This window comes from Tenrec ecaudatus, chromosome 13 (genome assembly GCF_050624435.1).
Source record: "Tenrec ecaudatus isolate mTenEca1 chromosome 13, mTenEca1.hap1, whole genome shotgun sequence".
Lineage (NCBI taxonomy): Eukaryota > Metazoa > Chordata > Mammalia > Afrosoricida > Tenrecidae > Tenrec > Tenrec ecaudatus.
Window position 1 is genome coordinate 98,095,889 of NC_134542.1, and position 1,153,433 is coordinate 99,249,321.

At 39.8% G+C, this 1,153,433-nt stretch overlaps 2 protein-coding genes and 1 pseudogene across 2 annotated transcripts; all 3 read right to left on the reverse strand.

Moving 5' to 3' along the window:
* Positions 1–49,763: 49,763 nt before the first annotated feature.
* LOC142424036 (RNA-binding protein 8A pseudogene) lies at positions 49,764–57,816 on the reverse strand (annotated as a pseudogene).
* Positions 57,817–124,886: 67,070 nt separating this feature from the next.
* On the reverse strand, positions 124,887–876,262 carry ARHGAP15 (Rho GTPase activating protein 15). The gene is made up of 13 exons (XM_075529808.1): positions 876,098–876,262; positions 820,404–820,472; positions 801,909–801,970; positions 782,615–782,702; positions 743,258–743,347; positions 521,522–521,620; positions 519,497–519,626; positions 458,269–458,391; positions 424,292–424,390; positions 385,441–385,518; positions 292,484–292,618; positions 207,825–207,930; positions 124,887–125,110 (listed from the first exon to the last, which is right to left on the reverse strand). The coding sequence occupies exons 1-13, from the start codon at positions 876,260–876,262 to the stop codon at positions 124,927–124,929; spliced, it is 1,428 nt and encodes a 475-aa protein (XP_075385923.1). The 3' UTR covers positions 124,887–124,926.
* Positions 876,263–990,850: 114,588 nt separating this feature from the next.
* Positions 990,851–1,114,460, reverse strand: KYNU (kynureninase). Its single transcript, XM_075529253.1, has 13 exons — positions 1,114,289–1,114,460; positions 1,094,664–1,094,784; positions 1,080,155–1,080,237; positions 1,073,804–1,073,865; positions 1,071,890–1,071,961; positions 1,070,518–1,070,592; positions 1,065,968–1,066,114; positions 1,055,700–1,055,798; positions 1,054,703–1,054,776; positions 1,014,054–1,014,106; positions 1,007,234–1,007,319; positions 995,103–995,333; positions 990,851–992,571 (listed from the first exon to the last, which is right to left on the reverse strand). The coding sequence occupies exons 1-13, from the start codon at positions 1,114,458–1,114,460 to the stop codon at positions 992,446–992,448; spliced, it is 1,401 nt and encodes a 466-aa protein (XP_075385368.1). The 3' UTR covers positions 990,851–992,445.
* Between the last annotated feature and the right edge of the window lie 38,973 nt (positions 1,114,461–1,153,433).

Sequence of the window (1,153,433 nt, forward strand, 5' to 3'; positions counted from 1 at the left end):
AAATACCAAATGCCTTGAAAATAGGACACGACACAGTAGCATGGCACCAACTCCTCTTCCTACTACCATCACTGCTCTTCAAGGGACCACTTTTGGGAATATGTGCGTCTTTAGAAAGCCTTGATGAAGGGAGGCCTACACAGATTCTTTGAGATAAAGTTTGGAAACCTTTGTGAGCAGAAAAATGTTACCCAAATGAAATCAGTTACTTAGTTTTCTCCTTTAGAAACCCACCTTTTGTAAATACAGGTTAATATTTATTATACATGTTCAGACTGCTTTTTAATAAGCTTTTTTCTGTATAAATATTTTTCTATGTTGTTATGAGTGGATCCTCCTATTAGTTTCAAATTCTGTAGTGTCATAATCACACAAAGGCTGAAGTACGGATTATGCCTCAGATAATGTGGTTGTTAATGATCAACTGAATGTTAAAAGCCATTACTGCTCATTGACATAATTCCGAGAACATTATGCTGTAGAAGTGCACCTTTTGTGTGAAAACAGAATGACAAAATTGAAATGTTAAAAGTTGAGTGTCTGAATAATAGCCTGTGAAATCATTTAGACAAGACCATTGTTGCCTCCATTGTTCAAGGACTAGAGAGTGACAGAGAGAGAGAGAAAGAGAGAGAGAGAGAGAGAGAGAGAGAGAGAGAGAAGCCATGGGAGAAACACCCCAAAGGGCTCCCCTTGCAGGTTTGAAGGGAGATGGAAAACAAAGAGGATCCCTAGCTGTCTGTTTCCCTCCCTCTTCCTGGAGGGTCTTCCCCTAACAACAGAGCACCCTCCTCTGGCCGAATGCCAAAAGGGATGCTTGCTTCGATTTTGATTGACAAGAAACAAGGCAGACTAGGGGTGGCTGTCAGGGCCCTGATAGGCATTCTTCCACCCAACCTTTCTTGTATGGGTCGCTCATAGCTCTCCCAGGCTGCTGACTCGGGCTTTGGGACATGAAACATGTCACATTAGAAAGAGATTTCAGAAGGCAGCAAGTATGTGAGCACCTTCCCTAACAATTTGTCAGCCACCTTGGCCCTTGAGGATTGGGCATCTGTTTCTGCAACCGTCTTGGGCATTTGTTATGTGGAAGATGAGGACGAGTGGTAGAGCACAGAAGGCAGAAGGTGGTGTCTGTGGCGAAGTGGGATGCTGTGAGGCGTGGGAGCCCCTGCTGGGTTGGCTTAGACAATGGGACTAAAGGAGAAGCGTATTCTCCTGGTAGAGTAGTTAATTCTATTCTTCATGGACAAAGGCTCCATTCCTTACCATGGCTGACTATCGATTAATGTCCACATTTGGTCCCAACAGCAGCCAGATGAGTGAATGTGGCTGGATTACTAACCAACACTGTCCTTTCACTTTTATGAATATTGTTGGGATAAACTTCTCTCTGTACTAAGCTAATTCTGAATTTAGAATTTATTTGAAGGATAGGTTTCTAGAAATTAGATTACTTAATCCAAGGATAGGAATTGCATGCTTCTATTTTACTTCTTATGACTACATGAATATTATAAAAGCTGATGTCATAGCAAACATAGGATTTCCTTATAGTGTTGAGAGTATTCTTATGTAATAGCAATGTTCCCGTAATGTGTCTTGGGAACTGTTCTAAGTGCTTTACATGTATCCGAAAGAGGTTGCTAAAAGTTGACCATGGAGAAGAATACACACCAGCCGCAGACTGTCAGAGGGAAAGAATGAATGAATGTATTACCAAAATAAAAACAAAAGCAAAGCTCAAGCTCACTGTCATGTGACCAATGCGTAGCATTAACACATACACAAATAGGATGTTGCTGAATATAATGTAAGAGTGGTTATAGCAATACACCGACTGGAAACTTAGAAAAATCAAACCAATTCAGAATGAGTGGTATCATTGCTGATGTCCAACAGATTTTGGCTGGAAGCTGATACCAGAAAGATAGTTACCTGCCTTCTGTAAACTATATAATGACATTTGACTGTGTGGATCGTTAAAAAAAAAGAGAAATATATTTACATATAAGGATGGGGAAGTGGATCTATGTGTATATATTTATAGGTTTAGTATTAAGGTATCAGATGGACATTGGGCCTCCACTCAAGTACTTACTCAATGCAAGGATACTTTGTTCTATTAAACTGGCACTCCATGATGCTCACCTTCCTGGCAAAGCAGGTGCATAACAAATGCGGCGAAGAAAGCTGATGGTGCCCAGCTATCAAAAGATATAGTGTCTGGGGTCTTAAAGGCTTGAAGATAAACAAGCGACCATCTAGCTCAGAGGCAATGGAGCCCACATGGAAGAAACACATCAGCCTGTGTGATCATGAGATGTCGATGGGATCATGTATCAGGCATCAAAGAACACAAAAAAATCATAATATTGAGAATGAGGGGGAGTGTGGAGTGGAGACCCAAAGCCCATCTGTAGGCAACCGGACATCCCCTTACGGGAGGGTCCCGGGGAGGAGATGAGCCAGTCAGGGAGCCGTGTAGCAATGATGAAACATACAACTTTCCTCTAGCTCTTTAATGCTCCTACCCCACCACTATCATGATCCCAATTCTGCCTTACAAATCCAGCTAGACTAGAGGATGTGCATGGGTGCAGATAGGAACTGGAAACACAGGCAATTCAGGACCAGTGTTGAGAGTGGTGATACAGAGGGTAGAAGGAAGGTGGGGTAGAAAGGCGGAATCAATCACATGGATCTACATATAAACTCCTTGCTGGGGGATGGACAACAAAAAAGTAGGTGAAGGGAGATGTTGCACAGTGTAAGATATGACAAAATAATAATTATAAATTATCAAGGGTTCATGAGGGAGGGGACAGGTAGGGAGGGGGAAATGAGGAGCTGATACCAAGGGCTCAAGTAGAAAACAAAGGTTTTGAGGAGGATGATGGCAACAAATGTACACATGTGCTTGACACAATGGATGGATGTATGAATGGTGATGAGTTGTATGAGCCTCCTCCCATAAAATGATTAAAAAATATATATGGATGACAAAAGGGGAATTACAGAAGATGTAATTATTAAGTATATTTTCCCATAAACTTTTCAAAGCCCTCCTTGTAGGAGAGGGAGAAGAGGGCTGGAGGGGAGGAGAGGCGTGTGATAGTGGTGGCTGGAAGAAATCCCAAATTGTTCTCTAGCACAGGGCACTGCAGACGGGAAGGAAGAGGCTTGTGGAGGAGCACAAGGAGGTGCAAATGCAGCTCGCTCGCTCCTTCAGAGAGCTGCAAAGAAATAGTATCAGCTGACTTGTGTGCTTCGGAAGCTGGGTTCACCTACCACTGATTGGGAGTCGGTGGGAAATCCAGATGCCGTTGTTTGTTCTCCTGGAGCTGCATCAGGAAGCCGTCCAGCCTCTGCTCACATATCAGGAGGCTGCACTGGCAGCCAGCAGAGCCACTCCTAATGTCACTTGAGGGGAAAGCTTAATGCTTTAGCTTTGCCATCTGAATTTTTTGTATGAAAGATCATATCGATGATTTATAGCCACCACATAAACCCGAGAGTCTTTTAATAAACTCATACATTATGTTGCTCAAAGGAGTGTGATGCAAGCACATCTGAATTTGCCCTCGACAATGCCATGCCATAAGTTGATGGCGCTGTCCTATATAGAATAGGATTTCCCACCTTACCTCGGGGTATCAGAGTATCATTTCCACATTCTGAGGGAAGATGAAAGAGTGACTTTAGGTCACGAAACCAGTCTCTTTCATATTTTTTTCCCCTCTAAAACAAAAACAAAGGTCAAAGCAAGCAGAGAGCGACTGATAAAGTCGAAAGAGGCTAGCCAACTCCGTTGTAAATGTAAGCATTCCGAAGAATACTTTTTGGGGGACAGATGCAAGTTTTAGACTTTGTAGTCCAATTTGAAAGGCACCAGATCATTTGGGGGTGAGGATACTGGGGGTTTCGGGAGTATGGCTTGGTTCTGAGCCAGGACAGAGCAGCCAGGAAGTAAAAAGCCACGTGGCCTTGCTTCTGGCTTCATTGGTTTATTCTTGGATGGATTGGAAGCACTCAAGTTGTCTAGAAGGGAGGACTTACCATTCACACCAAGGTCATAGTTCAACCCAAACTCCCACGGTGGACTATTTTGCTATCTCTTTCAGAAATAGAATTGTTCCCCTATTTTAAAAACGAAACCACTCCATTTTTTTTTTTTTGCATGGCTGGAAGCCCAAGGTTTTTACACGTTTTCAAAGGTTGCCAGTGTTACCTTTATATTTTCTTCAATTAGTACCATGACCTCAGCTTCCCCTCATCTCTGTCACAGAGCCTTCTTGGCTCCAGCTGTCTCTTCAAATCTCACATCTCCCTTGAAATTTCATTTTAATTCTCTAGCCCCTCTCTGTATCCCTTACTCATTTCTCCCTCGACTGCCATTTATTTAACTTTATAGTGACATTTCTAACTCCATAAAACCTTCTGAGGTAACAATTTTTATGAAACCCACATGATTGTATTGTTTTGTTAGCGCCCCTCTCCCCTGCCCCCAAGGAGACCATAGCCAGAATAGAACAATGGAGAATTGTCTTTCCCAAAGAGGACAAATTAAATAACAAAACCATAGAAACCCTAGGGTGAGGAGGCATTTTAAAAAATCATCTTTATAACGAGGAAGCTAAGTTTTGGGAATTGCAGTTATTTGCCCAAAGCAATATGGTCTCTAGCTCGGGCTGAACTTGGGATCTCTTGTTACCCATCCCGAATTACTATCCACTCCACCACACTACTCTTGCTGAATGTTCGCTTGGAGCTGGAAGTGAAAAGCATACAAGCAGGTCGTTTGGAGCAAGGCTTCTGGAACGATTTAATTCACTCAATGAATGTTTTTGAGCACCCGCCATGACCACGAAGCCCACGGATGGTCCAAAGAACCAGCTTCTAACTCTAATCTGGAAGTCCGAGTTTCCTGGAGGACCTGGAGACTGATCCCGAGAACTCATTCATCGGAGGTCTGGAAGAGCCCAGGGCTACTCCTTCACAGATGGGTCACTGGAATTGGAGTCAACTTGCCCCCACAAACTTTTTTTTTTAATGATAAGCAATATATAGGCACTAAGAATGCTCAATGTGCCTCCTACCTGGAGCTTACAACGTGGTGAAGGAGATCAGCAATACGCAAACAAACAAACACAGGAGCATAGCCATCGAGCATACTGCATGAGGACCATGCAGCAAAGCAGCGCAGTACAGGAGCATAGCCATCGAGGGCGGTGGCGCTTTGGGTTTAGAGGCGAGTGGTCAGGAGAGTTCTGTCTGAGCAGTTGGCACTTGGGCAGAGCTCTGCACGCAGAGCAGCAATGACTTGGGACCGTGGGAGTGAATGGCCTGCAGTGGGCAAAGCCAAGGAGATCTTTATTACATATGCAAATGGGTTTCCTTTCCAGAAGAGAGGCATAACTTTCAGATTGAGCGGTAGGCTTATTATTAGGTATCAGCTGATTAAAATCAGGAAAACTTCATTCCAAAAGACAAAATGTTCAGGACTGAAGATTCGCTAGTTGGTTATACATCTCACTTGATACTATGTTTTACTCTTTCTAACTGTAAAAACTCAAGGGAATAGGGCCTGCCTTTCTGCTACAAAGACACTGGATGGAAAATAGTTTTTGGAGGTAGAAATCCTATTGAGTCTGACTCAGAGCAACCCTGTAGCACAGAGTAGAGCTGTCTCCAGTTGCATTTTTTAATGGAAGCAGACTGCCGCGTCTTTCTTTTGTGGAACAGCTGCTGGGCTCGAACCACCCACCTTGGGCTCAGGTTAACAGCCGAGCACGTTTACCACCATGTATTCCTCAGGAAACAGAACCATTCTAAAAACCTACATTTACCTTTAGCTTGAGAAACTCCTTCAAAGAGGCAGATTATATACCTGGCAGGATCAACCCTTTCCTTGCAACTGACATTGACTTTCCACATTGCAATTCAAAGTGAATGCTACAGGAGACTTTTATGGCACCAAGAATGTGTCTCAGAGTAAGAAAATGCCTGCTTGGGGCTGTGGGGGGTTACTTTTGGGCATGAGCTGTTGCTGTTTGTGCCCTAGGGTGCCTGATTTCCTAATAAGGAAAAGGCTAGCCCATTTTGACCTTTCAGCCCCCCCCCCCACCCCCCATTGCAAAGTCATTGCTATTATTTGAGTAGCTTGAGGTAGAATAATGTTCAACCAGCTTCCTGGAGCTGCATTTGAAATGCAATTAATTGACTGCTGTTAGTTGTCAATTAACATTTATTATCAATTAGTTCATCAAATTGATTAGTTGGCAGGACCTTAAAGTCTAAATGCACTCCTTTCCATTATAAATATGTCTATAAGAGTAAAAGCTACTCACTAATTGATGTCAAACTTATGTGGGACTTGAGTCTTGTCTACAATGCATTTTCAAATCCATAGCCAGTGAACTTGGATAACACATGTAAGGTTCACACTTTTCAAATGTGCGTGTTCGAGTGATTTTTGGAAGGGGGAGGGGTGAATATGCCAAGTCGAAGCTTTTGCTGTGTCACAGTAATATCCAGTAGGACGTGGTACTGCATCTTCACAGGGCTAGAATGATGTTATTTTGGAAAACTATTCGGTTTCTCAAGGTCACCGAAATGTATGTACACATTTAAACATTGCCTATGTGTCTCTTTAACATTTTGTGACTCAGTTTATACAAGGTTTGTCAAGTGTCCAGAGGGAGGCATCTAGAGAAAGGAAAAATGAAAGTGTGAGTAAATTGTAAGTTCTCCTCCGTGAAAGATAGGCAGGTATATATTTTTAAGTTCCCTTCCCGACACCCGGAATGCTCCTAGAATATTCCCAGCATTTAGAACACGCAGCACTCAGTCCATTTTCTAAAAACTACCAATCCAAACAGATCCTCAATTCTCTCTTCTGTCCTTCTTTCTATAGAACAGACACACAAAACCTAGACATACCACCATTTTAAAAGACCCACTTCTTCTCATTGGAAAAGCTAACTTGCAAACAAATGTCTCGCGTTTAGCATATGATATTGTGCCGTATCTTTTGTACAACTTGGAACGAAGCATGAACTGAAACTGTAAAATCTGTCCTCGCTCTATTTAGTAAAACACAAGATCTCTACAAGGGAATATTCATTTTTATTGCCTTTGTGCAAAAAGAAAATTCCTGCCTCCTCCCACCCCAAATTGTGACCTAAATATGGCTGAAAGACACAACATGTGACCCGCTTAGTGCTGCCTGCCATGGCCGCAAGCCACAGCAGGGACGCTATTAGAGGGAACAGCACAGATGCTACCAGATGGCCAACATATTGTCCAGAGATGACCCATGTATAATTGCAGAAAGTTCAATACATTCAGGTTTTGAATTTAATTGCATTGACCACCTTACCTACTGCTGCTGCTTGTTTTAATTCATTTAAGGTGGAAATGGAGTTTCAGGGAGATGAAGGGAGGGAACTCCTTGCGCTGTTATGTTTCTCTCCTCTGCCCAGACCACCAAATTGCCTAAAGGCGTTTCCAGGTGTCCCTCCGTGATCTGAACTACCAGTCATCTGCGACATATTTGCTTAGCTCATCAGTTGGCCAAAGAATGTACTTCTCAATCCATTTAGCTCCATATTATATTGCCCAAATGTGCCCAGTGCATTTTCGTGTTTCAGAGAGGCTAGTGTCTCTCTCTCATTTGAAGGGGAGGTAAGTGGAGTGGGATTGGCCGTACATTGCCACCCTAGCCATCCCTGAGTTACTTGTGTACACAGTTGGTTCGGTTCTATTTTCCCACGCCTCATTCCCATCGAAGCTTCAGCTCTCACCCCGGGAGCTACCACTGGGTGATCTAGTCCCTAGGAATGTATATTTCCAGTAACATAATGCCTTTGTTTGGAGGAGAACAGTACAAAGATTTTACCGCACGTGCAAGTATATACTGCAGTCACTCACAAATAAGAACCTGGGCTTTCGGTTCTATGGATTTTGACCCTTCCTTCTCTGAAGAAAAATGATAATTATATGTTACATCAGGATAGAGAACTATTATTGTTTCCGTTTCTTTTTGTGGGCTGTTATTTCTGAAACTGTTTCTGCTAAACAAATGTAATCATGATAGCATGCATTATTAATTCAAAATGGCGCCTCAAATGGCTGGAGCCCTGGAATGGCAGCGTGTGGGCTGTGGTGTCGTTGGTCATCATTCTTTGCTCTTCTTTGGAGTCCTTCCTCCAGGCCACACACATACAACACCCGCTTTGTGTCTGCATTCAAGACAAATGGTAAATCCTCGTTTGCTTAGACCTTTCCAATCTATTGCATCGTTTCATATTTATGCTACAGACCAGCTACAGATGGATCTGATTGCCTTTCCTGATATGTCCTCGAAGAGAATTCCCAAAAGAGTCAAGGAACATGACATTCCCCCGCCATAATCTGGTTGGAGAATGACTTTATGGTGGAAGCCATCTCCCAATATATTCAATGATGTGCTTCTGACAGTTGTCATCATTAATTACGCTTTATAACATCCTACTTCTTGTTTAAAATTGGAACCCGAATCATTTAGCCGGAACGAAGCACATATTAAGTAGTTCAAATAACCTGTATTATTATTTTTCTTCGAAGTGTATGTTCTCATGAAAATAGTTACGTGCAGGCTACTGTGTTAAGTGAACAAAAGGGTCATTGCAGAATTAGACTGATATCTGAAGTTATTGTTTTTGATTTGGCCTTGCTGGTCAACCTCTCAGGAGAGCACCACTCTGATTGGCTAGTGGCCCCTTTAAAAGCAGAATGGCAGCTGCTGCCAACATGGAACGCACCCCAAATCTTACTGTTTATTCAAACCCCAGTTAAAGCCGAAACAAACAACTGAAACTAATCACGCTTGAAGTTGGGTATCGCCTTTGTGAGCTTTATGAGCCTATTTTTCTGAAATTAGAAATTGCCCGAGTGAAATGTTTCTAGCTAAACTGCTTTCTCCTGAAGTCATGATTTTTACAGTCAGATAAATACCCCTTGAGCTCCACTTATGTAAGCGTCAGTGACATCCAGTGGCCAGCAGGCTGAACACAAGCGCGTCTCCCTGCGGTGCGAGGGGCCCGTGGCGGGGAGATGGCCCTGGAGCCCACCCTGCCTTTTGCCAATGTTGTGTCTGCTCACAAAAGTTGGTGTCACCAAGCTCAGCCTTCTGATGATGGCAGCGGCTCTCTATTCCACCGTCAACTTTGAAAACAGCGTGGCTAGAAATGAGACTTGGAAATTGCAGATCAGAAAGCACCCAGAGACTGCACAGGAGAACACCACTGCTTGCAAAACATAATTAGCATCCACACCGGAGCTGAAGTTTGAAGCTCGGCAGGTGTTACTTAGAAATGGTTAATCGGGGAGCTTACTACGCAGCTTTCGGGGATACAAAGAAGACTTGTAAATTCTAGCGAGATGGGCTCATTATGCAGAGTTACCTTTAAGGCTGCAAACGCACATGCTTCATCAAAATGGTCCACCTTAATGTGAAAAAGGTACTACTTGCAATTATGTCAGCTACATAAATTTATTTGCAGACAGTCAATTCATATTGATCATAACTCGACCTTACGCTGACCTTGAGCAAAGGTAGACTGTGAGGGGGATAGATATTGGGATCAATACCAGAGTGCAATCGACTACACCTAGTTACTGATAAATGAAGTAAGAGGTACACTATTTTCAGAAACAAAGATGATAACAGCTCATTTAGTCAACTGTTTGTAAAGGTTTAATATTGAAACATGTAGTTATAATGACCTCCTCAGGCATTTTCAAATGGCAGAAAACAATAGGGTGCAGAGTCACTGAGCACATTAAGTACCAAGAATCATTACTTTCCAACTTCAAGGAAAAAACCCCACAATAAGTATGTCAACATGGCTGCGAACCAGGGCATCCTCTCAGCGGTACACAGAGAGACTACAATTCCAACGGCACGGGGCTGTTTTGCTTCAGTTTTTAAATCTACGTGCCAGGTCTTGTGAAACGAAGCACCCTATTACATGGGAACAAAGCCTCCAGGAGCACGCATTGTACGTTAGTACTACCCTCTCTTGTACATTTGTGGCGGAATTAGCTTGCCTAGCCACAGGTATAACCAACTGTAATCATGAGGAAGAGAGCATTTGGTCTCAGCACATCTGCTCCACGTTGATGCATTCCCCTTGGCCGCGGAAAGGGAAAGGACGGGATGTTAACAAAAATGTTCCCCAATTGTTCCTGCCTCTTTGCTGGGAATCCCATCGAGTGAACACTTGGCAAGTTGTGCGGAACCTAAGTAAATAGAGTCCATTGGCAAAATGGTAACAGGTTGTGCAGCTTAATTGGAGGAGAGAAGTTCAGGAGCCAACCCGGTGTCTGCTGCACCCAGTTGGTAAATTGTGCCTGTGGTGAGATCAGAGTGCTTTTGCAGGAAGCTCATCTTGGGGAACGAGTGCGCCTGCTACTGTGAGCCAAGAAAGAGGAGGGCTTGGGGTCCGTGTGTTTTTCTTCTTTCTTTTCTATGCCGTGTAAAATGTATTTCTATAGCGCGAGCTTTGTTTTCCCTTTGCCAGCGTCATCTGCAGCCATGGGTGCCAGCCCTCTCACATTGTCTTCCGCGGGAGGGAGGCGCTCAGAGACATTTGTGGCTGCGAAAACCAGCAAGCTGAAGGAATAGGCTCCCACTTGAATGTTTTCCCCGAATGCTTAAATTTCTTAGCTGATCCCTGCATAACCTCCGGGTCACATTTCCCAAGCCACTTGCATTTTCACACGGTCTCCTTGGTTTCCCTGCCATTAGGTCATTCACCATCTTTTTGTTGTTGTTTTTTTTTTTTTGCCTCTTATACTCTCCTGCAGCTATTTATTAATAAACCTGTGTTTTCAATACAGCGCGGCATCAATAAACCTCCGAGTGGTTCCGTTAGTCAGCATTCTGGGAAATCCTATGCTGTATTGGAGAACTGTAAATCTCCATTATTGCTTCCCATAGCACAAATAAAGAATGCCCTCTTACCTCCATGACATCCTCCGTTAATTTTAAGGGTGCCTGCATGCGCTCACAAAGGCACGGCTAGGTGCTGAACTTGTGTTTATCCGCAAGTCAAGCATCGCTGTCACCGAAGACACCCCAAAACACCTATAATCAAAGGGGACATGCTAATTTAAGGTATTAAGGACCAAATTACTTCAGTTAGCTTCAGTCTTCCCGTTTCCGGAAACCGTTAACCAATCTGGTGGGACAAGCGAACTCTGGACTTCAGAATTTTCTGTTCTGCAGCTGTGCTATCTGATTTTCAGTGTGTTATTAACTGACAAGGAAAATCTCAGTAATTAGCGAGATAAGAATAGACTTTCGTGCACCTTTTTGGAATCAGACAGAAGGAGTAGGCCAGCCCTCATCTGTTTATACCAACTAAAGAGCTTCTGGCCCGTACTCTGCGAGACGAGGGCGGTCAGAGCGCTGCCATGCGGCTGCAAGAAAGGTGTGGCTTCTTTCTATTTCCGTGGTGACCCCAAGAGAAAGCAGAGGGGAAGAAGTCAGGGGAAAGGAAGGCCTGGGCTTGGAGTGGTGGAACTTGTAGGAGCCGTCTGACATGGGCTCTCACTCAGCCTGGGTGGCCTCGAGGGGACCATGTAAAAGCTGCTGGGAAAGATCCATCTTTAGCACAACTAAAGGGACTTGGGTAGGGCAACTAGTTTGTGTTAGACTACAAATAGGTAGTAGTTCAGACCTGCCAAGCGGTGCCACGAGAGAAAGGCCTGGCAAGCTGTTTTCATAAAGATCCCACTCAAGAAAACCTCATGGAACAGTTCCATTCCCTAACACGCGGGTTCGAATCCATTTGATGGCAACAGGTAAAGGTGTCTTTAGTAAAGCAGATTTAGGAATTCTAAGACACGTTTTGCATGATATCCCAGACACTTTCATCACTCTGGGTCTGGGTATCCTCTGCTCACTTTTTTAAAAGCAAGTTCTCGTCTACAAGCATCTGTGCCGTGAGTTTCTCGTTGTCCTACCTTTCCACATCTGCTGCTCTTGTTCTGGACTATGTCCAGAGACCTCCCCTGCTGCCGTGCTTTGCTGCTGTTGCTTAGGTGCCATTGAGGCAGCTCTGACTAACGGTGACCTGATGTACAGCGGAACAAAGTGTTGCTAGATTGGGTGCCGTCCTCACGATGGTTTCTTTATCCCATCCCTATCCCTCCAGATCAACTTTGTGGCAAATGGATTTCCACTTTGCATTCTACTTTCATTTTCTTTTTTTCTTGGGTGGGTTGGCTCAAACAACAAAAACATGGGTGAAGGGAGATGGTGGTGTTAGATATGAGAACAATAATAATTTATAAATTATCAAGGGTTCATGAGGGAGGGAGGGTGGGGGAGAGATGAGATAAAAATGAGCTACTACCAAGAGCTCAAGTGGAAGGACAATGTGTTGAAAAGGAAGGGCAACATATGTACACGTGTGCTTGACGCAGTGGATGCATGGATTGTTATACGGGCTGTAAGATCCTCCAATAAAATGATTTAAGCAAAAGATTGACCCTCTGCTTTCATTTTCAATAAGCGTCACCACTGAGACCAGCGGTGTTCAGCTGTTGCCGTGGCTCTGTCGATTATGCAGCTCCTGGCTGCTCTCCGCTGACTCCCTAATCTGGCCCAACCTAGTTAGTCTCTAGTCTGCTCCTGTGGCTGACCTTCTACTGTCCTTGGGTGCCCAAAGTGGGTCTTCAAGATTCCAGGCATGTTTATGCTCTTCTCCGCCCCTTTCTTATTCATTGCCATGGTTCCCGAGTACCTAGGGTTTGCCACACCACCTTTCCCCAGGAGTCTGTGCCCTAGATTGTTCCCCAGTACCCAGCTCTCCCTATAAAGATCAACATTCTGTTAGGTCCAAAGTATTCTATGTGTTGGATTGCCTGATGACGATTCTTTAGTGAACAAATGGATTGTCCCCTTAGATCTAAATGACACAGTGCATTTTAATTGGGATGATGAGAAGCCTCGGAGACTTTCTTGACACTGGGGGATAGAGGAAGGAGATTTTAAGACATTGGTGTGTTTCAGTAGCAGCCCTTGAATGACACCCTTGTTCAGATGTGTGGAAGGTGGGCCATCTACAACATGGATCCCTGGACAACTATGCATAGCATCTTCATTGTGTTTAGAACAGCAGTAGCAAAACCAATAGTGGGATGCAGAGCCACATCCAGGAACTCTGGGCATAACACCATTTAATTTAGATCTGGAGCCTCACAGGATCCCTACGAATGGCATGCTCAACAATTTCAACTCGCTGGAAGTATGTCCTGAATTGCACCTTCTGGTAATTGAATGTCATTATAATAAAAGTCCTTTGCTAGTCCCCCCCCCCCCCCAGTTAACAGGGACACACCATCCTTGGTTAGGGGGAGAAGATAGTGAAGAGACTTAAGCTCTGAATTTCACTGTTCACCTCACCTATGCTAAGCAGGTAGCAACACCGGAAAACGTGAGATGTCTACCCCATGATTTTATATTTTGAAAACCCCAAAGGCTAGGGTTGAACAAAAAGAAATTTTAACAACAGATTCTTCAGATATCATTAGATGAAATTACCCTCAAAGAAGAAGGATTCGAAAGATTTTCTGCTACCTCTTACCTGCTTAAAAGAAAAAAAACATGAAAAGAGATGGCAAAACTGCCAAAGCAATAATACTTTACCATATTAATTAATTTTGAATTATAGCTGAACTATTATATATGTGTACATGACATCCTTGGTAATGCCAAATTAATTCTTTATGATCAGTGCTATTGCAATCAATACTAAATGAATTCATAATGATCAGATGCTTAAAATAAAGTGTTACCACAGAAACAATAAAAAGGCCATCATCATCCAAACTATAGCACACGAATAAAGTATGAGCTCAAATAAGCTGGTGCTGGTCATGACAATCAATGACAAATAATTTGTTTGCCTCTCACTTTTCCTGTAAGGCTGTATGAAAGCATTCCTTTGGTTCTACTGTAAATGGTCACAAAGGAAGAAGTATATACCTTTATTATTAAATAATTTTACGGTAGCATTTATATCACATGCCACTTCTCTGCCCCCAAACTCAAGACGTATTATACACACCTGCTTATTTTCTAAATGGATCACTTTTTTGCCTCTTTTTTTCTCTTGAACATCATGTGAGCTTTTATTTTCTTTTTCAAAACCATTTTATTGGGATTTAATAAGATACCATATCATTCATAGTTCAATCACGTCAAGCAGTCTTGTATTAAAGCTACCACAAGCAGTTTCAAAACATTTGTTTCCTTCTTAAATTTGGCATCCGCTCCCCTTTGCCCACTGAAACCCTTATTCTACTTGCTGTCCCTAGAGGTTCACCAGTTCTGGGTTTCATATACTGAAAAACAGAAAAACATAACAAAATTTCAAGAGGGTGACCCCCAATGGCATAAAACATCTGAGATAAAAACCCCAATATGAACAAACAGAAAGCAAAAAATACACAGAAAATGTTGAAAACCAGATGAGGCCCAATGTGCATCAAGGGGGGATCAACTGGCAAAGTTTTAACCCTTCAAGTCAGGGTTATCATTTGGTCGGTTGTGGTCATCGCTCCAGTGCCCTCTATTTGGTAACCACTTTCCTCCCGCCCCTCTATTATAGACAGAGGGAGACCACTAGAGGCTTATTTCCTAGGTAGTTCCCCCAAATGTGTCTGGGGCTCCACTGTCATCCAGAACCTTCTGCAGACCAGATTCTCACAATTTAAACTCTGGTGGATCTTTCCTTTCTTTGCAGGATCTTTCTTTATTCCTTCCGCCTCCTCCTCCTCTTTCTCTCTCCCTTTCTCCTTCTTGGCATCAAGCACCATCGTCTCCTTTCATTACCATCTCATTTTCTTTCTTTCTGAGCTAAACGTGTTCAATATTTATTGACTTGAAACTTGAAGCTAGTTATTATAATCTCTACACCTTTACTTTGTAAGGCCGCCCAAAAGACATCGTAAGAGTAGAAATTAATTGCGATATGTCTGCCCTGTCCTTTACGATGCACCTAAGACTCAATCACAAAACCCAAGAAGCACATTTTCTTATTTCCCCTCTCTATTCTGTCTCCTTCCCTGCTTTCCATCCTTCCTTTGCCCTTCAGGTCTCCTGCCTTTTATCATGAAAACTGTTTGAGTATCTTCCATAAACCAAGTACATGCTGGGCCGTGAAAATACAAACATGGGAAAACTTGGTCCTCACCTTCTAGCACAGATTAAGTAATGGAAAGGATACTGGGCTTTGTACCATATTTGGGCCAAATGTTAGCTCTTTCACTTCTCTGTGTAATTTGACCAAGGGCACTGTGGCAGAGAGAAATTCCATGTTAAATTCCTCTTCCTTGGGAACATCCAAAGCTATACTTCCCAGCTCCCTTGCCGTGAAAAGAGTTCGTGACTAATTCTGGCTAATGAATTATGGAGTCTCTGAAACTCGAGGTTAGGTCTGGGTGTTCTACACTCCACCCTCCGAGTTGGGTTGTTTTCCTATCTTGACTTTCCTCTTTCTCTGAGAATCAAAATTCCTTCTAGGTCAGTAGGATCTAGTTTCGAGCTGAACCATTTGTGCCAGCCAGTTCTTCCAGAACTACCCAGGGCATACAAATTGATTCATAGGTGCAATCATTCATTCCTTCAGAAGGTGATGACTACCTACTATGTGCCAGGCACTATTCTGATCCGGGGGTGGTGGTGGGGGGAAGACGTTTATTGGCGCCTCTGATTTTATTGCACTTGAACTCTAGTAGCGGGAACCAGATGGGAAATAGTCAACACAGGATAACTTCAGATGATTGAAAATGCAATAAAAAAGACCAAGTATGATAGCATTTGTAACTGGAGGTGGTGGTGCTATTTTCATGGATAGTTAGTGAAGATGCTTTATGAACCAATAATAGCAGTTGGCCTGAACCGAACTTTAGGAACAAATGATGACATTGGTCTGAACCAATACACAGTTATGTGCAGGACTTGTGCGTCTCGCAGGGATTGCAAACAGGATGCCTGTTGCCTCGGAGTTTTTCAAGACCTCGTGAAAATGTTATTGGGATTAGTATAAGGGGAACCCCCCCCCAAATTGAAGTTAACAATGCTTAAAAAGCATCCAAAATGTCAATTGTAGATATGTCATCCCTGATGTATGATGGGATTTTGTTCCCATGACTGTATTGTAAGTTGGTTCTTGCATAAGTGGAATACTTAATTTTATTGGAATTTTTTTTACTCTTGCCTTTTTAATGAGTATCTTATAAATTCTGTCTTCATTTGTCTTTGAGGCTTAGCAGCATTACAAATGAATTATATATATACTTCAATGTTGTATATTATACATAATACTAATGATGAAATAGATACATGGACACACACACACAAAAACATAGACCAGATGGTCATGAGTGGGATTCAGTGGAATTTGATTAGGTCTTAAGTTGGGGACTACCTGTGTTTGGTGGCAATGCAATAGTTATTATCTAATATAAATTTTATTTAATGTGTAATACGAGTTTATCTTAGAATGTTTGAACTCATGTGTTGGTTTTTGTTGATCTTGTTGTAATTGCCAACATGCTGGCTCTGACTCAATGATCAGAAACAGATGAAAATGCCCACTCCAGTGCCATCTTCATGATCATTGGGTTTGTTCCGTTGATTGCTATGAATATTGTGTTAATTTGATCATTTTTTCAATATGTTTAGAACCCACAAAAATAACCTTAGATGAGACAAAACTTGTTGTGCGAGGATTTAGGAGAAGAACCTGATTGACAGAAAATCTATTGAAACAGGAATGATTTGGTATGATAGGAAGAGAAAGATTGAGGAGGGAAAAATGAGATTGCCATCAGACAGTGTCTACAATATGTAAAATTTTACACAGAGTAAAGAAACTAGAGGAAGAGCCTTGTCAACACCCCACCCCCTTTTTTCTGGTTTAGATTATTTGCATGCATGTTTCCTTCAAATGCATTGTCTTTAAATACTTGTCATAAGCCGGGAATAAAAGCTAGAGCAGGCAGAGACCAGGGACCCCATTACCACCAAGAAACCAGAACCTGAGAACAGAGTGCATCCTTCGGACCCAGAGTCCCTGTGCTGCGAAGTGCATAGACCCAGGGGAAGGCCAGGACTCATGAAGATATGCAGGGATGGCCAAAGCCGCAGGTGTTAGTGGTGTCTTCTTGAATTATGTGTCCATTTTGCAGGGCCAGGATTCTCAGTGGTTGGGCAGTTATGTAATAATGTGATCTTATGTGACCAGCCAACTTGATGTAAAAGGATTTAGGTGGTAAACAGCATCCTTAATTAGGCCATAGTCCATATCTGACATATGGTCTCTTTGGGTGTGACCTGCATCATCTTTCATCTTTCAAGAGGGTCTTTAGACACTGGTCACTGGGTTGAGACGCTCCTAGGCTAGGAGAGGCCGCCACCCCTAGAGATGTCCAGGGTGCTCGAGCCCCACACACACTGAAAGGAGAGGAGGACCTTCCCCCAAAGCTGCCACAGGGGACAGCCTTGCCCTAGAGGCAACACCCCGAACCTGGACTTCTAGCCTCTGAAAGTGTGAGAGAATCACTTTCTATTTATTAAAACCATTCACGTGTTGGTATTTTTGTTTGGGCCGCACTAAATCACCAAAGGTGCTCTTTTCTTAAAGCTTCTGGTTGTTTTTCTGTGCGGACTATTGATTGCCTCGCTACTTCTAATCACACTCTCACACCCAAACAGCACACACAATTTCAACAAATGTACCAAATAAGAGGCCCCCTATGTATTAACTGGCTTCCTGATGGTAGATTCTTTTTTTTTGATGGTAGATTCTTGACTTTCTATTTAGACACAATTATATTTGGCTTGCTTTATTTCAGCTCACTTAAACATGAATTCTCCCCCACCCCCTCCTCTCCTAGTCTTAGAGCAGAGTTTCAAAGTCATGGGCAAACATTAAGAATTTGGGCATCCATCTAAGGGAAGAGCCAGTCACTTTTTTTTTAATCATGGTGCCAACGGATCATTCTGGAGCTAGGCCCAATGCAGTTGTTTCAAGGGCAGTATTTACATTTGTTTTTGATCATGTCTAGTTACCACTGGGTGTAGCATAATGTCATAAAATAATTGCTTTATCAAAACTTTGCTTGGTGACATTTGGTGGAGGGTTGGGGTCAGGGGCAGTTTAAGGCTTTGCTTGCCAAACCACCGAACATCTTTGCTGCTTTATTTTTCCCTCCAATTGTCATTGAAAATAACTAGTCATAATGCCTTTGTAAGTCCCGCCTGGCCTCAGCTATGTGTAAATCACGCTCCCAGCCGAGGCCCCTTGTTTTAGAGGGCCCATTGTGGGAGTGATTTAGGTAGAGGCTGAATCATGAATAAAGAACACTCAGCCTCTTCTTTAGACGCTGGGGCGGGTATGCTGGAGAGAGCCCTTCGCAAACATCTCTTTTCAGCACCAGTATTTGGGTAAGAGCTTTAATTTCATTAGACAAATGGGGGCTGGGCTTGTCCATGCATTGCAGCCTCCTTTTAATGTGCAAATTACATAGGATTTGCCCCTCATTACAATAGTGATATGATTATTGGCCTCCGACAGGCCCCTGTGATAGGCTAGTTAAGAAGTAGCATGTGTGGGAAAAATTGGCGAGCACATGTTTTCTGATCGCCAGCTCTCAAGAGAATTGAATTCACAAAAGGAAGGCTTCCACTTGGTTTGGGCAGAGTACTCCATGCAAAGTTGGCTTCTGATCCATGCTGGATATGACATGACAGTACGTAATGGTATGGTTATAGTGTGAAAACGGTCTAAGAGTTAGAGGCATTGGGACCGGAAAACGTTCTTTGGTTTGGACTTGAAGTTCAAGCTTGGCTGTTCAATTGAAAACACATGATTCAATGCCTATGAAACTCAACTTTCTCAATCAGAAGAAAGTATAAAGATATCTCTTTTAAGACCTGTAGGTTATGAAAGTACGTCAGTTATTGAAGCCTTGCTATGTATGAATCTGCCAGGCAATGCCACCAAATAAATTATCAATCGTTGAAATAATGCAAGGTAATCATAAATGAATACACCAAGAAAAATTGAATGAGCTACTGCAGCATCTTAAGGAGACCTGGTAGTGTGGTGGTTACAAGTTGGGCTGTCAACTACCAGGTCATCTGTTCAAAACCTCAGGAGAAAGAGCTGTCTTTCTACTCCCATAAAGAGTTACAGGCTCAAAAACTCACAGGGGACAATTCTACCCTGTCCTATAGAGTCGCTACAAGTCAGCATCTATTTGATGGCACTTTAAGTTTTTGCGTTTGAGTACGGCATCTCAGAAAATGCTTGATTGATAAAGAGCTTGATGGGGGAAAACACATAGTTTAGGAAATGCTCTTAGTACATCTACTTCCCTTTATTCATTTTTAAGAAAATCGCAGTGCACATTAGCACATTAAAGCTTCTTGAGAGATCCCATATTAAAACAACTCTTCAATTCACTTTTTCACTCAGAATTTCATAAGAAACCACTCCCAAAATTATAGGAGCTATGCATTCCGCAGCGGCCATGGCAAGGGCAGACTACTGATAGGAGGAGGGAGAAGGTAGAAAACCCATAAGAACCCACAGACATTCGCAAATGGGACCAGGAGGGCAGAGAGACACAGTTTTGAGAATAACTAATGGAGAAGCTCAATGTCAGCAACCAGAAGGAGACAAAGGCTGACTGTGGAAAAGACCACCCATTACTCATTTAAAAATTCAGGGTGGAGTTAAAGAAGTCCCAAAGGGCCTTGCGTATATCCCACCTGGATTTTGAGAGCATATCAAGAACAGACTTCACACATTGTTCACTCATGATGGAACAACTGGTGAGTTGTGGGATGACGTCGAGAACATCATATGTTAAAAAAGCAAAAGGCCATTAAACAGACAAACGAAGGAAAGAGCAAAGGGAATGTAGGAAGAAGCTCAGAAACTTGCTCTTGAACATGAGTAGCAAAAGCAAATGGAAATGATGAACTAACAACATGAAACAAAATAAAGTATTCTAATGAAGTAGACAAAGTCCTCGAGTTAGAAAACCAAAAAGAAGGAGCATGCTCAGAAACAATCCTATCCTTGACCTGTGTTATCGAAGAATTCTGTGAACAAGGTATTGGTTGATGCAAGAAGCACCAGAAGATGGAACAAACAGTCACCACCAAAAAGCACTGGTTGATAGTTCACCCTTTCAAGAGGCAGCATATGATCACGAACCAGTGTTCCTGAAGGAAGAAGTCCAAGTTTCACTAAAGGCATTAGTCAAAAGCAAGGCTCCAGGAATTGATAAAATATCAACTGAAATTTTCAACAAGTTGATGTAGCACTGGAAGCAGTCATTTGTGCCCAGAAATTTAGAGAACAATTAATCCAGTGGAAGAGATACATATTTATGCCCATTCCAAAGAAAAGTACCCCAACACTGTGAAAAGTACTGAACAATCATTACTATCACACTCAAGTAAAATTTTGCTGAAGATCATTCAACAATGGCGGTAGCAATATATTCGCAGGGAGCTGCTGGAAATTCAAGCCTGATTCAGAAGAGGACATGGAACAAAGGATGTCATTGCTGATGTCAGATAAATCTTGGCTGAAAGCAGAGAATACCAGAAAGACATTCACTTGTGTTTCATTGACTGTATAAAGGTATTTGACTGTGTTGGTTAAAACAATTTTTGAGTAACATTGAGAAGAATGGGAATTCCAGAACACCTCCTTGTGAAAGCTGTACACGGACCAAGAGGCAGTCGTTTGAGTAGCACCAGGCCATGCTGCCTGGTTCAAAATCAGGAAGAGTGAGTGTCAGCATCGTAGCCTCTCCCACCCCATATCTTCTCCTCAAACTCTATCCTGAGCAAATTATATGAGAAATTTGAGTATACGAAAAAGAATACGGCATCAGGATGGGAGGAAGGTTTCATTAAAAACCTTCCATATTCAGACATAACCTTGCTTGCTGAACGTGAGAAAGACTTGAAGCACTTGCTGATGAAGAGCAAGGATGGCAGTCTTCAGTAGGGATTACAACTTGATGTAAAGAAAATAAAAACCCTCACAGCTGGACTAATGGAGAACAGCGTGATACATGGAGAAATCAAGCGATGCATTGCCTTGGGTTCATCTGCTGCACGAGACCTCTTTCGCAGGTTGAAGGGCAAGGCTATCACTGGAAACCCGAGGAAATATGAAAAACTGAAGCAACTATGATATAGGGCAAAGGGGAGAGCAAATGATGAGGTATTGCATTTTAACCCGATTACGTCTTCCATACTTGAATTTCCAATGCTCTCTGTCTGACAGCAAGGCTTCCCACGGCCTCTGACTCCGTCCAGAGGGGTCCCCAGATGCTTCATTCCTGGGAGGACTCGGGAAATGGATTTGGAGCCTCCTTCCTTATTCATAGCCATCTGGAAAGTAGGTGCTCACAGTTTAGGCTCTGGTAGCATCTCTCTTTGGACTTGATGGTTTGTAATCCTCGGCTCACACAGGCTGCTGGACTTCTTCCATGTGGACTTAGATGACACCTCAGGTAGATTGCTGCTCGTTTTAAGAGAAGTCTTTAAGACCCCGGACACAATTGGGTCTGACAGCCCTCTGGTAGCCAGGTGCCACCTAGTTTCTTCATTACCCTTTGCTGTGTCGCCCACATCTTCAGTGAGCTCTTCTTGGAAATTTCCATGATTGTTTTTATGCTCTCTAATACCAACCTGCTTACTCATTTGTAGCAGTCAGAATTAGCGCACAATTATTAATATTTTACATATATTTGGAGCCCAGGTGGTATAGTAATTATGTGTTGGGTGGACCGTGATCCCCATGGCCAGCAGTTTTGAAACCATCAGCCCTTCCATGGTAGAAAGATGGGGCTTTTTACTCAAATAGTTACAGTCTCGGAAACCCACGAGGGGGTCACTAAGAGTTGGCATTGACCTGATGGCAGTGAGTTTGGTTCTTTTGTAACATATTTAGTGCTCTGTGTTACAGTGCAAAGGCTTTTTGTAGGCACTTTCAGAATCCATGTCATAGAATCATGGGTCAGAAAGAAGCTTGTAAATATTCCTGAAAATATCAAAGGAGAACAAATATATGGCTATATTTTGGGAGTAGAAATTCATCGTGCCATGAATCAGAAACAAGTTGACAATCTAACAAAGCAACAGTGATCCCAATGAAGGAAACACGCCTGGGTCCACTACTGTTTCCACCATCAGTTGCACATTAAACTAGAGTGACTTAGAGGGTGTTCATTGGCTGATTTTCACAGCTGGGTTTCCGTGTCTTTCTTTCCATTCCATCTTAGTTTGGAAGCTCTCCTAAAACGGGCTCAGGTGAAAGCAGCATGGAAACGCGATGGGAGATGAGGGTGCATGAGGCGTCGTCTGGAAATGGAACCCTTCTATCCCACCTGGAAGGTAAGAATTCTACCACAGAGCCACCATAAACAAGTGGCATGATTTTTTAATGCAAATATTTCCAGAGCTTCTAATGTGTATTGTGATTTTTCTAAGAATGTAATGAGGGGAAGGGTTATAGTGATAGTGTACAAAATTCTCTAAGATAAATATTTAGCAATTAAATTCTTTGTCCCTGGAGTATTTTTTTTGAGAACTGGTGTACTGCCTCACTTTCTCCCTTAGAGAATAATACTACAATGGCTATGTGGGAGTTATTATGGGAAATTAACGAGAGCCTGTTGGTGAGTTTGCCTAGCACAGAGCGCACCTAGTGGGAATTCAGCACATTATGCTGTTTACTCCCTGTTACCCTCTCTGTGTGACTTCCGAGTCTGCTTGTGACCTGGTTTCATTTGTGGCTCGCCTTTAAGGCTAAAGTTCAACATGTTTCATACTTGCATTTACTAGACTCTGCTCTATTTCCCTTCCCTAGCCAGCCCATGGACTGGGACTGGACTGCATTTTGAGTTTTTTGTCCATCCCCTCTCTGAAGAGCAACTTAATCATTGCTTGATGTTGGAAAGTACTTCCCTTAAGAATGTGTGCTCCTGTGTCCCTTCTTTGATGAGAACTTTGGCCATTTAAGTCCCTCTTCAGACTTACACAGTCACATGCAATGAAGCAAAATGCTGGCATATCACGGGCTGGTGGGCGCAAAGTCATGTGGATCCAATGGCAGTGGGAACCTCACAGGGCTCTGGTAGCTCTCTGGGTGCCAGGAAGTAGGAGGGTGAAAGCAACAAGATGGAAAGAGAGAGGCCGGCTTCCAGCGATCTATATATCTCAATCGCACCTTCAAGTGAGCTCATCAGGTTATGACCTACCTGATCGACAAGCTAAACTCACCTCTATATTTTTTTTCACCTCTATATTTTTGTATATCTTCAAGTTGACATGAAATTATATAACTACCACACTTGAATTAACCTTGGCTTTATTATCTCATTGGACTGAGTATAGAATTCTCCAACTCCTAAGTAGCTTGTATCAATCCACCTATTTAGAGTTTCCATTGAGAACTCCTAGGTGGCTATGGCCTCATAGGCTTTGATTATCTTAGAAATGTCCTCAAACCATGTCTCATGTTAGATGTACAAATAGCAATATGAAGTGGCAGGACATGAGTTGACCTCTGGTTTCTAGATTTTCTGGGTGGTTTCTTGCAATCCTACTATTATTAGTTCTCAATTTAAAAATCCTCTGTTTATGGAGGGAGTGAAGTAATTCTGTCATCACTATGGGGCTATTTTTAGTAGCTATAGGCAGTGTTGTTGTCAGGTGCCATCAACTCAATTCCCGTGCATGGCGGCCCTTCGTACAACAGAACGAAATGGGGCCTGCGCCACTCTCACATTGCCGCTCGATCTGAGCCCGTTGTAGCTGCTGTGCCAATCGAGCTCATCGCGGGGCTTCATTAGTTTGTTGTCCTTTTACTTGACCTTGTTCTTGTCTATGGACTGGTCTCTCTGGCTAACACGCCCCGAATCTCCCCATCCTCACTTCCACGGAACATCCTGGCCATCCTTCTGTCAAGAGAGATAGTTTTACTGGTCTACCCAAGCAGCACAGTACTGACGTATATCATATAATACTAACTGACTTAGGTCGGAAATTATGGCCCCACCATAATAAAACTCAGATGTGTGTCATTACAGAGTCATGCCGGACTTACCCCCAGTAGCAACGTATTTTTGAGAAAAGAGGTTTCAGAAAGCAACAGGCCTTAACTGTTTCCACTGCCCTCCATGGGGAAGGCCATAGGGTGGATCCGCTTATAGGGTACTTAGAACTGGGAAAAGGGTTTCCAATGGTGAACTGTAGACTCGCTCATGGAGAGGACACTGCTGACCCAAGTTTTCCCAGATCTGTCTCATACTCGTTGGCCTAACCTATTTCTGCATAGACACTGAGCCAACCATGGTTCCCGAAAACTCCGCTTCCTCTTTGGGTACCAGAGACAGTGATCTGCTGACCTTTAAACAGCCCCACTTCTGTAATGAGAATAAATGGGGTTTGCTGATAAAAGGAGTAAGGGCTAGTGTTCAGGCTTTGTTGCTGTTGTTGTTAGGTGGCATCGAGTAGGCTTCGGCATGTAGCAACCCTCTGCATAACAGAAGGAAGCACAGCCCACTGCCCTGCCATCCTCACCCCGGTTCCGGCGCCTGAGCCCATTGCCGCAGCCACTCCTCTTGTTGAAGGCCTTCATCTCGTTGGCTGCTATTCTTTTTCAAGCAGTTCCTTATGTGTTTTGTCCAGGAGACCTTCAAATACCTTTTCTGTATGTACACACTAATGAGATCATTGTATTTACTTCATGTATAAAAATTATGGTGCTCATAACTGGAGGGAGGGGAAGAGGGTACCCCCTCCCCAGAACTGTAAAAATTTTAGTAACTTATTCATATACTCTTAAATGGTTTGTGACTTAAGATGAACATGTGAGAAATAGCTCAACTGTGGCTAAAGCCATGGGACATCTAAATAACCTGTCATTGAATAAGCCTGGGATCTCGATCATAACCTAAACAGAATAATGCTTACAGCAAAAACCAAGGACTCAGATTTTCCGATTTGAATGGTGGTCATTACACTGATTGACAGCTGTCAAGCAAATCCATTATCTTTGCTCTCCTTCAACGACCAATGCCGTCTTATGAATTTTTCATCAAAAGACTGCAGGAAATGATATTATATAATGTGAAATATTTTTATGATCCTTCCTGAAATCAATGAATTTAACTTTCAATCTTACTACACTCTGAGCTGCTGCAGATGGTGTGGGTGGCAAATATTACACATTTGGTAAGAAAACATCATGGATATAAATACCCTTGTCTTTTCCTGAGATCAGTGAATAGCTTAAAGAGCAGGGTAAATACCCATCTGCCTGGAGAATTGCCTGGGGGCAGGGCGATGGACTAGCCGTCTTACTGAGACCCTTCCAGCCCTCTGATTTAGGACTTCTCCTCTGTGGCCAGCACGCTTCCTTCTGGTGGGATGTGTCCAGGACCGTGGAGTCCTTTGCGCGGGGGCAGGATGCCCAAAGATTTTTCACCGAGTTTAGTTAAAAGCCAGCTCCTCCTTCTTCTCTATGGAAATATGAGGGGCCTCAAAAAAGTTCGGGGATGAATTCCATTCGTTTTTTATTTCATTTTCCCACGGCGTGTTTGAAAGCCCCTTTTAATGCTGCGTCTGGAGCACCATTTGCAGGCTTCTCTGGACAGTCTGGTGCGCTTGTAAGGAGTGGTGAACGTGACTGGATTTTGTGCAAAGGTCTCTGTTTGTGGCTGTGTGATGTCATGGGATGTGACAGTGAGCTCAAAGGCACTACCTCCGCTTGCCTGCCGGGCACTGACCTACGGAGACCTATGTACTCACACGCTTGGGCCGACAACTCTCCTGGTGATGGTCCTGTCTGTGGACCTGTGAGGCGGAGGAGTCATAGTGGAGGCAGAGTCGTGGTTGTGGTGAAAACATTCTTACAGTTCCCACAAGCAGAGACAGAGCATTTTCGCTCTCACTTATGTAGAACTATACCTGCGTTGTATTTAACTTTCAGAGTAATCGTACTCTGACGAGAACTTTTAAAGCAAACATAAATGGATGAAAGGCAAAACAAGTATCCTAAATTCCCCACCTTGGATGTTATCGCTGTTAACAGCAGGCCTATGGCAGATGCTTCGCATTCTTGAGGGAGACTTACTGAGGACTTGGAAATAACCGCCATATTAATTCATTCCACCAAAGCATATTACTTGACCCTAGAAACAGAGCAGATTGAGGCTAAACTTTTTAATTGCCTCCTTTAAACCTCAATGATTTCGTAATCTTTCATTTGATGAGTCATGTTTTAATTCTTTGAAGTTCCCATTGGGACAATTCCACGAAGTATGTTGTCACTTCCAGGACTGGGACCTGATGGACCCGTTCACCAAGCACGCACCTTCTCCAGGACTGTTTCTCCATGACCATTCTAGCTTGCTTTCTTTCCGCTTCTGTTATCCGCACCTGCACTTGGTCTCTATTTAAAACTTCTATCTTCTTGAAATTTTACCACTATTTTTCTTTAATTTTGGGGGGTAGCAAATAAGTAGTCTCTTTTAAATGACTGAAATTACTGTCCAGAATGTTTCTTGATTTGTAATAATAACATCATTTTGAAAGGTGCCCAGTTATATTTATACTCAATGTAAATTCATCGCTCCATCCCAGTGATGTACAGTTAGTATTTCAAATTCACATATCAGAAATGCAAAAAATTTTGTTTTGTGGAATTTTGGTTCTTCATAATTCAAAAATTGTATATCTATAAGATTTGCTTTTACTATTTTTTTCTTCCCGACATTTTTACTTCTGTTTGTGGGTGTGTACATTATGTGCATTTATGGTGCACACACAGTTCTCGCTTGTGAGATTTGTTACCTAAATATTGCCAATGAAGAAATTTTCTATTTATTGGAATCAATTTATTTATTGATATATTTCTTGTTTCACTCACAAAAAATATACACATAACAAAGGAGACATTTTTACATTGCTTATTGTTGTATTTATGACTTTGAAAATAATGCCTTGCATATAATGTATGCTTAGCAAAAAATTAGTTTATTGAATAAATAAATTACTAAAATAATCACTGAATAAGACACTTTAATGACTGCATATTTCATAATAAAGCATAGTAAAAATATAGCTCATGCTTGCTGTTGATGACATTAATACCACACAATATTTTTATTATCACAAAAATTATTTTAAAATTTTGGTGACAATATGCACAAACAACATGTCATTTCACAGTTTTTACATGTGCAACTCAATTACATGGATTACCTGTGTTGTTACAGTATCTTTAATTTTTAGTCTTTCCCCTTTAAAGCTCTTATCTGTCTGTAGATCAACTGTTGATAATTTTAAGGTATATAAATCATTACTATTAAGAGTGTAGTGTTCAAGATAAATAATCTTTATTGATTGAGTGATTATTATTTAGCTTAATGATGGTTTCGTAGAATGGTTTTTATATAAGGGTTAAATATTCTTCCTGAGCAATAGATCCAGGTTCCCTCTCAGCTCAATGGATCCAGTAAGTTTTATTTCCATATGCAATTGAAGATCTCTTCCTTAATTTTATTCCTTTGATCAAGACACATCTGCTAGCTACTTGAACTAAACTTTCACTGATGACTGCTGGGCACCATGCATTTCTTCTGGTTTCTGACAGAGGAAGCAATAGCCAATTAAATCTGCAGTCTGTTTCCTCTCTTCTTCCTTTGCTGGACCAAAACCTTGATTTTTCCTTAAGATACAGTCTAAAGGTGGAGTTACTAATTCAAAGTGTAAGAATCACGTAAAGGTTTGACATTATTTGATCATTTTTTTCCTCTCAGAATAAAGTTAAAATTTACACTCCCATAAGCAATGAATGGCAGTATAGGTCTTAATTTATGGAATGACTTTTGAACTTTTTCAACTCTAGAACTCAAAAGAATTCCATTTCTTTCGTGGATTTAAAATGAGAGGAGGTAAGTATTTTCTGTCGACTGCCACAAAACCTCACACACCATTAGCACAGCAAAAGATGTATTTACTCACGTATGTCAGAGACTCAGCATTGTGGACTCACTTTTCATACAATTCTCAAGTCTTTCACTTCTAAAGGGATCAATAATGAAGAGAACAAGAGAGAATGAGAGGAAATAAAATTGAGTATATACAAGGATAAGTCAGAAGAGTAATCTTTTTTTAAAAAAAAAGAGTTTTATTTCCATATACTTCACACATCATACAATTCCATCTTTCAATTAAATTTAGATTTGTGCAATCATCACCACAGTCAATTTCAGGGCTTTTTCTTCTCATATTCATTGTATTTTAAATTGTTTTATTAGGGGCTCCTACAACTCTTATCACAATTCGTACATACATCAACTGTGTAAAGCACATCTGTACATTCATTGCCCTCATCATTCTCAAAACATTTGCTCTCCACTGAACCCCCTGGCATCAGCTCCTCAGTTTTTTTCCCTCTCTCCCCGCTCCCCCATCCCTCATGAACCTTTGATAATTATAAATTATGTTGTCATATCTTGCTCTGTCCGACGTCTCCCTTCACCCCCTTTTCTGTTGTCCGTCCCCCAGGGAAGAGGTCCTTGTAATCATGTAGATCCTTGTAATCGGTTCCCTCTTTCCAACCCATTCTCCTTCTATCCTCCCAGTATCGCCACTGACACCGCTGGTCCTGAGGGGATCATCCACCCTGGATTCCTTGTGTTTCCAGTTCCTATCTGCACCAGTGTACATTCTCTGGTCTAGCCAGACTTACAAGGTAGAATTCGGATCGTGATAGTGAGGTGGGGGAGGAAGCATTTAGGAACCAGAACAAAAAATCTTACCATAGCGAATGAGGGGGTGTGTGCAGAGTGGAGACCCAAAGCCCATTTGTCAGCCACTGGAGATCCCCTTACAGAGGGGTCTAGGGGAGGAGACGAGCCAGTCAGGGTGCGATGTAGCACCGATGAAAAGTACAACTTTCCTTTGGTTCCAGTTACTATTTCTATAGCTCTACCCTGGATTTCACATAGGGAAGATCATGCAAAACACAGACAGGAAGCGAGCAAGCACACAAGCAAAAACTCAGCAATAACGGTTGCATGAAACATAGAAAAATATATCAAAAATAAAAACAAATCAAGCAAAAACGAAGCAGAAAATATTAAAAACTGAAAAAAACTTTAAAACGGGTCAACTCTAACTCTAGAACACTATCTCAGTGGTTCTCTATCTGTGGGTCTCGATTCCTTTGGGGTTGAACGACCCTCTCACAGGGGTTGCCTAAGACCATTGGAAAGCACATAAATATTTCACAATATATAGTTACATATTGTTTTGCGATTAAGCACTGTGCTTTTTAAAATTATGTTCAATTTGTAACAATGAAAATTCATCCTGCATATCAGATATTTACATTAGGATTCATAACAGTAGCAAAATTACAGTTATGAAATAGCAACGAAACTAACTTTATGGTTGGGGGTCACCGCACATGAGGAACTGTATTCAAGGGTCATGGCTTCAGGAAGGTTGAGAACCACTGCTGTATCTGATACCAGGACTCTTCACATCCCTCCACTATAAGGGAATTCACTGGAGGCTTGATCGATGGGGAGCGCCTGCAAACAGGTTTTGGGCTTCCCTAGTCATTCGTACCTTCTGCAAATGAGGTGTTCACAATTTAAGCTCTGATACCACTCCCTTCTTGGATGGGCTTTATGATTTGCAATCCTTGGATCACACAGGCTGGTGTGCTCCCTCCATATGGCTGTAGCTGACACCTCACTTAGATGGCTGCTTCTCTTAAGAAAAGTCTTTAAGACCCCAGACGCTATTCTGTCTGATGGTCAGGAGCCATCTAATTTCGTCACCACACTTTGCTCTCTTCATGAGGGAGCGTATCCAGCAGGACTGTGTCATAAGAAGGAACTATTTTTAGGTTGGGACTAGGATTAAGTGTGAGCCCCAAATGCATTCACATATCCATGATTTATATATATATCTGTGGTTCACTTTAGACACATAATCATTTTATTGTAGAGAACATTGTATGTCATCTCCTGAGGGCATAAAATAATTCTATTGATAGTGTTATGATAAGAGATCTGGATCAAGGTCCAAAGACCACCCGTTCCATAGCCTTGGAAAAGCAGTCATCCGCTTCTTTCCACACTTGCAGTCTGAAGTCCAAGAGAATATTTTGGTTCCTTAAATCTGCCACAGGTAAATTTGAGGCAAAGCCCAGTTCACTTAGTAGGGTTTCCACGTCTAATCCTTCTAGTGTGGCCTACGAAGGATATGTGCACCTCAAAAGGACAGAGTCTAACGTCCTAGTAGTCTATAGCACACAAACTGCGTCACCAGGGCTGGATAGAAACTAGGCAAACACTGTTCAATTAGGAACATAGTTCTGGGCGCATTCTCCCTTTGTGTCCTATCTAAGTATCACTAAGCATGTTTACCCACCAACAGCAATGCCATGGTCTTCTCCAAGCCATGCACACCCTTTTACTCCCGTCCTGACTTGGATTTCCGCTAAGGGTCGCTTATCACTCTTGCAGGAGGGTGTGCATTGATTTTGGGTGATCCTGGCAAATTGTTGCACGGTCTTCTCCCTCTTTCCTCATCTTGAAAAACTGACCCCAGTTGAGGTAAGGTCTCTCTTTTGGTCACCTGGCTTTTAAGGTGTTCAGATAAAGGTAGCCTTGGTTCATGGGTGCTGGACAGGCTCTGTACCTTGTTGGCTGGCAGACCAGAGTAGAAGGTTACATGACCTAAGAACAGAAACCTGTCTTGGTTTGAGTATTTATCCAATAGTGGGCTCCTGCAATATTTGCCCTTTTGTGATTGACTAACTACACTCAGCACAATGGTTCCCAGGTTCATCCATATCCTGAGGCATTTCATGGTTTTATCATTGGGTTTCAGGGATGCATAGCATCCCTTTGTGTGTGTGTACTATAGCTTTATTATCCACTCTGCTCCTGATGGGTATTTGGGCTGTTTCCACCTTCTTGCAATTGTGAACTGTGCTGCAGTGAACATGGGAGAGCCAGCTCTTATTTCTTTGGAGTATATGGCCAGCAAAGTTATTACTGGGTCTTATGGTTTTACTGGATCAAATTGTATGGCCAACTTACTAGACGAGGTCTAGCTTTGTCCCATTCCAAAAACAGGTGCCTCCATAAATGCTCAAATTATGAGGTAATAATATCATCAATAATTAATCACATGCAAGTAAAATTTTGCCGATGACCATCCAACAGCAGTTGTAGCAGTGCTTTGACAAGGAACTGTCAGATATTCAAGCTGGATTCAGAAGAGGGAGTGTAACAAGGAATATCATTGCAAATGTCAGATGAATATTGGCTAAAAGCAGAGAATACCAGCAAGATTCTTAGTTGTGTTTTATTGACTGTATAAAGGCATTTGCCTGTACAGAATTTGTTCTAGAATTTTTGCAATAGGCTATTCTGTGGGTGCATCTCCCAGAAGGCTAGTTATCTTGAACAATTTCTCATGTGTTTGTTAACCATTTGAGTGTTGTCCCTTCTGAATTATCCTTTGCAAACCTTTTAATTGGATTATATGTTGCTTTTTTTAACTGAGGTATTGCAGAATTGTATCAGTTTTAGTAGTTAGTCCTTTGTCCATTGTGTCATTGCTAAAGATTTTTCTGTCTGTGGGCTCTCGTTTTACTTTTTTGATGAAGTCTTTTGAGGTGTATAATGTTTTATTTTTCATATATCCCAGTCATCTCTTTTGTTTCCCACTGTGTGTGCTTCCTTTATTTTATTTGCTAGTTCAGGGATGACCATATTAGCTGTGATAGTTGTGTGTGTGTGTGTGTGTGTGTGTGCGTGTGTGTGTGTATACCAACATGGCACCTGTCAGAAGATATGGATGGAGTTTAGCCTGTCAATTAGGTAGCAGCGTAATGATCTCCCAACCAAAATATATAGCTCTCTGAAGGTCTCTCTCTCTCTTTCTCTCTCTCTCTCCCTCCCTCCCTCCCTCCCTCCTTCCCTCCCTCCCTCCCTTCACTGTCCTGCCTGCTGGCCACCCTGAGACTGCTAGAGCCCTGCCATGTATCCACCAACTTGACTTTGCACCCATTGACCTGTGATCTTGCTGTATTCTGCATCATTGCGTGTGACTGAGCGAGTCTGAAGAGGGATTTATGGACTAGTGTCAGACTTAGAACTTGAGTCGGACTAAGCTGGGATGTTTTCTTCATATGTAATGCCTTCTTGTCATAAGCTCTTTCTTAGACATGCGTGAGTGTCACTGTATTTGTTTCTCTGGTCAACCCGGTCTAACGGTAGCTCTGGGGTTTACAGTTATCCATTCTGAGCTTGTTTTGCGCATGGGGTGAGGTATAGGTCTTGTTTCATTTTTCTGCAGATGAGATCTAGTTTTTCCAGCTCCATTTTTTGAAGAGGGGATACTTTCCCCTTTAATATTTTTGGTCAGCTGTAAAGAAAACAGTTGCCTGTACTTGGATGTTTTTGTTTCTGGGTTTTCTGCTTTGTTCCAGTAGTCAGTACATCTATCCTTGTACCAAATGCTAGGCTGTGTTTATTATTGTGGCTTTGTAGTAGCATTTGAAAATAGTCAACACCCATTTCTTAAAAAAACAACATTCATTATGAATTTGTTAACTAGTGTTTCTGTTTCTTTAAAGATTGAAGTTGGGAATTGGATGGGAATTACATTGTGTTGCAGATTGCTTTAGATAGTATTGACATTTGCACAATATTAAGTCTTACTATCTGTGAGCATGAACATGGGATATTCTTCCATTTGTGCAGGTTTCTTGTAATAATTTTCTGTAGTTTTCTTTCTACAGGTCTTTTGTTTCTTTGGTTAGGTTTATTTCATCTTCTGTGTGGCTATTGTAAGTGGTATTGTAAATGGTATTGTTGTCCTGATTTTTTTTGGGGGGGGCCTCTCTTTGCTAGTATATAAAAATAGGACTGATTCCTGCTTGTTCATCTTGTATCCTGCCACTTTACCAGACCCTTCACTTGTTCCCCACAGTCTTTGTGTGGAGTCTTCACTTCTTCTTTGCCCAATCGCATTACCTTGATTTCATTGTGATGTTTAATGATTCTGGCTGGGACTCCTACCACAATGTTGAATACGAGTGGGGTAATCACAGAAGCTTATGTGGCCCAAGAATTGCAAATCCTAAAATCCAAATCCTAAGTATGGAATGGTATCGCACCTTGAATTCTGAACACCCAGTTTGCAGAAGACTCTGGGCAGTGGAAGCCCAAAATTCATTTGCAGGGTGCTCACATGGATTAAGCATCTGGGGAGTCTCCTCTGAACATAGATGAGAGATGTGAATAGCCTCACTAACAGAGTGCTGTGAAGACAATTGTGGCAGATGTAGTTAATATAATGCCTTATCATTTGATCACCCATTCGGCTCATTTTAAAGTTGTTTCAGTTTTCAATATTTTCTGCTTGGTTTTTGATTGTGGGTTTTCTATGTTTTGCCTAGTCACTATTGCCAGGCGGGTTTTTTTTTTTTGGCTTGTTTGCTTCCTGTCTGTGTTTTGTATAAATTTCTGTGTATGAAGTCCAGGATAGGTGGATCTACGGAGGCAGCAGGTCGATTTGTAATTGCACTGGGGCATGGCTGGGGATAATGAGGGGAAACGGGCAGCTAGCCACAATGAGCACACGAAGAAAATTGTTCTGAAATGCATTGTGATAATGATTGCACAAAGCTTCTCAATATAATTGAACGATAAAATTGTATGGTATGTGAGGCATTTCCAATAAAACTATTAATAAGAAGAATAGGAATAATGACAGGGGGACCTTTGTCTAGTTTCTGTTTCAGAGGAAGTAGTTTCAGATTTTCCCCACTGGATGTGATAGGCTGTTTTGTATATGGCCTTTTTATGTTGGTATTTTTCTATTATATTCTTATTTTGTCAGATGTTTTTAAGGAAATGGGTGTTGACTATTTTCAGTTGCCTCTTTGGCATCTATTGATATAATCATATGGTACTTGTTCTTTGTCGTGTTTATGTGGTAGATGACAGTGCTTGGTTTTGAATATTTTGCTATCCTTGGACCCATGGTATGAAACCCACTTGGTCTTGATGAATTATTGTTTGTTAGTTAGATTCTATTGGCCAGAATTTGGTTGAGATATTTTTGGATCTATGTTCATGAGGGGTATTGGTCTGTAGGTTTCTGTCTTGGTGGAGTCTTTTCCTGCTTGTGATATCAGACTTATGTTGGTTTCAAAGAATTATTTTGGGAGTTTGCTGTCCTTTCTATATTCTGAAACAGCCTGTGTAGAACTGGTAGCAGCTCTTTCTTGACTTCTTGGTAGAATCCCCCCATGAAACATTTGGTCCTGAGATTTTCTTGGCTGGAAGTTTCCTGATGAAACTTTTCAATTTCTTTTCTTGTTATGGGTCCGTTCAGGTTTTCTGCATTAATTTTCATCATTAATTTGTATAGATGGTGTATTTCTAGGCATTTGTCTATTTCTTCTAGGTGATCAAGCTTCTTATCAAACTTGCCTGTAGTAATGCTATGTTATTATTCTTTTTGTTTCATTTGGATCTCTTGTGATCCCACTCTTTTTATTTCTAATTCTACATATCTGCATCTTCTCTTTCGCTAAATTTGTCAATTTTGTTAACCTTTGCCAAAAAAATTCAAATTCTTGTCGATTTGGAGAACTGATGGCATTGTGGAAATAGAGTCTTGAAAAAACTCTTTGGGAATATTGCAAGGATGTCCCTGCTGGCTTCAAGTCAATAATGACTCATCATGACTCTACAGGACGGAGCAGAACAGCTCTTAACACGTTCAATCTTTACGGGAGTAGATAACCTAGTCTTATTCCCTTACAGGGGCTGATGAGCTTGAACTACCAACACTGTGTGATATGTAAATCGAACACCCATACTGCTGATCGAATGAACCATACTTTCATTTCTTATGACGGAGGCCAGCACTTAGCCGGAATTCACAAAGCAAAGACACATGAAGTGAATAAGCTCCAGTCTTGTCAGGGATGTAGCTGCTTGTCCTGGCATTGAGAAGAAATGCTATTTGATTTATCCACCTTTTGGGTTCGCTTTGGTGTCCTGGAACACTTCCCACTTGGATAATTACAGTCTGCTGATCTAAAATTCCCCTGTAGCTTCCTTTGGATGAGTTGGTCTTCATTTCCCCCTGTACGTATCATAGCATAGTGTTCCTGGCACCCACTGATTGCTCCATTCCACACAGAGCTGGTTCTGTTTTACCATGAGGAAAGAGATCCCCCTGGGAGACACACAGGCTGCAGGTCTCTGGTTTCTTCAGTGTAGAAAACATACATTTAATGGATTAGTAAAATTAGTGACTTGAAACTCTAGGTAGTGGAAGAATTTGGTAATTTTCTAAACGGTATGTTATGAATTTAACTCGATATTTTAACAAATAAATGATCTTTCCCAACGTGTGGTATCTCTAACCCCCCAAATAATAACATTTTTCTGTTGCTAAACACATAATAATATCTTGGAAGGCATATAAGAGCTATAGTATAGTATTTCTATGACAGTATTTTTGCCTTTATCCAAAATAATAAAACTTTTTTCTCATTGATTTCATAAATGAAATGAACATTTGTTGAATGTTAGTAGTTTATGACACTACTGGTTTTTCTTCTGGAAATACTCACTTTATTAAATAGTTTAACACCACTTTCATGTAAGTGCTTGTGTATTAAAATAGAAAAGGACGATATTGATGTTTACCCAGCAATTAAATACTGCTGTTGGTGGGCAATTCTGTTGAAAAACTCAAGGTCAGTTTGCAATAAAGTGATCTTTCCATCAGGTATCAGAATAATGGGTTGATGAAATAAGCTCATTGAAATAATGAATGCAAGGAAAATATGGATATTGAACAATGATTAAGGTCGGACTTGAAACTTGTAGAATAATTATTTTTGCCTAATTAAAAAAAACATCAAAAAATACAAAACTATAGGTTTATTCCTGATTTACAAATCTCAAAGGTGCCACAGCCAAAGGAGGGGGATTTTCTAGAAGTAGGGGGCTGTGTTCTTAAAATTCATCAGAATTCACCTTACTGGATGAAGCAAAAAAGAATTCATTTTCTTTAGTAAAGAAGTTGCCGAGATGCAGATTGATCCAGGGCAGACTCGATGAATCCATATAAAAACATTGCTAACTGATTCTAAATCCAAATCTATAACTTCCAAAGAACCCTATTCCTTTTCTTCTCCTTGGGTAGAAGGGAAGGGTGAGGGGAAGCCTGTTAGTGGGAAGAAAAGAGGCTGTTAGCGTCAGTTGGCCATTTTTAATTCTGCGGAGCCACTGACACATGGAAGAGGCCCAGGATGTTGTTGTCGTTCCACAATTGCTGTGGAATTTGTTGGGAATCAACCCTCGAGGACAGAGAAGCGCTGTCCTTGGAGATTCCCAAGGGTGTCAAGCTTCATTGGCACAAAGGGCCACATCTTCTGCTAGTGTAGTGACCAGTGAGGTAGCACTACTGACCTGTGGGTTAGCAGTGAGCATTTCAGTACTGCCATAGCAGGCCTCCAATTATCTGGCTGGAGAGATGTAATTATATCTATCAAGCGCAATAAAACCCTGCTAGATAACAGCCGAGATTGGATTGTTTTTGAGGGTCAGATGGAAATCGAGAATGACCTTCTGCCTCCATTCTCTCCTTAGTCTTTGACGGATACCCATTTTGCTAGCTGTGTGAAAACATACACAATAACACTATCTTTCTGCTTGATGCCAAGAGCTTCCCGAGAGACCCCACTTCTTTTCCCGAGGGCTGGGGGATTAAACAGGCGCAGGCCTCCTTTGTATTTGAAGTGTAAGATATTGATATCAGTGCTTTGGGAACCAGGCATGATCTGCAATGAGCAGCTCGTGCCTGGCTCCATGAAGTCTACCCGGCACAGAGATGCATAGGCTGAGTGGAGAGGGGCCAAGTGAGGCTTTTGCTCTGGGAAAGCAAGGATTAAGTAATGAATTTCAGCAAGTAATAGGCTCTCGGCCTACTCCTTCCTGGGTGGATATGTTTCTGTGCTTTGTAATAGATTTGAACTTTGAGTTCGTTTTACCCTTGGTGTAGTACCAGGTCATTGTCAGCTGCCAGGTGATAGCCTTGTTTCTCTACCATGCTGTCTTCGGCAAAACCAATATCCCCCGTCTCCCTCTCTCCTTTCGAAGCAGTTGGAATTCATTTTCATGGGGTTGCTTCAATCAGAAGCATGCCCAAACCATTTTGGTTTTTTTGAGTCTCTCTTAACATTGTGTTTCGCAAGAAGCCAGAATTCTCCTCATACTAAGGAGCGAAACCCATCATGGTTGAAATATTTTACGAGGCCTGCTGTATTTATGGAAAGAGACAAAACACTCAGAAGATGTTTGGTTATTAAGTGAGCTCCTTAATCTCCCTGATTCTCAAATGCATTTTTGTTCCTTCTTTGGTATTTTGCCGCCACTGAGCGATATACATTTCTCCTTGTTTGTAATTCCTGCTTCTTCGGATGGGAACAAAGCTCCACTGAAGCAGGTTTGCCTTGTGCCTTTTAGCATAAGAATGCATGACACTTCTGCATATGCTGTGTGTTAAGCTTAACCAGGTTAACGCCCCCTTTGCGAGGCTTTTGGAAAAGAGTCCCAAATTGTCACATGTAAAGGGACATTTCAGTGCTGATTTTTATTTCCATAAGATTAAAAGTGAAACATGTAACCACAAAGCTGGTTTATGTCATCCCCCTGTCGGAGCCAGTCGTCATGCCAAAAATTAGATATTTGATAGGTTTGTAAGAGAAACAGATGCAGAAGGATGCCATTCCCACAATTTAGACTCCTTCTTATCTTTAAGCTAGAAAGAACATTCCAGATGAAGAAAATCTATTTTATTGGCTTTAAAAAATAGCAAAGAAAATGCAGGGGGAAAAAAAAGCTAATTTAAAACTGATGTCATTCTTGGGGACTTATAAACTGATAATTGGTATTTCTAAGTTAAAAAAAAGGCGTTTGAGACATGCTTACTTGATGTTTTCATCTATGCTGCATTTACCTCAGTCATGGAGTTGTAATGGATGGAAAATACCCACCAGATAGAGTCACAGATAAGCACGATGTGAATATTGCAGGAATAAAAGTACCGAAAAAGTCATAAACCCCTAAAAGGCTAAAACATCCAAAAAGTATTCTCTCAGCTTTTTTTTTTTGGAAGCATTTTGTGTCCCATTCTTTTTATTTAATTCTGCCAGCTGTCTGCTAAACAAATCTAGCCAGGTGGGGCTTACAACCCATGACTGAAAAACCACCAGTGCAGCTGTCCAGCTTGCCCGGAGGAAGAACTCAGACAAATGGCAGGGACGGAAAGATTGCTTTGTTTTCAAGAAAGTAGCTACTGTACCTTCTCTGGGTTCCATTTCTGTTCTGTTTGCTTGAGTTAATCCATAACTTCCTGGGTTTTATGGGGAGAGATAAGAAAAAAAATGATCCTTTTAAAGAAATGAGTATCTTTTGGTTACAAACCAGTTTAATCGTTTATTCTATGCTCCCTTAAGTGAGTGCTTTATTCTCGATGCAGTCGGGCATAAAGTTTGTCTTTTTCTCCATGTTAAATATTGTTGTTTTTCTCCACTTACGCTGCTTCAGATTGTTAGTGAACTGCGACTAACCTTTGTTTCCGTGCATCACACAAGTAAGTAGGTGCAGGTTGGCACGGCTTCTCGGTGAGCAGAGGAACTGAACAGGCGTCTTTGCACTGCATCAGCAGTCGACCCCACATGCCGAGTTTCTAGTCAGCAAATGGGAGCTTCGCTGGGTGCGTTGGGAACGACAGAGTTGTGCTAACAACCAGCAGGTTGCCATCTGATCTCCAGCCCCACCGATGACAGAGCAGTGCAGAAACCAGTCACTTTCCTGTTTAGTTGACATTTGTCAATTCTACGGATCTCACACTTTGAGTCAAGCATGCCTAAAATTCTTATTTATGAGCTCATGAAAAAAGTTACTGTAACAGTTAGAATTGGTCTTGGTCTTTGGTCCCAGCACCTGTTGTAGAGATGTGATACTCATATTCAGGATTAGGACACTACATGGACTGTGGCTGGACTTCTGTCCCTCTCCACTGGGAGGGACCTGGGCTGCCAGTGGAATGAAATGAAACAAAACAACTCACGGCCATTCAGTTGATTCGGATGCATCCTGCTGTTCTTCAGAGATGCAACTGGAAATCCAGAAGTAGGTGACATGGGGATACAACCTAGACGATGTCCATCAGTCAGTAGGAATTTGTATACTCACCACTGACCTTTCAGTTACTGTATCCTGTTGGCTTGCAGATTGTGATGCTGTTGGAAGTGATGCCACCAGTATTTGAAATACAATCAGGGTTACTCATGGTGAACAGATTTCAGTGGAGCTTCTAGACGTACAAGTAGGAAGAAGCATGTGGTGATCTGCTCCCCCCCAAATGGCTATTGCAATCTTATAAACAGTAGCAGGACATTGGGATAGTGGTTCAAGATGCGGTCTCCGATTGGAACCTGCTCCGAAGATGACTGCTCCTCAGAGCAGAGTCAGACTCAATGATGTGGAGCGTGCTAAGCTTTGGGGATCTTCCTTGGCTGGTGTGGCAAAACTCAAAATGGGAAGAAACAGCTACAACAATGACTAACCATCAGATGATGGAAAGGGTGGATTTGGGAAAATCAAAAGTCGCCTACAGAGAAAGCACATTATGTGGTATGGCTGTCCTATCTGTATTCTGAACCTCCCACCAAATGTCTGAGTGGGGGTACACAGATATGGTGGAGAGGACCCGACTCAGAGATGGGTCAGTTTCCCCCTTCTGCTGGGAATCAAAGCGAGCCGTCTCCGAGGCAGGAACAGTGAGTGAATGCAATGACCGACTTGAAAGGCCCACCACCAGTGGAGTGCATGTGAGATCCCTGCGTGAAGGTGACGATGGCAGAGGCACCAGAGACTGCAGCGCCGATACCGCGAGACAGAGCAGTGCGGCGGCACTGAGACTGTGAGGCAGAGCAATGGGTGGGTGTCCGGGCACACGGAACAAAGCCAAAACCTAGGGACCATGTGACCGGCTGCTGACCAGAGAGAGACCTGCCTGCCAGCATGGCTGAGAAGAGGCACTGTCGACAAAAGAACTGTATCCTTAACATTTCATAAGCTGTTAGCTTCCCCAATATACCTTAGAATCATGAGTCTTGTTTATGGGTTCTGTGTGGTCATCACAGTGACGTACTGACCCCAGCAGAGACGTAGATTACTGTGTGAAGGATGGTTGGCGTCAGAATAAGGTGAGGAAGGATGGCTGGTGAAGGCTTGTCTGACCTCTACCTGATAGAAACAGCCTTGTGCTAGTGGGGACTTGCATATTCTTCTTTGTGTAGGCAGAGGAGGCCAGATACAGCTAGCACACCATTTCATTGTGGTCAAAGGGAGCATGGACTGCATAAGGACCAATGACCTAGGCGTTCGTGAGCAGAGATGGACTGGTCTGACCCATTTTGAGTCAGAACATCATAGGGTTTACTGTGCTAGAAATGACAAATTGAAGAGAACCCTCAAAGAAAGAATTTTGAAGACCAAAGCTCACCTGACCAGCGTCATAGCATTTTCAGTCACATCGTAATCGTGCGAAAGCTGGACAATGAATAAGGAAGATTGCAGAACAATCCATTGTTCTTCCACCTTTGAGCTATGGTAGTGGTGAAGGATGTTTTCTATTTAAATAATTTTATTGGGGGCTCGTACAACTCTTCTCGAAATCCATCCATCCACCCATTGGCAAAGAATATTCAAAATACCAGGGACTGCTGGGAGAGTGAGCACATGTGCCCATGGTAGGGTGGGTTGTCCAGAGAAACCAAGCTAATGACATTCATGTATGCACAAGGAAGAACTTTGCATCAAGAAATAGACATATCAAGAAGGCACCCAAGTCTAACTGAAGTGCATGGGTCCAGTCATAGCTGGAGCCCTCTTCAGCCTCACGTAGCTACAGACAAATGATGCATGATGCAGGCAAAGCAGGGTGCAAGACGAGCTCAAGCTGGTGGGTGCAGAGTTGCGTCAATCCAAGGGTAGTGGAAACATGGCAGAGCTCTGAGAGCTCTAGGGGCTCCTATACGGCTGCCCCTAGAGGTAGGCACAGAGTCCACCAAGTAGGAAGGTGAAGGGACAGAAAAACGGGAGTGAGCCCCAGTCTCTCTCATAAAATGGCCACACTTTCCAGAAGGCATCACCAGGCTGTGACCTGATTGACAGGTTGGACTCCACCCCTTCGTAACTGCAAGGTGACATAAAATCTAACTGCCTTGGAAGTAGCACAGTCAGAATGCTCCTTCATACCAAGGATGGTGTGCTAGGCAGGGTTCTCTAGAGAAACAAGACCAGGACACGTATGGTGATATATATATATATATATATATATATATATATACATACATACATATATATTGTCAAAAAGAATACAACAGCAAATCAGTCCACACAACAGGTAAGATAGCTCAGTCCACCTTACTTTCGCGGGACAGTCAATATACTGAAGGTCTTTCTAATAACAGGGCCACCAGCTCAAAGCCAAGGAGGCAGACCATGGGAAGCTGACTTGGTGAGGTGTGGCAGAGGTCAGTGGAACAGCATGGTGAAGCAGGTCTCAGCCAAGCCTCACGATGTACCGATGCAGAAGGGCAGGCTGGAGCAGACATGGAAGGGTGGACAGGGCTTGGCGTGGAGCCTTCCAGCCCGGTGACAGTATATCATGGTTCCCGGGTTGCCTTGGCCAGGTGGAGCAGAGCACTGCAAGGCCCACAGGTAGCATGGCACACAGGTGAGACAGAACAGCTAACTCAGGCAGCATGGTGGGCTGATCACCAGGATGGCTGCCTCAAAGGGCCATTTATCTCGGTCGTCCTCCAATCAAGCTGTGACCTGATTACACTCTGCCCACATGTTCCTACAGTAGCCTAGTTGGCACAGTAAACCTAACTCTCACAGATGGCAAGATTTCACCTCTTATGCTTTGGGCATAGGAGAAGGGACCAGGCCCTGGAGAAAGACACCCTGCTTGGTGCAACAGGATCAGGGAAAAAGAGGAAGACCCTCGAGGAGATGGATGGACATAGCAACTGCAGTAATTCACTCAAACCTAGCAATGGTTGTAACGGTGGCTCAGGGTTGGGCAATGTTCCTTTCTGTTGTGTGTGGGGTGACCTAAGTTGAAACTGGATGGCACCTAACAATAACAAGACACATTTGCACGCAGGGGTTTCTGGGGGGTGCAAATGGTTAACATGCTTAGCTGACAACCAAATATGTTGGAGGCCAACGCGAATCCTGTCCTGAACAAGAGGAGCCCAGAGACCACAGTTTGTCTCAGACATATACCAGGCTGCCATGAACTACCAGCGTTCTGCATAGCAGCTGGCTGCTAATTTGTCAAGTATGTAGGTTTAAAAGAGAATGAGGCTGAATGGGGTGGTAATATATTCTTAGCAAGGACACATCTCAACCTATAAGCTGATTAAATCTTAGAGCTGATTTGATGAAGAGCTTGAACGAGGAGATCAGTGCCTTCCGTTGCCGCCTTCTGCCATTTATAGGGGTCCCGGGAAGCAATGTGTGCCGTCTGAGTTGTATGGATCACAATGGCCTCCAGAAGAAGCAGGCAAAGCCAAAGCACCATTCCAGCTGCCCGGATTTCCTTTTGTTATATAACAAGGCAAAACCAAAAAGAAATAAGGGCCTTCCTCCCCCCTCCCTACCCAATCAGGAAATTGAAGTGCAGATGGAGAACTAACCCTCAAAGTTATTTGCTAAATAAATAAAGGGGGAAATTCAGGAATTTGGGGCAATACTGGTATATATGCTTACATGATCACAAAGCACAAAGGAATAGTGGCATCATTTAAGCCTTAGATGATTTATACATGAGTTTAAATGCTAGAAATGAATAAATTGATTGAAGATGTGTTAATAAACCAGGTTAGAAGAAGTAAAGCATCACTTCCCCTTCGCCCTCCCTGCTACCCCTGAAGTATATATCACATCCCTGTTATACAACGCCCTCCTTTCTCCTGATAGTCAGCTTCCTTTAGACTTAACGGTTTTTGTACAATCTGAGCAGCCAATATCCCACTGCAATCACAACTCTCTAGTTAGGTAGAAATAAACCTCAAGAGAAAAAGATCACAATACTGTACATATATAATTATTCTTTTTATACTATATTGATAGTAGAAAAGAAAAAAATTCAAAAAAGAGTATCTTAAGTGCTACAGATATAAGAAATGGTGTTCTTAGAAAAAAATTTCCCATAACGTTTTCTCCCTTTGAATTTTCTCCATCATGTGTGCACATTCATATGAATCTCTTTGTATATGAATTCTCTTTAAACAAATCTTTAAATGTGGATAATAGTGTGCAGGCAAGCAAAACCATAATATGTACATTTCTCTCTATTTCTCCATTTAGACATTGATGAATTGAGATCCAAAAGAATAAATAGCATGTACTTTTAGAAATAGGAATATGCATATGTTTAGGCTAAGATTTTAGAAATCTTGATTTCTAATCATGTGGTTGGAATAAGCGAACACGGAGGAGATAGGAAGTTCTTCTCCAAAGTTTCTCCTTCAGTGAAGACATGAACACAGAGTGTAAACCGAAGTTTCAATGAAGAGAAAAGGAAGCCTTGTAAATGTTAGAATGGCTTGCTGTTACAGACATTCAGATATTGCATGTCCTCCTGCAAGCAATAATTTCGTCGAATAATAAGCGTTTCTTAAATGACTGTGCAGCGCAGTTAATCTGGAACCTGCTTGTTCCCCTTCCGGTTTTGTAAAGGAAGAACAGATTATCTTCCTCAGTTTTCTGTCTTCCTCTTCAGAATCCTAACCTGTCATTCCAAGATCTGTGGACGAGCCTTTGTGAAAACGGCTTCCTTTTTCTAGTCCTGACTTCTCATTCAAAGAATCACGAACTACATTTAAATATTTAACTTTTAAACTATTTCTCCATGCAGAAAATTATCACTGAATTTTTATCATGCTTTAAAAATAACCATCTTATAAAAATAATGGCATATTCTTAAAATTACTGAAGTAAAACATGCAATACATGTACTGCATGCACAGCATATAAATATAAATGCACACCTTTTATGCTTCACTGTGAAAGGAACACAAAGCAGAAGAATCTCACAAGTCTTCCATCCTCACGTGTTTATTCTGGCATCCGCATGATTATAACCCTGTGCACTAACAGTGTGCTTCTGTATCATGCAGGTAGAAGAGGGAGTTTGAGGCTCATTTAACAGTGTGAATTCTCCCAATGTATCACAATTACAGAAACACCTGTGCTTTCTAACTTTTTGCTGATCGACTCTGAAAATTCACTGTGTTTCAGTAACTGCACTGTCGGTACCCTTAGCTTCCATATTTCATTCTATCCTTATCTCTTCCTTCATGCTTCCCTACCTCCTCCCCTTCTCTCCCCCCAATCCCTGAATTGTCCAGGTTTTCTTTTCTTTCACTGTTTAGCTTTATCCTCTCTCGTCATCTATTAGGGTAAGCCACAAAGCATGTCCACTGGGGTTTCAGATCATCCAGGCATTTGTTTGGCCCCAACACAATGTGTGGAAGTATTATCTCTGCAATCAGGAATGCCCTTGTCTCCCTGCAGTTGGTTTACCTTCAAGCAAAGATGCAAGGAAACCTCTCAGAAATGGGAGTAGTGATACCAGGAGGGCAGGGGGAAGGTGGGGCAAGAAACCGCGGTCCGTGTAAGATATGGAAATGAAAAAAAATTATAATTTATCAAGGGGTCATGAGGGTGGGAGGGAGGGAGGGAGGATAAAAAGAGGAGATGATCCCAAGGGCTCAAATAGAATGTAAATGTTTAGAAAACAACGATGGCAACATATGTACACATATGCTTGAGAGAATTGATGTGCGGATTGTTATAAGAGCTGTGAGAACCTCCAATAAAATGATCTTTAAAAAGAAAATAAGGGGGGAAAAAGAAAAGGTGTGATGGAAAACAAGAATTTTGAGGTGAATACCAATCATTTTACAAAACTCGTGGGTATATTTGCCAATCATTGAAGCTTTGCAACAAGTCGTGTGGGACAGGGACTGAATGTTGTCCCACATTGAACAATAGCTGTTAGATGGAGCCAGCAGCGTAAGGAAGATCAGGAAGGCTGTAAGATGAATCGAGGGGAGGACTGCCAGCCTCTATGTATTAAGAAACTGGTTGACATCCAGAAATGGATGAAAGTAGACCATCTGTTAATAATAACAATTATTATTGTGAATTAGGTGGGGTTCTACATTTTAGGTCATTGATGTGGCGTTCAACAGTTTAAACTACTTAATCCGCCTAGCTTTCCCGACCCTTCCTCCTTGATTTATCTTCCCTCCCTTGTGGGGTACTCTCTTCTCCTTCACCCAAGTTAATACTTGCCAAGGCTCCAACCTATTGCTTCATCTTCCCTTGCTTACCCTCCCCTCCTTGCTAATCTCCAGTCTCTTCCTTTTGGGATGGAAGCCTTTGTCTTGATGTTTTTGCTTTGTGACAGCAGTCTCCTGAAATAGCTGTCCTTTCTTGATGGACTCATTCCACTAAGAGTGATGTTCTCTCGGTCGGTCCATGTCAGTAGAAGCTTCTTGGTTTCTTCCTTGTCCTTTCAGCGATACATAGTGTCCCACATGTCTAAGTGCCGATGCACCTGTGTCCATTCTTCTTTTGGAGGGCGTTAAGGTTGCTTTTATTTTGCTATTGCGAACACTGCTGTGATGAGCACAGTTGTGCGGGTGCCTATTCATGCTCTAACTCTTCCTAGGGATCACGCCCAGCAGAGGGATTGCACGAAGATCTTACGGGATGGATAGCCCCACTTGTTTGAGGTAGCACCTTCTTGCTTTCCACAGTGGTTGCCCTTCTCTACAGTCCCACCAACAGTGTATGAGGGTTTCAACCTCTCAGAACTCTCTCCAGCGTTTGTTGTTTTATGTGTTCTTTAATTTGCCTATTGGTGTTAATATAATGCGGTGGTTCTCAGTCTTCCTAATGTCACGACCCTTTAATACAGTTCAGGGTGTGGTGACTCGTAACAATAAATTTATTTTCATCGCTATTTCATAAATGTTATTTTGCTAACTGTTATGAATTTGACAAACCCTGTGAAAAGGTCGTTTGACCCCCAAAAGGGTCATGCCCCACAGGTGGAGAACCATTGGTTGTAAGGTGACATTTCACTGTCACTTTGATTTGCATCACCTGGATGGCTAGTACTAGTGAGAATTTGGAACTCATCTTTAATGGACTGCCTGTTCATGTCCTTTGCCCACTTTAAAATTGGATATTTGTCTTTTTATTGGACCGAGATATTGCAGTTTTCTACAGATTTTAAACATTTGTCCTTGGTCTGTTGTGTCATTGGCTGAAATTTACCCCCACCGCCACTCTTTGGATGAAGTATTTTGTCATCTGCTGTGTGAGTTTTCTTTGTTATAGTTGATATTATGTCTATGTTCTACAATAGGGCCTTCTAGTTTGTTCCCATTTTTTCACTGATGATCTTTATAGCTTGGAATTTACATTTAAAAATTTGATCTATCTTAAGTTTGTTTTTGTATGTGGGAGGAGGGATAGGTCTTGTTTCATTCTTCTACAGATGGAAATAGGTTTTTGCTAGATCATTTGTTGAAGAGGCTCTATTTATCTCATTTATTTATGTATTTTGCCCTTTGTTGACTATCATCAGTTGTCTGCAGGTAGAAAGAATGAAGTTGGGACTGGTTCAGATTGTGTTATATTTAGAGATAGCTAGTGCATTAGACTGAGTTTTCTAGAGAAACAGGACACACATATACACATATGAAAGAACGTTATATCAAGAAAGAATTTTATATTGAGGAAATGGCCCAGCCCAGTGAAACTTAAGTCCATGGGTCAGTTGCTTGCTTGAGGCCCTTCAGACTCATGCTGCCAGTTGATGAAGCAGGAAGCCAAAGCAGGAAGCTGGGAGATCACAGGCTGGTGGGTGCAGAGTTGCGTGTTTCCAAGGTGTCCAGGAACATGGAAAGCCTTCAAAGCACCCAGGGTCATCCCCGGGCATGAGACACAGCGCCCAGTGAGGCAGGAAAGAGAAGGGGAAGAGCGAAATAAGTTCTCCCCAGCATCCCTCAAATTTTTTTTTGTTTGTTTAAAAAGCCACATCGCCAAGGCTGTGACCTGATTGATAGGTTGGACTCTACCCTTAGCATCACACAGGTGAAATTTATATAGAATCTAACCATTGCAGAGAGCATTATCATCTTCACTGTTTAAACCTTCCTATCTGTGAACATGGCATATTCTTCCCGTTTTGTAAGTCTCTTTGGTTTCCTGTAGTTTTCTTTGTACAAGTCTTTTGTCTCTCTGAATAAGTTACTCCTAACTATGTCACCTTTGGTGTAGTTAAGTATAGTATTAGTTTTTAAATTTCCGTTATTCAGACTCTTTGTTAGTGTACAGGAATTTGATTGATTTTCATATATTAATCCTATATACTACCATATTATGGGATTAAAAAATTTATTTTCAACATTTTTGTCAAGTCTTTGGGATTTCCTATGTCTAAAATCGTATCATCTGCAATTAATGAGAATTTTACTTTTTCTTTGTCTATTTGGATTCCTTTGATTTCTTTTTGTTCTTTAGTAGCTCTGATTAAGACTTTCAGCATGATGTTAAATACGAGTGGTGATAAGGGATATCCCTTTTCTGGGTCCTGTTCACAAGGTAGATGTTTTCAGTTTTTCTCAATTGAGTGAGACGTTGGCCATTGGTTTTCCATATATGACCTTAGATGTGTTGAGAACTTTCCCTTCTATTCCTATTTCTTAAAGCATTTTTATTAGGAATGAGTGTTGGGTGTTGTCATATGAATTTTCTGTGTTGATTGATATGATCACGTGGTTTTTAGCTCTTGTTTGTTTATGTGCTAGATTGCATTGATTGTTTTTCTACTGTTGAATCATCCTTGCATATCGAGTATGAATCCCGCTTGATCATGGTATATATGTATATATATTGCTAGATTCTTTTGGCTAAGGTTTTGTTTAAAATTTTTACATCGATGTTCATAAGGGATATTTCTCTGTAGTCCTCTGTCTTGGTAATATTTCTGACTGGTTTTGGTATGAGGGTTATGCTTCCTTCATAAAATGAGTCTGCTTTTCTTTTCTGTACTCAAGAATATTCCTGTAGACTTGGTGTTATTTCTTCTCTCCATGTTTGGAAGAATTCCTCAGGGAAGCCCTTTGCCTCAGAGCTTTCTGCTGTGAATTGGAAATTTCTTAATGACCAGGGCTCTTTCTTTTGTTATGGGTCTGTTGAGGGTTTCTAGGTCAGTCTGCTTTAATTTGGGTAGACAGTGCATTTTAAAATTTTATCCATTTCATCTATCTTTTAAAATTTGTTAGAGTCTTTCATACTTGTGCATTTTTAAAAAATTTCATGTGATGCTGTGAGGCCACCCTTTGCATCACTTCTGGATATTTGCATATTTACTTTTATTTTCCTTTGTGAAGTTTCTCAGTGATTTATCATTTCTATTAATTATTTTGTAGAAGTAATGTGTTGTTTTGGTGATTATTCTGTTTTCCAATTATTTTTTTCTGTTCTAATTTTTATGATTTCTTTTGGTAGTGGAAAGTTTATTGAGTTGCTCTTCTACTGGTTGAAGATGCTAGATTAAGGTGTTGGTTTTGGTTTGCTCATCTTTTACCATGTGCATTTGTGGCTAGATGTTTTCCTCTGAGTGTTGCTTTTGCTGTCTCAAAGATTTTTGTATGTTGTGTTTTGTTCTCATTTGTTTTAAGGAAGTAAACAATTTCATCCCTTATTTCACCATCTACTCAGTAATTTTTAAACAATGTGCTGTTCAATCTTTATGCATTTGGTGTTTTGTCCTTGTTCTTTCTATTGATTTCTAATTTAATAGCATCGTGGGCTGAGAAAATGGATTGTACCATCTCAATATTTTAAAATTTATTAAGGTTTGCTTTGTGTCCTAACATGTGATGTATTCTAGAGAATGTTCCATGTGTACTGAAAAAAATTTATACTATGTTGGTGTTATTGGTGTACTCTGTGTATGTTTAGGAGGTAAAGCTGGTTAACTGTGTTGTTTAGTTCTGTGTCTTTCCTGATGGTTTGTTCTTCCTCTTTGAATGGTGTATTGAAGTCTCCTAATATCCTTGTTGTCTATTTCTCTCTGCAGAGCTGTAAGTGTAATTTGGTGTATTTTGAGTGTCACTCATTGGATGTGTATACATTTATTATAGCTATGTTTTCTTGTTCTACTCTTCCTTTAATCATTACATAATACCCTTCTTTGTGTCTTATGGATTTTGCCTCAAAGTCTAATTTAACAGAATTTAATGTTGACAATCTTGATTCTTTTTTGGTTGCCAGTAACTTGATATAATGTTTACATCATTTGATTTTTAGTTTGTTTTTGTCTTTGTGTCTAAGGTGTGTTTCTTATAGGCAGCATATTGATGGGTCTAGCTTTCTGATCCAGTTTGCTACTCTCTTCCTCTTGACTGGTGCATTTAATCCATTAACATTCAGTGTGGCTATTGATATCTGTGGATATTTTGGTCTGGCCTCCTGCTGCACCACTGGCCACCTATCCTCTTGCTCTTGGGTGGACCCCAAACACAGCACCTGTCCCCACTGATGGGTTGTCTTATCGAATGCTGGCCATTGAGTCCCTCTGGGGCAGGCTGAGTCTTCTTGTATGGTTCAGACTCAACTAGAGTCGCCCCTTCAGGTACCTGTACACCCTCCAGGTTGAGGTGGATATTTTTTTATTTCTCCATATTATGCAAATTTTCATGCATATCTTCTTCAGTGGCTTCTTCATGCTCTCCAGTGACAAAGAGGACCCAGCCTCCAACAGAGCATTGAGGTCCAGGGTCATTGCTATCCTGCTCCACGCTGTCACAATCGTCACACATCCAAGCTCGAGAACCTTCTTCGTAAGCCACGGGCTTTCTGTGTTTTGCTTTTTCTTTCAATTTGTGGATGCTTTCATCCCCATTTTAATTTATGGTGAAATCTTTTCACCCATCCTCAGGAAGATCCCCAAATCTGTCATCCTTCCTTCGTGGTAGCTCTCATCTTTTTTTTTTTTAAACTACTCACCTGAGTTTATGAAGTCTATGAAGTTTTTATTTGCTGACGTACAGGAGAACACTACTTAATGATGCAGCTTCTCAAAAAGCACTCACAATATTCTATATAAATAGTAGTTAGTGGAATTGTTCTCTGTTGTATCCATTTCCTCTAAAATAATAATAATAATAATCTCCTACAGGCTACATGACTGTGTCTGAGATGGAAACAACTAGCCTCGTGTATCAATTTTACTTCCCATCGAAATTGCTTGTCAAGTTTCTTCGGAGAGGCAGACCTTCCCAAACCTCCCCATGTCATACTATTTACAGGCAGTCCTGTATTCTCGTGTACAGCTCTGCTTGAATCCTGTTACAATTATACTTAGATCTTTCTATTGGTATAACGGAATTGAATGAGAAGAAAAGTGTGCTTTCAGTTTGCATTTTTAGAAGGATTTATGGTTAAATTTGGGTATGCAAAACCACATTTGCTCCCAAATAAGCAAAGCGTTCATTCAGCAAAAGAACAAAATGTTTCCACCTCAATCAAGGAAAGAAGAAACCCTTTGACAAATTTTTTTGAAGTATTGCAACATCAACATATTTTTATGAACCCAACAAGCTTCTTGTACCTTTTGGTGCCCCCCACTCCCCACCCCCTTTAAGTTCTGTTATAACTTTGGTGCACTGATCATTTTCAATCCCATGCTGCAACCAAGGCAGGGTGGGGCTGCATCCTGAGACATCTGTGGACCAGAGGAGCTGGCAGGGACCACAGAGCTTTCCATTGAAGTGACTGCTCAAAGCCTGGCTGCAAGATCATTTGACCTGAGGTAACTACTTCCACATATCAACACCTTGTCAATGATAGTCTTAAAGATGTAGGAATGGAAGGAAAAGGGATACCTGCTTAAGGGAGGCCCAAATCCCCTCTCCACCCCACCCCCCTTCATGTTCTACCACCAAATCTTGAATATGAAAGCGAGAAAGAAAGCCAAGTAGGAAAATAATATAGTAATAAAGCAAACAGGGTTTAAATTAAGGCACTGGTTGGCTTGGGTTACTGGTATTTAACTACATGACAAATTTCTAAAAATTCAAAGCACATGATTACCTAAGTTTATAAGACTGAGTCTATCTGGGTCAGTTCTTCTAACTGCACTGTATGGCACACACATTTGTTAGGATTTGTTGCGAGATGGCTTGCAAGTAATTTGTGATTCATAATCATTTTCAACTGATTTACTTAAAAATAAATTAGAGCAGAGGATTCAAGGTTATCCCTATAATAATTTTGTCCTCACTTGCTGATATTCCCATTTGCATTCTTGAGTGAATGAGAAGAGGGTGGAGGTGTAGCTAATACCCTGGGGATTGCATGAATCCTAAAACATCCCTGGGACCATATCCCACATGGAAGCATCATCTGCCATGTGTTTCCAGTGGGAAGAAAAGCTAAATGCTGAGTTCTATTGCTGAAGGATTTGGATTTCTAATATACTCTACTTACACATAAGTATTCTCATTGTACTCATTGGTAGTGGAGAAAAAAGTATGATTTTTTGCTAATAATCTAACAATCTCTAAAGACTGTCCAGGAACTCGATCACAGCCAGAGTGGACCAGAATAGTCCCTAATGCTATGGTAACTTTAATATAGATTTCACAATGTTAGTTATTAGTAAGTGCAACAATGATCAGACTAAATGATAATTAGATTAAATTGAATCTAAAATCTGGAAATGATACATGGGTTCCCAAGATATAATTGTTGCTTTAAAGATATTTAAAGAAATAAACTCTTTCTTTTAAAAATAGCCTCAGAGTTTATTAGAGATAAGTAAAACTTCATTTACTTTCTTTTGCTGCAGTTTGAACAAAAATATATGTATATTCTTTTTTTCTCCCCAAAATATATATACTCTAAAGGGTGCATCTAGCACTCACAGGGAGCCCTGGCCATGTAGTGGTTTACACGTTGGGTTACTCAATGCAAGGTTAGCAGTTCAAAATAAATAAATACTGAAATAAAACCAAACAAACAAACTTTAAGTCTTAAAGGTCTACAGACTTGAAAATCCACAGAGACAGTTCTACCCTACGATTAGGTGAAATGGATTCTTTGTTAGGGCTTTGATTATTTTTTTTTTATTTTTGTGTTTAGATCTTGCTCTTACAAAAATTATGACCAGACAGCTAAGGCAAGAATTGCTTTTCCACCCTTATTGCTGTAGCACCTGCAACAACAGAACAGTGCCTGGTGTGTAATGAATGAATATTTAATGCCTATTTGCTGGGAAAAGGGGAGGGTGTTGACTATGGATCTAAAGACGGGTGGTTGGATCCAACCCATCTCTATGAGGAAGGAAGATTTGACAAGCTGCCTCTGTAAAAATTATGGCCAGGAAAACATATGGATAGTTCTACTCTGTAACAAATGGAGTCATTACTTATGGTAGGAACAGGGAGAAGTGGGAGACCTGGGGGCAGGAGGACAAACATGACCAGAAAAGGTCGGGGGGAGGGGGGAGGGGGAAGCTTCATGGAAAAAAAATCTCAAACTCTCCAGATTCTTTATTCCTCAGCTCTAGATTTTTGTTAGACTGGCCAAGAAAGGAGAAAAAAAGCAAAACTGAAGTGGATTTTGAATCTGTAAAGACATATAACTTCATTTCAAACCTTAAAAAATAACAAATAATAAAAATTGGGATCACTGTGAGTTGAAATTAACTTGACCCCCAATTTTTTGGGGTTGTTTTTCCTTTTAATTACAACATGGATAACATACTCTGAGTCTCCGAGAAATAGTATGTTTTCTAAATTTCATAGCTTCCACCATTGCCCCAATCATTCGTTTTAATTAGTTGGTGAGCGTTACTTCTGACGATGTGTATCAGAGTAGACTGGAGTAGGGTTTTCAACGACTGATTTTTCTGAAGTCGATCCCTAATCCTATCTTCTGAGATGCCCCTGGGTGAACTTGAACCTCCAACCTCTTGATTAGCAGTTCAGTGTGTTAAACATTTGCACTACCCAGGAGCAGGATAGTTAGTTGTTTGTAGATGTTACCTTTTCCAGAGCCATTCATCGGGTGTAAGGCACTGGCTCTTATTTTCTTTAGCAAAACAGGATGACCAGATACCCTGATCTCAGCACGATCTTTCTGATTTCTTGACTTAGTTGGCAAAGGGAAAGTACAGGTTGAACTGTTTAGAAAAGATAAAGGCTTATATTTCAAATTTGGAAGGCTCTGGCTCTTACACATGGTTTCAGAGTTGATTGAATGCATAAACCCAATGAAGACAGATTCTACAAAAGCAGAGAAGCCCGATCTGATGAGTGCCTAAGTGTGAACACACCACACCACGACCATGTGGAAATCATAGGCTGCATCGGCCCCAAACTTCTATTTAATGAGAGAAGTGCCATTGTGCTTGTATGTCTGATTGGGTAAACATCTTATAATGCTGACTCATCAGTACTGAAAATCCAATCATAAATCACCACTGTGATTTCGCACAAATGCTGGAATTCACATCACCAAATGTGCTATCGCAGCAGCTGAAACTCAAATGCGTCGCTGAAAGGTACATTTCATCAGCAAGCAATTTAACTCCTATCAAAGGAATTTTTACCCTGAGTGAGTGGCAACTGGCTACTTTTGGAAGTGGTTAGGGATTGGGGGAAATGAGTCATGGTAGTCTCACATAAAAAGGTAATAATCCATAATCCTGCATGTTTTTAAAGTCATTTCCTCAAATTCCACAACAAACAATGTAAAAGAACCTACTACTATCTTTGTATCTTAATGTGTGCAGTAACGAAGCCCTTTTGATAATTGGCACTGCTTCTGCAGTAGGGCCAAACTTTCAAGTTACAAACACTCACAAAAGGTTTACGTTATAAGAGGCTGCTTCGGAGATGTGCAGATTTAGTTTGTAAGTACAAAGTGAACATGCAAATTGCCTTATTTTGTGAGATTCACAAACAACCATCATTCAGATTGATTTAATACGTAGCGTTTTATCTTTAAAAGTGTTAATTAGAAAATAGGGACAGTTCTCTGAACACTTAAGGGTAATAAATAGATCAAACACAGCACCCATGCTTCTGTGATGGGGCTTCTGAAGGCTTTCGAAAGGGATTAATACAATTGTCAAAAAGACCACGGTATGCATATTTAATAGTGCTACCCAGCTACAGTTACCTTTTTAGGACTTTATTGCTAAGTTTTCTAATATTCACTGTACAAAAATACACTGTGATTTCATAAAACTTTTATTTGCTAGTTTGAAGTCATCATCTAAGGTATTTTTTTTTAAATCTCAGATCCTCCTGCTTCCCAACCCCTAAACTCTCTTCCAGGAAAGATCATCAAATTGCCATCTAATAACATAAGCTATTCAGTGAAGACTGGGCTGTAGAATTACACAAGTGAAAATGTTGAGAAGAAGAATTATGATTCTGGTATTTTCTTGGGAAAAATGTGCCTCTATTTTGAAGTTGTATCTTTAGCTTGTTAAGATTTGACATGCGGGCATTATGAATCACGTGGTCTAGGTTGTAATCCAGACTCGGGCATTGCCCAGACAGTTAATGTCAGGCAGGTGACCTTGCCTTTCTGGGTCACATGTGTAAAATCACAGTCCCTTTATAAAGTGCCACAAATAAACAAATAAAACCTAATGCCAAAGAAAGAAAGAAAGAGAAAGAAAGACACTAGCCCTTCAATTGAGTGGATCTCGACTCATGCTGGGTCTGCAGGACAGAATAGAATGGCCCTAGTAAGTTCCTAAGGCTACAGTCCTTACAGAAACTAACTGCCACACCATTCTTTCACCAAGCAGCAGGTAACCACAAACTGCTGACCTTTCAGTCGACACCGTGGCATTTAACCATTGTACAACCAGGCTTCTTATAAAGGGTTATAGTAAAGATAAAATAGAAGTATTGCATGGTGGCTGGAACTTGAGTAAGGGCTCTGTAAATTTTTTAAAATCGTTCTATTGGGGGCTCATACAACTCTTATCACAATCCATGCATCCATCCATTGTGTCAAGCACATTTGTACATATGTTGCCATCATCATTCTCAAAACATTTGCTTTCTACTTGGGTTCTTGGACTCAACTTCTCTTTTTTCCCCTCCCTCACAAACCCTTGATGTTTTATAAATTATTATTTTGTCATGTGTTACACTGTCTGATGTCTCCTTTTACCCACTTTTCTGTTGTCTGTCCCCCAGGGAAGGGGTTATATGTAGATCTTTGTAATCAGTTCCCCCTTTCTATCCCACCTTCCCCTTACCCTTCTGGTATCGTCACTCGCACCACTGGTCCTGAAGGGATCATCAGCCCTGGATTCCCTGTGTTTCCAGTTGCTATCTGTACCCGTGTACATGCTCTGGTCTAGCCAGATTTGTGAGGTAGAATTGGGATCATGATAGTGGGGGGAAGGAAGCGTTAGAGAACTAGAGGAAAGTTGTATGTTTCATCGGTGCTAGAGGGCTCTGTAAATTATGATGATTGGCACAATTGTTCTGGAATCAGATTTTCAGTACACTTAGTTAGATGGTTATTCTAATATCAGAAATAAAAATCCTTAGGCAAAGCCTTTTCACATTTATGTGTCAAGCAGACACACTCAGTATAGGATTAGGACTCTTGACCTCTTGAGTTTCCAAGGACCGTGCTGTGCTCCTCTTTAGGCCCACACAAGCAGGAGTGTAAACCACAAAAACAAACGGGGTTCACTTGACTTGATTGGACTCATGGGGGCCACAGCGAACTGTCTTCCACAGGGTTTTCATGGCCATGTCCTGTCGAGAGCAGCTCCCTCGATCTTTTTTCCAAGCCATCTCTGAATGGGTTTAAACACCCAGCATTTGGGTAAATGGCCTACCACTTAGCTGTTCATACCACCCAGGCTTTCTGCAGCAGGAGTATTCAGAGGCTCACTTATTCAGTGAATCGCCTCCATTCTAGCACCTCTGTTGATGCTTTATTACTACATCTACTCCTCATTTGTCAGCCATCTTGTTATCCAACACGGTGTGTTTCCCACGACGGCAAAAACTCCACTATCTGACTGTTTTGCGGATTAAGTATGTATGTGTGGAAGTAAAGAATGTGATGAGAGTAACGCTCCTTATTAAGAGAAGGTTAAACCCATGTTATCTGGGCCATAATTCTCAGTATTTTGACAGTGATGTAATGAGATAATACGGCAACTATTTAATGATGCAGCCATCCTGAATTTTGTGATGTGATATGGTCATCCTCCATTTTTGCATCATGTGAATTTTCACATAATGACCTAGTCTTTGTAATGTTAACCATATTGATAAGTGTACTTTATCTTTATTCACTATTTTCGCTTACATACTGAGACATAGAGATTGCAAACAGTATAAAATGTTATTATAGATTGAATTGTGTCTCCCCAAAATAGATATTAACTTGATTAGGCCATGATTCTTAGTATTCTGCAATTATCTTCCATTTGGTGATCTGATGTAATCACGTCTATGTTGTTAAGGAGGCAGGCAGGATTTCTGCTAGTATGTTAATGAGGTAGGATACAATGTATCAGATTAGATTGTATTTTGAGTCCATTTCTTTTGAGATATAAGAAATTGAACAAGTAAGCAGAGAACGGAGGGACTTTCCTGCCATGAGATAGCAGAGCCAGGAGTGGATAATGTCCTTTGGACCCGGAGCCCCCTCGCTGAGAAACTCCTAGACTCAAGACCAAGAACTTCCTCCCACAGCCAATAGAAATTTGTCCTAGAACTGGTGCCCTGCATTTGCGATTCTGACCTCCTAAACTGGGAGGGAATAAATTTTTGTTTGTTGAAGCCATCCACGTATGGTACTTTTGGTATAATAGCACTGGATAAGATAGTTGTCCAAGGAAATTAAGTTCTTTCCATTGTCTACTTTTTGCCATCCCGTTTTAATGTTTGCATTAGAATATATGTTCTGGAATCTGCTTGGACTCCCATTTCTTCTAGTATCTGGACTTTGCCAAGGTATTACCGCTGTCCACTCTCGGGTATAGAATTGTACTGTTCCCCTGTTCCCCAGGTTTATACCTGGGTTTCTCCTAATCTCTAACAGACAGACAAACCTGGACCATGCCTCCATGATCTCTGCCTTCTTGAATCTCAGGGTAACCTTTTGTTGGTTCCTTCAGCAGGAGCCTTAATTCTAAGTAGTACTAACGGCCTCTCTGAATCATATCTGCATTTTGTTGTCCAGTGAGCTTCCTCCCAGTAACAGTAAACAGAGCTGTCCTTGTAGTGCCCGGAGGAATGGCAGGTTCCAGCTTCTTCCAGAGGACGGCGCCACTATGGTTAGCTGGACCATGCCTGTGCTTATCACTAACACGCACTCATTCTCAGCCTCTGTAGCATCGGCTCTTCTCGCCTGCTCACACTTTCGACACCTGCCTTCTTCTCCTCGTTGCTTTTGATGACCCCTCAATTTGAGTTCGCATTCTCTTTTGCTCATGGCGCTTGTTTCTTTTAATAATTTTTCTGAATACGCTCCATTCTCATTTGACCACCTCTATTTTGACATTGCAATTTCATTCTAGAATTTAGCAATGCAGTGTGAGAGAAATATCAAGAGAATTCATTTTTCAGCCATCTGCCAAATATGATCATTTAATTTTAAGGTTGCTAGTGTCATGACCATGAAAAAAAGCACCTGGTCCTAAAGGAGTGGATGGAATCACCGGATTAAAAGATTGTCTTGGGGCACACGGCGGTTCACCTGGAAATAAATGAATTGAAATGTGATATCTGTCACTATGGGAGAATGTTATTTTCTTGCTGAGAACTGTGGAGACCTCTCTGTATTTCCAGAAAATCAGTTCTTGAGCACCTCCTGCAGGTAGCACCTCATACCACGATAATGCCTTGGAGGTTACCTGAAGAACTCGGTATTCCAGATTCCTCTTTCCCCGTGTGTCAGTTGCCTTTCCCATCTGCATCCTATTTTCCTCGCACAAGGCTCCGCCTAAACTTGTGGGTACCACGCTTTCCCAACCAACTGTCTGTCTCTCTCTGCTTGGCCCTCCACTTGTCTTCAGGTTGTCAGTTTCAATTTTGGTCACAGTTGAATTTTATTCGGCACAGCTGTACTTCCAGTGGCATGAACTGGTTTTCAGTGGTGCTCTCTACCCCACCCCCACTTGTTTCTCTGTCTAACATCTTAGCTGCCACATTCTCTCACCACCTGCTCTGGCTTCCATTCTTACTCTAAGTTGTTTTATTCCGAACTGACATGTATGGCCTTGATAAAGCTTTTCTGCTATCAATGAAAAGAACAAAAGATTACCAATAACCTTCTAATAACTCATAGAGAATGTACAAAAAGCACGAGCGATGTAATTTGTCACCCTGAGCAAGTGGGCATGTAATCACTTGCAAGGCTGCTTTTAGTTTATAACATAGTTTTGTATTTCTTTCCTTAAACATTTTCTCTGAGTAGAAGTTTTGGAGAATTTGGCACATTTGCAAATGCCTGGTGCTGTTGCTACTTTTGGAAAATCATATGCACATTATTTCAGTGGTGTTACAACTATCTCCAATTTAGCCAGAGGGGTCCACTGGAACTTCTACCCCAAATCCTCTCAGCTCGCGTCTTGGCACTGAACTTGAAGTTACTCAAGGAACTCTAGCCACGCTAGATGAAATGTACTAACAGATAGTGTTTGCACAAATTACAAACCCAAATCACTCCTACAAAATTAGATGTTAATTCTCTTTGGAGTAATCAGCTCTCTCTGGAGTACATGCACTGTGTTCCTAACTGCATTCATTCATGTATTTATTCAAAGGACAATTTATATAAATCTACTTTTAAAAAAAAATCACGATTTCCACATTTAGTTGGCTTCTAGACCTTCAACTTCAACTTACCACTTATCGTATATACTTATGAGTAAGCCAAGACTTTCAGCACATTTTTAATGCAGTTCTTGTGGTAAAATTAGGTGCCTCAGCTGACAGTCGGGTCACCTTATACTCGAGTATATACGGTAAACTTTATCTTTCCATATGTATGACATTTAATTATTTCATTAGTCTGTGTGGCAGTTATATAACCATTTGTCAGTTTGAGAGGATTAAGAGTGAAGGGGTGGAAGTCTAGCCTGTCAATCAGGTCATAGCCAATGAGGCCTCTGTGTGGGCATGGCCTTCTCCTGAGGATTCTGGGGACTCCTGTATTCCTCCTTGGAGGTGGGAGACACTCTCACTCTTGGCTCACTCCCTGGGAGACACTGCAGCTGACAAGACACATGGAACTATGCTAGTGCTTGGAGCTGGAGAAGCCACGTGGAGACCCTTGCCAGCGCTGAGATGTTTACACATCCACTGGATCCACAAGACTTTCCACCCACTGGCCTGTGATTATCCTGCATTTGGCTTCATTGCATGTGTTTCGTGAGTCAGAATAGGAATTTATAGATTGATATCAGACTTAAGGGCTAAGCCCGGATTTCATGGACTTGATCTGGACTGGGCTGGGATGTTTTTTCAATATTCAATTGCTCTTGTATATAAAGCTCTTTCTTTTACACATATGAGTGTCTGTGCATTTTGCGTCTCTAGTTGACCCGGACTAACACAGCCTGAATGATCTTTTTTAAAAGTTAGAGCATTTCTAGGGTCGAACACTAAAAGCTATGAAGCATGATTCTCAGGAAAGTTTTTTAATTTCGATGACAGTAGCCTCTTAATGTTGAGCAGCAGCTTTCATGAGTGAATTGCTTATGTTAACCTTCTGGGCATGACCCAACATGGCTATTGGTCCTGATCCCAGTGCTAGCAGCCACCATGATTTGAATGCATCCGTAGGAAAAATTAGGAGAAAGAATCTTATTGGTCCCTGGTTAACAAATGGTCCTCCTTGATGGCTGAATTAGTGGACATCTTCTGGATAAATAGATTAGAACGATTTACCATGCAGGGAACTATGGGTAGGAAAATTTCAGCAATAATTAGGCACAGCAAATGAATTAAGCCACATATGTTGCGTAGAAGCTGAATTTTATTTGTTTGAATTACTGGGTGTTAACTTTGTTCAGGAGAGCCCTGGGGGTGTAGTAGTTACTCATTGGCCTGAGATCTGCAAGGTCAGCAGATGGAAACCAATAGCTACTCCGCAGGAGAAACAAGAAGCTTTCGGATCTTGTAAAGAGTTGCAGTCTTAGCAGCCCATAGGCCACGATGAGTCAGAATTGACTCCATGATAGAAAACTTTGTTCTGTTTCTTCCATATATCATACTTTTCAAATTCAGAGAGTAAATTCTATCAAATAGTGTGTTAGTCTGGGTAGACTAGAGAAACGAATTCATGGATATACTCATCTGTGTATTAGAGAGTTTTATATTAAAGAGTAATTTTACATTAAGAAAACATACCAACCCATTCCAGATCAAGTCCATCAGTCTGATATTAGCCAATATGTCTGATACCAATCTAGAAAGGCCTCTTCAGTCTCACGAAACACATACAATGACACCGAATGCAGGAAGATCACAGGCCACTGGGTGCAAAGTCTTGTGGATCCAGTGGCGGTAGAAGCATTTCAGTCCTAGCAAGGGTCTCCACGTGGCTCCTCCAGTTCCCAGGACACGGGGTCTATCAATGTAGTGCCATGTGTCTTGTCAGTAAAGCATCTCTCAGGGAGTGAGCAGAGAGAGAGAGAATGTCTCCCACCTCCAAGGTGGAATTCCGGAGAGTTCCCAGAATCCTTAGAGAAGACCATGCCCACACAGAGGCCTCATTGCCTATCACCTGATTGACAAGATAAACCCCACCCTTACACTCTTAATCCTTAACTTGGTATCAGATTATGTAACTACCACAAATCGTTTGAAATGATTGAACCATTATGGAAAAAATGAATTCAAGACATATGAAAAGCTAGGTTTCTTTGGCCCACCTTTTCCATCTCTACTCAACTTGTCTTACCTAACTCATAGAGAGGATGGATCAAATAAACTATTAACTAGTTTTAGTGGACCCACCCAAATAGAGCTGCCTTCTCTTTCTAAGCATGCATACTACATGACTCATTCTATTTCTAGACACTGGGAATTAATTAATCATTTCATTTTATAAGTGTTCCCTTCTCCTCCAGCTCCTGCTAGGTTCTTGGCTGCATTTGGAAGAAAAGTGAATGAAGATGGTGATAATGTCAACCATGTTGTTACTTATGTAATAATATTACATAGATAATCAAGCACCTATTACATATTACATAGATATCAAGCACCTATAACATGGAGGCTTTAGACCCTCTAGTGACATGCCAACCTATATCATGATCTATGTTGTCACTCATGATGTAGGGTAGAGTAGATTTGAATAGAACACAAGGATTATACTTCAGAGTGCTTAGTTGGCTTGGGATTCCCTCTGCAATGATATACTGTACCAGAGATCTGGTTCACTTTTCTGTGGCTTTGAGGTTTACTGAAGGACTTAATAAGACTAATCTTAGCCTCCCCCCCCCCCCAAATGACACACTGTCCAGCTCATGGATACTTAACATCAAACCTCATGGGATGACTGTGGGTTTCTGAACTTCTGGTAAACCACTAGCAGTTTCCTTCTGTGTTCTGTGCTATATTGCTTAATGCATTCTTCTCAGGCAAATGAATTGTAATTGAAAACAGTGAAACTCTCTTTAAGTCACATTATTCAAAATAGTCAAATCCACAGTAATGTTCAAAGAGCTATTTCATTTGGACATCTTCTATTCTCGGTATTGGTTGAACTTCTGCTGGAAGATTACATCCAGACCTGTCCTCCATAACTACTGGGAAACACAGAGGTACAGAGGTAATACACGAATATTAAACAATTATATGTTTCTAAAGATTCACATGACTGAAGTTGTTTGGATCGGTGTAAAGACAAAGTGTTTCTAAAAACTGGTATTTGTGTGTGTATGTGTTCAAAACTAAATATAATCCTATTAAGTATAGGCATTAAGAGGAAAAATACATAGTTATATTGCTGTTCTTTAAAATTGATTTCCATTAGTAGGAGTTTTTCCTCAATGGCTCGAATATATTAAAAGCATTGTGCAATCATCACTACAATCAATTTTAGAATATTTTATTCAGTTTTGTACTCACTGTTATTAGCTCCCCATTTCCTCACAACCTGTCTTGTCATAACCATAAGAAACTATTAATCTAGTTACTGTCTCTGTAGACTTCCCTATCCTGAATTTTATGTAAAGAAAATCATACAACCCACCTGAACAAGAGTAACCAAAAAAACCCATAAAAAATCAATCCAAAATAAAGCAAAATATAATAAAAGTAAAACATGATGAGGGAAAACAAATAGTAGCTGTTAAAATGACACCGATTTGGCTTTACATTAACTCGCCTTCTGATGCATTGTAGCAGGGGGTAAGGCTATTCACGCCCCTGGTCAACAGTCCGAGACAGTCAGTGGAGGCTTAATCCCAGGAGGGACTCTGCAAAGTCAATGTATTTTGGGCCCTCTGTCATCTAAGGACCCATGGGGGTGTGCTGGTTCTACGAGGTTAGCAGTTTGAAGCCACCAGTACCTTCTGTGGATTGAGATGAGCCCTTCTACTCCCATAAGAGTTGTGGTCTTGGACACCCACAGGGGCAGTTCTGTCCTGTCCTACAGATCTGCCATGACTCAGAACTGACTAGCTGGAAGTGAGTTTGTTTTTGTTTGTCCTCCATAGCCCCCTGCAAACAGGTTGCTCAAAATGTAAGCTTAAATTTGAAGCAGTATTTAGCTCCAATGGTGCTGGATTGTATTATTTACAATACTTGGACCACACAGGCTGGTGTGCTTCTCTGTGTGGGCTTAGCTGACACCTCACTTAGATGGATGATTGTTTTAAGACTCCAGGGGCTATTCTTTTTGATAGCCAGGCACCATCTGCTTTCTTTACAACACTTTTCTATAGCACCGATATCTTTAGTGATCCCTTCATGAGGGTAAATATTGAGCAGGGCTGCATCATAAGAACTGAATGTCTTAGGTTAAGGCAAGTGCTACAAGAGGTCCAGTGATCAACTGGACTTCATTTCTACAGCAGGACAGAATTTGAACTCCCCAGCTGCCCCATGGAAAAAAGATGGAGCAGCCTGTTTTCATGAATATTTACTGTCTTGGGAATAGTCTGGGGCAGTTCTCTGCTTTTAAGTCACTGAGTGGCAACAGTTTATGGAGCAGTGAAGCTGAGAAAGCACTTCTATTGTTCTCAACAGTTCCAAAGGAGTAAAAGTAGTTATTGCTGTTGTTGTGAGGTGCCATCAAGTAGACCCCAGCCTATAGCGACCCTGTGCACAACCGAACGAAACACTGCCCAGTCCTGCGCCATCCTCACAATTGTTCCTATACCTCAGTCCATTGACGCAGCCACTGTCAATAAATCTCTCTGACGGTCTTCCTCTTATTCACCACCCTCCGCTTTAGTAAACACAATGTCCTTTTCTAGGGACTAGTCTCTCCCGACAACTGTGTCTAATGTATGTAACACCAAATCTTGCCATCCTTGTCTCTAAAGAGCAATCTGGCCTTACTTCTTCCAGTACAGATCTGTTTGTTCTTTGGATAGTCCATGGTGCTTTCAATTTTCTTCTCCAGCACCTTAATTCAAATGCATCTATTCTTCTGTGGTCTTCTGTATTCAATGTGCGACTTTCATATGTGCATGTTGCAATGGTAAATACCATGGTTTGGATTAAGTGCAATTTACCATATATACTAGTATATAAGCTGAGGTTTCATGGTACCCCAGCGAGGTATAACATCTCGCTGGGCCCCCTGCCCGCCCCTGCCCCATGTAACTGGATGAGCACCAGTGATTGCCGTTTCTCCGCTGTTCATTCAAAGCCCGGCTGATACTGCAGGGCTTTGAATGTTTGTTTACTCACATCTAACCAATCAGAGCTGTCCTATAATGTGGACGGCTCCAATTTGCAGAAGCACCCATAGTGATTCACTTATGCCAGCAGCTGAACTGGTAAGGATGTGTCTGTGGCTGCGCTCCGTCTCTCCCCTCTGGTCTCTGTGTTAATTCAAATCCTGCATCCCCTGCCTGCACGGACTCCCCCTCCCTCCCCCCTCCAGCCTCCCGGCTAACACGTCACGGGGGGGGGGGGCGGGGGGCGGGGGCGGGGGTATTACCATGAAAGTTATTTTTCAGTCTTGTTTTTTTATCCTATTAAAAATGGATACTCTTGAACCAAAACAAAAATGCCAGTCATATGAGGCTGGTTTCAAAATGAAGGTTGTGTCAAGAGCAGGAGAGAGCAATAACAGCATTGCAAGTAGGGAATTCTGTGTTGACGAAAAGCAAGTGAGGGAGTGGCAGAAAGCTAAAAAAGCTCGTCATGGTTTAACGTCTTTTTATGGGTCTCTAGAGAGTGAATTGCGTAAATGGGTTATGGAGTGTCGTGAAAATGGTCACTGCGTAACACGCATGGGAACCCGCATGCATGCTTTAAAAATGGCTAAGGATGACAAATATAAAGCACCAGGTATTAAAAAATTTGCTGCATCAGAAGGATGGTATGCCTTCTTCATGAATAGGTTTGGCCTACTATGTTTGAGACAAAGAACAAAGATTTCCCAGAAATTGCCACAAGACCTTGAAGAAAAAATTATGTCATTTCAGTCATTTATTATAAAACAAAGAAGGATTTATAATTATGACCTGGCAGATATTGGGAGTATGGATGAAGCTGCCATGACTTTTGATCTTCCAAGCAACAGAACTGTGGCAAGTTTAGGAGAAAAAAACATTTTTCTCAAAACCACAGGAAATGAAAAAAAATTACAGTTGTTCTATCATGTTTGGCTAATGGAACTAAGCTGCGTCCTGTCATTATTTTTAAAAGAAAGACCTTGCCTAAAAAGATAAATTTCCCACCAAGAATTACTGTGCGTGCACATGTTAAAGGCTGGATGGATGACGACGGAACCAAAAAAATGGCTGGAAGAAATTTGGAACCGATAACCAGGAGCAGCCTTAAAAAAAAAAAAAGCCATGGTTACTTGTTTGGGATATGTTCCGAACCCACCTATCAGATGACATAAAAAAATTGGCAAAATCTAGTAAAGTTACTTTAGCCGTTTTTCCATGTGGGCTTACATCTGTACTGCAGTCTCTGGATGTATCTTTGAATAAGCCTTTTTTTTTTTTTTTGGGTATAAGAAAGAGGTTTATATCAAGGAGTGTGCTAGTCTGGGTAGACTAGAGAAACAAATTTATGGACACTCACATGTGTATAGGAAAGAGCTTTATATAAAAGAGCAATTGAATATTGAGAATACATCCCAGCCCAGGCAGGATCAGGTCCATAAGTCCGATTTTAGCCCAAATGTCCGATACCAATCTATAAAGTCCTCTTTAGACTCACGGAACACATGCAGTGACACCAAATGCAGGAAGATCACAGGCCAGTGGGTGGGAAATATTGTGGATCCAGTGGCATTGTACGCATCTCAGTGCTGGCAGTGGTCTACACATGGCTTCTCCAGGTCCAGGGCTCTCATCACCATCAGGATAGCTCCATGTGTCTTGTCAGTAGAGAGTCTCTTAGGAAGTGAGCAGAGAGAGAGTGTGTCTCCCACCTCCAAAGAGGAATACCGGAGTTCCCAGAAACAGCAGGAGAAGGCCATGCCCACACAGAGGACTAATTGGCTATGACCTGATTGACAGCCTAGATTCCAGCCTTTCACTCTGAATCCTCAAATTGACACCAGATTATGTAACTACCACAAAAATAAAATTGTACATTAAGATCAAGGACATAAGTCCGATATTAGCCCATATGTCCAATACTAGTCCATAAATTCCTCTTTGAATGATGCAGGACATGCAGTAGTGCCAAATGCTGGAAGATCACAGGCTGGAAAGTCCCGTGGATCCAATGGTGGTAAATGCATCTCCAGGGCTTTGGCTGCCATCAGATGGCTCCATATGGTTTGCCAACAGGAAGGTGAAGCAGAGAGTGCGTCCAGCCTCCAGGGAGGAAGAAAGGAAGGGACCTGATTGACAGGCTAGACTCCCCCCCCCACCCCCTTCATTCATTTATCAAGTTGACATGAAATTGTGAAACTACCACAGAGGCTAAAGAAATGAATTTTTAATTGAAAAAAAGTAGTCAAGTTTGGCTCCAATTCTACCAAGGGCCGCTCATGCTGCCTGTGTTTCTGCTCTGTGGCGTACGTAGATGGAATTTCACAGTCAGTGGATCCATTCTCAGAGGCTAGAAAACTGAGATGAGCCTTTGAACACTCTGTTCCCCTTGTCTAGAAGTACTGTTCTTTCTTCATTTGGCAAATTTATGGTCTGCCAAGATGGAACTCAAAATTCACTTCTCTGTGGAAACTTTCCAAGAATCATTTTGCTGCTTCTTTAGCATTTAGTATTAACTTTCCTTTTTTTTTAATTTTAACAATTTATTAGGGGCTCATACAATTCTTATCACAGTTCATACATATACATACATCAATTGTATAAAGCACTGGGGTCTTAAAGGCTTGAAGATAAACAAGCGGCCATCTAGCTCAGAAGCAACAAAGTCCACATGGAAGAACACACCAGCCTGTGTGATCGAGTGGTCACGAAGGGATCAGTTACCAGGCATCAAAGAACAAAAAATCATATCATTGACTGCACACCTCCATGATAGGATCGCTGAAGACAAATGGGTGCATAAGCAAATGTGGTGAAGAAAGCTGATGGTGCCCGGCTATCAAAAGATATAGTGTCTGGGGTCTTAAAGGCTTGAAGGTGAACAAGCGGCCATCTAGCTCAGAAGCAAAAAAGCCCACATGGAAGAAGCACACCGGCCAGTGCGATCACGAGGTGCCAAGGGACCAGGTATAAGGCATCATGCAAAAAAAATAAAAAAACAACAACGATATAAGTGTGTGTATGTATGTGTATATGTATATATATATATATATATACCATATTAAATGAAGGGGGAAGTGCAGAGTGGAGACCCAAGGCCCAAGTGTTGGCCAATGGAGATCCCCTCATAGAGGCGTTTAGGAGAGGAGATGGGTTAATTAGGGTGCGAGGTAGTACCGATGAAGAACACAGCTTTCCCCCAGATCCTGGATGCTTCCTCCCCCCAACTACCATGATCCGAATTCTACCTTGCAGGCCTGGATAGGACAGAGGCTGTACACTGGTACATATGAGGGCTGGAGGTACAGGGAATCCAGGGTGGATGATACCTTCAGGACCAAGGGTGTGAGGGACGATGCTGGGAGAGTGGAGGGTGAGTGGGTTGGAAAGGGGGAACTGATTACAAGGATCCACATGTGACCTCTTCCCTGGGAGAGGGACAGCAGAGAAGGGAGGAAGGGAGACTCCGGATAGGGCAAGATATGACAAAATAACGAGGTATAAATTACCAAGGGCACATGAGGGAGTGGGGAAAGGGGAGGGAGGGGAAAAAAAAAAAGAGGACCTGATGCAAGGGGCTTAAGTGGAGAGCAAATGCCTTGAGAATGATTGGGGCAGGGAATGTATGGATGTGCTTTATACAATTGATGTATGTATATGTATGGATTGTGATAAGAGTTGTATGAGTCCCTAATAAATGTAAAAAAAGAAAAGAGGAGAAAAAAATGATTAGGGCAAAGACTGTACAGATGTGCTTTATACAATTGAATAAGCCTTTTAAAGACAGTGTGCGAAAGATGTGGCATGAATGGATGTCATCTGGTCAAGTCCAACTAACAAAAGGAGGAAATCTCATGAAGCCTGACATAGAGTTAATAGCAAAGTGGGTTCGAGATGCATGGGAAGACATTCCAGAAGACATGGTGTGACGTGCCTTCCAGAAATGTAGTATTAGTAATGCTGTGGATGGCAGTGAAGACTGCGCTTTGTATGAAAATGACACAGTGATGGTGATGACCACGATCTCAGTGAGGACAGCGTCTATGATGACCTCACACCAGCTGAAGTTCTGCGTTGGGATACGGATGATGATGATGATGATGAGGAATCCAGCTTTGAAGGATTTTAACTCTTTACATTTTAGCTTGGTTGCTGATGGAGCTCAGAGAATAGTACTCTTAAGGTATCATTGTTGATACCTTATTGTTTTTGTTGAACCTATTTTTCACTTATTGTGCTGGTTTACTAATGTTAAATGATTTGTTCTTTTATGTTTTTTATCTAAAATAAATATTTAAATACATTACCCCACGGACGTTTCAATTTTTAAGTAATTTTATTTTCATTTGTTTTGATGATTGATACTTGCCAATAGCTTCTGCATTTTCTACCCTAGGCTTATACTTGAGTCAATCAGTTTTTCTGGTTTCCCAGGTAATAATTAGGTACCTTGGCTTATACTCGGGTCGGCTTATATTTGAGTACATACGGTAGTCCTCCAAGTAACATCCTTGTTCTTCAATACTTGTGTGGCAGGTTTACCTAATGCAATATGTCTTTTGATTTCTGGATTGCTGCTTCTATGAGAATTATTTGTGGACCTGCGTAAGATGAATCCTTGACAACTTTAACCTTTCCTCCATTTATCATGATGTCACCTATTGGTCCACTTGTGAGGATTGTGGTCTTCCTTACATTGAGTTGTAATCCACCCTGAAGGTTACACTCTGTGATCTTCATCAGCAAATGCTTCAGTTCCTCCTCACTTTCTGCAGGCAAGTTTTTGTCCTCTGTGTATCACAGATTGTCAGTACCCCTTCCTCCAGTCTTAATGCTGTACTCTCCTTCATATAATCCAGCTTCTCTGATAATTTGTCCAGCATATAAACAGAGGTGAGAGGACACACACCTTTCCTGGCTGTAAAGAGTGCAGGACTTTCCCTTGTTTTGTTCTCACACCTGCCTCTGGTCTATGTGCAAGTTCCGAATGAGCACAGTGAAGTGTTCCAGAGTTTCCATGCTTCTCAAGGTCATCTACAGTCCATTATGGTCCTCACAGCCGAATACCATTGCACAGTCAATGGAACACAAGTAGATTTCTTTCTAGTGTCCTCTGCTTAGAGCCAAGATCAAGCTGACATCAGCTAGGTTACCCTTGTTCCCCCTCCTCTTCTGAATCCTGCCTGAACTGGGAACTCCCTATTTATGTGCTGCTGGAATCGCTGTTGGATGATCTTAAGCAAACTTTTACTTGTGTGAGATATCAATTACATTGCTCTATAGTTTGAGCGTTCTATTGGCTCAGCTTTCTTTGGAATGGGCACAAATATGGATCTCTTCCAGTCAGTTGGCCAGTTTCCTGGCATAGATGAATGAGTGCTTCCAGTGCTTTGCCTGCTTTCTGAAATATTTCACTGGGTGTTTCATCAATTCCTGGAGCTTTTTTGGGGGGCTAATTCTGTGCAGCTTGAACTCCTTCCTCCCCAGCACTGATCCTTACTATATGCTACCTCCTGAAATGGTGGAATGTCGCCTAGTTCTTTCTGGTACAGTGACTCTGTATTCTTTCCATCTTCTCTTGATGCTTCCTGCATGTAACAGTTTGTCTATAGAATCTTGCAATATTGTAATTTGAGGTTTGAATATTTTCTTGAGTTCTATCAGTTTCAGATACACCGAGGATGCTCTTCCCACTTGGTTTTCAAATTCTAGGTCATTGCAATTCTAGGTCCCATGCAATCAAGTTGCATTGATAATTATTGGTGGTTAGAATGCAAAAGGTGGAAACAAATAAAGAATAGTAACTGAAAACTATGAATTTGATGATAGAAATGAAGCTAGAGATCGCATGCAAAATCAACAACTTGCTCATAGGAAATACAGTTTTTCAACAACACTAAAGGACTTCTCCAGATGGAGTGCAAGAAATAAAATTGACTACATCTGTGGGAAGACACGATGGAGAAGCTCAGTATCAGCACCTAAAACCAGAACAGGTCTTCTGATGGTAGCAGAAGACCCCAAACAAATCATATCGATGGGAATAAGGTGGGGTGGGGTGGAGCCCCAAAGTAATCTGTAGACAATTAGATATCCCCTCACAGAAGGGTCACAGGAAGGGACGAGCCAGTCGGGGTGCACTATAGCATCGACTAATGTACAGCATTCCTCTTGTTCTCTAATGCTCCCCCCCCCCGACTCTACCTTACAAATCCAGCTAGACCAGAGCATGTACACTGGTACAGATAAGAGCTCTGGACACATGGAATCCAGGACAGACAAACCCCTCTGGAATAATAGTGGGTGTAGCTATAGCGTGAAGGTAGGGGGAAGTGGGGAGAGTAAGTGGGGTGGGAACTGGTAGCAATGATCGACATATAACCCCCCTCACCCAGGGTGACAAACAACAGAAACATGGGTGAAGAGAGACAGTGGATGGCATAAGATATGAAAATAATCATGATTTACCAAGGGTTCATGAGGGGAGGGTGGGTGCGGGAAGCAGGGGAAAGAAGAGCAGATCCCAAGGTCTCAAGTAGAAAGAAAATGTTTTGAAAAGGATGATGGCAAAGGATATGTACAAATGTGCTTGACACAATGGATGTATGGATTGTTGTAAGAGCTGTAAGAACCCCCAGTAAAATGATTCCAAGAACAGAAAAAGAGCAAAGAAAGCCAGTACAGGTCAATCTATAGAGACAGTAACTGGATTACTAGCTTCTTAGGGTTATGGAAGGGAAGGTTGGGAGGAAATGCACAACACTTTTGACATGCTTAATTTATTGAACTGCATGATATGTGAATGTTATGTCGATATTATAACTGTTAAGATAAATAAGGAAATAAATAAACTAGAAAGGGGGCCAACTGTGCAAGAGACCATCAATTGCTCATATGTAAGCTCAGGGTAAAGATGAAGAAAATTAAAACAAAGAGCCACAATATGACCTTGTGTCTATCCCACCTGAATTTTGAGAACATCTGAAAAACAGATTTGATGCATTGAACACTAATGACAGAGACCGGGTGAGCTGTAGGAAGACATTAAGACCGACATTCATGAGGAAGACAAAAGGACGTTAAAAAGGCCAGAAAGAAAGTTAGCTTAAAGTGGATTTGAGAAAATCTCTGAAACTTGCTGTCCATCACAGACTACCTAAAGCAAATTGAAGAAAGGATAAAGCCAAGGAGCGGAATAGAACATTCCCAAGGGCAACTCAGGAAGGCAAAGTCAAATACTATAATGAAATGTCCAAGCACTTAGAATTAGGAAACCGAAAGGGAAAGACTTACTTTAAAGAAATGTTGTGAATGTTAAATGAGAAAAATACATGTTGTAGTGGCTATGCCATAGTAAGTCCTCATTAAATGTTATTTAAATCATGTGACTAATATTGAACTGTAGGTAACATTGTAACAACTGTGAATTCTGGAATCCTTAATTGTTCTCATGAGCAATGTGCACAGACCAAGAAGCAGGGCTTCAAATATAACCTGTGATGTAACATCACACAATCTAGCTTGCTGAAAGGCAATAATATAATTTGAATATTTGTAAGGACAAAGATCAATGTATATAGCCTTCAGAACTGATTGCAAATCATAGTAAAACAAAAAGTCTTACAGTTCGACCAGGAGAAAACCCTATGACAAAGGGAGAAAAGATTGACGTTGTCAAGAATTTCATTTAACTTAATCTACAATCGATGCTCCTGGAAGTAGCAGTTAAGAAATCAAAGGAATTATTGTATCGGGAAAATGTGCCGCACAAGACTTGTTTAAAATGTTATAGAGATTTTGAAGATTTTGACTCAAGCCATGCTATTTTTAATCTCATCATATGCATGTGAAACTAGATAATTAAGGGGGACTGAAGAATGACACATTATAATCATAGTGTTGTGTTAGTCCAGGTAGACAAGAGAAGCAAATTCAGATGCATTCATATGTGTATAAGAGAGTATATAAAAGAGCAATTGTATATTGAGAAAAATCCCAGCCCAGTCCAGATCAAGTCCATAAGTCCAATATTAGCCCATGCGTTCAATTTATCAATCTCTAAAGTCCTCTTCAGACTCACAAAAACACGTGCAATGATGCTGAATGCAGGAAGATCACAGGCCAGTGGGTGGGAAGTCTTGTGGATCCAGTGGCAGTGTAAGCGTATCAGTGCTGGCATGGGTCTCCATGAGTGTGTGTGTGGCGTGTGTGTCCCACCTCCCGCGAGCTATTTATCTCCTTAGCTCCTCCAAATGAGGTCATCAAGCTGCAACCTGATGGACAGGCTAAACTCTACCCCTTCACTCTTAAGTCTCAAATTGCCAACAGATTGTATAACTACCACAAGAGTTCAGGACAGATATTGAAAATGCCATGTGGTGGCAGAAGAACAAATACATCTTGGAGGATGTACACCAGAATGCTCCTTAGAATTGGGCTGGTGAGGCTTCTCTCACATGCTTTTGATAAGGTCTTAATTATGAGAGACCAGTCCCTGGAAATGGACACCATGCTTGATAAAGTAAAGGGTTATTTATAAATGAGACCCTCATAAGGTGGCTTGACGCAGGGGGAGCAACAGTGCGCTCAAGAAGAGCAGCATTTGTGAGGAAGGACCACTGCCAGGCGGCGTCAGTCTGCTGTAAATAGGGGGACTCTGAACTGGGGTACTGAAGGGCATCGACCAGTAACAACAACAAAACTGCCTGCTGCGGTGTTTCTTAAACTTCCAGTAAGTAGAACATTCAATATCCTTGGCAATTATTATACCTCTTGTACTATTATTTTTCTTCATTATTTTATTTGGCTCACCTTTTTAATGTATGAAGTCTCATCCGAAGCTAGCATCTATGAAATTAGGAGTCTGACGTGCCACTTATACCTTCCAATGCATTTTAAAAACTAATTCATAATTATCAAAATCACAGCGTGGTTAGTTGTTTTCAAGGGGGGGGTGATCTAGTTGTTTTCAAGGGGGGTGATCTAGTTCGGATTTCACAGTTTGGGAAAACCTGATTTTCACTTTTGGAAAAATAAATAAAGAAGTAAATAAGTATATATATATGACATGTTCCTTTTCCTGTAGTAGCTTTATTAGTTAGTTGATATAACTTATGATAAATGATTAGAGAACCATTCAAACCATTATCTCCCATTAATACACTTTAGAGGGCTGCCTATCTGTGCAAATGCATCCTACAGGACATCTTGGAAGACTTGGAAACTAAACCTCAATAGTTAGAAACTAAATTGGAATAGCAGGCACTCAATTAATATTGTTGGCTATCATGATGACCACCACAGTGACAGCAATAACAAGCTTGGGGCATCCTCACATCCTCCCTAACAAGGTAGTGTTCGTCTCTAATAGAGGTGATCATACATCTACCCTCTAGAGACCCATTCTTATCAAACACATGCTATTTACAGATAGACTTTAAACTCTTGAAAAGCCAGATTGTTTTAATTTTATTTTCTGAATTTCTTCATTCTAAACCCTAAACAATATCGTCTTTGTTACATAGTCCTACAATTGTAGTCTGTTTTTCAAAGTGGGATAAATTCTTTTCCATCATCGAAAAGGGGAACGTGGCAATCTGGATTCTCTCTTTGCCTCTTATTATAGAATACAGGAGTCTAGTAAAATGCTAATAATATTTTAGTAGGAGAACATGGCACCTTTTATGATTTAACTGCATTTGGGTGACATCATGGCTGCACATGACAACACGAGTTAAGATGAAATACACTCATTAAAAAGCAAATTCCATCATGTCATGGGTAACTTGTAATCTTTAACTTTGGAGTGTTAAGCCTTGTAGATCATGCCAGGGCCTATGTGAGGTCTGTTATTAATAATCAGAATCAATTCCACCCCTCTTCTTAGGTCGTTCATTCACATCACCAGTCAACAACTCAACACAATCTTTAGTCAGAGAATGAGAGAGGCCTCGGACAGTCTAATGACTTGAATAATTGCTTGGAAACATGATAATGCGTTAGCATTCATTTGCTGAAAAGGTTGCCAATACGGGATACGAGACTTCTTCTAAAAATGGATGCGTCCCTATTTGTACGCCTGTGGCTGGTGGGCGCCCTGGTTAGAGCACTGCGCTGAGGAAGTTCAGGAGCGTTTCCCCGTGAGCTCCTGTCAGTCTTTCCTTCCATGGGTCACAGGTTTCAGCCCCACTCCAGCTTTCTGTTGTGCCCTTTTCTACTAATGGCCAATATGGAGACACAGCTAGATGTCAAGCACTGGTTAGAGCACGCCCACGACAGTGACTGAGGACAACAGCTCGTGCACGCTGTACGGAGGGCGATGCCGCAGCATTCCCTCAACGACGATCTCAATGCCGTGGTGCTGAGGAGGAACCTCTATATAAAAAGTCTCGCACCACAGACAGTAACAGATCATGGGGAGTCATCTGGGAGAAAAGCCATTGTGGAACCAGGGGTGGTTTGTAGCAAAGATTAATTTAAAGACAGCTATAGATTTATGGTTTTAAAATCTCTGGAAGGAGAGGATTGGATTGGATAAACTTTAAAGTCCTTCCAGCTCCCTACAATCTCCAAGTGCACTTATTAACATATATAATGTAAAACAATGTGGTTTTGTAAGGCACAGTTGGCAGGGAGAGAATATTCTCTCAAGAAAACCTACTTTCTTGAATCTTCCCTTTAAGCTACCAAAGGGGGGGAAAAAGGTGCTCAAGTAAAGCTCAAAAATAATTTCTGGGCTTAAACTTAAAATTCTTTTATCTGGAACAGATTATTACATTCCACAATTAGAAATAAGATCCAAAATGCAAATATTACTAAAAGAGATAGCACATTGCATTATATTCACACTATGGTGTTAACAACTGCTAGAAAAGCCATTATACAGAATCCGTTTTGAGAGGGGGATGCATACCTTATTCAAATATATGAAGATGATTTTACAAATCATATCCTATTTTATTCCACTCCCCATGCTGCCAACCCTTCTGGGTATGTAGCAGTTTTAAAGACAGTGCTTCAAAATTTGAAGAGGGAGGAAAAAGTGGAAAGAGCTTAAATGAGAATATAACTCGTAGGCTTTCACGAAGTACATTTTCATAGGTTCCCAGTTTGTTACATTTTCTTGACAACGGGTGAAAATTCTTGGAATTAAATGTACAATAACATAAAGAGCACACTATTTCCTAGTGTTTTTCATCTTTATTTTCCTGAGCTATATTAATTTAGAATAAGTCCCTCATACATGAATTTGTTGTCTCGTTGGCTGAAGGAAATAAGTTCAGGATCTGGAGACCTATTCCATTGGAAGGAGCCCTCGTGTCATAACGTCACCAGTTTCAACCCACTAGAGGATCCAAGGAAGAAAGACGAGGCTTTCTGCTCCCTCAGTGATTGATAGTCTTGGAAACCCCACATGGGGATGTCTGCTCTGTCTGGTAATAGCTGTGTGCCTTGCTCGCAGTGAGGTGGTTGGTTGATGCCACTTGGAGCTCCACTCACAGTTCTGTGAGATGGTATCTGGATGGTCACAGAAGACAAATTAACGAGGGGGAAGAACTTGTCAATGAGCTGAACCCTGGCATGCCAGAAATCCGTTGCTCATTCATTGCCCCTGAAAACCAAACAAGGGAATGTGGACTTCATTGTTCAGAACGATGTAGGTTTGATGTCATAGTTTTGTGTTGTTCTTTGGAAGGGTTTAAGAGCGGGTTCCAATGTGTCACATTTTTGTCCTGAAGGAGTTCTTCTAATGGTTGGTGACCTCTTTATCCTTGTGAGACAGTGCAAATGCCGGCCTGACCTGGATGAGCTGACAAGCTATCCTAGCGTCTGGAAACTATTTGAACATAGATTGCAATCCGAGCATCAGCTCATTGTTTTGCAAAGACTTCCTATGCCTCAGATGCAGAAAAGCTGTCAACTGTCCACAGTGCCCAGAGATATCAGGGCACTTGAACTGTCCCAAGACCAAGAACCCATCTATCAGACTGCTACCCACTTCCCATTGCTGTGCTATGGGGACCGTTGAGTCCTTTACCATATACATATATTTGTTTTAATTTATTATTGATCGGGAGTTAATACATATACCATTTCATAGTTCAATCACATCCAGAAGCCTTGTACGATTGTTACCACAATCCGTTTCCAAGCATTCTTTTTCTTCCTGGACTTCTAATTCTGTCTCCCTTTTACCTCAGCACCACCACTGCACCTGCCCCTCCCTCTCCCCGGAACCCCTTATTCTCCTCCATGTCCCTTTCGGTTCATTTTCATCAGCGAAGTCCTCCTTTCCTACCTTCATGTGGTGCCAGTGTTTCTGGTTCTATAAAGTATCTCTTGACCTTGAGACTAAATGACTGCCAGACCCCTTCTCTGGCAAGATCAGCTGTCATGCTTGTCTAACTTAAAGGCCTTTTAGACATTCCTCAGTGAAACGATTTTATTTTTTGAGTGTTAGGTGACTACACATTTGAAAATTTGGTGTTCTTTTCCCTTTATAAGTATAAACTGGAAACGTCACTCATGTGGGCGCGGTGTGCTGTAAGACCAGGCTTTATTCTCCTTAGCTTGCCATGTAATCAAAAGAACCTAATGAATTCAAGTTGCCTGTAACATTTTGTGTGAGTTTGAGTTGAAACCGAATTCCCAAACAACCATGTGAGCAATAATGAAATTCAGGCACACAGGCTCTATTTTCCTGTTGTTAGAAAAGAGATTCTTATGGTGAACTCTGGGGTTCTACTCCCTGTGACTACATAACATTTGGCACTTATTGACTGCATTTTAGCATACAAATTATTTCAAACACTCTGAAGAAATGCAATGGCTCAACTGAGTTTGATAGGGAATACAATTCTTAGAATTACATGACACTTCCATTTCTCCCTATTAAAACAATCACACAACACCATCCATGGATTATAGTTTAATTGTGGAGATGATACCATAAAAGAGCTCTTCATACCTACTTTAAAAAAATTAGGTACAGTAAGCAGAACATAATTATTTCAGCTGGAATTTGGCCAGAATCTGAGGATTAAAAACTCTTAGTGTTATGCAAAGTTCCATGGGATGTTTAATGACTAGAAATAGCCAGAAGCTTAGATTTATAACATCCCCAAATAGTCCTCCTAGCGGGATTAGTCCGATAGGGTCATGCTGGGGCACAGTTTGGGTACTAGTCAAAAAACCCCATTTATTGAATCATAAACATAATTTCTGGCAGCGCTGGGTTGGAGATTTGTATTCAAGTAGTACTTACCAACTTTTAGCAGCTTTTTTGGATATTGTATCCCACAGACACTCAATAAATGCACGACAGTAAGGACAATGCCAGGTAGGCTTGAAGGATAATGTTGACAAGTCAGGAGGAAAGACCCAAGACTGGCTTTCAAATAGGTGACAGAGATGGATCTCCCTGAGGTGTAATTTCAAAGGCCAAGGGAAAACACAAAATACACTTTGGCTTGGCTTGCTGGTGCCTGAAATTTCACAAATGCAATGATCCTATTTTTAATTAGTGCTAAACCACCTATTTTAAAGCAAATATAGTTGAAAATAATTATATGTAGTATTGAGTTGTGATATAAATTCATAGCACAGTATAGATTTTCATGTCTTTTTCATTAAAGTTTTATTCGTTTTGGTTTTGGTAAAACTGAAGGATACAGAAAGTTAAATAAAGATTGAAGCAGTAATGAGCTAGCACCTCACACGGTACTCTTAGCAAACATTTAAAAATACAAAAACAAACAGAAAATAATGAGAGGATATGGAGAGATTGGAAAACTCATATATTGCAGAGGACTGTAGAATTGTGCAGCCACTATGGAAATTCGTATGGCAGTTCCTTAAGGAAATGCAGACACTAATACCCTAGGATCTGGCAATCCCTGTACTGCGTATAGACCCTAAAGGACCAAAGAGCACAACACACACAGACACACGCACACCTATGTTTACTGCAGCAACTTCCACCATAGCAAGAAGAGAAACAACTCCAAACTCTGATTGTAGAGGAATGGATAACCAGACTCTGGTACGTTCATACAATGGAATATTATGGATCAATAAAGCACACTGATGACTCGAACACGGAAGGACATGGCCCCAACTAGAGATTATTATGCTATCAAAGTTACCCAATCTTTTTATATAGATACATATTCAATGACACCATTACTATAAGGAAAAACAAAGAAAAGGGACTGGGGCAAGCGCAGGGCGAGGAGATGGACAGGCAATTATGAAGGGAGGGAAGAAGGCCGCGTAGAAGGATGTGCAGGAAAAAAGGAATGTTAAAGAACGAAGCTATTGGGTAAAGGAACCACTAAGCAGGAGGGGTTTGCATGAAGGAACAAAGAGGCTCAGCAAGCATGCATTTCTCCGTTCTGCTAAATGAATCCCAGTCCCGACCCATTGGAGACTGAGGCTGCTTTCAATTGCAGAGATTTTTCGCCTTTCTTGACTCTTTTCAGCGGACGAGGGGAAATACTATGGATCAGGTCAATCATCCCAGGCTGATTTTATCATCCCAGGTCTGGTTGACATTCCAAATATTATTTGGGCATCTATAGCATGCTATAGTGAAGACGTAATGAACAAGATTTTAGGTGTGAAACACTTATTTTGATGCTTACTGGGCTTATTATCGACATGGAGCTAGGTAATTCATGGTTTGCTGGAAGCCATGGTTGGTTGGCCAACACAGCACATTAAAACAAGAGGGTTCTATATCATTGCTTCTCAAAAGTCATGGGCAGCTAGCCACAATGTCCTCGTTGGGCACTTCTGTGGTATTAAATGAATTTTGGTAAGAGGGATTAAAAATAGTCTTTGGGGGCTATGATAACTTTGGCACCGGTAAGCCAGAGAGAATCTCCGGTATTAATACTATTTAGTGTAGATATAAAGTAACTGTAGTGACAGCAAACGAGGGTATTCATGTTTAAAGCCAGCACTCATGATTAATAATGGAACTGCAGGCTTCGCTGCGTGTGGAACCCATGAGTTTTGAGGGCAAGGATAATTTATACTTGCCAAATCACCGAGAGAAAAATCTCAACTATGTGGAAGTGTAAATATTTAGTGTTAGACAGGATAATTAGGGATAGGCTAAATATTTACCCAATCCTCTTCTTTTAAATCACAAACAAGGTTTCTTTCATTAGTTCAAGTTGTTATAACAGGAAACATGCAAGAAAAAGATAGGAGAGGAGGAGATGGTTAATGTCTTTCTTTTCCTTATCAGAATTCATATTTTAATATCTATTCATAAAAGGTAGTTCTTTTTTAAGGTTGATCTTGTGATTAACGCCAATATTATTTGACTTTACTGATACTGCTAACATTTAATATGTCAGATCAAAAATAATATATATAATTTTTGAGTGTGAATATTTATAAACATAAGCTTAAGAGCAAGGTAAAGGGTAGTTAAATAAAATGTAAACAACTTATTTAAAGAAAATCTGCAGGTTAGAAATGTACAGAGATGACTGTAGTAGATTAAAACAATAAACCTGACTTTCTCCTATGTCGTTGCCAGTGTGTTTGCTCCAGTCACTTGATTTCCCTTCTGTCTCCCTTTGGGTTTGATCTCGTTTTTTAATATTTGGGGCATTTATTTTTCATATTGTGGTTAATTTCTGTTGTATTTTGTCATTGTTAGTAGCCTTCTTGACTCTGTCATGTGTGTTTTTTTATGTATTTCAGTATATGAAACCCAGGATAGGTGAATCTATGGGGATAACTGAATCTATGGGGATAACTCGAATGCAGATTCCTGGGGTGAGGGCGTGTGTGTCTGGCAGGGGAAAGGGGGGTAGATTCCGGGGGAGCTGATATCAAAGAGTTCAAGAAGGAAGAAAATGTTCTGAAACTGATTGTGGTAGCTTGATATGATTGACCTATGGAATGATATGATATCTGAATTAGCTCCTAATAAAACGTTTGGAAAAAAAGAAACAGAAATGTGCAGACATTGAAATGCTTAAGGGTTCCTAACAGTCAGCATCTTAAAAGACCTTTATAACATACTCACAAAAAATAATTGATTTGTAGAACTATCATATAAGGAATTTCATGTAAAATGTGTTTAAGGAAAAGTTTTAGTCGTTCTTTTATTTTTGCTTTATTGTTCCCTTGCTGATTTTCTCATAGGGCTGCTTTTAAAGGGAATGCTATTCCTGAGAAACACATTTCTGAATAACATTCTATCAGTCATGGTCCAGGCAGCGAAACAGAAACCTCTCCAGGTATTTCAAATGGGCAATTCAATACAAGGAGCTGGTGACGTAGATGACGCTCGTTGCCATGGGTCCATTCTGACTCAGTTCTACCCTGTAGGAACTCGTTAAGTTCCCAGAATTCTCATGGGTGCTGCTGGCTTCATCTTTCTCCTATGTAATAGCTGGTGTGTTTGATCCACCACTACCTTGTAGTAGTATCCCAACACGCAACCCACTGAACGACCAGGGTTCCTACGTACCTAATGCAAACACTGGAAAACATCCATAGATTAAAAACTATCAAAAGTCCCTAAGGGAGTCTAGGGACAAAGGGAAGAGGTATTTTTTCACACCTCAGACGTGAAAACCGCCCCATGCAGAACAAGAACCAGGGTCCACACTCTCCTGTGGGAGCTGAGACCAACAAATGAGGGGCTCTCCAATCAGAGCCAGACATTTTCAGGGGTGCAGGCTAAGGCGCACCCCCCCCAAAGGTGGAAATAGTACTCAGATTTGTTCAGTTTCCCCTTCCCATACTTTCTCAGTGCCTCCCATTGAGCAGTTCTGTCAAAATCTAGATCTTGGGAAATGTGATGCCCACTGATACAGAGCAGAGTCTGGAGCAGGAGTCATCTGACAAATGACCAGCTCACAAAAAGAGAATTTGTTTTTGATAGTTTGTTTCCTTCTTTTTTTAGTTTTGGCTGATCTACTTTGGGACCTATGGTAATCGTAGGTTGTGTGTGTGTGTGTGTGTGTGTGTGTGTGTTGTGTGTGTTACAGGCCATTTAATGACGTAACTGAACCCCTCCTCTGAATTGGAAATTCACTGGATAATAACGTGGTAACCGAGATGTGAGAGGCCGAAACCGAGGAATTCAAAATGTTACCTGTTGCTCACATTGGAATTTCAGACCTGTACTCTGACTATTCCAGAGTATCCGCTTCAAACTTGTGACATGGCATGTCAACTTTAGCAATTGCGCACTAATGAGCTCCTTTATTTCTGTCTATCTCATTAGGACACTCCATGCTTTCCAGAAATGCAAGTGAAGTTTCATAGAGATAAAGCCATTCCACTGGCGTATGATCGGGAAGCCACAATCAATCTGGTTTTCTTCAAGCATGTCATAAAAAGCCCCTTTCCTTCTGATTAGCATTCTTGAACACAGTACGAGCTGATGACTTGCTTGAAGTCATTCTCTGTAGGGAGACAGCACCTACGACACGTGATAAAACGACATAAGGCAGATGAACTGCTCATTACAATCTAATTAGTTTGGGCTTTTCATTTCATTTTATGCCCTGAATTGAACCTGATTCAATATGATTCTGAGCTGGAGTTCATCATGTCTTCTTCCTGGCATGCAAGTTCATGGCATTTGCTTGCTCGATTCCATGGTGATAGAAATGGTTCTTCTCTTTAATGTCAGGAACCAGTTTGATAAAAGGCCATTAATATAAAAGAAATAAGGCCCACACTATTGTATTTCACTCTGTGAGAGATTTCTGTTGGACCTAACTCACACCAGAGCTGTTGAGGTATTTCAAGAAGGTCTGGCTACTGTCATAAAGTGCCTCGCCTGGTTCACAAGTTAACTTCTCTGTAACGTAGTGAGAACCAATAGTGCTTGCCCCATGGGCTCCGGGTTAAGAAGGACTAAGCAGATGTCAAAAGTCCGGGTTAGTGCTGCGAACAAGCTCAATTATTTTGGAGCCTTCGTGGAAACAAGATGTCCTACACATTAGGAGGTAGACTATGTAGGAAGACTAAGGAGACATTGCTTTGTCTGATTTTCCATACTGTAGGGCTTTCCGGGAAAGCTCCATGCCCCATTTTTCACACAACAGAGTTCCCCTTTGACTTCTCCCCCCTTTGACTTCTCCCCCTTTGACGTCTCCCCCCTTTGACATCTCCCCCCTTTGACATCTCCCCCCTTTGACATCTCCCCCCTTTGACATCTCCCCCCTTTGACTTCTCCCCCTTTGACGTCTCCCCCCTTTGACGTCTCCCCCCTTTGACTTCTCCCCCCCTTTGACTTCTCCCCCCTTTGACTTCCTCCCCCTTTGACTTCCTCATCGCATTGACCAGATTCCATTACTGCTACGTTTTAAAATTGGAAGCCATTTAAAAGGGGTATGTAAATATGAAATAGTCCCGGGCATAGTTTGCTTGCTACTCTAGTTTTCAAAAGTTGTCATACTATTTGGAAGTCAGAGATTGGATGTTGTGTTCACCTTATAACGGCATAGTGGACACCTGGCCCCTTCTATGGGATTGCCTTGTAAATGAAACCATCTCACAATGGGGCCTCCTAGACCGTAGTAACCAAACGATTTGGTTAGTGCTCCCCCATTACTGAGTTCACCCTGCAAGGCATAATCTTCGTTGCCGTCAAGTTTGTTTTGACTCATGGCAGCCAATCCTTTTAGGAAAGAATAATCATAGATACCCCATATTTAGGCAGTCAATTTAAATGATGTTTGTAAAATGCCCAACATGGTATATTTCGCAAAATACATGTACACCCATTCCCTTACCATGTCTCTGCCCTGGAGCAATCTAATTTAATCAGATTTCCATCTAAAATAGCAGCATGAAACTCCATACACTTCGACCAAACGGGTTTCTTCCGTAAGAGAGAGGAATTTGCTCAATTTTTATTTAAATACTGGTGATAATCAAGTACATTATGAATACATGAACTTTCTTACCAATTAGGCATTGTGAATATATTGCATTTGGTATTTTTCTATAAAACCCAAAGAAATAGTACTATTTTTATAATATTCATTGATCCACTGGCTTGAAAAAAATTAGTGACTATCTGCTTTGCTTATTTAGCTTTTATGTCCCAACTGTTAGTACTTTACTTGTGCAATAATTTGTTGAAATCTTGAGGTTAGGTGGTGTGTAACCTTTAATTCAGCTATAGTTAGCACTTACGTATGCCAGAGCAAGGCTCTCAAAGTTTCAGTAGGCCATGGGCTCCTAATAGAGATTCTTAATTGTTCCCTTAGTACTCAGGAGCCGTCATGACATCTGAGTTATATACATTTCTTATGTATAACCTTCAGCTCAACATTGAAGTAAGGCATTTGCCTCACACTTCACACAAGAAAAGGAAGCAAGATAGTTTTTCTTTTTCTTCTTTTTTTTTTTTTACTTACATTGTCAAGGATTCTTAAGGGAATGGTCTTGGTTAATTAGCAATTAGTAAAATGAGTATCAAGCTCCTGATAAAATATTGTTAGGGAAATTGGGAAACAGAAGGTTACCCAAGCCACTAGCCCATTCTTTGGGGAAGAAGGGGAGGGAGGAAGAGAGCGACTCAGGAGCAGGGGTGCGCTGCGTGGTGTTTGCTGCCCGTGTCCTCTAGTAAATCATCCCAGCCATTCCCGCTCTGCCCCGAAGCACAGTTCTGGGACCCACGAGACTGGAATGAATGCAGAAATTATGACTTGATTAAAGACTACTGAGATGTTCATATTGGAAATAGAAAATGATATTATAAAAATTGATGTGGTCTTCTTTGTTTATCAAGACAGCAGGATTAACTCACCATCATTTGCATTTGGGCTGATGGCAGGTTTGGGCTAAACTGTCTGTGCTCTGGTGCAAAGACTTGCACTTGCCCGAACGTTCTGTCAGAGGAGCACTGTCTGTACAGGGACTGCAACTGAGCCATCTGGCTCACCTGGGGTCAGAGCTGGTGACCCTGGCACACGGATGGAATGACTATTACCAATGTGGTGCATTAAGTAATGAGAGTCTTCATCTAAGTGTTCAGGCATATTGGAAAACAAAGCAAAGTTAAAGATGAATCTTGGGGTCAGCCAGTTCCAGTTAATGAACTGTGGTTTTAGGTCAGAGAGAAGATTTTATTTTTGACTATCACCTGTTTTCCTTGATTGTTTATGTTAAGTGTCTAACATACTCTTTTATGAGACTGAATTTGGGGAGACATTGAGAAATGACATGAATTAATAAGCAACCATATAGTTTAACAACTAATAAATGAGATATGTGTTGACTTTAATTATTAAAAATATATGCCCCACTCTTCTTAACTTCATTAATATAGCTGTATATATAATTGGAACGTTATAACAAATTATACAGATTTTCAATGGTAAAGAGTCTCAAAACCAACCTTTTCTCATAATTTTAATTCTAATTATGCATTAGGAGGGTATACTAGCAAGAATGTAGGTTTTGGTGTTCAGAACATAGCTTTTTTTGGAGGAAGACAGATTTTTGCATCTGGATTTTGTCAGTCACTCATGGCTTTTGTGATTTTGGTTACTTAACCTTCATGGGCCTCAACTATTGTTCTCCATAGAGTGGGAATAATGTTACTACGCAAAGGCTGTAATATGTCCTGTGTGTAGACTTAATGAATCCGTGCACACAGAGTGCCTCCTATGATCATCTTTCCTTTCCATGTCTATGTTTTACACAACTGGGCTTGTTGCTCTCTGTGGACAGATGCTCCTGTTTCGCTTTATCACAGTGTCTTTTAAAAGGGGAGAGCTACTTAAAATTTTCTTTCTGATTTCCCACCTCCCATTCTTTTCTTACTTAGAAGATGCCAGTGTTCAGTTCTACAGAGCTAACCAAGTCTATAAAATCTACCGAAATCAGATTTCTATATTGAAAGTGGAGCCTCGATGATTGCACTGGGTAACAGACATTTTGGTGCCTCAAATGTTACACTTATTTCTGGGTGTATTTTACCTGCTGACTTAAAAAAATGACCATTTTCCCCTGATCAGTTCTGTTTTTTCAGATATAGGACATATGTCATATATCACTCTTCACTCTGGCTTCCATAAAAAGTAGAATATTTAATTGTATTGTTAGCTAGCTTGAGATATAGGAAGTGCACAATGGCTCTATTTAAAGTAGTTTGTATTTGACTAAATATTTAGGTTAAGTTATACTTCACGTGATGTCCTTTGAACCAAAGATATATTTGAACCCTTCAAATCACATGAATTTGCAATTTTTCTGAAATGCCCCTTCACCTTAAGTAGGAACTGAATATCAGGCTGTTCAAATTTGTTATCTTAAAAAGGATCTGAAATAAGAGCTACTGTACAATAAATTAGGAGACCAGGCGGTGTGTTTGACTGTTAACCACACCCAGGTCAGCTATGCAAGCCCAGCAGTCCCTCTGCAAGAAAGAGATGGGACTTTTTGCTTCCATGAAGATTTACAGCCTCAAACCCACAAGAGAAGTGCCACTCTATCCTACAGGGTCACTATGATAATTGACTAACTTGTAGTGAATTTTGTAAAATAAATAGAGATTCAAATGTTCTGAAACCCAAAAATTGGCCTTCAGACTGCACCTGTGCACAGAAACTCTTCAAAGAAGTTAGAATTTTGCTTATGTAGAAACTTGGGGTCAACCTCTCCTTTGAGACATTTAACATGAATTATCCATTGACTGTTATATATTAAAATGTGTTTGAAATGTGTACTGCCTCTGTGGAGAAGAAAAATTTAGATCTCCAATGCTACAAAGACCAAAAATTTCTCCACTCTACGTTGCCATCACACCTGCCACTCTTCTCAAGGTGTGCTCTGGCTTTGCAATATCCAACTTGTTGTCTCTGTGTGTATTACAAGCCTCCTAGACCCAAAAGAAAGACCCATTGCCATCTAACTGATCTGACTCCCGGTGGCCTGACAGGGCAGAGAAGAACTAGCCCTCTGGGTCTCCAACCTTTGCGTCTTTCAAAGGCTGCAGCGTGACCGGCGGGCTAAGGCATCACACAGCCAGCACAGGTCCACAGACAGCTTCCCCTGGAAGTCCCTTAATACCAAAATATGTCTAAACTCTTTCTTATATTTTCATCTTATCCTGCAATTTGTGTTTCTGAATTCCTCTCATATTTAAAACTAGGATGATGATAAATTAACAAATCAATATAACAACATCTGCAAATAGAGTGGAATGCCATATCTCAGAAACTAGACCTGCTGCAGTCCATTCAATGCAATGTTCTGAATCAGTGCCCCAAATAACCCCAGGAACAGGCCTAAAAATCAACACACCAAGAAAACATTTTTTTGTTTGGGATGTATTGTCAAAAAATAGGGACATCTTATGTACTAGATTTAAGAAATCTATTTTATATGATTTTTATGTAGATGTACCTATAAAAAAAACCAAAAATAGAATGAGAAGAAAATGAACTACCCTGCTCTGACTTAAAGGACAAACTCTCACATTTGTCTTTTAAGATCTTTAATCTGTAAAATGAATGAGACATTGTCCACACCGACAAATTACCTGGTAGCTGTAAAAATAGAATTAGTAAATGGAGATGACCATCAACCAAAAGTCAACAGTGGTTTCTCTAAGGACATTCCTATTTATCCATCTATTCTGTGCTTGCAAGGTGGTCTCTATAGAATCCAGTTAAAAACACTTTCCACATTATTGAGAAGTAGAGCTGTAGCTTCAGTTTTCTCCAGGGAACATTGATAAGCTCTCTCACGAGATGTTTCCTAGGACACTGTCAGCAACTCAGCTATAATTCCCGCAGTGTTGGATAGAGTCAAACTGCCAAGCCCAAAGCTGAGGATGCCCAATTAGGCATTTTACACCTGGCAAAGGTGGGTGATTTCCCCTCAAGAATTGTGCGTTGGTTCTGCAGCTGGAAAGCTTAAGTGGTCCATGGAGCCAACAGCTGTAAAAGTCCCAGGCAGCTGGATCAAGTCCTTCGGTAGTATTAGTGATTATTAGCAGCAGCTTCATAGATGAATCACTTTCATCTGATGCACTCACTGAACACCTTTTATTGCATTTACTTTTTGAGGGAGTGGTTGCTTTGAACATATTAACAAATGCAATGATATCCTCATGGTAGTATTTAGCGCGTAAAAGAAAAAAACCAGCAACAACAACTACATAACATTAAATACCGAATCCTTGCTCATTAGCTATCTTGCTATCTAACATTTCCCATTTACAATAGTCAAGTAACTAATAAGCGGTTATTTTGACCATTCGCGATGCATGCCGGCAGCAAAACCACCAAGGGGCAGGTGATTGTAGTGTTGGCTATGACGGTTAAAGTTGTGTGTCAATTTGGCTGGGCCAGGCCTCTCAGTGGTTTGACAGTTACGTAAGGAATATATTTCCTGGGGATGTAGTGATGCAGTCATCCTCCATCGGGGGATCTGATGTGCTCTTCCTCCACTCTTCCGTAATGCTGGTTTTCACATAATCACCTGGTCTTTACAACCAAACCATGTGGATAACTGAGAAGTGGGTCTATTTCATAACACGGAATTAAGGCTGGATGGAGGTTGGTGTTTATTAATGTCTCGTTCAATGGGCGCGTTCTGAAGTTTCTCTGTTTCAGTAACGAGCTGTGTTACCTTATTGAAGAAAGCAATTCTTTGAGCTTTTTTTTTTAAACAGAAAAATGCATGCACGTCAACAAGGGCACGCGTGCGTGTACCTGAATGTGGTGATCAAAATGGACTTGAGTGGAGCGTAATTTATTTGGAATTTTACAATTTAACCATTTTCTGGTCTAACTTGTTTCCAGAACATTAAATAACTGGGGTTCAGATTTGCTTCTTTAACCGTGTCTCACAGGTAGTTTCTGAAATCCATAGTAGTGGCAAAACCTAGATTTTCCCCTCAACTTTGCAAACTGCAGAATTTCTGGAGTAACAGGATCCCACCGATCTTGATGAAACCTTTTCCACTGTTTGGAAGAATATGGTTACTTGGTATTTTCCCTTTTACAGAAAACGGGGAAACAAAATACACATCTACGTCACCTTACTCGCATCTCCGCGGCCAGGAATGAAAACCAACCTCTCATTAGCTCACATTTCCACCCCAGAAGTGCCTAGATGCTACAGAGAAGGCATATGCTCTGAAGAGCGAGCTCACTCTGGAGGCTGCTCTGCGCTGAGCTCATGGAGGCCCTAACCTGCCAGCGGGAGACTCACAGGCCCCACTCCACAGGACCGCTGACACCCCAGAGACACAAGGAAGAGAAAGTGCACCAAGTTAGAAGCTGCGTGTTGCAAGGTAACCATGGTGGCGAAGAAGTCGTGCCAGGATCTTCTCACGGATTTGGCTCTTTCTTAGCTCTCAACAGAGAAAGACGCCCAGCATGAGCTTTCATTGGCTGAAAACTTCTCTGTGTCCATCGGTCTTAAATAATTTCGCCATGGGATTCCTGAACACAAAAAGGCTTAACTATATAAATATTGTGATATGGGAAGTGAAGATGAGGATTTTTTCTTCTTTTCTCTTTTCTTTTTAGTAACATTAAAAAAAAAGAACTGGGGGAGGGAAGTGCAGTGTTTTGGTACCTCTGGAAACAGTTGATCTTAGTAGTTTCTAAAACAAATCCACAGGCAAGTATCCAATTGGGTAAATTTGTGCCTTTCTTTGGTTTCATATCCAAAGGAGCTAGGATCTGAATAATATGCACGGGGATATGATCTTTTTTTAAAGGATTCAGATTTTTAAGTAAGCTATATTTTTAAAAAAATGGTTTGAAAGTTCTGCAAGTTTAATAAAAAGTAATATTCTAAGAAGTAAAGTTTCCAGTGATAATGATACAATTTTGAGTCCTTTTAATCTTCAAGTATATAAAAATGGAGGCTTTCAAACCGAGGTGCGCCTGACTGTATGAAAATCCAATGCAAATAAGCCTTCACCCCTGTAGTACTTGAACTGTTTTCTCTTTGATAACCCAATTATTGTCTCAAGCGCTGTGTCAATTGCTCTAGCGATCTCTTCTTGAACAAATCACTCCCGTAACCTCAAGCACTTTCGATTTGATTCTGCCATTTTTTGACAGTTCAAAGCAATCAGAGGCGGCCTCACAAGGATTGGGATTGATTTTGTGTTCTTGCTTATCATGCTAATTCCCTGAAAATCAGTCTTTTCATCCTTCTGGCTGATTATTGCTGTTAGAAAGACTGAGAACTGCAAAAGATCAAACAGGGCAGTTATTGGTACTTTCTATTGTCCGGTGCCAATACTACACGGTGGTGACGCAGCAGTGCCAACCGGACAAGCAGTCATGGAATTGGGATCAATCAAAATCATGCTAATTTTACAAGCATATAACTGCAACTCTCTAGAAAGGGAAGTAGATGAAGATTCCCCCCAAAGGCTTGCAAAAGGGTTTTCTAGTTTTAAATATTAGTTTACACCATTTAGTCCTCCCGTGGAACTGTAAGTTAGTAGAGAAGACAGGAAAAGTAGGGATGTGGGAAATTGGCTTTAAGAATTTTTATTCTCTGAGGTGTCCTTTTGGGGGAGGCCAGTTTTCTCATCTGTAAAATGGAGGGATTAAATCTGTGATCCTCCTTCCAAATCGCACATCTTTTAAGATGAGTTTTAGGATTCTCTGATTGGACAGTCATTATTTTACCACCAGTATTCCCACATATGCATTGATTATTAATTGGCCCTCAGCAATTGGGGGAGACATTGAGTGAACAGTTTCAAACTTAAGGGCCCTTAGAATTCTTCAGGATGACTTCTTAAAACACAGATGGCTATGCCCACCTGATTTCCTTGGGGCTTTGGTCTCAGAATGAGCATTTCCTGTTAGCTAATGGTGACATTCTTGGATAAGCTTTGGACTGCTGCTCACCACAAGGTTGGTGGTTCAAAATCACAAGCGACTCTGTGGGAGAGAGACGAGGCTATCTGTTTTTGTAAAGATGTATAGCCTTGGAAATCCTGTCCAGGGTCACCATGAATAGGAGTTGACTCAATGCAAGTGGGTTTGGGGGTATGTGATAGAGATGCTGCTTGTTTGAGAACCAAATTTGGAGAACAACTAGCTTAGATAATGCGTGTTGGTCCTTGATTATTTGTTCACAATTCTAAATGAAAAATTTTAGGAGAGAGATCTGCTCATGGGCATGCCACGGAGGACAGAACAAATAAAAAACCTCCTCATAACTGTAGCAATAAGTAGCATCCTGTTGAGCAGAGAGAACATGCCATTGTTAAGGGTTTCATTTGATTTGGATGCCAATCAATGCTCATTGAAGGAGTGGTCAAGAATTCAAATGACATATTCCATTGGCGAAGCCACCTGTCAAAGACCCCTTCAAAATGTTACAAATCAACAATGTCACTTTAGGACAAGGTGCTTCTGACTCAGGCCATCATATTTTGATTGCCCCGTGTACATGCAGGAGCCCTGGTGGCATCGTGGATACCAGGAGAGTTGCTAAACTTAAAACCAGTGCTTTGAAACCCAGGAGACAGATGAGCTTTCTGTGCCCAGACAGAGTTACAGTCTAAGAAACTCTCAGGGGGCAGTTCAAGTCTCAATAGGGTCACTGTGAGTCGACATTGGCTGGATGGCCGTGAGTTTGCTTTTTAGTTTATATGCATGCAAAAGCTAGAAAAATGAATAAGGAAGACCAGAGAACAACATATGCCTTTACATTACGGCGTCGTGGAATAATATTGAATTGACCATGGGCTTCCAGAAGAACAAACAAATTAGTCTTGGAATTAGTACCACCAGAGTACCCCTTCGAATAAGAAATGGCAAGACTGTATGCTATCAGGAGAGACCAGTCTCGGTGAGAGACACTGTCCTATGGGAACTGGAAGGTCAGTGAAAGAGAGCCGAACACTCACCAGAGCAATGCTGGCGAGGCTGGCACAGGACTTGGCAAGATTGCCTTCTGTTATGCTTCTTATGAATCAGAACCAGCACAAGAACACTTAGCAGTCAAAGCAACAGATTGATATTTTTGTAATGGTGTGCATGCAACAGACATTCTTTGGCTACTCACTGTGCTCCCTTATCTATGGAGTAGAAGACAACTCTAAAACAAAAGACAGCACAAAAACACTAAAAAAACCTCACTGCCATTGAGTTGGTTCTGACTTGAACGACAGAGCAGAGCTGTCCCTGTGGGTTTCCAAGACTGTAATTCTTTATAAGAGTCCTCTTTCTCTTGTGGCTTCAAACTCCTGATCTTGTAGTTAGCAGTCCAATGCAGAACCACGGCACCACCATGGTTTCTCAGTAGAGAGGTATCTTAAAAGCAACGTGCTTAGCAAAGAAGGATTGAGTTTCCCATTGACTACACCCTCTTCTCTCCCTATCTTCCCGTTTCAATAAATGGCATTCCCATCCCAAATCTTAGACCCAAATCCTGGGAGGATTACTTGATTCATCTTCTGAAATCAAAGAATCGCGGTTTTCTTTTGACACCTGCAAGAGGCATCTCAAGTTCTTCGCCTCGTTTTCCAGTGCCACCACCCTTGCTCACACCATTGTCCCCTCTTGCTTGGGCTAGTGTCCTTATTGGTCTCCCTGCTTCCATATTTGCACCACTATAATCCATGATGTACCCTGAAGCTAAAGCAATCCGTTCAGCCTCTACATGAAATCATGTGGTGCCCTGGATGACGCTGATTCAAGGCCGCCAGCATCACCTATTCAGGGTAAAACATGAACTCTTGCTCATTCCCCTCCGGAAATGATTTTCCGGGTCATCCCTGGCCACTCGCTCACTAAGGGTGCTTTGTCCTGCTCTCTCTTCTCTGTCATACGCACGGTGTGTAAATTCGTTCTTGTCACATATTGCCCCTCTCTGGTTCTTAAAGTTTCCATTAAAATGCAGCCACCCTTCAGAGAAGCCTTCTCTAACCCCCTCTTATGGATTAAACTATATTCCCTCCCCGTCCCCCAAATATATGTTGTAAATCCTTACCTCTTAGGCTGTCCATATTATCCCATCTGGGAATGGGGTGTCTTTGTGATGTTAATTGAGATAGGATTAGCATACGGTGGATCTTGAGTCGATCTCTTGGAGATAGAAAAAAAGATTCAATAAGCCAGCAGAGAGACCAGGTAATAGACTCATAGAAGCCAACACACCTGGAGAGCTGCAGTGAGACAGGAAGGAGAGGCTGAAGTGGCAATGACTTTCCTCAGAGCCAATGGAGCGAGAGGACCTTCTCTTGGGGCTGACTCCCTATTTCAGACTTTGAGCCTCCTGAACGGTGAGAAGATCCATTTCTGTTTGTTGAAGCCGTCCATGTACAGTATTTCTGTTACAGCAAGATGAGATAATTAGCATGTTTACTAAGAAATCACTCGTCCTCAAGTATAAATGCCACCGCCACACCTATTACCTTCAGAGTACAGTCGTCATTCTCTGAGGACACGTATCACCAACTGGGCCCATCTTTTCTGGTGGAACATCAGCTACTTGAAGATGGGGATCTTGTATGTCTTCATCTTTCCTGTGTCCCATCACTGAAAACAATGTCTATTCTAGGCCGGGTCTCAATAAATATTGGTTGAATGAGTAAATTTATTATAATTATTAATAACCTTTAGAAACTGGAAGGTAAAAGGAAACATGTGATAAGAGGGTAAGGAACAGAAAGAACCCTGAAATCATAATAAATGTCCTGAAAAGTCTAATTAAATATATTGGATTAAATTTCCCCCCCTTCTTTAGGTAGAATTCCTTTGGGGAAAAATTTAATTACTATATTGCATTTACAAAGAATGAACTAGAGCGATACCAGCATGTCCAGATCTGAAAAACAAAAGTGAACAAATAAGTTTAAAAATGATAAAAAATATTGACACATAAAAATTCAAAGTGACATATTCCCTACGTGGTGAAAGTAGACAAAGGATCTATGCGATATCTTTTTGTGTGTGCCATATTCTTGATAAAGGTTGTTTCCTATATGGGAAGGCAATGGGATTCAGACACGGAACAAAGAAAACTTCGATTTCATCTGCAAAGTTTATTTGTGATTTAAAATGCCTGAAGTAAATTTGCCAAAATGTTAACATTCTGCAGTTGTGTGGGTTGATGCCTGTTTATTATATTTTTCTTTATAATTACTGAAGTTTAAACATTAAGAAAAAATTTAAAAACCTTAGTTAAGGGCTATTATATACCTGTGGTCTGCTGGGAACTTAAAGAATTGATTCATAAAGTTCAATGTCTTTATATTTAAATCAGGGACTAACTAATTCAATTTGGCATCTATCTTTATGATTCTTGGGTGGGCTCCCTTCTGGCTGGCGCCTGTGTTTTGGGGTCAGACTGAAGTGGTGTGGAATGTGGAAATAGGAGGGAAAACATTTGGGCACTAACCCAACTCTCCCTCCCCTATTCCTCTGTAGTTCCCGCCCCCCACCCCTACAGTGGCAAAAGCAAACGTCATTTATTGAGGATGTACTACATGTTAGGGACTCTCCATTCATTATCTTATTAAATCTTCACGACAATGAGGAAGAATCATCATGCTATTTTACAAGAGAGAAAATTGAGGCTTTGAGCCTGCGCAGTGACTGGATGGTAGGGCAAGAGTCAATGCTAACTTTATTCACTCTGGAGACGTACGGTTGTTCTATTACACAGCTTTTTCAACTTCTTTTTGACCAGAAAGTACCTCTTTCACTTTCAGAGTTTTCATTTCTGGCTCTCTTTGGGATGTAGAGGCGAGTTGCCTTTCAGGTACACATTTGGTCAATGATGTTAGATTTACGGAAGATCACACTTAACCAGAGCTGAGTTTCCACTCTAAACCTGAAAGTCGTATTATTTAGGATCCAGTATTCTGGCTATAGACTGGAATTTTATTGGTGAGGAAAAAACAATAAAAATGTGCATCTATATTTTATGTTTAAGTATAGTATGTTTCACTGCTGTGCTAAAGATTTTCACTGGCTAATTCCTCTGGCGTGGACAGCCAATTCTTTCTTCATTGTCTGCGCTTAGTCTGGAAGCTTCACTGAAATCAGCTCACTTTGGGTGACCCCACTGGTATTGGAAACACCAGCGACATAGCTTCCAGCATCGTAGTGACATATCAGCCACGATAATATGACAAATGGACAGACAAGTACAGCCAGAGTGATCTTTAGCAGCAAAGGTGTGTGCATGCATGTGTGGTGTGTGTGGTATGTGCGTGTGCATGCATGTGTGGTGTGTGCATGCGTGCTTGCGGTGTGTGTATGGTGTGTGTGTGTGTGTGTGGTGTGTGTGTGTGTGTGTGTGTGTTAGATGCCTTGGAGTTGTTCTGACTGGTAGCAGTTCTACATACAACAGAACAATACAGCTCCAATCAGGTGCCATCCCCTCACAAGCTTTGGATGTGTTAATAAGGAGAGGCCAGTTTCTGGTAAAGAACATCATTCTGAGTAAAGTCTTGCTTGTTGTTCGGTGCCATCCTGTCGGCTCCAACCTATAACAACCCTAAGCACAATAGAACGAAACACTGTGTGGTCCTCTGCCATCCTCGTAACAACCTTAAGCACAATAGAACGAAACACTGCGGTCCTCTGCCATCCTCGTAACAACCTTAAGCACAATAGAACGAAACACTGTGTGGTCCTCTGCCATCCTCGTAACAACCTTAAGCACAATAGAACGAAACACTGTGTGGTCCTCTGCCATCCTCGTAACAACCTTAAGCACAATAGAACGAAACACTGTGCGGTCCTCTGCCATCCTCGTAACAACCTTAAGCACAATAGAACGAAACACTGTGGTCCTCTGCCATCCTCGCAGCTGTTCCCGGCCTGAGCCCCTTGTTGCCATCACTGGGTGCAGCTGTGGCACAGCGGTAAACCAGAGGGGTAGTGTAAAGATCCTCGACAAGACAGATGGACACAGTGTCTGGAACAATGGGCTCAAAAGTAAGAACAACTGTAAGGCTGGCAGAGGCTCCGGCAGGTTTGGTTTTGTTGTATATAGGATCACCATGAGTCAGAATCAAGTCCAGGGTATCTAACACACACACACACACACACACACACACACACACACACACACACACACACTCGTGTATTACCCATTGAGGTGCTAACCTCAAGGTCAGCAGTTTGAGCCCAATGGCTGCTCCACAGGAGAACAACGAGGCTGTGTACTCCTATACATTTTTTTAAATCTTGGAAAACCAAAAGGGTAGTTCTACTCTGTCCTATGGGATCACACTATTAGTCACAACTGACTTGATGGTAGTGAATTTGGTTTTTATACATAATTTGTAAAGCATAGCTATATCATATTTCTTAAAATAATATCATATAAAGGTTATCAGGTAACCATGAAGGAAAATGTGAAGCTATTGAAATTGATGATAGAATGAATAATTAATATTAAAGTAAGTGTATTGATAACATTAATAAAAACAGTAACATTAAAAAATGTAGTCACAGCATTTTGTATTTCAACCAGCAATAGCATGACGTCTGTGAAATAGTCAATAATTATTTTTCTTGGAGTTTGTTTTATTTTTTTAATATTCCCCAAAGCACGTGGAGCAGCTTCTCTGGATTGGACTTGACATGTGAGGCAGATGCGTACATCCATCTCAATTCGGACCTCCTCCCTTACCTTACTCATCCATCTTAGCACCGAGCTTGCTCCTGTTACCCGTGGGCCGGACCATCACCTAGTCTAGTTCTGCTCTCACCGTTCCCCCTGCACTGACAGCCGTGGTGGTCGCAGAGTGTTTGGGTGGTGTAGATGGTTAAGATGTTTGGCTCCTAACCAAAGGGTTAAAGGTTCGAGTCCACCCAGGTTCACTTAAGAGATACATCTTTAGATCTACTCTAGAAAGAAAGAGCAGCACTGAAAGCCATACGAGTTCGGTACCCTTTACAAGCGCCGTCTGTTCATTTTAAAAGGCCTTGCTAACTCCCAAATGGCGACTCTGTGAATTTTGGACATCACGGCATAAATATAGGGAAGATATTTTGTGGGGAATGACCTTTCTAGGAATGCCAAAACAGATACGTTTCTGCTTTTTCTTCTTTCTGTGCTATAATTATGCTCTCCATACCACCAGGTAGAAAATTACAGAGAAGTGTGTGCAGTTGCTTTTCCTACAAGTGTGTGGAGAGCAGATCGTCTTGTCCTGCTGCTTGGGAATAGAAGTTTCTGTAATGAAGGCAGTTAAGAAACTTAATTTAGAGATAAATAAGAGTAGGCAACAAAGGTCTTATTTTGAAGGGTGACCATGGTATGGAATGTATTAAAAAAGGTAAGAATAAAATAAGTGAAATGAGAGCTTGCGGAGTCCATGGAAAAATTAAATTTCAACATTAACGCATCTGGATGCATAATTACTCTGTGTATTTCCCTTGCGTGTTGTTTTGTTAAATTCATTGCCATGTCAGCCTGCTGGCTTTAAAACATCCACACCTTGGCTAGAATAACAGTGAGAACAGCAACTGCAGTGCCCTGGGCTTCTTCACAGCCGTCCTCTGGATTTTGAGGAGTTTAAAAGCTAACAAAAAATCAATTTCCTGGATGTAGACGGTAGTTACCTAAGTCATTTACATTCCCCTGGGAGAGTGGATTTACTCCTATAAGTTTAAATAACTCGTAGAAAGGAAGGGAAAGGTTAGATAACATGCAGGAAAAATTCTGAGATTTAATAGGTATCCTTTGTGGCCCCCTTTAAACTTTTTTTACAGATGTTTTTGAGGGTCAACTGGTGGTAGGGAGGGTAGAAATATTCTCAGACCCTAGATTTACTTAGAGAAATAAAACTCTTGATTGCCAGGCATGTTAAAATGTACTGCATGATGCATCTGACTTGTTAACTCTAACTTCATTAGAATCATTGATGTCGGTCTTCATGGTTTGTTTGTTTGTTTTTTTTTCATTCTAAGTTTGAGAGCGGTTGTCTGTTATTGTTTCTTCCATTCATCTTTCTCAAAAAAACAAAACAAAAACTGTCTTGGAAAATTGTGGTTGATTGGCTGTTTTGTGGACCGGCATCATCGAGTCTTTGTTAGTCTGGAAGCTCTGCTTGGCACCTGTTCCGCATCATGGCCCTGGCTGACAGATGGGTGGCGGATGCCGACGAAACACGTGGCCTATTTATGGAATCCAGGTTTTTGCATGGAAGATGAGAATTCTGTCATTCGACCAGGTGGTCGGAATAATGACTGATTTCCCCCCTGCATGTACTTATTTTTCAGAGTACTGTATCTTCGACCTCTTTTTCAGAGCCAATAAACTGGTATTTTCTTTCTCTTTTTGCTATCACCTGGGTTTCTCGTTTAGTTGATGGTTTGAATCCACTGTAGTCACCATATTTTGTGGTCCTCTAGTTAATCTCATTTTGGATTAGCGCGTCGTCTTCACATTTGCCAGTGTGTCTGTTTGACATGAGCATGTTAGACACGAGGGCATCCTTTTTGGCATGGTAAGCCATTCCAGTCATCAGGACATTGGATTCAAAATTGGAAAACTGTTATTTCTTCAAGAACTCAAGGCAATTAAATAGAAGCCATGGAGATATTTACATGTTCATATGACATTAGAGGAAAGAATGTTATATTGAGATAATATTGGTTCACAGAAATGGGAAGATTTCATTGGGAGAGCTACTGACAGATATTGTTCATGTTAGTGGAGAGAGAATTCTTACAGGGATATCATGTATAATTAAACCAAGCCCGTCCCATTCTGGTACCTTTTGTTACAATTGGTTAGGTTAATTTTGCTCAGCATTGGATTTTTAAATCTTTCTAGTGCCCAACCTTGCCCATAAAATAATTGGTTTTAAAATTATGTTTGGTTCATGGTTTTTTATCGTGTCTCTAAGTTAGACAGCCAGATCAAGCATCAACATCTTTATTTTCACCAACAACCTTGTCTTGATAACTTTTTTTAAAGATATAGTTATTGCTAGAACAATTAGTATACACATTGTGTTATGGGTTAAATTGGGCCCAATAAAATTATGCATTGAAATCCTAAATCCTATCAGCTGGGATTAGGACATTTTTGCTATGTTAATAGGACAATGCTAATGTCCCGTCAGAATTCAATGCCATATAGTTGATTATGACTCTTAATGACCACATAGGATAGGATAAAACCTCCCATGTGAGTTTCTGAACTATAATTATTTATAGACGTAGAAAACCTTGTTTTTTTCCCGCGGAGAAGCTAATGGATTTGAACTACTGACCTTGCAAGTAAGCAGCCCAACGCACAACCACTATAATGCCAATATCCAGTGGGTCCGAAACCCAATCACTTCGGGGCTGTAATGAGAGCAGAATAGACACAGGAGCAAACACACAGAAAGACAGACAGCATGTGAAGATCACTAAGCAATAGAGTAGCGTCGGTGCTACCTGTGCCGAGGAAGACAAATATCCCCCAAAACTGACAGGAAGGAGATTTGTCTCTTGAACTGGACCTCGAATCTGCACATGAGCCCTTTGAAAAATGAGAAAATAAATTTCAACTTAAAAAATCCTCCACTTGTAGTATTTCTCTTATAGAAACACTAAGAAACCAAGGCACGTGGGTGCACGTGGAGAATGGCGGAAGACTGACTAATTAGCACATACTTTTGCTCGAAGTGCTTTATTAGCAGGATCTCACCTAATCCTCCCAATGACCTTGAGGAGCGGGAGTTACGGTGCCTGTTTTCAAGGTGAGCACCGTGTGACTTAGATTTGTCAGGTGATTCCTTTAAAGAGGTGGGACCCCCACAAAGGGCCCTCTGAATCCAAAGCGGGCACTTTCAACGACTGTTGGAAGCGCCCCCTGTTTGTCAGAAGTGCCAGAGTGTGAAAAGGAATTTGAGCCGTGCCTTTTCTTCTCAGGGGGTTTATATCCCTAACTGAGGAAGACAGGATCCTCACGGGAAAACAAAAAAGACACGCCATTCCAGTCCACAGTCCCCATTGCTACCAGATTAATTTTACTGGAGACATTTTTGTTCTGGTTGCCTCCCTCCCTTACCCCCTGCTGAAGCCTTCTGAGATTCCCTCCTGCTCCAGGATAAAGTCCACCTCTGTCGTTTGGCATTTCAGGCCTTATATTTGGCCCTTACCTGTCTTCTCGTGTGAGATTCCGCTGTGAAGTTGGCTTGCAGACTGGCTGTCTAAGCCAAAGGACACGACTGATACTCAATATTTTTGTGTCCTAGAAATTCTGTCACATAGGGCCATCCTAGCTTTTCTTAGTTGTTTCTTTTATACGATGAACTCACACAAGAAATACAGTTACTTGTCTCTCTGATTCTCTCTCTGCAGGAATCCACCCCTGTGGTCAAACTGGTCTCTTTCCCGGAAGCATCTTTCCCAACACCTGGCCCCGGGTCTCTACTAACGTCCCAACCCTCTCAGTGCTTTCCTGACTTGCCTTGCCTTTTAGACCTGTGCCCATCCTGGCCCCTTGCTGATTTTTCGAGGTTGCTGCTCGACATGCTCTTGTTTTAAACTTTACAGAATTTATTGCTTCTCTTAATGACCACACATAGTCTCTTTATCAACTAACCAGTCGCTGCTGAGGCAATCCCCGTGTGGCAGAGTACAACTGTGATACATATTGATTTCCAAGGCTGAGCCTTGTAGACAGCCAGGCTTATCTCGATGGCATGCTTGGGGGGACTCACATTGTCACCCCTCTTGTTATAAGCTGAGCATGTTAACCGTATGTACCCATTTTATCTACAGAATATAATGTAAGACTGGAGACTCCGGTGTTATGTTTTATTCTACAGATAACATGGAGACCGTGGGCTAGTCGTTTAGGAGTTGGACTGCTAGCCGCAAGGTCAGCAGTTTGAAATCACCAGCTGCTCCCCGGGAGAAGGACACCTGTCCTCAAAGACTTACAGTCTGGGAAACCCTCAGAGACAGTTCGACCCTGCCCTGTAGGGCCACTGCGAGTCAGAATGAACTAGATGGCAGACAGCAAGAGACACAAAGGAGCCCCTGGTGAGTGCTGGACTGCGGGACACAAGCCAGCAGTTGGGACCCAGCAGTCACTCTTCCTGGGAAAAAATGAAGCTTTTATACTCTGTCCTCTGGGGTTGCTGCGAGTCACAGTGGACTCAAAGGCCATGTGTGTATGTTACGTTCACTATGAATAGACACATGGCGGACATTCCAGGGACAATGGGGGGAAAACAGTTCCTTGTAGTCTCACAACCACAGCCCAAGGAGAGACAGGGATAATATCTTGTGCTTTCACATGTAATAGAGTATATATAACAACATGACATCATGTTGTAACCATGATTTTTTGAATCATTTTCCTCTTAGCAAAATGTGTTTTGTCAAGGACACTCATGCACAAGTGTCTTCATAGTATTTCAACATATAAGTGCTCTTTTAATGAATTGATTTCATAGTACCAGATATTTATGTTTTTATTATAACATTGCAATAGATAGACTTCTGTTAACTTTATAATGTTTCTCATCATTGAAATATGGAGGAGTTAAGAATATGCCGGTGGAGGTAGATAACTGGTTCAAAGCCACTTTCTAGCTCTGTTTCCTTGAGAAGTTATAGAATCCTTGAGGACTACATTTCTTCATCTTGGAATTAGGAATTATATCACTGTTTATGTCGTAGCCTTACTACAAAGTATCCCACACATTTTAAGCCATTAATATATGTGGTTCTGAATTTTTAGTTTTTGACATATGCCTTCTCTCAAGCTACAAATAGCTCATCAATGCCCTATGATTGTGTTTCATGGGGTCCTCATGTTGCCCCTCTGGATTTGATGTAACCGGTAATACAACCACAATAATGATGCCAACGATGCCCCAGTGTTCACTTAATAGGCTCTGTGTAAGAAATCACTGTATTTTGATCAGGTAAATAGCAGGCGCCTTCTACAGTTGTTTGCTAAGTGTTCCCTCTCTCCAGAAGGTATTTTCATAAGTGCTATACCACTCTTCTCCTAAAAAAAAATTGTGTGTGCTTGACACAAGTGATGCATGTATAGATTATGATAAGAGCTGTAGGAGTTTCCAATAAAAGAATTCAAAACAAAACAAAACATTGTGCTGTAAAAATAAACATCAATCAAACAAAAATCAAGCATAGTTTGTTGACTGTCTCCCGGGAAGGGTCAGTTGGCTTACAAATAGAGGTGTGGGTTATTTGCATAGCATTGTGGGTAATCCCACCTGACCCCCTAACTTTTCTTCAGACCAGAAGACTTAACACTTCTGTGGCCTCACGCAACTGCTTTTTTTGTTGTTGTTTCATTCTTGGTTTGCTAATGCTCCGTATGCTTTCCCCTGCATTCTTCACCGTGCAGAGCTTACCATCTCTGTGGGCTGCCCCTCCCCCACCGACAGGTTGTGTGGGAAGAAGTGTTGGAAAGATCTGTGCTACCCTCATGTGACGGTATTTCTAGAGCACTCATGCACGGCACTGAGGAACATCTTTTGGCTGAGCCAGCCAGTTCAAAAGCCAGCATCACAGCAGAATTTCACACATGCAAATGGACCATTGTGATCCTAGTCATGAAAATTCATGGAATAATGGCTAGTTCAGCGTGGATGACCTGTCAATTTGGCAGCCAATCATTTAGCTAAACATCCAAATTACTGGCCAGTTACTCAGTCTACAGCTAGTCTTCCTGCTTGTTACTGAGTTCTGTGTAATCCTATTAAAAGCAATGACATTCCCTTTGATTTGTGGCAGCTAATGGGGTAGAAGCACCATGCAGGCATAGGACATGTGTCTGGCACAGTTTAAATGTGGGCCTTGTGAGAATGGACCATTTGTGTTACTATTGGATTTATTCTTAAAATACTGAGTTGCTCTGTCTGAATAGCAGGCAAAGTATCTTAATTTCATGGGTGCCCTTATTTACTATTTCCATTAGTCTTCAATGAGAGCTCCTTGAAAGATTGAATGTGCATTTCTGGATATGCATGAGTGGGTTGTGTTGGGTCTGTATTAGCCTCAGTGAACCAGCTTGTACTGTCAAGCAGGCAGACAGAAAGCCATAGAGATGCCCCCAGACTGGGTAGAACTTGAGTGTTGGTAGAAATGAACCTGTCTGAGGCTAGCTTCAGACACAGAGCTGTAGTTGTTGATACTGTGTGGTGCGAACGGATTAGCTCATCATTGCACTAAGGAAAGAATAGAACTGACCCCCATGGGTTGGGCAGGATGGAATCTTCATGGAAGTAGATCTCCAGGCCTCTCCCACGTGGAGTCCCACGGGGGCTTAAATTATTAACCATTTGGTTAGTAGCTGAATGCTTAACCATTGTCCTGTCAGACTCTTTAGATAAAAGAAATAATATGAATAAGCTGAGAAAACAATCAAAGTATGTAATTCCTAATCTCAGACGTCTATAGGAATATGGTTAAACAATAACAACAAAAAGTTCCAGATTTTGACCCCAGAAAAATGCACAAATAATCTAGCACACAATTCCCAAGGGTCTACGAAACCATGAATCCTAAGATATGGTTCTTGATTTGAACAAGGCTGAGGGGCCGGTAATAGATAGAAAGAGAGAGAGAGCACACTGACAGAAAAAGATAAAGGCAGAGAGGCCCTGAGAGACAGAGGGGTAAAGGGATGGAGAGACACAAAGTAGACATGACTCACATTCTCTTCACATGATATACTCTCCCAGTGCTGGGTACAAGTGCTTACTGATGTTAGGTTACAGTTCAGAAAGCGGGCTTCTTTCAGCTCATAAGATCTCTCAATTGAGAGATATGGCATATCCCCCACCAAGGATTTTTGAAACAATATTGAGAAGATATATAAGGACAACCACTTCATTTTAAAACCAAGAGTGTAAGTTTTCTGAAGTTATAGGTCATAGGATCATTTGACTTGTAAATAAAAAAAGCTTTTGTATATAATATAATAAAGACCAATAGTGGAATTCTTGTAATAAGAATAATAGTGATTAGAAAGCATTTTCTCTCCTATGTTTCCAAATATATATATTCACAATGACCCTTTTTGTTAGGTAGGGAAAAAATTGTCATGTTTTAAAATCGAAGAAATCAGGTATAGGTGTATATGGTGTTCTCCTGCAATCTCAGATATTTAATGAGGAAATTAACTCTAGACACAGCTTCTCAACTCTGATCTTAGAATGGCCAATATATCCTTGTTGAATTGTAACACCCACATCACCAATGTGTAATATAACTGGTGTCTTTGGTTTTAAAAAAATGAAATATATGAACTGAACTAGTGTTCTCAAAATGTGGCAAAGTCAGCACATTCATAGAAACACAGACAGAGAGAGATCATGGATGAGCCAACTCACTCCTTTTAAGACAAGAACCTGTCCCAAGGGATTAAGAAACTGAAGCAATCCCCTTGGGTCAGTGGGAATGCCAGAAAGGACAATTGAGAGTATGATAAAATAAGGACTTGTCTCACAACCCTTTGTTTTCATTTTTGTTATTTAGCAAGTGAGAATTGGTATTTGCAAGCATCTGCAGTATGGCGTCTGCAGAGTGATGCAATAACAACTTACAGAAAAAATTCAAACCCCAAACCCCCCAAACTCCTTGGGCTGCTAACCCCAAAGATCAGCACAAGGAAAGCACAGCTGCTTCTCCGGAGAAAGCCCAGGCTCCACCCTGTCCAGAGGACAGTCTCAGAAACCCGCAGGGGGGCTGCACACTGCCCCGTAGCCCTGTAGGAGGGTCAGGCGTATGAAAAACCCCGATGTGAGTAAAAGTCTATTTCTCTTCAAAATTCGAAGCCGTGTTTCTCAGAAATAGTTTGATGAGGATAAAGTATCCTGCTGGTTAGGGAAATTTTACCTGGCTGTTAGAAAAGACGCCAGGTTAATTGCCCTGCTTCTTAGTCCATGATAGAGATTAGAGATTCCTGGTTAATACAGGTATCAAAGACAATACGCCTGCACGCACGTGTGCGTGCGCGCGCGCGCACGAAAGTTGTGACCATTGAAAGAAGTATCCGGATTTAGGTTATTTAAATATTCCTCATTTATAACTTGCTTTTTGGAATTATTTAGCTATGCAAGATATCACCATATTCCGTATTTAAAAAAAATCATAAACATGTCTAGTCAAAGAAGACATTAATGAAGCAATTCCCCAAATAAAACAGCTCATGATATCTGAGTTGCCGCAGAGAGAGAGTGTGGACTTTGTAGTTTAATCAAGATCACAAGACTTGTTTTGAGCGTCTGTCATCTTTAATTTTACGGCACTTCATTTCAGAGTAGGACTGCCAGGGTCACATGCAATTAAAACACAGGCAAGATTTGTCTTGTGAAATCTTAACATAAAAAGTAATGTGTTACTCCATTTTAACTTTTCTACTGAACTCTGTGAACTCACTAATTACTTTTCCCCCCTCTTGTCACCTTTTTGATATGACATGTATTTTATAGAGGAGATAGAAGTTTGGAATTTTTTTATATCATGCATATGATTGAGGATAACAAAATTAAACCAGAGAAGAAAGGAATGCGTTTTCAGAATTACATTTTTAAGAAATATCTGAACACTCCAGCTTCAATTACAAAGAACCTCATAGATCAAATTCTAGGAAATAACTGTTAATCTCCTTAACCAGGGCAGGTAGGAGTGTAATAATGCGCCAGAGATTTTAAAGAGGCCAGGAGCGCGACCCTGAGTTTATTCTCTGGGCGGCTCCGTGCGATTGGCGCGCGAAGCATTAAAAGCCTCGCCACCGTGGAGATTTGGAGCGCATTGAGGCCTGTTGCATCATAGTGATCAGTAAATTGCATAGACCCTTATTAACCTTATTGATAAGGAGCTTAGGAAAGTCCCATCCAGGCCGCAATATATTCTTTTTGTTCTCTGTCTTGGTTTGCAGCCCCAGCCGCCTTGAGCGGATAGCCGTTTCGCACCACCTTAGAATTCAGCAGGAGAGGCTGTGCTTTCAGTTACAGCAAGGACATGTACCCCCGAGCAGGCCCTGGTACACTGGGGGCTCCGGGCCTCTTTCACTGGTGCCACGGACACCTGGAGAATGTTTGAAAAGTTTGTGCCTAAAGAATCTTACAGTGCTCCTCTTTCAATTCAGCTGGGCTCTATAGGGATCAGGGGATTATTTTTGATACCTGTCGAAGAGAGTTATGCCTACACTGATTTTCCATCCCTCACTACTAATTCACCTTATTGTATACAGGAGACAGTCTATTTAATACCTGCATTCTTTCTGTAATGCCAAGCCAAATGAAATCCAGTGTGAAATCTCGTTCACATTTGCCTTTTGGAAGTCATTTTTCGGTTTCCAGTTTCAGAAACTGTGACCTCAGAATTGATAGCTAGAAAAATGGTGAGCGCAAACAGATTTGGGTTTCCATTGTGTTCTGTACCCCCTCCAACTTCAAAGCTGCCTTTCACCTGGGCTTGTGGGGGGACTGAAGGAGAGCGACACCCTGAGTCTGACAATGTTTCCCCAGTGCTCCCTTACCAAGCTCGCCCAGTGGGAGGCAGTTCTGAGGCCGTCCTACATACCACTCGTAGCCTGGCTGCTTCTCCACTCACCCTAGTGTCTCTCTGCGCACCAGTGAAATGTCTCCTAATGTACCCCTGTTTTCAATCAGTGAGGTTTAACTAGGAAACAGGCAGACACATTCAAGCAAGCCCACACAGCAACAATGAATGAATGAATGAATTAATGAATGAATAAAATGAAGATGCTGAAAGAAAGGAAGGAATCAGAGAGTTAGATAAGATTCGGAAGGAAATCCCACGGCTTGGATGTCTGGGAGGGGTAAAAAGTAAGGTCTAACCATGAAGAACAGAAATTAAATGGTATAAAATGTCACCAAATGATGTGGAAAAATCCACATCTTCAAGTATGCCTCACAACATGGATTTAGAATAACATTTGCCAGTGATGTGAACGTGTGTTTGTGTGTATGTGTGTGTGTGAGAGAGAGAGTTTAAATTGTTCCAGATAAATGTATTTTCAGGCCAACACTGTATTTGCCAAATTTCTCAGCTTTTGAACATTGAGCGGTTAGTCAGAAAGCCTCTGGTCAAAGGGGTGGATTGGTGTGCGGTGTCACAGACGGCTGGACCTGCCGGCTCTGAATAGGAACGTCAGTGTTTGCTGGTAGTCTTGCATGAGTTGATCAGGCGGCCTCTCTCTTTGCAGAGCTTAAAGAAAGCATTTCTTGGGGACGTTAAGAGAGGTAGCTGAAGGAGGATATGCGTGATGCTCTTTTTTGATGTGGCTCTAGGAGTTGTACAGAGGCCAGTGATTTGGCTGTGCATAGTAAATACTACATTTAACTTGCTACAACTTGTTCGTAGGGAGCCCAATGACAGATTATGTTTGTTGTCAACATTGTCCTTCTCTACGGTTTGCCTTGGTTCCCTCATTAAAGCTGCCATTGAGCATAGTGTGGGACTTGCTATCGCCCCTATTCCTCACTGTTTCGCTCAGCACTCTTTTAATTAATCAAGGAGTGTTTTCAATAGAATCCAGTTGGAAGCTTAAGAAGTTCTTGGGCCCTCCTCACTCCCAGCATAAGACATGAAAAACCAACCGGATAAATGTGTAAGGTTTAAGTGCGCTCTCACCTGTGTGCAGCATTTTGCCAGTCTCTTCCCAGGACAACTAGATATTTCATTTTAATAAAACCACATAAGAAAACGGTCATCTTTTTGTACAAGACATTCACAGTATTCTCATGATTTAAATGATCCAGGCTCATTCTACAGCAGTGTGAGAACAGTGCTGCTGCTTCTTTTTAAAAAAAAAAAATCATTTCATTGGGGGCTCGCTCGTACAACTCTTATCACAATCCATATATCCATCCATTGTGTCAAGCACATTTGTACATTTGTTGCCATCATCATTCTCAAAACATTTGCTTTCTACTTGAGCCCTTGATCTCAGCTCCACATTTTCCCCCATCCCTCCCCCACGAAAACTTGATAACTTATAAATTATTATTATTTTGTCATATCTTACACTGTCTGACCTCTCCCTTCACATACTTCTCCACTGCCCGTCCCCCAGGGAGGAAGTTATATGTAGATCCTTGCAATCTGTTTTCCCTTTCTCCCTCACCCTCCCTCCACCCGCCCGGTATCGCTTCTCTCGCCACTGGTCCTGAGGGGTTTATCTGTCCTAGATTCCCTGTGTTTCCAGTTCCTATCTGTACCAATGTACATCCTCCGGTCCAGCCAAATTTGTAAGATAGAATTGGGATCATAATAGTGGGGGAGACGAAGTATTCAAGAACCAGAGGAAAATTGTATGTTTCGTCATTGCTACACTGCACCCTGGCTGGCTCATCTTTTCCCCGCAGTCCTTATGCAAGGGATGTCCAATTTCCCACAGTTGGGCCCTGGTCCCCACTCTGCACTCCCCCTCAATCACAATGCCCAGGTATCAGGCATCAAAGACAAAAAGAAAAAAAAAGAACCAGTGTTTCTTGATGCATGCCTCTTTGTTCAATTATATTTAAAAGGAAGACCATTGGGGATACCTTCCCCCCCCCCCATCTTGCATAGGGCCCTTAAAGGTCCAGATTTTACTTGAATACAATATCAGGCAGTATGGTATGCTGGGTGATAACAATACACTGATAAATATGATCCAGTGTAGGACAATATAACATTGGGTAGGAGCCATTGAAACAGGTGTTTTTGAAGATGTGGCCAAAGGGGCTTCTACTCTGTCTATTCCATGGTTCTCAACCTGTGGGTTGTGACCCCTTTGGGGGGGGGAGTCAAACGATCCTTTTATAGGGGTCCCCTGATTCATAACACTAGCAAAATTACAGTGATGAAGTAGCAACGAAAATAATTCTATGGTTGGGAGGTCACCACAACATGAGGAAGTGTATTAAAGGGTCACGGCATGAGGAAGGTTGAGAGCCACTGGTCGATTCCATAATGCACTACAAGGGTGACAGCATTATTTGTAAAGCATGTGGGCACACAAAATACGACATGAATACTGAAATTACATAAGCAATAACATGAATGAGATTTAGCCATCTTCTTACAACAGCCAGGGGAAATTGGGTGGTTTTAATTTTTTCTTCCTTTCCTGAATTAGTATCTAATTGAACACTTTCATCAGCTATCTCAGCAGAAGAATGACCAGGTGCCCACAGATGGAGCATGGTTTGGAATGTTTGCATGCTTCTATTCCTTCATTTACATTCCTGGACTCACCATATGGTATAGTAGTTAAGGCAAGGCTGTCTTGAGTCTTAATATTTAGATTCAAATATTTGCTTAATATTTAGTAACTGCATGAACTTGAGCAACTTCATTATTTTTCCCTTTCAATTTCTTCAAGTATAATCAGGGATAAAAATATTTCACTCCATAGATGTGTGAAGATTATATAAAACAACCCATATATATCTTGACATATAACATTCGGTGAATGGTAATCAAATTTTCTAAGTATGAATAACAGTGTGGCATCAGAATTAGAGGAAGAGTCCTTGAAAACCTGTGCTATGCAGGTGAAACAACCTTCCGTGCTGAAAGTGAAAAGATCTAGAAGCCCTTAATGACGAAGATCAAAGCCCACACCCTTCAGCATGGATGATACCTCCACATAAAGAGAACACATACTCCCAACGGGGCCAACAACCAACACCATGATAAACGGAGGAAACAATTGTCAAGGATTTCATTTTATTGGATCTGCAGTCCACACGAATGAAAATCAAGAAATCAAATGACATAATGATATTCAGCAAACCTACTGCAAAAGTCCTCTTTAAAATGTTAGCAAGCAAAGATGTCATCACTTTGAAGACTAAGGTATGCCTCACTCAAGCCATGCTATTTTCAGTTTCCTTATGTGCATGTGAAAGTGGGAAAAAACCTATAGAAGACCAGGGAAGAACCCACACCTTGGAATAATGGGGTTGGCAAGCAGTATTTAATATGCGGTGGGCTCCCAGAAGAAAGAGCACATCTGTCTGAAGAAGTATGGCCAGAATGCTCCATAGAAATGAGGATGGGGAGAATTCCTCTCATGTACTTGGGCGTATGATCAAGAGTCCAGTCTCAAGAGAAGGACATCATGTTTGCTAAAGTTAAAGGCGAAAAAAAGGTTCTCAATGACATGGATTGACACAGAGGCTGCCACAACGGGCTCACACATCCGCAGGATTGTGAAGATGGCATGGGAGTGAGCGGCGCTCCATTCTCTTGTAAATGGGCTCAAGTTGAGTCAGATCTCACTCCACAGAACCCAACAACAATAGCAACAATCATAAAAATTTCTATGACTCATCACAGGACTTCTTTTTCTCCCTGGTCCTCTCAGTGGCCACAGAAACAAAATTGCTCAGAAAAATACTGTTGTTGGGTAGACTCTGATTAATGGCCGTTCCATATATGTTAGTGTATAGCTGTGTTCCATGGGTTTTCCTTCTTCCTTTTATTTTAAAACGCATGTTAACAAATGTGATTGAAGTAGACGTCTCAAGAGCAAATTTGTTTTCCAGGCAATGATGGTTACATACTTTGTTTTGTAACACTGGTTACAATCCCCACGGTGTAAAAATACTCTCCTTTTTTTTTGCTTCCTGTGTTTATCATTGACTTCATCCTCTCTTCTACCCCTCTGCCTTGGTCCCTGGGTAAATACTGCCCTTTTGATCACTTATGCATGCAGAAGCCCGGTGGCATAGTGTCTTAAATTCTACTTTATCAAGATAATATTACCACTCCTGTTTTGTGGTTGCCATTTACTTGATTTATTTTTTTTCCACCCCTTGATATTTGTCTGTGTCTAAGCTGTGTTTCTTGTAGCTGGTACATTGGTGAGTCATGTTATCTCACTCATTCTGGTCCTCTTTGTCTCTTGACTGGTGTCTTCAATTTGTTTATTTTTACTTTCAGTACAATTATTGATAGGCATGCCATCACCGCTGTTACTTTACTGTGCGTGGTTTTGTGTATGTGTGTGTGTATTTGTGGTACCTATAGTTTCTTTGTTCCATATATCTTTCTGTGATCAATTAGTTTTGTTTATACGTTTCCTTAGCATTTCCTTTGTTGCTGCTATTTTAGTGTTTATAGAGTCTTAATGTTTTTCTTCTTTTTTATTTTGGTCAGATGGTTTGTTAAATTTCTTTGAAGTTACTTGTAATTTGCAATAATCCTCCCAAGTTTAAAAGAGTCTGTTTCTTGATATTGTCTTGACTCCCTCTCCATCTGGAAATTCTATAACTGTATCACTGATTCCCTCTTTTTTCTTTGTAGTTGTCATTATTTACAAATAGTTTAACTGATTGCCTATTTTAAGTCTTGTAGGCTATATGTTGTAAGGTATTTTTGTTACATCTATACCTGACATAATTTCTGGATTTTGTGTGTGTCTTCATGTCAGATTGTTTGCTGCCATCACTGGCCCTTTGTGTAAAAGTCTGCCTTTAGCATTTCTTTTTGTTTTTTAAACCAAATCTCTTAAACGCTGTTTCATCAGGATTGTCCTAATTTTGCCGTTTTACACGAGCAACAATTTTGTTTGATGCCATCCTTGGTTGATTTCTTTTATCTTTCCAAGTATTATTTATGCATGTCCTTGCCTTCCTGTCTCATGGTTTCTACTAAGAAATTAAGGTTTAATACTCTTGGTTCTCTTTTAGAAGTGTCTTTTTATTTTTCCTGAGTTAATTTTAGGATTCTTTATTTGCCTTGGATTTTGCAAAATTTGATCATGATATTCTTGATGATTTTCTTTTGAAATGTATCTTTTTTTTGGTTGAGGTTCTTGAATGCAGAATGCACGTCTTCTTATTTTTCATAATATTAGTGATATTTCTTTCCATTTTTCAAAATTTTTTTCAATTCAATATTTCTTTCAATTTTTCCTTGATATTATTTTCTTGTAAATTCCACCTGGTGTTCAATGACTGATTTTTAAAAGTAGATCATGAGGTGTGGAGTAGTGAATGACTTAGTATGACCTTTGGCGCATAGTCTTTGTGACGGTTACACAATGATTGGATGGGATTATGTAAGGACAATGCGTAGACCCCGAATGAGCAGTTTTAAAGACATTATTGCTATCACACAATGCTTAGAAGGAGACATCCCAGAAGCAAACAGGGGTCTCGCTGCAAGAATAAGAGCCAGGAGTGCACATGCTCTTTGGAACCAGGGTCCTTTTGCCGAGGACCTCCTATGCCCCCCCCAAACCCCCAACCCCCACCCCCCGAGAGCCGGGTATCAGAGAGAGTTGTAGCTTTGGATAGGGTTTGCAGTAGTTGGAAGCAGTGGCAGAGAAATGGCGTGGTCACGGTTTCTTAGAATGGATCTTGTTGAATGCAAAATTATTACCAGAATACCAGAATCCACACGCACCCTGACCCACAGTTTAGCTAGAAATGGACCAGTCGTTGGAGTTCAGGATGATGTGCCCTGTAGTTGGCACTCATAGTTCAGAAGTGGTGAGGGACACTTGTAAACCAGCTAATGGGATTATATCCCATAATGCCAATCTGCCTTCTTGTTGCTGTTGTCTGAATTCAGACTGGAATCGTTATCCCACTGGCAACAAAATTCTGGCTGGCCGTGATGACTGTAATTTTTTCTTGCTTTGAACAATTCTCTATGCTGATAGGAGAATTTTTACAGTCCGGATACAACTTTTTTTCTGATAAAAATTTCAAAGTTGGCTACCGACTAAGAAGAAACATCACAGTACCTTATTCAGAGTCAGATCCAGCTTACTTCTGATCGTAATCATAAATAAAAAATATTATTGTCAGTTAACAAATGGGAGATGAATGATTTACATTGATAGGATAATTTATAATTTTTTGGTATGTTACCTATTATAATTTCCTGCACATGATTTCATGATCCTATTACATTTTACACTCCTGAGAGGGCAGGTAAGGCAGGGATTAATCTAGTTATGAAAAATGTGATTCAGGTAGATTAAACCATGTGCTCATAATCTAAACAATAAGATTCCTTAAATGCTTTCTCTACTAACTTTTCACGTCATCCTTGCTCACTCACTCATCTCTACAATTTGCTGCATGCACTGTGGTTATCTGACGAGCAGGCTACACAACACCAGAAAGTTATTATAACAGAGATCAGAATAGTGGAGGCTTTCAACTGAACTTTGACTCCTGTGTCTTTTATTTGATGCCCTTAAGAATCAGGATACTTCCCATAAGATTCTAAATTTTCTGACTTTCCATGAGAGATAGGAATCTCTGACCACATCATGCCCACAGTTCCACAAACAAACGGACTTCAGTTGGAAAGAAGCTGACCCTCAGGATCAGTCGAGTTGAATGAGCTGGAATACCCAGCTGTGTTCACGTCATAATGCCTCAACCCTGTCCTCCTTATTAATTTTAGTCTGCAGTCCTTTGCTTGAAGAATGCTATAGCCATCTATTTTTCTGAAGATAAGATGAAACCTTTTTTATAAGAGAACTGTAATGTAATGATTGTATTTGAAGGAAGTCTTTGCTGTTTGAATTAAGGTCTGAGTGCCCAGGAGGGAGCTGAGACTGTTTTGGTTTTAGTTCTCATTTTTGACAACAGAATAATTTGACCCAGAACTCTTAGTGATAGTCCTTTTGGATTAAAAAAAATCTTTATGGGGACTTTTAATTAGGAATTGACAGGGTGATTAACTTATAATTCATAAAAAATGAATGTGGAAAAGAGAAGAGCAGGTCAGTTTGGAAGTGTGTTGAACTGCGAGGGCGGCCCCCGGGGCAAGTGATTGTTTCTTTTTAGCAGCTTTTCTAAGTTTTCTTAATTGGAGCCTTTGTTTTCTAATTGGATTGAGAAAACCGTCATATGGCCTTCAAGTGCTAGCTGTGGCGTGGTGGTACTGTCATATGGTCACTTTGAGTATTGTCAGACTTTCAACATATAGCATGGGATAAATGCCATCTCCCAGAAGGCTTTTCTGTAAATAAGAGAAGGGAGCAGCTTCCCAGATCCTGGGGAGGAAATGCATGCTGAAATAAAGCATACCTAGTAGCCTTTTCCCCGCCAGAGAAAGTGTTGTGAATATTCTCCCCCTACCCCATTTATACAGCCTATGTTATAATTTCTGGAAAACATGTGCTCATAACAATACTAGAAACTACCTTAAGATTAAAATTTTATTACTGGAACATGTTATAATCTTACACACACACACACACATTCTCTCTCTCTCTCTCTCTCTCAAATACATTCAGGAGAAAATAATGGGCTCCTCACAGTAGTTTGCTTCTCCTGCCTGTTGGAGGGATTCAGAAATTATCTTTTTAAGAAAAAAAAAGTATTTTAACACTTTCTTCTTTAAAGGAACTTCATAGGATCTTGTATGAGTACAAGTTAAAATCCAAACGTTTTACCATAGCCTAAACCTTGTCCATCAACATTTTTTCTGAGTTCAAGTTTTTAAATTTCGCTCAGCGCTTCCCTTTTCTGTGGAGATGTTGAGCCTTCCACAGCTCTGTTCCTGCCACTCTTGCTTCCTCTTCAGTCTTCTCCTCCCCTAACCTGTCAGTTTGTCATTCGGTGGCGGCTTGCCTGTGGCCATGACATTGGAAACTGCGTCACCAGCATTTCAAATACCTGCAGGATCATCCAAGGTGAACAGGATTCAGCAGAGCTTCTGAGTTAAATCAGACGATAAAGAAGGAATAGGCTGCCCCCCTCTGAGGAATTAGCCACTGAAGACCTTATGCGCGGCAGTGGAACAGTGTCCGATACCAAAAACTTCAGGAAGATCAGTGGAATACTGTGAGCCATGGTGCCGGACCATGAGCTTCCCAGGTGGGAAGGCACTCAAAATAGGACCGAGGAGGAGCTGCCTCCTCAAAGTCAAGTTGACCATCATGGCAGTGATGGAGTAACGCTTTCAGGACTTTTCCTTTGCTGGTGGAGCATGACTCAAAATGAGAAGAAAAACAGCAAGCATCTATTAATCAAAACTTACAATGTGCTAAGTATGTGTGTTAGTCTGGATAGACTAGAGAAACAAATCCATGGACACACATATGTGTATAAGAAAGAGATTTATGTACAAGAGCAATTGAACATTGAGAAATATCCCAGCCCAGCCCAGATCAAGTCTGTAAGTAAGTCTGATATTAGCCCATATGTCCAATACGAATCTAAAAAGTTCTCTTCAGACTCACAAAACATGTGCAATGACACTGAATGTAGATCACAGGCCAGTGGGTAGAAAGTCTTTGGATCCAGTGGCATTGGAAACATCTTAGTGCTGGCAGGGGTCTCTGCATCAGGGTGGGTTCATGTGTCTTGTCAGCTGCTATGTCTCCCAGGGAGTGTCAGAGAGAGAATCGCCTCTCACTTCCAAGGAGGAAGTACCAGATTTCCCAGAATTCTCAGGAGAAGGCCATACCCACACAGAGGTCTCATTGACTATGATCTGATTGACAAGCTAGATTCTACCCCTCCACTCTTAATCTTCAAATTGAAAAATGATTCTATAAGAAACAGTATGATTCCTAGAAAATTGGAAGTTGTGAAACATGAAACGGAATGCATAAAGATTGAAATCTTAGGCACTAGTGAACTGAAATGGATGGGTATTGACCATTTTGAATCAGACAGTCATGGGGTTGACTAGTCTTGGAATGGCAAACTCAAGGAATGGTGTTGCATTCATTGTCAAGAAGAATATCTTGAAGTAAAATTTTGTGTGGTATAGAATAATATTTATACTCATACAAGAAAATCCAATTCATACACTATAATTCAAATCTATGCACCAACCACTAAAACAAGTGATGAAGAAATTGAAGCATTCTACCAAAGTCTTGAGTCTGAAATTGATCAAACATGTCATATAGAAATATTGATAAGTATTGTGATTAGAATGTGAACGTTGTAAACAAAGAGGAAGGAATGGTGATTGGAAAATACGGCCTTGACAACAGAAATAAACTGGAGCACACATGACAGAATTTCACAAGACCAATGATTTTCTGTAGGACAAATACTTTTATTTCAGTGATATAAATGGTGATGATGCATGTGGACTTCTCCAGAATTTAAATTATACAGAAATCAAATTGGCTACATCTGTGAGAAGAGGATGAAGAAACTCAATATCAAGAGCCAAAATGAGGCTAGGGCCTGATGGTGGAGCAGACCCTCAGCTGCTCATATGTAAGTTGAACTTGAAGAAAATGAAAGCAAATCTATAAGAACCAAATTACTGCCTTGAATACATCCCACCTGAATTTTGAGAGAATCTCAAGAATAGATTTGACTCAATTTACACTATAATTGAAGACCTGATGAGCTGTGGGATGAATATCATACACGAAGAACATAAAGCATCTTTAGAAAGACATTAACGAAAGAAAGACCAAAGTGGATGTCAGAGGAGTCTCTGAAACTTGCTATTGATCATGAAGTAGGTAAAGGAAATGGAAGAAATGGTGAAGTATAAAAAGTTAAACAGATATTTTCAAATGGCATCTTGCGAAGACAAAGTCTTATAATGAAATGTGGAAAGACCTGGAATTAGAAAGACAAAATGGAAAAACAGGCTTAGTATATATAAAGCTGGAAAAAAAAACAAAAGAAAAAAAATTCAAGGCTGGAGTTGCAATATTGAGAGGTACTATGGGGAACAAATTTGGACAATGTAAGAAACATCCAAAGAAGATGGAAAGAGTACACAGAGTCACTGGACCACAAAGTACTAGTTGACATTCACCCATTTCAAGGAGTAGTATGTGGTCAAGAACCACTGGTACTGAATGAAGAAGTCCCAGTTCCCCTGAAACCATCAGCATAAACAAGTCTCTGAGAACTGACAGATTTGCAATCGAAAGAGTTCAACATAGCATAGCGATGAAGCACTGAAAATACTCACCGGGAAATTCTAAGACAGTTGGAAGACAACTATGTAGCCAAAGGACTAGAAGAAAGGAGTTTTTAAATAACTTTAAAATAAATTCATGTAATAATATTTAAAATTGTGGTAAAAATATGCACAATACTGTCTCCAATTCAACATCATGTATAATTTAATGCCATCAATTATACATTTCATGTTGTACAACCATTACTGATATCCCTTTCCAAATTATTCTACTACCACTAGTGTGAACTCAGTGCTGCTTGAGCAAAAACTCTCTTCCTCCACCTACGGTAACCATTGGTCAAGTTTGCTTTCTTTCTTTTTTAGTACTTTCTTAATATACTATTCACATATCGTACACCTCCCTAGTTAAAATCACTGTTAAAAAGAATTGCGTATACATCATCACAATCAGTTCTAAAGCTCCCTCCCTCCCCCTGCATTCATTATTTGCATCCCAATCTCCTCACCCTTCTCATCAACCACCCACCACTCCACATCCCCAATAAACCATTGAATCAATACTATCTCTATGCATCCACTCTTTTGTGCTTCACAAACTGGGAAATCCAATAGAAACAATAAAAAACAAGAACAAGATAAAACAGCAAGAAGAAATAATAATATAAAGATAAAAATAAAAGTAATCAAGAAAAGACCAACATCAATATTTAAAAAGCCAGAAAAGAAATTTCTGTTGTGGAAAAAACAAGAAATAGTTGAGACTTGAGCAAATGCAGGTTGGGGAAAAATGATTATTTTTACACAAAGAGAGGTGGCTTAACAGAATAAAGCAATTATCTAACAACATTAATATCACATGCAAGAAACATTTTGCTGGAGATCATTCATCATTGGCTGCAGCAGTACATTGATAGGTCGCTGCCAGAAATTCAAGCCAGATTCAGGAGAGGACGTAGAACAAGAGATACTATTGCTGATGTCATATAGATGCATCTTGGCTGAAAGCTGAAAATTACAGAAACATGGTGACCTGAATTCTATCATATATGCAATGATTGTGCGAATCATAACAAACTAGCATTGAGAAAATGGGAATTTCAGAACACTTCATTGGCTGAAGCAAGTGGACTTACAAACTTTCTATTTTCCTACTTCCCATATTTTCCCCAGAAAAACAACCGAGTAAATAGTGTTGCTTTATCTGACCTCTGGCTAGAAAAGAAGAAAAACTTCCATGAGGGAGAGGTCAAACAAACATCTATTCTCTATCTTATGATTTGTTTCTCCAGTACCCCACTCGCAGTACCATAAAGTATGTCTGTGTACATTAGAGAAACAATTCCACAGAAACTCATGTAAGAGAGAGAGTTTTATGTAAAGGCTAAGTGTGCATCAAAAAAATATCCCAACCCAGTGCTGCCCAAACCCACGAGTCCTACATTAACCCATATGTCCAACGCCAGCCCACAAAGTCCTCCTCCATCTCACGGATCAGACACAACAATGCCGACTGCAGGAGGAAAGCCAAATTAGTGAGCGTGTAAGCATCTCAGCGCTGGCAAGGGGTCTCCACATGGCTGCTCCAGCACCCAGGGCTGCATCAGGGTAGGTCCATGTGGCTTTTCCTTGGGGATGTCTTGCAGGAAGTGAGCCTTGCCAGCTGGAGCAGGGAACTGGCTAAGGCAGCTGCACCCTGGTGCGACCATCACAAAGCAAGAGACCCTAGAACTCGAAAGGTGAGGCTCACCGAGCCATTTATCCCTCTGCCCTTCAATTAATCCCACGTGTTTATTGGCCAGGTTGGCACAATAAACTAAGTCAATATTACAAACCTTGCTTTTGCAATTGATCACGTGGTCATAATTGATAGGCAGAACTGCCTTCTACTGCTACCCATTCTGTATTACCTTTACCCTCAGCAAGCACCTCAGCTGGCTGTGGTTTTTTGCCTGTTGGGTGACCCAGACCTATATTCCTGAGGGGTCTGGGTCATTATATGTCCTGTCAGGATTGGGTTGCTGTGAATTATCATTGACTTTAATCACAGGGCATGGTAGCACTGAGAGTCAGCCTATGGGGTCTCTTCATTATGATGCTGGCGAAAATATTGACAGTATCATGGACTGTCAGAAAATAATAACCATGTCTTGGAAGAAGTACAAGCAGAATGCTTTAGAAGCAAAGATGGTGAAATTCCTCTCATGTACTTTGGATATGGTATCAGGAGAGAACATCATGGTAAAACGCAAGCACAGTGACAAAGAGAAAGTCCTTTGATGAGATGGACTGACACTGGTGCTGAAACAATGGGTTCCAATATGACAATTGTGAGGGCGGTGATGAACCAGGAGTGGTTTGTTTTACTGTCAGTGGGGTTGCTGGGATTTGAGACTGACTGGAAGGCCCTAACAACAACCTCCATATTATGTCTTCCTCACTTCTTCACCTGGGACAGCGTAATCAAGATTAACGCCCAAGTTACTTCCCCAGGGAAAGCTCAGGTGACTATTTCAAGAACACCTAAGTATTTGGCTGTCTGTATGTCAACCAATGAACTTTGTGAATATCGCGGTAATAGCTTCTACTCATCAATTCATTAAAACAAGCAAAGATTCTTCAGTATCTCTGTCTATAGGTGATAGTGCTATGTGGTGACCAAGATGGAAAAGGCCTTGATCTTGTACAGAACTGTAACTGGTCTAAAGTCATTATCTGGTTGTGAAACTTATCTGGGCTTATTGGACTGTTAAGCTACAGAGGGTAGGGATAGTTGCCTGGCTTTATTTCACTAGTGTGTGGAACTGGGGCTCATTAAACTAGGTAATTAAAAATGCTCATTGGTTTTCATATCTTCTTGATGGAGAATATTGATGAGTTTCATAAAATCTAACCTCTCCTAGAGTGGAATTACTAGGCTTAACAGCTCAGCTGTTAAACTTGGAACAGTGGCTCTGATCAGACTTGCTGTCTTTGAGATATTAGGGAATCGAATGACCTTTTGACTTAACCTTTTCTATGCCGTTAGTGTGTACAGATCAGGTCCTGTGATGGACACTTTGCTTCAGGACCTTGGGATGGTCTTCTCAGGGACGGAACACATTCTCTGCTTGAACACCCTCAGCAGACAGGGACAGGGCACAGCTGGGGCATGAATCAGGCCAAATCCTGTCAGATTAAAAATCAAGAAGCTGGTGCTTTTGAAGATTATGAATCTGGAAAGCAGCAGAGATGAGAGACTCTGTGTCCTTGCTCAGAGCAGGTAGCCCCCCCCCCCCCCTTTTTTTTTAATTGGCTTTGAGTACAGCTTCCCTCTGGCTGATGCTACCCATAATGGCTTCCAAGATGGGTATGTATGGGGGGGGGTGGGAGAGAGAGGGAGAGAGATTGATTTTATCCTATCCTAGAACTGCTTTCTACTCCTTTCTACTTCAAAAAGTGAAATAATTACAGGCTTGAGCAAGATGTGCTGGAAAATATGGAACATTATGGAAATGAGGACCACAAATAGAATGTGGGGAATTTTTCTTTCACATCTCCATGTTTTCACCAAAGGTATCAGTACAACTCTCCTCATCTGAAAAGCTGCACACTAGAGAGTTAGTTAGTTCCCGACTACCAATGACTACAGATCATAGAATTTTGCCTCATGTGACTCTTCTTGGCTTTGTGGTATGTGTAGGTGTCTCACTGATTTAACCACATTTCAGCCTTTGTTGTGGTTTCTTCTCTGCTTTTGGCCTTGAGCCCATTGGCTGGCACTCTTGCCAAAATGAAGACATTCAGGAAAGGCATGGGATCATCTTCTTCAGGCAGTTCTGCAGATCCTGGAGCTGTAAGCACACACGGCCAGCTCTTGAGCAGACGCTCACCATCTCTATCCGGCAGCCTTCACCTCTGAGCTCTTCATAGCTCACAGTGTCTGCTCTTGGATCCACGTTACACACGTTTATTTACATGCTTTATTTTCATTTTATGAACCAATTGATAACGAGCCTAACTCTTTATCATACCGGATTAGTTTTATTTATCCCTTTCTCATTTGATTAAAAAGCTGTCAAACACAAATCTACGTTTTTATCAGCAGAACACTCTCACAAAACCTTGCATGAGAGGTGTTTACCTAAAACATATTTTTCAAAATAAAACTGTTTGATATACCCTTTTGTTTACCCATGGCAACTGAAAACATCAAATGGATAACCAATTCATGTCTCATCAAGTCATTAGGATCTATAAAATTGAAAAAAATCCTTCAAATTTTCTTTATAGATGAATTTATTGCAATTTAACAATAAAGTCTTTTCAGAAGCTTAATAAAAAGTCTACCCCATATGACATAGATAAGGAAAACAAGGATATACAGTTTGATCAAACTCAGAATGGATGTTACCATTAAAAATGAGCAGCCATAAGATTCCTGTATAAAATAAAGTCCAAGACAGCAGGGACTTAATTTTGCTTATAATTTATAAGATGGCATTTTTATGGAACTTCAAATAACATTTATTAAAAATCATACTTAACAGCAAATGCTTTGAACTATCACTTTTTCTTTGCAAATATTGCCATTCAACATGTTGCTTTTATAGCTGTCACTGTGTAGCTAAGAACAGCTGGACTATATTTTCACATAAAAGTGTTCTACATTATAAGAAATCAAAAAGAGACCTAAAAAAATGGAAGAATATTCCATGTTCATGGATAGGAAGGCTTAATATTGTGAAAATGTCAATACTACCTAAAGCACCTTCCAAGTACAATGCAATTCCTATCCAAATCACAACTTCTTGCTTTAAAGAAATGCAAAACCTAATATCAACTTCATCTGGAGAGGAGAAAATGGCCCAGGGTAAGCAAAGAACTTCTCAAAAAGAAGAACAAAGTAGAAGACCTCAGACTACCCAACCCCCAGACCTTCTACACAGCCACAGTAGTCAAAACAACCTGGTACTGGTCCAATGATAGATACACAGACCAAAGGGAAAATGATAGAAAACCCAGAAATAAAATCACCCACCTATGGGCAACTGATTTTTGAGGAAGGACCAAAAAACATTAAATGGAGACAGGACACCCTCCTCAACAAATGATGCTGAGCAATTGGTTCTCCATCTGCAGAAGAAAAAACCCAGACCTACACCTCATCCTATGCACAAAAATGAACTCAAGATGGATTAGAGACCTAAATGTACACCCCCAAAACTGTATGGAATATTAATGAGAAAATTGGAACAAATTAAGGGCTCTCTTGCTGGGCATCCAGGGACTGCCAAATACAATAAAGGACGTACACACAGTGGAAGACAATAAAACACTCATGCATATCAAAAGACTTCATCAAAAGAGCAAAGTGAGAATCCATCGATTGGGAAAAAAATCGTTAGCAGTGACACCACAGACAAAGGACTAATTACTAAAATCTATAGACTTTTGTAATACCTCGATAATAAAAAACCAAATAATCCCATTAAAAGGTGACTAAAGGATATGAATAGACAATTCACCAATTGGAACTTAAGCAGCTAACAAACACAAGAGGAAATGCTCAGGAGCATTAGCCAAACAGGTGATGCAAATAAAAACAATGATGAATTATCACCTTATCCCTACCAGGATTGCCCAGGTTAAAAACAAAACAAAACAAAACAAAAACCAGAGAACACCATTCTGGAGTGAGTCCAGAGAGATTTGAACCCTTCTACTCTGCTGATGGGTTTGTAAATATGTACAACCATGTGGAGAGCGATATGATGTTACCTAAAACAACTGAGAATTGAAATACCACACAACCCAGAAATCCCTTCTCTAGGTATATTCCTCTTTCCCCAAATAAAAGAAAGTACACAGATGTCTGCTTTACCATGATCATTGCAGCACGGTTCACAATAGTAAGAAGCTGGAAACAGCCCAAATGGCCATCAGTAGAATACATAAAGATACGCTGATACATATGCACAATGTGATACTGTGCATCCCTAAGAACTTGCAATGAAACCATGAGGCGCTTCATGACATGCATGGACCTGGAAACCATTATGATGAGTGAAGTTAATCAACCACAAAAGGACTAATATTGTTTGAGTTCACTATTATATAGATAAGCACCAAGACGAGGCGGGATTCTTCTTTCATCATGTATCTTTAATCTGGTCTCTCAAGCAATGAGGTAGAGAGCCTGCTAACACCCATGATGAACCTTTATAAGTACACCTTAAAAACTACTTCAACAGAGGAGACTTCATATCACCTGGGGTCAGTTTGTCAAGATGAGAGAGAGAAGACCATTCAGTTTCTGCCCTGCACCATTGTGCTAAGGTCACCCCAAATTAACAGACCCTCCTAACAGCATGGAAATTCAATTCTAGATGGGGGAGGGGGTATGTATGTCTTGGAATAGGAAATTATATTTCTGTTGGTGGATTAAGCAGGTGGAGCAGCCTCCCATTGGGCCGGCGGGGAGGGGAGGGGTGGAGAACAACAATCCTTATATGAAACCCAAGGTGAGAATCCACCTGGTATTGTTTCTAATTAGACATGTTTGACCTAGTTTATGTGCAGCCCTGGGTAACCCTGGCCTTGTGATAGAGAATCATGGGACTTTAGACTCTGTCTTTTCAAAGTGTACACTATTTTTCATAGGCCACAGTGGCAGTTACATAATCTGGTGTCAGTTTGGGACTTGAGAGGATTGAGAGTGAATGGATGGAGTCTAGTCTGTCAATCGGGTCCATGAGGCCTCTGTGTCAGCATGGCCTTCCCCTGAGGATCCTGGGAATTCCTACATTTCCTCCTTGGATGTGGGACACTCTCCCTCTCTCTTGGCTGACTCCCTGAGAGATTCTCTACTGAGAAGGCACATGGTGCTATGCTGATGGCAGCAAAACCCCTGGACCTGGAGGAACCACGTGGAGACCTTTGCCAGGGCTGAGATGCTTACAGTGCTACTGGATCCACAAGACTTCCCACCCACTGGCCTGTGATCTTCCTGCATTTGGCATCATTGCATGTGTTTTATGAGTCTGAAGAGGACTTTGTAGATCGGTATCAGACATACGGACTAATATTGGACTAAGGATTTGATCTGGAATGGACTGGGATGTTTTCTCAATATTCAATTGTGCTTGTATATGAACCTCTTTCTTATACACATATGAGTGTCTCTCTGGATTTGTTTCTCTAGTCTACCCAGACTAACACAGCCACACCAGAAGGATTTGTTGTGGAAACCCTATGAAGTAAACTGGGCTTTATCTCAAACACACATGTAGCAGATTTAAGGAACGGGCATATTCCTTTGGTCTTAAGGCTGACATGCCCTACCATGAGAAGAAGCATGATGCTTGCCATTCCACAGTTACGGAATTGGTGGTCTTTGGCCTTTGGTTCAGATCTCAAGTTTTGAGGGTTCCCAATGAATAGTGGCCCAAGGCTACCATATGTGTACTATTTTAATTCCCTCCTTGCTTTCTTATGATATGTACTGGTCTGCCTTTGTGAATGAGTATTATCGAAAGTTTTGCCCTATCACCAATTTCCATTGGTTGAGTAAATAGTGTACAGTCACTTCATGTACTGTGGTATAATTTTCTTCTCTGCAGTGTTTTAAATTCTGTCACTGGCTAAATTAATGGCACTGTCCATAAAATTACCTTATTATGCCTCAAGGGTACGATTTACAATGTTCTGTGTCATAAAATGATAATGATGTGTCTAAAGTGAACCAGAGACTTATATAATCCATAGGTATGTGAATTAATTTTGCACTTAATTTCATACTTTTCAGGTTACATTTGGGTTAAAATGTAATACTGCATAATTTTATCTCTCTTTTGACCTATTTTAAAGTTGCCTCAGTTTTTATATATTCTGCTTTCTTTTCAACTGAGGGTGTTCTGTGCATTGTTTAGTTATTACCTTTTGTTGTTGTTGTTGGTTCCTGTTTGTGTTTTGTATGAGTTACTGTATATGTAATCTAGGCTAGGTAAATCTATAGAGGCAGTAACTGGAACAATCATTATTCTAGAGGCATGCCAGGTGACAGTGGGGAGTGGGAGTAAATAGGGAACTAGCAACAGACTCTGTCTTCCAACTCCTTTTGCCTCTGTTGTCAGGGGCTGTAGAGTTGCTCATGACTCATAGCAACCCTACAAAAGAATGAGCCAATGCCCTATCATCTGCCATCCTCACAATTGTTATTTCTCATACGACTCTTTGCAGCTGTGGTGCCAATCAAGCTCATTATATCGAGGGGCTTCCTCCTTTTGCCGACCTTCTACATTCCCAGGCATGCTACTCTTTTGCACGGACTTGTCCCTCTTGATAACATGTCTGAAGTATGTGAGACCAAGTCTCACCATCCTTGTGTGTATGGAGCATTCTGGCTGTACATTGAGTCTATCCCTGTACAAAGAGGAGCCTCGGGGCATGAGTAGGCATGATGTATAGTGAGAAGGCACAGGAGTGTGTTCATGTGCTCAGACTTTCCGTGGCACTGACACTCACGCTCACAAATACATATGCTTACACAAGCACACATACAATGCTAGGGAGCCACAGTAAAGTGATGTTGGGGATAGTTGCTGTCCTCTACATTTTTTTGACAGCGAAAAGCATGCATACTTTGCACCCAGAAGTGCTAAACGTAACAGCACTGAAAGGGTTAATGTAGAACACATATAGGTAAATATTGTCAATTATTTTATTCAAATGTTTGGAACTTAAACACAAAATCATCATTGAGTTTTCACAAAATGAGGCATCTGTCGCCTGAAAGGAAAAAAAATATTTCTGAAATATGTTTACAGAAATGTAAAAATATTAGGCATCAAGACAGATGTGAACATATTCAGTGACTTGTCTTGTCTGTCAGTCTTCCTCTGAACCGAAGATCTTATTGTACTCGCTCAGCATGAGCTCAGCGATCTGGTTCTGGTATACCATGTGGATTGCTATGTTCCCCATCTCATTCTCCTCTCGCAGAAGCGTAGGTCCAAATACGATCCCCAGGCTTTGTGTGGACATGAGGTTCTTGGAGGCTCTGGCCACTATCCTGTGAAGAGAGAGAAGAGAGTCTGTTAGAGTTGCAGGGGATTATGGCCACACTGGCACCATACAGCTCTGTGTTCTTGAATTCCTTTCTTTCTTGCATGTCAGCGAATAGAAGGAAATGAGTGGCGTGATTGGCTTTGGTACAGCACAGAGTTCTACACAAGAAAAACAAAAATGTATTCAGTACCAGAAAAATAACAGCCACCACACCACTATACAATCTTCTATGTTATGCGGATTACTAGGCTCAGAAATTGAACCTGTCTTAAATGCAACCTATCTTTCTAAGGAACGGATAGGTTGCCTTAAACCTTTTATCTTCACAATACATGATCATTATACGTACTCACTAAATCTTTGTGAGTGAACAAATACATTAGGCAGCAATAATTAGTATGAGTTGTTATTAAAATTTAGTCTCTATAGTGCTTAATGGTGGAGATAGATGATTTAGGCATAAATATAAAAAATGCAAACATATAAACAGCGCAACATGTACATAATTAATGGTGGAATGTAAGATACGAAACCTGATAAAAAGTAAAATTTTAGCGACCAGAGTGAATCAATATTCCTTGCAAACTTGTTCACTGGGCTATATTTGTAGCAAAGGTATGTTCTGAGGCATTTAAGTGTATGGCAAAATTCTAAGTGTCTCTGTTCATTTTGGAGAGCTGGCTTAGTTCACAACCCAGTAAAAGAATTCATTTCCATTTGCACGGGGACTGAATCCCATTGGAATCAAGGAGATACTTGCTGTGTGAGGAGTGCATAGAAATAGGACCCCAAATGAAAAACCAAACTCACTGCTGCCAGTCCATTGCAACTCATAGCAACGCTGTAGGACACGGCAGAATGAACCCTGGAACTCTTCGTGGGCGAAGAAAGCCCTGGGGGTTTCTACCAGCTGATCATGCACTTGACAACCAAACTTGTTACCCACTACACCACCAGAGCCCATTACAGAAACTTTTACATGTACTTCTATGAACGGAAGCACCGTACCTGCTTCAACACAAAAGCCCTATAAGAGAAACCAAAGTCCCAGAAGTTAGAGATTTAAATTTTATGTTTGTTTTGCAATGATGCCTCCTTGTTGTTGGGTGCCATTGAATCCATTTGGACCCATAGGGACTCTGCACAACAGAGTGAAATACTGCCTGTGACCGCCCGTTGCTGCAGCCTCGGTGTCAATCCATCTCCTTGAGAGCCTTCCTCTTCTTCGCTGCCGCTCTACTTGACCAAGCATGATGTTCTTTTCCAGGCACTGGTTTCTCCTGACAATATGCCCAAACTATGTAAAATGAAATCTCCCCATCTTGTTCTCTGAGGAGCATTCTGGCCATGCTTATTTCAAGACAGAACTGTCTGTCTTTTTAGCAGTCTTTGGTACTTTCAATATTCTTCTCCAGCACAGCAATTCAAATGCCTTGGTTCTTCTCTGTCTTCTTTATCCATGTCCGACTTTCACATGAATATGAGGGAATGGAAAATACCATGGCTTGGGTCAGGTGCCCCTTAGTCCTCAAGGTAGCGTCTTTGTTTTTCAATACTCTAATAAGGTCTTCTACAGCAGCTTTAGCTAATGCACCTCATCTTTTGATCGCCTGACAGCTGCTTCCATGAGCACTGATTGTGGATCAAAGCAAGATAAAAAACAGTTGACAATCTCAACTTTTATCCACTTATCATGATGTTAGTTAGCTATTGGTCCAGTTGTGAGAATTTTGGCCTACTCTGAGTTGCAATCCAGACTGTAGGTTGCAGTCCTTGCTCTTCACCAGCAAGCGCTTCCATTCCTCCTCAGTTTCAGCAAGCAAAGTTGTGTCCTCTGCATAGTTCAGGCTGTTAACAAGCTTATGTCCAATCCTGATGCTACATTCTTCTTCATCTATACCAGCTTCTCTGATGATTTGCTCAGCAGCCAGACTGAATCAGTATGGTGAGTGGATACAACCCTGTCATACACTTTTCATTGTTTTAAACCATGCAGTATTCCCTTTTCTGCCTGCAAAACTGCCCGTCGGCCCACTTACAGGTCTGAAGGAGCAGAGTGAAGTGTTCTGGAATTCCCATTCTTCTCAAAGTTATCCACAGGGTGTCATGACCCACACAATTGAATGACTAGGCATAGTCAATAAAACATAAGTGAACAACTTTCTGCTGTTCTCTGCTTTCAGCCAAGATCCATCTGACAGCAGCAAAGACATACCTTGTTCCACATTCTCTTCTGAATCTAACCTCAACTTCTAGTAGCTCCTTGTCAGTGTATTGCGCCAACTAATATGGGATGATCTTCAACAAAACTTTACTTGCATGTGTTATCAATGATACTGTTCTATGAGTTGAGCAATTATGTTGGGTCACCTTTCTTTGGAATGGTTACAAATACGATCTCTTCTAGTCAATTAGCCAAGTAGCTGTCTTCCAGATTTCTTTGGCAGAGATGAGTGAGTGCTTCCAGTGTTTGTTCAGCCTGTTGAAACATTTCCATTGGTATTTCATCAATTCAAGGAGCCTTTTTTTGGGGGGCTAATGTTCTCAGTGTAGCTTGAATTTCTTCCTTCCGCACCACTGATTCTTGCTCATGTGCTATGTCTTGAAATGGTGACTAGTTTTAAAAAAAATCATTTTATTGGGAGCTCTTACAGATACTGTAACAATCCATAATTGTACAAGCATAATAGTACAGTTGCTGCCACCATCATTTTCAAAACATTTTCTTTCTTCTTGAACTCTTTGATATAAGCTCCTCTTTATCCCCTCCTTCCCCCTCATTACCCACCAGAAATCCTTATTATTATATTTTATTATTATAATTATTTTGCCATCTGTATTTGTTCCCCTCAAGTGGGGTTATATAGTCATCATTGCTATTGATTGCACCCCCCTTCCCATACCCTCAGGGAGTCATTACTCCCATTACTATTTCTGAAGGGTTTGTATTCTTTCATCCTCTTTTGATGCTTCCTGCAGCATTCAATATTTTTTCCATAGAATCTTTCAGTATTACCACTTGAGGCTTGAATTTTTTTACTTCTTTCAGTTTCAGATATGCTAAGCATGTTCTTCCTGTTGTGTTTTCTAAATCTAGGCCTTTGAACCTTCCGTTATATTTGGCTTTGTCTTCTTGAGCTGCCCTTTGAAATTTTGTTCGGTTCTTTGACTTTTTCATTTCTTCCGTTTACTTTAGCTATTCAATGATTACGGGCAAGTTCCAGAGTTTCTTTTGACACCACTTTGATCTTTGGTTGCTTTCCTGTCTTTTTAATGATCTTTTGATTTCTTCATGAATGGTGTTCTTGATGTCTTCCCACAGCTCATCACGTCTTCCTCTGCCATTAGTGTTCAATGCGTCGAATATATTCTTGAGATGTTTTTGACATTCAGATCAACTCCAGGTCATATTTTGGCTCTTGTGGACTTGTTTTAATTTCCTTTAGCTTTATCCTGAACTTACATATAAGTCATTTATGGATAATTCCATAGTCAGCCCCTGGCTTGATTTTAGTTTCAGACATTGAGCTTCTCTATCCTCTCTTCCCAGATATGGTCAATTTCTAGGTGTGCCATCTGAAGAAGTCCATGTGACAGTTTCCTTTTGTGCTGTTGAAAAAAAAATTACTTGCTTTGAACAAGTCATTGGTTTTGCAAAATTCTATCATGTGATCTCTACCTTCATTTCTATCACAAGTTAATATTTTCTAACTACTGTTCATTCCTCTTTGTTTCTAGCTTTTGCATCCCAATCACCAATGCTTATGAATGCATCTCAATTGTGTGCTTGATCAATTTCCAACTGAAGTCATTGGTAAAATTCTTCACTCTCTTCATCAATAACTTTTGTGGTTGGTGCACAAATTTGAATAATCATTGTACTGACTGGATTTCCTTGAAGGCAGACAGCTCACAGAGTGCATGGTACTTCATAATTGATTTTGCAAGGCCATTTTTAACAATGAATGCCACAACGTTCCTCTTGATTGTGTTATTCCTGGCATAGTAAATCATATGAATTTCTGATTCAAAATGGGCAACACCAGTCATTTAAGCTCACTAATGCTTAAGATGTCTATCTTTATGTGTTCCATTTAATTTTGATCACATTAATTTTCCTGGACTCCTACTTTGCACATCCCCATTGCTGATCATTAGCAGATCTTGCAGCCTTTTCTCTTTACCTTGAGTTGCCCTATCAGCAAATGAAGACCCACTCCCACAGACTTAACCAGGCTCATGTCACCATGGTCAGCTCCTCCGAGACATCATCTCCTCTTCCTCAGCCCGATTTCAAGTGTCCTCCACCCCGACAGACCCATCTCAGACAAATTTAAGCACCATTCTTTAGGACCTCAGTATTTGACAATGCTTCTCAACTCTGCGTAAGGGTTTCAGTGGCTTCTTCCTCCAAAGGGACAGCCAAGACCCTTTTCATGGTCTGTTCTTAGTTCGGAAGCTTTGCTGAAACTTGGTCATTTTGAGTGACCCTGCTAGGATTTGAAATAGCAACATAGCTTCTAGTATTACAGTTACACACCAGCCACCGCAGCATGACAACCCTGAAAGACAAGTGCATCTTTAGATTACTATTAAATTCAGTCCATGGGGAATGTGGTAGTTCCATCATTTCATGTCAACTTGAAGACATATAAAGTGTAGAGATGGAGTTTAGCCTGTCAATCCAGGTGACTCCTTTTTATAGGGAGGGCTGTGGGAACCTCCCCTTCTCTCTCTGCTTTCACCTTCTTGCTGGCTGACCCTGGCTACTGCCAGAGCCCTGTGATAAGCTGTGCCATTGGGTTCCCACGGCTTTCTACCCACCAGCCCGTGATCTTCCTGCATTCTGCGTCATTACATGTGTCTGTGTGAGTCTGAAGAGGGACTTATGGCCTAGTATCGGACTTATAGACTTGAATTGGACTGGACTGTACATCTCCTGATGTACAATTACTTCTTGATATAAAACTCTTTCTCAAACATTGAGATAGTTAGTTTATTGTGCTAGCCTGGCCAATAAACACAAGTGGGATTAATTGAAGGGTGGAGAGATAAATGACTCCATGAGCCTTGTCTTTCTTGTCTCTTGCTCTTTGATCATCAGACAATTTACAGGCTACACTACCTGTGGGACGCCTAGCTTGTAAACTGTGTCTCTGGAAGTTGAAGTCCCTTTAAGACCACATGATTGGAATGTACATCTCTGGAGCTGAGGACTGATGGTTGGTGACCTGCCTTGCTGTTTGCTGCCTATGCCGATATAGCCTAGTTCTCTCTACAGAGGACTAACTGGCGGCCCTCAAGACTTAAATGACTGCCAGTGTCTCACAAATCTCTCAGGGGAGTGAGTTGCACTGAGCCATTTGTACTGCTTTATAATTTAACTATTCATTTCTTGTATTATATATCTATCTGTATATAATTTAACAGTTCATTTCTTGTGCTATCTATCTATTTATCATTACTAGCAATCTGGTTTTGTCTCTCTAGAGAACCCTGCCTAACACAAACATTTATGAATGTCACTAGATTTATTTGTGTAGTCAACCTGGCCCACCACAGGGAAGTTTAGTGATTTTTAAAGGTATATGATCGGTGTAGGGATGAACAGAGTGCTGATAACTAGTAAGTCCTGCACTCCACGTAACATCTGATTCACAGGAAGTATGAGTGCAGAGAATAAGGAAAGGTAAAGAAACACGGTAATGGAAGACGATGGGTTCTCCAATCTCAAACCTTTGTGTGTATCCTTGGGATGCTGAATGGACGGATGCAAGACTCACTGGGTCTGCTCGGTGTGGGCCTATGTAGAACTAAGTAAGAAGAGGAAGGAAAACTTGCTTTGCTTATTTCCATCCCTTCACAAGTCTGACTAAGAGGCCATGTCTTCCAATTCCAGAGAGAGATCTAGAAGGGCCAAAGGCACATGTGCACTGACCTGTGATTCTCCTCAGCAAGAGTTCATGGCAAGCACATAACCAGCAAAAGGTGTCTAAAACAACAACAACAACAATAACAACAACAAATAAAGAGTCGGTTTGGACTCTGGCAACACTGTAGGACAAAGTAGAGCTCTCCCAGAGGGCTTTCAAAGCTGAGATCGTGCCGGAGGCGGACAGCCCCAGCCTTCCCTTGTGGAGTGTGTAGGGGTTGAAATGGCCAACTTTTTGATTTGCAGTGAAGTTCTTTCAACACTGTCCAACTCTCTCTTCTGTATTTATCATAACCAAATAGAGTTTGAGGCACATGGGATGGCCACTGATCAGAACCGACTTAGCAGCAACTGCATTGGATTTTGACATATTGTTCCAAGCAATTGTTTCGTTGAATCCTTCCATTTTTAATCCCATTTTAAACCCAAGAACATCAAGGCACAGAATGTGAAGTGTCCCCGTGTTACACGGAATGGGGGTTGGAGTTCAGGCGGCCGCCCTCCAAGACCATTGAGACACCACTGCTAAGTGTATGCTAAGACCCTGCACTTGATAAATGGACTGCTTTTTACTCCACCATCCTCCACAGGATTTTAAAATCTGTTTTTGAGAAGGTCTGGATTTCTATTCTTCACGGTAGGATTGTGATCGACAGCTTGGTTACAGATTTTTTGTGGGCAAAAATGCCTCCAGAATTTGGACTAGATATTCAAGATATTCTGCCTCCCATTTTCACTTTTCTTCTGCTTGCAGCAGGGACTATTTGTACCTACGAGCACTGTTGGCATGGCTACATTTCTGGAAGTGTTTCTCATATTTTTAGAGTGTCAGTGAGTTATCTGAGACTTCAAATTTAAAGTTTCTTTGGGAATGTCAGGAGCCATGCGCTGCGCTGGTGCATTTCCCAGAGATCTGTTTAATAATTTCAGTCTCCTGCTGTCCCAAGGCTGGACAAATTAAGTAACCCTTTGCTTCCCTTTAGCTGCTTATGTACCTTGGTTTAATATTTCTCTGAAACCTCTTACAGATCTACTTATTACAAAAGTCATTCATGATTCACTGTGAATGAAAAGCTGTTTTTTCTTTTATTTTAAATCAGTGTCTTTTGGAGATTCTAACACCTTTGTTGACATTAGCACACAGACACACAAAAAAGTTAAAGGCAAATATGGAGCAAGAGAACATAGTAAACTGATGGACGACCTAGTAGATGAAAGTTGCTTCAGTCACTTTACTCAATGGTAGCAAAGGTCTGAGACATGAAGACTTGAAGAGAATGTGGAGAAAGATGAAGCTTTCTATTCCTGGAAAGATTTAGTTTCAGAGACCCAAAAAAGGGCAGTTTGATTCTATCTCATAAGGTCTCTATGAGTTTGAAGTGACTTGATGGCAGTGAGTTGAGAGTAGAGAATAGGTCTCAGAAGACACAGGGCAGGGAGCAAGAGAATACTGAGAGTATTAAAGTAAGTGGCCAGTACGTCTGTATATACCGTCAATAAAGAGTAGACGGGGATAGTAGGACACGGGGTCAAGGAAAAATAGGGAAAAGATAGATTGAGATGGCATAAAGATAGATTGAGGGTTGATGATATGCTTTCCTATTTAGTAGAGTTTTTCAGTAGTCCTCTGGTGGTGCAGTGGTTAAACACTTGGCTGCTGACTCAAAGGTTGGTAGTTGAGACCTATGAACTGCTCTTCAGGAGGCAGTCTGTTTGGGTAAAGCAATGGGGGAGTTCTACTCTACCATACAAGGCCACTGGCAGTTGGAATTGACTCAATGATTCTCGGCAAACATATCATTTCAGTTGGTGGTAGGAGTGAGAATGGGATAGCTGAGAGCCACACTGATAAGCGTGGCACATTCATAAGGGCGAGGCTAAAAATCAAGGAAATCGTGAATTGATTGGATGGGGTCAGTCCTAGTTGTCAGGAAGCTATGATCGTAGAAGCTGGAAGGAGTTTGTAGCTTTAGGAGAAATTCAGGTTATGTGGAGCGTAATAAAGCTTTCCAGAGATTGCCAGAAAAATGATGCTAGTGGAAGTCAGATTTGAAGAGGAGAGCGAGGAAGTTGAATATGGGAAGCCTGTTTTTCTGTTTGTCAAGAGTTCTTTCTATTGTTCCTGCTCGGTGAAAAGTCTGCTCCTAGAATCCAGGGCAAGGCCAACTCCTACGCAGATCAATTTTTGAGTTTAAAGAAGGTTAATAGTAGGCCCATCACCCGCCTATCAGTCTGTTATAATGAGGTAGCTTGAGTCTTACTATGGTGTTGGGAGTAATGCTCCCGATATTTCAAATGCCAACATAGGCATTCATGGTGGCTAGGTTTCACTGGATTGGCACTTTTTGACTAAGGTAGACTAGGAAGTAAGGGAAACTCTGTAGATCACAATAGAAGATGGTCTGATAGAGTGCTGAAAGCTGAGGCCCCTTGGTTAGAAGTCACTCAACATATCAGAGGCTGCACGACTACAGTAGATCCTGAAGATGGTACAGAAGTGGACAGTGGGGTTGGATTGGATGGCAATTGAAGACAGTAGGAAATGAGAGGTGCAGGTCAGGGGTAAGGCTTCTCTGTCCTAGCTGAAACATCATATAAAAGAGCCCTGAAATCAGATTTTGTGTCTTAAATTTGTTGTAGACAAATGTTCATCCTGTGCTTTTCAGCACATGTAAATAGACAACACTTCAATTTACCTAGACCTGCATCTTTTGTGTCATTTCTCTGCATATTTCCCATTGAAATTTAATAAATGCCAGCTTTGATATATAAAATAATCTTTTTATAATCTTTATAAAATAATCTTGTTAAAGATACCTTTTGATAAGTAATACATAGTTTATAATACATAGTTTATAATTCAGCTTAATATTCAGATTAAGCTTTCTTTAATAGTTTTGAGGGTTTTGTTCTAAATTGGAAAAATCAACTTAGCCACAATAATTATTAGAAAAGTATAGTTAAATGAAGAAGATACAGATATGTATTATCTGGGCTATGCTATTTTGTTTATTCACTATTACAAAAAGTGTGTGTGTGTGTGTGTCTTGTTGACCGCTGTGTGGAGCTGTTTTTTTTAAAACATTTTATTAGCACTCATATAACTCTTATCACAATCCATACATATACATACATCAATTGTATAAAGCACATCTGTACATTCTTTGCCCTCATCATTTTCAAAGCATTTGCTCTCCACTTAAGTCCTTTTTATCAGGTCCTCTTTTTTTGCCTCCCTCCCCGCGCCTCCCTCCTTCATGAGCCCTTGATAATTTATAAATTATTATTTTGTCATATCTTTCCCTATCCGGCGTCTCTCTTCACCCCCTTTTCTGTTTTCTGTCCCCCAGGAAGGAGGTCACATGTAGATCCTTGTAATCGGTTCCCTCTTTCCAATCCACTCATCCTCTACCCTCCCAGTATCGCCCCTCACACCCCCGGTCCTGAAGGTATCATCTGCCCCGGATTCCCTGTGCCTCCAGCTCCTATATGCACCAGTGTACAACCTCTGCTCTATCCAGACTTGCAAGGTAGAATTTGGATCATGGTAGTGGGGTCGGGGGGGGCGGGGGGGAAGGAGGAAGCATTTAGGAACTGGAGGAAAGCTGTATTCTTTATCAGTGCTACATCGCACCCTGAGTGACTCATCTCCTCCTCTAGACCCCTCTGGTAGGGGATCTCCATTCCCCCTTCATTCACTACGGTAAGATTTTTTTTTCTGATGATGACTTATATCTAATCCCTTCTACACCTCATGATTGCACAGGCTGGTGTGCTTCTTCCATGTGGGCTTTGTTGCTTCTGAGCTAGATGGCCGCTTGTTCACCTTCAAGCCTTTAAGACCCCAGACACTATCTCTTTTGATAGCCTGGCACCATCAGCTTTCTTTGCCACATTTGCTTATGCACCCGTTTGTCCTCAGCGATCATATCATGGAGGTGTGCACCCAATGATATGATTTTTTTGTTCTTTGATGCCTGATAACTGATCCCTTCAGAACCATGTGATCACACAGGCTGGTGTGTTCTTCTATGTGGGCTTTGTTGCTTCTGAGCTAGATGGCCGCTTGTTTATCTTCAAGCCTTTAAGACTCCAGACTCTATCTCTTTTGATAACCCAGCACCATCAGCTTTCTTCACCATATTTGCTTGTTCACCCGCTTTGGCTTCAGTGGTTGTGTCAGGAGGATGAGCATCATAGAATGCCAATTTAATAGAAGAATATATTCATGCATTGAGGGAGTGCTTGAGTAGAGGCCCAAGGTCCTTCCGCCACCTTAATACTAAACCTACAAATATAGGCACATGGATCTATTTCCCCATCCTCATATATATTGCATGTACATGTCTTTGTCTAGACCTTTATAAATGCCCTTTGCCTCCTAGCTCTTTCCTCTATTTCCGTTGACCTAACTCAAGTCCCACTAGCATGCGCCGTCCCCACCTGGGTTATAGCTATACCTCTTCGTTACGTTACTTACCCTTGATCATTCCTTACCAGGCCTGCCACTCCCACCTCACCACCAATTCGGATCCCATGTTGTTCCCTTGTCCTTGGGTTTGTTAACACCACTTCCTTACCCCCACCTCCCCCTATCCCAAGCCCCCCCGGGACTGTCGGTCCCGTTGTTTTTCCTCCAGATACTTCATCCAGCCTATCTTATTTAGACAGACCTGTGGAGATAATAACATGCACAAAAACAAGACAGAGGAAAAGAAAGCAACAGTATACAACAAAACAACAACAACAAACCACTGACAGAACAAAACACATCAAGAAAGAAAAGCTTGTAGTCAGTTCAAGGATCGTTCGTTGGCCCTTAGGAGTGTTTCCCAGTTCAGTCTGTTGGGGCACCACGCCCTGGGCCCAAAGTCCACCCCCAGCACTCCCTGGGGACCCTGCCACCCCATTCCCCCGCTGTTCAGCTGCACTTCCCCAGTGCTTCGCCTTGGTGTGGTGGGATCAGTTCAGGCACAATTCCCACACTGTCTCCAGTGCTGTCCTCTGTAGCACCTTGGGTCAGTGAGGGGCATCATGTCCCATAGTGGGGCCAGCCATGTTGTCCTCTCTGTGGACTGGCTGCTCCAATCAGGAACATCATCCTCACGGCCTGGTGGGCCAGGCTGTGCTCCACTCTCTCCTCCTCCCCATCATCTGCTTCCGTGTGCAGTCATGTCCCTCTGGTCAGTCATGTCCCTCTCCTGGAACTGCAGACTCAATGTCGTCCTTTGAAACAAATTCTTCTGGGGGGAGGGGCAGGCATCCACTTAATTTTTGGTACTGGGCCAGCCTCCCAGACCCCATGGAGCTGGTTTTAGCGGCACAATGATCCCATGTGTTATACGGTTTTCTTGGCTACAGTCGTTACCCAAACTGATCACGAGACCTTTCTTCTGTAGTATCACTGAGTGCATCGAAGCCACTGACATTTAGGTTGATATTCCAGTACCACCCATTTGCACTATCCAGTGACCTTGTGTATATACTCACACCCACATTTATGCATGTAGTTATTTTTATTTATCTTAATTTTAACTTGATGGTTTATTTTCTGAATATTTCCAAACAGTAGTTGCTTTGTTGAGAGATCAATAAAACATTAACTTAGGATACAGATACTGAGGGTGAAGGCCAATTTGGGTCAAGATCACTAACTATCAATTACCTGCTATATGGTTCACCATGAGACAAAGGTATTCTCATAGCAATATCTAAACTGGATTATATTCTTTTATACTAGACAGGAGGACATTCGTTTCCAGAAAAGAGAGTCCTCAAACTTAAGATATCTGGGGAAATCTGTTAATATTATAAACCTCACTATTCAAATTACTCCCTACTTCCCTGGAGTATTAAATAGGTAGGTGGTGGGTTTAGAATAACACTGGAAGCTAACCACGGTTTGAAAAATACATCTTGAATACTAGTCACTAAAACAGTTCAAACTCACTGCCATCGAAGAGGTTCCAACTGACAGAGACCTGTAGGATAGAGCAGAACTGCCCCTGGAGGTTCCTGAGACAGTAAGCGCAAACAGCAGAAAGCCTCATCGTCCTCCAGAAGAATGACTGATTGTTTTGAACAATTCACCTTATGGTTGACACCCCAATGTGTAACCCGACATCACTTAGATTGCGTTACTTTGTACCTCTCCTTTTTATTGCAAATCAGTGGATATCATAACTTCTACTATCACTATGAAAACCAGCTGGACATTGAAAGTGCCTTTATTACTGAAGGCTTCAAGTGGTAAAACGTATGTGGAAGAGAAAAAGAGTGTGGAAAGAAAGCAAAATCCTGTATGGAAAAGGAACTCAAGCAGGAAGCCTCATCTTTCTCCTTTGGAGTGGCTGGTGGGTTTGAACACCCGACCTCATGCTTAGCAGATTGATGCTTCACCCACACTGCTATCAGGGCTCCTTAATCTAGTCTCTAAAGTGGAAGAAAATCTCTAAGACAATAATAATTGCACTTTCAGAAGCTTAAATGGTAGTAGTTGTATTGTTGGAAGGGGTAGTCTGGTTTTGAAAGCAAGTATGTCTTTACTATGGGTTGGCAGTGCCTCCAGGCTCACGCTCAGTAAAGTGAGTTCTGCGAAGCACCAGGCCTATGAGATGCTTTGCGCTACTCCCTATACACAATTTTAGAGGGAAAAATACATGATTTCCCTTCTTGGTAATTCTGAATGCAGAATAGCCTAAGAAAGACCCTGAAAAGTTCTGAAGGAAAACAAACAAACAGCAGCAATGACGAAAACCCCCGAACCTCCTCATGATTTTTACCATCTCTTTCCTAATTACTTTACTTGCACCCAGACCTCTTTCCTAGGCAATAGTTATTGGGTAAAAGCTGAGAAAAAAAATACAGAGTTTACAACATAAAAAAGGTGAGGAAATGCCAGAACTACTTTTTGTCAGGCCCAAGTGGAAGATGCAACAATCTACCAATTGAAGATTATTTTAGAAACAATCTACTACCCAGTACTACAGATTTTGGACCTCATGCAAATAAAAAGAAAGAAAAAACTTCCTAGAGTTTTGCTGGGTACGTTTTCCCCAAAGTGAGCTGAATTGCTAATTCAAAGCAATTTCTGAGTTGAGTTAAATCACAGCCAAATGACTCAAAATGAAAGAGGGCTTTACTATAAAACTAAAAAATAATCTGAATTAAGACAACCAAAGCATCTAATAATAGTCTGGTTCCAAACAGATACACGGATGCTGACTTCCTTGTATGTGCTCTGCTGTTACCATAGTGACTTGCAAAGGAAGTTGAGAGCCACATAATTGACAGCAGGACAAGGCTCCCAGAGGTGGATTAGAAGCCCGTCCTGCCTCGCTGTGGAATGCTATGATTCTCTAACACCCAGAACTTTAGGACAGCTTTGACTTGAAGAGGGACATGTGGTAGCAAAGGTCTCCATGCCATAAGTCACACCTGGTGTGTGAAATGACTCATCTACTGCATGTGAAATATTAATTTTGACTTTGCCCACTTAACTGAAGAGAGGCTGTTAAAAATAGAATAACACATTTTCAATATGCTCAACTTATGGTTCTCATGTGCGCTAACTATTTTGGGGGAAATCCATACTAACCATATGCTTACCTACCCTTAATTTGCACCAAACGCTATTGCTGTCTACACTGGCCCTCTTATACCATCGGGGACTTAGAAGACGTTCTACCTTATCATGGCCACATGCCAGCGGGGAGCAAGTCAAATATTGCAGAAGGACATTTACAGCTGCTTTTGTGTTTAATGTGAATGTGTTTCAAAGTGGTCATTTACATATAACTCTACCATTTTATGTTACTATGCAAATCAATTGACTTAAGTGAAACTAAAGTTTGATTTTATACCTAAAACATATTTCTATTTTTCAAAAGGACTTAACTATCATCCTAATGGAAATCACTGCTCTAACTTGACTTTTTTTCCTTTTAAATATTTCAAGTCATGTATATACAAGGGACTTCAAAAATTCATGGAAAAAGAGAATGCGAAGATACAAGATTTTTTCCATAAACTTTTAAAATCTGCCTCGTCTAATCCTCTCAAACTTTTACCAAGAAAGGGGCTTTATGTAACAAACACATTTTTGTAGGCAATATTTTGTGATTCCTTGCACTGATTTCAGTGCAGAAGATGGAAACATTTTCAACTATGTATTTGTTTCACAGGTTTAATTTATTGGACAGTGTAGATATTCTAAAATATATTTAAGAATATTCAGAATATCTAGTTAGTTATGAGAACTAATAAAAAGAATAGCCTATACGTTTCTATGTAATGATTGGTTTCTAGTTGGACTATGTGTTCTGTAAGGTCATGATAACCATCACATTCAAACTCCTTACATAGCACATAGTATCAAGCAAGAGCGAGCGTATCAAACGAACAAGCAACAAGTACACCTGTTGCTACTGCATCCATTCCGACTCACAGCGACCCCTCAGACTTCAGCACTGACCCGTGCCCAGTAGGATTTCAAATGGCTATCGCCTTATGGAAGTAGACTGCCAGGCTTTTCTTCTTCGGCCCTGCCAGATGAGTTCACATGATCAACTTTTTGGTTAGTAGGCAAGCACAAATCATTTGTACCATCCAGGGGCCTGCTGAGTATTTGGTATATGCTAATCACAGTGTCCTCCATGTTCACACTTGTCAAAACAGATAAAAAAGCACACCCCCCCAAAGCACTTCCATGCTTCCCCCTCCACAATTGTAATTATAAATAATACAGACTATTAGAGAAAATTTGAAAATTTAGAAAAGTATAGAAAAAACCCGCATTGATAATCACTACTCAGTGCAGCCAGCTATTCAACCATAACAATCTATTGAGTGGCTCTGTGTTGGACACTGTTCTAGTTGCTGGAAATAGAGCAGTGTCCAAAATAAATAATGTCCCTCCTCATAAGAAGCTTATATTTTTGTTCCAGAAATAGGTTACAAACTATACAGTAATCAGTATGTACCACGAAGTCAGGCGGAGACGTACTTCAAGGAAGAAGTACTTTAAGCTTTTGAAAAAATCTTCATGGCCCATAATCCACCCATAGAGATTCTCATTTATCTAGTGTGGGTGGAGCCTTCTGACTACTGCACTTGAAATAATAGCCCCTGCCTCTGCCATCTGCCATTCTGCAAAGTCGGGGGCTTGAGGACGGGAAGTACTACATTGTAGCAGGCAGGGTACTCAGAGAAGGGCTCTCTGAAGAAGGGGCAGGTGAGCAGAGACCAGTGTAAGTGCACGGAGTGGGAGAAGAGGTGCCTCCGTGGTGGGGATATACTTGGTGGTCCTAGGAAGAGAGAGACCAGGTGTGCAGGGAAAAGGCGAGAAGATCACCATGAAAGGAAAGGGTGGCTATAGGAGCAACATAAGTGAAAGTCCACAAAGACAGTAAGAACAGCTTAACAGTACTCTGTAAGGGAAGAACTCAACAGGTCACTGCCATTGCATCTACTCTGACTTCTAGTGACCTTATCGGCCTCTGTGGGTTTCTGGAACTGTAATTCTGTACAAGAACAAAAAGCTTCGTCCTTCTTGCTCATAGCTGCTGGTGATTTCAAACTGCTGACCCGCTCACTTAGTGGCCCAACTTGTAACTCACGACACTGTCGGTGCTTGGATCTCGAAGCTGAATAGAAACGGGAAGGAGAATGGACTTTGCTTCCATGTATATATAGGTTCGACAGAGGGTTTTCCCCTTCTTTTAAGATAAATAAATAAATAATCATTTTTTTAGCGTGTAATTCACACATCACACAATACAATGGCTTTGGTTTTGCATCAAAAGATTGCTACATGACACTGTTGGGACCACGTTGCTGTTGCCAGGTACCATCCAGTGGGTTCCCACTCATGGCGAACCTGTGTACAACAGAGTAAAACACCGCCTGGGCCTGAGGGGTCCTCACAATTGTCCTCGTGGCTGCGTCCACTGCTGCAGCCACTGGGTCAAGCCATCTCATCAAGAGCCTTCCTCTGTTTCACTGCCCTTCCACTTTACCAAGCCGCCCTTGTCCAGGGACTGGTCTCTCCTAGTAAGATGTTCTAAGCATATAGGATGAAGCCTCACCATCTTAGCCGCTAAGGAACATTCTGATTGTACTTCTTCTGAGAGATCTTTTGGTCATCCACGGTCCTTCCAAAGTCTTTACCAACATCATCATTAATTCAGCCATCCAGAATGATTCACCGGATTATAAGGCATGAGTGGAAAATGTAGAACGTAAACATCTGCATTTAGATGTTAGACGAAATTAAAAGAAAGACGCTAAATATATCTAGTATTTTATTTTCCATTGTATATGGCTAAAGAGAACTGCCACTTCACTTTGCGTGATGGGCATCTAGGATCGGCAGCAGTTTTCTCAAAAATGACCCCACAATAGCACAAAGAAAATCAGGTGCAATTTGGGTGTCATCCTTGAGAGTCCGCAGCACTGCATTTTACTTTCTGAGAAGAAATGCATCTTCAATTCCGTCTGTGGGAACTTATCTTTGATGGAGACAGTGTGCAAATAGCAGGACAAATGTGGCCAGCACCCCGACACGGTCCCAAAGCGAGGCGAGGGGCCAGATGCCCAATCTGGAGGAAAACACAGGTGAGAAAGACCTGACCACTGTGTGCAAATGTTTCTCTAAAGCCATGATAGAGAAGAAAACAATTCTTACAGATGATTCCTGGCAATTTCCCAGAGACCAGTGTTAACCCACTTCTGAAAAAGTAGTGCTGTGAAAATAGAATTGGCTCCTTCAAAAGAGTAATGAATTCCATGGTAGTGTGTAGTAGGTTACCTGTTGGGCTGCTAACTGCAAGGTCAGCAGTTCAAAACTACCAGCCACTCTTCTGGGAGAAAGAAGAGTTTTTCTGCTTCTCATAAAGAAAGAGTTACAGTCTTGGGAATCCACTGAGACAGTTGTACCCTATACTACAGGGTCACCATGAGTCATAACCAATTTGATGGCAGTGAGTTTAGAGAAAATGTAAGTGAGATAAAAGTAGACAGAGAAAGCCCTTATAGTGTGGTGAATGGCAATGGAGATGGCCATAGCTGACCACCTCTGACTTTCTCTTGCCACGAGGCAAGCCTCCACCGTCCATCCTTTATTCTGACGCCAACCTTTCCTCCCACACGATTGTGCACCTCTGCTGGGTTCAATCACTTACTGCAATGGTGTCACACAGAGCTCACAGACAACCCTCACAAGTCTGAGGGCATTTTAGGGAAATGAGTAGGTTACCACAAGTCAGAATCAGCAAACAGTAAGCATATAGTCATTGGTCTTCACAGTCAGAAGCCAAGCGTTTGCCTGGTTCTCAGTCTTTCAGCCACATGGTCGACAAATCTCTCTGGTTCTCAGCCTCTCAGCCACATGGTAGACAAGCTTTTCTCTGGTTCTTAGCCTCTCGGCCATGTGGTCCTTGGCTTTTGCCTCCCTGGGCCAGGAAGCCAGCCCGCCTGTTGCTGTGTTCCACAGATGAGAGCATGTTCCTGAGTTTGGGCCCAGTGTCTCTGAGGCTCTGGACCACAGGCTCTGACGTAGCTGGTCTTGGCTGCCTCCTCCCATTCAGACAGATATCTTGAACGTGCTCTTCCCGCGTCCTCTGTGTTTCTCTCCTCTCTGCGGTTTCAAAGGTGGCAATAAACACTGACCCCTGCCCTCCATTCGTGTTATACGGGCCCGGTATGCATAGTCTCATTCAAATCACTTGGTGGGAATTACAGAGACTTGGGTAAAAAAGCCCCGTTAAGAAATAGCATACGTAATACCACCATTTGGATATTGCCATTATTGATGTTTGATGCAGATTCTTCCAAATGTCCGTGTGTGGATCATTCAGGGTCTGTCTGGGCATTGTTCAATTGTATATAGCCATGGTGCACTAAGGCGTTTTGTTGTTGCTGTTGAGTTTTAAAAAGGGAAACACCTCTTTTTTGTTTATTACATCTTCTCTCATGGTTTTAAGACAGAAGCCCTGGTGGCCTCTGGTGGGTTGCATTCTGGGCTGCTCACCACAGGTCACCAGTTCAAAAGGATGAGCCCCTCTGCGGGAGAAAGATGGGGCTTTCGACTCCTGTGAAGAGTTACAGTCTTGGAACCCTCCCAGGGGCAGTACTGCCCTGTCCTGTAGGGTGCTTAGGGGTCTGAATAAACTGGATAGCAATGTGTTTCATTAAAAAATGGCTTTAGGGAGTCCTGATGGCCTTATCGATAAGCGATTGGGCTGAAAACCACAAAGTTAGTGGTTCAAACCCACCAGCTGGAGAAAGGTGAAGCTGTCTGCTCCTGAATGATTGACAGTCAAGGAAACCCCGGTCACTGTGAGTTGGACTGGATTTGTTGGCAGTTTTTTTCTTTTTTAATGGTTTTAAAGGTTAATGGTTTTAATGGTTAAGCAGTGGGCTCCAGGGCACGTTCCAAAACACAGATTATCTTCCTTTCCATGCTCCTCATTTTCTCTGCCCCCGGCCTCGCTTCATTCACTAGCCCAGCAGGCCTGCAGCCTTTTGCGTCGACACAGGGCAGGGTCTGGGGCTCTTCTTCGAATGCCGCGCACACGCACAGTGGCGGTGCTGCTTGGACCCCAGCGGCCACTCGCAGGTTCTCAGCCACCACCAGTCATGCTCTTGGCTCCAGCATATGCAGATTCTTTGGCCTCTCATCTGCCCCGCCCTGAGTGACTGCCCAAGTAGTCTAATGCCCCCATCTGGCTGTCAGTTCAGCCCCTTCCTGACCTAGCTGCACACCCATTAAGACCAGCCTCCTGGATCCTGCAGATCCAGTCCTCAGGCTCTTTCTGAAGGGTGCTTGTCAGCTTTTAATGTCATCATTTTAGGGGAATTTGACTCTAGATTGTCTGGAGGCTGCCTGTATACAAGGGGGCTTCATAAAAAGCTCGTGGAAAAATAAAATAGATTATGGAAAAGTATTTGGAACATATATCAAGGGTATCAACTATTTGACTTATAAAAAGAAATGAGTTTTTATCAGGAGAGGAGTCCACACAGGATGTTAGAGAACCCTATATTATCATTATTTTCATTTTATTTTATAATTATTTTTAAAATCGTTACATTCTCCAATTCAGCAACTTCTACATGTGTAATTCAGACCTATGGCTTATACTCTTCATGTTGTACAATCATTATTGATATTGTTTTCCACATTGATCTACTACTATTAACAAAAACTCACACACAAAGAGGCTGCCTGTGGACACAGCAATGTAGAGACTGGCCTGACTAGAAGAACTGTGTCCTGAGCATTTCTAATCCTGAATTATAACCTGTTAACTTCCCCAGGAAAGCCTATAATCATGAGTGGAAAAAACAAGAACAAAACATAAAGTTAGCGTCCCAAAGCTAAAACGTTTCCTCCTTCACCTATGGTAACCATTGGTAAAGTTTGGTTTCTTTCTTTCATCAATATTTTATATTGATAAAATATTCAGATATTGTGTTAGTCTGGGTTGACTGGAAAAACAAACCAAGGGACAGTCATATCTATGTAAGAAAGAACTTTATATCAAAGAGCAATTGTATATAGAGACACCATCCCAGCCCAGTCCAGATCAAGTCCTTAAGTTTGATATTAGCCCATATGACCAATACTAGTCTATAACTTTCTCTCTAGACTCATGTAGCAAATGCAATGATGTTGAATGCAGGAAGACCACAGACCAGTGGCTGTAAGGTCTTCTGGATCCAGTAGCAGTGGGAGCATCTCAATGCTGGCATGGGCCTCCACATGGCTCCTCCAGCTAAGTGTCTCCTCCATAGGAAGGCGAAGCAGAGAGAGAGTGTGTGTGGTCTGCTTCCATGTAGAAAGAGAGGAATTTCCCAGAATTCCCATGAGAAGGCCACACCCACAAGGAGGCATCAGGCTGTGATCAGCACCACAGTTGTGACACCAGCCCTTCACTCTTAATATCCTCAAGTTGGCATGGGATTATTGAACTACCACATATATCATATATTTCCACAGTTAAAAGGAGCTGTATATACATAATCACAATTAGTTCCAGTGCTCCCTCCCCCCACCACATTCATAGTTTGTTCCCCAATCCCCCCCCCACTCCCTGATAAACCATCACATCAGTTATTGTTTCTATGCATCCACTCCTTCTGTGCTTCATAAACTGGGAAACCTAACAGAAACAAAGTACAAAACCAAAATGAAACAAAGAAAATAATAGCAAGATAAAGATAAAAGTAAAAAGGAAGAAAGAAAAGGCCATCAATAATATTTTAAGAGCCAGAGAAGAAATTTCTGTTGTGGAATAAGCGATAAATACTTCAGCCTAGAGTCCTTGTGGTGTGGCCCTTGGGATATGCCATGTTCCCTGTAAGGCCAGTGTTCAAGGTCATCATAGTGCCTGGTCTACGGTGTGGCTCACAGGGGGTGGGTGGAAACTATTAGATGTTTCTACTCAGGAATCTATAACTAGGGTTATTCTCTACTTAAGTGCCCTACAATTATTTTTCAGGATCCCTTCTCGATATAGGGTTTCTCTTCCCCATTTACCCAACATATACACCGTCGTTGATTTCTCATCTAGAAAGTTAACAATGGCACATGGAATTTTGGGCTCCCATGTAACTTTAGGTCCAAGACAAGAACAGTTCTTATAATATGGTCCCGCTTTATAGTCACCTTCATGAGACGATCACTGAAGATAAGGGTGCTACAGCAAAGTGTAGTGAAGAAAGCAGATGGTACCCGGCTATCAATTGGAATAGTGTCTAGGGTCTTAAAGGCTTGTATTCAAACAAATGGAAGTGAGGCCTCAACTAGTCCTCCTTGAAGAAGCATATCAGCCTATGTGATCCAAAGACGATAACAAAATCCAAATAGGATGAAGGGAAGAGTATCACATATTAAATTGTGAATACTCAATTTGTAGACAGCTATGGAGGGCAGTGGGGGCCCCAAATCCATCTGCAGAGTATCTAGTCAGATGAAGCCTCTGGCTGATCCCTCTAAAACCACAAGTGAAGGACCTGAACAGTTCCGGGTCAGACAGAGATGGCGGTAAACTTGATTATGGCGGATTGAATCATGGTATAACATACTTGGTCGGTTGACCTCCCCCTTGACCCTACCTGAATTTGCTCTGGGCCCAATTACTCTATGTTCCAAGATAGAAATTTCTTCTCTGGCCTTTTACAATATTGGTGGTGGCCTTTTCCTTCTTACTCTTTATTTTTTATCTTTATATTGTTATTATCTTCTTCTTTCTGTTCCCTTTCATTTGTATTTGCTTTCTGTTAGGTGTCCCAGTTTGGGAAGCGCACATAGAAGGAGCGGATGCACAGAGACCATTACTGATGTAATAGTGGATCAGGGATGGTGTTGGGATTGGTGGGGAGGATGAGGTGAATTTGGGAGCAAACAACAAACATGGGAGGGAGCGCTAGAACTTATGCTGTACAGCTCTTCTAAACAGAGATTTAACTAGGGAAGTATAAATATGTGAAATATTATATCAAGAAAACTCCTAAAAATAAATAAGTGAAAAGAAATCAAATGACCAATGGTTACCATGGATGAAGGAGGAAGAGTTTTTGCTTAAGGGACATGTAGTTTATGTTAATGGTGGTGGAATAATTTGGAAAAACATATCAACGATGGCTGTCTATAAGTGATGGAGTATAATCAATGGTACTCAATTACACATATAGAAGTTGTGGAACTGGAGAATATCCTGTTGTGTATATTTTTGCCACAATTTAAAAAATTACATGAATAACAATGAGTACAAGGAAGAAGAAAATGTTCTAAATTTCATTGTGGTACAAAGTGAACAACTCTTCTTGATGTGACTGAACTACTGAATTGTATGATATGTGGAGGAAATGCCAATAAATCTGTATGAAAAAGAGAAAGTTAATGAATGATAAAACTCATCTTGGTGTTTTGAATTTTAAGCTGAAAATGCATGTTAAGACATTTTCAAACGATCGAAGTGTATATTTTATCGTACACTATCACGCTGGCTTCTGTAGATGGTTATTTTAGAAATCTAGAAAAGGAGGGTAAGAGAGACTAGGACTCACTGCGTTTATACCCTGGCTAGCATTTTCTGAAAAGAAAAGGGATCACCAAGAATCTGATTCAGGCAGAGTTGAGGTCCAGGTTCTGAATGTGGATAAAGCTTTACAGGTGAATCTGATGTGCAGCCCAAGCTGAGAAATTCATAGTTAAATGGCCTGTCTGAAAGTTTCACAGCTAATTCAGTTACATAGCTGAGACTCAGTTCTACAGTGTCCATGTCTCCTTAGAGCCTACCCATATTCCCCATGCTAAATTGCCATTCTTATACATATTTCTTATAATATGCCATCCATAAAATATAACAAAATATGTAAAAGGGGTTTTTATTTTAAAACATTATCTAAATATGATGGACTATGATGCTTAAATAATAAATTTGTCACACCTCCCTTTGAAATGAACCAAATGACTTGTGGGCTTTTAGAAGCGGGTAAAACCTGGTAGGTAACATAGGATAAATTTAAGATCGTGGAAATCAAGGATCCATGAGAATACTCTGCGCCAATGCTGAATTAATGCAAGCATGCACCAAACGAAACATTTAGCTCCAAATAGAGGAATGGACTGTTAGTCTATCTCAAACAGCCCGACTTAATTTGACAGCATGACAGAAGAGGATGGGAGACAGACAGAGAAAAGGATAAATAGAGAAATGAAGATCATTTTTGTGTGATCATGGCCAGGCCATTCATATTTCTCATATAGCCTGGAAACAATTCCGAACTTATTGGAAGATGTGACCTTTAAATGTTCCTTACTTGCAAAAAGACAAATATCCTAGTTGCAGGCTGTTAGTGTGTGGAGTCATCTGTCCTGCCTGCTCTTCGATTGGAGGCTATTCCAGGCAGAAAGCACACGGCACAAGGAAATGTGTTACTTACTCTTTACAGTTTCAGACTTTAGGGTAAGCTTTTGTTGACAGTTCCCTGATATCTTTAATATAGCAAATCTTTAATCAGTCTGGATACGTTCAAATGTAATTGTTACAGTGAATTGACCTGACTTGAGTACATGAGTTGAAATGTGTATTCCCCCCATCGGCTCAAAAGCTGACTTGCAGGGGCGGGGGAGGAAATCAGATATTCTATGATATACTTTGCCTTAGTGACAAGATGTTTGGGGGGAAATCATCCAAGCTTGAAATAAAATCTTTATTGAAAGTCATTCTACATTCATGCCAGTCAGATGCATTGTCGGATTAGACCTGATGTCCCAGGGGGGAAGCTATGGTCTATGCACTAGGTAGAGTTGATTATGTGGACTTCTGTCATTCTTAACTTCCCGACAATGCTTGAAGCATTTGCAGCATCTACGACTCTGCTTTCGTCTGTATTTTGAGAGGAAGTTAATACACTTTACCTTAACTACTCCAAATGTACTGGAAAATGACCCAGTAATAAGATACATCCCTCCCTATATGATGATATCGGGGTAGAGAGCATTTAGCTCTGCATTTTGAGGGAACAAATATAAGTAACACATGACTGAAAAATATTGTGATTGTTTTACAGCCTGGACTTTAAAATCTCCTTGACAGAAAGCCTCCTCTTGCATGTCATTAAAAACCTAACATGTATACATTATCGAGGGAGCCCAACTAAATGGCTTTCATTTGCAAATTTCCCACAAAGGGCAGGGGTGTCTCTTTTGTTTACGAGAGTGATCCAGTTGTCAATGTTATTTGGTGTCAACAAGGCAGACACAGGTATGCCAGGTGACATGTGGTACTACTTCAAGAATCAACAGCAGCTTATGATGTATGCCACTTTTGAAAAGGTCACAGGAAGGCTTTTTGGAAGTAATTAACACCGCTATTGAAAGAAGAGAGCAAAGGATATAATTTCAAATTCAGAATTATATTTTGATTTGCTGTGATGACTACCTGGTGTCGTGGCTTCAGAAGAAAGGGGCAGATGCCACCCCCAATAAATGCTTGACCACACCACGTGCAGTTATCAATCCAAAAGTCACTTCCATAAGTCTCATCTTTTGATCGTACAGTCCAGCACCCCCTGGTCTCACATCACCAAAGAAAGGAAGCAAAAGGGTGAAGCAGTGCTCAACTGAAGTTTAAGGACCAATAGGATAGTTAAGCATCATGCCCCAGAAAATCATAACATCTGGGTATTCCTGTTGGCAAAGAAACAAACCTCAAGTAGGAAGAGATATCTGTTCACCAGATCAGATTTCCTACCCTGGCAACAGAAGGGTAAAAGAAGATAGTCAATGTCCTTCAATAGGTGAATAGATAACTAATCAGTAGTATATTCCTACCATAGAAGCCCTAGTGCTATTGTTGTTACAGGTTGGTTTCCTTAACTGCAAGATCTGCAGTTCGAAACCAGTAACCGCTCCTTGGGAGAAAGATGGGCTTTCTACTTCTGTAGAGTTATAGTCTTAGAAATTCACAGGGGACAGTTCTATCTGGTCATATAGGGTCACTGTGAGTTGGCATGAATTCCATAGTGTTGAATTATAACCATTCTATAGGATATGAGATGGCTGTTAAAAAACCACGTGTTCCAAGACATGAAAATACATGGAGGAGGTGTAAATGCATATTGTTAAGTAAAAGAAACCCATCTCAATGAATGTACAAATGTGCTATACACAATTGATGTATGTATGGATTGTTATAAGAGTTGTATGAGCCCCAATAAAATGATAAAAAAAGAAAGTTTGAAAGGAAAAAAAAAGCCCACTTGAAAAATCTATACGTTGTACTATCCCAACTATCTAGAAAAGGAAAGACTATAGAAACATGGAAAAGAGATGTGGTTGTCAGGTGTCTAGAAGCAATGGGAGAAATGAAGAGGTAAAGAATAGGAAATCTTGCTCTGAAAATGACTATGGCAAATGCGCTTGACACCATGCATGAATGTATGGATTATGGTAAGAGTTGTAAGATTCCCCAATAAAAGTAATTAATAATAATAATAAAGAACAGGGGATTTTAGGATAGTGAGATTACTGTCTAGGGTACTATCTAGTGCAAATATGACATGCATTTGTCAAAAACTCCTAAATTGTACAACACATAGAGTGAGCACTAACATAAATTATGGACTTCAGTTAATACCAATCCAATCGATTTGCTACCATTGTGCTGAGTTCACTAATGGCGCCCTCATTTGTGTTAAGTAGCCCTGTCCTCCCTAGGGTTTTCAATGGCTGGTTTTCCCCAAAAGCAAACCTTTACCAGGCCTTTCTCTGAAGGCACCTCCGGGTGCCTTCCTAACTTTCTGTTAGCAGACAAGACATAAGGACTTCTTAACTAAGAATAAAGTACCAACATTGCTTCAGCGATTGTAACAACTGCATCATAGTGATACAGAATGTTAATAATAGTGAACATGGTAGCGGGGCCCTAGGAGAGGGCAGGGGATGGTATATGGGAACTTTCTATACATTTTACTCAGTCTTTTCTGAAAACCCAAACTTTCTCTAGAGAAAAAAGTCTACATTTGTGATAGGTTGGCTTATTGTGCCAACCTGGCCAACAAGAACACGTGGGATTAATACGGTTGCAGTTTGATTAGAGGACAAAGAGATAAATGGCTTGGTGAGCCCCATCTCTCTTTTGCTCTCTGGTGATCAGACCAGAGTGCAGCTACCTTAGCTAGTTCTCTGCCTCAACTTGTGCACTACACTACCTGTGGGGCACCCAACCTGTGGACCACGTCGCTAGAGCTGGAGGTTCCTTCAAGACCTGCTTCGCCATACTACTGCTGGTATATATATCGCTTGAACTGGGGACTGTCAGATCCTGTCATCTGGCAGACTGTTGGTGACCATGGAAGACTCAGCTGTCTGCTTCCTTGACCTTGGACTCAGCAGTCCTCGTAACTTGAAGGACTTCCGGTATATTAACTGTTTTACAGAAGTGAGTTGAACTGAGCCCTCTGTTCTGCTGTGTGAACTAATTAACTGTTATATACCTTAGTACTGTATATATCTATCCATATATATATTAAAAATCATGTGTCCTGGTTTTGTTTCTCTAGAGAACCCTAACACAATATTAATTGGAAAATATTTTTTATTAAAAGGTCATTTTATTGGTGAATTTTTACAGCTCTTATAACAATCCATATATCAATCATATCAAGCATATTTGTACATATGTTGCCATCATTCTTTTCTACATATTTATGTACTTTCTCTTGAGCCTTTGGTATTAGCTCCTCTTTTTTCCCTCCCTCTCCCAACCCACACACATGGCCCCTTGATAAAATTATAAATTATTATTTTCTTTCTTTTGTGTGTGTGTAAATTTTTAAGATTATGTTTTCAATTCTTTATTTGTTATAGTCTTCTTGAGATTTTCTACATTTTTTCAGTAGTTTTTTTCCTTTCTTTAAAAAAATCATTTTATTTGGGGCTCTTACAGCTCTTATTACAATCCATCCATCCATCCATTGTGTTAAGCACATTTGTATATAGTTTGCCATCATCATTTTTAAAATATTTATTTTCTACTTGAGCCCCTGGTATCAGCTCATTTCCCCCTTCCCTCCCTCCCTCATGAACCCTTGATAATTTATAAATTATTATTTTTTCATGCCTCACACTGTGATTATTGTGATCTGTTCCCCCTTCCTCTCCTCTCCCCACCTTCCCCTTCCCCTCCTGGTACCACTACTCCTATTCTTGATCCTGGATTTCACGTGTATTGAGCTTTGTCTCTTATCTGTACCTTTTTTCTGCACATGCTTCGGTCTAGCTAGCAGTGAAAGCCAGGACTGGGGTCATTCTAGTGGGAGGTGAGGAAGCCTCAAGGAACTAGAGGAATACTGTGTGTTTCATTGTTGCCTTACTGTGCCCTGGTTGACTCTTCCCTTCCTTGTGACCCTTCTGTGAGGGGATAATCCCATTGTCTACTAATGTGTTTGGGGTGTCTTGTTCTGACCCCCATTTTCCTCAACAATATGTTTTTTTTTTGTTTTGAGTCTACTGATGCCTGTTACAAGATCCCATTGACACCTCATGTAAAAAAAAAAAAGACAGTGAAAGCGGACTATCTATTCAGAAATTTCTCTCCCTGTTTTACAGCCTTATGACCAGTCACCAGAATGGCTTTGCAGTTATGTTATCAGTATTCTTCTGATCACATCTATGCCCTTCACCATACGCAAAATCATATTTAAGGGCGTCTCTACTAGGAAGCTTTAAGAATCATATTATGATCACTTCGTTATTTGCTTTCTTGGCGTTTAAATATTCAGATTGTATTACATTGTTGTTGACATGTTTTATTTTTATGTCTAAGTTATTTCATGCACATATGTTTTATCTTCTGCAATTACATTGCAGAATCTTTGCATCGAGGTGATGTGTTACCTTCAGTTTTCCTCCTACTTTTGCTTCCAGTAAAGAGTTTAGGCATTTCATGCTGTCTTCTTATTACAAGTAGGTTTTGCTCTATGGGTGGCTGGTAGGTCAATTTTCTTTGGTCTGTCCACCTTTTGGCCTTAGCAGAGAGATAGCTAGATTGAACAGAGAACAGGTGCTCTCCAACGGTTTGCTGTCTACAGTAAACACACAGCTATGCACAAATACTTTTCTTATTGTTTTTTAAGTCCCAGAGGGAAAGTCAAGTGGAAAGATCAGCAAAAATGCTGACTTTTCAATGTCATCTCTTCCTCCATTTTCCTATCTTTTTTCATCTTATTTTACTTTCTGTGAAAAAATTAGAGTTTGATGACAGAATATCATTAAAAAATAAAACACTATTCTGCAACATGTAAAAAGTTTTGTTTTTCAAAGAGAGAACTCAGGAATTGCAAAATAGGAGTATCACCCACAGATACTCCATTTTTAATGGATTTATTAATGAGTGTGAAATTGCTTAGAGTGACAAAAATAGAAACTAAGAATGATAGGATTTCCATGGAAAAGTCTTGGCTCCCCACAAGTAATGCCCACACCATCCAAATGAGAGAAACACCTCTTCACTGACCACAGAGTTGTGTATAGATAAAAAAGGCCCACCGACCCGGACTTCTTTAGGAGCCTAGAGAAACAGGGATTCAATAATGTAGACTTAGATTCATTAGTGCATTCCCGTTTTAACTAGTGGGCAAGAAGGTTCACTTGTTCAAGAAAACCAAAAGCTTCATTTTCCTTCCCACTTTTGCTATTAATGATCTGTAGGACTTTGGGCAGAGTCCCCAGGCCCCGCAGACAGTTGCCATGTGCACCTCTAATATAAAGAGTGGAATTTTAGTCCAGCTGGAAGCAGGTTTGAAGAAAGACCTGCCAACCTACTGCAGAAAACTCTCCCGAGTCCAGAGCTACTGTGACACAAGCTTAGTTGCCATGAGTTCGAGTTGACTGGATGCCAGTGATGAGAACTTTGGCATTGACTTAGCCTTCTTCAGTTTCCATTTTCTCATTTGTATAATCAAAGAGGAATTCTTCTTCTTGCCTGTGTTCTAAATCCCATTTTAAAAATGATTTTAAGCACCCTTGCCCCTCTCCTATTTAATAAGTGAAGCCTGAAACAAGCATAAAGGATTGGTGTTAATTTCTAGTCCAAATAAATATAGGATCATTGTTTGGTGCTTCAGAGTAATAGTTCCCAACTATGTGCAACAGAAGGACACACTGACTGGTTCTGCACCATCCTTACCATTATTCCTATATTTGAGCCCGTTATTTCAGGCATCGTGTCAATCCTGCTCATAATCGCTCTCATAGAAGGGCTTTTTAATTTTCATCGGCTCTATTTTACCAGCATTACCTCCTTCTCCAGGTCTGGTCTCTCCTGACAATGTATCCAAAGTACAAAAGTACATCAGACAAAATCTCACCACCCTTGCTTCTAAGGAGCATTTTGTTTGTACTTCTTTCAAGACAGATGTGTTCATTCCTTTGGAAGTCCACAGTATATTCAATTTTCTTCATCCAACGCCCAAATCCAAAGTCACTCATTCTTCTTCCATCTTCCTTGTTCATTGTCCAGTTTTTACATCCACATAATGCAATAAAAATACCAGGGCTTAGATAAGACACACCTTAATCTTTTTCATCTGCATATCACAGATCATTAATGAGCCTCCCCCTAATCCTGACTCTGAATTCTTTTTCATATAATCCAGTTTCTCAGATTATTTGTTGAATAAGTATGGTGAAGGGATATAACTCTGACACACATAGTTTTCCTGATTTTAAACTAAGTAGCATTCCCTTGTTCTGTCTGAACACCTTCCTCTGCGGGTCTGCAAATAGGTTCCTGATGAGCACGGTGAGGTGTTCTAGAATTCCCATTCTCTGCAATTTTATGTGTCAGTTGTTATGCTCCATATCAGACAATGTCTTTGCACAGCGAATACAATGCAGGTAAATACCTCGTATACGCTTACAGCCAAGATTCAGCTGATGTTGCAGTGATAGGCTATGTCCCATGATCTCTTCTGAGTCTGGTTTCAATTTATGGCAGATCATTGCTGATATCCTGCTGTTGATGTAATTCAAACCAATTTAAGATTATCTTCAGCAAAACTTTACTTAAATGTGGCATTAAAATACTGTTTGTTTTGTTTAATCACCATTGTTTGGACTGGGCACAAATGTGGATCTCTTCTAGTCAGTTGGTCAGGTTGGTCACTTGGTCCAAGTTTTTTGGCATAGGTGAACCCTTCCAGTATTGCATTCTGTATTAATCTGGGTTCATTAGAGAAGCAAATCCAGAGACACTCATATGTGTGTAAGAGACAGCTCTATGCCAAAGAGTAATTGTATATTAAGAAAACATCCCAGCCCAGTCCAGAACAAATCGTTAATTCCTATATTAGCCTATATGTCCAATACCAGTCTATAAATTCTACTTCAAACTCATACAACACATGCAATGATGCCAAATACAGGAAGATCCCAGGCCAGTGGGTGGAAAGTCTTGTGGATCCAGTGGTGGTGGAAGCATCTTGGCACTGGGGTGGGTCTCCAGGTGCCTCCTCCGGTTCCATGGCTCTGGCTCCATCAGCTTAGTTCCATGTGGCTTGTCCACAGGCATTTCTCACACACAGAGAGAGTGTGTGTTCCACCTCTAGAGAGGAAGACAAGAGTTCCCAGAATCCTCAGTAGAAGGCCATGACTACACAGAGACCTCATTGACTATGACCTGATTGACAGGTTAGACTCCACCCCTTTGCTCAAGTCGACAGTAGATTGTGTAACTGCCACACATACATTTGTTAAAAGATCTTATTTGATATTTGGCCAGTTCACAGATGCTTATTTTTCTGCCAATGCCTTTGATATCACCAGCTCTTCATATCTACTTCCAGAAATGGAATTCACATGGTGGAAACTGGGTCATACCTGAGGTCACCTTTTTTGCATAGTGACTCTGATTATTTTTTCCATTGTCTTTTGATGCTTCCTTTGTCATATACTATTTTGCTCATGTTGCTGTTAGGCACCACCAAGTTGGTCATGACCCCTAACAACAAATCAACACTGCTATGTTCTGTACCACCATTCCCATCATTGCTATGTGTGAGCCATTGTGGCAGCTTTTCCTCAATCGTATTTTCAATGTCTTCCACATTCAGGGCTTCATCTTCCGGTACTGTCTAGGAGGGTATTGTGTGCCCTCCTGTTACTAAGATTATCAGTAGCTAATATCTCAGAAATGGCCTCTTCCTTCCTTCTAGTCTGTTCTTAGTCTGGAAGCCGGGTGGAAACCTGTTCACTGTGGATGACAGTGTTGCTCTTTGAAATACTGATGGCATATTTCTCTGCATGAAAAGCACATGTGAACCACCACAGTAACCAATGAGACAGGCAGTGAGGATTTTGTCTGTGAAATCCTTCGATATAGCAAGTTGAGACGTCAATTTTTTCCTTGGTATCAGCTCCTCATTTTTTCCCCTCTCTCATAGAAAGCAAATGTTTTGAGAATGATGATGGCAACCAATGTACAAATGTGCTTGACACAATGGATGTATGTATGGATTGTGTGTGATAAGAGTTGTACGAGCCCCCAATAAAATGATTTAAAATAAATAAATAATAAATAAAATGTTGTTTCCTTCAGTACTTCCCGCTTGAGAAATGTGGCGTGTTTCTACCCTTTTGGTTTTTAACTCCGGGTCTTTATACATTTGATTTTAATACTTTTATCTTTCTTCTTAAGGTGCTCTTTGAAACGTTCTGTTCAGCTCTTTTACTTCATTTTCCTGTTTGCTTTAGCTACTCTCTGTTCCAGCAACATTCAGGTTCTCTGCTGATATGCATTTTGGCCTTTTCTTTCTTGTCTTTCTAATGACCTTTGGCTTTCTTTGTGTCTCTCCTTGATGTCTCTTCTGTCCTTCACCCATTAGTGGTCAAATCTGTTCTTGAGATGTCTGTAACTTCAGGTGGTATCTACCCAGGTAATATTTTGGATTTTCTGGAAGTTATTAGTTTCTTCACCTTCAACTTGAATGGTATATGAGCAATTGGTCTATCCAATGGATGGTGCTTGGTTTTGTTCTGACTGATGATATGAAGCTTCTCCAACAGCTCTTTCCACACACGGAGACAATTTGATCCAGGTGTGTCTCATCTGGAGAGGTCCACTGATATATTCATTGTCTAGGTTTTGAAAAGGGTTTTGTAATGATAAGTCACTGATCTCGCAAAGTTGTATAATGTGAGCTCTGGTTTTGTTTCTATCAGCAAGGCCATCATTTCCAACTACCGATTCTTCTTCTTTGGCTCCAACTTTCACCCACCCACTGGCAGCAGTGATCAATGCATCTTGATTGCATGTTTGATTGATTTCAGACCGCAGATGTTTTTCAAAAAATCTTCAGTTTCTTCTTTTTTCGTATTGTTAATAATTGCATTAATTTGAATATTAGTTGTGGAAACTGGTCTTCTTCATAGGTGTATAGACATTAATACCTCGCAGCATTGTACATCCTGATAGATCTTGAAATGTTCTTTTTGCCAATGAATTTGACACTATTCCTCTCAACTTGTCATTCCCCGCATAGTAAACCACATGATTGCCCAATTCTAACTAGGCAGTGCCAGTCCATTCCAGCTAACCAATCGCCAGGATATCAATTTCGAAGCATTCCGTTTCATTTTTGGAAACTTCCAATGTTCCCAGCTTCATACTTTGCATCGGTCCTGCTCTGACTAATAGGTGTTTACAGCTTTATGATTATTTTGAATCATGCTATGTAAGCAAATGAAGATGTGGAAAGCTTTAGTCCATCTATATCATTAAGGACAATTCTACTTTAAGAAGGAAGCTCCTTCTCATTATGAATAGGTTTGTCTCTTATCTCCAGTTGCCAATGTATTTTAATTTCCCTCTAGTGCTATGTGTTCTTTATAATCATCAAAGATCACGTCTTTCTGTTTCCGTGTATACAGATGGAAGAGAGACTCACAGAGGGGAGAACTACAGTCTCTCAGTCATCTAAAAGACCTACTACGATCAGTTTTTAATGCGATAGTTGTATTATAATAGTGACAGCAGAGAGAAGGAAGATCTACAGCAATGAAGCTGAATATAAGAGCATAAATGGATTTTATTTATTTTGTGTTTATACATTCGTACGCTTGCATGGCGCCTCATGGAAATGCCTTATCTAGGAGGATTACTAATATGACAACATTGCTGATTTATATAACTCCTGTTTGGTTAAACAGTTTGATTCATTTAAATTGAGTAAGAGAACCTCTTGTTGATGCTGAATTCCTGCTTTGCTGTGAATCCAAACTAACACTCAATATTACTTATGGCGCTTTTCTTTATGGATGAAGTGCTTAGCAGCCAAGTAGCGGTAGTCACCAGCCGATGACCATGAGGAAAGCAAACACTGTCAGTAGAATAACATCCTTAGTGAAGTGTTTATGTTGGACACATATGCAATACATAACTGTTCGTAACTAATGATACAAAGTCAGCCTCTCGAACGCTCTCCTTTTGTATTATTTCTCGCCACCCATGTGTTCAGCTAGATTTCTCAGAACTTAAACCCCATCCTAAAAAGTAAAGTTCTGCTTCTTTGCAGACTGGATTTGTTCTACCTAACTTCCCAGTGCGCATCACATGTCAAGCCACTGTGTGCTGGCTATAAGTACAATTGTGGTATATGTCTGCTAGCGCAGTCTCCAGAGGTGATGGCTAATTGACCTACAAAGAGTATCTTAAACAATGAAATAATCCAGATACTTTGACGTTTTTATATTATCTTCTGTAATCTTTTAAAATATTTTCTTTCTAAATCTACCAGTTCATTATATTTACACTAGACATGTTCACCCCCAAAGCAGGAAAAACACCTAACCCTCTCTAGCACATTTAGCAGCAGCATTTTCTTTCTTCTTCCCGTTCCAACTTTCCTCGTTTGAAATTTGTTCTGAACTGCAATTTGGAATTTTCTCCTTAGCCAGCTGAAATAATGTTTGAATGGCATTGTTCTGATCAAATAACCCTCTGAGACGTTCAACACCAAGTTGAAATACCTCAGAAGCTTCTGGGGCAAAGAGAAGACAGAACTGCTACATTCGAGTGAGGCTGAGGCCGGAGCGATTCGGAGGAAACCAGTCAATCCAGCGAGAATCCAGGAGGCTCCAAGAAGTAGGCCAAGAGGGACTCACAAGACATGAAGCAACAATGAGTGGCCAAACAGCCTTAACATGCCCACGGCCAGGGATGAGAAATGTTTGCCAAAACAATACGGCGACTGTGTGACCCAATCTGATCCCTTCAGTGCTGAGATAGCCCTGTTACAAAAAGAGTATCTCAGTTCCACATGGCCACCCCCCTTATCCCCACCCCCTTAACCCCACCCCCCACCAGCCCAGCATCTCCACTTCCATTTTGTACACAACAAATGATTTCTGGGAAGTAATCATCTTGTGTTCCACCTTCTATCTGATAAAAGAGCTAACGTTTACTCAGTCGCTTTCCTGTGATAACTACAGGATCATATTTTTAGTGACAACATTAGACAGGTCGTATAACGGAAAACAATGAGTGGTCTTTTTATGACCCCCATTTTAAGCACGGGAAACGTGAGTCTTAGGGAGATTGCCCGCTATCCTACAGCCAAGGACTGAGCTCAAATTCAAAGCAGGGGACGTGGGTCCAGAATCAGAACTCTCTTTTTTTAGATGGCCTTTCTTCTGTCCTCCTCGGACCTCACTTGGTTTCTCAGTTTGCTCTTCTTCCCTCTCAGTCCCGGGTCTCTTTAGTTCCTGATCGCATCGCCCTTGTTTCTATACCCAGAGCTCTGAGCCAGGCGGTCCCTTCCTTCCGCCAACCCCAGTTCACTTAACCCCAGCCCGGGTCAGAGCCTCGGGCCCCTTGCTTTCCTGGCAGGAGAGTAAAGGCCGTGGGCAGTGTGCAAAGTCTGGGAAGGAGAACATGAGCACAGTCGGGATTACGGCTTTGCTGCTGGGGCCCTCCCTCTCTCAGGGAACCGTGCTGGCTTCCCGCACTTGCTCCGCCGACAGATGTTTTCCATTATTATCCCTGACAAGCCTCCAGGCCGGGGTCCTTTCTGATTGGCTGTCACTGGACTCCGAAGGGGAAGGGAAAAAAAAGAAAAAAGAAACTGAGGCTAGGACAGAAAACACCTCAGTCATCACTTTCATTGTGTTTCTTCAAAGGAACTGGTTCAGTTGGAGAGTTCACTCCGAATTGGAATCCTTTTGTAAACACATTCGAGTTCCTGGAAAACCTTTCTTTCGTTAGGGTTTCAGTTTTTCTGCCCACAGTTCCTTTGACCTTGCAGCAGCGTGAGGTACTTGTCATCTCGCTACTTTTGTTGGTCGTCCCAAGTTTTGGGACTTGGCACAGCATAGTGGGAGTTGCGATTTAAGGGGAAAATAGCTTGGTATCTCTAGGCTGGCACTGCAGAGCCATCTGCAAAATGACCTGGGTTTTCTATGAAAATACTGCTGGTCCCCTGGGAAACGTGGCACCATAAGCTGGAAAGCAGTCCTCACGCACATTTTGTGTTAATACAAAGGCTTTGCTGGGAGCCATTTGACAGCTTCTGGATTGCTAGCGAACGTTGTCTACTTCCCTAGAGAAGAATTGTTGTACCTGCCAGAAGTAGCCTGATTCCAAGGAGATGCAATGACCAATGGATCTGTGGGCATGGTAGGAAATAGAAAACAAAATGGACCTGACTCTCGGAAGCCATCCTGTTAAGCCTGTGCATCTCTAAGTACCCTCTCCTCCACTGGGAACAGTGCCACGGAGCCTCTAACTTCTCATTGTGTAGCTCTTCCTCCTGCGTCTCTAAATTAGAGGCAAAATCAGATCATCAGGTGGACTCAAGCTTTCTAAGTTCAATCTTATTTCCCATTCTGTAGGTCATTTATCTGGTTATATTAAAAATGCACAAAGATGTTTCTTCAAATTAGTTTTACATTCTTTTGATGTCCTGAAATTAGGTTTGTGTGTGGTCCATCTTGCTCAAGCCTCCAAGCTGCCTAATTTCGACGGTCATTTTAGAAGCAAAAGCAGCGGATATGCCAGTCTCCACGTGTGTTCAGTGAAATAGGCAAAATCCAGATAGGTAATTTGTGAAGGCCCAAGCCTCCATTTTAATTTCTCAGAACTCTCTCTCTCTGACTATTTCAAGCCAAACTCTGTAATTTAAGCCCCAATGTAAAACATAATAGGATGTTAATTCATCTTTTTCAAAAAAAGGCACATGAGGGTTAAAACATATGCTTCTGTCTTCACTCTGGGAAAAACTCATGGCAACCTTTTTGGGGGTCCCTTATAGCTCTCAAACAGCTGAAGTTACAATCATCAAAGTTGGCATGACTTCAGTTATCATGGAATCGGGAAGAGCAAGCCAAGTTTTGAAGAAAATGGTTGAGCATTTTAAAAATAAAAGAGGTTCAAATGCTCTATCTGAGCATGCTCAGTGGGAGGCCTCAACAATATTTTCTTTAGGTCAGCGTTATTAGGCTCATCATGTTGGAAATATATCAACCAAAGCTATCTAATTGGTCCTTATTAATATTGTTCACGATGTCCTAGCCAAGGCCCAAGTGTCTGCCGCCTGCTAAGTGATGTTTTTACCATGGATGCCAAAAGACTAGGACTGATCTATGTTGGTGAGCTAACTTGGTCTTTTAAAAATTCTGTCATTTTTTGGTTCAGTGATTTTTTGGGGGTGGGACAATATGGGGGAGGATGGATGACGGGAGGTTGAGGTAGTTGCACAAAAGTATAGTCATTCAGTGCAGCTGCTTTATCTCTTTGTGCCATTTCTTTCATCACTGTTGTTACATTCCTTTGAGTCAGTTCTGACTCAAAGCAACCCTATGTACAATGGAGGGAAATACCTCTCCGTCCTGAGCCATCCTCCCAATTGTTTGCTTTGAGCCCATTGGTGCAGCCATGGTCTCCATCCATCCTGTCGAGGATCTTCCTCTTGTTCGCTGCTGGCTGTTTCACTTGACTAAGCATGATGTCCCTCTCCAGGGACTGGTTTCTCTTGATAACACAGTCAAAGTGCATGAGATGAAGTCTTGCCATCCTTGCTTCTCAGGAGCATTCTGGCTATACTTCTTCCAAGATGGATGGGCAGTCCATGGCACTTTCAATCTTCTTCAGCCCACAATCCAAATGCACCCATTCTTCTTCTGTCTCCTTGATTCAACGTCCAACTTGCGTGTGCATATGCAGCAATGGAAACAGCATGGCTTGAGTAAGGCACATCCCAAAAGTCCTCAAAGTAACATCCCGGCTTTTCAATATTTTAAGGAGGATTTGTGCTGCAGATTTGCCCAACGCAATGCGTCATTTGATCTCTTGTGTGCTGCTTCCATGAGCATTGACTGTGGATCCAAGCAAGATGAAATCCTTGAAAATTTCAGTCTTTCTCCATATATTAGGATGGTTTTAGAACAGGCAGATTCAACCACCTTGCAAGCACCTAACTATAGCCTTGAAGTTGGAATGTGAGTGGTTGATCCTGTTCTTATCCTTTCTGAAGCGGCTTTGATTCTCTTCTAAGGTATCCAAAGAGCGGGTGTGAGTGCGTCTCTGTGGGTAATATGTGTATTGCAAAAAAAAATCTATTTCCCCAGGGCAGTAGGTTGCCCTCCTTAAACATAAGGTTAGATCAAATGGGTGGGGAGGATGAAAATGTTTCGAATGATATCCACAGGCTGGTGAGAGCATTACTTCGTATGGCAGAGTTCTCTTGCTCATTTCAATGCTGCAATTTTAGGGGTTTCGTTTCTGGGGTTCTCAGTGAAAATCTTACAATAGACTTTTCCAGTGGAGTGAATTGTTTGAATGTAAATGTCCCAAGGGACTTTTTCCTCCTGCTGCTCAGATTGCATCCCCACCTGTCAGGGAAAGTCAGGAGGCCGATTTGATGTGACAGTTCCTCATCAGGAACCTTGCAGCACCGTGGGCTATGAGCGGGGCTGTGAACCAGAGATGGGGTCTATTCAAAACTGTCAGCTCATGACTCCTGTGAAGATGTGTCGCTGCGGTGAAGGTAAACAAGCGGCCATCGAGCTGAGAAACAACAAAGTCCACGTGGAAGAAGCACACCAGCCTGTGTGATGATGAGGTGTCGATGGGATCAGGTTTTAGGCATCAAAGACCCAGAGCAAAAAATCCTGATGTGAATGAGCGGAGGACTGCGGAAGGGAGGTCCAAAGCCCATCTGTAAGCAATTGGACATCCCCTTACAGAAGAGTCGTGGGGGGAAGGCGGGCCAGTCAAGGTGCATAGCACCAATGAAACATACAGCTTTCCTCTGATTCTTTAATGCTTCCTTCCCCTACCCAACGATCATGACCCTAATTCTACCTTAAAAATCTGGCCAGAGCATGTACATGCATACACAAGAGCTGGAAACACAGGGAATACAGGACAGATAAACTTGGGACCAATATTGAGAGTAGCCATATCAGGAGGGGAAGGGGTAGGTGAGGGGAGAAAAGGGGAACCAATCACATTGACCTATCTATAAACCCCTTCCAGGGGGATGGACAACAAACATGGGGATAAAGGGAGACATCAGATAGTACAAGACATGACAAAATAACAATAATTTATAAATTATCAAGGGTTCATGAGGGAGGGAAAAATGAGGAGCCGATACACCAAGGGTTCAAGTAGAAAGAAAACGCTTTGTAAATGATGATGGCAAGTGTTTAAGACAATGGACGTATGTATGGATTGTGACATGAGTTGTACGAGCCCCCAACAAAATGACTAAAAAAAAAAAAAGATGTGCAGTCTCAGAAGCCCACCTCAGAAGGTCTACTGTGCTTTCCAGTCACTATGAGTCAGAATCGACTTGATGGCATTGCGTTTGATTTTGATTCTTCCTAACATGCAGTTACAAAGGTGTAGCCAGAAGAGTCCGTGCAGTATAGGAAGAGCCAAGTAGACCACTATCCAAAGAGAAGCTTAGATTTCCTCATATGGATCCATGCTTAAGGCAATGAGAGGTAATTTTGCTTAACTTATAGATTGCTAGGGACAGAACAGGCAAAACCAACTGGAATTCTTCTGAGGGGAGAATATGGCCTGCTCCCCCCTCCTCCCACTATTAAATATATATTTTGGGGGACAAACTAAAAGAATTAAGTACACTTTCTGTCTGAAAAATACAATACGCTTGTCAGACTTGTGTGTCAAAAGGGAAAACATCAATGACGAGTATCGGTACTGAATTGAATGGTAGCAAGTTGGAGATCAGTGGGCGAGGGGGATTCCCTAGTGGAGGTGAAAGGCAAATGGCTAAGAGAAAATTTAATAACAGACATGCATGCCTATTAAGTAAATTTAAATATATTTATAGATGTCTAAATACAGCCAGGTACATTTGTAAATATATTTATATATGATTGGGAAATAGATCTATGTGCATATATTTATTTATATGTTTAGTATTAAGATAGCAGATGGACATTTGGCCTCCACTCAAGTTACTCCTTCAATGCAAGAACACTTTGTTCTAATAAACTGGCATTTCATGATGCTCACCTCCCTGACACTATCGCTGAAGACAAATGGGCACATGAACAAATGTGGTGAAGAAAGCTGATGGCACGCGGCTATCATCTAGGGTTTTAAAGGCTCGAAGGTAAACAAGCAGCCATCTAGCTCAGAAGCAACAAAGCCCACATGGAAGAAGCACATCAGCCTGTGTGATCATGAGGTGTTGACCCTCAGGTACCAGGCATCAAAGAACAAAAATAATATCATTGTGAATGAGGGGGAGTGGAGACCCAAAGCCCATCTGTAGGCAATTGGACATCCCTTACAAAGGGGTCTCAGGGAGGAGACGAACCAGTCAGGGGGCAGTTTAGCAATGATGACACATACAACTTTCCTCTAGTTCTTAAATGCTTCCTCCCTCCACTATCATAATCCCAATTCTACCTTACAAATGTGGCTAGACCAGAGGATGTACACTGGTACAGATAAGAACTGGAAACACAAGGAATCCAGGACAGATGATCCCTTCAGGACCAGTGTTGAGGGTGGAGGGAGGGTAGGGTGGAAAGGGGGAACTGATTACAAGGATCTACATATAACCTACTCCCTGGGGGATGGACAACAGAAAAATGGGTGAAGGGAGATGACCAACAGTATAAGATATGAGAAAATAATTTATAAATTATCAAGGATTTATGAGGGAGCAGGGAGGGAGGGGAAAATGAGGAGTCGATATCAAGGGCTCAAGTAGAAAGCAAATGTTTTGAGAATAATGAGGGCAATAAATGTACAAATGTGCTTGACACATGGATGTATGTATGGATTGTGATAAGAGGTGCATGAGCCTCCAATAAAGTGATTAAAAAACAAAACAAACAAAGAAATTTAAGTGATCTGCTTGGTTGGGTGTGCTGTGTTCTTGATATCGCCCCTGCATCTTCTGTTAAAAAAAAATCCCACCCTCACCTCCCTGAAAAACTAATCTCTATCAAGTAAATTCTAACTCATAGTCTCATGTTGACCCAGTAGAAGTCTATCAAATCCTATAGGCTACCAATTTTCTGGCTTTTGGCCAGTGGTGAGGCATGAGTGAGTGGAATTCCAATAAAGCCAGGAAATTAGATCACAAAGAACTGGATGAAACAGCAACCCTTTTGGAGATCCTGAACGATACTGGGATTCTAATTGTACACGGTACTGGGAGGCAGAATAGATTTTACAGGATTTTAAGAGGAATAATGATGCAAACCTACAAAGGATATTTGCTTTGTCAAAGGATTCTTGGTGCTATTTTTTACCTGTCTTAATTGTGCCCAGTCTTATGTGGACCACCTGTCAGCTTGTTGATTCCAGCAAGCAGGAGAATGGAGTTATATGTAGGCTGTGTTCCCAAATGGCTTTTCTGCATATAATTCTTAGTTCTGTTTTTCCCTCCCCTTGACGATCCATCTCCAAATCTCAACTGGATTGCTGAAGAATCTGACCTTCTTACCGACTCTTCCCCTGCCCCCTGCCCCTCCCAAACCTTTCTTTTTTCTCTCCCTGCTCTTCTGACTTGAGCTGCTAGCATTGCATACGGCTCTGCGATCAAGTCACAGAGCTTTCCAAGATCGAGTCTGCAGGCAGCTGGACTCTTGCAGTACCATCATGTGGGTCTATCTCCTTTACCTTTTTGTTTCATTAAAGATAAACTATCAGGTCCTCTTTTTTGATGCAAAGGGCTTAAGTGGAGAGCAAATGCTTTGAGAATGATTGGGGCAGGGAATGTGCAGATGCGCTTTATACAATTGATGTATGTATATGTATGATTGTGATAAGAGTTGTATGAGCCCCTAATAAAATGTAAAAAAGAAAAGAGGAGAAAAATAAAAAGAAAATGATTAGGGCAAAGAATGTACAGATGTGCTTTATACAATTGATGTATGTGTATGTATGGATTGTGATAAGAGTTGTATGAGCCGCTAATAAAATGTTTACAAAAAAAAAAAGATAAACTATCAGCTCTTTAAGCACGAGTAGACTAGTTAGTCCTTTCATAACCTGGCTGTAGCCTCTCTTTCCAGTAGTCTTCAGTCAAAGTGCACCATGATCATTCATCTAAATATTCCCCATTCTTCCAATGAATAGGCCTAACCACTTTTGCAATTACGGCTTTTGGACCAGGGGTGGAGACCAGAACTAAGGGATGAAGTCAACTAGAGTGACTTCCCAGGCACTGGGGTTTGAGATTAAGAGAATTTTCCAGTTTGTGTAATCCCTATTGACCATAAATTCTTGAAAAAGCAGGACATGCAATTTGGGTTTTATACATAAATCATTTCATGGGTTAAGAAAAACAAATAAGCAAAAAATGACGCCTTTCTTTACAAAATTTCGTTCACTCGCTGAAAGTAATTATTAAACACGAAATTCCCATTTATGCCAAAATCTTTGTAATTATTCTGACTTCAAAATTTTATTTTGCAGAAATAGAACTAAGGGAAAAGAGTCAACCACCATGTTCAAACAGAGATTGGTGGGTTTAATAAATCTACGGAGTTGACGTAAATCCCCATTAGCCAGTGAGTCATCCTTACAAGGTTGTTGTTTGCTGTGGATGGCCAGAGGTTTACTTGTAAAAAGCCAAATCTTCTAATATAGAGCTGAGGATTGAAATATACCTTTATTCTATACCTCCACCAGCACCTCCCAGTCAATGTCAGTGTGCTGTACTGTGGTGGCTTACATGATGCTGGAAGCTATACCACCAGCATCTCAAGTCCATAGTGGTTAGGCTTTAGATGAGCTGTTCTCAACCTGTGGGTCGCGACTCCTTTGGAGATCAAACAACCCTTTCATAGGGGTCGTCCGATTCATAATAGTAGCAAAATTACAGTAGCGATGAAATTAATTTTATGGTTGGGGGGATCACCACCACATGAGGAACTGTATTAAAGGGTCGCAGCATTAGGAAGGTTGAGAACCACTGATTTAGATAGACTAGAAAGAAAAGACCTGGTGATTTACTCCCCAAATTTAGCCAAGGGTAGCCCTATGGATCACAACAGAACTTGTCTGATACAGTGCTGGAAGGTAACTTCTCTAGTTTGGAACATCCTCCAAACACACAGTGGCTGCCACAAAGAACACAATCAGATCCATGATTGTGAGGATGGAACACAGCTGGTCCGTGTTTTGTCCTGTTGTTCAACAAAGGACGCAATCATATCAATGTTTGTGAAGGTGGAGTACAACTGGTCAGTGTTTTGTCCTGTTCTTCATGGGGTTATCATGTGTCACAGTTAACTGAGTGGCAACCTGTGGGATTTGAATAATTCTGATCTTAAAATCTGACTATGCAAAGTTTTCTTTCTGAGACAAAGATTAAGCTATTTCAAGTACCCTTCTCAAGACAATACCTTGATTTCTGGTAACAGATTCGTTAGATTTTTACTTTTAATGATTATTACCTAAAACAGGGGGACGTTAGTGTCAAACAAACCCAATGTTTAAAGACTATCTATATACTGTTGATTCGTCTTGTTTTTGTGGCACTCCGATTTTGAGATTTGCAAGGCAGCACACTGGTAACGTTCTATGTTTTCCCCGTAGGATTACAGCAAAGAGTAGATAGAATTGTCTCTTGACTTTGGAAAAAATGAACTAAGTGCTTTCGGAATTTTGTCCATCATGAAACCATATGTCACTAATCGAGCATATTCTAAATGGTCGAGATGCATTTCCATCATTTCCTCCTTAGAAATGAACATGTAACATTACTTTAGACCGGAGGATGAAAGATGGCTTTAAATTAGGGATGTTCCAAATATTTATCATTAATGTCTTACTATTTCGCGATTAACATGGAGTTAATATGTAACTGTGAATATAGCAATAAAACCTAGTCTGGATGTCATGCTGAAAATTATGGTTTTTAGCTTATCAGCTATAGGAAGATAATTTAAAGATAGAGGTAATTATGACAAATATGAGGCTGTGATTCAAGAAGAGACATTCAGAAAGATGAGGCAAATGAAGGCTACTTCTCTAGTACAGTAAAAACTCTTTTGGCTGGCTTCTACTGCACTAGCTCTCTCTTTCCTCTGTAAAATATACTGACCAATGCTTACAGCACATTGAATGTTCACAGCTAGTTAATGACTCTCAACTGTGCACATCTGTTCCCACTAGAGGGAAGTCCCAGGAGAGAGTCCCAAACAAGTTTATGCCAGTTGTATTTATTATTGTAATTATGTAATTTAATGAAATATTATGTAAACTGATGAAATATGAGAGCAAAATGCAAGAGAGTTGCTTTGGGGAGTAGTTCCTTTGAAGAGAAGATAAATTCTATTATATCTAAAAGCATTAAAGGCTTCCCTCGGAAGACGGAAGGACGGGATGAACTCAAGGCCTTTCTGAAATCTATCAGAATAGATACAACTGGCTTGTAATTCCCTCTCTCTCTCTTTGTAGATCCAACCCTCCATTCTACGTCATATAATAATACTTCCACGTTACTATTTCCTAAGCACTTACTATGTGCCTGGTACTGTGGAAAGCAATTTACTTTCATTATGTCATTTGATAGTCACAGTTAATAACTATTAATTATCGAGTATTTACTGTGCTCTCTGCCCTGGGATGAGTTATTTATAGATATATTACCTAATATATTATATTATGTATTTATAATACTATATTATATACATTTATTAAGACTATAAATATAGAATATATTCTATAATATTTATAATATAATATATTTATATAAATATATATTTATATGTTACCTAATATGTATTACCTAATTTAATTCATACAACAAACCTATTTTAGATATGAAAACAGAAGCTCAGAAGCTTGTCTATGTACATCACAAATGAGCAAAAGAGTGGAGATTAGAACCCAGATCTGCTGAACTCCAAAGCTTAATCTTTTATAATATACTGTCTGCATATATGAGCTCTTTAAGGGCTTGGTTTATGTAGTTGAGCCTAGTGCCTAGTTCAGAGCCTAATCACGATAGGGACTCATTTGTATTATAAGGATGAAAAGGTATATAGATAAAAGAATGGGTGGATAGTGCTTCAAATTTGCTTGATCGGTTCTAATGTCAATTTGTTAGAATATAGGAACGAGAGGCAACCCTTTCTAATCTAGTGACCAGTTCACCTTAACTTTGAATAACAATGTTATTTTTATGTCTTCTATTTATTAATTATTACTACAATCAGAGATACCTATTATGTTAGTGGGGAAAGTTTATAGTTAGCTTAGAAACAAGTGATTTTTTTCTCCTTTTAGTTATCGTTTCCTTTTTCTTCAGGTAGGAATGTCTTTGGGGGAAATTGCTTCTCCCCTAATACCAGTCTCTATAGCTTCTGTGGAGTTGACCCCACCGCAACTCCCAGGGCTTTGCATGTATTCCAAGTCTGATGAAGAAGAGTGAATTGATCAGGAATAAACAAAGAATACATTAAAATGGCCAAAAAGAATGATTCCTATGAATTTTCTATTCCAACAGCAAAAGAAACGCTCCCTTGCCCTGGAAGACACTTAACGGATACAGTACAATCTTAGCCCTCTGCCATCTGGCTGTCAGGATGGGAGAAGGCAAGTTCCTGGCACTATGTTTGGACAGCTGGAGCCGGTCAGGCACCACGTCGTGTCTGATGATGGGATTCTCAGCTATGTGAGTAGATACGAGGGGGTACCCCACACCCCAATGGAATCTTTTTCAGAGCTATATATTTATTTATTTAATTGTTTTGCAAAACAACGCTATCACCTTCAAAGTACTCTTCATTATACTGAACGCATCTGTCAAATCTGCAATTCTACTCTTGGAAACATGTTTCAAACTTAGCTATTTGGATGGCTGGCAGCAACTTCCTTTTTTTCTTTTCTTTTCCCTCCACTCTCCTCCATCATGAAATCATGTCCTTTCATGTCCCTCTACATTTGTAGAAACAGAAAGAAGTCACACGGAGCGAGGTCAGGTGAGTAAGGTGTGTGGGGCAAGAGAGGCATGCTGTTCTTTGCCAAAAGCTGGCACACTGAGATGGCTGTATGAGCAGGTGCATTGCCATTGGCAAAACATGTCCCATGCCTGCCATAAGTTAGGCCTTTTTGGTTGCACATTGTTATGCAATCTTTTCAGAACCTCTAAATAGAAAGCTTGGTTAAAAGGCTGAACTGGTGGAACAAACTCCAAATATACTACGAGTCGACATTTTCATCCGCTCGGGAAGTTGATGGATGTCCACAATGAGGTTTGTCATCAATCGGCATTTCATCTTTTTTGAAATGAGCAAACCACTCATGCACTTGAGTCTTTCCCATCGTGCTGTCCTTGTAAACTGTGTGCAATATCACCACACTCTTTGTGGCCCCCGAACAGGACAAAAAAAATTTTATAGCCACACACGGTCCTCTTAAATCAGCCATCACAAAAACCGAGGTTTGAGCAAAACTGTTTTTATGAAAAAATTCTCTGTGACCAGAGAGAATCTTCCCAGGCGACACCACTTGCTGCACTAATTCAGAGAGTTGCTCAATGCTCCCCCTAGTGGGAAAAATGTATAATACTTCACTCTGCCCAGGGTATCTGGTTTTTTGGGGGACGCCCCCTCCTATATGTATATGTGCAGATATATATGTATATGTGTGCATTTATACTCTAAACAGCTTGATTTTGTTACTTGCACCAAATCTAGTATTTCTTTATCACCTATACAAGTCTAGGAAATATTTTTATACAATTCAAAACCAAGATCAAATGGATTGACCCAGAGCCATGACTTGCAAATATTTAGTGGAATATTTACCAAATATTTACCAAAGTAGCAAAAACCAAAAGTAGCAAAAACCAAAATTGTACATGTATTTAAATTAATTTCTGTGTCTAATATCCTAATCTTAGTCTTTTCACTGCAGTGCTTAGTAAATACTATTTCTTCCTTCTTCTTTAAAGGAAGACTCATTCAGCCGCTAAATAGAAAGGCTTGATTAAAAACGATGATATGCAACATTTCAGGGTCTGTATTCCCCAGCAGTCTTCAGATAAAGTCAGAATATTCAGGAAGAAGACCCCCCACGATGTTTTAAAATGAACTCTTTAATTCAAGACTTCTTCAAGCAGGATTCTCTTGCAACTCACTTGCAAAATCCACGTTCTTGTATACACATCACATAGGAACAGAAATCCATTCAGGAACAATCTAACTTGCAATCAAGAACTGCTAAAATAGGACCTTTATCATCAATCAGCACAGCACATCCTAAAATGTCTTTGTAAAATAAATCAAATTATATGAGTTAATTGATTCCAGGCAGCATCAGCAACTGCAGGTGGAGACTGAATAACAGGATGTTTATTAGTGAAGAACTATTCATCAAAATTGACAATACTAATTCCTGTTGGTTGTATTTGAAAGCTACCTGCAGTGGTTGTAGATATATGTGTTAAACTTTTAGACATAGTTTTGAAAAGAAAAGAGATAGGCCATAGTAACAGATGGGGTTTTAGCTATGGATTCGGGGCTACTGAGATCTAACGGGTGAAAAGATACTCTTAAGCGCAATTTGACAAGCAATGCCAAAAATGCCAGTGGTAATTAATTAGCACTTAATTGAGACCGCAGAACAACAGGATATCGGACTTGGTACTCAGTGCTATTTCCCCCTTAGGCTCCATCTCATGAGGGTCAGGAGTGTGGCTGTATGCTGAAGGTCATTAAGGAAATTGGGAGAACACATTGACACTGGACATTTGATGGATGTCTTTCACCCTTTGCTGCTGCCCCGGGCTATGTCCAATGAGAACAGGGCTGTGACTGTGTGATGGGAAACTCAGGGTTCTGGAATGTCAACATCAGCATACGTGCTGCCCTCACACCTCACACATGTAACACGTGCCACAGATAAAGCTCCAGAATCAATGCTGATGTGGACTATGTAGGCCAACATAAAGGGAAATTGAATTAGATAAAGATTCATTTGTATCTTCTTTTATGTTATCTTAGATTTAATTTTCCCACAAATTAATTTAGAATAAGAATATTTCCACTTTAGAAAAAAAAATATATAATAGATGATATGATTCCAGTTTGGGCTTTTATGGTGCCTTTAAAAGATTATAGAGTCCACCAAAAGTTTAATCTTAAACATTCTCCTTAAATGTATATCTTCTATCCTAATAGGTATTTCAACACTTTTTACCAGAGAGGAAAATAAAATATTGGCTTCCCATTTTCATGGATAGATTAAATGGAGAAAGGAAGTGAATCCTTCTGATCACTGAGTAAACCTAACTTCCTATCTGCAAATACAGGATAGCTATGAGTTAGAATCAACTGACGACAGTGGGCGTGGTATTTTGATGGGGAATTGGGTTGTCTTGGAACATATGAGTTGGGGTACAGGATTGTCAAATTTGCCACTGTATTTCCTAAAATGCACAGTTGGTCCAGGTTTTATTTTGTGACTTGAAGTGGAAATCAGTAAGTGAAGGTACAGTTCATTGATGCAACTAGCAGTACATATGTGGGTTCCTGAGTGCCAAATCCACAACCCACACAGATGATAATACTTTGAAAGCAGTTCCCCACTCCAGAATGGGCTTGAAGAAAGTACAATGCCACATATACCTCTGAAAAGACTCTTTGGAGAGCTCCTTTCATGGGTCACACCCGGGCCTTTCATTAAAGCAAGTCAGCATTCTTTTCCTCCAAAACAGAACTGGACTCTCGTTTTTCAGGGGTCTTGGAGAACTTCTCCTTGATAAGGACATTCACTGACAAAACAGAGGACACTAACTACTAGAATAGACTTTCCCTCCCCTTTCCTAACTGACTTCCTGTCTCTCTATGGCCTGCTCAGTCACTGAACTAAGTTTGTTCCCATGAACTGAGAATCACATAGATGTCACCTCTTCTTACCACAACTGGAGAAACGTGGACAAGGGCTCTCTTTATGAAAGCTGTGACATTCAAGTGATGTGACCAGAGAAGTGCAGTGGTTCCCATCTCCACTTTTTGTTAGGAAACACAGCTTAGTGTTTGCTGATGGCTACATCGAAAATTGTCATCTGCTCCCTCAGCACCAGCAGAAAACAGGCTGCTCTTTTTATGCTGTGATATTAATTTACTGAGAAACTTCAAGAAAATCACAGCTTTCCATCTTAGTCAACCTTCACCTCTGTGTTGTAAAATATCAATGAGCACATCTTATGATAGAGGATAAAATAATGTTTAAGCTAATAGGTTGCCACATGGATTCTACTAGCCTTTCAGCTGTTTTCCATACTAACAACTCGTATCATTTAAATGCTTCCTGGCACTCTGCATATTTTAATTAGTTTTAAAAAATAATCTTTAAAAATATATACTTTGAAAAAACCCTTTACAACCAAAGTCCTATACTGGACTACCCTGAGTATGAAGCTACTTCAAGCGCCCCACTAATGTCCGCTCAGTAAATGTTTCAGAACGTGCTCTGCAAGCCCGAGCACCAGTTGCATTTGGTTAATGCATTTTATTTTGTATGAACAAACCTACACTTACACCTTTGAAACAAAAACATTGACTGTATTAAAAATACCTTAGAAAAGATGCAAGAAAACAGGAAAAATAAGCAAGAGCGCATTCTAAATGCATGCTGTGAAGTTCTAAACCCCAGATGTGGACTAAGGTTAACCCGACGTGTGCGTCCTTTCCTGTGAACTCTATTCCCTCTGGCTAGGCTCCCAGTGATCAACTTTCACTTAGGAGCACACTTTGCCATTCCTGGTACTTACTCCCTATCTGACCCCGTCAGCCCAGAAGCATCAAGATACAGAAATCCTTATCCTTTTCCCTTTTGCAGGGTCGGTTACATGTACTTCTTTAATATTATTCATCCTTCTTTAATGTCCAAATGATTCTGAAAGCGAGGTCTATTTTGCATAAAAACTAAGCACAGGGACTTTGATTTCAGACACATATGCATTCAAATACTGGCTACATCACTTATGATTCTGGTGACGGAGTAATATACTCTCTCAAGACCCAAGATTTTCACTACATAACCTGAGGGTGATAGCTGCCTTCTATGGTTGTTGAACTGTGATGTGGCCTTTACAAACAGACAGCTAAAAGATGGAAACAACATAAATGCCCACCAGTAGGAGACTGGATAAAGACACTTTGGTACATACTCATGGTGGAATACTTTGCATTGCTAAAGAAAAACGGTAAAACTGATCACCTCGTAGGTGGATGGACCATTACTTAATGAGACCAGTGTTATAAAGGAAAAGTCAAGACAAAGACTTTGATGGTTACCAAGATGAGGAGAGAAAGGAAGAGAAGATGAAGCAATAGGCTCGAGGGTAGACAGATGTTAACTTGGTGTGAGTGTTATATAATTTTGTGTCAACTTGACAGTATTAAGAGAGAAGGGGTGAAGTCTAGCCTGCCAATCAGGTCACAGCCTGATGATGCCTCCTTGTGGGCATGGCCTTCTCATGAGGATTCTGGGAATTCCTCTCTCTCTGCCTTTGTCTTCCTGTTGACAAACCAGCCTGGAGGCTTGCTGAGACCTGCAAGAGAACACTTTCTCTGCTTCACCTTCCTATTGAGGAGCCACATGGAGACACAAGCTAAAACTGAGGTGCTTCCACCAAAACTGGACTCACAGGACTTTTCATGCACCAGCCTGCGATCTGCCTGCATTTGGCATCATTACATGTGCTATGTGAATCTGACGAGGAATTCAGAGACTAGTATCAGACATACGGGCTAATATCACACTTATGGACTTGAACTGGACTGGGTCAGGCTGTTTTCTCAATATACAATTGCTCTTTGATATAAAGCTCTCTCTAACACATGTATGAGTGTCCTTGGTTTTGCTTCTCTAGTCAACCCGGCCTGACACACTTGGGTGAAGGGGAAGAGGAGAAATTAGAAGGGAAGGGGGGATAAGATTAATCAAAACCAATGATCTGAAATGTAAACTCCCACATAATTCATTATAAAAATATGTTTTAAAAGAATTATAATACTTGATAACAAATACCAATATTATAAACACATCTTCTGAAGATAAACATTTATTATAAAATGTACAGGATATTGCAGACCATTCTAAATTTTTTTAAAAAGTCAACAAAGTAGAGAGCACCTGGTTTGCCCTCAATATGTTGTGTCTAACCATACAAGTTATTTGGCAAGGATCTAATAAGAATAAATATAGCCCCTACCCAACACCCACTATGCTGTATACATGTAAAATTTACTTATAGAGTAAGTTATAAGAAAGGCTATGCATCAGGATAGTGAAAGAGGGGACCCAATCTCTCATCAAACACATCTTAAAAGAACTGGACATTGAGCTACACAGACAGAGATGAACTGACTCAGAGAGGAAGAAACTAGCCCTCTAAGAGCTAATTGGAGAAGTATGAACTGTAGATGAATCAGAAGATTCACTCATCCGTTGCTCATGGACTTAAGTAGTGGTTCATGCATGGAAGTAATGGTTAGAGTACTAGGTGCAGCTAAGTCAATAATGAAATGCTAAGATCTTACAGGAAGAAGTTAGTGCAATGAAATCACCCCCATTAGAAACAAAAACTCTAAATCACTTAAAGCTGGAAGAACTGGATTATTTCATCCATTGGAGCTCAAGAGCCTTTGAAGTAACTTTGTTTTCTTCTCATAACTAAAACTAATCTTGGGCTCTGGGACTTGAGAACTCACCCTGAGTGTACTTATTGGGCCACTTGTCTCTCAGCTCTGGTACCTCCAAAACCTCGAAACCATTTTCCTCCTCAAAATGAGAATAAAGATCAGATGAGTGTAGGAGATCAAAGCTAGCCTTTCACTCTGCCCTCCTCCCAAAGTGAAAATCTTCCACAGTCATCGCTCTTTGAAGTCACTTTACTACTTCCTAATTTTAATCTCCACAGTGACATTTTTTTAAGGAGACACGATATTTGGGAAGAAATATGTAAAATCTAAGTATAACATATACTAAAGCAGTTGGAACCAAGTCTTGTGATTTGAATCCCCTCTGTCTCCATGTTGTACAGTTGGACATTTTCTATTCTTTCACTTTTGAGCTGGGCTTACTGTCTTTGACGGGTTCTGAGATGAGGCCAGCGACTTCGTTCATTTCCAAAAGACATCGCTTGGCCGCCCCTGCTTTGCAGCGTCCTTCCTAGGAGGTACTTTGACCTCCAACTAGCTGTACATTCAAGATGAGTCCTAATGTCTCTCAAGATAAACCTCCTAAAAATGTGATTCGGTCTCTTTAGTTTAAAGCAATCTCAATCCTTATTTCATTAGGCTTTTAATGTGCATCTGGAATATCTCTGTTTTGCTGTGATGCATCTTAGTTTATAACCTTGTTGAGGAAGCAGGATGTGTCTAATTCGCTTTTAGACTGGCTTGCAGAGTGCTGTGAAACCGTGTTATTCAAGATGCGATTTTACACGACTCACTCACCCTACAAACATCCCACTGAACACCCACTGTGCGCTAGGCTCCAGTCTGGGTGGAAGCGTTACCGGCATGGACAATATGCATTCACCACTCGGGGAGTCATTGAAAGCAGCAGCGTTGTCGCAACAGAGGCAGGCATATTGTATGATGACGACAAAAACAGGCAAAACAAAAGGGAAGTGGATTGGGCCACAGCCCTGGTGAAAAATGTGGGTGGCCAGTGAAAGTTTCTCTGGGGCCTTTCAACTTGATGAAAGGCTCTTAAATTGAATGTCAAGCAGAGTTGACCCAGGAAATAATGACCAGTGAACAATAAGCAAAGCATGATTGATTCCCACTCCCTTGATTGCTTAATAACCCTTTTTAAGAGAGAGATTGTAGATGTCCTTGATTAGGGCAATTCATTTCCATTTTCTGAATTTTAGTTCTACAGCTATGAGTTTACTTTGTTTCTCTCCCCACTCCATTTAGTTCTAACTTTAGCTGAACTCCACTTTCAAAAGGCTGGCTGAAAAAGTGCCTCAAGTGTCGAGAAGCAGATCTAAGTTGCTCTCCCTGCGTCTTCTCTCTACTCAAGGTACGTGCACACAGCTGTCCGCTCTGAGCCATTTTTACTGGCATGGCAAGAGGGACATCCAAGTGTCGGTGGAAGTTGAAGTGAGACCGTAGCTCTGTGGCTTTGATTGCACTTCCCATTGCTGAGTAGACTGCTGGGATTCTACAAATAAATAATAAAAATAATAATGATTTTTAAAGCATTTGGAACTGCTGAGTGGAAAGGTGTGGTGTAAGTGCAATGTTTTATTGTGAAAGTGATATCTCTCGCATTATCTGCTCCTAATGGAGGACTGCTATAATGGAGAGGAGGCACTTATGCCTTTAGCCGAGGGGTCCCTGAAGGCAGGGTGGGGCTCGGGTGGGCGCTGTGGTAACACTTACTGTACCCGGTAAGTGCTTCCTTCCAGTGTAGCAAGAAGGTAAGAGAAGAGGCACGCCGCTTGCTGCTGTTCCCCTAAATCTCCCAGTGTCATAATTGTTTCTTATTGATGGAGGAAGTAGCTGAAAATCATCGTGGGAAGGCGTGAGCAACTCGGAAGGATGACGCTCAGTCTTAGTTTGGGGCTCAAAGAAATTCATGTTTGGCCTGAGGTACCCTTCAGCAGCTTGTCACATCTGAAGCTTATGACAGACCCTTTCTCTAAGGTTATCCAGACTTACGATTCACACTGAACCATATAGGACAGTATGGAAGGACAGACATATTTTCCATTCAGTATAGTCTGAGTGCTTTTCCAACTCAGTCCATTATGAAATGAACGGAACCTGTATCGAATTATGAATATGTTAACATACTGAAGGGGGACAAGAAAAATAAGCACCAGATTTATGCTACATAGGCACTTAAAGGTAGAGTAAAAAAATCTGGTTTCCTTGACCACATTGTCATAATATGCATATATAACAGTTTATTGGATCCAGGCTGTGTAGACAAGCAGAAGAACTCTGGCTCCACACCATCACAATGCCTGCCCACAACAAAGACTCGCAGAGAGCGGCCCTTTCATTCGATCTCTTTAAACATTACCAACACGAGAGCTTACCTCTGTCTGAAGGATATCTATGTATCCATGCATAAGTTATTAACGGGGCTCCCTGGGCTCTGCTGCTGAAAATATTAATATATTCAAATCTCATTCTAGCTACTGCAAAAAAACAGTACATCAGATAAATGCATTAATATCTCTCCCAGACAAAAGAATGTGGTGTTATTTCCAACTTTTTGTCTTGCGACATGGACTCCCGCGGAAACCAAGGTGATCTATGGTCCAATAAGGTAAAGAGGCCCTCAGGTGAAAAAGCGCAGGTTGCACTGTGTCTATAAAACACTGTTTATTGTCCTTCAAGTACACCACTCTTTCATGAGAATTATGCACCGAATATTCTTCGCAGTGTCCCATGGCAAAAAAAGAAAAGAAAAAAAAAGTCATCTTGTTTCCTTGTTTTGAAACTTTACTTGGTGGAAGGAGAAGAGATGACTCTGTGTGCTTTCTGGTTAAAAATCATGCCATCAGATCATGAAAGCTGTCACTGTCCTCAGCCTTAAGGGCTGTCCCTTCTGGACCCTAGGGGAGGCTCAGGGGCATTGGGAGGCAAATGCTACTGAGAATCAGCACAGGAAGCAGGAAGTCCGTGAGAGTGAAGGCTGGGGTGACAGAGGCGTTGTTGACATGTGTCTCTTTGGAGTACCCTTTGCCTTTTGGGTTCCCAAGTGAAGAGATAAGGATTAATAGCCAGCCTCTACACAAAACAGCTTTGCCTTTTCTTTCTGTTTCACTATTGGCTGCATTTAAGGCCTTTTATCGATGACAACAAACAAAGTAGGTGGTCTTCTACCTCTTTTGAGCGGTAGAAACAAAACAAAACAAAACAGTAACATAATTTTTCACAGCCTGAAATAATTGTGGAAGCACAGATACTGGTTAGGCTCACGATGAATTATTAGTGGAAAAGTGGGTCTCAGAAGTACGCTACATGTGAAATATTTTTCGTCACTTGAACATGTGCGGTCCAGAGCTGGCCCTGTTCTAGCCGTCACAGGGAACAAACATTTCACATTCACAGATGCTCCCAATTTGGTGCGGTTTGGAGTGTAATTTAGATCAAACGTCTCCATGTAAATGAGTCAGGGTTTCTTAATTAGGTGCCTCTAAAGCAAAACCTTGGACCACATCAGTAGGTGTGGGTGTGGTGGCCACAGGACCGGACTCTTTCCTATGGAGCAGGCTTTTAGTATCATTCAAATAGGGCTGTTCTCTCTCTCTCTCCGTTTCCCCCGTTTTGTTGTTTTTTCAGGCAGAGTAATAAATCTGCAGATGGCACAGACAGAAAGACGCTACTTCAGAAGAGCTGTCTAAAACTCTGCCTCTTTGGCAAATGCCTTAAAGTAGGTCATTCTGTTGTGATTTAGCTTTTTCTTTAGATTTGATTGCCAGCTTTTTGTTCCCATTACAAGGAGGGTGCATTCCAGTCCACAGACTTGCTCTTAATTTTTCCAACTGGTATTTGTTTACTAGGCCTTGCAGAGCTCCATACGAAAATGGCCAATAACCTGTCACAGTGCTGACCGGGCACTTGACCACAAAGCAACACAGATCCCGGTGCTAATCTGGCGATGCTGAAATATTAAATGCCACAAACACCCAGTCTTCCCCCAGCAAAACTGCATTGATTTATAGGGGTAGGCTTGTTGAAGTGCGGCAATTGTCCCATCTTTTATACGTGTGAAAAGAAGAGGTGACAGGATGTAAATGGAAAAGTTTCACAAGCCTTGCAGCAGCAGCCTCTATAGATATTCAGGTTATCTGCTTTGATACTTGTCATTGTTTGTGGTTTTTATAGGAGGGAAAAATCATTGGGTCCCATTTCCCTATCTGGGCTTTGGGATTTACATGCGGAACCTCCTTTGGCATTAATGAGTTACCTGCATAAATTCCCAGGCAATCGATGGGCAGATAGACCCTGTTTTGTTGTATTAATTATTCCTCACAGAACCTTGACACGAGCATGAAATGAGGCCTTAAAAAATCCTGATGAGGACCTTAAGGTATCTTTTACTGCTCAAATATTAGCACTGCCAAAAATATGTCTCTGGTATTATTCACTTTGTGGTACCACCGCAAAGGAGGGGTGGAAATAAGGAGATCAGCGGGGAGGAGAGAAGAAGTGAGCTATTATTTGGTGTTAACTCTTCAGGGCTTAGAGGCCAGTTCCTGGGGATCGTTTGCGATCCTCCTGTTGTAATGATTATGAAAATAAATGTTAGATCCTAATGAATTAAAAAACAAAGCAAGACCCCCCCAAACAACCTCACCCATGACGTTGTTTTCTCCAGATTGGTGTTGAATGTGGTGTCTTCTCCACAGGCCAAGTTTTAGCTTGGCAAATTGTTGGTGTTCTCAGGTGAATTCCAAATGTCAGTTAAAAAGGCACGCGCGTGCGCGCACACACACATATACATACAGTGGGTTTTGGAGAGGAAGAGGAAACTATTGGCAGGGGTATTACAAGACTGCTGGGTGAACGTGTACTTCAAAGAAGAATGGGGAGATGACTTTGCGTGGCATTGTCTTTATTCTCAGTGAAACTTCTCTGGCTTAAAAGTCCCGGGGAGGAAAAGTTTCCGATTCAGTCAATGCACTTGTTGAACACATTTACATTATATGTGAATTCTGTCATCAAACAACCTGAATCTTAAAATCATGGCAGACACCACAGTGCCATCTTTTGCTAAGTCACAAGGAGCTTTTGAATATTGAAACTAATTAAGAATTTGAGTTATCACGTGGGAGCCAGCTGACACCATTTGCCATTGACTGGGGATAGCCCCCTGTGTCAGAGTAGAACTCTGCTGCAATTGGTTTTCAGTGACTGAGTTTGGGGCACTTAGATTACCAGGCCTCTCTTCCAAGGCACTTCTGAGTGGACTTGGACTGACACTGAATCCCCTGGTCAGCAGCAAAATCCACGGATCTTTTGTACCACTTGGGGACTCCTTCTCTGGGCTTGCGACCATCTAATCGATTCGGACTCATAGCAACCCTGTATTAAATATCTAATAGTATACTATGAGAGAAATAGATATTTATTAGAAATTTCTGTCTGGTGAAATAGGACCTAATTAAAATGTCTTTGGAGCCCTTTGGAAGGGAGGCGTCTATTGAAGAATGTTCTTAGATGATAATTCTTTGTGTTTTTGGAATGTTCATGATTCCGAATTAGTTTTTTCCTCTCTAATTTGCCCCCCTTTGCCCATTAGTGCCATTTAAACTGTGCTTGTCTCCAAAGTTGTGTTGAGCACTGACCTCTCCTTTCTCTTCCTTCGGGAGCTCCGCCACATGCATTGTTTGAAACATTGGTTGGAGAAACAGAGTCCCTAAACTACACTGTCTCCCTTACTATCATACCCACTTGAGAATGTGATCTATTAAATGATTCCCGCTGCTGCACTCTGCTAGATGGAAAAGGCAGTTCAAAGCCCAGGAAGACATGGCTCCTGCCCTCAAGAAATACAAGTTGACTACACACACCAAGAAGGAAGGATCAATTACAGTTCCATTCCAGACTAAGTAGAGCTGGCTCCGTTTGTAGTAGGAGCCTGGGGTGAGCAAAAGAAACCAAAAAACACACAAAAAAACATACCTTATCTCCTTGGTACTTGACAGATTCTAAAGAGCTCTCACCTACATGTAATTCTGAATGTTCTACATGCCCTTTTCAAGTGTGGGTATCATGATCTCCTTTAACGTAGAAGAGACTAACGTAGAAGAGACAACTGCACACAGAGAGGCTGCATGATCCAAGTCACAAGGTTAAGGGGTAGAAACTTCAGAATTTGTGAACTCAGGGTTCCTGGCTCCAGATCCAATATTCTCTTCACTTCAGAGATTTCCTGGCTTCCGGCAGGCTCAAGTGCCTGGACTGGACCCTACCTTGGATTTCCTGGGTAAAGCTGTATGTCAAACAAATGCATAGTCTTGACTTTGACCTCCTTTAGCTCCTCAGATTGGATGGTCACACCTATGCACAAGAGGAGTGCCAGTCACCCAGGGGCTTCTGTTCCCGGCGATGCCATGTGCTGCGGAAGAGAACTGCTCCAGAGGCCTTTCAGACTGATCTTACTGAAGCGGCTGGCAAGGCTTCCTTCGAAGGCTTCTCAGCTAGCACATGCCATCGAGTTGTTGCTGACTTGGCCAAAGGAAAATGCCCCATAGAGGTTCCTAGATTACCATTTTTATAGGTATTCTTCCTCAAGTTGTTTCTCCGTTAGAGAGGCTTGGCCGGTCGGAAGCATTGACTTTTTAGTTAGCAGCTGAGTCCTTTTCACATTGAGCCCCACCAGACCTCCCTGAGATGCCAGCATGTAGTTTCAAGCACAGTCTTTGGGTTAGTAGCTCGATAGTTATGTTCTATGTCAACCTGCCTGGGCCAGTTCCATGATGGCATCTAACATAACAGAATTAACTCTGTGGGGATCCAGCCGTTATGGTGGAGTGCAGCCCCCTTGACCAGCCTCATGCAACTGTAAGAAAGATTTTTCGGGATGTGGCTTGCTCCTTGTTGAGCAGACTGTGGGGAAGCTTCCCACTTCAGCTGGGTCTGGATGGTGCAGTGGATTATTAACCTCCTGCCATGTTGCCTGCTGAAACCAGCAGCCACTGGAGGAGTGCCGACCGTGGACTCATCCGACCTGGCATTCCCGACCGTGGGCTTCCCATTTCTTGGTTCTTTAGCCTTCAGAGCACCGTGAGTCAGGAGAAGCGTCCAGCTTAAAATCTGATCCATGGACTTGACCCAAATGGGATTGACCCACTTCTACCATAGTATATTGCTAGATATAAATTTCTTTCTAGATTGATACACATGGAAGAGCTACTGGTTTTGCTTCTCTGAAGAACCCAGCCTAACATATTAGCATAGTGTTTAGCTGATGGCCGCACTCACAGATTCCTCACACAGAAATCAAGGTAGGGAAAATAAAGTCCTATTTCCATCTTAAAGGGGATACAAAAAGGGGGGGGGGGCCAAGAAGTGAAGTGGCATGCCTAAAGTCTATCTTCCACTTGGGGCTAGAATCCGATTTTTCAGATTCTTCCAAAGCAAACATATGTAAATGGTTAAGCCATTCTCTTCCATGAAGTGAAATCTAATTATCAGCAACTGGTTAATTGAAATAGTTTCCACACTTGTTTTCCTGCTTCTACTCCTGTTCTCCTGGAATGTAGATACACACACACACACACACACATGCACACTCCCATCAGCTTAATTGTGATTGTGATTTCAGTCAAAGTTTACAAAGCAAACCAGTTTTCCATCCAACATGTTCACGTTTGTATTCTTAACACCTAAGTCCATTGCCTTGGAGCCTGGTGGTGGTCTACACTGGGCTTCTAACGTCAAGGTTGGTGGTTCAAACCCTTTAACTCCCCTGAAGGAGAAAGATGAGACTTTCTGCTTCCATAAAGAGTTACAGCCTTGGAAACCTACAGGGGCAACTCTACTCTGTCCTGTATGGTCACTATGAGTCAGAGTTGAATTGATGATTTTGTGTGTGTGTGTGTGTGTGTGTGTGTGTGTGTGAGAGAGAGAGAGAGAGAGAGAGAGAGAGAGAGAGAGAGAGAGAGAGAGAGAGCGCCAATTCTGACTCATAGCGATCCTATAGAAGGTTTAGGTAACCAAAGCTTTTTGGAAACATACTTTCATCTCCTTTTGTTGGAGCAAGCAGTTGGTGGGTTTGAACCACTGACCTAGTTAGCAGCCCAACACCTAGCCCGCATTGCAATAGAGCTTCTTATTCTTCACGCAGTGATGCACTTACAACAAAGTGTCTTAAGTTCTCACAAGGACCTACATGGTCTGACCTTGCCAGCGATCTGATTTCCTCTTTCCCCTGCCCTGCCTCTGCTCCAGCCACCCTGGCCTTTTGGCCCTGCTGAACGTTCACCACGCCAAGACCTTTCCTGGCTCCCAGGCTTGCCTCTTCCTGCTCCCTTTGCGGGAGAGCCTGGACCACAGGTACCCACTTCTCGAATGCTCTCACCACCTTCAGATATTTGTCCAAACTCGATTTCTTGAGGAGTCCACCATAAGGACTCTATCTGATTTTGTAAGTGTGGTGAATTGAGCATTTTAAACAACGTTCTTCTATCCACGCCTCTGTAATGCCCACCAAGTGACTGGGTGGGCCTATGCCAAGAGAGCGTGTGGAATCCTAATAAAGGCTGTGGGCCAGTTTTCATTGCCACTCCCCTGGCTATAAGAAAAAGACATCTCAGAAGCAGGAATAGAGAGGGGAACCCCAGGCCAATCAAGGAAGGAGAGCCCTTTCAAGATCGCTATTGGAAGTGGCGAAGACCAAGACCAGAGGCACCAGCGTATGTGACAAGGAGACCGTGCGGCAGCACAGATGAGCAGCAGCAAGGTGATGAGACGGAGATGGAACAGCTTGCTGGCCCCCAGTGGCAGAAGCCAAGGGACGGTGTGGGAGAGACCGAGGACTGCGAAGAGACTAGCTGGGGCACAAGGAGGGGCTGCTGTGTATGAACAATTTGTTGGGTCTCCCTTGTTGCCTTTTCCATTCCCTAATAAAGTCCTTTTATTAGGAGGATTGTCTGTGAGTTCTGTGCTGTCACTGCATTGGATAATCCAACCCGGTTGAGAAGTGAGGGGCGGTGGGAGGAGCAGCCCATGTGAGAGTAGGATGAAGAAGGGTGGGGGGGACATAGTTGACCTCAGCCGTGAGACCACAGGCCATGGGCTGTGAGGAGGTGGCTGCTCCTCCTCCCTCCTGTCGTCACAGGAGTTCAGATGTGGCCTCCTTGCCATTTTCTCTGGAAGTCACCCTCATAACACTTTAGATCTTAATATTACTCTGCCAATTCCCCGCCCCTAATGTCTAGCTAGTCATCACCTTCTCCTATGCTCCAGCGTAGTCCATTTATATCCATGTCTTCTGGTTATTATGCAACCTTCATGAGGGCCGGCCATGTGTGGCGAGATTATGCCTCACCACGAGCTCTGACCGTGGTGCAGCGCTCACACTAAAACAACAAAAGCAACCCAAATTCACTGCTAGCAACTCAACGCTGACTTTCAACTACTCCAGAGGGCAGAGGAGACCTGCCCCTTTGGGTCTGTGAGGCTGTAGGTCCTTAGGGGAGCAGAACATTCAAACTGTGGGGTTAGCAGCCCAGCAGGTAACCTACTCTCTGGTCCAGGACTGGGTTCAATAAGGAGCCCACAGGTAACCCAGTTTCTGTTCGTGGCACACCCACTCTCTTTGGTCTACAGGTTGGACATCCCAGGACTGTGTCGAAGTCACGCTAGTCATTCATCCATCGTATCAAACCTATCAGCCAATACTCTTACGTGAACATGAACATCTCTTTCAAAATTAGTTTCCCACTAGGCTCCATTGCCAACTCAAGAAAAATTGCTCTCCATTCATGTCAATAACTACTGAGTGTCCAGCCTTGCCTCTCCGCCTGCTCCCCCCACCACCCTTGCGGCCATACATCTATTTTGAACCCGGCTAGTGGATTCCTAAATAATTTGGGATACTTAAAATAAAATAGAATTTATAGTCTTCCAATGGCAGTAATCTGGCCTAGTTCTCAATGGCCATACGCCGCACTATGATCCCACTCGATACTCTTGTCTCACCCTGGTACAGTCAGCAGGCGATCCCTGGTGGCGTAGTGGTCCCTCATTGAGTTGGTAACCACAAAGGCAGCGGCTTGAAATCACCAGCCCCGTGGTAGGAGAAAGAGGCGGCTTTCTACTCCTGAAATGAGTTCTGGCCTTGGAAACACACAGGGTCAGTTCTACCCTGTCCAGTGGGGTTGTTGCGAATCAGAATTGACAAGATGGCGGCGAGTTTGGTTCTGGTTCCAGTCAGCACGAGCCACAGCTTGGCTCCCACTGGAATTGTCATGCCTTTTCTGTGCTTCCCCAGTCTCAACCCATTCAGCACTGCCTTTCATGGGAGACTTAACCATATCCATCTCTTCCCCGCCCCCTTTTAGTCAACAGATGCACATATTGTTTAACAGTTAACTATTATCTACTCTTTCTTAAATGCTTTCCCCGCTGCTGCCTTCCAGCCCTAGGACCACCAGTGGTCATCAAGTCGAGTCTGACTTCAAGTAACCCAGGTGTGTCAGAGGAGACCTGAGCTCCAGAAGGTTTTCAGTTCCTGATTTTTCCAAAGGAGATTCCAAAACCTTCCTGCCAAGGGACCTCTGGGTGCCAATCTTTTGGTTGTCAGCCCAGCTTACTAAGTCTTTTCATCACCCAGAAACTCTCCAGTTAGAGCGCTATAGAGACAGAGCTTGCGTTTGCTCATACTCCTCTGACCCTTCCAACTCAACTCAGCATAATCCGAGGGTGGGATCGCCACTCCGCAAAGACGATCGATTCAACAATTGATGCGCGCAGTCTTATTCTTGTAGATGTGGTATGCCAGTTTCAGACAGCTGAACCACTCAAATGATATATTTTGAATGATTTCCTAAATTTATATGTTAAAGACGGGACAATGGCATTTTCCCACTAGATTGATGAACTACACATTAGGATGAATGTATATTTGTTCTCCGGCCTTATCTAGTTTACCACATGTTTGCAGCAGAACAAAATGTAGGGAACCATATTGTGAACACCAGGGATTAATTGGGTCTTGCTTCTTAAGCAATATGTGTATGTGTGTGTGTTTCTTGCTACACATCTAAAGTGGATTCCATCATTAAGAAGTCACAAAATATGGAGATATTAGTGCACAAAGCACTTAGGAAATAACTAGATAAGAAATACAATCATTAATCCAAGCAACAATTAAGAGCCTTTAATGGTATGTTTAGGCTTTATCACGAAAGCATGTGTTGCACACAGCAATAAACCATGTTTGCATAATGTGGGCTTAAAAATGGCCCATTGTTTGATGTTTTTCAGCAATTGTGATTTTAGTTTACAAAGCTTTGAAGAAGACGTATCCCTTCCTTCCCTGTCTAGGGTCCAGCTTTGGGTAGCTGCCTCCTGACATCTGGTCCTGACTCATCCTGACAGCAATTCTGGTTCTTAGGGGTCACGGCAGATTAGCACTGCTCTCCCTCTGGAGCTGTGAGAAGGTGCCCAGTTCCTGACCACGTGCGGAGCCCAAGTTCTTTAGCGGCTTCCCCCCAATCCAATAGTACAGGCCTTTCTGGGAGCGTGGATTCGATCAAATTATTTATTATTTGAGACTCTTCGTGTCTGCTCTTCCTCTAGTTCCCAGCACGCTTAAAAACGGACCTGAAGATTCTGACAGCAAAACCTCATCTGAAAGGCCTGGGTTTCGTTCCCGAGCCACCGCTCTGCTGGCTCCCAGCTCCCCCTCGCCGCTCCCCGGAGAACCTGCTTGCTTACAATGTGGCTCTCGGATGAGCAACACCAGTATCACATGAGATCTTGCTAGAATGCAGAATCTCGAAGCCCACCCCAACTTCCCAAGCCAGAGTCACATTGTGCCGCATGCTACTCAGGTGGTTTGATTCACAAGCATATTAACATTTGAGAAGGAGCAGACGAGAACCCTTAGCATGGCTTCTGTGACCAGAGAGTCCCCGTTAAGTGCACATGACAGCGTGCTCGACTGCTCACAACATGGGAGGAGGGTCCAGTCCACTGCGAGGTGCCTGGGAAGAGCGGTCACGTTATTCAAAGCCCTCCGGAGAGCACAGTTCTCCTGGGACAATCCTGAGGTTAACAAGCGTTGGAACGGACATGACAGAAACTGGCTAAGCAGTTATTTGACAGTAATGTCGGCCGTGGAGCTAGCAGGCAGCGGAAAGCTCAGCATTCCCCTTGTCCATCATGGGCCCCCGGTATGTCTCAATCACTGTGATCCAGCCCTCGCCAGGTACTTTACGCTTGCTTCCCGAGTGTGGTGAACTGCACAGGGACATCTTCACCCACAGAGGGCGCTCTCTTTCCCTTCGAGACTGTGTGAGTCAGCACCATTAAGCCCTGCGACAGAGCCCAGGTTGGAAGAGGTAAGGTCTTTTGGATGGGAGGCAGGATGACCGCCATTACCAATGTGGTCATTAATGTTCCCATGGTGCTTTTTCTGAGAAAAGAGGTTGGTAACCTCAGTGTCCTGGCTGGCTTCCAATGTGTGTAATTACATGCAGCCTACCTAAGTTGGCTTTGTAGTTTCAATTAGGTAAAGTATTGTTCACTTCTTGTACTAAACTGCTGTGTTGTGTGGCTGCAGACTGCTAATTAGCTGGTGTTTTTCAGGTGGCTGTGTTTGCAATGAACAGAATGTCTCTCTCTGGCCATCTTCTTCCCCGCCTTCACCACCCCCGACACGCAATCCCACACACGACCACATGTGTATGTCTTTATGATCTGTTTCTTTGATAAAGGTGCTTTGGGATGAGAAATGCCTGCCCTAAAATATCATGAGGCACAATGCTTCCTGTTTCTCTGTAGCATCAAGAATTACCTAGCGAGCTTATTAAGGTGTGCGTGCATGTGTGTGTGTGTAACTCTGTGCAAAGTGTAACAAGAATAAAATAAGATATGGATAAAAAGTGGGAACTGAGAACGACAGGGAGGGAGCGGCATTCCCTGTATGGGCAGTGGGTTGTTTAGCCCATTGGAATAAGATTCCTGGATACTCGAGACTTTATGCTTTCCTAGTAAAAAGGTCTTCATGTCTAGTGTGGGGCTTATCATGAACTAGGAACTAGACACACATTGGTTTCATGGCTATGCGGCGGTTTGATGGTGTGTACAACAATGCTTTCACAGTGAAGAGGGTGCTGCAAGGGTGCATAAAGGAAAAACTCTGAGGAGGAGGATGCTTTTCTGAATGCTGATCATAGTGAGAGGAAAGACAAAGAAAATAAAGGATGGATTATAAGAGAAAAGACCCAAACTCCAGTCCCCTTGGAGAGGTAGCCAGGGGAGGAGATGTGTCAGCCAGCACCGATGAAGAATACAGCTTTCCTCTAGTTCCTAAATGTTTCCGCCCCCCCCCCCTGACTATCATGATCCGAATTCTACCTTGCAAGTCTGGCTAGAGCAGAGGATGTACACTGGTGCATATAGGAGCTGGAGGCACAGGGAATCCAGGGCAGATGATCCCTTCAGGACCAGGGGTGTGAGCGGCGATACTGGGAGGATAGAAGGAGAGTGGGTGGGAAAGAGGGAACCCATTGCAAGGATCTACATGTGACCTCCTCCCTGGGGGACAGAACACAGAAAAGGGGGTAAAGGGAGATGTTGGACAGGGCAAGATATGACAAAATAATAATTTATAAATTATCAAGAGCTCATGAGAGAGGGGGAAAAAGGAGGACCTGATGCCAAGGGCTTAAGTGGAGAGCAAATGCTTTGAAAATGATGAGGGCAAAGAATGTACATACAGATGTGCTTTACACAATTGATACATGTATGGATTATGATAAGAGTTGTATGAGGCCCTAATAAAAAATTAAAAAACAAAACAAAACAATACAGAGTAGTTCAAAAGAATGTGGAGATGACACAGAAGAGGAGAAGAAATTAGCAGTGTGATCTAGCAGTCTCTATACAGAGCACTCATTGTTTTCAAGAATGAGTGATCTGTAGATGTTTTCAGCTTCCCTTTTAACATGAACACATTTTATACAAACTCGGGGAAAATGCTAAACTGAGAAATGCCATTGGGGCAAGGATGAAATGGATTAAATTTTTCTAATCTTAAATTGGAGCCCTACTACTCTTTATAATTCCCAGAGAGATGTTTCCCAATGCCCTGACCCACGACACCCTCTAACCCCCTTTTCTTGTTCCGTGGCAACTCCTTCTAGGTAAGCCCATGGCTTCCCTTCTTGACTTCTTCAAAGTCAAGTGTGGGCTGAGTATTCCCCAGCCCACAGGCTAATTATTCTGTACCGCCAACGGTTTCTCCTGTCCACGCTACCATCCCATCTTTGCTTAGGCCAGTTGAAATGAATGGGCAAGGTCTTCAGATCTCAAATCGCATATATAATCTGTAATTCTTATTGCACGAAGGAAAAGTACCAACAACATGGAAATGTGCAGCTATTCTGTGATAACTATTCCTGGATGTAACCCTGCAGCTCTAATTTCGACTTTTTCCTTTGCAGTCTGGAGACTGTGGCTGGACTTGTCAGCACCTCGTCACTGCTGCCTGGTGCGTGGGCCCCCATCGGACTCTGTGTTCTGAACAATTATCCACAACCTCCCCCCACCCGCCAACACACACAGAGAAGCCCTCACAATTAAACATATATAGATGTACTAACAGGTAAGAACAACAACAAAATAATAAAGCTACTTTTAAAAATGTAGTTTCCTGAAGCAAGCGCTATTTGTTAATGTGGCGGAGCTGCAGCTAACGGCCACGGTTGCCGTATCTTTTCTCATCCCAGGATCCTCTTTTGTTCGTGGTGTGATAAGAACGTGGGGAGCAAATGCGACTGAACTAAATAATACAAAAATGTCCAGAAGACTTTCATGTCTTGTATACAGCTCAGAATAAATTACTCATAGTGAATGTTTGGTTTCTCTTTGCAGAGAACAGCTTACATGAAGGTATGCTGACAAGAAGTGGCTAAGGAATATGATCAATTAATAACCTATTTTAATGTCAGACTAAATGGCTGAGAAGTTCACATGAGGAACTAGGCTTGTTCTGAAATTCCTTATGGACAGAAGGGAGAAACCTAAGTTCAGTTAGAAATAAAAATTAGTATCTTGGAATTAAAGGTGAACCAAAAAGAATTGGCAGCTGCCTGCACATGCCAGCCAGAGAGGCCACGGGAACTGATACACGTGACAAACTCAGAGACAACTGCACCGCTCCCCAGACAACCCGCTGGAAAGCTTGCCAGGGAGTCAGATGCTGTTTCTGGAAGAGGATCCTCCGTGGTTGGGCATCTGGGTTCAGCGCTTTCTGTTCAAAGAGGAGAAAGACGGCGGTAAAAGGCAGGACCGTCATTGCCTTTACAGAAATGCTGTTTTCAAGTGTGCGTAGATGCACACATCTTTACACTTGGACACAGCTGAAAAGGGTATGGGTATGCACTTTGTTTTAAAAACAAACTCCTAGATATGAAACTTGCCCCATGTCCATTTAGGCAGATGAGAGAGGGGCGGGGGCGGGGGGAGGAGAGGAGAAACACCCTAAATAAGGTGGCTTGCTAATTCATTAGATTACTGTATTTAAAGGTCTGTGTTCAATAGAAAACCAAGACTTGGAGCAAGGGCCCGGCGCCTGCATCCTCATTGGCTTGTCTTTCTCCCTCTTTGTTGTCCCGTTCCTTCTCCCCTAGAAACGTAAGTGAGTATTGGTATTGGCAAGAAAGCAGAGTGTGGTCTAGTGGACTGGAAATCAGGTGACGTGAAGGATGGTTGATTTTTCCCCTGTTTCCACTTTGAAATTTGCTGGGCCTCTGTTTCGTGAAGCAGGGCAATTAAAGTACAGATATTTAGCAGGAGAGGGCAAGATTTTTATAAGTAAATCAAAGTCGAGATTAAAAAAAAATCCAAATGCTAATTCAAGAGAAGAGTGAGAGATGAAGTCAAGAGCACCGGTGAGTTGCTAATGCCACTGAGTTGCTAATGCCAAGGTCAGTATTTAAACCTACCAGCCATTCTACTGGAAAAGAGGGGGCTGGGCTCTCAGTCAGATGGACATCCTCAGAAGCCCACAAGGCAGCTCTCCTCTGCTGTGCTGGGTTGCTATGAGTTGGAATTAACACAGTGGTAGTCATTTGAGGGGAGGCAGCATCTGGAACAAATGATAGGAAGTCTCCAAGCCCGCACCCCCAAACCAAACTCCTGCCATCGAGTGGATTCTGACTGCCAGTGACCGGCCCTGTGTGTAGTGTCTGGGCATCAACCTTTTCGGGAGCAGGCAGCCTCCTCTTCCTCTCATTTTCAATGGCTAACTGTGCAGTTTGCAGGGCAGTGCTCTCCTGGCAGCCACTGCCTGGGCTCCGTTAGGGTTGATAGAATGGGGATCTTTAAGTTAGAGGAGTCATGAGTGACAACAATTCGCGAATTCAGAAGGGAGTGTTATGACCAAAGACAATAAATGTGACTCCTATTTAGCAAGATCCTCTACAAACTACAGATAATCAGTATCTTAGGGTGGATTCTCTAGAGCAGGGTCCTCAAACTCTCTAAACAGGGGCCAAGTTCACTGTCCCTCAGACCCATTGGAGAGCCAGACTATAGTTATTAAAAAAAACCAACTATGAACAAATTCCTGTGCACACTGGACATACCTTATTTTGAAGTGAAAAAACAAATGGGGCAAAAACACCCCGCGGCCGGATAAATGTCCTCAGTGGGCCACATGTGGCCCGCGGGTTGTAGTTTGAGGACGCCTGCTCTAGAGGATCAAAACCAGTGATGCTTATATGTGTATGTAAACAGAAGCATTCTATCAAAGTGGTTCATATGGTTGTAGGAATGGGCAAGTCCAAGTTCAGTCTGGTTCCAAGTTCATGGGTCAGATGCTAACGTGGAGGCATCTCCAGCAGGAAGTCTATAGACGGGTGACTGCAGAGGAGAATTCAAGTCAAGGCCAGCAGGTCAGGCTTATGACAGAAGAGGCTTATGACAGAATCCAAGGTTGACAGGCCAGATGGCAGTCCTCTGATGGTTCCCAGGGTCAGTCGGCATTATGGCACATGGTTGACTCAAGAATCAGAGGTCTATGAATCCGGTGCAGGATCCTGACTCAGCAAAAACCGAGCAGCATTTCCGACACCATTTCCTTATATAGGAAACAGGCCACATGCCGGAAGAAACCCCTTTTCAGTTGCCTCATAGCTGTGACCCGAGGAACGGTGTTGCACTCCATTCTGCTCTTCTGACCACTGCTCAGCAGCTCCCGGTATGGAGTCGATTACAGTGTTAGGTCATGTCATGGGAAATGATAGGCTCTTAATTGTCAAACCATGGAGACTCCTGGCCTGACCAAGTTGGCCTAATGATTGCAATCAGGGGGACCAAAGGGAGGGGGCAGGGCTTCACAAATACAGCAGTAGCTGGTAGAGCGCCTGCCCTGCTGGTACAGAAGGTCACAGCTTCTGTATCAGGTTAGGCTCTTACAGCACTCATTTGTCATTTTGCTTGAGTAATCCTCGCATGTTAAGCCTGCTCATTTTACAACCAGCACTTCCCTTCTCATCATACTGAAACCATAAATATTCCCTGGTCCTAAGAGACCGGGAAATCTGCTCAAAACGGTCCCAACCTGGAACCCCCTCTGGAGCAGCTCTCTTCTACGCACGGGATCAACACGAATTATAAGCCAGCTCAAGAGTAACTCAATGGCCCGAAGCACAAAATGGCTATACCATCCAAAGGGAAGAAAAAGTTGATATGAATGGACTCACTCATTCCCTGCTAGATTATCATCTTATTTTATTGTACTTAAGTGATTCACCAAAAGTACTGAATAAAGAGGTTACCGAAGAGGTGGGTGCTACAGCAAAGCGTAGTGAAGAAATCAGATGGTTCCTAGCGACAAGAAAGAATATGTCTGGGCTCTTAAAACAAGCAGCCATTGAAATGGGGTCTCAAGCAAGTCTACATGGAAGAGGCAAAACACTGCAGGTGGTCCAAGGATGGTAAATAACAAAATCCAAGTTCGAAAGAGGGAATGGGCTAGCGTTTAAATTCTGAACACTCTGTTGAAGGCTAGGGATGACCGTGGAAGTCCCTCCATGGATACGCCTCCAGTGAGTCCCTCCTGACCAGAGTCCAGGGATGTGAATAGCCTGCTCTCAGACAGAAAACTTTGCAAAGTTGACTATGGTGGATGCAGTTAGGTTAAAATGCAAGACCTTATCGTTTGATTTCCCTTTTAACCCATTTTAAAGTCGTTTCACAGCAGAGTTGGCACAAGGAAAAAGGCGCATAACACACAATTCCCGGGCTGAGGACCAGATATCCTGGCATAAGCCAGACGAAACCCAGTGATTCACATGTTGTCAAAAACAGATGCAGACAGCACCTGTGCTGAAAGGCATCTTTACTCCTACCCTCCACCCTCTCATAGGCCTTTAAGAACAACCATGGCAATGGGGGGTCGGCACTAACTCACCCCAGGAGTGAGTATTGTTTATATCCCCACAGGAAAGGGAGAGTGACAGTTGACCGCATCTGGCGTGCCAATCCTTGAGGATGACGTTCCTGCTCAGAGCAGCTCCTTCCCAGAAATGACTGTAGGGCTGGCCTCAGCTTGAGAAGGGACAGCCTCTCCCTAAATGAGAGTGCTGCAGAGGACAGACCTGAGGATACAGATCAAGGGGAGCAGCCAGTCTGACCCACACATGAGGGCAAATCAAGAGGGCAGCGATGGGAGCAAAGCCACAACTGAAGTATCCCAATCACAGACTTTCTGACTGGGCAGGGGGTGGTGGGTGGTGGCTGGCAGCACTTGGCACCCCATCTGAACTGGTTGGGGATTACCAGGGGGACACACTGACTGTCTAAAGACATAACTGGATATGTGTGTGGGGGGCACACTAGACTCCTCCATCCCTGATTGCAGGAATAGCAATGAGGATGCTTAGATTGCTCGTCTGTCAGACACAAATGCTGAAGACTAAAAGGGTGCATGAATTGTCAAATAAATGAGACCTGGGATTTGCAAGTCTGGAAGAGAGTGGAACTGGACTGATGGTTTGTCCTCTGTCCCACTCTCTATTTGACAGAGAGACTTCCATCTGCCCTGTCAGGGTCCCTGTTAGTCTTGGGACTATCTGTAATATTTATTTATTTTTCTTTTCGGTGTTTATCTATATGATAGGCAGGATAGACAGTCTTATGGAGACAGTGATTATTGGTTCAGTGGTTTCTGGAGCCACGGGAAGGGAGGGGAGAAGGGGAGTAGGGAGCCAACAATGATGGGTACAGGGGAAAAGTAAGGGTTCTGCCATTATGGTGAGGGTATAGCTTTGCTGGTTGAGTTTACTTGATCGAATTGTATCTGAAAGGAATTACTGAGAAGTGAATGATGGGTAATCATAATAGTGGGGTAGGAGGAAATAAAAATATATAAATATATGTGTATTTGTTTCTGTGTGTGTGTACATATATGCACATATATTTGCATATATATATGCAAATGCAATAAGGAAGCAGATGGACTTTCGGGTTCTACACAAATCTAACCTTAGTTCAAGAACAGTTTGTTCTAATAGTGTGGCATTGTATGATACACACCTTCCTGACGCGTGATTGCTGAAGACAAAATGGGTGCATAAGCAAATGTGGTGAAAAAAGCTGATGGAGTGGGCTATTAAAAGATAATAGCATCTGGGGTCTTAAAGGCTCATATTTTAACAAGTGGCCATCTAGCATGGATGCAACAAAGCCACGTGGAAGAAGCACCCTGGCCTGTGTGATCGAGGTGTTGAGGGGAACAGGTAGCAGATGTTCAAATACAAGCAACCAAATTGATGTGAAGAGGTGTGGATGTAGTGAAGACCCAAAACCCATCTGTAAGATGAATGGACAGTCCCTCTCAGAAAGGCCACATGGAAGGGATGAAAAATCTAGGGTGCAGTATAGCACTGATGAAGACATAACTGTTCTTTAGTTCTTTAATATTGTCTCCATTTATTATTATGGATTTTGTTTTACCTCATTAATTCCATTAACGTTGCATTTGTTCACTTATATATTTAAGATTGTTTGGTACATGAAAGCCAAGATAGATAACCCTTCAGAAACAGTAACAGGAGTAATGGTTCTCTGGTGGTATGGGAAGGTGAGGCGGGAGGAAAGGGAGGAATAGGGAGCTGATGGAATTGATGGCTGTATAACCACACACAATGTGATTGAACAAGAAAACTGTATGTGAGTGGATATATTGAATTGTGTAAAATAGGGCAAAACCCCCAAAATTATTGGGAAAAAATTAATGAGGGTTCCTGGGGGGTGGGGGAGGGAGAGGATAAAGGGGAGCTGATATTAAGGAGTTCAAGAAGAAAGAAATTATATTGAAATGGATTGTGAGGCAATTGTACAATACTGCTTGATGTGATTGAACTATGGACTGTTATGCTATCTGTAAGAGCTCCCAATAGTGATTAAAAATAATTTTTAAAATCTAACGTTGTTTCATGTTTAGTATTTTATACTTTCTTTTTTGAATGAGGTTTTTCTATGCTGTGTCTAGTCCAGCGGTGCTCAACCTGTGGGTCACGACCCCTTTGGGGGTTGAATGATCCTTTCACAGGGGCCACCCGATTCATAACAGTAGCAAAATGACAGTGACGAAGTCGCAATGAAAATCATGTTATGGTTGGCGGGGGGGCGGTCACCACAACATGAGGAACTGGATTAAGGCGGTTGAATACCACTGGTCTAGTCGGTGTTGTTGTTATTTTGTTTGCTTCTGATTGTAGTTGTGTGATTTTCTCTTTATGAAATCCAGGAGAGATATATCTGCATAGAGAGTGACTGGGTTGATAATTGCCTGGGGGCATGGTGTGGGAGGATGTGGGGGTGGGCGTAGGGGCGGGTGGAATCCGGAGGTAACCACATGAACACAGGAAGAAAATGTTCTGACATGGATTGTGGTGATGACTGCACAACTACTCTTTATATAATTGAATGATCAAATGTGAAGGATACCCCAATGAAATATAACACCAACGTTGACTGTCTACAATACACAGGGTGCTGCACTGGAGACTGCAGATCAAGAGAGGAGCCAAAGGGCGCCTCCTGCCTTCCTGACGCCTACGCGTTAATACAAGAAGGGAGTAGGGCGGTTCTTCCCAAGGTCCTCCCTCAGGTCCTGATGACGCTATCCCTTGTTTAAAGTGAATATTATTTTGAATCCTATTATATTTTACCCTGTGCTTTTCAGGCACCAAAGGAGGAATGTGAGAAGCAGTTATCATTAGAATTCTGTCCAATGGCCGGTCACTGTGGAGGAAACTTTCTAAGGCCCCATTTATGCAGTAACCACAAGAGCAGTTCAAAGCCACCAGCTGCTCCGTGGACGAAAAGGAGGCTGTTTGCATCCTTGACCATTTAGAGATGCAGAAAAGGCTTGCAGCCCTTCTCCTCTGTCTGTAAGATCTTTATGAGTCAGAATGACCCAATGGCAGTGGGGTTTTTTATTGATTTTGTGAAAATGGTAGTTTTAAAATTTAATTTTCAAAGTTGTAGTTTTAACTACATAATACCTGTTGGAAACTGAGAACCGGGGAGAGAGTGTCTGAGGCCAAATTCTCAACGCTCATATTTAAGGTGTCTGGAAGGCTGAGACTCTGGTGGAGGGAGGCCTTCACATTCATGAGTTGGAGATGAATCCCAGTCACATTCTCCCAACTAAAAATTATTCCCCACAATGGTCCCTCATAATAATGCCAATTCTAGGATACTGTTTGCAAGCATGGGGTTGTTACTATATGCTTGAAGGTTATCTGCCTGTAGGGTGTCTGTCATCAAAAGCAATCAGACCACCCACCCCACCCTAAGTACGGCCCATTCCCTTCTGATAAGGATCATAGGTTGTTCCCCTGGAGAAGAGTTCAGGGACACCTAAGGTCAAGCCAGCTCAGGGATGTCCAAGGTTAAGCATCCATCTTAACTCTAGAACGCACCTATCTTGTTATATATGTACCTTCCTGTCACTTGTAACTTCCTCCCTGTTAAATGTATGCCTCTATTATATCCCCTTCCTGTTACATATGTGCTTACCAGACTTGAGAATCCAAGACTATATAAGCCTGTTGGAGAATACATTAGCCCGCCTTGTCTGTCATTCCAGTCTCCCCTCCCTTAAATGCCTAGTCTGATGTTTCTTTAATTTATCCTTCCATTATACAGTCACCCCTTAGGATCCACTCGGTTGTGGAGGCTGGTCCCCCACAAATACCTCTACGTGTTTTCTTTTCTTTCTATCACTATCCCTGCCATTCAGCAGGGATATCCTGTCAGCATTCCCCAGGTATCTATTTTTAACTCTCTTCCAGAGTCACACTCTTCCTTGGAGATATGCGGATAATCTTACCCCACTGTTATCTTTCAGCACACCAAATTTACATGTAGATCACATCACCTTTTCTGTATCCCCCATACATTCCTTAATATAAAGAATTATTAAATTATACCTTATCTAGAGAGTGTAGCTTCTTTCATGCCTCCAATTTACTCTTTTCCCTGTATTTAAGTTAATAATGACGTCGATGTCATTCTAGAAACTTCCTCTTCTTTACCTCTCACATGCACTTGATGAGCAGCTTCTGGTGAATCTACTTCCTAAAAGGATCTTGTATCCATTCCTTCATCCTCACCGGGGACATGGTGTGGACGACCAGAGTCCCTGGGGTGTGACCATGGTCACATGGCTCAGCAGCTAACGAGCACCTGGAGGGGTGCATCCAGTCAGCGGCACCTGAGCAGGGAGGTCTGGTGATTGCCTTCTAAACAGCAGCCTTCGCAAATCCCACGAAGCCCAGTTTGACTCTGACACCCCTGAGTGCCCCTTACACTGGAATGAACTCGACAACAGATACTCCTGGTTTGACCTGGAGCACTATATCTGCTTCCTAACCGGCTTGACCCTCCTCCAAGTGACCCTTCCCATGTATGTAAACTGTGTGGATCATTAGAACTGCTAGTGCACTTGATCACGTCAGCTCCTAGCTTCAGATCCATCATTCATTTCTCTCGTCTCCAGGATGGACTTCAACTCCTGCCTTTGCCTATGATGGGTTTCATGATTTAGCTATAGTTTATGTTTTTTTCTGGGCTAAGATTCTACCACTTTTCTTTATGTTCCTGAATTCTCCGATCATACCAAAGAATTGACCATTCTTTACCGTACGAAAGCTCTCCTGGCTCCTCGCCTTTGTCCACACTGTTCTTTCTGCTTAAACAACCGGTAACATAACTAAATCCTTAACCATAGCCCATGTCATCTCAGACGGGGGGCACTTTTGATTTTTCTTAGCACAATTTTAGCCTCTTTTCAATGTTTTCATACTGTGTTATGATATCACATCACATTTATTATAATTGTTTACTAATGTATATATGCTTCAAGGCTAAAAGGTACATCAGGGTAAGATGCCTCTCATGTCCAGAGTGTCTAATTCAACAAGCACTTTTGGTAAAGGGTCAGAAAGTAACTATTTGACCTTGAGCAGCTTGCCACTGCTACTCAACATTTGCCATTGGTGTGAGAGCAGTCAGAGGCAACACTAAACAAATGGGTGTCTGCGTTCCAATAAAGTTTTATTCACCAACTCAGACACAGGCTGGATTTGGTCCATGGACTCTATTTTGCCAACCCCTCATCTAATTTAGTGACTCAACTATCATAGCCACTCAGCTAAGACTTCTTGATGAGATCAATGAAGAGAATGTTCAATGAGCAGTTTCACGAATACAAATATAATTCACCCAGTGCACATATGAGCAAAAGGGAGGTTTGGAGACATTACAAGAGTTTCTTAACATTTGTCACGCCTCTAAAGGTTGAAGTTGGGACTTGAGCTTCTGCTTTTTGATTTCAAACCTACAGAGACGTCCATTAGGTCCGTGACCAAATGGAGAGGGGTGGGAGCAAGCAACTTATAAAAAAAAAAAAAAGAATTGCCTCTGTCTAGGGGACCACCCTTGTGGCATGGGTCAGCATTAACAAGAGAGAAGACCATGATAGATGGGACAGTAGCTATTTTAAGTTTTATTTTATTTCCTATTCTTCAGTGGTAAATGTTGCGATTGAAATGCTAGATCTCAAGATCTAAAGCAATAACTTCACTCCCGTCTTAAAAGCTTATCTCTCACAGCCTTCTTCCACAGCAAGGCTGCTCCACTGGAAGGGTCATTGAACCTTCGTCCCCAGCTCACAAACCTTATGAGTCCTGTGCCAAGATGTCTCCTCAGTAGACGACATTTTAATGATTACGACGGGGAGTTGGGAACTATTGCTTCACCCTTATGATCAAAGTCATTAATTTTCTTAACTACCAGGCCAAATTCTGCCACGGGAGTCCAGTTGAGGAATTTCAGGCCCATAGGAAACACATTAACAGGACAGAGTGATTAGGGTGCCATTTAAAATACACAAGCAAAAGAGCTATCCGACTTCTGGCTTCTTTCCGACAACTTGAAACCCTTGTCCCTTCAGAGGAAAAGTAAAATAAAATAAGGGAAAATGAAACAAAGGAAAGAAAGAGAAGAGAAACATTTTTGCCCTGGTCCCTCATTTTCCAGGAAAAATACCCATGGCCTTCAAGTCTTTGGAGATCCAGTATTGTGGTTGGGTGGCAGACCAAAGTGCACAGGGGAAGCAGGGAGCGCCAGAGGCCAGCACCCAAAACTACGCCCTGTTCCAAAGCACCCCAACCAGCCATGACTCCCCACAACCTGAAAGACGGATAAGAGCTGGGGGGCTTTGAAGTCCACACTAACCATCTTTATTCCCTTCCCTCCTCCCCTCAAATCAGAAAACTCCTAGCGCCATCTTAAATGTAGCGTGCCTAAAATATATATATACCGTTTTTCCTCGTAGAATCCACGTATTTTTAGGCCCTCATCACTTAAGTTGCCTCTGATGGGCGTTTGTAGAATATTTTATTTAATATCCATGAAGACCACAGAGAAGCTTTAAATATCAGTTTACTCTCACAAAATAGCCGCAGCTCGACGGTTTCTCCTTTCCAGGCAGCATTCAATGGGCATGCTTCCATGCGATTTGGCTGTTCAGCCCGATCACTTTTTTTTTTCACCTTGGAATTCTACGAACAGCTGGACGATTTTCTTGGAGTCGATGGAAAAGTGAAGCTTTGCACTTTGCTTTCAACCTATGTTATGAAGTGCAAGTCTCCTACAAGAATGTTTATTTTCGTCTAAGATTTGTGGCAAACATATTCTTCCAGGCCTAGTTTGATGATCAGGGAAGGGCATTATTTCATACGCCATCTTAAAGGGCCATTCGATAGCATTTGACTTTCCTTGTATCATGTACCTATGCGGGGATCTAATGTTCTTCTGTCTCCTCCCCTTCTCTCAAGATGCTGAGGTTGCTTTGGCTTTCTAAATGCATACCACAAAGCAAGTCCGGCTAACTAGTTCAATTTAGCTCTGGGGAAATACTTTCCCATTTATTTTCTGACTTTTCTGTAATTATCCTGTATTATTTTTATCCTGGAAGTAAAACTCTGGGAAAAAAAAGATTTTCACAATAGTTAGGGTAACTAATAAAAGTAGCAATAACAACCCCTGCTGTTCAAAAAAACATCCGCGGCTGTCCTCGGCGCAGATGTAGTCTGTAGAATTCAAGGAGTGCTTCGGAACAGTTGCTGTCCTGGAGGGGGACCGTAGGGTGTCAGAGTAGAATTGCGCTCCACGGGGTTTGCAGTAGCTGATGTTTTCAAAGTCAGTTGCCAGGTTCTCCTTGTGGTCCCCCATCCATGAACCTTTAGGTTAGCAGCCAGGCATGTTAATTGTTTGTTCTACCCAGGGACTCCGTGGTGTGTTTACACTGGCTGATTCGAGGTATTGGGTAATGTCCCACCATCTTGAAACTAGCCCACCAAGCTTTCCCTATGCCAGTTTTGGGGGTAAGACAGAGCATTCTCACGATGAGACTCGCTGTGACGAATTAGGCAAGGCAAGGGCATTTTCCGTAGAAACTGCCATCAGAGGGAAATGTTGACAAGAAGCATAAGACGGTCTGGGCATGTTTCTAACCTCGTTATTCAATCTATCCTGAAAGTCAGGTAGACTTGATTTTCTTGTCACCAAGTTCACACCTGGAAGGCGACTATGGTTGGGCCAGAAAACAGGGGCGAAGACGTCAGTGAAGTTGCTTGGGTGTTTGTGACATGAAGAGTTGGTTGGGAAAGTGACAGCGATATGGAGCACGGGGAGAGGGTGCCGAGTGGCTTGTAAACACGGATCAACTGTTGTTGGACTCTAGGAAACTAGATGAGTCAGGCTAGTGAGGAACTTTGGGGAGAAAAAAAATTCTGAGGTAAGATGAAGAATTTCTAGGGACCAGGGAGTTTGGCTGTAATTTCACTCCACATCACCTCTATAATTCTTCCTATATTCATTTAATCAGATTTTATATTTTCCACATTCTAAGAATAATACTTGATTATGTACTGATATAGTGCCCAATCTGTACTAGGTACTATGCAAAGCTATTTATAGACATTATGCATTCATTTATTCCTCACCACAGGATTGGGTTCTACTATGATCTCTGTTTCACAGATGAAAAAGTAAGCTTATACTTCAGCGGTTACCCAAAGATCCACATCCAGTGAAGGGCAGGGCCAACACTAACGTTCAGTTGTGCCCAACTCCCGAGCCTAGTCACTGTATCTGTTCTGTTAACGTCAGTGCCCTTATTAGGTGGAAATGAAGCCCACAGAGAACGAATGCTTCTCCTAGTTCAACATCTCCAAAAGCAAATTATTAAGATTTCTGCAAATATTCTTACCATCTTTTCGAAAACCATTTATTTCCCACATCCTTACAATCACAGATTTTTTAACAGTAAAACTGTCACCCTGAGTTTTTGTTATTTTTTGATTTAATGCAAGAATTCCCCCACATAATAACCATTGGGAAAAAATGTGCTGTGAACCTCGTTCCACTGAGCTAGCTGCTGTGCTGTACTGTGTTATACAGAATGCCCCACTCCCTATCACGAAACACTCCTGTTGTTTCCAAGTTTTTACCAGCACAAAGAAGACTGGGATAAGAATTTTCTCTGGTACCACTCGTCCCAATACTCATTAGGATAGACTCCCAGCTCAGAGAGTGACAGTGTTTGAAAGATTTCATTCTTGAAATACATTACACACGTGCTTTCCGAATATACGGTGCCTGTATACATGTCTGCCAGCAACATATAGAGGGTCTATGTAACATACACCTGTCAAAATGGAATTCGCCCCATTTTCCTAGGTTTCTATAACCTTACCCTTTTCTTCTTCCTGTCTGGGTATGCAAAAAAGAAGATAGCATACGTTTCTCAACAATGTTTCCTTTCCTCTCCTTTGAATCTCGCTTTCAGAGGGACATCTTTCTCGATTGCCAAGCACTGAAAGCCACGCCGTAAATCTATGGCTGACTGCTGGATATGCATGAGAGAGAGAGAGAGAGAGAGAGAGAGAGAGAAATGATAGAAATAAAATAATGGGGCTTTTTCCCTTTGAAAAAAATCTCAAGATTTGGACCACTTCTTTTGAAGTACAAATCCTCAGACCTATTGAACTATAATTTCTGAGTGGCTTTCTGGATTCTGTTACCTCCTTCCGATATCCCTTCTCCCCTCTCTCAACCCAGAACCCCAATTTCTTTCACCTTATGTTCTGTCGTTTCTTGGCTCTTCCATAAACACTGAGCATATCATTCAGTTCTCTAACTGTTAACTCATAGCAATCCTATAGGACAGGGTAGAACGGCCCCTGTGAATTTCTGAGACTGTAGCTTCTGCATTGAGGGGCTGGTGGTGGTTTTGAACTAACAACGTGACACAATGTTGCAGATTGCAACCCGACTGGTAAGCGCTCTGCCACCAGGGTTCCTAGGTATAGTTCCCGTGCCTCACTTTCCCCTAATTTGAACTACTACCTATCAGAAAGCCGACCACCTCTCAAGGTTTCTCTTCCCCTCCCCTTCACGGCCTCTCTACCTCCCTGCTTTCTAAAGAAGGAAGCCCTAGACTAGTGGTTCTCAATCTTCCTCATGTCGTGGTCCTTTCATACAGACCCTCATGTTGTGGTGAGCCCCACCCCCGCCCCTCCCGACCATAAAATTATTTTCATTTCTAATTCAACACTGTGATTTTGCTACTGTTATGAATCAGATGACCTCTGTGAAAGGGTCATTCGACCCCCCCCCCCCCCCCCGAGGGGTCGCGACTCACAGGTTGAGAACTGCTGCTCTAGGCAAGTGAATTTGAACACATTTTAAAGAACTTGCCTTGGCTTGGATGGTTCAGAAGGTAGCACAGGGCCTTCAAGTGCTTCTCACTGTGCCGGGGTGTTAAAGTGGTCATCAGTGAGGACTGCAGTTGATGGCATTTTTACATGATAGCTTCTTCTCTCTGAACTCCTGGTCTCAAGAGATCGTAGCAGAAGCATTGAGTTTGCTCCAGAAGGAGGACGCTGAGACTATTCAGCTTATGCAGCCATTGAACAGCCGTCATGGAAAAATCAACTCAACCCCTTACAGTGCCTGTCTTCTGTGGTTGGGCCTTACAGTTACCCCTCAATCCAACTGTGCAAGCTTTCTCAGTATGCAGCGCCTTGGTTTCCAGTCAGAGTTTAATGCCGAGCTCTGCAAAAATGGAGTTCTATTCTGTTGGCTCCAGAGTACGTAGGTCAAGTGGAATTTGTGGCACTTCATTATGTTCCCTGACCCTCACTAAACAAACTTCAAAATATATATATTTACAACAATTTTGAATAAATACTACATACAAGTGTTGACGGTAGATTTTCTGAAGAACTACCAAATGCATCAAGAGTAAGGAAAACATTCTAATGATTCTTTCAAACATGCATCTATTTAAATTCTCGTTAAACAATCTTCTTATTTAGTCTTCTCAGGCTTTGATGACATGCCACGATTGGCTGTTTATCAAAAACTTAGCAAGAAATGCTTAACAAGATATAATCGTATACACACACTTGTGCATAATTAAACCCAGTTTATAAATCAGTGCAGGATGGAATATGGTCCCACCGCCCGGGAAAGGTTTGTGACTAGAAAACAGCAGTTTTCTTTCCTACCTGTCTGTGTCTATAGGCAGCATAATATGAATGCTCTGAAGGTGACACAACAATCTGATTTTAAACCTTATTTTTAAATACAGATTTCCCTATCTATAGGATAAAACAAATGCTCCACCCCCAAATAGGAAATTTAGATGAAATAAATATAGTTAGATATTAAAGATTAATGTTGGGGTTGTAGACTACGCAGCCCGTCTTTTGTAGTGTTTAATCGGATGGATTCTCATGGGTGTGTTTGTTGACTTAACTTTTCTTGTGGAAAATTCAGCTTCATTGTATAATTGTATTTCAGTTAAAAAAGAAAACTAAGAGTTGGTAATGGATAGGTCTCAAGAACACCCAGACGAGGTACTGTACAACTCTGAAGAGTGTACTGTTCCCTTTTTTATGACTGGATTCCGTCACAGTTACTGAGATAAGTACTCCCGTATTTACTCGCAACTTGAAACCTCTCCGTGGTGTGTCTGGGGTCTAAGGCAAAAGAATTACCACTGGAGAAATGCTCACCTTGTGCCAGACATTTTACATGCATTATCTCATTTAATAATCATAACCACAGGATATGGTTGGCATTATTTAATCCTATTTTATTTGCCTAAGACCATAATGGCAGTGAAGTATGAAAGAAGGATTTGACTCCACATTTTTCCCTTTGGGTCTCTTTGATTCTAAAGCCCAAGATCCTTCCACGAAACCACACTGGGTTTTCAACTGTAGCCAGTAAGTGACAGTGACAAGGACATTTTAAAGGATGTGCTAAATTCGAGACAAGCTTATCTTCTGAGAAAATTAGAATAAAAACTAATATGATGCATTAGATTAAAATATGTTCCCCAATGCAATGATGAGTTTTGAAATGTATGGACATCTACCTATCTAAACTGGATAGAGATTATGGATCACATTGTGACCTCCCACCATATGTGTTGTAATTCTAATCCTTATAAATATGACATTATTTGGAAATAAAGGGTGTCTTTGTTTGTTAAGGAAGCCATCTCAGTGTGTATGTGGGGTGGTGGTAGGGGGGTGTCCTCAGCCTGATCATTTCCGAGTTATGAAAAGGCCAGAATATACACGGGGAGTCACACAGACGAGAGAAACCATGTGAACGTCTTCTGAAAATCAAGGAATACCAATGACACAAGGAATCCCCAAGGGTATCAACAAGACAGGAAATGACATGGCCAACACCTTTAACCTCCAGACATGTGAGAAAATCAATTTGCTCCTTAAAGCCACCCACGTGTGCTACTTGTGCTGTAGCAGTGCTATATAACTAAGACGTTATCTATTTAATAAATCTATTTTAAGTAGAAGATTATCTAAGAATTTGAAAATAGCCATAAAACTTTATGTACAGTATGGTAAACTTCCAGCAAAATAAGCAAACAAACACACAAACGGTATGTACTCAGAAACAGGACCAGGAGGATATATATCAAAATGTCATTTATTCCTGGTCAGCAGAGTAAGTGTAACTAGTTAGCAAATTTAACGTCCTACAGTTAATGTCTCTATACCTCTGTTGTTTGCATGTTTTGCTCCACTGACATGTATTATTGACTCATCCTTGTTCAGAGAACTTAACCTCTCAAAGTGCAACTTCCTCTTGAAATGCTCTCGAGTTCTATATGTATATTAATATGCATACATGTTTAAAGTTAAAATATTATTTGAACTATACTCTGTCTTATCTTAAGAAAGTATCAACTGAAGACAAATGAGAATGAGCCATTTCAAAATGAACATGTCCCAAACGGTTCTCTCAACCTGCCCCTTCCACCGTCTTCCCTACCAGCATTACCAGGTCTCTGTTGCCCAAATCAAACTCTTGAAAGCGCATTTGATTTCTCCTTTCTCTTACAATGTCCCAGGCATCAACAAGTCCAGCATGGTCCATCTTCAAGCTATGTCCATTCACTTCTCTCAGGGATACCACAACATCCAAGCCACATTATCTCTTGCTTGAACTACTTCAATGTCTGTTAATAAGTACACCTACCCACTCTCACTATTGAAATCCATGCTGTACACGGTATCCAGAATTTTCTTTTATGCTCATCTAGTTTAATCTTTTCACTGATTCTTCAATGCATTTGGAACAGAATCCAAATGTTTCATCATGGCTCATAAGAACATCTGTGATGCGACATCCATGTACTACTTGTGACCTCAATTTCCATCACCATATCCTTATTCACTGCATTCTAGTCATACTGACAGGACTTCTGCTTTTTACATAAATCAAGCTCTTTTGGCCACTGAGATTTTACAACCACAATTTTTGTTTGTATGTTACTGCTTGGAGCACTCTTCTCAGCAGTTTACATACATAGCACTTTATCGATTTGATGCAACATCTAATGAGAATATTGGGATTTATAGAGTTTAAATAAATTATATGTGGTCGTAGCATTTGATGCATGGTGGGGTTGGGTTTTGGATTTATATTCGAGTCTTTTCATGTTTTCTCCATTTTCTAAACAACAAGGTAAGGATGGCCCATTGAGAGCTCTGGCAAGGAAGGGTTAAAACTCAAACTCATTGCTATTAAGTCGATTACAACTCATAGCAGCCTTATTGGCTAGAGTAGAACTGCCTCTCTGGGTTTTTGAGACTGGAAGTCTTTAGGAGAGTAGAAAGTTTCATCTTTCTCGAGTGGCGTGGCTGGTGGTTTTGAACTGCTGAACTTGCAGTTAGCAGCCCGACATGTAATACACAACGCCAGCACAGCTTTTTATCACACGGGAAGGGCAATTAATAAACACACACGTACTGGTTGTAAAGACCAGAAAGAAAAGAAAAAAGAATTGCCTTAGAGCTTCATTTTGTAGGATCTCCTTCAAAAGCATAATTCAAGATTGATGCAGCTAGAAAGATCTGTCTTAAATATCCAAAATTAAAAACTGTTCATTTAGGAAATGATAAGAGGCAATACCAAGAAACCCTCACAACTTACTTAGTTAGATGTTTGAAGAGGACTTTCATGGTGTCGCGATTTGGTGGCGGGAGTTTCTGTACAAGATCCTTCATCGTTTCAATTCTTTCATTGTTGTCTTGCTTTTCTGAAAAATAAAATAAAAAGGAAAGTTAGGGAAAAAGGGGTTTTCATAAAGACATTAGAAACTTTTCATGGGAAAACGTTGGATAGGAGTTATCAACTAAAAGTCCGAGTCAACAACCCAATGTGTTAGGCGTGGTCAGTATAGTTCTCTTGGGATTTGTTTTCACTCTGAATGGGATCATGCTCCTATAAGTATATTACCAAAAGGTCCATCCCTGGAGGAAAGCATCATGCTCCATAAAACAGAGGAGCAGGAAAAGAGAGGAAGCCCCTTGGTGAGATGGATTGACTCAGTGACTCCACATAGAAACAATTGTAAGGTTCATTCAAGACTGAGCAGTGCTTCTTTCTGTTGCAGGTATGGTGGCTCTGAGACAGAACCAACTCTGTGTGCTCCTGGAAAGAGCTCAGCCTTCGAAGTACTTAGGAGTCTATCGTACAGGGTCACTGTAAATTGGAATCCACTTGATGGCAATGGGTTGGGATTGTATTTGATGGGATCTTATGAGAAAGGATCCTTGAGCGGAGCAAGCAGTTAAGTGTATGCCATTAACTGAAAGGTTGGCAAACATCTTGGAAGAAAGCTCTGGGAGTCTGCTTTTGAAAGGTCCTAGTCGTGAAAGCCCCATCAAGTGTAGACTTACTCTGTAATACACGGGGTCATCCTTGTTAGGAATTGAATTGATAACTCTCTCTCTCTCTCTCTGTGTGTGTGTATGTTTTAATAAGGAGTCATGGTAGTGCAGTGATTAAGTGCTCAACTGTAAGTCAAAATGTTGCCAGTTTTAAAAACCTAGCTGGTCTTTAGGAGAAAGATATGGTGGTTTATTTCCATAAAGATTACAATTTTGTAAATCCTATGGGGCAGTTCTACTCTGTCTTAAAAGGCTATTATGAATCTATGAACTGGAATCAACTTAAGAGGATTTGATTTTGGGTTTGGAAGTTTAATTGTTTCTCTAATTTAAACTCATTAGAAAGGCTGACATAAGTATCTTTCTTTCTTATGACTTAAATCTAAATTTTGGTAAAAAACTCCTGATGAAGACTTAATGTGCTACTCTTATAAAAGATGATGGATAACAGAATCATATGTAAGATAGATTTAATGCAATCAATATTCATTCTTTTTTTTCTATGTGATTTCTTTTTTCCTGAAAAATTTTATTGGCAAGTAATTTACATATCATATATTCTAATAGTTCAATCACTCAGTCATCTCAGGGAGAATTATACAATCACCCACATCAGTTTTTTAGAGCAGCCCCCCATGGTTAAATCGCCTCTAAAATGAGTTATGTAATCACAATCTATTTTAGTGCTCCCCGCTCCCACCTTCACTATTTACTCCCAAGATCCCCTTTCCCTCTCTATCATCTATCCCCCACCCCTGCATTCCCTACATCCTCTTATATCAATTATTCCCACTATGCATCCACTCCTCATGTGTGTCACAGCTGAGAGACTCAACAGAAAACAATAACAAAATCGTGCTAAGGTAGTAAGGATAGAAACATAATAGTACACAGACAAAAATACAAATAATGCATAAGAAGGACCATTCCAAAAGCCAGGGAAGCAACTTCAGTCAAGCAATCTGTGAGATACTTGCACCCAGAACAAATTCAGGGTGGTCAGCTGACCATACGTCAAGGTTGATCCAGCATAATCAATGGTCTCTGCCTGTAAGATTAGCCATTCTCTTTACCTTCCTCAAGACAATCCCATTGTTAAGGAGGTGATAATACACCTAGTTAAAATGTACATTTCCCAGAGTCCCTGGTTTGGCTCCCTGATGTGACCATCTGACTAAATCTGAACAGGGAAACCTAAGCCTTTCAATTATATGGGAATTCTGGAGAGGATCTGTAAAAGGTCGCTGCTAACTCTTGGCTATTTTGTTTTGTTTCCTTTCTGCATCCTACAACGTGCATGCGATGGCTGTACCTCGAGAGAGGGGCTAAGTCCTTGAGAGGCAAGGCTATGCTGATGGAAACAGAGCTACAAGAGGCTTTCCCGGTGCCGTGGAACCTCCAGATCAGCCTTGTATCTTGCCTACATCCTATCTGCCTCTGGGTTTCTTACAAGCAAATAAGTCCTTGTGTTCTGAAGCCTTTGAGGGTGGATTTCTGATACTAAGGCCAAAGAATTCCTAAGAAGACGTATTTCAGAAAGCTCGATTCATAGCCTTATTGTTCTATGAAGTATATAACATTTGTAGCAGGATAAGGAAGACTTAGTAGAGAATCAGGCAGTATCTTTAATACATAATTTAAATGAAAAAAATGCTTTCTTACTAGGAATAAAGGGAAATTATCCTATCTGCAGAAGATATTATTTGGCTGAAGTTGGGGTGGGGACAGTTTTCCCAGTAGAACCAGACTTGGAAGCTTTCCCCTTTATACCTAAAACCACAAAGGCCTATAAATAATGCCTCCCACAGTCAAAGCATTCAAAATTGCAGTTATTCTTAGAAGAGTTCCAAAATAATATAGATCGGACAGCTGCACATGAAAGCGACAACGGGGAGAGTTAAAGCACAAAGGACAATGCCATGGCCACATCATTGCCACTAGCAGATTTCATCTTTTCTGCCCAAAGGGTAGAGAGCTCACTTGTAACTTAATGAGGGTAAGAAAGTAAGGTCCTTCCTAGGGGCCAGTTGGAATCCACAGACACCAGACACAATAAGAAAGAGACAAAAGGTAAGTCAATAAAGAGGAGCGTGAAATTGGCGCCAGGTGTCCAGTTATTTATAAACGCTCAGTTATTTATAAATAGCCTCATGAAAGTGTGAAGTGGTTCCTATGCCTACCTGTAAGAAACATTTGACATGAAGAATACTTTTCAAAATATTTTCCTCTGCAATTTTTCATACATGAAAGAAGTAGACAATTGAATAACGGTCTAGGACACGTGTGGCTGTTATATTTAAAATACGGAGGGGGGTTGGAAAATGATTTGGAGAGGGCTGAGCTATGATGAAGGAGAAATAGTTTAGTTTTTTTGCACCATGATTAGGACAAGATCTTTTCAAACAATTATAAGAAACTAGTAGTCTCTTACTGAAATCAATACCATGCCCACTCTTCCATAGCTTGTAAAATCAGGAAATAACACCAACCCTTCTAACCAGTGGAACATCTAAAAATACAATCGGATACATTAAAATCAAAATGACACCTTTTCAGATCTGGTTTATTGATGTGTCATATTAGGAATTGGATTTAGCATACATAATACAGGAGTGGTTAATGAGCTAAGATTCATACACGGCTTAGTAAGGACGTGTCAACTGTCTTCAATTGATTCAGTGAGCATCTGAAAGACAGCATTTTCTATTAATATTTCTCCTCCAGCATATGGCTTCTCATTATTGTGAAGAACGGGGAGTTTTGAGAAGAGTTTGAGAAATTCTGACTTGTTTTATTGTGTGAATTTTTCTGCACGGAGAATTAAGAGAACCTTCCAGATAAAATGTACACTAAGAGATTTATATGAAGTATTTGCAGCAATAACCTCACAATTCTTTTTCTGTTCACTCACTTTTGCTTCCCCCCTTCCTTTATGATCTAGTCTCTATTTCCTCTCTGCTTTCTTAAACCTCCTTCTTAGTTCCCCATCAGAATCCAAACACTCTCTGTGAACCCACAGCCATATTCACACCCTTTCTTTTGTACTTAGATTTTGACAAATCTAGTAGAAGCTCTTGACTCTTTCTTTCTTTCTTTGGTGCCTGCCCCTCCAGCAATTGCCCTCATCTTCCCAAATTACAGGAAACTCATTGTAAATGGGCTTCCACACAAACAACTCTATGCTACATAGAGAAACAACCTCCACATGACGAGAACTAGCTTTTAACGATGTGATAAGGATGTAGTTTTATAGTTCCTCCCTGATTCATGGTTTTGAAGACGCATTCTTAGAAATATGGTTTATGATCGTTGCATTTGCATTTATCTGCATGAAACGTTGCTGCTACAAGGACATTTACAACCAGATATCTCTGTGAAGAGAGGGGATAAAGCTCTGTGATAAGGAGAGCGTTTTGCATAGTGCAGAATTCCGACCCGAGGACCTGGGACACCATTCTGGCTTTATCATCTGCACATTTATGATCCTCAGCTTAGTTGTATCTACATGCTAAATCATATTTCAGAATAGATTCTGCTTTGTCATGTATGTTCACCGAGAGGAAAACCAGATTCTCCCAGTAACCAAGGTGTAGGGAGTTCCATTTATTCTATATTTATCTATAATTCTTACAGGACAACCGTACCCTCTGCTTTCAGGAGGTCAACAGCATCGCAGCTGTCCTGCTTCTTCCAGCGATTCTGGAATGTATAATGTATCCTCTATGGAAATCCTGGTAGTCACTTCTATGTCAGCACTATATTTGGAAGAAAGCACTTTTCTTGTTTCTAATTTTTGTATCATGGCCATTTCGGAATTCATTTAAAGAGAGTCCCTTACTTACATGAAGAATGTCTATATTCTGGGAATATTTTATTTTGTTCAGTACACTCTACAATTGAGTAAGGATCCTTGGGGCCTATGGCTTTTAATTATTAAACTTGAATTAAGTTTAAGGAATTTCCCAAGATATGGCAATGGTCACTCAATAGATGATCTTTAAATAGCTTACACTTACTTTAGGAAATGATATTCTAGGCTGCAAGAAATGGATTCAAATGCACACGCACTTTAGATTCACTTGGCAAAGAAGAAAAAGAACACAGCACGGAGGGATTTCAAAGAACTGGATAAGGATTCTTATTCTGCATGTGATTTGGGAAAAGATGCTAGAATCCTTGATGTTTTATGTTGTATATTTTAAAACAGCAGAGTATATCTAGGTCATAGGAGGTTTATAGAGGTCAATGTCATAAAACACAGAAGCGCAAGGCATATAATAAGTGCTCAGTAAATAGAAGTTATTTTAAAATCTTGATTTTTTAAAAGTCATCTTCTGTCATCCATGGGACCAGATTACTCATAGGTCCAGTTAATCACATAGAGCCATACATTTTACTATTTAATAATAACTATGAAAAACATAGGAGCACCCTACAATAGGAAACAGTTTTATAAATGCATAGAATACCCTTACTTATCAGAAAGTATTTGTTTAAAGTTCTCCAGTGTCTATCCCACATAAATAGAAGTGTTATTACATCCTAAATGGAAAAACTATGGCCTGGGGGCTAATTCATGAGTTAATCATAAATTTGTAACATTTTAAATATTCTCCCACCAAACAGAGAAGCCATATTTCATGTTTAATTTTAAGAAAGTTACATCCTGATTACCCGCTAGAATCTTATCAAGTTGATTTTAAATGTTGCTAAGCGCTCTCTCTCTATACACACACGCGCGCGCGCACACAGACACATTTCAACTTTAGAATATAGATATGTCACCATGGGGTAGGAAGAGGAAGGCCTCACCAGGAAATGAACCTCTGCTACGACTCAATTCTTTCTCCAGAGGGCACCACTTAGGAATCAGACTTGATCACCTCCCGTGGCACACGAGACTCTCTTCTACCCAAGTATCTCCTTCCAGGATAGTCTTATGTTTTGTCTGATTTCTTTTGTTTTAAATGAAAGCCCTTTGGGGAAAATTATATTTTTTAATGGCAAAAATTTATAGAAGCTAAATGTAAAAAAAAAAAGACTGGCTAATTTATTACCACAGGTCCATGACGTTCCTTAACTGGTAAGGAAAGGTAACAATTCATTCTTACATCATGGTCCTGCTAGATACTTGCTCTTGGGAAAGGAACACAGAAGCTTTGGGTGCTAGAGCAAAGTGCAATGAAGAAATTAGATGGTGCCTGGCTATCAGATGAAATAGCATCTGGGGTCTTAAAGCCATTTCCAAACAAGCAACCATTAAGTGAGATGTCAACTAGGTCCAGATGGAGAAAGCACACCACCATCAGTTACTGAAGGATTATAAATCATGCGATCCGAAGTTGAAGCAGGGAATAGTATCCGAGCCAAAATGTTGAGAATCTGGTGTGCAGAAGGCTATGGATGACAGTGGGAGCCCCAGATACATTTGTGGGATCCACATAGGAAATAAGCCTCCAGTGATCGCCCTCTGTCCACAACAGAGGGAGCGGAGGAAAGTGTTTGCCAAATAGAGTGCATTGAAACCATGACAATAGAAGGTCGAAATGATACACCTGACTTGAATGGGTAAAATCTTGTCAGTTGACTCCCTCTGATGCACCTGATGGGGTTTTCTGTATTTTTTTGTTTGTTCATCTTGGGGTTTCTCTCAAGGTGTTTTGTCATTGGGGGTCATCCTTTTGAATGTTTACGTTTTCCTGATTTCTAGGATATGAATCCCAGGACTGATGAACCCATAGGTGCAGCAAATAGAAGAAGGGCTTCTGTGGGGGCACCATGGTGGGCGGGGAGGCCAAAGGGAGCTGATGTGAAGAAATTTGGAAGGAAAACGTTTTGAAACTGATTGTGGTGGCAACTGTACAATACTGCTTGTTCTGATGGAACAATGAAATGACATGATAGCTCTATTAACTCCAAACAAAATGGATTTAGGAAAAAAAGGGGATATATATTTTGGAAGACTTGTTAAGGAGTCTGGCCATCCAGGATGTACTGTTAGGTACAAACCTAGTCTTGTGAAGAACAACCTCTGGTCCTATCCATCTATATTCCTACTCTTTAGAAATAAACACTCAGGGAAATATTAAAAAAAGAAAATAAACATCTGTTTATTAAGTAACGTATAGATTCTTAGACACATATACATCTGGATGGCTGGAAACCCCCAATAGTTATCAAGGCCTCCTCCCAATCTGTTGTGGAAGGTACAGCTAGTTGTCTCCGTCCATTGTGTAACTCTTTTCTGAGCGAAGGAATCATGTAAGACGACTTAAAAACATTGCTAAGATCTTAGAGCTAATCCTACCTTCTAAACAATTGAGACACACAATTGATACCCATCAGTGAACCTAGGTGCTCATTTAATTACGTTCTAGCAGTCTTCTAGGGATTTTCCTTGATATCTTTCTATATCTCCCAATCAATTCAGGGGTGTGATAGAATTTTACTTTTAAGGAATTCTATTTACATTTGTTTCAGGGCTGTGGGTCAAACAGCATTTCATGTTTAGACCCTAAATTATTTTCAATAAAGAGTACTTTTTGGCGCAATCCATTCTAGGATAATAAAATTCCCCAGGAACTTTGGTGGTTTAATGATTAGCTTTGGGATGCTAACCACAAGGTGGGCAGTTCAAAACCAACATCTGCTTCGAGAGAGGAAGATGAGGCTTTCTTCTCTTGTAAAGAGAGTTACCATCTCAGAAATCCACAGGGGGTATGCTATCCTTGTCCTACTGAGTCACTTTGAGTTGACATCGACTTGCTGGCAGTTGGGTTTTTGTTTGTTTGTTTTTTGAGGACCATGGGAAAATTCTTGTAATCCCTGCAGGAGCTTGGGACTCAGGTCTGGAAATGGAATCTTGACTGTTGACATGCCAAGTGTTCTCAGTACAGCTTCCAGCTGAAGAAGGAAGAGGTAGAAAAGCCCGGGGATATGTTTCCAAAACTCAGTCAAGGGGAACTGGCTGATCATGGGGTGGGGCGTGGAAGGGCGGGGCGGGGCTCTGATCTGCAAATGATCCCAGGAATGGTGCAGGACCAGGGAGCCTTTCCTTCCATTCATGGTGAGGGGCTGACTTGATAGCTGGTAACAAGAAGACTCCTTAAGTTTACAAACCTAAAACGGTCTCTTAAACCCAAGTCCATTTCTTGATTGTTCAGTGATAACTCTGTCTTTGTGTAAACTGAAGAGCTACCGCAACGGCTCAACCCCCAGGGCCGATCTTATTGCCTGGTCTTATTGTCTTTCCTAGATTTTTCTGTTCTTTAAAGTAATTTTGAAGTTCTCATGGTGGCCGAAGTATAATTCTATAACTTACAAACGACACTAATTCATCCCCCGGCAATCATCTGTGCGGAGCCCACGAAGCTCACTCGCTCATTTTTTTGAAATCCAGCTTTCCAGTGAGAATTTTTCATAAACTGAGTTTATTTCTAGTTTTATAGCTTTCTTTTTTTAAAAACAAGTGTTATCATTTTGAGTCACTTGACATGCTTGTAAACATAAACCAACAATTCATTTGAAATACTCAGAAGTAGCGGTTAATATTAAGCTTTCTTTGTCTCTTTTCACCAGGGTAGGCTTCTATAAGTAAATCTCTCATTTTGAAACCTTAATTTCCATAGGTAGATGAAGGTATAGCAATGAAGAAATGCTCACTTTAAAGCAGCAAATAGCTATCATAGCATTTGGAAAAGTATGAATTAAGAGCTATACTGCCTGTGTGGGGTTCAAAAGGAATGCTTTGGGGAATTTTTGGAGGTGGGCATGGTGAGGGTTGCACACATGTAGAGCAACGGATGTTATTGAATTCCACCCGGGGAAGACATTGAGATGGTGACTGCCATGCTACAGCTATTTACCACAGTTTCCAAACGCATAAATGAAGATGTATTAAAGACATCATATTGAACTTAATTCCTAATGATTGAACAAATGTTGACAGAGGTGGTGGGGTGTTTGTCCATTTGAAATGGCCCCACAGCGGCATTTGAGAGCACAGCAGTGTTCAACAAATGAAAAAGCACCAGAAAAATCCTTTTAGAAATGAGTCATAAAATAATTTTGTGAAAAAAATTTGTGAATCAGCTTTTTAATTTTCTTTTTAATTGCGAGACTATTGTACAAGAAGAAAAGCAGGCAACACGTGGCAACTTTCGTCAGCATTTCTGAACTGGGAATGATAAGCTCTGCCTGGCTCTGGCATTTATCAGGACTGAGATATTATTACCACACCAAGTCACAGCATGGCTACCGTTATCATCGGAAAAAAAGAGCCAGCTAATCTTAACGGTTTGTAAAGCCGTTACCTGCCCTAGTCTGGCATTTATCATGATCATTTGACTACATGGTCCTACATAGCAAAGGTCTTTTATCGGGAAGGGACATCACTATGAATTATTATTTGCAGCTAGGTAGAAAATTGTGTGTTGGAGATACCTTTTCTCATTATAAATCACACAGTCACATTTCACCATTTCCCACAGAAAGCTGCTGAGCCCAGGGTTTTTTGCCACAGCTTGCTGTTCTCTCCGTTTCTCTTGCTTTTTTTAAAAAAAAATAGTTGCTTGAAAATATTAGCCATTGTTTCATTAACATCCTGAATTTAATTTTTGAAGGACCACAGGCTCAGCACGCACACCCACAGACACACTTTCATGACGTAGGGTGCTCGTCCGCACCAACATTTCGGAAAGAGACTGCCTATGACTTTAGAAATGGAAGTCGATAGAGCTGTCCACTTTTTAATTTTAAGGCTTATTCTCTCTTCTGCCTGATGGCCAAACATTTTTTTCTTTCTTTCTTCTGCTCTTGATTTGTCAATAGGAAAGTTACGGTAGATCAGGCCAAATTTCATGGGCTGGCTTTGAGATACTCCAAGTACGTATGCCATTTCTTGCCTGACATTCTTAGCTTAGCAACATGCACCCCTGAACTGTGCAGCAGTTAGCGCCGTTGTTATTTTGTCTGCACCCCACCCCACCTGACTCTGTGTAATAAGCCGCAACAGAGTAGACGTTCTCCGATAAATCTGTGGGGGCTCATCTTCCATCCCTAACTTTGTCCTAATGACACACATGAATGCAAAGCAGGGCAGGAATAAAGGTACTAGAAGGTGCGGTGTTTCTGGGTCCTGGGACCGAAGCCACAAAGCGGGAGGCAGTAATGTGACAATGGAAAATTACCACGAAAAGCCCAGTTGTTTACTGTGGGAAAGGAATGAACAACTCCTCTCTCTTAAAAAGACGGAGACAACTCATCTTCTGAAAGAGATATTTATATATTTTCTGTGTTCTCAAGTGTTCCATTAGGAATAAACAAACCCGAAACGCTGCACTTTCATAATGAAGAGGGAGGAGAAGTCTTTGCCGTTTTTGCATTTAGGAAGAAATGTGCAAGAAGAATGTGACAATTTCAGCAAATCAAGATTGTTTCAAATGGATCACAAACGGGACTTTGTGGGATATTTTCTACTCGCTTGTGAAGCAAACAGTAAATTTAAAAGGAGGATTTTCTCAATGGTCTAGTTCTGATGTGTTTTCCCATTTCTTTGTGTGTTTAAAAGAGGTTTAGATGTGATGTTTAATATTGCCTCGCCTCTTTTGCAAATGAGTTCTGGAGAAATATCGGCACATGAAGGAGAGCTGATGTGCTGCAATGCTGGCGGCAGCTGGGGGACGATGAACCAAGGAACCAGCATCCCCAGCCTGGGTGGTGCAGTCTCTTAAACATAGTTATCCTTTAAGATGTTTATGGACACCCGCGGCAGACCACTCGCCCTTGGACGATCATTCTCTCGAATAACACCCGTTCTTTGCAGGGGGGGGGGTGAGGGGAGGAAACTTTCACTCGATGTAGGGTTGTTTTTTTTGTGTGTGTGTGGTACTGTGCACTGGATTGCCTACCTTGCTGTACTTGGTTCCACTGAAATTGTGTGTGCGTGCACATTTGCTCTAAAAGGGACCGGATCGATCACGGAGAGTTGAGGCCTGTTTGCATACGTTTTGGGGTTCCAATGAGGAAGTCGTCTTACTCTTCAAAGGGAGTTGTACGCAGGTAGATTCACTTATCTCTGACTCCATGTTTTAAAGACAGGCTATTATTTCAACACACTGCCTTGTCCAATTCATGGAGGGTGACACAGATTTAAAGCTAACACAACATTTGAATTCATTTTTTAAATCTCAGAACGGCTCTGTTGTAATTTAACACCATCATGCCACTGTTGCCACCCCGTCCCCCTCTATCCATGCCCCCCCCCCCCAGTACTGTAACCTGGGAGCATTTACTACAATTAGCGACGGGCTTCACAGCTGGACGTGCCTCGTTTTCTGGGGCCCTGGGTGAACTGCTGAGGGCTAATGAAAGTCAGAGACTTGTAGCAGTGGCTCAAGCCAGGCACAGTGCGGGCGGCCGCTTGCTGCTTCCCACTGTGATGGCGTGCAAGCTTCCCAGCTGTTTTGTTTACCATAGTGTTAATGTCTGTGTGAACAAATTCATGGTGCAACCGACTCATGATGTCCTTCTTGGTTAATCTAACCTCCCCTTCTGCCCCACCTCCTCCAATTGAGCAGATGCCCCCTACCCATGATCGAACGTTCCTCCTGAACCCTGCAGCCTGCTTCCCCGTGTGTTCCTGCTACAAGGGTCCAGCGGCTTGGAGGTCTTGTCTGGAAGGATGCTCTCCAGCTGTTTCAGGAAGGCTTCCACTCCCTCCCTGCTTTACTCAGGCCCTCTGATCACAGCCGCTCATGTCTCCACAGCATTGAATTTTGTGGACGGTCATAGTAAAGCCCCGGTGCCGTAACACTTGCTTCAAACGCGAATGGGGGTGCAGAAATTCACCCCAGGGAAACCTGTAGAACACCTCAAACATGCCTCCGCCCCAATACTGTGCTCTCAGGTGAACGCGACCCATTTGCAATTTGAAGCACTCTGTAAAAAAGATGATCATCTCCAAGAAAATGGCCATTCCGTGAGATGGCGAATTGATGAATTCACCACATGTGATGTACAGTGAAGTTTCGTAATGAATATTCATACCACTCAATCCATTAACAAGACTTAAGACAACGAGGACACCACTCATGCCTAGTTAGACCGTGGGGTGGGGTGGGGGTGGGGGGTGGAAATATTAGCAAAAGCCCCACTTGGAAAAGTTTAACTTTAATGTATCTAACTCCAGGTGCCAGCCTATGAAGAAAATAACCAATAATAGCCATTTTTTAAAACATATTTGATGGGGCTGATTATGCAATGTGCAACTCTAAATGGCTTATAGCACATTGTAGCATGGTTCCATCCCATTGGCTCCAGTAGGGTGCAGGCAGATGGATGACAGTGACAGGGAGAGAAGTGCTTTTGCTTAGCCGTGCGTTAAGATGCCATCCAGAAGCTCTGCGCACTGCAGACACTTCATTAGGATGCCAGGCTAATGGTAAAGCACCACTCAGAGGGACACCTCATTTCCTGCTTACTGAGCGCTCCAACCTCGGCAGATGTCAACAATCTCACAGTGCCACAGAGCAGACCTGACTTTCCAGCCAGTTTGACTCCAATTTCTCCCTCGCAACAGTGCCATCCATTATGTGCAATATGTAACCACAAAGGCCGCCCTGAACACGCAACCTGCCCGGGTCATCGTGACCAGGGGGCTTAATTCTTAGCCCCACGCCCCCACCCACAACCACCTTTGAGAGGTGAGGGACAGGCAGTTGGGTAAGAGAGAGTGTGTTCATTCATTACTATAACCTCAACATTTCTTGCTATCGTTCCCATTTGTTACCTGGTTCAAAATGTTAATTGTGAGGTGAACTCTAATGAATCATAGTTAAACTCTGATCACAGGGGACATGACAGCTTCTTTTAATTAATGTCCATTTCAAAGGTAAGAGCTGCTTGTGGGATTCTGTTGTGAAAGAGTTTAGACTCCACTTTGGTGTAGTTCTTCGTGATCGGCCAAGAAAAGGCTTAACTTGAGCATCTGGGTGCTATTTCCTTGGCAAATGCATAACTCGAGGCCTTCACATGCACCTTACTAGCACCGGCGCCAACCGAAAAACCTCTCCTCCCCTGCAGCGCAAGTCCATTAGAAAAACAAAACCATATATATATATATCATATATATATATCATATATATATCATATATATATATCATATATATATGATGATTTAGAGAATGGAAGATAAAACAAAACACAAAAACCCCTAATAAGGGAGAGAGTATTCTGAGATCTGTACTGAAGGTAAACTCACTGACTGACATTTTGCGACTCTCAAGTAGCCTCCGAGAAGTGCCAACGGGTTTGCAAATGATAGACCTAAAAGTAAGCATCACTTCCTCACAGACCTGTTACAATTTCCGGGAAAGATAGCTACGAGGTGCTTCAAATGGCCCTTGGGAAAACGGAAGCCAAGGCACTGATCTTGTTCTAGGAGCTGTTTGAAGCTGCCCTGTATGTAAACAAGGTCGAGGCCCGGGTAACATCCCAAGGCAGGATATGAATGTATACTTTTTGTGTGGTGCCCTCTCCAAAAAGAAGTGTGGACCCCCCTGGTTTTTCATTGAAATGGCATCTGGATGGCAACACTTAGTCACCTCTTGGAATTCTCACTTAAGATCCCTGAAAACCAAGAAAAGAGTCTAGAATTGGTACAAAGGTACTGACCCATACCCACTGCTATCAAGATGCTGCCAATGCCTGCACAGGGGTTCAGACACTATAAACACATCTTTAAGAGGACAGACAGCCACGTCTTTCCTGAGGAGCACTTGGGGGGCTTAATCTTCCACCTGTCAATGAGCAGTCCAATGCTTAGCCCACAGCGCCACCAGGACACCGTCAGTATTGACCGTCAATCTGAAAGCCAACATTAAAAGGACATTTCTTCCAAGTCACATTGCATTGAATTGGAACGTGTCATTGGTGGGAACATCTGTCTGTTGAATCAGTGAACCTGCCCTTCGGAAAGTAGAAAGAAACATCCTAATGTTCCTTCAACAGCTTAATTTCAGAAACAAATCCTTAAGGCCTATGCCAACCACAACACCAGACCACATCCTCTTTCCTACACAGTGCTGCCTAGGAGTGTGAATGCTTCCTTCTCAACTAGAGACCAGAATCCTCCTTTCCTGAAACAGAGAGGAGCAATTTCCATTCAATAACCAGGGAGCCATGTGCAGATGGGTGGGAGGGACCTCTGATAGTTATACCAATCACCATAGCACTTGTAGCCTCATTATTTGTAAAGCACGGTGTGAGAGCGTAGAGGCCGGAAAAGTCTTGGTAGGAATATATTTTTGGAAGTCTAATGTTTTATCTTTTTAGACTGCCCAGCGACTCAAAGAACAGAGTGTTTCTCTCCCTTCCCTTCCCTTCCCCTCTCTCTCTGTATACATATATATAGGTGTGTGTATATATATACACACACACACAAAGGATCAGCAAGCCATATGTGTGTGTGTGTGTGTGTGCAAGGACATACAATAGGGAAATAGAAGAGAAAACAAAATAATCAAAGCCCTGCTGGGTTAGGCTTTATGTAAAAACTGTGACGATCACTTGCCATTGTGGTAGAGCTCTGAGAGGAAGCTTGGAGTCGTACTGAAGCACAGCGAGAAAGGCAGCATGTATTGAATGTTGGAAATATTTCATTCTTTAAGAGAATTAAACATAACAAAATTCCCAACAACATGAGCCATGTAGACAAAACTCATCCCACAATACTCAAAAAGCGAGTGCAGAATCCTCATAAGAATCACAAAGGAATTTGGGAACGATTGGCATCTTCAACAGAATGACAGGATAATGAATGAATGAATGAATGAATAAAAGGATAAGCAAACCATAAGGAGAGTAACAGGTCAGAGGAAAACACACTCAACTAGGAGGATAAAAAGATAAATGACTGAGGGAAACAAACAAACAAACAAACAAAAAACCCCAAATCACTATCACGGATTTGATTCTAAGTCATGGCGAACCCTAGACAGCAGGGTGGAGCTGATGCTGTGGGTTTCTGAGACTGTAACGCTACCAGAGTAGGAAGTCTCATCTTTCCCCCGAGGAGTGCCTGGTAGTTTTGAACTGCTGACCTTGAGGATCACAACCCAAGGAGTGAGCACTATGCCACCAAGACCCTGATTTGAGGAAGAGCAGTGTGCAAACTGAAAATGTAAAATAAAAAATAAATTTTGCATCAAGGTCCATGTTGTCACTGCGATAAAAGGAGCCTGGCAATATCGGTGACAAGCTTGCGGTTCCTAGAATGTGGAGTAGAATGGGAAAACCATTCAGATGAGAAAATAGACATGCTGGAAGCCAGGGAATGGAGAGACCATCTAAAATGTCTAAGCCTTCCTAAAAGGATCCAAAATATTTGAAAAAATATGCAATGGGCAAGGGTAAAATTAGTGGGTAAAAAATCTCATTATTGAAAATGGCAGCTTGATTCTAAGGAAATATTATTGAGTTAAATATGCTGCCTTGATATATTCTGGCAAAAGTCTTGAATGACAAAGATAAAATATTATCCTATAACTATTCAGACAAAACTAGTCTAAGAAAATTCAAATAATCTTTTCCAGGTTAAGACAACGGCGATAGTCTCACCTATGCAAGGATTTATAATGGTATAACTTTCTTGAAAAGTTTACTTATATAAATGGTGAGTCAAAATTCACAACTTAAGAGTAAAGCCATTATGAACACACCTAAAAGCATCTTGATTTACTTAATTTGGATCCCAAACCAAGAACAGCCCATTGGATTATGTTTATTTAGCTACCAATCCCTTCTTGGTATCAGGAACCACCTGTCTTGTGTTCCATCCTTCATTTCGTGTTGCAGGTGAGTCCTAACCCTTTCAAACCGCGGCTGGTGCTGCGCAGCTCTGCTCGGCGGTGCACAACCTTACTGGAACACAGCATTGCAAAGCTATGAAACACGTCCATTCTCTTCCCTCTTAACAATTAGTTACAGAAATCCACACAATGCTTATGCGACTCTGTGGTGAAGATGTTTTGTACCTGTAATGATTACATTGAAAAAGCTGAGTACAAGGGGGCAGGGAAGAGTTAAATTGATAAAGACTGGAGGAAGAAGAAGAAGAAGAAGAAGAAGAAGAAGAAGAAGAAGAAGAAGAAGAAGAAGAAGAAGAAGAAGAAGAAGAAGAAGAAGAAGAAGCAGCAGCAGCAGCAGCAGCAGCAGCAGCAGCAGCAGCAGCAGCAGCAGCAGCATGCATTTTACTTTAATAGTGCTTCCCTGCTTGGTTCAAAATGTTAGATGTGCTGGGGAAGGTTGGAGGTTTGAATCTACCCAGAGGTGCCTTGGAAGACACGGCTGGCTCTGTACTTTTGAAACATCAGCTTCCGACAACCACTTCCATTATAGAGCTACATTCTACTCTGACCCACCATGGTTTGCCATGCGTCCAATCTACTCCGAGGTGCTTTCTCTTGAAGGCTACAGGAAAACACAGGCAGAACGAACAGGTCAAAGGGAAATGTTCTCAAAGGCCTGATGAGACATTCAGAAATTTCATTTATGACTTCTCTACAACTTCAAGTTCAATGAATATTTAGGGGTTTTTATTTTTTGTACTCTGCAGAAAGGAGACAACTTAAAGTATGTCTGTACACTTGCTTGGATACCAAATAATTATGGTTGCGCTAAGCAGTTATAAAAAACATACTAAAATATCAACTGTGATAAACTATCCTTGTGTCGTCGGACTGGTTTTCTTCCATTTTAGTTTGTACTTTGCACAATTTCTGTAACGAGTATGCAATGTTGATAACAAAAGTAATTCTGTGTGTTTAGTACAGAGGATACCTTTTAACTTGGTCTACACCAGGGAAAAGTAAATTATCTTCACAAATATCGTTTCTAGGGAAATTATGCAAAATTAAGTATTACAGTTAAGATGGCTGTTTTAGCTAGTGAATGTGTTCTGGAATGTAGAAAGCAAAATGTGAGTTTGCCACTTGGGTCTTATGGGACTACAGTGGATCAGAATACTGAGTGTAAGGGGCACTTGGGCAGACAGGAGAAAACACACACCATGACAGCACCACATACTTGAAATCTGAAGAAAGACCAGGCCTCCTGCAGTGATGTGACTGTAAATATAGTCTAGTTCAATAGTCTAAGGTCTGGTTCTTAATCAAATTATTTCTTAGGGAACACTATTCCCTATTGGGCTCAACAGTAGAAAGTAATTCCTGTAAGCACAACATTAGATTATGGAGGAGACTGCACATCAGTACTCTCCAATACCCCAGATTCACCTTATGTTCTCGCATCCATTTTCGCCTCTACCTGAGACTTTAAGTCCTGTCCATTTCTCTTCTCTTTGGAAACTGCATTAATTAAAAGTTGATGTATTTGAAGAAAAGTGATGGAGTTCGTCAGCTTATATCCCCCAAACTTTACTTTTGTCTCAATTATTATATGCATGTTTTATGTCCAATTAGTAGCTGCTGATTAAATTGTCCAGAAAATCAACTCAGCTTTTTCATGTCACCTCACATACACAGTGATCTGAGAAATTTTGAGTTAATATTAGGAGTTTCTGGTTCTACTAAGTACCAAGTAAGAATACAAGGTACTGGGCATTTTAATGTTCTGAATGCAGAAGTTGCTGGCCAAACAAGTATTAATTTGTTGGCTTCATGGTTAGTCAATAATGGTGTTAGATTTGTGTGGACTTCTAATTGGGCAGGGTGGGAGATCGATGTGGCTGAAATATTTAAGAGAGCCCCCTTTTGGTTACATTGAGAAATGCCTTCTAATCCCCTCCCTCCAGGCTCCCTGGCATAGCAAGGAGACTTGGTGGTACATTGGTTATGGGCTTGGCTATTAGGGAGAGTGGTGGCTTGCACTCCCCATCTGCTCCTATAAAGATCTGCAGTCCTTCGGGGTAACTGAGTGTCAGGATCAACTTGGGGGAGTGGTGCGTTTGGTTTTGGTGTTTACTAGGCATATGGCTATCTAAGCAAAATGCTGATGGAAGATTTCCACAAGAGCGAGAAGAGAAATCACAGAACCTATGAAGGGTAAACTACAGGGGAGGGGGCTGATTAAAATTCACCCCCAACCTAATGTACAATAGAATTGTTATATACACATATATAAAAATAATGTTCAGGGGTGATGGCAAAGTTGGCCTCCACTGTGGATTAATGCTAATTCATATGAATTTCAAAATATAATATTTTAAAAAGCAATCATTTAAATTTCTGCATTGGTGGGGCAGGGGAGGGATATGAAATGGCAATGACTTTCCAACAAGAATCTAGATGTATAAGCCCAATGGAAAGTATTCTAAACAGAGTTAGACCGAAACGTAAATTTGCCTTTCTTACAGTGGGAGTCGTTAAAGCCTGTGGCTTTGAAAGGGCTCTCTGGTTCTTCTGAAAACCAATTTCTGGCTGAATTTAAAGGGAGAATAAAGTTATTTTCTCATATGACCAAGTAATGGCCCCTTTCCCTGGTAGACATATCCCAGGTCTTTAGAAATTAAAAAATAACAATAATAATAAAGGATGCAAATGTTATGCTTTTCCAGCTCAAATACTTTTTTTTTTAAGTAAACATCGGCTTCTCAAGGGATATTTCAATTTGAAGACTGTTTATTATATCATTTGAATAGGACTAGACCTGGCCTTTTGACTTTGAACCACTACCAAATTTCAGGCTGTGAGGAAATTGTTCTACATTTCCTGACAAATTGAGTTAAGCAGACATTAAGTGGGCTTTAAGAAAACAAATGGCCATCTTTATCACAGGTGGACACTGATGGCTTAATGGGGCCTGGGCTGATTGTATCCCTTCTAATGGCTTGACGGGAAGCATTAGGGTTTTTGCATAAAGAACTGGCATTGCCAACCCCGCTAACGCAGACCTGTCAAGCGCTCCCTATTCCTTTGTGCACGGAAGCAGATGTTTGTATGTATACTGTGAACTGGCATTAGAGGAGCGACAGATGCCTGTATGAATGCCAGGTTTGTGAATTTTTACAGCAGGAGCATGTTCTGAGGATGTGTAGCCCTGCCCTCGATCATAGGTAATTCCCAGTGGAACTTGCTAAATCCCAGCTATGTTTTCATTATTTGGCTTTCCTAGCAACTGCATGACTGTGTCTGTCTGCAAAACGCAAGAGGAGAGCTTCTACGGAATTCTTCCAGATTTGCAAATAGCTCGGCTCTGGTTTGGACTTGGGGTTTCCAGGCAGAGCTTTTGCTCTGGAACCGCAACCAATTTACACAGAGGAGCGGGTGGTATTATAGCTCTCTAATTAAAACTTACCTCCGTGCTTATCTGTCAGGCCTCCCCCCATGGTCTCTGGGCACTCCCACCCCCCACTCCCACGGAAAGGCGAGTTGGCTTGGCGGCTTTTTTCTTTGCTGCAACATTCGGAACTTAGAGTCGAGTTGTCTGTCAACAATAGAAACAGGTAGCCTGCAGTCCATTAAACAAACACAGTGCCCCCCTCACTTTTATTTGACATTTTATTTGGCGGTGACAAATGAGCAGCAGTTGGATTATAACATAATTTGTCTTGTCTTTATTACCAGCACAAAGGACACCATTCATTAATTATTCTGCAGTTGCAGCTTAACACTGACTGGAAAGGTCCCCCCTTCGGACAGATGGCGGGGACGATGTTATTTATATCAATCAGCCAAAATCCTCAACAAGGATTACTGTTCCTAGGACTACAATGATTTATTTCTTTTTACCTCACCCTCCCTCAACCCCTTCTGCGTTCAGAGATTTCTCTGTAAAGATGAAATTTGATGGGAATCTTAAAGCAAATCCATATTTAACCTGTTAGTCTGCAAAACAACACGCAGGCTACATCAGTTTAACTGCATGACATTCGATGCACATTTTCTGAAACTGCTCAAGGTTTTCTTTCTTTTCATCTTCCATTCTAGAGCCAAAGATTAACTGAAGGACTCAGGGTAACAAGTTCAGCAAAAGTTTGCCTCTTCTGTAATGTTGTATCGCTGTGGCCCCCGGGACACTGCCCCCCCCCAACCCCAAATAAGGATATCATGCTAACAGGCAAGAATGTTTTTGTCTCTACTGAGCTGAGATGATCCATCCTATCGCACAGTCCGGCAGACTTTCTCCAAGATCAGCCGGGATGTTTGGTCCAAACAAAAATAACATCTCAGATCAAATAAGCAGAAGCACCTCAAGTCTCCACTGGGGTCAACGCAAAGGAGAGAAGGATGCTGGGATCTGCATCTGTGTTCAGGATCATGAGGTGGCTACTGGAGTGGTGGGGGCGGAGGGGGGGCGATTAACCTTACTTGTTTTGCGTTGTTAACACCTATGCCGATCTAGCACTAATCAAAGACTAGACTGAACCCAGATGTGACATTCTTCCACGCATTTTTTCAATAGTGCTTCTGAGATGTGGCTATTTCTTCAATTAAAATTGATGGGAAAGGAGCATGGGCCCAAAAACATACATATAGCTTATTGGGGCTGAAGCACTGGAAGGATTTTTTCTTAAGTTTTCTGTTTCAATATAATAAAAGAAATAAGGCAGAAAGTTTTTTTTTGTCTTCAGAAATTATTGGTATAACCTTGCTATCCTGATTAGTTTGCAAATATTAAAAGTCCCATCAAGACAAATATCAGCAACATGCAAATACCCTTGCAGGTTGTGATTAAGATTTTAAATGTATCCTTTTGCTTTTAGTTAATGAAAAACAAAGTCTTGGAGGATCTAAGTTGTAATTTATTAAACATGAAAGGCTCCTTGATGAAATATAGAAATGAGATATATTTTGCATTTCAAAGATTTAAGCTGACAACTTACTTGCATGCAAATAAGAGCAAGATTTGTAAAAATATTTGAAAAGAAATTATTCCTGAATGTACTTATTACAATAATGTGGCATGCAGATAAGAGAAACACACAGCATTAAAAGACATTCATTTCTCCAAAGTCTTAAAATTAGCTTCTTTCTGCCATTGTGTATTAATGTTCTTCTTCAGGAATGCAGCATATTAAAGAACTGAACAGAATTAGTAATAAATTTGTTAATTACAAATTTAAGCAACACAACTGTGTTGTTTTCCCAATATGTTTTTTTTCAAAAGCAGAATTGCTAATGCATTTTAATCATTTATGTATAAACATTTGAGGATAAAATATTCTGAAGTTTATCAATTTCAAGAGCTGTTTATTTGCTAGCAAAATAGGCCATGTTATACAACATATATCTTATCATTTTTGCTCATCAAATCCCCATTTGCTGAATGCAAATTTCCCTGGTCTAAGTGCTCTTGCACCTCAATTTAAATGAATAATAGGATTGACTCTATTAAAATCAGTTTAAGGTTGCCATGGGTGACATATCAGTAGGGTTAAAATGAGAAAAAAAAAAGGTCACAGAATCAGTCCTTACAACCTGTTTTTTATCATAATGAAGCATATGCAAGACTTGACAAAGGTTTAAATAACAATATGTCACTTAGGCAATACTTTAGTTTGTGGGTCTTCTTTAAAAGATCTTTTTTTAACCACAATGTATTCCAAACAAAATAAATGTGAAATTATAGTGCCATCCATAACTCCGGGAATGTATTCCGTTGCATTGAAAATTAGAGAGTAAGCTCTGGTGCTATTTTCCAAGACGGACAGATTGTGGATTTATAAAAATAACAGAGAATGCCTCCAAGACAGGAGGGGCAGGTACTTCCGCTGCAGTAAATCCCTGCTTACAAAGATTCAGGTAGGGGATATCAGTGAATTAACAAAGCAGACAGAAACTATACCCAAACATCTCATTGGAGAAGAATTTTATGCTCTCTGCTAACCAGGTTAAAAGGATTATTCAGGCAGTTATTTGGCAAATATTAAAACACCAAGGTCAGGCCTGGACTGTGGCCTGGGACACACTCCTTTGGTCATCGACATAGGCTCTTGAAGGCCGAATGGGTTCACAACGCTGGGCCAGCTTGTACGTACAAACACACACACACACACACACACACACACAGATGAAGACATGATCGGGTTTCTAAGTCTTCATATTTTTAAAGTCAATTCTAATTATTAAAGCCACTCTCTTAATGCCGATTTTATATTATTTATGACTCTAATTTGAATTTCACAGAATCACTTTTTTTTTGGTTACATGTGTTATAATCCCTATCTTTTTTTAACCTGAATAAAAAAGAAAACTCTCCTTCTCTGCTAAGGTTACAGTGTTAGTTTAATTTTCCTAGAAGCCGTGGAATATTTTGAAGTGAGTAACATTTACCAAGTCATTAGTTTTATGCAAACTAGGAAGGAAGATGAAAGAAAAAAAATTATCAATTATTTATAGATTGTTAAAATGTATCTTAGTGCACTGCTACTGTATAGAAATGACAATTAGCCAAACTTACCTTCTTTAATTAATAATGCATACATTATGCTCTTTGGGCAACTAATCACTAGCTCTACACATTTGTTTGACACTGTCGCAGATACCTATCACAGGGGTTTAAAAAAAGAACAATGCTTTGCCAGCTGCCGCCAACGGTCACCCTTCTAGCAACGCCTGCCATCAAGCGCTGGCAGGTCCAGGGAAACAAAACGGTGCTCCTTCCACGGCCGGACGCTCCGAGTTGACAGGGAACTAAGCCACCATCAAAGCACGCGTCTCCATTTCTAGAAGGTTCCAGTGAAAATTCTGACTTGCTTTCTTACAACTGCATTGGCCATATGTTCCGAACTGAAATAGGAATGTGGGATTGGACGCTAGGGCGGACAGACTCTCTTCTCAACTAAACGAGCGCAGACAATCGAGGACCACCGAACAACTTAGCTCCTGTGGACAACTCCAGGGGACGAGATGGTGGCAGTGTCTCGCGGTCACCCCTCACGCCCAATTTATTTTTACTGAAATATAAGCACTTCTCTTAATGCTTTCAGGACCAAAAGAAGCGTCACAAAAAAACCAAAGGGCATTTGCCTACCCCTGCTCTTCTCCACATCTGAGGGCAGCTGACCCAGAGGCCTCAGGATTACCCATCCGTGTGTAGTTTGCAAAAGTTTTACATACGCTACGGTGGAGTTAACAGAAAAGCCTAGGGATTCTGTTTCTCCGCTATCCCTAAGCCAGCTCCTCGTGGTAAACAAGTCTACGCAAGTGGTCACCAGCCCAACTGACACTGGGTTCGTGTAGACAGCTGTCTGTCACAGATTTTGTCCCAGAGTGTGGCATGCACACACCACAAGGAGGGAGCAGCTTGACGTGTCTGGCAAAGAGCAAGGAGACTGGGTGGCTCCTTCACATATGGTGTTTACCAGACTCCCCTTCTCATGTACTCCTCCGAAAGGTGTGCATTTCCAAGGAGGATGCCAGGGTGCTTTGTGCTCCGGTGTCTTTGCATTGAAAGGTGGGCTGTCTGAGACATTTGGCAGGCTCCTGTGAAGAGCTGTAAACCTTTCGGCAGATTCAGCTGAGCCCTAAGAGTAAGATTTCACCCTATCAAAGGCAATCATCACCCGAATGTGGAGAGAAGGGGGTCATCATTCTGGGGTGAACTGAGAAATAGGGATTTTCATGGAAGGCATTCCCCACTCTCCTGTAGAATATGGTTCCGCAGCTTTTATTTAAATAGATACTAACAGATCAGCTTCTGAAACAGGTTTATCGTTTGAAGGAGATTTCGAATTGGAGCTCTGAAATGTGGGTACAGCGAAACGGAGAGGTGCCCTTCTCTGGAAAGCGTCTCCCCTTATTCAGCGGCTTTAAATAAAGTGTTGAATGAACGTCACAGGAAACACACGGGAAAGAGAAGCCTAAGAGAAGGACCAATTCCACACGAAAACTGAAGGAAGTCTTCGTGTCTATCACGAGCATTGGGCATTTCCCCGCCCACCAGTTAGAAGCATTTCTGTTAGTCTTTTGTGAAAGATTGCTCTCATTTATTTAACTCATGCCACATGGCTTAGCTTCATAACCAGTGTAAGGTTTCTAGAGATTAAAAAACCCCATTTTATATCTATGGAAATATGAAGCTGGAATTTCAGCTATAATTGCTGCAAGTTTTCCACATGATAGTGTAAAATTACTGGATTTATTAATGCTGGGCATATTTCCACTACCCCACATTTTGCCCTTGTCAATGGTTACCTGTCAAAATGTAGAACATTTTTTACAGAGTATTCTGTGCCACAGAGAAAAATAATGTGTTGATTTTTCCATGTTTTTGTTTGTTATAGGCATAGCATTTGCAATAATTTATGGAAAGTCTTGGAATTATAAATATTAAGTCATTGCCAAATGATTTAACTATCCCTCCATGGCAAATTGTCTTTAAACACTACCATTTTTTTCTTTTCTCTCTCCCCCTTTCTTTCTCTCTCTCTTTTTCATTTACTTGTGGACCAGAAACACTTTCAGGCTCTTGCCCCTGGCCTTCTGTGAGAATGTTAGTTAGCAATGCTCATAAAAACTCAATTCATCAATGTGAACATAATTTGCTATGAACAGAAAGCTCACAAAAGGGTGAATTTGTCAGATAGACAGGTGGCCCGAGATCTCTCCCTGATACTGAATGATATGAATAATAGATTCTGGTAAATGTATGCCAAGACTTGAGCTGTAAACACAGCTGCCTCCATTCCCTTCCAGAAAAACAGCTTCGAGGACGAAAGCACAGGAGCCACCATTGCACCTGAGGACCTAAGCTTGCGAGCGCGCATGCACACATGCACACACACTCATGCACACACCCATACCCTCATTCACGAAATAAACAACCTTCACAAAAAAGGGGTTGGGAGAACCTTCATCTTGTTCCCTTCTATTTAAGAAAGACATTTTAAAGCTATCTTAGGCAAAAGGATACTAGCTAGAGAAGAGAAAGGAAACAGATTTAACAAGTGATATTGGTTCCAAATTGTCCAAGTGTCTTATTTTATAAAATACACAAATCAGCAGAGCTAATACACTTTGCAATATCTTATGTTTTATAATGAGAAAGCATAAGAGAGAAGGTTGGCTCAGTACAGAAGTACTGTGCTTGAAATCATTCTAGTAATTCATGGCTATTTGTCTTATGGGTTATTAAGTATTTATTAAGGTTCAAATGTAATGTAGCCTCTTCTCCAATTTACTCTGAACTTTAAAAATCTGTTTTGCAAATTGTTTTCCAGGTAATGCACACACACACACACACACACACACACACACACTTAAGAGCTTAATCTTAGTTTTTTTTGGAGATTCTAGTTGAGTGCAACATATATATATATATTGTCTTTATAGATATTGCAGCTATCGGATGACCTATTTTGATAACATTTATGAATGACCTCTCTAATCATCTGGCAGAGATATGTCTTTCTCTTTTAATAGAGTAAAGCCGTAATCCTTAAAACAGAATACATAAATAATTGATGGCACTAGAGAATACTTTAAAGGTGATATATTTATTTTAGCATGTACTAGAAAAATAAAATAACACTTTAAATATATGCTTCTATGGATATCATTTCTGAGGATGAAGCTAAATATATTTAAGTATTAAATTCACTTGATTGTAGGTACAATATTTATATTACTAGTATGGGAAAAACAATCAGTGAAATTTGTATGTGGTTCAATGATGTTTGAGGACCCTGGTAACATCTGTTGCAATCACCAAAATCCCAAAAATAACTCACCAAGGGTAATTAGAACCAGAGAACCACATGGCATTTTGATAGTTAAGAGTAGACCTTGAAAATAATTCATTCCTATTCCCTAGTATTACAGATGTTGAAATGCTGATAGTGAGAGACCAAGTGAATTAATTAAATTACCTAGATGAAATTGGTGACCAGGGCTCCTGAATCCAGCATTCTCTGCTGTTAAGAGGAAATGAACAGGGTTGGTTGAAAATTGTGGAGCCTCTTCCCATTTAATCACACTGGATTTCCAGAAGGAATATGGGCTACTCTATCCGTAGAAGGCTTTCTTCTTATTCCTTAATTGACGAGAAAATTCCTAAGACAATGTACTACTATTTATTTTGGCTGTCTCGCATGCATATACTGCATGAGTTCAATGTGGTCTAATGGGAAACCAGGCTGCCAAAGGGGAGCATGACAATGGAACCAGACAGTCATTTTCTTTCAGACTTTCACAGGAATGTATTTTTCCCGCTCTTTCCTCCACGGCCCTCTGCTTTCTTTTGGGTTGTTGTGGTTCGATACCATTGACCCATAGTGACCGTAGGCACGGCAGAACGAACCACAGCCTGGCCCTGTGCCTCCTCACCGTGGTTCCTCTGCCTGAGCCCATGTGGCAACCATTGTGGTAGCACATCTCATGGAGGGTCTTCCTCTTTTCCTCTGGCCCCACCCCCACCTGCCTTCACCTGGCATGATGTCCGTCTCCAGACACCGGTCTCTCCTGACGACATGTCCCAAGTGTGTCAGATAAAGTCGTGCCATGCTTGCCTCTAAGGGATGCTCTGGCTGGCCAAGACAACTAGGTTAGTCCTTTTAGTTGCCCATGGGCCTTTCAAAATTCTTCTCCAACACCACGATTCCAATGCACGATTCTTCTCTGGTCTTCTTTACCGAGTGCTTAACGATCACAAGCATATGAGGCAATGGAAAAGTAGGGTCAATTAACATCCTTGTTTGCAATACTCTGCACAGGTCTTGTGCAGTAGATTTACCCAATGCAACGTGGCTTTCTATCTCTTGGCTGCTGCTTCGGGCAGCATGGGTTGATGGAGTCGTTTGCATGATCAGTAGTAAAGTCCGCTGCTCTTCAATCAGTTTCAACTCATGCCCATGGCATCTCCAGGGTTGTCATCTTGGCCAGAGCAAACGTCCACATTCATTTGTCATGGAGAAATTGGTGGGTTTGAACAGCCAACACCTAATAACTTACTTTCCTTTTTCCTGCTAGAATTTGTATGCAGAACTGATTGATTTACCTTTGCTCTTTTCTCTCTCTCTCTCTCTCTCTTTCTTTATTTGTCCAGTTTAGTGTCTTACATATGGGAAGTGTCCACTGTTTATGAAGGCACACATGAAGTCAGTTTCTCAAATTCCAATGAAAACTCTTTGGCCTCCAGCTCCGTTATCTATGAAAGTTGTTTCATCCATCCAATCCAGTCCATTCTATCAAATATTTTTAAATGAATCCAGGATATCTCTACTGGGTCTTATGGGGGCCTTTTGCTTTTGAAACACATGCAGCATATGCAGTTAATCTGCAGGCTTCTGGGACCCCCCCCCCTACCCCCTGTGAATGTGTCCCTCCTCTTTTCTGCAAATACCTCCTGAAATTTTGTCTCTAACTCCTCAGTTCAACAAGACCACCCTCTCTCGGTCTCTACTTCCCTGCCTTGCAGCATTGAAGAGTATTCACACAAAAGGCTGGAGCAATCGTGCAACTCATGTTCATTATTCGATGTTCAAACAGTGACTTTTTGGGTTCAAGTCTATAGTTGTTTAAGGAATCCTCAAGGCACAGTGGGATAGTCCATGGGCCAATAACCCATGGTTGGCTGTGTGAACACCCCTATTGCTCTGACTGAGGAAGATGGGACTGTCTGTAACCTTCAAAATTTATACCCTGTACCAGAGGGTCACTGAGTCTGAACGGACTCTCAGGCTGTGAGCAGGCAGTGGAGGTACAGTTACTTAGGGTGGGAGAAAAGGTCCACTTGCAGTTCTAGGCAAGTGTAATTGTATCTGTCCATAGCTGTCTTTTCAAAGAATGTGTAGGTGAGTTAGAGCAGGTGCACACGATTCTTTAGTTTTACTGTTGGCCGTCTTTCCCAGAGCATGTGATGCTCTCTCCTAAGAGGGCATGGAAGGATCCACTGGGGTCTCAAAAGCAGCACTTATACTTTATCCTGGATTGTGGGTTATAGTACAAACACTTTTAATGGCAGGGTGGCGGTTGTGTGCTGAGTTCTTTTTTTTTTTGGAAAAGGGAATAATAAGCCCAATAAGTTTGAGAACGTATGTTCTTATATAAGAAAAAGCTCAAAGCCGATGGCGATGATGAAGCATTTGTTATAAGGGCTACTTCATTTATTTCAAAGGGAGGGCAAATTTACATCACCTTAAGGAGCAAATATAAGTTGTCTGAGAGTGAGATGTTTGCAACCTAGGGTCTCCTTGTACTCTATTCTAGAAAAAAGCAAATCCTTCCTTTATAACATATATTTTTTTCATTTATTGTGGAAAGGACAAGGATGCCAGATTGTCTCTTAATAAACTTTGATCTGCTTATTTATTTAGATGGCAATTTCAAACAACTTTAAATTATGTTTTACCATTGCCTTATTTGCCTCGACTTTACACAGAACCTAGAATAAAGATATTCCTTGATCTGAAATCATCCTTAAACTGACTCATTAAAGTGCACCCCAGCAAGTGGTAGCAGGGCCGGGATTCCTCAAGATGGATGGACACAGTGGCTCTCACAATGGGTTCGAACCTAAGAACTGTGAGTTCGGCGCAGGACTGGCGGCGTTTCACCCTGTTGCACAGAGGATCTGGCTGCTTCGGGACGGACTCCAGGGCACCTAACTGTACAAACAACATGGCAAGTTGGAGGGAGGCCCTTCTAATCGAAGCATTACGGTCCGAGCTCAGGTCAGCTTCCCCCCTCCCCATTTTACATGAGTCAGTAGGGTTGAATTAAAAACCTTTTACATAATGTCTCAAAGGATGAGAGGAAGAGCCTTACCTTTTAAAATTTAATTTTAGATCAGACTAATCTGTGAAAGTATTATTTTTTGTAATTCATGTAGTAAAGTAAAACTATTAAAGATGAAAGTCTTCCTCGGGCTTTCATGCTGGCACATTAGAATGAATGAATAATATTTTAGTTTTTGAATTGTTATATTTGAAAGAATGTCTAACTTAGTTACAGTTGAACCAATCTAATACAAGTACCTGTTGGCAGAATTTGAAGTCAACCAATACTAGACCTCTGCCATATTTATAGTGAGATCTCTGAAGTAAAAGGAGGAGTCTTGATGGGTCAGTCGCTACAACTAACTGAACCCCATTGGTTCCAATTCTGCATCTGTGACAATGGAGAAAGGCATGGCTGTCCGCTTCCCGAAAAAAGTGTCGTCTCAGACACCCTGCGGTGAATTCCACTCTGTCCACAGGGTCACTGTGAGTTGGAACTGACTTGGTGGCATGCACAAACACCGATTAGTGAAATCAAAATAATTTGCGTTTTCTCATGTTACCTGTCCATAGATATTTGTCTCATACTTGAGCTCTTTATATCTATCAATGAAGGATGCATTTATATATTTGAACAGTTCACCAGTCTGTGGGTTTCATTTGTCATATATGTCATTACTCCTGCTCTGGGAGCATCATTTTACAAGGAGTCAACTTCAGGTAGGTCAGTCTGAACTTTCTAGTTCAACCAGACCCAAAGGGATGCTTGCCTATTACCTACACCTCACCTGAGACAGAAATCTGCCAATCTATTCCCAATAATTACATGTGTGTCCCTTTAGTTAGGTAAACTATCATTTGTATTGCAGCAGGCACATCAGGACTTAAGTTACAATTAATGCTATTTTAACAAGGGGGTTTTAACAGCACCAGTGAACACACTGTTTGTTTACAGTCTACACCATACCTTACATAAAGTTCTTATGATGGAAGCTTGCACAGAAGAGGGGACCATTAATGATCCTTCTATTTAAGGCAAACCCAAAAGGATTAGAATGCTTCCTAAGTAAGGTATTAGAAGATGGCTGAGCAGTATGCGGCCCACCTAATCCCTTAAAGAGTATATAGAAATTTGGAGATATCACAGACAGCTGATTTCATGGAGCCACCTCCATCAAAGCACACCGAAGCCCCAGCTATCTGCCATTTTTCATGTTCAATGATAATGACCCAACTATAGATCATTACTCAAGTAAACTGCGTGACTCTTTATCCCCCTGCACTGCTTTAATTGAACACCTATAAATGTGTCACTTGCTTAATCACCCAAACCTTTCCCCAGGAATCCCTCCAACATAATTTCATTTAAAATGCCCTTAAAGATGAAGTTCTTTAGTCAAATCAATAACCCTTCACTTTGATCATTAAAGGTAAAATTATCTTCGAAATCAAAACCGATCCATTGTAGCTGGCTCCCGTGATGTGTCACAAAGAGCACTGGGTGAGGATGGGGACCAAAGAGCTTCTCTGTCACTCAGCCACGCACGTGGCCATCCTCAGGGTAGCAGACGCGTGTACCGGGAAGCGCATATCACACTGATAGAAAGAAACTGGTGAATCAAACCTAACTCTCGAGCACCTGAACCAAAAGAAAACTTGAGCAGAAGGACGCTTCTAAACAAAGCCTAAAGCTGCTTCTTAGTTGCACCACATTGCGTGAACATTGTTCATAGTAATATACAATTTGTGTTCCACCCATAACACAGACTCTACTATTTAGCTTTCTGAAACATCATTGTTCTCAGACGGCATGCCAGTGGCACACAGCTCAAAGCATTGGATGTTTGCAGAGTGGAGTTCGTGCAGTGGAAGCCAGAGGGACACGTGACTATTCCTTGGATGTTTTAGCGGTAGTTTCTACAATCGTTTTGTTTGGCGTGGGCTGTCTGCTTTCTCTTGGTTAACCTAATCAGTTTAGTGCCAATGGTTACCTGCAGATTGACCAGAGAAGGTGTGCTCACCTTTGGAGGCTCAGAAAATGCAAACCAAGGATTTTTTCCCCCCTCAGTAACATCTGAGGGTACATCGAATAGCTTGGTCAGTTGGGATCCTGCTTATACGTGCAAGAGTTTATGCCAAATCAAACGTGTTTGAACATGTAATCAGAGGATGGTTGGAGGCCTCTCTTATCAGTAATACACTTGTTCAATCTCATGAAGGTGCCTTCCAACAAGGGTCCAAAAAACATGTCCAAAGGGATCTGCTGAGCCGGTGAAATTCAATGCAGAGAAGTCAGTTCAGAAGGTTATGCAACTAGTTGGAGGGATTCCAAAGGGAGAATCTGATAGAGCGGCTAAGACAGGGGAGGGTTAGAATCATTTCTTGGTTCATATGTTCTACTTTCTCTTCTGTTGAGGTTATTCTCTGTCTTTGCTGTTGTTGTTAGTTTGATTTTGATGTTTTCTGCGTATGAAATCGAGAATACTGTCTCTTACAGATGAGGGGAAAAAGGAAGAACATATTCTGAAATGGACTGTGATGCTTGTGTAACTCTTCTTAATATGATTAAACTATTGAATTATATGATTAGGAATTATATACCAAGGAAACCTTTTTTAAAGTATATCGCCTAGATGAAGGCTATATTGAGAAACAATAGCTTTGCCTTTTAATATTCAATTTTAAAAGGTCTCTATTATTTCATAGCAATATTTTTGACTTCCCCTTGTATGTTCAAAACAAAATTGTTTTCTCTGCACCATTCAGTGTTCCTGCATCATAATTTAATAGCTTAGGGCTAGTCTTCCTGCCTTCAGCGACTCAATATTGGTGTTAAATGTGGCTAACCAAATCATGGCTAGTTCTGTGATCACCTTTGTAGATGTATCCACGTGGTGCCCACACTTATGTCTGCCCTTCCAAGTTTGGCCCCTGGCCTAGTTTCTTTCTCCCTCTCTCCTCTTTGGACATCTTCCCTCCCTCCCTCCCCATACTATATTCCAGGCATTGTTGTAACCTTTAGACAGCCGGCAGCTCATTCAATCTACAGCGTTCCAGGCACAAGTTCTAAGTATGGACTTCTTATGTTGTTGCTACTGATATGTACGGTGCAGTCAGAGCCTATGGACAACAGAACAGGGCACTGCACAGTCCCACCCTAGCCGCACAATGGTTCTTATGAAGCCCATTGTTGCCACCACGGTGTCGATCCATTTTGCTGAGGGTTTTCCTCTTTTTTGTTGCCTCTCTATATTACGAAACATGACACCCTCCTCTAGAGACTGGTCTCCCACGATGACATGTCTGCAGCATAGGAGATGAAGTTTCATCATCCTTGCTGCTCAGGGGCGTTCTGGCTGTGCTTCTGCCAAGACAGATTTGTTTGTCCTTCTGGCAGTCCATGGTACCTTCAATATTCTTCTCTAGCACCACGATTTAAATGTGTCCATTCTTCTTCTTCATCCGTGTCCAACTTTTACATGTATATGAGGCAATGGAAAATGCCATGGCCAGGGTTTCCCTTCCTGGGCTCAATTCTTGTGAAGGCAAGGAATTCAGGTCTGACCTGCATTCTAAGACAGGAGACACAGGAGATGCTATTAACAGGGTTCAACAAGCTGGCTTTGGCACCACACCGTGTCAAATGTTGCTGCAGAGGTAGCAGCATGCCATGCACATGAGCATTCCGGGTTCTCGCTTCTGAATGCTGGCTGTTCTTCTGGCCAGTTGAATGACTTGGTTGCTAAGCGCTGTCTAGCTGGTTCCAATTCACAGCAATCCTATGTACAGTAGAAAGACATACTACCTGGTCCTCAGACACCCGCACTCTTGTTCGCTTTGATCCCATTTTTGCAATCACTATATCAATCTTCTGGCTGAGGAGCTTCTTCCTATTACTTCTATTTTTTTCTGACCTTCTACTTTACCAAGAATGATGTCCTATTCCAGGGACTGATCTCCCTTGATAACCCATGAAAGTCATATGACACAAAGTCTCCCACCTTTGCTTCTAAGGAGCTGTACTTTTTTTCCCAGAAGGATTTGTCCATTCTTCTAGTCGTCTATGGTGCTTTCAATATTCTTTGTTTAGTCGCATAAACTAGGGTTATTTTATTGTACCGTAATTTTTATTCTCTGTAGAGCAGAGATATTAATAGCATCTAGCTCCAAAGAATGACATGATTTAAATGCACTTAAATTTTAGTGTGCTTGGCTTGGTCCTCAGTACACAGTAGATGCTGAACAATATCACTGTAAACAAAATTGGAAAGCCTAAACTCAGGAAGTGGATGTCTGATGGAAATTTGAAACTTCAACTTGGCCATATATTCTATTTTGTGAAAAAAGAAAGAAAGAAATGATTTGATTCTTTGATGGGGGAATAAGGAAGGAAAGAAGACCATTGTTCTGAAATCGTATTGTATTCCTACATAGATTTAATTATTCTTTCATCCTTCCCGTCTGGGAAGTGTTGCTGAGAACTAAGTCTGGTGAAGAACTCAAACGGCTCTGTGTAGTGTGCTCTGTGACCTGTGTATCCTGATTTTATGGGTAACCCCTGAAGAGTTTCACTGGGATCAGCTATGTGTTCAGCTTCAAACACAAAGTTGAGATTACTTATCAAAGGCCTGCAATAAGAGTGTCTTGAACCACAAGCACATCAGAACTCCGAGCTTCTCAAAGACAAAAATAGCACACAGATCAACCACAGAAGAAAGGAACGGGGTGACTTGTTCAGAATTAGATGGTCATGCAGGCTGCTCAGCAAGGAAGAGTCACAGTACACACTTGTCACGCAGCAGACTGCGCCTGCAAACAAAGACACAGTTCAAGGGCACGGGGTTGTAGAAAGAAAGCCGGTTCCGTGTTTGTCTTTTCAGCTAGATCTGCGCACATGGATAGTATCACCACAATCAACAGTGTCATCTCTGAATAGGGCGGAATGGAGCCTCACACAGAGCTTGCACCAGGGAGACCCAACACACAGATGAACAATTCATTAGTCATTCAGAACTGAAAGCTGTCACCAAATTTTGCTCTGTATGCTAAAAACAATGCAGCGGCTGAAAAGGAAATAGAATAAACACAGCGAGCGAGCCCTTTAGGAGGCAAAGGGAGTGTTGTATCAACATATCATCAAGATCCCGGTCAACCTGACTCTCTGCTCAGTACTTTGTATCCTGTTGTTTTCTGTGGGCTTTTGTGTTATGTTGCTTTACTCTGACACAGTGCCAACTACTCTTCAGACTAGTATTACTAACTCTCTAAAATGTACCTCACCCTCTTTCTCCTTGATTTTCTGCAATTTCTATATTTTATTTTCTTAACTGTGATTATGATTAAAAAATAGGATACATTGCATTTTATTGAAGATTGGAGCTTTAAACTTGTACTGAGGCTTATTTTAGGAAAGGGAGTTAGTTACCATTTATAATTGATTTCTTAATAAGAATATAAACCTTGAGGAAAATGACCTGTACACTATCACTGTACTCTTTTCATTTTTTCAATGCATCACTCTTTAAATGGTTGCTGCCATTTAAACATTTGTTGTTTTGTTAGTATGAGCAAAGGTAAGGCGGAATTTCAAGGATTTATCATTCACTAATCAATCAACCCATAATATTAAGGTGATGCCTACATCTGGAAATCCTGTAGGACCGAGTGGAACTACCCATAGCCTTCACCTACCACTTAAGGAAACTGATGGCCGACTGAGTAGGCAGACTTCCCAGGCAAGGTGGCTGCCTGAACGCACACCACCGGAGGCCTGTAGACTAACCAGGAAGGAACTGGCATGCAGGACGGACTGAGGGGCTATGGGTTTCAGAGAAAGGCTTGAAAGTTAAGGGAATCAAAATCCCATTTTTCAGAGGCTGTGAGTGTGATCAGGAAGAGGCGAAGATTAACTAACTCACTCACAAGGTCCCCAGAACAACCCCCCCCCCAGTTTTTGGCCCGCCCCCTCCTTGAGGGTCTCCACGATGCCAGTGTCTAGGTTCCCATACTTCAGTGTGGCACCAGCAACCAGGTCCAAATGTAGACCATCACAGCAGCAGCACACTCGACCCCAGGGTGCCCTCTGTGACATGGCAGACTCTGACCTGGTGGGGCCTCCGGCAGCACCAGAGACCAGGAACTGGCACGGCCTACCGTAGCTCCAGCAGCCAGACCAGGCCCAGATGGCATCAGCAAGGAATACCCAGCGAGGCGCTCCATGTCTCAAGACCCAAATGGTCAACCTGTGCACCTGGCACCAAAACTGTTCCTGTGGCTCACTCACTTCCGCCGACTCTAGCTACAAAACTCCTTGACTAAGTGAAGAATTCACCCAAGTAACCCTCACCCCCATTTTCTTCTTTTGCTCTAATAGTTCCCCCTTTCCCCCCCCTACGTCTCAAACTCCCATTTGTCTTTTTAATCTATCACTTACTTTCTAACTACCTCTTTTCTTTTTGCTTTACTTCTATATCTAATTTTTCCTTTTCTTTTTCTGAACATGTGTATAGTAGGAAGGCAGAATCATAAGTTACCCAAATATCTATGGAATAATCTCCAGAATCTATAAATATATTATTTTCATGACAAAGGGGATTTTATAGGGATTAAATTAAAGGGATTAAATTAAATACCCTAACTTCATCAATCCTAAAAAAGGAGAGAATCTTTCCTAGATAACATCAAAAGTGATGTAAGTATGTGAAAACTGTCAGAGACGTGCACTGTGTTTGGTTAGACAACGGAAGAAGGAGCCAGGAGCCACAGATTTTAGGTAGTCCCTGCAAGCAGGAGAAGGCGAGGATGTTGATTTTTCTCCAGAGCCTTCATAAAGCAGAAGATCCCTGACTACATCTTGATTTAGTGGGACTCAGAACTGTAAACACACATATAAGTCATTAAATATACAAAGGAATACCCCTCTAAAATTCATACTGACCCAGCACCTCAGGACATTGAAACCTCTATCTTGAATTACAATGCTGTCTGTGATAGCATAATATGTACCCATCTACAGGGAAGTCCAGCCAATGCAATTCCTACTGTAGCGCCAACCACTAAAGAGAGTGATTAAGAGACTGAAGAATTCTACCAATGTCCGCAGCCTGAAATTGATCAAACATGCAGTCAAGATCCATGGAAAATTATTAGTGATTGGAATGCAAAAGTTGGAAACAAAGAGAAAGGAATAGTAGTCAGAAAATATGACTTGAGTGATAGAAATGAAGCTGCAGTTTTCATGATATAATTGGGAAAGAACAATGACTTCATCGTACATATATATTATCTTCAACAATACAAAAGGAAACTATACGTATGACCCTTGCCAGATGGAATACACACAAGTCAAATTAACTTATATCTGTGGGAAGTGATTGTGTAGAAGCTTAATGTCAGTAGCTAAAACCAGACCAGAGGTCATCTGTGGAGCAGACCATCAATTGCTCCTATGTAATTTCAGGATAAAGCTGAAGAAAATTGACAAAAGTCCATGAGAGTCGAAATAAAAGAGTCGACCTTAACTGAATTTTGAGAACATCTCAAGAACAGATTTGCCACATTGAACACTATTTACAGGCAACTTCATGAGCTGAAGCATGATATCAAGAACATCATACTTGGAGAAAGCAAAATGTCATTAAAAAAAAGAGAAAAGATCAAAGGGGATGTCAGAAGAGACTCTGAAACTTGCTCCGAAATCATAGAGCAACTAAAGCAAACAGAAGAAAGGACGAAGTTAGAGAATTGAGTTGAAAATGGCAAAGGGCAGCCCAGGAAGACAGAGCCCAATAAAAGAATGAAATGGGTAAAGACCTAGAATTAGAAAATGAAAATGAAGAAATACTCAGCATGTCTGAAACGAAAAGAACTAAAGAAAAAATTCAAGCCTCGAGTTGCACTCTTGAAAGATTCTATGGGCAAAATATTGAATGATGCAGGAAGTATCAGAGAAGATGGAAAGCATACACAGTCATTGGACCAAAAGAACTAGTAGACATCCCACCATTGCAGGAGTTCAGCCTATGAGAAAGAACCAACAGTGCAAAAGGAAGAAGCTCAAACTGCACTGAAGGCATTCGCCACAAACAAGGCTCCCGGAGCTGATAGAAAAGTGACGGAAAGTTTTCAGCACTGGAAGCACTCACTTTTCTATGCTAGGAAATTTGAAAAACAGCTACTTGGCCAACTGACTGGAAGCGATCCATATTTGTGCCCGTTCCAAAGAAAAATGACCCAACCGGATGCTCAAACTATAGAACAATATTACTGGTAATGCCTGCAAGTAAACGTTTGCTTGAGATCATCCCACAACAGTTGCAGTGGTATTTTGACAGGGAACTGCCAGAAGTTGAGACAAGATGCAGAAGAGAATGTAGGACAAGGGATGTCAGATGGATCTTGGCTAAAAGCAGAGAAGACCAGAAAGAGGCTTACTTATGCTTCATTGACTAGGCAAAGACATTCGACTGTGTGGAGTGTAATAAGCTGTGGATAGCCTGGAGAAGAATGGGAGTTCCAGAACACTTCGTTTTGCTCATGAGGACTTTGTACATGGACCAGAAGGTAGTTGTGCAAACAGAACACGGGCAATCTGCATGGTTTCAGGAATGGTGCGTGTCAGGGTCGTATATTCTCACCATTCTTGTTCCTTCCATATGTTGAGCAAAACATCAGAAAATCTGGGTTATGCAAAGAACGATGTGGCATCTGGATGGGAGGAAGGCTTATAAACAACCTGTGATATGTAGATGACTCAACCTTGCTTACTGACACTGGGGAGGAACTGAAGCACTTACTGATGAAGATCAAGAATTATAGCCTTCGCTATTAATTACAACTCAATGTCAAGAAGGCCGAAATCCTCACAGTTGGACCAATATGTAACATCATGATAAATGGAGAAAAGGCTGAAGTTGTCAAGGATGTTGTCTTCCTTGGATCCACAATCCATGTTCATGGGAATAGCAGTCGAGAGATCAAAAGACACATTGCATTGAGCATAACTGCTGCCTAAGTCCTCTGCAGACTATTGAAGAGCAGGGATGCTACTTGGAGGACTAAGGTGCACCTGACTAAGCCATGGTATTTTCCATTGCCTCATATGCATGTGAAAGTTAGGCATTACGTAAGGAAGACTGTGGAAGAATCATGGCATTTGAAATGTGATGCTGAAGGTACCATGGGCTACTAACAGGTCAAACTGATCTATATTGGAAGAAGGAAAGCCAGATGCCCACTAGAGGTAAGGATGACAAGACTTCCACTCATACTTTGGATAGATTGTCAGGAGAGACCTGTCCCAGGAGAAGGAAGCCATGCTTGGTAAAGTGCAGGGGCATCAAAGGAGAGGACGGTCCTCAATGAGATGATTGACACCGTGGCTGCATCAAATGGCTCCGTGTTTTGTTAGGTTGTGCATAGAATCTGCGTGGGTCAGAGCTGACTGGCTGGCACATAGCAACAGCAGCGAGTTTTGCCTTTGCTCTGGGTCTCTATGGAAGGAAGCCTTCTTCATGTTGGGAGCGCTGGTGATGCTCCGCTGCGAAGGAAACCATTGGAGTTCAAACCCACTCAGTGACCCCACTGGACAAAAAAACTGGTAAGTTGCTCCAATCGAGATCAAAGTATAGAAAAACATATGGGCAGTCCCGTTCTGTGGGTTATTGAGATTTTGTTTTTTTTCCTATCAATTTTCCTAATGCGATCATTTGCATTGTTACCTAGTGTACTTTCCAAAAGACCCAAGTTTACTCAAATGCTTTGCTGCAGCGCGGCAAACACAATGGCAAGCTTCACCACCTGAATGTTGGGCATCTTCACTCGGTTTTGTCCTAACTCCACTCTCAGCAGTTCCTCTTGGTTAAATCTGGTACTTACAGTTCACACACTTTTAGTTATATCTTAGTTATATCTTAGTATAGTTTCCATACTGGGGTGAAGGTTTTTCAGAGCAAGTTGGTTTTCTCTCTCTCTCTTTCGTGACCTTGATAAACAAGCCCCACATTGTAACTGCACTCTCCTTACATCCTTCCTTTCTTGGCCATTTCCATTTGTCTTTCTCTCCTACTCCTGCCTGCCTTCTGCGATTTAATCCTGGGCAAATGCTCCCAGTTTGAGCTCACACTAGTGAATGTTCTAAAGAGTTTGTACCTCCGTGGTGTTATTGTTCACATTAGAGAAAGAAACAGCCTTGGAAGGACTTGGGGAGGGAGTCGAGGGATGGAAAGTCACTAACTAGTGAGGATAATGTCCTTTTCCATGGATTGCTCTCTGCTGATAACATGTCTAAAATATGTGAGATGAGGCCTTGACATCCTTTCGTCTCAGGACCCTTCTGGCTCGACTGCTTCCAACACAGATTTGTTTATTCTTTTATAAGTCCATGGTACATTCAGTATTGTTTGCAAGACCATACTTCAAATACATCTATTCTTCTTTGGTCTTCACTAGTCAGTGTCCAACTTTCACATGAATATGAGCTGATGGTCAAGAACCTGACTTGGATCAGGCGCACGTTGCTCCTCAAAGTACCATCCCTGCTTGCAACACTTTGAAGGAGTCTGATGCAGAAATGCATTGATTGCATTTCCTTCAAGGTGGATAGACATAATCTTCAAGGTGGATAGACATTTCCTTCAAGGTGGATAGACATAGATAGAAATGCAAGGTGGATTGCATTTCCTTCAAGATGGATGACAGGCATGCTGCATGGTAGTTCATGATGGATTTTGCAAGGTCCTTCTTGACAATGAATGCCCAGCTTTTCCTCAAATGTATTATTTCTAGCATAGTAAATCAGGTGATTTTTCTGATTCAAAATGGCTAATACCAGGCTATCTCAGCTTACTAATCCCTACAATATCAATCTTTATGCATTCCATTTCATTTTTGACCACTTTCAACTTTCCTAAATTCATACTTCACATGCTAAATCCCAATCACTAGCAGCTTTTTACTGCCATGCCTCTTTCCCTTGAGCCATGTCCCATCAGCAAATGAAGATTCCAAAGGCTCCATTCCCACAGGTGTTACTTGACTCATGTTGCCATGGTCGACTCCACACTGAGAAATCAGTTCTTTCTCAGTCACATTTTGAGTGGTCTCGGCCCTGATGGACCCATGTTCTGACACTAGCTCAGAAAAAGTTCTGTGTCCTTAGTTTAGGCTTTCAGTATCTGACTATGCTTAGAAGCTCTGCATAAGGTTTTCAGGAGCTTCTTCCTCCAAATTGGGGGCTGAGACCTACTTCATAGTCTTTGCTTAGTCTGGAATCCCCACTGGAACCTGTTCACTTTGGTCGACCTGGCTGGCATTTGAAATACCAGTGACACAGCTTCTACATCACAGCAACACACAAGGGGCTACAGTAAGACAAACGGACAGAACTATGGTGGAACTTGTAGCTCCGGGCCTGCAATTTCTGAATATGACCACAAAAATATCTCTACACAAAGAACCCGGAGTCAGTTTTGATTCATGGCCACCTAATATGTGTTGGGGTAGAACTGTGCTTGTTAAGAGTTTTTGATGACTGCTTTTTTCAGAAATAGATCACCAAGGGCATTTTGGGAGGTGCTTGTAGGTAGACACAAACAGCCAACATTTCTGGATAGCAGCTGAGAACTTCAATTATTTATACCACTCAGGGATGCCTGGCGAACCTAGCATTATTACCAGCTGAAGTGACTGGCTAGAAACAAATAAGCCACAATGATTATGAGCCTCTAAAGGGATAATATCCCTGGAGGTGCAGTGGTTAAGCATTTGGTTACCCACTTTTAGTGGCTCATCACAACACCAACAGTTCGATACCATCAGCTGCTCCCTGAGAGAAAGATGAAACTTTCTACTCCTGCAAAGAGTTACAGACTCTAAAACGCACAGGGACAGCTTTACCATGCCCTAGAAGTGGGAGGTGACTCGATGGTAGTAAGTTTGGTTTGAGTTTTAGTATATTACCAAATAAGCACAATAAGCCCAATAGCTGTTGTAATATGTTGATATAGTTATAGACGACATAACATACTTGATAAAGAAAATGGTATACAAACTTCATCTTTTGGAGTGTACCATAGCAGGTATATAAGACTTTGGAGAGAGATGAGAGGGTTCAAGTGGTGTGAGGACATTGCAAGTAAGTATGTGAGGCTTGGGCAGTCAATGAGTGGGTCTAAGTCAATGCCAACAGCATGTGCTGTATTTATCTCTCCCCATCTTCTAAAATGAATGGTTCAGGTATCTATTCTGTGACTTACAAGTAGAAGACCCCATTCTCTGATCCAGGATTGGTCCTACCCTTACTAGTTATATTAAGAAAATTGTGTTTATAATTCCTATCAATGAGGTGAACGGAGGTGATTGGGGTTTCTGGGAAAGGTCCTCCTCTATGTCCAACGGTTGCGACAGAAGGGCAGTATTTAATTGCTGCTGGCTGTCATCCAGCAGCGATGGTGCTCCCTCTCAACCCCCTCTAGCAACAAACCTTGTAGCTCACTCACCTTCTGGATGCTATGAACCAATAAGTGTTTCCGAAGCTTAAACCTTTTTGAGATGGTGCCTTGGTTTCCTACTGCTCTTGAAAGAACTATCACAAGTGGCATCCAAGGACAGACATGCATTGTCTGACAATTCTGGAGTCTCGGAGTTGCAGTCAAGGTCGTAGCCAGTGTATTCCTTCCTTGCCAGTAATGCTGGGTGATCCTTGGTTCTTGGCGAGCTTTCTTCACTTGGCATCTGTTTGGCCCAATGTGTGCTCAAGTTGGTATCTAATTTACTCTTTGTATATCTCCTAAGTGATGGATTCAGGACATATCCTACATTGACCAAGTCTCACTAAAAAAGCAAAGTAAACCCTGTTTCTAAACATGATTATATCCACCGGTCTAGGGTTCTATTAGATTTTGGGGGGAAACAAAATTTAATCCATAACATACAGGTTTTTTTTTTTAAAGAAAACCACAATCCAATTGAGACAGTGTTTGATATTGCTATTAAGAATTCTCTGTAGTTTACAGGAGAAATGATTAAGAGTTATTCTCTTTATGAGTCCCTCATGAATAAATGCAATGGTTAGGAGGACAAACTTCAGAACTGAATACAGTTGAAATATTACCCTACTCTTTCCATTAAAGTATAGGATATATTTTATCAACATTTGTTTTCTCATTAGTACAATGAAGATAATGAACCTACCTTATAAGAGTAAATGAAATACTGTATGTAAAATTCTCTTCCTGAGGCAGATGCCTAACCATTGTAACCATCACTTTAATGGTCAGGAAAAATTGTTCAAGATCTCTTGGTGAGCAGCTCTCTACTGGAAGATGGCGCAAGAGAAATAGGAAGTGAAAGAAACAAAGGAAAGAAAGGAAGAAGGAAGAAAGGAAGAAGGAAGAAAGGAAGAAGGAAGAAAGGAAGAAGGAAGAAAGGAAGAAGGAAGAAAGGAAGGAATTCTGTGATGGTAACCGCAAATGATTCGGATGAGAAAGAAAAGGCCTGGTTAGCAAAAGGAACCCATGTGGTGGCATAGTTATATTTTCTTGGAGCTTAGATTTTTTTATGTATATTTCAAGAGGATACATATGCTTTACAACCAAAAATGAATATAAAACAGAACTGCCAAGGTCTAAATAAAGGATCTAGAAGGGCAATGCACTAAAAGAATATAAATTTCCAAAAAAGACTCACAATCATGTCCAAAGCGCAATAGCGAGAACAGCTCAATAGGAGAGGTCTAGCGAGCGAGCCTACAATGTAAACAGTTGACAGAAAGAAAATAAGACTCCAAAAATTTCAGTGAGCTGTAGGCAATATAGAATGCATAGCACAGATAGCATAGCCAAAGAGGCCCACCCATTTTCAAGGTAACTGTCACTGCATGAAGTTTACAATTATACGTTGAAGCGTTGCAGTCCATGCTGACTTGATTGTTACTTAGTTATGAAAAGCATAACAAAATAAAATATCAGATAAATTAGATTCAGATCAACCTGAATTAGGGATAAATTCCAGGGAGAAGTCTAGACAGTACAAAGGAATAGGTCTCTTTGTCCCGAGGCATGTATAAACAACAGGCAATTTTTCTATATAAGCATGGTATTCCATTTGCTACAGAAATAGTTTTTAAAAATCTCTGATTAACTTTATATTCTAAACTTGCGTGTTGGCGATTATGTTCACGAATAACATGCCCTCCTCCCTCCCTGCCCTGGCACCGCTAAGTGTAAATGGGGACTATGGTTGTCTCATGTAGCCCTGTGAGAACTTGACACAAAAAGTGACTATTACACTTTAGTACAGTGTTTCAGCAAAAATTTATTATTTCTTAATAAAAATATCCTTTCAGAAACCAAGTTTGCATGTATGGACATACTCATAGGGTTAAAACTCTCTTCTGATTTAGTGTTTGGACCTTGGAATGTGCTCTGACCAGGGTGGTCATCCTCACCCAATGACAAGGACATCGCATGTCATGCGGTTTTGTTCACACCTGCTATAAGCACACACTAGTGCTTGGTTGCTGCCAGTGTTTTCCTGGTCACCATTTTTATAAAAAAAGATTCTGGGGCTTTAGCTACAACCTTGTGGAAATTATTATTTGTGAACCTGCAGTAATAGCATGTTAGAAAATGAAGTAAGAATTAAAGGTAAAAGGAGAAAAATGTTAAAAGCTTCTGCTCAGTTATTAATCATGTTGTATCTAATAATATTGTAAATCAAAGCAGAAGAGTTGACAAATTAATTTTGTTGTTAATATTCATCTAATCTAATAAATAGTACCTTATTTAAGCAATTTGCAACTATATTTATCACATAATATTCTATGATGGATAATGAGCATTACAAGGATGGCGTCTGGTCTGATACCGGAAGAGGTCGATGGTGGCTGACACATGGAGTTCCTGCACTGGGGGAGACCCTAGAGAGGCCGCTGCCCCCACCACACACAGGGAAAGATGTTCCCCATCACAAACACCCCATCACACAAACAGCACAGAAAATAGGCCCTAAATCCTCTGTGCCTGTCAGAAATAAACGTCCAAAGGGAGGCCTTTACGATGAAGTTTCAATTCAGGTCTGACCTAGTTACATCTCCCGGTGAGGAGGAGGGCTCTCTGACTGGCGAGGCCAGGGAGAACACAACTTCCTCACCACGAGGGCTTCAGAAATAAGTCACCTGCAGGTGAACTGCTTTTAGAAAGCACTTTTCGGTTACCTGCCCCCAGAGTGAAGTTCAAAAGCAAAGGGAGTCGAATGTTCCCAATCCCGATCTCTGGGCTGTGCTGTTTCCTATCACAGGAGAGTAGCTTCGTTCCCAACATGATCACCTTCAGGAATAGGGAGTAGTCGTTTCTTGACCCCGACAGTCTTTTAATCTTGGAACAAGAGGCCTAGAAAACTGTTCTCACAGAAGGCTTTTCTTGCTTGTAAAAAACACAATCAAATTGGTTCCAGTGGAGTGGGATATAAGGAAGTGTACCTCTTCTACTTCTACACAAGTAATTGGACTAGCCTAATTAGATTGCCCAAGTGTTTAGATGCCATGGTAATGGGCACTTTATAAATACTGTATGCAGCTAAACTGGGAGTGTCTCTTGTGACAGTAATCGCTATACAGCGAGCTGTGATAGGTTAGAGAGATAGAAGCCAAATGCTTTGCTTCATTCCATAATATTTATTGAGAGTTATTTATGTTGACATTTTTAGCCATTTGTGGTGTCGTTTTACTCTAGGCATGTGGGTAGTGTGGTCGAAGATGACTTTTACAGACAAAGGCATCATCTGATATGCAAGGTAGACTTCATTGTGGATTATGTACAATAATGAAGAAAACTGTAATAACTTATAAACAACCGCTATCCAGAAGTCAAGTTGCACTTAATCAGTTCAGAATTTGAAAATGCTTAAACAACGAGCTTTGTAGTGAATGAAAAACCACATCGCACATCGAGACTAATGGTCTTTTGATCGTAGAAGAAAACCAAATGATGTTTGTTCTCCAGTGGGTGAAACCGATGCAGAAAACAGCCCAGCGGAAGACTGAGTGGTCTTGGTTGCCTTGTCCTTCCAAACCTGTTTTTTGCTCCCCTGGCCCAGCTGGGGTGACCTCAATGACAATGACACGTGTGAAAAGAATCAAGCTGCTGATTTGCATATGCAGGAAGAAGCTCATTCATACTGTCACTCTATTCAGTTCTTCCAAACTAGGAGTAATTTTTAAAATTTTAATTTGAAAAGTTTTTGTTTTTGTTGTTTAAAATAAAACCTGTATGTAACCAAACCCGTTACCATGGGGTAGGTTGACTCGTAGTAACCCTGTAATGTAAATCTTCAGGGTAGCAGAGAGCCCTATCTTCCTCCTGTGGGATAACTCAGAGGTTTCAATGGTTCCCCTTTTGCAGAGGAGCCTAATGCTTAACTCACAATGCCACCAGGCTATAACTTATTGTGATGGTCTAGTGATCTATCAGAGCTAAAACCCTGTTCCTAAAATCAACTCTAACTCTAGGTGCTGGCAGCACTGTCAGGTAAAAAATGGACGGCTACCTACTCCGTCCATGGTTCAAAGCCCACAGCTGCTCCAAGGTGGGGGATGAGATAATCTACCCCGATAAAGATCTGCAGCCTGGGAAATTAGGGTCACTGTTTGTCGGGATGGATTTGGCTTTGGTTTTCCTTGGGGTTGTGAGGAAGAAGGACCTCTGGTGGTATAGTTGGCTACACATTGGGCTACTAAGGGCAAAGTCAGCAGTTCAAACCCACCAGCTTCTCCATGGGAGAAAGTTGAGGCTTTCTGTTCCAGGAAGGACTTAGAGCTTCAGAAGCTATAGAAAGCAGTTCTCTTCTGTCTCCTAGGGTCCCTGTGAGTTGGAATCAACTTTGTGGCAGTAGGTTTGGTTTGGTTTCATTATGAGAAAGACATGGAAGTTAACATTTTAAAGTTCCAGATCTCACACTGGAACTTACATATCTGATCTTATTAACGTGTACAATAATCCTGTACATCTGTAACATAGTCATTTTAAAGATGAGAACGTAGAGGGGCTGGGAGTGGTAGGGCCTACAGTTGAACACCCTAACACCATGTTTCATCTAGTCCTCAAAAAATTGTTCAGAGGTGGGAACCTTTTCTTTGACAAGTGCCATTTGGATATTGACAGCATCATTTGCGGGCCATACAAAATGATCAGCTTCAAAATCGGCCTGCTATATTTGGTCAAACATTTAACGAACTCACCCCTAACACGATGGCTGGAGCGGCGTCCCCTTGGTGAGGCGTGTGAGGTGAGCTGGTGTGGGTGATCTTGAGAGCCTCCTATGGCTCCCCTGCTCTGGGCCAAGGGATTGCTACTTGAATGATGGGTGGGTTTGTTTGCTGTTTTTTTAAAAAAATAGGGCTCTTAGCCTAATTTTTTATTTTCCTTTTATTCTTATATTTAATTAATTTGCATGAAATTCACTGGTTAATATCACAACATTGTTAAAATCTTTTGAGTGAGTCTTTGACCCATGGCAACCCTAGACAAAACAGGATCAGATTATTTTGAATGATAGGGTTTTCATTGCTGGAAATTTTGTAATTAAACTCTTCCTGTTCTGTTTTTTTCTGGAAGTGCCACCGAAGCTTGGTCTCATCAAAACCACCCAAACAAGTGGAGGCTGCGGAACTTGGGGCACATTCGTCAGGAAACATACATGGAAGGTTGGATTTGACCAATGAACTACCTCTCCCTTTCAAACCACAATATAGATGAAGGCAGATAGAGAAAGGTGGGAAGAATTCAAATGAAGATCGAAAAGACTTGGGTTCAGATTTTGATGGTGACAGTTCAAAATTATAGCACTGGAAATTCTACAGACTCAATTTCCTTATGGGAAAAATGCGGGCACTTATAATAACCATTCCCATGGATGCTGACAAACAGAAAATAAAAAAAGGTGTTATGCAAATATATGATACATTTTAGAATGGTTTCTGTTAAAAAGTATCACACTCAAATGGCTTCATGGTTAAAGGGATGTTTCATTTACGAGGAAATGCATGTGCGTGAATCCATCGCACTAATTAAGTGGGATCTGCGTATTATCTTAGAAGTGCCTTCTGCTCTTCTCAAGGTCTTTGGAAATATGTGGTGACAAATGCACTGAGGATAATCTGAAGGAGAAGGATGGAGCTGTCGAGTTATATATGTGACAAACTGGACAGCTGCCTTCTTGGAATGTTAAGGTCTATTCCACTCCATTGTTTTAATTTAGTCAACGGGACTGTAATCCTGAAAAGCGTTCAAGGTATAATTCTGAAGATGTATTCTGCTTCTTTTCCCACCCCCTCTCCTCTCTTCACCTCCATCTAATTTGCCATCATTTTCTACTATAAGTGGTTAGCGCATTCTAGAAGGTCTCCTTCTTAAATATTCCTTTAATATCCAGTAGTTCCTTAGTTCCCTATCCTCAGTCTTTCTTTGTCTACTGCTTTCCGCTCCCCATTCCACACTGCAAATCTATGCCATGTACTTATTTGAAATCTTCCATGAATGATGCTTTTCCTTAAGATAAATACCAAACTCTGTGATATTTCCTACGAAAACATTCAGAATTGAACAAAGGTTGACTTCAACTTATTTATATTGATTTTAAAGAATACTTTTGAGCACCCATTATATGCAAGGCACAGTGCCAGGCTGGTTCTATGGAAGAAACGACAGGACCTCGAAGGTGTAAACATTGTAAAAATGGCATGCAGGTAGTCTCTGGACTTCCTTTGATTTTTACAAGTCGGGAGGAGAAGCAATCACAATTCCAGCAGAGGCGGAGGTCAGCGTGGTCCCACACTTCCACCTTCTTTACCAATTCTGCACACTATACTTCTCTGCTGGCTTCGATAATCCATTGTAATGGCTCACAAAACTCACAGGCAATGCTCAGTGATAGGGGTTAATAGGTAAGCTACCAGGTTGCAATTCAGAGTCCTGGAAAGAAACGAGGGAGGCAGTAGAAGTCACAGTACTGACACCAGAGACCAAGCAGTGGGCTCCCCGGCCACCAAAACATGCAAAGCTGAGTGCCTTTGGGCAGGAGCACCTTTTGCAGTGGGGTGCCCTTGGGAATGTAGCAGCACTAGATGAGTTAGCAATGCTTACCCAAGCGGAGCCGGAGGCCAAGGGACCACGTGACTGAGAGGCTGAGGACCAGGGAGAGATGTACCTGATGAGAAGAGGCACTGTTGCAGACCAAAGAACCGAATCCTCACACTGCTTTCGGATCCCGGCATCTGGTAGCCTGTGTGTACTACTGGTGAGTACTATTGGTTTCTCTAAGAAATCTCTATAACTGTGTGTACTGTTGGTGAGTTCTGTGTAGCCACTGCAAGAGATTATCTAATGCAGAAGTGAAGTAGAATGCCGTGGAAAGGGCGGTTGGAATTAGAACAAGATAAAGAAGGCAGGAGCACAGAAGTATGTCTGACTTTTCTGCTGCGCAGGACTTCTTTTGGGCTAGATGTAGCCCATGGAGGTCAGGTGTAGCATTTTCTCAATGTCCCAAAGGTAATCAACCCCATTAAGAAGTCTCAGTCTGAACACTCTCAGCTCTAGCTCTGCGTGTTAGCAAACCTAGCTTCCCAGGCATGTGCCTGGGAGACACCTTACTCCAAAAGCAAGCTTCCTGCTTGTAGGCAAACTGCACTCTTGCTCTCTAGGCTGGAAAGCCCACTGCTGTGTCTCATGCTCTTATCTGCTGCCTCAGCTGCCACCGCTTCTCCACTCTTCTTTGCTGCTTTTCTGCCACTTTTCTGGTAGCATACCTATCCACCTCCTGCATCAAGGAGGTTTGGCACAGGGAACTCAGAGTCTAAAGCATGCATCCTGCTCCGGCTCCTCTTTCTTGATGTTAGTAAAATCCCCCCTTCTCCCTTCTGCTTCCAAGGCCAATTTTTTAAACCTACTGGGATGGCAAAACCAGACAATCTCCTAAAGTTCAAGACACCTTATTTGCATGGTCCCACCTCAGAGATATTGCGTATCCTATTCAGAGTATCAACAAGCTACTCAAACCCCTTGATGACCCACATTCTCCATTTATACAATCCCACCCAATCATTTGGTGGAGGTTATCAAGACTGGTTAGAAGATCCATATTACATAATTGACTGTACTGCAATCTCAAAAAGTATATTTTTTTACAAAAAGAGAAGAACTATGAAGGAAGCAAAGGATTGATCCCAAACCAGGCCAGCGGGCAAGTAGCACTCTTAAGAAAAGCTCTCTTATATCTGACCTTTAAGTCTTAGGTTTTAATCAGTTTCAGAAATACATGTTTTCTCCTTCATTTTATAGCATACTTCCTTTGGCACTTAGAATAATCTTGAATAATCCAATGAAGACACAATTTTAAATGTCAAGGATGAGAAAGGCGACATCACTACATAGTCTATAGACAAGAAACAGACACACTTTATCTATGTAATGCTCACTATGAAACAGGCTTCATGTCAACCTATGTTACCCAAGGAGCCCTAGTAGGGTAAATGTCGGGCTGCTAACCGCTCGGTGGGAGGAAGTGCCCCCATAGGGGCACTTCTACTACAATGCAGTGAATTTGATGCTTTATAGAAGGAAATATTATAGGAGATTTTTGCCAATAAATGCAACAAATTAGATGATGGAGAAATTCCTTAAAACAATACCAGTGTTTACCCAAGAAGAATCGTGTAAGCTGATCAACTATATCTCTATTACAGAAATTTAAAAAGTTAGTTAAAAGTTTCTTAGGAAAATAAATGAAGAAAGCACTTCCCAGATATTTATATTAAGGGAAATATTTCCCTGATATTTGATACAATGGCCAGAAATATAAAGTGGGGGTAAATCTTTACAAAGAATATATCTGAGAAAGGGCTTGAATTGAGAATATATATATTATTTTGCAATATAAATAATAATAAAAACAAGCAACTCAATAAAATGAGAAAAGAATGGAACAGACACTTTAAAGGACATAAGGTGTCAAGTAACTATGTTAGAGATGGTCAGTATTGTCAGTGATCAACTTAATGCAAACGGAATCCACGATGAAATAACTCTACAAGGACGTCAGAATCTAAACAATTCTTGAATGGAAAAAAAACCCAGATATTAGAATCATTAAAGGTAAAAAGATTGGTCATTCTAAGTGTTGATAAGGATGAGAAAAATTGGAATTTTCATATACTGCTGGTGAGAATGGAGAATGGTGTAGCTATTCTGCAATGTAGTTTGACACATTCTTATACTTAATTGTACAAGAACCGTTTGACACAACTGTTTCGGTACTAGGTATTTAGATAGTCAAAAGGAATGGAAATGTCCGTATGAAGACTTACATAACAAGTTTACTTGTAGTAGCTCAAAATTGGAATCAAGACAAGTTTCCAACCAAGTAAACTGATAAGCACATGTGCTGTAGTCATACAATGAATGGAATACTACTCAGCAATAAAAAGGACTGGATCCTTAACATACACATCAAATGGATGAATTTTAAAATAAGCACAGTGTATTAAATAAAATAGACAAACCGGCATATATACAGTATAATCCATTTGCATAATACGCCAGAAAGTGCAAATTCAATTTTAGTGCCCCAAACAGATCAATGGATATGAGGTGCTGGTGGGGGAAACTATAAAAGAACAAGGGAGAACTTTGAAGGTGATGGATATGTTCATTATTTTGACTGTAGTGATGATTTCATGGTTTACACATACATTAAATGGGGTCAGATCTATCAAATGCTATAGTAAATACGAGTACCGACCAATACTTTAATAAAGTTGACATCTGTCAAACATAGCAAATTACACAGTAAATATATGTACCTTGTAGTCCCTTAATAAAGTTGTTAGAACTCCATGAGTCACTCATGTGTTCAGTGTATTCCGCTTTTTAATAATATAGCTTAAAAAACAAAGCAAAACTCAGAAACGCAACCTGGTCTTCCTCTGGAGTATAAGAGAAAATTTATACGGCAGCAAATCAGTTGCAGTTGACTTTATCTCTTGATGACAACTCATAAACTAAATGATGGTTTTTTTATATTAAAAACATACTAAGTGCCCTGAGGCATGAGATTGTCTTCCATCCGTTCTTCAGGTCATGGATGGTGGGGCGTATATAACAAAACCCAGACAACATACGAGGATGTGCTGATGTAGGGTGAAGATCAGTCATGTGATGCTCGCTGCACAGCCATACTTAGGAGCTGACTTTTGAGGATAGTGTTTCATTTTAAAGGTAATAAAATAATGACTAGTTACATTTCAAAACTGACCTAATACAGAGGCACACTGCTTACTTACTATATGGACATCCATAGACCCTGACTCACTATATAGACAAGAGAAAGTGGAAGAACGATATATTCACATTGTGGCATTGCTGACACCTGTGGAACATCCTCTGGGCAGCCAGAAGAACAAGCCATCCAGCCGCAGCAGAAATGCAGCCAGAATGCTCCTTAGAAGTGAGAGGGACAGTTTGAACTCACTACACTTGGGCGGATCATCGGGCAAGACCAATTGCAGGACAACGCTGTCATGACTGGTCAAGTGGTGGGCCAACAAAAATAAGAGAGGTCCTAAACCCACCAGCATTGAGTGGATTCTGATTCCCACCTAAGGTTTCCCAGGCTGCAAATCTCACCAGCATCTCACGGACTCAGAAGGCCTCATCTTTCTCCCATGGAAAGGATGCTGGGCTTTAAAGTGCTGACCTATGGTTAGCAGTTCAACACCCAGCATCACTACCAGATACCAGGTGAGATGAGCTGACATAGCGCAATTATTATGAAGATAACACAGGACCTGGCAAAATTGTGCTCTGTTAAAGTGAAAGTTGCCACGTGTAGGTTCCAGTTCATTGGCAACTGTGGCAGTTACGTCATTTCATGTCAACATGAAGATCTACAGAAGTGCAAGGGTGGTATTCAACCTGTAAATCAGGTCACAGCCTGATAGTGCTTCCTTGTGGGCGTGGCCTTAATGTAAGGAGGGCCCAGGGAACCTGCCCCCCTGCCCCCTCTGCCTTTGGGCAGTCAAGCTGGGACAGAGCCCTGGATATGTATCCACAGCCAGTGGATCCACAGGACTGTACCCACCAGCATGTAATATTCCTGAATTCTGCATTATAGCTTGTGGCTATGTGAGTCTGAAAAGGGACTTCTGGACTATTATTGGACTGGGCTGGGATGTTTTCTTGAATATATAATAACATCTTGATATAAACTTCATATATATATATATGTCACTGGATTTGTTCCTCTAGTCAACCTGGCCTAACACAGCAGCTAACAATGAGACCTAATTATTTTGATAATTCAAAGATTTATTTTTTAAAACAGAAAGCAATCTAACAACATGAAACTGAAAATTAAGTTTTAACTCACAATTTTTTGGGGAAATATCAATTATTATTAGTTAATAGATTATTTTCACCAAAATGGCTATTCTTCACTAATTCTTTTTATCTTTCAGCACTATGGACTTCACGGTAGAGGAAATTTTCCCTCCTGTGATTCTCTGTAACAGCGCCATTTTATGCATCTTGTATAATGGGCTTAAAATTGAATTCTGATCACCTAATTTGACCTGTTTTCGACTGCCTGAAGATGTACTTCAACTGGACTCTCCCATAGGCAGATTGCTTTTTTCCCATTGTATTAAAGGGAACACATTTTTTTTTAGTACCTTTCTTATTCAACGATCGGGGAAAACGGACTACATCTGCCGGAGAGCAAACATTGTTTCTTCCCTCCAGATGTCTGTCTTTCCTCCCAGAAGTTGGAAAGCATTGGACAAGCAAGAACAGATGATGAACACATGAATAACTACAAAATGGGCAAGCTGATTCTTTTCAAAATTGGAATAAACATTTGCTCTTGGGTTCAGATTTAGCCCATAGCAAATCTTTACATTTGTGTTATAAACTTTCAACCAAAAAATGTTTATAATGGACGTGCTGACAATGTACAAATTAAGTTATGGTCACGAAAGCAGTTTTGTTTTAAAATGCCATTTCTGTGCTCCCATGTTTGCTTCCTAACCAGTGACTGAGATATCAATTTTTCGAGAGCTGTTGGCTGTTCCCTCCTCTGCTCCGCCCTCCCCCCGCCCCAATCTAAGGGAGAAGTTGACAAGTATTTTGTAATGAGTGAGCAACAGATCTGAATCTCAGCTTATTTTTCAACAATTGCCAATTAGAGCGCAAAACCCCATGCTGGCTACAAAGAGGATGGTGCCGGTGAGATGATGCTGATGCTGAATGGGACAGAACAGAATGAAGCTTGTTGTTCAAGAATGGCTTTGCTTTTACATAGGGATTTGAGAAGGAAAAGAGATGGCAGTAATCACTAAGAAATCCTTTGCACTCTTTGACCTCAAGTGTCCCAAGACACAGTGAGCATGTTGATGGAGGTGTATAAAATCAGGTCAGAAAATCACGTTAGCTTTCTTCTTAGTCACATGGGTGTGCAAGAGGAAGTGGACTTTTCACTTTGGAGATGGTATTACAGTGATCCCAGTGTGCTGGGTCTGATGCCCCTCAGGGATCTCCTTATGTTTCTACAGGTATCCACTCTTCTACAGAGTTGGGTGAAGAGTGCCTTGCTATATACTCCCAGAATGGCAAACAAGAGTTTGTAAAACAGAAAGGCAAACAAAAATGCTAACAAGTTTCCTTTGAAGGACTGCAATTGAGTGGAACCAAAGTCATGAGATATTATTTGTTTGACTAGAGCCCATGGTGGGGACCTCTGCTATGACCTTGGATACGAGTCAACTATTCTCTTTAATTGGAAATGCAAACGCTATCATTTCTAATAGTTTTATTGGCATATAATCCACACATCATACAATTCAATTGTGGATTCATCACCATAATCATTTGTTGGAACATTTTCTTCTTCCTCATCCTCGTCATTAGCTCCCCCAATTCCCCCACTCTCTCCTATCATGTCCCTAGCTAATTATGAATCGAGTTGCTGTCTCTACAGATTTCCTTATCCTTTATTTGATATACAGAAAAATTTCTAAAACAAAACACGACACAAAGAACCAAAAATCAACACTGACAAAATGAAATAGAGAAACACCTGAGTTGAAATGAAAGCAGAAAACAATAAAAGCTGAAACAACTTTAGGCTGAGTCAAAAGGGAGAGTGCATGAAAAGATGTTACATCTTAACCTAATGACTATGCCACAGTCAGCTTTATATTGCGCTCTCTGTCTGGTAGCAAGCCTCTACACATCCCTCTGTGGTCAGAGGGATTTCCTCAGAGGCTTTATTGATGAATGTGGGGCCCTACAAATGGGTTTTGGGATTCCACTGTCATCCATAGCCTTCCACAAACAAGATGTTTAGAATTTAAGCTTGAATACCCTTCCCTCCTCTTGATTTGGATTTTATTATTTATAATCCTTGAATCACATAGACTGGTGTGCTTCTTCCCTGTGGACTTAGTTGCCATCTTCACTTAGATGGATGCTTGTTTGAAGACAAGTCTTTTAAGGCCCCAGACACTATTCCTTCAGGTAGCTCAGAACTATTTACTTTCTTCACTACGTTTGGGGGGGGGGTGCTTAATTCTTAATATAGGCCTCCAAGGAGAGAATGCACCTGGTATTATGTTCCTAGTGGAATACTTTTAATCTAATTTCTGTGCAGTCTTTGGTGACCCAGTCCGCGTGCTATAGGCAACTGGGACTGTAGACTCTGTCCTTCTGAGGCACACTGCATCATTCATAGGCCACATCAGAAAGATCTGGTTTGGAAACACTAAATGAACCGGGCTTTACCTTAAACTCATGTGGAGCACATTTATAGAACTGACACACTGCCTCAGATTTAAGGCTGATTCTCCGTAGTGTGAGAAAAAGCTATCACTTTTGAGGATCTAGATTACTATTTAGCTTCTTATTTATCTGTTGGTAAATTACAATAGTTTTACAATATAGGGTTTGGGGTGGGAGGGAAGGAAACGATATCTCAAGAACTCAAGTGAGGCAAGTACTCCTGGTACCCAGCTGATTGGGTGTGTTGAAACAGAATCCAGTCCTGTTCTCTTATATTCAGACAAGAGTGGGGAGCAAATCATTTTGATTCCTCATATAGAAACCCACAGAAATTGCCCTTGAAAATGTTAGAGTTTTTTGGAGGGAAACAACAACAATAAATATATATTTAAGTTCTGAACTACCCTGTAGAAAACTAATACTTAGACTTGCCCAATACTATAATTGAACAGCAAGCAGAATTTCAACGTTTGCAGTTTCCGACTTTAAGGTACACACATTGATAGCATATTTTCCTCATTCAATGTTTATGGCTCAGTATCTCTTAAATTAATGAGAGGGCTTAATTCTCAAATATAGAACCCGAATCATAAGAAATCAGACAGGCACTGTGATACAACATGGGTTCCATCTTTGGACTTTTGCTTTCAAGTCTGCGTATTTAGGGAACAATCTGGAGGGTGGGATAGCGATCATCTGAGTGGATTGGTATTCCAAGGATTAATACTCAGTTCTTGAACTGCTAGGCATCTGGAGTTATGTATATTGAAAAGAGTCTCATGCACCATCAGAATAGAATGAAAACATGAGTGTGAAAATATGGCATCTGTTCTTATATTTAGAATTAATGAAAGTTTATTAATATGTGACTCTGAATTGTTTTAAAATGAAAGCTACACCTGGAATAATATAATTTAAAAATTCATCTTAGATATTGCTAGTTATTTTGATTTATCTTATAATTTTAAATATCTAAATTTCATATTTATAAAATGAATTCTTATGGACATAAGAGTAGAATTAAAGATATATATGTCTGACACCCAAAATGAGAAAATGTTGACTGTCCTCTTCCAATTATTACCTGGAGGACCAGAATTCATTCTTTGTTTATAACTCAATGATTCACATAAAGGCAGTCCTGTAGCAGCACACAAAATAACAATAGCAATTCATTGTAATTGAAGAAACTGTTTAGTAAAGAAAGCATCTAACAGCCATTGTTAGCTGCACTCTTTCACGAATGTTTCACCCAGCGCTATAAAGTGAGCCTATTTCAAATGTACTTTCTAATAAATGCCTTGCTCTTAAAAAAAAAAACAACAAAAAAACCAAACAACTACTTGGTGATATACTAATTAACCATGCTCAACTGATTGCTTTGAAAATAAGAACTAAGAGCTCTCATCTAGCCAAGTGGAAACTAATTCAACTCTTTTACAGTATGGCAACGATATGTCTCTCACACACATGCATACCCCCCACATCACATGGTTTACGTTAGCAGTACCTTCCACTAGGTCTTCTGGTTCCAGTCAATGTGGCCTGATAGCCATATTTCTGTGGATTTCCATGCATCATTTTTCTTTCAATACTTATGAAGGTGATTATGAATGTTCATTTTTAATTCACAGATTAAAATCCTTTAAAAAAACACACAACTCAATAATTCTTGGCAAACCTAAAAAAATGTGGACATTTTTTAGCCGGGGGGGAGGGAGAATAAATACAAGGAAATAAATTCAAATCAGGCAAAAGGAAACTCTGACCATTTTCTGTCATATTCAAATTGCTTGTTTTTTGTTAAAATGAAAATTTAAAGCGTCCAATTTAAATTTGTAAAATACTTAATTATTTGATAATTAGATGATTTTTCTGTGGCAACTATTGTTTATTTCTTTTTGGTTAAACTTAAAAAAAATCAGCACATCAAATATGGATTGGCAAAACATTTAGTCATTTGGTTAGTCGATGAGAGAATGCAGACAGGGTATCCACATGTGTGACTTTATTCTGCAGTGAAATACAGAATATTCAGGCACTCATTGCTGGTGTCACATAAGTACCTCTTTGCTTCTGGAATCACGTGGCTAGTTGAGGGTAAACCATAGAAGGCATAACTAAATGCATATACAGACCCCCCCAAAATCTGTTTCCAGCATACATAAGCCCCAGCCACGCATTACACAACAGAAGTTTAAAGTGTTACGTGTAAATCATTTAGACTTAAGCTTGCTAGGAAACACAAACCATTCTCTAAGGACATATGAGACCAGAACTTCAGAAGATGCTGTCTCACTGTGGGATGGCAGCAAACAGCGGCTCACAGACCACCCTGGTGTGTAGTAATCAACAATGCAGTGGCTCACTTTATAAAGGCGTCAGACAGTCTGTAAGCAAAAAGGCAGAGCCTCCAACTGAGACAGGCCCTGCTAATGAGTGGCTCTTCTAGGAAAATGAAGCAAAAAGCAGCAGCAGCATCGGCAGCAGCCAGTTTTAACATATGCAACAGATCTCCTATCACTATCTTCTTCTGAGTATTTTTTTGGGGGGTGGTTGTTTTTTACATTCGACCTCTGTTCATATGGGGAAACACCATCAGGAGAATCACCCTGAAACTGCCATGAGGAGTGGACAGAACATGAACTGACATTCCCATCCTCATGCTCTCATGGCCTTACGTTTCTTTATTATGGCTTTGTGTTTGCAAACATCTGGTCACATGCCTGCTTTCCCAGCTACTCTGTGAATTCCTTGAAAACAGCACCGTGTCCTGCTCATCTTTCTGTCTGTGATTTTCAACATGGCGTATGCTAACGAAGCTATTCAATGTATGTTGATTGAAAGCTTTGTCACAACCCAGGGCTGCCTTGGCTACCCATGCGAGGCTCCATGGGCTCCATGGGCTAGCCTCCCGTGTGCTTCAGCTTTAGTTTCCGCATCTGACAATGGGAGGTCACTCAGTTTTAAACATTAAAACAAAACAAAGCCCTCCCCAAAGACATCCTGTACTTAAAAATATTCTTATTCTAAAAGTCTTTTTAAAAAATATTCATGCAAGTAGAATATCTGGGTAGTTCTTGCAAAATAAGCTGGTTTTCTAAATAATGCTCATTTAATAATTACATGATAGGCAATAGTGTCGTTGAATTTGACTTCTTTCTGACAGGCAAGAGTTCTTTCATGTTACATTGAAAATTATTCAAGAGAATTATATTAATTTGCTCAATTTTCTTAACACGCCATGATGAAAATAACAAAGCAGTCATTTCAGAAAGTATTGAAAATATTGCAGTTTCCTGGTAGTTCTGACTTCATGTACATCAGCAAAAGTACATCAGTGCATACCTGCTGTGATAAGTAGAGAGACTGAAACAAATTTTGTCAACAGGGGCAACTTGGTACACAAACAGAAAATAATAACGTCGAAGAGAGTATAATTAATTAATTCAAGCTTCAAGATAAGATCATTGGATCCTGTTGACCCTACATGTTAATCAACTGATTGATTAATTGCTACAATCATAATAATTATATGGTTCAAATCTAAGTATACTTAATGATAGCATAGACTTAGAGTTACAAGTTCTTTTCAATCTGCATATCCTTTCTCTTTCTTAATTCAAAGTAGTTGATTTCATTTACTTTGAAGATATCTTTTGAGCTGGAAAGCTGAAATGTTCGTGTTGAAATTAACCAAGGTTCAATTTTGCTTATCAAGTAAACGTATTTGGTCATTTTTCAGTGCTCTATTTAAAATATTTTTTCTTATACTTTCTTCTTTTTATTTTCTCCCTTCCTCTCTTTCCTTTCTTTTGCAAAGAGGTCAAACATCTGTTAGGTGGAGAGAAGCTTAGGACTTATCTAGCTACTATGTAAATGTTTATTGCTTTTGTGTCTGGTGGGACATATAATGCCCACCTACATTTTTTGCCTTGAGGTTTAGTGGGAAGTGTAATTCCATTTTTAGTGCATGCTGCCATCTTGTGGAGGCCTGTATAACTGGGGACTCTGCAGAAACAGGGCTCATTCAACAAATTAGAATGAGAGACCTATTGGGACATATGCGTCCCACTAGTTTTCCCAAAATTTCTGTTATCTAATTTTTAAAAAATTCTCATTTAAAATGGTTTCAATTACTGAAAGCACCATGTTGCAACAACAAAAGCATAAAAGAATTCACTCCTGAAAGGATAAAAATTTAGCATACATCAGAGCAATGTCAAAAGGGTGTAAAAACACAGATACCTGGGTACCTCCCCAGATAGTCTCATTCAGAGGATCTGGAGTGGAGCTCAAGACCATGTCTAACATGATCCCACTTGATGCTGATGCTAATAGTCTACAAAATACCCCCTTGAGAAACACCCTGTAACTTTTGTTTGGATCACTAACTAAGAAAAATCACTCCAGAAAACACACGGGCATACATAAGCATAAATCAGGAAAACATTTCTGGGATTAATTTGTGATTATCTTATGCATACATTTCAACTTCAGGATTTTAAGTTAGCATAATTTCATCAGAGGTCCCTGGTGCAGAGTAGGTTATGTGTTGGATTGCTAAACACAAGGTCAGTAGTTCAAAGCCACTAGTCACTCCTCAGGACAAAAATGAGGCCTTCTGCTCCTGTAAAGATTTATAGCCTTAGGAGTCCATAGGTGCACAACCCAATAGAATTTTCTGCCTACCATTTTCCCTCTTAGATATCCTACCAATAATTAGCAAATTGATTTATCTAAACCAAAAATTTTTTTTCATGACTTTCCTCAAAAACATTTATCTATCTAGATAAGATGGACTGGATGAATAATCTGGAGGAGAAAACAATGGGACCAATGGTTCCGGGAGGACATGGGAGAGGGGGAGGAGGGGACAAGTAAGTGGTGCTGACCTGCCCAGGGACAGGGGAGCAATAAGTGATCCAAAATCAGTAGCAAGGAGGGTGTGAGTGGACTGGTAGGGATTCAGCAAGGGCAAGGTAACCGAGAGAAATTACTGAAACCCAAATGAAGGCTGAGCATGATAGTGGGACAAAAGGAAAGTGAAATAGAGGAAAGAGCTAGGTGACAAAGGGTATTTATAGAGGTCCAAAGACTGGAATGTACATATGTAAATATATTTATATGAATGTGGGGAAACAAACCTATGCGCATATATTTATAGGTTCAGTATTAAGGCAACAGATGGACATTGGGCCTCCACTCAAACACTTACTCAATTCAAAAATACTTTGTTCTAATAAATTGGCATTTCAGGATGCACACCTTCCCGGTGCGATTGCGGACGAAAAATATGTGCATAAGCAAATGTGGTGAAGAAAGCTGATGGTGCCCGGCTACCAAAAGATATAGCATCTGGGGTCTTAAAGGCTTGAAGATAAACATGAGGCCATCTGGCTCAGAAGCAACAAAGCCCACATGGAAGAAGCACACCAGTTTGGCTGACTACGAGGTGTAGAAGTGACCAGTTATCAGATATCAAAGAGCTAAAAACAGTATCAGTGGGTGCTTACCTTCCTCACACAACGACTGAAGACAAATGTGTGCATAAGCAAATGTGGTGAAGAAAGCTATTGGTGCCCGGCTGTCAAAAGATATAGCATCTGGGGTCTTAAAGGCTCAAAGATAAACAAGTGGCCATATAGCTCAGAAGCAACAAAGCCCACATGGAAGAAACACACCAGCCTGTGTGATCACAAGCTGTCGAAGGGATCAGGTATCAAGAATCAAAGAACAAAAAATCATATTATTGAAAATGTGAGTGAGTGCAGAGTGGAGACTCAAAGCCCAATGGTAGTCAACTGGAGACTCCTTGCTGAGGGGTTGTGGGGAGAAGATGAAGCAGGCAGGGTGCAGGGTAGCAACGATGAAACATATAACCTTCCTCTAGTTCTTAAATACTTCCTCCCCTCAGTATCATGATCCCAATTCTACCTTACAAATCGGCTAGACCAGAGGATGTACATTGGTAAAGATAGCAACTGGAAACACAGGGAATCCAGGACAGATGACTCCTTCAGGACCAGTGATGAGAGTGGCAATGCCTGGAGGGTGGAGAGAATGTAGGGTAGAAAGGGGGAAGTGATTACAAGAATCTACATATAGCCTCCTCCCTGGGGGAGGGACATCAGATAAGAGGGCGGGGGGAGACATCACACAGTGTAATATATGACAAAATAATAATACTTTATGAATGATGAAGGGTTCATGAGGTAGGGGGAGTGGGGAGGGAGGGGAAAAATGAGCAGCAGATATTAAGGGCTCAGGTAGAAGGCAAATGTTTTGAGAATGATGATGGCAACAAATGTACATATGTTCTTGACACAATGGATGTAGGTATGGATTGTGATAAGAATTGTACGAGCATCCAATAAAATGATTAAAAAATAAAAACATTCAGTGGGGTTTGCAGTGCTTATAGAATATAGCTTACATCCTTCATTTGTTCACCTATTGAGGAATTGCATTTCTATGAGGAGTTCTATGGTTGGCAGAAGGATATGAGATAAAAAACACCTTTGTCATGGATTGTATTCTCAGGGACTTATGAATACTGGACTTTATCTGCATAAATTGCCCCCTATCAGAGCTGGTGGTATAGTACATTATGTTTTGGGCTGCTAACTGCAGGGTTATCACTTGGAGACCACCAGCTACCCTGCAGGAGAAAGATGAGACTTTCTACTACGGTGAAGAGTTACGGTCTTGGCATCCCACAGGTGCAGTTCTACCATCTCGTGAGTCAGGATCATGTTGATGACTGTGAGTTTGGTTTTGGTATACTGTCCTTTCCACATTTTAGTGCATTAGACTCAGATTCACACTCTCCCCCAAACAGCACCCACATGTCAGAGCTAGAGCCCTTGGCCATTGGCCATGCTCTTTCTCTGGTTTGCTCTCCTAGCTGCACGCTCATTCCTTCGTGAAGTGGCCCCAACCACTGCAGGTTTAGCCTTACTTTCTCTACAGCATGGTTTGCTTCCATCACTTATTGTATCACCAGATTGCGTGTTCTCACACATCATTCTCTGACTCAGGAGATTTTCTTCTTGATTCTTCAATATCCCCTTCAAGGAAGGGACAGATAGAAGTTCTGATTACACAGATGGAGGTTGGTGAATTATGATTAATCAAAAGGATTTTCAGGCAGTATTATATTTAATATAAAAGTGCATTTTGTTGAGCTTGTGTCATTGATTAAAAAGGCACTGGCTGGATAAATTTAAGCATGTTCTTTTTTTAATGGTGGGCTGTAATCAAAGAAAAATACGTTACATAAAAATTAGCTATTGGGATAGAAGCTCAATTAAGTCAAAATCAGGTACAAGTGACAGAAGAGGAACATTAACTAAGGTTGAGGGCAGGGAGGGAAGGGTGGAAGGGGTATGCCATGAATTGGTAATAATCGTGTTAGGATTATTAAGGCTGGTAAAAAGGGTGAAAGCCTTGGATTGGGGCAAGATGCTGTAATTCCAAGATAGGGTAATGAGAAGGAAGAGCTTCTTATCTTTCTGTGTGGATTTATTAAAAACAAAGAACCCAAACTCTTGGTTACCAATCTGATTGCACACCAGAATCACTTGAAAGTTTTTCTGTATGTTTTAATAATGTTTCTGAGTCTCACATCCCAGGCATATTGAATCTAAATGCATCACGGTGGAATCCAGGAATCTGTTTTGGAAAGGGATTTGGTTTAAAATTAGGTTTAGGACCTCCTAGAGTAACGGATTCTGAGGTCCCTTCTAATATTGTCAGTTCACTTCACTACATTTAATTTTTAATTATCATAATTGTAGTCAGTACAGAAGCTAGTAGAGCTCAGGAAAGCAAGAGAGAGAGAGAAGACAGACAGAGAGAATGATCCATAAAGTCATTCAGAAACAATTCCCCATTTATATTATGCTTTTTTTTCTCTACATAAAGATATTTTCTTAAATATTTGAAACTAGATACATACTATATAGTGGTGTATATATATATAGATATTCCCTTTTAATATTCAGTACCAAATTACATTAAGAAATACTTAAGTTGTGTTTTCTAATAATTAAACAATTGTATACTTTATATAAATGTGCCATACTATATAATGTTCTTTTCACTATTAACTATAACAGCTTAAGGGACACATAGATTTATATGTACATACTTTATATGTACAAATTTCTATGTACATACTTGACAGTAAAAGGATAAACATATTTTTAAGGTCTTGGCTATATAACAATCCAAATGCTCTGCCAGATACTGGAAGAGTCTGCCTCCCAGAAGAAGTTATTTCAGAGAACAGCACTGAAGCTGCAGCTCAGGGAGAGGGATGTGTCTGATCAAAGCACATGGGAGCAAATGAAGGGGGAAGAAGAGAGAGTGGAGCACATCCTGGCCCACTAAGCCTTGAGGATGATATCCCCACTCACAACAGGCAATCCGCAGAGAAGACCATATGACTGGCCCCACTGGGAGACAAGACATCCCTCACTGACCCATAGCCTTACAGGGGACAACGCTGGAGACAGAGTGTGGGAATTGTGCCCGATCTGATGCCACCACACCGAGGCAAAACACTAAGGGCATGCAACAGAACAGCAAGGGGAACAAAGCAACAACGTCCCCATGGAATACTAAAAATAGACTTTGGGGCCAGGGCGCCAAGCCCCAACAGACTCGACTGGAAAACATTCCTAAAGGCCAACAAACAGTCCTTGAACTAACCACAAGCTTTTCTTTGTTGCTGTGGTTTGTTTTTGTCATTGGCTTGTTTGTGGTGTTGTTGTTTCATTTTCTTTTGTTGCTTGGTTTTGCTCTGTCTTGTTTTTGTGCATGTTATTATCTCTGCAGGTCTGTCTACATAAGATAGACTGGATGAACAATCTGGAGGAGAAAACAACGAGACCAACAGTTCTGGGGGACATGGGACAGGGGGAGGTTGGGGGAAAGGAAGTGGTGTTAACAAACCCAGGGACAAGGGAACAAGAAGTGATCCAAATTGGTGGTGAGGAAGTGTAGGAGGCCTGGTAGGGTGCGATCAAGGGTAATGTAACCGAGAGGAATTTCTGAACCCCAATTGAAGGCTGAGCATGATAGTGGGACAAGAGGAAAGTCAAAGGAAATAGAGGAGAGAGCTAGGAGGCAAAGGGCATTTATAGAGATCTAAATAAAGGCATGTACATACGTAAATATACTTATATATGAGGATATGGAAATAGATCTATGTTCATATATGTATAGGTTTAGTATTAAGGTAGCAGATGGACATTGGGCCTCTACTCAAGTACTCCCTCAATGCAAGAATAGTTTGTTCTATTAAACTAGCATTCCATGATGCTCACCTTCCCGACACAATTGCTGAAGACAAAGAGGGTGCATAAGTAAATGTGGTAAAGAAAGCTGATGGTGTCTGGCTATCAAAAGATATAGTATCTGGGGTCTTAAAGGCTTGAAGGTAAACAAGCAGCCACCTAGCTCAGAAGCAACAAAGCCCACCTGGAAGAAGCATACCAGCCTGTGTGATCACGAGGTGCTGAAGGGATCAGTTATCAGGCATCAAAGAACAAAAAAATCATATTATGAATGAGGGGGAGTGCGGAGTGGAGACACAAAACCCATCTGTCGGCAATTGGACATCCCCTTGTGGAAGGGTCCTGGGGAAGAGACGAACCGGTCAGGGTGCAGTATAGCAATGATGAGACATGCAGCTTTCCTCTAGTTTTAAATGTTTCCTCCCCCACCCCACTATCGTGATCCCAATTCTGCCTGGCTAGACCAGAGGAAATACACTGGTACACACAGGAACTGGAAACACAGGGAATCCAGGGCAGATGATCCCTTCAGGATCAGTGGTGAGAATGGCGATACTAGGAGGGTGGAGGGAGGATGGGGTGGAAAAGGGGACCCGATCACAAAAATCTTCATATAACGTCCTCTCTGGGGGATGGACAGCAGAAGAGTGGGTGAAGGGAGACGTTGGACGGTGCAAGATGTGACAAAATAATGATTTATAAATTATCAAGGGTTCGTGAGGAAGTCAGGAGCGGGGAGCGAGGGGAAAAATGAGGGGCTGATGCCGGGGGCTTGAGTGAAGAGCAGATGTTTTGAGAATGATGAGGACAATGAATGTACAATGTGCTTTACACAACTGACGTATGTATGGATTGTGATAAGATTGTATGAGCCCCTAATAAAATGATTTTTAAAAAAAAAGATACTGGGAGATCTCCACCTCCACCTCTAGTCGCTTTTGCCTCTTCATGCGCTCAGCTGGTGTGGGATCTATAGTCAAATGTTTATACAATAAACAATGATTCACGGACAACACCAACTTATATTCTTGTAGCATACTTCACTTTTGTGAATCTTGCATCTTTTGCGAAAGTTATTAAGTTCCTTAAGTATTTGTTATTTTTCTTTCAGGTTGCGACCAATGGAGTGAAAAGAAGATGTCAAACAATGCATTTCCTGGAGTAACCTCTGAGGTAGCACAAATGCTTCTAAAGACATTTTACTACCAAACATGGTGCAGAGCTTAAAACCTGAGGCAGGGGACGGATAATGTTTGGGTGGTGCCTTATTCTGGTCACCTGTTTAACAAATAACTGGTTCCAAATAATGTCAATTAAAACAGATGGAAAATCGTAATAATTTTTATTTGTGAATGTCAGCAAGATCAGTGCTGTGCTTATGTGGGACTCTTGTGGCAGCTTAGCTGCCCTCGAGTTTAAATGAGTCACAGAGAGGTTCATTTGCTCTCTCTTTCCTTTTGGTCTTTAACTTCAGCGTACGAGGGATCCCAAACACCCACTGTCCAGCAAGTGTGCGAAATGTGAGGCTTCTCAGCAGTGGGCAATCCCAAATCTGGTGCCCAGAGGTTCATAAATAGCGCGACGGCCTCCCTGGTGTCAAAGAGGAGCACCGTTTGTTTAGAAGGGGAAGTAGGAACTTTGTACTGGAGCTGGGGCTTTCTCTCTGGAAGCAAATGGCACTCTCAAGATGCTCGTGGTAAAACCAGGTCCTGAAAATGCAATCCGCCTCAGTCGGCAACGTAACCTAAAGGGCAGGTGTTCACACATGGTCCTGATGCCACGGGTGCGAGAAACGGGCCCCGGGAGCACCGAGTAGGGATTTGGTGGCAGATGGTAAGGTCTGCGGGAAGTGCCCACCCAGCTTTGTTTGGCCCATACTCTGAAACAACTCGAATAAACTTCGTGTCATAATTTATAAGCATATCAGTATGAATAAATCAGAATCCGGCAGTCATGTTTATTATATTCTTGTTGCTTAATATTCATGACAGTAATTTATTTTTATAGTACAGTCTCACTATTCTCTCCACCATTGCTGCGCATTAAAGTCTGGCAAGTTGTGTGCGCGGGAGTCCAGGTAACCCTTTGAAGACTGAAACGCTCACTAGTCTGCTTACCTTTCTTTATTTGTTCGTGAATTCTCTCTTTTCCACAAGCATGTAAACCCCCAAGATGATGCTTCTGTGCTTTATACTATAGAATACAGATTCTCAACAGATTCTCCCTAGTTCTCTGATGGCAACTATATGATTATTTGCAGGACTGTTAAGAATGTTTGGAGATAGAGAAAAGTTATTTTTAAACTTAATAGTAAGAAAATCACTTCAACTAAGCATGATTTCTACTTTTCTTAGATACCGGCTATCTTTTGCCTATCACCAATTCTTCCCACACCATTGATTCAACCGTTCACGTTCATTGCTGGTAATCACTATAGACTGACAGGGAAATAACCACCACAATGCACCAAAAACAAACAACCCCCCAAACAAACTCACTGCCATCAAGTCCCTTCTGACTGAGGGAAACCCTATAGGACAGGGGAAAATGGCTCTTGGAGGTTTCAAAGACTACAAACCCGTAGAAAAGTAGCACACGTCATCATTCTCTTGTTGTGACTGGTGTCTTCAAACTCCTTCTGGCGGTTAGCAGCCCAATGCATAACCACTGCACCAGCAGGGCTCCCGATACGCACTGAGAAGGAGAGCTCCACCCCCTGTCAGTCGATACTACCGTGATGGGTGATGGCGGCTATGCACTGCTCTTTGAAGTACTAGCAAGCTCACCCAAGGTGGACAAGTTGCAGGGGACCTTCCAGACTGAGAAATATTTGGTGATCTATTTCCAAAAATTATCAAAGAGAAACGTTATGGGTCACAACAGAATCTGATTCCATACAGTGCTATCAGATGACGCTCCTGAGTGGGAATGTGTTATTCAATAGTTATAATAGACTCAAACATAAAACAGCCATCAAAGTGGTATAGAACTGAACGATGTCTCATTCTACTGTACGTAAGGCTGGCTCGAGTTGGAGCTGACTCAAGGATAACCAGCAGTAACAACCACAAAGTACTGGTGCTACAAAGAGGAGTAAGCCATGGCTTCTGTCCCAGAGAAGCTTAAGTCCGATTAAGAGATGGAAAGGCAATATTGTATTGCACTGGACCTAAACAAGAGACAACTCATAGTGAATTTCACACTTAAAAACTGGAGACAAAATTAATTGCCAGCAAACGGAGTCACAGGCAAACGAGTATGGAAAACCGATTTTACAAGAAATTTCTCAGCTGACAATATTCTGAGGACCCATGTACTTTATGTGTCCTCTACCTCAGCACAAAGGTTCAACAGTCTCTTAAAGGGACACATCCTAAAATGGGAGTGGATGCAGAATCAGTAGTCTGACTGTCGTGCTTTTGCAAACCAACAGAAAATGTGAGTATGGAGGTTTGAAATAATGCATTTTATTTTGCACACTCCATTCAATTACTTTTATAGAACGTAATAGAAGCAAGAAGTAAATCCCTTGGCATAGTGCTACCTTTCATTTAAAGAACACAGCTCATGAAAGGTATTTCTTAATCTGAGTGTTTGAAAACGCAATACGGATGCAGGCTTTATTGCTAAGTACACTTGAAACATTTGGAAGACGAGGAGCTTCTTGCTATTTTTGTTACTACAGGGCATTCCGCAGTGATATAGTTGTGCCCTTTGTACAAAATAAGTGCTCTTAGGTAACATTTTGAAAAGATAAATTGTGAGTTCTGCACAAATAAATTTGAATACCCTCTAATCTTGTCCATCTGCTAAGTGTGTGTGTGTGATCTCACTGGTGTTTTATTTTTAAAAGCTCTTCAGTGACCCAGAATAAAAGTACCTGTAATGTTGTCTTGGATACAAGCAAGAAGCAAACAAAAAAGTTAGTTGAATTAATTTTGAATTCAATACTCAAGAGAAATCCTTTCTTAAATTAATGTAGAGTTTTGAGATTACAAGTATAAGGAGATAAATTCATCTTATTCTATTGTTGTCTCTTACTGTATGTAGTTCTTAACAACACAAGATTTTTATCTTTATCAAATCTAAGTCTGCTAATTATCACAACTCTCTGTAAGATGACATTTGTACATTTGTCTAAATAGGGCAAGAACTACAATTTTGTGGGTAAGAGCAAAAGCTTTGGGTGGTCTTCAGGTTCTGATTCAAGTTCTAGCTCTGTAACTGCCTAGCTGCTTCTCTTAGACATGTTATTTAACTTCTATCAGTCTCTGTTCCTAACTTGAAACAATTGGAATAATATCTATCCCAATATATTAGTATACAATTAAACTGAATGGGAAAATGTGTATATGGCTAATGCAAGTGATAAGCACTGTGATTCTACCTTCAACAGGAGCTGAAATTCCGAGGTTCAAAAACATATGCCAATACTAGCCCATCAGTTGATAAGAATTTCACTCTATTTGGAATTTCTCTTTCTTCATTTTTTTACTAACAAAGTTCGTCAAAATGTTATGAATTGTTATCTCTACTTGATCCCTTGTTTCTAATGGTCTTAAAGTCTTCACTATATGGCACTGGAATGTAATCTAAGATCTGGATATAGACATGGAAGACGGCACTGACTCAGATTAGCAAATGCTGATGGGAGAACTGCATTTGAATTATGGTGTTGGTGCAGAAGATGGAAGTACAATGGAGGACCAGAAAAGCCAATAAACACAGCTAGAAAGTTTAGAAGCAAGAATGGCAAGATTTTACTCTCACATACTTTGGACATATTATCAGGAGATGGGTTCCAGAAAAAGGATATCATTCTGGTAAAGTATGGAGGCCTGGTGGTGTAGTGGTTATGCACTGGGCTGGGATCTACCCAGTCAGCAGCTCACAACCACTAGCAACCCCTCAGGAGAAAGAGTGGGCTTTCTATTCCTGTGATCCACAGAGAGTCACGGTGAGTCAGCATTGACTCAATGGCAGGGAGAGAGTCCAAGACAAGGTAGAAAGCCGTCCACGAGCCAGATCGACACAGTGGCTCAACAAGAGGCTCCAATATAACAACTGTGAGGCCGGCACAGGGCTGTGCTTCAGTCAGTTGTTCATGGAGTTGCTGTGACTCGGGGCCACCTTGATGGCACCTGGGATCATGGAGAGGTAAGATTTGAGGCATGGTACATGGCATATTAAAAATTTCTGTAAGGAGTTTTAAAACTTCATAAATTTAAGACAAGGGAGAAATAGAAAGAGGTGACCTCTGGAAGTGTAAAACCCAATCCCAGACCATAGTAAGAGAATTAATAACATTAATAAAAAGTTAATCAAGTCTTGGTTTACCGCAATCAATATTGTCACCATAAAGTATGACACGATCGTACATTGATCAAGTTGCAGGCTAAAGCCCTCCATTGAGGCGTGATTTCCACACTCGAGAAGAGCAGGCTTAGAGGAGGTCTAGGAAACTGAGTCTATGACAACTGACTGATCGAAAGAAGAGAGAGGGAACGGGCAACACTGACTGCCCACAGGATTAACAGTTTTAAGTATTTTCTTTTCTTTTATTAAATCATTTTATTAGGAACTCATACAACTCCTATCACAATCCATGCATATATCAATTGTGTAAAGCACATTTGTACATTCATTGCCCTCATCATTCTCAAAACTTTTGCTCTCCACCTAAGCCCCTAGCATCAGGTCCTCGTTTTTTTCCCCTCCCTCTCCACTCCCTCCTCCCTCATGAACCGTTGATAATTTATAAATTATTATTTTGTCATATCTTGATCTGTCCCATGTCTCCCTTTCCCCACTTTTCTGTTGTATGTCCCCCAGGGAGGAGGTCACATGTAGATCCATGAAATAGGTTCCCTCTTTCTAATCCACCCTCGCTATACCCTCCCAGTATCGCCACTCACACCACTGGTCCTGAGGGGATCATCCGCCCTGGCTTCCTCGTGTTTCCGGTTCCCACCTGTACCAGTATACATCCTCTGGTCTAGTCAGACTTGCAAGTTCATGACAGTGGGGGAGGGGGGCATTTAAGAACTAGTGGAAAGTTGTATTTTTCATCGTGCTACATTGCTCCCTGACTGTCTCGTGTCCTCCCCAAGACCCTTCTGTAAGGGGATGTCCAGTGGCCTACAAATGAGCTTTGGGGCTCCACTCCACACTCCCCCGCTCATTCATTATGGTAAGATTTTTTGTTCTGATGATGCTTGATACCTGATCTCTTGAGACCTTGTGATCACACAGGCTCATGTGCTTCTTCCATGTAGGCTTTATTGCTTCTGAGTCAGATGGCTGCTTGTTTACCTTCAAGCCTTTAAGACCCCAAATGCTATCTCTTTTGATAGCCGGGCACCATCAGCTTTCTTCACCACATTTTCTTGTTCACCCACTTTGTCTTCAGCACTTGTGTCGGGAAGGTGAGCATCATAGAATGCCAATTTAATAGAAGAAAGTGTTCTTGCATTGAGGGAGTGCTTGAGTGGAGGCCCAATGTCCCTCTGCTACCTTTAGTATTTTAAAATCTTAAGAGGGTGCTACAATAAAGTCACTGGTTTGGTTCTGCCTGGAACCAATGTGGTTTTGCTCATGTTGTTCTAGTTGGTCGGCCCTTTCCCTCCAGGAGGGTTTTCAATGGCCTGCTCTGCCAACATTGCTCCAGAGCCATTGGGAGATCCAGCCCCCAGTAGCCCTGGGAATCACTGAGTTGCACACTAAGATCTTCCGAGGCATTCCAGGTCTGATATTTGTACCCCTTTCCCCTAAAACATTTTTCACACCAGAGTCTAAAAGGAATGGTATTTTTTTTGCAGAATCCCTTAATGATGTAGTGGCTCCTACTTAAAAACCATAAAGAACAAAAAACAAAATGAAATAACCACCCCCTCCCCCACCTGCCAAGCTCACTGTCGTTAAGCTGGTTCCAAGCCATAGCGCCCATGGAGGACGGGATTTGAACTGCCCCTCTGGGATTTCAGAGGCTGGAAAGCTTTACAGTGGCGGTTCTCAGCCTGTAGGTCGGGACCTCTTGGGGGTGGGTGAGGGTGGAACGACCATTTTACAGGGGTCTCCCGATTCATAACAGTAGCAAAATTACAGTGATGAAGTAGCAATGAAAATAATTTTATGATTGGGAGTCACCACAACATGGAAGAATTGTGAATGAGGAAGTTTGAGTTGAGAATCAAGCCTCATGTGCACGGAGCGCGAATAGTTTCAAACTCAGAGAACATTTTTACATTGTGCTGAGAGCAGCTCACATGAACAGTGATCTCATTAATTGAAAAGGCAGTATCAACTCATAACTAGCATGACAGATGGCTCTAATTCATACTGCCGATCTAAAATTTGGCAGAAAAATGATCTTAGATCACCTCTCAGTGTCCTCTTTTTGCTTGCTGGACTCTCTGTGTGAAAAGAAGAAGAAAAAGTGGCACAGTGCTGACGGGCTCCTTAAATATTAACCGTGAACTCAGGACTTTAGGCATTTGATCTTTTAAAATTCAAACTTTCCGAAAAAATAAACATTTTCTATGAAACAAGATGTGAATGGGAACCACATATTTAAACGGAAAACTGTGTATGAACAAAAAAGGAAGAAACTCTCTTAATTACCTAATACTCCAATATAACAACTTTATAGTTCAACTCTTTAAAAACAGAAAAAAAAACCCACGTGTGTGTTTCTCCTTTAAGGATAATAGTTTTATTTTGGTAAAACCAGCACTAACAATTCTGCTTCTCTAGTCATGTGCCCATTTTCCACATATTTGTTCCCCAAATTGTAGGAAAATGTATGAGTAACCCCTTAGGGACAATTTTCATTCTCCAAACCACATGGCAATTCTCAGCATAGATATTCTGCTGCTTCAACATAAGCAGAATTCCCCCAGGAAATGTACAGTACTCCAGCAGCCATCACATCTAGAGTTTAACTCTGCAGAAAAATAAGGAGTGAGCCAAATGAAGAAGCAACGCCCTCCAAGGCATCCGTGGTCGTCCTTGATACTGCTCAAAGGAAGTCGTGCTGCCTAGAGAGGTGGGGGCTCGAGGAAGGGCAACTAGTTCCGTGATGAGAGAGAATGTACCTGCCTGTGAGCAGCTAAGAGGAAAAACGTTGAGAGATCAGTTTTCATTCTGTGTCAAAATAACAAGCAAACAAAACAAAACAAACTAGTAAATGACAAACAAACAAAATAAAGTAGTAAATGGCACATCAATATAAAGAGTCTTTTGAGAGTGTTGGGGTGGGGTGGGGAGCCAACCTCCACAGAACTAGAATATCACGAATTGTGACAATAGAAAAGAAAAAGTGAAACGTTTTAGGTACTAGAAAATGAACGTATGCATGCATATTGTGGTGTTTCCATATGAGAATGGATGGGTTACTGATCATGTGTTGGTAGATAGATCTTGAATGGCTTCTTCTCATGAGAAAGATTCACAATATTACGAATATTTGCATAGGCTGCTGTAGAGCCTTTCCTTCGTCCCAAGTTCCTTACCGACCAATGCTTCCATGGCTTGCCCAGGATGAAGCACAAGATTCACTTTGAGAAAGCAACTGCTTTCCAGCTGGGAAAGGCATTTTAGATTTGTCTCTTTTCTAGTGCCTTTGGTAATGTCATGAACTCAGTAATATTTAATTTGCGATACTAGTTTTGTTAATTTAATTAGCTGTGTTGATATTACTAACATTAATTAGCAAGGTTCTGTCTGCTAGGAGAAGATGGTTAGATTCTGGACTCTGATGAAGATTTATGTTCTATAAAGAAGTAGAAGACTTGGTCCCTCAAGTGGTTTGGGGACCAGGAAGAGATGGCCGAACCAAAGAAACAGTCATGATACAAAGGTATGACAATCTTTATCTCATGATTGGAAAAAAAAAAGAATGTCCCTGTATTGTGAAGCAAGAAAATACACTTGAATGTCCCCAGTCTTCATTATCTGAGTGCTGCTATAACTAACACACACACACACACACACACACACACACACATACACACACACATATAAATGGATGACTTTAACACATACACATGTAGTCTCTCAGAGCTTAGGTGACTAGAATTCCAAATTCAGGGTGCCAGCTTCAGAGAAAGGCTTTGGGGGAGGTCCTTGTCTCTTTTCAACATCTGTGGGTCCAGAATACATTGGAATTTCCACATATCTTAAAGCTCATCTTCCCAGTTCCTAAGAGTTCTTTATTTCAGGATCCCAGTTCCTGTGGACATGCTCTGCCCTGGCTCTTCTTTGCTTCGTGGAACCAGGTCCTTACACTCTGAGGTCTTTTGCTTAAACCCTTCTATATCTCCAAGAGGTGGAGTCAAGGAACAATCAAATTGCGTACATTGCTTCTGACCCCACTAACATAACTATGCCCAATGCTGCCTTATCAATCTCATAAAAAACCGAGGATATAAAACACATAGGACGATTACATTAAGTCACAAAATGAAGGTTATTACATAACAGTGAAAAGATGGCTTGGCCAAAGTGAGACTTATTTTTTGAAAGGCAATTTAACTTATAACAGGTGCTTAAGCATGTTTGGCACTATTCAGGGTTTAGGAAACAAAACACAAGCAGAATAAAGATGCCCCTATGCATCACTTGACGCATACCTAATGTTAAGGGTAGAAATTATAGTGGCAAAAGATTAAGTAAAGTCATTTGAGTTTGTGGTCTATAGGTTAGTCCTATTGTACTTTGGCTTAATATGAGTTGATATTTATAAATTATAGTCTTCCAGGAACTCTGTAAATAATGTTTATCATGTTTACTATTTCATTACATTCTTTAAAAATATACATAAAATTATACATGTAAACACATGTAAATAAAGTATGAATACTTTTTGTGATAAGAATATGTGGCAACTTTGAGATCTTGCAAAGCATTTGTTTTTTTCCTACCAAGCGAAATTACATAATTTTTTTGTATAATTTTAATTTGGGCTGGCCTAGACTGGGTTGGGTAGTGAATAAAGATGATTAAAGAAGAATTGGTGTATTTAAATGATGTCGTAGAATCTTGTAAGTACCATGGAGATCCACACATCTGTCTCAAAGGAAGTATGTCCAAAATGCTTTGTAGGAGCTAGGAGGGCAAGACGTTGTCTCCCTTAGGGAATGCTAACATGGAACAGTCTCTGGAGAAGGACGTCGCGCTTGGTAAAGTAGAGGACCCATGCAGAGAGGAAGACTTCCCCCCTCCCTCAATGAAATGAGGAAGCGACTGCAGTAACAGACCCTAACAGAAGAGTCACCATTATGTGCATTTAGTTTCTGTTGTACATAGGGTCCCCCTACGGTGGAACTGACTTGCTGCTACTTAACAACAACCTATTTAAAAGATGGTCCTGTGGAACTGGGAGGTTCAGGCAGCTAGCTCATGAGGGGCCATTACCTGGCTGTGCAACTTAAAGTTTATTGCTGAGACAAAGAGAACATCAGAGACAGGTATGCAAGTAACATGAATGTTATAAGGAAAAGCAAATAAGACAGGTAACACATTTTCTAATGCAGCTGATGTATAAGAACTCAATTTTACAGTTGATGCTTAATTTGAAATCTAGTTTTATGTACAATGGACTTTTCACTCCGCACAATGAAGTAGATGGAAGTCCAGTTGTTTATTATTTAGCACAAAACCATGACTACAACAAGACACCTCTGCAATCCATTTGGCTCCATTCAATTTTTTAATATTTTAATTATGAATATAATTAGAATGAGCTTAGAGATGGGCTAGGCATCAGCTCTGAAATGTCCAGCTTGCAAAAACAAAACAAAGCAAAACTCCAAACCACACACATGCACGCATCTACAGTGATTAAATATTAATCATTGCAATGATGAGCACAAACACTCCAAGTTCATGAGCATGCTAGCCCACAGTGGAAACTTTGGTAGAAGTGGCGTCTTTGTGAAATGTACCTTTATTTGAATTTCAAAATTTACTTGAAATGATGCAGAAAATAACTGGGTACCTCTTTTTCTTTCTTTTTTCAATAGTCCATCAGCCATGATAAAGTGTAGGAATCTGCTTTTGGAGTTCCCTTGGATGGTCCTAGTGCACCCCCGCCCCCGGGGTGGTAGCTAAACCATTGGTCACCCTGCTTGAATTGGGCTGCTGTCATCTTTCATTGACTTTATTCACAGGGCACGGGTGCGCTCTTCTAAGTTGTATATTCTAAGATGTCTCCTATATTCCAAATATACTTTTCCTTCAATCGGCTATGCCGTAGTCGTCCAATGTTGTCTTGTGAATCAGGATTCATTAGCATAGCCGGTAGAGTTGGGTCATAAGGTCATTTGATAAAAATGTTAACGCTGATGACATTCCCATTATTAAAATGTATGGACCATTACTGGGGGAAGAGAGGAAGTCACAAGGCATCTTTGGAATGTTATCATGAAGCACACACAGAATCATAACTCTAATGTGAGCATCAAAGAGCTACAGTGAAGAAAGAAACAGACAAAAAAATCCAAACCCCTGTCATCAAGTTGGTTACCATATTAGGACTGACAGGACAATTTAGAACTGCCCCTGAGGGTTCCCAAGGCTGGAAATATAGAAGCAGATAGCCCCATCTTTCTCCCATGGAGTGGCTGGTGGATTGAACCTCTGACCTCGTAGCTAGCAGCCTAACATTTATTCCACGGTACAACCTGGGCACCTTCGAGATGATGATGGTGATCAAAATGAGATGGTCAGAAAATTCCTAAATAAAGGAACTCTGTTCCAGGTTTGAGTCAAACTACGAAGCCTAACCCTGACATGTAGAGTTAGCACCTCCTTTCAGCAAATGCATGAAGTTATTTCTCCTTACTCCCATTTTCACCTATAAATCAATAAATCATGTGTCTATCAACTCATTTGTGATGTGGAGGTGGAGTGGGTGCTGCTGTATCAGCTAAGAGGGAGAAGCCGTGTTTCAGAGGCTGAAATAGCTCCTCCAAGATGTCCATGCTGTGAATGCTATACCTTAGGGGACTTTGAAGATGGGAGTAGAGGAATAATCTGTACTTGGGGAGGTTATCCTGAATTCTCCAGATGGAGCTAATACATCACAAGGCTTCTCAGATGTGGAAAGGGATACAAAAGGGAATCAGAGGGAAATGTAACTATAAAAGAGTTTGGAGTCATAGAATATGAGGTATCATGAGATACATTCTCTTTGAAGTTACAGAAAATGGACCAAGACCCGAGGATTGGATTGGAAGCTGGAAGAGGCCAGGAGGAAATCTCTCCCTGGAACCTCCAGATGGATACCATGACCATTGAGTCCATTCTGCCTCCCAGTGGCCCTACGGAGAGTTTCTGAATCTTTAAATCTTTACAGGAGTCATGGGTTTGAACCGCTAACCTTGTGGTTAGAAGTTCAAAGCTCACCCAACAGGACCAGTAGGCTTTCTTTCAAAAGGGTGAAGTCCTGTCAACTCGTTTATTTTAGCTCATTGTCAGACTTCTAACCTACAAAACTGTCAAACAATAAATTAGTGGTATTTTAAGTGACGATTTTTCAGTAATTTGTGTGGCAGCGATAGGAAAATAATAGTCCTTTAGGAAACAAAGATTCTCACTCAAGAAGCAGAGAGGGATTCTTGAAGCTGTGAGACCTGCAACAATCTGGTTGTTCTTTTAGTTGCTGTCCAGTTGAATTGGTTCAGACTCCTAGGAAAGTGGATTATATTTCACTTTGTGAGGAATATTCTTTGAGAAGATAGGGATTGTGACAAATAATTCTAGGAAAAAATCTCTGCAAAACTACTTGCACAGGCAGCGAACAATACTTACAGAATCAGAATGATGAAATGCTAATGCGACTTATTGATTTTTCTAATTGGATAAATTACTGAAGACTTATAAGGATCATTAATATATTAAAAAGTCACTCAAAATGGCTGGTTGTGGAAATGGGTGGAGAGCATGGGGCATGTGGCGGGAAAACTATAATCTACTTGCAAACAGACGCGACCGTGTCCTTTCTGTCTGCTTGCTGGCCTGGGCTGGCTCGAGTGTTCAGTGATGCTGGGAGCTAAGCCACCTTCTTTCAGACTCTCAGGGGCACCCAGAAGCGGAGAGGGGGCAGAAAAGCTTGGCTTTCCCGTCTGAAAATTGGCCAATGGGAACACATGGCTCAAGACAGAATCCTGCCCGATATAGCAATGAGAAATGAGCTATTAATACTATACACAACAATGGACTCAAACATATGATCATGAAGATAGCCAAGATCAGGTAATATTGCATTCTGCTGTATATCAGGGACATCAAAAAATCCATGGGAAAATCCCACTATCTTTCAGTTTTCCATGCATTTTTTTGGGAAGCACTTTTGTGTCAGGTTGTGGTCCTGAGTCAGAGCCCACTGGATAGCGGCTACCAACAGCGCAATGAAAAGAGGCAATCTTGGTGAATGCCCGTGGAAATAGAAACAGAACTTAAGCTTATTATTTAACCTTTCAAGGAAATAAGCTATAGAGTATCAAATAAAATAACCTGAGTACCAACTTTTAGAAGGGGAGGTAAAGCCCAGTTCCCTCAGTGGGGTTTCCACACTGAAGCCTTCTGGACTGGCCCATCTCCTAGTCACTTCACGCTGACACAGGTAAAGGAAGTTGCCTCTCAGGAGTAGTCCTCGGTAGGTGAGGTGATGGGGGATAGGCTGCCAGGGCTCCTTGACTTTGCACTCTGCTGCTAATCCTGTTTTCTGTTTGGTTTAATTGAGGACGGTGACCAACATCCCCAAATGCAGCCATATTATAGTCATGTAGCAAACAAACTCCATTACTTTCTGTGTTAACCTCTTTTTGTTAACACTGAGACAGGTTAGGAAAGGTGTTTCCCCTTGGAAAGATCTGCCTGACTCTTTAGGAAAGTTCAAGCAAATAATAATGGACTCAGCTGCTGCTTATGACCATGGTGTCCTTTGCGATCTTGTGATCTACCTTGTGGCATGCAGTTTCCAGTCAAAATGACCTCTATACTAGCAGTTTGGCCAAAGGACAATAAGCCTGGCACTGTCTTCCTAATTGGACACTTTTGACCTATTTTCTGTCCAGCCTGTGGTGACCCAGGTTGGGTGCTCTAGGGTACTGGGACTTTAGATTCTGGCCTTTCAAGGTGCATGACATCTTTCACAGGCCACACCAGAAAGATTAGATGTGGACACCCTGCTACTTGAACTGGGATTTACCTCAAACTCACCTTTAGCTGATTTAAAGCTGAAGCTCCCTAGAATGAGGAGAAGCAGATGACTTCCAGGCCATAGTTATGAAGTTGGTGGTTATTTGACTTTGTTTCAGATCTCTTACTTTGTGGGTTTCAATGAACGGCAGCCCGGTACTACCATATATGTACCACTGTAATGCCCTCCTTGCTTTCTTGAGACATGTGTTAATCTGGCAGGCATGACCGACCTCTGCGAATGAGTGTTAGGAAAACTTTTACCCTATCTCCAACCCAATTGTTTGTTAAATAGTGTTCAGTCGCTTAAGAGTTTAATCTGTGCTAGTCTATAATTCATGCATTGCAGTCTGAAGCCTACTTATTTTTGTATTTCCTTTTGTCAACAGTGTTTTCAGTTGTATACCATTGGCTAACTTAATGACACCATCAATAACATTACCTTATGCCCCATGGGGATGATTTGCAGTGTTTTCTATCATAAAATGATAATGATGTCTCTAAGGTGAACCAGAGACATATTTAAACCATGACTAAATGAATGGATTTGTAGCCCACACTTAATTCTAGCACCAATCTAAGAGCAATTAGTCCTTATGATGTGGTCCTGCTTGATGCTCACCCTCATGAAAAAATCACTGAAGATTTGGATGCTATGTTAATATGTGGTAGAGAAACTAGATTGTGCCCAGCTATCAGAAAGAGTAGCCTCTAGGGTATTAAAGATTTGCCTTCAAACAAGCAGCCACCTAAGTGAGGCATTACCTATATCCACATGGAAGGAGAACAGCAGCTTGTGTGATTCAAGTATTGTAAATAATAAAATCCAAATCTGGACGAGGAAATGGTATTAGGGTTTTATTTGTGAACACTTGGTTTGCAGAAGGCAACAGATGACAGTGGAAAGCCCACATCCATTTGCAGCCCCCCCTCCTTCGATCAAACCTCCAGTAAATCCCCCTGAGCAGAGTAGAGGGATGTGAACAGTATTTCTAGCAGACACAGAGCCTTGTGAAGCCAACGATGGCAGGAAGTTAGGGGAAAATGTCATACCTTCTCAGTCAATCTCTTTTGTCATCACCCATTTCAAAGTAGCTTCAGTTCGTAACATTTTCTGCTTTCTTTTTGATTATGGTTTTTCTGTGTTTTGTTTAGTCCGGTTGTTGAGTTTTGTTTGTTTTTTTGCTTCCTGTTTGTGTTTTGTATGAGTTTCTGTTGGAGAAATCTCTAATGTATAGATCTACAGAGACAGTAACTGGATTGATAATTGCCTAGGGCCACGGCAGGGCCTGAGGATCAGAGGAATGGGGAGCTAGCAACAAGGAACACGAGAAAGAAATATCCTGAAAGTCATGTTATGCACTGTGACCCGCAGAGTTTCCTGCTAGAATGACTTTCAGGTGAGCTGATCCAATAGCCACATATACACAGAGGACACCGTGCCACCAGCGTGACCTTTAGGAACATGGTCGTGTCAGCACAACCACACGGATTTGAAACTCCTGGAAATATTTTGTCCTTAAGACTAGAAGGGATGGAATCCATCTTGATGGGATCATTGCACATACACATAAGTAGCACGGTCCTGACTAATTGGACTCTTTTCCTACCTACTGACCTAATAACTAAACCTTATGTTCCTTTCCACTAAAATCTTTAAAGACCCTAGAAATGATTTCATTTGGGAAATAGGAGTTGAGCATTACGTAATACTCAAACAACAACAACAACAACAACAAATCCCACGTTTCTGCCATCAAGTCTATTCGGACTCACTGATCCTGGAGGGCAGAAGACAGCTGCCCCATTTGGGTTTGCACATCTCTACGCAGAAAGCCTTGTGCCCTCCTAAGCTACTACTTTTAGCTCACGTGGAAAATCTTCACCCTTTAGGGACTATTTTCAGTAGGCAAGAGGTCAGATCCTTCATTTATAGTATTAACTGGGGAATAGTCACAATAGGCTCCATATCTATTGCTTTTCCCCCCAAGAGTTGCAAGAATCGGTTTGTTACCTGTGCATGTTATACTTTAATACTAAGGGGAAAATTGTCGGACAATAAATAAATAACAGTTCACCCTGATAGAGCTAGCCAACTGAAACAGGACAAAATAATAGTGTATGCCTCTGAATTAAGTTTAAAAGAGGATAACAAGTGGTTCTGAAAACAATAAAATGGGGGACTGGAGTGGGGCAGAGAGTGCTTATCGCATTGATGATTTAAATATCTACTTAGTGAATACTGAAACACTATTTACTTTTGGGAAGCCTCAGGAACTAACACACTGTGACCGAGTCTATCGGGACTCAGCAAGCCTGCACAGGGCTCCCACGGCTGTAAATCTTTACCAAAGCTGTGAGCCGACTCGTTCTCCATGGAGCAGCTGGTGGGTTTGAACCACTGACCTTGCTATTAGCAGTCCAATGCTTACGTAACAGGGCCTCTCTTGGGAAGATCTACTTTATTTCTGAATTAAAGTTCCATCGCTAAAATGTCAGACCATTTAATATCATTCTTATCTTGATTCGAAAACCAAACAAACCAATAGTTTTATCCAGGATAGCTTGCATGGGATATTATAAAATATCAGGCATTCCTCAAGCTAAACAGTCCAGCAAGGCAACGTAAGAAAATGCAAACACGTTTATGTTTAGTGTCTGCAGTTGAAGACTGCCGCATTTTTTTAAGCTGTTTAAACATGGGAAATACTTCTGAGTTTTGCTTTCTCTTCTGGCAGAAAAAAAAAGGATTGTTTTTCAGATCATTTATTGAGCACCTAATACAATTTCAGGAAGACGCCATCTTATTTAATTCTCACAGGAGTCATGTGACCAACACCTTATTTTCCACATGGCTTTTTTGCTCCTTCACCATCTCCCGTTTTGTTAGTCTGTGGGCTAAGTGAGATCATGGTCAGAAGCAGAAATGTATCTCCCTCCTTTTTCTTTCCTAGGGACTTTGGGAAAGTCCAGGTATCAGAACAGAAGAGGCACTGGCTTTTGCCTCTTTTTGTGACCTGTGGAGTGACCAGGCTGAAAAGGATGGAAGAGGAGGTAAACATAGTACATTTCCAAGGATTTAGACATAATGGAAATGCCCAGACCCCCTGCAGGCCTCCAGCCACAAGATTACATCACCTATCATAAAACTCTATAGCTCTGTTTTTCTATCAAGTTCACATCCACAGTACTAATAACGGCTCCAGCACAAGTCATTTCCAGGGAATTAAGTCTTTGCAGTCGGTGGGTTAAATTCACAAGAAATAACCTGCAGGTGACCCAGTTGCATTGACCTCAAGTATGGGATTTCAGATCAATAGCTGCAGTCCTTGTATTCTGGAATATAAAACAATCTCTAGTATTTTTGCTACCCCAATGGGTGTTATCAGACAGGGGATCACTATGGCAATGGCAGATTCTCATAATATTAATGTTTGTTTTTGGTCCAAAAAGAAACTATTTAAAAAAGTAAGTGCCTTCTGTTCATTCTTCTTGGAATATCTAATGATGCCTTTCAAACATAATGAGAATTAACTAATTCAAACAGCACGAGTAGTTATTAATTGCTTGTAGATGAAATACATGTCCTCCTGAAAGGCAGATCATTTTAGATTGGCATAATATTTCTTTTTATCGGTTCACCTTTCCACTCTGTCGTGAAAAGGCAAAAGATCTCTCATTTGGGGAGCCCCTAAAGTTGATAATCTTTCACAAACTGAGCTTGGCTGTACTGAAAGAGAAAAGAGAAGTAACTTTGCCTCTACATCGATGGAGACATTGGCTTGTGTGGTGTTTAGCTCATGTCTAATTAAAATATTGCAACCACTTCATGTGTTAAAACCAACAGAAGGGATTATTTTGACGTAGGGAACTGGTCAACCAAGTGATGAAGACACTGAAGAGTGAGGGACCTAAAAACTCAGTAACATCAGGCAGCCGCTACCTCCTTAAGGCACGAGGGGCAAAAGGAAGAAGGTCCCTTCCACTAGATGGATTGTGGAAACCCAGTAAGCCTGTCAAACTGGATAGAGATGGGTGAACAGGGGAGTGAATAGACTAGCAAACTCTCTCTCTCTCTCTCTCTTTCCCTATTTCTCCCCATAGCCTGCTGATGGCTTACACTGACAGTAGTAGCAAGAAACCAGGCCCCGAGGGACCTCCAAGACACAGATGACTAGGCTCTGAGGCTCCAGAAGCCCAGACCCAACATATGTGGCCATCTCTCCTGTGAATTGACTTTACCTGGTTAGGACCTTTTTCATACAAAATCAATAATGCCTGATTGGTTTCTTGAGCTTCTCAAGAAGCAACGTCAAGATAATCAATTGACCTCTAGCTAATCTAGACTCATGGTGACCCCATGTGAATCACCTTAGACTTGCACTTCATATTGTTTATCCTAGCTGGTGGTAGAAGTGAAGACCAGACTGAAAGCCTCAAAGTCTGTGGTTCAAATCCCCCAGGGCTCTGCAGGAGAAAGGTGAGGTTTTCTGCTCCCCTAAAGATGTACAGTCTCACCATCCCGGCTCTGTTCTATAGGGGTACCTTGAGTCAGACTGGATGCGATACTTTGAGATCTTTTGGAAGAACCTTTCTGGGGTGCACCACTGGGATGAGAGGAAAGATGAATACCAGCACATTTTTTAACCTAAATATGAATGTTATTATACGTTTGAGTTTTCCCATCCAACGGATGGACAAAGGAGTAAAATAACTTTTGTTGTTGTTTTTATTCCACTGCCAAGGAGCTCTATGACGATTCTACCTTCCCATAAAGACATTCAGTGATGGAGCACAACCTGCCACAGAGTGTATCCTGAATTTAAAACATAAGAACTAGCTTCAGCCTCAAGTCAAAAGCCAAGGTTAGTAAACACATACCCCTGCCCAACATCACAATATATTTCTCAGACACATTCCTCTGTTGGTTAATTTCCTCCATTTAAAAATATTAAGAGTCATGAGACTGTGTGCAAAAGGAAGGGGTTGGTGGGAACGCTATATTTTTCGTATAGTTTTTCTTTAATTCTCCAGCTACTTTTCAAAAAAGGAGGTATATTATTTTCAACAAGGAGAGAACGTTTACTGCCCTGTTTGGCTGAGGCAAGTTGGTGGAATTTGATTCTCTTTGCCTTGACCGATGAAGAAACACCTCTCTCTTGTGGTTCCCTTTCTAGAACGCTCTCAGTCAAGCTCACCTACAAAAGCACCACCTACATTTGTATGCCGGCATTTGTATACATGATTTGCATACCAACACATACATATCTAAAGGATATTCTCAGACACGATGAGATTCATGCTCACCATAAACAACTCTGTCAGGGGTGGAGAACATTCAAACTAGTAGCTATCAGTCACAATAGCAGATCCATCTCCGCTGCTGTGGGTATGGCTGCTTCCCAGCCGTGGCCGTATCTCTCAAATTCTACTAACTTTGGGCTTGAGTCAAAGACAGCCAGAAGATGGTCCTACTTTTCAAAGGACACACCTCCAAGTAGATCATACGGGTCGGTTTTTCCCACACCCCTAAAATAGAAAAAATGGCTAGCCCAGTATTTTCAGAATCATGTAAACTAACGAAAGCTGAACTGATGCGGTTTCCATCTTAAAGCTTCCAAATCAGAATCTGGAAACAAGTACGATCCCAGGCGCGATTGAGACTCTTCGCTTAAAAGCGTGCAGGCTGTGCTGTTAAAATGATAGGAATCCTTTCAATGCACACAATCTGGGAGAGGGGCCCAAATGCAAGTCCCTGCGATTTCCCAGCAGATAAGACCCAATCAAAATAGCTTTTGAGGACATGAATGCATCACTATTTTTTCTGCAGTCAACCTTTTCAAGGAAATAAGAAGATCCTGGGAACTCCGAAAGGTTATTCCTTTTGAGGAACACAGGACTCAAAGGCAATGAAATCACAGACAGGGCCAAGAGCCCCACCAGCCCCAGCGCAAACAATGCTGCAACAGCCAATAAGAACCAACTCTGAAATCCAGAGCAGGCAACAAAAGAAAGGCCAGGGAGGCCTAACTCTGTTTTCTTCCCCTGGACATCTTTTATTTTGCCCGAGTTTTAGAAAGGATGATGGCTTTCAAGAACGGTACAACAGAACAGAGAATTCACGTTAATTCTCCGATTTGAGTTCCTTAAATTCCACCAATGGGCACACAGTCACGCAAGTTCAAACCTCCTGCCCAGAGCATCGTGTGCTTGGAGATTTTTTTTTTTAATTTTTAACTGTAATCAAGGTCTTTCAGGCTTGCAACTTTTATTGTTAGTGTTATTATTTTATCCCATCCTTCCTTGCTCTCCATCTTTTCCTCTTAAATCAACTTACTTCCCAGGACATAGTTTTCAAGTCGTCATGACCCTCAGATGTGTCCCCTCAGCTATACCACACAAGATGTGAAGCTGTTTCTGAGAGGCTCTACAGCAGAGGTTTCCTCGCATTTTGTGAAGATTTATTTTTCACCTATTAATGCATTTGTTTATTTTTGCTGAAATGCATGTGTATGTTCTGAATGAGAAAATAAACACAAGCATGAGAAAATAAATACATAATTGGAAAGGGAACTTCACGGTTAGGAACGGTTCCCACCCAATCTTCCAGAAAGTCACCAGTTGGGCAATGGTGGGAAGGTGTTATTCAAAATAGACCCACATACATTAAGATGTTGTCTTCTTTGATTTCTAGTAAGTAAGTAAACAAACCCAGCTCATATTGCAGTCAGAAATAAAAATAAGCCATCAAACAAATAAACAAACAACCCCCCAAAACACAGACATTAAAATGGGGGATCTGGAGCACTGGGGACATTGTGTTTTCTGTGACTAGTATTATCATCATTGCTACTATTTACTTAATAATTCCACAGTGCCAGGTTACAGCCCCAACTGCTCGTGGATGCGAGGTACTTACTGATCGCCTCCACAAACTGCTCAAAGAAGCTGTAAGGGAAGAGCGGCTCAGGCAGCTCCCGGAAAAACATCTTCAGTGCTCCGGTGACAACGTGGATGTCCTCCCACTGGCTGTCGTCCAAATTCAGCTTCTCTTCTGGGAAAACACGAGGAGAAATGGAACAACTGGTTTTAATGAAACAATTACAAGACACTAATTATTATGTTAATGTTTGCCTACTATCATCAGCAACCGTTAACAGCCTTCTGCACCTAGAGGTTTGGTGCTGTGCACGTTTTTTCTTGTGCGTGTGTGTGTGTGTGCGTGTGTGTGCGTGTTTCTCTCTCCTTTTTCCGTAGGAAGGGAACATTTTCAATGGAATACCATCTGTAGGAATGCAGCTAACAAAAAAGAAACAAGAGACACAAAGAGACAGTGCCACTGACACGGTATGTCAGATATATTTATTCCCATAATGCATCAGTATGAAAATTAGTACCGCAGCTCAACGTGATTCAAAGCTCTTTGGTTTTGAGGCCGAGGGGCTAAGAGTTGCCAATGATGGCCGGCTCAAGGGACCGGCCTAAAGGCCTTGCTGAGCCAACAGGAGACATATGCTAAACATGGCAATAGAAAATGAATGATTGCTTTACATGTGTTAGCCTTGCTATGTACAAGGGAATAATGGGCAACACTGTCCCCCCATTTTCCTGCCTGAATATAAAGTCAGCAAGGAATAGAATACTGAGTGAGAGAGGATATTAATTCCTTCTTACTGCTTCAAAAATATCTTCTCTCTTTTTTTTAAGTTTCTATCTCGGTGAGGAAAATTTGCCCAGCAACAATATTAGACAGACCCCTGTTGGCCTACACAGGCTATGCAAAGCTGTCAAAAATGATAAAACACCAGACAGACCACATGTGCTTACCAACCCCCTTTTAGAAACAACAGAAATGTTTGCTGGGGAAGCTTGAAGGCGCTAAGACATTCAAACGTTAAAGAGAGTCAATGCCAAAATGAAGTCCTTAGCAGAAACGAAGCGGGCTTGGGTGGCGAGCCTCTGTCTGGGATCATTCCCACCCAAGAAGTGACTGCATTGGGGTCCAAAAGTGACATTCCTCGCCCACATCCAAAAGGAAGTCCGATTCAAAGGTCTAGGGTTTTTTTTTGTTTTAATTTCTAAACATGGTTCATAGAAAAGATCGCTCGGGCTGTGACGAATGAAACAGAAGCTGATCATTTTAGACCATCTGAGGGTTAACTGAAGAGCCGAGTACCCTGGCAAGGCTGTCCAGGTACTGGGTACACTGGCATGGGCTCGCATTCACACGGCCTCTTGGTGTCAGCACTATGACCCGAGGGTGGCCCGAGGGTGGCATTGTGCACCGAAAACCCAAGAAAAGCTGGGAATTGTCACCACAGGGGGCTCTGCCTGGATTATTTCACCAGGACTGTTGAAAGTAGTGACAATTCCTGCTCAATGGAACATTTGCCAGGGATGGAAAGAAGGTGTATCTGTTTATCTCAGATGGGCTGTTTGGCCGGCCCCCCTCCTTTGAGCCTTTGCTCCTAAACCTCAATCATAACACACTAATATGATAATAATTTAAAAGATCAGCAGAGGAGACCTTCTTTCTGCCTTGCAATCAGTTTTGATTGATTGCATTCCAACAATTAGCCTTTTCTTTGAGTGAACACCATTGAAATAGGCCGATGGCATCTTCGCAGGCCAGCTGTAAACAGTCCACTGGTAACAATAGCATCAAAAAGGGAGAGCTGATGGGGTTCACTGTCACTTTAAAGAACGGGGTGTTCGCATTGTTGAAATCTGTCAGATATTTTGAAATGTCCCTCTCACTATGGTGCCACACCCCCTGCGTGCCCTTATAATAAAATTGGTTTTACTCCTGATTAAATCATTTTCTCCCTACCCACGACCATACTTCTCATAATGGACCTGTGCGCACTACAGCTGGTGTTCTTCCCATGGTACCCATTCTGACTTTATCTTTTAAGCACTTTGCTGCTAAGATCTCATGCAGCGTGCTTATGTTTTGTTAAGAGCTTCATTCTTAGAGAAATAGCTTAACACATGTTCTAAAAATGTTGTACAACTTATTGCTTAAAACACATTTAGAAAATGTATAAGTAGTGTAGCTTTGGCATTGAACTTTAAGTGGAAACCTAAACACACACACACACACACACACACACACACACACACACACACGAAAACAACTATCTCTACCAATCATTTATCGGGAAAGTTCATTGCCAGCCCCTGACATCAGATGCCTCTGCCCAAAGGAAAGTGCTAGGCAAGTGGACCTAGAATGATTTAACCTTGAGCAAGAAAACAACAGCGACGGCAATAAGTAGTGGCTTAGTCAAAGACAACTGCCATCGACATTGGTCATGATCACCTAAAAGTAAGCTAATTAATGATGCTGAAACTGGAATACGTCCCTTCCCTAGTACCGTCACCCAGTTGTGTTGCGCAAACTACTGATTTCGGCTGTAGCTAGGTATGCAGTCCTCATGGAAAGAGAAATAAAATAATGTGCAGCCTTTCGACGGGTATTTTAAATATACGAGATGCAAGTCATTTGAAAGTGGTTTTGATTACATTCTCTATTTTTCGATATCAGGTTTTTAAGATGCCTTGTAAGCCAAAGGGCTGGAAAGTATGCCGGGAAGACAGTGTGGCATCTGAACATACAGCTGTGGCGAAACCTACCCATTGTCCCATGAGTCCAACCATTTTCCAGAGGAATTGATCAAAATTCCATTTTAGGTACTATTATAAAGATTTTCATTATAGGATAAGCATTGTTAGTAGCTGCTAGCAGTTGTAATTTCCTAGATGTCTTCCTTTCTCTGTGGAGCAGAGTTTTTAACAGGGGCATACCTGACATTCAGTATTAGTGACTCGACACTTTTGTCCTGTAGGGACCATCCTGTACACGGTATGATGTTTAACAGAAGCCTTGGTCTCAACCCACTGGGTCAGCGGTTCTCAACCTGTGGGTTGAGGCCCCTTTGGGGGTCGATTGACCCTTTCACAGAAGTCGTCCAATTCATAACAGTAGCAAAATTTATAGTTGTAGCCAGAAAAATAATTTGATGGTTGTGGGGTCACCACCACATGAGGAACTGTACTAAAGGGCCGTAGTATCAGGAAGGTTGGGAACCACTGCTCTAGATTCGAGTAGTGCTCCCTGGTGGTGGTGATGTAGAGAGCCTCCAGGTATTGCCAAATGTGTCCTGGGGCTCAAAGGGCCCCTGACTGAGGACCATTGGAAGGGCACAGATATAATTCTGTGGCAGTGATTCAATAAATACAGATTTTTAAAAGTGTACCTTAAGAGAGTAGATAACCAGGAAGCTGGATATGCACACACTAAATTTCCCTTAACGTGAGTTTAAGAGGTGATAATAATGTTATTGTTAAATCAAACGTTTTTAAGGAAAGAAATCCCCATGGCTCACCTGGCAGCGTACTTTCCAACAAAACCCTGCGATGATTAAGTGCTTCTACTCTGCTGTGCCCTAGACGCTCATGATTTCAACAAACCTTCGTGATAGGGCAGCTGAGGTAGATGCCATTGTGTTCACCATCTTCGTGATAAGAGGAAGATGGAACACAGGATGATTAAATAACTTTCCCATGACAGACAAGTCATGCAACCAGGATGAAAGACCAGAAGTCCTTCATGCAGAGCCACTGAGCTTAACTTTCATCTCTGCTGGCAGACACTGACAGGGGGAAGGCAAAAAAACAGTATTTTCTAATGGAAATTGATTGACTATTACTTCAAATATAGGGATTTTAAATTGCATATTCATAAATATCTTACAAGGTGTAGTCCTATACCTATAGATTCCTACCTATAAATGGAATCTGTTTTTTCATAAGTATTTATAAAAGGTTGTGTTTTTTTAAAATAAAATGAATTCACCCAGGGGGAGGGTATTGTTTGTGTCTCCACAGAAATGGGAGGGTGAGGGCAGACCCTACCATGTTGTGCCAACCCTGAGGGTATAACCACATGAGGCAGCCCATGAACAGAGAGGTCTACAGGTCTAGCCCCTATCTGAGCCAAACTGACCTCCCTCTACCACCCAGAAGTATGTGCAACAGAAGACAACCCTAAACTTATAGGTGGGAAAGAGAGGCTGGCCTGCCATGCCCACACAGAAGCAAACCAACAAGGAAAAGGAGAGAGTAAGGTCTAGGCCCAATACTGGCACACCAAGCCCTGAGGATGACATCCCTGCATGGAGCTGCTGAGGCACAGAGAGGACTGTAGGGCTGACAACAGCTAGAAACAGGATGGCCCCTCGCTGGAGCATACTGTGACAGAGGATAATACTGGGGACACACGGCAGGAAGTGAGTCCGGTCTGAACCCCCAATGGTGGGGCAAACCAAGAAGGGAACATAACAGACCAACAATGGGAGCAAAGCAAAGCAACAAAGTCCATGAGGAGCCCCCAAATAGACTTCAGGATAAGAGGCGCATTTCCCAGAACCCCCCAGGACTGGTGGGGGGTGGGGATAATCATAAAGGTCAGCTGATAGACCTGTATGCTGTTTCATTATTTTTGTTTGAATTTGCTAGTTTTTTTCTCTTTTTATTCATTCAGTTATTTTCTTTTTGTTTTGTCTCTGTTATTATTGTTTTGCCTATCTATATCATAGGCATGGGAAGCAAGGCCAAGGAGAAAGCAAAGGGATCGACAGTCCTTTAGGGAATTGGGGGACGGAGGAGGTGGTGGAAAGGAGCAGTGAGCAAACAACGCCATAGACAGGGGAACAACTTGGGAATTAAAAGCCACAATAAGGATGTAGAGTTCCTGAAGCAACAGCTGAGAGGAATTACTAAGAGGCAGAAGAAGGGCAAGTGTGATGGTGGGGCAAGAGGAAGGTAAAAGGAAACAGAGGAAAGATCTGGGAAGCAAAGCTATGGATAGAGGTATAAACATGGGTGTGTCCTTATGTAAATATATTAATTCATAAAAAATAGAGGTATTGACCTAGGTGCATATGTTTATATGGCAATACATTGATGAAGTGGACAGACTTTGAACCTCTGCGCAAGTTCTCTATCAATGCAAGAACACTTTGTACCAACAATCTGGCATTCTCTGATGCTCACCCTCCTAACCCGATGGCTGAAAACAAAATGGGTGCAAAAGCAAATGTGGTGAAGAAAGCTGATGGTGTCTGGCTATCAAAAGTTATAGCATCTGAGGTCTTAAAGGCTTGAAGTTAGACAAGCGGCCATCTAGCAGAGAAGCAATAAGCCCACATGGAAGAAACAAACCAGCCTGTGTGATCATGAGATGTCAATGGGTTCAGGTAACAGGCACCAGAAGACCCAAAACAACAACAAAAACATATTGTTGAGAATGAGGAGGGTCCGAGCAGAGATCCAAAATCCATCTGCAGGCAATAGGACATCCTCTCACATGAGGGTCACAAGGAAGGGATGAGTCAACCAGGGCTCAGTATAGCACTGATGAAACACAATATTTTTCTGGCCCTTTGGGGCTTCCTGCCCCCACCCCAATATCATGACCCCTGTCCTGCCTTTCAGTTCTGGCTAGACCGGAGCATATACACTGGTACAGGTAAGAGCTCACAACACCTGGAATCCAGTTCAGATAGATTGCTCAGGAGCAGAAATGGGAGTAATGATAGCAGGAGGGAAGGTGGAAGGTGGGGGGAGGAAGGGATGAATGCAATCTATCACAATGATCATTGCATACCCCCCAGCACCCCAGGGGGACAAACAAGAGAAATGTGGGCAAAGGGAGACCGTGATCAGTGTAAGATATGAAAATAATAATAATTTATAATTTATCAAGGAGTCACAAGAGTGGGAGTGAAGAGTGGGAGGGAGAAAAGGGGAGCTGATAGCAAGAGCTTAAATAGAAAGTAAATGCTTAGAAAATGATGATGGAAACATATGTACAAATATGCTTGGTACAATTGATGTATGGAATATTATGAGAGCTGTAAGAACTCCCAATAAAATGATTTTTTTAAGAAAAGGAAATTTAAAAATCAATAAAGAGAGCCGACATTGACATAGGGTTGGCGCGGGGGTGAGGGTGGCAGGGGTAGGGCGGTGATGGTAGCAGGTGAAGAAGAAATAAAATGGACTAGTAAAGGATTTTATAAAACACAGGCTTGGCTTGATATTAATTTATCATATATATATGTTTTTGGTGTTTGTTTTTTATTTGTAAAGTGAAGATAGTTGGAAATATCTTGTTGGTGTAAATGAAAAATAGCACATACAAAAATTCATCAGAAAACATTTGGAAAAAGAATAAAGATGAAAATAAGCCTAAGGCAGCTCAATAATGGGGAGAGTTAATAAAGAGAAAACAGCAATATTGGTGAGGGGCAGCCAAGAAGCATTGCTATAAAATCACACAAACCTTTACTAAACAAAAATGTCCAACGGGGGAGAAATTGTTTATCACAATCCCTCCTCCAGGCCGATGGGTCTCTCCAGCTTCCTAAGCTTTACCCCAACGGGTTTTGTACTTTTGGATTTATATCATGTCAAAATGGCCATGTAGCACCCTCCAGAGATTCAAATCATGCTCTTTTCCAATCTTCTCTGAGTTTGGGGAACTCAAAATGTTTGAAGGGGCTAGATCTGGGGTATAGGATGGTAGGGAAAGGTCTTCCAATGAAATCCTTGTAGGACAGCCGTTGCTATTCTGGAAGAGTTCGCAGGTGCATTAGAGAAAAAAAAAAGTACTGGAAGCAACTTTCTTGGCAATTTTGGTCACCAAAGTAGATTTCAATTTTCTTAAAACTTCTTCATGATCTGTCTCTGCGACAGGTCTGTCTCCTCTGAGACAATCTATGAGGATTACCATTTGAACTTTCAAACACAAACAGGCAGAAACAATCACCCATGGCCCTGCTCTATGCTCGTCCTCTTGAAGAAATCACTTCAGGGACGGGCGGCATAGCAACGAGAGGTGGCTAAAGCAGATGGCAGCTACTGAAAAAGGTTAGTGTCTGGGTCTCAAAGGCATGGCTTCACACAAGCAATCATTTAAGTGAGGTGGCCGCCAAGTCCACATGAGAGAAGCTCACCAGCCTGTGTGATCCAAATAATAAAATCCATGTCCGAAGGAAGGAATGGTATCAGAGCTTAAAATTGTGGACACACAGTTTGAAGAAGGCGATGGAAGATAACAGAAGCCCCAAAATCTATACTCAGACTCCCTACCAGGATTAAGCCTCTCGTGAATCCCCTCTGGCCACAGCTGGGGGATGTGACTCGCCTTGTTTTCAGACCTAGAGGACTCTGTAAACTCCATTATGGGAGATAAAATTAGGTTAAAATGTAGTACCTGATCATTTGATCTCCCCTTTGCCCCATTTTAAATTTGTTTAATTTATAATATATCCTGATAGTTCCTGAAAAAACAAACAAACTAACAAAAAACCCAACTGAGGGTTTTTCCCTCTGGTTTATTTTGTTATTGTTGGTCTTTTGAAAAATATTTTTTGCTTTTTGTTGTTTTTCAGCATATGAAATCCAGAATAGGTAAACCTATAGAGACAGTAACTGGGCTGATGGATGACAGGGGCTATGGGAGGGGTTGTTGGAGGGAAATGGGAGCTATTAATGAGTTGATAAAGGGAGAAGATGTTCTGGAACTGAGCATAGTAATAATCATGCATTGCTTTTTGATGTGACTGAACTATAGAAGTACTTGATACCTGAATCACATGTTGGTAAAACTATTTTAAAAGAAAACAAACCACCACCATAGACATAACTTTTTGAGCTCACCTCTCTGCCTTGATTTTCTGATCCAGAAGATTCTCACAAAGCCCACTGTGTGACTGGATCATTCTTTTGAAGGAACCCGTATGAGTGCGGGTATTTTTAAGCTGCCACGCACCAATTACAGAGATAGGCTTAAACACGCTTTGTTTGGAATAATCTGGGGCATGAATAACCTGGCTCTTTAGTGGAAACACTTTTTGACTGATGCATGCATCATGAAAAGGTGACGGAAACACTACAGAAGTACCCATAGTTAGTCTGTTCCTTTCAGAGGGATTATCTTAGCTCGCCTGTTCCTTTCAGAGGGATTACTTCAGTGTGACACTGTCACTCATAGAGAGTCAACAGACACGGCCCATGGGAGCTGATGACAGGCGAAGTCTGCTTAAATAAAGACACTTCACTATCCTCATTCTCCTAATGCGCACTGCTTCTTCCCATTTCTCCCTTTGTTGTTAGGTGGTGGCGAGAAGGCGCTGACCCTCGGGGTCTGTATGTGAAACAGAACAGAATACTGTCAGGACCCGAATCCTCCTCCCAGTTGGTCTCTAGCGAGGCTGTTTGAATTCACATTGGCCACAGCTTTAGGCTGAACACTTTTTAACAGAACTGAAGATAATTTCAATTCTATGAGCCAAATCCTATGGCTCTTATGAGATTACAAAAGATATATCTAAATGTCACAGTCAAAGGAGAAATGCTCTTTCTTGAGGACCTTTTTCATATTTCATTTGTTTAGTAAAACATCTATAACAAGTGGAAAACAATTATAGTTGAAAAAATGGACAATAATATTAGCAATAATCTGTCTTCATAGTAAGGACTGAAGAATGGACATCCCATTGCTAGGAGCTCAATGGTAGTATTCTAAGATGAAAGAGCACAGAAATATTACCAATAGTTACATCATTCTCCTACCCTTGTCATGTATACTGCTCTATAGATTGATATAGCCAGAAGTGTCAATACCAGGGGTAATTTTAATTAAAGTTAAACTGCTTTTAGCTCGTGAAATACACATTGTTTGAGTGTGTCTGCAGATCCCCAGGGACTATTCAGAATAGAGTAGTAATAACCCAAGAGCAAAGAGTGAGCTCCTGTGTGTGAGCTGAAAAAAACAAAGAGCATTTTCCCTATTAATTTTTCCACAGCACTTTTAAAGCCTCTTTCTAACTATTACTTTATTGTTATAATAAAGAAGAGGAAGAAATACCCCATGTTTCCTAGGATACAGAGAGAATAACTCTGTTGCATTCATAAAGTGACAAGAACCTATTACATTGCGAAACTTTCATAAAGCATGTGGAATCTGCTTCCAGGGCAGACGACCATTTGGAATCCTCTAGAAGACCTGCTGGGTACATGGAAGTCACACCATGAATGAAAGAGAAGTCCGAGGGACCACTGATCCCCAAAATAATCACCTGTAGGTCATAACAATCAAACTGGAGGATTAGATATTAGATTGAGTAAAATGACACATCTGTAAGGATATGTTTTGCTGACTTTTAGTTGAGGGTTTAAAGAAGCAGATTGAAAGCAAGTCGGTTGAATCATGGGAAGTGTTCAACCTTCCTGCTGTGCTGGCTTCTTGAAGTGGTTTCTGGTGGATTAGAGAGGGTCCAAGTTCTTAAACATGGCGATTTGAGCCTGGAGCCCAAAGCTGCATCTCTCCGTGCTGAACTATCTAAAGCTCCTTCCCCTAACCCCTCGGTAAAATATAACACGAGACTCCATTGAAGGCATTGTCTTAGGCATAGCTGGCCAGTAAACTTGTTTGTTTACGTATTTTTATGACACATGCATTGGTAGTAGTAACTATGTGTTCTGCCACCGGGCTAGGTGACTTTTAAAAGTTTCAGCAAATGAGGCTAATTTTTATCAGGCGCTCATAAACCTTTCCTAATGGGAATATAATATGGAGTCCAGTTAATACAATTGTTATTCAAATTTACCCACAAAACAACAAGGCTAGTGATAAAGAAAATTTAGAATAAAGGATTCTACCAGTTTCTTCAGTCTGAAATGGATCAAACATGCAATAATGATGCATTGATAATTATTGGCGATTGCAGTGTGAACGTTGGAAATAAAGAGGAGAATAAGACCTTGGTGATGGAAACAAAGATGAGATGCCAGAATTTTCTTAGAAAAATGATGGTGATGTTGTAAATATTCCTTTTCAACAACATACACAGTAGCAACACAATTTGTACATGGTTACCATGTGAAATTCACAGGAATCAAATGGACTAAAAGTGTGGGATGAGATGATGGCGAAGCTCAACACCATCCATAAGAGCAAGTGCAGGAGCTGACAGTGGAATAGACCACCAATTGCTTCTATGTAAGTTCAGACCAAAGGTGAAAAAAATGAAATCAGACCTTGAGAGCCGAAATGTGAACTGAGATATTTCTCACCGTAATAAAGTCCATCTCAAGGACAGATTTGATTCACTGAACACTGATGACTTGGAAACACCAAACAAGTTGTGGAATGGCATCAATTATAGCATACACGAAGAAAGTGAAAAGTCCTTAAAAGACAGATAAAAGAGAAAAGACCAAAGTGGATGCCAGAAGAAACTCCAAAACTTGCTCTTGAATGCAGCATAGCTAAAATGAATGGAAGCAATAATGAAGTAAAAGCATTGAATAGAAAGGTTCAGTGGGCAGTTCACGAAGACCCAGTAAAGAATGATAAATAAAATATATGAGTTATACATTATAATAAATGAAGAATAATAAATAAAACATATGAATTATACATTATAATAAAATGGATGAAAGGATCTGGAGTTAGAAAGAAAAAGGGACGAGATGTTCAGCATATCTCAAGCTGAAAGATATGAAGACATAAACTCAAGCTTCAAGTTCCAATATTTAAGGATCCTGAGGATCAAACTATTAAACAATGCAGGAAGTATCAAAAGAAAATAGAGGGCACACACAGAGTCACTATAACAAAAACAATTGGTCAATGTCAAACCATTCCAAGAAGTAGCATAAGATCAAGAACTGATGATGTTAAAGGAAGATGTTCACCTTGCACTGTAGACAATAGTGAAAAACAGGTCCCCAGAATTGACATACAACCATAGAAATGTTTCAATAAACTTATGCAATACCTGAAGGACTCACTAGTTTATGCCAAGAAATCTTGAAGACGGCTATATAACCAACCAACAGGAGAGATCCATCTTTGTGTCCATTCAAAGAAAAGTGCCCCAACAGAATGTGGAAATCATCTAACAATATCATTAATATTTCATGTGAGTGAAATTTTACTGAATTCACAAATGGCTGCAGCAGTATATCTATAAGGAGACACCAAAATTGAAACCGGATTCAGAAAAGGATATGGAATGAAGGAGACCACTGCTGCCATCAGACGATGTTGGTTCAAAACTGAGAATGCCACAAAGATGCTTACTTGAATTGTATGGATTTTGGAAAGACATCTGATAGCAAGGATCACAATAAACTATGGCTAATTGTGCGAAGAATGGGGTTTCCAAGAACACACTTCATTGTGCTCCCACGGAACCTGCATATGGACCAAGAGGCAGTTGTTTGAACAGAAAAATGGAATGCTGCAAAGCTTAAAATCAGAAAGGACGGGTATCAGGGCTGGATGTTTTCCTCATATTTATTCAATCTGTATACTGGGCAAATAATCTGAGAAGCTTGACTCTGAAGAATGAGGCATCAGGATTGGAGGAAGACTCGTCAACAGCCTGTGATATACAGATGACATAACGTCATTTACCGAAGTCAAGGAAAACTTAAAGCATTTGCTAGTGAAGATCAAAGACTGTAGCTTTCTGTATGAATTGGGACTCAATAGAAAGCAAAACCAAAATCTTCACACCTGGACCAAGAAGAGACAGCATCATGATAAATGGAAAGAGGATCGATCTTGTTAAGGATTTCCTCTTGCTTGGATCCACAGTCAATGCTCATGGAAGCAGCCGTCAAGAAATCAAATGATCCTTTGCATTTGGTAAATATGCTACACAGGGCTTCTTTAAAGTGTTGAAGAGCAAGGTGTACCTGACCCAATCCATGGTATTTCCAAACGCCTCCTAGGAATGTGAAAGTTTAACAATGAATAAGAAAGACTTCAGAAGACGAGCTGTATTTGAATTATGCAGTTGGGGAAGAATAATGAAAGTAACATAAATAGACAGAAGTACAAATAAACCTATCCTGAAAGGGGTACAGCCACGATGCTCCTTAGAAGTGAGGGTGGCAGAACTTGGTCTTCAGTACTTTGGGCATGTTAGCAGGAGAGGTGAGAAACAAGGAAGAGCCTTAACAAGATGGCCTGGTAGAGTGGTTGTAACGATGGCTTAACTTTCACAGTTGTGAGGCTGCAGCAGGGCTGGCAGGATTTTGTTCTGTCCTACACAGGGATGTTCTGAGTTAGAACTAGCTTGTGAACAACTAACAACACTGGCCGTGTGAATTAAATGTCACAGTCCTCGTACATGGCATGTCTGTTCCCTGAAGACATATTCTACCCACCTAGAGGATGAGTACGGACAGACTCAAAGAATAAACATGTCATCCTAAAAATGTATGTTGGGATTGGACAGATGTCATCTTCTTGGGTTTCATGGAAAGTATTCCATTAACCCAAGGGCCATGGCACATTTGTACAATACAGTAAACAACAGAGGTCATTGCTTAGGAAGTGCTAGGTACCATATATACTCGTGTATAAGCCAAGTTTTTCAGCACAAAAATATGCTGAAAAACTGGGGTTTGGCTTATACATGGGTAAGCGGTATGCCAGCAAGGTGTAACATCTTGGTGCTCACCCACCCCAAGGTAACGTGATGAGTGCCCTTTATCTTGTGGGTGATTGCCGTTTCTCTGCTGTTCATTCAAAGGCCTGCTGACACTGCAGGACTTTAAATGTTTGTTTACTCACATCTAACCAATCAGAGCCGTCCTATGACGTGGATCTTTGAATAAGCCTTTTAAAGACCATGTGCGAAGGATGTGGCATGAGTGGATGTCATCTGGTCAAGCCCGACTAACAAAAGGAGGAAATCTCATGAAGTCTGACGTAGAGTTAATAGCAAAGTGGGTTTGAGATACATGAGAAGACATTCCAGAAGACATGGTGCAACGTGCCTTCTAGAAATGTAGTAATAGTAATGCTGTGGATGGCAGTGAAGACTGCGCTTTGTATGAAAATGACAGCAGTGATGGTGATGACGGCGATCTCAGTGAGGACAGCATCTATGATGACTTCACACCAGTTGAAGCTCTGCATTGGGATACGGATGACGAGGAGGAATCCAGGTTTGAAGGATATTAACTCTTTACATTTTAGCTTGGTTGCTGATTGAGCTGGGAATAGTACTCTTAAGGTATCATTGTTGATACCTTATTGTTTTTGTGGAATCTATTTTCCACTTAACTGTGCTGGTTTACTAATGTTAGATGACTTGTCCTTTTATTTATATTTTTTAATTTAAAATAAATATTTAAATACATTACCCCACTGATGTCTCAATTTTTAGTAATTTCATTTTCATTTGTCTTGATTATTGAAACTCACCAATAGCTTCTGCATTTCCCACCCTAGGCTTATACTCGCAGCAATCAGTTTTTCTGGTTTCCCAGGTAATAATTAGGTACCTCGGCCTGTACTCGGGTCGGCTTATATCTGAGTATATACAGTATATAATGATGATGACCTGATCCAGACAGGATTTGAAGCAGAAATATCCAAGTAATTGCTGCTTACTCAGGTCAACCAAACTACTGAAACTTACTTTCTGTGTAAACCAGCAGGATCCCCTATAGTGTGGCCTCTGAACACAGACTAAAGCCATGGTTGCCATTTACCTCATCATTCCTTTCTTCGCCCAGCAGTTACTCCTGGAGCAGAATATCTCATCACTGCTACGTCCTGAGACTCAAAATAGTAGAGGGTCTTCAAGGCTTGGTCAGGAAAACTTAACCCAAGCCCGTGCATTTGCTTATGGCTGTAGAATCAATCAAAGACAGTGAAAGTGATTGTGAATAGGAAATTTTGGGCTCCAAAACCAGAGATTCATTCTTTTAAAGAAATCTTTTATTGTGCTTTGAGTATGAAACAGATTATTTACAATTTATCACAGTAACCACTGGAAAGCAATGAGGAGACTTCCATTGAAAATGGTTACATTCTTGAATAAGAAGAGATGGCTGAACCTGGGCACACAATGGCCCTGGTCTAAAACAATTGTAGTTTGGTGTGCCCTACATGAAGTGTGAAAGAGGCAGGAAGCGAGGAAATACCCAGAACTTTCTCTGATGACTAAAAAAACCTGAACAATTTTATTTTTAATGCCTAATAAAGTAATGTGGCCTGTTTTTTGGCTTGGTTTCTCTATAGTATGCACTAGGTGGGTATCTAGGATCCCTGCTGGTATTGTGGGTTAACTATCAGGCTACTAACCAAAGGGTCAGTGGTTCAAACTCACCAGCTGCTTTTACTAGGGGAAAAGATGAGATTGTCTGCTCTCAATTGTATTGTGAGCCCCAGAAGCCCTACACAGCTGTTCTGCTCTCCTGCAGTGTCCCGATGAATCCTGGAGTCCATGGGACAGCAGTGGGTGCTGGGGGTGATGGGCGCATTATTAGAAACCACTGGATAAGGACAAGGTACGTGAGCAATGTCATAAGCTCACCTGATATATCTTTAGTTACTCCCTTTGAAGGAAGCAGAGGCAACTTTCTGCTATGTATAGTCTGGGAACTGAGTCGGGAATGAGAATGCCTTATTTTTTTTTTCTCCTTAGATTTCACTTGAATGTAAATAACAGCATAATAGATAGGTACAACTGAAACTTGTGAAGCAAGCACCACAGATGGAAAGTATAACAAATGTGTCATTGCTTTGTGTGTTTTTAATTTATAATGGCATAACATAAACCATCTTCCCATCATCATAACTACATGCATAATGCCACCTTATAAAATGATGTTATTGACATGATGCTTCTCGCCAGGCGCCTCATATTTTGTCTAAGCATCTGAGACGAGATAGCCTTGTGCCGAGTCTAACATCAATAACCAGCTAACTTTTCCTTAGGTTAAGATCATAAATAAAAGCAGGAGTAGGTCACGGTACCAATATCCGTGTCCTTAGACCCTTGCTTTCTAAGAGATTACACTACATTCTCAATGCAGGGTCTTCTTGTTGTACACAGGTACTATAGTTCATTTTATTTGGCCATCTTTTCCAGATTCTGAATTTGCTTGAATTCCAGGGATGATGTCATATATCACATTCAAAAGATAATCTATAAGATTACATTTAACAGTCATTTTGAAAAGCTTCCTTCGTTTGGGCTCTAAATCTGAACATTGCTACTTACTCCATTCAAGATATACTGCATTTTTAAATGTAAAGCAGAAGGCCAGGTTTAACTCTCTCTCATTATGTAATCTAGGGCATATTAATAACTGTGTAGTATACATTCTCATGCAAAAATCATGGCTAATGCAGGTACACACACAGAGGTTTTGTGACACTCTGATGTCCTCATTTGTCCTGTGAGAACAGTTATCTCTTCCTTCTGAGTTTGCATGAGAATGAAGTGAGGTGATGCAGGCAAAACCTTGCTGCTATCATTTGTTTGGTTTTTTTTAAGGACAGTATCTTCTTTGGCATCTTGACACTGGTGAATGTTTCTAGGATCTTAGGTAATTTTTGGTGGTGCAGTGGTTATCTGTGGTGCGGTGGTCCCCATGGTAGGCAGTTTGAACCACTAGCTGCTCTGCAGACAACTTTCTCTGCAGAGAAGCTTTCTCCTCCTCTAAACAGCTAGTCTTGAAATCCACAGGGGTCCCTGCGAGTCAGCAGCGACTCGATGGCAGGGAATTTGGTTTCATAAGATGAATTTTGGCTTTAATCACCCCTCTTACCATATCGTTGGTAAACGTACAGCTAAAAATAAGGAGACTCAGCAGGACAGGGACTTGGGATTTCTGCTAACCAAGACGTCCTCTGCCTTCAGGAAGGTAGAAGGAAGGACTGAGCAAAATGAGTGTATTAAGGCATTGCTATTCTAATCTGCTGAGTCCGTTTTGCTCCTTCACAACACCTCTGCTAGTTGTCATTCAAAGCTAACCCAAAAGAAGATAATTTTTCTAGCAATTATTGAGGATAGTATTTTTAAATGCAAATTTGCTTGATTAACTTAACTCACCCAAGTAGAAGTGTATGCCAATTTTTGGTTTGGGTTAAAAAATATATTTATTGAAACTGGACATACTATATTTACACAATTTAAAGTTGAATGCATAGAGAAGTCTCTTTGTAAAACAAAATCCCTAGATTGTCCCCAGATACCCAGTTCTCATGTCCAGGGAAAACTAGTATTATTGATTTCTTATATATTTCAAAGATGCATTTATAAAATTATGTGACCTTCTAATAGTATTAAAAATAGACCATATATACTATAATATATGTACAGGTCTGTATTTTTTCACTTGACAATAGAGTTGGCGATGAATCACCATGACTGTCAGGACACAGCTGCACACTCCTTACATCTGTGGATGTGACGGGTTAATGACTGAATCATCAATGTGAATGATGTGATAAAATACGTTGTGATAAAATAATCTTGTACACAGATCAGTTTATACTTGTGTAAGTGTATACCTGTCCAAATAGAACAAATTAATTGTTAGACCTAGAAAATTTGGGTCAAAGATTATGTGTATTTATAATTTTTTAAGGTAATGGCAAATATCGCTTATATAATTATGACTGTATGTCAACTTGGCCAGGTCAGTATTCTCAGTAGTTTGACAGTTAACATTTAGTAATCCCCAATGACCTGACCTAATGCAATGTAATCATAGCCAACGAATTATAAGCTTTCATAATGAGATACAATTAGGGCGGAATACTTCTTTCTTACTATGGTAGTTAGCTTTTATGTCCACTTGGCCTGGCCAGGATTCTATGTGGTTTGGCAGTAAGCCTCCATCACGGGGTTCAAGTCACAGCCTGATGACATCACCTAGGGAGTATGGCTTATTTGATATTTATAAAAGACACCTGGTGGAAAACTAGCTCTCTCTTCCTCTTCCACTGGGCTGCTTCCTGCACATAGCTTCTTAGAACTTGGACTGGAAGCCACCAGGTGGCCTATGGACCCTTTTAAGCTATCAGCAGCCTGCCATATTCCCAGCCTTGGACCAGCGTGACTCGTTGTGCGCCTTCGGTCTTCCCAACTCCTGCTTGATTTTTCTGGTTTATTGATTGGCAGCTGCATCAGGTGGGAGTGGGCTTCAGCTAGCATCTGATCCAGGGACTAGACTTGGACTGGACTTGACTGCTTTATGGTTGTGTGGATTGCTTTTCGATATATATTTCTTTCCTAATATCTATTTTTCCTTGTACATGTATCAGTGTTCTGGTTTTGTTTTTCTAGAAAACCTAGACTAACTCTTACTCTGATCACAGCCCCGATGTAGGTAATTCCCTCAGGAGTGTGGCCTGCTTCTGGCCTAAGTGGATGCTGCGAGAAACTTATTCGCTTATCTGTGGGTCCAACTCCTGCACCTGACTTATCTATCTCTGTTTCTTTGGACATCAGCCAGCTGCTTGCCATGAGGCCTGCTTAATCTGGGACTCATCAGCAAGCTGTCATCTGTTCTGGTAACCTTAGGCTCATGGCTTCGGAAACCACACACTGGAACTGCTGATCTTAGATTCATCCTCATCAGCAGCCATCCTCTGAATACTCCAATTAACAATGGACTCAAACAATTAGAATTTTCTCGGACTTGGACATGACATTTTCAACCATGTAAACCATTATATTGATATAAATTTATCTATCTATCTATCTATCTATCTATCTATCTATCCATCTACAGATAGACATTTATATAGGTAAATTTATATCTATATACAGAGCTCGAAACACACAAAAATTAACTTCATTCTACAGCCTAAAATACAGGTATTTTACCAATCTATGGTACCATCACAGAGTTTGAAACACAAAGGTACATTAAAAATATGTACTCATCACTACCTACAACTTTTCTCAGATAATCCCAGATAAGTTATACCTTTGAATATATAGTTGGGGAAATAAATTAGAACAAATAAAATGAGGAGAGATACAGAGGCTTGGATTAAAAATATAAATAAAATCTGTGAAAACAAAGAAAGATTGTGAGAGATTAAACTTCTTTTGATGAAATGAAAATGTTACACATCTAAGTTAAAAATAACTGGGCAATAATTGATGTTGGATAAATGTTTGACAATACAATGAACCCAATAACAATAATTGTTTACAATCCAACAAGATTAGAATCTAAACAAAAAGTAAGATAAAATAAAGGGGGACCTGATAACAATGATCTAAATATAACCCCCTCCCTGGGGAATGGACAACAGAAAAATGGGTGAAGGGGGACATTGGACTGTGTAAGACATGGAAAAATAATAATAGTTTAAACATTATCAAGGGTTTGTGAGGGAAGGAGGGTAAGGGAGGGTGGGGGAAAAATGAGGAGCTGATACCAAGGGCTCAAGTAGAAAGTAAATGTTTTGAGAATGATGATAGGAACATATGCACAAATGTGCTTGACACCATGCATGTATGTATGGATTGTGATAAGAGCTATAAAGGTCCTTAATAAAATGATTTATTTTTCAAAAGAAAGAAAGGATGAGCATACTGAAATGAAACAAATGGATGGAATTATTCAGGGACTATTTGTCAACTTTAACCTTATAGTTAGCAGTATAAAGTAAAACAAATACAATATGAATCAAATTAAACAATAAATTCTTTATAACAACTTATAAAACCAAATTCACTACCACCGAGTGAATTCTGACTCATAGCCAGCCTTAAAGATGTGTTAAAGTGCTTCTGTGGGTTTTCAAGGCTACAAGTCTTTGCAGGAGTAGAAAGTTTCCTTTTTAGTTTTTAATAACTATCTTAAATAAAAATGATGATGATATCTAAGTTTCAGTGGTTTGTGCAGTTTCTCTGGTAGAAAGGCAGGGGGACATCATGTACTATGGCCTCACACTAACATGGATTTCCAGAGCCCCATCAGTGTTGATCCTATGAGCCTCTCTCCTGGTAGTTCCCATAAGGCCTGAAGAAGAAAATCCTACAGCAAGAACACTGTCATGGAGCTCATTCTGACTCATGGTGACCCTATCTGTTACAGAGCAGAACTGAGCTTTATACGATTTTTGGTCGAAATCCTTCACAGAAACACATCTTGAAGGCTTTCTGTCCTAGGACTACAGGGTGAGTTCGAACCTACCTTGTGATTAATAACACGGAACAGCTATGTACTTGGGCTAACTTCACTCACACGTGTTCTCAGGTTAGCTTGCCCAAGAAAGCCAGTGGATGAAGCTGGAGTGGCATGTGTGGGAAGATACAGATTTCTATAACACCTACCACATTTCCGAGGCGGACTCCTGAGTCTCTCCCCCAGGTGATCACCCATAGAGACTAATGTTCCTGACATGGACTCGTGCCTACGGGTCTGCTTGATTTCAGATTTTCCTTACTTTCTTTTAGTCCTAGTCTGAGTAATCTCATCAACTGGATGCACCTTCTAGTTAATTTACCCATAGCGATGGAACCAGAGGACTCTTCCTGTGTGAGAAGAAAGAATGGACACGAAGCTCAGTTGAGATGCTCGGTGGTGATAGCACCGCATATTCATTGCGGACAAAACTCTGGTCAAGAAAGTCAGGACACACACAGGTTTATTCACGAAACCCTTCCACAGGCAGAGAAGGAAATCTGAAAAGCAGCTAGCTAGGCATGCACCAAGGATCACAGTTCAGAGACCAATGGTTGCATGTCACATTTATCCTGAGTTCAGGGAAGTCAAAATATTCTAGTTTCCTGAAGTTTATAAAGACCTGCCGGGAGTTTAAAAATGAGAATCCATTTGGATTATCTGACCGGAGATAAGACTTCAATGGTGTTTCTGTATCATGCCCTACTCTACGGGCTCCACAAAAGGGAATTACCATTAATTGGATTATGTTAGACACCACACGCTGATTGCAGGAAAAGAAAGTATAAAATTGTAACTATTGCTAATAGGTCATATCTACCATCAACCATGGGATTTGCTATTTCTTACTTACCAATAAGATTAATTTCTTCTTACAGTCGTCCAATTTGAAGTCATTTTTAATTACAGGGTTTATAAAATTCAAAGGAAAGAGCAAACTTATTTCCAATATAACATAATTATTAGTAATTGACCTCATGTTTGCTCCTTTTTTTAATGGGAGAAAAAGAAATGGAAGGCTTGTTTATGGTTTAGAGGACTTTTATACTCCCAGAATCCTTTTGCAATCTCTCCTCAATTTCAATTTAATTAAATTATTGAAAATATTTATTTTTGTTGGATTTCTATAAAGTAAAACCTCTGGGTTGTGCTTCTGGGGACTCAAACACATGGCTTCTGCTTTCCAGGAGTTTAACATCTAGAAGAAAGAGCTAGGCTCACACTCCCCAGACATCACTCTATGACCCAGTGGAGTATGTCAGTGCAGGACAAAAATACTAGAACAAAGGATCATAACAGCTGGCACGCTTCTGACTACTTTTTCGGCACTGGTGTACCGGGTTATGACTGAACTACTAACTAAGAGGCCACTTCCAATCCACCAGCCGCTTCTTGGGAGAAAGATGAGGCTTGCTGCTCCCATAAACGATTCATAGCTTCAGAAACCCACAGGGCAGTTCTCTTCTGTCTCACTAGGGCGCTTTGAGTTAGAACCAACTGACTGGAGGGCAGAGAATGTGCTGTTTTATTGTCCATTTATAGGTGATTCACATGTATTGGTTCAGTGGGTCCTCACAACGATTATGCTGTTGAAAAAACGCCCCACTGTCAGTTCTGACTCATGGCGCCCCTCTAGGTCTAGGATGAGGTGGAACTGCGCCTGTGGGTTTCTGAGACTGCAGCTCTTCATGGGAGCCGAATGCCTGGTCTTTCTCTTGAGGAGCTGCCGCTGGCTTCGAACTTGGGACTTTGTGGTTAGCAGCCCACTGCACACCCAGCGGTTATGCTGTATGTGCTACCGTGAGCTCAATGATCATTTTTAGTTCAAACAGAATAAAACATCGCTCAGTTCTTGATTATTCGGGGTATGTTTTGGTCCATTGTTGCAAGCACTTTCACTTTACTGGACAACATTCTGCTGTGACCCCTGGGATAGGTGGATAATTTGGGGTGTAGCCCATCACACCTTTCTTCCTAGTGTCTCAAAATCTGGATGCTCTGCTGACCCCTGTCTATCCTGAGAGACCACCCTAGTATTTGAAATACTAGTCACGTCGCTTTTAGCATCAAGTCACCATAACATGAGAAACTGATGAATGGGTGGCAGCATTTAATTGTAGTAGTGAATAAACAGAGGTCTAAAGATAAAGCAACGTGTTCAACCTCAATGGTCACTTAGTAGCATAGTGTAGTTAATCTAGTGCTAATGTTTTACAATCTTAATCACTTTTCAAAGCATGGAATGATTCATTCTGATTGAGGTGGCTGGTGGTATTTTCAGAGGCAATGGCAGTAAGAGGGACGCATAGGATCTCCATGAGCGTAAAGAAGGATGTGCTGGGACCAGGAGCAACAGTATCAGCCAGCATCATTGGCAACTTGCTAGACCTCAGACCGCCAGGAACCCGGAAGCTTTAATGGCCAGGCGGTGAGCTACTAATTGAAAGGTCAGTGTTCCCGACATCAGATGTCAAGAAGCGCCGGGGGGTTAAGTGCTGGACTACTCATCAAAAACACAGTGCTTGAATTGTGGGAGAGACAAAAATCTCTTCTGCTAAGAATTATTGTTTTGTGCCCTGAAGTGAATTCTGATGCCAAGTCACCTCACAGCACAGAGTAGAACTGCCTGATAGGGTTTTGACACCAACAGACCTTTTGTTTTTGTTGTTGCTAATATGTTCTTCACAGAAGTATATTGCACTTTTTCCCCCTTCTGCAAAGCACCTTGTGGGTTTGAACTGCAAACCTTCCAGTTAGCAGTCAAGGGCTTAACCACTGTACCCAGGACTCCTGCTTCAAAGATTACAGCGCAGCAGAGTTTATGGCCCAGGTCTGTTCTGCTGTCCAGCAGTGATTCTCAACCTTCCTCAGGCCGTGACCCTTTGAGACCATTCCTCACGTTGTGGTGAGTCCCAACTCTAAAATTATTTCCATTGCTACTTCATAACTGTCATGCTGCTACTGTCATGAATCACAAGGTAAATATCTGACAGGTAGGATTCATTTTCATTGTTACAAATTGAACATCATTAAAGATTAATCACAAAACAATATGTAATTATATATTTTGAAATATTTATTTCTAATGACAAATAAATGAAAATGTTAAACTACATTGCTACATTTTGCGACAGTATGCATACAAAGCCAAGGTCAGTGCAAAGTTTGAGAGGGGAGCGGTGTCTTGGTTCCTAAAACCATCATCATTCGACTCCCAAAGGGTCGCGACCCCCAGGTTGAGAACTGCTGTTGTACAGGGTTGCTAAGGGTTGGAATCTACTCAATGGCACAGAATAGCAACAAAAGCCAAGGAGGGCTGAATCAGATGTTCTGGAGACCCAGCCCTTGGAGACAATGTTACCAAGCCCTCTAGGTCAGTGGTTCTCAGCCTGTGGGCCATGACCCCTTTTGGGGGTCAAATGACCTTTTTACAGTGATTGCCTGATTCATAACAGTAGCAAAATTATAGTTATGAAATAGTAAGGAAAATAATTTTATGGTGTGTGTGTGTGGGGGGGGGAGGGTCACCACAACATGAGGAACTATATGAAAGGGCCGAGGCATGAGGAAGGTTGAGACCCACTGCTCTAGGTGATTCTGACATGTGCTGATGTTGAAGAACCATTGTTCTACAATAAGGATGCAAAAGTGGCTGCTTGGTACCTCTTGAGTAGCCTTGCTCTGGTCAGTGGAAAATTAGGTTGTGTAATGTAATGAAAACCCAGTTCTTCTTTAAATAAGAGAACCATCAAAAATGTGAGTGTGGGTATAATGTGATCACCCAGGAGCCCCGTGATATAGTGGTTGACCTGCAGTTCACACCCACCTGGCACTCTGTGGAAAAAGATTTGACAGTCTGCTTTCATAAAGATTTATAGTTTTGCAAACTCCCTGAGGTTGTTCTACTCGGTGCTACAGGACTGCTATTCTGAAGTGACCTGATGTCCATAGATTCATTATGAGAGCCCAGGATTCCCTGCGCACTGGGGTGAACTACTACCCTGAAGGTCGGCTTTCCAAACCTTCTGCAGCTCGACAGGTAAGATTTTGCTGACGGTTATTGAAAAATGGTGACACCGATACATCAACAGGGAACTCGGGAGTTCAAACTAGACTCAGAAGACGATGCGGAATAAGGGATATGATGGCCGATATCAAATATGTCTTAGCTGAAAGCAGAGCATCCCTGTGTTTCATTGGCTATGCAAAGGCATTAGACGGTGTAGATCATTCCAAATTATGGGCAGCATTGTGAAGGGTAAGAATTCCAGCACACTATGTCGCAGCCCTTGCATGTAGAAAAGAGGCAGATGGTTGGACAGTACAAGGGGGGGGGGGGTGCGCGATTGCCTGCTTTAAACTCAAGAGGGGTGTGTGTGTGTCAGGATTTCACTTTTCACTATACTGCTTCAAACCATATGCTGATCATATAATCTAAAACACAGAACTGTGTGGAGGAGGACAGGGCATTAGGACCAGAACAATTTGCTTTCAGTAACGTGAGATATGGAGATGACCCAATCTTGCTTGCAGAAAACAAAGAGGACTGGAAATTTGGTTTTGCTTAGGTTCCATTGAGTCCGTTCTGACTCAGAGATGCTGTACAACTGAGTGAAACACTGTGCCATCCTCACCCTTGTTGTGCTTGAACCCACAGGTGCAGCTACTCTGGCAATCCATCTGGTCAAAGATCTTCTTTTTCGTTGCCCTGCTACTTTACCAAGCATGATGTCTGTCTCCAGGGATTGGTCTCTCCTGATAACATGTTCAATGCATAGGATATAAAGTTTTGCTATCCTTGCCTCTGAGCAACTGCATTTCATCTGTATAATCTAAAGTGGTATTTCTTCCAAGCCAGATGGGTTTGTTCTTTTGGCAGTTCCTGGTACTTTAAATATTCTTCTTCTCCAGCACCATAATTCAAACAAATAAAATTTTCTTCGATCTTCATGATTCAATGTCCAACTTTCACACACACATGAGGCAATTGAAAATACCATGCTTGGGTCAGGTGCACTTTAATTCTCAAAGTAACATCTTTGGTTTTCGACACTTTAGAGGGGTCTTGTGCACAGGTTTACCCAAGCCCATTCATCTTTTGATCTCTTGGCTGTTGCTTCTATGAGCATTGATTCTGGATCCAAGCAAGGTGAAATCCCCGACAACTTCAATCTTGTCTCCACTTATTATGATGTCACCTATCGGTCTAGTGGTGAGGATTTTTATCTTCTTTTATGATGAGCTGTAATCCGTACTGAAGGCTGAAATCCTTGATCTTCCCTTCAGCAAGTAAGGTTGTTTTATCTGAGTATTGCAGGTTGTTAATAAGCCTTCCTCCAATCTTGATGCTTCATTCTTTTTCATGTAATCCAGCTTCTCTGATTATTTGCTCAGCATGCAGATTCATTAAGTATGATGAGAGGTGACAACACTGATGCACATCTTTCCTGGTTTGAAACCATGCAGCATCCCCTTGTTCTGTTCTCTCAGTTGCTTCTAGATCGAAGTACAAGTTCAGTGTGAGCACAAGGGCAGTGTTCTGGGATTCCCATTGTTCTCAAGGCGATTCATAATTGGTTGCCATCCACATGGTAGAATGTCTTAGCATAGTCAATAAGCAACTTTCTGGTATTCTCTTTCAGGTAAGCATCTTTCTGGTATTCTCTGCTTTCAGCTCCAATCCCTCTAATATCAGCAATGATAACCTCTTGTTTCACATGCTCTTTTGAATCCAGCCTGAACCTCTGACAATTTTCTATCAATGTACTGCTGAAACCATTGTTGGACGATCTTCAGCAAAATTTTACTTGTACGTGATATTAATGATATTGTTTTATAATGCTGTTTCTCCAATGATAAGCATCTAAAGAAATAAGCTTATTTAAAATCGAAATTCAACTGTTACCATGTCCTTAGCAGGGAAGTATTAAGCTTAATTGTATTGAAGAATTCACACTGTCTCTGAAAAATACCAGCCACTACTCCCTTAATGATCTTTGATGTGTTGCTGATTAGTTAAAATTATTATGTTGTAAATTATATGGGGTAAAGTGCATTTAAAATCGAGAAGAAAGAAGCACATGAATTTGTAGGTCCTTCCTGTGATGTATCTGTACAAACAAATTGATAGTTTGCAATCAAACCTGAAATTTGGTTGGCCAAGTACAGATAGATAAGCAGTGAGATTTATAAATTTCCTCTTGATCATAAGATTTTTGGGAAGGCAGTACTATGAATCTTGGCGAAAGGCATAAATATAGAAATATTATCTTTCAATTTTCAGAGAATCTAGGTTACCTTTCCCTTAATGAACAGAGCTATTTTTAGACAGTAGAAGGTTATACACTTATTTGAATGTGTGATTAGGGATGTGAATAAAACATATAATTTGCTTTTGTATAATTTATATTTAAATCTAAAGAGTTCATATTTACACTTAGAGCCATGATAGCTTCAATTGCTTGCTAGCCATGTGAAATTTGTGCATTGAATAAGGAAGGCCAAAGGAGAATCCAAGCATTTGAATTATGGTGCTGGTAATGAATACTGAAAGAACCATAGAACACTAATTTGCCAAAAGAACATTAATTTGTCTCGGAAGAAGTACAGCCAGAATGCTCCTTAGAAGCAAGGATGGCAAGACTTCAACGCAGTTGCTGTTATCAGGAGCGACCAGTCCCTGGAAAAAGACATCATGCTCGGCAAAGGAGAGGGACAGTGAATAACGAGAAGACCGTTTACAATCTGGGGTGACACACCGACTACAACGAGAGCTCACACCCACGGATAACTGTGAGGATGGCACAGGACTGGCCCAGTTTCCCTTCTGATGTCCACGGGGCCATTATGAGTTGGAATTGACTAAACAACACTTAATCACAACAATTTATATACTGAAGCCACTTGGTATTGGATTTTAAAGACTCGATTACTTATTCGACTGTTCAAGGCCTCTATTCTAAGATCAGGATCCTGTATGCAAATAGTTCATGTGCTTACCTGGTAAAGTCTGCCCAGAATAGCCTTAGGAAAAAGACCTGGCAATCTACTTCCAAAAACCCTGTCTTGGATCAGTTTATGGGGCACAGTCCTACTCTAATGCATAGTGGGTCGCCACGAGTTTGAACTGACCTGATGGCAATTTTATAGGTTTATTATATCTATCTATCTATCTATCTATCTATCTATCTATCTATCTATCTATCTATCTATCTATCTATCTCTATCATCTATCGATGCCTGTCATCTATTCATTCATTTATTTTACTATATGGCCACAATCTGCCATTTACTCTTACATTTCAACTTGACTTTGACCCTTATAATCGGCCATAGGTAAGCTCTTGTCCTTACAGTTTGCAAGGAAGAATTGAGCTTCTTCATCACTAGACTTTCGGTCTTGCTCATGTTCACCCGGAATCTCCATGCTTACCCATTGCATCTTGCTCAACCTCAGCAATCCTTTAAAGGCCAAAGGATGCCTTACAGCTCCAGGAATCTGGTGTAAAGGGGGTCCTGGTTCCTGAATCTTACTCTCCTTTGAACTTTGAGCATTTACTGCCTCTGGGACTAATTTGGGGCTTAGGCATTGACAACCACAGCCCTGTTTGCAGTGTTTCCTCACCTCCCACCTTTTGCCCTCCTGTGGATACCTCTTACTGACCCAACCCAGGTGCTAGTCTATTGCCATGGTGGCCTGGATGCTGAGTTGCATACCCTTCGTATACTAGGCACTAAACAGGGCAGAGAGGGCTTTGGAGAAAAGCTATGAGACAAGAAGGTGGATAGGAAATGGTGCTTCCAATATCCTCTCCATTGACACTAAGAGGTCCGTTGACCAGTGGAATGTATCTGAATCTCAGATTCAGTGCCATGTGACTAGGTTTGGGGATTTTGTAGAAACTTTCTGGGTGGGGTTGGGAGGGACAGAAATCTTTTGTGTAAGACCATTGCTAACATCCTTAATCCCATAAAGAAACACATGTACATGCATCTATTTCAATGAGTAATTATTGACATAAACACAGCTGCTCTCTATGTTAAAGGGACATGACTCTCACCAAAGCATGGAAATTCCTCCTTAGAGTGCCTCCTCCATCCTGAACAGGCCTTGTTGGGGCCAGATGCCGCCTGTATTCCTGGACCATTTAAAAGGTTGATGTACAAAAGCAAAAAAGTGGCGGAAAAATTAACTGGAGAGAGGCTTGGACCACATACTGTCGCCTTACTCTGAAATTGCATTATGCTCTGATCTCCATAATGCCTAGGCACAACATGACAAATTAAGAATAAAAGAAGAAGCAATTTGACTGTGGATTTCTGAATTCGGGGGGCAGGAGAGCTACAAATGTAAAGCTGCACAAGACACACGCAGTCAAAATAGAAGAATACTGAAATTGCACAGTTTATGTTCAACTTAAAATAAATAGAGATTTACACTTCCCCTCAGATGCCGAAACACATGAGAAGTTGCGAAGCAGCCCACAACAAAGCAATTGACAAGAAAGCTAGCATCTGATTTTCTGTCTATTCAAGCTGAAGTTTTTCATTCTAAGTGCAAGCGAGGCCTCCAAAGTTAGCATAATTAACTCATGATAATCCCGAAACATCATAATATAAGATACAGATGGAAATTCAAAGCTTTAAAAATGTCAGCTAACTGCATCAGGATTATCACTTTTTTTTAAGTGAACAAACCACAATGCTAATTAAAACAGGTGTTTTTATTTCAAATCCTTTTGCACGTTATGAAATTACCACCGGGGTTATTTATTTATTAGTCTGTGTGAAACATACATCTTAGGAAAGCGAGGATCAGTGAAAACAACAAAGTAAAGAGATAAAAAGAGTGACACTCAGCCCTGCTTTCTGACACAATAGAGGACCAGTCGTTCAATTAGTTAGTAATTTCCGTGTGACTACTTGACAGCATCTACTAATTGTTAATCTTCTACTAACTATTGCTTTACATAATTAATTATACTCAAATAAAAACAACAAAGACATGTGGGCCAGTTGCCCTTTTGAGAAAAAAATTTTTTTTCACAAGCGGGTTCTGCTTACTGACGATATTTCCAGTATGAAAAGATGTTAATCTCATAGGAGAAAACACATTAAAATGTTAGCACGCTCTGCCTTTTACCTCGCTTGTGGAGTGCGACCCGCGGGAACCCCCACCCGTGACAATGACAACCAGAAAGCCCTGAAACTACTGGTGGCTTTATGCAAATCCACCCTTGAAGCTTTCGGGACAGCCCCCGCCTCTTGAGCTGGGAGCTTTCATATTGATTTAGCCTTGCACCAGATTCCGAGTGGCCCGTCCAGAGGTCAAGCATCATTCATCATTAGCAGAGGTGACATTTCCAACCCTTCATATTGCAGCTGCTAAGGAGGGGGGTGGGCAGGGGGAGAGAAAGGTATTCTTGGGGAGGAAAAAAACAAGCCACAGAACACAATCCTTGCTCTATCCATTGCAGAGAAAACAAGGTGCCTCAATGTCAGCATGATAATATGCTTAAATTTGGTGATGTCATTCTTCCCTGACCCCGGAGTCACTAAGAACATGACAGCTGCATTCCTCCGCTCAGGAGCTCTGGTAGGGATCAGTGTTAACCATTTTAGATGTAAATGAAGTCTTTTTTCCGAGGTGGAGAACATAGCTCTGTGAGCTGAAATGATGATTTATATCAGAATCCTATCTTGTTTTTGAGAGATGGCAACTTGTTAACAAGGTTTCCCTTGTTCTGGGGGCCTCCTCCAGGCATCAGAAATTCTGGGAAGCGGAGTATGATCACTTTTGAAACTGCAAAACAGCATTCCAGGGCTTTGCTGCAAACGCACGGGCCAAATTAGGGCTGCTGCAGCTTTGCCGTCCACAAATGAAAGACGGCTCTCTTTCTCTGTTTTGTGAGATGCTTTCTTTTCTATGGAGCATTAAGGTCAGAACAGGAAATGGGGGCAATTAAAATGGAAAAGTAATCAGAAAAAAGGAGATAACTGTATTTAAATGACTAATAACTCACAGGGCTTTTGATAATTCATGGATGTTTTGCAGAATCATGGGATGTCTCTTGGCTCTAAATTATCAGACTATTTGCTGTAGGAAGCATACTTCTCAGGCAATTGCAATAAGTACAAAGTATTTATGAAAAAAAATGTAATGAGGGGGTGATCGCCGAAGCCTTTGCTAAGGAAGTATTCTTCGAGTTGCTTTCTCAGATTCTGCCCCAGCTGAGACAACACAAAACCTTGGCACTAATTATCCTCCCAAATGAGTGTGATGGAAAGGCATTTGCAGTCATTCTCTAGTGCTGTCTAAGGTATCTATTTTTCAAAAATTAAAAAAAAAATCAAAACTAAAAACACAGTAAACAAATGATCATTCACCGGACAGAAAAAAGCACCTTTGTGGAACATTCCACCATGATGGCTTATGTGGTTTTGAATTATAGCTGCTGTTATAACTTTGTTGCATTATGTCAAAAGTGATACAATTTAATATTTCCATTTGTAATAGCTTTAAAAATATTATTTAATCTCCTCACCCCTTACGTCTTGCCAGGCTCACATGCTTCAAAGAAAAGGATATAAAGGAAATAAGGACACATAATTGAGAGAGGTGAGATCTAAGGCCCTTTCAATGCTTACACATGTGGCCAGAGCCTGCAATAGCCCAATTTGTGGACCTGACCCCTGGGGAAGTGTATATCTTTCTTTCACTTAGATCAAAATCACATGATGTTTCTGGCACTGAGCATTTCTTTACTAAGTAGGCTATATGATTGGATATATATGTCTCTCACGCAAGCTGACCAAATATCCACAGGGTCCACATCCAGCAGTTGAAATAAGGATTGTTGTAAGTTATTAATGCCTTTCCAGCTCACTTTTAATTGCTTTGATAAGGGTTAAATACACACACAGATCAAAAGGGTAACTTAAGAAATTACTTTTCCTCAGCTACATCATATTTAGTGGAGTGTCACAGGTAAGAACGTGGTCTCTTGTACTCTGTTATTTAAAAATCACAACAGTTAGGAGGAAGTCACTGAATGGGACTCTCCCCATTGAGCAGATTAATAAGTGGAGGTTCAATAGTGTATGTGGAGCAGCGACACAACCTTGAACAGAAGAGCTAGGATTTGAACCTGGAGCCTTGAGTCAAAGACTTTTCTTCTTCCACCATTAAAACACCCATCTCTGCCATTTAAATTAGCTTTCTATTTTAATTGATTTAATCAGCTTAATGAGATGTATGTTCAAGTATGAAGCAAGCAAGCAAGAATGAAAATAATAAAACCCATTTCGATGACAAGCACGGGTACTTTGAAAGATACACACAAGTGGTCCTCATAGATTGATAGATCTCTGTCAGTTCTTCATGCCCCTCTGTTTCATCTTACCTTGAAAGCCAGATACGTTTTTTAGTGCCAACTGGCATCAGAGTTGATGGCATTCACAGCAACCCCAGGTGTCAGTAAAATTATTAGCTACAGGGTATTCAATGGCTGCTTTTACTGGAGGCAGTTTGCCATACCTTTCTTCTGATGTACCCTTGGATGGATTGAACCAGCAACCTTACAAAAAGCAGCCGAGACCAATGACCATTTTCCCCTCCGAGGAACTCCCTGGCATCACCATCACTTGGGATCACTCACGGATCTTTCCCTGACTTCCTGTCTCTTGCTCATCCATTGTCATGAGAGCCCCAAACACTTCATCCTGAGGTGCGACGCCTTAAACTTTTTAGGCTGCCCTGCTTCTGTGTAGAGAGGGGAGCTTTACCTTCTTCCTTCGAGGCTAGTTTTACTGGTATATACAGCTTAAATGCTTATTCTGTGCCAATCTTGGTGGGAAAGAGCATGGAATGGCCAGAGCTAGAAAGGGCGTAGAATCAAGAGTTCTTTGCTGCAGACTCTTACCTTTGTCACTAATCTCTCTGCCTCAGCTGCAGCGCTAATGTGAGACTCTATTAAAGAAAGTGTATGTGGAAACAATAAACACTTCAAAAGAGTATGCCATACAGGGGCAGATCTACACCAACCTATAGAGTTGCCCTGAGTTGGAATTGACTTTGACGGCAGTGGACAATCTAGTCTCCATCAAAATAGAAGTCTCCAAGAGAGGAGTACTTTCAGGAGAAAGTCCAGAGCAAGGTTTCCAGGACACATGCCACTTAGTTGACAATTAAAGTTGCCCAAAGTCACTAACAATAGAAAATTCCATTATATATCATTCATTTCAGTAGCAGTCCATACCCGTCATGTATCAAATAAATCAAATCATAGACATTTTGATGGAAGTACCAAAGCTTCATAGAGAAGAATTTATTAGGAAACATCTTAATGGCTACCTAGACTTAACTGCTTTCTATGAAGTAACGTTTCTACCTATAAATCACGTTGGCAAAAGATCTAAAGATGGGATTTTGTTACTCTGGAATGTTTTGCAGAACCTTGAGAAACACTGGAAAGCTGGCCCAAGGAGCCTTCTAAGTGTGAATCAGAATGACTCGTTTCTGCTTCAGAGGCACGAAGAATATAGTAAATGTGAAAAATGCCAGAGACTGTGCATTATGATTTGATCCCACCCATGAAGATAAGATCCATAATGGAAGGGCTTGGAAAATTCCAATCTGCATTTCTCATTAAGGAAACAATAAACAACAACAGGAAAAACCAGCAGGCTCAAAAGAGTTGGTCCTTCTAACTACCGGAATACGACTGTGCACTTGAGCCTACTAGCTGTGGTTGTCCACAGTCTAGCCTTAAATGTTAAATCTTCTTAGCAGCGCAATCACTACTTGGAGAGACTGTTTTGTACTCTAATGGATCTCATTGTCAGGAAATGGTTTTTGATGCTCAGCCAAAATCAAGCTTTCCAGAAACAAGTTTATTTGTGCATTTCCCTTCTTGAGTAGTTATGGCTAATGTAGGTCTTTCATTGATGGGTTTCTTCCTTAAAGCTTTGACTTGATAGGTGAGGAAAGGAAGAAGCAGAGTTTATTGTCTTTCTTTTAAAACTTCTCTTTCTTTATTTGCCGTAAAGTGTACTGCTTAAAAGAATGACTCCTTTCCCATGGAGACCATGATAAATCGTTACAAGGAGAAGCCGCTCAGATGGGTGGGAAGATGTGAACAGAACCTTGTCAAAGCTGCCGCTGGAAGGTCACCAGACAAACTAAATCTGTAAGAAGACTACTTCAACTTCAACAGCTTTAAGATTCTTTGTATTGCCATCATTCATTGGAAACTGGGGAGTTTTTACAGTCTTTCAAATCTTCGAGTCCTTTCAATCACTGGATGCCTTAAAGGGACAGAAGGCCTTAAACCGTGCTCCCGATCTCCCCAGTTGAAAAAGATACATAGACAGAAGGGGAAAAGTCAAACAATAAGACAAAAAGCATTAATGCAGAGAACAGTGGGGCCTCTCCCTAATTTGACTTTCTCTACAGGTGGCCTGCAGCTGCATCCAAACAGGTTACTCCATCGCCTTCCCATGAGCACGACAACAAAGTGCTATCTGTTTTCTCAACAATACATTTAGTGGCCTAGACAGAGTCGGGTCTAAAAATAAGAAAAGCCTTTTTTCCTGCATCGCCCGAGGTAACTCTGTGCACCAGCAGAAGAGAGTAGCATTCTTGTCTCCCTGGCTGCGCCTGAACAGAAAGGAATCAGAAACCTACTTCACATGACTCACGGAGGCCCAAGGCCAGCAAGGAGTTGATTCATTTCTATTTGCATCTCTGTGAGTCCCATGGCCTACATCCAGCAACTGAGCAGGCAGAATCAATAAGGAATATTCTGTTTTCGTTCGACTACAAGGTAAACCACGCGCATGCATCTCTGAGATTGAAATACCTACTTAAATGAGCATTATGTCATGCTAGTCAACATGAGGCTGAAACGGGGGAAATGCGGCCTGCCTATTTGGTTAGGTTAAAGCAATTGGACAGCCCGCTTTCACGAGTGGTTCCTCATGGAAAGATGAGGTAAGGGAAAGGGCAGACAAATGCTTACATTGGATGATCAGTCCTCTTGAAATCAAAGATAATTTAGACACAAATACTCTATGTTGGAATGATTTTCCAATACTATTGCTTCTTGCATGGATTTGTACGTGTGAATGAGTCCAGCAGGAGAGTCATTCTCCTTTTTTCTAGTTTCTTCCTTTAATTTCTAAAGCATTTATTCAAATGTTCACTTTGTTTGGCTGTGCTTTTCCACGGGATGTATACTCTTCACCAGTTCACAAGCAAGCCAGTGCAAGGTTGGTCCTCTCCGCACTCACCTGCAGGGAAAGGGACCTCTCCCTGACCATCCACGCTCTTTCCGGAGGGTGCTTGCCTCGGGGAACACAGCCCTCATGGCATTCCCGGCACTAAGCATGAAGATTCCGAGACAGGTTTCCTCAGTTAGAACTCAAGCGGTGTGCATTTCAAGTCTCCCTTTAAATATGTTTTCTGAATTATTTTATTTGCTCAATTGCTACAGTTCCAGAACTCTTGCTGTTGTTAGGTGCCATGGAGCCGGTTCGGACCCATAGCGACTTTATGCACAAGAGAGGGAGGTGGTGCGCCGCCATGCACCAGCCTCCCAATGGTTCCTAGGCTTGAGCTCATTGGTGCAGCCACAAGGTCAAGCCACATCCTTGAGGGTCTCCCTCTCCTTCGCTGCCCTTCTCCTTTACCAGAGATTGGTCCTTCCTGACAACATGTCTAGAGTATGTAAGATCAATTCTTGTCATCCATGCCTCTAAGGAGCACTCTGGCTGTACTTCTTCCAAGACAGATTGGTTTGTCCCTTTAGCAGCAGTCCAAGGTCCTTTCAATACTGTCTTTCAGAATCACAATTCAAATGCATCGATTCTTCTTTGGTCTTCTTAATTGACTGTCAACTTTCACATGTATCTGAGGCAATGGAAAATATCATGGCTTGGGTCAGGTGTACCACAGGTCTGTCAGTGTGCTGTCATGTGGTGGCTTGTGTGTTATTGTGCTGCTGGAAGCTGTATCGCGGGTATTTCAAATGCCAGCAGAGTCACCCCGAGTGAACAGATCTCAGCAGAGCTTCCAGACTAAGGACAGACAATGAAGACGGACTCAACCCCCACTTCCGAGGAATGAGCAGGTGAGAACTTTACGCACAGCGCTCCAGAACTATCTCCTTTCAAAGTGCTTGATAGCTTTGCCTTTCGCCTTCACGGAGAAGGCCACACAATCCTATTTTTGTAACATGTACAAGACAACCATTAGCAAAAGCTTTTCTCTACGTTAGACACACAGATGGTTCCAATTTCTTTCCTTCTTTCTCCTTCAACTTCCACCTATATTGTTTTATGAAGATATATTATTTTAGAATACCTCATAATAACATAATTGTGCTGATGCATGCCAAAAAAGACCAGCTGATTTGCTTTTGAATTCAATAAGGAAGAAAAGAAGAATGGCTTTAATAAAGATGAATGAGTACCTTAATGTTACACGTTAGATGAAAAAACAGAAACATGTATCTTGTAAAGGGGCAAGACGAGTGTCTAGTAGTCAATGTCCATTGTTCAATAAAGACACATAATGAAACTGGGTAATATTAACAGCTTTTCCTGAAGCACGAGAAAGCCACAGCCATTGCATGGCTAAAGATATAAAGTAGACCTAACTTAAGCTATACGATCTTAAATCAAGGCGTGTTGCTACCAAATCATAGAAACCTTTATTAAACAAAAACTATGAAAATGTGAAACTGTTGTTTCTCCATATGTCCCCCAGCTAGGCCTTTCCACTTTGGAAGGTGGTATTTCCATCCAGATAAGCCTTTCCCAAATAATTCTGTTGTTGCTTAGCACACAGTTTAAACCGCAGTTGAAGATGTTCCAATCATGTTTCGCTCCTATGTTCTTCGAGTTTGAGGAACCAAAAGAAATCGAATGGGACAAGATCAGGACAGTAGAGTAGATGAGGAGAGTTTTTTCAATGAAATTTGTGTAGGAAAAATACATATATAAATATCTCGAGGGCAAAAAAGAGGAGCTGATACCAAGGGCTCAAGTAGAAAGAACATGTTTTAGAAATGATGATGGCAACATATAGTGTGATGGATACAACTGATGTATGGCTTATTTTAAGAACCCCCAACAAAATGATTTATTAAAATAAAATAATAAAAGAAAGAAATATATATCTTGGTACAACTCTCTCTTGACCTTTTTCTCACTAGGGCAGTGTTTAAATGTATTAAAATTTCTGAATCATTCCCTGTGTTAATCCTTTATACTGTATTTCATAATGTGCACATGACAACCATTCGCATACTGAGAATTAGCAAACCATCGCCTTTGGATCAGAGCTGGCATAATATATATATATATATATATATATATATATACCATATTTTTAATGCAGATTTATAATTTTTGTAGACTATTATATTTGGGAAAGTAGAGGCTCAGCAAAGACTCTCCTAAGAAGAACTGACACAGTGGATACAACAATGACCAGAAAGAAAGCTCTGATCATGAAGGTGGTACAATTCTTGATACATAAGTATATCTGCAAGCTGGCAGCAGTTAATAGCAACGTGCTAACATATGTACAATCTCTTAAATGGTGAAGACCTTAAAATATGTCACTCATGTGATTACATATTATAACTATTATTATGAAAGAACCAAAGAATCCCAATGAGATTGTCTAAAGATGGTCCTTTCACTCAAGATAAGCTGTCGATTCAGCAAAACGATCTAATGCACTACATTTGCTGGTATCATTTAAACCATTTATGGCCAAGAACTTAAAAACCCAGTGCTTCTGGCAGTCGCTTTAGTCTTTTTCACAGGACACTTAGTTCTTTCAAATTCCTAGTGCTGTAACATTGATGTGTCTGGCTCCACCCACAAGGTCTGCTGTTGGAAATCACCAGCTGCTCCCTGGGAAAGATGAAGCTCTTTCACTCTCATCATGAGTTAGGGTCTCAGACACCCACAGGTGTAGTTCTACTCTGTCCTATCGGGTCCTCAGATGTCCAAATTGACTTGATGGCAGTGGGCTCATTAAAAAAATTATTTTTAAGCTCCATCACGTTAGTGAGCAATTTCAGAGTAGTTAAGTAAGATGAGGTTTGTAAAAGCGATTCCAAGCAGTAAAGAACTATGCAGCGTGGTAGTTCTGGTGATCCTAGTAGTAGAAGTAGGTGTTTAATAAATATTTATTGTATAAATTAAATGTTGGGCCATTAAGAACTATGATTTTGAGAATCTTAACTGTTGAGAAAGCTATCGTGCAGATGAAATAACTGATTCCAAAATCAAGAACTTCTATGCGACATATAATGCGACTACTCTGCTCATTATGCAATACTTGGAATTCCAAGTGGGAGTTTTACTCGTGGAAGAAATACAGTGTGTGGCCCTGTGACTCTAAGATAATGGAAACTATTGAAGATGGAGATTTTTCCACTTGGGCCTGGGCACGGAATCAAATTCTAAGTTTAACTTGGTGATATTTAAAAATGCATAACATGCAAAAGTCTGCAATCATTCTGTTTCTCAGCTAGTGAAAATAGAAGTCTACAGCATAGTATGTGTCAATTTGGAAAATATAGCCAAATCAGGCCGACAAGAAAAAATTTAAGTAAATAACGTCACCCATGTGTTTAATGCCATGTATGACTCCATGCCAAATTCACTTCAAGTTCTCTTCTTCAGCAACTTCTTTTGTAACATGTGTCATAGCTATTAACTATGTGGAGTGTTGATGAGGATAGGAAAGGAATTACTTTTATGGCTATGGCCTAAGGGGGCATTTGGAATTCAACAATATGTGAAAGCACCAGCGTTAGCTTGAAATAAATGGTTAAGAAAAATACCTGCATTCACAGAAAACCGTTTAGCCACTGAAAACTCATTGAGGCAGATGCACAGGATGGGAAACAGTGACACTAACAAAACAGAGAGAGAGAGAGAGAGAGAGAGAGAGAGAGAGAGAGAGAGAGAGAGAGAGAGAGAGAGAGAGAGAGAGAGAGAGAGAGAGAGGATCAAAGTCCACCAATAGCAGTGGAAAGAGACTAGAGCAGACAGGATTGGAAATGTCTGATGAGCTCCCACAGAATGAAGATACCAGGTCTTTGATTGGATACGTGTGCCCTGTCCACGGAGGCATCTGGCTCTTGTTCAGGCAGAGAAGATTGCCGCCCCCCTTTTTTATCACTGATCATTTAGGTCTGATTGACAGTAGCTTGATTTTATTTTCATTAGCTGGACATCATTTTGTCTCCCTCTTAACTATGAAACATTCAAATATCTCCTGCTCAAATGGATTTTTGAGATTAATGTTCATTAACATGAATTTAAAAGGATACAGAGCCTCAAAGGAGATTGTTCTCTGCCAGCAGGAAAGTATTCTCTTGTTGTGCTTGGTAAGGTAGAGGGGCAGCAAAAGAGGAGAGGACCCTCAACAAGATAGACTGGCACAGCGGCTCAAACCTAAGAACAATTGTGAGAATGGGGCAAGACCGGGCCATGTTTTGTTCTGTTGCCCTGTGAGCTGGAATCAACTCAGGGGCACATAACCACAACGTCACCTTATGGGCAGAAAGACAGATAGACGAATTGATAGCGGTGTGGGACTGACATTGATGCATGGCGACCTTATGTCCTACTGGAATGAAATACTGCCAGGTCCGACACCATGTTCAAGACCACCAGCAGGTCTGAGTCTAACTTGTGGGTATTGTCAGTCTATCTCAATGAAGGTCTCTTCATCATCAAACTTTATTTCCTCTTTCCGTAATTGGTCTCTGTTTTTTGATTCATCCAAGGCCAGGCTTGATACTTGAATGTTTCCAGAATTTCCAGAAAATTCCAGCGAATTTTCAGAAGCAGAATGAGGACTTTCTTCCCAGACTGTAATCCAACCCACTGTGGATGACTCTCCACTGCTTACCACTCTAATGGTTGATAGATTCCATTGATATACAAGTCTCCAGTCTCTCAGCAATGTGAAAGTCACCATGGTACAGCAAGTACACTATTCAAAGGTCCATGCACGTCCAATGGCTTTTATTGATTTCCCTTGAGTAAATAGCTAGACACTTGACATTTTATTAACGTTGTTGCTTGTTCGGTGCCATCAAGCAAGTTCTGAGTAGAAGGAAACACTGCACAGCTCTGCGCCGCCCTCGTGACTGTTAAGTTTGAGCCAAGTGTTACAGGCACAGTGTTAATAAATCTTAATAAATCTTGTGCTTCCTCGTTTTCATCGTCCTCCCACAAAACCAAGCACGGGATCATTTTCCATGGTCTGACCTCTCCTGAATACACGTAAGGTCTCACCATCCTTGCTTCTTCCATATATCTATTAATTTTCATATTCATTAAAAGAAGCAATTAGCCCGGCTATCAAAAGTTATAGCATCAGGGGGCTTAAAGCTTCAAGATAAACAAGAGGCCACCTAGCTGAGAAGCAACAAAGTCCACATGGAAGAAGCTCATCAGCCTGTGTGATCATGAGGTGTCGATGGAATCAGGTATCAGGCATCAGAGACCCAGAACAAAAAATCATATCGATGTGAATGCAGGGGAGGGCAGAGTGGAGACCCAAAGCCCATCTGTAGACAGTTGGACATCCCCTTACAGATGGGTCACAGGAAGAGATAAGCAAGTCAGCGTGTAGTATGGCACCAACGAAGCATACAACTTTCCTTTAGTTCTTTAATGCTTCCTTACCCCGACTGTCATGACCTCAGTTCTACCTTACAAACCTGGCTAGACCAGAACATGTACACTGGCATATATCAGAACTGGAAATCCAGAACAGGGAATCCAGGACAGATAAACCCCTCAGGACCAGTAATGAGAGTAGTGATACCAGGAGGGTAACGGGAAGGTGGAGGGAGAACAGGGAAACTGATCACCATGATCTACAAAAAACCCCTTCCCAGGGGGACAGACAACAGAAGAGTGGGTGAAGTGAGACATCGGTCAGTGTAAAGACCTGAAAAGAAATTAATAAATTATCAAGGGTTTATGAGAAAGGGAGGGTGGGGGAGGGAGGGGAAAATGAGGAGCTGATACCAAGGGTTCAAGTAGAAAGAAAATGTTTTGAGAATGATGATGGCAACCTATATACAAATGTGATTGATACAACGGTTGGATATCTGGATTGTGCTAAGAGGTGCACAAACCCCCAATAAAATGATTTCAAAACCACAACTAAACTCCCTGTCATCAAGTCGATGCTGATTCATAGCAACCCTACGGGGCAAGGTAGAACAGCCCCTGTGAGTTTCCAAGATTGTGATTCTTTACAGGAATAGAGAGCCCCATCTTTCTCCTGGGAGGAAGCTGGTGGTTTCATACTGCTGACTTGAAGTTAGCAGCCCCACTGCATAACCCCACTACCACCAGGGTTTCTTATAGATACCCCAACTATTACTGTAGGATTAAACATTTCTCCATACCTGTGTTTTGGGTTAGTGCTTTGTTTTTAAAGAAGTACCTGGACATCCTTGAGAGTCTTTAAGACTCTCTAGCTCACGTTTTAACCAGAAAAATTAACCTCTTCTCTTCCTTTCCTTTCACTGTCCAGTGTATTTCTCAGATTTCCATTCTCCTTCAATTTGGTTGTGCACTTTTTCATCCTTCAGGAAACAAGACATATTTATAAAGGAAGGATGACTTTCCTCGGTGGATAGTGCAGGGCATGATAAAAGAGAAGAACGTGGTAGGGTTAACATTATTGGTAGCTACACTCAAAAGCGCTCCTAATCTCTTTCTCCACGGCCGCTTCTAGCTAATAATTATGTCATGATAATGTATACATTCACGTCATAAAATCTACAGATGTCTATTTTCTCCAGAACTATTGGGGTTGTTGGAAGTTTGAAACTCCGAGGTGATTTAGAGAAGGAAGACGATGCCACTTACGGAGCACAGGAAGACCTCAAGAGTGACCAACATGGAATTCTAGTGACTTGGAATATTGGGCTTCCTGGAAGCCAGAGAGACAACTTCAAACCTAAGTAGCTCAAGGTCTCTCCAAGGTGCAGTACACGGGAATGGAGGGGACAAGAGGAGGAATTACTTAGCCACATGGGAGGAGTTCAGCAACTTCAGTGGCTGCTACTGGCAACCTTTGTGTGCTTCCCCATGGATCCTATGTCTCCCCATCACTGCAGATGAGCATCCCAAGCAGTTTCTGTACACTCCCCATCACTGCACACCAGCACCACGATCACATAATACCATCCATCTCAAAGCTCCTCCTCTTTCCTCTTTTGACCGCCATCTACATGTCCTACTTCTGCAACCTCCGGGGGCTCTACAAGCACAACCTCTGGGGGCTCTACAAACCAAGCTGGCTGCTCACAGCAGAACACCAACCCTTCCCGCCCCTGACCAACCCCCTCCAGCCCATGACTGATCCCAGCCCCTCCGCACTGCCACCATCACCACCTGTCAGCCTGAGGATCCTCGCCCAATCAGTTCTTTTTTTTTACCCTCTCCTCCTGGCGACTCGCAGCAGTGGACCCTCATGTGCCTCCTGTGGAGTTAAGCATGCCTACTGTCTCCATTGGTCAGCACATTCCCAAACAACACTTTCTCCTTTGGACCTCTTATTTCTCTCCCTCTTGTTTTTTCTTTAGTTTTACTTCTTGTTCTTCTACATATATATATCTATATTTTAAAAAATCTTGTCTGTTTGCTTATTATTTTCAACTCTTTCCTTTTCTGTGTAAAATCTATTTTTTGATACTTATTCATTTTTACTACCCTTCTTAAAATACTTTTTTTTATTTTCATAAATCTTTTTGTGCTTTCATATGGCCTCTCCCCCCACCCCATCCCATGTCTTCTTCTCCATTCCTTTTGCCTTACTTATCTCTCTCCCACTTTCTCCATTTCTCCACTGCTTGTTAACTGGTACTTATTAATCCTCTCCTGCACACCTCAATAGAGCCAACGGACCCTAAAAGACCCAGCTGCCAACCCACCACTAACAACTGCACCACACCACCTCAGAAACAGGTGTGTCTCAATAGACACACAAAAATCACGAGAAATAAGCACAAACAGCAGCAACAACAAAAACCAAACGCAAAAGATGATTCTGAAGAAGAGGCCTTAGAATTACCAGAAGTAGAATTAAAACTAATATGTGGTTTTGAGCCTTCAATAGATGGAAAGATTGTTTGTGAAAACAACAGAAATCATTGATAAACTAGACATTTTACACCAAATGGAATTCCAGAAGACAAACAATAAGATAACAGAATTAAGCAACATCCTGAGTAATAGAATGGAAGTAAAGGTTACTGAATTAGTGTGCTTGAAGACAATTCTTTCAACTACAAGCAAGGACAGAGGCAATCAAAGGAATCGGACACCTGATGTACGACACTGTCAAGAACAGCATGGGGAACAAACTGGGTTTCCCGAGCAAGAAGAAATAAACAAACAAAAATCTAAAGACAAAATAGTATAAAGAATCATGGGAATTAAAAAAAAAGAATCAGAAATTTTTTAAAAAGTGAAAGAAAAAAAAAAGAAGTCAGAGAAGAAAACATCCCCAACACTAGAAAGGAAGAGAAAATAATCAGAAGTTAAGAGAATCCCAAACCGGAGAGACCCCCAAAGAAGAACATCGTGACACATCATACTCAAACTCTCCAATAACAAAAAAAGAGCGAATCCTGAGAGTAGATAGGGAGAAGGACAAGCCTCTTACAAAGGAAAGCCAGTAAGAACATGCTTGGACTTCTCAGCAGAAACCAAACAGATAAGAAGACAACTACATGGCATATATTAAATAGAAAGAAAAACACTGCCAATCAAGTAGTCCAGATCCATTAAATAATTCCTAAAAATACAATGGAGTAATAAAGGTATTTCCAGACAAGAAAAAAATTAAATGAATTTTTAAAACCAGAACCAGCATTACAAAAAATAATATTGGTAACTTATGTATGGTGGACCAAAGACAGCAGACAAACCTGAGAGAATCACAACTGGCTAACACTGCTTGGATACCAATAAATGAAAACAGTGCATTGATCCTTCCATACTTTATGTACCATGTTACCAAGATTTTATCTATATAACTGTATGTCATTTTTACACCTTAAAATTATACTTTCTTTTTGAACAGTTCTATTAGCACATCATCCACATATCATAAAATTCGATAGTTCAACCATATCAAGAAGAGTTGTACAATCTTTATCACAATAAATTTTAGAACATTTTCTTCTTCCTTGTTGTTATCTGTGTACTCATTGTTATCTGTGTAATTTTTTCAACATTGGCCAAAATATTATGCAATTCAACAATTTTTACATGTATAATCCAGTGTCATTGACTATACTTTTTGTTATATACCTATTATCGATAACCCTCTCCAAACTGTCCCACCACCATTAAAATGGACTGAACGCTCCCCAAGCAAAAACAAAATTTGATTTTCTACTTGTACATACATTTAATTTTTTTTAGTTTTAATCATCATTTTAGATGTTCTTTGCTACTCTTTCCTTCTTATATTTCAGATACTCCTTCTAGAATAATTAGAATTCTTTCTTAACTATATCATAAACTTTTACAAGAAAGTCTGTTGATATTATACTCCAAGACATGTTTAACATGTCTTAAAAGTTGGACATACAATAGTAGCTTCTCAAATTTAAAAATGCTATTTACTTTTCAAATCTTCATTTCTCTAACTTTCTGTGGCAGCTTTAAAATTTAAATATTTATTGTAGGAGGTTAAGGTTTTCCTCTCTGAAATTAGATTCCCCCCCCCCCCCGGAATTATCAGCTAATTAAGTGCTCACGTATATCATACTGGTGACTGAGGCTCTTTGCGGAAGCCCCAAGCTGAGTTCTCATAATGGATTGTCTCTGACTATTCCCTAGGAAGGGAGCCGTAGTTACGCAGCGGCAGGATTTGATGAGAGCCCGTTAAAACCACCTTACAAGACACAGAACTTCATCACAAGATGCTGAATTACATACCACCTAGGAACATAAGTGACTCCATTTTGAGAGAGGCTAAGAGTCCAGTAGGAAATGCTGAATCACCGCAGACTCACTGAAAAGAAGCAAACCACCTACCAGGCGGTTACTAGAAGCTCCGCAGACACATCCGGGCAACCCTGACAAGACCTTAAATGACATCGAAGAGCCAGCAAGACCGCCTAAAGAAGGCCCAGGTAGACAGACTGAACTCGGAGAGTTAGGAACCAAGGAGGGGCCATCCGTTCCTGCTCTCCATCTCTGCCCAGGTGAGGGCAGCGATCAAGGAAATGCCTCACATGACTAAGGGCCAGTCACTGATAGGATGCTGAATTAATCTTGGGTTACCCTTGTAGCTAATAAGTGAATTTTAAGATCGTTAGATTGTGTGATGTGTGTTCCAAGTGAATAAACCGAGCATTCGATATCGTCAAAGAGCATTAAGTAATTATTGATGGCGCTGCGCATGACAAGGATTCTCGCTTTCCAAGAGGAAGAACGAGATGTGATTTCTGGCCTCAATCTATGCCTCAGTTGCAGCCACCCCTGGTTTGCCAGTTGAGGCTTGCATGTTACAGAACAGATTTTAACAGAGCATCCAGACTAAAGCAGACTAGGAAGGCTCATGAATTTTGAAAGAATTTTCGCTGACTTTATTTTTGCACAATAAACAGTTAAGACTCAATCATTAAATAGTGCAATATAAATTACTTGGGGATATTAAACAGAATATTCTAAAATATTCACTTCCTGCTCTAACTAAAAATATGGACAACAATTTAGAATGTTAACACCGATGTTAGTTTATCTATTGGCAGTTCATTCAGAAGTAACCATTTGATTTTAGATTAATCGAATATACTTAGAAATGAACGTTTTCATCCACATAATTGTGAATTTAAAGTGATAATTTAATGGGAAGACATTAACTCCTCCTTCCTTCCCACGCCCAATAAAATTCTAGATAAAGACTAAATTATTCACTTACTAATGCATATTCGGTTTTAAATCTAAGGAACCTCTCATCCAAATGGTTGATTCTATTAGCCCTATTTCTCTAGGGTTCTAATGACATAAAGTAAAAGTTTCAGTAGTTTGAAAAACAAAACAAAAAATCCTGCATTCTTCTAATTTCAGTAGAAAGTTCTGCTTTACACAGGAAATGAAATAGGGGTTGAATAGACCCTGTTACATGGTTCTTTTCATAGTGGTTCAGCCTACTTGTATTTTACTTTAATGTGGATTAAAACCATAGCTTCTTCTTTAGAGAGCCCACATTTCCATTCTAGGGACCAGCTCTAATTCGTGCTAGAATCCTGGTCCTAGAGGGTAGAGTCAGTATCACCTGGTCCCTTGACACTAATCAATGGTAGCTGGGGAAAAAATATTGAGTGATGTGATCTACTCTTTACTAAACTAAAAAGATAGCCTTTAAAATTCCTTCTTTTACCTAAGAGGCAATGGAAATTTGAAACACCCAAATTAAGATTCAATCTCAGTATAAGGGATGAATTACGGTTAGATCATAAATTCCCAATACGTTTTCAAAGTGATATTTGTATCTTAATATGAGTGAACTTCAAATACTTTTCTAAAAGGGAATTTAAGAAGAGGGGAAAGGAGAGAAGAGAACTTCCGGTCTGAGGTTACTTAGGAGAAGGTCCTGCTGTGGCATAAATGGGGAAGGACTAGGTTACTAAGTGGAAAAGCCGGTGTTCCGCAGACAGCCAGGCGTAGCTTGGAAGAAAGGCCTGGTGAACTTCTTCCAAAAGATCACAGCCTTTGAAGGTCATGTGGGCAGCAGTTCTGCTTTGAAACCCATGAAGTTGCAGGGTCAAAACTGACCGATGGCAAATGGTTTGGTTTCTTATCCTGAAGAAAAGACTAGGAGAGGAGGCGGTGAAGCAAAACTCATTTCCATCACAATCATATCCAGATCTGCCCAGATATTCATGAATTCAGCTGCTAACTGCCAAATGTGCTGTTAAAACTCCCCAGCTACTCTGATGAGTCTTTCTGGTCTCAAAGATTTACAGTTTCGAAAACCCACAGGGCCAGGTCTACTCTGTCTTATAGGGAAGCGGTGAGTCAGAATCAGTCAACGGTACTGAGTCACTCCAGTGGGACGATGAGGTTGTCAGTTTTGGTAGAGATTTACTGTCTTGGAAACCTTATACAGGTCACTGTGAGTCATGATTGGCAGTGGGTTATAGTTCTAACCATACTAAGTATTGGAGGGGGGTTAATGCAAAATGAACATATTATTTCTTGTTTTTAGGAATAGTATTCTACTGAAAGGGAGCCCTAGTGGCTTAGTGGTTATGCATTGGGTCGCTAACGACAAGGTCAGGTCGAAACTACCAGCTGCTCCTTGGGAACAAGGGAGGCGTTCATTGCTCATAAAGAGTCAGACTCTTAGACACCCACAGGGCCAATGCCACTCAGTCCTACGGGGTCACTATGAGTCAGCATCAACTGGCTGGCAGTGAGTTTGGAGTGTTGGAATTCTACTGAAGGAACTCAAAACCGACAATGAACACACATAGGGACAAATACACAAGAGAAGGATGTGCAGGATTCCACAGGAGGATTAAATAAAATAGGACTACATTTATCAGCAGCCTTTTTTTTTAACTTAGAGTCTAATTTATAGGGACATGAGAGTGCTACTTATTTAGCACAGTGTACATGGAATCCAGTCAACCATTGCTGGCTTATATTACCAGCTCCAGGAATATCCCTTCTCCCCACATTCCCTCTCGGAAGCCCTCGTGCCAACAACACTCAAAATATTTTAATATCTGGTCAAGTCAGCTGCTCCGACTGCAATTGATTTGCTGAATGGCAGATCTGTTCATTCTGGGATTTAATAGATTTTAATAAGGTTGGTGATGGGATAAATCCAAATAATACTTGAGTAATTATTTACCAATTTCGCTTTTTATATTTTGGTTGAATAGAAGGCATTTATATCTCTAAATAGAGATTTACATCACGGGCATGAAGGCAGCCTCACTAGTCATTTTATGGATTATAATATGTCTTGACCCAATCAGGGGAATTGGAAGGTGACGTCCACACTATATCATTTGCTTACATAGTAATGTCCTTCCCCAAACAGAACAACGTAAGCAGGGTGTGAGTAGAGATGTTAACTTTTATGCTGCTGACACTTGTCACCTTGCGTCATAAGCTGCACATTATTTAAGCGTATTGGTGGAAAGGGCTTTCTGATTGTTCAAAGCACAACCTAGAATTCTGAAATGTACAGACTCCTGTGACATTTGCTCCATCAGCAATCAACATATCAAATTCTCTTTGAGAGGTAAACATTATGTGTCATGTTCCATAGGGGAAAACATTAAGAATGGCTCTGACACGGTCTTTGATGCTTTCCCCCCCCCGTTATTCCTTTGTTTCAGAGGTTACTTACCTCAGAAGCAAAATAGGCTGTGAATTTCTCTTTGTCCTTCATCAATCAAAGCTGATCAATTATAAGACCAGCAAAACCGGATCACAACTCCAAGCGACATGGTCATATTACACTCATATTATTACTAAAAGCCACATCTATATTCCAAACTGGGATACTATAACCCCTTTGTCATTTTCCAATAAAAAGACTGTACCAAATAGGCCAAGCACACTGTAATTAGCAGCTGGCAGAGAAAGCTGTAAATCTGTATGAGTTCTGAACGATTTGCTTACATTGTTGCTTTGTTGACAAATGATGCTGTACATGTTAATGTTCCTGAAATGTCCCCATTGCACCTGACGTGCCAATAAATGCCAGCCAGCTGTATGAATTATGGAAATAAGATTTTTGTTTATGAAGGTGTCCCAGACATTTATTTTACAGCATTCCTCTCGACAGATTTAATGTCTGGAGTTACATTGAGAAGATATTTGCTACCTGACATAATGGATAATGGAAACTTTAAAGGCTCCTTTTCCTCTTTTTAATAATGAGATTAATACATACACACACATGCATACACATATTTTACACTTTTCACATTTACTTTTGGACTTTATAATTTGCTCTTAATTTTTGAATATTGTACATTTCCTTTTAAGTGTTAAATCATGTATCTATTTCCAATTAAAACAGTTAGGAAGTGACTATTTAGAAGTGTATACCAGTAATCTTAACTTCTATTCCAATTATTCTTCTCATGTGGGTGAGTATAGAAAGCATATAAATATTTTATATGGATTCTATCATTTTCCATCTGTTAATATATTAATTGCCGGTCTAAAAGAAGCTTTTCATGTGAATATTTCTTTTGTATACCTGGGGAGTGTTTAAGATAAGACTTTGTAAATAATTGTATACAAAAAATAATTTTCTTCAAATATACTTTCCACTATGTATTCATTGGCTGGGGACCCCTTACTGAGGCTGGACTGCTTCTTAGAATTTGCTTCTTTGCCCACTGCATCATTTGAAACCTTTGTTCAGATGAGAGGCTTAATTAATACCACATTATTAAAGAGCTTTCACAGGAGATAAAAACTATCTGATCTTTATAATCACAAACTAACCACTGGTTTTGAATCCTAGAAACAGCTATAACATACAATCACACTAACGTAAAAGCCTTTCCTCCTACTATCAGAATGGAATTTGTGATTCTCAGATGTGAATGTCCATCTTCTCAAGTTTTAATTGTAGAAACATTTGTGTGATAAAACCCATCGAGTTGACGCTGACTTTTAATGACCCTATCAAACAGACTAGATCTGCCTATAGGGTTCTAAGACTGTGTTTAGGAAAGCAGACTGAAGTCTTTCTTCTAGGGAGCAGCTCCTCTGAAGCTTACCCATGGACCCGCCAGCTCTGACTGCCTCAGACAGGCTCGCAACTCTCTGGACTGCTCTCCTTTGAGAGTCAATGTTACTGACTGCCTTTGAAGTGGCCCTGGGATCATGGCAACTTCACACCGAACTCAAAGTCCTACCCAGCCCTGCATCATTCTTACGATTGGTTGAGGATGGGATTGGTGTAATCCATAGGGTTTTCACTGATTTTCAGAAATAGAACAGCAGGTCTTTCTTTCTATTCCATCTTAGTCTGAAAATGCCACTGAAGTCTGTTCAGTGCCATGGTAACCGATAAGGCTCCAAAGGCTATGTCCTGGTTGCACATGATGCACACCAACAAGGAATCAACTCAGATCTTCCACTTAAAAACATGAACATCCTACTACTAATTCTCCGGTCTCCTGCATTGGGTAAAAAAGTTCCTAGAGAAATAGAGGAAAGAGCTGAGAGGCAAAGGACATTTATAGAGGTCTCGATAAACACAATTATATATGCAAATATATTTATCTATGAGGATGGGGAAATAGATCTAGGTGCATATATTTATAGGTTTAGTATTAAGGTAGCAGAAGGACATTGGGCCTCCACTCAAGTACTCCATCAATGCAAGAACACTTTCTTCTATTAAATTGGCATTCTATGATGCTCACTTTCCCAACACAACTGCTGAAGACAAAGTGGGTGCATAATCAAATGTGGTGAAGAAAGTTGATATAGCATCTGTGGTCTTAAAGGCTTGAAGGTAAACAAGCGGCCATCTAGCTCAGAAGCAACAAAGCCCACGTGGTAAAAGCACATCAACCTGTGCGATCATGAGATGTTGAAGGGATCAGGTATCAGGCATCAGAACAAAAAAATATTACCATAGTGAATGAGGGGGCCAGTGCAGAGTGGAGACTCAAAGCCCATTTGTGGGCCACTGGAGATCCCCTTGCAGAGGGGTATAGGGAGGAAATGAGCATGATGTAGCAACGATGAAAAATACAACTTTCCTCTGGTTCCTAAATGCTTCCTCTCTGTCCCCCTCCCCCACTAGCATACTCCCAATTCTACCTTGCAAGTCTGGCTAGACCAGAGGGTATACACTGGTACAGATAGGAACTGGAAACACAGGGAATCCAGGGCAGATGATACCTTCAGGACCAGGGGTGTGACTGGCGATACTGGGAGGGTAAAGGGAGAGTAGGTTGGAAAGAGGGACCCGATTACAAGGATCTACATGTGACCTCCTCCCTGGGGGATGGACAATAGGAAAGTGGGTAAGGGGAGATATAAGACAGGGAAAGATATGACAAAATAATAATTTATAAATTATCAAGGGTTCATGAGGGATGGGGGAGCGAGGAAGAAGGGGAAAAAATGAGGACCTGATGCAGGGGCTTAAGTGGAGAGCAAATGTTTTGAGAATGATGAGGGCAATGAATGTACAAATGTGCTTTACATAATTGATGTATGTATGGATTGTGATAAGGGTTGTGTGAGTCCCTATTTTAAAAAGTCCTAGAAACTATGATTTCTGGACTCTATCCATATTTTTTGTCTTCACATTCAATGCTGCATAGATTTAATCAGTACCTAAAACAGCTGATACTGTGTAACCAAGAAGCATTGAGTTTGATCTGAGATCCGAATGACCTGCCACAACCTGTGCTAGGTACAGTGGCTAGTTAAATTGAAGTTTATCGCCCCTCTCTGAATGTCTGGTGATGCGATTTTTAGTCCAGCTAAAAGGTTTAGTTGATTTATAGTTTGACCGATGCGCTTTGTCCTCGGAAATATTTGTTACAACTTTCCATTTCGTCTTCAAGATCGCCATTAGCAGTAGGTAAAAACAAACAAGCGAAAAGTTGCTTTCTGGAACTTTGAATTCTGGTGACTACAGGATTATTAATACAAATCAGGGGAAAGTCAGATCAGGTGATTCCCCTGGAATCATTGTTCCCCCACAAAAAGATCCAGATGGCCAAAAATGATGCTGACATGTATGCCGGCTACAACTCCATTCTCCTGGTTCACATTGGCTACAATAGCAATGGCACTCAAATTTTCGTATTAACCGTTTCACAGATTTTGTGCACAGCCTACGTTAAGAGTCCGTAGACCTATTGTGTTGGAAGAGTTAAAGACTCATGCTCTGAGGTGAACTGTTTTAGCCTGAAATTGCTCAAAGGAGGAATCAGGATAATGTATAGCACAGGAACAGCATAAGGAGACCTGGTCTATATCTCTCAGCTCAATATACCTGCACAACGGGACACACAGGGCTCCTGACGGCACTCGCCGTTCTTTTCCACGTGCATGGAATTCATTGAAACTAATGGGAAGGAAATTATAGTCGTCTCACCGGTCTCCTAACTACAGGTTTCTGTGTGGATAAATTTAACTTGTCAAGCTCCCTCCCCAAATGACACAGCGAAAGTCAAACAGTCAACTAAGAAGAGTGGAAAAAAATCACAAAGTATTCAACTCCCTCATTTCAGTTAAATAAAACCAGATACATCGTAAGCAAAGATCAGAGTTTGACTGGAGATTTTCCAAAGTGATACAGTAATTTCTCAGTCTTAAAGTGAAAAGCATACAGCGTTACAAATATCTGGGAAAATAAAGAAAGGTTCCCCTCAGTTACGTCAACTAATAAATTTAAAAATGAATTGTTTAATCAATAAATCTTTTCCTATAGTATACCAGGCCCTTAAATTGAAATGTCTTTGCTGATATTTGAGATTAGAAAACAAAACTGAAAGAATATTACTGAACGCTATTTTGCTATCATTCAGAGACAGCATTTCATACACAGTACTTAAAATACAGAACTAGACCAGGGTGTCCTAGTTCGGCATGTCATTAAGTTAAGAAAAAGGCTTTATCAAAATACAGTTTTAATTTTTTAATCTCAGAAACATGCACAGTAATGATACTTCTACTACACCTCTACTAAATGCTATGTATTTCCCTTGATTTTCATAATGGAACCTCATGCAGTAGGAGGGAGCATGAGGAAGCAGAGTCCAGAGGAAGTGGGTGACCGACTCACAGCCATGTGCTCAGTGTGCCCCACACCATGCCACTTTAACACATAGTGCAGTTGGACTTTATCCTAAGGCACTGGGATGCCAGTGACCACATTTAGAGCACATATTGTGTTATGTCTAGAGTTGTAACCAGGCAGCGTTTTCATCTGCTGTACATGGGGTTTCAACGGGTCCGGACTCACGCTATAGCACCTAACAGCAGCAGCAGCATGCTGCCCCTCTCCTTTCACGTGGATATAGTGTGCAGACGAGCAGCTTTCTGGAGAAATGGAAAGTCAAGTCCAGTGGTTTGGGGGAATGGGTGCTCTGCATAGGAGAGGAGTAGGTAGGAAAGGTAACTAGCAGAAATGATTCATAAGGTATTTGAGAAACCAATGAGCTAGATGTGGTGAACCAAATGCATGCTTCCTTACATTGACGACCATGATTTTTGTTGTTTCTGCTCCTTCATAACCATGACACCCCAGACTCAAGCAGTCACTGTTAGGAAAATAAATCATGAAATGGATTACTAATTTTTTGTGAGCAAATAGCTCACATGTATAATTTGAATTACAAAATTAAAATGTGTGTTTCCAAAATGAGTCTATTATCTTCAATAAGTATTGAATTAAGGAGCAATTGTATATATATACATATATGTACAATTCTTACTAATTTATATATAATTTAATATATTGATATATTATGTCTACATTTCTATATCTCTTTATATTTATTTATCTGGAGATTTTTCCACAATCAATCTAAATAATCAAACCCACTTCCATTGAGTCAATTCCAACTCATAGCAACCCTATATATGGGTTCTGATGCTTTGAAAACCCAAACGGGTCAGGGAGCCTCCTCTTTCTTCTGTGGAGTGGCGGGTGAGTTCAAACATTGGTTCAGATTTTTTTCAATAGATAAAAGGCATATATAAAACCAGCAAGAGACATTTAGGGCCATTTTAAAGTTCCTGACTCAGTGCCTGGAATGTGGAAGCAGCGCTTCATAAAGGCAGTAGAAGATGAAAGCTGTTGGGGCAAAATAAATAAGACTACAGTGGAAGCTACGAAATAATAATAACAATATATAATCGATCAAGGATTCACGAAGGTGGGAGGGGTGGGTGGGAAAGAGGAACTTATCCCCAGGGCTCCAGTAGAAATAAAATATTTTGGAAATGATGATGGCAACATATGGGCAAATATGCTTGATAAAATTGATGTATGGAATGTGATAAGAGCTGTAAGATCCCCAATAAAGTAATTTTTAAAAATATTGAGAAAAGTGTTGGGACACTGCGGGGCAAAAAGCAGAGAGAAAGGACCTAGGTAAAGTGCCCAAACTTGAGAACCCTTTCTTTGTCAGCCCGGCAGAGGCAAGGGTTTCCTTGTGGGAGACATCTGGAGGGGCATGGACATGGGTGGGCACAGTCCTCCCTAACAACATGAAACGCCACCGTTTTCCTCTCAAGAAAGCCAGCTCAGTCAAACTGACGAAGGTCAATATGGAGCATGGTCATTGTGAAAGGGAAAGCAGACACGAAGAAAGGTGGTTTGTATACCAACGGACAAGACTTTGATGGCTACCGGGGACCTGGGACTGGGGGCCGGAACGGGGTGAGGGCAGGGGTGGGAGGAGAGTTAAAAATTATGCAGGGTTGAACCAGCTAAATAAATACATTTCAAAATATTCCAGATTCCTTACCCCTCAGATGTAAATATTGGTCTGAATACTCTTAAAAAAAATGAGGAAAAGTAACCCGAAGTGGACTTGGAGTCTATAGTGACAGACAAGTTCATTTCAAATATATGAGAGAAAAAAAAAGAAAGAAAACTGGAATCAAATAGAATGTGCCATTTTAATTGGCACTTCTATTTTTGTCCAAATTATTTAGAAAGAGCTAGATTAGAAGCCGGCGAGCAGTCCTAAAGGCACCTCTAAGTATCACTTACTCTACAACCCTGGAGGACTTTGTCCAGAACTCCTCTTAAGAGGAGGACTGCATGTTTTTCTTGATAAGCTCTTCATAACAGGGAAATCTGAAAGTACATATGGTGATGACTGAGTAAAAACAATGCACTATTGGATTGGAAAAAGGGTGAGGCCACTTAGGAGAAAGGATTCTGATTTATTAAATGAGGTCTACAAGTGGAGGGGCTGACAACAGTGGACCACTGCGGTAGTGGGATAATGCTATGTCAACTTGAATATGTATGAAAGTGTAGGGATGGTGTCCAACCTCTCAGTCACGTTGCAGCCTTATGATGCTTCCTTGGGAGGGTGGCCTTCTGATAAAGGAGACACTGAGAAATTCTCTCTCTTTGCCCCTCCACCTCCCTGCTTACTGGGACACTGTGTCTGTCTTCAGGGGAAGTCCCGTCCCACTGACCTGGAATCCACTGGACTGCGCACCCATCTTCCTGTGATCTCCCTGCATCTGTTAGTGTTAGTCTGCACAGGGCTGTGGGTGGTCTCAGATCTATGGACTTGAGTTTGACCAAGATGGGAGACCTTCTTGATATAAGATTACTTCTTGATATATAGCTCTTCCTTATGCTTATATGAGTATTACTAGTCTTGTTTCTCTAAAAGACCTAGCCGAATTCACCTGATTTTCCGCTCTTCTATTGGTTTTGTCTCAACCATTGGTCTTGTCTCATAAATATGTATGACTAATAGTTAACATAATTCTGTTTGATTAAGTGTCAAGGTATTCAGCTTGCTCTTGAGGTACATGATAAGGTTCTCTGAAGCTTTCACACAGCCCTGAGGAAGAGTTGACCTTCCAGAAACTACTATGAGAGCAGGAAGATAATCAAGAAAAAATGAGAGTGGCGATACTGGGAGGGTGGAAGGAAGGTGAGGGAGAAAGGGGGAACAGATGACAAGGTCTACATATAACCTCCTCCCTGGGGGACGGACAGCAGAGAGGTGGGTGAGAGAAACATCGGTGGGTGAGAGGTGGGTGAGAGAAACATCGGATCATGGTGTAAGATATGACAAAATAATAATTAAAACAAATAAAAATTTAATAATTAATTAAAATAAAATTTTTTATAAATTATCAAGGCTTCAGGAAAATAAGGAGCTGATACTAAGGGCTCAAGTAGAAAGCAGATGTTTTGAGAATGATGATGGCAACATGTGTACAAATGTGCTTGACACAATTGATGAATGTATGGATTGTGATAAGAGTTGTATGAGACCCTAATAATATGATAAAAAAAGAAAAATTTTTTATGTTTATGGAAAGGATAAAGTTGCCTAACACAAAAAGGATTTGAAAAAATATAGAATACATAATTTGTTTAAGGTAACTCACTTAGCCTAGAAATATTTTCCACAAGAGCAAGACAAATTGGCACACCAAAATCATCAACAGTTACACTAAGGCATGGATGAGGTGGGTAGAGTGAATCTGAGATTAAATAATGAAAACAGAAGAAGGATGGAAATAATGAGAATTCTTATACCATGTGAATAGTGTAACTAACCCGAGTCACTGAATAATATGTGTAGAAAATGTCAAACAGGACATTTGTTGCTGTGTACACTTTCACCAAAAGTACACTAAAACATTAAAAAAAAAAAAACCCAAACCATGATATGCAGTAGACCAAAGGAATTTGAGAATTAGATGATTTCCTTTGAGAACCAGCTGAATTAGTTCCTTGAGAAAATACCAAAACCAATAAAATCGGTCAATGAGGAGACACCCCAGCACTTACAACAAACCCCTCAATCTGGAATGAAATAAGAAATAGTTTTCAGGCCTCACCTTCCACACATACCGCAAACTACCGTGATGTCCACACGAAAGTCAGAAGAGAATCTCAGAGCCAATATAAACTGAAATTATGAAAGAGGGACTACTTTTCCCTAAAATGGTCATATCTTGAGAATAGTATCTAATGATCAGATTAGAATGCCAGGCCATAGGCCTAACAGAGCCCCGTGGTAAGAAAAATACTTTAGACATTTAATGACAAGTAAGGCAAGGTGGACTTGCGGGTAAAGCCATTCCAAAAATAGGAGACTCCCCAGTCCCCCAGTTAGGAGAAAGTGCCAAAGAGTCAGACATAGGAATCCAGAATTTGTTCTATTCCAACACAGGCAGCTGTATTCCTGAGAGAAGAAGATAGGGACAGAAGAGAGAAGGAAGTTAGAGTTACCCTATTCCAGGACGAGTTGTAATCAGAAAAAAATAAAGTAGTAATTACAAAACAGTAGTCTGAATTCTTCGCAAAACCCTAGTAAATATACTAAGGTAAGAAAAAAAAATCTTGCTACAAAATCACGGACACTTTTATCAAATAAAATGATCGAACTTGAAGCCAGTATTTCTCAACATTTTTTCCACCTATATATTTCTGAATGTTAGTATTTTCATTTCTCTAACCCTTCCCCAAAGAATTTTGTACTCTTTGATTTACACTTCAGCAAATTGGTAGGTTTCGTTCTCTCAGAGGACTCAAATCACGTTCCTTTGAGTTTAGGAACAGAAAAGAAGGTAGAAAGGACAAGACGAGGGCTGCAGGGTAGATATGGAAGGTTTCCCGATGACATTCTTATGGAAATAATGAAGATTTAATAGAAGAAAAGTGTGTTTGAAATAGAGAGAGACCTGAATCTGCTTACAGAAAGACACATTCAGTTTCCAAAAATATCAATGAAGAGAACGTGATGTGATTCATTCTGGTGGAACTACTGAACTTTAAAGATAAAGTAAAAGCCCTTTGGTTTTCCGGGAGACACAGCTCAATCAGAAAAGGGCGGGGTGAGGTCTCAGAATATTTGATACGCTCAGTGCCACATGATAAGGTGCACAACACGCAGGGAAATCCATAGGTCTCCAAGGACGCTGTTAAGTGCTCAATGGCTAACCAAAAGGGATGTAGTTTAAATCCACCCAGCAACTCTCTGAAAAAAACCAAAAACCCAAAGAACCCAAAAAACCAACCCCAAACCCTAGTGATCTGTCCATATAAAGAATACCTCTAGGAAACCCGGTGGGGCAGTTTGTCTATGTCTACCAGGGCACTATGATTGGAATTGACTTGACAGCTCACAACAAGAGCAGCAACCACATGCCATTCATCTCTCCATCCACTTGTGAAAAATTGTCCTCGAGTAGATTCTGACTCCCCTAGATTTATTCAGTTATGTCACAACTGTCTCTGATTTCATATCATTTCATGCTGCCCTTGAAATACAAAGACTAGAATAGACAATGTCAATTATTCAAAAACTTAGCAATAGACTTCTTGCTTCTTATTGAAAAAGGATTAGATGATGAAGCCCAATAAGTAATTATAAAAATCAAACAAAGCACTTGAGAATGAAGATACTTGGTAAGCATGGGTTCCTTTGAAACTTAGGAATAAGACTAAACAACATTCCCCAAATCAAAAAACAAACTCAACACCTCTTGAGTGGAATTTGACTCATAGCTACACTATGTGGCAGGGCCGAGCTGCCCAGGTGGGTTTCTGACACTATGCATCTTTAAGGGAGTAGGAAGTCTGATCTTTCTCACAAGAAGTGACTGTTGGTTTTGTACTGCTGACCTTGCAGTCAGGAGCCTAACACATAACCATGTTGACTTTATTAACAGTAAACTGGAAAACCATCTGTAAAGAAGTATGCTTGTGCTAACTGCCTCTTAACTGAGACTAAGACAGCTTATAAAAATCTGCTTTAAAATGGAGGCCAGTTGCTTTAACCACTTTAAATTCTTAATATTTTTGAGCTTGGCATATATTTCATGTGGTTAATATTTACTGAGTCAACAAATATGTTTCTGAAATTCAGCCATGTTTTCAAGTTCACTTTAATGTCTTGGTCTTCTTAATAATTCAAGTAAAACTAAATTAAAACCGTTTGCTCAGTCATAATTTGTGTGGCGTGGCATCCTTTTATGCCTATGTGCCCATGGCTGTAGGTGCCCCAGCAGTGCTGCTGGGTCAGCACTGGACAGGTGGCAGCCATGTTGCTTGTTGAAACCAAGCAGCTGCTGCACAGGAGACAGAGGAGGCTTCAAGCTCCAATAAAGGTTTCCAGCCTCAGGAACTAGGGAAGAGGACCGCTAGGAGTGGGAACGGAGTGGATGGGAATGAGATTGGTTTGATTTTCACCCATCACTGTCCATCTGTTTACATCAGTACACCAAAAGCCCTCCAGAATATTGCTTACTAAATATTAATATATTAATGTGGCTTTGTATGCATTTATGGTGTGCAAAAAGGTGGAAGCACCTTTTCTTTTATGTTTTATAATAATTTTGTAAAATCTTCACAAGATATAACAAAATAACGATTTATAAATTATCAAGGGCACATGAGGGAGGGGGGAGCAGGGATGGAGGGGGGAAAAAAAGAGGACCTGATGCAAAGGGCTTAAGTGGAGAGCGAATGCTTTGAGAATGATTGGGGTGGGGAATATATGGATGTACTTTATACAATTGATGTATGTATATGTATGGATTGTGATAAGAGTTGTGTGAGTTCCTAATAAAATGTAAAAAAAGAAAAACTGGTTTTGAATACTCATTTTAAAGGTAGAAAATAACTTCATGAAATCAGGGTCACTTTGTTTCTATTATCCTCCATTCAGTCAATGGACAAAATATAATGCATGAGAAAGCAAACCTTTGCATTCCTTTAGTTTAACTACCCATGCTACTGTGAACTTCTCATGGGATATCACTTTCAATTTGTTCAAATTTAGAAGGGATAGGATTCTTAAAGCCCTGGTAGCATAGTGGGTTAATCATTGGGCTGATAACAAGGCCAGCAGTTTGAAACCACCAGCTATTCCTCAGGAGAAAGATGGACTTTCTACTCATGTAAAGATCTGAAATCTCAGAAACACACAGGGGCAGTTCAATTTTGAGTCAGAACGGACTCAAGGGCAGCGACTAGTTTTTGAATCATTGTGTGTATGTGTGTGTATATGTGTGTATGTGTATGTGTGTATGTTTTTTCAGTATGCTTAGGGAATGTAAAATTACATTGATGGCAAAAATATAAACTACAAATAATTTGTGATTAGAATTAAGTGTTTTACCTCTCAGTATTTTATTTTCAGAAATATTCAAGTACTGATGGTTAAAATTTTGCAAAAAGAATAAGAGACATATAACCGTAATTATTTTCATAATACAATTTCTCTGCTGGATTATATTGTGGCTTCAATTGACTTCTAAAATATGTACAATGTGCTTACATTTCACGTTTTTTTAAAAATATACTCTAATGACTGAGATATAAGCAATAATAGTGTCATTCTTTTTTAGAGTTTAAATTTAACCAAGATGCTTCAAATAACGGATAACAAGTGTTCAGATATCTTGATGGCAATGAAGACTTGCCTATCTAATTCATTCTTTAATGTCCCTTGTACCTGCCTACCTTGTTGGCAGAGCCTCCCTTAGTCCCAGGACACAGCCCTCTCTCTAGACTGCATACCTCATTTCAATAACATGTTTGTATAACAGGGCAAGAAGAGGGGATTGCCACTCTTTGGTGAATTTCCTCACATTGTATGTATTCAATTTATCTGAATGGAGAAGACACACAAAAAATATCACTTTTACTTATCAGTGAATCAATGGAACATTCTAACTGAAAAAACAAAAAGTTTAATTGAAAATGGATAATAGCCATTTAACTATGAATACATAAACATGTTATAAGCCATTCAAATATTAAAAAGGGGAAATTCTACCTTCTATTTAGGATTATTTCTAGCTATAAGCAGTGATAGTTGATATCTGTTCAAATGAGGCCTTTCCATATGAGCTCCAAACTTGATATTCACATTTAAATAAGCTAAGGCAATATCATAGAAATGTTTTTAATAAAATATATTCCCAGCATCCCTTGCGGATTTCTCCGAGAACTCAGAAGTGTGGGTGTAAATCGATTCTGTTCCAGGGATCCACGCCATCTACCTTTCTGACCCTGCACCACCGCCTGCCCCCCGCCTCCCCCTCTTTATTTTTTTCAATAAATGCAAGCAAGCAACATCCATCATGAGTAACTTCACTTTCTGTAAAAGTAACAGTTCATAAAAATCTGTGAAACTACTACTGGGAACAAACAAATTAAACAAATGACCATGTAACACAATAAAACTGCTGCTGCCCTCCTCTTGTGGAAGAATTGCTTCTTCTGTGGGATTAATACATCTTGCCGAAACAATTTTAGATAATACGTAACATATGGATTCAGTTTTTATTCTTCTTCTAAAAGAAGACAATTATATTTATGTGATAAACTGTTCAGTTTTAGTAGCATGATGTTTATATTACTGGCCACTTATATAATCTTGGACATGCTTCCATGTGAATCAGCAGCAGGGGTCTCTGGAAATACGTCGTACGAATTGGGAGCCCCTTCTCTTAAGCATGGTGCTCATGTGTCCCTTCAGCGAGATCAGGAGGGTACGGGAACTTGACATGAGACCAAGGACCAAGAATGGACTTGCCTGCGTACATGTCTTCCGCCCACGCTGGTCTTTCTCTTGTCCTACATATCTGTCATCTGAGTTGAAGAAAGCTGTGGTGTGAGCCCAGCCACACGTGGTGGGTTGTAAGGAAAACACACACAAAGAGATGTAACTGAGGTCAGTGGAGCTGCAGTCCCAGTGCATGATTTGAAACATTCTTGAAGTATTATCTCCTCCTCCCGCGTTGGCCAGCTTGTGCGGGCTGTGTTTAATTTGACTATAAACGAAGTCTTTTGGGGGAAGAGAGAAGTGTGTAGACATGTGCTGAGTTGCATCCTGCCGTTCATCTAACAGTGTATAATAAAAGCAGAAAGAACGTTGCTTCCACATCTTTCAGTCTGACTGCCCCTAACCCACACAGCATTTCTGAAGGAGAGAGATGGATGTCCAAATTGCCACTTTGGCTTACCCATCGGCTGCTGCTGTGTGTTTCCATAAGGCTGGTTATCAACGTGACGGCGTTTGCTCTTGGCCCTGTGCTTCTGTAGCAAATCTAGTACAGAATATTGGTTTGGGTAGTATTTACCAAGCACCCCCCACCCCCCGCATGGTCCCATTGAGTGAATTGAATGATTATCCTAACCAAAGGTCCCGGACCTGCATCTCGTTTGGAAATGAAACCATGGGCAATTTTCAAACGTGGTACCCTCAATCCTTGATGGACCGTCACAGACACAGGAATGACTACAATTCAAAAATCACATCCACGAAAGGACAGAGAGCAGCATCTGGGGGTGATTTCTTCTGACCCGCTCCCCTCAAATTTCTTCCCTGCCCCCTCGGAAAAACACACCCACTTGTCTCATGCTTCCAATGTAGTGCAATCATGCCTCTTACTGGCCACTGCCTTGCAGGACACCAGCTGTCAGACATGCAGATGCAAGGTATGGGATTTGAAACATAAAGACTTACTGTAAAAGGCATGCGTGTCTAATAGTGTGCCCAACATGAGCCCCAAATGAGACTACAGAGCTCACAGAAGCACAGACCCTTCTGTACCATAAACACTTGAAATGAAAGAATGTGACGTAGTAGTTAGCACTTCCCAAGGCTTCCGGTTAGAATGTCTTTCAGGGAAGAAACGGCTCTGTTCCCATCCTTCCCAACTCCCTCGCACTGAATGAAGTGATTGTGTGATAGAACCTCTGATCCTTGGAATGTTTTATGGAAAGCCCTTTGAAGATGAGATGATGTGCTCCTCCAGAGCTTTTTGGTTCCCATCCAGAGCAGAGATCCTGAGAATTTTAAGCAAGAGGAAGTTCTCTGTCTTATAGAGGAGTTCATTTCATGCACATTCTGTACTTTCCTTTTTTTGCAGTAACTCAATTAAGACTTGTTTCTCGACATTTCTTCTGCATGAGTCCCACTGTGAGGAAAGAGAAGATGCAAACTTGCCTTGAAGGAAGTCAGTCTTTCTAAAGGAAAGGGTGGAGACTGGCAAGTAAATCAATAAAATAACCATGCGGAGCCACGAATCCGTCCTGTGACTGTCAAGTCAATTCCACCTCTTCGTGGCTCAGCAGGAGAGAGTGGACTGTCCTTGAAGGTCCGCGAGGCTGTCACTGCATATGGAAAGGGGCCCCTGCATCATTTTCCCGTGGATCAACGGGTCGGCTCGCACCAGTGACAATTAGATTAGTAGCCGAGTGCTCCGCCTCACCACCTAGTTCCCTTACCTGGGGAATGGAATGGACAAGATGGAGTGAGGTCAGAGGACAGAGGGGTCACATCTGTCTGGGTGATTTAAGAGCAGTTTCAAAATGATTCTAGCTGATTTTCCCCCTGACGTATTTTATTGTGAATAGATACTCATTTGTACATCCAGCACTGCATACTCACTGTGTTTCATCTAACCCATTGCCAAGCCCTCGAGGCAGCACCACTTACGTCACTTCCTCTCTGTCTTTCCTGTTTCCATTCCTCCTTCTTTGCTAACCTGTTGACTTGTGTGCTCAGAAATGCTGTCCTTTAAATCAAAAGGACCAATTCTAAGGTGCGCACACCTGACTGGGTTTATTCCTCTTCTAAGACCTCTCTATCATTTGGCTGAGATTCAAACTAGAGAACTGAGCTCGGTTCCAGGCCTAAAGGGTGCCTAAGGACCATGGTCTTGGAGAAAACATCAGTCTGTATCTGACAAAGTAGTCTGGTGTCTTTTATGACTTTGAGTCATTTTTATCCCAATCCATTCCAGACATTAATGTGATACATACATTTCAGAGCAAGTGGAAGTAGGTACTGAGGTTGTAAACACTAAGTTTTTATAGTTGCAAACACTAAGGTTGGTGTGGTCCATTAGAATATTGGATTAATTTATTTCCATGGCAGGTATGCCACTGGCATATGAAATATTAGCACGGTTACCCCTGGTGGACATATTTCAGGAAAGCTTGCAGACTAAGGCAGACTGGAAGGAGGTACCTGGTAATTAATTTCAAGACTAAAAAGACAACAGAAAATCATGAACAGCAGTGAAACATGGTCTAATAGCGGGTTGAAAGATGAATCTCTCCAGTTGAAAGACACTCAAAATATGAACTGGAAGGTCGAATCAACCTTAAGGACTAGAATGGACTTGATGCGGCACAACTTCAAGTGAGGACAAGCAGTTCCATATATCCATTAGAGTTAGAACTCAATGCATGAAGGGAATTTAGAAGATGTTAAAAATGAAAAGGAAGGCACAGAGATTAATGCCCTAGGCATTCACCAACCGCCATCGAAAGGATTCTGTCTCACAGACGCCTTGGTAGAAAGCAGACCTTCTCCCAAGGTCTTCCAAGGTGGTCAACCTCCTCGTTCTTCTGCAGAGCAGCTGATGTATTTGAATTGTGGAACGTGAAGTTAGCAGTCATATACTTAACCGATGTATCACTGGGGATCTTAATATTAAGCTTCAGTGAACTGGACCAACTGGTATTGGTCCTTTTGAATTGGATAAGCATATCGTTTTCCCTGCCATGGGGAATGCCAATGTGCCATGGCATCACCTTCATTATCAATAGGAATATTGGAAGAGCTTTTCTGAATTACCACAAGGTCTGTGATATGATGACATCCATATTACTATAGTGGACGTGATCATCATTCAAATTTACAAATCAACTACTAACACAAAAGATGAAGAAATTGAAGGTTATACCAAGTTCTGCGTTCTGAAATTGATTACACATACTGAGGTAGTTAGTTTATTGTACCAACCTGGCTGATAAACACATACGGGAGTAATTGAAGGGCGGAGTGATAAATGGCACATGAGCCTCGCCTTTTGAGTTCTCGTTTCTTGCTTTCTGATGGTCAGACCAGGCTGCAGCTGCCTTAGCCAGTTCCCTGCTTCAGCTGGCAAGTCTCACTTCCTGCAAGACATCCCCAAGGAGAAGCAACATGGACCTACTCTGATGCAGCCCTGGGTGCTGGAGCAGCCGGGTGGAGCCAGACCCCTGCTAGCACTGACATGCTTTCACATTCACTGACTTGGCTTTCCTCCTGCAGTTGGCATCATTGCGTCTGTTTTGTAAGATGGAGGAGGACTTTGTTGATTGGTGTCGGACATTTGGGTTAATGTTGGACTTCTGGGCTTGGACAGCATGGGTTGGGATATTTTCTTGATGTGCACTTAACCTTTATATAAAACTCTCTATTATACATGAGTTTCGTGGATTTGTTTCTCTAGAGAACCCTGTCTAACTCACATACAGTGGAGATGTTTTGATAGTCACTGAAGGTTGAAATGTGAAAGTTGATGAAAGACCAGTCGTGGTGATAGAAATGATGCTAGAGTTTGCATGAGACCTTTTTGCAAAAGTAGCAACCTATTCATTGAATATAATTTTTTTTCTACAATGTAAACCGTGGCTATGTACATGGATCTGCTGTGTGAGATACACAGGAATCAAATTGACTACATCTGTAGAAGAATGGGATAGAGATACTCAAATCATGAATCAGAACAAGGGTAGGGACACACAATTAATTGCTGGTTTTCACGTTCAAGCTGTAGCTGAAGAACTGGAAACAAGTCCACAAGAGTCAAAGCATGACCTTGAGTATAAACCAGCTGAATTTGGAGACATCTCAAGACCAGATTTTATACGTTGAATACCACTGAAGCCTAGATGACCTGTGGCATGACGTTAAGGACCACACTGATGACAGAGACAGAGGTTGTTTAAAGGAGAGAACAAAAGGGAAAACTAAAATGGATGTCAGAAGAGATTCTGAAGCTTCCTCTTGAATGCCGGGTAGTTAATTCACAGGGGGCTGCTATGAGTCAGCATTGACTTGATGGCAGTGAGTTTGGTTTGGTTTTGGGAGCAAGTAGAAATGATTAAATCACATAATTGAATTGAAGATGTCTAACGGTAACCTGAGAAGATAAAATAAGGATATGGTAAACTGCCATAAATCATTTTAAGGCACAAATCATTCTAAAATACATAGTAAATATTAAAAAATAAGATAACAGAAAGAAGAGTAAGGAATGATCTGAATTCATCCAAAATAATTTGGGATGCGACTTGTTTTTGAAAGATGAGCTAGGCATGGGAATCTCATGAAGGATGAGATCCAGAAATAAGTGGAATCTATTAGTACTCGCAAGCCAGAGAACTAGAAATAAACATAGTGATTTCTTCCCATAATAATTCCATTTTCTTGTAAGAGGATGGGGTTCCTGTTGAGCATGGGTTAAAAATAAATGAGAGGGTGAGTGTGATGGTGGGGCAGGTGGAAGGTAAAAGATAACCAAGGAAAGATCTAGGAAGCAACGCTATGGATAGAGGTATAAGTATAGGTGTGTACATCTGTAAATACAATGACTCATGAATATAGAAGTATTAGCCTAAGTACAAATATTTATATGGCAATACACTAAGGTAATGGATGGACTTTGGGACTCTGCTCAAGCCCTCCCTCAATACAAGAACACTATGTTCTAACAACTTGGCATTCTGTAATGCTCACCCTCCTGGCACAATCTCTGAAGACAAAGTGGGTGCATAAGCAAATGTGGTGAAGAAAGCAGATGGTGTCCTGCTATCAAAAGATATAGCATCTGGGGTCTTAAAGGCTTAAACTTAAACAAGCAGACATCTACCAGGGAATCAACAAGCCCACGTGGAAGAAGCATACCTGCTTGTAAGATAATGAGGTGTCATCAGGATCAGGTAACAGGCATCAGAAGACCACAAACGAACAAACAAAAAACACTGTTGAGAACAAGTGGGGACAAAGCAGAGATCCAAAGCCCATCTGTAGACAATGGGATATCCCCTCACAGAAGGGTCACAAGGAGAAGGGATGAGCCAATGAGGAAGCAGTATAGCACTGATGAAACACAATATTCCTCTGGTTCCTTAAGGATGTCTTTCTGTCTGTCTGTCTGTCTGTCTGTCTGTCTGTCTGTCTGTCTGTCTGTCTGTCTCTCTCTCTCTCTCTCTCACACACACACACACACACACACACACACACACACACACACACACACACACACCCTCCCCATCATGACCCCAGTCCTGCCTTTCCCTGCAGGCTAGATCAGAGTGTGTGCACAGGTACAGATAAGAGATTAGAGCACACCACACATGGAATCCAGGAACAGGAATGGCCTTAGCCATACCAGGAGGGGAAGGAGAGGGTGGGGAGAGGAAGAGGGGAGAAAGTGGGAGCCTATCACAATGATAGACACATAACTCCCACCCCAACCCCCCAGGGAAACAAACAACAGAGACCATGGGGGAAGGGAGGCAGCTTTGGTGTAAGATATGAAAATAATAATAATTTATCAAGGGGTCAAGAGTGGGGTGGGAAGGAGGGAAAAGAGGAGCTGATCTCAGGGGCTCAAAAGAAAGTAAATGTTTAGAAAATAGTAATAGCAATATATGCAAAAATATGTTCAATACAATAAAATGAAATTTTAATAAAATAAAGAAATAAATAAAAATAAATCAATAAATGAGATCTAGCCAGCTTCAGCTTCTGGAGAACATGATGAACTCTGGAGAAGCATACATGACTTTGGTACTAAATAGATTTAGGAATTCTTTGGTTAAGATACTTTACATATTTCTTATTTCCTGTTTAATTGGAATGACATAAAATTTACAAAAGAATGACCTGCTAGCTGCTTTTAATTGGGGCAATTTATTTTCATCTTTTGTGGCCTCCTGATTAATTCACTACCAAATAAACACTATATGGTGGAAAAATGCATGGGAATTCTTTAGTTTTAGAACACATCATAAGTGTGCTATATACTGGTCCTGCGTTCACTTGGATCATTGAAAGTTTAGGTTTAGAAATTCAGACAGAAAGCCTCTTCCTCAACCCCCAATGTGCTCTCTTAATTAAATTAGATGGTCCATGGTGAACTGTCTGTCATGACCTCTGTTTTTTTAAAAATTAGATTATTGGTCTTTTTCCTGTTTTGGCGTTGAAATGTTTGATAGATGTTAGAGATGAATTCTTTGTCTGATGTATCATGCCCCAAACATTTTCCTAGTCTGTGGATTCTCTTTTTACCCTTTAGGTAGTGTATTGTGATGCACATAAGTGCCTTCTGTTTTGCCATCTGCTTTTTCTTCTGGTGTGTGTGTTTCCTTAAGTTTTTGGTGTGTTTGTTTCCTGTATTAGGACTCCTAAGTTTGTCCTTATTTTTTCATTGATCATCTTTATAGTTCTAGGGTTTACATTTAGGTCTTTAATCCAGGTTGAGTTTGTTTTTGAATATGGTGGGAGGTATGGGTCCTGTTCTATTTTACTCTGCCTGGAGACCCAACTTTGCCAGCACCATTTATAGAAGAGATTGTCTCTTTCCCATTTAATGTAGTTTAGCGCTTTGTCCAAAAGTACTCAGTTGTTCATATATGAAATAATTTCTCTTTTCTGTTCCATTGGCCTACCTATCTGCATCATTATGCCAGTACCAGTCTCTTTTGACTACCATAGCTGTATTACGTTTTGAGATTGGGAAAACGCCTTATCAGCACGTATTATTCCTTCCTACATTCAGAGATCTGGCTGATTTGCTCCATGTGGGGCATGGCATCTGAGCAGTCCTTCTGGAAATGGGGATGGTTTCTGCTGGTCCATTTGTCCTCTATGGCTCAGTTCCCCTCAGAGTCATGGACACTCACTTTTGAGAAAGCTGGTTTACATTAAGGGCACAATCTGTTTTCATGGACTCCAGGAAATCAAACTGACTCCTAGTTAAACCAGCAGTGCTGCATTCTAACTCAACTAACTGATCAACGCTACTTGAGGATAAACTACTAAGTGATAAACACTTTCTTAAGGAGAGAAAGCTGCTGTAGGCCAAATTCAAACAGATTTAGAGATACCGAGTGGAGTTAGTGAATGCAGCTACACATCTTCCTGTAGAGTACCATTCAATACAAATCACAATTGCACCTTTGTACTCCCCTTTTTTAGCCATCCCTGAGAAACTGATATACATAGGTGCCTCCTGTCACATTTTACAAGCTGTCTTAAATATTTAAACCATTGGACCATGTCGAATTATGCAATATATTGTATTTGTATACAAAATCTTACTGCAGTTTTTGCATTGTTGTCATCTTATAGCCTTTGTATAATTATGCTACAGCAAATTGAGTACTTCTGATTAAACAATATAAAGGGAACAGGTTTTACACATTGAGCATCTTAAAACCCACTCTAAAGGGCTTTACTATCAATGCACATTTGCTGTTCAGCAGGAAAAATAAGAACTTTGTGGTGTGCATTATGAAATGTTAAATATTAATAGTGCTTAAAGTTAATGGTATGCCAAAGAAAATGACTAATAATATATTATACAATTAAATGCCTATCACATTAGTTCATTTACTAACAAAATAAAATAGATTCAAACAGAAGAGTTCTGATTTGTAGCTTTTTAAGCAAGGTTTGTTCATGTGTAAAAGCTAAATTATTTATTCAATTTTTTAAAACTACTGGGTACATCAGTTTGCACTTATTTACATTATATTTGAATGCTTTGTCATATGTCTCTGATACAACAAAAATAGTTTTCTCTTCTTGTACGAGGCAAGCTCTTCTTTACAGATCAACTAACAACAACCCCAACCATCATCCAAATATGGTCTTTTCTTTGGTTTAGAGAGTTGCTGAAAGCCTGTGTTTAACACGTCACTCAAAGCCATTTCTAAACTTTGAGTCACCAAGGAAGATTGGAATCCAGATCTGACCCTTTGCTGGACTCCCGTGTGTCCTCTTGCCTTAACCCTATTTCATAAACATCGTTCTACAACACGTCATCCACTTGCTTAAGAGTCACATTTGCTCGCCCAAGGTTGAGTCTTTCTTGTTTCATACCCTACGCTGTGATTATGCATCTTGGTACATCGGTGCTTGCATGGCATTGAGTGCTTGCCTTTAATGTTAGTTTTCTCTCCTTTCCCATTCCATTTTTGGAATGGAAAAGACCTTGAACATGTGTTTTCTGACTCTAAATCTATCAAAGATTACGTGTGAATGGACTTTGCAGGATACACGAGAACTCATGCTTGTGCCCGATTAAGCAAACCAATTCCACTTCGACATAACTATCTTTTCCCTTATGGCAAGGTCACCTCCCAAATCAATTTCTGTATGCTTAAAAAAAACCACAACCCTGTAAAACCAATTTATCTAAAGAAGCTTACGTATTTTTAAGAACTGCCTGAAAGTTGGAGCAGGGGATTGCTTGAGTGCTGCCTGATATCTCTTCAAGCTATCAATCTTGATGATCTGGCCTCATGGTCTGCACGACTGGCTCATTATAGAGAACAGGTCACTTCTGGACATAGAGCTCCAAGTTCCCTTTGGGGAGCATCCTGCTCCCCTACTACAGTTCATGTGCACCGGTAGGCATGTCAGCTTATCCTCCAAATAGAGAGCACGTTAGTTCTTACAAAATCAACCAGTCTTTTCTCCATTCTCTTCCTCACAGTGGTTGATTCAGGCATTGGCTCATGAGCCAATTTTTCTCAGTCAATGGCAGGCTTATTGAGAAAGACGTTTTGAATGAAGTTGAGTCAAGGAGCATGAGGACCTCATCAGCTGGTAGCCAGTTTGCCACCATGCGAAGCTTGAGCACGAAGATCACATGGTGGGTCCAAATGCCGAGAAAGGAAATGTGTCGAGGTCCTGATGAAACAAAGTCCCAGAATGCATTAATGTATGCAGTGGGATCATTTGCTGAAATGTTCAGTTGAATAAGTAATGTGAAGAGTCATGTGGAGTCAAGTGGAGGAATGTTATGCCCTGTAAAATAAAAAGTCCTGAGCTGACAGTCAAAAACTCACCACCACCAATGTGACTGCAACTTATAGTGGCCCTTCAGGACAGGGTAGAGCTGCCTCTGAGGGGTGCTCAGACTGTAACTCTTTACGGGATTATTTGTTTTTTCTGTGACTAGTGGTGCTGACGTGGCCAGCCGCTGTGTTCTCACATATTTAAAGACCAAATGTGCCAGTAAATAAAAGCGTTTCTTTATAAGCCCCAATGAAGGAGGCCATATTTTAGTTGATGTAAAGAGTGTACTGATTACATACACCGTCACTAGTTGACTTAAATTGAATACGGAGATATATTTCAGACTGTGGGATTTATCTGATTTTTAAGACTGGTTAAAAACTAGTTTCAATGAAATTGCATATTATCAACTTGACCCCATCTAAGTGAAGGCAAAGTGAGAACACTGTGGTAAGACACAGTCTTTTCATTTGGCCAATTACATTAACCACACAACACAGCATTTCTTTCCCACTTCTCTGTTTTCCGTTTTTATGTTGCCTTCATCCTTAATCTTTCTGAATTTTGTCTTGAGGTAAATGCTGGCCTTTTGATCTTTAATAGCTGATTAGTCTAAGATGTACATACTCTATATTGTGATTGTTCCTTTCAGAGACCTATCATTTGTTTGACTGAAATGTGAGCCATGCCATGAGTCTCTTCTGTTCTGCCAATCTCCAACTCAGAAGTAAGCCAGCTTTCTTTTTGATTTCGAGTTTTGATGCACATTTTCTCCTACTTTACCCAGAACCTTCGAACGGGACCCATTTCCGTTCCGATGGTAGTGATACCAGGGCACCATCAAGTTCTTCTGATGTCAAGGTCATGGAGATGGAGGTCCATGTGGCCCATCAGTCCTTGGGACAGATTATTTCCAAGCATCTTTGATTGCTCTCTGGACATGAAGTGGCCAGTAGTTGCACCTTGGATGTTACTCATGAGCTTTGAAGACCCCAGTTGCAACCCACTGAAGTAGAATGCAAACATTGTGGTCGTGCATTATATCAATGGACTCAGTTGTCCTCTGAGACTGTGGTCCTGAGCTCCCAGGCCCCGTCACTCATTTCCTCAAGGTGTTTCATTGTGTGTGAGATGGTTTCATAACTTTAACTTCAAACTTGAAGGGCTGGCTGTTTCCAGAGTCAGATTATAGATTTATAGACAGACAGATGGCATAGATGCTCATCAATAACAGTCATTCATTGACCTGGGACACTGCTAAGGAAGATTATTGACAATTCATCTAGTGTTGTATGGCTTTCATAATGAACAAAAATCTATCAAAATTGTCTGATTATGCTGCAAACAAAGGTAGGAATTTAGCTAGGGAGTAAAATCAGGGTCAACCCTGGAAATAATTAATTAAGCAAATGAAGTCTCTTTCAACTAATATCTGCCATGCCCCCACCCCCCACCTCTTAAGGTCCCAAGGGATCCCAACAAGTTCCCCCTTCTTCATCAGATACTGCTCCCCCAATTCTGACTGCCCCATGTTATTAGTCCTTTGGTGTATTCCCTTGGAGATATGCTAGACTATTTGCTATCCTGCCCTGTAAACAAGTCTGTGTTCATGATAATGTCTTCATGGTACATCTCTTATCTGCATTCCTAAGGGTGGAGTTTTATTAATCCAATTCCTTAACCCAGAAACAGAAAACATGTGGTACTTATACCGAAGTTCTCTCATATGCCCATCCCATGCATATATCACTGTCACATGACAGAGCACAGTTTCACTTATTTAGGACAACTTCACATGACCATCTAATCAGCTACTAACAGTCAACAATATTTAGTATAAGAAGTGAAATTCATCACCTTTCCAACCTTACCCAGGTGACTTGATTTTCTAATTGTGCCATTTCATGCACAGCGACATGGTGGCGGGAAATTGTTTTGTAAAGAATTCCCTTCAGAACCACATATGCATCCACCTCCCCTGGTGTCACATCAGGTTAGCCCAGGCGTATTTTAAATGTGGTTAAATAAGACAGATAGATTTGGGTGTTCGTGAGCAGAGCTTTTTATAATGTCATTGAATATGGATATTTCCAGTGACCGAAGTGAGTTTATATTCTACCTCCTCCAGTTTAGATTATTTATAAAATAATTTAGGGCACTTCTTTGTCAGAATAACACATTCCATCTAGAAAAAGCTAAATCGGGTGCTTGGTCCTATTTCCTCTTCTTTTTCCCTCGCCTCCAGAATAAGACTATTCACATGGAAAGCACAATACAAGCACTATTCGAATGCTATCCTCTTATTTACTTCACAAAACAGGATACAATACGGGTTGCTGCGAAATACAAATGAACTGTAATCCTCATCAGGTTTGGAAATAATGGATTCAGGCTAACATTTCCAGAAGAAATATGAAGGCAGTATTCTAAATTTCCTATTCTTTCCCAAATGAGTTTGCACAAAATGTGTCGCTAAGAAGAGTAATGTGCACATCACATAGTGAAATTTCCCACTTGCAAAATGAACATGAAAGCCTGCATTTTAGGCTGGCGTATTTGAGCATATGCACCATGCTGGTCCTGCAAAAGGGAAAGGAAGCGCCCCCTACCGGAGCATAAGGAGGCTGGTCCCTTCCCCAGCCCCCTGGCTCTGTCATGTGCAGGGAGGCTCAGAAACATGTCCTCCCATTATCCCTCTCACATCGCTGGTGCTCTCGTCAAAGCACGATGCTCTCTCCTCATCCGAGTTAATTAAAGGACAGCTGGACATTTCATTATTGGCTTTGTGTAGTTGATATGTGGCATTCAAAGGTCTGGATCCCACAGAAGTTTCCACCCTCAGTTTTAAAACATATGCCGCCGAGAGAGAATTCTGAACAAGATATAAAACATAAATTGTAAAATACCAGAGTACATCAAGGAGCCCTGGTGGTGGAGTGAGTACGTGTTGGCTGCTATCAGCAAGGTCAGCCGGTCGAAACCACCAGCCACTCCTGACGAAAAACCGAGCCTTCTCGTGCTATAAAGAGTCACAGTCACGGAAACACACAGAGGCAGTTCTAGTCTGTCCTACAGGCTTGCTAGGAGTTGGCATGGACTCAATAGCAGTGAGTTCTTGTTTGTTTATTTGTTTGATTGTTTTTACCCCATCTCCAAAGAATTCTGTGCTCTCTGATTTACACCACATTAAAATAACAGTTTGGGCATCCTCAAGGCAATCAAATAGATCCCTTTCTGAGTTTGGGAAAGACAATGAAGCCTGAAGTGGCAAGATCGGGGCTGGAGCATGGCTGGAGGGAGGATTCCCAGGCAAGATCAGGGCTAGAGCCTGGAGGGAAGGAGAATTCCAAGGCAAGACCAGGGCTGGAGCCTAGAGGGAAGGATTCCCAGACAAAATCTGGGCTGGAGCCTGGAGGGAGGAAGGGAGGTTTCCAAGGGAATACTTGCAGAGTAGTTCCTGGGACCCTCAAAGAATGAGCACTTATGTTGCTCTTAGGGAAATAACAAATTTGTCTTTGGTACAATTGTCTTGGCCTTTTCCTCACCAATTCAGCTAGCTAGCTAGCTAGCTAGCTAGCTCTCTCTCTCTCTCTCTCTCTCTCTCTCTCTCTCTCTCTCTCTCAAGTGTCTGTGATCATCTTAATACCTTTGAGAACATCTATCTAGGTCACCCTTCAGGTATACCCAAATTCAACAACCCAACTCTCTGCCGTCAGATGATGCTGGCTCATAGCGACCCCACTGGACCAGGTAGAACTGCCCATGGATTCCCAGGACTGCAAGTGTTCATGGGAGTAGAAAGCCTTATCTTTCTCCCATAGATATTTGCAAAAGGGGTGAACATAACCATTATCTCATCCTGAACTTGTCTAAGCAGATCCCTTTGGAAGCCACCCTTTGGATTAGACCCTTATTTTTGAAGGAAGGTGGTGAGGTGAAGAAAATTGTCTTAATGAAAGAGCTCTAGCCATCTATTGAACACAGATATGTTTGAGCACTTTTATTAGTAATAAGCCCGCATAGGTACATGTGTGTGTGCGTGCATGCTTTTCACAACACCCAAATCCATGTGCATGTAGGCAGAGTGGAGGTGAAAGTCTCAGCAGTTTAGAATCCTGTATACACATAAAATCATGTATGTATGCACGAATGTATGCAAGTACGCATGTAGGTATATCATATATCAGTTGCCTGGAAGTTGACTCTGATTCAGGGGGACATAATTTATTCAGAGTCGAACTCTGTTTGGCAGGGTTTCCTTTGAAACAAGTTTGATTATTTCCCATCTTTTGTCATCTAGGGCAGTGTTTCCCACAGCTCTCGCAAATACGGAATCATGAATTCTAGCATTCTAGCGCTCTCTTGCCCTTGGCCTCATCAAATGACCTGCTTCCCCACCCTCTTTAGACTCTCTCTACAAAAAATAAGGTCTCTGGCCTTCAGGTATGGACGAGTTGGTTAACTAAGATGGTCACTTCTTAGAAGACCGGAACACTAGGCTCACAGCATTTTGAAAAGCATAGTGATCAGGTATGGTTTTAACAAGATGATTCCAAATTCTAAGAGATGTATGTGTGTCTCTCTGGGGTTGTAGTAATTCCCCTGCCCCCTTCTTCTTGTGTCCTTTGTTAGGTTCAGGTCCAATTATACTCAGACACAGGTGTTTTGCTAGAACTACGTAGTCATGTATGACTATATAGCCATGGTATGACTATGTGGTGATGTATTCCCCGGTGACAGAGTGGATATGCAGCAGGCTGCGATCCACAAGGCCAGCAGTTCAAAATCACCAGTCACTCCCCAGGAGAAAGATGAGGCTTTCTTCTTATGTAGACGACTGCAGCCTTGAAACCCACCAGGGCAGTTTCACCTTGTCCTAGAGGGTCGTCATGAGTCTGACCTGAGTTGTCCTCAGGGAGACGGTGTTGTTCAGAAAGAAATTAAGGTTACAGCCTTCACTACATATGTATGGTTTTTTCCTTTCCTTTTTTTGGGGTGGGGGCAAATGTACCCTTTCAAGGTGCTTATAGAGACATATTTATATATCTATATTACCAAATAGATTAAAGCTCTCTGCACTCAGTAATTTATGGGAGGAAGTTGTCTCCAATGTGTCTTATATCTGTAACAATACAATTATAAAAGGGAATGGAGAAAATGTAAATGCCCTCCACCAGCCATGATAAAACTGGTAAAGTAAAATTCGGTTATTATTTTTCCTATCGTCAATAATCACTTCAACTTTATAAATTATTTTGAGGAAAATTTTCAGTATAATTATATTTACTATCTATCGATCTATCTATCTATCTATCTATCTATCTATCTATCTATCTATCTATCTATCTATCTATCTATCTAAACAGTCTGAAAACACAACCAGGATATTTTTTTCTTTTTCTCAGTCCTAATTCTATTAGTTATAAAATATAAGAGATACAACTTTTATCCTGGCAATGGACACAAAATGAAAATGATCAGCAGTGGATGGGCACAAAAGCATAAATCAAAGATTATTTCACCCACTTCCAACAATTAGAATTGGGATACCTCTTATAAAGGAAAAGTACACCTCTAAACCCAGTAGAGTAGGTATGTTGGAACCCATAAAATTTCCAATTACTGCTTTAGAATTTATTGTGCACATATGGAAAATAATACTTGTAAAGCAGAAAGGGGTTTGTGCCTTGTGCTGTCAATACTGTGAAGGATGGGGTGATTATAAAGCAAATTAACAATACTTTTAAATGTGCATTCACTTATCTTTCCAATTAAATCCTTGTTAAACAACTGCACAGACAGTAATGGCGCTTCTGCAAAGCACTGATCAAGACAGTTTTATTGTAATTTTTACTCTGCAACAATTAATCAAGTAGGCATTTTCTTTATTATTAAATTATTTCATTAATAAATATTCTCAATTGGCTAAAATATTTGTAGTTTACATATTTCTGATTTTCCTACAGTGGAACATATTTGGGAGTTATTTCCATTGTCAAGCAGAGGGATCATTAAAGGGGTGTGATTTTATAAATTTCTTTTCTCCAGAAGAACAGTGGTGACAGGAGAAGTCCTTGGAAATTTGCACCACTTGAAACCTTTATTCCAATGGTTTTATTTTGCAAGGGATGCGAATGCACGGCCTTGAGCAGATGTGAACTGTGAGACTTGGCCTTCAGGAGCCTTTCTATTGAGGCAAACATTAAAATATTTGAAAGATCATTCATATCAGTTATACATCTTTGAGTCACGGGGCTGTATTGCTCATTTAGCATTTTCTTTTCTGGTCCCGATGTAGTAAAAACACCCATGTGCGGTATCATCACTAGGAGGGGGTGAGGGCTGACGGTGGCATTGAGTGACACTTTCCAGAGGTGGCACCAAAATGACTTTCTATAAAGAGTTTGTGCAGCCTATCAGCAGAAATTTAGTATTATTTTATAGTTTTATCTCTGTTGTTAGGGTGAGGAAAACATTCTTTGTAAGCCCAAGTGTTACAGACTAAATTGTGTTCCTCCCAAAATACATGTCAACTTGCCTAGGTTATGATTCTCATTATGTAATTAGAATCTATTTTGTGATCTGATGTAATTATCCTATGTGTTATAAATTTGTACCTATAGGATGCTAATGAGGCAGAATTCGTGACAGTTATGTTTTTGAAGCAGGCTATCTTTTACAGGATTAGGAGGTATTTTGAGTTGTTCTCTTTTGAGATCTAGAGATTAAACAGGCAAGCAGAGAGGGTGCCCCACAGCCACTAAGAACGAAGCCTCAGGCGTTGGAGTAGATTGCTTGGAGTAGATCCCTGCACAGGGAGCACCCTAGATTCCGGAGACACAGAGGAGAACGTTTTCCTCCCTTTAGAGCAGGTGCTCTGAATTCAGACTTCTAACCTGAACTGTGAGAGAATAAATTTCTCCTTCATAAAGTTAGCCACTGTGGCATTTCTGTTTCAGAAGCACCAGATTTCCAAGACACACAGCTTATATGTATCAGTAGATCTGCAAGGTTAGAACTCTGCTAGTGTACCTACTGAACCTTCCCAAATACTTAGATCAGAGCCGTCAGTGTTACCCAGGATTACTATGCCACTTCCAGCCTTGTGGTTGGGTCCTCCTGGGCTACAAGCTCGTGCCGTTGCTTTCACTGCTGCTAATTTTGCCAATTTTTCTCGTGTCTTGGCTACAATATTATAGTGATTAGTATTTGTGAAACTATATCAATAGCTGTTTTTGAAGATGAAGTAATAAAGAAAAAAAAGAAAAATGTAAAGGTCCCTGCTTAGTTACTATTAATGTTGTAGCGATGTTGCAATTAAAAGAAATAAAAAAATGAGTTTTCAAAACAATTTGTTGTTAGCATTCATGTACTGTAACCTAAAGCAAACGAAACACTGCGACCAGTGGGCTCTGACTCACGGTGACCCTGTAGGATGGGACAGCTCTGTCCCCTGTGAGTTTCCGAGGCAGCAACTGTTTACAGGAGCAAAGCCCCGTGTTTCTCGGTGGTTTCAAACTACTGGTCTTGGAGTTAGCAGCCCAATGCATAAGCACTACCCTAGGGCTCCGGATACACCTTAACAATGACTACATTACAAAATACAAGGACTATAACTCTCACCTATTCTGTGATTAAAACTGATAACAAGCCTTGTAAAGGTTTCCATGGGATCTGATAAGGGAGGAGGTCTTGGAGGGTACCGCTGAGTTCCTGTACTAGGTGGCAGCAATCCTAGTGGTGTCACTGCCTAAATATTATTTCTTCTAGGAAAGTCTAAGGTGTTATAAATGAATACAAGGAAGAAATAGATCTATACATATCTTTCTCATTTATAATTTCCATTTTGTAGTTGTCTATGGAGATTTAGATTTATCTAGAATATCCTCCATGTTTTAAATAGGTTTCTAGAGCCTTTTGTGTTTGCTGTATTTTATCTTTCTTATTTTTAATTTGGAGGAAGCCTATGGTAACTAGATAGTAGTAAAAATGATGAGGATGATCTCAGAAATTACACCTGGATTAAGGGCCCAAAAGGGCTTCATTAATTCAGCAAAAAATAAAATAGACATATGAAATACATTCTCTTGGGTCAAGAAATGAAACACTTATATTTCCGTAGGTGTTGCGATTTGAAGACAGTCACCATTGTTGGGAGGTGCCCTCAAGTTGATTCCGAGTCACAGTCATTCTCTGTCTGACAAAGGGATATATGTCATGGTGAAGCCCATTACCTCAGTCATGTGCCAATCCATCTTATGAAGAGTCTTACCCCTTTTAGCTGCCCTACTAAGCACTATGTTCTTTTCTGATCTATCATGCTAGCATGTTCGAAGTAAGTGTGATGAAGTCTTGCCATCCTCAATTCTAAGCAACATTTTGGCTGTACTACTTCTAAGGCAGAGTTGTTTGTTTGGGCAATCCACAGAACTGTCAATATTCCTCACTAGCACCATAATTTAATGCATTTATTCTTCCTCAGTCTTCTCTTTTCAATGCTCAATCCTCACATGCATAAGAGGTGACTCAGAACACCATGACTTGGGTCAGGTGTACCTCAGTCCTCAAAGGGACATTCTTGGTCTTCACTACTTGAAAGAGGTCTCACGCAGCAGATGTGCCAATGGAATACATTTCTCAACTGCTATCTTCATGAGGATTATGGATCCATGAAAGATGGAATTTTTGGCAATTTCTATCATGATGTTGTCTGTAGACCCAGTTGTGAGGGTGTTTAATTTCTTTACATTGAGTTGCCATCTATACGGAAGGTTTCAGTTCTTGATTTTCATTGGAAAGTGTCTCAAGCCCTCCTCACTCTCAACAAACAAGAGTGTATCATATGCATACCACAGATTGTTAATAAGCTTTTATCTGAATCCCAAGTCAATGTTTCCTGCTGAAAATACCTTATGTAGAAATTGAAAATTCCTACTATTTGGACTGATTATTTGAAACCTTTTACGTAGTACTTCACAGAAGTTGTAGTGAAGAGGAACTAGTATATTCCGTTGAATCAATTGTTCCCTTAGAAAACCTAAGCTTATTCTTGGGGGAGCAGGATCAGGAAGTTGTGCAGGTCGAACAGAAAAGGGAAAGGGCAGAGAAAGAATGGTCAAGAAAATTGGTGCTTCAGGTAGGAACCTGGAGGAAGCAGGTTTATTGAGAACCAAAGTCTTGAAGGAGTGAAGGGAGAGGTTTAGGGTAACCTGAAACCTATAAAATACCCCCAGCTACTCTTGCTTTGGTTGATGGCAAGTCTTAGATTCATGCCAGGTATACCTGGAGACACACTGTCATGTTGCTGCTGAGACATACGCTTGGCCTGGATGAGTATGTGCCATGCAGGAACAAAGGGGTCTAGCAGGCACGGCTTTCTGGGGACCTGCACTGTACCTGGAATTTGATGAGTTTTGTCTTTATCCAGTATCTCACAATCCAGTGAGAAAGATGCAAAGTGAGGTAGACAATGATCAGCACTGAACTACAAGTGCAAAATGTTATGGGAAGAGAGTGGAAAGTAAGTCTAATCCCTTTGAAATTTATATCAGGAATAATGAAATGTGTCTCAAGGAGGTAGGTTTATCAGTCACAAAACTTAAACTTCATTATGAATTGGGTGTACAGATCTATTTTCCATCAAGCAACTCATACACATTTTGCTTTGTGTCATTGATTGCAATCTCTGCAATGAAATGTCACCTAGCCCACTTCTTTCCTTTGTTCTCTGTTTCCATTTATCCTTATTTCCTAACCCTTCTAAACTTTGTCCCTGGGGAAATGTTTGTGATCTCAAATGATGAATTATTCTAAGGTGTGTGGACCTCCATAATATGAATGTTTCCCCTATAGTTCTTCCTAATGTTCAGCTGAAAGTTGAGTCATAGAGATGAGTTCATGTCTAGACATGACAGATGAATGAGGAACGGAGTCCTGGGGGTTCAACTGGTCTCCAACCCCCAAATCTGGTCTTTCTTATGATTTTAAGTTTTGTTCCACATTTTCTCCTATTCTATCCAGCATATTCTCATGTGATCCACCTTAGAGCAGTTTTACCTGATTATTTTAAGATAAAATATCTTTTACAAGAAAATATATAGTCATAGTAGGAGATTTAGAAAACAATTTAACAAAACGAAGGGGAAAATCACCTAATTATTAGTATTTTATGTATTACTAACCAATGCTTCCAGAGTAGAGATTCTATAGGTTGGTGTGATTTCTGGAAAAGCTGAGTATCATTCCAATAATTTGGATTTTAAAAACTTGTTCCCATCTCTGTTCAGGGGAACCCACGTGTGTCAGAGTAGTACTGTGGTCTACCAGGTTTTTAAATAATAATTTTTTCAGAAGTAGATTGCTGTGCTTTCCTTCCAAGGTGATTCTGGGTAGACTCAAACCACCCACCTTTTAGTTCGCAGGAAAGCACCTTTACCATGTATAGCACCAGGGATTCCAGCATAGAGTCAATGTCTTATACACAGTCTACCTTGTGTCTTTCCCATACTACTAGGAAAGTCTCTCAAGGGTTCTCTGTGTTTTACCTTGCCCTACTCATTCTTCGCACAGAATCCACAATGCTATTTTTAAAAAGATAAATAAGATCAAACCATTTCCTGCTTAACTTCTTTCCCATCATTTCTACTTTAATAACTTTTCATTGGATTTGAGGTAGTTTATTGTGCCAACCTGGCCGATAAACACATGTGGGATTATTGAAGGGTGGAGAGATAAATGGCTCGGCAAGCCTTGTCTTTCTTGTCTCTCATTCTTTGATCATCGGACCAGTGTACGGGTTGCCTTGCTTGTTCTTTGCCTCAATTTGCAAGCTACACTAATCGTGGGACACCTGACCCATGGACTTTGCCACTGTAATGTGAGGTTCCTTCAAGACCTGCTTCACCACACCACTGGAATTTATATCTCTTGAGCTGGGGACTGTTGGACCCTGTCATCTGACTGACTGTTGGTGACCTGCCTTGCTGTTAGCTGCTTATGCCTGAATAGCCTGAATTGCGCTACAGAGGACTACCCGGTGGCCCTCAAGACTTGAAGGACTGCCAGTGTCTCACAGCTGTCTCACGGGAGTGAGTTGCACTGAGCCATCTGTACTGTTTTATAATTTAATTCTGGTTTTGTTTCTCTAAAGAACCCTGTCTAACACAGGATTTAGAAGACAAACTTCTTATCTTCTCTTGATCAATGATACCTATTTGACCTGGCCTCACCAAACACTTTGGCCTCTTTGACCTTTTCATACAAGTTTCATGTCTCAGTACAACTTTCTCTCTGTCTGTTGTGCTCTCCCACAATATCAGTGCACAGCTTCCTACTTTCTGTTAGGCTGGGGGTTACTCAGATTCTCTTGGAATAAACTTTCCCCGGCCATACAATCTAAGGGAAGCTGTGGCTTTCACCCCACCAGTTAGTCTCTTTCGCATCCCCATATTGATTAAAACTTTTGGCATGATCTCTATCCGTCATTTATTATCTATCTCCTTATACCAAAACAAAGACCATACCAAAGTCTTATTCTCTTAGCTTCCCTGAAGTGAGAGAATCTGAATCATACAAGGTGTTCCAACAAATATTTTAGAATCCCCAAGTCCCCATTTGAAAGCTTCCTTAAGCAAATTAAAGTTTCAGTCTTTTTTCATACCTTGTAACTAATTTCCTGCTTTTTCTGATTTTTCTCATATTATTGGAAATGAACACATTCACCATATATTAGTTTTATCTTTGTTATAAGACACCAATCCATAAAACCTTTGCTACTGAGATGATTCTGGTACATTGCAACCCTATAGATAATCCAATAGGTAACATGATAAATGGAGAAAATATTAAAATTATCAAGGGTTTTGTCTCGCTTGGATCCACAATCAATGCCACGAAAGCAGCAGTCAAGAGGTGAAATGACGGATTTCATTGGGCACATCTGTTGTACGTGACCTCTTTAAGGGTTGAAAAGCAAGGCAACAGGTGCACTTGCCCCAGACCATGGGTTTTCAGTGGCCTCTCATGTATGTGAAAAGTTGGACACGCAAGTAGGAGGTCTGAAGACAAATCAGCGCTTTTAAATGGTGGTGCTGGCACAGAATGTGGAAAGTACCACAGACTGCTTCAAGAACAAAGAAACCTGTCTTGGAAGAAGTACAGTCAGAAAGCTCCTCACCTCTAAAGCAAGGATAGCAAGACTTCTCAAATATTTTGGGCCTTTTATCAGGAGAGCCCCATCCCTAAATAAGGATAACATACTTGGTAAAGAGGAGGGACGGAGAAAAAGAGGAAGGCTCTTGACAAGACAAACTAGCTCAAGGGCTGCAACAATGGTCTCGGACATTAAGAACAACTGCGAGGATGGTTCAGGACAGGGCAGTGCTTTGTTGGGTTGTGCATAGGGTTGCTATGAGTTGGAACGGACTAGCTAACTCCTAGAAACGACATCTTTCTCCAGTGTAAGTGGCTGATGGGTTTGAACCACTGACCTTGCCATTAGCAGCACAATACATAACCTACTACATCTCCAAGTTCATGCACAATTGGAGTGAGATGTGTCACTTGGTAGGTAGAAGAAGAGGCAAGGTCAGATTGGGGACTGTCGGGGCTTTGGGAATAAGGTCACTAAGAGAGCAGAAACTGGCAGTTATCTTCGTCTTTTAAGTCCATGTTGGATCATCCAATTGAGTTTGGAATGTTGAACTTGAACTGAGCTTTGAAGTGGTGTTGGGAATTAAGTAATGGCTTTTGAATTAATTGAACATTTTTTAATTAAGTGGGTTCCTTCACAATCTTATGATATTCTTTTGGCGAGACACAGGTCTAGATTTGGGTCCTAAAAACTAGAGGTTGGTTGCCCTTTGACCAGGGTCTTGAACATTAACTTTATTAAGACACTTGCTAATTCAACACATATTTGTTTGAAGCCTATTATATATCAGAGAAGGCCTTGTTCACATAGGGAAGACCTTGTGGAAGAGGAAGACAAGTACTGAGGTCAGCTATGTAATAGCCAAGCAACTTCAGGGCATATGAGCTCTGAAGAAAAGAAGCTAACAGAAGGGGATGCAGTGTGACTGGGAGGGCAGGGTTGAGGTATGTTTCTAAGGTGTGCGTCAGGAAGCACCTTGTAAGGATTACACTGGAATGTTGGGAAGAAACAAGTCTGGTAAGAGACTACTTGAAGGCATTTCAGGGGAGCAAGAGCAAAGGCAAAGTGAGCTTGAGGTGTCTGGGGAAAGAAGGAAGTCCCGGTGCTTGGGTAACCAGGAGTTAGGGAGAGAGAGGGATGGGGAGCTCAGGAGGTGAGAGCACAGAATCTGTGGGACCCACAGTTCCCCGGGTTTTCTCATTATTTTTAACCGCTGTTGAATCCATTCAGACTCATAGGACAGGCAGAATCGCTCCTTTTGGGTTTCTGAGACGAAATCTTTACTAGAGCCTTATCTTTCTCCCTCCTCATTAATTAGCATTGACTACATCGCAAGTCCATTGACTTAATCAAGGGACTGTCCCAGTGGCCTTGTGACTGAGGGCAGAAACAAGAATGAGTTTGGGAGACAGTGATTCTAAGACATTCAGACCTTAGTTTGAATCTGACTTCCTTCCCTTCGTTTGTAAAATTTACACTGATCTGCAAGTTGTGCACGGGGAACTGGAGAAATTCTTCCTTGTCCCTAAAGTTGTTACTTTCCTTTTTCAGAAACATTTTTGAGGTGCTGAGAATGCTTTTGGGCTTGCTACTGCACACTTTTGTTAGGATGTTTCTACAGCACATGGGGTAACTTGGAAAAGAGGTGCTATAAAAATATATGCGACTCAGTGAAGCTGTAATTACCAGCAACTGGGATTGCCTGTGTGTAAAACAAAAACAACAGGCGTACTTTCAAATTTGGGGGCAAGGGATTAACAAGAGAAATCGGGTTTAGCGATTATCCAACTCTTTTGGAGAGCCAAGGTGGCTAGCCAAATGAAGTCCCTGCTGTTAACATCAGGCCGAGCTTGTTCAACTACTAAAATCATACTTGGTGATCCTTGGAAAATAGTGATATATTTCACCGTAAGTGCTGTCCTTTTTCTAAGCAGAGGGTTATGGTATGGAATTATTCACTTTTATAAATCCTAAATGAGTCGTTTGTTAGAGATTCAAATGGGAATCAAGTTTCCTTCCCTTGAGGAAGTTCCAGGCTATTCGAGGGATTTGCTTAAAAATATCTTTTTAAATTGAGTTTCTCTTATCAATGAGTTGAGAAGATTGGACACTAGGACAATATGATATTATACTTTTCTATTGTTCTGTGTTAAAAAGGAGAAAGTTCTCCATCTCTTTCTCATGGCAAATTGAATCCAGCAAGTAGCCTATATATTATTTGGAGTATATCTAAAATGGTTCCATAACAGACTAATTTTGTGACCTTAGAGAAGTTACTCAACCTACCTAAATCATATTTTCCTTTCAGAAAAAATGGGCAGAATAGTTTCCGTACCATGAAACATGTTTGATAATTTGTAGCACTGTGGGTTAGCTTGTGGGTTACCAACCACAAGTTAGTGTTTAAATCCATTAGCTACTCAGCAGGAGCATATTTGCTCCCATAACGATTGACTGTGTTGGAAACCCTGGTCCCTATGAACGGGAGTTGATGCGAAAGCAGCGAGTTCTAGTCTAATGCTAGTAGCGTCTAATGCTAGTAGAGTCTAAAGCTAGTAGAGTCTCAATTAAAGGCTAGCTATCATAATTGGCAACATTATTCTCTTAAATTTTATATTATTGACTAGAAGACATGTAAATTCCCTTAGGTAGTTTGTGTTTATTAAGCAAATCTTCAGGTATACTATCTTTCACTTTCCTTTATTACAGCATCTACAACATTGAAAACGACTACAGCTAGAAAAATCATGTCAGTAATGCAATCACACTTACAGCACACACGGGTCTTTAAGCAGCTTGTTGAAATGGAATGAAAAGATCTGGAAAAATACAGAAACTTTTCCAAACCCTTTCATACATACTATATGCATGATGTTTTCAGGTTCCATCCCATAACATGCCACATAGTTCATAAAAACTAATAGACATCATAAAGTTAATCAAAAGTAAAGGAGAATAGGGGAGGGAGGGGAAATGAGGAGCTGATAGCAAGGGCTCAAGTAGAAAGCAAATGTTTTGAGAATGACGATGGTAACATATATACAAATGTGCTTGACACGATGGATTGTGATAAGAGTTGTATGAGCTCCAAATAAAATGATTTTTTTTAAGTAAAGGAGCATAGAATAGAGACACCAACAAAAATATCGTTTCCTGGTCTATTTCTGCTTCTCACAAACAATCCTTAGATATCAAGGGGAAGATCATTTTGATCTTGATTGGTCATGCCTACACCAGTTCAGAATAAAGCTATCTGGCTTTTGGCCCTGAATTTTCAAACTTGGTTTACACTCTACCCACTTGGGGACGTTTTCTTTTGAAGTTTACATTTGTAGTCCAATCTCAGATTTTTTTGCATGAAATTGCTATAAGGGAGTTTAAAATCTTTGTTTTCCAAAGCATCTACCACTTTATTTTTGTGGTAGACAAAATCAGAGATGACCTTCCAGTTGCCTCCACTTTCTTCTATTAATACCATGTATATTTTCCCCTTAGGGAATAGAGCAAAGTTGAAAAGATACCACCTGTGAGATTAGGTCATATAGGATTATGACACAGGCCTTGCTGGTAACTTCCTTCCTTAGCTGCTTCGAAAGCAAGCTGCCATGTTGTGAACTGGTTTATGGGAAGGTTTTCATAGCAAATATTTTATTGTTGTCTTTGGCCAACAGTTACTGATAAGAGGGGACTTTCTAAAGTTCCAGGAACAATAGTGTATTTTAATTTCATTTTCCCCATCCATGAACGTCTTGAAGCTCCTTGTACAGTTAAGCCTTTAGAAGTTCAATATATGACATCTGTATACAATTGACCATGGAAGCTGGCTGTCTGGTCCCTCATCAAACCTCCACATGAGAGCCCTGTTCTGGATGACACATTGGTTAGAGCTTTGTGGAAAATTCTGCTAAACCCTTTCCAAATTATTTACCAGAGAAACTATGAGATTATAACTATGTGCTTCTTAAATCATCTGATTTTACTTTTACATAGTGCTGCATGGCGTTAGATAGCAACGAAATTCTGTTATGTAGCCCACTCTATATCAGAGAAAACTAAGCTTGGTGGGTATTCTCATTGAACCTTTAATAACTACTCTAATTTTGATGGTGATGATTAGTGATCATAGTGATGGTGGTGTGTTTTTATACATATCCTTGGGGTTTCTTTGTGAATTGGCAGTTACATAATTGCATAATTTCTGGATTCTTGCCCAAGCTACATGGAAAATCCATAGTTGACTTAGGACCTCAAATTTCAGTGGGCTTCACTTACGCTGAGCTTCTTCAAAATTTCCCCAAACATGACAAGGGAAAGCAGAGGCCCCTGGGGGTTATCTTGGAGAGTGAGACGTATCCCAGTTTCCTAAAAAGGTTTCCCTGGGTACCCAAAAGTACAGCACTCTTGCAATACCCTTCATAAGCCATGCTAGCATAAAGTGAAGTAGCAATACTATTAATTTATATGGGAAGTTTCTTTTAGTGTCCTTAAATTCCAAAACTCACCTACCAAATCATACCAAAGAACCCTCAAAGCCTATAGACAACCAGGCATGATACGATAAATACATAACAATGAAACCATGTCATACAATGTAGTTCAGGTGTGCACTCCTCTAACTGATAAGGCAAAGCAAACTGGTGCTCATTTCAATTTTCACTCCTTTATTGAGGGGGGGGTCATAAAACAGGTATTACTATGGGTCTTTAATAAAAACAAAGAGAAAGTAAATGTTTATAAAACAATGATGGCAACAGATGTACAAATATGCTTGATACAATTGATGTATGGAGTGTTATAAGAACCCCAAATAAAATGATCTCAAAAGAAGAAAGAAAATAGAAGAAAAATAAAAGCAACATGGGGTGAAGCAAAATTCGAAAAAGCTGGAATGCCTGCATTGAGTTTGTCTCCTGAGAAGGGAACCTTATAGCGCCAGAGAAAGTCCAAGCCCGTCTTCGTACTGAGGAAATGAGGCAATGCTGGCCTGAGTTCCTCTAACTCCTCTTCACTTTAGTTACCTCTAATGTCCATCTGACCGTTTCAGAGCTTTTGAAGTCCTTCCTTTTGGCTATTATTTCAATTTTGTGAATGTAGGGTTTTAGACTTAAAGGGGGTAAAATTGTATCTCTTAGACTCAAAGTAGCCCAGCTTCAAGAATCAGATTTTTATCAGTTATTCTTCCTCCCAGAGATGGTCTCTGCCTTCTATAGTTAGCACCGTGGGAGGTCAACGCCTGGGGTTTGAAACGTAATTAGTTATAATGCATAATAAATGGATAAAACAGAAGGATAAGTCAAAAAGCATTGCTTATAGAGTTCCAGTTAATACACAAGCCAACTTATTCTACCCGTAGCACATGGAGACCTATCTCTGTGATCATCTGGGATGACTGCAGGCAAGTTCTCTCACTCTTATAATTGTGCCTTAAAACAAACAAACAAATGAAAAATAAGTGAACACGAGGTTCAATTAACACAGAGACTTCTGAGGGGATCTGGTAGGACAGTGAAATTCAAGGTCGAGGGGTTACCTCAAAGTTCTGGGGACTTTGGGGAGATTCCCAAGAGGTCATCTTGATAGATTGTCTCCAAGGCCAGAGGACAATCCCAGGGGCTTATTGTGAAGAAGTTTTAAGAAATCAAACACGTCCAGGGTGAGAATCAGCCCTGGGCAGTCATGCAGAGGACATTTTCCCTATGACAACGGCGCGCTGTGTCATTCTTCAAGGATAGACAGCGCTGTTTAGGAAAGTTTCATTAAGACATATTAATGATAGCTAACCTACCTCCTTGGTATTGTCCCTTCAGACATCTTTCTATGTTCCCGAAGAAACAAAAGGAACATGACTCGAGCCCCCCAAGTGTGCCACGGCTGCCACTGTGACAAGATGACCATGGCAAACACTGCCCGCAGAAGAAGGCCTCCACAGAGCCGACGTTGAGAAACAACTGCCATGCTTCTTGATGTTTTTGTTTAATAAAGGTTTCTATGATATTGCAGCAATATGACTTGACTTGCTATAACATAAGAAGCCAGAATCTGTGTACTCCATAGACTGCCAGGAATATGAATTGTAAAATGAGGATATAAATTATGCAGATGTAAAGATCTTTTGATCTCTGTGTTCAGCAATATTATTATTAATAATAATACATTTCCTTGAGTAGCTATAAAGCAACACAAGCTTTACCATTAACAGTCTTTGAGCTCCCTGACTCGATGTAGCTGAAAAAATGCGGTCTAAGAAAGTTTACAAAGCCCTGAAGGATGTTAGTGTCTGGCCCTTTTATGATCAAGTGATCTTTTCAGCTTTGATGGGAAAAATAAATCATTGTTAAAATATAATCTTGTCACATAGAAGCCCAAAAAGGTGCAATATCAATGATCCGACTTACCGAAATATCACTCTTTGGAATGGGATAAAGCAAATCACACAGGCTGTTTGTTGCTGCTTTGGTTGGTGGTAAAAATGAAGCAAGCTTAAGGAAATATTTCATTTTTGAAAGAGTAAGACGGTGATCTAAACTCACTCAATGGAAAAATGAATGGAGCTAATACCGGGACTGTTCTTTAAAAAATGTTTTGAAATCCTTTCCCAGATCTTTTTCTGTTTTATCCGATTCCTTATTTCAGGAAGAAACTACTGATTGTTCATATGCTTTCTCACACTCCTCTTCTTTAATTCAGTCTTTGATGCTGCAATAATACGAACAGCACAGGAAGAGCTACTAAAGTGAATCCTTTGATTTTGGTTTAGGGTCACATCGACACAACAGACTGTAGGAATAGCTGGTCACACAACATTGTTTCTCTTGTAGCCTGTTTGCATTGGAGCTTATTTTTAGCATGTTCAAATACCCCAATCCATCTCTTTAAGACAAGGTCTAACTTGGATTACTGTACCAATCGTATCTGGGTTCATTAAGTTATATAAAAGACAATGCTGTAAAGTAATAAACCATTATTCTCAGTTGAAAGCAACACACGTGTGTGCGTGCATATACATAAGCATACCCACGTACTCAATTAAGATTCTTGGCCACGGCGACTCGTGGCATTTATGAATTTTGTTCCTCTTAGTGTGAAAAAGTGAAGGAGGGTGTCCCTGAGTCCTGTTTTAAATGTTATTCCTATATATGGAAAACACGATTAAAATTGGGATGAAAAGTAGTTTCCTTCAGGTCAGGAAAACAGGGAGAGGGAAGAGTTGTTACTGTACTAAGAAACCACAGTCTGGAAAAGTCCCAGTCCATTCTTCCTGTAGGGCTTCATGGCTCTCCTGCTGGCTCCTGGGCTTGGGAAGCATCACAGCGTACATTTTCCATAAAGGATGCCAGGCTTTTACATCCCTTTCCTAAAGGGTGAAAGAGTCTGTTTATGTAAATCTGCAGAGCATCTCCGTTGACTTTAGAGTGTAGGAAACAAGAAGAGGAGGGCAGCTCCAACCAGTGTTGATGAGAGGTGAAGGGAGAAGGCGGCCTGATGGGATCTCAAAGATTCGCTGTCAACATTTTCTAAGACAGTCATGCACCATTCTCCATGCAGAGGCCTGTCCTTTCAAAAGCATCCCCGCATCAGGAAACCATCAGGAGGTCACAGATCGCTCTGAGGACTCAGCACAGCAGCACGGGCTGATGACAGGTTGACTAGGGAGGTCACGGACCAGTGTTCTTTGGGGGAAGCCCTCATGGAGCAGAAGAGTTGCATCAGCAAAATGTCGCTGAAAGCTGTCACCGCAATCAGCAAACAGGGCAGAGCCCCGCTCACTAATGCACCCACAGGCCAGCACACCGAGGAGCGTTCATGCCTTTGCCGAAGGCTGCAATGGAATATTGTTTGAAAACAATTTCTTGATTCGAACAGAACACAGAAAGCCCCACCGAGAGCAGCAGGGCAGGCGTCTTGATAACTGGGGTCCTTGGTGTACTTCTTGAGTAGTTTTAGCCCGAATCGTATAGCTGTTCCTAACACTTTCCCATACTGAGAGGCAGAGTGTAAAGAGAGAGTTCAGAACAAGTGTGTCCAAGTATGAAAACCATTGCTCTTCATTTATTTTTCCTAGGCGATGCCCACAGTCAATGGATGAGGCACTCAGACTCATGGCAGTGGTTTTCTGTTCTAGGCAAGGAGACCTGGGGTAAAATTGCAGCTACCCCATTGGCTAGTTGATGCCTGGGAAGAAGCAATTACTAACTTAAATGACCATGTGCAGCAAAGACAGCACCTTGATTGTAACAGCATTTCCAATCACTTCATATGCATGTGAAAACTGCATAATCAAAAGGGAGGCCAGAGAAGGCCAGAAGCAGGTAAACTGTGAGGCTGGTACTAGAGAAATCTGCAAATCAGTATGAGACGCAATACAGCCAGGAGGTGCCTTAGTAGGGAGGCTGGGGAGACTTCAGCACCCTGACTTTGAACACGTCATCAAGAAAGACCGCTTGCTAGAAAAGGCCATCCTGTTAGAGAAAGCAGAGGGTCAGCGAAAAGAAGGGAAGCTCTCAACCTGATGGGTTGACATAAGAGCTGTAGCCATCAACCGAAACATGGCAGCAGTCATGAAGATGGTAAGACCGGGCACTATTTCAGTCTATTACACACAACCTTTCCATAAACTGTAGTTGACCCAAGCTAAAACCACCACACCCCAGGGATGCTCTGTGTAGCCTTAGCATACTATTTAAACTCTCTCAGCCTCAGTTCCCTCAATTTTAAAAAGAAAGTAGTCAAAGTACCTGCTTCAGCACTTTGGTAGAAAATGTAAAATTAAATAATAGAAGGCAAGCACTCAGTACAGTGGCGGAAAGTAATGAGTTATGACAATCTTGGTTACTGTTAAATACTTTTTAATAATCATATGAATAGCTGCATTTATGTTATTGTTAAATGGATCATTATTACATTATTATTAAGAAATACTTTTAGATGGGATCACTCTGATTTAAGCGGTGTGCCATCAGGAAGTATAACAAGGATATCGTATTCCTACTGGTGTAGTGAGTCAGAGAGCAAACCAAAACAAATTGGATCATTCAACTGGTGTATTTAGAGTCACCGATAATTATAGCAGTCAAGAGGGCTAGTGAACACGTACATAGCAGTCGAGCTCTTCCTGAAAGTCCCCGGAATCAGTTTTAATTTGTTTAGCTGAATAATGGCTAGGGCCTAGTCCCTCAACAAATGCATATTTCCAGCTTTCTGAAGAAGAAACTGTGCTAGGTGACCCTGGCAGAGATAAGTGACGTTAATACCCAGAGGGCATGCCCAAAACATTTGTATTCCATTTTAGAATACATCGAAGGATCCCTTGCACTTGCCCATCACTTAATACTTTTCAAAGACTCATTACTGTCATTGCCATTATGATGCACACACACACCCAACCACAGGGACACAGGTATGCGCACAAGCTTGCTCTTTCAGCCTCGCTATACACGGCAATGCTTCTCTTCCAGGCCAGCTGTCCTGTGCAGCACTGGAGCATAAATGGAGAGGAAGGTGTAGTGCAAGCAACGGCTTTATGGGTTCAGTACAGAAAATTAATTCAAAGGGTAATCCAATTAGCAAAATCTGAGAGGGGCTGTTGTATGCATTTCTTTTATAATCCAATTTGAGAAAAAAAACAACTACGCAATACAACTTAGGCAAAACCACCACTATCACAGGTCCTAATGCAGCATAATTTGTGTTGAGTGTGGTCCATTCTGACAGTGCTATACACCAGGGAGACAGTTTGCTGACAATTCGGTGCTACCAGATACCAACCCAGGCTTCTGTCCAGCTTTACATTGTCAGCTCTCATGGCAACATGAGCAGTTACACGGCCTTAGAGGATGCTCAAGGTTGGCATGGATAAGATGAGATGGAGACTTCACATTTTCATTGAAGATTTCCCCCCCCTTGCCTTTTTAAACTGCTGCGCATAATTTCTCTACAGGCAGGAAATGCAACTAGTGTTTGTTTCTAGCAGGGCTTCTGTTTTCAGATTTCTTTTGTGCAAAAAATGTGTTGCCCAGCTGTCTAGAATTCCAATCAGGATATGGTTTCAGCATGCTCATATATTACAAGACTGACTTTCAAATGGTTAGAAACAGGAATAAAAATGAGGCCAAGGCTCTTCCGCCCAATGGTACTAATAGGGGGGAACTCTAGTTGAACCAAATGGAACTGATACCAATCGATGATTTCAAGTTCAGTTTTATGTTTTTCCGAGAAGGGAGATTCATTTCTTAAAAGAAAAAGGTATGTATAACTGGACAAGTAGGTAAAGAGATTCTCAGAAATAATGTCATGTGGCCACCGGGCAAGTGGAATGGAATTATGACTTAAAAGTGCAAACCAGGTTGAACTTCGGGAGTGTTTCATGCTTCCTATTATTAATATCTGAAACACACACAAAATATTCAGCAAACATTAATTTTGAAATCTCCATACAGTGTCAGGGAAGTTGGGGAGTCTATAAGGATGATTCAGGTCCTAGCTTTTGGGTGTACATAGAATCAAGGAAAAGACAGATATCTCCTCTAATACCTTATTTTTTTATTTTAAGATTTTGTCATTTTAGTGTTTCCGAACTGCTACTACGGAGTGCATTTAATTAGTCTCTCTTCAGAAGACACATAAAATCTACGCGTTTTACAAAAGATGATATTTTAGAATTTAGATGAAGTTTGCCCAGTGCCTCTTTATGACTGTAAATTTACAGTTGGACGGGAACAGAGAAAAGAAATCTCTGCCTGGAGAAATGTAGCAGGCTTCCTGAAGGAAATTGCTTATAATTTGAGCCTTGAAAAAAAGGAGCAGAAATACACCAGGTGGAGAAGCTTTTGTATATGCTTGGGAAGCAAAAGATAGGATATTCAAAATAGAGGTCAAGGACACACAAAAACACACACAAAACATTACAGCATGTAAACATTAGAATCGAGTTTAAGAATCTGAAGGAAATTCAAAGGATATAAAGTTAACTAAAAGTTGGGTAGGAGGCTAGATCATACATTTGTGTAAATCTTTCTCAAGGCCACAAGACATTACTGACTGGCTTAAAGTCAAAGAAAAATGAACACATCTTGAGTTAATACTGTGAGGCCAACACAGTACTAGAGGAACGCCACGTATATCTCACATAAGTCTCACAAATGTGAGTTTGTTCTCTAAAATGTGATATGCATCTCCTTCCTGTCTTTAATGATAAGGAACTTAGGCAAAGGGAAGAAGAGCACAGGGGACTGAGTTTAGGTGTGGCCCACATGATTCTAAAATCTACATGCTATGTATGACACCCCCTTACGATGTTCAGGAAGCATCACTAGTTTAGTGGTAGAACTCTTGCCTTCCATTCAAGAGACTCAAGTTTGATTCCTGGCCAGTGCCTCTCGTGTGCAGCCCACCCCTCATCAGACTGGAAAATATTGCATATTGCTGAACAAGCGTAAGCACAACTTCTAGGCTTGGATGGACCAGAAAGGAAAACTTGGCGATGTGCTTCTGAAATATTAGCCCCTGGAAACTGCGGATTCCAATGTTCTGATCTGCCACCAATCCTGGGAATAGCACGACAGTGGAAAACGTTTTGTTTCATAGTGCACAGAGCCGCCATGAGTTAAGATTCAACTTTTTGGCAACTAATGGCGAAAGATATTGAATCTTCATGTTTTTAATTTAGATGATCTTATTTTAATCCTTTTCTTTAATGATTTTATATTTTTATGTCTGTGACGTTGACTCTTAACGTTTTCCATCATTTAATTGTCCACTCATGTATCAACAAATACTAAGGACCTATTATATGCCAGTAATATATTTTAGAGCTTGGTCACTTGATCTTCCTGTTATTTCATCCTCATTTTTAGTTTGCTGTGCTCCCCTCATTGCTTATTAAACATAAATTATTAGTTAGTCTCTGTTTCTATTCCATTCATATTCTGGTAAACTGCTTACCTTTCATTTCTCTGATAACATTTTGATTTCTTCAGCATTCTCTTTCCCCCTTTAAATATTTTATTATTATTTATTCATAATACTTACAGCAAGGGTTTGAAATATCATTAGAAAACTAACGGAAATGAAGAAATCACTTACCTTGGTTGACAATGAATCTTAACTTCTGTATTGTTGCCAGATTGCCACTAACTCTATATATCCCGTCAACGTCGAGACCTAAAACAAAATGACATTTTATATGAATTTGTATCAGAATCGACCTGGTAAAAGAATAATAGTTTAATGAATATGGGCAAATGAGAGTGTCATATTACCACAACATAGCTCTTTCTCACGGAGAAAATAACAAGGTTATCTGTTCTAAACTCAGCGATATAAAAAATTGTCATCCCAACAAAATAATCATGAAGACAGTGACAATTAATTATCCACAAATATGAGGCTAGAGGACCCACAGATCCACAGTGGCTGTGTTCTGGTTAATGTTATGGGTCCATTTTCCTATGCTGCAGTGTTAAGTGTTTGGTCTAACTCTCATCTAGATGTTGTTATGAAAGTAGTTCCACGTGAATCAGATCATGCTACATAAAATAGAGGATCATCGGTAGTGAAATGGGTTATGTATGTAGCCTTCTGAGTTGGTACTTTGGAGGACATCTTGAAGGATTTCTCCCCTAAGTCCTGAGATGTTAACTTTGTCCTGGCTTCCTGCCCCAGAGGATGTGCTACTTTTGTCTGGGATTGTTGCCTGTTGGCAGGGAAACTGAGTTGTAGCCTACAACTCCTCAATAAACCACTGAACCCCAAGTATGGGCTGTGAGTTCTGTGTGGCCTTTTACACTGGGTTACTGAATTTCGGTGACAAGTCGAGTGTTCTGTGCTGGTGTCAAAATTGTTTAAAAGTTTGGAGGATTGAGGAATGACTAACCTGCATCTACTGCATCTAATGAGAATCAACTTTGGGCTAATCCTGGAAAATACCACAAAACAAAGCCAAAAACCTCACCCCCATCAAGTAAATTGTGACTCAGAGAGACCCTAGAGGACAGAATAGTGCTGCCCCTCTGGGTTTCTGAAATAGTCACTCTTGACTGGGAGAAAATGTCTCCTCCTTCTCCTGAGGAGAGTGGCTGGTACTTTCGAACTACTGGCCTTGGGGTTATGAGTTACCACTGCCCCACCAAGTGCTGATGCTATTACCACTACTCCCCTTAGGCATACCCTTCATCATGTGGGGAGATCGAATCCAATCAATATTAAAAGGCTTTCACAGTGCAAATTGTGCAAGGAGAGCAGGATTCTCACTCAAGGCTGTGAATCATGAATATCCTGCAGGCATTTCCTGATATTCTGTTGCCTGTCCTGAGTTGGCACCGGGGTCTGTTAGAATCTTCGGCTTGTCACTGACCAGTGGATTTTACACTTTAAGTCCCCCAAATCAATGAGTCACTTCCTTAAAACAAAGCTTTCTTTTTATATATGTATTTTAATGCTTCTTTTTCTCTGGAGACCCCAGAATACCGAGAATGGAAATCTTCTTTCCCCACCAATTGTTTTATCGAGATATGTCACACATCATACTTTCCATAGTTCAGTTGTATTTAAAGAGTTGTATATACATCACCCAAATCAGCTCTAGAATATCTTCCCTACTCCTGTATTTGTTATTTGCTACCCATTTCCATCCAACTTTCCTCCCACACCCATATCCCCAATGAACCATTATACAATTTTGTTCTCGGTACATCTACCCATCCTATGCTTGATATACTGGAAAACATGCAAAATATGAAAACAACTGTATTTTAAAAATAAAGAAAAGGCCAATGACAAGATTAAAATTAGCTAGAGAAAAAAAATACCTCTGTCAAGGAAAAAGCAGGAAAAACCATATCTACTTAAATATAAGCAGAGTTTTTCAGTACATTTAAAAAATCATTTTATTGGGGGCTCATACAACTCTTATCACAATCTATACATACATCAATTGTGTAAAGCATATTTGTATATTCCTTGCCCTCATCATTCTCAAAACATTTGCTCTCCACTTAAGCTCTTGGCATCGGCTCCTCATTTTCCCTCTTTATCCCGGCCCCCCACCCCCTCATGAACCCTTGATAATTAATAAATTATTATTTTGTCATATCTTATACTGTCAGACATCTCCCTTCACCCACTTTTCTGTTGTCTATCCCCGAGGAAGGAGATTATATATAGATCCCTGTAATTGGTTTCCCCTTCCCACCTCACCCTTCCTCCACCCTCCCTGTATCGCCACTCTCACCACTGGTCCTGAAGGGATCATCTGCACTGGATTCCCTGTGTTTCCAGTTCCTAGCTGTACCAGTGTCCATCCTCTGGTCTAGCCAGATTTGTACGGTAGAATTGGGATCATGATAGTGAGGTGGGGAGGAAACATTTAGGCACTAGGGGAAAGTTGTATGTTTCATCATTGATACACTGCACGTTCAGCACACTTTTTAAATGCAGTTTTTGTGGTAAAATTAGGTGCCTCCGCCGATATTCATGTTGGTGTATACTCAAGTATATACAGTATCTAAAACTAGAACAAATACAAAATAGGTCAAGATGGAGATGGAAATGAAAAAATCCCACACTGTAACCAAATGCCACCTGCCATCATCAAGTTTCTAATCATCTATTTCTCATAACAAGATTATTCATATCCGTGCCTCTGATCAGAGAGGTGGCCCAGGGACCGAATCCACATATGGACCCTCCAGATCGATTCGGGGCTCCTCCTGTCATGCACAGTCTTCTGCGAACTGAGTATTTACAATTTATACTGAAACCTCCCTCTCTTTCGTACTGGGTTTTTAAAATTTTATCATCCTTGGATCACATGGGCCTGTGTGGTGTTTTCCATGTTGACTTAGTTGATGCCTCATTTACACAGGGGCTTGTTTGAATGCAAGTCTTTAAGACATCAGATGCTATTCTTGTTGCCAGCTGGGCACCATCAGATATCTTCATCACAGTTTGCTGCAACACCCTTGTCTTCAGTGACAGCTTCCCGAGAGCAAGCATTTCGCAGCACCATTTCATATGAACGAAATGTTCTTGGTTCGAATCTAGACTTAAGTGGGAACCCAAAACCAGTTGTAATTGTTTGTGGATTATGTACATGAGACTGTAAATTTTATAGGAGTAGACAGCCTCATCTTTCTCCCAAAGAGAGGCTAGTAGTTTTAAACTGCTGATTTTGCAGACCCACTATTCCATCAGGGTGTATAAGCCTGTCAGATTCTGGGCTCTTCCTAAGTGGAGAAAAGGTTGACGTTGTCAAGGATTTCATCTTGCTTGGATTAATGATGAATGCTCCTGGAAGGAGCAGTCAAGAGATTGAAGGACGCATTGCACCAAGTATGTCTGCTGTCAAAGACCTCCTCCAAGTGCTAAAAAGCAAGACTGCTACTTTGAGGGTGACATGTGCCTGACGTAAGCCATGGCATTTTCAATGATCTCATATGCCTGTGAAAGTTGGACATCCAATAAAGAAGACTGAAGAAAAAATCTACACATTTGAACTATGGTGTTGGTGAAGAATGGAAGGTAAACAAGTGGCCATCTGGCTCAGAAGCAATAAAGCCCACGTGGAAGAAGCACACCAGCCTGTGTGACCACAAGGTGCTGAGGCAATCAATTATCAGGCATTAAAGAACAAAAAAATCATATCATTTGTGCTCACCTCCTTGATATGACTGCTGAAGACAAATGGGTACATAAGCAAATGTGGCGAAAAGCTGACGGTGCCCAGCTATCAAAAGATATAGTGTCTGGGGGTCTTAAAGGCTTGAAGGTAAGCAAGTGGCCACCTAGCTCAGAAACAACAAAGCCCACATGGAAGAAGCACACAAGCCTGTGCGATCACAAGGTATCAAGGGATCAGGGATCAGGCATCATCAGAACAAAAATCTTACCATAGTGAATGAGTGGGGGAGTGCGGAATGGAGAACCAAAGCCCATTTGTAGGCCACTGGGCATCCCCTTACAGAAGGGTCTTGGGGAGGAGACGAGACAGTCAGGGTGCAATGTAGCACAATGAAAAATACAATACCCCCCCCGCCCACACACACACACACTGTCATGATCCAAATCCTACCTTGCAAGCCTGACTAGCTAGACCAGAGGATATACACTGGTACAGATGGGAACTGGAAACACAGGGAATCTAGGGTGGATGATCCCTTCAGGACCACTGGTGTGAGTGGTGATACTGGGAAGGTGGGTTGGAAAGGGGTAACCTATTTCAAGGATCTACATGTGACCTCCTCCCTGGGGACATACAACAGAAAAGTGGGGAAAGGAAGACGTTGGACAGAGCAAGATATGACAAAATAATAATTATCAGGGGTTCATGAGGAAGCGGGGAGTGGGGAGGGAGGGGAAAAATGAGGACCTGATACCAGGGGCTTGGGTGGAGAGCAAATGTTTTGAGAATGATGAGGGCAACGAATGTACAAATGTGCTTTACACAGTTGATATATGTATGGATTGTGATAGGAGGTGTATGAGCCCCTAATAAAATGATTTTTTTAAAAAAGAAAAGAAAGTACCATGGACTGGCAAAAAGAGAAAAAAAATCTGTCTTGCATGAAGTACAGCCAGAATTCTCCCTAGAAACAAGATGGTGAGTGTACTCACATACCCTGGACATGTTCTCAGGAGACACCAGTCCCTGGAGAAGGTCATCACGCTTGGGAAGGTGGAGGGGCAGAGAGAGAGGAAGGCCTTCGATGACATGGATTGTCATGGTGGCTCCAACAGTGGGTTCAAACATAGGAACCACTGTGCGGATGGCGCCGGACTGGGCAGTTTCATGTTGTTGTGCAGGAGGTCGCTAGGAGCCGCAAAGTGGGCTTATATGATATACTCACAGAGATTGAATTCGTTCTCATACATGGGCAGAGGATTTGTCAGGAATTGGCTGAAGCTGAACTCATTAGGAAGAAGTGAAAGTGTCTGAAAGACACACACACTTACAAAAATCAAAGGCATTCTTTCTCCTTGATGAACCAAACAGTTCAATTTATCTAAGGATACTCGAGTTTGTTTATAGATTTTTAAAGTCCAATCTGCATTTGATAGCACAAAGGCAATACTCGTCATAATATAGACTTTTCTAATATCCTGGTTTATCTTATGAATAATACAGGCACCATTTCTTTATCAAATGATCAGTAGAAAGTATTTTGTACAGTGAGCTTTTAAGTTGTGAAATTTAAAAATTAGTGTGGTTACCTTTAAAAGCATTAAAGTCCACACATTTAAGTATGTGCTATATAATTCAAAAGTTTCACTGTAGAGGGTGTTTAGTGATCTGAACACAAGGCAACTATAGAAAATTATTTTGGAATTCTGCTCTTAAAATTCCTTTCCAGAAAGCAAATGTTTTGAGAATGATGAGGGCAACAAAAGTACCTATGTATTTGACACACATGGATATATGCATGGATTGCCATAAGAGTTGTAGGAGCTCCCAATAAAATGATTTTAAAGCATTACTTTCCGTGTTCTAGTATCGTGCCTAGAACAATGTACCAGATGACAGATGTGGGTTTTTTTGTGGATAATTTTGGAATTTGAGGGAAGCAAAGGTAATTCAGAACTACATGAAGTAAATAATGTCCACATATGTGCCACCCCAAATGTAAGCTAACAAGCAAATCCTGACCACACGAAAATGGACCTGATTTTCTCTTTTGGGTTATTAGTTTCTCTAATGAAATTTTACGGGAAGGGGAATATTTTATACATTACAAATATCAATGGGATATGTGGATTTATGTCTCTATTATTAAAGTAGTTCTGCACCCTCCAGGCATCGCCACTCAGTGGTGAGAGTGGCGATGCCTGGAGGGTGGAGGGAATGTGGGGTAGAAAGGGGTAACTGATTACAAGAATCTACATATATCCTCCTCCCTGGGGGATGGACAGCAGAGAAGAGGGCAGGGGGAGACGTCGGACAGTGTAACATATGACAAAATAATAATAATTTATGAATGATGAAGGGTTCATGAGGTAGAGGGAGTGGGGAGGGAGGGGGGAAATGAGCAGCAGATATTAAGGGCTCAAGTAGAAGGCAAATGTTTTGAGAATGATGATGGCAACAAATGTACACATGTTCTTGACACAACGGATACATGTATGGATTGTGATAAGAATTGTATGATGCCCCAATAAAATGATTTTTAAAACATAAATAAGAACCATAAAAGAGGCACACAAGATTATGTTATAAGAAACTAGAAAAAAGTAGTTCTGTTTTAAAAGTAATTAAATATGAAATGTTAATCAGCAACAATTACATCAAATGAGAAATTTTTATGTTTTTTTTCCTCTTTTTAAACTAATGGGGTTTTTTTTTGGCTTAAAGCTCAACCTCTCTTGGGTCAATACAAAATAAAATTATTTGTATTTCAAAAAATCTACGTTGAAAATAAGACACCTTCCTGAAGCCTCACTTTGATGTGCATATCCCTGTATAAAAGGTTTAACATCAAATTTATTTCTGTTTTGAAGTTGGAAGTCTTCCTTTTCTAATATTATTTCATATGCTATTGAAATGCAGATGTTGTCTAGACTTACAAAGTGAATTTTAACTACTGAAATTCTACAGTCTCCAAAACCTTTCTTTTTCTCGTACGGAAAGTTAGAGTTACAAAGTATGAAGTGCTCTCCTTCTTGTTCATAAATTGTAGCACACACACACACACACACACACACACACACACACACAGGCACACACACAGTTCAGTAATCAGAAACATTTGAAAGTGAATCCAGTTTGGTAACATTGCATATGAATCACTGGAAAGCATTATACTGTTTAAATCAAGTAGCTTTAGCCTACATTACTAATCTATCTTTCTTTTGGAATGAAAGGAGGGAAGATGGTGATTGAATCAGGAAGATAATTCAGACCTGTGCCACACAGTGGCTGCAGCCCTGAATCACAGCAGAGAACTGTTTCGTGGCTAAAGATCGAAACCAGAAAGTAAGAGAGGGTTAAACAAAACATATTTGTTGCATTTGAATCTAATTTGACACAACCTTCAAAATCTCTAGATTCAGAAATAAGAATACTTGCGAATGATAACAATCTTGGACATTAGGGACTCCTGCTTTGAGTGGCTCATGCTCCCCTATCACGCTTTTTAAATTACATAAATCGAGAGAAAATGACAAAGGGCATATTAAAGCAGAGGATCTTCTAAAATAATCTGGGGTATAAGGGTGGATTTTAGCAGCTGTACACTCTATAGGTACAGCCTTGAGGTTGATTAGCTTACTCCTGCATGACTCACAGAATTGCAAACTCAAGTCCTGGGAATATTACTCAAATTGCAATTACTCATGTGCCATCCTCTTCTTGTTCCAAGAACTTTGAAAGTTGTGCCAAACCAAACCCATGTAAATTGGTGGATTTGGACATCCTTTTCATGGCCATATTATCCTTGCTGGGTTGGAAAGTACTTATTTTGGAAGTATAATTAGACCTCGTATGATTTCAAGTGAACAATGTCTTGAGGCGCCCATGTTTTGCTTTGGGTAACTACGGAGAAAGAAAGCACACGGAGAGGCACCTCTTTCAAGAAAATGGCATGCCTGTGAATGCTGCAAGTTTTGCTTGAGAGGGCAAAGTTACTTTGAGAACTTCTTGAAACCAAGTCATTTTAGGTTTTCAATTTTACTTTAATTTTTATCAGACTCGCATTTATAACAGCAACGAAAATTTCTCGGGAGAAATCCACACCCATGGAAATGTCGTGTATCCGTGCACATCAAGTGACCTTTTCACCTTTGGACATAGTGTTTGTCACGGACAGAAATCACTAGGTGTTACCGTAGAGAATTGGGAAAAAGTCTTTTCTCTTCCCTCTTTCTTCTGAAGGAGCTGGGAATGGGGTAGGCACACAATTAGGCATTATTAAACCAAATGGTGGTCTAACCCCAGTGGAAAGAATGCAGCTGTCATGAGTAATTCCCACCATAAATCTTAGACACTTTCCAAAAAGAAATCTAGGAGACCAACACTGTGTCCAGAGTGGGACTGGCTTATCTGCCAAAGTTTGGGAAGTTTTTAACAATGCAAATGAGCCTGTTAAAAATAGTTCTCAACTATTAGATTTGCATTCTTGGTAGCCCAAATCCTGGACTAACCACAAAGGACAGGAAGTGTGAGCTTGGTGAGAGGTGTGTCCCAAGAGCCGGCTTGTTTTTCTAACACATAACAAAACTCATCTGAATCTCTGGAGCCTGCAAATGTGGGCTGGGAATTTCGCAAAAACAGTCACTCTCCAGAGATTTATGATGCTTCCTAATTCCTAGGAGGCCAAAGCAACCACAAGAATCATTGTCCCAATACTTGGACTTCTGGCTTCTAATTCTCCCAATACTTGGACTTCTGGCAAGACCCATTGAGCTCAAGAACACCCAAAAAGCCCCTAAAGAGTTTGCTGCACATTTCTTTCAGGCCCTTCAGAAAGTCCTGATTGGGTTCAAAGCCACATTCCAGGGTAGGTTTTCCTGCCTTCAGACCAACTCCTCTTTTTCTAAATCCAAGTGTCTATTTCCAAGTCTCAACTGCCAATTTATCTTTTCACATACTTTAAATTTAATGTCTGAGAATAGAAGACCTAATTTAAAATTGTTTCTAAATTTAATCTGTATGCTGCCTCATTTCCTGGGATTTATTTTGTAGCTGCATGCCTAATATATTACTAATTTGTTATATCTATCTTTCAAAAATAATTATTTTTGAAAATAAATGGCATAATTATTATTGTCAAGCAAGTGTGATTTTATTCTACATGTTATTTTATATATTTTCACTTATATCTACATAAACTGGATCCTGTATTTTTATTTCTATGTATGCATGCACGAGGGGGTACCCACAAAAATGGTAAAAAGTTCTGTGGAGCATTCATAGTAAGCATTTTTTCCTGCAAAGTGAACATCAAACAGTTCACTCTGAGTTAGTGCACTCAGTGGCATCTCCTGGGAAGGTTCTCTTTGATTACAGTGAGTTTTTAAAAAAAGCAGTTTTGCTCAATCCTTGTTTTTTTTTTTTTGCGATGGCCAATTAAGTATCATTTGGAGTTTGTTCCACTAGGTCAGACTTCTAATCAAGCTTTCTATTTAGAGATTCTCTATTTAGCGAACAGTGTGCAGCTGTGAAATTTTGTTTCCTGATCAGGAAAAATGTCCCAGAAACTGTAGTGATGTTGAACACTACAGGTTGCAAGGACAGCGTAAGAGTGGTTTTCTCCTTTCAAAAAAGGTGAAGTGTTGATTGATAACAAACCTCATTCTGAACATCAGTCAACTTCCCAAATGGATGAAAATGTTGACATTTGTGCACTTGTGCTAGAAGACCGACGACGGACCACAGAAGAGGTGGGAAGTTATCTGGCCTATCTTGGAGCTTGGTTTCACCAATTTTAACAGAAGACTTGGGAATGAGAAGGGCCACTGAGAAATTTGTGCCTGAGGTTTTGACTGACCAGGAAAGAGAACATGTAGTAGCCCTATGCCGTGCTTTGAAATGACAGCTCTGGAGTGACCCAGACCTTTTTTCCAGGTCATGACTGGTGATGAGACATAGTGCTATTCCTTCAACCCTGAAAGCAAACGTCAATCAAGCCAATGGAAGCCACCATCATCACCCTGACCCAAAAATGTTCTTCAAGTGAAATAAAACACCAAGATGATGCTTTTTTTTTAATGTGAGGGGATAGTGCATGTAGAGTTCATTCTACCAGGTCAGACTTTTAATCAAGCTTTCTATTTAGAGGTTCTAAAAAGATTGTGTGACAGTGTGCGACAAAAAAGACCTGATTTGTGGCAGACAGGGGGCTGGTTTTACCATCATGACACTGCATCTGCTCAGATAGCCATCTCAGTGCACCAATTTTGGGCAACAAACAGCATGCCTCTGTTGCCTCAGGCACCTGATTCATCAGACCTCACTCCTTGCAACCTCTTTTTGTCTCTGTGGTAAATGAAGAGGGACATGGAAGGATGGCTGATTTGATGAAGTTGAAGAGTTGCAGGGAAAAATGAGGGAGGTGCTGGCAGCCATCCAAATAGATGAGTTTGAAAAATGTTCCCAAGAATGGACTCACAGATTTGACAAATATATTAAGTGTACTTGAAGATGATAAGGCTGTGTTGCAAAAATGCTTTAAATGCATAGTTTTGAAAAAAAATTCCATTTATTTGGAGGGTACACCCTCAGTTTTACCATGTAGATTATGTATCTTATATATTTCCTATTGTGTTCTATAGTCTAACTATATGCTTATGTGCATCTAAAATAAATATAAGTATTGGTACTTTGTATAATTTAATAATTCAATCATATGGAGATGAGCTTCACTACTATCACTACAATCAGTTCTAGAAAATGTTCTTCTTCCCTGTACTCACTGTTATTCATGTAATTATTATTTTTAATTGTGGCAAGAATATACACAACAAATCATTCTCCAATTCAACAACTTCTACCCATATAAATCAGTGCCATTGATTATATTCTTTGTGTATACAAACATTATTGATATCCTCTTCCAAATTATTCCACCACCATTCACATACACTCAGTACCCACTAAGCAGCAACTCTTCCCCCTTCCCCCGTAGTAACCGATGGACAAGTTTCGTTTCTTTCTTTCTTTCCTTCTTTTTTATAGCAGTTTTTCGGGTATAGTGTTCACATATCATACGTTCTATAGTTAAATCACTTTTTAAAAGAGTTGTATATACAAGCAGTTTTAAGAATAAACTATTAAGGGACGAGGAGGAAGGAGGAAGCAGGGAGGGGGGAGGGGAAAAAAAGGAAATGCAGCTGATTCCAGGAACCCAAGTGGAAGGCGAATTTTGAGAATTACAAGTGCAACGAATGTATAAGGGTGCTTTGCTCAACTGATGTATGTATGGATTGTGATGAGTTGTATGAGCCCCAATAAAAAGATTTATTAATTAAAAAAAGAAGGTCAACTGACCAAGTATCATACTACACCGTGGTTCATTGCACCATAATCAAGTTTGAAATAATCTTTGTCTGACAGTAAAGCTGTTGGAGGCCCTTGCCTATGACTAGAGGGGACCTGTCAGAAGCTTCCTCTGAGATGACCTTCTTGAACATCAGTTTCCCTCCACTGTCTCCCATCTCTCCTTTTAGAACTTCTTTGAAATGAGTGTTGCCCCATTATCACATGACCCTGTGACTGAAAGATCAAATTAATTAGAATAAATATCCATCATGGGTCCTTCTGTCTTTGCAGATAACTTTATTCCAACTGGTCTATCTTAAATGGGGCATTGGAATCAGGGTTTCCTTTATGATGTGCAGTGGGTGAGTACACAGTAGGCGCTCACTCACTGATGATCCCCTGTGAGTTTCTGACACTGTTACTCTTTAGAAGAGTAGAAAGTCCTGTTTTTCTTCCGAGGAGCTGCTGATGGTTTTGAACCACCAATCATGCGGATCATCTGTAGCCCAATGTGTAACCTTTACACCACCGGGGATGCACACACACTAGGCTAGATGAGCTATTTCTCCATCCAGGAAAAGGCTATTTCCCCATCCCTAACCAAAGGAGCGAGGATGGCAGTTCTTGGCTACGGAGTGCTTTCATTTCATTCCTGGACAGTTATCTTTCTCACGATTGTTGTAGCCCATCTTCCAATGGCATCCTTCTCTGCTGCCAGCATCTTTTCTGACCTTGCAGAACTTGATCTCAGGATCAAGTAACTTCTGCAGACCCTTAGTTTGTGCAGGATGAATGGCATGGGTTGGTATTGCTCATTCATTAACAATCCATTAGGTTTATTTGTATCGTAATTTTTATTTATTGCTTCTTGCCCAAATCTGCTGTTTTTATTTGTTGTCTTCAACTTTGAATATTCTCTAGAACATCCTGGAAAGAATTGTCCCTAATTATGGTGTCTGGGAATGGCATTTCTTCGGCTCTAATTTCTCCCTCTGTTTGATCCCATCTGCTTTCTGTCTTGCTGGCATTTCTATTTCTGGTCTACTGATGGCACCTTATCCTTTTTCAAGCACCACCATGGGTTTACCTCCTCCCCTTAAAATATGTCTTTTCTGTTATTTCAGCACGACTTTTGAGGAATGAGAGTTAGACATTTTCTTTTACTTGCCCGACATGAATGGGAGGCCTGCATTGTTTCAAAAATTATCATTTAAGAATGTTGAAAACAAAAGTTTCATTACTTTTTGAAGAGACTGCTATATCAAAATTTTATTTATTGGCACCTGGGGCATAGATGACTGGAGATTAAATTATGAATATTGAAAACACAAATTTTCTTCTGAAGGTACCTGGTTAAGAATTGGACTGATAAACTCAAGGTTGGAAGTTCAAACACACCCGCTATTTCCTGGGGAAAAGATGAGGCTATCTGCTCCCATACTGATTTACAACCTTGGAACCCCTATCAATGTCAGAGTCAACTCCATGGTGATGGATTTGGTTTTCTGTCGTCTAATGTGCTAATAATTCTAAGATGTGACTAATAAATTTGTAGAGCAGCTATTTTCAGTATATCTCTTATTTTCTTTATTTTTCTCATTACTATCCGAAGTTTCAGAAGTTTTCAGAAGTTTCTACTATTATATGGGACTTAATGCTTTTCCAATGTTCCTTTGTCATCAAGATTTTAAAAACCTCATTAGGATACAGTATTATCATATTACTCTCTTCTACCTCTGTTATGACTTCTTGTTTCATGCACTCAGTGTTTGGACACTATCTAGTTCTCCTTAACTGTATTTTTTTCCAGTGTGTGAATATTTTGTTTATTTGCTTTGGTTAGGATCCTATTACAGTTATAATTGAGACATTTTTATTTCTGATTTCTGGTTGAGGTTTTTTTTTTCAGTCAACCAACTCTTATAGGAGATTCATATGAAGATGAAGAATTATGTCCTCTTTCAGATATGGAAGAGATCGGTATTTGTTACTTAAATATTTTATAATATGTATACATAATATACAAATTTTATATTTATATAATGTTAGACAGAAAGAAGTCATCAGAGAAGTAATGCTTTTTCTAAAATAAATCTGGTTTAGAACCTGTGATGCTAGTAAATACACCATTAATTTAAATTTTATATATAGCCATTGTTCTAGGTAGAGAATATTTTCATTTAATTTAAAATTAAATGCTCTTAAAGACTGAGAAAGTACCTGGTGTAGGAAACAATGCCTGGGTCAGGGGGGAAAATGCTACAAAATCATAGAATTTGGTATTAAGCAATGTCAAGTATTAAATCTCGGTCTATAGACTTTTGAAGGGACTGTTTCCATTTTTTAAAATCTGGCCTCTTCAATTTACACTACTTCAAAACAGCAGATTTTGCATCATGGAGAGATTCAAATTGTGTTCCCTTTAAATTTTCTTTGGTTTGGGGCAAGAAAAAGAAGTTGAAAGGGGCACGGCCTGTTTCTAGGGTGGACGGGATATGATTTCTCAATGAAACAATGGATGCATCCTGGGAGAGTGTGCCGGTGCATGGTCATGATGTTGTCATTAGTCTGGCTGCTTTCTCACCAACGCAGTTTTCAATTTTCTTAAAATTTCTTCATTATCATCTCATTGATCATCTCACATCCTTTGAGAAAAATTTATCAAGATTTCTTTTGGATTCTCAGAAAAAAGCTGTCATATCTTTTTGAGCTAACCTCTGTGCCTTGCTCTCTGGATTATATTGGTAAATCCAAGACTCAGCTATGATAGATCCCATACAATGGTCTTCAGTAGCTGCAATGTTACCTAATAAGACTGGCGAGGAGATAAACTGTCTGAGCTAGCTTTTCTTCATGAAATCAAGATAAGCGCCCTATTGAAAGAATTGTCAGCAGCCATTCACTGGGTGCAGATACGTGTTTTTAAAAGGTCTGCTTGGAATAAATCCATGTATGTATGTCTTAGAATCTTTGGAGCAATATTCTTAGACATATCTTCATATGAGCCTAAAGAAAAAGTGTTATCAAATCTGAAGAGAGTCTTGTGCAAAAAGGTAGAATGCTCGATTTCCACAAGGACTCTTCATTGAATCCTTGTGTGGTTGTCATTATAAAATCCGCCCCTCCACCCCCCGTGGGTTCAGCTGTCACCACTGGAAATGGAAATGTTAAGAATTTTAGTTGAGCATATTCATTATTTTAATTTTGTTTTATGTCATATTGACTATTCAAGCCAGACCTTACCTCTTAATAAGAATTGTATAAGAATTGTTCTTTTGGGGTTAAAATCCTGTATTGCTGTTGACTTAAAATTTGGGGACACAATTCTTACTGTGTTCCTGGATCCATATTTTTAGATGTCTTATATTGTGCTATTCATTCAGTGGTAAACCATCTTCATTCCACACTACGCAAAGATTAAAAATATATTAATGATGTGTAAAGCTGTAAGCTTTCGCTAATTTTCTCCAAATTGAGAGTGTTCATAAACCAGTGGAATATTTATCTATGCCATCCCTTGTTGGCACACATGGTTAAGGGCTCAATTATCAGGTGAAAGTTTGAGCCACATAGAAGTACCTTGGAAAACAATCTGTTTCGAAAAAGTCAACATCTTAAAAACATTGTGGATCAGTCTGTTCTCTCAGAATGCATACGCAGGGTGGCCATGGTCAGAAATGACAATAAGTAACAGCAATGTCATCTGCCCCATTAATACCCACAAATGTAGGCAATGGTCCTGCGGACTCGTTTCTCGTTTCCATTTGCTACGTTCCTTCCTGTGCATCAGGTTTGTTTTTACATATGAACGCCATGCATTTACTTGAACCCATAGTCCTGTAAGATTGACAGCTGTTAACATTGTACCTTTTATTTGTTTACTTCCTCGAGGACAGGTGAATTAAGAACAAGGGAAGAGTTCCAAATGAAGCTAATGCAGAAGATGCAGTAGCCATTTGTGTTCTGCCTACAATAATTAGGTAAAGTGATGAGATGATCAAGAGTGGATGGAGCCTAATCTACGTCTCCTCATTGATTTGTGGTGTCATGAGTTACTCTTTGGACTGCAAACTGCCAGGTCAACAATTCAAAGCCCCCTTCCACTCCATGGGGTAAGATAGGATTTCCCCTCCCATAAAGAGTTACAGTTTCAGAAACTCACACAGAGAGTCAGACCCTGTCCTACAAGCTTGTTATAAATTCCAATTGACTTGACGGTAGTGAGTTTGGCTAAACTCAGCCAACAATTTGAGTCCTGTTGATATAAAGTATATAGGATATTAGACAAAAATATAATGCCATTAACCTTAGGAACCCCCTGGAATTGTCTCACAGTGACAAGAATCTCACCAAGACCCCCGCTTGCTTGTGAAATTGAACTGAGGAGGAGCCTGATGTGCTAGTTTTTCAAAGGTAAAGATGCCCAATCCGAATAATTTCTTGAATGTGTCAAGCATGTTGTTGCTGTAGCTGCTGCTGAATGCTGCTAAAGCTGCTGATGTGCTTTCTACTTTGTGAAAAATCTTCAAGAGGAATTCTAGAAAGTAACTGGTGATCCTTAAGTGAGTGCTGCTGTCCTAAAGGAAAGCTCGCATGTTTGGAAGCCATTGACGTTGGAAGTTGTAGTTGGTTCATCTCATATCATTTCCTGAATTTCTTCTATGTTTCAGTGCCATTGTTATGTTATGCTGTAATCACACTGATGTCAATAAATCATATTTTCGGTATTGTGACTTGCTCAGTGTGTTTCTTGAAAATAAATAGGAGTGAATAGAATAAACAGTCTAATTTGGCCCATCATTAGCATCTGTTAGGATATAAGCAAAGATGCTAGGAAAGCCTGAGGTCCAGCCAGCACTGGGAGGCACCTCTCCGGGTTGGGAAAAGACAGCTAGCTTCCTTGAGAGTCATGAAAGCTTGGGGGTCTGGGGAGGAGTAATCTCTAGTTTCTGTATACATACACTTTTTTTCTTTCAAATATTCTCATAAACAAGAAGCTATTTCACAAATTAGAGACATGTTAAAACAGCTTACCAACACAAACACAAAAAAATGCTGAATGGTTCCTTTTACCTTGAGTTCACAATGGTTAAATAAAGTCTAATCATTTACCACATCATTCTTGAAACAGATATTGATTCATATATTGGCTGTCATTCTTTGTAATCCATCCACCTTTATTTCTTTTTAAAAACATCTACACAAAATGACCTCACTGTTTTCCATTGGACTTTTCCTTTTATGCATTGGCTGGGATGATTGAGAATCAGGAATGTGGGAAAATGGATTCCCAAACCACGTCCCTCCCCTTTCATTCTGAACTGTAATTTTTGGCTTGGCTTGAATCACAGTCATCACATTTCATCCTGAATCTCTCTGTAAAGTGATCTTTCTTAAACATTTCTCTCACTCATCAAGGGATCAGAAACAAAGCCATTCTAGCCTCTCAGCAAAACACTTATAAGCAGCTTTAACAGAGAAGTCACAAGAGCTAAATTTCCTCTAAAATTGTTTGAAAAACGGACATTTTTGGTGCCTCGTTGTCCTTTTTGTGAATCTTGTCATCTGTGTGCCATGAGCTCCAGCAGCTGTTTTAATCTGGTTTTGTTTGCAATCCATTTGGTGTCGACCCAAGGAAATGCAGGTGATTCTAATTAGCTTACTGCTCTCGATGTTGGGGGAAAAGTACTCAGTTGCATTGTAGAGAATTATACACTTTAAACCTTTCTTCTATTATGTATAAGCTATTATTAATGAAAACTATTATATGAATACATTTACCACCTAATTCATGGCCGTTCACTTTTTAAAAAATCATCAGGCGTTCGAAACACACAAAAAAGCCACACACATACACAAATACACAGACACAATACAGACCTCATGCATGTTTGCCAACTCTTATTTAACAAGAGTAGCAACTTAAAAATAACATTATTTTTACTTTGTGCAACATAGTTTAATATCTGAAATAACCCTATTCCAATAAAAAACCTATTGAAATACTCTCAGGCCCAACTCTGCCCTGAAGGTAAAAGTGATTAATTGGAAGATTTTGGCAGATCTCTGCTTACCACCAGGGCAGTTTAATTTAGAACACATTCAACCATTTCTCAGTGTCTCTGTGTTGATGGAACATAACTTTTGATCTTCTTTGGGGAGGTGCCTCTAATACAAACCCTTTGGCTTGGCACCTCCTGGAGAGTTTTGATGGTTTGCCTCTGAATTCAGGTGAGATCAAGCCCCTCCTGGAATGCTACCTCCAAACTATAGCAGGATTCCTGATACAAAGGCAAATGGCCTTCCTGTAAATCTTTACAAACAAACCTATTATATTAGGCTGGGGTGTCTAGAGAAACAAAACCAGTGACGACTGACTCTCTCTCTCTCTCTCTCTCTCTCACACACACACACACACACACACACACACACTTCATAACAAGAAGTAATTTCTATCAAGAAAGCATCCCAGCCCAGTCCTCGTCAAGTCAATGGGACTGATGCTGCTAGCCTGTGCTCTCTTCAGGCTCTGAGGCGAAGACTAGTGACACAGAAAGGTGAAGTTGGATGCAGGGAGACACAGGCTGGTGCACGTAGAGTCCTGTGGATCCCAGGTCAGTGGAAACAGAGGCAGGATGCAGACAGCTCGGAAGTTGACTCTAGGGACAGAGGCCCGCATGGAACTGCCCCTGGAGGCAGACACAGTGTCCCGGCAAGGATGCCGGTTAAGCAAAAGAGAAAAGGAGAAGTTCCCAGTTTCCCTCTTATAAAAAAGCCACCCCCAAAGAGGTATCACCAGATCACCACGTCACTGACAGATTGGACTCTACCCCTGCGTCCCCACAGGTACCGCCAAGTGGACACCGAATCTACCTGACACACAGACCACCAGAAAAGTCCTATTGAGATTACATACAACATGGTCCTTTAACACTTTTTGATACTCTCCCAAATTTCAGAGAACATTCGGAGGCCTTCGTATCTTTCCAAATCAAAGAGGAAGAAACACCCAACCCGACAGGAAGAGAGGCTGAGAAAAGGTGAGCTTCCTTTGCTAAGGAAACACAAACACGATGATCTGTTCTGTTTGGAAGCGACAGGAGAGATTGCCACGTGAGTGTTGTTGGTACTTCTGCTTTAACACATCGATGGTACTAGTCCACGTCCTCCCTGCCGGTCTGGTGTAGGCATCTTCATTGGATGGAGAAACCTTTAGTTGGTGAACTCCATCCAACGCGCTGTTCATAGCACATGTGATTCAGGACTTCCTCTAGAGTAAAGCACAGCCAGCAGCGGAGCTCCGTAATGGAAAAGGTGGACCCATGTCTAGATAGTGATATTAGTCTGATGGAGGATGGTGTGCCACCCACATTGTGGTAGAGAGCATTCGAAAACCTCTTTCATAGAAATAACTTTCAAAATGTTATTGTGCAAACGATAAATGAAGACGAGCATGGTTGGGGGCACTATAGATAACTGTAAGGTCAGTGGTTCAAGAACCTCTACGCAGGGAAAGATGGGCTACCTGCTCCCGTACAGATGTACATCATCAGACACGCAGCAGAGGGTTGCTATGAGTCAGACTAAATCTGACGGCCGTGGGTTCGGTTGGCACTTTTCTGTGGCACTAACAGTGAATCTGACACATGAGTGTTTACACTAAACAATGGTACCTGAAGTAGGCTGTTTTCTATGAGGAGGCTTCAAAAATTGTATGATAATGGAATATTCCCACAAACTTTTTGAAGACCCGTGATATGTCTCACATTTGAGCAATACACTCGGTCTGGCAGATGGGCTTGGTAGCAGAGTTTAGTTGAAAGCATAATTTAATGTTCAGTTTCACATTATATACTGAAACAGTTAAGCAGTACATGACACCCAGATACACACATATCATACCTGATACAAATATAAGGATAGCATACATTATATATATATGAATAGGCACTGAAATATTAATAGTGATTGTCCCTGTGAGGCAAGGTTATGAAATAATTTATTACCATTTCATATAATGGCCCATTGTTTAGAAACTGCATCTATGTATATGTGTATATACATATATATGCTGCTCTTTTGGGTAAATGATAATTATATTTATTTGATGACCATACTGCTATGCCAATGGTTACATTTCTTTGCTCTGATATATGGGAAGAGGCATCAGAAGTTTGCTAAAATATGGAATTGAAAATTCACAGAAATTTCTATGGAATTTTTTAATGTCCCCTTGAACTCAGACTTATGTTCCTGTAGGCCCACTTCAAAAGCATTTAAAGATTGTCCTAAATCTAGTTTGAATCTTTGGATGTTCCATTTCCTATTATTTATTTGGCTGAAAGATGCTTCACAGCCCATTTTATCAGATTCAAAATCTTCCTGGGACACCTATTAGGAATCTAAGAATATAATTATTTCACAATTTTTTTTCTTTATTGAGCAAAACAACCAAGTTTAGAGATAAAATAATGTGTAATATCAGCTACAGAACTAAAAAGATATGATCATTTTTCCTAGTTAGAAGCTGTGACCCCTCAAGGCAATTTAACCTTTTATAATCATGCATTCATATACTCAATTGATGTTGGATTTCTTAAGTTCCATCAAGCAATATAGTTAGCAATGCAGGGGACAAGTTCCTTTGGGAGGCAAGTAGAGATTTGGTCACATATTTGATGAACTACATGCTACCCTGCACAATGAGCACTGTAAGGCAGTAACTCTAAAGAGCTAAGAAATGCATCTCTGCTCCTTTCGCATCCGCTGGTGGACGTTCTGCTAACCTTCTTGCAGAGCATCTACCACTTCTTTTGTGATCCGTTATCTGGACAAAAAGGTGAATATGACTAAGATGTGTTACATATGCTGATGTTCGTTTCTACAATATTGACTGTGTCAATCTCATGCATACGATTTTCTGACAAGTGAAAAATAGTTTAAAATACATTTCATGTTTACCTTTGTACGAAACTTAAGTAAAGAATATTTTAACCTACTGGACGTCCCCCAAGGACTGGTGTAATTTGACTTTGAGGTTAATATTAGAAAATCCATAATCACTAGAGCTGACGCTGGAAGTGCTAGCAAAGACAGAAATGATGAGCTGGATGGCCAAAGTGGCTGAGAAGAGGGGCTGAAGCGATGGTGACAATGGTGCAGGACGGGTGCACACCTAGGCTGCTCTGAGTTGGACCTGACTCGGTGGCACTTAACAGCAACAATACTTAGAGTGGCAATGATCTGATCGCGTGCGGACAGATTAGGTCTTTAATTTGGAAAACATGCAAAACACATGGTGGCCAGAACAATGCCTTCCATGCTTATGAAGATGGTCTAGGCCCTGGTGACATTCTGTTTCTTTGTCCTTGGGGAGGCCATGAGGTGATGCCACCTTGCTAGCAGCTAAAACCAACAACAACATTTTAATGCCATATTTCAAAGTTTGGGGAAGATAAAAGAATCTTACAATGTTCCTTTTATCTCAGCATCCTTATGTGTAAAATTCTGAAATTAGAATTTTATTCCTTTGTCTTTACATTTCAGACAGCGATTTTTACATCAAATCTCCCTAACCAGATAGACTTTGAGCTGATTAATTTATTAGATCTTCACCTGAGAGCAAACTTCAGATCAAAAGTCTCCTTAGGTAGAAGCAGATAGAGCGCAAAAGGCCAGGGACAACACAGAATGGACAGGCACAAAAAGAAGGGCAGCACATTGGTTTCAGGCCAGTCCAAAAGCTTGGTTCAAATGTTCACCCATATATATCACCCACAACTGTCCAATGCAAAAAGATAAAGGGAAACGAAATGTTCTCCCTGTAATGGAAGATTTAGAATAGGGCAGTCATTTCTATCAATTTAATCACACATAAAGTATTCATAAGCACAGTGTGTGTGTGTGTGTATAATCATTTTATTGGGGGTTCATGCAGCTCTTATCATAATACAACTATTCATCCATCGGGTCAAACACATTTGCACATTTGTTGCCATAATCATTTTCAAGACATTTTCTTTCTACTTGAGCCCTTTTTTGAGCTCATTTCCCCCCCTTCCTCCCTCTCAAACCCTTGATAATTTATAAATTATTATCATTTCATGTCTTACACCGACTGATGTCTTTTTTTCACCTATTTTTCTGTTGTCAGTCCACCAGGGAGGGGCTTATATGTAGATCATTATGATCCATTCTCCTCTTTCTGCCCTCCCCCTTCCCCTACCTCTCCTAGTATGGGTACTTTCATTATTGGTCCTGAGGGGTTTATGTGTCCTGGATTCCTTGTGTTTCCAGCTCTTATCTGTACCTGTGTACATACTGTGGTCTAGTCCAATATGAAGGTAGAATTGGGAGCATGATAGTAGTGGGGAGGAAGCATTAAAGAAATAGAGGAAATTTGTATGCTTCATCAGTGCTATACTGCACCCTGACTGGCTTGTGTCTTCTGTGAGACCCTTCTCTAAAGGGATGTCAAATTGCCCACAGATGGGCTTTGGGACTCTCCTCTGCACTCCCCCTCATTCACATTGATATGGATTTTTGTTCTGGGTCTTTGATGCCTGGTACCTGATCCTATCGACGCCTCATCATCACACAGGCTGGTGTGCTTCTTCCATGTGGACTTTGTTGCTTCTCAGCTAGATGGTTGCTCATTTGTCTACAAGCCTTTAAGATCCCAGACGCTATATCTTTTGATAGCCAGGCACCATCAGCTTTCTTCACCACATTTGCTATGCACCCATTTTGTCTTCAGTGATCATGTCAGGAAGGTGAGCAACATGGAATGCCAGATTATTAGAACAAAGTGTTCTTGCATTGAGGGAATACTTGAGTAGAGACCCAATTTCCATCTGTTACCTTAATACTTAACAATTCTCCTGTTTGTTTATCCATCTATCTTATCCAAATAGACATTGAGATACAATAATAAGCACAAAACAAGGCTGAGCAAAACAAAACAATAAAAGGAAACCAAAAAACCAAACAACACCAAAAAACTAAAGACACACACAAAAAAGAAAAGCCTATGAATAATTCAAAGTCTGTTTGTTGACTTTTAGGCATGTTTTCCAGTTGAGTCCAATGGAGTGCCATGCCCTGCCCCCAAAGTCTATTTTTGGTATTCCCTGGGGGCTTCATTGTTTTCATTCCCTTGCTGTTCTGTTGCATGCCTTTAGCATTTCTCCCAGTGTGGTGGGGTCAGATTGGGCACAATTCCCACATTGTGCATCCAGTGTTGTCCCTCATAGTGCTATGGGTCAGCGAGGGACATCTTGTCTCATGGTGGGGTCGGCCCTATGGTCCTCTCTGTGCATTGGCAACTCTGAGCAGAAATACTGTCCTCGGGGTTTGGTGGGCCAGGATGTGTTCTACTGTCTCTTCCTTCTTCATTTGCTCCTGCGTTCTCTGATCAGACATGTCCCTCTCCCTGAGCCAGAGCTTCAGTGCTGTCCTCTGTAGTGCATTCTTCTGGGAGGGATGGGGGGAGATGTTCACATATTGGGATTTGGGCCGGCCCCGCAAACCTCTCTCTTGGTTCAAGCATGGTATATTCTTATAATACTTTTCTATCATATTGTCAAAATGTGTAAAAAATCCTGTATTTCTTCAAGTAAAATTTAAACAATATTTATTTTTAAATGAACATAATACTCTAAACTGAGAGGTGTAAGGGTTAACCTTACATAAATTCACATAAAACTTTCCTCTATAGACTGAAATGTGGTGGAAAGACAGTTTTCTCTGCTGGATCATAAAATCTCCGAAAACCAACCCAGTCTCCTTCCATGGTAAGAACTATAGAGAAGGTATTTTTGTGACATCTCCCACTCGGTCACTGTCATGCATTTGCAGTATGTGCAGAGTTGTCTGCTCATTCAGTGCACTGCACACCTTTCATCACTCCAGTGGCTTGAAGGCTGTTCTAGTCACTCAATCGAAGGCCGTTCGTCTCAGCTGGAACAGCATTGTCCTGAACTAAAGCAGCCTCGTGGGATCCTGGCTTCCCAAGGTGCTTTCCCCTTTTACAACAAACGGCAAGGGAATACATTATATCCAGAAACAAAGGCGCATTACCTAGCATTCCATTGGTTCATATAAAAGGGGGTCAGCACAAAAGGTGAGACGAGCCAGAGTCCTAGGGAGAGGGCGACACTAAACTTGGGAATGGAGCATGTTAGATGGCACAAGACAGCTCCATTTCCCTTTTCAAAACACAATGAAATGAAACCCAAACTCTCTCCCCTGGTTCTTGAAAACAGTAAGATACAAGCCAGAATCATTTATTGTTAAATTATTGATATCTTTTGCTACAAATGGAGTCAAGGTAATACTCAAAGGAGATACACGCGTGCCTGAACATCAAGCTGAAGCAGAAATTATAGTCCTGCGGAGTGTCTGCCAGGAGGAAGGTATTATTGATCAGACAGGGCGCTCAAGGGAACATGCTGGAGTAATGGAAGATATGGAAGAAGAAGTGGCCAAATGGGTATTCGAAATAGAGTAGGATCTATTCTGGAATTGTTGTTGCTGTTTTCAGCTTCGATACGCGGTGCCAGTGAGCTATGTCACCGACAGGTGCACAAGTATTTCCTCATGGATCCAGGGTTCTGCGTTCTTTATGACTTTAACCCTATCATTTACGAACATGAGCTATGTTTCCTGGTTATGAAATGGGACTAGCAATTTAGATTTGAAAATGTTGAACAAATAAAAGACATCTTCCTCCCTGTGACCTCTGAGTCACTGGGTGGTACAGTACTTAATGTGTTTGGCTTCTTTATATCCAGTAGATTAGGAGTTCAAGTTCGCTCAAAGGTGCCTTGGAAACAAGGCCTGGTGATCTAATTAAAAAACAAACAAGCAGTCTGAAAACCGTGTGGAGCACAGTTCCAGTCTAACCCACACGGGGTTGCCGTGAGTTGGAACTGACTTGATGACAGCTAACACTGGTCCCATGGCCATGACCCAGACAGGCAAAAGGCAGTAGAGTCGGGATTTTGAGTGTAAATGTCTATTTCCATGTTACATACCATGTCACGGAGAAAAGATTGAAGTGTCCAGGATTTCATCTTGCTGCGCTCCACAATAAAGGCAAGAGCTCCAGGGACATATTGTCTTCCTGCACAAGGTCTATTTAAAGCGTTGAAAAGCAAGAATGTACCTCTGCGGGACAAGGTGCATCTGTTCCAAACCAGGGTATTTTCAAGTGCCTCCTGTGCACATGAAAGTTGGACTTTGAATAGGAAGACTGAAGAAGAATGAACGGATCGGAATGAAGGTGCTAGTGAACAATACTGAAAGTACAATGGGCTGCCCAAAGAACAAATAAATCTGTCTTGGAAGAAGTATGGCCACAGTGCTCCTTAGAGCAGCGATTCTCAACCTATGGGTTGCGACCCCTTTGGAGGTCGAACGACCCTTTCACAGGGGTCGCCCAATTCATAACAGTAGCAAAATTACAGTGATGGAGTAGCAACAAAATAATTTTATGGTGGTGGTGGTGGGGGGGTCACTACAACAGGAGGAACTGTATGAAAGGGTCGTGGCATTAGGAAGGTTGAGAACCACTGCCTGAGTGGGCAGGATGGAAAGACTTTGTCTCCTGTACTTTGGCCATCTTGTCAGGGGAGATCAGTTCCTGAAGAAGAACATCATGCTTGGTAAAGCAAAAGGACAGGTAAAAGAGAAATGGTCCCCAAGGAGATGGCCGCAACAATGGGCTCCAACATAACCCTCACAAGGGCGGAGCATGACGGGCAGGTTTTGTTCTGTGGTGCTCAGGGTTGCTCTCAGTTGGCACTGACTCAACGGCACACCACAACAAGAACATACTGGAGAGAAGGATATCTCAAAACCCTTCAGAATTCATCCACCAACTTCTGTATCATCTTTGATACTTTTTGTTAAGCAGAAAAAAAATTTTGGTAATAGGAAGTTGTAGGAGTTCATTAAACCTATGGAATTTTAAGAATTTGCTAAGATCTTTTTTTTTTTCTACAGAAAACATCATCCAGCTGAGTTATCTATTATCCTTACACACAATACTCCATTAGATATTAAATATCTATATCTCAGTCTAAATATGGGAAAAAGTCACCCAATCTCTTATTTTCCCCTGCAATCCTTATTTTTGGACCCCTGGGTTGTTGTTGTTTTTTTTCCACACAGAGCTCTAGCTATTCGCTGTCAGGAACCAACTAACCATCTCTAGAACCATTTTTAGTCAAAAAGTGTTGAATTCCAGCACTGATTCAGTTTTCACCCAAACCATTTGTCCTTATATATTTTCCAGCTAGTTTATCAAGTCAGAAAAGTTGCCTTAGATGTCCTCATCCATTTAAAATGCAGTTAAAAAAAAAACCCTTTTCTGGTGGGGAAAGAATTTGAGTGGAAAATCATGGGCATACATATATCAGGTCAAGGATTAAAATGAATATTATATGTGAAGACACATTATAAGAAGGATTCACAGTATTAGTTTTTCCAAGTCAGTGTTCCTAGCCAGTTTTGGATTATGTGTGAAAAGCAAGAACTCTCCACTCTAACAGGTGCAGGCAGGAAACCCCATTAAAGCTTACAGAAGTTATGCCTATAAATTCCTGGCATCTGAGAAAATTCTCTTGTAAGATTGCATTAATGCATCCAGGTTTTCTAACTAAGAAAAAAACAATGTGAGGCTGTGACTACTTAACAATATTCCCTGTCACAATTTGGTTAATGCCACCCCTCGGTGATGACATCCTTTGTGACCTGTGCTACATGATAAACATGTATCAGCTTTCATTTCACTAACTGTGAGCATGCACTGTCTACTGTATATAACAACAGAGATGTTTAACCATCCGTATGTCCTGGACAAGCGATAAATTTATAAATATTTTTCCTTGTGGAGTAAGGACTTTATAGTAATCTATCCACATCCATATCTTCATATGAAACACAGCAAACATTTTTAAGATTTTGTGGAAGTTAGGAAGGAAGTTAGGATTGAGATACCAGGTAGTAACTGGTGTATATTTTGAAAGTACTGACTTGGATAGAAAAGTACTAGCATTCTCTGCCAGTATGTCTAGAATACAATGGGCATTCAATACATTTTATATCTCTATCTCCTCTACACAACTCATCTTGCTATCTGTATGGATACATCTTCAAAGATTAATGGTAGAATTTGTTTTTCAAAAAACTTTCCTATCTTAAAAATTAGCACATAAAGCTCTTTGTCTGATCAAGCTCATCTTTCCAGTTGATCAATTCTATAGATTTAAAGTCATTTATTGAAGTTGGGTTGTTTGATAAAACTAGATACAAAACACCCAAACAAAATATTATCTTGCCTCATTCTAGAAATCTTCTATTGAAATGGAACTTGGTTTTAATACAAGTGGTTGTATGGATTTAAAATATTTGCCAAGCAAAAGATATAGCGTCTGGGGTCTTAAAGGCTGGAAGGTAAACAAGCGGCCATCTAGTTAAGAAGCAACAAAGTCCATATGAAAGAAGCACACCAGCAGGTGTGATCATGAGGTGTCGAAGGTATCAGGCATCATCAGGACAAAAAAATCATATCATTGTAAATGAGGGGGACTGCGGAGTGGAGACCCAAAGCTCATCTATAGGCAATTGGACATCCCTTACAGTAAGGTTGCGGGGAGCAAACAAGCCAGTCAAGGTGTAGTGTAGCAACAATGAAACATATAACTTTCCTCTAGTTCCAACATGCTTTCTCCCCACCAACAATCATGATCCCAATTCTACCTTACCGAATTGGCTAGACCAGAGAATGTACACTGGTACAGCTAGGAACTGGAAACACAGGGAATCCAGCGCGTATGATCCCTTCAGGACCAGTGGTGAGAGGGACAATACTAGGTGGGTGGAGGGAGGGTGGGGTGGAAAGGGGGCACCAATTACAAGGATCTACATATAACCTCCTCTCTGGGGGATGGATAACAGAATTGGGTGAAAGGAGATGTCAGACAGGGCAAGATATGACAAAATAATAATTTATTAATTATCAAGGGTTCATGAGGGAGGGAGGAGTAGGGAGGGAGGCGGAAAATGAGGAGGTGATGCTTGAGTGGAGAGCAAATATTTTGAGAATGATGGGGGCAATGAATGTACAAATGTGCTTTACACAATTGATGTATATATGGATTGTGATAAAAGTTGTATGAGCCCCTAATAAAATGGTTAAAAAATAAAATAAAATATTTTCTAAGTTAAGGAATGGGATACAATGTAAACCACAGTAATTAAAAAAAAAGTTTTCCGGAGATAATCCAAAGTCTATATATATCAAGGCATACGTGTCTATCTAGGCTTGTAGCTCTACTACAGGCTAACTTTCTATTTACGGTTTTAAACATGCTATCTATATCTTCATAAGTACCTCTTTAGGTACATTTCCTGTGAGAGTAATATAGCTACCTTCCAGGAATGAAATACACTCACACAATTAGGCACCCACCTGTGCACGTACGCATGCATGCACGCACGCACACCAGCACCAACCCAGGCAATCTGCCAAAGTGTGGTTGCTGTGAAAAAGGTTTAGCTTCCGGGAAATAGCAAGCAAGCTCACCACCCCTCTGCAGTGTCCACTCCTCTCCTCATGCCTCTTCTCTGTATCCTCACCTTACCCTCCTACCGTGAGGGAAGAGTTCGTTGGACTGCTTTATTGCCAATACATTTTTACTTTGTATTATGAAATGAAGCAAGAGGCTGGTTTCATTAGACGACGAGGTAAACAGAGCATTAATTAAATTTGCTGATGATACTAAATTGGGAGGAACTGTGGACATCTGTGAGGACAAAAGCCTCATGCAAATGGACTTAAGGAGTTTAGAAATACAAGTAGGAAATAATAAAACGAGATTCAGCTTTGAATAATGCCAGCTAATCCATTTGGGAAAAGATAATCAGAAACATCGCTATTCTGTAGCTGGTAGATGTCTGGAAAGTGGTGATGGTGAACGAGACCTTCGGGGTGATAATGGGAGAAATTATACACAAACTTACAGGGAAGTAGGCACAATGCCTGAAGGTTCTTCTAAAAGAACATGATTTTTTTAAACGAGAAAGTTGGGCATTCTACTCTTATGATACTAGTTAAGTCTCAAAATCATTGGAGTTTGTCTTTAATTCATCAAATCTCTAAAGCTTATAAAACAATTTTAACATTATTTGTTAAAAAAAGCTCTCCCTATATCTGTATGAAGGACAAAAAAGTGGGTTTTGCCTTGAACATATATTGAATATATGTTCATAAGAGTCATTGCTGTGATTATCTCATATCCCTTTGAAATTATTGACATGCATAAACTAGAGCTATGGATCATGTCACACATTAAAATATCTTATTTCCACTTTTAAGTCTGATTCCTTACTTTCTGAATAGCGTAACTTCCTATTGTGTTTTTAGAGATATTGAATCACAATCTCTGTAGCAGACCAAATAAAGTTCAGTCTAAAGCGTCTAATCTTCTAAGGATGAGTGCATGGATGGGTAGATCAGCAGAGATCATGGGTAATATGCACATTTATCCGTGAATCATCCATCATTAACTGAGCCAACACTAGCAATATAAGCTCGGAGGAAATAGTGGTGAATCAGGCTCCATCTCTACACCCAAGGTCCACACATTCTGAATGGGGAAACAGGGAAGAAACCCGTTCAAGGCACGTTCATACTGATGGAAGAGTGACTTGTATATGAAAAACAAAGATGAAGTTTATGGAATGGCCACGCATGCCATACATAATGATAGGCCTTTCTGAGGTGTATCATGTGGTAAAGAACTTGGCAAAGCCAAGATGGAAGCAGTGTAAAAAGAGGGCACAGCGGTTTTCAAGAAACAGAGCAGGTGGTTGTGGATACGAGTCAGAGAAGACATCACGGGGAATTGGACTTTTGTGCTACATACCCAGGGTCAGGACACATTTAGCAGGTATATAGGAGGAGAGGGGGTTTTTAGGAAAAGAAAGAGCACACGGAAGTTTCAAAAGAAATGAGGGGGCACAATCGAGGTTTCAGGGGATTGGAAAGAAGGATCAAATTAACTTGACATTAAGAAAGTAGCGATCACGGGGCTTGGTAATGAGGTTATGCATCACAAGAAAGAAGCTGTCCGGCACGTTTTTAAGACAGGGACAAGAAGGTGTAACACTCTTCACTGGGCTAAGAAATAAAAAATATAAAAGCAGGTTTGCGGGAGGTGCATGTTAGAGTGTAAGTTTAGGATGAAGATATCAAGTTCAAATTCACGAAAGGTTGTTTCTAGACCATAGATCTGAGCAGGAGAAATAGATTAAGATGTCATCAGCTTCTGGGTGCTTTGGTGTCATGGAAGGAAACATTAAAATTTCCGATGTAACTGAGATCACACTAAGAGAATGATTAGCATAAAGTCAGATCCAATACTTAAATCCAGAGAAAATGCACGTTTCTTATATAAACTCTAAGCCAAACACATATGTTCGAGTATTGCACTGTGCAGTTTGAAATACATGGCCAACCCATCTACCTTTAAGACAAAACAGAAAAAAAGCTTATTGTCATCAGTATAACACCACCCGTAGGTATTTTACTGCCCTGTAGGGAGACCAAAGAATTAAATTATTAAAATATGGTAAAAAAGGCAAAGAACCAGGAGAGCATTATATTTAAAACAACAAAGCTAGTAGTCCGACGTGAAAGACATTGTTGTATTCAAAGTCTTGATAGAGCTTTTGCTAACTCAGCAGTTTATTTTTTCCCACAGGAAGTATATTTGAAGAAAATGAAAGCAAGATCTAAAAACAAAACTATGTCAGAATTTAGGGTATTGATATCTTATCTTCATGAGCGCCAAATAGGTCTGTGTAATTGGTGAATTTTTAATTTTTTTCAAATACTTTGACAGACGTTTTAAAATCAAAAAGTACCCTCAAAATATGTATGTCCTGAGATCTACATGGAATTCTGAACACGGAATCAACCAGGTGAGATATTGACTGGGAAGGAGTCCAACGCAGAACAGGAACCGCATGGCTTTCCAACCCTGAACTAGAGGAAACGAGGTGATGCTCAACTGCGTGCATGGTTATGGGAACCAAGCCTATGCCCGGCCACTCTGCGGCATGTCGCTTATAAGTCATAGCTTCCGTTCAATTACTTGATTAGAAACAGCAGGCCACTCGTGTTGAAACAATGCCTAATGGAGTAATGATTTCCCCTAATGAACATGAGAATGGATATTCTAGTCTTTTCTGGATTGGAAACTTCAATGGAGTAGCCAAAAATGGAGGGCATTCAAATCTTGAAAGAAATATGATTTTATAAGTGGAGATTAACTGAGTACTTCTGGAAATAGAATATGACCTCATAGAACAATGTAAAATACTGTCATCACAAATGGAGCTGGTCCAGTCCATAGAAATACATTTGTTCAAACCGACTTTTTGTCTGCGTCAATCTCTATGTATCATGGCTTCGACCAATTGTTGGTTATCTGGTCAGGCTTACATATACGGAGGTGTAGCAGTGGCTGGCTAGGTTTATGGAAGATCTAAGCAACGTTGAATAGAACATCAACTCATTCATCATTTATGGAGAATCCATTAGATCTGAGGTATTGTGTGATGTATGGTCTCTATGTGAAGGAGCGAGCCATGTATTGAAGATAATATTTTAAATATTTTCATTCCATAAGCTATGTTTTCACCCTAAGTCTCAGGTCATCCTCATGGTCTTAAAAAGAACCTGTTGCTACATCTTGGGTCTGTGTTTCACTATGACCTCAACAACTCTCATAGCAATGTAATTTTAGCACGGTTTTGGTTTTCTACATTTAATTCTTCTTCCTCAAGTATACTTTCCCCCCTTTTTTTGGGGGGGGGCTAAAAATATGAAGTGACTTGAAAAGTATAAAATCGACAAAATGGATTGAAAGTAGAAATGATTGGTCTGAACCCAAGGAAAACAATTCTAAGTCCACCGAGTGTTAGACTGTCAGATAACCTTCCAAAGAACATCAAGGAAACTGGAATGGGCACATGTCTCTGAAATATCCTCACCAGGAAATGCGCTGTGCTGAGTTATATGACACAGTGCGACTGTTTGCCCAGAACCCGGGCATCTCCTTTACTAGACGCCTGTTGGTTCACGACGAATCTTTAAGTTGGATGCAATTTACCTGAAAGTCTGAAAATTCTTTGGAATTCTTCCTAGATATTAAAAAACCCAACACTATTTATCAATAAATGTATATTTTAATCTTATTTTTAATCCCTTGGATTCCTTTAAGACTGTTGAATTGTCATAATATTTTCAGCTCTGATGAAATGCATACACGATTATCATGTTAGAATTTGTACCACCAATAGAAGATGGATTAATTCACATACCAGACTAACATGTTGTGAGAACCCAGATGACTTCTATTTAATCAGTCGATGCCTATGGTTCATTACGAATCAACATCTATTTAAAATCTGCAAATCCATCTTGAATCCTAATGAAAAAACAACAACCGAAAACCACTGATTGACTCTCCCACGCCCGCTTTGGTTTTTGTTAACTCCCGTTTTTTGAAAACCTGACAGTTGGCCAAATGCATGTGATTTTCTTTCCTTTCTTTTTTCTTCTTTTTTCCCCCTTTAAATTTTGTAAACATTTGCTTCCAGGCTACAACATCCTGCCAACTTCCAGCCAAGATTATTTTTATGTTTGAACTATTAAGCTCTGAATATAGGGATGTATAATGGAAAAACTCCCAGAAGTCAACTTCTTGTTGCATAAATGACTCCGCCATAGGATACTTTAAAGTCTAGCATCTTGATAATGTTGAGGCACTGTCTAGTTTAAGCCCTCTGCCCACACTAAAAAGCTAATTCCTAAGCTATTGATTTTGGCTCTGTTTCCTTCTAAATGATTCCAAGGGAAAAGTATGTTAAGAACCTAAACTTCAGAGTTGGGGTAGAGATGTAGGTTGGAAACTACACTTAGGCTTTATCTGAGAAGAAAAATTATTTATTCCTATGCATTTTGGACTCTGATATGTGGGAATATTTTCGGAGGGACTGGGATGGAGCCACAGTTCTGTATGAGCGACTGAAGCGTACATTCCTAAGTTCACTTCCGTTGTGTTACAGCTCCCTTTTGATAAGACTGTTGTGTATCACTAGATGCAGAGAAGCTCCATTAAAATCACACCACTAAGTGCAATGAATGGGTTAAAAGTGGGTGCATACACGCACCACCTGAGCATCCCACATTAGCTTGCGACTCTTTGCACAATTTAACTTACAAGCGTGTAGGCGGTGGGGGCAAGGGCAAGCGCATATTTCGCTGGAGCAGACACAGTATCAGGTAACTGTGGCAGGGATGGCAACTAGTTCAACAGTCTGTCCTCATGGCAGACTTCACAAGTACGCCCTTTGAGCCACATTTACTTCCCTAACTGCAGCACGCAGCTTTTCCCTCCCCCCACCTTGTCATCTCTGATTTCTTTGAGCTGTCTTTTCCCAACTTCTCTTTTATATTCTGCTGGCTGGTTCCTGTTGATTCTTTTTTTTTTTTTTTTTTTTGTCTTCCCCTCTAGCTCCGAATGCGGCTTTCTCGCAGACACAGAGGCCCCAGCATGAATACCCCAAAGAGGCAATTCCAGTTTGGACCTTGTACAACATGTTAGCTGTCAGGAAGGTGCCTGTCGCCAGAGTCGCATTTAAACAAAACACAAAGCATCAAAAACACTGAACTGGTCTCGATTTAAACTCAAGGGGAAAAAAATTACAAAACACGTCCACGGCCAGCATTCGTGGAGCTTCTTTGAGGAGAAGCATCGCTATTGTAAATGCATGCTGGTGTCTAACTTAAGGCTTGCAAAGCAAGCATTTAAAACAAACAAAAACAAACCACATAGGTCAGTACCCCTAGAAATATTTTTGTTCCGGCCACAAATATTCTCTGGGGAAAAAGAAAACGCATTTATCTTGAGCTCTTGATTTTTTTGACCATGTAATTTTTATCAGTTTGTTTTGTTACTTTTTAATTCTTTCACTCACTGCTTATAAACTAGCAAGCAGAAGTCTCTCTGGAACAAGATAGCATCATAAAAGTTTTCAAGAATTTCGTCACAAGTTAAACAGTACAAATTGCACATTCTTTGTGAAAGTATCAGCCTTTAGTGCGTGCCTGGATCCAACTATAACAGATTATCCCAAAGTGGGAAAGAATGAACAGTACAAAATTAGCAGAACTGGGAGCAGAGCTTGTCTAGTGCAGGCAATATGATCTGTACTTCAGGGGGCCTGGATTTGGAGGCAGTGGGGAATGATGATGTAGGGTTTATTACTGTGAAGAAGCACTTGGTAGGATATGAAGAAAGGGACTGGTGTGCTGGGTTCACCATTAGAACCATTATGCTAACAAGTACAATGCCTGGCATGCCTCTTAGCCTCGTCACCATACTGTAATCATGCCTGTAATTTGTATAATAAACAGTACAGCTTGTGTCATGTGCAAATACACCACATGGTTTGCAAACACACATATATTGGGGACTATATGACATGTGCTGGAATTTTATCTTTCAGAAAGCATATTCCCCAGGATCTCTCAAACCATTCCTCTCTGCGATATTTAAAAATATCTACCCTCCCAAATGCCACACGATTAGAAAATATATAGCTTACAATATCATAGGCTTGTGAATATGGCATTCTCTCAAACCTCATTAAACAGCGCAGGGATTACCAACAAGAAATGGTTAAAGTAGCCTAATAGTGGAGCCACTCTTTCCCAAGTTGCTATAATCTACCCCAAGATAGCTAATTGTTCAAAGTAAACATTCCACTCAGACCACAAAAGGAATCTATTACACAAACATATAATTCACAGTCATTTTTAGTGGGCTGTAAACAGTTTGGAATGAGCATAAAATGGGACAAAAATCAAAGTGAGCATTTTGAAATGAAAAAGTGTTTGCTACAAAAGGTCAGTCCCTTTGCTTGGCAAACTATGCAGAAAAGCCTGGGAAAAGGCTGATCACACAAGCAGGGAGGGAAGTTTAAAGCCAACAGCCTCCTTGTTTCTTTAAACAGACATCGGAACCTATAACTGGATCCTGTCAAACAAACGACAGCAAAAAAATATCACAGCTGCTAAGAAGTCAAGTTGAGAGATAAAGTTTTTGAGGCTAAGGACCTTCTCAGAAGTGGACTTTCTAAAATCTTTAAGCAAGGTTATGGGTCCCAGGGTGGCTTTTAGGCACGAAGTCAACTATGTAACTTTGTGTATTATTCCTGTCACAGAATCTTGTGTTCCAGACAAAAAGAGAGGACAAACGTCCTGTTGATTCGTGGCTGCTGAGCCAGTCTGCAATGGAGCTCACACCTGGGAGGATGCAACTTGAAAGACGTTGCTATCATTTTAATGTTGAACAGTTTGGGGGCATACTGACCAGGACTCAGAATCACGAAAAAATGAAGGCGCTCTCAAACTATATTCCAAAGGATGACTGCCAATCCAACTGAAGTGGAGTTGTGTTTTTGAAAGCCAGTCCCATTTCTTTATAAACAAAAACATATCATGTGCATAAAAATATGCTTAAGATAGAGATACACTCATACCATTAGTTTACTTCATTAGTATCTGAAAAAAGATTAGAAATATGTTTAAAACTATTGTGTAGAAATAAAGGACTGGTTTTATCATTTAAAGTATGTCATTTTGAGTAGCTTGTGCAACATGACTTCTTGTCACAATGTGTAAAAAAATAACATACCATAGGGAGAATTAAATTTCTCTTGGTCTTATGAAAAGTCTAAAACCAGACAGATGGGCCATAAGGCCACTTTACAAGTTCATGGAAAAAGTCCAATATCTTTGAATTCTATTTTCCACAAACTTTTTGAAGCCCCTACTCTTCCAAAGGGCTTAATATAACCACTTTGAAGCGGCAAACTTGCCCTGAATGAATAAAACAAACATTTTAGGAGTTATTGTCCTTCATCACGGCTGGTTTTAGTTCACTAGTGCTCATCACCGTTTGCACGCATGTTGTCCTGTGTGTCTGCCTGTTTCGTGTAAACCTGCTCTACTGTCTCATTAGTAGCATGGTGATCGGCACACAGTAGGTACTTGATAACTACGTGTTGCTCAAGTGGACATGAGGGATTGTGCATTCAGCAAATAGTTACTGAGTGCTCACTATGTGTCAGACACTGTGAATTTTTCTAATTATGAACCAGTGGCTGTCATTCAGTTACATACTTTGCATTAAAATGACTATGCGAGCCCTAATATTTTTAGATAAGTTTAGACCATGTATTTTGTTTACTTCACATCTTCTAGTGTCTTCTCTCTAAGCCATCCACGTGGTCCTATATTTTTAAGTAAGTTGCTTATCTACATATTTGAGAACATCATGTGCGTCTCACTGTGCATGTCTACATCTACCAGCATGTTACCATGCCTCCTTTAACAGTCATGCCCCAAACCTGTAAAATAAGGGTTAGGGAATCTCATGATTTTGTTTCACTATTGAAAAAAAGAAAGAAAAGAAACTCAGAAGAGTTGATGGGCTCACACTGTGGGATTTGGCGAGCAGTGGCTATCCTGAGAGCAATGTCAGAACAAGAACAACTCAGTCTTCAAAAGACTCATCACCAGAACCCTTTTTACAGGAAAGACACACACACACACACACACACACACACCCCACAAATCATGTTGGTAAACGAGAAAAACACCCAATGGGACGGATGGACACAATAGTCACACCAACGGACTCCAATAGCCCGATGATCAAGCAGACGATGTGGGACGGGGCATCAGTTCCCTCTGCTAACTATTAATGTGGCCTGGAGCTGGAGTCAACTAACAACCACCATCGCCACAGATATAGATTACAGATTGGCTGGATCATTATGAAATATATTTGCAGAAATCCGTTTCAAGGAGGAAATACAAATTTAAGTTTCAGGGTCAATGAAAGTGTCTCTTGTGCATGACTGGCAAGTGTACAGTGAGAGCAGTGGAGAAGGAGCCACGTGAAAGGGCTGGAAAGGAGAACCCCCTTCTTCACAGTTGACTGCCCCAGTTGTGCGTATCTTTTCTAGGCAAAGCAGACAATGTCCGAAACCACTGAAAATAATTTAATCTAGTTATGATCGTGGGTGAGGAGGAGAATGCTCTGGTGGTTTAGAGGAATAAAGGAACCAAATCTGATCAGGAAACATACTAAACAAGTTATTGACTCAATTGGTTTATATTGGCTCACTAATAGATTTTCTTCTAAGCATGTCCAAAGGATACAAAATTTAAAAATAACTAATGCCACCTAACCATGGGTGAATAAAGAAAGTACCTTGTACCCCAGGATTTCCCTGGGGACAATAAAGTAGCAAGGTCAATTTGGTTCTGTCAGGGGCAAAAAGGTAAGACTGACTAGCTAACTGACCAACTGACCGGGGAGTCGTGCCTCCAAAATATATTTCATTTTACATCACACGTTTAAGAAACATTTTTTTGAAAACATCCATATAGTTTTCAAAAGATTTTTATTTTAATGTGGAGAAAGACAATACCAAGGAAAAGAGAGAGAGAGAGAGAGAGAGAGAGTGAGTTTTTGTAACACCGTGTCACTGCACTAAGTATTGAGGCCATTTCCTCGACACTGAGAATAAACACACAGTTTTCTGTAACTGCGCTTTTCCCAGAACAGGTCATAAGCATTTCCCATGACTCTGCACTTGAGGATCTTGGCTGGAAGAAGATCTGGCCATTAGAAGAAAGCTTCAGATATGCTGAGTCCCAGCCGTGCTAGAGACTTGGCACCTTTATATGCTGCATCCTAATACCAACCCCGGCATAAAATGTCATCAGAAGCCTGCATAAACATTGGACTTAGATTCACATAAATTATTTCTGTCCTGAAGTGCTTTCTGCCAGAATTTAGTAAAAACAACGCTTTGAGTAAATAGAATTGGCGTATAAATGTAAGAATATTAATCCAAGAAAATGATCATAGTGAAATCTAATCAAAAGTACACACTTGTAAATCTTGCAATGATGTGAGAGGTTTATCTTGCACCTCTGAGTCTGTATTGAGCATTTCCACAGCACTCCTTGAAGCTGACACTGCCAAAGTGCTACGAACGATCAGTTGCTTTGTAGAATTGTAAAGTCTTCAGCTTTCATTTAATGCTTAGGAATTATTTGAATAATCATATGTGTGATTAGAACCTGTTTGGTAGTGAATCTACACATTCATTTTAAAAGTAAACAGTGGGGCAATGAAATCGAATGCTACATGATTGTGCCTGTCAGCAAAAACGTTATCTTATTTTATTAACGTTCTCAAACCAAATGCCATGAACAAAAGCTACAGTTCCTATTTATACACGCTTGCCCTTCTACAATGGTATAATATCTGCACGCAGCATGGCTGCGTCTAGCAGTCCTTTTCCAGTGTGCCCAGGGTCCGTCTATATAAGAGAGAGAGGTTGAGAGCTCTCTTTTATACATACACGCATATTGTTATGTACAGCGTCCCCCAAAGATCTGTTGGCAGTTTGGGTCTAATATAAGCATATTCACACCATCCATACTTGGTATTATGAGTGAGTGACGATTGCTTACCTAGGGGGAATAATAACACTATGACATTGTCGGTGACCCATTTGGGCTTTAAGTACTTATTAAATAATATTCCTAAAATATGGGCTAATAAAATTAAAGAACATTGCGACATGCAATAGAAGTTTTTGTCTCTGCTCCAAATGACTTCATTTCTCCCAGTCACCTCACTTCGTGCTTGTTCTGCATTTACTGCTTCGACTCCCCCTTCGTACTCTCTGCTTCTCTCCCTGATGTGCTTCCCCCCGAGTCCCTGTCTTTATCCACTCTCCCTACCCACTCTTTTTCTTCTTGTTATTCTTGCATTCCCTACTGATATGGGAATAAGAGGATCCCAAGGCTGTCCTTACAATATAATTAAAGTATGAATTTCCAGGAGTTGGAAATTGCAGACCATTTTTATTATGCTTCTACAATAAAGCCAGGTAACACTCGGAGAATTAAAATGGCTTTTCCCCAGCACTTAACTTGGCAAAGTTTTTTTTTCCCTCTTAGTTCTATTGTTTTAAGAGATCGGGGGCTGAAAATAGGAATAGGTTCGCTGATTCTTTTTCTGAAAACACCTCTATTTTTGCATGATATATATCCCCCCAGATCCTGGGAATATGTTGTAAACTTGTAAAAGATGGTGTTGAAGGTTCACATTTTATACAATATATATTTTTAAGATTCTGCATCTCCTGTACGTATCATCTAGAGAAAACGACCTTGGATGAATGAACTCATAATTTGAAGGAAAAACGCCCGACACAAAGACTATCGTAGAAAGGACGAGTCAGTTGGGTTTGGTTTCTTCCTTTCAGTAAGCTGACATAATTTTAGATAAACACAGAATATTGGAATAAGGGAATCAAAGGCCATAATTCTAGAGGTGTGTGTATGTGTCGATTGTCCCAGGAAAACCTGCTGACTGTGTTCTGTAACTGAGTAGAAACATGTGTAAGATAGATTATCAGTGTTTTTGGTTCACTTGGGTAATGTTGGGGGCTTACCAAAAAAATGTCCTGGCACCACATCTGCGAGCCTGAATTTTCAGAGGGTTCTAAGTCGTATGGGTGTTGATATTTTATGAATTGAAAACAAGAAGTTTGCAATTGAATCAACAGCATGTCAAACAGACAAAATATTAAAAATAAAAAATAACAACATTAGTGAGAATTACTAATGTCCCTATTGTAAGAAACAAATTGAAGTTAATAAGAAACTTGGTCCTCAGCTGATTAACAAAAGTCAAGTTTTAATTGCATGGCTTCCCAGACAAATCAAGTGGCAATGTTACTGTGAGCACTGGTTGTTTCGAGAAGAGAGTGATGGGCGAACACACTGTGTACTCAGTTACTCACCTCTTTTTTCTACAGCTTCAATACATTGCTTTACAAAGCCCGGAACTGTGGAATTTTCACGTTCACACACTGTGTGCAGATGAGAGCCAAAAATCTGATCTGCAAAAGAAACAGAGATGAGCTGCATTCAAATCCAGGTTCATGTTGTTCTTTCATTTGCTTGTTTCTGTATCCACTGCATGCTGAAATCTTCATCTTGCATAGGAATTGATTCTTTGCTATAATTCCAAAGTGGCGGTTGCAGACATACAAAGGCCATCACTCCTCCTTTAGGGAGCAGGAACCTGGCCCCAGTGCAGGAAAACCGAGACTCTGCTATCGATTAGGCAGGGATGACTGAGTAAGTTATAGTCTCTCTGGGCCTTAACTTAGTTGTCTATAAACAGTGCCCAAGAATTGAGAGATTTCTCACGAATGAATTGAGCTTCATTTCCAATGTCTTTGGCATTTCAGAAGATGTCTATTAATACTCATAAAAATTATATTACGATCATTATATTGGAGGCATTCATTCTGTGGCCCAATGTTACTGGAAGAGGCACGTTTCCAGAGACTTACTTTGAAGTGAGTTACTTAATTTTTCTCCTGCCTCAAATGTCCTTCCTTTTCATGCATCTAGATATCATCTTTCTTTTAAGACTCAGCTCAAATCATGCTCTCCCCACAGCATCTTTCCTTCCGATCTCAGCTCTGTGTCTCTGATAACATTGTTTTGTTTTTTTCCCCCCCTCGAATCTCAGTTTCTCAGGATGTTACAAGGTGAGTGATCAGAAAAAATCTTGTGATCCAAAGATTTGACCACATTGGGTTAAGCAAAGTTAAATGGGTTTCTTTGATGTATGTTTGTTTTTATAGTCTTTAATACGCCAACATCCATTGTGAATTTCTATGAGAGTATGGATTATGCCCAAGGTCTTAAACTTATTTGAGCAAGAGCCTTTTATTTCAAAGAGCATTTCTCCAGACTAGTATTGCTCTGAACACACTCCATGAAATGCTAGTCTAGTCCTGGTATCTAGAAACGTGAAGGATGTTACCTGGTATTGGACATGTATATTCATAATATATACCATATATTCTTTCAAGTAGAATCAGAGTTCATAAATCATCACGTCTTCTTAGAGTCACCAGTCATTAGCTCACACTCTGGCCTGTAAGACCCAAATGTGTCCTACGTATTAACACAGATAAAGAAAGAGCACGTGAAAGGGTCCAGAGCCTTTCCAGCTTGCTCAAACTCCTTCTCATGACTCATAAGGCAGCCCGGGCTCTACCCCACCACAAATAAATGGAATGCATTTCTGTCCCCTCTCTCCTCACTCTCTGGGCTACAGCCCCACTGTCCACATGGCCATTTCTGATTCATGCCAAGTAGATCCTGAATCAGGGACCTTGCACTTACTCCTCCCTTTAGAACTCTACTCAAATGACATCTTACTGTAACTTTTATTGCTGACTTTATGAAAAAAAAGGTACCGTGCCTACAGACTCTTTACCCACGGCCCTTACTTTACATTTCTTTTCTTGTGGCACTGTCTCCATCTGATGCAATCACGTGCTAGCTCTTTCTCTTGCTTAGCATTCAAATGGTGCACACTGCTGGGAAAGCATTGGGGTGCTAGTGACGAAGTTCAAAATCATCAGCCGCTCCTCAGAAGCACGATGGAGCTCTGGGGTAGTTACATAATCTGGTGTCCATTTGGGACTTGAGAAGATTAAGACTGAAGGAGTGAAGTCTAGTCTGTCAATAGGGTCACAGCCAATGAGATCTCTGCGTGGGCATGGCCTTCTCCTAAGGATTCTGGGAATTCCTGTATTTCTTCTATGAAGGCAGAAGACACTTTCTCTCTCTGCTCACTCCCTGAGAGATGCTCTACTGACAAGACACATGGCACTATGCTGATGGACCCCATACTCTGGGAACTGGAGGAGCCATGTGGAGACTCTGACAGCTCTGAAATGCTTTTACCACCACTGTATCCACAAGACTTTGCTCTTCCTGCATTTGGCATCATTGCATGTGTTTAGTGAGTCTGAAGAGGACTATATAGATTGGTATTGAACCTATGGGCTAATATCAGACTTATGGACATGTTCTGGACCGGGCTGGGATATTTTCTCAATATGCAAGTGCTCTCGTATATAAAACTTTTTCTTATAGACATATGAGTCTCCATGAATTTGTTTCTCTAGTCTACCCAGCCTGACGCAGACTCTCTTCTCTTCTCTAATATTTACAAAGGAATCCAGATGAGGTGAAAAATGACCCAAATTATATTGTGAGAAGTAAAACACAGAAAGGCAAGACAAAGAGATGGAGACGGGGCAATAAATAGAGAAAATTTACAAAGAACATGGAATTTTGCATCCATTTAGATTCTCTGCTTAAAAGGAGTCCCTAAAGACATCATCTTTCTGAAATTTTACCTTATTAAAATTACTAAATATTGTGGCACTCCTTATTCTAGATTCATTTTAGAATTCAATTCAATTATATCCAAATAAATTCAGTGACTATTTATGTGCATAAAGTAATTGCTTAGAATGCTAACTTTGATTGATTCATTTAGGGAATATTTATTAGTTGTTCCCTATAAGCCAGAACCTGTGATCCAGGTAAAAAGTGCAATGTTACATGATCTTCATCAGTTTAAGGAACAATAACAATGCTCACAAAAAATGGCAATATAATGTCATTAGTGCAATTACATAGGTTTTCAGTAATAATAGTGACTTTTTACTGTGTGTTTACATTAAACTGGGCATGATTTTAGGTATTTCACACATTCGAATTTATTTAATTATACCTCCATCTGCAGTTGGTTTTTTTTGTTTTTTTTTTTTTGGTAGCTATAGTATCATCTTCATTTAACAAAGGAGTAAATTAATTCACAGTATGTATCGCACCTCAATGTACAGAAGACTCTTCCCTGCTGGATGCTTAAGAAACATCATCATAAATGATGAAAAGATGTCAACGATTTCATTTTACTTGGATCCACAACCTATGCCACAAAGCAGCGTCATGAAATCCTGATTGCATTCTCAAAATCTGCTGCAAATCTCCGAAAAGCATAGGGAACCGGTCTGTGCCGTGGTCTTTAAGTCGTCTCGTGTACCCATGAACACTGAACAAAGAATAAGGAAGAGCAGAGAAAAGGTGACACATTTGAATTACGGTGTTGGTAGGAATCGTGATTTCCAGAATACCTCACAGTCCATATCCATTAAGAATATGGACTTCCAGAAGAACAAACAAATCTGAAAGCATTACCACCACCCCCAAAAGAAATGGAAAAACATGTGAGTGGGCAGAGGAACTGATTTCCAGAGATAGGGGAAGGAAGCAGATAAATATTAGCCTCAAAGTGTCCAACACCGAATTCAAAACCCGTATATCCTCGCCATGAAATTTTAGGAGAGCTCCTATGTTCTGATCATTCCCACCCCTTTCACCTGAGCTATTGTGAGTGTTTTTCTTGTAAGCAAGCAGACTTGATAAGAAAGTAGCATCGACTAGGAAGTTTCAGGATATGGCTAGCAATTGCAATAGAAAGGTTAGCTCAGTAAAACTGATCAACACATAACACTGGTTAGGAATAGTGTGGTGGGTATCTCTTTGTGTTGTGGCCAGTATTCATTCCTCTTGTCTGATTAAAAAACAAAACAAAACAAAAATCTTGATTTTCTTTGGGGAAGATAACTTCTCCCCATTTTCCCATCATTTGCCTGGGTTAGTTCTGATCCTGCCACCTAAAGTAACAGGGACAAACAAACAGTTTATCCCCCAGCCACTGTCATGGGGTCAGCATAAACGTGAGTCCTGCTGAGAACATTCTGTAATTTTTTTAATAGGAGTACTTGGAAAGAGAAACGCTCTTTCTACAGAAAAAAAATTGAGTAACTATTAGAATGCTATTTTATCACCTTCTGGAAAGTCAAATAGGAAAATTAAGCCAAAAGAGTAGCATAAAGCTGCATGATTTGGGGCAATCTAATCTGATGGCACATTTGTGCCTCTAGAATTCATCATGCCTTCTGAAGCTCACGTTGTCCCCATGACTTCCTAGTAACATTTTTAAAAAGTGCATTTCTCACTCTTGTTTAGATGAGCTGTAATTAACTGCAATTGGAAGCACCTCAGAGCACTAGTAGCCCCCAAAGTGGGAGGGCATTGTAGGCCAGAGGAGACGCTGCGCGAAGATGAGAAACTTGGCATACCGAAACGTGCCAGCCAAAGGGGAAAAGAAAAATCAGAGCTTTGGTTATAGCTCCATTGTCACATTGAAGGGATATTGTAGGATTGCCACCTGTCTGCAAATATGATACAGATCCAAGACGGATACTCCTAGGTGGACTGTTGAATTATGGGACCCAAGAACATTCTTTCTTCAAAGAATGTCTCTTGGCAAGTGTTAACAAACTAGCTTTGTCCCTTCAGCCCTCATGGCTCTTGTCCTGGCACCATGTGAACGCTCATTTCTGCTTCTCCCATCCTCACTGTATTCCAAAAAAAGGGAGCAGTGCCCAAACTCTGAGCTCCAGTTCCCCACCTATATTCCCATCTGTGAGCTCACTGGAAATCCCTTCCTTTCTTAACAACTCTCATTGTTTAGAAAACACCTCTTTATAGGGGTGCCAGTGTTTCTGGAATTCTTTGCAAATGCCCATGGCCTTGGCTAGTGTGATCATTATATCATCGTTCTACCATTTTAGCACGTATACTGGGGTGGCAGGCAACACATTGGTTGGAGAAAATCCATTTTTTTCCCTGCAATTTTTCTCTGAAAGCATCTTTTGGTGAGAAAAACAAATAGACCTTCCACATGACTGCACTTATAAATCATGTTGTTTACATAATGAATTCCAGTTTAACTAGAGGATGGTGGCTTTTAATCTTTAAGCTCTCAAACTTTTGACCGATTTAGTTAGTTCATCGGCATAACCAGGTTAAGTCTCCAAGATTACAAATTAGCTTCATTCTCCTTCAACTCTGCTATATATTTTTTGACAAATTATGGTAAGAACACTCAGTAATGGGATCTTTGTCAGCTAGATTCCAAATGAATCAAAACTATGAGGAAAACTACTCAATAGAGGCAGTTAAATGCTCAAATAATGTGACAGTGTTATCATCATTCACCCAGGAGGACAGTCTCCACATGCTTTTTAGAATGGTGATCTTTGGCTTTCAGGGCTACTGCAGTGACTATGGTATTTTGTAAAATGGACTGAAAAACAAAACACAACTATGCCTACATAAGGAATCCAGAAAGAAACAAAAAACAGCAACCAAAAATAGACTTTTTAGACAGGGAGAGAGAGAGGGAGAGAGAGAGAGAGAGAGAGAGAGAGAGAGAGAGAGAGAGAGAGAGAGAGAGAGAGAGAGAGAAATCAGACAACTGTGCTGGTTATCAAGGGCACTGGTCAAGATTCTTGGCTACACGCATCACACAAGCAAAAACAAACCACTATTGCTCTATTAAGCAGAGGAGAATTTCTCTGAAGGGTACTGTAGGGCAAGGGAGGAAACTCAAAGAATTCATTAGAGGCTGAGGGATCAGTTTTAGGAATAGTTTGAAACCAAGATGCTTGGGAAATCCAAGAAATGGAAAGCAGGAAATATCATGCCTGTCGATAACTCAAGCCAGATCGCAATGCTACTTCCCTGCCTCCCTTCCACCCCCCATTCCTGTACAATCATGACTCCTGTTAATGGAATGAATTATGACCTGCCGCGCCTCCCCACCCTGCAAACCCCTGTCCCCATTAAAGATAGGGTGCAAATCCTAACCTCTATATTTTTGGACAAAATCCCATTCAGCAGTGGGGTCTTCTTTGTCATGCTAATGAGGTCATCACACTGTAGGGTGCATTTTAAACTAATCTGTTTTGAGAAATACAACAAACCGATTAGGCACAGAGAAGCAAGTGGAAAGGAAGGAAGAAGATGCCGTGCTGTCTGAGGATCCCCAAGCAACTGAGGACAGAAGTTGAAAAGACACAAGCCTCTTGTCTTAGAACCAACAGAGAAAGCCTTCTGCTCTAGCCAGTGCCTTCGCTCTGAATCCCAGTCTTCTACACAGTGAGAAAGATATATCTTATATATACATAGTGTGTGTGTTAATGCCACCATCTGTGACATTTCTCTCACAGCAGGGTAAGCCCAAACGTACTGCTACAGAATAAGAAAAACCATGAAAAAGATCAAAATGCAAAGGTATTGTTTCTCCACACAGCCTCCCCCAATGTCTATAAACTTCTGGTGGTGATGGCTCTCTCTCTCTCTAAACCTTCCTTGAAGAACTCTGCACTCTCAGATTCAGGTTTAAACCAGATTTAAGGGGCAGTTCCAGGACTTTGCATCCAGGGACTCAAAATCGTGTTCCTTTAATTGTTCTTCAAGTCTTGGGAATGAAAAAGAAGTCTGAGGGGGCATGGCCAAGGCTGTGGGTGGTTGGGATCCTGTTTCCCAATTAAGAACTGGCAGGACAGCCCTTTCTACTCTTAAGACGCAGCAGGTGAATTGCAATGATGGACAAAAGCAAAGAAACCTTGATGTAGAGAACGAAGCAGGGGGATTAGCAGCACGTATTATTTAAGGTGATACTTGTCACATTTGATCCACGACCCTCTGGATTTCCCAGACAGTAAATCTCTAAGGTGATCAATGATTGGGTGTATTTTCTGATATTGAGTCAATGCTGACTGATCATGACCCTATATAGGATTTCTGAGAGTGTAAATCTATAAGGGAGCAGGTAGCCTCATATTTATTCCTAGGAGTGGCTGGTCAGTTTGAATCTACAACCTTGCAGTAAGTTCAAGGCTTACCCGACAGCACCACCAGGCCTTCTGATGGATGGGTAGTGGATTACGAAGAAAAATTGCTCATCTCTAAGTGACTAATTTAGTAATTTAATATAATTAATTCTTTGGTTTTAATCTATAAGCATTTGGTTTTCCTTTGAAAGCTTAGGTTTTCAGATTATTTATTTAAAATATTATTTCCACTCATCTTAATTTCTCTGCTTCCATCCTTCCCACACCTCCTTTTCTCCTTTGAACCACTCCATCATATGACTCTCCTAACCTTTTACTAAAGACATTTCATGATACAGGTAATGTAAATAAAAACCATGCTTACATGGATAGCCAATTATCTTTTCGTTAAGATATATAGCAAACAAGAGCTCAGACTAAAACACTATGGGTTTCATGCCTCCTGGATGCACTGTCTTCCAGCGCCTCGGGGCTTTGATTCACACATGTACCTGCTACCTTTTGTTTTCTAAATACTGAGAGTGGGACTGATTCTTCAGTGACTCCAGAAATATATTGCTCTTAAGGCTTTATTTCCTTGGTTTTCTTTTTTTAAAATTTTTCTTTGCAAGTACTTGCCTAGAAAAGAAGCTTAATTATTTTAATTTTTAAGTACATTGGAATCCAAATAAGTAAGCATTCCCAAATATATACACTCACATGAGTGGCTTTCCCCCACATGTTTTTTCCCATCTCGTCAAGCCAAGAAGATTTTAAAGTCTCTAAGGAGTAAGCCCATAATATCTACTATAAAAAGAAATCCCGACTCATAGTTACCCTCTAGGACAGAGTAGAGCTGCCGCTGTGAGTTCCTGAGATTATGGTCGGTACAGGGATATGAAACCTGGTCTTTCTCCTGAGAAGTGTCTGGTGGTTTTGAACCGCTGACTCTGAAGTTAACAGCCCAATGTGCAAGCACTCTGCCACCCGGGCTCTGCCTACAGACAATTGACTATGTATAATTTTACGTATGCTTTTATTCTAAGGCATTGGGTATTGTATTCTACGAAAAAGGGATTGACAGAAATTATAGTGTTTGAAGGCCCTTCTAGTTTGTGTGTGGACATGAGACTTGCGGGGATCAAGGAGAGAAGCAAAGCAGGCCGTGAGAAGGCTAGAGAAGTGCTCTCGGAGACGAGATTGTGCTTAGAGAGGAGTTAAGAGTGGGAGTGTCTAAAAGCGGTTGATGCTGGCATATCTATTTCAGCTGGGATTGTCTGGTAAGAGTACAAATGATGGAGAGGAGTGGCGGTGACTCTAGTTTGCAAATGAGTCAGAGGCTATGGGGCAGAAGTGGCATCTTGGACTCCTGTTCCTGTATCCTTCACTTTGAGATGCCTACCAAACATGTAATGGAACGTTACACAGACAGCTCACTGCCCAAATTTGGGATTTAATGAATGCGGAGTTTGAGACTGAATTGCTGGATTTGAGCGCATCCAGGTAGAGTTTTTAGCTACAGGAATGCCGTGTTTCAATGCTGGCATGCTGCAATAGCTTCGGAACTCTGAAAATCTGCATGAATACAGATGAGAAGCTCTCCAGTATAGGACACAAGTAATAATGTCCCAACATTTTGAAGTTGGGGAGAGAAAGAAGATCCATCAAACGAGTGTTTTTTGACCCAAAAAAAAAGCTGCTGCAAGAAACAATAAAAAGCAACAAATAATCATTTTAAAAGTACTAGCATAGTTTATGCCCTGATTCTGTCCTCCCTTCCCTTTTTCCTGCATAACTTGCCTGTAACTGGAGGTCTCTAGTTTATCAGACGTAGTGCACGGTCCACTCCTCACCAGCTTACATGGTTAGGTTCCAAAGACCAGGTCGTTATACAAAAATCAATTTTATGTGAAAATGGTGGATGACATGAAATCACAAAATGGAGAATGATTACATCTTTATGTACCTGACAAATCACTATGAATCTTGGTCCCATTATCTTGAGGCATAACCTTAACCTTCACACCAGTGGGATTCTTAATTTGTCCCTGGAGGCTCCTTACTGCAAGGTGCACATTGTTAATGGGGGAATTGTTGGGAGTGTAGATGCTTTACTATTGTCGTAAATATGAAATCATGGATAATGAGACCTTAGATAAGTGAAAAGTAGGTGTAATCAAGAAAATAAATTACAAAAACCACCTACCAGCTATAGTTCAGTCAACCCCGACTCAGGGTAATCTCATGTGTGTCAGAGTAGAGCTGGTGGGTTTGAACCACCGGCTTTGAAGTTAGCAGTTCAAGGCTTAAGCAATATCACCACCGGGGTTTCAAAGCAGAAACTTCAGTGGGGATTAAGCAGTTGCTACTTAGTCAGGTAAGTGGATAACCTTATTGATTTAAACATTTTTATTTCCATTTGTGTGACAAACCTAAGGAGATGTGACACATTCATAGTATTTGGATAATTGATTGGACTCATTAATAATAAGTTACCTTCCTTGCTCAACGAATGTAGACTAAACATGGAAATATTGCTCCATGAATGATCAGAGATGAAAAATTATTTGGAGTAGCCAATGCATGCAGATTATGACTCACTCCAGACTTAACTAAAATCCAGGAAAGAAGATTGTATTTTTCCCAATATCAGCCTAGATTTGTTAGAATCCCAGGTGGCAAGACTTCAATTTATTTGCATGAATGCATAGTTCAATAAAAAAGGCTCAAATTTAGTTGGCGTAAAGCTGTTTAATGATTTCAGATATTACTTATAATATATTAATATAATGAATCTGAATTTCTATAATGGAGTCTCTTTCATTTAGGTCTTAAGGGTGTTCTCACGGCCACTAATGTTGAGTGCTAGGTACAATATGAAGTACCAAAGAGGAAATACTTTAGGTTAAAAGCACTTTTTCTTCTCAGCCTCCGGGTAAATGCTATTTCAGGATTCTGTTAAAGGCATTCTTGGTCCTCAGATTCGGCTTAAAAGTGGCTTTGATGAAAAGCGCTTTAAGGCAGGTAAAGAATTTTATAATAAACCATATTAAGTGGCCGAGGAAGCACGCATTTCTGTTCAAGTGTTGGCGAGCTCTATGGGGTGTGGCACAACGTCTTCACAGGCCTGCTTACTCCCCGTAGGCTGCTGGGAGAAATGCTGTCACTAGGCATTCTATGCAAAGAAACTGAGAAGCATTTTATGAACACAATTGGGGCGAGGGGGTTGTGGGTCCACAAAATGAGGCATGATGGCATTTCTAAAAATAACTTTTTCCTCTTTTTTGGACTTCTAGTCCAATACCGTTTTTTTTTTCTCTCTCATCTTTGAATACTTATTGTAGCAAGTGACTGTGTAATAACATTTCCAAAAGACCTTCCTGTGCCCGGCTTTGCCACATTAGATCAAATGGAATGAGCAGGGACTGCCGCTTCTGTATTGCACACACCCTGGCCCTGCTGCGTGTTCGTTCCATAGGCTACTTTTCTGTTAATAGGGGTTCCTCTGAGGAAGCTCAGCTGAGTGGCTTCCTCCCCTTGGACCTGCCTACTGCCTTGCCAGAATTATGTTCAGCCTCCTTGATGTAGAATTAAACAAGTTGGCATTTCCTCTCGCTGGAGGACTTGGACGCTTATTCAAGTCAAAAGCAGATCTGAGAGGTGGGAAAATGGTATATGCAGTCGACACGAACCCCCCTGGGAGGGGGCGGGGAGTCTGACTTCTGTTAAGGCTGAACGAGTCTTGCACAGAATGGATAGAAGTTATCCGTCACTCATGGTATTCCTACAGTTGTTCTATAAGGCCCACAGATGCAATAAACAGGGGGCGAGGCAGAGGAGGGGTCTTCCCATTTCCACTGGGAACAGAGCAGACCGGGACCAAGGGAGCCCCGCTTGGTACTTGAGAAGTTTCACCGGTTTTATAATCTTTTGTTTATAAGAAGCAGGAAAACACCCCCTTGGGAAGTACTAGCTTCCTAGCATTGGTGAGGCGTCTGGCTTTGGCAGTGCGTGAGCCTGGGAGTAGAAGAGGAGGGCCAAGGAAAACATTGAAGAACCAAAGAAGAACCCAATTGAGGCAGCACTGATCGCATGCGATCCCCTCCATGAGCTCCCACAGCAAGAGCCGAAGTCCCCGGGACCCAGGAGGCCTGAGCTGCTTTGTGTGGGAGTAACCACTTGCGACATTTGTGCTTTAACATCTGAGTTGTTTCATGTATACCTAGGAGATGCTGGGCCTTTGGCTAAGGAGGTTATGTGGGAATAGAGTAAAATTAGATCATGATTAATTCCATAATGCTGCTTTCTAATATCTCTTCCTGCTAGTCTTTTAAAGCGCAGCCAAACTTTCTGGGCATGGAAGTGATTTATTTTCCTGCAGACTATTTTCCTCTAAGCAGAGCTGGAGTGATTTGGGGGCAAAAGAATAACATCTTTTTCATCTGGGTTGGTCCAGTTCTCACCCCTTTGCCTACCATGTGCTATGCCCTTGGCGACTGCTGAACAAATAAAAAAAGGGCCTATGGGGAATATATGGAATAATAAAAGTAATTATAATCAATAATAGGTAATTACAGGAAACAATTAAAGGATCTATAGGGTATAAACACCTTAACCTCCCCCCAGCCTCCACACCACCAAACCAAACTCACTGTCATTTTGTGTTCATTGTGACCTACAGCGACTCTAAAACCGCCCAAAGGCTTTCTGAAGCTGTAAGACTTTAGAGGCACAAAATGCCTCCTCATTCTCATTTGGGGTGGCTGGTAGTTTTGAGCAGCGGATTTCACCGTTAGTAGCCCAATGCTAAACCTCTTCTCCACCAGGGCTCCGACCTTAACCTTAGATTATGCAGGTATCTTTTCAACAGTTTTATTGCCATATAAGTCACACATCATACAATTGAATAATCCAGCCACATCAAAGAATTGTACCATTGTTACAGATAGCAACTGGAAACACAGGGAATCCAGGACAAGATGACCCCTTCGGGACCAGTGGTGAGAGTGGCGATGCCTGGAGGGTGGAAGGAATGTAGGGTAAAAGGGGGGAACCGACTACAAAAATCTACGTATAGCCTCTTCTCTGAGGGATGAACAGCAGAGAGAGGGCAGGGGGAGAAGTCAGACATATGTAACATATGACAAGATAATAATAATTTATGAATTATGAAGTGTTCATGAGGGAGGGGGAGTAGAGAGGAAGGGGGAAAATGAGCAACCAATATTAAGAGCTCAAGTAGAAGGCAAATGTTTTGAGAATAATGATGGCAACAAATGTACATATGTGCTTGACACAATGGATGTATGTTGGGATTGTGATAAGAATTGTAAGAGCCCCCAATAAAATGATTTAAAAAAAGAATTGTACCATCATCACCATAATCGGTTTTGAAACATATTCCTCATTATTGTGCTCATTAGCTCTCCCTTTGCTCCCAACCTCCCATTCCATAAGCCCAAGGAATCAATAATGCAGTTACTGGCTCCATAGATTTACCTAGCCTAGATTTCATATGCCGAAAAATATTAAAAGCAAACAAAAACAACAAATAACAATGCAGAAAAAAAATCCTCAACTGAAAGTCTTGAAAACGAGAACAAATTTAAATGGATCATCGGGAGATCAAATGATAGGGAGCTAACATTGACCCTAGCTCTATCTGCAGCCATCCACTTTGCAGCGCATTCTCCATGATGGTCTGGCTATTCACAGCCCCTTGCATGGTCAGACGGTTGGGCCGTTAGGACTCACTCCACACATATTTCCCCTTCACTTAAAAAAAGAATCAAGGCAAACAACAAAGAAAACGGAAACAGCTATAAAATGAGTCAAGAGGGAGATCAAATGGTCAGATATTACATTTTACTTTACAGCTGTCATATCGACGTCAAAATGCTCTCAGTCTGATCATAAGATCCTTCACATCCCTCAACTATGATCAGAGGGGATTGACTCCAGGCTTAAACCATGTGTGAACCCTATGCAGGTATTCTGAGAGAGAGAGAGAGAGAGAGAGAGAGAGAGAGAGAGAGAGAGAGAGAGAGAGAGAGAGAGAGAGAGAGAGAGAGAGAGAGAGAGATATTGAGATTAGACAATCTCCTATCGTTTCTACATCTCTGGAGCATCCTAACAGATCCAGGTAGCGTGTGCCAATTGTTTAGCGATCTCTTATCTCTTGCCCTCAAGTCTAGTCCAACTTTTGATGACCCTTTACGACAGCAGAGCTGTCCATAAGGTTTCCAAAGCTGTAATCTTCATGAACCCAGATCGCTACATCTTTCTCCTGCTAAGCAGATAAAGGATTCAGTTACTTGCTGAGAGCGTAACCACTCTGTCACCAGGGTTCCTTTATTGAATAGTGGGACACATTGAGCTGCTCACCAAAAGGTCAGCAGTTCAAAACCGACTGATCCCATAAAGAGTTACCATCTCAGAAACCCACAGAGGAAGTTCTACTCAGTCCTATAGGGTCACTATGAGTTGGAATTGGTTTGATCATGGGGAATTATTATTTTAAGTTTATGGATTCCTTTGGTCATATCTCTAAACTTACCAACTTACCCTGAATCTCAGCACATTCCACTACAGTTTCTCTGACACTTGACTAAGAACTATAGTGGGGGGGCCAGAAGCAATACAAAGACGACAGATTTGGGAGTGTCCAAGGCAGAGTGATCTATTGTAGGACAGATGGCCATAGTGTTTCAAAGAGCAGAGCCACCAAGACTGCATCTGAGAAGAGTCGCGACCATGCTCAGCATTATTCACACAGCACGCGTTACATTTGCAACCAGTCTCCACTTGGCTTTTTATTCGCTACATCCTGGTCCTGGAGGAAGTCAGTCTGTGACCCCTCCTGCCCCCTAAGTCCCTTCTGTGGACAAAGCTGCCCGGCTAGGGCTTCTGCTTCTTAACCATTTCACGCTGTAAGTCAAGCAGACATTGATCTGATACAGGGTTCTGGTTAGTGGAAACGTATACCACAACCACTGTTGCAAAACTTTCTCCATCTCCATGTGTCATCTTGAACACGGGTTCATATACGCATTAGGGCGTTTCTCCTAGTGTGTTGCGTTTATGGATTGAATTCTATCCTCTAAAATTAGTGTTGTGCAGGTCTAACTCTATGGTGTGGCTGTAATTCCATATGGATCATCTTTTTTATGTTAGTGAATCAGGGTGAGTGTAGGGAATATCTTGAGGCAGTTGCTTCTGAGGTATAAAAAGAGATGAAACAATTAAACAAGGAGAGAGAGAGGGAGAGAGGGAGAGAGGGGGAGAGGGAGGGAGGGAGGGAGGGAGGGAGGGAGGGAGGGAGGGAGAGAGAGAGAGAGAGAGAGAGAGAGAGAGAGAGACTGTGCACATGGAGACCTCCAAGGAGCCAGGAAGCTGAAGGTGAAGGGACAAGAACCTTCCTCTCGACTAGAGCTCACAGACAGAGGAGGACCTCGTCCTTCAAGATCTTTGGTTCTGGATTATATGCTCCTCTTGAAGTGGCCGAACATCAAATAATTATTTTGTCTTTTTTGATGCTTACTGCCTTGTTCAATATCTTGCCCCTAGAATCTTTCTATACTCAAACTTGAGATTTGCAAATTGTCCTCAGTTAGTTAAACTTTAAGAATCCCAAACATGTCCTTTTGGGATTCTAAGTCCAGATTGAGTCACATTTCATAATACTTTACTTTGTCTTCTTGAGCCACCCTTTAAACTCTACCTTTGTAATGGCCTTTCACTTGTCCTCAAGTATGATGTCCTACCACTCATTTGTTCTTTGGTCATTAATGGTCAGTACATCCAAATCTACTCTAGAGATGATCTTTTTAAATGATTATTTTTTTATCATTTTATTAGGGGCTCCAACAGCTCTTATCACAATCCATACATTCATCCATGTGTCAAGCACATTTGTTCATATGTTGCCATCATCATTTTCAAAACATTTTCTTTCTACTTGAGCCCTTGGAATCAGCTCATTACCCCTTACCCCCACCCACATGAATCTTGATAATCTATTGTTTTGTTTTTCCCATGTCTTACACCGACCGCTGTCTCCCTTCACCTACTTTTCTGTTGTCCATCCCCCTGGGTGGGGGGGTGTGTGTCATCGTTAGGTCATTGTGATTGGTTCCCCCTTGCTCCCCCCACCTTCCCCTTCCCCTCCTGGCATTGATACTCTCAATATTATTCCTGAGGGGTTTATCTGTCCCGAATTCCTTGTGTCTCCAGTTCTTATCTGTACCAGTGTACGTCTTCTGGTGTAGCCAGATTTGTAAGATAGAATTGGGATCATGATGCGGGGTGGGGGGAAGCATTAAAGAGCTAGAGGCAAGTTGTATGTTTCATTGGTGCTACACTGCACCCTGACTCGTCTCCCCTGCAACCCTTCCATAAGGGGCTGTCCACCTGCCTACAGATGAGCTTTGGGTCTCCACTTCATGCTCCCCTTAATTTACATTGGTAAGGTTTTTTTATTTTTTTCTGGGTCTTTGATGCCTGATAGCTGATCCCATTGACATCTTATGATCACATAGGCTGGTGTGCTTATTCCATGTGTGCTTTTTTTGCTTCCCAGCTAGATGGCTACTTGTTTATATTCAAGCTATTAAGACCTTTGATGCTATATCTTTTGATAGCCGGGCACCATCAGCTTTCTTCACCACATTTGCACTCATTTTGCCTTCAGTGATTGTTTCAGGAAGGCGAGCATTACAGAATGCCGAATTATTAGAACAAAGTGTGTTGAGGGAGTATTTGAGTAGAGGTCCAATGTCCATCGGCTACCTTAATACTTAACATATAAATATATGGATATAGATCTATGTCCCCATCATTATATAAAATATATTTACATATGTACATGTCTACATTTAGACCTTTGCCTCTTCGTTCTTTCCTCTATTCCCTTTTACTTTCCTCTTGTCCCACTGTCATGTTTTACCTTCATTGGGGTTACAATACTTCCTCTCGGCTACATTGCCTTTGATCAAGCCCTACCAGGCATCCTATGCCCTCCTCACCATAGATTTTAGATCACTTATTGTTCCCTTGTCCCTGGGTTTGTTGACACCGCCCTTCCATTCCTCCGTCTCCCCCCTCCAGTGTCCCCCCAGAACTGTTGGTCCTGTTGTTTTCTCCTCCTGATTGTTTATCCCACCTATCTTATCTAGACAGACATGCAGAGACAATAATATGCACAAAAAGAAATCAAAGCAAAACAAAACAACAAAAGAAAACATAATAAGAACAACAACAACAAAAAAAGAAAAGCCTATATATAGTTCCTGGTCTGTTTGTTGACCTTTCGGAGTGTTTCTGCTTGAGTCTGAAGGGGTGCAACACCCTGGCCTCAAGGTCTATTTTTGGTATTCCCTGGGGACTTCATTGCTTTCCTCCCCTTTCTGCTCAGTTGCACGCCCTTAGTGTTTTGCCCCGGTTCTTGAGATGGCCTTTAAGTTCAGGCGGGATACACTTTGTGAGCTTGTTTCATTTTCTTGGGCTTCAGTTTTAATTTGCAAATGAACCGGTGATGGTCTTAACTAGAGTTGGCCCCTGTCCATATTATCAGGGATGATATTGAGCCTTCCCATTCATTGTGTCTTTCCAGAAATGCAGTTCACTTGGTTCCTCTGGGTTCTGTCTCATGAGGGTCACATATATGGTCACAGTGTACATGGCTGAAAATGCCATTTGCAATGACTAGTTCCTGGCCTGGCAAAATTATGTAATGTAATATTGTTCCTGTCACCAAGTCCACATTACCTGGCTACTAATTCTCCTTCTTTGCTAATTGTCCAGTTCTAATCACTAGCAATATCCCAACATCTTTGGATTGCATGTTTGATCAATGTCATACCTCTGAAGTTGGTGAAATCTTTCATTTCTTAATCTTTGGCTTTAATGGCTGATATATAAACTGGAATGATAGTTATATTAATTGATCTTCCTTGTAGGCATAAGAATAATATCTGATCACTGACAATATTGCACTTCAGAATAGCTCTTGACGTGTTCTTCTGGAGGATTTCTTTACAATTGTCACTCCGGGAATTTTTGGCCCAAAGACTGTTTAATTCAACAAGGTCCAACACCAGTCCACTTCAGCTCATCCATGCTTAGGATAACAATGTTTATTCATTTCACTTCGTTTTTGACAATCTCTATGTTCCTGGATTCACACTTCATACATTCCATATTCTGATTACTAATGGATGTTTATACTTATATCTCCTTCGATTTTCAAAAAGGTCCTGAAAGCATTATTCATTTCATACGATAAGGCAGCTCTTCCCAGGCATATTTTGAAAGCCTTACAATTTGGGGGCTGATCTTTCATAATCTACCAGGCAAAGTTCTGCTGCTATTACTAAGGTTTTCACTGGCTTTTTTTCAGAAGTAGATTTCCAAGTCCTTCTTTCTGTCTGTCTTAGTCTATAACCCAATGAACCTGTCTATAATAGAGGATCCTACTGACATTTGAAATACCAGTGGTATAGCTGCCAACAACATAGAAACGCTCAAGCCACATAATGAAATAATGTCAGGTATGAGCTAGAGAAAAATGATAAAGAAAAAGGAATAATTGTCTACCATGCATGCTTTCTCAACTTATATTTTCCAATAGTTCAGTGCCCTTATTATCTAATACTATGAACTAACTCCATTCTGTTTCCAGTGTTTTTCACTTCTTATATTTGCTTACAAGTATAATGAAGACCTTGTATAGATGAATGGGACTCTAGTGGTACAGGGTTTAAAGTGTTCGGCTACTAGTCAAAAGGTCAGTGGCTCAATCCCTCCAGGGGGTCCACTAGAGAAAGCTGTCACAGTCTAATTCTCTAACGACTAAAGTCCTGAAAACTCCATGATGCTGTTCCACAGACATACCTCATTTTACTGTGTTGCACTCTGTTGAGCTTTGTCGATGGTACACTTTTCACTAGCTGAAGGTCTGTGGCAACACTGACTCAAGCAAGTCTACCAGTGTCATGTTCTGATCATACGTGTTCACTTTATGTCTCTGTGCCACATGTTTGGAAGGAAAATGTTAAAGATTTACTGCTCAAATTCAGAGGTATACCCTATGTCTATATATGTGTATCAAACCTTGAAAATACCTCCCTGAGATGGTTAGCACCATTGAATCGAGTTTACTATAGTGACTGATAGCTCATGCAGATTGTTGTCTACAAGGATTGACAGCCCCATAAAATGTAATTCCTTTAGAAATTTGAAGCTAAAGAGAAACATTTTTTTCCTTTTTCAACAGTGGTTAAGTTCCAGTTTTTAAAATGATTTTCTTATCTATCCATATTGGACAGGCGGAAGATTTTTAGAGGATATGTCATCCAAGTTAAACACACATGAGGGCCATTAACTTGAATATATCACTCCTCACATGTCCCTTTGAACTTGGAACTCATACTCATAGGACACAAGGAAAGATGGAGTTGGAAAAGGACTGGCCTCGGGTAACCTTACGATGAATGAAACTGCCACACAGCTAGATGCTGAGAAGTAAGAAAGCAGACGTTCTGAAAATAGTATCTTGAAGATTTATCAAATAATCTAAAGTTCAGACATAATCTTAAATAAAGTTAAAGACACAATGTCCCTAGACCCCCTTGTCATTACGCCACCTCATACATCTAATCTCAGAACAGAAAATACTGTGTTTACATATTTTATGACTCTATGTTTCAAAGCACTGGGGCCTTGAGTATGTTACAATCTTTTTTCTGTCTTAAAAAATAATTAGCAAAGGAGAATATTCAATATTATGTAAAGAATTTGACAGGACCTCTCAATTATTTTTAAGAAACAATTTAATGTGTCAAAAGAGGAAGTAAGTTTCCTTATAAATCTATTTACATAATTACCAGTTGAAGAAGAAGTCATAAGGATTTAAAAATAAAAGCAAGAGTAGGCTGTCTATGCACCAAAGCACCATCCCCGCCACAACCCCCTTGATTTCAGCTACCTCAAATCTTCCAGAACAGTTTGTCTGTGTCCTGTATGTACTTTCACCTATATTAACTTAATGAAAAAGATTATTTTTAGCATGCGAATGCACACCATCTTATTTGATGCTTCTTGTGTCATTCACCTTCTGCCCATAGAATTACTTAAAATTGTAATTCAAGCACTAAGATTATTTTCTTCAGTTCTTTAAGTTTGAGAAACGCAGAGTGGTTGCTTGGCTTTGGCTTTTCTCACTCCAGATCGCTTCATATTTCATGGTAATGCCTTTCTGGGCCTTGTCACACTGCCCCGTGAAACCTGCACTGTTCTTCTACTGTTAAGTTACTTTCTCTCACTTGAGCCGCGCTGGGTACCCGAGCAAGTTTCAGGGTTTCGTGTAACATCCATTTTAATCTTTTAATTCTCTGCTGTCCTTTGAAGGACCTTTTCTTTCCTTCATGTATGAAATCTCTGATGACGTAGCACAACTCATGTGGTCATTAGAGCTTAAGACATCAAATGTATTCTTGAGATGGTCTCTAAATTCAGAGGACATATACTCAAGGTCATACTTTGGCTCTTGAGGGCTTATTCTAATATTATTCCCCTTCAACTTTACTGTTCCTGTAAGTCAGTGGTGGTTTGTTCTATCCTTGGCCGTCAGTCCTTAGCCTCCTTCTAAGTAACGATAGTGAACTTCATCATGCTTCCTTTCCACAGATGTAGTTACTTTATTTTCTGTGAACTCCAGCAGATGAGGTCTATAAGTATACTCACCATTCATGTTTGAAAAAAAAAGGGTATTCCCAATGATTGAGTTGTCATTCATTTTAAAATTAATACATTTTATTTAAAATTAACACAAAAATTAACACATTCAACCATTTCAGGAGGCAGCGTATAATCAATTGATGGTATTGAAGCAAGAAGTCCAGCTATACTGAAGGCATTGGCAAAAAAATAAAGCTCCAACACTGGACAAAAACTGAGATGCGCTACACAAACTTATGCAATGTTGGTAGCACTAACAACTATATGTTAACAAACTAGCAAGCCAGTTGTCTAGTCAATCAGCTGGCAGAAATCCAAATGCTTGTATACTCCAAAGAAAGGTGATCCAACAGAACGTGGAAATTATGCAGCAATACCATTAATATCACATACAATTAGTTTTGCTAATATTAAAACAATTATTGCAGTAGTGTGTAGAAAGGAAGTGCCCCAAATTCATGCTGGATTCAAAAGAGGGCATGGGGCAAGCAGTATCATGGCTGATGTCAGATGGCTTTGACTGAAAGCAGAGAACACTGTTTTATTGAAGATGCACGGTCATTTGACTACTCACACCATAATAGATTATGGATAATATTGTGAAGGATGGAAGCTCCAGAACACATAGTTTTGTTCCTATGGAACCTGGACGTAGACCCCAACACAAGGGAACACCGCATATATTGAAATCGTGCAAATAGAGTATCATGCGTGCATCCTTTGACCATACTTACTCATTCGGTATGCAGAGAAAATACAGAATTCAAGAAGCTGCCCCTTACCAAGAGGAACACTGCATCAAGGCCAGAGCCAGAGTCATTACCAACTTTCAATATTCAGATGACACAACCTTGCTTGCTGATAATGAAGAGGGCTTGAAGCACTTACTAATGACGGTCAACCAGGACAACTCTCAATAAAGAAAACCCAAACCTTGTACCTGGGCCATGATAAACTGAAAGGGGTTCCATTTTCTTTGGCTCCACAATTAATGCGCACGGGAGAGGCAGTCAAAAAGTCAAAGAACATATGCCATGAGAAAATCTGCAAACAAAAAGGTCCTTAAAGAATTAAAGAGAAAAGGTATCACCTTTAGGACCACTAAGATGTGTATGACCCATGGTATTTTCAATCGTCTCACATATATGTGAAAGCTGGACAATGACGGAAGAAGGAAGAATTGATGAATTTCAAGCACGCTGTCGGAGAAGATGAATGAGCAAATCCTCGGCAGGAAAGCATAGTCTGAGTGCTCATTAGAAGTGAGGATAGTAGGCTGTGCCTCTTCTCCTCTGGAAATCATATACAGAGGAACTGCTTCTCGGAGGAAGACATTATGAATGGTAAAGTAGATGGTCAGCAAAAACGAGGAAGACCCGCACTGAGATCAACTGACATGTGCCTGTCACAGTGGATTCCAATCTAGCAACAATCATGTGATGATAGCCAAAAGAACAACACAAAGCCTTTCCGTCTGCTGTCCACGGGTCTGAACTGACTCACAAGCTTAACAAGAGCATGTTTTCTTTCTTTATCAACTTCTTTGAATCTCTTTAATGCTTTTGTTTAGTGGGCTTTCTAAGCTACCGTTAAGCTGTGGAAGCATGTATGTATAAAATCATTTTTTTAAATACCAGAAATGTTGATATGAAGAGGGGTATAAAAGTTTTCTTTTGTGTTTGTGCCCTCTGCCCCTGTATTAGAAGAATGTATTTCATATATCTTTTTAAATAATGAAAACGTTCCCAAGAGAATAAGAAAGCACACAAGAGGCTTTGTTTGACTTAACTGTGATAAGGTACTTTGGAGCTTCAGTTTTATGAGTCGAAAAGAGAGATGTGTACCACACTCCATCCCTTCTGACAGTTTATACTTCCTGTACAGCTTACTGAACTCAAATGCCTGGGAAATAGACACAATTACCACCTTAAGGCATGCTAATTAACTTTAAATGTTCCCTACAGAATAGAACTTCCACTTCATCAAAATTTATTTCAGTTTCTCAGGAACTATTTCTTCTCTAGACTCCTGAAGATTTTCATGCCATTTTAAAGTGTAACGCCAAATTGTTTAGCAGTAACTTTGAGAGAAAGAAAGGAGGGAAACATTCCCACACCGAAGGAGTCTGTTCACAAGAGTTCCTATGAGAGAGCTGTGTCCTATGCCCAAGCATACTTTCATCATCCACTCTTTCAGCTGTTATCAATTTAAAACCAATGAAACTCGCACACTGAGTCCATTTGAGCAGTCAATTTTAATATCTCGAGGCATCTGTAGTTATTCTGAATTGGCTGCAAAAGCAGAACTAACAAGTTAAGCTCTAACCATAAGTCGACATCAGGCTGGTAAACCATACATCAAACACAGACAGTTAGTCAATACTCCAGGATGAAAAACCAACGAGCATTTTTAAGACGAGCGATATATTCATACTATGCTGGGCAGTCTGGTTTGCTTTGTCTCCTTGGTGGCTGTGCACTTAAGTTTCTGGTCAACAGGGTGGTTCTCGTGCAGGCAAGCCTTTGAGGAACACTGGTCGGGCATCTGATTTGGGGGTAAAATCTTTTACTGGGCATACAAGGGTTGGGAGAACACGGCTTTGTGAAGAAAATTCTAGAAAGTGTCTTGGAAGTGTCTTTGTATAAGAACACTCTTTTCACCATATGCTCTGGATCTCTGAGCACAGTCCCAACTTCAAATGTTATGTCATTGTCAGGCCATGTGTCTCAATTTTTATGTTTGGAAAATATGGTTGCTAGAAATATTTCTTCCCCTCCCAGGATTGACTCTGTGACAGGGTGGTTGCCTCCCAGAGAGAGTAGAAGACAATGAAGAAGGAGGGGTGTTCGAAACAAGATCAAGGCAGTCGTCACTTCAATCAAATCATTTCCAAATGATGGGGATGGGGCCCCGGGGGAGGGGGAGGGAAGGGTGTTAATGACATACAGTTGCTAGTCCCTAAACGCTTTTATGTACCTTTTAAATCTTCAAAAGGAAAGAGCATATTAAAGGAAAATATCTAAGGTGCAGCAATGCGACATAAACTTTATGTTTTCAGATCGGTTGCCCCAGAAAATGCTTTGATAAGCCACACTTAGAGCAATGCAGTCCATTTCAAAGAAAGCTGGGCGAGATACCTCTCCCTACTGCAACTAGATTAACACTGACATACCACCAATTATGAGTATCCAAATTCTGTTATGTCTCCTTCTCTCCTTCCCACAGGGACCAATAGAAAGTACAGGAATAGAACTTTGGCCACATGAAGTTATTTTCCTGATGCCTAAATTTTATGGAAGCTGGTTAATGTTCAATGTCCCTAGACAGAGTAAGAAGTCAAAAGATATCATTTTTATACTGAACAAAATTTGGACCTCCACATAAAATGATAGAAAGCTTTTAAAAGTTTCTTGAGCTTGGAAATTTATGTGATACTGTTCATTTGTAATAGCCATATATTTTGAAGGGGAAAAGATTTGCAGGACAAATTGTCAACGTTGCTAAAGGAAATGAAAGAGCACAGTCTTAATCTTAGAATGTGTCAACATTAATTGCTCCTATTCATATCGCCTTTGCTGGTGGCAATCTAAAACATCTGCTAAGTGGACATTCCAGTTGACAAGGAGGTGCTGGTTGGGGGAATTACACTGATATGTACAATCTTCAGAGACACACTCAGGAGGCAGGAGTTGTAGACAACTCACAACGCATTCCAACTACGAGGGGCTCCAGAAGAAATTTCCTGTTTTGAGCACATTGGGGAAATTCAACTCTCTCTCTCTCTTGTTGTTTGAACCATGTTCATACATTCGGTCAAATGATCCATTTCCAGTTTAGAATGAAATGGTTTTCCTTCCCCTCGGTTTTCTGCTTCACTACCAAATGAAATCACCAGCTAGTACTTTGTGAGAACAGTAGAATGATAAAAATTACAAAGGAGAAAATGGGTACCCAGCACTGGCCTTGGATGCTACTTGTAGGGTCTATGGGGGCTCTGAAAAGCTAACAGGAACTAAGCTGAGGAATCTTCCAGCGCCTCCAAAGCTGGGTTTAGGAGTCATAAGGGAACTGCCTGGTGCAAGAACACCTGCTGCAGAACAGCAGGGTATCAATAATAAATGTGAGCCTTTTAAAAAGGGGGATTCTTTTGAACACTGACAAGGGCTCTGAATCTTTTTCTTCTCTTCAGGTGGTTTCACAGAGGAAAGACTTAGGATGCGATTAGAAGATTGAATCAGTCACAGACCACCTCTCCAGAGGGCAGCAGCCTTTGACACAACAAGGAAATGTCACAGAACCCTGACTCGTTTTTTGGGTTCATTTGCAACTAGTTGAGGATATACTTGAGCACATAAATTTTGGCTGGTACTATGTCAAGCATGAATGAGGAGGGGTCTTTCCCCCTTGCATTCTGCCGAGAGAGAGATCCTTAAAATATGATATAGATTCATGTTATGAAACAAAGCCTGCAACGACCTGCTAATTTCCTCATCGGTGTTCATGATCTGTTTCATTTTACTTTATGGAACCTCAACCTGGAAGGCTTAAATGTAGTACTTATACTCACCATGAGGATTAAACTGTCCCCTTAGGTTATGACAGGATTATGGGCAGTTGCTTAACAGTAGATAGACTACAATGATTACAACTAGCATCTACTGACAGAGTAAGTATTAATATAATAAATATTAATATAGGTTGTCCAATGGAAGAAAGTCAAAATGCCAATATGCTGCTTTTGAATCAATTAGATTTTATTCATTTTTATATTCTCAGAATTCAGCATGATGATTAGCAAAAGCTCAGTAAGTGTCAGTTATGGAGATTAAATCAAATATCACCTGGAGAATCTTATACTAAAATGAAGGAGAAAGATAATAAGCATGTAACTAAAAGTGGAAGAAATGAAATTTAAAGGAACACTAAGGAGGATTTGGGATTATTATTTGCTTTTATGCAACATGCAGGGGTTCATGCCAAGAATTATGAATAGCCATTCTGGAGATATTTAAAAACCTCATACATTTCTTAAAGTGTGGCAACTAACAGTACATTTCAACATGTGCTTTTTGTTCGGGCCCATTTCCACGCTGCCTCCCCCTAAGCCGCTTCCATTCCATGGCTGCATTTTCTATGTTCTCTGTTTTTCAAATCTTTTATAAATTCAGGATTATATTTTCCCTAGATAATAAACTGTTAAATGCATGGGCTTAACATGCTAGCAAGGTGTACTTTCCCCCATCATTTCTTCATTTTGAGGGTGATCTCTAATATATTATTTTTTTTAAAAACCAAGCTGTGTTATAATCTATTACCAACATATTCACTCCCCAATACCTTTAAATAACAGAAACTGCCAGAGAACTATAAACATAAAAACAAAAAAATAGGAAGCTTGTAGGCCAAGATAAAGAAGCTTAAGGTTGGCTAATGATTTGGGCTAGTATTAAATCATGACATAGCTCACATGTAAGAACCACAGTTCAATTGTAAAATACAATGTAGTTTAAAACAGAAGATTTACAAGATATTTGCAGAGCACATTAATGCATATTGTAGAAGTTGTGTGAGTGATTCAGTCACAGGCCATGCTAAATGCACGCCCTGATATATAAATTCAAACACAATTTTTCTCAGACTATCACTGAAAAGCGGCAAATTTGGCATTTCACTGCTCAAAATGATATTACAATGTTGTTCATGTGTACTGTGCTTAAATTAATAATGTGACAAATAGGCTATACTGACATGACATCGATTCAAACATTATTTAGAAAATAATCTCAACTTGATAATTCTGCCATTCATAAATAAAACTATGATAGAAACTTAGGACTAATAACTAGTATCTATAATTTGAATGGAAATCTTTATTTAGGTTTTAATAAAATTAATATACTTTACAAAATACTATTGTTTGAAGGAAACCGTTTTTTTTTTCTCATCAGAAGGGAGCTTTAAACTATTAGGCTTTTCTGTGTGGATAATTACTCAATTGCCCCATCAATTATATGACACCATGTAAGATGGTGTAGTTATGGAAGAAAAATGAGTTTATGTCCATTTATAAATAAAGAGTACCATGATAAAAATACAAAAAGAGAAATATGAGCCAACTCCAAATGGCTGATATGCTTTTTAAAAACTGAATCAGTAACCATTACCTTTCTGGAGCACTAGCCTAGGTTGATTTTTCAAACTTTAAATAAATCTTGGGAAGAATTGGATCTTAGGGTCATCTTTGTCATAATTTTCTTCGTAAACAGGTAAAACAAGAAAGAACCTCTTAAAAGAAGATAAAAAGAGCAAAACAAAGTGAAATTGTAGAAAGGAGGAAGGAAGGAAATGGCTGTCAGAATGCTGCTAAAACGACTAAATAAGCTGAACAATATCCACTTGTTTTACATAAGCCCCCTCATTTAATATGCACAATAATTTTATGGTGTAATTTTCACAGATGAGGAAACCAGAACTTCCACATAAGAAGTCAATAACCAGGTATGAAGGTAGTTACAATCTAAGTTGTAATGCTGTTTGTTCTACATACCTGGAAGCATTTTTCTCTTAGATTTTCTTAAATGTACATTTTCATATTATGAAAACCCCCAAAACTCACCACTATGGAGTCGATTTTGACTCATGGAGACCCTGGGAGGGGGGGGGGAGAGCTGCCTCTGTGAGTTTCAGAAACTAACTCTTGACTAAGGCAGGAAGCCTGATGCTTTCCAACTCCCGACCTGCAGTAAGCAGCCCCACTCACAACCGCTATGTCACCAGGGCTTCCTGCCTTCTGAATCTGAACCGATAAATACTGATTTAGCCTCACAGGAGTTTATGCAGTAATCCATATCCTCTGGAAATACAAGACATGCTATTTGAATCACCTGTAGGGACCCTGAGCAAACACCCTAAAATAAAACTATACCCTATGTATCAATATACAGTGTTCTCACCACATTTGTGGTACCTCATTCTGCAAGAAGAATGAGCAACAAGGGCCAGAAGACCTTCCAGTAAACACTAATGTGTTAGATAGAGATGTAGATACAGATGTAAATGCAGATGTCATTTCAATGTATATATATATATATATATATATATATATATATATATATATATATATATATATACATACAGAAAAGAGACACAGCTATAGATATACAGAATTCACTGGTTTTGCTCCTCCAGTGAATTTAAGATGGTACTTTTAACACTACATTCCAAACATAATGAAATTTTTGGTGTTTTTCTTTAACTTTAAAAATCATTTTACTGTGGGCTCATACAACTCTTATCCCAACCCATACATCCATCCATTGTGGCAAGCACATTGTACATTTGTTGCCATCATCATTCTCAAAACATTTGCTTTCTACTTGAGCCCTTGGTATCAGCTCTTCATTTTTCCCTCTCCCTCCCCGTTCCCTGCTCCCTCATGAACCCTTGATAATTTACAAATTATTATTATTTTGTTCTATCTTACACTGTCCAATGTCTCCCTTCACCCACTTTTCTGTTGTCTATCCCCCAGAGAGGAGTTTATATGTAGATCCTTGTAGTCGGTTCCCCCTTTTCACCTCACCCTCTCTACACCCTCCTGGTATCGCCACTCTCACCACTGGTCCTGAAGGGATCATCTGCGCTGGATTCCCTGTTTCCAGTTCCTAATCTCTACCAGTGTATATCCTCTGGTCTAGTCAGATTTTAAAAGTAGAATTGGGATCATGATTGTATGTGTGGGGTGCGGAGGGAGGGAAGGAAGGATTTAGGAGCTACAGGAAAGTTGTATATTTCATGGTTGCTACACTATACCATGACTGGCTCATCTCCTGCCTGTGATCCTTCTGTAAGGGGATATCCAGTTGGCTACAGATAAGTCTTGGGTCCCCAATATTTACTCCCCATCATTTACAATTATTTGATTATTTTGTTCTTTGGTGCCTGATGCATGATCCCTTTGACACCTTGTGATCACACAGGTTACTGTGCTTTTTCCATGTGGGCTTTGTTGCTTCTGAGCTAGATGGTCGCTTGTTTGCCTTCAAGTCTTTAAGACCCCAGACATAATGAAAATTTTATATCTAACAAACTATCCATAAAATATGAGCATAATGATGGTATTTTTAAACATTCAAGGTCTATTAGAAATGAAGCTATACTTTTTATGTGAGTTAACAGAGGTTGTTGCGTAGTAACAGCAGGAATTAGGACAAGGAAGAAAAGGTAGGGCACTCAGAACACAGTGAATGAAACACTCGAAAGAGCAATGAAAGGAAATTGCAGGATGTTCTAGGCAAAGTTAACTAGAGAAAGAAATCCAGTGACACATGTGAAAGAGACATTTATAGCAAGAAGCAGTTACGCAGCAATCAAAGATCCCAGCCCTGTTCAACTCAAGTCTGTAAGTCCAATACTAGTCCAGAAGTCTCTCTTTAAACTCAGGAAGCCACATTCAGTGCCAGGAACATCACTAGTTGGTGGGTGCAAAATCTTGTAGATCCAGTGGCTATGGATGCATCTCCAAGGCTTGTGTAGGTTTCAGTGTGGTTCATTAACAGGAAGGTGAAGGCAGAGTGACAGGTGAAGGCATAGTGGGGGGGGGGAGCAGGTTCCTAGGACCCTCTGTATGAGAAGACCACATCCATATGGAGTCACCATCAGGCCACAGCCTGATTGACAGGCTAGACGTAACCCCTACACTTTTATCTATCAAGTTGGCATGAAATGATGTAACCTCCACACAGAGTGATAAGGGTAAGGCTGGAAAGTAATCAGTACAAATTAGTGTGAAATGATAATCAGGGGTGGGGAAATAGTAGGTGGCAAAAGTCTGTTATATTTACTTGGGAGAATTAAAAGCTTGATGACATAAATGTATAAAAAGAAGGAGGAGGAGGAGGAGGAGGAGGAGGAGGAGGAGGAGGAAGAGGAGGAAGAGGAGGAAGAGGAGGAAGAGGAGGAAGAGGAGGAAGAGGAGAAGAAGAAGAAGAAGAAGAAGAAGAAGAAGAAGAAGAAGAAGAAGAAGAAGAAGAAGAAGAAGAAGAAGAAGAAAATAATGTTGGGGAATATTTGTACAGATTTTCACAATCTAAATATTAATCAATCTGAAAAAGATTGTGATTGGAGTCACATATTGGAATATAACTTTTGAAAAAGAACATGACAGATTGAATGGCCCATAAGTTAAACACCAAACCCAATGGATGTTAATCCAATCTTGGCATACTACTTGGTGCACAATTAAAATGAAGTAAGCACTAGCTATTATTATTTTTTGGGTACATTTATATTCAAATAATCAAAGATAGAGTCCTTACTCACTTTTGTCTCATTGATTCTGACTCAGAGTGACCCTATAGGGCAGGGTAGTATTGCCACTGAGCGTTTCTGAGACTGTCACTCTACTGTGGTAGAAAGCCTCATTTTTCTCCTGGGAACAGCTGGTGGTTTCACACTGCTGACCTTATGGGTAGCATCCCGATGAGTAATTAATACACTACTGAAAGTTACATAGATAACTTTATTGTGGCTTGAAAACAACATCAATTGATTCATGGACTCTTCAAAAAGAAAAGGTAACGTTTTTCACTATGATCAAAGGACACGAGGAACATGATGCTGTTAGATTGGAAGAGGAAGTTTCATATTTGATGCTACTGTGAACAGCCTTACATAATGACAGCAGCATGCGGGTTGTTATTTTGATTTTTCACTTTTAGAATCAACCTATATACAAGTTATGGTTTTGCTTGAAATTAGTAATGAAAACTCTCAAAATTTAATAATATAAGCATTTTGAAACTTCAGAGAAAGTCAATGGAGACGGTATGATCATCATACAATTACTAAGGAGGAGAAGGGATGAGTAGGTGAAATTTAATGTCATTGACTCAAAGCCATGCCCCTGGCCACAGAAAATTAAGCTAATGTTTAAGATTGATTAATCAATATTGATGTTAATGTTAAAGAAACTATTAATAAAATCAAACCAACCAAACACCAAATATTATTGGCATATGAAATGGAGCCATCCACCAGACAAGCTATAACAGGAAAGACTCCAAAATGATGCCTCTTCCGAACCAAAACCGGCGCGAAGAAGAGAAGCATTCCTTTGGGTCTGTACTCTTAACATTCCCTGTTGATTTTTTTTTAATGCGTGTGATGTGAAAGTTAGATTTTGTGTCAACTTGGCTAGGTCAGCATTCTCAGTGGTTTGGGAGTGAAGGCTTAGTAGTCCTCCCTGCTATTATGTAGCACAATCTAATCAGTTCCATAACTGCATCTACTGTGAGAAGCCAATCACTGGTAAGCATTAGGCTGGAAGGTAACCCCTTTACTAAGGCACAGTCCCTAAGGCAATTTAAAGGAAGTTTCATTGGTGATATGGCCTAATTCCTATGTAAGTGATTGATGTGAGGAAGCTAGCTTCTTTCTTGCTGATTTTTAAATATGTAAGCATCTCTATCATTTTAACATTGGAGAATACTAACTGCCCCCGAAAGAAAATAAATACATAAATAAAAATGGTTATATTTTATAAAAACGCCTTGCCTTGTATTTCTTGTTCTTATGTGTTGGTACTATACTTTTAATGATTAAGCAAGATAGTTTGATGAAAATAAGGTACTATTAGTTCAGCTGCAAAATAGGTATAGAATATGTACAAAACCCTCTACTATTCTAAAATGTACAATCTTGCCCATAATGTTAAACTCACTCAAGTTTTGTTTCCAATGCGATCCAAAATGTTAATAAATGCATGCATTTATAAAAGAGTAACTTTTCCCTCGGCAAAAGTAGGAGATCAAAAGATTGTTAGAAAAGTTACAACTACAACAGCACAATAATTGCTACGCCCACCTGAGCTATTCTTTCCATTAAGCCATCATTCAGTATTGCCTGCTGACCCTGTTCCTCTTCTTTTTATTGAGTGAAGCAATAGATCCTTCTCCTAGTCATATTGAAGAGATTAGGAAATTCAGCTCCATAATGCCACTGTTTCAGGACCAAGATTCTGGACCACAAAATTATATACTGGACCAGTCTACCTGAGCCCCAAATGCAGATTCTGCTAAAAGAGTCTGTGACTGATTCTATAGTGTGTGATAACAGGGCAGCTCGGCTGGCTTTCACAGAACCTACTTTGTACATGTGTTTCTGCCGAGTACGACAAAATCAGCAAAGCACAGTCTTCCATCCTCCTACAAAGGGGTTCCCTAAAGACGGGCTGAACACAAAGCTCAGCCCTTTCAGTGTGCTGTCCTATTGGGGGAAAGAACAAATTGTTTGCAGAGTACATGTGTCTCTGCAGACCTCTCAGAGACCAGTACTGGTAAGTCCCCAAATAACAAACAACAGCTTTCTTGCACCCGAATAACAGAAATAATGACTAGATTTTAGAAGTCACATACTCTGTAGCTAAAGAATAGGTGACTTCTAAAATCTATTAAATATTATTTTTTCTAAATAAATCTAGTCATTGTGAGAATTAAGTACATTTTCATAGAAAAAGTAATAATTTAATCACTAATCACTTAATGGTATTTTGCCTTAAAAGCAATGATTTTTTATTGTCTTTCTAGCTTTTCCTTATACCTCCTATGGCAATGGACATCCCTGGATTTCTATGTAAATAATGGGTAAATGACATGTTATTTTGGCAACATACACAATTGCCTATGTACACTATGATCATTACACGTGCTTGCATACTATTTTTGTGGGTATCTTATATGCAAAAGAGTGGTAAATTTGACTTCTCTGACATTAAATAAAAAGTTTAAGGCCTTTTTTCCTACTTAAAAATGAACCAAAAGGACCAATTGATCAGTTAAAACTGAAACTGGCCCAAGAAGTGACTAAATTCATGTAACTTGAGCTGTGTTTGGAAGAAATTCTACTGAACACAACAATGGAAGCTTATCAAATCAAAATTTCACATAGATTTTCCGCAGCCCGACTAATGAGTCCTGGCTCATTGGTCAGCTATGGAGAAAATTCAACGGAGCTCTGCTATAGGAAATCTCGGCATCAGAGAGTGCTCAGTGGTTCCATTACATCAGTATTGTGCTGAATAAAGCACCCAGGGTCTCTGCTGCTTTTGAGACTAATTTTAGAATACTGTAGTTATTAATTCTTCAGCTTTTTGATTAGAGCCAGACCCTTCCACTGAATGAAAATCTCTTTCATCCTGCCAAAGTCTTGAAATATTTGAATTTCATGAAACATTGGGATTGTTTGGGCTTCTAATACGGTGTTACATTGTTAAACATGACTGGCAATCTTCAACTAGAAAATGGGCATCTGTAGGGTGAATTCTAAAGCATAACTGAAAATGTTAAGGATGTCGTTACATGTAAATACTGTCTAGAGCATCAAAATAGACATTTTTAAAAAACAAAAAATGGAGGAACATTGTAACTGATATTAGTTCTGCCCCTTAGTACAAATGATTATGTATGAAGAACACTCCACTCAGTTACTGACATTTATACTCAGGCTTCATCAAATTTCACCTTCAATGAAGGATCAGCATGCTGCTGTTTTTTGTTTATTTGTGTAATGAGTTCACCTGTTTCAAGATGAATTGATAGGCCCCCAAAAGAATGAAAACCACTGAATAATTCTCATATTACATAGTGATAAAATATTAATAGCTACTTTTCCTGAGAATTAATTGTATGACAAAGCTTCAAAGTTCATGGAAAATGGAATAAAAAGATAACGAAATCTCTTCACAAGCTTTTTGAAGTTCCATCAAATACAAAAATCATCTTTGGCTTCTACATAGGGTCCATCTTTCAACTAAATTCTAAGAGTTAGAACTATATCATAACCCATTTTCAAATAATTTCTTACATATTTTTCAAAAATTATTTAACAGAAAAAAAATTAATGGAGAAGCAATGGATTCCATAATATATTTTCTTTTGAGGATACTGTGTGAAGCAAGGTTCTCGAGAGAAACAAAACCAGGACACATATGATTACATGTATATAGAAGGACAGGTTTATACAGCGAGAAGGAATAAAACAGCTAATTAGTCTACACAGCAGTACAGAGAGCTCAGTGCAACTCACTTTTGTGGAACAGTTAATATACTGGAGGTCCTTCAACTCACATGGGGGAAGCAGACAGAGAAGTCTTCCCTCAGGCAAGACAGGCAGTCTGCCCACAGGCAGCAGACAGCAGCATGGATCAGCAACAGTCAGTAGCACAAGAGTTTAGCAAAGCAGGCCCGATGCAATCTCAAACTCAGGCAATTTAAGGCAACAGAATCCACCAACCTCAAGCTCAAGTGATACATGCACCAACAGCGTGGCAAATCAGGCCTTGAAGGAGACTCAAGCCCTAGTGACATGATCCAAGGGTTGGCTTGGCCCATAGGTAGTGTAGAACACAGGTTGAGGCAGACAACTAGCTAAAGCAGTAGCACACTGCTCCTATCCCCAGGGAACAAGGGAGATATGGATGCCGGCCATTTTCATTTATCTCTATTGCCCTCCAATCATACTGGGATCTGATCAAATTCTGCTGGCATGGTCCTATTGGCCTATTTGGAGCAATACATCTAACTATCACAGATATTAATGTATTGCCTTTTTGACCGATAAGGTAAATACTATTTCTAGAAATCTCTTATATGTGTCCCTCTATCCATTTATCTAACTGATATACTAACAACGACAGCAATAATTATAAATAATATTTAATAGCAGAGGTCATGCATTAATTAGTTATTATGTTTCAGAATCTCTGTTAAATGCTTTACATAGAATAAACTATTTAGTTCTCTTGATGATCTGAAAGGGTATAAATTCTCCAATTTAACAGATGAGAAATCTGAAACACAGAAAGATCATAACTTTTTCAATGTTAACACAAGTGACAGAACCGAAGTCTGAATACCAATCAGCCTCATGCCACAGTCTGTGTTTTACTACAATGGTGAGTAGGATGATTTAGAATATTTTATTCTCTAGTTTAAGTATATTTAGAAAACCATTTTCTTTGTTTTCAGTGGAGATTAAGTTCTCTGTCCCCCAGCTCCCAATCTCCATATATTTTCATGCCACTACTTTGTTTTCAACTTTCCATGTTAGAACTTTCAACAATGACTACGGTAATCAGATAACTTACCCGAATCAGTACATAGCCAAGACCCACAGGTGGCATGTGGTTAAATATTCTGGGGCAGTAAAAGGTATTAATGTATCTAATCTAATGTGTAACTAGGGTATCCTGCCTCCAGAAGGAAATCTAAGTATTTCATTCAAGGATTCCATCATGTTTCTCTTTTTTTTTTTTTTCAGGACTAATTTCCTGGCAACTCTTTGTTGTTGTTATAAAGCATAAAATTTAGTAAGTAACCAAAAAAGAAGAAACTTTCCCAATACCCCTTTAAAGTTGATTAACTGCAGACATAGAGGCACATTCATTTATCATTGCTACAGTTAAAGTATAAAATGTCCAATACCTTTAATAAGTCCTTTTTCTTGTAGAGTTTTCAGGGAAGGTCTTCGGGTAATAAACTTCTTTAATCTGCTTTTCACTCGGTTCTTGTCGGTTGTGTCGGAAGCACTATGATGCAGTCTGAACACTGAAGATTAAAAAAAAAATAAGCCACACAATTTCAGTAATTTTTTTATAATTACTAATTTATGTAGCCATAAATAGAAAAATAATACTATGAAACACGACTTGAATTGTTAGCTAAGGTTCTACTGCTTAGACAGGTCATAGAAGTCAAATTTTCCCATATAAAAGTACTATTTTAAAATTTTGTTCCTTGAACTGCTTAAGCACAATGAAAATATGGTCAGTTTTATATGTTCACAATTTACAATTATTTTTGTAAATTATTTTCATTCCTTTTTGTTAAATATAACAACCTATAGCTGGATAGTTCAACTTATTATTATATGCAAAATTATGATCAGAATAAAGAAAAAATCAGCTAAATAGGGGCAATGATCCCATTAGAATTATCCATTTTAATTTCAATGAAGCATAATTATATAGTTCCTCTAGGAACCTCATCCAGTGCTACCTCAGAAGTGAGGCTGGGACTCTACATCTGTAAAAGTATAGGAACGGAACCATCCTGGAAGGATGGACTATTTTTGACATAGATGGGGTTTCCATGAATGGGAATTGAGTAGATTTTCAAAGTTTCTATTTACCCAAATTCTTGTCAATTTTATTTGTATGTTTGTGTTTTGTTTTTTGCCATTAACCCCAATTGATGTCTTCTTCTGAAACAGGTATTTTTCTACTTTCCTTATTAATGATGCAATGATCAATTCTAAGTGAAATTGTGAGACCCAAATTTTCTTCAAACTTCTATTTTTTTCTTTTTTTGGTTCTCTATTCTCAGCTTCCTATCTTCAGCTTTATCTGTTAAGCACGTGTCCAAATTATTCACAAATATTTGAGTAGTATTGACTAGGCATCATGCTTAATATAAGCAGCTGTGAATTCAAAGGTGGGCACCATACGTCAAGTCTGGACCGACAGACTTCATGGGGTCTACAGGGGTGCTACTTCTAATAGCTGAAGGACAAGGTGGGTATCTTAACTGAGGCTTCCACTGTTTTCAGCTTGTTGTTTAAATGCGAAGATTCAGGCACTTTATTTTGGCACTCAATGGCTCTTTTCTTGTCAAATCTAACTGGTTCATGGTGTGGTGATTGTAAGAACAAATGAAGAAAAGACGTGTTTGTTCTACGGCAGCCCCCGGTGTTCACCATTAAGTCTTCAACTTGATTTGGCAAATGGGTGTTAAGGTGACATTCAGTGATGTCTCCAAATATTGTCAAGTGACTTCTGAAGGTAAAACTGCCCCCCCCACCCATTGACAATCACTTCTTTAGTATTTGAAGCAATGTGGCTTGCTTCAGTTCTCATGTTTTGGTGGTCGTAGTTTTATTCTATACATTGGGAAAATATAAAGAAACAGTAAAAAAATACACATATAACTTATTTAGGTAATATGTATCTTAATATATGTATAATGTCCCATGAGGACTCCTAGAAGCATGGTGGTTATGTGTTGGGCTGCAATCCACATGGTCAGCAGATGGAAACCACCAGCTGCTCTCTGGAAGAAAGATAGGGCTTTCTACTCCTGTAAACAGTTAGCGTGTTGGAAACCCACAGGGCAGTTTTGCTCGACCATAGAGTAACTGTAAGTCAGCATCAACTCAATGACAGTGAGTATCTCTCTTTCTCTCTCTCTCTCTCTCTCTCTCTCTCTCTCTCTCTCTCTCTCTCTCTCATCTATCTTCTATCTATATACTCACATGACATCTATTTTCTGTTTATTACATTAGTTTAGAATAAAAGTACAACCGCTGTCACAAGAGGCATGTCTTGATGTCCTTTGCCTCTAACAGTGGGTTCTCTTACTAGCAAAGGTGGGGAACCACTGAAACTTGCCAATTATAGTGCCCAGAACAATGGCTTTGAAAGTGTGAGGATTATGGATACCCTCAGCACTTAATGAATTAAGTAGACGAGTACAGTCTGAATTTTTGAGAGGTTGCCTTTGAGTTTGGGCAGTCTTAATTTACTCTCGTAGCATATAAAAATATCCATTTTACGTGCACCCTAATTTAAAATAGTTTATGATGCACAGATTTAGACCTATGCTGTCCATATGGTAGTCACTAACCACACTGAGTTATTGAACATTTCAAATGTGCCTAGTGTCACATGAAGAACGATGTTTTAAATATATTAGGTTAAATAAAATTAATGATTACTAGGTAATTATTGAATAATCATTAAAGTTAATTTTACTTATGTCTTTTTTTACTTTTAAAAATGTGACTACCAGAAAATAATCAAAACAGGTCCATGACAGGAAAAGTAGGAGCTTGAGTATTTCTTACCCCAAATTAGAGACCATTCCAGCAACTGATTTGGTGTAGTCAGCATGGCTGAGCAAAGATCAGACTGGTTATGGATGACAGCAAAGTCACCATGCATGTAAAGGAAAAAAATAGGTGACCAAATGATTATCAGAAGAGAATACACAACTTGCTTTAGAACGTGGAAGAGATGATAAAGTCTAAGAACCGAGCAAAAAATTTTAAAATGTGGCTGGAAAAAGCAAAAAAAAGTTTTATCATGAAATGTGCACAGAAGTGGAGTTAGAAACCCAAACGTGAAGAACAGGCAGGCAATCAAACCTCAAGGTGTGATAGTGAAGGCTTCTATCGGCAAGATAAAGAAAACTCAGGAAATAGCAGTTAAGCAGAGAATGAATGGAAGCATCGTCCCCAAAAGAATTGGCCAAGAGCAAACCAGCATAGAAGATACGATATAATCAAGAACGGGTGGTGCTGAAGAATATTCAAGCTTCACTGAAGGCATTATCATAAAACAAAGTTTCAGAAATTGGTAGAATGTCAATTGAGATAGTTCAACACATGAATGCAGCAATAGAGGTGCTCACTCAGCAATAGTAAAACAACAACAACAACAAAAAGGAATAGAGTTACCTGGCCAACAGACTGGAAGAGATCCATATTTGCACACATGTCTAAGAAAAATGATCTAACAGAAGGTAAAGATTGTAAAACATTACCATTAATGGCACATGCAAGAAAGGTTTTGCTGAAGATGATTTTAAAAAAACACAGCTGCAGCATTCTACCATCAGCGATCTGCCAGGAATTCAAACTAGATTCATAAGAGGACAAGGAATGAAAGATATCATTGATGTCATCAAGTGAAGTTTGGTGAAGCAGCGTGTGGCTTTGGAATTCACGGAAGCCTCACTAACAGACTGTTCCACAACGGTGCTTGCGTGTAGAAAGTGAGTAGAACTTGAAGCACTGTTTATTTTTTTCAAACGCTTAATGATGGAAATCAAAGACGGCCGCCTTCATCATGGATTGCATTCCGATATAAAGGAAACCAAGATTTTCACAACTGGACCGATGGGCAACATTATGATAAGGGGAGATAAGTTTGGAATTGTCAAATATTTCTTTTTAGTTAAACATGCAATAAACGTCGATGCAAGTTGCAGTCACGAAATCAAAGGACCTTTGGCAAATCTGCTGCAAAGACCTCTTTAAAGTGTGAAGAAGCAAATAATATGTCATCTTGAGAATGAAGGGGTATCTGATCCAAGCCATGGTGTTGTCAGTCACCACATGAACCTGAAAAAGCTGAACCATGAATGCAGAAGACCAAAAGATAAGACGTTGATGATACCTGGACCTGCAGGAAGCATGAGCACATTTGTTTTTGAAGAAGGTCAGCCAGCATGCTTCTTAGAAGTAAGGCTACTGAGACTCGTCGTCTCCTATAATTTGGGCTGCTTATCAAGAGGGCAAGCCCGTGGAGAAGGACAAAAGCTTGGGAAAGCAGAGGGTCAGCAGAAAGAGAAAGACTCTCAGTGAGACAGCAATGATTGAAAAGATGGTTCAGGTCCATGCAGTGTTTCCTTCTGTTGTACTTCGCGTTGCTAAGAGCCAGGGTAGACATGACAGCACCGAACAACAACAACACAACACTAGAAAACATGAAATGACACACATGGCTCATATTATATTTCTGGACAGTGCTACTGGGTGATAAGAAAAAGGATCATCTGCCAAAAGAAACAAACGCAAAGTGGCCATCTTCTATATTTAGGGCAGTGCTGGATTTAACTATAGTGGATACAATGCATATGGTCTGTGACAGTGACAAGTAATTTCAGTACAGCCTGGGAAGATGCATGATAGAGTTAAGTAGAAGAGTGAAAGGATCCTGGAAAGGGATTCACGTTTTACTCCAGGTCATGTTCTGGAGAAAGAGTAGGAATTATAAAACTATTCACTTACAACGTGGCGGTTCAAAGCCACACAGTGAAAGAAAGGCTTGGTGGATGGCTTCTGCGAAGAACAGAGCCAAGAGAATCCTATGGAGGAATTATACTCCGTAACTCATGCGGCTGACATTTGTCAGAACTGGCTCCACAGCAATATGTGTATCAGAAGCCAAGGAAGGAAAAATTGCTTTTATCCGACAATTGTTACAGATCCATCCGCTTCCACACACTCTGTGTGCATAGTGCTTTGTCCTTGTACTTATAGAGGTGACGCTGGAAGCAGAGCTTTCTCTTTTGTTAGGTTAATGGAGAGTAAGCCAGTGTAGAGTGAATCTTAACTTCACCACTTCTAAATTATAAAAAGACCAGAACACACACACACGCAGCACACACACAAAGATAAGCTGCCTTGTGAGGATTGTCTATAAGCCAAGGATCCAAGGGGTGCCTGGAGTCATGAACAAGACTCGGCTGATGCCTTGAGGAAACGTTTAACTTCCAAATCAATGAGGGAGAATAAAATCTGTGCTTTACAGCCCTTGTGGTGGTGTTTGCGTTACAGCCGTTCTAGGTAACTAGGTAAGGCCTTATCACCATCAGACACAAACTAATTCAAAACTGTTGGCTAGAAGAGTCATGGTGAGCATATTGTGTGCTTACATGCTAGTCTGTCAACTGTCCTCTTCCGGGTAGCCATTGCAGTGGCCACACCAGTTGGTACATGAGCTGTACCAGCTGACAACTGTAGTCAATAACCCATAGATCTGGGTCCTACAGTGTTGGACTTGAAAGAATATTTTCATACAATAATACAATCTGCCTAGGGCAGCTTTAATCTATAGTTTGAAATTAAATAATCAGTTTAATTTTCACACATTACCAAAGGTAATATTTTCTATAGCCGATCTCACGTTCAAACCTTGAAGTTTCCCATGACAAAATGCTAAGGAATGCATAACCAAGGGAGATATTTCCTCTGCCATTTTGGAACTAGTTAAAATGATGTGATGAGAAAATTCTTTGCAAATTAAAATATACATGCGCTCGGTATAAATGCTAAATTATGAAAATAATTATGTAGTGAGTTATATCTTTCTTGGAATCCCCGAGGTTCTCTGGTTATGGTAGTCATAATTAGAGAGAGATATATGTACATTATATTATTTTGAACACTACCATCTGGCTCTAATGTGAGAAATATGTGTAAGGTGCATTGCTTCTCAAAGAAGATAGTAATATGTTTTTAAATGATTTACCTTATTTCCTTCTTAAATACTGAGAAGCTAGCAGAACCTTGGATGTGATTCCATGGTTTTTAACAACCCCGAAATCTCTCCAACGTTGCCTCTAATGCCGACTCTCTGGAGACAGACTCCAGCATCCACTTCTCTTTCCTGATGACATAAATAATCATCCTCAGATGACAAGTCAAATCCTAAGGCCTTGCCATCATTCATTCCTCTCGTTTTGTTCTGAGAAGAGTTATGCAGAAGTTAGAGTCAATAGATGACTATAATAGATGGCATGCTTTTTATTAGCCAAATAACTTAAAGGAGCTATAAATACAAAATAAAAATGTAAAACATAGATGGTTATAAAGCAAGGTCCATCACAGGGCCCCTTAAAACAGCAGTAAATGTCTTCGAGTATTGTGGTTTGCAAATCTGATTTTAACAGCCAAACTTAGAAAACAGTTTACGCTTTTCTGTTGTCAAGGGAGAAAAACTTGCCAAATTGTTCATTTTAAGTAAATACAACATCACCAATTAAGGAAAGCAAAATTTAAACACATGCCTGTGATAATCAGGACATAGTTTGCTTCTGATTTCACTACTGATTTTAACAGAACAGGGTTTCTTGCGTTTTCCCACAGCACCCAAGTGACCCCACACATACTTTTAGTAACTTGTAATCACACAGTGCAAATAAAAGGATACTTTACTGGAAAATACACAGTGTGGTACAATCATCCATCATTTATGAAAAATAGAATTAAGCCTTCTCTTTTTCCTCAGAGAGTCAACTAGTTTTTGAGGGCGAAATTTCCTGCAGTTTAAAGATTTATGTTAAGCCAATGAGCTGGGGGTTTTTTGTGCTTTTTTTTTTTCTCTTCCCTTTTTTCTTCCCCCACTCCCATTTAAACTTTTTAATTCAAAAGTGAAAAGAGCACAGTGAAATGTGGGATTAAATTCCAAAGTACCTAATCTGATTTATTTACGTAGGATACAAGAGGTATCACCCATCATGAGCCATCTTGTCATTCTCATGAACAATGAACCTCAATGTAATTAGTATCTAAGATATTCTGGAATTGACTTTTATTTCCTTTTTTATTTTTATATTTCGTCCCCCCTCTAAGCTAAAGCATAGAATGCGTATGTTCCAAAGCCTAAGGATTTTGAATAACAATATACAATTTGAGTCTCAATGCACACAGGCCAAAGGCATTAGTTTTAAGCACCATTTTTAACCAGTTGAAAGATTTAATTGGTACTAAAGCAGCTCGCACTAGAGAACAGTTTTGATTGTGGGCTTTCTAAGTTGATCTTAAATAAATATCATTACATATGAGAATAGGCATTAGACCAACACAAGTTTTATACCTGCCACAGCTGACTGTGTTAAAATCATTTCTAGATGTAGGAATGTTTATTGTAATGGGGGCCCTTTATATATTTATATTTCAATGGAAACAACATAGTTTTCCCAACGAATAGTCACTAACATTCTATTAAGGGTATGGGAAGCACACAAAAAAAACCCAAATCTTCCAGAATCTAACAGTTTGTATTATATGATCCCAAACTGAGAATCTGCCAGAACTTCCCTAGCTGGGGACTTTATTTTGAAATATCCTTCTCTTCTGCCAAACTGCTGTTCTTGCAGTATTCCCATGCTACAATTACATGTTATTATTATTATTTTATTTTTAAATTTGGAAATGCTGGGAGAGCTAATGTTTCAGAAATGTTGCTCAAGAAAAGCAGTCATTACATTTCAGAAATGGCTGTTTCCAACAGCATCCTAGTCTGTGCGTACCCATTTCAAGTGTGAAGGTTGACATCAAGGTTTCCAAATGGTTCATTCCAGGGTGATTCCCCTTGCTGAGAACTTGCATTTCTACTAAAAATTTGCATTTGCAGCCCAGATATACTGAGTCTTGTAGGATCACCTGGAGATCTTGTTAAAATTTAGATTCTGATTCAGTATACCTGGTGTGGGAAACAGAAAGATTTCTCCCAAGTTGTCTCCCCCAAATATATGCTAAACCTGAGATGCTGCTTGCTTGCTACACATTGTAAATAACTGTAACACTCAGTCCTTGAAAGTAGGTCAGAGGTTATTCTCCTTAAGGGATCTAGAGCAACCAGCCTGTATAATCTGACTCACTCTAAAGAGGACCACTCCCTTCTGACATTGCTCCCTTGAAGGAGTGCCCCAAGGCAAGTGTGGGACCATTTAAGGATGACTAAGTTTAGGCCATTCTATTGAGTCTAAGGTACACCCATCTTGCCACATTTGTACCCCTATTCCCTCCCAGTACTATTGCATGTACAAACCCCTAGGTCATCCCCCTTCTATTGCTTGTATTGCCTATGTTAAAACGCCTTCTCGGGGCCTACACTGTTATCTGTAATCAGAAGCTAAGCTTTGCAAGCTTTGGTGAGAAATAAAATGAGATGAAGCTCTCTCCTGCTCTCTCGTCCCCCACCTCCACGTGGACCACCAAGAGGAGCTGAGGTGAGCATGCTACTATGAAATGTGTCTTACTCTTATTTTACTCTCTCTCTCATCTCTCTATTCCATATGACTTTACTATGTATGATCTTTATATATCTTAACTGTACAATTGTGCCTACTAAACCCATGATTAGCTGACTGGCTACCCCCACAATCTGGAGCGGAAATACAAATCCCACTGAAGCACAATGAGCCAGCTTCAAGTCCTGGTCTGGAGACAGAGCCACATCAGGTGTCCATGGACATATTTATGAGTTGCTAAGAGAAACACATGAAATCCAGGAGCAGGGTTATGGCAAAACCTGTAGCATTTACTTAGTGCAATCATCTTACCACGCTGCAGCATCAGGATCTGGTGATCCAGCAAGAAATGACAGAATAGGGTTATGTCAGGCTCTTCGTCCCCAGAGATTCCAAAACTCTACTCAAACCATCACACAGATTACATAAGAAATCACACCACTAATTTTTCTTCACTCATCTTTTCCAAGAAATCCTCCTTCTTTTTCAAATTCCTCTAGTTTACCACTTTCCAAATTGTTGAAACAGAACCTTTTCCTCTAACTGAATGAAAAGAGAAATTGGGTTTATTTAATTTACTTTCTAGAGCATACACACGTGTGCGAGTTCATGGGGGCAGGAATATACACTATACTGCCTTCTCCAGTCTGCAATTTTAGAGCTTCCAGAAGTTCACGTATAAATCACAACCTACATCAGAGCAGTCAGTCAGGGCAAGTTTGGTCTTAATATCCTGCTAATCAGTTAAGAGTTTCTTTCCTTTCACATGTTCCACAGAAATAAAAGTAATTTTTTCCAACCCAATTGACAGACTGGGAAGCTAAATTATTGAATCTGTGACTTACTTAAAACACACGTCAAGATTAAATCTATAAATAATTGAAACAAAAAATGTAGGGTATTTTATCAGCAGTGATATGTTTTAACTACTTTAATTCTCATGGATGCTGTAGAAATATGAGATAGATTATTAGACTTTTGACAGAACAGTACACAGGCATTACCTTCCTAGTGATTCATATCTATCCTATCATGTGAGGAAACATGGGAATTCATATAATAAAACTCTTTACTTTTAGACAATTTAGTCTAAAAGTCTAAAGAATCAAACATAAGCAAAAAGAATTGATTAATGTACAGTCATTTCAGAAGATACCACATGCTAAAGAAGCAATGGTACTGAAGGAAAAAAACCCAAGTGCAGGTTTTGGCAAACAAACAAACAAATGGATCCAGGAACTGCCAAAACACCTATTGAGACATCCCCACAAATGAACGCAACACTGTGAGCACTCTCTTATCTACATCACGGCATTCGGAAGGCAGCTACTAGGCTAAATGACTTGAACAAATCCTTACACTTGTCTATTCCAAAAAAAGGTGATCAAAGAGAATGTGGAAAATATCAAACAATATGATTAATATCAATGCAAGTAAAATTAGGCTGAAAATAAAAAGAAAACAAACATTATAGGGGCATAGCAAGACTTGAAGCATTCACTGATAAAGATAAAAGACTACAGACTTTATGGATTACACGTCAACATAAATAAAACAAGAATGCCCCCAGGATGCATGAAGAAGGATTTCATTTCACACGGATCTACACTCTATGCCTGTGGAAGCAGCAGTCAAGCAATCGAATGACATGTTGCGATGGAAAAATCTGCTCCAAAAACTCTGCCTGAGATGTGAACAAAGCAGCCACCTTGAATACTAAGGTGTGTCTGAGCCAATCCATGGCATTTTCAGTAGCCTCATAGCGATTGTGAAAGCTGGACAATGAATAAGAAACACCGAAGAGAAAATTGGTGGCATTGCAAGATGGTGTTGATGAAAAAGATGGAGGGTATTGAACTGCCAGAAGAGGGAGCAAATCAGTCTTGAAAGAAGTACAGCCAGAATGCTTACTGAAATCAGGATGGTTAGATCTGTTTCATGTATTTTTGACATGTCCTCAGGAGGAACCAGTCCCTGGAGAAGAACATAATGCTAGCAAAATAGAGGGTCGGAAAAAGAGGAAGGCCCTCAATGAGATGGATTGACACCGTGGCTGTAACAATGGGCTCAACTACAGCAAGACCACAGAGGATGAAGGAGTTGTTGTTGTGGTTTTGTTTTGTTTGTTTGTTTTCAGTTATTCAAATAGCCACTGATGATGAGGAATGACTCAATAACATCTAAAAATCACAAAATCCAACTTTCTGTATTTGTTACACTTTTATAGTTTACTCTCACATTCCTGGCATTCACACATCGAAATTCTAGAAATATATTCTTACAATGATGTCTATATCTATAACGTCCGTTAAAGCATTCATTGGTATATGACACAGATGGCCCACTGTTTTTTCAAGTATAGGCTTTTTTTTAAATTTTGGTAATTGTACATTAGACGCAAGGATGGGAAGGCAGGCTTTGTGTCACATATTTCGGAGATGTGATTGGGGGAGGTCGGTCCTGGAAAGGACATCATGTTTGGCAACTGCAGAGGGCAGTGAAAAAGAGGCGGCCTTTGACAAGATGAACTGAGGCAGCAGCCGACACAAGGGGATCAAGCATAAGGACACGTACAATGGAGACACAGGACCGGGCTGAGCTTCTTTCCGCTGTACACAGGGTCACTGTGAGGTGCATCTAATAACATGTTGATAATGAATTTCTATTTTTGGATAATGTATTTCTACAGTGTGAGTTTAAAAGACCATTTCTTTTAAAGCTTTCTAAATAGCATATAACATAAATGAATCATTAATATAACATATATAATAAATATAACATAATATAACATATAACATTAATGAATCATCTTGAAAATAATGACGATGACGGCTAACAATATTATAACATATACATTTTCATTCTGTTTTAGATACATGTAGTTAATTTCATAATTCAGTATTGAAAAGAATTTTAGCAACAAGTTAGGAAAAGACTACATTTTTAATAAAAAAGAGGAAAGACTAAAGAGAAAATTTAAACAAAAACATAACTTATGATTTCTAAAGTGGCACAGAACAAGATGTTTTCCCCTTGAAATAAAATCAGATAGAATGTAAGATGTAAAGGTTCTGACCATTAAGACATTCCTCTATTGACTAGATCCTTCGTCTCTGGCTTTTTCATGACTTGATATAGTGTCAGTAAAACTTTGTCACTTGAGAGCTGTTCATAGCCTTGATAAATTTGATAATAAAGTAAGTGGTTCCTGAGCTAAGGCAGTAGCTGATCGTGAAAGCTAAATTCCTAAAAAAAAAATAAAATAAAATAAAAAGGGAGTGGGGAAATCTCATAGGACATCATTTCAGACAAAGAGCCCTATGAAGTAGAAATATGTTTTCCATGCAGAGAGATTGTATAGTAAATAGACTGTAGTGATAGAAAACAGGCTTTAGCCATATCAAATGAGAAGAGAATTCTATATGAATGTGAATAACAGTTGAGAGAAAAAAATAGGGGAGAGAGAGAGTAATTCCACCACAGAAGCACTAAGGTTGGAGGCAACTGTTTCTTATATTTCTGTGGTAAATAGATAATGTTATGGAATGAAGTATAATTGTAGTATTTCAATGATAATATTTAGATATAGGTTCACAAATAGTAGGCCATGTTTAAGGCAAAAAAATTAAACCACATCATCTGCCATAGCATCCATTCCATGGTTTCTCTATCTGGGATTTCCAAGATAGTAAATCTTTATTGGAACAGAAAGCCCTACCTTTCTCCTCCCAGAGTGATTGGTCAGTTTGAACCAGTGACCTTGCAATGCACAGCATAGGGCCTAACCCACAGAGGCCACAATACCATACTTAGTACTGCTTATATTTGTGATATTTATATTCTCTCTTCATAGATAAGTATACATATATCAAGTGTGACTAATACATATTCTGTGTGTATGTGCACATATATTTGTACCCTGTGAGAATGTGTGAAGCTTTAGAACCAAAGAAGCAATAATTAAGAGGAGGTGGTGAAAACTATAAAATGTACTTTTGGTTTTTTAGATTGTAATAAAATGCTAACATAAATATTTGGATTCCCAAAAGTTTGTGGAACTTTCCATTATCTTTTAATTAAATTTCATTTTTTTAACGGTTGAAGCTCCCTTGTATGTTTTCATGTATTCTGTGAATGTAGTCTCCATTTCCTCTTTGATTATCTACAATGTTAGCCAAAATGATAGTAAAAATTCACTTTTATTAATAACAGTACTGTTTGGGGACCAATGCTATATGGCAGTGGTTCTCAAACTTCCTAATGCTGCGATCCTTTAATACAGTTTCTCATGTGTGGTGACCCCTTTGTTAGTCTAGGTACATTAGAGAAACAAATCCACAGAAACTCATATATATATAAGAGAGAGTTTTATGTAAAGGGTAAGTTCACATCAAGAAGACATTCCCACCCAGTGCTGCCCAACCCCACAAGTCCAACATTAACCCATATGTCTGACACTAATCCACAAATCCTCCTCCATCTCACAAAAACACATGCAATGACACTGACTGCAGGGGGAGAGCTGAGTCAGTAAACTTGTAAGCATCTCAGAGCTGGCAGGGGTCTCCACGAGGCTACTCCAGCACCCAGGGCTGCATTTGGGTAGGTTCATGCAGTTATTCCTCAGGGAACTGGTTAAGGCAACTGTACCCTGGTCCGGCCATCAGAGAGCAAGAGGCCCGAGAAATCGAAAGGCGAGGCTCACTAGCTGTTTATCCCTCCACCCTTCAATTAATCCCACATGTATTTATTGGCCACGTTGGCACCATAAACTTTAACTACCCCACCCCACAAGCACAAAATTATTTTCGTTGCTACTTAAACACTGTTATTTTGCTACTGTTATGAATCAGACAACACCTGTGGAAGGGTCCTTGGACCCTTAAAGGGGTTGCGGCCGACAGGTTGAGAACCACTGCTATATGTTAACCCTATACTGAACATGCTGCCTCTTACATAAGCCTCTAGACATCCACTGTGGTGGTGGTAGGTGCAATTGCGTTGGTTCTGACTCATAGGGGCCTTAGGTAAGCCAGAATGAAGCACTGTCTAGTCTTGCTCCATTCTCACTATTGGTATATTTGAGCCCCTTGTTGCAGTCAATACGGCAATCCATTTTGCTCAGGGTCGTTCTCTTTTTGCTGCCCTTGACTTTAACAAGCATGCTATTCTGTTCCAGGAGCTGGTCTCTCCTGATGACATGTCCAAGGGACGGGAGACTTAGTTTTGCCATTCTTGTTTTGCAGAAACATTCTCACTGCACTTCTTCCAAGACAGAAATGTCTTTTTCTAGCAACCCACGGTACTTTCCATATTCCATAACACTACAATTAGAAGATATTCATTCTTCTCTGGTCTTCATATTTGTATCCAGCTTTCCCATGAAGATGAAGATGTCAACAACTCATGGTGTGATTGTTAGGGCTTATGCATAAGGGCAGGGCTGGAGCTGAACCTCTCAATTGGGTTGTAGCCTGATGACACCTCCTTGAGTTCATTGGCCTTTCTGTACAAGAACGAGAGACTGAACAAAGTTGAATCCTCTTTGACCCTTTGCCTTCTGCAGAGCTGGACCTTGCCTTTGGTTCTTTTATCTCCTGTTGCATTGGCTGCCGATTCCCAGAGCTGTTAGCAGACTTTTGATGGTCGATTCATTTGGCTGAATTTGGGTCTCTGCATCCATAAGTGTATGCTGTCTCTGCTTGTCTTCCTGCTTCCTGCTTCCTGCTTCTTGTTTCCTGACAGCTTCCACCAGTCGAACCAGACTCGATTTATATATTCTACAACTGTGTATGCCATTTATAAATCTCTCTCTCTCACTCATTTTGCATGGTGCAATAAAGAGCCTTAGATATAAAATAATTAAAAGCACTTGGACTGGACTTATCTATTTCTACAACCATGTAAGCCACGTTTGGATAGCAACGCAACATTGTGGGAAACAGAAAGGTTATTTCCCAGGTTGTCCCCCATATGATATACCAAATCTAAGGTGCTGCATGCTAACACATGGTCAATGACCATGCACTCAGAGGTCAACTGCTTAAAGGTTATCTACACAATCCCCCTTGGACCCATTTGGTTGTGGGGCTGGTTCAGATACACCCTAGTCCTCTCAGTGTCTTTACTCTCTAACACACTTCATGGTACAGTCTTAAGCAGCAGACTTCCCAACACATTATGCCATTTGGCTTCTTGGTAGCTTCCATTAGCATAGGTTATATAATATATATAAATATATTATATTATAAAAGTAAAATGAAAGTCTCCACGCATTAAAATATCTTCGCCTTTAATCATGATGTTGTCCATAGGTCCAGTTGTGAGATTTTTTTCCCCCTTCACACTGAGTTCATTGGTGGCTTTGTGGGTTACACACTGGGCAGCTAACCACAAGGTCACAGTTTGAACACACCAGCTGTTGCTTGGGGGAAAGATGAGGCTTTCCATTTCCATAAAGATTTGTAGCGCTGAAAATTCAAACAACAGTTCTAAGAGTTGGGACTGACTAAGATGATCGTGGGTTTGGGTTTTAGTTTAGGTTTACAGTGACTGTAATCCATACGGATGGCTCTGGTCTTTGATCTTCGTTGGTTAAGTGTTTCAATCCCTCGGCACATGCAGAAAGCACATCTATGACCTGTAGACCCCAGGTTGCTAATGAGCCCTTCTCCACCCTCATGCTGCATTCTTCTTCATCCAGTACAGTTTCTTGGATGACTTGTTCTGTGTCCAGATTGAATCAGTATGATATGGGGCCAGATATCTGATGTTAAACCATGCAGTATCTCCCCATTCCTTTTGAATAACTGTCTCTTGGTCTATGTTTGGCTTCTCATGAGCACAATGCAATATTGCGTCAATTTCATTCTTTGTAATGTTATCTGTGGTTTATTATTGATGCAAGGAGTGGAGTGCAGTTGCACAGCAATGAAATATAAGGGAATATATTTCTAGTAGTCTCTGCGTTCATTGCATATCCATCTGAAGTGAGTGGTGATATCCCTTGTTTCATGTGCTTGTCTGACTCTGACTTGAATTTCTGCAGTGCCGTATCAATGTATTACTCCAAATGTGTTTTAATTACCTTCACCAAAGTTTTACTCTCTGGATGATATTAGTGGAAGAAAAATGGGACTTTCTACTCCTATAAAGTTGCAGTTTCATAAATTCATTGGGGGCAATTCTACCCATTCTATAGGGTCACTCTGACTCAATGACAGTGAGATGTGATATTGTTATTGTTTGATAATTTCCACACGCTGTGATTTTGCTTCCTTTGTATATCATATTTTCGATGTCATGCCATAGCTCATCAGGTCTTCTGACATTAGTGTTCCATATGTCAAATCTGTTCTTGAGATGATTTCAGAAATTCAAGTGGAATATTTTCAACATTGTACTTTGTCCCCAATGAACCTGTTTCAATTTTTGTCAGTTTCAACCTGAACTCGATATGAGCAGTTGATGGTCTCTTTCACAGTTGGTTCTGGCTCTATTTAGGCTGCTGATATTGAGCGTCTCTATCCTCTTTTCACACAGATGTAGGCAATTTGATTTCTTTGTATTCCATCTGGTGAAATCTATGAGTATAGTTGTTCATTATGCTGTTGAAAGGGGTATTTGCAATAAAGAAACTGTTGGTCTCGCAAAATTCTCTTTGCCATCTCAAGCTTTGTTTCTAGCAGCAAGACTGTTTCCCAACTACTGATCCTTCCTCTTTGTTTCCAACTTGTACATGCCTTTAACCATTAATTGTAATGCATCTAGTTGTACAGCAACTGAAGAAGTTGGTAGAATTCTCCAATTTTTTCATCATTGGCTTACGTTGTCAGTGCATAAACTTGAGTAATAGCTCAATTAACTGGTCTTCTTAGTTAAGTTTTCAGATATTATCCCATCACAGTGAACATTGTACTTGTGAACAGATCTTGAACTGCTCTTTTGGATGATGAATGGGACAAAATTCTTCTTGGATTCATCATTTCTGGCGTACTACACCATATAATTTTCCAATTAAATGGGCTATTCCAGTTCACTTCAGTACATGAATACCTAAGATGTTGATCTTTAGCATGCCATTTTATTTATGATGACTTCCAATATTTTTGTTTCATACGTTTTACATCTATTTTCTTATTGAATATGGATGGGTGCAACATCCCCCCCCCTTGTTTTGGGCCATGCCCCATCAACAAATGAAGGTCCTGGAAGCTTTGCTTCATTTATGTCAGTAATGTTGGCTCTTCCTTGCAGTGGAAGCTCTCCGCTAGTCATATTTTGAGCGTCTTCCAACCTGATGGGCTCATTTTGCAGAATTATGCCAGATAATTCTCTACTGCTCCTTGTAAGAGTTTTCAGTAGATAATCTCTTCAAAGAGGACCTCCTGCTCCTACTTAATCTTTTCTTTCTTTGGGAGCATCATTAGAACCCATTTACCATCGGTGACCCTGCGGGTAGATGAAATAATGGTGGTGTCATTTCCAGCACCACAGGAACAGGAATGTCACCACACCACAACAAGCTGACAGAGGGGGTGGAATTATTTCAATGTAGTAGGTTCTGTCATTGTCACTTATTTTGCAGATTACGAGTTTGAAGATAAAAATAATTAAACATGTAGCAAGTAAATAACAGAGGCAAAAATCAAATCCATGGCTAGCTGATTACATCCTGTGACTATTCCACATAACTGCCCTCCAGCTCCATTCATTTGGTGACGCTGCTTTAAGTGTCTAAGAGAGGTGATAATAGTCCTACGCTATATTCATTTACTTCTGACTTAAAGTCTCAAAACATCTACTTCACATGAAAGGCTTAGTGGGATTCTCTCTCCATAGTGTGCACCACCGATGAGGAACTTGATCATCGATCAAGAAGTATTTGTGCAAGCAGAACAAGGGAATACTGCATGGGTAAAAGCTGGGGATGTGTGTGTCCTCTCCTCATATTTATTAAATCTGTAAGCCAAGCAAATCATCACAGAAGCTGGATTATATGAAGAAGAATGTGGCATCTGGATTGAAGGAAGGTTTAGTAACAACCTGAAATATGCAGATGATAAAACCTTGATTGATGAAAGTGAGGAGGATTTGAAGTACTTGCTAATGAAGATCCAGGATGGTAGTATTCAGTACGAATTATTGCGCAATGTAAAGAAAATCAAATCCTCACAATTTAATCAAAAGGTAACCTCAGATACACAGAGAAAGATTTGAAGTGGTCTAGGATTACGTCTTGCTTGGATCCACAATCAGTGTTCTTGGAAGCCGCAGGCAAGAGATCAAACGATGTGTTGCATTAGATGAATCTGCTGCACAAGGCCTCTTCAGAGTACTGAAGAGCGAGGATGTTACTATGAGGACTAAGCAATGCCTAACTCAAGTCATGATTTCTCCATTGCATGATATGTGGAAAATTGGACATTGAATAAGAAAGACCAGAGAACAGAATAATTTGAATTGTGGTTCTTGAGAAGAATATTGAAAGTACTATGGACTATTAAAAGGACAAACAGATCTGTCTTGGAAGACAGATGGCCAGAGTTTTCCTTAGAGGAAGAAAAATGCAAGACTTACCATCGATAGTGCATAAGCCAAAAGTTTCAGCACATTTTCTATGCAGTCTTTATGTTAAAATTAGGTGCCTTGGCTGATATTAGGGTTGGCTTATACTCGGGTATATATGGTACTTTGTCTTACATACTTTGAACATATTGTCAGGAGAGATCAGTGCCTGAAAAAGGATGTCATGTTTGGTAAACTGGAGAGGCAGTGAGAAAGAGGAAGGCCCTGAATGAGATGGATTCATACCATGTGCATCGGGTCAGAACCACTCGATGGCACCTAACAGCAACAACAACAAGTGTGCATCAATATAGATCTGAGAATGTGAATTGTCTTGGATGACACTGATGGATCACAGTACATGAACAAAATTGATAGGTGGATAATCTGTGCATTGCCAGTAAGAAAAACTAGTACTTCCTGAGCTCTATGGTCAAGGTGTTTACTGGCTGAAATGTTAGTATCAGAATGAGCCACCATGTCCTTCAATACAAGAAAAGAAGGGCTTTGGAATGGAGTAGGAGGATGAAAATTTGGACTCTCTTTTAAGCATTCACAGCCAGTAACATATTTCTCCACTTCATCCCCTTCTTCTTCTCTCCGACATTCAGTCTTAGACAGACAATGGCATAAAGACACACCTGTTGACATATACAAACTCTTAGCTTTTCTCAATCAACTTAGGACACTTCTTTCTTCTCTTGCCTGACCTCAGAGCAAAATCTGTTTGTTTTTATTCCCCAGTGTCCCATGGGAACTAAATAGAAGGGTTCAGCATCAGCATTTAAAGAAATTATATCAAAATAAAAATTGCTGATATACTCTTCTTCCAAATCCTAAGTCACTGCTTTCAAAGCTAAACAGCAACAACAAAACTTTTCTTTCTTTTAAGGACTACAGTTTTGTGATCTCTAATTGCAACTTTTAGCAGTGATGAGGTTTTATTCAAGTTATAGAAGTTTTTGTGCCTGGGTCTTTTCATCTGCTAAATGGATATATTAGTAGCCACACCAACATTTTTAGATCATTTTATTGGGGCTCTTAGAGCCCTTATAACAATCCATACATCTGTGGTAGTCACTTAATATGGTGTCAATTTAAGGTTTAAGAGTGTAGGGGTGGAGACTAGGCTGTCAATCTGGAGATAGCCAATGAGACTTCTGTGTGGGCATGGCCTTCTCCTGAGAATTCTGGAAAATCTGGTATTTCCTCCTTGGAGGTAGAAGACACCTCTCTCTGCTACTCCCTGGGAGACATTGCAGAAGACAAGCCACATGGACACAACCAGACCTTGGAAGCTGGAGAAGCCACAGAGAGATCCCTGCCAGCGCTGAGATGTTTACAACACCACTGGACCCAAAGACTTTCTACCCACTGGCTTGTGATCATCTTGTATCTGGCTTCATTGCATGTGTTTTGTGAGTCTGAAGAGGACTGTATAGATTGGTATCAGACATATGGGCTAATATAGGATTACGGACCTGACCTGGACTAGGCTGGGATGTTTTCTCGATGTTCAATTGCTCTTGTCTATAAATCTATTTCTTATACACATAGGTGTGTCCATGGATTTGTTTCTCTCTAGCCTACCCAAACTAACACAATATCCATTGTATCAAGCACATTTGTACATATGTCGCTGTCATCATTAAGATTGTTTTCTAATTAAATTTTCTGATGCATAGAAAATACTCAACATAATGCCTAGTACACAATAAACTCTCAATAAATTATATCAATGATTATTAAGTGTAAGTTTATGCCAGAAGTCCTGAATTTCAGTGTGTGATATGATAATCATTAAGTAAATAAAATGGTGTTCACAGTTACTCAAACAGAAAAAGTAACTGTCACTGACTCAATATTTACTGAGATACTGAGAATCTGAAAATGCCCTGGCCTTATTGGACTATGCGCTTCAGGTATTACTTGGTGTGTGTGTGTGTATATATATATATATATATATATATATATATATATATATATATATATATATATATATATATATATCTTAAATATGTAATGTACATATATATCTATAACTACATTAGCTCTGAATTAAAATAAAATCCAAGAAATCTGCCTGTGATCCAGTTCCCCCCGGTGGGGTGTGTTTCAAGACTTTGAACATGCGTTAGAGTCACTGGGTTTTGAAGAACTATCCATTAACGACTTTCTGAACTGTGACAATGGATATTGACAGTGCTTGTCAGACTAAACCACTATTGATTGGCTCACATCATGGGTATAGCAAAACCAATTTCTTTCGAGTGCTTTTTCCTAACTGAAATACATCATTTGCAGCCTTCGTCTCTGTTTATTCTAACGCCCAGGCTCACAGCATGTAACACTTCCAGCAAAAGGTTCCTTGATGAAGGAAGCATCAAACTGCGATGGAGGGAGAGACGAAGGCACTTGGTGATACGAATACTCTTGCACTACAAGTTGCGATGCCTTTTGAAAATATTGATTCCTTGCAGAGTCTTTGTTTTTATTTTACAATCCTCTTGGAAAAAAAAATCCCAGCAAGATCAGAGACTAACAGAGCTTTGTTATTATTTAATGACCCTGTGACTCTCAATGGTCTCTAGCATTGAATGGAACTATTTTAGGAATGGTGTGTGTAAGTTGTGGGAAAGAAATTGTTTACATTAGGTCAATGCTCTCCTGACCACAAATACACACACACACACACACACACAACACTCAAACACATACATGTACGCACGGGGCATGTGTCTGCCTTTACCCAAATTTCAGAATGCTTTCTTTATTGAGTAACTTGAGCCAACTTTGGGCATATGCTACATATTGTACAGTTTTATTATTAATTGGAATTTGCATTATGCCTTGCTTCCCAAGAGGGTACATTTCTTACTGGAACAATACTCTCACATAACAAAGAGCAGTTCTCACAATGCCCCCCCCCATAACTAAGGAAAATTCCAGATCTGTTTATTTTTAATTTAAAAAATATTAGTAAGTAAAATCTGAAAAAGATACCTTTCCCAAAGAACTGTCTGATCTCACTGTACTCTGCCAACTGTGTATGAGGTGCATTGGAAAACCCAGAGACCCTCCATCGCCTGTGGGTTTACTCTGCACGAAGCTCACACTCACTGCCCACAATGCCCAAGGAAAGCAGTTACTAATTCTCAGGGCATTTCTAAAATCGCCACCCTTATGACTTGATGGCAGTGAGTTTAGTTAGTATTTCTAAAACTCAAAATAATCATCCTGTGTTTCACCTGAGAGGCACCAGCGATGAAAATGGGTTGCTTTTGGTTAACTCTGCAAATGCTTTAATTAAGCCTGCAATGGCACCGTGAGTGTTTCCTCCATTTGTAGCCTGCCTGGAAACTCAAAGGAAAAAAAAATTCCTTGAAGATCGAGAAATGCTCCAGAAGCCGTACATTTCCACCTTTACAGCTGCTTTTTATGGTGCGGTTACCTGAAAGTCCTGGGTGAGAATCTGTTTCAAGCTAAGACTGTCCTGTGTCTTGATCCCATTCCAGGCAATGGTCTGGGAGAATGAGAGCTCTCAGTACACTGGGCCATGCCTCCCTCCGGTGTCCCCTCTCCCCTTTGGCCTTCTCAACCCTCCACATTCCCAAGTGCTGAGGCAGATGCCTGCTCCGGGTCCCTTTCCTTGGTGCTCCCTTCAGGGGTCACTCTGTCCTGAAGAATGGTTAGCTGTCCTACTGGCAAGCTCTGCTGCTGTTTTGGGAACATCAGAGAGCAGACTAGGTCAAGCCAGAGTCAGCTAGTCTCTCAAAGAATCGTTTTCTTGGGACAGAGGCGTCATTTTGATCTAAGCTCTGAGCTGTTTGCTCTCAAATGTGCGTGCCATCCACGATCCCCTCCCCAACAGGAAAAGCATTGAAATTGCAAAGAGGATGCTGGGCAGATCTGAGAATACTGTCCGCTATCTCCAGCGAAGGACTCCGGGAGAACGGAGCGGTTTGTCCTTACAAATGTGGACAGACAGCTGCAGTTTGCAGCTGGCACTGAGCTTGTGCTCACTAAACAAAGATCTAGCTGGATCCTGTTGAGCACTTGGCTCTTCAGTAATAATCATAATTCATATCATACATTTCTGAAAGAGAAGGGAACGAGTCAGGAGAACACCCTGAGACATCATTCTGATACTTGATGTGATCAAAATGTGTAGCCTGGCATTCTTGTCGTCCCTATTGAACTCTACCGGGGACCCATTAAGGAAACAGTGCGCAACATGTTTGTGGCACACCAAACTGCTTTCTCCTTTCCAGCACCACCTCCAGGCTGACTTTTCCTGCTCTTAAAAACAGAAAGAAAGAAAAATAATGGAGATTGACCTCTGCCAAAACCCACTTTTTATCCAATTTTTTCTTCTTCTAAATGACTTAATTGTAATGAAATTGTCGAGCTTTTTGCTGTTTCTGAATGTCAGATAATGACATTCTTGGGCACAAGTTCACATTAGAGTCATAGAAATATGACATTAAAGCTGGAGTGAGTTTAGAGAACATCAAATGAATGTCCCTCGCTTCAGGATGAGGAAATGACACCCAGAGGGGCTAAGTGGCTTGCCTGTGCAATAAGCACAGTAAAGATCAAATCCTATTTCCCTAACTACCATTTCTGAATTTTTGTCAGCACACCGCCATAGCTCTCTATGCCTAGGTTTAATTCTATTAGAGACACTGTTCCTAAAGCCAGAAGAATGTTCCAGAGGAGCTGGCTGTGTTGCTCTCGGCGCCCACTACTGGCTCACTCCTTAGAATCTAAAGGCAGTAATTGGCATCAATTAATTCTATTTTATTTTACATATTTAGAATTAGGGAGTTTTGAACATAATATGGAAATGTATTTAAATTTATATGCATAATTATGCATAACACTATGAAAAAACGCATGCCCTCAAGGGGGGAAATTACAGTAGCCTTTCTTTTGACATGTAGCAATGCTAAGTGTGCTGCTGTTCTCCTTTGCTCTAACGCTTGGTAACCTGAAATCTGTAACAGATTATTATTATTTGGGGTTTTGAGCCTTCTCTTCCCCTAAGGGAAAAGAGATTCTGTTGCAGAATGCCAGGACCCTCCTCCAGATGCAGATGTCACCGACTGGAGTGCTTAGCTGGATATCCTTTCCATGTGTTTCAGCTCTAAGCTAGAAGGGAATATAGGATGATTGAGCTCAGGATGGGAAAACGCACTTTGCCAAGTTCCAACCCCACGGAAACTCCAACTTTTGGTCTATTGAACAGGCTGGGATCTTGGTTTTCTTCAAGCTTGTTTACTCTTGACAAAATGGAACTTCTGGTTTTGGAAAAAATGAAACGTCTCTGGGTTTAAAGGTCTCCAAAGCTTCTTGAGACATTAAGTACCTCTTACATAAAATAACACAGTGATGATTTAAGGCCAGAGGAATTGGAAATGCATGGATTAAATGACCTTTAAAACACACAGGTTTAAATTCAAAAGGAAAATGTACTTAGCAAAGAAGCATTTGGGATTTATTTCTAAATTATGATTGGAAACATTAAGCAAACTCAAAATGAGGTGGCACGCACACATCCTCATTTTGACTTAAAGATCTCCTTTAAATAACACAACAGATGTACTCATCAGCATCTATTCCAACAGGGACACTGGGAATGGTGAGAAAGACACGGCCAGGTTTGATAATAATAAGAACTACTGTCATTGTTATCCCTTAATCCGTCAAACTGCCAAAGCAGCACCGAGTGTAAAAGAGAAACATTCTGGCAGGATTCGACTCCCTCCTCACTTTTTTGTCAAGAAGTTCAGTTTAGGAAATTTCCACCAGGAAATGTTTCCTTAGATTACTCATCAGAAAGGAAGTTTAGCTGTTTCACTCTATGACACAACATTAGAAAGAAAGTAAGAAAGAAAGAAAGAAAGAAAGAAAGAAAGAAAGAAAGAAAGAAAGAAAGAAAGAAAGAAAGAAAGAAAGAAAGACCTGTGGACTTTGGTCTGCAAACACTCCTGACAACACAAACAGGTGCTGGCTTATGCAATGGTGGAGACAACAGAGGGGGACAGAGTGCTGAATCATGGGTGGATTTTTGCAAAGGAAAATTGAACTTAATTGCTCCATTGTGAGGTAAGAGCTGACTACAAATTGCTCTGGGTCACAGGACAGTTTGGCAGGTGACAGTGGGGTGTAGCTGATCTTCACGTTATACGTAGTTTGTTTTTAAAGGTGTCCCCTACATGATCATCAACCTTGGCGCCCAATCAAAGGACAGTAAATAAAGTATGATAATTGAAGATTGTTTGAACAAGATGTGTGGTGAAGAGCAAACAGGCTCTTCTATTAAAAACTCTGATTTCTGTGTTCCACCTCGACCAATCATTTAAAAAGTAGGCATTTTAGCATCCCCAAACCTCCATTTTGTTATCTATATTGGTGGCACAAATGGTTTGATCTGCTTTCCTGAAGATTCTAGACAAGATTGCCCTAGGTAGTGGAGGTCAGCCAGAATCACAATTGCTCTAAGAACAACAAGTCTTTGGTGGTTTATCTTATGAAACACATAAGAATATTTGCATACTGTGACTTCTACGATCACATTATTGTGTATATTTACAAACAAATACATTATTGGCTTTATCTTCATTTCTTCCTCATTAGTATCATTCTTTCCATTCTCCTTGAAATTTAGCCTGCACTAGACTCTATAAAGTAATTTGAGTACAGATAGTCTTTGGAAAATAGGATCTAATAACTAGAAAATCACAATTCTAAAACCTCTAAAAAAACAAATACAAACATACCAAACTTCCTTCCCTACTAGTGAGTTGATGCCAACTCATTGCCCCCCAATAGGACAGGGCAGGAGTACCCAGGACAGGGCAGGACTACCCCAGGACAGGGCAGGACTACCCCAGGACAGGGCAGGACTACCCAGGACAGGGCAGGACTACCCCAGGACAGGGCAGAGTACCTCAGGACAGGGCAGGACTACCCCAGGACAGGGCAGGACTACCCCAGGACAGGGCAGAGTACGCCAGGACAGGGGAGGACTACCCAGGACAGGGCAGGACTACCCCAGGACAGGGCAGAGTACCCCAGGACAGGGCAGGACTACCCAGGACAGGGCAGGACTACCCCAGGACAGGGCAGGACTACCCCAGGACAGGGCAGGACTACCCCAGGACAGGGCAGGAGTACCCAGGACAGGGCAGGACTACCCTTGTGAGTTTCTGAGTCTTTGGCACTTGATGGAAGTAGAAAGCTCCATATTTCTCCAGTGGAGTCTTGGGGTTTTGAACTGCTGACCTGGTAGTTAGCAGCCCAGTGAATAACCACTGGGTCACCTGGACCCCTCTCCAAACATAAGAATGAAATGAACATATAAATAGTAGAAGATGACATTGTCATTAATTTTAAGTATAATCCTATGCCCATCTTACATAAAAAGGTTCCTAGGAATGGCCTGTTGAGACAGAGAGTATATTTTCTCACATTTTTAATATATTCTCTACCAATTTCTCCACTTGCAGGGCCATATGCTAACTTTGGCTTGGATGAAAATAACTGCACAAGAAGTATAAATCTCCCCAGGTGGATGTATGGTGTGGGCTGCTACTGTACCGCTGCTGCTGCTAATAGCCAAACTAACTTGAAAAATGGCAAACATGAAAATATTTTTGTCATACCTCAATATAAGATTTACATCCTGCATCTACTCAAATACAAACCACACACATGGCAGCAAAGTAACTTGGTGTTATGGCCATTGCTATTGGAATTGTATCACAAGCATAGTGCAGGCCATTCAGGCTTACAGCACAGAAATGTGTTCTTAAATAGTTACAGCTAAAACCTCTCTTACCTATTAAAGACTAGCTTTTACATCCCATGACACTTGATCAATTGCAGATGAAATGTCATTGCTGGGAGAATTAAAGACCCATGAAACTGCACTGGGAGTGTGTGAGAGTGAGGGGAGGGTCCTGTAGGCAGAAGACCCTTGGCTCAGCTGCCCCAGGTTGTAGGGCATTCAGCCCTACTTTCAAGCGCTAGCAAATATGATAACACGAAGTCTCCTCAGAATAAAATGCTTCCTAATAAGCAGGCACCCACCTGGAAATGGTCCATCAATAATTCTACTGTAGACACATTGTCCTAGTGAAGACACGATGCTCTCTTGTGGCCCAGGGCCTTTGCACATGCTGTCTTCGCTTGCAACTTCGTTCCTAAGACATCCCCATGGCGACTGCCCTTATTTCTTCAGCTCTTTACCCCAAGTGTCACCATGTAGGCTAGCCTCTATATTTAAATTGCATTCCCTGTCCACTGAAATGCTCATAAGCTCATTCCTTCTTTGTTTTTAATTGTTTATACCATTATTGGGTTAATCCATATTTAATTTATTTTTAGTGACCACCACCCCACCCCCTCCCCCCAACTAGAATGTTAGCTCCATTAGACCAAGAATTTTACCTGGATTTTTACTTTATTTTAGTCTATTTGACGACAACTCCAGTCCCAGTGTCTAGAAAAGTACAGATGAGGAAATGTTTAATATATGCTTGTTTGATGAATGAAAGAATGTCTTCAATTTATTTTTCAGAAGAATTAACTCCCTATTTACACTATTTTTGGCATCTGTGCAGAAAATTTCCTGCTAAAATGGAACAAACTTTAAACTAATGTCGCATGAAGGGGTAGAAGGATAACTGATCATCAACACTAAAGGACAATCTGTATTTATAGACACACCGTGTTGGAGAAGAGAAGCATGTCCTGGCTTTCAGGTCTCCTCTTCAAATCTGGAGCACCTGTGCAGAGAGGCGATGTTCTTTCCTTATTTACCTGTTCACAGAGAGGATTACAAAATCCTGATTGTGTGTGTGTGTGTGTGTGTGATGCTACTTAAAGAACACAAACATGTCCTCTATAAAACACTTAAAGAAGACAAATACATCCTCTCCAAAACCTTGATTCCGGCACACATAAGGCTATATGAATGTTTTTCCTTCATGCTGTCTCTTGGAGGAGCCCTGGTGGTATATTGGTTGTTGGTTGGGTTGCTAAACTGCAAGGTCAGCAGTTCACAGCTTCTCCCCGGGAGAAAAACTAACCTTTCTACTCTCATAAAGAGTTACACTCTTGGAAAAAGGGGCAGTTCTATGCTGTCCTGTAAGGTCGCTATGAGTCAGCATTGATTTGACGTCAGTGAGTTTGGTTTGGTTGTCTGTTGGAAGGACAGTGAGCGGGAATGGAATAGGAGATAAAGGAGAAAATAAAATTAAAGTCAAGAACATACATGACAAATAAGAATGAGGAAAATAAAGATAATACGAATGGGTCATTCAGAGCTATGCATTAATGAAGGTGTGAGAGAGAAAGAAAGTATGGGGGGGGGCTGCTTCTAACCTTTCATGAGCTGAGGCCTCAGAATCCCTACAGAGCGCTGTCCAATCAAAATCTACTGCTTCGGTTATGTACGTAATTTTAAATATTCTGATGTCCATGTCAGGAAAGCTAGTAAAAGAAACAGTAGATACTAATTTAAATGGCTTGCCTAATCCAATCTGCCCAAATGGTATTATTTCACACAACTCAATTAGGATTGCCCACCTATCCAGGGCTCCTGTGTCCTAAGTAGGGGTCTGATGGTGCAAACGATGAAGCGAAACCCGCCCCGTGTCCCTCCTGAGGCAGCCCCTGGCGACCTGCTTCCATGAAGACGGCAGTCCTGGTAGTCTTCTGGAGCAGATCATCTCTGCCATTCATTTGGTTTCCATGAGTCGTCACTGACTCAACAACAGTTGCGGGGGGTGGGGGGACAACCCAAATGTATATCGTCCCATGCAGTCCCTGGGAAGGACCAATGGCTAATCTGCTTGTCCACTAATGGAAAGGTCAGGGATGCAGGTCCATCTTGTGGTACCTGGAAGAAAGTTCTGGTGTTCTAGTTCCAAAAGTATGGTGCATGGTTCCCCTCTGATATCCATAAGGTCACTGCTAGTCAGAACTGACTAGATGACATCTGGTGGTATCAGCGGATGCGACCTAATTGGACCACAGCGTTCTAAAGCAAGTCTCTGGTGTCAAGGCTGAAATGGTATACAGTCTTGAAAGAGAGAAATTGGAGGCATTTGCCCTAGATGCATTTATACTTGAGAAGAAATGAGATTAAGCTATGGTCAAATTAAAGTTTGATTTTTTAAACTGCTTAATATCCACCTCACATGGTGGATTATTATGATTTGAAGAGACCACTAATTTTACTTACAGCCCACTTCTTAGTATGTGACTTAATTCTCATTGCTCAAGCCAGATACGTTCCCTACTCAGAAGTGAGTACCTTTCCCAATTTATGTATCAAACACCCTCACATTTACCAAACCCCACGGCATCCTATGACCCTGGTGAACTGCATTGTGCCATATGCTGAGGATTTAATAATAAAGCAAGCAATATTGAAACTATATTCTCATAAAGCTGATTCAGAAAAGGCAGTTTGATTAGCTTAATACTAATGATCAATTGTTATTCCTAAAAAGTGTATAGAACCCTGGGACTAGTTTCTCAAACCAAAGCCATATTCACCTTTTGGGCACACGTGATTTTCCGCTGAAGCTTTTAGATTCAACTTTATTTTATTTTCTCCCCAAATCATTTCGTTCTTCTTGCAAATATTCATCAGAGATCATTTAAACAGGTTCATCTTTAAAAGTCCCTCAAGGTAAAAAGTTGAATACAAACAAAATTTCACTTCAATTTTAATAAAAGAGTATATCTTAAAGATGATGAATAAGATGAACATGTTGTCAAGGGAAGAAAAAAAATAAACTAGTTCTCATTCCCCTTGAAAAACTGAGTCTGTATATAAGCATTTAAAATATAAACTCTATAGCAATTGACATAGTGAAGCAATACCTAATCAGACAAGATACCATGAGGCAGACTGCAAGCTCCCCTTGATCATGTTTCTCCAGTTTTAAGGGAACAGAGGTCTAATAAACATGAACTTGAACCACAATCATCCTTAAAAATCATCTGAGAAAATAGGTATTTACAACCAAGTTATACTGCAATGGCAAAGATAGATGAACTGAGCTTAGATCTGTGCAATATAAAAAGAGAAACAATGATTATATAGTACAAATAATTTGCTGTAATATGACAGCCTAATGACTTAAGTGCCCAATATCGTCATTATGGTTCTGAACCCCAAGTGCATTAGCAATAAAGATTCAATAAAACTACCGTATAATTCATTGTTTACATGAAAATGTTGTTCTTTTAAAATAGCCGTGTCTATAAGATCTCTGCGTCAAATGGAAAAAGTCAATCATTCGAGTTACGTATTATGTCTACATTGTCATCTAAAGGTGCTCCCACCCACTAGGTATTCTATGGAGAAACATGTGGAATCTGCTTCGGTAAAGATTTCAGCTTCAGAAGCTCTATAGGGGAAACCTACAAGGTCCTATCTGATGGCTCTAAGTATGAACTGACTCCAGAATACAGAGCAAAAGCGTTAAATCATATAAACAAATGGAAATGGAAACCTTAGCAAACCAAATATAACAGAAGGAAAGAAAGCAAGAAATAAGAAAGCGAGGTTAAAAACATAGACAAGGAGAGCCCCTTTGAGGAAATGAAGGGAGAAAAGCTTTTATTTCAAAATAAGTTCACTAATCTAAGTATTTGTAAAAACACAAGCGTGTGTACAATGCAGAGAGAGAAGTATATAATGAATGGACCCCCTTCATTATCTGCGTTGTACCGAACCCTGCTTAAAAATAAAAGTAAGTTTTCAAATAAATTTATTTTGAATACTCAATTGTGAAAATGTGACGGTTGCTTCATATGAGATGAAATGGTTTCCTCTGGGCTAACGAAAACTTTTCCAGTACAATTCTTTAAGTTGCTATAGAAATTCAGAAAGAAACACCAGGATTTGGATACCATGCTTACTCCTTATCACTTATGCTAGAGTGGAAAATTAAGAACTCCGAGCGGCATTTGCAAACGTGGAGCCCACTTTCTGACGCACTCTGTCTGATGACAAGGCCACTCACAGCCCTGGCCGAGGGCTGAATTTGAACATCTTATCATTTGTTCTTCGTCTTGACTCAATTTAAATTTGTGCTAAGTTTTATTTTTTAAGCTTATTAGCATATAATTCACATATCATACTCTTCAATAGTTCAATTATATTAAAAATTATATAATCATCACCACAATCAATTTCATAACATTTTCTTTTGTCGTTAGCTCCTCACTCCCTACCCCGACTCCTCTGCCATGATCTTAGGTAATTATGAATCCAGGACAGATTGAATCCTCTACAAATTTACCCATACTGGATTTCACATACAGAAAATCTTACAAAATACAAGCAGGAAGCAAGCACCAATAGCAACAAAACCCAGGAACAATGACAAAACAAAACAGAAAAACCTCACTCGAAAAGCAGAAAATATTAAAAATGGAAATAATTTTTAAATGGGTGAAAAGGGAGATTAAATGATAAGGTGTTAGGGTTTAACTTAACCACCTATGTCATAATTGATGTTGCAAAGCTGTCTGATAGCGAGGCTATATTCACATCCTTCAACTACTCTCAGAGCAAATTCAATGGTGTTTAATCCACACGGGACCTTGCAATAGGGCATTGGGCTTCCATGCTCGTACGCAGCCTTCCTTCTGCAAACTGGGTTTCCGATGTCAGCTCTGATACCATTCCCTCTCTTGGAGCACACAAGCTGGTGTGCTTTCTCCATGTGGACTTAATTGCTGCCTTAGGTCGAAAGCTGCTTGGTTCTAAGACAAGTCTTTTGAAGACCTCAGACGTTATTCCTTCTGACAGGCACTTGCCGGCTTCTTCAGCACACTCTGTGAGAGCGATCGTCTCTTCAGTGATCACTTTATGAGGGGGAGTATGGATTAGGGCTTTGTCATAAGAACTAATTGTTCTTAGATTAGGGCTACAATTAAATGTAAACTCAAAATCCATTCATAGATCTAAGATTTATGTACATCTATGGTTCACGTTAGACACATGATTATCATTTTGTAATAGAGAACATTATACCACAAATCATCCCCATTAGGCATAAAAAAGTTCTATTGATAGAATCATTGATTTGGCCCAGTGACTCTCAACGTTCCTCATGCCATGTCCCTTTAATATAGTTCCTCATGTTGTGGTGACCTCCCAACCATAAAATTATTTTCATTGCTACTTCATCACTGTAATTTTGCTACTGTTATGAATCAGGCGACCCCTGTGAAAGGGTCGTTTGACCCCCCATAGGGGTCACGACCCGCAGGTTGAGAATCACCGATTTAGCCAATGACATAGAATTTAAGAAGCCCTGGTGAGGTAGTAGTTATTGCAGTCTTTGGCTGCAATCTGCAAGGTTGGCAGTTCGAGACCACCAGCCACACCTTGAGAGAAAGTCGGGACTTCCTACTCTCTTGAACAGTTACAGTGGACTTCCTACTCTCTTGAACAGTTACAGTTTCAGAAACTCAAAGGGGGCAGTTCTATCCTGTAGAGCAGTGGTTCTCAACCTGTGGGTCGCAGCCCCTTTGGGGGTTGAACAACCCTTTCACAGGGGTCGTCCGATTCATAACAGTAGCAAAATTACAGTGATGAAGTAGCAAAGAAAATAATTTTATGGTTGGGGGTCACCACAACATGAGGGTCGCGGCACTAGAAAGGTTGAGAACCACTGCTCTAGATTCTATTAATTGGCATTGACTTGGTGGCCATTGAGGCATTTGTTTACTGTCACTTAAAACTGTGTTGATAAAAGGAAATTATACATGGATAGGGCAGCTTTTCAAACCAAAACACATGAATTATTGACTTGTAAACATTAAACTCCTAAATGGCTGGACACTATTTACAAGAACAAGGAGGGTTGAGGAAAGGGCAAAGTTTTCAGTAACACTAACAATGTCTGAGATATCTGCCAGGCAATTGCATATCATAAATATTCTGCTTTAATTTCTATTGAGGTTTCTCTCTGTTTTGTTATTTTGGTTTTTGTGTGTGTGTATGATTTTATTTATATGAACTCTAAGAGCGAGAAGTCTATAGAGAGTGTAATTGGATTAATATTTTCCTAGGGTTGTGCAAGAGGACGTAGAGGGAGAAGAGGGAGCTAAATATCATGAGCATAAGAAGAGAATGTTTTAAATTGAGTGTGGCGATGATTACACACACAACTTTTAATATGTTCAAACCATTAAGTTGTATGATATGTGAATTATAGGACAGTAAGACATAATATTTTAACAACATGGTTATATATGTACACTCATAGAGTCTCTGGTACTGTAGTTAATTAATTTCACTGGTAACCAGGGCTGGAGTTTTGAGTCCTCCCAGAGATACCTCAGGAGAAAGAATTTGAAATCTACTCTTGATAATTCAGCCATTAAGAATTGTAGGGAGCACAGATATAGACTGTACACACAAAGGTGCCAAGAGTCAGAACCAATTGGACAGAAACTGGCATTGGTGTCAAACACTTCTCAATTATTGACATGGTTAGTTTCCCAAGACCAGGCCATTATGCAAAACTGGTATAATCTGAGGGTCAGGGGCCATGGTCCAGCATGTCTCAGGATACAAGAGGTATGGTGGGAACCGTACACTACCACACCACTCTGTACCTGGAACCACAGAGTCCATGGGGGTGGGAGTTTGAGGTGGGAGTTAGTGGTGGAAGTAGAAGTGCAGTTTTGCCAGTCACCAGCCAGCTCCCTCTGCCTGTCCTGGAGAGGGATCCCACTCAAACTCCATCCTACCCAGGCCCCAAACATGTGCAAACCCCTCCCTAACATCCTGCTTTCCTCCAAAGATTTCCCTGCCAGCTTCGGGCCCTCACCTGGCCTCCCATGTCTGGTGGAAACTGCTTATCATCTTACGATTATTTTAGGCCTTCCAGGGACAGACTGAGACATCTCATGAATAAGAGAGAGTGCCTGCTGCCACTTGGTCTGTTTCCCTGTGTGGCCTGGTTGAGAGTGGGGCCTTCAATGTATAGTTTAGTGTGGCTGGCAGAGGGCATCCCAGACCTGGCTATGACCTGCACTTGGCTCAGACCACCAGGCATTGCCTGACCATATTCTAATATCAGTTATAACTTTTTTAAAAGTTTGATAAAGATATGGTCAATAAGTGATAATAGATGTATATGCTCATATATTACAGAGTGTGATCTATAATCCAAAACCAAACCAAACCCATTGCAGTCAAGTTTATTTTGAATCATAGCTAGCCAAAGTAGAACCGTTCCCTGGGGTTTCCAGGGCTCTACATCTTGATGGATGCAGGCTGCCACATCGTTCTTCTATAGAGTGTCTGGTGGGCTTGAACTGTCAACCTTTGGGCTAGCAGCCAAACAATTTAACCACGACACCACCAGGGCTCCAACTGGGGAATCTAGGAACAATTCAAATTCCAGTTTGGCTTCTTGATGGTTGTTGGACGGCTGTATGACATGTAAGAAGGGCATGTATCTGTGATGGCCTTTCGACGTGTCCTTCTAGGGAGACGGGACTATAAACTCTCGTTAGGCCACCAAATACTACTCTAGATGCTGGTGCAAAGAGATTTGTCAGAGAAAAGTAATCAGTTCACTCTAAATTAATCAGAAGAGATTAGCTGGTGGTGGGCCTGATTTCATCAAGTGAAAATTTTAAAAGTGATTGAGGCCTTTCTTGAATTGGATATTTAAAATCATCTCTGCTTGGGGAGTTCTCAAAAATCCTCAGATCCCGCCCCTCATGCTGAATAAGTCTAGAGAACATGCCCACCCTACATTTTTTAGATGTTAAATATGTCCATCATGTAAGCTACATCATCATGATCCATCCATCCATTCACTCATCCACCCACCCATCCATCTTACTAGTATTGATCTATCCATTTATTATTGATTCCTCTCCTCTACTATCACCAATTCATCCATCCATCTGTTCATTAGTGATTCTGCTTATTAGATTGAACTCTCACTGAATGCTGTTGTGGTCTCTTTTCTTCTGTGTGCACACATTGAGAAAGTGATTTCCGGAGTACTATTCCCTACATTTCAGGAGAAGGACGGGTTTTCTACTTCTATAAACAGTTATAGTCTCATAAACTCACAGGAGTCATCGACCCTGTCCCACAGGATCACGAGGAGTTGGCTTCAACTCGAGGGCAGTGAGTTTGGTTTGGGGATTTTGTTTCCTACAGTGAGACATTAGTGGAGAAGGTAAGCTCCTCTCTTTTGCTAATTAAATCAGACCTGGGTACATAAATAGCACATAATAGATTGAATGAATGAAACAATTAATGAAAATCTGGATATATGGGACTCTTTTCAGTTTCTACTAGGAACATGCGGTGTACCTAATATTTAATATTTACATTTTCCTGTAATGAATTTGCATAACATTTAAGGATGAAGACAGAATTATTCTTTGCAGAAATGTGGTCTTCTCCCAGAAATAAACACTTTAAGCTGTTATTCTTGTAAAGGCAAATTTTGATTACAAAACAAATGAAATTTAAAACAAGAATCAAAGCATAAAACCCCAACAGAATTGAGTCGCCATGTCAATTCCAGCGTACACATTTTATAATTAACTTTCCATATGAAGCGTGTATGCAGATAGGTCCATTTTTAACCTGTTGCATATTTTTGTATAATTCCTGCATTTAATTTTTTTGAAATTCATTTGTGGCTTTAATCTATGACCAATGATTATTTTATATGTAATACTTAAAAAAACATATCTTTTTTGTTTGGGGGGTACATATTTTTGGGGTAACCATATTTATCATATGTGAACTGTCTTTGATTAATTTTTCCTTACTTACTAGTTGTATTGATATATAACTCACATATTATACAATACAATGGTTTAGATATATTAAAGAGAGTTATGTATTCAGCACAATAACACATTTGAAAACATTTTCTTCATTCTTACAGCTTTCCATTTCCCCCAACCGGTGCTGTCATACTGCTAAGAAACTCCTCATCTAGTTGGCGTCTGTAGATTTACCTATTCTGTGGTTCATCTAAAGCAGTTTTGGCAGCACTGGGTTACATTGGGGTGCTAACCACAGTTTACTGCCAGGTCAGGACATTGAAACTACCGGCCATTCCACAGGAGAAACAAGACACGTTCTGCTTCTCTGAAAATTAATGTTCTCGGAAAACAACAGGAGTAGTTCTACACTACCCTATGGAGTCGCTATGAGTCAGAATCAACTTGATGAGAGTGAGTTTATACAGTGTTTCACAATGAAAATCATCAAACAAAACAACAGAATTAGACATAGGAAAACCTCAGTCCAAAAGTAGAAGGTAATGGAAACTCGAACAGGTTAAAAACGGATAAAGGGGCAAGAAAGTGGTAAGACAGTAAATTTTAACCAAACTATATCAGCAGTAATCCCTTTTCCATTGAACTTTGTCCTGGGACAATACTATTCACAGCCTTGGTCAATGAATTGAGGGATTCAGTAAAGGCTTAGTCCATGTGAGTGATTTGTAAATGGATATGAAGTTTTCACTGTCATCCGTGGCCTTCTGCAACCCAGGTGCTCAGAATGTAAGTGCTAATGCAATCACTCCCTCTGATCTTAGATTGTAGTGCTAATAATCCTTTGATCACATTGTCTGGTTTGCTTCTTCCATATGTAACTAGCTGACACCTCACGTAAATGGCTGCTTGTCCTAGCAAGTCTTTAAGACTCTAGACACTATTCAAATAGTTGGGTACCACCTAATTTCTTTGCCACATTTTGTTATAGCACCCAATAACTTCTGTCATCACTTCATGAGGGCAAATATTGAGTATTGAGCAGAGCCACATCATAAAACTAATTGTTTCAAGAGTGGGAGAACTATGTCTTTTACAACCATTATGATCTTATGAATATTTCTCTAGGATGAAATTTTATATGTTACTAAATATCTATACATATGCAAATTTCTAAACAGAATCTGTTAAATAAAACAAAGTAATTTATTTGAGAACTCAAAGGTTAGAATATCTTTTTGAAAATAGAATTAGAAGATAGCAAACTTCTGAACAAGTTAGGAAAATAATCTCACTAACTTTTAAAATAAATTTACATCCAGATATTGTTTTTAATTTTTACTCACCATCTGTTAAATCAATAAATACTAGGGTTTAAATTTTTTTATTATATCATAATTGGTAAATCAACTTTCCCTGACATTTGTGCTTTTTCCATCTGCCAATATGGCCCTTAAAATTTATTTTTATAAGCTGCATATACATATATATGTATGTATGTATATATATCTATACATTCACACATTTATATCTGTATAAAGATTTCTTTTTCTCTCAAACACATGTATGAAAGTAATTTAACCATATATTTATATATAACATCAACTAAAATTTCAAAAAAGATAAAATTATGTAAGGCTCAAGTATCTAATTTTCAATTAGTCTTTCAGTTATAGTATGATCGCCCAAAACAAACATTTACGTATCCTCATTTGCAAGTGATTATAAAATTATTGTTCATATATAAAGAATTGTGAATATAAAATGAGAGAATACATATCAAATGCTCAGAACCAGTGAGTGCACACTACAGTTCATTCACATCTTATTATTAATATAAATATTGACATCAATACATAAAATTCTGATCCCATGGGAGTAAAGTACTTTAACTATATAGAAATTCATTTGACTACATTACATTTTCTTTACTTCATATCATTACCTATTGTACTTAATTTTAATGCAGAGACACAATAGAATAGTCAATATTTTATTTTATTTGTAATGATTTTAAGCACTTGCCACTCTGCTGGTAATGCATTGACCTGTGTTTTTGTTTCTAATTATGAAGGGACTTAAAAAGTTCATGGAAAAAATGTCATTATATTTTCATTTCATTTCTCCATGAACCATTTGAAGCCCTCCCCTCATATACACATAGTGGCCGTTAGATTTATTTAGCCCAGTAAAACAAACACTGGTGTTAACAGCTACTATTTACTGAACACTTGCTATATCTGAGGGTGTATTTAAAGTTTTTTAGTGGCAATGTGGTTTAGCTACTACCACAACTCTAATAGGAGACTTTACCTAAGTCTCATGTACCTGCTTAAGTTCAGACCATCTGGCTCTAGGACACATGAACACATGTGCTTCCTCCCAAGATGGGAGGTCCTGACATGGACTTAGACAATTGATGGCCCTTCTTCTTAGAAGTCTGTGATTTATTTCTATTTCTATTTTCTACTGCCTCTTATCAAAAATCTCTTAGAGTTAAACAAGAAACAATTCCAACCTTGAAATGATGGTGCATGAAAACAAAACAAAACAAAGTTCTCCAGGACTCAAGTATACAGGATTTTCACTGATTAAAACCTTCCCTTCGGGTGGTAAACTGAGGGCCTGGATGAGAATGTGATGCAGTTACATCATCCATGTTCATAATCACGGGTCTGGAAAGCTGACTCTGGTGGGGGAAGACCCTCAGGGTGATGAGATAAAAATAACTTATCATCCATTCCCATGACTGGATACAGTTCCTCCAGCAACCCCTCATAAAGGAACTGTCATAGAGGACTACCATATACGTTAATCACTCATTTGTCTGGCTCTTTACTGTGCCTGGAGGTCATCTGTAGATGAGAGTAATCAGGCTCCATAGCCAACCCACCATAAGTGTTGCTGCCCTTGAGGAATGCTCAGGGGCATTTGAGGTCAACTAGCATTAGGTCAAGATGCTGACTCACCTCCCTGCTTGTTTATTATCTTACCCTCTGATTATATTTCCTATTAACTCTGACACGCATTCCTTATGAAAGATCTATAAGCCCCATTATATATACCCATTGGAAAATACATTCTCTCAGTCATGACTTGGGATGACGAGCCCCTATGCCCCACGTCTGTCTGTCTTTAAGATTTCCCATAATTGCAAAGTCTCTCCTGAGGACCCATTTGAGTGATGTGGATCCCCACCCACCCCAACACCTTCTTGGTCAACCAAGGTCTTAGACAAAATTGTTCTTCAATACTCTGTAGGGGAGACTTGGTTCCTAGAGATGAACACACATTTTCTAATAACTTCAATGTGAGATATAAATATAAATTGGGGGAAAAACCTTTCCCCCAAACATCTTTAACATATTTATTATAATTAAAATATTAAATATACTTTATCATAATGCTTTTCTGATCAAATTTAGGTTAGCCATATTTCACGTGTAAATTCATCATTGAATCACCTTGACAGACTAAACATGTACTTTAAAATGTGATTATTAGCACCATTTTATCTTACAGAGTTACGAACATTCCTTACCTCTATAAGCCCACTGCTGCAATCAGTGCCTCACACAAAGCAACTTTTATCATCAATGTCTGTGCAGTGCATTGGACATTGAGTTCTCAGTTCCAGGGTTCTAGCTTTTAGTTTTTGCCTAGTCCACAACAAAATATTTTGGCTTTTCAAGGCTATTTCATCCTCCCTCAGGCCCCAAATATACCATTTTTATCTGAGCCAATCCATTTGCATGTGGATGTAGTGCAATGCGGTGGCCTTGTTGCTCACCCTATATTATAAACCTAACACAAATGTAAGCAGCAGCAACTTGCAACTTGCTTTCTTCACTGGTTTTCAAAATTGATTGGCTGGTCCATTTGGTTAGTCTAGGACCCCTGGCTTTATCGTCCTCCATCTAAGGACTTTCCTTACTTAAGAGGATCAGGGCTTGAGTAGATGAGGAACAGCACTTGAAAGTTAGGACCGAAAAGAAACAAGCAAATTGACAATAATTCATGATCCGACCATTTTTCCACAGAAATAAAACCTGCTTCATGGAAGAAAGACGGGGCTTTCTACTCCTATAAACACAGTGCCAGGCACCCACCCACCCACCAGGAAGTCACTATGAGTCAATCTTGGCAAATGGTAGGAAGTTTTGTTTTTTGGTTTGGTTAGTGTTTGAAATATCTGACTCTTGCTTTATCACAAGAATCTTTCTAACACAGTAAACGCACTGCCATAGAGTCAATTCCGACTTACGGCAAAGCTATAGGGAAAGGTAGAACCTGAGGGTTTCCAAGACTGTACCTCTTTACTAGAGTAGAAAGCCTCATCTTTTCCCTGTGAAGTGGCTGGTGATATTTGAACTGCTGATCTCAAGGTTAGCAGCCCAATGCATAACTCCTATGCCAAGTCGACTCTTCCTAACATAGTAAAAGGGTAAAAATAAGAAAAGTTGTATATGATGTGTCACTGATTTACAATATGAAAGTCCTGCTGGCCTGTTGCATTGCTAACTAAAAGCTTGATGGTTCAAGACGGGCCGCTGCTCTGGGGGACGAAGGTGTTGCGGTCTGCTTTCTTAAAGACAGCCTTGGAAAAACACATAGGACTGCAATGAATGGAAGCCGACTCGAGGACAGTGCGTTTGGTTTGATTTGGCAGCACAGGGCTGACAAGTAAAGAATTCCAAGTAATGCCTAACTTTCTTGCCCAGCCTGTAAAATAGCACTTGTCTTTAGACTTCCCCTGCGAAGTCTCGAAGTCTCGGTACCAATTACTAACAGATAAGAGGCCATAGGGTCTCGCCATGACAGTGATTACAGGGAGGGCTTCTGGATCATTCTCTCCACCCAGCTTTGAAAGGATCAATTGGTTTGCTTCTTTCTCTCTCTTTTTTTGTTTCTTTGCTTAGTCTCCATGAAAAAAGAAGAGAAAAGGAGTTGATGAGTTAGTTTCAGTTTGATTCTGGCTACTTCATTGAACTGTTAAATTCCATGTTCCATTGACAAAGTTTAATGGCCTAAGCATGGCCATCCGGTCTACTTAATGAGATCAGGTCCTCTGCTCCCTTCTGAAGCGAAGCAAATGTGCCGAAGCGCACAGTCTATGAGCTTGGCATGAGACGTCTGTCTCTAGAAACAAAGACATGTATCACTAGCTGCATCATTTCTCTTAAAACAGCATAAATTTGTTTTCACTAAGCTAAAGTGATATATTTTTGTCTACTATGAATCAAGATATTTATAAATGGAAAAGAAATAAGTACAGATGTCTAACTCATTTCAGGAAGTTTATAGTTCTCCGTTAATGCACTCAATAGACTGTTCTCTCCTACAAAGCCAAAAGATGTTTTAGAAATATGTCACTATCTAGGGATTACAATCATTTATCTTTAATGAAAATTTTCTTAACAAACTTAGTGAGATTAAAAAAAAATAGTATGGGAGAAGACAAAATATTTGTCCTAATATTTTTATTAACATTTATTGAGTGTTTACATTGTACCAAACACTGTAATAAACATCAGATTCGTAATCTAATTTACAAGTTCAAACAACTGAATGAGGCAGTATTATTATTAGAGATATTCCCAAATCTCCTTCTAAAGCCAACGGCTTCACAAAACAGTGACCATAGCTCCAGACTGCGTGGTTTGAATGCCTACTTTCAAATTCTAACGATAGCATCTCTTTGTTGTATGACCTTGGATATGCTCATCAATCTTTCAGTACCTCATTTACTTGATACGTAAAATAGGGATAGTAATATCATCTCATACAACTATTAAGAGGATGAAGCAGAAGGTCAGAGAGAGGAAGGGAGACCCTCCGTGAGATGGATTGGCACCAAAACCAAAATACTGGATGTGGACATGGTGGTGTCATGAGGAAGATGGGGGACCGGCCAATGTTTCCTTCTGCAGTACATGAAGGACAGGAGTCAGAGTTGACTCAAGGGCAGCCATCTAGCTATCTATCCATCTACCTACCTATTGAGAGGGTTAAAGAAGAGAATACATGCAAAGTGTTTAGAACAGTGCCTGTACATGGTTGGTACTCCAAAAACCGCTAGGGATTTATAAACCAAGCTTCTATAGTCTAGGGGACTCAGAGCTCTGCTCTGACAACAACAGCAATAAACATCACTGCCATCGAATCAATGCCAACTCCCAGTGACCCTATAGGATAGGGTAGCCCTGCCCCTGTGAGTTTCCAAGACTACAATTCTTTATGGGAGTAGGCAACTTCAGCTCTGTCCTGTGGAGTGGCTGGTGGTTTTGTACTGCTGAGCTTGCTGTTTGCAGCCCCAAGTGTATCCTCGATGCAACACAAATCGTGATTTTAAAACATTTTCCTGAAATTTGGCATTATGATAGGCATTGGGCAAATCAGCTGCACAAGACCTCTTCAGAGTATTAAAAAGGAAAGGTGTTGAGAACTAAGGTGCACATGGCCTAAGTCATGGAATTCTCAACTGCCTGTGAAAAGCTGGACATTGACCAGGACACGGAAATGGATGCGTTTGACTTGAGGCACTGTGAAAGTTATGGAACGTACCATGGCCGCCAAATGACAAATAACCCTGTCCTGGAAGAAGTATGACCGCAGGGCTCCGTAGAGGCCACAACGGTGAGACTTCATCTCATGTTGTCAGGAGAGACCAGTCCCTGGAGGAGGACATCACACTTGGTCAAGTAGAGGGGCAGCAAAAGAGAGGGCCTTCGACAAGATGCATTGACCCGATGGCTACAACACTAGGCTCAATCACGGGAGCAATTGTGAGGATGGCAGGGGATTGGGTGGTGTTTTGTTCTGTTGCAAATGGGCCCTTGGGGGCCAGAATGGATTCATTGGCACCTAACACCAACATATGAAAATGACACACCTTGCTGGCTGAAAGTGAGGACTTGGACCACCTGCTGAGGAAGGTCAAGAGCTGCAGCCCTCGGTGTGGATGACAACTCAGTGTAAAGAAAACAAAAATCATCCCAACGTCACCACTAGATAACATCATGATTGATGGAGAAATCCAGGCAAGGGCACCTACCAACGATGTTGCCACAACAACGTCATGTAATAACCCAAACCCAAGCCCTTGCTATCAATTATTCCAACTCATAGTGAGCCAATTGGAGAGTTCACAACTGCTCACAGAGTTTCTAAGGTTGTAAATCTTTACATAAATAAACAGTCGCATCTCAATCCTGTGGAACAAACGGTGAGTTCAAACCTTAAGAGAGCAGTCAAATGCTTTAATCTTTACAACTATTTATTTATTATCTTTAGGTACCTTAAATAAAGAAATTATAATGGATTAGAAATACACAGAATCGAGGGTGGTCTAACTGCTTGTCTTCTTATTTTTCCTATCATCCCCCCTCCCTGGTTAAATTAGCTCTCTCATTTTATTTTTTATTGCTATGCATCAAGAAGAACACCCAAAAGACCACAGTTGGGTCCTATTCGTATGAGGGGACACCTCGGCACACCACATGTTACACATGCATCTTTTACATACTTATCCTTAAACTGTTTATCTGGCACTTCGACAGGCAGCTGGTGGAACAAATAGGAAATCCTGGGAAGCGCATTCATTTTTAAAGTGTTAATGCGCCCAATCCAAGAGACAGTAATGTGCTTCCATCCGTTAAGATCCCCTTTAATGTTTCAGATTGGAGGGCCATAATTTAAATGAACTGCATTATCCAACCTGGAAGGTATTCCACATCCTAAATATTTAATTGATTTCACCATCAGGAAAAGATGAGTCTCCACAATAAGCAGATCCTATCTATATCTAAGTGTCCGATTAATAGTGTCTCTAATTTAGGGTAAATTAGGAGTTTATAACTTATAAAATGGCTATTTCTTCCACATTTCTCCCAAAGTACCAAGCGAATTGTGACTGGATTAATTGCAAACAGCAGACAGTCCTCTCTGTATAACGCAAGCTCAGAGTCAGCATCATCCAGCCATGCACCTATAATTTGAGATCTCATCTGAATATTTTTCACCAGGGGCTTCACAGCCGATGTAAATTGAAGTAGCAATAGAGGAAAGTTGTAATTGTTGAGTCTCCCTATTAAAAAAGTTTAACAAGTCAAGTTCATTCCTGCTGATTTTTACTTAGTTGGGCCGTAGCTAACTGAGTGAAGAAGATAAATCAAGCTACTTGCAGATTTTCCTAATGGTGCAAAGTTGGCGCCCCGAGGACTGTGGAAATGTCTATTACTTCGTTTTTGAAGAACAGAAGTGGAACAAGAGTGTGGGGTGGCTGGATCCATACGAGTGATTTATTACCTCTGGATCCACTTAGTCATTTCCGGGTAAGCCCTTAAGTGCCAAACATTTATGGTCATTTTCAGTTTAAGAAGAGAACAGGGCGCATCTCAACATATAAAACAGATTTATTATTTGGGGAATCTGTAGATCTCATGGGTTTACCAGTTAACTGTAAAATCTGACCTCATAAACGGAAAAATATAACTGAGCTTTACCTGTATACATGTACTTCTGATTATCTGAGCTTCTTTCGATTCCATGTTTTAAGGGGGAAAAGATATATTTGTTATACTGTGAAATGTGATTTTTCAAATTGAAGTCTAAGAATAAGCCAGTAAAAAATTCACGATGTGACAGGTTTATAATTTTGTAAGAGTAAAAATTGCCTTTTCTATGGCGGTTTCACTGTGTCTTCTTGAGGAGTTATATGGTAGATAGCTTAATTTTGGTTCAAGTACAAATTAGAATCAATCTTCTTGGGGAAAATAATCAGTGTAGCTCCTGTTTTCCACAACAAAGAAAATACATTTGTAGACATATTCTGGAAATTTAAATCCCTCGTGCTCTTTTGAACAACTCCAAGGAGATTGGAAGACTGACATTTTGTACTCTGCTGTTCCCGAGGGGGCCATGTCTGATCGTCTTTGCCGAGGGTTCTTCCGTCCCTGCTGAATTAATATGCATTTTCATGAACTAATCTTGAAACAACAGGAATAAAGTTTATCCAGGTCTTTTATACCTCAGAGAACAAAACAAATACTACAAATCTTTAGAGAGAAAGGATATACAAAAGGGCTTGAGGTGAATATTTCAAAGCAAATACTCTTTAAATGATGTGCAAATTATTTCAGCTCTTGAGCATGATTTATGAAAGGGGATTAGCCCACTGAAATAAGAACCAAGTTTAAACTGTTGGGTTTCAAAGTCAAAGATGAGAAGTGGTTACAAGAAAATGAAGGGGAAAGGCAATAATCATTTAGAAGAGTTATTTCTGATTTAGTCTGTCCCCTTACCTGACTCACTTTAAATGCCCCTGATAAGTGTTTCTAACTGCAATAGAAAATATTGCCTGTCTTCTCTAACTTGCTATCAAATTAAGAGATTAAGGAATGTTAAAAGTCAATGTATGAAAGTTAAAATTGTGAGAGGATACTGAAATTTATTTTGCAGTAGCACGTCTCTACTTGCTATAAAAGCAATAACAGTAAACTACAAACTGTTAAACAGTTAAGACCATTCAGACTGAAAAGGATAACTTCCATGAGGTTTGAGTCAGAGAACATTTTCTTTGAATTCACAAGTTCCATCTATAATAAAACAATATAATACATTCAGTATCCCAATGTGGTCTTTAGGTTAAAAGCTACTTGTGAGGCATATGAAAATGGTTGTTTTTATATAATTGTAAAAGTTATTAAGTGAGTTCACTTCTGATGATTCCATTATGACCGGTAGTTTTAGAGAGGAAAGGAAATGTTAATGATCCCACTCACATGTGATTAATATCTAATGGCCCTTGACACAATTCTGAGGTTTGTTCAGTAAAAATGAGTTAAGCAAGAATTCTGTGAGTTCTTAGCCAAGCCCAACTGTGGAAATCAGTTATGCCCAATTTAAAAATAAAGTGTGGAATCTCAAAAACGAACCCAGGTAGTGACTAGGAAAAAAGAGATGATGAGTTATTCTTATGTAAGTTGTCTTAAAGTAATATAACTAAATAGTGAAAAAAAACTTATAAAATTTTGAGGAAATTCTTGTAATTTGCCTCTGTAGGGTCCACCACATTTTTGGAAAGACTAGGTTTGGGTGGTACCTTTGTGACCACAATTTTACTAGAAAAGGGTTATCTTTCATCTATTTCGGTTTCCATTTCCTACAAGAGATAAAGGTGGACACAAAGCAAAGATCTTTCATTGTAAAAATAGAAATGCTCAGCTGCTCCTACTAAAGGAAATCTATGAAGAGGAGTCATCAGACTTATTTTGAATATATACTCTATATTGGGTATCTGAATTCTCAACTTCTTTTCTGGTGTGACATTTCAAAGCCATTTGACTTGATAGGCCCTGATGAGTTTGGTATGTATGTGTTGGGCTTTGCTCTGCCAGATCAGGTGTTCGAAAGCCCCATCACTCTGTGGGAGGAAGATGGGGTATTTCTCTGCCTGTGAACAGTTACAGTCTCAGACGGTGGCGATTCTATCCTGTCCTGCAGAGTGGCTCTGAGGCTGCGCGGACTTGATGGCAGTGACCTTGTTTTGAAGGAGAAGTTCACTCCACGAGTAAACGAGCTCGGAGTGTCTCCTGAATAATGATGGCAACTAACCGGAAATAGCTAAGGGAAATTAAATCAACTCTAAAGAAAAGCGCAAAAAATACAAAACCAACCCCAAAATAGCAAACCTTTAAGCAATCACGGACGACTACTTTTGGACTTCGAGAAGTAACAGCAAAAGCAAGGCTAGTTGTTTCTTCCCAGAACAAGGGTTAAGTGGAAGACAAAGGGTCACCATTTGAGGTGGGTTTTGCACATGAGTATATTCAGGGCATTCGTGGGTTATTCCCAGGGAGTTTCCTTGAGTTTGGGTTATTGTTTGTTTCTCTTGGTGACGGCACGTTTTTGTTAGAACACTTTTGCTCTTGTTATTATTGTTATTTTTGTCATTTTACTGTTGGAAGTATTGACTTTTTTACTTTGGCAGTCTAGAATATAAGACTTGGAGGTGGAAGAAGGCCAAAGATACATAAGAAGAGAGTTGTTTGTAATTGAGATAGTAAATAAGCATTTACCTTTCAAAATTATACTGTGTTATGTCATAACCAGTATGATAATAACCATCTATATGTATTTTAGTAAAAATGGCCTCAGATCCAGCAATGACTGTGAGCACAGTGCAGGGCTGGGTGGTGTTTTGATTATTTTATAGGGTTCTCTTTAAGTTAGAACTCAGTGGCACCTGATCGCTACAGTGACATGTGATCTCTACTTCTTAAGAGAGAAATCTGCGTTTATTGTTAAAAAAAACTACAAATATTTTTGGTGTAGGGGGAATTTCACAAATTAATTCAATGTACTAGTTATCTATCGGCACATATTTTAGCCAAATTTCATAAAATAGCAGCCAATATTTCACACACACACACACACACACACACACACACACACACCATGATGTTTTTTTTACAAACTACAGCATAGTGGTTACTTAAGAACTGCAATGTATTCTAATACATGTAATAAAACCTATAAAATCTCCCTTAGAAATCTATAGAACTTCCACTCTTCTCCCAATCCTAAGGATTAGGTTAGAATAGATCTGCATGATCTGACACTTGGTTCTCCATGAGTTTCTCAATTGATCCCCTCACCCTTAATCTCTCACTTGTGTGTACTAGCCAGCTCTTTGCCTTGTTTCAAGTTGGTGCCACAGAATGACTCTACAACTCCGATTGCGATGGCCTTCAGCCTGCATAAAAGCCCCACGTTACACCAAAGGCATTAGCAAACTTGCTGGTATTGAGTGGCTTCTGACTGGCAGTGGTTCTAGGGCAGAGCAGAATGGCTCCTGGGTTTGGGAGGCAGTGTCCTTAAGGGGAGCAGACAGCCTCATCTTTCTCCTGTGGAGCAGCTGGTGGGTTTGAATCGCTGACCTTGTGTTTGGTAACCACAGAGTCAACAGGGTTCCTTGAGTCCTTCATTAGATGCCTCGAGGATAAAGCCCGTATTTCTTAGCATTCATGGAAGACCTTTTGCCAGTGGTTACCTGTTGACTTCCAAACTCAGCTCCAGTTGAATCCCCAATGCACTTATGTAACCATAGAGTCAGTAATCGACTACTGTTCTCTGAGCATATCATATACCAAGGCTTTGATTTTTTATTTTTTAACCTATCCTCATGTATTCAGGGTGTTCTCTGGTGCTTCTCCTTTCTAGGAAACACTCAGATTTCCACCGCAGGTTAAGCTCCACCTATCAAAACTTTCTTTATTGGCTGTTTTAGTTTCCCTGGCTTTCCTCTCTGCTACCCTACCATCGTTACTAGGGCCATTTATCGAAGACACTAGCAGCACTGAAATTCTTATCTCAGCGTCTGTTTCTGAAGGCTGCTAAACACACATCTAAGAGACCAGGGCTTTGCTAGTCAACCTTTCCGGGCTTTCCTGCTCCCCACTCTTAACTGTGCTCTTTCCAGGGCCCCCATCCTCTTCACTCAGTCCAGGATTACTCACTCCCCGCATGTTACTCTGACAACACCAGGTTCCAAGTTCGGTTCTAAGTAATGGGGGACCCTGGTCCAATCATCAAACGGTGACAGTTTATGCCTTCCAGGGTCTGGCAGTCAACTGCTTGGGTGATCCAAGTTTACGTAAATTTAAACAAGTCTTGGTCAGTTAGCATCGTCTTTTCAAATTATCCTAGTTTGTGCATTCAGATTGAATGGACAAGATGTGTGTCCAGACTTGTTTGCTAGCCAGCTAACAGTGTGCTGTGTTAAGGACAGGCCGCTAGCACCTGGATAAGCATGAGGTTTATTGTTTTCACTTCAGCCAGCAAAAGTCCTCTATTTATTACCAGATACTTTAAATATTTTACTCAAATATATATGTATATATATACACACAGATATATATTTTATATACAAAATTGTTCCTTCTTCAAACTGAAGTTATATCATTTTCTCAGTCAAAATTCTGCCACATTATCATTTTTCTAATTTTACATAAACAGAAAAGGCACTTGAGAATAATCTCCAGAGGTTGCTGTAACATCACCCTCACACTCAGGAACAGTCAAGCCAAGCATTTATTTCTCACAACACTTAGAATCCCTTTAGGAAATTAAAGGTAGAAGTATATATGATACCCTAAGTCAATGCAAATATAATGATTTTTTTAGTCTTGGATAAATCAATCATTTATTTATTCTGAATTTTGGCAACTATTTAAATCAGAAACCAGCATGCGTTCTTGCTATACAAATCCACATAAACATCACTGGTCCAATATTTATATTATATCACATTTCAACTTTTTTCTCTTTTTATGCAATCATATATTAATTGTGTTCTCTTCAAGACCTCCATTTATTCATTTAGTAATTTATTTCTCCATTCATCCAACCATTCAACATTGATCACCACTAGGTTTCAGACTGTTTGAGGTAATAACATTAATTTTAGATGCATTTTACATTATCCTTAGTTCTGATGCATCGTTTATCTCCTTTGCTCATATACATATCTATATTAATGCTATCTCATATTGCATAGGCAGTCTCCTTTACCATTATGTAGAACTTGCAGTCTTGTACTCAGATTTCCTGATGCTACACTCTAAATATCTTTTTTTTTTTTTGCCTGGTAGCCATTTGTGCATCTTTTTTTTTGTATTACTTTTTTTTTACATTTTATTAGGGGCTCATACAATTCTTATCACAATCCATACATATACATACATCAATTGTATAAAGCACATCCATACATTCCCTGCCCCAATCATTCTCAAAGCATTTGCTCTCCACTTAAGCCCTTTGCATCAGGTCCTCTTTTTTTCCCTCTCCCTCCCCGCTCCCCCCTCCCTCATGTGCCCTTGGTTATTTTATACATCGTTATTTTGTCATATCTTGCCCTATCCAGAGTCTCCCTCCCCTTCCCTTCTCTGCCGTCCCTCCCCCAGGGAGGAGGTCACATGTGGATCCTTGTAATCAGTTCCCCCTTTCCAACCCACTCACCCTCCACTCTCCCAGCATCGCCCCTCTCACCCCTGGTTCTGAAGGTATCATCCACCCTGGATTCCCTGTGCCTCCAGCCCCCATATGTACCAGTGTACAACCTCTGCCCTATCCAGCCCTGCAAGGTAGAATTCTTACATAGTCCCATACAAGCTTCTGAAAGGGTCTATGAAGGGGAACACTTTTCTAACTTTATTTTAAGTTGGGTTTTCAAAAAATACTCTGACTCCAGAGAAAACTATCTTTAATGCAGGGGCAGTGAATTATTTAGTGTGCGTCTCCCAGCCAAAGCCTTGAACTACCACCATGCACGGGCCTGGTAAGAAGGTTGGGGAAGACACTGGCTGGATTCTACTTAATCAGGAATGGGACTGCTTGGTATAGCATCCAACTGTGTAAATAATGAATTCCCTAAGAAGAAGGAGAGATTTCATCACTAGCAAGAGCCAGAAGCGGAGCATGTCTCCTGGACCCGAGATCCCTGTGCAGTGAAGATTCTGGATCCGGAAGACAGATAAGGCATCAGAGGGGGAGCAAGAGCTCCAGGAGACAGAACATGGAACTGAGTAATGGATTTCTCAAAGCGTGGAGCAAGTTGAGGGCTTTTTCGCAGGAGGCTGGCTTGCTGAGTGAGGTGCCCATGGGGACTTAATTGGGGAAGTTGGACTTACTGACTCAAGAAAGGGGAGCTGATGTTGGCTAGGGTGGGGTGTGTCTGGGCACTTAATTCAGGGAGCAGGGTTTACTGACCCAGGGAGCCTGAGCTGAAAGCTTTGAGGTGGAAGTTTTCATCAAAGTGGTATGCCTCTTTGGGCGCTTATTAGACCGGAAACTTTCTAACATATACTGGTAAACAACTACTCGGAGCATTTTTTTCACTGACAATGCAACTTGTTAACTCCTTAATAAACTCTTTAATCATGAACTTTGTCTGGGAGTTTCTGTATAGCCAGGACAGTGGAGAGTAGACCCCAGAGAGATCAAGTAGAAAGATAAATTGTCGAATTTAAGTGAGAGCGCTTTCTTAGAGACCCTCACCATCACTGTTACATAATGGGAATTACAGGCCTTCTCTCTGTTCTTGACTCAAAAGATTTCTGAAAATGCAAAGAGGAAGCTCAAAGGAGAGCCTGATGAGTAAATAGAAATTAGAGTTATTTTCTCAAATAAAATAGGGTGTTGAATGGAAAAGAGAAAGCTTTCCTGAACTCAAAACATATAGAGACAACAATATCTTTAAGTAAAGCAGTTAGAATTTACTCTTTCTCTGCCAATGTCCTCGCAGTCAATTTTACCTTTCATATGTGAAAAAGCACATATTTGCATGTGATTCTTGTTAGGTACTGTACATAGGATCTGTAGAAAATTCATCATTGATTTCAGCTTTATTGTTTATGGAAAAAGCAAGAATGCCATATAAATTGTCAACTGAAATATTTATCCATTATGAGTAGTTAGAAAGCAGTAATAATTTAGTGCTTTACTTTACCAAGTATTAGGAATGCTCTCTTCATTTTTATTACAGAATTCTAAAATATTGCTGGTAATCATTTGGGGAATACCATTCAATCATTTTGAACTTTTTAACACTGTACATGTTCAACTCTCTCAAACCTCAAGATACGCTGATAAATAAAAATATAAAGATGAATTGGACTGAGTTCTTTTCAGAGGATGGCTTTCAAGTAGATAGACCAAAATGAACAAATAAATAAACAGGTTATTGTCTTATAATTTTCCATTTTAATGACCAAGAGTTGCATTGAGAATTATAGCAAACCTCAAAATAAATACCTAACCCACTAAATGTTTCTGGAGAAGGCATAGCCTGAACTGAGTCCTAAAGATAAAGTGCTTGGTTTAAGGTAAAGGTCATCATATAATGGCACTTATCAGGAATTATAAGCATTCCCTGAAATGTTCCTTATACGTCAAGGAGCGATGGAGGGGGAAATGAGATGGAGCCAAGTCACACAGCACTTTCTACAGTGAACCTTTGATGAGTCATTCTCATAGAATTATTTGGTCATAAATATTTCCTAACTTTTAATTTTTCAATTTCAAAGCGACACAGGTGATGGTAATTCTATAATTTCTACTTGATCCCTACAACTCTTGTTTTTCTTTTTATTTTATTAAGTCAATTATTTTTACATACAAATAAGGTATATTTATTTACTTTAAGGAAATCAGGTAACAGACATATATTTGGCCTCACGTATTATTTAAATCAGAGGAAGCTCATTTATCTTTCTCAAATCTTGAATTAACAATTTCTTGAAAGAAGGTAAGTATCCTAATGGCATGTGTCACATATACTTTGCTGAATTTGAATTAAAATATATGATATATTTGGGTACATATCATAATTTGGGGAAATCAAATCCTGATTCTGCTTACATGGATATGCTATCTACTAGTAACAGGTATACCCTACCAAGAAAATCTTGTAGGTTATATATTTTTTATAATTAAATATTTTTCCTAAACACATCATTGGGCCTATCTTGAAAACTAAAGTAATTATATAAAAAATCAAATTACTTTCATTTCGAATTTTGTATAAAGTATATATGTTCCAGAAATAAGGAATAAATTAAACAAATCTTGCATACAGAAAGAAATGATTACTTCCCTTCAAATTAATGTTTTTTCCTCTGGACAGGAATCTACTACCTATTAAAAAATGTCTTAAATAGCATGCTTACATAATGTACTTTGAACTTGATGTGGCAATTATATATAAATAGTATATGCCCAATTTTCTTTTTAAAATGGTACTAGATACTATTCTAGAGCTTTGGAGTAAAACAGAAGATCAAAGAGCATTTTTCACTATTTGTCTAATCGCAGTGGTGTATAAGAAAATGTGGCTTGTGATCTGTAGTAGAAAATATGGTTTGTGTGTAGCAGAGTCCTCTAGATTTGACCTGTTATTGAAAGAAAGCTGGCATTTGACCTAATGAATCAGAAACGGATGAAGTGAAGTTCATCCAAGGTGAAATAAAGTCATGGTGCTACTGCCAGCCTCTGGAGGAAGATGGGTGGTCTAGTGTTCCAATGAGGCTTTCAGAGTAGCTGATGCTATAAGATCCATCACAATGGATGCCCACAGTCAGGACAGGACCAACTCCTCAACTGAGAAGGGGATGCCCACAGTCAGGACAGGACCAACTGCTCAACTGAGAAGGGGATGGCCACAGTCAACACAGGACCAACTCCTCAACTGAGAAGGGGATGGCCACAGTCAGGACAGGACCAACTCCTCAACTGAGAAGGGGATGGCCACAGTCAGGACAGGACCAACTCCTTAACTGAGAAGGGGATGCCCACAGTCAGGGACAGGACCAACTCCGCAACCAAGAAGGGGATGCCCACAGTCAGGACAGGACCAACTCCTTAACTGAGAAGGGGATGGCCACAGTCAGGACAGGACCAACTCCTCAACTGAGAAGGGGATGCCCACAGTCAGGACAGGACCAACTCCTCAACTGAGAAGGGGATGCCCACAGTCAGGACAGGACCAACTCCTTAACTGAGAAGGGGATGCCCACAGTCAGGACAGGACCAACTCCTTAACTGAGAAGGGGATGCCCACAGTCAGGACAGGACCAACTCCTTAACTGAGAAGGGGATGCCCACAGTCAGAACAGTACCAGAAGGGGATGCCCACAGTCAGGACAGGACCAGCTCCTTAACTGAGAAGGGGATGCCCACAGTCAGGGACAGGACCAACTCCTTAACTGAGAAGGGGATGCCCACAGTCAGGACAGGACCAACTCCTTAACTGAGAAGGGGATGCCCACAGTCAGAACAGGACCAGAAGGGGATGCCCATAGTCAGGACAGGACCAGCTCCTTAACTGAGAAGGGGATGCCCACAGTCAGGGACAGGACCAACTCCTTAACTGAGAAGGGGATGCCCACAGTCAGGACAGGACCAACTCCTTAACTGAGAAGGGGATGCCCACAGTCAGGACAGGACCAACTCCTTAACTGAGAAGGGGATGCCCACAGTCAGGACAGGACCAACTCCTTAACTGAGAAGGGGATGCCCACAGTCAGGACAGGACCAGCTCCTTAACTGAGAAGGGGATGCCCACAGTCAGGGACAGGACCAACTCCTCAACTGAGAAGGGGATGCCCACAGTCAGGACAGGACCAACTCCTCAACTGAGAAGGGGATGCCCACAGTCAGGACAGGACCAACTCCTCAACTGAGAAGGGGATGCCCACAGTCAGGACAGGACCAGCTCCTTAACTGAGAAGGGCATGCCCACAGTCAGGACAGGACCAACTCCTCAACTGAGAAGGGGATGGCCACAGTCAGGACAGGACCAACTCCTCAACTGAGAAGGGCATGCCCACAGTCAGGACAGGATCAACTCCTCAACTGAGAAGGGGATGCCCACAGTCAGGACAGGACCAACTCCTTAACTGAGAAGGGGATGCCCACAGTCAGGACAGGACCAACTCCTCAACTGAGAAGGGGATGCCCACAGTCAGGACAGGATCAACTCCTCAACTGAGAAGGGGATGCCCACAGTCAGGACAGGACCAACTCCTTAACTGAGAAGGGGATGCCCACAGTCAGGACAGGACCAACTCCTTAACTGAGAAGGGGATGCCCACAGTCAGGAAAGGACCAACTCCTTAACTGAGAAAGGGATGCCCACAGTCAGGACAGGACCAGCTCCTTAACTGAGAAGGGGATGCCCACAGTCAGGACAGGACCAGCTCCTTAACTGAGAAGGGGATGCCCACAGTCAGGACAGGACCAGCTCCTTAACTGAGAAGGGGATGCCCACAGTCAGGACAGGACCAACTCCTCAACTGAGAAGGGAAAGATTGATCAGAGCATTGTTTCTGCTAAATTCATAACTAAGTTGGTTTTTTAAAGCAAACTATTCATTGAGAATTGAATATTTTGATGAGACTGCAATCTACAAGTCCTAGGAAATTTGGTATTGCTACTAAGTGTCTTGGAAACACATGTGGAAGCAATCTCTGACATCACATGGGGCCACAATGAAGTCCTGGAACCTTTGTGAATAATAATATTTTTAACAAATTAACTTGGACACCTGATTAACAACTCTGCTTAATCTTAACTTTCTTTTTTTCTCATGATATTGAACTTCTCCAGCTTTAACAATATACATTTGCATTCAATCAAAAGAAATTCTTCTCATTAACTAGAAGTTCTGAAAAATAAAAGTCCCCTCTAATACATGGGCAGTACTTGAGAGAATTGATGTTCAACTATTCCTTGGATGTTTGTCTTATGACAATACTGAAATATAATTACTTTTATTCTCAAAATTTAGTTCAAATATTTATTTTTCTCAAGTGGATATTGAACGAAGCTGTTGCTAAGGTGGCAACATTTATTACAAGGGAAGAAAAAAGAATCAAGTAATTAAGCATCTTATCCAAATTGATACCCTAAATTTCCAATAATTTGACTCGAGGTAACCTATACCATTTTACCAAAATATTATGAATGTCTCCGTTGCTTTCAGGTAACATCATTTTTGTTTCAACATAGCTCAATATCATTTACTTGTGCAATGTTATTATTGTTGTTTTTCTTAATTTTCTTGGCAGATGGCTTGTTCATCTTATTACTTTTATTCATTGGCAAGATTATATTGCTGCATACAAAACTCTTAAGAAGAAGAAATTTTTTAAAAAGTATTTATATGAGTCTCCTGAATAGGATTCTCAATATGTGTTTTAAACAATTGCTAATTACATATTTATCCATGGAACTAGTGTGACTTTTCCATTTTGGATAAATATTAAACATGTTACATATTTTCTTAATTACATAGTTACCAGGAAAGTCAAAATGGTCACAAGAACAAAAAATATTGTTTTTTGGAAGAAAGGGAGGAGTTTTCAATGTTTATTTTTATAGAGGCAATAATTTAATGAATATTCAGAAATTTTATTTTAAATTTCAAGATGCATTTGCCCTAGGACAAAGTTCACAAGGGCTGGGAAAGAAGAAGTAATGGAAAGTGAAAACAGAGAGAGGAAGTAGGATAAATGATGTTTCATTTCAGGGATTGCTATCAATGAAATTAAACAAAATTTGTAAGGATTTTGGAGTGAACAACTGATCTGCTCTGCAAACCTTCACCTAATTCACCATAAAACATTTTTTAAAAGATGTAATCAGAAAACATTCCTTTATTGAATTATCAATAGCGGCAATATCTGACTTGGGCTGCCAACTGCAGAGTCAGCAGTTCAAAATCGTCAGCCACTCTGAGGGAGGGAGGTGGACTTTTCTGTGCCCCAAAGAGTCACAGGCCTGCAAACCCCCAGAGCCGCTTCTCCTGCGTCCCATAGGGTCACTGTGAGTCACCGTTGGTTTGAATATGCACTCAGACAAGTGTTCAATTATGAAACTCTTCAAACATAGCGAAAGGGTGAACTAACAATGATCATAATGATTACTGTGTATCCACTATCTAGTTTCATCAAATGTCAACATCGGGGCCATGCCTGACTTAATCTCGCCGTCTACATATTTCTGACAAATATCACTTCTCCTTGCCGAGCATTCACGGCGCTGCCCACGCTGCACAATGGTCTGCGCCAGTTCTCTGCTCTCTCCTATTTCCACTGACTTCTAGCTTGTCTCTCCCTCCCTGCCACCACTAGAGATGTTTAAACTTCCAGAAGCTTCCTAGCCAAAGCCTTTCTGAGAGTCCGAATTACTTAGGAGGAGTTGGTGTCAGTGTAGGGAAGGCAAGGGAGCACCAAATGGGAAGCAATACAAACCATCTCAGAATGAACAATTTCCTAAAAAGCAACGTTCCTAATCATTGCAGACCATTCTAGTGCCCTTGTCACCTGGCACGTGTGTCGCAGGCTAACCAATCAGTTTACAATTGGATATTGAGGACAAAGCCTGCTTGGAGTTGTGGATGGCTGTTTCATCATCGTGTAGATTAGTCTAAAAGATCTCTCTGTGGAACTTTTCTCTTAGCATTATTGTGATCGCTTTTCAAGCAAATGTTCACACAAAGGGAACATGAAAGCATTTTCAGATTCTACATTTAAAATTTTCTGAATTCAATATTCCACTTCTATCCCTTTCCCTGTAACTTTGCAAAAATACTCTTTATGCACAAATCACTAGGGGCTACAGAGTTGGGAAAACCATGTCTAAACAATTGTAGGTCTCACCCAGAACACACACACACACATATATATATGACAAGTTAATGAAAGATATAAAAGGGAAATCCATTTCCTTTCATTCTTTGAAATTTTAATTTCATTTTTTCAACTCGTGATCATTTAGGAGATGATATTTATAAGGTCCAAAGTGCCAATTTTCCATAAAAGCTATCCAAGGTGCCCACACTCATGGAGTTTAGATTTTACAATTGATTAGCATGGAGGTAGGTTACTATTGAAAGGATCACACAAATACAAAATGATTGTTGTTTTAATTCAAAGCCTAGATTTAAGGAATCAATGATTGTACAGGTGCACTTTTAGTTATCCTAATGAAAGTAAAATATGATGAATGAATAATGAATTCGAGTTTTGTCTAATGGCTAAAAATGGAATCCTTTTGATCATGTAGATTTTCTTAATGGCATGCTCTTCTGGGTATCAGAGAATCAAAATATCTCTTGGCTCCCTTCTCTCATTGCCTCATGTGCTGTGCCCAAGAATGGCCTGGCTGCCATTTTCACCTGGGGAGTCGCCAGGGGGAAAGACCAGCTGCTCATAGCTAGATTTTTGCAGCTATAACTCTCATATCCAATTCTGGCTCCTTTCCCCTATCTTCTCTACACTTGGGGAGTAAGATGTCAAAGATTTTATATATATATATATATATATATATATATATATATATATATATATATATATATATATATACGTATACATATCCCCTTCTCCAATCTTCATTCAGACACCGTCCTTGGTTCACGCCCTCTTCTGGTGCCATCTGCTTCTTGGGGACCCCGGGGATCATTAGAAGAGTTCCTATTTTCCGAGTGCCTGCCATGAGCTATGGCTTTACCTATCTACTTTGAAATGCTTGCACGGCCATACAAGGACATTACCAGACCCATTTTTCACAGATTTGGGGAAGTAAAGTTGAGAAAAGATTGAAAACCAAACCAAACAAACAAACCCGACCATAGGTATCTGCTGCAGAGTTTACTCTGGGGCCCTTCCTCTGGTCCAAAATGAAAGGCACTTCCCCTCTTTTGGAGAAATGGATCAGCCTCTTCTTTGCTGGCCTCTCCACCTTCTCCCCGGAGAGCTGCTCTCTTCCTCCCATCCCATGCTGGGGTCTGGAATTTCCCACAGTGATTTGGCCCTTACATTGAATTTTCTGGCTTCGTGTCTGTTAGACTCAACTGATATCTTAAAATATCTGATTAGGACTACTTAATCGTGTTGGTAGATTGGAATCGTGTTGCCGGCTTTTTATTGTTCTTTTTTTTTTAAGAAGAAAAAGAAATTAAACAAAACTTTCTGAATTCACCAACTCAGAGTATTTACCACCCCACCCCATGTCATACGTAAAAACGGACAATAAAATGACCACCAGTTTACTATGAATGATGTTCACACGCCCTTAAAAAAGGGAATTCTGGCTTTATCTGCCTACAATCTTGGCAACAAAACTCTCGGGAACATCAAGGGCGCAGGAAGCCAAAGGAAGCAACTGACAATAAAGTTTGTGCTCAGACTACTAATCAGGAAGGAGATACTGTGAACTGCTAATTCTACATAATTATTTAATCTCAAGAGGGTAAAATAAAACCTAACGCATGTGTTAAGAAACCTAAGTTTGGGTGTTCAAATATACAGGACTTAGATCACAAGGATTTCACACAGTGCATTTCCTATATTTAAGAAAGGGAGTGGGGAGAAAAACAAACCTCAAACATAAATATAAAATACACCAACCACTCTTTCAAATGCATAGTCTAACTTGATATTGTCTGGCTGGGGCAATCATTATGTCTTATTAATGAAAGAGCATATATAAATACTGAGTATAGTACATTTAAATAGATGTATATCATTTATCCCCTTTCCTCCAAGAGTTGTGCTATCTCTAAAAGTTATACTTCAGAGATCCTCCAAGATGCAGAATGGATGCACATTTTAAAAGTAGGGTTTGTATCAAAGGTCTCTCTACTTTACTCAAGACTCAGGCTCTGGGCCATGGAGCCGATTCGCTCCCTGTGGAAAGGAATCGGACATCCCCTGTGGGCGTGGAGGACTGTCTCCCAACTGCTGGCCTTGTGCTTAGCAGTCGGGCTCCTAACCGCTATCCCACCGTGGCGCCCCTGCTTTACTATTGGAATCAAATTCTGAAGAGAACAACTGTTGTTAATACTTCTACTAATACACAACCACCTTTGGGGGAAGGGGGACCTTATTTAAGGTTATTGATGTCTATGGATTTCATTTTTAATGGAATCTTTGTATCTATATGGTTGCTAGGTTAAGTTGATGTTGTGTTTGTGCACTTTAATGCAGGGTAATGGTTCTGAAATTAGATTGCTTGGATTTGAATGGATCCATAATTTGCATCGTAAGAAGTTGACTTTATTTTTGTGTCTCCATTTCTTCATCTATAATTTAAGATTAATTTCGGTATCTATCACCTAAAGATGATGGGAAAATTAAATAAGTCAACACAGAAAAGCACTCAATCAATGCCTAGTCCATAGTAAGTGCTCAGTACTTGCTATCTATCATGCTGTTTTTACTGCAAAAAAGGAGGAAAATGTGAGGCTATCATACAATTAAGAACTTTTAGAAATGAATAGTCAGTCATATATCTCTTCCTTTGTCTTTATGCACGACAAAGAATTTAAGCCCCACATAGACACTGCTTTTTCTTGTTGAATAATAATTCTAAAGAGAAATATCTTGCTTCCTGCTATCCCCAATATCATGCTAAAATATTTCAAGTGACTAGTGTCGAATACAGAATCCATTAGCCTCTACATTTCTCATCATTTTAATAAACTTTTACTTGCTGCATCGTTTTAGGTTTAAAATCATTCAAGGCCTCTGAATCAGTAATTATACCCTGATTCCAGATCTACTAGTCTTTGTCTTTTACATTCATTTTACACTTATAAGAATGTTTATATAATTAACATTAAATATATATGCTCACCCTTGAATTCTAATTTTAAAATTTTATATCATGTTTGATTTCATTTAGAGTAAAAGGGAAATGAGTAGGAATTAAAGGGAAACGTGGTTTAGAAAACATAACTTTAAATTGTACCATCCTGTGAGAAAAAAATGACAATGTTTAAAGCATTAAAAAAACAATTTGGAATGGAATTAAGGGAGAACAGAAAATTTCCATAAACTTTCTAAAGTTCCCTCATATGTTTGTTTTCCCCTCATATGTTTTAGGGCATTAATATTGATAACATTGAACTTCAGCTTAGGGCAACTGCCTACGCAAATATGTATTTGTTGGTAATCTCGGGGTTAAGGCACTGCCTTGTTACTAAATGGTCGTAGCTTTGAGTTCATCCAGAGCAATCTATATCCCCAAACAAAAGCAAAGCCTAGCCATGGAAAATCTTCTGGAACATGGTTCTACTCGGACACGCAAAAACTCGCCATGAAGGGAGATCGAGTCCATGAAACTGGTGGTACCAAAGATGTGTTCAAAGTTATAGGTAGTTCTTTAAATAATTACTTAATTAGAGGTAGTCTATTAATATGGCCTTTCTAGCCACAATCCTTACGTGACGTGTCATAATTCTGGACCCTATGCCTGTGGATACATTCCCATTTAGAGAGATTTTTCTGCTATAGTAACTGACAAGATTAAGGTAGGTTTAATCCTGACCTTATTAGAAGCTGTAAACTAAGTTACACCCTGCGTTTCCTTGCTGAAAGACAAGAGCCACACTTCCATCGAAGCCATTTCTCTTGGCATAGGAGCCAGCTCAAAGAGAAATGCCAGGGCCACTGGATGAAGAGCCTGGTGGAGATGTCTATCTAAAGTGTGAGAGGCTGAGATGCAAGGCATGAGAAACTGTGAGACAGAGCAAATGAGGCAGCCCTAGAACAGGGGCCAACCCTAGGAAGCCAGGAGACAAATCAAAGGCCATTGCTGAGAAAGTGGGGCTGTGGGGCAAAGCAGAAGCAGGGCTTCCCGGCTCCTAGGCAGAAGGCAAGGGTCCATGTGGTTGAAAAGCTGAGGACCAGAGACTTGGGTGCCGGCTGAGGAGATGTGCTGCTGTGGACTCAGAACTGTATGCTTACAGTTTAGAGATCCTGACTCTTGGGAACCTGCTAACTCCCCACGAAGCTTCTCCATTGTGACTATTGTCTACATGTTCTCTCAGCCAGGCTGAGGGACTCTCACAGCCAGCATGGCTCAGAAGCTCTGTGGGAGGAAGGTTGGGGTCAGAATAAGAAAAGGAGGTTGCAGTGTGGAGGCACATCTGACCTATGCTTGATAGCAAGAGGAAATCAGAGGTTGTCTGGTATGGCCCCCACTCCCAACTGTTTTACTGCACTTAATTTTTTTTTCAAAAAAGGAATTTTTACTCTACTTGTTCATGCTTAGTTTTTAAGTACCCCATAAATCAGCCGTGGAAGACATTTTACCACGTATAATTAGCTTTCATTTTTCTTGGAGGGAGGGAGAGAGAGCAAGATGAGAGTGAGAGAAAAAAAAACAGGAGGCTTTACATATTTTGTGGAAAAATGGATTTAAAAGATAATGGTTGTATGAGCTCCCAATAAAATGATTTAAAAAAAAATAATGGAACCTTTGTGTGAACTTTTGAAGCCCCCTTGTATCTGTCGTGATGCCCACATATACATGCACATACACATCTAGTCATTTTGAGATATACTATATACATGTACATATAGCCCTTTAGTGGACTTCCTCTACTTACCGATATAGTTATTTAAGCTCAACAGTCCAGGAGGTAACTATACTCATCTTTGACCAGAGGGAATTTCCAGGAAAGCAAAATAATGAAATAACAAAATAAGTTTTTGGATAGCTAGAAAAAATACTATCATGTTTGAGACTTTGGGAAATGGGGTGTTGCTGGATTTTAAAAATACCTATTTGATGTTTTTGAATGGTGAAAATCAAATCCCCTTTCTGAGATACATTAATGTATTCAAGTAACCCTCTTAAAGTAAAAATAATCGGGTGAAAAGGATGAAGAGATATACTCATGATCACTACAAAAATTATGAAGCTGAATATTTTTATTCCAAATTCAGTTCTTTTAGAATGGTAGAAGCAGATGTGTCCCAACTCCAGAAATCCCATTTCTAAATCTTTCTGTTCATCTGAAAGTGTATAAGGTTACCAGCCCACTGGCCAAAGTTGAGCTAACTGTATGTGTAGATATAAAAGAGTCAGCTTACCAAAATTTGGGAATTCTTGATATGGTCCACCCTCAAACTAAACCACCCTTTGGAAAATGCCAGCCATAACTCAAGAGATTCAGAGGCTTTCCCTCTGCAGGGCCCACCTATATGGAACAAGTCTTTTCTCAAACTGCATTACCATCAAAGACATAAGCCCAATGCGCACAGCTCCGCACGGCACACGCCTCTGGCCAGGACATGGCTACCAATCTTCCATGAGTACAAGGATTCGGGCTCCAGTCTCATTGCATTTACAATTCATAAGTATTGCGTTTAGACGAAGTGAGAATGACCACGTCAATACTTACTTAAAGATCTTCTCTGCCCCGGCTTCTGTTCCTTTAGCTCACGATCACAGTGACTTAGCAATTCCGAGCTGGAAGATCGCTGAATTTTGAATAATTCCAGGCTTCTTGATGGACCCGTTGAATCCTTTGGCTGGAAATAACAATCAGGCAGAATAATTTTACTAAGGATAATGGATTCATCGACTGGTTTATGTTTTGTGGTGTATTTTATAGATTTAAAGCAAAGCTTGAGATTGTATAGTTAGTTTGGGATAAAACCTATATGCTAAAGCTTTATGATCAAAATTTAATCATGGTTTTATAGATGTATATAAAAGCTAAAACCCACTGCCACTGAGTTTACTCCAACTCTTCCCCCCCAAATCAAGTTCACGGTTGCTTCCATTCTGATTCATAATGCCTCTCTGGGACATAGCCCTTTGGGTTTCCAAGGCTACAAATCTTTACAGACCCGAAAGCCTCACTTTTCTCCTGTGGAGCCACTGGTGGTTTTGAACTGAAGGTTACCTCCAGAATTCCCTTTTCCAAGTCAGAGTGATCCTGTATAGGGTTTTTGAGGCTCTAAATCATAATGGGCGCAGCTTTCTCCCACAGGGTAACTGATGGGTTTGGATGCAGACTGGGCCCAATAGCTCCACTAATACTCCTGATATAAAGCAGCATACCCCTCCCCCCACTGCCATAAATCCTCCCATAGTGACGCAGAAACCTCCGGATTCAGTTTCCAAGATTTTGCAAATGTGTTTGGAAGCAGACAATTTCATTTTTCTGCAAAGCCGCCGCTGTGTTTGAAGCAACGACCTCGTGGCTAACGTGACCTAACAGCACCACCAGAACTCCATATATATATATATATATATATATATGTATATGTATATGTATATGTATATGTATATGTATATGTATATGTATATGTATATGTATATGTATATGTATATGTATATGTATATGTATATGTATATGTATATGTATATGTATGTATATATATATATATATAGTGCTTACTAAATGCACTCTACACTGAGTAGATCAGTCATTTCAATAGTCCCACGAGGAAGGTAATATTCACATTATCCTTATTTTCCCTACAAAGAAACTGAGGCCCCCAAAAGGTTAACTACTTTGCTTCCAGCCATCCAGCTAGCAATGACAGAACCCAGAGTTCAACCCAGGCATCCAGGTTTCAGGGTCTACTCTTACTGAAAATATCATACCAATGTATGTGCATGTGTATTGCTGTGTCTAAGAGGATTTTACTGATGATGGAGAGAAGTTAATTTGAGTTTTACCTTTTAAAAGTTGTAGTACCAAAGTAATTGAGTGAAAACCCGTGATGAAATATCAGTAAAAATCACACAGAAACTATATTCACTTATTATATACCTTACCAAAAGTTCCTGAGAATATTTTCCTTAAAGATTTTGTAAAGATTCATGTTATCAAGTTAGATATTTGATCTAGGTCATTATAAAATGTCTTAAGAGTTTGACTTTAAGAGAGGAAAGCCCATACTCTGAATGTGTGCTTTGAAGTATTTTCATGAAATTCTAGATATGTAATTTTTAAGAGAAAAATAAATCTAGCTTAGCTAGAGGAATAATAAGAATCAGTTATGAAGAACTATTATTTACTGACATTGTAACAGTAAGCATGCTTTAAATACACTGATATTCATTTTCAAAAATAAGTATCACAGGCTGCATAAACTGAAAATATAAACATTCTTAGTTATTAAGTGCTTTATGCATTGTATAGCCTCCAGCAAACGAATGTCCGTGTTATTTCAGGGGAAAAAAACGAAAAGAATGTATCACATCTTGAAAGAGAAGAATCAAATGATATTTTGCTCCACAAATTCTCTCTGATGAAGAAGTTCATAGTGAACTCCATTAAAATTCAAAATAATTTACCGTAATGTCTCTCAGTGCCTAGGACCCATTTAGATGTGTGTGTTATATGCCTAAGCAATGAGATTTAAATGATTACATTTTAATTAATAAAGGTAACAGCCAAAAAAATACATACCAATCTGTCAATTGCATTTTTGATAGCGTGGAACCAATCCAATATGATGAAGTCAATATCTGACTGGAGAAGGAACTCATTTCCTGATTCTGTTGTGATCTGGCAGGGGGTGGGGGGGGGAGAAGGAAAATCGACAGGTAAGCAAACCATATAAGATAGATCTCCTACATTATGAAAAAACAACTTTTTTTTCAAAAACACACTTTAATATACTGAAATACTTTCTTGTCTTCCAGTAACTGTCTTTCTGGTAATGGGAAGGGTCGAACCCTTTTGAATTGCTCTCTATAAACATTTTCTTCATCTCACAGCAAATACATGATTGTTTTAATAATGGAATGGTAAACTCAGAGTAGGGCCGAGACTGAATTCTTCCAGCTCAAGAAGAAAGAAGCCAGTCGGTTCAGAGCAACGCAGACAGAGCACACTTAGGGCAGAGCCCTCTTAAGCAAATGCACGAGGGTGTGTCAGAATTCATTCTGGACTTTTAGCTCTTTCCTGTTTGTCTTTTTAAAATCTAATAGTATCTCTATATTTGATTTCCTTTTATAGAGGGCTCTAAAATAGATTATTTACCAAAGAGACTAATGCAGGCATTTCCAAAAGGTCATTCAAATGAATAACATTTGGCTATTTCTACTTTCTTATCATAAAGATCAATCGGAAAGTCATAAAGGACCAATTTCCCCATAAAGGAACTTTATTAGAATAAAAGTTCATTTAAATGTTTGACTCTTTCATGGAGAGCATTCATCACGAGCATCTCCTGGTTAGCCGATACACAATGCTGCTAAGCTTTTGATAATATTTCCCATGTAACTATGCATTTTCTATTACAGTGATGTGTTTTCTCCCCACAATTGTGAGCGAAAGATTTGGCCTTATGGAAACAGAGCAAGGCTCTTGGTTTCACACATAAAGGGATGCTTAGAGAAGAATTTGATTAGAGTGGGTGTAGAAGCGCTTTTTGTATTAGCCCATCAATCTGAACTGTGAAGATTTTCCCTTTGTATTATTGACTTTTTATTTCAACAGGAACGCCGACATTTCCCGCTTCGCATTACATATCAAGCAAGCTTTCAGAGGGCCACGGGACTGGCATTTGAAGGTACTCATTCGGAAGCCAGTCAACACTTCTCAGCTTACCTTGCTCTAAAGAGAGGTGAGAGTTGGAATGTGGTACACGTTCTGATGATCACAGATTGTGATTCAGAATAGTTACTAAACTCTACCATTAAAATGAAATGTCCTATTCCAAAGAGCTCATTCGGAAGGTTGTAGTGATTCCTAGCGCAATCTTTACTGACGATTAAGGATGCTGAACTTTTAAAGAAATCTTTGATTATACATGCATATATGTAGACCCATTTATTATTTACTTCTAAAGAAAACTATCTAGAAATACAACCTCCCTCAGTCATGTAAAGCAATCTTTCATGAGATTTCAATATTAAGACCATATAGAAAAATAAAGTATATACAAGTTCACTCTGTTTCTCAGCCCATAGAAACTACATGCCTTCATAAATGTTTATTTCTTTAAGTCACAACTAAAAAGTATATACAATTATATATAGCTAATAATTCAGAAATAAGAATTGCATTAGTTACATTAGTATTTGATCACTACTGGGATCAGGGATTCTCTCTTTCATGAAATGGCATGTAAGATTCGGGATGGCTCAAAAATGCTGGGTCTTTTGATGATATACACAAACACCGAAACCAGAGCCAAACCCCAAACTAAATGTATTGTGGTCCAGTAGCTTTCGATGCCTCATTATGCTATATGGAGTGTCCAGGAGGAGAGCAGACAGCCTCGTCCACCTCCTGGTGAAACATCTAGTGAGTTTACACTACTAGACACACTGGTTTTGTGGTTGCAGTCCGACATCGAGCGCACAGCACCCCCGATGCCCCTGGATGGATGTACTGAAAGGCAAGTCTGCCTTGCTAGCTCAGCACCGGGGCCAATGTGCCTCATAGACTTAATGTTCCAAATTCACTTGGTAAATGTTGCCACAGGAATGGAAATCTGAAAATACAGGGGCACTACTAAGAAAACATTATACCCTCTGCTCACGGCTCCACTCTATTGTTAGCTGGCATTTCAAATGGAAGCCAAGTTTGAAAACAGAAAACATCCAGGTGGCCCCTCTGATGACCCCAGCCCCACCCAGGTGGAGGCCTTAGAGGATGGACCACTCCCAATGACCTACTCAAGGCCCCAGTGATAAGAGGGACCCGTGAAGGATAGAGGCCGGCAAATTTGAAATACCTTTCAGTTGGTCCTGGATGGTAAAAAGGCGTCCAGTCCTAAAAGTGGTGGCGGTGAAGCTACTGGGAGATGACGTGAGGTCATGGGTGAGCAGGGCAAAGGTGTTAAGGATTTCTGTGGGAGTAGGTGGGGAGGTGGGGCAGAGGCAAGGGCTGCGGAGCTGAGACAAATGGACAACAGGTGGAGACCCTGCCTAAGGTGTGGCAGGAAGTTATGATATCTGACCACCACCACTACCCCAAATCCCTTGCACCTACGTTGAAGGAATAGGCTTAAGGAGGGAGAGGGCCTCCAGGCGAGTGTCTGGAAGGGGAAGCAGTGTTGAAGTCAGGACTACCCCATTCTCCAGGAATACCAATTTTGCATAAATAACCAATCTTGGGAAACTCACCATGTCAATAAGTGAAGGGAGGGTAGACTCTCCCTGACCTCTAAAGTTATCCTAATATAAACTTAAATACTTGGATTATGGATGTACTATTTAATGTCAGTTTGACAAACACCAAGAAAAAGGACCGACGCAGCACAGTGTCCAATCTAAGATTTCTCTGCCAGTCTAAATAAATTACTAAGATTTCCAAAAGGAATAGCATGAAGCACAAGGCACACGTTTAATTAGATTTACTGTATTTTAAGGGATTGCCAAAGAGCCAGCATCGTTCCGTTTTCAGTCAAGTCACTTCAAACAGCGATTCAATGTGGGGGCTTGCAGTTTGGCTGGTCATTAGGTAACACAAAGGGGAACTTTGACTGCGAACACAACCCAAAGCAAAGTGTGTTTGAAAACGTTCTTTGTCCAAATACGTTACTGAATTAATCATCCATAATCACAGATTTAAATTTTTATTTCTGAAATCTAGATCCGAGAACCAAATGAATGTGTTTCATTCAAAACATTGTACGGGGAGACACACTTCAGATCCTCTGTCTTCCCACCGTCTTCCGAGTTGCTAGGCAGTCTGGAGAAGACTGCTACTGCTCTCTACAGTTGAAACGCATCCACTTCTTAATTACAGTCAGTAATGACTTTGTTCTGCTCCGTTCCAGTCACTCACAGGAAAGCTGGCTTCGACTGGCAACGTCCATTTCATTCAGGTTTCTCAATCCACCTCTTCCCATGACCTCTTTCAGGTTTCTGATAAATGCTTGGCTGAATCATATTTGCACTCTGAACCACTGAATTTTCAACAGTCGTGAGGAAGAAAAGACATCCAGAGAGAGAGAGAGAGAGAGAGAGAGAGAGAGAGAGAGAGAAATGCTAGCTTTGACTAAACTGATTGAACAGTTCATGGCAAGAATCTAAAGTGAGGTACAATGACTAACGGACTTTAAAAATCCTTGCTATTAAGCCATTGCTCTTTCTATGTTTTGCCTAAGTGATGTCAGAAGGTGAAGCGAGAGGAATGAAAGAAGAATTCAGGGGAAACAGGACTGGTTTAGACAAGAACTCCTGATCTCCTTCGTTCTGAAAAAAAATCTACTACAGACAAATGTAGCCAACGGGTGCCACCTCTAGGTGGCTGCAGGCTGTGACCTGTCGAAGGAGGTGACTGAAAGGACTGCCTATGAAAAGTAGGGGCAGGGTTTCAGCATCCATTTATTCCTCTTAATAGACATTTCCCTGCAGTTAGTTACAACAGCAACAACACTTTGTATAAGCCTGGCTTACGGGTATCAGAATGACAAGGCGACACCCTGCCTATGTTAATGTACGCAGGGATATAACTATTCTCACAATGCCTCGGTCATGTGCTTTCCTCTGCACCCTCCCCCCCCCCCCAAGCACACATTATTCTCCTTATTCTGGAGGTTTCCATAGTTGCTGATTTGTTGAATTTTTGGAATTTTAGATAAATTATCATCTATAACTTTCTTGAGAATGGAGCAGTCATTTTTAAAAGTGAAAGATTTTAAAGGCTTCTTTCCATTTATTAATGATATTAGAATTCTATGTAGAAAGCCATTTTGTTGTTAGTATTTTTTTAACCAAAGAAATATTTCCTTAAGATCTGTGTAAGAAGCCCTGGCGGTGTAGCTACCCTGAGGGTCCTCAGTTGGAAACCACCAGATGCTACTTGGAAAAAAAGAAAATGAGGATTTCTGCCCCTGGAAAGATGGATAGCCCCCGAAACCAATGGAGGGGGGGAGTTCTACTCTGTCCTAAAGGGCTCTGTGAGTCAGCATTGACTAGCTGGTAGTGAGTTTTGAGTTCTGTAGGAGAGAATCCACCAAAGAGGGTTCATACTTGCAAGAAGAATTAACTAACACCTTCAGTTTTACAAAAGGACTGACCTGTCCTTTATTGGTAAGGATGCCCAAGTCATGCGTAGGAACATGGACTCTGAAAAATACCTTTTGGACACAGATTTAGCTGGACCAATAGGTAACATCGTCAATGATGAAGAAAAGATTGCAGTTGTCAAGGATTCTGGCTAGCCTGGATCCTTAATCAATGTTCGTGGATGCAGCAGTCAAGAGCTCAAACAGAGAACTGCATCAAGTCAACCAGCTACTCAAGTCCTCTCGAAAGTATTGAAAGGCAGGCAGGCACCTGACCCAAGCCCTGGTATTTTCAATTGCTACATATGCATGGGAAATTGGGATAGTGAGTAAAGAAAACTGCAAAATAATCAGTGCATTTGGACATATTATGGTGAAAGTACCATTTATTGAAAGTACCATGGACTTCTAGAAGGACAAATAAATCTGTCTTGGAAGAAGTACATCCAGAATGCTCCTTGGAAGCCAAGATGGCATGACTGTCGTTTGTGCTTTGGATATGATATCCGGAAGGGCCAGTCCCTGTGAAATGACATCATGCTTAAGGAAGGAGAGGGGAGACCGTCAGCCAGATGGATTAACCCAGTGGCTGCCACGATGGACTCAAACCGAACAACAATTGTGAAGGGCCAGGCAGGCTTTCATTTTGTTGTGCGTATGTTGTACATATGAGTGGGGACCAACTGCCAGCAACTGACAACAACACTCACACCAGGGAACGTGCATAGCAGACTCTTCCCTTAAAATGTTAGTCTAATTGAAATCTATTTTTCCCATTGGGCCAGAACCCTGGCTGGAGTTTTATGTTTATGGTTTCTCTAAAGGTGGAGGGAGGTACATTCAAGTTGCAACATCTACTGAAGAGATGAGAAGGAATAATTTTGCCTTTTTAGACTTTATAAATGGAGTCCTATATGCTAATTTCAAATATATTAAAAGAGTTTTAGTGGCTGTGTTTATGTTTATTTAAGTATGGCCATTTCCCATTTATAGATCTATCAGGAAACATCAATTGCATCTCAAAGTGAAATTATGTGTTAGATTTTTTATTTCAATGAGAAATTAATATTTAAGATGGCATTGATACTGTAAAACATTCCATAACTTGGTGTACCAGGGTGGAAACAAAACTTTTGGAAACTTCACTTTTTCTGGGAATAAAGATAAATCTAATTTATTGGGGAGAATTTGAAAAATAAAGATAATGAAGTTATTCATAGCTACCTAGAGATAAACATTGCATACATTTTAACATTGTTAAAACACTGTGTATAGTTTGCCTTTTATGAATAATAACCAAATTATTATGACACTGATCAATGGATAACTTCATGCTCCGGATAGACCCCTCCTCATCTGACGACTCAGTCGTGTCTGCTCAGTCTATCTGCTCCTGATTTTGAACACACGGAGAGAGTACCAAAGAATCAAGTGAGAGTGCGCGCTTGTGTTCTCCTTTGAATAACACCCCTCTTCTGATTTCAGAATGAGTTTCACAAACATTTTGTATTCGGGAGATTAGAAGGACAGATCATCCTGATAATCTTAAACGACCACTGATTAATTCTCCATTGAGCAGAAAGCACATGGCTAGAATCATAGGAAACACAGCCCCACCCTTAAGAGCTAACACTGTTAGGATAAATAGGACATATGCATTTAAAGATAAAATAACAGGGGAAGGGAGACTCTGGATAGAGCAAGATATGACAAAATAACGATGTATAAATTACAAAGGGCACATGGGGGGGGGGAGAGTGGGGAGGGAGGGGGAATAAAAAGAGGACCTGATGCAAAGGGCTTAAGTGGAGAGCAAATGCTTTGAGAATGATTGGGGCGGGGAATGTATGGATGTGTTTTATACAATTGATGTATGTATGCGTATGGATTGTGATAAGAGTTGTATGAGTCCCTAATAAAATGTAAAAAAAGAAAAGGGAAAAAAAGAAAGAAAAGAAAATGATTAGGGCAAAGAATGTACAGATGTGCTTTATACAATTGATGTATGTATATGTATGGACTGTGATAAGAGTTGTATGAACCCCTAATAAAACGTTTAAAAAAAAGATAAAATAACAGTAGATAATGGTTTATACCGAGTCCCAATGTGAGTGGCTCAGATAATGCTCATGTCAAGATTTCAGAGGAGGGGCAATTACTTCAGATACATTTACATCATAGGATTATGCATAAACTGTTGGTCATGATATGCTATTCTTTAAAGTTTCTTCATATTAGAATGTTAGTATATTAAAGATATGAATCCGACCACTTGGTATGCAAAGTGATATCAGCTTTAATGATCTCAAAGCACGCAATAAACATGCTTCAAATGCAGCTTCCCTCCACTATCATAAAGTAATTTTGCAAATGAAGAAAATGAAGCAAATGAGGAAAATGAGAATGCCATTCTATCAAATTGGCATCATTTTAAATGATAGAATTAAGAGATTACAAAGATTTTCATTTCTAGTTCACTAGTCCTCAGCAAACAATTGTACATAGCCAAGGGCTGTTGTGTGTGTATGTGTGTGTAAGAAGCATGATTTCATTTCAGCTGTAAAGTCTAGAATACAGACCATAGACAGAAGATGCCTGGCTCCTTATCATGATGGTAAATATAGCACACTTTTAAAAGACCACCTCACTCAGATATCTGTCCCTCTCAAATAGCCACTCTCTTGCTAAGAGAAAAACATATAAAGAAAACAAAAGACAGGCATCCAAATAACTCGCTCAGGTCCTGGAAATGATTTAAAATATTATCTTTCACATAAAGGTTTTTGACTAAGAATCTGTAGAGAGCTTATTCCTTCTTTATAAAGCTGAAATTATAAATATATAATATTTATATATTATATATATGCCAGATATCCATGCAGATAGTGCCTCCCTGGTTCAATTTTCAGCCCCAAATATACAGGTCTATAAAATACACTGGTACTGCCATGACCTAGGTTTGGGGCAGTTAAGCATAAGGGGGTTCAAGCCCACCAGCTGATGTTTTGGGGAAAGGTGAGTCTATCTGCCCCTGTATTTCCTTCCTCAGAATTCCAGGGTCACCGGGACTCAGAAGTGCCCTCACGAAAGTAGCTTTAAGCTGGATGAGAGGATCACCACCACCCGGGAGGTATCACTATTTGATATCAGGAGACAGCCTTTTCTCAAGGGCACACTTCACTTCAGAAAAGTTAGGAAGGAAAGCAGAATAGAAACCAGAAACATACAGAGAAAGTGGGACATGTGATGTTACATTATGGGGACTACATTCAATTACATGTAACAAAATGTATGACTTGTTGAATATAGAACTGATTTGCTCTTTAAACCTTCAACCCATTCATAATAAAGTTTTTAAAAACTGATAAATGATATGACTCAAATGATTCTGGTAGTAAATGGACGATCATTTTAAGAGGAGTGGAATGAAATTATTATTAAATTTAGAGGCATTTTGGACACCCTGGTGAAACTGTTTAAAAATGTTATTTAAGAAGAAATAAAGTCACATGAAAATATCATAAATTTACTTGAAGCAAAGATGCATTATTTTCATTATAATATTAGTGTAGCCCCTACTTTAGTATCAACAGCACAGATGCAGACATACATTTGGGCTGCATTGGCATTGCAGGGACCTATTATGCCCCCAATTTTATGAAAAGCTACCTTAAAAAAAAAAACAGATTCAGACATATTATATTCATCCTACATCACACTCTGCATTTTCTTGCTGAGTAAATGAAAGTATTCCTGGTTATCCGAATAATTAAATGACTTGCTCTCAAAGGTCTTTATGACCAACAAAGAAAGTAGATCATGAGGCTGCACTTCTGTCTCAAGTTCCAGTCGAGTTGGAGGGACTTCTAACCTTATCCTTGACACGTTGAGCAAAGTTAACAGAAAACTCAGGGTACAATAGCAGTTCGAACGAAAAGGTCTTCCGTTTGTCTTTCCAAAAATTTTACTTGCTAAAATATTTTGTGAGAAATATCTGCCTTGTGTTCCCAATGTTGCTGGATGGTAAGTAAACATATACCGATTGCAAAAAAAAAAAAAATTAAAAGTCGCTTTGGCAACTCTCTTATTAAAATGCATTTGTAACACCCATCTGTCATGAAAGTTTTGGAAAGTTTGTTTACTTTGGAGAGCAGCCTTCTCCAGAGTCCCCCTAGCAAACAATGAGAGCAGTCTTCAGGAGGGGTGGGGGGAGCAACAAGCCCCCCGGGGGGCCATTTGTGTTTTCATTGGCCCAAGCAAACCCTTGCCTGGTCTGTCAGGAAGATCAAGCTAACTTGCTCGGAGGGTGTGACAGTCTCAGCTTTGGCGAGCAGTCAAGCTCCCTTTATTTAAGTCATTTAAATGATAGACTGCACAAACTTTGTGAGTCAGAAAAATGTTTTATACTTTCCTAGGGAATATTTGTTTTAAGCAACAAAAAGTGTTCTACAGATCTAAAGATGCTGAACCTTATGTGATAATTACTGTTTCTTCTGCCTTCCCGAAATGCTCCTCCATCCACATGCCACTAAATAAGCCAGGCCACCGATGGATCCTGCACTCCCACAACTCCCCCAGTGTTCGCAAACGTGCGTTCGTTAGTTTCCAGGTGCTTATTAGATAGGTTTCCAATGTGCTGGGGTTGATTGATTTGCATGTACATTTATTGGAGCCCTCGGTGGTGTCATCATATCAAAATAACCTGCCCATGTAAGCAATTTCTTACTTAATGGAAAGTAAACAAATGGTAAGCCACATCTACGGCGGATCTCAATTGCATTCCAAAATCTAAGGTTTAAAGCCGCAAGAAACAGTGCTTTTTAATTGAAATTGAGCTGTACCTTTGACACCCAAATAATTTCGTGCATGCTTAGTACAGCACAGATTTGTTCTGCATAACAAAATCAACCCTGTGGTGAACGTCTACATCCCATGTCACCTACCAATTCGAACTTTCGGCGTATTAGCAAAATACATAAAGCACAAACTCATTTCAAAGGGGGTATCTGGTTTCTTTTGTCTTCTGTCATTCATTTAACAAAACAAATGAAAGAACAAACAACAACTTGTGCTCATCCTTAGATCCTTAGTAAAATATTTTAAGGACTGAGGACCCCTCTCAGTCTTCATGGAAGAACACTACTCTCCAGGTGATGAGAAGAGAGTTCAGCAGTGTCTGCTGTTTTGCAGCAGCGGCAACGAGGAAGCCGCTTGACAAGGTGGATTGACTCAGTGGCGGCAACAATTGGCTCAACCATAGGAACAATTGTGAGGCTGGCGCAGGACTGGCTGGTGTTTTATTGTACTGCCCTGGGGTCCCTGTGGGCAGGAACTGACTCCAAACATCTTACCGCAACGACGACTGTTTCGCAGGCAGCTATACCACATTTTTTGCCTATGTTGCTTGTAAGATAAAGACAGAAATAGTTGCTGTATAAAGAAAGTCAACTTGAGAACCTTATTGCTATTAAAGGTTCTCTGCTTACTTTTATCATTTGGGGGTATTTTTCTCTGGACAAAGAAATCATATTAGAACTTCTGTTTGGCCTGTATGTTCTAGTCTCTCAGTGCCAACCATAGACCAGCTTTCGTCCTGAGTTATCTAAACGGTGTTCCAATTACTCATGCTGTCACATGACATTTTGGAATAGTCGGTCCCTCATATTTTCAAATTGATGTTTCAATAAATTATTTGTCACTCTTCGAGTAATATCAAATTTAGAGTTACACTATTCAGAAGTATTATATAAACATAAAATCTTCCTTTCCCCCTTAACTTACTGATTTACTGTATCTTCTTTGAGGTTTTGGTTCCCATGCCTGGGCATTATGTATGTTGTTTATATAAATGGACTTCAAAAAGTTTGTGGACACCTCATGATCCCACAAGCAGGTGTGCCTCTTCCATGTGGCCATGTGGACTGTGTTGCTTCCCTGCTTGTTGGCTCCTTGTTTAACTACAAGATTTTTTTTTTAGATCATTTTATACAACTCATCACAATCCATCCATCCATCCATCCATCCATCCATCCATCCATCCACTGTGTTAAGCACATTAACTACAAGTTTTTAAGACCACAGACACTACATCTTTTTATAGCTGGGCACCATCAGCTTTCTTCACATTTGCTTATGAATCGACTTTGTCTTCAGTGATCATGTCAGGAAGGTGAGTATCATATATTGCCACATTATTACAACAAACAGTTCTTGTACTAACATTTAAGCACAGGCCCAAAGTCCTTCTACTTGTATACATATATATATACACACAAATATACCTGTTTATATGTTTACATATATACATAACTATATTTATAGTTATAAATATAATTTTACTGCCTTATTCTTTCCTGTATTTCCTTTTTCTTTCATTTTGCCCCACTATCATGTTTACCCATCTTAGTAATTCCTCTGATACATTTCAATTGATCAAACACAACCAGAAACACCACACCCTCCTTACTGCTAATTTTAGATCCCTTGCTATTTCTCTGTCCCTCAGTCCCATTGCTGACCCTTGGGATTGCTTGTGCTGCCTATCTTATACAGATAGACACCAAAAGAAAATGAAGGTCATAAACTAGTAATCAAATTGATTTGAAAGAGTGTAGACACAAATCCACCTGCCAGATAATTGGACAGTCCCTCACAGTAGGGCCACAGAGAAGGTACGATCTACCCAGGGTGCAGTATAGCACTGTGGAAACACATAACTATCCTCTGATTCTTTCATATTTCCTCCCTGCACTATTATGGTCTTAGTTGTACCTCACTGATCTTGTTAGACCTGCGTATATTCATTTGCATAATTAAGGTTATTTGATGCTTGGAATCCAAGATAGATAAACCCTTCAGAAACAATAATGGGAGTAATGATTCCCTGAGGGCAGAGAAGGGGGGGCGGGAGTGCTGAGAGCAACTATGACTGTATAATCCTCCTCGAGGGGAACAAATAACAGAATGGTAGGTGAACAGATACACTGGATGGTTAGGAAATGGAAAAAACAATAATATATCATATATTAAGCATTCATGGGGTGGTAAGGTGGGAAGGGAGGAGATAAAGGAGAGCTGATATGAAAGAGATCAAGAAGAAAGAATATATTTTGAAAATGATGGTGGCAGCAATTGGACAACTATGCTTGATTGAAATGAATTATGGATTGTTATAATATCTGTAAGAGCCCCTGATAAAATTATGAAAAGTTTGTGGGGAAAAAAGGAATCAAAACATCATAACATTTTTCAATGAGCTTTTTTGAAAAAAAAAAAACCCAAAACATTTTCAGGGGGATATGAAGATCATATTTTTTTCAAAAACTTTTTTGGTTGTGTGAAAATTTTCAAAACAATTCAGTTTTCCATTCAGCAATTCATACATATTTTGTTTAATGAATTTGATTACAATCTGCACAAAGTCACAACAACCTTTCCATCCTTCCTACTTACAATTCTCTCCTATCCCTACCTGTCTCCTTAACTTTATCCCTAGTGAAATGCTGCCCTTTTGACAGCCTATGACTGATTGTCCGTAGCATTGCTGTTTGCTTTTTAGGCTAATCTTTTGTTTGACTCAAAGTTGAATAATCAGGAATAATTGAAGTCCAGGTCTGAAGGAAGACTGAGAACCATAGTCTCGGTTGCTCCTCCAATCTCTATGAGACCAGTCACGCTGCGCATGTGCAGTTCTAGGTTCATAAACCTATCATGCACTGCTGGGAAGGACATTACATGGCCAAGGCTGACATCTTTGCCCTGGGCATTATCATCTGGGCAATGATTGAGCGGATCACTTTCATTGACTCTGAGACCAAGCAGGAGCTCCTGGGGACCTACATCAAACAAGGGACCGAGATCGTCCCGGTTGGTGAGGCGCTGCTAGAAAACCCAAAGATGGAGCTGCACATCCCCCAGAAACGCAGGACTTCCATGTCAGAGGGGATCAAGCAGCTCCTTAAAGACATGTTAGCTGCTAACCCACAGGACCGGCCTGATGCCTTTGAACTTGAAACCAGAATGGACTGGGTCACATAATCTAGTCTTTTTTTCTTCCAGTTCATATTCCAATTACGGTCAAAGTGATCCCTCTGAAATTCGGGTCTGACCTTGTCATTTTTGTACTTTACATCAGCATTAACCTCCCCACATCCATCATATATGTTGCAGTGAAAATTATTCAGTCTTTAAGGCCCTGTGTTCTCAGGCTCCCAGCCTCCTCCAAAGGCATCTCTTTCCTATCTATCTGTACCTTATCATTCTCTATTTCCCTCTGCATCTCTATGATGTAGTCATCCTAAAAATCTCTCTTGTGAGTCAGAGGTCGTGTCTAATGATCATGTCGTCCCTTACAGCAGCTTTTCCGTCTGCACTTCAGCTGTCCCTTTCTATCACATTTTTCAGAAAAGCCTTCTATGAAATAGGGAAACAGACATCCTTGTTGTGGGGCTCAGAGAGTTGGCTCCTAGTTATAGCGACCACATGTAGATGGAACAAGCCATAGGCGGGGTGTGGCCATCCTCACAATTGTTGCTGACTTTGATCCCATTGTTGCAGCCACTGCCAATCATTTTAGTGAGGGTACCCGTTTTTTCATTGACCCAATGAAAATGAGGTTCTTTTTCCAGAGGCTGCTTAAGCATGATAACAATCTCATAATAGCAAAATACGACGGAGGAAGCATCGCTCTATTTGCTGCGAAGGAGCATTCTGGCTGTATTTCTTCCCAAACAGGTTTGTTCATCCTCCTGGCAGTCCATGATGAATTCAGTACCCTTTGCCAACACCGTAACACAATGGCATCAATTATTTTGTGGTCTTTCCTATTCCTTGTTCAGCTTTGGCTGGCACCTAAGGCAAGAGAAATACCACGGCACAGCTCAGGTTCAGCTTCATTTTCAGAGTAACCTTCCAGGCAGATGGGGAGATATTGTGGGGTTAGTTGTTAAACTTAGAACGCAAACTCATTGCCATTGAGGTGATTTGTCCTCCCAGTGACTCTGAGTTTTCAAAACCATAAAGCACTCTGGGAGCAGAAAGCCTCATCTTTTTCCTGCGGAGTGGCTCATGATTTTGAAGTGCTGACTTCGTGGTCAGCGTCCCAATGTGTAGCCACCGAATATTGGAATAAAGTAAATAGCAGGAAGTTTTGATTCCCAGAGCACATCAAGGTTACGTTTGCATTGCATTTTCGACTAAGTGTTCAGCAGCATTACAAAAATGATGGAAATCGAGTGACAGTTGCCAAAAGGTAACACAGGGTCACAAAACGAACACGCACTGTTGGAAAAACAGCTGAACCGACTTGAGGCAAAGGTGCACGCAGCTGGTCTATTAATGATGCAGCGATTAATTTCACTAAGCCAATTGTATCATTAATAATCAGGCAAACTACGGAGTGCGTGGTAATCGCTCTGCTGAGTTTTTTACAGAGAAGCAGATGCTAAGATGACAGAGTGATGTGCACAAAGCAGGTATTGTTGCCACTGGTTTATTACCCATACATGTCTCCTGTTCATGAGTGCTGAGAAAGTGCACCAAGAAAAAAAATATGTTGAAGTATGTAAGTATCTCTATGCTACTGTAATGTATTTGGCCATGATGATGAGTGTTTATAAAACATTCAAGAATTGTTCCATGTCTACTTACATTAATGAGAACACCTGTTAACTTTAGAGCTGTGCAGACTTATTTGCATCAGATTCAGGCTTTTGCATACTGTACATCACTTTCTGAAACAATTAGATGCTTATAGAGAAATATAGCTGAGAGAGAAGCAGCAGCCTGAATGCCTGCCGGCTGAAGACAATTCAGCTCCAGGTTTCAGGGAAAAACAGAAATCTGCTGAATTATGAGAGTGCCAGTTAGCGGGAGAGGTAGGTGTATATTATAAATATATATTTTTCACATTTGGAGAACAGAAGATCCATATGAAAATCTGTACTTTAATCTTCCAGTAACATTCCAGGCCTCTGAGATGGTTTCCAGACGAGGCTGCCAACAAGAATGGGATGACAAAGTAGATCTTCATGGGGCTTGGGGTCCCCCGACCTCCTCTTGGACTCTCTGAGAGGCCACAAGCTCGGCACGGGCGGCTCTTCTGACAGGACGAGGAAGTCAGGCAGACAGGTCCCCACCTTGTGTTGCTTCCAGACCTTTGTCATAACGCCCTTTCACGGCGAGGGCACAGCTGAAAAGAGTGATGGAGGCCAGCGCTCCCTCTGGGTGAGTCCCTCTGGGGCTGCTGGTCCCCGCAAACCTGGGACCTACCCATGTAGAGGACTCCTCTTCATTCCCTGACCCAAGCCAGAGTCGCCTTCTTCACCGCTAAGGGAAGACCGTCCTAGCTCCCATGGGTCCCACTCTACTGACACATCTGTCTGCCACTCCCGTAAGACATGATCGCGTCCGTGGTTGAAATCGGTTCAGTGATTGAAAGAGAGCACTCGCGCAAACCTGAGGATTCACAGCCTCCATTGTCATCATATTTACGAGGTGCAATATTTACATCAAAACGACTCAGTTGGTGATATATTCTAAAGATAAATGTGTATTTATGATCTGAAGGGAAAGTGTGATGTGTAACTACTTTGTCAGACATAAACAGCGTGTTTCTGCACTGCACGAGTAAACAGAGATTAGGGTGTACTAGTAAACAGCACGCACATGCACTCTTCCCACAGGGATTTACACCACTGTGTCATCAAAAGGAGGGACCCGTGACTGGCCCTTGAAGAGAATGCGGAGCAATTGCAAGAATATCTAAGTCTTTCTAGGTTGTGCGGCGATATGAGCAGGACAGAACAACAAATATTAGATGGGGTTTGAGGATAAGCTAGGACATTTCCATTGCCTGGAATAAGAACTAGCCAATGCATAAAGCAAAGTTAATATTATAGTAAAACTTGTGAAACTCTATTTAACTCCAATTTAAGGACTTGCAGATTTAAACTTTGCTCTCTATAAAACTGTTTGGCAGATGTCAGACAGTGTAAGATATGACAAAATAATAATTTATAAATTATCAAGGGTTCATGAGGGAAGGGGAGTGGGGAGGGAGGGGAAAAATGAGGAGCTGAAACCTAGGGTTCAAGTAGAAAGCACATGTTTTGAGAATGATGATGGCAACAAATGTGCTTGACACAATGGATGTATGCATGGACTGTGATAAGCATTGTATGAGCCCCCAATAAAATGATTTAAAAACAGTACCATGAGGGAGATAGATTGGTCACATATATATAACCAAGAAAGTTGAATAAGGGAAAATTTATCAATTTTGATGTATATATTAACCTATAGAAAATGTTGGAGAAATCTCTGAAAATGTGCAAGAAAAAAGTATAATTTTACCTATTTGAGAAAAACCCCTCTATTTATTCTATTTATGGGTTAGCTTTAAAACTAAAATTTAGTTAATGATATTTAAAGTGGGAGGTGGTCTCCTATGTATGTAGTAGACCATGTAATGTGTCAGTTGCTTAATAGGTCACATACTTAACAATGGTCAGAACTGGATTAGTGCACCACTCTATCTGCTGTAAGTTGTCAGCAAGCTCATTTTTCACACACACACACCCCACTTAACACACCTGGATCTGCAAACAAAATATTCTTTTTATTGGAGATAGAATTATTTAAAAATAATACACTTTAAAATACGGGTTTGCTGATCAGATGGTACACAATTTATTGCCAAATATGTGCTAGATTTTAAGACAATGAGACACTATTAATAACCATACCAGAACCAAAATTCACAAAAGCAAACCCATTGCTATCTAGTTGATTCTGACTCACAGAGAACCTGTATAGGATTTTTGAGACTGTAAATCATTCACATGAGCAGGTAGCCTCTGGTGGCTTTGAACCACTGGCCTGTGGTTGGCAGTTTTCTTCTGTGAATATAGGAACACATTCACATAAAATACCTAAAATAATTTAGTAACCATTGATCCTGCCATGCCTTATGAATACTTGCTATGGGTTCAAATCTAAGACTGGTGAAGAGCAAGGAAAAGTTTGTCCTCACTCCTGCTCTTAAGAAGCCAATACCTTATAAACCACGCAAGATCAACACCAGGAAATGATTAGAAAATAGCAATAAATTCATAACTCATTATGGAGCATGTCTAATAATATTCATTTTACCCACATAAATTTCCATTTGGGTAGACTGAGGTACTTGGGGAAAGATGCTTAGCAAAGGCTCTTATAAAGTTCACTGAGCTTTAGTGGAAGGAAAGCGGGGGAGAGGATAACTCGGGTTATAGGACCTGACTGAACAACAGCTCAGAGTAAGCAAGGCGACAACATTTCTCAAGGACACTTAGAAGCCCTTTCAGAAGCTCTTTTATTTTGCTCATGCCTGAAAGCTAGCACTTCTTAGCCTTCTTTCATAAGCCATAATTCCTCTCCTTTATGATATTGTCCATTCGAATTCTTTTTTTCAATCAGAGCTATAAACTGAGACGTTTCTAACTTATATTTCTAGTTCGGATGTCTCATTGGGCATCTAATTCCAATTTAGGCCACCAGCATTTTCAGCCTAATTTGCTTATTACCACTTTTGTGCTATTAAAACCAATTATCTACTTCACTCACTAGTGAATTCCTAATTTTACTGATATGATCATCACTGCTAGAGATCTCTGTAAGCACAGTCTCCCATGTTTCTTGGGACCTAAAGTATCATATTCTGGAGTTGGAGCCTCAGAATCTGTTTGTTTATAGGACTTGGTGTAATCCCCAACTTCACTCAGTGTCAGAGCCTGCTGCTCTAGACTATCAGCCCTTAGTCAAACCCTTATCCATCACAGTCATTTAAAAATCACTGAGAGATCTGGGTTGTCCTCAGAATAAAGCCTAGGAGCTCTGGTGGCATAGTGGTTATAAGTTGGGTTGCGATCTACAATGTCTACATTTCAACTGCTCTGCAGGAGAAAGGGCTTTCTATTCCTGTACACAATTTCAGTCTCAGAAACTCACCGGGGGGCAGTTCTACCTTGTTGTACACAGTGACTCTGAGCCAGCATGGGCTCAATGGGTAGGAGGGATGGAGTGAATTATTCATATGCTCAGTATGCAGATTATATAAAACACAATTTAAGATAAAAAGTTGGCATGGTGCATAGTAAGTTCTTAAAAATCATAATCATTATTATCGTCATTTGGTTGATCAACTGATTGTCTCCAAGCACGTCATCTCTGTGGTAGTTACATAATGTGTTGTCAACTTGAGCTTTAAGAATGAAGTGGCAGAGTTTAGTCTGGCAATCAGGTCACTGCTTGATAACCTCATTTGGAGGCACTACAGAGATAAATAACTTGCTGGAGGTTGGACACTCATTCCCTGCAAGACATTCCTGCTAACCAGACACAAGGTGCTACGCTAGAGCCCTGGAGTTGGAAGAATCATGGGGAGACCCCTGCCAGTGTTGAGATGTTCCTACTGCCACTGGATCCACAAGACTTTCCACTGACTGAATTGTGATCTTCCTGCATTCGGCCTTATTGTATGGCTGCGTAAGTCTGAAGAGGAATCATGAGACTGGCATTGGACATATAGGCTAATATCTGAGCTTTGGACTAGACATGAACTGGGCTGGGATGTTTTCTCAATATACAATTTCTCTTTATATAAAGCTCTTTTTATACACATGAGTGTCTATGAATTTGTTTATCTAGTCAAGCCAAACTAACACAATCTCCTTTCAAGAAACTACTCACAAATTTGTTTTCCAGACATGGTTTTTCAAGCTCCAAAGGTCAAAACACATGTCTCCCTCTAGTACACACTCCTTACTCCATGATGGTGTACATCTCATTATTGTATTTTCTTACAGTCTTGTCAAATGTTGGGTAGATCCTCAAGTCCCAGTACTTAGCTCCATTCTTGACAAATGCTTTGTATACCCTCAAATGCCCATCAGTAAAGGCCATGTGTACTTAGCACTTGGCTGACTTCCTGAAACACCACACATCTCCCCACATAGGCTTATGGCATAAATAACCGCTCAATTGTTTAGAAACTTCAGAGTTGGAATAACCTATATCCAAGATAATGGGAAAGGTAGGTATACTCTCCAGATCCTCAACAACAAAACCTCAAAGAACCAAGTGAAATGGACGAAGGTACCAATCCTGGAACCTAGAGCTTTGAAAGAAAGATAACGAAGTACGTCAAATACTGATGAGAGAAGGAAATTAAAGAAAAAACACAGAATGAGGACACACACACACACACACACACACACACACACACACACACACACACACACACCCCTCATTGCCACTGAGTCAATTCTGACTAATAGTTACTCTATAGGACAGACAGAACTCCCCCTGTGGGTTTCGGAGGCTGTAAATCTTTATGGAAGCAGAATGCCTCCTCGTTTTCCCTGGGACAACAACAGGGAAGCATAAGGAGCAATAATCTACCAATTGGCAAAGCATACTCTCAGTGTCCATAGCAACCCTAAGTACAACAGAAGGACATAGTAACCAATCCTGTGCCTTCCTCAAAATTGAGCCCATTTTACAGCCACGGGGTCAACTCATCTTGCTACGGGCCTTCCTCTTGCTGCCCCCTCCTCTTTACCCAGCATGATGTCCTTCTTCTTGGATCCATGTCTCCTGCCAGCATGTTCAAAGTACGTACGATGGAGTCTTCCTCGTACGACGGCTATGCATTTTTTTTTAAGACAGATGTTTGTTCTTTTGGCAGTCCAAGGTACTTTCAATATTCTTGGATCCACAATCAATGCTTCCGGAAGCGGCGGTGAAGAGATCAGATGACACATTGCATTGGGTGAATCTGTTGCACATCCCTCTTTAATGTGCTAAAATACCAGGATGCTGCTTTGAGAACAGAGGTGAAGCTGACCTGAAATTGCTTTTCTCTCACAGGACGCTGTGGTCCCAGGACTAGTGATGCAGCTGTGATTGCCAGAAGCAGAGGAGATCCCTCCACAAGAGACTGTGGTCACACCCCTGAATCCGTGTGCCAGACTCCCAAGGAGCCTGATGGGGTGGATCGCACCTTCTCTCTGTTTGGCAGAATTGGGGTTCATCGTGAATAGTATCATATTCTCTAGAGCAGTGGTTCTCAACCTGTGGGTCGCAACCCTTTGGGGGGGTGTGTCGAATGACCCTTTCACAAGGGTCGCCTGATTCATAACAGTAGCAAAAGTATAGTTATGAAGTAGCAAGGAAAAAAATTATGGTTTGGGCGTCACAACATGAACTGTATAAATGATCATGGCATTAGGAAGGTTGACAACCACTGCTCCAGTGGCTGAGATAACCAACAAGTCCTATACCTATGTGAACCCACACAAGGTGAATGGGAATAAACTGAGGGAAAGGTATTCACTCAATTGGACTTGCTGCCAGCCATTGGAATCGAACCTAATGTCTCTTCCCAAGTTGGCAAAGTTTGGATAAAAATAAATGACAAGTGGATGGAAGGAGAAATAATAGCTGAACATAAAGGAATGAATAAATTGGATGTGCAAAAGGGCAAAATCTAGCCTAATGCTTATTCCCTAAGAGAGACTTGTGACAAAGGAACACTTAAATTGTATCCGGGATAGGTAGAGTGAAGGTGCGACCACTTGTAAAGGACATGACCAGATCTGATGGGCAGGTACCACAGATCTTCCTGGCAGATCCCTGAGTGACCTTACCCTTCAGTCTTTGCCCTTTACAGAAGGATTCATTGTTCATGACTACTTTTGTTGATGGTGCAGGTGCGTTCCGGCTCTGGCTCGTTCTAGTTCTGATTCATCACAACCAGTAGGACCCAGTGCCGGATCCGGTGCATCCTTCACAGTTACTATGCCCATTGTTGCAGACACCTTACCAGTCTGTCTCCTGGAGGTTGGATGTTTCCTTTTCTTTCTTTTCTGACGTTCTAGTTTATCAACCATGATGTCCTTTTTCCAAGACTGGATCCCTGATATGGTGCCCAGTGTCGAGGGGATAAAATCCTGCTATCTTCCCGTCCAAGGGCTGCTCTGGCATAGACAAGACAATGCTTCAAACATGAATGGATTAGTGGCCCGAAGCATCAGGGGGTGGCTTGCAATGTAGTTAATTCCTTAATGTGGCCCTTCTAGCCACAATCCCTTTTGTGATGTATTGCAAGTTTCAGCCTCCAGGCCAGGGCTTCCACGCCCATTCCGGAGGGTGTTCTTTGTTCCAGTAATGGACAGGGCGAAAGTGGAATGTATTCCTAATGTCTACCTTACTCGAGGGTGCGACTCAAGTCACCACTCTGTTCCCTTAGAGGTAGGGTGGGCAGAGGCCAGAAAGCACATCTCTATCAAAACCATTCTCTTTGCGGTCTTCTCTTCTTGCAGAAGCAAAGAGACCTGTTTTGCCTTTTGGACATTTTTCATTTCTGTTCCTGGGTCCTGCATTTGGCCTGCCCCTGCCTGGCCTCCAGTTTCTGGGATTTGAATGGCTGCCCATCCTTTGACCTGACTTCACCAGCTTCTGCAGTAACAGAGTGTGGAAGAGGAAAAGAGGAAGATGGTCCGGTTGGAGATCTGAACTTCAGATTTGAGATTTAAGAGCAGCCCCAACCACATGAGTCATTTCCTCGTTGCATCTCCAGGACTGTGAGATGTTACAATGAACTGCAGAGCCCTGAGACGTGATGGGAAGGGTGGTCTGTATCAGGGGGAACGGAGTGCGATAGCAATTTAAAAGTTGGACATTTGGGAAACCCTCCATCTCCACTACTTTATAATGAATCTTACATTAATTTTTCTACAAGAAATCTGTTCAGGTTCATCATCCTTGACGCTTGAGATAGTGGTCACCTGGGGGCCTGTGATCCAAATGGTCTGCATGTCGAAACCACCAGCTGCTCTGTGGGGGACAGCCCTGGTCTCTACTAAAGGTACAGTTACAGTCTCAGAAACCCACAGGGGGTTGCTATCCATCAGCAATAACTCGATGGCAGTTAAGTTAGGTTGGACCCTCAATTAAAGTCTCATGGCATTGAGATCCAAATCTTACTGAGTTTCCTCCACAAAGTTTTCTCCAAACAATTGAGATTTAATTAGTTTAGGTTTATATGGCAGTTTGTGAATTTACCGGAAAGCAGATGGGAAAGACACTAAGGGAAAAATTTATGTCTAAAGCCCAGTGAACGTGTTGTCTGGCGACGGCGTTCAAACTTTTTGGTAAGAAATATATTTTACACTGCCAACTAGTACACATTCCACAAACACATACACACACACACACAACTGTTTCTATATATCTAATCCTCAATACATACAAGTATATATATCATAAAATAAAAGCAAAAGTTTCGTGAAATGATGTTATCTCCTTACGGTGTATTGTGTAATTTGATATTTTCTATTCTGGTTTAATCTTTCTCTAAAAGGCTTCATTAAAATGTGCTAGTGCTAACTGACTAAATTGATTCCATGACCCAATAAAGGGTCTTGGATACAACTTGAAGAAACACTGGCCTCAGAAGTACTGAAAGATGTCATTTTCAAGCTCTGGTTTTTGGTAGTTTCTCATTCTCTGCCAGTTACCAGATCCCCCTTTATTATTTAAAAGTTAGCTATTTAAATCATGAGGGGCCTCCAGAATAATGTTCTAATGTTTTTCACCATTAGACTTGGGTGATCAATAAGTCTGTATGGGGGGGAGTACGGGGTGGGATTCTGTTAAGTCATTTTCTGCATTTGAAAATAGAATTAGGATGTGGTTGTTTGGAATTTGGCTTAGTCCCTAGCTTTTCTAAATATACCTTAAAGCAAAAGTTTGGGTTTTTTTTGTTTCTTTATATGAGAAGAAACAAAGACTTGGGGTAATGTGCTATTTGGAACACATTTGAGATACCTCACCATGATCTGAAGCGGGAAAGACCAAAGAAGTTAAAAGCCTGGCAAACTATCAGAGGCAGAGACGGCAGCTATTTGTTTTGCAAGTCCCTGGTATTGAAACAATGAGCGCTCTCCAAGCTGCATCCTGCAACACCATGCTACAAGGTCTGGGAGTCGTTATTAGCATATGTCTGTGTGATGAGAGAGGGAAGCTAAACATTGTAATCGTGTTATGGCCTCTCCTTCTCAAGTTTCCATTAATGCAAATACAGCACATGTGGTTTAAGTCCCAAGATCCTTGTAGGACACAAATCACAGATGTGGAGTAAACAACATCAGGGAATATGGCTCCCTGGTTTTCTCAGCATCAGCAGATGCCCTTATGCTCCCATGATGTCAGGTAGATGATATTTGAAATGATAACTTGGGAAAACCAGGAGCCATGGATTCCGAGGACTTTGGGGGGAACTGATGGCAGAACCTCCGACTACATTAAGCTTTTCAGAGACCCCTGATTCTTCCATGCCTTCTTCCACGAGACAAGTCAGGGAAGTTCCCACACTACCATGGCCCTGCCATTTCAACCTTCCCCCACTCCCTCTGGAGATTGTTTCTCAAAGTCTTAGCCCTCCACCCAGGGGTTAGCAACTAGAGTTTCTTCTACAGAGTTGATCACCTTTACTGGGTTCTAAAACTGCCACTGCATTTGAAAAATGCTACAAACTTCATTTGAATCTTCTTAAATATTGATGAGCTACAATTCCCCCACATTTCCCATGAGTGAGACTTAGGTCTAACTGTAGGCTGACCTGATTGTAAAGCATATTTTTGCAGTATTGTCAATGGGCTGGTAGTGTGAGCCCAGTAACATTAAGAGAGCTTTTTAGACGACATAGCCATTCCCTCAACCTGCTGCTTAAGGTCTGACATTTCTATTATGATTGATCATTTGTTGCCTTAGGTGAAGACTTTTAAACATTTAAATGTAGATATAATATTTTTCTATATTTGTTCAGATTTTAATATTATACTACATTTTCTGAAAAATACATTAAGATAAATTATGTTTAATTTCTAATTACACACATAGCATATAAATACAGTAAAATATACATTAGGAATATGTAGTGAAAATTACAAATAAATTCTAATCATATTATTCAAACAGCACTATTAATATTTAACGTACCGCTTTCTAGAAATTTTCATGCATATATTGCACTTATACATTTTTTTTTACATTTTAATGTATACAAGGGGACTTCAAATAGTTCATGGAAAAATTTCATATACTTTTAACCCCATTTTCCATGAACTTTTTGAAGTCCCTAATATGTGCATTGATATATATGTCAAATAAAATATATTCCATTCTATACTACTTTATATTCCTCTAGTGTTATGAGGTTTCTCCAGTGGGTCATACCTCATTTCTTGGCTTCACAAGATGAAAGTATCATGCTGAAGCCCGTTTTGTAATCCGAGTGGGTTTTTATGAAGTATGGAGCAAGTTTCGGGTTTTATAGTCTCAAAAGACTGCACGCTCATTCAGGGAAGCGTGCCAGGCTGCAGAGAAGCCACGCAGAAGTTCACAACCGGACAGAGCAACCTCGTGGAATGGCGCACCCACCCGTGCAGAACTGGGGCAGGACTGGGAAGTCAGAGGGGCGAGGTGAGAGGCGGCCAGAGGGTGTTCCCTGCCTTTATCCGGGCCCATCCTTTTGCTGGGGGAGGCGCGGTTGAAGGTCATGGTTGATCCCATTGGCTGTGTTAAGCCCACTTGGGTGATGTCTTGGGCCCGGGAATAAGTGGACTTCCCAAAAGGCTGGGGGCTTGAGTTTGAGCATGCTCAGTTTCAGGGTCCTCATAGGTATCTAAGGTCGCCTGAGTTCTGCCCAACCTCCTTTATGGGGGGTCTTTGTAGGCATGGGAGGGACAACCCCCTGTCCCTGAACTAGCTACCTGAGTTATGTAAGGAGGGTTTTTCCATGACATCAACCTTTGGCAGTTTAATGCTTTCATAATATTCTACCATAAAATTTTAACTGTTTCCTTTTTGGTCCCCATCATTTAGTTGTTTTCATTTTGTTATTACAAATATAGCTGCATGGAAAGTCAATTAACATGCCTCGCTGAAGATTTAAGGGTTTATTTCTTAGAGAAGTACTTTCAAAAATGCAATTTTTGAGTTGTATTATGTTATTTTCTAGAGAGATTGCTCAAACTTTTTTATATCACTAACTATTTTGGAATGAATCTATTTTAGTTGATATGGTTCCCTCAACAATATTATTTTGTATATTTTGTGAATTAATATTTTATTTAGTTAAATATGAGTATTTCTTATAATTTGCCTTTTTCTTCTTTGACTGGTTGGTAGTCCACCTTCATATTTTCTAATTTATAGACTATGGTTTCAGTTTATTTTATGTTTTGATAGTGTCGATCAAAAGAAAATAAAAGATTCTACAACTTACCGGAAAAATATAACAGGGCAAGGGAGGAAAACACACAAACTGACTGCAGAGAAAGAAGTAGAACTTTTTAGAAACTTTACTTTCTGTTTAGTAAATATTTTTCTGAATTATGCTTCATAATTGACAGCTGTTTCTTCATTTCAAAGTGGAAAGGCAAGTGTGAGGATCACCTATAATGCTAAGTCATTCCCTAGGAGACTTTACTAGGGACATTAAATATTCCTAGCATTACTTTTGATTCTAAATGAAATGACTGGCCTTAAGAGTGCCTTGAAAGAGCATCTGCCCTCATATGGATTCCAGGGATCATAGTGACCCTACAGGGAAGCGGGGAGCTGTCCCTGTGAGTTGCTGGCACAGCGCATCTTTTCAGGGATCGCAGAGCTCACGGGTTCCCAGCTGCTGATCCTGCGGTTCATAGCCCGAACACAGGACCCAGCGCACCGCCGAGGCTCTGCAGAGTCCACACGTGCACGAAATCACAACTTAGTAAGAATGTCGACTAATACTTGACTTGAGTTTAGATGAAAAATCATATTCAGATAACTAAAGAATGTTGTCATCTTTAATGAATGCCAATGTTTATTCCTTATTTTCTCATAAATTAATTTTATTATGGACTTGATTTCTATGGGTCCCAATGAATGAGGAGGGTTGTATCACCCACATATACTCAGGACTGGCAGAGTAAAAGAGCGTACAGAGATTGTTAAAGGTCTTCTGAATAGAGTATAAAATAGGCTTCCCTGGGTTATATGCCTGGGTTATGTGGTGCGAATCGTTGCACATTTGACTCCCAGGGGAAGAATTGGCAGTTTGCAAGAGGTCCCTCAGAAGAGTGAGCCCGGCACTCTGCTTCCAAACGGTGAGAACTTCAAAAGCCCCACGAAGTAGCTTGACCCTGTATGCTTGGGAGGGTCTTCGGGAGTATAAATCACATTTCCAAGAAAGTATAAAATGGAATTTTCAGCTCTTGTATGGTGATCTTGTAATGTGAGAGATCAAATGAATAGAATAAACAGAAGGCTTATGTTCTAGGCAAATTGCTTTCCAGAATTTTTCTTACACCAGGTTGGCCTCTTTCGCAGCCCAGCCTCTTCCCTCGGCTCAAGTGCCCAGCTGCACTGTCATTCTCTCTCCTGGTCTCTATTGCTGACCTCCTTTCTGACTTCTCGGGTAGCAGCTATGAGATGGTTCCTGCAGCTCATCGTTTTCCTACACCCCTTTTTGTATTTAATACTTTAAACATACATTTCCTTAAGCTACTCTCATTTGAATTTGCCATGTGTTTCTTACGAGGACACTGGCAGATAGACCATCTTTTCCAAACCCTTTCTTTGTGATCCAAGAATGAAAGACTATTTTATTTAGCCTGAAAGACTGAAACGTAGATGTAGACATTAGACAGACAGATAGCTAGATGCGTGCACGTCTGAGAACCTTTCCTAGAAAGACTACACCCAAGAAGTTTTTCAAAAGAGCAGCCCTGCGGGCTGAGACTTCCAGGGACCCCCCTCAGTGTTCCGACAGAACAGAGAAGGGCGCTGCGGAGGGGAGGGGTAGGGCAAGGACGCTGTGAGTCCAGGTTACTCCCTCTTCTTTCAACCCAAACACCTCTCCCTTTCATCGACCTCATAATTAGACTCTACATGCATTTATTTACTTATTTATTTGGGGGATTCTAAGGAGAATCAAACAAAGAAGTACATGCATAATAAAACGTTGAACACGACTGCGGTGGACTATCAAGCTACTTGTTTGCATCTGCATTTTGCTCTATGGGAGGTTGTCAGAGAATAGAGCTCAAATTTAAAGCCGGCGGCTCTGCAGATAGCATCTTGCCTGGTTTTGCTATTCACATCTAGAGTGCTGAAAGATCAGTTCCCTGTAGTGTGCTCGTTTCATCCTCAAAATTGGGATAAAGGCAGAGCTACATCCTGGAATTGTGGTACTTAAATGGATTCCATAAAAACCTAACATCAAAGTACCTGAGAAAGGAATACTATTCTTGTAGCTATTCATATTAAATACAAGTCACAAATAAAGTATAACTCCTCTCTCTCCCAAAAGAACCCCATTTCTTCTGTGATGGAACATAAACATATTTCCAATTAATAGTCAGGAAAAACAGGGAATTCGTGTATATCAATTTACACATGTGCCAGTTTGCTTTCTAAAGATTACAACCTTGAAAACCCAATGGGTGTTTCTACTCTTCCCTACAGCATCACTAGGAGTCAGAATCACCTTCCTGGCAAATGGGAGGTGAATATACAAAATCTGACGTGAGGTTCTATGACCCTGAAAGCAAACATCAATCAAGCCAATGGAAGATGCCATCATCACCTTGCCTCCCAAAAGCAGTGAAATCAAACATCGCGACTGTGCTCATTGTTTTTTTATTGTGAGGAGGACAGTGCATTTGGAGCTCATTCCACTAGGTTAGACAGTTAATCAATCTTTCTATTTAGAGGTCCTGAAAAAGATTGCCTAACAGTGCGTGCCAAAAAGGCCTGACTTGTGGCAGGCAGGATACTGGTTTTGTCACCACAACCATGTACCTGTTCATGAAGCCATCTCAGTGTGCCAGGTTTTGGCAAAAAAACAGTATGTGTCTCTTGCCCTATGCACCTTACTCACCTGACCTCACTCTGCAACTCCTTTTTATATCCGTGAATGAAGAGGGACATGAAAGGAAAGCCAATTCAGGATGAAGTAAAGAGGTGAAGAAAAAATTGATGGAGGTGCTGTCAGCCATCCAAACAGATGAGTTTGAAAAATGTTTCCAAGAATAGAATTGCAGATTTGACAAATGTATTAAGTGTATTGGAAAGTGCTTTGAAGGTGTTCTGGTTTTTTGTTTAAAAAAATACATAGCTTGGGAAAATAATTCTGCCCTTTTTGGGTACCTCAGCCCTTTTTGGGTACCCCCTCATATCCATGTCACTAGATTTATTTCTCTAGGCAACCTGGCCTAACACCCAGCGTGCCCAGAAAAGGTTCCAGGGCTGTAGTGGTTTGCATGCTGTGATGCTAAACACAAGGTTCACAGATCAAAACCACCAGTCCCTGTGGAAAAATATTAGGCTTTCTGCTTCAAGATTTGCACTCAGAGTAGAGATACCAGGAGGGGAAGGGGAAGGTGGGCGAGAAAGGGGAAACCAATCACAAGGATCTACATGTAACCCCCTCCTTGGGGGACAGACAACAGAAATGTGGGTAAAAGGAGGCATTAGCCAGTGTAAGGCATGACAAAATAATAATTTATAAATTATCAAGGGTTCATGAGGAGGGAAGGTGGGGAAAGCAGGGAGGAATTGAGCTGATACCAGGGGCTCAAGTAGAAAGAAAATATTTTGAGAATGATGAGGGCAATGAATGTACAAATGTGCTTGATACAATAGATGTATGTATAGACTGTGATAAGAGTTGTATGAGCCCCCAATAAAATGACTTATTAAAAAAAATTGCACTCTCAGAAACTCACAAGGGGGCAGTTCTACCTTGTTGTGTAGGGTCACTCTGAGTTGGAATCTACTCCGTGGCAGTGACTTTCCCCCACATAGTAAAGACCAGAGTAAAATTAAATGGCAAGGATCACAAGCGTTGAGGGAAACCTGACATTGGCCCAAACCAAACAGACAAACCACCACCAGGCAAACTTAACCAAGGAACAGAGAACAGAGAGAGGATCAGACCCACCGAACTAGAGTGACCAGTAAGGTGGTGCCCTAGAATGTACACTTCACGAAAGCAGGGATTCCATCCCCATTTCTTCACTGCTTTGTACCCAGGACCTTAAGTAGACTTTGGTAACAAACACTTAGTCAGTATTGAATGAATGAATGAGTTAATGAATAAATATCATAGAAACTAGACTTTTGTTTACTGTGAGCTTAAATAAGCTGTCCTTTGGAACTAGAGATTGTCGTTGGACAAGATCTACTTGACCAAGCATGGTGTCCTTCTCCAAGGACTGGTGTCTCTGAAAACATGTACAAAGGACATGAGACAAATCTTGCCATACTTGCATCTAAGGTACATTCTGGCTGTTCCTCTTCTAAGAAATGTTTGTTTGTTTGTATGTTTGGCAGTCTGTGGACCTTCCAATACTTTTGGCCAGCACCATCATTTAAATGCATTGATCTTCCCCATGTAATGTCCAACTTTCACATGCATATGAGGCAATTGAAAATGCCATGGCTTGGGTTGGGGGCACCTTAGTCCTCAAAATAACATCCTTGCTTTTCAACAATTTTTTTAATGCAGAAGATTTACCCAATGTATTGCATCATTTGATTTCTTAACTGCTGCTTCCCTGATCATTGATTGTGAATGTTACCTCCTGGCACAATTGTGGGGATTGCGTTTTTCTGTTTTACATTGAGTTATAATCCATATTGAAGGCTGAAATCCTTGCTCTTCATCAGCAATGTTTCAAGTCTTCCTGATTTTCAGCTAGAAAGGTTGTATCTCATATCTCAGGTAGTTAATAAGCCTTTCTCCAATCTTGATGCCACATTCTCCTTCATTAACACAGTTTCTCTGATTTTTGCTCAGCATACAGATTGAAAAAGGATAATGAGAATTTACAATCCTGACAAACACCTCAACTGAATCTAAAACATTCAGAATGCCCTGGTTCTGTTCACACAACTGCCTCTTGATCCATGTACAGGTTCTGCATGAGCACAATAAAATGTTCTGGAGTCCTCATTCTTCTCTGGTGGCATAGTAGGATGCTGTGCTAATTATATAATCGTTGGTCAATTTGAAAGGATTAAGAGTGCAGGGGTGGAGTCTAGCCTGTCAAACAGGTCATGGTCACTGAGGCCTCTGTGTGGGCATGACCTTCTCCTGAGGATTCTGGGAACTCCTGTATTCCTCTTTGGCGGTGTGAGACTCTCTCTGCTGGACATCCCTGGGGAGAAGACATATTGAGAAAGGCTGATGGAGTCAGATCTCTGGAGCCAGAGAAGCCACGTGGAGACCCTGCCTGCAATGAGATGCTTAAACCACCAATGGATCCACAAGACTTCCCACCCACTGACCTGTGATCTGCCTGCATTTGGTGTCATTGCATATGTTTCGAGAGTCTGAAGAGGACTATGTAGATTGCTATCAGACATAGGGGCTAATATCAGACTTATGGACTTGATCAGGACTGGGCTGGAATGTTTTCTCATTATTCAACTGCTCTTGTATATAAAGCTCTTTCTTATAAACATATGAGTGTCCATGAATTTGCTTCTCTAAGGACCTGGACTAACACAGATGCTTGCCTAAATATCAGTGGTTTAAATTCCTAGCCACTCCTCAGAAGAAAGACTAGGCTTTCCACTCCCAGACTCAATAACCTGATAGCGGGTGGATTATGCTTTGGGTTGTGAAACGCAAGGGCAGCGATTTGCAATCCTCCAGCCTATTGTTGGAAGAAAGGTGAGGCTTTCCATTCTGGAAATGAGGTGCCACCTTGGGAATGCACAGGGCCACCTCTAACCTTCCCTGTAGGTTCACTGTGCATTAGACTTGATTTGATGGCAGAGATAGAGTCAAGGGTGGGTCCAAATCCCCTTCATGGCAACAGGGTAGGGTGGGCTACCTTATTTCTGAGCAGTTCTAAGTAAATTAATCCTTGATCATGAATACATTTTCTGGTTGTGTTTTCTTACTTTCTTAACTCATCACTTTTTGCTATTACCTGAATCAACATTTGAATGATTCCTTCTTGGCAAAATTCTCTTTTCACTCTAATTATTTTCTAGTGTCCCCAGGGCCACCAGCCCTCTATTTGTAATTTACCCATCTATGTACCACTTATATAGGTAGAGGAAGACTGGTGGCATAGTGGTTAGGCTTTGGGCTGCTAACTGCTAGGTCAGCAGTTTGAAACCACCAGCTGTGTGGCAGAAAGGTGAGGGTTTCTACCCTTGTAAAGAGTTACAGTCTCAGAAATCCACAGGACCATTTCCACCCTGTCCTCTAGGGTAGTTATCAGTCGATATTAACTTAATAGCAGTGTGTTTGATATTTGGTTTGAAGGAAGTAGTGCTGCCTGGCAAGCATTGTACTGAAGCTGCAAGGTCAGTCGGTAAAAATCATCAGCTGACCAAGGGCTCAAGGAGAAAGCAAACGTTTTGAGAATGATGATGGCGACAAATGTACAAGTGTGCTTGACACACTGGTGTATGTATGGATTGTGATAAGAGTTGTATGAGCCCTCCATAAAATGATTAAAAAAAACATCAACTGGTGGGTGAAAGATGAAGCTATGTGTACCATAAAGATTTAATGCCTTAGGATTCCTATATAAGGTCATTATGAGTCAGAACTGACTGATTAATGGTATAATTTTGTTTGTTTTTAAACACTCCTCCCCCCATATAAATATTTCTCCAATCGCATACTTTCTTATCACTGCCTAGTTTTTCCTATAATACATATGCCATAATTTACTTACTATTTTCTGGTAAACACCTTCTTTAATATTGTGTTCCCTAGTATATATGAAAAGACAAACACTATATATTCTGAAAGGATCAAAATACATATATAATTTTCATAGAATCTAAAAAAAATTCCTATAAAACTCCAATTACACTGTAGAATCAGAAAACTTTTCCTCATCAATCAATAATGACCATTTCTTTCTTTTTAATATTTATTCATATTATCTGAAAAAATAATGTTCCACATAAAGCTGTAATTCTCTAGCAGTGAAGTAACATTTTTATTTTTTTTCAGTTTTTAATTAATTGCTTTTGATATTTGGGAATGATTTCTACATAATTGGTAGCTTTTTCAAATTTTTTTCTATCCATCTCTTAAAAAATTGAATAGCTGCTTCAAATTTGAAGCAGACTAATTTACTGCCATGGAGTAGGCTCTAACTCACATCAACCTTTAAGACAGAGCAAAATTGCTCCTGCTGGCTTCCAAGGCTGTACGTCTCTCTGCAGCAGAGACACTGGGGGTTTCCAGCTGTTGAACCTCTGCTCCGCAGCCCAACACAGAGCCCATTCTCCCCCAGGCTTCCTGGTGAGTAGTTTCATTTCCTGTGTCCATAGATGCCATCCTTTTCCATAGAATTTTTTTCTATTACCGTGAAACATATTTAAATCAGGTTTTGTTATCAAACTTTTGTTATCAAAAGTTTCCATTTTACACATTTAATTAAAAAAAACTATGTGGTTTTTCTACTTTAGTCTGTTGTAGTAAAAATGTTCCAAATTGGATAATCCTGATGTTGTGGATACTTGCACTCCTGGGGTAAGTGTTTAATTTGGTCAATTAAATTTGATTACTGCTATTATATTTGTTCATCAAAACTAGCTTGTAGTTAATTTCTTTTGTGTTGTTATCCTTGCTTGTTTTTGTGTTTAGGATATGCTTTCTTCCTAAAATGAATAAAAAGTTTCCATATTTTCCCTCGAACATGAAGATCACAAGTTTTATGAAGGATTGGGGAAACTGTGCAAAAAAATATTTCTGGTACAATTCAGCTATAGACCTCTGACTAATTTTAAAAATTCTTTTGACTATATCACTTCAAATTCTTTGGTAATAATTTTTCTGTATAGGCTTTCTATTCCTGAGCTAATTTTTTAGATTTAAATATTTCTTTTTGAAAGCCTTTTCATCTAAATATACTGTTATTACCTATGTCATGTGAATTTTTTCTTCTAAGTTATGTATTTATAATAATTTTTATTTCTAATCTAATTGTGAATATTTATCTCCTTTTGGTTATAACCAAATTTTGTAATATTTATTTCTATTTCTTTTAATAGGCTAGCTTTTGGTTTATATTGATAAAATATGCTTCTTTTATTATTTGCTTGATCATAATTTTCTGTGTTTATCTTAATTTTATCCTCAATTATACTTTGTCTGAAATTGTATTTTTAATATATTATATAGTTTTAAAATTTTATTATATTGATTGTTATAATGAAATATTAAAATATTGATTAAACTGGGTATTTAAATATATTAATTCTAATATATGCATTAAAATTACAAGTACTGACTACTTTGTAGTTTGCCATTAATTTTCATTGTCAATCAAGAATTTTAAGTGATAGCTGACTAGCTTCAGATCAGTCTTGTTCCAGAGAAACACATACATATACATCCAAACAATAGTTTTATTTGAAGTGCTTTAAGAGGGAACTATGGGCCGAGATATTAAAAAGTAGGAAAGCTCAGAGTTGTGAGAGGAGCATTTGGTCTTTCTTCAGCCCCTGAAGCATCCCCTGTATTCAGAGCTACGGCTTCTAGGTGGATGCACTTATCAGTATGGATCTCATACAGATTCAGGCTCAAGAAAGTTTCAACTTGATTCATACTTCTATGGTTCGGCAAGCTCTTCCCCTAACCAATGCCCAGAGACAACCTATTCCACAAGTCAGCGTCCTGCCCCAAACTCCCAGTTTTCCTTGCTCCATGGCTGGGGAAGTCTACTACTGTGCATGCGCGGACTCTGGCTGTGCTGCTGCCCCACACTCAGGTCAGGAGTGTCTGCTGGACTGAGGAGGTTCAACGCGCAGCCATCTCTGGTCCGTAAGACACACTCCACTCCTGACTTTCTCTGGCAGAGGGATTCCCTGCTCTTGCTTCCCAGAGTGCTCATTTTATACTCAGCAGGATGGCAATCGCGATGCATACTGTTAGCAATTACTTATCGGTGAATAGCGTCAAAGTCTCCCATCAAACTTTTACCCAACCCATGCAAGAAAAGGTAACTTGGTGAGGGTTACAGAAACGCTAGCTACAAAACCATATTAAATAATTCACTGTCCTGCAGACACAAAGTAGGGAGAAACCAATTTAAGTTAGTGGCTGAGAATTTTCCTAAATTGCCCAAATACATCAAGCCACTGAGTCAAGATTCACTACGAACCCCAGATAGGGTAATGCAGAGGTTGTCGCCCTTCCCGTTCCAAAATTAGGAGCCCTGGGGATGTTGTGATTATGGATTGGGTTGCTAATCACATGGTCAGCTCAAAACCACCAGCAGATCAGAGGGGAAAGACAAGGCATTCTACTCCCATAAAGGGTTAGAGTCTCAGGAACTGACAGGGGGAGGTCTACCCTACCCTACCCTATCCACGAGTTAGCACGGACTTGCTTGCAATGAGTATGTCACAACTAAACAGATAAAAAATAAAGACAAAGAAAAATACCTCAGAAGCATTAAAAATAGAGTGATGTTAATGTAAAGAATCAAATTTAATTCCCATAAGACCTGCAATACATAGCACACATCCTCATGAAGTACTCCTATAGGTTGATTCCGGGTCATGTTTTGCTGTTACTGTATCTGGAAGTTTTTTCTGAAAGTTGCTGAACACCTTCTTCCAAAACAGAAGTGTCCATTCTTCTGGTCGTCTACAGAGTAGTTTTGATAGTGTAATAGTATTCAAATGAGAGCAGTTTTACCAGTACATTGTTTTTATCATTTTATTAGTTCTGACATGATTACTTGCAGACCAGAGTGAAACACTACCCTGACCTGCACCGTTCTCACAATCAGTCCTGTGTAAGAGCCATTGTGACAGCCACTATGTCAATTCGTCTTGTTGAAATGCTTCCCCTCCCTTTTTTTTACTGACCCTCTGATTTACTAAGCATGGTGTCCTTCTCCAGGCATGAATCTCCTGATAGCGTATCTATTACATAGGAGATTAAGTCTCAGCCTCCTAATTTCTAAAGGATATCCTGGTTGTACTTTTTCCACAACAGACTTGTCCATTCTTTTGACAACTTACAGTATATTTACTCTTCTTCATCAACGCCATAATTCAAAATGCATCACTTTTCCTTTGGTCTTCCTTATTCATGGTCCAGCTTTCACACAGATGAACCAATTGAAAATAATCTAGCTTGGGTCTGGCACACCTTAATCATTCAAGTAATATCTTTGCTTTTTAACAATTGAAACAGATAAACTTTCTTGAAAGATGTGCTTGAGAAGCCTCACAAAATTATTTCAAAGAATTCCCCTTTGTATTATCATTGTCAATCAATTTCCATTTAATTTCTAATCACGCTAAACCAATACAGTAACCGCCTCTCATCTAAGTGACAAGAGGCTCTAATAGGCCCCTAAAGTTTCCTTCTTTGCCCTATATACTCAATTCACTAAATGATTCATAAAAAAATATTTCAAATATACTAATAGGATCATGTCCCTACTCGGCTTCAAGCTTTCTAACCTGGCAGTTGAAATTGAAATATATTTATGGACTACAGGGTTTATTTGAACTAAACACGAACTATGGTACTTTGTGGGACTCATCTCTTCCCACATGCATCTTTTCATCTGGGTCCACCCACGTTAGCACACAAGCTGTTGTCATTGAGTCTCGGTATTTTTCACCCCTTGTGTTAGTCTGGGTTGATTAGAGAAATAAATTCATAGACACTCCTATGTGTATAAAAAAGAGCTTTATATAAAGAGCAATTGTATATTCAGAAAACAGTCCAGCCAAGATCGAGTCCTTAAGTCCAATATGAGTCCATATGTCTGAGACCAATCTATAAATTCCTCATCAGACTCATGGAAAACATGCAATGACACCAAATGCAGGATGATCACAGGCCAGTGGCTGGAAAGTCTTGTGGATCCAGTGGCAGTGGAAGCATCTCAGTGCTGGCGTTCACACCCATAGTCTATACAGCATCATATGTGACTTCAGGCTTACAAAATGAAATATCGAATTGAAAGACTAGCATGCTACAAATATTATAACATTTGATATGAGATTTTATTGTGCCTTTTATTTTAAATCCAAATTGTATATCTAAGAGCCACAGCTCACAGTCACAGGATTCATCCCAATTCATAGCAACCCTATAGGACAAGGCAGAACTTCCCTGTGAATTTCCAGGACTGTAACTCTCCACAGGAGTAAACAGCCTAATTTTCTCCCTTGAAACTACTAATGAGTAAAAGTGTCATGGACTGTCAAAAGAGCAAACCAATCTGTCTTGGAAGAAGAATGTTCCTTAGAGGCAAAGATGGCGATAGTTCATCTTACATACTTTGGGCATGCTGCGAGGAAAGCCCAGTCCCTAGAAGACACCATGCTTGGTAAAGTAGAGGGGCAGTGAGATCGATGGACACAAAGACTGTCACCATGGACTTAGCATAGGAACAATTGTGAGGATGGCGCTGGACCAGTGTTTCCTTGCATTGGGCACCCAGTTTCTATGGGTTGGAACCAATCCGATGACACCTAACAACAACAACATCACAAACGAGTAGTGATCTTTCCTTAGCAGCCTGAAACACAACCACTGAGCCACCAGCGCACCTATCTAAACGCTAAGCTCACTGTCACCCAGTGGATTCCAAGAAACCCCTAGGACCAGCTTGAAGCCCCTGTGGTTTCCAAGATCCTAACTCTTCATGGGCATCGAAAGCCTTGCTTTTCCCCTGAGGAGTGTCGGGTGGTCTGGAACTGTTGACCTACTTGTCAACAGCCAAGCATAGAAGACATCTAAATTAAATGTTTATTAACTTTTTAGTGTTTGCATTCATTACTCTTTGAAACAATGTATATCAAATTGATTTCATAATACATTTTTGTTGGGTTAAAAATAATATTGTAATTTCAAAGTCCATAAACATGAAATAAATGGAATCTTTTGAGTTAGAAGAGGGAATTAAATGTCATTCTATAACATCCATAGCACTAGTCCCTTTGATTGGAGATGAATAATTATTATTCTTGTCTTCAAGGTGCTTACACCGTGAATCAGAAATTATCTTAAAGCAAGTCACTGAAACATGAAGCTCAATAAGCTTGATTTAAAAAGTGGCTAAGCCCAGTTAAAGGACCATTGGAGATACACCCTCATGGAATTAACACTTCTAAAATGACTGTGTTTCCACTTCTGTTTCTGACATAAATTAATAAGATTTCTTTAGTTAAAAAAAAGAATCTCTCATTAGTGTCCCATCAAAAATAGCACCATTTGCCTCATTAAATTTAATGAGGTTGTTGTTGTTGTTGTTGTTTTTCCATTGGTAGGTGTGGGTGTGTGATAGATGTGTCAATGTGTTAGGCTGGTGTCTTCAACGTACAAGCTTAGCCTGGGCTAGCTTCTCTCTGAAGCTAACGTTGCATTAATGTAAGCTATTTCTAGAAGGAGGTGGCTCTTTAGTAGTTAAGTAGGTAGTACTTCTTTTATTTTATTATTAAAAAACGAGTGTTAGAGATCAGTACCTTTTAAATAATATGATAATTAAATAATATTACTATCAGAGAATTTGTTTTCTATAAAATGCATGTAATAGAATGAACACATCTGCCTATTTTTAATCCATAGATCCATAGGCACAGCTGTACAAAATATTCAGAATAAAAACACTATTTCAGTCACTCATACTGCTTCCTAAATAGGACCAAATTTTTTGTTTCTCCAAATCACTGATATATTATTTCATTAACACAATGATCAAGTTTTGAATGTATGCGTTTTAATATTATTTTTATAGTTTATATATAACTTGTAATAAAATGCTGCAAATACTCTCAGTATTGAATAGATCATTTCATTTCTTTTTAGAAATTTACCTGCATAAGAAAGGCACTTCTTATATTGACTTAACTTAAAAAGGATATGAAATATATATGAAAAATATCAATTCCATTGAAATCGTGTTCTGAAAAATGATTTGAGAACTATTAACATAATTAAGGGAAGAATAAAATCCAAGAAATGTAGGTGTTGGGCAATTATTAATTCAATATAAATCTTTAGGAGGAATTAAGTAATCCCTAAGAGTTAATAATATAGTCACAAAAATAGCTATAGATATAGTTACATGAATTTAACACAGGAAGGAATTTAAAACTCCTGCGTTCAGAGTTCTCAGTAAGGAGGTTGCAGAAGTAGAGAAAAAGGAACACAAATGATGTATGAGATACACATCTTTAAAATCAGGAAGATAATAAGAGAGTTATTGTTTAAAAAGAAATTGCCAATTAGATTGTTTACTTGGTGTTTTTAAGCAGACTATTTTTATACTAAGAAGATCAATGTACAGCAAACACAGTGCTCAGGCATTGTGGCTCTTGCTCTCACTCCCACAGAATTTAAAAAAAAATACTGGAGGAGAAAAAAGACAAAAATAACCAAAATGCAGATAAAAAAATCCACATCAGAAGAATGAATTCTAGGAAACAGGAGAAAATATCATACATATAATATTCTATACCCTTAGGGTAAAATATGTGATCTTGAATCTACTGAAAGAGGGTCACATGCAAGAACTCAGACAGACAGACAAGAGACACTTTCGACGGGGGGAATGAGTTTACAAAAGTCAAGAAAGGATTTTAATGTTATAATAAAGACTATGGCAACAATGGAAACCACACTGCAGTAGCACGAACTAGTAAGCCATGATAAAAGCAACATTATCAACATGGAGATGAGACATAGGTGTGTGTGTGGGGGGGGGGAGGTCCTAAGTTGAGTATGTATTTAAATAACGGTGTTAGCACCTAGAGTTAATGACAACTCCAAATGGAATTTCAACATTCGAACCACTAAATGCGTGCATGCAATAGAATCACATCAGAAATAATGTTTTAAGTCATTCTGTTTACTCAGATGTGGGGGTAAATAAATACTAGGGTGCTTGTTCATATTTGCATAGGTTTTTCCTAAAAAACAAGTTTTAAAATAACTCTGAGATTACTGGAAGAATGCAGACAAGAGAAGTACACTTCTCTTATTATTCTCAGGGAACCTTCTTTGAAAAAAGAAGAAAAGAGAAAAGGACAGTTGTGTGTGTGTGTGTGTGTGTGTGTGTGTGCGCATGCACGTGTGCCATTGGGAAAAACAGTATTATTAAGGCTGAGTCTAATATAAAGTTCTAAACTACATGCAAGTGGATATCTACACAAATCATGGACTATTTCTAAGTTTACTGGATTGCTGCTGCTGCACATGAAACGAGGCTTTTTAGATGAATTGGGGGTGGGGGGATTAAGAAGGCTGGGAAGAACTCCAAGATGAGCCGAGAAAGAAAAGAGTCAACCTAGAAGAATAGAGAATCTGGGCGACACTTAGCCACGGATGGAAGAAGACCATGGAAGTACCATTGAGACAAGAGCTACCAAAGCTAGGATCTCAAATCTCATTTTCCATTTTAAGTGACCGTGTTGAACTCCACAATTTTAGTCTGCATGGATGCCAACTACATTCCTGGGCAGATCAGCGGATCCTTCTATGAGTCTTAGACGCATGAACAAAGCAAGATCAAAGCTAATTAAGATGATTTTGTGGAGATTGATTTAGCAATCCAATCAAGAGAGGAAGTTCCAATAAAAAGAGTAGCTTCTAGGGGATCTGGTGAGCCAGTTAAATTCAAAGAGGGCAGTGAACTCAGAAGGTTATGACCACTGTTTTTGTTTTTTAACCTCCAAGAAGCAATCTGGATAGATTTTTATTGCTTATCAAGAAGACAACAGGTTCATTAGAAAACAGTTTTAAGACAATTAAAAATTGCCTTGGTGAGAAAACACCACAAATACCAGTAAAGTAGGGGTGGGGTGGTGTGTGTGTGAGTGTGTGTGTGTGTGTTTGTGTTTATTCTTCAAGGGTAGCAAGAGCTGTCCTGTAAGAATTTCAGTGAGAAACTACTTCATCCACCCTCCTCGCCCTAATCTTGCCCTTTCCGATTTATTTTTGTTCTCCAAACTCAAAGAACATTTGAAAGAAACAAGATTTATATCCTTAGAGGACACAGAAACTGCTGTTTTCACTTGGTGTAAATGGAAGTGTGCAGAGTGCTTTTGGGGAAGCTTAGAGATGGAAACTCCACCTTCATAAGTCTATAGACCTAGGTGGGGGATATGTCAAGACAAAGCAGCTATGCATTTCCATATTTTTGTTTAATGAATGTTTATATGATTTAATAGCAGTACTTTTTGACTCAACCTCCTTGGGGTGGGCGGGTGGGGCAGGGCAATAAAAAGCTATTACACCACCCATGACCAAAAGAAAAGTTTGAAATAAAATAAAAATTTCAAGCATATCATGCATCTTAAAAAATGTGAAGTTACACCTTGTCATTAAGAAGTGGAGTTTAAGAGATTGCATGTACTAAAACAAAAGTTAATTCTCAATATACTATTCATATAAGACAAAACTGATGGAACGATCAGACTGAAAATGACAGGAACACACCTTCTGGGAAATCAGAACGTTTTATGTTCTTTATCATGACCCACATAATACTTTGTTGATCACCGAAGCAACACGTATGTATTGATGAAGTACACAGAATTTGAAAATGGGAAGACACATATTGAGGTCACATGAAAATGAGGTATGTGGACGTGGTATTGGAAGTGGTCACAATAAGCAATTCTCAGAACTTTCAGGATGGCTGAGACTAGCAAATGGAGAATTGAAAGGAAAGCAGATATACAGAACTCTAAAGTGACATCAGTCTTGATCTCAGTCTGATTTGATTCAAGACTTAAGGATAAAAAGTTATCGCTGTTCTCATAGAAAAACCGAGTTGGGAAAAGATAAGGACATATTTATTTACTTTCTCTAGCGAATACTATATTTATTTTAATTAACAAAATCTCTTCATTTCAGTGAATTGAATTTCAAAGTAATTTGTGGCCTGCCACAGCTATCGTTTAGCATGTTGTTAATTAAATGTCTTTACTTTTTCATAGGATTAGAAAAAAAGTCTTTGAGATATTAACTCTATTATTTTTAATTCTGCTAACAACCCCAGATAACTTCAGGGAACATTATTTTACAAGGAAAAAACGCTTACTGTAGCGTGTCCCACCCCCCATATCTGTTAGGTAGTTTAGGCTGCTAGCAGACAAGTGGAAACAGTATTTCTGTGAATTCCCAAAGTGGCCTCCGATCGACTGATGTTTCCCTGTTTGATGCCAGAAAGTTCTGTGCATGTTTCTGGAGTTTTTCCTTCCATCGGCCCAACAGAAGGCTCTGGCTCAAGCTGTGATTTTATAAATCTTTTTTCTTTTTAGCACCCAGTGGGCCTCCCTGAGAACGCGGCACCTCCATACCTGCATCACGTGAAAACTTGCTCAGATCAGAGAAGGTTGGGCAATTTCACATCTTAAAAGGTCCCCACCCCCTTCCAATTTGGAAAAGAAAACGAGTGCTGAGCTTTTCACCTGGGAAATCACGTGTTTTGGAAACTTCACGGAGTTTTCCAATTCTCCAGAGGGGGTACTCTTTTGCTTCCTCCATCATTAATATACCATTTCTTTTGGATAAACTCAAAAGAAGCTAAAATTCTCACTAGTACCTCAGCATCCCTCTATTTATTCAACTCTAGAAAGATCTGTAATAAAAGAACAAAATAACTGCCTCTCTCTCCCTCTCTCTCTCTCTTAAAAAAAATCCCACGTGGCCCAGCTAATAAGTCAGTCCATTCGCTGTGGCCTATTAAACTTAGTTAGAATTTTTAATATCATTGTAATAATATTATATGGCAGGCAAAAATATAATGATAAATGATAATTTGCCAAAAAGATGAAAAAAAACCCTGAGGTGTTACCTATCAAAAGTTCCCCTTCTGTCTGTGATGCAGCACAGATTGTGATCGTGACAGTAAATCTGGTGCTATTGTTAATGCCATGGCACTTGGGTTTTTGGCTTGCTTTAGTCCAATCTGTGACATGCTTGTGAATATCTTTCTTCTGTTCTGTCTGTATGGCATATGGATTTCTGGGATACAAAGTCAGACCTAGCCACATAACAAGTGTTCAGAGCACCTTATCATTTTAAAAAGCCAATTACTCAAAAAGACAAATGTGAAATGTTTCACATTTAATGATGAGTATATCTGCAAAACAAATGCGATTTTGCTCCTTCTAAAAAGTTTAGTTTAACTGTAAATATTGCAATGGAGTCTTGCGTGACACACACCACCGATCAGGAAAAGCTCATTTCATACATATTGTACATCATCACTGTCAATTACATCTGCACAGTATTTAAAACGAGGGTGGTGTGAGTAATTAGAAATAAAGCAAATAGAATATTCTAAACTACAAGGCTCTGAAATCACTGCAAAAATGTCACTGCTCACATTGAACACTCTAAAAAAAATATTTTGAAAGTCTCACCCAAAAAACTGAAAACTGCATATGTCTACAGAGGTAAAGGTCACTCATGAAACTCTCAACAACAAAAAATACCAATTCATTTTTTAGAAATATTTGTCAATATGTAAAGAATGTTTTGTACATAAGTTCTCAGTTACTGTTAAATCAGTGGCTGTATGTAATATCCCCACATGGAATGATATCCTTTCAAATACTTTAAAACAAAGGTTTAGTGAAAGATTTTATGGGGACATCTTGAGCTCAGATATTTTATGCATAAGCAGTACAACTAACAAAATACAATAACACTGATCTTGCTACTGATTTATATATTTAGACATTTATATCTATTTAATATAGCGACAATGACTAATTCATAACTGTGCATCCTTCTACCCACCCACCCTAACCCATTGAGACAAAACAAAGACAAGACCAAGGCAAGGCAATGAGGTGGTGCGGGTGGTGACCAATCCTGCTCCTCAGCATTTCCCATGTAGGTTATGTAAATACAGTTGTCACATTTAAATATCCTTTTCTCTCTCTCTCTCTCTATCTCTCTGTCTACACATTCTTTAAACTGTGAACACTGGAAACAGAATATTATATGACATGAGAAATGGAATGCACCTGGCACTGGTAATTTTAGAAGAAACTGATCTTGATATTTATAACATCATTTAGCAAGCAGAACAGTTTTTTATCAGGCTTGGAGTGTTGAGATAAGAAAAATCTCACTCGCTTCTTGGACTTTCAGTTTGCAATAGTATGTCCCCAATCAGTTGCTCTGTGGCACGTGTAGAAAATTCCCTTTACTCTTGTACTGTCAACCGAGTTTAAAATGTACCCCGCAGTTCTACCGTGTTCCATGTCAGTTACCTGCTATGCAGCATGGAACCTAAGCCCATAAAAGAACGAGTCCGTAGAGTAAGGACAGAGACAGACAGTACAGTTGATCACAATATGCTTGAAGCTATTTACTGAAAATATGTACCGCACTGATGTTCCTTTGGTTTCCCACTCCAACTTCAGGAATGTGTGCCTTATCCTAATGGAAACCGATACAGTGATGTGCGTGGTAACTGAATATTTTAAAACAATAGCTAATAGTCCAGTGGTGATTTCAGGACACTTAACTTCAAATAAAACAAATTCCTGTAATGAATACTTCCTTGGAAAGATCTAGGGTCCAGAATCTGAGTGAATAATCTCCTTTCTTGTTTCTCCACACCAACCAAATTTAACCTGTTCATAAATTGAATGATTTGAGGTGCAATTTGCTCCCAGAGAACAACCATCCATTCCCCCACACACTTTGCTTTCAGTCAAGTTGCCTTACTTTTCTCTTTTGCTGAGGCTGACATTCTTGTTTTGATGAAACACGTGGTCTATCCAAATGCCTATATGGTTGAATGTGGTTACCTGTTGGGGCTGCTGGCAAGATCAGCAGTTTAAAATCACCAGTGCCTCTCGGGAGAAAGTTGAGGCTTTCTACTCCTGTAAAAAGGTTATAGTCTCAAAAACTCACTGAGGAAGTTCGGCCCTGTCTCTCAGGGTCACTAGGAGTCAGTAGCTCCTCAATGGCAGCGAAATTCTTTGACTTAGGACACAGTGGAACTTCCCCCAAGCAGTCCTTTGACTCAGATTTAATGAGGAAGACTGCTACATCTTTCTCCGACTGAGTACCTGGTGGGTTCCATCGACCAATCTTTTCGTTAGTAGAGAAACAGCACCTAGCCGAGGACAGCGTAAAACTGCCCCTGTGGGTTCCCAAGAGTTTACACTTTATGGAAGTAGAAAGCCTCATCATTCTCCTGCACGTCCCGCAGTTAAATATGTAGTAATACAATTCTCACACTACGTCAGCATTTAAATCGATATCCCTGCCCCAGAGAATTTTCATAGGGGGAAATGATGATAGCAGTGAGATGAGGGGGGTTTCCAAGAGTTTATGGAAAAATAACATTAAAAGATAATGGAAGAATGAAGCACTGTCAAGAAAAATCCAGCTTACAGAACTATCCAGAGAGGTTAACTAGATCTGAGTGCATGCAGACTGTGGCTTTGAAGGTCTGAAGCGATCATAGTGGCTTGCAGTCAAGTATAAACAAATATTTGTTCACTAATCTTTTATCTCTGTCATTCTAGTGCTATATAATGAAGGCTCAAAAATCACAATTTGAAGCTGGAAGGAACATAAAGATCATTCTCCCAACCAATGGCCTTCTTTGATACAGGAAAGAAAGGCTTTATATTCAGAAGGATGAAGAGCCTGTCCAGGGAGCACATTCCTAGGAGGGCCCACGCAAACCTGGAGTCAAATGGTCTGGGTTGGCGTCTTGCTTGTCTAATCCAATCTGTAAACTGTTTCATACAAATCTCTGAATCTTTCTAAGAGGCGATTACCCCCCTTAGAAATCCATGGACACTATTTCACAGAGAAACGATGAATGCGATAATACGTGGGAATACCTTGTAAACCTCGACATAGCCCACAAATACAGTACAGGGCTTCTCTCCAACGCACCAGCAACTTGGTTCCCAGTTCTTTGATTTGATTTCTTGTCCTGCTTATCTCACAGGGTATAAACTATTAAACAGCGAAGGGCACATCCGGGGATAAAAATCCAGCTTTTATAGATGGAAACAAAGCTGCCAAAAAGGACGTTTTCTTTCCCCTCAGTGTACTTTGGAGTTATCTGAAATGGCTTTATTCACAGCTTGTACCCATCTTCTTGTTCTTTAAAAAAATGTCTAAAAGGGCAGAAAAAGTAATAATGGTGTAAAAAGGGAGGATTAATCATGACAGCTGCAAGGCTTCCTCGTCGCCTTCCACATAACATTGTCACATGAACTGCTACCTGGGTAGTACCTGTGTCCGTGAAGTATCAGGTGGCCATTTGGCAACAGAAAAGGAAAGCATCAGATCAACATTTTATAAGTGGTATACTTTTTTTTTTGCACCTGTTATTCTACAATTTCTTTCAGTTATATTTCAAAACACTACAGTTGGGATCTCCTTGCCAACCTGAGATGGCATAAGCCTGGATAACAGAACAAAATGTGAGAAGGTCCTTCTGTCTTTAACGCCTGTTCACCAGTGAATCAGCCTCCAATTAATCTGTCTCTTCAGTAGGAGTTTAATAAAAGTCAAGTGCACACATGTTCAGGCTTGCTTGGTACTGGAGCGGTGCTAATATTATCTGTCTAGCCAGGTCAAAAAATTCCTGTGTAATTAAACACCAGAACCATTTCAAAAAATGTAAGACTTTTTCCCTATTAATGATAAGCAATTGATTATCAGAGACATGGAGGTTAAAACCTAAAATGGAAGCACGATGAGCGGGATTCTTCTCATACAATGTTGTAGAGGGGGGTCGGGGGGGGGGGGGGCTTGTTTCCTGGCCAAAGTGTACATAAACTCAATATATTAGATTTGCTATTTTCTACTTTTTTATGAACCAGAAAATTCAGGATCGTTTGGTAAACTCTTATTTCCATTCCACTGTGTGGGTGATGGGCAGTTGGTCATTTACATTTAATCATACACAGCCTTCTTGGAGGAAGCGCTTTACTCGGGCAGCTGTGCACATGAACGCAGTGTGACTCCAGGTTTCCGAGGGGACATCCGCAACCCTCGGCAAGGAACTCGGGGCAGCTGCTGAGTGAACCACCGCCAAAGCTCTTATCAGAAACCGTCCCAGCTAGTCTACTTCGGTTCAGCTACTATAGAAAAACAAAAATCCATGACCGTTGCCGTTTTCTTAGAGTGGATGGTGAATGCCATTGAACATAACTGAGATGATACATTAACTACGCATCGAATCACGCAAACATCCGCACCTTGACGAACATTCCTTACATCCACAATGGACATAAGGGCTCAGCCCGAGGAGTGTACAATCCGGTTCTTGCTAGTCTGTGCAATGTGGGAGGGTGGGGTCAAGCTGATTCACATAATAAGGGCCTTTCCTTATGAAACTCTTTATAGGCAGACGAATGAAGAAACCACTATGCAAGGCAGAAAGAAATTAATGATGATCATCTACATTCAACTTTCAGCTTTCATTCACTTATTGGAAGAGTAATTTAACGGTTTCCCTCCTCCCCCAAGTGCTTTTATAACCAGTGCAAAGAGAGGAATCTCTGTTCACATTTTAAGAGATTGCAGGAAACACTCTAAGTATCCCAAAAGACCTTAAGGTACACTTATTTGCATGTGAAGGGAATGTGTATTCGCGATAACTTTAGGAGATCTTTATGCTACTACTTAGAGCCTCAGGTCAGTTTTGCTCAATGGAATGACATTCTTAGCTTTACCATAACTTCTTATTTATAAGATCAATTAATTAACTAATTTTTAAGAGAGCTGTAAGATGTTCTAGAGTCATAACAGCATTTCATTTTTCTTTATTTTTTAGCCCTGAATCAATATAGTTACAAAATACCTAAATAAAAATATATGAATTCAGAAGCAAAAATGACACACACACACACACACACACATATATATATATATATATATATAAATTCAATTTATAGCAGTATTGAGAAGCCCTGGTGGTGTACTGGTGACACGTGAGCTGCTAACATCAAGGTCAACAATTCAAAACCACCAGCTGCTCCCACAAGGCTTTCTACTCCCTAGAGTCCCAGTCTCAGAAACCCACAGGGGCAGTTCTATCCTGTCCTATAGAGTCACTATGAGTTGGCAACAACTGGGTCACACTGAACTTATACCACCTTTACCTTTTGTTTTAGGATGTGTAGGAGGTTAGCAATTTTTCAATTAAAATTATAATAAAAGTCCACTCAAGACATCAACCAGAAACCTAAGTTCTATTTACACATTCATCATATGAAATTTAGCTTGATAAAATATATTTATTATTCACTACTATACATTCTTATCCATATTTATATTCACCAAAATTTTCACTTAATATTAACCACATCAATTGTTCCTCTGCAAATCTCCTTCATTCATTGAAAGGAAATGAGAATCTATGTCATTTGAACTTCAGTCTCATTCTCTTACCAAGAGCCTGTTTCTGTATCTCTCTATGTGGCACTTTAGCTGGTAAACCAAAGTCTGCCAGCCTTTGATTCTTGTGGAATTGGAAGGACCAAGAGTAACATGGAAAGAGAAGAACATTATTTTCAACAAAATTTCTAATATTCTCTCACACAGCTCTAACATAGGGTGAGTCTCAGAGCCTCTGCATCTCATGATTTATTCTGTTGAATGTAAGAAATCATGAAATAATTCATATAGATAATGTTCACAAACTCCATGGAGATATATCCATGAAAGAAACTACTACAAATACAATTGTTAAGGCAGTTTGGTTTGATGTTGGAGGATAGAGTATTTGGCTGCTCTATCTGCACTAAATAAGCAGTAGACATGTTGGCCTTCACGCACTCATCTAGAACAACAAATATCCCAAGAGACAGACTGTGCACAGAAATATTTTTATTTCCTTAAGAAGTAGCTCAGGAAGCCTTCAGGAAGCTGGAGATGTCAGTTTTGTTTAATAAGTTAATGAATTAAATCTTTTTTTACTTGAGAATTTTAACATGGAACTTTGTCTAAAAACATTAGGGTCCTTTGCATGAATTAAATTTTAATTTGGTCCATCATTGAACAATTAAATAATATGTTGTTTTAGTCACAAGTGGCTCCTTCAGGGGGATTTCCTGCTTCATATGAGCCCCATTCTGAACACCCTTACCAGGGGCCACTGTTTTCTCATGCAACCCGGCCATAAGGTGCTCTCCTAGGTAAACCATCAAAATTTACATCACACCTTAGAGAAGATCCTGTGATTTAGTTCAGGAATTTCTGAAAAGATTTGGCAGTGTTTTTAACCTGTTGCAGTGGAAGACTTCTAGAAACACAAAGCAATGAGATAAATATTTGGTTCCCTTCTGGTGCCCTCAAACTTCCAAAACCAAAACCCAAATTACTGCCATGGAGTTGATTCTGACTCATGGGGACGCTGTGCGAAAGATCAGCACTGCCCGTGTGGGCTGCCAAGACTTAATGAGGACTTTAAACCATTGTCATCTTTTCCTGCTCCCTACCTGTGGAATGCCTCCTTGGTTCTCTAAGGTCCTGCCTGCTGAATTGATATCTCTGTACTGTGTTTTTTTTTGGTCGTCTGATCCAATTCCACTTTGATCTTCTTATATGCTCATTTCTGTTCCTCAATATATTTAAGCTTGTTTATGTTAATAATTATGCATTTTTACCATTTATATTCTTCACATTATTTTCTCTAGGGGCTGTGTGTGTCTTTATACACACATATATTTGAATTGCGATTCAATTAATCAAATTTGGTTTTGTTCTTAAATCACGGTGCTAGGTAATCCAGAAAGGCAATCTCTTACAATCAAAGGCAGTAATATTTTTCTCTAGCTCTCTTTTCTTCCCTCTACCCACTCTGAGAGATAATTTTGACCACATCACACCTTCTACTTTTGATGATAAGATGTACGATGGCACATTGGAATATTTTATCTTCCCTTTGTCACAGTGTGTAGCACAGAACAACTTTTACTGGCACATAAGCTGCTTCATTTCTCCCTGTTTGAAAATACATTTTACCATAGAACTTGAGACATTTTCAGTCTCCTTGGTTCTAAGCAGAATAATATGAATTTCAAAATATAAAATAAAATTCACATGAAAGTGTACTGGATGAATCAGACATCATAATGCCTTATCTAGGATAAACAGAGTCATTGCCTAGGAATTCCCTATCACATTTTCATTTCTGTTATTCTGAGTTGGTAAAAGACTTTAGCTACCATTATTGGTTACCATTTGTAATAGGGGAGTTTGAAAGCCTTTCTTTTTTACCATTAGCACTACTAAAAGTGCACCTGAACTTGTGACCAGTAGAGTATATTGTCAATAACTTCTGTTGAGTCACCCTCCCCTCCAATTCATGGCAACTCTATGCACAAAGGAACAATCAGCTACTTATTCCTGGGTCATCCCCCAAATCAGAGGTAGACTGTACCCATCTCCACCCACCTATTGTCTTTAAATAGATTCCAACTCATAGTTATCCTAGATAGGATTTTCTAGGCGGTGGCAGCTCCTTATGGGAGCTGACAATCACATCTCTCTTCCGAGGAGCAGCTGGGTTCAATAAGGTTCTTTTAGCCATACATCCTTATGTGATGTATTAGAATTCTGAACTTTATGCTCTGCTCCCATTTTGGAGGGAGCTCTGTGTTACAGAGTTAAGATACATTTAAGCCCAGCTGTTTTTTCCTTGGGGGCATCCTCAAGATTATTTTACTAGAGGGTATGCTAAAAACACTATCCTTCATTTTTGTGGCTTTTGGCCAGTTGAAAGACAAGCACCACACATGCATTAAAGCCATTCCTCGGTATGTGAGACATCTGAGGCAGAGAGAGCAGTCTAAGACCTTGGAAGAACACAGGCAAGGTCTTTATATGAAGTGCAGATCATCAGGGAGCTGAGAGGCCCCAGACTGAGCCAAGGAGACTGATGAGCAACACTGAGACTAGGGGCTAACTTCTCTCATCTGGCTGGAGGATATGGGGCTGTGAGACGGACTATCTGGTAGGCAGGCTGGCTTTCTGGCCCACGGAGGCAGAAGTCAAGGAACCACACCTGGCTGAGAGGCTAAGGAAGGAGAGAGGCGTGGGAGCTGGCTGAGGAGAGGTATTGTTATAGACCAGTGACTGTATCCTTACTGTTTATGGACCCTGACTTGTGGTAACCTATTAACCTCCCTAATAAACCCCCTGAATCATGAATATTATCGGTGAGTTCTGTGTCACCATTGCAGTGAATTAGCAAACCCGTTAGAGAAGTAGAGGGCCATAGTAAATGATAGGGGTAAAAAAAGAAAAGAAAAGAATAGAGGGTGAAAACAATGGGACTCCTGCCTCTTAGCAAGATGGAAGCCAGAGGTGGTCTGATAAAGCCAGCCCCCCTGCCGTTTATTGCACCAACAATCTCTTACCCAAGAGCCTCACGAGATTCCTTGGACTGTGATTTATACGGTTTGCATAGCCCAATTTTCAGAAGTGGCTTTCTCTCCAGCCTGTCTTAATCTGTAGAACCTGCTAATCCTATTCAGCCCCCGCAGCATGCAATGCTCCACCGAAGGGCTGAGAAATGGCTGTGGATGAGTGCATTTGTCCAGGTCTCCTGTGTGGAAGAGAAGTATTCTCCAGTCTATCATATAGGGCCAGAGACTTCCTCTCGAAAAATATACTTTTATAATGTGAACTGATACTTTGACCATGGCATTCATGGTATTTTCCTATGCCTGTATTTTAAGCTTTCCAACAAGAGAAAGAGTCCCTTGTCCTCTAGCCTTGACCCTCACTAGATTTTGAGTCACTTTGATCATGCCCTTGTCCTTCACAGACTAATATATCGATGACCGCTTTCATCCCTAGGAGTCTATTAGTTCACGTTGAGTGCTAATGAGGTGTGGCTTAAAGTTTTATGAAAGTTGTGAAGCGTCCCCTTGGGTGAGCAAAGAAGCCTATTTGAAAAACCCTGATGCATTGTCATTGTGTATATTATGTGCTTATTTATTGATCACTGTTTGGGTACATTAAAATTAGTCATGTCTTTTTCTAGAAAAGGGTGAAATTTTAGAAATAAAAACCAACTTGTTAATTTTCACTGTTCTTTTAATCGAGAGAAGCCAGTTGGTCATGATCCTGATTCCACCCACTGGCATTTAAGAGTGCAAGGCTGACAAACATTTACTGAGCATTACCATTTACTAGATGGACATGTTTCGGGGACTACTCTTTCTTCCATTTGATTGGCTCAGTGGTAATATCAATTTGAAGTGTTGGTTTCCATTTGATCTAAGTTCTAACCGTGAAGGTAGTCTTGTGAATGAATCACGGTCCCGTCCTGGGTCTGTTCATAATGACAGTCTAGGGAATTGCCTTTGGCATTTCCTAAGTACCAGTTAAGTATTGATGTTAGTTTCTGGTACTTTATTGGTAGAGATTTTCTAAACTATAAATTATGGATAAATTTTACTCCATATAATAATATTAGTAAGGATGTCCATCTGGTGGAAAAATCATGATTGGTGATATAGGTCATCGCTCCCTTAATTCTTTAAGCATGAAGAATGTCCATGGCTAGATTATCACTAGAAAAACCTATGAGTTCTAATGGACTAGAGTACACAGATAATCCAAGAGATGCCATGTAATCACGAAATGCATTTTTCTGTTGTCTGCGGTTCTGCTAAGAGTTGGAGTCAATTCTAGGGCAACTAACAGCAACCATCCAAAGCGACAAAGATGCCACCGTTGCATGTCAAGATCCTTTGGCTATTTAATCTCCTCTCCTGTCACATCTAAAATTGGAAGCATTATCAGATATCTGTAGAACTCAACATATTAAAATAATACCTCGGGAGAAATATAAATAAAGTATTTATTTCATGAAAGAAAGGGACAAAATGGTGTCTTATCTATCTTTCTCTTAATCAATGTTAATACATGCATTTAACATGCTGGCTCTAATTTTAAGCCTAAGAGTTTGTAAGAACATTTATCTTTCATGAATTGTCTCTAGTCAGTAAATTTGAGAATATAATTTCTCAACGATTACTGAAAAATTTTTCAAATAATAGTGACTTTCCTTGTTAAGTGACCTCTCATCCAAAGGTCAAAATCATATCAAGGCATCGTACGTGTACAGAGTTTTCCTTATGCACCCCAAACAAAAATAATATCAAAAGCTCTCAGCAGGTTCATTTCTTTTCCATCTGTATTTCTTTAATATCTCATCCTCCTCCATTTCCCTTGTTGATCTCATAACATACCTCAATCTTCTGATGCAACCATATGCACCTAAAGCTGTTTCTTTTTCTTTTTAAAATCATTTTATTGTGGGCTCATAAACTATTATCACAATCCATACATTCATCTATGTGTCAAGTACATTTATACATTTGTTGCCATCATCATTTTCAAAATATTTTCTTACTATGTGAACCCCTGATATCAGCTCATATCCCTCCCTTTCCCTTCCTCCCTCCCTTGTGAACCCTTGATACTTTATAAATGATTATGATTTGTCCATGCCATGTACTGTCTGATGTCTCCCTTTGCTCCCTTATCTGTTGTCCATCCCCCTTGGAGGGGGTTATAGATAGATCATTGTGATCAGTTCCCCCTTTCTCCCCTCACATTCCCCTTCCCCTCGTGGTATGACTACTCTAAATATTAGTCCTGAGGAGTTTATCTGTCCTGTATTCCCTGTGTTTCCAGCTCATATCTGTACCCATGTACATGCTCTGGTCTAGCCGGTTTTGTAAGGTAGAATTAGGTTCAGGATAGTGGGCTTAAGGAAGCATTAGAGAACTAGAGGAAAGGCGTATGTTTCATTGGTGCTATACTGCAGCCTGACTTGCCTGTCCTCTCCCCATGACCCTTCTGTAAGGGGATGTCCAATTGCCTACAGGTTGGCTTTGGGCCTCCACTCTGCACCCCCCCTCTAATCCCACAACTCACATTGACATGATTTTTTTTCTGGGTCTTTGATGCCTGATACCTGATCCCACTGACACCTTATGATCACACAGGCTGGTGTGCTTCATCCATGTGGACTTTGTCGCTTCTCATAAAGCTGTTTTCTATAAGTAGATTATTTGTGAGCTAAAGCGATACAAGGGTAGGTATTGATACTGGAGTTCCAGTTCGTACATAGGCAGGTTGACTGCAAAGAAAACATGTTTATTCATGTATCTTTGACCAATGGATGGCTGCAAGTAAGTAATCTCATCTCAGTGGAAATTAGTCAAAAAGGATCCCAACAAAGAAAGCATCAGAAGGTGTCTGTTGGATCAATTAAATTCAAAGCAGAGAGGGAACATCTGACATTTGCAGGAATTCCAAAGAGATTTTCTTTAAGGCACAGCTGATTATGGGGTCTTAATATGAACAATCTTTAAGAAAATTGAAAACTGCATTGGTGTTAAAAGAAAAATGGCCAGGTAAGTTGGGTCAAGTTTCCCTATGCCCCAGCCCCCCATTCTGAGAACGCACTTGCTTATCCTCTGATGGTAACAGGGTTATCCAAGGAGACTCTTCTAAGGCAGCCTTACCTCATCCATCCTACACTCCCCATGTACCTGAGGCCCCTTCTGACCTATTTTTGCTCTCCAAACACAGATGCAAAGGAGCAAGACTCGAATTTCTTGAGGATGCCAAAGCTGCGGTTTGAACTGAAGAGCACAACATTATTTGTGGACAAGTTAGAGAGATGGAAGCACCCAGCCTTCCTAAGTGGGTAGACACAGTTGGAGGATGTGTTGAGACCTATTAGCTTCACATTCGAATTTTTTAAAAAAATAAGGGTTTCTATGATGCCATAGTAATACGTTTGGACTTACCCTGGTTGATTATGGGTCATACCCATTATTTCAAAAAACATTTCTCAATTTATGTCTATAGAACTAAATTCATAATAACAGTGAGAGATCATTTCACTCAGGATTGATAGCACAGTTTTAAAACAAATCCTGAAAACAACAAATATCAGCGAGGGTGCTGAGAGACTGGCACCCTCCTACACTCTCAGTGGGACTATGAATGGATAAAACAACTCTGAATAACAGTATGGTGCATCCTAATGGGATCAGTTATCAGGCATTAAAGAACAGAAAATCATATCATTGTGTGCTCATGTCCATGATATGATTGCTGAAGACAAAGCGGGTGCAGAAGCAAACGTGGTGAAGAAAGCTGATGGTGCCCGGCTATCAAAAGATACAGCGTCTGGGCTCTTAAAGCCTTGAAGGTAAACAAGCAGTCATCTAGCTCAGAAGTAACAAAGCCCAAATAGAAGAAGCACATCAGCCTGTGTGATTGCTAGGTGCCAAAGGGATCAGGTATCAGGCATCATCAGAACAAAAAATCTTACCATAGTGAATGAGGTGGCGAGTGCAGAGTGGAGACCCAAAGCCCATTTGTAGGCCACTGGAGATCCCCTTACACATGGGTTTTGGGGAGGAGACGAGCCAGACAGGGTGTGATGGAGCAATGATGAAAAATGCAGCTTTCCTCTAGTTCCTAAAAGCTTACTCTGTCCCCACCCCCACGCTCCCCACTATCATGATCCCAATTCTACCTTGCAAGTCTGTCTAGACAAGAGGATGTACACTGATACAGATAGGAACCGGAAACCCAGGGAACCCAGGACGGATGATCCCTTCAGGACCAGTGGTGTGAGTGGTGATATTGGGAGGGTCGAGGGAGAGTGGCTTGGAAAGGGGGAACAGATTACAAAGACCTAAATGTGACCTCCTCTCTGGGGGCAGACAACAGAAAAGTGGGTGAAGGGAAACGACGTTGGACAGGGCAAGATATGACAAAATAATAATTTATAAATTATTCAAGGGTTCATCAGAGATGGAAGGGCAGGGAGGGAGGGGAAGATATGAGGAGCTGATGCCAAGGGCATAAGTGGAGAGAAAATGTTTTGAAAATGATGAGGTTAATGAATGCACAAATGTGCTTTACACAATTGATGTATGTATGGATTGTGATAAGAGTTGTATGAGCCCCGAATAAAACGATTTTTAAAAAAGACATATAAGAGAGCAATTATATATTAAGAAAACATCGCAGCCCGGTTCAGAATAAGAAGACTAAGGATAAATGGGTGCATAAGCAAATGTGGTGAAGAAAGCTAAATGGTGCCCGGCTATGAAAAGATATAGCATCTGGGGTCTTAAAGGCTTGAAGGTAGACAAGCAGCCATCTAGCTCAGAAGCTACAAAGCTCACATGGAAGAAGCACACCAGTCACAAGGTGTCGAAGGGCTCAAGTATCAGGAATCATCAGAACAAAAAAATCTTACCATAGCAAACGTGGTGTGTGTGTGTGTGTGTGTGTGTGTGTGTGTGTGTGTGTGTAGTGTAATGGAGACCCAAAGCCCATTTGTCGGCCACTGGACATCCCCTTGCACAGGGGTCTCAGGGAGGAGACGAGCCAGACTGGGTGCAATGTAGCAACAATGAAAAATACAACTTTCCTCCAGTTCCTAAATGCTTCCTCCAATCCCCACTATCATGATCCCAATTCTACCTTGCAAGTCTGGCTATATCAGAGGATGTACACTGGTACAGATAGGAACTGGAAACATAGGGAATCCAGGGAGGATGATCCCTTCAGGATCAGTGATGTGACTGGCGACACTGGGAGGGTAGACGGAGAGTAGGTTGGATAGGAAGACTCAATTAAACGGATCTACATGTGACCTCCTCCTTGGGGGACAGACAACAGAAAAGTGGGTAAAGGGAGATGTTGGACAGAGCAAGATATAACAAACTAATTTATAAATTATCAAGGGTTCATGAGGGAAGAGGGAGCAGGGAGGGACGGGAAAAAAAGAGGACCTGATGCTAGGGGTTTAAGTGGAGGGCAAATGTTTTGAGAATGATGAGGGCATTGAATGTAAAAAAAGTGCTTTACACAATTGATGCATGTATGGACTGTGATAAGAGTTGTATGAGCCCCTAATAAAATGATTTTTAAAATTCACTATCAATTTGGGGAAATGTTAAAAAGATTATTTTTATAGCAAATATACATTTTAGCAATACCACAAAAAAGAATGTATAAAGGTTTCAGTGGACATATCAAGTATTCATATGTTGTCAACTATATAATACTCAATAATTCTTCTGTGAAAAAGAATGTACATATATTTTAATTAAAAACATAACTGGAAAACATTTCCCAGTTGGCAAATTCTTGGCATGGTGGCCACCTTTCCTTTCTGTGCTCTGTTTTAATTATCATTGGGATTATTGGGAAATGGTAGCTTCAAAAACATCCAGTATATCTCAAGGAATGAAAGGAGTAAGTAGAGGGTAACACTGTGAAATAACGATAGGTACTTTCCCTGTTTGTTCTTACAAAAATGCATAACTCTTAGAGATAGAGGTTACTTTAGAAACTGACCATCAGATCCCGTTAAGTTTCAGTGGGTTCCTGTTACCTAATTTATTCCTGTCACATTTTTCTGAAGCCAACGGACCTCTATTTTTCCCCCAGGAAACTCTTAAAGAGCCTGTGTGTGAGTTTCTAATAATACGTTCTTGTTTGTGACCTGAAGTGCCACAAGAATAACCTTTCCCAGGTTCCAATGACAACATGATAAATGTCTTGAATCTATAGTAATTATTTTTGAAATGTGAATTAAGGCAATGTTTGCTCATGATTTTCTTTTAAAGAGAAAAAGAAAATATACAATTTCAGTTTACTCTTGGGCTGGAAAAACCCTTGGGTCTTATTCTTCGGCCGCTCCAAATCTTCCTTCTCGGGGAGAGGGGAAGGGAATTCTGTAACCACTTACAGTCATAGGGTCAAGGATGGTGCAGAGCCAGGCAACTGTGTTTCCAGGGTGGCAGAAAAGGGAGTATAGTGGTAGTGTATCATTTTCTTTTGTAACTTTATAATTAGGAGTCAATTGAGTTAAGTGGTTGCTTAATAATTGGTCTCCAGACTAAAGGCAGGCTCCCCAAACCAAGAAAATAAAAACTTGGATTGTAAGCCATAGCATGTTTTAGATCGAGGTAGAACTCAGCTCTCGCCTCACACAATGGCATAAATATTTCTCTGGGGTCGCACCTAACAAAAGTACCACACGGGCATGAATCAACGAGGGCAATATATTGGACTACAGTTAATTATCCTGATTTATCCCAAGGAACTAGGTTTTATTCTATAATATTTGAGGAAATCTGCTGTTCTAGCCTTAAATCCTTCCCTCACCCAGGTGATTATCAACTACATTTTTGTACAGGAGGGAATTAATGCTACATATTGTCTAAGCAGCTTTGAAGTGGGGAATAAAAGGCCGGGACTTGTAATAATTCTTGTGCAAGGTATTGATTCAGAGAACCTGAGGGAGCCCACAGTTTCAGGGGCTTGTGGGGGCTTTCTCTGCCCACCTCCGCTGTGAGCCCTCACATTAACTCTCCCCGGGAGACCCCAGGTAACGCGATGCTGGAGTGACCCCAGACTGAGGAAAACCATAGGTAAAAAGCTGGCCCCACAATGAAATCTGATTTTCCAGCCAGCACCAATCAATACGGCTTTAAAATTTGATAACAAGGAACTTTGGCAGAAAATAATCAGGTTTGCTGTAAAAGGCTGAGGCAAAATTTCTCCCAAGGACAGGGCTTATTCTTGCACATTAGGGTGATACGCTGGCAGGCCTCTTCAATTGTATTTGGATGTGTGTCTGTGCGTGCTTTCTGAGGGTTTACTGGAAAATCTCTAAGGGTGAATCTGTTGGAACCCCTGAGCATTCCAGGATTTGGGTTTGGGGTAGAGAGAGAGAAAGCAAAAGGAGGGGGAAGGAGAGAATGGGGCCCAGCATCGCTTGCTCCATGAATTTATTCAAAAGCGTTTCAATCTGCGTGCACATCTTCATCACTTCAGCGATAATTAAATCTCAGCATCGCAGGTGATGTCCTCACAGTCCTTCCCTGGTCCCCACTGGGCCAATGAAGCAGGCCTCCCCGGGAGGCTTGTTAGCACAGATCAGGTGGTAATGTGGAGGGACAGATGAGCTTTAGCTGACAGATGGCAAGATGACCTGGAAAACCTGCCCCTTTTCTAGGATCAGGCAGCAGCTGACAGGTATTATTTCATAAAATAACGTCTAAAAGGAATCGCCAGGGTCTTCGCATTAATCTAAGGCTGCAACCAGCCATGTAACGTTTATGTCAGAACAAATCTGTCTCTATGCAGGAGAGGGAAAGTGGTTTTTGATGAAGTTGTTCATAAATTTTAATATAATATGCCTGATGGTGTCAGATATAGTCTCATATCTCTTTTATATTTAAAGGCTCTAGTGAAACATAGAAATATTCAATCTTCAACAAGCTACTTTTAAATAACTAAAAAGTTAACCAAGGATACCTTACTGCCTGTTTTTTTTTTTTTTGGTAGTTTCAGTAAAGAACTGGTTCATCTGAGCTCCCTGTTTTTAGATGAAAATTATTTCAAAGCTACTAAAAGCTTTGTGCCCGGGCTACCAAACAAAAGGACCGAAGCTGTGGCAAAGTTGCTTTCCTGGAAAAACTTGCGTTCCGGAAAGGAGGAAACTTGCCCAAACCCACAAGTAAACAACAACGGCAGGAAGCCCCTGTCTTCTACATGCATAAATAATATTTCACAACTTCTGGTAAACACACACACACACACATCACCACTGACTGGTTGGCAGAGATAGCCCTTTCATTAAATGAGCTCTCCAGGCACCTGACATTTGAAAGTTTCTGCCCAAATGAATATGCAGGGAATTCAACCACCTGGACTGGGTCTGGCTTTGTCAGCCAGGCGTGTACATTTCCCCAAAGAATGATGCAGCAAGGTATCACTTAAGACTCAATTTGCACCTATGTGCTAAAGACCAAACTCACTTTAGGCTTGCTCTGGAGTGCAATCGAATATCCCAGCATCCAGTTTCTCAATCTGCCAGGGGAGAAATGCTGGCATCTATTTATTCCATGGTCATAAACCAAGGAGAAACATCGACAGGGATTGCTTGAAAGGAGGGGACTTTTCCTCTACTTTAGACCTTTCATGGTCTAAGATTGTGTCTTTTGGTGCCTTTGAGGAAAATACTGAAGTGAATGCGTTCTCCTAACAGACGCGCAAGTAACCTAGAGAGGCGTGTATTACAGAGATAGAGCCATCTCCACACACCTCATAATCACATTGTCACCTGCCCATCTGCTACAGACCTGGATTTATTAGTAAATGCATCATATACAGAAGCATGCTGTTTTGGTGTGTTGAAAAGATGAACAGTACACAAGTTATATAAAAAAAGGAATGTTACCTTAGTACAGAAAACAGAAAAATATAAATATCAAGATGTGACTTTTTAAACATTGAGATTATTGTGGCCTATGGGATAATGTCATGATTTAGGTACTCCGAACGGCTCCCTAGCCTGAACTCGTCATTCAACAAATGTAGAAGAGAAAAAAAAACCCAAACTCTGCATTTGACCCAACAAACAATGAGCCAAAGATTCTGAGAAGTCCACATGTGTTTTTAGTTCATGTGCATAATCACATGGACCCTTTAAATTCTATTGTTTCACATTTTATTTATATTTATTTATTCTAAACAGAATTCTCAGATGTTTACACTTTTTGCCATGTTTTTGTTGTTGTTGTTTTATTAATAAATCTTTATTGGGGCTCATACAACTCTTATCACAATCCATACATACATCAATTGAGCAAAGCACCCTTATGCATTCGTTGCCCTCGTCATTCTCAAAATTCGCTTTCCACTTGGGTTCCTGAAATCAGCTCGGTTTCCTTTTTTTTCCCTCCCCGCTTCCCCCTCCCCCTGCTCCCTTAATAGTTTATAAATAACACATTTTTAAAGCATTTTCTTAGGGGCTCAAACAACTCTGATCACAATCCATACATACATCAATCGTGTAAAGCACATTTGTACATTCATTGCCCTCATCATTCTCAAAACATTTACTCTCCACTTAAGCCCCTGGCATCAGCTCATTTTCCCCCTCCCTCCCCGCTCCCTGCTCCATCATGAACCCTAGATAATTTATAAATTATTGTTTTGTCATATCTTACACTGTCCGAAATCTCCCTTCACCCACTTTTTTGTTGTTTGTCCACCAGAGAGGAGGTTATATGTAGATCCTTGTAATCAGTTTCCCCTTTCCACCCCATCCTCCCTCCACCCTCTCAAAATTGTCACTCACACCACTGGCATCTGGATCATCAATAACATACACTGTCCTCTACTCTTTCATCATCTTAATGACACACCCAATAAAGATAAGATTAATGACAACTGTGAAGGAGAGTCCTGAGTAGAGACTCTGAACATCTTGTTTTATTATTCAAAATTGTTGTAACATGCCAAACCTTAAAAAAATTAGGCAAAAATTACTTGCATCAACATGCATAAATGGTACTTTATTTCGCTGGTTGACTCTGAATCTCCACTAGTACAAAAAAGTACAAATCTTATTTTATTTTTCATCTAATTTTCTTTCCTATCTGTATACTTATTGTCACTAATTAGGAAAAAATTATATTTTATATATCGCAAAATGAGATTTTTATTATGAACTTGTGCTCGAAAACACATAGTGAGCCAACAGTAGAGAAAGGAACTACTCAGTGAGGTTAGCAGGCGGGAATCTTTATGAAATCAGATTTCCACATTTTCCTCCCACAACGGGGCTCATGGTTTCAAACCACCAATCTTACAGCACTTAGCATCTGCACACGTAACAACTGCATCACTAAGACTACTTTTAAACAGAGACCCCCTAGAAAATATTGTTCAGACGGCAATTAGAATGAAAAAAAGAAACCCCCACAAGCAAACTTTCCAGCATCTTTTGTTGTTGTTGACCTTTGCTCAATGTACACCAAAAAATTAAATATTATAAAGGACAATTCCAGTATTTTTCCTTCCAAACACTTTTGACATTTATGCTATCTAATAATAAATCCAGCTTCATTTTATCTTTACTAACACGAGTCTTTACAAGATATTACTTTCCCTTTGAATTCAAAAAAAGTTGTACTTGAAAAAAATATGTTCTGTTTCAATGGGCTGTAAAAATTTCACTCCTCCACTGTAAAGCAATTCAAACAACAATAATTTTTGTCTTTTGAATATATGGCTCATTTCAGAGAGAATACACATAGCACATTTAGCTAAATCTGTTCGTATTCTTAACTCGCACTTTGCTTGGAAACTCTCAACAAGACTCGGTCATTTGGGAATATTCTAAGAATAGTCTTCCTGTCAATACAGAGACAATCTATCATCTATGTTGGTGGCCGAGTGAAATACACTTCCAATGGCATTCATCCGCAGCTCCTCTCTTCATCAATAGTGTGAATTACATCATGTATGTCTTAAGGAAACGATTTATGTTGTATGCCTGGCCATGGAATGTACTGGGATAATGATGAGAAGTGAAGGTAAACATGAGGAAGTCCCAAGAAATAGTAGAGAGGAAGCACTGACTTATGTAGCACAGAGCGTTTGTGTGATGCTCCGCTGCCAAGGTGGCTGTTAGGACCTGAAATGGTCTTTTATCTGGCCTTATTTCTGTCTCTTCTGCTATCATAACATGACTAAAGCTTTGAATTGGAAAACCTTAAAAAAAAAAATCAAAATTTGTATCCGGACTTACGTAAAGATGTCCATAGTTGATAAACTAAAAGAACATTGGCTTGATTCATTTCTATCATCTATGGAACAGCAAGGGCTTTCGTTTGAAGAGAAGTCAAGGGTGCTTGAGAGGTGCTAGGCGAGAGAAACTGTTAGCACTTGGCTGAGAGCCAAAGGTTTGAGAGTGGAAGACACCCAGAAGTGCCTTGGAAGAAACACCTCATACTGTACTTCTGAAATAGCATTCACTGAAACCCCGATGGGCCACAGTTCTAGAGCCCAACCTTTCTGTTGAGTTAATTCCTCATCAGAGCAACCCATTAGGATGAACTGCTCCATAGGATCCCCAAGGCCATAAATCGTTATGGACGTGTACTGCCTCATCTGTCTCCCTCAGAGCACCTAGTGGATTCAAACCACCAATACCCTGGGTTAACACCCCCAGGCTTGATGGAGTACAGTTCCATTTCGGAACAAAGAGGGTCAAAATGAATCAGGCTCCACTTGACAGCGATTTGTACTGACCTGAGAGCCCTTCAAAGCGATTTGATTAACAAGCAGAATCTCTGTGTTGGGAAGATATCTTGCAGGCTGCATGAGGCCGACACTGACTATCCTCTGCTTTCAGAAGGGGAATTATTACTGTAATGCCCCCTCCCTTAGTAGAGAAAAATATTTTGAAATATAGGGACACATCTTGAATACATTCAGGTAATTTTAATAATCAGTGTGCAGTTTGGTGAAATGCCGGCCAGTAGTGGTGTCCAGAAAGGGGGGAGGGGGAAGTAATTCCACTGTCTACAAACTTTCAAAACATATGCCTTCACTTATAAATTGGCTTGTATTTTGATAAAAGAAAGTGATTTTTTACTTAAGCTCTCTACAAGTCCAGTTGCCTTCGCTCAGCCATGCGAAGAGTTACAGTCAGGTGACAGCAAGTACTGGTGTTGACACATTGTATGAGAGCTTCCCTACCGACCTCTTCATCTTGTCTTTGTGGGCTGTGCATAAAACCTGATACTCTCCATCACTGTAAATAACTGCACGTCGCATGGCAACTCGAAGTGGTCCTGATGCAGGAAGACACTCCTCTAGTCTTTGTGTTGTTAGAAAACACACGCTTGACCTCTGGGAGCTCTATTCCATCATGGTGGTTTTTATAGACACCTACGAGTGGTCCATTTCTGAAGCAGTCATCAATTCTACATGGTGAATTTCTGAGAAGCTTCTCTCCAGGTAAAATAAAGTGGTAGCCCTAGGGCTTCTAGCAAATGCTTTACACTATTGGCATGTGTAGAATGAAATAAAGTATCTTTTTCTATAAAGGCATGTCTTATTCAATTTTCCAGAGAAAGGGTACTAGCGGTTAACTTTTCTTCTCTGGAATTTTCTGAGGCTCTTTCCCTCTCTCCCCAAGCAATAGGGGAAAGTATATGTAGACAGGTTATATCCAATTCTGCTCTGAGGCAGAGGGAAGGTGTAAATGACTGTTTGAGGCGTCTACATACCTTTGACTATGAGTTTACTTAAACAAGTTCAAAACCCAGATGACAGCATACAACGGAAGGATGCTTGAAATATGGCTAATTCCTAAATGACGTCGGGACAAGAGACAGCTATTTTGGAATATCCAAACCCTATTTCAAATTTTACTTGTGCAGGTGGGTTACATTCCCCTACTATGTACTTAGAAACAGTTTTTTTTTTCTTTTCCTTTCTTTTTTTTTTTTAACTCTAAAACACGCAGGCCTTTTCGCCTGAGTTAAATTTGTTTCCTTAGCTGGTAAAGCTTTTCCTTTCCATATGGACAGGGTAGCTAATTTAGCTTGTCTCTGAGGTGGCCAACATTATAGTGTGGTATCATAGAATATAAAAATAAAAGAAGGTATGAAAACCTTATTCTAAAAATGAAATAAAAACAGATGGGACATACGTTTCTAACGTATTTAATTTGCATCGTCTTCTTCTCCTTTTAAAGTTCTTGTGGACCAATCTTGCAAAAAGGCAAAACAAACCCTAAACACTCCCAGTCTATGCCAGCAAGCTGCCAGGCTGATCTTTTTATCTCCATCAACTACATGAGAAATCAAGAAAAAGAAAAAGCTACCTATGTGCTTAAATGTCCTGAAATTTGAAAAGTAAAATGTAAAAAATCAAAATTCTTAGGTTTTTCTTTTGCTCTTCAAAGTCGCATTTAGTCAAACTATTTTCAAGGCTGGAAAATAGTTATTTATAAAATCAATTACCCCTGGGAGGCAAGGGTGACTTTTGTCTCAGGGAGGGCGGCAAGATCATTCCAGGATGAACCAAACGAGTGTGCAGCTGATGTCAATTCCAGTTTCCTTTCCAAGACCTTTCTGTAAAGATGGCCTCATTCCTTCCAAGACCCAGCCTCATAAGCCCCACCCCTGGAATCCTGGTTTCATCAGATTTGCTCAGTGTAACATGTTCAGTAACCCACAGCATAATACCCCTGTGGTCTAGCACCAGCTACCACACATGAATAAACCGGGTCTGTGTGATGTCAAAGCAAATGAATTAAGAGACAAAATAATTTAGGCACATAGTTACTGGTTTTGTCTGAACAACTGGCTTAACTATTTTTTTTCTCTACAGTTTCCTGAATTGACTTAAAAAAATCAAATCAACACATTGGAGAATTGCTTGAGAACTGCAAGGATATGGCTCAATATGGAATACATGACAAAAATTATTTTGTGTATTTCCTACGTTTGAAAATTATTTTTTAAAAAAGCACTTCCAAGAGAGAATGTTTGGATATGCCATGAGGTTAGATAGGTGCATTAAATGGAATATTTACCAACAAGATTTCCTTTTAACACTAGAAAAACGTGGTATCACTCTGAACCTGACAAATACCTTCTTTATTGAGAACTATTCATAATTTTTATTGAAAGGACATTTTAAAAATCGGACCCATTCTACTCTAGTTTAAATGGGTCCATACCCATACTCTAGTTTAAATGGGCCCATACGTGTGTGAATAAAACATTTTCCTACATTTAAAATACATACATAATAGCTGTGACAACCATAATTATAAATGGTCATTAGGAGAAAACTTAGAAGGTTCCCATTTCCAAACGCTACCATAACTCAAAAAATCTTTAAAACAATGTCATTGATTCCTGGAACAAGGTATTGTCACGGTGAACTGATAAGCTTACTTTGCGATCTCTTGGTACCTTGATATATGCCTGTGTGATAAAATTTAGGGAGGGAAATAAAGCCATGGCTAGTCTTAGAGAGACCTGACAATTTACTTTCCCATAACTCTTGATAGCTCAATGTTTTTCTCAAGTCAGGTTGTTCACCAAACAAAATTTATATGGCACATTAAAGACCACCTTGAAAAGGCGGCTGGTTCAAATAGAAACGTAAGTAAGTACTTTTTGAGCAGTGTTTGAATCTGACTCTTCTTTTTCTCTGAGAATGCTCAAGCCCAGAGAGCAAGCAAACCACACTGAGGAGTCACAGAAGACAGCAGCCTTGAGTGGCACTTGCAGTTTCACAGGACCCGCCCAATTGCTAAAAACTGTCACCCTTTTCTTTGGAAGCTAGTGTGAGGGGAATTCTGTGCTTTAGTTGGTGAAGTTAGTGCCACTGAGAGTGATATGTTTACCAAAAAAAGGTTGGGGGTGGTCTAAGAAAAGGAAGAGTGGAGGTGGGAATAGAGTGAAGGGAGAGCAAGGAGGAGAGTAGGGAGGAATGAAACCAGTCCCAAGAGATGAGACCTACCCAAATGCAAACTGTGGTACCTTCGGAAGCATGAGGAAAAGATAACAGAGAAGAAACCGTAAAACATAGTTTGCCTGATGTGCTGAATTCAAAAGCAGCCTCCTATGTGTGCCCTTTCCCGTTAACATTTTTAAAAATCTAATGGTCCAAATATTTCATCATACTACAGAATGGGGAAAGAATCAATTGCCAGGAAGCTCTGACTTGGAGAAACCTATGAGGGACTGGGTTGAGAGTGACGTCGGTCACTTTGAGGCACATCCTGAAAAAGAAATTGAGAGGCTGGCCATCGTCTCCATGAGAGAGAGCCTGTAAATCATCATATAAACACCCAGGAACTGCCTCCCCGAAGTCAAGAAGCAGCCAAGCAGTACCAGCTGTAAAAATGGAAGTGTGCAGGAAGAGGAGGATTCCCCCAACATCTGTTGGGGCCATTAAAAATGAAAAGTAAATCCAAACTGGCAGTATAAGAGATTTATTTTTCTACATTAACCCTGACAGCAACTGCCAATTTTTTTTCAATATTCTGCCACACAAGTACCTTTCAAGGGGCACAAGGATCCGTGCCAACTGCAAAAGAAGCAATAGGTGGAAAAATCAGGATTAAGACAATTTAGTATTGATGGCAAGCATCCATTAAGATGAGGGCAAAGAAGGGAATTTGAGAAGTCAACGCTGACAGGAAGGCATCAACATTCTCCAGTAAAATATAATCATCTGGGGAGAGTATAAATCTGAAGTGCACCTTAAACTCACAGCACAGCTTAACAACTCTTTGTAGGCAAGATCACACTGCAATATATATATGGATGAAGACTTCACTACATTATGAATTAGGCTTTGTGTTAAACAGATGTAGACTACTTGGAAAATATTCCATTTTTTTTCTTTTAAAAAATGTGAAGACCAAAGAAACAAATTCGTTTATGTTCTTCATCCATTGTCCTCTCAGGAAAACAGAGGCGCTTTCACCTATAGCCAAGGATTCTGTCATGCATATTGCGGGGTAAGACAAAGGATTCATTATGCATTTAGAGCATCGCCTTATTATGAAACAGATCACATGTTAAAGCTACTATTCTCCCCTTTCCTCCTTCATTGTTTCATAATTCCATTTGTTAACCTTAGTGGAAATTTTGCATCCCAGGTTTATGAGTCAAAATATTGCGCTTTTAAGAGTTAGTCTTCCAGTTTAATGATGGATGGATTCCCAGAGGTCGAGAACTTTAGTGCCTTCTATTGACTTATTCATGATACCGTGGAGGAACCACCTCCCTGGAGAAACCATGTTGTTGTAAGCTATCAGGGTGAGTCTGACTCATTGCAAAAAGTAGACCTGCCCTCAGAGGGTTTCTAAGACTGTAATATTAACAGAAGCAGATTGACACATTATTCTCTTGACAATCGTTGATTTAGCAGCTATGTGCTCCAACAGGACTCCTTAGAAGGGCCGCAGAGGTGGGACCAGCTTTGCCGAAAGGCTAGGATTTAAATTCTGATCTACTACTTGCTAGAGTGAGCTAATCGACTTTTTTATCACGAGGAAAATTTTAATTTATTATCCAAACTAGGGCATTCTTGAAAGTTAAAAAAGGGGCTATTTATACTATGTATACAGGAACAATAAGGCTAGAGCAGGACTGATGTTAGAACCCTAACTGGACTCTGGTCAAAATGACAATTACATCCTAATGTGGTCAGGATGGAAAGCAATGATCCATCCCCAGAATCCAGCAATCAAAGCCATGGTGCTCTTCTTCGTTTGACAGGAGCTTTGAGATCAGCAGAACTGGGATTAGAAATAACACAAAAGTATTCTTCTCCTCAATATACTACATTGTTACTTTAAGCAGTACATTAAGTAGAAGACTAATAAGAAGCAAGGTATTAGCATATCACTATTACCTATTAGTACTCCTTATTAATCTACTTAATCTGTTTTGCTTATCCTATCATATACAAATTCCATTTTCCAATTTGATGAAATCTACACAAGGTCTATGACCATAGTTCTGATGTATTTGTTTCATTTCTTCCTGCATCATTTTCTTTGTAACATGCCCAGTGTAACACTGTGCTAAAGTAGGGAAATTGGCAAAATGGGCAAATTTGTTCCTGCTTCGTTCACTGCATATATTGAAAGTTGTAAATGAACATCCTGGCCTAGAACAAAGCAGTGCTCAATGAATATATGTTTAATGGATGCTGAACAGGAAACTTTTAAAACGCAGCTACCTCTAGTGGGCCCCTTCACCTTCTCTCTGAACAAATGAATAAATAAATACAGCCACTCTCTTTTCTCCTACTTATGCATTCAGAGGTACATTTATTTACTCTACAGAGAAAATCTCATTATTTTATAATTCTTGATTTTCAGTTTAATATTATCAAAAAGGTTTGGCTCTTCACTGCTCTCTCAGTGTGGTCCTATTTTTGTGAAACACCCATCCCCAAATGGAGAATCAAACTAGGAAATTCAGACTGCCGTGGAGGAAATGAAATGCAGTTTGTAAATTATGCCATGTCGATGACAACTACTTGTCTTGGTAAAGCAGAGGGTCAGAGACAACAACAACAACAACACCTCAATGGGACAGAGTGACACAATGGTGAAACCACAGTCCCAAACATAAAAATAATCCTGAGTACATCACCAAACCAGACGGTGTTTCGCTCTGTGGTACGTAGGTCTTTCAGCGTCAAAGCAGACTTGATGACATCCCACAGTAGCAACAACCCGCTATGTTGATGCTAACTAGTTCTAGTGTCTGGAAGGCATTCGAAGTTGTGGTCAGTGTAGATCACTACACTGCATTTAACTGTAGCAGCCACCATTACCGATGGTCAAAAGAAGTACTCAGAATATTCAGGATTATGCACAGATGGAGATTTGAAACCTCGTGCTTATTTCTGCTTCAGTTATGCACATGGGAAAGCTGTGTGCTCATGAGGCGGCCAACCTTCTTTCCTCTGAATTAACCCCTGTTTAGATATTTACACTTCCAAAGCAAGTCATCGGGGTACTCTAATTTGATACTTTTAGAAATTCCTGTTCTAAAACACAAAATGTGGTAAAAGCATCACATGGTTCTGAGGTTCCTTACCTGTACCCCCAAGGGTGTCACTTCCTTGAATTTTTAAATACCTCTGATTACAAACTGTAACATCTCTCTGCTGCACTTCTACTGGAGTTTCAACTTTTAATACTCCAGAAATGGATCACCTACTTTGCGGGCATAATTCAATTCTTGACTTCTCCATTTCCCTCAGGCAAACTGACTTTAGGCCATTCCCTTTCTCTCTAGAATCCCTGCTGGAGGGGCGGAGTGGAATGCAAAGAAGATGAAATCAATCAATCAGTGTTTCCACTTGTAGCAGGACTGCTGGAGGATGGGATATAAGATGTTGGAGGAGTTAGCTGAAGGGAGGTTTTCATTGATTTTTGTTTGGGACGATACCTCTTTCTTAAGTTCTGGGGTTGACGATGCTTCTCAGCTAAACCACTCCTGTTATTAGAGATAACGATAATAGGCTATAATAGAGAGACTATAATGCAGTCTATTATATTATCAATGCTCATAGAAGCAGCAATCAAGAGATCAAACACTGCATTGCATTAGGTAAATCCACTGCACAAGCCTCTTGAATTGTTGAAAAGCAAGCACATTATTTCTGAAGACCTGACCCAGGCCATGTTCTTTTCAATCACCCCATTATGTGTGTGCATGTTGGCCACTGCAGCAGTGAGACTGAAGGAAAACAAACATATTTAACTTATGGTGCTATTGAAGCTGACTGAGTACCATGGACTTCCAAAAGAACAAATCTACTTTAGAAGAAGTACAGCCAGAGTGCTCCTTAGAAGCCAGGATGCCCAAACTTTGCCTCCCATACTTTGGGCCCGTGGTACGGAGAGACCACTTGCTGGAAAAGGACATCATGCTTGGTAAAGTAGAGCAGCCGCCAAAAGGAGGAAGGCCCACTACAAAATGGAGCGGCGACATGCTGGAACACTAGGCTCAAACAGAATAGGAATGGTAAGGATGGTGGAGGGCTGGGCGGTGTTTCACTCTGTTGGATTGCCACGAGTTAGAACTGATTTAATTGCACCTACCTATTACCGGAAGCATAATGGATTTAAGCCACTATATATAATTTTGAATACAAAACCAGAAATTAACCCTAATAAATCTCAAGGTAATTTGCATCCAGAACATTAGAACATAATTATTAGAGCATACAGAACATAAATGGGTTCTCAATAGCAAAACAGATTTTTCGAAATGTCTTTATTTCTAAATTGAATAAAAATGTATTAATATCTATTTAATAAATGATTTAATATCACTATAATCAGGAATGACTTTGAACATCGAAATACCCTACACACTATTTCTAAAATATCTTAGAAATTATGCTATCTGACTTATATTAGGCACTATTATCACATAATCTGCTTTGCTGAATTGGGACAAATCTCCCAATTCCATATATCAAATCCATGATCAGGAGACCCTCCAAAATTCTGATAAACATAATATTGTTCATTTATTTTTTCTAACCTGTATTTGTCTCCAAAGATTATTTCTAAAGCTTGATTTATTACTTCTTCTTGTCATGACATATTAATTATATGAAAATAATTATTAATTTTCATCTGGCAAGTATATATTAGTGTACTTACCGTATACACTAGAGTATCAGCTGGCCCTAGTATAAGCCGAGGTACCTAATTATTACCTGGGAAACCAGAAAAACTGATTGACTTGAGTATAAGCCTAAGGTGGAAAATGCAGAAGCTATTGGGAAGTTTCAATAATCAAAACAAATGAAAATAAAATTACTAAAAATTGAGACATCAGTGGGGTAATGTATTTAAATATTTATTTTAATAAAAAACATAAATAAAAGGACAAGTCATTTAACATTAGTAAACCAGCACAGTAAGTGGAAAATTGGTTCAACAAAAACAAGAAGGTATCAACAATGATACCTTAAGAGTACTATTCCCTGAGCTCAATCAGTAATCCAGCTACAATATAAAAAGTTAAAATCCTTCAAAACTGGATTCCTCATCATCATCCATATCCCAATGCAGAGCTTCAGCTGTTGTGAGATCATCATAGACTCTGTCCTCACTGAGATCGTGGTCATCACCATCACTGCTGTCATTTTCATACAAAGCGCAGTCTTCACTGCCATCCATAGCATTACTAATACTACATTTCTGGAAGGCACATCACACCATGTCTTCTGGAATGTCTTCCCATGCATCTCAAACCCACTATGCTATTAACTCTATGTCAGGCTTCATGAGATTTCCTCCTTTTGTTAGTTGGGCTTGACCAGATGACTTCCATTCATGCCACATCATTCACATGCGGTCTTTAAAAGGCTTATTCAAAGATACATCCAGAGACTGCAGTACAGATGTAAGTCCACCTGGAATAACGGCTAAAGTAACTATACTAGATTTTGCCAACATTTTTTTAAGTCATCCGATAGGTAGGCTCTGAATATATCCCAAACAAGTAGCGATGGCTTTTTCTTTAAGGCTGCTCCTAGTCTTCAGTTCCAAATTTCTTCCAGCCATTTTATTGGTTCCATTTTCATCCAGCCAGCCTTTAACATGTGCACGCACAGTAATTATTGGTGGTAAATTGATCGTTTTAGGCAAGGTCTTTCTTTTAAAAATAATGACAGGAATCAACTTAGTTCCATTAGCCAAACATTATAGAACAACTGTAAGGGTTTTTTTTTTCATTTCCTGTGGTTTTGAGAAAAATGTTTTTTTTCTCCTAAATTTGCCATAGTTCTGTTGCTTGGAAAATCAAAAGTCATGGCAGTTTCAACCATATTCCCAGTACCTGCCAGGTCATAATTGTAAATCCTTCTTTGTTTTATAATAAATGACTGGAATGACATAATTTTTTCTTCAAGGTCTTGTGGCAATTTCTGGGAAATCTTGGTTCTTTGTCTCAAACATAGTAGGCCAAACCTATTAATTAAGCGGGTACACCACCCTGCTGATGCAGCAAATTTTTCAATACCTGGTGCTTTATATTTGTTATCCTTAGCCATTTGTAGAGCATGTATGTGGATTCCCATGTGTGTTACATAGTAACCATTTTCACAACATTCCTTAACCATTTATGCTATTCACTCTCTAGAGCCCCATAAAAAGACGTTAAACCATGACGAGCTTTTTTAGCTTTTGGAATCTGTTCCAAGTCAGCCTTCATTTTCCTCCACTCCCTCACTTGCTTTTCGTCAACACAGAATTCCCTACTTGCAATACTGTTATTGCTCTCTCCTGCTCTTGACCCAACCTTCATTTTGAAACCAGCCTCATATGACTAGCGTTTTTGTTTTGGTTCAAGAGTACCCATTTCTAATGGGATAAAAAAACAAGACTGAAAAAGAACTTTCATGGCTTCCCCACTACCCCCCACGATGGACGTGTTAGCTGGGAGGAGGGGGAGGAGTCTGTGCAGGCAGGGGATGCAGGATTTGAATTAACACAGAGACCTGAGGGAAGAAAGAGACAGAGCGCAGCCACAGACACATCCTTACCAGTTCAGCAGCTGGCATAAGTGAATCACTACGTGTGTTTCTGCAAATTGGAGCCGTCCATGTCATAGGACGGCTCTGATTGGTTAGATGTGAGTAAACAAACATTCAAAGCCCTGCAGTGTCAGTGGAGCTTTGAATGAACAGCGGAGGAACGGCAATCACCTGCGAGATAACGGCGCTTGTCCTGTTACCTGAGGGGGGGAGGGGCAGCGAGATGTTACATCTTGCTGGGGTACCACTGACCCATGTATAAGCCGAACCCCAGCACATTTTTGTGCTGAAAAACTGGGGTTCGGCTTATACACAAGTATATACGGCAGTTACTTATTGATTGAAGGTACCAAAGGGTAATTTGAACTACGTTTCAAAAGGCTATTTCATATTGAATATCAGAATCTTTCTTTAATTTGGCCAAATGTTTTTTCAATCATTTTATTAGGGGTTCATACAATTCTTATCACAATCCATACATACATCAATTGTGTAAAGCATTTTTATACATTCATTGCCCTCATTATTCTCAAAACATTTGCTCTCCACCTAAGCCCATGGCATCAGCTCCTCATTTTTTCTCCTTCGTCCCACTTCCCCTCCCTCATGAACCCTTGATAATTTATAAATTATTTTGTCATATCTTGGCCTGTCCAATGTCTCCCTTTACCTACTTTTCTGTTGTCCATCTCCCAGGGAGGAGGTCACATGTAGATCCTTTCCATCGGTTCTTCCTTTCCAACCCAATCTCCCTCTACGCTCCCAGTATCACCACTCACACCACTGGTCTTGAAGGGATCATCTGCCCTGAATTCCCTGTTTCCAGTTCCTATCTGTACCAGTGTACATCTTCTGGTCTAGCCAGACTTTCAAGGTAGAATTGGGATCATGACAGTGAGGGGCTGTAGCATTTAGGAACTAGTGGAAAGCTGTATTTTTCATCATTGCTACATCACACCTTGACTGGCTTGTCTCCTCCCCAAGACCCTTCTGTAAGGGGGTGTCCAGTGGCGTACAACTGGGCCTTGGGTCTCCACTCTGCACTCCCCCACTCATTCACTGTGATCAGATTTTTTGTTCTGATGATGCCTGATACCTGAGCCCTTTGACACCTTGTGATCACACAGGCTGGTGTGCCTTTTCCATGTGGGCTTTGTAGTTTCTGAGCTAGGTGGCCACTTGTTTACCTTCAAGCCTTTAAACCCCAGACTCGCTATATCTTTTGATAGCCAGGCACCATCAGCTGTCTTTACCACATTTGCTTATTCACCCACTTTTTCTTCAGCGGTTGTGTAGGGAAGGTGAGCATCCTAGAATGTCAATTTAATAGAAGAAAGTATTTTTCCATGGCCAAATATTTTAATGCTCAGTTTATTACTTACAGGGCAATTTTGAAAAAAATTCATGTGAAAACTGAAATTTAAATGTACAAATGTCATGAACAAAAGGAACTAAGGCAAAGGCCTATGTTGTATAATATTTTCTTATTGCTAACATCTTGCAAATTTATTGCTATAAAATTAATACAAAACTTCAACTTGAATTTTTTTAACATTGTAGTTGCAATATTGAATTTTTCATAAAACTATGTAACCATTAATTTAACTTTCAATATATATAGTGACTTTGACCTCACAAATTCTAAATTGGGTGAGAAAAAATCAGAAGCACAAATTATTTATAGATTCTTAATGTATAAAATAAACTGGGAAGGAATGCATGCCCACATGTAATAATAGGTGGATTTAAAACTGTCATTTAAGCTTTTCTTTGTTTTCTAGTTCTTCTGAAATAATCTATTATCAAATAATATTTCTGTTAATCATAAAGGGAATGGAATAATATTCCATGAAAATGGGCTTTCACTTCTTTCATCTTCTATTTTCTACAAAGATTTTTAAGTATGCTTATTAGAACAAAAAAATTGAAGAAGTCACTGCTAACTATTCTTTTAACAGTAAAAGTCTTTTGTTTGGTATATAATCTCATTAGGTAAATACAAGGTGTAAAATAAATAAAGTCTTCTTTATATTTAGCCCATTGAAATTTATTAAAATATTTTGGGTATATTTTCTTTAAAATTATTCAGTCTTTCTGAAGCTTATTAGATCTTGGGTCAGGTAATTTATATAAGCCATTGGTACATAAAAATTTAAAACTTGCAATTACTTTGGAAAATAGCAGAATCTCATTTTAATGGTGAGCAAATCCATTGATGATTCTTAGTCTGTCATTTACCGGAAATTTGTTTTAAGAGAATTACATGAAATTATTAACAATTACCAAAAATACAAAACATGGCATTAATATTTGAAATCTGTCCTTTATGAATATCTGTAATCAAAACAGCAAAGAAACAATACTCTGAAGAGTGGGAAAGTGTATATAACCAAATTAAACATTAACTTTCCACTGTTCTATCAAGTTAAGTGGGTCCTAAACTTGCAAAGTGAACTTTTACCAGAAACCCAGTAAAATAAAAATTATTTAATCTGGAGCTAAAATTATATTTGTCCTTTAGTATAAATTTAAAAGAAAATTTAATAGTGTGATGCAGATAGCTAGAGGAAAATGAGATGAAACTGGAAATATTAGCTGTCTATTAACCTCAGATCTCCAATAGAACATACTTTAAAGATTAGGTTATCTAATGCTTAGTGCTACTTCCTAACATACTTTAAACATTCTGTAAATGCAGTATAATTAAGGTCAGATTATCTGATGCTTTGTGTTAGGTACATTTTAATTTCTGAATTTTTATCTCTATATTTCAAGAATCTCCATCTAAATTCTTTTTAATAATAGCCTAGAAATATCTTCCAAGAATCAAGGTCGTGATTTTGGAAGTTTTATTTTCCTCATGAATTTAACACATGCTAAAGAGTAGACCTAGTTTCTCCCTTTCTTTAATAAATAAATGAGTGAATGAGTGAGTGTGTGAGTGAGTGAGTGAGTGTGTGAGTGAGTGAGTGTGTGTGTGTGTGTGTGTGTGTGTGTGTGTGTGTGTGTGTAAGGTGTAATTTTACGGAGCAAGACAGGTCCCCAATTTAGCAATACTTATACAAATTGTTATGGGCCGTTGGTTACAATTTGCATAATGTGCCAGTCCGTTGTAGTTCTTCTGCTGATAGAACTTTCCCTTATGCTCCTTCGCCTTCTCCTCTTTCCTCTGGGATAAATGCGAACCACCTTGCCTCACACAGTTAACCCTTTAAGGGAGTGCTTACTCATGCGTGGTATTGTTTTTTTTTATAAGGCAATTTATTATTTGGCTGGAAGGTGACCTCCAAAAATAACTTCAGTTTCAAGTTCCAGGGTAATCTCAGGGATTCCTCTGGTAAATCTGATCTTTCCTAGGAGTTTGGATATTGTTCCAGATTGTTCACCCTTTCTCTCTGGGACTCCCTAATATGTCCCTAGTCAAAATGATTGGTAACTCCACTCTCAGTACCATCTAGTTGGTTCTGATTCGTAATAATCCTATAGGACAAAGTAGAACTGGCCCTGTAGGTTTCTGAAACTGTAATTTTTATGACAGCAGAAAGCCTCATCTTTCCTGAAGAGCATCTCGTGATTTTGAACAGCTGACTTTGTGGTTATCAGCCTATCATGTAACCAAGATGACACCAGGACTCCTAAGAATGGTTGTTGTTGGTGGTGGTAGTGGTGGTGGTTAGATGACATCAACTTGGTTCCAAAACATAGCGAGCTTATGCACAACAGAATGAAATACTACCCAGTCCTGCACCAGGTTCACAATCCTTCCTGTCCTGAAGCCCATTGTTGCAGTCACTGTGTCAAACCATCTCAGATGAGGCCCTTCCTTTCTTTTGCTTTCCCTCTACTTTATGAAGGATGATGCCCTATCCAGGGCTGGCCTCTCCTCACATATTCAGAGGATGTAAGACTAAGTCTCACCATCTTTGCCTCTAAGGAGCACTCTGGCTTTACTTCTTCCAACGCAGATGTATTAGACCTTTAAGCAATCCATGGTACTTCCAATAGGTTTTGGCAGCACCACATCTGAATGCATCAATACCTTGTCAGCCTTCCTGATTCAATATCCAACTTTCACATGCGTATGAGGCAATTGAAATGGTTAGTAGCAGTAAGTAGCCAAATACCACCTCTTTCTTCTGGTCTCAGATTAGAGGGATGGTTTCTCTGGGCTAAAAGCCTAATGGATTATCTTCTTTGAGTTTTGATTTCCTTAATTTTCTTTGCTCAACAAGAATAGAAAGAAGCGTATCTAAGATGACCACTTGCAAGCTCTTAAAATTCCAGATGTTACCGATATTTTATATCCTCAACATTATCTTCAGGACTATGTTATGCCATTTAACTAAATCCCTCCGCCCCCAAACTACAGTTCTAATCCTGTGAACTGCTTGGATATTGCTAGAAAGCCTTAATGACTGTGTCCTCTATATGATTTTGTGTGTATGTGGATATATGAGGGAGCTTTAGAAATTAATGAAAAATTCAATTATCTTTTTAAAATAACCTGATATACATATATTTATCTAAAACATTTTATTGTGAATTGGTGGGGGTATATTTCTAATCAACAATTTTATATTCAACATTTAATTTACTTGTCACTCCTCCCCCCAAAAAAACCCCACCCCTCAAAGCTTATCCTCCCCTCCCACCTTTGATTTCTCTTCTCCCTCTTGTGGATTACAAAGCCCCCTTCACCAAAGGCAATGCCTGTCAGCCCTCCAGGTTATTGCGTCATCTTCCCTCCTTTGTCCTCCTCCAACCTGGCCACCTCCAAAATCTGCTCTCTTTGAACTGAAAGTCTGTGTTTGTTTTGTTTGTTCTTAAGATAATGGTCTCATATAATATTGCTTTTATGATTGACAAATTTGACTCAGCATAATTATTTCCAGGTCTAATCATACCTTAGTGTCTTGAGTAAAATTCCATTAACTTTTTAAAAATCATTTTATTGGGGGCTCATACAACACTTATCAAAATCCACACATACATTCATTGTCTCAAACACATTTGCACATATGTTGCCATCATTGTTTTCAAAGCCTTTTCTTTTACTTATCTTTTAATGCCACTTCCCTCTAAATTCTTGAAGCATCCACATATGCATATATATGCAGCACATACAAATGTGTGTAAAATATGCTTGCAGAGAATACATACATGCATGTGCACTTACTCCTACATGCCTTCTTATAGACTTAGGCACATGTACATCTCTCTATATAACCACATACATATTTGGGGTTGGTTTTTTTTTTACCATTGTTGCACACTTAGATATGTTATCGCATTTACTAAAATTGTCCCTTTATTTCCTGTCCTTCATAGTATCTTTATTTTCCTTGGAAAGGTTGTGCAGTCTTACACGATATTCGGGAATGAGCATTCCAACACTAAAAGTGTTAAATGTCTACTATCTGAAAAGTGATTGACCTTCCCTCTCTTTCACACCCTGGTCACCAGCAAGGAACTTGACCTTCAGTGTATATATCTATTACTGACTATTCCTAATAGTAGGATCCTGTGATATTTGTCTTTTTTTGTGTGATTGACATATTTCACTGAGTATAATGCCCTTCACATTCATTCATGCTATAAGTATCTTTTACAATTGCAAGAACCAATTATTTCTTTCAATGTTGTTTGCTGGAATTGAGTATTGCTCATGAAGTATCATCAATGATGAGATAGGAAGAATTCAAGTTAAGTAAAACCCAAACTGATACAAGAAACCTGCCTAGAGGATGTTCTGGCAATGAAGGCATCTGGCATATAGATTTCATGGCTAGTTCATGATGAACAAAAAGTCCTTTATTTCCCTAAAAATGTGTTCATTTATTTCTCTTACGTCTTTTACAGAACCTAGAAGTCATTATAGGAAACATTAATACTGGTTGTAGCTAATGGAAAATGTGGGATCTAAGATGTCAAAAATGAGAGGGAATGCATGTACATAGATCATACAGAATATGCTTTCTTCTCCTTCTCAATAATTAAAAAACAGTTAAACTTGTTCTATTGGCCTTGGTTATTTTTTCTTTAAAGCAGGGCTTAAGTTAGTTCCTATATCCAAGCACTCATCAACAAGAGGCACAAAATCCGAGTCTGAATGGATGTTGGGTATTTGGCTTCTCAGTCTGTTGACATCTCACTATATTTGGCTTACAGAACGAACCCCTTCAAGTCCCAGTGCTGATGGAAGTCTTCAATAGGAACATTTAAGCATGGGAGTATTTTCAGTGGGGTTGCTCTCCCTTTCTTAGACCCATATCATTTCTATTCTTTCACAAAGAAATGGCATCTTAAACTCTCACAGGGCAGTCTAAGTTCTCATTTCTAAATCACCGCAGCTCTCCGGGAGGTCATGTCTTTATGCCTGTCACCACTGGATACCCTTGCAATGTTGTTTTAGCACCTAGTGAGTTGCACCGGTTTCCCCTCAACATTCCACACGTGCAAGTGAATATATTTTTCTTAGTTCCTAAGTGCTTGGCAGCCATCTGATTCCCAGGGTACTTGGGCTATGCTGCTCTGAATTTTCATCACCAATCAGATTACTTACTTTCAGGCCATAAAATTACAACAAAGTATTTGGGAAATTTACCTTTAATAGGACTTTGGGGAGAATGGCATGACGGGAGGTGATGAGAGGAGAAAGGCCAGGGACATTACCAAAGGTTAGTAGGGAAAGTTCTGAACCTCGTCAGATACTGGGGACACAGTCACTATTAGGAATATGCACACTGAACATACTCTAAAATTAAATAACCATCCACTTTTTAAAATCATATAAAATGTGTTATAGTATAACTGTATGTGTCTTGTGAGAAAACGACTTAGAATACTTTTTAAGGTACACATCTGTGATCTATACACTCAAACACAGTTTCTGCTCACATCTGATTTATACTTTGAAGTTGCTCTATTTTACAAATTTTATCACTCCACGTACAAATGGTGCAGTACACAATGTTTGATATTCATCATCTACTAATTTGTTCTCCCTCTTAAATTATAAATTCTTTAGGCAGATATTTATCCAAAACAAACAAGAGCACAACCATTCCCAAACCAAAACCTTCAACTCAATTCCAACTCATAGCAATTATAAAGGAAAGAGTAGAGCTGCCCCACAGAATTTCTACAGCTGCCAGGTTTACAGATGCAGACTACCATGTTTTTAATTCATGGAGTAGCTAGTGGACTCAAATGGCTGACCTTTCCATTAGCAGATCATAGAGAAGAGAGTTCACCTGTCCAAAAGTCGTAAGTCTAGAGAGGGAGGAAAAAGAATCCTTAGGGAGTAGCTTCTAATACACAGGAAGAATCCCTGATGATCCTGTAAATGAAGCCTCAGGCTGCTACTAAGTCAAGGCCAACAATCCAACTTACCAGCTGCTGCAAAGAAGAAAGATAAGACTGACTGCTTGGGTAAAGATTTACATTTTCTGGGACATTACACTGAATTCCTATACATTAAAATCAGAACTTATCAGCTGGGACTCATGAGAAAAATGTGGTAATCTGCTCTTGTAATGATTGTTGTAGCTGTTGTTATTTGCCACCAAGTCAGTTCTGACCAATGGTGACCACGTGCACAACAGAGGAAAACACTACCCAGTACTGTACCATCTTCACAATTGTTCGCATGCTGGAACCTATTGTTACAACCACCATGACAATCCATCTCCTAAGGTCCTTCTTCCTTTGCACTGCCACTTTGCCAAACAGGATGTCATCTCCAGGACAGGTCCTTTCCTGAAAATATGTCCAAAGTAAATAAGACTAAGTCTGGCCATCTTTACCTGTAAGGAGCACTCTGGCCATACTTCTTCCGAGACAGATCTGTTTAACCTATTTGTAGGTCATTATACTTTCAATGTTCTTCTGCAGGATCACCATTCAAACGTATAGATTTTTCTTTAGTTTTCTTTATTCGATGTTCAAATTTTACATATGAAGCTATTGAAAATACCACAGTTTGTGTCTAGTGCATCTTAGTACTCAAAGTAACATCCTTGCTTTTCAGTATTCCCAAGAGGTTCTGTGCAGATTTACCCAATGCGATGCATTCTTTGATCTCGACTGCCGTTTCCTTGAGCATTGGGTGCAAATCCAAGTAAGATAAAATACTTCACAACTTCGATGTTGTCTCCCTGTATCATGATGTTACCTATTGGTCACGTTGTGAGGATTCGGAGCTTTTTAATTGAGTAGCAATACATACTGAAGGCTCAACCCTTGGTCTTCATGATCAATTTCCTTATGTCTTTGCTTTCAGCAAGCAAGGTTGTGTCACAGGTTACTAATAAGTGTGCGTATCACAGGTTACTAACAATCTTCCTCCAATCCTGATGCCATATAAGCCAGCTTCTCTAAGAATTTGCTTAGCACACAGATTGAATAAGCATGGTGAGAGGATATAACCCAAGGATACACTTTCCTAATTTTAAACCATTCAGTATTCCCTTATTTTATTCCCACAGCTGCCTCTGGATCCGTGTACAAGTTCCCCATGGCACAATGAAATATTCTGGAACTCCCATTCTTCCAAGTTTATTCATAGCTTGCAATAAGCCACATAGTCGAATGCCTTGCCATAAAACATCTTTAGATAGCCAAATACACATATCTCTGGCATTCTCTGCTTTCAGCCAAGATCCATTGATATCAGCAAGGATATCTTTTTTTACACGTCCTCTTCTGAATCTGGCAGCTCCCTGCTGATGTACTGCTGCAACCATTGTTGGGTGATCTTCAACAAAGTGACTTGGATGGGAAAATATCATGATGTTGTTCCATAATTTCAGCATTGTCTTGAGTCACCTTTCTCTAGAATGAGCAAAATATGGATCTCTTCCAGTCAGTTGCCCAAGCAGCTGTCTTCCAAATTTTCCAACATAGACAAGTGAGTGCTTCTAGTGCTTTATCAACTTGTTGAAACTTTTCAATAAGTATTCTGTAAATTCCTAGAGCTTTGTTTTTGTCTAATGCTTTCAGTGCTTCTTGAACATCCTCCCTCAGTACAATTGGTTTCTGTTACTATGTTACCTTCTGAAATGGTGGAAGGTCAGGGAGCTCTTTTTGGTACAGTGACTCTGTATAGTCTTTTCATCTTCTTCGAATGCCCCCTGCATAATTCAATAATTTGTCCATGAGATATTTCAATATTACAACTTAAGGCTTGAATTTTTTTCTTGAGTTCTTTTAGTTTAAGATATCCTGAATGTGTTCTTACCTTTTGGTTTTCTAGGTTTATACTATTTAAGTTTATCTTCTTGAGCTGTCCTTTGAAATTTTGTATTCAGCACTTGGATGTCATCATTTCTATTTGCTTTCGCTGCCTCACAATTAAGAGCAATTTTCAGTCTCTTCTGTCATCTGCTTTGACTTTTTAATTTTTTGTCTTTTTAATGATGTTTTGCCTTCTTTATGATGTTTTTGATGTCCTCCCCAAACCAATCAGTTCTTGGGTCATCAGTGTTCAATGCATCAAATCTATTCTTGAGGTGTTCTGGAATTTCAGGTGGGATAACTTAAGGTCATAGTAAATAATATGATTTTCTGATTCAAACTGGGCAGTACCAGTCCAGTTCACCTCATCAATGTCTAGGATTCCAATCGCTATGCTTCCCATTTCATTTTGACGACTTCTAAATTTCCTAGATTCATACTTTGCACATTCCAAAATCTAATCCTGAGCAGATATTTTCAACTGATTCTTCTTACTTTCAGTTGTGCCCCATCAGCAAATGAGGACTCCCACAGGCGTACTCTCCCAGGCTTTATCTTACTCATGTAAACATTGTCCACTCCACCCTGAGGAATTAGCTCCTCCTCAGTCACATTTTGTGTGCACTCTGACACGAGGCCCCACCATTTCGCAATGTCTTTGTCGATGATTTACCTATATCCAGTAGGCCTTCATTATCTGACAATGTTTCACATAGTCAAGGCTATGTTTTCATGGCTCCTTCCTCTGAAGTGGGGAGCCAAGTCTACCATCAATGTCTGTTTTAGTCTGGAAGTTCCGCTGAAACCTGTTCACTTTGGGTAACAAACTAAAGTTTACTAGCTTGGAAACCCAATATACTGGCTGTACACTACCCTCTTTCCTCTGGAAGTGGTTATGAGTTGCAACTTACTCACTAGCAGGGGGTTCTATGGCCATGGGGTTGATTTTCTAATTATACTTTGTAAAACTTATTGCTTCAGTCTCAAAAAAAGATCAAAGAATGGGCCATTTCTCTATAGAATCAGACAGCCTGAAGAAGTAATAAGATGGGAGGTTGGCCAGAGTTTGTACATAAATGAGGTGAGTGGAGGCTTTAAAACAGGAGGAGGAAAAGGAAAATTGAAGTTGTCTTAGAGCCTTCAGTGTCAAGTTCATCTCAGACAAATATATAAAAGCAAACTGACCCATGAAGTTACTTACATGTAGCTTTCTTCTAGCTCATATTTTAATGAAAAACTAACAAAATGTTTCCTTTTAAAAAATATATTCATTTTTCCCTCTTGTCTTTGAGTTCCGCCATTATATTGGTTTCCATCTACTTACGTTACATTCTTCCCCCAACTGTTTGAGAAGTAACAGTGTGAGTCCACTCACACGTGATTCACCAAGATCATGTTGTCCCATAGAATACAACAATCGAGATTGTGATGGACCTGTTTTTAACAGGGAATCACGAACCCAATTTACTCTGAGTAAAATGGCTTCATCACAATTCTGCTAAACCCAAGCAACTTTTCATAGGTTTGAAATTCTTGCTCATGATTAGTTATATACAATTAGATTTTATTCTTTCTGGGAGATATAGTACTTGATTATTTATTCAATTTTATTGAATTAGAAATTACCTCAACCTATAGACTATATATACCTCCTATTCCTTCTTCAAGACATAACTCAAAGATACTTTCTGAGGCTTCTGATATAAACAACAGAAGTAATTACTTTTTCATCTTGTCTCATGCTGCTGTGAGCCACTAACCCCACTACCTTTGAGTCAATTCTAAAGCAGAGACTCTTCAGGACAAAGTAGAGGTTCTTAAACTGTAAATCTCTATGGGAACAGTCAGCCTCATCTTCCTTCAGTGGAATGGCTTCAGTGAATAGTAAGTAAACAACATTGGAATTGAGACCCCCACAGAAACTCATAGGAGAACTTTAGAAATTCAGTAAACAAAATGTTTATATGCAATTTTCTGAGACAAATATTTACATTGTTTATCAAATTTATTAATAAAGTCCATGTACTAATAATATCAATGAAGACATTACATAATTTTCCACCATTTGGAAATTTCTAGGTCCCCTTGTGTAAGGGATTTTCAGAGAAACAAAACCCACATTAATGTAATCCCTCTTTGTTATTTCTTTTGGTATCTAATTTTATGCCCCAAATTTTGGACTTTCTAGCTTACAGATGCAGGCACACACATGAATTAGTAATTAACTAAACACAGTAATGCTGTTGGTAAAATATAATATTTAATCCCTATTCTTGGGAGATTAATGATATTTTCATGGAAATAGTCTACACTAGCACACCACACATGAATAGTTGCTTTAAAAACATTACTGTTAGCTACCACTGAGCCAACATTGGCTCATGGTGCCTGCGTGCATAACAGAACAAAACAATGGATGCTTACATATCATTGTCACAACTGTGGCCACAGCCACTAGACTTAAAATGAAATAATTTTCAGAGTACAACACTGATTACGATGCCAAATTTCAAGCGAGGAGAAATTTATTCAAACCTGAGCTTGAAACTGTACCATTCGTAGACCGTCTAGTTACTATTCTGCCATGAGGAAAGACCTACACTGAAAAGCACCTTGAACACTCTTCAGGTAAGAGTTCAAACACAGACACTAATCAATGGGAGAAAAATGAAGCTCTCTGCTCCGGCAAAGATCTACATGAGATGGCTATCAATCGGAATAAACTTAATGGCAGTGAATTTCGTTTGGTTGGAACCTGATCCTGTATTGACTTTGAGCTAGCTTTGAAACAGAGAGGTGGGGGGAGAGAAAGAGAAAGAACATTTGTCTAAGTTCCTGAATTGCTAACACATAATATAGTTTCTATATGTAGATTCTGACTGTATTCATTTCTGTGGTACTCACGTGTGTGTGCATGTGTGCACACGTGTGGAGAGAGATTGCAAGTCAGACAGACAGGGAGAGAATATGCCAGCATGTCGTCCACCAAAGATTCTAGAGATCATTAAAACATCAACAAAAGTCTTTCTTTGACAGGGTCAGGTACAGCATGCAGGTACAGCATGGCTTTCATTTATCTATTTATTAACAACATTTTGCATGTTTTCTAGATTCAAAAGTATTCCTTGTCAAAAGCAGACACAAAGGTAGTTAAATGCCAAACAAATGGTGGAAACAATGAACAAAAATCAATTAAAAAACAAAACTGGCTCTCTCAAATGTAGCAGTGCATATTATGCAACTCTTGTCATAGTAACTTTGGGCCAAGGTGTTCGAAGGATAAGGAGGAGAAGCAGCAGCAGCAGCAACAGCAGAAGCAGAAAAAGTAATGTTTAAAGAAACAAATACTCTTGCTTTGTGCAACCCACTGCAACAAGAACATTTGTACAGGGAATGTTTCCCTTGGGGTTTTCAATATATCACAGAAGAGAAAATGAACAAAGAAGAGAGAAGGCAGTGTGTGCATCAGATAATGAACTGGAAAAGAAATCTGAAGTCGCTGTGGGCATCTGTGTGTTCATGAACATAGGTAACTTGACTAGATTCAAGCTCCTTGTGGGAGATATTTGTCATGGTTAAGAATTCCATTTTCAATAAATATAAGTGCACCATTTTCTAAATGACATATAAGATGTTACCTTCTAATTTGTTCAGAAATACATGTATGTTATTACATTTCTTATGTCCAAAGAATATTGCAACTAAATAAAATAATTACATAAGTCAAAAGTACATGCAACATAGTCAGGATGTTTTTCTGGTGTGATGATATTTTAGAAGTAGGCTGGTGAAATGGCAAATGAGAGAGAAATAAAACCTTAGCTATTTATAAGGTATGACAATCAAAATGTTCTGCTCTGGCGCTAACATAAAAATGTCTAAGAACCTCTGGAGGAAACTGATCTGTTTGTCACAATCTTGCTTCTTGTTTAAGATTATATATCTGTCGGTGTATAAAATAACATCATTCTTTTGCACCGAGCAAGGGTTACTGTCTTTAAGATCTCCCCTTTGTTGTCTATTTCTACCCTCTTCAGTGCAAGCAGTGATACAAAAGCCTGGTAGATCAGCAGAGTTAGATTAATATTGGTGTGGAGTCTATCTAGGACTCGACATTTACAAAAGGAGAACGGTTGAGCACGTTACCCACACTTGGAGACATCTTATTTTAGGAGTGGAGGGGGAAAAGGGAATCGAATAGTCCTAGTAATTAACCAGGTGCTGTCCAGTCAGTTGGTGTCAGTGGAGAACTGCCCACCATAGGGTTTTCAATATCTGAGTCTCTCAGAGGTAGACACTATGCCTTTCTTATGAGTTATCTTTGGGTGAACTTGAACTTCCAAAATTTTTGGTTACCATTTGAATGTGTTTACTGTTTGCATCATCCTGGAACTATAGTGATAGTAATATTAATAATACATTCTCTGAAAGTCTGTTATGAACATTACATAATTTTTATAAAGTGCCTGGTAGAGTAAGAGGAGATTTTATGATCTCGATATATCACAGTCATCATTTTATTGAAAATATTTACCGTAGCTTGGATAAAGAATACATTACATCTAAGGAAAAGATAAGAGTTTAACTGTATTGAGATTACTACAAGTTTAACCAGCAATTATATTATAAATTTGGGCATTTTGAGAGAGAGAACATATCAAGAGAATGTATATATTTAAAATCAACTACTCTATACTACATGAATATTTTCTTAAAATGAATCTTCTTTAAATAAATAAAGCTACTTTCAGAAATTGTATCTGTAAATAAAAGATAGTAGAATCAAGGTTTATCTGTTTTTGCTTCTTCTAGGTCACAAAGGGAAAAATAAATGTTACATAATTTTCCATATTAGAGAAAAATTGGCATAATATTATAGGATTTACAATATTTCCCTGATGTGGTCTATAGTTCACAGAACCACAATTAGGGACAAGAAGAAATAAAATATGATCACTGAATACTATTGAAGAGCATAAGCATCACGGAATTAGATTATGGAAATGAGTTGAACAATATGCTATGAACATAGTTAGAAGATGCTTCTTTACACAGTATGCAAATGCAGAGCTTGCATTTGATTTAGAACCAAATTCTGCCATTTTTAGAATTTACTGCCACCAGTGTTCATTTTGCATGAGTGTCTGCAATACTTTTGATTGTTTTTTGGAGGCTCCCTTGCTGTGTGCTAGGAGGTCTGGATAGATCACTATTCATTTATGAAGTACCGATAGTATTAATCAACTATTTACCTTTTTAAAACTTTCCTATTGACCCTATGTGTAATTTATTCAACTGTTTTATTCAACTGTTATTAGTTAGTCACTAAATACTATTGTAAGATTCTAACGAACTGCACAGTCAATGAACAAGTCATCTCGGATGAAACTGGATATAATACTTGTTTTACTGTATTTTTCTAACATGAAGTCAGTATTCCTGAGTTCTATGGGAAATGTTATCTCCCCTGTTTGCCCTGCATTCATGTCTGTTTATCCACAAGTGTTTTTTTGGGACTGAACCTTTTAAATAATTCTCATGTGTCTTTTCTCATCATTCCTCCTGTTTCTATTCACTGGGCCCTCTCCCTGTCTAATCATCATCATTATTTTTCCCTCTTAAGTCGTCTCATCCCGCTCTGTCATCCCTCCTCAAGGAGGTTTTGCTGGTGTAGTTGACAGTAGTTGGGGTGTAATCTGCATGGTTGGGAGTGTGAAGCCACCAGCTGTCTATTCATGTATAGAATAAACTGGAGTTGACATTGAGAAGTCAACTCGGCACATGTCACTTCGCTATATAAAATGTGAGGCATTGGGCTGCTAACTGCAAGGCTGCTGGTTCACAAGCAATCCTCCAAGGGAGGAAGATGAGGGCATCTGCTCACGTAATGATTTATAGTCTGAGAAATTCCATTTAGGGTTGTAGGAAATGGAGTCATATTTGAAGCACTGGATGGGACTTGAGAGTAGACGTCTTTAAATCCCCTCCTCTCCCTCTCCAGGTAGCTAACGTATTTCTATTTAGTCTCACTATACTTCCCACCACACACAGTTAGTTATATTGGTATTTTCTCTATTTGCCTCAACACAAGGAGACTTTTGAGTCTCTTCAAATATGACACACCCTGTTCTGAATATTATCTTATGAAATGAACAAAATGAAAGATATGAAGACCAATGTTGCTAGAATTTGAGTCACTTTTCTATTAATCACATATCTTAATAGGTCTAAACATACCACTCTTGAAATAAGCTGTACATTTTCTATTTTTCTTATTCATCTTTCAGTAACTTCTTCTGCTCTGACCACGGATCCATACATGAGTATCTATAGTACTTTCAGTTGCAAAATTAGCTTCTAATTATTTATTTAGTTAACCCTGTAATATGGCTATAAAGAAGGGAGCTGGAAAATTGTAGTTCAGTGAATCCAAACCTATTTTTAGAAGGTCCAAGCTAATACTGTTTGCCACAAACATACAATGTTTTATTTTATAAGCCCTAATAATAATAAATGAAGCACAAATTACAGAAATGAAAGCATATTAACATAGCAAAATAATAATAATAACATCCCAACATATATGAGAAAAGTTATGTGAAATGGAGGTTGCAGAAGGAAATATACACAGAAAAGACATGGAGAGTAAATGGAAAGTCCTGAAAGATAAATTAATGTATGCCCAAAGGCAATGAATGCCATTTAGTAATAAATATAGTGGAAATAAAAATGAAGCCAATTAGTATGAACAAGAAAATGCAAAAAGAATCAGGAATAAGTAAGTGAAATACGCAGGGTAGGTTGCATGAGAATCAGGACAGAATGTCAAAGATTATAAAATAAAGTTAAGGTAGTACCAAATGAGAAGAATGGAAGGGTGGCACATAAAAGGAAAATTATAAAGATAAGTAAAATGACACTTTTCAACTGCAGTACAGGCAGTACAGGCAAGAGGTCAGACCCCAAAAGAGATGGAAGAGAATACGTTGGTGCCAGCAAAGGTGGAGTAACTGATAAAGCAAAGTCATTTTCGTAAATTTTCCTTTCATGTCCACCAGTAGTGGAAAGGCTAACAAGGTAAACACAGCCACACATCTCCCAGGAGGTAGAAAAGTGGAAGGACATTAAGATTGCTATAGAATGTCTAATCAATTGGAGTGGCTATTTTCTTCCACATGGTTACTTCTATTTGAAAAAAAAAAAGGTAAAACTAAGTCATGTTACTATTGCATCTTCTCCATAATAAGTATTTTCAGAGCAGAATTCAAGGCAAACACACCTGCCAATTATGTGAAAAATACAAATGACACTTTAAAAATTTACCTTTAAGAAAAGTCCAAAGATGTATAAACATAAGCATGCACATATGTAAATATGCTAATATACAATGGTAGGGATATAGGATGATGTACATATACTTACAGGATCAGTATTAAGGTAGCAGACAAACATTGGGCCTCTCTTCAACTCCTCCCTCAATGCAAGGACACTTTGTTCTAATAACCTCGCAATCTGTAATGTTCACCTTCCTGCCACAATCGCTGAAGACAAAAATGGCTGCATAAGCTCATGTAGTGAAGAAAGCTGATGGTACCCAGCTATTACAGGATATGATGTCTGAGGTCTTAAAGGCTTGAAATTAAACAAGCAACCATCTAGCAGGGAAGCAACAAAGCTCACATGGAAGAAGCACACCAACCCATGTGATCATGAGGTGTCGAGGGACCAGGTAGCAGGCATCAGAAGACCCCAAACAACCATTTGGATACGAACAAGGGTGTCAGAGTAGAAACCCAAAGCCTGTCTGTAGACAATTATACCTCCCCTTCCAGAAAGGTCACAAGGAAGGGATCAGCCAGCCAGGGTTCAGTATAGCACCGACGAAACACACATTACTCCAGTTCTTTAATGCTTCCTCCCCTCCACTATCATGACCCCAGTTCTACCTTACAAATCCGGCTAGACCAAAGCAAGTACACTGGTACTGATAAGAGCTCTCAAAACATGGAATTCATGACAGATAAACCCCTCTGGACCAATGAGAGTAGTTACACCATGAGGGTAAGGAGAAGGTGAGGGGAGAAGGGAGAGAAAGGGGGAACTCAGGGCAATGATCGACATAGAATCCCACCCCCAACCCACCCCCAGGGGATGAACAACAGAAATTGGGTGAAGGGAGACAGCAGTTTAAAATATGAAAATAAAAATAATGTTGGAGGAGGGAGGGGAAAAAAGAATAGCTGATACCAAGGGCTCAAGTAGAAAGATGTTTTGGAAATGATGGTGGCAACATGTCCAGATATGCTTGATACAATTGATGTTTGCATTGTTATAAGAGCTCCCATTAAAATTATTTTTTTTAAATAAAAGAAATATCCAGCAAAAACTAGATTAGCATAGTCAAGTAAAGGAAGTTGTCAAAAGCAGGAAAAATTAGGTCCCTGTTTTATATATACACATACATATATTTTATATACACATATATATTCTGATAGATATACATATACAATAAGGTCTGTCTCTATTTTTTTGTGAGAAGGTGCTTTCTAATGTTTTCCTCTCACTCTAATCATGCATCCTAAGATTTGAGATTAAAAGTATGGCAAACTCCAGTCTTCATCTATTAAAAAATTTTAGTTCTATATTCCACTCATTTGAACAGGATTCCTTGTATGATTATTACTTAATTCATTTGACAATTTCGGAGCAGGTTCTCCTGTTTGAAAATGATGAAAGTATGGTTCTGTTGAAGACTATCAAAAGTACTGCCAATAAAAGAAACAAATCTTTATGGAATAAGTACACCTGATGTGCTCCTGAGAGGGCAGAAGGGCTGCATCTCACATACTTCAGGCATGTTATGAGGAAAGACTAGTCCCTGGAAAAGCATATTAAGGTAGTTAGAGTAGAGGGGCCCATGACAAGATGGACTGACACAGTGGCTGCAACAGTGGGTTCAAACATAAGAACAACTCTGAGGCTGGAGCAGGATCCCCCGGTGTTTCTTTTTGTTTCTATAGGATTGCTACAAGAGGAAACCTACTCAACGTCATGTAGCAACAAAACAACAACAGTTTGCAACCCAGTATTAGAGAAAACGACATGCAAGCCTTCAAAATGACATCCAAACTTTCGAGCTCTGCTGTGGTGACTATTTTCATGATAGTCAACATGTTAAGTAGAAAAGTACTTACTTAGAAATAAATACAAAAATAGTGCCAGAAATTATGTATGTTATTAAAATAGTGATGTGATATATGCAAAGACATAGAGCCAGAAACACAAAAAGGAAAAACAACCAGCATATTTTAAACTATAAAAACGCAAGGGAAAAAAATCAAGCTTTGAATTGAATTATTGAAAGATGTTATGGTCAAAATATTGAATGATGCAGGAAGCATTTAAGAAACTGATGAAAAGCATCACTGGACCAAAAAGAACTAACTATTTGACATTGAACTCCATCAGGAGGTAGCACAGTACCAATGGTATTGAAGGCAGAGGCTCCAGCGGTGCTGAAAGCATTGGCCCCAAACCAGGCTCCAGGAATGGATAGAACATGATTGAAATGCTTCAACAAGCTGACCAAGCATTCGTCTATGCCAAGAAATTTGAAAGACAGCTACATGGCCAACTGACTGAGAAAGATCCTTATTTGCACCCGTCCCAAAGAAAGGTAACACAACAGAATGCTCAAATTATAGAACAATGTCATTCATATCACATTCAGGTTTAATTTTGCTGAAGCTCATCCAACAAAGGTTGAAGCAGTACATTGACAAAGAGCTTCCAGAGGTCCAGGCCAGTTCATAGGACATAGAATAAGGGATATCATTGCTAATATCAGATAGATCTTGGCTGAAAGCAGACAATAAATACTAGAAAGATATTTGGTTGTGTTTTATTGACTATGCCATGGTATTCGACTATGGAGATCATAACAAACTATGGATAATCTTGAGAAAGATGGGAATTCTAGAACCTTTATTGTGCTCATGGGGAACTTGGACATGGATGAAGAGGCAGTGTGGGAACAAAACTAGGGAATATTGCATGGTTTAAAATCAGGAGAGGATTTCTTCAAGGTTAAGGTTGTATCCATTCACCACACTTATACATGCTCTATGCCAAACAAATAAACAGAACAGCTAGATTATGAAGAAAAATGTGGCATCGGGATTGGAGGGAGGCTTTTTAATAATAACCTGGGATATGTAGATGACACAGATTTGTTGTTGAAAGTGCAGAGGACTTGAAGCACTTGCTGATACAGATAAAGGATTGCTCAGTGAATGCACATTGAATATGATTACAACTCAATGCAAAGAAGACCCAAATCCTCACAACGGGACCAAGAGATCACATCACGATAAATGGAGAAGAGGTTGAAGTTGTCAAGGAATTCATTTTGCTTTGATCCCCAGCAAAGGCTCACAGAAGCATCAGTCAAGAAATCAAAAGATGCACTGCATTGGGTAAGTCAGCATCATAGGAACTCTTTAAAGTGTTGAAATGCAAGGACATTACTTTGAGGACTGAGGTCTGCCTGATCCAAGCCATGGTACTTTAAAATGTCTCAGAGACATGTGAGGGTCGGACACTGAATGAGGAAGACTGAAGAAGAAGTGATTTATCTGAATTGTGGTGCTAGCAAGCAAAAGCTACTATGGACAGCCAAAACAACAAAACAGTCTGGATGGGAAGAAAGACAGTCAAAGTGTCCCTTGGGGGCAAGAATGGCAAAACGTCATCTCAGGTACTTCGCACATATTGCCAGGCGACACCAGTCCCTGGGGCAGGACATCGTGCTTGGTAAAGTAAAGGGACAAAGAAAAAGAGGAAGACGCTCGATGGGATGGATTGACACAGTAGTTCTAATAATGGGCTGAAACAAAGAACAAGTTTGAGGCTGGTGCAGGACTGAGCAGTGTTTCCCACTGTTGTACGCAGATGGTCACTGTGCATCAGAAGCATCTCGGTGGCACCTGACAACACAATAACAACCTGATAGGAAGTGACTAAGTAGCTGTTTACAGAGAGTACGGAAGGCTTAAGTGAGAAACTGAAACACCAGTGACCAGGAAAAAAGGAAGTTCATATAAGGATCAGGAGCAAGAGTTTTCAACTGAGGAAACAGAACAAAGCCCAGAGGAAAATTAACCCCAACATGTTCCAGAAAGTGAGAGAAGATGTGTGTGGCTGGATTAAAATAAGAAAGGGGGAAGATAAAGCTCACTGAGAGTGAGTCAATGCTGTTACATAGTGACTCCGTGTGGGTTTGTGGGAATGTAACTGTTTATAGGAGTAGCAAGCCCTCTCCTGCACAGCTACTGGTAGTTTCCATCTGCTGACCATGGTATCACAGCCCAAGTAATCACTATCCCAGCAAGGAGCCTTTAAGAGGGAGGATAGAATGAGGCAACACTAGAGTGTTTGTTTGGATGGGGTTCATTCATGCAGGGTGGACTAAGCCAGGCTTAGATGTCAGAATTTAATTCTACATAGAGTGAGAAGTATTATAAAGCTTTGGACAGAAAAAATCCATTATTTAATTGACATATTTAAAGGATCACTCTGGCTTCTGTTGAAGAATGTATGAGAGGAGGTTCAGAACAGAGTCATGGTGACCAGTCAGTTGATCCTTACACTACAATGATGATGACCTGGACTAGTGTGGTTTCATTGAGGCAGAAAAATGTAGATGCATTCAGGTTGCTTGTCATGGAAGGTGGACAGGTCATTCAGGTGGTTTAGATTAGGTACAGTTGAGATAGGAATCAAGGTCACATCCTATACATTCTCACTGAGCAAGCAGTGTTTAGAGTAGCTTGTTTACTCTGAGGGGAATAGTAAGTGGAATAGGTTTTAAGTGGGGAGAAAGATAGGTATTTTTTTTTAGTCTTGTGAGTTTAAGATGCATTTTACACATACAAATGAAGGCATCAAAGGGCCAGTTCGATGCGTAGGTCTGAAGATCTGTGGTTAAGAGTAGATGTAGAGATGATGTTTCAAGGAGAGTCTTCAAAAATATTAACTGGATTAATTTAGATATTACTGAGACATGGATCCCTTGATCAAGGGGTCAAGGACAAAGTACTGAGTAACCCTGTAAGTTGGAGGAGGGCATGGAGGAGGCAGATCATCTTTCAAAGAAACAAAGAGTATTTACTGGCAGAATGATGCCACAGAAGACAAAGAAAGCATTTCAGTAACAGAGAGGACAGCTGTGCCCAATACTGATTTGTGTTTGGAAGAAGAGTACAACCTGGTCCTTCCCTTGAAGTTCATTTTCTCATGAGGCTGGGGAAGGTGCAAACACACGACGTCACTCCACTATAAAGTTTTTAGAGTTCAGAGTATTTAAAAGAGCACATAAGAAGGATGCATCTCAGAGAGGACAATAGGGCCAGCCCCACCACGAGATATGACATCCCTCACTGACCCATAGCAAAGGAAGTAGGTGTTAACAAACTCAGGATCAAGGGAACAACAAGTGATCTAAAATCAATGGCGAGGAGGGTGTAGGAGGAGCCTGGTCAGGCTTGATCAAGGGCAACGTAACTGAGAGGAATTACTGAAACACAAATTAAGGCTGAACATAATAGTGTGACAAGAGGAAAGTAAAAGGAAATGGAGGAAAGAACTAGGAGGCAAAGGGCATTTATAGAGGTCTAACTACAGGCATGTAAATGTGTGTGTGTGTGTGTGTGTATGAAATAGACCAAGGTACATATATTTATAGGTTTATTGTTAAGGTAGCAGATGGACATTGGGTCTCTACTCAAGTAGTCCCTCAAGGCAAGAACACTTTGTTCTAATAATCTGGTGTTCTGTGATGCTCACCTTCCCGACATGATTGCTGAAGAGAAAATGGGTGCATAAGCAAATATGGTGAAGAAAGCTGATGGTAGCCGGCTATCAAAAGATTTAGTGTCTGGGATCTTAAAGGCTTGAAGATAAACAAGCAGCCGTCTAGCTGAGAAGCAACAAAGTCCACATGGAAGAAGCACACTAGCCTGTGTGATCATGAGGTATCGATAGGATCAGGTATCAGGCATCAAAGAACAAAAATATTATATCATTGTGATGAGGGGGAGTACAGAGTGAAGACCCAAAGTCCATCTGTTGGCAATTGGACATCCCCCTTACAGAAGGGTCGCAGACAGGAGGGGAGCCAGTCAGGGTGCAATACAGCACCGATGAAATATACAATGATCTACCTATAACCCCCTCCCAAGGAGATGGACAACAGAAAAGTGGGTAAAGGGAGACATGGGTGAGTGTAAGACATGAAAAATTCATAATAATTTATAAATTATCAAGAGTTCAATAGGGAGGGAGGGTTGGGGAGGTTGGAAGACAATCAGAAGCTGATACCAAGAGCTCAAGTAGAAAGAAAATGTTTTGAAAATGATGATGGCAACAAACTTACAACTGTACTTGACACAATGGATGGATGTATGGATTGTGATGAGTTAGATGAGCCCCCAATAAAATGAATTTTTAAAAAAGAAGGGTGGGTCCACACAGCCTGGGAGACTGCGGGCAGTGATTAGACTAATGTTGTGATTCCAAAGTGTCATCTAAAGAAGAGACCGTGAGTTTAATAGGAGAACAATCAGGAGCTAAGACTAGGGAGAAGAGCATTCCAGTACACAGAATAACTTGTGAAAAGGCAACAAAAGGAGAAAACTCAATGTTTGGCAAATATCGGTGTACATCCAGGATGATGGGGCTTATAAGTAGCATAGGTTATACACCTGGAATGGTCAACAGGGGCTGCTTTAAAAGGTACAGTGAGTTTTCATACTTTCTCTTAAAGGTTATGGTAATCACAAAAGGAAAACTAGGGACACAATTTGCATTGGGAATAACCATTCCGGCACATCAGAGAGAATGACTTACCATACATACTCGAATATAAGCCGACCCGAATATAAGCCGAGGTACCTAATTATTACCTGGGAAACCAGAAAAACTGATTGACTCGAGTATAAGCCTAGGGTGGGAAATGCAGGATGTGAATTAACACAGCCACAGACACATCCTTACCAGTACAGCTGCAGGCGTAAGTGAATCACTACACGTGCTTCTGCGAATTGCAGCCGTCCACGTCATAGGATGGCTCTGTTAGTTAGATGTGAGTAGACAAACATTCAAAGCCCTGCAGTGTCAGTGGGACTTTGAATGAACAGCGGAGGAACGGCAATCACCCGTGAGATGTTACACCTCGCTGGGGTACCACTGACTCGTGTATAAGCTGAACCCTGGTTTTTCAGCACATTTTTTGTGCTGAAATACTCGGTTCATACATGAGTATATACGGTAGGCTAAAAAGTGCTAATAAGAATACTATTTCAGAAACTGGTAGAAATTCAAGGAAGAAATGATGCGTGCATGAACCAACAACAGAGAAGAAGTAGTTTAAAAAACAACACTAAGAGCAAAGTCCATTTATCTATAATAAGACATAAATCATAAGGATGGGCACTGTTTAAAATTAAGATAGAGCGTAGACTGGAGACAGTAGAACGGAGTTCCTTAATTTGGAATTTGGTCAGCAAAACCTGGTAAATAATTCCTGACAGATGGCAACACAGACTCTTGCATGACCATTAACATCAAGATCTTTGCTTTATGCTTCATCCAAGAGATACAACTTCTGACAACATAGTCCTTTCCAATTCTAAAATAGGTCATTTGCCATAGATTACTATTGCCTTTTAAGGAAATCCTGAGGTCTCTCTTAATTAATAATGTTTCTGATAATGTTGGTGGTTGAAATAATCATCATCATTTGGAGGCTTTGGCTACTACATAAGAATCGGCATATGCCTCTGCTGCTTAAGAGTTGACATATCTCAAAGCACTGAAGCATTTACTACAGATCTGAAGCTACTTCCAACAATTTTGATAAATTGGCTTTCTAATCTCCAGTACATGCGTTCCTGTAGCTAGCTTCTCCTATTCATCTTCTTCACAGTGTCTAAAGATAAAAGTATTCGCTGGGCAATTCTGGTACCTAACTTTTCCAAGAATCGGGGACCATACAAAGCAGTGACATTTCATGACAATTCCTGAGAATAGGATGCTACAAAGTTTGCCTATAGGCCTACATTTGAAACATTTCCCATTGTTAATGTCTCCATTTAATTTGTCCCAAATGGGTTTTAAATCATGTCAAGCATTATGCAACAGAGAAATCAAAAACATAAAACTTTAGGGACCAATATTAAATATTCCTCTTGCTTACTGGTTTCCAATGTATCTGTTCACCTGATTTTGTAATTAATCGTGTATTCTCTGGAGACATCACCTGTGTTATGATCATTATTACTTGACTGTTATTTACCACTTCATTTTGTCTCTCAGCGTCACAGAGCTACAGGCTGTTTCTCAGGTGATGTACAAGGTAGGGAATCGTTAGTCAAACAGTTATACAAATGAAGAAACCAAGATGCAAACACACGAGCACTTTCTCTGCATCTGCACTCCACAAGGGGCAGAATGGAAGGCAAACCCAAGCTTTCTGTTTCAAACTTTGGTTTCATGCCGGTGAAGGCATGGGCTATGTCTCCTACTTCTTTGTATTGGCTTTAGCGCTTTGTAAGCTATTTTCTATCTTTGGTGGACTTTTTGGTTTGAAATTCATAAAGGCAACACCTACAATGGATTAATCTTTCAAGATGAACAGAAATAGGAATGGTTAAGATATACTTGCATTGTTAAAGGAGTCTTTAAAGGTTTCTCCTTCTAACTCTGAGAACAGAAACTGTATGCTCCAATATCTTCTAGGACTTTTGGAAGTCTAGGAAATAATCCTCTCAAAAAATATCAGATAGCTCTATATGTAAAAACAACAACAACAAAAAAACCACCACCATTTCAGGTTTACAGGTGAAGTGATATGATACCATTTTATAACAAAATTTTACCATTGAAATCAGGAAAAAAATAACCTAAGAATAATATTTTAAGTGTCATGTTTTGAGTTTAATTTTCCCACATGGACGCATATAAAATAAAAGGTAAACATATTAGGTAGGAATACCACTGCATGGATAAAAAACTATGTATAATTGTCCCAGAATTATTAATGTGGAACATTTGCTCTGACATTCACTGATCATGCGCAAACCACATATTGGGGTACATTTCTTAAAGCTTAAGGTGAGACTGAGGGAGACACTTTTGCTTTGATCTTATCCCCTTATATTAATATTTGAACAAAACACCATTTGAGAAAAGGGCATATTTAGGGGTGGAGGGTACTGTTAAAAAATGAACCCTGGTGGAGATCCCAAATGAAAAGAAATTAAGACAATGGTTCTCAGTGTAAATATTGCTGGCCATACATTTCAGGAAAGAGATAATATAGAAAGTGGAGTGGGAAAGAATAGTGGAGAAAGGTGGTGAATCCCAGGGTGGAACTATCAAGGTATCAAGTTTCCAAGTAGGGCAGTAGTGGCATTTTGCAGTTTAGGGAAAGGGGACCGGAGAGTGAACTCGTAAAGCTGGGAAGAAACCCAATCCGCCAATGCACATCAATGCAAGTATGTCTGCGAGTGACTTGCAAGGAAGGCGCATGGCCGAAGAAGGTGAGGATGATGACAATTCAGTGAATCCGTGAGGACAGCAAGGGGACTTTGTGACAGAGGCAAAGGAGGCTAAAGCATGGAGTATAAGCCACACTCCGAAGGCTTTCCTTTTCTCTTATTATCCACATAGCGTGTGTTGACGTCAACCCTATCCTCATGGGACATATCCATATCCCAGCCACATTTTGTTTATGTGAACTATTCCATTGTTTTAATTTACCAGCTATGTATGCATTTTCTCAGGTGCTTTCTATTTTTGTATTTAAATTTTAAAAAATTATTTTACATTAAACAGATGGTGCCTCCTATGATTTTTATTATAGATGATTAGGATCTGGCTACCCAGTCAATATTTTGATTTTGATTTTCTAAGCTTTAATGTCTGTGTTGATGACGAGCCCCATTCGCACATATAAAACATACATATACATACATTGCTATCATATAAGGAAAAATAGCGGTTATCATTTAATATCCTGATAACTCGAAAAGAAGTATATGCTAGTTTTGATATATATTGCATATTTATGTCATCCTATAGCAAGGTATTTCCTACATAGAACACATTAAAGGCATGTATGAATTATTTTCCTTCGTGAGGTCTAGATTGTAAAGAAAGGGAGAGGAAGCTTTTCCCATGATATAAAAGCTTCCTCTTTCTTGTATTCAATTTTATATATTTTTCTTTCACTCACCCAAAAAAGTAATTCATTTTAAACGCATTTTTTTCCATAATGGCATATTAAATGTGTCTTTTAATTATTGGTTTTGATGATTTCTGAAGATTTTTGTATTTAGATGGCATACACATTTTCAATCATGTCTTAATTACTTTTAAAAATGCTGCACTGGCTTAGGGACAAGACAGATAACTTGTTAAGCATTTGAAATTTCTGAGCTGTTTTCTCAGTTCTGGCAGTCACTACCCAAGTCCAGATTGTAACCTCCTTTCTGCCTCCAAAGCCTGCCTTGGCTCCGTGTCCAGCGAGGGATTATGGATCTAGCAAGGAAGGTAAGTGTGACTACAAGCATTGGCTCACCATCTGCTCCCCAGCAGAGCATGGGCCAACCTGCATCGCCTGCAGCAAGACCAGGGCACTGTTCTCCAGCCAGCCCTTTCCAACCTGGCTCAAGGCACACATCACATTCAGTCAGATGATTAGGTCTAAGTAGTCCATATGTAACAGAATATTTTTCCTAAATACCAAAATGAAAACAAAATGAATGCCATTTTTTTCATTCTCCTTACTCGATACATCAAGTTTTACACAAATAAATACTCTCTTAAGGTTTATGCAAATTACAGAAAAATAAAACTATGCATTATTTAGCAGTTCTCCTATTTCAAGATCTAACAGACTTCATTCACAGCATGTTTTTCCCTGGTTTATGCCGGCCTTCTTTTCTGATTCGACTTTTTAATTCATCTTTTTAAATTATTCCTTTTTAAATCGTTATCTTATGTGTCTTCATAGATTTTCATGTATTAATCTATTATTAATTTTTACTATATTCAACTTAATCTTAAATTGTTTAAAGCCCCAGTAAGTGTAAACACTTGCCTAGGTTTTAAAGCTGGCTGGTGCTTTAACATTTTGCATGTTTGATCCAGTAGCCTCATTCAGACCCGACTGTCACATAAATTATGGTTTTATTATGGGATTTTTATGCATAGAAGAATCAAGCATTGGACAAGGAACTTAACCTATGGGTTAAGAATTAAGAATATTTGTCAATTATCAAGAAGGAAAGGTTTCGAGCCTCCTACGTTAACAGATTTTAATTCTTGCTTGAGTTTATCAATAATTTGCTGTCACATTACTTGGTCTTTTGAGTTGGGTCCAGTGCGCCTTTTTTTGAAAAGGGTCCGTAAATAGTGAAAAAGACATTCAGTTCAACATAGCTTTCTGCTTCCTTTAGCCTTGTTGCTGATTTGAGCGCACAGAATGAACATGAGACTAAGCTGAACAAACATCTCACCCTTTTTACTTAAACTGTTGTCTGCCTTACTGCTGAATGCACACAGAAAACAATCTAAAACTGTATAACCCATAATATACTATATTAAATTACAACATTGGTCAGTAATGGAAACTTATTCCCAGATATGAATTATTTACAGCCCATTTAAGTAATCCATATTCAGGTGTGGCAATGAAAAAAAGTGCAACATAAATCTTTAATGCTGACCGGTTGAGAGAGCAGAACTGAGGATTACAGACATTTTAAAGGGAAAAAAAAAACGAAACGAATTGCTATAGCCTGTTCAGTGGCTTACTGCATCAGCGTGCTAATAAATTGACGGGTGGCAAGTCAGGGGTGGGAGTTTAAACCCTAGCATTTCTAACTAAGGCGGGATCTCGTATAAGAGAACCAAAATAAGGTGCTGCTGAACCTGGTTGTCACAGGAAACTGCGTGTGCAGTTCTGGTGTCCCCGAATGTTCAAAAGACTATCTTTGGACATGAAAAAGCCATAAAGGATTTTTTCATTAGCTCAGTCACTGCATTGGTAATTTCATCGAACCACATAGATTGTGTTATAAAACAGAGAGAGTATTTTCAAGGTAAGCTTTTCTTTGTCATGAGTTGGGGCCAGTGGCTGATTCTGGGAAATAAACTTGTCAGAGAAATCCCTGAAATCCCGTTCTGCGTTTCCACGGCATATAGAGCCTCACTCATCACGCGCAACTTCAACGGGGGGGGGGGGGGGGGGATGGCTTCTGGAGTGTTTCACACTGTTTTTTATACAAATTGTGCAAGTTGTTCGCTACTTCAGACTGAAGTATAAAAGATCGTGGGGGAGAGAGAGGCTTTCACAGTGCAATTTCTTTTGTGTCCCGGAGCAGTACCTATATTAATTCATCTTACAAAGATCATTGCTCAAGAACTAAATTTTGCATATATTAGGAAGCAGAATTAGCATTGCACTGTGTACAACATTCCACGTTAACTCCTCTCCGAGCAACCATTAAAGGTCATGTTTTGACGACTGAATGGCATGTCGGCACCTTGGTTCCCTAGAGAGGCATTCCCCAGGTACATGCAAAAGGTTATTAAATTACCTTCGGAGCAACACTATCTCTTCGGATGAAAATAATTACAGGCTTTTAGAGACATCAGAATGCTTTCTTTCTTTCTTTTCGTTTCTTTTTTTTTTTAAATAAGATGAAGATGCAGTACCTAATGACCATTTTTGTGTGTGAGTCATATAGCCTGTCAGCAGTGACAGGGCAAATGAGCGTAATGGCCCAGTTTAAAGGGGAAAGGTTCATTCTAAATAGTGACAAATAATATTTAAATGGCATTGTTGGAGACCCATCATGCTTGTAAAATGTAGTTTGTATCTCTTCTTCATCCTTTAACTCCATCACTGTCAAATGGCATTAGCTGTTAACATGCAACATCAGGTGCAGATATAATTTTTAACTGTTAAATGTGCCCATAACCAAACATAATCTATCTTGATTTTTCTTGTTTTATTTTTTTCTAGATGAGGGGCTATTTCAATGATTCAAAAAATGTAGTTTAAGTATTTGACTGCAAAAGACAACTTTATTAGGTGGGGAAAACCATAGCTTTAAAATAGAATGCCTTAGATTGCATGTCTTGTCCATGTTTAAGAATATGTAGCCTAATGTAATACACAGGTTTAGAGCATTGTGGGTAAGACACCATATGCTGAAAACTGGTCAAAATAGTCATGGACAGACCATTGTGATGACACACGAACTGAGCATACCTGGAATAAGATGGCGAGCATAAAATAGATTCTGCTTTAAAGCAAATGTATAAGCCAACACACCACGAGGATGGGGTATATACATCTCTGTGAAATGGGCTTCATTTATTCTTTATCTAATTATGAAACTTGAAAAAGTTAACCAAAGTCAATTCTACCTTATGAATTTTCTTGAGATAACAGAATTCTGTAAGCGAACAAATGAAGATAAATAACTGCTGGGCTATCCTGTCCATCGAGTTGGAGTTCCAATCTCAAATAAAGCTTAATTCTTAAATATTTGTACACAGCTTCATCACATTTATTGCTACTTTATTTTCAGATCACTTAAGCCAAAACTGGAGACAGTTTAGGTACCTTTGAGTTGTTAAAAGTTATAGCCAATTTTCTGAAAAATTATACCAGCTAAAAACACAACATTAAATATTTACCCTGTTGGATGTTAAAAAACGCTTACAATGAAAAATGTTCACATATTGACTATTCAAAATGGCCTTCACTTTGAAATTGTGAAATGGAAGGGATTGCAGATGTACAAGAATAAATATAAAAACAAATGAGTTGACTTGAAGTGTTGCCGGCTTTCATAAACATGCTACTGCAATAACATGTGACATTAATATTTAATTACAAAAGCACTGCTGCAAAATCTTTGAAATTAATGTTTTGCAAAATTAACATTCAGTGCACAGAAGCAAAGTCGTTCCAGGCGCGACTGTGATTAACAATGCCATTCACTTTACATATTATATTAATATATTATTCAAGCTACGAATTAACACCTCCTAATTTAAATAAGGTGCTACATATCATGATGAGCTAAAATGCTTTTCTTAAAATGCCCGTCTGATTTTAAGCAATCTGTGTTTATCATTTAATATTTTCTTATTGAACACTGGTCTCCGTAAAACTCCTTCTACTTTAATTTCAAGCAGAGAAGACCTCATTAAACTGGTGCCTCCCGTTTGTGGGACTGTTAAACCACTTGAACCATATTTTGTGAGCTCGCTAAGCCAGCAGTACGGAAATAGTCCTGCGTGTATCAATGTGCTCTGGGCAGCCATACTGTTTTTCTCATTTAAGGCGGAGAAGGGTCTTTCCAAACAATGCACTTCCTTGCTTTCAATAAAAAACTTGTTTGCACAAAAATCGCCATTATCATGGTGTCACAGATTTCAACTTTCTCACTCAGATTGCCTGCTCAGCCCAAAGAATGGAAGGCTGCAGTGTCAAAGCTGAGCCTCAGAACTAGCCAGCTCCCTTGACCCGGGGGAAGTTCCGATGGCTTATTTTAATGGATTCCTAGAAGGTAGGTACCAGCCCTGTTCAACAAGAAGCAGTTGAGAAAGGGACTATGTTTTACTGGAGCTGATACAAGTGAGGAATTCGTGCTCTAAGGAAGCAATACTGATGCAGATGAAGTGACATCATGTGGAACATGATTTTAGAGCCTTCAAATATATTCTTGCTCCATTATTACAACTTTGGAACACTGGACCACAAAATATATTAAAACAGTACCAATTGCTGACATTCCGAAGAAATGATTAACAACAAAAATCATAGAATTACCTAACATCTCTGAAGAAGTTCAGTGCATTCGAAATCAATATTTCCATTGTCATCATATTTCATTAATTTTCCAATCAGTTCAACAAAAAAGATTTAATTTATGAAATGGAACTAAATGAGAGTACGGTCCATTCCTAAGAATGGAGTAGAGCTTTTGTTCAATGATTTCACGCTGAAGACTGATAGGAAGTATTTCTGAAGATGTATAGGCCTAATAACATTGTAGTTATCTAGCTGAGTGAGTAATGGAGTAGAGGTACTGAAAGAATAGCCAGGCCTTCAGAAATGCAAGCACCTGCCCACCAAACGCTCACCTGCTCACTGGTGGAGGATCGCTAGATGGATGCGCTTGTCTAGCTGGCTGAAAGAACACCAAACGTCATCCTATCCCAGTACACTCTTCTTTAACGCCAGGCCCTATGCTTGGCCTTGCCTCAATCGCAATCAGTTTGGCTTCACTCTCCCTCTTAATTTTAAGAATTTATTATCACAGATATCTTTAGTGTTTGAAAGTTAAAAAAAACTTTTTCAGATTCAATGTGTTATATCAATTCAATGCAATGAGATCATCTAATTTTGAAAATTCAAGAGAATTTATTAAAGTAAAATTTCAATCATTTTGTTAATGATAATGAGTGAATGTTTCAAGGATCATTGGTTCTCTTTTCATGGAAGATTCTTTTTTAAACTTGGGATTTTCAGATTTAATTGACATAATCTGACTATGTGGAAGAAACTATAAGATTGTAGATGACTCAGATACTTGTGTGTAAGTAATCTGCCTGTTCCTTCAATGTGAACTAGTTCTTGAAACACTGTTTTTCAACGTGTGTCTACCGTTTGTAATCTGGTGGGCAGTGGGGAGAAAGAGATGACATAATTATATCATTATTGAAATAGTGAAGTCAGCAAATAATTATTTTTATTCAGGATTTCTCAGCATGTCGGATATTGAGTACCATGATTTTCCGTGAGAAAATACATTTTCTCAAATTTATTTGATCATCTAAGATTTTTCTTTAGAGCATAATCAACATAGAGGACCACATTTTAGAAAATGACACTCTAAAAGGAATGTTGCTAATCATCGATTATTGAAATTAAACTCACAATATTTAAGCATTTAGAAAAGGACCACGTCTTAAAAATCGTCATTTTATTCCACGGCTTCTAGGATGACAGGTCGATTAAATTAACATATACACATATAATTTTCCTAATAGTAGTATATTGAGAGCATTTCTTTATTTAAGTTAGATGGCAGCGGCACAGAAAAAATCTCTTGGAATAAATATTTCTCAAACTATAAATTTCTTTGGAAAAAATGTCATAAAACCCTAAAAATCAGAGTATTCAATGCCAACAGAAATTGACAGATAAAGAAACCATTTACTATAATCCATGTGTACCAAGTACATAAAAAGGAATGATACTATTGAGGGTAAGAAGATGAGGAAAATGGTTATTCAAGGTGAAGCTTTGTCTTCATCCTTGATAAATGTTGTCAGTTTCTAACAATTTAAAGTAAGGTAATGGATTCTACAAAAGAATACATTTTGAAACTAAATATATGTTATAACTAGTGCACTAGTCCTTTAAGGTGTTAGTTTATACACTGGTTATACTTTAGGCTGAAATATTATGAGACTATGTTTTACAGTAGTAAATAGCTATATGATCTAAGATAAACATATATTACTTTGTCTTTTGACATATTAAAGCAACACTCCAGGGTACAAGAGTAGTTTATTTTCTAAATGCCAAGTAGCAATTAGTTCAATCTTATTGATGTAGAATTAAGACTGAAAAATGGAGAATCTTCTGATATTAATCCTCCCACCACAAGTCTGCTGCTAAATCTCAAGCAAATGTAATTATAGATGCCCAAATGTGGACCATTCCTGGCGTCATCCTACATGCCCCCGGGGTTAAAAGATGAATCCTTAAAACAGAAGGAGAAAAAATGAACCCAAGATGTTGGTCATTCTAACAATCTAGGGAAAGGTCTAGTCATCGTGACATGCAGATTTTGTTCGATTAAGCATTGTGTTTAATAACACTGGAGTTTGGTTAACGGCATCATATTCAGACATTTTAGAGTCTTGGTCCTTCCATCTTCTTTTTCTCTCCTTACTTTCTTTCCCTCTTTCTAAGCAAAAATCAGCTTTGGACTATCATTCTGTTTCAGAAAAATTCCCTAATGAAAATATGTGCCTTTTCAGAAACATATATCACAGCGATCTTTTAAAGTATGTAGGACTAGTTGATGTTTATAACCATTTTAGACTAAGGGACCATTAAAAATGGTAGAGAATCTCCCAGGGAGTGGATTCCAGTTCACAAAGGCCCTATAGGACACAGTAGAACTCCCTCATAGAACTGCCAAGCCTATGAATCTTTCTGGAAGCAGCTTGGCTCATCTGTCTCCCACAGAGCAGCTGGTGGGGTTCAACCACGGGTCTTTCCATTCGCAGGAGCACTTTCACCACTGTAACATCAGCCTGCATAATAGTCTTTACACATGCCAGATGACAACTGGAATTAATGTGCCCACTTCCTTTTCATTTGTTATTGACAAAAGTCCTTTCTCCATCCTTGGTCCCTTTCCTAACGTGTTGATTTTAACAGCTATGACAGAGGCCCAGATCATCCTTGAAGCACAAGCTAGGCCATACAATTCCTGGCTTTTGGCAAATCACGAGTGGCCTTGGCTAAGTTCCAAAACTCTGGATGTTCGAGTCCACTCAGAGGCACCTTAGCGTCAGGACAGACCTGAGGAGCTTTATAAGCAGCGTCCGCTGAGAGGTGAAGAACAGGCCCACTCTGCGCACTGTCGGTGGGCGTTGCCTCAGTGACACTTTGAAAATTGGTCTTATACATACCATAATGGATATTTTAATAAAACATAGTCGGATATATAAAGAAAGCAGAGATCGTTCACAAATGTTTTATATGCCCTATTTTCTCCTTGAGGCTAAATAAGCACAAAATATATCATTCTATACATTGAAAAAAGAGGCAAAATATGTATAGATGAGCACCCCCTAGGCGATACTAGTTTGCTTTGATACAAGCCAATTATGACCCATTTCCTAAGATAACTATCTTTACTTTTAAAAGGCAAATACTTTCCTTAGAGTCTTTGGAATATGAGCTCTACATTAAACTTGCTAACCATCATGGATCTTGTTACCCAGGCGAGGGATAAGGGTGCTGGATGTTTCAGGGAGAACGCATGCAAGATGTGCAAAACGTTATCATTCTTAGCTGCTATGTCGATGAAGCTATCAAAGATGTGTTTTTAAAAACCTGTTGAAAAGTAAACTAATTATAAACATGAACAGATAGATTCATTTAGAATAACTTTCACTTCAGTGGGGCTCATGTGACAATAAACAAATCACAGTAGTGTTTGTACTGATAAGACATATTTTGTGTACATCCTCTCCATTTTAGGGCATAAACAGAAACTTAAAATAATGACAACATTTTTAATAATGGCAATATTACAATTATATAATATATTCTCTAACTAATGTCTATTTTAATGCACTTACTCAAACAAAGCATATTATATTTTAAAATAACTTGAGTAACTGCCATGAAATCTAAATTAAAATAGTGGAATTATATATGCTAGCTCTTCTACAGATCTTAATATTTTATCATTCATATGCCTATGATCCCAAGAAGTAGAAAGGAGTAAGATAGCACAAATATATTACAGTAGAGAAATTGAGGCCGACAAAGGCAATGCTTTCACTCAACGGGGTCCAGCAATGTGTAGTAATCCCTACACATAGTGCAATCATGCCATGCCATCATACCGATATAAATTACATTTATTATTTACTTATTATTATATATTTGAATGAAGTACATCCAGAATGCTCCTTTGAGGCAAGGATGGCAAGACATCATCTCACGTACTTTGGACGTGCTATTAGGAAGAGACCAATCCCTGGAAGAGGACATCATGCTTGATAAATTGTACAGGAGCAGCAAAAATGCGGGTGACCCTAAATAAGATGGACTGACACAGTGGCAAAACCTAAGAATTGTGAAGGTGGGACAGGATTGGGTGGTGCTTCGTTCTGTTGAACACAGAACTGGAACTGACTAGACAGCACATAAAAATAATAGCAACATGTATTTTTAAACTTACATGAATATTTTGGGAAAAAATTAGATGGTTGTATCATCTATAATCTTCAATAAAGAAGGAATATACTTGAATATACATATATATCATGTCTATGTGTTATATATGTACACACACATATATACATATATCATTGACTTGCATCCAATCTTCCAATCTATGGAACTGGTCAGACTGTACTACTGAAGAGAAGACAGGAAAGGAGAAAGACTTCTTGGAGATAGTAGTGGATGTCGGGCTTGGTAACTTCTTAAATAGACTTTGATGAATTGATCCAGTTTCAACAATAGTTGATGCTTTCAGCAGTTCTTTTTATCCACTCAACTCCAATCGATCTAAATTTCTGAGGAGTTCAGAATGAGCATTTTTATTGGCAATCTCTCCTAATTGTTGACTGAATGAACAAATAAAAAGGCAATCCTCAAGTTCCTGCGCACAGCTCCCAGCAGTGTGAGACAAATCAAAGTGCAATGTCATTGAGGTGGAAGCTCATAGTCTGCCTTCGATTCCCCCTCTTATAAGACATGTTGAAAAAATCTAAATAACTCTATAGGTCTTCAGACCCTTTCCACATTTTGTATATGTCAAATGTTGCTTAGGATATGTCAAGTGTGCTACATTCCTCCCAGTACCTGCATCTCTCTTCCAGGAAAATATCCTTGTAGGTTTACCAGATTAAGTCAACTTTTAGTAACAATTCTTTTCTAAGTCAGCAGTTATAGATTACAAAACAAAAAAGCAGTCAACAATAAACTACTCCATAAAAATATCATAGTTGTGAGTCAATCCTTGTAAGACAGAATGTGTCCTCAGATGTAATAAACCTCCCCCACCTTTATTTGCAAGATGTTGGTAAATCTACACATAAAAAGAATCTGGGATTTTCAGCATTTTCTAGGAAATAGAAATTGATGTGATGGGCAGTGGAAACATAGGCAAATATAGCATCATTGAAGTTCCATCATGTTTTCTTAAAATCACAAATCATTCAGATCACCCTTGGTAATAAGACACATTGAAAGAAATTACACATGCCAACACATACTTCCAGTATACTGCTCACACCTACAGACTCTGAACCAAGCACACTTGGGCATCTTTACCATTTTTAGAACTATGAATGGTTGTTTAAGGATTAATTGAGATGAGAGTGACACTTCAATAAATCACTGTAACCTCTAATTATGGTTATAATGAAGCACTGGTCTAACACTGTTTTGTTTTGTTTTCTCTATTAAAAATTCTAAATAACAGTTTTTCTGATCTTGAAAATAGGCAAGTGCAATTTTTCAGAATAAAATATTCTGGAAGAGTTAAAATATCAAAAAAAAAATGGCAGACACTTAAAAAGAGACCCCAAACAACCATAACAACAACAACAACAACAACTGAGACTATCACAGGAGAACAGTGTTTCAGAGAAATTGTACATATTTGATGACTTTCAAAATTTACATAATGTGCTCTACACAACTTCCTCTGCATGGCTTAACTCGGATGTAGAAGATTCAACTTTGGCTAAAAGACACTCAAAAGGCCCTAATGACCACATGACATGTTCAGGTATCATGACCATGATATCAAGTTAACGTCTACATCACCAAGAGTAGGGCAGACGCCTGTAATGTCTCACGATCTTATATAGGAAATGCATGAAGTCGTGACAGAGAGAGAGAGAGAGAGAGAGAGAGAGAGAGCGCTAGGTCCCCAAATGGATCCATGTTCAACAGTTTATTGGACTTTCTCCCTGAAACGGCTACTTGTGAGCTGGCATGTATGGTCATCACTTTAACCTATCAGAGAAATGGCCCGGGCTTTCACAGGAAAACCCACAGACACCAGAATCTCTTGGAAATACTGCTGGGGAAATCAAATCCAAGTACTTAACATCTGTCCGACTGATTCTTAACATTTATCTTCTGATCAAAATTTCCAATGTTGCCAAAAAAAATAAATAAATCACGAAGTCAAAAGGACTTGGTGGGGGGATCTTTGTTTCTCTCCCAGAGCCTAAAAGTTAGACTCAACTGCAGCACAAAGAGTAAAGAGGTTGTTATTCATATTAACTACATTTACATTCCTAACGCAACATCCAGAGAGCTAATAGTGGGGTTATTAACATAACAAACGTAAATGTTCTATATAAATAATACTGTTTCAGGCCAGCAACCGCTCATCTGACAGCATTTAGGCACAGGCTCAACATCTGTTTATGAACACTTTGCCTAATGATCTCATCAGATATCATTAAGTGCGGCAGAATACAGCACAGAGGCAGGTGCAGCTGCCTTCACAGCCCGTCACAGAGAAAGAAAAGAGCCGCATTCCCCATCCGAAAACCCATCATTAGGACAATTTTCTTCGACAAACCAGCCCTGTGATTTCAATCTGTATATCACCTGTAATTGTAGTTTTTAGCAAGAAGCTGATTCTATACATTTAGCGACGAATCACGTTGATGGCCTGAATACTGGAAACACATTTGTGGGACCAGCTGCGGTAGCTTTTTTTAGAGCCCGTGTTAACAAAATACTGCTAACAAGGCAATGCTTGGAGTGCGGCTTTGTTTCTCTTTCTTGCTCGTCGTGTTTAGATGTGCATAATTATGGAAATTAGCAATTGATTACTTCTCAATAATAATTGATTACTGGTCACTGAACTCTCTGGAGCGCCTTCCTGGAGGTGAGGACATGAGATAAGTGAATTCTTACCCGTTCCAACCATATGTAAAGAAAGAGCCCACAAAGAATTCTCGATTTGTGCATCATTTTCCATGATAAACAGACCGAAGGGATAATAGAATATCCCAGAATCTAGTTTGCCCTGAAGCAAATTGTAGAGATCACAGAAAGCCTGCAGAATTCTCCCCGTGGACCATGTAAGAAACATACATCATTTTTATATATGTCAGTTGGTCTTTGATTTGAAAGTATTTCTACCCATTTAATTTATCTCTTTCAGTCGTTTTTTTTTGAATTGGACAATTTAAGGGTGATATCAAAAAATGAATACGAATTTTCAACACTTCTTAAATTGAAACAAACTGACAAAATAATGGGAAGTCTCTTTTTGCAAAGAGGGACAAATTCAGAAGCCTATCGTCCCCGACAGATAGCAAGCACTTCAAAATGACGTTTCTCTTTTTGAGCGGCTGTACATCCATCAACATTTTGGTCTGTGCAGACGGACTTGTTCCAGTATAGCAGAACACAGCAAGGCAACTGAATGCTGCCGCTAACATTTAAAGGAGAACACACTTATTTTTAGCCTAATCGTTCTGTGAGTTTGGACATAAACATCTCCAATTCAAATTTACTACAGTCCATGGAAAGCTCAGACAATAAAAACCCATGGGTTTTGTTACATGGGAAATACCGTGACTCATGGAATTTCAAAGAAGGGCAGACCAATAAGAGGAACGCAAAATTAACTCTTCATGTTAAAAGACTAATGAGCTTTCGAGCACTAAAGGAAGTGCTCTGAGAAGGGTTTGAGTTTGTGCTAAAATTTACATGACATGACGGTATGGTGGTAATCAACTTTACAACCTGATTCATTAAAAAAAAACACACACACAGCTTGGTTAAACTGAGTATGTTCAATTTCAATAATGTTTTTATCCCAAATGGTTAGCAGATTGTACAACCATGACTCAAAAAATATGCGCAACTTATAAGAATCAGGCAACAGTTTGAGAATAAAACTGAATTCCTCCTCTCTGCCCACAGAAGGCTTTCTCACATAATGAACAGGTGCCACCTCAGAGATCTCTGTTCACAGAGATGGTGGAAGCCACTGTCTGTTGCTTTCCCTAGCAGGATAATATGGTGATAAAACTGTGACCAGAAACGTAAAAAGCAAAAAACGACGTCACATATACATACAGTTCTCCTCTCTTAGTCTACCTCTCAAAACCAAATGTACGAACCCACCTTCCTAGCTTGTATGTAATGAACAGTGATTCACCAATCACATAATCATGATATTTTGGACTACTTTGTACCCAGAACCTGGGGAAAAAATTAGGCAATGTGTACGAGTCCATGTGCTTACGCCATTACGATAGTGCCAAAAGACGTTTAAAAAAAACACACAGGCAGATTCCCTGTAATAGATCTCTGGGTTTATTATCAACCTGACATTTTGATGTGTGGTATTAAAATGATATTTTAGGAGCTGGGGTGGGGTTCAGGTGGAAGAGTGCTATGGAATATTATAAGCACTTGCCCATAAAAAATTATTTTGGTAACCTAGGGATGTCCTTGACGCACTTTGGCATTACTGAGTGCATCTGCTTAAAGAGACATATGGCTGGAATGGCAGAAGTCAGAATTCGAAGGGTATTAGGAAAGCCATGTGGGGGAAGCTTGAACTGATACTAGCTTAGGCTAATTGTAACCCGTCTCGGATTGCACAGGTCTCCCAACCCTTCAGAGAATTATTAACTACTGAGAGTGCAACGTGATTTTCAAAGATTCTTTTCAATCACATCAATAAAGTTGTATAAATCTGTGGTTACTAACAGTTTGAAAACAAAGACATTTACAAATGCTAATAGTGTAAGGCACATTTTAAAATACTGTTGGGTAAGGAAAAAAACTAGGAGATGATCAAATAAAGTTTTGTCTTCTCGGCAAGGTCATGGTTTCATTTTCATCACAGCCATGTTGACTACTTGGTATTTCTTATCCTTGGCCTCTTTCTTCATCGTCTTTCTTGTCTAGTTCCTGAAGCACAAGTTCAGTCATATCCATAGAATCTATGCCCTTGTTCCGTCCCCTGTCAGTCTGCTTCTCAGGCTAGAGGGTCAGGGGGCCAAGGGAAGAAATCTTCAAGTAACTCCCTGTGAGACAGTCCTGCAGATCTGAGACATGGAGCTACACGAGAGCCCTGGAGCTGAAGGAACCACATGAAACACGAGCCAGCACTGGGATGCTTCTACCACCACTGGATCTTTCCACCCACTGGCTGTGATCTTCCTGCATTCAGTGTCATTGCAGGTGTTTCGTGAGTCTGAAGAGGAATTTATAGATTGGCATTGGCCATGTGGGCTAATATCGAACTTATGAAACTTGATGTGGACTGGACTGGGATATTTTCTTAATGTAAAATTGCTCTGTGATATCAAGTTCTCTTGATACACACATGTGGGTCGGTCTGTGGATTTGTTTCTCTAATCCACCAGGACAAACACAGCTACTAATTGCAAAGTCAGCAGTTTGAAACCCCAACTTCTCTGTGGGAGAAAGATGAAGATTTCCCCTCCCCTGCAGAGTTGCCATCTCTGAAATGCATAGGGACAGTTTTACTGTGTCCTATAGATTCGCCGTAAGCCAGAATCGACAGCAGTGAGTTGTTTTTTTTGTTTCTTGATTTAATTATTTTGGTAGTACACTGCTACCCAAATTTCATGTTGAAAACATGGTTTCATAGTGAAGGCTTAGTTCAAAAAAATTTTTTTTCATTTAAGTCAATTAATATCGACAAACATGTTTTGGATGTTTAAATACAAATAGCAACAATAAGATATGTCGTGTGGTCCTAAGTTGATTTCAACTCACAGTGACCTTATGTGACAGAATGAAATGATTCCTTGGGTTTCCAAGGCTACTATCTGTACAAGGCAGGGGCCAGGTGGTTTCTGTAGGCAGATGAATGGCGGGTGGGTTCAAATCACCAACTTTCTTCTTAGCAACAGAGGTCACAATTATAGCACTCTGACTCCTTATCTATGCGACCACCTACACTTCAGTTCTCTCTGTGATAAACACACCAACCATTGTAGGCAGAAAGAAACATTACAAAGTGCCTATCGTCCTTTTCTACACAGGGTTCAAGAACCTAACCGCTCTCAAAAACATCCGAGGAAGCAAATCTGCAGATGACTCAATTCCCATAATTCCAGAGTAGGTGAGGGGATGAGAGATGCGTAATCATTGCAAAGGCCTGTGTGGCAAGCTGCTGTTTGTTGCTGGAGCTTTTCTTCCATATAAGTTTGTTTTCATCTGTAGTGGGGGGGGGCATCAATAATTAAGTTTGCATTAACTGTCCATAATGAATGAGAAATACATCGATAGACTTGATTTGCATCGCATCAAATTTGTTAGATGGTAACAACGCAGAAAGTTGTTTTTGATCCTCAAGTAGAGTGCTCTGTGTACAATATTTAAATATTTCATAAAAGAGAGATCATTAATAAGATTAACCCAAATTTGTGTTGTTACAGGAATAGATGTCGAAATAGGAAGAGGCCTTTGGAATGGTCCCCACTTTTACTGTTCTGCAGAATTGGGCTCAATCTTGTCTTCCTCACTAGAGCTGCTCAATCACTCAGAGTTACTTATTTTCTCAATCTGCCAATATTTATAGTAAGGCTTGAAGAATCACCACATTGTAAGGTCTAAATAATGTGGAGAAATAATTCATTAACTCAACAAATATCGGGTAGCTATCCATCCTCTACATTGCCAACAGAATGATCTCTGAAGGACAAATCTGATTTTTCCTCTGTGTGCAGAAAATCCTTCAAATACTATTCGCTGCTTTAGAGAGGAAATTCAAATGTGGGTTTATGGTATGAAAGATTCTAAATCCTGAAGTCTGTATATGTTTTCCATGCTCTTTTACCAACTTTCCTCATAAGCACCCAGTACCCACCAAATTTCCCTCAACACATGTTGAGTGTATTCTCTCTCCAGAACTGACAACACTCTATTCTTGGTAGGTGTTGCTCTCTCCTATCCAAACAGCCTCTTTCCATGTGTCCTTGTCTGCATGGTGAACTTATTCCTCAAGGTCAAATATGGCTTCCCCTATAAAACCTTAGCTAAGGCTGGCTTCACATGTGTGCGCTTCCATACCCCTATAGAAATGATCATCCTGCTAATCATACTACCTTAATTCACTGAGCAAATACTTATCAAGCATCTGCCATGGGCTAGGTACTGTGGACACTATAGTGAAAAAAATAGACATAATTTCTCATCTCATTAAACTTGCCTTCAAGATGTAAAAACAGAAAATAAATGAGGCAAATAATTTTAGAAAATAAATGAGGCAAACAGGTACAAGACAAATAGATAATCACATACAATACTCTTTTTGGTTAGCTAGTTTGAAAAAAGGGCTGTGGTCTGGGAAGGGATGATTAATATTATCAACATTGTGGTCAAGGAAGATTCCATTTAAGAGATACCTTGAATAGAGATATATAATAATCATGTATTCATTCTGAGTTTCATCCACTACTCTTCCAGCTTAATTATTTGAGACTTTTTCATAATTTTCCCTCTTCCCGAACCCAGCATAGTTTCTGGCACATAGAAATTTGAAAATAGATGGGGTCTGAGACTTGCAAAGAACGAATTCTAAGCAAACTTAAAGGCTGTCAGAGCAAAGGGCGGAATGCAATGATTTATTTCTGCCTCTTGGAACGTTAGTGCTAGACATAGACCTTGTTAGGCGCGTAGACTTTAAAATGCAATTACTTATACAATAGCACTGAAGAATCATCATGTGTCTGGAAGAATGCCTTCTAAGTAGGCAAATTACTCTATCGATACACAGCAAAGGACGATCGTGGTGTACTCACATTAAAAATCCCTTTATTAAGGCTTTATTAATAGCATGAAAAATAATCTTTTTCTGTTCTAGAAACTTATTTATGGGATATTATACTACCAAATGGATGTTATTTCCTCCAAAGACTGCCCTGTCCTGCATTTTCAGATACGTAAACTTTCCTTTTGAATGTGTTTTGCTCTGCAAAACACTAGCAATAATCAGGTTCTCCCTGAAAAGCGTTTGTTGATGCTGGAGTTATAGCTTGCCATTTTCACAAATTTCCAAATCACCACAATTGTTTATGATGCCGTTATGTGCAATGGGTAAAATTCTGCTCCTAAGTGAACACATACCTTAGAATGTGCCTGTGACATTCAGAAGCACAACTTCAGAACTCTCTCCAACTCTGCCTTAACATACATGAGCTGTGAAGGATTTGGGGTTGGCTAACTATGAAATAGGATTTATATTTCTTTTTTATTGAGAAAAAATAATTTTTAAAGTTTCAAACAACGTAAAGTTTCATGTCATAAATCTGAAAGTAATGTACTATTAAATAGTATTATTATTGAATACTATTTAAGATAAGAGGAGAAATGATGAGAGTAAAGAATGATGAGAATTTGGGATAAATTCTAAGTTTTGAATAATTTTAATAATGGTTGTTTTCACTCTAGTCAGGACCATTTGAACCTACTTAATTTATTAAGGAGGCAGAGGGCAAAACAGTAAGTAATATGCACTAGACTGTAAATCAGGGTGAAATATTCTTTATGCTGTATTAATTCTGTATTAATGCAAAGTAAATGAGAAATTTTAAACTTATGTAGTTGGAAAAAATAAATTATTTCTGTAAAACTATTTGATCTAGAGAAATTCCTCATCCTATTTCTTTCAAAGGCTTGCATTACTTCTGAGTAAGTCTAAACCCAAACAAGAAAGGGCAGAGGAAGACGTAAGGATTCTGAAGATGGGAGCAATTGGAGCACAAATTATTTAAGCACAATTTCCAGGAAATGTATTAGTGCGTTTATGTTGGTGCCGTGTGCTGTTGAGCCTATTCCAACTCAAAGTGGCCATTGATGACATTGTGTGGCTGCCCCATTGTTTTCTAAACTGTAACCTTTATAAGACAAGATTATCAGTTATTTTCTTCCACAGAGTCGATGGTGGATTCAAACCTCTGTCCTTTTGGTTCATGGTAGAACTTGTAATCATTGTGCCACCAGGACTCCTAATGTGTTTTTGAGAAGTTCTGTTCTATTCTAGAGAGAATCTCACATGTTGGCCTCCCTGGACATCTGAAATATCTCACGTTTCCATTTGTGAAAGCTATCACATACATGAAATCCTTATAGTCTCATGGAAGTAGCGAATAATGTGAAAAAAATCATAATTCAAATATAAGTGTTTTTGAACAGAGATTTTTCAGGCATTTGATGAGTAGCTACTCATTAAATAAGCAGAAAAATCTCCAAGATAATTAATAAGAAATATGAAATTCCCAAAGAAGTGAAAGTAGATATGTGAACAAATACAATAACTAAATGGAAACATGACAGAATTGCATCAGATGTTCACAAAGAAAAAAGAGCTCCCTGCATGAATATGGAAAACATATTGCCAAAAGCCAGAGTTAAGTGAAATGAAAGAATGAACCAAACTCACCGCCATTGAGTGGATGCCAACTCATAGCCACTGCGGCAGGTATATAATCTGGTGTTAATTGGAGACTTGAGAGGATTCAGAGTGAAGGGGTGGAGTCTAGTCTGTCAATTGGATCATAGCCAATGAGGCCTCAGTGTGGGCCTGGCTTCTCCTGAGAATTCTGGGAACTCCTATTTTTTCCTCCTTGGAGGCAGGAGACACTTCTCTCTCTCTCCCCCTGATCACTTCCTTGGAGACTCTCTACTGACAAGCCTGACTCCCTGAAAGGCATCCCTGAGGAGAAGCCCCATGGACCTATCCTGATGCAGCCAGAGCCCAGGAGGAGCCACGTGGAGACCACCCCTCCCCCACCCGCCCCGCCAGCACTGAGATGCTTACAATGCCACTGGATCTACAGGACTTCCCACCCACTGGCTGTGATCTTGTATTTGGCAACATTGTATTTGTTTCATGAGTCTGAAGGGGAATTTATGGATTGGTGTTGGTCATATGGGTTAATATCAGTCTTATGGACTTGATCTGGACTGGGCTGGGATGTTTTCTCAATATTCACTTGCTCTGGTATATAAACCTTTCTTATACACATATGAGTCTTTATGAATGTGTTTCTCTAGCACCCGGACGAGCACAGTGACCCTATAGGAAGGGTAGGATTGCCCCAGTGAGTTTCCAAGACTATCTTCCTTTGGGGAATAGACTACCCAATTGAGGGGCTTTAAATCTTTAAATTGCTGATTAAAATAAAAACAAAGATGCCCCCCCCCCCCCCCCCCGCCAAATACTTATCTTCTGTTACAAAAGTGACACAGGTGGAAAATTTAAGCATCTTGATTTCTTATACACCAGTTTCTAGTTTGGTTGCTTTTTATAACTATACTCTAACATTTTTAAGCATTGTACATGCAAGCATCAGAAAAACACAGAATAAATATATTTTAAAATCCACCCACTGCTTTACTGTTCTCCACACACGCCCTTTCCACCATTACTACATCTTCACTGTCTGAAGGGCACAGCAAAGGAAGGTCTCTGAAGTGGCCATCTTTCAGAAGGGTGAGCAATGTGGTAGACTCTGTTGTGCGAATAACCAACCCAACAATCTCCGTTTTCACGAAATCCCCGAGTTCTCCCATTGAGACGTGACAAGGTATGTGCACAGTCACCAACCTACACAAAGTGGCACGCATGCTGCTCCCTTTCAGCATATGTTGCCGTGCGCATAAAAAGTAATTGATTCCTTTTAAGGGAAAAGAGTCAAATGAATCGTCCACCATTATCAGCTTGGGGTGGTAAGATTGCACATTACTATATAGATGACAAGTGGAAATTATAAAACTATAAAAAACCTTAGCGACCTTATTTTCTCAACTCTACTCCAATGTCACTCATCCTCACCCCCACTTTCAAAACATCTTGAAACTCGTTCAAAACTCAGGGCTGGTAAGTTCTTATCTCTTTTTGACTCTCTCCTCTTGTATCTCCTGGTGTAGCCCTGTTCACTCTGAGAAGACCTCTGAGAGATCCCTGATGTTAATGTTCTTTTTGATTTTTTATTATTCAAATCTGAAAAGGCAAGGATTGATCATAGAAGATGGCCTGTATCTACACCAAAAACAAATATCATTCCTCCTTCAGAGGAAGAGAACTGAGCACACCTCCCCCTCACCTAGTGACCGTCTCACTAGCTGACATCTCACATCTACAGCCATAGTAAAAACGATCCTTCGAGAATCCCAGCAAACGATGCTGCTGCTGCTGAATACAATCACTGACGACACCATGTAAGAACACTATGGTGTTTTCTGTGAACACATTGATGCCGCATAACTAATGAATCTTAACAGATTACCAGAAAATAAAACTATGGACACCCAAGAGAAAAAAATAGACCGTAAAATGAATTGAGGTAGAAAGAACATGTGGCTAGGTTTCACATTTTATGACATGGGAGAACTATTTGGGAAAGGGGTTTTGCTGTGAGCCTATTACCTACTGGAATAATCCCTAGCCTTCCCTCTCCCCCTATTTATCAGGCAGTAGTCCCTGAAACATAACCCCATCTACCTTCATAGCCAGACAAGTTGATTCTTTATTTACCAGCAACATCACTTATTTTTTCAGTAGCTCACTTATTTTTTCTATGCCTTGCATTTTCTGTGAAACACCTGGTGGCATAGTGATTAAAGCATTCAATTGGTAACCAAAGGGTCAGTGGTTCAAACCAACCAGCAGCCCATGGGAGAAGATGTGGCGGTCTGTTTCTCTAAGGATTTACAGCCTTAGAATCCCCAGGCAGCAGTTCTATTCTGTCCTATTGGGTGGGGGGGGGAGGGTCACGATGAGCTGAAGCTGCACTTGATTTGACAGCACTGGATGCCATCCTTTGTTTATGCCTAGTAGCTATCAAAACCGGTGAAATCTACCATAAGCTTGTGGAAAATCTCTAGGCCTGCAGTCATCTAGTTCTTCCCTTAAGAGATGAAGAAATCAAGGAACTTGGATTAAAGACATGCTTTTTCAGACTCTGTCGCCATTCAGCAACAGTAATGATACCGCCTTTCCTTTCCTTTAATTAAATATTATAAGTTGGGATACCATGTAAGGATTGCAGATACTCTGGAATTAAGCCGGACATATGTGGCTGTTGCTATTTTCCGGTGCTGTCAAATGGTTTCTGACCATCATGAGTATGACAGGAGGAAACAGCCACCGCTCCCGCATACTCCTTCCCATTGTTAGTATGTTTGAGTGCAGTGTTGCTACCATGTGCCAATCAATCTCCTAGAGGGTCTCCTCTCTTTTTCACTGACCTTCTTCCACTTTACCAAGCATGGTGACCTTTTCTAGGACTGGTCTCTCCTGCTAACATGTCCAAAGTGTGACATATACTGCACATTCAATGATTATCTGTGGAAAAACTGGATAACTATCCCCAACAGAGAGCACATTCCCTCATATTCATGGCAGGTTACGGTATCCGCCCTTCCTTTCTTATTATCCAGTATGACTTAAGGAGCGCTGGTGGCACAATGGTCAAAGCGCTCAGCTGTTACTGAAAAGTCATTGGTTAAACCCACCAGCTGCTAACCCAGATGTTGTCAGTAACGATTTACAGCCTTATAAACCTTCAGGGGGGAGTAGTTCCACTCTGTGTTATTGGGTCATCGTGTGTTAGACTTGACTCATTGGTCATGGGTTTAGCATAACACAATGAGAAGAATGTGAGCCGCGGCATCCAGTGGATCCAGACTTTAGTAATAACACTACAGGGGAGGTGCTGTTGTTCTGGTTTTATGTTAACTAATTCAGATTGAAAATGTTGAGGTTTTATGTTAACTAATTCAGATTGAAAATGTTGAATGCAGAAGAAGTCATTCAGCTAGTGAGTATGGGAGGCAGAATTCCAACCAGGTAATATAACTCCACATTTGTATGTTCAGGTTTTGTTTATTGTCTTTCCTTTGATAAGAAGCTGGGTCAAAAGGCATGCCCGAATATAAAGTTTTCAGTTTGGTTTATTTGGCCTACAAGGAACCAAGACTGTTAGTAAGAAGAAGGTACTTGAATGAAATATGTTGATTTGTAAAGTCCCAAGACCTTTGTACTTCTATTAATTAGCAAACAGCTATAGATTAATTCTATAAAGATTTCTTCCATTTACTTCTTGTCAAGTAACAAAATATAGCATTTGGATTCAATAGTTTGAAGAAGTGTGGGCGTCTTTCACTCACAGTTCTTCAATGTCAAGTAGACTTACACTAACAGGTCCGACTGTCCCAGGCATCCAATGCTATTGTTAGATACTTTGAGTTGGCCCCCAGCCATGATGACCTCTTGCATAACAAAGTAGTACTGCTCTATAGAGTTTTCTAGGCTTTTAATCATTGTGAAAATGATCTTTATTGAAGTTGTGTGTCAGGTCTTTCTTCTGGGAAACCCTGGGTATGTTTCACTCACTGCCCTTAGATTGGCAGTCAATCACAAATGAATTTGCACCACTTAGGGTCCTTGAGCTTGCCAGTGATCTTCCAGTAGTCTTCCTTATAACAAGAAGGGCTAAAAGTCAGACCCATTTTACCCCGGAATGGATGGTTCTCTTCCTTTCTAATGCTCCATTCAACCTGTTAGAAGTTTCTTGAGTACCATGAGAGCAATACTCATACTTGGTACTTAACCAATGGACTTGGTATTGGACTTTCAGTCATCAAATCTCCATTTAGCCACTTACTAGTGAATACAAGCTTGAATGAGTCAATTAAGTCTTCTGAAGCTTCAGTTTCCTGTCTGGAAATAAGAATAAAAATACTCTTGCTTCCTACAAATAACTGAGGGTAAAATGAAATAGAACGTGCAAAATACTTAGTGTTTACATATTTTTAAGTAATTTAATTTAAGTATTAAATTAAGTCCTCGAATTATTGTTGGACACCCAAAGGAAGACTGGAGTAAAAGTAGTGGAACGAAGAGATACTGTTTTCCAACATTTACATCTTAAGTTGATTTTAATTTGTCAAACAATACTACACCAAGTAGAAAACCACTGGGATTTGAAAGTCAGAGAATAACTAAATAATTTCCAGCTGAGAAATTAATTTAAAGCTACAGTCTTCTCTTCAAGTTAATTATCATAGGTCAAAAGCATCCTACTTTCCAGTGTTTGGGTAGGATTTTGCTGTCATAAACGTAACTCACCTACGACCCTTGTTTTGAATGTCTGATATTGTGCCAAGTCATTGCTGAATTGACCTGAAGTTATTTTTAGAATAAATCATGTGATCTTGAAAGTAAGAAAACTTAGAACTCCAAAAGGAGCTCCTAACCTTAAGTTAAATCTCTAACCAGTCTTGAATTGTAGTCTAATGTTACACATGCAAAGTTTCTGAATCCTTAATGCTAACTTTGACATATCTGCCACATAAAACCTAAAGAAACAATACCATATGCAGTCTCAACACCAACATGAAGTTGCAAAAATTTAAGCCAAATAAGCCTTGATCCATCTTGCTGCCTCACCAGTCTTCAGTGTTCTCCTCCACTCCCCTATCTTTGTACTCTAGCTAGACTGGGTTGTTGACAAGGCTCGTTGTCCTCACAGAGCCTCTGTACATGATATGCTCGGTCTAGAGTTAGTTTTCAGTTATACCTTCTTCAGGGAGCCTCCTCCAGCCTCCCGGAGCAAACCAGTCCCGTGTTTAACATAGGCTGGAACTCTGGAGGCCTTCCCTGTGACACTTTGGACTCTAGCGACTTCATACTTAATTGGTGGGTTATTTGTTTACTTCCCATAGTAACCGATGAGCTTCTTGAGAACAGGAATCTTGGTTAAGCCCACCGCGGTGTTCCCGATGTGTAGTCCCGGGCTCGGCAAATGAGAATGGCTGTGAATGGAGGGACTGGAGGAATTATTCTACACAGAGGTACACCAAAACAAAGAGTTTACCCAATGGTGACTGGATTAGCTCAGGGCTTGGCATGTGGCCTGTTCTCAATATACACTGTGAAAGAAAGAAATGAAACAACACATTGTATGTAATTTTAAAAAGAAAACAAAATAAATCGGAATCTTGCAATCAACAGGGGACTTTTCATTACTTAGGAGAGTGATTTTCAAACTTTGTCTTGCCTCCCCACAGGGATTATTTGGAATCCTCTGGGATTCAGGTCAGTCCAATGTCTGGAGATGAAGAGAGGGAAGTGGAGAGGGTGCCACAGAGGGATTTATCTGCACATCCCCAATGACAGAGTGATTCCATCTGGGTACACTATTTGCTTTTTTGAAGACTCCATGAATGAAAGATTCAGAGACTAAAGGGTGGTGTGAAAATGAACAATGTAAACTTAATGATAAATTTCATCATCTTTAAATTTCATAGCAACAGTAAGTTGCCCTTGATGAAGTTTAGCTTACCATATATATTTTATTAGCCGAGATAATATTTCAAGCATTTAGTCCGCAATCATTCATTCCATCATGTCAGAACACAGTTATCATTGGCTATCTATGACTGTCACTCTATTAATTAGCTTTCTCTCTCCTCATATACCAGAGGAAAACATGCAAGTCCATAGCATAACACCTTGGTAATTATTTTCATTTACCCCACCAGCTTCCTTCCCTCTTCTTAATTATATACCTGAGTCATCAAATGCACCAATATTATTTTCCAAAACCTGTACCTCTAACCTGCCGTGGTCCACATGCTCTATCTGAATAAGGCCTTCCTCTCCTTCATGATCATACTCATATAAATTGACCATTGCGTTTCCTACTTTGGGTAGTCCATGTATCCAAATGACTCTGGTTTTACTCTACACCTTCAGTCTGAACACACTCCATAGTTCTTATTTACTTCAGATCTGTCTTCCCTTCCTACACAGCAAGTCCTCGGTAAATAAACACAGATTCTGCACTCACAGAGCTGTGGCCTTACTTCTTAGGTTACTACGACTACTACGCCGACTACTACTACTACTGCAACAACAACAACCACACACACAGCCATCCAGGAGTTTAGACTCATAGGGACCCCATACAGAGTAGAGCTATTTAGGTTTCTTAGACTGTCAATCTCTACAGGTATAGGCCGCCTCAACTTTCTCCCAAGTAATGATTGATAGTTTGAACCATTGGTCTTGCGGCTAGCAGCCGAATGTGTAAACCACTGTGTTATAATACACAGATACAGAGGGAATGGAAGACAAGTTGAACCACTTGAAATCGACCAGTGGCTTTTATCCATGTAGTATTTTTGTGAGTCTCACTCACTGTGCACATAAAGAAATGCGCAGACTCCCAAACAGAATAATGTATTCAGGGAGACTAAATTTCCATTAGCTTATAGGACAGTTAAAATTGAAGCACGGGTTCTGTATCTAAGGCCATTTCATGATTTTTATTTACAAAGATATATCATTACTATAACATTTAAAGGAGAATTGTCGATTCTTATGAAATATATTAGCGATTCTCAAGGACTGTTCTAATTTAGAAAACTGAGGAATAATAAAAGTGATTTTCTCATTGTACAATGCAGGGCTGGTTCTGGTATGGATTAAGATGAGAATTTCTCAAAACATGTTTAAAGATACTTGAGATTCCAAACAAAAAATATCTATGATCACATATATTTGCCAAGACTGTACCCATGTCTTACATGAATTTTTGCATTATACACCAACATACTCAAGTCCTTGAAAAAGTCTCTAGTAAAGAAGTTATTTATTTTACTTAGATAAGAATTTCTTAAACTCATTGACTCACAGGGACAAGGGAACAACGAGTGCTTCAAAACCAGAGGAGGGAGGGGATGGGAGGACTGGTAGGGAGTGACCAAAGGCAAAGTAACTGAGAGGAATTACTGAAACCAGAATGAAGGCTGAACATGGTAGTGGGACTGGAAGAAAGCATAAGGAAATAGAGGAAAAGAGTAGGAGGCAAAGTGCATACAGAGAAGCCTAAATACAGACATGTACATATGTAAATATATTTATGATTATGGGGGAAATAGACCTATGTGCATATATTTATAGGTTCAGTAGTAGGGTAGCAGGTGGACATTCCCTCAATACATTCCCTCAATAAATTCCCTCGTACACTCCCTCAATACAATAGCACCTCACCCAGCTAAACGGTCATGGCATGAAACCCACCTTCCCGACATGATCACTGAAGACAGACGTGTGTGTAAGCTAACGTGGTGAAGAAAGCTGATGGTGCCTGGCTATCAAAAAGATATAGTGTCTGGGGTCTTAAAGGCTTGAAGGCAAACAAGCGGCCATCTAGTTCAGAAGCAACAAAGCCCACAGAGAAGCACACAGCCTAAGCAAATACAAGGTGTTGAATGGACCAGGTAGCAGACACCAAGGAACAAAAACCATCATTGTGTGATCACCTTCCTCACATAAACGCTGAAGACGAATGTGTGCATAAGCAAGTGTGGTGAAGAAGGCCAATGGTGCCCAGCTACTGAGAGATATAGCATCTGGGGACTTAAAGGCTTGAAAGCAAACAAGCGGCCATCTAGCCCAGAAGCAACAAAGCCCACACAGAAGCTGCACACCAACATGGGTGATCTTGAAGGGCAGAGGAGACCAGGTCTCAAATAACAAAGGCAGGGGGAGGGGAAATCACATCACGGTGAATGAGGGGGAGTGCGTGATGGGGATCCAATGCCCATCTGTAGACAGCTGGGCATCCCTTGCAGAGGGGTAGTGGGGAGGAGATGAGTCACTCAGGGTTCAGTGTAGCAACAATGAAACTCAAAACCTTCCTCTAGTTCTTGAATGCTTCGTCCCCTCCCAATTATCATGACCCCAATTCTACCTTGTGGACCTGGTTAGACCAGAGGATGTACAGTAGGACGGATGAACCCCTCAACACAGGCGGTGGGAGTGGTGACACTGGGAGGGAAGGGGGTGAGAAAGGGAGAACCGATCTTGGAGATCTATGTGTAACCTCCTCTCTGGGAGATGGGTGATGGGAAGGTGCATGAGGGGAGATTCCGGACAGTGTAAGATAAGACAAAATAATTAGTTATAAACTATTAAGGGAGCAGGGGGAAGAGGGGGCGGGGAGGGAGGGGGAGGGAGGTAAAAAGGAAACCGTGCTGATTCAGGAACCCAAGTAGAAAGCGAATTTTGAGAATGACGAGGGCAACAAATGTATAAGGGTGCTTTGCTCAATTAATGTATGTATGGATTGTGATAAGAGTTGTATGAGCCCCAATAAAAAGATCTGTTAATTTAAAAAATCTCATTGACTATGATCTCTTTTAACTTTACGACGACACATTAGTCTTGAACACCAAATTTCAACCAAACACTTGCCAAATGAAAATGGGATGTGTATCTGAAACACATAGCTCTGAAGCAATTATTTGGGACAGTTCTGGCCAGCAGCATTTTTATTTTGAAGGGTCTTTATAAGCCCAAACTCATACCCGATACCACTGAGTTGATTCCAAATCTTGGGTTTCCAATCTGTAAATCTTAATGAGGGTGAATAACCTCAACTTTCTACCATGAATTTGATGGAGGATTTGACTCTGGGCTTGGCAGTTAGCAGACCAACACTGACTCAATAGCACCCACCACCAGGCCTTTGAAGGGTCTATATAACTTAGAAACAAAATATATTAGAGGCCCTTTGGGCTATTTCATGATGTAAAATACACATGTCTTCTTATTTCTGATGTATAGGCATAAAGAAAATATACAACTCCTTTGTAATATGTTTCATAATAGAAAAATATCAGAATGGTCATTTCATGCAACATACTTCCTTTGCTACAGCTGTTTCTAGATTGGTAATCTTGCTTTGCATTGTATCACTGTTGCCACTCCATAAACAGTGGCAAAAGTCATTTTAGTAGCTGACTATTAATTTAAATTTGAACTTATCACCAAATGCTTCCCAGTGTTACAATTTTAAAGGTGAATTTTTTTATGTTAGCGCTCTCGCGCTCTCTCTCTCTCTCTCTCTCTCTCTCTCTCTCTCACACACACACACACACACACACACACACACACACACAAACATAAAGACAAAACTACAAATTCATGGATACTCATGACAGAGACAGGTATTGGTAGAAGGGATAAATACACGTGCACAAAGACCTGTTGGCTGCAAGCACTTCAGTCATGTGAGAGTCAGTCAACCCAAAGAGAGTAGGACATATTTGATGATCATCTTTAGGAAACTCTGCTGAGAAAAAGGTACTTCCTAAAAGGATTGGTATCTTATATACAAGTTACACAAAACAAATATAGGGAAGTCTTACTTTATCAGTGGAAGAAAAAATACAGATATACCCGATTGCCAATTTACGAGTAAACACAAAAATATTTCCAAGATAAGTTCAACTCACTTCTTTCAGTCTGGGCTAGAGAGCAAATGTCTCAGTGTAAAGCTACGACTGGGGTACAACTTGATAAGTAGCGTCAGATGGAGGTATCTGAACACTTAGGGTGTCGCCTGAAAACAAATTGTCACACACTTTTCTTCACACATTTGAAACTCAACTTATCAACCTTAACAAGTGTTGTTATCAAAAGAATTTTGGTGCCTTTGTTCTTTCCCTTTTGCAAGTAAATTACACTTTTAGGATTTATTAAGACAAGAAACAATTTTTGAATAGCAGGTCAGAACTCTCTACGGAAAAATTCTCATTACTTTCTAGCCTGAAGCAGTATTTACCACCCAATGTATCCATCTTTTTCCTGTTTCTTCTATATCTATATTTCCCGAATCTTGTTTCTGGGCCTAATGCTATAACGTTGCAGCCGTTTGTTCAAAGCAACACTCTTATTTTTGCTCGTAGCCGGTGCTATACAAACCCTGATCAATTATTGAAGTGTAAGCCCCCGAAGTAACACAGCCATTACCGTAGCAGGCGGATAAAAATGGAACACTTTCAGCCACAGTATATTTACTTTTGAGTTTCAGCAAACAAACCAACAAGTTAAACTACTTTGTCTTTCACTTGGTGTGATGCACTAATATTTCCTATGAAGTCTTTTTCTTCATCTAGGACGTCTCTAGAAATGCCCCAGTTTTTTGGGGGTGGGGGGGTGGGGGATGATCACGCACTTAACATTTGTGCACAAGAGGCTTGCAGCCTGGACTACACGGGCTTAAATGAGCTAAGCTAGACATCGTCATGCCAAGAGCCATTTGGTATTTTATAAAGTTCGCCAATGTGTCGTCTTCATATGGCAATGGCACTGCTTAGAGTCCATGATGATATTTTAAAAAACAAACAGTATCACTGAGGAAAGTATTCATTAAAGCCTTTCAGAAAAGTCAAATTAGGGGCGGAGAAATTTTCTCATGAAGAGCAACCACTAATCACATTCAGATTTTTTTCGCCCTCTTCTGCTTACTCCATTATTCACAAAAGATTGCCCAAGATGTTGTAATTTTATTTTTTTTAAACTCCTTGCTTATTTAATTATACAGAATAGATCCAATCAGGTTGCCAGGGAAGCCTGCAGTATTCAACCTCTGAAGATGCCAACTTGCATCTGCAGCCTCAATGTAATGACACCCTTTCTTCTTCTTCTTCTTCTTCTTCATCTTCTTTTTTTTTTCACTTTAAATGTCTGTTCTGGGATTTAAGAACTAAATGATAGTGACGATAACTGGAAATGTGCCAAGGTTTTTATATGCACTATACAGCCGAAGCCAAAATTAGTAGTTATACTCCAGAACTAATAATATTTGACATTTCTTCCCAAGTTTGGGTAGCGAGTCCTAGCAAGTTAGGGAAAAGTAGCGAAGAGTTGTGAAAGAACTTGGTTCAGGGTAATCAGCATCTGCAGCACATGCCAAGCAAATAAAATCATCTGCATAACCCCTCAGCACTAAAGGTGAGTGTCTTATGGAAAACACTTTTATGAATTTGTAAGTATGTCATCAGAGCCAATTGAAGCGGTTTGATATTTGAATACAAAAGCCATGGATGCAAAGGCCATATGCACTTGGAAGGGTTTGTAATTTAGGACAGTTTATCTCTGTGTCTTCTTATGAAGTGATGCTCATCTCTTTCCTTCATATGCTCTTCATTTGTGAAAAGGCCTCTGAGATACATGATAAAGCCCAGGATGCCTCCACTGAAATGCATGCCAGATAAGGATCTTATCGAACCGTTCTTTAAACATGAGGACATTTGTAACTCTAGTATTATGAAAGCTCTTTATATCTCACCATCAGGACAACCGAAAGAAGACTTAATTTTTGTGTGTGTATTTCAGACGGCCTTTCGTGAGTTCACAATACTGTCAAATTATTATTAGCTCCCTTTCCTTTTACTCGCTGCAAAAGTAAGATGAATGGCATATGGATGCCTGGTTTATCACGCATCTATTTCTTTTTTGAATTGATATTGTTATTAATGCATGGGACAAAGGGTGAGGGGGGTTACAATTTTTATTTTATGCACTAGGTGGATGGAAAGTGAGATAGACTATGTATTGACTAAAGCATCTGCATTGTGATTTTTAGCACTTTGTGGCAGACAGCTCAAAGCAGGTAGTTTGTTAAAAACAAACAAACAAACAACAACGATCATTTGAAGAAATGGCAGCAGGGAGCCCTAAAATGCATGCTTTGTGAAACTGCTTTGTGTTCAACACACTCTGGATCATGGAAACAGACGGACAGAATTTATGAGGCGTGACTCTTATGCCTTATAAGTATTAACATTAGAATCACAACGTAAACCTAAGGTCAGAGTCAGGAAATGATATGAACCCCTCCTCTGCTGTCACGCTCTCCAGGCATCGCTTTTGCTACACATGAAGGTCTCGGTCTTTCTACCACCACCACTCATTGTCAACTCTTTTCATGTGTGTGCTTCTTAAGAAGATGTTTGCTTTTCGTTTCCAGTACCAACAATATTCCATCTGGCAGGTAAGCTTAACATTGCTTCGATCCTACTGAATCATTTCATTATCCGTGTAGCACTCAAATAGCCTTCAACAAAGGGGCAGGTGGGAGAGGGGAATGCAACATTAAAGAAGCAGTTAGTGGTTATTATTCAGTACAGACTCGGTTTGATTTTGACAACAGCAATGCACAAGACACAGCTCCTGCTCTGAGAAGTTGATAGTCACACAGAGAAGGCAGACAGGAAAACAAATGTTAGTAATTAAGTACTAGAAGAGAGATAAATGGATCCGTGGGAGGAGTACCAAGTACATCTGGTTGCTGCGTACAACAAGGTTAAAGACAACTAATTCTCCTCCATGGATGGACTTGTAGTTTGCAAGCCACCTTCATGCACATTGCAGTCTCATAGCAACCTCGGGGCCCAAGTATGATCTCATTTCGGAAGCCGAAGCTCTGGTTCAGGGACATATGGGACCAATGCAAAGAGCTCTATCTAATGAGGAGTGGAGTGAGGACATCAGCCCAAACCCAAACCAAAGAACCGATGTCTATTAGAGAGTGACATCACAAGAGTGACTTGGCTACCTCCTTAAGAAAAACTGAAGCGTGTATGTCTCCCACGTAGAAGACCGCTGCTTAATGTGAAGAAAAATATCCAGCTATCAGACATACAAATTGAGCTAGAAACAATGATGGTTACAAAATATATTGCTTTAGATCTAAGACAATTCATCCTGTGAATAGGCATCGCCTAAAAGACCTACCCAAATATCACTGTGAGTGCAATAAGCCTGGAGGACAAATGAGATGTTGAGCATCATGATTCTCCTCGGGTAGCATGTTGAAATCGCATACACAGTGTGGCAATATTACACACGTGCCGCTTCAAAACGTTGAAGGTGTTATTCATAAGGTTTCCTTGCCCTTACACAATGCCCTCAAGGGTTATAAAGAAAATAACGAGGTTTTCTCCAATGGAAAAATGACAAGGATTTAGGAATCCTAATGAAGCTACTTTTGAAATTGTTGTAATTTTAACATATTTGTAAATATAGAAATGTCATATATTTGCCTTATAGAATGGCCTTTGAATTTTTGTTTCTACTGTGTAACTTTGTGTTATGTATTAAAATTTGGTGGGAAATGGGAACCTGTTTGAAGGTTATGTCTATGGAAATTCTGAAGGCAGAGTGTTGAAATATCAACATTAATCGATATTATTTATACTTTACAGATATTGTAGGCCAATTTTAACATAATTTTTCTTTTGCTTTCAACAGTTTAATGTCAACTTCCTTATTTTCACTAAAATTATTCATAACGGCTAGATACCTTCCTTTAAAATATGTTCTGTCATAAATATGAAGAAGAGTTATACAACTTTAGGAAAAATTTGCAATTAAGTATCTAAGTTTGAGATGCTGTTGCTAAACAATTTGTATGTTGTGTCTAAACTTGTAGCTTAAAGTCAACTGATGTGGGAGGTTAACTAATTAATCTTGCAACCCGCTCACCATTGTCAACTGAATCCAAGAGATGGAATCTATCCTCTGTGCCCTATGAAGTAACTTAATCATGTGCATAACTGGTGGGGGAGGCAAAGGCTATGGGAGCTGACTCAGAATTCACCTACCACAGTTTACTTGAGCATAATAAAATTACTGCTTCACAGGGTGAGGGCAAAAGTGGTATCATTAAGATACCAAGGACAACCTCAAGCCAAATAAAATGAATAAAACACATTGATCATTTGCTATTGTTTTAAATATCACGCATAATTCCAGTCATGGATGCACACATTCATAAATAATACTGGAAGGTAACATGTCATTAAACATCCAAATGAGTGGTATGCCCACTCACTCAGGAATTCATTATGTGAAATGAGTTTTAATTATTGAAAGAGATCCCACTGAGTCAGAGATTTAGTTTGGATCCTACCATCGACAGGCTGTATAACTTTGCAGAATGGATCTGGACTAGAGCTGTTTATTCGGTAGCAAAGCCGCTTATCCTACTTTCTCAGCTGTGCAGGGTAGAGCTGGGAAAGCGTGAGTTTTCAGTCAGTTTCTACCATCAGGTGACTTTGGGGAACTTATTCCATCTCTCCTAACATTCATTTCCTCACCTGGTAAAATGCACAAAGATGACTACTTCATAGTGCTTAGTTGAAATGTCGGAAGTCAAATCTCTGAATTGCTTTTTTTATAAGATTGTGGGAAAGAATATAGTAACAAAAATATTAAATAAAAGAAGTACCTTTAAAAACTGAAAAATGTCAGAAGGATGCAGGCCAATCATTTAAGTTCTCTAGAGATGTTTTTCTTCTCTGTTCAGTATTTTAATATACTGCTTTACTGTATTTGATATAATCAATATGTAAGGAATATTAAGACCATTCTAAAACTAGGATATTTATGGGGGTAAACACGGAAAATAACAGCCAAATGATTACTTAAAGCACCTCCCATTGGGATTTTTTTATACTTAAATGCCACTTATTTTTTTACAAGTGGGAAAGTCAAGGAATCTGTGAGACCACTGTGGGTGCTATGAAACCAAGTGTCCCTCATTGTCATGGAATTGATGCTGACACATAGCCAGCTTCTCTTTACTTTTGTCTTTAGCACTGTATTAGTGAATGTCTGGGGCAAATAATACACACCATACACAGTAAGTTCTCATTGAATGAATACATTATATATGGAAAGCAAGCATTTAAATAAAAATAGTCGACACAAAATACAAGTATAACTCACCACTGATATAACATCAATTGAATTAGAAGCTCAGGATGATTTTTTTCTTACGTGAGTATGCAATAACTCATGGTCTCAAACAAAAGATTTAAAATTATTAACCTGACTTGTATAGTTAGAGTCTTCTCATTTGATCTCCTTTTTATATACTTTGAGCTTGATCTGACTTTTAATATTTCTGGGGTTTTCGTTATTGTTGTTGTTGTTTTCTATAGTGGATCTTATCTATCATGAACTTTGTTATTTTGATAATGTTCTTGGCACTCTGCTGTGTGTTTTTCTAGGTGGTTTAGTATGTGAAACCCAGATTGGGTGAGTCCATAGAGACAATGACTAGGATAATAAAGATCCCTGGGGGGGAGGACAGGGGAGGGAGCGGGTCATGAGGAGCCGGTGACCAGGAGTCCAAGAAGGAAGAAAAGGTTTTGAACATGATTGTGGTAGCAACTGTACAACATTGCTCTATATGACTGAACCATGGAATGGTAGGATGTCTGGATTATGTCCTAATAAAATGATTTGGAAAAAAATAAAATAAACAATTTAGTATCTCTAAGAGATCAGCTTTGCTGTAGCCACATACTCTGTACCCAATTTTGACTCGTATTTTATATCTTTGGGAAAGAAGCACCAATGTGCAAAGTACATTGGGCTCCTGGAGTGCAAACATTTCTTGCACTTGATAATCGTTGTACATGAGGTAACAAAGCAGGACTCTGGGAATATTTATTGAATTGTGAGAGAAGAAATCTGACATACAATATACTTAATCATTTTCCATTTATCATCATCATCCCATGACAAGATATAAAAACAATTGTACTAAAATGAAGTGTTTTGTTGAGGATGAGGCTCTAGGGTATTAAAAAGAAGATTTATATTTGAGTAAATAAAATTCTGCTGAAACCAGAAATTGAAGAGTATTTGAAGAAAGTGCTCTGAACTATGGGAACGGATTATTCTTCATTTACAATGTTTGTTTCGAGCTGTCTTTAACCTTCTGTGGGAGAAATAGTGAGACAAGACAACCTACAGCTAGGGAGTCTTCGGAGTCTCAGCTTCCCTGGAGAGAAATGAATTCTCCGTGTCCTTGAGGTACACGGAAACTGATACATACGTAGCTCTTTTGTCTGTGATCTTCATATTTCTGAACAATGTGAAGAATGTGATTCCTGAGGAACAATAAAACCTCAAGGCTGAGCAGCAAGTTTTCATCTCCAGCTATGACTTCTGACCTAGTGTGCGCATGTTGGAGAGGGAATCTAATTTTGAATATTCATTAAAATCCTGTTTTCTGAAAAAAATACATTTTAATGTCACATAGAAACAAAAGCTGTTCACGGGCCACAGCCTAATCACTTAGGTTTACCACAGAGTGATGAAAATTCATCAAAATGTCAAGAGATCTGTATTTACCAAGTTTGATGAAGAAAATCTGACAAATACTATTTAAGATAAGTGCCATTTTTTTTCTAATTGTTTTCATATGGATGAATGAAAATCAAGTGCCCTGTTACTTTGATGAAATGCTAAATTGGTTTAAAATTCATGTTTACACCGTGGACTGGCATGCAAACGGAACGTGAGATTATGGCTCCCAAACCAACGTACAGATTTCTTTTTCCCCTGCTCAGCTTGTAAAGTAAAATGCAGAGAAGAACGGTACAAGTGAACGTTTAAACCTGAACTAACAGATTCCATTTACTCTCCTTCTATTTCCCACTAAGAGGCAATACAAGTCTTTATGAAATTACCAAGTACGCAGAAAGGGTTTCTGCCATGGAGAACACATCACCTTTTATATGTTGGTGACGGCTCATCCGAAATACATCTAAGTCATTTTAGCACCTCAGGAATTAAGTCTATAAACACCCAAAGAAACTCCTCGACTATTTATTCACTCCAGCATGGAGAACGGATTATGATTCCAAAGAAAGGGAAAGTATCCCAGGAGAGCGAAAGATGGGCCAGGTATATTTGTATATCTATGTACGCATCTACTCATAATGCAATGTTGAACAAAAGAGCCATCAAGCCAGTTTCCTGCAAGTTCACTACGACTCCTGGTGAGCTCACTCATGCCAGGGTCAAAGGTGCATCGCAGGATTTTCCGTGGCTGTTTTTCAGAAACATGTCACCTGGACATGAGCTCCCTCACTTTGGGTCATCAGCCACCCTCCGGGCACCACTCAGAGGCTCCATGTGACCCACTGTTTTTAAGTCTCTCTCACTCAGGGGGACCCCACATGTTACAGAGTAGAACTAAACTCTTTTTTCCCTGCCTGTCATCGCCACTGAGGCAGACTGCTGGGATTTCCTTCGGAAGTGCTCCTGTGTGCATCTGAACTGCCGGCCGTTCAGTGAGTGGTCACATGTGAACCCTTTCTGCTGCCCAGGATGTCACGGATCTATCTTATTAGTGGCAGGGCGGGGATCTGAACTCTCCGCCCGTGGCAGGAGGAAGCATAGGGCCTTGATTGCTCTTTTCTGCTCTTTGGTTCCCGTTTTCTCCAACGTGATCATAAAGCATTTTTAAGAAGTCCCAAGGGTAGACTCGTACAGGTGGATGGCACTCTGCTTACTTGAAGCTCAAAATTGTAACTGAATGTAAATTCATAATTTGGGAATAGAATAAATTCACTGTCTGATGCCACTCGTGTGTCCCAGCGTTTCCCAGGTGTGCCCGGCTACAGCTTCCTCGTACAGAGCAGCTGCTAGGTTTGAATGGCTGATCTTTTGGGTTCGCAGCAGAGTGCTTCAGCCATCGCACCACCAGATTCGCATGTCATCCTGTCTCCTGAGCTGTGCCAGTAACTACTGTGACTGTTTGTTTGTCTTCCACTGGGTTTGGGCGACACTGCTTCTCCGTCTTTGGAATTGCAACACATTCCCGATGGATTGGAGGAAAAATCTAGAATGGTTCTCCTCTTCATTTATTTATTTCCTTTTGCTGTTTACATAATTTCTGAGGTGAATTACCTGCTAAAATGATTTATATGTATCTATAATGGACCACCTCCAAAACAGATAGGCTGACATGCTCTCCATGGCAGGAATCCTATTACTTTGAACCTATAATTTATTGGCGTTGCCTTTTAGAGGCAACTGCAGGAAAAGAAAACTGCATTTGTGAGTTCAGGTTGAAACATTCACTCCTACCCCTTTCTGCATTTTAACTTTCATGCTCTTGCTTGGAAAAATGTACACCATGGTTTTGAAACCATAATTTCAAGTCCAGTGTGTATGCTATATTTTGTGGGTCAACAAGAATTCTAAAGCACTGCAGCATTTCATGACAACAAAAGGGCATTTGATTTTCATTCATCCATATGAAAACAATTAGGGGAAAATACCACTTAACTTAAATGGTATTTGTCAGATTTTCTTCATCCAACTTGGTAAATACAGATCTCTTGACATGTTGATAAATCTTCCTCACTCCGTGGTAAGCCCATCCGACTAGACTGTGGCCTGTGAACAGCTTTGGTTTGGTTTGGTTTTACATTATTCATTCTCGGCGATTCACCTCCAAGTTTGTAGGAAAGTGACTGCCAGAGAATCTATGCCCAAACTTCCCAGCCCTGGCCCAATGGTATGCTAGTAAACGTCAAATACTGGATCTGTAGAGAAAGGAGGGAAAAAAAGTTCTGTCTTCAAGCATCCACTGATTTCTGGAGTGTGAAAGTTTCCACTACAGCCTGACTTTCAACAAGGTACTGTGGTGTCATCTGACAAGGAAGGGGCCCCAGCCAGCTCCACATTGAGCACCAACCGCCTCTGTCCTGGGGGTGTCTAGCGACACAGGATTGCCCATAGCTAGAATCTTTACTGAGTTACATGTTTTGTGTAAGAAAAATGTAATGACTGAGTTATAACCCGCATAGTTTTAATTACCCTTCATTAGATCTCTCTACTGCTGACAGTGGGTTACATGCTGGGCTTCTGACCTCAAGGTCAGCACTTGGAGACTAGCAGGCACTAACTGGACCTTGACGAGGCTGTCTGCTCTGGTAAAGTTTTACAATCTCAGAAACCCTGGGAAGCAGGTCTACTCGGTCCTGTAGGGTTACTATGAAGAGGAATTCCATAGAAGTGAGGCAGAAAAGCCAGTTTTCATGTTTGGTTATATAAAAATGTACAGACACAATAATATATTATTTTTTTGGAAAATATCTGATATATATACTAGAGTGTTTATTTTTTCATTGACTAAAAATTGGGCTTCAGTCTATTAAGGGGAACAAATAGAGATCATTTACGAATACTTTTCTACGAGCCTTCGCAAAAGCTATGGAGAGTGTTTTTGACATTGCCTTTCCTCCTCTTTAAAATTCTTGATTCCCAGTGAGTTATATATTTAGCTATCCACCTGTTATTTATTATTTTTGTTTACAGAAAACCATAAGTGCTCAGAACACATGAAAGGCCCTATAAAGATGGGTGTTTAAATCCAATTAGGAATACAATACCGTAGGCAACAAAGTGTACAAAGAGATGGAAATGGTTTTATAGACTAGATCTGAAGAGCTACATAAGAGAAGTAGGAAAGAAATAAAAATATAAGTGTTTAAGTGGTTTGAGGATACATGGATATGAGAACATACATTTATATTTTAAAAATGTAAATAATAGCAATAAATAAAATGTAGGTGGAATACTCCATAAAGAGAAACTACTCGGATAAATGTAATTTGGGAGGGAAAGGACTAAAAAAGGAAATGAATAAATCAAAACAAGGGCTTTAAAATTGCATCACAGCATCAAACAAGCTAGGGAAGAAGGGATGCAATTATTAAAATGAGTATAGTGAAAAAACCCAATTTATAGAAAAATTAATTTGTGGATTAGAAGAGATTAAGGAAAAACACAAGTTCACAGTTGAAATTTGAAGATAGTTAACTGGAGGCTCTGTGCCACAAGCCCCATGAAAGTTTTGTGATCAATGCGTTAGAAAGTCAAGGTAGAGTCGGGCCACACCAACAGCATAGATTTACTCGCCAGCAGTGGTTGAGCATTAACTTTGTTAAGATGTTGCATTGTATGAGGTTCTGAGTGAGGAAGAGAGGTCAACAAATACTTATTTGCTCCCACTGGCCCAGCGATCAAGATTTAGCTTGCATTTAAGTTGTTTAACCTGCTCCCCTCTCCCGCACCACTCTGCCATGTCAATTTGAATATTCTCATTGTTGATGAAAACTAATGCGCAAAAAGAGAAATGATAATAAATAATGGTGAATGAAAGATTCATGCGGAGATGGGATTACATTCTGATCAACAAATAAAGGCATTTTAGAATATAAGAAAAGACGTCTCTGCTGCTGGCCAATAAAGAGTGTGGCCTTTTCTGAGAAAAAAACAAACAAACACCCAAATAACTCCGGTTTTTAAACTTCTAATTGCCATAACGACTGCCCTCCAGTGTAGCCCAACGGGCAGATGCACCGCCCGCACAGCAGTAAGTTCTACAGAGCTGCCATGCTGAGTAGCTTCATAGTTGCTTGTGGGAAAATGTTGTGGGTACCTCTACGTGTCACCACAGTGCTGCTGCCGCGGAAAGCAGTTACTCATACCGTGTTCTTCTTGCATGCATATGTTCATCTTAAAAGTAATATCTGATTAACTTACTCCTGACGTTACATTCCCAATGCTACCCCTTCAACTATGCTCTCCTTTCTACTTCAGTCCAAATCTTTGTCCTGCGCTCTGCCCTCACATGAGGGGACACACAATTATTTCTCTTGAAAATGTCCAATAGAAGAAGTGTGCCTTCTTTCATGTGAAAGTGAGAGGCATTGTGAGTTGCTCCCTAATTCTCTCTCTGCCTCTGTATTTCACAGGCATGCTCACCGAAGAGGCATGCGCCAACTCTCTCAAACCCAGTGCTTGCCATTTCCCCTTCTGCAAATGACATCACGATTCTTAACTATCTAAATGCGCTCTCTCTCTCTCTCTCTCTCTCTCTCTCTCTCACCCTCTCTCTCATGTCCTGCTACTTAAGCCCCCTTTTGAAGGCTAAGCAGGGAATGTGTGTATTGAATGTTTCCTCCATATTTTTACCCATTTGTTTAGCTCCGAACTTCAATGCATATCTCTAGAGGGCACGTGCAATATTTTATGTGGCAGTTTCGAAGTCAATTGTGTATTAGGTACTCCAGTACTGAGCGCAATAAGATGCTTATATTCCCTATGAATACTCTAGAGCACTAAGCACTTGTGAGGATGGTGCTGGCCCAGCACTGTTCTGTGATGCGGTACTTAGGGTCGCTATGAGTCGGAACAACTCGGGGGCACCTAACAATAACAACAGCAACACTGGTACTCTTATCTGGTACTCATCTGAGTACTGGACGATTAGAAAAAGGAGATCCCTGCCTTCTGGGTCCTATATTTTTGTGGGAGGACAGACAGAAAATTAATGAATAATATACATTAAATTCTTCCATAACGTGAAACGTGATAGAAAGATCAAGAAAACTGAAGGATACAGTTGGAAGAAGAGGAGACAGAATGCAAGGAGTCGAGTTTAAATTTAAAAAGTCAGGAAGAGTTGGCTTGGCACTGCCAGTTGAGCAGAGACCCGCAGTACGTATACCAGTTACATAGAACTACTTGGGAGGGGAACAATAAGCTCAAGGAGTCTTTTAAGCAGGCGTGAATAAGTTATGCCTAGTGGTTACGAGTAGGGCTGCTAACCGCAAGTCAGCAGTTCAAAACCATCAGTGGGAGCAAGAGCTGACCTCCTACTCCCATAAATATTCCGTCTCAGAAACCCACCGGCAGTTCTACTCCGTCCTGTTCATTCACTGTGAGTGTCATTGACTCGATGGCAGTAAGTAAGTAAGTAAGTAAGTAAGTAAGTAAGTAAGGTGTTGTGTTGGACAGGGTTCTCTAGAGACAAGACCAGATTGCTAGTAATTATATATGAATATTTTTATAAAGATAGATATATAATACATGAAATGAACCGTTAAAATATATACAGATAGATGATACAAGAAATTAACAGTTAACTTATAAAGCAGTGAGACACTAGCAGTCCTTTAAGGCTTGAGAGCCGCCAGTCGCCAGTCCCTTTCTGTAGAGAGAGCTGGGCTATATCTACCCAGGCAGCAAACAGCAAGGCAGGTCTCCAACTGTCATCAACTGTCGGTCCCCAGCTCCAGAGATGAACATTCCAATCGTGTGGGCTTAAAGGGACCTCAACTTACAGCGACACAGACCACAGGCTAGGCATCCCACAGGTAGTGTACCCCTTTAAACTGAGGCACAGAACAACCAAGGCAAGGCTCACTGAGCCATTTATCCCTCTGCCCTTCAGTTACTCCTACTTGTGTTTATCGGCCAGGCTGGCACAATCAACTATCGCAGGTGTGTTTGTGTGTGTGTGTGTGTGGGGGGGTGCTTTAACTTACTGCACACTACAATAGCGAGAAATATGGGAGCAAGGAATTCCCTTGAGAAGCTCATTGCTATAGGCGAGGGGTGATAGTGGGATTTGGGTACACTTTGAAGATGGATGGATCTGATTATACGATGCGGTCTGTGAGATTACCTTTTTTGACAATTAAATTGGTCAGACTTTCATGTTGTGGTTCAGAGTCATTAACCAGAGTTCGAATTTGGCTCAAATTCAAATATGCCCCCAAACATTTTTTTTCTTCACGCCCCTATCCCACCCCACCTTCTACTAGTTCAATGTGTTGGGCAAAACAAAAATACTACATTGTTTGCTATACTCAAAGCATTTTGTTTGGGATTGGTAACATAACTGGGCCTTATGTTAGTTCTTCTAAGCGTCAATGTGCCTTCAAATACTACAAGAAGCTTGTTAAAATGCACTCTAGGGTACCTAGGGATTCCACATTTCCAACAAATTCCCTGGAATGTCAATCCTACCAGGCCAAGGACTATGCTTACAAAGCAATGTTCTAAATGATTGTCTGATTGAATTCCGTTAGGAAAAACTCCGATGGTTAGAATTCTACAAAATAATAACTCATTTGTTTCAATGGAGTTCAAATTGCTTGATGTTTATAGATCAATGTTGCTTATGAGTTTATCTCTTAGGGCAGTGGTTCTCAAACTTCCTAATGCTCTGACCCTTTAACACAGTTCCTCATGTTGTGGTGACCCCCCAACCATAAAATTATTTTTGTTGCTACTTCATAACTGTAATTTTGATACTGTTTTGAATTGAGTGACCCCTGTGAAAGGGTCATTTGACCCCAAAAGGTTCACGACTCAGAGGTTGAGAACCGCTATTTAGGGGTTAAGGTATCAAATATTAGTGGGGTAAGTTATGGTGATTTAACCAGACGTTTGCTGGAGTAAAATTATTTGGAAATGGTCTCAGTGGTTTTCTTTATGTGTCCTTATTACAGGTAGTCCCCAAGTTAAGCCAGTCCCTGGTTTACCATAAATCAAATTTGTAAGTAAATCAGAGCAGATGAACAAAGACCTTGCTTAGCCTCACTTTAGTGCAGGATGTTGCTCTGAGTCGGCAGTGAGTTTGGTTTTAGTGCAGGATGAATGGTGGACCGCTAACCATCAGCCACGGTGCAGAAGGAAGACAAGGATATCTGCTCCCATGAATATTTACAGACGCCTCTCTCTCTCTCTCTCTCTCTCTCTCTCTCTCTCTCTCTCTCTCTCTCTCTCTCTCTCTCTCACTTCCTGAGAGACATTACAGAACGCAAACCACATGGACACAACCAGAACTCAGAAGCCAGAGAAGTCACAGAGAGACCCCTGCCAGTGCTGAGATGCTTACACTCAAAGACTTCCTACCCACTAGCTTGTGATCATCTGCATTTGGCTTCATTGCATGCGTTTTGTGAGTCTGAAGAGGACTTTATAGATTGAAATCAGACATATGGGCTAATATAGAATTTATGGACTTGATGTGGATTGCATTGGGATGTTTTCTCAATGTTCAATTCCACTTATACATAAAACTTTTTTACACACATATGTGTGTCCATGGATTTGTTTCTCTAGTCTACCCAGACTAACACACTCGGAAACCTTATATAAGTACACGGTGAGTCACAATTGAATCAATGGCAGTTTTTTGTTGTTTTTTTTTTTAGTGCAGAAAGGAATCCTGGTTAAAGTGTTTTGCTGCTAATGAATAGAGTGACGATTCAAACTCACCAGTCACTATGAGAGGGAAACGAGCAGTCTACTTTTATAAAGGCTAGTAGTTTTGTAAAACTCTATGTCCTGTAGGGTCATTATGAGTTAGAGTCAACTCAATCACTTTGTGTTATCTTTGAGGATTTAGGGTAAGAGAAAGCTCAGAGATTTTTTTCAGTGCTCCATGCTCAGCAAGGGAAGGTGATTGTGATGAATGTGTTAAGTAGAAGTCACTGAATCTTCTGAGGTGAGGGTAAATTTATTGATTACCATACTGTAATTGTCATTCATATTACTAGGCAGTTGATTTGGTCAGAGACAGCATAGAGCAGTGGGATTTTCCTTATCCTGCACAGAAACATCTGAGGAGGTTTTATAAAATACAGTCTGCTGGGTCCTTGGCAATTCAGTAAATGCACTGATATCTGTACTTTTTTCAAAGAGGACCAACAATTCTTAAGTTTAGCTGAGTTTAGAATCCCTAGATATATCATCCATTCACTCCCTCCCTCCTTCCCTCCCTCCCATAGACTCTATTCTGCTCCATAGCAATCCTGTAAGGCAGGGTAGAATTGCCCCTGTGGAGCTGTGAAAATGCAATTCTTTCTCAAAGTAGCCAGTTTTGAACTGCGGACCTTGTGGCGAGCTGCCTGATTCATCCCCACTGCGCCACCAGGGCTCCTCCTCATCGGCATGGAGTACACTCACACATAGCAAATAAAAGTCTTTCATTATGGTCACGATTTGACTATGATAATGTATATATCACTTCCTTTTCTTCGTCCTCATTGTCCATAACCAAGAAATCTAGATCTACTCTCATTGAATGGGCTTTTCTTCTGGTAACTTAGTCCCAACTCAAAGGTCTCTTCCAGTATCCTCTGCCTATGCTAGCTATATTCCCCAGGCACATAAGTTTTGCCTCACTCTATGGTCTATTGCCTTTATAGCAGTGATTGACTATAATATTTTATTTATTGAATTCACTTATTAATTTACTATATATACATCTTTGATTGGAAATTAAAACCCATGTAGTACCATTGATTTTTCATCATTAAATCCCATCTTTAACTCATGGATAGCATTTCAGAACCATTCAATAGATACATGGTGAATGAAATTACACAAGTTTCATAGCTTCTGCATCTGGATTATCAGGGTCAAATCCATTCATTTACCCATCCAGCCATTTCTCATTTAGTTACTAACATTTTACCAAGAACCTGACAGTGGTGAAGGCTGAAGATTGGTGATACATAAGATAGATGTGGTCTTGGTTAAGAAGATTACAACATAATTGTAACTTGTAATAAAATTGTAGCACATTGCCAAATATATTTTTAGATTAAAAATTTTAAAACACCCTTTAAAATAACAATGCATTGAAAGAAGTCTTACCAAAACAACTCATTTTTTTTAAAAAAATACATAAAGGAGCAGTTTGATGTTTTAAAAAGTTCAAATTTGTAACTTTGCAATACACTAGATTGTAAATTCCTTGAGGGTAAAGATAAAGGCAATAAATAATTTGTAAACAAAGTGGAGGTCACTGGGAAGAAACTCAAATTTCAAGCACCTTTACTCTCAGTTCCTGTCCTGTTTACAGGAAAGATTTCAGGCCAGGACAATGTTCAGACCAGAGACAAATAAAAGGTTTAAATGGAAAGAGTGAGAGTATTGAAGGAGACTTTAGGTATTGAATTCCAAATGACCCTTAGCAAGTCCAAGGGTGTAGCAGAATGTAGACCTAGGCCTTTTAGTCCACTATTGACATGACTTTCACTGTTGGCTGGTTTTCAGGTGGGACTTCTGCCATTCTCTGGTTTTCTGTAGTGCACCCCTTTCTAGGTGCATGGACCCCTGACCCCAGAGTCCAAGCTGTGGTAGACTCTTGTCTTTGCTCACACACACCTTTTCACCGTCTCTTGTCCCTTGCATTGGTAAGGAAGGGGGTCCTCTCTGCCCTTCAGCCTCCTTTTTGCTTGAGACCTATGGGAGGAAGGGAGCCTCCACCTTCTTTTGTATTTGCCTTCCTGCCATTGTCACACTTCCTCCCCTGTCCCCCTGTCACCCATTTCTGTCTCACTAACATGTAGGGCTGAGTTTTTTTAAGCCCTTTTTGCATAGAGTGATTAGTTTTGAATTCTTACGTAGGCGGATCACTTGAATCTGTCCTCCTCTAAGTTTGGTTCTTTTTTAAATGGTGACTGCTGCTCACCATGAACTTGACATAGCCAGCTATTGATGATTAATATGACAGAGAGCAAAAAGGATGGGCCTGAAAAAAGTCCCACTTTCTCATTTAATCTTGTCCTTAATAGAGATAGAGACAATCTGTGTTGCTATTACCCAAAGTGTAACATTCAATAATAAATCTAGCATTAACAATGTTTTATATAGAGCATTTGGCACCCAGCCCAGTCGTTCTCAACCTGTGGGTCGTGACCCCTTTGGGGGTCGAACGACCCTTTCACAGGGGTCACCTAAGACCACCAGAAAACACATATTTCTGGTAGTTTTAGGAACCTAGACACCACTCCTCTATCCTTCTCCAGGCAGGTCCACCCACATGCAGATACGCCCACATACAAGTACGTGGCGTGAAGACTGTTACACAGGCTACACCATGCTTCAAGACAAAATATCGTTTATTTGTCATTAAAATAAATATTTCATAATTTTAGTTACTTATTGTTTTTATGATTAAGCACTATGCTTTCATTATGTTCCATTTGTAACAATGAAATTACATCCTGCATATCAGATATTTGCTTTATGATTCATAATAGTAGCAAAATTATAGTTATGAAGTAGCAATGGACATAATTTTATGGTTGGGGGTCACCACCACATGAGGAACTGTATGAAAGTGTCGCGGCCTGAGGAAGGTTGAAAACCACTGCCTAGACCCACAAGGATCATGTAACTGTTTTATAATAAGATCATATTTCCAGGATCAAGCCTGCTGCCATCAAGTCCACCTGACTCACGGAAATGCTATAGAACAGAGCAGAGGGCCCTGAGCATGTCCAGGACCATGAATCTTCCCTGAGGAGAAAGCCAGGAGTTTCAATTTGCTGACCGTGTGGACAGCAGCCCAATGCGCAACCAGCCTCATGTTTTTAGGGTTAATAACATATTAATTGAATCAGTCAGATGAATTTAATTAAAATAGTTAAATGCAAGTTCTGTAAATAAAATACTAAACACAGTACCGTGAACTTATATAGCAAACTCTTTCAAATTTTCTATCAGGATATACATGATGGTTACCAATTATTTGCATATGTTCACTCTATAAGCAGAAAATCTTTCCACTTTATTTTATTTTTTTATATTTAAAAAAAAATTTAACCCTAACCCTAACCCAAATTTTTCCACTTTAAATACATCTGATGTTTTGCAAATTTACTTGCTTAGAGTAATGGTTAAACTAAATAGAATTATGGCTACCATAAATCGCTCACCCATTATCATCTGCAATCTACTGTTATTGAATAGGTTCTATAGGACTCAGAATGTACTCAATGGCAATGAACTTGGGTTTTTATGGAAATGTATGTATGTATGTATAAGTATGTGCATGTATGCATATAGACATGCCTGCAAACTTCAATATATACATATAGAAGTCCATTGAACATTGAATCCTTTCCCATACATTTTATATGAGATGTATATTACATTGGGACAGATTGGAGATATTAAGTTTTCTTGCTAAATAATTGTTTTGACCAAGTGTTTTCACTGAGTTGCTTTGTCATGTCACTCATCACCTTGAACAATTTTCAAGAGTGTTATGTTGACTGTAAATCTCCAACACACTTTTTCAAGGTCACTAATGTATAATGTGACATGTTGAGCATTTTCTGTTTCAATCTTGAGAGTTCTCTTCATTCCAGTTGTTGGGCAGTTAGCATAGATATGCCCACGTGTTTCCTCAGGCAACTGAAAAAATATAGAAGTTCCCTAACATATCGTATTTTCCTCCCTAGAAAGTCAGGGCATTTAATTTATTCCTGTATTTGTAGAAGATGTTCTGTACCAGCAGCTCTCCCCACAAATCTGGGCCCCCGAGAAAGTCCTTATAGAAGCATCCCCATGCGATGATACCGATGGAGGCTCTTGGCTCACTGCTAAGTCACAGCCAGTTGGTAAAACTTTGAGCAGTGAAATAGCGATGTCATTTTGATAAGAGTCAATTGTAAAGGTGAGTTATTTGGAATCTCTTTTCTAGCTTTAAATGTCACCCAGCATTTTTGGATGAGAAATGCAATTTTTTTAATTAAAAATGAAATAAAATTCACGTATGTTAAAGTATTATAAAAGATTGGTTTCCTCCTAAGCAGAATGCAGGCTCTGGCAGAAATATGGTTTCAGGTGTGGGTGTAGGAGGGGAACCAACTTGGATGAAACGGAATTTTATCTTCCTAGAGTGGGCTGCCAGTTACATTTCTGCAAATATCAATGTCAGAAAGCATGGTTTTAGGAAAGATAATGTGATTTCAAGAGTAGCAAAGGGGAGAAAAACAACACAATTACAAGAAGGCAAATGCAAGAAGTAGAAGGGAAAAACAACCAGATTTTTTTTCCTCCACGCACCTTAAGTTTAGAAAAATAGAAATGCGTTTTCAACATATCCTTTGTGCAATAATTTATTTTTTGATATGAGGAAAACAGCATGAATCTTAAAAGTTCCAGGAGTCTGCTTGGTGAACTGTACTCTCTGGGTGTTAAGATATAAAGGTTAATTAAAGAAACGACAAGTTCTCTGCCTCCCTAACGTGGCTAAGGAAGACAAATTAGCAAAGCCACACACAAAGCCGGGCAGCAATTAGAGAGACTCAAAAAACAGACACACAAAATGGAACCTTTGGCAAACCTAAAGATAGTCTCTACCTCAGCATCTGTCGCGATGTTACAAACATCTCAAAACCTTACGTTTCTGATTTGTGCATCTTGTTCCGCCAACCAACCCTCCCACACACACCCTCTGCTGCCACAGTCGTCTGGAGCAATGGTTCAGGGGGGGGGGGGGGCGATGCCAGCGAAAAGCGGTCATTGTGAAAAGAAGCCTTCCCAGGTGAGAGGGGAAAGGGCCCCATCGGAATGATGAAGAACCACGTGCGTGGGTAAAGTGAACCGGGGTTTAGTGGAAAACAGAAGGCGTTGCCCTGTAAAGAAACTGAAGTATCAGCAGGGGGTGGTGCTTCTGATTTTGTGACCCGGAAAGGTCTGACCTTCTTTCTTTATCTTCCCTTTCACAACCAGGCTATGATTCCTCGTGGTACCCATGTGAGTTCAGATGCATCTCCCTCGGCAGTTCAGCAAACTTCATGTCGATGGTTCTGTTCTGCACACAATGTTCTCCAGGCTAGGTTCCCCCGCCCACCGCCCCCCTTCCCGCTTATCTTCTTGTCAAGATATGTTTTTTAAACTCTCCTGAGTCATTTTTAACATACAGTTAGGAATCTTTCCAGCCTCTTAAAATTCTATATACTCTTTTCCTGCCGTTTAAAATACCGTTTTCTAGTAAATGACTGCTCCTGGGATGAACAGTCTGACTTGATCAGGGAAACCACGGTATAACGTGTGATAGACAGAATTCAGACACTCAGAGGACAGTCTCCGGTCTTCATATACCAACCTCTAATGAGGGATAAGTAGTTGAGTTAGTCTATTTAAATAAGACATCCGAAATATATTTGTATATGTTTGGGGACATCAGTTCTGTTAGCCATGACAATTTCGCACAGAAAGCCTTTTGTTGGAAACTGCATTTCTCGTGTAATAATTAGCTGTGGAATATTACCCCAAACAGGTGTCTGTAGCCTGTCAAAGTCAGAACAGGTGATTTAGAATTAACGTATTAAAAGAACTGTGAATTAGCGAAGCAAAAACGTGTTAATTTCTTGTTCCATCTGTTAATATGAATTCACTGCCAAATATTTTACTTTGTAGAACTGTGCTGGGATTGGCAAGAACATACACTATAAAAAAAGTTTAAAGGCCTGAATGTTTAAAAATCATGACATACGTTACTGCAAAAATAACTTCTACATTTTGAGCGTGCTTTTTTCCTTCTTTTTTATCTTTGAAAAAAATGACTGCAGAGATTGCCATATAATATAGAAAGTTAACTAAAGAAAACATATGATCAAATGTTAGGGTTTTAAAACAAAAATTGGAGGACACTGTTATTAAAAGATTGTGCCTAGAGATGAACACTATTCCTTCACTGTTCTTCTCAGCTGTACCCGACGACCCCTCTGGACCACTGAAAGGCACTGTGTGGAGAAAAAGCTGCTCCTACCCTCCGGCTCATTCCCATCATATCTGATTACACCAAGATTCCATTATAGAGAAAAATTCGTTTTTTCCTTTCCAAATTCTGTGCTGCTTTTAAAGATTGTGGTGTAATTTAGGTCTAACTCATAATCTCTGTTTAATGATTAACATCAAATGGCCGTTTGCTTATTTTGTTTGGTTTTCTCCAAATTTAACCTGCATGAAAAAAATCAAGATATATATTTACCCTTCACTGTATGTCCCACTCAAGCATCAATTCTGACTCCTAGGAACCTGATAGGACAGAGCAGAAATACTCCTTGGGTTTTCCAAGGCTGGATATCTTTAAGATGTGAATTGTTACATCATTCTCCTCATGGTATTTTCTAATTGCTGACAGTTTGGCTGGCAACCCAAAGCTTTAAACACTGCGGCACCAGGACACCAACTAATTCTATATACCGAAAAGACTAGACCACTACTCTCCAGTCAATTCTGACTGCTATCAATCCAAGTTGCATATCTTACAGGAACAAGGACCCTAAATCTTTCTCCCTATCCCCCTCCCCCTCCCTGTTCCCTATAGTTTTTAAACTCAAGACCATGCAGCTTGAAGTCCAATGCTACCATAGGGTGCATCCGTGTCACTGGCTCTGCCAATTGCTGCCAGCAACCCAATGCACAACCTCCTACAACACCAGGAATACTTAGTGGTAGACTTGAAGGGTTCTCAGAAACTAAAGTCACTGCCTTCCAGTAAATTCCAAATCACAGGGATCCTATAGAATGGAGTTGAACTGTCCGGTAGGGTTTCCAGTGTGAACATTGCTGTGGAAGCAGACTGCTTCATCTTTATCCTGTGGAACAACAGAGCTACTGCTGGGTTTGAAACAGTGACCTTGCAGCTAACAGTGGAGTACTCAAGCTCTGTGTCACTAGGGCTCCTTCGTCTTCCTCGCTGGCACTGAGTCAAGTTTGACTCGCAATGATCCTAGAGGACATAGAGCTGTCCCAATAGGTTTCTGAGACTGCGAATCTTAAAAGCCTCATCTTTCTCCCGCAGAGGGGCGGGTGGTTTCCAACTGCTGCTCTTGTGGTCAGCAGCCCCATACATGACCCACTCCACCACTAGGGCATCTTAGTAGAAGTTAGGAAAATAGAAGAGTCTGTAACAAAGTGAAATCATTGAGGATCTCACTATTCTAATACTTAGTGCAACTTGGCCTGTAACCCAACACGATCTGATTCTGAAAACTTTTAGACAATCTAGAGCTAATGAACTGTTGAAGCAGTTTGCCATCTTTGGCGCTCTTTTTTCCCCCTTTTTCTTTCAGGCAGATCCATGGGAAGAGAAAGGAATTTGAAGTGAACTGAAATTTGTGAGCTTAGACATATGCTAAGAGTACAGTTAACTTGAGTTACTTTTTCCATGCTGCTGAATTGGGTCCTGAATGAGGCAGTTTTGTGACTTAAACAGATTTCACTAATTTTCCTTCTTTGCACATTTAAAAAACAAACCACACTCTCCCATATTGCTGTTTGGGTTTTCACAGAGCGCAGGCATGCACACCCAATTACTATAAGCACTTTAAGTAAAGCTTAAAGATATGCGGCATGTTCTTAACTGCAAATGACATGGTAGGTAGTGTCTTTCCACTCTAGCTTTATGTCACATCCAAGAGATTAATCCTCTCATGAATCATCCATAATGACTAGAATATAATTTGGGAAACTGAATGAAAAATTTCAAATTATTTATATCATGAACCCACAAGAATATGAATGGTGGTACATGCAAATACAAACCGTGTTTACAAAAGCTAAATAAAATTTAAAAAACATGGAGGGGGAAAGGGTTACACTTCTATTTTTAAACTGGACTCTTGTATTGTATTGACATATTGCTGCTTTAGCAAATCACCGACTTGTCCCTGTTAGAGCTACAGAACAAAGGAAACATTCATTGTCCCCATCATTTGAATGGACAAAGAGTGATCTTTTGTACAGCTGAAAACAAAATGTAGCAAATTCTCTAAGGATGCAAGATGCTCTTATTATGTGAGACTAATTAAATATTTTTAGAATAGGTCATCTTCAGAAATAACCAGAGTTCTTTCTTCTAAAAATATCCATTGGGATTGTTGGTAGGAATACAGCAAACTTGCCACAGTTATGGTTAATGCTCTTGTGATTCAGAAATATATATATATATATGTGTGTGTGTGTGTGTATGTATATCTACATTGAGCACAAATTTTATAATTCTTTTAAAACATGCTCTCACGAAAAAGAAAAAGCTTTATTTAAGAAATATGGTATTAATGCATAGGCATCATGGTGAAATATTTCCAATATTCTATATCACAAGCCTAAAAATTCATATAAAACTATATAATACATAAAACATTTCATGGAGTTTTAAATTATACAGTACATTAAAGTTTTAGTTGACTTATCTGAAAAGACATTTTTGGTATGTAAATAAAAATGCAAAGAGAAGAACCTGTCAGAAAGTAAATAAAGTATGTAAATTAAATAAAAGGTAAGGCAGCTACACTTTTATATAAATAACTGTGTTAACAGAGCTTGATGCATATTACAATATATTCAGATGCATAGCTTTTGCAAAAATAAATTTGTTGCTTCTCTCCAAAGAATGGATTAAAACAATTTATTTTATAAAATTTGGATAGATAGGATAAGAAATGTAATAGCCATCCATGGAAAATAAATATAAAAATTATTCAAGCTCCATCTACTTTATGTTTGTAATGAGATGCACTTCATTCAAATTCCTTTCAATTGAAACACTGCTGAGGAAGCAAAAACATGATTCTGTAGGAAATGATTTCTAATCTTCATGATAACATACCAATATAATACAATTATTTACAATTGACTAAGAGTTAATTTCAATAGTATAACATCTTTCTTGCAAAAATGTCAGCTTTTATTGATGAAACAAACTAAGAATAAAACATTTTTACTTGTAGTATTACAGAGCTGTTTTTCATTCTGTTAACCAAAACAACACAGTAATACTGTAAACAAAAAATAACATCAGACTGCTTGTGTTTGCATGATTTTATCAAGAACCATAAGCAATGGAATGAAGTACATTAGTTTTAATTTTGGAAAGCACTTGATTCTTTTAGATTCTCGCTCTCTTAAAAATTAGAAGTAACTATTGGTCTAATTGTCTTAATTACCAGGAATTAAGATCAAACATGAACAATAGAAAGTAACTGATCTCAGATAGGCCAGGTAAAAATAAAGAAAATCATAGTTTACACCCAAAGCTATCTATCTATCTATCTATCTATCTATCTATCTATCTATCTATCTATCTATCCATCCATCCATCTATCTACCCATCTATCGTCTACAAACATGTACATGCAAACACACACACACACTCACACACATATATTCCAGTGATTCTCAACTGGGGTCTAGGTCACAGGGGAATATTTTGGGTGGCAATAACTTACTTGGTGGGGAAGAATTGCTACTGGCCTCTAAGGGGTAGATTCAAGGGATGATGATAATAAACATCCTATACTGCATTGGACATCAATCTCAGCTGAAATAGCAGAGTGCCCAGGTTAAAAAGCTCTGACATATGCATATGCATATGCACATGCATAAGCATGGCAGTGCTAATCTCCAGGTCAGTTGTTTCGCAGCCACTCTGCAGGGAAACCCGGGGCTATGTGCAGAACCGCTCCGTCGGGTTTCCAACACTCTAAGTATTTGCCTCAGACAGCCTCGTCTTTCTCCCATACAATTGCTAGTGTGCTTGAACCCTCAACATGTTCAGTCTGCAGCCCATCACTTAACGTGCTGCATGACCAGGGCTCCTCCTAGGCGATATTTCCCATGTTCTTGCCCTGGTTTCCAGAAAGGTCAGATAGGAATTTTGAAAACAGAAAATAAATTGGTCTGCATGCGTAACATATCTGTTTCCTTATTTTTTTTTCAAGTTCTTGCTTTGCTATCTTCTAATGTTGATGTTGTGGACTTTGCTTGTTAAGATGTGAAAGATACAAATAAAAAAATGTTAAAAAAGAACCACCAAAAAAACAGTTGCTTCGATTTTCCTAAATGTGTCCTTCCTCGTGTCATGGAATAACAGCACCATACGTGGTTGAGAAGCTGAAGAATTAGCGTGCAGCAGGCACGTGGTCTAGATGCTGAGCTAGGTTACCAGACAGGCTTCCAAACCCGCAACACTCTGCCACTTAGTCCATCGCCGCTCACGGTGCTCCTGCAGGGCAGAACAGAACTGCCCCGTGGGTTCCCGAGACTCACCCTGCGCTGGCGCAGAAAGCCTCATCCGTTTTAACCTGCTGACCTGGCAGTTCCAGCCCCACCGCTCACCCACTATGCCACCGGGACTTACTTTATCGCATTCTGACTGAAACCATCTAGCGCGTCACTCACCCTGTAGCTACTTAAACTAGGTATGGTAGCTTTTGAATGAATTGGGGCTTGTGTGGCTTTTGTGTGTACATGTGTCTGGGGGTGTTTATGTTTCCTTATTATCAGCTCAATGCAGCAAACTAGGCACAGTGATCCTAGTTTGCAGATAAAAACCTGGAAACTGGCCTATGGTCAGTAACATGCCAATGACTACCCAGTGAACCAATGCAAGGCCCCGGAAGATCTGTCTGACCTTAATCCTTGCTTCTTTTCACTTGTGGTGTTAGTTTATGTAATGGATGAAATCAATTGGAAAAATATTAATCGAATATAAAATCAAATTCAAATATAGAAATTCATATATATTTTAATTATAGTTGTGATATAAAAACTTTTCATTCAATCTATTGAATACTAATTTTATTTGCATTTTGTTTCTCAACTACCTCCCCCCTTCCCCCCCCACATCTTTTTCATAGACTTAATGGAATATCAAGTGGCACTGGTAGCATTGTGGGTTAATTGGTGGATTTCTGGCCTGCAACCCACAAGGTTAAAGGGGTGGAGGAGGGTGTGGGTGGCTGGTAACAAGAGCCCTGGTGGCAGCATGATTACACATTGTGCTGTGATCCTCAATGTCTGTGGTTGGAAACCACTCTGTGGGAGAAGGACCGAAACTCACAGGTCCTACCCTGTGTTAAATGGTCGCTCTGAGGGGCATCAGCTTGTTGACAGTGAATTTGGTTTCTTGGCAACAGTTACTGCAGGTTTTGAAATTAAAAATATATATATTGCTCCCAGTTCAAAGTTCATCTAGTGTCTTTTCACAAATGTTCCCTATGTGTACTTATATGATGAAAGTTTTGCCTTCTTTGTTTTCTGAAAAATGGTAAAAAAAAAAATTTCCCTGATTGTGTATCCAGTTTCATAACCACGACAAACTATAATGGATTGAAGTTCTTCACAAATATAAGAATCCATAAATACAACAATGATACTATATTTAAGGGAAACAAGAAAATATTTATAATTATGAGTTAGTGCCTTGAGAGATGCCTTATCAAACGCCCACAGTACTCAGCTTCGCTAAGCCCTGCATCATCGGAAGCCTCACTGGGTGGACTTAAAACACATTTGGAGCAGGTAGGTGAAATGTAAGATTCCTGTGTGGGCAGCTGGTTTTCACTCAACTACTAATCTAAAAGTTCCTGGTCTGAACCCACCAGGGATGCCAAAGAAGAGCTGCCTAGCAGCACACTTCCAATAAGATTACAGCCAAGAAAACCCCATAAAACGCAGGTAATTCTCCCATAAAGCGCAGGGTGCCCGTGATCACAAGGAGCTCAATGGCACAGGCTACGTAAAGAGCACCTTTGTTCGCCAAGCAGGTAAGGCTACTCTTTCTCAGTCCTATCCATTGGCTCTACCACCCTCTCTGTAAGCTCACCTCTGTTCTGAAAACAGATTTGCCAGTGCTAAGCTGTCTCAACCGATCACTCTGCAGCCTTTCCTCTACCTCTACCTAAACAACGAGTTGTCTCCATAGAGTGACTGATCAGCACTATTCTCTCTAATCTCCACCCATAAATGTCAGATATTCTGTGCTTTTCATCCATTGGAGTCAGTATACTCAGTAATTTTCTTACCACACAAATGCTAATTTTCTTAGCCTTATCATTTTAATGAAAGCGACATGTCCTTATATTAAAAAATACAAAAATATAACCACAACTTATTATATTATTGAGATATCTCTTACAGTTTTAATGAAGAGTTGGGGAAACAGGTGCTATAATGTTTTTTTTTTAATCTTGTCAAAATAAGTAGCCTTTCTTAAAAATTCAATGTAGGTATCTCTCATGAATTGTGTTTTGTAACAAAATAATTTGAAAGATGCCCAGTACATTTATTTAGAAAATATCTTTTAAAATATAGTATCAACTAGTTTTATATGATTGACATACTCTTGGCACTAAATGATATTTATATATTTTAAATTACTCTTAATTTGTTTATAACAGTTGCTCAAATTCCATTTGATAGAAGGAGCATTTTCCCCTAAAGCACTACTTCACATTACAGATTTATTTTCTGCTAAATGTCCGTTGACAATTAAAACACTATAAAAAAGGTGATTGGTTGCTTTGGAAGTCTGAAGTACCTAAACTAGTTTTTCAACTATTATACTAATAGTTAGGAATTATCTGTTACTTAAAGAGTTACAGGGGTCAGTATTTGGCCATTTTTGACTTATAAAAATTGGAATTTGATGTGGTGCAAACAAGGTTTATAATTTTGCAAAGTCCATGAAACTCAATGAGGTGTTTTAAGATTGATCACACTTTTAGATAAGCAGGGTATGGTTGTGTTTGTGTATGTGCACATGTACGTATATCCACACAAGTCCAATAGAGAGAGAGAGCCCAAATGACGCTGTCAGGTGAGCGTTAGATGGCTAACCATGAGGTCATCCGTTCAAACCCACCCACTGCTCTGAGATAGAACAATGAGGCGATCTGTTACCAGAAAGATCAACAGAGCCAAAAACCCTACGTAGGGTCACTATGAGTTGGGATTGATTCGGTGGCAATTTGTTGGGGTTTCGCACACACACTGACCAAATTAGAAATGATGCTAATATATTTCTGTAAATGTGCATGTTTACTTTGCAATTTCATGATTAGTAAAAATGTGCAGTGTTATCATATTCATCCTTAAGGACATCTATGGGCCATTACATGTATCCTCACCTGTTACTATGTAGGGTTAGATGACAAAACTTCTAGTGTGTTATTGAGGCCAATTCCATGAGTTACTCCTGTTGAGAATTTAATCTCGGATGAAATCATTATTTTGTGAGGAGGAGAATGCAGACACAGGTAAATAGTCTCCTCCTTGGGCTCCCCAGGAAGCTGAGATAGCCCTACCTGGGAGTGGTTAGAGTCCTGGGAGTGGTTAGAGTCATTTGCGAACTGGAGACTGTCGGATCCACTTCCTCTCCAGACGTTTGTGTCATAGAATCATAAAATAGAATTACTTCCCACCTTCCATATTATCTGTGCCACTAAGTTAAATAAGTATTTTCACCAGAAATGCAGATTTTCAGCCCAGAATTTCACACCACATTGGACTGAAATTTTCAAAAAGAATACAAAGTGTCAGAATTATTTTTAGTCAAAGCAAGAAGTATTATTTATACCTAGCTATAGTTTTTATGTAAAAGTTTAAAATTTTTAACTTGAGTGAAGAAGTAAAATCTGAGTAACACTGACATTAAAGTGCTCTTTGCTGGTGTCTTTCAGGGACAGGGGTGACAGTGGGTGATGTGTTAAACTTAGAATCACACAGATCGAAGGGACTAAGGGGCAGGAAACACCACAAATGCATTCTAGAGGCACTGCTATTCATTACCTCATAAGTATTTCAAAATGTTTATGGAAGAAAGGTTATTATGGCTATTTTGTACGTAAGGAAACATGTTCAGCAAGATTTAAAATCTATTCATGATCTTTCTTGCAATAAGTATGCATCTAAAACTAAACCCACTATTATTTTAGAAAAGCAAGTTCTTGGCTTTTCATATATAACTCCTTATCTACATGTTGATTAAGCAAATTGGAAGGGATCACATAAAACATTTAAAGAGAATTTTCCTCTAATTTTTATCTATTTATCTATAGCCATGTATAGCGCTGTATTAGTCTGTGTAGACTAGAGAAACAAATTCACAGACACACATATGTATATAAGAATATTTATATACAAGAGCAGTTGAATATTGGGTTAACACCCCAGCCCAGTCCAGATCAAGTCCATAAATCCAATATTAGCCCATATGTCTGATACCAATCTAGAAAGCCCTCTTCAGACTCACACAACACATGCAATGATGCCAAATATAGGAAGATCACAGGCCAGTGGTGCAGTCTTATGGATCCAGTGGTGGTAGAAGCATCTCAGCACTGGCCAGTGTCTCCATGTAGCTCCCCCAGTTCCAGGGCATGGGGTCTATCAGCATAGTGCTATGTGTTTTGTCAGTAAAGTGTCTCTGAGGGAGGGAACCGAGGGAGAAAAAGTTATCTCCTTCCTCCAAGGAAGAAAGGACAGGAGAGTTCCCAGAATTCTGAAGAGAAGGCCATGCCCACACAGAGGTCTATTGACTATGATCCGATTGACAGCCTAGACTCCACCCCTTCACTCTTAATCCTCTCAAGTCCCAAATTGACACCAGACTGTGTAACTACCACAAGGACATGGGTATATACTGATAGATGTGCTATAACATTGTAGCTCTCTGCAGTCCACAAATGGTGCTGTGTTGTTACATTAAACAGTCTTTACTCAATTTTACATGAAGGAAGCCCTATGCCATAAAGTCTGAGAATGAAGATATTTTTAAAGAGGTATCAGTAACAATATGTGTTCCTCATTCATTTGTCAAATGATCCAAGTCATTGGCGGACACATTATGTATGCATATTGCTAGAGTTTATGATATGTTGAATGTTACTGTGTCTATGAGTGGGTTTGACACATTTAGAAGAGGGATTTACTATGATGAGAAATGGGCTCTGAAGGTATCATTGTTCCTTTGGAGTATCTAAGAATTAATAAACTGGGCACTGAGTGTAGAGCCTGGTTACTGGATATGGCATTTCAGGAACATTGAATCAACATTTACTTCTTATCAAATACATTTGAAACTTGGCCAAAAAGTAGTCACTGGGCATAAACATCAGAAGCCCCAATTGTGTCATGGTTACACATTGGCCTGTAATCCTCATGGTCGGCAATTGGAAACCACCCACCAGCAGGTCCACCGGACAAAGACTGGGCTTTCTACTCCAGAGACAGGGACAATCGCGGAAACGCACAGTGGGTCACTGTGAGTCAGCAGTGACTCGATGGCGGTCAGAGAGGATACACATAAAAGCACTGTAACATATGTCTTGCAGTTCATACTGAGGGTTTACTCATTTGCCACAAAAATCTCTAAAAAATCTTACTCTCGTGCAGAAGAACCTCGTGGCAGTCCACTTCCTGAAAGATTTACAAGGAAGGGGCAGCTTTCCTTTGTCCTGTAGGAGGACTAGGAGTTGGAACCAACTCCACGACAGCACATTTTTGCTGTGTTTATTGTTATGGCTATAAAAAAGAACACCATCAACCAACCAGGCTTTTGATGGTGACTTCTCTGACTGAAGGAATCACCTCTGTGCACAACCCCAACTACTGCTCTAATACCCTTTCCACGTGATTGTTTTCAAAATCCCCCCTAAATATTCTTCAGGCAAATAAACCGCTTATTCTGCCTTAACTCACTGTAAAATTATCTAATTTTATTGTTTTCCATTTTCACCACATCTGAGTTACAAGTTCATGGAAAGGACTTGTATTTTGCTTACAAAAGAACACTTCAGTTCTTTATTCAAGGCATGCTCATGCTTATTTTAGACACAAATTTTTAAAAGCAAGTCTTTTGTAAAGAAAATAAAACCCACTGCAAGATAGAGAAGGAGTGCCATCAGATGGAACAGAACGTAGAGAACGGAGTGGCTGATAATATGAGATTGGGGAGTAAACAGATATAAGGAGTTTGGGAGCATTTAATGTATATTGCAATCATCATGACAACTCAATAGGCACTGAGGGCAACACTGTATCTATAGATAATAAATGTCTGCTTAGAATGAAGATAAGCATTGGTGGCACAGTGGGTATGCTAACTCCAAGGTCAGCAGTTCAAAACCACCAGTTGCTCTCCAGAGAAAGATGAAGCTTTCTACTCCTGTTAAGAGTCACAGTCGCAGAACCTCAGAGAGGCAGTTCCACCCTGTCCTCTTGGGTCACGATCAATTGCCATCAAATCTATGGCAGTGAGTTTGGTTTTGGTTTATAATGAGAGATTAGGAAAATATTGCATTAAAGTATATACATATTATATATTTATACACACATACACTAGACTGGAAGTGTGTGATAACACTTTAGAGTATTTCCATTTAAAATGTTTGATGTTAAAAAAGAAAATTTCAGTCATTTGGGAAAACTAACTACTCAAACAAGGCTCATCTTCAGAGTGACAGCCTCTCTCTCTCTCTCTCTCTCTCTCTCTCTCTCTCTCTCTCTCTCTCTCTCTCGCACACATTCTTGAATTTGGTCGTCTGCCTTCCAGAATTGTAAGAAAATACATTTCTGCTGTGCTCGCGGTCATTTGTTATAGCAGTCACAGGAAACTAATACAACCCCTCAATTATTTTTGTTCTCAGATCTTGATCTGAAACTTAATAAGAAAACTCTGGACATATTTTTCTTCCTCACATTCTCATTTTTTTTTCCTTTGTAAAGAAAAGAAAGAAAGGGTGGGGGGTGCAGAGTGGAAGGAAAACCTAGTGCTGGTAATGTGAATTAATACAGAAATGTGGCCAAGTTAAAATTGTAAGAATAGTAGGCTGGAGCCAGTGTATCCTAGTTACATACTAACTGTGTGACCTTGGATAAATTGCCTATACCTCTGACACTCCTTCACCAAGCATGAAGAACAGGACAGGCCTGGGTGACATAGTTGGTTATGCTTTGAGCTACTACTTAGCTGAAGATCTGAAGTTCGAACCCACCAACCATTCTGAGGGAAACAGATGAGGCTTTCTGATCTTGCAGAAATGTACAGCCTTGGGAACCTAGGGTTGCTATGAGTCAGAATAAACTCAATAGCTATGGTTATTTAATAGTAAAAATGATTATTAAAACTCCCCTGGTAGAGTTGTGCTTGCTAATTAAGATTATAACTGTAAAATACCTAGCACAATACCTGGTGTAGTATTTACTATTTAAATTATTTTTGATAATTAGATTTATTATACTCAAAAAAGTTAATCAATCCCCAAGTGTTTAGCTCCACATAGGCTACTGCTACATAAATGATGAGCCATGTGGATTTTACTAATATAGTTTCTGGTTAAACCTTTGCCTAAAAGTAGGGTAGACTGACTTAGCTTCATAAGAACACTCCGTCTTTGTGAATTTGCTTTATGGGATTCAAATCACTTTAATGAGTTTAAGTTTGAAAAGTGCCACTATGTCTTGGGAAATAATTATTAGAAATTTTCTTTATGGCACTAATTTTCCATTCACAAGAATGGGGCTCAATGAAGCTGTCATCATCATCTTGTAATGACACAAGTGGAAATTCTTCGCATTTATACTACAATGATAAGGTAAAACAAAGAGCTGTCAGTACCATGGCGCACTAAGAGGGTAATATACAGTTTTAGTGATTTCAGAGTGTAACTAGGAATTATATTCATTTGTGGTATAATCCAAGCATTAATATTTTTACTTATTCTTCCAAAAGGACATTTATAAGTGAAAGTGGAATCTCAGCATCTTTGTAAGAATACACCTTTGGATGAGGTACCCGAGGACTGCATAAGACGTAGAGTCAGAGGGTCACTAAACAGGCCAAAAACAACTCTAATTTCCTGGTTTTTTGCAATGAATTACTAGTATGTGCCAAGGAATAGGACCATTGGTAATGAATCCCTACTTATGAGAATAGTACCCATGATACAAATTGTATAAATCCGCAAAATGGTGTAAGAATGGAGAGGAATGGTCTGATCAAAAAGCAGAAACAAGATATTTTATGAGTTTGTTAGTCTGGGTAGACTAGAGAAAAAATTCATTCTTATACACTCATATGTATATAAGAAATAGGTTTATATAAAAGAACAGTTGGATATTGATAAAACATCCCAGCCCAGTCCAGATCAAGTCCAGAAGTCCAATATTGACCCATATGTTTGATACCAATCTATAAAGTCCTCTTCTGACTCCCGAAACACATACAATGATGCAGGGAGATCACAGGTCACTGGGTGCAAAGTCTTATGGATCCAGTGGTGGTAGAAACATCTCAGTGCTGGCAGGGGTCTCCACGTGGCTCCTCCAGTTCCCAGGCCATGGAATCTAGCAGTATAATGCCATGCGTCTTGTCAGGAGCGCATCTCTCCGGAAGTGAGCCAAGAGAGAGAAGCAGTGTGTCCCGCCTCTAAAGAGGGAATATAGGAGTTCCCAGAGTCCTCAAGGGGAGGCCAGGCTTAGACAGAGGCCTCATTGCTTATATAATGATTGACAGGTACACTGCACTCCTTCACTCATAATCCTTTCAGATTGACAACAGATGATATAACTACCACAATGAGAGACAATGCGTCTGAGTTATTTTATGCAAAATGCATGGCCTACTAGTTAGCACCTAACTGATCATCAGTAATAGTTTTCTTTTTTTTTTAAATCGTTTTATTAGGGCTCATACAACTCTTATCACAGTCCATACATACATGAATTGTGTAAAGCACATGTGTACATTCATTGTCCTCATCATTCTCAAAACATTTGCTCTTCATTTCATTTTTCCCCTCCCTCCTCGCTGGCCCCTCCCTCCTGAGCCCTTGATAATTTATAAATTATTATTTTGTCTTATCTTGCCTTGTCAGACGTCTCCCTTCACCCAAGTTTCTGTTGTCCATCCCCCAAGTAGGAGGTCACATCTAGGTCCTTGTAATCAGTCCCCTCTTTCCGACCCACTCTCCCTCCATCCTCCCAGTATTGGCACTCTCACCACTGGTCCTGAAGGGATCATCCACCCTGGATTCCCTGTGTTTCCAGTTCCTATCTGTACCAGAGTACATCCTCTGTTCTATAAATGTTGTTCATACTTAAACCAGTTGCCAAAGAGTCATCTTTGATCCCTGGTGAACCCAGGTGTATCAGAGTAGAATTCTACTGCACAGCGTTTCCTATGACTGATTTTTCTGAAATACGTGGCCACGTCTTTCTTTTGAGACACTCCGGGGAGACTGGAATGCCAACTTTGAGCTAGTACATAAGGAGATGAAAAGCCTGCACCTCCCACGGACTTCTCGCCACTGTTACTTCACTGGATATAGACAAAATCTTCAGGCTCTCTGTTGAGTATTTAGACTGCCCTAAGAGACGTAATTACCGTCCTGGAAACTCACTGAGATGATTCTACTCTGTCCTGTGGAGTCTCTGGGGACCTAGATCCGCTCAACAGCAGTGAGCTTGGAGCTTGAGGATACATAATAAGGTTAAATTCAGGAGTTTAGTTCTTAGTTGCTAGTTTACAAGAGACGTGAATAATTCAGAGAGGGAGACGTTTCCCTCTGTTTCACATCGGCTTTCTAGAAGTAAGGAAAAGGATGTGTTTTGTTAACATGCAACTTAAATGCACTGAAACAGAAGGATGTGCTGGTGAGGGCAACATTCATTAATGCCACTGAAAGGGTTCTCTTTTGCTGTTAAAGAATGAATGCTCTTACACTCAGAGATGGGTAAAGGAGATGGTGAACAAAGGCAGAAATCATGGCTTGGGCAAGATGAGAGAGATTAGAAGGACTTTCTGAAACGCCACTCTGAAAGGAGAGTTATCAAGGAGTTGACCAGAAGGTAGAGATTTGGACACCTAACCAAGTCCAACCACTGAATACGGTAGACTCAGTGGGATTGCTCAGGTTCCTTCCTCGATCCATGGTAGGGAAACTTGTCACCTTTCAGTATGGTCAATGAATTCTCTCGTTGGACTCTCTAAGTCTACCGTTTACATGACCTGAGGTATGCATAATTATATAACTGACTTTATTTGGTGTTAAGCCCTCCTCCATTGTCTATGGCTTACCTGTTAGAGATTCCGATATGGGTAAACTTGTAGTCATAAGTTGGATTCAGTCAGATTTCTTGGGAGAGCCTTAAGAAAAGCTCCCCAAGAAAGTATCGGTTTCTTTCTTTCCCTTTTTCCTTTCACTTTGTCTATTAGCTTTTCTGTCTTAACATAATTTTTCAGATAGGAGAAATCCAAGCTGGAAGTGAAGACCATATTTGACTGAAATGAGAGCTGGGAAACCACGGTCTCAGCTGAGAGCAGGTCTGAGATGGTTAACTCCTTAGTCAAAGGCTTCTGGGAAACTCCCCAACCTGATTGCTGCTCCTGAAGAAGAGGCTCTTGCTGTAGACGTGTGCGTAGGCCGTAAAAAGTCTATTGTGCTATTACATTGAAAACTCCTCAATAATCATTCACCTACTACATCACCCAGCAATATGCTTATGAAAGCTGTTTTCTTCCCGGAACTACAGGTGTCAGATGCATCAAAAAAGCAGAAGTGCCCTTTCAGCTCTTGTCTGTGCCATTCCTTGTCAATTTCATGCTGCCTGCAGCAGCAACATAATACCCAAAACAGCGATGATGTCACTGGAAGCGCTCCGTGATTGACAACGAAGAACCGTCAAGACCGAGGTGGCTCCTCAGAGAATTCAGACCTCCCTGGACGTCCTCCAGGGGCTCATGCCTGGATTTGGTGGACGGAGGAAGTGTTCTCTGCAGGAGAGAGTAGAGAGGAGAAGGGACAGAGGTGCTGAAGGGGGGTCAGTTCCTGCACAGGTAGGTAGAAGCAGGAGGGACTGAACATTGAGGTGCTGGTGAAGGCCTCTGTGGCAAGCCCCCAGGGCTCAGACATGTAGCCGTGGCAATGAAGCGCATCCCTTCAACGGGCACACTTGTTGAAATGTGCTGAAGGTAGCATTTGTTTGGAAATCCTTCTTCCGCCTTTGTTCTCAGACCCCAGCATTCATTTTCACAGGCCGACGGCCATCCGTAACACCGCAGGGAAACCCTACTACTGCAGCAATTCAGAGTGCCAGGCCTTGCCAGATGGTTACACAGAATTTTAAAAAATCCATGCACAGATAAGTTCTAAAATAAAAACGGATAATGGCACAACTCTCACTAATTCACCAAATTGCCTTCTATTACTGCACGCTGCTCCAAATGCAGTCCCTGTCCGCCTGAATCTTTCTTCCCATCCATCTCCTCCTCTGAGAGCCCTTGCACCTCCTCTTCACTCAGGAGCCCCGTCACTTCCTAAAGGACCAGCTCGTCTCCACAATCTCCTGCACGTCATCTAGACGATTCTTCATGTACAGAGCCCATGCTTCCTCAGAAGCCCCTTACCTACCTTTTTAATTTTTAATTTTTACTAATCCTGGCTGTCCTTTTGTATCTTTGAAAAAATCTCATTTCTCCTCAATAGATGCTAAACACCTTGACCTACTGGTCATTTTTCAATAGTAACCTTTCCGGAGCCACCTAAAATAGCCCAGTAGAAAACACCCTATATGGAATTAATCAGGGACATTGAAACGAATGGCATTAAAAATGAGTAACCTAAATTAAGTCTGATTCCAACTAATGTTTACTATTCAGGAAATGTCCACATATCTGTGTGTTTCAGCTTCCCTTTGTGTACATGCATTTCGAGGTATAGATTGCTGATACTTTTACCAAAAAATCCCTAGTTTTGAATATGAACACCTCATATTGATTTATGCTTTTAACCTAACGACTTGCAGCACACAAATTACTTTCAGTCCATTCAGAGCCCTCAGACCATACTGAGGCATTTCCCGCCCTGCCTGAACCAGGTGCTTATTGGAACATGCGTCAGCCAACAAAGCCTGATGTGGTTGATACATCAAGGTCATTCTAAACTCCAGAACCAGCGTGTAACTGAAACTCTACCAAGACGATTAGAAATCAAACTTGTATGGCCCCCCTCAAGGCCACCCTTAAAACCACGTAGCTCAAGACAAGAACGTGAATGAGATGTGTCTGGCATATGTCTAAATACTTAAGTTGCGGATGCAGCTGACAGACTTCACAAAACCATCTTCATTGACTTATTGCAAGGATTAAATATGTGAATTCATGTGAAGTATGGAGACCTATACATGACACATAATGAGGACTCAATAATAAAGGTTAGCTTCGATTATTGTTGTTGTTAATTACTTCCTCTTCCTGGGAGCATTGCTTGATGAATAAATGAGTCTGCGAACGACTCCCTGGCCGGAAGGCTTCTCAGGACCTCACCTTCTTGGAGTGGCCTTTTGATGTACTAGAGAATTCCCAAGAGGGTGGCTTCAAGGCCATCAGATGAAAAGATGTAACAGAAATCCCTGGCACAAACAAAAGACGGCAGCACTGGAGCTTCCACGGGCATTAATTATGTAATGAGTTTAAAAATGAGCATTCTGAAATAATTTATCTTAAATTGTATATTTATATTTATGTACACCAAGCTAAATAAAATTCAACTGCTAGAGGAAGGGGTGAAGGGAAAAGTGATTAAAATCAGTAATTTTGCTACTTTGGGATTAATACTTTGGCTTAGTAATGCTATCACTTAAAACTAATGAGGTCAATATACATTTCTAGAAACCATCAACAATATCTTCTAAATTATACTTGTGGTTCCTAGTACTGCTAAAATTAATGGTCTTGTAAAATTTCTATTTTAAGAATATATCTTCAAGTACTAAAAACTCTACCATAAATTATTTTACATAAATAATTATTTTAAAGAATCAGTAAAACTCTTTCAAAGTTTTTCTAACTAACAAGCAATTTTTTACAAAGTTGCTTAAGGATTAATTTATGAAAAATATCACTATTGTAGTAATTTTTTAAAGGACTATCTTTTCTATTAAAAGTTTTAATTTAATTTTACAGGCTGTGACTTTATAAATAGAACAATCTGTTTTAAGTGGACAAGGTGAAGTATATAAATGACATTATTAGTGATGCTGCTAACAAGTTTTGAACTATGCATAGTTACACACGACTAAACTCAAACCAAAAAGGATATAAATCCAACAGGAAATGAATGATAGGGGTGGCAGAGTTATCACTTCCTTGTCCAAGGTGCAAATAGATCTAATTATTGAGTAATATTTGCATCTTCTTGCACCTCATATTGAAACACATGTAACAATGAAATTGGCTTTAAAATATCAATGATACTCATACATATAAAAGCAATTAGATGTATCTAACTTCCTCTTAATACAGTATACTAACCTATGGGTCTGGAAGCCAATGCTCATTCCTAATGCTGAGGAAACTGGTAAAGCATCATCCAGATCAAGCAACTGCATTTTAAAATATGAAGGAAGTGTGCTTACAGGATAGAAAAGGCAACTTTATTGACACTCATTGGGGGCTGTTGGCCACACCTGCCAATTAGCATCACCTCGACATGGGCTGTCCTGTCTTAGGTAGATACAACGTTTCCAAATAATTCTACACTTGTAAAACTTGCCTTCCTTAATTCACTGTACTGGTTACATATTATCCAACAGCCCTATCCAGCTCTTTAGGACCTGGTAAATCTTTTACCAAGAATTTCCTTTTTGTGGGTAGTCTCAACTCCAGCCTTCATGAACAGAAGGAAGGAAGACTGTTACCTTAGTCAGGTGGGGTGCTAATAGACAAGTAGACTTAGAAGGGTTCAAGCTTAATCAATTTGAGTTCAAATCAGTTCAATCTATTTAAAACATCTAACTCAGTGCCTACCTGAGCCAGACATTAGCCAGACAAAGGAGGGCGGGGAAGCACCTGCCTAAAAGGTCTGACATCCTGCATAGTGCTCCCACTGAGCTGCTCCTGAGAATCTCCTGCTGGAACCCAGCAGGTAAGGATTGCTGTGGGGTGAACTGTGTCCCCCAAAAGAGATGCTCCAATTCCATATATATATATATATATATATATATATATTATGCTACCTGTGAATGCAGCCCTATTGGGAACTAGGATCTTTGAAGGTGCAATTAATTAGTGTGAGAACATACTGGAGTTGTGTTGAATCTGCCCTAATGTAGTAACCAGGAACCCTGGTGGTGGAGAGGCTGTGAGTGGGGCCGTGGTCCACAAGGCTGGCAGTTCAAACCCGCAACCATTCCTTGGTGAAAGACAGAGCTTTTTACCCATAAAACAGTCTCTCAGAAACCCACAGACATCATTAGGAGTCATGAGTAGTAAGTGTGTTTTGGATTTTGAAAGTAGTAAAATTGCTGCCGTAATAAAAGAAAAGAGCCATCGTGAGAAAAGTAAGAGGAACACATGAAGACAGTTGCATGTTGCCCCAAGTCAAGGAATCATGGGCTTACCAGAGACTGGTAAAGACAAGGATGCTTTTTCGGTCTGGACCTTCAGATGGAGCATGGCCTACTGATCACGTGGACTGCTAACCTCCAGAACAGAGAACAGTTTTCTGCTGTTTCCAGTCACCCGGGTTAGGGTACCTCCTCATTATGGCACCCTCAGAAAGCATATACATGACGCATTCTAATATTTTAGATTTGGGGGAAATGTGATCATGTAATTTTTAAAAATATGTTTATAAAATCTGAAAACAATCATTTGAATTTTAACAACGGTGGACAATTCTTAGCCCTTCTGTCACAGCTCTTAACAGAATACCAAAGCTGTGTTTGTGGCATGTATGTGTGCCTTTAGATTTTAAACACCAAGGACAGGTTGTTTTTTTTTCAGTGCAGTCTCTGTTCTTTGAAAACCCCATTATTTAATCCAAATCCAAGCAGTAAATTGTTAGTAAATAATTGTGAATGACTTGAGTTCAACTAGCCAATTTGATTTGATGTAAATAATTTTATAGAAATAATCAAAGTGAGTGGCAATGACTTAGAATCTCAAGCCCAATTTTTTAAGCTTCTTCCTTGTTCCCTTTGATAGTTCTGAATTAGACATTGCTAAAACAGGCTTTGTCCATTGTGACCAAACCAATGTCATTTCTAGATAATACATGACAAGTGTCCACATTGGGAACCTCAGAAACAAATTAAAGAACAGTATGTGCTACCTTGTTTCTGTCATTTAAAGATCTGCAGACAAACCTTCGATATCCCTTAATGTTATTAACTGTTGTTTATAATTACCTACTAATATCCAGCTACTTTACTTACCTTACAGTTCCTATGCTTCCTGGGCTTTTTAGTACCTTTTTATTTCTTCAGCCTGTATTCTAGACATCTGCGATGCTAAAATGACATGATTTAGGATTGTCTGGAATACTTTAGTGTCCATGTTCTTGAACTCAATGATACTTCATATTCTGTAGTCATGATTACATGCTAACTCATTATGCTCCCCAAAGTGTAAATAATAATAATAAATAATAAAATGAATAGGCAAAAACAGGACTCATGTGTGTTTTACTTGGCCCACAAATTGTGAAAAGTATTTATTAATATTTAAAAGAAGATGCTTTATGGGAAGCCCAAATGTCTGGTTTCCCTTGAACACACCATTGAATCACTGCTTTTAGTAACCTGATCGCACAGAGTACAGTTGCCCATTAGAATTGAACAATTAGAATTGGAAGCAGACCGCCACGTCGGTCTTCCCCAGCATGTCTGATGGGTTATAGCCACTGACATGTAGACATTTAGCTGAGTTCGTATTCATTATAGCCCCAACCCCACCCCTCACCCTTAAAAAATCCCACTGCCAACTAGTTGATTCTAGATAAAGCAACTCTATAGACCAGAGTAGAACTCTAACGAATGGAGTAGAACTCGAAACATTCTGAGACTGTATTGATGGGAGCAGACAGTCTCATCTTTTTGTCCACGGAGGGGCTGAGTCAAGCTGTGGACCTTTCCATTGGAAGTCATCACTCTGTGTAACAAAGCCCAAGGGAGAGTTTACTATCTACTTTTAGCAAATGAGAATATATATCCACTTTGAACAACAGCCATCAACACTGGATGCCTATTTCATTGCACTTTGACAATTTACTTAATTTTGCAAATATTGCATAAACTTTTTGGATACAAGGACCCACCACGTTTTCTCCTTGGTAGCACAAGTAATTGAAGGCATCTGAGTTTTCTAACATCATCCATTCATGTAGATATATGCTCAAAGCTTATTCTGGAGGACTATTTAAGTTTGTTTTGTTTTGGTTAGGAATCCTGGTGGTGTAATAGTAATGTGTTGGACCGTTAACCACAAGCTAAGCAGTTCAAAACTACCAGCTTCTCTCTCTAGGAGAGGCTTTCTACTCCTGTAAAGAATTAGTTTCGGAAAACCCAGAGAGGCAGTTCAACTTTGCCGTAAGAGTCATTATGAATTAGCATCAACTCAATGGCCATGAGTTTCTTGTTTGGCTTTTTGTTTTGTTTTTTAAATTAAGCTTTGAGCTGCTAACTGTATGGTCAACAGTACAACCCAGCAGCCCCTCCACTGGAGAAAGCAGCAGCCGTCTGCAGCCGTAGAGATTTACCGTTTCGGAAACCTTGCCACACAAATCTCTATCCTGCAGGACAGCTGTGAATCAGAATTGCCTTGATGGCTTCGAGTTTGGTCTGGTACTTCAAGAATCAGATGCTCCATGGAGTGTCACATGGCATATGAAACCCGACAAATTTAGTGACTACATACAGAAACGATCATTTTGCTTTCCCTTCTGCTACCCCCAGTCTCCCCTTTAACCATGTCCCTGGGTGTGTTACAATCTCTAAAAGGATAAACAACAAGAACAATGCATCGCACCTTTGTACAGTGGTCACTGGATTTATGATTTCTTTGTTTTACAAAAAATCTCAGACCAAGTGAGCTGGTGCAGATGCGGCACAGTGTAACTCCTGAGCTCATCTGGGTGGGATTAGAAGGAAGGAGATTTGAATCGCTGTAGCCTATATCCTTCTTCCCAACCAGGGTTTTCAGCTCTCTAAACTGCTATCCTATGTGCTGCCTTCCACAAAGATTTGAAATTCATCAAACAGACAAAGTGTATATTTAATACTCACATGAGGGAATACAGAATGCCTTTCAATACATCAAACTCCTAAACCTTTTACATCCTTCATTTTTAAGCTACATGGATTTTGATTTGTACAATTTTAAAAATATTCTGAAGCATAGTCAATCTAACAGTAAAAAGCACTGTTGCACAGTAAGAAATCAAGAAATACAATTCAGCAAACCTGGTCTAGTTGGTCCCCAGGGAAGCTTTTTTCCAATTCGGTTTGTCATAGCCCAGATCCATCATGTCATGCTAGCCTAAGCCACTGCTGCTGTCTTTCATTTCCCCCCGCTTTTTTGGCACACTCCAACTATTTTCTGTTAAACTAGTGCTGTCACAAGAAAACATATAAAAATGCTATTTTGCAAACACACTGTTTGGTTCTCTCTTGAACTCTCCAGAGCTAGGATTTCTCTCACTGTCTTATTCAGGGGTGAATGTTGACAGATCACTGAACCTTGCCGTCGGTGGTGACAAGCTTGATGTTGTTCTGAGCAAGGTAGAGGAAAAATAACCAACATAATAATAATAATAAATTTTTTTTTAAAAAGGTTTCTGTGCCTTGCGAGTAGAAGGTTCTTCGTTCAACAACAAAGACTGATGTTCAAAGATGATTAGCTTACAGGCATTTCAGAGAATTCTGGTTGTGGCAGCGGTTGGGTGCCTTGCTACTGGGTGAAATATGCACTCCCCAGAGAACAAAGGCAACAGCACGCCTCTTCTGCTGAGACGGCACCTTTAATAATTCCATGTATTTATCAGTATGTGTGTCAAGATCTTAGATATTTTGCCCTTCAGGTGAAGCTAGGGGAGAATGAAGTAGAGAGAGTCTTAAGTAGTCCTTTAAGGTATCTGCAAGGAACAAAAAAATGTCCCAAGGTATCTAGGGGAATGAGGAAAAAACATTCTTGTGGATGAAAACGTACACAGAGCTCACACACATGCACACACGCAGACTCACAAACATCTCCAAAGTTTCTAAAGAGAAAAGTGAATCGACTTTGGGTTATTCATAAAGCCCCAAGAGAAGATATTGCTCCAAAAAATTGCAAAATGCTATTTTTTTCACATTCGAATCAGATAAATCTAAAGACTTCTATCTTTTGAAAAGTTAAAGCTGAAAAAAAATGATGTAACTTATTTTCTCAAATAAGACCAAGCTGTGTGTGCTGTTGCCATGGGATTTTGCCTGCACAACCACTCTGCATATTGTGTACGTGCCTCCAAAGGAACATGAGTGGATCTGCAGTCAGGAGATGCAGGATGTGCACAGGACTCAACAGTGCAGGCATGCATATGAGTGACGTTATCCCCATGGCCCGTGGCCCAGAATGACACCTGTCACCATGCAAAGCAGCTGTATGTACATGGTACTTTTCCCATGTGGGCTTATACTGGACAGGGTTCTTTGTGCTTCTCATCAAATGCAAAACGCATTCACACAGTGTGTGTGAAGGTCCCAGAATGATCAGAGAATGCCAAGGACCTGAGTTAGTTCGGTCTGAAGTAACAGGGCATGAAGCATCCTTCCCGTGGCACAGGAGAGGCAGCTTTCCAAGAGAGAGCCCCTGAACCAGAAGCCTCAGACGACACTTCCCACAAGAGCAGAAGCTTGCGAGAGCACACCCTGGCTTCCCCATTGTTTCTGAAGTTAGTTTCCAGTGCCTCGTCCGTGACACCAGGTGTTTTCAGGGGGATGTCATAGTGTGGCCCCACGTCTGCAGTTGAGCCAAGTTGAAGGCAAAATAGCCTTTGGGAAGGGAAGGAAGCAGTTGTCATAAGGAACTCCACTGCTGGATAATCACCCAAAATCAAACCATGTCTGCCAAGTCACTCCTGGCTCATAGCGACCCTATAGGACAGAGTAAATCTCCTCCATAGGGTTTCCAAGGCTGCAAACCTTCACGAAAGCTGCGTATCTCACACTTCTTCAGTGAGCAACTGGGGGGTTCCAATCTCCTACCTTTGGGTTAGTAGCTCGGTGTGTAAGTCACTGCCCAGCCAGGGCTCTACCTGATAGCGTAAGTCCAGTCTTTTCTATTTGTGAGTACATTATCCATCGATGCCAAGAGCAATCTGCCTTCCCTCAGTATAAAATCACGTGTGGTGTTACTTCAACGAATATCAGTGCGTCAATTCCAGCCCATAGCCACTCTACACAGGCGTTCAGAGACTCCTCTTCTGCAATCCAGCTGGCCAGTTTGAATCACTAATCCTGAGGCTAGCAGAGCAAACCTTACCCCACTCTTCCAACAGGGAGACTCAAATCGTCACTAGGCACATTTTCTGTCAATCCTGGATCAAAATAGTCCACACAAGCCTACATAGCCAGGCAATTACAGTAACATGCAGTAGATTCATCCCAATGGTAAAGTGTCACTTTTGTTTAGTTTTGTATTCCTTTTCAGAGGACCTGGCCAAGCCATTCTCCCACAGATATTTGGACACACACAAATTGTACATTTACAGCCTAGGGTAAATTCCACACGTTTATCTCTCTACCTGTCTATCTAACAGCCATCTGTATCTATCTAGACATGTATATGTAAACTCATGTCTTGCTGCCTAATTATTTCCTTTTTACTAAAACTCCCTTATTTGCCCAGATACTGACATTTTACTATTTTCATTGCCTCCTCAAACCACAACAATGTTCATTTTTAAGAAATTAAAAGGAAGCAATCCACTGACATCTACAGTAGTTCATTATATGTAACTATGTGTACACACACACACACACACACATACACAAGAACATGTGTTCATGTTGTATTGCACTACGCTCAGAACTGAAAATCCCCAAAAAGGTCAAATCAAAGAGTAAATTTAAAATGTTTAAATGGTCACATTTGCATGTGCTCACCTATTTCATGTGGGTAAAATGAGTGACAGATAAACTCTGACCAGAAGTTGGTACAGCACATCATGGTATATTAGGAAGAATAATCTTTGATAAAATCAGAAAATTAGGATTTCAGACTTCAGTTTTACCATTAAAAAATGTTTTAACTGCTTTCATAGCATTATTATTGATCTCCATTAAAAGTACAATCAGACCACACTTCACAACAAGCTACAATGTGGGTCCAATGCTGCATCACAAGGCAAGCACTCCGGATACTCACACACACTTGACAAATGTAAACAAAACAGAAAAAGAATAAATCACAACACTGAGATTTGGTTCCGAAAAGTTTTTTCCCTTCATGAATTTTCATCTCAAATCTCAGAGAAAATTTTTTTAAGACTTTAGTGAAGTCAACATTTAAAAATATTGTATGGAAGTAAAATTATTTTCTCTACATGTAAAGGGCATACAATGGTTCAATGTTTCAGTTTTGATGTAAAACTACACTCTTGCTCAAACACTCTAAAGATAGAGTTTTATTAGGACTGGCAAGAATGATACCAACATATTCATGGCTTGATTCCATCTGTATGGAATATGTAAATCTTCCTCCAAATATAGTCTTTCAAAGTTTTGAAATGCTTGTGCTCTGGAAATCTGAAGTACAATAAACTGATACTCTATTAACATAGGGAATTTATTTCCTCAATAAAAAATATGAAAACTCTTCTCAAAGCCACTGTATGCTCTCTAATGATTTTTAAATGAATGCAAACAGATTAATATCAACTCTAAAAATTCAGAACCCATGGTATCGCAATATTTTATGCAATGCATTTTCCATTTTCATCCTTAGGGATAACCCTAATCTAACCAATGATTCCCCCGACCCAAGTACTTGAAGACAACTCCTCCTCCTAAGGCATTAACTCAAGGCCAGACTCACCGCCATGGAGTCAATTCCAAGTTTGAAAGCCCCGAGAGGGGTGTTCCCACCTATCACACTTCAGAGAAGCAGGTCTCCTCATAGCTCTCCCGAAGAGCATCTACTGGGTTTGTGCCACCCAGGGTGCAACTGACAGCTCAGTATGGACCTGACTGCATGGCCAGGCCACTCTTTCCTGACACACACACTACAACATGGAAGTGGAGCAGGATCTTTTGAGCTACGTGGCTCATTTAGTTGATTTATTGAGTTGTTCATCCACACACAGATTTTCCATTCATTTTTTTGTTAATACCAACATAACCCAGTTTTTGTCTGCTTTTATTGTTCTTTATGTTTTCAAAGTGCCCTTTGCAATGTCTGAAAATGTGCCTAGAGTGCAAAGTATTTCTTTAACTTTTTTAATTTTCTCAGTATTCGGTTTACAAGTAAAAGTCCCAAGTGTAGTGATAGTGAATCAACATAAAAACATTCTTTGTAAGTTACCGTCAGATGGATTTGCATGTGCTTAATTTCATCTGCACGTGGTTTTTTGATGTCTTTAAGAGATCTTGACACCAGCGTGCTTTATGTCATCAGCATGGCATATCTCTGAATCAACCTCCGAAGATCTAATTTAAGAAGTCTGTACCCCCACCCAAGCACAGTTTATTGAAATAACTTTGTTATAAGCAACTCAAATGTGCAATACCCTCCCCCCCCACCTCCTCAAAGAGAAGAAGAAATGAGAATTAGAGACACATGGTTAGAAATGTGTCCCTTTAGGCCTAGGGAATCTTAGTGGAAGAAAAAAAGTGTACGTTGAACCTGAGTATTTTGGAAGGGCCAGAAATGTTTCATTGTTTTGTAGCTCTTTGTTACTCCCCACCCCGACCACTGATTTGGAATGGGTAATTCTTAATGTTAGATAATTCGTACATGTGCTAGCTCATGTAAGTCATTTGATATTACTCCAGAACACTGCGTTAAGTTATCAAAGTTTTGGAACGGGTCCACTCTGGGGTTGCTCTGTTAGTTCCACTGTGATTTTCATCATGGTGAGTTCTCTTATAGCAGTGTCCTTTTCAATTTTGTTTCCCAGTTATCTTTTCTTAAAAATCATTTGATTGGGGGCTCATACAACTCTTATCACAATCCATACATACATCAATTGTATAAGGCATATTTGTATATTCATTACCCTCATCATTCTCAAACGATTTGAAAATAAACCCCTGGCATCAGCTCCTCATTTTCCCCCTCCCACCCTGGTCCCCTCACCCTCATGAACCCTTCATAATTTATAAATTATTATTTTGTCATATCCCACACTGTGCAATGTCTCCCTTCACCCACTTTTCTGTTGTCCGCCCCCCAGGGAGGAGGCTATATGTAGATCCTTGTAATCAGTTCCCCCTTTCCACCCCACCCTCCCTCCCCTAATTATCTTTTAGTTCAGAGACTGTAGCTCAAAAACTCATTGTTATTGAATCAATTCCAATTCGTGGCGACCCTGCAGGTTGGACAAGAACTACCTCCTTCTAAGGCAATCCTTCTTTGTGGTATCAGAACCCCTCGTATGTCTCCCTCAGAATGGCTTGCGGGGTTTGAACCACCGGTGATCAGGCAACATGGAACTCCCTAGGACACCCTGGCAGATCTGGGGATGACGAGGCTATATGCAAACTTTCTGCTGCTTCCACAGGGTTCCACTTTGTTTAATAGCCATTATTAAAGCATCGGATAGACTTCACAAGTGAGGGTTGCTATTGTTTTGTTTTGTTTATCTGCTAAATTTCTGACAAATATGATTCTTTTTTTCTACATGATGACCATTGGGTCGCACTTCCAAAGAAGAACAAAGGCTCCCAGCTCCTCAAGCATGAATGTGAACAGCTGCCATTCCAAGAAAACTGGAGGAGAGCTACCGAACCAAGTGGCTGGAGGAGATCCACGTATGTACCCGTTCTGAAGAACGCTGACCAATAGGAAGCTCACGTTGTGGAACAACGCCATTGCTGTGACATGCAAGTAAAACGTTGTGAAAGATCATCCACAAACATTTTCAGCAGTCCATTCTGGGAGCTGCCCGGAAATCGGGTTGGATTTGGAAGATGACGTCACTAGCACAAGGGACATCATTGCTGACGTCAGAGGGGTGTTGGCTGAGAGCAGAGGATACCAGCATTAGGTTTACTGGTGCTCCATTGACTACGCAAAGCATTCGATTGTGTGAACCATACCCATATCCTTGAGAAGATTTTTTCCCGTTCAGGAAATCCAGAACATTTCATTGTAGCCTGCTGGACCCAGCACATAACAGCTGTGCAAGTAGAACAAGGGACGATGGCATGGGTTAACATCTGGAAAGGTGTGTTTCAGAGTTGTAGCCTCTCTTCATTCTTAATCAACCTGTATGCTGAGATAATAATCAGAGAAACTGGACTATATAAAGGAAAACATGGCATCAAGATTGAGGGAGTCTTATTAACAACCTGCAGTATGCCAATGAAACAACTTCGCTTGTTGAAAGTGAGGAGGATATGAAATAATTGCTTACAAAGATCACAGATGGTATAGCCATTATGTTACTTCACGATGGATGGCAACTCAAGGTAAGCAGACTCAAAATCCTCCCAGCTGGATCAACAGGTAACATTATGATAAAAGGAGACCAGATTGAAGTTGCAATGGATTTCATTTTGCTTGGATCCATAATCAGTGGTTATGGAAGCAGCAGCTGTCAAGAGATCGAGTGATGCATTGTATCGGGTAAATCTGCAGCATACACAAAAATGAGGTGTTGTAAAGCAAGGATGTTAATTTGAGGGCGTAAGTGTGCCTGATGCAAGCCAAGCGATTTTCAATCGCCTCATATGCATGTGAAACTTGGACTTTAAATAAGACTGAACAAAACTTGATGCCTTTCAATTATGGTGCTGGTGAAGGGTCCTGAAAGTCCTGTGGACTGCCAAAAGAACAAAGAAATCTGTCATGGAAGAAGTACGATCAGGACAGAATGCTTCTGAGAAGCAAGGATGAGGAGACTTTGTCTGACATATTTTGGATATGTTGTCAGGAGAGAGCAGTTCCTGAAACAGAAGAAGACCCTCTAGGAGATGGATTCGCACAGTGGCTGCAACAATGGGCTCCAGCACAGGAACAATGTGAGGATGGCCCAGCATTGGCAGCGATTACTTCTACTGCATATATGGTTGCCACGATTTGGCACCAACCGAATGGGACCTAACGAGAGCAATTCCTTGACCATCCCAGTTCCCAGATTTCAAGGATGGGTGCTTGAATACATATTTCTATTCTTGAAAATATGAAATTAAATCAGGAAGAGGTGGTGGTTTGGGGAAAAATAAGGTATTTGGAATATGTATTTTGAAGAGCCAGGCAATTATCAAAGTAGAAATGTCCAGTGAACTGTTGGAGATAAATAACTCTATTTATCTCCAACTGAAGAAAAGGATTGGTGGAAGATATTTGGAAATTATTCAAGTGAAGGCATAGCTGAAGTTATAAAAATGGATGAGTTCTCCGAAGAAAAATTTTGTAACAACAAAACAGAACGTCAACAGCTGAGCATAGAAAAATATCTACAATTATAATGCAAAGAGAGAAAAGGGAGCTAGAAAGGAAATAATAAGAAAGAAAAGGAGTAATACATTTAACTTATTATTTTCCCAAATGTTTGGATTTGTTTTAAACAGAAAGATGTGCATTAAATCAATATTGGGCATGTCATCTTTAATGTTACAGGTAGGCACAAAATGTCTTTGTGCCTTGGCATAAGAGCAGCCAAAGCTCACCCGCCCAGACTTGTCATAGTCCTGATTGTAACAAAGCCTCACAGCATTGATTACCACAGCCATAAGGTTTGCACATATCTATTTGTGCAAATATTCATATAACATAAAGTAGACCCAGGTATTTCATGTTTTTTAATTTGAAAACACTAACTTTAAAAATATCTGAACTGCATTTCCAACTTTCTTTTTCAATTTCTGATTGAAGATTGGCCACTCCTATTTTAAACATATCGCTTAACTATGTAAATGATGGGGGAGCCATCCTAACTGATTCTGAAAGTTTTACTCTCCATTTTAGCAATTTCAGACGAAACAGTGCACATTGAAGAATGCAGTGAGAACAGAACAGTGTGAAATTATTGATCTTTTGCCATGTGAAGTTTCACAAGTCCTTGCAGAAACTTACAAGTTAGCTACAGGGCAAAATTTGATCATTTTAGACAGGGATTGAATATTTTGCCTTGAAAAATGCTAGCAAAAAAATTACCTAGGGAAGAAAATCACAAATTGTCAAATCATTTGGGCACAGAAAGTCATCAACTTTATGAGGTGAGTGACAATTTATACTCTATGCTGAGCTTTCATGGCAAACCATGACAAATTGAGAATCAATACTCCTAAATGATCAGCTCCCAACAACGGATTGTTTGCACAGGGTTGTGACCAGCCATTGTGTAATGCCACTGGAGATCAGCGGGAGGCAGCACTTAAGGACATATAAAAAAGAGGACGGAGAATGGGAACGAGCCAAATTTGCAAGTAGTATGTCAGGGAAGAAAGAACAAGAGCTTTACATGCAGGCAGACCCGTCTCCAAATGTCAGCTGGACCATTTTTCAGCGAAGGATTCCTGGTAGTGCAGTGTTTTAGCATTCCGCCGGTAACCCAAATGTCAACAGGTGCAGCTTGCCACGAAAGATGTGGCAGTCTTGAACTTCCCCTGGGAAACGCCATGCCATGGGACAGTGCTGTGCAATCCCATGGCGCTGCCATGAATTGGAGAGGCCTGGAGGGCAGTGGGCTCAATCTTAGGTGTGAACTATGCGGTGACATTGGGAACCATGGGAAAGCTTGAGAAGCGCAACCATTCTGTGATTGAAAATCGCCTGCTTCCTGTCGCACCTTGCCTTCTCATCTTTGGGCTAAGGGCTGACGCATTGCCGAACTTTTGACTGTTTGGCACAGCGCTAGTGGGTGCTTATATGTATTTTTTGACCGCGCTGTCTTTTGACTGGTAGATAACCTGGGGAAGTGACTTTCCGTTTTAGAGGCTATCCCATGGCGCCATTTGCCAGTGTCCTTTCATCACTACCATTCCAGTAAACTTGGCTTGAGTTTTATTCTATACTTTATCTTTGCATTTGAGTTGTATGTTGTCTCCTTCTCTCCAAAACCATCGATGTGTCAGTGGTAGGCAGTAGTGTGCAATGGGAGCAAATAACCAGACCCTCACTCCCCGACAGCACGGCTGATGGATTCCAACCCCAACTTCTCCTTAGTTAACAGGTGAGCGCTTAACCATTTGGGAACCAGAGCTCCTTAAAAGTTCTTTAGCCTCTCTAAATTTCAGTTTTGTCGTGTTTAAAATGGAGGAATTAAGACCCCATACACTGTATCTCATGTTGGGAAGTGAGTATCATACAATGCCCTATTATTAGAACAAACTGTTCTTATACTGTGGTAAGATTTAAGTGGAGGCCCAAATTCTAATCTGTTTACTTGTTGTATTTACATAAATGTACATAGACAGATACACCTAAATTTATATTTTTACTTACATACACGTCTGTATCTTTATACCTGTATATATAATTTTTACTTTCTATTTCCTCCTACTTTTTCATTTTTCTTTCCTCCTACCCCACTATTATGTGTATCCATCGTTCACTTCTCAGTAATTCCTCTGTGATACATTTCAGTTGATTAAACATGACCAGGAACACTATACCCTCCTCACCATCAATTTTAGAACCCTACTATTCCCCTGTCCCTGTCATTTTTGGCTCACCACTCACCTCCCTCCATCTCTGGGGTTACCTTCCCCTATATCTTGGGTCTAAAAGGCTTGTAGTTAAACAAGTGCCCCTCTAGCAGGGAAGCAGCAAAGCCCACATGGAGGAAGCACACCAGCCTGTGTGATCATGAGGTATCGTTGGGAATAGGTATCAGCTGTTCAAAAACAAGCAGTCAAATTGATGAGTAGGAGTGTGGACAAAGTGGAGATCCAAAACCCACCTATAAGTTAACTTTGCAGTCCCTCACAGAAGGAACACATGGAAAAGAGGATAAAGCCAGGGTGCAGTATAGCACTGATGAAACACATTACCATCCTCTAGCTCTTTAGTTTCTCCCCTTACTATTATGGTCTTTGTTTTACCTCAATATCTTGTGAGATCTGCATATGTTTATATATATAGTTAAGAGTGTGCGATGAATTTAAACCAAAAGAGATAACCCTTCAGCAACAATAACGGGAGTAATGATTCCCTGAGGATACAGGAAAAGAGAGGAGGGAAATGGGGGAAACAGGAGCTAATAGCATTGATGACTGTATAACCCCACCTGAGGTGAGCAAACAACAGAATTGTATGTGAATGGATATATTGGATGGTGTGTAAGTTGCATAATTTCATGTCAACTTGATAAATAGAATGTAGGGGCAGAGCCTAGTCTGTCAATCAGGTAATAAGATAACACCTACCAGGAGGCTTCTGGGAATTTCCTCTTATTCTCCTGGGAGGAAGACCACACACTCTCTCTGCTTCATATTGTTGACAAGCCACATGAAATGCTATGCTGTTAGCAGCCAGAGCCCTGGAGCTGGAGTAGCCCCATAGAGACCCGCACCAGCATTGAGATGCTTCCTTGACCACAGGATCTACAAGACTTTCTACCCACCAGCCTGAGATCTGTCTGCATTGGGCATCATTCCATGTGCTTCATGAGCCTAAAGTGGAATTTATTTATGGACTTGTATTGGACATATGAGCTAATATCAGACTTATGGACTTGATTTGGTCTGGGCTGGGTTGTTTTCTCAATATATAATTGCTCTTTGATATAAAGCTCTTTCTTACACACATACGAATGTCTCTGGATTTGTTTCTCTAGTCAACCCAGTCTAACACGAATCCGGTAAGATATGGCAAAATAATAAGAAGAACATATAATAAGAATAATAAGAGTTCCTGGGGGTGGGGGTAGGATGAGAACAGAGGGGATAAAGGGGAGCTGATATCAAAGAGTTCAAAAAGAAGAAAATGTTTGTAAACCAATGGTGGTAACAATAGTACAATTATGCTTGATCTAATTGACTTATGGAATATTATAACATCTGTAAGAGCTCTGAATAAATTGATTTTAAATAAATAAAATGTTGGAATTACTATTTACCTAAAGAATATCAGTGGTCCACACCAATGTTGGAAGTACACACTTGTGAAGCAAAAGGGAAGCAGTCTGGACCAACCAGTCACTCTCTGGAGAAAATGTGGCAGTTTCCTTCCGCAAACACTACAAGATCAAGCAACTGTATGAGGCACTCTAATTCTGACTGGACTCAAGAGCATCCAATTTGATTTCCTTTGCTTGTTTGTTCACTATTTACCTTGCCATGATTGCTGTAAACAGTAATGCTACTGTATGAGTGGCACGTGCATGGATCATATTATATTTCTATTGCTTCATCATCAACATCACCATTAAATAATCATTGTTATTATTATTTTCCATGGAGCTAATCACAACTCATGATGCCCTTATGTGAGCACAATAGAAGAATTCCCGGATGGTCAGTCCTGTCTCCTAAAGCCTCTCTGGGTATTTCTGAACCCCAACCTTTTGCGTAGTAGTTGAGCACTGAACCATTTGTACCAACAAGGGTTCCTGGAAGAATCATTTGTTGGAGGACACACTGAAACTATGTAGACATTTGGGGTCAGGAACTAAATGTATGTATATAATAAGTAAATATTTTGTACAGGCATGCATTTATGAACAAGGGTAAAATGACTGGAAAGATATTTTTTGAGTAATAATCAGAAGACAATTAAAAGAAATAAGGTTTTTGTACACAAGTATCCCCAGCATACAGCATACAGAGGTACTACAAATCCCACAAACTACAGCATACTGAGTTACTACAAATCCCACTTAAGACCATCTTTCTTTTTTTTATTTTGTACATTATCATATGGAATATGTACTGCATACGATGTTGCAGAGCAGTTTGCTGATTTTATTATTCTCAGATGTAATATTTACAACACCCAGAGACAAATATAGATCAGATTTATAAAGACATTGAAAGTAAAAGACAATGAAAATAGAGAAATAAAACCCCATCATTAGTTAAGAAGCTCCAATGGTGGATGTTAACCTTATTGAATCCCATCTATAATAAGTTGATTTAGTTTGGAAATGAAGAAGTTACATAAGCTTCTGAATATTGGATTCATTGAAGATTTTAAAAATAATTTTGGCTAGGTAGCACATTTGTATAATTCAGCAATCAAAAAGCATAAACTGGAATAAAATGAGAAGTTTTTTTTCCTTTCTTTTCTCTTTTCCTCAACAGAACTAAGAATTTTGAAACACAGAAACTAGAATATTTGGAGTCGATCGCTAACTGCTTGGAAGAAAGACCTGGAAATATGCGTCTGAACAAACTGTCACTGAGAGCCCAATAGAGCTCACTTCTCCTCGAGCGACTGCTGCTAGTGTGAGTATCCCTAACTGAAAGCGAGGACTGTGATCATCAAGCAGCGTGCCAATTGCCAAATTACTAAAGTGCAGTAATCCGGGGGCACCATAAGAAATAAACAAAAAATAAGCCAGTACCTTTTGAGTCCATTCCCACTCCTGGGGACTGCATAATTTCAGAATAAAATTGTGCTTCAAAAAATTTCCAGTGGCTGTGACTTGTTTGTTTTGGGGGGGAAGTAGATCACCAAGTCTTCCTTGGTGGTACCACTGAGTCCATTTGAACTACCAGCCTATCGGTGAGCAGCCAGTCGCTCAACCACCAGCCCATCTACCGCCTAGTGTTTTCATTAACATAATGCAGACTTGTTTTCCATCGTTGAGAGAGGGAAGATAACGCAGCCCCATTGGAGAGTGCCACGAGTTTTCTGAAGGCAATTTTTTTTAAGAAGGAAGGCATGGTTGTTAGAGCTTGCTCCTCTTTCAATCTTGCTTCAGTTCAGCTGTTATGGTCTCTATGGATCTTATATGACAGAGGAAAACTGCCTTTTAGATTTTGCGAGGCTGTAAAGCTTTATGGAAGCAGGACACTTCGTTCTCCTGTGGATTCCGACCACCAATCTTTCAGTTAACTACTACACTACTAGGCTCTTAATAATTTAATTAGCACTTTTGATATATAATTTTCCATGAATTATCTCCCTTGATGAACGAATAGTAAGAAAAATCTTATTATAAAGGAATATTTTAGAAGATTCGTGATTATTCGAGGACATTAAAAATACAGCTGCTGTCAACTCTGACTCATGAAAGCTCATGTGTGTCACACAAAATTGTACTCCTTATCGTTTTGGGTGACTGGTTTTGTGGAAGTCCATTGCCAGGCCTTTCTTCTGAGGTACATCTGGGTGAACTCAAACTTCCAAGCTTTTGGTTAGCAGCCAAGTCTATTCATTGCACCACTCAAGGACTGACTCCAGTTCCCAGCAGTCTTTAGGCCACTTACCTTAGAATGCACTGGGGTTTGGCAATTATACTTTTTTAAATTCAGCTAGAGGAACAACTTTAAAAGCTATGATCAACATCTTAGCACCTTATTCACATAATAAATCCAGTTTCACATAGCAACGTTTTTGTTTGTTTGTTTGCTAACTATTCATGAATCTGTGGAGTCACAGAGCATCTTGATCTACAAAGGTTCTGAATGCTGTGCTAGTAACTGAAAAGTTGGCAGTTGACACCCACTAACAGCTCTATGGTAGAAAAGGCCTCATGATCAGCTCCTGTGGCCATTCCAGGAAACTCCTGCAAGGAAGCTCTGCTCTTTCCATGGGGTCACTAGGAATTAGAAGAAGCTAGACAGCACACAGCGGTGCCAACAGGACTTTCTACCAGGAACATCTAGGAAGTCTAGTTAGAATAATGGGTCCAAACATGACCAAGACAACTTCAAAGTGTATTGGCTTTTTAAAAATGAAATGTTATACATTGTATATTATCAATAGTCATTTAATGATATCCTTATTAATTTATAACATGATATTCTTTATTTTATATATATATATATATATATATTTGGGAACACATGACTAGTCTTTTTTCTTAGGTACCACCTAGTAGCATCCAAATGCTTAGTTACCAGGATATTGACTTACAAGTTATTTTCTTACCAAAACTTGAGAACAAGGAAACAAATGGGAATGTGAAATAAAAGAAATACTCATGGACCCCTCTTTGGATTAAACATTTAACATGCTGCACTTATCAGTTAGCTCTTTCTTTCTGTAATTGTTGGATTCTTTCTCTATACAGTGATGACAAAAATTCGTGTGTGTGTGTGTGTGTGTGTGTGTGTGTGTGTGTGTGTGTGTGTGTGTCCCTTCCTGGGCATTTTCAGATGTAGGCTTTGTTGTTGTCGTTTGCTTTGTTTTGTTTTGCTTTATTTTGTTAGGAGAGCTCGTAACTGTATTCAGATTAAATCCTAAGGCTGTATTGGGACTCTGAAGAAAGTCTTTCATTTTGGGTTGTGAAGACCTGTGGATTGGAAAAGCCTTTCTGGACGCCTACAGCAGCATCTACCTCCCAGACCCTCATAATTCCAATGACCCACTCGCTTGCCAACTTAGGTTAGGAAAAGGAGGGCCCTCTGTCTGTAAGGAGCTTCTGAACATTCATGGAGCCCTATTTGGATTAAACATTTAACACTCTGCACTTATCAGTTATCAGTGAGCTCTTTCTCTCTTTAACTGTTGGAGTCTCTCTCCAGGCACTGATGACAACTGGACGGCAATACAGAGGTTCTATCAGTAATTAACAGATGCAGTCACCTAAATGCAGACTTCCAAACTGAATTTTTTAACTAGAAACCAGCACAGTCAAACTTGAGTCAGGCAGTTACACTTCTGTAAAATAAAAGGAATCGGGGAGGAAAATGGATAAGTTTTCACTTTAAAATGAAAATTGAGAATTCTAAAAACAAAAAAAAAGAGCGAGGGAGAGAAAGATAGCATCCCTAAATATATAAAAAAGAAAGTTACTGCTTAAAAGGGATATTTAAATGAAAAATATTTTACAAAGTTTGTAAGAGAATGAATAAAGATTGTGCTCTTAATTTGTCACTTTCTATGTCCAAAAGGATTTAACTTGGCTCACTTCTATTGAACGTGGGTGGAAACCATTCCTTGCAAAGCTAAGTAACCTCGGAGCAGGTTTTTGTGCCTTAAAGATAGGACCCCCGGTTAAACTAAGACAGCCTATGTTGGAGAACCAATTTTGTACTGTGGCGTGAAGGTGATTCAAACTCCCAGGAAAAGAAGACAGGCAGTCGTTAGCAAATACCTCCCAGGAAAAATCAGAATTGAGCTCATTTAGTCAAAAAACTGTCCTCTGTCACGCAGCCTTCAATGCAGGCGCGGCTTCTTTTTTTCTCGAATGTTGTCACCAGATTCTGCCATAAATACTAATTTACAAGGCAATGCTCTCAACTCTTCAGCGAGACCCAGGAATCACATGCAGTTCCCGTCATCTGAGGCAATACTTGAAAATCTTTTCTCTAAGTGCAACCACTTGACAATGAGAGGGGTCTCGCACGATGAATTAAAATCCACCAAATTGGCACTTCAGCTGAATACATCAGAAGGGGGAAAAATTCAGAAGTACGGACTGTCCATAAAAGAGACACTGCTTCATTCTTCCCAAGAAATAATAACATCTTTTACATCTACCACTTTTCTCAGAGTGGCTTTACATACTTTATCTAATTAACCCTCCGAGCGTCCCAGAGAGGTAGAGAGGAGGTGGGTGTTATTAGGGAGAATTTAGCAGCGGTTGAAATTAAAGTGTCCTGATGGAGTGACTTGGGGAGGAGGCAGAATCGTCACTTACAGAGGTGAGCTCTAACTCTGCAGTCTGAGTTAAGGCAGCACCTACAATATCTGTGACATCCGTCCTTTCACATCCACCCGAAGCACAGTCTGGGGGAAAAGAACAAAGTCTGCAGGAGCAGAATCTTCGAAGGTGTGTAAGTTCTGCAGTGGTTTCTGGGCCGAGACGCTAGGGATAATTTTCATTAAACTATACATTCAAGTGCTTTTATTTTAAACGTCACAGTAGTTGTCAATTTTGCTTTAGTAAAGCTCAATCACCCCAAGGCGAGAAGCAGATGACTGCTATCCCAACCATGTGGACCTTGAAGCCGTTGAACTTAATGGCAAATGTCTTGCTTTCGTGGCTGTCGATTAATAACTGGCAGTTTAGAACCAACATATATTTGCTATGTTCATATTTTGTTTGCTTTTTGCAACCTCCCTGAGTTATGCAGGCATGCTGTGCCTCCAGAAGGAGCGCTACTGACCCGTCTGCTTTGTGTCCAGACTAATGGTTTGTAAGCAGTATCGTATCTAATCTGTGTAGGTGAACATTCCATGTATAATTTAAACTTCCTGTGTATGTACATTTTCCTTTTCTCATAGTATTTTAAATTCTATACAAGTGGATCAATTAATGATATTATTTTCAGAAGTATCAAATGCCCTCTATAGTTTACTTAGATTATCTCTCAAAAAGCTGTTATTGCTGTCTCTAACCGATACCTATAAATCTTAGATACATGAACGGATTTGAGCTCCCTCTTCATCATAAACCTCAATCTAAGAACAATTTGCTCTTATGCTGTGGCTCTGCTCGATACTTATCCTCATGAAGGGTGGCAAAGAAACCAGATGGTGTCTGGCGATCAGAAAGAAATGGGATCTAAAAAGTTCATCTTAAAGCAAATAGCTGTCCAAGTGAAGTGTCAGCTAAACCCACACATTGAATTCCCCCTGACCATAGACCAGAGATGGGCATAGCCTTGCCCTCAGATAAAGTACATTAAAAAGCTAATTATTTCCACTCCTTGACCAGCCTGTGCAGAGACAACCTCCCCCAGGGGCTCTCCTGGGAGTATACTTGATAGAGGCCAAAGTAGGGTCTCCACTGTCATGCTTCATGCGCTGTGAGGTTTCTTTGTCATGCTTCATGTACTGACTGCTGTGGGGAAGACCCAATCTATCTTACAGGGTGCACTGTCCCACTCATGGTCCCAATCTGGCTCTGGGAGTCCCACTGGTAGCTGTTATACTTGTCTGCCTCCTTCCCTGTGACATTATATTTGGCCTCTCATGTCCTTTTAAAAACTCTGTGCCCCGAAAAACCCTCGGACACCATGAAGACCTTATGTACGTAGCCTCCCTCACCCACCTGAGATCTCTCTGCAGTGGTCTTGTCTTTGTCCCAGGTCAGACTTAACAAATCTTCTCTTTATATATATTTTTTAATTGGCATGAGAAAGGAGAGGTGTAACTTAGCCAGCATCGCTACCTAATCAAAAAAGTATTTCTTGTTTTGTTTTGCTGGTAGAACACAAATGTTTTGGACGGCATGGTGAGTTTTCCTCACTTATTTATCAGTGCTTCTATGACACTACCATACTTTCGTGTAGGCGTGTCTGTGGGGCCTCATCTACCCATTGAGACACCAGGAGCCATGTTGCTTCTGAGATACAGGAAAATGTCCCCTAACCTGTTTCCTGTTCTGATGTCTACCTGGGTTACTTGTACTGTCATCAAAGCCAGCAGGGCAGGAAGGAGGAGCAACTATGTATGTTCTTGATTATGTCAATGACCTACTGACCCAACTGGCCCTGCAACTATTTGGCACAGCGGGTCACTTGTTGGGTTCCTAAACACAAAGTCAGTCCTTTGAACGCACCAGTTAATCCATGGGAGAAAGATCAGGCTTTCTGCTTCCATAGGATTTACATCTTTGGAAGCCCTTGGGACCAGATCTACCCTGCCCTATAGAGTCCAGATGAGTCACAATCAACTTGATGGCAGCATTTTGTTTTGTTTTGTTTTGTTTGGGGTTTGGAACTGTTTATCTTGGGACTTCCTTTTTAAGTGATATAACTTTCTCTATCATTTAGTAGAGAAAAGTGGCATTTTCTAGATAAATAAGCTGTAACTAGTACAAGTTAAAAGTGGTCATTTTAAAAAGTATTCCTTTATTATTAGCTCAGTGAGACAAGACACACCTTTAATTCTCAACTAGTGTAAAAATATTGAGGAAATAATAGACAAGAGGCTTGAGAGGACCCAGCCATGAATAAGCTATCTTCATATATTTCCCCACAACACACATCAATTCTATATAAAGCATAGGAGATAAAAGGTAGGAAATGCTTGCTGGGAGGAAATTAGGAGTCAATTTTAATGAGGAAAAGAAAGGAGAAGATGTCCTTGTAGTGGATTGTGGTGATAATTGTACACCTATTCTTAATATAACTGAACTATTGAATCGCATATCAACTGTTTTTCAGTAAAACTTTTTTTTTTAAGTTGAAAAGAAAGGGAATGGGAAAAACAGGATGCAGGGCCGAGTGCGAAGTACCATCTGATGTAATACTAACCAGAGACTACCTCAAAGCCATGTATTACTATCTCTGTCCCCATTGTACTATGTACGTCCACAGGGCCAGTTTTAAGGGTTACTTTTGAACAAAGTGATTTAGTAAGCTAAGCAAAAATTAGTCTCACTGCCATGCTGTTTGAAATCTCTCTGAGAAAGGTCCCCAATCAAACAGAGTCTAAGATTTAAAAATTCTACCTATCCTAAATAACCAGGCAAACAACTGAACAATATGGCCAGAACATATGTAATTCTAAGGTCTAGGAGATGCATCCTGGGTACTGGCTTCAGAATCTGAATATATCTACCTCATATTAATTTATCAAAAAGTAGACAAGTCATGTATGCGAGTTAGACTAAACAAATAAACAACAAATGATATGCAATGAAACTGCTCTTTTTTTCTTACTGTGGAGTGCACAACAAATGAAAAATAAACTATTTCATTTCTTGTTATTTGGCATCAAATGAATTCATTTCCAACCTTAGATTCCCTCGGCAAGTAGAGTAGAAAGAACAACAAAGACAATTTTAGAGGGTACAAGACAGCACTTCAATAAACTCCAGGATAAAAGACCCAAACCACAATAACAATGAAAGCATAACTACCAAACAAAAATACAGAGAACACTAAGAAACATGAAGCTTCAGAGCAAGTTGAAAAGGCTTAAAGAGGGGGTGGTTCAGCCTCCAGTGATGGGAATCCTAACCGCTCTACAAATCCATTCCAGTTCCAATCATACACCTAATTCTGAGCCAAATTTTAGTAAGAAATAAATTATATCAAAGGAAAAAAATAGCACAATTTTGGGCATCCCTGTGCAAGTCATTATGTCAAGCACTGAAGAAAATTAAAATATATATTATATGCAAGGATCTCTAGGGCTCTTGTGTGTCAGACACTGCCCTGCTTACCACCAAGTCAGTATTTAAAGCCCATAAGTGACTTCAATGGAGAAATATGAAGCCATCTGCTCCCATCTACAGTCTCAAATCCTGTGTAAGGTATGTCAGAGAAGAGATACATATATATAATTCAGCATATGTGTGTGTGTATGTGAGTGTGTGTGTGTGTGTGTGTGTGTGTGTGTGTGTGTATCACTCACTGACACCAGGTCTGTTTACTGCTCCAGAGGAATGGCCAGTGTGTTTGAACCATCTCATTTTGGGCCAGTTACTTGATCCCTCTGTGAATTCTTCTGCTTGGTTGTAACCAGAAAATGGGCCAAATTATACACTTTAGGGAAATGATCCATGGGAAAGATCAATCTTCAACAGGGGGCTTGGGCAAATATTTTGGTTCATGTCACTAACAAATGTGTTTAGGATTGAAAATAATACGTGAATCATGATGCTGAATCTGGGGTAACACTGTGTACTAGACACGAGGATTAAAATCACAGAAGAAAGTCCTCGCCAGGCTGAGGAGGCTATTTCTGAGCCATCATTTTGAGGCTGAGCATTGAGGAGAAGAGTTTGAGGACAGGCTTGAGAGAAAGATGAGGGAAGTCTAAGAAGGTGGTGGGAACTCCAAAGAGAAACACCAATGCTAAAATGTCACTTCGCTGGGGACGAAAGAAAAATATAACAAGCTTGGAAATGGCATGCAAAATATATGGTCTTCACAAATGTGACTCATGGTTGTTAAATTCTTCAAGGTTGGGCTCATTTTGCCTCAATCTTCTCACGTAATTTTCACATCAAATTTTAACAAGTCATACACGCTATAGGAATCTGCAGGTAGGAGAGATCCATTTGAGCTAGGAGGACGAGAGAGAAATGTCTGGAAGCACTGCATGGGATAGTGTGGGAGAGCTTGCATAGGAAGGGAGGCAGTCTGAACCACCCCAGGAAAGAGCAGATTAATGCTCATCAAAGGGGTTGTGCATCATCATCAAGTTAGCATGGGCACTCCCTGGGTAGCTCAGAGGTGGCCTTTCAAATCCAAGAAATGCCATAGGGGGAGCAACATAGAGACGAGGGACTGATGATCTTCTTGGTAAAGCTTACAGCCATGGAGCAAATCCACTCAGAACAGTTGCCCCAAGTTGGGTGGTAGACAACGGGATGGGAACAGATTTGGTATTTTGTTTACTGTGATACTACCACATGGAACCCTGGTGGTCCGTCCTTAGAATACACCAGCCTCTCTGCAGGGGAAAGATGAGGCTATCTATTCCCAAAGGCTCAGAAATAATCCAAAGGTGGCAATTCTATCCCGTCCTGTAAGTGAGCTGAGACTCAACATCGACTCAATGACCATGGGTTTGGAGAGCTGGCTTTTACTAATTGGTGCACCAGAGGGCTGCTAGGTCCCTAGGGAGTATATCAACACAGAAGAGTAGGCCTACAAAGCTTTTCTTTCAATCCGTTTATTGGGGATCTGATAGCTCTTATCCATAATCCACACATACATCCACTGCATCAAGCGCCTTTGTACATATGTTGCCGCCATCACTTTCAAAACATTTTCTTTCAACTTGAGCCCTTGCTATCAGGTTCTCGTTTTTCCCCTCCCTTCCCCACCCTCCCCCCATTTCTCAAGAATCCTTGATAATTTATAATTATTAGTTTTTCATGTCTTACACTGATTAATGTCTCCTTCACCCACTTTTCTGTTGTCCATCCCCTTTGGAGGGGGTTATAGGTTACCCTTTTCTCCCCCCACCTACTTGCCTTTCCCCTCCTGGTATCACTACTCTCATTATTGGTGCTGAGGAGTTTATCTGTCCTGGATTCCCTGTGTTTCAAGCTCTTATCTACACTAGTGTACATGCTTTTTCTAGCTGGATTTGTAGGAAATGACTTGATCAGATCTCTGATGATAAGTTGCCAAGAAGTTTGCCTTAGGGAAAATCTGGACAAGGAATCTTCATAAATAAGTAGGTGAACATGTAAATAAATAATTTGTTTTTTATTTAAAATCAATCAAAAAAGGAATGAATTTGGCACATCAAATGATTTTTTAGTTACTATGTTGAATTAAATGGTTTCTGAATTGTTCTTTTCAAATTAATTGCCTGTGTTTCACTATGGCCAGTACCAACAATATGAGATACAGACATCAACATAGCATGTTATTTCATTTCCTTGCCAAATGTATCATCAGTAGTTCAGTGATGATGTGGACAGACTCGGGGGGCGGGGGTCGCTGGGCTCACCTCCGTCTTTGTGATACTTGAAGTCAGTAACCCAAAGTGTGAAATTAGCTGCCTTAAGAACCCTCTCCCCAAGAGTCAGCCTTTTGGTGTGTGGGTGGTGTCTACTTTTGTTTGTGGGTGTTGTTTTCATTATGCAGAAGAATTTCCTTTGTGTTTGATTCAGGATTTTTACCAGAGTGGCGGCCTGCATCGTGGAGACTTTTTTTTTTTTTTTTAATTTATACATTGTTAGTTTCCAAAGTCTATTGGGCAAGGTGTCCTGGGGAAATAAAAAACTATTATTGTCATTATGAAATTCTGAAATTAAGACCACCTTGCAAAACAACTGAACTATAAATGTGGTGTGCCCATCCTGTTACCCAATCCATTGGCCACTAACAGGAGACAGTTATGAGGCTGTGCTGTGTGAGCAAACTTCCTTCTCCTTGTGGGATGGAATTAATTCAGAGAACCTGATAACAAGGCTATTACCATGTGAACAATGGCCTCAAAGTGGCTCGCGTGGAACTGCCTGGCACCATTGAACATGGCAGATCAAAGGTCTATTGAACAGAAAGAACAAATAGAATCAATTTCTTGAACTGTGTCTGTATTTCCAAACTTGCGACATTATACCACAGAATGTGACCTAATGAAGTACAGATGAGAAGACCCAGAGAAACCCTATTTCTAGTGCAACAATGAAAATTAATGTAGTACTTTGGTGGGTTTTCCCCCCCTCTATGGAAACAAACCAGTTATTAAACACAGCTTTGTATGCCTAAAATTCTGGACTTTGAAGCTCTTCAGAATTTTAATAACCAGCCTGGTCACAGATAACAAGAAAAAGAGAAATAAATTTGTCACTTTCCATGTAAGTGAAAAACCGTTCTATATCATTTATTTTTTAAAAGCAGAGTACTAATTAGGGAAAGTGTTCATTTAATGCAGGTAACAGAAGAACACACCATTTTAATAAAACTCTTGAAAGTAATAGGTAAATAATGATCACAATGCAATTGATGGTGACTAAAAGGTACAGTTTTTGTTTTCTGAAATACTCATTTATATTAATGGTTACTTTTTGGTAACGATACAATGTAAGATGGCATTCAAAGGACAAGAATAGAAAATATTTATTCATGAAAGATAATTTGTACTTGAAATAGCAATAAACTTTTAAAATGTTAATTGGATGAAATTTTATTGATATAAATTATAAATATGAAATTTTTGCAAATTAGCAGAATATATAATAAGAAGTGAAAAGTAATTGTTTAAATTACTTGTTATTATATAAGAAAATTTACAAAAATTTCTAAGGACAGTGATAACATATTAACCCATAGCTTGAAAAGTGTAATCTGTTAAAAAAATCTTCATAATTCATTTCAATTAATTAGTGATTGACCTTTAAAAAAACTTTATTTCAAACTTTATTTCAAATGGCAAGCATTTTGTACCGTAAAATCAGGCAGCTTTTGTATTCTCTACCAAAATTCATTCTCAAAACTAGGCTTCATGATGAAGAGTGCCAGAAACTGCAGAAGCCTCATCTTTCCTCCTCAGAGCAGCTGGTGGTTTCAAACAAGTGACCTGTGGGTTAGCAGCTCACTGTGGGTCTCCCCAGGCCACAAGGCCACAAAGTCTCCTCCAACAGGGAGGTACCATAGATGACCTTCAAAGCTCAAAATCAAGCTGTCCTCATAGGACACTGCTTGAAGACAACAGAAGGTTTTAAAAAAGAAAATTTGGCCAGGCAATTTGCTCTTCCCATAATGACAATAACTTATATGGTTAAAATAATGAAAAGAGTGTTGTGAGGTGCATTGCCAAAGAAATTGAATTGATAACTCTTATATATACTTATTTTTAAATAGACAATAAAAATCATCATCACAAAACCAGAGCAGTGATGCTTACTGACTAAATGGAGGGCGTGGCTGGCCATTCCGGCCACTTCCCACTGCACGCACAAATGAAGCTTGAGGAAGCTAGATAATTACAGCGTGGTACACAATTACGTTCTTTTAAAGAATTTTTTTTTCAAAAATAGGCAATACTATTTTTGTCTTTGATGAGTAATTTACCTGCATGAATAATTGTAAAGCAAAGCAAATCAAAAGCCAAACAAATGTCTACATGGGTTTGAAATGGAGTTATGGCAAACTTTTGATAAATTATGCTGTCCTAAAAACAGATGTGGTGGGTAGACAATATATCACACACAGAGATACCTTTTTATTATAGAAGTGTTGTCATTTAGTAACAAAATATTTGAACCCCAATTTGAAAAATTTTAAAGGTACCAATTGATACATGGACACAGTATCAATCTCTGTAACAGTCAGTTCTGCAGAACTGCTGACCTGTATTCTACATATACTAGAAACCTAATCTCACAAATTATTTTCCTCTTGATGTTCTCCATGTCATCAATGAAACAGTAACAATGATAAATATGGCTAACATAGCCCAATTATGATCATCTTCTAGCCAAATTTATAATGAATAAAAAGTGAATTGGGGAACTTTTTCAACTTGAAGGAGTACACCTTTCAAGTGAGAGATATTTTTTTAAAATCAAGCCTTATATTATGACTAATCTTTGTGGAAAATGGGTCAAACTGATGGAGTAAATGGGACTCCATTTTTCATCATATTAATAAAGAATGAAGTCATTGAGTAGCTATCCTTTCAAGGTGCAAAAGCTTCAGTCATCAGCTCCAAAGGAACATTTTAAACTACTGGATGCATGTGGTGCTAAAAGTGGGGGGGGGGACGAGAAAAAGAAATGGGTAGCGGGGAACAGGGCACTAACCCACCCAAAGGGAGGGTATTTTTTTATATCTCCCAGGGAAAGAGGGACCAGACTTCAACCCGGTGCTCCAAGATGTGACTACAACATACTGGCATGAAGCAGAGAGCCAACGGAGAGGTCTGAGGGGCCGGCCCCAAACCCAACTACATGGACAGCCACCACCACCACCACCACCCTCTGCCCCCACCACCCCACAGAAGAATTCACTTCAGAGGACAGCACTGAAGTTACAGCTCAGGGAGAAGAACATGTCTGATCAGACCAGAGAGGAGCAAATGAAGGGGGAGGAGGAGAGAGTGGAGCACATCCTGGCCCACCAACCCCTGAGGAAATTATTCCCACTCAGAGCAGCCAATCCACAGAGAGGACCATATGGCCGGCCCCACTATGGGACACGACATCCCTCACTGACCCACAGCCCTACAGGGGACAACTCTGGAGACACAGTGAGGGAATTGTGCCTGATCTGACCCCATGACAACAAGGCAAAACACTAATGGTGTGCAACAGAAGAGCAAGGGGAGCAGAGCAAGGAATTCCCAAGGGAGTACCAAAATAGACTTTGGAGTCAGGGCATGGCACTCCATCAGACTGGACTGGAAAACACTCCTAAAGGTCAACAAGCAGACCTTGAGTTATTTACAGGCTTTTCTTTTTTGTCATTGGTTTTTTGTTTTGTTTTCTTTTGTTGCTTTGCTTTGCTCTGTCTTGTTCTTGTGCATATTATTATCTCTGCAGGTCTACCTAGATAAGATAGGCTGTATAAACAATCTGGAGGAGAAAATACCGGATGAACAGTTCTGGGGAGATATGGGAGAGGGGGAGGTGGAGGAAAGAAAGTGGTAACAAAGCCAGGGACAAGGGAATAACTAGGGATCCAAAATGAGTGGCAAGGAAGGTATAAAAGGCCTGGTAAGGCTTGATCAAGGACAATGTAACTGAGAGGAATTACTGAAACCCAAATGAAGGCTGAGCATGATATTGGGACAAGAGGAAAGTAAAAGGCTATAGAGGAAAGAACTAGGAGGCAAAGAACATTTATAGAGGTCAAAATACAGGCATGTACATATGTAAACATATTTATATATGATAGTAGGGAAATAGATATCTGTGCATATATTTATAGGGATGTAGTATTAAGGTAGCAGATGGACATTGGGCCTCTGCTGAAGTATTCCCTCTATGCAAGAACACTTTGTTCTTTTAAACCATGATGCTCACCTTCCAACACTATCGCTGAAAACAAATGGATGCATAAGCAAATGTGGTGAAGAAAGCTGATGGTGCCCGGCTATCAAAAGATATAGCATCTGGAGTCTTAAAAGCTTGAAGGTAAATAAGTGGCCATTTAACTCAGAAGCAACAAAGCCCACATGGAAGAAGCACACCAAAGTGTGTGGGAGAGCCCATCTGTAGGCAACTGGCCATCACCTTCCAGAAGGGTCATGGGTAGGAGACGAGCCAGTCAGGGTGCAGTGTTGCAATATGCAACTTTCCTCTAGTTCTTAAATGGTTTATTCCCCCAACCCCCCTCAACGCCCCCCCCCCGCACACAATATCAAGACCCTCCCCCCCGCCTCCCCGCACACACTATCAAGATCACAATTTTACTTTACAAATCAGGCTAGACCAAATATAGGAACTGGAAACACAGGGAATCCATGACAGATGAACACCTCAGGACCAGTGGTCAGAATGGTGATATGATGGGGGTGGAGGGAAGGTAGGGTAGAAAGGGGGAATTGATTACAAGGATCTACATACAACCCCTCCCTGGGGGATGGACAACAGAAAAGTGGGTGAAGGGAGATATCGGACAGGGTAAAACATAACAAAATAATAATTTATAAATTATCAAGACTTCATAGGGGCGGGGAGGGAGGGAAAAATGAGGAGCTGACACCAAGGGCTCAAGTAGAAAGCAAATGTTTTGAAAATGATAAGGGCAACAAATGTACAAAAGTGCTTGACACAATGGATAGATGTATGGATTGTGATAAGAGTTGTATGAGCCCCCAATAAAATGATTTTTTAAAATATAGAAAAAAATCACTGATCAGTAAAAGTAAATGAGGGAATAATGCAAGTTGATTGTGAGCATCATGATTGGTGGGACACTCCTTTACATGTAATTAAAATTGTGGCCAAAAAAAAAAAATCAACTACATGCTTTACCTGGCAGGTAAACTCTGAAGATCCCTACATCGACCCAACTGGCTCTGACTCCTCTCTAAAGCTTCAAAGTTCTTCATTCTTATAGGGGTTTATTAGTGGGAAAGTTTGCAAACCTTTACCTTATTCACCTATACTTCCTTTAAAAAAGAATTGAGCGTATGAATAGTTCACTCACTCAGTCAATCGCCATGGAGTCACTGGTGACTCATTGAGAGCCTGCGGGACAGAGTAGAATCACTCTGAGTTTCGGAGACTAAATGTGTTCAGACAAGAAAACCCCCTTCTCCCGTGGAACCAGATTGGTGGTTCAAACCGAGGACTTTGCCGATCCCAGCCCAACACGTAACCACTAATAAATAATAAAACCCCATATTTGGGAATATTGTCAAGGAATATATGATTTAGGAAACATGTACACCAGATTTTGGGCCCAGAGCCTACCAAATTAAATGAAATTAATTAATTAATTTAATTAAATGAAGTCTGAATAGGATGGCAATCCAGGGGCTTTCCAATGACTGGGATCTCCCAAAGGAGCCGTGGTGGCAGTGGTTATGAATTGGGCAGCTAGGTGACAGGTCAGCAGTTCAAAACCACCAGCTGCTCCACAGCAGGCCACGGAGGCTTCCTAAGCCTTAAAGAGGTACCCACTTAGAAACCCTCAGTGGCAGTTCTACCGGGACCTATGAATCCGAAACGACAGGCAGACCTTACTTCTGAGACACTTGGGAGTGAATTTGAACTGCTAGCCTTTCAGTTCGTAGACGAAGATTTCCTTAAGATTCCAAGATTTCTCGTTGTAAATGCTTCCTTAAGTGGCTGGTACATTTACCTCAGAAAATCAGCACACAGCAGAGCAGTGCCATACCTGTTCCATGCAGCAGATAGTTCCCTTTCAAAAAGTTCTATTAGAATTGATCCCAAGTTAATCTTGCAAATGCCAATTTCTCTTTTATTCTTAATCCAACCACATGTTCCCTCTTTTTTGTGTTCTACATTATTTTCACAGTAACATATCCATATTTATGTTAACCTATTTGTCAAATGTATGTTAACAGGTCTAAAACTACCTCATTTATTAAAAAATAATCAGGACAATAATCAGCCATTCTTCGGCTATTTTAGAGGCTATTTCATTATTTGCACTTTCCAACTGTGACATGGTTATATTTTTAATCAGTCCCAAGGATGTTCACATGATTTCAAATGTTATTTCTCTTAAAAGAAAATGAAAAGGCAGGTTTATACAATGTCCAAAATTCTTTTACTTTCTCCAAGCTAATTCACAACCATATACAAAACTATGTGCCTTTTCTCCTTTCTAACATTTTTCTCATTTTGTTTTTTTAACCTTCTTGGGAATTCCAATCGGTTTAATTGTTTGACAGACTTTTCTTGCTTTTCCTCAGAAGGTGTAAATTTTTCAAGTGCCAGCCACATATACGCGAATATTTCCCAGGAGGGGTAGTTAATTGCAACTTGGTTGACTGGGACTGTTGTCTGAGGGCTTTTTTGTTTGTTTGTTTGTTTTAAACCAATATGCTGTAGAAAAATAGAACTTAAAACCAATGTCTTCGAAGTGAAAAAAAACAAAACAAAACACTACACTCTGTAAAATTACTTTGCTGTGAGAGACTGGAATTGCAATAATTTTTCACTGACATTAGTTGGTACTTTTGCTAAAATTAAAGTAGTTTTTACTTGTTGCAACAGATCTAGAGCATTAAAAACAAGATTTGTGCTTCATTCTGAAAATATAGATGGCTTTTTTTTCCTTAGCAAAAGTGTTCTTTAGCTATTGAGCAATTTACATTAAAGGGCCTCATTCCTGTCCCAACCTATCTAATATTATCCCGTTAATGTACACCCCAAATGGGTATAATTCATAAAATTTGATAGAAAAAAGTCATAATTTGCTAAGCCAAAATTTTATTCTTAAGCCAGAAAATAATTGTTATCGTAGTGACAAGAGTGCCCCACAGTATATAATTGTACAGTGTTTCCTGACAGTCCAGCAAAATCAGGCACTGATGAAGGTTATGCCTTTAAATCTGGTCTGTGTGTGTATATGTGTACACTTAGAAGTACATGCCTATATGTACACCTAGTTATGTCCTATGAACAGAACACAACTGTAGTTGGTGACACAACAAGCAAAAGAACAAACCCATTGCCATCCAGGCAATGCTGCCTCATAGCGCCCCCCTTCGGATCTCCGAGACAGTAACTGATAGCAGGAGCAGAGAGCCCAGTCTTTCTCGCGCCACGCTGGTGGTGGTTCCAAAGGCCGGGCCTCGAGCATTGAAGCCCACCTCGTCACCACTACCCCACAGGGCTCCACATTTAGTGAAACAAGACACACACATTCATTTACCATCGGGAAGAGGAATAAACCTATCGCCATAGTGAATGTCAAATTCAAACGTTTTCAGACGCCACCTCATTTTTGCCACCTTCAGAAAGTATTTTTACACTGATTTCTTTGACCTCTGGCCCCTATAATTGAAGCATCTGACAAAGAATTACATAGGTATTGCTTCAAATTTGCACAACTGTCAACATTTTGAATTAATTTAAAAATAGATATGAGTGCTATGTAGGATGATAAATGCTGTTTAATAATATGAACTCTGTTCACGTCCAACCGTGCTTACCAGAGGAGCTGTGTGATACTTTTAAATGAGCCATTACGTTACCATCAATTACAAGTGTGCAGTAAATTACTATGTTAAAATGTGCTTTTATCTCTTGAATGACTTAATAAATTTTTCCCCAGGTAAACAAGAATGGCAACTATCACAACAGCAACCACTGTTTTAGATTGATCGTGTTATAACAGATTGCTTGAATATTTGCTTGTGTTAGGGCTGGGTAGGCTGCATTTGGGTGATTATGTGTATATTTTATGAGGATAAGTGAAAGATGATATGCTGAGAACCATTGAAAACTTCATTTAATATCAAAATGCGAGGCTACTATTTCTCCACAGCTACTCCATCTCACCCTACACTCTTAGGAAGGCAGTGTTTCCCTCTCTCTAACCCTCTCTCAATAATTCTCCACTCTTCCAATTATACCACATCAAAAGGTCACTCCTTTCCACTCTTGAGAGACTCAGATCATGCTTCTGTAAATGTTCTTCCATGCGAGGGACAAGGAATTCTGAAGGGACAAGAAAGGTAGGTTGGGTGATGAGGTAAGGCTTCCCAGGGAAATTCTCTCAGGGAAGACCTTGCTACCCAAGAGAGTAAGGACATTGCCCAGAGATGGAAAAATATATATGGGAAACATCTGTGGGAAATATATATGGGAATATAGATATTCCATGGCACAATTTTCCTGGACTTTCCCTCAGCAATCTCATTTTCAATTTTCTTAAAATTTCTTCTAATAAGCCCCACTGACCATCCTATGTCCCATGAGAAAATATACCAAACTTACACTTTGGGAACCCTCAAAAAACCACTGCCATAACCTTCTGAACTGACCCCACTGATGTGAATTTGACTCTTCCCGCAGACCCCTTAGAAGACATTGTTTTGATTGAACCACAGGTGGGATTCAAATAATTTAACAACCTAATGGCCATTTTAAGTATAAATAAAAATGTGCCAAAAATTAATTTATTTCACACAGTTAATAAATAAGAAGGGTAACAGAGGCACACAAAAATAGATTGCTATATGAGTTTTAAAACAATGAAAAGATATTAAATAGTATCTAACGAAAAGCTCTCACGCTGTTACTTTAGCTATTTCCACATTGCTTCTTGATGGTTATTCTCACTTGCAGCACTCTTCCCCTTCCTCTGAGCAGCCCTGGCTGTCAACTAGCTTCGCCATCTGTCACCATAAGTGTAGGGCCCCATTCCTTTAGAGGTGGGCGAAATACAGAACCGTCATTGTATTTGGTATATTCAATAGGCAGCTTCTCTTCCCTGAACATATTACAGTCGCCTTTGAAAACCCCTTTCCACTTCTGCTGAACTTACAGCAATTGTTCTGATCATATTGTTTTCTCTTTGGAGATTCTCAGGAATTTCAAAATCCCCTCGATATCTTGGAGGAATTCAGGGGCACAACACAAAGCTGAAACACATGACAGCATGTCACCATCCATTTTTTGTGTGTTTTTTGGCACTTTTCTCTTGATATATGTTTGTTTACTGAAGCAAGAAATGCAATGGAATAAAAATATAGTATTTAATCCACAGCATACAAGATTTATGAACTAAACGTGACAAGCATCGGTCTACTATTGTATATCTGTGGTTGGAATGAGCAGTGCTTCCGGTAGTTAGGGTACCCCGTTGCAGTGATGAGCGTCACAAATAGTGTACTTCGTGAACACAACCCAACCTCTTACAGTGGAAACTACTGACCACTTTCAGTTTATCTTGTTTTAGAGTACGGGAAAATCAGTCATCTTCATCAATAACAATTAATGTTCCACAAAATACAAGGCTTGTAGTTACTTTCACAGAGTTGGAATTTGAAAAGCATACCAGTTACTTTCTCTGGTCACTGAAATCTTCAGTATGATATAGTTGTTTTATACTGGAAATATAATTTTGTATGTGATTAGAAAATAAAGAATGTGTTATGAGAATGGTATTTTATATGGCATGGGAAAGTCCATTTAAATTCAACTGTGAAAAATAGGAAAACACTGGAAATAATGGGGAATATTTGAATTGTATTCATATTCTTAATCAAAAGTTAGGTATTTTTGAAAACAGAAAAATTCATGCAATATTTTTGAGTTTTATTAAGTACTGCAGAAATTAATGACTGTGTATAAATGTTCTAAAATAACTGAAAACTATTATTTATAACTAGTGTTTGATGTACCTAAATAATTTTACTCCTTATTTTCCACCATATTCTGTTACTGGAGTTATTCTAACACAAATTTAAAAACAATAAACACTATTGAACGTTTAGAATAGAATTTCATTGAGGTATCTCAAACAAAAGTTTAATTTAGGTAAAAATAGATTTAGCACTAAGCAGCTTTAAGGTAAATGCACTATGCATCTCTTTGCGTTAAATTATATACGGGGCAGAAGCTGAAATAAATCAAAGAAATAAATCTTTTTGTCATATTTCAAAAGAAAAATAAGAAATTGCATTGATGAGGACAGGTTGGGGAATCCTACATTATACACACACTCCTACAATTTATACACACAAAGAAAAACAAGTATTTTCTGACTTGTAATATATTATGAGAATTCTTTGAAATAATAACATTTCCTGATTTGATATTCTTTAAAATAGAATAATTATTTGAATAATTCATTCTAAAATCTAAAGCAATCAATATTTCATATGCTTCCTTAACTAACATTTTTAACATAGTACTTTTCAACTTCTCGAAACAAGTCAAAAAATACCATTTGCAATGAGAATATGACAAATACTATATCTTTGAGCTTTTTCATCAATGGCACAAGAATAAAATTTCTTTTCTTTCTTCCAGAAACTATTCAAGTGCCAAAACCTCTCTGCTATACTTAGTCCTCCCAGCTGTTGCTTTATCTGCCCTTACATCGTGTAGCTCAACTCGTTTTAGAACCTCGATAGCTCTTGTGCTGAGTGTTCTCTGACAACCTCCCTCCTCCGCCCCCATTGATCTCCAAACTAATGTTTAAAATAACAGACAATTTTCTGATTCTCAAGGGCCAACCTAGATGTCATCATGAAGACTCGGAACAGAATGTGCCACGAGCATTTCGATCATTTTTCCCTTGTAACTTTTCAAGCCAAATTACGTTGCTTCCACCTCATGTTGTAAAAACTTTGGGTGAAAGCCCAAAGTGCTTCGAAGACTGGTAGGCTTCCATGTAACCTGGCTTCCTTCCTGGTAGTTAATTTTGTTAAGCAGCTATTTCTATAAACACAAAGCATGTGATCAGATAAATTCCACTACCTGCCTTTTCTCTTCACGCTTGCAAGACGTTAGTGCTTGGTAATTCATCATTAGAAGCTGACACTATGGACTATGGTTGTCACAACTTAAAAACCATGTTATCATTATTATATTTTGCTTCATGTTCTATCACAATTTCTCATAAAATTGAATTATATTTGTAGACTCATCAATTAGCTAGTACTCTATAATAAACTAGCCCCAGATGTTGTTGCTTAAAACAAGTATTAATTGACACATATTTATGGAAACTTGTTCGGTCATACAGTGAGATGTGATGTGACCCAAATTCATTCACCTTCATATTAAAGCAGTACATTGAGTGATAGCAAATGTTTAGATGCCTTTGATACACTGGGTCAGCTATCCATAATTTATTCATTTCTGTAGTAGGTCCAGGGTATGAGTGCTCCTTGATTCTTCTACCACAAGACTGAGCACATTCAATGATGAACTGATGAAATTAGTCAGCCATGGAGTCTCTGCCAGAGCCTAATAGGAACCTCGCACTGGTCTGCAGGGTTCTGGAGGAAGGTCTTGCCTCCTTCAGCCAAGAAATACTCAGCAATTGCAAAGCAACCCTACATCAAGCGACATCACATCCTATTATGGGTTGGGTATTATTAGAACTACAGAATATTAGGATGGAACACAAATCCACGGATAAAATGGTCTGTTCAGAATTTGATCCAAGCAGGTTGAAGAATGTACGTTCCATGAAGAGTTCGATCAGACTCCCTTTTTACCAACCAGAGTGACATCACAGCCTTTCCCTCCATGTGTGTCTTTGGCCTCATGGCCTTCAGGAGTAGGGTGATGTAGATGAGGACATCAACAATTCAGGCTGGTTTTTGTTTCTGTTTTGCTGCTCAATGTGTTGGGGAGTTTCAAACATGAAATACACCATAGACAGGTTCATCCAGAGTTGACCCAGGAGATTTTGTCCCAGGTGGCAGAGATGTGTAAACTTATTTTGTTCACTTTTTACGGAGCAGGAAGTGCCCAGCTTGTACAAACATTAAGTATTGTTACTAGCTAAACAGCTCAAAGGTACCTCAAAGACAGACATGACAACCTGCTTCTGAAAAGTCACAACCTTGGACACCACCGTAGTTCTTCGCTACACACGAGGATGCGTGAATTGCCAACAACGTACAGATGAGAGCGTCCATAAGGGATAAGAATGTGGACTTATTTCCACACACACAGAAGAATGTCTTTCCTTGTTCCTGAAGAGACTTGGAAGGTGACAGCCTTTGGATGGACTGATGGTGACAGCCTTTGGATGGACAGATGAGAGTTGGCAGAGAGCAATCTCTCTTTATTGAAATCAACTAGCCTCTGTCTCCAAGGACTCAGAATTTGCACGATAAGCCCATTAATGGAGCGACTACGGTTACAGTGATGGAGACAATACAAGGGCCTAACAGCACATGGCTGCCCTTCTCCAAGGCTGATGTAAATTAAAAATTCCAACATCAAGGGCACACCGTCAGCCCTTCCTATGTTAGTACAACCAGGTAAATACTTGATGGGAAAAAAAATCACTACATTGTACAACTACCATCCTGGAGAGAGGTAATAGCGATCCATCCTCATGGGAATTGATATCAACTCTAGATATGAGCTTGTCTTCTTTGCCACAAACTTTATGTATTACTATGTTGGGACTGAAGTCAGCCATCATCGTAAATCTCAAGAATTCCTTTATCTTCATGGGAAGTACAAGTTAACTTGCAGGAAAGGTCTTGCATCAGCTACATTGTGCTCTGCTTCGCATCCTGTTGCCTTTGTCTGTGATGGCAGCTGCAGGGCTTTTAAACAGCCATGTGTGGGCTCAAACTCCCTCCTTACAGACAACATCTGGTCTTAAGCGTACACCACGTTTCTTTCCCTTTCTGCCAAGGATATTCTCTGAATCTGTGTAGCAGGATCCCTAAAAGAGCTTTCTTGGCATTCTCACAAATGTGTAGCCTAGAAGTCAAAAAGATTTAGTGACATTCTCTGGCAGCCAGGGGCAGCCAGAACTTAAAGGATTCAGAACTGGATGGAGAAAAAACGCTTTCCTATCAACCCTTGGGTGGCGAATTCAGACAAAGCACCCGCATGGCTCAGCAGTGGCACTTGATTGGCCTTTTTTCTTCTTTGCTTAACTCTTCCTAGTTCTAACTCCCTGAGATCTGCATCAACTCCCAAATAGACTCGCTACAATATGAACTAGTTCCTACACTTAAACGTTGCTTTCCCAGACTGAGCCAGAAAGAATACACCACTGATCTATTTTCTTTCACAGACTCCAAATCGGGCTTCCTAGGAACAAAACAGAGGAATCATTCTTCCTCTGAGGTATAATTGTCTTTGTCATAAAATTCAGTGTAAACAAATACTCTGTTCAATGTCCCACTATAAAATAAAAATTTTAAAAGGCACCAGACAATTACAAATGAAAGAATTAAAAATGATATTAATCATTAGAATGTATCAACACATGGGTGACCCTCCTGACTAAATGGTATTTCAATGTGACATAGCTATACAAGCTACCCCAAAGGTGATTAAAACATACCTGAATAACAGACTGCAACCTGCAGTACTCTGAGCAAATTTGCAAGGTTTAATATTGCTACTAGAGATGTATTCGGAATATAAAACATCACTTCTCGTTCAGCCTTTTGGCTAATGGCAAGTGTAGGAATGGAACACAGATTTCTATCCAAATTGAATAGAATAATTTAATAGAGCTTTATAATTCTAGATGGAAGAGACAGGGGCATTATAAAGAATGTTTTGCTTGTAAGCATCTATTGTCAAGAACGTCTTCTTAAAAGAAGCTAGAATAGTGAGGAGCTGGCACTAAACACTCTTCCCAGAGAAGATAAGCAATGTTCTTTCGGAGCAAAATGAAACAGTTTTAGAACAGAAAAGTTTTACCCGGCAGAAGACAATAATAACAAAGGTATTGCTACAAGTGAATACATTAATCCCTAATAAGATCCTTAAAAGAAAATGTAGGGTAATGATATCAAGCCTATCGTTTCACAATGGACTATCTAATATAATAATTAAAGCGCAATAGCAAAAGACAAAATAAAGTGGGACTCTAGAAAAACAAGCTATTGACTGGAAAATATTATCAGATTGGATAAGACTCTAATAAACAGATTATATACAAAACGTAAACAAGTTAGCAACAAAACCACAAGTAACCAAATCATAACTTGTATAAAAAGCTTGAATAGATATTTTGCCAAAGGGGGTATTCAAATGCCCACTGAACACGGAAAAGATGGGGCACGTCTTTAGCCACTAGAGAGATGCAAGTCAAACCACAATGAGATAGAATTTCACACACAGAATTGCTAGGGGAAACAAATAAAAATGAGAAAAATACAAATGCTAGCAAGAATGTGAGAAAATTGGAATCCTTATCTACTACTGGCAGGAATCCTAATGGTAGAGTTGTGGAAAACTGACAATTCCTCAAAAAAGCAAAAAGTAGAGCTACTCTATGACCCAAGATTTTCACTCTTTTTGTTGTTTTAATTCAATACTTTTATTGGGGGCTCTTCCATCTCCCATCACCATCCATCCACTGTGTCAAGCACATTTGTACATTTGTTGCCATCATCATTTTCAAAACATTCTCTTTCTACTTGAGCCGTTGGCATCAGCTCCTCATTTTCCCCCTCCCTCCTCCGCCCTTCTCTCCCTCATGATCCCTTGATAAGTTTTAGATTATTTTCATATCTTACATCGTCCTCTGTCACCTTTCATCCACTTTTCTGCTGTCCGTCCCCTGGGAGGGGGTTATAGATCGATCCTTTAAGTAGTTACATATTGCTGCTCCTACCACACTGGTTCCTACTCAGTGACCGCACAGACAAGGGAACAAAACATGAACAAAACGAAGGGTTCTAGAATTCCCATTCTTCTTAATGGTGCCCATAATCTGTTATTCCTCACAGTCAAATGCTTTTTCACGCTAATGAAACAGTTACTATTTTTCGAGTAGTCTCTGCTTTCAACTCACATCCATCCCATCTAAGGAATGATGTCCTTTTCCTTGACCCACATTTTCTTCTGAACTCAGCCTGCATATCTGACAGTTTTCTGTTGCTATTCTGCTGTGGCCCTTTTGAAATCGTCTTCGGGAAAATGCTACTTGCATGTGATACTGATGCTATATTTCCATAATATATACTTTCTATCTGTTAAGTTTTCCTTGAAGCAGACACCACTAAGGCTCTTTTCCAGTTGGTTTACCGGGTAGCTGTCTTTCAAATTTCCTGGTAGAGGTGAGTGAGCACTTCCGGCCTTGCGAAAATGTGTTGACATATCTTAGTTATGTCCTGTTTTTCAGCAAGGCCTCAATGCAGGCTGGATTTCTTCCTCCAGTGTTTCAGCGATTGCTCGGATGCTATCGCTGAAAAGGGGGAATGTCAACTGATTCCTTTTGGCACAGTAACTACGTGGTCTTTCCACTTTCTTTTGATGCTTCCTATGGCATTCGGCATTTTACCCAAAGAATCTTTCAGTATTTCAACTCAGGACTTGAATTTTTGTTCAGTTCTATAAGCTTCACAAATGCTGAGTGTCTTCGTCCCTTTTTATTGTCTAACCCCGGGTTGCTACATTTCGTTCCACATTTACTTCGGCTTCCTGCCACACTTTGAAATCACTGTGCAGCTCTTTCATGTCCTAATTCCTCGTGTGTGTTTCGACTTTTCCCTTAGTTAGGCTATCTTAATGAGTGAGTGCAGAATATCTTTTGACAGGCAGGGTGGTCTTCTCCTTCCCTCCTTAGTGTTGTCTGGATGACTGCGGGGCAATGATTTCTTTTGTGAGAATTGATACCAAACTAGTACAAGGAGCTGGAGATGGAAGAAATAGCCTAAATCCAACTCCTCTAAGACGATCTACCTTCTAAAACGATAAATGGGGTCTGCTCCATTTCACTCCACCCCTCAGGCTCCCTTGAGTACACTGCCTTACAATTCTAGGATTTGCAAGGTTGCTGCACTGTCCTGCTGGAAATAGCTCACACGGTAGGGGTGCTGTACAGTGCCAAATCTGAAGGTCAGCCAGGTGAAAACTAGATGCTGGGTCCACTGGACACACTTTGTTCCTGGCTCTTGCCAGTTATAAGATCACAGCCCATCCTTCTCAGAGAACTCGTTTGATATTCAGCAGAATGGCATTGCAGGGAATCCTGTTTAAAATTACTCACAGGCGAATCCTATCAGTACCTATCATTACCATGGGACTTACATGTGTAATCAAGTTAACATATAACCCTGCACCCAAATATGATCATTTATTCTCGACTCCTGAGCTATATATTATTTATGCACATATGACCTGGGGCCTCTGGCTGGGTGTTTCCAGTAGGCATTGGCCTCCTACTAGTTTAATCAGCCAGACTTACCCCAGAGGCTCCAGAAGCAGCTTTTCTCCTCTGCTATAGCATGTTATTCTTCACATTCATTACAATTAACCAAGACAATCATTAAACAAAGATTGTTGTCTGATGCACACTCTCTAAGATATTAATCTCATCCTACCCCTGTACCTTCAGATAATTTCCTCCAAAGGGAGACTATAGCAACAAGCATATGGAACCTAGCATTATATCATATAAAAGATTATAATTGGGAGGGCCATGCTAATTGAGTTTAACTCAATGGCCTTCTGCTTTCTTTATGTATGCTACTTTTGTTTTCTCGCCACAAGTAGTATATTCTTCAGACATTTGTGTTCAGTATGCCAAATATATTCTTTAGATGGTCTCTACCTTCAGGCGGAATAGCCTTAAGGTCATATGTCAGATCTCATGGATTTATTTTAATTTTCTTCAGATTCAACTTAACTTACATATGAGCAATTGATTATCTGTTCTACAGTTGCCTATTGGCCTTAATCTAATGGACGATCATGAGTATCTCCATCCTCTTTTTCCACAGAAGCAGTGGATTTGGCCCTGTGCCTTCCTTCTGGCAGGGTCCATATGGATAGTTGCTGCTTGTATTGAGAAAAAGGGAGATGAATGAATCATTGTTCTTGCAAAATTCCGTCATATGATCTTGATCTCTAGCACCCTTTCTATCACTAAGACTATAGTTTCCAATTGCTGATCCTTTGTCTTTGTTTCTGACATTTACATGTAATTAAATATGCATCCCGATTGCTTATTTGATCAAATTCAGACTGCAGAAGTTGACAAGATAGTCAATTTCCTCATCGTTGGCATTAGTGGTCTATGCATAAATGAAAACAATAGTTGCATTAAATGATCTTTATTGTAGACATATGGATAAGAGCCTATCGCTGACAGTATTTCAGGGTACCTCTTCGAATGTCCTCTTTGATGACGAATGGCGTGCCATTGCTCTTCAATTAGGTATTCTCAGCATGGCAAATCATATTATTGTCTGATGTACAATGGCCATTCCTGGCCGATTTCGGCTCCCTAGTGCCTAGGGTATCAAACTCTCTGCATTACACTTTAGATTTGACAACTTCTAATTTTCTTAGACTCGTGTTTCACACATTTATTTTATGACCATTGGCATTGGCAGCTGTCTCTTCTCATGTTTTATAGTGCCACATCAGCAAATTAAGGTCCACAAAGTTTTTCTCCTTCCACATCATTAAAGTCTACTCTGCTTTGTGGAGGTTATTCTTATCCAATTATATTTTAAGTGCATGGCCACTGGAGGGGTGCAGTTTCAGGGACATCATACAGTGCTCCACATATATTGATGTTTCTCAGTGGCTGATTTGTATTCTTCCTAATTTATCTTAGTCTGGAAACTTTGCTGAAATCTGTCCACCAAGGGTGACCCTGCTGGGATTTGAAATACCGTGAGTATAGCTTCTAGGATGACAGCAACATGCAAGCACCCCAGCAGGACAATCTGAAAGATGAGAGGTCATCATTTCTCAGGGTATAACCCAAAGACGAGATTAAAGACCCAAATAGAGGCTTACACATGAAACTTCTTTCAAACTCTCCACAGCAGTCCAATGGCAGAAACAACCTAAATGCCTAGCGCAGAATTCTACTCACCCGGCCGAGGAAATGAAGACTTCAAACGTGTTATAATATGGATGAAACTTGAAGTCATTGTGCTGAGTGAAATAAGTCAGTCACCGAAGGACAAATATGTATGACCTGATTTCACTCATATAAAAAGAAAGAGAAGGCTTATCTACAGAAATCAAGTGCTGTATACACTCGAGTATAAGCTGACCCAAATATCAGCCGAGGCACCTAGTTTTACCGCACAAAAAAGTGCTGGAAAACTCGGTTTACACATGCGTATGTACGGTAGTTACCAGACATAGGGTGGAAAATAGTGAGTCAACAGATGAAAAAGTAATACATTATAGGGTTGCACAACCTATGATTGCTGTCAGTAAAGGATCCACCTGGGAAAGCCGAACTGGTGAAAGGGATGTGGGAGATGTATTCACAACAAGAGAGAGAGGCTCCTGAGGCTGTTTGTGTATGAGGAAAACTTCGTGGGATTTAGTTCCTTGATTTGCAAGTTTAGGGTCATGATTTCATGGGACATTCTAGTTCATTGACCTCATAATGTGTTTTGTGCTTCTGTTCATTACATAGTGCCTGATGCCTTAAATGTAAGCCATCATCAAAGACGTCGTTGATTTGGAAGGAGAGTGAGAAATAAGAGGAAGAGTCGAATGTGTAGCCAGGTGCCTTCATGAACAACGGCCTCCTTTGCTCTGGGACCAGAACTGGGTGGTGCCTCCGTGCCAGCGCTGCACATCTGGAGCCAGGATTCCATAGAATGCTAGTCAAAAGTGGGACGATGCAGAATATAGTGCCAAATTCTCACGGAATTACGACTTTCTTGAGATATGTGGTCTAGGTGAACCCTGAAACTGTTTTGGTGAGGCTTTCTTTAAAATTTAACTCAAAAACATTCCCTGAAATCTTAAAACTAAACAAAGTTTAGTGGATTTGGTAAAAGGCATCTGCCTTGAGCATTAGCTATTTTGAGAACGATCCCTATGAGATCAACAAACAGATAGGGACCTCATAGGGGCTGGGACTTGGTGGCAGTGGCTTTCTGAGGTTTTAGAGGGGCAATGAGTTTGTGGTAGTAGGCCAGTACCACTCAGAAAAAGGAGGGGAGAAGGGTTGTACAATGTTGAAGAATGCGATCGATGTCACTGAATTGTACATTTAGAAATGGTTGGATACGTGTATGTGTTACTATGCAACTTCAACAAAAGAAATCACGCAAACATAAAAAGAAAACAAAAGACTTTATAATAAAGCCTAATAAGTTCTCTTTAAAAGAGGAACAGTTTGTTTTTTTTTCAACAAAGTACTTTTTATTATCATCATTTCTTAAATCTAGTGCTAAGGCTCTTTGCTAGCTGACTTTCATTAAATCATAAGGTGGCGGCAGAGTGTAGACAAGAATCCATTGTGGTTGCCAGGACTCAGAGAACTCATTTTGATTCATGGCGACTACGTGCAACAACGTAAAACTGCCCCAGATGATATCGACAGGGCAGATTAAGGAAGATGGGCATGATAAATATTGATAAACTCTGGTGTCCCCTCCCCTGCTTATTTATGCTTTAAAGTGGGACATATGAGCTATATGTTTATGTATATAGGTTTCTTATAAATCCATTAGCTAGTAACTTCTTTTAAAATGAAATGATAACATTGGAAATTGGACACAAAAATGGTATATGGCATATTATAAAAATGTTAGTGCACGTGGGGTACTTTAACAATATTCCATATTTAACAATTTTAATATCTTGGAGTACCTTTATTCATTCCAATGAAATATTACAAATCAATTAAAATAAATGCATAAAACTATATAAGAATAATACCAATTTATAAAACAGTACTCAAAACCCCAAAGGAATTCTGATTTTAGTCCACTTAGAGTTCTGGGTTTTGTTTTCTATGAAAGACATTCATAGAACCTTTTTGACCAAAATAAAAAAAATTGAAATATACTCAGTTCTTGCTGAATTAAATTGGTCTTTTACTTATCTGCCTACTTGCCTGGTACATTTTTGTTTTAACAGTTTTTTTTTGACATATAATTCACATCTCATATAATCCAGCAGTTTAATTATATTAAAATCAGTTGTATAATCCTCATAACAATCATGGATTGTGCATCATTTAGGACATTTTCTTCTGTTTTATACTCATTGTTTTTAGTTCCTCATTGCTTCCCCACAAGCCCTGCCATGCCCCTAGTAAACTATTCATCCAGTTACTATCTCAATTAATTTACCAATCCCAGAATTCGTTTGCAAATATACAAAGCCAAACTCAAAAGCCAAACATTCAACAGCGATTACAAAATAGAAATCCTCAATTGAAAATAAAGCATAAAATATAAAAAACCAGAACAAATATAAAGCGGACTAAAGGGAGATCCAATGGAAAGGTGCCGCATTTGAGCCTGACTACACCTGGAGTAATCCACGGTGCCCTGTGGCTGACAGCGAAGCCATTCGTATCCCCGATCCATATTCCAAAGGTGTTTATTGGAAGCTTATTCCGTGTGGAGATACGGCAAATGGGTTTTGAACTTTCCCTATCATGACTACTTTTCTACAAAATGAAGCACTCAGATGTTAAGCTTCAATACCATTCCCTCTTCTAGATTTGGATTTTATTAGTTACTGTCTTTGGATCACACAGCCTGGTGTGCTGCTTCCGAGTAGACTTTGCTGATGCTTCATTTAAATGAGTGCTTGTTTGAAGACTTGTCTCTAAGACCCCAGAGGCTATGCTTTTTAAGACATATAGAGGATGGACAAGATGGTTCTCTGAAAATGACCAGAGCCCTATTATTGATAAAGAGAGCCCATCTTGACAAGAATCCACTCATGTAGGGTCCAGTTGTCTACTGGATGAATGTAGCAGGAGTTGGATTGAACTACCCGACCTTACACTGATTTGGGGAAATAATAGTATACTCCCCAAAGCCCCAGCCATGAAGTTTCAATTCCATGGATTGGTTCTGACCCAGAGCGACCCGATGCTCAACAGAATGGGACACTGGCCCTGTGCCTTCCTCACAATTGTCCCTGTGCTGGAGTCCAGAGTGGCAGCCACGGTGCCAACCCAGCTCATGGAAGGCCTTCCTCTGCTTTGCTGCCCCTCCACTAAGAGTGACGTTCTTCTTCAGGAACTGGTCCAAAGCATGGCAGACATAGCCTTGCCATATTTAATAGCTAGGCACACTTTGCTATAGCACCCATACCTTCAGTTCTCTCCTCATGAGGGTGCGTGTCAAGTAGGGCTAAGTGGATTCGAACTGCCAACTGTTCTTTCAGAGACACAGCACTTAACCATTGTGTCACCAAAGCTTCTTAACAAGCCAAATATTTGTTATTAAATACCTGAAAGTTCAATGTTAAACTTCAACCTTGATCCTAGGGCAACTTGAAGACAGTCCTTATTTTATAATGGCCAAAGACTTGTAATCTCTCTACATCTCCATGCTAACGGTCATGATTTTCACTGCATATCATGAAGTATTCTATTATTGTTAGAAATTTAAAACATTTAACATTGCAAAGAAAGATGAATTAATTCTGACTAAGAATGAATTAACGCGCATCGATGCTTAAAAATTAGCAAAATGTGCTAATACATATCCTAAATATTTGTTTTTGTTAAAATTTGACTATGAAATAGATAATATTTATAATTTAATAAATAGATCCCTAAAGAAAGAGTACTTCATAAGTCATTAAGCAGATTTATTTAATAGAAACTTTGAATGGAAGGAAATCAAGAATTTTATGAAACCTTGTATATTCTTCCTCTTTGAGATTTTAGATTTCATTATGTTCTAGCCTAAACGCAATGAATGAGAACTTTTAAAAAATCATATTCAGATCAAACTTAGGAGTTCTAGCATATCACATTTACTTATGTTGACATACAACAGCTTACCTTTAGATATAATACAATTCTCTAAAATTTACTATATATTTAGTTATTTCCCAACATAAAAGTGTGCCGAATAGAATCCATCATTTAACAACAGCCAAGAAGCAATTTTCTTGCATAAGCCCTTTAAAATATATGTACACATTAAAAACAACAAAAAAATCCAAGTGTATCAGTGCCTTCCATGAATCTTTATTCTACTACAGAATAAGAAGCAAGGACTGTCACCAGATGAATGGCATCTAGACCCAGTAAGTATTCACATTTCTATTTCACCACCTAAAATTCACCTCTGCGTAGCTTGCAAGAGCACCCAGCCAAATGGAAAAAGTCTGTGTTGAAACCCCAATGAGCCACCAGATGGCAGCAACGCTTTTATGAATAATGCAGCAAGCTATGAAGCCCATCTAAGAGTTCTGCTAACAGGACACACCTTACTTGAGTCAAAGGACATACTTGTGATAAAGCTAGTCGCTTTTTCTTCTGTAATTCATGTCACTAGTTGTATTTTGAGGCGTCAATGTGCTTTCTAGTATTTGGAGCTCCGAATCTATTTTGTCTTATACATATGGAGCTTTAAATTGATGTCTGATGTGTTTTTGATGCTGTGGTTCAGAAATACTTTAAATAAGTATTTTCTTTTCTTCTGGGAAAAAACCAACATCTGCATTTATAAATATTCAAGGCGAACGATGTCGTCTAAATTTATGTCACCCGTATCACACATCTAAAGTGTGTCCTCAGTTTTTCTTTCCACAAATGAATGACTCAGACCTATCATCAATCTCAAATACCAAAAGTTTGGTGTTAACTCGATCATCAGACTCCTTCACTGCTATCAAGTTCACTCTGACTCACGCCAGCCCTACAGGAGAGATGAGTGTACTCCTGGAGCTGTAAATCTTTGTCCAGTAGAAATCCCTCTCATTCTCCTTCAGAGTGGATGTCAGGTTCAACTACTGATATTAAGGTTAACAGCTGATGTCATAAGCCCGTAAACCATTGTTTCTTTATACTTAAAATTAGTGTGTGTGTCCATACCGATATTGTATACATGTAGACCAGTGTATGTATACTAATTTTAACACACATACACATATATCCTTACATATATACTAATTTGAATTATACTTAAAATCCATATATATTAAATTTTAAGATAAATATTTTCCCCTTGTCTTCATTTGAAGTTTTTGTTCATGGATGTTTGCTTTGTTGGGTTTTTTTTTGTTTTGTTCTGTTCTGTTTTTATCCTACTTTAAATATGGCTTTGAGAGTTTTGCTTACCACTGCCCCAGATTTTTCTCCTGCTCAGCGGCTTGTGGTATAAAAACATTGAATAAATATATTTGTCTCCTGCCTTCAAATCCAGCCCCATTACCTTATGCCTCTACAAATTGAATGACATTTGTTATTTATCTGCCCATGATACTGCACTCTCCCAAAGGAGTCAATTTTATTTCACCCTCTGTCATCCTTATGGATGGACAAGCTATGAACCATGATACAATCTACTGCACTCCCCCCAATACATACCAGTATTAGGGGTTCAATTTTCCCTTTTTTTGTAAGAAGTCTGTTATTTCAAAAAGAAAAGAACATAGTTATCACAAAATAAGTATGGCTTTTCTTTTTAAATATAAAATAAGAAAAATATAATAAATTAAAAATATATTTTTAAAAGAAAAATGGGTCCCTTGCTCTCTATATGCTGTCTTGCTATTATCAAAATAGTATTTTTCAGTATCTTAAAAAAAAGACTGAGAAACAAAACCCCACTTTGCAATGGTGTTATTTTCCATGCATGGCAACACCATGTGCATCCTTCAGAGCCTAGTTGTCTGGCCGTAGGAGCCCTGCTGGTGTGGGGCTAACTGCAAGGTCCAAGGGAGAAAGACAGGGTGTTGTGCTCTGGTACAGTCTCCGGGACCCACAGAGGCAGTTCTACTCTGTCCTATAGGGTCTCTATGAGACGGAATGGCAGTGAGTTTGGAGTTTGGGGGAGGGTTTTCTTGTCTAAAAATACCCCGATAGCTGCACTGGGTGGATTCAAACCACCAATGTTGTGATTAAAAACCAAGAGCAAGTTTCTCTGCCATCCTGAGTGTGGTGTTGCTCCATCTTCACCATGTCGTCTCATAGACTTTCAGGATCAAGAGACTCCTGGCCAAGAAACAGAAGCAGGATCGGCCCATTCCCCAGTGGATTCAAATGAAAACCGGTAATAAAATCAGGAGAGGAGACATTGGAGAAGAACCAAGCTGGGTCTGTAAGGAGCCCCCTGAGGGATGGCACGCATGGCCGCATTTTCCCAGGCTCAAATCATGTGTTGCATTGAGACTTTTGTTCCCATCTGATAAATTGAACTTCTAATGGCAAAAAACTGGTTTATTCCTCAAGTTTAACAATAAATAATGTAAGGCTGTTTGTTTGAAAAAAAAGAAAGAAAGAAACCAAGAGCAAATTGCTTGGGCCATGCAGGGAAATTTCTGTTCCCTAAACAGGTTGAAAACCCCAAAACTTGATGTTTTGAACATCACACTTCTAGATTATACTTCATACTCATTCACTGTCATTGAGTGGATGCTGACTCCCAGCAGCCCTATAGGTCAGGGGCGAAATCTCCCTTTTGGTTTCTGAGGATGTGAATCCTCACAGAAGGCGAAAGACTCATCTCTTCACTGAGGACCAAAGAATACAGTTAGCTACCATGAGATCCCCCAGGGTCATTGACTTATTGTGCTCCTGTTGTGGCACATCACTTGAAGTTGCAGGGGTGAACCCCATATGGCTCAGTTAGACTCACTCTGGTCATTTGGACATGAAGCATCTACACCATTAGCACATTGATAATGCCCACCCTGGCCATCATGCGCACCTTACCAAGATGCAAGAAATGGGGCACGTTCCTTTTAGGAGGATATGCACACTGTGATGTAAGCAAACAGATAACAGCACGTTCCTTTTAAGTCTGTGTCACAGTAAACCCAAGATTTATTCAGATATATAACTCAAAAATTTACATTGTTAAACAAATGCAGCCACCTATTCCACGAGGCAATGGGAAGAGGACTGGCCAGTTCTTTTGAGCTTGTGTATCTTTTGCCCGAAAGTTGGTAACATAAAGAAGAGAGTAGACTTAAAAAAAGAAACTTTTTTTTCTATTAGAAATTTAGAATATTGGTCCCTTTTGCTACTATGAGGGTGCATTTTACGAATGTGATTATTGCCAATGCTCACTGCCATCTAGTTACATTCCGCTTTGGTGGCAGTGTTCAAAGAGAAATGAATGGCAGAAGGCAAGGTTAGTCTCTTTGTTAGTTAGCAGAATAACATAGCTGGGCAAATGAGTATTATAAGGCTTAGACTGCCAAGTTCAATAGAGTCACCAGACAACATAAAATTGGCATTGCTTTTCTTAATAAGATACTTAATTTAATGTACCTTATTAACACTGTACTTCTATATTAAACTCCTTGAAAAAGAACTTTACTCATCGCTCAGACAGAGAGTGGCTCCCAACAGGCTTGGTCAGCATGGTTTAGAGGGTGTCTGAGTGACCAGGTAATGTTCTTCCTTGGAGGCGTGTCCTTTCCATCCATTTCCTCGTTTCCATGGCTACTTTCTCTAGTCAAGGTACCATGGGCTTTGGGTTGAGCCTGGATTCTTTGTATCATTTTTTTTCTGCCTCCAGGTTCTTTTCAATGCCGTTAATCCCGTACACCTCTGACATGCATCTTCCTAAATCGAAGTTCCAATTATAAAAGTGCATCACTCCTTCATCAAGAAATGCCATTGACAAAAGGGAAGTCAAATCATAAAGATAATCGCATCCCTTCCTAGCTTCAACAGGAAAAGGAGCATTATCTTGGAATAGGAAGTGTCATGCACACACATCTCTTTCATCTGGGGCATAATTTCTCCACTTGTCTCCAAGTTCCCTTCATAAATTCCTTGGTAGAGGCATGCAGAGGGGAAAAACACTCTCTTAAAGAGTTCATCTAGATGTGACATCAGTTAAAAATTATATTATCAGCATTATTGATACAATATTATACTGCTTATTTGAACTGTTTTCAGGGATAAACCATTCATACTAACTATGGTTTGATAACATATGCTCTTAGTTACACAAGAATACAAACAACGTTGCCAGATAGAGTAAATCTTAGTCTGCTGATTACATTCACAAGGTATTAGAGAGAAAAGAAAGAGAGAAGATTTTTTAAATTGTGTTTTATAGTATCTACCTCTTTCACCCAGAGTTTCTGAAATTCACATTGGAATTTGCCTCAAATCATTGTGAAATGCTGGGGTTAGTAGGTGAATCATGGTGCCCTATTGTGTTTACATTGATGTCTCCTCTGTACAGTTTCCTTCAAATGCAGCATTTCTTTGATTGTAGCACATGTGGGATGAAGAGGAGGGAAGCACTTTTCTCTTATTCGCTTGGTATGAAAAACTTAGCTGAGAGGAATCCTGTCCTGCATTCATCCTACAGTTAGGTCTAGCAATAGCCAAAAATTTTAACACACATCCCCAGACTGCTGTGTCGGCGTCCCCACACACTGAATGATGAATGACTATCTGATAGATAAACTGATTGGGAGAAACTATAAAGCAAAAACAACTGTATTGGACATTAATGCTCCTCTTACTCTGGTTTATTTTTAATGGCTTGCCTTTTAAGATACTTCAAGTAATTCTCTAAAGTGAAACCAGCTTTATTCTAACTACAAGCATTGAAAATGAAAGAGAAAATTGGTAAAAGCTCACATTTATTCTAACCCCCCACTTTCAACTACAGGGAAATGGAAACAAGTAAAACACCAATAGTTATCCTTTCAACTTAAATGGCCTTTTCCAAGGTATTATGAAATTATTTTTGCACTAATAACCTTAAGTAGTACTTAAGACATTTTAAGCTGAGACATATTCAGATCAGGAAGAACAATTAAATTATGTTTAAAGTAATGCATACCCATGGAAAATATTGCATGAATATGCTTAATAGGTATTATAGTAAGCAGACTCTATTTAAAACTCAGAAGAACAATACAAGTAATGGAAAAATCAATTCATAAATTTACTTCACTTTTACATTTATTCCCAGATATATTTTTTTATCTCTTAAGAATGAATCTCCTAGACAGGTATTTGGCTATGATTTTTATCAAGGTACTATATTAGTGGTTGGGAAAGGTAGACAGAATTTTACCTTCTTCAGTTCATTTAATTTTCTTTTTTGTCTCAGGCAAAATAGAAATTGATATATTCTCAATGAAACAGGTTGAATAATTCCATTTAAATTGGGTAAACACTTTTAAAATGATTTTCACATTAAAGTAAACAGAAAAATCGAGCCTGAGTCAATTTCTAGTTCTGAGAAAAGGCACCCTTTCAAGTAGAAATGACTGAATTATCAAGTGAAAATCATTTTTGTTTTTATACTGTGTAACAGAAAAGAATAAAGAAATAGAGAATGACTTCTTATTCTTCCATTCTTAATTACAAGAGATTAGTTGATACCCTGGCAATCATCCTCTGGGCTGATATAGTGACCATAATTTTGCAAACGTCTTTTTAGTTGTGTAAATTGAAGAAACGCAACCTTAACAGTATCCATTTAATCAGCTAATAAATGCCCAGTCCTCTGGTGGAACAAGCATGATGCCATATGGAGGTAGTTTCTGGACTTAGATTTTTCTGAGGAGGCAAGACTACTTTCCATAACAGAAGTGAAGAATATTTAAGTACTAAAGTAAATGGCCCAGAATGGATGACTTTAGGACTCTCATATATTTAATAACAGGGCAGTTTCCTGGAGTTAGGGAGGGAGTATTTTAGAGAGGAGGCATCTGTCTATTTGATGCCATGAACCTCCTTTCCCCAGACTTGTGAGAATGTGAAGCTTAGTATCCACTTAAAAGGGAGAAAGTGTCTTAACTTTGAAAGAAGAAGCCACGATAAGTTGACAGCATAACTGACTATTTTAAATTGCCTTGCAACTATATATTTTTTTCACTTGAACTTCCTGTTGCGAACTTGTTTTTGTTTCTGAGTGCCTACTGTGTGTGTCAGGGAAAAGAGCGGGCTTCGGTCGCAGAGGTTGCTTGGCAACACTGCCATCCTTCAGCATGGTTTTATTTAGTTATTACAACCATCTCTGCAAATGACATTTAGGATTATTTGAGATTATGTTGTAATCCTTTTAATCCTTAGTGCTTTAAATTTCAGGCTAAACACCAAAGAGCAAACTAGCACTTAACAGGAATGTTTAAAACATGTGATTTAAGCATAAATCTTTTTATTCACTCTTTCTCTGATGAAGACGTAGTGGTGCTCCTAAGTTAACTAAGAAAACTGATATCACAGTTCATTACAAATCACGAGGTTGCTAAATGTTTTCTCAAGCTACACCAAGCTTGTTATGGTCCTTGATAATTCACTAGATGCAGAATTAAAGCAAAGTTAGAAGCAATGAGTATTTGCTTGTCACGTAACTTGCATTTGTGTTACCTTTTGTCAGTGCAAAGTGTCCCCCTAGGTTTGTATGGGTGAATTAATAATGCACGCAGTCTCAGTCTACCGTCTAAGGTCCAGCTGTGAGATGTAAGTAAATAGCAAACACATGATTTATGCATATTATCTATGTTTAACACGCATCAGGATTATCTGTGCTTCCTTTCCGGTAGACATTAACAATTTTTAATAAACATGTTATTAAAAATAAATAAATAAATAAACATGTTATTTAGTATTAAATATCACCCATTGAGCTAAAAAATATATTCTGGTATGAAATCAGAAGATACTCTTGAACTCAGTCAGGGAACATCACTGTAATTTGCTAATGGAAATCCCATACCAAAATTTGCTGTCTCCTTTTTTACCGTATACCAATTTAAATAAGATGAAATCCTCATCGAGAGTTTAATGGGAGTTTGACTATGAAGGAAATTTGGCACGTAATACAGAGAGAAATGGATGCAGGGATTAAATCCATTTTTGTGTTTATGTGTCATAAATGTATACTCTAAGTCTTTCTGGCATATCTCAGACAAACAATGTTTTGTTTGTTTTCTTATTCATTTGAAGTTCAAATTCTCTATAGACATTGCCATTTTGTGGCATGTAATTGCTAATCCATTAATTTTTTAAAAAGTGATTTCAAATTTTAAATTATTTCTAATTTTGCTCTTTGATTTTTCTCAAACCAAAAATCTCAATAGTCATTTGCTATCTGTAATCTATAATTCATAGGCTAAGATTGAACACCACGCCTAATTCAAACTTGGAATTCTAAAGCTATTTCTGATGAAGCACATCAGCTGAAGCTGTGATGGTCTTTTTCAGTTATGAAGACGCACTTCATTATTCTGTAGGCCATGAAACCCTTGCGTGCGCACACACTCAAACACCCAACAATGCCTTAATACCAGGTTTTTGAGATATAATCATGTTTATTCTGATCATTTGAGAGTTGGAACAGCTAATGTATCTAATCAAATATTGATGCAAGTCATCTAGATTTAGCTCTCTGGCAAATCCTTCCTGACGCTTTTTCTATAAAAGCTATTTATATCATTTCTGTCTTTAAAAAAAGGCAAGTGGCACCGACTGTATCTGTGCATTACTTATGAGAAAAATGTTACCTAATCTTGTCTGTCTAGGTGATGGAACTATTTTAGCTTAACAGGAAAACAACGGGATTTACCCCCAAAAGAATGAAGTAGGAAATGAAACTTGAACCATTATATAGCTCTGTTATTTACAACACCCTTATAAACAACTCATTTATCTAAAGTACACAAAACAATGACAGACCATGAAAGAAGACTGACGCCAAACAAACAGTTCAGTGGTATGAAGAACAAAACTAGGCGGTGACGTTTCACCTCTAAAATGTCACCACAAGTTGGAAAATTACAACAGGATGTCGTTCACCATCCTTAGAAAGGTTGGGGGTGCGGGAGGATAGGGATACAGGTGGTTTAAACCGACAGCTACATATAGAGTGCTCATTTGTTGTTTTTAGTTCTCCTCAAATGAATTCTGACTCATGGTAACATGTGCTATAATGTGTATTATGATGCATGTGCATAACATGTGTAAAAAACTCATGTGTTACAGAGTAAAATTGTCCTTCAGGGGTTTATTGACTGGACCCATAATGAAGGTCACCATACTTTTCTTGGTGGTACCCCTGGACGGTTTTGAATGCCCAGCCTTCAGGTTAGCAGCAGAATCAAACTGTGTACTCTGCCTAAGCCAAACAAATCCGTCCCTCTCAAGTGAATCCCAGTTCACAGTGTCCCTCTTGGTTCAGTTCCAAGCAGACTGCCGCATTGTTCTCCCCGTGGTGAGTCTGAACTGCTGAGGGCCTAACCTCTATACCACCAAGACAACACGTACCACCTCAGCACCTTATTACGTTCACTGTCATGTAAAACCCTTCCTATATAGTTTCTTTACTATTTTTAGCCCTATATGTCATAGATACTTGCCTAACTCCCTTGTTTGCAGCTTAATTTAACACCCCATAGTTTCTCATAGAAGAAACTCATGCCCATGTCCATGAGTTCCCATTGGCCAAGAACTATGTTTATGTCAGAATTTAACAAATTTCTCTTTAAAAAAAAAAACAAAAACGAAAACTACTATGGTGATTAAGTTGTTAAATTCAAAATGCATGATAAGGCTAAACCACTTAGTCACATCATCTATTTCGGTTCTAGTCAACTTGAGCAGCTAAACTGTCATTAGGGCTAGGTCTATGTTGCTATTGTTGCTGCCATGGAGTCAGTTCCGACTCATAATGACCCTGGGTCCAGTAGAACCAAACACTGCCCGGGCCTGCACCAGCCTCACCACTGACCTCATGTGGGAGCCCATGGTGGCTGCCACTGGGGCAAGCCACCTTGGTGAGGGTCTTCTTTTTGACTGCCACTCTACCAAGTATGAAGTCATTTATGTTAGTATATTATAGCAAATTGAAGCAAAATGAATACAAGATAACATATAATTATTAATCTACAGTCTTCTACCCTAAAAATTAGCAACTTTTTATTTACTCATAAAGTCACATTTCAGTCACTTTTCTTTTAGAACTTTAAGTTACTATGTTGGGTCCTCTTTCCTTCGTTCCCTCCCTTCCTCACCTTCCTTCCTTCTTTCCCTCTTTTCTCTCTCCGTTGCTCTCTCAATACTGTTCTCTTGTATCTTTCATTCTTAGTTGTTTTTTAATTAAAATATAAAACTAAAACTCTATGATATAAAAAGATATCATCAAAATATAATCAAGAAAAAGAATTATTCCAAAGGTTAAGAATGAATTTTTGCTTTAATTCTAGCAGATTCGAATTAGTTGGATACTTGTATTAGCATCTACAGAACACAGAGCACACTGAAAACCAGTTGTTTGCCTTTTCCTCAGAAATAATAGAGAGAGGAACTGTCACCTAGTTGTCGCCCTGGTGATGTAGCAGATTAGATAAAGGTTTAAACTGCTGGGCAGTTTGAAAACACCCGCTGCTCTATGGGGGAAGCTGTCTGCTCCCGTAAAGATTTACTGACTAGAACCCCTGGATAATAGTGTAACTCTGTCATAGAGGGTCATTTAGAGTCTCCAAGTCAGTGAGTTTTTTGGGTGGGTGCTTCTAAAAAGAAGCTCTAATGTGACAGTGGTTAAACACATGCGAACCCAAAGATGGTCTGCAGGACAGCAGTGACACTGTGCTTTCTCACAGAATGTCTCCTTGGAAAGCCCATGAAGGCGGTTCACCCTGTGCTAGCAGTCAAAGCTGACTCTATGAGAACACGTTGCAGATTTTTATTCTACTATGAATCCAAGATATCAATTTCAGCTAATATTTAAGATCAACTAAATTCATTTTTTTCTAAGACCTAGATGCTCTTAGTAGAGCTGAAATTTTAAGAAAGTGTGTGTGTATGTATGTGTGTAATGATTAGAATAAGTTATACCTTTGACTACTAGCTGCTATAAATTCTAAAACAGAATTCTTAGTTACTTTGAAAACAAAAGTAATTATCACTTTAAAATATGAAAAATTATGAAGTGTCAGATATTTTGGCAACATGGAATATAAAATATATTTTTTCTATCTCCTTTCTTTCAATGATTCTTATTTGGCTCTTGACATAAAATATGATGACATATAATAATCATAAGCAGTATTTCAAGCAATGAAATTTTCATTATGGAAAAGATTCTATTCTTACAGATATTCAGCATTCTCCATCCCCGTTACAAGTAAATAGCATTTGTTACTGGAAGGCAGGAGTATCAATAAATGTAAATAATTTACCATCATTAGTGACTCTTGATTTGTGTATACTTGAAAATTATATATTAAATAAACTTAGATGAAGACATTTCAGGTATATACTCCAGTTATCAATAATACATTGCAAGATTCTATGACTTTTATTTTAAAATCAATTGACACAGAGTATGCATTTTGTGTTTAAGCAACTGGACATCATGGAAATCAGCAAAACAAACCAAAAAGTCAACAAGAAGAAAAGTCAGTCTTTTATAATGACCTTTAGTCAACTGGTTCATACACATGAAAACGTCAAATCAAGGAAGTTCCTTTTTTTGATTACCCAAGAGAGTTCAGACTTAGAGGGAGAGAAAATAATTTGAATATTTGTAAAATTCCTACCTGAAAGACATTCTTTCTGCTTGATTTTTCTTTGGCCCATTCAATATGTGCTCCATACAAATCCACACATTCTGGTTTGCATCCAGATTTCTGTAAATGCAAATGACATAAGAATAAAGAGTGCCACATCTATAATGCATGTCCAAGGAAATGAGAGCTTACTGTGTTAGCAACAAAATATATTTATGGTCAAAAACCTGCCACACTTTTTCAGTAAAATCCAGGTTTGTATAAGTTTTCATTTGGCAGTGTATATTTTTAACAATCTGTATTAAAAAGGCTATGTTTAAAATGATTTTATTAACTGAAAAATATTTTAAAATGTTAAAAGGTGAATGTTTTAAATGATGTCCACGCATTCTAACCCTTATATATATATACTGTTCAATTACATTAAATATGCTTTTCAATGATAGGGTAAGATAAAAACGTTTTAAAATAATTTATTAGAAAGCCTAAAAATAGAAGGAAATCAATAAATCATTAGTGAAAAACATAGAAATGTAGTTTTGTGACTTCAAGAATGTTTAGAAATTCGGAAGCTGAGTATGCCATCTAGAAAACTGAGCAAGTGACTTAGTTCATCTCAATGATCCCAGGCAAGTTTGTGTTTTGTAGATTAAGAAATTCAACAAACAAATATGAAATGACAAATGCATGCTTTTGAACAGTTTCCTTCTTAGATCTGTAAGCTACTTATATATGTGAGTGTATCATTATAATGAATAAATTCAACTTGGATGCAGCCGTTTATAGCGCTCTTCCTTGTATATAATCGCAACCTGGATGTTATTTAAAAGTTGATTTTATTTCAATAACTCATAATCAACAACTTATATGATTCTCATCTTCAATTGCTTGTTCTCATTGTCATTTGTTTCATATGCATCACATTTGACCTGGTGGTGCAGTAGTTAATGCTCTTGACCGCTAACTGAAAGGTCAGCAGTTAAAACCTATCAGTTACTCCGGTTGCTCCATTGGAGAAAGATGTGGCAGTCTGCTTCCATAAAGATCTACAGCCTTGTAACTGTCCAAATCCAAAACTCATTTCTGATAGACACTAAACAAAATAGAAATAGAAGGCAAGTTCCTCACAAAACGGACCATACACACAAAACCCATAGCTACAATCGCTGTCACTGAGCATAATCCTTTTGAGAACAGGAACCACACAGGCATGCCCTTTATCGCCACTGTTATTCACTATTGTTCTAGTAGACTTAGCAGCAGAGAGAAATCAGAGGCCTCCAGATAGCTAAAGAAGAAGTAAAACTCACTCTATTTTCAGATGATATGATCTTACACGCAGAAAATTCCAAAGACGTGTGTGGTAGTTACATAATCGGTTGTCAATTTGAGGATTAAGAGTGAAGAGGTGGAGTCTAGCCTGACAATCGGGTGATAGTAAATGAGGTCTCTGTGTGGGCATGGCCTTCTCCTGAGGATTCTGGGAACTCCAGTATTTTCCTCCTTGGAGGCAGAAGACACTCTCTCTCCACTCATCCCTGATGACCTACCGACCTGATGCAGCCCTGGGAGCTGGAGAAGCAATGTCATGACCCCTACCAGCACTGAGATGCTTATAATGCCACTGGATCCACAAGACTTCGCACCCATTGGCCTGTGATATTCCTGTTTTCGGCGTCATTGCATGTGTTTTGTGAGTCAGAAGAGGACTTTATAGATTGATATCAGACATATGGGCTAATATCAGACTTATGGACTTGATTTGAACTGGACAGAGATATTTTCTCAATATTCTCAGTATTCAATTGCTCTTGTACATAAAGCTCTTTCTTATAGACACATGTTAGTCTCTCTGGATTTGTTTCTCTAGTCAACCCAGACTAACACATTATGGTACCTTAGGAGTCAGGTACTGGAGAAATAAACCATAAAGTTAGAGAGTAGATGTTTGACCTCTCTTTGTCCTTTGTCTACCCAGATATCAGATATGGCCATGCAGTTTATTGGGTTGTTTTCTGGAAGGAATATGGCAAGTTAAAGTCTTGATTATTTTGTTTGGTTGTAGTATTTGGTTATTCCTGTATGAATTGGTAAAACTGAATGTGGTTAATGTATATTTTGAGCTGATGGGTAGAAATTGCCCCCTTGAATTTCTCAGACCATTCTAGGAGAAAATGTCTGACTGAGGTCAAAATGGCTGAGAGAACACCTGGCTTGAGGCAATTCTCTCAGAAGCCTAATCCCATATTTTGTATCAACAGAATAGTTTAGATAAGGATTTAGATAAACTACAAAAGGATTGAACTTGATTTTTAAGAATTAAGTTTAGTATCTGATTCTACTTTGTTTATACTGGTTTCTTCTGATTATTGATATAATGATTGTTAGAATAGTTTATTGAGAAGTGTAAAAATAAAGAGCTTGTAAGCCCACTGATCTTCAGCCATTAAAATTGGATCCTTAAATGGGTTTAATACACACCTGCGAAAAGGGCTCTAAAAAGATAAACCCCATGTAGTGTTTGGAGTACTCAGGACATTTGCATTCCAAGAGACTTGCCTGGGGGATGTTGCCAGACTGAACAAAAAGGAACTCTTTGGCTTTTTGAAGTTTGAACTGTAGTGGTTTTTGTCAGAGTTGGAAAAAATCTAGAACCATGAAGAGAATTCCTCTCTAGGACTGAACTTTAAAGGGAGGCTGTTGCAGCCTGCAATGCTTGCTAGGTGAGCACGTGGAACCACTTGCTGAATGGAAGTGGGAGAAATGCAGCAATAAAGAGATGGATTGAGTCTAGCCACTGATATCCATTATTCTGGTTCACAGGGACTAGAGGAGAAGACAAGAGTGGGTTGACTGGTCTGAAGTTCATGGCCTAGCCCAAGGGATCTAGGGTAGTTGAGAATTTGTGAGGGACTCATGATGTATATTGCTGATGACTTTATGGACTGCCTGTCCTGATTTGACTTTGCTTATGGAAGCAGATTTCACAAGGATCCAACTGGGATGAAGATTCTGCACATCATAGAATGTGATTGTCTTCTCAGAGCACTGGGTTGACGTACGTGGGCAATATAGAAATTGGATACCCAAAATGGGGAGAACACGGGCATGAAGTGGCTGACTTACAAACTTTCATAGGTGAGGGAATATATTCATAGGATTAAGATGTAGGTGTTATTTAAATGCAATTGTTAGGCATAGGATATTTTTGTTTTGTTGAATTAGAGAATGTTATGTTTAAATGTGGGTGACACATATTTAATTGTATCTATTTTAGTTTTATCCTGTTAGGTACAGCTATGATTTTATTATTGTTTGTTTGAAAATTACATATGGCTAAAGGGTTATGTGAAAGTGTCAAATTGACAAGGGGTAGTCTGTGGTAGTTACATAATTTGGTGTCGGTTTGGGGCTTGAGAGGATTAAGAGTGAAGGGGTGGATTCTAGTCTGTCAGGGTCATAGCCAATGAGGCCTCTGTGTGTGCATGGCCTTCTCCTGAGGATTCTGGGAACTCCTGTTTTTCCTCTTTGGAAGCAGGAGACACACTCGCTCTCTGCTCAGGCCCTGAGAGACATGCTAGCTGACAAGCCACACGGACCTACTCTGATGCAGCCCCGAGAGTTGGAGAAGCCTCATGAAGACCCCTCCCAGTGCTGAGATGCTTACAATGCCACTGTATTCACAATACTTCCCACCCACTGGCCTGTGACATTCCTGCATTCAGTGTCATTGCATGTGTTTTGTGAGTCTGAAGAGGACTTTATAGATTGCTATTGTACATATGAGATATCAGACTTATGGACCTGATCTGGACTGGGATGTTTTCTCAATATTTGACTGTTTTTATATATAGATAAAGCTATTTTCTGTACACATGAGTGTTCATGAATTTGTTTCTCTAGTCAACCTGGACTAACACAATGTGGCAAGAAAATGGTTGGAAGTAATTAAAAGATTAAACAAAGTGAGAGGGTACAAGAGCAATATACAAAAATCAGTCAGATTCCTTTATACTCACAAACAGCTGTCTGAAAAGAAAATCAGGAAAACCATGCATTTACAATAGCCACCCAAAGATTACCTTCCTACTAATAGACACAACCATGAAAGACTTGAACAAATACAAATGAAACATACTATAAAAAAAACCCACAAAAGAAACCTATATAAATGGAAGAATATACTATGCTCAACGATGGAGAGATTTAATATTGTAGAAATGTCAATACTACCCAAAGCAACCTACATATATAATTTAATCCCTATCCAGATTCCAATATCACTCTTTAAAGAGATAGAAAAATAAACCATCATGGATTGTGACAAGTGTTGTACGAGCCTCCAGTAAAATTATTTTTTAAAAAAAAGAAATAATCAATTTTCACTTGAGAAGGAAAAAGACTCATGATAAGAAAAGTACTACCAAAAACAAAAACAAAGTAGGAGGCCAGGATTGATTCTTGATCTAAAGCTTAGTACACCGCACAGTTATCAATAACCTGGGACTGGTAGATTCATGGACCAATGAAACAAAATTGAGATTCTAGAAATAAATCCATCTGCCTAGCTGCTCTTTGACAAAGGTCAGAAACACATTATATTGGGAAGAGATAGTCTTTTTTAAAAATGGAGAGAGTACAAGAACAGACCCTTCACTAAAGCAAGGCATTCAGGAAGAAAACAAATATATGGAGAAAAGCTCTCAGTTATTAAGTATTTAAAAAATGCACAGCAAGATGACAATGAAATGCCACCACACCCTAACATTGATTGAACAGACAAACAAACAAACAAACAAATACTTGTGGGGCTGATAAGAGACTAGACCCCTAAGAAATGCTGGTGGTAATGTAAATGGTGTCATATAAATACCAAGCCACGGTATTTGAAATCACCTCATAGGTGGGGAAGTCTGACACTGAATAAGGAATGCTGAAGATAACTGATGCACTTTAGTTGTAGTGTTGGTGAAGAATATCGAAAGTACCAAGAATTGCAACAGACTAAACAGCTCTGACTTGGAAGAAGTAGAGCCAGAATGTTCCTTAGAGGAAAGGATACCAAGACTTCATCTCACCTACTTTGACCATCTCATCAGGTGAGACCAGTCCCTGGAGAAGGACATCATGCTTGATTAAGTGGAAGGTCAATGAAAAAGGAGATCCACAGCAAAATGAATTTACTCAATGGCTGCAACAAAGGGCTCAAATATAACAATTGTGAGAAATGTGCAAAATCAAGCAAGGTTTTGCTATGTTGTACATAAGGTTATTATGAATCAGAACTAATTGGACAGCACCTTATAATATACTTGCAGTCCATTTAATTCCAATGAAAGATCCTCAACCTACATTTATCAAAGACTTACAGAGTTGAAGATACTAATAGACCTTAGTATAGTAGTAGTATAAGACTAAATATGCTGATCTTGAGGAAATACAAACCAACTATAAAGAAAGCCAACAATGAGACAGAAAAACTAAACAACAAAATTAATCCACTTGATAGCTTAAACATATCTAGAATATTATTTCACCCCCAAACAGCAGAGTATATATTCTTCTAGAGCATACTCCAGAATAGATCCTATGTTAGGACACAGTGCAAGCATCAATAAATTTTAAAATATCAAAATACTGTAAGCCATCTTTTCATATTATGATGCTCTAAAATTAAAAATCAAGAATAGAAAGATCAAGTGAACTGGGGGCAGACACGGTGAACTTAGTGTTTCAGTGAGCCTTTGAATCACTGTGTGCATGAAAATCGCATGGGAGATCTGACTCACTGAGCATAGTACACTTCGAAAACTAGCCTAAAGGGCTCACACCAAAGGTCTACTCTCTGCAACCCTCCCTGCTACTTCATTCTCAGGCTTCTCCTCTCCCCAGCTGGGAACAGAGGAAATTCAATGGGCCATCCCCATTTCCCCACTCTGCTCAGCTCCCTACCTGTCAGCATGGGAAATCCCCTAGGATATTTACCTACAGTAGAGTGTAGATCCACAGAGCATAGTCTGTGTAGGAAGCAGTCAAGAATAACACAGGAGGGCAGCCAGGGCAATTCAGACCCAGTGGGCCCTAAACTCTACTCAACTAATCTGATCCTCCTTCCCTTGGGGACAGCATGACCCTGCCTCCATATCAGGGCACTCTACAAGGTCATTATATAAAAAAAGGAAGAAAAAAAAACAACTTAAAAAATGTTTTAAACCCAAGGCTATGTTCCTTTGTGAAACTTTGAGTGTGAGCCACCAGAAACATGGTTCATTAACATATATTTAACATAACAACACAGGTAGACAGCAGATCCTGGGAGCATAGCCTACAGAGCTTTAACATAACAAAATGTGACAAGTCAACAGGAGCTGAAAGCCACAGCTGAGGCCAAAATCAGGTTCTACCAGTTTTGGGAGTAACAATGAGCCTTTGAAAGACTGTAATCAGTGGCCAGAACCAGTTCTCCTCCAGCATGTGGCCCCAGGCCTCACAGTGCCCCCACCAGGCTTACATGCACCACTATTATAATTCCAACACTCCCTGAGCTGGCACCATGTCTGCAGACTGCTGCCAGCCTCAGTTCACCCTCCAAGGCCTTCCTCCGACCCTCCCCATCAATCTTAGGTGAGTTCTGGCCCTATAGGCCTAAACAGCACCACCCTCACAGCCTGCAACTATTTTGGCCAGGGTCCCCCGAGAGGGCCATCCAACCACCCCTCCAAACAAGAGAATAAGTTAGGGTGACAGAGAAACACAGAGGTATAAAGCCATAGCCTGACCCCTCCAGGGAAGTTGACTACAGGCAACCCCCTGCAGAAAATTCCTACCAACGTGCCAAAGAGAGAGGCCAGGGCTCTATGACTCCAGAGATAATGGTTCCGAGCTCTACCAAAATGATACACAGACTGCAAACTGAATGAGCAAATGAGCGTGAGAACAAAAGCACCAAATCCATTGGGACACAGCAAAACCAGTTAGCAGAGGAAGTTTGATAGCAATAAAGGCACACGTGCAAAAGGAACAGAAACTTATGATTGTTATGCAGACAAAAAATCTCTAGCAATTAGAGTGAGTCAACAGGAAGATCCTGCTAATAGCAAAAGAAAAATAATAAAAATCAGGACTGAGATACAAGAGAGAGAAAACAAGAAAACAATTCAAAAAATCAATGCGGCTAAAAGCTGGTTCTTTGAAAGGATTAACAGACTCAATAGACTGATGGCAAACCTAAGCAAAGAAAGGAAGGAACACATTTCAATAGCAAGGATGAGGGATGAAACAGAGGACATGACAATAGATTCAAATGAAGTTAAAAGACTAATTACACAATACTATGAAGGCCAGTGTGTCAATAAATTCAACAACTTGAAAGACATGTACAAATAGTTGGACATACAATCCCTTCATAGATTAGCTCAGATGGACATCAAGAACGACAACACACCCATAGCAATAGAAGAAACAGACAAGGTTATTAAGGGACTACCAACAAAACAAACCCCAGCCCAGATGGCTACACATTCTGCTAAGCATTCAGGGAAGAACTGACAGGAATCCTACACAAACTCTTCCAGAGCATAGAAAAAGACGGCAACCTCTCAAACTCTTTCTATGGAGCTAGTGTAACACAGATACCTAAAGTGGGCAAGGATCCCACTAGACTTGAGAGCTACAAACTGATATCTGTAATGAATAATGATGCAAAAATTCTTAACAAAATATTGGCTAATAAAATACAAAAGTAGATAAAATGAAAAATTCACTATGACCAAGAAGAATTTATTCCAGCAATGCAGGGATGTTTCAACATGCAAAAGTCTATCAGCTTTATTCATGACATTGACAGGACAGGAAAAAGGATAAGAACCACATGATAATATCGATAGATGCAGAAAAAGCAATTGACAACATTCAACACCCATTCCTGTTTAAGACACCCAATAAGATATGAATGGAAGGAAAATTCCTCAATATACTGTAAGCTATTTTTAATAAGACCAACAGCAAACATGGTGGTCAATGGAGAAAAGATGAAAACAAGCCCACTGAACAAGGGGAAAAGACAAAGATGCCTCTTGTCTGCACTTTTATTTAACATCCTACTGGAAGTCCTAGCTAACAACAAAAGGAAAGACATTCAAGGTCGTCATCTAGGGAAAGAAGAGGTGAAACAATCATTATTCGCAGATGATTTGCTTTTATATATGGAAAACTCCAAAAGATCCACAAGAAGAGTGCTGGAAGCAATAAAGGAATATGACAGAGTGGAAGGATACAAGATCAACAAGCAGAAGTCTATTAGACTGCTATATCCATTGGACGAGACCACGGACGAGGAAATCAAAAAGGCAGTACCCTTCATAATAGCTAAGCACAAAATGAAACATCTAGGGACATACCTAATCACCACCCCCAAAAAAATTGTACAAGAAAAAATTGAATGCTATTACAAGGAATGAAGAGTGACTTCCACAAATGGAAGAATATTCCATGCTCATGGATCAGAAGACTTAATACAGTAAAGATGTCAGTTCTGCCCAAGGCACTATATAAGTTTAACACAATCCTGATACATATACCAACATCTTTTTTCAAAGAATTGGGAAAATTGACTACCAATTTCATATGGAGAGAGAAAATGCCTAGAATTAGCAGAGAACTCCTAAAAAAGGTCAAAGTTGGAGGGCTTTCCTTACCTGACTTTAGCACCTATTATACAGTCACAGTGGTCTCTACAGCATGGTATAATGACAGATATTCACACCAGTGGAAAAGAACTGAAAACTCAGGAATGAAATCGTCAGCATATAGATAAGGTCCCAGAAAATGTCAAATGGAAAGAGGATATTCTCTTCAACAGGTGCAAAAATTGGATATCTACTTGCAGAAAAGTGAATCAAGACCCTTACCTTACTCTACGCACAAGAATAAACTCAAGGTGGATCACAGACCTCAAAGTAAAACCCCAAATTGTTAGGGCCATTGATGAGGCAATTGGGACAAACCTAAGAATGTTGGTGCAGGGAATACAAAGCTTTTTGGAAATAGGGAAGACAAAAATACAGAGGAAGCACAAATTGACAAGTGGGATATACTGAAGATAAAACACCTATGTGCATTAAAAGACTTTACCAAGAGAGTAATAAGAGAGTCCACAGACTGGGAAAACATCTTTAGCAATGACACATCAGACAAAGGCCTTATTACTAAAATCTGCAATACTCTGTTAGCCTACAATAAGGAAGGGGGGGGGGGAAAGTCCATTGAGGAGGTGGACAAAAGATCTGAACAGAAGTTTCACAAGGGCGGAAATCTGAATGGCCAATAAACATATGAGAAAATGTTCCCAATCATTAACCATAAGGAAAATCAAATTAGAACTAGGAGATCCCACCTAACACTCTCAAAGACAGCCCAATTCAAAAAATCAGAAAGCAACAAATGTTGGAGGGGGTGTGTTGAGATAGGAGCTCTCATCCACTGTTGGTGGACCTGTAGGTATGTGCCACTGTTATGGAAATTGATTTGGAGATAGATACCTTAAACAAAAGGAAATTGAGCTACCATATGACCCATCAATCACCCTACTGGACATATACCCAGAAGAGGTAATAAACAGACAACCAGACATCTGCACTCCAATGTTCATTGTGACACAGTTCACAATCACAAACAGTTGGAAACAACCTAAATTTCCCTCAACAGGCGAATGGATTAAAAAACTGTGGTACATACATACAGTGGAGTAATATGCATCCTTAAACAGCAATGATGAACATAGAAGCACATGGTCATATGGAAAGAGTTGGAGGAAATGATGCTAAGCAAAGCAAGCCAAGCACATAAGGACAAATACAACATGAGTCCATTGAGGTAAGCTTAAAAATCACAAGGGGGATAGGGGAAAGGCCACTAAATGCATACATTTCTGGGCTAAAACTCAGGCACTATGGCAGGGGTCAGACCCAACCCAGGGATGCATATGACATACCATTAAAAATAAGGGGGAAAGAAGCCAGGCCTTGAGGGCAACATACTGGTATGAAGGAGTGAACTAACAGAGGTCTTCCCCAGAGGATTGCACTACAGAGGACATCACTCAAGATACAGTCTGGAGAGTAGCTGTCTGCCCAGACCACATGGGAGCAAACTAAGAGAGAGAGTGGACAGCATCCTGGCCCACCAAGCCCTGAGGATGACACTCCTTGGAGCAGCAAAGGCCCAGTGAGGACCAGCAACGAGACACGATGTTTCCTCACTGACCGACAGCGCTGTAGGAGAGACAGGACTGGAGACAGTGTGGGAATTGTGCCCGGTCTGACTCCACTCTCCACCATCCCCAACTCTTCCCATGCCAGGGCGAAACCTAAAGGAATACATCAGAGCAACAAGGGGAACAGAGCAACAAAGTCCCTGAGGAATCCCCGAAAGAGAGTTCAGGCTAGGCGGGCAGGGCTTGGCACCTCAGCAGACTCTATTGGAAAACATACATAAGGGTCAGGTGACAGACCTGGAACTATTTATAGTCCCCCTATATGCTAAGTAAGTCCCCCCCCCCCACCACACACACACATAACTATTTTTCTTCTTTTCTTCTCCTCCTTCTCATGTGATAGGCAAGATAAACAATACTGAGGAGAAAACAATGGGACCAATTGTTCCAGGGGGACAGAGGAGAGGGGGAGGAGGGGGAAAGGGAAGGACAAGTCAACAAACCCAGGGACAAAGGAACAACAAGAGATCTAAAATTCATTGCAAGGAAGGTGTATTATGTCTGGTGGTGTTTGATCAAGTGCCATGTAGCTGAGAGGAATTATTGAGAGCCAAATGAAGGTTGAACATGCCAGTGGGACAGGAGGAAAATAAAAGGAAATAGAGGAAAGAACTAGGAAGCAAAAGATATTTATAGAGGTATAAATATAGGAATATATATATGGCTAATATATAAGCATATATTAATATATAATGTATAATATACATTAATATATAATGATAGGGATATAGGTCTATGGACCTGTATTGATATGTTAAGAATCAATGTAGCAGATGGATATTGGGACTCTACTCAAGTCCTCCCCTCAATGCAAGAACACTTTGTTCTAATATACTGGTATTCTGTGAAGGTCACCTTCCTGTGATGATCCCCGAAGACAAAATAGGTGCACAAGCTAATGTGGTGAAGAAAGCTGATGGTGTCTGGCTATTACAAGATATAGCGTCTGTGATCTTAAAGGCTTGAAGTTAAACAAGCAGCCATCTAGCAGGGAAGCAATAAAACCTACATGGAGGAAGCACACCAGACTGTTTGATCATGAGATGTCGACAGGAGTAGGTATCAGGCATCAGAAGACCCCAAACAAGCATTCATATTGATGTGAACATGGGATGGGGTGAGGTGAGGAGTGGAGACCCAAAGCCCATCTGTAGACAATTGGACATCCCCTCACAGAAGGGTCACAAGGAAGGGACGAGATAGTCAGGGTGCTATATAGCAGTGATGAAACATTCCACTACTTCTTTAATGCTTCCTATTCCCCACTATCATGAGCCCAGTCCTAAGTTACAAATCCATCTCGACCGGAGCAGGTCCACTGGTACAGATAAGAGCTCTTGACACATTGAATCCAGTAGAAAGAAAATGCTTTGAAAATGTAAAGGCAATATATGTCCACATGTGCTTGATATAATTGATGTGTCTATTACTATACGAGCTGTAAGAATCTCCAATAAAATTATTTATATCTATGAAATGAAAATAAGCAATTCAATTCAAAAGTAGGCAAGAGATATGAACAGGCATTTCACCAAAAATGATAGTCACATGGTTAACAAACACATGAAAAATATTGTTCACAATGACAGTGTGCTACATTCTTCTTTGCTGAGTAGTGTCCAGGGTCTTAACTGCGTCCAACTTTGCTCTGGAGCAGCCATGTAAAGTACTACTGTTGGTCTCTCCCTGTCTAGGACAGAGAAGAGTGAAGTAAACTAAAGCGGGCAGCAAGCAAGGAAACACTTGTTCAAGGAACTAGTGCACCATGTGAACCTAGCTTCCGTGACCTGAGAGCAGAAGAGCTGGGTGATGACTGGCGACCAGCATCAATGGCTCTGAAAAGCCTTACAGTAGGAGGTCCTTGGTAGAGTGGGTGAAAAGATTGTAAACAAGATTCAAAATAATAATTTAAAATATTAGGCTTACTGGTCTGATAGAGTGTAGGGGAAACCCTGAGTCTATTATACTTAGATACCTTCAAGCTTGTTACTGAACTCACCCCCGTGGCTCAAGGTTCAGCCAAATATTAGACAGGTCAATTCAGTAAGCAATAACACCAGGGAGGTCTGTACTCCTTAGAAAATCAATTATTGAGATTTAAAGGGCAGCCTTTGCCAGGGATAAAACACAGAAAACAGAAGCAAAAGAAAAAACAGCACGAAGGTGAGAAGCAGGTTCTTGCATTTGGGGATTGTAAATCAATTTCAAGAAATAAAATGTTTGAATTATTGAATAGAAAAATAGTTTCCTTTGTAAACTTTCACCAAAATCACACTGAAAAGATTTGTTGTTTGTTTGTTTGAGTAAATTCAAATCCCAATGCATGCACTTACTAAATATGGGACCTTTAGTACAATGCTTAGTAGGTCTTTGCTCGAGTTCCTTCAGGTATAGATTGAAGGTAATGGTAATAACCCCACAAGGTGGTTGTAAGGATTAAGTAAAAAATAGACGTAAAGACTTAGGCACACGACACATACAGGAGGATGTTAATAAAAGTATACGTGTATGCTCATTTTGATTCCCTTGAGTTCTCGTGGAGGTGGAAAAACTACAAAAGTTCTAGCCTGAGGACTGCACATCCTGCATAAAGTCAGAGTAAGCCATTTGCTGGAGCAGACACATAGGGCTAAGGCTTTGGGAGAGTGGTATCCTGAGAAAGTGACAATAAATAAAAATTTTCTAAATAGACAATAAAAGTTTGCTAAGTATAAAGACCCAGCTGAACAAGGTAAACTTTCTTCTTCTTCTTTTTTTTTTTTTTGTGGTAATGTTGAAGCCATAGTCAAAAGTTCTTTCTCTAGAATTATTTCCTTCAGAGGAAAGTTGTATAAGAACCGAATGTGAGAGGTATAATTGAAGGAAAATGAGGGATCATAGTCAGAGCCACCTATCTGGACCACAGGCCTGGACAGACCACACTGTGAGCCAGGAAGGGCTTGAGAGACTGCAGGAATACACCAACTGGCAAGAGGGGCTGGCAAGTGAAACATTAAAAGTCATGTCCAGAAATTGAGATTTGTGGGATGAACAGAAAGCTCGGATTGCTTTGACTTGTAGATCATCTATTATATGGAATTTATAGATAGCTTGGGGTTAATACGGATTCATAAAGGAGTAGTTTCTGTTTTCCTTACCTCTAGGGTCTCGGTGACTAGCACAGTGGCTAGCCCCAGAGTACGCAGTGAGGCACGCGTTGCTTTTAGCTTTCAGAGAAATCCCACATTCAGTCACTTGAATCCGCCCACTAAACTGTGTATCAGTTTACCAAATCCCCAAAGAAAATCATAATCTTAACTGTCCAGCTGAAATTGATGAGAAACTGACCACTTTGAATCAATAATGCAGTTTACTATGCCAGAAATAATAAATTAAAGGGAAATGGAACCATGCTCATCATCAAAAAAGACATTTCCGATCTACTTTGCTGCACAATGCTTTATATGATAGTGCATCTGTACACTTCCAATGAATACCAAATAGAATGATAACTCAAAAGTTGCACACCAACTACGTAAAGCTAGTGATGAAGAAACTAATGAATGTCACAAACCTCCTCGGTCTGATATTGTTCAGACATGCAATCAAGACGCATTAACAATTGTTGATGATTAGAATGTGAAAGCTGGAAACAAAGAGGAAGGATCAACAGTTGGAAAACAATGGTCTTGGTCTTGGCGATACAAACAAAGCTGGAGAGTGCATGATAGAATGTTGCAAAGTCAACAGCTTCCGTATTGTAAATACATTTCTTAACAACCTAAACAGCCACTGTAACCGTGGACCACGCCACATGGTATGCATAGGAATCAAACTGACTACATGTGTGGTAAAGGATTATCCAAATACACAAAAAATAAGCACCATCATTTTTGACTCATGGGGACCCTATAAGATAGAGTAGAACTGCTAGATGGGCTTCCAAGATTGTACATCTTTATGGGACAAGGAAGACTCACGTTTGCTCCTGCAGAGCAGCTGGTGAGTTTGCATCATACCTGTGTACTTAGAAATCTAATATGTAACTCACTGAGCCCATCCTTGGGCAAGATAGAAAGCCCAACATAATCAGGCAAAATAAGACCAGAGGATGACTGTGGAAGTACCATCAATTGCTCACATGCAAATTCACATTGATGTTGAAGAAAATGAATGAATCCATGAAAGTAGAAATACAACCTGATTACATCCTACCCGAATTTAGAGGTCATTTCAAGAGTAGATTTGATTCATTAAATACTAATGATGAAAGACCAAACAAGTTGTGAGATGACATCAAGAACATCAGATATAAAGGATGCAAAAGATAATTAGAAATACGAGAAAGAAAGAAAAGACCAAAGTGGATGTCAGGAGAGGCACTGGAACTTTCTGTTAAAAGTAGCAAATGGAAGAAAATAGAAAAAGATAAACAGATTTCAAAAGGCATATGAACTAGACAAAGTGAAGCATAATGAAACAAGCAAAGGCCAAAAACTAGAAAACCCAAAGGGAAAAATGTTCACATGCATAATATCCCTAGCTGAAAGAACTAAAGAAAAAAATCACGTCATGAATTGCAGTGTGGAAGGATTCTATGAGCAAAATATCAAATGAACAGAGAACCTGAAAAGAAAATAGCAGGAATACACAGAGGTACTATACAAAAAAAATTGATGGACATTCAACTGTTTAAGAGGTGGCACATGTTTAAGGACCAATGGTACTAAAGAAAGTAATTTGAAGTTGCACTGAGGTATGAGCAACAAAATAAGAAGAAACATCTCCATGAGTTGATGAAATGTTGATTGAAACATTTCAGCACACTGATGAAGGTCAAAACCATCCACTAGTCTACACCACAAAACGCATGAGACAGTACCAGGGCAACTGACTGGAAGAGATCCACATTTGTGCTCAACCAGAGAAAAGTGACACAACAGAATTCTGAAATCATCAAACAATATGATTATTATAAAAAATAAGTGAAATTTCACTGAAGAGAATGTAAAGAGTTTTGCAGCAATACACAGGGAACTGCCAACAATTCAAGCCAGATCTAAAAGAGGCCTAAAATGGAGAATATCATGGCTGATGTCAGATGGATTTTAATTGAAAGCTGAGAACCAGAAAAATGCATACATCTATTTTACTGATTATGCAAAAGCATTCTACACTCTGGGTCATGACACACTATGGATAGCATTGTGTGTATTTTATTTTTTAATCATTTTATTGGGGGCTCATACAACTCTTATCACAATCTATAGATACATTATTTGCATAAAGCATATTTGTACATTCATTGCTCTCATCATTCTCAAAACATGTGGTCTCCACTTAAGCCCCTGGCATCAGCTTCTCATTTCCCCCCTCCCTCCCCACTTCCCCCTCCCTCATGAACCCTTGATAATTTATAAATTATTATTTTGACATTTATTACGCTGTCCAATATCTCCCTTCACCCACTTTTCTGTTATCTGTCTCCCAGGGAGGAGGTTATATGCAGATCCCTGTGATTGATTCCTCCTGGTATTGCCACTCTCACCACTGGTCCTGAAGGGATCATCTGTCCTGGATTCTTTGTGTTTCCAGTTTCTATCTGTATCAGTGTACATCCTCTGGTCTAGCCAGATTTGTAAGGTAGAATTGGGATCATGATGGGGGTGGGGGGTGGGGGAGAGGAAGCATTTAGAAACTAGAGGAAAGTTGCATGTTTCATCATTGCTACACTGCACCCTGACTGGCTTGTCTCCTCCCCAAGACCCTTCTGTAAGGGGAAGTCCAATTGCCTACAGATGGGCTTCGGGTCTCCATTCCACACTCCCCCTCATTCATAATGATATGATTTTTTGTTCTTTGATGTCTGATACCTGATCCCTTCGACACCGTGTGATAACACAAGCTGGTGTACTTCCATGTGGGCTTTGTTGCTTCTCAGCTAGATGGCTGCTAGTTTACCTTCAAGCTTTTAAGACCCCAGACACTATATATTTTGATAGCCAGGCACCATCAGCTTTCTTCACCACGTTTGCATATGCACCCATTTGTGGTGCACACAGACTAAAAAACAGTCAATAAGACAGAACCAGAGCATAGTGCATAATTCAAAATCTAGAGGTGTATCCTTTCACCACATTTACTCAATCTGTACTCTGAGCAAATACTTCTAGAAATTGCACTAGATGAAAAAACATGGCATGAGGATTAGAGGAAGCTTCCTGAAGAACCTGAAATATGCATGGGACCCAGCCTGTGGCTGAAAGCAAAATGAATCTTGAAATGCTTACTGATGAAGATCAAATATTGCAGACTTCAGTATGCATTGGAACTCAATGTACAGAAAGCAAAAACTTCTCTCAGCTGTATCAGCAGACGTGTCATGATACAATTAGAAAAGATTAAAGTTGTTGAGGATTTAATTTTCCTTGGATTCACAATCAAAACCCATAGAAGAAACACCAAGAAACCAAATAATATATGACTGTCAACAAATCTGCTGTGCATGATTCAGTTAAAGTGCTCACAAGCAAGATATCACTGAAGACTAAGCCATTTTTTTTTCACTTGTCTCATCTGCTTGTAAAAGCAGGACAATGAATAATGGAACATGGAGAAGAAGTGGTACAATTGAATTATGGTGTTGGAGAAGATTATTGATAGCGTCATGGACTTCCAGAAAAATAAACAAATTCGTCTTGGAGGAAGTACAGCTAGAACTTTCTTTAGAAGGGAAGATCTTGTTGCTTTGTCTCCTATACATTGGACGTATTATCATGAGAGACCAGTCCTCGTAAAAGGATATTCCACTTGGTAGAGGGTCACGTAGAAATGAAGAACCTCAATGAAATGAATTAACACAGTAGCTTCAACAGCTCAAACAATTATGAGCTAGCAGAGAGCCAAGAAGTGTTTCATTTTGCTGGACAAAGAAAGGGTCACTGTGAACCAGTGCTGGTTTGACGGCCCACCAACAGCACATATAAATCATGTTTTGTTTTGTTTTTAAATCTGTCGACAGCACAGGTTATTTTCCCTTATAATCATGAGCATTGGGAGTTTCTGCAACAGTGATCACGTGGATGAGAAAATACATGGGAACAACTAACACTTTTTCTCTTATGTCTTTAAATATATTTAAGGGCAATGCCTTATCTTGATTGGTTTTTCCTGAGATCACTGTTTTTGTGTGTGTTTTTTTAATAAATCTTTTTATTGAGGCTCATGCAACTCTTATCACAATCCATACATGCATCAATTGAGTAAAGCACCCTTATACATTCGTTGCCCTCATCATTCTCAAAATTCGCCTTCCACTTGGGTTCCTGGAATCAGCTCATTTTCCTTTTCCCCTCTCTCTCCCTCCCTGGTCCCCCTCCCTCATGAAACCTTAATAATTTATAAATTATTATTTTATCTTGTCTTACACTACCCGGCGTCTCCCTTCACCCACTTTCCTGTTGCCCATCCCCCAGAGAGGAGGTTATATGTAGATCCCAGATATCAGTTCCCCCTTTCTAAATCCCCTTCCCTCCCAGTGTCGCCACTCTCACCGCTGGTCGTGAGGGGCTCATCTGTCCTAGATTCCCCGTGTTCTCAGATCCCAACTGTACTGCTGTGCATCCTCTGGTCTAACCAGGTTTGCAAGGTAGAATTGGGAGGGAGGAAGCGTTTAAAAGATAGGTACACTGTTGGAAATCCTACAAGCAAGATATAGGTAGCTAGTGCAATACTCTCTAAAACCCAAATTTAATGACATGCTAAAAGTTGAAAATCTTAGAATGTTTTAAGAAAATTCTAGATCTCTGTCCTTTTCTGGGGGAACAAATGTGTATCTCTATTAAGCTGACAGAATTTGAAATAGTTGCTTAAAATTAAGCAATAATGGGGGAGGGGCATGTCTTTTCTTTAACATATGTACCTAAAGTCTATACTGTTAAAAACATCATCCAAAATATAAAGTTTCTAAAATTACATTTTTAAACCTACTACAGAAAATACTTTGAGAAAAGTACTGAAAGAAGTCCTCTACAGAGAAACCTAAGTGCTTCAAGCCATATAAAAGTCGTTGGAAAGTGTCTTTGAAAGGTAGGAGCTCTTTTTTAAAAAGTTTCAGAAAGCAAAGATGCCACTTTGAAGACTAAAGTGCGCCTGATCCAAACCAACGTGTTCAACCCTCTCATATGCTGGCAGGAGTCAGACAACACATACGGAAGATTGGAGAAGACTGGGAACTTTGAATTACAGTGTTGGGGAAAGAAATTCAATATATCATTGATGACTTGGGACCAGGCAGGGTTTTGGTCTTTGACAGACCCAGGACCCCAGCCTTCAGCACAGTTGCGTATGAGAATGTAGGCGCTCTTTCACATGGAACATTGCTTTCTCTTCTCAACCCACCTTCCTGTCCTGCCATTTTTCTTAATTCTTGTCAACTTGTGTGATCAAACTCTGGAAGAACCTCTGTGAGGCATTGCCTTACCTATGGAGGCCAGGTCCACCATCCTTCTGGCTCCTTTCTCGATGATCCACAGGATTTGCTACAATGCTTTTGTTTCCTGAACTTTGTGACTTCTATTTTGGTGTTTCTTCCCCTAAGCTACACAATCAAGTACCACAAGAAATGAACTTTGTCTTGTGCCTCTTTCTTTCCCCAGAATCTAGAATCCTGGAATAAAATAGGCATTCAATAGATATTTCTAAGTGATTGAAAGGTGTGTGAACTGTAAGGAGACTTAAAAGGGGAAAAAAATCCACAAATTTTCTGAAGCGTTAATAAATGTAATATATATATATATATATATATATATATATATATATATATATATATATATTCCCAAATAGATTACAAAATGAAAACTGCATGGGAGTAAAAACATCGTTACATTTAGATGTACCTTCAGTAACACTGGGAGCAAAATGGAGCTACAGTCTCAGAAACCCACGGGGCAGTTCTACCCCGTTCTTAAGAGTCTCCACAAGTCAGAAGCCAGTCGATGGCAGTGCGTTTAGTAATGTGATTGATGGTAATGTCAAAGCAAATGATAAAGACCTGGGGCAAATTCAGAAGTGGGATAGAACAAAGAATATAGAAATCTGACGAGAATTAAAGCAAATGCATCAGCCCTCTGTGTGTATGTGTGTGTGTATGCGTGCACGCGTGTGTGTATGCATGCACGCGTGTGTGTGTGCGTGCGTGCGTGTGTAAAAGAAGCTCGAGTGATGCAGAGAGCCTAGCACCGGGCTGCTTGCTAACTGCAAAGTGGATGGTTCAAAGTCTCCAACTGATCTGAGGGACAAAGGCTGTCTGCTCTCAGATTTAAATCTTGGAAACCTACTGTGCCCTACATGGTTCCTACGAGTTAGTATATGTGTGGATAAATGTCGGTATATATTAAGATATATATGTGCTTTAAGTAGATACAATTAAAAACAGATTATTATAAAAATGGAACGAACCACTAAATAATTTTAAATAAACTAAAGCAAAATTACCTGGGCTTTGCGGGTTTAAAGGTTATAATAAGAGAAAAGTTCCAGTGTTTAAGAATGATTGAACACTGGATAAGTAGTTCAGAAAGTTGTAGAACTTCTTTGGAACACAATCAAGATTTTATACAAGGAGCCTGAAATCAAAGAATCCTTTAATAGAAAATATATTTCTGATTCTACAGCTATAACACACAGGAAAAAGTCTGCTAATGAACTGCATGGTGCCAATGGATCATATTGTACATCATTATAAAAATATACTTTAGACATTGACTAAATATGGATTTAAATTCAAGAATGTACATATCATAGCTCTTCCGGGAGTAAATTAAAATTAGAAATGACTGATTTTTAAAATATTTAAATAGACTTCTTTAAGAGTTGCTGCTTCTGGACAATAAAACATAAAAGTCTCTGTGGAGCAATGTGAAGTCATTAAAAATTGATCCTAGGTCTTGTCCACTTAGGATTTTTATTATCCTCTTATTTTATCATTATCAGTTCCCAATGATAGCTGATAGGGTATCTCTCCATAGTTTTTTTTTCTCTGACATAGATTAAAATTATGAATTCAGTGTCCCATTTTTCTTTATGGGATATTTGAAGTCCATAGACATTTAATGTATACTGAGAAAATAGCTAAGGCCAGATGCTCTTTTGCTTGACAGTATTTTTAATGATGAAAACTAGGCATGTGTGTAGGCAACAAACCATTGGGATCCTTCTCAAACCCATACACATATTACTGGCTGCGATTTCTTTTTAAGACAAGGCCAGGGTTTATGAAATACGTTATTAACTGCCATTTTTTATTTTGGATTAATTGCTACTTCAGAATATAGACTCAGGATTGTCCTCATCATTTTGAAACATGAAACACAAAATCTGTTTAGGAGAATTAAGTTTGATCAGCTAACTGGTTTTGATTCTGGAAAATTGTTCATGGAGGAGGATAAAACTCACTTATAAATTCTCATTTGGGCAAAATGATTTAGGAAAGAGTGCTGAATGGATGGATACCTGATCTTATTAATGTCTAAAGTATGGCCCCTGTCAACACAGCAGAGAATATGTTCATTATAAGATGTGGGTTTTATGTATATGAATATAAATGATGTTAATAAGTGAAATTCTTTCAACAGTGAAATTTCTCAGTATGTTACACGATCTCAAATAAAAACAGATTTTCAGAAAAGTAAAACTTTCTTAATGATTTTGAATACCATCAGTTGACTTCTCTGTTGTTGAAAAAATATCCCCACTTTTCCAAAGGGGGAAAATAGTGTACTGTACTTTTTCACACTATCATCAATAAATGTTAACATAATGAACTATAGTTTATCATTATGATATCATACATTTTTTCATTATAATAAATACATTAGTTCCTGTTTCATGTGCTTTTCCTGTGTGAAGATATTGGTTTTCATGTACTTTATGTACATTCTAATTTAATTAATACTGCAAGGCTTAGTCACAATCTTGATGCCCCAGGTGTCCTTGTCCTGTCCCTCCTGTGATTGTCCCTTCCCCTCAGCTCTATGGATGAGACTTCCCAGAGTCCAAGAGAAACATTTCTGGAATGCTAAACCTTCTCCCCAGGCAACCACAGTGTCTATTGACTTTTGACACCTCCCACCACTTCCAGATTTGGATGGCAGCAACTTCTCTCTGTGAGATCTAGCTTTCAGAGTGGCCTCTATTCCATATGAGGAGGAGTGAATTCTGTTAATGGTGAATATTCCTCATAGGGAAGCAGGGGATGGGAACCAATTTAGTAGGTAAGCTCCCTTTCATCATCAACCCTTCTGCTGACTGTTTCAAGAGTCATCCAGACTGTCCATTGACAGCATCTTGCTGAGGTGAGCGACTCACCTGCCCAGCTGTTGTTTGTTAGCCACCCTATCAGAACATCACTTTCCAATCATTGTTTTGATTTCAATTTCTTTTTACTTTGCTTTCTCTCTCTCTTGAAGACATACCTAGCAAATAAAGCATAAATGAGTACTTTGGGCTGGTTGATACACCCTGCATGGTTGAAAGACAAGTTGATACACCCTGCATGGCTGTCTCTTGGCGGGGATGGCCAGTTTCCCAACAAATGTGGGCTCCCTCTCCAAGAATCTAGTGCTGGCACTGGAAAGCAGTCCACTGGTCAGAGGTTCCAGTTTTTGTTAGAATTCCCTTGATCTTAACATGTGGCCAGATTCACCATTCTTAGCAGTGGGATTTGAACAAACACAATGGGGAAAACTTCCCAACTTAGAATTTAAAGCCTATGCAAACCTTCCCAAGTGCCCCCTCCCTTCCCCCATCTATGGTTAGGGATGGCAGAAGCAATGGTGTGGCAGAAACATGATCAGGAGTATTTGTTTTGAATTATGGTGTGGGTGAAGATAGAACTTCAACGGAAATAATTTCTTTGGACAGCTAGCTCCCCTATCCCAGAAGCCTTCCTATTATTATGAAGAGCAATAAGGCAGATAGTTTTTATCTTCAATGAAAAAGTCAGGTATTTCCAGACAATCTGGAAATGTGAATCCAATTCAGTCTGGTTCCCAAGTTTATGCTCTTAACCACTATAGTCTATTACTTCATGCAATAATAATAACAACAACCAGGAAAATTATAATTCAGATGCATTCCATGTTGGCTACATGTCAGGTGCTTTATGTCTATCACGTAATTTCCTAAGAACTTTACATGCTTTTATTAATCCATTTATTAATGCTTTTATTAATCCATTATTACAGTTGAGATAACCATGGGTTATAGCAGAAAAAAACAAATGTAGACCACAGACCCTTATTCAAGTGATCCGCCTTGAAAGCCCATGTTTCTACCTCATCTGGTATATTTCTTCCTGAATTAATTCAGTTTTCTAGTAAAATTTTAAGAATATATATATGTATACATACATACACACATATATTTCTACAGTACAAAGTCAACCATGGTATAAATGTCATTTCATCTTAGATAAAATACAAGCTCTAAATGCATTGTATTACATTGACCAAAATGATAAACCACAGAGTCAAGGTTCATAATTAAAATGGTTTACTTCTGAGACAGCCTAAGGTGAGGTTTATTGAGAGACAGTAAGCTATTGTCCATTTATAAACTTTATATCAATTTCATAGATTTTTGTGCTTATTAAAAATTATGTAAGATACAGAATGTATTGTGGTTAATGGCCAAATCTTGAACAAATTATAACCAGATAACACCGCTTCATTTATATTAATATCGACCACAACTTCATTTTTTCATTACTAAGTTTATGTTAATAAAATACTAGAATTCAATATAGTTATTTTTCATTTCCCATCTTCACTCCTCATCACTCAAATTTTGGACTGTTATTTTTCTTCTACTTGTTAAACACATGAAGAGACTACCTGATGGTATAATCTATGCTACGAAGAAAACTACACCAGTGATAAAAAAGCTAACTGCAAATGCACTGGCATTATGAAAATTAAAATATTAAATTGAAGTTTAAAACTCCTTCATTAGTTTCGCTTATAGATCTATATTTGTCACTTTATAGTCCATACTCTATTTGAGCAAGGGTCTGACTAAGGGCTTAACACTCACTTTACAAAGTCAAAGTTATTCAATATTCATTTTGCACTGAATACTCAATAATTCACGAAAAGCTTTCTGATGGAAAACATCTTTTTGCTAAAGCACATCATTTTATGTCCATTAATAAGTCCATTTTGTTATTAAAGGCATCCTATCTTGAAAGAGCATTAGATGTATTGCATTATTTAATTAATGCTTGAGTTCATTTTTCTCATTGGTAGTTAATATTTTTTAAATAAATGATTCAAAGTATTTTAACGGGGCCTTTATCCTTCTTTTAAATTGTTGTTGTTGTACTCAAAGTTTCGACAGGGTGAGTACTTTGAACAAGCAAATAAATGGTGTGCTAACTGCCCTAGGAAAGCTTTCTGTCATTAGAAGTCAACTTTGCTAGTTGTTGTCTTTTGAAGAAATGTTAGAAAAACACACGATGAAGGGTCAATGCTGTACATATACCCTCAAATCACATAAAACCACTTCCAGATGTATTACTAGTTCTGACTGAAGTTCTGCTAAACCCATTTTCTTGGGATAACATGTTTTTAAATTTTCCTTAGGGGAAATACCATGCTCACTTTCTTTGTAGAACCTTTGTAGAAATGACCATCACAGAAGGCCAGTTTGTGAGAACAAAGGATTCTTGCATTGAGGGAGGCTATGAGCAGAGGCCCAAAGTCGGTCCACTACCTCAGTGTATATGTACCAAGGGAAATAGCTCTATTTTTATGAATTAATGTATTTACATATGTGCACACCTATGCTTATACCTCTATCCATAACTTTGCTTCCTAGGTTGTTCCTCTGTTTCCTTTTACCTTCCTCCTGCCCCACCATCACTTTCGCCCCACTTGCACCTCTTAGTAGTTCCTCTCATCTAGATTGCTGTTGCTCCAACACTCCCAGGATCTCTACGTCCTCCTGTGTTACTTTTAATTCCCTACAAGTTCCCCTATCTATGATGTTGCTTGCTCACCACTCCCTTCCACCATCTCCTTCTCCCCCTAGTCCCTCCAGGACCATTGGTCCATTGCTTTCTCCTTGAGCTCACTTCCCATGCCTGTCTTATATAAATAGACAACCCAACAATAACAGAGACCAAACAAAAAAGAAAACAAAAGATTGAAAAAGAAAAGATATTTACATAATTCCAGGTTTTGCTCACCCTCCCAGCACAACTGCTTCAGATAAAATGGGTACATAAGCAAATGTGATGAAAGCAGATGGTGCCCGGCTATCAAAAGATATGGTGTCTGGGGTCTTAAAGGCTTAAAGTTAAACAAGCAGCCATTTAGCAGAGAAGCAACAAGCCCACATGAAAGAAACACACCAGCCCGTGCAATCAAAAGGTGTTGTTGCGACCAGGTAATGGGCTTCAAGAGACCCAAAAGAAATAAACAAACAAATAAAATTGTATAATTTGAGAACGAGGGGGGTCAGAGCAGAAACCCAAAACCCATCTGTAGACAATGGGTTATTTATTCCCTCACAGAAGGGTCACAAGGAAGGGATGAGTCAACCAGGGCGCAGTATAACACTGATGAAACACACAATATTCCTCTGGTTCCTTGAGGCTTATTCACCCACACTATCTTGACCCCAGTACTGCCTTTCATTACAGGCTAGACCGGAGCATGTACACAAGTACAGATTAACAGTAAGAGCTCATGACACATGGAATCCAGGAACAGGGGAGTAGCAATACCAGAGGAGTAAGGAAAAGGTGGGGAGAGGTGGGGAGGAAGGGGGAACCAATCACAATGATCGACACACACACTTCCAGGGGGACAAACAACAGAAACCACGGGGGAAGGGAGATAGCAGTCAGTGTAAGATATGTAAATAGTGATTTATAATTGTCAAGGGGTCACAAGGGTGGAGGGAGAGAGAGAGGGAAGAAAGAGGAACTGATACCAGCAGTTCAATAGAAAGTAAATGTCTAGACTATAATGATGGCAACATACATACAAATATATTTGATACAAGTGATGTATGGATTGTTATAAAAGCTATAAGAGCCTCCAATAAAATGATCTTTTAATAAAAAATTGTATAAAAGGAATGGCATTAAGTATGCTGTCAAAAGCCATATTAAAATGTGTGTATATATGTATAATATAGTTAATAATTCTGTCACTATTGGTAATTTGGGTCCTCATAAAATTGTTCTACAGGTATAAATGCAACTATTTGTAATTAAGTAAATACTGCTATTTGGATTTTTTTTTTTTAAAAGGAAAGAAACAAACAATCAAAAAGAATGACCACAGGGAAAAGAGGTCAAAGACTTATAAGAAACTTCAATATTCTTCAAGTGAGAAGATGTCTTGTGATTTACTAAAGGTATTGAATTCCAACTATAGAAAACAATACTTTTCCGATTCCCTCTACCAATAAGACAGCAGCCCTGCTTGCTCCTCTATTTGTATAAACTTTTCAAATATGTCTCAAAACAGATTAGCATCCCTTGAGATGTAGTTCACTGATCTGACCATTATAGCCTTAATTCCTGGTGGGATCTATTATAATTCTGAACTCTATGCCTGTGGCTATGATCCCATTTTAGAGGGAGTTCTCTATTACAAGAGTAAGGCAGAGTTAAGTCCTGAACCAAGCCACACCCTTTGTTTCTTTGGGGTATCTTTAAGACTGCTTTATTAGTGGGTGTGACTTAAGACACCATCCTTTGTTTTCCTTGAGGAGATGTCAGCTAAAAGACAAAAAAAAAAAAAAAAAAACTTCCATGGAACCCATCCTCTGCTGTTTAAGAGCCATTCACGGCCTCTGGGGAGGGAGTGCTGCTAACTCCAAAATCAGCTGCTTGAAACCACCTCAGGAGAAAGGTGGGGCATTCTCCTGTAAAGAGTTACAGTCTCAGAAGCCCACAGCAGCAGTTCTATCCTGTCCTATAGGGTCACTGTGAGTCAGCATCAACTTGATGGCAGGGAGTATGGTTATTTGGAGGACCTGAGAGAAATCCAAGCACCTTTAGAAGAACATGCCCAAGATCTCTGTCTGAAGTGGCTTCTGGAAATCATGGAGCCCAAAAGCCCCAGGGAGGCTGGCATGGAGCATGTGAGACAAAGCAGGTGGAACAGCACCATGATGACGGAGTGGGAGGTACAGTACCAGGCTGGCTGCCTTCCCGTCCCATGGAGGTAAAGGCCAAGGGGACCACATGCCTGAGGGGCTGAAGAACACAGAGAGATTTAGCTGCTGGCTGAGGAAGAGTGTCTCTGTGGACCGATAACTGTATCCTCTCTGTTTGCTGATCTTGACTCATGGTAACCTATTAATTTTCCTAATTAGCCCCCTCAATTATTAACTTCCCTAATAAGCACCTCACCCCGCCCCTAAATCGTCTGAGTTCTGTATAGCCAGTGCAACACATTCTTGAATCCAGCCTTGAAGTAGAGTGCCATAGGAGGAATGGTTGGTGTTACAGAATATAAAGAAGGGAGGTGAAGGCATGCCTGCCCCCTGCCTCCTGGCAATAGGGTAGCACAAGAATCTCAGATAGGACCCTCCTCTACTGCCATGCATTGCATACCCTTTGATTCAAATATAGAAAGATATCTTACTTTTCAAAACATGTCACTGAAAGCACATTGTTGTTTGGTGTCATTGAGTCAAATGTGAACGGCAACATGAACAAACACTGCCTCGTCCTGGTCCATCCTCATAATTCTGTGTTTAGCTCATTGTTGTAGCCACTGTGTCAATCTGTTTCATTGAGGGTCATTCTTGTTACTCTTCTACTTTGCCAAGCATGGTGTCCTTTTCCAAAAAAATGGCCTCCCCTGGCATGTCTAAAGTATGTAAGACAAAGTGTCATTCTCACTTTTAAGAAGAATTCTGACTATACTTCTTGCAAGACAGATTTGTTGGTTCTTCTGGCAGTCTGTAGTACAGTCAATATTCTTAAACAGCACCGCAATGCACATGCATAGATTCTTCTTCCACCATCCTTGGTCAGTGCACAAATTTCACATGCATGTGAGGCCACTGAAAAGAGCATGGTTTGGGTCAGGCACATGCTAGTCCTCAAAGTAACATCTTTGCTTTTCACCACTTTAAAGAACTCTTGTGCAGATTTTCCCAATGTTCTCTTGAGTGTTGCTTTTATGACCATTGATTGCGGATCCAAGGAAATATCTTTGACAACTTTGATCTCTTCTCCACTTACATGTTGGTCCAGTTGCAAGGATTTGGGTCTGCTTCACGGTGAGTTGTAATCTATACTGAAAGCTGCAATCATTGATCTTTCTTTGTCAGCAAGTGCTTCATTCAAGCCTAAGGTGACCAGATTTGAACATTGGTAAAGTGGGACACCATTGACTGGGAGAGGGTGGGTGGGGGTTCTTTATTAAAAATTTGGTCTATATGGAACAATAAAAATTTTTCAAAGACCACAAAAATAGCATTGTAATATTTTTTTTAATTTCAACATAAGTACAATTTACAAATATAATACATTAAAATTATGTATAGTATTTTATTCATTGGCATATTTATCATTTGAGTGAATTTTTTGGTGATTGCTGTCATTAAAAGGTCATGAAAATTTTCACAAGGATTTGTTAAATTATATTTCACACATAAAATAGCTTTCAAAGTCTCAACACTTAATTGTGATTTTGCTGATGTCCGCACTTTATTTACTGTAGAAAAATGCATTCACTCGCAGCATTAGTTCCTGGTAAGGACAGCGCGTATTCCACAATTTTTAGTGCATTATTGTATGGAACATGGTTTGTTTCAAAGTGATGAAATATTTCTAACCATTTGTTCTCTATTGTGATTTTTGCTAATGCTCAAGATTTAACCTTTTCCTTATCAATATATTTTTAAAATAATGATACCTCATTAAAAAGATCATTTTTGGAAATATTACTATCTGGGACATTTTGAGTAATATGATCGAATGATTTTTGCACATCATTCCAATTAAGTTCTTGCTTTAATGTAATCCAATGAAAATGTTCAATATCATTGTAATATACTGTCCACTCTTCTAAATAATCTATGCAGTTGCTATAGAACTTTTTAACGTGATTCATGCTATCTGCATGATTTATTGCACCTTGTTCTTCTAGCTGGCTTATACTATTATGGATAGGTAATGGAAGAAAATTATTTTCTAACTGCTTTTAATACTGAAATTTCAAATTATTAACTTTGTTACTTCGATTATCAAAATTTTGTCACCCTCAATAAGTTTTACAGCATTTTAAAAAAGAGCTGCTTGATTGTGTGCATACTCTAGCCAAATTTTTGAAGAATCTTCTTCAAAAAACTCTTCTAAAATTTTAGGACATTTATCCTGTGATAGAAAGCAGGATTTCAAAGGATCGTATATTTTCAAAATTCTTTCGACAGCTGGCAAAAGAGCTAACCAGCGCATTTTACTGTATCCAAGTATTTTCTGATATTCAACTTCCGCAGTTTCACAAAATTCTTTAAGCATTTCAATGCGCACAGTGTATATATAGAAATAAGAATATATTTTAATAACAATATTTTCCACATCGATGGCCAACAAACCAGCAGCTGTTTGAATGGCGTTATGTATTATGTATATTCCCTTCCCGTTCTCCCGCCATTCCCTAGCTTGTCGTGCATTCTTTCCAAGAATCAGGACTTTTTAAAAACGCCGCAGGGACGCGGGACAAATTGTTAAAAAGCGGGACATCTGGTCACCTTAGTCCTCACGTTCAAGAAGTAAGGTTGTGTCATCTGCGTATCACAGGTTGATAATAAGCCTCCTCCCATCCTAAGGCTAAATTCTTCATAGGTCAGTTGTTGAGGTTATCTGCTCAGCATACCTATTGTGTAAGTACGGCAAGAGGCTATAACATCGTTCTGGATTTTAAGCCACCCATTCCCTTGTTCTGTTTCTATAATTGCCTTTGATCCATATGCAGTTCCACATGAGCACAATGGAGTGTTCTGGAATTTCCATTCTTCTTAATGCTATCCATAGTGTGCTGGGATTTCCATAGTCAAATACCTTTGCATAGTCAATACAGAACAAAGAGACATGTTGCCAGTATTCTCGGATGCAGCCATGATCCATTTGACCTCTGCCATGACACCCTTGGATCCATGACATCGTCTGAATCCAGCTTGAGTTTCTGAAAGCTTTTTGTTGAGGTTTTATTGCCACTGTTGTTTATTAATATTCAGGAAAGAGTTCTTGAATTTGATTTTAATGATATTCTAAAAGAATAATCACCATTAAAAACTTACCTGAAGTTGAAAATTCTTTGTCTCTCTTAATCTTAAGGTTTTTAACACCGATTACAGAATCTCTACATTCTATACATAATAAAACCATTTTGGGGTCATATTCACAAGCAATACTTCCATACTGAATCTTTCTTCTTGTTTCACAATGTTGTTATTCAGCTTATTTTGAGGCAGTCTCTCCCTGGTCGTAACCCCATACATCTTATGACAAACGCACAATAATATGGCTTGGGGAACATCATCTTAGCTTTTAGGGAACTTCCATTAAGTTTTCAAGAACAACCAGCACACAGAGCATGGGGCATGTGAAGAGATAAATACGATCATCACAATTTAAAAATACATGAAAATATTAGTGGCCTTCATTTCATCATTGCTTATTCTCTTATTTCTACATAAAATATCCCTTTGACCATGTCTGCCCCAAGTTTTAATCATCCTTCAAATCCTTGCTCAAATGTCACTTCCTCCATCAATATAATTAAAATCCTTTCCAGCTGGGAGAAATCTCTCCCTAAACTAAATAACCATAAACTAACCCAGGCTTTTCTGTTAATTTCATCTTGGACAATCCTAATGTCCACTTGGTAATACAATTTCATGGCTTATGGGCATGGTTTCTATGTGTTTCTAGATCACTGAAGGTTCTAAGTCTGTTTTTTGTTTCTGTATTATTCGTGTTTGTTAACAGCTAGAATAGTGACTTAAACATAGAAGATACAGAATGAATGACTGAACAATGTATGGGCTGAAGCATTTGAAGCAAACTTGTCTCTGGGAATGATCTGTAGTTTCCCAGGGTGTTTTTTCCTCCCCCTGTTTTTTTCTTTCTTTAAAATCAATTTAGTACTGCTTTACTGTAATATATTTATATATGATTCTGTCATCTTAGCCAAACTGTAAGTGCCTTTAAGGTTGGGCTCGTGTATTATTTAACTGGATGTCCATAGGGCATATGCACACCAGAGTAAGTTGAAAATCCCTGGCTACTAGGATGCTGGTTCACTCATTAAGAGGTCAATGCCAAATAAAACCTGTTTAAACACATCTCGATCAGTAGATCGCTGCAGAAAAGTTCTTCTAGTTATACATATATCTTGGTCTCTTTAAGGTGATTTTACATTTTTTAAAGTACTCTTTATGCTAAAAAACATGATTCTAAGGTCAAGGCTGATATTTCATTTTTGGCAAAACTCAAGTCCACATGTTCTCTGGTTACTAAAAGTTGCAGGACTGCTTTCCTACATAGAACAACAGTCCCCTGGTGTCAGCATGTTTGCAAGAAGGTCCGAAAGCCGAGGAGCCGAGAGAGGGAGTCTTGACAAACACGCTGTAGCAAACATCCAGAAACTGATGGAAGAAGATGACAAGACGCACCTTGATGTGAGAGCTGCTAGGGGGCTCTCAGGTGGTTTGATAGTTTTCATTGTTCACACTAGTTGGAATCAGCAAGTGTTGGCTTGATAGATGCCAAAAGCGTGTGTGGGGATCATTTAACTTACAAAGCTTGTAAGTCGACAAAATCATAATTCATAAATTATCAGGGGTTCGTGAGGGAGGGGGGAGCGGGGAGGGAGGGGAAAAACGAGGAACTGATGCCAGGGGTTTAAGTGGTGAGCAAATGTTTTGAGAATGATGAGGGCAATGAATGTACAGATGTGCTTTACACAGTTGATGTATGTATGAATTGTGGTAAGAGTTGCATGAGCCCCTAGTAAAATGATATAAAAAAGCTGTTAAGTCTTTTAAGCAAGGTTGAAGACAATGAAGCCAATTTCCTGGAATGAATCATAACCAAGACTTAGTCTTGAATGTACTAGTCTGATCTAGAGAGCAAGATGAATCAAAACAGTTGACTCTGAGAACACCTGCAGAAACAGTCAGGTTCAAGACAGAGGGATCAGCTCAGAAAAGCTCACAGTGACTTTATTTTTAAAAGATAATCTTGCAAGAACAGGAGAAACAGCGTGATCACAGGATTTATTATGAATAATTTCAAATACAGTTGAAAGCTGTGCTGGTGAGACAAAGAGGACATTTGTGCATGAGGAAGTATTTCCCATCACAACTTTGTGCCTGCGCCTTCTTCAAGGGTAGCAAAGGCTGCCCTATGAGCATTTCTTTGGAAAGCTTTACCATGTCTACACTCTGGTCCTGCCCTTGGCCCTTCACAATTTTAGCTCCCCAACCCCCAAAACATTTCAAAGGAATGTAATTTGAATCCATTAAGGATGCTGAAAGTGCTGTCTTGATGTGGCGTGAATCAAAGAACATAGAATTATTTGAGGAAAGGTTAGTGAGATGGAAAGACCATCTTCAGAAGGATATGGATGTAGATGGAGAATATGCTGAGAAAAAGTGGCTTCGTATTTTTGCTTTATAAGGTTCCTATGAATTTTTAACAGTAATTTTTGATAATATACCTATTAGAGGCTAAGGTATTTTCAATCTCTTCATATGCATGTTAAAGTTGCATAGTGAATAAGGAAGTTTGAAAAATGGATGCATTTGAATTATGGTGTTGGGGAAGAACATTGAAAGTACCATGGATTACCAAAACAACAAACAAATCTGTCTTGGAAGAATTTTAGCGAGAATCCAACACATACAGGTGTGCTATAGTATATATATATAAAATGTGTATTATTTGAAATTAACTAATAATTCATCATAAAATATAAAGAAAAATGGAGCTCTAAAATAATTTATTTTCCATGAAACAATCTATTAGTGACTCTTATTCATTCAACAAGGAGACAAAGTTGCTATTCCATTGGTATCATCACAAGTCTATCGAATACGGTCAAGCAGGGGTCTTATATCAAAAGAACAACAAGTAACTAAGAGGCATGTTGCATTTGAACTGCTGCATGCGATTTCAATCCTCATCATTGCCAAAATATGAGAGATATTAATTAAGACCTCAGAGGGCAAATCCTACTTCTCTTGTAAACTGACATAGAGTTGGCTCCAACTCATAAGAATCTTTTGTATAAATGAATGTCAGAATGGATATCACCTAGACTTTACTTCGGTTTTCCGGGATCACTGGCATATTTGAATCTCTTTTTGGATGAGTGGGTAGTGTCTTCCAATTAGGTGGACTACTTGTCAGCATTATATGAGCCAATAATCTCTTGTTATCCACTGAAGGCAAAGACAATTGGCTAATTTTCAATGTAGCTCCTAAGTCTTTCTTCTTTGTCTCGTTGAGTCTAGAAGCTTCACTAAAACCTATCTATCCTGGGTGTCCTGACTTGAATTTGAAATACTGGTAGCATAACCTCATGTTATGGCAACATGCATGTCACCACATGTAATAGACAGATAGCCTGAGGCATTCTTTTCTAGAACTCAGGTTCTAGTGCCAGATATTAGTATTTTTGAGGCAAAAGATTTGCCTCTGGACTAAATCTGATGAAGCCATAATCTTGGAAGAATTAGTGTCTTCCTTTGCTTTTACCCTACCACAGACCTGACACATTGTGGCTCTATCACATCAGGGACACGATTCTGTAGAATATGTTTTGTTAATACAATGATCTTGATAGATTCTTCTTGCGAAAGAGGCCTAGAGAATACTGATTCACTTTGCGAACTATTTGCCCTGGTAGCAAGTCTCAGTCTATGACACTTTTCTCAATCTGTTCGTTTATTTCCTATGCTAATGAAACGGAAAACACGTACTCTGTTTTAACACAGAGACCCTGTCATTCTCATTTTCTTGTAATTGTTTGTTTTCCACTCCTCTGGATTCCCAGCAAACAGCTATCCACATGTGAAAACTATAACCATCCTTCAAGGTCCAACTCATTTTTTTAGAGCTGTGCACTCCCTTTTCCTAAAACTCAAAACACAAAAACAGAAGCATCCTTGAGGTTTCGTGTTTAACCTTATTTTTTGGTAGAGCTGTTTTGAGGCAGAGACTCTGTCTTGATTATATCTCTATGTCTTATATGGAGCCCCAATAAGCAAGCAGTTCATTGTAAGGTTTTCAAAAACATATTCTTAAAAACAAAATGTATTCTTATTTGGACTCTTCCTACAAAGGCTTACACAAACAGCCAAACTTGATTAACGAAAAGTATATTTAAGTTACTTTTGAGATGGAATATAAGGAGGAAGTATTTTACTTGCATCTTCTCTCCCACTGAAATCAATGTAACAGGATGAATGAAATACATTTTTTATATTGGCTTAAAGAAATTGAAAGCTGAAAGATAAGTGGGAAATTCTGGGACAATATTGTGTGTGTGTGTGTGTGTGTGTGTGTGTGTGTGTTGGGAGGGGGAATCTGATCCTTCAAGGTTAAGCGGAATTGTAAAGACATAAATTTATTAAAAATAACAACAGCAACAAAATATTGGGTCAAACTATTCGCTTGAGCTTTGATCTACCAATCTTGCGGGATAATGAAAGGAAACTTCCCTGTGCTCTCATGAAAGAATGTGGGCGAACTAATAATAAACTTGTTCTCTTTCTCTAATTGTAAAGGACCATTAAAAAATGGCTTAGGTGGACAAAGATTTTAAGTGAAACATAAAGAGGAAAGAAAAATACCTCAGAAGTTATAGCATGCTGTAGTCCTCCTAAAGATTTATACCTCATGCCAACAGAACCTGAAAATGATCAGCTGTTAACTTATTTTGAAGTAATCCCTCACTGAAACATTTAGATTACTTAAGGTAAATGAAAACAAAAAAAATGTAGGGCATATTTACCTTAGACTTTAGAGAACTCTTATAATAATATGTTATAAAAATAATGATTAACACAAAGTCAAAAATAATCAGACAGTCAAGGAAACAAAGGAGCATGAGTAAAAATCAACAGAAACAAACCAACATAGATTTTGGATTTTTAATACACGGAATTAAAAATCTCAACGCCTATGTTTCCAAAAAGAAACTAGAAAGCATCTGCAAACTAAAAATATCACAAATCATAAAAAAGCATGCTGTTGTCTAGCCAATTCTGACTCAGAACTCAGAGTTTCATTTGTTAACAGAGTAGAACAACTATATATGTTTTTCTTGTCTGTGGTGGTTTAGTGGTTACACATTGTGCTGCAATCTGAATGGTCAACAGTTCGAAACCACTAGCTGCTTGGTGGGAGAAAAGACTGGGCTTTCTACTCCCAGAAACTGTTTTGGTCTCAGAAACCCCCAGGGGTCAATAGGAGACAGCATTGACTCCATGGAAGTGAGGTTAACCTTTGGAGAGGCAGATTTCCAGGCCTTTCTTTCATGGTGTAATGGGAGAGGGTCCAATCACAAACCTCAGGTTGAGGAAATTGCATGAAACATTCAGAAAATCAGCTATTTCTAGTGCGGCTCAGAAAGACAAGAAAAGGGGGAAAAGAGAACAATATAAATTAGAGTAAGAAAGTTAAGATAGGCTTGCTGGAAGCTCAGAAGAAAATATGAGAACGGAAAAGGGTGACATTTAAAGAAATAATAAAAAGAAATACTATTGATCTAAGCCCAAATCAAACCCACTGCTGTCGCGTCCATTGTAATTTACAGAGAGTCTATATAGAATCCCCCAGATGTTAAGTCTTTACGGAAACAGATGGCCTCACCCTTCTCCCACCAAGCAGATGGTGGGTTTGAACAGTCCACCTTTCTTTTAGCAACTCAAGGATTACCAGACACTTCCGCCAGGGCTTCATACACCACTCACAGTAACCTATCATTTTATGAGACCCAGCGATCCAGGAAGAAAAACATTTAAAAAATAAATTAACATCTGGACACATTGTGGTGACGCTTTGGAAAATGAAAGGTGAGGAGAAAAATATTTATATTAGCCACTGCACAGTCTTCAGGTCAACAGATTTTTTTTAAATCACAATGTATGATCAACAATACAGTAAATTATCTCTGATGAACCAAAAGAAAATAACTTCCAGATAAAATTTCTGTATCCAGGTAATATATATTTCTAAGTTGATGGGAAAATAGATTTTAAAGCAGGCAAATAAAAAGACAGATTTTCACACCTAGTATCAGAATATATAGATAGATAGATAGAGCGCGTCAAAAAGTTCATGAAAAATTTATATGATATTTTCCTTCCATTTTCCCAAAAATTTTGTGAAGCCCCTTGAAATGAGGAATAAATGGAAAAATGATCCCTCCTGAAACATCCAAGATGAAGATAAAAAGAAAAATACATGACATTACTGGGAAAACGTGAGACAAACTTGACTCTTTTTAAAAAGATAAATACCATGCAGTACTTTTTTTGGAAAAATACTAAATTCTCACCCAGACATAGCATACACATTGGAAAAATTATCTGTAGACATAGACTCTTCTAAGGTAATATTTTGAAATAGATTAATTTTTTTATAAGTGAAGTATAAATGATGTAAGCCTGGACTCACCACTAAAAGAAGAGAAACAGTGTGCACTTCCAAAATAGTAGTGAAAACTGATATAATAATAGGGCCACAACAAAGGGGTTGGAAAGAAACTAGGCACCCATTAGATACCTACGGAAAATCCAAACTGAGCATGCTCAGACACAAGCCCCTGGGTGCTCAGACTAGGCCCTGCTACATAACCTCACACAAGTGGGCGTAAACTCAGCCAGTAGGATAGACCAATACCCTCAACCACGCCTCCCCCAGGCCATGGGGCTGGAGGGAATAAAGGTAGGGCGCACAGCCCCTCATGCCCTCTTGGCCCCTGGGATTTCCTGGTTCCCTATGCATGGTTTTGTGCTCCAATTTCTGTATTCTTTCCATGTGGTTGTCCCCATTCAGCCATGAACTACAGCGTGGCTTCTGGGCGAGCTTGTATGTTTTCCAGAATCAATAACAGTGAGTCTTGTTTTGTTTTTTTGCAGTACACACAGTAATGTAGTATGGTGTTAACATAGTGTTACACTATCATAGTTTTGCCCTTGGGTTTATTCAGACATTTCTAGAGCAGTGAAAGTATCAATTAAAAGCGTTAGGTTCCTGGATTCAGGTACCATGGTTCTTGCTTCACGGAGCTGAAAGAATTCATGCCTCAGAAGCACGTTTGTAAACCAAGTGACTTTTGTGAGGAAAAGGGAAGTTTCAGGTATTAGAGCCTCAAAAAACAAAATAAAATCACTGTCATAGATTCAATTCTGACGCTTAGCAACCCTCTAAGGACAAGGTAGACCTGTCCCTGTGGGTTTCTGAGAAGGACCCTTTAGGGGACTAGAAAGCCACGGCTTTCTCCCAAGGAGCAGCTGGTGGTTTCGAACTGCTGCCCTTGCAGATTGCAGCCCACTATATCACCAGGGCTCCCTATTACTATGCATATTCTACATATTTTAATAAAGTCTATTTCAATGGAGTAGAGTAAAAATTTCATGACTACTATGCTGGTGTTGTTTTTTAATTAACTAATTTTCCTTATTCTCTTAGCAGGTTCACTGTCCCCATTCGGCAGATGAGGATTCTGGAGCGCAATGATGTCAGACGATTCAGCCATCCAGTAAAGGACAAAAACTGGAATGAAGTTCTCTCTGGTCAGACGTCAAAGTCCTGCTCTTAGCTACCTTGTCTGAAGCGTTAACATTCAAAGATCTTCTGTGTAAAGATTAAAATGCCATTTACTCTTTTAAACCACCTTCTGAGCTCAGGCAGCTTCTACTAACCCCCTTAAAGGGAAGGACGGACATTTCCCCAGAAGCACAATGAACACCACCAGGGATATGTGTCAGAGGGTGCGAGGGAAATTCAGAAACTTGAGCATACATCTCCTTCAAAATAAAACCACAGCACCTTTAATCAAGGCCTGGCAATCACTGCATCATTTCTCTGAAACTGGAATTGGTAAATGTGGGCATCCCACTAGGCCTTAAATGCTCGGTTAGAAATAAATCCAAGAAGCTGACTAACAAGACGATCCATGCAGTACAAACATGAATCTGTAATTCTCTTCCTCCTTACCACAAAATACAGTTTTCCTGAATTCACTTTGAAGGCAGTGAGTGCCTGGGAGAAACCACAAGTAATGATTTGAAGCTGCCAATAAATTTTAACCAGTTTCTCCTAAAAGTAAAATCCATAGTCAACTTTCAACAATTCCTAAGGTGGAGCCGTTGCATGTCAGGAGTGAGTGTATAAGCCAAATGGAGCTTTTCCTCACCTGGATAAAATTGCGCATCTGATAATTACATCTCCCGGCTCGAGGAGATTAGAATAATAAAATAAAAATAAACTAAATGCTTTCATTTGGAATTTAATCTCTCCCATTATCCCAGCACATTCAAGGAAACTCCACTCCAATGGAGTTCATCTCACTCAGCAGGATAGAGATCTTCTCAGCTGCAAAACTCAGCAACACAAGTCACCTCCCTCCATTTCCCAGCTCTCCCCTCAGAACTCATTCAAAGGGAAGACGATGGGGCTGCTAGAGGATGCGAGTTGTTTTGTGGCTTGCCCTTAGGGATATTTTATTTCGTTTTTAAAAAGATTATCTCAACCTGACTGTAGCCAGAAAATAAAAACAAAACAAACTCCTAAAACTAGTTTCTGAGGCAGTTTCAATTAAAAGTACAAAGAACTGAGCTATATTTTTAATTTATTCATAACTTGTAATTGGTTGATAGGCTGGACCACGCTGCGAATCCAAAATCAGCAAGCCACTTGGGGATAAAGGCTATTGTGATTATGAGGAGCAAGCCAAATGCTACCTTTGTTCTTCCTGAAATCTGCTTCTTTAAAGAACATCTCCTGGCAAATGATTTCCTATTTTCTATTTAAAGAGGATTACATAGCAAATACAACTAATGGCTGGAGAGCAAAGAACTTTCTCTCATTTTATTACCTGCCAAATATGAATTAGTTCATTGTGGTTAACTCCTGCCAGGAACCCGGTTCCTGCCCCCCATCAGGCCGATGGGGTATGGCAGCTCTGGTCCTGCCCCGAGCCCTTCCTAATCAGGAGGCTGTCAGATGTGCCGCCTGTCCACTGTCTCCTCCATTGCGTGACAGCTCTGGTATTTGGGCAGCACAGTTTTGAATTACCCCCAGCAACTAGCTTGACTTGTTTCTCCTAACTGTTGCTGTCAAATTTCTGTAGGCATATGCAAGGCCCTCCCGCAGGTGCCATGAAAAATCTCTACAAATGTTACTTTCTAATAACTGCATTAGTTCTATTAGCTGGAGTCATGAGAACTATTCCAAAAGGTTAGCAGAATGTGGTGCCCGTCACAGTCAGACCCAGATAAAAAATCACTTTGTTAACTTCGAGTGTTTCCTCACTGGTAACACCCTTATTAAGGTACCATTTATAAACAGTTTATTATTATTTATTAATGTGTGAAGCACTTTATAGCATACTAGATAACAACTTAAATTCATGTATTAAAGATGCACATACATGGTTTACGACGATTTACGTCTTATAATATTCTTTAAAACAGCTTCCCACAGCATTATCCTTTAAGCATTTATTACTAATGCATTTTATAACAGACTTTACAATACATTATTTGAGCAAGTCGCTGCATTTAGTGATCATTTCATAAATAAGAATAAAGCATTTATAAATGGCACCTTAATTTAAAACGCTACCTTCCCATTACTAGATAGCTGCTCACCATTCATCTCATTTTGTGATTATTCTCCAAATGCACCACTTAATAAAACAGACACTAAGTTCTATTTTCCCTTTATCTGATTAAAAGTTTATTGAGTCATTTCCTCCATCTGCTCTCAGAGTTCGTTTCTTGGCCGATTTAGGGTGGTTTCTGATGAACATAAACCTTTAATTCAACAATCTTTCTGTAAACATGATAAGGAATAGAAAAGCACCTACCATATTAGACAGAGCCTGCTGTTTGGATTCTTTGTAAAATTCGATTTTTCGACTAGAAAGAACAATCCAAGAAGTAGCCCAGTTTTTCCTTAAGAAGGAAGAAGGAAAGGTATGTTAGGAAAGCACTCATGTATTTAAGGCGTGCATCATTTGGAAGGCTGAGGGACCCTCTTCTTCATTTTTAACTGGCTTTCTGTTGGTCTTCTCTGTATTAGAATTGAGACATGGTCCAAAATCAACTACTTAGAATTATGTTTTTGCAAATCCACAGCACCAGGAATGCATCTATGTTCCTGATAAGTTAAAGTAACAAAGTGAAATCCTAATCAGAGGCTCCTCCCTCCTTTGTTAACTTCTGCTCATTGGTTTGGAATGTTCAAGTCTATAACATTCACCAGCTAAGGTGTCATTGCTCAATTCAAAATATTTTTATAGAGGTAAATTTCACTAGAAATCAAAAAAGTGCACATAAAAACAATACATTTTGTCCATCTAAATTTTACAAAGTAAAAGAAGTGATTATAATTAGATTTAATGAGAGTGGAGAAATGGATTCTCTCGATCACCATTGATGAACATGTTAATTGGTACATTCTTTTTTGGAGTATAATTTGACAATATTTTTAACAAAAATATTTAATAATGCATATATCCTTTGATGGCACAGGTCCATTTCTATACATTTAAATTTCGCCTACAAAAAAAAATCTCAAAAACTGGTAAGGCCACAATTACAAGAACGAAATTGACTGTTAATTCTAGTGTTAAACCTAAAATGTAAAAACATGATAGAATGGTTAAGTAAATTGCATATTATACATTCATAAGATGACATTATGAAATGTATGCTATGGAGGAATGCTGACGGGAGGATGTTAATGCAGACATAATACAATTTGCAGTATGTAACAGTGATCTGTGCTATTTAATCAGGACAGTCCTCACCCACCCCTATCCCTTCTGATAACTAATTTCCATTGAACACAAGTATAAGTGCTACTTCCTCAAATGTGCCTTCTATGACCCATCATTTAACAGTTATCAATTCAAAAGTATACATGGTAAATATTTCATCTTTATATCCCTCATTAAAAAATAGGCCCTCAAATGATGAACTCTGTCATTGCAGGTGTCTTCCTAGTTCTAATGATGTACTGCCTAGGTATTGGGTTGCTAAGCAGTTTGAAACCACCAGCTGCTCATTTGGGAGAAGATGAGCCTTTCTACTCCCATTAAGAGTTCCAGTCTCAGAAACCCATACCAGGGTCAAATCAAGTCTGTCCTATAGGTTGGTATTAGTCAGAATTGAGCAGTAAGCTTTTTGTTGTGTTTGTTTGAGTTCAGTGTCTTGGACTGAGTATACAGTGAATTACATATTTATTGAGTCAATAATTTAAGTTAGGAATTGGAGGCTTTCCTCTAATCCTGATACTACATTCTTGGTCATATAAGCCAGCTTCTCTGATCATTTGCTCAGCATACCGATAGGACAAATAAGGTGAGAACACACAACTCTGAGACACACCTTCCTGATTTTAAATCATTCAGTATTGACTTGTTCTGTTGACACAACTGCCTCTTGATCTATACACATCCTTTATGAGCATAATGAACTGTTCTTGAATTCCCACCTTCCCAAAGGTATTTATCGTTTATTATGGTCCACAGAGTCAAATGCTAGTCAATACAACACATGCAACCATCTTTATGGTATTCTCTGCTTTGAGTCAATATCCATCGGATATCAGCAGTGATATCTCTTGTCCTCTTCTGAGTCTGGTCTGGACTTCTGGAAGTTCCCAAAGTACTGCTGGAACCATTATTTTATGACTTCACAAATATTTTACTTGTATGCAACAATAGTCATGTTGTTCTCCAGTCTGAGCATTTTGCTGGTTACCTTCCTTTGGAATGAGCACAAGTATGGATCCCTACCAGTCAGTAGGCAAAAAAGCTGTCTTCAAAATTTATCGATATAAGCAAGTGAGTATTTCCAGTGCTTCACCAACTTCCTGAAACATCTCAATTTGTATTTCATTACTTCCTGGAGCCTTGTTTTTGGCATTCAGTGCTGCTTGAACTTCTTCCTTCAGCACCATTGGTTCTTGCTCATATGCTACCTCCTGAAATGGTGGACTGTCGGCTAGTGCTTTTTGGTACTGTGACTCTTTGCATCATCTTTTGCTACTTCCTGTATCATTCAATATTTCTTTGGTAAAATCTTTCAAAATTATAATTTAAGGCTTTTTTTCTCAGATTCTTTCAATTTCAGTTATGCTGAGCGTGTTCTCCCCTCTTGCTTTTCTATCTCTAGGTTTTTATACATTTCAGTGTAATATCTGGCCTTTTCTTCTCAAGCTTCCCTTTGACTCTTTTTGTTTTATTTTTTTACTTATTTATATGGTCACTTAATTATCACATGATACAATTCTATAATTCAATCATATAATAAGAATTATACAATCATCACCACAATCAATTCTAGAACATTTTCTTTCTTGGGATATTGTTATTCATGAAATTATTTTTTAATTGTGGCAAAAATATGCACAACACTACATTCTCCAATTCAACACCTTCTATGGGTGTAACTCAGTGCCACTGATTATATTCCTCATTGTACAACCATTATTGATATCCTTTTTCAAATTATTCCATCACTGTTACCATAAACTCTATGGTCCCAAAGCAAAAATTCTTCCTCCTTCATCAATGGTAACCATATGTCAAGCTCGCTTTCTTTCTTCCTTTTTTTTTCTTTAGTATTTTTCTTAATATAGTATTCCCATACCATACATTTCTATAATTAAATAGTGTTTTAAAGGGTTGTATATACATCATCACAATCAGTTCTAATGCTTCCCAACTGTACCACATTCATTGTTTCCCAAATCCCATCACCCTACCCACCCATCACCCCTCTCCCCATATCCATCATACACCATTGCATCAATTATTGTCGCTAGGCGTCCACTCTTTGTGTGCTTCACAAACTGGGCGAGTCGACAGAAACAATAAAAGCAAAACAACACAGAAAGAAGAAAATAATAAACATAGAAAAACTTTGAAACTTTCTATTCAACTCTTTGACTTCATCATTTCTTCCATTTGCTCTAGCCACTCTATGATTAAATTGCAAAGTCTCTTCTGATAACCACTTTGATCTTTACATTTCTTCTGTCTTTTTAGTGACCTTTTGGCTTTCTTCATGAGTGATGGTCTTGATGTCCTCCCACAGCTATCTGGTCTTCTGTCCTTTATTTCCATGCATCAAATCTGTTCTTTGGCTATTTTCAAAATTCAAGTGGGATAGATTCAAGGTCACAGTTTTGCACTCATGGACTTGTTTTCATTTTCTTTATCTGGACCTACACATGAGCAATGGATGGTCTGTCCACAGTCAGTCCCTGGTCCAGGTTTAGATGCTGATATTGAGATTCTCCATCATATCTTTCCACAGATGTAGTCAATTAGATAGCTGTGTATTTCCTCAGGGGAAGTTAATGTGCATAGTTGCCTTTTGTGCTATTGCAAAAAGGTATTGGCTATTAACAAGTACTTGGCTTTACAAATTCTATTATGCAATCTCCAACTTCATTTTTTATCACTCAGACCATAATTTCCAACTACTGTTCCTTCCTCTTTGTTTCCAACGTTTGCATTTCAATCCCCAATAATTATCAATACATTTTGATTACATGTTTGACAAATTTCCAACTGAAGTCATTGGTAGATTTCTTCAATTCCTTAAAAAATATGCATGTTTTCATGTCACAGAAAGAAAACTTTTATCTGATAAAAGCATTAAAGAGATTAACATGCATATGTCTCTCCCCATCCATTGTGCCATACTGTTCCAGTTTACAAACTAGAGGGTCAGTGGAAACAGAGAGAGATCCTCAATTAGATGAATTAACAGTTGCTACAACAGTGGTCTCAAGCACATCCGTTATTGTGAAGATGTCGCAGGCCCGGGCAGTGTTTCATCCTGCGGCACACGAGCTCCTGAAGTGCAGGGTCTGCCTCGCTGACCCTAACAGGGACACAGCTCATTTCAAGAGTTGAACTTAGTTAATAAAAGTGGGAAAAATAGTTTGCCACAAAAGGCTTTATCTAGATCAATAGAAAACTCCTCAAAATATGTTAGGAATTACCATTTAAGATCCCATTGTAATTATTTCCACGTGAAACTTAGAATCTCACGTCTTGATTGAAAGGACAGCCTTGATTCAATAAGGTTAATATTTACAAAAAGAATTAGGTTTCTCTGACATGCCTGAAGTGTTCTCAGTGATGTGCCATCATGTTAAAAAGATCCACAGCAAGCAGAACGAGTGTTTTTTTCCAATAAAAAATTATGAATAGTCTGTTCTTGGACCTATTTAATCTTCAATTGTAGAGTCACTTTTTCAGTCAAATGGTGAAGATGAAAAAGAGATAACAGGAAGAAACCTGCATAAGAGTTTTCTACCCCTTGCCTTTGGGCCCGTTTCTCCTGCTTTGGGTACCAGTAGAAATAAAGTGGAACGAAGTATGGTCATCTTTCATTAGTTCACAGCATTAAGTGAGGTCAAGTAGAGACACTCGGACAACATGGGAAGGACCACTGGATTGGACTGGGTGTTTGTTCCTCACCGTCCTTTAGTTTGCTGGCACCTGGTCAGGGACTCTGGAACCACCTCAAAGTTGTGGGACCTGGATTTAACCTGCCTGTCATGATTCCCAATAAGTCTTTACTTTTATGGCAGGGATTTCCCACACTTTTTGCTTTTCTTTTATTTCTTTTTGCTTCCTGTCTATAGTGAGGCTTGGTTTTGATTTGAATCTGTTTCAGATGTTGATCGTTTATAGAACTTGTTGGCATAACTCTCTCTTTCCTTAAACTTGGAACTGAAATTGGTTAGAACTGAAGTTGCATGAAATGCAATTATCTCATGGTACTCTATCAGGACTCTGAACTTCTGTGAACTGTTCCTGGTTAGGTGAAATCAGATGAATGGCCTCTCGAGGGTAGGCGCTTCAGGTCTTGGGCACCTTTTATACTAATCGGTCTTGAATTTATAGACTATATAGTCTCTCTTGTATTAGATTGTTAGTGAATTTTCCCCCCAACATTTGAATTCAATTGTTTGAAAAGAATCTTATTTCAGAATAAAGAATGAAATGCTTCTTTAAGATACCTTTGCTTTGTTCCGGTTGTTCCCATGATCTCTGTTAATGAGCAATAACATAGATTATGTTTAGTGTCCTAAGGCTGGTGGTTTGAACCCATTCGTCTGTAATGCAGAAGTTAGGCCTGGCCATCTGCTTCCATGACGATTCTAGCCAAAGAACCCTATCGAGCCAACCCCCCTCTAACAGACGGAGTTGCCATGAGTCAGAATGAACTTGACAGCAACTAATAGCACAGAGGAGTAAGTCTGAGGACCGAGCTTCAGTTTGTCTACAGGAAAGAAAAATTAAGATGAAAGTAGTAATGCCTTCATGTAGTAACACAGAAAACAAAGAGTTTAAGTAACTTGCTCTGAATTACTCCTTCTGAAATTTGACCGTTTTCCTTCCTAGATCTGTCCAGGCCACTACCTATTCTGATGTCTTTGGGGCCCAGTGTGATAGTGTGATACTCCCAAGTTCTTAGGGCAAGAAAGGAATAGTTTTCTCTGGTGTTGCTCAAACAGCTAAGACCACTTGCAAAGCACTTTCAGCTAGGGAGAGAGTTTTAAAAAGGAAGGGTTGATTGACAAGGCTTTGCTCTGACTTGAACTTTTAATGATTTCCGTAGACAACTAAGTCATTATAAGAATTGTCCTCCAATAAACTGAGTGACAGCCCAGGAAAGGGGACGTCCTGCAAGGTTAGAGGACATGGTTAGTTTTAGGGGATATTTTAAAATATGGTTTATGATACAGTTTTCAAAATAGAAAAACGTCTCTCCTTAACTTCCAAAAAAATGATGATACCTTTTCAATCCTGTTAGAGGTTTTCTACCATTTGCAGTATTTAGTGCACTGCTCATTAAATTGCCGGAGTCAATGATTATATGGCCTTGAAACTTCAGAAGTGGTCATGTGATTGCTACTTGTAAAACTCCAGGAAGAGATTGATGTCCATTATTCAGTGCAGAAAACAAAATATTTGAAAGCTCATTACTGCTCTGTGTTGTTTTTATTCACTAACAAGGAACCACCGTTGCTTTGTTCTCAGTTCCTGAGTGACTGCGGTCAATAGATTTTATGTCAATTTAAATTTGTATAAAAGTGGAGGCAGCCTTGGTGGTGTCTTGGCGACCACAAAGTCAGCAGTTGGAAACCACCAGCTGCTCCAAGGGAGAAAGGTGAGGCTTTTTACTCTTACAAAGAATTACCGTCTCCGAAGCCTATGGGGGCAGTTCTACCCTGTCCTGGGGGGGTCGCTGGGAGTCACAATAAACGTGACTGCAGGGCGTTTGGCAGCAGCAGAGGCCAGCCCATCCACCCGGTCCCAAACCTGATGAAGCCTTTGGGGCAATTGTGGCCTTTTCTTGAGTCGGTGGGACTCTGGGGTGGTCCCATGTGAGCTGCCCAGTCCTGAGTACTGTTGGCACCGGCCAGGTTTCCATTTACCTCGGAGCCACAAGAATCTGCCCCCACTCGCCTGTGATCTACCTGCATCCTGCGTCACCTTCTGTGACAGCAGCCTGGCACGCTGTGAGGCTGAAGAGGGCTCCGGCTGGCAGCGGACTCGTGGACCACAGTCGGAATGGGCTGGGATGCCTTCTTGATTTCAGATTACCTCCTGATGTAAAACTCTTTCTTACTCACCTTTGAATGTTGCTGGTTTTGTTTTTTTAAACAACCCAGTCTGAGAGTGATCATGTATGCCATTCCTACCCTCTCCTTTTTAAAAAATAACGAATAACTCTGATTTAGAATGTTTTTCTAATTAAGAATTCAAGTGTTATATCTTGGGCTATTTGTTTTCGGAGCTCTTTCTGACTTCTTAGACATATCACCCCCCTTGATGAGAGACCGCTCACAACATTATAGGCATCATGGGATTGTATCATTAGGATCCCTTAGAGTCTTCTTAGAAGAATCTCTTGAATATCTACCACTCACCTGGATAATTATAAGGAGTGAGTATATAAAGGTAAGTAAGAAAGATATCTAGGAATCAACTTTCAACTGGCAGACTGCAGGTAACAAATTTATAAACAAATAAGCAGAAATCCTCAAAGTTAAACTTTTTAGTGGGTCATACTGCCTGTTAGATCATTTATAACGCTCTCTTTCCCTGCTTTCTTTTACTTCCACTCTAAATTGGGTTTTCTTCAGTTCTCCTTTTTTCTTTTACCATCCCTCTTTCTCTTTTGCAGCCTCTTAGTTTTTTTTAAAAATTAATCTTTTCCTCTTTCATTTTTGCACTTCTCTAGTTCTGCTGATTGTGTTCATTTCTTAAATTTGTTTTCTTTTCCTGTGCTCTTTCTTTGTCTTTATGTTTCATTGCATTTTCTTCTTTTTAGTTATTAGCTTCTTTTTACTGCTGTTATTTGCCAGCTTTTCTGGGCTGGTTTTCCTTTAGTTTTTACTTTGACACTGTTGTGGATTTTTCCCTCTATTTTGTTTTCTTGCTTCACTAAAGAGAAGCACCAACAGTGGCCAGACTTCCCACCCAGACTTCACTGCTCCTGAGCCCCCTGTTCACCGGTAGACGCCGGCGACCAGCAGCCGAGCCTGTGGTGGACTGTGTGTGCTGTGTGCACAACGAGCAGAAAGGGTGGCCTATGCTGATGTCCTGTCACCCATTCAGGGGGACACATCGACATACTGGCATCAATGACATGTAAATCCAGAACACCACAATATCTTGAAGGGAAAAGACAATTTTAGTCACATGCAGAAACAGAGCAGCAAAGCATAAACAGATGACAAAAACAGACACAAAAGAATTTCCTGACGACGGAATGGCAAAGGAACTACCCGATGCCCAAATCAAAAGAATGCTATACAGGTACTTTCAGCAAACTGAGAGAAAGATCAAGAAAACTTCAGATGATATCAAGAAAAGCACACCACACACGCACACACACAAGAATGCAGAAAAATACTGTGAGAAAAAAATTGATAAAATAATACAAAAACAACAAATAGAATTCCAGAAGATTGAACTTAAGGTTTTAGAGGGAGAGAGCGATATTGAAAGAGTGAACGTGTATAATCAGATCAATGGAAGGCTCCCTGCTAAGAATGAAGACAACATTCTTGTTACTAATCTGCTAGACCAACAAGAAGAATTTGGAGAAGCTTAAGCATTATATGGAACACCAATAGGGGGATAACTTATGACTTATTGGAATGTTAGAACAAGAAGGGGCAGAAAGCAATCTCACTCACACACAAGAAAAAACCACATACACACACACAGAATTATTGAAGAATCGTTCAAAGAAAACCCTAACTTCAAAAAAGACGAGAAGAAATGTGTAGACGGAGCTGCATGAGGCACAAACTGGATACACTCCAAATGAAACTTATCAAGACATGTAATAAGCACACGTTCCCCAAACCACACACCAGGCAAGACCCCTTGAGAGCAGATTGGGGAAAACAAAACATTACTTACAACAGACACCGATAAGACTATGATCTGAACCTTGGCAGCCCCCTACCCCCCAAAAAATAACTCATAAAGGGAAGAAGGCAATGAGATGATGCATCTGAAACTTGGAAAGAAGAAAATGCCAACCAGGAATCATCTACAAAGCAAAATTGTCCCTCAAATATGTTGGCAAAAGTAGGATATTTCCAGATACACAGAAATTCAAGGAATTTTTAAAAACCAGCAAAATGTAACAATTACCAAAAAATGAATTCTTTGGGCAGAGAACCAACCATGGCAGACAACAACCTGAGAGTAACATACCTGACAATGGCCCCTATCAGGCCACACAGATATAGAAGTATCCAAAATAAAACAAGCCTACAAGATCGAAAAGAGGAAACCGCAGATATCTATTTTTAATGAGGACGATTGCAAAATCAAAAGAGAGCTCATGGAGGCACAGAACTTCCAAATGGAGAGAGAGGCAGGCAGGTGACAAGAACTTGTGGAGGCAAGGGCGGTATGCAATGAGAAGGGGCTGACGGATGTGACCAAGGCAGAGGGGCCAGGTTAACAACAAAGAAGACATTGGTAAACCCACCATCCTGCTGTCACAGTGATTTGTGAGAAGATGCATGGACAGTTATGTGAGCTGCACAGTCGTGAAAGGGGAGTGGGAGCATACCCACAAATATTGGTAAGTTTCACAAAGATATTTACCTTTGCGGCAAATATATCCATAAACATGGTGGAGCATATACTAGGCAAGTTATGAGAAAATTCTTAGCTACAATCAAACACCTTGAGGGAATGGAATGCTGGGCCTAGAGCAGCGGTTCTCAACCTGTGGGTCGCGACCCTTGTGGGGGGCGTCAAATGACCCTTTCACAGGGGTTGCACGATTCATAACAGTAGCAAAATGACAGTTATGAAGTAGCAATGAAAATAATTTTATGGTTGGGGGTCACCACAACATGAGGGACTGTATGAAAGGGTTGAGGCATGAGGAAGGTTGAGAATCACTCGCCTAGAGGCTCAGGACCATACTCTTGGGGGACACCAAGGGCACGGCCATAACATAGCCCACAAAGTCTACCCCCTACTTTGATGAGGTGCTGTGGAAGTCTTAAAATATCACGAGTGGCCATCTGAGGTTTTACGCTGGGTCTCTCCTGTCTGGAGGAAAGTGGTGATGAAAATCACAGACATGGAAGGGATTCTTCTAGGGACTAATAGTAGTAGACTAATAGCTACTACTACTGACAGCTATGAAAGGGACAACGTAAGGTTAGAGGATGAGAAAAATGTGACACAAAATCCCAAATCATGAAAGAGACCAGGTTTGCTTGTTAAACTGTGGTGTGGTATAACTCCAGAGACTATGGGCCCCAGTGCTCAATTTTTAGCCAAATAAAAGACAGGTTTATAAGGGAACATTATTAAGGTGCACATACGTGAGCACTGATGACCACTGGGAGGAAGGGAGACCGGAAGAACAAGGGGCAGGCGGGATAGGCTATGCTACATTGAAGGGATTATAATGAATGAGAATCAACATCCTGGGTAAGAGTTGTTGAATATAAAATTGATATTTTCCCAAATCCATAATCAATTTAATGTAAAGATTAAAAAAGGGAAAAGAAAAAGTGTACTGGACACTTTCATTGGAACAAAGCCACTTCTTTGCCCTCCCAACCTGCTTTAGATTTCTGACCAGCAATCCCTTGAGTTCCTGCTTTCCATGTTTATAACTAGGTTAATCCTTCCATCTGTGGGAGCTAAAAGCTTCAAAATGTCATCAACTTGACCCTGAGAACACCGTTCTCTGTTTTTCCACACAGGAGGATAAAAATGAAATATTAGATAAACTTAAGGACAAAGTCAGATACACTAGCTCTGGAAATACTAAATTTTAGTCAGTCAGCATTACCAGGAGTAGATGGAGAGGGCTCTCAAGTTCCACACAGGTAACGATCCTGGGGCAGGCTGTGACAGTGATTCCGTGCAGAAACTTGATCTCGGGATATGACGTTCAGGTATTTATTTGAATTTTTTGATATCCACAAAAATCACCCATGACAGGGGAAGCCATGGGACAACCCTCTGGAGCACAGGACTACTTGACAAACTGGGGGTTCCCTGGGTCAGGGTCCACTCACTGGCGACGGGCACAAAGCGAAACGAAACGCAAAGAAGAGAAAAACTACAAGGTGAAGCAAATTCCTATAGAGACGCCAAATCCTGCCTTATGCACGTGATGGTGGTATTCGATACAAGAGAAACATTTCCCAAAACTTCCTTAAAACAAACCCCCTATTATGAAGACGAGAAATGAAAAGAGAAAAAAAAAGCAGCAACGTGACCATCAGCTTGCCTAGAAACTCTTTGCATTCTCCAAAATGGACACCTGATGGCAGCACCGAATAAGAGCATCGTGGTTTAGTGGCTTCGCCCACTTCCTGGAAAGTGGCACTTAAAGACTCATTACCATTACACGAGTCTATTTAAAAGAAAGAAAAGGAAATGTATTACCTTGAGCCACATGTATTTGCTCTAACGCAAAGCTGTGTAGTCCTCATTTCTCTCTCCGACGCCTCCGGTATGTAATGATAGAATGGTCAACCAATAAGCCAGGGGACTATCAGTGAGATGACTTTTTGAAATTTCAGAGCTCAACTTTGAGCCACTTGTCCCGGTTAGCTGGCTTAGTCACGGTTGCTCAGACTAGATTCCAGACCAGTGGAGCAACCGAGAATAATGTACTCTCGCGCTCCACACTGATTTACCGCTCAATCACTCAGACCCTGTTGGACGTTCTCTTTGTCAAGTTTGGAATTCTGGGAGTTTATTTCTTCTATCTCATACTCTCAGCTTGCTGAAAGTTGCCATTGTGTTTAGTTGTGTCTATGAGACGCTGAGGTATAGACTCACCCATCAGCCTCAGTGCTACATAAATGCAAACGCTTTATAAAGACAAAGCACTTGTAGTGATGGACATGTTATGGTAAGACGCAGATCATAAAATGTAAGTAAGCTTTTACAAATTAGCTTCTGTATTCTGCACTTTCAATATATACCGGTGCGTCCCCAGAAGTCAATCACAAAGGGAGAGAAAGACGGATCATACCTGGGAAGATCGGACTGTGATCTTAAGTTCTGAAGTCCTTACTGAAAAGAATGAGATCATATTTAGATGACTTTTAAGATCGTATGCTGAGAAAGTGCATTCCATGTAAGCACTGTTAAAGGACACCTCCCAGAAGTACAGTCGATAGTGTAAGTCAAATATAGATCTTTATAACTGACACCGAGGCGACACAAGGACTCAAACATGACAATTATGAGGAGGATGCTGGACTGCCTGGCACCTCATACCTCATTCTGCTATGTGTGCACAAAGGCCATCATGGGTTGTAACTGACTGGATGCATGTAATAGCAACAGCAACTATATATACATATACACATACACATATATATACACACATATATACATATGCATATACATACATAGATGCATGTGTGTGTGTGTTTACATGGACTTCAAAAAGTTCTTTGACATTTTTTGAAATTTTTTATTCTATTTTTCAATGAAGTTTTAAAGCCCTTTCATGTACATTCACACACACATAATTTTTAGTCGCTATCTGAGTTGGTCCCCTACTCATGTCAGCCAGGTGTACAAGGGTCCGGTGCCATCCTTATGAACTACGGAGACTGACTAGACCATTGTTAGCCACAGGTTTTCATTGGTTAGGATTTGGAAGGAGAATGCTAGGCTTTTCTTTCTCGTCTGTCTAAATCACAAAGCCCTGCTGAAGCCCGTCCTCAGAGAACACTCTGCTGGTTTCTGAAATACCTACCGCATAACTCCCAACATTGCGGGAAAATGCATTTCACCACAGTAAAATAATTTGACAAACAAGTGGTAGTTAGTAACTCTGTGAATGTATTTTTGAAATTGTAAAGACTTGATAAATTATTTTGAAAAAGGGCCATTAACATTTTACATTAAAGTACAATTTATAGCACTTGAATAATAGTCCCATAATTTGTACTTTTTTGGTTGGAAATAGAGCCTTAGAGATGAATTCAGTTCCTAACTTGAGAGATGAGCAAAGTTCCAACAGTCTCTATCGAACCAACAAGCTGGGTCTCTTTCATGACTGCATTTTACTCTGCATTTTTCTATGACTATCCAGTCTTCCAGTGCGATCCCTTTCATGGCAGCTGGCAATGGTATCTGGATACTCATGAAATTTCCTGGTCTCAGAGTCATGGACAACGACCTTCCTGTGGCCCATTAGTCCACTGGACTGAATGCTTCCATGTATCCTTGACCTTTATATTTCCTCTAAATAGGGAGAGACCAATAGTGCAACCTTAGATGGCCACTAGAAAGCTTAAAGACCCCTGTTGTTCCTAACCAAAGTAGGAGGTAGACTTGAGGCCCTATGTTCTGCTCATTGCCCTGGGTGTCTCCTGAGGCTATTGTCCTGAGCCCTCAAGCCCCAGGGACACATTGTCTCCAGGGGAGAAGCTATCTCATTGTTCAAAATGAACGAGATGCTATTATGTCGAAGATATTAGGATTTACAGCAAATCAGCATTCACAACAAAAATTAAGAAGAGTTCAAGGTTCAGACGGTCAAGCTGGATGACTCCAAATGCAGGAAGCAATGCTCAGCGGCCGCAATCTGAGAAATAAAAGAAGGGCCCCGAGGACTCTCCAGAGCCATGAGCTAAGCAAAACTTAGACGCTGCAAGCTGACATTAGAGGAAATGGAAGTTATTCTGCAGAAACAGTGTAAACTGCTGCCTGCATTCAGAAGAGCAGTCTGGCAACATTGTTCAGTGGCTTTAGGAATGTGTGTACATCACTAACAAGTGATCCTTCACTCCTGGGCATCTACTCCACATGGGTTGTCTCACAAGGATGTAAGTCTTGCCACCCTGGCTTTTAAGGAGCATTCTGGTATACTTCCCCCAAGGCTGAGCCATTCTCCTGGCAGTTCTTTCTATGGCACTTTCAGTATTCTTCACCCAAACACCATAATTCAAATGCACCTATTCTTCTCCAGTTTTCCTCACTCACGGTCCAACTTTCACATGCCTATTCAGTGATTAAAAATACCATCCTACCCACAGAGCCAGAAAACTATATGGAGAGTGGGTTTCATAAGCACACATTAAATATGCTAAAAAGGTGGAAATGAATATCGAAGATGGAGAATAAGATAAAATAAGATAGGGATCTTATACAGATGATGCCAGCACAGGACTACAAACTCAGAAGCGTCACCAAGACAATTCTGTGCATCGACCCATGGTAAAAAGAACAAAAATGTCTCACACACACACACACACACACACACACACACACACTATCTAACAATGAGAACTCTGAAAAGGAAATCAGGAAAAACACCATTTAAAGTAGTCACCCAAATGATGAAATGCATAGGAATAAACAACCAGATACAGGGGGAAAATGTACAAGAAAAACTACAAAACACTACTACAAGAAGCCAAACGAGATCTGCACATGGGGAAGAATATACCAGACCCACGCAGAGGAAGGCTTAGCGCTGTGAGAATATCAGCACCACACAGATCAACCTATAACAAAATCCTCATCCAGATTTCAACATCATTCTTTAACTAGAAGGAAAATGAATTACCAACTTTATATGAAAATGAAAAAACCTGACTAAGCAAGGTTTGACTAAAAGACACCTAAAATAGGAGACCTCTCACTTCCCAATCGCAAGATCAACAACATCATCACAGTTGTGCTTGGTACTGGTGCAATGATAGATACACAGACCAATGACGCCGAATTGAGAACCCAGAGGTAAGTCTATGTTTCTATGGAGAGCTTCGACTCATGAATTGGGAACATACAGTCTTTAACAAATGATGTGGGAAATTGTGTATCTGCTGGCAGAATAATTAAACAGCATCCCCATCTCTCACTATATCTCTAAAACCCAAGAATGATCCAAGACCCAAGTGTAAACCCTAGAATTATGAAGGTGATCACTGGAAAAACAGGGAGACTCTTAGGGGCCCTATACATGGCATTAAGGCGCTATCAAACATAACTGAAAACACGTAAGCAGCACCTCCCAAAACTAGATACGCAGGTGCACCAAAGTATTTCATCAAAAGAGTAAAAAGACCAAGGGAAAGTATTTGCAACAACATATTGGACAAGAGAATAATCTCTAAAATTTATAGAAAACGTCAACAGCTCAACAAAAAAATACAATTCATTCAAAAATTGGCAAAAGACAAACAGACCACCAAGGAAAACATTCAAGCAGCCAACAAACATTTGAAGATACCTTCACAATCACTCCCCATTAGAGAGGTACAAATCAGACAGCAATGAGATTCAGTCCCACCAGCCATTAACAGCAAAGTTCTACAAAGGAAAAGAAAACAACACATTCTACTAAGAATACTGGAAGATTCCAATCCTCCTGCACTGCTGGAGAGACTGTACAATAGTGCAGCCCCTGCAGTAAGCAGCACACCATCTTTTTCAAATCGGGAAATAGAAATTCCATTTGACTCAGCAATCCCACGACTAGGTACAGATCCTGGAGAAATAAGAGCCATGACAGGAAGAGACATTGCATAACAATGTTCCCAATACCAAAACGACAGAAACAACCGAAATGCCCCTCAACTGGATAGACCCAATGCACTATATATAAACAATTAAATATATTACGCTGTTCAAACACAATGAATATATGAACCATAACTTATAACCTGGGCGAATCTAAAGGCTGTTATGCCGAGGGAAATAAGTCCATCACAATTACTGCACGAGGCTATTATAAAAGTGAAGAGATGGTTTTCAAAGGCAAGAAAATGATGGCTAGCATGCGGGGGTGGGGGGGAGGGAGGGAGGAGAAGTCACAAACCGGAGGGTCAGCAACATACAGTCGGGAAGGCCTGCAGAACACGGTGCTGTCAAGGGGAGTAGGCTGCCCCTCTGCACTTCCTTTTACGAGACATTCTTATAAGGATGGCTTATGTTAAGATCCGCCACTTGTCAGGCATTTTGTTACACTGTGTTGGCTTGTGTGTTGATGTGATGCTGGAAGCTATGTGACTGGTGTTTCCACTACCAGTATGGTCACCCAAAGTTAACAGGTTTCAGAAGACCTTACAGACTAAGAACACACTGTGAAGAAGGAATAGGCTTTCGGCTTTGGAGGAATTCACCGCCGAAAGCCCAGATTCAGAAAGCCTTAAAAATAGCTTCAGCATAGTCTCAGCGATAGAGCGAGAAGCTGAGCCCCTCCGTTTAGAAGTCACTCAAAACATGACTGAGGAAGAGCTGCCTTCTCAAGCTAGAGGCGACTAACAGTGCAAATGAGACCTTCATTTACTGAGGGGGCATGACTCAAAGTGAGACGAAACAGCTGCAGATACCTGTTAATAACTGGAACGCGGAATGTATGATGTACAAAACTAGGAAAATTGAAAGTTGTCAGAAGTGAAATGGAGCAGATAAAGAGCAATATCCTATGCAGAAGAGGACTTGAAACAAAAGCTATCATTCCTGACCACAGATTGATCTTTGCCAAAAGCAGAGAATAACCAGAAAGATGTTTACTTGTGCTTTACTGGCCATGAAAAAGAATTCAACGGTAAGGATCTTAACAAGCTATGGAAAACCTTGAGAACCATGCGAATTACAGAGTACTTCTTGAGCTTATAGGAAACCCGAGCCTCTATTAAGAAGCAGTTATGTGGACAAGCCGAGGGAAAACTGCATGATCTAAAATGAGAAATGGTGTGTGTCAGGGTTGCATCCTCTCACCATACTTATTCAATCTGTGTGCTGAGCAAATAATCCGAGAAAATGGACCCTATGGATAAGAACATAGCATCAGGGTTAGACAAAGACACACTACCCAACATCCATGTGTAGAGGACACCACCCTGCCTGCTGACCGTGAGGCGGACTTGAAGCACTGGCTGATGAAGACCAAGGACGGCAGCCTTCAGTGTGGATTACAATTTAACATAAAAAATAAAAGTCTTCCAAACTGGACCAACAGTTAACATCATGGAGAAAAGATCGAAGTTGCTGAGAATCTTGCTTGGATACACAATCGACGCTCAGGAAAGCAGCAGTCAAATATAGGGGGCATTGGCTAAACCTGCTGCATACAATCTCTTTAAAGTTTGGAAGAGCAGAAATGTCCCTTTGAGAATTAAGGTGTGTCTGATCCAACCTATGGTATTTTCAAGCATTCATATGCATGTGAAAGTTGAACATTGAATAAGGAAGCGAAAAGAAGAAAGGATACACTTGAATTATGGCACAGGAGAAGAATATTGGAAGGTCCATGTGCTGCCAAAATAACAACCAAAGCTGTCTTGGAAGAAGTACAACCAGGATGCTCCTTAGAAGCAAGAATGGCAATGTCCTATCATTTATTTTAAAGCTGTTATCATGAGTGAGTAATCCCTGAAAAGGACAGCATGCTAGGCGACATAGAGGAACAGTGACAATGAGGAAGACCCACAACATCAACAGAGTGGTTCCAGCAATGGCCTAGAACAGAAAAGGAATTGTGAAGACGGTACAGGAGTTGGCAGTGTGTTGTACAAAAGGTTGCACTGAGCTGAACTGATTGATGGAAGACAGCTAATAACAGCAGAGTGTTCAAGGTTAGAAGTCCTGGTGGCCCTGGTCTGTAAGCACTGGACCACTAACTGCAAGGTTGGTGGTTCAAATCCATAAACTGCTCCTGAAGAAAAGATGAGGCTATTTGTTCCTATAAAGATTTATGGATTCAGAAACCCCATCCAGGTGTCATGTGAGTTAGGCTTGTCTTGATGCAGTGGGTTTGGCTTTTGGTATGCTCAAGGATACTTTACAGGGAAACAGTGGAAGTTTCAAAAGCGAGTCCCAAATAAGACTGAATACGGCAGAAAACAGAATTTGCTATTTAAAATTAAAATAACTCAAGTAGTGAAATTGTTGACCTTTTGTTTTCTTAATTTTATTTATGTTAAATAAATATGTACATTTCCCATTACAGCTAGCAAATGAAGGAATATTTTATTGTCTAGTGCGAGCTGGGGTGTCATTTTTAGTAATGAATTGCATTATACAATTAACAGGTATCCCATTGTGAAGCTAATTAGTACATTTGTTCTGCATGGTTTTTACTGTTATACAATACATCCATGGATAAATGCTTTGTCTCCTAATATGAACATTTTCTACATACTTCTGTATCTTGAATTTCACCTAGCACAAAGTTAAGTACTGCACTTTTACACAAATAACATATACTCTCAATGTTTGTTTGCCTATCACTCTCTCCTCCTGGGAGGTATTTTTGCAAATGTGCTATAATTCTTTCATAGCAAAGTTAAAGAGAGACACTAACAGCACTATATACAAACACACCTCAGGGATAAGGGATGGTCTGTGAGGGCGTGCATGGACAGAAGTTGGCAACAAAACACAGAAGGCGTATGTCATTGTGTAGAACTATAATGTATAATAGGCCCCAAATATGAAAACCAAGTTAGCAAAAATTATAAAATGGAGATGATTTTATCTATTTATTCTTGATAATTCCATCTATCTAAATATGTACAACATGTGCATCAGCTTTTTTATATCCTCTAATTAATCTCAATCGGTTTTTGTTTGCAAGTTGTTGTCTGGGGAGTGGTTATTTCCTGCTCTGGTTTCTTTTGCCAACCTTATACTAACCAGGGGTAGTGGTGAGCCAGTGGCGGAATGTTTGTCTCCTGTGCTACACACTTGCATTCGATCCCAACCAATACATCTCAAACCCAGCCATCAGAGTGGAAGTTTGGGCATCTTTGTGAGGATAAACAGGCTACACTGGAGTGTCTAACTAAAGTTTACCTGGAAGCAAGGCCTGCCAATCTACCTTTAAAAAGGAGCGAAGGCAACCTTATGGACCACAATAGTCCAATTCCTGTTGCATGGGATCTCTATGAATCAGGTGCCTGTTTAACAGCAATTAACTCAACAGCCACCTGGTGTTTGTTCGACCATGCTCAAAATGTAATAACTTCCAACTCTTACCTGACACATGAATTTTCACAAATATAGCTCAAAAAATTTATGTTTTCAATAAAATATAGGGATACTTTATATACCCAAATCAGTTCATTCAATCCCTTAATTGGTTAATCTCATAAGGTCCACATTAATCCATCCAATCTTGTTAGTTTAATACATTTTTTATTTCAAAATAATACTACTAATAATAATATATTTTAAAATTCAAGTCTCAGGAGAACAACAGTAACAGTATATATATAATTTAGACATAGTCTGAAATATAGAATGTATAAATTTCATCAAAAATTTTATACTTCTAATAAAAGTAATGTTGGTCATATTTGTGGATAACGCGTTGGGTTGATAGTCACAAGGTCAGCACTTTGAAACCACCAGCTGCTCCGTGAATGAGAGACAAGGATTTCTACCCCTGTGAAGACGGACAGTCTCAGATACCCAAAGGGGCTGTTATACCCTGCCCTATCGGCTTGCTCTGAGTCAGAATTGACTTGGTGGCAGTGAATTTGGTTTTGGTTTGGTCCCATAGATCATTGATACCTCAATAAAGGGCAGTGACACAGATTGAGGATGTGAATTGGCAAAGAAACGTAAACCTGAATTAAAAAACTTTTATTACCTTAGTTTCTTCCCTCCATCAGCAATTTTGGCTCTTTGAAGATATCCTTCTTTTTCAACCATCTGCAAAAAGAATGCATATGTTAAAACTGTGGCAAATTCCTGTGCATTAATAATCCGAATGAGCCTACGCATTCCAGTCGCTGCAGTGATGGAAGTTTCCAGTCATAGCTCTTTATTAATAATGCACACATAGCTTATGGGAAGTGCCTGCAAGATCATAGTCATTACAAGCAGTTAAATTTCCAAAAGACAGATTATGAAAAGGAACATGAATGATTTATTAGATAGCAAATATCTTTACTCATTTTTCTTTTTATAACTTATTTTATTTTTACTCTTGTAGTTATTGTTGAAAATATGCACATCAAAACAAACTCCAGTTCAAGAGTTTCTGTGTGAACCGCCAGTGACACTGATGACAGTCCTTTAGTTGTATGCCTCTTCTCATCCACCATTTCCGAGTTCTTTCTTCACCTGTACATGAATAGATCTACCACAGAGCAAAACCCCTCCTCAAGCCTTCCCAAAAAATGATGTGTCAATTCTCAGCTTTTTATATTGCTTTCCCCCCCTGAAAAATGGTCAGTAAAAGACTGATAAGTGGACATCTGGTATCTATAATGATGGCTATATTTCTAAAATGGAAAGGGAAACATGAAAGGAAAAAAAAACACGTGAAGATTCTTGTAGAAAGAAATACCACAAACAGACAAGATACAATCAACAACTTGTATTCTCTCTCAGTGGGAGTGATATCCCCCTCGAGACAGCTGGACTCTTCCCAGAGTACTTGCACTTCATGTCAGGATGAATTTCTCAGGATAGAACATTACAAATTGAGATATTTGCCCTCACACAGACTAAGCCAGTTCCCACAGTTCTGAGTTAGCGCAGAATTACCAATCATGACTACACAGATGTCCCAAGAAAAAGAAGGAAGAGTTGAGTAAAGCTTTAGCCATCCTCTCTCATTGCACCAGTTCAATGACCTCTTAAGTCATAGAAGAAGCTTCTGAACTTCCCTACCATGTACTATTACCAATGACTGGCATGCATTTATTTACATATCTATGTTTGGTTTTTTAAACTGCTGTTTGTTGTAAATAGATTCTGACTCCTGGTGAGTTCATGAATGGAGACTGGAAATGCTCCATTGAATTTTCAAAGTTATCACCAAAACATGTAGTCTGAGATGCCAGGGGTAAATTCTAAATGTCCACCCTTTTGCTAGGAGTCATGTGCGCAGCCCATTCCAACACCTAGGGACTCCATGTACATTTCTACATTCAGTATTATGCAGGTGGCATAGTGGTGACACGCTGGGCTGCTAAACAAAAGATCAGAAGTACGAAGCCACCAGATGCTCCTCAGGACAAAGACTAGAGTTTTCTCCCCCTGAAGAGAGTTACACTCGTGGTAACCCGCATAGCCATTCTTCCCTCCCCTACAGGGTCATTACGGGTTAGGATCAACTCATGACAATGAGTTTTGTTTTGTTTGGTGAATTTCATATACATTTCCACTTTAGGGATCAAGAATTCATTGCTTCCATCGTCTCTTGTGCAAAATCCCCATTAATTCATTCAATGTCTTTTCTACATACAAGTTATTTTGCTTCCATGAAGTGCAATGATCGCTGGAGTCGTACTGAAGTTAGCACTCTTGTGGATTCACATTCAAGGTACCTCCTTTGACTTTTGGTGTGATGGGATATCAGTCTCCCCTCAAGCCATCTCAAGGGGGGGTAGTTTTACTTTCTATAGAAAACTCAAATCAGAATTCCTATATTGAGATTATTGAATTGTTTTGCATCCCATGATAGTAAGTAAAGCTCCCATAAATTCCAATATTTAATTTATTATTCCTTGTCATCATACTTTGAAATACCTTATATGTTCCTGGTACTAGGAATCCATTATTCTTGGAAGCTCATAATGACTTGAAAGTATGTATTTTCATGTGAGTTTAAACATGGGATTTTATTAATTATTCTAATTAATTATTTCTAATGTATGTTCATCCATTGGTCTGAAGGGATAGGAAGCTATAAATTACAGTTTAGTAAATTGGCCATCCAGGGCTCAGGTGTTGGTTTTCTCCAGTAATTTAAATATAAATTCTCCAGTAATTTAAATAAGATCTACATTTAGGATTCTACAGGCCAAGAGCCAGTATAGACTGAAATTTAAAAATGCATAGTATTCCCCAATGTAAAATATACATACTTAAGAATGTCAGTCTTTAGATGTTAGCTCTATCTGGATTTCTGAACGATTTGTCCAATGTCCCCTAAAGATGCTATGTAACCTTAAGTAGAGGAAGAGATTATGCAATTTTTCCTGATGGGATGCCAGCCAGTTTGCCAGCAATGAGGAAGTGCTTAGCAGACACAACGGAGCTGAGATACGGATGAGAAGAATGAATGGCACTGGGATACCTAGCTAGCAAGTGTTTACCAACCTAAGTTGGACGCACTGGACGAGTCAGGAGATGAGAAGGTAACTCTTGATTAACTTAACACCAGTCACAGAAATATCAACCTGGGCTAGAACAGTGAGTACTGGCAATGAAAATTTCTATGTGAAGGTTCCATGTTGTTCTCAGAAGAAGGAAGTATTGTTCCAAGCATGTGATTTGTCTACACGATTTCATCAAACAACACAACTTTTTAAATGGAAAAGATGGGAAATTGGCCAAGCCTTTCATGATATTTTCATGAGAAAGGATTGCCTTTTAACAATAAGCTACATGATACTTAAGCATTGTAATATTCGTTCTGACAATATATTTGTTATAGTTCACTTTATTTATTTATTTTCCAACAGTTTTACTGGCATATAATTGAAATAGCATATAATTCAGTCGCATCCAGAAGAGTTGTACAATTATCACCCCAATCAATTTCAGACCACCTTCTTCATTCTTGTGTTTGTTATTGTTAGCTCCTTATCCCACAGCCCCATTTGCCATAGACCCAATACTATCTCTATAGATTTACCTACCCTGAATTTCACACACAGAAAACATTTTTACAAACTAACAGTAACAGCAAAGTAAAGCAGATAAAAACCTCAATTGAAAATAAAGCAGAAAATATGAACACATAGAATAAATGGATCATCAGGGAGAGCAAATGCTGGAGGGCTAAATTTTGACCAAACTGCATCTGCAGCAAACTGCTTTCCAGTGCGTTCCGCATATTAGCAAGACTGTTTCATCCCTGGTTGGTCCATGATCAGAGGGGATTTAATAGGGGCTTAATCCACACGTATTTCCCCTCATTTAAAAAAATATTGAAACAGCATTAAATGGGTCAAAGGGAGATCAAGTGATAAGATAGTGCATTTTGAGTGTGGCATCTGCCACAATTCACTTTACAATGCTCTGTGCCCAAGAATAAGGCTATTCACTTTTCAAAACTGTGCTCACAGAGGATTCCCTGGAGGAGCAATCTGTGTCTGGACCATGCAAAGGGAGCTCAGACTTCTATTGTCAGAATCCATTGCATTCTGCACTTCTCTTTCCTTCAGACTCTGTTCTTATTAACAACTTCTGACACCTTGTGAAGCTTCTTAGGTCTGTTAATTTAAAATGTAGATAAGTAGCCTCGTTATCACCTGTTGTAAAGGTATAACCGAACACCATAGTTGTAATTCATACATCAGATTCTTATAAATTTGGTTACTGTGAAATTACCCCCAAGGGCTCCTCATTTTGGGTAACATTAATAATATTGATAAGTTTGATTATTCTAGATACACCAAGCTGAGAGAAACCCTACCTCTGAATGTTGTGAGCATTCTTGAGTAGTGCCCTTCTGGATGATGAAGGGACCTTCCTCGATAAAAGTTTGCATCATCCCCCCATAATTATAACCCAAAAACACTATGATTTTCACGCAGTCAGCATTTAGATTCCAATTTAATAATGATTCATATGCAACATGGTCAATTTCTAATGTATCATAGTACTTTGTGTTATGTTTGTTTTATTTATTTGATGTTTCTTTGTTTGCTTGTTAACTTAAAAGTCCCAAACCAATACACAATCTTCTTTGGTAACACTGCTTAACCTCTGCCTGATGTGTCACTTTCCTTACTTCCTCATCTGCCCACTAACGCAGATTTCCCTCTCTGCATGCTTGCTCCTGACCTTCCTTTTCTCAGCCTCCTTTCCAGGCTGCTCCCCTTTCCCCTTTGGGACTCATTGCACAGACACACCCTTCTATCTCCAGTTATTTCTACATTAACTCTTTGTTACAATAATGGATCTTTGACCACAGATGTAGACTAGTGTTGGACATACACCATGAGGAACAACAATTGTGTTGGGGAGCTGAGCATCATGGAATGCCAGATTAGTAGAACAAAGTGTTCTGTGTTGAGGGAGTACTTGAGTGGAGGCAGAGTGTCCGTCTACTACTTTGATATTTAACATATAAATATATGTAAATGTAAATATATTACATATGTACATGCCTGTATTTAGACCTCTATAAATGTCCTTTGCCTCCTAGTTCTGTCATCTATTTCCTTTTACTTTCCTCTTGTCCCACTAGCGTGCTCAGCCTTCATTTGGGTTTCAGTAATTCCTCTCAGTTACATTGCCCTTGATCAAGTCCTACCTGGCCTCTTACACCATCCTAGCCTCCGATTTTAGATCACTTATTGTTCCTTTGTCTCTCAGTTTGTTAACACCACTTCCTTTCCCCCACCTCCCTCTCTCCCACGTCCCCCCAGTATTGTCAATGCCATTGTTTTCTCCTCCATATTGTTTATCCTGCCTATCTTATCTAGACATGCAGAGACAATAATAAGCACAAAAACAAGACAGAGCAAAACAAAAAAACAACAAACCAACGACAAAAAAAAGCCTGTAAATAGTTCCAAGTTTGTTTGTGGACCTTTAGGAGTGTTTTCCAGTAGAGTCTGATGGGGTGCCATGCCTAGGCCCAAAGTCCATTTTTGGTATTCCCTGGGAACGTCACTGCTTTGCTCCTGTTGCTGCTCTGCTGCATGCCGTTAGCATTTCGCCTATGTGGTGGGGTCAGATCAGGTGCAATTCTGCAACTGTGCCTCCAGTGTTTTCCCCCGGAGGGACATGGGTCAGTGAGGGATGTCTTGTCACATGGTGGGGGCGGCCCTATGGTCCTCTCTGTGCATAAGCTGCATAAGCAGGAATATCATCCTCAGAGTTTGATGGGCCAGGATGTGCTTCACTCTCTCCTTCCCTCTTCGTTTGCTCCAGTGTGCTCTGATCAGACGTACCTCTCTCCCTGAACTGCAGCTTCAGTGCTGTGCTCTGTAGTGCATTCTTGTGGGAGAGGAGAGGAAAGTTTCCATGTAGTTGGGATTGGGGCTGGGCCCACAGACCTCTCTATTGTTTCCCTGCTTCATGTATTCATACTCTTTATGAGGGGCCCATCAGAATTCTCAAGCAGGTTACAAAGATTGCATGAAAAGGATGGTTGAATAAAAACAAAGAATAATGTTTCTGTGTCACCAAGGAGAAAAGGAAAACTGAACCCTTGAAAAGTTTCTCTTGATCTTAAACCCCAAATTGGTGCGCTTTGCCCATTGCAATCTATTTGTTCATCTACGCATACAATTATGGAGTTATATACATATGATATGTGACAAAATCAAAGTGCCCCATGGGGTTTATAAGGCTATAATCTTCATGGAAGCAGACTGTCAACTCCCCCGCCCCCCCCCACACAAAGAACAGGTGAATTCCAGTTGCTTGCTGATCTTACCACCAGCAACCGCCATCCCACAACCAGCTCGCGCGCGCTCTCTCTCTCTCTCTCTCTCTCTCTCACACACACACACACACACACACACACACACACACACACACACACACACGGCACAAAGTTTTCCTGGACATTCTCCATCCTTCTCTCTCAGGAGGAGATGCTGAGCTCCGGGGATTGACTCAAAGTCTTGAACTGTGTTTCAAATGTTGGCTCTGGCAAAGCATTCACTTGGATGACATTTGCCAAGTGCATCTCCCGGTCAGTTTAAACCCCTGTGCATTACAAGGGGGATTTTATTCACATGCCTTTGATTGATTTGCCGTAACTCCTCAAGCTGTCACTTTATAGTTGTTCTTAGAACACCCCCTACCCTAACCTTGGTTTGTGTGTGTGTGTGTGTGTGTGTTTGTTTGTTTTTGAGCTTTTGCTCTTGTGACGGTGGGTTGCGTTTGGGCATCGCTGAGAAATCTCCGTTCTGCTTAGGCGATGGGTTGACAAGAGCACATTTTCCTATTTCAGTTAAAGGGCCGCAATTTCCAAAGGTCTTTCCTGTGTTCCATCTCTCCTTTCTGTTTTGTTTTCCATTTCTCTTGGCTCTTTGCTGAATTCTACCTCTTCATGTTTGGGATCTGAGTATGAATGTGCTGGTCTTTCTTTATCTGACACTGGAGTTCATTGAGACCGACCTTCCTGGTCCCTGTCTGGGGACGCTATTATGGAATTTAATTGATTTGTTATAACCTAATTTTGGACTAGGCGATAGGGAAGGAAAGATGGCTCAACGCTACAAGCTTTTAGCTACTTCTGTGTCTTTTATTCCATTGCCCCAGACATCAATATACCTCCAACATGCGCCTAGGTGGGATCATTTGCTGTGCCTTCTCTTTACAATGGGAGTAGAAAGCCTCATCTTTACCCTCCACTTCCTCCCTGTCCTAGGAGGTTGCTATGAGTCAGAATCAACTTAGTGGAAGTGGATTTGGGGGTGTTCTTTGTCGGGTGAGTCTGTGTTTATGTGCCTTACATACTTTTTATGATAACTCAAGACTCCAAATGTTCTGAACACTGCCTTCCTCTGAGTTACAGAGTCATTGTATTCTACCCCTCATGGCTTTATGGCAGTTTTCAAATTCAGCAACTTTGCTTCCACCTTCAGACCTTTCCCCTTATATTACCTCCTGCGTGGAATTGCCGACTTCCAGAACTCTGCTTAGCTATCCCCTAGCCAGCCTGAAAATCCAACCTCAATCCCCCTTTCAAAAAGCGCTTTCCTAAACTAAGGCAGGTTCTACTTCTTTCATTAAGCCTTGATCCTTGTAGCACATTCTGTAATTTGTGCTTCAAAGATGGTGCGTGTATTTATTTGATTAATATCTCCCTTCGTAAGTGGCCTGAGAGCATCTGGAGTGAGAAGACACGTCTATTGAGCAGACAACGGCACACCCCAACCTAGCAGGGTCCAAGCACAGGGACAGCCTCAACAATTGCTTGAACTAGTAAGCACAGTTTTGCCTCGGAAAAGGAAGGCCACATAAAACATGAGCGTTTGGGGATAGTTTCGGTTGGAATTATTTAAATTTATAACTTCTTATTCACATACTACCAGCTCGAAGGTAGATGTTTCAAAGATCACAGCACTTTTGGAAATCTTGCTATTTAAGGAAAGCACTGTTTCATCAACAGAATTGTTTTCCCAAAGTGGCTGTTCTTGGTTTTTTTTTTTTTTTATTCCTCTTTTATTTTATTTTTGTTCTTGGTTTTAAAATAAGAAAACACGGCATGCTCACAGTGGCTTTCATCCTCAAAGCCCTCCCAAGTATTAATTAATCCACAAAATTATATCTGGCTCTGAAAGGTAGACTCTGACTTAAAGTTTATCTGCAAAACCCTGCTTTGCCCCGAAGCCATGGCAGCTTCCTGAGCTCTGTCCACAAAAGCCTCCAGCTCAGGAGGCAGCAAATGATTCTCTAAAACCTTCCACGGGCTTGACTCCTGCCACGTTATCCATGGACATGTCCTTTATTCTTCTGATAAAGATAAAGACGATAAAGATTTAACAAGCTATAAGTAGGGTTATTTTTATCTGAACATTTCTGTAGGAGGACAAGGGAAAGTAACCTGGAAATAATTAAATCTCCCAAACTGTTATAATAAGGAACATACAAGATCAGAAAACAAAAAGCCTGTTAGTACAGTTGATACACTTAACAGCATATAAATCACCATGTTTATTCTTAGAAAATAATGTCTATCTCTAAATCTCAATGAAAGCCTATGAATTTACATAATGTGTGGCGTAAATAACTTCACCTAGCATTAGACTGGAAATTTTACACACTGAGATTGTAGGATCCAAAAAGGAAAGTGATACTACTGGTATTCGAGAAATATGCAAAGTTCTTCAGATTATTCATGTTAATAATATACTTTATTAAAAGGAACATTAAGAGATTAACCATGCTCTTATATGTACCAGTGTACACACTCTGCTCCAGCTGGATTTGTAAGGTAGAAGTTGGGTTATGATATTGGGGGGTGGGGGAGGAGAGGAAGCACTAAAGAACTAGAGGAAAGGTGTGTGTTTTGTCAGTACTGTACTGCACCCTGGCTGGCTTGGCTCTTCCTTGTGACCGTTCTGTGAGGGGATGGCCAACTGTCTACAGATGGATTTTGTGTCTCCTTTCCACCCTCACCCTCATTTGTGATATGATTATTTGTTCTGGTCTTTTAAGGTCTGGTACTTGATCCCATTGTTTGTTTATACACCCATTTTGACTTCAGCGATTGTGTTGGGAAGACGATTTTACCTTACAAATTTGGTTAGACCAGAGCATGTACACTGGTACAGATAAGAGCTCTCAACCCAAGCAAGCCAGGACAGATCAACGCCGTCAGCACCAATAATGAGAGTAGCCCTCTCACGAGGGCAGAGGGAAGGTGGGAGGAGAAAGCGTAAACTGATCACATTGATCCACTATAACCCCCTGCCCCAAGGGGGACAAGCAACAGAAAAGTTAGTGAAGGGCGATAGTGGTCAGAGTAAGATATGAAAACAATAATTTATAAATGATCAAGGGTTCATGAGTGAGGGAAGGTGGGAAGAAGGAGAGAAAAAATGAGGGGCTGATACCAAGGGCTCAAGTAGAAAGAAAATATTTTGAAAATGATGATGGCAACACAGGATGGATGCATGTATGGATTGTTAAAAGAGCTGAAAGAGCCTCCAATAAAGTGATTTTTTTAAAAAAAAGTGATTAGCCATAGGCATCATGTGTCAACGGTATCAACTTAAGTATCTTCAGTGGAGGGTTTCATATTTGTGAGGTAAATTATCTTCCAACAAGAAAGTGAAAATAATAGAGTATGTTCTACCAGGTATACTTGAAACCAAGGCCTCTCAAGATTTCTGAAAACTTTCCTGAGAGTCATGAATACGAAAAATAAAGAAATAAGATGTGTGTGTATTACATAAAATGTTGGAAATAAATGTGAGAATTCATATACTCAAAATAACGAATCCTTGAATGACTCTTAAAGCAACAAGACAGTAAGATGGGAGCAAGAATTGTGGCATGTCAGTGTTGTGAAGAAAAGATGTGTGGGAAATGCAGCTAAAGGCCATGGATGTAAGACTAGGTTAAGTTAAGAAATTATAGATTCTGGAAGTCATCTTATATGGGGTATAAACAATAGAACATTCAAATAACAGAAATTGGGCAATAGTTATTTTGGCTTTGTCTAATAATGATGAAAGATATATATAAAAGTCATAAAGGACAAGATTTTGCCTTAATTAGATCCACAATCAATGCCCATGGAAGCAGTAAACAAGAGATAAAGTGACACATTTCACCGGATAAACCTGCTGCACAAAATCTCTTTAAAACCTTGAAAAGCAAGAATAATATGTCGAGTCCTATAGGGTACCTGACCCAAGCCACAGAATTTTCAGCGACTTCATATATGCCATGTGAAAGTGGAGCATTGAATACAGAAGGCTGAAGAAGAATTATGAACTATGATAACAAAGAATATTGACAGCAACGTGAGCTGCCAAAAGAACAAACCGACCTGTCTCAGAAGTACAGGCAGCATGCGCCTTAGAAGCAAGGATGGTCAAACTATTTCACACACTTTGGACATGTTATCGGGGAAGACAAGTCCATGGAAAAGGACATGATGCTTGGTCAAGTGCAGGGCCAGGGGAAAAAGGAAGACCTTCGACAAGATGAACTGACACAGAGGCTTTAAGAGTCGGACTCCAACAGGAGAACAATGGTGAGGCTGGGCGGGGCAGGAGGTGCTTGTTTCGGTGATACATAAGGGGCTACGTGTAGGAACTCATGTGATGGCACCGAATGGGGGATGCACCTAATGCATCTCTGGCTTTAACATGCGTTAAAAATAAATGTAAATCAAATAGAGACTAATAGATAAAAACATCATATTATCTATGTTCACAAGACACAAGGTAAGTACTTAAGCAAGATACGTACTTAAAGGAAAGATTGAGGGGAATCTGTGTCAGAAATAGGAAGAAAGTTTATTGGAGTGGCAAATGTATATAGAGAGTTAATCTCTCCAGGAGAGACAGAGAGAGAGATGCACACATCAGCAGAGACCAAGACAGAGAAATTTACAAGCGAAAGACGCTAATTATTGGTTTGGGTTTTATTATTGTTTCCTGAAGTCATCTTTCCAAAATTTTCTGACCTCAAATAAGGATTGAGTAGGCAGATACTGACTTGATGGAAACTTATAAAAAAGCAACAATATACTATCCATAATCTGAGATGTTCAAGATTAACTTCAATTGCTAAAAATCTGATATGGTAGAGTCAAGACATCGGCCTACACACAAGTACATGAACACATAATCTTGGTTTTAAGAAGGTAATGGAAAAAAGTATGTCTGAATATATTCTATGTGTTTCCCTGATATTAACCTATGACTGTTATATATCTATAACAAAAACATATTATTGAAAATTAGCTGTTTTGTTATCAAATAAGTCATAATCTGCATGTATAAAGTTCCTTCATATGATTTATTCATAAAATGTTGGTATATAGGCTCTTTTCAAATATAATTTTTCATACATATAAGAAGGAGTCCTGGTGGCATAGTGGTTAGGCTTTGGACTGTGATTCACAAGGTTAGCAGTTCAAAACCACTAGGTTCTCTGCCTGAGAAAGATGGGGCACTTTACTCCCATAAAGAGTTACAGTCAAGGTGCAGAAGGGACCAGTTATCAGATATCAAAGAGCTAAAAACCATATCAGTGGATACCCACCTCCCTGATACGATCAATGAAGTCAAACGTGTGCATAAGCAAATGTGGTGAAGAAAGCTGATGGTGCCCAGCTATCAAAAGATATAGCGTCAGGGATCTTAAAAGCTCGAAGATAAACAAGTGGCCATGTAGCTCAGAAGCAACAAATCCCACATGGAAGAAACACACCAGCCTGTGTGACCACGAGCTGTCGAAGAGATCAGGTATCAAGCATCAAGGAACAAAAAATCATATTGTTGAAAATGTGGGTGAGTGCAGAGTGGAGACTCAAAGCCCAATAGTAGCCAACTGGACACCCCTTGCTGAGGGGTTGTGGGGAGGAGATGAACCAGGCAGGGTGCAGTGTAGCAATGATGAAACATATAACTTTCCTCTAGTTCTTGAATGCTTCTTCCCCCCGCCCCCCCAATATCTGATACCAATTCTACCTTGCAAATCTGGCTAGACTAGAGGATGTACATTGGTACAGATAGCAACTGGAAACACAGGGAATCCAGGACAGATGACTCCTTCAGAACCATTGATGAGACTGGCCATGCCTGGAGGGTGGAGAGAATGTGGGATAGAAAGGGGGAACTGATTACAGGAATCTACGTATAGCCTCCTCCCTGGGGGAGGGACAGCAGAGAAGAGGGCAGGGGGAGACATCAGACAGTGTAATATATGACAAAATAATACTAATGTATGAATGATGAAGGGTTCATGAGGTAGGGGGAGTGGGGAGGGATGGAAAAAATGAGCAGCAGATATTAAGGGCTCAAGTAGAAGGTAAAAGTTTTGCGAATGATGATGGCAACAAATATACATATGTTCTTGACACAATGGATATATGTATGGATAGTGATAAGAATTGTATGAGACCCCAATAAAATGATTAAACAAAACAAAATAAAAGAGTTACAGACTTAGAAACCTACATGAGCAGTTCTGCTCTGCCCTATAGGGTGGCCATGAGTCAGAACTGACTTGATGGCAGTGAGTTTGGCCTTTCAGTTTATACATATGAGGGGACTTCAAAAAGTTCATAAAATTAAGGGATAATGGGATTTTCCCATGGACTATTTTGAAATATGTATACGTATAAAATACATGAGTGCATAGACGTATATTCTCCGTGTGTTGTACTGTGGCGGGACACTGTCATGTGCTTGTGAGGCAGGGGCCTGCCCTTGCTGTGATGCTGACAGCTAGGCTGCAAGCATCTTAAATAACCGAAGAATCACCGACAGCAGATGGTGACAGGTTTCAGTGGAACTTCCAGACCAAAGAAAACTAGGAAGAAGGCTCTGCTAATCTGTTATTAAAAACATGGACCAGTAAAATGTCCCTGTTTTAGCATGTATGTATCACATGTATACACATGTAGCATATATGCATCACATGGGATCAGTGTCTAATAAGACGCTGCTGGAAAATGAGCCCCTCACATTGAAAGGCACTCAAAGGATTACTGAATGAGAACTAGCCCTGAAAGCAGAGTCAATCTTACATGATCTTAACATTGTGATTGAAGGACAGTTTTGGATCCTCGTAGGGCATGACTCAAAATGAGAAGAAATAGCTGAAAACAAAAAGTAATAACTGGAAAATGAACTGCATGATGTACAAATCTTAAAATAAAACAAAACCCCAAATGGGACATTGTCAAAAAGACAATCAAGCACTTGAAGTTCGGGGTCTTGACATGAGTAAATGGAACTTGACTGGCACTGGCCATTTTCAATCAGAAAATCACATGACCTACTCTCCTAGGTCTGGCAAATAACTGAAGATGGTCAATATCACATCCACGGTCAAAAGGTGTATGTTATGAGCTATCCCGAAATACAGGAAGTACAGTGTGAGTGATAGCGCCAAGGACACAGTTCACAGGACTGAGATTCAAATCCACCCAGCAACTACTAATCCAAGGAAGACATTGAAGACGCTTATCAACTTCTACAGCTAGAAATTAATCATCTATGCAATCAAAATACGTAAAATGTGCTGGTGATTGGAATGTAAAAAACGGAGACAAAGAAGAGGCCAGGATTTGGAGCTTTTGTTCTTGGTAACAGAGTCAAATGATAGAATATTTCAAGACCAACAACCCATCCATGGGGATTGTCACTGGCAACAATATAAACAGTAATTATAAATGAACTGAGACAAGGAATGGAATACATTATGGTGAGAATCATCCCTGTAAATCAGAATCAAATGTTAAGTGTGAAGATTTTGTGGTTTATGGTAAAAAATGAGAAACTCAATAGCACCAGTCAGAAGATCAGGTGCTGACTGTGGAACAGAAAAATCAATTGCTCATGTGCAAGTTGAAGTTGAAGAAAATTAAAACAAGTTCAGCAGACCAAAACATGACCTTAAGTATATTTCATCAGAAGTTAGGGAACATTTTAAGATGGCATTTGATGCACTGAACATTAATGACCAAAGACCAGGTGCATTGTTGGATGACATGAAAGTTGAGGGAAACAAAAAGATCAATTTAAAAAACACCGGAAAGAAAAAAAATGCCAAAATCGCTGTCAGAAGACACTATGAAAGGTGTTCCTAATTGTAAGGTTGCTAATGTTAATGGAATAAATGATGAAGCTAAAAATGAAGGTTGAAAGGGCGGCCCTACAAGAGAAAATAAAGGATTATAATGTAATACATGAAGACCTGGAGCTTGAAAACCAAAAGGACATGCTCAACATTACTCAGCCTGAAAGAACCGAAGAAAAAATTTAACCTTCAAGTTGGACTATTCCTCAATTCTGGGGCCATATTTCTCATTGCCATCAAGTCAGTCCTGACTCACAGGGACCTAGCACAGGGTGGAACTGATCCCTTTGTTTCCAAGGCTGATGGGTTAGAACTGCTGATCTCAAGGTTAGCAGATCAACACTTAGCAGACACGCCACCAAAGTATTGAAGTTATTGAGGGAAGAAATCCAAGCTACACTTGTAGCATTAGTAAAAATCATGCCCATTTCAATGAAAAGTGATCCAATAGAATGCAGGAATGATTAAGTAAGCTCATGAATATAACCTGCAAGTAATTTTTTAATAATTAAAAAAATGGTAGTAGCAATACATTGAGAAGAAGCTACCGGGTAACTCAAGGTAGATTCAGAAGAGGATTTGGCACAAGGGATTTCATTGCTTATGGCACATGGATCTTGGCTAAGGCAGAGGATAGCAGACAGATACCTCCCTCTGTTGTACTCACTACGCAAAGGCATTAGACTGTGTGGATCCTAACACACTATGGATAACATGGCAGAGAGTTGGAATTGTGGAGCACTTGTTCGTGCTGGTGCGTGAGCTGGAAAGCACTGAGAGGCAGATTTTGAACAGGGAAGGGCACATTGTATCCTAGGATGTTTGCATCAGGGTAGTTTGCATGCAGTTTGAATCTGCACGCTGAATAACAAGCTGAGGTTCTGGACTATCTGATTAGGAATGAAGCACCATAACTGGAGGAAGGCTTATGATACACACATGCCACATCTTTCTTGCTGAAAGCTAGGGCTTGAAACACTTGCTAATGAAAAATCAGACCGCATCTTCTAGTGACTTTTACATTGAGGTTGTAACTCAATGTGAAGAAAACCCAAATTTTCAAACTGGACCAATAACCAAGCCCATGATAAAGGGAGAAGAGATAGAAGTTGTCAAGGATTTCCTTTTGTGTGGATCTGCAATCAACGCTCATAGAAGAAGCAATCAAAAAGCAAAGGATGTGCTACATTGAGTAGATCTGCTGCATGAGACATGTTTACAATGATGATGCGCAAGGATGTAAATTTGAGGACTCACAGGCACCGAACCCAAGTCACAGTATTTTCCATCTCTTCACAGGCATGTGAAAGTTGGACAATGAATAAGGGAGACCGCAGAAGAAGTAATGCATTTGAATGATGGTGTTAGCAAAGAACATTGAAAGTACCGTATACAGTCAGGAGAACAAAAACTTGTCTTGGAACAAGCACAGGTGGACCTCATTTTCCCTAATGTGGACATGTTATCTGGGGAGTTCAGCTTTGAAAAGAGGCATCATTGGTGCAAGCTCGGGCAAAGACAGGACGACGCTCAGCACAACGGATTGACACAGTTACCACAATAATGGACTCAACCAGAAGAAACATTTTGAGGATGACACATGACCGGGAAAGGTTTTAGTCTGTTGTCCATGGGGTTCCATGCATTTCAACTAATTTGAAGGCATTTAACAGCAACAACAACCTGGCCAAATTAAGAACCCTCGCGACATTGTGGATTTGGTGCTGGACGGCCTGCTATAAAGTAGGCATTGTGAACCTGGCAGTCGAAAGATAAGACTGTCCATTCCCTTAACGTTTAAATTCTTAGAATCCTTACACAGATAGGATCACTGTGTGTTGGAACTGACTCAGTTGCCGTGAGGTTTTTATAGGCAAAATATTGAGTGATGGAGGAAACATCAAAATAAATGGAAGGAATACCAAAAGTCTGCACACCACGGTGAATTGGTCAATGCCAACCATTTCAACAAGTAGCTTATAATCAAGAATTGATGGTACTCAAGAAGAAATCCAAGTTGCACTGAAAGTACTGGTGAAAAACAAGGTTCCAAGAATCAATTGGAATATCAACTGAGATGTTTTAACTAATGGATCCCATGCTGGAAGTACTCACTTGTTGATTCCCATAATATTGATTGATAATTTCCAAATTTTGTTGGATTATCTTTCTTTAGTATTAGCACAAATATGGAACCAACTTGACAGCACTTAATAATTACATTAACAATTTATAAACACAGATATAAATATATAGCACTAGTCTTAAAATTCAGTCATCTTTTATCATATCATATCACACATACATCCTGATGTAGTATATTTGTAGAATCCAGCTATTTTTAATTATTTATTTGTACTTTATGGGCTGCTATGGAGACCTGAGGCATGGTAACAAATTAGACTGAGAAACAGAATAAGGTCAGCAGCTAGAAAGCACCAGTCACTCTGAGGGAGAAAGATGGGGCTTTCTACTCCAACAAAGAGTTTCAGTCTTGGAAACCTATGGGGGCAGTTCTACCCTATTCTACAGGCTCACTATGATTCAGCATTGACTCGATGTTGTTTGATTTGGAACCAAAGTGTGTCTGTTTAAACCCATCCTCACAGAACTAGCATTCTAATGGAAGAGAGCGAGCATATGCAAAGACATTTTAAAGGATTTCACATGGTAGTAAGTTGGTAAGTTCAATAGTAAATTAGGAAGAGTAAAGGAATGTGGATGGTGGATGGCAGAAGTGACAGCTAGAGATCTATAAAAATGGTGATATTTGAACAGAGATGTAAAGCAAATGAAGGAATAAGCCTTAACAATTTCTGGGCACAGAGGAATTTTCTATTGGAAGCAGAGAAAAAATTAGATAGAACGGGATGGAGGAGAGAGTACAGAGGCCAGCTAGCTGGAATAGGATAAGCCAGAAGAGTCGAGGAGTAAGATCAGAGAGCGACCTGTAGGACTTGATGAACCTTGACTGTGTTTTACTTCTCATGGTTGAGTTAAAGACCCAAGTGGAGTAGATTCCAAGAGAAAGTGATGGAAGAATTAGAGAAGTTAGACAATCTTTTTGAGTAATATTTACTCTAAAGTAAAGCAAAATAATTGAGCAATATCTAGAAGGGGACTTAAAACAGGTGAAGTAAAAGAAAATAAAGAAGCTGTGATTGGAAAATACTTATTTTTCTCACTGAAGCTAAAAAACTGCAATGATATCAGACAGAATAGCAGGAAAGAGAAAATTACCATTATTTATTATTATAAATTGAAGGTAGAGGAAATGTGTTGACCAATGTGGAAAATAGCAATGACAACATGTGTGATCGTGGAAGAAAGAGCATTATATTTATAAAAAAGGAGATTATGCAAATAAATATATACAAAATATATAAGAAAAGTTGACACGTGTGTTGTTGAGATCTGTAATATTCCACTCATATTATTTTTTTATTTCTAGCCTTAAACATTATTCTCATCATCACGTGCAGGGGCAGTGAAGGATTTAATGTGGCTTTTCTAAGAAAGCCTCTGATTTCCACCCAACAACCTTTCCCTGCATGGGTCTGGTAAGAAGGTGGGGAAGACACGGATAGGTTTCCTGTGTGAGTCACTGTGACTGCGAGTCCTGGAGTGTCATCCAGAGGTGTATAAAAGAACCCCTCTGAGAAATACGAGGAGGGATCTCTGGCAAGAGCCAGGAGTGGAGTGAGTCCTCTAGACCCAAGATGCCCATGGAGGGAATTTTCTGGGTCCAGATGACAGCTACAATATCATAGGAGCAGCAGCAGTACCAGGATGGAGAGCATGGAACAGAGTGATAGACTTAGCATCCCATAGAACAAGTGAAAAGTACTCCTGTGCGCGCGACTGGTTTGAGGAGCGGGGTGCGTCTGAGCACTCAATTAGAAAAGATGGATTTGTTAATCCAGGTAGCATGACTAGAAATGCCTTCAGATTGAATTTTCCAGCAGGGTGGTATGCCCCTTTGGGCACTTATTAGCACACCTGAAACTTTGTATCATGTCCTGGTCCACAACGACCCTGAGCATTTCTCACTGTCCTTACAACTTGTTAACTTCTTAATAAACCCTTTAATCATGAGTGTTGTCTGTGAGTTTATGCATAGCCATTGCAGTGGATATTAGAGTCTAGAGGTAAATTTTATGACATTCACTTGTCTAAAAGTATACAGCAATAATCAAAGGTGAAGGGGAGTGGAAAACCCAACAACCTGTTCTCAGAAAATTTAGAGGAAATTATTAATTCTCACTGAACTAACCAAACAACCCAAATACCCTGTGTCAGCCTTTGTTGTAGATTCCCAAGAATCTCCTCGGCCTGTTTACCATGGCAAAGTGTAATCCTTGTACTTGGGTTGCATTTAGTGACCGGATTCTGCTCAGTGCTGCAAGTGTTCTTCTGTGTTTTCCGTTGATGTGTTTTGAGATGTCACTTCCATATGAGATTACAGGAGACTGTGACCTTGGCCTTGCTAGCAGAGTCATTTTCACATTTTTATGAAGTGAGTCGCCCTGGTAGGTGGGCCTGCATGAGAGTAACCTCTGAAAAACATCCAGCTAGTCACAGAAGGGCGGGAGCGTCTGGCCCTCTGTGCTCACCTGCAAGAGCTACACACTGACAACACTCGAGTAAGTGAACTGGGAAGAAGATCCCTTCCCCACTCGAGCCTTCAGTTATGACCTCAGGCAGGCTGATACCTGGATTACAGTCTTCAAGGAGATACTGAGGGCGAGGATCTTGGCAAGCAATGCCAGCAACATGAAACAGTAATATCTGCATGCTTTTTTCTTTCTTTCTTTCTTTTTCAGCTACTGAGGTTGTGGGTACTTTGTTTGGTAGCTCTAGATAGGTATGGCAGTATTGGAATGAAGTGAGTACTTACCAATTGTTCTAAGGGAGCGATGATATCTTTCAAGACATGCTGCGAGTGATTTCTTCTGTGCCGAGATATCTGTAGAAATAGTGACATTTGATCTATTTTCTTTAATAATACAATTTTAAAGAGCAGAATTGAGCATTAAAATAACTTTTAAAAACTCATTAAGCTTATAATTAGGAAGCCTGAAGAAGAATTGACGCATCTGGATGATAAGGCTGGTGCAGAATATTGAATTTATCCCGGCACTGCCAGAGACTGGCCAAAGCTTCCTCGGAAGAAGTAGAGCCAGAATGCTTCTTAGAAGGCGGGACTTTGCCTGTCTCCTTCAGATGTGTTATCAGGAAGGACCAGTTCCTGGAGGAGGACATCACGCGTGGTACTATAGAGCATCAGCAACGAGAGAGACTCTCCCTGAGCCGCCATGACACGGCGGCTGCAACAACGGACTCAAACATGCAAGGGCGGTGGAGACGGGCAGGGCAAAGCTTCATTCTGTGCCATCCAAGGCCTCTGAACAACCCATCTGCTCACAGCAAACAACAGCAGTATTATCATGGCATCACAACACTTCTCATATACTACGCTTTACCATCTCTGCTGATCGTACTATATACAGCTTATGTGCAAATACATGGTTTCACAGTTCCAGCTTGGAAGAAGGTTTTTTGTGTGTGTGTATTTGATTCTTTTGCATTGAAACGTTGCTGGCCAACATTCCTCAAGCTTTAAATATCAGAGGAAGCAATATCTACAATATTGATGACTAGAAATCTGGCCATTATTTGTGCCAGTCTTCTGAATTCTTGAATGGCTAAGCCCATACATTAATTTGTTTTCACTAGATGATTTTATTGAGCAAAATGGGCAACCACCCTCTGACTCCTTTCACACACTGAAAGAAAGTTTTCCTTTAAGACAGCATTTCATTGCACAGTACATTGTACATATATTGTCAGGGCATAGGAATGCTTTTATTTTATTTGTTATTTAGATGACCTTGCAGTTTATTGGGAAAAAATCACAGCAAATTTATATCAGCTGCTTTTCCTTTAAGGGTTTAATGCATTGATACTCTAATCAAGCAAGTTGTATGAGCTATATAAAATGAGGGAAAATGCCCCCACGAGCACAGGAAGGTAATGGCAGATGTCTGGGAAACAAATTTTAATGCAAAGAAAAAAGAAGCAGAAATGAACACTTACTAGGCACATACCTATTTTGCAAGAGAATGACTGAGTAGATGGTGTGCAGAATTACTCTAATTGAGAAATGACACAATGGTAATACTGTCTGCTAATGTTCCATTAGCAGTTCTTACGTTTTGCACGTATCGAAGGGTTTTGTGTATAGTGATACAAGGAATGTAAGAGCAGAGACAAAGAAGTTCAAGTGTCCTTGAAAACACCCAGATCTAGTAAGAGACATGGGTGGTATTCTAACCCAGGCCTAAGCCCTTCTCCGGGGATATGCAAGCGTTCCCAAAGGAAGTGGATACACTGGGGGGACTACATACTCGATGTTTCCTGCGTTTACCGGTAAGAGCACTACTGGCACTGTCAGGTAAGCGTTGAACTGCTACCTGCAAGGCTGACTCTTCAAACCTGCCAGGAACTCTGTTGGAGAAAGTTGAAGCCAACTGCTCCTACAAACATGTCTAGTCTCAGAAACCAAATATAGGGTCGCTATCAATTGGAGGCCTGGTGGCTGAGGCATGTGTTGGGATCCTTACTAACAGCACCTTGAAAACCATCCACCCCTCCTTGAGAGAAAGCCAAGGCTTTATATTTCCCTTAAGAGTTACTCTAGACAAGCCAGAGGCACAGATCTACCCTGTCCTATGAGGTCATGACAAGTCAGACCCTCCATGGAAGAAGTGCATTTGCGTTCTGTGTTTTGAGGAGTTGGAAATGACTTTATCACAGTGGGATTTTAGGGGTGTGCATAGAGAATTGAAGAGAATCAAACTTATAAATGTGTACATGTTTCCACAGTCAGCCCAAATCAGGTTCCAGACCTTCTGTGAATCATTTCAATATTCCTTTAGGGGAAGTAATATTACTAATCATTCCTAAATCAATAAGCTAACCAATCTATCATGTCCAACCATGTTAGGAAGAAGATGAAAAAAGAGAACTTTGATCATCTGTCTTTGCATCCAGCACAGAAATATTATGTGGCATCTTGAACAAGGTTATGCTGGCTGAATCTTATGAATTTAGGACGTTCTGGGACCCAAATTGCTTAATTGTCTCACCTGAGTGTCCAGAAGAGTTAAGATAGTTCAAGTGAGGTTTCTATCTAAAATATAAAGAAAATAAGAATAATATAGAAAATTTGGTGTTCATTAACATCTTTTGAGAAATGTTTAAACAGAAAAAGTCTCTTCAAAGCCACAATACAAATGAACTCAAACTCTTGCAATGCTTGCTTAAATATTTATCAGAAATTGACGATTATCATCAGATAATTTCGCAAATTTTGGTGGAACATTTACAAAATCATTATCTTGAAAAGAAGTTTTACTTAGGATATTAGAATTATGTATTTTAAAACGAGAAATTATTCTTATGTTCTACACTCATATGCCAGTAATTTCTAATGATCAGTACTCAAAATATACTGGCTTGTTGCTACTGCGGGATATCTCTAATTCCAGGGTTGCAAAGAGAGTGACTGCATTTGATAGCCCTACGCTTTTCAAAGGAATTCCAGAAATCTGAAGTATCCAACATAATCCAAAACACACAAATGTTTTAAACTCAACACTTCCTGTCCAGAACATTGCTGGTAGATTATGTTTAAGAGTACTGGCAACTGTGCTGTTCAATATTTGATCTCATGTATTTTCTGTTTTTATAATGATCAGTAATTAATTACTCAATTTTGAAAAACTAAGCAGTGCTAATAATAGTATTTTAAAAATATCTTGGTACAACTGATTTTAATAAATACTGCTCCCTGCTAATTATGGAAGCGTTTCTTCGAAGAAAGCCTTGAAAATATGATTTTGGTATAATTTGCTCTCTTTCTCATTTTGAAATGTCCTTAAATAGAACATACTTCCTCCTTCTAAACAGACTGGACATGTGATGTAGGCCTGCTAATTTGTAAATATTTATAGACTCATTATTTTGCTGATTCCTATGCTCTAAATTTATGAAATTTCAATACCATTTGAAGCTTTCAAGAATTGATCCTTCTCAATTTAGTGTCAATATTTCAGCAAAACAAAACCTCAACAATTTAACATTTCTCTAGCCTCTTTATTAAAAATCTCATTTAACAATGCCTCTTGAGGTAACATGGCTGAATTTGCAAGTGTTTTTCTGTTATGGGGTTTTGCACCTCAAGCAACAAAGCTCTTCTATAAACTTTTCAGTTTGGTGGTAATTTCTTTTAGGTACTAAAGAAAGAAAAAGAAAAAAGGCAAAGTACCCTTTTTTCCCAGGAAGTTTGACGTATGTTTTCTAAAATAATGCCAACCTCCCATTGTATTTTCCTGTCCCGTAAAAAGGAATAATCTGTTCTTGTCACTAAAACAATAACAAAGATGTGAAATACACTTCTGGCCTTTGCATCTTTGGGATGTATTATGTGATTAATCTGCTTTACTGTAGCACCTATAGAGCAAACCTATGAGCTTTTCTTTCCTTACCTCTACCACTCTTCCCCTCTTCTCCTCCCACCTCTTCACTTTCTCCAGGAACTTTTATTTTCTAATGGGCACAGCTACAGGAAAAGCATTATGAATGTATACTATGTCCCGTTAAGTTCCTCTTTGTTCCTATGAGAATGTGCATCATGATTATAATTTCAAGATGTCTTTTCTTCCAAAGAGGAGGACTAAAATATTAGTTTTTCAAAATGTCTTCAGTCCCCCCGCCCCTATTTTGATCTATTTAAAGAATAAGAGTCTGATGGGTGGAATTAGTACTTGATATATTACACACTATGAAAATAACAGAATTTGGGCATATTATTCTCCATGTGTAGGAGGATCTACTATGAAAGTTATACATAAACATGAAACATTCCACATTGATCTGACTTTAAATAGATTACCATTTTTGATAACAGGGTTTATCTTGTGGCTTAGAATTGAAATAAAATCACTTGACGGAAAGCATTAGCGTGTTCCAACATGTTCCCAGGCATGCACGTATTGAGACGCACCTCTCCTTACCAATCTCCCTGGATACGTGGACGAACACAAAGAAAAGCAAAGGGAACCTTGGTCGAGTTCTTGTTCTAACTGTTCCTCAAGAACTTATTTTTTCTTTTTGGTTTATTCCAAATCTTATCGTCAAATTCTCATTTATTTTGACGTATAATTTTTGCTTAAAGCTATTATGAGAAAATAAACTAAGGAAATTTTAAAACTTTTTAATACAGACTTGGCCAATATTTAATATTTAAGTATAAACAAGAATTTGGTTGTTTAGAAATAATGAACACAAACCTAAGTGACAGATATTTTAACTGTACAGTGATGGTAGGGAACTGCTTTTTTGGGGGGACAGGACATTAAGGTTGGGGATTTTATCTTATCAAGCAAATTAATCATTCAATTTAACATCAATGTGAATGAATGTAAAATTCATCCACAACTCTCAGGCCCCTGGGGGCTAAGTGTTTCTTTTTATGGTGTTAGGGGGAAGTCATTACACAAGTTAAATTTTTTTTTTTACTTTTACATTTGTTCTGTATTAATGTACAAATAAATTATTTAACATTTATTCTTTTCTCCTCCTCTCCACGATATTATCTGACTAATAGAGTGTGCATCTATAAGCAAAGGGCACATTTTAGTTTTATTTTGTATCATTTATTTGCCTGTGTATTGTCAGTCAGAAATAGCTGACACTGTTTTCTCTTTTATCTCCTGCAGAAAGTGATAGGAAGTGATTTACAAACCTTTTTGAGGGCAAATTGGAGTTCATCAGGTTTTTTTTAGTTTGTTGAATATTTGTCAATCAGTGTCTATGTCACCTGCAGTAGTCAAGAGCCACTCAGGCCTCGGGTAAGTCTACTTGAGTTAAATTCAGCTTCAGCCTCATTTCCCTGCCTCACAGATCGCCAACAGGAAACACTTGCCGGAACGCCTCTAAAGCCTTACAATTCTTCCTCCATCTATTTATTCCAAATACATGTGCTCTTCTTAGGAAAATCAACAATCCACCTGCCTGATGATCTTCTTACATAAGTAAAATTACTTGGCGTGCACATTTCCTTACTTATTAATGAATACTACTTCCTACACCCCTCTCATTTCTTCCTCAGATGCTTTCAGACAATATTTCTAAGTGTTTGCTCAGACAGAGAGGTGGTGTTCACCCAGCACCTGTACGCACCACCATTCCGGCCTGTGCACATGGCCAGAGAATAAGAACTCCCAGCACCTTGAAACACAGAAAGGTTCAAGTGATAAAATATTTGCCATTTCTTTCCTCCAAAATGCTCTGCCTTGTCCTTAAGTCTTAGGTTGCCTTGGTTATTCTCTCTGTAACATCACCTCTTTTTAGCCATGAATTACTAAATGAAAAACGAGAGGCTAGAAAGGAATATAGACACGTGAATACTATATCTACCTATAATAGTACTACTCACTAGTGTTATACCTAGGGTATTATAGGACTTTGAATATACTGCCTGAAGAATGAACAAATCCAGTTCAGACGAACTGGGAATTGAAGGTGCCCTTGCAGAGAGGATCTGAGACTCAGGCTTGCTTACTTTGGACACCTGATCAGAAAACCATCAATGGCTAGGAAAGGACATCGTGTTGGTAACGTAAAGCATCAGCAATAAACAAACAAACAACAACAAACTGATATGATCATTGTAAAAATGGACCCAAATACACCAGTGTTCATGAAGATGGTACAGGATTGGGCAATGTTTTTTTCAGTGATAAATAAAGTTGCTAAACATTGAAGCTAACTCCGTGGCCAAATAAGAAAAGCACAACTATATAATTTGTAGGATCCATAGTTATCACTACTACAGCTCCAAAGAAAAACAGCTTAATAATAGTACTTGTCTTTTTCTTCTTCTTCTTCCCAAAGCAGAGACATTTAGTCTGTTGGTATGAATAAGAGGCAATCTAGATTACTAGAGCCAAATCAACATTTAAATAAAATGATTCAGGAGAATAGAAAATAACGCCAACGAACTCTCTCTCAACATTACCGAACAAGGCAGAACAGAAAAACTCACAGACTGCAAGCCTGAGTTATTAAGATTGTCTGCCTAACTTTCACTGAATGGAATGAATTATTGTCAAATCACTATTTGAGTAGGTTGGGCAGAAACAACCTCTATCTAATTTCATGATGTTTAACAGCCTGGAAATCCTGAACAAATTAGAATCAGGCTTCGGTTCGGGTCTCAAATATAAAGTTTCTTTCCTTGCCGAGAAGAAGGGCTAACATTGAAATGCCAAGCTTACTTCTTACTCCTTCTGGATCATCTTTGATCACTGAAGACAAATTCCCCTCCCCCCTTTTTGAAAAATGCAATCTATAATAGATAATATTTAATTCATGATATGTAAAGTTCGATGAAGATACCAGCCAACAATAAAAGTTCTATCGTATACTGGCCCTGATGCATCATTATTTCTTAAGGCAAAGGTGGATATGTACTTTCTCACTGAAAATACTCTGTCTGTAGCAAAAGCTCACTCCTAAAACCCTGATGGGAGGCAAACTTGTGTTTTCGCCATTGCAATGCTCTTTGAAGGATTCACAGATCTTCGGTTCAATGTTTAAAATAAGCACATTCGCAATGCACACCATTTCAGTGTGAGCCCTTCAGACTGTTAGTAAAGATCTAATCATTTTTATCATTGCATTTTCCTTCCTTCAGTTATTGTGGAGGTTTGCAAAGAACTCAACTCACCTTATGCTGCCGAAAAAGCAAATTTCGTTCTGAAGGTTAATCCCACTCAGCAGGATAGAAGGATGGCACTTTCCCTTGGTCGTAAGTATGTTGACTCAGGCCAGACAGCTGTTAGGACATTCTCCTCTGGGAATCGTGCCCTCAACACCCACCGTTGATGCACATACATGGTCTACTGGCTGCCGACTTCCAGGCCCATCTGCTCAAATGGCATGGTGCCCACTCACAAGTTGGCTGGATCCTTGCCCTTAGTGTGTAGGTGCCAGGCAATGATGGGTTTAGATGGGCAGCCTGCATAATACAAGTGACATTTTTTCTCTCTCTGTATAATATCTGTCCTCTGTGCCTTCTCCGAAAGAAAGACTTCTCCACCTTTGATTATACCTAAAGGAATATGCAGCCTTGTACAGGTAGGTGTATAAATGTAGGCTACCTGCTAGCAGAAATCAGATTTTTTTTTAAAAAGGGAGAATCTATCCTCCAAGGATAATTTCTAATATTTAAGTGGGTTAGACTGTGAAAATCCTGACCACCTGGACTCTTTCAAAAATTTTTTTCCACGGATATAAGTATTTGTACAGAACTTTCACAGAGAGCAATGGCCCAGGAAAAAGCTTAACTGACAGCATCTTCTTGTCTCTTGTCGTTTCCACACAAATCACCCGCCTTGCACTGAAAAAGCACACCCAACAGCAAACAAAACAAACCAAGAAAAAGAATAAGCTTGGTGAAAATTCAGCTTCTATGCACAAGAAGGGCAAAGATGCACATTGGGATGCTCACACCTGAGAAATACCCCTGAGTGGAGGGCCTGATGAAAAGAAAAAGCAGAAACAGCTTTTCCATTTCCAGTATCCAACAGACCCGTGGAGGGGAAGAGATTGGCATAGGAGGTTGTGACTTTAATGATCCAAAGCATATGAGTGCTTGTTAGCAGACAGCAGACAGACAGCAGTCAGGACGACAGTCATGGCTGCATCTGCAGCCTGGCCTATGGCTCGCAAATGAAGCCGGCAACAATAAAGAGCAGCGCTGGGAGGTATGTGGAAGTCCTGGTTGCCTTCTGTGTTTATTTAAGGGTGACTGAGTTCAGGGCGTTTTCGGGCGGCCTTGGAGCATGGTTATTCAACGTGCAGGCGCGTGCGTTCTCGCTGATTATGCTCTGTTGAGTCAGTTAGTTATGTGTGACTACTTGATCTGTCCTAGTCTTTAGACAGTGCCAAGATCTTCGAGTCCAAGTTCCAAAGGAACAGGGCCTAAAAACTTTTGGCTCCAGAATCAAATTAGGCTTCTCTGCTTCCCTAGCCAAAAATGCATAAATACCCAATGGCCAAAACCAAGGAATTTGACATTGTGGACTGAATAGAGCTGTCAGATACTCCTAAAGTGTGGAAATGTCTACTGTTTGAAGTCAAGACTAGTTCAACATCTTCCATAATCAAAACAGATTTATTTGGACACCTTTAGGAGTCAACCTGACTTTTGATAGGGAATGTTTCTGGCAAGCTGAAATTCTAGATATCAAAAATGCAAGAACATACGGTTTACAAGAGACAAATCTGCCTTTTTCTTTTTTTTTTTGTGAACTCAATGGCAGCATATTTTCACAAAAGACTGATCTTTCATCCTATTTTTCTGAAAGACTTTGAAGTTAGCTCACTTGTTTCTGTGGATGCATAAGTGTAAATTAATCAAAGAAAATGTATATTGCTATAGTTTAAAAAAATGTGCAGATCTGAAGTTGGAATTATCTGAGAATTTTCTGATGAAAATAGATAAAGGTATGGGCAGAATCATCCAATAATAGTTCATCAGATTATTCTGTAATCTAATAAAATATAGTTGGGTGCCATCAAGTCTGCTCCAGTAGAGAGCCATCTTATGGATTCCCTGCACAACAAAATGAAGCCATGTTTGGTCCTGCACCATTCACACATGCATTCCTCTACTTGAGCTCACTGGTTTGCCTGTTTGAGCCCCGTGCCTCTGTCCCTGCATCAATGTCATTCCGGGTCTTTGTCTTTTTCACTGACCCTCTAACTTTACCAAACAGGATGTCCGGGAACTGGTTCCTCCTGGCAATGTGCACCGTACACAAGAGGAAGTTTTCCAGGCCTTTGCCAACAGCATAATTCACAGATAATTCATAATTATCTAGCATTCCCATGCATTTGAGGTGACTGAAATTACCAATGGGTTGGGTCAGGAGCACTTTAGTCACATTTTTGCATTTTAAAACTTTAAAATGGTCGCTTATCGCAGTGAAATCAGTCATGTTGCCTCCAGACTGCTACTTCCAGGCGTAGTGAGTGTGAATGCAAGTAAAATCCACTTCTCAACCCCAACAATCTTTTCTACATTTCTCATGATGCTGCTTTTTGGTTCACTTGCAAAAATGTCTATTTGCTTTATGCTGAAGTGTAATCCATACTGGAGGCTGCGGATCTTCATCAGTCAAGTAAGTAAGTAAGTAAGTCTTCTTAGCTTTTCACAGATTCTGTCAGACTGATTAGCATCATCACAGGTTGTTAATTGTCTTCTTCATATAGCCCACCTTCTTAGATTAGTTGCCCATCACACAGATTGAGTAAGTACAGTGAAATGATACCACTCAGACCTTGCCTGATTTTAAACCATGAAGTATTCCCTCGCTCGGTTCATATGTCTACCTCTTGATTTCTGTACAGGTTCCATAAAAGCACAATTAAGTGTTATATAGTTCCCATGATTTTTAATGTTATAATTAATTTGTACTGATTCTTAGAATCAAATGCCTTTACATACTCAATAAATCAGGAATGGTGTCACTAATCCATGTCTTTTTTCTGGATCTGGCTTGAATTTCTGACAGTTCCCTTTTGATATACAGCTGCTGCAACCATTTCTGAAATATCTTTAGCAAAATTTCACTTGTGTGTAATTGTGTTATGCTGGGTTGATTAGAGAAACAAATCACGTGATACTCATGTGTATGAAAGAGCTTTATATCAAGAAGTCATTATATACCAAGAAAACATCCCAGTCCAGTCCATATGTCTGATACTCGTCTATAAATCCTATATTAGTCTATAAGTCCCTCTTCAGACTCATGAAGCCACATGCAATGATGCGGAATGCAGAAAGATCACTAGCTGGTGGGTGCAACGTGTTGTGGATCCTATGGAAATGGGTACATCTCCAGGGCTTGCACAGGTGTCTGTGGCTCAGCATAAAGGTGGAGGCAGAGAAAGGGGGAAGTTCGCAGGACTCTCCTTATGAGGCGGTCACACTCACAAAGAGGCACCATCAGGCTGTGATTTGATTGACAGACTAGACTCCACCCTTACACTTCAAGTTGTCATGAAGCTATCGATAGTGTAAGATAATTTCCACATTCTGTGGAAACACCTTTCTTTGGGAAGAACACAAATATGGGTTTCTTCTAGTTGGTAGGCCATATAGCTACATTCCAGTTTGTTTGACAATTAGCGTTTCCAGAATTACATTAGATCAATTACTGAAGCTATGCTATTTTCCAGTGCCTTCAGGATGGCTTGGGATTCTTCCTTAAATACCCTTGGTGGTTGACCTTGAAATAGTTGCATTTCCACTAATCTTTGGGGGGAATGACTGTGTGTTCCAACCATCTTCTTTTGATGTCCTTGCATTGTTCAATGTTTTGTCCATAGAATCTTTACATTTTCAACTCAAGACTTGACTCTTTTTTTTAGTTCATTCGGTTTGAGAAATGCCAACTATCTTCTTCCCATTGGGCTTTTTAACACCGGATCTTTGCACATTTCACCATTATAATACCTTACTGTCTCTCCTTGAGCTGTCTTTTAAAGTCAGTTTAACACCTTTGTGCCATCACTTCTTCCATTTGCTTTAGGTAGTCTATCTTCAAGACAAGGTTCAGAGTCTAGTTTTGCCTTTTATTTCCTTCCTATCTTTTCAGTGACCTTTATGCATATATGATAAGTCTTCGATGCCATTTTACATTTTTCTAGTGTTAAGGCATTGGTGATTCATGCTCTATCCTTGCTATCCTTTCTGGATTCATATGTGATGTACTCAAGATCATGCTTTGACTCCGGTTAACTAGCTTAATTTTCTTCAGGTCAACTTTAACTTGCATAGAAGCAAGTTGATGGTCTGGTTTCACTGTTCGACCCTGGATTTTTTTCTGACAGATAACATTGGGATTCTAAATTATTTATTTTATATGAATATTCTATTTGTTTCTTGTGTTTCCATTTGGTGATGTTCACGTGTGCTGTTGCTGTTTGTTATTGACCATGAGATTGCATTGGTCATGCAAATTTTGTTATGTGATATCTGATGTTGTTTCCATTACCAAGGTCTTATTTGTTAGCTACTGATCCTTGTCATTTGTTTCCCGTTTTCACACTCTAATAATCAGTCATTATCAACACATCAAAACTACAAACTTGATGTTATAGGAGGTTCGTCCTTTTATAGATGTATTTCTATACTTTCTCATATTTAGGTAGTCCCACTATCCAACAGAGTTTTGTTCTAACTGCTTTCATTGTCAGTTGCAGTGCAAGTTAAATGCTTCCTTTTCTTTTTTTAGTTTTCAATATGATTACTGCTTATTATCAATAACTTTATGAATATGACAATAATTTTACAGTCTGTCTCACATCCTTTGGTCACGTTGTCAGGAAAGACCAGTCTCTGGAGGGGCCTGCTTGGTAAAGTGGATGGGTGGCAAAAAAGAGGAAGGCCCTTGTAAAGACGTGCTGACACAGTGGCTGCAACAGTGGGCTTACCCATAAGAGCAACTGGAGGATGGCACAGCACCTGCCAGTGTTTAGATCTGCTGTACACAGGGCCTCTGCGAGTCAGACTGACTCAGGGGCCCCCAGCAACACTAACAATTAACATTAACTTGATAAATACAAAAGGCCTTTGAATGGTAAACCATAAAATTTAATATACTGAGTGACCATCTAAAATTATATCGGCAGGTTAAATTACTAATAAGAGGTATAAAAATTAAATGAAGCAAATGAGAACAAAATGTAAAAGTGGACAGTGGCAAGTGTGATTTTTTATAACTTGAATACATTTCTAAATCAGAGACTATTTGTATTTAGCACCCATTTTTAATGATATAGGTTGAAATTTGCAAGCTGAAACCTTCATACATCTGCATTCATAATAACTATTCAAGCCCTAGAATATTTTCCTCATGTACGTAATCCATGGTGCTTGGGGCATAGGCCATTGTAGAGGGAAAACTGAGAGGATATATGTGATAGCTACAGAATCTGTTGTCAATTTGAGACTTACTAGTGAATGGAGGAGTTTCGCTGTCAATCAGGTCACAGCTTGATGACCTCATTTGGAGGCACTAAGGAGATGAGTAGCTTGCTGGAGCACCACACACGCTTACTTCCTATGAGACGTTGCAGCTGACAAGACACATGGAGCTACGCTAAAGCCCTGGAGCGGAAGACTGGATCCACAAGACTTTGCACCCACTGGCCTGTGATCATCCTGCATTCGGCATCATTGCATGTGTTTTATGAGTCTGAAGGGGAACTTATAGATTGGTATCGGACATATGGGCTAATATAGAATTTATGGACTTGATCTGGACTGGGCTGAATGTTTTCTCAATATTCAATTGCTTTTGTATATAAACCTCTTTCTTTTACACATATGAGTCTCCCTGGAGTAATTTCTCTGGTCTGCCCAGATTAACACAATACACAAAAATAGATATAGATATATCTGGTATTGCATTTCACATTTACATTATATTATTATATAGATTATTGTTTTAGATAGTTCTACTATCACATAAGGAGCCTTGGTGTTGTAGTGGGTAATGTGTTGGACTGCTAACCACAAAGTTTGGTGGTCCAAAACCACCAGCCTCTCCCCCCGGGGTTATCATTTGCTTGCTGAGCAAGTAACCTGATCTTATGCCATCACTTTTTTCTCTACTGTAAAATATATCATTGTATATTAATTATATCTAATTGGATTATGATTAGAAATAAGGAAACAAATACATATAAAGCTAAGAACACTGCCCAGCATGTGATAAGCCTTCATCATTACAATCTTCTCTTACATAGCACTTGTTTATTATAAATGGAAAAATACTTTCTAGAAAGGGGTCATTAAAATTAAGCCTCTGTGTCTTGAAGTGTTTTTCTTGCTTCTCAACACACTCTCAAAATTATTTAATTATTTCCTTAAAATAAATCCTACCACCATGTTCTATGTCTCCTTTAAAATATTTTATTAAAAATGTTTAAACACTCAGGAGATGGGGGTATACAGACTGTAAAAACAGTAGGTAGGAATCTTGGAGGCCTTAGAATTCTGAATATTAGTCTAATATCTGACACACAATCATTCATACCCCTCTAATGTACAAAGTACATCATCCCTGCCTAAGATTTCAAAGAATCTGATCCCAAAGTGTCATCATCTAAACTTAACTATGATCAACTCACCATTTCAAAGTTAATAGTCAAGTCAAATAAATCATCTACATCCAGTTTTGAAAGAAATCAATCTGAAATTAGGTCAGGTAATAAGTTACAAAGATAGGGTGGAAACACACGTTGGGCTGTGGATGGCAAGGCGGGCCGTACCAAACCCCTCCCCCCACAGCTTCTACAGAGAGAAAGAAGAGGTTAGCCTTTCCTGTAAATATTAGACTTCAGAAACCCAAGGGGACAGTTCTAGTTTGTCCTAGATGGTCTCAAGAGTCAGAATTGGCTTGATGGCAAGGAGTTTCATCTGACTCTAGAACCAACGTAAATGTTTTGGAAATAGGATGATAAAGAGACTCAATTACTAGTGAATTTTACTACTACCCTTTACAATGGATTTTTATTTGGTCAATTCTAGAACTGGAAGGTGATCATTAAATATCACTGTCTGATCTATATGTTAGACTGGTTTCAGTGAAGATGCCAGGATGAATTTCTAGTTGAGGGATTAACTACATATCTCAATCCCTGCTATTAAAAAATCTACATGAGGGATTAATCTACATGAGGGATTATCTCAATCCCTGCTATTAAAAAAATCAAGTTTATTCTCATGTATAGTGACATTATAGGACAGAGTAGAACTGCCTTTGTGAGTTACCCAGACTGCAGATTCTTATGGGAGTTGAAAACCTCCTTTCTCTCCGTGGAGCAACTCATAGTTTTAAACTGCTCATCTTTTGGTTAGCAGCCCAACTTGTAACCCACTTCACCACCAGGACTCCTTCTCTAAGATTATTTTGTTAAAATAACATTAAAAGAATAAGGATATCTTCTCCATATAGAGACCCAGGGAATGAGGATATAATCAAAATACGATATCTCAAGATGAAAATGTTATAACTAGAAAGTAAAATCTTCGTATTTGCCTCCATGGAGGATTGAGGGGTGCAGTAAGAAAACCATAGAAGCTACTTACCCGGTAACACAAGTTACCGAGAAAGACAAGATCAAAACTGCCCACGATGGAAGGATTGCTGAAAGTCATCACCCAGGAAGGTTTAAAATTGAGTCATTTTTGTGCATAGACAGCTGACTCATTCCAGATCTTCCTGAACCAAGAGACTTTAGCCTGGGCAACGTCTACAGTCTATACTCAGGGACACCAGACTTTGCTGAGAACAGAGATGAATGTGGGACTGCAAACTACCACATTAAAAACCTACCAATTTATCAATGAGAACCACACACATCTTGTATAGTCTTTCCAGATAAGTCATGGGTGTATACAAAAATCTATGCATTTAAAAATCTAATCAGCATTAAAAAAAAGATTCTAGTAAAGAGGAAAGGTTTTACTTTGAAGAATATGGCCCGCCTGACCTATACCATGTGCATTTTCCCTCATCTCATATACATGTGAAAACTGGACCATGAGTTAGAAAGATTTAAGAAGATTCAATGCACCGGAAATATGGTGTTGCTGAAAAGTAATTAGGTGAAGAACGAACTATCAGGAGTATGAACAAATCTCTCTTGGAAGAAGTACAGGCATAATGCTCCATAGAAGTAAGAATACCAAGATTTTGTCTCATGTTCTTAGGACAGGTTGTTAGGAGATATCAATCCCTGGAGCCTGGGACCCCTGGTTATATGCTGGACTGCGTGTGGAAGAAAGGTAAGCTGACACCAACTCAATGACGGTGAATGAGTGAGTCTCTGGAGAAAGACAACATTGCTAAACATAGTCTTATTGATAGAAAATTCACATACGCACTTCCATAATTAAGTTGCCCTTAAAAAGGGCTGTATACATTTCATCATAATCAGTTTTAGTGCTCCTGCCCCTTCCCACATTCATTATCTGTTCCCCAACTTCCCTTCTCTCCACCCTCCTACCCCGATAAACCATTTAATCAGTTATTGTCTCTATGCTTCTCCTGTGAGTCATAAATTGAGAAATCTAACAGGCACAGTAAAACACAAAACAGAAAAAATAATAATAAAATAAAGAATAAGAAAGAGAAGACCACTGAGAGAATATTTCTGCTATGGAACAAACCAGATGTATTTAAACAAAAAGCAAATTCAGGTTGGTTCAAGTGGGAGGTCAACTGGCCAGGTATCATGTCATCCTGTAGTCCCATCCTGCATAATCAAGTTTACAACAAGCTCTGGCTAATGGCACAGGTGTTTGTGCCGTACGACCACGGTCCGAGGGGATCTGCCAAAGGCTTGGTCTGACTAGGTACTCTGCAGATGGAATCTGAGCTCCCATGGTCCTCTCCAAAGCCTTCTATAAATTGGCCATTCATCATTTGAGTTCTGACACGCTTTCCTTCATCATATTTGGATGTTGTTATTGTCGTCTTTGGAACACACAAGCTGGCGTGCTTCTCCGAAGTGGACTCAGTTGACACCACATTTAGATGACTAGTTATTTGAAAACAAGCCTTTAAGACCCCAGGCATTATCCCAGTTGATAGCCAAGCACCGTCTGCTTTCTTCACCACACTCTTCTCCAGAACCCCTGTCTTCAGTGATCTCTGCATGAAGGTGCGTATTGAGCCATGTTGTCGCAAGAACTGACTGTTCTTGGATTGGGGCTAGAATGAAGTGGGGTCCCACAGTCCCAGAAGGTCAATATTCTTGTAGAGGAGCAGCAAAAAAATGGGAAGATCCTCGATGTTCTGAATCGATACAGTGACTCTACTAATGGGCTTAAATCATGGCAGAGGGCTGGGCAGTGTTTCTGAGATTAGTTAGAATACACTGCACAGTACCTACCAAATAAACCCATAGCACATGGCCGACTATGCTTTATGCACACTGCTCTATGCATTCAATAAAGCAGCCTCTAGATTTATAATAGGTCACCTATCATCTTTGCAGAAAAGGCACATGGAAAGATTGGTAGTAAAGCCAGCAAACATGAAATGAGCCGCAAATCAGCAGAAAACAGAGTTCAGACGAAAGCTTTAAAGAAGATTAGTAATATTATCAGAGGATGGAAAATATAATGGCTTCACCACAATAGAAATAAAGGGAGACAAGAAAAGCATCTAGAGATTAAAAATATAAAGGAGTATGAACACTTCTAAATCAACAAACATTCTGAAGAATAAACATAACTGGCGCAGAGCGGCCCCGATGCTGTGACAATGGCGAGGCCGGCACAGGACGAGACACGTTCCATTCTGTAGTGCACGGAGTCACCGTGGGTGAGAACCAGCTCAGTAGCAACCAACCACAAAGACAACATCTCTGGGAATGTTATGAAGAGATGAATTATGGAAAAGAGGAGATTAAAATTAATCTGGAAAGTTCAGCCTCTCCCTGGAAAAGCCCAAAGGAGACATTTTCAATTTTTTAAGTGGGAAGATCCTTTAAAATAAGGTAGAAGAAACCATCCTAGAATACTTTCAAATTACAAGAGAAATAACCTGTTAACTCTTCGGTACAATGAATAAGTGTTCATTGCTAGCGAGTCAATTCTAACTCACAGCTACACTGCACAACCAAACAGTACTGCCTAGAGTATTAATACCTACTGGAGAACTCACTCATTTGACTCTGATGTATACAAGTCAACAGCTCATGGGTTGCCATCCAGAGCTTGTTTATACTTGCATAAATTCCCTTTTCAACAATATGTTAAATTTTCTGACACTGGATAAGTTAATGGCACTATCAATAGAACTACCTTATACTCCCCCAAGGGGAGGATCGATAGTTATTTGTCACAGAATGATAATTAGGCCTAGAAAGTAAACCAGGCTGGATAGGGCAGAGGTTGCACACTGGTACATATGAGGACTGGAGGCACAGGGAATCCAGGGTGGATGACACCTTCAGGACCAAGGGTGTGAGGGGCGATGCTGGGAGAGTGGAGGGTGAGTGGGTTGGAAAGGGGGAACTGATTACAAGGATCCACATGTGACCTCCTCCCTGGGGGAGGGACGGCGGAGAAGGGGGGGAAGGGAGACTCCAGATAGGGCAAGATATGACAAAATAACGATGTATAAATTACCAAGGGCACATGAGGGAGGGGGGAGCGGGGAGGTGGGGGGGAAGAGGACCTGATACAAAGGGCTTAAGTGGAGAGCAAATGCTTTGAGAATGATTGGGGCAGGGAATGTATGGATGTGCTTTATACAATTGATGTATATATATGTATGGATTGTGATAAGAGTTGTATAAGCCCCTAATAAAATGTACAAAAAGAAAAGAGGAGAAAAAAAAGAAAATGATTAGGGCAAAGAATGTACACATGTGCTTTATACAGTTGATGTATGTATATGTATGGACTGTGATAAGAGTTGTATGAGCCCCTAATAAATTGTTTTTTAAAAAAAGTAAACCAGAGCCACACACAATCCATAGACAAGTGAGTGGATGTGGGGTTTCCACTTAATTCTAGCCCCAGTCTAAGAAAAATTCGTTCTTATGACATGGCCATGCTCAATCCTATCCTCCATGAAGAGAACACTGAAGGTATGAATGCTACCTCACTTATGGTGAAGAAAGTAGATGATACCCAGCTATGAAAAAGAATAGTTCTTGGGGTCGTAAAGACCTGTATTCAAACAAGACGTCATCTAATTGAGACAACAACTAAGTCCACAAGGAAGAAAAGCCCCAGCATGCATGATCCCAGGATGATAACAAAATCCACATCTGAAGGAGGGAAAGGTATCAGAGCTTAAATTATAAAGACCTAATTGCAGAAGGCAATGGATGACAGTGGAAGCCAAAAATCTATCTGCAGGAACATTACATAGACTAAGCCTCTGCTCGATCCAACCACAATGGCTGTCAATCAGAGACTAAGGTAAACTTGATCATGGCAGATGGAATTAGGCTATAATGTGGTTATAAGCTCTCCCGGTTATTAGCTGTTCTCTTTGCATTCCATCTTGGATTCATTCTAGTTTTCAGCATGCCCTGCTTTTCTTCACAACAGGGTGCTTTCCCTCTGGCTTATTTTAATATTATCATCGGTCTTTTCGATTTTATGGGGTGCAAGGGGCGGGAACTGGGCTTTCTACTCTCATAACAGTTAACAGTCTTAGAAAGTCACAGGGGGTTGCTTTGAGTCAGCACTGACTCGATGGACGTAAGTTTGGCTCATTTTTTCCTATTAAAAAATTGCTGTTTGTGCTTTTTGTTGTGGTGGTGCTGGGTTTGTTTTGAGGAGAAAGGGTATGTTTTCCAGTGGATGAAGCACAGGATGGGTCAATGTACAGAGAGAATAACTGGCAAATCCTTGGCAAATGAGGGGAAGAGGAAGGTTGGAGGAAAATGAGGATCATATAATGAACTCAGGAGCAGAGAAGATGTTCTAGAATTGCTAGAATATCTTTACACAACTCTTTCTACAAATGACTGAACTCTGCCATTTATCTCAATAAAACTACCGGGGGTAAAAAGAATGCCTGTTGAATTTAAGCTGCCAGCCTTTTGTTAGGAGCCTAGCAGCTAAGTACTGTGTCACCAGCATTCTTTTAATAAACACATACATACAATGAGAAAATATAGAGAAGCAGTTCTCAACCTCTTGGTCACAACCCCTTTGGGGAGTCAAACGACCCTTTCAAAAGGGTTGCCTAAGACCATCAGAAAACATTTATTTCTGATGGTCTTAGGAGCCAAGACACTGCTCCTCTATCTGTCTCCAGGCAGGTCTGCCAACATGCAGATACACCCACAGACTAGTACCGGCATGAAGACTGTCACCCATGCTACACCATGCTTCAAGACAAAATTTCATTTATTTGTCATTAGACATAAATATTTCACAATATATAATTACATATTGTTTTGTGATTAAGCACTCTGCTTTGTGTTCAATTTGTAACCATGAAAATAAATCCTGCATATCAGACATTTATATAATGATTCATAACAGCAGCAAAATTAGAGTTATGAAGTAGCAACAAAAACAATTTTATGATTGGGATCACCACCACATGAGGAACTGTGTTTATGGGTCGCAGCATTAGGGAGGTTGAGAACCGCTGGTAGAAAGGATTAAAACTATTCTAAAACGTGGAAAGGAAATTGAAGGCAGTGAGAATGAAAGCGAGAAATAAAATTAAATAAAGGTTACGATTACGTTTAAGCTGTACTGCGTGGTGTGACCTGGTACAAGATGGTTAACCACTTTCTAGTTTCCTCATCTGCACAACAAAGGTAGCAGAGTGGTGAAATGATTGAATGAGGCAAGTGCTTACAAACTCCTGGTATATAATGAAAGTTAGCTATTATTTTCATTAAAGGAACCCTGCATTCTTAACCCCACCAGAACCCTCATTCTTTTGCTACTTTTGGACTTGAGGTTGATGACCTGGACCCTGATGTACCTACAAGGTCAATGAGAAAAGTCAAGGTCAAGGGAAAAGGCCGGAAGAAAAGTCTTTGTATTCCTTGGACCCGCTTGAAGTACCCTTGTTCTATGAAGGTCTTGACACAGACCAACGGGCCTATCCAAAGAAATAGCTAAGAAAAAAAAAATCCAAGAAATAACCAAAACCTTTATTGTATAGCCGTAAGGACCATTTGTGGAACATTTAGTGGACTTGTGAAAGGACCTCTTGGTTGATATTAGTGGGCGTTGTGCTTGCTGAAGTACATGGAAAGATATTCATGTAAAGAGAAAGTCTTTTCACTAGATACCTACTTAAAACCTTTTTATTTTCAAAGGAATCGAAGCTGCCAAAATAGTATCAATTTAAAAAACAACTTACCAATGCTCCCCTTGGATGAATAAAGAAGGAGTCTAATTCTGAGTCCATTTTTTACCCTCCATTGTGTACACACCACAAGCACCAGTTAGCTCATTAGTGCTCTCGGCAAGGGCCATCATGTTTAAGTGATCAAAGTGTTTGGGGAGAAATCAGTCACATAGAGTAATGCTTCCCAAATTGTGACCCTGGGCATTTAGGGGAGCCTCCTCGGTGGTTCATTTACGAGCTATTTTAAGGCAACTCTGAAGGCTGATAAAGTATAGGAGCAAGTGGGAATATTTTTAAGATAAAGGGCTGTTAGAATGGTCATTATACTGGTTTGGGTGCAGGGATTTGAAATCTGAGGCAATTCAAAAACTGAAAAGAGAAAGTACAGCATATAAAACAATAAGGTGCAGAAATAAGCTTCCAACCCAATTATTTAGGTGTCACGCTAAAAAGAGGCTCTTCAAAATTTAAAATGCATTTTATAATGTAAACTCTTAAAATAAAAACCATATAGCCAGCAAAACATGAAACTTGAAAATTTAGCTTAAAACTTTCCAGTAATTTGTAGTGAAAGAGGCAGATTCTTACTGTTTATAAGTTTTAATTCTTTATGTAAATCGTAATCATAAACTAAGAAAACAAATTCTAGTCTATATTCTTCAGTTTCTCCAGTAATTTGTGGCTTTACCACTGATTTAATCTTCCTCATATAGCCACAGTGAAAGGCACACCCAACTCAGCAGCAATGAAAAGGAAAAAGGTTGAGAATTCTTTTTTGGTCAAAACCTCAACATAAGCTTATGGAAAAAATTACTAAAGAATTCCTGGTGGGTATTTACTAAATATCTTCTATGGGGGGTTTTGGTTGTTGTTTTTTAACTTCCATTGGGGTAGTTAATTATGGTCTCAGGCTAAAGGACAAAGAAATTATATGGAGTAGGGTTGAAGACCTTAATTAAGCTAATGCATCTGGATGAATATTTTTTTCAAGCCTTCTCTGACAAGTTGAGGATACACTTCTTTTTTCCCTCCATGCTTTGAGACATTTAAAGTGTCTGCTAAAGAAACTCCCTTCCACATGATTCAGGAAGCCTTTCAGATGATACTGACAAAGGATCAATAGATTTTTTTAGAGTAGGACTTAGTAAGAGCAGTCTGCAATTCATGATGCAGAAGACAAAATTCTGACTAGAAAAGCAAGAACATTTCTAGAGACAGGATCTCAACATTTTTTATAAAATCTCAGGCCCACAGAAGGGCACGCACCTGCAAGTACCATTGCTGTGGTCGGAGGCAGCACCCCGGAAGAGATTGCAGAAGATTAGAAGTGACTGTAGTTTGTGAAAGTCAAACTAAAACAAAACTCCTGTGGGATTATGGCTTGCAGTAGTGTGATCCCAGATAAAAAATCAATAGGAAGAACTAAAGTTAGAAATACTCAATATATAGATTTGGATGTCTTATCAAGAAAGGCCTGCCATGCTTGGTCATCAAAAAAGAGGGAGACCTTCAATGAGAGGGTTTGACCTGGTGTCTGCACCCATAGGCTCAGACACAATTGTGAAGATGGTGCAGGGTAGTGTTTGGTTGTGTTGTGATTGGTTGTGGTCACTGTGATTTGGAACCAACTCGATGGCATCTTTCAACAGCAACAGCATGCATATGTAAGCTGGACAATGAAAAAGGAACACCAACGAAGAATAGATACCTTTAAATCGTGGTATTGTTGAACAGTATTGAGTGTACCGTGAACTGCCAAAAGAATGGGCAAAAATGTCTTTGAAGAAGTACAGCCAGAATACTCATTGGAAGCAAGCATGATGAGATTTTCTGTTGAGTGTTTTGGACATGTTATCACGAGGAACCAGTCCCTAGAGAAAGCTATACTTGGTGATGCAGAGAGTCCATGAACATAGGAAGACCCGTGATGAGATAGATTGATACAGTGGTTACAATAATAGGTTCAAATATAGAAACTATTGAAAAGTTAATGCATGATTTTGTAACTTTCATTTTTTGTGTAAACTGATTCACTGGCACCTAACCACTTGATTATTGAGTATCTGTAAATTATTTCTTTACTTTTCAGAGTGTTTTCATATATATTATCTCACTTCCAAATAGCTGTCATACTTTAAGATATAATGAAGATTACTATATCCATTAAGAAATGAGATAATTGATCTCTGCAGGTCTATCTGGATAAGATAGGCTAGATAAACAATGTGGAGAAGAAAACAATGGGGCCTATGGGACATAGGAGAGTGGGAGGTAGGGGAAAAGAAGAGGTGTTTACCAGCCCACGGACAGGGAAACAACAAGTGATTCAAAACCAGGGACAAGGAGGGAGTGGGAGGACTGGTAGGGAGTGATCAAGGGCAATGTAATTGAGAGGAATAACTGAAACCCAAATGAAGGCTGAGCATGGTAGTGGGACAAGAAGAAAGCAAAAGGAAATAGAGGAAAGAAGTAGGAGGCAAAGGGCATACATAAAGGCCTAAATACAGACATGTACATATGTAAATATATGATTATGGGGGAAATAGATCTATGTGCATATATTTATAGGTTCAGTAGTAGGGTAGCAGATGGACATTGGGCCTGTACTCACGTACTCCCTCAATACAAGAACACTTTGCTCAACTAAATATTCATTCTTTGGTACCCACCTTCCTGGCACGATCGATGAAGACAAACATGTGCATAATCAAATGTGGTGAAGAAAGCTGATGGTACCCAGCTATCAAAAGATATAGCATCTGGGGTCTTAAAGGCTTGAAGGTAAACAAGCAACCATCTAGCTCAGAAGCAACAAAGCCCACAGTGAAGAAGCACACCAGCCTGTGTGATCACAAGGTGTTGAAGGGATCAAAGTTAGCAGTCTTCAAAGAATAAAAACCATCATTGTGTGTTCACCTTCCCCACATAAACGCTGAAGTTAAATGTGTGCATAAGTAACTGTGGTGAAGAAGGCTGATGGTGCCCAGTTATTGAGAGATACAGCATCTGGGGTCTTAAAGGCTTGAAGGTAAGCAAACAGCCATCTATCCCAGAAGCAACAAAGCCCACATGGAAGAAGCACACCAGCCTGTATGATCACGAGGGGTTCCAAAGGGACCAGGTATCAAGCACCAAAGAACAAAAAATTTTATCATCGTGAATGAGGGGGAGTGCAGGATGGGGACCCAATGCCCATCTGTAGACAACTGGACAACCCTTGCAGAGGGGTAGTGGGGAGATGAGTCATTCAGGGTGCATTGTAGCATCGATGAAACACACAACTTTTCTCTAATTCTTAAACCCTTATTCCCCCCACCACCACTTCACTATCATGATCCCAATTCTACCTTACAAACTTGGTTAGACCAGAGGATGTACAGTGGTGTAGGTAGGAACTGGAGTCATAGGGAATCCAGAACAGATGAACCCCCAGGATCAGTGGTGAGAGTGGTGATACCAGGAGAGAGGAAGGAAAGAGGTTAGAAAAGGGGAACCGATTAAAAGGATCTACATATAGCCTTCTCTCTGGGGGATCGACAACAGAAAAGTGGGTGAAGGGAAATGTCGGGCAGTGTGAGATATGATAAAATAATAGTTTATTAATTATGAAGGGTTCATCTAGGAGGGGGGAGCAAGGAGGGAGGGGGGAAAAAAGAAAAATGAGGAGCTGATTCCAGGAGCACAAGCAGAAAGGGAGTGTTTTGAGAATGATGAGGGCAATGAATGTATAAGTGTGCTTTACAAATTGACATATGTATGGATTGTGATAAGAGTTGTAAATGTGTAAATTGTGATAAGAGCCAATAAAATGATTTTAAAAATATTATAATTTTAAAATATTTTAAAGAAATGAGATAATTGAACCAGAGTTCAAATTAGTATTTGTGTGACTTCTAGAGACAGATCATGGTTAGTAATGTGTAAATCAGGTATCATTAGTACTATATTTAATATTACTTTTTTACTTACATCTGAAGATAATTTTATCTAAAAAGAGTTCTCTAAACTGAGGCTGAAACATATTGTCTTGGTATCCTCAGCTAATTATCTGATTGATCTCTTGACATAGTCTATGTGACCTAAGACTTGCTACTCTCTTTCAACTGGGTCATTCAATTGCCACACACTTACTGAGTTAACTTATGATTAGAAGGTAGAGAAAGAAAATAGTTCTCTTTAATTTGAGTCCAAGTCATCCAAGAAAATACCTAAGTTAGTTAGATAGCAACACAACTAATGAAACTTGACCACTTTGCTATTTGTCTGTTGGCTTTGCAATTCTAATTGCCGAGATTATGTATTTGCAGAGAGACTCTTGTCCTTCAGACTGTTGCCTCCCCGAAGGATCTTGCCTTCTTTTCTGTGAATGCGGCCCTTCGCCCTGTCCAATACAATTCTTTGCAGTTGAGTTCACAGCTGATACACTTCGAAATATAAGCAAATAGAGCAACAAGCTGTATCAGCAGCTGTGTCCTTTTGGGTTATTTTTTTCTGTCCTTCCTTCACAAGAGTTGAGCTGCTGGGCTGCTGACCTCCCCAGTAGCAGCTGAGTGCCACGGGCTACTCATCAAAGAGCTAAGAGCTCTGAAGAGCAAGGCCAGCCACAGCAGAGAAGCTTCTGGTGTGTCTACTCCGGCATTCCTGTCTTGCATTCTGCCAGGCCAACTTGAAGATTTATAAAGACTTCTTTTTTATGTGCTTCTAACTTTATACTTCAATGTAAGGACAGTATATTTTTTCTTTTGGTCAAAGAGAGAAAAATCAGCATTTCACCTTTAATTTAAAAGAGGGAAAATCCCAAACAGAGAAATCTGTAATGTTTTAAATAATGCCCCATTGCCACACTCAAATTACAAATATAAAGCGATGACTCTTTTGTTGTTCCACATTTTTATTTCCCCTTTATGTACTCAATTTTTATCTGATCCTTTTGAGATACGTTTTTATATTTTGTTATTTTTTAGAAATATAACAACAAAGAAAAATAGCATCCTTTGATGGTAGCCTATAGAGTTTTTTCCATTTTCCTTATTGACCTTTGTTTTCTTATTTAAGAAGAAATATGGCTTTACCTCAAAAGAGAACTTGAATTGCTACAGTTCAAACGATATGGATTCTTTGTTACTTATTAATCGTTGGTAATAACTCATCAGTTCATTCACGAATAAACTACAATACCAACAACGCCAAACAGCCTATCTCTGCTTATCCTAGATTCTGAAGATCAGCTCTTCCAATGGGCCCAGTTTATCTCTAGTGCCTATTTTAATAGGGGTAGGAATTATGTCAGCCCCTTCTGTCTTATCATTTTAAGAAGATCAGTATTAAATTAGTGTCTCATTGCTCAGTCATGGACAGGTCACCCTGCATCTCTACTGGCAGAAATAAACAAAAGTATGTAAAAGAAAGTATATCTTTAAATACAGATGCATTGTGTTGACGAGAGGGAATTGGAGTCATATAGGAAACATAGAAGGTGGCTCTCTCTAGCTTCTTAATGCAAGCCAACTTTGTAGGGTGCAAGTCTATTTATTGGTTTCATAGGCTGTTTCAAATCACAAAGATTCTTCCTAGCATTGTTGCTTGTTTATTTTACTCTGAGACCTAGAGCCTTTGGTGACCAAAATTAAATATTAAGGTCTAAATTGGCATTAAGAATCTACACTTTTCAAAGAGCTTGTCAAGTACTTCTTGGGACCAGTCCAGCTGGGAATCACTGCAATAGAGCATGGAAGTAATGCTCTCGGCACCCTACCCAATTCTGTGTCATAGAATGGCAGCCGAATAACAGATCTCATTCCACAAGAGCCCGAGACCCTGTTATCTTTCATTTTAGGGCCTGGCTTATGAAGACTCCAAAGCAATTGCCAAAGAAAATGACTGGAAATAGAGAGCAATGCTGAATAAAACCACAGTTTTAAGACATTATTCAGAGCAAAGAACATAAGCCATGGATATTGAGCTAGCTGTGTTGTAGGTTCCGAATGACTGTGTAGAGCTCAAGCACCCTAAAAGAAGGCAACAGTGGAAGGATATGAAGATGATCCTAGAATTTTCAGGAAATGTAATATCCAAACAAACAAGGGGAGAGTCCTTCTTACCCTCTTAGTACCCCAGAATGATATTAAACTAAAATAGGTGGATGCATTACATCAACCTAGTGCAGCAAAACAGATAAATATCAAATAGCTTAAAGCACAGGAAGGAACCATGAGTGACACCATGCATACCTTGCTCTGTAGCTTTAAGTTACCAGTTCTTTGGTTCTGGACCATGCAAAATATCATCTAACTTGTAAGTGTTTTGGACCTGGCACATCCCACTTTAAAGCAAGCATTAGGAATTTAACAAATCACATTTACTGGGAGACTTGCTTGCCTATAAACCAGTTAAGGACATCTTGGTTTTGATAGCCTCTCAATTGCCCATCTTTCTTTGAAATGAAGTGATTAGAACCAATGGGCTTTAAGTGCTGGTGCAGTTCTAAATTGTATTTTCATGTTCCAATCTGTATCTAACCTTGGACACTAAATCTTAAGATTCATGAAAGAACTAGTATATCTGGAGGACCCCTGGTGATTCTGTGAGATGGACATTGGGATGCTGAATTAAAGGCCAGTCATTCAAACCCTCGGACTAACTCCTCAGGAGAAAAATAAAACTGCTACCATAAATATTTAGTTTTGGAAACCCTATGTAGGACCACTGTGAGTCAGAATCCACTCGATGGCAGGAGCTTTGTTTTGTGTTTTTATTTTTTAAACAGAATTAGAATTCAACACAAGGTCAAGAAAATAATCAGCCCAAACACTTTCCCTTGTAGATTTAAATAACCCTAAATTACTAAGGTGTATTTGACATAAAGTTTCTTATAAAACTAACATCTTCCTAAGCAATTTTAAAGTAATGAAAACTTCTCAGTTTAAATTTTTGCCAACTTACAAGTAAGTTCCACCACCAGTCTGTCGGTTTGTTTTTTTTAACTGGGGTGACTTGCATACTGCTACAATGCTAGAAGCTCTGGTTCCGGTTTTTCAAACACTACCAGGGCACCCAAAGACAGGCTGGAGGCAACGTCTAACAATCTATTCTGAAAATTAGCCAATGAAAACCTTTCTGATAATGGTAGCGCATTCTTTGATACAGTGCTGGTGTTGGATGGTTCTATACACCAGTCACAACAACGGACTCAAACATGCCATCACCATGAAGATTGCTCAAGGCTGGGCAACATTTCATTCTGTTACACATGGCATGGCATAGCATGGCATGGCCATTGCTTGGAGTGGACTGTTGGCAAGTACTAACAGCAGAGAGAGGGCAGTGGGGCAAAGCTAGAAGAAGACAGATTTTCTACACTTCTGGTTATGTGACAGGCTTTATTCCCAAGGTCACCACATCAGAAACCACCCCCACCCCCACAAAAAACAACAACAACAACAAAAACAGAATTTCACTGGGTAGAACTGAGCCTTCTTAGTATGCATTTTTCCCATTAGACGAGCATTGAGCAACTCATTCTGAATTAGTATACCCAGTAGGGTCACCTGGGAAAGTTCTCTCTGGCCACAGTGAATTTTTTTTTGTAAAAGCAGTTTTTCTCAAACCTCGTTTTTGTGATGGCAAATTTAAGAGAACCGCAAGTAGTTGTGAAATTTGGTTTCCTGCTCAGCAAAAATGCCACAAAAACTGTTGTGATGTTGAACACAGCTTACAAGAACTGCGCTGTGGGAAAAACTCAAGTGTATGAGTGGTTTCCACATTTCAAAAACAGGTAAAATGTTGATTGATGACAAACCCTGTTCTGGACAGATAAAAAATGTCAACTCAGTGCTTTGGGAGTCCAATCCACCAGGTCAGACTGTTAATCAAGCTTTCTATTTAGAGGCTCTGCTAAGATCATGTGACAGTGTGCAACAAAAAAGGTCTGGTGTGTGGCAGATGGGGGACTGGTTTTGCTACTGCGACAATGCTCCTGCTTGTGCAGTCTCTCAGTGTTCCAGTTTCTGACAAAAACATGCCTTTCTTGCCCCACACACCTGACTCCCCTGACCTCGCGCTGTGTGACTTCTTTTTGTTTCCTCAAATGAAGAGGAACACACATGAAAGGACAGTGATTTGAGGATGTAAACGAGGTGAAGGAAGAAATGAGGGAGGTGCTGTCAGCCATCCAAACAGATGAGTTTGAAAAATGTTTCCAAGAATGGAATCATAGATTTGACAAATGTTATTAAGTGTAATGGAGAGTACTTTGAAGGTGATACGGTTGTTCTGTAAGAAAATTTAAATACATAGCTTTGGGAGAGGCCCCTCATAGATTCTATGCTCCTTCCTTGTGAGTCTGGGAGACAGACCTGACCTCCGTGGAAGTGATACCCTGAACTCTAAAACTAGTCATAGAAAACAACTCAACTCCTTCCTTGTCCTCGTGGGCAGAGAACCCTTGTTCTGGTACCCAAATTGTTTTACTGGAAGAAGTCCAAGCAGGATATGTCAATGTGTATGGAAAGAGAAACACATAGAGATTCCTAGACCTCAGTCTTGGGACTGTAAACTCCAGCTGAGAGTAGCACTCACTTTCCAGGTATACGAGTGAATGTCTGGGAAGAAAATCCTCCAGGCAGGAGTTGAAGGTCTTTACTGAATCTTGCAGAAATGAGCTTTCCTTTCTAGGTCTGTCTAAATTGCAGATTTATAAGTTAAATAAACATCTTGGGATGGCTTAATCTACAACGATAGGTCATGAAAACATGTTGGGAGCGTCAACACACATTTATTTTCTTGTTGAAATCATTCAAATTGGATTTTGCGTTTTTAATTCACAGAAAGATTTGACAATACATAATTGTGTATGATATATATACATATTTGTGAAAACCACCTAATATATATATTATATATAAAAAATATATTATATATGTTATAGAATATATAATATTATATATTATATTTTAAGGAACTGAGGCCATCTCTTTCTTACCTGAATAACTGAGGATAAGGAGGAATCATCCAAGATATTGGATTTCATTTGTATTTAAACCTAACAGTTGAGTGAGTTCTCAGAAATCTTCTTAAGTGGGAGGAAACCTCCATTATCTTTGGACAGAAATATATTTTTAAAATTTGAATGTATCCTAAAATATATTAATAAAGTTCAGGTATTGCATATATAATATCCTTATATTACTCAAATGGGAAACTTGAGGGATTTTTTTTTTGTTTTTATGATTTAAACTTGACTTTCTTTTTTCCATACAAAACTAATTTGCTATCATGCACACCCTAGAGATGTCAGTAGTTTGTAGCAGCGAGACTGGTCTCCTGGAAAATATTGCATTGCTTTCTCAATTTGAGGAAGCCATGTTGATAATGAAAATTGCAGAAGCTCGGAAGAGGAATTTGTGGTTGGGAATAAAACTGGTCGTGGTAATTTGTACTTTCTATCCCAACGTCATGACCATATCCATGGAGCTTCCATTTTTCAGGCATTTGTCTCGGAAGAGAAGAAATACCAATGGAAGCAGGTCATTATTACAGGGCTTTCTGCCAAGTCTAAAGCCTTGAAAGCTAACAGGTCACTTTCAATCCCACACTTTTCTCTCCAGTCTTTCCTCCTTGAAATTGGCTGATTATTTCCACCGATTGTTTCCTGCCTGAAAATTTAGCTTTTGATCTGTGATGGGGCTACCCTTACTATGTGGTTAATACATTTTCAAATGAGTCTTTTGTGAATATTTTAATAGCACTGAGCATTGCTAATCCTTGTGCTCGTCTTCATTTGTTACATTCAGGTCAGTCTCGAGGTTTACCAAGATTCTCAGTTCATTGGTTTAGAAGCCCTTGAGATACATTAAAGAACTAATGACCCATAAAATGAAAACTTGATATTTTTTTAACCCTCGACAGTGTTCTTTCAATGTATGGAGTTACTAACTATGGAGTGTCCACTTTCAAAATATTCATCTAAAGGCTTCAAGGGAAAATTAAGTCTACAAAATGAAGTTGATTTAAAACTTGGATAGGAAAAGTCTCTGTAGTGTTGTTACTTTTATTTTCTTCAGGAGAGTGGATAACATTAATATGTCTAATTAATGCCTAAAGAGATTTTTTCCCACTTGATCAATTACAAAAATATCATTTTTTCCAGGATACATTGTGTCTGTATAAGGCCCTCATTACCGAGTCATTATTCCACTTCTCCAGGAGGAGACATGGATATGAAAGAACCGTCGAGCATTGCACGGTCCCCCCAGACAGGGGGGACCAGGCTGATTAATCCATACCAAGACTTGCAGCAAATGAATCAAGTTGGTCCTTTAAAGTGCTGCGTATTCTATCGTTCATAATTCAGCTCAGGCCTTACAGAATGAAAATAAATTAAAAATCAGAATATTAAAAATAACTAATGGGCAAATGGAATCTTTGTATGACCTAAAAAACAAATATGGTATGCGGGGATGAAATTACTTGTCGAAAAATGAGCAAGAGAAAAGGAAATCATTTTTGTAGGTAAATAAAGTTTTTTTTAAAGTCTTTTGTTTCTCTCTTCTTTAAATTAAAAGCTAGGATCCTCTTTGCTGATTATGGATGCTGGAGATGTTGGAGCGCAATACTCTCAAAGGTGGTGATCAAAGTGTCTTCATTCAGCTTTTTGTGACTATTAAGCTGTTCTTTTAGTAGAAACAATCATTAGTGTCCTAATGTGAGACAAAAGCTTCGGGACCAGAACTTCTGGTTGAAGATCAATATGAGGGATATCATTTCAGTTGCAGCCTTAATAATTATAACCATAGGGAGCCTGGCAGAGCTAGTTTTATGAATTAATATAATATAGAATCAGAATCCACCAGGTATAAACAGAGAGTACAAGTAAAAGAGAACTGCTCGTGGTGACTACACTGGGAATATTTAAGTAAGAGGGAATTGTTTGATAGATGTGGGGCTGACTCAATGTGGGCTTCTGTATAGTCACGAAAAACATATCTTCCATTAAGCAAATGCATATCTGAGGACCCAATTGGGAAGGGAACTCAACCACAGAAAATAAAACTGGAAAGGACTCCTGGAAAAGCGATTAATTTTACGCTTTCCATTATTTTATAATGCTCCTCGTGGAATTTTTTCTTTAAGTGGGTACAACCAAATATACAGCTGACATTTCCATGGGATTTGCTGCAAAAGTACAATAGGACTCTTGGACAGATGTTACCAACAACTTGATCCCGAAAATGTTATCAATCTACCACAGAAATAATAAGCCATTAACCTTTTCTGGTTAATAGAGCTTAACTTTCTATCCTGAGGAAAACTGTAAATGAAAAATAAAGTTCAAACCCATCCACTCAATCTTCTCAGGATGAAATTAGATTAATTTTTTAAGTTTGTGTATTTTCTTTATTATCTATATATACTTTCCTTCTTTATGTTTATGTTGATATTTACTTTTGATTCTGCCTTTGCACATTTTGTTTTGCATGTATAAGCCAGTTATGGTCTAAACATCTAGAAATATCTCATTCCTTGTTACATGTAGAACTGCCTCATAGGGTTTCCCAGACTCTAATCTTTCTGGAAGTAGACAGCCACCTTTCTCTCCAAAGGAGCAGCTGAGAGATTCTAATCACCAACTCTGCTTAACAGGTGAGTGCTTTAAACCACTATCCTATCAGGCTTTTTAAAGCCTTATTTAAAGCCTATTCTCCACCCACCAGTCATCTACTCTAAACCCATTTGGGACAGCCCATATTCAAATGAAGAATAAAATCCAGACTCCTCCGATTAGATCGCCCAGCCCGTTGTGATATAAAGGGTGAGCTCCCCGCCACCTTGAGGTGTAGTCGGTGTTAGCCCGGCCCTGCTAGCCATCATTCCTTATGTCGTGTACGATCATTTTTGACTCATGCCTGTAGCTATGATCCCATTTGGAAGAGATGGATTCTTTGTTACAGGATTATGGTGGTTTCAGTCCTGACCATAACAAATGGTGGAGACCCTGGTGGCGCATTGGTTCTGCCTTGGATTGCTAAACAGAAGGTCAGCAGTTTGAAATCACCGGATGCTCTGAAAGAGAAAGATGAGGTTCTCTTCTCCCATCAGCAGTTCTCCCATCAGCCTCAGAACATTCCAGGAGCAGTCCTGCTCTGATTATACGGTGACTGTGAGTTAGTATGGACTCAATGGCAAGGTGTTGTGTTGTTTTGTTTTGTTTTAGTAAAGGGTGAAAAGTCACATATATTGTTTCCTTAGAGGTGTCTTTAAGACTACTTTCCAATACACCAAAGCCAAAAGACCACACTGACATCTACTCTTTTCTGATTCATAACGACCCCACAGGACAGGGTTCCTAGGAGACCCCTGTGGGCTTCCTGCACTAGACATTTTTATGGGAGCAAAAATCCTCCTCTCTCTCACAAAATGACTGGTGGTTTCAAACTGCTCCCCTTACAGTGAGCAGGCTCTAATGGGTAACCCACTATGCCACTAGGGGGTGTGACTTAAGACACCATTGTTTGTTTTCCTTGTGGGTATGATCAGCTAAAACATATGCACACACGCACACATTTCCAACAAAACCATTCTTTAGCATAAAAGAACCATTTGGGACACAGTCAAAAACAAGGCCGTTGGTAGAACACATTCACGCTTTATGTTTGAAATGGCAGAGCCCGCTGAGATGAGATGAGCCAGACTGTACCAGACACTCAAAGGAGCAGTGTCTAGACTACAGGGTGCCTTCTCCCTCGCTGGTGTGAGGTGCTGGGACTGTGGGGCTAAACAAGAGGCGGGCTGGCTTCATGATCCATTGAGGTAAAGGCCAAGGGCCGTGTAGTTGAGAGGCTGAGAATCAAGTAGGGGCTGGTGGCTGGAGAGAGGTGTTACTGAGGACCACTGACTGTATGCCTACTGTCTGCAGACACTGACTGGCAGTAACTTATTAACTTCCCGAAAAACCGTCTTAATGATGAGTATAGTCCATGAGTTGTGTGTGCCCATTGCGACAAATGATCAAGCCCAGCCTAGGAGGAATGGTTGTTACCAGAAAAAGGATTCAGATGGATTGAGGACGGAGGCACAGCCTACCCCTGCCTCATGCAATAGGGAAGCCAGAGGAGGTCAGAGACGCCCACATGCCTTTGACTGGGCACCTTACTCTTAATTGGTTATCATTTCATTCTGGTCTCTATTTCAGATAATTTTGCATGTGGCAGCAAAGTGTCTTGATTAAACATTACATTTCCTAGTTTTCCTGGAAGTAAATCAGAATCGCAATGCACTTTCAAACAATGAGATTTAGTAGGGCCTGAGGGAATCTTCCAGAGTAGCTCTTCAGAAGAGAGTCCGGACTTGCATATGCCTCTTGCCCTTTCCTGTCCTCTTTCCTGCCTGAAATGGAGCTGAAATGTTGGAGGTAAATCAGCCATCTGCTGGCCACAAGAAGATGCGCACAGGAAATAAGAGGAGCCTGTTTCTGAGTTGTTGAGTTATTTCGCTCTTTTTTTCTTCAAGTCAAGCATTGGAATTCCTAGGGAATAGCCACCTCTGGAATACTGTTACAGAGAACAATAAGCTCATTACTTATTTAAGCCACTAGTCCACTTTTCTGTTACATTGGGCCAAAGGCAATCTATAATGGTTACAGCTGGTCACATGATTGTTTCTGGACAGAATCCACCCCAGATGGGTGGCTGGGTTATCTTTTTGGAGTTAGGTACTGTTTGCAAGTAGGCCCATTCTTCATCAAATTTTTAATCAGCAAGGCATTACCTAGTCTAGTTTTTTTAGGTACAGGTGGGCTCTTCTCCAACTCTCCCAGCCATGTTCTCTGATGTAATGCACTAATTAGATATATATAAAAAATTTAATTCCCAGCCTGTCCTCCTACTGGTGCTCACTGTAACTCCAGCTCCATGTTGGGCGATAAATTTGTGAGCACTGTAATTCCCAAGATATCCCAATCCATTGCCAGTCCCTTCTGTCCCTGCCATGTTGTATTCTGGAAGCTTCAGTCTCTGAGTGAACGTAAAAGGATGGGTAGAAGATGGAGAGTTACAATATATAGGCTGTTTCAAAAACAGCACCTGTGTAGTAGATGTTTGTCGGATTCTTTGGTTGGCTCACATGCTGTAATCTATGAACCACAAGGCATGCAGAAGAGGGAAATGTTGCTTTGTACGTCAAGGGAGGAGGTGGTGAGTGACTTCATTGTTCTGTGAGATAAAGCATGAATGAGTCGTTGACTCCATCCTCCCCATTGCTCATTCTGGCTGCTCCACCTTTATTGCCATTGGCTAGGCCTGGGTCCTAAGCTTTATTGCCTTTGTGAGCATTTTTGGCCCCTAGGGATCTGCAACAGTGGTTTCGTTCATAAAATCAGAAGACATATTATTAGGGGTTGCTCGTTATATAATATTAAAATTTTTTAAAGTATTTTACAATTTTAAAAAATCAAGTGCATTTTTTTTGGCTGCAAAGTCCTGATGAGGGTGAGCTATAAAGTTTGACTTTAAGGAGCTTTCTATTTAGTCTGGGGATAGCATATAAACACACATAAAGTTGAATCATAATAATGAAGGTTAATACATTCTCAAAGCAAAACAGAAGGAAAGATAGTCTAACTGTGAATAATTAATAATCATATAAATGATAGAGCGATACTTGCTGTAGGAGTTCAAATGAGAAAAAGGCCTGTCAGAAACTAGGTAGGAGTTTAAGTTTTACCAGGTCTTTTAAATTGAGATCAAATTTTAATAGGCATAGAGAAGAATACGCATTCAATTCCCACTTGTTTTCCATGCCAATTTGAACACAGCAGAAATGCCATCTCCTGGGTCTTAACAAGAGAAGGGGCTCAGGACTCGGAATCTGGGAGGCAGAGGTTAGTGTCGGACGCCAAAGCTTTGGCTTTGAGATCAGTCATCCTGAATTCACATTTCCAGTATTTGTCTGTCTTTATAAGGGCTTAGTTTGGCATTGAGAACATTGTCAACGAGATCAATAGTTGTATATGCTCCCCAGTGGTAACTATTTGCATTATTTAATAGAAGAGGTCATTGAGAGTCGTACATTTTTCTAAGAATCATAATCAGAAGTAAATGAAGAATCGACAGACACAGAGTTCAAGGTTGTGTGATCAATACAGTTTAGAATCTAGGTGGCTGTGAGGGGTGTGTCTGTACAAAAGGGATGATCAAATGGCATACGTGTGTGCTTGTTCATTGTTACTCACCATCAACTAGACCAACTCATGGTGGACCTCACGGCTATCGTGCTGATGCCAACTCGCAGTGACTGTACAAGGCAAACCTGCCCCTGCGCATTTCTAAGGCTAACCCCTCCCGAGAGTAAAGCCCCATCTCTTGCCTGTGGCGGAGGAGCTGGGGTTTCCAATTGCTGACTTTGTGCTTAACAGCTCAACATGTAATCACAACATCACCAGAGCTCCTTTTGGCGGATTTAGGTATTACATAATAAAAGGTTGTCCAATCCTGCATCATCCTCATGATCATTAGCATGCTTCAGTCCACTGTGGTGAGTATTGTACCATGCTTTCCAAATGAGGGAGCTCAGATTCCAGGACTGTATTGGCCAACATTCTTGCAATCCACAATATGTTAAATTGCGGATTTAGGAAATTGATTGAGTTCGGTCTTGCCGGTCTCTTTTAGTCTGGCATATCACTAGCACCAGCAATGCCACTGAGTCATTTCTAACTCATAGGGACACTAGAGGACAGACTAGGTATGCTCCTTGCAGTTTCCGAGACTGTAACCGTCATGGGAGCCTCGAGCCTCAACTTTCTCCAGCAGAGCAGCTGGCGGGTTCAAAGAACAGATCTCAAAGTTAGCATCCCAACATCTAAAGGACTATGGCACCAGGGCCTCAAGTCCTAGGACAGCCTAAATGTGCGCAACAGACTTACCACACACACAAAACTGTATGCACACACATAAACTATAGCAATCATTTTCTACAATTAGTTCAATATTTTTTTCTGAAGTCAGAAGCATCATGCGTAGCAATTTAAATGCATTATTTTCTTAGCTCTTTAATTGTCATTTTTTATTCACCTTACAGTGTGGCTAGGAAGACCTAAATATACCGTGTGTACACTGGTTTGTACAACTGAGTCCAGCCATCTAATTATGAACCATCTCCTTGCTCCTATGAATTAGCAAAACACTGTGAAGATCATCAATACATGGACTAAATTGAGAGCTTAATTTACACCTAGGTTTTTACTGTCTTGCTAGCTTTGGGTGGTACAAGAGATTCAGTTATTGGTTGTAACCCAAAGAGTGGAGGTTTGAGTCCAGCCAGAGTGACCTCAAAAGAAAGACTTGGTCGTCTACTTCCAGACAATGAGCCCTTGGAAATGCCATAGAGCTCAGTTCTACTCTGACCCACAGGAAGTTCTCATGAGTAGGAATCAACTCCAAATTGACTGTTTTTTTCCACCATCAAAAACGATTCTAATCTTGCTGGAGGAAACGTTTCCTGGTGAAACAATGAACTTGCACCATAATCATAATTACTAATCAAGGGCATCACAACCTCCCTCTGACATTAGCCACTGACTGTTCTGATTGAACCTGGAGCCCCACCCCCTTCAAGGAAAAATATGGCCCTTCTAGATTAACATGTGTGCTGCATTAGGTAAACCTGCTGCACATGCTATTTTTAGAGTATCGAAAAGCAAACCGGTGACTTTGAGGTCTGAGGTGTATCTGACCCCAGGCATGCCGTTCTCCACTGCGGTCTATGCATGTGAAAGCTGCGCATTGAGCAAGGAAGACCACAGAAGAGTTGACACCTTTAAATTGTGCCGCTGGAGAAGCATATTGAAAGGACCATGCTGAAACGACAATCGCTATGTCTGCGAAGTATGGCCACAGTGCTCCTTGGAGGCAAAGCTTCATTTTACGTACTTTGGACATTTTGCCAGGAGAGATCAGCCCTTGGAGAATAACATCATGCTTTGTAAAGCGGAGAGGCAGCGGAAGAGAGGAAGGCCCTCAAGGAGATGGATTGACACCGTGGCCACACCAATGGGCTCAGGCACCTGAACGAGTGTGAGGATGGTGCAGGGGCAGGCAGTGTTTCATCCTGTTGTTCACAGGGCCACTCTGGGTCAGAACTGACTCTACAGTACCTAACAACAGCAACAGTTTCTAGCTATAATGCATTATGTGATTGATATCTTATAATTCTGCACTTTATATGCCTGGGGCCATGGGTCCACTTTGGAGGGCATTCTCTACTAGTGGACAGGAATAAGGTGAGATGAATACCTGGTCTTAGTAGAAGATGTGAACCAAGCCATATAGTTTGCTTTTCTTGGATATACAAATGGTACCACCATACAGTCCTAAAGTACACTGCTTCCCCTGGAAAGTAGAGGAAAGACCTCTATTTCTTGACTAAGCTTTAGTGGAAAGGAGACCTGGTGTGATTTTTTGACACTCTTGGTTTCTGGCTCTGGACCCTGCATTTGACTCCCTCTGCCTAACCTTTGGATATGGAACCGAACAGCACCCATCGCCATATGAGATACTTCCTCAAAGTATCCTGAGTGTTCAGATGTGAGGGACTATGGGAGGGAATACACAACTCCTTGAGGAGGAGTTGGTATGTGTATGTGAGTGTGTGTGTGGGGGAGATGGAGCCATATAGCATCTTGGAAAAAGTTAGACATTTGGGACAAATCTGGTACCAATCCTTCTAAAACCAATTCTACCACTTGCTTGTGATTTTGTTGTCATGTGTTGGCTTGTGTGTTGCTGTCATGCTGGAAGAAGCTATGCCACCAATATCTCAAATACCAGTGGAGTCTCCCAAAATAAATAGATTTCAGCAGAGTTTTCAGACTGAGAACAGAACAGAAGGAATAGGCTATCTGCTTCAGAGGAATTAGCCACTGATACCCTCTGGGTAGCATCAAAACATTGACAGATACTGAAAAGTTCATGAACAAAAGTAGAACATTGTCCAAGATAATGCCAGCAGGCGAGCACCTCAGATCAGAAGCTACTCCAAATATGACTGAAGTAGCCTTCTCAAAGGAGGGTTGCCCATAATAACCCACATGGAATAAAGCCTACAGCAGTAAAGCTTTCAGACTTTCATTTGTTGATGGGGCAAGCATTAAAATGAGGAGTAACAACTGCAAACATCAATTAATAATTGGAACTAGGTATGTTTGAAATATGATTCTAAGAAAATGGGGATCATTTAAAATGAAATGAAACACATAAAGATGGATATTCTCAGCATTAGTGAGTTGAAAGGGACTGGCATTGGGCATTTTGAAACAGAAAATCACATGTTTCACATGTGACACACATGGATGATATAATCAAGAGGAACAACATTACATTCACCATCTAAAAGGACATTCTAAGAGCTATCTTTGATGTACAATGCTGTCTGTGATAGGCTCATGTCTATCTAATAGATAACTCCAATAAGTACATCCATATTATGCAAGTTTATGGACCAAACAGTAAAGCTGTCACTGTCATTGAGTCAATGCCAACCCATAGAGAGACCCTAGAGGGAAGAGTAGAACTGCCCCTGTGAATGCCCAAGACTGTAACTGTTTATGGGAGTAGAATGCCCCATCTTTAACTCATGGAGTGGCCGGTAGTTTTTTTTTTTTTTTTTTTAATGGCCGGTAGTTTTAAACTGCTGATCTTTCAGGCCACAGCTCAATATGTAACCACTATGCTACCAGGGCTCCTTCACTGGAGAAACTGAAGAATTATACCACTACATTCGATCTGAAACTGGTTAAACATGAAATCAAGATGCACTGACAATGATCGATAATTGCAATGCAAAAGTTGAAAACAAAGAAGAAGGAAGGCAGTTGGAAAATATGACCTCGGTCGTAGAAACGAAGCTGGAGATTTAAGCCTTGTTCACTGAAAATATCTTGTTTATCAACAGCATCAAAGTCAACTATATACATGGAGTTTTCCATACAGAATACCAAAAAATCAAATTGACTAGATAAATGCGAAGAGATGGTGCAGAAGCTCACCATCAGCAGCCAAAACCAGGTCAAGGGCCAAGTGTGGAGCAGACTATCAATTTCTCAGACATCATTTCAGGTTGAAGTTGAAAAAAATGAAAACAAGTCAATGATAGCCAAAACATGACTTTGAATATATCCCCACCCATCAAATTTCAAGAATATCTCAAGAACGGTTTCCAGGAATTAACCACAAATGGCAGAATTCCTGGATTGCTGTGGGATGATATCAGGAATATCATACACGAGGAAAGCAAAAGTTCACTAAAAAGACAAAAAGAAAAGATCAACGTGGATATCAGAAACTTGCTCTTCACTGTAGAGTAGTTAAAGCAAACAGAAGAAATGATGAGGTCAAAGAGCTGAACAGAAAACTTCAGGGCAGCTTGAGAAGACAAAGGAACCTATAATGAAATGTTCAAAGATTCAGAGTTGGAATACCAAAAGGGAAGAACACACTCAACATAACTTAAACTGAAAGGACTTAAAAAAAACTTCAAGCCTCAAAGTGCAATCTTGAGAGATTCTATGGGGAAAATATGAATGAGGTGGGAAACATCAAAAGACGATGGGAAGAATACACAGAGTCACTGTACCAAGAATAACACGTCAACCTTCAACCATTTCAAGAGGTAGCATATGAGCAAGACTCAGTTGTATTGAAAGAAGTTCAAGTTGCATTGAAAGCGTTAGCCAAAATCAAGGCTCCAGGAATTGATAGCACACCATTTGAAATGTTCCAGTAAGCTGATGAAGTACTGGAAGCACACATTCATCTCTGGCAGGAAATTTGGAAGACAGCAGCTTAGCCTGCTGACTAGAAGACATCCATGCTTGTGCCCATTCCAAAGAAAGGTGACTCAAAGGAACGCATAAATTGTAGAACTTTTTCATTGGTATCGCACGCAAGTAATATTTTTCTGAACGTCACCTGAAACAGTTGCAGCAGCCCAATGACAGAGAGCTTCCAGAGGTTCAAGCCAGATTTAGGAGAGGATGTGGAGCAAGGGACATCACTGCTGATGTCAGATGGATCTTGGCTAAAAGCAGAGAATGCCATAAAGATATTTATTTGTGTTTTATTACCTATATCAAGGCATTCGACTGTGTGCATCATCATAAATTATGGATTTCCTTGAGAAAGGAAATTCCACAACACTTACTTTTACTCCTATAGAACGTGCACATGGATCCAGAGGCAGTTGTATGAATAGAACAAGTGAGTACTATGTGGTTTAAAATCAGGAAAGGTGTGAGTCAGCAATGATAAAAAGAGAAAAGCTTGAATTTGCCAATCATTTCATCTTGCTGGGATCCACAATCAATGGCAATGGAAGCAGCAATCAAGAGATCAATGACTCACTGCACTAGGTAAAGCTGCTCCGCATGACCTCTTCAAAGTGTTGAAAAGCAAGAACATTACTTTGAGGACTATGGGGTGCCTGACTCAAACCAAGGTATTTTCAAATGCCTCGTCTGCATGTGAATAAAGAATTTTTTTAATTCAATGCATTTGAAATACGGTGTTGGTGAAGCATATTGAAAAAACCTTAGCCTGCTCAAAGAACAAACAAATGCTCCATAGAGGCAAGGATGGTGAGATGTTGCCTTACATATTTTGGACATGTGGTCAGTAGAGACTAGACCCTAGAAAAAGACATCATGCTTGGTAAAGTGGAGAGGGTAGTGAAAAGGAGAAGGCCCTCGATAAGATGGATTGACACCATGGTTGCAAACAAACCCAGGGGCAAGAGTAAACCAAGTGATCTAAAATTGATGGGTAAGAGGGTGCAGGAGGTCTCATAGGGCTTGATCAAGGGCAATATAACTGAGAGGAATTACTGAAACTCAAATGAAGGCTGAACATGATAGTGAGACAAGAGGAAAGTAAAAGGAAATAGAGGAAAGAACAGGAGGCAAAGAGCATTTATAGAGGTCTAAATAGAGGAATGTACATAAATATATTTATATATGAAGATGGGGGAACAGATCTAAGTACATCTATTTATAGGTTTAGTATTAAGGTAGAAGATGCATTACTCAAGTACTCCCTCAACACCAAGAACACTTTGTTCAATTAAGCTGGAATTATGCTGAAGACCAAACGAGTGCATAAGCAAATGTGAAGAAATTGATGGTGCCTGGCTATCAAAATATATAGCATCTGGGGTCTTAAAGTCTCGAAGACAAACAAGTGGCCATCTAGCTCAGAAGCAACAAAACCCACATGGAAGAAGAACACCAACCTGTATGATCCTGAGGTGTAAATAGGACCAGGTATCAGGCATCAAAGATCCAGAACAAAAAATCATATCATTGTGAATGAGGGGAAGTGCAGAATAGAGACCCCAAACCCATCTGTTGGCAATTGTACATCCCCTTTCAGAAGCATCACAGGAAGGAATCAGAGTGAAGTACAGCATCGATGAAACTTTCCTCTAGTTCTTTAATGCTTCCTCTATCATGACCCCCAATTATACCTTACAAATCTGGCTAGACCAGAACATGTATATGAGTACATATAAGTCCTGCAAACATAGTGAATCCAGGATAGATATACCCCTCAGGATCAATATTGAGAATACCCATACTAGGAGAGTAAGGGGAAGGTGTGGGGAGAAAGTGGAAAGCAATCACAATGATCTACATATACCCGCCTCCCGGGAGGATGGACAACAGAAAAGTGGGTGAAGGGAGACATGGGTCAGGGTAAGACATGAAAAAATAATAATTTATAAATTATCAAAGGTTCATGAGAGAGGGAGTACGAGGAAGGGAGGGGAAAGAAAAAAGAGAAGTTGACACGAAAGGCTCAAGTAGAAAGCAAATGTTTTGAAAATGATAATGGCAACAAATGTACAAATGTACTTGACACAATGGATGGATTTGTGGATGATGATGAGTTGTACGAGCCCCCAATAAAATGATTAAAACAAAACAAAACAAAACAAAACAGAATGAGTTCAAGCACAAGAACAGTTGTGAGGATGGTTCTGGGACTGGGCAGTGTTTCTCTGTTCTACATAGGTTTGCTTTTGTAGATGCATAAGTCCATATTAAAAGATATATAAAAATATAACGGTGGTATTAAACCAGTTGATCAGTACCCGATAGGACCTCCTTGTGGGTGTGGCCTTTTCATCAGCAGGTCCCTGGGAAGCTTTCACACTCTTTGCTTTCTCCTTCCTGCTGGCTGACTCTGGTTGCTGCCAGAGCCCTGGAGATGCATCCACTGCCATTAGATCCACAGGACTTTGCACTGACCAGCCGGTGATACTCCTGCTTTCTATATCAGTGCAAGTGACTTCGTGAGTCTGAAGAGGGACTTCAGTCTAGTATTGGATTTATGAACTCGAGTTGATTTGAAGCCCCTTCTCACACATATATGAGTGTCACTGGATTTGTTTCTCTAGTCAACCCTGCATAACCCGGTTGCTGTGAGTTAGAACTGACTATAAGGCACCTGACAACAATAAAAACAACAACAACAAATTATTACTACCCCTGATATTTTTAGAAAGGTCAGAAGTTTTTAGATGAAAGATCGCAAGCCTAAAACGTTAGTCCAAAATAAAGGGGAAAAGAACATACCCTGTCTAGACCAATTAAACGACAACTTCAGTACGAAATCAATATGCAAGTTGCAAGACCAATTATCTCTGGAATTCCTTTAATTGCTATTTATAAGAAAGTTTTCCATCGCTGTGTGAATCGACGCTCTCTTTCTAAAGAAACAAGTTTCTGATTTGGCAAAGGTGTTCCTGAATTGAAATGATAAGAAGTTAACCGCAGGATTACGTTGTGGGGTTTTGTGTGCTTCATTTCTTATGCATGTTAATGAACCAATTCTAACAACGCTTAAAAGTTTTCAAATTAAATTGAATTGTAAGAATGTCAAGTAAATGATAAGTAATTAGGGGAGCAGTTAGGTCTAAGTTGATGTGTGTTCAGTGTGATACGGTTGACAAGGACAGGGAAAACCATCTGATTGGTCTAACCGATGAGTCACTATATACCAGTAACAGGGAGGCCTGGTCATGAGTCTGACAGTCCAGGACCCTGCCAAATAAGGACATAGATGGGTGGGTTCCAGCCAACCAGGGATCACTGCTTGAGTCCCAGCCAACCAGGCAGACACCACCTTTTTTTTTTTTTTCCTCAGAAAAATCCCAGCCCTGAGTTCAACAGCCCCCGTCAGACATATAAGAAAGGCCTGCCAGCTCTGGCCTGCATCTGATTACTTTCGCCCTTTGGGCCATATATGTAGACCTGCTGGGAACTGCCCCCCCCACTCCACCCCCCACTCCCCGTGTACCTCGACTTTGCTGCTCAATAAGCCTTCTGTTTTGCCACCTCCTGCTTGACCAATCGCTGTGTTATTGCCAAGCGACCACTGCTTTTAAGAAGCGGGGATCCGCCCGGAAAAGGGGTCCCCACCCCCTAACATTGTGAACTGATAGAAAGCATCAGTTCTCTCGGTTTAGGGCCTGGTGAGATTATGTTTCATAAGATTTAGAAATATATCACACTTCACTTAAACACAAGTTAACTTCTCATCAAGTTTTCAGAAATATTTCACAAACCACACAAAAGTTACATTATAGATACCCCGGGGGAGGGGGGGGGACAATAATATTTATAACTTGGTGACAGGAGATGCTATTTCCACAGACAATTACAGTTTTTTTTGTGTCGTCTGAAAAGCAGCAAATGCTTGTTAATGTATAATAATACAAGAGTCCCCACTTGAAATTAAACCTAAATGAGAAAATCTGAATAAGAAAATTCATATTTAGCTGCATAATAAAATCTGTTTTGACACTATCTGTGAAATGTGGCAGGAACAACATTTCTGAATTTATAACGAACAATGGTTCTAACTGGCTGCGTTATGCCCTCACTTCTGAACACTTCGTCAGTGAAAGAACTTTGCACACTTGCGAACTCAAATTCCTTCAGGTCCAAGCAAGTAACACAAATTGATGAAGACAGTGAAATTCTACATAAGAGCTTTCAAATTCAAACTTTTAAAAATACCATACCAGCCGAAAGAAACTAACAAGTGGACCAGCGTAGTCCCATAGCTCAGTCATTTAATTGTAACTCTTGCTCTAGAACCCATTAGCCTACGCTTACTACAGCATATTAATAGTGTACATGGAGTACACTATTGACCCCAATGGAGTACACTATTGACCCCAATGGCGAAACCTCTCTAAACATACCATGAGCATAGGCAAAAAGTAGAATTTACTGTTTCACTAGATGCATCTAGTAGAATCCTGGTGATCTCAGAAAATACTATTCTTCCAGATTGAGTTTACTTTACCAGTAGGTAGAAGACGGGGTATTCAAGGTTAGAAAGCACAGTGTGCATAGAGATACACTGGTAATCACGGTGAGAATATAAAAAACATTTGTTTTTAATGTATCCTGAGTCTGATTTAGGTTACCTTTTTCATTTTTATTGCCAAGTTTCTGTCTGATTATCTAGATATTAAAAATATCAAACTTGTAAGTTCTCCAAAAAGCCCATTTTGTGCACGATCGGGTAACCAGAAATATGAAAAGTTGTCTTGCGTCAGGTAGGGCTTAATCTTTACAAATGCTAACTAGTTAGTTCATTTCAAGACCTGTCTGTCACTGTATTTTGGCCCTAATGTAACTGAGCCAAAGAGCCCTTGGCCCCCCAACAGTTAAGTCCAACTGCACTGTTAAAGTGATATTTCCTACGGTCTGTATGCTAGGTACAGAAGACCGGAGAGCGATGCCGAGAAGAACATTCTCATTAATCACAGGCATTAGGTTCATCATGCAGCAGAATGAGAACTATAAACATCTTACTTAATCATCTGAGTAAAAACAATAGCTAACTCACGCTTCCAAGAAAAGGAAGATTTTTTCATTCTTTGGGTGTGTTGGCTTTATTTATGTCTTCGATGATATTAAGAGCACGGGGGTTAAGGATAGCCTGCCCAGGAATGTAAACTTGTTTCCTGTCTCTTTCATCTTGTGCTATTGGCATTAGCTCTGTCAATAATTCATAGTAAAAGAGGAAGTTGCCATGAGAGGTTACTCACTGTCAGGCTATGATCAATAGGTAAGACCACAGCGTCTGATGTACTGTCAAGAATCGGCCAGATCCACTTCCTCATAGATTTTTAAAACAGTGGTAGTTATACTTGTCAATTTCCAGGTTTGCTTTACCTGAAACATGCGTATCTGTTTATTAATGTTTCACTGCCACGTTTGAAATATACCTTGAATATAGCCGCATGGCTGAGCAGTGAGCCGCCAAGATTTTCCCTTATGCTTTCATGTTAGAGTTCATTGTAGAGCAAACAAAACTGTCACTTTCTTTTCTTATCTTCCTGTATTGAGTCACGATGTGCTACATGATCTGATCTAAGACAATTCAATGCAAGGAGACACATGTCCCTTTGCATTGGCAACATGGAGTCTGCAGTCTTCTCTAGCCCTACGGGAGAGAAAGCAGGGCAGGTGCCCACAATACTCAAGGGAAGCTGTGTCACCGCTCTGCGATTCCTCAGCACAGAGAAAGTGGAAGCAGGAGGAAAGAACAGCATGGCGGGCGTCTCCATGTTTATTGTGTCGTATAAGAACCTTTGCATAAAATAAAGGCGATTACTTCAAAACAATTTCAAACACATCCATAACTTAGTGTCATCTTGAAGACCCAGTGATTTTCTTCCTTTGTTCATTAATTGCAATAACCTCCTAAGGGATAGTTTCTTTCTTTTTGGGGGGGGGGTACTTTCTTTAAAAGCGTTAGTCGTCAATTATATTCTTTGTTTCATGTAGGAAGTAAACCAACTTATTTATTTCCTTTTCCTTTTCAGAACTCCTTGTCAGACCTCCAAGCACACATTCTTGTATCTAGAACCTCAAATTTGGTTTTGTTTCATTTTTTGCTACAATTTTACTTCACGTATATCAATCCAATCAAATCCACCATCGACCAATCAAATCCAACTCATATTGATACTATCTTGGAGTTGGGGTGGGGGTTGTAAATCATTTATCATTTCAGGAACAGATAGTGTTATCTTTCTCCCAAGGACTGGCTGGTGGATTTGAACTGACGATTTTGTGGCTAGCAGTTCAATATTTATGCAACATCACCAAAGGGCTCCTTTCACCCACATACTGGTATATAAAATAATTTGGACATAAACTAATAAGATGTCTGTGACTTTAAGTGTATTTTTTAAAAGACAGAGAGAAAGAAAGAAAGAGTATTTGTACATAAGGATACGCACCAGATACAATGGTGACTCTGGTAGCTACCAGAAACATCCTGGTGTGCTAGATGACTGAAATCCATCTGAATTTTTTCATTTTCATCAGATTGTTTTTTTTCTTTAGCACATCCTTAAACCTACTAAACACCCATTTACATCGAATATCCAATTACAATTCAAATAGTACACTTCTACCCCAGTAACTTTATTGTGATGACATTAAAAGAGATAGGGAACTTGAAATTCATCACCTCAAAGGAGATGCTTATGAGGTTACACATAAGGAAAGTGGCATTATTTCTAGGAAGAGTCACATGGACGTATATTTGCTAGTGACTGCGACATGAATTAATGTATAGAAAAACGATGCTTTCTTTTATGGTACTGTTTGAAGATGGAGTTGCTTCTCATTCTCTTTGACAACTGGCATGTACTTTACCCAGATCTCTCTTGGAAGACAGGGACTCAAAGGCTGGATAAAATACTTTCAGGCCTCCCAACACCAACCTGAGAGGGTGATTAAAAAGATAGCAGCAATAAACTGAATCTGAACCCATCAGGGACTGAAGTCTCCCATTAAAACCTTCACACTGAAGGAAAACGGGGTGTGGTGTGAAGGACAAACACAACAACAATACTCCAGGGAAATGTTTTAGTAGCCAGCACCTCAACACTTCATCTTGACCTCAGAAGCAGAGGCTAATCAAGAATTTAGGAATTAGCTTTCCATCGCCAAGGAAAGAGCAAGCTAGACTTTCTCACCATGAGGAGCAGAAATGCCAAGTGGTTTGTATGACTGTAGATGAATGTTACGGTTCTTCAGCATTGCCTTCAGTTCTCAGTTGTAGACATACAATTTTTCTAATTCTAAATCCACTGCTGTCCCCAAACACCAATACCTCGAATCCCCAGGTCCCACGTTTATAGCACAAAGTCATTTTCTTCTGCCTGTGGCCCAGAAGTAGCTATTTCAGAGTTCTAGGAATACACAAATAATCTGAATGTTCCCGGCCCCCTTTTTACTTGTTTATCTCTTCCTTGAATCACATGAGTCTACTCATTTATCTTAATCTTGTCAGTGTAGGCAGAGTCAAACCGACAGAAGGTCAGTCTTGAGAACTCAGGTTATAAAGAGAGATAAATGAGGTGCATGATTAGATAGATAGATAGATAGATAGATAGATAGATAGATAGATAGATAGATAGATAGATAGATAGAGATATGGATGGATGAGTGTATGGATAGAAACATGGATTGATAGACAGATAAAACTCACTGTCAGCCAGTTGATTTCAACTCATAGTGACCTCATAGGACCGTCACTAGGTATGGGAATAGAAAGCCTCATCTTTCGCCCAAGATTGCTTGCTTGCTTAAAATAAGTATGCTTAATCTAGAATATAATTAAGTTCCAATATCTATGCGTGTATAGATATGCATATATATTGACAGAAGAGGAAAAAGTAGAGAGAAATATCGAGACACCGGAAGGAAAAGAAAGAGAGAGAATTCACTCTCTGCAGCAATAAAGGAGCTAGTTCCTGGGGGGTGGGGGAATTTACTGGGAGCGCCCCCCACCCCCGCACACATGCAAAGCCACTATGGCGCCATCACAGAAGACACTTAGAACCTAGGAGGTAGCTCAGTGCTGTTGTTCTGCTCCAGGGCTCCCCGTTCCAGGACAGGTTCTTCGAGTACAAACGTAGTGCCAGTGACAAGGAACATCCGTCAGCAGCACCACAATGAAGTCAGTTTCACTCGGTGCTGTCCAGCAAAAGGCAGCGTTCACCGAATTCCAATTCAGACTAGCTATGGCTCCAGGAGTGATGCAATTTTGAAAATCAAGGCAAAACATTTCAATGAGAAAATGGGCAAAATGGAAATGGTGACCGAGTGGCAAACAGATTTTACTTTTCAGCTTGTATTACTATCATGATGATGATTAATTTGTGAGTCTACATCTCCCCACAACAATCTCCAATTCTAACTTTTTTGGATGGACACATTTAAGAATAAAAAGAATGTTCTCATCATCTTATACAATTTTGCTAAAGGGACGCACATCACGTTGGGTGTTTGCTATGAAAGTCTTTTCATAATATGGACTCCGGTTCCAAGGTTATTTTAAGGCCGACTAGTACATGAATTAATAGGAGATGCTGCAAATTATTAAGTGGAAAAGCAGTGTTGCTGCCATGCCTAGTGTTAGGTAACTGTTTTTAATTAGAATGTACACTTTTAGATTACTGATTATGAACACCAGGGGACCTGAGGTTTTGATTTATCATTAATTCTCCTTTATCTCTAAGAAGTGAAAATGAGACATCTGGCTTGCAGCGAGTCTTTCGGAGTCTGTGCAAGCCGGAGCAGAGGCTCTTTCACCTGTCATCTCTAGTACTGCTCTGCCCCCTTGTGCTGCGGCAGTGAACTCGACAGAGGAACACTTAGCCTTCATCTTTGTGCATGAACTACCGCAAAACCCTACTGTCACTTCTCACTTTTCTGGCAAGTTCAAGGTCAGTATCTAGCTATTTTCAGCTCATCTCTTCTTGATCCGTGCAGAGAAATGACAAGGTAACGTGATTCGGGGTCAGCTGTATTACAGGAACCGTTACATAAAGGGAGAAACTGAAAATCAATCCTAGCTGACAGTGACTTCGGGATAATCAGTGCTCACTGGATGGCCCTGTCAGCTCAGCTGCATCAAACGTCGTGCGACTTCTGTCAGGTCTTTTTAAGAAAACCATCTTCTCACTTTCAGCATCATAAATATTTCACTTGAGCCGAAATCTGTAGACCACTTGCACTGTCTACATTTGCAAAGCCGTCCCCTTATTTGCTGGAAATCTTTCATGAGTGATATCTATTATTGTCCGGCTTGCTCCGGACCTGAGAGAGCTGGTACTTCTGTATGTAAAACCTGCCATTCTTTCTCGTGACTATGTGCAGTTTCCTCTAGACAGCTACATCTTCTGCTTGGAACAAAACGCCACTTTCTCAACCCTTTCCCCAAATCCTCCTGGCTCCATCTCCTCTCCCCTCCTTCTTGGTAACAGAGCACCATCATCCATCATTTCTTCTTGAAGGATTGGGCTTCTCTCCACTCAATAGCTCTTGATGGTTGCTTCCGTTTCACTCTCTGTGTTTTCTACTCCAAAATTTCCCCCTCACCCAGAATTAAGAACAGGGTATTTAGCAAGATGTTCCCCGTTCACAGCGCTGCATTGACATGACATGTCAGTTTAGGGAAGGCAGTCATTTAATACCACCCACTCAGTGCTCCCTTGAAACAGCGAGGCCCTCGCTGTACTTGATGGAAGAAAAATTTACCATAATATTAGTTGTCAGTAAATTCAAAGCCGGAACTCCTAAAGCTATAAAATGGATTAGAAGCAATTTAAAAAAGAATTAACAAACTAGAGTAAGAGTATACTGTCAACAAACAAATGCTCCATCATAGGACTGTAATTTGGAATTTTAATTACCCCTCTGCTTCTGTAACAAAACAATGTCTGAACTGGCAGCGATTTGAATCTCTCACAGGTCATTGAGCATTCTAGTTAATTACTCTATGAATAGCCTGTTTTTCTCCCCTCTGGAAACACGTTTCTAATGGCAGTCAAGGTCTGACAAATGTGTCATCTACATAATTAGCTAGGAAGCAACACAAAACATTAAACATGCTTTGTGCCGACAACTATCAAAACATTTCATTTGTTGTCAATTATTCATTACTTTGTAGGTTCTGAAGGGGTTGTTATTATGGAAATAAGTCCAGATGCTAACAAGGTTAGAGTTTTGGATTCAAATTAGTAATCAGAGGACTAACTTTTAAAAAAATGTATCTCATGTACATTCAGCGCCATGTTCAATCAGTAGGAGATTATAAACAAATTTAGCTTTGCTCAAGCTAAAATGGAAACGTGCAGCCACGTATGCGGATTTGAGAGTCCTTGCTCATGCTTCGAAGCAGAGTCGCGGCACCGGCGTCATACACTTTTTGAACCTTGGGCAAGTCCGATTTGTGCTTGGTAAACAGAGTTAAAGATTTTCACAGCCTGACATGACATAGGATAGAAAGGAACAAGGAACGGAATCTCTGGTGGCTTTGGAAATCATATTCCCTCCTGGGGCAGAGTGTGTAAAATTCTAGGCTATATGTATGTATGTGTTGTACAGCCTGGTTACAAACTACATACACTACTAGTTACCTCGGGTAACCTTTGAGGTGCATTTAACGCTTCTTTGATGGCTTTTAAAATCTTGTTTCTTTTATCATTTTAATAATGCATATAAAGCCAAATATTGTCTTGAAAGCAGCATTCTTAATGCATGTGGAGGACATAAAAAGATTGCTTAGCAAAATTGACCTCTCAGTGGTAAAGAAAATTGCAGTGGGAGACACATTATTGCATAGTCATATCTGAAGTTTGAATCTACCGAGTCTGACTCCACTGTCCTCCAGCTCTTCCTTATAAACCAAAATGGCTTACAAATGTCATCCACAATAGTCCAATAAAGATCAGGAACAAAACACTGCCCTTACATTGATGAGATAAGAAGGATTTAACTGCAGAAGCCAGTGTCTCAGAACAATTCATATGGCTTGTACTTGAATCAGAAAAAAATGGAATTCCAATTATATTTGTGTGTCCAAAATTTAATTGAGATGATCAATTTATTTCCTACCTAAGGTTTGATCAGATGCCTGTGCTATGGAGTTAGATAAAAAGAAAAGAAAGAAAGCAAATCCCATCGAGAGAAATTGAGAAGACCCGTTATCTACAGGGTGTGCAAAGCATGTCAGGAAATAATTCTACCCTCGGTGCTGAGGATGCCCAGTTAATAAAAAAAGATCAGCCACTCGCTAAGAGAAAATAATTGTCTGTATCCATATATTTCAAAGCAAAAAGACAGCCACATCTTACATTAAATAGGGCACATTAAACTAAGCTTTAATAATTTTTATGCAGAAAGAAACTAATCCATTTTCAGATCATACGATCCACAGCAATAAAAGGAAATCATCAAACTAAAAACAATTTTAGAAATGGCTGCAGACTCTCATTTAATTAACATGCAGCAGATCATATATTTATGAGGAAGTCAAAATATTTAGGAAGCCTATAATCCTGTAAGCCTTAATGTGGTATCAAAACAACAAATAAATGCAAAGTGTTACTGTTACACATGCCTGCCTGATCAATGGTTTTCACATATTGATCTATAAATGGAGTTGACAGTCTGTGTTGGCTGCACATTTTCCAAGCAGCGCTATTTTTGCACAAAACCAATACGGGCAATTACCTTTGTTTGAGATGCCAACTCTTATCAATTCAATGTGATTTAGTGTCATTTTAATTAAATATCAGGATCCACTTCAGGACAATTTATACAAACAAAGCCTCAAACTTAACTATAAGCTTGATTTGAAGTAAACACGGACAAGCTCTACCAGCTCACAATATTTCCCAAAGACTGTGCTAAACAGAAGGCTTATATTTTTAGCAGCAATTTTTATGTCTGCCTTTTGGCTAGCCACAACTTTGGCAAGTATCCTATAATCACAGAAGTAAGAAACAAAAGGAAATAGTTTCCTCTTTTGCCTGATAATATATTAAAAGGAAAAATGAACCCCTAGACTGTCAATGGAAGCAAAATCATCTTGCACACTATCATTTAGGAATGGCTCTACCTAAGTCTTTATCTGGACATCAGTAAAAGGTTAAGTCCCTGTTTGTGATGGTCCTGAATGAAGTAATGCACTTCTTCCGGGCTCACAAACTGTAAACAGGGACTAGTCATACATCTGACTGCTTGAGACACCAACATTAAATGCCGCAACAGCTCACACTTGCTCAACCCTATGTCTGCAGCTTACTGATTTGGGCTATTTAAACTCTTCATTAAGATCTATTTTAAACTGTCCAGTAGGGTAGCACATCCTTCTTAACAAGAACATCAAAGCCACATTAAACCATTTGCATTAGCTATGTGCTGGCTTGCATATTAGCCTTTTTAACCTTTAAAGAGGCCCACGTCACTTGCCCCATTTATTCACACGAAGCCACCTGCTTCTCTGGTTAGTGCCTTTGAGGAAATAAGCTGCCCACCTTGAAGCGATCTCGCTCAGTGCCCAGGAGGAGACAACAAATCGTGGGATCTGAAAGGTGCTCCTGCCTCCCCAAGCAAAGGTCTCCAGATACCTCGTGAGAATGAGCAATGTCCTTGCTAATTACCTTTCCTGAAGGTATCGAGATTATGTCCCAATATGTCGACAATATCTCTTTGAGTTCTGAAAAGGCTTTGATTGTATTAACCAAATAAAAACAATTCCTTGTTGTCTAAGGAAAACAGGTGGGGCCTTCGACTCTTAAAGTTTTACAGTCTCAGACACCAACGTGGGCAGTTCTAGTCTGTCCTAAAGGGTGCCTATGGGTCTGAAAGGACTCAAAGGCAATGAGTTGTTGTTTTGAAAGAAAATGGTACACACAGTCAATAAATTGTTATGGGAGAATCAAAGCATCCTTTGTATAAAACTAATCTCAATTTCAAAATACTCCTCTCTATAAAATACAGAGAACATGGGGCTCTTGCGATATACAGGTAGGATAAATTTATACTGTGCTTCCACCTCACAGTCATATTTAAATATGATAATTGGGAAAAATTAAAGGATGGAGTGTATAAGTTAATGGCCAAGTTATAGAGCTGATTTGACCCCAGAACATGTTACCTTATTTATGATGAGTTAATGAACTGAAATGAATTAAGTCATTGTTAATGTGATTCTCCAGTTTTTGTGTTACTGTATACTCAGTCCATATTATACTGACATAATTGTCATACTTGTGAGCAACTAATAATGTATACGCATATTATATTTTAAATAGCATGGTAAACACGGTTATCTGGTGCCTCCTAGTCTTAATTGTGTGTGTGTGCATGTGTGCGTGTGTGGGGGGGGTTGGGGTCTCAGATTATAGGTGCTTCTGCCACAATACCCATAAACATGGTCACACAGGCTTAATGTAGACCTTCACTACTTCTCCTGAGTCCAAACTCTCCCCCCTTGACCTCACCCCACCTGCCAGGTTCTGAAAAATCAAATCCTTAGAGTAGCTTCCATAGAAAACTTTAACAGGCTTGTTTGAATAAATATGCCAAAATACTTTACATTCTGTCAGTATCTAGTCAGAAAATTGTGCATGGAAAAAAGAGATGGAAAGAACGGAGACAGAAAGAAAATTAGTGCCATGGCACGCTTTCAATACAGGATCCCGAGCCAAGTTTTCCCGGTGCAACGGCATATCCTCACTGAAATACCGCTTTTATATCATTAGGCACTGCACACACATCGAAAGTAACTTTTATTTGTGTTCCTTATTGAGGAATACGTATTGCCCAGGCTAAGAATGTGGAAACAAAAGCAGGATAATTATGGCGAATTTAACTTTGGAAAACTCTTATTCTCTAACCATCCAGGATACAGCCCCCAAACTAAAGTTATGTAACAAGGTAATATCAACAATGAGAAACTGCATGATAAAATCCTGCCCAAAAGTGAAAAATGCTAATTTTGTCTCATTTAGCAGCTGGATACAGAAATGCTCATTAGTTTTAAGAGGGTTAATCCTTTTAACTTTTGCATATTGATATGCCAATTATGCCTAATTGTACAAGAGGCATCAGTCAAGGTAATAGTGCATAAACACATGAAAGTTATTAAGTACATCCCAACATGTAATAAAGTAGGTGTTAATTGGTAGCTGAGTTCTGCGGGCTATTGAGGTGGATAATTCATTGAGAGATGGATCACTTGTAATTTCTCTCCATAATTCCTTTTGCAGTCTCATGCTGGGATGTTTTCATGCTTGTCAAAAACAACTGCGGCATAGTGCCTTTTGTTAAACACAGCCAATAAAATATGTTAGGCATCATTAAATATACTTAACTTTTCAACTTTTTTCAAAGGTACAGTTCTTCCTTGATAATACATTATAGAGATTCCAATAATTTACTCTAACCACTGTCTCAAGTTCATAGTTGGGTAACATTTTAACTGGCTTAAAAGCCAAGTCAGACTGGCGCTGTTGTGCCTTCCAGCACACAGGACTTTAAATGAGAAAGTAAGTAAGGGAAAATGAATCTCTCATTAGCTACCTTATCTGAGGAAGCATTTCTCACTTGCAGTATATTATCACTGGCTTTCTCATGCTAAATTTGCCTATGACACCTGAAGAAAGAATGATTAAAATGGGCTTCCATCTCCTGAGATTGTCTGTGGGTTAATTTTGCAGTTGAAATGCAAGCAAAAAAAGAAAAAGAGGAATACATATATTCAGGAGCATGCTACTTAGCAAGTTTATCTCATTTAATAACTCAGTTAGGGAGCTGAATATTTCATAGGCCCCTACGATATTAACAGAATACTCAATTAATAGCTCACATGGTTCTGCAGAGCGACTGGGACTCACTGTCTGTCCCCAGCTAACCTATTTCTTGCTCTTGCTCTCACTGTGAGAAACAAAATAGATCCAGGGTCCAAAAGAGTGGCTAACATTGCATAAATAATGTTGCAACATCCTATGGCCTCAGCTGCAAGTTACCACCATTATGGAAGAAAATTAACCAGAGGAGACTCATCGCAATCAGTGTGTTTAGTGGCTCAGGATGCGTGCAGGGGCAGGGACACAATTGGCAGTCAAGTTCATCTCTAACTATTTTATTTCAAATCTTCCTAATGACACATTATCGAGACAAAATGGCTTCCTCTCCAAACCTTAAATAGCCACACCACATCCAATCGTGGAAGCCTATCCAAAACGAATTTTAATTTCCAGTGTCATACATTATTGGGAAATGTCAAGGAAGAGAGTTTATTTTCCTTTGCATTTTTGTTAAAAGGGTTCTGCTTCCCGCGTGATTCTTAGCTAATTTTAGCCTCTGGGTTTTTGAAGTGATGTACTGTATTTGGAAGTACAAACACCACATGCTAGCATAACCTCATTATTTTTATGACACTGAAGCATGATAGTGGAAGCCCTTAAAATGAGTCCAAGGTGCTCTTGGGTCTAGCTCCAAATCCACTCTATCACTCTGGATTAAGCCCAGCTCTTCTCTTGCAACTGGGGATATTATTACGACTGTAAGTAGGCAAAATAAAATGCAATGCAAAAATGGTTTTCTCATGCACATTTGGAAAACAAATAAAACAAAGCTAATTAGCTTTCCCCTTTTTCTCCCTCTCTGTCTTTTTTGTTTTGTTTTCCAAACTTCAATGTAGTAAAGAAGTTGGGGTGTCTGACTTACGGGTTCAGTGACCTTCCCAATATCGGTGAGGATCATGGATTTACTCTGGCTCAGTCTGTCGTGGTGGCTGTTGGCATTTTTGATTCTCATTTGCACAGCTCCCGTGCCTTGGCAGGTGGAACTTAGTGGTTCCACAGAGGTGTCAGAATTTGTAGATTTCTGCATATTAAAAGGTTCTCCTGTTAAAATATAAAAACATCACGTTATTACAAATATGTAATTCTGCAGGGAAAAAAAACCCTTGGTAGAGACCAAGTGTTTGTTAACCAGTAAAATAAAAATTATATAAAAAGTAGATGATTAACAAGACAATGTTGTTTTTATTATGCACGCTCTCTATATGTGAATTGTATATATGTTAGACAACTTTAAACGTTGGTAGATGGTTCATTTGTCATTTATGTAATTCCTAATCCAATTATAAACTCCAAATGGTACCATTGATCTATGTCTCCACACAGTCCTGACCCCTGACCTCTGCTTCCCAAACCCCACACCTCACATCCTCTACACATACTACCTCCAACATTCTATTTTCAGTGAATAATAATAGACATGCTTAAAGTCAAATTCAAGTGAGTAGACTGACATCAAAGGAAATGCAAGACCGTTGTCTAGCAAGCATGTTGCCTTGGTCTCCTGAGCGTGTTGTTCTGTGCTGCCCCCACCTCCGCTCAGCATATGCACAGGGGAGAAATGCACTCTTCCCGTGTCGACTGACTGTGCCAACAGGGACACAGGACAGCTTGGTGGGACACAATATTTATAAGGGACTATGAAGAAAGAGCAAGCCGGTTCCATTTGCTTATTTGTTTGTTTTTACACAAGAATTCTGATTTAGGGAGAAAACTTCTTTGTGGAAAAATTGAATAGGAGCAGCAGTAAGGAAGGAGTCATTTGGAGAAAGAAAACAAACGGATCGAAACTGTGGCGCCAACAGTGGGTCTTTAATTCGTGACATTTTCCCATTGTCCCCAGAAGTTCCTCCTACACCATCGAACTCATTAAAAAGAGTGCACTTGGGAAGCAAATATTGAGCTTCTAGTCTTCAAGAAGTAGACGGCGTCTAGACGGAGTCTGGAAGTCCTGCCTAAGTAGACACCCTTTAGCCAACACTGCGTCTGCATACAAAGAAGTGTACAAAATTGGGACTGGTCTTTTAAAAGAAGTAATCTACAGCTAAACAAAGAGTATGCTTTCTAGAGTCAACTGCATTAGTGTGCTGTTAGGCAGAGAGCAGGACCAGAACCTTCGGAATGATTAAGTTAGATACTAAAATGATTTGGTTAAAAAAATGAATTTTAATATGTAGAAAATGTTACTTCGTAAAGATATTAGAAAGCAATGGAAGAAGAAAATATAAAGGAAGCTGATATTTATTGGATATTTACTATGTGTCACGCGATGTGCACATTGGTGTAATCCTTACAGAAAAACTTAGGAGATAGACAGTCAGCCCACTTTTACAGGGGAGAAAGTGAGGATCTGAACGGCTCATTTGCCAGAAGACACCGGGCAGAAATAGATGGAAGAGTAGGTACTTATCTAGTAACAGGCAAATGGATCAACAAACTACGGCATGCACACAGCGGAATACTACACAATAACAAAGGAAAACACCATTGACCGTAAACAGACCAGGAAATAAATTCATTAGGCGTGAAAGAAGCCATGGTCATAAAAACATCCACATGCCATGATATCACTTATGGAAAATTATGAAAAATGCAAGCTAAGCTACACAGCTAGAAAGCGGAAGAACAGAAACCTATGGTTGAGATGAAGAGAAGGAGGATTTCACTAAGTGAATGAAACCTTTTGGAGTTGATGGGATATGCATTCTATCTTGAGAGTAGGGATGTTGTCACAGGTGTATTATACATATATCAACAACAATCAAATTGGACACGCAAAATAGTTTCGCTTTATTGTGCTTCAGTTATAGCTTACAATATTGCTTACAGAAGAGTTATTTGAGGAATTCGTGAACCAATTTACTTTTTTGATATTGTCCTTTTTATGTACCCACATGAGAGAAGTAGAATAAAAATGTCTACCTAAATGAAAATACAAAAGCTCTGTTAGTAAGAAATAAAGTTTTCAAAATAAAAAGAGTCTCAAACCCTTTACTTCATAGAATTATAATGACAATTACTTAGATGGCATTTTAAGTTGTACAAAATCTAGTCAACGGTATAGACTAGAAGGATCTCAACTCTATAAGTAAAATAAATTCTAGATTATTAAGTATCAAAAATAAGTACACTTACATAAAGATAATATGCATGTTTATTTTTTCATATACCTTTGGTAAAGATGGGATAATGCATAAGTGTTTGTATTCTATTTATTTATTTTCATTATTCAGACCATTAATTTTTCTTAGCTTGGTAGAATTCAGCTATTACAAAGTATAACAGATAATTTGGAAATCTTTGAAATCTATGATAGTGGTTGCTCATCGAATTAGCTCCTGGCTCATGGAGAGACCACATGCACACTGCATGAAAGATCGCCCATCCCTGCATCATCTTCATAATCAGTCTATAACCTTCTATTCAAGATGTGCCTTTGATCAAGGTCTATTTCTGTGAATGAAACAGATGACTGAAGGAATGAAAATCCAGGGACTGCCATGAAGATCTCAAATTCATGGTTAATTAGCCTGGCTTACTGGAAAGAGTCCAAGATGGCTTCTAGGGACAAGAATCCCTGATTCATCATCTTCACACATCAGTTTCATCATTTGTGAAAATGGATAGTGAGGGAGTAATGCCGTGAATGCTAGGAGTCAAGCTTCCCAGGTTAAAAACGGAAGAAGTCTGGGGACTTGAGAAGTATTACAGGACATTGAGACAATGGACAACCATGCAAATGCTTTGTCTGAAATGACAACCAACGGACTTGGGGAAAGTCTATGGTCTAGCATTTAAATGTGTTCTAGGAAAATGGGTCTTGTGAGTTTTCATTATCATTCACTGGATTCAAACTCTAAGGTTGGTGCTCTTTGCTTTGTGGTGGAGGAGTCAAGCTGACTGAAGGCATTGTCTTTGACCACGTACTTTAAGCCACAGCATTTGCATAGCCTAGCTGCATGGCATAGATAAGGTATGTTCCTTCCTGAGAGTTTGCACAAATTTCAGTGTCTAATGAAAATTTGCATTCTTATACTGATTTTGCAATCAACCCATAATTTGCCCAGTGATGTGTTACTGTCAAAGGCTGAACTACTTAAGAAGTATTTTATCTAGCTTCCCCAACGCTGTGTTCTCTGAACTAGGCTTCAGCAAACATTTAAAGCTTCCTTCTTCAGATCTTTAAGTGAGACTCCTTCTCTACGACGTGTTGATATTACTTCCATTCATTTCCTCCTGCTCTCTCCCCTCGAGCCCTCAGTTGCCTTTCCTTCTGATCCCACTCCTATCCTTTGTACTCACTGTATCCGGTTTGCTCCCTTTATTTAGTTCCCTTGTAGTTCATTCTACAATGTCATTCACTTAATACTATCCCTTGTTATAATATTTGCAATTTAGAGCTCTCTAATTTCACAGGGCACTGTATTTCTAGAAGGGATCTGAAGAAAAATAATAAATACACACAAAGCCTCTTAAGGATTTCTACTGGCAATATTCAATCACAAAAGGATGAAAAATATATCTATATGAGGCCACTACTAGAAGTAGAAAAACGAACTAGCTAAGTCTTAGGGACCAATTCCTAAGCACAGGGGTGAATGTCTGCCTACTGGCCGTACATCATCACCCTTCTGAGCACTTCATAGAAACCACCTCAAGGGAGGGACTCACATTGGCTGGGGTCACTCCTTCAAGCAGGGAAAGGGAGAAGATCACACACTTGACGTTATACAGCTCTGAGACAAGGCTCTGCAGATCAACAAGCCCCTCCCCATAGGAATGAGAGGAGAACCATACTGGAAGTCAGGGACCATATATAGTTTAGAGGAAGCCCTGGTGTTTCTGTTGGTGGGTATGGTGGGTAAATGGGGAGGACCAACTTCACAGCAGGAATGGATGTTGAACAATAATAATAGGGAAACTAAGGAGAGAATAAAATCAGTCCTATGATCCTGGGTAGACACCTCAAATATGTTTCTACAAAACCCTCAAAGAATTCTACCACAGACTCAACACTATAATGATCTTAGGCTCTGACATAACAGGGAACATGGCATGATCCAAGGGCCACACCACAAGGACTCGGCATCGAAGCTTGACTGGTTGAACCCTAATTCAAATCTTATACTCTTGGACTTAGGACTGAAATACTATCATCGGGGAGGATGCAAGGGATGGCCACCCCAAGACTGTAGAAATGGCAGTCAATGGAAGTAAACCCCTGGTTTAGTGGGTGTCCAATGAAAGAAGACCCAGAACTACCATATATGTGGTGCACCAATGTTCTCCTGCCATTAACATGATAGCCCTTGCTAGAGATACAGGAAAATGTCCTCTAGCACCCACTCCCATGCTCAATGGAAACAGAGCTAAACCAATTCATCAATCAATCTGTACAAAGCAATATCTCACGGATTGCAGCTCACAGTTAGACTATACTCACATGAACTCATATCAACAGTACCTTAAATTCTACATCATAAAATAAATTATTGATGTTATCAATGTAATTTCCTTATATTCTAAGGGGATGTTTAAAATAGTTTCCTTTGGGGGGCGGGAGCATGTTTTGTTTGGTTGGTTGGTTTGGGTTTGTTTTTTGTTTTTGTCATAATATGACCACCAAAGTAAAGTGACCAGGGTCAAACACAACTAAAAACACACAGATGGATTCTGGGATCCCATGTGATTTTGGCCCTAATCTAAGAAGTTAGTTCTTATATTGTGGTCCTGCTCGATTGTTACATTCATGATGAAATCACTGAAGATAAGGGTGCTACAGCAAGTGTGGTGAAGAAAGCAGGTGGTGCCCAGCTATCAATTGGAATATTGTCTCTGGTCTTAGAGGTTTGTATTCAAATAAGCAGCCATCTAAGGAAGGGATTAACTAAGTGTTCCAGAGAGAAGCACACTAGCCTGTGTGGTCCAAAGATGACAATAACAAAATTCAAATATGATGAAGGGAAAAGTATCAGAGCTTAAATTATGAACACACAATTTGTAGAAGATTACGGAGGGTGATGCGATCCCAAAATCCATCAGCAGTGTGTCTGGTCAGATTGGGTCTCTGGCAGATCCCCTCTAGTCACAGCCTTACTAACTTGATTATGGTTGATTGAACATGATACTTGAATTGTATTGAACATATTTGGTCAGTTGACCTCTCTCTTGAATTTGCTCTGTGCTCAAATATTTCTCAACTGTTCCAAGACAGAAATTCATTCTCTGGCTTTTACAATATTGTTGGTGGTCTTTTCTTTCTTACTCTGTATTTTTATTTTTATATTATTTTGTTTCATTTTGTTTTTTATTGTGTCTGTGAAGTTTAGGAAACACGGAAGGAGTGGATACATGGAGACAATAACTAATGCAATGGCTTATTGGGAAGGGGGCTAACAGGGAGGTGGGAGGGGAATTGGGGACTGTGCAGTAGATGCAGGAGGTGGGGAGAGAGCATTAGAGCGGATTGTGATGATGTATATGCAACTATTTTTTAGAAGCAGCTCCACTATGGAATTGTATGCTATGAGAATAATATATCTAGGTGTGTGGGGGGAAACAACCTTGACCTATGGTTACCGTGCGTGAAGGAAGAAGAGTTTTTGCTTAGGGGGCATTGAGATTATGCTCATGGTGGTGGACTAATTTGGAAAAGAATCGCAGGAATGGTAGTTCAACATGAAGGGTATAATCTATGACACTGAATTGTGCATGTAGAAGTTCTTAAATTCAAGTTTTGATGTGTACATTTTTTTCCAAAAAGGAAAAAAAATTACATGAATAATAATGGATATGGGGAAAAAGAAAACATTCTAAAATTGATTGTGGAAGACATTATGCAAATATTCTTGCTATGGTTGAACTATGATGTCTGAGATGTGGACAAAGTATTAATAAAAGTGTTAAAAGAAATTCTACTTGTAAGAAGAAAAAAAATCACATTTTTTGAGATTTTCATCCAGGGACTATCCTAGGATTTAGAGATAAACTTTAATTCCTTCCTCTCTTCCCCAAGGAAAGACCTTAAAATTAGGTGAAGGCATAGAGACTCAAGTCAATTAATCAATCAGAGTAGAGGTGTACAGAGTACAGGCATGATGGGATGATCCTCTGGTGACACTGGAAAGTGCAGAGAGGTAGGGTCTACAAGGGAAGTAAAGACTGGAGCTAGGTCCAAACAGGTAGGACATTCTGCACAAAGAAAATTGCAGATCCGTGTATAAAAATAATTTTGGTATTAGAAGATGGCAATCAAAATTGGTCATAAAAGGAAAACTGTAGCAGCAGGGAAGTTAATAAAGGAAATAAATGATATATTTCATGAAGTGGGTAGCATTGATGTCTGTATGAGTGAGTTGAAGCATCTTGCTTCCCTGGCTGAGAGTCCTCATTTCTTTTACCCTTCCCAATGTTCTTAGGAGCTAGCATTTCAGACACTTAGGAAAATGATGTGGAAAGGAGGCTTTACTTGGCAAAACATATAAATGTCCACACGACTATCGACTCCTATAAAGACTTACAGTCTAGGAAACCCACGGGGCCAGTTCTACTCTGCTCTGTAGGGTCACTAGTAGTTGGCATCAACTCAGTGGCAGTTGGTTTGTTTTTTTTATGAATGAATGGAATGCAAGTAACAGGATCCTGATGCAAGCCAAAAAGAGGCATGGCAGATGGGACTGAGGAAAGGGAGTGAGAGGGAGGGAATCTAACAGGACTGAAATGACAGCTGTACTTTTGACTCTGTACCTGAAACTTCTGTACTTGTAAGTACTAAAAAAGCAAAAAACTCACCGCTATCAGGTCACTGCTGACTCTTAACAACTCCCTGTGAGTTTCAGAGACTCGGTCTAACTGTTTATGGGAGTAGGAAGCCCAGTCTTTCTCCCTCAGAGCTGCTGGTAGTTTTGAACTGCAGACCATACAGATTGCATAGACATAATCTATTTTGGTATATCCTGTCAAGAATAACAAGTGAATAAGGATATTTCTGCAAACTTTTTTGCAAGATTTATTTGGAATTTACCTGTGGTATGTGGACAAATGACATATGAAAGAAAGAACAAGAGAATCCATTCAAGGGCAATGAATTATTTCATTCATTTGGTAAAATTTTATGGCTCTGAATAGGAGTGTGGTGATAAGATCAAACAAAAATTAGAATTAAATTGATTTGTGCTACTCGCAGGTTGTACCTCTTTTTTTCCTTCTCATTTCCCCTGATTGAATTTGTAACATTTCCCCCCCTATATAAAAAATACCTTCCCAAACCACCCTAAAATCTTTTTCATACCTTGGCTTCCACTGTCCCCCAACTGTAGCATCTACTCAGGTTTCAATTCCTCCAGAATCAAAAGTTCTAAAATTGTCCTTATCCATTTTTCCCAACCTTTAAGAATCTATCAAAATACACACACACACACACACACACACACACACACACACACACACACACACACTGCCAGCAAGTGGACGGAACGCATAGTGACTGTATAGGCAGAGTAGAATTTCCCCTGCAGGTTTTCAAAGCTGCAAACATTTTCCAAAGCAGAAAGTCTCATCTTTCTCCCATGAAGCAAATGATGGATTTGAACTCGGACACTTCCATTAACAGCACCATCCACTACACCACCAGGCCATACATGCTCTAAATCCACCTCTAAATATACATGGAGGTGGATGGTGGTGGTAAAGTAACTTAAACTAGCACAAGATTTTAAGTAATTAATGTATGTCCCTTAAACTTCAGAGAAGCAAGTATCTGAATATCAAACTGGAAATACCTCCAGATTTGTGGGTAAATTCTTTAGGGAAGATCTTAATCAGTATACTGTATTCCCCTAAGTAATTTCAGGAGGAGGTAGCATCTGTGACTAGGATGAGAATATTAGCATTGAGTTGTAGTAAATGGTGGCCTTGGTAGATGTGCTGTGATGGTCTGACCATGGTGATCTTATATTTAAGTCCATGAAATAAGGTTCTAGCACAAATATATCTCATTGTGAAACTTGCCTAATTTTAGGCAAAAGAATTCTTCCTATTCTAGTGTGCATCCTGACTTAGTATCTCATGTGGCAAGGATCCCATAGATATATGAATGTATTTCAGAACAATTAAGCTCTCCAGTTATAAGAGGTCTTTTTGCATTGTTATGATTCCAGAAATATCCGCAAAAATATTAAATCATGTTCTATTGATTCACCCATGATTTTCTCCCTCATTGATCAACACTCTAAATTTGATAGACTAGAATGTAAAATCAGAACGTATTTGTTTGTGCTTATTTCTATGCAACTTAGTGACACCAAACATTTCACTAGCTACAAGTCAACTGAATTTTAAGTTTTATTTGCTCTTATCACTATATTCTTTTTCAGGGACATTCAACTTTAACAAATAAAAAAAATAGTGGCCCTTGAGCCGATTCTCTTGCTCTTCCTCTATATGTAAGTGACTCATCATTATTAATTTTATGAAAGAATAGCAATTATTCATGTATTAATGTGTGTATCATGGGAATCATACAGTCTTGGTAAATGCCAAAGGAATTATTGAAAACTTTGGTTCATTTCATATGTCTCTAAAATATCCATCAATTTTATAAAACACATCCAAATAAATATCCCTGAGTTGAAAGTTGAAATGCAAATGACTTAGAATTAGTTTCTCAATTTCTTGAGACTTCCTGATTTTATATATACTAAGAGAAGAGCAAGAATAGCTTGTGAGATTGCACTAGTTCCACTTTCAATACTGGTTTGAAAACAGGAAGTAGTGATGAGAACACCCTTCTTCAGAGCTACAGACACTTTGGCAGTACTCAGCAGGCATGATCCAGTGGTATTTTGGGCCCAATTTCCAAACTTACTTTGTAAATTCTAAATTGGGAGTGAACACAATGTTCCATCTAATCAGAAATTTCCAAACTGATCTACCAACTATTTGTCGCATTCTCTTAATTATACTGACAATCAGCTACTTGCCATTTTCAGTTAGAAAGTATATTTTGGGCACCTCTTTTTTTAAAAAAAAAGTTAAAAGTAAAATGATTAAGATTTATTTTCAAGCTAGGAAAAACGGAATAGATATTAGGATATAATGTTCATGTTACAGAGCAGATAAAAGTGTGTTTCAAAGAGACTGTGCGTCTTCCCTATGATGCCACAGACTATAAAGTCTTTCCAGGAGAGAACGAAGGCCTCGTATCCAGAAATCCTTAATGGGCTTCTTGTACCTAGACACAAAGTGAGATTGGAAATGACTTACCAGAAATTCTGATGAGTACCTGACAGAAATTGGACATAACATTGTAAAAAATAAATAAAAATAAAACCTTGCTCTTGAGTGGAATCCAAGTCCTGTTGGCATATGTTTCACAGAACTACACTTAATGAAATGTTCAATGGCTGACACTGGAAAGTCGAACACCTTGTCAGACCTCCAACCTTCAATGAACAGCCAGAGACTTCATAGAAGGTGCGCATCATGTGGATCCTTCTGTTTTAAAATTGCGGTGCTTTATGATAGAAGAACATAGTCTCAATAATGATTTGGTGGATAAATAAATGAAACACGAATTTTATTAACTAGTGCAGGCAGTCCAATAGATCATTACCAAAAGAAAAATGGTTCTAGCATATTTCATTTACTATTTTTAATACATATGTAACTTCTTCTGGATAGTGTTTCTAAAGTCCTGTGAACTACACATATTCCATGTTAGTTTTTAGACAGAAAGAATAACTTTTAATTCTTCCTATGACCGACATTAAAATATATTTGAAAGTTGATAACCTTATATGATCTTTTTAAATGTAAGTAACACACCTTCCATTCTAAATAATTCCTATTTTTTCTTTTCATTAAAAATAGATTTTTATCAAACTTCTGGGAAGATGATGATTGAGTAACACATACTAGAGGGAGGCCACAGAAGTCAGTGCAAGAGAGTTACTAAGAGGGAAATTTCACATTGCTGGGTCCTGTAGGAGCATCATAAACATAAGTAGGCACAAATCCACTAGGTTTTGAGGGGCTAGAGGCTTTTTGCTTACCACAGTAGAGGTTGGCTAGGATTTGACCTTAGGCTTGCCACTGTCTTGACCAGAGCTGGGATCATTTTCAGCTGGGGCAGGGACTTTATCTCAACTTAGACACAGCTTGCCATTGCCTCGGGGCCACAATCAGGGATCGGGTCTCAGCTATATGTTACTTTTGTTTCCCTCACTTCTCTCTATCTCCCCACAGTCTCAACAGGTTTAGTTTTTCTTTTACTTTTTTTTCTTCTTCTCTTTCCTTTTCTCTCCCAAGCCACTGCTTCCAGACCACTCCCCTTAGCCTAGGGCATTTACGCCTACCCTCCACCCTTCTGGGAGCACTCCACCCTCTTCAGCATAACCCGAGGCTGGGTAAAGCCAACCCACACACCACCAGAGGATATTCCACCCAACTTCTTCCCGGAAAAATTCTGCCCACCCACCCTCTGCAGTATTTAACACTTGGCTGGAGAAATCCTGCCACCTTGTTCGGGGGAATCCTGCCTGTATGGCTGGGGAAGCTCCTATCAATCCTCTGTGGTCTCACGTGACTGACGGAACTTCTTCCCACCTGCTGTAGTGCCTCACACAGCCTAAGGCAGCTTGGTCAATACTCATCAACATTCTATGCTGCTGCAGGAACCTCTGTACAACCTCTGCAGTGATCTACCTGACTAGGGCAATTCCACTCACCATTTGGGGTGCTCTACACCAAAGCGGGAAACCCACCAGCCTTCTGTGGCACTCCCATTGCAGCAAGCACCTCCACATACCATCTTCGGTGCCACAAGCTGCCGTGGGCCACACCATCACAGCTTCTTGTGAGATCACCCAGTACAGCATCATCCTCATGGGTCCACAACAACCCAACCAGTGTCCGCTGAGAGGACCATCCAACTTGCCCTCCAAATAACAGAATACTGGTGGACTAGGGAAAGAATGAAGCCCCAGGAGGATAAAGTGGTAGGCCAAACCCATTGTGAAATTAGCTTCAGGCAGTTATAAGACACATTCATATGAGTCTCCCAGAGAGAGCCATGCTCTTCGACTCCCTGGAAATGGCAAAGGTTTCCCCTAAAGCAATGCAATGTAAACAGGAATCAGCATCAATGACCTCAATGAAAAAACAGGAGAAACAAAAGGAAATGGCAGAAGATGTCCTGAATTTAACAATGTACACAGACGAAGCAGACATTGATCTGCCACAGAAAGAAATTTTCAGAATGCTGCTTGGATGAAATGATAAAGGAGATAAAGTTCATATACCAAAGGGAAATACAAGAGCTAAGGGATGAGATAGCAAAACCAAGTAGCAGACTCACAGACTTCGCCAATTGTCTGGAGGAGGCAGAGGACCACACCAGTGACCTAGATGACATCCAAGCAGACTTTAACAAACATAAACAAAAATCGAATAAGATCATCAGAGAAGCTGAAGGAAACCTAAGACCATGTCTGATGCTATGAAGAGGAACAACATCAGAATAATTGGATTACAAGAGGAAGACACAACTATGAAGTCATCTGCAACAATTAGTGTGAGAATTCTTGTAGGAAAACTTCCCCAGCTTAATGAATGAAAACCAAGCAACCAATCAGGAGGCTGAAAGGATACCAACTAGACTGAATCCCAAGAAGAAGTCACCAAGGCACATAATAGTTAAATTAACCAACTTTGAGGAAAAGGAGAAAATCATGAGAGCAGCCATGGAAAAACAAGCAATCACATATAAAGGTTCCCAAATAAGAATATGCTCAGACCTATCAGCAGACAGTGAAAAAGAGGAGCGAGTGGAGTAACATATTCCAAAAATTGAAGGAAAACAATGCAAACCCAAGAATACTCTACCCAGCCAAGTTATCTATCAAGATCTATGGAGAATTAAATGTCTTTCCAGGCAAGAAAAAACTCAAAGAAGATGTTATAAGAAACCAGTCCTACCAAAGATCTTGCTGACCAGTATGAGCAGAAGAACAGCACTCACTAAGCATAAATAAGAGACCACCACATAGAACAACCCCACAAGAAGGCAACCAAAAGAAAACAGCCCCAAAGATAGAATTGGCTTAAGGGTAGAAAGAAGTCAAGAATGAAACACACACAAACACACACTGATAAGAAAGGGAGGTAGGAAAACACCCAACAATAAAGGTATAAGATGACATCACAGAGTCTGTAGATGGATATAAGAACCCTGAACATCAATGGACTGAACTCAGGCATTAAAAGACTGAGGCTAGCAGACTAGCATAGAAAACACAACCCATCAATCTGCTGCCTACAGGAGACACGCTGCAAGACTACAGACAAAAATAGGATGAGAATCAAAGGCTGGAGAAACAAATACCAACCAAACAGCAATTCAAAAGAAGTCAGGGGTTGCAATCCTAATCTCAGATAAAATTGACCTCAAAGTGCAAACCATGAAAAGAGATAAGGAGGGACACTATATAATGCTCAAGGGAATTGTAGACAAAGAACCACTAAGCATTTTAAACATATATCCCCCAAACGAGAGACCCACTGAATATATCAACCAAACACTCCCAAAGATTAAAAAGAGATCACAGCCTCCACAATTGTAGTAGGTGACTTCAATACACTGCTCTCTGAGAAAGATCACAGGAAAAGAAACTCAACAAGGAGGCTAGTGATCTAAACACTACAAATTAGACAATTTGACCTGATATTTACAGAGCTTTCCATCCAAACACAGAGTCATATTTTTTCAAGTCCACATGGCACATATTCAACGATAGAGCACATGCTGGGATGTAAGGTGAATCTACATAAATTTAAGCACATTGATATCATACAGATCTTTATCTCTGACCACTGTGCCATAAAGTTGGAAAATCAAAAGGAAGATAAAGAAAACAAGAGCAAACACTAAGAGGATGAATAACTCTCTATTGCAAAAGGAGTGCGTACTGGCACAGATCCGAGATGAAATTAGTAAATTTCTAGAAACCAACGAGAATGAAAACATGATGTACTAAAACTTATGGGACACAGCAAAGGCAGTTATCAGAAGAAGTTTCATAGCAATATAGGCATACATGAAAAAGGAATAGAGACTTATGATTGATATGCTGGCACAAAATTTACAACAACTAGAGAAGCTTCAACAGGACAATCCTATTAATAGCAAAAGAAAGGAAATAATAAAAACCAGGGCTAAGATTTGGGGGAAGGAAAGTAAGAAAACTATGGAAAAAATAGTGCTGCTAAAAGTTGGTTCTTTGAAAGTATAAACAGAATCGACAGACTGCTGACAAACCTAACCAAAGAAAGAAAGGAACAAATCTCAATAGAAAGGATGAGGGATGAAAGAGGAGACATTACAACAGACCCTAATGAAATCAAAAGGATAATTACACAGTACTATGAAGGACTGTACTCCAATGATTTCAACAACTTAAAATATACGGACAAATCCCTGAAAAATAATCCCTCCCTAGACCAGTCCTGATGGACTTCAAGAAGCTCAAAAGATCCACAGCAATAGAAGCAATAGACAAGGTTATCAGAGCATTACCAACAAAACAATCACCTGCACCAGATGGATTTACAGAACTCTATCAAGCATTCATGGAAGAACTGACACCAATCCTACACAAACTCTTCCAGAATATAAAAAAAGATGGAAACTCCTGAACTCCTATGAAGCTAGTATAACTCTGATATAGAAACTGGGCAGGTGTGTCACAAGAATCAAGAACTATAGACCAATATCCTTAATGAACATTGATGCAAAAATCCTTAACAAAATACTGGCCAAGAGAATACAAAAGTATGTAAAACAAATATTTTACCATGAGCAAGTGGGATTCATGCCAGGGATGCAGGATGGCTCAACATATGAAAGACCATTAGTATAATTTGCCACATTGGCATGAATGCTGTAAGAACCACATGGTAATATCAATAGATGTGGAGAAAGCATTTGACATCATCCCACACCAATTCCTGTTTAAGACAATCAAGAAGATAGGAATGGAAGGAAAATTCCTCAAGATAATACAAGGTATACATGAAAACCAACAGCCAATATGGTAGTCAATGGAGAAAAGATTAACATAATCCCACTGAAAAAGGGGACCAGACAAGAATGCCCCTTGTACCCACTCTTATTTAACATCATACTTGAGGTTTTAGCTCACAGCATAAGGCAAAGAAAAGACATTAGAGGTATTTGCCTGGGGAAGGAAGAGGTAAAACTATCGTTATTTGCAGATGATATGATTTTATATATGGAAAATCCCCAAAGCTCCAAAAGGGAAATTCTAGAGGAGTTTGGCAGAGTGGCAGGATACAAAATCAACAAACAGAAGTCTATCAGACTGCTACACACATTGGATAAGACCACAGAAGAGGCGATTAAAAGGTGGTACACTTCACAATAGCCAAGCAGAAACTGAAATATCTAGGGATATACCTTACTAAAAGAACAAAAGAGTTGTATGAGGAAAACTACAGAACACTATTAAAGGAAACCAAGAGTGATATCAACAAATGGATGAATATCCCATGGTAAGTGATAGGAAGATTCAATAGCATAAAGATGTCAGTTCTGTCCAAGGTGTTATATAAGTTTAATGCAATCCTGATATAGTTACCCACATCTCTCTCCAAAGATATGGAAAAGCTTATTACCAACTTCATGTGGAAGAGAAACAGCCTCGAATTAGCAGAGAACTCCTCAAGAAGGAGGACGCAGGGCTTGCTTTACCTGACATTAGCACATATGATACAGCCACAGTTGTCAAAACCAAATGGTATTGGTATAATGACAGATACTCAGACTAGTGGAAAAGAACTGAAAACCCAGAAATAAAATCATCAGCATACAGATAACTGAGTTTTTGATAAGGGCCCAAAAAAATATCAAATGGGAAGGAATTGCCCTTTCCAACAAGTGGTGCTAGAAAAATTGGATATCTACCTGCAGAAAAATGAGGCAAGACCCGTATCTCACTCCATACACAAGAATAAACTCAAGGTGGATCACAATCTCGAGTTAAAACACCAAACAATTAAGGCTATCAATGAGGGAATTGAGACCAAGCTGAGAACCTTGGTGCAGGGAATACATAAGCTCTCAGAAATAGGGAAGGACACAAATACAGATGAGTCACAGATCGAAAAGTGGGATATACTGAAGATAAAACACCTGTGTACATCAAAAGAATTCACCGAGAGTAATAAGAGAGTTCACAAAGTGGACAAACATCTTTAGCAACGAAGTATCAGACAAAGGCCTTATCACTAAAATCTACAATAGTCTGCTAGCTTCCAAAAAAAAAAAAACTAAAACTAACGGCCCACTGAAGAGGTGGGCAATGGATCTGAACAGAAGTTTCACAAGGGCGGAAATCCAACCTAATGGCCAATAAACATATGAGAAAATGTTCCTGATCATTAGTCATAAGAAAAATGCAAATTAAAACAATAATGAGATACCACCTAACACCCTCAAAGACAGTCCAATTCAAAAAATTAGAAAGCAGCAAGTGTTGGAGGGCCTATGTTGAGAGAGGAACTCTCATCCCCTGCTGGTGGACCTGTAGGTATGTACAGTCACTATAGAAATTGATTTGATGCTACCTAAAATGGATGGAAATTGAGCTACCATCCGCCATTCCCCTACAGGGCATATACCCAGAAAAGGCAAGAGACAAACCACGACCAGACATGTTCTCCAATGTTCATGGCGGCCCAGTTCACAATTGCAAGGAGTTGGAAACAACCCAAATTTCCATCAACAGACGAGTGGATTAACATATACTGGAGTATTAAACATAACTAAACATATAATGTACTATGCATCGCTAAAATACAGTGATGAATGCATGAAGCATATCACTTCATGGGAAGAACTGGAGGAAAGTATGCTAAGTGAAGTAAGCCAAGCACAAAATGACAAGTACAACATGAGTACGCTGAGGTAAGGTTTAAAAACCAAATGCAAAAGGGGCATAGGGAAAAAGTTACTGTATGTGAACATTCCTGGGGTAGGTCCAGGTAGTATAGCAGGGGCCAGCCCAAATCCAGGGATACATATGGGGAAGAAAAAACAAAATGGGTAGTTGGGGAACAGGGCACTAACCCACCCATGGGGAGAGTGTTATTTATATCTCCACAGGGAAAGAGGGACCAGACTTCAAACCAGTGGTCTAAGATGTGAATGAAACATACCAGCATGAAGCAGTGTGTTGGTCTGGGTAGACTATAGAAACAAATCCATGGACACACACATGTGTATAAGAAAGAGATTTCCATACAAGAGTAATTGATCATTGAGAAAACATCCCAGCCCAGTCCGGATCGCCATATGTCTGATACCAATCTATAAAGCCCTCTTCAGACTCAAGAAACACATGCAATGCCACCGAATGTAGAAGATCAATGGCCAGTGGGTCAAAAGTCTTTGGATCCAGTGGCATTGGAAACATCTCAGCGCTGGCAGGGGTCTCTGCATGGCTTCTTCAGCACCCAGGGCTGCATCAGAATGGGCCCATGTGTCTTGCAAGCTGCTATGTCTCCCAGGTTATGAGCAGAGATTCCCACCTCCAAGGAAGAAATACCAGAATTTCCAGAATCCTTCGGGGAAGGCTATGCCCACACAGACAGGCTAGACTCCACTCCTACACATTTAATCCTTAAATTGACAATTATATAACTACCACAAGCAGGGAACCAGCAGAGAGGTCTGAGGAGCCAATCCCAAGTACAAGGATAGCCACCTCTCTCGCCCAGAAGAATTGACTTCAGATGACAGTACTGAAGCTGCAGCTCAGGGAGAGGGACATGTCTGATCAAGGCACACGGGAGCAAATGAAGGAGGAGGAAAAGAGAGTGGAGCACATCCAGGCCCACCAAACCTTGAGGACAATATCCCTGCTCAAAGCAGCCAATGCACAGAGAGGACCATATGACCAGCCACACTATGAGACATGCCAGCACAGTGGACAACACTGGAGACACAGTGTGAGAATTGCACCCGATCTGACCCCACCCCACTGAGGTAAAGCATTAAGGGTGTGTAACAAAACAGCAAGGGGAGCAGAGCAAGGAAGTCCTGAGGGAGTACCAAAAATAGACTTTGGGGCCAGGGTGTGGCACCCCATCAGACTCGACTGGAAAATACTCCTAAAGGTCAACAAATAGACCTTGAACTATTTACCAGCTTTCCCTTTTTTTGTTGTTGTTGCTGTTTTGTTTTATTGCTTCATTTTCTTCTGTCTTGTTTTAGTGCATATTATTATTTCTACAGGTCTATCTAGATAAGACAGGTTGGATAAACAATCTGGAGGAGAAAAAAATAGGACTGATGATTCCAGGGGGACATGGAAGACGGGGAGGTTGGGGAAAGGAAGAGGTGTTAACAGACCCAGGGACAATGGAACAACAGGTGATCAAAGATCAGTGGTGAGGAGGGAGTAAGAGGCCTGGTAGGGCTTGATCAAGTGCAATGTAACCGAGAGGAATTACTGAAACCCAATGAAGACTGAGCATGATAGTGGGACAAGAGGAAAGAACTAGGAGGCAAAGGGCATTTATAGAGGTTTAAATACAGATATGTACATATGTAATAATATTTATATATTATAATGGGGAAATATATCTATGTACATATATTTATAGGTTCAGTATTAAAGTAGCAGATAGATATTGGGCCTCCACTCAAGTGCTCCCTCAGTGCAAGAACATTTTGTTCTTTTAAACCATGATGCTCACCTTCCCGACATAATCACTGAAAATAAATGGGTGCATAACCAAATATGGTGAAGAAAGCCTCTAAGCCATCTAGCTCAGAAACAACAAAGGCCATGTGGAAGAAGCACACCAGCCTGTGTGAAAACGAGGTGTCAAATGGATCAGGTATTAGGCATCAAAGAACAAAGAATCATATTACTATAAATGAGGGGGAGTGTGGAGTGGGGACCCAAAGCCCTTCTGTAGGCAACTGGACATCCCTTTACAAAAGGGTTTTAAGGAGGAGATGAGTCAGTCAGGGTGCAGTGTAGCAACAATGAAACATACAACTTTCCTTTAGTTCTTAAATGCTTCCTCCCCACCACTCTCATGATCCCAAGTTTATCTAACAATTTTGGTTAGACCAGAGGATATATACTGGTACATATAGGAACTGGAAGCATGGGAATCCAGGACAGATGAAGCCTTCAGGACCAGTGGTGAGAGTGGCGATATTGGGAAGGTGGAGGGAGGGGAGGGTAGAAGGGGGGAACAAGCATCTACATATAACCCCCTCCTTTGGGGACAGACAACAGAAAAGTGGGTGAAGGGAGAAGGCAAAAAGTGTAAGACATGACAGAATAACAATTTATAAATTATCAAGGGTTCATGAGAGGGGAGGGGCAGAGAAGGATGGAAAAAATGAGGAGCTAATACCAAAGGCTCAAGTAGAAAGCAAATGTTTTGAGAATGTACACCAGATGTACAAATATGCCTGACACAATGGATGGACAGATGGATTGTGGTAAGAGTTGTATGAGGCCCCAATAAAATGATTTTTTTATCCTGACCTTAGACTCAAATGGGGTTATTTGTTCTAAAAACAGAGAAAGTCTCCAGTAAGTTTAAATTTCTTTAAGTATGTGATGGTCTTCAAAAGGGAAAAAATGCCCTTCCTTGACAATTGTTACCACTGAAGTTTGTGAAGAAAATCCTCTCACAGCCAAGCACTGAGTGCATTCCAATGAATTCCCTTTCTGTGGGCGTTAGCTTGCATTTTCACTGCATGACAAATAGACTCAAGCTAAGGTCACAGACTAGACCTGTATGCCTAAACCTGTAGGAGGTAACCTCACTGACAACAGGATTCCTCCCTTTCCTTTCTAGTGAAAGCAGAGCCCTTTCTGCAGGTCCACTATGAGCAAATTGTAGCTACATAGACAAGTATGATTCCTGTGAGAAATCCGTTTCTCTCCCTGGAAAGGTCGTATGTTGATCTACGGTAGAAAAGGCTCTGTTGGTTCCCCTGGAGAAATGACTTGTAGCTGTGGTAACTTAGTAATATGTGGTACAACCCTGTGTTACACTCTCCTGACAGGTCAGTAATTAACTTGAATTCCAATTGTTTGTTGTCTCCACCACAGCAGCCATTTACCAAAATAACATTTTAATTTCCATTTCCTTCCCATTCACTTTCTTTTTCTGTCTCCCTGTGGCTTCTACATCTCTATTAAGTCTAATTTCCCCAGACCACTTCCATAAGCTGAGAGACTACAATAAAACTCAGTTTCAAAAGTGTCAAATATAATGAAAAACAAAGATCACAGTACCAGAATTTGACCATTTCCACCCCATTGAGTATCATTGTCTCAGACTTGGCAGGTGTAACATATAATAAGGCTTTGCATTTATTTAACGTTATCACAGAGAATCTGGGGAGTCCTGCTGCATTTACTGAGAGGTCTGGCGAGTCTGCTGCCTAAACATAGTGCAATCCAGTTATCCCCATTGTGTATGTGCAGCATAAAGGATGATATAGGAACCAGTATAGGGATCCCGTAAGTTGAGTTAGTCCCAGCTAACATTGTATGATAAGGCAACCTTTATCTTTTTTAGCTCTTGATGTGCCTTTGCAGTTGCTTACCCCTTCTAGATGCCCTTGTATTGAACACAAAGCTACATATTTTACATTTCAAATATGCATAGGCTGTCTATTATGAGAAACAAATTTGATAGGCCCTATAGGATTGATAACAAGTATGGAGACGGCTAGGATATCCACATGACACAGGTGGGGTTAGATACAGCCTGCTTGGCTAACGGGGATGCCAAATTCTGATCAAGTGCAATAAAAGACCATCTCGAAGTGATGGTGACAACTGGAAGAGATGAAGTATACTAAGCAGGACTGCAAAAGACAGCAGTGATCTCAAGAGTAGTAGGGCTAAGAGTATATGATTCAAGAACAAGAGGAGTGAAAAGCTAATGCATATGTTAGCGTGTAGATAGTTGGTGGGAAAGGTAGAGAAATATGTTAATTAGGGATAGATGAGTCATTTCTATTAAAGACTGGGATTTGTTTTATTTTCTTTGGGGTGGAGGGATTCTTTGATGCCTTGGTTGAAGGTAATATCTCTACCCATATGACTTGGTGAAAAGAATAAAAAATCTAACAACTAAAGCTGCAAAATGAATGCTCATGCATCTTTGTGAGCTGTTTCTTAATTACCGTTAAATCAGAATACACATCACCACAAGAAAGCTAATATAAGACCATCTAGCTGTCTAACAATAACAAGAAAGCTAGAATTTTAGGAACTTCATCCCCAATATTAAAGTACATATTTTATTGCTTCTCATCACTGATCCCACTAGATTAAGAGTATAAAATAAACATGGTATTGAGAGTATAAAAATAAATATTCAAGGAAAAGGCTACAATTGCATCTAGGAAAGAACGTAGAAGAAAAATCAAGCTGTGATTAATAAAACTGTTTCAGAACTTCCCTTGGTGACCAGTTAGATACAGAAAAAGTCCAGAAGCAACATGGAAACGAAATACTCGAGCTACTGGTTAAGTCTGGGGAGTAGAGGAAATGTGTGAAATGGCAATCTCCTTAGCTACAAGGAGAACGATAAGGAGCAGAAGTAGTACAATCTTCTGTTTCCTTGGTCAGCTTCGACCTAGCTAGCAAAAAAGGTTCAGTCATTTTCCACCTCTTACATACAAGTCCCAATCAAGGGAATACAGGGAGACTATCCTTGGGCACGAATGTTGAGATGTGAAATTCGGAGAAAACATCAAGTTGCTCGGCAGTTAGTATCAGCAAGTACTGGACAAACAAGCACAGTTACATTCTGGGCCAGCACTAGTTCTCTCCTCTGTTTTGGAAGAATGTTGGGTATAAAAAGTATATTTTAACTTGCAACTGTATCAGTTTCCTGGTTTTACTTAGCCCTCCATTGTGTTGTTCTGGGTTTGTTTTTGTTTTTTTTATTTCCTAAAGAGTTTGACTCAGTCACAAAGCCTTTAATCAAGCATATCTAATCACTTGTTGGCTGCAATACACCAGCCTCCCTCTAGCTTGATATTGGGTTAAAATATGGGGCTGACACATATTGCATAATTAGTGCTTGATAGTAATGAGCAGACATCAGTAATTGACAGAAGTAAATATGGCTGACATTTGTTTTGTTTAGCAAATGTTATTGTATTAAATTAGTCTTTTTTTCTAATGTGCCTGTCTCAAATTTGAGTTGATTGGATTTCCATGCCAAAATGGCTTTGACATCTGATGATAGGACAGGGTTGTACACTGCTTTAAAGGACAATGGCTACACCATTCTAATGAAATATTTTGGAATAGCAGTTTTTCTCCTTGAGGTTAAACTTCAGTAATTTAGGAGCACAGTACTTTTAAGCAACCTGTGTATCTATGTGTGCACTTGTGTATAAATCTCAATGAACCATAATAAACTCCACACAGTGCTGTAACCACACCTAAACAGGAAACCACATAATCAGCACTCCACAAGTTTCTGTCACTCCACCCCGATTGCCACCAAGGGTAGCCATTATTGTCTTGTTAGTTTCTTCTATTATCTGAACTTGATGTAATTGGACATAGTACGTGTCCAGGGGATGGGGGTGTTTATTTCACTCCTACTTTTGTTTATGTAGTTATAGGGTCATTTATCTTCTTTCATGATATTCAAGTTTTGCCTATATTTTAATTAAATTTGTATCTTTTTCTAATTGATTTGGAGCTGCCTATGTATTCTGAATATGTTATATATACACACATATATTTCAACAATTATATTTTCCTACTTATGGGTTGATTTTTTTCTCATCTTAATATTTCATTTGTAGAACTTGTTATTAATATTGTCCCCTTTATCATCTATTTTATTTTATAATTAGTACTCATTTTTCCTTTTACAAAAATCTTTCCTATTTAGAGGACATAAATTTACTCATGTTTTCCTTTAAAAGTTGCTGTTTTGTACAAATGTGCTTTACACAATTGATGTATATATGGATGTGATAAGAGTTGTATGAGCTCCTAATAAAATTATTTTTAAAAGTTACTGTTTGACATTTTGTTGTTATTTGGATATATGTAAATAGATAAATATAAAACTGTAATTTATAGAGAGCTATCATTTATGTGGAAATAATTTTTGTACTTGATAGCATGCAGGGATACATTTCTTTCTATATAGATATATATTTTTTCCAATTGGAAGACTTTATCTTCTCCCACAACAGCAATAGAAAAGAAGGAAATGTCTCCCCTGTCCCATCCTCCCAATCATTGCTGTGCATTGGCCTATTGATTGCCGAAGTCTTTGTCAATACATTTTGGGAACTAGGTCTTCCATTTAAATCGGTTGTGATTGTCTTCACTGTGTTCAAAGTAGAATTCCCACACATCTCTCTAGGATGAGCTGGGTAGAGGTGTTGGGTAAGTGAATTATAGGCAAAAACCATTCATTTTTTTAGAAATAGAAAGCAAAGCAAACTAGACAATAACCTGCATTAAAAAAGGTGTATGTGGTAGTGACATAATCTTTTGTCAATTTGAGACTTAAGAGTGAAGGGGTGGAGTTAAGCCTGTCAATCAGGTCACAGCTTGATACGCTAAGGAGATAAATAGCTGGCTGGAGGTGGGACACATGTGGACTCTGCAAGACATGCTTGCTGACAAGACACGTGGAGCTACACTAGAGCCCTGGAGCTGAAGGAGCCATGTGGAGACCCCTGCCAGTGCTGAGATGTTTCCACTGCCACTGGATCCACAAGACTTGCCAACCACCAGCCTATGCTCTTCCTGCATTCGGCATCATTGCATGTATTTTGTGAGTCTGAAGAGGTCTTTATAGAATGGTATCAGATATATGGGCTAATATTGGACTTATGGACTTGATCTTGACTGGGCTGGAATGTTGTCTCAGTATTCAATTGCTCTTGTATATAAAACTCTTTCTTAAAACACACGAGTCTCCCTGGATTTGTTTCTCTAGACTACCCAGACTAACACAGTATGCATCAATATTGCTTTTCCATAGGTCACTCTAAACTCAGTGGTTTTTAAACATTTATTAAATTTTACTATGTGTATAATATTTGGGGGAGGATTCTGGTTCTAGCTAGTCATTATGCTTTGCTATTGCTTTCTGAGGAGGACTAACTTCAGGAGGAGGTGGAAACCCTATATAACCAACCAAATACACTCACGGATACACAGGCAAGTCCAATGTTTTGCTACTGGTGTTCCTGTTGATACACAGATGGCTTTTTCTGAAAAAATCATTTTAAAATGTCACTGCAGTCAGCAGATGGCTACAGCTAGACCACCCTCAGAGTGCCTTCAAAAGAAGTTCCAATGAGCACTGAGCTTTCAGAGGGCATCTGCTGGGCAGGGAAAGTCAAGGTAAAGAACTTACTTCAGAAAGTGTCCCCAAAATCTTGATAGATTTTCTCAAAAGACATGAGATGGTCATAGGAGCTTAGTAGGAAGAACTATTTTTAAGAGAATTGAAAGATACATTGGTGAGAAAAAAATTTAAAAGACCAGGAAAATTGTGTCTAGACATTACATTGCTGTGATTTTTTCCCATCACAGCAAGGCACTACTCATTCTTCAAGCATAGCAAGGGCTGTCCAATGAGACTATCACTAGGAAACCTTATTGCGTCCACTCCACACCCTTCATCTTGTCCTTCAGACTTCCTTTTGTTGCTCAAATTCAGAAGACAATGAAGAGAGACACAATTTGAGACATTTGAGGGTACCAAAATGGGTATTTTGATATGATGAAAATCCAAGAGTGTAGATTTTTTTGGGGGGGGTAGGGGGGTAATAGAAAACATTGTTTTCAGAAGTGTCTAGATCTAGGAGGAAGAAATATTGAGAAACAATAACTTAATGTTTTGAAATTTTTATTTAATAAAGGTATCTGATTGTGTAGTCATATTTTTGACATTTTTATATGTTAGGGGATAGGAATGATGTTTTCTAAATTAGTTCAGAATTGAAAAATGTGGATTTTATATCAGAAGAAGATGCATATTTGTGTGGTTTCCCTTGAACAAATCCTGACGTGTGGAAAGTAATCCAGGTATTACACGACAGCACTCACCTAGTGGGAGGGGGGAGGGGGCTAGTTGCCCTATCTTTTACATCGAGCATTTGTTCCTTTGGTTCCTGATCTCCTCCTTTTCTACTCACACAAGTGTGGTCTGGAGACTGTGGGACTCCAAGCTCTCAGGTGAACTTGGTACAAATTTCTGCTGTATACGAAATCAGCAGCATTATCAGATTAAAAAAACAAAACAAAACACTAAATCCAATCTGGCAGGATTGGGAGTGGAACAGAAAAATAAAGATTTAGAGAGCGTTTCATCAAACATTAACATGATTTATTTAAGATGCACTTGTTTCAACACTACGTCAAATTACAAAGAGTAGGTGCGATACTCTTGCTGTACTCTTTCCAACTACCTTTTCTATGTGTCTTCCTATGCTCTTCCGATTACATTTTGACAGATAATTCTCTCTCGACTTTTAATACGCTCTGTTCCGTATTTGAATATATGTCTCTTTTGCCCAAATTGACAGCGGACACGAGGACCACATGGTGCCTCTGCAATCCCTTGCTTCTAATTCCCTCATCACCAGCCAAAGAAAAACAAACTCAAGAGTGTTTTCAACATTCCAGATGTGCTAACCCCCTTAGAAGACCTGGTGGGGGGGGTGTATTAAAAGGTGGGCTGCTCACTGAAAGCTCAGGCGTTATTGCCACCAGTTACTCTGTAGGAGATAGATAAGGCTTTCTGCTTCTGTAAAGATTTACAGCTTCAGAAACTCCCAGTGGCCTTGTCCTGTAGTAGGGTCACAAAGGGTCACAATTGACTATGGCAGAGAGTGAGTACCATCCATTCCCAAGTGCTGTTTGATGCTCGTTTCCTCTCCACCTCACCACATCAAGTGCTACCAGATAGTCCTAGGATATAAGGCACTTTTATCAAAGGAAGTAAGACCTGCTAAGACCGTCGCTTTATTCCCACCCCTGCCCCAAGGGACACTGTTCTTCCACCATACTGTGTGCTCTCCACTTTGCCTATCAAGCGAGTCTGCCAAGCTGAACCTGAGGCCTGCTGTCTAGGCCCTCTTCCTGAAGCCACACTTTCAACCTCAAGTACACGGACAGGTGACTAGCTTTCCACGGGATACACGGAATTACTGATGCTATTAGTAATTTGTCAGTCACTTGTGTTCCCACCGCTCATGCTTGCTCTCATTAATTAAATCTTCCAATACCAACCGCTTTCAGATTTAGAACTGAGCTCATGTACTTCCTTCAACTTTCGTTTCTATCTTATCGAATACTGAGCTGATCTCATCACAGGGATCATTTTTTTAAATAAAGAAAAGAGGTTTCTTCAATTTTTCGGCAACCTGGACCCAGGAACTTTCATTGTATTTTATTTTCTCCCTGTCTGCACCCACTTTGCTGAGACCCCCATCACAGCTACACCACGGTCCAGCCATGGCACCACGTTTCTACCATCGGCACAGAGTAGGTATCAGAGTGAATGAAACAGATTTTGCTTTTATCCTCTCTCCTGATGTCTACAGTTCTCTTTTCTTCTTAATCTCAGGTTCAAGAGTCAGTAGAGGGCTACCAATTTTTGAATTGCAAAATACACCGAATCTTAATTCTTCCCAATTAAAACTTCCATTTTCTACAGACACGTTTTAAGCTTCTTGCAGGAAAGTGTCCTTATTGAGCAAAGCCAGACAGCTGAAAAAGAAAAGTCTTCTCTCTACCATGCATGGCTTTAATGTAAACTTATATTTAGGAAGTGAAACCAATAGTAATAAAATTTTGTTACAAATTTCGTAAGTATTTCTTAATACTTAGAAAGCAAGTGACTCTACGTTACCCAGGGGGAATGTTTAAATCCTAGTGATGGAAAAAAAGAATGGCCATTGTTTGATGCAAGACAACCTTAATGTAATGATGACTGCTAGCAGTAGTACTGAATTTAATTTAAAGCCATTGTTATGCTTCAGGCACCAGAAAAAGTTCTCTATAGATATTATTTTCTTGTGAACAAACCCTTCACTTTCCAGGAAAGGAAATACTGGCTCAGAAAGATTAAGTAATTTTCCCAAGAACATATCTAAATATCTAGCAAGTCTCAGAATCCAATTTTGAAACCTGGTTTTTCTGACTCACAAGACTATGTTCTCAGTATTTTTACTATTTCTATATGGAAGAAAGAAAAAACAAGAATCTGGAAGGACTCATCTAATTTACAAATTAAAGTTTAAAAAAAGAGGAGAGAGTTTGGGAGAAATTGCATCAGATATATAACATTTGCATGTCCTCAAATAATTCAATATTCTCAAATATCATTGTCACCATTCTATTCAATCTAGTAAAATAGGTTTTCTCACTATCTTGATGGAACAATCCAGAAAACTTATGCAAATTACTTCCAGAAGTCTAAAAAGATTCTAAATTGATGATAGATTTGTCATTTGGACCAATTAATTTGAACTCAACCACCACCCTGAAGAAATGGAACAAAAGGAAAGCAAAATAAAAAGGTAGGAGCCATAGTAGACACAAATGCCAGAGCCTTCCCCTGAGCGATACAGTGACCACATGTATCTATTAACCGAACGATTGGCATTTCTAATACATGCAGAGGGAAAAGTCTAATGATCTACTACAAACAAAATAAACAACGTTTAAAACTTTTTCTGAAGCCCAGTTAAACCCCTACATATGGGGATCCACTCAACAGCAACTGGGAAATTGGTGGGGCCATAGCTTGGACAAGACTTTATGGGTGACTGTAACAAGAAGTCAAATTGCATGGAAGAGAACGGATGCCATTGGAGCATGGCAATTGAGTGGATCAATGGAACAGGTGTTCCGAAAGAATCTGGGAAGATTTCAAGATCACTTGCTGGGATGTTTTAAGGAATGTAAATATGCAGAAATAAAGGAGAGAAGGTTCTACTAAGAGTTTATGGGTTTCACTTGTGGACTATTCCATTTAAACAGCTGATTAAACACCGTGGAAGGGGTGTCATTGACAAATGAGAACCAATCTTGGGAAGAGAATTCAAGGCTAAAGAAGGAAATTTAAGGACGACAGTTGAGAAATTAACTGTAAACCATAACAAGTCCTGTGACGTGAGAAGACAGTCAAGAGTTGTGCCAACTAATATTAATATAATGTGAGACAAAGAAGTTATTAAGATTTCTGGTAGCCACTGGGGTCACTATTAGACAAAATCACAGGTAGTAGCCCCAAGGACCCAATATAGGGCCTCTGAGGATGCAAATGTTCACAGATAGAAAAGGCCTCATCTTGCTTCCTAAGAGAAGCTAGGGAGTTTAAAGTTCTGATCATTTGCCTAAACAGCTATGTCAGAGCTCAGAGGAAATACATGAAATTGATTTTTATGGTATATCTTATGTAAGCTACTACATTAAACATGAGAAAGTTTACATTCCTTCTTATTTGCACTAAGCACTTGATATTTGGTGTTTAATTTATAATCCATTCAGATTTGTCACATTTCATGTACCCAGTAGGTACTTGTGACTAATGGCTACCCTATTGGACTGCGTAAATCGAAGAAGAAATCTTTGGCGACTTAGGGGCACCAGACGATCCAGAAGAGAGAGAAAACAAATTGAAAGTTGAAAAGTTGCTTGTAATATGACAGACACCACAGTCAAGAAAAACGTTTCTACTAGAAGTTTTAAAAAATCTATCAAAGAATTTATGCACAAAACAAGCAATAGAATTTCCAGAGATGACATTGTTTTAAGAGCTCAACAACAAAAAAAAATCAGAATTCTTTTAGGAATTCTTTTAAGACTCTCGGGCCTAGTGAATGAAGTCTAGCATGGCTTATACTGCTGAACCTGAACAGGTTTAGAAATTGCAGCTCAGAATAATGGACAAAAGGTTTATTATTATTATTGATCACATCTATCAACAAATCATAGTCCAGCCTACCTCATCGTTCCATAAATTGAAATTCTTAACCTCTTAACCTAAGTTCCATTATTCTTAAAATGAGGGCACTAAGTCCCCCCGCATGATTTTTATAGATACTCAATGCAAAACAATTGGCATCTGAAAAAGTATTAAATGATTATGATTATTAACAATTTCATTATGCATCTTTAGAAAGGGGTAATAGTGTATTTAGTTGGGAATCCCATTTACCTACCACAGTGTTAAGTAGGAGACACCACTACCACACACGTGCACTGAGTGGATTGCTGAATCATCTGGACCCTTTGTGTGGTTTCCAAGGCTGTACACGATTATGTGAGTAGATAGTCTCATCTTTCTCCCGTGGAATGACTGGTGGGTTTGACCCACCGCACTAGTAGTTAGCAGTTCAATGCTTATTGGACAGAGCCAGCAGGGATCCTTAGTGTTAGAGATAGACTGAGATAGACCTTTAAATCAACAATCGTTTTTTCTTCATGCATTCTACTTCCTATAGGAGAACTACCAAGTTGTAAATAAACAGTACGACCTGGAGGTTGCAAATCACTTGATTCCCCAAGTGAATTTGGAAGAAAGAAGACTATGGAGTTCCGTGCTCAGTTTTATACCTAATCATAGAAGAAAATCAACTAGCACAGTCAGATTAACCAAACCAAGCTACTCTTGACTTAGCAGTCCATTTCCTGAGCAGTCTACCTTCCATCCTCTCTTGAAACAATCTCTCACTTTGACTGTACGCTTGCCATTACATCTGCACATCTAAGACGCAAAGTGTTCTGAGTTCTCAGAACATGAATTAGACGGAATGTGAAATGAGGTGCTTTCTGCAGTTGTGTGCCATCAATTAGATTCAGATTCTCTCAGACAGAGCAGCACTCCCCACAGGTCTGCCTGGTCTGCACTTCTGACCGGAACAGGCCCCCAGATCGATTCCCACACAGCAACTGGTGGCTCAATACCACTTACTGTGGAAATAATTTTGGTAAGATACCTTAATTTTAAATAACAGGCAGAATTATTGTTTTTTTATCAGTATGCTTTCAGGTGATAGATTATTTGTTCTGAGTTTGACAACGAATCTGAAGGTCCTTCAAAGGGTTCATCGAAAATCCCTTATCTTTCATTTCCTTTTGTCAATAAACTTGCGGAAGCACCCTTATATGTACAAGTATTGGTTAATATACAATTCTGACCCAAACTTTTATCACTGCCATTGACCCCAACCTCATTCACGTGTCCAATGTTTGGAATGTGTTTATTGAATTTGTACCGCTAAACTGAACCTATTTTGTTGATCTTGGAGAAGTTATGCTCTCCAAAAACCCTTTCCTGATCCTGCAGCCTTCAGTGAATTCTATAGCATTTGTTCTTTTATTAAACTACTGGCCATAACCAACCTTGTTCTAGGTTTTAGGTACTTAACTGCAAAGTTACTAATACACTGATGGGCCATGTCTTCCAAGGTGTACACAAGCGAACAAATACATAACTCCTCATGTAAAAATGCAAGGGAGAAAATGAAAGTGATATGAGTTAGAGAAGGTCCTCCAGATGATAAAAGGAGATTGAATTTAATTTGAAGTACAATCGGAAGCCATTTGATATATTTTAGTAGGAGAGTTGTTTATATGGAGCCTGTAGAAACTTGCTCTACCTTTCCCAGGAGTAGTGACTATCAGCTGTAAAGATGAACAGGGAGCCCAGCCATGAGGATTGTACAGTGAAAACAGTGGAGGTGGTAAGTGCACTGAATTTAGTATATACTGATATATAGCTATTTGACATCATTCTAATTCATCCCTGTTATGTGAAAAGCTATTCAATAAATAAATATATTCCCATGATGATGGAAAAATATGGAATAGCCAAAAAAAATCAACATTTGTAAATATTAAAATATATCACTAGAACAGTAAAATGGAACTATATTAAGAAGAGCAATAATTTGAAAAAAGCAAGTTTATATAAAATATAATTTTAAAACATTCCCTTTATTGATTTTTTTTTACTCATTTTCCGGAACAATGTTTTCAGACTTTCAAAGACATATGGTTTTCTTACACTCAAGCTTAATAACAAATAACAGCAATGAAAAAAGTTTGAGGTCAAAACTTGCCTGGAAGTTTCTAGAGACAGTGCTAACACCTCAACCTTCATGAGTGCATCCCTGAATGTAGTGTGCAAATTAACGTGGTTCCATAGGAGTTTCTCTAATTAGAAACTAGATAATGAATGGCAAGTGTGGTCTGTCAAACACTGTATGTCATTAGAATATTAGTTATTGCAGTGCATTAGCGAGCTTTTGTACTAAAAGTCATGCTACCAAAACAGCAGCAAATTAATCACAAAAGAGCTGTTAGTCTGATAATAACACACTTTCTCAGAAGCACTTGATGAGAAAAGTTAACTAATTGGGCTAGTGCTCATCCAAAACATAAAAGTTTGTAAACAACAATTGTCTTCGAAAAGGTAAAAATTTTAAAATGGGATATTGTGGCTACAGTCTGTCGTGGAGGAAATGCTCACTCTTGCGAAGTCAGCTTTCCTAATGTTTCGGTGGTAGGAGTCCTGGTGGCATAGCGGTGACGGTTTGGGCTGCTAATTGTAAGGAGAGTCGTCAGAAACCAGCAGCCCCTCTGCAGGGGAAAGACTAGACTTCTGCTTCCATAGAAAGTTAGTCTCAGAAACCCAGGAGGACAGTCCTACTCTGCCCTGTGAGATCACCACGAGGCAGAATCAACCCAATGGCAGTGAGTTTGGACTGTCGCCGTGTGGAAGGTTTGGGGCACATATGCATATTTCCTCAAATTCCTCTCCCCACTTTCTCTTCACCACAGCCAATTTACCCATATCTGCACTAAGTGATCTCCCTTCTGTGTAATGTTCATGTGTGTTATTGTCCTTGAGATACGCACAGCAATGCAGTCAGAAAAATCGGTATTTTACATGTACCATTTAATTACATCGTTACATGTTTTATAAGTTATACTAAACTATGGTTTGGTTTTCAGCAGACTTGAGGGGGTATTTTTGATTTAAGGTTTGAAGATTATCTCGGGGTAAGGCTAATTCATCTACTTGAACTAATGTTCATACCACTGTAGTGTCCTGTGCGCGCTTGATTGGTTTCTGAACACATTCTGATTTCCTTTGCCATATTTTCTTTCTTTTCTTTCTATCCTTTATCGACCATACCCGTTGCACAACTCTTGTGGCTGCTGACTCTTCCGAACGTTTTAACAAGATGTATTTTGTATATGGTATCAGTAATTCCTTACTTCCTTTGACATCTCACACAGGTTGGGTAGGAGGAGGCTTGTGAGGAACAATCAGCATGTTTGTTTTGAACATAATCATTTTGACATATCTGAGACAAGTAAGTGGAGATAAATAGGAGATAGTTGTTAAAAATAGAGGTTAGTTCTTTGGATGTAATATCGACATGTGATACTTCCATATTTAAAGTCATGGACATAAATCAGATCAACAAGGAATATTAGGAGGCAGGAAAAAACTTGTAAAAGGAAGTAGAGAAGTAGCCAGTGTTTGGGGAGGAAAACTAGGGAAATTAAATATTCCAGAAGTCAAGGGAAAATAGTTTCAAGAGGGGAGGGGTGTTCAATTGCACAAACCATAGCTCAAACAATAAGTAGATAAGTAGTCATTTGATTTGGTAAAGTGTAGACACGAACTCTGACAGTAGCATGTTTTGCAATACTTATCTGTCCTTGGATTTATCTGTAAGCTTTATATTTAAATTCATGTTGATATTATGCAGATATCCCCCAAAGCCACTGCCATCGAGGAAACTGACACATAGTGACCATACAGTGTTTTCAAGGCTGTAATCATATATAGGGGCACAGAGCCTCATCTTTCTCCCACAGAGTGACTGGTGGGTTTGAACTACTGGGCTTGTGGTTAGCACTCCAAAGCTTATCCAGCATTATCTTTCCTTTCCTAGATACCTAAAAATTCTTCATTTGCTAGAGATCACAGTGAATTCTTTGTGTCTGTAGTAATACACCTGGTTGTAACTCAAAATATATAGCTTTTTCATTTATTTTCAGATTAAAAATTAAAACACAACCATACGAAAAATGGCTTTCATAAAGTGAAAAGATCATTGGATCTAAAACCTGTATAAAACCCTAAAACACTTAAATATGGAAATTATGTATATCCTTATGACTGCAACTCCTACTGAAAACTACCATTGAAGACAGATCACTTAGCAACGTAGTAACAAGAAAAAATACGTTCTAATGTTAAATAACTTTTCAATATACCGAAGTGTGAACATCAAAGTATGTCTTTCTTGTGCACACAAAAAACTTTGTTGTCACGTCTGTGTTATATATAATCTACCAAGTAGATCATTCAAAATCCACCATAGTGTGAGAGAAAGATGCAACTTTCTACTCCTGTTAGGAGGTGCAGCCTCAGATCAACCCTGTCCGATAAGGTCATTTTGAGTCAGCTTCAACTCGATGGCAGCGTTTTTGTTTTTTTAATAATGGAAGTTGAGACACAGGGAAAACTGGATAATGGATAAGGAAGACTGATGAAAAACGGATGGAATTTTGGAATTGGCAAGGAATGTTAAATACACCACAGGCTCACAGAAAAATGAACAAGTGCAGCCATAATAGTGAGCCACAAGACGCTGAGTGAGGTTCTGCCTCGCGGACATTTGGCATGCTACCAGGAGGACCCGTGCCTGGAGAATGACCTTGTCCTTGGCAAAGTCAAAGGTCAGAAAGAACGCAGAAGGCCTTGATGCAGAAGAACGGACAGCAATGGACCAGAATAAGGAAAATTACCATTGTGAGGGTGACGGGGGCACAGGTTTTCTTTCCTTCTGCTTTGCCTCAGTAGCTATGCGTCAAACTCAATGGGCTGAGCAACAACACAATATCATCCCATACAATCTTTCCTGCCTCCTTCCCACTATTACACTTCTGGCTAAGCAAGCTAGACAATCCACTCTTTTAGAAATTCATTGGCATGCCATGTGTTTGGGCCTGGACATATTCCTTCTCTCCTCTGCCCCAGCTTTTTCTGAAAATCACCACAAATATTCTCCTCAAAACGGTCCCCTCAAAAATTTCCCATACCGGATATGGCCAAATTACATAACACTTTAAAAGTTCTTGGTTTGTTACCTACAACATGAAAGACATTTGTTAATGATACGTGAAGTTCTAAAATCAAATAGGACATTTTTTACATTCTTTCATATTAGTTGACAAAATCTATTCATGTTATAATTACTAAAAATCGGATACTACTAAATTATAAGCTTTTGATGATTAGTACCGTGCTTTTTTATCTCATTATACCCTCCAAAATCTCCACCATAGAGTAACTGTTGAAAAATATCTTTTAAGGTTATACGTTAAAACTCTTGTTTTATTTAAAGCTAGCCATTAACTTAGCTTTAAACTGATAGTGTACTTCTGGCTGATTATAGAATTTGAGGATGTTGAGTACGTCACACTTTGCTTGTGCCAGAAATGAGATTCCATCCACTGCTGCGGAGTTGATTCTCATAGTGATCCTCAAGGACAGAGAACTTCTTCCTGGGGTTTCTGAGACTAGATCTTTACAGGAGCAGTCTCCTTCTCTCTGCAAAAGCTGCCAGATGCAAACTGTTCACCGGGAATGAAGCAGCCCGACACTTAACATGCTACACTGCCAGGGCTCTTTAGAGATGGTATGTAGCAGAGTAGAGAGAGAGCGAGCGAGCTAAGAAATATTAAAGATGAGAGTTAATCTTTATTATCTATGAACTCCTGCCTTCCCCATGCCCGACTTTATTACCCCTGGACTTCAGAAATATACAGATCATGTATCTATTCCTTCTAATAGCCAAACACCATCTAGTTTCCTCACCGCTCTTTTTTATTGCACCCACATCTTCAGTGATTTCTTCATGAGGGTGAGCCTGAATCAGGGCCATATCCTGAAAACTAATTTATTTAGAGTCAGACTAAATTAAGTACAAGCCTCAAATCTATTCATATATCTATGGTTTATATAGGTCTCCGGTTCACCTTGGAGACACCCTTGTCATTTTATGTTAGAGAATATTATCAATCATCTCCCTGAGGCATCACGTCCATCGAGGCCATACTGACTCATAGCCACCCTACAGGACAGGGTAGAACTGTGTGTGGGAGTCTCGGAGACCACAAACCTTCACAGGAGCAGAAAGCCTCATCCTGCCCCTGAGCAGTTGCTGGTTTCAAACTGCTGACCTTGCGGTTAGAAGGCCAATGTGTAAACACTACGCATTGATAGCGTAGCTTCTGAGGTCTCGAAGGCTTGTCTTAAAACAAGCAGCCGTCCAACTGAGGTGATGATACCACACTCCCTTGGGCAGAAGGAAGTCGCCAGAGGCTCAATCCAGGTATATTTCCTTTTCACTCCCCCCAACTGAAACAACTTTAGAATGGGTCAAAAGGAGATCAGAAAAACCACATGGAAAAAGCACTCACTCCAGGGACTGTAAAGAGTAAAATCCAAAGCCAAAATCCAAAGGAGGGAGTGGAATCCAAGCTTAACTTACAAACACACAGCTTAAATTACTTTGCAGAAGGCTGTGGACAACAGTGGGCTCCCCAAATCCATTTGCAGGGTTGACACATGACGGTGCAACCCCTCTGTGAATCCGCTCTGGCCACCATCCCGGGAGGCGAAGTACCCTTGCTACCAGGCAGAGACCAGTATATGTTAATTATGGCAGACGCAATATCTCATTTATCATTTGATCTACCTTTTGACTTATTGTAAAGTTGTTTCAGTTTTTAAAAATGAAGGAGAAATAAACATGGATTAAGCCTCTGGTGAATTCCTTCTACCCATGGCCCACAATAGCCTGGCTATTGTGCAGAATGCATTGGAAAGTGGATTTTTGAAGATATCGTTAGGTTAAAATTCAGTACCTTTTCATATAACCTTCTTTATGATCCACTTTAAACTAATTTTCAAAATTTTAATTTCTTTTCTATTGAGATTTTTATCTGTTTTACTTTGTTATTGGTATTAGATTTTTGTTTTGTTTTAATGTTTTCCTGTGGATGAAATTCAGAAGTAAATCCAAAGAGACCATTTCTGGATTAGTGGTTCCCTAAAGGTATATCGGGGGGTTTGGAGGGAAATGAGAGCTAACAGGTAATGCAAGATGGAAGAAAATAGTCTAAAGTGGATTGTGGTGATGACTATAGGACAGCGGTCCTCAACCTGTGGGTCACGACCCTTTGGAGGTCAAACGACCCTTTTACAGGAGTCACCTGATTCATAACAGTAGCAAAATTACAGTTATGAAGTAGCAACAAAAATAATTTTATGGTTGTGGGGTCACCACAACATGAGGAACTGTATTAGAGGATCACAGCATTAAGAAGTGAAAACCACTGGTATAGGTTATCTTGATGTGCTTGAACTATTAAATTGTATGATATGTGAATTATATCCCAAAAAATATGTTTAAAAAAATCAAGGAAAAATCTCATACCTATTTTTCAAGGTAAGTTTTAAAATTTAATTTTATTATATCTTAGTTTTTAGACTTACAAATACACTGTGAAGAAAGTCTAAGGAGTCACCATAGGCTCACACACTCTTCTCTCTATACAGAGTTCCTCTTAATAGTAACATATTGCATTAATGAGATATATTTGTTGTAATTAATTAACCAATATTAATGCATTATTGCTAATCAAAGTCTATAGTTTACATTGAATATATATTATATCCTTCTATGCATATTGACAAATACTGCAGGTCATGTATTCAAAATTATTGTATCGTGTATAATAAGAGGTTAATTTTAACTACTTTTCAATCAGTTGTAAAGTAAATGAACAAAAGTTTAACCTACTGTGAACTGAAATCTACAACACTTTTCAGTACATTTTTAAAGTAAAATTTTATAACATTCCTCTTGAAATACAAAAAAGTATGATTCTGGTATCCAAAGTTCATTAACTGTATTAAATTATTTTTAAGTGCATATGCAAACAAAACCAAATTCACTGCCATTGAGTCAATGCTGATTCATAGCAACCCTACATGAGTAACTAGGTAAAATATTTGCTAAGTACATTGGAATATCAAAATAATCTTAAAAAGTAGTCTTAAAATAGTGAAAAATTAAATTGTGTGGGCTGTGAGAGATACATATTTATTCAGAGCACTTCAGAGACATGGCTATGTCTCGGAGATGGAATTTGACTGGGGGACTCTCTCAAAAGTGCCATGCTTAAATAACCACAGCAGGACCAGTCTCGGGAAGGACAGAGACCTATGGCTAACAAAGTATTCTTTCTGCAGAAAAGTATTTCCCTAGCCATTGACGATGCTACCCTCCTCCTTTCTTCATTCTGAATTCTCAGTGTTAAATGAATCCTCCGGATTATGGCTGAAAATCTACCACCATTCCACACTGAATACACCAGATCTTCCTGCATCTCAGAAACTAAACTCTACCTAACCCGATCAGTACTTGAATGGGAGAGATTCCACTGGGTGAAAGAGAATCTGGCTAAAAGACTGAAAGTACTCAAATTCTTTAACTTCTCCTATGAGCAAAGATTTTTAAATAAATTTCTCTAACAGCTGGAAAATAGGATGTATAAATTTTAAGAGAAATAGAATGGAGATGGGAGGAGCATTGTAGTGTCTATACTTTCAGGTATCCAAGCTGTGGGGCAGAGTGGCGGCTCCAGAAGAGATCACTGAGAGGCAGCAAAGAGGAGGAATTACCAAGCAGAAAGTTGTTTTTCAATCCAGATTCCTATCAGGGTAGTCATTCTTGTTCATGTGTATGGACTGCATATGTTTATTCATGTGATGTTCTTTTACAATAAGATGAAATGAAGCAATGACATATCAACCAAAATTATCTGAATTCTACAGTTACTATAGCTGCAGAGGTTCAGAACCATAATATTGAAGGCAGATTTAAATAATGCTTTTTACTGCGAGGAAATGTAACAAATTGAAAAGCTAATCAGAATATCAAAACGAATATATATTAGCAAGGTCTCCATACACACTTAGACTAAAAAAATTGTATTGAATACCAAGCCCTAATCTCTATTTTTCTTTGATAATTTTAATAGTCAACAAGTAGCTGGTACAATATTGACAATTGAAGAGGTCTTAAAATGGAGTGGGTTAGAAGGCCTAAATAATTTCCTCCTAAATTGACCATGTCAAAAAATTTTATATGTGTCTTTCAATAGGAGACAATAAAAGAAAAGAAAATTGTTCCTACTTATCAATGTTGTGACCATTTTTAATAACATATATACCCCCACAAAAAAGGATGTTGTGGGGGCCATCATTTCTCCCATCGAAGAACATAATAAAAATAATATTAGGGAAGAAAGGAGGATATAATATCTTAGGTTTTTATTAAAATGCTTTCAAAAATCTACAGTCAGATTTATTTTAGGTATTTGTCTCTGAGATTAGTAATATTTTTATGTTTTCTGCACATAAGCAGCAAACAAAGACATTCCATAAAAGTAAGAATTCAATATAAAAGGCAAATTCATGTATGTGTATGATTCAGTCTCATATCTAAGGTTTATTGTTTGGATAAAATCTCAAAGAAGGCAAATTATATTATTACATAAATAATAAAAATATACCTCTAATTTATGTCTTTTCCCAGAAGCAACGTTCAGTGAAGTCAGCTGTAAGTTTCTTTTAAGCTTAGTTTTGATTATGAAATAAAACTGTGCCTTCATTTTGCCTTAAATTTTAATTTAGAATGAGAGGGGGGATTCAGATATTATTCTAGAGAGAAGTTTTATACATTTTAAAATTCTCCTTTTTTGAGGTTATTCAACAAGTTACACATGTGAGAACTTTTTAGTGATTTCTTATGATAATATTAATGCAATGTTATCGTACATAGCTTCACACTGCAATTCAGATGATATTTCTAATTGGTAAAGAATGCTTTTATCTCTATTATTGTCTACATCTCAAATAGTGCATATTTTTTCTAAAATAAACCAGTACTGTCTGCTTGATCTAAAGTCTCATGAGTGTGTGTGTGTGTGTGTGTGTGTTCATGTGGTGTTTTTTCTCTAGATTTTTAAAAGCACTTTAAAACTGAAACTATTCTCTGTTATATTTTATTATAACATCTTAGCAAATGATCCGTGTATCATTAAGAATGCTCAGTAAAGGACTTCAGAACTTGACAGTTGTGAATATGAAAACAATATTTTCTACACCAAAGGAGAAAAACTGATGTCAGTCACAGGTGAAAGCAACATCCTGTAGAAATGTTTTCACTGAAACAGGATAATCTGCCGATTATTTTCCAGTTTAAATTTAATGGACAATAAAAAGGTTAAAACCGACTTACCTTTTCTGAGCGATTAACTTGTTAGAGAACCTGCCATCAACTTCTAACTACTAATGACTCTTTCACCCCAAACGGAAAACAGTCAAGTCACGTGTCAGAAGAGGCCGCCTAATTTCTGTAAGGGAGGGAAAAAAAACAAGGGTGGGGGTGAGCACACAAACTTTTAAATAAAACCACTTCCTGGGTAGATCCAGCTAACCGCACACATCACAATCACTCAATTTGAAGAAGCCGCCTTGTATAGTCAACAATATCATTATTTTATCATGTGATTATGGACTTTTACACACAATACATTTATGCAGGTTTTATTAATTCTGATTGAATGGGGTGGGGGTGGAATGTGTAGTTATACAATTAGCCGGGGGAGGAGTCAGCTGCAAAACATTGAGCACTTCCCCTTTTTCTACCTCTTGCAATTACTTAAAACGTAAGTTTCTACTCTCCCCGGTCAGCTTGAACGTGCTCGGTACACTGACTGGGAAACTGAGACACTACCTGAAACATACAGAGCTGCCTTCGGACTCCCTAAGTGGCCCCGGAAAGGCTTCTCCAGCCAATAAGTAGTGACGTCATGGACAGGTTGCAGTTGAGCTTCACCGAACACTGTCCGGAGCTTGGATACTATCTAAGCCTCCTGGGGCTCAGGCGCAGGCTTTGTTCTGGCTGCGAGTCTCACCCAGATGTCCCCTCTACGTAGGGCCTCGGTCGGCTGCCTAAGCAGTGCTAACATTACTGAAGAGCTTTTGCTCCAGCTGCTTAACTTGTTGTGTGGTCTGGCACAGAAAAATGAAAAGAAAAATAAAATAATCTCGAAGACATATTTAGAATGTTCATCAATCACGATCGGATGGGCAACTTTATTGACCCATAGAGTTCAAGGAACATTTTTAGGATTTATAGTTTCATTGACTTTCAATGTAATCCAGTAGTCCACTTTCTTCAGAAAATACCTTTCAAAGTTAATCTGTCAAATTATCAAGTTTCATTCCAAAATAGACCTTTCCTTGTTTTAGGGCCCTGAAGATTTGAACTCAATGTTGCCAAACCAAAGCTCACTGCTATCTAGTCAGTTCCAATTCATAGCGACCTCTAGGACAGATAGAACTGACCTCGTGGGTTCCCAGCACTGTAACTCTTTACAGAAGTAAGAAGCTTCGCTTTTTTTCCTTCCGAGGGGCCGGTGGATTTGAACCGAATGCAGAACCCACTAATCCACCAGAGCTCCTACTTTCAAGCTAAGCATAAGGTATTAAAATACAGACACTAGCACTGAGACCTTGACTAAGCATTCTGAGATTTAGTTTGTTTACCTAGATAAATTTTACAAGCCAAAAAAAAAAAAAGAATCTATCTCAAGGAATATGAAAAGCAAATCGATTAAAAATGTTGTAAATCATGAAGAACTGTATCATACATTATACATTACAATTTGCCATGAGCTTGAAAAGGTGGATTCCTCCTTAGAAGCATCCAACAAATTCAGTATATCCTACTCAATTTCTCCCTTTTAGCCTTTATAAATCCAAGTTATGCTTTGAAGTCAAAGACCAGGAAGTAAATTAGACTTTAGATTTTCTATTTTCATAAATGCTAATAAATGATACCTGGGATAGCAAATTTATAAAGCATTGGTATATTCATTTAGGTACTAAACTAATGTGACCAATTAAAAAAACAGTATCACATTTAGTTTTTAATCCCTTACTACTAGATAGTGAATGCCGAGGAAAGCACATTTCATGAAATTTTGATTGACACTCAGGTTCGATCCCAAGAGGAGATGTGCTTAAAGATTAAGTTGCTAGTACTTTGGCACCTCTTGCTAGACACTTTCCAGTAGCTAATATTATTGAATGCTTTCTATGAGCTAAGTACCATACCATGTAGCTGACATTTGTGATTTCATTTACTCCTCACAACCAACAACCTTGTGGATTAGCTGACATGTTTATGCTATCTCTATATATAGGAAACTGAGGTCAACTAGTTACCCAAATTAGTAAAGACTGCAGCCTGGGACTCCAACCTCAGAGTCTTTGTTCTAAATTGCTATAGAACCTTCTAAGCACTTGTCGCCCGACTCTTCGTGAACAACACTGAAGAAAGGTTGAGGTTTGGGAACTCCATTTTTCCTCTCGCACAGTGTAGGGCCACAGTCTCCACTGACTGAGACATTAGCAGCGAGGCATTACATCTGGGAATTAGGCTAAGATCACCACCACCACCACCCCAATTGAAATTCAAATAGAAATAGAAGAGTAAATGGGAAAATGTGGTTCTCTGTTCATAGGAAAGAGCATTAACGTTGGAAAGCTGTCAATCTGGAACAATTAATCTACAAATAGAACACATAAAATCCCAGCTACAATTGCAGCTGGATTTTCTGAGAAACGCCAACTAGCTCTTTCCAGACTTTCCATAGAAAAACAAAGGATAGAAAAATGGCATCTCTATTTTCAAACAGCAAAGCAAAGATTGAGAATCTGCCCCATCAGAGGCTGACACAGTCCAAGAACACAGTGATAGAAATGTTTCTGCGCTGGCCCGGGAGCAGCTCAGAAAAATATTGTATTTGTTTGAGAACTTGATGTCTGACAAAGATGGCATCATAAGGTAAACAAGAAGGAACAGATGGTTTAGTAGATGGTGCTGGCAGGAGGCACTCACTAAACAGAGCAAACTAGAGCTGGGCCCCCACATGAGACCACATGCGATGGTGGACCCCAGATGGATTGAAAACCTACATTTGAAAGGTAGCACAATGGTGCTGACACAATGAACAGCTGGCAGCCTCAGAACACTCTAAAACAATGCCCCGAGTTTCAAACGCAAAAGAGCAAAACAATATGCATTTAATACAAAGTTATTAAGGATTCAGTAAATCATAGAGCCCAATAGGAAACAGTTACAGACAAATAGATGGTTTATAGAAGCCACCTTGAAAATAATACTGCAATCAGAAAACAAACAAATAAGATGACTGAGAAGTTAATGAAAGGGAAAACTCAGAGCTCAACTTGTACATGAAGAGGCTTGCAAGCTTACTAGTAACCACAGTAAACATGCGTTAAATCAGCTCCCAATGAAATGTCAAAAGTCTGGATGAGAACTTAAGGAGAGAAGAACTCTTACCCACTGCTGGTTGTAAACTGAAGCCATTCTGAGAAGCAGTCTGGCAATATAGAGTACGACAAAACAGATCAAACACTGGCTTCTAGCAACCACACTGTGATTTGAGCATACCCGGTCCAGATAAATTCCTAATACAAAGTTGTTTTCCTTCTGTATTAGTCTGGGTACTTTAGAGAAACAAATCCACAGAAACTCATGTATAAGAGAGAGTTTTATATAAAGGTTAAGTGCGCATCAAGAAAACATGCCAACCCAGTGCTGCCCAAGCCCACAAGTCCAACAGTAACCCCTATGCCTGACACCAATCCACAAAGCCCTCCTTTATCTCACCAAACACACACAACGATGCCGACTGCAGGAGGAAAGCCGAATCAGTGAGTGTGTAAGCATCTCAGCGCTGGCAGGGGTCTCCACACGGCTACCACCACCCAGGGCTGCATTGGGGTAGATCCATGTGGCTTCTCCTCAGGGATGTCTTGCAGGAAGTGAGCCTTGCTAGCTGAAGCAGGGAACTGGCTAAGGCAGCTGCACCCTGGTCTGACCATCAGAAAGCAAGAGACCCGAGAACTCAAAAGGCGAGGCTCACCAAGCCATTTATCTCTCTGCTCTTCAATTAACCCCACGTGCGTTTATCAGCCAGGTTGGCCCAATAAATTAACTACCTCACCTTCCTTTGTTATTCGTTAGGTTTCATGATTTGGAGCTTGGTTCTTATACCACAGGTAATGTGTTTGAATGTATATTTAGAGAGGGTGGGAACAAAGGTTAAATAAAGACGTTCAAATGAGATGTGAATTGGGCATTGAAGAGCATTAGAAAGGGTAAGAAAGACTGACAAGGGCTTGACAAGGGACAGATCCGCGTCCTCGTGGCTTGCATGATGGAGACTGCAAGTTTCCTCTAGAGTGGAGGCCCCGTTTGCTAGCAGTCGCTCCGCATGTGTAAACACTTTAGTCTGCGAGCAACAGGTATTGAGCACTTCGAATGTGCCAATCAATACACCACACCTTATTTGGTTGCCCAGGTACATATCATCTTCACATCACTTACTGTTCTTTTTGATTTGAGAATTTGTCACAGAAATGGTTTCAATGTATCGAGGGTCTTCCTCCTCTCAGCTGACCTTCTAGTTAACCAACCCTGAGAACCTTGAGGGAATGGCCCCACCTGCTCAATTTTGAACCGTGAGGGCAATCAGGGCTCGCCAATCATGTTTCTATGCAGCGTTCTTACTGTGCTTTCTCCAAGAAAGGGTCGCTGCTTCCTCGGACGATTGTTGTTAGGTGCTTATCAAGTTCATTCTGACTCATAGCGACCCGCTGCACAACAGGAAGACTGCCAAGCCCTGGGCCATCCTCACCATTCCTCTGTTTACCCTACTGCGGTAGCTGTGTCAATCCATCGCCTGCTGTTTTAATCCTCTGCTTTACCAAGCACTATGTCCTCCTCCTCCTGAAACTGGTCCCTCTCCTAATAATGGATCCCAAATACTCGAGATAAAGTTGCTATCTCTTTGTCTAAGGTGCATGCTGGATGTGCTTCTGAGATAGATTTGTTTGTTCATTTGGTATTTAGTGGTATGCTTAATATTCTTTATCAAAGCCATAATTCCAATCAATTCTTCTTCAGTCATCTTCACTCATGGTCTAGCTCTCATTTGCACAAGGACAATAAAAAATAGTTTGGCTAGGGCCAGGCACACCTTAGTTCTCAAACTGATACCTTTACTTTTTAAAAATTTTAAAGAGTTTTACCCCCACTTTATTGGGCTCATTCGGAATGTTACCTGATTTAAACTCAGGAAAGGTGTGCTTCAGGGCTGCGTTCTTTCAACTTACTTGTTAAATCTATATGCTGAGAATTTCATCAGAAAAGCTGGGTTATATGAAGAAAAGTGTGGCATCAGGATTTGAGAAGGCCTATTAACAACCTACAGGACGCAGATGACACAACCTTGCTTGCAGAAAGTGAGGAGCAATTGAAGCACTTGCTGATGAAGATCGAGGATTGAAGCCTTCACACTGTAAGGCACACGACCAAAATACTCACAACTAGACCCATAGGGAACTTTATAAATGGAGAAAAGGTTAAAATGTTCAAGGTTTTTGTATTTCTTTTTAATCCTTTTGTTAGGGGCTTGTACAATTCCTCCATCCATCCATTGTATGTCGAGCACATCTGTGCATTGGTTGCCCTCATCATTCTCAAAACGTTTGCTCTCTACTGGAGCCAAGGAGTTTCTCTTACTTGGATGCACAGTTAATGCTCATGGAAGCAGCAGGCGAGAGATCAAAAGATGTATTGCATTAGAGAAGTCTGCTGCACAAGGCCTCTTTAGAGTAGTGAAGAGCAAGGATGTTACTTTGAGGACTGAGGTGCACCTGACGTAAGCCATGGCTGCCTTCATTGCATTGTGTGGACAGGAATAGGGTAGTCAGGAGAAGAATTTGAATTGCAGTGCTGGAGAAGAATATTGAAGAATATTAAAAGAACCCACAGATCTGTATTAGAATAAGTAAGACCAGAATGGTCCTTAGAGGCAAAGATGGCAGGACTTAGTTTTACTCTGGCCATATTGTCAGGAAAGAACAGTCTCTGGAGAAGAAAATTCTAAACACTTTTCTCATGTTTGATAAAGTGGAGAGGCATCAGCAAAGCGGAAGGCCCTCAGTGAGGTGGATTGACAGGTGGCTGAATCAACGGACTGGGGCATAGAATCCATTGTGAGGATGGTGCCGGACTGTGCAGTTTGGGTCTGTTGTGTGTAGGGTCACTATGGGTTGGAGCTGCCTTCATGGTACCAAACAGCAGCACTCACTGCAGTGTCATTTTTAACACTTATTTAATTTTTTAACTGCTGCTTCCATGAGCAGTGATTGTGGATCCAAGTAAAATTAAATCTTTCCCAAATTCAAATGTCTGTCCATTTTTCATGATGGTGCTTATTGGCTCAGTTGTGAGGGCTTTTGATTTCTCAATGGCAACTGAAGGCAGTCATTGATCTTCATAGTAAAGGCTTCATGTCCTCCTCACTTTCAGCAATCTAGGTTGTGCATCTGCACGACAGGTTTATTAAAACGTTTTTGAAAATCCTTTTCATGGAGTCAGCTTCTCAGATCATCTGCTAATCAAAAAGATCAAATCAGAAATGCCCAACGGATCTGAGCCGTTCCTGATTTTAAACAAGCAGGATCCCCTTGTCTATTCAATCAAATAACCGGTCATTCTTTGGTTAAATATTCTGAAATCCCCATTCTTTGCAATGTTCTTCATCATTTGTTATGATCCACCTAGTCCAATGCATTTGCATAGGCCATGAAATACAGGCAAGCATCTCTCTGCTATTCTCTGCTTCCAGCCAAATTCCATCTGATATCAGCATTAACATCCCTGGCTTCACATCATCTTTAGACTCCAGTTTGAATTTCTGCCAATTTCCTGTCAAAGTACGGCTGCTGTTCTTTTTGAATTATCTTCAACCAAGTTTTCTAATATGCGGCATTATTGATATCATTTGATAGTTTCTGCATTCCATTGGATCATCTGTCTTGCAATGGACACAGATAGAGATCTCTTCCGTTTAGGGGGCCAAGGGCCTGTTTTTCAAATATCTAGGCTTACATGAGTGAAAATTTCAGCATTGCATTTGTCTACTAAAATATCTCAATTGGGAGTTATCTATTCCAGGAGGCTTGTTTTTAAAAGCAATTACCATATATACTTGAATATAAGCTGACCCGAGTATAAGCTGAGGTACCTAATTATTACCTGGGAAACCAGAAAAATTGATTGACTCGAGTATACGCCTAGGGTGGAAAATGCAGATGCTATTGGTGAGTTTTAATAATCAAAACAAATGAAAATAAAATTACTAAAAATTGAGACATCAGTGGGGTAATGTATTTAAATATTTATTTTAAATAAAAACATAAATAAAAGAACAACAAGTAATTTAACCAGTAAAGTAAACCAGCACAGTAAGTGGAAAATGGGTTCAACACAAACAATAAGGTATCAACAATGATACCTTAAGAGTACTATTCCCTGAGCTCAATCAGCAACCAAGCTAAAATGTAAAGAGTTAAAATCCTTCAAAACTGATTCATCATCATCATCCATATCCCAAAGCAGAGCTTCAGCTGGTGTGAGATCATCATAGACGCTGTCCTTGCTGGGGTACCACTGACCCGTGTATAAGGCGAACCCCAGTTTTGCAGCACATTTTGGCTTATACACAAGTATCTGTGGTAGTTTATTTTTTTAAAGTTTCACAACATGCAATTCACATATCATACATTTCACCAGTTAACATCATTTTCATAAGAGTTATGAAAACATCACCACTATCAGTTCCAAGACATTTCTTCTGCCTTGTATCCATTGCTGTTATCTCTACATTTCCAATCCACCTCCCCTGCTGTGTCCCTTTGAAACTATTTACCCTCACAGGTTCTTGATTGCACGTTGCCTCCTGATATGACTGAACATTGACCAGGTTTTTTTTTGGTACAGTGATTCAGTATCTTCTTCTCACCCTGTTTCTTTTTTCTTTTCTTCTTTTTAATGCTTACTGCATGATTTTGTCAATAGAATCCTTCACTATTTCAGTTTGAGGTTTGGATTTTCTTTTTAGTTCTTTCACCTTGAGAAATACTCTGTGTGTTCATCTATTTGGATTTTTAATTCCAGGTTATTTCATTAAAATTATTTTACTATTTGAATAGTCCTTTGACATACCCTATTAAACTCTTTAACTTCACCATCATGTTTTGTTTCCTTTTAACTTAAATTTAGTTTAAAAGCAAATGCCACAGTTTCTTATGACACTCATTTTGGTGTTTTCCCATGTATTTTTTAATGATACTTTGCTTTCTTCATATTTAGTGTCTTTGATCTGGCCTCATAACTTTCCGAAGGTTGGGACAATAGTCCTCAATGCATCAGCAATCATTGATAAGGAGAAATAAATGATATCAGTAAAATGGGATATGAAATATTGATAAGGTATACATTGAATGAGCAAGAGAAGTCTCAACAAAGAAACTTAAGTAAAAATTTAAATGTGGGGGTTATCTAGGGTGATCTCAGGGTAAGAATTTTGCAGACAGAGGGGATATAGAGTACAATTCTTAGGAATGAAAGTTGTGACTGACATCTTTGAAGCACTGCAGAGATATCAGTATGACTGTAGACGAGTAAGATGGGAAACATATGTCAGAGAAGAAAGAGGAAATGAGATCATTTGGGCTTCCCACCTTGTAAAATCTAAGTGAAAAGGGAAAATAGTGGGGTGATTTACCCCACATTTTAGCAAGGTCAACCTGTCATGGTAGAAAGACAGATTGTCACTTGACTACAGTGACGAAGAGCAGCTAGGAAGCTATTAACAACAATCCATGGGGATTCGCATTTATGCCAAGGTAGTGGCAGCAGGGATATTGGAGAAATGGTCAAATTCCATATGTATTTCGAAAGCGTGTCTAACAGGGTTTTCTCTAGCAGATAAGAATAAAACAATTTATAGTCTAAAGTGTTGTAAAATAAGGTTCCTGTTAACTGAATAGAAAGGCTTCGGAGGAGGTTGCTCGGTGAATTTAAGCATGTTGTTGGTGGCAGACATGTTAAAGGAGAGATGCTTCTTTCATAGGAGTCCTGATGGTGTAGTGGGTTACACATTGGGCTGCTAGCCACAGTTAGGGATTCGAAAACACAAGTTGCTCAGGTGGATAAAGATAAGGCTTTCGATCCTGTAAAGATTTACTAGTCTGTCCTGTATGGTCATTATCAGTCAGAATCAACTCAATGGCAGTAAGCTTGTGTTCACTGCCCCAGTACAATGATCAACTGTACAGTTGGATTGGAGTCTAGAGTTCAAGGGAAGAGTTTTATGTTAAATTATAAGTTTAGAATTGTCAACATAAGGATGGTATTGAATACCACAGGACTGAAAATCATATACTATAAGTGAGATTACAAATATAAAATCGGTCCTGAGGATCTAGTTAAAGATTGAAATACGACAGTGGTTCTCAATCTTCCTAATGTCACCAACCTTTAATACAATTCATGTTGTGGTGACCCCAACCATAAAATTATCTTCACTGCTACTTCATAACTGTCATGAATCAAAGTGGAAATATCTGATAGGTAGGAGGTATTTTCATTGTTACACATTGCACATAATTAAAGTACAGTGATTAATCACAAAAATAATATACAATTATATAATGTGAAATATTTATTTCTAATTACAAATAAATGAAATTTTATCTTGAAGCATGGTGTAGCATAGGTAATAGTCTTCACACTGGGTACTCCTCTATGGGCATATCTGTATGTGGGAGGACCTACCTGGAGACAATGTCTCAGTTTCTAAGACCATTGGAAATATGTGTTTTCAGATGGACTTAGGAGACCCCAATGAAAGAATTGGTCAACTCCCAAAGTGGTCATGACCCACAGGTTAAGAACTGCTGAAATAGGAGGACAAAAAATCAAGAGACTTAAAGGGGCAAGTTACGGTAAAAGGAGGCAATACTAGGTGAGTATGGTGTCTTGGAAACCAAATAATTTCCAAACCAAATAATTTCCAAAAGTAAGAGATTGATAAATTATCCAAGGTTGCTGATACTTCACGTGAAATAATGGCTAAAAATTAATTTTTAGATTTAGTCACATGAAGGTCATTGTTAACTTGAAAAGAGAAATCATGTGGAACATGGATGGGGAAAAGACTATTTTCATGGATTCAGAAAATGATAGAAGGAGAGAGATAGAATAAAGATATCAACACAGATAGATATCAACATCTCTTTTAGGGAGTTTCCAAAAGGTAGCAGAAACAGTCTGGCTCCTTGAGGAAAAAGTGAAGTCACATTAAATTTTTGTTTTGTTTTTGAGGGGAAAATAGTTATCTTGCGTGTGAATGTAAGGGTAAAAAAGGGTGGGTGGACAAAGGGGGTACCTGGGGAGCATGCTTTTGAGTAGAGGAGAGGGAACAATATCTACTGCACTGGTGGAGGTCAGTTTAGTAATTGTAACTGGAATGAAAAGAGAGTACACGGACAAGATGTTGGTAGCAAGATATTTGAAGTTGATGAAGATCCCACTACAATGATTTTATTAGAATTGTGATGAGGAAAATGAAGTAAAGGGGTTTGAAGTTTTCGTAGAGAGGATGAAATATGACATAGTTCAACCCTGTTCAGATTCTGGAGTGGAAGATAACCACCGCTCCACACTGCACATTGCGTAAGGAGCGTCTGAACCTCCTATTTCAAACTGTGATGTACATGAACTTGGGCAAAAAGCATTAGGCAAAGTCATTCGCAGTAACCTGAGAAACATTTCGGTGGAGCATGGAAGCTCCGGGGAATTCTTTATGATTTTAAGGACTGAAGATTGCTGGGGAGTTGGAAGGGATGAAGTGTAATGAGAATTTAATTTCCATCAAATTAATTAGTTTGGGGCTAGAGAAGACTTAGATTTCTTAAAAGAAAAATAAAGGTGACTTTTAAAAAAACCAAGAACGGGTAAATTGTATGCTTTGTAGGTGTGCAATGAAGTAGAAGAAGTAGTTGATGTAACACAGGAAAGGTTGTCCTTTTGGAACAATAATGCTGAGTACTTGAGAGAAGAGGTGTTAACCTGCTGTATCAATGTATATAAGGTACAAGGAACAGACAAATTCACAGCTAAACAGAAAAACCCCAAAGAATGTCTCGGTGAAGGCTGACCTAATGCGGATGAGGTTCTCAGCAGCTACATCTCCGATAAGGTGTTATTTGATATATATAAACAAAACTCCAAAAGAACCCACTACCATTGAGCCTATTCTGACAATAAAGACTTTATTGGACAGAGTAGAAAACTACTTAAGGGTTTCTGAGACTATACATCTTTTACACAACATTCTCATCTTTCTCCTGCATATCTGCTGTAGCTTTGAACTGCTGCCCTTTCAGTCAGCCATGAAAGGAATAAACACCATGCAACCAGGGCTCCTGACATTTGAGGGAAAACCTAAATAAAATAAAATAGAAGCCAAGGAAGCTTGGTGTCAAACTGGAGAGAAGTGCTTCTGTATGAGGAATGAGATCATGTGAAGAATAGCACAGACACGGGTGGTGGGACAGCAGAGAAAAACAGAAATAATATTGAGAATCGGATGCTACAGGAAGCACGTTGGGTTTTATTAATGTGCAAATTGTATTCTCACTCATTGCCATTAAGTCAAATCTGATTCATGGTGACACTACAGAGCAGTATGTTAGTTACATAATCTTGTGTCAACTTCAGGATATTAAAAGTGTGGAGTCTAGTATGTCAATCAGGTCGTAGCCTAATGACACCTCCTGGTGGGCGTGATCTTCTCATGAGGATACTGGGAACTTCTTCTTTCTTCCTGAGGGAGGGGCACTGTCTCTGCTTCACCTTCTAGTAGACAAGCCACATGGAGCCACACTGATGGCAGCCAGCACCCTGTAGATGCTTCTACTACCACTGGATCCAAAAACTTTTTCACCTACCGGCCTGTGATCTTCCTGCGAGGAATTTATGGACCAGTATCAGACATACGGTCTAATATCAGACTTATGGAACTGATCTTGACTGAGCTGGGATGCTTTCTTAATATACATATATTCTTTGATATAAAGCTCTTTCACATACATATATGAGTGTCTCTGGATTTGTTTCGCTAGTCAACCTGGACTAACCCGAGCAGGGTAGATCTCTCCCTGTGGGTTTCCAAGATTGTAACTCTTTACCAGAGTAGACAGGCCCATCCTTCCATTGAGAAGCACCTGGGGATTTTCAACTGCAGCCCGTGTAGGTTGCAGCCCAACTTGTAAGCACTACGCACCAGTTGGTGTGTTAGGTACTGAGAATTCATTGATCAAAATCTTCGTCTCCCTTCTGACTCCTTCACCACTACTAAAGCACTCTCATCATCTCTTGACTTTTTCTTTTAATCCGACATTTGCGTATTTTGTAACATAGATGAGAGTTTCCATTGTTTTATGAACGTAAATGTTCACAAGGAGAAGCCTCAAAGACTTGTCCCTGGCCTACCAATGTACTTTGGGTGTCACAAGGCTTTGAATTTCCATTCTGATCTCAGTTCCCAAGACCTCAGACTTTCCCTCCTGCTTCAGTCTCCATTTAGGGAATTCCTGCATCTAGCCTTCTCTCATGAGAGAAAGGGAAAGGAAAGCTTGCTCTTTACATTTGATTGCAATCCATGCCAGAGTGTCGTGTGCAAGATGCAATGGAAGGAGTTTCTATTCCTGTAACATTGCAGAGCTGATGTGGCTCTTCCACTGAGAACCGTGGAAATGCAATAAAGGGTTAATTTTTAAAAGTAAATATTTGCAGCTAATCTTCCAGGAAAGAAAGCAAAATCATTGAGATAAAGGATTAAAGAAGAAGTTTAAAACTAGAGGTGTACGCTTGCAGGTTGGGTCTACGGCACATGGTGGGGGCATGTAGATTTGGGGTCAGATTTTTTTATGCTCATTGAGGAAAATAATAAACGGCTTGATTCCTGCTTCAAGATGAGCCTTAGACGTGACAATGATTGCTACGAACGAGTAACTAAGAAGAAAACTTGTCTGCTACGCAAGCAAGAACACAATATAGGATGCAACCCCATCTCTCTCCCTGGGCCCCGTCCCTCCAGGTGTAGACATGCTGGTAACTCACTAGCTGCTTCTTCCAAATTCATGTCAGTAAAATTTCACTTTGCAGAAGTCATAACTGAGACTTTCTTTAGCACAATCCACCAGCTTCCATTCTTTGCGTTTCAGTAACATCTTTAAGTTGTTTTTTATAACTTTTTCTTTTTATCAATCAAGAAATGCTTCTGCTTTCTTTACGTTTTGGTCTCCTCCACTTTTATTTATTCCTATACTTTGGCAAACTTTTGAGATATATTCTACACTTCCCAATGTAGCCAGTCTAAAGGATTGCTACAAAATCATTAAAAAAAAAAAACCTTTATTAAACAAAAGATACCAAAAAGTGAAGATACTGTGTCTCAACATATCCTTCATCTTGGCCTATACTCTTCTGAAGATGCTGATTCCTTTCTCTAGATTTACATTACTTTAAAACTCACACACTTTTCTATTTACACCATGTCAAAACAGTAGCTTTGGCATTCCCATAGACATAAATTGAGTTACTTTAAAATCTTCTTTGAGGTTGGGGGACAGAAAAATTGTACCTAAGGGCAAAATCGGGGTGAATGGAGTAAGGTTTTACAACCACTATCTCACCAGAAAAGTCCTGCGATCCTCAAACAATGGACAAGTGCTTTCTTGTGCTCTGGGGAAAATGTCCTTGGAGTAACTTTCGCAGACTTTTCTCATCAATGAAGTTTCTTAAAACTTCTTTATAAAATGCTTCTATTATTATACTGTATCATTTGAGAAAATCTGTCAAGAGTCTTTCTTGAAAATCCTTTCAAATAACTTTCAAATAGTGCACAGTGAAAATTACCTAAAACTTTCCCTCAAAATTATTTTATATGTGTGTGATCCATCTTATGCACCTGTGTGTCCTATAAACTGAACAAGATATGTCTATTTATTTGGTAAATGAGGACTCACAAACTGGTTATGGAAAATACCCACAGCTGATCAGAATTTTTAAAAGATCATGTGATCACAAGTAAATGTTTACAACTAATAGAAGTATTTATCAAACTGTATGCTATATGGCCCATAAACAAAAATCAGTTAGGTTTCTATACACCAGCAATGAAAAATCTGAAAGAGAAATTAGGGAAACAATTCCATGAACAATAATATTTAAGATAATAAAATACATAAGAATAAATCTAGCTAGTGAAAATGGAAGATTTGTACAATGAGAACTCAAAATGACCGAAAGATTAAACAAGATGTAAATCAATGGAACGAACAGGTGCTCTGGTGGCACTGTGAGATAAGTACTTGTCTTCTAACCATAGAGTTGACAGTTCAAAAGCACCACTCCAGCCAGACTAAGGGAGGGAAAGGAGGTTGTACTACTGCTGCAGATTACAGTCTTGGGAAACCCTACACTGAATCTCTGTGACTCAGAATCAAATTGATGGCAGTAGGGATTTTGCTATTGTTGCTGTTTTGTTTTGCTTAATGTTGTTGTTTTTATTTCAATATATGGAAAGATAGTCACCTTTCATAGATTATAAGACTTAACATTGATAAGATATGAATCCTAACAAAAGCATTCAAGAGATCCAAAACATATTTAATAAAAATTTCAAAACCTTCTTTATAGAACTAGAGAAAAAGAGCCCCTAACTTTGTCTGGAATGGCAAGAGATCCTTCAGAGCTAAAACAATGCTAAAAGAGAAGAATAAAGTAGAAGTACTCAGTCTTCTTCATTTTAACATATACTACAAACCAAAGTTATCAAATCATTATGGTACTGGTATAACAATAGATACATAGACCATCAGCTTATAACTGAGAGCCCAAAAGTGAACCTTCATATTTATGGAAAACTGATTGTTGATAAATGTGTTAGACCAATTCAATGGTGAAAGAAGAACTCCTTAATAAATGTTGCTGAGACAACTGGATTTTCACATGAGGAAAAATTAAGTAGAACATTGCTTCCTCACACCATACAGAAAAACAAATTCAAAATTCCATAAGAATTTAAATGTGCAAAGTATAACAATAAAATTCTTAGAAAATCAAGGTCAACACTGTAAACCATGCTTTCAATAATGGACTATATCATATAAAAACAAAAGCGCAAAATGCAAAACAAATCAATGTAACCTCATAAAAATCAAGCCATTGGTTTATATAAAGACTTTACTAAATATTTTCAAATTTGACAAGGCAAACTAATGACTTGGAGAAGGAATAGCTATAGAAGTCTGATGCCTCACAAGAGTCTAATAACATATAGATAGATAGATAGATAGATAGATAGATAGATAGATAGATAGATAGATAGATATCTTAGACAAATTAACAACAAAAATATAAATAACCAAATCACCATCAGCTAGAGGCAAATCGAGATGATGCCAACAGTGAGATGTCATTGCACTCCCAATAGGTCACCTGAGATTAAAAGAACAAAAACAAAACACTGCTTTTAAAAACACCAAAATGAAACAAAACAGAAAATAACCAATGTTTCTGAGGATGTGGAAAACTGAACCCCTTAACCATCGTTGCATTTGGGAATGCAAAATGGCATAGCCATTTTAGAAAACATTTTAGTGGTTCCTGAAAATATTGAAAACAGAACTCCCACATTATATAGCAATTCCCGTCTGAGATACACTCTGAGAAGACTTGAAAGGAGAGATTTGAAAAGAGACGTGTAAATCAATGTCTTTTATTGTACTGACCACAGTAACTAAGTAATGGAAACAGTTGCGGGCAAGATGGCCACCAATTAGCACACATGGGAGGAACTCCACAGAGATCCGTGGAGAGGAGCCATGGAGAGGGGTATCTTACTCTTCCAGATGCCAAGATTCTCAGTATAAAAATAATTAGACACAAATTCCCAACTAGATTTCCAACACTTGCAAACAAATTTTCCCAGTCCAGGAGCTGGTTAGGGCACCTAAATGGCCGAGCTGCAGGGGCACAGCTCTATGGGACTAGTCTGGGCTGGATAGGAGGATAAATAGGTTTGACTCTGGGTTTAAGCCAAGAGCTCTCTGATCTGATACCTTCACTACCCTAACTCCCTAACAGCAGGGAAAGCACAGCAGACCTAACCTCCTGGGGGATAGCTCAATAAAACAGCCTGGAATCGGTGTAAACAGTGAATAGACTAATTCTCCACCCAATTCCAGGGGGATCTTGCTTCTTTGAGGCACAGCACCACATGGCCTTTCAACACACAAATAGTACTAAAGCAGAGTGTATCCACAGCCAGCCTCAGGCTTTTTTTTTTTAAACTTCTTTGGGCACAGATAATAGACATGTGCCATTAACAATGTATTAGCATAAAAATACAAGTAAAATCTACATCCTGGAAGAGGGGTGGGGAATGGGTGTGGAGCTTACAAAGCACAGGGATTTGAGGCATGAGACAAAGACTGAAAGTCTCAGGGCCCAGAAGCCACTTCCATTTCACATACTTGGCTATTCACCAGTTGCCCCATAACTCCAGTCCCTGGTCAGCACCTCAAGGTGCACAGATAAACAACGGGCCCTCTGAATAAGTTATTGCTTCAATCTTCCCTCCCAGACCACCTAGGTAGGTAGCAATTATAGAATCCACTCACCTACCCCCACATGGACATTCAAAAGATGAACCCCATAATCTCTGACCAGATACATAATTAACTTAAATCTTCAAAATACAGGAATTTCAGATATACAAAATAGCATAATCATTTCCCGATCCTTAATCACAACTCTACCCTGACATCCTAAAAGACCACAAGGTAGTAAAACAATCTACATACTCGGCCCTCTTCTGTCAATATAGTTAAGGATGGGGGGTGGGGGATTTGTTACTTTAATTTTTTTGCTTTCAATTTAAAATTTTTCCAATCCCTTAAAACATCCTCAATCCAGAAGTTAGCACCCACATCAGAGACAAAGCTCCTGGGCAAAGCTTACAGCCCAGACTATCATATATTAATAGCTCTTCTGTTTTTTACTCCAGTGTTATTCTATTTATATTTATACTATATTAATACTATTGGCTCTTGCCTTTCCTTCTTTAATTTTTATTATCTTTAAATTTAATATCTAAATTTTATTTCATAGACCCTTTTGTTGATCTTTCCCTTCTCTTTCCATTCTAACTTTAATTCTTCTCTCTCCTTCTTATCCTCATAAAACCAAAAGCTGACACGACTCTTGAATTTGTACTTTTTTTCTATCAAATATTAACAACAATTTCTCCATCATGGCAAAACAGGCATTTTTCAGGCTAATTCCCTTTAATTTAACTCACCAATGAACACTACCTGATACTTCCCCATTTTGCTTGCTTTTTCCTTTCTTTGTCCATCCTATTACTCTTCCTCTTCTGCCTTTTTATCTCTGTCCTAACAATTAATTGAATTCTTTACTCGAGATAGTTAATATAAAGTGTCTACCACCTCTACACTAAACCACCAGAGTTATATAATTTCACATAACCTCACCCCAATAGCACTATTAATAGATACAGCAAGATGTCAATGAAACAAAAAAGGCATCAGTTCATACACGATATAAAAACCAAGAGGACAGATATAATATCCAAATACCAACCACATGTAAATGAAATTCCTGAAATTTAACAGGTTGTGGAATTACCAGGAAATGAAGTTAAAAGAATGGTGGTTTCACTCATAATAAAAGATGAAGGAAGAATCTGAAAGGAAAAAATAAAGAAAAAAATCGAAAATCTAGAATGCATACCTTAGAGACATAAATACAAAGGTCAACACTACATTAGCAGAACAGAGAACAGAGAAAAGAACAGAGAAACAGAATTGAAGAGGTGGAAAAGAACAGAGAAACAGAACAGAGAAACAGAATTGAAGAGGTGGAAAACCAAATTAATGAACATAAAAACAAATCTACAGCCTCCAATCTAAAAGAAGAACACATTTTTTAAATGCAAAAGGGACCAAGGAAAGCTTGACAATAAAGTGGGCACAATCAAGAGAAACAGCCAATGTCTTATAGGGATTCCAGAACATGAAAGAAAGAAAGAAAGAAAGAAAGAAAGAAAGAAAGAAAGAAAGAAAGAAAGAAAGAAAGAAAGAAAGAAACACAGAGAATAGTCCAAGAATACCTGCAAGAAAACTTTGTTCAGTGCCTAAAGAATGAAAAGTTAATTTTTCAGGAAGCTGAAATGACCCCAACCAGGAGATATTCCCAAAGAAAACTCCCTAGAATATTGTCAAGGTATCTAACATCAACAGAAAGGAATAAATTCAAAGAGTAGCCAGAGAAAAATTATCAATTACATACAAAATGTGGGTAATTAGAAGAACCTCAGATTTCTAAGCAGAAACCTAGCAGAAAAGAAAACAATGTAGTGACATATACAGAGTCCTGAAGGGAAAAATAAAATTGTGAACTGAGAAATATCACTCAAATTTGAAGAAGTACTTAAAGTATTCCAAGACAAGGAGAAATTAAAAGAATTCTCAAAAATAATACCACCACTACAAAAAATACTCAATGAACTACTATGACTAAAAACCAACTATAGCAACAACACACAAGCCTCATAGCATCAAAAACAAACAAACCTCAAGCAACATACAAGAAAAGTCCTCACACACACAGAAAAAACACCCACAAAATAACATCCAAAGCAATGAAGGAACACGGGAAGAAGAAACCAAACATACCACATATACACCCTCACACACAACATGCACCAACATAAAGCAAAATGATGACAACAAGTACATACATTTCAATCATCTCACATGATATTAATGAACTAAATGCACTAATAACAAAGCAGAGAGTAGCAGAATGGTTAAGAAAACAAAAGCCACCAATGTGCTGCCTAACAGAAACACCCACATGAACATACTAAAAATCAGAGGCTGAACCAAATTGTACCGAACAAACAGCAACCCTCGCCCCCCAAAAAATGCAGGAGTAGCAATATTAATCTCCAAGAAAATAGACTGCAATGCAAACAACATAGCAAGCGACTAGGACAGATACTACATAATGATCAAGGAAACAAAATAGTCAAGAAGATATAACTATAATAAACATGTCTGCACTCTATGAAAGACACATCAATGAACTCTTTAAAAGATTGAAAAAGGATATAGACACCTCGACAATAATAACAGGAAACTTCAAGACACATCAAGAAAAAATAACTCCATAAAGACACAAAAAGCTTTACAACATAATCAATAAATCAATATATAAACCTCATAGATAGATAAAGTATGCACTAACAAAAACATAATATATATTCTTCTCCAACACACATGAAACATTCTCAAGAAAGAACAACATACTAGGCCCCAAAGCATGCCTCAACAAATCCAAAAACCTTGAGATTTATTAGTAGTTTTTAAGGATGGAATGGAGAGGGGAAAGAGGAGTTAAGGAATGGAAAACTCTCATTGTTTAAATGTGTGGCATAGCTGCTTGTTGTAATGCCTGTCGATAATTATACACCTGTCAAACCTTGAACTAGTAAAAACTGTGAGATTTATCTACAACAATTACAACAGAAAGAGTAGCTGTGAGGTTGCTATGTACAAACACCTCTTGGGATATGATTATATTCTATTTCCTACTCTATTGCATGATGCCTGGAATGTCAAAGATTCCAAAAACGTGCAAGTGGCCATCCAATTCATACCAAATGGCATCTGTTCACTTAGAACAACAGAGGACAAGGAGGAGTCAAGCAGATGAAGAAGATACGTAATGTGTGACTGATTCCCTCCATGAACTCCTGCATCCTTTGCCATTGTGTCTGAGCAGAAGTTTAATGCTTTTGGCCAGCACCTATGAAACTCTGACAGACTAAGTGGTTAACCTGTATGTAGGCAAAAGTCTCAGAATCCAAACATATCTTCATGCATCCAGACTTCCCAATTTTTACTTTTCTTCTATGCAAATTTCATTATTACAATCACTGGTCATTTGATGCTTTCTTTCTATTTAAACTCTGCATCACCTCCTCTCACCCTTTTCTTTATTGATCTGACCTGAACTTAGCATTGAGCTGAAATCTGAAGAAAAAAAAAACCAGCAGGTGGAACCCACCTGCCACTGTGGGAGAAAGACGGGGCTTTCTACTCTTTTTAACAGTTACAGGTTTACAAACTCACAGTGGCCATTGACCCTATCCTCTAGGGTCACTGTGAGTCAGTTTGGACTTGACAGTAGTGAGTTTTGAGTTTAGCCTTTAGAAACCCTTACCTTTTAAGGAAGGAGGGAGGGAGGGAGAGAGAGAGACTCCTAGTGGTTTAGTGGTTACCAATTATGGTGTTAACCAGTCACAAAGTCAGCAATTTGAAGCCACCAGCTACTCAGCAGGGGAAAGGCCATGAACAGTTGCAGTCTCCAAAATCTGCAGGGGCTGTCCTACTCTGTCCTACTGGGTCACAATGAGTCCAAATCCACTCTATGGTAGTGAATTTGGTTGATGTATCCCTAGTCATCCACATTTGTCTGTTAATCTCCAGGTCAGCAGTTTGAAACCACCAACTGCTTCTCGGGAGATGATGGGAATTTCTACTCCAGTAAAGAGTTACAGTCTCCAATAAACTATCTGGAGGAAAAAACAACGGGACCAATGGTTCTGGGGGGACATGGGAGAGGGGGAAAGGAAGTGGTGTTAACAAACCCGGGACAAGGGAACAACAGTGATCCAAAATCAGTGGCGAAGAGACTGTAAGAGTCCCCGTAGGGCTTGATCAAGGGCAATGTAACCGAGAGGAATTACTGAAATCTAAATGAAAGTAAAAGGAAATAGAGGAAAGAAGTAGGAGGCAAAGGACATTTATAGAGGTCTAAATACAGGCATGTACATATATAAATATATTTATATATGATGGGGAAATAGACCTATGTGCAACTACTTATAGGTTTAGTACTAAGGTAGCAGATGGATATTGGGTCTCCACTCAAGTACTCCCTCAATGCAAGAACACTGTGTTTGATTAAACTAATGATGCTCACCTTCCCAACACGATCACTGAAGATAAAGGGGGTGCATAAGCAAATCTGGTGAAGAAAGCTGATGGTGCCCAGCTATCAAAAGATATAGTATCTGGGGTCTTAAAAGCTTGAAGGTAAACAAGCAGCCATCTAGCTTAAAAACCACATGTAAGAAACACACCAGCCTGTGTGATCACAAGGTGTCAAAGGGATCAGGTATCAGGCATCAAGGAACAAAAAAAAAATCACATCATTGTGAATGAGGGACAGTATGGAGTGGGGACCCAAACCCATCTGTGGACAACTGGACATCCCCTTACAGAAGGGTCTTAGGGAGAAGATGAGCCAGTCAGGGTGCAGTGTAGCAATGATGAAACACACAACTTTCCTCCAGTTCTTAAATGCAATCCCCCTCCTCCTGCCACCATCATGATCCCAATTCTACCTTACAAATCTGGCTAGACCAGAGATGTACACTGGTACAGATAGGAACTGGAAACACAGGGAATCCAGGACAAATGAACCCTTCAGGACCAGTGGTGAGAGTGGCGATACTGGGAGGGTGGAGGGAAGGTGGGGTATAAAGGGGGAACCAATTACAAGGATCTGCATATAACCTCCTCCCTGGGGGATGGACAACAGAAAAGTGGGTGAAGGGAGACATTGGACAGTGTAAGACATGACAAAATAATAATAATTTATAAATTATCAAGGGTTCATGAGGGAGGGGGGAGCAGGGAGGAAGAAAGGGAAAATGAGGAGCTGATAACAAGGGCTCAGTAGAAAGCAAATGTTTTGAGAATGGTGATGGCAACAAATGTACAAATGTAGTTGACACAATGGATGTATGTGTGGATTGTGATAAGAGTTGTATGAGCCCCAGTAAAATGGCTTTTTTTAAAAAAGGAAAGTGCTGTGCAAATCTGATAGATAATGTTTTACTTACAAAAAAAATTAAAAATACAATAGTTACAGTTTCAGAAACCTGCAGAGGCCGTCTGCAAAGGCTGTAGGGTCACTATGAGTCAGAAGCAATTCTATGGCAGTGACCTTTTTTGTTTGTTTTGTGTTATGTATATTCATATATAAATATGAATCTGGCATCTATGCAGATTTTGGCACAAAATAAGTCAATGTATTTCATAGGTTTTATCTCTAAAGAACATCCTTCCTTCAGTTTATCATTGCCAATTTGAATTAGATCTGCATAATGTTAGATAATGCTGTTTGGGGCTTGAGTTGTTAGTTAATTTCCTTTTAAGTTGTAGGATATAAAATTGATTATAGCAACTTTGTGAACTATATTTTTCAAGGCTGCACCATTTCTTCCTTCTAAGGGATTTTCCTGTTTGATGTGCAGGGCCATTGAAGTTCTTCGTTCATTCCTGGAAAAATTAAAACCCCAAATCTAAGCCTGTTGAGCCTCTTGTCACACAAGTATTTGGAAGAACGATACTGAAGGGAAATAGAAAATGACACTCCCCACCCCCCTCATCTTTTGAAGCCAAAACGATCCACCCCCACTTCAATTCTACCAAAAGAGATTCCCAGCTCATTTTCCTTAGCAAGAGCTCTAAAGTGTAACGGACTCATCAAGTATCTCGTCCTCTGGGACAATGTCCCCTGAGTTCAAAGACATACACAGCTCTGCAAAACTGCTGTCTCGTCTCAGGGATAAGACCTTGGCTTTCATTCTACGTTTGATTCCAAGAAATCAGATCTGTTTCTATGTACTCTAGGACTACAACCAAATCAGGAAATTAGAAGAAGTAATCTATTTCTGCAGCCAGCTGGAGAAGGGGGCGCGGGGAACTTCCAGTTTAAAAAAAAAGCAGTGTTATAAAGATGATTTCCCTAGGTTATGTTTCTACTCTTAAAAGGATACTGAGTCTTAAAACTGAGAACATTTCTTTAATCTTTTATACAGTGACAAAAACCCACGAGGTTGCTCCATGGAAATGATATTGCTATCTTCTTATGGTTAACTCTTTGGAAGACTTGGCTGGTGAACTACATAATCAAGGATAACGTCTGTCCTTTGGCTTCTTTTTACCAAAATCTAATAAAAGCTCTTGTACCATAATGACCTGGAAGGTTTGTTTGTTTAAAATAAAATTTCAACATTCAATCGATGTACATTGAATCAGAATATCTGGGCACAGGGACAGAAAATCGTCATAAAAATATTCTAGGACATGATATTTTACTTTAGCAAATTGCAATCCATTCTATATGATAATGCCAAATACTGGAGCTTTAATACCTTGATTTTCTTGCACATTCAAAAACCATTCTACAGAATTTTGTGTAATAAACTATGCATTGATGATATTCAGAATATAGAATTACTAACCCTTTCAATTACCAATACCATTTGAATTCCTTTATAATCATTCAGTGATGGAAGTTGAGCAGATTGTTCTATATCTCCTAAAGAGATGGAATTTCTGGTAGCACACTGCACCACTAACTAGGCTAGGGGATCTATTTCTTAAAAATTCAGCAATCCAGTGACTCCAGCAGGTAATCAGCACCTGACAAATAATGGTTACTTTAATTTCATTTTTTATACTCAAAATATTTATAACCAGATTTTATAAGTAGTAAGAAGCTATGGAAAATATTACTTCAATTCATTTCAATATACATTTTTCTACTATGTCCTAGGTCTTAGAGCATTTCCATATTCAAGATGGGAACATAAAAGGTGATTCATATTTATTCTTCTATATGCTTTCAGATTAGTTTCAGTCACATGGGAAAGACAGTAACATAACAGTATTTCAACATGCCATCTGAAATTCAGAATGAAGTACTTGCTGGCTCAAGGATGATCATGATTTAGGCACCTATGACTCTTTTCCTGTTTGTCTCATGGTCTCAAGGTGACTGCTAATGTCCTGGCCTTCATCTATAAGTTTCATGCAAATCAGAAGACAGGTAAGGAAAACATTCCACTGAACAATTTGCCTTACATCCGACTGACAACTAAAGGCTAAAAAGGGGAGGAAACGTAAATGTGATCTTTTAATTTGGTACGTTTCAACAACAAAAAGAACATCCATATTCTATTAGTTAGAATACAGGGGAGGATATCATGAGATAAAGCACTCTTAGTGGTCCTCAAAATCAAAGTTTTAGTATAAGGCTTGTTAAGCAATATGATTGATGTTCTATTTTATTTTTCAGATGACAAAAGCTAGCAAGATGCGTATCTATATCTTCAACTATAAGTAAACACAAACACGTACACATATATCTATAGTCCAAGTAATCAAAGGGAGGTGGCATCCTGAGATTCAACTAGGTTCCTGTTTCAGACCTTTATCCTATGTGCTTATCATCTTCCATCAAAGAAAAATCAGCAATGTTTTATAACCAACCTGGATTAATAACTAGCTAATGATAGCTGGGTGGATCATAGCTTCTTTTATTATTCCAGTTAATTCAGGTAACTACTTCTGGAGATATTGGCAGATCTAGGACAAAATTACACAGTATTTTTTAAAAAGTGAGGATTCACATGAGGTTTGATTATTGGTCTTGCTCTGTCAGAGGACAGAAGAGTGACAGAACTGGAAGGTGTATGGAAACAGCTCAATGGACTAATGGACCACAGGCACATCAGTCTCCGTGACCCAGAAACCAGAATTAAACTAGGTGGTGCTTGGTTACTACTCTCCACAAGGAAAGAGATCACATAAGAAGGTCCTGAGTAGACACAAATAAATAGATTTGACAAGAATACTTGCATAAGTATATTTATCTTGTGGCAAATATACCAGTGAATGAGGTGGAGCATAGAGAGGGTAAAATGATGAATACTTCTTAGGGATAAGCAAACTCCTTGAGGGAACTAGTTGGTAGGCCAGGGGTCCAGGAGCATAGTTTCAAGGTTCACCAAGGTCTTGGCACAACTACCTCACAAAGACAATCTTCTACATCCTATTTGGCTGGACAATAACTAGTCTCTTAACAGTTTATGAGCAGCCATATAAGGTGCATGGTCTTTCCCATTCTGGAAGAAAGAACAACAATAACAAAAAACACACTGCCATAGAGTTGATGCTGACTCATAGTGACACTACTGGATGGTAGAAATGCCCCTGTGGGTTTCTGAGACTGTAACTCTTCACAGGAGTAGAAAGCCCGATCTTTCTCTTGTAGAACAGCAGGTGATTTCAAACTGTTTACCTTGCAGTTAACAGCCCAATGCATAACCACTACACCACCAGGGTTCTGACTAGACCCCATAACCTGAGGATTGTCTGAGTAATAATGACTGTCTGCAATGACTATATTGTCATTGCAGTGAATTATCAGCTCAGCAGGGAAACAGAGTTCTGTGTGAAGGATCAGAACAGGAAAAGGAGAGAGGATGGAGGCGTGGCTGACCTCTGCCTTGGGGCAATTGGCCTTGTGCTGATGTCTAGATGGACTTTCCTTGTCTTTTGTCAGATGTGGACCTGACATCATTTTAGCAGCTTGCATGCCAGTGAAGTCCTAGGGATGTGGGATGGAGCCTAGAGGAAGAAGGAAAAGTGGTGCTTAAACTATGGATTCTGGAAAAAATGGGGCTGAATGTTCAAATAATCTCATTTCTCTTTTACTGGTCAAGTGACATAAGGTATCTGAAAACGTAAGTAAATAAAATTCTAAAATTTGAATAGATTCCACTAGCACCAAAAATAATCCTAATATTGTTAAGGATTTTGCTTAACTACTGATTGCTGGAAATTTAGTGAGCTATAATCCACTATAGAAGTAATATATGATGGTGTTCTTCCCAATCAAATTGGAAACGTATTTAATGCGTTTACTATATTTGGGAAATTTGGTATTATTACAAAAGAAAATTATTAACTTTATTTTAAAATATATCATTCTTAATGAAAGTTCTTGCGTGATTTATAGCATCACTTTGCTTTATTAAATAACTGGAGAAAATTCCAATTAAAAGGGCTCTTTCAGTAATTTCAAAAGAGGAAGGTCAGATGTTCAAACCCATCAGCCAATCTGAGGGAGAAATATCAGGCTTTCCTCCAGGAACATTTACAGCTTTGGAAACTCTTATCAGGTCCCTCAGAGTTGTAATCGATTAAAAGGCAGTGGGTTTTTGGTTTTCATAGGTTCACATGACAATCAATTTTCATGCTCACATTCTTTATTGTAATGCTTTATAACTATATCTTCCATGATATACCTTTATTTGATTCAAAGTATACTAAATACCCTTTTCAAATTTCCATTTTCTCTGGTTACTTTGCATCTTGTATTAAGGTCTCGAAAACCTTTTACTATTTTACATTGGTAAAAATACAGTGTCTCTGTCAAGACCTGAAAGGATTGTGTGTGTAAATCAGCACGATAAAAATATGTCAAGCATATTTAATGAAATTTAAATGCAGGCTTTTTAAACTTTTGCCACTGCATATTGTTTGATTCATAACTGAAACTGGATACAAAGATAAAGAAAGCCTTGAAATGCATACCTTGGGGTCTTAACAAGGATTCAGCTCTTGATATAAATGACAAAGAGAAAAGGAAATCTGAGGAGCTCTCCTGGTGAAAGACTAAACTGTTGCCAGAGAGAATTATATATGCCACTGAGATGATGCTTGACCCTGGAGCAAAATAGTTGTGCTGTCATTTGACTCAGGATTATAAAATATTGCTCTCAAAGTAATCAAGGTGGGCGGGGCCATGCGTAACTGCCCAGTGTACCTTGTGTCGTGAAGTCGTCCGATAGGAATTGTCCAGGCGATAATCTGTTTTAACCATTGGAGACTTTTTCCCTGAGCACATTATAGCACCATAAGTTTTCGTTTTCCCCAATGTCTTTTCTGTTATAATAATGGCTTAAGGATTTAAATCCTGCGCTGTTATTGTGACTTCAAAGCCTTAAAACTGCAATTGAATGAGGCAGTTCATCTGTCATTATTCAAATATGAAGCAATTATGATGAAATAAAGATAAAATTCCATTGAGAAATACTTCAATCAATTTTCACTTAGATTTAACTAGAAACATAAAATGATGCTTAGAAGAGTAAGTTTAGGTAATAAAACAGAAGAATAAAAAAGAGTGAATTACTAATCTATAACTGAGTCATTCATGAAGGTTACAGGGCATATAAATAAAATATGCCATCAATAATATGCGAAAGTTTGGTGCACAACAAAAACAAAACACCCTTATTAAAAAAAATCACATTTTCTTAAATGGTCAAAACTGTGACTAATCTTTTATACTCCATGAGTCTATTTAAAAATGTATATATATATTTAATTCCGATACCAACCAGACAGTATCAAATGTAATGAATCTATGTGCCCTTGACATTAACTAATAAATACATTGTAAATGACAGATATATGTTTAAATAACAAGCAAATAAACTCTTTTTTCTGAAAGAACATTTTACATGCCCTTGTACCAAGTTGCTGCTGTCTTTCATTTTAATATTTGCCTCTTGTTGAAAAATATTAGTTTCAATCTCCTGCTGCTTTAAATTAATCAAATTGACCAAAAGGCCAATTAGATTGTTTAACTATATTCTTTAAGGAGCTAGAGGTATAAGAAAAGGAAGACAACTTTATGTCATAGGCGACTTTTTAGAATATGTTTCCATCCATTATTCATCCATAATTTTATTACAAACAATTATACATTAATCTTATTCATAAACACAGGATTCTACTGTTAGCTAATTTGTTTTTATTATTTTGATTAATGTACATAGTATCTAATGTAGATATGGCCTATTTAAAGTTTGCTCCTCAACTATTTGACACTTAGTCATTACCTTAATTATAAATACAAGACATGTGTCCAATAACATCTCAGAGAAGGGTGGTTCCTCTGAGTGCCTCCTGAGCTCCAGCTCTCTCTTCAATACTATGCGCTGCACAGCGGATGGGACGAAAACCAAGTTGTTCAAAACAGAAATAGGAATACAAGCAAATGAATTCTTCATTTTGCTCTGAGAGTAATTAGAATCCTGTCATGGGAGCCAGGAATGGCAACCATGAACAAGAATTCCTTTAGTAGCTGAGACTGGAAGGGTCGGTCTAATGGAACCAGGGGAAGAGACATGAGAACCGCCTTCTAGGCAATGCATGGGAAATGGCACAAAGCAAGAATAAAACATGTTTTGTTGTTGGTATGCTTCTTCTTCTTCTTCTTCTCTTTCTTCTTCTTTTCAGCAATGAGACAAATGTACTGGGATCTTAGTGGACTTATAAGCATTCAAAAGATTTGGTGTCTCCAAATGTGAGTACTGGTAGGCTTCTTTAGGACCATCTCACTGGTGCTATTTGCACTGGATGAGTTTCTTGTGATACAGGCTACAGCCTTTAATCTAACAGGGCTACAACTTGATCTTGCCAATGTACTAGCATTCATCCAAAATCAGGAGGTGTAATTACACTGATTACATCATAAAACTTCTTGGAGTCTCCTTCCGGAATCCCATTTAAGGCACCTTGCCTTTCTGCTTCCTTCTTCCTTTCCAGAGTTTTCATGGCTTCCTTCAAGGCCCACCCAAACTTCTCTTTCCTCTTTGATGACTCAAGATTAGAGATCAGTCTTGGAGTTCTGTTTTTAAACCTGTCTGATTTAAGGTAAGAGAAATCATTTTTACTACTTCTGGATGTGGATGGGACTTTAGTGCCATGGATACTGGAGGAGATGTAGAGGGGAGAAGGGCATTACCTCTGTTGGAATTTCCTTAAGGATAATTCCACTGGAGAGCCAGGAGACAGCGCTTTTTTGAGGTTTGAGTTTTGAGTGTTTTCCAGTAGAGGTGTGGGTCTCCATGAGAATTATAAGGGAGTCCATTTTCTTTCATGGGCCCTGAGGAGGCAAAGACCTGAGAGGGTGGTGGTTTTTATATTTTGGATTTTCTGATTAAGGAGCAGTTTGAAGGAACAAATAGGTGGTGAAAAAATGAGTCTGAAGAAGGTCTAAGAGTCAGTATGTATTCTTCTCCCAAATACCTGGAAATATTGAACTTTTTAAGTAGGAATACAATCAGAATGTTAACCTTTCCAAATATATTTTTACTGTAATATACAGTGACAGAGAAATGCACAAGAGGTTAATTTTCATTAAGTCAAGGGGGAAGAAAACCAACAAAAATGACTTTGAACTAATAATGGTAATTCCATTGAATGCTAATGGCAGAGATCTGAGAAACTGTGTGGGATGATACCAAGAGCATCCCACATGAAGAAAGCAAACCAATGCTCATTAAAAAGATGAGAAAGAAAGAAAAGATATAGTGGATGTCAGAAGAGACTGAAAATAATCTTTCATGTAGAGCATTAAAGCAAATGGAAGAAGTAATGCAGTAAAAGAATTGAACAGAAAGTTTCAAAGGAGAGCTCAAGTAGACAAATCTCAAAAAATCACTGCCACCCAGTAGGTTCTGACTTGTAGCAATGATCCAAGGCAGGGTACAATGTCACTGTGGATTTCCATGGTGGCAGATCTTTATGGGAGCAAAACTCCTCATCTTTCTTGAGCAAAATAGCTGGTGGTTCCAAACCGCTGACCTTGAGGCCCAACTCGAAACCCACTATGCCACCAAAGCACCTTTATAAAAGACAAAGTAAGATCTTGTAATAAAATAGGCAAAGACATGGAGGTAGAAAGCCAAAATAGAAGAACACATTAATCATATTTGATAATTGGCAATATCAGAGGAGTCTGTGAACAAAATATTGAGTGATACAGGAAGTATCAAATGACAATGGAAGGAATACACAGAGTCATTGTGTATTAAGAACGATTTAATACTTAGCCATTTCAAAAGGAAGCATATGATCAAGAACCAATGGTACTGAAATAATATGCCCAAACTGCAACAAGTCCCTGAAGCTATCACTCATCTGTCAATAAATTTGGAAGACACTTACCTGGAAGAGATCCATATTTGTGCCCACTCAAATGAAAAGTGACCCAACAGCATGCATCAATTTTCCCCCAAATCATGAATATCAAATGCAAGTAAAATTTTACTGATAGTAATTCAACAATGGCTGCAACAGTGCCAACAGGAGCTGCCAGAAATTCTACCATGCCTCAGAAGGGGATGAGAGACACCATTGTTATGTCAAATGCACCTTAGCTAAAAGTGGAGGAAAACAAAGGTATTCACTTGCGTTTTGTTGACTATGCAAAGGTAATTAATTGGATCAATCATAACAGATGATGAAAAACATTAGGAAGAATGGGAATTCCGGAACACCGTTTGTACTTATGCAGAGCCCACACATGGATTAAGAAGTAGTTTTACACACAGAACAACGGAATAGTGCATGGTTTAAAATCAGAAGATGTGTGTGTCAGTGTTGTATCCTTTCATCGTGTTTACTCAATCTGCATGTTGAGAAACTAATCCAAGGAGCTAAACTATATGAAAGTGAAAAAGACTTGACCCACTTGCTTACTTAAATCGACAACTGAAGCCTTCAATATGGTATATGTAGAATTAAGAAAATTTGGTTAAATCAATGTAGGAACTTGAGGAAAGGGGGCAATGGCAATGTTAAGAATCCCAAATCCTCACAGCTGGACCAGAAGATTACATTATGATACATATATAAAAGAGTGAAGTTGTCAAAGATTTCATTTTGCTTGGGCCTACAATCAATGCTCATGGAAGCAATAGTCAAGAAATCAAACACCATATGGCCTCGGTCCAATCTGCTACACAAGAACTCTCCAAAGTTTGGACAAGCAAAATGTCACTGGGAGGACTGAACTGCACCGGACCCACCATGGCATTTTCAGTTGCCTCATGTGTATGTGAATGCTGAACAGTCCATAAAGAAAACCAAGTAAACATGATGCATTTGAATTATGGTCTTATTAAAAAAATCTAAAAATGTCATGGACTTCCAGAAGAAGAAACAAATCTGTCTTGGAAGAATTACAACCTGAATTCTTGTCAAAAGGGCAGCTGGCAAGAATGCCCCTCGGGTGATTTTGGACATCACACTCAGAAAAGCGGAAAGTCATCCAAAAAGAGGAGGACCATTGAAGTCACTGTGCACCAACACAGTGGCTTCCATAGGTGGTTCAAAGATAGCAACAATTTTGAGGATACCACAGGACCAGACAGTATTTCACTTTGATGTGCACAGGGTTCCTCTGGGTGGGAACCTATTTGATGGGACCAAAGAGCAGCAAAAGCAAATAATGAGAAGGGAGGCAGGTGGGATAGTTAGGTTTCTATGCCAACACGGCTCCCATCGGAACACATGGGTGGAGTTTAGCCTGTCAATCTGATCAAAACTTGATTGGAGGGCTCTGAGATAAATGACTTTTGGAGGCTGGCCTTTCTCTCTTTCTCCCTGGAGTGGGACCACATATTCTCTCTCTGCGTTCACCTTCTTGTTGACAAGTCACTTGGAGCCACACTGAGACCTGAAAAAGCCCTGGAGGTGCTTTCACTGCCACTGGATCCATAAGACTTTGCATCCTCTGGCCTGTGATCTTCTTGCATTTTACATCATTGCATGTGCTGCCTGAGTCTGAAGAGATTTATAGATGAATATTTGACTTGTGGGCTAATATTGGCCTTATGGACTTGATCTGGACTAGGCTGTGATGTGTTCTTCATGTACAATTACTCTTGAATATAAAGCTCTTTACTATACACATATGACTGTCCCTGGATTTGTTTCTCTAGTCAACCCAGGGAAATGCAGTAACAAAAATAGTAAAGAACCCACAACAATAGCTTTTAAATTAAGAAAAGCTGTTTGATGAGATGTAAAAACTTAACCAAAGTGGGCAGTCAATTCATAACTACTTGTGCTGGGTAAGAGGGGCGCCCTAGTGCCATAGCAGCTAAGCATTGGTCTGTGATCTACGTGGTTGGCATTTCAAAATCACCATTACTAGCTCCTTGGGAGAGGGGCTGGGCTTTCTTATCCCGTAAACAGCTACAGTCTCAGAGAGTCACAGGGCTTGTTATGAGTCAGCATTGACTCTGGCAGTGAGTCTCTTTTGGATGGAAGAATGGAGGGGAAGGTCTTCAAGTGAGAGAGAGTGAAAGAGGAGCAGGACCAAGGCATATTTGGAAGAATTGGGAACGACTGAATTCAATTTTAAAATGTTGAAAATGACATGTCAGTGAGGTTCTCCTGCAAATCTCATTAGGAAGGTGTGTGATTGTCTCCCAGGGGAGTCCTGAAAACCCATTAGGTGGCAAAAATGCTTTAGGTGTTTGGAGTATACTGGTAAATTCCAAAAGGCATGTGGGATGGCAAGACTATCAAATCACATTGCCATTATTTGGCTTTCCTTAATAGTTTGTTCCAGATGAGGAGTATTACATTTATACCAATTTAGTTGAGAAATACAGGAAAAGGCTTGAAGCACTTGTTAAGGAAGATCAGTGACTGCAGACTTCTATAATTCTAACAAGGAAAGATCAGCAGTTTGCTAGAAAATAATCCCAACAATAAGCAATAACAATAACTTTTTCATCAAAAGAAAGATGCTTTTATTAGTGAAATCACACATATTAGAATTTAAGGTCTGGTCCTGGAACTGACTTGATCTTAATCCATTGACAAGTCCCTTAAATAATTTATTGTCTTTAAAACAATAATCACAACCTACCTTGGCAGGATTTTTGGAAGAATTGGTTAAAATAAAGTATGCATAAAGCCTAGAATACATTAGAGAACTAAAAAAAGGGGGGGGCTTAAGTTTCAAAATGGTTTACTCTCTTCTTACAATTAGCTCCTTTAAGTACTACATAGTAGATCTATGTTCCTTTCCATGTATGTTTAATGAATTTAACAAGTATTCTCTTAGCACCTATTGTATATAAGGAATGATGTTACATGTCATTAAGGAAACCCTAAAACTATAAAATATAGCACCTGTACTGAAAGAATTTATATGATAGGCAATAGCAGTCCTACAAAAGTGAAAGCACATAGCAACACAAGGTTATTTATGAAGGTGAAAGAAAAAGATGATAAAGGAAATGGTGGTCTGACCATAACATGACCTCGACACTACAGTTTACATTGCTAACCTCTTTCCTGAATGGGGACAGCATTTGGTGTGTGTATGTGTGTATATATATATATATTATTCTTTAAGTGATTGTTCATATGGAACAAAGTTTAAGAGCCATTTGTGTTAGTCTGGGTACTTTAGAGAAACAAATCCACAGAAATTCATGTAGAAGAGAGAGTTTTATATAAAGCTTAGGGGCGCATTAACAAAACATCCCACCCCAGTGCTGCCCAAGCCCACGAGTCCAACAGTAACCCCTATGTCCAACAAAATCCACAAAGTCCTCCTCCATCTCACAAAATACACACCATGATGCTGACTGCAGGAGAAAAGATGAATCAGTGAATGTGTAAGCATCTCAGTGCTGGCAGGGTTCTCCAAACACCTGCTCCAGCACCCAGGGCTGCACTGGGGTAGGTCTACGTGGCTTCTCCTCAGGGATTTCTTGCAGGAAGTGAGCCTTGCCAGATGAAGCAGGGTATTGGCTAAGGCAGGTGCACCCTGGTGAGACCATCAGAGAACAAGATACCCGAGAACTAGAAAGGTGAGGCTCACTGACCCATTGGTTGGCACAATAAAACTTAACTATCTCATACTATATTTGTCCCTTTATGATTGCCTAACCTTGTTTAGCATAATGTTCTTCATCCATGTCATGAGTTGTTTTGTGGTTTCATCATTGTTTTTTAGGAATGCATAGAATTCCATTGTGTTGTAGTTTCCTTATTCATCCTTATGATGGGGTTTGGGTCTGTTTCCAAATTCTTGATATTGTGAACTGTGCTTTCATGAACATGGGGGTGCAGATGTTTCTTATGTCTCATACAGCTGTAGGATCTATGCCCATCAGAGGTACTGCCAGATCATATGAAAGTTCTATTCCCAGTGGCTTCAAGTAATGCTTTTCACAGTGATGTATATGCTTATAGATCTACCAACAGCATATGAGAGTTCCAGTCTCCAGACAGCCTCCACACAAATGCTAGAGAATTTGTTACCTTAAAGTTTGTTGTTGTTGTTGTTTAACTGGGCTGTCGGTGTTTGTGTGCATAGCTCATCATTATTTTGATTTGCGTCTCTCAATTTTCCACACATTTTTACACATTTGGATGTCATTTTTGGTGGACTGTTTTATGTCCTTTGCTTCCTTTTAAATTAGATTTTTCTTTTTTTAAATTGCAGCACTGCAGATTTGTAGTGTGCTTTTGTAGATTAAGGAGATTAGGCCCTTGCTTGTTATGCCATTGCTAATGATTTTTCCCAATCTGTGAATACTCATTTTACTCTTTTGATGAGCATGTGCCTTATTTTTAATAGATTCAGCCAACCATCTACTTGTGTGTGCTTCCTTATTGTATCTGATAGTGTGTGGATGCCCTGCAATAGGGCCTTCACATTTGTCTCTTTTTACTCATTGATTATCTTTAGAGCACTGGAATTTACATTTAGGTCTCTGTTTCATCTTGAGTCTGTTTTTATATATGGGGTGGGGTAGGGATCCTGTTTCATTCACCTGCAGATGGAGATCCAATTTTACCAGCACCCTTTGTTGAAGAAATTGTCTCTTTCCCATTTAATGCTTTTTGACCCTTTGTTGAATATCAATTGTCTTAAGTTGGATGTACTTATTTATGGGTTTCTATCTTTTCTCATGACCCCTCCACCTATCACCATACCAGTATAAGACTGTTTTGACGGCTCTGGTTTCTAATAGGTTTTGAGTTTAGGTATAGTGAGAGACCTCCTATTTCATTCTTTTTCTTAAAGTGTTTTGTGTTTATCCCGGGCCTCTTTCCTCTCCACATAAAGTTAGTAATTATTTTTTCCATTTACTTAAAGAATAAAGTTGAGATCTAGATTGGAATTCTGTTACATTTATAGGTTGCTTTGAGTAGCATGGCCCTGTGGCAGTGGGTACGATTGAGAGTGTGGATACCCCCCTTTACCTTCACACAGTTATATTAAATTGACACAAAATCTAACCATCATACTATTCTGTATTCAGAAGAGTACAGTAGGTTATGCAGTAGGCTGCAAACAATTCTAACTGGCCCAGATTTCTCAGGAGAAAGATGAGAATTTTTGCTTCCTTAAAGATTTATATTCTCAAAAACCTAAAGGGACAGGTCTACTCTTTCCTATAAGATTACTATAAGCTAGATTCAAATTTATGGCATTGAGCTTTTTGTTTGTTTATTCTACACTGAAAAGCACATTTTCTCATGACATTTATTTTCGTCTTGTCTTCTTGTCGTTTTCATGATCTTTTGCTTTCTTCATATATGATGTTCATGATATCATCTCACAACTCACCTAGTGTACAGTACATCAAATTTCACTAAATCTCTTCCTTAGATGGTCTTTCAATTCAGGTAGGATACACTCAGGGCCATACTTTGGTTCTCATGAAATTGTTTAAATGTTCTTCGGCTTCAACTTGGGAGTGCATACGAATCAGGGATGCTATGTTTTGCAGTTGGCCCCTGGCTTTTTTCTAATGATACTGAGTTTGTCCATCTTTTTTTTCAAAGATGTATTTTTTATTCCTATGTATGCGTCTCACATACACAGTCATCGTTTATATTGTTAAAGAGGGTATTTACAATGAATACATGGTTTATGCTGTAAAAATTCTATCATCTGATCCTTGGAGTCATTTCTATCATCAGATCTATATTATCCAAGCAATGATCCTTCTCATTGTTTTCTTTAAAAAACTTTCACCAGTGTAAAACATGACAAAATAATAATAATTTATAAATTATCAAGGGTTCATGAGGGAGGGGAGAGGGAGGGAGGAGAAAAATGAGGAGCTGATATCAAGGGCTCAAGTAGAAAGCAAACGTTTTGAGAACGATGATGGCAACAAATGTATTAATGTGCTTGACACAATGGATGGATATATGGATTGTGATGAGTTGTATGAGGCCCAATAAAAGGATTAAAAAAACCTTTCACCTTAAAATTTTTTTAATGTTACATATCTTTTTAAGACTACATACTAAAGATGAACCAAAAAAAATGTTGGGTGAAAAATCATTAAGGTCTTGACTATCATACAGCTGAATGGAATGACAAGTCGTTTCCCAGAAGAGGTCTTAATCCCATTAAAAGTTTATTTGAAAATTGCTTAAGCAGTTATCAGGAAAGCACATTTCTTCCCAGAAGGAGGTCATGAATTCAAAAACCTCTCTCAGACCTGGATAGGCACACATTTCCCTTTATATACCTCTTTAATTATTAAACTCATTAATTTTTTCTTTATTTTTATGAAAAAAATTCATTTTCTAAGCTGATGATAGTAGTTCAAAGAACTAGATTGTCCTTTTTATTTTTCTGCTAATTAAACAACTTCAGATGAGTCATTAAGACTCATAAAACCACCTGTAAGATACCTCCTGGGTCCCCCAATAGCACACACATTTATTTGAAGTACATACTCTAGATATGTATTTGTGTATGTATAGATGTTTTTAAAGTATTTATACTGTTTCAACATTAAATGTATACATCAGTGACATTATCATAACGTTCACACAGTACACACATATGTAGGTTCAACATACTAAACATAAATATTAGAAACCACATGTGGGAAGGCGAAATCAAGGGGCAAGGTACCAGGAATGAGATTATCTCTGTTCTTTTATTGATACGTATACCTTGATAGTTCACATAGGCAAATTCTATTACATACCATAGCTCATCATCCCACTCTCACGCTGATTATATAAGGCAAAGTGAATTCCCAAAAATCAGGGATCAGATAGTCAAAGTTCTTCCTTTGCTGACTGCTTATTAAAGATCTAAGATTGTCACATGCTGGCAAAATATTAAAATACATGATAAATGTCAAAATATTCGATAAATAGGAAAGGTTATAATGGGGAAAATATTTGATAAATAGGAAAGGTTATAACTGTATGCAATATACGGGCATTATTTATTAAAGGTACTGAAAAGTACACACAATCAAAATGAACTTTCAGAACTTAATGAACACAGACTAATCTTGCACAATGAGAAGGATCAAGTCTTTGAGGGCTTGATCACCCTTTGAAACATATATATTTCATTTCTATTTTGTTCATTATGACATTTAAAATGTTTGTAGCGCTCAAGGAGTAAGTAGGAATTCATTTAAAGAAGAAAATCTGCTTTTATGGGAATTTTGGGCAGCAATGTTAATGGGAGGACTTCTGTCTTAAAAATAATACATGGAATATATCCTTTTTAAGATGATGCTGTCAGCTGGACATTGGGCCTCCACTCAAGTACACCCTCAATGCAAGAACACTTTATTCTAATACCCTGGCATTCCATGATGCTCACCTTCCCAACATGATCACTGAAGACAAAGTGGGTGCATAAGCAAATGTGGTGAAGAAAGCTGATGGTGCCCAGCTATCATATTTATAGGTTTAGTATTAAGGTTGCAGATGGACATTAGACCTCCACTCAAGTACTCACTCAATGCAAGAACACTTTGTTCTATTAAACTGTCATTCCATGATGCTCACCTTCCTGACATGATCCCCATCAGAAATACCAAAAAGAATTAGCAGCATGTAGAATAACCAATCTTTTTAGAATTCTGGAAACCAGGCAAAGGTTTAAAGCTACTAAGCAAATGTTGCATTAAAAAGGGTGACTTCAAAATTATGGGAAAGCTTTTGTAGTTCCATGTGGCCTACCAGTTCCTTGCTTTGGTCAGGTGTCTTAAAACTACTTGGCATTCCTCGAAAGGGAATTTTGTCCCTCGTTCTAAAGGGAGAAAAGCAGACCTTATTTGTAAATATTGTGTTTGTATGATCTGAAAAGTGCTTTAAGATAATTTGAAAACAAACTCGCCTATTAGCAAGCTCTGGTACCTCACACTGGAATATATGTACCAGTAAAAAACAAGGATAACTCTCTTAAACCCTGCAAGACATGGGAAAAAATGGAGAGTATTATGCTTAGAAAACTCAGTCAACCTTACAAATATAAATATGTAATATCACCATTATTTTTACCATTATTTTTATATCATTTTGGGGGCTCATACAACTCTTATCACAATCCATACATGCATCCATTGTGTCAAGCACATCTGTACATCTGTTGCCATTATCATTCTCAAACCATTTGCTTTCTACTTGAGCCCTTGGCATCAGTTCCTCATTTTGTCCCTCCCTTCCCATTCCCTCCTCCTTCATGGACCCTTGATAATTTATAAATTATTATTATTTTGTCATGTCTTACATGGTCCAACGTCTCCCTTCATCCACTTTTCGGTTGTCCATCCCCCAGGGAGGTTATAGGTAGACCTTGTAATTGGTTACCCTTTACTACCACACCTTCCCTCCACCCTCCAGGTATCTCAGCTCTCACAATGCCCTAAAGGGGTCATCTGTCCTGGATTCCCTGTGCTTCCAGTTGCTATCTGTACTAATCCACATCCTCTGGTCTAGCCAGATTTGTAAGGTAGAATTGGGATCATGATAGTAGATGGGGAGGAAGCATTCAAGAACTAGAGGAAAGCTGTGTGTTTCATCATTGCTACACTGCATCCTGACTGGCTCATGTCCTCCCCGTGACCCCTGTACAAAGGGATGTCCAGTTGCCTACAGATGAGCCTTGGGACCCCAATCTGCACATTCCCTCATTCACAATGATATGATTTTTTGTTCTTTGATGCCTGATACCTACTCTTTTCAACACTTCAGGATCACACAGAAAGTGTGCTTTTTCTATGTGGGCTTTGTTGCTTCTAGGCTAGATGGCCGCTTGTCTGCCTTCAAGCCTTTAAGACCCCAGACAGTATATCTCTCATTAGCTATATCTCTCGATAGCTATATCTCTCGATAGTTGGGTACCATCAGTTATTTGCTTATTCACCCATTTGTCTTCAGTATTTGTATCAGGAAGGTGAGCACACAATTATATGATTTTTTGTTCTGATGCCTGATCCCTTCAACACCTCATGATCGCACAGGCTGGTGTGCTGCTTCCATGTGGGCTTTGTTGCTTCTGAGCTTGATAAAGCTTGTTTACCTTCAAGCCTTTAAGACCCTAGACACTACTATATCTTTTTTTTCTTTTTTAGACGCTATATCTTTTGATAGCCAGGCACCATCAGCTTTCTTCACCACACTTGCGTATGCACACATGTGTCTTTACTGATCGTGTTGGGAAGGTGAGCATCATGGAAGGACAGTTTAATAGAACTAAGTTTTTTTGTATTGAGGGAGTACTTGAGTGGAGGCCCATTGTCGATCTGCTACCTTACTACTAAACCTATAAATAGTTTCGCAGAGATCTATTTCCCCATCATCATATACAAATATATTTACATATGTACATGCCTGTATTTAAACCTCTATAAATGCTTCCTAATTATTTCCTCTATTTTCTTTTACATTCCTCTTGTCGCACTATCGTGCTCAGCCTTCATTTGGGTTTCAGTTATTCCTCTCATTTACATTTCCCTTGATCAAGCCCTACCAGGCCTCTTACACCCTCCTTGCCACTGCTTTTGGATTACTTGGTCCCTTGTCCCTGGGTTGGTTAACACCACTTCCTTTCCCCCACCTCCCCCTCTTCCAAGTACCCCCGGAACCATTGGTCCAATTGTTTTCTCCGCCAGAGTATTTATCCAGCCTATCTTACCTAGATAGACCTACAGAGATAGTAATATGCACATAAAAACAAGACAGCGCCAAACAAAGTGACACAGGAAAACAAAACGACAGCAACAACAGCAAAAACAAAAAAGAAAATCCTGTAAATATTTTCAAGGTCTTTAGGAATGTTTTCTGGTGGAGTCTGATGGGGTGCCACACCCTGGCCCCAGTTTATTTTTGGTATTCCCTCAGGACTTCCTTGCTCTGTTCTCCTTGCTGTTCTGTTTCATGCCCTTACTGTTTTGCCTCAGTATCGTGGGGTCAGATGGGACACAAATCCCACACTGTGTCTCTAGTGTTGTTCCCTGTAGGGTTATGGGTCCGTGAGGGATGTCGTGTTTCATAGTGGGGCTGGACATATGGTCCTCTCTGTGCATTGAATGCTCTGAGCGGGACTATTGTCCTCAAGTCTTGATGGGCCAAGATGTGTTCGACTCCTTTCCTCCCCTTTCATTTGCTTCTGCTTCCATCTGGGTATGGTAGGTCAGTTCCTTACCCCAACAGAAGGTCCATTGTCATTCTCTGTGGCACACACTTCCAGGGTCGGGGGCAGGCTGGTTCTGGTTGGGACCAGCCCTATAGCCTAGGTCTTTTCATGGATTCCTCCACGTGTTACGTGGCCCTCCTGGTGTGGCGCATCATGGAAGGGTCTGTATGCACATTCCAATTCTTTGGAGACACAACCAATACTCTCCCCCTGGGTGGATTAGTGCCCTGTTACCCCCGTGTCATCATCTCAGTTTGTCCCCACCCTCATTCTCCCTCCTCCTTCCCCCTTTCCCGTTGTGTTGGACTCACATGTACCTCCCTGGGTTTGGTCTGCCCTCCCCCTGACTGCCTATGCTTCCACCATGTCTTGTGAGATAAGTATCTATTCTCCTGCTGTGCTGATTGTATTTACCTCAGGGGACTCGTGTTATACCTGTCCTTTGGAGATTGGCTTACCTCGCTAAATATGATTCCTTCCAACCCTTCCCATGAAAGAACGTGCTTCATGTGATTTTCTGAATATCACCATTATTAAAAGAAAAAAGAAGATGAAATGAAGTGTGTACACCAATAGACAAGACTGATGACTGGAAGGAGGTCAAGGGTGGAGGTTGAAACAGAGAGAAGAGAGGGATTGGGTCAGGGGAGGGGCAAAAAAAGGTGGTTTAACAGGGATAGAGAGATGATAGATAGATAGATAGATAGATAGATAGATAGATAGATAGATAGATAGAAAGAAAATAACATTGTTTCGTGAAAAAAAAATTTTAAACCCTCCAAATTTTTTACCTCTAAGATCTAAATATTGGTCTGAGTGCCTACAAAAGAAAGAAAAGAAAAATGGAAGTGGACTTGTAGTCTTTAGTGACATACAAGTACATTTCAAATATATGGAAAGAATTTTTTTTTAAAAAAGGACCGTTCGAAATAGTCCTGGCATAGCCAACAAAAACACAGCAGCATAGTAGGGCACAGATATCAAATCTCGTGTGCTAAAGATTTTTACCCAAGTAGGAAATGGCAAGAGTGTCGCTCCTGCTCAGAGAGAGCACCCTCGATGTTGCGTTGACTGCGTGCTTCCTATTGCCTGCTGCTCTTAGGTGCTGTGGAGTCGATTCTGACTGAGTACTGATTTTGCTGAATCCCAAAGAGTTGGGTATGTCGTATTTTTGTTCTCATTTGCTTCAAAATTTTTTAATTGTATACCTTCTTTCATCTCCTACCCATTTTTAAGCACCGTGCTACTCATTTTTTCACATATATGATTTTTTCCTTTCTCTTCCTATTTTTTGGTTTCTAATTTTTTAGCACAATGGTCTAAGAAAATGAATTGTAAATTCTCAATATTTAAATATTTATTGACTTGGTTGAGCCCCAGCATATGGACTGTGTGCACTGGGGAAAATATATATGTATATTATTCTGAAGTAGAGCGTTTTGTATGTGACTAGGAGATCAAGTTGGTGAATTGTTTTTATTCCTGGGACTTGATTGGACTTCCTTCCCCATTCTCTCTCTTTCCTCAAGAGAGATGTGTTGAAGTGCCCTACTACTACTATTGCTGTACTGCCTGTTTCCTTTTTCAGTTCTATAGGCTTTGATTAATATCTTTTGAGGGTCTTTCATTGGGTGCATAGATGATTTGTATGATTATGTCCTCAAATTCTATTGTCCCTTTAATCACTATGTAATACCCTCTTTGTCTCTCATGATGGATTTTTCCTTGAAACATATCTTATTGGAAATTAATATTATTAAACCTGACATTTGTTAATAGCCATTAGATTGATATATTTTTCCATCCTTTGATTTTTTAATTTGTTTTTGTCATTGTTTCTTGTAAACAGCATATTTCCTTCTATTTTCTTTGTATTTGCCTTCATTTCATATTGATGTGTCTGGTTCCAAATTTCAGCCTTTTAGATTTGTCTTATTTTAAGTATTTTTTTAAGTGTATAGCTTTTGGGCTTGTGAAGTGGATTGATCTCAGGTTTGCCTCTGTTGGTGTTGATTTTACATTCCTAGTAATTTTATCATGCTCCTCTTGGTTTTTAAAAAACCTCCTTGTCTTTTAAAACCTTTTTTATTTTATTCATGTTTGAAGGATAATTTTGCTGGACATAAAAATCTTGCTTGGCAGTTTGGGGTCTTTTTCTTTAAGGGTTTGAGATGTCATTCTGTCATCTTCTTGCCTGTATTGTGTCTGCAAAAAACAAAACCAACAAACAAAGACCCTAGCTTATTTTTAATAGTTTTCCTTGGTAAGTGACTATTCTTTTTTCCCAGCCGCTATGGGTTTTCAGGGTTTTCTCCTTGTCCTTGGTACTGGGAAATGTATGATGTGTTTGATGTTTCCTTTTGATTCTATTGTTTTTGGGGTTTTCTCAGCTTCTTGAAGAGATATTTTCTCCCTTTTTTTTATGCTGTTACAGAAAATTTCTTCCAGGATTTTTCATACTGCTTTCTCTGTGTATTTTTCTTTTTGTTTCTTCTTGTTCCAAAATCCTAATGAAACAGATTTTCCTCCTGAGATCATTCCACATAATTATCAGGCTTCCTACAGATAGATTGGTCATTTTTGTTGATTATTCCTCTTGTAAAATAGAGTCAAGAGATTGGCCTTCAAGCTCATTAATTTGGCCTTTCATTGCTTCAATTATATTAAGCTGGTCTTTAAAAATGTTGTCTAATTCTGTTATCTTAGTAATCACCTTATGAATATTTTTTCTCGTAAAGTTGCTATGTCTTTCCGTACTTCTCTTAATCTCTTATCCTTTGAAGATATCTGATTCATATGACTTTTTTCCTGATAAATTCAAAGCCTTTTTTTCTTCAGAAAGTTCCTTTGGATTTGGGTATGTTCACTTGTTTGTGCAAACCTTCCTTGTTTCATCATGTGGACCAATATTGACTGCTGTCTGCACAGCATCATGTTGTAGCTGTTAGGAGGATGGGTTGTGTGGATACAGTTGACTCCATCAGTTGGTACAAGAGGAATCATAGAAACCACAAAATTAAAAGCACAAGAAAGAAAAAGGAGGAAAAAAGAAGTAATAAAAAATGTTGAAACAAACAAAGCAAAAACGGTTTGGTAATAACTTCCCTCAACCCAGGAGCATTGTAGATGGTATTGGTGAGAGCTTGGGCAAGCCCCCACGAGAAAGGTAGGGCATAAGATGGACCCACGGGCATAGAGAAGCTTGGGTAGGGAGGGTGGCAGCTAGAAGAGGCAGTGCAATGGCTGCTGGAAGGAGGAAAGCAGGGGAGCCCTTGAGTCACCTAAAAGCAAGTCTTCCCTTCCACCTGCCCTCGGGCTCTTGAGTCTGGAGACTTTGGTCCACTTAGCTCTTAAGTTGTTTACCAAGATTCTAGGGAATCTGGCTTTTCTTTTATGTTGATATCCCCCCAATTGTTGTAGAATAATTTTCATGATTAAAAATAGGAAAACTAAAAAAATTGGAAAACTCATTTCTTTAAGGCCATTTCTAATATGTTTATTAGCCCAGTTATTGAAAGTAATTTAAAATAAAACTAACAGGAGACTGGTTACGAATGTGCTAACACGTGTCATGTGCTCATTAGTCTAATAACTTCACAGTCGTTTATGAGAAGCTGTTATCACCACAGCAGTCTCCAATGTCGAGTGCAAACTAGAAAATCCTCCCCCAGAGATGCGATTCTATAAACAGGGACCATACTGACTCATAGTGACCCCATAGACCAGGGAAGAACTGCTCCTGTGAATTTTCTGAGATTGTAACTCCTTACGAGAGCAGAAAGCTTTCTCCCCAGAGTGGCTGGTGGTTTTGAACTTCTGATCTTAGAGTCAGCAGTCCAACAGAACCACTATGCCAACAGAGCCCAGGAAATCACCCCAAATAACAAAGCTAGTTAGCCTTGGATTAAGAATCAATCTACTCATTCTTTCCACTTCCCTACATCACCTTCTTGATGTTTTCCCAACAACCCTCCCCCACCCCCTGCTACCTGGTCACCATTTTGAAACCTCTTCAGATAATAAAAGACAATATTTAAAAGGCACTTGTTTATATGTTTCTTGTATATTTATTTATATGCAAGACAAGTGACAAGAATGTAACAACAGATGTAAAAAAGTGATGTTTTCAAGACACTGTCTTCTGGTTACCCTAAGTATTCTAATAATATAAGAACACAGAAATGGTAGAGTTAGATTACAAGAGTTCTAATATTACAGTGAAAACTCTGTCTGTAGTAATCCAAAACATTTTTCATTGCGACACATATAATAAATTATATGTAAAATACTGACACCTAATGTTAACTTTTAGTATAATTTCAGAGGAGTTTCTAATGTCCCAGAATAAAATATAGGATACTAATATATAGAACAAATGCAAAAATGTCTTCTACTTTTTCCAATATATAGCCAACAAGGGATTTGATTGTATGAAATGTAAATATTCTTCCTAATAATAAAGGTACAAAAAAGTTCATTTACATTTAAAGCTTACATTCAAAGCAAAGGGTACACAAATCAATTGAATATTAATGGCATGATTGTATTGTTACAAACACTTCAACACACTAAAGTTATGCTGCAGGAATTGGTAAACATTTTCTGTAAAGGACAAGAGTGAATATTTTAGATTTTGTGGCGCATAAGTTCTGTTGTAAACATTCTACTGTAATGAGTATGAAAAAACAAAAGCCTAGACAATATATTAAAAAGTTAACATGGCCCTTTGTTCTGCCTCAAACAACACTCTTGTACTTTCATATCTAGCTTCCATAATTCATTGCAATGGCCATACTGAATTCCAATAATATTCATGATTAAGGAGTTTATTAAAGAAGTTAACAGGTTGCAATGCAAATGAGATATGCTCAGGCTACAGATGCTCCATTAGGATATGTTACAAAGTTCCTGTGGGGCTGCTAGTAAACGCCCAAAGGGCATGTAGCTCCACTGGAAGCCTCAGCTCAAAGGCATTCAATTCAAGCTCCATGCATCAGTAAACCCTACGCCTGAGTTAAGGGAACCCAACTCCAGTAACCCATAACTCAAGGCACCCCATAACCCATAACCCTCCGGCACCCCATAACTCAAGCCAGCCCCCTACCCACAAACACCCTACTTTACTTGGTCTGAGCATGGTTACACATTAAACAGCAATCCACGTGGTCGCCAGTTCTAAACCACCACCAGCAGCTCTTCAGAAGAAGGACTTGGCTTTCTGCTTCTGTGAAGTCTCAGAAACCCACAGGGGGTCGCTATAAGTCAACTTTGACAGGATGGCAGTGAGTCACTTCATCCGAGGGCTAAGAGGTCCACCACTCTGGTTTGTGCTCTGGCTCCTGGTGGTGCTGCTGCTGCTTTTCATGTGCCACTCTTCTGTGTCCAGTGTCAAAGCTACCTTCTGTATCCAGGAGGCACGCTGTGTGGTGAACTCAGGATTCAGAGGTTGTGCTGAATCCTGGCTCTTGCTGGTAGTGAGACTGCACACCCCTTCCTGCTGCTCAGAGGGCTCATTTTATACTCAGGATGGTGATCACAAGGAATCCTTTTAGCAGTTACTCACCGGGGAATATCAGTGCCGTTCTCTGCCCTTTCATCCTGATCACACAGGAAAAGATCTCTTGGTGGAGTTACAGAGGCTTTGTTTACAAGAGCTATATTAAATCATTTGCTGCCCCTGCTCTGTTTATTAGGGGAAAATATTTATCAGCACTGCCGTTTGAATTTCACATATGTCTTATGTGCCATGGCATGTTATTTTTCTTTTGGTTTCTTTAAGTATTGGTAAATATGAAATTTTATCTTCTGTTCTTAATCAAGTCAGATGGTGGCAGGGTTTGTCCCTTGGACCACAGGTTTTTCAACTCTGCTGTAATGACTTCTCATGGAAAGGTCTCATGGGGAAACATGGAAGGACATTCCTTTCTCTGTGGCATGAGAGGAGAATAAATAAAAAACTTAGATGTCAAATAATGAATCACAATAATTACCCACTTAGATCCATATTTTCCTAGTAGGCTGCTTGCATTAAGTATATTAGTTACAAAAGACTAAAACCACTTTTTACAACAATAGTAACCGATTAAAATTCTTTTTATGTTTCGTCAACTATCTAGTTTGTAAACAGTAAAAGTCCTTATAGACATGTTTAATAGTTTCTGAACTACTAAATAAGAAATTATACATATTAGATGCCTCTGAAGATTTTTATTTTACAGTTGATGCAAATGCATGTCCAATACTTCGTATTTTATACATTGTAAAAGTTTGGAGAAACGGAACAATGAAAACAAATCAGACTTTCAATGTGCTCCACGTCCGTAGGTCTGGCTAAGGGCATGCACTCTAGAGTACACTGCAAGATGTAGAACTTGACTCTGCCGCTGCACAACTGTCATGTTACCTAGACATGTTCTTAGCCTTTCCTGCTTTCCATAGTTCTAATTTTCACTTAAGGAATACTGTTTCCAATAATCATCATGTCTTAGAGTTTGATCACCAATCTTAAAATGCTTCACACATTCAAATGTGCTAAATTTAAGAGATATGAAGATTAATTCGCCGTGATTCAATATTTAGTTAGCAAAACCAAACAACTCCTTTGCTACATCTTCTCTTTTGATTAATAATGACCCTCTATGGGGCTCCTGAGGCTGTAAATATCTGTGGGAACAGATAGTCTCATCTTTCTCCTGCAGAGCAGTTGACAACCTTGAACTACTGACCTTGTGGTTGACGGTACAATGCTTACCTATCAGCACTACCAGGACTCTTCACAATGTAGATGAACCAAAGTGAAAACAGAGCATAATAAAATGCATACGAACCATTGGGATGATGTCACAGGACCAGAAGTGTTCCTTTCTGTTGTGCAAAAGGTTGCTATGGGTTGGAACCAACTTGATGGCACCTAACCACAAAACAATAAAGCGGAATGATAGTACAGACACCCTCAGGTGCATGAATCCATTGTAGGGTATACTAAGCGGTCCCAAGGAAACTCAGGAAGTCTTCCAGGCAAAATAAGTTTCTGTTGATATTTTTTAAAGGCCCAGGTGGAATAACGGTTAATATGCTCATTTTAATTAGTGGCCTACACTTCTGTACTTATCTCAATAAACTCCCTTCTAGGAGTTTATTTCTTATAGGAGTTTATTTCTCCTATGGAAGAAAGTTGAGGTTTTCTATTCCCATAAATCGTTAGTCTCAGAAACCCCTATGGACATTTCTACTGTCCTATCGGGTTGCTATGAGTAGGTGTTGACTCAGTCAATGGCAGTGGATTCGTTTTCTGTTTAGTGTAGCTACCTATGGAATTTCCAGCATGCTTTTTTGTTATGAAAGTTAAAATTCAACACTGTTATTTCAACAAAGTTAAAATTCAAACAGGTCAAAATCCTGTTTTGTCGTCTTCTTTGGTCTACAGAAAGCCACTCTAAGCAGTTTTGTCCTGGTAAATGTGTTTTGTTGGTAACACTGTATGGATCCATCGACCTGAAGGTCTTCTTGTTTTTGCTGATCCTTTATTATACTAACCATGAGGTCCTTCTCCAGGAAATGATCCCTCCTGATAATAATAATAATAATAATAATAATATCTTCAAAGTATGGAAACCATGCCCTTTAGTAAGCTGTATATCATAAGGGTAGATTTCAAATGCTAGACATTCAAGCAGAATTCAGAAGAGAATGTGCAAGGGGGGATTCCATTGGTGTATTGAGATGAATTTTGATTGAAAGAAGTGAATATCAGAAAGATGTTTAATTATGTTTTATGAATTATACAAAAACATTTGACTTGGTAGATCATTAGAAACCATGGATAGCATTGTGAAGAAAGAAAATTCCAGAATACTCAACTATTCTCATGCAGAACCTGTACATAGACCAAGACATAATAATTGAAACAGAAAAGGGGAAACGGATTGGTTTAATAGCAGAAAAGGTGTTTTCAAGGTGTGGTTTAAAATTAGAAGACGTTATATTTTTTCAACATATTAAATCTTTATGCAGAACAAACAATCCAATAATTTGAACTATAGAAGAAGAAGCATACAGCATCAAAATTAAAGAAAGACTCATTAATGACCTGCCATATGTAAATGACACAATATTGCTTGCTGAAAGCAAAGGGAACTTGAGGTGCATACCGATGAAGATTAAGGAATGGAGCATTTAGTTTGAATTATACCTTAATGTAGGGGTACAAGAACCTCATAACAGGTCAAATAAACAACAGTATGATAAACAGAGGAAATGGGTTAAAGTTGTTAATGGTTTCATCTTACTTGAATTGACAATTAACATCTATGGAAGAAGCATAGAGAAATCAAGTGGCATTTTGCATTGGAGAGATAAGCTGCAAAAACCTATTGTAAAGATTAAAGAGCAAAGAGGTCACCTTAAAAGCTCAGCCCCCAACTTATAGTATTTTCAATTGTCTCCTGTGCTTGCAAAAGCTGAGAAATGAATAAAGAATACTGAAGGAAAATTGATGCAGTTGAAGTATGGTGTTAGCAAAGAATATTGAATCTAGACATTTCTCTTGAAAGAAGCATGGCAAGAAAGTTCCACGGAAACCAGAATGAAAGACTCTGTCACATACTTTGGAAATATTGCCAGGAAGAAACAGTTCCTGGAGAAGAACAGGCTTGATATGATTTCTATCAACTTGTTGGAGCAGGATTTTCAGTGATTTGGCAGCTAATACCTAATAATTCTCATGATGTGATTTAATATATTATAATAACCCCTATAGTGAAACTGCTTTGAGTAGTGCATAAATTTAAAGGACTATCCTCAGAAATGTGGACTGCTTAATGGGTTCTGAAGAAAAGCATGCTTGCCTATTTCCTGAGGCTGGAACTTGCATCTCTCTTGTCCATGCAAGACCTGATTCCTCGGACTGAAACCAATAGCCTGCCATGTTGCCTGCCAATCATGGGAGTCATCGCGAGGCTATCTTATCTACCAACCTTAGATTCGTTTGATTCTGCAGCAATAAGATCGTCATCTTCCTGCCAATTGTGAGTACATCAGCCCACCCAAACCCCACCTTCAGATACACTAGTCAGGAGAAATACCTGATCCATTGGGATTGACCCAGATTTGGATCTCGGCTACAATTATAGAAGCCTCATTCTTGATGTAAACTTACTCTTAATTGTAGAATAGCTAAGGCACATGGAAGAAATGATGAAGTGAAAGGACCGAATGGAAATTTTCAAAGGGCAGCTGCAGAAGAAAAAGTGAAATATTATTTTTTTAATGCAAAGACGTAGAGTCATAAAACTAAAAGGGAGAAGCATACTCAGCATTTCTTAAACTGAGTCAAGAAAAAAACAAGCCTCGAGTTCAATATTGAAAGATTTTATAGGCAAAATATTGAATGCAGGAAGGGCCAAAAGTAACCAGGCAGGGAAAATGAGGAAGACCTTCATCAAGATGAATTGACATGGTGGCTGCTCACTAAGAGAAACTGAGAGGATGGCATGGGCCAGCATTGTTCCATTCTGTTTTACATTCACAGGTTGCTATGAGTCAGAACTGACTGGAAGGCAGCTATGGACAAAACCATTTTTTTTTCTAGAGAAGCCTGTGCAAGGTATTTGTAGGATGAGTGGTTCTAGAGAAACACAATTGTAATGAGGCATTTTCTGAATTGTACTCTGTCTCCAATAGTGCTGATAATTATGTTTCCACAAATAAAGCAGACTCTGGTCATCCATAGCAAGAGCCAGGATTCAGCACAACCTCTGAACCCTGAGTTCACCACACAGCATGACTCCTGGATACAGAAGGTAGCTTTGACACTGGACACAGAAAAGTGGCACATGAAAAGCAGCAGCAGCACCACCAGGAGCCAGAGCACAAACCAGAGTGGTGGACCTCTTAGCCCTCGGATGAAGTGACTCACTGCCATCCTGTCAAAGTTGACTTATAGCGACCCCCTGTGGGTTTCTGAGACTTCACAGAAGCAGAAAGCCAAGTCCTTCTTCTGAAGAGCTGCTGGTGGTGGTTTAGAACTGGCGACCACATGGATTGCTGTTTATTGTGTAACCATGCTCAGACCAAGTAAAGTAGGGTGTTTGTGAGTAGGGGGCTGGCTTGAGTTATGGGGTGCCGGAGGAAGGGGGTTGCTGATGCATGGAGGTGGAATGGATGCTTTCTGACTGATGCTTACTGGAGTTGGGTTCCCTTAACTCGGGCGTAGGGTTTACTGATGCATGGAGCTTGAATTGAATGCCTTTGAGCTGAGGCTTCCAGTGGAGCTACATGCCCTTTGGGCGTTTACTAGCAGCCCCACAGGAACTTTGTAACATATCCTAATGGAGCATCTGTAGCCTGAGCATATCTCATTTGCATTGCAACCTGTTAACTTCTTTAATAAACTCCTTAATCATGAATATTATTGGAATTCAGTATGGCCATTGCAATGAATTACGGAAGCTAGATATGAAAGTACAAGAGTGTTGTTTGAGGCAGAACAAAGGGCCATATTAACTTTTTAATATATTGTCTAAGGCTTTTGTTTTTTCATACTCATTACAGTGGAATGTTTACAACAGAACTTATGCGCCACAAAATCTAAAATATTCACTCTTGTCCTTTACAGAAAATGTTTACCAATTCCTGCAGCATAACTTTTAGTGTGTTGAAGTGTTGATACTTTTAAAATGATTTTGTCAGGATGAGCGGTATAGGGAAGTTGATCCTAATTACAATAGATCAAGTGGTAAATGAATGATAAGTACAGGGGTTCAGGGTCAAAGCTCTAGCACAGTACAAAAGACCTAATTTTCTACTTGAACCCCGAGAGAAAGCTGTATGGCTTGTAATAACATAGCTGAAAAAAACAAACAAACAAAAAAGTTAGCTGATCTTTCCAAAAAACAAAACAAAACTAGAGTCTTATCAAAAGAGTGGCTGCATTACACTGCCAATGAATTTCAAACTTGAAGCTGCGTGAGGTTAAAATGACGACATTGATTGGAAAGAACTGGGGCTGTGCAATTTAGGGTAGAGCTATATGGGCAGATATTCTGGAATATTAGAACAATGGACTGTTACATTTTATTGAATCCCCTCAGCCAGCAATATCACTCCTCCCATTTGAAGACAACTATGTTATCTGTGGCTGATCATCTATTATCAATAAAGATATTACAACTTCCAGCCATATTTGAGAAAATTCACTCTCTGCTCAGACCTTGTTCCTGAAGTCAAGACTGAGAGTGGACAGCACTGAAGCTGCAGCTCAGCAAGTGGGGGCGCATCTGAACAAGAGAAAATGAAGAGAGAAGCAGAGAGTGGAACACACCCTAGCCCACCAAGCCCTGAGGACAATATTCCAGCTCAGAGCAGCCATGGCACAGATGGAATCATAGGACTGGCCACATCACAAGACAGGACAATGTGCCCCCCACTGACACACAGTGCTAAGGGGACAGCACTGGGGACACGGTGTGAGAGGCGTGCCCGATCGGACCCAACCGTACCAGGGTGCGCACTAAGGGTGTACAGCAGAGCAGCAAAGGGAGCAAAGCATGAAGTCCCTAAGGAATGCCGAAGGTGGACTTGGGCGCCAGAGCATGGCACCCCAGCGGACTCAATTGGAAAACACTCATAAAGGTCAACGGACAGACCTGGAACCACTTGAGGGCTTTTCAGTTTTTGCTGTTGGTTTTTCTTTTTCTCTTTATTTATTTGTTTGTTTATCTTGTTGTATTCGCTGTTGTTGATTTATTTTTTGTCTCCTTTTTTATTACATTTTTCACATATGTAAAGAAGTGCTTTGTTTTGTACATTCTATTGTGTCTGCAAGTCTATCTGGAAAAGACAGGCATGATAAAAAATCTGGAGGAGAGAACAATGGGACCAAGAGTTCTGGGGCCACGGGAGAGGGAGAGATGGGGGAAAAGAAGGGGAGTGCCAACAAACCCAGGGACAAAGGAAGATTAAGTGATATAAAATTGATGGTGAGGAGGCCATAGCATGCTTTCGGGGCTTAGTCAAGGGCAACGCAGCCAAAAGGAATTACCAAAACCCGAATGAAAGCCAAACATGATAGTGGGATGGGAGGAAAGTAAAAATAGGGAAGGATGGGAGGCATAGGGCATTTGTAGAGGTCTAAATAAAGGCATGTATTTATGTAAATACATTTATATACAATGATGGATGGATAGTTATGTATATATATTTATTTATAAAGTATTAAGGTAGCAGATGGACATTGTTCCTCCACTCAAGTACTCACTGAACGCAAGAACAATGTATTCTACTAACACAGCCCTCTGTGATGTTCACCTTCCCTGACATGATTGCTCAAGACAAAATGGGTGCATAAGAAAATGTGGTGAAGAAAGCTGATGGTGCTAGACTCTCAAAAGATATAGCATCTGGGATCTTAAAGGCTTGAAGATAAACAAGCCGCCATCCAGCGGAGAAGAACCAAAGCCCACATAGAAGAAGTACACCAGCCTTTGTGATCATGAGGTGTTTATGGGAACAGATAACAGGCATCAAAGACTGAAAACAAAACAACAAAAAGCAGATAAATGGGAGTGGGGGGCAGAGAAGAGTAGAGACCCAAAGCTCATTGATAGTCAGTTGGACACCCCCTGTCAGAATGGCCACAAGGAAGAGAAGAGCCAGTCAGGGTGCAGGAGAGCACCAAGGAAACACACAACCTTCATCTACTTCTTAAAGGCTCCCCCCCCCATTACTCTAATCCTATTTTACCAATCTGACTAGACCAGAACATGCACACTGCTACAGACAAGAGCTCGAAACACAGGGAATCCAGAGCAGATAAGTCTCTTAGGACCAATAAGGGGAATAGCTATACTAGGAGGGTAAGGGGGGTGGGCAGTAAGGGGGAAGGGATCACAATGATTGATATATGGCTTTCATCCCAGGGGGATGGACAGTAGAAAAGTGGGTGAACTGAGACAGTAGTCAGTTTAAATCATGAAGAATAACAGAGAAGAAGAATTTATAAATTATGCAGGGAGCATGGGAGAGGGAGGGAGGGTGAGAGACGGAGAGGGAAAGTCAAGGAGCTGATGCCAGGGGCTCAAGAAGAAAGGAAATATTTTGAACAAGATGATGACAACATATATAAAGATGTGTTTGACAAAATGGATATATGTATGGGTTGTGATAAGAGCTCTAAGAGCCCCCAATAAAATAAAATAAAATAAAATAAAATATTTTAAAAAGAAAGAAAATTCACACACAACGCTTGGCAGCTGGGGCATTTTACCTACATTGCTTAGTGTTCCTAGGAAATACTCTTTGATAATCAGGGAGTATATGAACCTTTTGGTAGAAGAGAGAGACCCAGCACGGTTGAATTTTCCCTGACCCTTTTTCTTCTGCAAGAGCTGAAGCCCGTCAGCTGACTACCCGTGGTTTGATTCATTTGGCTCACTTCATACCTCTGCATCCACCAGCCTGCTGTCTCTGTTCCATCATTCCTGTTTCCTATTCATCAGTTTCAATTTGCCAGGAGAAACCTGACTTGGACCAGACTGGGCTGACCTATTTCTACAACTGGGTTAGCCATTTCTTGATCTAAATCTCTTTTTATATGCAACACATGCAAGTATCTGTGGTTTTGTGTCTCTCGAGAATGCAGCCTAGCACCCTCACTACCCATTATTGCTTCTAGACTGATAACTAGACTTAAGTCCCAGGGAGCCCCCAAAAGGTGAAGTGCAAACTGCGACACAAGAAGTGCACTACACTCCAAAAGAAGTACTTTTTAAAAACTTTTCAATTGAATGTAGAGCCTCTAAGTTGCTTTCAACTCAGTTATTGTAATTCTTAAGTTTGATATCAACTTCTCAGAGCAGGATTCTCAGTGATTTGACACTTACGACCTGGTAATTCCCTGTTTCTATTGAAAGGAAGTCTTCTGGGTGAGGGAGGAGTGGGGGACAATGTCGTCAACTTCTACTGAAGCTAACTTTGTAGGAAGGCTTACCTCTTCTTGGTAGTCTGGCTCTGCCATCTGTTGGTCAACCTCTAGTTCTTTAAACTGGAATGAAGGGGCCAGCATAGTGGCTGCTGAAACTCAGAACTATCATTGCAATATTGCCTACAAACCTTGGATTCATTCAACCCTGCAGCCACTAGCCTAACTTGTTGGCCTTGAAGTCATCTACCTCTTCCTCTAACAGCCTGTGGCCTTTGGCTTTTGGGTTTGAAATCTTGTTTTGGGGTTTGTCAGCCTAGGCACCTAGGAAAGCATCGAGCTTAGCCTCTGACCCATGGAGGTGAACTGGGTGGGATTTACCAAATTTTAAAACTCTGTGACCACTTTCTTGATATAAATTTGTTCCTTTACATAAACATACAAGCATTACTGGTTTCTTTTCTCCCAGCCTAACACAGTAACCCTCTGAAGAGATTCGAAGACTGTCAGTCTCAAAGGAGCAGATTCTGTGAGGGCCTGGCGAGTGTGAGCCCCGAGCTGTGTGGTTAGTGGTCCAGTGCTTACCTGGGCAGCTTTTCTTGTGTGCGCAAACAAAAGCTCAATGATATGTGTGGAAATTAAATGTGGGAGAGTGGTGCAAGGAATAAGAAGTTGTTGCATCAGTCTGCATTTGTAAATATGGGCCTACCAAGCACAGACTCCTCATGCAGTGTTTCAGCTCAGGATATTAGGGAAATGGACTGGTAGTTTGACTGGGGCACTGCAACATGGGTTATGTTGTGACCTGCAATAAATCAGGTTGAACTACCAGCCCTGCCTTGGTATACTGGAGAATAAAGTACCCCAAAGTTTAAGGAAATTAACACGTTACAGTGATTTCCATTGATCCATTATACTTTTGGTATCAAATCTAATAATTATTACCTACTAGGTCCTCATGATGGTCTACTTCTCTTCCCTCCTAACTTGTCCTTCATTTACATTGAGTCTGCAATGCATATTTGAGTTATTTCTGCATAATATTTATATATAAGATTTAGGCAGAAATGAATTATTTATCTATAAGTGCCCAATTTTTCAAGCACCACTTTTTAGAAATAGTTTTTTTCCTTATTGAATTTCTCCTATACTGCTAACAAAAATATCTTAGGCTGTGTGTGTGTCTAAACCTTAGTTCTTAATTCCATTCCATTGATCTATGAATATATGAGGGGGTACTAAAAAAAAAACAGAAAATTTTTTTCAAAGCTATGTATTTAATTAAATATTTTTTACAATTAACCTTATCATCATCAACATACTCTCCATTACACTTAATACATTTGCCGAATTGCGATTCTATTCTTAGAAACAATTTTCAAACTCATCTGTTTGGATGGCTGACAGCACCTCCCTTATGCTTTACTTCACCTCTCCTAGGTCGTCAAATCACTGTCCTTTCACGTCCCTCTGCATTCACAGTCATACAGGGCAAGGACAGGCGAGTAAGGTGCGTGAGCACGCTGTTTTTTGCCAAAAACGGCACACTGAGATGGTTGTGTGAAGTAGTGCATTATAGGGGTGGAAAAACCAGTGCCCTGTCTGCCAAGAATCAGACCTTTTTTGTCACACATTGTTATGCAATCTTTTCAGTACCTCTCCAAAGAAAGCTTGAGTAACAGTCTGATCTGGTTGAACAAACTCCAAATCCACCACGATTTGACATTTTCATCCATACGGGAAGTTAACAGATGTCCAGAATGAGGTTTGTTTTAATCGGCATTTCACCTTTTTGGAAATGAGAAAATACTCCTACACTTGAATTTTTCCCACAGCGCTGTCCTTGTAAACTGTGTTCAACATCACAATAGTTTCTGCAGCATTTTTCCGGAGCAAGCAACAAAATTTCACAGCTGCAGGCTGTTTGTCTTAAATCAGTTTCATGAAAACAAGATTCAAGCAAAACTGCTTTATACGAAAAAATTCACTGTGACCAGAGACCCTTCCCAGGTGATGCCACTCCCAGGCAGGTATACTAACTCAGAGTGAGTTGCTTGATGCTCACCTAGCAGGAACCATGCGTACTACAAAAGCTCCACCCAGCGGAGATTTTTCTGGGTTGAAGGGTAGGTACCCCCTTGCAGTATGCATTTGGTTTTGGTATGGGCAAAATTTGGAATGGTACAGGAAACATCAAAAGAGGATAGAATAAAGGAAGACTTATTAACACCTTGCTTGAAGCATATTACACAAGCTTGCTGGCTGCAATCAAAGAAGATTGAAAGTATTTACAATGAACACCAGACTAAGGTTTTCAGTGTGGATCTCACCCCCAGGTAAGGACAGCAAAAGTCATCCAACGGCACCTCTAAGTAACATCACGGTAAATGGAGAAAAAATTGAAGTTGCCAAGAATTTCATTTAACTTGTCCTCACAATTGATGACAGTGATAGTTAAGGTTTTGTGTTAACTTAGAACACAGACTAAGACAATGACCGTAGAAGCAGCAGTCAAAAAATTAAATGATATTTTCATAGGCTGCTGCAAAAGATGTCTATGATATGTTATAAAGTGGAGATGTCATTTTGAAAACAAAAGTACGCTTCTCTCAAGCCATGGTATTTTCAGTCACCTCAGCTAATGTGACTGCAGCACAGTGAAGAAGAAAGGCCGATTACGAATGGATACCTTGATATTACGGCCATTAAGAACAACACTAAACAAACAACAGACTGCGAGTCAGAATAACAAACCAATCTGCCCTGGAAGAATGCAGCCAGAGTGTTCTTCAGGGGCATAAATCGGGAGACTCTGTATTACATGCTTTGGAGATGTTATTAGGAAGAATCAGTCACTGGACAAGGACATCACGCTCAGTTAAGTAGAAGGTCAGTGAAAGAGAGGAAACCCCTCTGAAGGAAGGTACAGTGGACGCAACAACAGACTCAAGTACAGCAAAGACTGTGAGGGTCGTATAAGATTAATCTCTAATATCCACAGGACCACTAAGACTCAGAGCGAGTTCAATAGTAACTGACAACAGAAGAAGTTGTGAACAATTTTGTTTAGCCACAGCCAGAATTTCAAGTACTAAATTTATACATATGCTGAATGAATTTTCCCAGATTAATATGTGTAGAATATTTGCAACATCAAGTGATGTCATGAACAAAAAAATTCTTATTGGGCTGACCTAAATCTTACCCAATGATTTCTATTTTATTGAATACGTGGTGGAATTTAAAATCCGTATAGTCAAATATATTGCCACCTTCTATGTTTCAAAATAGTGAAGAATAAAATGTTTTAGTATTACCATAATTAAATAGGTTCATTCAATTTCCCTTCGACACAAAATATCATTAAAGATATACTTTATTGAGAATTTACTCTATACAATACATACTGTCAAGTGATTGATACCAATGATCACATAATCTGTTAAGCGATTAGCAGTGGTTAGTGTCTAGCGGTGGTTTGCAGTGCCAACAGTGTTGAAGTGACATCAATCACTATTACCAGAGGACACCCACTAAGTTGAGAATGACAGAAGCAACACGCCCAGAATGTCAACGCACTCTTTACTTTGCGTGTCTGAAGTTGCGAGGGAAGAAATGTTGCATTGGTACGGGGTAGAGCAGGATTTACTCACAGAGAAGCATATTTGGAGGGAGTTCCTATAGAGGCATTGGCCCCCCACGGCCAGGGGAAGGAAACGCTAGGAAGATGTTCCGTACGTGCGCCGATGGTGCTGCAGGCCAAGCGCCCCTTTTGCTCCCATTGTGAACAAAGAGAGCGATGTGCTTGGCTAGGTGCCAGGTGCAGCATGAACAGAGCAGTGCACATCAGGTCCACAGCAAGGTGTTGTTCCCAAACGAGGCAGAACACGCAGTGCAAACTGAGCTGCCTCCCAGTAACAGGAGGTTCCGAGCCTGCGGCTGTAAGAGAACACCCCAGAGAGGGGCAAAAACTTGCATGAAGATTGTTTTTCAAACAACAGTCAAAGCTTTTGAGGAACGTATGCTACTCCGTGTAGTGCCATTCCTTAAAACAGAAGGCTAAGCCTGAAGACAGCCTTGTGCACTGTCTTGGAATGGAAAAAACAAATACTTTGAACACACACAGGCATATAATCCAAATGCACAAGATGATCGTATATGAAGGAAAACAATATGTATGTATCAGTTTTCTCATTGACAAAATAGATTTAATAGTCAATTTCAAAAGGTGGAACAACACTTGTCCACTTTGCAGACTAGATGAAATAATAGGAACTGAATGGGCCTACCCATTGTAAGTAACAAGAAATATGGTAGCATGTACTTCATACACTTAACCGTGATTCTTGGGCTTTGGGCTACAATGAATTATAGAGGTGTACTTCCAAGAGAGAGATGGATGAAGAGAGGGAAAGAAAGTAAATTGAGCGTGGTGACTCTACAAGCTTATTGGCTGAAGACAGTTACCGGGACACAATGCAGGAAAGAGAAGCTCTTAAGAACTTCTCTGTTGATGTCACTGAGCCAAAGAGTAGTTAAAAACAAAAATCAGCAATCCATCCTTCAGATAAGTCGAGGATGCAGGTTCTAAACCTCATCCAGCAAGGTACTTGAAGTTCTAGCCAGTCCAAGGCGGCAAAAAAACAATTAAAAAAGATATACAGATTAGATAGGAAGAAATATAAGTGCCCCTATTAGCAGATGATATAATTATCTAGGTACAAAATGCCAGAGAACCAAAAATAAAGTCCTGGAATTCAAAAGTGATTTTAGCATTACTGCACTATCCAAGATGAACACTAAAAAATCAATTGCATTTTCTACATATGAACATGTAGAATCTGGAATCAGACACAACCCAATTTAAAAGTGTTCAAAAGAAAATACAAAGCCAAACAAATCATATCATTACCCAGTTAATGCTGACTAATAGTAACCCGATACAGGGTTTACAAGATTGCACATCATTACAGGAGTGGGCGGCCTCGTCTTTCTCCCAGCTAGTGCCAAATTGTGGTTAGCAGTGTGAGGTCTAACCTACATTGTCATTGGGGCCCCAGAGAATACAAAGGTGCACCAAAATATTGCTACTAAGGTCCTAATTTGTATGTGCATTGGTTTAAACACAGGAAGTATACTTAACCATGTTTCTGTGATCTGTGGATAGCTGCAGACAAGTGATCTTAGCATCTACTTGCCTTACTCTCCTCAGGGTGCCTTCAGAGGAGAGGCCCCATCAAACAGGGACTGTGGGTTGCTGGGCCATTTAAATTCAAGCCAGAGAAGTCGGTGCAGAAGGTATGGTGACTGTTTTAGGGGATCTCAAAAGAGAAATGTTGATAGACTTCTCTCAGAGGACACAGGATGTTCATAAGGACTTATGATGACAATTTTTTTAAAACTGAAAACTGCATCGGTTAGGTAAAAAGAAGTGGGAAGTCGTGCTGAGAAAATGTGCTCAGCATGATGATGCGCCGGCTTGTTCTTTAAGGGCAGGAAGAGCGGACCTACCAAATGTAGTGGGAACTCTTGCCCTATCCATCCTACATCCCTGCTCCTGCTGCCCCTGACTTCCTTTTGTTCCCCAAACCAAAAGACCATTGAAAAGGAAGACAATTGAGTCACTCAAGGATGCCCAACCTGCTGTTTTGTCATGGTGTAAATGTCAGAACCCAGAACTCACTGAAGAGAGGTAGAGAAAGTGGAAACCCCACCTTCAGACACAGGAAGACCTGTACAAATAGATGTTGCGAAATACTAGCTTCACATCTGATATTTCTACTTAACACCAATTTCTAGGTCTTGTAGCAATATTTTCTGAATTTCATAAATCTATTTAAACATTCATAGGATCCGTGTGACTAAAGTTTTAAAATACCGATGAAAGAAAGTAAAAAGATCTAGATACTTGTAGAAACTTGGTACTTTTTGTTTGTTTGTTTTTATAAATCACTTTATAAGAGGATCATACACCGCTTATTGCAATCCATATATACATCCATGGTGTCAAGCACATTTGTACATTTGTTGCCATCATCATTCTGAAAACATTTGCTTTCTACCTGAGCCCTTGGTATCAGCTCCTCATTTTCCCCTCCCTCTCCCACTCTCCCTTCCTCATGAACCTTGATAATTTATAAATTATTATTATTTTCCCATGTCTTACACTGTCTGATGTCTCTCTTTACCCACTTTTCTGTTGTCCAGCCCCCAGGGACAGGGTTCTATGTAGATCATTGTGATCGGTTCCCCCTTTCTCCCCCACCTAACTTGGTATTGTTATAAACTAGGTGGTTCAGGGTAGTAAAAGTGGAAATTCTACTAAATTGAATCTATATATTTAAGGAATTCCTATCAAAGCCAGAGTAAAGGTTTTTGTGCGTTTTAATAGACACAGATAAGTCTATTCTAAAATTGTAAAGGAACGGCAACATTTCTAGAATATCAATCTAGCTATTTGAGTTTTTGTAAAGTTTTAAGAAGGGCATTTTATTCTCTTTGACACTAAAACTTAGGTATGTGAAACAATGTGGCACTAGTGAGTGAAAGTATATGAGAGAGTACCAAAAAAATAGAAAACTTTTTCAAAGCCATGTAATTAATTTTTTTTTACAAAACAAAAGTATCAACTTCAAAGTACTCTCCATTACATTTAATACATTTGCCATATCTGCCATTTCATTCTTGGAAACACTTTTCAAACTCATCTGTTTGGATGGCAGACAGCACCTCCCTTGTTTTTTTTTTTCTTCCCCTCTTATAGGTCATCAAATCACTGTCTTTTCATGTCCTCTGGAAACAAAGTTTCATGGAACAAGGTCAAGTGAGTAAGGTGTGTGGGACAAGAGAGGCATGCGATTTTTTGCCAAAATCTGGCACACTACCATAGCTGCATAAGCTGGTGCATTGTCATGGTGGAAAAAAAAAGTCCCCCATGTGCCACAAATCCAGGTGGTTGTTTTTTGTCACACACTCTTATGCAATCTTTTCAGACCTCTAAATAGAAAGCTTCATTAACAGTCTGACCTGGTGGAATGAACTTCAGATGCACTACAAGGCAACTTTTTCATCCCTTTGGGAAGTTGACGGACGTGCAGAACAAGGTTTGTCATCAATCAACATTTCACCTTTTACGATGTAAGGAAACCACTCCTACACTTGAGTTTTTCCCAGAGCATTGTCCGCGTAAGCTGTGTTTAATATCTCCACCGTCTATTAAAGCTCCACCTAGCAGAACGTTTTTCTGTTTGGGGCTGGTACCCCTCATAGGGTCACAAAATGGATCAGAATATAATTAGGTTTGCAATAAAGTTGAACAGTAATCATTTTCATTAACAAATAAAGGGAAAATCAACATCATAGCTGTTTTTGTTAGGTATCATTGGGTTGTTTGTTCCTCGTGGCAATCTTATATACAACAGAGCACACCACGCCCAGTCCTTGGAGATCTTCACAATCTTTGCTATGTTTGAAATGTTTATGCAGCCACTGTGTCAATTGATCTTTTCCAAGATCTTCTGCTTTGCTAACTCTCCTTTTCACTAAACATAGTGACCTTCTCCAGGGACAGGTCCATCCTATCACATGTCCAAAGTGTATGAAACAAAACCTTCAAAATTAGTGGAAGAAATGTGTAGGTTATTGTTGTACACTACAGAGCCTGTCTTAAGTTTTAGACAAGCCATATCTACCAATTGAATTGGGATTTGGTTTGTGCATGGCAGACTGTTTACCAATCAAGTGGAACATATGTGTGCAACCAACAATGCATGTAACATATAGACCTATTTGTCTCTCCAGTCAAGTCACCTGACACTTCCACATAGAGTATATTGTGTAAGAGGATTTAAAGCAAACATTTGGCCTATACAAAAGCCAAATCCAATCCATTTATCATTGAGTCAATTCTGATGCACAGTGACCCTGTAACTATTAGTGTACAGCCAGGCTCAAACTTCCAGACTTTCAGTGAGCAGGAGAGAGCTTTGCCTGTCTGCACCACCCAGGAGCTCCATATGTGGAAACGCAGGTTTCTATTTATATGGTTGCATTCCTTCTGAACCCTCTCAAGCTTGCATGACAGTATGTTGCCTAGCTTTCCCTGAAATCTTCCTTTTCCATTTACAATAACAAAAATTCAATTTTTGGGTCCACATGTTCAAGATGTCTTAAAGCTGCCATTCACTGACAGCCTTAGTTTGGTTACACACAAACTGTTCGAATACCATCTTAACTTAAGTTACAGTTTTCTCACTAATTATGAGCCATACATTATTGTCTAAATCATCTGTGGAATAAACAGTTTTATGCCTGCCAAAAGAATATCTGGAGGTGTTCTTATTTACATCATGTGTTGAAAATATAAATAAAAACAGAAACATGGTTTACTGTATGTTACAATTAATAAAACCTCCATAGCCAAAACATTATTTGAATTTCTCGTCCACCTGCCAGTATCTCTTTTGAAATTGTTGGGGTTTGGAAAGTATTCGAGTTATATGTTAAATATATTGAGAATTTAGATTTTTTTAATGTTATATTAAGGACTATAAGTCATATCTGCCAACCTGTGAACATATTTAAAGCAGTCAAGATATTGTTCGGCAGAACAGAAATGTTAGCATCAATTTCAATCTTCTAAAATTATTAGTTTAAAACTAATTGTGCTGCTTTCATTCCTTTCAGCGAATGAATTTGATTTTCTCACAGCCTATTTTAACTCACGTCTTAGACAATGTAATCACACACATCATTACAGTGGAATCAAGTTGATTTTTTACTATCAAGCAAAATGAAATATTCTTGTTTAGATGTTAGACAGTAAGTGATATGCTTCCATCATTTCAACTTTATTTTATTATTGAACATTTTTCGTTTTAGAATATGGCCCCTTCTACTTCTTGAACATCTTACATGTAGCACACAGTGTACAAAGCTTTCTTTCCAATTTAATTTTACTGAAGTAAATTCATGTCTTTCACAGTCACAGAGTATTACTGATACTAGTAATCTCTGCCAGGTAGAATTTAAATGTTTGCACATAGTAACTAACTTACTTAATCAGTGAGACAACCCTCTAAGGAAGAACTATTGTTCTCCACTTTCATGAAAAGAGAAATGAAGGCATGAACTCCACTAGCGTCCAGCCCATCCTGATTCATAGTGACCAAATAGAACAGAGTAGAATTGCCCACAAGGTTTCTGAGACCATAATCTTTATGGGAACAGGTAGCATCATCTTTTTTCATCGAGCATTTAAATCACACAAGACTTTGCACCTAATAGGTGGATGAGCCAGAGTTTGAAAACAGGCATTTTGGCTCCAGGGTCTAGAAACAGGGCCTGTGGTACGCAGGTTGCAGGTCTTAGCTCCAAAACAGCAGTCTCTTCCCCAACCTTGAATTCCTTCTAGAAGGAACTGCTTTCTAACATTGTCTCTTACACTTAGTCCTAGGTTTTTAAATGATATACGTTTATTAGGATATCTTTATTTTCAAGCATCCATCATTATGTTTGCTCCTATGGAAACAATTTAACTATTGTAACTCTCCCTCTCCTTCATGACCTATAAATGTTCACCCATATACTTTCTTCCTTCATCCTCCAGATATCGCGAAGCCCCTTTTAATTAAATTAATATTCATAGACTGCATGTTTATATCTACAGATGTATTGTTTACAGATACTGTTATGTGTGTATATATATGACATATGACATTTGAAATGTATTAAGATATAGATTTTTAAATACTAAATTTAGTAATAGCAGTCAGTCTGATATAATTTCTTGTTACACATTTCCCCTAAAGCTAATACCTATTTTGTTTTTCCCCCATTTGTCTATTTTTGCTGTCTTTTTATTAAACCTTATTCTTGGGTTAATCCTAGTACAATTTAGGGCTTTTCTCACGGTGGCCAGATTTATCAGGCATTAGACTTTGAGTGGTGTGTATGTGAGACCGAGATACACAGAGACAGAGAAAGGAAGGGGAGAAAGAGACATCCTAACAATTGCTGTGTCCCGGGGAGAGGCCTTTCTAAGGAAACTCATTTAGGAAATCCTTTTTTGTTTTTGTTGTTGAATCCCTGTGCTACGCTGAAATATACCTTCTTTTTTATCACTGTATTTTTCACGCACGCGCGTGTGTGTGTGTGTGTGTGTGTGTGTGTGTGTGTGTGTGTAAGAGAGAGAGAGACAGAGAGACAGACAGAGAGACAGACAGAGATCCAAAGGAGCTCCGGCAGACTAACGGTTATGCATTGGGCTGCTAACAACAAGGTCAACAGTTCAAAGCCACCAGCTGCCCCTCAGGATACAGATCAGACTTTCTGTTCCCATAGAAGTACAGGCGTCTTTTTTTGGTGGAGTCCTTTCGACAGCACTCATGGCTCACACCAATCAGACAGCTCCCACCAAGGCGGCTCAGGAAGCTCCACAGCCACTTGAAGAAGCCACACCTCTACCGGCCAGGCACAGTGGCGCTGCGCGAGAGCTGGTGCTACCAGAAGCTGCCCTTCCAGGGCTGGTGCATGAGGTCACTCAGGACGTCACGGCTACCTGCCCTTTCAGAGCTTGGCCGCCATGGCCTACCTGGTGGGGGCTCATCAGGATCACCAACCTGTGTACCATTCACGCCAAGCCTGTCACTATCATGCCCAAGGACATACAGCTGACCCACCGCATGCGCCTGGAGAGGGTATAAATCACCCAATCTATATAAACTCTCCAGAGCCCCCGCCCCCGCGAAATAAGAGTTACCATCTTGGAAACCTTCAGGGAGATTTTTATTCTGTCCTATAAATTCGCTATAAATCAAAATCCACTTGGTGGCGAGGAGTTTTTGACTTTGGTGTATATGACCCAGTAGCTTCCTTCCAATATTTGGGAAGGAACTCTGAAACCTTGCTCAACTAAAAATATCTTTATTTGACCTTCACCAAAAATAATTTTTTAAAATAATTTTATTGGGGCTTGTACAATTCTTATCATAATCCATACATAGATCCATTGTGTCAACCATATTTGTACATTTGTTGCCATCATCATTCTCAAAACATTTGCTTTCTACTTGAGCCCTTAATATCAGCTCATTTCCCCCCTCCCTCCCCACTCCCCTTTCTGTCATGAACACTTCATAATTCATAAATTATTATTATTTTGTCATATCTTACACTGTCCGAAGTCTCTCTTCACCCATTTTTCTGCTGTCTATCCCCCAGGGAGGAGGTTATATGTAGATTCTTGTAATCGTTTCCTCCTTTCTACCCCACCCTCCCCCAACCCTCCAGGTATCGCCACTCGCACCTCTGGTCCTGAAGGGATCATCTGTCCTGGATACCCTGTGTTTCCAGTTCCTATCTGTACCAGTGTACATCCTCTGGTCTAGCCAGATTTGTAAGGTAAAATTCGGATCATGATAGTGGGAGGGGAGGAAGCATTTAGGAACTAGAGGAAATGTGTATGTTTCATCGTTGCTACACTGCACCCTGACTGGTTCGTTTCCTTCCCGTGACCCTTCTGTTAGGGGATGTCCAGTTGTCTACAGATGGGCTTTGAGTCCCCACTCCACACTCCCCCTCGTTCACAATGATATGCAAAATCATTCTTTCAGAAACCATTTCATACACACAGCTAGTATTGTATCAATCTTCTAATTGTCTTATCATTTCCATTCTAATTTGAAAGCAGTTCCGCAATCCTGTTTCAATATTTCCTTTACACTTTTGTTCCAACTTCTTTTAATTTTTAATACTTCATTTCAATACATAGGTTTGGTTTCATTTTTCCCCTTCTCTCTCTTAAGGTGTTACTATTTTTATTTTTTTCTTCTTTTTCTATTGTCTCCTGTTTGTTCTTTAACACTTTGTGCTGTATATTAATGTTATCATATGTCTAGCATTATTCTGTGTCCTTTCATTTTTTAAAATGTAAATTCTAAGTCCAAGTGAAAGCATTTTGTGCAATGGTTAGGTCTCTTTATACCATAATACGACTCTTGCAAGGATTTATAGTTGTTATTGTGTGACCTGAACATTTTTAATCAGTAATCACATCTCTTGTACCATGGAAGTGACCCTAGAACTATACTGATTCATTTTCTGTAGAAAATAAGCCCCTGGTGTTGTGAATGTGGGGAAGATGCAATATTATGTTTGCACATGTTGCAGCCTTGGGTCCTGGGAGTTCAGTTGCTAATTTTAGACTTTCCACTCTTATTCCAATCTCTCATTTCATCCTGGTCTTCAAAGTTAACTGGTATCTCCAATACTTAGCATTCCAATAGTTCCCATTCCTGAATCATCTTACTACACCAATTGTCATCAAGCTGATTCTGATTCCCGACAGCTCCATGTGTGTGCAGCTGTGTTCCAGAGGGTTTGCAATGGTTGATGCTTTGTAGATCTTTCGTCCAGGGAGCAGCCAACCTTTGCCTTAGCAACATAGAGTGCTAATTACTTACACCACCAAGCGACTCTTTAATCATATTACTATGCTTTGGAGAGGTTGCCAGGAGAGACCAGTCCCTAGGGAAGGACATCGTGCTTGCTAAAGTAGCAGGGCAGCGAAAAAGAGGAAGACTTTGGACAAGATGGATTGACACAGAGGCTGCATGGATAGGTTCAAACAGAAGGGCAACGATGAGGATGGCACAGGGCTGGGCAGTGTTTGTTCGGTTGCACATAGGGACACTGAGTCAGAACTGGCTGGACGGAACCTAGCAACAGCAGTTCTTGATAGCACCCCCTTCCGACACAGGTGGTTACATTGTCCCACCTGCTAGATTATTTTCTTCTGCTTTCCAGCATCTTCCATGGTAATGTCCCTCAACATTTCTTCATAGTTTCAAAGTATATGTTACTTACATTTCTGTATTATATTTTTATAATCATTTTATTGGGGGCTCATACAACTCTTTCATAATCCACACATGCATTCATTGCCTCAAGCACATTTTTACATTTGTTGCTATCAGCATTCTCAAAACATTTGCTTTCTGCTTGAGCCCTTGGTATCAGCTCCTCATTTGCCCCCTCTATATTATCATTTTATGAGGTAGATGTCAGATATTTCCTGAAGATATAAATGATCATATAGTCATTTTATAAAATTGTTATTCAAACCATAAGTTACCTGAATTACCCAGGGAAACATCTTAAAATATTTTCTGTTTTTTATTAAAATATTTTCTTATTGCTTTATTATATTATTTTCTCTGATAGCACTAGTCATGTAGATTTGTTGAGATTTTTGATGGGATGGGCAGTAGGCACTGGGACAATGAACCACACAAAAGTGTGTCACAATAAATGTGTCAGCTTTGTCTGCCTGAAAGTCATTCTCAGGAAGTGTTCCCAAGCCCTTAGCATGGCTTTCTCAAGCCTCTGAAGTACTGTTGAGAGGAGATAGAAGAAACATATAACTATCATATATAACACATGTAAACATAGATGCAGCATTTTTGTTCTGAACTCAGATAATGTGGCCAGCAAGACAACCAAATACCAGTGATCGAGTGGCAATATTGTTTAGAATTCAGTGAAAAAGTGTGACATTTGGAATCAGTTACCAATTTGAGGCAGTCTGGCTCGGTGGCTGCCACCTAAAAAAAGACTGTCTGCGATTTTTCTCTTTCGGTTCTTTTTTTCCTTCTTAATTGCCATTTTCCCCGACCAGCTGCAGCATCTATGTCCTGACTTTGATCCAACTGCTTACTTTCTCCCATAGAGAAAATCTCTCTCTCCCGTAACGTCTGCGTCTATCACTGCACCGTCTCCATTCTTGACAAGCTCTCTGGTCCAGCACCGCAGGACCAGGCTGCGCTGTGTGAGGTGAAGTTCCCACACGCTGAGGAAGAGGCTACTAAGACTTCTGCTTCGTCAATATTGGCACAAAATGGAGTTCTTTGCACCCAGAGTCATATTATGAGGGTATGAGATTGAAAGTTTAACTGAGGTCAAGAAATCCAAAGTTAGCATGCTTCTTTTATAAGAAAGAGGAAAGAACTCGATGGCAAGAGCTTAAAAATAGTCTGAGTGAGGGCAATTAAATCACTTTGAACTTTGATCCTGAATGACTCACTGGGAGAGGATCTTTCAGGGACCTAGAAGTAACAAAGTTTGCAATGTGATAATGAACTTGAAGCAACCATACATTAGATGCCTCTGATTCTTAAAATGCTAGGACCATCTCCATTCAACATGAAAACAAAATCCCCAATCCCAACTACTAAGTGGAAGCCTGCCCCTCCCCCCAGAGGAATTTATTTCAAAGAAAGTAACTGAATCTACAGCTCTGGGAGTGGGACATATCTGATCGGAGCACATGGGAGCAGATGAAGGGGGAGGAGGAGAGAGTGAAGCACATCCTAGCCCACCAGGCCATGAGGATGATGATCACAATTAGAGCAGCCAGTCCACAGAGAGGACCACATGGCCAGCCCCACTATGAGACATGACTTCCCTCACTGACCCATGGGCCTGCAGGGGACAGCAGCGGGAATTGCACCTGTCCTGATCCCGCCACACCGAGGCAAAACACTAAGGGTGTGCAACAGAACAGCAAGAGAACGGAGCGGTGAGGTCCGCAGGGAATGCTGCAGGTGGACTTAGGGGTCAGGGAGGGGTGCCCCAACAGACTGGATGGGAAAACACTCCTAAAGGTCAACAAACAATCCTTGAACTAACTACAAGTTTTTTCTTGTTTTGTTTTGTTTGTCATTGGTTTGTTGTTATTATTTTGTTATATGTTGTTGCTTGGTTTTGCTCTGTTTGTTTTTGTGCATGCTATTATCTCTGCAGGTCTGTCTAAATAAGATAGGCTGGATGAAGAATCCGGAAGAGAAAACAACAGGACCAACAATTCAGGGGGGACATGGGAGAGGGGAAGGTTGGGGGAAAGGAAGTGGTGTTAACAAATCCAGGGACAAGGGAACAACAAGTGATCCAAATTGGTGGTGAGGTGGGTGTGGGAGGCATGGTAAGGCAAATCAAGAGTAATGTAACAAAGAGGAACTGCTGAAACCCTGGTGGGGACTGAGCATGTTAGTGGGACAGTAAGAAAGTCAAGGGAAATAGAGGAAAGAGCTGGGAGGCAAAGGGAATCTATAGAGGTCTAGAGAGACATGTATATATGCAAATATATTTATATATGAGGATGGGGAAATAGATCTATGTGCATATATTTATAGATTTACTATTAAGGTAGCAGAAGGACAGTGGGCTTCCACTCAAGTACTCCCTCAATGCAAGAATACTTTCTTTTATTAAATTGGCATTCTGTGATGCTCATCTTCCCAGCACAACCACTGAAGTCAAAGTGTGTGAATAAGCAAATGTGGTGAAGAAAGCTGATGATGCCTGGCTATCAAAAGATATAACGTCTTGAGTCTTAAAGGCTTGAAGATAAACAAGCCGCCATCTAGCTCAGAAGCAACAAAGCCTACAGGGAAGAAGCACACCAGCTGGTATGATCACAAGGTGTTGAAGGGATCCGGTATCAGGCATCATCAGAACAAAAAATCTTACCATCGTGAATGGGGGAAGGGGGTGTGCAGAGTGGAGACCCAAAGCCCATTTGTAGGCCACTGGAGAACCCCTTGCAGAGGGTTCTCAGGGAGGAGAGGAGCCAAACAGAATGAGATGTAGCAAGTATGAAAAATACAACTTTCTCTAGTTCCTAAATGCTTCCACTCCCCGCCCACTATCATGATCCCAATTCTACTTTGCAAGTCTGGCTACACCAGAGGGTGCACACTGGTACAGATAGAAACTGGAAACACAGGGAATCCAGGGTGGATGATCCCTTCAGGACCAGTGGTGAGAGTGGCGATACTGGGAGCATAGAGAGAGAGTGGGTTGGAAAGGAAGAACTGATTAAAAGGATCTGCATGTGCCCTCCTCCCTGGGGGACAGACAACAGAAAAGTGGGTGAAGAGAGACATTGGACAGGGCAAGATATGACAAAATAATTTATAAAATAATCAAAGGTTCATGAGGGATGGGGTAGTGGGGAGGGAGGGGGAAAAAAGAGGACCTGATGCCAAGGGCTTAAGTGGAGAGCAAATGTTTTGAGAATGATGGAGGCAATGAATTTACAAATGTGCTTTACACAATTGATGTATGTATGGACTGTGATAAGAGTTGTATGAGCCCCTAAGAAAATGGTTATAAATAAATAGATAAATAAATAAATGGAAAGCTGCATTCCTGCTCTAAATAATCTGTATATACTTAAGTGAGTTATATTAAATATCTCAGACACTTCTAACATAGTATGAACCAGATTTGACCATAAAATATTTTCCATTAGCTCCTCTTTTGGGGCAAAGATGACACTAGTGGCCTACAGGTAAATAATGAAAATAGATGTGATTTATTAGGCATCGACCAACACACACACACACACAAATCAAACCCACTGCCATCAAGTTGAGTCTGAGTCATAGTGACCATATAGGGCAGGGTAGAACATACCCTGTCAATTTCTAAGACTGTAATTTTTTATGGGACTCAAAGGCCTCATCTTTTCCCCTTAGAACGGCTCTTGGTTTCCAGCTGCTTACCTTGTGGTTTGCAGCCCAGTGTGTAACCAGTATGCCATCAAGTGAACACACTGCCCAATCATTGCCTGCCTGAAAGGGGCTTGGTACATTGAGAGTCACACCGAGAAAGCCAACATATTAGCCACAAAGAGCAAGGACATGACCCAATTTGTAGGTAAACACATATACGTTTGAATTAGAATAAGTAACCAAGAAGATATTAAGCAGAAAATAGCTATAGAAACTTTAAATTATTCATTAAAACAAGTTTACAGCTTAATTTATAGACTTTCTCTAGTACCTTTTGCAAAAATTCAACAACATAAAATATGCATGACTAGGGTTTCAAAAACACCCTTCTATTATGATAACCTCTAAAGGTATCATGATAAAACATTAGTATTTATATAGTTGTGCATGAGTTCAGGGGAAAGTATACTTTATTGTTCACAGTTTCCACTTATAAAATAGAAAGTGCTCAGTCGTTAAGTAGTCCTTGATAGTTTGGCATACTGTAGGAGATTAGATTCTATGTATTACTGTCCCAATTACAAAATTTGGATTAAAAATTATTTTGAAATGAGATATTGTTCTAAATTGTTAACTACCAAAGCAAACCCAGTAATGCTTATATATGTCTCTCTCTCTCTCTCTCTCTCTCTCTCTCTCTCTCTCTATATATATATATATATATATATATATATATATATATATATATATATATATATATATTTATATAAAGAAAATGGCAGGTCCCAAGTCTGTGGGTCAGAGTTAGGTTGGAGGTTTACCTTGTTTACCTTGACTCACGTGGCTGCAGGGGCAGATTGGCAGGGACACCACAGAGTGCAGAGGTGAATGAACCTAAAGTCAACTGGTCAGATGATAAATCTCAAATGAGTCCCAGGTTCAGTAGGTAAAATTGGTTCAAGTTCAAAGAAATGGAGGTTGATAAGCCAGATACAGGATCCAGAACTAGCAAAAGACTAAGCAAAATTTTCCACAGTGTCCTCTTATGTTGGAAAGAGGCCAGGTGTTTGAGGAACCGCTTTTCAATTGAGTGAATCAGGCCTATAACCTAAGTAAGGATATTCCATCCCACCTTCATCTTTTTATAACTGATTGGCTATGATTACATTGTGCTGGGTCAAATGATCACCAACCCGCTGAGAATCTTGCCCAGGCAAGTTGACACAAAACCTAATTAACACAGATGGCAGGAAAGTAATAAAGAACACTGCCATAAAGGATTCTTGGAATTAAGCAAGACTCAAGACTAGCTTTCATCCTAACAGTGAATCCCAAATCCAAGAGATACCAAGTTTCATTACTGAGAGTGAATGGGCCCTATACCAAGTCTAAGACTCTTCAAAGTAAACAAGCTAATAGGTGGGCCTGCCTGAATGTTGATACCCAAAGAATTGTGGTAGTCACTTAATCTGGTGTCAATTTTAGGATTAAGAGTGTAGGAGTGGAGTCTAGGCTGTCAATTTGGAAATAGCCAATGAGACTTCTGTTGGGCATGGCCTTCTCCTGAGAATGCTGGGAAATCTGGTACTTCCTCCTTGGAGATGGAAGACACCTCTCTCTCTGCTCCTCCCGAGACACATTGCAGAAGACAAGCCACATGGACGCAACCAGATCACAGAAGCTGGAGAAGCCACAGAGAGACCCTTGCCAGCACTGAGATGCTTACAATGCCACTGGCCCCAAAGACTTTCTACCCACTGGCTTGTGATCATCCTACATCTGGCTTCATTGCATATTTTGTGAGTCTGAAGAGGGCTTTATAGATTGGTATTGGACACATGGACTGATATCAGACTTATGGCCTTGGACTGGACTGGGTTGGGATATTTTCTCAATGTTCAATTCCTCTTGTATATAAATCTCTTTCTTACACACATTTGTGTGTCTATGGATTTGTTTCTCTAGTCTACCTAGACTAACACATTATGGTACCGAGAGTGGAGTGACCCAGACCTTCATTCCTGAGGGGTCTGGTTCATTAGATGTCCTGTCAGGATTGGGTTGCTGTACCTTAACATTTAATGTAATCACAGAGCATGGTAGCACTAAGAGTAAGCCTATGGGATCTCCTAGATTCCAGACATAATCTTCTTGACCTCTATTATGTAGCACCAGTCCAATTTCTCCTCTGTAATCAGGATCACACCACTCAGTACATATCCAGTAACATATCCACCTGCATGCTATGCCTCTTGAGAATGAAGAAGTTATCTCTTTGTTCTTCCTCAACTAGTCATGATATGTTGGCTTCTCTAAGACAGGAAGGGAGAATTTGCCTATGAGCTATTAGCAGCCAATTCTCTCAGTAGGATGTGCATGAAGCACCAGTGCATCTACGATTAATGAATGAAATCCTAAGAATGATCAAAAGATTAAGAATGTCCAAGTACTTCCAGGGAGAAGGGACTTCTTGAAGCTTAAAAATATGCATAATGTCTTAACTTAAAAAAATCAATAAAACGACTGAAGGGTGAATAAACTAGAAAAAATACATAGTCCTTTTTGATATAGTGACTCTGTATTCTTTCCATTTCCTTTTGATGCTCCTGCATAGTTCTATATTTTGCCTATAGAATCCTTCGACATTGCAACGTGTGGCTTAATTTTTCCCTCAGTTCTTTCAGCTTGATATGTGCCAAGCCTGTCCTGCAGTTTCTAGATCCAGGTCTTTGCATATCTCATTGTCTTCTTGGTCTGCCCTTTAAATTGTATGTTCAGCTCTTTTATTTGAGCATTTCTTCCATTTACTTTGGCTACTCTACAATCAAGAGCAAGTTCTGGAGTCTCTGTTGATATCCGCTTTGATCTTTCCTTTTTCTTATAAGTTTAATGCCCTTTTACTTTCTTCGTGTAGAATGTTCTTGAGGTCTCACATCGTGTTTCAGGTCTTTGATGTTAGGGTTCAGTGCAGTGAAACTGATCTTGAGATGTTTTCAAAATTCATTTGGAACATGCTACTCAAGATCTTTTGGCTCTGTAGACTTACTTTAATTTTCTTCAACCTGAACCTGAACTTCTATAGTAGCAATGAATTTTCTGTCCCACAGTCAGCCCCTGGCCTTGTTTTGGCTGCTGACATTGATCTTCTTCATCGATTCTTCCCACAGGTGTAGTCGGCTTGATTTCTGTGTGTTTTCTCTGGAGAAGTTCACATGTATAATCATCATTTATGATGTCAAAAGTAACTATTTCAGTAAAGAAGTTGTTGGTTTTGCAAAATTCTTTCATGCTGTCGCCAGCTTCATTTCTATCACTGAAGCCATAATTTGAAAATATTGCTCCTTCCTCTTCGTTTCCAAGCTTCACCAATAGTTATCCCAAATGCCAATAATTATCAATGCATCTTGATTGAATGTTTGATCAATTTCAGACAGAAGACATCAGTAGAATTTTTTAATTTTTTTCATCGATAACTTTAGTGGTGGGTGTAAATTTTTGAATAGTTGTATTGATTGGGTCCCTTGCATGCAGATGTTCTCCGATCACAGGCAGCACTGTACTTCAAGGTAGATCTTGACATGACTTTCTGATGATGAGTGCTATGTCATTCCTCTTGAATTTGTCATTCCCAACGTAGTATATCATATGACTATCTGGTTCTAAATGACCACGACTAGCTCATTTTAGCTCAATAATACCTAGGATATTTATCTTTGTTAAGTTCATTTCATTTTTGACAATTTCCAATTTCCTAGGTTCCTACTGAGTATATTTCAAGTTCCAATATTAATAGATGTTTACAATAGTTTCTTCTCACTGCCAGTCATGTCCCCTTAGAAATGAAGGTCTGGAAAGCGTTATTCCATCCATGTCATTATGGCTGAGTGCCCTTGGACAAGGCATCCCTTCCTCAGTCAAATGTTAAGTGCCTTCAAAGCTGAGGGATTCATCTTCTGGCACTATATCTGACAAATACAGGCACTACTATATTATCTTAATTAGGTGATGTGGTATGAATGCATAAATACATAGATAGGTAAATGAGAAAGCACAGGTATCCTAGAAAGCAACTTAAATATATATGGAAAACTGACTTACAACTGAGAAAGCATTATTGATCATAAATTTTAAAAACAGGAAGAAAATTTTAAAATTCCAACTCATATTATTCACAAAAATATTCATAGGTTTACTAAAATTCAAATATGATTTATGATTCTCCTATAAAATGCTAAAATGTACATATGAAAGCAGTGATGACTATATTTAGAATAGGGAAGATTTTGTAAAAGCAAAATCAGTGAAATAGATAAACTTAGTTAATTTATAATAAGAACTTCTGTTCATCAAGGAGTAATGACGGTTCGGTGGTATAGTTCTGTTACCAGGCAGCAGATCCGAGTATGACTTGTACCCAATCAACGTCTATTTAATGGAGATTTGCATATTGCTATGACCCTGAACAGGTTACTGTAGAGCTTCCAAAATAAGGTAGACTCAGAAAAAAGAACAGACAACCTAATTACCCCAAATCCAGTGCAATAACGTGACCCTGTTGCACACGGGTGCACCATGTGTTGGCGGCTGACTCGCTGGTAGTTCTTCACAGGTACCTTTATCAAAAATCTATGAGTGTCCACCTGAGCACGTGCGCATTTCCCCCCTCACAGACACAAGTTATAAACTGACAGAAAATACATAGAATAAATATAAATTTTAATACTATATCTAAAATGTGAGTCAATTTGAAGCAAAAAATGGACAAAAATATATCAAAAGACATTTCACAAAAGTCTTGTAACATTTTTATAAATTAATAAATACAATTATTTCTTCAATGAGATACCATGTTTCAACTGTCAGTAAGCCACAATTAACCACCGAAAAAACCCAGTCAGTCAACCATTAACTACCATTAACGAGAAAATTCTCATTTCCAGGTTGGTGTGGAAACTGGCACAGCCACTTTGGATCACAATTTGAGGTCATGCAGTAAACTTGGGTATGTATGTTCCCTAATATCGAGTATTTTCCCAGATTATATATGGATCAGATAAGCTTTTGTACATGTGTACTAAGGATACTCAGAGAAGCCTCCATGCAATAGAAAAAGATTAGAAAGAATCCAAATATTCTACAATAGCAGAGTATAGTAATAACTCCAATTTTATCATAGAAAACTGTGCAGCAATGAAAGTAATGAACACCTACTGACATGAGACAGGTAAATCACACACATTTGAGCATGGTTTTGAGCAAAAGAAGCTAAAGGACACATGTAATATACTAATTCCATTTCTACAAAGCTCATGCATGCATAGACTGTTAAATATTTTAGGTACGTATATAACTGTAAAATTTTAAATATGGTAAAGAAATGATCAACACAAAAATGTGGTAGAATGATTATCTATTTGGGGAAGAAAGGGGGTTTTGTATGGGAATGTCACAAGGATGTTTCTAAATGCTCCATAGCTTCACTTAGTGAACACACGGGTTCTCATCATCCTTTGAATGATTTTAATGTGATCAGTATGAAATATTTTAGAATATATATCTACAAATTTTGAGAAAAGAGCATGGGGTTGCGTGATGTAACTGACCAACCTCCTCTGGATTCCCCATTGCCATGAAGTAGAGGTCTGATTTACCTCCTTATCCATCTTCTGTTTACTCTATTCTGACACCGACCATTGGTTCCATCATTCACTGAAATGACCACACACAACGCATAGACACTGCTCACTATTAAAAGGGTTTATTAGGGGAGTTAACAGGTTACTATAAGCCAGGATTAGTAAATAGTAAGGTTGACAATCATTGGTCCACCGCAACACCTCTTCTCAGCCAGCAGCAAGTCTGTCCAGGTGCCCAGGCTCTCAGCGCTGTGGTCCCTTGACCCCTGCCTCCATGGACGAGAAACCACTCTCCCGCTCTGCTTCACAATCTCCTGGTCTCTGTGCTGCGAATCTGTCCTGTCTCTTGCCTCTGCCTCTGGTCCTGGCCTGCCTCCTTTGATCTGCCCTGTAGACTGTGCCCCAGGGTCCAGTGCTCTGGTCTCAGGCTCCACCACTTTATATAGAAATCTTGAATGTGTTCTTCTTCAGGTTGTCTGGGGCTCTCTCCCAGCTCCTGCTTCAAAAAGTGTCTCATCCAGTAGCCAAATATTCACAAACTCCCTCAATTAGCATTACAAACACCCTATTTGCAAAGCCCCACCCAATGTCAATCATTTTGTAGAAGTTACACAGACCTGGATAGAAGAATCCCGTATTAAAAATTTCACACCACTGCACATTTTCTCTAACTGAACGATACAATTCATCCTCTTAGATTTTCAGTCTCTTAGTATTATCTATTTGATTTTCACAAAAAGTTATGTGCTATAATTATATATTTATTTCAGGGTTTATTTACCTAATATGTATTGTTCTTCTAAGTTACAGTTGTGTGAGATATAAAGCCTAGTCTGGTTTGTGACGTTTTGTTTAAAAGCTGACTTCCATCTGAAATCAGCAATCGTCCTGGGTCATGGTTTTAAACATGCGTTGGAAGATGAGTGTCACCAAGGCTGGAGTGGGACAGCCAATCCACGGCCATTTGCTACAGCCATTGTAAGACCACTCATCATAAGTACTGAGACATGGCAGTAGGTACTGGTGTTGGTAGTTGCTGGTATTGGCGATCCTTATTTTTTAATTGGTTTTTATTTTTATTTATTTATCAAATCTGGTTGTCTAAATCAGTTTCTTCCATCAAATCTACTTAATGCGCAACAATAATTATTTCATATTCACTCTTTCTTGCTGTTTGTGGATATATGCAGACTGTTTTGCCAATTCAGAAGTACTGGTTGGGGCATCAACCCCTGAAAACTGAGTACGTTCAATAGAACCGGGTTGAACTTGGTGACAGGGCAGCGGACACTGTCCACACATTCAGAATAAAGATGTCGGAGATGAGACTTTTATTTTCTAATCTTTAAATCCTTAGTCACAAAAGCCTTGAGGTTATTTATTTTACTGCTTTGGAGGCAGATGAATATTTAAGCCCGTACACTAGAGAAAGCTCCTTAAAAACAAATTCACTGAAACAACACGAGATCAAAGGGTCATTAAAGAAACGAGCATCCTGAAAAGTATGGATTAGGAGCCAAGAGTGCGTGGGAAATTGGACACACGTACGGATCACTTAGTCATAGACTCTGAACATGATCTGGGTTTGTCTGTAAATTATGTAAATCATCCCCCGGTTAGGTGCAATCAATTAGAAAGTACTTCCATTAATTCAAAGTTGAAGAGGAATTTTTAAAATCGCAGCCGTTTTTGGTGTAATTTCGTTAAGTTTCCTAGAAAACACAACTACTTTTGTGGCTCTACAGAGTCAAGTGCAGAAAAGAGCAAATTGGCAAATCTGTAAACATCGTGGAAAGAATTGTAGAGCGGGACGGGAGCCACTCGGATGCCATTTGGTTCGCGCTTGTCACACTGCAGAGGGGAAGAGGAATAGAGCCACGATGTTAGGACTATCGTTCAAAGAAAATAGACATCCAAGATCAGGTTCACGTTTGGTGTTGATTTCCATTAAACTTAATATATAAGGAAAAACAGTTAACCTGTGAAGTAGAACATATAGTTTTGAAAAGTTCTTCTTGCTAGCGATGAAAATACGAATGGATGTGTGGGCATCTTGGTGGCACAGTGATTATGCATTGGGCTGTCAACAGTTCAGATCCACCAGCCGCTCAGCGGGAGAAAAGCAGGATGTCTAACTCCCTAAACAGTTAGTGTCTCTTGAAACTTACAGAGGCAGTTCTGGCCTGGCCTGCAAGGCCACTAAGAGTCAGCACCAACTCCATGGCAATGAGAAAAATATACGTTGGTACTATATATTTTCAAAGTACTTTCCTGCTCTCTCCTCAGTGATTATTATCATAAAGCATCCAAAGATCACCCGCACAATATATATGTAGGAAGCCTGATAGGGACTTAAATCCTCGGAGAAATCTAAAGGAATGAAGAGTCTGAGATTGTTCTAGTTTTAGCTAATTATTGTTACATGTAATTCTCTAATTCCTAATCATATATATTCACAATAAAATGTTATATAGCTTTTTATTATGAATTGGTCACTGGGCACCATCTAATTCTTCTAGTCTCAGAGTCATGGTTTGTGTGGTCTATTAGGTCACTGAACTAATTATTTCCATATCTCTTCAGTTTACTTTACTCTTCTTCCCTCCAAACACTTAGAGACAATAGATTCACCTTAGATGATCGCTCATAAGCTTTTAAGACTCCAGTTACTCCTGCCCAAAGTAGCATTTAGACTCTAAATGTGGAGCATTGTCTTTGGACTATGCCAGTTGGCCTTGGTCGCTCCTAAGGCTATGGTCCTGAGTTTGTAGGCTTTATAACCTATTTTTTCCCTCATGGTGATTGGTTATATCTAAGTTTTCATAACTTTGTTCTCTGTATGCTTGTTGTACCACATTCATAGATATTTTTGCAGCACAGATAAAGATACATGTAGAACTATCTTCTATCAAAACTATATATATCCAAACTAATGTCTTTTTTAAAGAATGGATTATATTCTTTAAAGGACCCAGAAGAAGGACCAGAGAATGTGTTCTAGACTCAAGATCTCCCCTGGTTATCTTTAAGAGCACCTACACCAGAATAGACAATATAGTACATGATTTATGTGTGATGTTTCATTTAATCATCATAACATCTGTTTGACTTAAGTAGATTTAGGCCCCAAATACAAATGAGAAATCCCAAGCTGGTAGATGTTAAGTAACTTTTCTAAGAACACACAGTTGGATATGAGATAGCTTCATTTGAATTCTGTTATTTAGACATGTGTCTCCTGATTCTAAGTAGCCACTCCTAAAAGATTAGATGATAATATGAGTGAAATAGTTTCTTAATTGTAATACATTAATTTATCAGCTAACATTTATTAGTTCTCTCAACAAGAATAAGAAAACCACCTTATCCCAAGGATTAAAATATATTTATAATAAATATATATATTTATATTTGTTATAACTATGTATCTATAGCTTATATAATATTACCATTGCTTAGATCAGCAGTTCTCAACCTGTGGGTCGCAACCCTTTTGAGGGTTGAATGACCCTTTTTCAGGGGTCACCTGATTCATAACAGTAGCAAAACTAGTTATGAAGTAGCAACGAAAATAATTTTATGGTTGGGGTCACTACAACATGAGGAACTATATTAAAGGGTCGCAGCATCAGGAAGGTTGAGAACCACTGGCTTAGATCATCATATTTTTTTTTGTATAAAGTGGCAAGTCTAATAATAACTTCATTCAATAAAACAAGTAAATAAGACTGATATTTTTCTCCTCCACTAAATTGTTTCATCTTATTAGTCAATGTATATGTATCAGAATTTTACTAGTGAAAATTATGTACCTATTAATAATAGTTAAATGGGATTTATTTGCGATTAAAATGTTATGAGAACATTGTATTTTACCTAAATCTGTTTGCTGTAACCTAAATTCATGATCTTCCTTTTATATGAAGTGACCGATCTGGGTGGCAGTCCACCAGGATCGCGTTGAACATTTCAAAAGTTCCCAGCGATTGAGTTGATTCCGATTCATGAAAACCCAGTCGCACCTCCTATAGGGCTGCTATGCATTGGGGTGCTTCAAACACGTACCCTCACCGCCAGCGAGGTGCTTCCGCTCTAACTTCCACGCAGGACCGGGTAGGAATGCCCTGCGTGTTTCTGAGGCTGTGACTCTTCATGGGCGCACACAACTTCAACTTTCTCCTCTGGCACAGCTGGTGGCTCAAATTGCTGCCTGTCAGGGCAGCAGCCCAAGGTGTAACCACTTAGTCGATGCTTAATGTATACTCACTGATTGTTGACTGGTGTAAACTAATATGGGACCATGCATAAACTAAAATTCAAATGTTATGCTGAACCTGTAGCCCATCAAGAAGCGCAGGAAGCAAAAGAAAATGTGTACTTACAACCACTCCTCTTTTTTCTAATTCTTTGAAAACATATTTCATTGGAGCAGAAAATGTGAGTGTTAGCTGACAGCCCCGGTCTTCTACATGAGATGGAGTTATTATATTCACAAACGGTTTCTTGCTGTCTGCTTTATCCTTGCTAGAGTAATGCTTGACCAGGTACTCCAAATAGCCTGTTAGCAAAACAGATTTTCTCCTCAAAGCTTTCATAGTTGCCTGTTTAAAGATCTGCAGAATAAGAAAGAAATCAGTTGAACAATGTGAAAACTAACTGCAAATTATATATACAAAGGAGGTGACTACTTTGACCGTTCCAATGGACACTCAATTATATATATGCAATATATGTAATGTATTGTATTTATGTATACTTTTAAATGCGTTGCTACGACAATCTGAAAGCATAATTCTCATGACTACAAATGTCATTTAACAATGCTTGAAAAAGAAGGAAAAAAGAAATTGGCATAATGTCCCTTCAACATTATTAGCTTCTATCATCATTAAGCAAAACCATCTTAACAAGTGCATTTAAGTACCATAACATTTAAAAAACTCCCCCAGATCATTTCATCAAAATCAAAATCAATAAGACCCTGCTATTGTGAAGTCAATTTTCCTTTCATGCACACACCGTACAGTGCAAACTAAACCCAGGTACATGGATGGAAAGGAGCGTGACCTGTGTCATTTCCAAAGTCTCCATTTTAAGACCGAGAAAAGCAGCAGTAAAACGACAAAGGCAAATCGCCTCAGAGGCGGCGCAGCTAACTCCCGGACAGCCCATCTATGATGGTGGTGGGTTGGGTTCTTCGCGGGCAGCCAGTCAGTCGGGCTCCTGGTGACCCCGTGCCACCGAGGGGCGCGGTACTTCACCTGCTTGTTACAATCGGGCTCTCTTGGAAACAGAGCACCACGCCGGTGACTGCAGTGCCTCTGTGTGGGTCCAAACCACCCACTTTTGCGGAAATAATTTTCTTTTCTCTCTCCCTTCCGGTCAGTGTCTTCTCTTCTTATCCAACCACCCCCTAGCTGTGGGAGGACATGCCGGAGGCTGTGGCCAGAGGTGCCTGGTGGAAAGATGAGTGGCAGGGGCACGCAACAACTACAGCTGCGACATTAGGGGTCACAGCAGACACACTCGTCTAGCTTATCGTTTAAGGTCAAGAGGGCTTTAAAATACATCCCTCGTCTGAGGACTGAATGAGTTGTAAGCAGCGAGTGATACATGGAACGGCCCCGCTCTGTTTCATGTGACAGCACAGAGTGCAGACAGGGGCGTGTGGTAGGAACCAGACACTGAAGTCGGTGAAAATCACTCTGTTGTATGCATGTGTGACAGGCGTGGGCATGAATTTTAGCAGCACCGAAGCAGGAGCTCACGCTGGTTTGGCTTATGAAGGAGTGAACTCAGAGTTCTCAGGCAAGGATTTTTAAAACAATTTTGCACGGTAGCTATGGGTTTGGCTGAGCGGCAGTGGGTGAGTCGCATTACAGGTATTGGTATCTAAAGAATAGCGGACAAATGGAAAGGTGAAAGGGCATTTGTCCCTCTCCCAAGCAGGCATCGCAGACTGCGCAGGCTGCAAAGAGCTCGGTGGCAAGGAGAAACAGTCATTGTTTGGGAAAACCTCTAGACTCTGAGGACAAACCTGATTTTTCTGAAACGGAATACTCAGTTAAGTAGGAGATCATTCCGTTTCCTTAATTGTGTAAAACATAATGTAGGTAGCTGTAGTACAATGTGCATGTAAGGAACAGAGCTGGGTTTGGGCACCAAGGAGACAGGGGAAAAGGATCAGTATTCTTTCATAGGGCGAACTGTTAACTTCGCAATAAAGAGCTTAATAAAATGACAGCAATGAACTCATACCAATTAATAATTACATCGAATCTAGACGGCTTAAATTCATCAGCCAAGAGACAGAGAATAGCCGGACAAATTAAAGCCAAACCCAAACAAGGCAGACCAAGAACAAAAACAAACAAACAAACAAACAAAACCCTATCAATTTGTTGCCTACAGGAGACAAAAACACAAATATATTTTTCAGTTAAATATCAAAGGCTAGAAAATGTATCATGTGAAGAGTGACCAAAAGCGAACAAGAGTGGCAATAATAACTCTGATAGGCTACACATTAGGTTTTTGTTAGAAATAAAAAAGGGCACTACAGAATGATTAAAGGGTCAATCTACTAAGAGCACTCAATGACTGAGCTCCAAAAATATATGACAAAATCTAACAGAGTTGAAAAGAGAAATACAGTTCCACTGTGATAAGAGTATTAAAAACACCACTTTCATTGATGAACAGAACAATAAAAAAAGAAACTTAACAAACATGCAAAAGGTCTAGACAACACAACTCATCCATTCAACCGCCTAGACATATATAGAATATGCCAAACAGCAGCAACACAACACACGCTCTCCAGAGTAGACCATCTACTAGGTCACAAAGCAACTATAAATATATTTCAATTGGAGATTTGATTAGTGTTGGATACAAAAAGGTTGATCTGACCTGTAAAAGCTCACTTAATTCACAAAGTTTTAAAAATAATATCAAAAAGAACAAAGGAAAAATCATTAACTGTCAGGAAACTAAACAACACCTTACTTAAAAATTATTGAGTAATAAAAGAAACTAAATAGGAAATGTTAACAATTCCTAGAGTCAAATGAGAATAAAATACAAAATAGTGCTCAGAGAAGGATTTATAGCTATCCATGTAGACATAAAAAAGGTTAAAATCTATAATTTGTGCCTACAACTTGAACCTTTGAGAAAGAAGCAACAAAGTAAGTCCACAGTTACCAGAAGAGGGAATGAAACAGAAAGAGCAATAATAGTATAAAGAATCAGCAAGGCTAGAAGTTGGTGCCTTGAGAGGATGGGGGGAAAGAGAGAGACTAAATCGATGATGGGAAAAAATGAGAAGCTGAACATCACCAAATTAAGAAATGAGACAGGTGACATTACCACAAACTCAAAGAATAAACTAGTCCACAAGACTAAGAGCTCACATAAACCATGACCTTATCTAAATGGACACCAGAAGAACTGGATAGTGCTCAGCTTCTCCTACCAATTATTCTGAGCAGATCATGGACAGAAGAGAGAATAATGGAGAACAAAACTCCAATTAATAAAAGCGATCAGACTTGACCACCAAGAGGGACGAAACACAATTCTAAGAATACAATTTGAGCTCGGAACTGAAGTTACTTATGGGAGTCTTTCAGCCAAACAATGGACTGGCTTATAAAAGATAAACCATATCAATTGTGAATATTGCACTCTCTTATGCAATCAACTGTATGAGACTAAATAGTTAACATTTCCTCTAAAACAAAGATAAAGAAAAGGGGGCTGAGAAGCTGGGTTAAGAGAAATAGAATAAAGAGAAAGGAAATAATGAGACTTTTGACAAAATGTAACCAATATCATGAACACAGTTCATTAAAAATGCTAAGTGGGAATTTAACTGGCTATGTAAATTTTCACCTGACAGATCTTTTTTTAATATTTAGAATTAAAATAATAATAATAAAATAAGTCTATTTTCCTTTTCAATTTCACTATTTCTTTGCTCTCAGAACTGGAAAATAATAATACTTAAAAACTAGGGGGAAAATAATTTAAAACATATCCTCATTTATCACAGAATTCATGAATGAGTTTTAAGAGCTGAAGTTATTTCTGTGACTGACTATAATGAATACAGAGGTAGAAATTTTGAGGAAAGAGAAAAACATTAGTATGATATTTTCTGTTGTGATTTTTTTCTTTTGAATTCCTCAACTGGCTCTGAAATAATTTTCTGCACTAACACATAGTGCCTATCTTCATTTTGAGTCTTCTGATTTGCTGTGTATTTGAACTATCTGTTCTCATTTGGCACTTTGAGGCTATTTCTTTACTGTAGATTGATTTGCCAAAAGCGTATAGCAATCATCTCCCTATTGCCCCAAACAAACGTGAACCTTCAAAATGGGCGTTGTTGATTTCAATCCGCTAATAGGAAAGTTGTGGGGACATCAGGCATAGTGTGGTCCAGTTAAAAAGTGGAACAGATGGTTTCAAGAGTAGATGTTATTTGGGTAAGGTCACACTCAGTGTCCCAATGAAGGCCAGATTACTTATCTCCTGGTTGCTAGCCCACTGCTCTCTCCCGGCCCCACATATAATTCTATAAATGATTCATATCCAACAATATTCATAAAAGGACAATTTGAAACTGAATATAGGTGTTATTTTTAAGGTCATCAATCGACATATGTAATTTAAAGAAAGGTATATTAATATCTATTTTTAAATCACTGAATTGTCCATCCATGGAAATGCTCATATACAAATGATGCTTTAAGAAAAAGAAATCAATGTGGTATTTATTAAGTTCTTCAGCCTCCTCCCTAAACTTAAACGAGATGGGATAAAAAGTGGGAAAGGGGCTGGAGGAGACAAAAGACAAAGGCCAACCCTCCTAAGCTTACCCTCGAGCCAAGGTCTTAGAATTCCTGAGGGGCCCAGGGCTGGAGGATGTGCAGCCACTGCGAGAAGTGGTCTGGGGAGGTTCCAGGTTCGGGGCAGGGCATGCGAACACTAGAGGTTCGTGTTGCTTAACATCCATAATATGCTCTGTCAAGGAGGATGCCATGTGATTTGATGGGCTCATACGTAAGAACAATTGTGCAGTCGACACACAGGGGTGCTGTTTCATTCTGTGGTACACAGGGTCATTGTGAGTCTGACCTGGCTCCACTCAGCACCTAAGAACAATCAAAACACGGGAGTTGGACACTGTACAGACACATATTGAAACCTTAGGAGAGCCTGCGTCCAGGTGCCATGTTGTTACTGCAGCTGCAGTGGGGGAAGCTGGAGGAAGCAAGAGCAAGGCGAGAGAAGCCAGATGCAGCAAGCAGAGTGCAAGGGAGAGGCGCACACCAGCCCCATCTGCTGTCCTACCAGCCTGAGCAGCGAGAACCACCCAGGACCCATTGTGCCTGCCTGCCAGACAAGGCTTCAAAGCCCACACCCAAAACTCTGTCCTCTGCCCTATTCCACCTGTGGGCTGCTGCTCTAAGAGTCTGGGTTTATGGTCTTTAAAACCATTACGAGAAAATAAAACAAACAAACAAAAAACCTTACGGAACACAGAGATGAGGTTAAATGTTGCGCCAATGGACAATGAGTACCTGTTTTAGGGGTTTTTTTTTTTTTTATATATACAACTTCAATTATTCTCTATGTTCATCTCTCCATTCCTGGCTCAACCACCACCACCCCCACACCCAGCACTGAGTACTGCTTCTCCTCATGGCCCTGTCCCTTCACAAATCTACCTGGCCAGGCAACCAGTGTCCAGTTGCTCCTCCATCATATTGACTCATCTCTTCCTCTTCAACACAGATTGTACCCAACAAGCAGTGTGCTACCAAACCCAGCCTCTTCCCTCAGGTAGCAATTGTAAGACCCAGGACAGTCCAGTGGGCCAGTTCTCATCACCCCTACAATCAGGGACCCTGGGTTTTTCTTCCTGTGGATGAAACTGGGCAAGTATCAGAATCGCCTAGAAAGGAGACCTTTTTTCATAATCACAGAAGTAGGAACAATTAAATCCACTATTTTGTAATTTTACATGTTACAATTTATAATCATATACAATTTATAGTGCAATTTATAATTACAAATGATATAATTGATCATTTAAATTGTAACAAGTCACAATTTATAACTTTTGCAAACAATTTCTCTAACACAAAGTTCAATGAACTACTACCATAAATGAACATCTCTTAAAGAGTCCAGAGAAGTCTATCTTCCTCTTTGTGTGAGTTTCAGGGTCATTTGGTAAAGTTTATATTTAGCTATCCAAGAGAAAAAATAAATTAATTTATGCCTGAGGATTAAAAACAAAAAAAAACTTGCTTGAGCGACTATAATACAGTGTGATTAAAAAAATGGGGCTAGAGAAGAGACTAATCAGCCACTTTTCTCTCTGTAAGAGGGGCGAATGCCAGAAGGAAAACCAACCCACTGCAAGAGAATCTAGAAGATAATTTATAGGTGGGCTGAGAAGTCATTTCCAGAGATAAGGACAATCAGAGGAAATGACTGAGCACGACCTCTTCTTAAACTAGGTCTTTGGGCCTTTCATGTTGTAACTCATCTTCTCCCTGATATAAACTTGCAAAATAAGCAGAAGCTTAATCGTGTTATACCGGATATATGTCATAAAAATAATTCCAATATCATCTGATTTATTAAGAATATTTTACCTCCATAAAAGCTCAAAATATGTATGACTGGTGGAAAATCTTATTACTGTTCTATTTTCAATTTAAACAAACAACCCCTTTCGCCCCCCCACCCCCACAAAAAAAATACAACAAACACCTGCTAAGAAGAGAAAACAGCACAAACACCATCTAGTGGTGTCACTGAGTAACTTGAAGTAAAATGAGTTCATTACCTCTATCTACTGGTGAAGCTGTGTGAAAAGCTGAGGAGCTTGACACTGCCGCCCAGTGGCCAAAAAGAGAATAAACGGCTCCAAGCCTTCAAAGATCTACAACTTTAGTTTGGTTGGGATTTTGAAAGAGTAATTTTTTTAAAGCATCTGCTTATTTTGATAGTTATGTATTAAACACATCTCATATAAATATAAATGATTTCTGATGTGTGATGATTAACTGCTCAGCTGCTATCCAAAAGGTTGACGTCTTGAACTGACCCGTTACGGTACAAGGGGAAAATGTGTCCCTTGGCTTCTGTCAGGAGTATAACCTTGTATTGGAGCAACACCAATCTAGCTGAGAGGACGTACTAAGATGTGGAAGAAGGGGGAACGTGATGGTGGCACAGCTGGAATCAAAAGGAAACAGGAAAGCTCTAGGAAGCAAAGCTATAGATAAAGGTATTAACAGAGGTGTGCACGTATGTAAATACATTAATCCATTAAAATAGAGCTATTGGCCTATATACACCTATTTAGAAGACAATACACTGAGGTGTGGACAGGCCTTGGGCCTCAGCTCACACCCTCCCACAACACAAAAGCACTTTGTTCTAACAAAATGGCATTCCGTGATGCTCATCCCAACATGATTGCTGAAAACGAACTGGGTGCATAAACAGATGTGGTGAAGAGAGCAGATGGTGCCTGGCTATTAAAAGATACAGTGTCTGGGGTCTTAAAGGCTTGAAGTTAAATAAGCGGCCCTCCAACAGTGAAGCAACAAGCCCACATGGAAGAAGCACACCCACCAGTGCGATCATGAGGTGTCATGGGGAACGGGCATCAGAAGATTCATAACAAAACACTAATAAACAAAAATGCATTGGTGAGAATGAGGATGGTCAGAGCAGAGACCCAAAGTCCATCTGTGGACAATTGAACAACCATCCCCCCAACAGAGGGGTTTCAGGAAGGGGATGAGTCAATCAGGATGCAGTAGATCACTGATGTATCACGCAACATACCTCTGGTCCCTTGAGGCTTCCTCATTGACCCCAGTGCTGCTTCCCACTCTGGACTGGAAGGGAGCATGTGCATAGGTATAGCCGAGAGATAAAACTCGGGACACATGGAACCCAGGAACAGGAATGGGAATAGCAATACCACAAGGGTATGGGAAAGGGGAGGAGCTGGGTAGGAAGGGGTACCAATGGCAATGAATGGCACATAACCACACACACCCCTCCAGGGGGAAGAACAACAGGAACCAAAGGAGAAAGGAGACAACACTCAGTATGAGATATGAAAACAATCACAATCTATAATCCATCAAGGGGACACAATCTATAATCCATCCTCTTTCCTGGGGAGGGTGCAGGAAAGAGGAGCTGATCCCAAGGGCTCAATAGAAAGTAAATGTCTAGAAAAGAATGATGACAATTTATGTACTCATATGTCTGATACAATTGATGTATGGATTGTAACAAAAGCTGTAAGAGCCAACAATAAAATGACATTTAAAAAATAAGAGTATAACCTTGGAAAAACTAAGAGAAAATGCTACACTGTCCCTTAGAGTTTCTCTGAGTCAGATAGACTTGACAGCAATAAGGTTCAGGAGAATTATATGTACATCAAGTCAAAATTTAAATTTTCCTTAAAAGTCTCAATATAAAATATGTATCAACTTAATGTATGAATGTACTATTTATCACTTAAATAAATTTAGTACTCAGTCTGAAAATAATATTCAAATAACCCAAAACATACACACACATACACACATACCACTTGTCTGTTTGCTATACTGTGGTGGCTTCTGTATTGCTGTGACCCTGGAAGCTATGTGTTATTTTTCAATCCAGTGGGGTCACCGATGGTGAACAGGCTTTGTGGAGCTTCTAGACTAAGAAGAGTCCAGGAAGAAAGTCTAAGATGTCCACTTTTGAGGGATAGCCACTGACATTTTATAAACAGCAGGAGGACACTGATATATTGCCAGAAAGTTAGTCCCTCAATTTGGAAGACAATCAAAAACAACAAGAGCAAAGCTACCTCCTCAAAGTAGAAACTATCTTACTGGCCTGGAGGGAGTCAAGCTTTCAGGGTCTTCCTCTGATGATGGAGCACAGTTGAAAGTGAGGAGCAACAGGACTAAGCATCCATTAGTAATCAGAACAGCGAATGTATGAATGAGTCTAAAATAAATGAGTCAAAAATGAAATGGAATGCATACAGGTAGGTGGATGTCCTAGACACTGTGAACTACAATGGATCAATATGGGCCATTTTCAATTTAGCAATCATATGGTTTATTATGTCAAGAATGACAAACTCAAGAAGAAAGGCTTCACTTTCATCATCAAAAAAGAAGATGTCAAGATCTATCTGGAAGTTCAATACTGTCTGTGATAGGATAACATCTCAATGCTGATAAGGGAGTCCTTTGGATACAAGTATTATTCAAATTTCTCCACCAATCACTAAAGTTAATGATGAATAAATGAAATTTTTATCAACATCTGTAGTCTGAAATTGGTCACACATGTAATCTGGATGCAGTCATAATTAATGACAGTTGCAAACAAAGAAGATGGAACAATGGTTGGATCATAGGACTTTGGGGACAGAAACAAAACTGGAGTTCACATGATAAAATTTTGTAAGACTGATGACTTCTTCCTGGTAAATACCTGCTTCTACAATGTAATCACAGAGCTGTCTAGTTGGGATGCACAGGAGTCAAATTGAATACATCTGTGAGAAAAGATGATCGTGAAGCTCGGTATCATCAGCCAAAATGAGGTCAAGGACATACTGTGGAACAGACCATCAATTAGTCAGATATAAGTTCAGTTACAGTTGAAGACAATTAAAACAAGACTGGGAGAGCTAAGTATGACCTTGAGTACATGCCACCTACATTTCAAGAAGAGATTGGCATCATGGAGTGCAAATGGAAGAAGACCAGATGAGCTGGGGGATGACATCAATAATATCATACATAAAGAAAGCAAACAGTAGTTAAAAAGTCAATAAAGGGGGGGAAAGCTCCAAGTGGATATCAGAAGAGACTTGGAACTTGCTCTGAAATGTAGAATAGCTAAAGGGAATGGAAGAAATGTTGACGTAAAAGAACTGAACTTTCAATGGGCAGATCAAGGAGACAAAGTAAAATATTATAATGAATTGTGCAAAGATCTGGGGTTAGGAAATCCAAAAAGAAGAAATGCCCAACATGTCTCAAACTTAAAGAACTGAAGAAAAATCCAAGTCTCAAGTTTTATTATTGAAGGATTATATGAGCAAAATACTGAACAATGGAGGCAGCACCAAAGGAAATGGAAAGAATACAGAGTCGCTGTAGCAAAAACAGCTGGGTAAACGCCAAGCGTTTCAAGAGGCAGCATATAATAAAGGACCGATAGCAGCGAACGAGAAGTCAAACTGCACTGAATGCACTAACCAAAAACAAGCCTCCAGAAATTGACAAAACGCCAAGTGAAGCATTTCAAGAAACTCATGCAGCCCTGGAAGCACTCACTAGTCTCTGCCGAGGAATTTGGAAGACCGTTACCTGGCCAACTGACTGGAAGAGGTCCCAATCTGTGCCCATTACAAAGAAAGGCATGTCAGAAGAAGGCAGCAATTATTGAACAGTATCATCAGTACCCCATGCAAGTAAAATCTGGTTGAAGAGCATTTAAAAACAATTGCAGTAATACCTTGTCCAGGAGCTGCTATAAAATAAAGGCAGATTCAGAAAGGGTTGTAAAACAAGACATAGCAGTGCTGATGTCCACTGAGAACAGAAATACCAGACGGAATCTTACATGTGCTTTACTGATTATGCAAAGAATCCACTGTGTATCGCTTAACAAACAATGGCTAATATTACAAAGTGCCAATTCCAGACCATTGCACTGTGCTCAAAGTAATCCGTGCATTGATAAATAGAAATTAATTCAAATAGAACGGTTTAAATCAGAAAAGTGTGCAACGAGATTGTACCCTGTCACCACACTTGTGCAATCTCTAGGCTGAAACATAACCCAAGACGCTGGATCATCTGAAGGAAACTGTGGCCTCTTGATTGAGGGGACTTTTAGTTACAATTTTCAATATGAAAATGACACAATCATGCTTACTGAATGCAAGAAGGACTTGAAGCATTTTCCAATGAAAGTCAAAAGACTAACCAGACTGAGGTATGGATTGCAACTCAGTGTAAAGAAAACCAATTTCTCAACACTAGACAAGGATTAACATCAAGATAAATGGAGAAACGACTGAAATTGTCAAGGATTTCATTTTATTTGGAAGCAAGTCAAATATCATGGAAATAGTAGTCAAGAAATCAATGGGCAGATCGCGCTGGGCCAATCTGCTACACAAGACCTCTGAAGACGTTAAAGAGCAGAGGCGTCACTGTGAGGGCGAAGGTGCACCCCGTGCTGGGTTCTTTCAATTGCCTCATATGGATATAAACGTTGGACAAAGAATAAGAAAACCACAGAAGACGAAGTACTTGAATTATGATGCTGATGAAGAATATGTACATAGAAAAAAGTCCTATGAAGTGCTGAAGAACACCCTTCTATCTAAGAGCAGTGCGGCCAGAGTGCGTGCTTTGCACATATTATGAAGAGAGATCAACCCTTTGAAAAAGACATCACCTTGGTGAAGTAGCAGGATCAATACAAAAGAAAACATCTGAAAAGATGAGTTTACACTGTGGCTGCAACGATGCACTCAAACACAACAATTGTGAGGATGGTGCAGGCTAGGCAATTGGGGGGTGGGGGTCTATACCATGAGTCATTATGAATAGGAACTGACTTAACAGCTCCTAATACCAGATGGATGGATAGTTAAATAGCTAGATAGCTAACCAGATAACCAGATAGCTAGCTAGATAGCTAGATGATAGATAGATAGATAGATAGATAGATAGATAGATAGATAGATAGATAGATAGATAGATAGAAAGTAGACTTAGATAGATACAAAAGGATATTGTGTTTACTTGGATATTATTTGTTCAGGACAAAACTAAACCTATTTAAGAAAAGCTGTAAATTGATTTTGAACTTTTCTTAAACTGCTAACAGTACAGATTATGCATCAGTGCATAAAAGTGCCAGTTAAAGAATGAAAACAACCAGTCGACCTCATGACACAATCCCACTCAATACTTGGAATAGTAACCTAATGTATCTTTTCCTAAAGCATGTCTTTCTATGGCTTCTGCATGTGGAACTTTGTCAGCTCCTCACCTAGTCTAATGGAAAAACGATAACTCTCTGGAGTCCGCAGAATCACATCAATGTTTGCACCCCATACGTTCTCAGATACATGTTGAAAACTGAATAAATAATTTAACATCACATGTTAATTTTGTTCATAAACAGACCAAGTGAATGATTAACGAATCTACTGAAGCTCACATAGACGCAGTGGAATTAAAAACCTCTTTTCCAAGATCAGTTCTGTTTAACATTGACTGAGTGCCAAGAAGCAAAGAGCTCCTGTCCAAAAAAAGAACGGTGTCCTTTGTTCACAGCTCAGGTGCAAAGCACACTGACAATCCTGCTCCTGAGCAGAGAAAATACCGCCACAATCAGCTAGAGAGAAGGGCAATGATAAGCACAGGCCACTTACCTCTAAACTAGCATGTAAGGAACAGACCAACAAAATGGGAGGGTTTGAAAGTCGGAATCCTCTGGCCCCAGGGATTAACTGGAGCTCTGAAAAGTCAACACAATATCAGTCTCATAAAACATGCCCCCAAGAGTGTCCATCCAAACCCCAAAACCAAACTCACTGCCAACTCATAGTCACCCTAGAGGACAGGGTAGAACTGCCTCAGTGAGTCTCTGAGACTTTACAAAGACTGTCCAGAGAGACAGCGAAATAGAAAATATGTAGTAAAATAGTGGTATTTAAACATTTTTACTTCTAGACTTTCTGAGATATTTTAAGAAACTCTATGGAGTGCAGATACTGCCAATGCCCGTCCTTTCTGTTACTACCTTCTCGGCAGCACCCCAACCACCAGAGTCCTTGAACTATGTCCTTAAACATTGTCCTTGAGCGCAGTCCTCTGACAGCTTTTCTGGTCCCTCATTCTCACGTCAGCATTGTGTTCTGTCGTGCACTTTGCTTTGCAAACTAACTGCCATTGAGTCGCTTCTGACTCTCGGCGACTCTGGAGAACAGAGTGGAACTGCTCCTACGGTTTCCAGTCCAGTAAATCTTTATGAGAAGAGATGTTGTTGTTATAGATGTTGTTGTAGTTGTAGTTGTTGTTAAGTGCCATTGAGTCGACTCCAACCCATAGCAACCCTATGTACAACAGAACGAAGCACTGCCTGCTCCTGAGGCATCCCGGACAATTGCTCCTATGCCTGAGCCCATTGTTGCAGCCACGGTGTCAATCCATCTTGTCAAGGACCTTCCTCTTTTTCAGTGTCCCTCTTCTTTGCCAAGCAGGATGCCCCTTTCCAGGGACTGGTCTCTCCAGACAACATGCCCAAAGCATAGGAGACAAGTCTTGCCATCCTTGTCTCTAAAGAACATTCTGGTTGTACTGCTCCCAAGAAAGACTTGTTTGTTTGTTTCTTGGCAATCCATGGTACTTTCAATATTCGTCTCTAACATCATAGTTGAAATGCATCAATTCTTCTTCAGTCTGCCTTACTCAAAGTCCAACTTTCACATGCATATGAGGTGATTGAATGACATGCTATGGTGCACCTTAGTCCTCAAAGCAGCATTCTTGCTTGTCAACGCTATAAAAGGTGCAGTCGATTTACCCACCACAAAGCATCATTTGATCTCTCGACTGCCTCTTCCATGCGCTTTGTTTGTGGGTCCAAGCAAGACAAAATCCCTGACAGCTTCCATTTTCCTCCACCTATCATGATATTAACCACTGGTCCAATGGTAGGATTTTGTTTTTTACATCCAGCTGCCATCCTGGATCTTCAACATGCAAGTGCTACGAATCCTCACTTTCAGCAAGTATAACGTTGTTTTACATGCATATCACAGGTTTTAATCAGCCTTCCCCCTGATGTCATATTCTCCTTCATTTAATCCAGTCTCTCTAAGATTGAACAAATATGGTGAGAGAATAAACCTTGTCGGACACCTTTCCTGGTTTTCAACCATGCAGTGTTCCCTTGTTCTGTTCTCACAACTGCCTCTTGGTCCGTGCACACGTTCCACGTGAGCACAATGAAGGGTTCTGGAATTCCTGTTCTTCTCAAAGATAGCCACAGTTTGTTATGATCCACTGAGCTGAATGCTGTTTGCATAGTCAATGAAGCACAAATAAACATATTTCTAGTTATTCGCTACTTCCAGTCAAAATCCATAGGACAGCAGCAATAATATCTTTTATTCCATATTCTCCTCTGAATCTGACCTGAACCTAGGGCAGCTCCCTGTCAATGTACCGCTGCAGCCATTTGGGTATGACCTTCAGCAAAATTTTACTTGCAGGTGATATTTAAGATATTGCTCTATAATTTGAGCATTCTGTTGGGACGCCTATGTTTGGAATGAGTACAAATATGAATCTCTTTCAGTTAGTTGGCCAAGTAGCTGTTATCCAAAATGTCTGGCATCAATTATTGAGTGCTTCCAGTACTTCATCAAGGTATTGAAACATTTCATTTGATACTCCATCAATTGGGGAGCCTTGTTATGGGCTGAAATTGTCAGTGCAGCTCGAACGCCTTCCTTCAGCACCATTAGTTCTTGCTAATATGCTGCCTTCAAAAATGGTTGGCTGTCAACCAGGTCGTTCTGGCGCAGGGACTGTAGATTCTTTCCATCCTCTTCTGATGTTTCCTATGTCGTTCATTATTTTTCCCATAGAATCTTTCCGTTTTTCAACTTGAGGTTTGACTTTTTTCCTGAAGCTCTTTCCGTTTCAGATCTGCTGACTGTATTCTTGCTTTTTGGTTTTCTGACACTGGGTCTTCAGATATTTCATTCTAATACATTACATGTCTTCTCGAGCTGTCCCTTGAAATAAATTTTCTGTTGAGCTCTTTGACGTCATCATTTTATCTAATTGCCTTATCTACTGTATTATTATTAAGAGCAAATTTTGGAGTCTCTACTGATACACATTTTTATTTTTTCTTTCTTTCATTTTCTTCATGCATCTTGGTTTTGATGCCTTCCCACAGCTCATCAGCTCTTCAATGCAGCAAATCCGTTATTGGTATGTTCTCGAAGTTCAGGTGAAATATATTCAACGCCATATTTTGGCTCTCATGTACTTGTTTTAATTTTCTTCAGTTTCAACCTGAATTTCCATACGAGCAATTGGTGGGCTGTTCCAGTTGACCTCTGGCCTGGTTTTAGCTGCTGACATTGAACTTCTCCATCCTCTCTTCCCACAGATGTAGTCAATTCAATTTTTGTGTATTCATCTGGAGAAGTCCACCTATGCAGTGTCCATTTGTTTACGTAATTGGATAAAGGTATTTGTCATGGACAAGTTGTTGGTCTTGCAAAATGTTATTGTGAAAGCCCCAGCTTCGTTTCTATCACCACTAAAAATATGGTCACTGGAACTACTATTCCTTTGCCTTTCCAACTTTTTGCATTCCAATCACCAATAACTGTCCATGCGTCCTGACTGCATGTGTGAAGAGGTTGGTAGAATTCTTTAATTTCTGCAGCAGCAGCTTCCACGGATGGTGCATAAATTTCCATGAGAGTTGTATTGATTGGATTTCCTTGAATGTAGATAGATATATTTCTATAACAAACAGCACTGTGCTTCAATATAGATCTTGAAATATCTTTTTTAACAATAGATGCAGCATTCCTCTCGATTGTGTCACTCCTATCAGAGTAAAACATATATTTTTCTGAGGAAAATTTCCATATATCAGTCCATTTCAGCTCAATAGTGCCTAGGATATTGAACTTTGCGTTCCAGTTCATTGTTTTACAATTTCCAATTCTCCTAGATTCATCCTTTGTACATGGCAATTTCTGATTATTAGGTTTTTGCAATTGTGTCTTCTCATTTTAAGTTCTGTCCATCAGCAAATGGAGATCCTAAAGGCTTTAATCCATTGAGTGTCTGAAAATGTTTCAATGCTAGTTTTTCAATGGTTAATTTCTCCAAAGTGGACAGCCTATTCCTTCTTAATTGTCTGTTCTTTGTCTGGAAGATCTGCTGGAAACTGTTCACTGTGAGTGACCCTCTGGGTATTTGAAATACCACAAACATAACTTCCAGCATCACAGCAACACACAAGCCACCACTGTACAACAAACTGACAGACAAGTGGTGGAAGCAAACAAAACAAATAAGCCTGAGTTACTCAAATGAATATGTTCATAGATGAAATTAAACAAAGTTAGTTCCTTATTTGCTAACTCAATGTTCCCAATGACTACAAAACACAACCACTATCACATCTGTACTACTGTTACTAAAATTAAGTGGAATAAATAGTAGCATATTTAACACAATCAAGCTAAAATGAATAGTTAGCAATCAAATTAAAGTTACCAAACCAAAACTAAACTCACTGCCCTCAAGTTGATGCTGACAGGTAGCAGCCTTATAGAGCAGGGTATAACTGCCCTTGTGAGTTTCCAAGACTGTAACTCTTTATGGGAGTGGAAAGCCCTGTCTTTTCTCCCCTCATTGAAGCTGGTGATTTTGAACTGCCAACCTTGTAGCTAGCAGCCCAACACATGACCACTGTTATACCAGGGCTTCTTTAAGGTAAGAACCTCCGGAGTCTTTAAAGACTTACCTAATCCAGGAATAATGAAACTATGGTCAGCCGGCCAAATTAAGCCCATCTTCTGTTTTTGTAAAGTTTCCTTGGAACATAGCCACAAACTTGCATTTACGCGTGACCTGAGGCCGCTTCAGCACTACAGGGGCATGGTTGAGAATTTGTAATATTCCCTATTTTGTCTTTTACCGAACACTCTGATCTAATTTTGTTCCTTCAGTTACAGATGTGAAAACTCCTCTGAAAATAGTTAAGTACCTGATATAAAAGCAAAGGTAATTATTTCAGCAGCCAAGATAAAGTATGAGGTCCTGATTTGACTTGAATAATCCAATTCAATTTTTTACACTCAAATTGCAGATATATATATATAGTATATAAATTAATATGACAGGGTTGGAAGCAAGCTAAAGGACCATGTTTAAGTTGAACTCAAAAAAGTAATTATAATGCTTTATTTATCCCAGGTGCTTCAGAAATAGAACCATCCAGGAAAAACAAACTGGCATTTTGTGAGTCTTCTACATGGTTTATTCTCATTTGTGTCCACTGGGGTTTAAACACGTAGGTGGATTGCTAAACTCTTGAGTATCTGGCCAAAGCTACAAAGAGAGAAACTTCGGGGAAGGAAAAGGCAAAGTGACTATTTGTTAGAGTGCTACTACGTGCTTCATAAAGGCACCGGGTGGCCCTGTGAGGTAAGCACTGAATTGCTAAGTGCAGGGTCAGAGGTTCAAATCCAGCACCCTCTCAGTGAAAGAAATATGAGGTTGCTTGCTCCCATAAAGATGTGCGTTCTCTTCACGTGGAGTCCCATCACTCAGTAGTGAGTGTTCAGCTGTTAGATAGTGTGTTTGCCTGCAGACAATGAAGACAGATGTGGCAGAAAGATGTGGCAGTCAGTTTCCATAAAGATGTATAGTCTAGAAACCCCTATAGGGCATTATATTTTGTAATGCAGAGTTGTTTAGAGTCAGAATTGATTATTCCATAATGGGTTATGTGTTTAAATTTTCTAACTTGTCTTATCCTCAAAACAAACCCTGAGAAATACTATTATTCACATTTGAAGGTTAAAACTTATAGAAAAATCACACAATTATTGAGCAACAAACTAGGATACTTATTCCAGTTTCTCTGGTTTTGACACCAAACCAGAAGAGAATATGCCCAATATTATGCTCCTAACTGGATACTTTTGACCTAGTCTTTGTCCAGCCACATGCTATAAATAACTGGGACTGTAGCCTCTGTCCTTAACAGGTACACAGCATCCTTCATAGGCCACACCAGATGGAGCTGAGTAAGAGACTCCACCACGTGGACTGGATTTTACCTCAAACTCACCTATAGTAGATTTCAGGAACTGAACTGCTCCCTTGGAATTAAGGCTGAAACACTCCAGTGTGAGAAGAGACAGGTGATGGCTCTCCCAAGGCTATGGACTTGGTGGTCATTGGACTTTGGTTCAGATCTCTTGTTTTAGGGGTGCTCACTGCTCTGTGACTACCATGCAGCTTTGATTTTTAAGTAACATGTTAGTCTAACATGCAGGGTTCGGCCTTTGTGAAGGAGTGCTATTGAAAGTGTTACTCAGGTAACAACCCTCATTGTTTGTGTAAGCAGTGACCAGTAACATAAGCATTTAATCTGTACAAGTTAAAAATTAAAGTATTGTGGTCTAAACAACTGGCCTATACATATATAATTTTCTTTTCTCACATGTTTTAAATTCTATAGCATTGGCTAAACTAATGGTACTGTCAATCAAATCACATTATGTCCCATAGGGATGTTCTCTAATAAATTGATAATGATCTCTATGGTGAACCAGGAACATATAGAAACAATAGATATATGACTGGCTTTTAAACTCACACTTAACCATAGTAACATGATATGAACAACTAGTCTATGGTGTGGCTCTACTTGACCCTCACCCTCATGAAGCTATCAATGAAGATATGGGTGATTTAGAAAAGAGAAATCAGAAGGTGCTCAACTAATAGAAAGCATCGTATCTAAGGCCTTAAAGGCTTGTCTTCAAATAATCATCCATCTAATTGAGGCATCTAAATCCACATGGAAGAAGCACATGGCTTCCTATGGCCTAAGGATTATAAATAATAAAATCCAAAATTGTTGGGGGAAATGGTATCAGAGCTTAAATTCTTGACACCCAGTTTGCAGAAGGTTATGGATGATGACGGAAGCCCCCAAATCCATTTGCAGGGTCCCCGTGTGGTTTAAGCCTCCGGTAAACACACTCTGATCATAGTCCAAGAACGTCAGTAGCTTTGCATTCAGACAGACAGCATTGCAATTGACTGTGATGATGATTGTACAACTCCTTTTAATATGAATAAATTATAAACCAATACAACTATTTTTTAAACGATCTCCTCTCCCCTTCCAATGTTGAGGTTATCCATATTGATGAGGGCTGAACAACCTACATGCGGGTTATAGTTCACTCCCTCGTCAATCCCTACCAAGAGAGAGACTCAAAATCACGCAAAATCTAGAAACACCGAAGCTGATTCTGTGGAAATGTCATTGTTATTTTAAGAATCATCAGTAACATTTTCAAAGTTCATTCTCCATAGTGCATGTGGTATTGCATATTTTACAAAGACTGAAATATAAAAGTTGAAATAAAGTTTTTAAAAAATGACTTGTGAAATAAAATCAAATATACTTACTGTTATCCATCTTAAATCTGGTGTTGAGTTCATGGCCAAACCATCCCACTAACCTGAAATATAAATAAAAACATTAGATATTTTTATTGACAAGAAGAATTTCAATTAATACAAAAATTGGGGGTCTATTTATTACAATGATTTATCATGCATGTTATCAACTACTAAGCAGATAAAGTTACATAGTATAAAAGTTACTATTTATAATTCTATAAAAAATATGAATAAAAATGATTTATCCATATTACTAGCTATTTTGGAGCCCTGGTAGGGAAGTAGGTAATGTGTTTAATTCAGTAAACAAAAATCCTCTAAAAATATACATTTAAAATTACTTTTCAAATTATGTGAGAATAATTTATAAATTACTACTTATAATTGGTATTAGCTGCCTTCGACTCAGTGTGATTCATGGCTACCCATGCACCAAGAAAGGAGTACAATGGGCAGGCCTGTCCTATTCCCACAATTGGTTGTACTCCATAGAGTATTTGTTGACTGATTTTTTTAAAAGTAATTATTAGGTCATTATTCAAAGTCCATCTTAGCCTGGAAGTTCCACTGAAATGTGTCCAGCAACACAGCATGCAAGCCTCCACGGACAGACACTTGATGGATATGCATGAGAAGCAAAGGGAAAACTAAAACATTTTGTATAGAAGGTAATAGATACCTCTCTCAGCTTTGATTATATAAGCAGTCCTATCATAATTAGGAAGGCACATCTGATACATGTTTAATGTTAAACTTTGAAAATAAGATTATAGCTTCTTTAGAAGTGCTCATAAAATATTAACAAAAGCACTAACTACAAAAAACTCAAATATTTCCCGAGTGGATATGTTATAGACTTTATTTTTTATTCCAATCCAAAAGCTAGTAATTAATAACAAAAACAGAAGAAAAAGAAGACTCAATTACCTGGGAAATATATTACCAAATAATTATTGAATTAATTTTAGCTTACAAATGAATACACATTAAAATTTTAAAAGAATGACATTGCTAGAATAATGCATAGAGAAAATTCATAGTTGTACATTTCATGTCAATCAAACACAAGACAAATTACTAAGGATGTTAAAGAGTTATAAAAGAGCAAGGAAATAAATCAAAACAGTAGTAAGATGCCCTTAATAAGATTAAAAGCTGAAAATAATCATTAGAAATTAAAAATAAATAAGAAAAATCATAGCATTGGTATATTAAGCAATATTTGAAAAATAACAGAAACATTAATAAGTAAAATAATTTTTATGGAAAAGGCATGATATTAATTGGTGGATAATGTACAAAACAATGCAAGCATGAAAAAGTAAAACTGCATGAGCAGTGAAAACCTCATAAGGAGAGCAACAACATCCACCGCAGCAGACCAAACCCTTCTGTGCAGGCTCAAGTCTGTGCCAAAGCTGGACAAAACCTCGCTTTTACTCCCGTGGAACCATCGGTGGGTTTGAAAGGTCCACCTTACAGTTTAATACTGACCTGTAGCCCCATCATCACTAAAATTAGTTTAAAGACTTAGATGAAGGGGTAATTTTTAAGAGACTGTTGCTCATTCAAACTAATAAAAAAAAAAAGCAAAAGTAAACGGACCGACTGTAATGGAAGACAAAGAGAACAAGTAAAATTCAGAAAAGTAGGTGTTCTGTTAGGAAATTTCTATCGACACTTTTCAGAGAAAATGATTCCAAGATTCCAGTACTATTTCAATGATTCCTCACTACAAACAAGTCAATTCTGAATAAAAAAAGGGATATACCAGAGACTGCCCCCATCTTAAGACAGGGCAATTCGCTGGCATTGTTTTGTTTGTTTGTTTGTTTGTTTGTTTGTTTGTTTAGCTCCTTTATCAGCAGATAACACACAGTTTATTAGCAATGTGCTAGCAGCACCATACGAGTAGAAACAGCAACATCAGGTTTTACAAAGCACGGGAAGGGAGATTGGGTACGAAATAAAGACTAAGGCCACGGGGACCAGAAGCTACTCCTGGCTCACATGCCTAGGTATTCGCTGGTTGTCCCATGACTCCAGTCCCTGGTCAGCACCCAAAGCTGCTAAGATAAGCAATCTGCCCTTTGAGTAGGGTGTTGCTTCATTTCACCCTCCTAGGCCACCTTCCTGGATAGGTAGCAGGTACCGACCCCACCCACCTATCTCCACAAGGTCACCTCCTTCATCCAATAAGAGCAAACTCCATCCCTTCTGACCTGATCCTCCAGAAGTCTATGCCTTTAATATAATTAACCTAGATCATCAGAATAAAGGACTCTCACCTATACTAGACACCAAAATTATTCCCCTAACCTAAATTTCCAACCTACCCTAAAAATCAACATAGTAGTAAAACAACATACCACCAGACACGGTTGGCACCTGCTCAGAAGATTTCTGTTCCACACAGTCCTGATTTGTCTCCGGGACAAAGTCTAGACCTGGCTATACTTTTGTTGGTATTGTTGCTCAGTGTTCGATCATTCCTATACCCTCCCCACTTTAAAACAAAGTTGTGCACTATTCTTATAAATCACCCCTGTCAGTATTTCCCCATGTGTTGGTTTATGTAAATATAGAAAAAATAATTACTTTACTTTTTTGCTTTCAATATACTTTGCTTTCTAATCCCTCAACACATCATCAGTCCACAAGTTAGCACCTATATCGAAGGCAAAGCTCCTGGGAAATTTTGGAGCCATTCAGACATACATCAGTAGTTCTTCTGCTTCTTGTACTATTATTTTTTTTCTATTTTTGTTTCTTGCTTTTTCCTTCTTTAATTTTAATATCTCAACTTCTATTTCACAGCCCTTTTTACATCTTTTTTTTCTTCATTTCCTTCTCGTTACACCTTCTCTTTCCCTCTCACCCACATAGAACCACAAGCTGACCTACACTCACAATGTTTTTCTTTTCTCTCTCCAATATTGTTACCCATTTCGCCATCATTGCAAAACAGGGCAGCTTTTAGTCTAATCTCATTTCCTTTTAACCTATCAATTAAGACCACTTGATCCTTCCCCTATTCAGCTTACATTTTCCTTTATCTCTCCATCCTCTAACAGTTCCTCTTCCATTTTTATCTCCTTACCAACACCTAATCTAACCCGCTCTTCCAGATACTTAATATAAAGTACCACCACTCTACTTCACTACCAAACAGAGTTAACTACTCCCACATAACACCACATCCCTGACACCCCTAATAGTGACCCCAAGATGTCAAGGAAAAAACAGAAGTATTGGTTCACACGGCAAACTAAGAGAACCAGACAAAAGTAGCCGAACACCAAGCAGACCTAAATGAAATGCTTGAAATTGAAGCGACTATGGATTTACGAGGTCAAGAATTTAAATTAATGATGACTGCACTAAGAGCACAGATGAAGGAAGAGTCGGAAAGAAAACGTGACAAAAATAGACAAGCTAGAAACTTCACTTTCCTACCTTACAGACAGAAAGTGTCAAGTACTGCAATAACATGATTACACAATACTATAAAAGAACAGAGAAACAGAATTGAAGAGATGGAAATCCAAATTAGTGAGCTGAAAGACAAATTTATAGACTCTGATCTATGAGCAGAACAAATAACAAAAAATTCAAGATAACAAGACAAGCTTCAGAACACTGTGAGACACAATCAAGAAGAACAACATATGTCTTATAGGAATTCGAGAAGCGGAGGAAACAGACAAACAAACAAAACCCCACAGAGAATAGACTCTACTCCCCAGCATATAGAAGATAAGATGTCTAACATCAATGACAAATCAAATTCTAAGAGAGGCAGAGGGAAAAAAAATCCATAGTAAAGGTCAGCAATTATACCTTCAGATTTCTCAGCATAAACTATGCCAGTAAGAAGACAATGGAGTGATGTAGAGCTATAGAGCCCTGAAAGAAAAACCAACTAAGTCAAACTAGAATCTTGTACCCAGCAAAAATATGAAGAATAAAAGTATTTTGAGAAAAGGAAAAATTAAAGGAATTCAAACAAACAAATGCACCACTACAAAAAATACTCAATGAAGTACTATGGCCACAAAATCAACAATAAGACACAAACCTGAAACCAAAACATAAGGCAATTCCTCACAAAAAAAAGCACACACATACACAGCAACATCCAAAGTAAAAAAATAATACAGGAATAACAAAAAAATAAACATAAAATACACATTCACACACAACATAGACAATAGATAGCAAATGACAGTAACAAATCCATACATATCAATAATTTCAATGAATGTTAATGGACTAAATGCACCAGTAAAAACAGCAAGTAGCATACTGCATAAGGAAACAAAATCCTTCAATATGCTATTTACAAGAAACACATCTCACAAACACAGACATATTCAGACTAAGAATCAGAGGCTGGATAAAACAATACCATGCAAACAGCAACCAGATGAAAGCAGGGACAGAAATATTATTGTCTGTGAAAATAGACTTCAAGACAAACAACATAATAAAAGACAGGAGTGGACACTATTCAATGATAAAGGGAACAATAGCCCCAAAGCAAAAGAGTAAATTTTAAAAAATTGAGTCCAACAATAATGATAACACAGCTTATCAAAATTTATGGGACACAGCAAAAGTAGTAATCACGGGTCAATTTACAGGAATCAACACACACATGAAATAAAAAGGAGACATCCTCTTTTTTTACATTTGATTAGGGGCTCATACAACTCTTATCACAGTCCATACATATACATACATCAATTGTAAAAGCACATCTGTACATTCTTTGCCCTAATCATTTTTAAAGCATTTGCTCTCCACTTAAGCCCTTTGCATCAGATCCTCTTTTTTCCCCTCCCTCCCTGCTCCCCCCTTCCTCATGAGCCCTTGATAATTTATAGATTATTATTTTATCATAGCTTGCTTCTTCTTAATGCTATACAACACTGATACCAGGCTGACAGATCCACAGGGGTCTCCCTAGGAATGAGAGGAGAACCTGACTGGAAACTCAGATTGAGACGAGGGGAGGGAAGCAGCCACCTTTCAGAGGAGGCACTGATGTTTCTGTTTGTGGGAATGGTGAGTGGTGAGTAAATGGGCAGGAGCAACCTCACATCAGGAAGGCAGGCTGAACATTAATTGTAGCAAACCTAAAGTGGAGAATTAACTTGCTTCTACGGTCCCGGGTAGACACTTCGAATATGTTTCTACCCAAACCTTGGTGAACCAAACCATGGACTAAGCACTATGGGGACTTTAGGTGCTGGTCTTAGAGGAAACTACCACCGCCACCGCCGCCACCACTATCAGAAGGTCTAGGCAAGGAAACCCGACTGAATGAACTTGGCCCTGCCACAAACCTACCTATAGCCTTAGACTTAGGATTGAACTACCCTGATGGGAGAAAAAAATCAAAGGATCGCCACCCCAAGACTGTGAAAATGGCAGTCGTTGGACATTGGGTGGGACCCCTGGTTTAGTGGGTGCCCAATGCAAAGAGACCCAGAACGACTATCTAGTTGGTGCCTCAATGCTCCCCTTGCATTAACATGACAGGCTTTGGTCTGAGAGGCAAAGATCTGCCCTCGCAAGAGATGAAACAGGAAAAGTTTTCCTAGCAACAAGCCCAATGCTCAATGAACGCAGAGCTAAATCGAGAGAGCAATCTGTCCAAGCAACAACTCATGGGTTGCCATTTGCAGTGGGATGATACTGGCATGCACTCTTCGTGTCAAGAGCACCATAAACTCTTTGCCACTGGATAATTTATTAATGTTACACATGCAATTGCTTTATACCCTATGGAGATGATTGACAATGATTTTCTTTTTCATTCCTTTTTTGTTTGTGGGGAGCGGGGCAGGGGGCAGAGGTTATGTTATGTTTTGTTGGTTTGTTTGTTTTTTTTTTTCAGCTGTAGTTGTTCTTATTGGTTCTGGTTTTTTCCATAATATGACTGCCAAAGCAAACCACCCAGAGTCATTGATAGCCGAGGAACTAGTAGTGGATGCTGGGCTCCCACATAATGCTATCCCTAATCCAAACACAGTTATTTCTTACAACATGGCCCTGCTTGATGCGTGCCTGCCGAAGCGATCACTGAAGATAAGTGTGATACTGAAAAATGTGGTAAAGAAAGCAGGTGGTGCCTGGGTATCAATTGGAATAGTGTCTGTGGTCTGAAAGGCTTGTATTCACACAAAGGCCTTATTACTAAAATCTGAAATACTCTTCTAATTTTCAATAAGGAAAGAAAACAATTGCCCACTGAGAGGTGTGCAAATGACCTGAACAGAGGTTTCACAAGGGCAGAAATCCAAATGGCCTATAAACATATGAGAAAATGTTCCCACTCATTAGCCATAAGAGAAATGCAAATTAAAGCAACTATGCGATACCCCCTAACACCCTCAAAGATAGCCCAATTCAAAAAGTCAAAAAGCAACAAGTGTTGGAGGGGCTGTGGTGAGATAGGAATGCTTATCTACTGCTGGTGGACCTGTAGGTATGTACCGCGACTGTGGAAATCGATTAGGCAATTTCTAAAACAGATGGAAATTGAGCTACCATATGACCCAGCAATCCCCCTACTGGGCATACACCCAGAAGAGGCAAGAAACAAACTACAGCCAGACATCTGTGCTCCAATGTTCATCGCAGCACAGTTCACAACCATAAAGAGTTGGAAACAACCCAAATTTCCATATCAACTGAGGAATGGATTAGAAAACTGTGGTACATACATACAAGGGATTATGTACACACATACTATACATCCCTAAAAGGCAGTGATGAATGCATGAAGTATGTTGCTGCATGAGACGAACTGGAGGAAATTATGCTACGTGATGTAAGCCAAGCACAAAAGGACAGGTACAACATGAGTCCACTGAGGTAAGCTCAAAAATGGCAAGAGGGGGAGAGGGAAAAGCTACTATGTACATACATTCCTGGTGTGAGGGCCAGGTACTAGAGCAGGGGCCAAACCCAACCCAGGGATACACATGGCAGCCAGCTAAAATGGAGGGGGAAAGGGGAGAGGGAGAGGGAGAGAGAGAGAGGCAGGGGTAATGGATGAATCGGTCACTAACCCACCCACGGGGAGACTATTGTTTATATCTCCATCCACAGGAGAGGAGAAAAGGGACCAGACTTCTACCTGGTGCGCCAAGACCTGACTGCAGCATACCGGCATGAAGCATACCGGAATCAACAAAGAGGTCTGAAGACTGGCCCCAATCCTAACTATGTGGAACCCCTCCCCACCCCCACCTCACCCCGAGAAGAATGACAGCACAGAAGCCGCAGCTCAGGGAGGTGGAGAGGGGCACATCTGATCATTAGCAAATGAAGAGGGAAGAAGAGAGAGTTGACCATATCTTAGCCTACCAAGTCTGAGGACAACATTCTGGCTCAGAGTGGCCAATGCAAAGAGAGGTCCATAGGGCTGGCCCCACCACGAGAGATGATGTCCCTCACTGACCCATAGCCTACAGAGGACAGCACTAGAGACATGGTATGGGAGTTGTGCCCGATCGGACCCCTCCACACCTGAGCGAAACACTAACTAAGGGCATGCAGCAGCGCCGCAGGAGGAACAAAGCAAGGAAGTCCCCGAGGAATATCAAAATAGACTTTGGGGCCAGAGTGTGACACCCCATCTGGCTCAACTGGAAAACACTCATAAAGGGCAAGAGTCAGACGTGGAACTATTTATAAGCTTTTCTTTTTTTTTTTTTCCTGCTGTTGTTGTACTTTTGTTTTTGGTTTTCTTTTGTTGTTATGTTTCCCTTTGTTTTTGTGCTTATTATTGTCTCTGCATGTCTATCTAGATAAGATAGGTGAGATAAGTAAACCAGAGGAGAAAGCAATGGGACAGACAGCTCTGGAGGGTACACAAGAGAAGGGGAGGTGGGGAAAGGTAAGGGGGTACCATCAAATCAAGGTACAAGGGAACAGTAACTGATCTAAAATTGATGGAGAGGAGGGTCCAGGATGCCTGGGGGTTCTTGATCCAGGGCAATGTAGCCAAGAGGAATTACTGAAACCCAAATGAAGGCTGAGCATGATAGTTGGACAAGAGGAAAGTAAATAGAGGAAATAGAGGAAAGAACTGGCCAGCAAAAGACACTTATAGAGGTCTAAATACAGCATGTATATACATAAATACATTTATATATAATGATAGGGAAATATATCTATGTACATATATTTATATGTTAAGCATTAAGACAGCAGACGGACATTGGGCCTCCACTCAAGTACTCCCTCAATGCAAGAAAATTTTGTTCTATTAACCCAGCACTCTGTGATACTTACCCTCCCTGATATGATTACTGAAGACAAAATGGGTACATAAGCAAATGTGGTGAAGAAAGCTGATGGTGCCCGGCTATCGAAAGATACAGTATCTGGGGTCTTAAAGGCTTGAAGATAAACAAACAGCAATCTAACTCAGAAGCAACAAAGCCCACATAAAAGAAGCATACCAGCCTGTGTGATCACGAGGTGTCAATGGGATCGGGTATCAGTCATCAAAACAAAACCAAAAAAATCATATAAATGTGAATAAGGGGGAGGGCAGAGTGTAGACCCAAAGCCCATCTATGGACAATTAGACATCCCTTTTCAGAAGGGTAACAAGGAAGAAAAGAACCAGTCAGGGTGCAGTATAACACTGACAAAACATAGAATTTTCCTCTAGGTCTTTAATGCTTCCACACACAAACCCGCCCCAACCCCTCCCCCCCCAATATCAAGACCTCAATTGTAACTTACACATCTGACTAGACCAGAACAATAACACTGTTACAAATAAGAGATGACAACACAGAGAATCCAGGACAGATAAACCCCTAAGAACCAGACAGACAACAAAAAAGTGGATGAAGGGAGACAATGGTAGATGTTAAGATATAAATAATAATAATAATTCATAAATTATCAAGAGTTCATGAATGAGGAACGGGGTGGGGAGGAAGAGAAGCTGACACTAAGGGCTCAAGTAGCAAGAAAAGGTTTTGAAAATGATGATGGCAACTTATATACTCATGTGCTTGACACAATGGATATAGGTATGGATTGTGATAAGAGCTGTAAGAGCCCCTAATAAAATTATTTTGAAAAAAAGAAAAGGAAAAACACTCAGTCACTCATACTGAGTACAGATGGACTGCCAGAAGAACGATACAGTGGGGTATGAGCTGGACTGTGACGTGCAGGGTCATCCTTTCCAAACTCCTTTGGGGGGAAGGTGAAGCTTCCCCTCTCACCCGCCCCCCCTCCCCAAAAGATTTACAGTCTTGGAAACTCTGTCTTGGGTCACTAAGAGTTTGGTTTGAATTTTGGGGTCATGGATTAGTATAGCTTAAAGACCTCTAGAATGAAAAGTAGTGAGACTTTATGTCCCATAATTTGGCTATGTTATCAGGAAACCTCAGTCTGCAGAGAAGGACATTAAACCTGGTAAGGTAGAGAATGCCAGAGGATGGTAGAGGCGATGGATTGACACAGTGGCTTACAGCATTGTGCTCAAACATAGGGGAACCAGTGAGGTAATGCAGGACCCAGCAGGGTTTCTTCTCTTAAACATAGTTTACGTCACTATGAGTTGGACCTTACTCTAATACACTTAAAAACAACAATGTTCATCTCAGAATTACTAATCATAAGAAAAAAAGAAACAACCTAAGTTCTCATCAATGTACGAGTGCACCCAAAGCACAGAGCTTATGTACAGACTGGTATGTTGTTGCTAGTTGTCCTCGAGTTAGTTCCAATTCACAGCAACGTTATCTACAACAGAACGTCACACTGCCTCCTGCCCCTTCACTGGCTGACACTGTTTGCCTGTTATTCGTAAGGTTTCCATTGTCTAATTCCTCTAAAGTGGACACCGTATTCCTTCTTCATAGTCTGTAACCTGCTGAAACCTGGTCATTTGGGCAACGGTGCTGTGAAATCCCAGTTACCTAACTTCCAGCATTGCAGCAACACACAAGCCACCACAGCCTGACAAACGGACAGAGAAGTGGTGGCAACCCACGAGGACAGTTTTTGTTTTGTTTCTTGTAAAAAGGAAATACTAGCAAATTAGACCTAAAAATGGAGAGTAGTCAGACATTCCCATACCCACAGGGAAGGTGTGAATGGAACTTAAAGATGTCCAGTGGATCCCAAGAAAACTGGACAGCTGCAAATTCAGATATAATTTTTAAATTAAAGAGATAAAAATGGAATTGTGAACTGACAGGGCATAAATTCTGACTTTACTGAGAAAAATAGGAGTACTGTAACTTACAAGAATGTCTTTTTCAAAGTGTAAGTTTTACTTATCAATAGTGCTTAAAAGACGCACACTAGCCTGTGTGATCATGTGGTGTCGATAGGATCAGCTATTAGGCATTAAAGTTCCACAACGAATCATATCATTGTGAATGAGGAGGAGTACAGAGTGGAGATCCAAAGTCCATCTGTAGACAATTGGACATCCGCTTACAGAAGGGTCTTGGAGAGGAGATGAACCAGTCAGGGTACAGTATAGAACCAATGAAACATACAACGTTCCTCTAGTTCCTAAATGCTTCCTGCCCTCCACTATCATGACCCCAATTCTACCTTACAAATCTGACGAGACCAGAGCATGTACACAGGTACAGATAACTGCTGGAAACCCTGGGACTCCAGGACAGATAAAACTCCTCAGGAGAGAGAGCAGCCATACCAGGAGGGGAAGGGGAAGGTTTGGGGGGGAAAGGGGAAAACTGATCACAATGATCCATATTCAACACCCTCCAAGGGGGACGGACAACAGAAAAGTGGGTGAAGGGAGACATCAGTCATTGTAAGACATGGGGAAAAAATTTTAATTATCAAGGGTTCATGAGGTAGGGAGGGTAGGAGAGGGAGGTAAAAGGAAAAAGAGGGGCTGACACCAGGGGCTCACGTAGAAAGAAAATGTTTTGAAAATGATGATGGCAACAAATATACAAATGTCCTTGACACAATGGATGGATGGATGGTGGTAAGCTGTACGGGCCCCCAATAAAATTATATTTTTAATTATAGCTTATTTTTAATTTAATTGAAACATATAACTGAGCTGCATCAAATAAGTAAAGTGAAAAACATAATTGTTTTACAATAGCCTGGCTTATTTGAGGTCATGAGGATGATTTTGATGTTTGTTTGATTATTTATTTATTTGTACACAATCAATTTTAGACAGAATTCTGAAAGTACCAGTTGGTTTTGGTTTGCTTTGAGAAGAAATTAATGTTGTTATTCAAAAAACATTCTTTTTTATAAATCATTTTATTGGGAGCTTGTATAACTCTTATCACAATCCATACATATACATTTGTACATTTGTTGCCATCATCATTCTCAGAACATTTGCTTTCGTTCACAATGATATGCAAAATCATTCTTTCAGAAACCATTTCCATACATACAGCTAGTATTGAAGACAATTCAGTATTGCACTTTCCATTGGGGCTGATAAAGTCTTTGAATTTTAAAATTATGCCTACATAAGAAAGAAAAGTTACAGAGGAGATTCTAGTGTGATGATTTATTCATTGACTATCATTTAGAACCAACGTTTTCAGATTATTTTTATTTATTTTAGAACAGAGACTATTTGTCATCATTTTTAGAAAAGAAGAAAAACACTGCATTTTACAGGAATCACTTCTATATTACAGACGAAAGGAAAATATATATGATCCCTAAGCTCATAGCACTTTTCGTGCAACTGATTCAAAATTTACATCTTATATTTTCTTCTTTAAAAATCAAATGGAATGACTGAGCCAAAAAAACAAGTGTTTCTTCCACTCTTGTTTATAGGATCAAAACAAAGATCAGAAGCACTGATTCAATATTTTCTTATTTAGAAAATTTTCTTTCATATGATTATGCTCACTAAAGAACTAAGCATTTTTTAATTTCTGTTTATGGAGTGATATTAAAGATTCAAGAGTATGAGTTTTGATGACTGCTAGATATATCTGATGGGAACATCAAAGACCTAGCATGTGAATGTAGTATCACAGAAGGAAATAACAACTTGTGTTTGAAGATGCTGATTACATGTTTACAACCTAAATATGAAAGAAACAAGGGACAAGAGGGGAAAAATGATTTTTCCTTAGAAATAGCAATTGATCTGATCCCATAACTGAGACCAAGGCATTATTTTATATGTTTATTTACTGAAGACATAAAAGTACTTTATATCTGAAGAGTATAAAAGAAAGCCAAGCACACTGTCACAGAGCTGATTCAGACTCTTAGTGAGTGGAACTGCCCCTTTGGGTTTTTGAGGCTATAACTATGTATGGGAGCAGAAAGCCTTATCTTTCTCCCATGTAGCAGCTGGTGCTTTTGAACTACTGACCCTGCAGTTAGCAGCCCAATGCATTATCCACCATGCCACCAGAAAGATGGCTTTGCTAAGTTTTAGACCAGGCAAAGATACAACAAAAGCAAATCATCCAAATGAGGGACATTACTCTGGCTTCATGCTGACGCTCTCCTTCATCTGGATAATTTGTCTTTGTCCTGTTTAAAACTTAATAAAGGATTCTCCATAAAAGAAATTTGGATTTGAAGGCTTCTTTTCCCTCCAAGAAATCCTCCTCTTTCTCTTACAGTGCAGCTGGCAGGTTGGACCTGCTAACTCTGAGGTTACGAGTCCAACTGATGCTCTATTTTGCCACAGGACTCCTGGTTGAAAGCGTGTAAGCATTATGCAATGAATGTTCTTTAAAAATCCAAGTAGTCTATACTGGATAATGGTATGTCTTTTTTGCATTTTTTCATTAACTAAACTATGATTTACTAAAGATTACTAAAACAAAGAAATAAAACAAAAGGAGGAAGCAACAACACTGTGAACTGTTGGGAGGGCAGTCGAGTTCATTTTCCATCCGGGCCATCACGTGGAGGCCTGGGGCCCAGAGCATTCTCCAATCAGGAGACGGAGAGTTGCATTTTCCCTCTGCTCTGGGAACACAGCTTTCTCTGACTCTTGCCCCTGTATAGACACTATATCGCTCCTGCCAACACACCTTTATCTTTGTTGCCAGCAGGGAGGTAACGACCACACTGCTGCACAAGAGGAGCTATCTTGCCCTGGCTGTGAGGGGCAATAACTGCCCATGGGAGACCAGTGATTATGGTAGATGCTGATCTCACTCTTCTCCCTTTGATCTACTGTTATCTCCTTGTGTCAGAGCACATGGCTTTTAATGCTTGTGGCTGACCTCAAATCTTGATACAACAAGAGCAAAGAGGGTAATTTAAAAGTTTGGATTTTGTTCCTTTATTATTATCAGAGGATAGCAATTTCATCGCAGTGGAAGAAGTGCTGATGGTCAAGAGGAACAAAGATGCATAATGATTCTCTTTGTTAGAATATTGATATACTTACAACCTGTGTTGAAGAGCCACGGGCCCCAAATTACCAAGCGATAATTACCATGATCTCTTATCGGGATTCCCCACCTTATTATAATTCAGTATGAAAACACAGCAACAACAAAACACCCTAGTGGTAGTGAGTCAATTCGGATGCACAGCACCCCGATAGTTTGGATTAAACCAGCCCTCTGGGTTTCCAAGACTGTAAACCTTTAGAGAAGCAGAATGCCTCATCTTTCTGCAACAGAGTGGCTGGTGGATTGGAACAGCTGATCCTGTGGTAACCAGCCCAATTGAAAAAGCAGTATTCAAAGTACTAATATGAAGGCTATTTGAAGACATCTGTACCTTGTCCCAACACCATGAACTACTATAATTGTTTGCTATGTCCAGACCACCTGCTTACACACACACACACACACACACACACACACACACATACACACACGTGCACGCAAATGGATCCTGAATCTTTGGATGGAAGTTATATATTGCCATTGAACATTTAAAATCAGCTCCCTAAACCAAGGAGCCATAGCGGTGGCAGGGGTTCAACCTTTGGTCTACTAACTGCCGGGATGGTGCGTCAAACCTAACAACCATTCTCTGAGAGAAGCTTAAGGCTGTCTGCACCTGAAGTCTAATGGAACGGGTCTGCTCTGCCCTATAAAGACATTATGAGTTAGAATTGATTCCATGGCAGTGAGTTTTAGCCAATCAGATTACTCAGGCTGGTTCTCATATGGGTAGGAAAAGCTAATCAAAAGTTAACATTGAACAAATTATTTCTACAGCTGCCTTCTGAAAAAAAGGATGATGGAAATAAAAATCTATTTCCTGAGAAATGGGCATGTAAATCTCATACCATCTCATTTAATCTTTCAACAATCCTTTCCACGTTTCAGAAAATTAAGGCCTATAAGGTTTGCGTACTTTTATTCAAAGGGACACAGCTAATGAACGTGTGGAGCTGAATGTGAAGCCTACGCCCTGTTCATAAGCCGGCTGGGACACTTATTCAAAGCAAAAGACTCTGGTCCAGATGGTATCATTGATATCAGGTTGAAGAGGGTTATTGATGTGGAGTCAGTGGTCAACGCCACTCAGTACATATTGAAGTCTTAATCCCAGTACCTGTGACTATGACCTTATTTGGAAATAAGTTCTTTTCAGATATGTTTAGTTAATGTGAGGTCATACCAGAGAGAATGGCTTCTACATCAATATGAGCTGCATCCATCTACAAGAGGAATAAAGACATTGAGGAGCAAAAGGGAAAGTCAGTAAGAAAGAAGCAGGTTAAGAAAGAGGCAGGTGTTGTTACAAATGTAAGCCAAGGAATACCAGGGGCTCCAGGATAAACAAAAGGGTCTTCTTCTAGACCAGGGGTCGAAAACCTTTTTGATGCCAAGGGCCATTTGGATATCAGTAATGTTATTCGAAGCCCATACAAGATTGTCAACCTAAAAATTAGCTTGCTCTATTTGGCCAAACATTTCATTAACTCACCCATAGTATGATAGTTGGAAGTGCTTCTCTGTGGGGAGATATATGATACTAGTTGGTATTGATGACGTTGCTACACACAACTGCTTTTCCAGGTGAGCCTGGAGTATCCTGAAGTGGACCCTTCAGGACCACTGTGTCTGGAGTGGTCAGCTCTTTGTGATGGTATGTTTTCAAAAGAATTTCTTACAGCAATAAGTTGTTCCAAACACAGATGCATATCTCAATGCCAGGCTCCTCAAAGTGGGACATGCATCATTCCTTATGTAACATTTATAGACTTCAGGCAATAGGCAGTTGTTATACCTTGATTTCCGCTCATCATTGTTGTGCACCTGACTAGACTTCACATTGCAGGTCACCAGGCACAACAGAGGGTTCCACATTGAATGGTGTAGCAAAGATGTTCAACTTCATTTGTTTACTTTTCATGTCCTGGACCTTGAATCTTCCATTAAATGCCACAATTAGTTTCCCACATTCACCAGCATATTTAAGTTGTCATAGAAGGTCTTGTTCTTCCAGCATGTGGGACTGCACCATGTAATTCCTTTTGAGATGTATTTTCCACAGCCTTTGTTCAAGCTCAAATGATTTCATATTTTGAATCCAGAGGTTAAAAAGCTGGTTGGGCCCTGCAACTTGCCCGGTCACCTCTAAGACATAGTTGGTAATGTCCAGCATGAAGGCTAAATCAAGTAGCCACTTGCTACCATTGAGTTCCCCAGCAGGTTTTCCCATTAGCTCCATAAACTGCTCGGCTTCATCCCAAAGTTTGTCAAACCTCACGAAGATGTTCCCAATAATCAGTCACTATACTTCACAGTGATACATAAGATCACCATACTTAGAGTTGTGATTAATCAGTAACTCCTTGCAGTGACAGCTGTTAAACCTCTCTGCTTTTGACAAGGTAGATGCATGACACCGCTGTCGACATCACACTGCTGAGCTGCAATGACGTGCAGAATTTCTTGGTGTAGGAGGAAGTGGTGCACAATGAAATCACTTGGATCAAGACTGAAACAATTCAGTTCTTTCTTAAGAAATGCAATTAACCCTGTTTTGCAAGCCAATCATGGCTGGGGCTCCATCTGTAGTAAGGCCACTTAACTTTTCAAACATTAGTTAATGTTTCTCCATTAATAAAACAAGTCTCTCAAGCAAGCCCTCACCTCTTGTAGTGTGCAGCATGGTTTCCAGTGACACCAATTCCTCTTGAGTGCCAAACTGCACGGTTATCCCACAAACAAAAATGGCCAGTCGAGCAGTATTTGTTAGGTCTGACATCTCATTACAAGCAGAGAGAAAACTTGGAAATCTCTTGAAGAATCCTTTGGTGTTTTTTTGTTGTTGCTGTTGTTTCAATATCTCATTCTAAATCAGTCATTCAATGATTCTCTGAGATGAACTAACACTGAAATAATTTACTTTCTCTGGTGCTAACAACTCTGAAGCAGCCACCAAGTTCCCTTTCACAAACTCTCCTGAGGCTTCAGTTTCTTTGTGATTGACTCACTCACTATATAAATCACCTGAAGAACACTGCCTCTGTCACAAGGAGACCTTGTGAAAGTGACTTGTGTTTCCAGACTCCATGAAAGAGCATTGATTGTATCCAAATGCATTTGGCCTTCCAATTCATTGAGTGTAGCATGGTTTCAGCTGCAATGTTGCCCCTGACTGATTTTCTACATCCCTGCAAATGTATCACCATAAACTAGGCACACAGGTACACATTGACTTTGTAATAGGTAGGTCTGTTGTGCCGGCCTGGCCGATAAATACAAGTGGGTTTAATTGAAGGGCGGAGAGATAAATGGCTCAGCGAGCCTCGCCTTTCTTGTCTCTTGCTCTTTGATGATTGGACCAATGTGAGGCTGCCTTAGCTGGTTCTCTGCCTCAACTTGTGAGCTACACTACCTAGGGGACCCCCAACCCATGGATTGTGTCACTGTAGTTTGAAGTTCCTTCAAGACCTGCTTCACCACATTACTGGAGTATACATCGCTTGAGCTGGGGACTGATGGACACTGTCATCTGCTGACTGTTGGTGACCTACCTTGCTGTTTGCTGCTTGTGGCCAGATTGCCTAAATTGCTCTGCAGAGGACTCAGCTATCTGCTTCCTTGACTCGCACATGGGCGGCCCTCAAGATTTGAAGGAGTGCCAGTGTATTTGCTGTCTCATGGAAGTGAGTTGCACTGAGCCATTTGTACTGCTGTATAGACTAATTAGCTGTTTATTTCTTATGTTATATATAGCTATCTATATAAATATATATAATCATAAATGTCCTGTATGTGTTTCTCTACAGAACACTAATATAGACTTCAACAAAAAATTATAATTTGCCCACTTCTCTGGGAAAGATGGACACTCTGCATCGACCTTTCCTTTCTTTCACAGCTACATTTTTGGATGGCACGTCACTTTAGTGTTAATAACTATCCAGTGTACGTGTCACCAGCAACAGGAGTATTTCGCCCCAATCACTTCATTCTAATCCTGCATTTGGGATTTGGAATAGATCCAACACTCATATTATCCAATCTTGAGGTCACTTCTGTGTATTATACATTATTTCCCCATGCTTCATCTGAGATTACGTTGTTACAAGGGTTGTTGATCATGGATGTGTGGAGGAAGGTTGGATTGGAGTTGACATCTGTGTTTACAAAGAAGTTGACATCATTGACAATCATCAGAGGCAAGGTGTTCAATGTCAAGAAGAATTATCTCCTCTCAGCAGCAGCAGCTCACTGTAGTACCATGACATTGTATTAACACTCTCTGTGTGTACACTCCCAGCCTGCCTGGCACGACTGTCCTCTCTGAGTCCCTGCAGCACAGGCAGATGGGCCACAGGCAGACAACAAGGAGCATGTGTATTTGTCCCATCATGTACTTGTATGTGTCCTGTCTATTTCATAATGAATGTTCCTTGCTTGTCGCTCAAAATGTACATTATTGTGAATCACTTAATGTGAATTTATGTTGCTATGAAAAAGTAAATCTTAGATTTCTTGAATTTCAAGTCTCACCTGCAGTTCCCTTGACAGTGTGACCAAATTATTTTGCAAGCCTAAAAGAGCCTATGAACCAGACATTCCCTACCTATCCCTGTTCCACATGCTAGAGTCTTCAGCCTTCAGAGAGAGCATGTTGCTGTGGAAACCCCGAATTCACATTACCAGCCTTCAGAACTCTGAGATAAGAACTTTCTACTCTTATAAGGCATACAAGTTGTGGGATTTTGTTAAGGCAGCCTTAGGGAACAAATCCAGGAATGTCAACACTCTCGTCACCAGGCAAAAAGCAAGTAGACACTGAGATGTCCCTGGCAGCTAAGCACAGTCACTAAAAGTACATCTAGTTAACATAAAATAAACGTACTAATTATAAAGTTAGAATTGTGGGAACATATGTGGCCAGAGGCTCTATTTGTATCCTTTGTATTTCTAATTAAATCGTCCTCTTCTTTCAAGGTTTAGCAGCATTCTTCAAAAGTACTTTGGGAGAAAGTGCTAGAAGATATATTAGAATGAGTCAGTACAGACACAGTGGAAGCCCACACAGTCTCTTGTGGGGGGCAGGAGGGGACGGATTATAGCCATAGGTAGGGGTAATTACACAACTATTAACTCTAACCAAAATATGATAGGCAAGTTCTTAAGGGAAGCTCATCCTCATGTCTCCTGTCTATTAGAATCCACCCCTTCCAGTGACCCTTCTCAATTTTGAATGTGGGGAACAGTTGGACCCCATGTTAAGACGTGGTAACACAAAAAGGTAAGGATCAAGCAACATTCTATAGAATTGACTCAAAGCTAAATGTCTGATTTGTAAGACAGAGATGTTGACATAGTCTATCAGGAATATGATATTGAGCGGGTCCAAACCCTGAAAGAAAAGAAACCAGACAATCAGAAGGAGAAGAGAAAGACAGACAATGGAGAAAGATGCATCTACCTACCCAGAAGAGCCAAGTGTTTCTGACAGTCTGTTTACTAGAAGCTTAATTGGACAAAGAATGACCTTCCTCTAGAGTCACATCCTGAATTTGGACTTTTAATCTCCTGAACTAAAAGACAATGTGCTTCTGTTCTTTACAGCCACTCACTTGTATCTGTGTTACAGTCGAACTAGAGAAGAGACACAAATTCTATGCTGTGGCAGTCTGACATGCAGCCATAGGGGACATATGGGTTCTATACACTGTACATTAAACGAAATGGGGCCATTGGTTGTTAATTTTTTCAGACAGCTTTTGAATTTTCATACGATGATTTTCTTCCTGTGAATCTTTATTTTGATACAAACCTTTCATAATCACCATGTTATTTTAGTTATTACTGATAACTATCTTCAATCTTCAAATTCTGTTATTTCTTCTGGAAAAAATGTATCTTGCTAAGATTAATTATTCTGTTTTTTTCTTGATAAAAAATCAACTTAACCATTTAAATACGATATAACAAGAGGATGGCATTTTTGTCTTACTAAATTTAATTTAATCTGTTACAATTTTTGACGTAAAGAAATCATGTTCACTCTTCTTTCTGACTTGGTTCAGGTAATTCTGGATTTTTTTCTGAAGAACATCAGTGATAATATGTTTTTAATATATGAACCATTCTTACTTAACTAGATCAGGATTCTGAGTAGTAGTATTACTTTAAGTAAAAAAGAAAAATACTATCTTTAATGGAAGAACATACTATTTTGGAGAGATCCTTTCCCTATACCTCCACCTGATATAAATCAAGTGAAGTAAACCAGCTTGAAGATGCACCACATTTTTAGCTAAAGCACTGTGTAGCTGTGCTAAATACTTTGAGAAAACGTTATGAGGCAGATTCTGTGCTGAGCCATCTCATAATCTTCAAAATACTCTTGGGAGGTGGATACTATTATGGGTGTTATGTCAGCCCTGACCCATAGCGGTCCTATGCACAACAACAAAACACCACACGATCCTGGGCCATCCTCACAGTTGTCCCTACGCCTGAGCCCATTGATGCAGCCAATGTGTCAATCCACCTCATCGTGGGCTGTCCTCTTTTTCACTGCCCTTCCACTGTACGAAACGTGATGTCCCTATCCAGGGACGGATCTCTCCTGACAATCTGCCCAAAGTATGTAAGACGGAGTCTTGCCAACCTTGCCTCTAAGAAGCATTTGAGCTTTACTTCTATGAATGCAGATCTGTTTGTCCTTTTAGCAGTCCATGGTACTTTCAATGTTCTTCTCTAGCACAATTCAAATGCATCAATTCTTCTATAGTCTTCTTCATTCAATGTCCAACTTTCACACGCACATGATGCAATCAATGGAGAATACCAAGGCTAGGATCTTGTGTCCCTTAGTCCTCAAAGTAACAATGTTGCTCTTCAATACTCTGAAAAGATCCTGTCAAGCAGATTTACCCAATATAATACGTCTTTTGATTTCTTGACTGATGCTTCCATGAGCATTGATTGTGGATCCAAGCAAGACAAAATATTAGACAACTTCAGCCTTTTTTCCATTTATCATGATGTCACCAACTGGTCCAGTTGGGAGGATTTGGGTCTTTTTTACATTGAGTTGTAATCCATACTGAAAGCTATGATCCTGAATCTTCATCAGCAAGTGCTTCAATTACTTCTGACTTTCAGCAAGCAAGGTGGTGTCTTCCACACATTGCAGATTGTTCACAAGTCTTCCTCCAATCCCGATGCCACATTCTTATCCAAGTAATCAATGATTTACTTGGCACAGAGAGTCAACAAATAAGGTAAGAGGTTACAACCCTGACCTACACCTTTCCTGATTTTAAACCATACAGTATCCATTGTTCTGTTCTCACCACTGTCTTTAGATCCATATCAAAGTTCCTGGTGAGCACAATGGAGCATTCTGGAATTTCCATTCTCAAGGTTATCCACAGTTAATTATAATCTGTACAGTCAAATGGCTTTGTAGGGTCGATGAAACACAAGTAAGCATCTTTTTGGTGGTTTCTGCTTTGAGCCAAGATCCATCTGACATCAGCAATGATGTCTCTTGTTCCATATCCTCTTCTGAGTCCTGTCTGAACTTCTGGCAGTTCCCTGTCAATGTGCTATTGCAACCTTTGTTGGATGATCTTAAGCAAAATTTCATTTGTATGTGATAGCAACGATATCATTCTATAGTTTGTACATTCTGCTTAGTTACCTTTCTTTAGACTAGGCACAAATTTGGGTTTCTTCCCATCATTTGGCCAAGTAGTTGTCTTCCAAACTTCCTGGCCTAGAGGAGTGAGTGCTGCTAGTGCTCCTTCAGCTTCCTGAAACATTTCCATGGGTATCCCATCAATTCCTAGAGCCGTGTTTTTAGCTAAAGTATTCCGAACAGTTTGAACGTCTTCCTTCAGCACCACTGATTCTTGCTCATTGATGCCACGTCTTGAAGTGGTGCAGTGTCGACTAGTTCTCTTTGGTACAGTGACTGTGTACTCTTCCATCTTCTCTTGATGCTTCCTGCATCATTCAATATCTTGCCTATAGAATCTTTCAAAATTGCAACTCTGGGTATGCTTGAATTTTTTCTTCAGTCCTTTCAGTTTCAGAAATGCTGAGTGTGTTCTTTTTTTGTCCTAATTCTAGGTCATTGCGCATCTTTCTATAATATTTGATTTTGCCTTCTCAAGCTGCCCTTTGAAATTTTCTATTCAGCAATTTGATGGCATCCTTTCTTCCAAGAGCTTTATCAACTCCAAGATGAAGAGCAAGTTTCAGAGTCTCTTCAAACATCTACTTTGACTTTTCTTTCTTCCCTGTCTTAATGACCCTTCGCTTTCTTCGCATATGATGACCTGTGTGTCCTTCCGCGGCTCATCGGGTCTCCTGCCATTAGTGGTCAGCTGTCCAGTCTGTTCTTGAGAGGGTCACTACTTGATAACGCTTCAAAGCAGCTTCTTCCACCTAAGGAGGGAGCCTAGGCCTTTTGTGTTGTCTATGCTTTAAGAGTATAAACTCCTAAATATCTTAGGCACTGAATTAATTTAACTTACCTAAGCTCATTCTGAAATTCCACAAGATGAAACAAAACCACCTCAATTTTCATAGCTTTATTCTAAATATTCAGTGCATATTGGGAACAAAACAATATAAAATGAAATCAGACCATGCCCTTTCCTTAAAAAGTACATTTGCATAAGACGCTGCTTTCATAATGCCTTTTAAATTGACAATTTATGTTCATATAGTTAGTAATTTAAGTCTTGGCTTAGGAATGTGACTGGAATTCCCTCCTTCCCCCAAGGTCATAGCTTAGAACTAAATAAAATCAACTTTCTGATTTTGTGGCTTAAAAAAAACAACCTTGAATTTGGCTGTTATAACACTGCATAGAACATTTAGAGTAGAGCATATTGTTTATTCTTTAAGTAGGGTCTGTAATCACAAGTGGGGATAAGCACTTGAATATTTGTCAATTTACCTTCTATGGTTCTCTATAACCTAACCTTACATTAAAGTATATTACTTCTTTTCCATATCCAAAATCATATGGACCCAAATATTTCACAAAGGTTGAGTTAGAAATGAATCAGAAGTCGATTTATGGAAATGAATCGTATATATTCTTAGTTTTATTAATTAAAAGATTTGTTGCTGAATTTTAAGAAACATGTACATGCTACTCTTTAGTAATGTTAAATTAAAGTTGAGGGTCTTATAATACAGTTAGTTACAAAAATTATGTCTGTGTTTTATTGCATCCATCTGGCACAAAAAAGAAACATCAAAATCATACGTGAAGCTAAGAGCATGCAGATTTTTATCAAATTCAATTTAGTGTCTGAGCTATCATTGTAGCCATTCAACTCTTTTGGAAGCTTAATTTTTACCACTTGAGAACGACAGAGATTACAACCTGCAGTCTCTTTATTTTACTCCTGAGTAAACCAAGACCTGAAGAGCTGAAAAACCTGGGTATGTAATCATATTCTGCATGAACAGTCAATGCATCACCTTTAATTTTAAGGTAAAATCAAAATTTCTTGATTGGCACTGAAGGCCCTCAGTACTTTGCCTCCTGAGTGGCATGCGTGTAAAAGCAGCTTGCTGGCATACCGCACCCCTGCCACAGTGCCAGCTTCAAGGTCAGGTTTAGAAGTATTTCTCTCGTGAGCCAAAATGACACCTTCACTCTTCAAGGTTTCCTAGCCACTCTCTTACCTTTCCGTCTTCACACAGAATAGCACGCACCTGGACCACAAGGGCTCCATTATTCTGTATCAACAATGTGTGCATACTACTGGGTCTCCAGTAAAACGCACTGCCATCCAGTGGATGTGGGCAAATTGCCACCCTATAGGATAGGATAGAACTGCCCTTGTGACGTTCAGACAATGTAACTCTTTACGGGAGTAGAAAGCCTCATCTTTCTCCTAAGGAGAGCCTGGGGATTTTGAACTGCTGACCTAGTGGTTAGCAGCTAACTCATAACCACTGCATCACCAGGACTCCTTAGGCCTATAGTAGTGCTCAATAAATATATTTTAGTTGATAAATAATTCTGTGATATTGTACTAATAAAGGAAATAAGAATATATTAAGTAAAATTGAAATGTGTGAAAGGCAAAAGCAAAGCAAAATAAAAATGTAATCTAAATAAAATCTTTGCATGAATTCTTTAAAATTTTGATATTTTAAAGCAAATGAAGCAAAATTGAAAATCACTGAAGTTTATAATTTGCCCAGAGGTCAAATTGAACTTTGATTTTTTTTCCTTCTTTTTCATCTCTCTGTCCGAACTTGTACAACCTCTTGATTCAGCTTCCCAATTAATTTTGACTTTATCTTGTTTTCCTCATCCTATTTGTCACTAGAATATTTTATAGATAGTATTTCAATTCTATATGATTGCAAAAACCTCATCATGGATCTACAATCCTCCTACTTCTCCCCTGCTTCTCTGCCTAGAATTGAATTGTTTGTGTACTATAAGGGCTCCCTGTCAGGACTTCCAACATCACTTTAACACAAGTATTGAATGTTTTTAAGAGAACAGCCAGAATGATTATTTTAAAAGTTGTTATGTCACTTTCAAAATTGGCAATGACTCCCAAGTCTTGTTATTATCTTATAGGTGTAAATTATCTCGTCTCTTTTTTTTCTCCCTAATTTCATCTCTTGCTAACATCTAGCATGTTTAATTGATTCCAGCCAAGTTGGCCTCCTTGCTGCTCCTCCTATCCAAGACACATCCTGCCTTGGGGCTTTGGATGAAATTCTTCTTTTGCCTGAAATTCTCTTCCTCAGATAACTACTTAGCCCATTCCCTCTACCTTCTTCCAATCTTCGTCCAAATCTTATTTTCTCACCATGGGCTTCATTGATGTTTTCTCAATGCTGTAAACTGTCAAAGATTCCAACTTGGGTGACATTGGATTCGTTTCACAACTTAAAAATTCACTGTCTATGAGTTGACTCTAACACATAATGGCCTTATGAGACAGAATAGACCTGGGTTTCTGGGGCTGTAATTTTTGCAGTAGCAGAAAGCCTCACCTTTTTTCCCCAGGAAGAAACTGGTGGCTATGAACCACCAGCGTTGTGGTTAGTAGCCCCATCCATAACCCACGATGTCACTAGGATTCCTCATAATTGTCTACGAGACTTGTCAGTTTCTAACATATTACATGATTTCCTCTTTATTGCCTGTGTAATCTGTCTTCCTCTATTGGAAAGTAAAAACTCTCTAATACAGGGATTTAAACTTTGTCAACATATCCCAAACACCTTGAAAATTTCCAGGAATAGAGATGTTCAAGGAGTATTTCTTTAGTTGATGAGAAAATCTCATGAAAGTGCCATGGAGCTGTGACTTTATGAATTTGAAATGAAATATTCTTCCATGTATTTTAGTGAAAATATTAAATTATTTTAATAAACAATTATGGCTGTTTCCACTCTTCCCCAACTTCTATCCATTTGCCAACAACCAAAGCTTTTTTTTTTTCTGTCTTCCACTGATAATCTTTCTGAGTCAATAAATCTCATTTGGATGAGCAAATACAAGGAATCATGGGTCGGTGCATATAGCACTCCCCTTCAGGGTGTAGTGTTTGTGTTGGGCTGTGATCTGCATGGCCGGCAGTCCAAAACCACCAGCAGCTCCATGGGAGAAAGCCTGCACTTTCTACTCCTGTAAACAGTTACCGTCTCGGACACTCACAGGGCTCGCACGGAGTTGGCATTGAGTTTGGTTTTTAGGCTTCTAAGTTCTTTTTAGTAGTTTTAGGAGATGGTTGGGCAAAACTGCCACAAAGTCCTCTTTAGAGGATTAGACAACCAAGATATCACTTTGACAACCAGGAACTCTTGACCCAAGCCATGGTGTGTTTAATTTCCTTATATATATTTGGGGAATCTAAATAATGGATTAGGGAGGCTGAAGAAAAAATTATACATCAGGATTATGGTGTTGGTGAAGAGTATTTACTATACATAGACTGCAGAGAATGAATAAATCTATCCTTGTTCAGAAAAGCCACAGCCACAATAGTCCTTAGAATGGAGGCGAGCAAGACTTTATCACACATACTTTGGATGTGTTATGAGTAGAGCATATTCCCAGGAGATGTAAATCACACTTGGCAAAGTGGAAGGCCAGCAAAAAGGATGAAGACCTTCAAGAAGATCGATTGCCACAGTGGCCACAAGTGTAGGCACAAACATAGCAAAGATTGTGAGGATCACACAGGATAGGGAAAGGTTGCCTTGTATTGTACAGAGGGTTGCTACAAGTTGAAACGGACTCAGCAGCATCTACCGCCAACAATACCAACAAGGGCATTCTTCAAATACATCCAGTAGGAGAACCATAAGATCAGTTGCCATTGAGTCAGTTCAGACTCACAAGAACTCCTTAGGAGAGAGTAGAACTTCCCTGTAGGTTTTCTAAGGCTGAATTCTTTAGGGATACAGACTGACATATCTTTCTCCCATGTAGCAGCTACTTGGTATGAACAAAATCCTGGACACCATCCATTTTAGCTGATGGAAAACATTTCCAGATATTTCAGATGTCTCTTGTCCTCACAAGAGCTAAGTCAGTATTTTGTTGGTTTGTAAGCATTATTAAGAAATGAAACCTTTCAGAAATCTCTGTGTTTACTTTTGGGAAATATATTATTTTCAAATAGCAGTTTATAATACTTTGCACAATACTCATGCTCATAGAATAGAGAAAATGTTCAGTCTAGGCCATTGTTAGAATTACTTGCATTATATTCATCATTGTTCATTAAAATACAAAATTGTCTGTAGCCATATTCATGGATATCTTTGGTCTTCATAGAAGCATATGGAAATGTATACTGAAGGTGACAGTAGTTTGCAAATGATATCCCCCTTCAGAATAATTTGCTGTTGTGGTTGCATAATTTAAGGTCAACTTGATAAATAGAGTGAAGGCATGGAGTTTAGCCTATAAATCAAGTCACAGCCTGATGATGCCTCATGGTGGGTGGGACCTTCTCACGAGGTTGATGGGAACTTCCTCTCTTTCTCCCTGGAGGTGGATCTCTCTCTCTCTCTCTCTCTCTCTCTCTCTCTCTCTCTCTCTCTCTCTCTCTCTCCCTCTCTCCCTCTCTCCCTCTCTCCCTCTCTCCCTCTCTCCCTCTCTCCCTCTCTCCCTCTCTCCTTCCTCTCTCCCCCCCCCCTCTCTCTCCTTCACTTCCCTGCTATTGAGAAACTCAGAGAGGTAGAAGAGCCACGTGGAAACCTGTGCCTGTGTTGAAATGCTTCCACCTCCACTGGATCCACAGGACTTTCAACCAGTGGCCTGTGATCTTCCTGCATTTTACATCATTTCATATGCTGCATGAGTCTGAAGAGGATTTTATAGACTAGTATCGGACACATGGATTAATATCTGATTTATGGACTGGAATATTTTCTTAATACACAATTGCTCTTTGATATAAAACTCTCTCTTACACACATATGAGTGTCCCTGGATTTGTTTCTCTAGTCAATCCACTCTAACACATTTTCCAAGTAAAAATATATCCATGTGCTAGGTGGTGGTTTGTCGATTATGCTGAGAGTAAAGAAAGAGCTTAGTTATCTTGTGCTACTCCAAGAAAAATGGGTGACTTAAATAACAGAAAATATTTTTTTCACAGTTTAAGAGGTTAGAAGTCTTATTTCAGGATGCTAACTCTAAGGGAAAGTTTTCTTTCTCTTTCTCTGCTAACTCTAAATGAAAATTCTTGTTATTTCTCGCTTCTGTTCTTGGTTGATGAAGACTTGCCAAGTCTCCTCTCTCTGCCAGTTTGCTTGCTTGTTTAATGTCAAAAGAGACCAGCTCAAGACTCATGATGCACTAATCCTGTCTTCATCACGTAACACAGACAACTCATTCCCTACTAGAATTCTAACAGCAAGCATAGAGGATATGATTTATAGCACATTTTTGTGGGAGATTAATCCAACCCATAACAGGCATTATAGATCACTAAAGAAGGTGTAGATTGATTAGCTAATAAGCTTGTGCTCAAAAGTTCAAAATAAAAAAGAATTAATTTTATAATTAATTTTTCAACGAATTAAGTTTGGCATGCAAGGTGAAGTCTTACAAGGATCCTTTACAGATCATTTGGGCAGGATTGTGGGAGAATCTCATGGTGATCTCCCGCCTAAATTCCTAAGACTCTTGGCACGTCTTCTGTTGCCCTGACCAAAGTTAGTTATACAAAGCATTGATAGGAGAACCAACATTTGTTCTTTATATATGAGATGGGCATAAGAGAGGGAAAACCCCAACTCCAGAGAGAGAGGGTCACTCAACTATCCTTCTCTGGAGTTCTTAAAAAATAAAATAAAATAAGCAAACAACCAGGCAAAGAGCGTGAAGGAGGATTGCTTAAATTTAGCCCTTTGTTCTGAGTAAACTTTTTTTTTTCATGTCTGAGACATTAGCCCATCCAATATTGAAGCATTGGGACCCCTGTGACTGTGTATGGTGAGACAGTTACCCATAATGTTCCATACTACTAGGTATCATTGCAATACATTTCCTCCCAGTTATGGGCAGTGGTGGTTCGTTGCTATAATTCTTGCTTTCCATATAGGATATCTGGGCTAGATACATGGCCAATGTAACTAAAGCACAACCACTACTAGTACTTCTGTCAATGAGTCTTCTGTATGAGTAAATTTCAGTGGAGCTTCTACATCAAGGTGAACTAGGTTTAAAAGCTTGATGATCTTCTTCAGAAAATCCATCAATGCAAACCCATGAAACACACGTGCATGAACTAAACCCATCACTTGGATGGCACAGGACCAGGCAAAGATTTGGCCCTTTGTGCATGGAGTTGCCATGAGATGGGAACAGAATCAACAGTTGCTAGTAACATTACCACCGTCATCTGACTTGGCCATCACAAGAAGGTTGATACATATATTTTTAAAACAAGCTTAATTAAAAGTTTACATATAACTCCTCAGACTTAATATCAAAAGCCCTGCAGATTTCAAAAGTCACTTTAGGGCCAAACCTTGAAGTAATTAAAACAAAAACTGAAGTGTTTTGACAAGTTTCTATTTTTGTGTCTGAAAGGTTCAGTGACCCCATCTATCTTCGGTGCACTAGACTGCAATTTCAGAATAGAAAATAAATGCTGAAGTTTCAAAGGATTTAATTTTTTCCTCCAAATTAAGGATAATGTCATTATTATCTTATAGTAGTGACATATGAGCCAAGAATGGCTATATATATATATATTTTAAGCAATAATCATAATTTTGACTTTCTTTATAGATACATGAATTTATCATTGGTAGTCTGCTGATGGCTCTTGGGATTGGTAAGCTACACAACATGATATGAAGGAACCAGATGCAAAAACCAAAGAGCCAAAGAGTACAAAGAGTATTTAACTCTGCCAGGCCTCTTTCTCTTATATGACTACACCCCTGGTGTCATCAGGCTGTGACCCACTTGATAGTTTGGGATCTGCCTCCTCTCTTACCCAAGAGTGTCTAGGTGACTTAATCTCTAATCTTCACACCTGGAAACATCTAAAGAAGAGCACATTGAATGTCAGTTTCTGAAGTGTTGGAGGCCAAGTCCTGAGACAGCAGATACTGCGTTAGCAGATTATGGAATAGAGCAAAAGAGCTAGGTTGAAACTACAGGCCACGAGGAAGAACAGAGAAATATCCCCCAGATTATGGGACTAAGGCAAAGAGACAGGCAGGCTTCCTGGTCCATGGTGGCAGAGCCAATGAATCATGCGGTTGAGAGGCTGAGCACTGGACAGAGACTTAGCTTCTGGCTAATGAGAGATGTTGTTGTCACCAATGACTGTATATTTACTGTTTACTGATCCTGAATTATTGTAATTATTAACTTGCTTAATAATCCTTCATAGTTGTGAGTTTTTTCTGAGAGTTTGGGTGGCCATTCCAATGAATGATCAAAACCAGCTCAGGTGAAGAGTGGTGTGGAAGAAACAGCAGTTGTCAGAACAGGTACAGAAGGATGGAGGGTGGAGACATGTCTGACCTCTGCCAGATGGCAATAGGGAAGCCAAAGGAGGTCAAATACAGTCATCCACATGCCATTTTCTGTAGCATCTGCTTCCGACAATGCTCCAGGCAATTCTCCAGCCACCTTCCCAGAGCAGTATCTCAGAGAGGCGTTTCAGATACAGCTGGGTTCGTTTCATCCAATGAGGCTAGAACGCATTTTGGTATTATTGGGAGAAGTTTTTCAGCAGATAAAGATGAAATAATCTTTTGGTTGGAAATAAAAAGTCTGGTTCTAACTCCACCCAGAGCATGACAAAGAAATCCCCAAGATAGAATAGCTAAATAGTGGAAAGAAGGCAAGAATGAAACACACACACACAACACAACACAACACAAACTGGTAAGATAAGTAAGTAGGAAAACACCCAACACAAAAGGTACGAGATGACATCACAGAATCCACAGATGGACGTAATAACACTGAATAGCAATTCACTGAACTCAGGCATTAAAATGCAGAGGCTAACAGACTGGCTCAGAAATATAACCCATCGATCTGCCTACAGGAGACATATCTCAAGCTTGCAGACAAAAACAGGTTGAGAATTAAAGGCTGTAGAAAAATATAACAAGCAAATGGCAATGCAAAAAAAGCAGGCATAGAAAACTTAATCTCTGATCAAATTGATCTCAAGGTACAAGCCATAACAAAAGACAAGGAGGGGCACTATATAATGCTTAAGGAACAGTAAACCAAAACTAGTTAGTATAATACATATATTAACTCCCAATAGACCCATGAAATTTATAAATCAAACACTCCAAAAGATGAAAACTGAAATCAACAATTATAGTAAGAGATTAAATACACCACATCCAAAAAAGACAGATCATGGGGAAAGAAACTCAACAAAGAGGCTACAGATCTAAATAGAACAATTGGATGACTTGACCTGATAGATATTTTCAGAGCTTTCTGCCCAAATGCAAAATTAATTCACATTATTTTCAAGGCCACATGGCACATACTCGAATATACACCACATGCTGGGACACAAGTCAAACCTGAGTAAATTCAAGCACATAGAGGTTATACAGACATCTCTCTCCGACTACTGTGCCATAAGGCTGGAAATCAATAGAAGGACGATCAAGAAGCCAAAGGTAAACAATTGGAGGATGAATAATTATTGTAAATGGAGTGGATATTGGCCCAGACCAGCACAAAAACCTTTAGGATATAGCAAAGGGATTTATCAGAGGGAGGCTGATAGCAATATATGCACAAATAAAAAAGGAAGTGAGACTTGTGGTTGATATGCTAGAACAAAACTTACACCAATTATAGCAGAGCCAACAGAACAATCCTACTAATAGCAAAAGAAAAGAAATAATAAAAATCAGAGCTGAAATATAGGAGAGGGAAAACATGAAACTATGGGGAAAATACTGCAGCTAAAAGTTGGTTCTTTGAAAGGATTAACAGAATTGATAGACAGCTGGAAAACCTAACTAAAGAAAGGAAGGAACCAATGACAATTGCAAGGATGAGGGATGAAACAGGGGACATATAACGGGCCCTAATGAAATCAAAAGAATAAATACACAATACTACTAAGGCCTGTAATCTAATGAATTCAACAACTTGGAAGAAATGGACAATATTTGGGAAAACAATCCCTCTATAGACTATCCCAGATGGAAATGAAGAACCTCAACAGACCCATAGCAATGGAAGATATAGACAAGGTTGTCAAGGAATTACCAACAGAAAAATCCCCCAGGCCAGATGGCTTCACAGGAGAATTCTACCAAGCATTCAGGGAAGGACTGACACCAATCCTACACAAGCTCTTCCAGAACATAGAAAAAAGACAGTAAACTCCAAAACTCTATAAAGTTAGTATAACTCTGATACCTAAACTGGGCAAGGATCCCACAAGAATTGAGAACTACAAACTGATATCCTAAATGAGCAACAATGCAAAAGTACTTAACAAAATACTGGCCAATAGAATACAAAAGCATATAAAAAAATTCACCGTGACCAAGTGGGATTCATACCAGGGACGCAGGGGTGGTTCAACATATGAAAATTCATTAGTATTATTTTCCATATTGACAGGAAAAATTACAAGAACCACATGATAATATTGATAGATGTGGAAAAAGCATTTGATAACATCCAATACTCATTCATGTTTAAGACACTCAAGGAGATAAGTGTAAAAGGAAAACTCTCAATATTATAAAAGTTATATATGAAAAAAATTAATCGCCAATGTGGTAATCAATGGAGAAAAGATGAAAAACAATTCCACTGAAAAAGTAGACCAGACAAGGTTACCCCTTGTCCCCACTCCTTTTTAACATCGTATTGGAAGTCCTAGCTAACGACACAAGACAAAGAAAATACATCAAAGGTATTCATCTGGGGAATGAAGAAGTGAAACTATCATTAATCTCAGATGATATGATTTTATGCATTGAAAATCCCCCCAAACTCCACAAGTGGAGTATAGGAAGCAATAGAGGAATATGGCAGAGTGGCAGGATACAAGATCGACAAACAAACAGAAGTCTATCAGAATGCTATACACATCAGACAAGATCACAGAAGAGACAATTAAAAAGGCCATATCCTTTACAATAGCCAAGCACAAGTTGAACTATCTAGGGATATACCTGACTAAAACAACAATAGATTTGTACAAGGAAAACAATGATAAGAAACCAAGAATGACCTCAGCAAATGGAAGAACACCCCATGCTCGTGGATTGGGATTTGCAATATAGTAAAAATGTCAGTTCTGCCCAAGACACTATATAAATTTAATGCAATCCCAATACAATTACCTTCATCTTTCTTCAAAGCAATGGAAAACTGATTATCAACTTCAGATGGAGAGGGAAGAAGCCCAGAATTAGCATAGAACTCTTCAAGAAGGACTAAGTAGGAGCGTTTGCTCTACCTGACTTTAGTAGTATATGGCCACAGTGGTCAAAGCAGTGTGGTACTGTATAATGACAGATATTCAGACCAATGGAAAAGAGCTGAAGACCCAGAAATAAAAACATCAACATACAGGCAATTGATTTTTTATAAAGGTCCCAAAAATATCAAGGGGAGGCGGATGCCCTCTTCAATAAGTGGTGCTGGAAAAAATGGATATTTACCTGCAGAAAAATGAAGCAAGAACCGTACCTCACTCCACACACAAGAATAAACTCTCTGTGGATCAACAGACCTTGGATCACAAACCCCAAACTATTAGGGTCATTAATGAGAGAATTTGGACTAACTGAGAAGCTTGGCACAGGGAACACATAGGCTATCAGAAATAGGGAAGGATACAAATACAGAGGAGTCACAAATTGACAAGTGGGATATACTGAAGATAAGACACCTGTGTACATCGAAAGAACTCACCAAGAGTAACCAGAGAGCCCACAGACTGGGAAAACATCTTTAGCAATGACACTTCATACAAAGGCCTAATTACTAAAATCTACAATATTTTACAAACTTACAAAAAGAAAAAAAAAACTAACTGCCCCCTGAGGAGGTGGGCAAAGGACATGACAAGAAGTTTCACAGGGTCAGAAATCCAAATGGCCAATAAATATGTGAGAAAAGATTCTCAATCATTATCCATAAGAGAAATGCAAATTAAAACAACTATGAGATACCACCTAACACCCTTAAAGATAGCTCAATTCAAAAACTCAGAAAGCAATAAGTGTTGGAGGGACTGTGCTGAGAGAGAAACTCTGGTCCACTTCTGGTGGACCTGTATGTATATACAGAGACTGTAGATATCGATTTGGCAATATCTAAAACATATGATAATCAAACTACCATACTACCCAGCAATCCCCCTTACTGGGCATATACCCAGAAACGCAAGAAACAAACCACGGCCAGACATCTGTGCTCCAATATTCATCGCGACATAGTTCACAATTGTAAGGAGTTGGAAACAACTGAAATTTCCATCAACAGACAAATGGATAAAAAAAAATGTGGTACATACATACAATGGAGTACTACATATCCCTAAAATGCAGTAATGAATGCATGAAGCACATTGCCGCCCAAGAAAAACTGGAGGAAATCATGCTAAGTGAAGCAAGTCAAGCACAAAAGGATAAGTACAACATGAGTCCACTGAGGTAAGCTTAAAACAACAAAAACAACAACGGGGCATGGGGGAAAAGCTACCATATACATACATTCCTACCGTGAGGTCCAGCAACTATGGCAGGGGGCAAACCCAATCCAGGGATACATACTGCAGCCAACTAAATAAGAGGGGGAAAGAAAGAAAGAAAGAAAGAAAGAAAGAAAGAAAGAAAGAAAGAAAGAAAGAAAGAAAGAAAGAAAGAAAGAAAGAAAGAAAGAAAGAAAGAAAGAAAGAAAGAAAGAAAAACATGCGAGAGGAGGGGACAGGGCACTAATCCACCCAAGGGGAGGGTGTTGTTTATAGCTCCGCAGGAGAAAGAGAGAGACCAGGCTTCAACCCGAAGTGCCAAGACATGAATACAACGTACCAGCATGTACAGAGAACCAATAAAGAGGTCTGAGGGGCCGGCCTTAGTCCAGACTATGTGGACACAGCCCCCCTCAGCAGAATGTACTTCCAAGGACAGCACTGGGGCTACAGCTTGGGGAGAGGAGCATGTTGAATTAGAGCACACGGGAAAAACACAAAGGGATGGAGAGGGAGGAGAGGACATCCTGGCCCACCAAGCCCCGAGGACGATGTTCCTGCTCGGAGCAGACAATACATGGGGAGGACCTTAGGGCTGGCCCCACCACGAGACACATGGTCCATCACTGAACCATGATGCTGCAGGGGACAGCACTGGAGACACAGTGTGGGAATAGTGCACGGTCTGGCCCCATCATGCTGTGGTGAGGCACTGAGGGCATGCACCAGAGCAGCAGGGGGAGCAGGGCGAGGAAACCCCCGGGAATCCCAAAGATAGACTTTGGAGACAGAGTGTGGCACCCCATCAGACTCAACTGGAAAACACTCTTAAAGGCCAACAAACAGACCTTGAACTATTTAAAGGCTTTTCCATTTTTGACAGTGGCTTTCTTTTTGTTGCTGTTATTTTGTTCTTGTTTCTGCTGTTGTAGTTATTGTTTTGTTGGTCTCGACTTCCTTTGTTGTTGTTTTTTTGGCTTTGCCTGGTTTTTGCACTTACTAATGTATCTGCATATCTATCTAGATAAGACAGGTGGGATAAATAAATCAGAGATGAAAAGAACGGGACCAATGGTTCCGGGGCAATATAGGAGAAGAGAAGGTAGGAGAAAGGAAAGGGGGTGTACCAACCCAGGGAGAAGGGAAGAACAAGTGAACTAAAATCAATGGAAGGAAGGTCATAGGATGCCTAGTGGGGCTCAATCAAGAGCAATGTAGCAGCAAGGAATTACTAAACCTGAATGAAGGCCGAACATGATAGCGGGACAATAGAGGAAAGAACCAGAACCAGGAGGTAAAGGACATTTATAGAGGCCTAAATACAGGCTTATACATATGTGGATGGATACATAGATAGATAGATAGATAGATAGATAGATAGATAGATAGATAGATAGATAGATAGATAGATAGATAGGATTAGAACTATGTACTCATATGTATCTGTTAAGAATTAAGATTGCAGATGGACATTGGGCCTCAACTCAACTACTCCCTTAACACAAGAACACTTTGTTCTAACAATCTGGCATTCTGTGGTGCTCACCTTCCTAACATGATCGCTAAAGACAAAATTGGTGCATAAGCAAATGTGGTAAAGAAAACTGATGGTGCCCGGCTATCAAAAGATATAGTGTCTGGGTATTGAAGGCTTGAAGATAAACTAGCAGCCATCTAGCTCAGATGCAACAAAGTCCACATGCAGGAAGCACACCAACCTGTGTGATCATGAGGTGTCGATGGGATCAGGTTTCAGGCATCTATGACCCAAAATAAAAAGCATTACCAAGTTGAATTGGGGGTAAGGGACATGTAGTGGAGACCCAACTGGACATCTGTAGACAATTGGACATCTCCTCACAGAGGAGTTACATGGAAGGGATGAGCCAGGGTGCAGTATAGCACCAGTGAAACACACAACTTTCCTCTAGCTCTTTGGTGCTTCCCCACTAGCATAACCTCAAATCTACCTTACAAAACAAATTAGACCAGAGCATGCATACTGCTACAGATAAAAATCCCCAGTAAAGAAAATCCAGGATAGATAAACCCCTCAGGGCCAACAAGGAGAGTAGAGATACCAGGAGGTATTATAGAAAGGGGGAATTACAAGGATACCAGGAGGTATTATAGAAAGGGGGAATTGATTACAAGGATCAACCTGGAACCCCTCCCAGGGAGACATATAATGGAAAAGTGGGTGAGGGGCGATGGAGAATGATGTAAGATATGGAAAAAATAATCTACAACTTATCAAGGGTTCGTGAGGGAGAGTGGCCCCAGGAGGGAGGGGTAAGAAATAGGAAACGGATAGCAGGGACTCAAGTGGGAAGAAAATGCTTTGAAAATGATGATGGCGGCAATGATATGTGCAATGTGCTTGACACATTGGAGGAATGTATGGATTATGATAAGAGATGGAAGAACCCCCAATAAAAGTATTAAAAAGAAGTCTTGTCCTGATGGTAAGAGTGATTCAATGACATATAGGACTTCAATGCACTCAGCTTCCTGATTATGATCTCATCTCAAGTTTTGTGACCCCATTTCTTCCCAGCCAATGCCCTCATTTTAATCTGAGACTCCACTCAAAATTGGAAATTCAACTGACAGTGTCATGCAGCCAGTGTCAGGATAAGAGTCCTGGTTTGGTTTTCAGCACTACTTGCTCGGTTGTGGTGAGAAATACAGCGTTCTTTTAGACTACACAAGACACCATTCAGTCTTGTAGGCATCACTTGAGCTGCGACTCTGAAGCGTCCAGCCTTCCCCCTTCTTTTTAACCACTCTGCCTACAATCAAAGAAGGACCCACCAACCAGCTTTCTTATCCTTTCCATTCTGAAAAAAGAAATTGTACAAAAGTATCAAACATGAAATCACCCACAGCCTTGCCCTTGATAAAGATTTGATCTAGCGGTGGTGATAATGTGGGTACGTCTCTTTACACTTCACTCCACGTGGCTAGCAGCCCAACTCTTAACCACTGCAACCCCAGGGCAGCCTCTGTGATGCTTATGCATTCAGCTGCGATCCACAAGGTCAGCAGTTCAAAACCCAACAGTTGCTTCACAGGAGAAAGATAGGACTTTCTATTCCTGTAAACAGTTAACCATCTCAGAAGCCCACAGGGCGTCACTATGTGTGGGCATCAACTTAATGGCAGTGAGCTTGGTTTGGTTTTGGGCTTCAGCTTAGGAACACTGTGAGGATGGCACAGGGCTGGGCGTGTTTTGTTCTGTTGTCTATAGAGTGTCTGTTGGTCTTTCTGTTAGCAGCCAGGGGCTTAACCATTTGTGCCACAGAGAGATTCCTGGAAAACTCAGGGTACAGGGTTGCAGCCCCTGAGATCCACTCTCCCCCACAGAGGGACCATCACTCCTTGTCTTTGTACCCCAGCCTTAATGACTGGAATGCCCCGACATCCCATCAACCTACCTGCATCCTGCTTTCTCACTACATTGAAGCCTCCTCTTGTATAAATACTGCACTATAAATATAAAGACACATGATCTGAAAGTATGATTTAAGGATATGCATTTTGTTTTAAAACTTGTTAAAGGGTGAATGACAGAGGCACAGCAAATTATTTATTTGAGGTAACATGTTTGGCCAGTAGATGTCACCCTTTTTCAGCATAAAGATTGCTGCAAAATGTTTGCAACTTCTCAACACTTTCCTTCTAGTTTGAAGCTTTTAATTTAAATTAACTAAAATATTGAGCATTTTAACCACTAGTATATCCATAGCTCTGTAGGTATGAAACTTTATCCTCAATTACATTTTCTACATATTTTCTGAAGCCTCCTCACAGGCGTATTAAACAGAAACAGTTACCAACTGATCGCAAGACTCTAAGAGCTGAAATACAGGCAGTCCCAGGTGCAATGTGTAAGTTAAGTTGAACCATTGTAAATGGTTCGTACCCTAACTTTAGTGCCAGAAAAGGCTGGGAGCTGTCCCGGTCATTTAAAAGCTGCATGTGAAGCAAGTGAAGGTAATTGTGGTGAAGAATACGCTGCTCTTACAGATTGGATCAATTATTTCAAAGCAAGAATCAATTTGTATAAATATGAGTTGTCTGTAAGTTCAATATTCATAACCATAGAACTTCCTATTATATTTCACAACAGAATCACTACGTATACAGAAACTTTTGAAGTTTAGGTTGCATTTTACTCCCCTATAAAAAATATGATTTATAATGAAAGACGCTACCCAATCCATAAAATAATTTTTACTTGTGGCACATCATTACATCTATTCAATTTGTCTCTTCTCACAAAGTGTGGCATTTTAACATGTTCTATCTCTTGATCGCTCCGTCTACCACTCTTTCTGCAGAATGTATGAAGGAGTATAAAGACCTATAAACGAGTAAAACAGTATCACATGCAAACTTTGTAATTTTATAATTTAATGTTAAATTTTAACAAAGCCTGTAAGGGATAAGTAATCTATCCTTGGTTTGTAAGAAGGATCCCTGATGACACTTTTGGTTAAGCACTTGGATGCTTACTACAAGGTTAATGGTTCAATCCTACCAGCTTCTCTGCAGAAGAGAGATGTTGCTATCTGCTTACATAAAAAAATATATACTGTCTCAGAAACCCAGGGAACAATTCTACTACCTCGGGTTCTAGATAGGGTGATGTCTAGCGTCATGGCACTTCAGGACCCACTTGATGACAGCCTCTTTTGTTTTTGCTTTTGTCCTATAAGCATATGCTGTATACCAGTCCTAGTTAGAAATCCAGTTGAATAGGGTATACAGTAACAGTATGGCGTGAGTGGTTAAGGTTAAAAGTTGGATGCACTGGGCTGAGTTATTCTGGCATCACATAAAAAGATGCTTAAATGGTTGGAGAAAACAAAACAAACAGTTATACCATCCAAAGCTCCCTTTAAAGAAGCCTCTAATGAACGAACTTATTTTTGAGCCGTATTCATCTCAAAATGCAGTAATAGCTAATGATATATCATTTTCAAGAATGTTAAAATTGTGACTCATACATGCACATAAGACCTTACTCAATTTGTTGATTACCGAGAGAATCGAAAGGATAGTACGAGAAGTTCAAGAGCGAATTCAAGGAATAGAGATTTACCACGCTTGTCAATTGCTCCAACAACCAAGCTAAATTGTCTACATAGTCATTTTCCTGGCTGTGGAATTTCACAATGATTTAAATGGTGTCTGCACCATTTCGAGAGTGCACAAAATGAGGCACAGGTGAGCGCACACCAATCCCTTCACTCCATCCACAAGAGGCAAATGATCAAGAGAGTTAACTCAATTGGAGTAGTCATATGCTATCAGTTCAAAACAGAATTTCTAAGGCCCATGTTTTCTAGCCTTTATGTCAAACACTCCTCCTCCTGCCCTAGCTCCTAGCTGGCCCTCTGAGTTGATAGCATAGATCAGATTCTCTGCTACAATTTAAATAAAGGGGAAATGGTGAATGACCAAATTACTGAGTAAGCACACGAAAGCAAGCAATGTCTTATATATATATATATATAGTCTAGTGGAAGAACAGCATATGCTAGATGAAATGTCAGTGGAAATCACTGTAGAAGGTGTACATTAAAATATGCATGGTATTATTATAATCGAATGTCTGGGTTATCATTTTCTCAGACATTTCAATATGAACTGTCAATATATTCCAGGACATATTGTCAGCAAGACAAACCATTTATTTAGAGAAAATGCTGTATTTAATTTCAAAACTTTTAAAAGCATGAAGAAATTTTAAGATATAATAAGTGAATACTAGGAAATTATCTAAATTCATCGAATTTACATATACAGAACCTAAAAAAATGTGAGGTACAACAACTTCAATTACCACTTGATTGTCAATGCTTATAAAAGGCACACCACTTAGAAAATGAATCAAATATTCTTACGCATCTACTCTGTCTATACCCACAGCCAGTGAGTTGATTCTGAGACCTAAGCATGAATCTCAAGGCTGTACATCTTTACTAAGAGTAGGTTGACGCCCTGGGCTGAAAATCCCAAGGTCAACACTTTGAAACCATCGGCAACAGTTCCGGTAGAGTTGCAGGCTCAGATCCCCTGGGGCAGTTCTACCCTGTCCTACAGTGTCTCCATGAGTCAGCATTGACTCGATGGCAGCGAGTTTTGGAAATCTTTACCAGAGCAGAGACTGCCTCATCTTCCTACCGCAATGCAGCTGGTAAGTTTGAACTGCTGACCTTGGGGTTGGCTTTCCAACATTTACCTGATGTCACTACCAGGATACCTTACAGTGTTTATTCAGCATCTCCACATCATATAATTTTATAATTTAATACAAAAGTGATGTTAAGTTTTCCATCCTGCAACCAGGATAGTATTTCAGTATCTCAATACCAGATAAAAATTAAAGGACCATTTATATGAGCTCTTTCATCAAATAAAAATGTGTATATTACAGTGAGAGCTACATTCGCTCTACAACATGAAGTGTTCTATAAAAGTGAAAGGTATCACTTTGCATGTAGTCAGCCTGTTGCTCAGTGTTCAGCGTCTTCAGTTCTCATGGATCATAACAGGTCCTTAGGACAGAAGGTATTCTTCATAAGAGCATATTGGAACATTGCTAGCTTTAAAGGTAGGTGTAAGTTTAGTAATAACTTGCACATATAAGGCACTATTGTATACAGCTCTGGTTGCCTTTAATTTATTCATCAATGTCAGGAATCCTAAATTTGCTAATGTCTAATTTAAAAAATGAAGTGGTCTCTTTGCATTAAAGTATCTGCTCTACATGACGCAGGAACTCATTTTTGGCACCGAAGCGTCTCTTCTTGTGATTGGACTTCCTCTTTGGAAAGCGTTTATCTCTGATAAGGCACATCGGTACTAGAGTAGCGAGTAGACTCATTATAATCAATCCAAGCTTCTATTGGATCGCAACTTAAGAACTCATGTAGTTACCGATTTATTCACGCAAATTAATTTATTCATCACCAAGGAAGCATACGAAATTCTTACTCACGCAGGTTTGACTGTATGGGTATGTTTTTCATGGACAAAGACACCAGCCAGACCTCCTGCTCCGGAATTTAAATACTTAATCAAAAAGAAATGAAATTATATGAGATTTCCTAAATATATTTTAAAATCAGCAATACAAATGTTGATCTATTTTTAAAGAAACTAGCTTTTAGCTACTTAACTATATGTGCCTATTAGCGTTTTTCTAGTAAAATATATTAGGTCTCCTGTTAAAAGGAAAACATATAAATTAACTATTAACTTGAAAGCAAGGCATTTATAGTCAATACTGTAAAACTAAGCCTTTCAAGATCAGTTAATTTCTTAATATAACAAAATATTGGAACTGATAAGATGGGAAGGGTGGTTGATACAATTGACTTGAATTTTAGCAATTCAACTCAGTACAACATATTGTATACAATAATAAACTGTAATTTAGATATATAACATATTTGGTTACTTGGGATTTTTTTGTTAGAGCATTAATATTGAGAATAAATAAATCATTACCTCCCAAAAGGGAAATCACTTAAAACTGTGAGAAGTCCATTAGAGTAAGGTATTTTTTACAGGCAACATTGGCCCCAATCGCTTGCTCAATAAATCCTTGAGATACCATGAGAGAAGATCCCCAATTATTAGCTCACAAATGAAGAAATTGGTTTAGAAAGACTACTTTACTTCAAATAACATAACATATAGCTTTACTACTCTAGTCTATTTGATATCAATGCTAAGTCATTTAAATATTATTTTGGTCATGGAAAATACATTTTTTCAAATATCAATACTAAATTTACTCCAAAGAACTATTTTATGCTATTCTATATAACTCTTATTACTAACTAAAATCAGAAAAGACAAAAAAGTATTATTTTTAAACACATAGGGAAAAATGTCTCAAATACTTAAAAATGGCCCATCTTACAAATTTCCATTTAGAATAATAGCAAGGTGAAGCACGGGTAAAACGATGCAAACACATGCGTGTATACCTTGTAGGAACACCAGCAGGCAAAGTCAACTCCCCAGTCATGTAGGTGGAGTTCAACATTTCCAACTGCATGTGCAAGATCAAAGCCAACAAAGCAGCCCTGGGGAAGCAAACAGTGAGACATTTTGAGACTTGCTTCTTGATTAGAAAGAGTTGAAATTTCTTTTAGGAGACTCACATATCAACTTGCTGTACCATGCATGAAAAAGGAGCCTCCTTTAATGTAGTGACTCACAGAGCGCAAATCATAGAACTGGGAGCAACCCGTCCAGTCAAATACTACTCCCAGTACGATGAGGCATTCTTTGCCTTTTGCACTGACAGGGCAAACTGTGGTGGGTAAAACTTTTCCCCTTCGCAGTGGCACTAAACTGTACCACAGTCAGTGTCTGGCGCCTCTCCCAACCATGATCCCTAACCACCGTCCCCAAAAGACAATGTCACTGAAGAATCTCTTCGATAAAGCCGTGAAGGTAGTTGGTTTTTATTTCCTCTGAACACTTTAATTCTCCTCGGTTTGGTACTGTTTGTAGACACACTTATGGACGCTTGACTGAGCTTTCAGATAGAATGGCTGTCTCCGCGCGCACGGGCAGTTGTACAATTCGCTCAGGAGCAAGCTGAACTCCACCCTTTTCTCATGGAGGAACATTTACATAAGAAAAAGCCACCGACAGACAAGTGAAAACAACTCAACTGTGAATGCTCCACCAGCATTTTTTCTAAAGCAAACTCATCTGTCACTTCAAAGAAAACAACTTACTGTACTTGTTTGCAGTGGTAAAATAAAATGAGAATTTTCAGGACAAAAATGTGCATTTTGAAAAATTTGTATTTGCTTCTACAAATACGATTATTTCCCAATACATCCCCACACACTGTAGATGAGTTTGCTGGGGATATTGCCGAATATCTTTTATGTGATCGAACACTGTATCACTTTCGTTTGTTAGATGCTAGCGCGGGTATCCCAAGAAGAATTTCAGTTCCCTCCATCTCCTCATTGTCTAGCCTCTCCGACCAGGGTTTGAATCTCATGCTGCAGGAATCTGGAGGGTTGGTCCTAAAACTTTACCTCTATTTCATTTTCACTAATTTTAAATTTCTTTTTCCTTTGTACAATATAACATAGATAAACAGAACCATATTGTACATCGTGGCGCAGCGAAGCTCATCAAAACGATAACATCGCGCATGAAACTCCCGTTAATATATTTTATGTCATATAATGAAAGGTGTCAATATTTGGAAAAACTGTATGTCTCAGTGAATCAATACTTTCCAAATGACCAATGCATCAAGCAAAGACCCATCCATATTCCATAAAGATTCAATGGACTTTAATGTCACAAAGTACAAAAATTTTCAATGATTTGGTTTTGCATCCCCGACCCCAATGAACCATTAAGAAGTTCTTACCAGATTCTGTAAAGCAAATGATAAAAGCAAAAGAACAAAACAAACCCCAAATTCTTTGCTATGGAGTCATAGTGAACTTATGCAGGCTCTCCAATGCCGTCAATCTTAATGCGAGTGGATGGCCTCATTTTTGTTCCACAGAGGAGTTAGTGGGCTCGAATACACATCTTTCAGTTAACAGTCCAGTGCTTATCAGACATCTAACCGAAAATACTATTAAACTACTCCTATCTTTTCCAATTCCATGTCTGTATGAGGACAGATTGTTTTCTGAGGACAGATTGTTTTTCATATGTTTAACTATGGCAGCAGATAGACGAATGAAAAGATTGCATTAAGAAACATATATGAAAATCCAGCTGGCTTCTAGTAAGCAAAACATTAAAGTTATATGCCACATGTGATTCAGTGTCCCTCTTTTTTGTTTGTTTTTGGATAAATGTTATTTTTATGTATTTTGGGGTAATATATTACATTTGCTAGCATTAAGGATTTATGGCTGTTATGTTAAAATAAATTGATGAATACATTTAATAATTTTAAAATACAACAGATATGCAAGTAAAAAATTAATAGCTCTTTGAGGTTTTCAATGACTTTGAGTAATTGATCATAAAGAATTTTCATAACCAACTCATTAGAGAATTACTGTGTTAGTGTATCCTGGTAACATGAGAGAATTGATTTCATTTATTTACTTTCACATCATATTCACATTTTGAGTTAATAGATTCATTATACTCACTACTGTACTAAACGGCATTCATAATCTCAATTTCTTTACTTTCTTGTATTGATGCCCTTTGCCATATAACTTTCAGGTCCTCTCATTAGAGGCAGGGTGAAATTCTCTGACACTGAGAAGAGCCATCTGACTGCTTGTTTTTTTTTCTCCCTTTTTTTTCCATCAATGAAATTGATGTAAGCAGAAGCTCAAGGGGCACCTGGGTGACTCAACTTGCCATTTCTTGCCCTCTGCTGTCTCTGCTAGGACTGCTTGAATTTGACTGCCAACCCAGACAGAAGGTGAGCGAACTGTGGATAAGATTCCCACTCATCTGAATTCAGCCTCTATCAGGTGTGCCCTGCCTCCATTCCCCACACCTGGTCAGAGACCTAGGAATGCGCTCATGTGAGCCTAGCAGAATACCCCTGGCTAGCTCCTGCCTAGATCATCAGGTATTAACATGACCCATAACTATACATTTTTTTTATTTTAAAGCTCTACATTTTGATACTGGACTATCAAAATTCTGGCGTCAAAGGACAGCATTTTGTGGGAAGAGATAACTGATATATACACTCAGTCCCCCAAAAGGAAAATAATATTTTTATAGGCCTAGAAAAATTGAAAGTAAGTAAAAAAAATATTGTTACAGGGTTCCAGTTCATACATGCAGAGGTTTATTCCAAACAAAACATGCTTAACACTGTCTCTACACTCCGTGAATGGCTGTAGACAAGGACTCTCGGTAGCAGATTCGTCTGGAGTCTTTGAAAAGTTCCTGGGGAAATAATCCACTCAAAATAGTAGCTTCTGAGAGGATCTCTTGGGCAAGTGAAAATCAAAGCAGAGGGGTCAGTTCAGAAAGGTGTAGGCTGGTTTGGAGGATTCTAAAGGGGTAACCCTGAGAGATTTTCTCAAAGGCCACGGGATAGCCACTAGGAAAATTGAAAACTGAGTTGAGATAGTGAAAGTTTATTGTGCCAACCTGGCCGATAAATACATGTGAGGTTATTTGAAGGACATAGCAATAAATGACTCAGTGAGCCTCGCCTTTCTAGTTCTCGAGTCTCTTGCTTTGTGATGGTTGGACCAGGGTATCCAGCTGGCAAGGTTCACTTCCTGAACAACATCCCTGAGGAGAAGCCACATGGACCTACCCGGATGCAGCCCTGGGTGCTGGAGCAGCTGTGTGGAGACCCCTGCTAAGCTGAGATGCTTACACATTCAATTACTCAGCTTTCCTCCTACAGACTGCATCATTGAGTGTGTTTTGTGAGATGGAGGAGTGGTGGAGTGGTGTCGAACATATGGGCTAATGTTGGACTTGTGGGCTTGGGCAGCACTGGGTTGGGATGTTTTCTTGATGTGTAATTACCTTTTATATAAAACTCTCTCTTATTCCTCTGAGTTTCTGTGGATTTGTTTCTCTAATGTACCCAGACTAACATAGTTGATGAGAAAAAGACCAAGAAAGGTACACACACACACACACACACACACACACACACACAAATGGGTTTTTCTTAACTCAATAATGCATTCTTCAAGAGTACCAATGGCTGTCCTTTTCAATGAAGATTATAATGGGAAACTTTATCCCCATCCACTTTCAGCCCTGATCCTACCCCTTCTGATTTCTTTTGGTTCCCCATACTCTTAGAACATTTTAAAGGAACATAATGTGAGGACCCCAAATGTCAACTCTTCTACAGTGGCATGGTATAGATCAAAGCAGGTGAACTGGTGATGTGGTTGGCTACAAGTTGGGCTACAAATCGCAAGGTAAATAGTTCAAAACCATCAGCCACTCTTTCTACTCCCGTAAATATTTACAATTTCAGAAATCCACAGGGGCAGTTCTCTGTCTGATAAGGCCACTAGAAGTCAGAATCGACTCGGTGGCAGCGAGTTACTTTTTATTGATTTATACCCTAAAGTGCAAAAAATCTTAGGGGAAAGATTAGAGAGATAGAAAGATCCCCTTCAGAACTGTATAATCCTAGATAGAGGACATGTCCAGAAACAATAGCTTCATATTTCAATAGTTATTGTTTAATAAATCTTCCTATGATTGTGTGTCCACAGTTCTTTAGTCACACTCCTATAACTACCATTCCACTCAGGAAATACAAAGCAGGACCGTAAGACGCAAGGTCTAGATTAATTATTTTTTTAAAACACAAATACAAACCTATGTCCATCAATTCTGACTTATGGCAGCCCATAAGGAAAGCTGAGTTTTACAGCTTTGGCTTTGCTGTAATCTTTACAGAAATAGATCACCAGGCCTTTCTTTCACGATATCACTCACGGGCTCATGCCACAAACATTTAGGTTAAGAGACAAATGCCTAACATATGTGACCCTCTGAGACCTAATTATAACACAATCACCTCTAAGTTCCCATGTCATCAGAATTTGACGATATCTCCATGTTCAATGTGACTATTTAAAAATGCATGCTTTTGAGACAACACGGCATCTACTTTTATTTTGGAGGGTACTATAAATTTTCATGGAAACCACTGAAGTTCACTCAATAAACTATAAAACTTTGGTGGTTACATTGTACTATCAGTATCTGGCATTGATTCTATTTATGGAAACCTGAAATAAACTACACCGTGTTCCCTACTCTCTGTTTCAAAGAAAGATGATGAAGAAAGGGTCAAAAATATTTACAAAGCAAAACCCAATGCGCTAGGACTGAAAGATTAAAATCTGACCTACCCGCACTGAACTATAAGAACACTGGTGCTTTGTAAACTCATGTTCTGGGTAGGAAAACAATTGAACTCATTCACCACAACAAAAGCAGGTGTAACAAAAAAGCTGAACCACAAAAACCTTAATTAATTATTTTTAGAAAGCCTCTTATTTCTATCCGCTGCTGTCTTGTCTTCTGTTCCTGAACCTTGGACAGCACCAGAGGGGCGCTGGTGATAGGTGGGCCATGGAGGAAGGATCAGCAGACATGAAGACCAGATCAGCCATCACGACTTAGGCAGTTCATCTGAACTGTTCAGCCACAGACCCATCAACAAATCCAACTACTGCAGACAAAAGGGGATATTCCTGAAGCATCTGCTCAGTTAGCTGCTGGCCCCTGTCATCCACTCCAACATGACTGCCTGCGAGGATGAACGGCAGGGCACAGTCTGCACCTTGGGGTTGGGAGCAGCAGGCTGCAAGGTGTTTGGGACAGGAGCCTGTGCCCGAGAAAAGCATCTTTATGTGAACCTCGTGTTTTATCTAGTGCTCAGTTTTCTAAAACAAAATAAACGAAAGATTCTCATCTAAGCATAGATTAAAAAATTATTTTAGGAGCCATCTTTTAACTTTACACAGTCTTATTCAAACCTTTTGACTTAGACACTAACAACCTCTCATGATCTGGCTCTAGTCTGCCTTCCTGAGTTACTGCTACGTGGTTCCAAGCATTTTATGTTCTCTGTGGTAGACTTCATACTGCTTTACTATAGAAGCCAAACCTCAATTCCCAAGAGGATGACCTGGAACAATGAATACATAAGTATAATCCAAATTAGATGCAAGTGATAAATTTCAAGTTCAATACCTTACCATCAGAATCAGCTAGCTTACTGCATTTCAAAAGTATTCAGATGTTCCTTAGCTATACAGTGATTCGGGGTAAAGATGGGGGCTTTCGATTCCCATGAGGAGGCACTGTCTCGGGAACCCACAGGGGAAGTTCTATCCCATTCTATAAGGTCACTGGGAGTTGGAATCGACTCGATCACTGTGAGTTTCGGTTGGAGCATACAGTGATTCATTTCATATGAAGACACATTTGTGTAGAAAAAAATGTTTAATAAGGAAAAGCTGATCTTACAGGGGGTTCATAGCTCACTGTAAAATATTTTACATCAAAAAATAAATAAATAAAATAAATTAAAAAATATATATATATATATATATTTTACATCTGGGATCTTCTATGTTCAGTGTAGTAAGGGCACATATAATGATTACATCGCCCAAACTTTGGATTCCCTCTCACTTTCAAATGAAGTAGCACCTTAAATCACCTAAGCAGGTAAACTCGAGTCCACAGTCGTATGCACTTTGCCCTGAGGAAAGGGATGCAAACTTTGACCTATAAATAAAGTCTTACCAGGAAAAAGAAAAAGGCCACTTGTCTATGGGTACTTCCACCAGTGCCAGTATCAGAATTGAGTAATCATCACAGAATCTTACGGCCTCCCCAAACAGAAAATACTTTCTCTCAGGCCTGTTACCAAATAGCAATGTGTAAAAGAGTCAATTAGATTCCATACTCATTATAGAGTACCTGTGTCTAGCATTTTACAGCAGAAAATGTTCTTATCAGTAAGATATATGAGTGATTTAAAAATATATATGGTTGCATAAAAAGGAAGAATTTCAGAAGAGGTTCTAGTATAGAAGTGTGTGTGTGAGTGCGTTTTCTCTGTGCTTGGGTGGTTTGGATTTATGTTTTTCTTCTTCAAAAAGGAACAATAAATGCCATAATAGTATTTTTTTAAGAAAAAAGAAAGCTCACTGCCATGGAGTTGATGCTGGCTCTTCCTGACTCTATATTAAAGGATAGAACTTCCCCTTGGAGGTTCTGAGACTGGAAAACTTTAGGGGAGAAGAAAGCCCCACCTTTCTCACAACATAACAATAGAATATAGTGACAGAAATTTTGGAGTAATAGGGAATAAATATAATCAAGCCCCACCAAAATTTAGAAGTTCTAAAAATCAGGATTTACAGAATAATGTTTAAATTTAACAGACACACATGCATCTGTTTGCTTTTTAAGACACACTTTTAATAATGAAATTTCATTAAGGAAAAAGATAGTCTTTTTGAATTTGAAACGCTTTTTTTCTCTCACTTCTAATTAAAGCAATGGCTTATGTAAAGCTTTTTTTGGCAACTCAACTTTTTATGATGCATTTTTATAGCTCAACTTTATGTATAAAGCTCCCCCAAATAGAAGAGGGGGTACTTTGTATTATTATTAATTATTTAGAAAGAGTAATACATTGAAGAAACCACAAAGACTCACACACTATTTCCTATTGTTAAAAAACCCTGCAGTCAAATCGAATGCATTGCATCAAAATCACTGGTGACTTGTACGTGTTTTGGTGCACGTACAAGTATCTCCCTGCAGCTAGCAGAAAATATAAATGATTAAAATATGACTCGAGGAAAGCGCTTTAACATAATAACGGAAATGATCTCTGTAAAGTAATTCTTAAAATCACCACTAGGTAGCAGCATCTTAAAAATAAAGAAAGTCCCTGAAACAGCACGTATGTTTTTGAGACTGTAATACCTGAAACTCCCTTTCGCCTCCTAAAAGCCACGTGGATTTCAAAACATGCTTCTTCCACGTGAATTCTTAAAGCGCCTCAAAGCGAACCGAGTTATCCCAATCCAGGAACCTAACAGTTTACATGGAGCCCACCCTGACTCAACCTTGGAAAACGGAGGGCTTGAGGTGATCCGTAAATCCTTATGGAAGCAGACCACCACACGTTTCTGCTGTAGAGTGGCTAGTGGGTGCAAACCACTGACTATTTTGCTTAACAACCGTGGCAGTTACAAAATCTGTCAACCTGAGCGAAGGGGTGGGGTCTAGCCTGTGAATCAGGTCATAGTCAATGATGTCTCTGTGTGGGCGTAGCCTTCAAGGAAACTCCTGTCTTCCACCCCGGAGGCGGGACACACACTCTCTGCTTCACATTCTCTTGACAAGCCACATGGAGCTATGCTGATGGCAGCCAGAGCCCTGGAGCTGAAGGAGCCACGTGGAGAGCTGCACTAGGGCTGAGATGCTTCCACAAGACTTTTCAACCACTGGCCTGTGATCTTCCTGCTTTGGGCATCATTGCACGTGCTGTGTGAGTCTGTAGGAGAATTTATGAACTAATATGGAACATATAGACAAATATGGGGCTTATGGGCTAATACTGAACTTATGGACTTGATCTGGACTGGGCAGGGATGTTTTAATATACAGTTACTCTTGGGTATAAAAATCTCTTACACACAAAATGAATGAACGAATGAATTAATTAATTAAATCTCGCTACAGCCTCCAGTTAAATTTTTATTTTTGCCTGTAACAGTAATTAATATAATATGAATAGGTTGAAATGTAATTTCCAAACTTCAGTGCCTACCATATCCAGTTAAAACAAGAACAAATAATTTCAACAGATTTCTATTCAAAATGACTTACAGGAACAGCCATTCATATCGGCACAACCACATGTTACCACAAACGTTTTCACTCACCACCCCACCTTGTCGATAGTCAAATCTTCAAACTACTGCAGTACTCCCCTCGCCATCTTGAATTCCTCAAGTGAATTCTCTGTGCGATTGCTAGAGTAAACTGTCTTGATTCTAATACTCATCATCGTCCATCAAAGAGAGAGCCCCATTAATTTTAAGGCATTACTATTACTCATAATCTCTTAAAGATCTTTAATAAACTAGTATCCTCTAGCTCTCTTATCTCTGGGGCCCCATATCTACATCACTGTTTATATCAACTTCTCCTTATCACTGGGCCATTTTTTCCCTCATCTCATTTGACTGGCTAACTCAGATTCAGATGACAAGATGACTTCCATCAAAAGAATCCTTTGTCCAACGGTGATAGGTAATTGTATGTGTTGTAGGGCAATGGGTTTCTCTATATATCACTTTTGAAGTCATGGTCTTGTAAATCTCACAAAAAGTTTGGGAATATGGAAATAAGGTATATGTGGCTCACCAAAAGGATTGGTTTATTTTGTTCCTCCCTTTAATCTTAAAAAGAGCCCATCTTACAGATTGAATGGGGATTTCAGTCCCATCAAGAAGAACCAGGACCCAAGTATAGCTTTTGAACCCAGAGTCCCTGTGCTGAGAACCTCTTAGACTCAGGAGACTGAGCTCTGTAATCCCGAAGAGTTGTAACACTGGAAGCAGTCGCTGCAGCAGCAACGAACCAGCAAATGGCTGCAACTCAGAGTGAGTTATACTCTGACAAAGTACCACAGTCTAGTATCTCACAGTTTAGTATGTGGCTTATATCCTGTTTACCGACTGCCTTCTGCTGATTTAACTATTCTGTCACCTACAAGAAGATTAGGAGTTCTGCAGATTGGAGACAAAACACCGGAGAGTACCTGCTAGTAAGACGGTGTGTTAGTCTGGGTAGACAAGAAAAACAAATTCATGGACCTGCATATGTGTATAAGAAAATGGTTTATGTAGAAGAGCAATTGAATATTGAGAAAACATCCCAGCCTGGACTAGATCAGGTCCATAAGTTTGATATTAGCCCTTATGTCTGCTACCAATCTATAAGTCTTCTTTAGACTCATGAGACACATGCAATGACGTCGAATGCAGGAAGATCACAGGGCAATGGGTGGGAAGTCTTGTGGATCCAGAGGCGCTGTAAGGATCTCAGCTGGCCGGAGTCTCCACATGCCTTCTGGCTGCATCAGGGTAGCTTTATGAGGCTTCTCGTCAGAAATGTTTCTCAGGATGTGAGTCAAGAAAGGGTGTCTCCCGCTCCAAGGAGGAAATACAGGAATTCCCAAAATTGTCAGGGGAAGGTCATGTCTACACAGAGGCCCCATTGGCTAAATATCCCAATTAACAAACTAGACTCCACCCCTTTACTCTTAAACCTCTCAAGTCCCAAATTGACACCAGATTATGTAACTACCACAGACGGTGAGGCCACAGACTCATGAAACCATGACTTAAACAGAGTTGAGTCAAAGCAAAGAGGAATACAAATCTCTGTGTGTGTGACACCGTTTATTCTTTTGTTAAGCCTTAAAATATGTTTGTTGCGTACGGTTGCTGTCAAGTCTCTTCTGACTCACAGGGATGTCATCTGTAGAGGGTACCCTGCTCCAGAGGATGTTCAATGGGGACATTCCAGAAGTAGATCTCCTGCTGTGCTTTGTGGGGGTACCTCAGGGGGTGGTGTTGTACCATCCCCCTTCTGAGTGCTTCCTGTTTGTGAAGCAACAGGGACTCCAAACCAATTGTAAAACAGACACATTCCACTATCACTGAAGGGAGAGGACAAGATGGGAAGGAGGCAATGATAGGCATACCTGTGCTTGGCCAGCTTTGGTGATGGCAGGTATGTTAAAGCGCTGGCCGGTAAAAAAATGTACCCCGCTGAAAAGAATCACTGCAATGGAGTCTCCTTCCTTCTCAATCACTTCAAGGATATCCTCCAGTCTCAAGGTTTCTTCTCCCTAAAACAGAATTAGGCACAAGTTGCATTATATACATATTTGTCACTGCATATTTCCAATCTAGATTTAGTCATGAGATCTTTATCGATCCAAAGTAAATTCAAAGGCATATTTATTTGTTTATTTATTTCAGACTAATGATCTCAAAAAATGTTGGCAGATGAGAAGCATTTGAATATGATTGTTGTTATTATTAAGAAATGAGAATAATACAAGACAATTTCAAGGTGTAAGTTATTGCAAAAGCCTACTTCATTGTTTTGGACTACATGTTTTCAAATAATTTTTGTTACCTTCCTACCTATAAATCGTTTCCTCCTTAGTTCAAGCCAATAAAACACCAGTAGTTATTTTAAAATGTTCAAAAAATTGGGACCCTGATCGTAGAGGACAGCAAGGGCAACTGGGATAACATAAGCTCAAAGACAATGTTTTACACCCTACTTTGGTCAGTAGCAAGGAGCCCTAGTAGCATAGTGGTTTACCCATTGGCTGTTACTCAGTCAGTAGTTCAAAGCCACTTGCAACTCTGCAGGAGAAATATGAAGCTTTCTACTCCCCAGAAGATTTACAGTCTCAGAAATCTACAAGGGGCAAGTCTACTCTGTTCTATAGAGTAACCTAAATTGGAATGAACCCTATAGAACAGTAGTTTCCTTTGGAGTTTGGTCACCAGTGACTGGGTCCAGAGCAAAGAAGAGTGAAGAACAGCAGATTCATGGAAACAATTAATCCAGATGACTAATAGACCTCAGCCTCCACAACTAGACGGTGGCCAGCTACCACACTGGGTGCTCTGAAAGGGATCCCAACAGATTGCCATGAATTGAGTGAAGGAAAAATATTGGAATCAAAATTTAAAATCATAAGAATGACCAGGCTTATTTGTCAGATAGAGATAAGAGGAAACTTCGGGGATAGTGAATTATTTAATGTGACTGCTCTAGCCAAAGTCTCTAACTTCCACCAAATGACATTTTCCTGCAAGGTTCTGGCTTAGAAGGTGGAAGATGACACTGATATACCTCTGATTAACTGTGAACTTAATTTATTGGAATAACATCCTGCTGAGTATAAAATGAGCCCTCTGAGAAGCAGAATGGAGGATTTCACTACTGCAAAGGACCAGGAGTGGAGCACGTCCTCTGGACTCCAGGACCTGTAACACAGTGAACCTTCTGGATTCAGAAGACAACTAGAACACCAGAAGCAGCAGCAGCAGTACCAGGCATCAGAGCATGAAACAGAGGGGTGGATTGCCCAGCCAACAGTCAAGGAGAGCTGAGTGGGTGCAGGCAGACGGCTGGGTAGTGGCGGGAGGTAGCTCTGGGTAAGTGCCTTCCAGCTGAGGCTTACTGGAATTGGATGCCTCTGGAAATTAATTTGAAGAACTGGATTCGCTGACCCACGGAGCTTGTGCTGAAGGCCTTCTGGTTGGCGCTTACAGGGAAAGGGGCAGGCCTTTGGGCATTTATTAGCATCCCTGAAGCAACTTTGTAAATTGTCCTGATGAACAACTGTATCCTGAACAGTTCTCATTTGCACTGCAAGTTGATAACTCCCGTAAAAACCCCTTCAATCATGAATATTGTCTGTGGGTTCTGTGTAATCATTGAAATGGATAATGACTCTAGATCTAAAAGGTAGAGAATATTAAGACAGAATCAACCGAATTCTAGAGACTCTGGCCCTTAGTTAAATTCTGGCCTGGTACTGAACTCACCTGTATGGCTTACCTCTTGTAGACAGCAACATTGGAAAGGTAAATGTTCCCTAGGACCATCAGTCATATGAAATCAAAAGATCAGCCATTGCCCAGGGAAAAATCTCAGAAGGCAAGAATGGATAGGCAAAGACAAATGAAAATGGTTTAAAAAAAAAGAAGAAGAAGAAGAAGGAGGAGGAAGTACCAAGAGGAGGACTGTTACATGTACTCATGGCAATCAATGTCTGGTCACAAAATGTGTGCGAACTATTGTATGGAAAATCCATTTTCTCTGTAAACTTTCACTCACATCACAGTAGATGTTCAAGGCAAACAAATTTTACAAGATAAATTTATGTTGGGAAATTAATATTATCTCAGGAGATGATCAGGTATCATACATCCTTCATCTGCAAGTTACACAAATAATTGAAGTAAAATCTACCCCTAACCAATCCAAAGACCAAACTTAAATGTGAACAGAAGGTGGGAGAAATCCTGTATGTTCAAGATTTTATTTGCCTCCATTTCCCACCCGGATAAACAATGGATAACTTAATAAACCTGTGAATGCATTTTGACTTGATCTCATAAGTATCTTAATGGAAACAATCAGCTTACTTGAAGGTGTTTGCTTTTATCCTAACAATTCTAATCTATTTTTAGGTCTTCATTATTTTTTTCTGTGCTAAAATTGACATGATTCTGAGCTACAGGACACTAATATTTCAGGAAAATATAATTGAAGTAATCACAAAATTTTCTTCACTTATTTATTATTTATTTTAAGTCCTTCCATGTGTCAATTATTCTGTTCCTTGTTAAGCATGCATATCAGTCAATATCATACACACCTTAATTTCTACTAGAAGACTGAAACTTCCTAATAAAGTGGACTGCGTGCTCTCTCTAACTTGAGCATCTATCAAAATACAATTGCTATGGAAATTTCTTAATTATGAAGTCAATGCCACATGTAAAGTGAAAGACTAGTAAAATCTATATACATGTATTTGCATGTGATTGTGGGCATAAAAATAGGCAAAATTGATAGTAGGACAATCAAAATTCTTTATTCTTATCAGAATCTAATAAAGTTTGTCTACCATCTTTTTCAACAAGGGAAGAAGAACATATAATTTGTTCTTTAAATATCTAAAGAACTTATGTGAAGCGTAACAGAAATATATTGTTCAGTCGAAGGATCTGGCCTGGTCTCATATTGCTTTATTCTAAAATAGCAATACTTGAGTGAACTACCTGAACTATTGCCCTGAGAGAGACTTTAAATCTAAAATTTTTAATTTCCTTAAACCAAACAGTATATTAGTTTGACCAGTAAAAAGTTTCTGCCTTGAGTGCTATGCTTCTCCTTTAAGAATTATGCATTTGGGATCAAACTGATAATAGCACTAGAAAAATTAGATGGAAAAAAAATTAACCTGAATTTATGTGAATGGGCAGGAATAACTCAGGGAGGTGGGTGAGAATTGTTACAGACCTCAAAGGCTGTAATTCATGTGATTGAATTCCACATGCAAAAACTGTTATATTGTTGTGTTTTGCCATGTATATTGTCAAGAACAAAAGAAATAGAATAAAAAGCAATAATACTAAAATATCACTCAATATTAGTATTAACTCATAAACTCCACTACACTGTCACCATGAAAATCTGTGATATATTAGTGACTATATTCATTTATACTAAGAGTTAACAATTTCTATACGATTTATGAAATCAATATTCTCTTACACGTATGAGAACTGTTTATTCCATTAATTTATTGTAGGTTGGGAAAGAGAATAGAGATGCTTAATTTCTTCAAAGTAATTCTAGGTTGACAGAAATAATTGTTCCAGCCTTGTTTTAACAGTGTGGGAGGAGGAGGAGTGGAATGGGAGGAGTGGAGAAGAGGGCTAAGAGGAAAAAAAGCACAGTGTGGGAACATCGTATCTGAAATCAAAAATTTACTCCACCTGATTTTCTTGGTGCCAAATTACACACACTGCAGAGTTTGTATGTCAAAGTCTGTACAACTTGCCCTATTAATGTGAAGTGCTCGGTGTTTCAGATCGTGAACAAATGGTCAAACCTAATTAGATGAATCCGTTGTTACCTGTTTTAACCTCAAGTAATCTCATAAAACAATTTTTTCAAAGTCATGTGCCCAGTAGTGTACCTGGATTGGCACAGGAGTAAATCATGCAACCTTCAAAGTCCGACCCTTTCTGTTGTGTCATGCCCTTTCGACACCCCAGCTGATGCACAAAGGAGCACATTTGATGCTCGGGGTGAGGAAACCTAGACCCCATCAGAGCAACCGCAAGGCTCAACACAAGTTGCTGGCCCTCAGCCTCATTTGGGTGGTGTTTATAGAAAATAGCATGTGAACTTGAAAATGGTATACATAAGTTAACACTTCCACTTCAAATAAAAAATATGACAGACTTGAATGTTATAATCAGGAAAATGGTTTGCTTGCTCTCTGACTGTCTTGTGTAAAATGTATATAAAAACACTTCTGATTTAAGTCCTTAGTTTAAGCAGGTGCCCAATGGAGCAGTACTGTAGGTCTTTTAGGTTTCCTTGAAAGTCCATTAAGTTAATGAAAAGAAAAAACTTTTGAGGAGCACGGAATTTAAATGATAACACTAAATAGAAGACTGATGACTACATATTTGCCTCCGTCTTTACCTCTCTGGGCTTGACGATCCGCATGCTCTTCTCAACATTAAGCCCATGAAGTTGGAGCTGGGACTCAATGGCATACTAGAAAAGAAGGGTGATGTATTTTGTTAAATCCAACACAGAAGCCCATTCGAGTAACAACTCTCAAAATAAGCTAAAGTGTAACCAAAAAAGGATACTATTAAGTCTAAGGTAAAAGTACCTAAATAAAATGTGCCAGAAAAAAAGAACAACTTTACATGGAAACCTAACGCCCTTTGAAACATTGATTATTAGAGATTGATAGAAATTTAGGAGTCATCTAGACTTTAAGGGCTAGAAGAGATTTTTAGAATAAGTTATTAAATCACATATTGTCAAATAAAAGCATAAAATAGCAAAGTGAGTTTTATGAGCTTGTTATGAAAGAACACAGGACCTAAGAAGAATAGGTTATTGAAATGAAGAGTTATCATATAGTTGATTTCAGTAGCACTGAGCTCCTATTGAGAGTATGGAAATATTTGGAAAAGGATAATAATGTTGATCATAGAAAATGATGAAGATAATTAATGTCATCAAATTATACAAGTTAAAAATGTCTAATTTGAAACTGTTGATTTATACAATGAAATAATTTATTTCATTGAGAGACAACTGGGCACAATCTATTGCAAATATATTGAATGTTTTGAAATTACTTAGCTCCTTTTTAGTAAAGTAACGGTTATTGATTTGAACATAAATGAGTACATACTCTAAAATTACATAAGATGTGGGGCATAATAGTTACTAACAATATGAAATACAGAAACCAGGTTTCTGTAGCATCAAAACTGAAATGAACAACAAGCTTTCATACATCTGAAAAATAAAATTTTATCAACTGAATGGCTGATTAAAGAAAATGAATTTTTAATGCATCACAAGAAATGTTCTATCTTTAAAAAAGTAATATTTTAAATATAAAATACTAATTCTTATTATACATACTACAAAAGCAAAAAGACAAGTACACTTCTATATTCCTATTATATGTAGCTAAATGGTTAAGCTCTAGGATTTGTATTGATTGTATTTTATAAACTAAAATAGCCACAATTAAGAAAACATTTATAACTGCAATTGATTTAGACCAGCAGATTGGCCAATGTCTTTTAAAAGACTAATAAATCAAGGTTCCTATTCAGTACTCTCCTCCTTGAACTCATGTTTTACTAGAACAAAAGAAATAAAGCTACAATTTATTTTTAAATGTATAAATCAAAATCATTTCACAGATATTTTTATTGTGAGGATACTTGAGAAAGACTAGTGACTAAACATTCAAGGCAAGCAAATGGCATGCTCCACTCGGAAGAGTACAAAGACTGTAAATATAATTTGAAGAAATCCTTACATGATCTGAAGGGAAGGCTTTGGCTTCTAGAAGAATTTTATACCGTTTGGGGGTAGGCTTGAAAAACGACAACTGCAATGAAATACATTCATTGAAAAAACATTAATTCACAATTTATGAATTTTCTCATTTTACATCACAGTTTCATCTTGTGATCTCCAGAATTTTACAAGTACTAATTAATTAATTATGCCTCTATGATGTTTGTCAAGGGTACTGGGCTGATTAGTCTTGATTCCAATGAAATGCAAAGAGGAGAAAGATATTGGCTCATGATATTTATCAATGAAAAGCAAGCCCATGGAAGAATATGAGTTTGATTAAAGCCTATTCTCAAACTGAGATTTTAATTGCAAAGTTCTCTTCCAAAAATATTAATGGTAACTTCTCTAACATGAGACTTACACGTCATTCTCTGTGAATATCCTATTTATACTGAGTTATCTCTTTTTAAAATCATTTTATTAGGGGAGTTAGCTCTTATGGTTAGCTTGGTTCCCACTATATACTGTTTCTACTTTTTAAAAATTATATTTGGTCTATGATTTTAGATTCAGCTGAAAAATATCCCAGTCTTCACTGCCATTTAGTCAATTCTAACTCATATGAACCCAATAAGACAGTAGAATTTTCCCTGTGGGTTTCCAAGTCTGTGAATATTTACAGAAGTAGAAATTCTCATCTTTCTCTGATGGACCTGCTGGTGGTTTTGAACTGCTGACCTTGTAGTTAGGAGCCTAATATGTAACCCACTATGCCATCTCAGTCTTAATATAATTGCCATTTCTGAGCCACCAGGGGCAAGTAGCATATTGTTCAATGGAGTCCTATCCCTAGCCAATGGGAATGAAAATGTTAACATTAAAAGTACTAACTATTGTGAATTAGGTGTTGATGATCAGTCAGAGTGCTAAAATAATTTTCACCTATAATCCTAGGACAAATTTATGGATACATAACTAAAATCCTCATTCTTAGTGAGAAAAAAATTAAAACGTATATATGCTTAAAGTCTTGTGAAAAGTCATATAGACATTTAATAACATAGCTGGTAGTCAAACCCCAAAATGCCTGAATTCAACTGCTGTTTAGCATCATCCTTAAAATACTCCTTGAAATCCTTAAAATAATCCACAGTTGCTTTTAAGTATTCCTCAAATACATTTTTCGACTTTAGTAAAATAAAACATTGATGTCCTCAATGTATATCTTATGCTTGTGGATAAGTTTCCAAAATATACTTAACTGTGAATTTTAAAGTTTCAAATCACAAAACCAATAAGTATAGATAACATATTCCAAGCAGGAATATAAAACTGACATTTTAAGATGTAAATATTTATGGGGTATTTAAAAACAATAGAACGGAATCCACTGTCATCTAGTTGATTCCGACTCATGGTGTAAGAACTTAGCATGAATTTTTGAGGCCGTTCATCTTTACAAATGTAGACAGTCCTCTCAACTTTCTCCCATTTGAGTATTTCATATGAAATTTGTATTCTTTTTATACATGTTAGTTTTATCTTCCAATTCTTTTTTAACCTGCCACCAAAAATTTAATTTACAAACATATACTGAGCCCCCTCTGCTAGAGTTCAGTATTTTGAAAAGTCATCCTTACAAAAACTCAAGGTTTTTATCACATTCCTATGGCATTTTTTGTGTGTGTTGTTGTTGTTTAATTTATTTACTCTTTGTGCACAGAGATAAACTAATGAAGAGCCAATTCTCCCATGTTGTAACAAAGCTGTAATAATATCTAGCTGGTCTAGAATTTCCTGGTAAGAATGAAAATAACTTCACAACTTATTTAAAAATAAGTAAACCACCAGACGCTCATGAATTAAAGATAGAAATCACCATATTCTGTAAATGAACGTATATTACATATTGATGGTAAAGGAAACTTACCAGTAAAAGATGTAAATTAACAGTCAAACCATTCATCAGGACTATTTCTTTCTCATTGGCTCCTGTAAAGTGAGTATCATAATTTAGTTGTTTGTGTTAATTCTGAAACTGCACAATTAAAGGCTCTTGAACCAGTAAAAGTAGGGAAGTATCATGCTGTCATCCTCAAAGCGTTCAAAGATAATGCCATTCTCTATGTGTTGTTGCAACGAGATGAAAGTGGTTCCACTTGATTCATTTTATCAAATAGTATCTGGACTCAGGGGAACACAGCTTGATAAAAGTTGTATCTTCTGTTTGATGTAGGAAAGAAGAACAACTAGAAGGAAAATGGAGGCTTTGCTTTTTCCCCATAAATGTTGATGTATCCTATTGTCAGTCAGCTTTCCAAATTCCCAAGAGGTATGTTTTTTGCAGTAAGTATATCTATAGATCTGAAAAGATACTAAGGCCAATCACATTTTTAAGCCGGTTGTTTGAAACATCAAATTAAAATGCACCTCTTAGAAAAGAAGTTTTCTTTGTCAAATCACTATTGGAGTAAAATCTATAATTGCTTGAAGACAAATGGGTGCATAAGAAAATGTGGCGAAGAAAGCTGATGGTGCCCGGCTATCAAAAGAGATAGTGCCTGGGGTCTTAAAGGCTTGGAGGTGAACAAGTGGCCATCTAGCTCAGAAACAAAAAAGCCCACATGGAAGAAGCACACCAGCCAGTGCGATCACGAGGTGCCAAAGGGACCAGGTATAAGGCATCATGCAAAAAAATTAGATATATGTATATGTGTGTGTATATATATATATATATATACCATATTGAATGAAGGGGGAAGTGCAGAGTGGAGACCCAAGGCCCAAGTGTGGGCCACTGGAGATCCCCTCATATATGAGGGGTTTAGGAGAGGAGATGGGTCAGTCAGGGTGCGGGGTAGTATCGACGAAGAACACAACTTTCCCCCAGATCCTGGATGCTTCCTCCCCACAACTACCATGATCCGACTTCTACCTTGCAGGACTGGATAGGGCAGAGGTTGTACACTGTTGCATATGGGGGCTGGAGGCACAGGGAATCCAGGGTGGAAGATACCTTCAGGACCAAGGGTGTGAGGGGCGATGCTGGGAGAGTGGAGGGTGAGTGGGTTGGAAAGGGAGAACTGATTACAAGGATCCACATGTGACCTCCTCCCTGGGAAAGGGACGGCAGAGAACGGGGGGGAAGGGAGACTCCTGATAGGGCAAGATATGACAAAATAACAATGTATAAATTACCAAGGGCACATGAGGGAGGGGGGAGCGGGGAGGGAGGGGAAAAAAGAGGATCTGATGCACAGGGCTTAAGTGGAGAGCAAATGCTTTGACAATGATTGGGGTAGGGAATGTGCGGATGTGCTTTATACAATTGATTATGTATATGTATGGATTGTGATGAGTTGTCTGAACCCCTAATAAAATGTAAAAAAAAGAAAAGAAGAGAAAAAATGAAGAAAATGATTAGGGCAGAGAATGTATGGATGTACTTTGTACAATTGATGTATGTATGTGTATGGATTGTGATAAGAGTTGTATGAGCCCCTAATAAAATGTTTTTTAAAAAATCTATAATTGCTTAAAAGACAAGACAGCTAGGAAGCAAAGCACAAAGACTGAAACAGCTCTGGGTTTATTCTTATAAGAAGATATAATTAAGATAGATGTATATTGTCTGATATAGCAAACATGCAAAATTAATATATCTACTACATGTTCAAAATCAGATGTAATTCCTTTTCATGATTCCCCCCTCCCTCACTCTCGCCCCACTAAAAAGAAACACAGCAGAGAACACATTGGATACTTACGAATTCATACCAAAATAGCAATAATAGTAATACCTTATCTGTTCTGGGATTTTATTTTATCTTTTAAAGCAATTGGACAAGTGTAATTGGAATAATGCCTGTTTACCATCACCGAGTGGGCAAAAAGGGGGAGATGGGTAAATAAACACTGATGTGTTAAGGCTGCACTAGGTATTAAAAATATTTATGACACAAATCCTACCTTTTGTATCTAAAGAGATATGTCTGAGAGAGGCACGGTTTTAAACACTAGCAGTAAAATAATGAATACATCTCGTTAACAGGAAGTTTCATGATAGGTTCGCTTAAGGAGAGGCTATTTGCTATGAGCTTATAGGGATTTGTGTCTCATTAGAACCATTCAAGGAAGAAACTGTCTAGCCAAGGAAAATTTCTTGCTGACTTTGTCGCATGGGTTTCTCCATTCTATTTGCAAGTCTAAGAAACAAGTATTGAAGAGACTTATTCCTAGTCATTGGGAGATGACAATTTCCTGAAGTCAAAGGACCTGACCAACCTCATTCCAGGTTCCTAAAACTAACTGAGTAAGAGTTTTCCTAGATCTTGTAGAAGGATGTGAGTGCGATAAGTGACACGTTCCTTCTCTTACAATACACAGCTCTTCTGAAACAAGTAAACAAACAAAAGCCACCAGTTTCCTTATCTTTCGCTACTTGTTATGTGAGTTTTACTGTTACTTCTAAAGCAAAACCTTATATTAAACATCTAACAATATCTCCTTCAATTCCCTATTACCTATTTACATATATCTTAACTGGAACTGAAAACCACTTATTTCCCAAGAAATTTCCTGTAAAGAGCCTGGAAGAAGGGGTGGAGGTGAAGGAACATTAACATAAAAAGATACAAGAGAAGGGGAAGAATCTGAGGAAAATGAGCCGGAAGGAAAGAAGAGAACCTAAGTTAGTTATTCCAAAGGAAAACAACAACAACAACAAAAGTCAGGGAGAAAGGAGATTTTCTCCTAATACAAACACAGACATTCAATCTTTGCTCAAGCAATGCATTCTAATTAAAGTAATTATAGGCTTTTGGAGATGTCCCACCACTTGTCTGTCCGTTTGGCTTACTGCGGTGGCTGGTGCGCTGCTGTGAGGCTGGAGGCTGTGTCACCGGTGTTTCAGATGCCAGCAAGGTTTCAGCAGAGCTGCCAGATCAAGAAGAGCAGAGGAAGGAGGCTGGCTTTCCTACTCGGGAGAAAGAAGCAGCTGAAACCCGTATGCGTGGCTTCAAAGTATTGTCCAAGACTACAAGATGAGAACATGTTGGAGAGGTCGCTGGGGGGGGGGGGACAGGCCCCTCATGCCCCAGGGCACTCGACATGTGACTGGAGAAGAGCTGATTTCTCGGAGGAAGTCCACTACGGTGACATTAGTCTGGGAAACCCGCTGGGAGTGGAGCATGGGGGTTCTTCATTTCCCGATGGGGTAAAGGTAAAGAGAAACAGCTGCAAAGATCTTCTAAGGATCCGAACTTTGAACGTGTGAAGCGTGAATCTAGCAAAATTGAGGTGGTCACAAATGAAATGGAATGCATGAAGATCAATATCCTAAGCATCAGTGAGCTGAAATGGACTGGCATTGGCCATTGTGAATCAGAAATGCATATGATTAAGTGTGCAAGGAAGAACACAATCAAGAGGAATGTCGCGGCATTCAGTGACAGAAAGGATCTTGATCCGGTTACCTTTATTTGCTTTCAAGTTCATCCAATCAATACAACCATTATTCAAATTTATTAATTAAACACACAAAAACTAGTGATGATGAAAACGAAGAATTATATCAACAACTTCAGTCAGAAATTGATAAAACATACATTCAGTGTGCGTTATTAGTTATTGGTAATTGGAATGCAAAAGTCGGAAACAAGAGAAAGGAACAATAGTTAGAAAATGTAGACATGGTGATAGAAATGAAGCTGGAGATATCATGAAAGAATTTTGCAAAACCAATGACTTGTTCATAGCAAATATCATTTTTCAATAACGTAAAAGATGACCAGACATATGGACTTCCCAGATGGAATACACAGAAACTAAATTGACTACATCTGTGGGAAGACGCAATGGCAAAGCTCAATATCAGCAACTCAAACCAGACCAGGGGCCGACTGTAGCTTCAAGATAAAGCTGAAGAAGATGAAAACAAGTCTGCAACAGCCAAAATACAGCCTTGAGTCCATCCCCCCTGAATTTTGAGAACATCTCAAGATCAGATCTGATGCATGGAATGCGAATGACAGAAGACTGATGAGCTGTGGGAGGACATCAAACAATCACTGGGGGGGGGGGGCGGGGAAGCACAAGGTCAGAAAGAAGAAGATCAAAGTGGGTGTCAGAAGAGACTGACACTTGCTCTTAATAATAAAGCAAATGAAAGAAAGAATGAAGTCAAGGAGCTGAATAAAATATTTCAAAGGGCAGCTCAAGACAAAAGCCAGAGTATAACAAAATGTGCAAGAAGCTAGCATTAGAAAAAGACAAACGCAGAACATGATCAGCACATCTTAACCTGTAAAAACTGAAGAAAAACCTCAAGATTTGAGTTGGAATTTTAAAAAATTCCATAAGCAAAATATTTCTCAGCATACTTGTTCAACCTCCATGCTGAGCAAATCATCAGAGAAGCTCGATTATATGAAAATAAATGTGATATCAGAATTGGAAGAAGGCTTAATAACCTGCAATATGCAGATGATACAACCTGGCTTGCTAAAAGTGAGAGGGATGGAAGCACTTATTGATGAAGATCAAGGACTGCAGCCTCAATATGGACTGCAACTCAATGTAAAGATGACCCAAATCCTCACAACTAGACCAATAGGTAACGTCATGATCAATGGAGAAAAGGTTGAACTTCTCAAAGATTTTGTCTTACTTGGATCCACAATCAATGCTCTTGGAAGCAGTAAGCAAGAGGTCAAAAGACATGTTGCATTGCATAAACCTGCTGCACAAAACCTCTTCAGAGTGCTGAAGAGCAATGATGTTACTTTGAGGACGAAAGTGTACCTGACCCACACCACGGTATTCTCCATTGTCCCATATGCATGTGAAAGTTGGACATTTGAATAAGGAAGACCAAAGAAGAATCGATGCATCTGAATTGTGGAGCGGAGAATATTGAAAACACAATGGATTACTAAAATGATAAACTGATCCGAGTTGGAAGAAAATAAGGCCAGAGTTCTACTTTAGAGGCAAGGATTTCGAGACTGTCTTACATACTTTGCCCATATTGTCAGGGGAAACCAGTCCAGGTTATTCCCAACTCCCTTCTGCATAATCAGGTTACATCTGGTGCAAGAAGGAGCCCTGGTGGCTGTGGTTAAGGACTTGAGGGTGAACTGCAAGTTAGGTGGTTCGAAACCACCAACCATGCTGTAGGTAAAAGATTAGGAAGTCTACTTCCATAAATATTCATAGCCTTGAAAACCCCACGGGGCAGTCAGTTCTACTCTTTCCTATTGGGCCGCTCTGAGTTGGAATTTATGGCAATGGGTTTGGGGGTTTTTCCTTGAAAGAACGAGTCCCAAATATACCAATCCTTTAGAATTATGGGTTAGAATAGAAAACCAAACTGTTCATCTATAACATTTTGACTGTATAACTGAGACATAGTCAGTCAATAAAGGCCCTACTAGCCAAACCCCCTATTTGATGCATTATACATTTAGCACAATGCCTGTGGTTATAATCTCACTTTGGAGTGAACTCTCTGCTATGCTGATGGTCAGGACTAGAGAGGGATGTGACTCAAGTCTCCAGCTTTTATTCCCTTAGGGGTATGGTCCACTGGAAAAAAACAAACCACATTTTACTCAAAACATTCAATTGTGTATAAGAGCCATTTTGGAAACAGAACCAGGACCACAAAAGGAGAGTCACCAGCAAAGCACATTAGAGAGCTCTGTCGGAAGTGCTGGAGGCTGAAGCCAGAGGCACCAAAGCCAGAGGCTGTGGCACCAAGATCATTGTCCAGACCAGAGGAACCCGGCCGAGGCCAGAGGCTGAGGCGAGGAGTGAGGAGACAGATCTGAGGAAGGACACAGAGACTAGGGGACAATGAGGTAGAGCAGCAGACTCAAGGAGTCCGTGGCCAAGAGACTACGTGGCTGAGAGGCTAAGCACCGGAGAGAGACGTGGATGGTGACTGAAGAAAGGGGTTTCTATGGGTCAGTGACTATATTCTTTGTATTTTCGGATCCTACTGCATGGTAACCCGTTAAGTTCCATAAGAACCCCCTTTAACTGTAAGCATCAACTGTGAGTTCCATGTGGTCATGGAAACAGATCGTCAGCCCCTGTCCTGAAACAAGCAGTTGGTGTCGGAACTGGTCAAGAAGATGGAAGGTGGAGGTAGGCCTAACCTCAGCCTCATTGCAATGGGGAAGCCAGAGGAGGTCAGATTTAGCTTCTGTGCCTTTTTAGCTATTATACATGCTTAACTGAACAGTCCTTTTGGAAAAGATTGACCGCAATTTGTGCTTACCCACAATGTCAGTCATAAGGCCTGCAATCCTCTCGTCTCCTACAATCCAAGGACGTTTCCCTACGTCGTGACCATAGCCTCCCCTGAAATTGAAAAGAAACATTATGTTCATTCTTTAAACATCAACATTAGGATCTAGCAAGTTTCTGAGTCGGGTTTTGGAATGTTTTAGTAAATACATATGTGTGTGCAAGCTATTTTAAAACCAAAAAAGTAATACTTGGGAAATAGCTTTTCCATGCATGAGTTAGGTATTTTATTGTGCCAACCTGGCCAATAAACACAAGTGGGGCTAAGAAGGGCGGAGGGAGAAATGGTTCGGTGAGCCTTGCCTTTCTAGCTCTCAGGTCTCTTGCTTTGTGATGGTCGCCCCAGGGTGCACCTGCCTTAGCAGTTCCCTGCTTCAGCTTGCAAGGCTGACTTCCTGCAAGACATCCCCAAGGAGAAGCCACATGGACCTACCCCGATGCAGCCCTGGGTGCTGGAGCAGCCATGTGGAGACTCCTGACAACGCTAGATGCTTACACATTCACTGACTCAGCTTTCCTCTTGCAGTCGGCATCGTTATGTCTGTTTTGTGAGATGGAGGAGGACTTTGTGGACTGGTGTTGGACATATGGATTAAAGGATTAATGCTGGACTTATGGGCTTGAGCAGCACTGGGTTGGCGTGTTTTCTTGATGCACACTTAACCTTTATATAAAACTCTCTCTTATGCATGAGTTTCTGTGGATTTATTTCTCTAAAGTACCCAGACTTATACAGTGTACTTATTATGATTATTTTCTTGATAGCCTTTTTTCAGGAGCAGAGGGATTTCCCATACATTTTTAAAATTTTTCAATATGTTAGAATCTAACGTGTAGAAGAGATTGTGATGGTGCATATACAACTCTTTTTAACAATGGTAGTGTATGATATGTGAATTTTATATGAAGAAATATACTAAAAAAAGAAAGAAACCGACGTTGACCCCTGGTTACCACAAGTGCAAGAGGAAGTGTGTCGCTTAGGAGGCATTGAGTTGATGCTCCTGGTCGTGAAATTATTTGGAAAGGACATCAATATTGGTTGTACAGCAGAGTATAAGCAACGGCACTGCACTACACATGCAGCCGGGGTTCAATTGGAGACTGTTCTGGTGTGTATATTTTTGCCACAGTTAAAAAATACACTAATAATGAGTACAAGGAAGAAGAAAATGTTCTAAGATTGATTACAGTAATGATTGTACAACTCTTCTTGATATGATAGAACTATTTAATTGTAGGATATGTGAATAAGTGCCAATAAAACAATAAAAGAAAATTTAGACCATTAGAACACTGATTATACAACATGTGGCACAGGGGGCACAGAGCAGTATTGGTGCTAAAACATGCAAAATATTGCTTTACTCTGGAGACTAAAATTGCATAGGAAATTATAGTAACAAAATTTTAAAAGTATATAAAATACAACTATAATCATGATGGCTTTTTAGATAATGAAATTTAGTATCAGTCAATGCCAACACTCCTCCTTGCCCAAACCTCTAGCAATTTTTAATCTATCATATCCCAGCTCAATTACATTGCTATAGAAAGTATCAGAATAAGCAGTGTGGAATAAACACAAGATACACAAAATAATATAGCAAGACTAAAGAAATGTCCATCAAATTAAAAAGATAAAGAAATGGGGGAAATGTGTCGAACACAGTTAAAACAAAGGATCAAGGTAATGTGCCTCCAGCTGCTATTTTATCTGACATGAGAAATCTTTAAAATCCTATAGAAAATGGAATTAAAAGATCCATTTCAGGTCCCCCTGTGAATTAAGCCTCCAGTGAATCACCTCTCACTGTGAACTAGGCACTTAAGTGCTTTTACTTTCAAATGGTGTGCTTTGTAGGGCAGATTACTGCAGAGGTAGTTAGATTTCAATGTGCTACCTCATCATTTGATTTCCCTTTGACCCATTGTGTACCTGTGTATTTAATGGTTTACATTTTCTTTTAGATAGAGGTTTTGCTCTGTTTTATTTTGTCATTGTTGTTGATTTTTGCTTTATTTGAATATGTTTTTCTCCCTATTAAATGAAAGATAGGTAAATCTATAGTGACAGTAACTGGATTATGGCAAAGGGGGGTGTTAGTCTAGGTACTTTAGAGAAACAAATCCACAGAAACTCATGTATAAAAGAGTTTTATATAAAGGGTAAGTGCACATCAAGCAAACACTCCAACCCAGGCTGCCCAAACTCACAAGTCCAACATTAACCCATATGTCCAACACCAATCCACAAAGTCCTCCTCCATCTACAAAACACACACTATGACGCTGCAAATCAGTGAAGATATAAGCATCTCAGTGCTGGCAGGGGTCTCCACACCACTGCTCCAGCACTCAGGGCTGCATCAGGGTAGGTTCATGTGGCTTCTACTCGGGGATGTCTTGCAGGACGTGAGCCCTGCCAGCTGAAGCAGGGAACTGGCCAAAGCAACTGCACCCTGGTCCTACCATTTACAAAGCAAGAGACCCGAGAACTCCAAAGGCAAGGCTCACCGAGCCATTTACCTCTCTGCACTTCAATTAACCCACATGTGTTTATCGGCCAGGTTGACACAATAAACTAACTCAGTGGGGAATTGTGGAGCTAATGAGTATAAAAAAGAAAATCTCCTAAAATTAATTATGGCAATGATTACGCAACTTTTTAAAATATGATTGAACTATTGAGTTATATAATATTTGAATTATATATCAATAGAACTATTTTTCAAAAAGGATTAGGGGATTTTTCCATGAAGTTACCTCATAAACTCTACATTTCTGTTTTGAACAGAAGTCTACTTTTTAATTTACAAGCATAATTTTATGCATGTAACTGTTAAGAATGGGCTATCGGATCAGGAGTGGCACCTATCAATGGCATATTATCTATTTTCTTTTTATCTTTAAAAATTGTTTTCTTTTTAACAGTTTCACAGACATACAGATCACATATCATACATTTCAATAGTTCAATCTGATTCATGAAAGGAATGCAACCATCACCACGATCAACTCCAGGGCGGTTCTTCTCCTGGGTACTCCTTGTTGTTAGGTCCCCATTTCCAGCCAGCCTCCCCCCTCATGTCCCTTTAAGTAAGGTCTCTATAGGTTTATCTATTCTGGCTTTCACATACTGAAAAATCACACAAAATCAACAGTGACTACAAACAAAGGGCTCAACAACAAGGACACAATGGAACATATAGAAACTTCAGCCAAAAACAAAGCAGAAGATATTTAAAACTGGAGCAATGCTATATTGTCTCAAGAGGAAGATCAGTGACAAAGTGTCACTTCTTTCCCAACTACAATTGGCAATAAGACCCCTTGCCAGGTACTTTTCAGAAAAGACCTTTCCCATCTCTGGTCCTTAGTCAGAAGGAATTCATTAGGGGTTTCATCCACAGCAGTGGAGGTTGTGGGGTGGGCCTGCAATAGATTTTGGGTGTTCACTGTCATCTGCAGCCTTCTGAAAACTGGGTGTTCGGAATTGAAAGTTTAATACCATCTACCCCCTTCTACAAGTCTGGTTTTTAGAATTTACAATTCTTGAATTGCATAAGCTAGTGTGCTGCTTCTATGTGGACTTAGCAAAAGCTTCCTTTAGATAGCCGTTTCTCTCAAGGAGAGAAGCCCTTTAAGAAGGGCTGTTCATTCAAAGAAGAGGACCCCTGGTGGTGTAGTGACTATGGGCCACACCCAAAAGGTCAGCCGTTTGAAACCACCAGTCTCTCCGAGGGAGAAAGATGGGGCTTTCTACTCTTGTAAAGAGTCACCGTCTCAGAAATTCACAGTGTCTATGAATCTGAATCGGATCAATGACTATGAGTCTGGTTTGGGTTGGGTTACTTTGAAGTAAGACTTTAAGACCCTAGATGCTACTATCTTCACCACATTTGTGGCCACCGCCGTGATCACGGCATTGGATAAGCATTGAGCAGAGCCATGCTATAAAGATTTGCGTGTTACACTCTGAAAGCATGATGATCATACGCCCTCATCCTCCTTCCTCTTCCTTTCTCTCCCTCCACCCCCTTCTCCCTTCCCCTTCTGCTCTGTTGTTCTTGCCTTTATTAACCTCCTCACTGAAAAAGACAATGATATGAATAAGAAAATTAAACGGGTATGATCCCTTAGTACCTTAGCATACAAAAGGCATCAACACCAATAAATACATATGTGGGGATACACACAAATACGTAAACAATGTGCAGTAGCTCATGAGTAATTCTCACTGTGACTACAAACAAAGATGTTTTCACTAAAAAATGTGAATTGTTCTTAGATTGGGGCTACAATTAAGAGGGACCTCAAAAATCCATTTCTCTGTGTATGGTTCATATATGCTCCAGATTCACTTTAAAGACATCCTTAGTATTTTATTGAAGGTTATTATAAAGTATCTCCATGGGGAATGCGATAGTTTTATTGATATTACCATTAATGTAGCCACGGGTATAGAATTTTTAGCTCGATATTTGATTGTGACTAACTTTTTAAAAACCCAAAGACTTTGTAATCCTGGAAGTAGTAAATGGGTTTGTGTATTGTGTGACGTGCAGTGTTTGAATCCGTGCTGTTTAACTTAGTAGGTTGCCGGTAGTGAGCTAATGAGCTAGCGAGTGGATGGAGCCTTGTGCTTTATTTAGCCTTTGTTGATTTTCACACTGTACTTTACTCAATTCATGTACGTATGGATTGTGATAAGATTTGTATGAGCCCAATAAAATGATTTATTAAAAATAAATAAATAGTCCTACTGTGGCCACTTTCAAATTTTCAACAAAAGTCCTGAATACTTTACATTTGGCTCTTGTCACCTGGTCTGAACTAGTTCAGGTCATTATGAGTTGTGATGTCTCACTAATTAGAAATGACTGGACCCAATTTTCCACATCTCTAAAAGTCAATGGTGACAACAATGTGTACCTTAAAGGATTTCTGTGAGAATTAATGAGATAATACATGTAACAGGAATGGGTACGTAGAAGATATTCAAGAAATATGTTTATTTACTCCTTTTTCTGATTTTAATTCATAAGGTAAATCTAATGTGAACATTCCCTACATGTATATGTGTTGTATAACACAATTTTAAAACTAATATTTTGATTACCATATAAACTCAGATTTAAAAAGAGGATTTGGGGTTTGATGAGAATAAACATGTGCTTTGCCCTTAAGAACTAAAGAGGAAGAAAAAGGTAATGCTTGCTATTATTATTCATACTATTATTAGATAGCCTGTAGCTTGCCTCTTTTCTGACTTCCAATATCAATACTAAAGACAAAAATCATTATTATGAAATGGTAATTAAAGATAGATACTTGGATTCTTTTTATGTTAATCAAATAGGGCCCCATGGCCTTTGCTAATAGCGTAATACATGTTATTACATTTGGGTAGTACAAGTCTGTGTCCTGCCTCAGAGAATTTATATCTCCGGATATTAAGCCGCCTACTCCTCTGTCGGGTCGACCCAGCGCCAATCATCTGCCAGGGTTCTTCCTGCAGTGCTTTTGACATCTCTCCTCTTTAAACAATCTTACGGATTCTGCATCGGCGATTTGTCCCCTGCTAGCTGGGGGTAGTGGAAATGTTTTTAAAGTGACACCTCAATAAAAACAAAGTAAAGGAGCCTGTCTTTAGATAAAGAATTGTTGTAGATTAAAGTGCCGTTTGAAACCTATGTGATATCGCTCTTCCTCAAAACTGTTCTAAATACCTGCAGCAGAGGTACAATCTGCTTTTACTCATACAGGATCAGAAAAGATAACATACAGGACGACAGTTAACCTATCACCATGTGTCACCATGTGTTAAATTAATAACAAGCATCTTGCTTTGATTTCAGGGTTTTTCTTACCCAGAAAAACCAAGTGTAAACAGTAAAAATTTTGAATCAAACTTTTCAACAAGCTTTTCACACAAAGTTGCTATCTTTCCGTTCCTATTCAAGATGAAACCCAAACCAAACGCCCTGCCATCCAATTGATACCAATTCACGGCGACCCTATAGGGCAGGGTAGAACTGCTCCTGTGCGTTTCCAAGACTACAACACTTCATGGAAGTAGAAAGCCCTGTCTTTCTCCCAAGGTAGTTTTGAACTGTGAACCTTTTAACAGAGGGGAAGGCTGAAGCTGTTACGAAAATACATACAAAATAACTTTTCAGCTAAGCCCACATGGAAAAAGCACACCAGTCTGTATGATCAAAAAATGACAATAACAAAATCAAATATGATGAAGGAAAAAATATCAGAGTTTAAATTGTGAACACCCAATTTATAGAGAGCTATAGAGGACCGTGGGAGCCCCAAATCCATCGGCAGACTATGGAGACAGATTAAGCCTCTGGCAGATCCCCTCTGACCACAAGCAAGGGACTGGAATAAGTTTCATATCAAACAGAGATTACTGTAGACTTGATTTTGGTGGATCGACCCATGGTACACAATGATACTTGATCAGTTGACCTCCCTCTTGACCCAGTTTGAATTTGCTCTAGGCGCAAGTATTTCTCACATGCCCCATGACAGATATTTCTTCTCTACCTTTTTAAATATTGGCAGTGGTATTTTCTTTCTTACTCTTGATTTGTCTTTTTTGCTTTCTAGTATTACAATGGTCTCCTTGCTGTGTTGCTTTGGTGCTGTTGTTCACTGTTTCTGCTGGGTCTCCCAATTTGTGAAGCCCAGAAGGACTGGATGCACAGAGACAGTAACCAGGGCGATGGTTCAGCGGGCTGTGTGGGAAGCTGGGAGATCGAGAGGTGGGAGATGAGGGGGGAAAACAATGAAAGCTGAAGCAGGAAGGGGGCATTTGAACTGATATATATGCGACTCTTTTTAAAGGCAATTTGACCATGGAAGTGTATGGTATGGAAATACTATATCAAGAAAACTACAAAAAAAGAAACCAAAATTGACCAATGGGTACCATGGGTGAAGGAGAAAGAGTTCTTGCTTAGGGGGCATTAAATTTATGTTTATGGTAGTAGGAAAATTTTGAAAAGGATATCAATAATGGTTGTATAACACAAAGCGTATAATCTATGGTAATGAATTATATATGATGAAGTTGAAGAATTGGAGAATGTTTTGTTGTGTATATTGTTGCCACACATTAAAAAACTTATGTGAATAATGATGAGTGCAAGGAAAATAATCTAGAATTGAATACAGTGACAATTATATAACTCTTCTTGATATGACTAAATTATTGAATTGTATGACATGTGGATGAAGTGCTAATAAAACTGTTAAAATTTTTTTAAGTGAAACACGGCCCTGCTTTTAAAGAGCTCACTCAGCCCTAAAGAAAGAGCAAATAAATCCAATTTTCTGGTCTTACTCCACACCTCATCCTCCCGCCCCTACTACCGCTATCAATAAAATCACTGCCACATGCCATATGATATGAACTTTCTTTACTAATACTCTTGCACACACATTGATATTGTCAGTTATGACGGTAAGCCTGGCAGTTTATTCCTAATATATCATTCAGTGACCTATTTTCTTCTTTAAACAATTCTACATAAAATATCACCTTTCTTGGAAGAAGCACTCTAAAGGCATAACTGTAGTTGCTTTTATGAAATTGACAGAATGGGATTTTTCTGGCAGATTTGGGAAAGCCCGTGATCCAAAGTGCCATGCGGTTCTATCTAAGGGTATAATACTGTTTCTCAACTTACCCTATAGTTTGTAGAGCTGACACAGGCTTCCCTTCTAGCTAAATTTCTTCTCACTGTGATTGTTAACCCCAGGGGTTCCCTTAAACAATCTAGATTCTTCATAGGCATTTATTAGAAAATAATTTCCAAACAATGCCTTAAGATTTTTGCTTACAGATTCTAGTATACCCACAGTCCCAAGCATCGTGTTTCTTCTTACATTACAGCTCTATTTACCTACAGTAAATCACTATACATCAAATGAGTCCATTCACCTAAAAAGTATTTCATTCCAGAATATTGAAAATATCTACATATTGTCATTGATTTCACAAATGGATTCCAAAGTACAATGCTATTAACCTACTTTGGCAATCACAAAGTTGAACGTAAACACGTAGAAAAAGAATAGTAGACATCCAAACAAAAACCAAGGTAGACAAATAAAATGAAGCAACTAGAAAAGGCTATTTCACAGTTTTATCTTGAATAACTGGAAGCTCTAGAACTTTGATAGGAGTTGGGTCCTAGGTTGCTGAGTATATGTAATCAAAGGCTGATGGTCTGATGAATTACAGAATCAAGCTGCATTAGGACTCAACTCTCTGCCCTTGAGTCAAGGATGACTCATAGCTACCTTATAGGCAGAGTAGAGTTAATCCTGAGAGTTTTTAAAACTGTAACTTTTTATAGGAGTAGGAAGTCTTGTCTTTATCCTTCGAAGCAGCTGATGATTTCCACCTGAGGGCAGCCCAGCACTGAACCATGATGCCACCACGGCCCCATTATAACTAGAAGGGTGTATGTAGTTCTGTAGATAACTCTGGTAGGTTGTATGTCTGAGAGTGGGCATAGCAATAGAGACAAATATGCTTCACTTTACAGCCTCAGTGACAACACCATGAGCAATCTCTCACTTTTTCAAAGCATTTTAATTTATGTGTTCATTTTAAAAGATTATCATTTTATGTTACTTTTAAGATGATCATTTTAATTTTTGTTATTATTCTAAATAAACTATTTAGATATTCACTGGTGTATTTAGTATGTATCAGATCTCACAATCTTCCACTTACTGTTTAACAGAGTAAAATAACCATAGGATCTGAATAGGATATCATGGAAACATCTTTGTAAGTACCTAGAGGAAAAAATGGCACAACCTTGCTGAATGAATATCCCAAAGGCAAGGATCCTTTCTAAAATTAAAATTCACTCCATCTAATTCTCTGTTCTCTCTTATGCTAATGTCAATAATGAATATCAACCATTTTCTTATCTGTGACCCCCATTTTGTAAATGCTAGAGCATATTTTATATATATATATATATATATATATAATTGCTGATGTCAGGTGGATCTTGGCTCAAAGCAGAGAATATCAGAAAGATATGTACTTGTGTTTCATTGACCATAATCAACTGTGGATAACCTTGAGAAGATGGAGAATTTCAGAGCACTTCAGTGTGCTCCTGAGGAACTTGTCCATGAGTCAAGAGGCAGTTATCAGAGCAGAACAAGGGAATACTGCGTGGTTTAACATCAGGACAGGTGTGTGCCAGGGTTGTATCCTCTCACCATACTTGTTCCATCTGTATGTTGAGTAAATCATCAGAGAAACTGGCTCATATGAAGAAGAGTGTGGCATCAGGTTTGGAGGAAGGCTTATTAACAACCTGCAGTCTGGAACTGATACAACCTTGCTGGCTGACAGTGAGGAGGAATTGAAGCATTTACTGATGAAGATCAAGAAATATAGCCTTCACTGTGGCTTAAAACACAATGTGAGGAAGACCAAAATCCTCACAACTGGACCAATGATTAATGGAGAAAATGTTGAAGGGTGAAGGATTTTGTCTTACTTGGATCCACAATCAATGCTCATGGAAGCAACAGGCAAGAGATCAAAAGATGTGTTGTGTTACAAGACCTCTTTAGAGAACTGAAAAGCAAGGATGTTACTTTGAGGACTAAAGTGAGACTGACACAAGCCATGGTATTCTCCGTTGCACCATATGCATGTGAAAGTTGGAGAATGAAAAATGGAAGTTATAGAAGACATACATTTGAATTTCGGTGCCAGAGAAGATAATGAACATACCATGGGCTGCTAAAAGGACAAACAGATCTGTGTTGGAAGAAGTGCTCCTTGGAGGAAAGGATGGCAAGACTTAGTCTTAGATTCCTTGGACAAACTGTCAGGAGAGATCAGTGCTAGGAGAATGACATCATGTTTGGGAAAGTGGAGGGGAGGTGAAAAAGGGCAGGCCCTCAATGAGATGGATTGACACAGTGGCTGCATCAATGGACTCACACATAGGAGTGACTGTGAAGATGGCACAGGACTGTGCAGTGCTTTGTTCTGTTGTGCACAGGGGTCACTGGTCAGAGCCAACTGAACAGCACTTAACAACAACAACCAATGCAAAATGCTTCTAAATGTAGTGGTATTTATTTTGTAATATGTGCACAAAAGTTATGCAGGTGAAGTCACAGCAGGCTTAGCAAATACCGTATTTCCATTAATTTATAAATTTACCTTAAGTGCCAAAATTTAAAAACTTTGCAGTGTTATCTACTAGCATGCTGGTCATAACCAGTCTAGTCAGTACAAGTGAAACTGGTCCAAAATGGACCAATAAGCACATAAATTAAAAATTAAAAGTTTGAGAAAATATCATTAGTAATTAGGAGAGTCAAATATCTAGCCTCTATAATTCTTAGCTGGTTTGGTTTTATCTTTCGGAAACTTTTCTTTGACCTTCAGCTTTGGTTTGTCATTCATACTAATTATCAGAATAACATAATCAGGAAATTGTCAAGAATATATTCAGATTTCCTGGACCAATTAAAACTGGAAAATTCCCTCAAACTGTATCACTGAGTTGCTATGTAACCTTGAATCAAAAGTATCTCCTTAGATAAGCTCATAAAACAAAACAAAATAATCTCCCTTGGGTGTTACACACCTTTAAAAAGACACACACATGAGACAAAGTGGTTAATAATGACTAACACATGGCAATGGAATAGAAGCTGGAAGTGTCACTGAAACTAGATTTTGGGGAACAGAACAACTAGAATAGGAATACGAATGTTGATGCACTGTGAGGAATGTAACCAATATCACTGTACAATATGTGTAGAAATTGCTAAATTGGAGCCTGTTTTGCTCTATAGTTTTTAATTAAAATAAAATAAAAATTGTTTTAAATAATTAGGAAATGTTTTAAGGAAATTTTAAAAATCTGGTTTTGACCATCAAGAATTATTGGGGAGGGATATAAAATATATTATTTTAGGTTGTGTTCCTCAAGATGTTTATACTACTTTTGGAATTTAAAACGAATGAAAGCCAGATACTTCTAAGCTGCTTGTGCCAGACAAGTGACCATTAGTGCACTAGACTTTGAGGGACGGTTCATCAGTATGCAAACCCATAATGGACTTTATATTGCTCTCTGACAAAGTTGGACTTAAAGAATGAAGGAGTTTTCATTTAACATCAAAAGAGCAGTATGTAATCGAGGCCAAAGTTCAGAGAGTTGAGAAAGAATATAGAATGGAAACAGGAAGCATAGGAGGGAAGCAGAGAGGCAATGGTACATTGAGGGCATTGCAAGGGATGAGTTGAGCCAGAATATATCATATCAATTACTGCATGTAAAAATATGATCTGCTCAGGAAGGTGGGGGGAAGAATCCACAGGGAATGGGAGACAGCAGCTGGTATAAAATATGAAAATAATTTATAATTAATTAAGGAGTCATGTGGGTGGGAGGGAGGGTAAAAGAGGAGCTGATACCAAGAGCTCAAATAGAAAACAAATGATTAAGAAATGATGGCAACATATGGACAAATATGCTTGATACAATTGATGTATGGATTGTGATAAGAGCTGTAAGACCCCCAATAAAATGATCTTTAAAAAAAAAATATGATCTGCTCTGTAAACCTTCATGCTAATTCAAAGTAAAATGTTTTTTTTTAAAAGAACAAAGGGGGTTTTATAGAAGTACAGAGGAGGCGGAGGGAAAAGGTAGCTAAGAACAAGTGGAATATCTTTCTCAATAAATTCACTCCATTCAGCCTGTGAGTCAAGGATTGTAAATAATAAGATCCAAATCCGATGGAAAGAAAGGTAGCAGAGCTTAAATTATGAACACTAGGTCTGCTGAAATCTATGAAGGGCAATGGAAGACCGAAGGTCATTGCCAGGATTCTGACGTGGATTAAGCCTCTTGTGAATCCTCTCTGACCATTGCCCAGAGGCATGAACAGCCTTGCTGTCAGAAAAATAGCAATGTACAGTCCATTATGGGTTTACATAATGTAGTTAGGTCACACTGTAACGCCTTATCATTTGATCTCCCTTTTGACCCATTTTAGATTTGTTTTAGTTTTTAATATTTTTACTTTATTTTTGGTTGAGGTTTTTCTGTTTTGCGTTGTCATTTTTGGTTGTGTGTGTATCTGTGTGTGATTTTTATGTATAAGGAAGCCAAGAGAGGTAAATCTAGAGTGACGGTACCTGGGCTGGTGATTACCTAGGGATATGGCAAGGGAGATTGGGGGAAAACAGGTAGCTAACACCAATGAATACAAGAGGAAGACGTCTTGAGATTGATTGTGGTGATGATTACACAATTCTTATAATCCAATAATTATATTGTATAATCTTTTAATTGCATGCCAATAAACTATTTTAAAATTCTATTCTGTTTAGAAATAGATATACTCCTAGTTCATTCAATCTTTTTTTCCCATGTTACAGAATTGGTTTAATAGAACCTTTCTAGACATAATTTTGTAACAACCACAAAATTATTGGTTGGGATTACCCAAATAATTTGCATAAAACTCATACAAAAATTTTTAAAAATCCAAACGCAATGCATTCTAGTTCATACCAACTTATAGTGAACCTATAGAGCTGCCTTGTGAGTTTCTTAGACTGTAACTCTTCACAGGAGTAGGAAGCCCCGTATTTATCTTGCAGATTGACTGGTGGTATTGAACTACTAACTTGGCAGTTAGTCCACCTGGCAATCACTGCGTCCCCAGGGCTCCTAAAACTCATACAGGACTATGTAAATTAGGTGACTATGACCTAGCTAGGCCTTTGGACCAATGACCTAGAATCGTGGCAAAAAACCCAGAAAAAAATTCATATACTAAAGATGGTTAGAGTTTAGAGTAGGAAAACAACTGCAACATTTGTCCATTCAGGCCAGAGGTAAGTGTCCCCTGTGTAGCTGTGACCCGGTAGAATCCTATACAAAGGTCTTTCCTCAACAAGGCATAGCTGGGTGCCCAGGGCAAAAGATTTGCCTTGTAAGCTAATAGAGCTACAATATTTGCTTATGGAGACCAAGAGAGGCGCCAGTGTGCCCCCTATGCAAGACCAGCTAGCATGGTAGCAAAAGAGCCCCACAAGCCCAAGTAACATGGCAGAGCCAGAAGCAAAGACTTAGAAGGAACACCATGGCAAAATGTCAAGGAGCTTTTGTGCAGATATCTTTAAGTTTCATCAAGGCTCTGTAGCAGAGCAGAAGCCTCAGGAGTTATACAGTTCTACCCACCCACCTCTACCCCTACTCCCCACCCCCCACCCCCCTACACAAGCAGCATGGTGGTAGCCAAGTGTAGTGGTGATGTAAACCCAGCATCTGGCCTGAACCATGGGATGCTTATCCAGGGAACTAAGAAGGAATGTAGGTAATCTGGTGACGAGCACATGGTTCCTCTTTGGTAGTGTCATTGATGTTCAATGGTGGCTTTCTACCAAAAAAAAAAATGGCTTTTACTTTGTAAAAACTGTTAGTGTCTTGGGGGCCCAGCTAGATTGTAGATGATGAACACAAAGTGACTGATACCGATGGGTGTGTTTCTCATTCCTAGTGGTGTAATGGCTGCCTGGATGTGTGGAGTACAACTTGTCTCAGGTGCAGTGCAGATAGAAAAACAGACATATACTCCCTTCAGCCATTTCTGTTTCATATAATGTTAATAAATTTACTGTTATGTGCTGTCCATTCAGCTCCAATTCATAGCACCCTATGTACAATAGAATAAAAATGACACTTGGTCTTGCTCTGGTTTAACTATCATTGGTTTGTGTAAGTCAGTCATTGTAACCACTATTGTGAATGCCTTCGAAACTGTGTGTGTGTGGTGGGGGTGGGGGGTGGCATCTTCTAGCTGTATATTTGATAATATTCTGCTGTAATCTATAGGGTTTTCATTGACTAATTTCAGAAGTTAGATGACATTTCTTCCTCAGTCTAGAAGCTCTACTGAAACCTGTCACCCATAGGTGACTTTGCTGGAAAGTGCTGGTGGTATAGCTTCCAACATGATAGCAACATGCAAGCTACCATGATACAATAAACTGATAGACAGATGGTGGTGATACATACTATCTAGCCAAGAACTAATTATGGAAAAACTAAAATCAATCTTAAACATCAACTCTTTTGTACATCAATAAAAATAAAATGATTACATATAGTTTAGATGTCTCATTATAGGATAGAAACTTGTATTTTTAATAGTTTTTAATTTTAATCTTCACTCTACCACTACTTGCCATGTAACCTTACATTATATTTTAGATTCTCAGCTTATTTGTGAATAAAATGAGATTATTGAACTATATAATCCCTAAGAGTTTTCCATGATATAAAATATTTTGATTCAATTATATAATTTATACATATTGGACAATCGATCTAACATGATTTTTAAAATTCTTGTATGAAACGTTGAATGATACTTCCTCATGTAATACTTACATTTTGGCCCACTTATCTAATTCTTCTTCCAGATAGGTTTTAACCATTTTGGGTTGAAGGCCAAGAGAATTTCCCATGAAATAGATAGCATTTTCATCCTTATTCACTAAAGATAAATCAACTGAAAGAGAAGAAAATGTAACAATTGCTTATGTAATTATGAACATGATTCCATTTGGCATTGCTAATTCAGTGCAACCAGTTAATGTAATCAACTCCAGGAAGGATGATAAATAACTTACAATTCCTCCCAGGATAGCATCAACCTAACCAAAATTTTTTCTTTTTACATTTATGTTCTAAAATTTAAATATTATAAAATTTACGTTCTAAAATTTAAATCTCGAAAGGATATTGTTAAGATCTCTCATCTTTATTGTACTCCTTGAGGAAATCTAAATCAGCAACCACTTCCAGTAATAAACAGTCGAAATAATAAAAAGGAGTTAACTGTTTGTAAAAAAAGCATATCGGTCTGTTTAATTGTATTAGAAGCACAGCTTAACAAATACTATCCTTCTGTGTCAACTGGTGTCATTAGATGCATAGATATGGCATATTTTTAGGATGTAAAATATTATTTACAAAACTGAAAAACATGTTCAATTTATACATGGTCAGGATCAACTTGATAGCAGTGGGTTTGGGATATACATATCCAGGAGTCCTGGTGGCACTGTGGGATAGGCATTGGAATGCTAACCACAACATCAACTGTTCAAATCTACCAGCCACCCAACGGTAGAAAAATAAGGCCATAAAGATTTATAGTTTTGGAAACCTTATGGAGGTTCACACTGAGTCAGAATTGACCTGATGGTTATGGGTATATACATAATAGGAGATCCAGTTGCACAGTTGCTAAAACACCTGGCTGCTAATTGAGAAGTCACCAGTTCAAACCCACTGGGTAATCAACAAGACAAGGCAGTCTCCATTGGTAACGCTGTAGAGCTTCAGAAATCCCATGAGGTAGATCAACTCTGTTCTATAGGATCACGGTGAGTTGCAGTGGCCGGGCGAGAGCAGGTTTGGGTGTTTGTATACACATATAAAGGTCCCTAGATGACGCAAATAGTTCTTGCTCAACAGTTAATCTAAAGGTTGTATATTCCTATCTACCCAGTAGTTGCACATTAAAAAACAAAGGCCTTTTGGTTTGCTTCTGTTATGAATACAGCCAAGAAAACTCTAAAGAAGCTCTAATTTGGGGTCCCCAAGCCTACAAATCAGCTATCCAGCAACTAACAGAAACAAAAACATAGTATTTCATATGAATGGATATGTGATGCTTTTGGTGTTAGATGCCCGCAGTTGGTACGGACTCAACGTGCCCCTCAATACAACAGAACAAAACAGGAACTATTCTGCCATCCTCAAATTTGTTTGAATGTTTGAGCCTAAATGTGGGAGTCAGTATGTCCATTCGTTCTATTGATGGTAGTCCTCTTTGTCATTGATCCTCTACTTTACCAAGCATGATGCTTTATTTTTTTCCAGGGACTGGTCTAACATGACCATAGTACATGAGATAAAACATCTTACTGCCTTTACACTAAGGAACTTCTAAGGATGTACTTCTTCCAAGACAAAACTGTTCATTCTTCTGGAAGGCCATTGAGATAATTGGGTTTTGTGTCATTTTGGCAGGGCCAGAATCCTCAGTAACTGGGCAGTAAGGCCTCCCCCATAATGTGACTAAGCATAATTCAAATAACTCTAGGTCATCCCCTCCTCGGGTCATCGTGATGGTGGCTCCTTGAAGGTGTAGCCTACTTTACATCTAGAAATAAACACTGGGTAGAACTCTTTCTCTTCTTGCTGGAATGGATCTTGTATCTGTTGCATTGACCTCTTGTCCTCTGGACTTGTGCCAACAGTCTGCCATATTGCCTACTGATCCAGGGAGCTATTAGTGGCCTGACAGCATCAATCTGCCACTCTGTCTCTGTATCCACCAACTATGGGATCCCTGATTCATCGTCCTTTTTCATTCTCATGGTTCCTAGATGATCTTCTGACTTCCTGGTTTCCCAGGTTCTCAGATCTGGCAGCCAAGTGTGTTAGGAAAAGCCTCTAGCTTATTATCTGTTACTGGGACGTGAACCAAACTAGACTTCACTGCTTCTACAACTGGGTGAGCCATTTTTCTTGATGCTAGCTTTCCTCTTTATATACATATATAAATGTCAATGGTTTAACTTCTCTGGGGAACCCAGCCTAACAAATGCATGTTACATTCAGTATTCTTCCTCAACATCATAATTCAAATGCATCATGTTTTCTCTGGTGTCCCTTATTCATTGTCCTGCTTTTGCTAGCATATGGGAAGATTGAAAATACCATCATTTGAGATAGACGTACCCTAGTTCTCCAAGTGACATCTTTGCTCTTTAACAGGTTAAATACTATTTTGCATAAAATTATGCTCAATACATCATTTGATTTTTAACTGATGTTTTGTAGGTATTGATTGTGGATTCAATGAAATAAAATTCTTTACAATTTGAATCTTCTCTCTGTATCAACTTATTCAAATAAATCATAAATGACTTATCTTTCCTACAGCTCATCCCTCTGACTGCAAACAAATAGAGTTTCACTAAAAAACTAACATATAAACATAAAAGTGAAGAGGAATCATAATATACTTGTTTTTAGTTCCAGATTCTTAATTAAACCTTTATAATCCTTTTTAAAAAATAACATCTATTTTAACCTTGCTGCTTTTACAGCTTCTGAACCTCTATTTCTTTTCTTTTTTTTTAACAATTTATTAGGGGCTCATACAACTCTTATCACAGTTCATACATATACATACATCACTAGTTCACTGATATCTTCTAAGCCTGACCTAAGAAAAGAGGTGTAAGTATGATTCACACATTTAAATTGGATTCATTTTCACTTCTTTGTTGACCTACATAAAAAATAATATTCTAATAAAAGGCTTTTACTTATAATTTAGAATCTCTAATCAATGTTCTTTGATCCAAATTTAAACTAAGCATTCAAATAAGTACCCATTGAAGCCTAAGGCTGCTCTGTGTGATGCAGGCCCTCAGTGACCTGTGATGAGGAAGCAACCAGCAGATGGTGAATCTCATGGTCTTCTTTCGTCTCTCATTGTTCCTGCTTTTACTAACCAATAGGCACTGTGCAGATCTCATTTAGAAAGCTTATTTTAAGTGTTATTCAAGGTGAAAGAAAAGCAGAACTGTGAATCTAATAATAATGTCTTATTTCAATCAAAAGTACAGCTCTGTGTTTCCTTTCACTACATTTCTTTCCAAGGTTGAGTTGCTTATTTGTTTACTAAGCCTCAAATCACATCATCTGGAATTATGCAAGTATTCAATCAATATTATTTAAAGTGGTAGGATAGAATACCAACAAAATATGTCTTGCACAATAATTAAAAGATAATCCAAAGTCTTCTCTATCGTCCCATGTGATCGCAGCCATATGAAAGACAGGCAGGACTTTAAACTTTGGAGCCCATGCGTCTCTGCTGAAAGCAAAGTGACAAACAGATCAGTTATGAATAATCCATACTCTTGTCATCATAGAACAGGAAAGAGGGCACGAAGGGCTGAAAGAAAAGCATGAGCACCAACGTTGCAGAGAGATGCCTTCCAGAAAACTTCCACAGAGCAACCTGTCCTCACAGAGCCATATGGGTAAGAGCAAAGAAGAAGTAAAAGAGTGTTTTGTGCATAAGAGCCAATGTACAGCTTTTCTATATCCCACCTGAAATATTAGTCCAAAACCAAACCCATGGCCATCAAGTCAATGTCACCTCATAATGACCCCAGAGGACAGGGTAGGACTGTCCCTGTGAGTTTCCAAGGTTGTAACTCTTTAGGAGCAAAGAAAATCCCAATTCTCTCCCCCTCTTCACCTTCTACCACCAACAGAGAATCTAGTGGTATTGAACTGCTGTCCTGGAAGTTAGTCACCCAAAAAAAATCACAGTGTCTCCTGGAGCCAAAACTAAAGAATTAGAGCCATGGCTCTAGGAATTGATGGGATTACCTAAATTGAAATGTTTCAACAAGCCAATGAGGCATTGGAAACACACATTCTTCTAGTCCAGGACATTTGGAAGATGGATACTTGGCCAACTGACTGGAAGAAATCCAAATGTGTACCCATCACAAAGAAAGGTGACCCAACAGAGTTCTCAATAAGTATCATTAATATCACTTGCAAGTAAAATGTTGCTGATGATTATCTAACAATAGTTGCTGCAGTAAATTCACATGGAGCTGCAAGAGGTTCAGGCCAAATTCAGAAGAAGAGGTTTGTATCACTGCTGATGTCCATGGATCTTGGCTCAAAGCATTGAATACCAGCGAGATGTTTATTTGCATTTTATTTACTATGTGAAAGACTCAGACTGTGTGAATCATAATAAATTATGGATATCTTTGAGAAGAATGGGAACTCCAGAACACTTCATTGCATTCATGGGGAACTTCTACATGGATCAAGAGGCAGTTTTGTAAACAGAACAAAGGAATACTGCATGATTCAAAGTCATAAACATTGCAGGGAGAGTGGAAAGCAAGAGGACTGTGGCACCAGGGTTGTATCCTCTCTCTATTCATGCAATCTGTATGCTGAGGAAACAATTAGAGAATCTGGCTCATATGAAGCTACATGAAAAAGAATATGACATCAAGACGCAAGGATGGCTTATTAACAACCTGCAATATGCAGATGAAACCACTTTGCTTGTGGAAAATAAGAGGACCTGAAACACTTGCTGATGAAAATCAAGGATTTCAGCCTTCAGTCTGGATTACAGTTCAACGTAAAGAAAACCAAAAACCTTACAATTGGACCAATAGGTAACATCATGATAAACTGAGAAAGGAATGAAGTTGTCAAGGATTTTTGTTTTGCTTAGATCCACAATCAATGGTCATGGAAACAGCAGTCAACAGATTAAAGGACATATTACTTTGGATAAATCTGCACACAAGATCTCTTTAAGGTTTTGGAAAGCAAGATTACTTTGAGGACTAAGTTACACCCAACCCAAGTCAAGGAATTTTTATTTGTTTTATGTGCATGTGAAAATTGGACGTTGAATAAGCAAGACTGAAGAATAATAGATGCCTTTGAACTATAGTGCTGGGGAAGAGTACTGATAGTATCTAAACTGCCACACACAAAAAAGACGAACAGAGCTATTTGAAGAAATACAGCCAGAATGCTAGTCAGAGGCAAGAAAGATGAGACTTTGTCTCATATGTTTGGATTTTTTCAGGAGAGACCAGTTCTTGGAGAAGGATATCATGCTTGGACGGGCCGCAAAAAAGGAATGTCCTTAACGAGATGGACTGAGACATCGACGACCGCAATGGGCTCAGACACGCCCATTGGTGAGGACAGGGCAGTTTCCTTCTCTTGTACCTCGGGTCACTGTGAGTCAGAACGGACTCGATGGCACTTAACACCAACAACAAAGAGATCTATACTCGTTTCAGCTCCTTTGGGCCAGAACAGCAAACTCTATCCAGTAGTGTATATAACTATTATGAGAATGTGAAGAAAATGACTTTAATAAAATAAAAATTCTTCTGCCCCATTGTGACCTCTTCCTCTGAAAAGAGAGATCACTTATGCCAGGACTCATTTCTTCACAGTCGAAAGATGGTTATGTCAGTTGTATTAAAATATTAACCATTATTGATAACCATATGATGTTTCCTTACAGCCAGTCTAAGCCTAGAGTCTTTAAAAAAAAAAGCATTCATGCCTCTCATGTAATTTTTCATGGATTTTTAAAGCTTCTGCTTTGTGTGTATTATCCTTAGACATATTGGACTTTAGTTATTTAGTGCAGATTTCTCGGTCTTCCAGGGTCAGTTTGGTGACGGTTGCTCAACTCAGAATTTTGTGGGTGCTGCTAGAAGAATTCGGTTTAATATTTAATGGTCAGGGCTGGGGAAAACTTTCTGAAATCATTTATTGTACTTATTTTTGCTTTCAAAGACAAGTGAGAAGTTATGTCTACCTCTTAGTCTTGCTCTTCGGGATCTTCTCTATTAAAAATGTTTAGCATATTCAGGGTATGGTAGGTGATCAATGTGTATTATAGAAATTATAGCCTCCTTGTTATTTTGCTCATTTAAAGTAGGAGTTTTCCATTTGTGCAAACACTTTTGAAAATTGTCAATAGTCTTCTTGGTTTTCACCCTCCCTGCAAAGGTCTTTTCTGAAAGGTCATGGAACTTACTGCACTCTCCCTTTTTAAAGTGCGTAAATCTCTTCCAGGTTAGTGCATTTGTCTTTTCCGTGAGTCCCAAAATCTTTGGTAAATCATAATGCTTCAAGCTGTTATCAAGTTTGTGTATGGGCTGGCAGACATTCTTTTTAATATAATGATTCTTCTTCTCTGAAAGATATTCCGTTGGGTTTCATTTGGAAGTAGAAATGTTTTATGAGGTATCTCAATTTTTCCCACCTGATTCACAGTGTCTGAATCTACTCTGAGAAGACACTCGGACGTCTGGATGTGGTGGCTTTATGCCCAGATCATTTGGCATGTTTGCTTTATTAGTAGACAAGATCCCCACATAGGAGTCCATCTTAAGGATGGCGAACTTCTTTTGTTTTTCCTGCAAAGAGCCAGATCATGAAGATTTTAGCTTTTGCAAATGATATGGTCTCTGTGTCAGAGGCAGTATAAATGAATAAGCATGTCATGGTGTAATGGGTTACACACTGAACTGCTAGATACAAAGTCAGCCATTTGAAACCACCAGCTGGTTTCTGGATTAAGCTGGTCACTCCCATGAAGATTTACAGTCTTGGAAGCCCGTAGGGCAGGTCTTCTCTACTCTGAAGGGTTGCATCTGTTAGATTTGACTTGATGGCCGTGAGTTTCGGTAGCCTAGTAAAACTTTATCACAATAAAAATGTTGTCATTCCTTGTGGTAGGGTGACACTTAAGAATCTGACAAAGATAGAGCATGTTTAAAAGGTTGAAGAACGTCTCCGCCAGTCATGTCTCTAAATTCTGTAAACCCTCCTTGAGCGATAAATAGTTGCTTCATGTCATTATTCATCCTTAAAGAACCACTTGGCTTCCAACTGGTTTCATAATTCAAATGTTGCCGCTACTGCACCCAGTCTCACCCTACTGGGTCTTAGATCAAAAGTTTAGATGGCTCCATTCTTGGCAAAAGTTACAGAATAATTCTTTGCTCATGGTCCTGGAAACGGGACACTAACTTGTTGGCGTCTGGGTAGCATTTGACTGCATCAGAAAATGTATGGTCCCTAAGGACACCACTTATCTACTTACGTGACTCCTCCATATGTCCCAACCTTAGTCTGGGAACCAGTTTAATTTTTGCTTCTTGGATGTAAACCAAAATCCCACTCCTAGGTATACTCAAGAGACTCAAACTGATACTTGTACCCCAGTCACAGTCGTCAAAAAGTGGCAAAAATCTAAATGCTCAACCATGGAAACTTGGCTGTTGCCTCCATGAACAATTGCCTCCTTTGCCCGAGACCAGCAGAACTGGGTGACGTCTAAGACCAGCAGAACTGGACAATGCAAGTTCCAAAATGGACCAAAAGGGAGATCATATGATGACGTGTTACACTTACCCTAATGACATCTTGATTTGGAAATGCTCTCTATCTGAGAGCAAGTCTATTCATATCTCTTGACTGTGATCAGCGGGGATTCGCCAGGGGCTTAATCCTTGTGGGGACCCTGAAGTGTTTAGAGTGTCCACTGTTATCCCTAGATATCTTCAAATTGGGTGCTTGTAATTTAAACTCTGATACCATTCCCTCCTTCAGATTTGTTTTATATTATTTATCATCCTTGGATCACATAGCTGGTGTGCTTCTTCAGGTGGCTGCTTGCTTTAAGACATGCCTTTAAAGCCCAACCCCACTATGTTTTCTATAGGAGTAAACGGCAGGTTTCTTTACCACACTTGGCAATAACATGTATTTCTTCAGTGATCTCTTCATAAGAGAGAGGACCGAGTACGGCCATGTCATAAGAACGAATTATTCTTAGATTAGGGTAAGAATTAAGTGCAAGCTACAATCTATTTGTATAACTAGGGTTTTAATACATCTCTGGTTCACTTTAGAGAAACCATTATCATTTTATAATAGAGAACATTATCATTCATCCCCTTGGGCATAATATAATTCTATTGAGAGTGTCATTAAAACTTTGTAGATAAAGGGCAATTACACAAGTATAGGCTGGCTTCAGACTCAAATACTTGAACTGTTGACTTGTACAGATTAACTCTTCCATGGCTGCACACTACATAAACCTTTCAATAACGCTCAATCACAAGGGCAAAACCATCCCTTCCACACTAACATATGTCATCAGAAAGCTAGAAGAGCGTTCAAATAACAAATGCGTGGTAATGCCAGGCCACCATTCACTGGGCACCCTCAAAGCAAGAGATCTGAGCCAAACCCCCAAACCTCCAATTCCATGACAATTGTTTGCTTTTTCACACTAGAGTGCTTCAGCCCAAGTCCAAAAGTGTATGTCAGTTTCTTAAATATTCCCCAGGTGAGTTTGAGGGAAATCCCAGTTTACTTCCTGGGATGTCCACATCAAATCCTTCGGCTGGGGCCTATGAAGGATGTTGTGTACCTGAAAGGATGGAGTCTAAAGTCTCTTTAGTTTATAGCATATGGCCTGTGTCACTAAGGACTGGATAGAAACTAGGTCAAAGGTATCCAATTGGCATCATCATACTGGGCATAGTCTCCCTTGAGTTCTATAAGTATAAGCTTGGTCACCCCCATGGGATGTTGCTCCACCCAGTTTACCCACAAGCATCTTCACTTGAATTTTCAGTAAGGTTTGCTTGTCATGCCTGTGGGAGTGGGTTGGGTCTGCTGATTTGGGGTGACCTTAGCACAATTCAGCAACTGAGTGGTCTTCTCCCTCTCCCTCCATCTTGAGAAACTGACCCCAGCTTTCTATTTGAGCCCTTTCTTGTCTTTTTAATGACCCTTTTCTTTCTTCATAAATGATGTTCTTGGTATCACCAATCTGTTTTTAAGGTGTTGTCAAAATTTACTGAATAATCTATTTTTGACTCTGGTAGACTTGTTTTCATTCGCTTCAGCTTCAACCATGGTCCGGTCCTGGCCTGGTTTTAGCTGCTGACATTGAGCTTCTCCATCATCTCTTCCCACAGATGTAGGCCATATGAGTTCTCTGTATTCCAGCTGCAGGTATCCATGTGCATAGGTGCCATCTGTGCTGCTGGGAAAAGCTATTTTCCTATAAAGAAATCCTTGCTCATGGAAAAATTCTATTGTGTAATCTCCAGCTTAATTTCTATCACTAAGACCATGTTTTCTAACACCTGTTCCTTCCACTTTGCTTCCATTTTTTTTCATTCCAATCACCAGCAGTTATCAAAGCACCTTGATTGCATGTTTGATAAATTTCTGACTGAAGATGATGGTAGACTTCAATTTCTGCTTCACTAGATGCAGTGATTGGTGAATATATTTGAATAATAGTAGCATTAACTGGAATTCCTTTTATGCAGATTGATATAATCCTATCAGACACAGCACGGTGCTTTAAGATTGATCTGGAAATGTCCATTTTTACAGCAAAGAGAAGGCCATTCCTCTTGAATCCCTCATTCCTGGTATAGTAACCCATATGATCTTCTAACCCAACACTAGTCCATTTCAGCTCACTAATGCTCAGGAAATGAATCTTTATAAATTCCATCTCATTTTTGACAACTTCCAATTTTCCTGTGTTCATACTTCCTACATTCCAAGTTCCAAGATAATTAATGTTTCCAGCTATTTCATCTCATGAGTCATGCCCCATCTGCGATGAAGGTCCTTAGGAGTTTACTCACCAGCAGTGAACAAGCTAGTCCTTGTTTTCAGGCTGTTCTTAGTCTGGGAGCTCCGCTGAAACCTGTTCAGACTCTGCTGGCTCCTGAACTGCCAGTGACATCGCTTCCAGCATCACAGCAATGCTCAAGCCACCACAGCGTGACAAGCCCACGGGCAATTGACAGCGACAGTGTCCACAAGCCATAGCGGCTATTCTAGCTCATCCGATAGGGTTGCTATGAGTCAGGCTCCACTCAACAGCAGTGAGGTTGTTTGTTTGTTTAATTCTCCCCACGACTGTTTGGCTGCTTCACAGAAGATCCCATTGTGGAGTTCAACAAACTATGTCAGATCATATCAAGGGATGCTCATGACTTACGTGATTTGATACAAAACCTAACACAGTTAGGAATCTTGATTTCTTTAAAGAAACCGTTATATGATTAAACACTACATGCTCCTAGATGGCTTTAAGGTAAATGCAAGTTCTATTAGATTCCTTTATGTTTAGCCCATATTTATAGTTGATACCTAGTGAAATGCATAATTTGATCTGATCCTATAATATGGGATATGGAAAAACAAGATTTTAAAATCTCTAATGCTGTTATATTGATGGACTGGCTGCAAGTTTTATAACTAAGGACCTTGTAGCCCTAAACCACTCCATGTGTTCACTATCCTGCATGAATATTAGTTCGTTTCAGAGTTAGACAAAGGGTCAATGATGCCTATTAGAATCATTGGTAAAGAGCTGTCAGCCTTCATCTTGTCAATCTATTTCTTAGGGCATCTAACACTTTCAATTAAGAATTGGCATTCTAGCCGTCCCTGGTACTTTCAGTGAGCTTGGCCAGCAGCACAATGCACGTGCATCAATTCTTCTTCCTTCTCCTTTATTCAAGGTCCAACTGTCACATGCATGTGAGCAACTGAAAACTGTGTGGTTTGGATCAGATGCACCCTGTTCCTCAAAGTGTCATCTTGTCTGTCGGTTTGATGTACTTCAGTGGTTTGTGTGTTTCTGTGATGCCAGATGCTAGGTCGCTGGCAACTTAAATGCTGAGGGGGTGGGGGGGCTTCACCAAAAGTGAACAGGATTCAGCAGAGCTTCCAGACTAAGAACAGACTAAAAAGAAAGAAAGTTACTCTCCTTAAGTGGAATAATAGTTACACATGGACTGCTAACTGCAAGGCCAGTAGTTCAAAACCCCAGTTGCTCCATAGGAGAAAGACTGGATTTTCTATTCCTGTAAGAGTTACAGTCTTGGAAACTCACTGGACAGATCTACTCTGGGGTCCTATAGAGTCAGCATCCACTCAATGGCAGTGAGTTCGGTTTAGTTTTTAGAATATTAATTTATTTAATACCATAAATGATAAATAATACAAGGTGGTACGCAAAATAAAATTTTTTAAAGCTATGCATTTAATTTTTTTACAAAACAATCTTATCACTTTCAATTCCCCATTACACTTAATACACTTGTCAAATCTGCAATTCCATCCTTGGAAACATTTTTCAAATGCCTCTGTGTGGATGGCTGACAGCTCTTCTCTTAATTTTTTTCTTCACCTCGTCTACATCTTCATATAGCTGCCCTTTCATGTCCCTTTTTATTCACAGAAGGAAAAAGATGTTACATAGAGCAAGGTCAGGTAAGTCAGGTGTGTGGGACAATAGAGTCGTGCTGTTTATTGGCCAAAAATGGCACAGTGAGAGGGCTGCATGAGCAGGTGTTTTGGCATGGTGGCAAAACTTGTCCCTCATCTGCCACAAATCAGGCTTTTGTTGTTGTTGTTGTTGCACACTCATACAATCTTCTCAGAACCTCTAAATTGAAAGCTTGATTATCAGTGTGGGCTGCTGGAATGAACTCCAAATGCACTAGGAGCCCACATTTCTGTCCCTTCGGGACGTTGATGGACATCCAGAATGAGAATCACTCATATGCTGTGGCTTTCCCATGGTGCTGTCCGTGTCAGCTGTGTTCAACATCACAACAGTGTTTGCAGCATTTTTCCTGAGCAAGAAACAAAATTTCACAGCCACACACTGTTCTCTTAAATTGTCCATCACCAAAAAATGAGATTCAAGTGAAACCAGAAAGAACATTCCCAGGCGACACTCAAAGATAGTTGCTTGATGCGTTGTCCTAGAAGAAAAAATCCATACTGCATGCAATGAACGCGCCTCTCTGCCCAGCGCAGTTCCGGTTTGGGGCAGGTACCCTTTGTATCGTAAGCAAGAATAAACTTCTTATAAAATCGAATAAGAGAGTTAGCAAAGGAAAGCTTAGCTCCCCAGTGACTAATGGGGCTAACTACGTGGGCATGCCTGTTATGGACACTTTCCTAATTTCATTCCCTATTGCTGGCATTCACTTTTTGCAGCTCTTGTTTTATCTTTGTCAGTCTAGCTCAAGTCAATGAATGCTAAACCAATAGCGTGGATTTCCATACGTCTTAAAAATATTACACACCCACCTAGTGCGCTAAGTCCGGTAAAAATCAGCTTCCGCTGCTATTGATTTTGACTAATAGCACAGACTAGAATTGCTCCACAGGGATTCTGAGAATGTAATTCTTTAAGAAAGCAGACAGCCTCATCTTTCTCCCAAGGAGTGGGTGGTGGATTTAAACCTCTGACATTGAAGGTAGCAATCCAACACGTATCCTTCTGCACCCCCGGGATGCCTAGTGCTCTAGCTGGCACCAAATCGCCAGTGTCCTCTACCTCAAGTGAACTCTCCACTTCTGCTGGGCCATGAACTGTCCTGCTGAGCCCAGTTCGAACCATGCTTCATTCAATCATTTCATCATCCCAACTCTTGCACCATCCCGGCTCTTTTGAAGAGTGGCAAAACATCCTTCTCTGGGAAAGCATCTCCCCTGGAACTGATCTAAGGACTGATGATTTCAGCTCCTAGGTCTCTGAGTCTGTGGAAATACTCGATGATTCACCTCTAGGTGCTTTACACCCCATGGGTCCAGAGGTTTTCTTATTGAAATCCAGTCATCTGTAGGGACCACACATTGCCCATCTCCACCTATGACATTAAGTACCTAATTTGCTTGCAAGAGTGGCTTCCGTGGTTGAAAACGTGAGAGACGTACTCAATGGACTCATGGATTGCGCTGCTGATGGAACTTCTCCCTCTCCCAGAGCAAGACAGTCTCTAGCCTATTTGCTAGGTGCTGCCACGGTTGCATCCACCCAGGTAAAAAAGTCATCATTTTGGCGCAGTCAACATTTGGACTCATTTAGATATATAATACATTACTACACTCTCCAGAGGTATTTATATTTATACTTTCTATAAATATCTATACAATCTTACAGGTTGTCATACTGCTTTCAATACTTTTCTTAAAACTGCAGGAGTAAAACTCACTCATGATATGAAGTTATAAATATATAACTATAAAGTTATATAAATATAAAGTTAAGAAGATATATGCATATGCCCCTGCAGTGCTCTCTAGCTAGAAACTTACAAATCATTATAACTTACAAGCTCTTAGAAACTACAAGTTGGTTGGAAAATGGAAGTATGTTAATGATGTGAGTCATGTCATACACAATGGCCCCTGACATACACCTAATATGAACAGAGAAATGTAACATAAGGCTAAATCTCTAAAAGGTGCCTATGGCACATTATGAATGTTACAAACAACCTTTCTAAGTGAGTTGGCACATATCTGATATAATAAGAGAAGCAACATAAAGTTAAATCTCTGTAACAGGAGACATTAAGAATGTTGTAAGCAACCCCTTGATCTCCAAAGACGTAGCCTTGAGCAAATATTTGACCTTGAAGAAAACATATTACATAGTAAACATGACAATCATCTCACCCTTATCACAAGATATGAAGGTTGAAAAGCTATATAAAAAATATCCTTAACAAGCGGCCACCTAGCTCAGAAGCAAAAAAGCCCACATGGAAGAAGCACACCAGCCGGTGCGATCATGAGGTGCCAAGGGACAAGGTATAAGGCATCATGCAAAAAAAAAAAGATATATGTGTGTGTATGTCTGTGTGTGTGTGTGTGTGTGTGTGTATATCATATTAAATGAAGGGGGAAGTGCAGAGTGGAGACCCAAGGCCCAAGTGTCGGCCAATGGAGATCCCCTCATAGAGGGGTTTAGGAGAGGAGATGGGTTAATTAGGGTGCGAGGTAGTACCGATGAAGAACACAGCTTTCCCCCAGATCCTGGATGCTTCCTCCCCGCAACTACCATGATCCGAATTCTACCTTGCAAGGCTGGATAGGGCAGAGGCTGTACACTGGTACATATGAGGGCTGGAGGTACAGGGAATCCAGGGTGGATGATACCTTCAAGACCAAGGGTGTGAGGGGCGATGCTGGGAGAGCGGAGGGTGAGTGGGTTGGAAAGGGGGAACTGATTACAAGGATCCACATGTGACCTCTTTCTTGGGAGAGGGACGGCAGAGAAGGGGGGGAAGGGAGACTCCGGATAGGGCAAGATATGACAAAATAACGATGTATAAATTACCAAGGGCGCATGAAGGAGGGGGGAAAGGGGAGGGAGGGGGAAAAAAAAGAGGACCTGATGCAAGGGGCTAAAGTGGAGAGCAAATGCTTTGAGAATGATTGGGGCAGGGAATGTATGGATGTGCTTTATACAATTGATGTATGTATATGTATGAACTGTGATAAGAGTTGTATGAGCCCCAATAAATTGTTAAAAAATATAAAATAAAATAAAAAGTAAATTTCAAAATAAAAAAATATATATATCCTTTTGAGAAGAAAGCAGAGGCAAGGATTTTCTTTTTGGGGTCTCTTACTATCTCTAGATATGGAGAGCTTGCAGACTCTGCCTGCCCAACTGACCACAGATCCTGGCTCAGAGGGACCAGCAGTGAATTCAAGTCATGACCACGCTTTCTTCCAGATAACCTAAGTTAGGAGTCTGACCATTGAACTAATATTTTTAATTTTCCAATTCTAAAAAGAATATCATGTCTTGCCCTATCTGGAAATTAAATGAGTTTATTATGATAAACTTGAATGCTGAAATATTTATTGATTTCTAAATTTCTAAAAGTAAAAGTCCTCTGGGAAATGCACAAGCACTCATAGCAGGGACATAAAAACAATGTTTTTTTAAAACAATAATTCATTTGATAGTTATTTATAACATTTCTGAATTTAAACAAAGAAACCTAGAATAATGTGAAGAATGTGGCAATTAAACTTTAGGTTGTCCTTGACCTTGCAAACATTAATAAATCAAAACATACTTCAGTTAATCTTTGCAAACTAACCTTTGAATATAAATCTAAATAATCCTGATTCTTATTTTGAATAGAAGATGATACATTCAGCTAATCTCTAACCCTGGAAGGAAGGTGGAACAAACTATCTCTGAGTCAACTGATATTATTTTGAGAGGTCAAGGTAAGAATTCTACATACAACTCTGAATTACTTCTCAATCACTCAAAAAAGGTAAACGTGAAACCTTCTTTAAAGCATCCCCCTGAAGACTGGGACACTGAACTGAGATTCTCTCCTGGTGTTTGAGACAATAGGATAAAGTAAAACAAGCAAACAAACAAAAAGCCCAGTTATGTCGTAACCAGACCAAGTGTGAGCAATGGCCAAGCCTTCCTCCAGACAATTTGTGACAAGTAAACAACATATGACACATTTGTGACAAGTAAACAACTTGTGACATGTCTAAAGACTGGGACACTAACCATTAAACTAACAGTTAACATTGTGGAAAGACAGTGAATTATCTAGGTAACTCTTCTACACAAGGTTTCTTACACACCAAATGGCCTTTCCTTGCATGGGTCTGGGAAGAAGGTGTAAGAAGACACTGGTAGGATTGACCTATCAGTAATTGTGAATAGGATATCCTGGGGTGGCAATCAGCTGTGCAGAAAATGAGCCCTCTGAGAAGCAGGAGGAGGAATCCCGTTACCAGCAAGAACCAGGAGGGAGCGAAAACTCTGGACTCAAGATTTCTGTGACATCATTGGGGCAAAATGCTAAGGGCGGGCACCAGAGCAGCGAGGGGATAAAATCAATGACTCCCTGGGAAATTCCAAAAATAGACTTTGGAGCCAGGGCACAATACCCCATCAGACTCAACCAGAAAACACATCTAAAGGTCAGCAAACATACCTGGAACTATTTATAGGATTTTTTTTGTGTGTGGGGGGGGGTGGCTCGATGGTATCTTGTTGGTTTGTTGTTTTGTTTTTCTTTGTCTTGTTTTTGTGCTTATTCTTGTCTCTGCATGTCTGTCTAGATAAGATAGGTGGAATAAACAATCTTTAGGAGAAAACAATGGGACCAATGATTCCGGGGGAACAGAGAGGAGGTGGCAAGGGTAATGGAAGTAGGTGTTAAGAAAACCAGGGACAAGGGAACAACAAGTGATCTAAAATTGATGGCAAAGAGGGAGTAGGATGTCTGATAAGACTTGATCAAGGGCAATATAACTGAGAGGAATTCCTGAAACAGAATGAAGGCTGAAAATTATAGTGGGACAAGAAGAATTTAAAAGTAAATAGAGGAAAGAAGTAGGAGGAAAAGGACATTTATAGAGGTCTAAATACAGGTTGTACATATGCATATATGTTTATATATAACAATAAGGAAATAGTTCTATGTACATATATTTATATCCTAAGTATTGAGGTAGCAGGCAGACATTGGGCTTTTATTCAAGTATTCCCTCAATGCAAGAACACTTTGTTCTAATAACCTGGTATTCCATGAGGCTCACCTTCCCAACACAATCACTGAAGACAAAATGGGTGCATAAACAAATGTGATGAAGAAAATCGATAGTGCCTGGCTATCACAAGATATAGCATCTGGGGTCTTAAAGTTTTAAAGATAAACAAGCAACAATCTAGCTGAGAAGCAACAAGCCTACATGGAAAAAGCACACCAACCTGTGTGATCATGAGATGTCTATGTGATCAGGTATCAGGCATCAAAACCCAGAACAAAAAATCATATCAATGTGAATAAAGGAGAATGTGGAGACCCAGAGCCCATCTAGACAATTGTACATCCCCTTACAGAAGGGTCACAAGAAAGAGACAAGCAGTCAAGATGCAATATAGCACCGAGGAAACATATAACTTTCCTCTAGTTCTGTAATGCTTCCTCCTCCACCCCCACTAACATGATCTCAATTCTACCTTACAAATCCAGCTAGAACAGAGCATGTACACAGGTACAGATAAAAGCTGGAAACACAGGGAATCCAGGACAGATAAACCCCTCTGAACCAACAATGAGAGTCGTGATGCCAGGATGGTAAGGGGAAGGTGGGAAGGTGAAAGGGAGATTCTATCACAAATATCTACATATAATCCCCTCCCAGGGGAATGGACAACAGAAAAGTGGGTGAAAGGAGACATTGGTTAGAGTAAGGCATGAAAAAATAATAATAACTTATAAATTATCAAGAGTTCATGAGGGAGAGAGGGTAGGAGAAGGCAGGAAAATAAATGAGGAGCTGATACCAAGAGCTCAAGTAGAAAGAAATTGTTTTGAAAGTGATGAGGGCAATATATGTACAAATGTGCTTGACACAATGGATATATGTATGGATTGTGATAAGAGCTGTGTGAGCCCACAATAGAATGATTTAAAAAAATATTTCTGTGCAGTGAACCTCCTGAATTCTTAAGACAGCTCTACTATCAGGGAAGCAGCAGCAGAACTAGAAGCTAGAGCATGGAATGGAGTGATGGGCTTCCCACCCCACGGAGCAAGTGGAGGTGAGTGCTTTTGTGCAGGAGGCTGGCTGTGCAGTAGGGTTTTCTCTGAGCAGCACTTAATTAGGGGAAATTGGACTTGCTGACCCACATAAGTACAGCTGAGTGCCTTTGAGCAGAACCATACTATGGTGGGGTACCTTTGGACACTTACTTCAAGGAGCTGTCTTTACTAACACACAGAGCTTAAGCCAAATGCCATTGGATTAAGCATACAGCAGAGTGGCTGGCTGCCCTGTGGGTATTTATTAGCAGACTTAATAGAACTTTGTAACAATTCAACCCTGAGCATTTCTTATTGGCATTACAATTTGTTAACATGTATTAAGTCCTCTAATCATGAATTTTGGCTGTGAGTTCTGTGTAGTCATTGCAATAGACATTAGGACCCAGAGAAGTAAAATCGAGAACGTTAATTAAGACAACACACATTTGAATTACAATTGTTAATTACAATTCTCTGGTTCAGAAATGAATGTTATGGGATCTTGCTTGTGTTTCTTTAGTGCATTGTCATAAACTAAATGATTTTATACATGATCTACCTGAGTATGTCACTCTTATTTTTTAAGATTTAAAGTCCTGCAGAGCATCCTCTATGCTTCCATTTGCATTGAAGATAGCTGGTGCCTCTTGGCTTATGAAATCAAAGCCAAAACTGGCAGAGCAACCAAAGGAGACTTTTTTTTAATAAGCAATTCAAAACAGACTAGTAATATCACTGTTAACTTCCACCAGAAAGTTTGATTCATGCTACATGTGCTTTAATATTATATCAGGTATACTTAATGAACATTTCAAATGCTTCTAGACTGTCTTTCCCTTTCTCTCCATTTCCATTTCCACTACCCTCTCTGGTACCGCTGGTCTCAGACTCTGCCACTGACATCTCGACTTTGCTGCTTTGCTGGCTCCTCTCTGATGATGGTCCTTGTGTTTCTCTCTGCGTCTGCTTCTAAGATGGATCATCCTTAGAGCCATGGAAGTATCAACAAAAGCTTACCAATCCCCTACATTTGTTTTACACAAGTCCTGTTTTCATTGTCCACCCAATCATTTCTCAAGAGTTATGGAGACGTAAAAGAGCTTTATTAAGACGCTTCACTTCACTACAGCATCTAATAGTGAAATAAACTCCATCGTTACTCACAGCATGCATAGATGTGTATTCACATAGTGTTCCTTACACACTCCTCCACTTCCCAAACAGTGCTCATGCTTTCATAAACGGGTGCCACCAAAAACAAGGCGGGGTTAGAAACACCGAGTCCCCACAGTCAAAAATCCACTACTACATTGCAATTGACCCTTGAACAAAACTGATTCCAACTGCTCATGGGTCTGCTTATATTTGGATTTTTCTTTCCTGCTTACTGTGATAAGTAAAAGTGTGCCAGGATCCAATTAAAACACCATGTTATTATAATCATCTGCTCATGAGAGTTATCTTCATAAGAGCAGTAACTAGAGAGATGAACTGCTCTTAAAGATAGAATGAGCATTGCATGTTATTTTAAGTGAATAGTCTCAATACAAACTGAGAACAATAGCAAGGATGGGGCGGGCGGGGATATCTGCCATTAAGTGGTCCCACCAATTCAAGGCCATGTAGTTCAAGTGCCAACTCACTCTCATATTCTAGTGAAACACAATTGTTCTGAGCTCGAAGTGCTTAAAGCACAAGTGAATGCACCTATTTTCCGCTCAGTCACTCTGCTGTTCAGAGAAGTCGTTAAGAACATCAGCATTTTATTCAGAGGATGAGAGGAAGTACAAAGAATTTATGGTTCAAGGAAACTGACAGGTTGATCTAATAGCAACAGAGATCTACTGCTTCTAGACGAGCTTGGAATGAGTCTTTATGCAGTTAGACAACAATCCAAAGATTTATGATAAATGCGTAGAGTAGCACATGCCAATAAAGTAATAAAGATATTGTTTAAAAAAACAGCTTCTAGCAATGTCTTACTTGGAGGTAGATCCTGCACTTTGGGGATGAAGAAGCAGTCTCTGAAGTGCCTCAGTTTGTCTTTCTCATCAAGGTGGAGAGCAACTCTCTCATCTGTAGGCTGACATCCAAGTTGAGACGCAATGTGTCGTACGGTGTCAGCTGGTAATTCAGAAGGTGAGGGCTCCATCATAAGGTTTTCTCTAGGGAAAAAAATAACTGTCACCATCTTCATGTAAAAAATAAGCTAGACCAGTAAATCCGATTTTTAAACTATGATTCTCATCTTCCTAACTTCTGAAATCACATAATTGCAAAATGATATTGAGTCCTATGCCTCAGTTTTTATTATTGGGAAAATGAAGGAAATAATAGTAACAAGGTTAATGAAAGAACTAAATTATATATGAGCAATGTAATAATATCAAAAGAAGATGGAAAGCATATACAGTGTAATTTCATCAAAAAAGAACTACTCAACATTCCACTATTCCAGGAAGCAGCATATGAACAAAATTAATGGTGCTAAAGGAAGCACTTCAGCCTTCGCTGAGAGCATTAATGAAAGACAAGGCTCCAGGAATTCATGGAACACCAATTGAAATGTTTCGACAAGTTGATGAAGCACTGCAAGCACTCACTCATCTCTGTCCTTAAATTTGCACACCTATCTGGACAAGTGACTGGAAGAGATCCATATTTATAACCGCTCCCGAGAATGGTGACTAAACAGAATGCCAAACTAGGACGTGTAACAAGGGATTATCGTTGTTGATTTCAGATAGAGCTTGACTGAAAGGAGAGAATAGCAGAAAGATGTTTGCTTGTGTTTATTGACTATGTCAAGGCATTTCATTATGGGGAAAATGACCAACTATGGAGAGCCCTGAAAAGAACGGAATTCCAGACCACTTATTGTGCTCTTGTGGAAACTGCCCATGGATCAAGAGACAGTTGTACAAACAGAACAAGGGCATACTGCATGGTTTAGAATCAGGAAAGGTGTGTATCAGGGTTGTGTCCTCTCATCAGACTTATTAAATCTGTTGCTGAGCAAGTAATCAGAGAAGCTGAATTATATGAAGAATTTTATATCAGGATTGAAATAAGGCTTAATCTGCTATAGGCAGATAAAAAACAACTTTGTTTGACATAATTGCTGATGAAGATCAAGTATTGTAAACTTCAGTATATGTTATATCTCAATATGAAGAAAACCAAATCCTCAGAACCAGACCAATAGGTAACACCATGATAATGGAGAAAAGAATGAAATTGTCGAGGATTTTGTCTTGATTGAATCCACAATCAATGCTCATGGAAGCAAGAGTCAAGAGATTAAAAGATGCAATACACTGGGTAAATCTGCTGCTTACGAGCTCTTTAAAGTATTGAAAAGCAAAGATGTTACATTGAAGACTAAAACATGTCTACATCAAGCCATGGTATTTTAATTGCCTCAGATGCATGCGAAAGTTGGATGTTGAGAAAGGGAGACGGCAGAAGAACAGCTGCATTGAATTGTGGGGCTGGAGAGGAATACTGAAAGGACCATGGACCTCTAGAGGAACAAATCGATCTGTCTTGATAGAAGTTTGGCTAGAGTGCTCGTGGGAACCAAGGCTGGAGAGACTTCCCCTTACATACATTGGACAGTGCCGAGAGACCAGTCCCCGGAGAAGGATGCTGTGTTTGGTCAAGTAGAGGGACAGTGAAGAAAGAGGGGGGACCTCAAGGAGATGCATTGACACCATGACTGCAACAATGGGCGAAAGCCTGGAGACAATCGTGAGAAGGGTGGAAACGGAGCAGTGTTTCCTTTTGTGTGCATAAGGCCTCCATGGGCCAGAACTGACTTGGTGGCACCTAACAACCACAACAAAGTCATAACAGCATTATGAAGTGTTAGCGCTTTATATACTATTTATGTTAAAAAAAATTAGACCCCATTGTTGTTGTTGCTAAGTGTCATTGAGGCAGTTATTGCTCATCGTGACCCGATACACGGTGAGCATTAACATTTCTTGGTCCTATTCCTACCTCACAGTTGTTGTACTTGAGCCCATTGATGGAGCCCCTGTGTCAATTCATCTCCGCAGGGGTCATCTTCTCTTTCACTGCCCTTTCACTTTACCAAACAGAAGGGCCTTTCCTAGGCATTGATCGCTCTCCTCCTAACGTATCCAAAGTATACGAGATGACGTCTCGCCAGAACTCTACTAAAGACCTTTCTGGCTGCACTTCCTCCAAGACAGATTTGTTTGTTACTCTGGCAATCTGTGGTACTTCAACATTTTTTGTCAGCAAAATAATTCAAATGCATCAAATATTATTTTGTCCTCCTTATCTAATGTCCAAGTTTCATATGCGTATGCGGTGATGGAAAATTCAAGGACTTGGGTCCAGGTGAGCCCTAGTCCTCAAAATGACATCCTTGTCCTTCAGCACTTTCCAGAGGTCTTGTGCAACATTTTCCCAATGCAATACATGCTTTCATGTCTTGCCCGCTGCTTCCGTGAGCAGATTGTGGATCCAAGCAGGATGAAACACTTGACAACCTAAGCTTTTTCTCTGTTGATTATGGTGTTGTCTATGAGTTCATTTTGCAAACGCATTTGAATATGTGGATCATAACAAACTATGGATAGCCTTCAGAACAGAATTTCAAAACACTCCTATGGAACCTGTACATGAATGAAGAGGAATTTGTGCCAACAGAACAAGGGAATACTGCGTGGTTTAAACCCAGGAATTGTCAGGGTTGTGTCCTCTCACCATACTTATTCAAACTATCTGCCAAGCAAATCATCAGAATATCTGGATTACACAAAGAAGAATGTAGCATAAGAATTGGAGGAAGGCTTATTAATAACCTTGAAGTGCAGATGACACAACCTTGCAGAGAACTTGAAGAACTTGCTGATGAAGATCAAGGATCGCAACCTTCAGTAAGGATTAAAACTCAATGTAAAAAAAAACCCAAAATCCTCATAACTTGACCAAAATCAGGATAAACAGAGAAAACCTTGAAGTTGTCAGGAATTTTGTCTTGCTTGGATCCTCCATAATGAATGCTCTTGGAAAAAGCAGCAGTCAAGATCAAATTATGCATTGCATTGAGTAAATCTGCTGCACAAGACCCCGTTAAAGTGTTGAAAAGTCAGGATCTTACTTTTAAGGTTAAGCTACACCTGGCCTGAGCCAAAATATATTCAATTGCCTTATATGTATGTGGAAGTTGGTCATTGAATATGGAAAAATGAAGAAAAATCTATGCATTTGTACTATGGTGTTAGTGAAGACTACTGAAAGTACCATGGACTGCCAAAGGAACAAATAGATCTGTCTTGAAAGAAGTACAGCCGGAATGCTCCTTAAGGTCAAGAAATGGTGGCGAGACTTTATCTCACGTACTTTGGACATGTTGTCAGTAGAAACCAGTCCTCAGACAAGGACATCACTCATGGTAAAGTGGAGGGGCAACGAAAAAGAGGAAGGCCCTCAATGCAATGGAGTGACCCAGTGGCTGCAACAATGAACTCAAACACAAAAACAATTGGGAAGATGGCACAGGACTGCAAGGTGTTGGTTTCTATTTTGCTGTTGTACAGAAGGTCAACATGGGTCAAAAGCAACTTGATGGGGATCTAACAAAAACAACCACGGGCAAAATATTGTAAAGTGCAGAAAGCACCAAAAGAAGATAGAAGTAATCTGCAGAGTTGTGATACTAAAAAGAATTGGTTGACATCAACCTATTTCAGAAGTGACATGTTGTCAAGAACTTGTTAATGAAAGAAGTCCAAGCTATACTAAAGGCATTAGTCAGAAATAAGGTTCTGGAATTTATAATAGAATACCAATTGAATTATTTCAACAAACTGATGAAGCACTAGCAGTACTCTCGCATCTATGCCAAGAAATTTGGAAGACAGCTATTTGGCCAGCTGAATGGAAGAAATCTATATGTATGCTCATTCCAAAGAAAGGTGACCCAGCAAGATTTGCAAATTATCAAATGATATAATAAGTATTACATGCAATTAAAATTCTGCTTACAGTAATTTAACAATGAAAAATAATAATTTAACAATGGTTGCAGCAGCATATCAACAGAATACTATTAGAAATTCAAGCTGGATTCAGAAAGGGACATGAATGAAAGATGGCATGGCTGACATCAGATGAATCATGGCTGAGAGCAGAGCGTAACATAAAAATAGTGAATTGTAGTTTATGCAAAGGTATTGAACTGTCTGGATCATAACAAACTATGCATAGCATTGGGAAGAATGGGAATTCCAGACACTTCATTGTGCTCATTTGGAACCTGTACACGGACCAATAGGCAGAATACTGCTTTTGTTTTGTTTTATTGCCCATAGAGTATTTCATTGTGGTAACTTGAATTTTCATTTTTTCCTTCAATGCCTTCAGATTGATATATTATGAACACATTCTTCTTGTTTTATATTCTAGTTTCATATTTTTGCATATTTCATTATGCTACTTGACTTTGCCTTCTTGACTGCTCCTGGAATTTTCTGCTCAGCTCTTTTACTTGGTTGTTTCTTCCATGTACTTTAGCTATTCTAGGATTGACAGCAACTTTCAGAGCTTCTTTGGACATCCATTTTGATATTTTCTTTCTTTCCTGTTTTTTTAATGACTTTTTGACATGGATGACGTGCTTGATGGCATCCCCCAGATCATCACATCTTCTGTCGTTAGTGCAAAACCCTCATGCACAGTTACCACATGAGTGAATTTCAAGCATGCTTGCTGCTTTTTTCTCTGAGTATTGTTTTGTTAAGTGTTGTTGAGGTGGTTCTGACTCATAGCAACCCTGTACAACAGAACTAAACACCACCTGGTCTTATGAAACCTTCACAAGTATTATGTTAGAGGTTGTATTGCAGCCACTGGGTCAATTCATCTCATTGAGGGACTTTGATGTCATTTGCAGGGACTGATATGTTCTAATAACATGTACAAAGTACAGCAGATGAAATCTTACTATACTCACTTCTAAGGAGCACTTACTCTTGGATTACTATTACTATTACAAAGAGGCAACATTAAAGATGCTTTGTTTTATGTAGAAAACACCTAGTCTTTTCCCCCCTAGTATCACACCCTCAATAATTCTCAAATATTAGCTTTTAGATTATTAATATATATTAAACAGACCTGATATATGAAATTATTCATGATTCAGAAACAAGAGAATATTTTAAAAGAACCATAGAGGGTAGCTATGAAACGATAGGGTTACAGTCTATCAGGGTATTGTCCGAGTGAGTTATTTTTAAAGAGTGAAAAAAAATAACTTATTGTTAATGCAACAAGCGCTTTCAGAATCAGGAATTATCTAGTTACACAATGCGTGGGCATGGGATGGCTATAGTGTCTGCCAAGGTAGCAGATAACCCCAGTCTCTACAAGAGCCTTTGAATCCTACCAGGCAACAAATTATGAGCAAAGAAAAAGAAATTATGTATCCAACAAAACAGATATATGTACACCTATGTTTGTTACAGAAATGTCCACAATAGCAAAGACATGAAAACAATCAAAAACCCAACTATAAAGGAATGGATAGTATATTCATACTATGGAATTTAATGCATCAATTTTTAAAAAATTATAATTCTTGTAAACGCTGCAGGACATGGACAAAACTAGAGAATACTATGCTTAGCAAATTCAGTTGATCTTACAAAGATAATATTTAATATCATCATTGCTATAAGGAAAAGAGAAGATGTATAAATGTGGTTGTACATGAATAGGCAAGGCGGTGATGTCTGTGAGGATAGCTGGGATGGGGGACAGGAAAGGGGAGAGATGGGGAGATAAAAAATGGCGGGGTTTATCAGACTGTTATTGCTGATTTCATTCTTGAGATGGTCTCTGTAATATATACATAATCCATTTCTTCTTTTAAAACAATGCCTCCAGAAAAAGGAGGTGGGGGCGAAGGGAAAAAAAAGAAATGGGTATCAGGGGAACAGGGAACTAACCCACCCAAGGGGATGGTAATGTTTATATCTCTACAGGGAAAGAGGGACCGGATTTCAACACGGTGCACATAGATGTGAATATGACACGCCAGCATGGAGTAGGGAACCAGTGGAGAGGTTTGAGGGGCCGGCCCCAATCCCAACTACGTAGACACTTGCCCCTGCCCCCAGAAGAATTTATTTCAGTGGACAGCCCTGAAGCTGCAACTCAGGAAGAGGGACATGTCTGATCAGAGCACACAAGAGCAAATGAAGAGGGGGGAAGAGAGTGGAGCACATCCTAGGCCACCAAGTCTTGAGGATGATATTCCCACTAAGAGTAGCCAATCCACAGAGAAGACCACGTGGCCGGCCCCACTATGAGACACTACATCCCTCACTGACCCATAGCCATATAGTGGACAACACTGGAGACAGAGTGTGGGAATTTCACCAGATCTAATCCCACCACACCGAGTCAAAACACTAAGAGTGTGCAACAGAACAGCAAGGGAAACAGAGCAATGAAGTCCCCAGGTAATACCAAAAACAGACTTTGGGGCCAGGGCTTGGCACCCGATCAGACTTGACCAGAGAAGACTACTAAAGGCCAAAAAACAGTCCTGAACTAACTACAGGCTTTTCATTTTTTGGTGTTGTTGTTGTTTGTCATTGGCTTTTTGTTGTTGTTTTGTTTCATTTTGTTGCTTGGTTTTCCTCTGTATTGTGTTTGTACGTTATTATCTCCACAGGTCTGTCTAAATAAAATAGGTTGGATGAACAATCTGGAGGAGAAAACAATGGGACTGACAGTTCCAGGGGAAATGGGAGAGGGGGAGGTGAGGGGAAAAGAAGTGGTGTTAAGAAACCCAGAGACAAGGGAACAAGTGATTCAAATCGGTGGTGAGGAGGATGTAGGAGGCCTGGTAGGGCGTGATCAAGGGTATTGTAATTGAGAGGTAATGAAACCCAAATGAAGGTTGAGCGTGATAGTGGGACAAGAGGAAAGTAAAAGAAAATAAAGGAAACTAGGAGGCAAAGCGCATTTATAGAGACCTAAATAAAGACATGTACATTTGTAAATGTGTTTATCTATGAGGATGGGTAAATAGATCTATGTGCATATATTTATAGGTTTAGTATTAAGGCAGCAGATTGACATTGGGCCTCCACTCAAGTACTCCCCCAGTGCAAAATACTTTGTTCTATTAAACTGGTATTCCATGATGCTCACCTTCCCAACACCATCGCTGAAAACAAAGCAGGTGCATAAGTAAATATGGTGAAGAAAGTTGATGGTGCCCAGCTATCAAAAGATATAGCGTCTGGGGTCTTAAACGCTTGAAGGTATACAAGTGGTCCTCTAGCTCAGAAGCAACAAAGCCCATATGGAAGAAGCACACCTGTGTGATCATGAGGTGTCAAAGGGATCAGGTATCAGGCATCAAAGAACAAGAGAGTTGTACAATCCCCCAATAAAATGCATTTTTTAAATGCTTCCAGAATCCTTATCTCTCTTATAGGAGGGTTAGAGTGGCTTAAAAAATAAAAAGGCTGTGTGACCATGAGGTGTCAAAGGGATCAGGTATCAGGCATCAAAGAACAAAAAATCATATCATTGTAAATGAGGATGAGTGCAGAATAGAGACCCAAAGCCCATCTGTATGCAACTGGACACCCCCTTACTGAAGGGTTGCAGGGAGGAGACGAGCCAGTCAGGGTGCAGAGTAGCAATAATGAAACATACAACTTTCCTCTACTTCTTAAATGGTTCCTCCCCCCACTATCATGATCCCAATTCTACCTTACAAATCTGCCTAGACCAGAGGATGTACACTGGTACAGATAGGTACTGGAAACACAGGGAATCCAGGACGGATGACCACTCCAGGACCAGTGGTGAGAGTGGCGATACCTGGAGGGTGGAGGGAAGATGGGATAGAAAGGGGTAACTGATCACAAGGACCTACATACAACCTCCTCCCTGGGGGACGGACAAAAGAAAACTGGGTGAGGGGAGACATCGAACAGTGTAAGATATGACAAAATAATAATTTATGAATTATGAAGGGTTCATGAGGGAGGGTAGAGCGGGGAGGGAAGGGAAAAACATGAGGAGCTGATATCAAGGGCTCAAGTAGAAAGTAAATGTTTTGAGAATGATGATGGCAACAAATGTACAAATGTGCTTGACCCTTGGATGGATGGATGTATTGTGATAAGAATTATATGAACCCCGATAAAAATGATTTAAAATTAAAAGGAGGAAAAGTAAAATTGAGATTGACTCTATTTAGAAGTAAACAAATTCATCTGAAACTAACAAATTAAGTTAAAAAGATCTGGGGTCAACCTGCCTGTTTGGTCCTAAAACCATGTAAATTGTTTTTCTGATTTATCATCATGTGTATTCTTCTCATAAATCAGTTACTTTTGATCACTTGACTGAGTTTACTGGTCTATCCTACTAAACTATTCTACCTAAGGGCCTGAATCTTCTTTCATTTTCAAACACCAATTATTAAGTAATACCTTATAAATAAAGTATTTCAAAAATAGCAGTTAAATAAAAATAATCAGAGTTTAGTGAATTATATAGCATATTAGTAGTGTAATGCCTTATCATTCCATCCACACAAAACATAATAGAGGAACATGTCCAGTGAGACACAGAATTAAGAGAATTTCCTTGTATTTGTGACTTCCTTTGGCAGAATAATACTCTTGAGGATTTATTGTTCCTTTAAATGGGACTAGGTAGCCTGGAGGCACTGCTTGGTAAGTATTGGACTGCTAGATTACTAGGTCAGAGGTTCAAACCCAACAGCTGCTCTGAGGGAGAAAAATGAGGCTCCCTTGGCCACTCTGAAGTGGAATCAACTCAATGAAATGGGCTTATTTTGGTTTGGGGATTGGGGATTTCCTGAAAAATAAACAGATTAGTGTGAAATCATTTTATCCCCAGTGAAATTCAACTTTCCTTTAAAACATATTTTTAAGGATATTCATTAGCATATATATTATAAATATTAAGTTATATATACTTAAATCCTTCTAATAATCCTGAGGATCAGATGATTTTCCTTCTTGGAAGCTAAGCCCTGAAACCCAAGTGAAGAAACAAAAGTTAAATGGAAGGAGACTAGGACTCAGTGTTTGGTCCTGAATTATGGGTGAGGAACTGGTGTAACTGTCCTGGCTTTTGAAAAGGCATTTGTATGGAGTTTGAATTCATAGTTGGAAACTCGAAACTCTCTCTTTTAAAAAAAAAATCACATCTCAATCCCTGACTTTGTTCTTTGACTCTTTTCTCCCTCCCACCTCCCTCCCTCCCTTCCTCCCTCCCTCCCTCCCTTCCTTCCTCCCTCCCTCCCTCCCTCCCTTCCTTCCTGCCTGCCTTCCTTCCTTCCTTCCTTCCTTCCTCCCTCCCTCCCTCCCTCCCTCCCTTCCTTCCTCCCTCCCTCCCTCCCTTCCTTCCTTCTTTCCTTCCTTCCTTCCTTCCTTCTCTTCAACCCTGCAATATAGCAAAAACCACACTGTGCAAACATCAATTTAAATTATTTCCTCTATATAAACCAATCCTACTTAGTCTACTTCCATCTTGGCAAAGGCTGAAGTGACTGATTCCAAGGTGAAAGCTGTGTCAGTCCCTTTAAACATCTCACTCATAATCTCACGTGCATCATGAGATCCAGGATGGCATAATCATCTTTTTCTAGATAAAGCTCATCTGTCTGATACGCCATCAATTAAAGCTTCCAATGGACATAAGCAAAATTCTTAGCTTCTGTATGAATACAATGTTCTCACTCCAAGAAAGCAATTTTTGAACTCAAAATAATAGCTGTTTACTGCTTCAGTCTCCCCATAAACTAAGACAAGTAGTATTTCACAAACCATATTGTTGTGCCTTAGGTAAGCTTACAATTTGCATTTTAAAAAAAAGAAGTTAAATCCAAGTTAAAGTTTTAAAAGATTAAACCTTCAGATTTTAAATTTCACATAACCACTTTCCCTCAAGCCTGACCTCTGGTGACCTCATTTGTATTCAGTAGAATTGTAGTCTGCAAGCTTTCCAGTAAGGTTTTTGTAAGTACATCGCTAGGCCTTCCTTTAGAGACTCAAATCTCTCACGTTTCGGTTAGCTGGACAGCATTTTAGCATGTGCTGTCATACATCCAAAGACTCCATATTCCACAGAGACGGTGCTATGCTAAAGAGGCGGGCATACACGCCAAATACCATTCAGAAAGTTACCTCTGTGCTTTAGTGCTCTGTAAAACAAATGGAAGCTGTATTTTCTCCAGAGTGTCATGATTAGGATAAAATAATACTAATGAGATGAAGTTCCTTATCCTGAGAGAAAATATTCTTATAACATTTGGTTATATTTTTATATCAAAAACTTCTTAAGGAACTTCTCAGTTTACCTTCAGTTAAACCTTTAGAGTTTCATAAATTATTTCTTCACAATGTTTTAGTTAAAAATGTTAAAGCTGATAATCATTTTGAAATTAAGGATTTTTATTCACAGAGGGGCTCTCTGTGAAACAAATAAATTACTACGCTGACTCAGTTATTATGGTTAATCATTACACAGTTTCAGGTCTCTGGATTGAAATGATCAAATTAGAAGGATAAGTTTACAGTCTAAAACCCACTAAAACAACTTAGAATAAAAGAGAGCGGCATTTCTTATTTGAGACATAGCAAGTTTAGACAAACTTCTTTTGTTTAAATAGGGAAAAACCTCAAATTAAAATATATTTTATAGAGACTCCAAAAAACTTCAAATTAAAATATATTTTATAGTGAGCCCTTTATTAAATCTTAAGAATAAAGACAAGATATAAACAATTCATCTCACGAGGGATATCTCTGCCATCATGGTGTCCAAAGGATTCATGGTCATGTCGCAAATTGTGGAACTGAGGAAACAAAGAAATGCATCCCCAAATCACGAGTGGTGGGAAATCAACAGCACCATCACAGGTGGGATTATGTGAACAGGATAGAGACCATGATGGGGAAGCATATACTACTGTAGTTTAGACATATTGGTTCTGGAACTCTCTGAACACCATAGTCATGTATGACTCGAGATCTGTAGCTGTGGCTACATGTGCCATTGAGGACATGACTAGGCAAGACCGTGAGTGTGTGATTGCCTCTCCTAGACTTGGTAGAGGAGACATATTAATCCACTTCAAGCACACATTGTCTGCGGGCAAAGCTTTTTTCTTTACCAGTGAATAGGCACATCTCAATGGAAGCTGAATTTAGGCCAAGACTCAACATTAAGTTGGGGCTTCCACTGTAAACCAAAGCCTTTCACAAACCAAGTGCTTAGAATTTAAGCTCTAGTGCACCATCACCACTTCTGATCATGGATTTTATTTTTTAAAATCCTTTAGTAACACTTAGGTTAGTGTGATTTCTTCTGCATATTTGGTTTATGACTCTTAAGATAGCTGCCTGGATTAGTACAAGCTTTTAAGATGCTAGATGCTATCTCATCAGATACTTTCATCACACTTTCCCATAGCACCCAAATTCTTCCGTGATTGTCTCATGATAGTATTAAGTGGCGCCATATAAGAGAAGCATGTTTTTTGATCAGCACTTATGATTTAAAGTGAGAATTTAAATCCATTCCTAGAAGATACCATATGAGGAGGGTTACTCCCCCAAAATGGAATTGCACTGGGCCGTGCAGAGCTTTCTTTCACAGTCCACATTTCTCCCTCTACTAGATGAGCATAGAGCAACTCTCCCTGAGTCAGTGCACCCAGTGGCATCACCTGGGAAGGTTCTCTCTGGTCACAGTGAATTTTTTCATAAAAGCAGTTTTTCTCAAAATTTGTTTTATATGATGGCCAAATTAAGAGAACAACGTGCAGCTGTGAAATTCTGTTCCCTTCCCCAGAAAAAAATGCCACAGAAACTGCTGCGATGTTGAACACAGCTTACAAGGACAGCGCGATTGGAAAACCTCAAGTGTACATGTGGTCGTCTCGTTTTAAAAAAAAGTGAAATGCCTGATGGCAAACCTCATTCTAAACATCCATCAATTTCCTGAACGGGTTAAAATGCTGAGTTATAGTGCATTTCAAGTTCCTTCCACCAGGTCAGACTGTTAATCAAACTTTCTATTTAGAAGTTCTGAAAAGATTGTGTAACAGTGTGAGACAAAAAAGGCCTGATCTGTGGCAGATGGGGGACTGGTTTTGCCACCATGACAATGCACCTGTACATGCAGCCATCTCATTGTGCCTGTTTGGGGCAAAAACAGCATGCCTCTCTTGCCCCATACACCTGACTCGCCTGACCCTTCCCCATGTGACTTCTTTTTGTTTTTTCAAAGGAAGAGGGACATAAAAGGGCAAGAATTTGATGATATAGAAGAGGTAAAGAAAAAAAAGAGAGGTGCTGTCAGCCATCCACACAGATGAGTTTGAAAAATATTTCCAAGAATAGAATCGCACACTTGACAAATGAAGTAAGTGTAATGGAGAGTAATTTGAAGGTGATGACTGTCAACAGGGTTAATGGTGATTGTAAAAATTATAAGTGTAGTAGGTGAAACTAAAAGAGGGGGAAAGTAACTCATGTATGAATGGGTTAATGACTACAAGAGCCAAGGGTGGCCTGAGAAGTATTCAATAAATATGACCCTTCTAGCCATCATCCTTCATGTGGTCTCTAGGTTTGTGGCTATAATCACGTATTGGAGAGAGCTCTCTGCTATCTCAGTAGACAGGGTTGAGATAGGGTAATGCCTCTACCTAGGAGCTTGATGGAGTAGTGGTTACACATTGGGCTGCAATCCCCAAGGTGAGCAGTATGAAACCACCAGCTGCCTCCTGGAAAACAGATGAGTTTTTCTACTCCCATAAAGAGTTCCAGCCCCAAACCCATCTATAGAGACACATGGCCTGATTAAGCCCCTGGGCAGATCCCCATGAGATTCTTCTAGATGCAAGTATTTCTTGCTTGTTTTGTGACAAGAATGTCTTCCCTGGTCTCTTAAATATTCATGGTGGCCTTTTCTTCCTTACCCACTATTTGCATTTTTATCTCTGGATTACCACTATGTGGTCCTTACCACTGTTTCTTTCTTCTCTTTTATTTTACTGTTTCTGTTGGGTTTTCAAATTTGTGAGGCACAGAAGGAGTTCAGCATAGAGATAAGAACTGATGCACGGTTTATAGGGGAGCTGAGGGGTTGGGAGCTAGGGAGGGTGAGCGAGTTGAGGGAGCAAATAGTACATTTGGGTGGGGGAGGGAGAACTCTCTAGAACTGATGATGATTACACAACTCAATTTAAAAGTGATTTAACTATGGGGTGGGGGGGAGAAAATGTTTTGAAATTTATTGTGGTAATGATTATACAACTCTTCTTGTCATGACTGAATTATTGAATTGTGTTACATATGGATTAAATACTAATAAAACTGTTTAAAAAAGAGTTACACAACTTAAGTTTAACAGCCTTTGTTTCCTTTGAGGTGTGGTCTACTGAAAAACACAAACACACCTCCACCAAAACCATTCCTCTGTGTATAAGAGCCATCTCAGAAGCACACAGAGAAGACCAGGACCAAAGGAAGGGAAGCTAAGAATGTGGCACATTCAAGATCTCTGTCTGAAATGGTGAAGGCTGGGACCAGAAGCCCCAGAGGCTGCATGAGGCGTGGAGATCAAATGAGGCCAGAGCAAATAGGATAGGCCAAGATCAGAGGCTGAGACAAGGAGGCCATGAAACAGAACAGAGCAGCAGCACAGAGATTATGACACCACAAGGCAGAAGGACCAACTGGGTTCCTGTCCAACAGAGGTAGAAACCAAGGGACCACAGGGCCAAGAGGCTGAGGATGAGAGACTTCACTGCTGGCTGAGTACCAGTGATGCTATGGACAAGTGGCTGTGTCCTTACTGTATTCTAGTCCTGGTTTGGGGTAGACTATTAACTTCCCTCATGAACCCACCTTCATTGTGAGTGTCATCTGTGAGTTCTGGGTGGCCATTTCAATGGATTATCAAACTTAGCAGAAAAGTAGTTTACTCTTGTAGAAACTGTTGGTGTTATGAATATCAAATATAAAAAATAAAACCAACTTTATTTTTAAAAATTCATAGTCAGGTATAAACATATCTATTAGGAGATAAAAATCTTACCATAGCGAATGAAGGGGGAAGTGCAGAGTGGAGACCCCTTTGTCGGCCACTGGAGATCCCCCTTGCAGAGGGGTCTAGGGGAGGAGATGAGTCAGTCAGGGTGTGATGTAGCACCGATGAAGAATACAGCTTTCCTCCAGTTCCTAAATGCTTTCTCCCCCACAACTGTCATGATCCGAATTCTACCTTGCAAGTCTGGATATAGCAGAGGATGTACACTGGTACAGATAGGAGCTGGAGGCACAGGCAATCCAGGGCAGATGATACCTCCAGGACCAGGGGTGTGAGTGGCGATACTGGGAGGGGAGAGGGTGAGTGGGTTGGAAAGAGGGAACCAATTACAAGTATCTACATGTGACCTCCTCCCTGGGTGATGGACAACAGAAAAGGGGGTGAAGGGAGACATGGGACAGGGCAAGATATGACAAAATAATAATTTATAAATTATTAAGGGTTCATGAGGGAAGAAGGAGCAGGGAGGGAGGGGGGAAAAAAGAGGACCAGATGCAAAGGGCTTACGTGGAGAACAAATGCTTTGAAATTGATGAGGGCAAAGAATGTACAGATGTGCTTTACACAATATATATATATATATATATATGGATTGTGATAAGAGTTGTATGAGTCCCTAATAAAATGTTTTAAAAAAAGAAAAAAAATAGAATGATGATGGCAACAAATGTGCAAATGTGCTCGACACAATCAATGTATGTATGGATTGTGATAAGAGTTGTAAGTACCCCCTAATAAAATGATTTTTAAAAAATTAATAAGTGAAATTAAAATAAAAAAGAAGATAAGAAATTATTTTTAAAAGTAACATTTGGTTTTAGTTTAAGATAGATTGTTTTGCTTGGAAGTAAAACTGGTTTAAAAGTAAGACAGATATGTTGATGAGACAAGAAGAACTAATGAACCCAGGTCTACCTTATGAATCTGGGTAGACCAGAGCACATACACTGATACAGATAAGAGCTCTTGACGCTTGAAATCCAGGACAGAAAAACCCCCCAGGAACAGTAATGGGAATAGTGACACCATAAGGGTAGAGGGAAGGTGGTGGAAGAAGGGGAGAACTGATCGCAATGTTCTATGCATAACCCGCCCCCAATCCCAGGGAGATGAACAACAGAAACATGGGTGAAGGGAGACAGTGGACAGTGTAAGAAAGAAAACAAGAATCATCTATAATTTCACGAGTGTTCATGAGCAGGAAAGGGTGGGAGAGGGAGAGATACAAGAGGACCTGAAACCCAGGGCTCAAGTAGAAAGAAAATGTTTTGAAAATGATGATGGTAACATATGTACTAATATGCTTGATACAATTGATGTATGGATTGTTTTAAGAGCTGTAAAAGCCCCCGATAAAATGATTTGCTAAAAAAGCAGAACTAATGAAAAACTCAATGAAAATCACATTTTTGGCATATATAAAGATACAACCCAAAACATCATTTGCTCACCCTTGGAGCCAAGGCTGTCCACAGAGTTAACCACCATTTATTTCTTCTGAAATTCTGAGAGCTAAACTACCAGACTGAAAGCATCCTATCAGTGCTCGAGGCGAGACCTCTGCTCCTGGCATCACCTTGTGCTGTACCGGTGCATCTGGAGCCAAGAGTGGCATGGGGAAGAACGTGCCTGTTATCTGAGAAGACCAGAAACCACAAACTCGGAGAACTTTGTCTAATGTGCGTTTAATTTTGTAACAGCCCCATTTCTGTCTTCCTTCCCTTTAACTCGTGGCCACAGATAGTTCTGTGTGCTTGTTTATTAATTCGTTATCCTATTGGACAAATAAAGTGGACATGACGGAAAGATACAGTTTGGTGTAAGGCATATTTTATGCAGCTTGCTCAAAAGAGTTAGTGTCATTGTAGGTGAAGCAAGACAGTGGATGAAGACAGGTGTGACCTTTGCCTTGTGGCAATAGTCAGAGGAGGTCAGATACGCCTTCACCTTCCACCTGTCTTTACCTGTTCCTCCCAGGACACTACTTTTCGTCTGGGTTCAATAACTCATTGCAATGTCCACATGGATCTCACAGACAATACTCAAAATTAAGAGGGGATATTGGGGGATTTGTCAGATTACCACAAGTCAGGTTCAGTGAAGATGAAGGATAGATGCATTGTTCCATCTCAGCCCCTCTTCCTCAGCCAGCAGCCCAGTCTCTTTCTAGAACTCGGTCTCTCAGCCATGGCTTCTGCCTCTGTGAGCCCAGAAGCTCGCCTGTGGTTCTGTCTCACAGTCTCATAGCTTGGACATCACTGTTCTGTTTGTTTCATGGTCCTGCCTCAGTCTCTGCCTCGCTCCTTTGTATAGGAGGCCGTAGGCTGGTCAAGGTGTTTATTGATAGGTGACTAATTAGTCTCCTGTGCCTCTGTTTACCTTGCAGCTAAAAGCATTGAGAGATAACTCAGTTATTTATGACCCCTTTAAGATTCTCTGGAACCCTGCATGTCATTGTGCTTATCTTAGAATATAGTGCTGTTATTATTCAAGTGTTTAGACAGGGTGCCTAGTTAAATAATGTTTACATAGATAAGAAGTTCAGAATGTTTTTTAAACTTAGTGCTTTAATGTTTACTTTGTGATCATTCTCTTGTAAGAAGAGCATAAAAACCAAGCTTTGAATATACTCGGTACTTCAGTCCATCAGACTGTTGTCCTCCCAATCCCATGCTTTGTACATGTCTCTTTCTTTTTCTTTCATCCCCACGCCTCAGTTCAGATGCAGCTTGATGCGAGATAGCTGGTCTAATCACCCACACCTTTGTCCTGTGGTCTACATGTCACAGTCTCTGGTGCCTCTGACTTGGCCTCCACCACTTCAGACAGAGATCTCGAACATGCTCCCCTGGTGGCCCTCCTTCTACTGGTCCTAGAGTTTCTATATGTTCCCAAGACGGCTTTTATAACAGAAGAACGGCTTTAAAGGAGGTGTGGTTTTTATCTTTCAGCAGACCAAGGAAACACAGAGTGGTGACGGAAATTGCCTCCTCTGCTAAGTGGTGATTAGGTGTCATGGAGTGAGTCAATCCCTAGGAGCCTTACACATAACAGAAGGAAAGCTGCCTGGTCCCGCACCATCCTCATAACACTTCCCTTGCCGAGCCCCTTGTTGAGGCCACTGTATCAATCACTTAGTTGGGGTCTTCTTCTTTCTCCCTGCCCCTCTACTTTACCACGCATGATGTCCTTCTCTGGGGACCAGTCTCTCTTGAAAACATGTCCAAGGTACTTGAGGCGAAGTCTCACCACCCTTGACTCTCAGGGGCTCTCTGGCCGTCCTTCAAGACAGATTTGCTTGTCCGTTTGGCAGTTCACAGTACTTTCAGGACTCTTTACCAGCACCATAATTCACATGCATCAATTTCTTCTTCGTTCTTGGACATTGAATAAGGAAGACCCCTACTAGATACTTGGACTCAACTTAATTCTATCTATTAGCATAGCAGAGAACTCTCTCCAAAATGGGTTATTGTCACAGGCATCGAGCCCATGACTGAGAATACATCATATAAAGGATCATGGCTAGAAGGGCCATGTAATTGGCTACATCTCATCCTCATTAACTAAGTAAAAACTTTCAGTCTATAGACTCTATGGTATGTAACGAAAAAACAAACATATGTATCATTAGATTGCAAGTGAAACACTTGTACAAGTCCATATACCCAACTTTTCAAGGTCAGACAACCTTATAAGCAATAACAATGTGAACAAAGTTCATTGACCTCAATGTGCATGACCTTGGGAAAGCTATCCTGGACTTTGACCCAGTGTGGTCATTTCAGCTTTAAGCTCAAAGGAGTGTTTCCATTCCTTAGTGGTGTTGTGGTTTGAGCTAGTAATCTCACAGTTAGTGGCTCAACCCTACCAACTGCTCTTTGGGAGAATGTGAGGCTGTCTGCTTCTGTAAACATGTACAATCTCAAAACCCCTATATCAGGTGCTAGGAATCCAAATCAGTTATGGGGTAGTAGGTTTGATATGTTTTTTGGTTAATCTGTGACAATTGTGTTTAAAGGTAAATACAGAAAAGTTCAGTGTACTATAGTGGGAGGTCTTAATTGAGTCCTTCGTACGTATCTTCCAATATATGTTTTGGGATGAAATCAGGGAAGCCCGGTGGTCAAACCTGTCTTACCTATGGAAAAGGCTATGGCATTTTGCCAAGACAAATCTAAAAGCCAGGTACCCTAGTGCATGAGGCTTGCATTACTAAAAGCAGAAGAAAAAATCCATTAAAAATACTAGGTTAGCATGATAATAAAGAAAGGAAGCCACCTCTGATCATTGATTTTATAGTCTTGCTAAATCATGGTTTTTAGAGTTTTGTTAAATTGACCAACAAAAATGTATAGTAACATAATATCTAAACCCATTTAGGAGAAAGAAAAAGAAGTTTTTACACCTAGAAAACAGAACTTACTTGCCACATTAAAAAACACACAGTAATGTTCTAGTCTATTCAGTGATATATTTCCATTCCTCATGATTTCAATTAGTTGTAATTTGTGACCTGTCACTTTTCAGCATTCTGGTCATCTTGCTTTAATCTCGCAGGCTCCCAGTTCAAATATCAGTAGTATTTATAAATCCAAAATACTTAACCCCGCCTCAATGGGGTTGCTGCCAACTTACAGTCACCCGAAAGAGGGGTTGCGAGAATTTTAAAATCTCCCTGGGAGCAGATAGGCCTGTCTTTCCCCCACAGAGCAGTGGGTGGGTTTGAACCCCCTACCGCAGGGTTAGCAGTCCAACATCGATCCAACAGCACCACCAGATCCTGAAACCCAGTATAATCCATCTTTATGCTGGAATATTTTGGTCAAGTATTTTAGCACATCAGCGAAGGATTTCCACCTCCCAAAGCTTAATATGACCATGATTAACTTATAATAATATATTTTTAACTGAAAGGCCTCTTGGGGTTTACAGAATTCTAGCAAAGTCAAGGTCTGTTTAAAATCAGAGAGGACATTAGATAAAGATACCTTTTTATTTCATTTTGAAAGCTTTAAATATAGTACCAAAAGACTGAGTTACTAAATATCTAAATTCAACTCATATTAAGTGTTGACATTCAAAAGGAACAAAGTTGTGACTCAGTTAACAATTAAAATGGTGGAAACTATGATTCTAATAACAATCTTTTGTAACGTTCCACAAAATTCAGACTACCAGGAATTTATGACAATTCACTGAGCATCAGCTTGTACAAAACCATGTGGTTTGGTTTAACACAATATACTCTTTTCCTGCAAGTGAGAGTACTTAAAGAATGACCTATCTTCAAACCAGTAATCAACAAACAAACAAACAAACAACCTTGTTACTTTAAAGACAGGAAATCCCATTCCTCGGTTTCTGTAATTTAGCACTAAAGCTCTTTCATCCACATAGATAAGATGCTAATTACATTAAATAAATTTCTTTTTAACAAGTATTTAGACATCATTCCTGCTGCATAACCTCTATAATATAACCCTTCAAATGGAAAAATGAACAAACTACTCATTGGACCTTTATAAATAGATCCTGGCTCTAAAAAGCAAAAGCCTATGTACTTCAAATAATAACAAATACTTATAATTTCAAGATCCTTAGGTCATCTAATGGTAATTAAGTGGTTAATACGTACTGCTTAATTAACGCTTGTTTAAGTTCTCTTTCAACAATAAAAAAGGTTATTTTACCTATTTTTCCAATTCTAATTTTATTTTTTCCTAATGCCTTAAAATGTCTACACCTGATTAAAAACCGACTACCAGCAAGTCAATTCTTACTTATGGAACTTACTTATAACTGTTTCACAAATTAATAAAATCAATCCCCATCACCATCCTGCATAGCCCTATGTAATGTAAATCCCATAGCTTGGCGAGGCAGCCTACCCTTAGGATATAAGAAGTAACAGAATGTTGGAATATGTATGATATTATTGTATAAGTTATATCTATATACTATTATATATTATATAATGGATTATATTATATATTATTATATTGATACATATCAGAGAACCCCCACAATAACCCATATTTTCCTTTCTGATAACTTGTCCTTTCAGAGCCCTTTCCTTGTGAGAAAGTATTCCATCACAGCAGATGATTACCAGTTACGACCAGACCTGAGAAAGGGCAGTCACCACCTCAAGTCTCCTGGAAACAAAAGTATTTTTGATGAAGGGACCAAAAGTCATAGGAAAGATGACACCAGACCAACCCAGAAGATCCAACTCACATTCAAGAGATCTGATGAACTTGTTCTGTCAAGAATCATAGCCCCACCTTAATGCACGATCATGACTATGTCCCCAAAAGGTGTTACATATTCATAATTCCCTCAATGTGCTTCCTGGTATACACATATGAAGCTGGAAACTCCCTCTTTGGGGGAGGAACTTGCCTTGTAGAGCCTAGTCCCCGCTTTCCTCCTTGTTAGGTCCACCAAATGTAAAACTTTCCGTTTCACTTTCATTCAGTGACAGAGAGGCAAGCCTGGCTTGGTAATCCTTCTGAGCTGGTAAATCTTACTGGAACAGACAGCATTCTCCCGTGGACCAACTGTAGAGCTTTCAGTTCACAGCCCAATTTAACCCCCTGGGCCACCAGGGCTCCTTCTGCTCGGAAGTGGGAGGGATTTTTTTTTTTAAGTTTCCTGTAGGCTGTAAGAATTCAGACTGGGGCTTTCCCTTATCTCTGGTTCACATTCAAAGACAAGAACTCCCAACAAACATTTTCATACGTATAAACTGGACCACAAAAGAAAATGAACAACCCGTATAGTACCCATCTCCTAGTCTGTGGGAAAGCAGGTTTTAGTTCCTTTATTTATTCTATTTATCAAAAATAAAAATTTCCAAAATTCTATGCTTATCCCAGATCGCTGGAAAAAACTAGTTTCACTTTTTAAATCTCCTTTATTCTTTAAATGAAGCACATTCTGTAATAGTCAATTAAAATAACTTGTAAAGATTCTGAATTCAAGGTCATTAGAAACACAAAAATGTATAAAATGAATTCATTTAATTAATTCTCTATAATACCAATGCAATTTAATTCACAAGTACAATATAGGATCAAATCAAAACAGAGTTCCTTAAAATAATATGACCCAATTTTATAATGCCATCTGGAGGTAAAAATCATATTTTCACAATTGTGTTTGCTGAATGCTTTGTTCTACCAATAGTTTGGGGATTTTTTAAACAGTGCGTTCTTCAAATGGACTGTCTAATTAATAAGAGTCATAATGATTCATTTCTTTGCAGCTAAAGCTCAGCGTATCCTGTTGCCAAGCAACGGGAAACAGAGATTGAATGCTTTCAAAATTAAAACAGAAGTCTTCAAACTGGAATCTTATGCACATCTCCAGGTTTTGTCTTAATCAATTACAGATTTTATTCAAACAAACACCATCTTGAGCAAGGAGAACAATTCTCTCAAGTCAGGCATAGAAGACTGTGCTTCCCTTTAAGATAGTGTGTATTATGACAATTAACAGCAGCTTAACATTCTCAAAGCTGCACCACGTACATATACAGAGTTGATGCATAATTCCAAGCTGTTTTAGTTAGGTTAAACTATTTTCATACTACAGAAATGTTCCTTCATAGGTGGCCACAGTTTCTAAAGATATTGATGTTGGCAATCACATGCCAGCCTCTACTACATGAATAGAAGTTATACTAGAGCTTAAATACCGAGCACTAAATTTGCAGAAGGCAACTCTATAGCTAAATCCAATTTTTTTCAGTCTCACTTAGATTCAGCCTCCAATGAATTCTTTCCAACCGTTTAACCAGCAAGGAACCCTGGTGGCACAGTGGTAGTGAATTGGGTTGCTAACCAAAAGGTCAGCAGTAGGAAAACCCCAGCTGCTCCTCTCAAGAAACAGGCAGTTCTAACCTGTCATATAGGATCTCTAGGAGTTGGCATCACTGGATGGCAGTGAGTGCTGAACCAGCAATGTGCATAGCCTTGACCACAGTCAAAGTATATTCGAAAGTGGATTACTACCACACCCCAAACCAGCTCAGGGAGGGATAGGATAGCCCTAGCTGTGCCCTTGATGGAATTTGGGTGACTAGAGTCTCAAGGTCTTAAGTCAAGTCCTGACAGCCTTGGTCAGAAAACCTTGAACCCATCTTGCAAACTCATCTAACACAATGTACATGTTCCAGTCATGGTGCCATTCTATTCTTCCACCTACAATTGTGATGCATTTATCTGTCACTACCACGCTTTTGTGACAGTTTCCCTTATGCCCCCCACCCCACCCCAATCCTATCTAAGTGGCCAGTCTTCTGTAAACCCTTGGATGCCAACATGGTCTCATACTGATGGGGTCCTTCAATCAGATGATGTGTCTCTTCCTTTTGCCTGTGTTTGGCTTGTTGGGAGACTTAATACATTGTTCTCCATAAACTATATTTGAGCTCTGGGGTTTCTTTGTCCCCTGGAACAATGCCTTGCTTGAGATCTGGAGGTAACTTTCCCCTATTACCAATAAATAACATGAGCTTCAAAACAAAGTCGGGACTGTTGATTTCTCCAGTGAGATTCTTGGACTGTCTGGTAGTTCCACCCAACATGACACACACAAAGTCACATGGCAACATGTAGCGAAAGTGAAGTGGTGCATTTGGTGTCTCAGAATTTTGACCAAAAGACCGAGATTCCTTGCAGCAGCTCATGCCAATGTGTGCACACGGAGCTCCTTGAAAAGGGGAGGAGGTGTCTAAAATAACACTATCTACTTTTTCATTCAGGTTCCGTTAATTGTTGCAATGGCTACCTGGAAATCACAGACAATATTAAAGACGATATGGTTTAGTACAGAAGTTACCAGGTTGGAATGCAAGTGACAAAGGCTCAGGACATGGTGGATGTGTTACCAAGTTCTTTCAGAACTGTTAATAAATACCCAAAGGGCATGTCACTCCCCTGTAAGCCTTGGCTGGAAGGCATTCAGGTCAAGCTCACTGAGTCAGCAGCAAACCCAGCTCACTGAATGTAGTGCCCTGGTGCACCCCATGCAATTAAGCCTCAGCCTGAAGGAACTTTACTCCCTCTCCTCCAGACAGCAAGGCCAGTTAATGAGCTTGTGCACACATTGGTTAATTCTCCCAGTTAAGTGTTCCGAAGCACCCCACTGCACAACCAGTCTCCTGCCCCAAAGCACACTTTTATGTGCTCTGTTGGCTGGGATGTCCACCACTCTGCTTTATGTTCTGGCTCCTACTTCTGCTGCTGCACCTTTGAAGTCACCAATGCCTTCTGTATCTGGGAGGTTGACTGTGCATGGATCTCAAGTCCAGAGAGCATGCTCCACTGCTAGTGAGATTCCCCTTTCCTTCTCAGAGGGTTCATTTTATTCCCCAACTTCTTACCCAAGCCCAGGCAGAAATACCATATATATTCGTGTATAAGCCGAGTTTTTCAGCACAAAAAAATGTGTTGAAAAACTGGGGTTCGGGTTGTACACGGTCAGTGGTACCCCAGCGAGGTGTAACATCTCACTGCGCCCCCCCCTACCCCAAGGTAACAGGATGAGCACCTGTTATCTCGTGGGTGATTGCCATTTCTCCACTGTTCATTCAAAGCCTGGCTGACACTGCAGGGCTTTGAATGTTTGTTTACTCACATCTAACCAATCAGAGCCATCCTATGACGTGAAAAGCTCCAATTCGCAGAAGCACCCATAATGATTCACTTACGCTGGCAGCTGAACTGGTAAGAATGTGTATGTGGCTGCGCTCCTTCTCTCCCTTCTGGCCTCTGTGTTAATTCACATCCTGCATCCCCTGCCCGCACGGACTCCCCACTCCTCCTGGCAAGCACATTGTGGGGGGTGGGAGGGTAGGGGAGCGCATTACTATGAAAGTTCTTTTTCAAAGTCTTGGTTTATTATCCGATTAGAAATGGATACTCTTGAACCAAAACAAAAATGCAAGTCATATGAGGCTGGTTTCAAAATGAAGGTTGTGTCAAGAGCAGGAGAGAGTAATAACAGTATTGCAAGTAGGGAATTCTGTGTTGACGAAAAGCAAGTGAGGGAGTGGCAGAAAATGAAGGCTGACTTGGAACAGATTCCAAAAGCCAAAAAAGCTCGTCATGGTTTAACATCTTTTTAGGGGGCTCTAGAGAATGAATTGCATAAATGGGTTATGGAGTGTCGTCAAAATGGTTACTGCATAACACACATGGGAATCCACATATGTGCTCTACAAATGGCTAAGGATGACAAATATAAAGCACCAGGCATCGGAAAATTTGCTGCGTCTGCAGGATGGTGTACCTGTTTCATGAATAGGTTTGGCCTACTATGTTTGAGACAAAGAACAAAGATTTCCCAGAAATTGCCACAAGACCTTGAAGAAAAAATTATGTCATTCCAGTCATTTATTATAAAACAAAGAAGGATTTATAATTATGACCTGGCAGATATTGGGAATATGGATGAAACTGCCATGACTTTGATCTTCCAAGCAACAGAACTGTGTCAAGTTTAGGAGAAAAAAAACATTTTTCTCAAAACCACAGGAAATGAAAAAAAACACCACTTTACAATTGTTCTATCATGTTTGGCTAATGGAACTAAGCTGCGTCCTGTCATTATTTTTAAAAGGAAGACCTTACCTAAAAAGATCAATTTCCCCCCAAGAATTACTATGCGTGCACATGTTAAAGGCTGGCTGGATGAAGACGGAACAAAAAAATGACTGGAAGAAATATGGAACCAACGACCAGGAGCAGCCTTAAAGAAAAAGCCACCGTTACTTGTTTGGGATATGTTCAGAGTTCACCTATCGGATGACATAAAAAAAAATTGGCAAAATCTAGTAAAGTTACTTTAGCTATTATTAAAGGTGGGCTTACATCTGTACTGCAGCCTCTGGATGTATCTTTGAATATGCCTTTTAAAGACCGTGTGTGAAGAATACGGCATGAATGGATGTCATCTGGTCAAGCCCAACTAACAAAAAGAGGAAATTTCATGAAGCCTGACATAGAGTTAATAGCAAAGTGGGATCGAGATGCATGGGAAGACATTCCAGAAGACATGGTGCAACGTGCCTTCCAGAAATGTAGTATTAGTAATGCTATGGATGGCAGTGAAGACTGCGCTTTGTATGAAAATGACAGCAGTGATGGTGATGACGGAGATCTCAGTGAGGACAGCGTCTATGATGACCTCACACCAGCTGAAGCTCGGCATTGGGATACGATGATGATGAGGAATCCATTTTTGAAGGATTTTAACTCTACATTTTAGCTTGGTTGCTGATTGAGCTCAGGGAATAGTACTCTTAAGGTATCATTGTTGATACCTTCTAGTTTTTGTTGAACCTATTTTCCACTTACTGTGCTGGTTTACTAATGTTAAATGACTTTTCCTTTTATTAATGTTTTTTATTTGAAATAAATATTTAAAGACATTACCCAACTGATGTGTCAATTTTTAGTAATTTTATTTTCATTTGTTTTGATTATTGAAACTCACCAATAGCTTCTGCATTTTCCACCCTAGGCTTATACTCGAGTCAATCAGTTTTTCTGGTTTCCCAGGTAATAATTAGGTACCTCAGCTTATACTCGAGTATGTATGGTAGGACATTAGGTAGCAGCAAGAAAAAACACATTAAATAATTGACTGGTCCATGCATAGAATTACACACACACACACATACACATTAAATGCCAAAACAGAGCACAATTTTCCCAAATTTTCTCTGAGTCATAAAAACCTCTGCATTCAGAACTGAAAAGCCAGATCTACTCTTTACAATAGAGCAGACCAAGCATTTGCCGATAGAACAAATAGTAAAGGACAAATAAAATGATCCTCAAACATATACTGCAGCATTAAACAAGCTTTCTAGGGAAACTAAAAGATACAAATGGAATCCCATTGTCCTAATGTACTCATTGAAATTTCAAATTAGTACTCAGACAGTCTATTTAAAGCACCGAGTAAACAGTGTGGGGGAGACATATCTGAACTCCTCCAACTCCACAAAGGGGAAGACAATTCAACTCCATATCCATCCAAGAATGTCAGACATACCTCCATCCTTCTTTACCCTATTCTGACACCATCCACCCTCCCCACGATACTCTATTACTCTGCAGGGCTCAATAAGTCACTGCAGTGGTCACAGACAATACTCATGATGATGGAATTTATTAAAGAAGTTAACAGGTTACAAGTATGGATCAAAAAGCACGAAGGATACAACCCATCCTTTTCTCCATACTAGCACCTTGTCTCAGTCAAGGCAGGGGTGTGTCTCCCTCTAGTCCTCAAACTCAGCCAGGTTACACAGTAGAAAGTCTCATGTTGCTTCCACAGAGGGCTTGTGGTCTCGATTGAGATCCCTTTACTAAGTCTTAAACGGGACAGAGACAAAACAAAAGCAAATCATGCAGGTTAGTGAAACCATCACAACCTCATACTGATGATCATCTGTCTTTGTCTTAAGACCTAATAAAGGAGTCTAAATAAATATATTTGAACTTGAGGTCTTTAGTCTCCTGGAACACTCTAAAGGTATTTGTGTTTGGGAAGTACAAATTGATACAACTGTATGTATCATATCTAGGACTGTATGATTTGCTTCACATATAGTGCTGAACCTCACATTAATTATATTAATACATTCATTCCAATATCACTACCTAATTAAAACCATGCCCACATCAAAATCAATGAAAGCAATAAAAATTTAAACAAAATAAACTTCCTCTTAGCATGTAGAAAAGAAGTATGTTGATTTTCCATTCTTAGACAAATATTTCATAAATGAAAGAGAAAGAAATATTGCTCCAGTAATAGGTACTTTCATGTCTCTAAATAAATATTTAAAGTCTAGCAGCAGAAGACACTCTAGAATTAACAGAAAACAAAGTACAAGGTTCATTTCCACATGTGTTTTCCTCACTTATTACTCTTGACTTGGATCTAACATTTCCATATAAATGTCAGGAATAAAGGGGTTAATTTTAATTCGTCAAAATAACCATCCTCTAGTAGATGAATTGCAGTGTGCTGTTGACATCAATGATTTTTCCCACTTCAGTAAAGCTTGCTCTTTTAACACGAATTTTGTACTACTTTGAAGATGATCCAGAAAAATAAATAAAATTTGAAAGTATATCAAGGATTCTAGCAGAGGATTTTTTTCTTTGAGAAATCAGAGTATAAATTTTATGAGTACAAATGTATACAAGTATAAATCAGTGCTTCAATGCTTACCTTCTAGGTTTCCAATGGAGTCTACAGATCTCAGTCGGACCCAAAAAATCAATAACAGCTTTTTAAGTGTGTCTTCTAAGCACACAGGCTGCCTGTCAGGAGAACTGCTGCTCAGATTCCACCCTGTGGGGAATTTTTAAACTAACTTTAGTTCTTCTCACCCTATCGAATCTGTCTGTAAGTTTCTAGCCACTGACAAAATTCAAAGTAAAAGGCTGGTCTAGCTCCTGGCTTTCCAAGGTTGTGCCCTGCCGAGTTGCTGCTTCTCTTAAACAGCTCTGCCTTCTGTTGGTGTGGTTTGTAGCTCTGGACTTGGCTAGGATTCACAGATATTAGCTGTAACAGAACAGTGTGTGCGCTCGGTCTCTCTGCCCTTTAGACTCCTGTGAATACCACTTAACCCTCTAGCTACTCTACATACTTTGCCAATTAGACAGGTGAGCTGATAAGTTTGTCTTTTTTTCCCTGCTGTTTGCTTTCCCACCCCACCTCCCCACCCCCTCAACAAACACACTGACCCCCCCTCTGGGTTGTGGCCTGGAGAAAACTACTTACCCAACTAACTCTCAAAGTTATTTCACTTGGATTTTGTGATGATAACACATTGGTAAATAGATACTGAATTTCAAGTCAGCCAAGAGTCATCATATCTTTTATTGGGGTTTTTGCACAAGTGGACTTTTGTTCAAAACATTAAAAATGGTTCTCAATTCCATACTTGCTCTCTATTGCTTTAAATACCTTTAAAAGTTAAAAAAAATCAAGGAAAGAAACTTGTAATCTGATGATCCTCAAGGTAACTAATCTGGGAATGTCATAAACGCAAATGATACCTATTGGCTGATTATTGTTCTAAATTTAGATCTTCATCACCTCAAGCTTTTTCCGGTTTGTGTACAATCAGAAAACTTCCTACTATGAGTCCACAAGACAGGACCATTTGGTGAACATCCTTTCTTATCTAAAGGCCACTAACACTAACGGAGACTCTGGAAAGCAGAACTAACAATGAGACTGGAGTTAATCCGTAAAGCACTCTACAGCCCTACACTTTATTAAGCATCCACAACACTCCAGGCTGAATAATCATTGTCCAAAAACCAAATTTTCCTTCTTGGGGTCTTGATTTTGAAGCCTGTTCCTGGGGTGATGTGGGGGTGCTGATTCAGAAAATTGCATTGAATAGACCACACCAGCTCTAGGTTCTTAGATAGGGTGTTCTACTAACTATATTTTCAGCTATTCAATTATACTAATTTATTAATTTCTCACCCTACCTTTAAATAGGAGAATAATTCAGACCCATACAAATATTGAAAGATAATTAGTTATTAAGGAACTTCCAAGGGAAGCTGTACCAGAACCCACGTTGGCTAGTTGGTTACCCATTGATCTGCCAGTCATGAGGTCGGTCATTTGAACCCACCAATCACTTGGCAGCCTGTAACAGAGTTCAAGGTTTGGATACTTAAAGAGGCGTTCTTCTCAGTCGTATAGGGTCACTGAGTTAGAATTGATTAGATGGCAGTAATTTTTTCTTTCGTGTTTGGGAGACAGTGCATTCTATACCGAGACCACAAGTTGGATACTGCAAAGCCAGAACACGGCATGAGAAGAGTGGAAAACTGACCGTGCACAGAAGAGTGGAAAACTGACCATGCACATCTATGGAAGGAGTGAGGGCAATTTAGTGTCAAAACTGTAAAGCTTTGTAGCAAGTTTCGCAGATATGTTGAAGATCTAACTTTTTCTTCTTCAAATTATGCAGGAAACATTGCAGAACACAGTTTAATCTGCGCAAATCTATGTATAATTCTTGGTAAATGGTCCAGAGGTGAGCCTGATTCCACGCTTCTCCATCAGAAACATACTTTTAAGATTTCCTGCACGGGTGAAGCTGTGCCATCTTATAACGAGACTAAAAATGCTTAATTTTAATGAAGGACTTTGAACTCTTGACAAACCCATTATGGGTTCCAGAGCATTTGAATCTCTGTTAAGTATACCAAACTCACTCCCAGGCATCCAACTATGACCCATAGTGGCTCTGGATGACAGACAGAACGTCTGTGGATTTCTGAAGTCGTACTTCTTTAGGGAGCTGAAAGTCCCGCCTTTGCCTTTCAGAGAAGCTGGTGGGCTCAGACAGCTTCCTTCTGCTCAGCAGTCCAGCACACAACCCACTACACCACAGGGCTTCTTAGTTATTGTACAGTGACTCTTATTTCTGGCCCCTTTCTAAGATAACAGACTGGAACTGCTTGCTATTCAGTTCCTATTGCAGGTGAAGTGGGACTTGGGGAAAATTCCATGTTCATGGAATTTGCACTGTTCTCATATATCATTGTATCAAAGGACACTGTGTGCAGTATAGCTAAATATTTAGTACAATAGAAAGCACTTTAAATAAAGGCAGTGCGCACTTCCTTCCTGTATCTCAGCCTAGTTTGCACTGTATTAAAATATCCTGGGGGGTTTTATGGCAAGCAGAGTGAAGAATGGCATATGGCCTGCATACTGGATCTCAAAAACTAGAGCTGCTTAGGGGAAGGCGGTGCCAATTTCGGGGTCAGCAGGAAACAGAAATAAGTCTAACATTTGAGGCACCAAAATGTATGTCGGACCGAGATCAGCTCTACTGTGTGTGCCTGCTAATGCCAAGGTGGACTCATCTCCCCAAGGCCAGAGGAAATAGACCCAAGTCACTCCAAACAGCTGGTGGGAAAGAGGAAAATAGTTTATTGTACCTGATCCAGGGCAAGGAGACAGCAGATCAAGATGGCCAATATCCCCATCTTCCTCCTCTCTGAGGAAAGGCAAGCGTTTTTAGGCAGTCCAACAAAGGAGTCTTTGGGAAAGGCATGTCGACCACCCTGCATTTATTGCTAGTTTAACAAATGTTACATCTTCACCTGAGCTACAGGATGGGCTGCATATCTTGTCTTTTCTTTCCAGCGTTAGAGTAGACTAGTTTCTCACCTTCTGATATCTTAGCTATGGGGTAGCTGCGCCACGTGTGCCCTGGGAGCAGACTCATGGCAGCTGCTTGGTGAAAAAGGGTAAACATTAATTAAATTATAGCAATGTAACAGTTTGAGAGATTGCATCTGACCCCTACTCCGCCCTGTGTCCCGCCCACGTTGTAAGGCTAGAAACCCCTAACTTCTCCAGATGGTGGTGCCTGGGTACCGTGGACAGAGGCTTCTCTCCTGAAGCTTCCCGAAACTGACACCGAGACGCATTAGCAGAAGAGACTTCCCAGTTTACAGTCACAAACTATTCATTTTACTTCAACTCTTGATATTAGAGTGTGCTATGGGGCAGCGATTTGAATAAAGTCCCAGCTTCAAGATGAAGGGCAGTCAGAGAAGGTTGGTCTGAGTTGAGTGGGGTTTCCAAACAAATAATCATAAAACAGCTTCTCATGGTCAGCAGAAAACCTAGGCTTTGGTGGCCTACGGACACCTGGTGTGTCTGCATGGCCTGTATGTCCTAGAAGTCACTTCCCCTCGAAGGCTGTCCATTCGAGTGGATGGAGAAAATGCCATGGTAGGGAACGTCTGACCTTTCCTGGCTACAAAAAAAGAAGAGGTATCCTTGACTCTCCATGCTTCTTTACCATATTCTGACGCCCACCATCTCTCCCCGGACACTGTCCTTCTCTTCCGAGTTTCACTGTCTGTAGCACGGGTCACACAGAACTCATAAACTACTCACAATGATGGGGTTAATTCAGGAAGAAAACAGGTTACAACATGTTAAGGATGCAGTTCTTTTGTCTGCAAAGCCTTTTCTCAGCCATGTTGACAGGCATGTCTCTCTCTGGTCCTCAGCCTCTCAGCCATGTGGACCCAAGGCCTCGCCTTTGGTCTCTTTGTAGCCCTCCCCTCTGCTTCATTATAGTGTGCTGGTTCTCTGCTCTGCAGCACGGTCTCAGAAAGGCCACCCCTGGCCTGTTAAGAGGCTGTAGCCTCTTCCTCTTCACACAGGGATCTCTCATGGAATCTACTGGTGGCTCTACTTTCTGAATGATCACTGGATTCTCCTTCTGCTTTTGAGATGGTTATCTTAGACCCACAGGATTAGTAAAACTGACCAATCCCCTTACTGCTGTTTCCACGCTGTAATGGCAGGTCCTGACCAATCATTTGGTGGGAGTAACAAAGATATAGATAGAAGAACCATATTTAACCATTTTTACTTCATCACAGTGATTAAGGTAACTTCCTACCAAGATCATTGAGATATTAAAACAATATATGTAGCAAGTCTAGCATACCCTTACAAATAAGCTTAATAAATGGATTTTATTACTTTTGTTTTTTATTTCTTAAAAAAATCATTTTATTAGAGGCTCTTACAGCCCTTATCACAATCCATGCATACATCCATTGGGTCAGGCACATTTGTACATGTTGCCATCATTTTCAAAACATTTTCTTTCTACTTGAGCCCTTGGTATCAGTTGCTCATTTTCTTTCCTCCCTTCCCCACACTTCCTCCCCTATAAACAATTATAAATTGTTATTTTTTTCATATCTTACACTGACCAATATCTCCCTCTACCCACTTTTCTGTTGTCCGTCCCCCAGGAGGGGTTGTATGTAGATCATTGTGATTGGTTTCCCCTTTGTCCCCCTACCTTCCCCTTATCCTCCTGGTATTGCTACTCTCATCATTGGTCCACAGGGGTTTATTTGTCCTGGATTCCCTGTGTTTCCAGATCTTATCTATATCCATGTACATGCTCTGATCTAGCCAGATTTGTAAGGTAGAATTGGGATCATGGTAGTCAGGGCTGGGGGCGAGGGAAGGGGAGGGTGGTGGTGAAGCATTAAAGAACTAGAGGAAAGTTGTACATTTCATTGGTGCTATACTGCACCCTGACTGGCTCATCTCATCCTTGTGACCCTTGGATTTTATTATTAAGACAATAATTTCTTCCCTCTGGGATCCAAGAGTGATGATATCTTACTAGTTTCTTACTACACATTAAAACAAAAACACCACAAGTGAGTGACTTAAGAAAAGAGACATTTATTTTCCTGAAACCAAGGAGCCTAGAAGGTGGATTCAGGGTATTGTTTCTAGGAGAAGGCTCCCTGTGTCACTTCTGGGCAAGATCGGTGTCTGTCTTAGCTTCTGTCCCCACAGTGTTCCTCAGCTTCTTGATGACCTTCGATGGCATCTATCTCCCTTTGTTTGTGTTCAACTGTTGGTCGCTGTGTCAGTGCTGCTTCTCCTAACTCAGAAGTGATTGGATTTAGGATCCACCCCACACTGCCCAGTGAGTGCTCAGTCATTAAATGAAAGGCCAGTGGTCCAAGACTGGGTGATGTGCTCCCATAAAGATGACAACCTTGGACACCCTAGGGCGCAGTTCCACTCTGTCCCATGGGGTTGATATGAGGAGACACATTGACGACCTGGCAAACAACAACAACAACTCTTCTGGTAAGTTCTTGTTAATGTAAGAAGGAAACCCTATTTCCAAACAGGCTTGTGTTAGTAGCTACAGGGGTTAGGAATCCAATATATATATTCGAGGAGACACAGTTCAACTCATAACAGAATATAGCAAATGAAATTACTGTAAAACAACATATTTTACCCCATCATTTATTTATTCCTCAAAATAATTCTAAAATTACGGACATACCTCACTTTATGATTTTTTGCTTTATTACCCTTCACAGATATTATTATTATTGTTTTACACCATGTGGCCACCCTGTGTCAGTAAGTCTGTCAGCACCATACTTCCAACAGCATGTGCTCACTGTGTCGCATTTCGGTGATTCTCACAATATTTCAAATGTTTTCAAACGCTACCTGGAAGGAAGTACAACCAGAATGTTCCTTTAAAGCAGAGATGATGAAGTTTCGTTTCCGGTCTCTGGAGAGGGCATCATGCTTGGTAAAGTAGGTGGTCATCAGAAAAGAGGCAGATTCCCAGCACGCCCATGCGCTCAAACGTAACAATCCCTGTGAGGATGGCGTAGGACTGATGAGTGACTTATTCCCCTGTACTGAGATGTGCTCTGCGTCAGAACTGACTCGCCACCACCCAACAACAGAACCTTTTTCCATCTAAGGCTGGCCATTAACTTTTCCATTGCGATAAAGCACTTTGGTGTTGTCATTTTGTTTTAAGGTTGCTCTTTCATATTTCTCTCATAGGTCTGGAATGAAATCGTTTTGAATAATTTAATATTAATAAATATCTTTCTTCACTCTCACAAGTTCATGATTCTGGGATGAAGAATAATGCTTAATTTCAGTTTTGTTTTTTCTCATAACAAGCTGAGGATGTTATTCCCTTGACTTCTTCCCCTTAATATTGATTGTAAAGGAAAATCGCAATATCCCTGAGTATTTCTTCAATAGATTTTTTTTAGTGTCTGAAACTCTTATTATATAATTGTATTATTCTTTGTTGTATGTTAATTTGATTCCATTTCAAATATAGATTCATGTTTAGATACAGATTGACATCCACTAGAAGATATGTACCTCTTCAGATTGCTTTCCGCTAAATTCCCTTTAGCATATATACACTCTTGGTCTTGTTTTTGGGATTCAGATCAAGCAATTGGGATTATTTGAGGTTAACAAATGATAGGGAGTCTATCAGTCTCTTGAAATGGACTTTGATGTTAGACTATCAGACAATCTTGTATGTCCTCATTGCGGCTCCGTGAAGAAAACTTCATATTTAAAAGCTTCTCTCACTGTAAAATTCACTCTTCTCCTAGACTCGGCTTAGAGTTTCCCTACTTGTTCAATGCTCCCAGATTGTCTCCCTAGGCCAAGGAAGAAAGTTAGGACTTGGAGGACCGTCTTCCTTTGGAGCATCTTAGAGTTCTGCAGCTCAGGCTTTCTCTAGGAACTCGACGACTTTCATTCTAGTTCCAGATTCTGTAAACTCAGTTTCCAGACATCCACTCAGCAAACAGAAGATGTATTTTTTTTTTCAGATACTCACTTGGGGTTGGTTACTCAGGGGACCCAGGAGTTCTAAATATTTGCCCTTATGATTACAGTCTTGGGAAACCTATGGTGTTATTCTGCCTCTCATGTACAACTACTGGCGAGTCTTCACTTACTCAGAATTATTCCTTTAGGCGGGTGGGGGAGGGTGGACTATGTGGTATCAAGGCAGAATCTACCTTCAGTAGAACCAAGTCTTATACTTTTGGAAGAATACAATTCTTACCTTAGGAGTAAAAAGCCCACTACCATCATATCTCAATCAGATTAGGGCAATAATAAATTATTGTCACAATTATCTCACAATTATCTCTCAATTGTCTCAATTCCCAGTTGAACATGAGATTTTAAAAATTAGATTTATTAATGCTGCATTTGGGAACCATAATTGGGATATGATTAAAATCGGGAAGCCAAAATAGGAGATACATGCACTTAGGGATTAGATGTGGAGAACCTCTTCAGGTATTACATTTTATTCAATAGTTGAGTTCCAAGTGTTTTAAATGGCCTCATTTAAAATCAGGAAAAGTGTACATCAGAGTAGTATCCCGTCACCATATTTATTCAATCTGTATGCTGAGCAAATCATCAGATAAGTTCAATTATATGAAGAAGAATGTGGCATCAGGGTTTGAGGAAGACTTATTAACAAGCTGTGATATGCACTTATGCAAAGCAACAACTTGGCTTGCAGAAAGTGAGGAGAACTTGAAGTACTTGCTGATGAAAATCAAACACCGTACCCTTCAGTGTGGATTACAACTCAATGTAAGGAAGATCTACTCTCTCACAACTGGACCGATAGGTACCAACATGATACATGGAGAAAAGGTTGCAGTCAAGGATGTTGTCTTCCTTGGATCCACAATCAATGCTCACGGAATCAGCACTCAAAAGATCTAAAGGTGTGCGACATTAGGTAAATCTGATGCACAAGACCTCTTTAGAGTACTGAAGATCAAACATGGTACTTTGAGGACTAAGGTGCACCTGACCCAAGTCATGGTGTTCTCTACTGCATCATATGCACGCGAAAGTTGGACATTGAATAAGGAAGAATATAGAAGAATAGCCACACTTAAATTGTGGTGCTGGAGAAGAATATTGAACGTCCCATGGACTGCTAAAAGGACAAACATCAGTCTTGGAAGAAGGAAGGCCAGGGTGCTACATAGAGGCAAGGATGACAAGACTTCGCCTCACACACTTTGGCCATATCGTCAGGAGACGCCGGTCCCTGGAGAAGGGCAACGTGCTTGGTAAAGTGGAGGGTTGGCAAAAAGAAGGAAGGCTCTTGACGAGAAGGATTGACATAGTAGTTGCCTCGCGGGGCTCAAACCTAGGAACAATTGCGAAGACGGCGCAAGACCATGCAGTGCTTTGCTCTGTTGTTCACAGGAATGCTGTGAGTCAGAGCCAACTCGGTGGCACTTAACCCACACCAGAGTGCTTAATTCATACACTAAACATAATATTATGACTCATGAGGTGAAATGCAGCTGTGGTTCTTAGAAAAGGAACGTCTTCAAAAGAAAAACTATGACATTTCTATGGGTCTTCTCATCTTTTGTTTCATTTTGGAAAATAGAGATAAACTTCATTTTATCTACTATTAATAGAAATTATTTATATGAACCATAAGAAATTTGTTTTTAATACATGATAAAATCTAATGTTGGAACACACAAGAAATATATGCTTATAAAAATATATATTTGTATATATACCATATATACTCGTGTATAAGCTGAGTTTTTCAACACATTTTTTTTATGAAGTTTTGTGGTAAAATTAGGTGTCTCAGCTGAAATTCAGGTAGGCTTATACTCAAGTATATATGGTATGTATACATATATTTATATATATTTCTGATGAATCCATTCCACAGGCATAGGAACATATTTTATTTATGTAGCTCCCCATAAAATCAAATACATTTAATTTTAATTTTTTCTGTTTTGAATCTTAGATATTAAAATACGACATACATTGTTTTTAGGGCAGTTTGATGGCTCAGTAACTCCATAGGAATCCTAATACTACATTGTTAATAAATAATGGGTCAAAATATTTGATATTCATAGGCTTTCCCTCTGACATACTTATATTGCTTTGTTCATGTTAAATTTATAAAGAGCATTGAGAGTTTAAAGGATTTCTTTTTGATTTTGCTTTGTTTTTTTTATTTTATTTTAATTGGTGACTCTTAGAGCTCTTATAACAAAGTATACATCCATTGTGTCAAGCACATTTGTATATACGTTGTCATCATCCTTTTCAAAACATTTTCGTGCTACTTGAGCCCTTGGTATCAGCTCCTCATTTTTTCCCTCTGTCCCTCACCCTCCAACCCTTGATCAATTATAGGTGATTATTATTTTCATATCCTATACCGTTGACTGTCTCCCTTCACCCATGTTTCTGGTTTTCATCACAATTGAGAGGGTGGGGTGGGGTGGGGAGTGTTATATGTCATTTCCCCCTTAATACCCCAACCTTCCCCCTACCCTTGTGGTATCATTACTCCCATTGTTGTTCCTGAGGGGTTACCTGTCCTAAATTCTGTGTGTTGAGAGCTCTTATCTGTACGAGTGTACATGCTCTGGTCAAGCCGGATTGGTAAAATAGAACTGGAATCATGGAGTGGGGAGAAGAAAGAATTAAAGAACTAGAGGAATGTTGTATGTGTCATTGGTGCTATACTGCACCTTGGCTGACTCTTCCCTTCCTTGTGACCCTTCTGTGAAGTGATATCCAATTTTCTACATAAATGGGTTTTGGGTCTACATTCTGCTCGCCCTTGTATGTATTGATATGTTTTGGGGGCATCTTCTAATGTCTGATACCTGATCCTGTCAGCACCTCATGATCACACAAGCTGGTGTGCTTCTTCCATGTGGGTTTTGTTGATTCTCAGCTAGATGGCCACTTGTTCAATCCTTTGCGCCTTTTAAAGTATTTCTTGTTCAGAATAATTTTCGCTAAGATGCCTTGTTATTTGTGCACAGCTCAGTAGAAGGCAAAGAGAAAAATTTTGTAATGAAATATCTATCCACCATTAACTCTGAGTAAGGGGGAATCAAAGGAAAATCTTCACCATAATGCTGGCCAGGCACTTGAAAAATAAAACTACAAGATGTACCCTTTGTCCTCGAAGAGATTACAAGAAAGTTTATTATTCCCAAAGGAACCAATTTTAGGTGACTCAAAGATTATAAAAGACACTCCTCCAGTCCCCAGGCAGTGATTATGTGGATGAAACAGAAATGGGAAAACCAGAATTCATTTACTAAAGAGGGACATGCACACATTCTAGGGAAGGGGGAATTGCCCGCTGCAGCTGTGCTAAGTACTCACAGAACACACGATAAAACAGTTCATTCCTCTTCAAAATCCTTTCACTGCAGTTCAGTACACTGTCATCTGTTTCTTCTCTCACTTATCAACTGTCAAAAGACATCCTAGAATGGGGAAACGGTGTGTTCTAGAATAATAAAGACAAAAAGAGGACCCTGTTGAAGGCAGATGCATGAAGAACCCAACACAGAGAGAAACATGGTTCTTGTGGTGTAAAACCCATTGCTTTCCTGTTGATTCAGACCCAGGATGACCTTGGAGGAGAATAGCACTGCCTTATAAGGTTTCCTAGACTGTAAATGCTATGGAAATGCTGTCAGACATATTATCCTTGTGATGTGCTGGTGGGTTTCATCCACTGCCTACTAGTTAGCAATTGAGTGCTTAACCATTGCACTACCTTTGTCTCCTTGCTTGTGCGATTGACAGGAAATAAACTAAAAAGCCCGCCTCAGATATTTCCTAAAGGATAGTATCAGTGTTTATAAAGAAAACAGTGAGAATTAAAGTCTTAGGGAGAAACCCACAAGTGGAAGTGGAAAGCAGTGAGTTTTAAAAATTATGTAATCTGCAATGTATACAAAAATATATTTTAAAAACCCACCTAAACCCATAAGTAATACAAGAACTGGGACACTTTATATCAATGTGCTCCTACCTGACATTCTCACGGTTTTGATTTTCTTCATCATTAATTTCCTTTATATCAAGATTCTTTTTCATCAGTCCATGTGTTAGACAGAGTTCTCTAGAGAAACAAAACCAGAATGCTAATAATTTTATATATATTTATACAGATAGGTAGATGTATAACATAAGAAACAAACAGTTAATTACATTATAAAGTAGTACACATGACTCAGTGCAACTCACTCCCACGAGACAGTTGTGAGACAATGGCAGTCCTTCAAGTCTTGAGGGCCGCCGGGTAGTCCTCTGCAGAGCAATTCAGGCTATCCGGGAACAGGCAGCAAACAGCAAGGCAGGTCACCAACAGTCAGCCAGAAGACAGGGTCCGACAGCCCCCAGCTTAAGAGATGTAAATTCCAATGGTGTGGGTGAAGCAGGTCTTGAAGGAACCTCAAGTTACAGCGACACAGTCCATGGGTTAGGTGGCCCACAGGTAGGGTAGCTTGTAAATTGAGGCACAGAACTAGCAAGGCAGCCACACACTGGTCTGATGATCAAAGAGCAAGAGACTAGGGAGGTGAGGCTCACTAAGCTATTTATCGCTCCGCCCTTTAATTAATCCCACATGTGTTTATCGGCCAGGTTGGCACAATAAACTAACTACCTCAATCCACTTTGTTTATATCAAAAGAAAAGATTGATAAATTTTATAGCATCAAAACTTAGATATTTGGGT

Excerpts from the sequence above, each read along its gene's own strand:
- KYNU (XM_075529253.1), bottom strand. The coding sequence starts at position 1,114,460 with ATGATGGAGCCCTCACCTTCTGAATTACCAGCTGACACCGTACGACAC. Across the intron at positions 1,070,593-1,071,889 it reads AAGCCTTCCCTTCAGATCAT|TATGCCATTGAGTCCCAGCT; the intron begins GTAAGGATTTCT and ends CTTCTTTTCTAG. Across the intron at positions 992,572-995,102 it reads TAGAAAAAAGAGGAGTGGTT|TGTGACAAGCGCGAACCAAA; the intron begins GTAAGTACACAT and ends TCCCCTCTGCAG.
- ARHGAP15 (XM_075529808.1), bottom strand. The coding sequence starts at position 876,262 with ATGCAGAAATCTACAAATTCTGACACCTCTGTGGAACCACTAAGTTCC. Across the intron at positions 820,473-876,097 it reads TTGGGAAGGTCACTGAACCC|ATATCTCGGCACAGAAGAAA; the intron begins GTAAGTCAGACA and ends CTATTTCTACAG. Across the intron at positions 207,931-292,483 it reads GCAGTTTGTGGAGGCGATCA|AAAAGCAAGACAACAATGAA; the intron begins GTAAGTACCTCG and ends TTTATTTTTCAG.